At 41.1% G+C, this 1,153,433-nt stretch overlaps 3 protein-coding genes and 1 long non-coding RNA gene across 16 annotated transcripts; 2 read left to right on the top strand and 2 right to left on the bottom strand.

The window, feature by feature from the left end:
- Positions 1 to 143,152: 143,152 nt before the first annotated feature.
- Positions 143,153 to 151,487, bottom strand: LOC126065180 (uncharacterized). 2 transcript variants are annotated; one of them, XM_049865002.1, is made up of 2 exons: positions 150,924 to 151,487; positions 143,153 to 150,419 (listed from the first exon to the last, which is right to left on the bottom strand). In XM_049865002.1, the coding sequence occupies exons 1-2, from the start codon at positions 151,034 to 151,036 to the stop codon at positions 149,507 to 149,509; spliced, it is 1,026 nt and encodes a 341-aa protein (XP_049720959.1). In that variant the 5' UTR covers positions 151,037 to 151,487; the 3' UTR covers positions 143,153 to 149,506. The 2 variants fall into 2 exon arrangements, with proteins under 2 accessions (XP_049720959.1, XP_049720958.1); XM_049865001.1 differs by having other exon boundaries at positions 150,575 to 151,487.
- TENM3 (teneurin transmembrane protein 3) lies at positions 150,821 to 944,151 on the top strand. 3 transcript variants are annotated; one of them, XM_049864999.1, is made up of 28 exons: positions 150,821 to 151,037; positions 334,726 to 335,032; positions 365,136 to 365,414; positions 699,075 to 699,312; positions 741,860 to 742,098; positions 772,263 to 772,385; positions 794,778 to 794,992; positions 801,635 to 801,845; positions 802,298 to 802,399; positions 802,590 to 802,784; positions 803,839 to 804,039; positions 811,120 to 811,305; positions 841,397 to 841,543; positions 863,760 to 863,976; positions 864,969 to 865,088; positions 865,662 to 865,923; positions 872,898 to 873,165; positions 874,513 to 874,656; positions 882,739 to 882,988; positions 891,671 to 891,903; positions 893,271 to 893,425; positions 894,174 to 895,048; positions 916,653 to 916,828; positions 918,974 to 919,209; positions 931,748 to 932,044; positions 935,925 to 937,536; positions 940,921 to 941,051; positions 943,245 to 944,151. In XM_049864999.1, the coding sequence occupies exons 2-28, from the start codon at positions 334,801 to 334,803 to the stop codon at positions 943,998 to 944,000; spliced, it is 8,100 nt and encodes a 2,699-aa protein (XP_049720956.1). In that variant the 5' UTR covers positions 150,821 to 151,037; positions 334,726 to 334,800; the 3' UTR covers positions 944,001 to 944,151. The 3 variants fall into 3 exon arrangements, with proteins under 3 accessions (XP_049720956.1, XP_049720954.1, XP_049720955.1); XM_049864997.1 differs by lacking the exon at positions 150,821 to 151,037 and adding an exon at positions 151,391 to 151,640; XM_049864998.1 differs by lacking the exon at positions 150,821 to 151,037 and adding an exon at positions 232,937 to 233,653.
- Positions 510,486 to 515,991, top strand: LOC126065186 (uncharacterized). Of its 7 annotated transcripts, none has more exons than XR_007514749.1 (4): positions 510,486 to 512,533; positions 512,779 to 513,024; positions 513,107 to 513,352; positions 513,517 to 515,991. It is a non-coding gene; the product is annotated as an uncharacterized LOC126065186 (long non-coding RNA). The 7 variants fall into 7 exon arrangements; XR_007514746.1 differs by lacking the exon at positions 513,517 to 515,991 and having other exon boundaries at positions 512,779 to 512,860; positions 512,943 to 513,024; positions 513,107 to 513,503; XR_007514744.1 differs by lacking the exon at positions 513,517 to 515,991 and adding an exon at positions 512,534 to 512,615 and having other exon boundaries at positions 510,486 to 512,451; positions 512,943 to 513,024; positions 513,107 to 513,503.
- A 116,516-nt stretch (positions 944,152 to 1,060,667) lies between the features above and the next one.
- DCTD (dCMP deaminase) lies at positions 1,060,668 to 1,099,794 on the bottom strand. 4 transcript variants are annotated; one of them, XM_049865015.1, is made up of 7 exons: positions 1,098,023 to 1,098,064; positions 1,097,641 to 1,097,679; positions 1,095,809 to 1,095,923; positions 1,095,363 to 1,095,498; positions 1,064,670 to 1,064,786; positions 1,063,226 to 1,063,322; positions 1,060,668 to 1,061,947 (listed from the first exon to the last, which is right to left on the bottom strand). In XM_049865015.1, exons 3-7 carry the CDS (start codon positions 1,095,914 to 1,095,916, stop codon positions 1,061,869 to 1,061,871), a joined length of 537 nt encoding a protein of 178 aa, XP_049720972.1. In that variant the 5' UTR covers positions 1,095,917 to 1,095,923; positions 1,097,641 to 1,097,679; positions 1,098,023 to 1,098,064; the 3' UTR covers positions 1,060,668 to 1,061,868. The 4 variants fall into 4 exon arrangements, with proteins under 4 accessions (XP_049720972.1, XP_049720971.1, XP_049720973.1 ...); XM_049865014.1 differs by lacking the exons at positions 1,097,641 to 1,097,679; positions 1,098,023 to 1,098,064 and adding an exon at positions 1,099,690 to 1,099,794; XM_049865016.1 differs by lacking the exon at positions 1,097,641 to 1,097,679 and having other exon boundaries at positions 1,098,023 to 1,098,128.
- Between the last annotated feature and the right edge of the window lie 53,639 nt (positions 1,099,795 to 1,153,433).

Raw genomic sequence — 1,153,433 nt, forward strand, 5'->3', positions numbered from 1 at the left:
CATTGACGAGAAAAAGGTTTGCAAAATATTTCCTAAGAGAAATGCAGACGACAAAGCGGTGTGAAGTGGAGGATTCCATGTTCCAAAGGCTACGTGGGTAAAATGGACCAGAAGAACCTCGGTAAATCGTTAATTTGTTGTTTCTGTGATGGCGGTGTTAGGGTCTTAGAGAAACCTTCCTGTGAGTCAGAATCCACTCAACAGCAACAGGTTTGGTTTTTTTTAAGCATGATTTACTTTCATAATTAAGAAACAATTTGAAGGCCCATAAAACAAAAGGAGACCAAATGGGCACAGCAGCCCAGGGGCAACGGTGAGAAGGCAGGAGGGTACAGGAAAGCTGGTAATGGGGAACCCAAGGTTGAGAAGGAAAGAGTGTTGACATGTCGTGGGGTTGGCAACCAATGTCACAAAACAATATGTGTATTGTTTAATGAGAAGCTAGTAAACCTTCATCTAAAGTACAATAAAAAAAAATTTTTTGATGGCAAAATTACATATAAATTAAATGAACTTTTTCACATGAAGAAGAAAAAAGAAATGCTCCCCTAAAAGTGTTCAACTTCAATGATACTGGTGAGGAGTGAGCCTATTGGCTCAAGTAGACACATGAGACTATGTGGGCAGCTCATGTCTGGAGGGGAGATGAGAAGGCAGAGGGGGAGAGAAGCTGGCTGAACGGACACGGGGAATACAGGGTGGAGCGGAGGAGTGTGCTGTCTCATTAGGGGGAGAACAACTAGGAGTACATAGCGAGGTGTCAGTCTCTTTGTATGAGAGACTGACTTGATTTGTAAACTTTCTCTTAAAACACAATAAATAAATAAATAAAAAGTTTAACTTCTTGTTAGTAAAACATTGAGAAGAAGGTCTCTAGCCTGTCGTTCAGCATAGACTGATGCTCCTCTGTGCTAGCAGACAGGAGGCAAAATTGACAAAGCCAGTCTTTGCTCTCAGCTCCAATATTGATTCGCACTAGCTTGCCTTTTCCATCTCAGTGATCATGGTGGGCAGAGCAGTGGAAATAACTTATGTAAAAGGTTTCTGCCTAGTTGTTGTTTTAATTAATCTGGGTCCCTGAAGGACACGCAGGCTTAATCGGGTGGTATGAAACCTGTCGCCATTAAGTAATTGGTTTGAACCCAGACACAGGTTGTGATCAAAAGTTGTCACCATCCAATGACTACTCACTGGCCCATGTGAATGGGTTGGTGGTCTCAGTCTAATTCCTTGTAGACCAGTGTCAATCTCATAAAAAGCATTTTTAAAGTAGCACTAATTGGTTGACATTCTCAGCATGAAACAACGAATAAAGAGATTGAAGTTTAAAATAGCCTTCAAAGTTAGGGTGAGGGTAAAAATGGGGAGGTAGCATTGAAAGAGTTACTTCTCTTGCAGCCATCATGACAGAAGTCCATTTCCAGATTTTATCCCAACCCTTCCTTCATAGGCTGTGGGATCTGAACCTAAGGACATTGATTAAACTTTTGTAGAGTTCTAACATCCTTAGCCTTACCCCTGGCCCCACCGTATGCCTTTTACTCAGAAGTCCCTAGGGAAATTAGAGCAAAGATATTTTACCAAAAGGCAACAGGCTGAAACTGACTTTGCTAAATCTTTAAAAAATTCTCAAACGGAGATCTAACTTCATTATTACCAGTGTGTGTTCATCACTTTAATTATAGGAAAAATCAATAGGGCATATAAAAGCACATGGCGTGTTTTACCTGACATTTTTTGCTTGTTCACTTTATTAAGCATACCTTTCTGAGCAGAAATAACAGGCTGGAATTTACCAAAAGTCTCAGTATCTGAGAGCAAAGATTTCTCATGCACTCAATTATTTCATGTATGGTGCCTTTACCATCTCAGATAGCATGTTTTCAGGAAATGAACATGAAAACAAACTGAAAAGGGAATAATGGATGCATTCTCCCATTAGTGCGACCAGGCAGATTACTAATTCACAAATATTGACACTAGCACTGATCGAGATGAATGAATTTCTCATAATTTAATAATGCCAATCACACTAACAGCAGAGACCTCCGGTAACTAGTGGCACCGGCGGAATTACTACAGATGCCAGCTAAGAGAGGCCACGTTGATAGAGCTATTTATCTTGTGGCTTTATTCAAAATCTCTCCTGCCTTTTATGATATTTATTATTCACCCCATGCCTCTCTACCTTTTATATGTCATAAATGACAACTTTGTTCTGAAGAGATCACACGCCTGAAACAGTGGCAGTTAAATTTTGCTGGTCAACAATTTTTTGTTGTTGTTGTTTGGTCAGGTATATTTCAGTAGGCAACACGCTGGGGAAGAGGCAGCTGTTTTAAAATGAGTAATAAACATAACTCAAAGCGTTTTTCACAAATCACCTAAAAAGCCCAGCAGCATCACTTTATCACAAAAAAGGGGGGAAATACAAACCTATTTTCAAGGGAATCTCTAGTGGAATGCCTTTCTATCCAGAATTTCTTGACAGATAAAATGTACTATTTAGGACATAGTTTAAGTGGCTGTATATTTCCAAACTTGTACCATGAAGCTTCATTAAAGTATATAAATTAGTACTACTGTCAGAGATGGCATTAAGTATTCACTAAGAGTAGACTTAATGCAATTAATAGCAATTAAAATTATACTTTTATGATGTCAGCCACCAGCATTGTAAAGACATAATTGCCTGTAAGGACTTTTGTACCATATTTATCCTCTAAAACTGTCCAATTTATATGAAAAATGCCAAAAACACATCCCATGTGGGTACCATTATCTTCCTGGAGTTTTAGAAGTAATCTGTCTTACCCAGCGTGCACACATTAGACTAATTTGCTTTAATTAGTTTTTTTCTCATTTTGTTAATAGGCGTGTTGATGCTACGTTTTTATTTCAGAGGTACAGATGCTAACTTCACTCATTATGTTCCCATTAAGGGGTCAGTATGCTCTGCGAGAAGCTGGACTTACCCACTTAAATAGCACCTTTCTTTGAAATATTAGATGATGTAACTTATCGAACATAAAAACTCTATTGCTATTATAGTAATCGTGAGCAACTTGAATTCCAGCTAATTAATTAGTAGTTAAATATGAAAGAACAGCTTCGCTGCTTCTGCTGTGGCAAGGCGTTTCTGTATGGACATAATAAATTAGATAAACTAATGAACTGATTTCAGAAACACAGTCGTTTGTGACTCCTCAAAGCCTTCGTAAGAATCACCATGAATCTATGCCAGTGTTTTGCGTTTAAGCCAGTAGGCATACAAAATAAGAAACTTTTAGTTCCTGGACCTAATCATGTCCCACGCCTGAGACTTTAAAGAAAATTATTTAAAGCCGATACAGTAAAATAATTTTATTAATTATTATTAGAAACTTTCCAACACTGAAATAAAGAAAAATAATTACATATATGCAAAGAACAAAGCATATAATTAAAAATGTTGCCTGTTGCACTCTGGCAACAGGGAATTTTTTTTTTTTTTTTCATGCAAGTAATATAGAATGTTCAGCAGAGCCCCCACACGAAACCTAGAGGACCCAGGGGAAATATTAAGAGTGGTTTTGCTTTTTTCTCCATTTGATTTGAAATATGTTTAGATTTGAAATATATTTATGCTTTCGCATCATGAATTATATTCATTACATTCATACAATCATTCTCTGTTCTTAGCTTTTTTAAAAAAAATTGTTTACCTTATTTGTGCTCTCATCATGGAATTAAAAAACCATGTAAAGCAATGTAAATTAACAATTCTAAAATTATAATAAAATCAGGATTGATTTAGGATCTAAAATCGTATCTATATGCTTTGAAGTGCATTGTATTATAATAAGCAATAAAACAATTACCAGGTTGGTTCCAGTTAGTTTCTTTCAGAAAATTTCCCACATAAAGAGTTCAAATCAGGTGGTATCACGAGAGGGGTAATTAAGGGAGCAAACGTTAAATTATTCAGATGTCTTCAAATAGGAAGAAGGTACAATGAGATGAAAATACATAATTATTTTAAATGTCATATGTTGTATATATATCATTTTATTCTCAAACTATAGACACAAATTTCTGTAAATACCTGCCTATAAAAACATAAACTCACTGGATAGTATTAAGGAATAGTATAGTAGCTTCCTGAAAACCAGCTTTTGTTGTATTATTTTATTTTGCTTCATTTTTTGGTAAACCCAATTTGTACTTTGTAAAGCTTGAATTGTTTTCTTGAAGCGGCCAATAGTTGTATTGATAAGATACATAAATTGAACATTTTCTTGTAACAAAAAGAAATAATTTAAAAAATCAACAAAATTGAAAAGCAAAAACTCAATTTTGTGTGTCATCTTTTTAACTACACTTTAGTCTACAAGATTAAAGTGGCTTTCACAAGCAAAAATGTTTCGCTAACGAAAAGCAGAGAAAATAACAGAAAGTAGAATAAATTAGGATGTAATGGTCCTTCACAGACTAGCACATAAGCCTTTCAGATACAATTTGAATGTAACAAGTTTTTCTGGATTCCTTTTGTCTCAGTTGTATTATAAAACATAGTGATTACTGTTCATTGAAATTGAATTACTCTCGTTTATATTTAGTTTCCTGTTTCTAAGAAAAATAGAATGAATTACGCATCTGCTTTGTCCCATTTATACAGTGAATATACACTAAATCAATTGTTCAACAACAGTGGAGTGAGTGGCAGAAAAATAGGACTGTAAGAACAAACAAATCTGTCTTGGAAAAAGTGCCACCAGAATGCTCCTTAGAAGCAAGGGTGGTAGGTGAGACTTTGTTTTGGGTACTTTGGACATGTCGTCAGGAAGGACCGGTCCCTGGAGAAGGACATCATGCTTGGTAAAGTAGAGGGTCCGTGAAAAAGAGGAAGACTCTCAACAAGATGGATTGACACAGTGGCTGCTATGATGCTCTCAGGCATAACAACTATTGTGAGGATGGTGCAGGTCCGGCTGTGTTTCATTCTGTGGTACTTAGGGTCACCATGAGTCGGAACCAACTGGGTGGCACCAAACAACAACCACAATAACAAGAAAATGTGTATGTGAAAGCAGCTTGGTAACAAAATTTAAGCACAAAATGTTTTTCATTACTAGTAATTCTCAAATTGCAACTGAATTATAACCCAACAGGCATTCATATGGGAGTTAGTTGTTTAGTTACATGATTTCCCATAGTAACTATTTTAAATGGTGGTCCTAAGCTTAATTAACCCCAAATATAATTGAATTTTAAAAGCAATCATCTGTGTTTGTGTGCGTATTGTGTATGTGTGTGTGTAGGAGACAGGAATTCTTTTTTTAAATTGAGCACTTGCCACAGACTAGGCTCTATGTTCAATACTTTATAACCATTTTCTCATAATATTCTCACCACAATTCTACAGGACATATAAATTTGATCCTCATTAATGATAGGGTCCATGTTTGTGAATTTGCCTACTTGCTAAAATTTATTTATACCCTCAAAGTCAGGCCTTATAGCACTTTTGCAGTTGTTCATGGTCATGTGCATTGTGGCTGAGGCTGAACAAGGCAGCGCTCTGCCTTCTTGTTTCAGCTCCTGTACCATAAACAAGTGCGCTCTCCCTGGCCTATTTAGTTACATTTTGTTATTTTCGTTGATGATTTTGCTGTTTATAATGGCCCCCGTGCACAGTACTAACGTGCTTTCTAGTGTTCCTAAGCTCAAGATGACTGTAATGATAAGTGTGTTAGATAAGGTTCGTTCACACATGATTTACTGTGCTGTTGGCCGTGAGTTCAATGTTAATGAATCAACAATATATATTAAATAAATTGTCCTAAAACAGAAACTCAAACAAAACAAGGTTATGTATGTATTGACCAGTGGATGAAAGTGCTGTGACCAGAGGCTCACAGGAACCTAACCCTGTATTTAAGAGAAATGGTTCAGTATTTGCTAATTCAGTGTTCACGGCAACTTTATAGAACATAACTACCATGAGTGAAAAGAATCAGTTGTACCATAATTATTACCACTTTATAGATAATGAAATAGTTAATAAGTGGGAGAGGCAGGATTCAAGACCAGGTCCTTCATTCTTTTATTTTATTTTATTTATTTATTTTTCAATTGTGCTTTAAGTGAAAGTTTACAATTCAAGTCAGTTTCTCATGCAAAAACTTATACACACATTGTTATGTGACCCTAGTTGCTCTCTTCACAATATGCCAGCACACTCCTTCTCTCCACCTTGTATTTCCTATCTTCATTCAACCAGCTCCTGTCCCCCTCTGCCTTCTCATCTCACCTCCAGACAGGAGCTGCTCACATAGTCTCCTGTATCTACTTGAGCTAAGAAGCACACTCCTCACCAGTATCATTTTATGTCTTATACTCCAGTCTAACCTTTGTCTGAAGAGTTGGCTTTGAGAATGGTTTTAGTTTTGGACTAACAGAGAGTCCAGAGGCCATGACCTCTGGGGTCCCTCCGGTCTCGGTCAGACCATTAAGTCTGGTCTTTTTACTAGAATTTGAGATCTGCGTCCCCCTTTTCTCCTGTTCCATCAGGGGTTCTCTGTCATGTTCCCTGTCAGGGCAGTCATTGGTGGTAGCCGGGCACCATATAGTTCTTCCAGTTTCAGGCTGATGGAGTCTCTGGTTTATGTGGCCTTTTGTTTCTCTTGGGCTCATATTTTTTTTGTGTCTTTGGTGCTCTTCATTCTCTTTTGCTCCAGGTGGGTTGAGACCAATTGGTGCTTCTTAGATGGCCACTTGCTAGTTTTTAAGCAGGTCCTTCATTCTTAAATCAGAAGTGGCCCAGATGCCAAAATAAGTAGGATTTACAGGGGAAAGCTCCTATCCCATCTAGCAGGTCCCAATGTCTCAATAGACTAAGCGGTGTTTGATCAACAACATGCTACCTCCCTAGGCCTTCTTCTTCCTCTAAAGCGTTCCAGACTCCAAAATAGCTTCCCTCCTTCCTCAGACAAAACTGATGAACGTTGAGTAGCTGATCATAACTGGGTGTTAAAAGGAAAGCATTGAGATGATATTTGACCACTATTTATTGAGCACCTACAATGTGCCAAGTTCCATTAGAGAAAACAGGGACGCTGTGGTAAAAACACAAAATTCCTATTTTCAAGTTGAACTTCTCCAGTGTGAAAAGAAAGACAAAAATAGAAACCAATAAATAGACTGTGGTCAGAATAATACACGAAAATTAAGAGAAACATGATGGGGCAGTGGGGAGAGCATGAGGAAGGGGATTCACTTCAGTTCACAGAATTAGGGAAAACCTCCCTAAAGAGATGGCTTCTGAGCTGAGACTGAGTGCTGGAGAGAGACAGCCATTTTAAGACCCAGGGGGAAGTGTTTACAAACTGACAACATCAGCACAGAGGCTCTCAGAGAGAAAGAGCCTGGCAGTTTTATGGGAAAAAAATTCAGTATAGCTGAAGCAGAATGTGAAAGGAGGGAGCCTACTGGGGAAATGGGTGTTAGCTGCAGTGAGAATGTTTTCAGGAAAGGGATGCTAAGTAGACTTTTTTTTTTTCCCCTCATCGTTCTGTCTGCTGAGTGGAGAATGAATTGTTGCAGCCAGGTTTAGAAGGGGATGGAAAAGTCAAGCCAAGAGTGTCTTGGATCGAGCACCTGTGACTTAGATCAAGATTATTCAAGTGGCTTGTCTTACTTACCTGGTACTGCTATAATAGAAATACCACAAGTGGATGGCTCACAGTCTAGGAGGTTAGAAGTCTGAATTTAGGGTGAGAGCTCCAAGGGAAGGCGTTCTCTTTCCGTCGGCTCTGGAAGAAGGTCCTTGTCATCAATCTTCCCCTGGTCTAGGAGTTTCTCAGCACAGGGACCCCAGGTCCAAAGCATGTCCTCCCCTCCTGGTTCTTCATTCTTGGTGGTATGAGACTCGCCTGTCTCTCTGCTCACTTCTCTCTTTTATATCTCAAAAGAGATTGACTCAATATACAACCTAATCTTATAGATTGAGTCTGCCTCATTAACATAACTGCCTCTAATCCTGCCTCATGAACATTATAGAGGTAGGATTTACAACACATATGAAAATCACATCAGATCACAAAATGGTAGACAATCACAGAATAGTGGAAATCATGGCCTAGCCAAGTTGACACACATTTTTCGAGGACACAATTCAATCTATAATGTGATGTTTAAGAGAAGCTGTCAGATTTGAGTGTATTTTGGAGAAAAAATAATCAGGAATCAACAGGACTTGAATGATGCACTGGTTATGGGATCGAGAGTAGCCACTAGGTTTTTGTCCGAGAAACCAGGTATATGGTGGGTAAGAGAGAAGAATTGGGAAGAGGCTGGACTGGACTGGCTCTTCTGAAGAGTGGATTGTGATGGACATAACGTAGCAAATGGACAACTGATGGTCCTCTAGGTCTAGTTTGTAACCAGTAAGGTTTGGAACAGAGAAATAGATATTTAATGGAATTTGAGGCATTATGATAGTGAAGCAAACAATGTAGGGTGGAGTTGTATATACATGTGGGGGGAGGCAGAGGGTAATGTTAGAGAGAACTGTGCATATCAGTGCTACTCTACTTTTCAAATTATTTTCATTTATTCCACCTCAAACATCACGGATTGTCTAACATCTCTAGTTGATTTCTAAATAGTTTGTCTTTACTGGTGTTTGGAGAGGCCTCTGAGTGGTGTTTAACATGATCAGCTGATAATTGAAAGGTTAGTTTCGAGTCCACCCAGAGGCACCTCAGAAGAAGGGCCTGACAATTTACTTCTGAAAAATCAACCACTGAAAACCCTGTGGAGCACAGTTCTACTCTGACACACGTGGGGTTATCAAGCGTTAGAGTTGACTAGATGGCAGCTGGTGGTTTATTGGGGTCAGGCATAGTAAAGGCGGCTGTGGCCACTTGCAGTTCAGCCCTTTGCTGGGTAAATTCAAGGCTGCCTGTGCCTGTGTGAAGCCTTTCAGTTGAGAAGAAAAACAAGGACCACCTAAATGGGGTGGAGAGGATGTGCCTATGTGTACTCGTTTAATGTGTCTAAAGTGCTGTCAAAAGGAAGGTTTATGTTTAATATCATGAGATCATTCTTGGCCTCACTCACTCCCAAGGGGAGTACAGATGTCTCATTATAGGGCTCTCTGTTGAAGATCTATTCCAGTTCATGAAAGGCCCCATCAAAACACCAGGCAGGCAGGAAATAGGATGGATGTGTATTTGCCAAAAGCTTGAAGGTAAAGTCAGTGATGGAAAACTGGTAAAATAGAGCATCTCACTGAGCTAATCCACAGCCCGAAGGATGCATTGCTCAGAATTTTAATACGAGCTGTGGAGTATGTAAATTATACGATACAACATGAACAATTGGCTCTGTGTTCCTCAACTTGTTTACCTGTAAAACTGAAACAGTAACGGTTACCCACTCCACGGCAATTTATTTTTAAGATGAATAAAAAGAGACTAAGGCACTTCCGAGTGCGTAAAAAAGATGAAAGCCAGGCCCGTTTGATTGCTGCAAGAATAAAGTTTATAATCTTGTTTAAAGAATTTATTTACGTGGAAAATATTTTGTCTATTAACTGAAAAGCTATGTAACATTTCAAAACCTCAGGGCAAGAAAATGATTAGGATGCTTTTAATTAAAGTAATTGGTAGACAAAATAATAAACTGCAGGTTTCTACAACAGTTCCTTGTGCAATATTGCTGTTTACCACCTAAATTCTCTTAATCACTGAAGACCTGAGGAATATATAAGGAGTTTTCTTTCCTCATGAACTTCTGATGAGAGTCATTGTTGCTTCCACGTCTAAGACCCTTTTGTAAATCACGCACAGCATGCAAAAGTCTTTATTAGCTGACGACTGGCTACTGACCTAGTCAGTAACTGCGGGTGATTTGAGCTCTGCTGGTAACAACTTTGCCAACCTGAGAGGGATCACCCTTAAAAGCAGGATTTAGATGAACACCGTCTACAGAGGCCAATGTTGAACAAAGTGAAAGAATTAAGAATAGGAAGCTCAAAAAGCAGACCAGTTGACTTGTTTTCTCCTCTGCCTAAATCCAGCTCTGGCCCCACGAGGCCCTTAGAGACAGACATCGCTCTCCGAAAGCCTAGCCGTGCCTTGTGCTCTACGGAAGCAATATATGCAATCGAGACCAAACGGTACCTAAATAACCTAAGTGGGTGACCTTCATCGTATTTATGATGTGTCATTAACTGCTTTATTCCCTACTCAGTAGCTCCTCAACTGCCCAAGCTCTGGAAGACTACTTAGACCGGACCTGCCAACACAGCCCCACCCCAGATGTTGGGAGCAATTTCCCCACGACCTCAGCAGAATAGGTCAGAACTCACCATTCAGTCAGTCACCAGTAATCCACTCCTGACAGGACTTCATACCCTATTTTTGCCTTCTTTATTGTGAGAAAAAAAGAAAAAAAAAAAAAAAAAACCTCCTTGGGCCCCCTCAAGGTATCTTGAAGCAGAAAAATGTGGCACTTAGAATATAGTCTTCTCATCAGACTGACCTGGTTAGATTCACAGCTTCAACAATTAGTTCTGTGAGTTTGGGCAAGCTACTTACCCTCTCTAAACGTCAGTTTTTTTCTGATGTAAAATAGTCACAATAAAACGTCCTTCATCTTCTTAAAGAATTAGAAACTCCAGACATAGATCAGCGAGCACAGCGTTTGGCTCATGGGTGAGCGCTAGGTACCATCCCGGTTCCTGTGCACTTGATTCTGACTTCCTGAGTCCTTCCTCTTACTCTCCGATTTTGTGATTGCATTCCTATAAGAACGGCCAGATTTCCCTGGCACCAACAATCTTCTTCCCAGTCCTCCTGATACAAAGTTAGGCTTGATTGCATTTACTGTTCCATCTGTTCCTTCTACTAAAGACACTTTATGAATGGTGAAATGAGAATGACAAGAAAAAGTCAGGACTGTTAGGCGAGACAGGTGCTCCAGGGCAGGGCAAGTGGTCCTGGATGCCCAGTACGTGGATGGTACCAAAGGTACCAGGACAGATATGCAAAGACCTGATCAGCCCGAGGTACTGCCTGTTCTGATTGGTTCAAACCATCTATTTCCTGGATGGTCCGGGAAGGCCTGCTTTGCCATCCACTCTTTAGGTGACTTTATGGAGATGAAAAAGAATGTTACATGTATTTAAAAAAAAAAAAAAAAAGCCTGTGGAACAGTGAGAAGAGAGTGCTTCCAGGGAATAGAAATATCCCACTGGATGTTGATAACATTCCTGAAATAACATGAGATCCTATCATTAGCACGAGAAAGTGACAACATGGCATGACTACCAAATGTCATACAATGCATCAAAGCATATACTGAGGGAAAAACCCTCCAGTATTCTCCCATAAAAGTGTTTATACCCCTTTTGAAAATAACAACCCACCCCTAAGTCTAGATCACAACAAGGGCTTATAAAGATGTTTTATTATTATGGAAGTATTAATAGGGCAATGTTTTATTCAAGATAGGACACAGTGAGAAATTCATTTCCAACCTCAAACCAGGTCCTCCAACGCTGATATAAACTCACTATGAGCAAGAGCAGCAGTTCATTAGCTCCTAGAAACTTCATGCTTGTTATGTCTTTAGTGAGTTTAACCTTTATGGTAAACATAGAGTAATAAAAACTGCATACCTTCCAAACCTGCAACACTTCTAATCCATAGTTATTTTAATTCATTTTGATGAAAATTATCTTCCATAGGTTTCAGAGATTTTAATTTGGCAGAAATTTATTCTTTGCTTTAGCCCTGGGTTGTCTACCCACACCAACCAGTTTTATTGTTTCTCTTTCACTGTGGTCAATTAGATGGGATTATTTCATTTCCAAAGACTGTTTTCACAGAGGCTGTGTAGCTGTTTAGTGAAATATAATCCAACTCAGCCCCTTCTGCATCCAATAAAATCGTCAGTCAGTGTTGGGGGAGCAATCACGGAAATGATGAAATAGCAGTAAGAGCTGAAAATAAGCAATGGAAAATTCTGCAAAAGCTGAAATTATACCACTGGGACCTCCTTGATCACCACAGCCTTTCTCTGGCCAAGAATCAGTTCTCCCTAAGCATTGAGAACCCGTCCTTAGAAAAAGAAACCATTCTTCAGCTGTAAAATCACCTTCCAGGGGAGCTTTCTCCTGGACATGGCTACGTCTGGTGTTCACAAGGTGGTCTCCACTTGGCTTTTCCACACTATCAATGTTTTCTCTTGCTTTGAGGTGATATTGCTGTTCGAGTTATTGGATCCAATGGGTTGTTTATTATGAGCCCACAGGTCCAAGCACTAGTCCCTGCTTGGTTGTTGACACCCTTAAAGTGTTTAAACCAGTACAAATGTAGACATTAGAATAAATACATAAGAAACAACATGTTAGGAAAGTAAGATATTTCTTATTTCATCAATGAAAACAGGAGTCCGTAGTCGACTTGGGAGGGGTGGAAAGGTTATCCTTTGCTGGGTTAGGGAAAAGCATAAAGGAAAATCTGTAATAAATTAGACTTTGTTAGAACTATCTATTAAGTCCCAAAGATCACTACTTTGATTTAAGGAAAATAAGTTGAAGGGTGACTGACTGTATAATAAGAAAGCCTAAACTAATCATTTTGAACATGAAAGTTGAAAACAAGAGTAATGTCGGGAATGTTTTGAAGAATTAATCAAAGTCATCTAAGGACTGACCCAAGCAGAGAAAGGCAGTTAGTTTTCTTTCTTCCTTTCTCTTTACTTCTCTTTTTTTAATAATCATATAATAGTATAAACCAGAAAACCTTGCTTGTTCTAACCTTCCAAACTACCAGCACCACCACTGCCCACCAAGGTATTTACATTTAAACCTCTATCTAAAACAGGTCACTTTCATCACGCTCAAATAACCTCTTTGTGGTCAACCAGTTCAGCATTAGGTAGTTCGACTACGAAATATTTTCCCTAGTTTAGTGGGTCTTGATGTTTTTAAAGATTTAAAAAAAAAAAAAAACTACAAAATTGACTACACATAGAAGAAACAAAATAATACAGTGACCAAGTATGGGTAGTCTTTTGAAACTATCACTTGTCTTGGCATAAAAAGAAGTGTCTCTATTTCTATCTGTCTGTATTTTATTTTATTTTTGTATGTATAGACTCTGTGAATGAACTCCTCTGGGCTTCAGTTTCTGTATCTGTTAAATGGTGAGGTAGATCAAGCAAGATAGAAAACCAAAACTTCCCTGTGAAGACTGTTTCTTTTAGGAGCTATAATGACTCTTGAAGGCCAACAGGGTACCACTTAGCAAATTATGGCTTGTGTCAACTACCACTTTTGCTACTCATCTATTCTGAAAAAAAAATATAATCATCATGGCAAGAACCTGAGGAAGAATTTATGTACTTAGAAAATTCAGTTAATGTCTCTGAAGTACTTTGAGTTCCTTAAAACATTGTTGGCATATATGTTTCTACTCAGAAAAAAAAACTCAAGAAGATTAAGCAACACAGAAAAAGAGAAAAATAACCATTTTTTAAGACAACTTTGGTGGATTTTATTCTATAATCAAGACCTAGAGTGTGTCTGAAATGAAAAAAAGAAGCTAGTTAGATCAAGTCAATTGGCTCAATGACTATAACCTTGTAACTTTCATAGGTCATTCAGCACAGGAACCAGGTATTAAGTTTATAATACTACAAACTTCGATAAGAATAAAGGAGCTTTTTGACAATGCTTTAAATGTCATTAATGTTTTCCCAAATTCCAATTGAACTTGTCTCGCCTGTCTTGGTTTGGACTTACTGAGGAGAGAAGTGGATCACAGTCCTTTTTATGCTAGGAAAAATATAAAAATGTTTCAAAAAAAACAACCCAAATGCTATAGACATTAGATCTCTGCCGGAAACTAACTTTTTCAAAATACACACAACTTTCCCTCCAAGAGAGAAAGCATGTTTGCTTCTGCTCATATTCCGGTATTTCACTAACACTTGGAGAAGCTCTGCGTGGAGTAGGTCTGAGAACGAAAATCAAGGGTTCTCGTAAGTAATCACTGGGAATAGAGGGAGAAAGGACTTCTCATTTACATAAAGACTCAGGAGTAAGGGTCTTTGTGGCTCCTCCCGTCTTCCTAACATCCACATTGAGCTGAAGTCTGGCCTCTGAGACTCCGTGTTAAGCGTAGGCTTAGGCTGAAGGAAGGAATACAAGAGGCTGAGTTTGGTAAAGAACACAACCTTCTCAGCTGGCTCTGTGGAACTAGTGCTGCTCTTCAGCGGTAGCAGAGTGCCTGCCTTGGCCCCATATAACCAGGTTCCGATTGTCATTCTAATTCCATGATCACAAACTTAACCTGGTTTTCTGCTCCTGAGCCCCACCATCCCTGATAAACTTCTTCTTCTTTTTTTTTTTCTGTTTATTGTGCGCCAGGTGAAAGGTTACAGAGCAAATTAGTTTGTCATTCTATAGTTTGTATGTCCTGATACACTTCTTAAAAGTGACAAACTATCCCTTGGACCTCCAACAATCATTATTCCTTCCCTTGTTTAATAATAACATACTGACTTGGGGCTTTTTGCTGTTCCTACCTGTAGACCACCAGTCCTCTCTGAGGACTTAGTTTCACACCATACCCCTGCATGTTTTTCCTTCAAGTAACCAACAGTTGGCTTTACTACCCTGTCCTCGTAGCCAGACTTCATAAAAACCTCAGACTGGCCTTGACTTTTGGCTTTGCCTTTTTTTTGTAGTACACCATTATCTTAAGTCTGACACCAATGTCAGATTTCATTTTTGATGAAACTTTGTCACGGGGCCAATTGACATATTATACTTGTCTAAGTATGATGCATTGTTTATTTTTTTTTTTAATTGGATAGCCACTACTGATCTGAATAATGGGTATTTCTGGAAATACAAATAGTTAGTAGATGCATACCATGTCAGTAAGTTAACCACCAACTCTACCTGGGAATCAGTAGGCATTCCTGATGACTAAGTATCCAAGTTTACTTTCTGGTAGTTCGCCATCTCTCTAATGTACATTATATTTTGTGTCCATCTTATTAGGGTCCTTGGAACAGAACATTATATATAAGTTAGTGCAAACATGTGGGCTACTAACATTTTACTGCAGCTTGGAATACCGTGATGTAAGCAAGCAACCAGTGCTTCCTTCCAAAGCACCTGAAGCTAGATACCCCAATAGACAGATTTGGAAATAAAATTAGATCTAATATGTTAAACCTCATGGGTCACCAGCTTAAAACTAACTAAATGTGTATGCATATTAATCATTTTGAAAAAATACCTCGTAACAAATGGTAAGCATATATTTAAAACTGAAATTCAGACAAAGTTGTAGTTTTTCCCATAATGATATGATTTTTTATTTTTCTTGATAAGTAGACACAACACTGTTACAGGCACAGTTGATGTGATATTGACTTTGTTTTGTTGCTAGTTACTGTGTGCTTGAGGTTGGCAAGAGCAATTATATCCCACTGATGCCTATTGGTCACTACGTATGTCCACTCCTTCCATTAAATCACCAAAATTTTAAATCATAAAGCAATGATTTTACAAAATAAAGGCCTACACCCTTTTGTTGCTTTGTGCAATTCTCTTAAAACTACTTTTAAACTTAGAAGACTGAGTTTGAAAGCTATTTCCCCATGTACGGTTTGCTGTTCCAATAAGCGTTTTACACATATCACATAATTTTATTTAGTTAATGTATTAATGGATGATGAAAAATAAATTAGCTCTTTTAAGACTTTTCTTATCCTTAGTAATTTAATGCCAGGGGAAAAGAACTTTCATTTCTGTTAAGTATAAAGCATATGAAGAATATTGGATTTGTAACCATATTGTGGTTGGCTTATGTTAAAAGTATTTTATAGACTTGTTAAAATATAGCCCTTTACAAAAGTATAATAAAGTGTTTTATTCTGCTCTTCAATTTAGGAACACTGAATTGCATTTGCATTCTGAAAAAGAAAACATTCACATTATGACATTACGTTTAATTGTCACACTGCATACATACATACATATGCATATAGATATAAACTATTAAAATTGACAAACTAGAGAGATACGTGCACTTTAAATGATCACAATATGGTTGAAGAATACATTTTATGTGTTCATATATATTACATATAATTATACATATTCCAATATACGCAGGAGTTTCTGATTTTAAAATAGAAAATTAACAACTGATGTAAAAGTGCTGTAAGTTAAAATACAGTAATTAAAATCTGACTTTTTAAAGAAAAAATAGTATTAGTATGGATTATATTCCTGGGTAAAGGTCCGACGTTCAATTCTATATTAAAACATTCTCTCTTAGGTTCTGATACTAATAATGGAATAAATAACATTGTGTTTCAACTGACACACTATTGTATTATGCTTTATGAAATTCAGACCTTTTTCATAATTCTGATTTTATTTTAGTGGAAAATGCTAAAAAGTTAAAAATAGCTACCAGACCTTTAAGTTCATTACACAAAGCCTTGTGTTCTCTGCGAAGAAGTTGAGTCTTCATCCCAGACAGAGGTCATTGAATCCAATGGATGGGTTTAGACCTCCTCTGATGTGAACTCTTAGAGGCATCTACACAATCAACAGCCACCTGACTCCAACTCTCTTTTCCTTTGCTTCTGGGAGACCACTCTCTTCGGTTTCCTTAGAGCTTCTCTGCTGTATCTTCTCTGACTCCTCTGCAGAATTTTCCATCTATATTCAACCTATATTCTATATTAGTGTTTACATCCTCCCAAGAACATCTCATCCATGCCAGGGGCTACAATTTCTACCTCTACCTGGATGGCTCTCAATGTATATCTCTATCCCTGACCTCTCCTCGGAAGCCCAGACCCATGTATCCAAACGCACACTTGAACATGTCCACTCAGATCTCTCTGATGCTCCCAAAACTGCATTCATGATCTTCCTTCCTCAAACCCTGATCCTCTTCCAATTTTCCCTACCTTAATGATGGGTCCCACCATCCTCACCCTCATAGTTGCATAGCCCAGCCACCAGGAGTCATTCTTAACACCTCTCTTTCTGTCTCTCCCTGTACCCAGATCCAGCTGAGTTTATCTTTTACATATTTCTTGAATCCATTCTTCTCTCTATACATTGCCACAACCCTGACCCATACTTTCCCACAACTTCCAGTTTATTAATTACCAGTGTTTCCTAACTGGACTTCTCACATCCAGTCTTGCTTCTGTCTAGTCCATACTCTGTGCCGCAGCAAATCTTAGTTTGATATTCCCATGCTTGAACTTTTCAAAAACTTCTCTTGTATTTTAGAAAGCAAGACCAACATTCTTAACATGATATGCAATGTCCTATATAACCTGATCCCTGCCCACCTCGCCAGCTTCGTTTTGAGATACTTTCCCACTGGCTGCTGCACCTCCATTACTATCGTGTTGTATTTTTCTGTGGTCACAATACACATACTTTTTCCAGTCCCATGCTCTTCCAGAATCTCGCCACTCTCCATCAAAGGGTGGAGCCTACTCATCCTCTCTTTGAGCCTGGGAGGGCTTATGACTGCTTCAACTGCTCCAAGGCAGAAGTGATGCTATGTGCCTTTTAAGGCAAAGTCATATTAAAAGAATACAGTGTCAATTGGTTTAATAAAATCTATTAAGAAAACATTTGGCATCCCACTTTGGAGAGTGATGTCTGGGGTCTTAAACGCTAGCAAGCATCCATCTAAGATGTATCAATTTTTTTCAACCCACCTGGACCAAAAGAGAATGAAGAACACCAAGGACACAAGGTAATCACAGGCCCAAGAGACAGAAAGGGCCACATAAACCAGAGACTGCATCAGCCTGAGACCAGAAGAACTAAATGGTGCCCGGCTACAACTGATGACTGCCCTGACAGGGAACACAAAAGAGATCCTCTGAGGGAGCAGGAGAGCAGTGGGATGCAGACCCCAAATTGTCATAAAAAGACCAGACTTAATGGTCTGAGACTAGAAGGACCCTGGTGGTCATGGCCCACAGACCTTCTGTTGGCCCATGACAGGAACCATTCCCAAAGCCAACTCTTCAGACAGGGATTGGACTGGACAATGGGATGGAGAGGGATGCTGGTGAGGAGTGAACTTCTTGGATCAGGTGGACACTTGACACTATGTTGGCATCTCCTCCCTGGAGGGGAGATGAGAGGCTAGAGGGGGTTAGAAGCTGGTGAAATGGACATGAAAAGAGAGAGTGGAGGGAGGGAGTGGGCTGTCTCATTAGGGGGAAAGCAATTGGACGTGTGTAGCAAGGTATATACAAAAGTTTTTGTGTAAGAGACTGACTTGATTTGTAAACTTTCACTTAAAGCACAATAAAAATTAAAAAAAAAAAAGAATATAGTATCTACCTGGCTTCTTTTTTAGGAATGTCTACTCTGGGAAATGAGCCTCTGTGCTTTGAGGAATCCCAAACCTAGCCCATCCAAAGAGACCTCAAGGAGAAGCCTAAGTGGAGAGGAACCAAGACCCCCAGCCGACAGCCAGCACAAATGTCGAATATATGAAGGACAAGTCAACAGATTAGTTCAGTCCCCTCCTTCAAGTCTCCCAGTTAAGGCCCTGGGCATCGTGAAAAAATACCCTCTGTGCCCTGTCCAAGTTCCTGGACCTTAGAATCTATGAGCTTAATAAATGGTTGTTTTAGGCCATAAGTTATGGCCTAATTGGTTATGCAATATTAGCCAGTTAACCGGTTGCTATCAGGTTGATCTAACTCACAGTGACCCATGTGTTATACAGTGAAACTGTTCTCCGTATGGTTTTCAGGGCTGTAATTTTTTAAAAACAGATCACCGAGCCTTTCCTCGGCGAGGAGCCCTGATGGTGCAGTGGTTAAGCACTCAGCTGCTCACTGAAAGGTTTGCATTCTGAACCCACCAGCCACTCTGCAAGAGAGAGATGTGGCAATCTGCTTCCATAAAGATTTACAGCCTTAGAAACCCTATGGGGCAGTTCTACTCTGTCCTACAGGGTCACTATGAGTAGGAATCGACTCAATGGCAGTGGGTTTTGGTTTGTTTTTTTGATTACTCCTAGGTGCCTCTGCGTGGGTTCAAATCACTAACCTTTTGGTTGGCAGCACCCAGGAACTCCTTATGTTGCATTGTTCTTGTTGTTGGGTGCCATAGAGTTGATTCCAACTCATAGCGACCCCATGTATCAGGGTAAAACTGCTCCATTGGGCTTTCTTGGCTGTAATCATTACACAAAAAGATCATCAGGTCTTCCTCCTGCAGAGCCACTGGGTGGGTCCCGACTGCTAACCTGGTTAGCAGCCAAGCACCTAACCACTGCAGCTACATGGATCCTTCACGCAGCATTAGATAACCAGAATCATCACTAGGGCTTTTTTCTGTCTCCTGCTTTAGGAACTTCCTTCTCCTGGATTTCTTTCCACAAATCTCCACTCACCCCACTCAGTAATTTCTTCTTCTCCTTCAAGAATCAGCTGAAATTCCAGCAAAGAGCAATGTGGATATGCAGGCTCGGTAAGAATGCAACACCTGAAGAGCTTGCACCCTGTACCAAAGGAATGGATGTGAAGAGTGGAAGAATTATCTGCCATCTGTGTCCCCCGTCCACTTGTTCTGATGGAACAACTGCCTCTTGGCTTATATACAGGTTTTGCATGAGCACAATTAAATGTTCCGAAATTCTCATTTTTTGCAATGTTATCCATAATTTGTTGTGATCCACACAGTCAAATGCCTTTGCATAGTCAATAAAACAAAGGTAAACAACTTTAGGTATTCTCTGCTTTTGGCCAAGATCCATCTGACATCAGCAATGATATCTCTCATTTCATGTCCTCTTCTGAATCTGGCTTGAATTTGAATTCCTGGTAGTTCCCTGTCAATGTACTGATACAACCATTTTTGAATGATCTTCAGCAAAATTTCACTTGCTTGTGATATTAATGATATTGATCAATAATTTCCACATTCAGTTGGATCACCTTTCTTTGCAGTGGGCACAACGATGGATCCCTTCCCGTTGGTTGGCCAGGTAACTGTCTTCCAAATTTCTTGGCATAGACAAGTGAGCACTTCCAGCGTTGCACCTGTTTGTTGAAACATCTCACTTGGTATTCTGACAATTCCTGGAGCCTTGTGTTTCACCAATGTCTTCAGTGCAGCTTAGACTTCTTCCTTCATTACATCAGCTCTTAATCATATGCTACCTTAAATGACTGAACATCAACCAATTCTTTTTGGTACAGAGACTCTGTGCATTCCTTCCATCTTCTTTTGATGCTTCCTGTGTCATTCAATATTATGCCCATAGAATTCTTCAATATTGTAATTCAAGGCTTAAATTTTTTTTCTACAGTTCTTTCAGTTTGAGAAATGCCAGGCATATTCTTCCCTTTTAGTTTTCCAACTCCAGGCTGTTGCACGTTATAATGTTTACTTTGTTTTCTCGAGCCACCCTTTGAAATCTTCTGTTCAGCTCTTTTACTTCATCATTTCTTCCATTCACATTAGCTACTCTACGTTCAACAGCAAGTTTTAGAGTCTCTTCTAACGTTCATCTTGGCCTTTTCTCTCTTTGCTTTCTTTTTAATGACGTTTTTCCTTCTTCACGTGTGATGTCCTTGATGTCATCCCACAACACGTCTGGTCTTCCTTCAGTAGTGTTTAATGTGTCAAATCTGTTCTTGAGATGGTCTCTAACTTCAGGTGGGATATACTCAAGGTCATAGTTTGACTCTCATAGACTTGTTTCAATTTTCTTCAGCTTCAGCTTGAACTTGCATATGAGCAATTGACGTCTGTTCCACAGTTGGTGCGTGGCCTTGTTCCGACTGATGATATTGAGCTTCTCCATTGTCTCTTTCCACAGATGTAGTCAATTTGATTCCTGTGTACTCCATTAGGTGAGGTCCACGTGTATAGTTGCTGCTTATGTTTTTGAAAAAAGGCATTTGCAATGAATAAGTCATTGGTCTTGCAAAATTCTGTCCTTTAATCTCTGGTTCCCTTTCCATCACCACAGCCATATTTTGAGCCTTCTTTGTTTTCAACTATCTCATGATTTAAAATCAGGAAAGGTGTGTGTCAGTATCATTTCACTATACTTATTCAGTCTCTATGCTGAGCAAATAATCTGAGAAGCTAGACTATATGAAGAAGAATGCAGCGTCAGGACTGGAGGTAGACTCATTAACAACCTGTGATATGCAGATGACACAACCTTCCTTGCTGAAAGCAAAGAGGACTTGAAGCACTTGCTGATGAAGATCAAAGACTACAGCTTTCAGTATAGATTGTACCTCAACATAAAGAAAACAAAAATCCTCATAAGCTGACCAATAAGCAACATCATGATAAATGGAAAAAGCATTGAAGTTGTCAAGGAAATCATTTTACTTGGATCCACAATCAACACCCACGAAAGCAGCAGTAAGGAAATCAAATGATGTACAACATTGGGCAAATACGTTGCAAAAGACCTCTTTAAAGTGTTAAAAAGCATATGTCACTTTGAGGACTAAGGTGTACCTGACCAAAGCCATGGTATTTTCAATCACCTCATATGCATGGGAACACTGGACAATGAATAAGAAAGGCCAGAGAAGAATTGATGCCTTTGAATTATGGTGTATTTGAAGAATATTGAATATACCGCAGACTGCCAGAAGAATAAACAAATCTATCTTGGAAGAAGTACAACTAGAATGCTCTTTAGAAGGGAGGATGGTGAGACTTCGTTTCATGTACTTTGGACATGTTATGTTATCAGCAGGGACCAATCCCTAGAGAAGGACATTGTGCTTGGTAAAGTAAAAAAAAGGGTCAGCAAAAAAGAGGAAGACCCTCAATAAAATGGATTGACACAGTGGCTACAACAATGTGCTCAAACATAGCAATGATTGTGAGGATGGTGCAGGACTGCACAGTGTTTCATTCTGTTGTACATGGGGTCACCATGAGTTGGAATTGTATGGCACCTGACAACAACAACAATGTTTACAGACTATGGCCATCAGACACAAAGTCTCAAGGCATCCTAGTTGTCTTAGTCATCTAGTGCTGCTATAACAGAAATACCACAAGTGAATTATTTTAACAAAGAGAAATTTATTCTCTTACAACCTAGTAGGTTACAAGTCCAAATTCAGGGCATCAGCTCCAGCGAAAGGCTTTCTCTCTCTGTCAGCTCTGGAGGAAGGTCCTTGTCCTCAATCTTCCCATTGTCGAGGAGTTTCTCAGGCACAGGGACTCCAGGTCCAAAGGACGCACTCTGCTCCTGGTGCTACATTCTTGGGGGTATGAAGTCCCCAAGTCTCTGCTTGCTTCCCTTTCCTTTTATCTCTTGAGAGATAAAAGATGGTGCAGGCCACACCCCAGGGAAACTCCCCTTACCTTGGATCAGAGAGGTGACCTGAGTGAGGGTGGTGTTATAATCCCACCCTAACCCTCTCAACATAAATTTACAATCACAAAATGGAGGACAACTATACAATATGGGGAATAATGGCCTAAGCAAGCTGATACACACATTTTTGGGGGGACAAACTTCAATCTATGACACTAGTAAAATCTTTACTGATATGTAAGAGCAAACAGAAGGAAAGTAAACTTAAATTTAATGGCCTGTGCCCAGGAATATTTTAAATCCTCAATGTTTTTAGCAATTTTTTCTTGCCCCCTGAGATACACTCTTGCTCACTTTAGGTCAACGTTAGAATAACCACTACCAAAGCTGCTGCAGTTGTGGGTTTCTCTACATAGTGTAGGGAATGTTCTTACAAGAATCATGGGATATGGAGGAGCTTCAGTAGAATTACGCATACTGGGAATAACTTAAGGGTGATATAGGACCACTTTAGTAATTTTGGATGACAGATCAAACATACCTGTCTTATCTGTTTGCTTGTTTGTTTGTGGCTATTTTCACAAATTTTCCTGTCGCAAGCATACACAGAGCTTTAGTTTCCTCTTTTGGAGCCATTGTCTCACAGTGCTGTTTCACCCGGCACCTTCGTCTTATTTTAGGCACCCCAGCCTTTCAAATAACCCTCTTTTTCTCCCTCATCACTCTACTGGTTCGTGATACCAAAACCTCCACTTTTCTCCTTAAATGAATGGGTAAGTTTGATTCTGGAACTACATCCAAAATTTTTCTTTCTCAGCCCAGTATTTTCCTTATAGTACAAGACTGCTGCTGTTACTGAAGTTTTGTTTTATTTATTTTATTTTTTAAGTAATGTACAAGGACCAAATCATGACTAAAAAAAATAATACTGTTTTTTTTTTCCTAGAAGGTATGCTCACACTTATACAATTAGCAGTCCACACTGCCTTTGTTCAATGTACATTGTAGTCGCCACCAAAGGGAAGTTTCAGTTACGGAACAATACGGGTTTCTGAGGCTCAAGGAGAATCTATTGGACCAGAATCTGTGGATGTGTGGGTACGATTCACTGAGCACTCTCAATCTAACCAGCATAAGTCAAACTTTATCCGGAATTATGTTTCCATTTTAATGAAGGACCTGACCTTTCTCTGTGAGTATCCTGTAGGCATTGGTGGCTCAGGAGTGGAATTCTTGCCTTCCGTGAAGGGGACCCCAGGTTGGATTCCTGGCCGATGCACCACAAATCCAGCCAGGGGAGGCTTGTCTGTTGCTATGATGCTGAGCGGGTTTCCAAAGGGCTTCCAGACTAAGACAGGCTAGGAAGAAAGGCCTGTCTTGGTCTTCCAAAAATCAGCCTTTGAAAACCCTGTGGATCACAACAGTCTGATCCCTTGTACGTGCGGTCCCCATGAGTCAGGGGCTGCCTCAGCAACAGCGACAAGGCATTCTACATATAATTTTTGAAAAATTTGGTACCCTAAAATTAGTAAAATGGTGAGTTAACATGCGAACACACCAGGCAACTATCTACCATTAGCCCCCTTTCTACTCAATAGAGCAAGTTCAGCAGTCTATGGCCTCTTTTACTGCATCTCTGGTGCCCTCGCTCGCTAATCAGTCTCCAAACATTCACCAAAAGCCCTAGGCTAGACTTCCAGTTTTCACCATAGCCGTCGAAGTAGCCACCACCAGTCAATCACGGCCGGCTCTAAAAGTGAGACTTATCTGCTGTGTTGGAAACAGATAAACCATCTCCGTCTGAAACGTATTATTAAAATTCAAATTTTCTGAGGGAAGAGAATTCTAGGAGGGGAACAAAGAGCCAGTGGCAGCGGTGGGGCCCCTCCTGTAGTTCTCTCTGCAGCACATCAGACTAAATTAGATTTATTAGATTAGCTAATTGTCGTGTTGGAAGGCACAGGCGAGCTGATCCTGAGACGAGAAACAAAACAAATGGGTTGCAGCAGTATGGATGTGACGCTGGGGAAGCGTTTAGCCTCACTAAGCTCTAGGCAGCCGGTCCTAATGAGGTGCACGGGGGCTGGCGGGAGCAGGCCCTGAGACCAAAGACCCATTAGGAGCGGTCAGCCTGTCCAACTGATATGCAGCGAGACTAACAAAACGTTTGATTAATGATAAAGTTCATCAAGCCAAACAAGCCAATCAGGCTGTATTTGCTATAAAAACAAAGTCCAGTATTAGAGGAAATATATTCACGAATAATCAAAATGAGATTGAGGTTTTTAAGTTAAGGAACGCAAGACCCCCTAATAGCGCATTTACTCACACATTTCACCTAGTAGCACTTTTACGCACTGGCCTGGGTTGAATGGAGACCCGGTGGCGTAGTGGTTAAGAGCTCAGGCTGCTAACCAAAAGGTTGGCAGTTCAAATCCACCAGCAGCTACTTGGAAACCCTATGGGGCAGTTCTACTGTGTCTTGTTAGGTCCCTAGGAGTCGGAGTCAACTCAACGGGATTGGTTTTTATTTTGGGGGGTCGGTTTGTGGGTTGAATTGTGTCCCCCAAGAAGATAGGTCAAGTCCTAACCCCTGGGCATCTTATTTGGAAATAGGATTTCTGCAGATGTAATTAGCTAAATTAACATGATGTCATATACCTACCTACCTATGAGTAGAAACTGAGCAAAAAAAGAAAGAAAAACTAAACCCATTGCCATTGAGTTGATTCCGACTCATTGCAACCCTATAGGACAGGATAGAACTGCCCCATATGGTTTCCAAGGAGCAGCTGGTGGATTCCAACTGCAGATCTCTTGGTTAGCAGCCGAACTCTTAACCTACTGTGCCACCAGGGCTCCTACTGGAATAGGGTGAGCCCTAATCCGACGTGAGGGGTGTTCTTATAAGAAGAGAGGAGCAGACAGGGAGAGGCACAGAGGGAAGGCAGAGAGTGGAGCTGTGCAGCCACACACCAAGAAATGCTGGCAGCTACAGATGCTGGAGGAGACAGGAAGGGTCTTCCCCTAGAGCCTTCAGAGAGAACAAGCCCCTGCCGACACAATGGATTTAGATTTCTAGCCTCCAGAATGGCGAAAGATGAATCTTTGTTGTTGTAGGCAACTCGGCCTGTGGCTATTTGTTACAGCAGCCCCAGAAAACAAGCACAGGTTTCCTCTACAAAATACAGCCCACTTACAAAGGGGGTCAAGGGAAGAACTCACATTCTTACCCCACTCTCCATTCTTTCTGCTTTGTCACTAGAACTGGTGTTCCCGGCAACCTTTACAGTGTCTTCTGAAGCCAGGAACTGTGTCAGGTGCTGCGTGTGAGCCAGGCCTACCCTAGGGCCCCCGCCCCCAGCTGCCCCCCACCCTCTAGAAAGGCCACTTAGTCTTCAGCAGTGACTGAGGACTCGACTCCGCATAATGGCAGGCAGGTGGTCTTACAATTCCTCAAGTCCCCTTTCCTCTAGTTGGAATGTTAATATCAGGGAGAGAAATAAAAGTCATACTTAAAAATAGCCTGCTGAACACCTTTTTTTCCTCCATTTGGACTTCCTACTGGTTGTCATAAAATGGGAACTATCACCTAACACAGTCATTTCTTTTGCAGGTGTTCAAAACCCCCAGTAATTTCCTTGTTTTACATTTTTTTTAATTCATAATTTTAATTTTTTAAATGGCCGTTTTACTTATACTTTTTCTCTAATATGTTAGAGGAAAGCTTCATTATCTTAAAAACATATGATTTGTACCTTAAAAACCTAGTGGCATAATCTTGGGTATCAGGCTTGTATCAAGGAACAGTATCATAAATCAGTTGTCTTCATTGATTATTTTAGAAACATGACATTTTCAGCCACTTAACATACCAGAGTAGTTAGAGATCCCTGTCTGATGAGTAACTGAATTTAACGTGGGGTGCGTTGGATTTTGTTTGTTTTTTGTCTGTTTTAGGGATGTTTATCGTTTTTATGGCACTGATGACTGAGATAAATACTGTGTAGAAATGCTACATAAAGCAAAGTGTTATTATATCTATTTCCTCTTTTTCTTTCTTTATCACCTTGATCTCTCACGTTTCTTGGTGCGACAATAACTGAGGCACTTGAGGCTTTCTGAGCCGCGGAAGTTTTACAAACAGTAATTTTTTCGCCTAGTTAAAACATACACTTAATTCTGGACATTCTCCTAGGAGCACACTGTTTGCTTCCACCTCCTGATTAGCATGGTGTGTTTCTGATTCCAGGTTTAACCTAAGACCGTATTTGTCAAGACAGCCTCTGCAGCTGCCTTGCGCTCACCTTCCTGTGTCTGTTGCCCACTAAAGCCCCTAAATCTGGCCTCTGTGCATTTTCTCCTTGGCTTCAGTGGGACTTCCGAGCGCAGGGCAGTTACTGGATTGAGCTGTAACCGGGGAGCGTGATGAGATCCATCAGCCAAGTGGCGCGTCTCCAACATTCTCCACAGACAACGTTTACTTGCTCAACGGAACATTAGAGATACACGATGGGACCTAAAGTATACCCGTAATATTGTTAAACAATAGTATCATAGACTAGTAATAATCTCTTATTACTAAGAAATTAGTAAACCGCGAGCTCATTAAAATTAAATGTTTGCTCTTTTTGAAAAAAATCTTGAGATTTGTTATCAGCATTCATTTTAGATTTTTTTCCAGCTCTGATTGATTTTATGTAAAAAAATAGTAACAAAGTAACAATCATTTTGAAGGTCAGTATTGAATTAAGCTACAATTTCAAACATAGCATTTGTAATTTCGGCCATTTCATATTTTCCTGGATTTTATCAGAAAAACGAATATGTTTTCCAAAAGTCATAGAATCCTCCAAACATTCCCTCACTGTTTGCCTTATAATGAACACACATTCCAAAGACAGATGAGACCGCGTGGGAATGTAGAGCTTTTGCTGCTTTCTGATCCAGGCCACAGAGAGGATCTGTATTTAGCCATCTTTACCCGCTTCCCTCATGGCCAGTCCTTCTCCCCCAGTTGCTCTTTCCCTTACCAGCTGTTATGGATCAAATTGTGCCCCCAAAAACTTGCACTGTAAATCCTAACCTCTATGCCTGGGGTTATAATCCCGTTTAGGAATCAGTTCTCTGTTATGAGACAGGATTCCTGTAGGATGTGTCTTGAGTTTACCTCTTATGAGAGATAAAAAGGACAGATTAGGCAAGCCCAGATGGGGTAAGATAGGTGCCAAGACACATGGAGATCTCCAAAGAACCAGGAAGTAGAAGCTGAAGAGAAAAGACCTTCCTCCAGACCCGATACAGAAAGAAAGCCTTTCCCTAGAGCCGGCATCCTGAATATGGACTTCTAGCCTCCTAAATTGTGAGAAAATAGATTTCTGTTTGTTAAAGCCACCCACTTGTGGTATTTCTGTAATAGCAGCACTGGGTAACTAAGACACCAGCGTTCTCTGCTGCCATCCTCAACCAGCTCCCTGACTCCCCAGCCATGGCTAGCACTCTTGCATCAAGCTCTGCTTCACCCGGTGATGCCAAAATACGGGCACGGGAGAAGCTGGACATTTGGTGGATTACCTACACAGGTTGGTTGAGGGTTCTGTTTGTTTTTGATCTTCAAGCACACCCAGTGAAAATCAGCTTGCTGGTATGCAGAGCAAAATGAACTTTTCCTGGACTGAGTTTTACATAGGAATAGCACTGTTTTATGCCTGTGTATAGTATTTTTTTTTTAATAGTATTTAGCCTGTTCCATTTAGAAAGGAGAACGTGATTTTCAAGAATCTTTTTTTGTGATAACCTCTTTGCTCATTAATTTAACTGCATCAACAATATAAAATACAAATTTGTGTTATAAATTACAGATCTATGTAGTCCCACGGGATAAAATATACAGTCTATTTATGAATTTTTCTCCCAGTTATTACACGTTTTTTAGGAGAATCATGAAAACGGAGAGATAAATTGTCATAGAGTGATCTGCATAACAAACTTACCTCAGCGTTCTAACCTGAACTTCCTACAAACCCAGGAATGTTCTCAGACAGGTGGACTAAGACAGTAGCTCTTGATGGTTTACAAACTAAAGTCGTAATTTATGATTTATTTGTGAAGTCTTTAGAAAGAGAGAAAATAGGACAAAAGTTTTATAGCTACTGAACAAGGTCAGAAGCTTATGATATTTGTATTAAATTATAATGCAAACAACAGGAAATTTGGTGAGGCAGGAAAACGAAGTTGTAAACATTAGGGAACATCTAATGCTGAGCGAACAGTTACTTGGCCTACACGTTCGGATAAATTACTGTCCATTTCTACTCCAGTATGGAGTGGTTCTTCTTGTTTTCAACATGAATTAATGTATGCGCTATGAGACTGAATTACTAACTTTCTCTCAGTCATCTTGTGATTTTCTGGAAAGAGAATCTTTCACCTCCCACCCTCTGCCCTCATCCACCTTGATTACCCAGTGCCATAACCTCACGAACTTGTAATCATTTGTTTTTTCTTTTCTGCTTCCTTAATTCAGAGATGTGAGCTGAACTGAAAAAAAAATAATAGAAAAGAACTAGCTGAGTTGTAATCATTTGCAATGTTTGAAATGATTTGAATGGATGGGGATTATTTGCTTCAGAGAACCTTTGTCTGACAGTATCCCTAGGAGCTAGGAGAGCCAGCATTCTCATCTCAAACTCTGACATTCTTTGACAAGTTACCCTAGCTCCCTGCTTTACTCTGACCCTTATATAACAAGGATAATAATATTTATCTAGCCTACATGAAATCCTCAATTGTCTTGTTAAGAATATTTCACAGGGACAAAGTGGCCTTCCACGCTCTACATGATTTACAAATGAGACCGACTTACCAGCCCGGTGCTGCTTCCTGTTGTCCAGCTGTCTGAACCAAGAAACAGAGAAATCACATTTTACCACGTACTTTAAGATATAATAATAGTTAATAGCTACTTGCAGTTACCTTGTTCCAGACATTGTGCATTATCCCATTTAATTCTGCAGCAGCCCTGTGGAGATTTTTTTTTTTTTTTTTTCTGTTTCATTGTAGAAGGAGTAGGGGCTTTCCAAGGATGAAGGAAGCTGCCCAAGTTTGTCTAATGAGTAAATGAGAGTCCAGATCACAGTATATGTACATCTGCTGTCCCCTGGCCTAGCAAAAGCAGACCAGGTCAACACTGAATCTCGGTGACGTTACAGGAAGCAAGGTCAGAACAACTGCTTCTGTGGACTTATCTATTGTATTGCCTCAGTTGGTTACCTGGTTAAAGACAATAAAGATACTTCCCTTTATACTTTCAGACCACTCTGATGTAATCACTTTTGTGAATATTTGGTGTTTCTTTGGCTAGACAGCATCCTGTTACCCTACTTCTGATAGCAATCCCACCCCTCACCCCAATTTGAAGACCTGCCCTCTCCCTCTCCAGAGGTACCTGGAGCTCAATGTAACCATAGCACCCCTCACCGAGCCATGTTAGTCTATCCTGTCAGTGTTTCATGGCCTAGCTCTCTGGATCCAGGGCCTCTGACAAACGCCCCTTCTCATCACCCTGCTGCTCACTGCCTACATGGGGGAGTTATATGAGATGTGGTCAACAATGTTTAAGTGTTTGTCTGCTAACCAAGAAGTTGGTGGTTTGAAACCACCCAGCAGCTGCACGGGAGAAAAGATCTGGCAATCTGCTCATGTATAAATTACAGCCTAGGAAACCCTATCGAGCAGTTCTACTCAGTCCTATAGGGTTGCTATGAGTCGAATCGAATCCACCAGTCGGCACACAATAACACAGCTAGAGTTCAATTACGTGGGTGTTTTCCTCCTTGACTGTGTGCTCAGTGTCTTTACTAAATTTTATCAATCTCGCTCAAATCAACTAGGTAAACCAATCCTCACAGTGGTTTTCACCAAAACAGCTTGTATATATCAGTTCTGTAATGAGAATATAAAACTAAAAAAAACCAAAATTGACCTGTAGACTTCACCTCATTTCTCTTAGGAAAATTATAGCAGAAAAAAGATTTAGTTTCTTTTTTTTTTTTTCTACTTTGCTGCATAAGACTCAGAGGCCCCAAAGGAACAAAACAGACCGAACTATTTTCATAATTGCACCCACCACCTGTCTGTCTACCTGCTGTGGTAATTTCCATGTGGCTGTGATGCTGGAAGCTATGCCACTGGTATTCCAAATATCAGCAGGGTCACCCATGGCAGACAGACTTTAGTGAGGCTTCTAGAGTAAATCAGACTAAGGAGAAAGGCCTGGCGATCTGTTCTAAGAATCAGCCAATGAAAATCTCATGTATCACAGCAGAACATTGTCCAACTTGCTTGTTTTGGACGTGGCATCAGGAGGAATCAATTGCTTAAGGAGGACAACAGGTTTGGTGAAGTAGAGGGAGACCCTCTCTGAGATGGATTGGCACGATAGCCGCAAAGATGGACTCATACATGCCAGAGATTGTGAGGATGACTCAGGACCTGGCAATGTTTTGTCCTGTTGTGTGTAAGTTTGCCATGAGTTGGAGTCAATGCCATGGCAGCTACCTACATATCTGTCTAATCATTACATGGAGCCAAAAATCTCTGACCACTTCCATTATAGAAGTACCCACAGCTTCAGCTTTCTATGGAACTTGTGTCTAGTCGAGCTTTGGAGATATCTTAAACATATTTAGCTCTGTTATAAAAGTAATCCTTCAAAGTAATTATTTGAATTGAATCATACTTCATAGCTTAAAATCCAGCAGTGGTTTTACTTCAGTCCCAGGGTAACAAACAAAAATTGGTTTTGTGATCTCAAGGCCCTGTGAGATGAGGCTTCTATACAGTTCTCCAGCCTCACCTGGCGCCGTGTCCTCATTGGTGATCAGCCCTGTCATTTTTTTACCACACCAACCAGGCGCCCAAGCCGGGGCCTTTGCACCTGCGTTCCCTGTCCCCTCACCTTCCCCCTTCACCTAAGTCCTTCTCTTTATCTGTCATGTCTCACTACAACCTCCGCAGAAACACTGTAAAATACACCCAAGATTAGAACACACATTCTAGTTTATTTTCCCATAGAATACCATTGTTTTCCGTTACAGAGCTTGACAGACCTTGTCATTCAACACATCTGTCCATTGGTTTAATATTAATCTTCTAGATGTCTTGTTCTCTGACTGCAAGAATGGAGCTTGCCTTGTTGACCACTGTGACCCATCACCTTGGGATGTTCTGGCAAGTGCTAGATGCAAAAATGAATATGTAGTGGACAAATTCATGAATGAACACACTTCAGTGGAAAAACGTAATACCAAAGCGTTAACAGCAGTCGGTCTCTTAATTTTCCCCTTAAATGATTACTCAGTGAAAAGAACATGAATCATCTTTCTAATTGGAAAAGAAAAGAGCCACTTACTGTGTTACTAAACACCTGGATTTACAGAAGAATAACTGAACTCTAAATAGATGTTTGTTTTTTTTTTTTTAAATAGATGGGTAGGCTAAAAAATTCCTATTTTATTACAGATATGCTCTACCATGGTTTCTCCAATTCATTTTTCCTTTGTATTTCCAAAGTCTGGCTTGTTCACAAAGCATTCCAGAGAAGAAAAAATATATCATTTTGTAACCATTTTTTAAATACCAAACAACACCATTAAATGTCAAAATTCGAGCTCAAAGTGTGACTCAGAAAATAATTTTTGAACATACTTTAAACATGTATAGCAGTAATAATAATCCTTCATCCAACCCAGTTCAAATTTTTTAATAGGCTTTCTGGCCCAAAGTGGATAGTGGCTGGGGAAAAAAATAAAATCTTCCAGTTTATTTGTTTCAAACAGAAAAGCTTGCCCTAAGCAGATGCATTTTTCACAGTGCTGTCAGCAGCAGACCTAATTGCTTTCCATGTAAATTAAGAATATGTACCTTTGTTTAAGCAGTAATCTAGGTCAAAATAAGGAGGTGGTTTAATTGTTTTAGTTTATTGGGAGCTTTGAAATGCCCCTGAAAGCTTGGCATGAAGGCTCTTCTTGGCTTCCATTTATTTAAGGAAAAGAATCTTCCTCTTTTAAAGTCTGCCCCCCCTCAATTTCCGCTTACCAGTACTAATGATCCACCCCACACATCAGGAAGGCACATAGAAATATTTCAGGGCTTTGTCATTAAAAACTTGAGATTTTTGTTGCTATTTATTTCTGAATTGTTTATATTCCTTAAAGCTTGATGAATCTGAGAACAGGTTTAGAGGTAGCTTGAGACCTCTTGTTTTTGAGTTTCACTCACTAGAATGGTTATAGGTTTTTCCTCTCTTCCTGCATGCAGACGTACTTATTTTTTGTCAAAAAAAGATCTAGAACTACCCTAATTATCAGACAAATTTTGAACATAGATTATATCACAGGGAGGAACTTCTGACTGACCCCTTCTGGTTTATGATACCAGTGAGTTTAAGTGTGTGTGGTCCATCATTGGCCCCCTGCGCCTGGAAAATTGAATCTCAGCAGGTTCTACCTCGAATCTGGTGAAAGGGTTTGTTCATTTGTTTGTGTGTTTGTTTTAAACATTTCCTGACAGGGGAGTATTTGTGGACGATATGTCTCAAAGGAAGCTTATTTTTAAAGAACAAAGAACTATTTTTCTCACATATAATTTGTAGTAGCATATCCTCTATATTTTCCCCCTAAATCCATTGTAATTGTAATTCATTGGCTGTCATACCCTCATGAAAAAGATGCATTAATAATAAAATAATTTTGAAGCCTTCCAAGCTTCATGGAGGTCATGCAGTTATATGAGTCTAAAAGACAGGCACATTCTACAGAAGGAACTAGTTCTTTGCTGCTATTGTACCGTCAAGCTATTTTATTTCATTGTAAGAGGACATTACAATAATGCATTTGTGATTATACATTTCATTTTTTAAATGTGCAGTTAACAATGAAGGAAAAATATTGGATGTAAACTATAGATTTGGAAAAAAAGCAAGAATCAAAAGATTATTGGTCAGAAAGAAAATGCAGAATTGGGAATTCAATACATTTTTACAAAAATAGAAAAGTCACAATCTGTTTTGTATTTGTTTTGCTCATAAGGAAGATTTTTATTTAAATGTCCATTCAGTATGGATTACACCTCAACATAAAGAAAACAAAAAATCCTCACAACTGGACCAATAAGCAACACCATGATAAACGGAGAAAAGATTGAAGTTGTCAAGGATTTCATTTTACTTGGATCCATAACCAATATCCATTGGGAGCAACAGTCAAGAGACCAAACAACATATTGCATTGGGCAAACCTGCTGCAAAAGACCCCTTTAAAGTGTTTAAAAGCAAAGATGTCACTTTGAAGACTAAGGTACACCTGACCCAAGTCATGATATTTTCAATCGCCTCGTATTCGTGTGAAAGAAAGACTGAAGAATTGATGTATTTGAATTATGGTGTTGGTGAAGAAAATTGAATATACCATGGACTGCCAGAAGAGCGAACAAATCTGTCTTGGAAGCGATACAGTCAGAGTGCACCTTAGAAGGGAGGATGGTGAGACTTTGTCTCACGTACTTTGGACGTGTTATCAGAAAACAGTCCCTGGAGAAGAACATCATGCATGGTGAAGTAGAGGGTCAGCAAAAAAGAAGACCCTCAACAAGAGGGATTGTCACAGTGGCTGCAACAATGGGCTGAAAACATAGCAATGTTTGTGAAGATGGGCAGTATTCTGTTCTGCTGTACCAAGGGTGGCTATGAGTCAGAACCAACTGGAAGGCACCTAACAACAACATACTAACCACATCCATCAAAGACTATGCTAAATACATCCATGAAGCAAAAGTTTAATAATGGAGGTGGGGGAGGGCAATAAAGATAAAATACTGTTGCAGTTGAATTATAAAAGTATAGAATATTTATACCTGTTGTGGAGGTGGATCTTGATGGTTGTTTGTTTATATATTTATGTAGGTATGTATTTATATTTTACCTTTTCCGAAAGTGATGTAAGGTGTATTTATTTATACTCTTCTTTCTTTCAAAGCATTATTTAAAGTAGCTAAACCTTGATGTAGCTGACTTATAAAATGGGCTGTTATTAATAAAACTGTGGGACACTCAGGGGCATTTAAAAAGTCTTTTCATACTGTCCTTATATTTTTATGAAAAAGTAAGTTGCAAAATTACATTAGAAATCAATAGGTTTAAGTTTTTACATATTAGAATAAAATGAACAGAAGCTTCAAAAATGAGTAATAAAAAATACACATTTAACTGAATCATTCATAATACCCAACAGCTGCTCACAGTCTTTAACTTGGCTAAGTGCTCAGGTTGGAGGGAGTTGACTAACAGACCCACGTGCATTTAAATCATTGTTTGGCAGAAAACACCTTTCAAATGCATCTTGTAAGAGATATTTTTCTAAGTTGCAAGTAACTTGATACCTGGAATTTTGCTTCTATCAGATGTAAATCCCAGTTTGATTTGCTGAGTTATTTTCTTTGCATGTTGAGTCCAACGTTTAAATTTCACCTGCTGCTTTACATGCAATAGAAAGCATGATAACATACAACCCTAACTTAGCAAATGGGCTTGTTATAAAAAATATCAGCAAAGTAAATTTGTCCAGTGAAGTCTTGGCTAAGAAGTATTTAATTGATTGTACTTTTAATCAACAAGTTTAATAGAATTTTTTCATTTTCATTGCCATTTTTTAACTTATTGTGGTAAAAACATATATAACAAAACATTTGCCGAGTCAACAGTTCTTACACGCACGTTTCGTGGCACTCATTGTGGTCATCCTGCTGTTCAGCTGCCATTTCAATACCAGTATGGGCAACACACTTGAGGTTTTGAAACTTCAGAATTTATGAAAACATAAATTCTGGAACTCACCACCAATATAATTAACAGAACTCTGAAAACGGTGCCTATCTGACATGTGTATGATGCTATCTGTCGCTTCCTGTGGTTAATTTAACCTCCTAAACTTTACCTCAATCCTTCGGATGCTCTTCATTCACGTAGGCATTTCTCTTTTTCACGATTCCTTTGCTTCTGTTATGGCTATTGCAACAGTTCCCAGGGATTCCCTGTTCTTTTCCAATCACTTCCCCAAAGCGTAGTCAGAGTAATACTCTCGAAACACAAATATGACCATGCTTCTCCTGCTTAAATTCCTTCAGAGCCTTTCCACTGGTCTCAGGAAAAAATTAAAATTCTTCACCAGGCCCTGCTCGCTCTGGTCCGTTCCCTGCTCCCCATCTTCCTGCCTCACCCCCAGTACGGTCTCTGAGCCCACCACATGGGCCTTCTCAAACTTCTTCAAACCCACTGTTCCCTCTCCCGTCACTGGGTCTGCCCACACGCTCCTCCCTCTGTGTGGAATGCTCTTCATTCCCATTTCCCACTCCTGCTCCATGGCTTCCACATAAATCCTTCCAACCTCCAGATGCCCATTGCAAATACCCCTTCCACAGTAAGCCAGGTCTTTCTGCTTTGTGCTCTTTAGCATGCCTCACTGTCGTATGCATGTAGCTATATTTTTGTGATAATGGGATTAATATCTGTCTGAGCTACGTGAGGACAAAGGCTGTGTCCATTTTTGTTCACCTTTATATCCCCCGAACCTAAAGCAATTCCTGCCTGACACCTAATAGGCATACAATCATACTCGATGAAAAATGAGTAAGTAAACACTAACGTTCCTCAAAAGGTTTGGCATTCGGTCTTCTAGTTTTATCTCTGCAGGATGCGATGGCCACTTGTGCAGATTTCGAAAGCGGTTTTTATAGAAGCCACCACTCTTACATTTTTCCTGGCATGGCCTTGACAGTCCACAGATCCCGGTAAATTTTTGCCCGCTTATTTCGTAATTAGTGTTAAATGCTTCTCTGACCTCTTAAATGTGTCCTCCTCTTATGTGTTATGTACTTCTTATAAAGTAAAGACAAATCTTCCTCATATTTGTCTATAATAATAAAAAAATATAAGAATAATAGAGTCCTACATATCAATGTCCTCATTCTTTTGAATTATAAATGATTCATATTATCCCCACCTACAAATTTAATTATCAAATATGTGTTAAGTGCCATTTTAAATTCCTCTCTGGACTACATCACCAAACTTTTATATCACTTGTATTTTCATAGTAGGCAATTGTCTGGTGTGAGCAGAATGGAGTTTAATAATTTTTCCACAGGGGTGAGCTGCCACCTCAAGAGCAAGGTGGCAACTTCCTTTGAGTGATGTTGCTTGTCTGGTTTCCCTGGCATATTTAAATTGTTTGCATACATTTTTGTCCTATGGTGTGAAGCTAATCAATTTACATGAAAGAATCTGCATCTTATTGTTATGCTTACTGTGCTTTGTTTCAAAATAAAATTGAAACTTAGTGGGGAGCATTGGACATATTCACTACATAAAAACACTGAGGATTTAAGAAAATTTTAATCACTGAAAGAAGAAACCAAATAGCAGGAAGTAAGCTATATCATACTTTCTCTACTTCGATTTTGCCTGAGTGTTTTCAACACATTTATTCCCTCACATATTTTTTGTTTCAGGATGGCCAACACTAACTGAAAAATTGGTTGGTTCTAGAAGACTGTCTAATTTCATTCTGAGTCCAATCAATGTCAGACATCGATTGACAATCATCCATTTAAAATTTCCTGTTACCAGTCAAGATCTTGTTTTTAATCTTAACAATGACCTGAGCTGACCAGGACAATTTTATTTTAATTTATAAATATAAACAAAATTATAATTTAGAATTAAAAACTATTCGTAAATATTCACTAGCACTCCTCTAATTGTTTTACAAATGTGGACTCACCTTGTCCTCATAACAAAGCAAAGGTGAGGTAATTAAGCATAGGGAAATTAAGTGTCTTCCTTAAGATTATAGACACAGTTGCTAGGTGGCAGAGCTGGGGTTCATTCTCAGACAGTTTGGTTCCAGAAGCGACACACTGAGCATCTTATAAATGTGAGTTGGACAAGCAGCACCAAAGGTAACAAGGAGCAGGCCCTAAATCTGCTGGTGCTGTGAAAGTATCTGAGCTGCAGGGCCTGAGCCCAGCCCAGCAGGGCCACGTTTCGACATTCCATGTGGAAAGAAAGGTGCCAACTTGAATTCAAGACCAACGCAGAGCTACAAACTCCTTATCAGAAATTAACGTATGCATTTTAAAACATAAAGTTGAAATTCAGCTTTCTCAAAATCCTGGAAATACTTCATCTAAAGCCCTGGGCTTCCAGGGGCCACTTGAAGTCCCCACTTGACGTACTGCAGGGGGCTACAAACACTGACCCCACTGTTCGCTTTCTCTCCAGCACACAGTGGCTCAAACACCAGTGCCATAGATGTTTGAATCCTATTTTCTTGGTTAAAAGATGATTTTTTTTTTTTTTTCTAAAGGAATACTAATCCATGGGCATAGTTTACTACACACTAGAGTTGAGTTACTTTTCCCTGCTCAAGGAAACATTTCCAATTTCAGGGTGCCTCATCCGTTGGCCCCATCCGTTGATATTCTGTGCAAAGCTCCGTTGTTTACGGTTCATCCGTGGCATAGATGAACACATAGTTGCTGTGCAATAGTAGACATAGCGAAACAGCATTTTTGGGTACACTGCAGTCAGCCTGAAGAGTATGGCATGTTTAAAATGGAAATATTGAGCGTGTCTCTATACTGTCCTATTTTAGGTACTTGCTCTGAAAGGCTCACACGAGCTAATGTGAGAGATAAGGCAAATACAAATGATGATATAGACAATGATGAACACCTGTAGCTGGGTAAACAGACGTAGCATATGTGTAATGGAACACACGTGCATACACATGTATGCACACATAAAGACAGAGAGGGCTACACGGGGATAGATGAGTGTTAGCCCCAGGGTGGTCCAACGGTTAACTCATTCAACTGCTAACCAAAACGTTGGAGGTTCAAGTCCACCCAGAAGTGCCTCAGGAGAAAGGCCTGTCAATCTACTTCTGAAAAATCAGCCACTGAGAACTCTCCGAAGCACAGCTCTACTCTGACACACGCGGGGTGTCGTGAGTCAGACTCGACTCGATGGCAGCTGGTTTTACTGCAGATGACGGCAGCTAACGTGGCTGCGAAGAAAAAAACACCAGGAGGTAACCTCGTCCACTGTGCAAATGGGATTCAAGAGCCACTTTTTGTTATGTATTCAGTGCCTGGCTCAATGCCTGGAAGAGAGAAAGTACTAAATATCTGTCGGATAAAAAATAAAGGAAGAAGGAGAAAAAGGAAAAGGAGAGAGGAGAAAGACAAGGAGAGGGGAAAGAGGAAGGAAGGAAGCAAAGAAGGTAGGAAAGGCTTAGCCAATCAGATGAAATATCCACTCTCAAAGACATACACTTCTCTGTTCTTCTCAGTGTGTTGTGTGTTTCACCAACTTTCCGGTTTTTTCGCAAAGCAAATCCCTAACCTTAGGTTAGCTTCTTCCACTTTCTCGGCTTTTTCTGCAGTGTTTCTTGGGAAAAATCACAAAAACCTTCCAATTACATTTGTAACAAATCTATCCTGTTCATTCTCACTGGATTCCTATCTCACTGTCGTGTCTGTTTATTTTTAACAGCAAATCATATTCCCCACAGCAGCCTCTCAAGTCCTTTTCTACACTTCTCAGTTTCTCAAATCATCAAGGCCATCCATATCTGTTTAACAAATGACTTTCTCCTTCTGCCTCAAAGAAAATGGCACCTCTCCTTTACAAGCCAAACTTCCCACCTACTGTTGATCTTAATTATCAGCCTTTGCCCCCTTTCTCTAGCACCTACGGCCTTTCTCCTTACCGGATTTTATCCTTTGATGACATGTGCAGGACGACTTCTCTTTAAGTAACCAACCAAAAGCAAAATTACCACCAAGAAGCATTCCTTCAGCTCTACCACACCTTTTTTCTCTTCTTGTCATGATCTAACTTTCCTCCTCCTGTTAGTTGGTTCTTGTGCCCTCTCTCTGACCCAAATAGCTATCTTAGAAGTCTCAAGTTTCTCCAAAGTCAAATCCAATATCTTCAGAAGTTCTCATTGTTTTTAAGCCCACCTGTGTCAGCTAACGCTGTTGGCCAATTATGTCTTCTCAGGTCACCCTCTCCATTGCCTCTACTGTGGAGTCTCCTGTGTGACTCTTGACCTCGGCTCCCTTCCTCTGTTCCCACTGTGGAGTCTCCTGTGGGACTCCTGCCCTCAGCTCCCCTCCTCTCTTCCCAGTACCGCCATCTCCTTACTGGCTCTTCTTCATTCTCTAACCCCCTGCAGGTAGCTATTTCCTCAAGTTTTAGGCCGATTTCTCCCCATCTCTTCAAGGGTTACTTCTATTTCCATGTCTCCCAACCTTTTAATGTCACACTTTCAGCTAACATTGATCTGGCACCTTGATAACTCTAAAACAAACAAACAAATTTACCAGCTTTCTCGAAAGTTGGTTCTTTCTTTTCATGGTCTCATTTTCTCATGATTATACAAGTTAGTTCATAATTAACAAGGTCCAAAACCTAAAAGTAATCACAGCTTCTTAACTTTGTCTATCTTATTAAATCCCCTATGGGTTTTTGTTTGTTTGCTCTTATTTTCATTTTTGTTTCTTAGTGTAGGTGGAGCAAGAGGGATAGAAAAGGAGCAAGAGAAGCTGGGATGATAATGTTAAAATGAGAAACTGAAGGGATCAATTCATTTTAGCCATGGTTGCTGTTTACCTTGACTGAGTGAAACGCAGAAATAGGAAACTCACACATTTTTACTTCAGCAACACCAGAAACAAATATGTGTAAGTTCCCAGCATAGGGAATGTGGTCCTAGGCCCTGGGAATACAGTGTGATGAGAGATACCATTCTACCTGAATCTAATACTCACAATGCAAAATTGGAATTGGCAACAAGGGCAGGGATGGAAGGGGTCTTCAATAAGATCAAGAGATGGCAGGCCTTAAATAAATCCCAAACATTTCACCCTATGTAAAACTAAATAATCATTATAAAGTACAGCCAGAATGCTTCTTAGAAGTGAGAACGGTGAGACTTCATCTCACATACTTTGGACATGTTATCAAGAGGGACTAGTCCCTGGAGAAGGACATCATGCTTGGTAAAGTAGAGGGCTAACAAAAAAGAGGAAGATTCTCAACAAGATTGTCTTAGTTATCTAGAGCTGCTATAACAGAAATACCGCAAGTGGATGGCTTTAACAAACAGAAATTTGTTTTCTCACAGTTTAGGAGGCTAGAAGTCTGAATTCAGGGTACTGGCTCTAGAGGAAGGCTTTCTTTCTCTGTTGGCTCTGGAGGAAGGTCCTTGTCTCTTCAACTTGCTTCCTGGTTCCTTAAAGATATCCATGTGGCTTGGCAGCAAATCTCCCCCATCTCTGTTTTCTCCCTTGCTTGTTTAATTTCTTTTATATTTCAAAACAGATTGACTCAAGACACACCCTACACTAATCCTGTCTAATTAACATAACAAAGACATTCCATTCCCAAACAGGAATATAACCACAGTCAAAAAAAAAAAAAGAAGAAAAAAAAAACCCAGCTCCCCTCAAATCTATTCCAAGTCATAGCATGACCCTATAGGACAGAGTAGAACTGCCCCGTACAGTTTCCAAGGAGCACCTGGTGGATTCCAGTTGCCGAACTTTCAGTTAGCTGCTGTAGCTCTTAACCACTACACCACCAGGGTTTCCAACTACAGCTGTAAAAGACGTTAGGATTTACAACACATATTTTGAGTGGACACAATTCAATTCGTGATGGAGATGGATTGACGCAGAGGCTGTAGCCATGGGCTCAAACAATGTTTGTGAGGATGGCACAGCACCTGGCAGTGTTTTCTGCTGTTGGACAGGGGATCACTGTGAGTTGGAACTGACTCGACAGCACCTAGCAACAACATAAATTTCTTCCTTTTAAACTACTGGAAAAAAACACAAAAAGACTCTACACGAGTACATGAATAAACTTCAGCTTAACACTCTGCTTGGGTAGCCTACAAACACTCTTTTTATGATTATTAACAACCTGTTCTGCTTAATTGTTATAAATTGGCAGTAATCGCTTGTTATAATGCATTTCTTAATTGTTAAAAAAATTTTCAGAACTAAAATTATTCCCATGACACATCTGGTAAAATTTTCTTCCAGTTGACATATTTTGTTTGCTTTATTCTAGATTTCCTGCTCTTTTAAGACAAGGAGATCCAGAATTTCTGTACAAGCAAGAGGACTAAAAACCTCTGTAAAGAAGAAGAGAAGGTAAGTGCAAGAGATTAAAATGTCTCCAGACTTGCCAAGTGGACAAAAAGCCTTCTTAAAACACACAGCTTGGTTGTCTTGACAAAATCCGTCCCTTTCGCTAAGCTGCTCGTTACTTATACTATTAACCTTCATGAATTAGCTGCAGGTAAATGATCCCTAAAAGCATAATTAATCTCCTTTTCATACTATCTCTGATAATATACAAACTATGGCATTTCTACTGTCTTTTTGCCCCACCAAAAAATGAGTAGAATGAGGAGATTCTAAAATATAGAATCTCTGCATTTTAACTGGAGAGGATTTTCTGCCAGGATAGACTATAACAAGCACAATGGATTGTAGTGTGTGTGTGTTCCCCCACTTTGGAAGTGATTTTTGGGGGGTACTCTCTTGTTCTTGGAAAGTCTTAATCCTTCCTGAGCAGTGCTTACGAGGCAACCTTAGAGAATTAAACTTGTACTTGTTTTTTTTTTTTTTTTCTCTTCTTGATACAGCTCAGTGCGTTTTCTCAATGGTAACTGTGGTTTAGTAATTTAAAGCTTTTGAACCTTGCAAACAGATTCATTTAAAACCATATTCCAAGGGGTTTCCACAAAATGGGAAGTGTCTTCTACCAGGACACTACAGAAGAATTTACACAGAAGATCTGATCAGTGTCCCGCGCGTGATGTTTGTATAGTAGTGTGCCTAGACAATCCGGTTTCCAAGAGCAAATCACTGGAAAATTGCCTGGTTCTTTGGGTTTAGTGAGCTGGGCTCTTTGAGTTTCCTTGCTATTCCTAACTGATTTTTTTTTTTTTCTTAATACCAAATTCAGTAAAAATTTCCCTTGAGAAAAGGGCCTTTTAAATTATGAAATAATTACAAAATAACCATATGTAGGAATGATAGCATTTTTATATCAGAAAAAAATGAGTTCCTTGGGCATATTTCCCTTCAGTGCTGTTCATTCAAAGACAACCTACTGTTCTTTCTTGACCGATGGCACGGTGGTGAAGAGCTACGGCTGCTAACCAAAAGGTCAGCAGTTCGAGTGCACCAGGCATTCCTTAGAAACTCAATGGGGCAATTCTGCCCTGTCCTGTAGGGTCACTATGAGTTGGAATCGACTCGAGAGCAATGGGTTTTTTGGTTTCTACGTCTTAAGAGCCTGACAATAATTGTGATTTTGTCCCTGATATTATTTTACATTCGGATGACTGGTTTGAATAAATTTTATGTCCGAAACAAATGATCCTTTCTTTTCTCACCCACATTGAAGCTGACATAAATTCAGTACTTGCAAGCAGAGTTTTTTGCTTTGTAGTTTAGAGAAGGGTGACGATAAAATAGAAGAATTTTGTTTTTAAGAATAAAATTGTGATTTAATTGTTATATAATACAGCAGGAACTACTGTGGTTTTCCTTTAATATCCCTCTCAGGCACTGAATTTTTACTTTTGCCCTAAGGGCGTCTCAGAGCAAAGTGATACGAGACCTTTAATAATCGTTCTTGTGTGCACACACGCGTTCTCACCTGCTCAGCGAGTAATTAATCAAAACTGGAATTACTGGGATGAATGGTGTGTTCTGTGCCGACGCCTGCACACGGGGTATCTCTCTTCCCTTGGTCCCAGTTTAGGTAACGGGAGATTGTTCCATGAAGATAAAACAGTTACTTCAAAATAGGTTCTAATAATTTTACCATTGTGTATCTCCTCGGTCACTGTTCTTTTCAAAGCCCCCTTAGAATTTTAGCATCACTTTTGCATGCAGTGCATGGAAACAAAGACCCTGGAAATGTGTGTGCAACCTCTGTAGCCTAGATAAGGAGCGGTTTGTCTCAGCTGCCTTGCTGATGTTCTCCTCAGTCCTCCTCCTGACTCTTCATTCACATGCCTACCTTGACAAAGGCACACCCCGTGAAAGACCCATTGGGGTAGTTTTTACAACATGCTTCAGATAAATTCCATTTTTAGGATAAATTATCACTGAGGTATTCAAAGAATTAAGTGCACAGCTTCTTTTATTACGAATTCCAGGTACTCTAAGCCAAAATGTAATCACCTATGTGTTGTCTGCTATTAAAAAATGTAACTTAATATTCAGTGTAAAAGCAATACTTGGTTTTCTGAAGTCCATTGTTGGTGAGATTTCACCTTAGAAAAAGTACTTTCTCTGAATGCCACTGTCATGAAACATGTCAGCCCCCCCTTGTCTTTTACGTATCCTCTGCAAACCCTTCTCTCGTCAGCCCGCGAGAAGGTACTTTTCCCATACCTGCAGGTTCTCCAGGACAAGCGTTTAGTCTTTAATAGCTAACATGTAAACTGGAATGTGGCAGTGCTCCTCTGAGAGACACACTGAATGATAACTTTTCATACAAGATATTTGCTGTTGTGTAGGTAGGCTTCTCCCTAAAAAACATGAGCATATATCTCGAGGAGGAAACAAAATTCATACGCAGGTCCCCAAATTCTTCCTAAACCTATCAGAACAACTAAAAAAAACACATTTTCAAATCTAAGAAAGGCAAAGACAACAAGAAAAAAAATTAGAAGAGTGTCTGAAAACCATATTTTATAGGAAGATTTCTAGAGTTTGCCTGGTCCAATTTAAACCAGATATAGTGAGTATGCTTTTCATTGAAGCCAGTGTTTTTTCAGTGTCGATTATAAAGGCAGTTTATATTTCCTAAGGCTAGCCAGATATTTAACTAAGCCTAACAAATACAAATACTTGGAAACCCTGGTGGTATAGGGGTTAAGTGCTATGGCTGCTAACCAAAGAGTCAGCAGTTTGAATCCGCCAGAAACTCCTTGGAAACTCTGTGGTGCAGTTTTACTCTGTCCTATAGGGTCGCTATGAGTTGGAATCGACTCAACGGCACTGGGTTTGGTTTTTTTTTTTTTTTAACAAACACTCAGAAACTTTTCCTAACAAACAAACAAAATCACCAAATGATGTTTTATAAAAATGGGACCAGAACTAAATTTCAGGCAATTTCCATGGCACAGAACCCATTTGTGGTATAAAGGGGTCAGAGGAAAGAATGAAAAACATGTAAAATGTTGTGTGGTATGTTTTAGAAGTGGAGTAAAGAAACATTATAGATAATTGAAATTCACCTAAGTCCAGGCTATCCTATTTAGTTGGTAAGCTCCACCCTACCAGGCCTTTATAAAACTGAATACAAAATTGCAAAGCCTTTGACTTAAATCAGATTTTTAATATTTTCTTCTTCCTGCATCAACATTTATCAAAAAGGAAGGGGAAAGGAAAGACCCTATATCATACTCAAACCGAACAGTCCTCTTCTGCCTTAGCTTCCCTGACGTAAGCTGATGATATCACCGCTTGGCAGACAATCACAACCTTAGAGGAGATAAGAGAGTCAGAATAAATTAACAAGGCCAAAAAACATAGTAAGCCGCTCTGATGATTGGAAGTAGCTCCATGTTGGTTGTCTTGTGGAACAAAAATCAGAATGGCTGACTACAAATTTTACTTTTCATCTGGATGTTTTGGTATTTTGCAGACACAGCACCTGGTGCAAGGGAAAGGTTGGAATTATTAAGTTTGTGAGATACTGTGGTAATTGTTCACTACGCATCTGAGTCCCCTCCTGAATGAGTCTGTTTGAGCCTGTGGGCCAATGCCTTCCCATGTGGCCTGAGCTGTGGAGATAGAGTGTTGTAGCTTTCCCGAAGCTGCCCGTCTGATTCCAGAGAGTCCTGGGGAGCCTGTGCTCAAGGGGGTGTCCAGGCTGATTGGATGCTTTGATTGCTGATGTTTGCAGTGGGCTTTGTGGGACGGATCTCTGCTTCTGACGTCTGTGTCTGTCTTCTGTCTCTACCCAAGGTGGCACTTTTCCTCAATAAAAATAAATAAAAGTCAAGGGACTTAAACATATTTTCTTGGTATGAGAGAATAGGAACAAAAGACAGTTTAGAGAAAAAAAATTCTCCTTTCTTAGGTGGCTGTGTTTTTATTATTGTTGTTTTTTAATTTTGAATTAAAATGCATAGCCATTTATATTGGGAACCTCCTGTTGTTAGACGCCAGTGAGTCGGCTCCGACTCGTGGAGACCTTACACAGAACAGAGTGAAACACTGGCGGGTCCGCGCCATCTTCACGATCGTCGCTGTGTGTGAGTCCATTGTTGTGGCTACCCACCTCATTGAGGCTTGGCCTCGTTTTTGATGATCCCCTACTTTACTAAACATGATGTCCTTTTCTAGTGACTGGTCTTCCCTGATGACACAACCAAAGTAAGCAAGCCAAAGTCTCACCATTCTCACTTCTAAGGAGCGTTCTGGCTCTATTTCTTCTGAGACTGATTTGTCCTAAGCTACATGAATTTGTCAGTGCTGTCCCAAGGATAGCAAAGAAATAACTATGTAATGCAGAGAAGTCACCAGCAAACTCACTCTAAAACATGTCACAAACACATTCTGAAGTTATCATTTCAGTTTTATCTGTGATCAGATATAAAACATTGCCCTTACAGAGTTAAAGTCTGTATATATTTGAAGGCCCCTAAAAACTACAATGTAATTATTCTTGGACCAGGTCTGGACTATACTATACAACGATACGGACCCAGGTCTGGACCACTTTGTATGATGATATGGACCCAGGTCAGGATCACACTGTACAGTGATATGGACCCAGGTCTGGACTACACTCTAAAATTGTATGGACCCAGGTCTGGACCACCCTGTACAATGATCTGGACCCAGGTCTGGACCACCCTGTACAATGATCTGGACCACACTGTACAATGATATGGACCCAGGTATGGACCACATTGTACAATGATACAACAAATAGCTTTCCACACAGTGCGTGACCTGGCATGTGGCCATGTGTCACCTCAGGGTCACATTTGCACAGATGGAAAGCAGGGTCTAATGGAACACTAGGTGGCTCTGCCTATGCTGAGATGCCCTCTGTTTCTCCAGAGGCTTTATTCTTGCCCCAATATCTCTGCCACCAAAGTCCTGGCCCCATGGGATTCTGAATATCGTCTCCACTGTGATGAGAGGTAGGGCCACTGTGGAAATACACAACCTGGAAAAAAAGGATGTCCCTCTAAAGCTTCTCATTCACTGTTGGAGCCCAGACTACCCATTTCACAGTGTGTGGTGCACCTCACTGGTAACCATTTAAGGAATTATTCTCTAAAATGCCATCAATAGAGAACAGTTAAGAAAGAAGCAAAGCAAGATGGCTCAAAGCAGAAAAACAGTCTTCTGCTTAATAACACAGGGATCAGAGAAAATATTTCTCCTGGGATTATATGGACAGCTCTTTTCCTAATATGTGGGACCTTTTTGGCTTCTGTTTTCCAATCAGTGAAAAAAATAGATTAAATTCAATGCTACCCAGGATGCCGTTTGATGCAACGAACACAGGCCTTGGAACTGATTGACCTAGGTTCCAATTCTTATTCTATCACTTTCCATCTCTGAAAACTTGGAAACATCAATTAATTTCTCTCCTCAGTTCCTTAATCTATAAAATGGGAATAATAATACCCCCTGTCAGTATTTTGTGAAGACAAAATTTGATTGCTGTATTAAGGCACCTACATACATAATGTTCGGTAAGTGATAGGTATTATTTGGGGTAATTATTCCACAACAGCATCACGTTCTCTAACAGATTTCTATTTTTAACTTCCTTTCCTAAAACCTATTAGCTAGTGGGTAGGATGCAGATATGTTCAACACTTGTATAGCATATCATATTTTATTGGCTGCGAATGGATAAAATTCTGAATTTGGTGAGTGGAACAAAGAATGAAAATAGGCGGTGCTGAGAATATTTTGAAAGGCAGCGGCCACCGTTCAAGCAAGCCAAGTGCTCCCTCCAATCACACTGTGATGAGGAGATTTAGGGAGGTGAAATGAACACTGGAAGTTTTACCTCCAGGAAACGTGGTCATTGCCAGTGTTCTCGCCAAGTCATCTTTCTTGTTGTGATCTGAGCAGAAAGCTCTGCTTTATGGCAGGTTACCAGAAGTAAATAAGCCTGACACAGGATGGTTGGAATGGACAGCAAAAAAGCTAAGCCTCTCTGATTTCAGGGAAGTCGACTGCTGAAAAGACTGTGGTGATGTTGTTTGCTGCTCCAGCCTCGGCGCTAGCGCAGTGCTGTGTCAAGTACCTAGTAAACCAGCTGCTGTTGAGTCGATTCCGACTCCTGGATGACCCCGCATGTTTCAGAGGAGAACGTGCTCCATGGGGTTTTCAATGGCTGTGCTCTTTCAGACATAGATCACCAGGGCTTCTTCTGAAGCGTCTCGGGGTAGATTTGAACTGCCAGCCTTAAAACTAGTAGCCAAGTGTCTAACCATTTGTGCCACCCAAGGACTGCTCAATTACATGAGAAAAGGCTCCATAAATATGTGTTGAATGAATGAACTATTTCCTGGGAAGTAATAAAGTAGACGGTTTCTATCCTAGGAGTTCAGAGGTGGTTTCTAATAACCAAGACTGACATTCTTAAGTGTGTGGAGGCAGCAACTCAGGATTATTCAGAGTTGACTACTTAGGATTTCAGCATTACATGAGTGTGTTCTCCCGCCAACCATTGCTACGTATACCTCCAGACAGAACCTGTCTAGAAGAAAGGTGCTTGGAGATGTTTTGATGGGAATTCTTTATAGTTATGAAGTTATTTTCAAGTTATAGTTTTCCCATAGCTGATTTATTTCCTGCTTTGTGAGCCTCACAGTATAAGAAAGGTCACATCATGTAAGTCCAGCAATCTGTGCAGCCCAGGGTCCTGTTCCATTAGTGGCTCAAGGAATATCCTATGGGAGAGGAAGGTTTACCATCCAGATGTCACCTTATAAACATCTTCAGCTTCCTCTGATGCTGTCCAGCAATCCCTCATACAGGAATTCATCTCGTCATCTTGAATGTTACAAGCTAAAAGTACATTTTCATAGTCATCCTACTCCCCCCATTTTAGCAAAGTTCCTTAGTGTACAAATTTAGATGTGCCAGAGTTCAAATGATGACGGATACTAAACCACGATAAAATATGGTTAACCAGAAAGGTATTTTACCTAATAACAAAGGATTTTTAATTAGTAAGTATTACAATTATAGGTGAATATCGAAGATTGATTTCATAGATTTCTACCTACCTTCCTTCTTTTTTTTTTTTTTTCTCATTTTTCATTTCTGCTAGGTATAATACTTAACCTAGTTCACAGCTTTGGTGATGTTTCCTTTATCCAAATATATAGATATCATCAGATAGTCACCCTGTTGATTCGTAAAGTCTGGATGAGAATAATAGTGCTAAATTGTTCCACTACAGCAAAAGTTTAGAACAGGCAGATGTCAAAAAAAATTCCACCTGTGAACATAATAAAACTCAGCTGAATTAAAAAAGGTGACTTCAACTGAATAGCATGCCCAGAGTAAGAGATATTTTTTGCACCTCTATAAAGGGAACTTCTTTCATTTTACACATATGTCATTCGAGTGTCAAAAAGAAAAAGAAAACCCTCTCAGACACTGTTTATTGAAAAAAATTTCATGAGAGACGATCTCACTTTTCCAGCAGAGCAACAACCTAGCTTTCTAAAAAGGAACAGGGGATGCTTTTGAAAACACTGCCTGCGTGTTGCAACACATTTATTTTAAAATACTGTTTCTATTATTCTTGAACACTTAGAGCAAAACTTCATTGTAAATGGCGTTATCACCACGAATGGTAAGTTGTTTTCATGCGAGAAGTTCAAAACCTCCTCTGATGTGGTCAATTAGAGGAGCTTTATATAACTCCTCAGGACCAACGGAGAGTACGTTTTGCTGTGATTTTTTTTTTTTTTTAAGAGTTGGGTTCGCATATCCTTCTGACCTACATAGCATGGGGGAGTCAGCCATCAGCTGGTACTTCTCAGAGTTGCTCAAGGAGAGCTTCCACATCAGGGCCAGGCAATCTGCGTGCTGGCTTCTGTGTGCGTCTATTTATACATCCAGCTATAGAGCCGCCTATCGCCATTTCTCTCTGTTCAATCACTTGCCATCGACACACTTTGTGAACGAAAGTTCTTTGGTGTAAGCATGATCTTAGAGTAGATTTACACAAAGTACAATAGGCCTTTATCTGAGGAATGATGTGTGCAAAGAAAACCCTGGGCCGGTACTCCCTCTTCTGTATCAGCTTTGACCTCAAGACCTACCTTCCTGCAGCCTGAAACCAGCTTGAAGAGTCCCTTTCCTCTTTCCTGGAAAGGGACAATGGGAGGTGGGCGGAGAAAGCACTTCAGCTATTCTTCTTTTCAGAGTAGACAGCAACCTGGTGTGGTCACTGGGAGTCCCTCCTGTGTCCTCTGCTGCCGTTCAACCACCACCCCTGACATTCAGCTGGAAGCTAAGTGTGCAAAGCACTAATGTATAACGTCTTTCACTTACACAGGCCGTACTCCGGCTCTTGATGAAGTTCTAAATCACAATTACATTAAATGCCAAATTTAGAAGTCAAGGTAAAGGGGCCCTCAGAGAGCGATCTGATCCCTGCCTAAGGGAAAAAAGAACATCTGAGAAGGATTTGATTGCCGGTAGTAGATCACCACAGCTCAGACGGTCTGAACGGGGTTTGTTTACCTGTCAGGTGGGTGAGGTCTGCGGTTGGCTTTCAGAAGTAGATTGCCAGGCCTTCCTTCCAAGGCTCCTCTGAGTGTACTCAAACATCCAACCTCTTGGTTAGCATTCACCATTGGCACCCCCCGGGGGCTCTTTTATGGGAAATAGTCATAAGCAAAACACATGAAATCAAGTGACACAGCAGAGGTCAATACAATGTGCAGTGGGCATGAAGAGACAGAAATGGAGGAAATGAAGATTTCTTGAAGAAAAGTCTATCGTTTAAAGCACTGTCACAGGGGTGTTCAGATGGTCTCCAGGATCATCTTCAGCCGGGAGAGATTGCGGTGGCTGATGGAGGGTTGTAAAATGACCATACACTGTTGAATCCTTAGTTTATATCTGTTCTTGGGATGCCAATTAATATGGCAGAAAGAGGCACTTTCCAAGACTCATGGTCAGAATTAAAAGCAAATAAAGCATTTTCCTATTCTTAAAAAAGCGTAATTGATTCACTTAACAAGTATTTCCTAAGCATCTACTTCTGAAGAACAAGTGTGATATTCTCTGGGCAAATAATTTTTGGTTTTAGTAAAGGTCACCCTGTACAATATACTTAGTTTAAGATTTAAAGAATTTAAATATTTCGAGTACTTAAGATCATGGGCATAATTTAGTCTCCTCATCAGAAAGTCAGATCAGTGATAAAGCACTGAGGGTGACCCGAAGGCCGCCTTCCCATTTATTTAGGTCAGTGTTCAACAGGCAAAGTCAGGAGACATTTTGGTTGTCATGCTTTGGGGAAGGAGGGGTCCTACAGGCATCTAGAGGTTAGAGCCCAGTGGTGCTCCCAAATGCCCTACAAAGCACAGGACTGCAATTCCAGGACAAAGAGTTAGCTGACCCAAAATGTCAGTAGTGCCAAGGTTGATAAATCCTGTCTCAGGCTGATATTCCTCCTAAGTCACCAATTGTGAGTCCCAGAAACAATGAAGATTCTGCATGGAGAGACCTGATATTCATCTGTCCCTTATATAGGAACAGACCCTTAGCTAGACAGTCAGAGAACCCAGGGCCAAGAGCAAAGTGCCAAAGAGATGAAGGAATGAAGGAGGAGCCCAATACAGAATGCAGACTCTGCTAGCCTGGAGAAGTGGACAAGCTGAGATCCCAGCCGGTGGGCTGAAAATGGGATTCTAGGCAATAGAGGCCATCATTGAAGGTAAATTCAGAGGCGTCATTCTCAAAGGCCAGCTCTGCTGTTGATGACTCACCACCAACTGCTGCCTTTTCTCTGGTAGCACTTCCGTAGATGCCAACCTTTCTTCCTCATCCTTCCGTGTGCTTGCTCTGATCTTCATCTTGGAGCTCCTATGCCAAACTTCTCCTCACTTTCTCTTACCCCAAGAGCAACAGTACCTGGCTTCCCTACCTTGCTCAGCCTTCCCCTGCTGGGTTTCCTACACTGGCCCATTGAGTCACCACATGGTCACAGCAAGTGGGAAATGGAGACAGAGGGACCTGCTGTTGTAGCCAGGGGTGCATATGTGCTTCTGTAAACCAAAGCTGGGAATATGAATTCATTTTCCCAAAGAAATACCTTTATTGATCAGACTCTGTGGTTCTATGAGTACACTATAGTACAAATAGATTTTTATAAAAATCGTTGTGTTTTAGGTCTCAAACACTCCAGGCTACTTCAGATGGCTTCGTAGGCTCCCACATGAACCTAAAGTCACCCACACTATGTGGGGTTTGCAGTTGAAGAATGTCTTTCTCACCACTTCTCTCATCTCTTCCTCAAATGAGCTCAGAAACGTCTATGCTCTTTCAGCACAGAGCTTGGCTTTTAGTGGGTATGCAGTAAGTAGTTCATAAATTAATACATGCCCAATTTTTTGAAATGATAAACATATTTTGGTTGTTAAAATGTCTTGCCCAATGAAACATGGTCTCTTAAGTGACAGGTCTGGAGCCATGGCAGGCTGGCTCCTTACTCAGTGCTATTTCATGCTATCTCTCTAGGTTTGTCCGGACTAGGACAGACACACAGCCAAAGAAGTCTACAGTGGGACGAAAGTATTTCCTAGACCCCAGAATGCCGGGTCACTTCATAGAGAAGACTTTTTAGGAAGAGGTCCTTTGTACTTGAATTTAGCCTCGTTCCCTTGCACAACTTCAAGTAGGGAGCTCGCTTAGAGCAATCCCATCAGAGACGGCTCTCTCTGCTCTTCAAGGCAGGGGAAGCTGCTTTTGATTTATTTTGTGTTTCACTACAGGGCTGAGCACACCTTAGAGGGGTTTAATCTGTTGACTTGAATTGATATCAGATGCTGGGCTTGGCCTGATGTAAACCTTCACACCTTCACGCGGTAGGACTGAGCAGGTCATTGGAACTCATTTCAGCTTAAATACAAGGCCCCTGACAGTTCCACCCAACTCCCGCTGAGGTCCATGGGTCTTCCGGTCAAAAGATCACAGCATTGACACTAGACACAGTTAAAGCAAAGGCATACTCTTCCTTCTAAGTCCATAGGTTGAAGACATAAGATGATCTAGGGCTGACAATGTCAGCTCCCTCCTCAAAAACTATCGATTACCTAAAGAATAAAATGAAAAGTCTATATTCCAGCATTCTGGTCCTAATTTACTTTTTCACACTTATTGCTCATTACTATTTTCATCTTCCATGTGCTCCAGTCAAGCAGAACCATTTTCTTGACTCCATGTGGGAGATTCATATCATTTTTTCTGCCAGCAACGGCCTCTGCCTTCTCTCCTCCTGCTCTTAACCCATCTCTATAAAACCCAAACTGAGTGGCTAATTCACTCTTTATTTAACAAATAATCTTTACTTGTCTACTAAGTGTCAGGCAATACACTCAGTGTTAAGAATACAAAGGAGAACAAGAGAGTCAACATCACTTGTGGAGGTTAAATTCTTTAGCAAAAGCTTATATAAAACAAATACGTTAATTAGTTACAAAGTGTGACGCATTAGGAGAGAAATTAATAGGATGCTATAAAACAGAATGATAGGAGAAGGTTTCTTAGAAGGAGAGATCACGGGAGACTCTTTGGGGAGATGCCATTCAAGCTAAGAGCTAAAGCCACGTGAGAGTCGGAGAAGAACATTCTAAGACGAAGGGCAGCAAACCCAAGGACTCTGAGGCAGACAAGTTGTGGTTATAGTAAAGGTCACCCTGTAAACATAATCAGATAGTTCAATATCTAATTTTCTATGACCAAATGATACACTTCCATGATGCTCTTACCCACCACCAACCTACCCTTTCTGGCCCAAGGTGGAAATAGCACTTACTTCCTTGAATTCCTGGGGGAATCTATCTGTTCCTCTCTTGTGAGGTGTCTTACTTTCTGCCTTAGAATAAGGTCATTTATCTCCTCTCCCCTGAGGGCAGGATGGATGTCACACTCATTTCTGAAGACCTCCATAGTGGAGCAATGATGGCCCTCTATCAGTTTCTGTACTTTTTTCCACTGGGCTGGCAGGTAGTGTGCTCCTTACTCCATTACTTCTACAGTCAACAATGCTCATTGCCTGATTGCTTATTGAAATGCCTTCACTGACTAGAAAAACGGCACAATACTGGGACATCTTGCAGGGCTGAGAAATGATAGGCTGATAGTTCTAGGGGTAAATGGAGAGGAACTATAAATCCACATGGCTAGTTGAAACGCTGAATTAGGACAGGTGTTACACTTAAAATTATCTATATGTATATGTACACACACACAGGATTAATGACAGCAGAAAGTGTTGAAGGAAGAAAAATAGCGTGGTTGTATAAGAACATTCTCACAGAGGATAAGAACGCAGACTTTGGGAAGCAAATCAAAGTCACTGGTAAATAAAAGAGTTAAAAATCATAGCACAAAAATTGGTTTCATGAAAGAACAGTGTTCTGCAGTTGCCTTGTTATGATATTGAATTCTACTTGAGTAAATTAGGAGTGGTGTTCTCTTGTTTAGCTGTCATTAAAGAACCCAGTGGTAAATGTCAGAATCCCCACCAAGATCCCACTGAGTTTTGTGAAATTCTCCAAAAACCTCTCCAACAGAAGAATTTATAACTCTGCATGTTCGACCGTCTTAATGTGTGAAACAGACTGAGAGATCTAAGACTAACTGTATGAAGCTCAACTCCAATTTGTTTATTTTTTTACAATGTCTTTGACACATTGCGTTATGTCACGTTCCAGTTTGAGGACAAATGACTCCCCGTGTCCAACAAGAAATACATTTTAAGAAGCATGCCAACTACACTGTTATTTTCCTTGCTGTGTTCAATGGCGGGCACTTTGCCACATCTTCTGTCTTCAGATCATTTATCAGCAACTGAGTTCGCTCCTGGTAAAACAGGCTGGCTTAGACTGCTGTCTCTCTCATCCTGCCCATCTCTGAGAGCAAACTCACAACGTTTTGCATTTTGCATTTTATATGGTATAAGCAACCTCTAAAAAGACTCCAGCAATATGAGTTCCAAGGATGATATTGGAAAGTTTACAAGTATTCTTTTTTAAGAAGGGGAAATTATCCTGTTCTGAGCTATATGCATGTAGCTCCTTGCCACATTCCCTAGAAACAACAAAATGCCCTTTACTTTAGTTTATATGTGGTCTGCCTTGGTGTTATTCACAGTTAATTCTTAGCAGCAGAAGAAACCTTAGGGATCCAAAGAAACATTTATTCAACCCAATCAGTCAGCTATTGGGGGGGGGCGGTGTGGTGGGTCAGATACGGCTGGTTTCTGAAGCCGACTCCCAGTAGAGGGATCTTGGCTGCCCCCAGTGATAACCATCGTTGTCAGCAGGAGGCATGCCAGGTACTGATACCAGCACCTGAAAAGGTTCAGGGGCTCCACCCTTTATCTTTCATTTCAAAATTGACTGCTGAGAATTCTCTTTATACAATGCATTGGATGATAAGTGTTTAGAAGAGGGATGGATTCTGAAGGTGAATAAAGCATGAACCACAGAGCCTGTGAATGAGCACTAAAGGAATCAGACATTTTAAGGTTAAAATAGAGAAATTTCTCTGAGAAACAGAAAGAGGAGTTGTAGAAAGAAAAACAATAAAGAAGTTACATGTACCTAGATCCAATCTCTCATTTGGCCTCCAGCTGCTCATGGGGTTCTCTGCCTACCTGTACACTGACCAGCCTCATCAGGTAATCAGACAGTCTGGCATAAAGTTCAACATAATAAGAAGGACTATTTACCTCCACAGAGTCCAAGACAAGCAACAGATCCCATTGGAGGATTTCTGCTAAGATACTTAGCACCTTTGTACCCCAGATAAAGGCCTCAAGCTTTAAGGGTTACTGCAGATTAATCGATTTTTTTTAATCACAGTTTTTAAAGATAGATATGTCACTGACTGTGTTAAATATTTAAAAGAACCATCTCGGCTAAAGTACAAGATTGGGGTGCGTGCACACTAAAGTTAGAGAAGAGGTTATTAGACCTTCAGGCTTTGCTAATTCTTAATTTAGTAGAAAAGTAATACCTCTCAAAAATAACTCCACAAGTCTTTTTGGTCATGTAATGGAGTCAGTTTTTTGTTGTTGTTGTTTTGCGGGGTTTTTTTGCATTTTTTAAAAAGTATTGTGCTTTAGATGAAGGTTAACTGAAGAAACTAGCTTCACATTAAGCAGTTAGTACACACTGTTTTGTGGTTGCCAACTCCATAACATGTCAACAGTCTCCCTTCTCAAACTCGGGTTCCCCATTACCAGCTTTCCTGTCCCCTCCTGCTTTCTCGTCCTTGCCCCTGGGCTGTTGTGTTTTGTTTTACAGGCCTGTCTAATCTTGGCTGAAGGGTGAATCTCAGGAGTGACTTCATTACTGACCTAAAAGGCTGTCCAGTGGCCATACTCTTGGGGTTTCTCTAGTCTCTGTCAGACCAGTAAGTCTGGTCTTTTTGGGGAGTTAGAAATTTTGTTCTACATTTTTCTCCAGTTCTGTCCAGGACCCTCTATTGTGATCCCTGTGAGAGCAGTCAGTGGTGGTAGCTGGTCACAATCGAGTTGTACTGGACTCAGTCTGGTGGAGGCTGTGGTACTTGTGGTCCATTAGTCCTTTGGACTAATCTTTCCCTTGTGTCTTTAGTTTTCTTCATTTTGCCTTGCTCCAGAAGGAGTGAGACCAGCAGGGTACCTTAGATGGGCACACATAAGGTTTTAAGACCCCAGACACTACTCACCAAAGCAGAATGTAGAGCTTTTTCTTGATAAACTATATTACGCCAATTGAGCTAGATGGCCCCCAAGACCACGGTCCCCACAACCCTCAGCCCTTTAATTCAATCCCTCAGGGAGTTTGGATGTGTCTACGTAGCTTCCATGACCTTGCCTTGGACAAGTTATGCTGGCTTCTCCAGTGTTGTGTACTGTCTTACCCTTCAACAAAGTTACCACTTATCTATTGTCTATTTAATATTTTTCTATACCTACACCTCCCCTCCCTCATACCTATTAAAGATTGTCCCTTGTTGTGTGTAAACCTTTTCATGAGTTTTTGTCTTAAGTGGTCTTATAGAATATTTGTCCTTTCGTGATTGACTTATTTCACTCAGCATAATGCCCTCCCGATTCATCCGTGCTAGGAGATGCTTCACAGATTCATCGTTGTTCTTCATCATTGTGTAATCCTCCATTGTGTGTATGCACCATAGTTGGTTTATCCTTTCGTCCATCGATGGACATCTAGGTTGTTTCCACCTTTTTACTATTGTGAACAATGCTGCAGTGAGCATGGGTGTGCATATGTCTATTCATGTCACAGCTCTTATTTCTCAAGGACACATTCCTAGGAGTGGGATTGCCGAATCATATGGTATTTCTAGTTCTTGCTTTCTAAGGAAGCACCATATAATTTTCCAAAATGGATGCACTCTTTTGCATTCCCACCAACAGTGCATAAGGGTTACAATCCCCCTGCAGCCTCTCCAACACTTGTTATTTTGGTTTTTTTTTTTTTTTTTTGATTCATGCCATTAATGCTGGGGTGAGATGGTATCTCATTGTGGTTTTCATTTGCATTTCTCTAATGGCTAGAGATTGTGAGCATTTCCTCATCTGTTGGCCACTTGAATGTCTTCTTTGATGAAGTGTCTGTTCATTGCCTTTATGCTTTTTTAATTCAATTATTTGTCTTTTTATTGTAGAGGTGTTGGACTTTCTGATAGATTTTAGAGATTAGACTTTTGTCAGATTTGTCATAGCCAAACATTTTTTCCCCAGTCTGTAGGTTATCCTTTTACTCTTTTGGTTAAGTCTTTTGATAAGCATAAAAAAAAAATAATAATAAGTGTTTAATTTTTAGAAAACCCCAGTTATCTAGCTTATTTTCTGGAGTTTTGTGTTGTTAGTCATGGTTTGTATCATGTTAATATCGTGTATTAGGGCCTCTAATATCTAATGGATCCTATTTTTTCTTCTATGATCTTTATAGTTTGGGGTTTTATATTTAGATCTTTGATCCATTTTGAATTAGTTTTTGTATATGGTGTGGGGTATGGGTCCTGTTTCATTTTTTTGCAGATAGACATCCAGTTTTGCCAGCACCATTTTTTTTTTTTTAAAGCGAGAACACAATTCCACTGGAATACATTGGATTCAACCTCCAAATAGAGGCAGTTCCAGGGTTATAGAGAGTTTTATGTCTACCAGTTAGTTGCATATGAGAAGCAAGAGGTACAATTGGTGCCCATCCTGGAGTAACCTGCTCTCTGGTGGCACACAAAGTCTATTTTTTAAAACGCAAAACTTAGAAAAGAGTCAAAAAGCCAATCACTGTTTAGTTACTATGTTGGCCCTAGGACCCCTGGTGGTACAATGGTTAAGCACTTGGATGCTGAAAGAAAGGTTGGCAGTTCGAACCTACTGGCTGCTCCAAGGGAGAAAGGACCTGGTGATCTGCTTCCATAAAGATTACAGCCCAGGAAACCCTATGGGGGAAGTTCTACTCTGTCCTATGTGGTCACTGTGAGCTGAAGTCAACTCAAAGGGCACTCAACATGTTGATTCTATTTTATTTTACCCAATTTAGCAACTTATTAAGTATATTTAAGAAAATTCATTTAAAAGCCTAGAAAACAAAAAGGAAATTCAGATTTGGCTTTTAGATTATTGCTAGCAACACAGTAAAACTGGCCACAGATACAGAAGAAAGTTCCTTTACCTTGAACGTTGTCTTCATTATCTAGTGTAGCTATAACAAATACCACAAATGATGGCTTTTACAAACATAAATTTATTCTGAGTTTAGGAGGCTGGAAGTCCAAATTCAAGGTGCCAGCTCTAGGGGAAGGCTTTTTCTCTCTGTCTGCTCTGGGGGAATGTCCTTGCCATCAATTTTCCCCTGGGTCTAGGAGTTTCTCAGCACAGAGACCCCATATCCCAAAGACAACTCTGCTCCTGAGTGTTCTTTCTTGGTGGTAGATGGTTCGTGTCTTTCTGCTGGCTTCTCTCTTCTTTTATCTCTTGTAAGATAAAAGGTGATACAGGCCACACTCCAGGGAAACTCTCCTTCCATGGGACTAGGGGTGTAACCTGAGTAAGGGTGTTGTATCCACCCTAATCCTCTTTAACATAACCTAATCTTGCCGCATTGACCACAGGCAAAGATTAGGATTTACAACACATAGGACAATTACATCAGATCACAAAATGGAGGACAACCACACGATGATGGGAGTCATGGCCTAGCCAAGCTAACACTTCTTTGGGGGACACAGCTCAATCCATGACAAACATTAAGGAAAACAGTTCACTAGCAAATGTGCTCTTGCACTTTGTTTTTTAGGAAGAGAGAACTATAGTAAAAATGATAACTATATCCTGCTTCTAATTCCTTTACAACATCCATCCATGATTGAACTCTTCATTGTATCTAAATCTCTAAGATCAATCAATCATTTTATCAAACTGATTTTTAGTTAGCATTTTGTTCCCTAAGAGACAGTTTACATCTCTTACTCTGTGATTATTAAGGTTTTACTCCCCATTTGTGAGGAATTGTAGTTTAATCTTTAAAGATGGAAAATAATTGCTAAGATGCTCTAGAGTATAATAAAAGCAGATGATATTAGAAATTTGAAATGGGTATTTACTGTTTTTGAAAGAGCCAAAACACAATTTTTGAGGAAGAAACCGTAGCTCTTTCGTATTTTTTTCTGGGAAGCTAGAGTTGGCTAAGTGGAAAGACATGAGAAATAGTACCGGGATCGGACACTGCATGTCTGGGGCAGGAGTAAGGACAGGCTAGTGGGAAGGGATGGCAGTGCATGCTGGGACATGTAGGCAGCTTAGCAGCAGCGGCAAAAAAGGAAAGCTTGAAAATCGGGTGCCTTTTATAAGCAATTAAATGTTTTTTTTTTTTTAATGTAGTCTCTATACTACAGGAATAAATTTAATCTGTATGCGTTCCATTTATGAGTCTCTTGATTTTCAAGAAAAAGAAGCTTAATTTATTATTGTATTGGTTTCTTTAAGCTTTGCCTTGCCTTTATCTAAAACACACACACACACACATTTAAATTGTATTTGAACTCGATCACCTACATTGCTGTCAAAATTCCTAATCACTTTGACCAAAATATATACTCAGAATGCACCCAAATTCTTTTTGCTAATGATGCTTTTGAATTTCAACAATATTCCTAAAACAAATATTAAGATAATGTTATATAAAATAGTGAAAAATACTTGGGTGCGCACCTGAAACTAAAAAATACTGCCTGCAAATGCGTCCGTTCCGTCGGAAGACGGCCCCAGCTCTGTCACTGACATAGTTTCTACGGTGTATCCCACATCGTGCAGGCGCACACATACACACAGGCACAGAAACACCCAAACTGAACAAGAACTTTAAAATACGATAAATTTAGGAGTGGTAATTACTTAATTGTTGATGTGAGTCAAATGAACTTTTTTGAAGTTCACTTGCTATGAAATAAAATTCTCCAATGACCTGAAATATTATAGCTCTCATATACCTAGAAATTAACAAATATATGTTGCCATTACAGATATACATGCATTTCCACAGATATGTGGCACCTGCGATATATGACACTGAAATGTATTTTTATTAGCTCACTATCTGGGGGGTTAAATAAATTTGTTACATATCTTGATTTGTGTCACCTGTTTCTGAAAGTTCAGCATGTTGCTCCAATTTGTATGTCAGGTGAAACTCTCCAGATCAGATTGCCCGGGTATGACTCAAAAAAATTGTCGTTTCCTACCAAATGCCTCCTTTCAGGTTTCTCTAAGTTGGTGAGCCAGACTCTTGCAGTAGTTCTAGGCAGTGTGGAGCTGATTTTTGTCCTCTGACTTGCCTCCTCTCAGCTGCCTCTAGTTCTTTGTAAACAAACACCAGCTGCCTTCAAGTCGATTCCAACTCAAGGCTACACCATGTGTTAGAGTAGAACTGCTCTTGGCTGTAATTTTTATGGAAGTAGATTGCCAGACCTTTCTTCCAAGGCGTTGCTGGGTGGGTTCAAACCACCAACCGTTAGGTTAGCAGTCAAGTGCAAATCCTTTGTGGCCCCCAGGGTCCTCTGGTTCTTTGTACAGCTTTGAAATTGCTGCTGGTGGAGAAATGGGCTCCTAGTGAGCAGCAAAGACCTGTGGTTGGAAGGTGGTTATTTCAGCTGAGTGTGCAAGGCTTCTCCTGGCACAGACACTGTCTCATGCAGGTGGCACTCCCTGCATCTAGCTCTTCACTTCTCTGTGTTTTTGCACTACTGCTTTCAATCATTGAAGAGAAACCTGCAAAGCTCTATAAGTGACTTCTAAGTTTTTGTTTTATTGTCCTCTAGGCTGTCACCTTAGGCCTCGTGTCAGTTCTAAGTGTCAGCTTTGGTTACCCTCAGTACTGTACAAATAAGTCCTGTTGTAACATGTGAAGAGAAGATCATGTGATTATACCCCTCCTCTAAATGCTCTATGAAATGCTCCCCAGTGGACCCACACTTTATATCTACCAAGTAACAGGCATAGCCATATGCCAAATCAGTTAAACTGTCTTACTCCTTCCTTATATTCATGGGTGACTTTTAAAGTAAATTAAATATTTACATGGTTAAATCAAATCAAACCAAGCCAAACCCATTGCGGTCAAGCTGATGACAAGTCATAGAGACTCCATAGGATGGAGAAGAGCTGCCCCATAGGGTTTGCAAGGACTGGCTGGTGGATTCAAACTGCTGGCCTTTTGGTTAACAGCCAAGCTCTTAACCATTGCACCATCAGGGCTCCTTACATTGTTACAGCTTTTAATTTTAGCTAATTTCTAAGAATTATACATATTCCTGGGTATCCATTTCAGGAATTACCTTTTTCAATCCACTTCATTGGGACTATCAGCATATATTTGATCGGATATTTTAATATATGCCAGACTTTAAGGCTTATTGGCATTTTAGGAAATACATACAACATAACCAGGCACTTAAACTTAACCTAAAATAAAAATATCTGAGCACCTACAAAGAAGGCAACCCAGCCTCTGTAAATGAGACACCTTTGCCATTTGGTGTTTGGGTATACAGGTTAAAGTCATGGCCATAGTATTCGTGTCAAAATAGAACAGTCAAATATACATATATTTTCTCTTTTACCTATGAAATCAGTCTATGCAGCTCCATGCTGAGTCTTTGGGAATGGCATTGATTTAAAGACTGTCTTGTTTATTTTTCACATGATGACTGAAATATCTATGCATAGTATTGCTTTTATATGTAAAGTTATACTGTGTTGATGGATTTTGCAGTCTTTTTATGACAGGGCAGTATAAAAAAACCTTTCTTCCCCTGTCTACCAAAGAAAGCTTTGGGGTTAAATGACAGAACTCCCCTAGCTATTTGTCTGTCACAGAGAACGGTAAATTGCAGCCTGTCTGGAGGTTGGTGTTTAGACACATTCTGAGATTAATGGTTTTGCATAGACACTTCGGACTCCAAGTGATTTTGAGATGAGCTCTACAAAAAATATCCTCTTGTCTAAACTGAAGCAGCAGGACTTTGTAAAGTCTGGCATTCTGAGCTCCATCTAAATGAAATTTTATTGGTAAACAGATGACACTGACATTGAAAATTATATGGCTTCCTTTATGTCTTAAAAAAAATGAAGAAAGGTCTTTGGCTAAATCTATGGTAACTGGCCCCATTAACATCTTGCTTTTCTAGTCCAGTCCAGAGAGCTATTTTTTTTTTCTACCGAACATTTTCAACAAGCCTGTGCTTTTGTACTTAAAGAAGCAGATGTCCAAAGAAACTTTTGATATGACAAATGAACAACCACAAAGAAAAAGTTAGCTAAGTGCTGTGAGTCACATGAGAAAACAATTTAGCCAAGAATGTGCTGATTCATCTATTTTTGATAGTATCAGTTTATTTTTAGTGCTGCACCATAATCTGGTAGGTATTCTTACAGCTGGTAAACCGGAACACCTTAAAGGTGATGAACTGGATATTGAAATATGCAGAAGTCACACAAAGGAAAACGTGCATTGTAGTTTATGCTCGCATTTTTTAGCAGTTATGCTGACTACTTCTGTAAGTTAATTTCTCTATACGGACCTATCGTGAAGCTCATGAGAATAAGGGGTTTAAAGTAACAGATTTACACAGAGTAATTTCTTTTCCCTTTGGTCTCAATGTTGGTTCAAGTGAGCACTTGGATAAAAATAGGTTTTAACACTTAATATTTTAAGCACTATAGTAATATGTTAAAATTAGGAAAGTTTTACTACTCTTCACCTTATTTGTTTAAATGTTTCCAAAATATGTTAAAAAAGAAAAAGGCTTATATTAAAGACTGAAGACGTAAAATAACATTTTACAAAGAACTTTTAAAAATAGCTCCATATAACAAAATTATTTTCCTGACAGGTAATCTATAGGAATTATTGAACAAATAATTATTGAATACCTATTGTGAACAGGATACTGCACTAGACAAGGTCAGAGATACAGCCAAGTAGTAGACATGATCCCTCCTTAGTACTACCGTCTAATTAGTAGAGTGATGATTAGACTTACAGAAGGATAAATGTCAGTGCCAGACAGAAAACATTTGCTCTCTGTGAGTTCAGGTGAAGAGAGGAGCGCTCTTGAAGGCCAGAGGCTGGAGACATTAGCTGGAGAAAAGTAAAAAGCTGAAAGTAAAAGGCAAAATCAAGACCAGTACTTAAATACAGGAGTTGGGATATATACAGACCTGGGTACCTATCCTGGCTCTGACCTTCACCTTACTTATTCTCTATAGCTTCGTTTTCCTTCTTTGTAAATACCTGGCTTGTTAGACTTTATAAAAATCAACTGAGAAAATGTATAGAAAGGGTTTGACCCTGGACCTGGCATATAAATAGCTGTTAATAAGTTCTGGCTATTAGCTAATTTTTTTTTTTTTTAAAGTAGAAAATACCCAATTTGGCTTCACATAGGGAAGTCATAGAAAATGAGCCTAAAACGTTATCAACAACCCCGAAAGCTAGGCTATGGGCCCTGACTTCACTGACTTCAGAGAGTAATCACTGAGGGTCTGTTCAAAGTTTTTGAATAGAGAGATGACGTCATGAAAGCAGTGTTTAGAAAACCTGGTGACAACGGCCGGGTGCAGTGCGCCTACCCAGGAGAGAGACTGGAAAAGGGAAGTATTGTGGCCGACCAGACACGAAGTGAAGTCAGTCTGACACGGGGCGTGGACGTAGGGATGGAACAGAAGGACTGCGGGAAGGGAGAATAATGCCTTTTGATTTCATTGTAGCTAAGAACACTTGGCTCACTGTAGACTTTCTCCAGCTATTATTTACGTAACAGTCACTGCCTGAAATCAAAAAGAGAACCTTGAGAGTGTTTTCTGACATACGTGTTTGCAGTGAGGGCAAGGGAGGACAGCTAGCTGTAGCTGTTGGTTCCTCAGTCTCGCTCGTGCTTTCTTTCCCGCTCTCCTTCCTCACACACGTCCGATTTCCCTCTAAAGCTGAAGACTGATCAGAAGGCTGTTTACCCCAGAGGAGGAAACAGCAGGCACATCTTAGCCTTTTCATGGATTCTGTCGCCAAACGATTTTTGTGACTGGGTAAGTCACCGTGAAGGGGGCCTGGTGGCGCAGCGGTTGAAGCGTGCGGCTGCTGAGAGAAAGGCCGGCGGTTGGAGCCCACCAGCCCCTCCGCAGAAGGCAGTCCGCTGCCCTAAAGGATGACAGCCTTGGAAACCCCGCGGGGCAGCCCCCCTCTGTCCTGCAGGGTCTCTGGGACTCGGAACCGAGGCGGCGGCAACGAGTAACTGACCGCAGGCGGCAGAGCTTGGGCTCCGCTGGCCCGGACTGCGATTCCGTCCAACCTGTGAAGGGTCAGTGACATTCTGCGGCCAGAAGTCGGTAAATCTGACCGGCATGTGTAGGTTATTTTATGCCTTCCTGAAGAAGTAAATTCCTGCATTTTCCTTCGTCTGTAAAGTTTCATCCTGAATATAATGCCACATTTCTTGTAAAAATAACACGCATCTCAGCAGAAGGAATGATTGAGTCATCTTAAAAATGGAGGAAATAATAACATCACAGCGTTATCATCAGGCTTAAGTGAACTCAAAAAAAAATTTTTTATTGAGATAAAACTCACATAACATGAAATTAACTGTTTCAGAGAGAGCACTGCAATGGTATTTAGCACATTCACAATGGTATTCAGTGTTATACAATGACCACCTCTATCTAGTTGTTATACAACCACCACTTCTCTTTTATTTTTATTACCCCAAAAGAAAACCCCATACCTATTAAAGTCACTTCCACTCATTCCTCCATGCCCCCAGCCTCTAACCACCAATCTGCTTTCTGTCTCTGTGCATTTACCTATGTACATCCACATCCATGGAATCAAACACTATGCGACCTCTGTGTCTGACTTCTTCCACTTGGCATAACGTTTTCAATACTCGTCCGCATGTAGCGTGTACAACACTTCATTACTTTTGACAGCTGAATAATATTCCACATTTTGCTTTTCCTTTCATCCATTGATGGACATTTGGGTTGTTTTTACCTTTTATCTGTTGTAAATAATCGTTAAATAAGCATTCCTGCTCATGTATTTGTTTGGGCACCTCTTTCAATTCTTTTGGTTACATGACTAGGAGTGGAATCGCCAAGTCATATGTCAATTCCATGTTTAACTTTTTGAGAAACCACCAAAATGTTTTTCACATTGACTGATCCACCTTACATCCCCACCACCAATTTTCAAGTATTCCAATTTCTCCCTATCTTCACCAACACTTGTTATTTTCCAGGTTTTTGTATGTTATTGTTGTTGTTATAACCATCTTAGTGAGTGTGAAGTGGAATCTCATGGTGGTTTTGATTTGCATTTCCCTAATGACTAAAAATATTGAACACCTTTTCATGTGCTTGTTGCCCATTTGTTTATCTTCTTTGGAGAAATGTCTACCCAAGGCAACTAAACAATTTTATGTATGTAAAGTACTTAACATACTTCAAAGAAATAGCAGTCTATAAATAGTAGCTAGTAATAACAATATCAGTAAGAGCAATGATAACAATAATCGTGAGATTTGGCTTCTGGCTTGGCTCCCACCACAGCCTAGCTTTGTGACCTTAGCCAAGCCCATTAGGAAATTAACTTGAGAATGAAGACTGAGAAAGCCCTAACTCCCTGTCTAGGGCTCTTTGAATTTATTTTTTCCTTCTTTTTTTCACATGTTAAAATAAAGATTATTGTAAAAATAAAAGCTAGAGTACAGGGGTCACATTAGCAGAGCCTAGCCACCTTTTTCAATGAAACTTTGACATCCAGTGTCACAGAGCAACTCTCTGTTGGGACCTACTGTGGGTATCTCGACTCTGGGAGCCTCCTGTGTCCAATCAGTCCAAGTGTCCTTTCTGTCTTTCGTACTCTACCCTCCACCCTCCCTTCACATTCACAGCTTTCAGACCTGAGAGAAGGAGTATAGGACTTCAGTGTTGAGAGTCTGGCAGCATTCCATCCAGGAACGTTTAGAGATATCACCTTATCTGTTCATTGCTGAGTGAAGCTGAAACATAACTGCAGAAGCTGGATATGACATCTGTGGCAGAGACACATCTTAGATGAATGGAGTGTTCATTAAAGGACCTGATAGCACTGGGCTGCATCAAACTTCAGCAGCTTATTCATGACCATAAAGGAGTTCCTTCACAACCCTCACTCAGGAGGGTTCAGTGTATCTGGGTGAAAGCTACAGAGACATTACTGCATGCATTTAGTGTGAGTTTGAGACCAAAATAAAAAGCTACTCTACCATTATACTCAACTCACATTGTGCCTGACCAGTATTTTGGGATATATGACCCACACCATTAATTAAAAAATGGTCTTTTTGTTGACGTTAAATCCCAGGAACTAGGAAGGATAGAGGAAACCCCTCGTGGGCTTTTAAGAGCTCTAAATTACTCCGAGAAAGCTCATGTGTGCCTGCTGAGATGCTGGAGGGTTGGTGATTTCCCCAAGGCCCTTCACATGTGAGGGAATCCCTTGCTCTGCTTAGGGACTAACCATTTCTGGTCTCTGCAGTATAGGATGATTTTAATCTACTTACTTTTAGACGTATTTTAATTACGTTTTAAAAGTTTGTGTTACCATTAACTGACAGTGTCTAATTTACCTACGACTGCTTTTTTTTAAGGGTTTTTTTTTTTTTTTTTTTTCTGTTCAGTTACATTGCTATGATTTTAGTTGTAGTTGTTTCTGTTAGTGGTTCAAACCCACCCAGCAACAGTGTGGAAGAAAGCCCTCTGCTTCCATGAGGATGACAGCAAAGGAAGCCAAATGGGGTGGTTCTACTGTGTAACGTACAGGGCCACCGTGATGGCAACAGTTATTTATGTTGCATTAGTGGGCCGCCATTTGCCAAGAAAGGGTGCTGGCAATCTGGAGCAAGACTGGTGGTGATATTATCCCTGATTTACACAGAAGCTGAGACTCAGAGAGCTCTGACGATCCTCTAGTTGGTGACGGGCAGAGTGGCCACTTGGAAGTATCTTTGATTGACCCTGAAACCTAGGGTTTCTAAAGGACTTGGAGCTGGGAGAGTGAGCTGGCGAGAGACATCAATATTTGTTTTTAACAAAAGACCTCATTTGTGCAATGGCAGCAAAATTATGGGTTCGAGAATGGGACTTTGTAAGAAGCTTCCCTTTCTTGACAATAATGAGAATAGGGGATCTTTATCTTTTAAAATTAAAAAACAAATGTTATCTCCATGTGGAGCTTCATTATGGATCACATTTTGGGATTTTTTTTTTAATCTAGATTGTATCTACTAAGCAATAAACATCTTTTGGTTTTTAGGATGAGAATGAAGAAAAGTTTCCATTATAGCAATTAGACTTTGTAAATGCGACTGAAATATGAAAAAGAAAAATTAAGAAATGCAGTGTTTTCCCTGCTTGATGAAAACAGCTTCCAGTGTTATAGTTTCAAAAGAATATTTAATTAACTTTTAAGTAAGAGTACAATCACTTCTTTCCTTTTTATTCTAAGTTTTCCTGAAATATTTTGGTAATTGGTCTTTCTTACATACCATAAGCACAGAAATTTTGTAAGTAAAAACACATTGTTGGTGATGCATTTTAACGAATCGTACAAAATATTTGAGTAATAATCTACAAACATGAAGAATTTTGGTAATGAAAGACGAATACATTAATTAATGATTTAGACTAAAACTTAATAATATGCATCATCTATGAGTGTAAAATATTACAAATGGGCATTTTATAGTATGCTAAAGTAAATGTTGTAAATCGATATAAATTAACAGATGTTGGATTTGTACAAACCTCTACATGCAAGATTGATAAAAAATTGTAAGACTATAATTGGAAAAAAGCATCACAAAAATGATATAAGACACAGAAGTAGAAAATTTTCTCAACTTGTAATTCAGTGCAAGAGGCAAAAAAGAAAAGTGACTAGTTCCATGTCAGGAACAGACCCAGTAATTGGCAAAGTAAAAAATGGATTTAAAGAATTTGCAAAGAGGTAACTTGGAAAAAAGAGAATAATAAATGAGACAGCAAAACTATAGTTTGTTTTACAGGGAGCTGAATGTTCCAATTTCACTTCTGGCATTAAAATATCGGCATTCCCATTGTGCATCGTTTAGATGGTATATTCCATTGTTTTGTAACATCATGAAATGAACTCAGCAATTTTCAAAACCCTCTTTCCCAAGGCTTGTCTTGTTCATTCTAATTGGAGGAGACTAGCAGGAAGGATATGATTAGAACCAAATTTCCAGGAATTCCTCCGGCCCCCTTCTGCTGTATATCACTTAAACCTCCTTTTTGGAGACACCAACTTTATGTGCACCCCATATTTGTTTGCCTTCCCCTTTCACAGATTTGTCTAGTGTACACACCCTTCATAGTCAAGGTTTGCCGGGTATGTCACATGCCAGATAATGTTAGCGGCTGTTTATTCCCATTGCCAAAACCAGGCATATCCTCAAGAAGATACATACATCATACACATTTGCACACACACGCCCACGTGCACACACACACACACAGATACACGTGCGCACACATGCACATGCACGCACACGTAAGAGATCAGAGTATCCGGTGCTGCTGACTGCCCTTGCTGTGCACAGAGATCTTGAAAGGCCTCCTAACTCCCTGCACAGTGGACGCCAGGGCTGCAGATGAAGCGAGGAGATTCTGCTCCCTCTCCTTTGTGGCAGAGACAGCCAGCCACACAGACGGCTGTAACGCAAGGTACTGTATAACGTGGCGTGATGTTCAGTGTCATCGACATCAGACGGGGGTGTCAGGAACAGCTTCCCAGAGGCCATTGCCTACTAAGAGCTTGTTAAGGCAGGAAGGAAGCTGAGAACGTGTCTAGGTGGAGGCCGCAGGCTGTGTGGAGATACAGAGGCTTGGCATGGCTTAATAGGCCACGGGACTTCAAGGAATTCTGTGTGAGTGAACTGCAGAGTGGAGGCGGCAGTGAAAGTCGGGTGACAGCTGTGGGCCGGGACGATATACCCAGACTTACGCTAACCTCCATATCCCCCTTGATTCTGAAAGCTTTGTGCATGTTATTTATTTTTTCATAACCTCTCAGATAATGCCTTATAGATAGGAGATACTGAGTTGAAGATTAAGAATACATGTATAAAAAGAATCAAAATATAGAATAAGAAAAATACTTGAAAATAGTGAAAGATGAGTCAGTCATCCAAAAATCTAAGATCTAAGGATGGAGAAGAAAACAGGCTAATAAAATGTAGTTGATATTCAATTAATTTCTGGGAAATGCTACCTGTTTCTCTTAATTCCAGTAATTGAGGCATGTACTATCCCAAACCGATCGGACCACCTCTAACCACAGACTCAAGCACAGAAATCTCCCATTCTCTTATTTGGGGACATATTTCCAATATTTCTATGCTACTGCCTCCGGAATCTGCTGGGGTTCCTTTGGGCAATTCTCCATCAATTATCTTTGCTGAAACTGTTTGCTTTCTGCTGCTTCCAAGGACTTGAGCCTCAGGCCTCCTTTTGCTTCCATTCCAGCCAGTATGCTAGCTTCTCTCCGATGGCCACCTCAGAAGCCTCAGGACCCTCTTTCAAAGAAAGCCCTATCCCACTAACGAAACTTCTGCTGGGCAAAGCATTGGTTCCTTTTTCCTAAGGGAGAGGAAAGGTACAAAAACAAATTCAGGAAGTACATACTAGTTAAAGAACTGCTACATTAATGTAGATGGCTGTTTTATTTCCTAGTGCGTTCTTATCTAACCCAGTACCTGACACATTGGCTGGCAGTAATACACCCACATTGGCGGCTGGAGTTTCTGTGTTACCTCAGGAACAGCTCATGGTGTCTCCACAGGTAGAGAGTTGTAACTACTCCATACCTGCTCAGCTCAGCCACATCCTGTATCCTGCTTAATCATGCATTTTTACTGCAAAGTCAGAGTGTGTGCAGGTCTTCTCTCTATCCAGGCTCATTATTCACGACTTAATAGTGGATACTTGTATAAGTAATAGCCAACACTAGACTAATTTCCAAAATGTGAAGACAACTCAAATCCCCATTTTCCCACTTCATAATTCTGACACCATCCATCCATGTGGCGCTTTCTCTCTCTGACCCTAACCACCCAGCGTTTGGCACCCCTTGCCAAATAGAAAAATGTAAGTCTCTCTGCTGGTTCTCACTGCCCCCTGTGAGTTCAATAATTTGCTGGAAAGACTCACAGAATTCACGGAAACTATTACCTATACTTACAGTTACCCATTTATTAGAACCGGAAAGGATACACACATAGAGACGGATCAGACAAGGCTTGGGAGAGTTCCCAGCATGGGGCCTCCACTGTCCCCCCGGGACATGCACCCCTCTCCCACGTATGGATGTTCTCACTGATCCAGGAGGCCCCAAAGAAAGTGCTGCAAGGTCCTGGGTCGGTCCTCTAGTCATTGAGACCTCAATGAATATGCATGACTGCATCAGCACCCCTACCTTTCTGAGGTTAGTTGGCAGGTGTAGGACCTGTGTAGCCCATATTTGCCTAGCTATTTTGGAAAACGAACCAAAAACCAAACCAAACCCATTGCCGACAAGTCAATTCCAATTCATAGTGACCCTACAGGACAGAGTAGAACTGTACCATAGGGTTTCCAAGGAGCGGCTGGTGGATTTGAACTGCCGACCTTTTGGTTAGCAGCTATAGCTTGCCATAGCTCTTAACCACTGCACCACCAAGGCCCCTACCCCACTCTATATGACCTCATTAGCATGGCAAAGCCCCAAAGCCAGGATCACACCCACAGGCAAAGGGGTCAAGTCTTCAACATAACCTTTAGGGGGACACAGTACAATCCATAGAGAAAAAACCATGCACTTCATTTCAGAGCATTTATCTCAGTTTATGGTTAGACAACAAATAGTTCACTAGACTTTGACTTTGATAGGAGTAGGAATCCTTTAACCACTGAACCTCCAGAACCTTAATTGCTTGGGCCATTTTCAGAAGCGAGGCTCAAGGAGCCAAATCAAGTTTTTTCACCCACAGCTGGTCCCTGAGTGACCTCACCCTGAGGAGTTTTTGCTCTACTGAAGGACTAACTGTTAATGACAGATTTGGACTGGTAAAATGTTTGGGGAGGGGCTAGTAACCTTCCAAATGTTATGTAAAGAACCCATGACCAAAAAAGACCAAGGGTGGTCTGCAGTGCACTGAGTTTCTCTTTACATATGGCCTTGTGGCCTTGGGTTTACAATTCTGCTAAAAATGATTGGTTGGGCCACAGTCTGCCCTGTGATTCATCAATTTTATGCACCTTGAAGGGACTGGTCAATTTTCTGTGCAGATAGTGGTCTGAAAATCCACCCAATAGGATTGACTGGTCCAGCTAGGGGATTGGTCAGTTTTGCCATCCTACTGGACTTTTATAAGGACCCATCTCACAGAGGTTCAGGGGGACCTCCATACCATTAAGAAGAGTCTGGAGTGGAGCATGTCCTTTGGACTCAGGGTCACTGCACTGAGAACCTCCTAGAGCCAGGAGAGAGCTGTAACACTGAAGATGGCTCGAGAAGCACAGCAGATCCCAGCAGCAGAGAAACAAGAGTAGCAGTAGCCACAGCAGGAACCACGAGACTGGTATACGGCTGCAGTGGGCTCGCTGGCCCACAGAGAGAGAAAGAGCTGAGCGCCTTCAAGCAGAAGGCTTGTTTGTGCAGCGGGGTGCCTCCAGGTACTTGTTGGTGGAGCTGAAAGACCTGTAACACTCACCTGAGCAGGGCAGAGGTCTAGAGGGGCCTAGCGGTACAGCCAGCAGCTGGAGGCCTGGAAGAAGCGCCAGTGGCAGAGCCCACAGTGACGGCAGAACGCTGTTGCTGGGAAAGCAGCAGCTGAGTATGCTGCTACACTGGCCACGAGTTGGACCAGTTAGCAGGGGAGAGGTCAATGGTGCGAAGGCCAGAGGCAGAGAAGGGTAGCCTGCCTGTAAACAGAGCCAAGAAGGGTTGTGGGCTAGCATAGCTGAGAAGGGCCATCAAGCTAGAAGAGTCGAGAAGGGCAGCCTGCTTGAGTGCACAGCCAAGAGCAGCCGAGACAGTCGTCCTGGTTGAAAGTGATCCTGATTAACAAAGTGCGTCCTGTCTCCTGAGTTGTATCCTGTTACTTCAAGTGTCAGAAATGATGAAATTGTTCCTCACAAGAGCCAGCTTTGTGCTGATCCTGATTCTTATCCCTCAGGAATTCAGGTGAGTTCAGTCGCTAGATTATAGCACCCTTGATATTTCTTCCTAATCATTTTTTTTTTTTTGGACAAATTATTATACTTGAGGGCTTTTTATCTGATTTTGTGGCTGTTGTTGTTGTTAGGTGTCGTGGAGTCGATTCTGACTCAAAATAACCTTGTGTGACAGAGTAGAACTGCCCTAGAGGGTTTTCTAGACTGTAATCTTTATGGAAGCAAAGCACCAGCTCTTTCTCCCTTGGAGCCGCTGGGTGGGTTCAAATCACCAACCTTTTCAGTTAGCAGCTGAGTGCTTAACCATTTTATCAGTACAAAACCTAAAAGTCATATTCAAAAGACTTTAAAAAATTATTTAGAAGCTAAAAGGACACTAATGTTTGAACCAGCGTAAACACATTGCTGAGAAATTTTCTTATGCGTTAGGGGCTCAATTCAGTAAAAATGGTAGAAAATACCGTCAATGTCTGATTATTCCCTCATAACTTGAAGCCATTTCTGGCTGCCCAATTGTTTTGAGTCCCTTCTTTCTATGAAGATATTCCTTACCTTGTGTCTTTGTGGTACTTTTCAACTATCAAGTGCATCTAGGATTTCTTCCTCTCTATCTCGTTCTCTTGCTCTCACTCTCGCTCGCTCTCTCTTTCTCTCTTCCTGTCTGTCTAGTTAGCTGGCTAGCTAGTTCATTTTTACTCCAGGGAAACAATGGCATTGACGTTGTTCATACAGTCAGATAGGAGGTCTCAGATGAGCCCTGATCTGTCTACACTCCCCAGTAGTGTGGACAACTATCGGCTAGTACCTGCTTATAAAGTAGTAGCTGTAGAAGCAAGTAACGCCTCCTACTTGGGAGCAGTAAGCAGTGGGCAGCATCCGTTTGCTTGACCTGGGAGAATAAGCTAAAGCAAGAAAACAAATACATTTCTAATCATTGATGATGAAGAAATAAATAATGTGAAACAATATTTAAAGAAATATATACTACTACTGTAGCCACGGCCAGGTATCTTACTCACTAAACTTAGACGTTTTCAATTGCTGCTTAATCTTTTCCGTGTTTAAGTAAATTTTAACATAACCTGGCTGAACTCTTTCTGAAGGTGAAGCATTGCCTGTGTTGTATATGTGGTTCTGGATAGAATGCTGCAATGGATCAGGAACTTTGTCTCATTTTCACAACTGTCCTCTAAGATAGGTATCAGCCTCCTTTACAGGAAAGGAAACCAAGAGGTATGGAAACTGCCCAGAAGTGCCCAATCATGAAGCCAAAGAACTTGAATGGGGACTTCATCTGTCTGAAGTCTTTGCCTTTCATCACACAGCCTCTCTTGCCCCATCTCCATCCTTACCCCAGGGAGAAATTGGGGCTGTCAGCAGCTTCTCGTTCCATGCAATTAGGCTTAGGCTTTGTGAAAACCTAGATTCGCTACGTACAGGACAGCTCCACCATTCATCCGCCTCTTAAGATCATCTATGTTAGCCCCTTCATTGTGCAGACAAGCTAGGGGAAAGTTAAGGTCATGGAATTAGGTTTGTGGCTGGCCTTTTCCAATTAGGATAAGATTTTCCTCTAATTTTGATAAAATACTAAAAATAAGCCATTAAGTCTTTGGGCAGGGTCCCAGCTCCTTTATAAGCTGCTTTTGAAACAGAACTCTGGCCTAATCATTTTTCTCAAAACATAAAACACATGTGACCAGATCGCAACCAGGGCTTTACACATAGCCAGGTGTGTGTAATGCGTCTCAGCAGAGCCCACAGTGGGGCTGCTCCCTACTTTGGGGGGGGTGCATCAACGGTAAGCGCAGCATACCAGGGAGGGGTTATGAGGAGCACCACAGCTTAGCAGAAGTGGAAACAGGTTGCCTGCAATTTTATAGCATTTACCCCCTCTTGGATCACATGTCATCAAGAAACCAAACCAAAACCAAACCCAGTGCCGTTGAGTCAATTCTGACTCATAGCGACCCTATAGGACAGAGTAGGACTGCCCCCATAGAGTTTCCAAGAAGTGCCTGGTGGACTCGAAATGCTGACCCTTTGGATAGCAGCCGTAGCACTTAACCACTACTCCACCGGGGTTTCCATGTCGTCAAGGGTTATATTGAAATGCATTGTAGCCTTTTTAACAGCCAGGCAAATGGAGAGAAATCATGTATGAAGGACTTTAAAGAAACCCCTTGGGAACGTAATGCAAGCTACCCTCAAAAACTTTCTTTGGAGAAATAGTTTTTGTTTCAGGAAGAATTAAAAATAAAACTCAATTATAGAAACATAAACAAAAGCTTTGTGGTTACCTCAGCAAGAAGAATGGATGGAAACTGAAATTATGAAATGGGGAATCACAATATTTGGTTTATAGGTAATTTGTCGTCTGTGAGAAAGTAACGAGGGAAAAAAGAGAAAGATGTGCCACAATGGAATGACATCAGAGGTCTTAACCTCAAGGCAGATGTTCACCTGCAAGATTTATCATACTCCAATAAAGAGTCTAAAAGACAAATAAAATAAAATAAATCCCCAGTGTTTAAAAATTAAGGAGGTGGATCTTCAAAAATCTTCAAAAAGAAATAGATAGTAGATAAGAGTCCAAGGCAGGAAGAGAAAGGTGAATGTGTCGGCTCTATTCCAGTTAAAGACTTTTTCAAACTGTAGGTCCAGGTCATGGCATAATAGCCACAAATTCCAATGCCTGCAGGCGCCAGCATTGCATGACTAACGATAGCCAAAAATGGGCCTGCTCTGGCCAACTCCACGCGTCAGGATTCCATTGCAACCCATGGTTCCCGCTCAAGAATGCGGGCCAGATGTTGCCGGATATTCTGATTTTTTCAAAAGAAGGCAGAAACCTATATTCTTATGTAAAATATCTTTTCTGTAAATTTGGACAGCTAATTTTTAAAAATGTTCAAACACCATGTGGACAGAGAAAGACCTGTCCATAGGCTAAATTTGCTCTCATATCTTGAATGTCTTCTTGCCTCTCCAAAAGGCTGTCTTTGTGCCCCCCTTCCCCCCCCTCCCGAATTCTCTCCCACTCCAGGTCATCAGACTCAGAGTCTAAAAGTCAATGTTCTTTTTTCATATCATTGTCCTGGACGTGACCTTTCAAAGTCTCCCCGTTGCCTATGTGGTGAATTTCAAACATCTCAGCCCTATACTCAAGGTTGTCTGTATATTTCCCCTGCTGTTTTTAGGTGCTGTTGAATCACTTCAGACTCATAGTGACCCTATGTATAGCAGAACAAAACACTGCCGGGTCCTGCACCATCCTCACAATTATTGTTATGTTTGAGCCTACTGTTACAGCCACTGTGGCAATGCATCTCATGAGGCTCTTCCTCTTTTTCGCTGGCCCTCTACTTTACCAAGCGTGATGGTCTTCTCCAAGGACTGATCCCTCCGGACAACATGTCAAAAGTATGTGAGACAAAGTCTCGCCATCCTTGCCTCTAAGGAACATTCTAATTGTACTTCTTCTAAGCCAGATCTGTTTGTTCTTCTGGCAGTTGATGGTACATTCGATATTCTTCGCCAACATCATAATTCAAAGGCTTCAATTCTTCAGTCTTCCTTATGCATATGAGGCAATTGAAAATACCAGGGCTTTAGACAGGCATACCTTAGTCCTCAAGGTGACATCTTTGCTTTTTGACACTTCAAAGAGGTCTTTTGCAGCAGATTTGCCCAATGCAGTGTGTCATTTAATTTCTTGACTGCTACTTCCAAGGTCATTAATTGTGGATCCAAATAAAATGAATCCTTGACAAATTCAATATTTTCTCCATTTATCATGATGTTGCTTACTGGTCCAGTTGTGAGGATTTTTATTTTCTTCATGTTAAGGTGTTATCCATATTGAAGACTGTAGTCTTTGATCTTCATCAGTGCTTCAAGTCGTCTTCACTTTCAGCGAACAACATTGTGTCGTCTGTGTATATTTCCCCTAGCCTCCTTCAATACATCTTTTCACCCTGTGCTTCCCAAAGGAAACCTCAAGTCCAAACTGGAAGTTCTACTTATTTCCCCCAAGTAAGATTCATTCATTCCTGCCTCTTCAGCTTAGTTCTTCTTGTATTCTATATTGTCTTCTTCTTTCTTTATAATCATCTTCCTACTAATCACCTGATCCTTAAAGACATTGCTCCCGTGTCTTTTCCTGCGTAATTAAGAACGTCCTCTTCATCTACATTTCCGTGAAGCTTCTGACATGTCTCTTCTAATTTGATGTCTCATAGAATTTTTGGTGTTCTATGGTTGTCTCCCCTACTTAACTCAAGGGTCAGCAAACTCTTTCCATGAAGAACCAGATAGTAAATATCTTCGGCTTTGCAGGCCATGTGATCTTTGCTACAAGTGTTCAGCATTGCCATTGTAATGGGAAAGCAGCCATAGACAAGATGTAAACAATGGGTGTGGCTATATGTTTATTTACAAAGACAAGTGGTTAGATTTGGTCCTAGGGCCTTAGTTTGGCAACCCTTATTTGAGACGGGCAGTAGAAGGAAGTGGGAAAGGTAGAGAAGGCTTCCCTAAGGAAGGATGCTTAAAGCAAGATTCATTCCTTCAGCCAATATTTGCTGAGTGCTTATTATGTGCTGAGGAACCATGGTGCTGCAGTGGTTAAAGCTCTTGGCTGATAACCTAAAGGTCAGCGGTTCGAATTCACCAGTTGCTCTGCAGGAAAAAATGTGACAGTTTGCTTCCATAAAGATTTACTACCTTGGAAACCCTATAGCAACCCTACAGGGCAGTTCTACTTTGCCCTGTAGGGTTGCTATGAGTTGAAACTGACTCAACAGCAATGGGTTTTTTGTTTTGTTTTGTTTGTGGTTATTATGTGCTAGGCACTATTCTAAGCTCTCAAAATTCTAAGCTCTCAAAATACTGTAGTGATCTAAAAATACAGAAGTACCTGACTTCAAGGTGTCCCTGAGTAGCAGAAACGGTTAAACGCCCAGCTGCTAACTGAAAGGTTGGTGGTTCGTGTCCACCCAGAGGTACCTAGGAAGAAAGGCCTGACAATTTACTTCCAAAAAATCAGTCATTGAAAACCCTATGAAGCAGTTATAGCCTGACACACATTGGGTCACCATGAGCCAGAAATGACTTGAAGGCAGCTGGTTTGTTTTTGTTGTTGTTTTGTTTTCTTTTTTTACCTGCCTTCATGGAGCAGATTTTCTAGTGGGACCCAAAGAATTAGTAAAAATTAGATAGAAGGGTGGAGGTGGTTTAAAGAAGATTTCAGAAAGAGGGGACAGCATGAAAAAAGATCCTTTGTGGGAGAAAGCATGGCACCTGCAGGAACTGCCAGGGCACAGGAAAAGGGAAATGTGGGCTACAGACATAGGCAGAGGCTAGTCAAGTTATGTCCATCTGGTCTCATAAATGACCAGATCATTAATTTTCTAAACCAGAACACTTTTGAGATGGAAAGGGGGTATTGTTAATAATTATTACATATAATATAGATTATTATGTATTATGTAACATTATATATTATTATAATAAGCAAAAAGTGGTATAGTCCCAACAAACTGGAATCTATGGGCTTTCTGTTCATAGGCCACATAATGATTTTTAACGTGACCACATTCACATTTTTTTAAAAGATCACTCTGGTTACAGCCTGGACAGATGAAGTGAGGAGAAACTGAGTCAGTGTGAGAAAACCACTGGCTGTGCTATTGCAGAAATCCAACTCCTGGGTGAGTGTGGCCTGAGCTAGGGCATAGCAGAGGAAATGGAGAAAAGGGAATAGATTGTATAGATATTCAAGAGGCAATTTGATGAGACTTAGGTGGTATTAATTATTTGTTGTAGGAATGAATGGCAGAAGAGGTAGGAGTGAGGACAAATGAGAGGGTTGTGCTTAGGGGCGGCTAGAGTTTATAAAGAGGTTCAGGCGCCGAGATACTCTGGTACCAGCAGTGAAGCCCCCAGAGAGTATTTTGAGCACTGGTCTTGATGAATCTGAAGATGGCAGTGAGCACTACAACTTCCATTAGTGATTATTAGTGAGAGTACAACTGAGGCTTCGATACTGGAGAAAGGTTGATAGAGATAAGTGTTCCCTCGTGAACAATAAGTACCAATTTGTGCTTTCATCAAAATTGCAGACAGAGTTCATGTACTTTGAGGAAAATTGGAAATCTTGGCAGTTTTCATGGCTCAGGACAAAGAATGAAGAGCCAGGAGGTAGACGGTGATTTAATTCCAAAGGTTGGATATTGGGTGCTAGAACATGAGAGAGTCAAGAGTGAAAAGTTATAGGAAGTGACAACCAGACCAGCAAACAAGAGAGCAAGAGCTGTGACTCGTGGACATTGATGTTTCAGAGACATTTAGCTGAAATACACAACCAAAGCTATATTTGGAAGCTGAGTTTAATACATAATTCAAAAACCCCTTAACTCACTGCAGTTTTAAATGAGATGTTGAAGTGGCTGTCCACCATTAGCACAGAGTGACTCTTCATCAGTCACTTCTCTGGCCGGTGTGTGCTGCCAGGTAGGAGAATTATGTTTAGTTATCTGAGAGTTTTCAGTCAACCTGATTGCATTTGACCAGGGAGGCCTCAGTAAAGATGTCATTTCCACCCTTTACCCTCAGGCACAGTCAGGGAGGAAAGCAAAAGAAACTTGAGTGACCAAGGCTCTCAACTAAAGGTCAAGAATCCTTCTCCCCTTGCTCCCAAGGCTTTGCACTACTTCATTGTTAGCCAATTATTTTACTCCTTAACCTAGGAATATCCATTTACAGAATTGCTCTATGTCAGATATTCACTTGTCTTTGCCATGCAGAGGTACTAAAGAAGAAGAAGAAAAATAGCTTGAACAGTGAGCGTCCCTGTGTGTGCATGTGCTGAACATGTTCTTGCAATACCGAGGTCCCCTCTCACTTCTGCATAAACCCACTGCCCTTGAGTGGATTGCGATGCAAAACAACCCTATAAGACTGGGTAGAACTGCCCCAGAGGGTTTCCAAGGCTCTCGATGGCAGTGGGTTTGGTTGGGTAAGTGTTGACAGAAACAGACCCTCACACCTTCCTCCCGCTGCCTCCGCAGAGCCTCCATTTAAATACTCGCTAGAAATAAAGACGTAAGGATTGTTCCCCTGAAGCCAGATGTGAAATTCAGGTTGAACGTTTATGCTGTAAAACGTGCCTTGACTTCTCTCAAAAATCAAAACATTCAAGTACACAATCACTTAAAAAATGTTGTAGACACATGTTTCAAGACATGGGATGTTCATTATAAGCTATTAAGTGAATAATTAGTTTATAAAAGAGCATGCTCAGTATAATTAAATTTTGTTTTTAAAAAGATATAGAAAAAGACTTGAAGTATATATAGTAAAATCCTAAAACTGGTAACCTCTACATAGTGAAATTAGGAATAATTTTTATTCTTTTGAATTATATTGTATTCGTAAAAGACATATATCTTAATTATAACACAGTCGGCCATCCCTAACTGTGGTTTCTGCACCTGTGGATGCGACCAACTGTGGATAGAAAGTATTCCAGAACAAAAGGAAAGTTCCGAAAATCAAAACTTGCATTTGCCGTACGCCGAGAGCTACGCAGAATGTGCGCGAACGACATGATGTGTAGCATCCCCTGCTGTAGCCTCCCTCCCGCCTTTGCACAGATCCGGAGCCTCTCTCCAGCACTCGTCCTTTGACCATTGTTACGTGTGTGCACCCTTTGTTTCTGTGAAAAAATGCTCCTGGAAGGCAGTGAAGTGGTCGAAGAATACTACAAAGGCTAAGAGGGAGAGTAAAGTGCTGCCTTTCCAGGAGAAAGTAAAAATGTAAGATATTTTTGAAAACCGGCATGTCACTTGCCAAAGTGGGCTGTAAGGTCGGTAGGAACGGATCCAGCATTCGCACAATAAACCAGAAAGAAGCTGAAATTCGTGGACATGTTAGGGCTGCCCCTACAACAGCAAAAATGGGCTCTCTTGTTCATGAGAAAGTGCTAGCAAAGACAGAGAAAGCAGTAAGTGTTAAGTGTAAGCATTTACAACTATTTACATAGCACTTACGTTGTACTAGGTATTATAAGTAATCTAGAGATGACGTAAAGTATACAAGAGAATGTGCATAGGTTATATGCAAATACTACCCAATTTTATATAAGGGACTCAAGCATTCTCGGTTTTGGTACCCATGGGGGTTCTGGAACAAATCCCCCTGGAACACTGAGGGACGACTGTATTCAATATTCATAAATATTCATGGAGCCTCATTTTACCACATACAGTAAGTGAAACAATGCTGTAATGAGGCCAATCTAGTGTAATAGCTTAGAACGTTGACTCTAAAGTTGGATGCCTCACTCTGCCATCTTTGGTAATTTAATTAGCCTCTGTGCCTCAGGTATTCCATCTGTAAAACGGGGATCATAATGGTTGCTAACTTTTAGAGTTGTATAAATAGATGCTTATAAATCACTTAGCATATAGTAAGCTCATAATTAACATTAGCTGATCTTCCTGTTATTCAAAGTAATAATTCATCTTGAATAGATGCCAAGAAAGTTTCTAGCATGTAGTGTTACATTTTTATGGGCAAAAAGTGATTTAGAGAAGGCCCGCTTTAGTGAAGGCCCGTGCCAAGCACATTGTAAAAGCAGTGGTTTATGGGAAACCGCTAGCATATAGAAGGACTGACATTTCCTGTCCCTTGCATGCATGCAATTATCTTTCAGCCTTTTTGATATGCTTAAGAAGCTCTGACTGCCCATGGATTGTTGGCTTACAGTGTAGAAATTCCAGCACTGGACCTGGAAGAACTATCTGTTACCATTTCTGAATTTTTAGGTCACCCTGGAAACTGAGCTGAGGCCTCCATTTATTAACTGTCTAGATAACTTCAACTACAGCACTTGGCAATATTAAAGCCTTATTGACTGAGCCATTTTATTGGAACTAAAGAGATTTTGGGGTAAATATATATTTGAGGAGATATGATTTCACTTTTTTAAGGCTATGCTTGAAAATAAGTATGTGCATTGAGAATGTTCAAAGCACAATTATATAATTTGCGCTTTATGGTTATCTGAACTGAGAAAGTATGGGAGATGTATCTAAATTTAGCCCACTTGGCCAGGTCTTATCTTTGACCTCAACTGAAATATAACAACTATTACTTTTTTGTCTTAATACAGGGTGTATCAGTCAGAGTTCTGCAGAAAAACAGAGCCTGTAGGATACACACAACATACACACACACGCCCACACACACGCACACAGTGAGAAAGAAAGAGATTTTAAGAAATGCTCACGTGATTGTGGTAAATCTGAAATCTGTAGGGTAGGGCCAGCTGGATGGAGACTCAGGCAAGAGCTGATGTTTCGGTCTTGAGTCCAAAATCCGTAAGGCCAACTAGCAGGCTGGAAACTCTGTTGGATTTCTACATTACAGTCTTGAGGCAGAATTCCTTCTCAGGGAAATAGCAGTTTTTGCTCTTAAGGTCTTTAACTAATTAGATGAGCATAAAATCCTTAAGGAGCCCTGGTGGCACAGTGGTTAAGAGCTCAACTGCTAACCGAAAGGTCCACAGTCATATCCTTAAAGTCAACTGATGTAGATATTAATTGCATCTACAAAATAGCTTCAAAGCAACATCTAGACTAGTGTTTGACCAAACAATTGGGCATCACGGCCTAGCCAAGTTGACACATAAAATTAATCACAACACAGAGGATTTCTGAATGCTGACAAATTGAATGAGTAGGTATTGATAGCCACCAAATACACAACAGCTAGATGGAAACATGATACCATGTGTGTTTTCAATTCCAAGGGCAGATAGATAGATATACGGACAGATGGACGGACAGATGAATGGACAGATACATAGACAGGCAGACAGATAGATGCCATTAAGTCAACTCCAACTCGTGGCAACTTAATACACAACAGAACAAGACATTGCCCAGTTCTGCATCATCCTCCTGATCATTGTCATGTTCAAGTCCATCACTGCAGCTACTGTGCCAGTATATCTCACTGAAGGTCTCCCTCACCTTCGATGGCCTCTGCTTTACCTACAATGATTGATCCACCTTGATGACCTGTCTAAAGCCAGCAAGTCAGACAACATTCTGTTGTGATCCATATGGTTTTCACTGGCTAATTTTGAGAAGTAAATCACTAGGCCTTTCTTCCTCATCTTACTCAAAGGCTCCACTGAGACCTGTGCACAATGGCTGACCCTGCTGGCATCGGCAATAATGGTGGCATAACTTCCAACATCACAGCAACATACAAGCTATGATACAACAAACTGACAGACGGGTGGTGGCCAATGACACACAGAAGCCTACTTTTCTCAGGAAATGCTAATATGTGGACATGTCTATGAATATGTAATACTCAACACACTTCATTCTAACCACTCTTAATGGTCTTTATTAAGGTGTATTTTGTATGGATTTTGTGTGATAGAGAAAAAATGTTCTACCTCTTGACAATGTAATATACCGGGCCAGATCTCTTTTTTGAGATGTCAAATATCTACTTTATTATAGTGAGAAAGTGACAGTCAATTTAAGCCAAAATTTATGGAGAACATTAGGGGCTGGAAGGACTTTGGCTAATCACTGTAATGTCCCCAACAAATGGTAAATGAAAGCATAAGGAAATTGAGTTAATACAAGTTAAAAGTTCACATACTTACTGAATTATATTAGAAGACCTACAACTTAATTAAATTATCTGAAACTGCTCATTTAGCTTCTATTGTACCAGTGAACATTTATGCAATTTTACTGTTAGATATATGTTAAGTAATAGGTTTGGATTGGGTCAAATTGAGAGAACCCTAATGAGGCAGAACAGTGGAAAGTTTAATCCATCACGAAGCATCATTCTGAATCTTTATATTGAATATTATTAGGCAGAGATTTCCCTGGTTAGTTGGTTTCTCTCTTATATCTATCATCCTGACATTTTGAATAATTGAAAAATCAAACAGGAATTTTGTACATGGAAAAAATAACCCGATGGAGAAGAAATGTGCTATTGATTACCTAATCTTTGATTTTTTTTTTAAGTCTGTATTTGCTTTATTAACTGTAGAAGCTCAAGAAGTGGTCAGATGTACAGAATTTTAAAAATTAAAGGCATTGCTAACAGATTTTACACAAAGAATGTTGTCGTGAGATGTAATAGACAAAATGTTGCATATACAGCCGTGGAGTTAATACTGCTTCCCTAAAGCGAATACTCTTAAGGGAAGTAAGGGAAACCCTGGTGGCGTAGGGATTCAGTGCTACAGCTGCTAACCAAAGCGTCGGCAGTTTGAATCCGCCAGGTGCTTCTTGGGAACTCCATGGGGCAGTTTTACTCTGTCCTGTAGGGTCGCTAGGAGTCGGAATTGACTCCATGGCACTGGGTTTGGTTTTTTGGTAACATAAGTAATTTCTTAAATCCTAGGTACTAAGCTGTGGAATTACGGCTTCCAATGGCCAGTACAGGGTGTTCAGTGATTAATGTACGTGCCGTTTCATTCTCGTACGGGCACTAACTTCAGTTTGTTCAGAACAGTGGAAGGTCTTCGCGACTGAGGTTTACCACCGATTACATGCGTGCAGGCTCCTCCTGGCAGGCTCGGAGTGAGCCCAGGATGGAGCTCTGTCCTTCCACAGAGGACGGCAAGGCATCTGGGAGGGTTTTACTGCATGGGAAGAAATGCGACCTCTAATGCAATCATTCAGAAACAATGTAAATGTAAAACCATAATTTTTTTAAGTCATAAAATCTTTGAGAATCTGCCTTTTTCTTTTCTGGTAAAACTATAAATAGTAGATTTTTTTCCATAATTCTTGGTAAAATACACATGTACACACTAAGAAGTAAATTTAAAATATATGTATGTATGTATGGCCTCCCGCAGACTTGTTTCTAGCTGCCTCCTCTCCACTGCGTTTAGAGAATTAATTCTCCTGTGAAATGAAAGGTCCCATCCAATCCTATTTCACGGTAGCTTTGCGTGCTGGACTGTACCAAAGCAAAAGGCATTACTCGATTGCTCACTGTTGACATCACTTTACACTAGAAGGTGGCAATTGTTTTGATAATCACACTAACAAATCTGTTTTGCTTTCAGATTAGATTTTTAGAGATGGTGTTCCTTTGGTTCTTGTCAAGAAGATACCTTTTAAATCAGTAGCGTTCACACACAGATTTATTTCACAAGATAGTTTTTCACCCTCATTAACTGGCTGAAGTATTGTACCTACTTTAGGAGAAAGTAAACTGCACATTTTCTATCTTTCTGCTTTTTAAGCATTGTTTCTTCACCTAAAACAATTTAAGATGGCAATTCTAAAGTATAAGTATGAATCTAGTACAATTGAGAGCACTAAGAATGCACTTATCATTTGCAAGGAAAACTAGTGAAGAATGTCTTCCGTTAACTGTGCTACCACCTGAGAAGTGTACATTACTAATAAGATTTATGTCCGATACACAAAGCAAAATCATTCATGTATAAATCACAAGGCACTTCTGTCTAACCTCCCTCACAAGGTGGCAAAATCCCATAAATTCCTCAATTAAAACTGAGTGGAAGATAAAAGACTTTTTGAAGCTCAGCAGTTCACAGAAAAGCCTATCAACCTTCTTAACTGATGACAAAATGCACAGACACATCCAAACTACCAACTCACTGTAACTGCCTGAGGATTTATCTCCTAAGACAATTATCCAGACTCTGTCATCTGAACACTGTTTGCCATCCGCAGAGAAAGGAAGAAGAAGGGGAGGTAGAGAGTAATGCCGGCTCTGTGAGACCTCAGCACTCCTTCCAGATGGTATCTTTTCCACAGCTTAGGTTACCTACGTGACAAAGGGATAAGGGGCCAGGGGTGAGCACTCGTTTTTTGTAAAACTGAGAACTCCAGACATTTGTCATCCAGAAAAAATGCCTGCTTCTCAGCAGGATAGATTTTTAAAATTTTTTCTCAGTGCCTTTCTCTAATTGGGCTTCCTCGGCTTTGCAAATGTCCTTTTTCCCCACAAGCACACAAAAACCAGAGTTCCCTGTACCTAGTCACCAACGGCAGGCCCATAAATCACAAGAAGTTGCAATGAAAAAAAAATTTTAACATTACATAATTAGTGCCTATAATATAGAAAAACATTTTATAATATATAACATATTAAAGCAATAGCAAATAGCATGTCAGCATTCTCATTAGTAAATTCTAATAATGGCTAACATAAAAATGTAACTTAATATTTTTCTTCAATTCACGTTTAAAGGAAAAATATTACAGTGTCTTTTAGTATCTGTGCAATACTCGTGTGGAAATTTATTATACCAAAATGATGTGGCATGCCTAACTAGCGTGAGCAATATGAAAATTTAAAGATAGCTGAATCCCCATTCCTTAATTTTACTAAAATAATGAAAAACATATATTATTTCGGCTTACAAAACATGTAAATACTAATTCAAATGAAACATCTATTTTGTACATTTATATTGCATTTTTCTACTCAATATTAAAAGCCATTTCTCTTTTTATGCTTTGCTTGCTTTTGTCCCCTGAAAGTACAAAGAAATATTAATCTTAAAAACCATCTACCACCCTTTCTAAACTGTCATATTTAGCAAACTTTTCTCTTTAACTTTGAGGAATTACCATAAGTTGAACTACGTAATCTAAATAATACCTTGAAAATTTTAAAAACATAAGTAGAATGTAAATGGTTGTTCTACCTTGGAAACACTCAGCCCTAAAAGTTAAGATACTTGGGGATTTCTGTTTGTTTTTCGGGAAAAATCTAGATGTAAATATCAGACTCTTAAAATGGAACTCTGGGCAAGGACTGATAACCAGATGGAATGTCTTTTGCCTCCCAACTACGGATCTGCCCCTGGCTCAGGCCTCCCGGAAAAGCCCACCCTAAAGTAACATATAAGCTGTGATGCCAAACAGGGCGTCCCCTCAGACCAGGTACAAATTAACACACCGTCCTCGGTACCTCTACCCACAGAAGTCGTTTAGTAAAGATACCATTACCCAAAAGCTGGCATAGGCAAATTCTAAAAATCTCAATTTTAAAAAGAAAAGAAACAAAAAAAGGAAAAGAAAAATGTTCTGCCTTCCATGTCCCTTCTTCACGACGTGTGTGTGAATCTGCCATTGTGCATAGGCCCTTTAAAATTATGAGAGAAAAAGAGAAAACAAGCTGTAACTGAGGAAAAGAAGTGGAGAGACATCAGAAATAAACATTCATTAGTTTTCTTTCAAATTAATTTTATGGGCTTTTTGTAGGAAGGTGTTTTCTCTTAGTTTTTGCTTCATTTCTGGCTTCAACGGTGCTTGAGTTTGATTTTGAGGAAGATCGAAGGGTAGATTAAAGGTAAGATGCAGCGGTAAACTGCAGTAGAATTAGGTTATAGTTGTAAAAACCTTAATCTTTTGTTTTGCTTTTCATGTGAGCCCTCTAAAAGATAAAATGAGCCTCTAAATCAAAAATTATGGCTCTGGGGACTTTAAAAGACACCTTTTGCATATAAGGGGTACTGTGCTGAGAGGCAGAAGGCCTCAGAAGACACCAACATTGCTGTTACTAAGTATTTTGAACAAGCCATGTGACCTCTCTGGGCCTGATTCCTTCACTCTAAGATGATTCTAACATTTTAAGTGAATATTTTGAGTCCTACCAAAGTGTGTTTATTCCGAGGAAGAAATACAATAACATGTTTTTTGTCTTTCTTTAACTTGTGTTTCACAAAGAAATTTCGAACAGAAATTGCTAAGCTGAGATGGTCTGGTCACAAAACCTCTGAGCTGATCACTCACACATTCTGAATTTGCCCTCGTCCGTGGCTCGCTGGTGTTCATGAGCTACAACACTGACTCCTGTGATTCCATTCAAAGAATACTAATGAAAATGTACTAATTCAAAAAACAAAATTTTACTCTAATTTATAAAATAAATTAATTCCTACACACGAAGGCTCTTCACATTCAGGGTTAATATGGGTCAGTAGACGGACAGCTTGTTTAAAAATTAAAATAACACGATTTTGGGGGAACACACAAAATCACTACTGTGACCAACTTCTACTGAAGGGAAATTTCTCTTCATTGGATAAAAATGAAGGCACATGATGCAATAGGAGACCGTTTGGTGTCTGATGTCAGTGAATACATAATAAGTAAGCATCAGAACTATTTTTCTTGTGTTCAGCTTTTAAGGCTGAGTTGTGCCAACATGCACTGGTTGAAGACAACATTAATATTGATGAAGGATGGAAGTCTGAGAGTCAGTGACTCTCACTTCCTGACCCCCACCTCAGTTCCTTTCATGCTAAATCCATTAGTATAGATGGATTGACGTTAATAAACGAGAAGGACAAAATAGCCCTCAATCCAGGGAGTTTTCCTTGACCCTCGGTACGCATTGCCCATAAGTGGCCACAAGATGTTTGACCTATCCAATGACATTTATTCTATATACTTCAAACAAATTTTTCCCTAGGTACCTTACACTTCTTACCCTCAAAATGTATTAAAAAGTTAAAATTTCTGGCAGAGAGGGCTTCAAAAATAAATTGAGGACAGAGTCTGTCATTCATCTTCATAACCCTTGGGGGCCTAATATAGAATTTTATACTGTGGGTTCTGCACGTTAAACCACCATCCCACTCCACCCCCCAAAAAGAAAACATTGTTGTCGAGTGGATTCTGACTCTGATTCTGATTTAGGACAGAGTAGAACTGTACCATAGGGTTTCCAAGGAGTGGCTGGTGGATTTGAACTGCTAACCTGCTATGCCACCAGGGTTTCCTCTGCACACTAGGTACTCCGTAAATGCTCACTGAACGGGACTGAATTGAATTGCATGATCAGATTCTGGACTGTTTAATATGATCTTTTTTTTTTTTATTTTATTTATTTTGTTGTTGGGAGTATACACAGCAAAACATACACCAATTCAATGGTTTCTACATGTACAATTTAGCGACATTGATTACATTCTTTGAGTGGTGCAAGCATTCTCACCCTCCTTTTCTGAGTTGTTCCTCCCCCATTAACGTAAACTGACAGCCCCGTAAGTTTCCCATCTAATCTTTCAAGTTGCTTTTGTCAACTATCCATAAAGATGGTTCTTAAAAGAGCTTAATGCTCCAGGCAGACATTTTTTTACTAGTTAACTATTGTTCAGTTTTAAGATGACTTCAGGGATATTTTTGGTGTAAGGTTTAAAGGTTATCTCAGGGCAGTAGTTTAAGGGATTCATCTACAGTCCACAGCTCCAGAGAGTCCAGGGTTCATGAGAATGTCATCAGGATTCTTCATGGGGTCTTTGATCACACTGTTCAGTAATGGTAGCCATGTACCATCCAGCTCTTCTGGTCAGTGTACACTTCCTTTGATGAACGGATACAATGAAACCTGTGAGAGCCTGAAGTGATGGGACTGCCTTGTTTTTCCAGGTCTTGAAAGTTTTCCAACTTTGACAGGGTGCAGTCTTACCACTTTTCTATGTTCATTTGTGTGGAAAATATTTGTTTTCTTTCTCTGACAAGTTTCTGCCTTACATACGTTCCAGCCTTCACAGGCTTCACTGTATCTGCGTTTCTCTTGGGTGCATACCCAGGAGTGGGATTGCTTGGCCATGTTCTTGTGTGCCATTAAGTCAATCTCCACTCACAGTGACCCCATGTGACAGAGCAAAGCCACCCCACAGGGCTCTCCAGGCTATAATCTTTATGGGAAAGAACCCTGGTGGACAAGTGGTAAGCACCTGGCTGCTAACTGAAAGGTGGGTTGTTTGAACCCACCAGCTGCTCTGTGGGAGAAAGATGCGGACAGCCTGCTTCTGTAAAGATTAGAGCCTTGTAAACCCCATGGGGCAGTTCTGCTCTGCCCCATAGGGCCGCAGTGAGCCAGAATCAGCTCGAAGGCAATGGGTTTAGGTTTTTTGTTTTGTTTTTTTTTTTGCTTTACTGGAAGTGAAATGGAAACCTATTTTTTGAATGAGACCTCGCTAAGAACCACTGAATCTCTGACAAATCAGAGAGGTGAAGTAAAGCCAAAAACTCCGTGTAATGGGAGCCTACAGGGGCTTCTTGCTATTGTTTTACATCTTTGTCAAGGTGATTTTGTGTTATTTAATTACGAGCAATAATGTGAAGCATGTATGAACTCTTCTTAAAAAACTACTTGACGATGACATGCAGTCAACGAAGCTGTTGTTGTTGGCTGGCATCCAACTCCTAGCAACCCATGTGACAGAGTAAAACTGATCCATTTTTTTTTTCCAATTATAATTTAGGTGAAAGTTTACAGCTCACGTTAATCTCTCATACAAGATTTTATACACATATTGTCATGTGACACTAGTTGCAATCCCTACAATGTGACAGCACACTCCTCCTTTCCACCCCGGGTTTTCCGTGTCCATCCAACCAGCTCCTGTCCCTTCCTGCCTTCTCATCCTGCCTCTGGACAGGGGCCTCTTATTTGGTCTTGTGTATCTGCTTGAACTAAGAAGTACACTCTTCACAAATATTATTTTATGCTTTATAGTCCAGTCTAATCAATCCTTCTCTGAAGAGTGGTCTCCAGGAATGGTTTTAGTTCTGAGTTAACATAGCATCTGGGGGCCATGGCTTTGGGGATTCCTCCAGCCTCAGTCAGACCATTAAGTCTGGTCTTTTTTATGTGAGTTTGAGTTCTGTTTCACACTTTTCTCCTGCTCCGTCAGGGACTCTCTGTTATGTTCCCTGTCAGAGCGATCACTGGTGGTAGCCAGACACCATCTAGTTCTTCTGGTCTCAGGCTGATGGAGTCTCTGGTTTATGTGGCCCTTTTGTCTTTTGGGTGTTTAATATGATCTTATTATCACCTTCCATATCACCCTGTAGTTATAGATACACACCTTAAGATATATGTATGTAAACATATTTCTAAATATAATTTTACTCTAGTGAATTTGGACAAAATGTATAGTGTATTTCTCTATCATGGCTTGATATTGGATTTTTTAAACCTTATGTTGACAGAAGTCTTTTGTTATTGGTATGAAAATAACCATAGGAATTTATGGATTTAAGAAATTTAAGTTAAAACTCTATCTTATAGTTGGAAAGGAACATACAGTTCATCACATCTTGTGGTCTTCAACTACCCCAAGGGCTCCTGAGAGGCAGAAAGGCAGATAGGAGGACTCAGGTAGTGTCAGGGCCCTCAGGCTTCTCCCTGCCCCTTTCCCGAGAATATTCACTTTGTTCGATTTAGTAATATATTGGCTTCTCTATAAGAACACATTTGAATGACAATATCCACTGCTTAAAATATAATCAAAGCCAACAACCTTTAACATAAAAAAATTAAAGCCATTTTGCAGACAGTTAAGCTTAGGCACAGGGACTTTAGATAGTTTTTAGTCTTTTTTCCAGTCACATCACACAGCTATGGAATACAGTCATGACCAGAAATCAGGCCTCCTGATGTTCAGTCCGGTCCCAGCTTACCTAGGTGGGAAAGCGTAAGAAAAGGATAGACTCCCGCAGGTAAGCTTAGGTGTGCCCCAACCTAAATCTCTACAGCTACAACCTCAGGAATTTAAAATCAGCTAAGACACTAACATTGACGTGGGCTCCCTGCCAGCCGCTATGATTTGTAAGAGGTTAAAGCCCATTGAAGCTTTACTGATTTTTTAAAAAACTGTCAGACTCCCTCTCTCATACTGCAGAAACAACTTTTTTTGTTTCTTACCCCTATTATGCACAATTGCTCAGTTACTTCAGGCTGCTAGGATCCTGCCTTCAATTTATTCCACCATGTCTAAACATAATAGTTGTTTAATTTCTCAGTGTATCCTTCAATTTGGTGTTACTTGTATATGAGGTTTTGTTTTGATTAATCGGTGTTGTATTTTTCTACTTCTCCAGTGTTGTGCTAATTATTAGGGTTTTTTATCCAATGCTACCACGTGTAAAACAGTATTACATAGAATCAGCTGTAAGTATCTTTGAAGAAAAGACATAGTTTATTACTTTGTAGTAAAAGCTAATATTTTAAATATGCTATCATATTGACAAAGGCAATGTTGACTCAGTCCATCTGATTCCTGGGCTACAAATAAACGAAGTATTTTCGTTATCAAGAGCCAACAGTTGCCGTCTTAGACTTCAGTATTTTCAGCATCTGAAGAATTACTCATTTGCTGATCTGGTTCACACTTTTGAACTCTCGACAACTGCTCAATAATTTAAAAAAAAAAAAAAAAAAAAAACACTTTAATTCCTGATACAATATGCTAAGGTTAACTCATCTTTATCTAATGATTGATCACAGTGACGTTATTATAAAGACAATGCAGAGATTATTTTAAATAAAACCCAACTCCATTCTCTGGGAATACGTAAGGAAATGCTTTTGCAATGGACAAGTTAAAGCAGTGATGCTTGGCAACAGACCACCCCATGGTGGGAGCTGCATCTCAGCCTGCTTTTTGTCAGACCAGCAACAGTTCTAGCAGTCAATTAGTGACCAGGGACAAAATGCATTTTTTAAATCAATTAGCAGCCCCTCCAGCTGAATAAAGATCACTGGGTATACTTTTCACAAACAAAACAAGAGCTAGGAGTGAATAAAGCTAAGAAGATCATAAATTCTTCCAACTACAGACCTAAAATTTGACAAAGCCATACAGAGGTTAGCGGGTCACGCCATGCCCTTTGCAGGACTCCGATAATTCATCTCAGGCAGGCAGGAAACTTTCCTCCTTAAAACCCAAAACCCCATTGCCATCCAGTGGATCCTGACTCAGCGACCGTATATAGGGTTTCCAGAGCTGTAAATCTTTATGGAAGCAGGCTGCTACACCTTTCTCCCACAGAGCGGCTGGTGAATTGAAACTGCAAACCTTTTGGTTAGCAGTCAAGCACTTAACCATTGCACCACCAGGGCTCATATAGGTATATATGTATTTCTCAGTGGTTCATTTCACTAACAACTTTCATTACGAGGCATCTATTGTGATCCACATCCTAGTAGTCTTCATGTGCCATACATCCAAAGCTTCATACATAGAAGAACTTTTAGTATCTCCAAAACAGTAATTCATAATTCCACTATTAAATATCCTTCCAGTGTTTGGAGAGATAACAGTTTATTTAATCTTTCTTCTTGGGTATTATCTTCTAATTCCTTTGACCTTCTAAAAACAGTCATACTACCCTAAATCTAATTTTTCTGGCATAAAGATTTGTATATATTTGATGCTTTAAAAACTTTGAGCCGTAAATTATTAGTTCACCTTTTTTTATAACAAACTATATATATGTATGTATATGTATATATACACATATATGTGTATGTGTGTGTGTATATATATATATATATAAATGTCAAGCACATACCGGTTTACCAAATTTCAGAGTGGAGAAAAGTAAAAATATCATTTCCATTCAATAAAAGGAAAGGCATAGGTTGCTCAGTATTAATGGCAACAAATGTCACAAAGTAGTCATTTGTAGAAAAAGTAGTAGAAATTTGCAAAACAAGTTAAACTTGTAAAACAAGTTCGAATAATCAACCAGGAAAACAAAAACTATGCTGGGCATTTTAAACTGAAGAAATTTAATGCCGGAAATTAGCTGGAAGGGTGAAAAGAGAACGGGGAGCTGAGGTAACCAATCACCAGTGGTCACAGGGAGCAGCCACCCCCCAAGGCCCAGGTTACCAGTTGGATTGTATTCCTCCTAAAACGTGTGTTGGAATCCTACCCTTTAGACCTGTGGTTGTAATCCCATTTGCAAATACAGTTTTCTTCATTATATTAATGGGCCATGTCAGTGTACTGTATGTCCTAAACCTAACCACTTCTGAGTTCTTAGATTAGACACAGAGGGAAGCACAAATGGAGGGAAGATAGATGCCTCATGAAGATCACCAAGGAACACAGACGTTCAAAGAGACAAGGATCCGCCCCCAGAGCCAACAGAGAGAAAGAGCCCTCCCCTATAATGGTGCCTTGATTTTGAACTTCTAGCCTTCTGAACTGTGAGAAAATAAATTTGTTTTTCAAAGCCACCCACTTTTGGTATTTCTGTTACCTCAGCACAAGAAAAGAAAGACACCCAAACAGCAGTAACTGTAGAAAGTAGATTCCAACCCAAGCTGAGGAACCAAAGAAAAGAGGTAGGATTTCCAGAACCTAGGGCCTCAGAGGAAGGGCCCTCACGTCCCTGGCACTCAGGCCTCTGAGGTCAGCAAATATAGTGGTAGTTCGACCAGCAAAGGGCAGAGTGGCTGGTGACTGTGTCTCTGTAAAGCCACAGCATAACTGGTGCTGGGAGGGTCAAAGGAAGATAAAGCCTGGAGCCTTAGCTCCCTTCTCCTACCAGGATCTGGGGACAGAAAGAAAGTGCTTTTTTCCTTCCTACTGCCAGAACCTTACAAAAGCCAGCAAGGTGGTATAGGAAATCTAGTTTGCTGTCTCCCAGCGCCCCCAGCTTCACAAAACAGAGTATAAAAAAGTGGGCTTGAGGCCAAGAGAGAATAGGTCAATAACCAGCACACAGCTGTGCCTGAAATAACTTGCCTGGACTATAGCTTTTTCTTTAAAAGATAGATCCTACTACAGGCTTCACAAACCACGGCCTCATGTACCCTGTGACCAGAAAACTAGATGGCACCCAGTCACTGCTATCAACCATCTTGATCAGGGAAACAACATATAGACCATGATAGAATGGGAAAAAAATGTAGAACAATATTGAAATTCTTTAAAAGTCCGATTTACTGAACCTGTTGAGACTAGAGGAACCCCTGAGGCTATTGTCCTGAGATAATCTTCAAACTTCAAACTGAACTATTCCCGGAGGTCACCTTTCAGCTAACTAACAGATTGGCACATAAAATAAATGACATCACCTGTGAGTACTGGGCTCCTTTTAAAAAACATCTATACAAGACCAAATGGCCAACATTTACCTTAAAGCAAAGATGAGGGTGCAGGGGCTGGGGGGGAAGGGGTGCCTGGGCAGGGAAACTAGATTAATGGAAACAGAGCTACCAGAATGGAAATAATGAGAATATGGACACATTGTAAAAATGTAACCAATGTCATTGAGCAAGTTGTATAGAAATTGTTAACTGGGAACCTATTAGGCGGTGTAAACTTTCACCAAAAACAATTAAATATTATTAAAAAAAAAAAAAAAAGAGAGAGAGAGACCCTAGCAGGCTTTCAGTTCTGCATAATCATTTCCAGTTGGTAGAATTAAGTAGATTACTGCATTTCTGAGGAGATGCAAGTACATAAAGAATAAGTTGGCATATGCACATGAGATATTTTCTGCCCACTTAGTGCTTTAGGCAAAACCATTCTGACTCCTAAGAGTGGAAATGCGATCTTCAGTCAGTACAAAACATTTATTAATACAATTCATTACAGTTAAGGTTAAAGTGGAAACCCTCTGGTTTACAAGAGTCTTAGTCATCTAATGCTGCTATAATAGGAACACCACAAGTGGAGTCTTGAACAAAGAGAAGTTTATTTCCTCACAGTAAAGTAAGCGAAAAGTCCAAATTCAAGGACACAGCTCCAGGGGAAGCATTTCTTTCTCTGTCAGCCTTCTCATCAATCTTCCCCCAGACTAGGAGCTTCTCCATGCAGAGATCCCGGGTCCAAAGGACACGCTTTGGTCCTGGCACTGCTTTCTCGGAGGTGTGAGATCCCCCGTCTCTCTGCTCACTTCTCTCTTTTACATCTCAAGAGATTGCCTCAAGACACAATCCAGTCTTGTAGGTTGAGTCCTGCCTCACTAATACAACTACTGCCCACACTTCCTGATTAACATCATAGAGGCAGGACTTACAATATATAGGAAAATCACACAATACCAGGAATCATGGCCCAGCCTAATTAATAAAAAAAAATTAATACACACGTTTTTTCCTTGGGCGGGACATAATTCAATCCATGACAATGAGTATGTCATTCAAGTATGCAGGACACTGAGGTGAGGCCGATGACAGCCCAAATTCAAAGTATGTAAGGTGGATTGGTTCATTCGTGCCTACTCAAGATACCACCTTGACTACCATGCGTCAGAAGGTGCATCTCTGACAAAGTGTTCCAACTGCAAAATTATCTCTCATATCCTCCTTATCCCCATGTCTTAGTGTGACTGGACTACGGATTAGGAAAACCAAACTCCCTGCACAAATTCACTCCAATGTTTGAATAACTGATTCCTGTTCTTTAAACCACTCCAAAGATACCCGTATCTTAAAACAAGAGGCTAGTTACTTCCAGGTCTATCTTTTATTGCTAGAATTTTAGAAAGGACAACATATTTGGGGGCAATAGGATCTTATTTTGAACTTACGGGGAAAGTGAGGAGGGCTAGTCACCTAGATTTTCCTGAATCAGGAACTGTACAACTGGAAAGATGACACATTATGAAAAATGTAACCAATATCACTGAATAATTTGTGTAGAAATTATTAAATGGGAACCTAATTCGCTCCGTAAACTTTCACCTTAAGTGCAATAAAATATTAACACTTTTTTTCCATCCCTATAAACAGAAAATCAATGCTTCCCAAACAATGATGCCCTTTTTCTACTTTCTCCCACCCCTGGTGTCCACTAATAAACTTTGATCTCTATACATTGCCTATTCTAGTTATTTCATGTAAATAAAATCATACAACATTTTTTAACACCACAGGAAGGCAACAGAAAAGAGACCTCTGGAAATTAGGAAAGCTACCTTGAATCCAGCCTTGTACTTAAAGTTCAAGAAATTTTTTTAAAAAATGAACAGAAAAGTATCGAGATCAAATCCCATACAGAACTAGGATAAGAAAAAGAAGAGAAAAAGTGCAGAATAACATCTCTACAAAGAAAGTCCACTAGAGAGATGTGTCCTCTAAAATGTTCAAAATAGTAGCCCATGAGTCCAAAATAAACTAAAAGACATTAAGAAAATGAAATAATACATAAACAAACAACAAGAATCAGAATTTTAAAAGCTCAGAAATATAGCAGGCTGACAAATTCCACGCTCAGCAGGTAAGCTACTAGCTCAAGTGCCAAGAAGGGGAGGTCAGATGATGACAAACTGGATGCAGGATCTAGAGTGAGACCTTGCTTGAACATCCATTTATATTCTGGAGGCAGGCCACACCCCCAAGGAAACTCCATTTCAACTGATTGGCTACTCATAGCAGATCTCATAAAGGAGTTGATTACGTTATATCAGAGCTCATCATGGAGATGATTACATCATTACATAACTGCCAAAGTACCTCATAGTTGCCAGACCATTGAGAATCGTGGCTCAGCCAAGTTGACACACAACCTTAGCCATCACAGTCCACTCCTTGTCAACTTGGCTCCTGTAAAGCATCTCCTTAAACCATAAATAATGTCTGAATAATGGCAATTATAGTTATACTTTCAGGTAAAATGGTACAACTAACATGCATACAGCCCCAAAATGCACTAGCTCTGTTTACATCTCATGTTTATAAGTGAAGAAAATAAAATATTTGATGAACATACAAGGAAGAAATACTTGTAATGATTATACTCCTCTTTTCTGCAGCCGGTCATGTGGTCATAGCTGGTACTTAGAACTATCTTCTACCGCCCGTTCCATAGTCCCTTCTGCAAGCATCTCAGCTGGTCATGGTTCTTTGCCTGGTGGGGTGACCCAAACCTTCATTCCTGAAGGATCTGGGCCATTAGTAGTCGTGTCAGAACTGGGTTGCTATAGTTCTCCATTGGCTTTAATCATGGGACGTGAAAGAACTAAGAAAGGCCCTAAGGAATCTCCTGTATTCCAGACATACTCTTCTTTACCTCCACTATGTAATATAAATCCAGTTTCCTTTTAGTAATCAGGGTCAATCACACCAGCCAATATGGTAACTCTCTTCTTTGTTCATTGACCCACAGGCACAAGAAGCCCAAAGTGGCCAGGTGACATTCTTAACTTCCAGTTCAATGGAATCAGACATCAATGTAATGTGTCTCCAGGTGGGAGCATTCCTCCCTTTGGAACTAACACCTCTAGACCTGTAGAGTATAGGGTCACAGGAAGAGGAAGAAAAAAATTTTGAAGTGAGTCACTAGGAGTAATAATGAATGGTGCCACTCACGTTTCTAATCCTCTGGCTATGGGAGAAATAGCGCCATATATTGGACACTAGTTTAGAGCATATACAGCCTCATGGAGAACATTGCCCCAACCCTGCAAGGTATTGCTACCTAGCTAGCACGGGAATTGTGTCTCTAGAAGGCCATTCCATCATTCTATCAAGCCAGTTGCTTCAGGATGATGGCAAACATGGTAAGACCAGTGAATTTCATGAGCATGAGCCCATTGCCACACTTCACTTACTGTGACTTGAGTCCCTTGATCCAAGGCAATGCAGTGTGGGATACCACCATGGTGGATAAGGCATCCTATAAGCCCACAGTTGGCAGAAACATTGCGTATAAGGAAGACAAATCTGATCTGTATCCAGAGTAAGTGCCTATTCCAATAAGAACAAAACACTGCACTTTCCATGATGGAAGTGGTCCAATGTAATCAACCCATCACCAGGATGCTGGCTGATCACCTCAAGATATGGTGCCATATAGGGGAATCAGTGTTGGTCTCTGCTACTGGCAGATTGAGCACTGAAGTGGCTGTAGCCAAGTTGGTCTTGGTGAGTGGAAGTCCATGTTGCTGAGCCCATGCATAACCTCCATTCCTGTCACTGTGGCCACTTTGTTCACGAACCCATTGAGTAATTACGAAAATGGTTGAGAAAAGAGGATGACTGATTTCCACAGAATGTGTCATCCTATCCACTTGATTGTTAAAATCCTCCACTGCCAAAGTCACCCATTAGTGACCATTCAGGTGAGATAAAAAGATCTTCACTGGGGAGGCGGAGCCAAGATGGCGGACTAGGCAGACGTTACCTCGGATCCCTCTTACAACAAAGACACAGAAAAACAAGTGAATTGATCACATACATAACAATCTATGAACCCTGAACAACAAACACAGATTTAGAGACAGAGAACGAAGTAATACGGGGGAGCAGCGATTGTTTTCAGAGCCTGGAGCCAGCGTACCAGTCAGGTACGGCACAAGCACAGAGAGCTGCTCCACCCCCCTGTACTAACCCCGGGAGGAGGACCAGCCGGTTCCGCGGGTGGTGTGGGACGCAGCCGGTAGTAGAAGTCCCCGGGAGGCAGTGACTGGTCTTGGAACGGGGAGAGCAGCATCCCAGCCGGGGAACCATCCCGCCGGGATTTGGACTGGACACAGGCGGCTTCATTAACATCCGAATAGCCTGAGCCAGAGGGAGAACTCTGATAGGGATCTGACTGCATTTTTTTTTCGCGGATTTTCTGGAAAAACTAGTTTCCCAGTGATGGCTCGGAGACAACAATCCATATCAAACCACTTAAAGAAGCAGACCATGACAGCTTCTCCAACCCCCCAAACAAAAGAATCAAAAACATTCCCAAATGAAGATACAATCCTGGAATTATCAGATACAGAATATAAAAAACTAATTTACAGAATGCTTCAAGACATCACAAATGAAATAAGGCAAACTGCAGAAAAAGCCAAGGAACACACTGATAAAACTGTTGAAGAACTCAAAAAGATTATTCAAGAACATAGTGGAAAAATTAGTAAGTTGCAAGAATCCATAGAGAGACAACATGTAGAAATCCAAAAGATTAACAATAAAATGACAGAATTTGACAATGCAATAGAAAGTCAGAGGAGCAGACTCGAGCAATTAGAATGTAGACTGGGACTTCTGGAGGACCAGGGAAACAACACCAACATAGCTGGAAAAAAATCAGATAAAAGAATTTAAAAAAATGAAGAAACCCTAAGAATCATGTGGGACTCTATCAAGAAGGATAACTTGCGAGTGATTGGAGTCCCAAAACAGGGAGGGGGGACAGAAAACACAGAGAAAATAGTTGAAGAACTCCTGACAGAAAACTTCCCTGACATCATGAAAGACGAAAGGATATCTATCCAAGATGCTCATCGAACCCCATTTAAGATTGATACAAAAAGAAAAACACCAAGACATATTGTCATCAAACTCACCAAAACCAAAGATAAACAGAAAATTATAAAAGCAGCCAGGGAGAAAAGAAAGGTTTTCTTCAAGGCAGAATCAATGAGAATAAGTTCAGACTACTCAGCAGAAACCATGCAGGCAAGAAGGGAATGGGACGACATATACAGAACACTGAAGGAGAAAAACTGCCAGCCAAGGATCATATATCCAGCAAAACTCTGTCTGAAATGTGAAGGTGAAATTAAGATATTTACAGACAAACACAAGTTTAGAGAATTTGCAAAAACCAAACCAAAGCTACAAGAAATACTAAAGGATATTGTTGGATCAGAAAACCAATAATATCAGATATCAGCACAACGCAAGGTCACAAAACAGAACGTCCTGATATCAACTCAAATAGGGAAATCACAAAAACAAACAAATTAAGATTAATTAAAAAAAAAAAATACACATAACAGGGAATCATGGAAGTCAATAGGTAAAAGATCACAATAATCAAAAAGAGGGACTAAATACAGGAGGCATTGAACTGCCATATGGAGAGTGATACAAGGCGATATAGAACAATACAAGTTAGGCTTTTACTTAGAAAAATAGGGGTAAATAATAAGGTAACCACAAAAAGGTATAACAACTCTATAACTCAAGATAAAAGCCAAGAAAAACGTAACGACTCAACTAACATAAAGTCAAACACTATGAAAATGAGGATCTCACAATTTACTAAGAAAAACGCCTCAGCACAAAAAAGTATGTGGAAAAATGAAATTGTCAACAACACACATAAAAAGGCATCAAAATGACAGCACTAAAAACCTATTTATCTATAATTATGCTGAATGTAAATGGACTAAATGCACCAATAAAGAGACAGAGAGTCACAGACTGGATAAAGAAACACGATCCATCTATATGCTGCCTACAAGAGACACACCTTAGACTTACAGACACAAACAAACTAAAACTCAAAGGATGGAAAAAAATATATCAAGCAAACAATAAGCAAAAAAGAAGAGGAATAGCAATATTAATTTCTGACAAAATAGACTTTAGACTTAAATCCACCACAAAGGATAAAGAAGGACACTATATAATGATAAAAGGGACAATTGATCAGGAAGACATAACCATATTAAATATTTATGCACCCAATGACAGGGCTGCAAGATACATAAATCAAATTTTAAAAGAATTGAAAAGTGAGATAGATACCTCCACAATTATAGTAGGAGACTTCAACACACCACTTTCGGAGAAGGACAGGACATCCAGTAAGAAGCTCAATAGAGACACAGAAGATCTAATTACAACAATCAACCAACTTGACCTCATTGACTTATACAGAACTCTCCACCCAACTGCTGCAAAATATACTTTTTTTTCTAATGCACAAGGAACATTCTCTAGAGTAGACCACATATTAGGTCATAAAACAAACCTTTGCAGAGTCCAAAACATCGAAATATTACAAAGCACCTTCTCAGACCACAAGGCAATAAAACTAGAGATCAATAACAGAAAAACTAGGGAAAAGAAATCAAATACTTGGAAAATGAACAATACCCTCCTGAAAAAAGACTGGGTTATAGAAGACATCAAGGAGGGAATAAGGAAATTCATAGAAAGCAACGAGAATGAAAATACTTCCTATCAAAACCTCTGGGACACAGCAAAAGCAGTGCTCAGAGGCCAATTTATATCGATAAATGCACACATACAAAAAGAAGAAAGAGCCAAAATCAGAGAACTGTCCCTACAACTTGAACAAATAGAAAGTGAGCAACAAAAGAATCCATCAGGCACCAGAAGAAAACAAATAATAAAAATTAGAGCTGAACTAAATGAATTAGAGAACAGAAAAACAATTGAAAGAATTAACAAAGCCAAAAGCTGGTTCTTTGAAAAAATTAACAAAATTGATAAACCATTGGCTAGACTGACTAGAGAAATACAGGAAAGGAAACAAATAACCCGAATAAGAAACGAGAAGGACCACATCACAACAGAACCAAATGAAATTAAAAGACTCATTTCAGATTATTATGAAAAATTGTACTCTTAACAAATTTGCAAACCTAGAAGAAATGGATGAATTCCTGGAAAAACACTACCTACCTAAACTAACACATTCAGAAGTAGAACAACTAAATAGACCCATAACAAAAAAAGAGATTGAAACGGTAATCAAAAAACTCCCAACAAAAAAAAGCCCTGGCCCGGACGGCTTCACTGCAGAGTTCTACTAAACTTTCAGAGAAGAGTTAACACCACTACTTCTGAAGGTATTCCAAAGCATAGAAAATGACGGAATACTACCCAACTCATTCTATGAAGCCACCATCTCCCTGATACCAAAACCAGGTAAAGACGTTACAAAAAAAGAAAATTATAGACCTATATCCCTCATGAACATTGATGCAAAAATCCTCAACAAAATTCTAGCCAATAGAATCCAACAACACATCAAAAAAATAATTCACCCTGATCAAGTGGGATTTATACCAGGTATGCAAGGCTGGTTTAATATCAGAAAAACCATTAATGTAATCCGTCACATAAATAAAACAAAAGACAAAAACCACATGATCTTATCAATTGATGCAGAAAAGGCATTAGACAAAGTCCAACACCCATTTATGATAAAAACTCTTACCAAAATAGGAATTGAAGGAAAATTCCTCAACATAATAAAGGGCATCTATGCAAAGCCAACAGCCAATATCACTCTAAATGGAGAGAACCTGAAAGCATTCCCCTTGAGAACAGGAACCAGACAAAGATGCCCTTTATCACCGCTCTTATTCAACATCGTGCTAGAAGTCCTAGCCAGGGCAATTAGGCTAGACAAAGAAATAAAAGGTATCCGGATTGGCAAGGAGGAAGTAAAGTTATCACTATTTGCAGATGACATGAGTATATACACAGAAAACCCTAAGGAATCCTCCAGAAAACTACTGAAACTAATAGAAGAGTTTGGCAGAGTCTCAGGTTATCAAATAAACATACAAAAATCACTTGGATTCTTCTACATCAACAAAAAGAACACCGAAAGGGAAATAACCAAATCAATACCATTCACAGTGGCCCCCAAAAAGATAAGATACTTAGGAATAAATCTTACCAAGGATGTAAAAGACCTATACAAAGAAAACTACAAAGCTCTACTACAAGAAATTCAAAAGGACATACTTAAGTGGAAAAATGTACCTTGCTCATGGATAGGAAGACTTAACATAGTAAAAATGTCTATTCTACCAAAAGCCATCTATACATGTAACGCACTTCCAATCCAAATTCCAATGTCGTATTTTAAGGGGAGAGAGAAACAAATCACCAATTGCATATGGAAGGGAAAGAAGCCCCGGATAAGCAAAGCACTACTGAAAAAGAAGAAGAAAGTGGGAGGCCTCACTCTACCTGATTTCAGAACCTATTATACAGCCACAGTAGTCAAAACAGCCTGGTACTGGTACAACAACAGGCACATAGACCAATGGAACAGAATTGAGAACCCAGACATAGATCCATCCACGTATGAGCAGCTGATATTTGACAAAGGACCAGTGTCAATTAACTGGGGAAAAGATAGCCTTTTTAACAAATGGTGCTGGCATAACTGGATATCCATTTGCAAAAAAATGAAACAGGACCCATACCTTACACCATGCACAAAAACTAACTCCAAGTGGATCAAAGACCTAAAGATAAAGACTAAAACGATAAAGATCATGGAAGAAAAAATTGGGACAACCCTAGGAGCCCTAATACAAGGCATAAACAGAATACAAAACATTACCAAAAATGATGAAGATAAACCCGATAACTGGGAGCTCCTAAAAATCAAACACCTATGCTCATCTAAAGACTTCACCAAAAGAGTAAAAAGATCACCTACAGACTGGGAAAGAATTTTCAGCTATGACATCTCCGACCAGCGCCTGATCTCTAAAATCTACATGATTCTGTCAAAACTCAACCACAAAAAGACAAACAACCCAATCAAAAAGTGGGGAAGGGATATGAACACACATTTCACCAAAGAAGATATTCAGGCAGCCAACAGATATATGAGAAAATGCTCTCGATCATTAGCCATTAGAGAAATGCAAATTAAAACTACGATGAGATTCCATCTCACACCAGCAAGGCTGGCATTAATCCAAAAAACACAAAATAATAAATGTTGGAGAGGCTGCGGAGAGATTGGAACTCTTATACACTGCTGGTGGGAATGTAAAATGGTACAACCACTTTGGAAATCTATCTGGCGTTATCTTAAACAGTTAGAAATAGAACTACCATACAACCCAGAAATCCCACTCCTGGGAATATACCCTAGAGATACAAGAGCCTTCACACAAACAGATAATATGCACACCCATGTTTATTGCAGCTCTGTTTACAATAGCAAAAAGCTGGAAGCAACCAAGGTGTCCATCAATGGATGAATGGGTAAATAAATTGTGGTATATTCACACAATGGAATACTACGCGTCGATAAAGAACAGTGACGAATCTCTGAAACATTTCATAACATGGAGGAACCTGGAAGGCATTATGCTGAGCGAAATTAGAGGCAAAAGGACAAATATTGTATAAGACCACTATTATAAGATCTTGAGAAATAGTAAACCTGAGAAGAACACATACTTTTGTGGTTACGAGGGGGGGAGGGAGGGAGGGTGGGAGAGGGTTTTTTTTTGGTTAATCAGTAGATAAGAACTGCTTTAGGTGAAAGGAAAGACAACACTCAATACATGGAAGGTCAGCTCAATTGGACTGGACCAAAAGCAGTTTCCGGGATAAAATGAATGCTTCAAAGGTCAGCGGAGCAAGGGCGGGGGTCTGGGGAACATGGTTTGTGGGGACTTCTAAGTCTATTGGCAAAATAATTGTGTTATGAAATCATTCTGCATCCCACTTTGAAATGTGGCGTCTGGGGTCTTAAATGCTAACAAGCGGCCATCTAAGATGCATCAATTGGTCTCAACCCACCTAGAGCAAAGGAAAATGAAGAACTCCAAGGCCACATGACAACTAAGAGCCCAAGAGACAGAAAGGGCCACATGAACCAGAGACCTACATCATCCTGAGACCAGAAGAACTAGTTGGTGCCCGGCCACAATTGATGACTGCCCTGATAGGGAACACAGCAGAGGACCCCTGAGGGAGCAGGAGATCAGTGGGATACAGACCCCAAATTCTCATAAAAAGACCAAACTTAATGGTCTGACTGAGACTAGAGGAATCCCGGCAGCCATGGTCCCCAGACCTTCTGTTGGCACAGGACAGGAACCATCCCCAAAGACAAATCAGACATGAAAGGGACTGGTCAGCGGGTGAGAGAGAGACACTGATGAAGAGTGAGCTAATTATATCAGGTGGACACTTGAGATTGTGTTGGCAACTCTTGTCTGGAGGGGGGATGGGAGGATAGAGAGAGAGGGAAGCCGGCGAAATTGTCACGAAAGGAGAGACTGAAAGGGCTGACTCAAGAGGGGGAGAGCAAGTGGGAGTAGGGAGTGAGATGTATGTAAACTTATATGTGACAGACTGATTGGATTTGTAAACGTTCACTTGAAGCTTAATAAAAGTTATTAAAAAAAAAAAAGATCTTCACTTCTTTGGCTATTCAGAGAGGTCTATCCGCATACCTCTTCCCTATACCTCCTTGTCACCAATTTTCCAATCGTGTTCCTTCTAAGTCCCTGACCATCCAGCCAAACCATTGGCCACATTCCATGAATCAGTCTACAATTGTATATCTGGCCATTTCTGTTTCCAAGCAAAGTGAAAAACCAGATGCACTGCTCGAAGTTCTGCCCATTGGGAGGATTTCCCTTTGTCACTGTCCTTCAGAGAGGTCCCAGAAGGGGGTTGCAGTGCTGCTGCTATCCACTTTTGAGTAATGCCTGCATATCACACAGAACCATCTGTAAACGAGGCTCGAGTTTTCTCCTCCTCAGTCAATTAATCATAACAAACTCTTCATGAGGCCATAGGTGCACACTGGGAGAAGGAAAGTGATGTGACAGGAGTGAAGACTATGGGCTTTTGGGCTACGTCCTCATGCAACTTATTTGTGCCTCCAGGTCCTGCTCAGGCCTGATCTTGTATATACCACTTCCATTTAATGACAGAGTGCTGCTGTGCACATCCAATTTTATGACTCTGTAGGTCAGACAACACCCAGTTTATGATGGGCACCTCAGGCCACAGGGTGACTTAGTGGCTCATGGTTAAGCATTCAGTCTCTACTAAGGCCCAGTAACAAGCCAAAAGCTGTTTCTCAAAAGGAGAGTAGTTATCTGCAGAGGATGGCAGGCTTTGCTCCAAAATCCTAAGGGTCTGTGCTGTGATTCACTAATAGGGGCCTGCCAATGACCCCAAACAGCATCTCTGCCACTGACACTTGAAGCACCACTGGGTCAGCTGGATCGTATGTTCCATGTGGCAGAGCTGCTTGCACAGCAGCCTGAACTGTTGCAGAGCCTGCTCTTGTTTGGAGGCCCACTCAAAACTAGCAACTTTTCAAGTCACTTGATAAATAGGCTGGAGTAGCACACCTGAATGAGGACTGTGTTGCATGCAAAATCCAAAGAGGCCCACTAGGCATTGTGCCTCCTTTTTAGTTGTGGGAGGGGCCAGATGCAATAACTTACCCTTCACTTTAGAAGAAATACCTTGACTTGCCCCACACCACTGGACCCCTAAAAATTTCACTAAGGTGGAAGGTGCCTGCCTTTTTATCGAGTTAATTTCCCTACACTGTGGCATGCAAATGTTTAACAAGTAAGTCCACAGTCATTGATACGTCTTCCTTACTAAGTCCAGTCAGCATAATGCCATCAATGTAATATACCAAAGTGATGTCTTGTGGAAGGGAAAGGTGATCAAGATCTCTGCAGACGAAATTATGACATAGGGCTGGAGAGTTGATATACCTTGAGGTAGGACAGTGAAGGTGTATTGCTGGTCTTGCCAACTGAAGACAAACTACTTCTGGTAGTACTTCAAAACAAGTATGGAGAAAAATCAATAGCCGCACACCGGGTACCGGGAGACATATCAATTGCTGCACACCAGGTACCGGGAGATATATCAATAGCTGCACACCAGGTACCAGGAGATGTATCGATTTTCTCAAGCAATGAAACCAAATCTGGAGCATCAGCTGCATTTGGACTCACACCTGGTTAAGTTCTTGATAACCCACTGTCATTCTCCAAGATCCGTCTGTTTTTTGCATGAGACAAATAGGCTAGTCGAATGGGATGTGGTGGGAATCACCACATCCTTCAAGTCCCTGTTCTGAGAGTAATCTGTGTAATTCCTCAAGGAACACCGTATTGCTTTTTGTTTACTATTTTCCTAGGTAGGGGCAGTCCTAATGGCTTCCATTTGGCTTTTTCCACTATGATAGCCCTTATGCCACTTGTCAGGGATCCAATGTGAGGGTTCCACCAGTTGTTGAGCAACTCTATTCCAATTATGCATTTGAGAACTGAGGAAATCACTACATGATGGGCTCAGGGACCCACTGTGAGGTGAACCTGAGCCATGTCTCAATTAATAACCTGACCTCCATACAACCACATTCTGACTGGTGGGCCAGAATGATTTTTGGGTCTCCTGGAATTAGTGTCAGTTCAGAGCCAGTATCCAGTAATCCCTGAAAATTTAATATTTCCTTTTCCCCAGTGAAGAGTCACTCTCATAAAAATCCATAGATTACTTTGGGGAACAGGATAACCGTATAAATTTTTGGCAGTCAGGTCCTTCCTTCAGAGGACCTGGCCTCCCCTTCATTCAAGAGGTTGTGGTCTGTAATCTGGCTCAAGCCTGGGAACAGACTGAGGGACCGTGACTCTCTATTCCGGCAATTCAAGTTAGACTGCTGTTCACTTGACCTAGAATTTTTCCACATGTACAGTTCAAGTAAATATTTAGTAGATTTTCCATCTATTTCACTCCTAGGGACACCATGACGAAGTAGTCAGCACCATAAGTCCATATGAATCAGACTATTCTGATTACTACTTTGATTTTGCTGTCCATTGTGGTAAACATGCCCACCTTGTCTTTGTCGATTGAGTGCCACTACTTGGCCCCTACCACCATGAGGTCCTATCAGCACCTTTGTAGTTAGACATCTTAATTTGGGTAGAGCAGCTCCCAGTGTCAAATCTGGCTTATATAAAATAGTAATCACAGAAATCTTCAAGGAGGCTGAGGCTTCCTTCACAAATTTGTTCCTCATCATTGTGGTAAAAGATGTGTCCTTGTGTGGCTCTATGGGTCTATGCTGATAAATCGACTCTAAAATACCAATCTCCCTAAGTTTTGAATGCCTCCTTCTACAGTGTACCAAGGCACGTCTGGTGCTTCAGCTTGATTTAGTGTAGGCCACCGTGTAATCCATGCTTCAGTGAACCAACCAAATAAACTATTACATCCTTTCCTAACTTCTCAAGCTGAAACACTGAATGAAAAATCTGTGCTTTTTGGGCCCATATCAATGAACTCAGACTGATTCAAGTTTATGTTCCTTGCACCATCATCCCACACCCTTAATAGCCATTCCCACACTTATTTCCCAGGTTTCTGTTTGTACATATTAGAAAAGTTAAGCAGTTCTTTTGGAGTGTAGGGAACCTCCTCCTGGGTCACACTTTGTACTTCACCTTTTACAGCTTGCTGGGACTTAAGTTTAGTTATAGATCTAGATGGTGCGAATGTGTTCTGAGAACATTCAGTAATGTTTTGTAAGACATCTGCCTCAAGTGGTGCCCCAGGCAATGACTCACACACCTCACCAAACAATGACTCAGATGCTATCCCAGGCTTTTCAGGCACAGCTGGGTTAATCCCATCAGATGTGGGTGGAGGGGCTAATGGTTTTATTGTGGATGGTGGCTTAGCAGACAAGATGGAGTAATTGCCTCAGATGGGAGTGAGAATGCTGATTCTGTTGGTAGGAGTGATTCAATGGCATGTAGGGGCTCAGCTTCCTAATTATCTGCCCATATGTCCCCATCCCAAGTTTTAGAATTCCATTCCTTCCCAATCAATGCCCTCACTTTAACTTCAGACACTATCTGAGGTTGGGAATTCAACTGACATTGTAATTCAGCCACTCTTACAATAAGACACAGGGTTTGGTTTTGGCAATATCAACTCTGTTACTACAAGAAATAAGGCTTTTTTTCAGCACACAAGTGTCATCTTTGAGGTCATTTATGTGGTGCTTGAGCTGTGACTCTGAAGCCCTGAGTCTTTCTTTTACCACTTTGTCTAACGATATAAGACCAACCAGCCAGCTTCCTTGTATTTCTCATTCTGACAAAATTTTAGAAAAGAATCAAACATGTGATCACCCAAAGCCTTGTCTCTCACCAATACTTGATCTATTGGTGTATTTCCACTGCCACTTCATACCATGGATTAGCAGTGCCCTCTTTACTACTGGAACCAGAGTCATCAACATTTTTAAAGCTAACCAGTCTTGAGAACCAGTTTAGAAAACTGATCCTTACAATTATGTTTCCCTACAACTACTCTCAGTAACCAATGTCTTCAGCTGTGTTCTCTAGAGAAGCAAAATCAGTGTAGCATATGCATATGTATATAGACAGAGATTTATATCAAGGAAATGGCTTACTTGGTTGTAGAGGCTGGCAAGTCCCAAGTCTGTGGGTCAGGCATCTCCTGAAGGCCTCTCCTAACTCATGTAGCTGCGGAGGCTAACAAACGCAAGATCAGCAGGTCAGATACGAGGCTGATGGCTCATGGGCTATAGAGGCTGAAAAATCCAAGATCAAAGGTAAGAGTGCTAGTTCACAAGCTGTGGAAGCTGACAAATCCCAGGATTAGCAGGTATGTTGCTAGCTCAAGTCCCAAGAACCGGAGGTCAAATGATGATGAGCTGGATGCTGGATCCAGAGGGAGAGCTTTGCCAGAACATCTTTATTTACTGCAGACAGGCCATGCCTCCATGGAAAATCCATTTCAAATGATTGGTTGCTCATAGCAGCTCTCATCATGGAGATGATTGCATCATTACAAAGCTGCTAAAGTACATCATAACTGCCAAACCACTGAGAATCATGGCCCAGCCATGTTTATACACAACCTTAACTATCACAAATGGCGAACACAGTTGAAAAGTATCTTTTTTTTAAAGTTTTCAATAATCATATTTGTGGTGCCATTTGTATTTTTATTTTCAGACCTTTGTGTGTGTAATACAGGATAAAAAAATAAATAATTATGGGATTTGTCTAATTCTGTCATGTGCTGTATCTTAAAGAAGCAGAATTCTAGGTATAAAGAAAGAGGGATACAGTGTAAAAGAGAAGCTGTATAGAAGGAAGGAGGAGACAATGATATAATAGAGAAGTTAAGTAAAAGTTCTGTAGTCTAAAATTTTGGATGAAAATATAAATATGAATTCATAAAGTATTTTATCTTTAAATGTACTGTGTACTTCCTAGTTGTACCCGCTGGAAAGGACTAGAAACAATGATCAACCTAGAAGTACTGAGCATCTGTTAGCACACAGCTTGTAATCTTGAATACATTTTCTCACTAAAAGACACTAAGCCTTCTTGAAGAATTTGCCGATTCCAGCTCTGGGGCAAGAAAGGTGCAAAATTAGCCTGGAACATCTTATAATAGAAGATGGCAAAGAAGGTACCAAAAACCACAAAGGTCATGTGAACAGGATTTAAGAGCCACTGGCTGAAGATTGGACAAAGTGAACTTCAATAATGATAATCATTGCAATGGATTTAAACGCATAAAAATTATTTAAATCCATGAATTCCTAATGATATATTTTTAAAAAGCATTGGTCATCTTCAGAAAATGTTAAGGAACCAAATTAACTATCTTGAAAATTGATTTTAAAAAGGCAGGATGGAGGAGAGAATCTGTCTTTCTATGAAATGTACCACTGAAAATCCAAATATTAGATGAAGGAAAGTATCTATCAATATAAGTACTCCAACTAATAAATGAAAAAGAAAGGATAGACTTAGAATATCACTATTTTTGCAAACCCAATGAATGAATACACATAGGTGTGATGGTTAAGATTGTGTATCAACTTGGCTAGGCATGATTCTCAGTGTTTATATGTGATCACCCCCATGATGGGATCTGCTGTGAGTAGCCAATCAGTTGAAAGGGAGTTTCCTTGGGCGTGTGGCCTGCATCCAAATATAAGTGGATGTTCTGGCTTTTGTCTGCTCTGGATCCTGCAGCTGGCTCATGTTCATCTGACCTCTGGTTCTTGGGACTTGAGCTAGCAGCTTACCTACCAAACTTTGGATTCATCCATCTTCACAGCCTGTGAGCAAGAGCCCTGCTCTCAGACCTGCCAATCTTGGGTTCGCCAGCCCCTGTAGCTATGTGAATCAGGAGAAGCCTCTACCCTGATCCAGGAACTTAGGACATCCCAGCTTCTACTACCACGTGAGCCATTTCCTTGATATAAATCTCTCTATATATTTACACTTTACTTGTTTTGCTTCTCTGGAGAACCCACACTAAGACAATGGCTGCTAAGATCACAAAAAGTAAGACAACCTGACATTATGTGCTTCATATAATCTTGCCAAAATCATGATGGATATGGTGACTAAACTAGAAGGAACTCTAGAGCATAACAAAGACCACTTTTAGTCTTGCCAAAGGGGTTGAACCTGGGTATGATCAAGTCTCTGGATTAGCTGCCAATGGGCAGGAAATTCAAAAGACAGAGGAAGATGTTGAACTGCAGCAAGAGTATTAATCAGGAAAATACAGACTATGGGAAACTGTACTGGTTAAAAACACAGAAAAGAAAGAGAGAAATCAGAGGAAATCCATGAGCAGGGAAATCCATAAGCAAAAAAAAAAAAAAAAAAAGCTCTGAGTTAAAGAGGAGAGCAGAGGAAGTGTTGCCTGTTAGCAGTAGGAGCAGTAGAAGAGAAAGCAAGAGTAGGTGCATTACCGTAATTGCAGACAAGCACACAGCACTTCTAAGGAATTCATAGAATCTCGAGGTCACTAGAGCTACATGATATCCTGATGATGCTGGGATGTCTCATGAGGCTTCTTCCATAATGGTTGAGACCATTAGTGTTGTTATTTCTTTATGTATCTTATAAAAATCAATTGGGGGTAAGAGGCTGCGTTTGCACAAATTGTTAACATGTTGGGCTGCTAACTGAAAGTTTGGCAGTTCACTGCACCCAGAGACACCTTGGAAGAAAGGCTTGGCAACCTACTTATGAAAAATGAGTCATTAAAAATCCTACGGAACACTGTTCTACTCTGACACACATGGGGTCACCATGAGTTAGAATTGACTAGATGGCCGCTGGTATGTGTGTATGAATAAGTTAAGCACATCTCTGTCTCTGGCAACTTGAAAAAGCCTAACACACCAGTTGGTTTTAATTCCCTTCTCTGACACAAATTCCCATGAATCTGCCACTAAGACCACCACCAATGTTGGATTTAAGCCCATTATCCCAGAACTTGGGGAAATGCTATAATCTTTTTTTTAATATATGGCTTATAAGCCACTTCTTCCTTTCCATTCCAATGCCTCCCCGCCGCTCATGAGCTCTTTCCCTTCCATGTAAATTATTTAAAATGTCCATTTCATCACATCACTTTCCCACTCAGGATCTTCAGTGACACAGCTTATAGAGTAAAGCCCAACCGCCAAGCTTTTTCTATAGTATCTCGGCCTCTCACCATCTGACCTTAACCCAGCCCTCAGGACCTTTCTTACAGGAACCAGATGTAAAAATGGTTAAGACTGTCAGGGATGGAGTCGAACCTTCAGGACTCAATTCACAGATCTACTCTTGTAAATTGTGGCTACGAGTGGGACTCAAAAGAAGAATAGGAAGAGTTCTGGCTGTTATTCAGAGCTCACCTCTGGGGCTTAAACATTCCTGGGAGGGAGTTAGCTGTCACAGAGCTTGGAGCTGAGGCTGATGGCCTCTTGGTGCCCAACCATCCTGGTACAGCACCATGGGCTCAGGAACAATATCTGACTGAACAAGTGCCTATGAACTAAGATGACTACAGCTCAGTGGAACATAGCTGAGGCCTGTGCAGGGCTGGAATCTTCAAGAGAATAACTAGGGGGGTGGGCTGTAGAAGAAGACACTGAACTTCTGGCTAGTAAGGGCAAGAGAGGCCACAGCACTGCATTTAGACAATAAAATAGCCACAACCTATTGGTGCCCTGGAGAGGTGAATAGGGCCATGAGCGTAGCAATTGCACTACCTTGTGTTAGGACTTATCCTTTCATGTGTCTCTACTTCATTGGAAATACCTGGAGGATGCTGTGGTTAATTTGCTAGGCTTGTTCAATTCATCTATCCATCAATCAAGTAGTAGCAATGATTAGGAGACAAATCGTGATATTTGAGTATTTGGGATAAAAAACCTATCTAATATCATGGTCAAGAATCAAAATGTTCTGTTTAGGAATTCAATCTTATTTTACCAAGTGATACAGAAGAGATCTTTCCTGTGAACTCCACAAAATATGCTATATTTGTTTCAGAATCAGATGTGTGAAGCGAATCAATTCTAGTATCTTCTTTCACTCTCTACTGTCTGTAACCTGAGGCCTAATCCAGGGCAGTTAATATGAGTTGGAATCCAGTCCAGCGGCAATGGGTTAAGGAAAGCCTTGGGCATCAGATAGCCTGGATTGGGCCTGTGTCTCAGAATCTGTTTGACCTCAGCCAGTTTCTTAGCTTCCTTAAACTTTTGTCTCCTTATCTATAAACAAGGACCCAGATTGTGCTTATCTGCTAGGTTAGTGGGAGAATTAAACGAGATAAGATACATCAAGTGCTTAAGAGAGCATCTGGCACTCAGTAAGTGCTCAATAAATGTTCCCTGTCCTCTCAGCTGCATCATCTTTTATGCTGGAAACCACATTAAGAGTGGAAATTTGAGGCTGTATTAAAATGTCACTATGAGTTGGAATCCACTTGATGGCAATGAGTTTGGTTTTGGGTTTTGGTATTAAACAGAATTAGCTTTAGGAAAAATTGTAGTCAATCATTTTTATTCTTTCAGGTAAAATAAGGAATTTCCAAAATAAATCTCTTTTACTTTTAGTCTAAAATTTATCCACTTTAAAAAAGAAAATGTTTCACAAGAAAGAAGGAGCTAAGATAGAATTATACCGAGCTAGTATTTACAAATTTTCTACAAATATTAATCTACACAATACGCAAGAAGTAAACCCACCATCTAAAAATTCCCTGGGCATACAAATATGCCTAGTAAGTTCATTCTAGAGAATTAAAGTGTAAACCCAACTGAGACATACTTTTAATTTTGCCCAAGGCACCAGATAAATATTTTAAGTACTAAAATCTGGCCTGAATAAAGGCAGAAATCATTTATTCTTTCATTTCACCTATAATATCTTAATAATTAAGTTCAGAAAAAAAAGAATCTTACGTTCATCTGACAGCATTAGCTTTGAGCTCAGTCAGTTGCCCCTCATAATGAAATTTCTTGACTCAAAATTTTAAATTACAATGAAAGATGAAGTAGAATGGAATGACAGTGAACAGAGAACTCCTGGCTCGCTTGCATCTTCACTATTAGGCAGAGTCCAACTCGAAAAGACCTGGAATTCAGAGCTAGCTATCACTCATTGCTTTGCCTACAGCAGTCTCTCTCTCTGCAACAGCGATGCCAAAGAAAAGGAACCCCCTCTATTCAACTTCAGAAAAATTCCTCCTTTTGAAGTCAAAGCCTGACTGTCAAGGCTCTTTTTAAACCATTATGGTTGGGCCATTATAATAATGGTTATATGAATACTGAGTGACAAATAACACTTGGTCCAAATGGCTCCTTTCAAGCTTCCTGTAATGTCACTCACAAAACTAAGATGAACCCTTTCCTTCATAGATCGACACAGACATGCAAAAGACCTTTATTGTAACAGGTGTCCTTTATGTTTGCAGATATTGCACTTTGCATTGTTCTGGAAGCAGATCAGGTTTTTGAATGTAAATCGCGTCTCTCTTACACAATGCAGATAAAAGGAGATCTCATTGCAGCCCTTTGGCACCAGCCTGGGCTTGGACCAGGGAAGTGCTGGTAAATATTTTAAAATCTGTACGGTTTGCAATTTCTGTGGTATAAATCCACCAACCACAACTGATTCCAGCCTACCAGCCCACCAATGTGATGTCACTGAACGAGGAGTTGAGAAGAGAGGTGCACAGTCAGGCTCCCCAAGTCCAGGTAAGCCTGCACAAGCCAGCCAAATCCTTCCTGAAACAGTGTGTAGTCCAGTGGGGAGCATGACTTCAGGCTTCACCAGACTTCACCAGAAAGCCAAGCGAAACCAGGTGCTTATTGCTTCTTTTGATTTTTTGTGATCCCCTTGGACAGGATCCAGTTGCCCCTCCTCTTCCTCAGTCCCATCTACCACCACTCCTTGCTGATTACTCATTTTCTGAGACCTGGAAAGTGACTGTCACACTTTTCTGTGAAAAGCCAGAGTTCTGAGAAAGGAGGAACCCTTTATCAGAGCCTTCCTAACAGATCATGAAGAGTCATTACTTTGGCTCTCCTTTTACACATTGGGCTACTTTCCAAGCCTTGATCTTACCTGGAAAACTGAACAGGTAATAATACTGTAGTTGTTTCTCCTCAGGACTCTCTGGCATATTTCTTATAGTGGGTCAGATTAATTTCTTCTGAGAATAGGATGTGTCCTGAATGGTATCCAGAGCTCAACTCTGGGGCCTAAGCACTCCTGGGAGAGAGCTAGCTGTCACAGAGCTTGGATCTGAGGCTGATGGCCTCTTGGTGCCCAGGATAGCACCATGCACTCAGGAACAGTATCTGACCCTGAACAATTGAATATGAACCAAGATGACTACTACTCAGTGCAGCACAGTTGAGGGCTGTGCAGGGGCCCAGGCCTTCAAGAAAATAGCTAGGAGATGGGCTAGTTATTCTCTAGGAAAATGGTACTCAACTTTAGAGCTCATAAGACCCACATGGGAGCTTACTAATGGTGCAAGTTCCCAATCCTCCCTCAACTTCTGCTTCAGTAAGTTTGGATGGCACTGGGAAGCTGCATTTTAAAGCATCATCCCAGGGAGTTGTGATATTGGAGGTTGAATCTAGGTCCACTCTTTCAGAGACTCTTCCAAAGAGTAGCCACCACCTTCACTCAGGAGTCAGATTTCTGGCTTCAGAGAAAGCACCTTGGGCTTCAAGGACAAATTGCCCATAGCTAAACATTTTGCTCGATGCTGGTGGGAGTTTCGCTCAGATTTCATTGCTTCAGTAGAGTGTCAATCCATGTACAAAGACCTAAAATAGGTCTTTTAAACTCTTTAGCATTATTTAATAAAGATATCAAATTTCAGATCCAAATATGAGTAACTTTGAAGTTTGGCACATATTAAGTTCTATGTAAGGGTATCAGTGTTAGTAATACCATCAGTGTCAGTATTGGCATTGGCTGTAGAAAACTACTAGAATTGGCCTGCTACATGGAGAATTAAAGCCAGAATCACACTCCAGTGTGTGTCGTCTTGGCTGGGCCATGATTCTCATTGGCTTGAAAGTTATGCCATGATGTATTTTGGCAGTTATGTAAAGATGTAGTCACCCTCCATATTGTGATATAATGTAGTCACCTCAATGAATGTGATCTGATGTGATGAGCCAATCATGTATAAGAGGAGTTTCCTCAGGGGTATGGCCTGCATCCAATATATATGGACATTCTGGCAAAGCTTGCTGGCTTTATCTCACTCTGGACCGCATATCTGGCTCATCATCATCTGACCTCTGGTTCTTGGGACTTGAGCCAGTGGCCTGCCGTATTGGCTGCCAATCTTGGGATTCATTGGCCTCCACAGCCTGTGAGCCAGCAGCCTGCCATCTGACCTGCTGATCTTGAGTTTGTCAGTTCCTGCAGCTACGCAGGTCAGGAAAGTCCTCTAGCCTGATGCCTGACCCACGAACTTGGGACTTGCCAGCCTGTACAACCACATAAGACACTTCCTTGAGATAAATCTCTCTCTATGTGTGTGTGTGTGTGCGTGTGTATGCTTCACTGGTCTTGCTTCTCTAGAGAACCCAGCCTAAGACAAACATCAAGGGCGAGATAATATCTTAGGATAAAAACCAGAGTGGGGAAGAAGAGGTGCAAGTGGAGGACCCAGCTACAACACAGCTGCAAGGATTAAGCTGAAATTTGCTCATGTAGAGTGGAGATTCAGACCTCCCTTCTTATCTCATCTCAAACTCTGGTCCCACTCCACGTAATTTGTGGTTGTCTAGAATATATTCTACTGTATGGACCTTTGCTTATATTTAACTATAGTTAGTGACATTGCCCCTTTGGAGTGACAGAGCTTGTTATTCCAGTGAAGGATAAATCCATCCATGAAGCCAGCAAAGTCACAGCCTTTTAAAGAAGGGCAGACACTTAAAAAGAGTCTCCCTTTTCTCTGTTAATGACATTTTCTGAGTGAGTTGAAGAAAATCTGATAGGAAGTTTCTTGATTCATTAAGTAGGCTTAGATTTTTTCCTTATGATGCTTAACTTCAGGAGACAAGTTCAGTCAGAGCCACTGTAACTAAAGGACTTGTTTCCAAATAGCTTCACAGCTCTTAGGATATTTAAATCATTGCTTTACCCATTTTTTAGATAGGTAAGTGCAATACAATGAAGAGCTTAGTATTTTCAAGGAGCATAAATCAGGGTTCTTAAAATCACTTTAACTTTGTTTTGACATTTTCTGTACTTTATCACAGAGAAGCACCTAATACACACTACTGATAAAACAAGTGACATAACATTTTATGCCCTGTGTTAACCCCTGCGATATCCTGAATCTCCGTTTAGACCTGCCAGCTTATTACCCAGTTTGCAGCACCACCACTACCCAAGCCCTCGGCCACCCACACCTTACTCATGGCTCACAGCTATCTATGTTTATACAGGAAATTATAGACAATATTTTATCTGCTGCCAAAATACACACAATTGGGGCAATTCTCATTTAGATTTTTTAAACATCTGTGTTTCGAAATTTTAATGATGTCGTAGTTATCTAGTGCTGCTATAACAGAAATACCACAAGTGGATGGCTTTAAAAAAGAGATATTTATTCTTCCACAGTATAGGAGGCTAGAAGTCCAAATTCAGGGCACCAGCTCCAGGGGAAGGCTTTCTCTCTCTGTCCGCTCTGGGGGAAGGTCCTTGTCATCAATATTCCCCTGGTCTAGGAACATCCCAGCACAGCGACTCCAGGTCCTAAGGACGGGCTTTGTTCTCAGTTCTGCTTTCTTGGTGGTAGGAGGTTCCTCCGTCTCTCTGCTTGCTTGTATTGTATCTCAAAAGAGATTGACTCAAGATACAACCTAATCTTGTAGATTCAGTCCTGCCTCATTACCATAGCTGCATCTAATCCTGCCTCATTAACATCGTAGAGGTAGGGATTTACAAAACATAGGAAAATCACATCAGATGACAAAATGGTCACACAACACTGGGAATCATGGCCTAGCCGAGCTGACACGCAGATGGTAAGCCTCCAATATGAAGACTTTGGAAATATGGGATTCTTTATAGGGTCGCTATGAGTCAGAATTGACTCAATAGCAACAAGTTTTTTTGATTTCCTTTGATTTGTGGAAGCTATGAGGTCAAGGCAACCAAATCAGGATCACCGTTTCCTCTATATAAAGATTACTGTTGTTATTTTGTGCCATCAATTTGATTTGAACTCACAGCTACCCTATAGGACAGAGTAGAAATGTCCCATATGGTTTTCTAGGCCGTACTCTCTTCAGGAGAAGATCACCAGGTCTTTTCTCCCACATTGTTGCTGGTGGGTTCCAACTGCCAACCTTTTGGTTAGCAGCCAAGCTCTTAACTATTGTGCCACCAGGGCTCCATGCTATATAAAGGTGGAGTAGAGAAATATAAGATGGTCTTCTTGTAATAAATGCAAAAAGTTGATTCACAAGATAATACAATTGATTAATCTAACAAAAAACACATTAGCATGTACATTACTTAGGCATTTTGCACTGTCCTGGGAGCATGAAATGAGTATGACATATTCCCTCCCCTCCAAGAGCTTATAGGTTAATATGGAAGGGGTGGTGGAGTCATGGAAGCTAATAATTCTAAGTATATTGGACAACTGCTACATAAAGAAGGTTAAAGAGACAGATACATAGACCAATGAAACGGAATTGAGAATCCAGGCATAAATCTATCCACATATGAGCAGCCCAAAGTCAGTTAAATGGGGAAAAGACAGTCTCTTTAACAAATGGTGCTGGCATAACTGGATATCCAGCTGCAAAAAAATGAAACAAGACCCATACCTCACGCCATGCACAAAAACTAACTCAAAATGGACCAGAGACCTAAATATAAAATGTAAAACAATAAAGATCACGGAAGAAAAAATAGGGACAACACTGGGAGCTGTAATACATGGCATAAACAATATACAAAACATTGCTAACAACGCACAAATGCCAGAAGAGAAACTAGATAACTGGGAGCTCCTAAAAATCAAACACCGATGCTCATTCAAAGCCTTTGCCAAAAAAGTAAAAAGATTACCTACAGTCTGGGAAAAAGTGTTTAGCGATTGATATTGTCTGATCTTTAAAATCTACATGATATTACGAAAACTCAACAACAAAAAGAAAACTAACCCAATTAAAAACTAAAGAAGACGTTCAGGTAGCTAACAGACACATGAGGAAATGTTCACGATCATTAGCCATTAGAGAAATGCAAATCAAAACTACAGTGAGATTTCATCTCACTCCAACAAGGCTGGCATTAATCCAAAAAAGACAAAATAATAAATGTTGGAGAGTTTGTGGAGAGACTGGAACACTTAAACACTGCTGGTGGGAATGTAAAATGGTACAACCACTTTGGAAATAGATCTGGAGCTTCCTTAAAGAGCTAGAAATAGAACTACCATTGTTGTTGTTGTTGTTAGGTGCCCATCAAGTCAGTTCCGACTTATAGCGACCTTATGCACAACAGAACGAAACACTGCCTGGTCCTGCACCATCCTTACAATTGTTGCTATGCTTGAGCTCAATGTTGCAGACACTGTGTCAATCCACTTCATTGAGGGTCTTCCTCCTTTCTGCTGACCCTGTACTTTACCAAGCGTGTTGTCCTTCTCCAGGGACTGATCCCTCCTGACAACATGTTCAAAGTATGTAAGATGCTATCTCGCCATCCTTGCTTCTAAGGAGCATTCTGGTTGTACTTCTTCTAAGACAGATTTGTTCGTTCTTTTGGCAGTTCAATATTCTTCGCCAGCACCACAATTCAAAGGCATCAATTCTTCTTTGGTCTTCCTTATTCATTGTGAGCTTTCACATGCATATGATGCGATTGATAATACCATGGCTTGGATCAGGCGCACCTTAGTCTTCAGGGTGACATCCCTGCTTTTCAACACTTTGAAGAGGTCCTCTGCAGCAGATTTACCCAATGCAATGTGTCTCTTGATTTCTTAACTGCTGCTGCCATGGGTTTTGATGGTGGATCCCAGTAAAATGAAATCCTTGACAACTTCAATTTTTTCTGTTTATCATGGTGTTGCTCATTGGTCCAGTTGTGAGAATTTTGTTTTCTTTATGTTGAGGTGCAAGCCATAGTGAAGGCTGTGGTCGTTGATCTTCATTAGTAAGTGCTTCAAGTCCTTTTCACTTTCAGCAAGCAAGGTAGTATCATCTGCATAACACAGGTTGTTAATCAGTCTTCCTCCAATCCTGATGCCCCATTCTTCTTCATATAGTCCAGCTTCTTGAATGATTTGCTCAGCATACAGACTGAATAGGTACGGTGAAAGGATACAACCCTGACACACACCTTTCCTGACTTTAGAATGAGAGCTCCAGAACATTTAATTGTGCTCATGAGGAACGTTCACATAGATCAAGAGGCAGTTGTTTGGAAAGGACAATGGGATACTGATTGGTTTAAAGTCAGGAAAGGTGTGCATCGGAGTTGTATCCTTTCATCATAGAACTACCATGCGATCCAGCAATCCCACTCCTTGGAATATATCCTGGAGAAATAAAAGCCTTTACAAGAAAAGATATATGCACACACATGTTCACTGCAGCACTGTTTACAATAAGAAAAAGATGGAAGCAACCAAGGTGCCCATCAACAGATGAATGGATAAATAAATTATGGTATATTCACAAGATGGAACATTAGGCATTGATAAAGAACGATGATAAATCCATGAAACACTTCATAACATGGAAGAATCTGGAAGGCATTATGCTGGGTGAAATTAGTCAGTTGCAAAAGGACAAATATTGTATAAGACCACTTTTATAAGAACCCAAGAAATAGTTTAAACACAGAAGAAAATATTCTCTGATGGTTACAAGAGCGGGAGGGAGGGGGGAGAGGGCAATTCACTAATTAGATAGTAGACAAGAACTATTTCAGGTGAAGGGAAAGACAACACACAATACAGGAGAGGTCGGCACAACTGGACTAAACCAAAGCAAAGAAGTTTCCTGAATAAACCAAGTGCTTCGAAGCCCAGAGTAGCAGGGGCAGGGGTTTGGGGACCATGGTTTCAGGGGACATCTAGGTCAATTGGCATAATAAAATCTATTAAGAAAACATTCTGCATCCCACTTTGGTGAGTGGTGTCTGGGGTCCTAAATGCTAGCAAGTGGCCATCTAAGATGCATCAATTGGCCTCAACCTACCTGGAGCAATGGAGAATAAAGAACACCAAAGACACAAGGTAATTATGAGCCCAAGAGACAGAAAGGGCTGCATGAATTAGACACTATATCAGCCTGAGACCAGAAGAACTAGATGGACCAGAAGAACAGGAGAACAGCTGCAACCGGTGACTGCCCTGACAGGGAACAAAACAGAGAATCCCTGATGGATCAGGAGAGCAGTGGGATGCAGACCTCAAATTCTCGCAAAAAGACCAGACTTAATGGTCTGACTGAGACTAGAAAGACCCCAGAGATCATGGTCCCTAGACCTTCTGGTAGCCCAAGACAGGAACCATTCCTAAAGCCAACTCTTCAGACAGGGATTGGACTGGACTATGGGATAGAAAATGACACTGGTGAGGAGTGAGCTTCTTGGCTTAAGTAGACACATGAGAATAGGTGGGCAGTTCCTGTCTGGAGGGGAGATGAGAAGGCAGAGGGGGACAGAAGCTGGCTGAACGGACACGGAAATAGAGGGTGGAGAGAGTGTGCTATTTCATTAGGGGGAGAGCAACCAGGAGTATACGGCAAGGTGTATATAAACTTTGGTATGAGAGACTGACCTGATTTGTAAACTTTTGCTTAAACCACAATAAAAATTAAAAACTTAAAAAAAAAAAATTTAAAAAGGAGGTTAAAGAGAAAACCAGGAGAGCATGGAGGGTGGAGATTGTTCACGAAACTCAAACATGATCTCTGAGGTCTTCCTGCTTATGCATCCTTAAGAGATTTTCACTGTTAATCACTTTGTTAACTAAGGAGTTTTGTACTCTGTTTTTATATTAGCATGATTAAATAAAAAATTCGTAATCCAGAAAAGCGGATTAATAATCATGTTTTACTTTTTCTTATACCAAAAGTGTTTTGTTGTCTACTAATACTTCTGAATCATTTGCCCGCCTATTATCAGAACTTTGGAATTTGAGGTTGATTTACATAGCCAATATATTAGACCTCAATTCTATAAAATACCTATTTAGAAAATGTAATTTGGGTTATTATACCAACATTTTGATAAAGATGGATTTTATATCGTTATTCCAGGTATTTGATTATGCTAAAATTTACAAAAAATTTCTAAGAATTAAACAATGTGGACAAATAGTTTTAGATATTGACTCATTTTTACCTTGACAGAAAAGGAAATATTGTGCTTAACCTCACACACAATGAAAGCAACCAAATTAATTAAAATGTTGGAAAAGAGAACTAATATATTTCAACATAAAGATAAAGAAGGATATACTATTTCCTCCCAGATGTGTCTACAGCTATGCAGGCCAGAGCCAGTCCACATCTGCACCTCACAGCAGCCTTACTATATGACTGGAGTTGGGGCACCATATTGAGCTTTGGTTTTCACGATCTCCTTTTTTATGGATTAAATTGTGTCTTTCAAAAAGATACATTCGAGTCCTAACCCCTGTACCTATAAATATGACCCTGTTTGGAAATCATTTTCTTTTTTTGTGTTAATGAGGTCATGCTGGGTTAGGTTGGGCCCTGAGCCCTCCAAGTCATAAAAAGAGCAGAGCAGGCACAGATGCGTGGGGGGGGGGGGTGATCCATGTGATAATGTAGGCAGATGCAGCTACAGTCACAGGTACTAAATGCCATGGGTGGCCTGAGCCACTAGAAGCTGAAAGAGATGAAGAAGGACCTTCCCCTAGAGCCTACATCCTGAATTTGGATTTCTAGCTTCCTGAACTGTGAGAAAATTAATTTCTGTTCTTCAAAGCCAGCCACTTTCTGGTATTTTGTTATGGAAACTAAGACACCCTGTCTTAGTTATCCAGTGCTGCTGTAACAGAAATACCACAAGTGGATAGGTTTAACAAACAAAAGGTTATTCTCTCACACTCTACTAGGCTAGAAGTCTGAATTCAGGGTGCCAGCTCCAGGGGAAGAATTTCTCTGTCAGCTTTGAAGGACGGTCTGCATCATCAATCTTCCCCTAGTCTAGGAGCTTCTCCATGCTCGAACCTTGGGTCCAAAGGATGTGCTCTGCTCCTGGAGCTGCTTTCTTGGTGGTATGAGGTCCCACTCTCTCTCTGCTCACTTTCTCTTTTATATCTCAAAAGAGATTGGTTTAAGACACAACCTAATCTTGTAGTTTGAGTCCCGCCTCATTAACATAACTGCATCTAATCCTGCCTCATTAACATCATACAGGTAGGATTTACAACACACAGGAAAATCACATCAGATGGCAAAACGATGGACAATCACACAATACTGGGAATCATGGCCTAGCCAAATTGATACACATATTTGGGGGGGAACAGAATTCAATCCATGGTACAACCCTTGTCCTCCAGACCTTGCTACAGAGGGTGCACTATGAAATGTGTTGATGGTTTACAAAAAAAAGAAAAAAAGGAAAGGGAATTAAATTTAACAGCTCCCTCCCTCAAAGTAGCATGGGTAGACAAGGCTTAGAAATCACTGTAGTTGCCTTTTCAAGAACGGGGGTCAGCAAACTAAGGCCTGCATGCCAAATCCAGCCTGCCACCACTTTTTGTATAGCTCATGAGATAAGAATGGTTTCTACGTTTTTCAATGGTTGAAAACAAAAGAAGAATATTTTGTGACATCGGAAAATTACATGAAATGCAAATTTCAGTGTTCATAAATAAAAATATTTTGGAACACAGCCAGATTCATTTATTTGTATCTTGTCCATGACTGCTTTCAAGCTGCTACAGCAGTGCTGAATAGCTGTGACAGAAACCCGATGGCCTATGAACCCATAAAGTATTTACTATCCGGCCCTTTAGAGAAAAATTTTGCCAGTCCCCATTCAAGAATACAGATATTTGAGCAGTTTTTTCAGGATCTTGAAAGCCTAATCCATAATTAAGGACTGGGGCTTTCAATTTTGGCAGGTGGATTTATGGTAATTGTAAGAAAAATCTTCCCATATGTGATGTTAGTATGATGCCTGACATGCTTTCATGGTAAAGTAGTGGAATTCTCTAAAGATGTTGGAAGATTGAATAGACATCCAGCAATTTGGCATAATTAGATTTAGACTTGCCTTAAGAGATGGGGCTGAACCCGAGGACCAAATAGATGGTCAAAACTATAGCAACTTTAAGATAATTATCATTTATTTAAAGTAAGTAACTTTTAGACCATGGTTTTGTAAAAATGTGCAATTTCAATACCATTTAACCAATGAAGAAGTAGAAGTTATATTATTGGAATACTGAATGCTTCTGGGTAATTTTTTGTAGACATTTTCTATTTTCTTAAATCTAAAGTAGTCCGTGTCAACCAGTAACAGAATACGAACGGGCATGTACAGCTTACTCCTGGTGTCATACGAAAATCATGTAGGTTTCTGTTAACATTTTGGGGGGAAAAAAAAGACTTTAAATCTATATTTACAAATTCTCTTTTTCTAATTAGCATTCTTTCAGAGCCAATTCGGTCTTACAGGTAAATCAGCATTTAGGAACTTTTATTGTTCAGGCAGTGATGCCAGCTTGTCTTCACACACTCTGTGGTGCCTGGATCCCAGAAACAATATACCATAATGGTCTTACTCACTGAGGCCTTTTAATTCATGGATCATAAGAACTCCTCTGGTGCCTTTTTGTCTACAATGACCTGGTCTTGAAAGCCAAGTGCAGAACACCTTTTTAAAGGGCATCTACTCGATTGAGTAAGGATGTTCACATTCAAGAAAATGGAGAGTGTTTACAGATGCACATGCAATGAGAAAACAACACACTTTGAGACACAGGTTGAACTCCCTCCACTCTCCCCGAAATAACTGTTTCTATGGATTGGTGAAAAGGGAGCTTTTCCTTATGTCTCTTATTTTTCTATTTTTACTGTCTAACAATTCTTTGGGATTCCCCCACTATCTCCAAAAGCCAGTTTCCCCATTTCAAGAAAGGCAGTTACAAGTATTCTTTTCCTTCTCTTGAAGGAAGATATCTTGGCCTAATTCAGAATAGGCCAGAGAATCAAAGTCCTCTTTTCTATAACAGAGTGCCTCAGAAAGACAGGATAGTAGAGAAAGGAAGGTTCTGTTAACAATCTGTGAAGATAACATTTAATTCAGCTTATCTCCCAAAACCAAACCAAAAACCAAACCCACTGCCTTCAAGTCGATTCCAACTCATAGCGACCCTATACCCTGGTGTCGTAGTGGCTAAGTGCTGTGGCTGCTAACCAAGAGGTCAGCAGTTTGAATCACCAGGCGCTCCTTGGAAACTCTATGGGGGAGTTCTACTCTGTCCTATAGGGTCGCTATGAGATGAGCTTATCTCCCAGGGCATAAAAACCTGGCCTGTAGTACATATGCTCAGTCTAAAAGTTCTGGCTATAAAGATTGAAAAATTTTATTTATGGGGTACAAATGCCATACATTTTTCTCTTTCTTCTATTTTTACATTAAAAAAAAAAAAAACAGTGACTGCATTTTTTGTTTCTTCCAAATGTTTTAACTGTCTGTTGGTCTGACTGCAGAGAGAGTCTCCACCAACACCATCACCCCCGGATTAACTGCCTGGCCCTCTTTGGGGTACATTTCTCAGAGCCACATTGATGGGCTGGTCTCCCTTTCGTTTCCTCATCACCTAGTAGGGAACACAGATTTTTGCATACAACATTCATCTAACTAGGCTCTTCAGATCAAGAAAAAAAGCAGCATTGCTAATAGTGTTTTTAAATACAGTATTCTGACCCCCTAGTTTATAGGATTTCATTGGAGCTTCACAGAGAAAGTAATCAATGACTATTGACATCCACAGCACAAGAGGTGTTAAATTATAGTGTGCCTTCTATGTGTCTGAAAGGATTTTATTTCACTCTTTATTTAATGCAACTTTTCTAAGAAAAAAGAAAACAGTCTTCAAGTTCTGGTATCCATTTTCCTCAGGGTTCAGTCAATGCCAAATATAAAAACTGTGCAAATGCGAGCACCTTTGTTTACATGATCTTTTCATTTTTGCATTTATGCTAATCGCTATCCCAGAATCTCCTCTGTGTGATGCTCTTTGGGATTAGCTGTTAAGACCTAGGAGTTCGAGCTGGGTATTGATTCTTCCTGGCGTAAATGCTGTTCACACTTAGTAAAATGGTCAGTGTTATTGGTAGTTAAAGAATGGCTAGGAAGTCTGCTCCAATACTGACAGTCTGGGTGACGCACTCCTTAGACTTTGTTAATTCTGTATTTAATAATGTTATTATACACTTATTTGTCTTCCTCCTCTGTAGATTATAAAATGCATAATGATACTACTCGTGTTTAAAAATCTAACTGCAATTCTGAAGGTTAAGGCACATTTACACTTACAGAAAGCTGGCTTTTAAAGTGATTAAATAGCTTGCAAAATAGTGCAGTTTAATAAAGGGCAGTCAACTGTTTTATCTGGAAGTGACCTGCACTTTCAGAGACAATATTTGAAAAATCACCTTAGTTTGTTTTCTTGATAAGACATTAAAGATTTCATTTGCTGTCTTAATTTTAGGAGAGAATTTGAGATCGCCCACATGCTTTGCTTCTTTTTCTCTCTTCGGATGTTCTTCTTAAGGCCATTCCACGATTGAAACGAGTCCACAAAGAAGGGGCAAGAAGATATTGCTGTCTTGTATGGAATTCATAGAGAGGAGATCGAAAGTTGTGTTTTGGTACCAGGCATAGATTTCATCTGTTCCTTCCATCCTGACTCTCTAACACCAGAGGTAGTTGAGAGCTGGCTGGACTTAAAGGAATAATGAATACACACCAATGCATGTTTTATATATGAAATGAAAATGTCAGATTATTTCAAGGTAATAAAATCTTATTAGATTTGTATTTTCTGGGATAAAATATAAGCCTGCCATGCTAGCAAAGTTACTCTGAAGCAAATCAAACATCCAAGAAGAATTATAAATAAAACAAAATGTTCAATAGAGAGAGACAGAGACCAAGAGGACCTGAGAGAGAAAGAGAAAGAATGAGAGAGAGAGTGTGTGTGCTACTTTTATTCATTTTGGTGAGGCTCTATCTAAATGAATTCTTTCCTAACTTCTTAACCAAAATATGATGACATACTCACGTAATTTAACCTTTTCCTAGCAATGCAGGGCCGTCATTATGAACATTGCACAATGACGTTCTAGGAAGATACTGAAGAATACTCAGACATTTGCCGTTTATGTTAACTGAAGTCAGACTACCCTGCTTTTCTTGAATACCTCTGTTTACTTTTAGTATTTTTGTCAACTTTTCTCTTTTCAAGGCTTATAGGTAGAATCTCCGATTTTCTGTATCTAAACCACTACGCATTTCAAAACCATATAACCAAATTTGTCAAAATTATGTACAAAGTAAAAGCAGTTGCTAGGAAGGAACTTTCAAAGTCCCTATGAGTGAAGTGTTTAGAGTTTACCCTGAGGACTTTAAACCACTCGTTGTGTGTGTGTGTGCTTCCTTTCTGTTTCCTTTTTTGAATGCAGTCATTGAACACCAGATGTGAAGGTCTAAATTTGAGGAAAGAGAAAAGTCAAACGAATTGACGCAAAGTTTGCTTGTATAACAAATGCACGTATAAAATAAGCTTTTCTTGAAAAGAAATATATTCTTCTGTGTGCGTGTACACATATATCATACATAGTAGAGGCATAAATAATTTACATTTCCTAATAAGAAAAATTTATATGATCATGTATTTTCTTTAATAGATTCAGAGTTAGATGTGCTATTACTGGGCAAAAACCCTCACTGTACATATAACAATGTGGTTTATAAATAATAAATTATATTATGTATACAATAGATATTTACATAAAATAGACAAATGAAATTATCTTTAGTGTGTACATGTGTGTATACATACTATTAGTTTTGAATAGGGAATACATAAATAAAATCAACAAGCCTCCTCAGTTCCCCCTCTGCTCTGAGACACAATTATCATTTCCAGTTTCCTCTATATTTACATTTTGGTCATGCATGAAACAATCATGGGTGTTTGTGTTATTTCAAATGCTGTCCTCGGTGCTGGAAATAGAAAAATTGTGAGTTGATGTCTTTGCCCTTGAAGAACTACAAACTAGTGGTAGAAAGTTAAATAAATAAAATTATGACAGTCTAGTCATTCATTCAGTAATCATTGTTTGGTGCTCCTTGTGTGCTAGGCTCAATATCTAAATATGACAAGCACAATGATTTCGATATTAGCTAAAAACAAAAACAAAAAACTCATTGCCGTCGAGTCAATTCCAACTCACAGCAACCCTATAGGACAGAGTAGAACTGCCCCGTACTGTTTCCAAGGAGTGCCTGGTGGATTCAAACTGCTGACCTTTTGGTTAGCAGCTGTAGTACTTAACCACTGCGCCACCATGGTTTCCCATATTAGCTGAGTGCTTTAGATAAGTGCCTTGATCCTGGACTCAATGAAAAGTTTTACCAAGCAGGGTAGTGGGAGGGAGAGAGAATTCTGGGCTACGAAAACATTTGATAGGCTTTGATAATGCAATAGAATTTCAGAGGCTATCTAGTTCAGTATTTTCCAAGTGAAAATTTTCAGGACAGCTTTTTATTCTCTCTCATTCATCCTTTGCCCTATGCTACTCCTTGGCAACAATGGTTACAGTTTGGTTCCTTTTCTTTTTTCTGGTCCATAACATCATTTGAATTGTGAGAATTTGATCTAGTCCTATATTGTCATTGTATCGATAAAAGGGCAGACACTCAGAAAAGTAAAAGATTTGCCCAAGGTCACAACTTAGTTTATGGATAAACATAATGTAAAACTTGTAAGTCCAGTCCAGTTGCCTTTACATTCTATGACAGTTTTATCTTTGTTATACATATAAATACACACAAATGCGTGCGCATGCACACACACACACACACACAGAGAGCACTTTCTGTTCTTTACCCAGACCTCTCCCTCTGAAGAGAAGTTCAGGCATTCAATGAGAAGACTGGGAGCTGAGTGGGGGAGGCTGTGTAAGGCCTATCCATCTGAGGACACTGGAATTTACTGGGAGAAGCTAAGGCCATCCATCTTTCAAACAAGCTCTCCAATCTTCACTCAGACATGGCAGCCAGTGGCAGGATTCTCAGTCTAGTTAGAATTGAAAATAGAGAAATCTGTTTTGTGTAGTGCCTGCCTTCCAAAGCTCTCCTGCTTTGTTGTCCCCTGTATCATCATTACGCTCTTTAACCCTAACAACAATAATTGATTTATTTAAAAAAATATTATATGCCTGCTTACTGCCAGGCTCCATTCTGGATGTTTGGGTACATCAGCAAACCAAACAAAGATATCTATCCTCAAACACTTTACATTCCCGGGGGGAGTGACATCAATAAGTAGATAGATAGATAGATAGGTCTTATATGTATATATATATATATGTCATCTGGAATGCTATGAAGAATGGGAAAAAATGTATACAATAGAGCAAGGCAAGTGGAATCAGAAGTACCATTACAGTAAAGCTATTTTTCCCTTTGCCGTTTTAAATAAGGTGGTCAAATTAATCCACATAGAGAAAAAATAAATTTGAATAACGACTTCAAGGAAGTGATAAAAAGGAGTGAAACAGTCAAAAGAGTTCCAACAAGTGAATTGCCACTGCCTGTGGCCAAGCACGTCTGGTGTGTTCACGGAGCACCAAGGAAGCTGTGTGCCTGCAGTGAGATGAACAAGGAGGAGGGTTCTAAGAGATGAAGTCAAAGAGGTAATAGGGAGCAGATGGTGCAGGGCCTGGTAGGTCAGTGTAGGGACTACGGCCTCAGCTCTGAGTCACATGTACAGGAATTGCAGGAGTTTGAGCACAGGCATAACATGATCTGACTTGCATTTTAAAAAGGTCGCTCTGGCTGCTGGGTTGAGAGAATAGACAGTAATGTATATAGACATGTATGTATGTATGTATATAGATAGAGGGAGAATAGTTAAGAGACTATTGCAATAATATAGACAGATGGTAGCCTAGGGTAGTAGCAATGGAAGTGATGAGAACAGGTCAGATTCCGGAAATATTTTCAAAGTAGAACTAGAAGGATTAGAGGAAGGGAATGAGAACAAGAGAGGAGTCAAGGCTTTTGGCCAGAGTCATTGAAAGGTTTGCATCTGCCATTCGCTGTGTTTGGAAAAAAGAGGGGGTAGGGGTTGGCGGAAGACCAAATGCTCTGTTTAGCACATTTATTTGAAAGTTCCTATTTAGATAAATTGCATAAATAGTTACATATGTGAATCTGAAGTTAAGGAGAAAGATCTGAACTGACAACATAAATATGGGCAATTTCATCACACCAAAACAAACCCATTGCCATCGAGTCAATTCCAATTCATAGCAACCCTACAGGACAGAGTAGAACTGCCCCATAGGGTTTCCAAGGAGCAACTGTGGATTCGAACTGCCAACCTTTTGGTTAGCAGCCAAGTTCTTAACCCCTGGGCCACTAGGGCTATCAGCATATTATTGTTGTTATTAGGTACCATAGAGTCAGTTCTGACTCATAGCGACCCTACGTACAACAAAGCGAAACACTGCCCGGTCCTGCACCATCCTCACGATCCTCATAATGCTTGAGCCCACTGTTGCAGCCACTGCATCAGTCCATCTTGTTGAGGGTCTTCCTCTTTTTTGCTGACCCTCTACCTTACCAAGCATGATGTCCTTTATCTGGGACTGACTTCTCCTGACAACATGTCCAAAGTATATGAGACATATTCTCCCCATCCTTGCTTCTAAGGAGCATTCTGATCATACTTCTTCTAAGAGAGATTTGCTTGTTTTTTCGGCAGTCCATGGTATACTCAATATTCTTCACCAACACCACAATTCAAAGGCGTCAATTCTTCTGTGGTCTTCCTTATTCATGGTTCAGCTTTCAAATGCATGTGAGGTGATTGAAAACACCATGGATTGGGTCACCTTAGTCTTCAAGGTGACATCTTTGCTCTTCAACACTTTGAAGAGGTCTTTTGCAGCAGATTTGCCCAATGCAATGTGTCTTTTGATTTCTTGACTGCTGCTTTCATGGGTGTTGACTGTGGGTCTAAGTAAAATGAAATCATTGACAACTTCAATCTTTTCTCCTTTTATCATGATGTTGCTTATCAGTCCAGTTGTGAGGATTTTTGTTTTCTTTCTGTTGAGAACAATTAAGTGTTCCGGAATTCCCATTTTTTTGCAATATTATCCGTTACTTGTTATGATTCATAGTCAGCATACACATAAACTCACCAAAGAAGTGAGTTTAGAAAGAGAAGGAAAGAAAGGAAAGAGGAACACTCCAACATTGAGGCTGGGAATAAGAATCAGAAAAGGAGCCTGGAAAGGACTGGCTGGTGAAGTAGGAGGAAATCAGGACAGTATCTCTGGTTGGCGCAAATGCTTTGCATTCAACTACTAAAAAAAAAAAAAAAGAGGAAGACCCTCAACAAGATAGATTGACGCAGTGGCTGCAACAATGGGCTCAAGCACAGCAAAGATTGTGAGGATGGTGCAGGAACAGGCAGTGTTTATTTCTGTTGTACATGGGGCCACAATAGTTGGGACTGACCCAATGGCACCTAACAACAGCAACCCTAACCTAAGGTTTGGCGGTTCGAACCCACCCAGTGGCACTGCAGAAGAAAGGCCTGGTGATCTCCTTCTGTTACTGAGGGCCCCTTTCTCGGGTAAACCCAACTGGATTTGTGCTGCCCAATAAGACTATTGAGGCAGCCTGGAGTCACACAAGCAAATTTATTTTGCCAGCTGCAAGCAAAAGGAAACAGTAAGGGCTAGAACCATCAGAGATACTGTCTCACCGATTTGCCTAAGAGCCAAATATTCACGGGTTTCAACAACGAGGGTGGGAGAGGTTTTGATGTTTATTTATGAGGGTGGGGGGGAAGGGCTGAGATTTCTGAGAAGGGGTTGGGTTATGCAAATACAGGCGTGCACAGAGGATTTCTTCAAGATGGAAGTCCTTCGATTCCCCTTGACATAACTCATTATGGGATGTGACACAGGCGCACTGGTTTCCTTTCTCACATCACCCCTTTAGGTAGGCACGGGCAGGACAAACAGTGGTTACTTTTACTTCTTTTGCACACACTCTGCACCTGTGGAGTTCTGCAAGAACTATATTAAGTTTACTTGCAACATCTTGGAACATTTCACTTCGTACCACCCCTCAGCTGGAACAGTTTGCCCCACAGGGCCTGTGTGTTCTGTTCTACCCTCCAGGAGGTGGGTTATGGTTGTACCAGGTTGTTTATTCCACACTCTGTCCAGCTTGCCTTCCCCCCACCCCCAGAGGCATGGGCAGGGCAACCGGCCCTCCTCCAGCCTAGTCATGTCTCACTTCCATAAAGACTCCCAGAACCTAAAGACTACAGCCAAGAAAATCCTATGGAGAAGCTCTATTCTGTAACACATCGGTCACCGTGAGTCATAAAGGACTTGAAGACAATGGGTTTAGTTTTTGTTTTTTTTGATGATGTCTTGAAAGTCAAGTGAAGAAAAATGTGTCAAGGTGGAGGGAGTGATTAACTGTGTTGAACGCTACTGATGGGTCCAGTACAATGAAGACTAAGAATTGACCTCGGAGCTTTGCAACATGGAGACTTTTGGCCAGCTTGATGGGAGCGATTTCTGTGGAATGGTGGTGAGGAAAGCCGGACTGGATTTAAGGGAGAATGGGAGTAGAAGATTGTAGTTTTCGGGAGTAGAGGATTGTAGTCATCAAGTGCAGACAACGCTATCAAGGAGTTTTCCCACAAAGAGAGCAAAGAAATGAGGCAACAGCTGACAGAGAAGTTGAGAGGTTTTGAGGTTTGTGATGATTGAAATAATTCGGTAGGGGCCAAAAACAAATAATAATATAGCTGAGAGTTAAAATTGGTGATATGAGTATATAATAACATATTCTTGTGAATTTGAAAACCTCATGTAAAATACATATTGAAATTAACAAGTTTCTGTGCAAAGTAGTATCTAGTCTACAAAATTCACCCTTATTCTTTCTGACCCACTTAAAAATGATACTAGTTAAGTGTTGATCTCTTATCTCATTAAAATAATTAATACTAAAATATTTATTAGTCTCAACTTTCTATCTAATATCAATTATATTTTTGGAGATTTGCAATAAAATGAATTTCTAATTGGAAGATATTCTGGAATGGCATTTTTTGACTGCTTGAGATGTTATTCTTTGCATATTTAGTTTTTCAGAGACTAAAATATGTTGAATCAGGGAAAAAAAAAAAAAAGATTGAATCGCTACTGTTATAGAGTCAAAATGCCCCAAATTCAACCCTAGATCAAAGAGATGGACAAAAAACTTTAGTGGAACACACAAGGTTCACAGCACACCACTCCCACAACTAAACCCATCTCCCTCTTTGAGATAGAGCAGATACCAGAGAGTCCAAACCACCAAAGAACAGTCTATTTGTAACACTGAGGAGTCAGACTAGAAATAGAAGTTGGGTGCTTTAAGATGAAGAAGGTTCTAGCATGAGTAGATTTAGACAGGTAAATTCAGGATGCTTAATGGGCTCTCCCAGCCCTGGTGGTGCAGTTGTTAAGAGCTTGGCTGCTAACCAGAAGGTCGGCTGTTCAAATCCATCAGCTGCTCCTTGGAAGTTCAATGGGGCAGTTCTACTCTGTCCTATAGGGTCACTACGTGCAACGGGTTTGGTTTAGTTTAATGGAGCAACACATCTTCAATCCAAAAGTATGTTTGTCCTCAAATGAAGTAATCTCCTTGCTTTGCCCTGAAGATCTGTTGGACTATGAACCAGGTTTGCCTGAGCCCGCATCATATGCACATATGTAAAATGATGGTCTGAATTGCTATCCATTGACTGAATTGACCACACCTTCCCAGTGAGCTAAATCTGAATAAAGAGCCCAAAATAAACTTTTACCTGGCTGACTATGCCTATGACCTGTGGGTCCCATAAGATCTGATCAAAAACCCTACTTATGGAGTAGAGACCACTGAGCCCAGGCAAGTCCCAAACCACCCCATCCTAAACATGTCCACTTTTAAAGAGAGCTTTCCTGGGAAGCATGGAGTTAGCATAATAAAAAAAACCATACCCAGTGCCCTGGAGTCTACTGGGACTCATAGGGACCCTATAGCATAAAAAAAAATAGCAGAGTGTATTTGAGAGCCACAAATCGCCAATCTATCTTTGCTAAGGGTGGCTTTCTTAAAAAAGGTGTAGCCTATATTTAAATGCATATGTAGTATTTGATGCATGTTAATGAGATCAATCCAAAGTGAATTTATCTGTAGGCTACCATGTACTCCAAAGATGCATAAAGTTAAAGAGCAGGGACTTTCCGTGTAAATAATTAAATAAAAATGATTTTTTAAAAAATATTTATTCTTGTGAGCTGCCTTTATGTTTCCTAAGAATGTGTTTGTAAAGGGTTAATATTAGATATAAGGTGGACTTTAATGGGTAAACTTAAAAGCAGCTAACAACACAGCATCCTGTGTATAACTTTCATAATTGTGCGTTCCTCCAGAGAGAACGGATATCATTATCAGCGGCGCCTGCCCTAGGAAACTTGGCAAGGTTATGATTGTTTGTTACATCTTTGGTTATATTAACATACACATTAATATTTATAAATATTTGATGTCATGTTAATTTTTCATATAAGATGATTTATGTAATGTTGCTGTGCCCTGGTAGAGGGCATTTGCGATATGCTTCAAAAGGGAACTGAACTGATGCATGTTCTTTAAGGGAACTTGCCTGTAGATCACTGTTCTTACAATGCATTATTCTGAACAGAAGTGTTTCAAAATAAATTATGTGAATTGTGGATTTACTCCATTAACATTTTAAATAAAACATAAAGGAAAAGACCATGCTGAAACTATTCGCTGCATTTTTAAAAGGAGCTCTGTTCTCTTGAAGCAAGACAGAGTTCACCGAAATAACTCTTTCAAAAATGAAATTATCAAGTAAGCAATTATTTTGAAATTTTGTTTTAAATAATATTTTATAGTCTATATAACATGCAAACTAGAAGAGTCAGAAAAGGATATTAACTTGGGGCAAAAAAGAATTGCAATGCTTTTATTTTACCGGTTTTCTTCTGTTAGTATATTTTACTGTGAACAAATTTGGATATTAAGGAAATGGAATATTAATTAGGCAGAATCTATATAATAAATGAAATGTAAATTATGAAATGAATACCGGTTTTAGGTGAAAAAATTAATTTGTTTTCAGAAAGTTTAGCTTTAAGTAGTATATATAAAAAAAATATAAAATGCGTGTAGGTCAATATGAGACCGATAATACAGAGTGTGAAGAACCATAGGTTTGTTCAGTATATTAATGTTTCATAACATAGGTCATCAGTCTACATCTCCAAATAGCATTATTAATGTTTTACTTATTTTTTTATTATTATTTGGTCAAAAGAGCCATCAAATAGGATCCAGGAGAAAAACTGTCAAAATCTGTATTTTGTATGATAATTCATTTCCCTATTATATTGGATATTGTCTTTTTAACTTTTTTTCCCCCCCTGTGTCTGCACTTTTAAGCACCATCTGCAGTTAGGCTATTAGCCTTGGAGTTATGAACAAAACGCAAGTTTTGGTGTCCTTGTTTCCTTTTCAGTAATTCTAAATATCACTTTAATTATCTTTCCCTATTCAAATCTTCTTTAAGGGGGACCACTCAATATTTTTCTTTTTTTGTGTGTCCCCCAAATGAGGTATCACCCTGTAGTATAACAATGAGAAGTTTTTTAGTAAATGTGAGAATTTTGGAAATCTTTATTTCAAATATATATCTTCATTGAATATTTTCTTCTTTGAAATTTATCAGCTAATAATAATTAGTACTTTTCAATTTCAATTCATCCCTAGCACTATATTAAAACCTTTAAAAACTGAAGAAATTAGCTTTGATTTGATATTATGAAATCTGGCTTGCTCTTACTTGGCAATTAATTTGAGTAAAACCTAACTGACTTTTTTCTCATATTTTCGTACTGAAATTAATTCTGTCATCACAATTATTCACATTACAAAAAAAAAAAAAAATCACATCGAGCCAGGAGGGAGGAAAATGCTTTATTCTGAAGCTCAGCAAGAGCCGTGGCAACAAGCACGTGGCAAAGGTGGCAACAGGTTTGCTTCACCTCGTGACGGAGAGAAAGCATTCCACAGAGTGGATAACTATCAAATTCTATTGAATTCGCATAATAAATATCATGTGAAAACAACATTCCTAACGCTCTGTGGTAACTAACAACAGCAATAATGCAAACAAGACAGACATGCAATCAGCAATGGATAAACTGTATTAAGCATAAATAATCTGAGCTAACACCAACGTATGTTCAGCCTAGAACATTTATGTTACTGATGTGGAAAACCTATTTACATTCTACACTATGTAATACAAAGAAAAAGAAAACAGGGAAGTTAGGATTTGACAGTACTCATACTGTCAAATCTTAATCATAATTCCCTCTTCAGAATTCTTGCTTCCTGAATGAAAAAGAACCAGAAAATAAAAGTGTATATTGCATATGATCAAAAGTTACAAAATGTAGTAATTGAAATTACCAAATACATTGGCAGAGCTGTGTAGTTTGAAACAATACTAGGTCACCAGTCAGGAAAAATCTAGAAATTAAAAGCTCTAGGTATGAAAGGATAGGTAATTGGAAGGAATAAGCGTAAGAATGGGTCTTACCTGTAGGTTGGTATTACATTTTATATTGCCGACAATGTCTTTGGGCAGTTAAGCTAAAGAAATCAGAACGAAAGCCGTCTACGCTGCGCTGATTCTTTTATAGGTGTCAGCATGTATTAGATGAATGATAGATGCATGCGTATCTCTGAATGTACAAATCTATGTTGAAGTATCTACTATTATTCTATTTTAAAGTTCCTAATCTGGAACCCTGGTGGCGTAGTGGCTAAGTGCTACAGCTGCTAAACAAAGGGTCAGTGGTTTGAATCTGCCAGGCGCCCCTTGGAAACTCTATGGAGCAGTTCTACTCTGTCCTGTAGGGTCGCTTTGAGTCAGAATTGACTCGACGGCAGTGGGTTTAATCTAGTCATAAAGTTCCATAAAATACAATACAAAACATAATCACAATAATGTATCACTCCAAATTATATTTCATTTTTTTGAACTAAATTTAGGCAAAACAAACTCTTTTCTCAAATACACTTTGGAGAGAAAATGGTCTGAGAAATCAAACTACAAAAACAATGATCAATTTAATTGAAATCTAGATTTTTATATTTGGGGACAATTTAGTTATCAAAAATTAAAGACATTAAGGCATTTCTAGATTAGAATTTAATTGAATTAAAACACTACAAAATAGTTTGTCTAGCTAAACATGAAAAAATCCTAATAGTGGTCCTCTCACTAAAATTCAATATTAAAAACCTAATCCATAGTTGATCCATGCTAGTAAGTAAGGTTAAATGGATAGAGCTCACAAACATACAAATCACATTACTTTTTATAACTGATTAATACTCAATCATGCAATGTTAACATCACCAAAATGCCGTACCATGCGTTTGAGTAATAGTATAGTAAACCTAAGGCGTCAAGTCAAACCCCACATAGGCTACTTTTTGAGAAGCCTGCTTGCCGAGTCAGAGACATTTACGCACTTAACTTGCACATTTCAATCATCAATTAAAAGAAGTTGTTGAATGAGCAAGGATGGCTTAACATAACATATCACCACAAGAAGAACTAGTTTATCAATCATACAAGCCTTTTCTTTTTTTTTTTTTTTAGTGTCTTTAAATCTGTGCAATTGGTATTAAATAAATGTTTAAGATAAAGCTGAAAGATTGTAACATCAGTTCGCACAAATCATTTCATTAAGCCTATCACTAAAATACTTCACATTTACTTTTATTTTTACTACATGAGTTGAAGAGGAAGTGTAATAATTGAGTAGAAGAATTAAATATATTTATATACATAATAATAAATTCTACGTAACCCTTTAAAGTTTAAGTAGTGATCTCATTTGATTCTTAGAATACCTCATAAGCAGGTATAGAGATGACTTTTAATTACTTGTCATTTGATAGATTTAAGCCCAGAATGAAAAGAAATTGGCATTTGACTAATAGTTCAGTTTGCTGGTGATGATAGTGATCCTTGATGTACCAAGTGGATTTTGACCAGGATCGTGCGTGTAAATAAGCTAATCTAATTATTTAATTATTTCTAAAGGTCTCTATTATATGAACTGTGTTGACATAAATATAAAAACTAAGGGTAATGGGGATGGGGGAGTGAAGAGCAGATAAAGAAATTGTGTTCTACAACGTAACCCGGAACATATGGCGTGTCTATACATATGACATTAATATGCCCGATACAATCAATCACTTAACTGCTCATCCACCATCCCAGATCTTGACAAATTATGTCTGACCACACTAATATGCATCAATTTCCAAGATAATAAAGATGAGTAAAGTGTTATCAGGCCATAGTTCACTTGTCTTCCTGTTTATGAATATAATCTAAGTCTGTGTTTTTACTAATACTAAATGCTAAGCCTTTTTTTAAAATAAAACTCTCATTCAGATTAACATTTATATGTTCTGTTAGATGTGATATTAGTCTTTTCAATCATTACTATATCTTATCCATAAAGAAACATACTGGGTGTATTTGCTTCTCCAGTTTCATTTATTGATATTAAATTCTGCCTTTAGGAAGAGTTACGGGTAACCATTTTAGGGTTAACCCATCACTGTGTGATTAAATGTAAAAGGAAACCATTCAAAAGTCACAAGAATGAAATGTAACAGAAAGCACAAGGGGTCAATACTGATGTGTATTTTTCGTTCCACTGTGATCTATCGCTATTCAGAAAAATTGATTAGACAGGTTCATTATTGTTTGCAACCACACATAAGCCATTATGATCCACACTTACCCCCTGAGGCGTCCTCATGGACAGTTTTTTCAGCGATTTGTAATTCAAGTAGCAGTAAACTCACCCTGTTTAACTTTCCTGGTCCTAGAAAGAGGATTACCAACTTCTACAAGCTAAAGGCCACTGGAGCAGTTACAGCTTTCCTGGAAAATTTTTATCAGAGTCACAAATGTTGATCGGCCCAAAACCGTATCCAGTCCTTAGAACAGTAATTAAACTCTCTTCGCACGGATTAGTCGTTAATGTGAGAACCATCATTCTGGAGCTGAGATCTTCTACAAGTCTTGCCTTAAACCATCACATTAAAAAATATGTATTGAGGGTTCTAGTCATTTTATTTAGAGAAATAGATGAAGGAATCATAAAGTATGTCATATTTGGGGTAATTTTATTGTAATTCTGTACAACACATAAAATGAATAATCTTGCTACGGAACAGGACAGAGAGTGAAAAAGTTCACTTTTTTCACATTATAAAACAACTTCTCAAAATAGACTCAAGCAACAAAAATAAGTGTCTTCTTGTGGAAATCTCATCAAATTTTTTATTTTTGTTTTTTAAGAGGCTTTGCTCTTTCATTAAGCTCAAATTTGTATTTCTGAGTATGCATGGTTTTATGTCTGTTTAATACGTAAACTAACTTACAAGCAGGTCAGGCTCTACTCCTGTTTTTATTAAGAAAGAAATACATGTCATCATTAAGTGTTCAGGCTCTGGAATCAGAGTCATTAATTCTGACTCTTCCACTTAAATCGGGCAAATTACTTACTGTTTGACGTTCCTTATCTTTAAAATAGGTACAATAATAGTAACCATGTTTGAAGTTGTTATGAGGGTTACAGCACATTACCTGCAAGAAAGAATGCACACAGAGAAGGTAGGCCAGGAGGAGAAAGGAGAAGGAGGAGAAAGAGGAAGAGTCCAGGTAGTGTGCTGATAATTGCAGTAGTCAAGACAATATAAAAGGACAGACTTATTCCAATGGTTGTCCACTACTCCCAATAAGGACTTTAAATTGGAACTGTAAGAGAGAACAGGGTCAAACCCTTAAATGTAATAACAGTACTTCAATTGAAAATCACATCCTTTGGAGACAAGGCATTGCAAAAGAAGGAAGTGATGATGGCAGGGCAGTGATAATGTTTTATGTTAAAAATTTAAGGGCATTTATCAGTAATACATCTTAAAACTATCCTAGAAATACCATAGGATGCTGACCTGTAAATGCCTAGCTTCCAGAATAAGCTCTTAACTTTTTAACACATTTTATTTTGGGTTTCTATTAAAAGTTACACATGCTGATTTAGCTTCATCTCTGTTGCACATGAAGAATTCTTTAATTTCAGATAATAAATAAAACTAATACATATTTAAAGGTTCATTCTAAAATCTATATAATTTTAAAATCATACATATAATATTAAACAATATAGTCAGCAAAATTTATATCCAGTGATCCAACTATTAAAATACAATAGAAAACGCTATCTCAATTTACAACTTATGGATTTTACTATTCTTGGAATGAATGATTCAAAATCTAATTTTTGAAGTGTCACTGAATTTTCTTCTGGAATTTTTCAGACACATTCTCACCCTCTTCATTTTGTGAATTTTGGATTCTTCTTTAAATGGGACTGTGTAATTTTTGCATATAATTCAACTAGATTCATTTGCAACAACTTATCTTTAATAGGGAAATGATAAAAACTGAAAAAAATCTATTTGCTTTATGCAGAATATTTAGCCCAGGGCAATAGTTCTTAAATATCTCTGTGCATAAGAATGTTCTTGAAGCCTTGTTAGAAACACCAATTTAGTAATTTCATCCTTGGACATTTTGATTCTGTAGAGCTAACGTAAGGCCCAGGAATGTATATTTTATAAAGAACCTCCAGGTGATTCTGATATAGGTAGTCCAAAGGCCACAATTACAGAAACATTGGTCTAGGGTTTATAATCAAGATAATCTTCAAATTTTAATAATCTATTATCAAAATAATATTCTAAATGTAATGAAAATTGATTCAAATTAGTTTGAAAATAAATATCACATGTACCATGGCCTAAATTAAATCTCCTTTCCAAGTAGTAATACTGCAAACTCTTGAGGCAAAGTTCCAGTACCCAGTGACCAGTGTAAATAGACTGATAAAACTCCATTAAACCTGCAGCATCGGCTCTAACCTGCGAATCTCCGTGCACTCTTCTTTTTCCTTCCATCATCCTCTTAGTTTATCTTCTGTTTGAGCTTGTCCCCCCTTTTCTTTCTCCTAACTCAAATTCTCTCTGCCAATTTCCCCCCTCTTTATAGACTCTTAGCTCATAATCTTCTCATGGCCTACTTTTTTTTCCCCTCCTAGATATCTTATCCAAGGATAAAAGGGGCAGTTCCATCTTGGTCTTTCATAGATTTTATGGCTTAAGAGTGCTGGATTTGGAGGCTAGGGCAGGAATGAAGTGTTAGTAAACACAGAAAGAAAATGTTGGACCCTTACTCTACCAGCCCTAACTCTCCTTCCTCCAAGCCAGCTCTAGAAATGCTTGACTTCTTAATTTTTCCCCCCAAGCCAAACAAAACCCAGAGCTGTATCTTCATGAGAGAGATTAAAAATCATATTATACAGACTGTGGGAAATTGCTTTATTCCAATGAGTCCTTTAACGTTTTCATGGCCTTAATCTACAACTCGCCTCTCTCAGGAATTTATCACACTATAAAGCAATCCAGGCTTTGTTTGCTGTCTTAATGTAAACAAAGTGGATCCAAGTGTCAGGCAAGAGACCATAGTTTTACCTAAACTGTTGTCAGCTTTACCTAAACCTTCCTTGCCTAAGTTGGGAAGATTTTTCTCTTGAGAATAATGATGTTTTTGGTGTCATCTTAAAAAAAAATTTTTTTTTTCGTGAGCCATGAAGATAATTGCTTAGCCTTCCAGATACAAACTCATGTGACTGTGATCTAATTTACTTCCAAAATCTGGATTTATGAATGATACAGTTTTAGTCTCTTACAGAAATCAGTCATGAGTCAAACACAGGCTTTAAGTGGAAGTAAAAAAGAATGAAAGTATCAGAATCCTAAATTGGACTTAAAATGTCTAGTCTTAAGCAAGGCCTTTGTCTCACTATCTCCCATTTCAAATGGGACAATGGGCCATGATGTGCTTCGCCATTTTGAGGAACCAGTACGTGAGCGTGAACTGCAGCATAAATGTGTGTGTGGAGAGCCCTGGCAGTACTGATGATGTAAACATCTTTTCTCTCCTGGCGTTTGCAGCACAAATATGACTTCTAAAAGCAGTCACACACACACAAAATATAAAACTCACCTCTCTGCTTATGTATCTTCAGTTGATATTTCACAGACAAGAAGGTTTGAGACTGAACCCTAAATGATCTGTTAATGATTTGGGATTTTAAACAATTCACTCTGAAAGCTGGTTCTTGTAATGTAGTTTGACATGAAAATAGCACTGTCATTAAATTCAAGGAAATACCACAGTTTAATGCTTAATCACATTAAATTTAAGATAATTTGTATGTCATGAAGCTGTATTTTGGAAACATGAAATTGAACTTTATTACTGAGCAGACCATGTGTAAGTAAAGACTTTTAGCCTCAGAGCACTTCAGTACTGAGTTGTAGTTCCAGAAAGCTGGTATGGAAAAAACACCTACTTATTAATTACTACATTTAAATACTTTAGAAAACACATGCATGTAATTAAGACATCAATAATGACAAACAATAGTGCCACAGTTAATTTCTTGTAGAATAAGTGTCTTTCTTTCAAGCGAAAAATTCTTGCTCCTTCACATGTCTCGTGAATTCTCAGGAGTATTCCTAGCCTCTGACTCAAAGCTTGTTAATATGGTTCTTTTTTCAAGGAGTTCTGATTGTGTGTAGATGTTGTCTGGGTGATGGAAGGGTGGGGATTAAGCTGGATTTCTCACAGGGTCGGTTTACAGAGTAAAGTCTGAAAGGACCGAGCAGAAGATTTACATTTTCAAGCTAAATCATTAAAATTATGGTGAGTAATATGTATTATAAGGATATTAACATATACCTAATAGGTCACCTACGCCCACACAGGAGTTTTAATACTTGTTAGGAATTCCATTTACTTGACAGAAATGGTTTTGCCTGATTGCTCTAACCTATCATGATACCTCAGCAAAACGACTGATGTCATTCAATAAGGAGTTAGGGTCCATTCAGGACAATCCCGTTATAAAATCTTACAGTCTACAATGCAAATGAGAACGCTGTTTAAACATAAAATGGACAAGAAAATCTGGAAGGGGCTAAAAAATTTTCTAAATCAAAAAAACACTAGTCTTCACTCCTAAACTTTCTTCAATGTTTTTCTAAATATCAAGCCACAATTGAGTGTGTCTCTGTCTTTCCACTCTAAGGACTCAAACTTTTCACGATGCACAGAAAGACCTTCCCGTAAGAAGGCCTCCCCAGTTGTTTGCTAACTGATGCTTCTCCACTGTTACTGGATGTGATGTTTCCATTGGGGCTCAGAGAAGCATGGCTAATGACATCAGCAAGCTTTGAGTTTCTCACTGCCAGTTTTCTACACAACTTACACTTTTGTCACTCAAACTGCACCAAATTGCTCCAACAATTAATCTTAAAGCGCAGAAGTAAAGGGACTTTTAAATGGACCATTCCTTCTTGGGATTTTGTGTTTAAAAACAGAAAAGTTCCCATGAGTGAAGGGGATAAGTTAGGTTTTCCAGCCTCTCCCCAAGTCCTTCCCTTTTCCCCTACCCCTAAAAGGAATGAATTACATTTCTCTTCTTGTCCTTTAAATGAATAGCATAGTTTGGGTGAAATTATTGGGCAATTGCATGCCTTTTATGCAGATAATGCTATTTGATGAAAGCGGTGTTTTGATCTGCTGAGGATAATAGGGACCCAGGGCTGGATCCATTGGAGAGAGCAAAGCTGTCTTCTGTGATAACTTCATCTCAGCATGAGGTCAGACGGGGAAAACCGGGATGGGGGATTAAAAAATGACACAGTTGGAGCAGTGTTCAGTTCCCTGCTGTGCTCCTGGCTGCACACTATAGCTTATGTTTCTGATCTGTTATGGTATTGTCTGCCTTTCTCTCTCAGAGCAGAAAGAGATTGCTTAAAACTTTTCTTTTTTCAGCTAGAGGGATTAGTTCTGTGCAGCTTTTTAATTAAAGAAACTGTATCTTTTTCAAGGCAATTTAAAGCTGCAGGGGAAAGACTGTCAACATCCCTAACTTAGTGCTGCTATCTGTAGCAAAATGGAAGCTCGAGGTTTGATATTCAGAAATGGGGGGAAAGGAGCTATAGAATCCTGTAGTATTTTTAACCTTCAGTGATTGCTCAGATCCCTCAATGAAGAACAGTAAATAAATTATCTTGCATAAGTCCTGAATACATTTCTATAACTAGTAACTTCCAGCCACTTGGCTTTTTAGCTAAGCTGAGCTTGCTTAATTAAATCTTCATGACGAAAACGAAGTGCACTTGAAAATAGTGTAAGAGGAAACAGATTTGGCTATATTCCCGTTTCTTTACCCAGAGATCATTTTTAAACATTTGCATTTTACTGAAAGTGATAACAATAGAAAACGTCTGCTTGTACGGGCAATTTGCATTTAAACAGTGCAAAGTACAGCATTATGGTACTTCATCACAAGAAACCTTTGCCTTGGTGATAAGAGGTCATCATCTGAGGGGAGCATGGATTGAATGTATCCAAAGTAATGATGAATTTGTCAGGACGTACACATTGGAGTTGAACTTATGGCTCAGTTTAACCCAGGTTAATGTTGAAAGTCCTCAGATGTTTCAGATAAGGGCCATACGGTTATCACTTTACAAAGCATACAGGCTCTGCGCTTCGGTTGCAACATACACATCTCCAACTAAACTCCATGCCGGATCAATTAGAAACAGTCCTCCTCAGCAGACAGGGACAAACAGAGATCGTTCCCCCATTACCAGCTGAACCCTTGTCTTGAAGAAATGAAAAGCAGTCATCGTAGGCCCTACACGTCCTACTATTAAAAATCCACAGGAACCAGGAAAACAATAAGGGTTTCATAAATACTGTCATATGTAATATAAAATACTAAGAGTAGCAGCATTTAATAGGTGCTTACTACATTTTTTTTCCAAATCCTCTTACTGAAAAAGAGTAAATCAAAATTTAATCTCTTTGCCTTTTCCCATTATCTTTGTCTTCGTGTTTCGGATCTGAGAAAAGTCAACTAAGTTCAAAGGCGGATTGATGAGGCTTGCTAGCACGACTAGAATTTCTAAACTACATGCCATTAAAAAAAACTGACCAGCAGGAAGTAGAGAAGTGTGCTTAATAAATATATTTTTCAAGGTACATTTCATTTATGACACATCCTTTTTTAAACAAAAGGAAGTCAAAATGGTGGAATATAATGAAACTATTTTATCCATGTATTCACTCATTCATTCATTTATTGAGCATCTTATATTCCAGCCCTTGTGCTGGGCCCTGGGGCTTTAAAGAGAAATAAAGCCATGCTCCTAAGCGCCAGCAGCTATCAGCTACTAGAGAAAAAAAAAAAAAATTTTTTTTTTTTTGAGAGGCCAGTACTAAAAACAATGCCCTCACTTACTACTGGCAGAAAACATGGCGGACACACTTCTGAGGGAGGGGAGTACCACTGATAGGTGCTGTGTTAGCTGTGTTCCAGGGGCTGAGGGCACTCTTCTGGGAAACAGGACATTTCAGTGGGTCTGACACAGAATTATAGCCACTTGCCAGCTTTCATCTTAGCCTGTATCTACCCGTTAACTTATAGACCAGATCCTGAAATACTAAAAGACAGTATATTATTAACAAAACTGTCCTTCTTTGTCACTAACTGATGATGACATTGTCAAAAGCTCAGGTCTACCTTCAATATACTATATATACTGCTTACTAGAAACTTGTTCATAGAAAATAGGGCAGAGCTTTAAAGGCACTCAATGGTAACTATTAATTATAAAGATTGCATCTTTCAGTGTGGTATAATGTAACAGGCTTCAAACACATATATGGAACTCAACCAAAATTAGGAAGTGTCACAGGTGAAAAGACGCCTCTCTGTTCAAAACCCTCCATAGAGCCTGGGGTCTTTTATGATGGTCTAGCAAAACCGATTCAGCAGTCTTTACCGAAGGTCCGAGTCCCATGCAGCCTTGGTTTATGCGGTGGAACACAGACTAATGTACTGGAAAAGTGTGGTGCCATTTAAAGTTGGATTTTATATGATCACCAGTCCACTCTATAGCTCCAGAATGCATGTCCACTGAGAGAGGCCTATGGGGCTTTAATTAAGGTAATGAAAACATATTTTCCACTACAGTCATTTAATTTTATGACTGTCAGTGATCAAATCAGAATATTTGTTTTATAGTTTTACCTCAATCTAACAGCCAAGAAAAATGTTATTTACTTTTGAGTAACTTGTTTTTGAGGGTTAAAAAAAAAAAATTAGAGCTATCTGCAAGACTTCCCCATAAACTTTAAGTTCTCAGCTGTAAATCGTTCCACATTGCTTGCTTGCTGCACTCAAGTTGGAAACCCTGGTGGCAAAGTGGTTAAGTGCTACACCTGCTAACCAAAAGGTCGGCAGTTCAAATCCACCAGGCGCTCCTTAGAAACTCTATGGTGCAGTTCTACTCTGTCTTATAGGGTCACTATGAGTTGGAATCCACTCGAGGACAGTAGGTTTTTTTTTTTTTTTTTTTTTTTGGTTGCGCTTAAGGTGAAGTGTTTAGCAACAGAACTCCGGTGCCTAGAACTCAGGCTTTCCTCAGGTCAGAACTACCAATTCTGCCACTGTTTGAAGCTGCCAGTAGGTAGCTCGTTTGTGGTTCTCAGTGGAGATTCAACCTGTTCGGATTACTCACTTTCTGATTTTTTCAGGGGATGTGCTAGGTGTCTGTTTCAAAGCTGGTCATTTCCTCCGTTTCCTCACCAGTGCCTAGGGCACGTGGAGGTGGGAGTGGCTGTAGCCTAGCGTAAATGAAATGCGTTCAAAGAATACCTATGAAGTCCAGCGAAGTTCACAAGCCTCCTTGGAAAGCCTCATGTCTGCCTGACCCGGTGTTCCCCTCTGCACGCCTCAAAGCCCCGCTTGTCAAAGGAAGAAGCGGCTGCGGAGACCGGCCGCATCCCCTGCGAGGGAAACGGGGACCAGGGCCCCCCAGCCGCTGCAGCGGTGGGTCGGATCTTTGGGAAAGGAGGAGAAAACCGACAACCCCAGAAACAACAGCCTCTAGAGGAGGTGCACGTGAAGCCAACCAAACTGGACAAGCATCACCTTTAAGTGGGGAGAGACACTGGGCCAAGGTCTGGGCCTGTGGGAAGTTGGTGCAGCAGCAGAGAGGGGTCCTGCCTCAGTAGCCTGGCGACAGCCCGTCCCTCTCCCAGCCCACCCCGGCCCTGAGGGCACAGGCAGCTTCTTCCTAACCCCAAAGTGAACCCGGAGGTTCGGCCCACTATCTTCCGCGGGAGCACCTTTCAGAGGTTTGCACATGCCGCAGGCATCATTTCCAGGGGCAGGGAAGTGGGGTGGGGGCCGAGGAGTGCTCAGTCATATTTTCTTTTCCGAGAGCTGCGTAACGGCGTGACCAGGGGGCCCCACGGGAGGGCGACGCCGCCACCTCGGTCCCATTATCCCCTGCACGACCGGCTGCGATAAGGCTGCGCCCGCCGGGCAGAGTGGGCTGTGAGCGGCCGGAGGTTTGCAAAGCAGACAGCGACGTCTTGCATTTCTTCTCCGGCTGAAGTTTTTATTGCTGCAGAGGGCAAGGCGCGAGCTAGCCGCCGTCCCGCCCGCCCCTGACAGCTCAGACAGGCAAAAAGCCTGTTGGTCACGTAGCCAGCTGCCTCTCTGCTTTCCAGGGATTCATCTGGAGCGCCAAGTCTGTGGTACGGTTTGGCACTGCACAACATCAGCTTTTCCTAACGGCCTCAAACGATGGAACTTCTTTGTTAGGGAGAGAAAAAACAAAAAGAAAAAACACTGACCCCAACTTAACACCTAGAGGTAAGCTGCCTGGATGGCGGGCGGCGCCCACAGACGCAGGCAGACAGCCAGGAGGGCACCTGCGTGCTTGGTCCCCAGCGACGCCTGCACGGAGGGCTCAGGGCCCGCATTCATGAGTTGTATATTTTCTACATTGTATCCTTAGTGGGAGTGTTGAGCATCACTACTGAAAAACTTTGACTATCATGTAAAGGGGGTCTGGGCTAGAGACTGGCTCCAAGATTTACTACCGTTTCTAAATTTTATGAGTTCTATTGTTTCCTACGTCTATTACCTGCGTTAGCTATAATGAGAGTTCTGGAAAAACGAGCTGGAAAGAAGAAACATGGCTTTCCCTCTCCCGCCTTCTAACTCCCACCTGTTTTATCAGCAATTTAGCTCTCAGCTCCGACCTCTTCAGGGCTGAGGCAGAGGGTCTTTTATTTTGTGTATTTCCAGGTAAGCAAGGGAAGGAAGAGCAAGGGACTAGGGCACGTTAAGAAAGTTTTAAAGCCTTATGTTTTCGTGGCTACTAGGCCACAAAAGTCATTTGTGAAACACTAAGTTTTCTTAAGATCCTGTCACTGATGCGCATTTTAAGTAGTTTTCGTGATTGTTATGTAATATCTTGGGATTTATCTTCCTAACTTACAAATTTTCTTGAGATAATGACAGTGACCAGAATGAGAGGATATAACTCATTGCTCCTACCGCCTTATTTTTAAATGTGACCCTCATATTGTAGGAAGGAGTCTGACCCGACCTGGGGCGACTCCAGGTTCCTCCTGCAAAGATTTGCGTGTGGTGCTTGGCGTCGCGGGCGCCAAGAGAGCGGGGCGGGTTTCACGATTCCTCGGCGCAGTGTACTGCACCGGGTCACTTGGCTACTTCCAGAACTCAGATGGTGAGCCTGGGTACGCAAATTCAAGTTCAAGGGTTCTCTTCGTCAATTAATCCCAAACTTTGGAGAAACTGTCGTTAAGGTTCATGCTTTCCGAAGAGGCGTTGTCCTTGTTTCACAAGCGCTTGATCTGCTTCTAGTTCTACACAGTCACGGGCCGAATCACTTTAGGAGTGCAGGTCGGTGGAATTCCCCTCTGTGACGCTAAGAAGGCAGGTAGATTGAGAAGATTTCCCGGTGCCAACGCTTCCGATGACCCGCCGGGGCTCGGGCGGGCCGGGACTCTGACCCTTAACTGCACGCTGGCGGGCAGCGGGTTCCGGAAGGATGCATGGTGCCCCCGCCGGGAGCCACGCGCGCTCGTCTGTGCCAAGCGCGCACGCCCCACCCGGGCGCCGCTCTGTCCTGGAACCGACATGTGCCCGAAGGTGCCAAGAAGCCGGCGAGCTGCTCCGCGAAGGGCGCTCACTGGGTGTGCAGAAACTCCGGAACAGCAGGAACTTGGCGTGGTTTAGAAAGCTCCCCAGGAGGGCTTTCCTCACGCCAGGGGGTCTGGGAGCCGGGAGCGAGAGATTCGGTAGGAACAAGAGTAGAAAGGCTCTTGTGGAGAGCAGTAAACTTTTTTTCTTCCCACAACAAAGTGGAGGTATGAGTAGTGTTCGGCTGCTAGTCTGAGGGGAAAATAGGGAAGCGATGGGGGCGGGGGGACGCTGAGGTGGGTAGGCTTTTAAGGACTCTTGAATCTGTCCCCTGGCCTGTGCGCGCTCATTGGAGGTTCTGGCACTTGAACCTGGGGCGGACATTTTTTCTGCGACCGTGCCCGGCTGGGTCTGTAAGGGAGTCGGACTGTTTAGGGCCACCATCCCCACCCCAGTCAGAAGGTCATTTGTGATTTTGAGTCTCGGAAGAGAGGATGCTCTGGAAGGGAAGGCGCAGGTCATTTTCGGAGCCTCAGTAAAGGACGGACCGCCTTCCGGGGGGTGGAAATCCTTAATTACACTCTGTCTCGGAATCCATCTTCCCCGCAGTGTCTTGCACGCCCACCTGCTCGGGTGACTCAGCTGACCTGAAATGCCCACCCTATGGAAGATCAAGAAAAGTAGTTTTCTAAGAAGGTTGGAGGTTTGATTACACACAAGTGTTTCCACTTAAGTCCAAAGCAATTGCCCACCCCCTCCCCTAGCTGCTCCTCCTCGCCACCCAGAGAAGAAAAGGACACACCCGCCCGCACGTACCCCCGCACTTTGTTGGTGTGTGTGTGAATTTCAAATGGCGTTGTAAGTTCATTAGTGTTTGCTTTGCAATCAGCGGCGGGCAGGCCCCTCATCGGAGCCGAAAGCCGGCAAGAGCCATTCATCAGCGTGAAGTGTTATTCATGGATGACCCCTAAATCACGGCACGAGTAGTGGAGGCACTGATTGGTCACAGCATGGGAGCCTCGGTGCTTTCCCGTACCCGACGCGGCCGGGAAGAGGGAAGGAGGGAGGGACGGCGAACGTGGTTCAGTCCGGCAAATCCTGTTTGACAGAAAAAGGCAGTAAAGGGGGAATATCTGTCTTGAATAAAGAAGAAGAAACAAAGTACCTGTCATCTTGACAAGTGGCGGAGCGGAGGAGTCCAGGATTATAAATGATCACAGCCGGGTCCAGCTCGCCGGCGATTGGGCTCTCCCGCGATCCGCACTGGGGGAAGCGCATGGTAGGCTCCTCTCCTCGCCTCCCCCACACTCACACTCACACACAGAGGCACACACACACAGACGCACACTCACACACACACACGGACACGTGTCCGCGCCTGGGCTCGGGCACACCCGGGCCAGCGCATCTCCCCGTCACACAGTTAAGGTCCTGGATGCCTGCTCCCTGGCACAGCGCCCTGCTCGCCTCCTCACCTTTCCCTCCTCCTTCCTCGCCTCCATCCTCCCGCTGCCGGGCCCAGAACCGAGAACTCGGGCCAGGCCCGTCGGCCGAGGAGGAGGCAGAAGGGGGCCGGCGGGAAGGGAGAGGGGGAGCGCGCGGGAGAAAAAGAAAGTGAACTCATTGGCGCCGCGCGCTCCCTCCCCCGGCCGCGTCCCGGGCCCGCCGCGGCCGGCCGGTGGGCAGGCGAGGAAGTTGGAACCCTTGCTGTTCTCCCCGTCCCCGCCCCGGCCCCCGGCCCCACACCCGCTCCCTCCGCGGGGCCCCCTCCTCCGCGCCCGGCTCCTTGGAATTTGGCGAAGCGCGGGGTGCGCGCGGCTCGGGTGGACGCGGCGGCGGCGGCGGCCGGGCAGGGAGCCGGCGGCGCGGGCCAGCGAGCGCGGTAAGTGCGGCGCCACCGCCGGCGCGCCCTCCTTCCTCCTGGGGTCCTAGTGCCCGGGCCGCGGGCGGGCGGGCGGGGAGAGCGAGCTCCGACTGCGCCTTTCTCCGAGCGGCTCTAGGAGGCGGCAGCAAGTCGGCCAGCCGTGCTGGCGAAGGAGCGGGTCCTCGGCGTGCAGGCTCCGCGGGTCTGGCCTCCCGGCCCCCCGGCCTCCTCGTCCCCGCCCCTCCCTCGCGTTTGACATCTCAGGTTGCCGGCCCTAGTGGGAGCTCGGCGGGTTCCTCCCGCCTGGGGCGCTGGGCACCGCGCCCCCGGCCTGGGGAGCCCGGGTTCCCCGAGGAAGGCAGCCCAGAGCTTGGGTGCTCAGTGGGGGCAGGGAGTCCAGCCCTCCTTGCTCTGGTCTGAGTGATCCCCAGGTGTGGCGAGGTTCCGCGTGCTCGGGGAGGGTGCCAGACAGGATCCTGGTGGACTTCCAGCCGGCGGGAAGCCCCGAGGTGTCACTGCTTTCCTGGGAAGTGGAGAAGAGGCTTCTCCAACTGCCCAGGAGCCAAGTTGGGCAAGAGTGGAGGAAGGAGAGCTGAGGGCTGGGGCTGCGGTGCAGAGTGGTGGATCGGGAAGGAAACTTGATCTGGGAACTCTGGATGGAGCTGGAAATAAGCAAACAAAAAACACCCCGGACTGGGCATTTAAAAACAATTACAGATTTATGAGTCGGCTGCTCAGTCTAAGTCCGTATCGTATTTTACATCTGATTAGAAAAGGCTTCAAAAATTTTAGGTCGTGGCGGGTTATGTCTGATCTTTGCTGAACACTTCTGTGCAGTTTCGAAGCCCTTCTTACCGCTTCACCTTTAAGGTAGTTGTAGTGGTCACTTGTTCATGCTTATTGAGGAGAAGGGGTAACAAGTGATTTTACAGAGTAATACAGCAAATGGATTTGTTTCCTGACGTCTTTATCATTTAAAGCTAGAGAGAAGTTTCAGGCAGTTTTGAGTCGGTGCAATGGAAATGCAAAGGTGAGAGCCTGCCTGTCCTAGTACTTTTCTCAGGGCCCCAGACAACTGGGATACCTGAGAACAGGACTGCGTCTCCATAGTTCTCTGTTTCTTATCTTCTGACAATGTATTTATCAAATATTTGTAGGCTCTGGCAGAATCCACTGGGTGGTCTATACACTAGAAGTAGAAATATGTTAAAGCACTACCCTTCCCTTCTATGGTCAAAAAACAAACAAACAAAAAAGGCAGGATTGGTGTCTTTGGAAAGCTCCAAAGAGTACCCCCAAAGATGATATCGCAACCGAACAGAGCTTGATGATTTGAGTCCCTTAGACAATTTGTTTGAAAAGTCATAGATTCCCCTCCCCCACTCTATAGTATCTGGAGAAATATTTGTAGTCTTTCTAGTATATTGGGAACAGAGTTTCGAATTAAGAGTAAATTGTGTGCTTATAATTCATTACAGACTTTACTATTTCAGTGACAACACAAGATTTTAGAATGCCTGCATCATCTTGCTTTGTGCCTTTATTAATATATTTTTAATTACCTAAAACTTCTAGCTTGTATTTCTTAATATATGAAATTCTTCTGTGAGCCTTGAAAGTTTCGATTTGTGAATCTAAGTGCAGAGCAAATATTTAATTCTTGCTCTGAGAGTGAGAGGTGAGTTGAGAAATAAGACTTGCTAATCCCACTTTAAAATGTCATGGCATTCACAAATTATTCCTAAATCCTTCAAAGATGGGGGTTTATAACGAGTTTGGTTATTCTAGTGCGTATTTCAGGATTGCACGTATCTCTCTTCCTGTTGCATTTTCCTTAACAATCTCACCTTTTCCTTACATGAATTTTAATATTCCTGTAACTCAAGGTACAATTTTTTCTAACAGTAAATATATTTTTATTTTAGATAATTAAAAAAGAATAGATACACTATTAGGGTAGTAGTTCTTTTGAGTAAGAGAAATATATGTTTTTATAGACACTAGGCAATTTTTATGAAAAATATATTTATGTACTAATAACTATGCCAGTGCTTATATATTTGGAAAACTACCTGAGTGTCTTATACCAGTAGCATTAACGTTAGCAACCCATAGACAGAGGATATCAAGTCTAGTGAGGGATTGCTTGATTATTTGAAATAAAGCAGCTAAATGTGTGGTAGAATTATGACTAGTTCTTTTCTCAAACTGATCATTTTGCATGGCTGTGTTTATTGTCTAGAAAGAAACGTTTTAGGCAAATTGTAGAGGCTTTTCTTAGTATGATCATCTAGGCATATCATCAGTCTTTTGGTTAGAAAGGGAGTCTGCTTTCTGCTTTATTAGGATAAAGACAAAGAAAGATAAGGATGCTTATTTTTGAATAGAAGCAAGCGCCTAAATAGAGTAAAAAGTTTTAAATTTATTTGGAGAGAAGACCTAGCTAAACAATAATAATCCAGTTAGCAAGTTCAAGCTAGTTTTTCTTAGCCTAGCTTCTGAGAGCCAAGAGCAATTATTCTCTTTGTAAAGAGTCAAGCAAAGAAGAAACCAGGCAAAAGTGTATGGCTATCATTGTAAGTACGGTGACCTATCAGAAATACTTGATCAACTTTGAGCTTGATGTGTCAAAAAATGTGGTTATTGCAGTAGCTGTGAAAGTATGTTTGGAAATGCTCAAGTTTATCCTACCTGCAGTGATATTGGAAAACAAGCCAGGAAGTCATGCTCAAAGTCTGCTATAGAGCACTATAAAGCCAACTTTATTAGTTTATTAATATTGATTATTTTAATAAATATATTACATTTTTATTGAACTTTCTTTACCCCTTAAAAATTGGATTTCTGGGTGGCGGAGGAATGTTGTGATCCAGCGTTTTCAGCAGCATGAATGGATCGTCCACCTTTTCTGTATGAACCTGTTAAACACGTCCAATTCCATGTTGCTTATCTACCCAGTGTTTTATTTCATAGTCAAATGTCCATTTTGACTTTCTGGACATACTTTCTTTACTGAGGTTGGGAATGTGAGTAAAGAATATAATAATTTGCTACCAAACTTTTACTCTGATGCATATTCCTTTGAATTTTCAGTTAAAGCCAGTGTTCATGTTTGTTCAGAGTGTTCATAGGTGGAGTGACAGTCCAGAGGAAAAAATGTAACACATGGCTCAGAATGAAGAAGTGTGCTGAAAAGATACTACAGCAATGCGATGTTACTGAAAAGTTTTAACAACTAAGTTTTACACATTATTTCACGTGAGCTCCTTTTAGAACATATTTAAATCTTGAGATTTGGGATATCAGTTGTTTTAAGAATCCTGATGGAAATTTTGTGCTTAAAAAAAAAAAAGAAAAACTTCCTAGTTTCAAAACTGATTAATTGTTGTGTCTTATAAAACCTGATTTATTTCATACTTTTTTTATACCAAGCATTACCATTATAAAGCTCTCCTTCTAATTGAGATTAATGTTTCTGAGCAAAGAAGCGGTTTGGAGGGCTGCATTCATTCCGAGTGCTGTTGTAATCAATTTTAGATACAGCGTTCCACGATGGATCAGTTCGCATCCAAACCTGCCTTATTATGTAGAATTAACGTGTTGGTGATTGATTGTGATACTTCTCTGTCTTGAGAAGTCATTTGTTTCCAAACAAGTGTGGTGGTTTGTATGGGTCAAAATATTACTTCTCATAATTAAAACATCCTTTTGGGGGACCTACTTTGAACTTTCTTGAAGAATTATATAAAGCATGAGGAAACAATTCTGTAATACATTTTCAATTACAACAGCCTTTTTCTACAAATACAATATGCCTTAAGGTGTATTTTCTTGCTCATCTAAGGATTTTATGGTCTTTTGAGTTATAAATGGTAACCATCTATCTAGGTTATTTCCTTTTTTGTTTATATCAACCTTGTAGTTGAGTTTTTCAGGGATGTCTTAGAGTTACAGGTGTATATCTTGTGCGTATGTTAAACTGTTTCTCCAGCTGCTAGGTGTAATCCTGACAATGAAAGGTAACGCCTGTGGAGGTAATTCCTTATCCTCTTTGGAAACCTGCAAAGATGGTGAATGTTATCATCCCTACTGTGCTATTTGCATTTGTTTCTTATTTGTATCTGGTCTGCCTTAGCTTTATCAGCTTTTTATTCTGTTCTGAAAGACCATGTTATTATTTTCTTGGGCTTTGGTCCGTATTGCATTGCTTACTGTGATACGTGCTTTTAGTCTCCATAAAATATAATATTAAAAGCAAAGAATCTAAGATTCTTATAGATGAGTATTCTAATGTATCTAAAGTGTGTAGGATTTTTCAAGAAAGTTGTAACAGCTTTATAATGCCTTTAAGTTTCTCACAGTGACATTGTTCCTTTTAGGGAAAAAAGACTTGGTTGAAACTGTTTCTTGTTAGATTTTCATTTTCTTCTCAGTAGTGAGAGATTATTTACATTGGATTGGTTGTTTTCAGGTTAAAAACAGTCATTTGAAACAGTTTTGGACACTAAAATAACATAATTAAAATACCATTTTCAAAACATTATTTTAGCCAACCATTAGAATAAAAACTATCAAAACAGAGCAATGTGCTCTAGAATATGAAAATATTTTATATACTCAAACTGCAATAGAATTCAGTCTTTCAAAATAATTTTGATAAGTTATTCTGTAGTTTTGATTCAGTAGCTCAGGTCACTGGGTAGTTAGAACAGCTACCTAGATAGTAGTCTCCGCAAACCTGCTTCTTTCTACTTTAAATAAGTCATGGTGCACATTCGTGTGTGCGACATAGAACACGCATGGAGGCCTCATGCACAGATGATAGAAACCACATCATGTAGTAATAATAACAGTTATAATACTAGTACTGAAGGCTTTACTGCCCTGTTGACACTTTCTTGGAATCTTAGCAGAGCTAGGGATGGGTTAGCACAGACTTTCCAAACAAGTTTGTGATAGGTGGCAGTCTTAACTGAAATTTGTGACTTCAGTGAGATAATAGATGGTTCTAACGTGCGTGGAGCCATGTGTAAAACCAAAAGACAGAGTAAAATGTAACACATCACCAGACTATGGTTACTCTCTTTGTACGTTTAGGAGTTGAGAGTGGCTTATCGATATGTGGTTTTTTAAAATCATCTTCCCCCACTTTTATAGCCCTGTGGTTTAAACTGGAACATGTAAATAAAAAAGAGAGAGGGAGAATTCCTTTTGAAAATAAAGTATTTTGAGAAAAACAGTGAATATATCCATTCACACTTGCATATTCATATCTCACATTCAATTACGTAAAAGTCATTGTGGGGTACTGTTTGTTGAAGTATTTTTCAAGTATCGTGGAATGCGTGTTTCTTCTGTTGGAGTAGTTGGAGAGGAGCGGGGAGGCTGTGATTTGGGGAGCGGGATCATATTATTTAATAATAGTCAACCATTTCATAACTGGATCTACTGGGTCCCTGCCTCAAAACCAAAAAGAGGGACAGAGAGAGAAAGAGGGAGAGGAGGAGGACCGGGAAGGACAGTGTGTGTGAGAGGGAATATGAGTATCTTTTATATCTGTTACAAATTGTGGTGGTCCTATGAGCGTTTTCTGTGTGTAACAGTGTATTTGACAGGAAAAAGAGCCTAGAAAGGGTAAATTTTGTTACTTAAGTTAATTGGGTAAGTACAAAAGAAAATTGACTTCTAAATATTTTCACTTCTTAAGTATTTGCATTTGAGATCCCTGCGTGAGAATAAGAACATTGATTTTTTTTTAAATTAATGCTAGGAATTCCAAATATTGTATATATTTATTTTGATGGAGAAAAGAAAATGTATAAAGAGCTGTATTTTGTAAGCTGTGCTTTTTCTGTATATGGGAATGAACACCGAATTGTAATTTTCTATATCAGAGACATTAAAAAAAAAAAACCACATTTATTTAAAAAAAAAAAAAGACTAGGAGGTAACTTACAAAGCGCACTAATCTTTAATCTTTGAAGATAAGACTCAATCAATATAATTTAGTCATTCTATTGCTTCTTCCATTATTAGTTACATTTGCCAAGATTCTCATGATAATCCCTCTTCAGACTGCTATACCTTAGTAAGAGATAGCCGCTTGTTCATGACTGTCTCCCTTCAGCCAGGTTCTAAAACACCCCTGAGTAGGAGGATGACAGGAACTTGTGGTCCTTCTTTCCCCGAAGAGAAAAAAAAGTTACCCTTTTATTACTAGGCTGTACTGTTTTATCTTTAGTTAAGCTCAGATAATATTTTATGACTAGAATTGTTGACCCTCTATCAGCACAAGGAGGTGTTTTTTTGATAACAGGGGCGTTCCCAAAGAAGAGGTCCTTCCTCAAGAGCTTGTCCAGTATCCCTGTCGTGTTCAGCATTTGGTTTCGGTGCTGGAATGGGATCTTAGGAGAGCCAATATGCTTGGACCGCACCCTGGAAGGTATGTTATGCAGAGAGTGCAAAGACGGGATTAAATTGTTTTAATTTACAAGGAGAAATGCATGAAGTGTTTTAATGGTTTGCATGAACTACATGCAAATATATTAATTTGGGGATTTTTCTTTTCTTTTTTCGGTACTAATAAAAGTGAGCCTATTGCAAAACATACCTTTTGTTTATTGTCAGTTTACTGAATGGTCTTTTAAATTGTAACATTTATGAGAATACTTACATGATAGAATTTGGATTTTTCAAAATGTAGGTGGGAAAAATTGGCAAGAGTCCAGTTCCTGTAAATAGCTCCTAAAACAAACAAACAAACAAAAAAAACCTGGCATAGGGCTTGTCATTTTAAATAGTAATCATGAAAACCAGGAGATGACAGCTATAAATTTTTTTTCCCCCAATTTATAACAACTTCCAGTTAAAGAAAGCTGTCAGTCTTATAATTCTTGAAGGGGAACAAATTTGTGACTTTTTCTCTTAAGACCAACAGCAAAAAAAACCCATATCAAACAGTGTTATTCCATTTTTCTATATTTATATGCAAAAGTGGAAGGAATAAATATTAAAAATACAAACTTTTTTCCACTTAAGTTTTGTGTAATAAGAGGCAAATTACAAATGTAGGTAAAGGAAATATGGCAAAGAATAACTAACCCAGTGATGTAAATAGATACCTTAGATACGTGACTTTGACTAGATTCTGAAGAAAGAAAAGGTTTAGTATAAACCATCATATTTTGTCTCTTGACTGTCAGAAAAGTAAGGCATATTGCTGAGCTTTGTGACAGACAGCATCAGTGATAGTTGGAGAATAACTTGACACAGTCAAAATAACTGAAATATTAATCTCCATCAGGATAACTCATACTTTCAGGAAACATTCCAAAAGAATTAGAAGAGCTTTTGACAATAATCAGACCTTCGAGGAGAATGAGTGTGTCTGTTGCCTTTTTAAAACCGTCCATGAATTTGGGTTCAGAAAGGGGCGAAGGCTGAAGAGAGCTTCTGTCTGAATGTTACCCTGCAAGTTAAAAAGAAGTTTTTTACCCCTCATGCATTTATAAGTCGATATTTCTACTTTAAGTTAATTTTAACTTTTCTTCCATGAAGACACTAGCACATTTGTCATTTAAAATAAATTTTAATTTAAACAAAAATTAGTTTTTATTCCTAGGTAAGATGTGCCTATTAAACCAGAAATTAGTCCTCATTTTTAGACAAATTTTTATGCTTTCTTACAACATTTACTTGCCAAAAATGAATAGAATACTTTACCTTGTTTTCTGCGATTAAAAAATTAAATAAAGGAAAAATTTCCTCAGTAGTTATATCTGTTCTAAAATATATAGTCTCTGAATGAGAAGACTCTGGCATTACAAACATTTTATAAACAATGTTGGTATGTTAAGTTGATGCCAGCAAGTTTTTTTTAAATTGTTACTAATTCAATTACATGTGTGTCAGGGACTTTGAGTCAATACTAGAGATAAAATATTTTCTTCTGTTTTTATCCCATGTTTTTGATCACTATATAACTTTCTATATTGTTTTAATGTATATATTAGTACATTATATGAATATGTCATAGTTTTAAAGAAAAAAATCAGTGCAAACGATGTAATTATGAAAATTAAATTTATTTTGAAAATTCTTCATGTAAGCATTTGAAACACAGTGCAGTTTAGTTAAAAATGCAGTCTCAGACAGAAAAGACCTCATTTTGTGTTTTTTTTAAAATGCAAATATTGTTTTACTAAAGGTGTATATAAATAAATCTAAATAATGTAGATATCTAGACTTCTGGGTTTTGTCTTTTATATGCTTCCACTGCTCAGGGAATGTCAGGTTTCTCCTTAAATGGATAAGATGCTCTGTGGCACATGACTAAGATATTTTAAAACGTTAGTAGCCAAAACACATGCTAAGTCTAATCTGTGCTGTTAAAGAATCTTAAAAAGAAGTAAGATGATCAGATTTATCCGGTGTTCTAAAAATCATTAAAAATACCTTAATTTGATGATTATCACATTTTACAGAATTTAGACACTTGAACAATGCGATTAATAAATATTTATACAACACCATACAGATAACCAAAAAGTTATTTAGAACAAATTTGAAAGGTGAATGATGTATCCATATTATTACCTTTAAGTCACACAGTATGAATGGATTGAACACTAAGTTTTCAGGTGCATCAATTCTTGATATTTTGGTTTAAAGTAATTTCAGTAAAGCTCATATCATCTTGCATTTCATTTAAGTCTGTTGGTAGCAAGTTGAGTCAGCCCTCAGTCAGTACAGCCACGACAGAAGTCTTATCTCCTTTTCTTCAAGTTTTATATAAAATCTACACCTTCAAATTAAATAGTTCATTTTCCCGATACAGGTGTTTGATACCTGATGACAAATGAAAGGTCTGAAGGAGAGGCCCCAGTCCTTGTTTTATGAGTTGCTATCAGTTAATTCTCTTCACATCATCTCATGAAAGCAGCTTATAAGAACTGTATTGTACTTCAGATAGGAATTTTAACACATCAAGTTTGGAGAATTTTATATTTCACTATCAGCAAAAGGTAATGGGAATTACTTAAAACAAATCATTAATGTATCACATATTTCATTTAAATTTGATGTAAAGTATGTGGATTGGCTGTGTAATTACCACTGGAGCTTTGAAAAGGCTGTAATTCACTTTGAAAATTTTAAATGTTGAAGAAAGAAAAGTATAAATAGTTCTTACTTCTGGAAAATGCTATTAATGTAAGCCTTCTAGGGATTATTTTATTTTTATTTTTTAAAAAAGCATACCTTCTAGGGTCATTTTTAACAGTTACTTTTAAGTCTGGCACATAACCATTTGAATTAGGAATTGAAGTAAATTATTAATGTACACTGCATATTTTTTCCAAAGGAAAATATCTCAAGGCTTTCTGGGTTAGGTTCTGGCTCTTTTAGGATTAAGAAACATTCGTATAAATGGCTAATTTTGGTGGAGGTGTGTTTTGTAGTTTTGAAGTCCTCATTATTACTTTGAAAGGAATATCCCATCAGGAATAGGAAGCTTTGTGGATAACCTGACACTCTCTGATGAAGGATTATACACTCTCCCCCAAATCTGTGACCCCAGGATCTTTTACCCAATAGTTTTATCAAGTAGCACGACTAGTTTGGCCATTATTTCATTTCTAAAAAGTTAATTGGTTCCTTTCTCAAATCAAATAATTATGTAGAATTTTAGTCTAAATATATATTTTAGGCATTAGTAGATTCAGCCTCTAAAATCCCGAGGTTAATATTTTGATGCAAGATAATGAAGCCAGGCAAGTTTGGAAGAGTGCTTTCCCGTTTATGCCGCATGACCAGTGGATTGATTATTGTGAGGGTACTCAGTCATTTAAGTGGTTTGCCTACTCTGTAGTCTGTAAGGCCCATGGCCTGATTGAATTCTTTGTAAGCTTTTCCCTTGTTAGTAATACTGAAAGCAACTTGAGAAAGAAGATGATGACATACAGAAATGAAGCCCTCACATATATGGAGGTTCGTTGCTTTTCTCTGAACATGTTCGTAAAATAGTGAGCATATTGTAGCATTCTTAGATCGTGGCTAAAAAATGAAATAGCATTCTGTTGTGTGATTTTATCCCTGTTCTAGAATGAACAATTTATTGTAAAGCCTAAGAGTTTATAAAAGTGTGGCATTTTCTAAGGAGACCTTTTTTTGTTGTTAAAGAAATATATTACATATTTAATGGTCAGACTGCACAATTCATTGTACTAATATTTTTTATGTCCATTTTCATCTAGGTGACGCCAGTCAAATAGAAGAAAATTCATCCTATTTAAAACTGAAAAATATCAAATTTTGGACAATTGAGACATTTTAACTATAAAACACATGTGATGCCACATAAAAAGATTAATTTATCATGGGCAATTAATTTGCCTTAATAGATGGGCTTTTATTTCTGAGGCTATTAGCGTCTAAAAATTTAAAAAGAATAGCAAAGCCAATTTTTCATTTTGTAAATAATGAAGTTTTTGCATAAAAATATGAAAATTGCCAAGTGAGAAAGTACAGTCAATTTTTTTACAGTTTAAATAATTCTAGTTTTTCTATATATATTCATTTGAAACATACTTTTAACTTCAAAACACAGCTCTGTACAATTTTCATATTGTGAGTTATCATGAAGGTTTTGTATATAAATTACATAAAAGAAATATGTTATATATATAAATGAATATGTTATATATAAATTAAAATATATATATAAAACTTATATGTATGTGTATATATATACATTGATACACATAAATAATGAAAGTTATATAAATCTTAAAAATTGTTTCTATTCTTAAATATTAAATTCAAAATATTAAAAAAAATTGTTTTTCATGATCACTTTAATATGACAGGTGCTGATTCAAGCCCTCATAAAGGGTACAAGATGCTTATAACTGGCATAAACACGATGTAAAAAATTCACAATACCTAGCAACTAACTAGATATTATCAAATTTTGATAACTTTAAAACAAGAATTTAGAGAAGAACTTCAAGTATTTTATGTAAAAATTACTGTCCAAATTTCCAAAGATTACTAGTAAAACACAAAGTTTAGATACAGCTCTTAAACAGATGCCTGGTTGAGAAACATTATTCAAATTTACTCTTTGTAATTCTTAGAATATATGTTTTAATTTACTGTATAAAAATAATGCAGATTAAGGGTTTTGAAGAGCAGGTTTTCCTTCTGTCTTTCATCAGCTCTGTAGCTGAACCCTTACAATCCTTTTCTTCATTATTCTAAGCCACTATCAGATTCTAATCTTTGCTGTCTCCACAGCTGTTTGAGGGTTTTTTTCAAATGTAATTACAAGTGCATGTGTTTTGTGCAACTCGCTTCCCATAAATACTGATACAAGAAGGTTAAAGGAGAGCAGGACTGTGCTGTGTCCACATCCATGGATGAGTCTATTAGTTTTTAAAATAATTATGCTAGTGGTTATTAGGAAGAATTACAAAGATTAAGACATAACAAGGTTGGCTAGCTGATACTGAGCAGTAATATCACCGAAAATTTAATAATTTCTCCAAAACAAGTACATTTTTTAGGCGTTAAACACCACTGAATCAAGTGGTTACCACACTTCTATGGGTTGTTTTTCTAAACTGATGGACATAGCTTAAATGCTAAACAAAGTACTATAGCTGTTTTCTCCACGTTTTAAAAACTCATTAAAATGTATCACAGGGAGAAATTTATTAATGTCTTGCATTTAATTTGATGTACCAAGTTGGAGAATGACTACTGTCACATTGCACTTAACAAATTGTATAGCAATTTAACTCTGTATATCAGAGAAATTGCTTTTTGGATAACCTTCAGCATATCTTTAATGTTATTTAAAGAACAAATTAGGAAACTCTGCCCATATATAAACCTTAAGAAATTTTAAATTTGTCAACTTTTAAGGATAGCATGTCTTCTTTATTTGCTTCTGTAATATTAGACGCCTTTCCATCTCTGTTTACAGTAGAACTGGATATCTCTTGGAATAGGTAAATACACTTTCTAAGGCTAGGAAATTGTAGAAAAATACTGAATTCAGTGCTACTATTTTTACTTGTTATGCGGGATACCTATAAACACAGCTATTTTTCTTTTCTTCATATCTGAGATTCTGGAAAATATCTCTTGACTGATGCAAATTCTTGGGACTACAGCAGGGCAGGAAGAGGAGGGTGAGACAAATTAAGTTTCTTTCTAGAACTCTTCATGTGAGCATACTGATTGTGGATAAAAGGTATTCAAAATGTAAATCCAAAATATGAAACATGCTTTTGTTTTGAGGAAACTTTTGAGAATATTTCTGGGAAAGAAATGCACTACTTGCCAGTCAAAAATTGAAAAATTTCCCCTTTTATATTTAATATATTAGAAACCAAATTACAGTCCCTGTGAGTCATAATTGATACAACGGGTTTTACCATTGAACCTATAAAAATTATGAGGCTATGTAAGTGTAGGAGCCCTGGTGGCGCAGTGGTTAAGAGCTTCAGCTGCTAACCAAAAGGTTGGCAGTTTGAATCCACCAGTCGCTCCTTGGAAACCCTATGGGGCAGTTCTATTCTGTCCTGTAGAGTTGCTATGAGTAGAAATCAACTCAACAGCAATGGGTTTGGTTTTTGGTATATATAAATATAGTAAAACTCTGCTCTGATTTGAATGTTTGTGTGTGTGTATTATATATGTGTATATACTTTTTTTTTTTTTTTTTAGTGTGTGCCTTATTTACAGAGTACCCTTGTATCCTAGTCACTATGTACTGGAGAAGATTAGAAGAAATAAGGCATATTCTCAGACCCCAAGAAGGTTTTCATTTCTAGTTGAGGCACAATATGAAGAGATAACTGATAATAATTAAGATTATTAAGAAAACCAAGAGAGAGAATGGAAGAGTTGCTACTTTTGTCAAATGATATTGTAATAGCCCATGGATCTTTGAAGCACCAGAGAGCTGAAGGGAGAAAAAAATGAAGTCCTCTAGCAGGCACCCTTCCTATAGAATGCAGACATTAGCAGTTCCTTAAAACGTCCTGGGCACATTGGAAAGGGGGGTCTATGGGAAGCCTAAAGGAAGAAATGTTTATGGGGCATAGGGGAGGGCATAGAGGCAATAAGTACTAACAGACAGCAAAGGTGCCCTAAGGCCCACAAATGTTTAAAAGGATAGTGAGGAGAGTGAAACAACACGTGGCTTATACTCCCCTGCCCCCCACCCCCACCCCACGGCCATAGGACTGAGCAAGATGAGGCATTGGCAGCCAGTGACCTGAAAAGAATGAAGGCTGACCATTTGCTCCTTCCCTGTGGAATAACGTGGCAAAGTGACTTCTTTGTTGTGCTTTGCCCACAAAAGCCCTGTGAGAGCAGAGACCCCTCTCCCTTGTCCTCAGTACACCCCCAGCTTCTAGCACAGTCCTGGCCCTGAGAAGTCAGCCAGTAAATAATTGATGAGGAATGAAATCTTCCCTCACTCTACATCAGTGTCAAGTGGTCTTCACTGGAGAATAGCTCCTCTCCAGAATAGGTTTGTAGTCTCTGGACTTAGGTCATCACCAAGAACCGCTCAAGTTCTAAAAGCCTATGGTTCTGTCATTTTACGATAGCCTGGATTCACATTAAATATATAGTACCAACAAAGAGTTGTCACCATTTAGGGGAAAACAAAAGACATGGCTGTTTGACTGTAGATCTCTGGAAAAAGGCAGGGGATTGATGAGGAGAGGTGAGGGGATTCCAGGAAAATGAGCAACAGAGAGACCAAGGATAGCAAACCCAAACTCAGGAGCAGGCAACAGTTTTTCAACAGAGATGAATGACCTTGGCCACGTTATTTGCGTATTAAATTTTCACTTCTACAAAGATAGATATTCTATCATGTATCTTAAAATATGTAGTTCTCTTGTCTCTTTTTTCCCCCACTTTTGAAAGAGACGTGGGTACAGAGAAATATTCCTTTACCGTTAGAAAGCCAACCAAGCAAGCATGATGATAAATGGTTTTGACACAGACTCAGAGTCAGAAAGCCAGAGTGAGCAGTGGGGACTGTGCGCTGAAGGACACGAGCTTCACCCAAAAGAGGACGCTACACTGCACCTCTAGACTAGTTGTGGCCATCTGGGGGTGAATCCAATGGTGCCAGATTGTCAGAGTTTTCAAGAAATGCCAGACACATGAATTATGTGAAATCTTTAGATTTTCTAAAATGTTGGCTCATGAAAAACACACACACACACAATACACACATATAAAACAAAACACATCGGCAGGCTGGGTTTGGCACTTGGGCCACCAGTTTGCAACCTGTGCTGTAGAAGCCGGGACCTGCATTGTGTGTTTGGAGGCTGTGGGTGCGCTGGGGGACTGGAGTGGAGACCCCCTCCACGAAGAAACCTGTGATGAGTTTGGAGAGAGAGTTGGCGTCCAGATTGTGGATTATCCTAAAGGTCATTGTGTTCTCCCCATTTTGGAGAAGAAAATGTTTTCAGTTTGCAGTACACTTTTTCCTGCTTTGAAACGGAAACCTTGGCTGCCAGCAAGCCTTCAGTAAGCGTTATTCATGGGAGAGCAGCAAAGGGTTAAGAGATGGTGGCAGGTAGTGGATATGCCTTTGCCTGTCCATCCAGCTGCTTCAGATGCTTGTCATCTGATCACCGTCGTCTGAATGTATGAGGTTCTGGACACCCTTGTACACCTGTAATTTTGAGGGAACTCCCATAACAAGCTGTAACTAAAATACTTTTTTGCTGGTATATGAATGTTGCCTGAATTCAAATGCTAAACTCTTTAAGAAAGGAAAATCCAAGTTAAAAGTGATGTATTAGATTAGGTCATACCCATTACATTAATTGAATATAAAGAACAATAAAATTCACTGTTTTTTAAAATTATTTTGTGGAGAGATAGTGTGTCACTTACTTGCTGTGTGGTTCATCTCTGGGCCTAGTTTCCCCACCTGAGCAATGGGATTAGTAACAGTGGCCTGGCTGCATTGTTTTCAGGTGCCATGGTGGTGGTGGTGGTTGATTTTAGTCATTGGGGTCATTGCTGGTGGCACACTATAGTTAAGGTCATGCTCACCAGTATGGTTTTATGTGGGTTTTGGAGTCACATTTGAAGACCAAAATTCAACTCCCAACTCTGTCACTTGGTTACTTTAACTTCCATAAATTTGGATGATAATATTCCCACACGTGGGGTTGTTGTGATGATGAACTGAGCCAAGGCACGCAGTGTCAGCTGTAGTGAGCAGCAGCAGGTTAGAAGGGGTAAGTTCAGGGACAGGAGTCAAGATATGTTGTTAGAGTTTGGTCTCCTGGTAGCCAGAGAAGTGGCAGTGTACGCGGCACTGACCAGAGCACAAAGTGCTTATGTCGATGACCCGGAAACACCAAGAAGAAGAAGAGGGTCCTGCGTGCGGTGCAGTTTACCCGTACTTACAGTGAAACCTGTGAGAGCTGGAACTCCACGGGACTGCCATGATTTTCCTGGTGTTGAAAGCTTTCCGCCTTTGACAGGGCGCAGTCTTACCACTTTTCTATCGCTCTCTATTAGTGGAAAATATTTGAGTTTTCCTTCTCTGATAAATATTTGAGTTTTCCTTCTCTGATAGGTTTTCACGTTACACAGGCTCTGGCTTTCTCAGGTTTTGCTGTATATAACTAAAAAAAAAAAAAAATTATATATAAGAAACATGAAAATAAAGGATTTTTGACCTTGCAAGGGGTGTAAAATTTATCTTTAAAATTTACTTTAAGACACATACTCTAGTGATATCGGATAACTAGGATATTTTATGGGGGAAAAAATTGTGTTGACAGGGTCAGCATTTTAAGTATATTTTAGCTTACTAAAAAAAAGAATATAAACTCTCACTTTTTTCCACATTACAGTTGGAATGACCTAAGTATGTCCTATATAAATCATAATATTCAAAGATTTGCAAAAAATTTTTGTGGAAATTTATAACCAAATTTATAATGTACATTTAAAATACACTGATGTATTAAGTGGGAATAATTACAAAACAAATTTGAGAAGGGTAAAAAAAATCTTTCTGTTTTAGAATTACTTAGCACTTGGATATACCTTGTATGTTTCTTTAAAAATGTCTGATACAAAACATCTGCTAACTCAGTTGTTATTAGCTCAATGGATTCCTTAATATTGTGCTAAAAAGCAAATTTGAAACCTTTGTCTGTGAAATGTCAGCTCTGAAGGAAGGTAGCCTCCCGTGTTCTTCTTCAGCTTTAATGTCTTCATTAAGTTATCATTTATTAAGCATGTGTTTTGAGTCCAAGGCTCTGTGAGAAAGAGATGCAAAAATAAAAACATGATCACTTGTATTTTAGAAGCCCCAAAGAAACATGTAACGATTAGAAAGCAGTACTAACAACAGAGAGCTAGAATTCAGCCTGAAAATGTGTGACACAAGCTGCTTACTCCATAGGAATGTAAGAGAGAGAGAACTCAGGGTGGGATTAGTTTGGCTCTCACCTCAACTTCATCATTCCCAATACCGTATTGTTGGTCAACCTTGTCTCAGACTGAGGAGGAAGAGCTGCCCTTTCTTCTGTAATTGCGTCATCATCCTTTTTGGTCAAATACGCTAGAAAGCTCAGAGCCTTCTTTAAGACAGCCCCATTCCTCACAACTTACCAGTCATCCAGTCCTGCTGACTCCCCCTTCCCTGAGTTCCTGGTACCCACCCTCCTTTTGACTGCACTGCTAGTCTCCTCATTTGGGTTCTCATCAGCCCTCATTTTGATTACTGCAGATGTCTCCCAACTGGGCTTTTTGCCACCAATCTGTCATCTCCCCAATCCATTTTTTCCGATTGCCCACAGAGTATTCTCCCTGATGTCCTGATCTGATCATGTTGCCCTCCTCATGAGCACACAGTGGCACCCCTTTATCCATAGAGGGAAGCCTGAACTCCTAAACACGATGATATTCAAGGTGCGTTCTTCAGAGTCTGGCCAGGACCCTTCTAAGCCCACCTCCTAGGGTGTCCCTTGTGCGGGGTGTGCTCCCTACAGGTGGGCTTACTTACTAGATCCCCGGGCACAGGGCGGTCTTCTCTCTTCTGCAGCAGGCTACACTTTCTCTGCAAAACTCTCCTGGATTCTCTAGATAGAGTTAGTTGTTTGTATCTCTTTTCTTGACTATAGTGTTTGTAGTTCTATTTAGCATTTAACTCATTCTGCACTGTGTTTTAGTCCATTAGGACTCAAGGGTTCTAAGAGTAAAAAGCAGGGGCAGTTATGGTTCAGTGGTACGATTCTCACCTTCCCGGCCAGTGCACTCAAGGGCAGCCACCACCTGTGGAGGCTTGGATGTTGGTATGATGCTGACCAGGTTTCAGTGGCGCTTACAGACTAAGATGGACTAGAAAGAAAGGCTTAGTGACCTAATTTTGAAAATCAGCCATTGAAAACCCTATGGACCACAGCAGACAGATCCACAGCTGATCATGGGGTTGGCACAGGACCCAGCAATATTTCGTTATAGTGTGCCTGGGGTCACTACAACAGCAAGAAGTGAAAACGAACTTAGAGATCACACAGGTGAAGCCCTTCCTTTAAAACAGGACTGAACAGAAGCTCAAGCAAATATGTAGCCAAACCATTAGACACCATTCAGTCCCCTGTATTTGGTCTCAGCAGCGTTCCCACGAAGTGCTTGCTTCCTTTGCTCGGTGACAGAGCCCTCCTTCCCCTCTCGTCCACCAGCTCAGGGACTCCCTCTCTACTTTGTTAGTGGCCTGTGCTCTTCTGGTTGGCCTGCAGATACTGGAGTTCCTCAGAAATGAACCCGAAGCTCTTCTTTCTTCTCATGTATAACACCTTCTGCCTTGCCATCTTACAGACTCCCGTGGCATGTTCACCCACAGACAGTCACAGATTTAATTTCTACTCAAAACCTCCCCTCTTAAGTCCAAACCTGTACATCTAGGGTGACCTTATAACCTATCGTCCAGACAGAGGCACTTTTAAGAGTGAAACCCATTGTCATGAAGTTGATACTCAATTATGTTGACCCTACAGGACAGAGTAGAACTGCCCCACAGGGTTCCCAAGGCTCTAATCTCTACAGAAGCAGACTGCCACATCTTTCTCCTGCAGAGCGGCTAGTAGGTTTGAACCACAGACCTTTTGGTTAGTAGCTGAGTGCTTAATCCGTGTACCACCAGGGCTCCTTGTAAGAGTGAAAGGGAGTGCCAGGACATAAACTTGGAGTGTCCTTGGCCAACAGTTACCTATGGTCATCCTAAACACATTGTACCATTTCACTTCTACTCTTGGGTGTTTCAAAAGCTCCTAAAACTAATGTGACTTCAATTTGCCATCTTCCCCGCGCACGTTATTCTTTCTAGTGGACCTGAACTCAGTGAGTGATGCAAATATCCATCAAGTTATCAAGCCAGAAACCTTGAACCCTCCCTTGGCTCCTGCCTTTGCCTCAGCCGTGGATCCAGTTCCTCCCAACGTCTAGTTTATCTCACTTTCTGAAAGCCTCTTGGAGCCACGTCCTTCTTTTTGTCTCCCCACCAGCACGCTGGCTCGAGCTCCCTGCCGCTCTGACTGTGTAGGTAGCATCCAGTACACGGCGCCACACAGACCAGTGCCAGTTGCTGTTCAGTCCATTTCAACTCCTGGCAACCCTGTGTGCATTGGAGTAGAATTGTGCTCCGTAGGGTTTTCAGTGGCTGATTTTTCAGAAGTACATGGCCAAGCCTTTCTTCCGAGATGCTCTGGGTGAACTCGAACCTCCAGCCTTGTGGCTAGCACCTGAGTATGCTAACCATTTACACCACACAGGGAAATACCGTACACAGGAACTTCCTGACTAACCCGTGGGCATTCATTCTGGACCCTCCTCCAACTCTTCTCCAGCCCACAGCCAGATGAACTTTTAAGAGTGCGAACAATCATACCATTACTTGTTTAAACAATGCAAAATACAAAGCCCCTTATTCTGTCCTTTTTATCACACGTGATTGTAAAGCCCATAAAGCTGGGGACCGTGTTGGTTTTGCTTCCCTTTGTTTTACCAGTTATGTGGTGGAGTTAGTACCTGGCAAGTGACTATTGAGAAATGCTAATTAATCGAATGAGCAAATGAATTAAAAACCCAGGATTCTGAGCCTACTCGGACTATTAATTTAGACATTCTGTATACTTTTTCCCTCCAAAGATTTTAAACTTCTTAAAGGTAGAGGCTGTGTGATTCTTTTATTTACTGTTCAGTCCTTCCGGTTTTGCAAAGTGGAATATCTCTGTCTTCCCTTTGTTAATTTGGTACTTCTTTAACCTTACTTACACTTTAGAATCACCTAGGGAACTCAAAAAACACCTAAAATTTCACCCCAGACTCATTAATTCAGAAGCTCTGAGGATAGGACCTGGCCACAATCAGCAACTTTGAAAATCTTCCAGGGTTCCTCAGGCACTGTCAGGGTTGAGAAACCACTAGCTGACTCTAACCGTCCTTCAAGTCCCGGTCAAACACTGCCTTCTCCATAAAGCTTCTTTAACCTTCTCCAGCAATTCCAGCCCTTAGGGATCCCTTAGGACTCGGTAGTGTGCAGTGAAGCAATTATATGGTCAGCACTTACTTCATAATTTTAAGATTCCTTTCTAGCTATGTTGTAAGATCCGTTAGGGCTGAGATTATGCATTACATTTAGGAAGGTGCTTAGGACCAAGAAGTTACTTTATAATTTCCTTTCATGCAGCCAGTGTCCACTTGTCACTGCAGAAATGTGGGTTTATAGGCAAGATCGATCTTTATAAACCTGTCCTTGATTTGTGGCTGCCTCTACGGTTTGACATCCCTACAGTTTTTTGTTTTGTTTTTTATCTTTTCTATCTTATTCCTGACATGTTAGTGAGCTGTCTGAGTTGTGTCGTGTGATCCATGAGGCCTAGGCACGCATGGTCTGTCTTTAGATAGAGAGGAAAAATAAACAGATGTCTTCTTTTGCTACTTAGAAAACCAACGTTCCGTCAGAGTCCCTGAAATTTTTAGTAAGTATAAATACCCAGATGTGATGGGTTCCTTTAGTTTTTGGTCTCTCGTCTACCACTCAAGAATCCATTGCCATCGCGTCGATTCCGACTCATAGCGACCCTGTAGGACAGAGTAGAACTGCCCCTTATGGTTTCTAAGAAGCGGCTGGTGGATTTGAACTGCTCATCTTTTGGTTAGCAGCCCGACTCTTAACCACTCTGCCACCAGGGTTTCTTCTGTTGCCTAGGTGTGCAGCAAACCGAATAGAAACCTTGAATGTACGCTGACCCACTCTTCTTTCAGTCTGTAGTTGAGGCACAGAGGAGCAAGGACAGAGGCAGCTGCAAAGACAGTTTCTTAAATGTGTGTGTATATTCTATCAGCCTGGTCACTCCTATGTTCCTTTGGTAAAGACCAAATTGTGTGTATGTGTGTGTTTGTAAGGGTGTTTTCCCATATGCAGGTTTAAAACACAGTTTCTGCAGGCTCAGTTGCAGCTTTCCACAGGAAACAAAAAGGGCAGCTGGCTTCACGGCACCTTTTTCTAAAGTTGCTCTGTGGACTCCAGCATTGATGATGTCTGAGGGAGAAGGAATCTAGTACCTCTGTGGGTGTGGAGAGCATGCTTTCCCCCAGGGCTTCTGCCACGAGATCTAAGCATGGCATCTCAGAGTCATAGCTGCTGGGTACAGGTGAATCTAGAAATTTCCATTTTCTGAAGAAGATGTTGCTGTCATTCTCAAGTTGCCAGGATACCTTTGTAAAAAAAAAAAAAAAAGCAGTTGCCTTTAAGTAGATTCTGACTCAGGGCGACCCCATGTATGTCAGAGTAGAACTGTGCTCCATGGGGTTCCCATTGGCTGATTTTCTGGAAGTACTTCACCAGGCTCTTCTTCCTAGGCTCCTGTGGGTGAACCCAAACTGCCAACCTTTGGGTTGGCAGCTGAGTATGTGAACCATTGGCACCACCCAGGGACTCCATCTTTGTGGCAATTTATCCTAAATGCAAAATACTCAGTAAAAATGCCCACAGTATGGAAGTAATATTTTGAGTAGTTTTATGGTAGACTTTCAAATTTATTTCTAACCAAATTCTGTACCTTTTTTAAAAATGCAGAAGTTTATGTGTAATTTTTAAAAAATTATAATTGTTAAACTCTAAAAACTCGTTGCCATTGAGTCGATTACTGTTTGTAGCGACCCTGTAGGAAACAGGGTAGAACTGCCTGGTATGGTTTCCAAGGTTGTAGTCTTTATAGAAGCAGACTGCAACATTTTTCTTCCGTGGAGCAGCTGGTGGGTTCGAACTGCTAACCTTTCAGTTAGCAGCTGAGCACTTAACCACTGCGCCACTAGGGCTCCCTTGTTAAACTCTAGTTTCTTTAAAAGAGCTCTGGAGGTGCAGTGGTTAAGTGCTGGGCTGCTAACTGAACGGTCAGTGGTTGGAACCCACCAGCGGCTCCATGGGAGAAAAGACCTGGTGATTTCTCTCTTCCCGTAAAGATTCCAAAAACAACCAATCCCACTGCTGTTGAGTGGATTCTGACTCAGCGACCCCATAGGGTTTCCAAGGTTGTAAATCTCTACGGAAGCAGATGGCCACATCTTTCTCTCTTGGAGCTGCTGGTGGGTTCAAACCACTGACCTTTTGGCTAGAGGCCGAGCACTTTAACCACTGCACCACCAGGAAACTGTGGCAGTTCTACTCTGTGATATGGGGTGGCTATGAGTTGGAATCAACTCAATGGCTCACAACCATTTCCTTAATACTTAGAACATCATAAAGGTAAAGATAAAAAGCAAGCTATGTTTAGAATTTTAGTTAAGTTTGTTTTATGTATGACTTTCTATGTTGAATTTAAAAATGGGTTTGTTGAAGTGGGCTACTTGTAAGATGTAGCTGATCAGATCTCGATTTTGGTGTGCTGTGTGGTCAGCTATGGACCCTGAGAAGGCAAATGTACTTCACTAGTATGTAAAGCTGCTAGGATAACATCTCACTGTGCCATCTTTGCTGGACCTCTGACCAACTGACCACAATGGTTGGCATTTTCACTGTTCTAACACTTATAAAAACAAAATCAGAAAGTACGAGGGGCTACAGAAAGACATCTGGTAGGAAGAATGGAAGACATTTATCAAAAAGGGTGACTTTTTTCTTTTTTCTTTTTAAAAACTACGAAAGTTTGTTTCACCCTATGATGCTTAACAGTATAAATTAGTGGAAAGTATAATTAGTAGAGGAGCCCTGGTGGTGCAGTGGTTAAGAGCTTTGCTGCTAACCGAATGGTCGGCAGTTCGAATCCATGAGCTGTGTCTTGGAAACCCTACTGAATTACTAACAGAAAAACCAAAAAAAAAAAAAAAAAGTTGAGATAAATATTTTTCTATTGTATTAAATAATAGCTTAACTTCATTTCTCTATGAAATATCTTGTTTAATATACTGATTATGCTAATTCACATTCTAAGTGTAAAATTAGATTCAGGAGGTGTATCACAGAGGTAGGATTTGATAAAGAATGGGAGTGATACACTGAGGAAAAAAGCATGCGTGTGCGTACCTAAGTCTGATAAAGAAGTGACTTAGACCTTCCCTTAACGAGCTGTTTATTTGATGATATGGAGTGTCAGTTACTGCATTAAATTTGGGCTTTCCTAGAATGACCTTGGCTACAAATGAGAGCCTTGAGTTTCTCTTTCTGCTGCTACCTTTACATTTACGTATAAACTAAAAGGACTAAACCCAGAAGCCACCCATGAAGTTAATCACATCCTCGTAGAGATCTCTTCCAGTATCTGTAAATGTCTCTGTTGTTAGCATGCTATTGTGTCCCTCCAAGAAGAAAAAAAATTAGTGACCTTCATAAAGTCATTATGATATATATGAAAATTTACGGTTAAGAGCTATGGCTGCAAAACAAAAGGTTGGCCGTTTGAATGTATCAGCCCCTCCTTGGAACCCGATGGGGCAAATCTGCTCTGCCTGGTGGGTTGTTATGAGTCGGAATTGACTCAATGGCGACGGGCTTGGTTTTTATTTTTTGGTTTTAGGTATACCATGAATTATAGGTATGAAAAGTTGCTTTATTTTTGGTAATTTGTGTTGAAGTTTTTCTCTACGCTGATACCTTTTAGTTCTGCTAATCACTCGGCCCGTTTTATCTTTTCATTTCTGTTGGCCATTTTTCATTTATTATATATTCTGAAAAAAGAAAATATCATGTATACTTATTTATTATATTTTTCAAAACATTTGCTTATATGTATATTTACGGGCTTTAAAAAAATCATTTACAAAGTCCATAGTGATTAAAGTTAGTAAGGATTACATGGAAAAAAAATTGTGTGTAGGTTTAAGCATATAAACCAAAGCCAAACCAAACGCATTGATGTCCAGATGAATGAAGTATACACACACACACACACACACACACACACACACACACGTGTAAAACCAAATCCGTTGCTGTTGAGTCGATTCTGAGTCATAGCAACCCTATAGGACGAGTAGAACTGCTCCGTAGGATTTCCAGGAAGCAGCTGGTAGATTCAAACTGCCAGCCTTTTGGTTAGCAGCCCAGCTCTTACCCACTGTGCCATCAGGGCTCCCTATGTATGTATACATATACATGTATGCATATAATAACATGTAATATAAATACACCTTTAGGTTAGCAGTTGAGCTCTTACCCACCCTGCTACCAGGGCTCCCTGTGTGTGTATACATATACACATATACATATAATATCATGTAACGTAATATAAATACACCTTTCTGTTGATGAATGTCGTCTCCAAAAATCTGTACATTTGACTGTCATCAGTCATTAATCAATGATTCTTAAAATTTAATGACATTAATTTGTAAAACTTCCTCTCTGGTTTGTCGTGCCGTTAATTCTGTTCCTGTAGATAAATTAACTGAGGACAAAGTTTAAGGTAGAGCATTCAGAAGACCCTGCAGATCCCACCAACAGAGATGAACATTTATTGTAAAGACACTTTTAAACTCTAATGGGAGAGACAGCAGGATTCTTCTAAAAATTCAAGCAAAAAAAAAAAAGAGTCTCTTGAGACAGATTGAATTCTTCTGAAGAGAAAAATATATAATTTACTACCATCTAAAATATTAATGAAGATATATATGTAGGGCTTTTTAGAGGAGAATTTGTCTTATGTTTGTTATCAGAAAGTGCTGCGCATTTAAAATCTTACTTTTGCCCCACTCAGACGGGGTCCCCAGGAATAAAGAAAAACTTCTGACTCTTGACCGTTTTGTTTACCGGATATCTAACGTGATCATATCTCTGCCAGAGTTAGAGCTTTCAGTGTAATTTACACTGGTGTTTGCTGACAGCAAAAGGCCTCTCCGTCGGGGGTTAAGAGTATTTTATCCTTTAAAGCTGAAGTGTATAACATGCAGCTGTGTCACCTACAGCTGTTTCTGAACATCAGTAAAGAAATTACAGACAGGTTTTCAAGCTTCTGTGGTGGGAGTGGATACATTTGACGATTCAATTTGCTGACAGTGTGTGTGTAATTTAATTTTACCATCTGGTAGAAAGTAAACTTTTTTTAATAAAATTAAAGTTTATAAAGTGAATCTCTTACACTTTCCAATTGCTGCGAATGACAAATTCAAACGTAGTTTATAGAAAAATAAACGAGGCTCCTGTATTCACTACCTTGAGACGAACACTGACAGTTGATGTAAGAGCGGCATCTGTGTTGCCTCCTCAGACAGTAAACACACGGGACACTTTCATCTCAGCCCCGGGCTCTGCATCTCATGCTTCCGGCATTCATCTGAGATAACGGACATGTGTCACTTCCATTTTGCACAAAAGAAACCAAGACTCAGCAATGTTCCTATGTCAGTAACCTCAGAATAAGTGATGTCACAAGTAAAATGCACAGCTGGACTTAAAATAAATTATTTCTTCATTGCATCCCATATTCTCTTGCATAGCGTAGTAGTAATCTTTAGACAATACACATTTAGCTGTACATGAATAATGGGGCATTCTGCACTGGGCTCGCTTTGCAGGTAGTACCTTTCCTTTTCCTTAGAAGAGACAAATTAGCAGATTTGTGAAACTGACAAAGTGGCCTACAAACCTGCCAAGTTCAAACTTTATAAATCTGACCTAGACATTTTACTTGAAATAAATACACAGGCTGATAGACTCTTGTGTGCATAGCTATGCTGTGTGTTGAATTGAAAGTCTGTGTTCTATGTTGATGTAATAAAATTTAATTAGTTGTAAGTCAGGTTTTGGTTTAGAGGTAATTAGTTTAGAATGTAATTATTACATCTAATAGCAATCTGAAATCTACAAGCATTTTAATCTCATTCCAAGTTAAAAAAAAATGCCTCAAAGATTTATAACAGAAATAGCAGTAATAAAATTGCATTAGCTAATTTCATTAGACAAATCATGGAAAATGTTAAGTGGCAGAGTAAAATTTCATCAGTGATGTGCATCTGTGATCTGCTATGTAAAATATTTCAAAGTGCGTTTTTTCTTATCTAATTAAAAACAATCTAATGGTCTTTGATTTTTTTGCTATTGAAATTGCATTATCTATAATTTTGCATGACAAAATTAAGTGTCATTCATGGAAAAAGCTGAACTAGAATGATCCATCAGGGTCAGCACATGCTTTATGAATCAAGGAAATTTTTATTATTGTTCTTGAGAATTACCTTGAATTCATTGAGTTCTGACAAGTTTTAAAAAATTGTACATGTTATCTTCCAACAAGTTACAAAGTAGTTTTCAGCTAATAAAACAATTGTACAAAAATATGCTATGTAAGTAAATCTACAAAGCATTTTAAAATTAGTAATCTAATAAATTAAAAAGAGCACTGTCCCTCTGACTTGCACATAGATACTTACATGTCAGTAGTCGCCCAGGTTCCCCTGCCAATTGTAGAGCCTGTGATATCTACATTTGGCATCCCCTGCTTCTCTTTCAAACTCTTTCTCTAATAGGAAACCCTCTGTTTTCTTCCATGAGCCAAGCACTGCGCCATTCTATTCATAGAGATATGTTTAGCAGTCTTTTTATTTTCCTCAAATTTATTGTTATTTTTAACTTAAATTTTATGATCCAAATACAATATGTAATCCACTACACCATTTAGTACCACATACATTTCCACATCAAAGGTTACGTTTCTCCTCATTTGTCTGTTTGACTTTAAAACATTTAGATTAAAAATATGAAAAGTTCAATAAATAGCGTATATTTGTAAATAGTACAGTCTTAATAAAAGCAGGTGAGTTGGTATCACAAGGCTATTAAATAGCTTAAAGTAAATTTTCATAGCTTACTAACCAATTTTCATAAGCAAAGTTTACATGTACTACAAATATATAGAAAGTATTTAACTTTTCTATTTCTTTGATAATATTTTTTCTTTTCCTCCTTTATTCTACTTTCTTAGTAAGGGTCTGTCTTGACTTCAAAAGAAGTCCTGTGTTATGATCATTTCCATTTGGCAAGGAGAAAGAAGTGAGTTGAAATAAAATATTCATGAACTGACATAATTAAAAATATTAACTGAGACATCTGAATTGGCTTTTATAGTATACCATTATAAATATTTATTTAGATTTTTTTGAAATGTCTGTTGTAGTATACACATGTTTTACGTAGAATATCAGTTCAGTTTTTATAAATTAGAATTTATATTTATTTATGTTGGATTTCTATTAACACATGTTAATCTGGCATTAAAGCAGAGTATTTATTCAAGAAGTATATATTGTGATCCTAGTAGTGAGACATGAGGAGGGGCAGGGGAAGGTTGGAAAGAAGGTTAAGAGGGAAACCCTCAATCAGTTGACAGTCTTCAAACTGAGATAAAACAGCCCATTAAAAGTTAGCTAATCAAAATAATATATACTTAGTTCCAAATGAGAGCTGTTTAATAAAAGGTGAAGTTGGGTTGTCACTTTAGGCTCTTCCTGAGTAAGGTTATCTTGATCCTTTTAGTGTGGTACTAAACCTTATTGAAATTTTGCTTCGTCAGTCCCCTGACTGTGATAAGATTTTGTTAAGTAGATGAATGAGATACTGCTTAATGTATCGATGGCTAGTTTATTGATTTCCCTTGTGTTCAAAATGTTTTATTAATCACTTTGGGCATTGGAAATCAAGGCACCTGGAAATCTGAGAAACTATAATCATAAAGATACTAAGTAAGTCTTAAACTATTCATAAATTCACTAAGGCTGTTTAAGCCCTAGTATAAAATTTTTTTTTTTTTTTTTATGTGCAAAGACCCACGTTAGGTATAATGAGAAACAGAATCTTGATGGATACTGCCATCCAGAAACTTAAAAGTATGGCAGAATCTCGTATAAGATCTGTAAGCAGAGTCAGATTCAAAGCACTAACTATAGTGTTTTGGTGGGTATTTTACACAAACAATGCTAGAACCTAGATACTCATTACTGCAGTATTACCAAATGGATATGTGTAACAGGGAGTAACGTTAATAGCTGCATCCTGCATATCAACATGAATAAACATGAACAGTTGACTAGACTTTGTGACTATGTGAATACGAAGGCAAAAGGAGAATCCAAAGAAGATTCTTAGATTTTTTTCCCTGGGTCCTGAGAATAAGTTTTTTTTTTTTTTTAAGCAAAAACCTGTTTTCTACCACCAATTTGACTCCCTTAACTAACTCGTGTAACTCATGTTTCCCTGGGAGTGCAGAATGACAAGTAGTTTTTGAAATATTCGTTTACTTAACAATTGTTTATTATGTGCCATGCACACAAGCATTCAGCATTTAGCACAGCAGCGTTTGAACAATTACAGGTACAAAGTGGTCCAAAAAATCTGGCTTTTGTTTTCATGAAAGTGAAGAACAGTGGAACATCAAATTGGAAATCTAGTAGGATTTGAAGATTTATTACAAGAGTTCAGGTAAATACATCAGAGCTTTTGTTAACATGCATTTAGAAGTCATAGTTAAACCCTGAGAATAAATGTGTCTCTGGAGAGAGAGAAAGGAGCAAGAGCGTAAGGACTGAAATTTGAAGACTTCAGTGAAGGAAGCAATAAAAGAATGAAGAGCTAGTGACCACAATCATGTTTATGGAGTTTGGAAGAGTTGAGGTCATGTACATAGACATTGTTTCAAAGTAGGAACTTTCAAAATGGGAATACTGACAGACGAGATTGAAAGGCCCTGAAGAAAGAGGGATGGAGAGAGCTTTTCAAGGCGATTAGGAGGAAATGGGTATGTTCTGTGGACTCAAGGCCATAGTGGGTGAAAGAGACGTAGTGTGTGGGAAGTATAGGAGGAGCACATATACAGCTTGTTCCACAAGCCCAGCAGTGAAAAGGAAGTGACAACTTAGGTGGAATACTGACCAAACAAAAACCAACAGTGAAAAGGAAGTGACAACTTAGGTGGAATACTGACCAAACAAAAACCAAACGCGTTGCCTTCCGCTAATCTGACTCGTGGCAGCCCCACATGTGTCAGAGTAGACTGTGCTCCGTGGGGTTTCAGTCGTTGATTTTTCAGATATAAATCTCCAGGCCTTTCTTCTGAGATGCCTCTGGGTGGACTTTAACTGCCAACCTTTCGGTTAGCAGCCAAGCACTCAACCATTTATGCCACATAGGAACTCTGGAATATCTACAAGAGGTTTAAAAATAATTTATGGGTAAATATTTAGACCAAGTCTTGTATGTAAGTTCTTCTCAGCTGTAGCTGGGGTACTGATGAAGATTTCTAATCTTATATCTTATAAATGTTGAATTTTGCGTTGTTCTTTGTTGGTACTAAATAGAAAAAATGCTATTTTTATTAAGAGTATGTTATAGTTAAATTTTTTTTGTAAATCATAAAGCATCATTCAAAACACAGACCTTATACACAGGGATCGTTGAACATTAGAAAAACAACCAATGTAATACATCACATAAATAAAACAAAAGACAAGAACTACATGATCTTATCAATTGACGCAGAAAAGGCATTTGACAAAGTTCAACACCCATTCATGATAAAAAACCCTCAGCAAAATAGGAGTAGAAAGGAAATTCCTCAATATAATAAAGGGCATTTATACAAAGCCAACAGCCAACATCATCCTAAATGGAGAGAGTCTGAAAGCATTCCTCTTAGAATGGGAACCAGACAAGGATGCCCTTTATCACCACTCTTATTCAATCCTGTTGGCGTAGTGGTTAAGTGCTACGGCTGCTAACCAAAGGGTTGGCAGTTTGAATCCGCCAGGCGCTGCTTGGAAACTCTATGGGGCAGTTCTACTGTGTCCTACAGGGTTGCTATGAGTCAGAATCGACTCGACGGCACTGGGGTTGGGTCTTATTCAACATTGTGCTGGAGGTCCTAGCCAGAACAATTAGGCTAGAAAAAGAAATAAAGGGCATCCAAATTGGTAAGGAAGAAGTAAAAGTATCTCTGTTTGCAGATGATATGATCTTATACACAGAAAACCGTAAAGAATCCACAAGAAAACTGCTGAAACTAATAGAAGAGTTCGGCCATGTATCAGGATGCAAGATAAACACACAAAAATCAGTTGGATTCCTCTACACGAACAAAGAGAACTTCAAAAAGGAAATCACCAAATCAATACTATTTACAATAGCCCCCAAGAAGATAAAATACTTAGGAATAAATCTAACCAGAGACGTAAAAGACCTATACAAAGAAAACTACAAGACACTACTGTAAAAAACCAAAAGAGACTTACATAAGTGAAAAAACATACCTTGCTCAGGGATAGGAAGCCTCAACATTGTGAAAATGTCTATTCTACCTAAAGCAATCTATAGATACAATGCAATCTTGATCCAGATTCCAATGGAATTTTTTAATGAGATAGAGAAGAGGCCCTGGATAAGTAAAGCATTAGTGGAGAATAAGAAAAATGTGGGAGGTCTTGCACTACCTGATTTTAGAACTTACTATACTGCCATGGTAGTCAAAACAGCCTGGTACTAGTACAACAACAGATACAGAGACCCGTGGAGCAGAATAGAGAATCCAGACGTAAATTCACCCACCTATGAGCAGGTGATATTTGACAAAGGCCCAAAGTCCATAAATTGGGGAAAAGACAGTCTCTTTAACAAATGGCACTGAAACAAGATCTGTACCTCACACCATGCACAAAAACTAACTCAAAATGTATCAAAGACCTAAATATAAAATCTAAAATGATAAAGATCATGAAAGAAAAAACAGGGACAATGCTAGGAGCCCTAATACATGGCATGAACAGTATATAAATCATAACTAACAACGCACAAACACCAGAAGAGAAACTAGACAACTGGGAGCTCCTAAAAATCAAACGCTTATGCTCGTCAAAAGACTTCATCAAAAGAGGAAAAAGACAACCTGCAGACTGGGAAAAAAAAATTGGCTTCGACAAATCCAATCAGTGTTTGATCTCTAAAATCTACGTGATACTGTAAAAACTCAACCACCAAAAAAAAAAAAAAAACCAAATAACCCAGTTAAAAAATGGGCAAAGGATATGACCAGGCATTTCACCAAAGAAGACATTCAGGCAGCTAACAGATACATGAGGAAATGCTCATGATCATTAGCCATTAGAGAAATGCAAATCAGAACTACAATGAGATACCATCTCACTCCAACAAGGCCAGCATTAATCCAAAATACACAAAATAATAAATGTTGGAAAGGTTGTGGAGAGACTGGAACACTTATACACTGCTGGTAGGAATGTAAAATGGTACAGCCACTTTAAAAATCAATTTGGTGCTTCCTAGAGAATATATCCTAGAGAAATAAGAGCTGTCGTGTAAATAGATACATGTACACCCATGTTCATTGCAGCACTGTTCACAATAGCAAAAAGGTGGAAAAAAGCCTAGATGCCCATCTACAGACAAATGGATAAACAAATTATGCTGTATTCACATAATGGAATACTAAGAAACAATAAAGAACAACGATGAATCCAAGAAACATGGATGTATCTGGTGAAATTAGTCAGTTGCAAAAGGACAAATATTGTATGAGACCACTATTATAAGAACTCAAGAAAAGGTTTAAACACAGAAGAAAGCATTCTTTGATGGTTACAAGGGTGCGGAGGGAGGGAGAGGGGAATTCGCTAACTAGACGTCGTTGTTGTTAGGAGCCGTCGAGTCAGTTCCAACTCAGAGTGACCCTATGCACAACAGAACGAAACACTGCCCGGTCCTGCGCCATCCTTACAATCGTTGTTATGCTTGAGCTCATTGTTGCAGCCACTGTGTCAATCCACCTCGTTGAGGGTCTTCCTCTTTTCCGCTGACCCTGTACTCTGCCAAGCATGATGTCCTCCTCCAGGGACTGACCCTACTATAAAAAAAAACTATAGTGGACAGGAATTATCTTAGATGAAGGAAAGGACAACATACAATACAGGGGAAGTCAGCACAACTGGACTACGCCAAAAGCCAAGAAGTTACCTGAATACAGCCAAAGACTTCGAGGGACAGAGTAGCAGGGGCGGGGGTCTGGGGATCATAGTTTCAGGGGACTTCTAGGTCAGTTGGCATAGCAAAGCTTCTTAAGCAAATGTTCTTCATTCCACTGGTGAGTGGCATCTGGGGTCTTAAAAGCTAGCTAGCAGCCATCTAAGATGCATCAATTGGTCCCAACCCGCCTGGAGGAAAGGAGAATGAAGAACACCAAACACACAAGGAATATATTAGCCCAAGAGACAGACAGGGCCACATAAATCAGAGACTATATCACCCTGAGACCGGAAGAACTAGATAGTGCCTGGCTACCACCAATGACTGCCCTGACAGGGAACACAACAGAGAGTCCCTGACAGAGCAGAAGAAAAGTGGGGTGCAGAACTCAAATTCTAGTAAAAAGACCAGACTTAATGGTCTGACTGAGACTGGAGGGACCTGGGAGGACATGGCCCTGGACTCTCTGTTAGCACAGAACTGAAACCATTTCCTGAAGCCAGCTCTTCAGACAAAGATTAGACTGGACTATAAGACATAAAATGATACCTGTGAAGTGTGCTTCTTAGCTCAAGTAGATACATGAGACTAAATGGGCAACTCCTGTCTGGAGGTGAGATGAGAAGGCAAAAAGGAACAGGAGCTGGTTAAATGGACACAGGAAATCTGGGGTGGAAAGGAGGAGTGTGCTGTCACACTATAGGGAGAAAAACTAGGGCCACAGAACAATGTGTGTATAAATTTTGAGAAACTAACTCCGACTGTAAACTTTCACTTAAAGTACCATAAAAGTAAATAAATAAATAAAGCATACCTTTCATAGACTCATAAAAAATAAATTTTTCCCAAAAATTAAGATTAATTTACACTTAAATATAACCTATATATTTAGTTTATCTTGATCAGATTACGTTGTCTCGAGAAATTTTTCTTTAGCTATTAAATAATTTTTATACTAAAGATAGCATCTGTAAGTGTGTTGTGTCCTAAATTTATAGTTTCAAGAAAATAAAAGCAAATTTATAGATCATCTATTAGCAACTTAATTTGTAAAAAAAAAAAAAATATATTTATAGTTAGTGTAAAATCAGAGCTGACTCTTTATTTTCCCTCCATATTCTTTTGGGATTCCTGAAACACACATATAAGGGTATATGGCTGCAAAAATAAGCTCTGGCTAGCTGCCTACTTTCTTTTCAGAGTTGTCACCACTTCTGTTTTTTTTTTTTTTTCCTGATTGCATCTAAGGAAAGCATCCTTAGCTAGTAATTCACATTTACTTAGGTATGTGTTTTTTAACACGGAGGCTGTGCCCCTGAAGAACAGATTACCTGAGTGACCCAGAATAGTGGAGATAGTCAGTGAAGTACGTGGGGCAGGAGGAGTCAGACTGAGTCCCACCAGGGACAGAGAAGCAGCTGAACTGATATTAGGAAGTTGAGAAAATAATCGAAACTGGAGAACTCTAGTCCATTAATCTGGAGGTTCCTTGTTTAACCAGTCAGCTTTCACATCCAATTTAATGAAAGATGCTTATTTCACTTTCCAGAGCAGAAAAATTAATTGGTAGCTATAATTTAAGTTTGGTCTCCTTTCTAATTGAAAGAATGTCTAAAGGGAGAAAAAAAAAAGGAAAACATTTTCATTCTACTCATTTTCATTTTTTAATTTCCTTTTTTTTAGAAAAGTTTTATTACAAGTATTGACATTTTCGTTATTTCAATTGGAATGTTTAATTTGTTGCACACTATCTCTAAGAAGAAGAAAAAACTTTAAAGGCAGCAAACAGTTTAATGAACTTGCAACCTCAGGCTTTGCGGGTACAAGGATTGAATTTGTCTAGGAAGAGAAAACCTGACACATGGCAATGTTTCAGAAAGTGCATTTTAAAGCAGATAACACGATCATAATATATTTTATGTTGTCACCATGTTAGAAATTTTATTAGTGATTCCTCACAACCAACTTTTTAAAAAAATAATTCCGTTGGCAGCTGGCCAAGCCCCACGCCTTAGTGAGGGACAGATTCTCACACTTGAGGCACGTTTCCTTTTACCTTTGGAGCCTCAGGTCTCCAGTCTGCCTAATTTAAAATATATATGTGCAAAACCCAAAAAAAGTTTATATTGCTAGTGAATACAAGTATTTTGTAACCTGTTTTTTTTTTTTTTCACTGCAATTCTTTTCATTACTACACTGTATACATTTAAAATCACGACAAAATCCCTCCAAGTGTCGGCACAGAAGTGGCACCAGGAGAGAGAGGAGCGTGGCCTATTTAAAACATCTGGAAATAGCTTAGAGAAGGTCCTCCCACTTACTCCTCTGCCAATGAGACACCGACGACGGTGCAGGGATGCTGATGGCTGTTTCATTGTAAATTTTTCTCAGGATGTAAGGACTTTTGATGCTGGAATGAAATGGACATGGAAAACGATTGTTTCTGTCTGGCTCAGCCTAGTTTGTCTTCACGAGGGCAACGTAGGAGGAGCCATGGACTGGATGTTGGTTGCCTGAGCCCCGAAAGTTGACTTTGGGAAATGTCAGTTCATCACCCTAATGCTGGTTAATCAAACAGAGCCAACGCACCTTTGCATGTCTTATGCACAGGTTGCTTACAGAACGCTGGGGGATGCCTCAGCCCTCTGAGAGTAGAGTCTTTTCTACACAATTGAAATGACCTCACTGTGGAACAGTTAATGAATTGCTGTATGGTATCTCCAACGTTTTGTGTTGTACGGTTAACACCTCATTTGACCAAAACTAACTATGCCATTAGCAATTCAGGTGTTTTAGTTAATGAATTGCATCTTATGAAATGTACAGGATAAATATCATTCTCTATTGTTACAATAACTTCATATTCAAAAGATACCAAGATGTTTGTATTTTTAACTTGATATTATATACAAACCTTATGTGATAGGCAGGAGAGACATTAGAATTTTAGAGATGATTAAAGCTACTTTTCCAGAAAAGGGGACCTATGAGACTCAGTATTCAAAGTCTGGTTGGGGATTCCCAGGGATCCAGTGAGGAGCAGAGCTACTATCCTGTGTTCAGGCCCGTGCTGGCCCTGGCCAGTGCTGGTACTCAGGTGGTGTTTAATAAAGGCTGCTTGTTTCACTTTGCCTTGTGTGAGGCGCTGCCACCTACATTGTCGGGTTAAGAGACTGAAGCCCAATGACAAATTTAATTATTTTCAATGTGCATTTAGCATGACCTAAAATTAAGCCAGATGAAGTAACTCCCGTTTTCATTTCCTCACTCTAAAAAATATCTTACGTGTTCTTCTGGTGGGCCACACCTGGAGTTCGTGCTTCGTATCAGTATACAGCCACTCAAAGCATCATGGCTCCTGGATTTCCCTCCACCCCCTTTTCCTTTGACTTCAACCAAACTAACACTTCTAGTTCACCCTGAAAATTCTCAAATTACATGATTACAAAGTAGGCTTTGAATCATGATTGAGATTAAAAAAAAAAGGAATTTTCTTTTATTTAATATTATAATTACTTAGTATAAATGTTTTCTTTTGCTTTATTCTCGAAACTACTTAAATAGATGTTGCTTGTGAAGAGTTTTGAGATTCAGATGAATCAGCTATTAAGCTCTTCGAGGGGATCAAGAGCTTCATCCATGGGCAGAAGACGCAGACTTCAAAAAAGCCATAGACTTCTGTCCAATGTTTGTATGTTTTGGTATAATTTTTTTTCTCTGATTAAGATAAGTCCTTGTTAAAACACTCGTCAGGTGCTTTATGTACGAACAATGTGTATATACTTCCTAATAGACTGTAAGCACCCCATGGACAAGAATGGTATTTTGTGATTCTGTTCCATCCTACAAAATAGAGTGCCATGTTTGATACATATCAGGTATTCAATAAATAGGTGATCGATTTGCACGTCCGTAACTCAAACTTCTGCACCTTTAATAACCCCAAATGTCTCCAAGATTTGTGGCAGGCTGAGAGCATACAGATCACTAAATTGCCCACTTTTATTCTCTTAGATATAATAGATGGCATCAATTTCTAGTGCCTCTCCAAAAAATTATGTCGGCCAGGGATAGAACTTTCCTTATAAATTTTACAGCCAGCTCCTGAGAGGCCAGTGAAAGATCATTACCTTCACAGCACCGTTGATCTTCTCTGTGGCTTTTGTAGTGATTCAGGCAATGTGACAGGAGCCATCCCCCATGGACAAGTTTAATAGAATTAAAGAAATATGAACCCACAAATATACATACCAACACTGCGTAAAATCCATGTCTACCATGTTCAGGAATTCTCTCTTTTTTTTTTTAGGCCTTACGGTTTCTCATAATATGTGCATTTCCCTTCTCAATTTCGTAAGTAACTTTGTTAGCTCTGGAATATTTTAGTTAAATGGTTTGAAAATATTAACAAGAGTTGAACTCATTACTTATTTCTTTAAAAAAAAAACTTGATAATAATTTTCCTATAATATCTGTGAGGCTTCCAACTTTACCCGGACATTTACAACTATGTGTTTTATCCTGGAAACAATTAGGCATTCTAAAACTTGTTCTAGTTAATGTCCGTTTATCAGCGTTTTAAACAGATGACTGTGGCTATTATGTATCATCTAAACATACCTGTAAATTTTCAGATCCAGATATTCAAAAGCAAAAGTCAATATGGGAATGAAGAAAATGTGCCAGAGTGTATGTTTTCGAGCAGTAAGTTGTTTTCAACCAAATCCTTTGTATGATTTTAATACTTAAGTGTTCATTGACTGAAGAACAATTTAGTGTGTTCAAGGTGAAAATAACTAAAACTTGGTAAATTGCTGAGCAAAAACATACCTAAATCTTGGATTTAAGTTAGATTTAATTTCAGGATTTTTTTAAGGACCCCTTTTACTTATTTATTTATTTTTTTTACTTATTCCTTTGGTGGTCTTTCAAAAGCCAGCTGTCTGGGATTGTCTCCAGCCCGGCTCTCAAAGCACCCCAGGCTTTGGGTTAATACAGGAGAAAAAAAAAAATTTTTTTTGAGAGCTGCCTTTTATTTAGCAATGTCTATTTACATTTTTTTTTTACATAACGCCTGCTCATCTAAACTCACTTGGAATGTGTGGCCAAGGTGAACCTGAACCAGAGTGGGTCACCAGTGAGTGGTACTGTTTTTTCACTGAATTAATTAAAAAATATCCCTCTTTCTCACAGTTGGAATGAGAAAAAGTACTGTAGAGGAATTTCTTAATTCTACTGCTGAATTCTTTCAAGGCAGTTTAGAAATAAATACTACATACTCTATAACACTCTATAACCTATATTATTATTATTATAATCTATAACATAAAATTTAAAAATCAAGATGTCAGTTATTAAATACTCCAGTGATCTAGGCCATATGAACAGAATTTGTATAACAGAACAACAAAATGCATTGCAAACCTCAAAGTCATCTCTGCGCTGAAAATGTCACTTTCCTCTCAGAGAATACGTTTACTTAATCCTTTGATTCAACTCGGACAGTCGTTCCGAAAGCGTCTCTGTGTGTCTGTCTGTATCTGTGAAATAGGAAGGTTTTTTAATGGGATCTTTGACTTCTCAATGTTGTTTAAGATACAAGACGTCAAATTTATTATTACAGAATAAGAAGTTTCTTTCATTTTAGAGTTTTACATGCGTTTTGAATGTTTGTGGCTTAGCCAAGAAACCCTAACCTTTGTCAGTTTTTGAGGCCTCACATTCAAATCCACTTAGCGTTCTTCCCCCAGAAGGTTAGATGCTATCGGGCTTGTCTGGAGGGCAGGAATCCGCTTCGCTAAATTACAGCTTGTTTGAAGTGTTTACTTAAGTATTTGTGGTGCTGAAGTCCCTAATAGGTGCAGTTGCACACACACTAGAAATTTAAATAAAACCTGCTTTTGGGGTAAAAGAAAAAAGAAGATTTTCTTCTTAGAATAATGTGAACTTTGAATTAGAAAAAGGCCGCTTTGGGAAGTTTATTTTCATTTTAATGCTTGTTTTTCCTCGGGTTTTACCAAATAACTTAAACTTGAAATTGCTGATATTTGGTTACATATTTATGGAGGATGATAACCGGACCCATGCGTCTCCATTCCACGTCTGTGTTTTTCCCCAAGAGTAGAGCGAATGTGATGTTTATATTCTGTTACATTTTAGTTATCTTTTTGAAATTCTGCTTTGACATCCTACTTTAGCATAAATTTATGCAGTGATTGAATCTTCCCGTCTTCCCTTATAGCACCTCCTGATGCCATATAGCAAAGAGAGCATTTTTAAAATAATTCTTTAAGTCGGTTAAGCTTTATAATGTAATTTCATTTTACGTAAATAAAGTCAAGACTTAAAAATAATAATATTCATGTGAAATATAAATCACATAATTTTTACATACATACGTTATTGTGCTTCTTGATAGTAGTCATTTTTACAAGTATTTTTATTAGAAACTACATTCATTAAAGTTTTGCTTTCTTTCATTTTAAATAAAGCCTCATTGTTCTTCCGCTTCACAAATCACATCAATTCATTTTTATTTTCTTTCTTTCATTTATTTATTTTTTTTTTACTTTTTTGGCAGTCACCTGGCTTCAGTAGACTTTTGATGCTTTTTTTCTTTTTAATTTAGTAAGGATACTCTAGTTTTTTAAATCTACATGGACATATAAGCCTCCTTTGTAGTGTCAAAACAAACGCAAACCCAGCAACCAAATAAACCAACAAAACACTGAGACTTCGAAAGAATGAAACTGCTTTCTTAGGAATTGCAATCAAGTTTTCTGTATACATAAACCGATGAGGGATGTTTCATTTCTTCCTTTACTATTATTCTCCTTGAACCTTGACCCTAATAATAAGAAATAATAGAAAACCAAAGCCCGGCTACGGCTCACTAAACTAACACTCTTCAAAGGCATTTGACTGAGACTGGGTATGAATGAGAATGTTCCCCAAATCTGCTGCTGAAAGATGGGGCCCTCCTGTAGGAGTCTTTAATTGTTTTCCTCTTTTTTCTCTACGGGAGCCGTGGAGCTCAGCTTCTTAACAAAACCAGTATTAGTGAGGAGATCAAAACCAAACCTCTAATATGGTCCATATTTGACCACCTTTCTATAAAGTTAATCAAACCGTAAAGTAGCAACATGTAATATTCTGGATGGAAATTCCATAAGATAATATAAAATTCCAACAGTTTGACCCTGTAGTAGGCATTCACTTAAAAAAAAATGTTCACTGATTTTTAGCAGAGCGACTTGGCCAGTTCAGTTAAGAGTTGCGCCGTTTATATACAGATCAGCTTTGAAAATTCAACTGTTTATACCAGCAAATTGTGTCAGATTGCTTGTTTGTAGCGATGCTTTATTTTCATGTTGCGTTTGGTAAAAATATAGTATGATGCATAATCAACCACTAATAAAACTTCATGAAAAATGAGTCAGTTGTGAATGTTCGACCCTGATTTTGGCTGGTGTTTTGTTTGTTTTTTTTTTTTTTACTTGGTTGGCTGACTTAAATTTTTTTAAGGATTTAATGGGTAGCACGTTCTTTGGCTTTAAGATCAAAATCAGAGCATTTGCTCTTATGCTCAGGATGTAAACAGTTACCTGAGTAATATAAAGAAATCCTAACATAAGTTTATAAGCTCAGTTTCTCCTTTGGGGGCATTTATTGCTGATGAAGAATATTGACCATCCTAGGTCAGAACTGAGAAGGGTAGGAAAATTTCAGACTCAGTTCTAATAAATGGCAAGATTTTTTTGTATATGTTGTCAATTAAATGGCAACCCCTTCGTTCAAGAATCTCTTCTGTCATTCTTTAATGCCTAAATTATACCAATAGAATTTCATTCCAATTTTGGGTGAATTAACTGCTCCCTATTATTTTTTTTTTATTAAAATGTTAATATCTCCAGGTCACTTATTCTTAAGCTCAAACTTCTAAATATTAAATTCTTGTATGAAGAAGAGAATAAGCCCAGGGAGATAAAGTACAGAAAACGTGAAGGCACTAATTTCTTGGTGTTGGTGGGAGGTCCAGGAGGCAGGAGAAGGATACTGAATAGGAAAATGATAGATGGTCACGAAAAGGAAGATTGTCCTGCTGTCCCTGGGTGGTACAATTGGTTTGCACTCGGCTACCTAAAAGTTGGAAGTTCCAACCCAACCAGGGCAGCACAGAATAAAGACCTGGTGACATGCTTCTGTAAAGATCATGACCAGGAAAACCATATGGAGCAGCACTACCCTGAGACACATGGGATCGTCCTGAGTCAGAATGGACTCAATGACAGAGGATTTGATTTTTTTTTTTTTTGGTTTAATAGGGATTTTTATTGCGGGAAGAGCTTGGGGTGATCTAGGTACAGGCACAATGAATATCTACACTGGCAGGATTATTTATTAGGTCATATTCATCTTTCGATGACCCAGTCCTTTCCAAATAGCAACAGTGTGAGTTTGCCTGCCAGAACGGCGGTGTTGAAGAGCCTGACTCTAACGTCACACACCCTGGGTTTTAAGTACAGCTCCATTATTTATCAGCGTGTGTCGTTGGGCAGCTAGTTTCTATGAGCCTCAGTTTACACATCTGTAAAATGCCTACCTCCTGAGAACACTGAGAGTATGGAGTAAGATTGTTGTGTAAAAAGAACCTACCAGGCAGGCCATTGTTATTTTCAATCACTGATTTTTATGTACTTTCCAACTGTTCCAGACGACCTTGCAATATAACTTAAACATAACATATACTATTATGATTAGCTAAGGAAAACCCAGGAAAAACCCTCTAATTAGGAAAGAAAAGAAAGATTTAACTCAAAAGACTATCACATAGGTGTGACCCAGAATGGAGTAACTTATAACCACATATATTGTGATTCCTTATGCTCAAGTATTAGATTTTATGATATCGTATTGGACAACCTAGTGTTTGGTTTCAGTCATTTCAGGGTTTCTAAGTAGATGTCAGTACATTTATTTAACTTCATTTGACTGTGTAGCACAGTCCTTATTCCCATGCAAACAGAATTCATTGTAAAGACAGCCTTCTGTATTCTGCAGTTTTATTAATTATAATCTATCTAAATATTTTCTTTCCACATTTTTCATCTGTATAAGGGTCATTACTAACATTTTGAGAGGTTAAGTGACTTACTTAAAGTCAAAGAAGAAATGAGTGCTGCAGTCAGGTTTCTAGACTGGCATGTTTAACTTAGACCCAGTGAGGAGCAATTTACCTCATGATATGTGACTTATTATTTCCTCCAAAATGTTTTCAATTCAGTAAACTAAAAAAAAAAAAGAGATAAAAAACAAAAGTAATCACTATAGAAAATGCCTAAAGAATGTAGAATTTGAGTTATATATTTTGTGGATAATTTGTAGAAAATAGAATAAAACGGATAAAAGGAATGTGTTTACAGGACCTTTAACCTGATTAGGAGAAATATCCATCAATTCAATGAGAACATTAGACATAAAGCATCAAGAACTGTTAACTTATATTAACAACTGAAAAAGTATTGAATTGCAAAAAGTAACAGTGAAATTAAAACAAAAAATTAGAATTTCAAAAATTAGAGCTGCGTTTCAAAAGACACCAGAATTTCCTGGGAAATATTGAAAGCTACTTTAGTCCCTGCAAAGCCCACCTAGCGGGCGTCGCACTGTTTCTAAACTAGTTATTAAAAGGGTTCAGTGCTTTCCTGCTCAAAAAGGACAGAGATAGAGGTCCTTGTCCTTATTTCTTCCTTAAGGAAAGGGCCTTGATTATGATTCATTAATATGCAGTCGCAGAGCCAAGGACTACTTTGGTAGAAATCATTTCTACTCGTGTGAACTCAAGGGAAGTCTCCAAGAATGATAAGGAATGGATTGGGGAAGGATAATTTCTTTCCTTCTTTTCTAGTTATTTCAGCTGGAGTTTAACGTACTCAGGGACCAGATAACATATGTCCATGTTTTATCAGCATTTTCATTTTTACCAGGTCCTGGACCAGCACTGTCCTGAGTAGAAGCATGCCAAGACTGTGGGAGTTATTTCTGGAAAAGCACCAGACTTTATCTAGATCATGTTATATTAATGAAGCATGTATTTATTTTACATATATGGTTTCTATTCTTCATTCAAGTATTTGGTTCCTTGGTCTTCTACATTCTAGTATTTAGGGAACAAATAACTAAGTAAACAGTTAAATAAGTAAAGTTGAAAATATATTCTATATTAAAACTACAAATGGCATTTGCTACGTTTACATGAAAAAGTAATAGTTGTGTGTTTTCCTCCTGATAAAGAAAGTGGCGGTTCTGTTTTATTATTCCAGAATAAATATTTTATAAATTTTGTAAAATTCTGACCAATAGTTTGGTTCCTTAACTTCAAAATTTCAAGGAATGGTTTGAAACTACAGGAAGCATGCTTTAGGTTAGACAAGCAGAATGTTTTAAACAGGCCACACTAGAAGGTTATTACAAGTTCACTCTCAGTAGATTTCTAGATTTCTAAGACTGAAATTTCTGGGGTAGAAGTTGATCAAAATCTTTTTACTGACTATGTAAATCACTCCACTGGGCCTGTAGGGAATTACATGGGATGTTTCTTTCTTTAGAGAGTTTACAATTTGATGTAGAAGCAAGATAAAATCATACGAAGGCACTCGAATCTCTCAAAATTGCCATTGCATCATAGAAATAAGCACTTAATAAAATATATCTGAGGATGCTGAAAGCATAATTACAACTGCAAAGGGGTGTGTAATTGAGTGTTTGTTTGTTTGTTTAACTAGTGGATTTCTTATGGCTTTAATGTAAACTTTTCGTCTGAAAAAAAGCAAAATATATTTTAAAATTTAACCGAAACTTCTCAGAATAAACAGAATCAGCCTATTTCTGTTATCAATCATATATAACCTAGTATTTTTGTCTGACTTTGGTGGGGTATAGATTGAATTACCTGCTTAATTCTCTCAGAGAAGAAATGATATGGTCTTGACGAGAAGAAAGATTAATCTCTCTTCTTTCTTGACCTGAAATCAATTTTTTACAACCATGTGAAATCCATCTGTTTTATTCATATTTTTGGAAGGAGGACTGAAGCTGTCAAAGGAAGGATCTCAAATATGACTTAAAATTTCTTCCATCAGTTTTAAAATCATTTAATTTACTCTTTTTTGTCCATCTAGTCATCTAAGCAATATAACCTGTTTTCTCAGTTCCATTAATTTTGGTGTCATCTTTGCTTCTGATCAGCAATTGAACAGAGTTTTCATTTGATGGCTCCGTAGCATAAACAGTGCATTCTTTTCAAACACTTTCCACTGTTTGGACAGGAACCGCTTTACATATTCTTTAGAATGATCTATTATTTAGACTATATTAGGAATCTGATCAAAGGCAGTGTGAGTCACGCTGAATCTTTGACTTTCTGAATTTAAGGTCAGCATTTGAGTGAAGAACTCGAAAAGGAAAACAAAAAACAACTTTCATTCTTACCTAGACAGCTAAGGCCTTTTAGCCATGGCTGTCTTGTTAGTCTTTTCTGAGTGGTCTCAAAACGGAGAGCTCGTCAGTTGTAATTCCATCGTTACTCCTTTTAACAGCCTTCAAGCCTTGAGTTCTTGAAAGTAGCACAGAGCAGCACAGAGCACTGTGTGCATTTGGTCCCACTATTCAGAGCAAGAAGCTGAAACAAAGTGATGCCAACTGACTTTCAGGCAATTTCCTTCCCTCTGTGGAAATTTCTCCTCCTCATATTGAATCGATTCGCTGAGTGAAACTTGACCTCTTGTTATAGTGTGTACACTTTACAATGTGGTCAAGTAATTCAAAATGAAATACCAGTTGTATATAGAAATCACAAAAACCTGACTATAGTTTATGTCCATCTTATTTTGAAAATGAAAATGCCTTTAAAACCTGCTTTTCTATTAAGAGAGCTACATTTACCATACATTAGAGTTGCTACTCATTTTAAGACAAAGTAAGGGATCCTAGCCTGGACTATAATCGTGAGCACATAGTTAGACTTCCTTTATATACGGAAACTGAGATGGAAAATGGCGTAATTAATTAAAAGAAAAACGCTTTGATAAATGGTGTTTTTTGACCTCAAGTATCAAGACGTTAATTTCATGTCTTCAGCTCCTGCCTGTGTGTACGCACATGCTTTTGTGCGAGTTCTGAGTGTGTGTGCGTGTATGTGTCCGTGCGTGTGTGCGTGTATGTGTGTCTGTGTGTGCCAATGTGTCCATGTGTGTGCGTGTGTCCGTGTCCATGTGCGTGTGTGTCCATGTGTGTCTATGTGTCCGTGTGTGTGCGTGTATCCGTGTGCGTGCACGTGTGTCCATGTGTGCGCGTGTGTCCGTGTGTGTCCGTGTGTGTGCGTGTGTGGATAGTCTGTAGGATATGGAACGTGCTCGTATCAGTTTTTTGTCAGTATTGATTGAAAGCTTGGGAAAGTTTGCAGGTTTAACAGCACAAGAGATAAAAAATTTGGAAGAAATTGATATATAATCACTCTTTAAAATGTGCATATTGTTTAAATTATTCTTTTGAAAAACTTGCTTGTTTTAAACAATAACTTCTAAAATGTATTGATCAATACTATTGAATTCATATGGGAGGAAAATGTGCTTGTGCCTTTAATCATAGGAAGGTTGCTTTTTTTAAGAACAGAAGATTATTTACTTCCCTGGAACTTGCTGCATTTATTACAAACTGTTTACCGAGAAGTAAAGCTAAACCAACTCGTAGCGACCCTATAGTGGATTTAGGGTTGCTATAGGGCCACTGTGAGTTGGAATTGACTCGATAGCAATAGCAATGGGTTCAAAGGCTTTAAAGGTTACCCACATTCACATGCGGGGAACGAGTAGATCCCAACACAGGCAGTTTATCGACTACTTGATCAATATTGGTCACTACAGTTGTCTTAATTGAGTGCCAATTCATGTCAGCGAGATGGGTTTTTAAAAATCCTATTTACATGAGCTCAGATAGCCTGGCAAAGAAATACGCTAATGTGTCTTATAAATATTACATGTATTTATATGGAATTCTGCCCTGCGAATCACTGGTGCTGGGCGTCCCATCTCCCCAGATCTCCGAACACCCAGGCAGTTGGCGGCAGGGTGGCGGTGGAGTGTTGGCAGACACCCCACTGCTTCTGCAGGTCTTTAATAAATGCAGTTAGTTGCGTTTTGTGCCTTACTGGCTTTTTTAATTGTGAAGCAATTGTAGTGTAAAAAGAGCAGTTGTTTGACTACATATTTAGTTAAACATACTCTCCTCCCTTTCCCTTTAAAAACAGTTATTCAAAGAATAAAAGGATATTAAAAATAAGATCTGCAAACTTTGCTAAGCACATAAGGAAACCTATTAATTCTGGATATTTCAAGCGTAAACAAAATCTAAAATAAATACGAGGAAATAAAGGACCAGAAATCTTTTGAAGAAAAACAACATTCTAAATTTGTTCTGGTTCTTCTTTTAGCACATTTAAGAGATAACATTTATAAACCAAAAGCAGACAAATATCAGAGCTCACGTAGTGAATTTACTTTTGACAGATGCATCCCTATAGGATCAAGCTTGTGATACGATAAATATCTAAGAAAGGTGGTACTTCTTGGTGTATGAACACTGTCCCTCTTTGACTAGCAGAAGATTTAAATTTGGGGGGGAGTGATTAATATTTGCCCATTCTCCTCAAATGAGCAATGACACCAAAATAGAAAAGTACCCTCCTCAGAAACCTTTTCATTCCCCCTCCCCCACCTTGCTTTTTGAAGGTTTGAGGTCAGAGATGGGCTTACTCCTTTTTGAAGGCACTCTATGATGGCAGAAGCCATAAAAGGAAAAAATTCTCTGGTTGAACAGAAATTAATTATGAAAAAAATGAGGAAGGAAAGGAAAGCTCTTAAGTCAGTGGCTTAAAAAAAAACATTCCAGCAGTTGTAATATGAGAGACCATACTAACACATTTTTTAATATAATTATATGCAAAAGACATTTTTATATTTCCCTCTTCTAGCATAAAAAGAGTTTTTTGTCAAGCAGTAACAATTTATTCCTTATGGAAACTGCTGTATTACTGTCTGATGGCCATTTTAGATCCATAAAACGAAATGGATTAAAGAAAATTAAACAGTATTTTTAAGTGTCTACAGCTTGTGGCATGTTAACAACAATCTATGGGAAACACCACCCAAAATTAAGCTTAGGGTTCCAAGACTTTTTTGCACTGTAATGCAGTACTTAAATGTTTAACTCTGAAAGCTTGTTTCAAAATACATTTGGGATGGTCCCAATAACTTTGAGCAGGTAAAATGAGATATAGCCAAATATAAATGCATATTATACATAATAAAAAACCAAAAAACCCAGTGCCATCGAGTTGATTCCTACCCCTAGTGACCCTATAGGACAGAGTAGAACTGCCCCAAAGAGTTTCTAAGGATCGCCTGGCAGATTCGAACTGCCAACCCTTTGGTTAGCAGCCGTAGCACTTAAACACTATGTCACCAGGGTTTCCATTATACGTAATATATGTTATATATTATACAATATGTATTTCATTCTGCCTCAGATTTTTTTGTTATGAGTATTTTAAAACCTACATAAAGTGGATGTTTTTTGAGACTCAGGAAAATCACATTTTAACCCAGAATTTGTCACTAATTGCATGACCTTATAGAAGTCCTTTAAAACTCACTGGCCCTCATTTTCCGTATTTGTAGATGACAGGATTGTATGCATCCTCTAATCCCTTGGAATTCTTCTAGATTCTTATTAGTATCCAAGTCACCATCTGACCTTAAGTTAAACACCCAGGCATGACTCTGTATCTCTCGGAATAAAAAAAAAACAAAAACAAAACCCAGTACCACTGAATCAATTCTGTATCTCTCGGAATAATAAAAAAAAAAAAAAACCCAGTACCACTGAATCAATTCTGACTCAGGGCAGCCCTGTGTATTTCAGAGTACAAATGTACTCCGTAGGGCTTTCAATGGCTGTGACCCTTGAAATTTACTAGGCGGCATCAAGGTTGTTCATCTCGGCTTGCACTTTACAGATAGGACAGGTGACTTTGATGTGTGATTCTTGGTGGGCTTCCTTTGCTTGTGCTGGGGACTGTGTAGCTCTAGCTTGGTGAGATCACTTAGAACTGAGTGAGTCAGATTGCCCAGACGTCACCAGTACATCAGTGTTTTACACTTTTGTCTCATACAAAGAATATTCTCTAAGTATAGACTCCATAATGAGTGGGAGATTTTAATTTTTACACAGGACACCCAGAACATTACATCACAAACAGAAACATCAAACTGCATGTTTTTTAGATGTCTGTACATGGTAGATCAAAACCAAAAAACCCATTGCCGACGAGTCAATTCTGAGCCACAGTGACCCTATAGTACAGAGTAGAACTGCCTCATAGGATTTCCAAGGAGTAGCTGGAGGATTCGAACTGTCAACCTTTTGGTTATCAGCTGTAGCTCTTAATCACTGTGCCACCAGGGTTCCAGTAAATCAAAAGTTGGGGAAAAAGACCCATTAGGAAATTTGGTGTGGAAACATGTGACCTTGAGATGAGAAGGTGGCTTTTGTGTGACATAAAGTCCCAGGCTCATTTCTTAGACTTTTCTAGGCACATACCAGGGTGAGCATGGTTTCAGTTCACCCTCACAAGTCTCAGTCTCAAAAGTTGGCACATCAGGTGGTCAAGAATAGTTTCAAAATGGTGTGGGCTACAGTTTATGAAGAAGCATGATCAGTCATGCCTATAAATCAGCAAGTGTGTGTGTGTGTGTGTGTGTGTGTGTGTGTGTATGTCCCTACCAGCCTACCTAAGTGTGTTCTTGTAGCCTACCCATAGGCAGACCCACTGACATGGCCTTCTGAGAATAAACCAGAACAAACCCGTTGCTGTCGAGTCGATTCCCACTCATAGCAATCACCATACGGTTCCAAGAAGAGCCTGGCAGATTCGAACTGCCAGCCTTTTTGGTTAGCAACCATAGCTCTTAACCACTACCGTGGCCACCAGGGTTTCCCTTCTGAGAACAGTGGTGTTAAAGTCCTCTCTGGTATTATCTCACCTATCAGAGCGAAATTTATGAGCAGATAAGGCAAGTATCTGCAACTTTGCAAGTACAATTTTGTGGGTTTACCCTTAGAGTGTTTTTTGTTTTAGGATTTTAATTTTTAAGAACTGTTTGGTTTTTTCCTTAAAAATCACTACAAATGGCTGATTAGATGGGAAAATTAATATTTTGAGTTGTGTATCACATTTTATTTTCTGTAAATATATTCATATATGTAAACACATTTCTTAATAACATTTCAGTTTAGTTGGAAGTTTATATTTTAAAGAGAAACTATTATTTCTTCATTTTAGTCCCTAATTTTTTGCACCTGAACATTAAATTGTAGACATTTTTTAGAAAGGCACAAGAAATACTTCTTGAATTAATTCGCTCTGTAGTACGATTTTAAACATTGCTGATGTGGCTCTGAGTGTACAAATAACTGAGGTAACTACAGAAAAAAAAAATTACAGAAAAGGGGGTCAAAAATCAGCACACAAGTCTGGAAACAAATATTCACTGTTGTTTATGTGCACCTCAGCGTACAAACCTTGCTCTAACACCTGGACCTCAATAGAGTTTCCGGCCCTCCATTTATGGGGTTATAACTGGACATCCTCTAAGCACCTCACTGTGCATGGCTCATAATAGCAAGGTACTGTGACAAGGTTCACAGGGGACTGGAGCCAGCAATCCGTTTATAACTGCGCTCCCATGACTGTTAACAGATCGGTGGATATCTGAGTACTGAATTTACCTAGAGGTGTCAGGTTTAAATGTCAGGGCTGTTTTCAAACTTAACTTCTTGTTTTTTTTTAATTTCTTTTTCCATGTCTCATTAAATTTTTTCATTGAAAAGATTAACGGTGATTAATCCTCGATGAAATACCCGTGGTAAAATTGCCACTTTGCCTACACAAAGAAATACGTTGAAAAGGGCGGGGTGGGGGGGTATTGGGGACTCTCAAATTTTCATGTTCCATTGAAGAAAAAAATTCCTTCAGCGTCCCATCAAAATTATACTTTATTTCATTTGCACAGGTCTAAACGGCAATATAAAATTGTTTACCTGTTTATTGTGCACTTACTTTTCTGTTCTAAAATCAGCAGTTATCCCACCCAGCCAGTTGAGTTTTACCCAGAACAGTGACAGATGGACTTTAGAAATTAATGTCCAGTTTTAAATTATTTTATGAAAATTGTCATTTTGTGATTAGAGTATTATTGAATTGGGTTTATCAAGAAGATTTCAGCCTTACTGAAACTTTATTTGTATAAAAACAGCTTGAAAGTATTGGCATCCATTTGCATCAAAATTATGTCCAAATTTCCAAAGTAGCATTGGAAGCAGTTTTCAATATGAATCCATCCTCCTGTTTGCTCCCAACTCTTCCCTGGAACTACTCTGATTCTCTTTGACCCCTCTTCTAGCATAACCCTTTTTATGATAGAAGAGGGAAACTGTGCCATTTTCACAGTTCCTTGCCTTTTCTCCATCTTCCCTCTGCCTAGAATCTCTTTTTTCCATTTCCACTCAGCTGCACAATCACACAATCGCTACATGATCTCAGATGCTGCCTCCCAGAAATGTCGTGACCCGTCGAGAAGTCTCCTCTTCTCTCCACAGCACATGATATAGCTCAGCTACTGGTGCCCTTGGTTTTATCTAGAATTATGGGAAGAGGTATTTGCTTCTCCTTTGAGGATTGTGAGAGCCTAGATATTAGCAGCAGTGCCTGCTAGCATATCTTCAATAAAAAAAAAAAAAATGCTTCATAATTTCTGTTTAATCAATAGAGATTTTCAGCCTCCTATGCTGAATTTTACTCTAAGTTCTCTTGCCATGTGCCAGGGACTGTGCTGTAAGCTAAAGAGTCAAAGCCCTTTTTGTATTGGGATTTTATTTCAGTGTTGCAACAGGAATAATTGTGTTATCCTCAACTAGATTGTAAGTGGGACGTAGATACTCTATCTAATCTACCTTTTCATCATCCCGATTGATTACAGTTTGAACATGGTTGGTTGTATGAGCCAATAAATCATTATATGTTTATTACATAATCATTGTTTTAGAGCAGCCCTCAGCAGACTACGGCCTGCTGGTCAAATCCAGCCTGACACCTATTTTTGTATCCTTGTTTCATTTTTTAATAGATGTGGAAAAATGACAAGAAGAGTAGCAAGGATTTCATGACGGGTGAAAATTATGTAAAATTTTTAATTTCAGTGTCCATAAATAAAGTTTTATTGAAACACAGCTGCATGCGTTTGTTCACATCTTGTCTGTTTCTGCTTTTGTGCCACCGCCACAGAGTTGAGAAGTTGTGACGGAGACTGTGTGGCCACCGAGCTTAATTACTGTCTGGATCTTTGTGTAAAAACTGTTGACCCTGCTTTAGAGTACCTGAAAAATATCTCATTAGATTGTAAACTCTTTGAAGACAAGGGCCATCTTTGCGTCTTCTATTGCCCCTTCAAATTTATGGCCCTCTGGCACTTTAAATATTTGTTTATTGATATGTTTGTTGACGTGTTTGCTGGAAGTCAGGTTTTAGCACTGTGGAATATCAGACAGGGCTATTTACTTCACTAAGATTTGTGCCTTTCGTTACTAACTGGCATACAGTGAAAGTCAGCAGAGACTCAAATAATTTTTGGCCCAGAACGTGTTGATTGTTATTTGGATACTTTGGCTAGCTTTCTGCCATGTCATTCTTTCATGTTTTACAGAAAACACTAATTCTCACTTCGCAGTCTGGTTTCCATTTATTCCCAGGGGTGTTTATATATTAGTTTTTGATTAATGGAATGTTTTCTCCTTTCTCGAGATAAGTGTAGGGGATGCAACCTATCTAAATTGCATCTAGTGTGTGTATAGGGGCTAAACAACTGCCTTGTGAGTTAAGCACAGTTAAGTCCATGGATTTAGGTAAAAACTAACTAAATAAATGAAAAGGCACTGGGTCTTTCTTCTGTATGCCAGCCATGAAGCTTTCCCAAACTCTGTCGCTAGAGAAATAAAGACTAGCTGAGAATTCCTGTGAAATTTTGCTCCATTTAGGCATATGTGCTGAACCAGAAATTACCATCCTAATTCTCCTGTCATTATCATGTTTTGTTTGCTTGGTGAACTTTAGTGATAGAGTTCCCAGTATTTCTTTAACCGTGACATTAATGTAAGCATTGTATGTTCCCGTGAGTGCATTATTTGACATTAACTATGTCATCATGGGCTTGGAATTTAAGGAGCCTAAGAGGAGACTGCTTTTAAGAAGCATGTTTCATTGATAAACAAGGATCTGAAAATTGAATGGGGAGGATATGTCAGACTATAAAAATGTGTGTAACATTCATTAAAGTGTTTGTTAAATAATGTATTCAGACCAACTACATTTCCCAGCCTTTCCTTTGCCCACTGTATGTTCTAGTAAATTAAAGCTCGGAAACCTTTGTCAGAGTTATAATACTCAAACTGACATCCAGTTCCCTCAGACAATAGGTACAAGTCTGCTGGCCTCTCTAATTCTTTCCAGTCTTTACATTTATTGATCCTTTTGTAGACCTTTTTCATTCAATCTGTTACAAACAACACTGGTGTTTACCACGTTTGACCGGAGGTATATTAAAAAACAATAGCATCCCGACATACATTCCACACATCCCCGGGGTGTAGCTCTCAATCTGAGTGACATTTTCATCTGTAATTACTACAGTAGATGTGAAGCACTAGCTTGATTAGAAAGATTGGCGTGTTTATTTTTTGGCTGGCCTATTTGAGTAGATGTGGATTTGATTCATCTAGCATGTATAACCTTGTGTTAGAAATATCTTATTACTTGAGCCAGAATCCATGTTTTATTTTGAAGTCATCATCTTATCATGGGTTTGAAATCCCTTTATCATAGTTACACAGGAAATTGTGTGTATGTGGGTTCTCACTTGCCCAGATACTATAAATAGATATGTACTTCAGAATGCTTTTTATGGTTTAGTATTATTGAGATTATTATTGAAACATGTAAATACTGCATCAGGCGGGCTCCACAACTTGATGTCCTACGTTAAGCTTTCATGGAATTAACATACTTTTTATTGTATGCCATTCCTCAGGATTATACCTTTTCTACACGTCTAATGTTGTAAAACATACTGTGTAAATAATTGATAATAAACAAACAAATTCTACATTTGCCTTGCTGTACTTCACCATTTTCAAGACTTTGAAGTTCTGTAAATAATTTATGGCACTTATTAGTGCAGGCAAATCAAAAAGTATCCTTGATCCAAGCTGCTCTTTGTCCTCATTGTTTCTGAGCAGAATTGTTAAGTAATCTTTCTGACTGATGACTAAACTCAAGGCAGCTGAAGATCACTGTGGCGTTCATGCTGATGCGTACGGATGCACGGTCGTTGCCAAACCATCGGTATTTACACTAATGGAATGTGTAGCGTTACCAGAATGTATTCTCAAACTAGGACTCTGTATATCTTTTGAGAAAGAGAACAGCGTCTTCCCACCACACTTTGAGTTTACCTGTAACTTCTTCCATGGTGCTTGTTAAGATGAGGGTTTTGACTCAATATGCATTCCTTGGCAAAGATACAAACATGCTGAAAAATGGTGAACAAAATATCAAAAGACAGATTATATGATTTTTTTTTTATAACTTGTACAAGTTTAGGCCGTATGCCAGCTAGCCAGACTAAATACTCTGCAATGGTCCAGTCGTCTTTCTGGGGTGTGGAAAATGTAGCCTGTGATGGTGAGAAGTGAAGTTTCAGAAGTTATGGAAGATTTGTGACTTAAACATTTTTTTCTCCTCATGATCTTCTGTGTTATTTATAATTACATGAATCTTAACCAAGGGTTCCATTGATTTCATAATGAATTCAAATAAAGATTTTAGTTCTTGAGTGACCTTTAAAGGTTAGACTGGTTATGCATGCTTTTTCTAAAAGTTTTTTGTTGTGATGAAATTTATTTTTTAGCCTGGAAGTATTCATACATAATAGATAGGGTCACTTCAGACTGTGGTTACAACTGCAAGGTGCATGGCATGAAACAAATGTCCACCATACAGACATTTATATATTTAGAAGGACTTCTTTATGATATTTTCATTCAAATAAGTGACATAGAAAAAAATCGTCCCTTTGTGAGGGATCAGGATAAGAAGAGCAATCTATGATTTTATGATATTTGCCATCTCTTAGATGGCTTTTTATTTGCAAAGAAAGCCCCCATAGAAAGTGTCTTTTTCTCCACACACTGCTGTGACTATGATGGCTGCCTTCTGAACAGCAGGGCCTTGATTACTGATGAGGGCCAGCTGATCAACCTGTCCCTCTGAAGTGGGTAAGGGAGAATGTTTAGAGCACACTGCCACACTAAAGCATGACTTTTTAAAACATATTTCAAAAAAGCTTGAAATAACAGTATAAATACATCTTCATGACACTCTGAATATTAATTACTAATCATAACCCTAAATTACTTTGTCAATATGCTGTGTAAAGACATTTAAAAAGAAATGCAAGTGCCAGAAAAGAAGATTCGCATTTGTTAGATAAATGTTAGCTTACTTAACTTCAAACACCAATTATTACTATTATGAAGGAAATCATGGCTTTCCACTGTATTCTCAGAAAAAGAACTCTAACCTTGAAACCTACCCCAGGCTAGACCTCAGTTCCTTCAAGCAGTTTATAGCTTTGAAATCAATAATGCTTCTGGCAACTTCTTTTTTTAGGGTCAAGATTAACTGCCCTAGAAAGAGAAATATATCTCAGATTGAGTTCCAAAAAAGAGCTAAGAGTCCTCTTTGGGTTTGGCTTCCCCAGTTGCTCTCTGCTTGGACTGTCCTGAGAATTCTCCCTCTGAAGGATACTACTAGAGAACAGTACTTTCATCCCGAGGCCATCCCTACGAGGAATGAATTTCCTTGAGTTATGGTGGGTGTCACACCACCATGTCTCCGTTTCTCACCCTTGAGGTCAGAGTCAAAAGAAAAGCTTTTTGCATAGAATTGCTAAAGGTGATGCATTTACTAGATGTAACATTCAGATGGTACAAGAACTGTGGTGTGTCCGGGTCCAGGACAAATTGGAAGCATAGCATCCAGCAAATGAGTGTGGAATTACTGATTCAGAAGGTCAGTGATTCACCATTGCCAGAACTCATCCAGGAGGCAGGAAATAAGCCAAAGAGGAAGGACTAGACAAGTCTTCTCTTAAGGGTCAAGACGACATTCCAGGGTGCCAGGGTGTAAGGCAGGTCCTTGACACTAGGCTCTTCCTCTTCTCCATCTCCCTTTTCACGGTAATCCTACTGTCTGCTTGGAAAGCCCCATTTGGACCTGAGTCCTCAGGTGTGGTAAAGTGACTAGGGCTGATTATCACTGGTTGTCCTGAAGATTTCTAGGAATTCCTTTTACCTATATTATTTCTTTGTTTAAAAAAAAAAAAAAAATTCTGATCATTAAAGATATTTTTTGTTTTCCTTATCGTTTGCTACATGGACATTTGAAAGGAACATACCATGAAGTTTTTAGGACAGTCACACCTCATTAGTCTCACACCTCTGCACCCAAACCAACAAACCTATAGAGCATTGTGTTTTTCAAACCAGATACCATACTTGCCCCAGGCCTTTGTACTTCCCCTCTTTCTCCATGGAATGCTACACTTCACTGCTCTTCAACTTCCCAGGTTCAAAGGAACTCAAGACAACTCCTCAGAGAAGTCCATCTTCTCCTTCTCTGCCTTACCTGTTTCTCCATCCTCAGCGCTCCCGTTGAATTAGTGACATGTTAAAGTTTAACAATTTAAACTTTCTCTAGCAGTGTTCTAGTTCTGCCTTCTGTTACATTATTTGTGGATCTATTTCTTATACGAATGTTAAGCTCCATTTCCTGATTTTTGTTTTCTGTAAGATTTTTAACAGTGTTATATAGAAGAAGTAAATATTCAATGTTTAAAATTTGTTAGCTTGATTTCCCTGAGTAAATTTTTCACATTTACAGTCAAGGCCCCTTGTACACCAGTGTTCATTGCAGCACTATTCACAATAGCCAACAGGTGGAAACAAATCTCAACACCCATGAACAGATGAATGGATAAACAAAATGTGGTACACACATACAATGGGATACTACTCAGCCAGTAGGAGAAATGAAGCCTTGCTACGTGGTACAGTATGAATGGAGCTTGAAGACATGCTGAGTGAAACAAGTCAATCACAAAAGGACAAATATTGTGTGATCTCACTTATATAAAAAGACAAGAAAAGGTGAATGTATACAGAACAAAGTTTATTAGTGGTTGCCGGGGTGAGAGGGAGGAGGAAATGGAGGGTTTATGGGGATGGAAATACAGCATTGATTAAGGATAGGGCTGTATAGCCAATTTTTATAGTAGCTTTTCAGTAAGTTGTATACCTATAAAATAAATTGGCAAGTTTTGTGATATATATACAATAACAACAGGAAAGAAAAAGAGTAGCTGCTGAGGCTGCTAATGTACTACCAAAAACCTCGTGGGATTGGTTTTTTGGTTTGGAGTTTAGTGTCATGGTTTTCATGGGACATCCCAGTTAATTGGCTTACCTCTGTTCTACCCCCTAGTTTGTTGCATAGTGCCCAGAGTCTTAAAAGCTTGCAAGTGGCCATACAAGGTCCAACAACTGGTCTGTATTCATCTGGAGCAACAGAGGAAGGACAGTCAGGAATAGGAGGAGGATATGGAATGTGTGGCTAACTGCCTCCATGAACAAATACCTCCTTTGTCATAAGACCAGAAGAACTGGATAGTGTCTGACTACTGTTACTGAACATTTTGACCAAACAGTCTTTAGAAAAATCCTGATCAAAAGGGGGAAAATGCAGAACAGAATTTAAAATTCTCATAGACACCAGACTTCCTGGAGCCATGAAGGTTGGATGAAACCCTGAACTATTGCTTTGAGATAATATTTAAACCTTAAACCAAAAATATCCCCTGAAATCTTCTTAAAAACAAACAATAGATTAGCTTAACTGATAAAAAAAAAAAAAAAGAAGTCTACCTTGAGCATCATGCTCTTTTAAGAACTATACGGGATCAAATGAAAAACAGCAATTCAAAAGATTAGATAAGAACTTTAGGGGGCAATGAGTTTATGTTGATGGGGGAGGAACAACTCAGAAAAGGAGGGTGAGAATGGCTGCACAACTCAAAGCATGTAATCAGCGTCACTAAGCTGTACATGTAGAAACTGTTGAATTGGTGTATATTTTGCTGTGTATATTCTCAACAACAACAAAATTAAAAAAAAGGAAGAAAAGGAAAACCCTATGGAGTAAAGTTCTATTCTGAAACACATGGGGTCACTATGATTCAAAATCAACTCAAGATAACTTTTTTTTAAATTAAAATTTAAATAAATAAAGCCAAGGCCCATAGTTTATACTATTACTAGTAGAATCTTCTATAGCAGTGAGTTGAAAAGTATCACTGTTATGGATTGAATTGTGTCCCCCAAAAATGTGTTAAGGTGGCTAGGCCATGATTTCCAGTATTGTGTTGTTGTTCACCATTTTGTCATCTGATGTGATTTTCCTATGTGTTGTAAATCCTACCTCTATGATGTTAATGAGGCAGGATTAGAGGCAGTTATGTTAATGAGGCAGGACTCAATCTACAAGATTAGGCTACATCTTGAGTCAATCTCATTTGAGATATAAAAGTGAGAAGCAAGCACAGAGACAGGGGGACCTCATACCACCAAGAAAAGTAGTGCCAGGAGCAGAACGTGTCCTTTGGACTTGGAGTCCTTGCACTGAGAAGCTCCTAGACCAGGGGAAGTTGATGACAAGGACCCTCCTCCAGAGCTCACAGAGAAAGCCTTCCCCTGGAGCTGGTGCCCCGAATTTGGACTTCTAGCCTAATAGACTGTGAGAGAATAAATTTCTGATTGTTACAGCCATCCACTTGTGGTATTTCTGTTATAGCAGCACTAGATAACTAAGATCCACTGTACCGTTCTCCGGCCATCAAAGGGCAGGGGAGTAAGGAACAACCAGTTGTGTTCTGGGCACTCCATCCCTCTTCAACAAGAACACTCCTGCTCTTTTTCCCCTAAGGATTCATTTCACCAAGGAGGGTAAAGAAAAGTTTCTAAACCATTGATCTAATTATTCAATAAAAACTCAGTAAATAATTATCCCACCATGGCATTGCATTTGTTGCTGTTGTGTGCTGTAGACTCAGTTTTGACTCAGGGACCCTATATGTCAGAGTAGAACTGCCCCACAATGTTTCCGTAGGGAAGAAATAAGTTACAGCTCAATAATACCAAAAAAAAAAAAAAAAAAGTGTAAAGGGCCTTAAATGAATACTGTGGTAAGAGTAAATATCTTTTACATCTCAGTGGATGAAATAGTGACAATAACTTCAGTTTAACTCTTTAATCTGACAGATTCAGAGCAGCTACCCAGTTGTATATAATCTGCAGTGCCCTTTGATTTCTTAGTCCTTGCTCTCCTGTTCAGCAAGGAGGTAAAGAATCAACGAGAAGACCTGGAGTAGGCTCCTCCCCAGAAGTTTACCCAGTTCCATAATACCTACCCTACACAATCTAGAGATTAGAGGTTCATTTGCGTTGGTAAACTCCACTCCTGAGAGGAACTGCTGTAGAGATGGCTTGGTTTATCAGCCGTTTACACCTTAGTGAGTATGACGTCAGTCAAGTCATCTGATTACTTTTACAAAGACGAGCTGCTTTGAATGGAGGCAAGGCAAGGTGAGGCAACACATAAACTCAAGGCAGTGAGACAAAGGGTGTGTCTAGACGTGTCAGAGCAAGAGAACCCAGGATGTGGGCACTGAGTTGGCTTCCCGTATAAATGGTAAGCTCTATTTACTCATTTTTATTTTACAAGTTTTTTCTAACAGTTACACTTAAAAAATAGGCTTTTAGCATTTACCATTTGCTAGATTGATTTCCCTGAGAAAATCACATTTAAAGTCAAGGCCCAGGGTTAATACTCTTACTATTTAGTATAGCAAGATTGTGTATATTATATATATGTATTTAACAATCTTGCTATACTAAAAATAACATATATTTGCATTTGTAGGTATCAATTTGGTACGCTTTATATATAATAGTATATTTTATAACTTTTCAGGGTATTGGTGTGAACTGTGAAGGAATGTTGCTTACGGCCTAGCACTTTGGTGAGAGGACAAGCCAAGGAAAAACCAAACCCATTGCCATTGAGTTGATTCTGACTCATAGCGATCCTACAGGACAGAGTAGAACTGCCCCATAGGGTTTCCAAGGAGCGCCTGGTAGATTCAAACTGCCAACCTTTTGGTTAGCAGCTGTAGCCCTTAGCTACTACGCCACCAGGGTTTCTGCTGAGAGGACAGGAAAGGCAAATCACCCACAGCTTAAACAAATTGTGGCCCTGGGCAGTGGAGAAGTGAGAGTGAAGCTGGTGTTGTAGGCAGACAAAGTCCATGGCAGTGGGAATAGGTGTAAGCACCACAGGCCAGACAGTTGTCAGGCGGTGGAAGTGGGACGTGGGCTCCATCTTTAGCTGCTGGCCTAGGCTGTGTAGAGACTGAAGACCCAGTGAGAAAGGACAGAGAAAAGAGAAGAAAAAAGAGGCGTAAAACCGTGGTCTGAGACGTATTGTAAAGGCACAAATGGAAATGAGGAAGAGGCTAAATGGAAGGGAAAAGTAGTGCTCCAGGAAGAAGCCAAAGCCTGGTCATAACCATAAAAAGTTCTTAACATGTAAAGTAAGGTATGGGCCCTTACCTACTCCGGCTGTTGCTGCGTTTCCCTAGCCATAGTAAGCTTTAAATGAAATGTTGAAGTGTATGTTAGCTAATGTTGGGACACAATAGAAAAACAGTGGAAGCATTGCCACAAGCTTGGGAAGTACCAGTGTGCTAGCAGTGGTTCATCAGGACTGTACATTCAGGAGCGCCGCATAGTTTGCTACTCAGTGTAATAGAAGCAAAACAAAACAAACAAAACAAACAGTGGTGGTTAGTGCGGAATATTAACTTGCAGAGATAGAAATTTTAAATAAGTTGATCATTGATTGTGTGTGTTTACTTTTCTGTTTGTTTTATTGGAAAAATAATAGCTCAGCATCCAAATTTACCACAGGTGAATAAAATCTGGGTACGAGTCTTAAATTACTAGACATGTACTACTATTGTCTACATTTATAAAAGTAAACATAGATGGCTTTTAAGGAACATCATTGCATGTTCTAAGGTATACTTTACCTAGGCTTTACCACAATATCATTAACTTGTCATTTGGTTTATAGAAAACATTTATATTAAACAGAAAAAAGTTCCAAAGGAAGAGCTATGGAAGGTCTAGAAATACCGCACAGGAGGCAGAATAGTGTAGGAAAATATCAATATTTTTTGCATAATCTTTGAAAAGGGATCAGTTCAGATAGACCTTTTTAAATTAGAAATAATAGCCCTGAAATAGAAACTTTAATATTAGAAATAGTGTCATTGCGCCCAATTCATCTTTAAAACTTATTCCACTAACTCAGAATCAAACGCTGAGAATAAAGGGTTTAAATGAAAGAAAATATATCCAATTCACACTTCAGGGAAGTGAAAATACTACAAACCAAGAGAACATTCTTATTGAGCTTTTTTTTTCAGTGCTCTCAATTTAACCAGCTGAAATTATTTTTAAAGTACATCCAATTCAACCTTTTAAAATGACAGATTTGCCTTTTAATGGGAAATATGTATTTCATCATAAAGATGGAGCACAGTGTCCTTGGCTAAGTTATTCTCTGCAGAAGGATGCTCTTTTTTATATGCTGTGCTTAGCCTATAAGGAAGAACACAGATTATAGAAAATTTGCTCCTGGCATGGAAGATTAGAAGCATACAGACTGATAGAGAAAAATTAAAAATGCAAACTGCAGTCCTCAGTATCCTGAATTTCTTACAGTGATGTCTGTTGTTATAACGAGCAGTCCATACAAATGGACCCAGCCAAGGAAAAGAATAACCTTAGAAACTAGAGTCGCCTTTTATAGTTAAAGAGGAGTCAACTGCAGCTTTGAATAACCAAATGGTTCATTACAGAAGGAACCTCACAAGCTCCTTTATTTGGAGACATTATGGTGTCTTGCTCAAGCAACATCTTAAGTCTATATTCATTACAACTTTCTTTTTTTTTTTTTAGTAAAAAAATCTCCAATTTCTAAGGAAAAGCAGTTAACATAACGATGGAGCTGAATTAAGCTATCTCAGTGTTTATGTTAGTAAAACTGACACATTTTCAATTAAGATTGACATTCCTGAGATGGAAGCATGACTGATGCTGTTTGACAGAACAGGATCTGGGGGAGGAGGGTAAATATTCCAGGATGTGTACAAGGGGAGGGCTGAGGTCACTCAGAGGTACTTATCTAAAAGAGGACTTGGGACAGGAGTCCTGTGCAAGTGCTTTAGAGCTGAAACGTGAGGCCAAGCAGGGGCTGAAGGAAGGACCCTAGAAGATCCAGGAGTGAGGGGCAAGAGCCGGTCAGCATGAGCAGTGAAGGTGGCCTAAAGTCATTCCTAAGACAGGGGTTGGGAATCTGGACAAGAGAGCAGTTTGCCTGAAAGTACTCTCCTATGTCGGGAACAAATATACAATAATTCATCCCTTCGTGCCTCTGAACAATAAAACATGGAAGTAGGTTTGTCAACATTAAGCATGCTGTCCTGTTAATTAAAACACTAAAACTCTGTGAAAGTGCTCAAGGGTCCATTAGGATTTAGCAAATAGAACAACAACTATATATTTTAAGGCACTTTGGTGGAAATGCCAGCTTGGATTGCTCTGTCTCCGCACTCTCCAAAGCTCTTTTACAATCATAGAAAATAAATATGTGAACAAAAACACTGGGCTTGGGGAAAACACATTCATTCGTTTGCTCATTCATTCATCCAACACATGAAGTAAGTGTCCACTCTATATGGGTCCCTGTGTCAGACGTGGTAGCTTAGAAGTGGAATCAGATCCAGGGAGTGCTCCAGCCAAAGGATCCAGGGAATATGGGGAATCTGAAGACATGGGGCCATTATAGACCTGTTTGATAGAAATATGAGGTGCATGAGAGGGCAAACAAGGGAAATGAATTTTTCAAAAGAGGTTGTAAATTCCTGGTGGACATTGAAAGTGTGACTAAGGAGTGTGGATGGTACTTTTCAAAATTTAAATGTCCTTTTCTGCTTTCTTGCTTGTGGCCCAGGTCCCTGTCTGTGGGCACAGTGGAGCTTGCTACTGGGCTGCAGCGCCTGACCCAGAAGGTGATCTGACTAGGCCACACCCACAACCAGGCAGGTAGTTGGCAATGCAGGCACAGATCCAGGGAGACTCAAGTGAGATCAAAGACCAAGAGAGTTTGAGGAAGGGGATAGCTGCAAAGGCTGCATGACCTCAATGCCTTGGGAGACAGTGGCATAATCATTTAAATGGGTCCAAATACAGTATGTCTTGTTCTTCTGCCCTGTTCCCTGCCCCACATCACATAACATAAACTCATACCCTTAACCCTTCAGGCCGGCATGTAGGCTTGTCTAAGCAGGGTTTAAGACGGAGGGAAAGAGTGTGGGCCTCCTCCATCTTCCCTCCCCAACCTGCACTGTGGTGGAAGGAAGAAGGCAGAAGGAAATTTTCCAAAGGACAAAGGATGTCTCATGGTTTATGCAGCACTGAGATCTACCTAAGGTTTTCAGCAGGTGGCAAAGCAGCTGGGAGACTTGCGTTCCCATTTGGGAGGCCAGCAGTTTGGCAACAGGCTTGACTCTGAGAGGAGGGCTGCCCTTCAGTATACACTCTCCAGCTTTGCTGTGCCTGTCTCCCTTGGTTGCTAATGACCTCCCTGGGATGAGGGCCTCAGTGCCTGCCCTGGAGGTGTTGGCCGCCTTGCTGGTCTCGTGGAGTGTCTTTAGCAGGTGGCCTCTCGTGGTGGGCACGACGGCTTAACCCCTCAGGAAGGACATCTGCTGTGGAATCTCACCATTGCCCAGGCCTACGGCCTTCGGCCTCCTTCCTGAGTAGGTGGAAGCACAGAAGACCTCCTGAGGTCATGAAAAGTTTTAGAGCAGAGAACAAGAGCAACAACCAACAGCAATGTTTCAAGAAAATTAAGTTTATCCAGGATACAAAACAGATTCAAGAAAGGAGATAGTTCAGAAGCTGTTGCTGTTGAGGATGGGCGCCAGTGAAGCGGGATAGTGCTGGTTGCATGGACAGAGGGAATAGGTACTCACGGAGTGAAATCAACAGGTCCTAGTAATCAGCTGACTGTGGAGGATAGGAAAAAGAAAAGACTGGAAGGTTCCAACGAAGTTTTGAGCCTCAGTAGGTTATAAAAAATAAGGAACATAGAGGTAGCTGGATGTAGCATGAGGCTGATAATGGGTTCCGTTTGATACAGATTGCAAATGGCCTTTCTAATGCTGACTGAAGGGTTATTATCTTTAGGGCTGATATAAGAGTGAAAGTATTTTTGGAAGTTTTAAGACCATTATTTTAAGCGTGTGTGCTACTGCAGCAATTTGAAAAGCTGTGAAAACATTTATTACAAACTAATTCATCATAGTTTTTTTTATTTTTTTAGGAATGAATAATTCACAGTCAGTTTATCTTGAAAATACTCTTGCAATAAATATGTGGTCACATTTTTATTAGCCCCCTTGCAGACTTTTATTAGACCCTCTCCACACAGCTGTGTCATCAGTTCACCACATCTTCCCAGCTCAGGTTGTCTCAGCCACCGTGTCACACAGCCTGTTCTGCTCAGTGACTCAGCATGGAAACACATCAAGTCTTTCCATTCACACATTTTCTTCTTGGCCATCATTTTAATAAGAGACACATTCAATGGCTCTTGCAGAGCCCCAAAAACCTTTTCCTACAGTCCTTATGCAGGATTCAAGGGTTAAGTTCATTTTCATGAAAAAAAAAAAAAAAAATTGAGTGCAAATGTAAAGGATTAAAAAACAAGAAGAAGCAAAGTCTTTCTGCTCAATTAAAATTACAGCTTTGCTCTTTTAGTATACAAGTATATCATGTTTGCATTCAACAGTCTGGTGAACCATTTCTCTAAAAAATGAATTTACGTAGGATACTCACGCAACCAAGCCTGTATTTCCATTTCCCAGCGAGCTATGAGATGTCAGATTTCACAGCTGGGGATCAGCTGATTTGTAGTCTCAGAAGATTCACACTCTTATTCATGCTCTTTAGATTTTCTGAATTTAAAAAAACTCCATTTACATTAAATTAAAGTTTGAGAATAATTTTCTAATGCTCACTGGATAATTTAATTCCTCTTCCAGGCTTCTGACTCTGGAAGTGCAAGTTGGCTGGGGCTTAAAAACAAACACAGACCTCCCGCCCCCTGCTCTGCTTCCACTCTCTTCCAAACCATATAAAGTTCATGACTGCTCCTTCCTCTCTGAATATGGCTTTCCTAACTTAGACGGTTCACAGAAGCTAAGTGGTTCTTTACATTTAATTAATAAATAATCCAATCTGCCAACCTCAGCTATTTGCATTACGGCTTATAGGAATTTGGGCCTTTCAAGATAACTGGCATGTCTCTCTCCCTCTTCGGGCCCGCCTCGCCCATGTGCGTCTAAATGTCCCTCTGGGTGAGGCTGTCCCAGGCCTTGGCGCCCTGGTCTTGATTCCCCATGAATATATTTCCTCAGGAACCCCCAGGAGCACTGGAGCGTTTCTATGACTGATTTATACCTGGCCTTTCTCTTCACGGCTGCTCCCTCGGTCCTCACCAAATCACCATGCTGCATCTGGCAACCTCGCTACTTGTGTAGCTTCCCCTTGGTTCATTGTGCCCTTGGCGCATGGTTTCAAGTAGACAACTCCATGAACAGTTGTATTTATTTGTATATTTATTTATTTCCAAACTCTCGCTCTCACACGTGACTGCTGCCTTCCGCTGTGTGAACTTTCATTTTGGAAGCTCAGGGAGTCACGGTGGAGTGGAGGTGGATGCTCTCAGCTCGCATCAGGTTAGGAAGTTCCCTTTGTACACTTACACAAAGTTGAAGTACCTTAGGCAGAATATTACAAAGTTAAGCAAACAAACAATTAACACTGAGAAGTCATGCTTCACATCCGAAAGGTGGCCTGCCTCTCATCAACCGTTGGGCACTTTGTTTTTCTCTGAGGCTGGCCAAAAGACATAAAAGCAACTCTGTAATTTAGACAGTGCACTGAAAGAAGGAATCCATAAAAGGAAAAGAAAAAAAAAAAAAGACTAAACTATCAGAGGCTCTAATAAAAATGGTTGTTTGAATATCTAATATTTAAAATGTCTGCATTAGTGTTAAAACGTTGCCTCAGGAAACAGGGTACAGTTTTAACTGTAACCTAAAGTGAAGGAGTAATTACCCTCCCTCCCTCAGAATGGGCTTCCTGCGTCTGGTCTGCAATGCCTATGCCTGGAAGGATTGCTGAGGGCCACCCCTGCTCTATTGTAAGTCTTGTTTTCCTGTTTTGATTATGATTGCCTTCCCCACAGAGTCCTGGGATTGCTCTCACTCTTAAATGGTAGCTGCTCCTGCCACCCTGATTCTCAGCACTTAAAAGCATCTCAGAGACTCCATTGTGGCCCAGCCCTGTGAGAAAGTAAGCCAGGGGCTGCTTGCTTGAGACTCAAGAAAATGTCTCCCTCTTCCTGCGTGTAAGCTTCCTGGCACTGGATGGAGAGCGATCCCCCATCCCTAACCCCTGTTATTGATTGAGAATTATGCCAGCGTGCTCTATGAAGGTGTCTGTTCCCCGTACATGTCATAGATGCGAATTCATTCATGTAACAAATATTTACTGAGAACTTTGCTCGTTCTATGAGTCAGAATCGACTCTACAGCGGTAGTTTTTATTTTTGGTTTTCATGTTCTATGCTTGCTGAACGTCAGTGACTAGTACTCAAGTATGTAGTGATTTCTGCTGTTTCCTTCCTTCCCTGTAAGTCAATTCCAGAGTCTTTGTCTCTTCTCCCTTGTCAATAAGTCAATTTTAGGTTCAAGGAGTGAAAAATTAGCAGGAGTTACTGAGCATTCATTTGGGGAACTTCTTTCTAGAAAAAGAATTTGGCATATCTACTGTCTTAGTTATCTAATACAGCTGCAACAGAAATACCACAGGTGGGTGGCTTTAGCAAACAAATTTATTTTCTTGCAGTTTAGGAGGCTAGAAGTCCAAATTCAGGGCACCAGCTCTATCTAGGGGAAGGCTTTCTCTCTCTGTCGGCTCTGGAGGAAGGTACTTGTCTCTTTGAGCTTTTGCTCCTGGGTGATCTTCACGTGACTTGGCACCTCTCTTCCCCCATCCCTTCTTCTCACTTCCTTTTTTAATCTCTTTTATATCTCAGAAGAGATTGACTCAAGATACACCCAGCACTAATCCTGCCTCATTAACATAACAAAGACAACCCGTTCCCAGATGGGTTTATAAACACAGGCATAGAGGTTAGGATTTACAACACATTTTTGGAGGACACAATTCAATCCATAACATCTACCTAAGTTCTCTAGACTTTAAAATTCTCTTTTTTAATTCCTAAAACTCCTCTCTGCTATTATTATCCCCAAGTCCCTGCATGTTTCCTTATGTTGTACACTCCACACAAGTGTGAGACTCTTGGAAATTTGTTTGCTAAATCATCTGGCAAACGGTCTTGTTGATGTCTGCTGAGCTGACCAGAGCCTACAGTTGTTAAGTACTTATTACAGGCCTCCAGCAGGGCGAATTAAGACAGCTACATGTTTGCTCGTTATTTTAGGACTATCGTGCTCTGTTTCTGAGGGGCGCATATCGGACCTTCTGACCTGAAAGGACTTGCTGTTCCTTAGTCCGAGGGTGCCGCGTGGAATCTGAATCTTTGACCTGGCAACCATAAAAGTGATTATCTTCAGGGGGGACGGTATCCGCTTGTTGCTTTTCATAGTTAAGCTGCTGGAAAATGGAAAACACTTATTTAAGCAGCTCTCGACGGCACTGGGTACTGGTTTTAGGTTCGCTTGGTATGTCGTATTTTATAACTAAGCTGAGTGTTTAGTATACCTACAAATTAAGTTATTTACTTCGTTTTTTAACTTAAGCTCTTTATATAAACAGTACTCCTCCAGTTACACTCTTAGCATTCTCCCCAACCCATACCAAAAGGTCCATGGAGTGATAAAGGTGTTATTAAAATTACAGCCAGTGTTCCTTGTACTTTTCTTGAAACTGCATACTACAAATTGGATTTTCCATATAAGTAACCTACACATTACACAGGGTGTATTTAAAAATAACTGGGTGGCACAAATGGTTTGCACTGGGCAGTGGGTTTTTTTTTTTTTTTTTTTTTAACTAGCCTAAAGGAAACCCTGGTGGCGTAGTGGTTAAGTGCTCCGGCTGCTAACCAAAGGGTTGGCAGTTCAAATCTGCCAGACACTCCTTGGAAGCTCTACGGGGCAGTTCTACTCTGTCCTATGGGGTCGCTATGAGTCGGAATCGATTCAACGGCACTGGGTTTACTAACCTAAAGGCTGGCAGTTCAAACCCACCTAGCAGTAAAAAAAAAAAAAAAAAAAGATGGAAAGGCCTGGTGACCTGCTTTCCTTAAGTTTCCAGCCAAGAAAACCCTGTGGAGAAGTTCTACCCTGTAACACATGGCGTCACCACAATTCAAAATAGACTCGACAGCAACGAGTTACGAAATTCCCTTAGACTTTCTGAGAACCATTTGTAAAGCAGATTTGGGGTGTCTGAAAAATCTCTCAGTACGTTAAAGCTTAGGCAAATATAATCAAAAGTATTTTAAATGTACTAATAGTAGGGCTCCAAAATATATTGGTTTCTGAAAAAAAACAGGAATTTATTATTGTCATCGTTTAAAAATTTCATCTTTTGTATTGTACTCTACCTGCGATACAAGCTTTGTCTTTGGGAGCTTCTTTTCATGAAAGAGGCATCACAGCTGTGCTTAAAATACCTCTCCGATGGTTCAAGTGATCGCTCTGAGCTCTTTCTAAACGTTCATCTAGTTTGAAGTGCTGACGCTGCCATGATTTGGAAGAGAGTACCCTTGTAGTAGGATATTTATGTGTTCCCAGAAATGTTTCAGTTGGTTTCATGAGCTTAAAAACATAAATGATGTGAAGGAAAGTCAGTCTTTCCCTTTTTACTCTAGGTATTTTTTTTAAAAAAACAATGCAGGCTGTTTAAGCACAGAGCTAATGTCCGACTTGCCTTTTTCTAACAAAAAACTTTGTACTGTATAAATGTTTTATAATGTTAAATATTTGTGAGAAGTAGAGGAACTTGCCTTTTCAAAATAGTAAAAATCATTAAATAATCTTGAACAATCACAGGATTAAGAAGTCAGATGCCAAACCCGAATTCTGCCTCAACACATCATTTTCTGCTTATTTACCCTGAGTTCTCCAATGTTAGGGGCTACAGTGACTTCTCACCAAGGCTGTAAGGTAGGGGTGGGCTGATTGTTTCCATAAAGGGCCAGATAGTTAATATTTTAGGTTCTTTGGCCAACAGGCCAAATTAAGAATATTGTCTAGGTACTTAAATAACAAGAGAGAAAACAGATTTCTACAAAGAGTTTATTGGCAGAGTTCCAAATATAGTAATGATAATATTCTCTTTTTTTGTAATACAGGTCTACTAATGAGAAGAATGGGTGGGTTCTGTTTTGAGGAGATAACATTTTGCTTAATTGGGGTTCAAAGTTAGTGTTCTCAGTCATCAAAAATGATTCCAATATCAGGCTGTGAAAACCATTCTTAGCTCGAGGACCACACAGAGCAGGCAGAATTTGGCCCATGGGCTGTAGTTTGTCAGTCTCTTTTATAAGGCATTTTTCTCAAAGTGTGGTCTTGGGAACACCATCTCGTACATCACTGAGTTGGTTTATCAAATATGAAGATCCTTGGAACTCACTGCAGGTTCTCCAGCTCATCCGATTTAGCCTTTCCTTGTTGCTGTTGCATCCTTTGTCTCTTGTCAAAGCATGGCCCCGTCCCTAAAAAACATAGCTCTCGCTCCCCGTGGGGTCTTCCCTTCAAACGAGCTGGAAACCCTGGTAGCGTAGTGGTTAAGAGCTACGGCTGCTAACCAAAAGGTCAGCAGTTCAAATCCGCCAGGCACTCCTTGGAAACCATATGGGGTAGTTCTACTCCGTCCTATAGAGTCATTTTATGAGTTGGAATTGACTCGACGGCAATGGGTTTGGCAACGGGTTTTTACTTTAGCTGGAAACCCTGGTGGCGTAGTGGTTAAGAGCTATGACTACCAACCAAAAGGTCTGCAATTCAAAACCACCAGGCACTCTTTGGAAACTCTATGGGGCAGTTCTACTGTCTCATAGGGTTGCTAGGAGTTGGAATCAGCTTGATGGCAACGGGTTTTACTTCAGCTAAGGAGGCCTAGTGGCACAGTTGTTTAGTACTAGGCTGCTAACCAAAAGGTCAGTGGTTCGAACCCACCAGCATCTCTGCAGGAGAAAGATGTAGCAGTCTGTTTCAGCAGCAGAAAAATGTAGCAGTCTGGCTCAGTAAGATTACAGCCTTGGAAATCCTATGGGGCAGTTCTACCCTCCTATGGGGTCATTATGAGTCAGAATCAACTCAATGGCAACAGGTTTGGTGTTTGGTACTTCAGCTGTTATCTCCTTACCCTCATTCAACGCTGGACTCTTTACCTAGGTCCTCTACGGGCACTGGCTCCACCGCCAGTGTGTTCTTTGCATCCTCTACAGGATAGCCCCTGTGCTCACCACTCTAGCAAAACTTGCCAGGACTACGTCTGTCAGCTTCTCATTCTTTGTTATCCTAAACCTCTTCTTGTCATTTGACAATGCCAGCAACACCTCCCACCAGAAATCCCCCTACATTGATACTTTTCCTAGCATAGCTTGGTAATGTCCTTGAAAGAAGTGTTACATGGTGCCGTGAATGATTCCTTTCGGCACTGTGGGTCATTCCGTAAATGCATCTTTTGCCATTCGAATGGGGTATTGGCTGGGCTTGGCTGTACACATGGGGCTCTGAGAGGTAGATGGATCTGAAGGAACATATGGACACATCAGCCCCTGAGTGTACTAGTGTGCATTAAATAGTCACAGAAATGTGGAATCTAAGACCTGATCTTTCTTCCTCAGTTGTTGAGACCTGGGTGAATGAAGTCATCCAGGGAGCTGGTGGGGCAGAATTAACGAATTCATGTCTCAGTCTGCAACTCTACATTAGGCTGCCCTGGAGACATGTAGAATATGAGGTGGTTCAGCAGCTTTTGTCCTACGGGCACCCCTCTCCCACTTCCCTGTGTCTCCTCCAGCCTTTGTTATGAATCTTTCTGTTTCCTTTGGATTTCCTCCCTCCAACAGTAGGTGCCATCAGCAGTGTGTGTGCTGCACCCACCCCTTCTTTCTCCTGGGGAGCTCACCTGCTCTCCTGGCTTCCGTTACCACCCTTTGAACTGACTACTATGTCTACAACTGTGGCTTCTCACCCCTTACCCTCAGGAAAATTTCATTTTCAGTGGTCGGAATGGACTCAAGGGCAAGTAACAACAGTGCACTAAGGAATTAACTTCACTTGGATTCTGAGCAGTTATCTTTAGTTCAGAACATCAAAATTGAAATACAAGTCCCTTCAAAATATGCTTTCCAGTTGGGTCATTTTAGTCAGTTGCTTCCCAGTTATTCTCATCCAACAGCCCAGAAACTTTATAATGATTCTTTACTCTTCCCTCGCTTCATGTCCAGTATCCCAAGCCTGCAAATATTTTAAATTATTTTATCATTATGTTTATTGGGGTTCATCTGATTTCTCAGATGTCATGAGTCGATGCAGAACTTTTTAAGTAGTCTTACTGCCACCATTTTCTTCTGCTTCAATTTTATTTTCTGTATTGTTGTCATGCTCACCTTCTCAGAACTCTTCGTTCGCCAAGCTCGAGTACCTACTGAGGCTCCCTATTATTTGGTTAGTATCAGGGCCTGTGTTTCTAAATTTATTTCCCACCGATCCCGGACTGCAGCCTTCATTTTAGCCAGGCAGGTCTTCTCACCTTACCCCTCCCCTCTCCGTACTACAACCTGTACTCTTCCTACAACTGGTTTGTGCATGCTCTTCCCTCAATGTAGATTCCCTCCCTCCATAAATTGTGGTTTCTAACAAAGAGGATGACGTTGCCAGGTAGAGAAGAGCTATGCCTTTTCCTAGGGTGTCTCATCTGACTGTTTGTATTGCTCATTTGTTTGACTGTACATGACCATTGTCCATTTTTAACCATCCTTTTCTTTTGTATATGACCTCCAGAAAGTGGGGTCGTGTGGGGGTGACTCGAACAGGACAAACCATAGTCAGCACAGACCTTGCCCCTGTCACTGTCCTTCAGTATCTCTCCCAGATTTGTCATTCCACCCCTAGAGATGTCACCAAAACACAGTAGCATCACTCCTTTTGAGGTTAGTTTCTCTCTCTGAAATAAGGACTTTTACTATTGCCATCGAGTCCATGCTGACTTCCAGCTGCCCTATAGGACAGAGTAGAACTGTCCCACAGGGTTTTCAAGGCTGTAACCTTTATGGAAGCAGACTGCCACATCTTTCTCCCAGAAGTAAGGACTAGAACCAGCATTCTTTTGGAAGAGTAAATATGGTACTCATAAAGCTCTTTGAACCCCAGAAAGATAGATGTGGCTTTTGTTACAAAGAGTAAATACATTACGTACATTGTTTTTTATACTTTTTTCTTTATATGTATATATATTCATTTCTGATAGAAATCAAAAAGATGATGTTTTGGGGGAGTGCTAATAAATTAGATTCAGATGAACTTCTATGATTAATTATGCCGTAATTAAATATTAACCACCACAGTATGTCTTCTATTTATGCAGTGGCTCCCTTTTCTATTTGAAAATTGCTTAACCATATACAGACAATGTTTACAAAATAGGGTACAGTCTGAGACTGAATTTGGAAAGAAATTCGATGTGTACACAAAAATAAACTCCTGATATTAACTACTTAAGACTTGGTAGATTGTTCAGAAATCAAATCTCCTGCCACCTGTGAAAAATTATGAAATAATTTAGTGTATTCATTTCTTAAGATCCAGAATCCATGCATCAAGAAAGTATACTGAAATTAATTTTTTTGCAGTGAAAACATTGAATTTTATTATGATGAGGTGGAAAAAAAAGCAATATATAAATGATGAACTGCTTTTTATTTTATTTTAAATACATTTGAGTTTTTTAAAGTTATTTGAAAATTGCTAATCCACTTACTATGTGACTTTGCACTAATTCTTAATTCTAAGACTAGTTCCTAACTATGAGCCCAAGAGACAGAAAGGGCCACGTGAACCAGAGACTTACATCACCCTGAGACCAGAAGAACTAGATGGTGCCCAGCCACAACCGATGACTGCCCTGACAGGGAGCACAACAGAGAACCCCTGAGGGAGCAGGAGATCAGTAGGATGCAGACCCCAAATTCTCATAAAAAGACCAGACTTAATGGTCTGACTGAGACTAGAGGAATCCCGGCGGTCATGGTCCCCAAACCTTCTGTTGGCCCAGGACAGGAACCATTCCCGAAGACAACTCATCAGACATGGAAGGGACTGGACAATGGTTTGGAGAGAGATGCTGATGAAGAGTGAGCTACTTGTACCAGGTGGACACTTGAGACTGTGTTGGCATCTCCTGTCTGGAGGGGAGATAGGTGGGTAGAGAGGGTTAGAAACTGGCAAAATTGTCACGAAAGGAGAGACTGGAAGGGCTGACTCATTAGGGGGAGAGTAAGTGGGAGTATGGAGTAAGGTGTATATAAGCTTGTATGTGACAGACTGACTTGATTTGTAACCGTTCACTTAAAGCTCAATAAAAATTATTAAAAAAAAAATTGTGAAGTTAGGAGGATAAAAATAAGAACCTAAACACTCTTCAAATCATGAGGAGACCAGTATGTAACAACAAACTATACTTTTTACTAGTAAGGAAAATGTCAGAATATCAGTACCTAAATTACATAAATTCTATTGTGCTAGAAGTAATCCAGACACATTAACACGTGTAATATGGCATTGCTTAATAAATATAATCTCAACAGCACCATGTAATCCATCTGAATGTCTTAAAGAGTAATAGAATGTCCAGCATTATCATAGGAAAATATTTTAAAAATTCACATAAAAATCAAAATTATACACTCAGTACTAGCGTCAAATTTATCCATTCACCTTTCTCTAATCAGCGTTTTGGTTTTCTGGTCGTGAATCTTGGCTTCTGCCTCCCACAATTTATATGCCTTTTAAAATCTGGCTTTTTATGATGAGCCCTCCAGTTAAATACTATTGTTTATTTCATGTTCATTCACAATACAGAGCCCTGTTGGCGCAGTGGTGAAACACTGGGCTGCTGACCAAAAGGTCGGCAGTTCGGTTTCACCAGACACTCCTTGGAAACCCTATGGGGCACTTCTACTCTGTCCTCTAGGGTTGGTTTGAGTTGGAATTGACTCGATTCAACTGGTTTGTTTATTTGTTTTTTTTTTCTCACAATACATTGCATTTTTAATGCAAGTATATACCTACCCTGCACTTATTGACTACCTCTTTATCTGATATTTCGCATTTATGCCAATAGTAAAAAATTTACTCTCCAACTCTTGTGCATCAGTGATGTACATCTGGCAGTAAACATTTCATGACTATTGGAACATATACATTTTCCACCTTTCAGGTCATTCGTGTGCCATATAATGTTTTGTGATCTGATGTGGTCATCCTCCATTTTCGCATAATGCTGATTTTCACATAATGATATGGTCTTTGGAACTTAACCATGTCAATAAGTGGGGAGTGAGTGTATAACAATTTTATAAACAATGACATAGTACCCGGAACCTATAGTAAATTCCTTGAAAAAGCAAGTGTGATATTTTGTCGTATTTTCTCATACAGAATGTTGTATGTATTCAGTCAGTGAAATGAATGAATAAATGAGTTTGTGGTCAAGGTGGATGGGGCAGGATGACGATTTGACTTATCACTGAATTTTGGATAGGTGATATCTCTGACAATGGTTATACAGGACATTTTTATTTTTAATATGGTGGTCTGCGCAAAGGCTGATCTGACTTGCGGATGTGTTTTGTGTAATCTGAACAATGTTCATAAAAGTTTTGGTTGAACATTTTAAAAATGAGAAGTTTCAAATAAAAACCAAAATATAGTGTCTAAAAAAAAAAAGACTAATTCCTTGCAGGGCCTCAGTTTACTCCTCTGTAAATCAGATCTAGAATGCTTAGTGAGAGGTTCATTGCTAGGTTTTAATGAGTTATATGTAAGGCATGTAGAACAGAGCTTAGAGCGTATGAGATGTAGCAAGTGGGCATCTCTAATGTATATTTATTACTATATATTTATTCAACTGTGCAACTAGCCAAGCCTCATCCATATCTTTCAACCACTCTGAAGAAATTGAGTTTACTTTTTATTCTCATGATGAGATTACTTTAGGACATGGAAAGGGAGAAGTAAAGATAGGGTTTCTTTATCTCTTTCACATAATTTATAGAAGATTTGTGTATTTTTCAAGTGAGACCAAGACCGATGCTTGATGTACCTGGCACCTTGGGAGCTTGCCATGATGGCCCACTGCAGTCAGAGCCCAGTCCTGGCACCACATGGCTTCTGCGCTGTCCCCAGAGATAGAAGCCACATAGCCATGGCACCAGGCAGTGAGTGGAACAAACAGCTTGAGGAAGACTGCTCTAACTGCAAATACTGTGCCAACTGCTAAGAACACGCCTGGAGTTCCCACGGGCCCCGCTGGCCACCTCTGCGGAAGCCTCTCTGGTATTTGGGACTTGGACTAATAATAAAGGGACAGCCGTTGCAGTCTGCCTTTATCTCAACTGCTTTAAAAAAAAACTTATGTCAAGTGAGCACTTTACATGTTGTTCACCCACTTTGCAATGCTTCCGCTGAAGCTGAAATAGATTGCTTACCTAAAATGCTCACAGCTGCCTCCACAAAGTCTTCTCATGCTGCTCGCTCCCTTTAAAGCTCAGCTTCCTAATCTTTTGATCCCGGTACCACTGGACTCTTTGAGAGTGTAACAGAAAGGACAGAGTTGAGATTTTAGTGCGGCAAGTGGAAGAAAATCAATTTTGACTTCCCAAAGGTAGAACTAACGGTACAAAAGATCACCAGTCACAAACTGATGTTCTCTATCGTCGTTGGGATGACTGAAAATGCTGAAGAGGTGCAATGCAATGCAGATAGTAGGAGGCAGTTGTGTTCTTAACTGAAGGCGTAAAAGAAGTTGAGTTTGATGTCCAGAATGCATCATGAACGCCAACACCCTGTTCATCCTACTATTCCCTGTGTGTTTTGCTGGATGTTACTAATTTTAGGCACACTCGCATTCTACCAGAAGATTTACACATTGATTAACAGTTAAATGCATTTGTAAGTTTGGTTGGATAACTGTTTCTGACTTTAGGAAAACTAGATCTTCCCTGTAATTGGCAGTCCTATTATAAGTGGATATTTTGTTAAGCTTCGTCAGAACTCCTAAGAACTTATTAAGTAATTGAATAAAGCAGAGTGCATTTAAACTGACAGTTGCAGCATATTTGAGCATATCATATAACCTGTGAGTCACTTCAGATGTTACACGTAAGTGATAACATGGGATAAAAAGTGATGCTGGAGAGAATTATGTGAGTTACCATACCACCCACAAATACATTGCACAGGGATTTAGTCATTCTTTTTCATGATTATATTCTTAATGATTTGGTTAAAATTATTTTTATCTTCAAAATAAAGCTATTATACACCAAAAGGTGTAAGGAAATTAAGATACCCTTTCCATAATTCATAACAAACATAGTTGTTTTGAATGTGCTTAATTATTATCTTGCTTCAATTCAATACAGTGGTGATTTACTGCCTTTGAGAGCTGCTTATGAACATCTCCTTGGGAAGAGCTACTAAGCCAGTACAGTACGGTCCCTGCAAAGGCCCATTGAATGTCATCCCAGTAATGGAAACACTGCTTCTTAAACTCTATCTGCATGCCAAAAATTCTGAGCAACAAACAAATCCCACCATGATAATAGAATTAAAAAATTAGCCTATATTTTTTGGCTATTGCCTAGAGATAAGAAATGTAGCTTTTCTTAAATGAGAGGGAAAAAACCTGTGTTGTTGAGGTAACTAGGATTCAAATCTACAGGAAAATTTTGATGTATCATGGAGCCATAATACATGACTTGTTGGAAATATGAGATATAATTCTGTTTGTCTCTATCCTAGTGTTTCTTAAATATGTGCTTACTTTTTTATGATCATCAAGACAGTGAAATAAACTTAACTGTAACATGACCAATTTTATTGGCTTGGCATCTGAACCTGTAGTTTATATTCTTGAAAAATTTGAAAAGAGGAATGGACATTGTAGCTTAAGATATTACAACTGATTGCTTTCCCTTGTTGATCAAAAACACATATGTAGTATTGCATACAAGGGATACTGATTGGTTTAAAGTCAGGAAAGGTATGCCTCAGGATTGTATTCTTTCACCATACCTATTTAATCTGTATGCTGAACAAATAATCCGAGAAGCGGGACTATATGAAGAAGAACGGGGCATCAGGATTGGAGGAAGACTCATTAACAACTTGCGTTATGCAGATGACACAACCTTGCTTGCTGAAAGTGAAGAGGACTTGAAGCACTTACTAATGAAGATCAAAGACCACAGCCTTCAGTATGGATTACACCTCAACATAAAGAAACAAAAATCCTCACAACTGGACCAATGAGCAACATCATGATAAATGGAGAAAAGATTGAAGTTGTCAAGGATTTCATTTTACTTGGATCCACAGTCAACAGCCATGGAAGCAGCAGTCAAGAAATCAAAAGACGCATTGCATTGGGCAAATCTGCTGCAAAGGACCTCTTCAAAGTGTTGAAGAGCAAAGACGTCACCCTGAAGACTAAGGTGCGCCTGATCCAACCCATGGTATTTTCAATCGCATCATGTGCATGTGAAAACTGGACAATGAATAAGGAAGACGGAAGAAGAGTTGACGCCTTTGAATTGTGGTGTTGGCGAAGAATATTGAATACACCATGGACTGCCAAAAGAACGAACAAATCTGTCTTGGAAGAAGCCTGGCCAGAATGCTCCTTAGAGGCAAGGATGGCGAGACTGCGTCTTACATACTTTGGACATGTTGTCAGGAGGGATCAGTCCCTGGAGAAGGACATCATGCTTGGCAAAATACAGGGTCAGCGGTAAAGAGGAAGACCCTCAACGAGGTGGATTGACACAGTGGCTGTAACAATGAGCTCAAGCCTAACAACAATTGTAAGGATGGCTCAGGACCGCGCAGTGTTTCATTCTGTTGTGCATAGGGTCACTATGACTCGGAACCGACTCGACAGCACCTAACAACAACAACAAGTACCGCATTTGTGGGCGTCTCTAATTAGCCTTCATTTTAGGAGCTGCAGTTTTATTTACCAAGTTTTTAAAATTTATTTTGGCCAATATATATAACAAAATTTGCCATTTTAACTATTTTTAAGTGTACTACTCAGTGGCATTAATTACATGTTTATTTTTAAAAAACACCCCTCATGAAATCTGGATAATTCTCTCTAAATTTCTTCCTATCAATAAATTTGTAAGATTTAGCAGAAGCAATATAAATAAAAATCCCTCAGTTTGTACAGTCATTCTTTATATTGTTAACAAAATTATGTCTCTGACTAAAAGGCTGTATTTCTTACAATTTAGTTCAGTCTACATAGAGTTAGAGTTGAACAAGACTGTAAACATTATCAGTTTATAAAGTTGCATTGTGAATTTTCTTAATTTATTTGCATCCTTGAGATAGAAATAAATACATTAATTTTCTATTGTATCACCCTTTAACTAAATCATGGGACACAAATGAAATTCCAGGTAGAGATGAGGAAGGTGTTAGCAAGACCATGATCATTTATCACGATTGCGGGTGTGGGCCTCTGTGGGAAAAGGACACATCAGAAACTTGTGAAGAAATGGCCCTGCTCTAGAGTGCAGATGAAGTGCAGGGAGCCAGCCCCGTCACCGGGACTGCACGGCTGTAAATGGTGTTCTCAAGAGCTTTAATAGTGGACAAGGACAAGCCGTTAGTCTAGTTGACTCCTTAGAACAAATGTCATTAAAGCGAAAGTGTTGTGCAAGTGACTGACTCAATCTTTATTAATGAAAAAAAGAAAATACAATGCCTCCAAAATGAGGCAGTTATAGTTGAACTGTGGCAAGGTCTATCTTCACTGACTAAATTACCACTTCACTTGACTGTTTTTAAAAAGATGCAGCTGAGATCAGATAGAGGTGTTCTGTTGGGTCCAGGTAGGTACTGTTGTTTTGCTTTAAAAAGGATGCTGTTTCTCCACCTCTGTGATTAGGGAGAAAAAAGGAAGATAGACCCAGCTCCTAGGGCCAATAAAAACGTATTGAAAAGATTGTTTCTCTTTATCATGGAAGCAGCCACGGAGTGGCACGTTTGAATCAAGTTGCCTGTAGACTGTAGGGTAGAAACTGGATCACAGAAATCTGTATTTTCTGTAGGCCTAAGACACTCAGCCATGAACTTGTCCTTAGATTCCTGGGGGGATTGTTGTTCACACACAAGTCTCTTTGTTCACACCTTGCACGTGGGAACAGAATAATCTTTGATTCAAAGGGCAGTATTTCACTTTTTTCTCTTCTAACTTGTCATTAATTCTCAAATTCCACTGATCTCTAGATACCTTTCTAAGGTTAAGGGCCCATAGTCTCCAGGAATCCCCTATTAAAACTCACCTTTGAAAGTGGTAAAACATTAACTGGAAATTACCATCTGATTATGAATGAGGGAAGGAAACTTAGGGCTAGGACCAGGGGTGCTGCTCCATCTTCCCCTTATTTAATCCCCCTGTTGGATCGCTAAGGAGCCCTAGTGGCATAGCAGTTAAAGTGATCAGCTCCTACCCAGAACCTCTGTGGGAGGAAGGTGTGGCAGCCTGCTCCCGTGGAGATTACAGCCTTAGAAACCCTTTCGGGTCATTATGAGTTGGAATCGAATGGACTCAACAGCAGTCAGTTTGGTTGTTTTTGGTTGAGGGTAATCTCAATGTTTGATGGAGAATTTCCTTTTTCTCTGCTGAAAAGTCCTTCTTTTATTTATTTCCCTGGTTGATTTCCCCAAAGGCCAGGGAACAATCCATATGTATTCGTTAGGAACCAGTGAAAATTTTGCCATATAACTGTACTTGTATTTACCAAATAGAAGTTATTGCCAGCACACAGGCCTCAAGATGTGTGGTTTCCAGCCAGGTCAGACTACATCCACCAAAAAAAAAAAACTGTTGCTGTCAAGTCCGACTCCTAGCGTCCCTACAGGACGGTAGAGCTGCCCCATAGAGTTTCCAGGGAGTGCCTGGTGGACTCGAACTGCAAACCTTTCAATTAGCAGCCGTAGCTCTTAGCCACCACACCACCAGGGTTTCCACATCTATAAAGGAGGCAGAAATTCTGCTGGTTCTAGAACTCCTGGCATGTTCTGTGAGGTTTAAAGTACTGCACAGGTGTGAAAGATACCTAGCAGTTCCCAGGTGAGTGCCCAGTTGCCTTAGAGGTAGTCTGACCCTAATTCCAGCTTGTTCAGGTCCCGCGTCATCGTGCCCACCTGTTCTCGCAGTTCCACTACATTAGGTCAGTGAATTCATAGAGTGATATGATTTGGTACCTGTGGCCATTCCCGGAAAGCATAAATCATCCCAGCATCAGCTGCGTTCAGGTACATTATCATTTACCTGGCAGTTTGTCTACGCCCCTCCATCGCCAGTCCTGCGTGAAGAGGGAGAATAAAGGGTACGTGCCTTTGCAGATGTGGGCCATCTATGCAGGGAAATGGGGGAATGTTATTATATTTTCGACACCATTTGCTGTGTCTTGAGAGTAGACTGCGTCTTTCCATTCCCCATCGCACCTCTCCCTTCTAGTGCTGTGCCAGGCATGTATTTGGTGTTCAGTAGAAGTTGAACTGTGTGAGTGAGGGTTTCTGTTGATAGCAGCTAGCTACTGTGTGAGGACAATGCTGACATACGTTACACACTGTAAAGGATTCAGGCCTCTTCCAGAACAATGGCAGTTGGCATCCCATTAAAGAATTCCACTGACCATCTTCATAACCAAAGTGTTTAAAAATGAAAATGAGTGTGATTCAAACTGTTTCTCATGAGATTGTCATAGTCAATGTATAAGAAATTATTTTTAAAGTTTTTTTTTTTCACACTCATTTCTCTCCATAAATTTTCTGCAGTGTGATTATCTGGGTAGCAATGCCACAGGAAATATGTTGGCTTCTTTGTTGACTCTATAAGATTAAAGTAACTGAAATTTATACGAAATATGATTATGGCATGTATTTGAGTATTTTTGAAGAAAGATATTAAACAGACATTTGCCTATGATAAGAATACCCATTGCCATCGAGTTGATTCTGACTCATAATGATTCTGTAGGACAGAGTAGACCTGCCCCATAGGGTTTCCAACGAGCAGCTGGTGGATTTGAACCACTGATCTTTTGGTTAGCAGCCGAGCTCTTAACCACTGTGCCACCAGGGCTCCCTGATAAAAATCACTACCATGTATTGAGTGCTGGTTGCTTGCCAGGCAATTGTGGGGAACACTTTACATATGTTAATTCTTATAATCCATATAACATTCCTGTAAGACGGATAACATTATCATAGCCATTTTACAGATAAGAAAATTTGAGGCACAGACAGATTAAGCAATTTCCCCAAGGCTGCAAAGCCAACAGGGGCCAGTGGCGTTGCAGTAGTAGAATTCTCGCCTTCCACGTGAGAAATCCAGGTTTGATTCCCGGCCAGTGCTCCTCATGCGTAGCCACCGCCCCTCTGTCAGTGGAGACTTGAGTGTTGCCATGGTGCTGAACTGGTTCCAGCAGAGCTTCCAGACTAAGATGGACTAGAAAGACAGCCCTGGTGATCTAATTCTGAAAATCAGCCAGTGGAAACCCTGTGAATCACAACAGTCTGATCCACAAGCCGTCTTGGAGATGGTGCAGAGCTGGGCGATGTTTCAGTCTGTTGTGCACGAGGGCACCACGAGTCAGGAGCCTGAGTTGGGGCAGACCAGATGGCTGGTAACAGCAAGAACAAAGCCAGCGCGTGGTAGCACTGAGGCGTAGGTCCAGGCAGTATGGTCCCATTTTTCTGCTTTTAACCTTTCTACGATATGACTGCTACTATTTGCAATGTAATTGCTTGGGATTTCCCTTTTAAGTTATTCCTTATAGCTTTTTTTTTTTTTTGGAGCAGAAAAAAAAATTGAATAATAACATTACAGGTAGTAAAGTCCCATGAAGAGAAAGATTTCCTGCCTAAGAAAAATAAAGATTTTAGCTGAATATGGGAAGCATGTCAGTGGTGATAAAATTGTTTCTTGATGTTTAGCCACAAATAAAGGACTTAGGTAAGACAGCCAACGTGATAACGATAATAAAAACCTATATAATAATTAACATGTATTTAGTGCTTTCGGTATGGCAGACAGTGTTCTAAGGCACTTTACATGTATTTTCTTACATATAATCAGCCCTATTTCATGGACGATAAGCTACTTGGCCAAAGTCACACAGGCGATAAAGGCAGAGCAGGGTAGCCAATCCAGATACTTCTGCCCCTGAAGCCTATGTTTTGAACCACCAGCTGTCTTGCCTCCCTGAGATGGTGAGAGAACTAGGCCCTGAGATGTCGTCGCGGCTCTGAAGAGGCCATCTGGAGCATGTGGGAGAAAAAGTGGGTCTTGTGTTTTTGATGACTACATAACCTCTTAAAAGATTTTTTAAATGTAATTATGGTTGAATGTGTTATGTAGGCTGCTGTCCCTCTTCCGGTCTTTGCAGTAATTTCATGATAGCTCACTGGCCAATAGTCATTGTATAAATTCATACAGCATCTCATTTAATCTGCCCTGTGACCCTGCTAAGTTGATATTAAACGAGGAAATAGAGGCTTAGAGAGGCTAAGAACTAAATTGCTCAAAATCTCGCAGTAAGTGACTTCAAAGCCCGTGATCCTCACTCCTCCATACATAATATCCCACCAAATTAGGTTCAACCACATGAGATAACCCTTTTTGTAGGTCCAAAATGGTCAAATATTGGCAATTTCATATTACTCAATCTAATAGATGAATGATAATTAACCATTCACTGTTTTTAATTTAAGGAGGTACCTAAGATGCGTTCCAACATAATGCATAAGAAGAAAAAAAAAATCCTGAAAATTTGACAGTAACAATGTCTTTGATTAGCGTGTAAGTAGATGAGATATTAGTAAGAAAGTGGCCAAAGATTGTGTTAAAATTCATTTTTGTGTATATTTAATATCTGGCAATTGTCTTTTTAAACTATAATATATTTCAAATGGTAAATAAATAATTGAAAGTGAAGAAAAAGAATTCATTTCTATTAGTTTGAATATTGTCAACAAAATATATTTGCTCAAAAGCTTCGATTCTAATGCTCGCTGTTAAATAAGATCCAATCTAAAAAAACACATACAATTGTGCTTCTTTAAAATCAAATTTTAAAATAGCCAAGTGATGGTTTAAAATAATTGTTTCAGTTTACATTGCAAACTCATGCAAATTGACGTTTATCAAGTATAGCTGTCAGTCAGTCTAATGGTGAAGACTGCTCACTCGCCTTAAAGAAAAAAATTCTATTTTTATTTATCACATTTTATTTTATTTGCAAAAGAAATCACAAAATTTTCATGAGAGAAAAATCTTTTTTGTATTATCAAGTGTTTTATCCTTTATGCTGAATACTTAATACGCCTGTATTATTGGGTTTTCCTATTTCAAGGAAAACATTTTGCCCAGATCAACTTTAAATTTGTCTGTATTAAATGACAACAAGAACTGAGAGTGTATGGCCCTTAGGAGTGTCTTCTGTTCTGGTGGTTTGTAAAAAGCCAGCTTCATAAAAAGCAGTGACTGGTCTCAGCTCTCCAGGGTTGAACTGGTCAGGCTTCTGACAGCTGGATCCTTTCCTGACTCTTCTCTTCTCCCTACAATCTCTCTTGGGATCCCGCAGAGTGCTGCCATTCTGAGCAGTGTCCAAATGTGGAAGGACCACACTGGAGTGGGCGGCACCTTAGACCGATTGACAGTAAACTGTACCGGAGAAGGTTCAGGCTACCAGCTAGCCAGAACTCAATGACAGGTAGAAATCCTTCCTTCCAAATGGAAAAGTCAGGTAAAAATTATAGCTTTTTACGATTACATTACATGATAATTTAGTACCTAATAGCTAGCAGATGCTAAAATATATGTTTTATGTGTTTACCAAGATCATGGTTTTTCTCTTTTTTAGCTTTCCTTTGGTCATTTGTAGTGAATAGTATATGATATAAAACAATAATCTAGGGCTATCTGAGGGTTCTTCATATAAAGAATATTTTCTTCTTTTTATTCTCAAGAGATTGCTGTAATATATTGTGTTATTTAGAGTAAGTTTTAGCCCCAGCCTTCGAGACTGAGAAAAGCCTCTTTCTGCTCATTAGAAAATCTTGTCAGTGGATTTTAGGCCCCAAAAGGATCAGAACCATAGTGCTTCAATGGCAGCCTCTCTATCTGCAGATCTTTTAGCAGAGTTTTGTTTTACCCCTTCACTTAATCAGAAATACTGAAGGTTTATGTATGTCAAGTTTCTTAGACTTCTCGATGAAAGGCGTGATTGTTCGTGTGTGCGTACCTTAGTGCAAATCCAGTTAGACTGCTGCAGAAAAATGTTAACATTTTTAAACAGTTCTTGATTTCATTTGCACTGATTTTATCAAAATAAGGGGAAAAAAAAGAACACTGTGCCTTTGTTCTTTGCAGTAAACAAGCAATTTTCTCTTTAAGGGCCTCCTGCTAAAAGTTAGCACAGAGAATCAGGTGAATACTATTAGAATATTTGATCATTTTAAAGATTTGCCAAGACATTTATTTTTTAAAAGACCTGAATCTGCATTGAAATCGAACCTTACAGAAGTAGCCTTAGCTACTTGTGGTCTCAAAACCAAGAGATAATCTAGGAATTGATACAAGGTGGCCACAACCCAAAATCTGGTGGTGGGCCACATGGGAGAACATTTTAGAATTAAAATACCAGAGCTAAAATCCTGACGATGCTGGCAGCCTAACGCTTGAAAGCTATATTAGTAGCTGTCGTTTAAATGTAAGCTTGTAAGATTAACTAATACACGTTCAGCTGCTTTTAAATAAATACTTCATCCATCTTCAGAGGTCATGAATCCATAGATAAATTTAAAATTCAGATATTTACTATTATTTGAATGTTCGAATTAACTAGAATGAGTTATCAAGAAAATCTTTTAATCTAAGTGTTTAAATCCTTTTTTTTTTTTGAATCCTGGCATTTGATGTCATATAGACTCAGTCTACAAGTAACACATTTTCAGCGTATCATCAGCCTTCAGCACATATTGTATGCAAATGTCATCCTAGCTTTGAAAATACCTTTTGCATTTTAAGCAAGATTCTATTTTGACAGTTCTTTATGCTTTTGGGGAGCGTTCTCGTGGAGAGTTAAAAAAAAAAAAAAAGGCATCTTGAGCTTTTGCCTTGGCATATTCATTTTAATTTGATCTTTTCTGTTCTATCACGGTTAACCCCTCAATCACATCACCTGGAAATCCTTGTTAAAGTTCAAGGCTGCCATCAACCCCCATCAGTGAGTCCAGGCAGGAGGTTTGCACATGTGAAACCACCAAAATATAAGTTGTTCTTCAGGATTGCCCTGGGGAGTTTTCGACTACAGTTTTGCCAATTGAATTATGATGTGAGATGGCATGAATATTGATCAAATTTCTAAACTGAATTTCCCAAATCTTAGGCTGTGGCGTAAACTAACCCACAGGTTGTCATAACCAATTCAGTGTGTTTTTAACAATAGCCAGTGAAGCATGGAGGTCTTTAAAACTCATTGAAACGTAGAAACTTATCTGCACAGGCACTATCAACAAACCTCCTTTAACTTCTTCCTTCCCACATTGCAAACCTACAATAATATTCAAATCCAGGGAACCGCTCAGTGGTTCTGTGTGTGTGTGTGTTTTGCTTATCGGTTTATTTTTCCTTTTCTCAGTCATATGTATTTGTGAGTTTGGAGGCAGGTATAGAGTGAACGCAGAATAAAGGTGAATAGTGTTGCACCTAGGTTATTCTTGTTGCTAAGTGGTTTTGTGTCCTCTAAAGACAAAATAAGAAATCACACATCATGATGGGGTCACATTTCCAGGGGCAGGTAATATATGTTACATTTATTAAAACCCTCACTTCTTTTGAAATTTTATCCATTTTTCTGTCTAACTCCTAGCCATTTTGGGAGAAAGATGTGGCAGTCTGCTCCCATGAAGACTGACAGCCTCAGAAACCCCATGGGGCAGTTCTGCTCTGTCCTATGGGTTGCTATGAGTCAGAATTGACTCAATGGCAATGGGTTTGATTTTTTGGTTTTTTAGCCATTTACTTTTTATTAATATGTTTTAATTTACAGTGGAGTGGAAGGAGGTCTTTCTACGATTCTATGTCTGGTCAGGAGAAATGTTCTCAGATGAAAGCATGAGTTTGGGTTTGCTGCGAGTCAGAATTAAGGGGCCTGCTCCTCTTCTGGAAACCCTGGTGGCATGGTAGTTAAGAGCTATGGATCCTAACCAAAAGGTCGGCAGTTCGAATCCACCAGGCATTCCTTGGAAACCCTATGGGGCAGTCTACCCTGTCCTGTAGGGTCACTATGAGTCAGAATTGACTCAACAGAAACGGGTTTCCAACGGCCTCCTCTTCTAGCCCACAGTGACCTCTAGGCAAAGCGCTTTGGAGAGGATCAGGTGTTGTTTATCTTCTGGACCTCATCCCAGCGGTTGATCCAAAACAGCTTGACCTCCAGAAACGGGAAGGGAGTTTTGACTATCTGAGCAGTCTTTCCATGCATTCAACACCTTGCTCATCATTTAGGAAGAAAGAGAAGGGGAGAGAGGGAGGGAGAAAGGCAAGAAGGAAGAAAAAGAAGAGAAAAGAAAAAAAAATTATGAGAGTATGGTGGGAGAAAATGAGATGGAAAAAGGATGATACTGTCCTTGTTCTGGTAAAAACAAATGAATCGCTGTTGATATCCTTTTCCTGCCAGTATAGTCTTCTGCTCCTCCCGTCTGCTACAGTCAGTCATGTATTTTCTCACCAAAATCGATTTGGGGAAGGGAAGCATATCACAAGAACGGAAATGTATACATAAAATCAGCACTGGGTTTAGAATAAAGCAAAAATATGTTATAGATTTTTAAATTACGTGGTACTGTTAGTTTTGTTAGTGGCATTTTTCATACTATTTGAGTCTATCATTTGCGATGGGTGATAGAAGCCACTGGAGCCTATGCTGGCATTATAAACAACAGCAAAGCAAAGTCAGTTTAATAATAATACTAATAATAAATGTAAGGTAAACAGTACCTTATAGTTTACATTATGCTTTAAAATGCCTAACCTAATTTGTCCCTAAAAAGAAAAAGCAGGGAGACAGTAAGCAATGTATATAAATAAATGAGAAAACTTAGGCTCTGAAGGGTTAAGTACCAGGAATAAATCTTCATAGTTGCACTTTCCACTAGGTGTTTCTAAAACACTGAGCCTGTGTATGCACACGCATGTGCACGTGTGTGTGTGTTTGTGTCACCATAGAACACTGCCGCAAATGTTAATAGATGGTGAAAACAGAAACCGAATTGACCGGCAAATTATTAGTACTTCTATACACCACTTGGTAGTGAAGTGATTGCCCTCAGTGTGTTCGCATAAGCCGTGGAATGGCCAGCAGATCCTTTCAATCCAATTAAAGTGATCTGTTGTGACTGTATTTGACTGGAGGCAATGGAAGAAAGATGGTTAAAACCTCCTTCCAAGATTATCCTCTTTTACAGTCTAAAAAATTGAGAAATTTGAAAAATGATTATAGCCTGACTTATTTTATGTACTTCACAATATATATTATCAACTCATAAGTCAAGCTTCTTTCTAAAAGGCTTTAAGTATCTATGGATAAATTTCTTTAATATTTTAATTGAAATATGGGGCAGCCACTTGTCACAATTTTTATTTCTGGTAGGCATATAGTTCTTTTTCTTAGTAAATAGTCTCTTGAATATGAATAAGTGTGGCAAAATTAGACAAATTTTAGAAAAGAGAGTCCTAGCTTGCTAGTTTTATCAGGCAGAGTAACCAGACCTTATATTTCAGGCTGGAATTCTCAAATGGGAGACAATTCTTTTCCTGGCAAGAGTTGTGTAGCCTAAAAGACTCCATCACAGGTAGTCCTCCCAGGCAATTAGTCCTCTACTTTCAAAGGTGCAAATTATGTATATCAGTTTTTACATTTTATTTTTAAATTTTAAAATTATTAAGTTTTATATTTAAATTGTTTTTCTTTTGTAAAATTGGACATGTAAAGAAACTACTTTCTGGCCTCAGGTGGGGTAGAAGAGGGTTGTTAGGAGCTATGCGTAAAGCTCATAATATTCAAGCCATGATGTACATGTTTATTTCTGCAAAAACGCAGAGAAGGATGAAGGCTGAGAATGTTGTTAGCTTTGGAGTCAGACATCTTTCCTAGTTTTGAGACTTTGAGCAAGTCATTTCACCTCTCCAGCCTGAGTTCCTTCACCTGAAGGTGGGGTTGAAAATACTCATCTTACTGGTGTGTTTAGTAGATTAAATGAAAGAAACTCTGAGAAACGTGTAGTTCAATGGAGAGTGTAAGATGTTTGCATACTCAATACATGGCAGCAATTATATTCTATGCTAGTACCTGGTCTCAGGAAACGTCAGCATTTAAGTTTTGCACTGGGCCCCTGAAAAAGGACCTCCGTGGGACTCACCACAGAGGTGAGGCTTCTAAACATGGAAAAGATCGATGTGGTAGGGAGATGAGATGGAGCCTTATTTCTGGATGCTGGGATGTTAGCTGGAGGCATGGACACTGGGAAATTTGCTTCTGAAATGGAATGGTAAAGATGTTCACAAAGGGCCACCAGCCAAAACTGACAAGCTTCACTAAGAGAGAGAACTTGCCCCATCAACAGGTACCTGAACTTTTCAAAGGGAAATTGTGTAGTACATAGGGAACTGAACCTATGGCATAGGGAATGATGAGGGGCTCCAGAGGCTGGCACCATGGAGAAGTAAATGGAGCAGACAACTGTAAGTTAACACAAAATAATCTGAGTCCCAGGGGAAGAGTCTTTGGGGTCCTTAGAGAAAAAGATCTTCCTTCCACAAAGAAGGTCCAAGAATAATCGTGTAATTTCAAAGGTCCGACCAGGGAAATGTGAGGTGTCTCCAAAGTCAATGAAGAGCTTTAGGAATGAGGATGAGAATGACCTTCAGACATCAGGTTAGAACCTCGGGTCTCACAGGGCTCAGAATTTGATCAATTTTTACCTTTAGCAGCAGTGAAAAACCTAGCAACTTGAAATCACCACCACCGACCTAAGCAGCTCAGTTCAGCTCAGCCATAAGCGCTATTTAAGAGAGGCCTTGAAATATCATCTAAGAAAGGAACAGGAAATATAAACCAAGGACAATTGCCCTGACGTTTCGTAATATAGCTGGAGCCTTTATCACTTCCTCTTGTTTGTGTCTTTTATTCCATCCCTTTTCTCGTAGGAGAGCACAACCCGTAGGTGAAAAAGACCTGTGTGCATATTTTCAGGGACAGCAAAGACAAATTGAAAAAGTAGAGAAGGTGGCAGCTCATCAAAGAAAAGTAAGCCAGCTTCCCAGTAGACTTTGCTGAGAAGGAACAGAAGCAAGCATGGAGAGCTGGCCCTTGAAGGAGACAGGAGTCCAAGTGCAAGGGCTCTATTTTATTCTTGATTGCCTCAATCTAGGCTCCCAAAACTGTACAAGATGACTAATAGAATTTAATGAGTTTCTATTTCAACAATGTCCAAATAAGCTTCTTTAATCTGGTCCATCAAGAACAAAGATATTAACTGAGAAAAACTAAAATAAACTGTAATCAGGCTGACTATGAGCTGGTGTGTGTGTGTGTATATATATATGTATGTGTATATATATATGTATATATATACACACACACACACAGCTATTAGCAGCCTTGGAGTTGGCCTCCAACTCATGGCGATCCCAGGTGTTACAGAGCCCTTGTCCCATTGTGACCCCATCCAGCACGGAGGGGACGTCCCCATTGCCACCGCTGTCCAGCATGGGTTTGGGGGACCAGCACCAGCGTGTGGAGCACCAGCAGCAGCACAGACTTGCAATACTCTCATAGTTCCTGCTGCGGTTCACTGAGCCCACCTAGAGTGCCTGCCCTCTCCCCTGCCTCAGAAATTTCGTCCTGTGGCCTCTCCTCCCAACTTTTCAGGCCTCTGTTCACCTGGAGACACGGAACTGCCAGGGCCCTGCATCTACAAGGGAAACTTGGGAGGCGGAGGGGACAACAGACGTATATGCAGGCAGACATTGCCCCAACAGATGTTACGTGGTGCAGACTGTGTGTGTGTGTGTGTATATATATATATATATATATATAAGCCATAGCCATCTAATTGATACCAACCCATAGTTACCCTATAGGACAGAGTAGAACTGCCACATAGGGTTTTCCAGGATGTAATCTTTAAGGGAGCAGACTGCCACATCTTTCTCCCACAGAGCAGCTGATGGGTTCCAACTGCCCACCTTTCGGTTAGCACCCTAGCAGCCTTAACCACTGCACCAATGGGCTCTCTCTCTCTATGTATATATATAATAAAAAAAAATACAAGCACAAAAAAACCCAGTACCTATATAAATACATATATATCTACGTCTACATTATCTATCTATACTGCATTTTTATGCAAATAACACACGCCTTCTGTGTTTGCTTGCTGGCCGAACCCTCTTCCCCACGAGGCAACCTCACAAGCACCACCATGCCAATCCTCTTCCACATGTTGCTGTAAAAAAATTAGCATGATGCTCTTACTAAAAGACCTTGCAGGGGGAAGGGCGTGACAGGCAAGCAAATGCAGAAGGTGCACATTATTTATGTAAAAATACAGGGTATAGATACGTATGCCCCCACATGTCTGTCAGTTTGTCGTACTGTGGGGGCTTGCTTGTTGCTGTGATGCTGGAAGCTATGCCACCGGTATTCACATATCAGCAGGGTCAACCATGGTGGACAGGTTTCAGCTGAGCTTCCAGACTAAGACAGACTAGGGAGAAGGACCCCGCAGTCTACTTCTGAAAAGAATTAGCCAGTGAAAACCTTATGAATAGCAGCGGAACATTGTCTGATATAGTGCTGGAAGATGAGCCCCCCAGGTTGGAAGGCACTCAGAAGATGACTGGGGAAGAGCTGCCTCCTCAAAGTAGAGTCGACCTTAATGACATGGATGGAGTAAAGCTTTCGGGACCTTCATTTGCTGATGTGGCACAACTCAAAATGAGAAGAAACAGCTGCAAACGTCCACTAATAATCGGAACCCGGAATGTACGAAGTATGAATCTAGGAAAATTGGAAATTGTCAAAAATGAAAAGGAATGCATAAACGTCGATATCCTAGGCATCGTGAGCTGAAATGGATTGGTATAGGCCATTCTGAATTGGACAATCATATAGTCCACTATGCTGGGAATGACAACTTGAAGAGGAACGGTGTCGCATTCATCATCAAAAAGAACATTTCAAGATCTATCCTGAAGTGCAACAGTGTCAGTGATAGGATAATATCCATACGCCTACAAGGAAGACCAGTTAATACGACTATTATTCAAATTTATGTACCAGCCACTAGGGCCAAAGATGAAGAAACAGAAGATTTTTATCAGCTGCTGCAGTCTGAAATTGATTGAACATCCAATCAAGATGCATCGGTAATTACTGGTGATTGGGATGCAAAAGTTGGAAACAAAGAAGGATCAGTAGTTGGAAAATATGGCCTTGGTGATAGAAACAATTCCGGAGATGGAATGATAGAGTTTTGCAAGGCCAACGACTTCTTCACTGCAGATACCTTCTTTCACCAACATAAACGGCGACTATACACACGGACCTCGCCATATGGAACACACAGAAATCGAATTGACTACGTCTGTGGAAAGAGATGATGGAAAAGCTCAATATCATCAGTCAGAACTAGGCCAGAGGCTGACTGTGGAACAGACCATCAACTGCTCATATGCAAGTTCAAGCTGAAACTGAAGAAAATCAGAGCAAGTCCACAAGAGCCAGAATATGACCTTGAGTATATTCCACCTTAATTTAGAGACCATCTCAAGAATAGATTTGATGCATTGAACACTAGTGACAGAAGACCAGACAAGTTATGGAATGACATCAAGGACATCATACATGAAGAAAGCAAGAGGTCATTGAAAAGACAGGAAAGAAAGAAAAGACCAAGATGGATGTCAGAGGAGACTCTGAAACTTGCTCTTGAACGTCGAGCAGCCAAAGCAAAAGGAAGAATTGGTGAACTAAAAGAACTGAACAGAAGATTTCAAAGGGCAGCTCGAGAAGAAAAAATAAACTATTATAACGACATGTGCAAAGAGCTGGAGATGGAAAACCAAAAGGGAAGAACACACTCAGCGTTTCTCAAGCTGAAAGAACTGAAGAAAAAATTCAAGCCTCGAGTTGCAATAGTGAAGGGTTCTATGGGGAAAATATTAAATGATGCAGGAAGCATCAAAAGAAGATGGAAGGAATACACAGAGTCATTATACCAAAAAGAATTAGTCGATGTTCAACCATTTCAAGAGGTAGCATATGATCAGGAAAGAACGGTACTGAAGGAAGAAGTCCAAGCTGCTCTGAAGTCATTGGTGAAAAACAAAGCTCCAGGAATTGATGGAATATCAACTGAGATGTTTCAACAAACAGATGCAGCTCTGGAGGTGCTCACTCATCTATGCCAAGAAATATGGAAAATAGCTTCCTGGCCAGCTGACTGGAAGAGATCCATATTTATGCCTATTTCCAAGAAAGGTGATCCAACTGAATGTGGAAATTTTAGAACAATATCATTAATATCACATGCAAGCAAAAATTTGCTGAAGATCATTCAAAAACAGCTGCAGCAGTATATTGACAGGGAACTGCCAGAAATTCAGGCCGATTTCAGAAGAGGACAGGGAACCAGGGATATATATCATTGCTGATGTCAGATGGATCCTGGCTGAAAGCAGAGAATACCAGAAGGATGTTTACCTGTGTTGTATTGACTATGCAAAGGCATTCAACTCTCTGGGTCATAACAAATTATGGATAACACTGCGAAGAATGGGAATTCCAGAACACTTAATTGTGCTCATGAGGAACCTTTACACAGATCAAGAGGCAGTTGTTCAGACAGAACAAGGAGATACTGAATGGTTTAAAGTCCAGAAAGGTATGTGTTAGGGTTGTATCCTTTCACCATACCTATTCAGTCTACATGTTCAGCAAATAATCTGAGAAGCTGGACTGTATGAAGAAGAATGGGGCATCAGGATTGGAGGAAGACTCATTAACAACCTGTGTTCTGCAGATGACACAACCTTGCTTGCTGAAAGTGAAGAAGACTTGAAGCACTTACTGATGAAGATCAAACCCACAGCCTTCAGTATGGATTGCACCTCAACATAAAGAAAACAAAAATCCTCACAACTGGACCAATGAGCAACATCATGATAAACGGAGAAAAGATTGACATTGTCATGGATTTCATTTTACTTGGATCCACAATCAACAGCCACGGAAGCAGCAGTCAAGAAATCAAAAGACGCATTGCATTGCATTGGGTAAAGCTGCTGCAAAGGACCTCTTTAAAGTGTTGAAGAGCAAAGACATCACCTTGAAGCCTAAGGTACACCTGACCCAAGCCATGGTATTTTCAGTTGCATCATATGCATGTAAAAGCTGGACAATGAATAAGGAAGACCAAAGAATTGACACCTTTGAATTGCAGTATTGGTGAAGAATATTGAATATACCATGGACTACCAAAAGAACGAACAGATCTGTTTTAGAAGAAGTACAACCAGAGTGCTCCTTAGAAGGAAGGATGGTGACACTGCATCTTACATATTTTGGACATGTTGTCTGGAGGGATCAGTCCCTGGAGAAGGACGTCATGCTTGGCAAAATACAGGGTCAGCGGAAAAGAGGAAGACCCTCAATGAGGTGGATTGACACAGTGGCTGCAGCAATAAGCTCAAGCATAACAAGGATTGTAGGGATGGCTCAGGACCAGGCAGTGTTTCGTTCTGTTGTCTGTAGGGTCACTATGAGTTGGAACCAACTCGATGGCACCTAACAATAATAACAAATACATACATGTATGTATTCCCCAGGTGAAAGCTGGACAATGAATAAGCAATACTGAACGAGAATTGAATGCCTTTGAATTATGGTGTTGGTAAAGAATGCTGAGTATTTCATGGACTCCAGAAGAAAGAACAAATCTGTTTTGGAAGAAGTATAGCCAGAATGCTCCTTAGAAGCAAGGGTGGCAAAACTTTGTCTCAAATACTTTGGACATGTTATCAGGAGGGACTAGTCCCTGGAGAAGAGCATCATGCTTGGTAAAGTAGATCATCACGAAAAAGAGGAAGACCCTTAACGAAATGGATTGACACAGTGGCTGCCACAGCAGGCTCAAGCATAACAGTGGTTGTGAGGATGGCGCAGGACCAGGCAGTGTTTCCTTCTGTTGTGGATAGGGTCACTGTGAGTCAGAACCAATTCTATGGCACCTAACAAGGCGGTCGAGTCGGTTCCGACTCATAGTGACCTTACGTAAAACAATAAAACATTACCTGCACCATCCTCACAATCATCTGCTATGGTTGAACCCATTGTGGCAGCCATGGTGTCAGCCCATCTCGCTGAGGGTCTTTTCTGATTACTAATGGATGTTTGCAGCTGTTTCTTCTCATTTTGAGTCGTGCCCCATCAGCAAAAGAAGTCCTGAGAAGCTTTACTCCCTCCACATCATTAAGGTTGACTCTACGTTCAGGAGGCAGTTCCTCCCCAGTCCTGTTTTGAGTGCTGTCCAAACCAGATGGCCTCATCTTCCAGCACTATATCAGACATTGTTTCCCTGCTATCCATAAGGTTTTCACTGGCTGATTATTTTTTTTGGAAGTAGTTCGCCTAATTAGCCTGGCAGCTGCACTGAAACCTGTCCACCGTGGGTGACCCTGCTGGTATTTGAAATGCCAGTGGCATAGCTTCCAGCATCATAGCAACATGCAAGCCACCACAATACAACAAACTGATAAACAGTTGATGATATATATGTATATAGATACATGTTTATTTATTTATATTTATATATGTTTTTGTACTTGTATATATATATGAGGGTAAGTCAGAAAGTTTTGCTACAAAATCATAGAAACCTTTATTAAAGAAAAATATCAAAATGTGAAGCTATCATTTCTCAACATATCTTCCATCTAGGTCTATACACTCCTGAAGGCTGTGTTTCCATCTCTCTAACCTTCCCCAAAGAATCCTGCGCTCTTCAATTTACACTGTGTCAAAATGGCAGTTTGGACATCCTTGAGGGACTCAAATTGTGTTCCTTTTAAATGTTCTCCAAGTTTTGGGAACAAAAAGAAGTCTGAAGGGACAGAATCAGGGCTGTAGGGTGGATGGGATAAGGTTTCCCAGCGAAATTCTCAAAGGGCGGCCCTTGCTTCTCTCAAAGAATGAGTAGGTGCATTGTCATGATGGAAAAAAATTCCACGGCGCAACTTTCCTGGCCTTTTTCTCACTATTGCAATTTTCAGTTTTCTTCAAACTTCTTCGTAATAAGCCCCTGAGATCGTCCTGTGTCCTTTGAGAAAACCTGTCCAGATCACTCCTTCGGAATCCTCAAAAAACAGGAGCCATAACCTCCTGGACGATCTTCCCTCTCTCGGCTCATCTTTGAGGTCCTCCTCACCTTCTTTAAAGTGCTTGATCCATCTCCAAACTGTTGTTTTATGTGGGGCAGCATTCCCATAAACTTGTTGCAAAGCTTCAGTGATTTGGGAAAACGTCCACTTGAGTTTTGTTAAAAATTTGTTATCAGCCCTGACCGCAAAGTTGTTTTTTTCCATGGCAAAAAAAAAAAATCCTTTTTTTTTTTTTTTGAAGACACTCTAAGGAGACTAAAACAAGTGCATCACTGAGAGAACTTGTCTGCAACCCTTCACTGTTTGGGATAAACCCGTGCAGGAACTAGAACCCTAGGAGCAATACTTTTTGACTTACTTTGTGTATATACGAGAGCCTGTCTTACATAAAACGCAGCCATGAATCTTGAAACTCATCAAGCTGTACGTGGGGCTGAGTCCCACGCCTTTCCTGTTGAGCAGAGCCTCCCTCTGCCTTGATTCTATGCTGGATTGCTCTACAATGGCTGGTTTTAGTCTTTGGTCTTAATGCATCTCTCCTAAAGCGTCATGGCTGAAAGAGTTCCTGGGATTTTCCTGCAATTACTTAATAACAATTTAATAAAGCTTTCTGACTTAACTCTTCCTTTCTCCGATAACCTCTGCTGTTGCTACTGTTTTATTTTCCATTTATCTCTATCTCTATTTTAATTTGTAAATTCAGTTTTGCAATAGAGGGCTCAAGTGGTAGACACTTCTTTCTATGGGATTGGAGCATAATGACTCTTTAAATTTTTCACACATTACGTTTGATGAGCTCAGTTTCTTTCATGCAACCTCAAAAGCATCGACAAAGCAGCCTTCTTTGTCTGGCTTCCATATTGGTTTAAGGGTAGCCTTCCATTGTCCTAGTATCCTGGTCAAGGCCATAGCATTCCTAGGACTTCATGGTTCCAATACCTAGGCTTTCAAGGCTTCAGGCACTTCCCTAATCACAATCATTACCTTGATTATTGGCCACTGACCACCCTCGATGGAATGGGCACGTAGCCATCATTGGCCACACAATTAGAGCACCATAGTCTTTCTTGAGTCTTAGCTGTCAGCGATCTCTCCAGTTTCTACTCACAGAATGTGGTCTTTAAGTGAGAAGCAATGGCTTTCCTGAAACTAGCTGCTAAGAAGTCTAGGTTCAGCCTATCCTTTCTCTTTTCATTTGTTCATTTGTCCTTTCAAAATATTCCTTTTTTCATGGCTGTAGGTCAAAGAAGAAAAAAATAGACATGCATCCAAACCACTTCTGTCCCAGTCGAAAAAACTTTTCGGCACTTTTAAATCTACTTTTTCTTGTTACGTAAGACCTGAGGTTCAGGACTTTTAAAATATTCTTAAAGAAAGCATATTAAGAGTAGCGTATCTCAGTATTCCATGAGAATGGGTGGAGTGAAAGAAAGTCACCCACTGACTTTGAGCAAATCACTTTGCTTTTCAGCACTACTTTTAAGTTTTCTTACCAATAAAATGAAGGTAAACTTGATGCTTTTTTTAAGATACATCCCAGCTCTAAATTCTGGACCTCGAAGGTTGCATGTTGAAAATTGGACAACTGAGTCTTTAAGAATAGGTATTTCCCTTTACATCCCACCCTGCTGAGTTCTCTCCTGGTGCCTCTTCAACTACACACTAGGGTTTACCATTTCAAGAATGTGTGTGGGAAATGAATTCAGCCTTGTCACTACTAATTGGTGTCTTACATAGATAAATTATCTAGTTATCAGGTGTCTCGTCACTTTGTGACAACACAGAGTCAAGAAAATACGTTAAGAATGCATAAGAATGCATTTTTATAGTCACAGTTTTTTTTAGGATGAACTGTCAAGCTTTTGATAAGGAGCTCTGATAACACACTGGTTAAAGCTCGGCTGCTAACCAAAAGGTCAGCGGTTCAAACCCACCAACAGCCTGCAGGAGAAAGATGTGGAGTTTGCTTCTGTAAAGATTTGCAGCCTTGGAAACTGTGGGGCAGCTCTGCTCTGTCCTGTGGAGTTGCTGTGAGTCAGAATTGACTCAATGGCAATGTTTTTTTTGTTTGTTTATCAAGCTTTTGAGGAACAGATCTGGTTTCAGAAATTCACCTACCATTTCCAGCATTATGGTAGGAGTTCTACCTTTGTCCCATTCTATAAGATGTCTTAATGAATGAATTTTGGTATGATGATGAATTTTGGTGTGATGACCAAACCCAAAACTCGTTGCCATCGAGTCAATTCCAACTCGTAGTGACCCAGTGCAACAGAGTAGAACTGCCCCATAGGGCTTCCGAGGAGCTGCTGGTGGATTTGAACAGCTGACCTTTTGGTTAGCAGCCAAGCTCTTAACCATTGCGCCACCAGTGCTCGGTATAATGACTCAAAGGTCTATATGAAATACCTTTGTGAACTTTAGCGTGAAGGCACTGATATGTGTTCCTTTGTAGCTTAGAAGCCTCAAGTTCTGTGTAGTCACACTCCTCTGGTACACACAGCCGAGGTCATGTGAAGCTCCCGCCAGCCTGGGTTGGTGGATGGCACTGACTGCCCTGAGCTCCTGCTACCCTGGAGACTTGTGGATCCAAGGTTCAGACTGTGCAAAATAAGCTTTTAGTGATGTTGATGATGACTGAACACCAACGTACACTTCCTTTACATTCTGTTCCCTTGGACCTCAGAAAATATGCTGTGAGAACAGCTCCGTGGAGTTCCGTTTAAACTTTCTGGACCAGCGGCCTTTTCATTCCAGCTTTATCCTACCTACTGTTTTTTTTTTTTTTTTTTCCTTTTCAGCAAACAAATAGAGTGCCTTATGTTGAATGGTATTTGGGAGGAGTTTCAGGGAAATCATTCTTCACATTTTTGGGGTTGTTTGTAATAACTCTGCTTATGCTATAAAAATGTTAATAGCTTTCAAAGAATAAAAACCCCATAGTAATTGCCCATCTATAAGCGGAGTCTTATGGTTTTAGCTGCAATCTATGGTCCCGAGTGGTGAAAGAGTAACATAATACCTTCTATTTATGCATGGTTTATGAACTGATTTGCACAAGGGGCTTTGTATTTATAAAAATGCATTCTTACTTTGTGTGCATTTTAACCATTTAATAGTTGATTTGCCAAGAGGGCAAAATTTTGTCTTTAAAATGCAGCAATATGACCTTAGACAATATATGTGTATGTCATTAAGTACATTTTAAAAAGTTTTGAAATATGACTTTGTGAGAAGATCAGACCCTAACTATAGGTCCTCAGGCACTCTGGTAATTCACATTGCTTAATCTCCATTTCTCTTGCTGATACATAAGTCATAATAAGAGAGTAACAAAGCATTTCCTTAACGAATTGGTCGAGTATAGTGTGTATAACACTGAAGAATGTTTCCAGTTCTAAAATTCGGAAGGATGGTGTTTAAAGGCACCGTAGTTAGTTATCTCAACAGGTGGTAGCTGGTAATTGATAATTATATTTAAAGTATGTGCATTCATTGTGGTTGGTGGCAATATAGCGTTTTTATCCACAGATCTCAAAGCATGTGTGAATAAATATGCATTATTTCCCTATTTTAAGTAGCCAGAGACACACTGAACGTTAATTAGATATAAGCAGACAGAGAAATTTCATGTCCCCTACTCGCTTGGAGCTACTAAAAAAGTCTTCCCAGAAACTGGGATAAAGAACACAATGTACCTGATCTCTAAATAACTACGGTTCAGAGGCATGGTTCTAGTGTCCACTGTGCAGCCTGGGGAATGTGAAATGCCCCTGCACACATGTTTTGCCAAGCTCCTCACACTTGGTCCTATGCCTACCCCACAAAGTATTCCAGCAGATCTTAGCCAAAAGAGACCTCAGTAATCATTCTCCTGAGCCCGAGTCTGTACCTCCAGCTCTGCTGCAGGTGAACCAAGAATACGGAGGTGATGACATTCCTTCACCTCTCATAGGGGTTCCCTGATTAACTTTTAGATTTGGAAACTCTTTGCTGGAATACCCACCATGTGCTAAGCTCTGTCCTAGACGCTTGCAGGGGAACAGTGAACAAAGTAGTCACTGCTGCACTGGAGCTGGATCCCAGGAAAAAAAGGTCATCTCTACTGTGCCTCCCACTTTGCAAAGCTTCAGCCTTCCCTTCTGCACCCATCCTCTGCAAATCTTCTTCAATACTTTCCTAGTCTGTCTTCTGTATCTCCCATCAGACAATGAAATATTTTTGAGCTTTATTTTCTGTAGTTTGTAGTATTTTAGTTTGTGTTATGAAAACAATAGCTACATTAAATAGGGTTTCTCAAACTACATGGATCCCCATTCTACATACCACTCTCTATGTTGTTGTTGTTCGCCGTCGAGTGGATTCCAACTCATAGCAACCGTACAGCACAGAGTAGAGCTGCCCCATAGGATTTCCAAGGCTGTAAATCTTTATGGAAGCAAATTGCCATATCTTCCTCCCACAAAAGTGGCTGATAGATTTGAACTGCCAACCTTTTGGTAAGCAGTCAAGCACTTTAACCACTGTGCCATCATATGAAGATGCAAATTTTCCCAGCAAAGGAGAAGGTGCAGTCCTGCCTTATAAATACCCTGACCACTGAGTGTCTTTCTTGGACCAGACCTAGGGGTCTCTAATACTCAATGGTTCCCAGCCACCAGACCGGAGGCAGTTCTCTGTTGGAGGAAGCAGGAAATTGTTCACCAAAGACTCCTTGTGTTGAAGGATCAGAAGAGCCCCCTGAATTGCTTCCTGTTTTTCTTCCTCCCAGCAGATACCAGAAATGTTCAGATTTCACTTCCCCAACCTCGCCCTCATCCTTTGTTGTCCTGAGTACTGGGTTTCTACTCATCAGAGTCTCTGACTCAGAACAGATGGTTCCCAAGACTATTGCACAAGGAGAGGGCTTAACCGAATCTGATCCAGTCCTTGCTGGACCAAAAGTTGTCAGTCATGAGAGGTGGAGTTGGATGAGAGTAGCTTTGATTATTAGCTGAGATACCCACAGGGAATAAAGTGAAAGTGAGGGATAGTTAGCTTTATTTATTTATTTTATTGTGCCTTGCGTGAAAGGTTACAGCACAAATTAGTTTCTCGCTCAAAAATTTGTACACAAATTGTTTTGTGTCATTGGTTGCAGTCCACTCAATATGATAGCACTCTCCCCCTTTCCACCCCAGGTTCCCTGTGTCCATTTGTTCAGTTTTCCTGTCTCTTCCTGCCTTCTTGTCTTCTTGTTGAACAAAAGTTGCCCATTTGGTCTCATATCTTTGATTGAACTAAGAAGCACATTTGTCACCTGGGAAATTGTTTTATAGGCTGAAAAGTGAGCTTCAGGAGTGACTTCAGTTCTAAGTAAGCAGTATTGTCTGGGGGCTATAGTCTCGAGCGTTCCTCCAGTCTGTCAGACCAGTAAGCCTGGTCTTTTTTTGTGAATTTGAATTTTGTTCTACATTTTTCTCCCACTCTGTCCTAGACTGTCTATTGTGATCCCTGTCAGAGAGACCACTGATGATGGCACCGTCTAGTTCTTCTGGGCCCAGGCTGATGGAGGCTGTGGTTCATGTGGTCCTTTAGTCCTTTAGTCCTTTGGACTAGTATTTTCCTTGCATCTTTGGTTTTCTTCATTCTCCTTTGCACCAGACGGGATGGTACCAGTAGATGTACCTTAGATGGCCACTTGCAAGCTTTTAAGACCCCAGTGCTACTCACCAAAGTAGAATGTGGAATGTTTTCCTTATGAACTGGGTTATGCCAATTGACCTAGAATGCCTCCCGATACCATGGTCCCCAGCCCTCAGCTGCAGTAACTTGGTCCCTTAAGGTGTTTGGATGTGTCTAGGAAGCTTCTACGACTGTGCCTTGGTCAAGTTGTATTGGCTTCCCCTATATTGTGTGTTGTCTTTCCCTTCACCAAAATCGATACTTGTCTACTATCTAGTTAGTGATTTCTCCTCCCCACCCCACCCCTCCCTTCTAACCATCAAAGTTTTTTTTTTTTTTTTTTCTGTGTAAACCTTTCTTGAGTTCTCATAGTGGTGGTCTCATACAGTATTTGTCCTTTGGTGATTGACTGATTTTACTCAGAGTAATAAGGGGTAGTTCTCTTTAGGCCCACAGCCTCCTTTAGCATGAATATGGATCAGCTCGACTTTGTGGGCTCTGCTGAAGCACATTAAACTCAGTACCTGTGTGTGCGGTCACTCAGGTTTATACTTCATAGCCAGCTGCTTGCAAGCTTACGAAGTGGAGAGAACTCTCGAGAGGCGTAAAAGGAGGTTCTGACTGGAGGGTGATGGCCAGGCTAGGAATGTTCCTGGCTTTTGCTCTGTGAGGACTCCTCAGCTGTTTCAGGAGTGGCTCTTCTCCTAGAATAGCAGTAACGTGCAGCTGATGGTTAGCAACAACATTGTGATCTTTGTACCAGGGCTGGACTCCTGAGCAGCCAGTAGGGCTGTATATCACTAATACTCCAAGGCAGCCTCTCTCCTCTAGTGCACCAAGGCTCAGGGCACCTGCAAACTCCCCAAGAACTGAGCGATACACAGCCGCTTCCAACAATTTCCAAAGATCTGGATATGAGATGAGTCTACAGTGGAAAAAATAATAGCTAGAAAGTACCTTCGAGATTAAATTGGCCGGAGTTCTGCCTGGTTAGTGTATTTTTGTGTGTGTCTGTGATATGCATTTAAAATTGTTGGCCTAAACTTCTTACTAACTAGATGTATAATTAAACACATTCAATTCTGGACTCTCATTGCCCACACTACAGGTATCGCTAGCTTTTTTTTTTTTTTTAAATGAGGCTTTTAGAAACATTAATTGTTGGTAACTTATACACAAATTCCACTTCAGGTGGTTGTTTTCATAATTCCCTTGCCTTTCTGGCTGAAAGAGCTTGGAATTTTACTTTTGTTCAGGACCCTAAGTCTCTCTTCACACCCGGCCCTACTGTTGGTCCTGAAAAGAGTCCCCTCCTTCAGCTCAGAGGGAGCAAAATCAAAAAGGACAGGGGAGAGAAAGAAGAAGCCCAGCACCTCCCACCATTATGATGAAAGCACATTTTTAGGAACAAAAAGTCTATTGTGTGTCTGTTCCGTGCACCCAGTGACCTGACGATTGGTCAGTCATTGAAGGTACACACACGTTGGAGTCCTAGAAGAGCGCGGGGATGGGTCTGCAGAGGGAGAGGTGCCTCGTAAGCTCCCATAACATCTCCTCTAAATTGCCTGCAAAAGGCACTAGTGTCCAGCAATTGCCACCAGTGACCTGAAGCCTCCCTATTTTTATTGCTTAGCAAAATGGGAGGAAGAAGGCTCCCAGCAGCAGCCAGGGAAATTTTCTGAGACCTCCCACCAGTTTTCAGCAAGAGAGAATGTGAGCATCCAGGTGGCAGCAGTGTTTTGCATGGAGCCTGGTTCCTGGGTGACCAGTCAAACCACCCTCCATGTGCATTGCGGGTTAAGTTGGCTCAGGAAACTGACCATCAGACTTGTACAGTTTCAGTGGGAAACGCACATTCCAAATTCCCACAGAGCTGCCTTGAAAACAAACTTCTGAAATACAACCTGTTCACAAGGGTGGACCACCTGTATTTAATATTTTTTTGGCAGTACAATACACTTTCAAAATTGTACACTTCTTATGGAAAAGGACATTCTGTAAACTGTTTAAAATTCACACAAATTTGGATTCCTTCTCCAGCATGTATTTCTTTTATTCTTTGGCTGTATGTTTGATGTATGGTCAGGTCACCGTCACAGTTTATCTTCAGGTAGATATTCTAGCACTGCTGCCTTCCCAACTGACCAAGATGAGTTGGGTAGTTTTATTATTATTATTATTTTTTACCAAAGGACAATATCCTAAGTGATAAGATACTCCCAGTTTTTTCCACTGGGCAAACAGAATCACTTCAAGAAGGACCGTCATCTTTCACTTTAGGAGAAGCTGCAGGCATTCAGCTTTTGGGAGAAATCACTCAGTTTCTCTTGGATGTAGGCACAGACTTTTTGCTCCAACTATCTGGAATTGTTTTATCTTGCTTAAGTCACTCTTCACACTCATTTCAGCTTTTCCAGCTTTCCAGGCCTCTGATTTGGTTATCACTGTGTTTCACTTTTGTGAAATAGATGGTTGATTCCTTTTTCAGTCTGAGTAGCCACAGGGACAGATCTGGTTTAGGGTCTGATAAATTTGGGAAGCTCATGTTGACTGTGAAAGCCTGCCTCCTTTCCTGCATGGCCTGCCAGTTCTTTCTGTGTTAACAACCCCTGGCTTTCGCAATCCCAACCTTTGTCATGGAGGTGAGAGTCCAGGAGCACTGTCCACAAAGGTCTGTCCACCAGCTCAGAGCTAGAGCCTGCATTTTATTGTGAATAGCCCTGCAGAGCACAGTGTCCTCCTTAACCACAGGCCTCAGTGTTAGCAATGATTTACATGGGCAATAAATTCAGGAAGAACATTCATTCATTCAACCTTCTGTGTGTCAAAAGCATATTAAATGCTGGAGTTAGAAATATAACCAGGACACATTGGGGTTATCCTCTACAGAGTACAAGGGAGACAGTCCCAGAGAGGTAATGACAACATGGTATCGCATGTCTAACGACAGAGACGCGCCAGGTGTAGCAGGAGTGGAGTAGGAGAAACTGACCAGCAGGAAGATGTGATGGGGAAGACTGCCTGGTGGTTGTCGTTCGTTACCATCAAGTCCATTCCAACTCATGCTGATGCCATGTGTACAGAGTAGAACTGCTCCATAGATGTTCAGGGTTGTGACCTTTTGGAAGCAGATCACCAGGGCCTCTGGGTGGGTTCAAATCATCAGTGTTTCGGCTAGTAATCAAGTGCTTGTCCATTTGTGCCACCAGGGACTCCTGGAGAAGGTGAAATTAGCTTAGGCTGAGTTTTAAAAGATGCATAGCAAACAGGCACGGGAGGGCAATCTGAGCCAGGAGGAGTTTATTGTTAGTGAAGGCAGAGAAGTAATTAGTATTGGTGGAGGGAGGAGAAACACTTCCTAACATGCTAAAACCTCTCCTTGGTCTCCCCTACCCAATGCCCCCTCAGCCCCCGTCACAGGACCTCATGGAAGCAAGCATCCCTGGGAGCAAGTACCACACTTGCTGGCACACCAAACACCTGTGCCTGTTATAGCTCTAAAATGCCTCTGGGGTGAGGTAATGATTCCAGATTGAAAGCATATGGGCATTTACAGGAAAAAATAAGTAAATAAAATGGTTTAAAACTTTCTCCATTCCTGTTATCTTGAATATCTAAAAATATGTGGTTAGGCATGGTCTTTATATGAGCCTTGCTGCAAAAAGCTGCCTTCCTTCCTACGTGGCGGTTCTGCAGGAGGACTGTAACGTGCAAGTCGTCAGTGTTAACAGACACACGTGTGTCAAGTGAACCTTCGGTGCATAAAGTTTGAGTGCTAAGCATTTTGCGGTTTCTGAAGTGTTAAGAGTCCCCAAGTTGGAACCTTTAACGCTCTCTGCTGCTAACCAAAAGGTTGGAGGTTCGAGTCCACCTACAGGCACCTAGGAAGAAAACCCTGTTGATTTGTTGCCCCAAATCAGTTATAAAAAGCCCTATGGAACACAGTTCCACTCTGAGACATGTGGGGTCACCATGAGTCAGAACTGACTCTGCAGCGATTGGTCTGGAATGTAAAAGAACTGACTGGCAACTGTGTGCTTTTAGTTTGGGATAAAAGTAAAGAAGAGCAAACAGCAGCCTGCAGACTGTGGCTGGCCTGGAACTACTGCAGACACACCCACAGGAAATGAGCCCTCTTTCCTGTCTCCTGAGTCTCAGCCCATGTGGTACACAAGCCCTGGCCTCAGAGGGAGAATGAAGGGTTGTCCGTGCTGTCATTTATTCAGCACATGTTTATTGAGCTCCTACCTTGTACTGGGAAACCCTGGCTGCATAGTAGTTAAGTGCTACAGCTGCTAACCAAAAGGTCAGCAGTTTGAATCCACCAGGCACTCCTTAGAAACTCTATGGGGCAGTTCTACTCTGTGCTATAGGGTCGCTATGATATCAGTTGGAATCAGCTTGACAGCAACGGGTTTGGTTTTGGTTACCTTGTATTGAGATACACGGAAAGATGAATAGGCCTGGTCCTTCACCTCATTAAGCTTACACAGTTTTGAGGAAATCAGGTGCTGAATAAATAATTTCAAGTGACATAAATATGTATTTCGCAGGAGGGGTAAAGAGTGCTGCAGGAAATGGTAACATAGGAAGTTAAGCTGGTCTTTGGATTCAAGGAAGGCCTCAGGGACTGGTTGGGGCCAAACATGATTTACAAAGAGGGGAATGGATTGTGAGAAGCATGTTCTAGGCAAAGGGAGATGGCCAGAACCGTAGCATAAGGCCGAGGAGAAAGAATCAAGGGCTAGCTCACGCGTTGTTTTCTGATCCATTTGAGAAATAATTGTTGTACACCAGTGTTCATTGCAGCACTTTCCCCAGGAGCTAAAATGTGGAAACCGTCTAAATGTCCCTCAACAGATAATGGATAAACAAAATGCAGTATAGTCATACAATAGGATATTACTCAACCATAAAAAGAAATGAAGTCTTGAGACATGCTACAATATTGATTATGCTGAGTGAATGAGTCAGTCACAAAAGGACAACTATTATATGATCTGACTTATATCAAATATCTAGGACAGGCAAGTGTGTAGAGACCAAAGTTTGTTAGTGGTGACCAAAGGTGTGAAGAAGAGGGGCAGGAGTGTCTCATCTTAGGGGCACTGAGTTTCTGTTAATGGATGTGGGTAATTGGAAACAGACCATGGTCATGGTTGCACAGCACGACAGGCTTAGTTAATGTCGCTGAATTGTATGTGTGAAAATGTTAAATTGGCCAGTGCTTTGTTATATGTATGTATTTTTATCACAATAAAACAATGGAAAAAAAGTTGTTGAGCACATATGTGCACACACTCTGGCCGCTCACCACAGAGTGGTGAACAAAGCCATCTGAACAAGTCCCTGCCCTCCTGGGGCTTACCTTTTAGTGGGATTTTTCTTAGCAGCAAACAGAAGCATTGAAGGCTTTGATACAGGCAAGTGCCATGATCAAATGCCCACTTTCCTTGACTTATTGTATTAATAAGTCTTAGGGAGGGATTGTTTGTGAGTATGGGGGAAGGAGGAACAATAGCAGAATCCTTTTTAACCCAATAATTTGGCCAACATACAAGCTTCGACATGTTAAATGCTCTTTTCTCCAAGATCAAAAATTTCCTGGGATTTCGTAGCTGTCATTTAAAGATATCAAACAAGTGATGTATAATTAACTAAAGCTTCACACTTTACACTGAAGAAGACGTCATATTTATGGAATTAGTCCTTCTGCGGTAACATGCTCGAGGATCGCCCCCTGATGGAGGGTCTCGTGCAGATCTGCCAACAGCTACTCTTGTTCCCCCCAAGTCTATGTGGCTGATAAGGAACGACAAACTCTAATATGTCTGGTTAAGTAGACCATCTGCCTGTTCATAATATGGCCATTCATTCCCATAAACCGTTATTTCAGCTATGTTTCATTTCATAATACATTCATCCATAAACAACTATTTCCCTTTCACGTGATTTTATAATGGACCATATACAGTTTTTCCCAGCATAGACTTTAAACAGTAATTTAATGTGAAATATATATGTAAAATGTTTATATGTTAAATCATATATATATATGTACAAATTTTTAACAAGGTAATTCTGGCATTTAAGTAAGAAACCTTTTTGATGAAGTAAAAACATAGAGTCAAAAAGAGTTTGAATTTGTAACAAATAACCATAGGTGTCAAGACATGAAGTAGTATAATTTTAATGGTCGTAAATAAGTGGTAGCATTAGCCGCCAACCTTTTTCTGAGTTCTCTACAATATTAAGCTCCAAGGATTCTTATAGCACACTTTAGCCAAAACGCATTCGTAATTCAGGATCTTCTGAAGTTTTAGAAAAGTAATATGGTGGCTGTACCATCTATTCTAACACACAAGGCCTGGGGCTTAGTGAGGCCTGAGGCTGCACTTGGCATTAGACACGTGAACATTCTTCGGCAAAGTGGGTATATATTCAGACTTAGTGAGATAAATAATATATATCTCCTTGTGTCAGTGCAGGTCATCTTTTGTCACCCAATGGTTTTTCTTCCCTCTGTTTTGAGAGCTTTCTCGGTTTTAGAATGCAGATAACAGATTGCAGACTTGTAGTTGAATTCCCAAAGAAATTTTGAAAAATTTTCAAATTCAATTTATGGTGTGCAGACTAAGAAATGACAACGGCATTTGGAAATACTAGATACCACAATTAGAATATATAGGTTTCTTTTTTTCTCTACGATAAGACTGTAGTGTGTGGTTAACAGTGTTACTTTTAGATGTGGCAGGAAGTGGATGAATGAGTGGATGAATGGGGGGGCGGCAGAACAGTCACAGGTCTTTAATTATATAAATAACATCCTTCAGAATGGGAGTCTGGGGCCAGATGAACCTTGGGTCCCCCACCCCACCTAGGCTGGGGTTCTCTATGAAAATGACTTTCCCGGAGTTTTCCAACAGCTAGGTGGCAGAGGAGGAACTTTAAGAAATAGAACCAGCTTGCTCATTCTCTCTCCTTAGGGCCTTTGTAATCACTCTTCTCTATAGTCCCAACATTTTTCCTCCAGTTTCCCATGACTGACTCTTTATCGTCTAGGTGTCAGCTCAAACGCAGGCTCCTCAGAGAAGCCTTCTCTATCCTATCTGCCCAGCTACCAGCTCCCGTTGAGTCGGTTCTGACCCCGGGCACCTCATGTGCCTCCGAGTAAAACTTCTCCATGGAGATGTCAATGGCTGATTTTTGGGAAGTAGATCACCAGGCCTTTCTTTCAAGGCATCTCTGGATGAGCTTGAACTTCCAACCTTGCGGTTAGCAGCTGAGCATGTTAACCATTGACACCACCCAGGGACTCCATCCTACCTGGCACCCTCTCCTTACTTCGCTTTATCTCCTAATCACTCTGAGATCCGTACATGCGTTCGCACCGTCCTGACCTGGATTCCTCACTAGCATGTGGGCTCCACGGGGCAGGAACTTCGTTTTGTTCTCTGCTGAATCCCTTAGAGCCTAGGACAGGGACTGGTGGGCGGTGGCACTCAGTACATGTCTGTTAAACGAGTAAATAAATGAACAAACATTTCCATTATTGTTGGTACACAATGGAGACCTGACCTGTGTGTAAGGACTGAATCATCTTTTGACTATTATGAACTATTGTCATTTTAAGCAATCATGCTGATATTATTATGAGAATTATTGAAAGTTGTATAAAAATATAAGCCCAAGTCATTTTCCTCCCACTGTTTTTTGCACATTTATCTGCTGTAGTGATTCAGACTAAGATCCTAAGCCTTTCTAGGCCAGAAACAAGAGAAAAGAGAGGCAGAAATAAGAAAGGCAGAGATCATAAGTTTTGAACAGCTCTTTCTACTAGATAAGTGCTCTCTATTAAAAAAAAAAAAAAAAAAAAACCTTGTGAATTTTCTAAAGTGAGTGTATCTTGATTATAGTTCCATGTAATATTATAACTGCTGCTGTGTCCAATGCTCAATTTATTGACTTATTTCCATGTATTAATAAATAATATTTTGTTAGCCTCTAGAAATTGGCAAAATTTTTATTACAATGCCACCACATAACATATAGTGTACTGCAAAAATTTTGATATTTGTGTTATGTGAATGAGTAATTTCTTCAAGAGTTAAGTTTATCTTTCTGCAGGAAAAAAATGACTTCCTATGAGGAGTTTTTTCCTTGACAGGAATATACTTGAAGAATTAGATTGAAAAGATCTCAAACCAAATAGAGACTGAGACTCAGAAGGAAAAAATAGCATTGCTCACACTTCAAATGAAAAAAGGAGAAAGCACAGTAATATCTAATGCTTGTTGCACATAGTAATATTATATCCAAAAGAAACATACAAAGACTTTAATGGAAAAAATAATTAAACATATCTGATTATAAAGAAAAACAAAAAATTGATGCATAGTTTGCTATTTTCAAAGTGTAAAAATAGGATAATTAATTTTAGATTGCTTGACACATTTTGGCTTTCTAAAATTAAACTTAGAGAAATAAATTCAAGAAGAAAGTTTACCCCAAAAATGAATTAAAATGGTTGGAAAAACAATACTGCAACAACAGTTACGGAGTATAAAACAGAGGGAAAGTAAAGGAGCATTTTCTGCTCTGTTGATAACTGCACTGAGATGACTTCTGTGGAAGGAATAATGGGTATGGCCCCTTGCCTTAAACTCATCATTTAGCAAGACCCTGGCCAGCCATAGCCACCAAGAAACTCCAAAGTGAGAACCACTTCATGTATAGCCTGTCACTGACTCTAAGCCTGGGCACTATAAATAGGCTTGCCTGCACTGGGCTGCCATGTCACAGACATCAACTGAGATCAACTGACATGCCACAGGAGCTTTGGAGGGAGGAGGAAGATATGTTCATACGAGAAACCCAGAAGCACGCTCACCACATTCTTTAAATGTTTTCTCCCAGCTATCATCATAACCTCTGTCTTATCTAGATTAACCCTGTTCTGGTTCCCTTTGATCCCAGTCCTCTGCTGGGCCCCTGAGATGCTGAATAAATTGTGGAACTGTGGTGTCAGGATTAGAGATAAAAGCGGAGATGTAGACCATATGTCATTAGCATACTGATCTAAGAGTGAAAATGCTTCAGCTTTTCTTCAAGTTATCTTATGTGAACATTGAACAGGTGCCTGACGGCCATCAGATCTGAGCAACTCTCCGTGTAAGGCCTGGTCTGGCCGCCTGAGAGAGCTGGGAAGGCAGCATCCAGCAGGTGTTCTTCTCTTGTGACGTTCCCAGCTGGGACAGCACTATGACTCCCTGTCTCCACTTGTAGAGCCTTGAGTGGAGGTACAATAAGTACTCATACAGAATGTGACTCAAGAAGCCGCTTGTTCTGTGTATTTGTTAGGTGGGTACCATGTTACATGACTTTGAAAACAGATCTGTTTATGTCCCCTCAGATCTGGCCTTTAGCCCTCTCAGCAATGTGGTATTTTCACTGCCTCTATCACACTCTTACTCTACTGGCCTTCGTTCAGTATTTCTTCTTTTTTTGAAGCCCACTCCCATCATCACCTACTAGCCACTAGATCATCCCCTTGCATTCTTTTAGCTTTTGGCATCTGGTTGGAAGATTTTCTTTCCACCCTTTTCCTTTAATCTCCCCCCATTCTCGCTGCCTTAGTACTTACGCTGAAATCTCCACTGGAGGGTTAGACAGTGGTGGCATCCCTCTGGTCTACCACTGGAGCTCATAGAAGCACTTAAGAAATACTTGGTGAATCAGTTAATTTCTCCTAAGGGCTTTCCCCTCCATTTCTAATAATGCTTCCTTTTAAGAAACAAGAGGCCACCAGACATGTACTCCATCTATTTTTCTTTTCTGTATCAAAATAAGACGTCTCTTTACCCCTCCTTCTGTTTAGTGATACCTCATCTCCTTGTTCTACAGCTGGGATTCCCTCTGCTTCCTCTGTATTCTTGCTCCATTAATTCTTTCCCCACTTTTATATCTTTAGTAGCCTCCTTTTCTCTTTATTTTCCTAGTTAGGTTATAAAATACATGTTTCCACCATTCTTTAAAAGCATACCTTTAACTCTGCGTGTCCCTGAAACAACCGTCTCATTGTCTCATTCCCTTCATAGCCAGCATTCTAAAAACAAATAGCTTACACTTAATTACTTTGTTTGCCATTCGCTCCTCATTCCATTTCAGTTATACCACCACCTCTGCCTTGCCACCAAAATGACTTTAAGAAGTCATCAGTGACCTCCTAACTCATAATCTGGTGACTTCCTTCAGTCCTAATCTAATTTTTTTCCACTGTTGGCCACACATCCTTTCTACCATGTTGCCTTCTTAAAACTTCTTCGGCTTCTAGGATAAAAATGTCTCTTGCTCCTTTCTGGCTGCTTTCTCTGGGTCCTACTATGAATCCTTCTACCTCAGTTGTCCAGGTGTGAGATGGTAGTAGCTTGTATTTAGGTGGTGATTACTGGGGATGGAGAAAAGTGTCTGGCTGAACACATAGGTGACAAAATTGACAGGACCTGATGATATATTAGAAGTGGAGGGTAAAGAGAGAGAGAAAGATGGCATAACCTCTAGGTTTCCAACTTGCATAAGTCGGTGCTGGTGTCATTTACCGAGATAAGAAATACTACATGGTCAGGAAGGCTACCATGAGTTCACCTTCAGAAATGCTCAGTTTGAAATGTCTTTGAGATGTTCAAGAGTGTATGTCAAGTAGGCCTTTAGATAGGTACAGAGCTTGGAGAAGTCTACAAGGAAAACCTAAGGATAAATTGTTGAGTCATCTATATATACTTGGGAATTGAGGGCACAGATGACATAGCCCAGAGGAAGAGGAAAGGATCAATTCTTGAGGAATTGAAATGTCAATGATAAGTCTGCAAAGAGACTGAGAAGGAGTAGTCAAAGATGTAGGAGAATAAGCTGGGTAGTATTAGGACATGGTTCAAGGTGTTTGAAATGGTGCATACAACAAAAATGCTGTTAACTAATTCAGCAGGTCCTGGTTCCTTATGTAGAATGTAAGGTTTATATTTACATCAACAAAAATTAACATATATGCCTGTTGACATCAAAATATTGTTTTTCTTTTTATGCCTGAGGTTCCAGACCTTAGGCAAGGAAATGACAGAAAGGCAGGCCACTCAAGCCTGACTATTTTATCCATGTGCAAACTAAAAGACTCCAAATGGGATCATTTATCTTTCCTCTTATAATGTATAATCAAGAATATTAGAGTGACATGGTGGTCAAGCCAACCAAAAAAAAAATTATTTTAAATGATTTATTTTGGGCCAACGTATCTTCCAAGTATTTTATTATCTTGACCAATGGAATTGTTGACCTACTTGAACAAGTTGGAAAAATTCACAGTTACTCTTTATAAGGATTTTATTGGAACTTGGGCCATGTACAAATCTCTGCCTTTTAACATTCAGATGCATTTATGTAAATGGCCTCCAGGTTAGCTAGTGTTTTATTTGCTTCCCATTCTGTGATTATAAAATGTGTGCACTTTGGCCACGGCCTGGCTCCTAAACTGGTGGAGAAAAGGAGAATGTGAAGAGAAAGACATGGTCCCCTGTCATCCTTACAGCTTGTTTTGCAAGCTCCTTCCTGCAGTCACCTGGGACCTCCATTGTGCCTGTCGTGGAAATGCGTAGCTCCAATGGTGTGTAACAAATGGAGAGACCAACTTCTGTGCAGCCTAATATATGTAACTGTTTAGGAAGCCTTTACTACTTTACAGTTTTCTGAGGGGTTGCAAATATTATTTTATTTTTTGCATTAATATATCCTCATGCACATCAAATTATATTGAACTTTACTATGCTCAATGCTATTTATGATCTAACTAATAAGCATCTTGCATTTCTTCACAAAATTTAATTTCTAGAACCCCCCTTTTTTTATTTTATTGTGCTTTAAATGAAAGTTTACAGTTCAAGTCAGTTTTTCATACAAAAACTTATAAACACATTGTTACGTGACCCTCATTGCTCTCCCTACGGTATGACAGCACACTCCTTCTCTTCACCCTGTATTTCCTATGTCCATTCAACCAGCTCCTGTCCCCCTCTGCCTTCTCATCTCACCTCCAGACAGGAGCTGCTCACATTGTCTCATGTGTCTACTTGAGCTAAGAGGCACACTCCTCACCAGTATCATTATATGTCTTATACTCAAGTCTAATCTTTTTCTGAAGAGTTGGCTTCGAGAATGGTTTTAGTTTTGGGCTAACAGAGAGTCATGCGCCATGACCTCTAGGGTCCCTCCAGTCTCATTCAGACCATTAAATCTGGTCTTTTTACTAGAATTTGAGGTCTGCGTTCCACTTTTCTCATGCTCCGTTAGGAATTCTCGGTTGTGTTCACTGTCAGAGCAGTCATTGGTGGTAGCCGGGCACCATCTTGTTCTTCTGGTCTCAGGCTGATGGAGTCTCTGGTTTATATGGCCCTTTGTTTCTCTTGGGCTCATATTTTCCTTGTGTCTTTGGTGTTCTTTATTCTCCTTTGCTCCAGGTGGGTTGAGACTAATTGATGCATCTTAGATGGCCGCTGGCTAGCTTTTAAGACCCCAGACACCACTCCCCAAAGTGGGATGCAGAACGTTTTCTTAATACACTTTGTTATGCCAGTTGACCTAGATGTCCCCTGAAACCGTGGTCCCCGGATCTCCACCCCTGCTACTCTGTTCCTCTTTTTGATTAGTTCAGTGTGTTGACTTCTCCTGTATTGTGTGTTGTCCTTCCCTTCACCTAAAATACTTCTTTTCTTCTGTCTAATTAGTGAATAACCCTCTCCCTCCCTCACTCCCTCCCCACCCTCGTAATCACCAAAGAATGTTTTCTTCTGTGTTTAAACCTTTCCTTGAGCTCTTGTAACAGTGGTCTCATATAATATTTGTGCTTTTGTGACTAATTTCACTCAGCATAATGCCTTCCAGATTCCTCCATAGTATGAGATGTTTCACAGAACGATTGTTGCCTAGTATTCCATCCTGTGAATATACCATAATTTGTTTATCCATTCATCTGTTGATGGGCACCTTGGTTGTTTCTATCTTTTTGCTTATTGTACACAGTGCTACAATGAACATGGGTGTGCATATATCTATTCATGTGAAGGCTCTTATTTCTCTAGGATATATTCCAAGGAGTGAGATTGCTGGACTATATGTAGAATCCCTTTATTTTAATGTCTACATTCTTATTATTTAATGTCTACGTTTGTTAAATGAATGCCCTTAATCCTGTTAATGATATGACGCTTTCAAGGGTTTGGGGAATAAGGCAAAGGCTTCAGAACCATTTAAAAAAAAAAAAGCCATTGACTTTTATGCTTTTGTTTGTTAAATGAGCAGAGGTCAGTTGCTATGGGGTTACTGACAGTCTGTGGCATGCTGAAATCATTCTCTTTTTACCCACGAATGGGTCACTGGATGAGTTTACTTAATCTGTGGCCTTCGTTCCTGAAGGCTCTTTCAGGGAACCAGACACAAGTGTTTCTAGCAGCAGAGTTCCCTTGAGAGAGAGAAGGCAGTGGTGACTTCGCTCAGTCTCACGTGATGTAGCATCCTCTAGCTTCACGCAAAAAGTGAAAGAGCAAGTGGAAAGAAATTTAGCTGATCTCCGTTGCTTTGTTCTTATTGTTTACTTGTGTCACATATTGCTTTTCAGGTGGTCCCGAGAGTAAATCACACATTCCTGTTGAAGTTGTAAATTTTGTTTGGATTTTCCATTGCTTTTCCAGCATCTGTTGGATGTGATACTTCTCTTAAATTCTGTCACATCTCCTAAATGAAAGCAATGCAGTGGCCCAATTTATCCCTCTGTTTAGTAACTGTGGTCTTTTTTAACTGTGGCAATCCAGAATGTTATTTAGACTTCTTAGATTAATGTGACAACGGGGGTCCCTGCTAGAACCTTTTGGAAACAGGTATCCCAGGATGTTGATAAATGGCATGACTGTGCATCTGAGAACTTCCTGCATTCTGGGCCAGCCAACAGGGGAAAAAGGGATCAAGGGGATGGTTTTGTGATGTTAACGCTGTAACTTGTTTTGGGACTCTGAGCTGATTTCTTAGTCTTCCATGACTCATCGATAAAACCAGTAGAATAATAACTGTCCTCAGTGATTTTATAGATTTGCTGTAGTTAATAAATGCAACATTTTTTGGGAAAGGAATTTCTAAAGCATTAAGTACCAACAGAACATTTTATTGGAGGTGGCACAACAGTTAAGCACTGGGCTGCTAACCAAAAGGTTGGCGGGTCAAACCCACCCACAAGCTCCATGGGAGAAAGAACTGGAGATCTGCCCTCATAAAGATTACAGCCTAGGAAACTCTATGGCACAGTTCTACTCTGTCACATGGGGTCATATGAGGTCGCTATGAGTCGAAATCAACTTAATGACTCAACAACACCTAACAATAAGAACAACAACTGCTGGATACTAAGGTAGTTACTAGCAACTCCTTTGCTTGTAAGCGCTCCTTGATTCCCCAAAGATCAGCAAATATTCTAAGAGTGGGCTTGTATATGCCTCTTGTGTTGAACAGACAAAAGCAGTAGCAGATATGGCTGAGGGGAACACCTTATGGGTGTGTGTTTTTCGTAAGTGGCCTGAAATGAGGCTCCTGGAAGTTGTGTCGTGGACATAATACACGATAATCTAAGTGTCGGTGAATTATTTAACCCCAGGATCACCAGCATGGTTTGATACCACCACCAGCCCCAAGACACAGAAGAAGAAAGAATAAAAAACTAGGAGGAAAAAGGAAGGAAAAAAAGGGTGTAGAAACAAAGGAGGGAGAAAAACAAATGAGTGCTTATGGATCAGACTTACGTTATGGTCCTCCTTAAACCCCAGGAATAGCATTTTAGATGTAGTTAACCTGTGTCAACGTAAGTAGACAAAATAAAATCCTAGATTATAAAACACATGAGGTGGGAATGTGTTAGTTTTCTAGGATATATATGCCATATATATAATGTCACAGTAGACAGGAAGTGGGTAAGGTAAAAGCAGTGGGTCAGAGAATCAGAATAGAGCTGGAATAGTGGGCTGAATCAACAGTTGCAGCTCCCCTTCTAAAATCCAACAGCACAGTCATATCATATAAGAATGTGCCTCATCTGTACATAAAAACACATGGGGTTTTGTTGACCTTAGACAGTTGGGATAACAAAATGTGGTGTTATTCCAGAAAAACTTGTGCAATATTGACTGTATAATAAAAAATAGAGTGACGTGCGTTCATATATGGTCCAGAGCAGGGTCAGTTCCTCCCTCCCTTCCTCCCTCCCTCCCTCCCTCCCTCCTTCTCTTCCTCCCTTCTTTCTGTCCATGGGGCAGGCACTGTTCTAGGCTCTGGAAGTAGAGGAATGAACATCCTTTCTAGGGAGGAAACTGCCAATAAATAAGTAAACAAATTAAGAAGATAATTGTATGTTAAATAAAAAATGAAACAGAGAGAGAAGATAGTGGCTGGGGGTAGAGGAGTGGTTAGGACTCCTCTCTGAGGAGTTGAAATGGGCATTAAGCCTGAAGGTGGGAAGGAACCAGAAATGTGAGGATCTGTGGAGAGAACAGAGACAGATGAATGTGACATAAAAAAAAAAATAAACATTTTGGTGTTTTTGAAGAACTGAAAAAATAACAGTGTAGCTGGAATATTGTTGTTATTGTTGTCAGCTGCCACCAAGTCAGGCCACAACTCGTGGCAAGCCCAAGGAGGGTGGAACAGCCAGCATGCAGCCTGGCCCTGCACCATCGCTGTGACCAGTTGTGGGTTGAACCATTGTGATCCACAGTTTTCATTCGCTGATATTTGGAGGTAGATCACCAGGCCTTTCTTTCTAGACCGTCTTAATCTGGAAGGTCCACTGAAGCCTATTTGCATCGTAACAACATACGAGCCTCCACTGACAGGCTGGCAATGGCTGCGTATGAGGTGTGTTGGCTGGGAATTGAACCTGGGTCTCCTGCATGAAAGGCAAGAATCCTACCACTGAACCACCACTGCTCCCATGAATGTAGTTAGCAAGAAGAAAATGGTGCGATGGGGCCTTGGAGAGGGAAGAGCAATGTATTTCACCGTGCTCTGGTCAGGCCTGAAATGCTTCATTCAGCAAGAAATTGAAATAGAGCGTGAACACAAAAATATTAAGAAGTTAAAAATATGCCATGTGAAAATGGCAAACGTGACTGGAGATAGTTATTTTGGAGAAGAGAAGACTTGGAGGAAGAAAGCCATGATAGATGTCTTTGAGTATTTAAAAAGCAAGCGTACCATGGAGAGAGACACATAGGTGGTAGGTAGGTCCCTAGAGTAGCCCCACAGGCCACTGGATGGGGCCCGGCTAAGGAAGAACTCACGCTGCTTAGAAGGAAGAACTTCAGCCGTTAGACTCACCCGAAAAGGAGGCAGGGAGCTCCGCGGGACTGGTAGTTTCTAGTCACAAAATGTCGTCAGGCCAGGCTGGGCAGCTATTAGATTTAAAGAAGTCTAAGGCCGGCGGTTATGTTTTCTGTATGTGTGCTATCAGGCTCGCGTAGGACCTGACCGGTGTGCTTGGTGAGCGGTTGCTGAAATCATGAGGGAATAAAATGAGCAATGATCGGACTGAGCACTAAGTCAGGTGGCCTGTAAGACTGCACTTGAGCCTAGGGTTCTACCACAAGTAAAACCAAAATTCATCGTTTTCCATATTAAAAAAGTTTTTATTTGGGAAAAAAAAGAATTGTTAACTTTGGTGGGAAATCTTAAAATTAACTCCTTAAACTATAGCAAATGCACTGTTATCCTTTTGGTCCTTTAAGCTACCCAACATAAAAATCTCCTGTTTCCTAAACCACTAAATACAAAAATAGTGTCGTTAGTTGGTAATAACATAGCAAAGATTATTTAATTTATACGGCATATTCAGATCAGTTGGCCTTCAAACATGGGGTTTTTATTTATAATTGTCTTTAGGCCTTTAACCAAGCATATACAAAGCAAATTTTATTATTTTATTCATTATATTTCAATTAAAATTTGCTTTTAAAAAAATACTTGTCACCTTTTTAAAATATATATAATTTTAGTAGTCTTAGCTTTAGTGTCAAAGAAAAAAACATTGAAATCCTTAGACCAGTTTTGTAATTTAGAGTAATTTACGGTGTAACAAACTGTACATTGATCAAAGGCTTTATTACAGTCCATTCTTTAATTTAAGGTGGTCCTTCTAATGTGTAGCACCCATTATCCTGACCTCTGCTGAGAAGTGATGACATGTGGTGTTTTTACCTAACATAGATCTGGCAACTTGGATAATTTAAGTAGATAGTTAAAAGGTACCCGACTCGACGGCAACGGGTTTATATAGCACCTTGGGGGCATTGGTGGCTCAGTGGTAGAATTCTCACCTTCTGAATGGGAGACCCGGGTTCAATTTCGGTCAGTGCCCCTCATGTGCAGGCACTACCCATCTTGCGTGTTGCTATGATGCTGAACAGATTTGAGCAGAGCTTTTATTCTAAAATGAACTAGCAAGAAAGGCGTGGTGATTTCCTCTGGAAAATCAGCCAGTGAAAATCTTAGGGATTGCCCACTGCTGTCGAGTCGATTCCGACCTGTAGTGACCCTATAGACTGCTGTCGAGTCGATTCCGACCCGTAGCGACCCTATAGTACAGAGTAGAACTGCCCCATCCTCAGGGATTACAAGGGTCCAATTTGTTTTGCTCGGTTGTACATGGGGTTGCCATGACTGGGGAGCCCAACTCAGCATCAGCTAACAATATAGCACTTCACAGTTCACAAACAATTCCATAAACATCATTACCTTTAAGCCCCTGGAAGCTTCGTGAAAAAGGCATAATAATAATAGAGAAGTAATTTAATTAACATGTAGTAAACATTTACCATGTGCCAGACACTCCTGTAAAACCCTTGTATATATTAACTTCCTTAATTTTTGCAGTGACCCTTCGAAAGAGATATTGTTATCTACACTTTGCATGTGAAGCAGTCGAGGCACTGAGGTTCAGTCACTTTCCCACGGTCACACAGCTAGTAGGGGTGGAGTACATGCTCTGACCCGCTACGCCATCGTTGTAATGGGACTTATGAGGTTATTCACTGTCCAACGTCTCACACCGAGATCAGAGCGAAGTTGAAGTTTTCTGAATTTAAAGCCAGTGTTCCTCTCAATATGTCACAGCTGCCTACCTCCAAGCAATGCTGTCTTTGTACTCTATAGTTAGCTTTTGCTAAGTTATGCTGTGGTAACAAACAGCCCCAGTGTCCTGTGTCTTACAACAACAAAGGTTGTTTTGTTTTACTGCTATTGCATGAGCTCCATGGTTGGCTGTGGTTCTTCCCCGTGATGTTGTCACTATGTCAGACACGCTGCTCTCACTGCAGAGGAGGAGACTAAGGGTGGACCGTGCAATGTCTCTTCAAGCTTCTGTGCAGACACAGACTACAACACTTCTGCTCATATATTCTTGGCCAAAGCCAGTCATAGCCACACGTATACCTCCCACAATGAGGGACACCAGAGAGGATCCCTGTAGGAAATGCAAATATTATTTGAACAATTAAGACTCATTTTTATATAAATGTGTTTAGTCAGCTTTTATAAATTTTATTTACAAACTACTATGTGCCCCTGACCCAAGCCATGGTGTTTTCAATTGTCTCATATACATGTGAAAGCTGGGTAATGAATAAGGAAGACCAAGGAAGAATTGATGCCTTTGAATTACGGTGTTGGCGAAGAATATTGACTTTACCGTGGACTGCCAAAAGAACGAACAAGTCTGTCTTGGAGGAAGTACAACCAGAATGCTCCTTAGAAGCAAGGATGATGAGACTTCGTTGCAAGTACTTTGGACATGTTATCAGGAGGGACCAGTCCCTGGAGAAGGACATCATGCTTGGTAAAGTACAGGGTCAGTGAGAAAGAGGAAGACCCTCAATGAGATGGACTGACACAGTGGCTGCAACAACGGGCTAAAGCATAACGGTGATTGTGAGGATGGCACGGGACCAGGCAGTGTTTCATTCTGTTGTACAGAGGGTTGTTATGAGTCGAAAGCTACTTGATGGCACCCAACAACAACATGGTGATTCAAATCGTAAAGGATAGAATCATAATTTGAACACAGGCTTTCCTTTCCCACCCCAGACTTTCACTTCAATATACTTGCCTATTGGTAGAGAAATTGCTAATGAATTTAGTTCAGAGTTGGACAGAGGCAGTGAATTTTTTGTAAAGCTGAAGAATTCTTGTATTTGAATGACTACCAGCTAATAAAGTGAAGCCCCAGGTCTCCAGGTTACTGAAGACTGAATCTTTTAAAATAAGAGATTTTACGTAGTAAAGCCTGTAAGAGCCAGAACCCGTGTAAGGCGGAAACCTGTCAGAGAAGGAAAACTAAAATAGTGTCCACTAGACAGAGCGCTAGAAAAGTAGTAAGACTGTGCCTGTCGAAGGTGGAAAACTTGAGAGACCTGGATAAACAAGGCAATCTCACTGAGTTCCGGCTATCACAGATTTCTCTGTATTTCTGTTAACTGAAAAACAGATTTGTAGAAATTCTCAGGTAGTCCACAGGATATTAAACCTGGAACAATGTATCGGTGATTTTTCCTATCAGCTCCTGCCTCATTCCGGTAGGAACTTCAGCGGCGCAGCGTTTTCAGATGGCTGTAGTAATCTGTTATACAAGCAAGGGTTTGTTCGTCTTTGGTTTTCCTAAATATCTTAAATCCTTAAAACAGACCAAGAGATTTTGCCCAAACTGGCGAGGACACTTTCCATCAAAATGAGCAGTTTCTTTTCAATGTCCATAGTCACAAAGATATTTTCATATGAAGGGATCTGTGGTTTTAATTAAACGGCTGCATTTTACAGTCTGGGTTTCCAGGTGACTCTTCTTCAGGGTATCAGCTCAGGACTGAAAAAGCCCTTCCACTCAGAAAGTCACCCTGGAAAGCCGGTTTTACTGCTAAGATGGAAGTCACCTTTTTACAGCTCTGAATTCAGATATCAAATGATGTGGCTGATTGGTTAGTAATCACTAGGACCCTATTTTCCCCCAAGGCATACATTTTTTCTTGTTTAATGGGTGAAATCTGTTTAAGTTTCATGATATATGCTGACACAGTTTCTATCTTATGTGTAAAGATGCTCTCTGAAACTTTGAGTTAAAACATGTCCAGGACACACAATTCTTGTTTACTGTGAAAGAGATCTACCAGCTACGGTGGTTCATCTCATTAATTTGAAACCTGAATTTGTATTAAAATATGTGGTTGCCGATAATGTCACACAGCCGGACTGGTCAATCTCTCTTAATTATTTAAGTATAGACACAACTTTCTTTTATCTTGCTCCTTTTAAGTCAAATAAATACGAAGTGCAAAGCTTTTAAGACCTCTAAAATCTCTCCATCAGCTGTATACTGCTGTGAAAGTAGAAATTGCTTTCATGGAGATTTGGAAGGGAAAATAATTTAAATAATGATGTGACTTAGAGTACAGTTGGCAAATCAGTGTACTTAAAATACATGAATATTAAAATAAAGAATGCAATATTCATCATACTGACTTCCTACTTATTGAGCAACTGACTTTTAAATAAGATATTTTTTCAGTAAAGTTTTCTTCTTAGACCTTCAGCGCTCCTTCTGTTGTTATTTTTCAAGATCATTGTTAGAGGCTTATTCCACTCATTGAATTCACCTGCATAATGAAATTGGCATAATTGCTATAAAAAGGCTCTGCAGTACCTTTGGGCTCAGTACTTTAGCTGAGAAATTTTATACATAAAAAGACATCTGCCTAATAAAAGAAGCAAAATGGCTTTTATTCAGTGTCTATTAAGTGCCCGGAGCTTTACTATGTGTCTCATTTAAGCACATCAAAACAGTCCTTTAGATTTGGAACAGTAGTTACCCTTTGCTTGGCAGGAGAGGCGATCCAGGCTCCTCTGTATTGTAAATGTCTGCCCAAAGCCTCAGACTTCGTAAAACAAGGATTTGGACCCATAGCCTGTGTATCAGGAGACTTGGCTATATTGTCTCATCAGTGCTATCTCCAGACACCGTACTATTTTAGGAAAGGATAAAGAAAATTATTATTATTTTTTACGGTTAAGTTTTTGATCTTTCTTTGGTCATGCCTTTTATTTGAAGGCTAAATATAGGCCTGTAGACATACAAAAACATAGCCTTGTTATTCCATCATTCCTACCAGAATTATAGAAAACAATTGATGGGATTATTTGAAGTTTCCCAGACTTCAGTCTAAGTAAATCACTTTTGTATTGAAGACATAACTCCCATGTCTTAGACAAAAAAACATTTCTTTGATTAAAAAAAATTGAGAATCTTCTTGTAATATTTATTTTCTTAAGCTTCCCCACTGCTCCCACAATCTTCAGACTCTCTAAAATTAAATGATATTATCTTTTTTAAATTGAAGCAAATTTTTAGTTTTTTAGAGATTAATCATCATTGTCTACTCTGTTTTGTTAAAACGAAGTGAATACAAGAGGGATTAAAGATGAAGTGATGTTTGCCTCTAAATTGAGATAGTAGATGTCACAAACCCAGTTAATGGCTTTTTAAAAAACACAGTTTATAGCAAAGAATAAACTTTGCTGTACCGTTTACAGAAAAGGATAAAAAAATGTTATTTGCATTGAAATACTAACTCCTTTGGTCTCCTTTAAAATTGATATATAACTTTTGTGTGTTTTATGTTTGTTTTTAGTCACGCTGTGTTTTCTTCTCTCAGCCCCTCTTGCTGGAGCCGTTCTGTGGAGCCCCAGTCTCGTGTGGGTGAAGGAGGTTTGAACGATTGGGTTGAAGCTGGAATCAGTTTCTTGATAGTTACACATACTCTGCCTGGGGAGCGAGTTTCTTCCTGAGAGAAAAGCCCAAAACTTACATACCTCTGTGTATAGTTTACATGTACATTGTAAAACAAAGGGTCGTGCTTTGTGTTTAAATCAGAGGAATATGCAGGTTAGGTAACAGGAGCCCGATGGGTTTGGGGTGGCTTTTTACTGCTCTGAGATTACCTTAAAGCTTATGCCATCATCAGCCCTACTGTGTTCTCCCCTGTTTTGAGGGTTGCTTTTTTTTTTTTTTTTTTGTAGTTAATAAAGCCTTAAAACATGATAGAAAAGAAATTTTCATTTGAAAGTTTAAGAGAAGAAGATAGGAGTATTTCACAAGAATATCAAGTCAACTTAAAAAACAAATTGGAAAATCATTCTTCTGGTATTTCACACTGTTGGAGTACGGATGCCTTGGGGATGGCTGGCATATTTCTTATCATTTCAGGTCTTTCTAAGGCCGTAGAAAGCTTTGGTTAACAGAGCAGAATTTCCCCTATTTAGGTAGATATTACACTGAAAGCAGTAGTCTTTTTGAAGTGCAATTTTTTTTTTCATTTAAACATATTAAGCAGGAGGAATTCAGAGAAGTAAAAGTCTTATTTTGTTTTGGTCACAACATATTATTTTAACTTTTGGATTTCAGTTGTCATATCATGTTTATGTCCTTAATTTCAGATTTGCAGAGCACACATAGCTAAAATCTATCCAACCAGTAGGGAAAATAATATATCAAATACGCCAGTGCCCATTGCTCAGCTGACATAAGAGGGGCTGTTACAACTAGCAAAAACCATCAACTAAACATTCTGGATTTGGGTGTTGTGTTTACACACTTTATATGTGTATTTAAATATATGCAGGGACCTCGTTTGTCTCTAAGGCAATTTTATTAGTACTCATTTAACAAAAGACTAAATACTTTTTGAAAATAAGAAACTATCTCAAATTTGAATGCAGCGCAGAGGAGCCAGTTTTTCTCTAAATTTTAGGAGTTGTATGTAATTTAAATTTTAGAGCTTATTTTTTGTGTCATTTGGCGAGAATGAGGGCCCTGTGGGACCCTGTTGGCTTCCCCTCCCGTGTGCTACACAGATCCGTGTCTCTTTTACTGGGGAGATCTCCTGAGACAGTTTGAGTCTATAGGAACTCTGTACGCCTGTCGTCATAATGTACCTCCAAACCACAAGCCTCATAAATATTCTCGAATGTTTAGTAGAGACTATTAACTGTGTTTAGGAAGGAATCTGATCAACAATGGAAGAAAGGTGCTTGTTATTGGGTCGTTCTGCTCAAGGGCCTGCCCACTTTCTTGTTTACCTAGCCAGCATTGTTTTGGGAAAGAAATTAAAATACAACCTTGAAGACTATATTGATACTTTATACTTTTCAACAGACATTCCAAGACCCCAGAGTTGCCCACATCCCATTTACTAGCGTGGTTTGTCCGTTAGGAGCTTCTTGAGAGTCAGCAGGTCTGAGTTTGATTCAGGGTCATCCTGGAGCTGCAGGGACCCTGAGGAGCACAGTGTCCAGAAAGATGGCCATGTGTCCTTCAGACAAATGCCAAACATTAGACAGAGGTTTGCTGCCTTCTACGTCTGCAACGGAGCTCTGCAAAAGAGCTCGGTTGCTAACCAAAAGGTCAGCAGGTCAAAACCACCAGCCATTCCTTAGAAACCCTATGGGACAGTTCTGCTCTGTTCTGTAGGGTCGCTATGAGTTGAAATCGACTCAACGGTAACAGGTTTGGTTTGTTTGTTTTTTATGTCTGCAGAAGGAGCCCTGGTGGTGCAGGGGTTAACTGCTCCGCTGCTAACTGAATGATCAGAGATTTGAGCCCACCAGCTGCTCCTTGGGAGACAGATGTTGCCGTCTGCTTGTGTAAAGATTATAGCCCTGAAAACCCCACAGGACCGTTCTACTATGTCCTGTAGGGTCCCTAAGAATCAGAATTGACTCAATGGCAGCAGGTATGTCTGCAAAGGCGAGGTTATACGGCTTGCTACAATTGGGCTCATGTGTGTGTGGGAGTGGATAGGTTCCTAGAATTAGACTGATCAAGATTGGTTGCTTTACAACTAGTTCTAAAAGCTGGATTTTTCATTGTTACCATTTTATTTTCCAAATTAAAAGACTAAAGTACTGAGAAGTGACATTCTGAAAGTTTCGAGTCTATTTAACCCTTACCTATGCCATGCCTTGACTCTTTCACATGCCCCTAAAGCCTTCGTGCATTCCTTCCTTTCTGCTTTTTGTACGTGGTGCCATTGTTGGATTCCGTCAAAAGATGCGAGTTTTGGTGCCCCTGCAGCACCCTTTAAAAGCTGTCGTAAGCCCTGTGTGCCATTGTTGGATTCCGTCAAAAGATGCGGGTTTTGGGGTTCCTGCAGCACCCCTTAAAAGGTGTCTTAAGCTCTGTGCATTCCCCACGCAGGGCTCTGCCTGCTCTGTGCTGAGAAAGTGGGGGTACATGTAGGTGCCAGCCATCCTGCAAAAGACGGAGACACCCGTGCTTCTTCCGTGCTAGGACTGACTTCTCGAGGTTATTCTAATAATTCTAAATTTTTTCAACCCAAAAGTTATAAAAATAAAATGCAAGAGATAATTGTCTTTTTCCCCTTTGGCCATAGCTATAAAGAAGAATGGATCAAATTAGAATATGTTATGGGCTCCATCTCAGCCTGTCTTAAGTGTCAGGCTATTTCCACAGAAGGTTTGAATGGCAGACCATGTACTACTCAGGATCAATTTAATAATTTAACGACTCTGTTCTGAACTAACAGAACTGCCAGTCTTGTACTGAAGCTGATGACCACACCACAGACTACATATTACCAATTAAGGTTATTTGAGTGTTGTGTGTTTGCTGCTATATTCTACAGATAAAACTTTAAATCAAAATTCATTCATATTCTCTTTATGACCCTTCGGCTCTCAAAATTTTACTATATTGCCCATCAAGAGTCTCAATACCAGATTTTAGAAAGGTAAAGTAAACCCCTGTAATCGTGCTTTTCTGCTTTTCTCTTATCGAGCAGCCTTTGGTCTTTGATTCACCTGTCTAAAGAAAGACCATAGCATTGCAATTATAGATTTTATTTCAGGTGTTTATTTAAAATTTCCATGAATTTTGATATTCTTGTTTCCATATCAAACAACGTTTTAACTGTGTTTGGAGCAATGCCATTGTAATACAGCCCAATATAATGCCAAATTATATGGAAATAGTTGTAGGCCAAATCCTGTTGGATTATTATTTTTAGCTTACTCTTTTCTTCTTTCAAATACTGCTTTAAAAATAACTATGTTTTTAAAAAGCTACCTCTGAGTGCCATTTTCTTCTCTTAGCTTAACACAGAGCTCCCTTGGAGTTGAACTGGTGTCAAAAAACGTTCTGAATATATTCAAGGGTTCCTTGCAGTTAGTAGCTACCATAGGGTATAAGGGTTGTTACTCTTGGGAGTGGTTCTCGACTTAAGCGTGCAGCAAAATCACTTGAAGAAAGAACCTTTTAAGGGTGCGGGTCCCACCTCTAACTCCTATTTAGTAGATCTGGGGGAGGGGGCTCAGGAATTTGCATTTCCAGCAAGTTACCAGGGGGTGTGATGGTGATGGCCTGGGGCCACTCTTTAAGAACTACTGTTTGTGGTAACGTCTGCGTCAGAATATTATATATATAGATTTACAAGTCACACAGTGAGTAATATAAGGCACACCTATGGCTCTGATTGGGGTCGTCCTCCAGATCTTAGAGGACACCGTGCGTGATGATTCTTTGGAAAGGACCTTGCCGCTGTCTCTAAATCAGTCTGTTGGGAAAAAGCAAAATAATAAGTATGAATTCAGAGAGCATAGTGTTTGAGGTGACAGAGTGTGACCATCTAGAGGCCATAGTTTACTGTGCATCGACACTGCCCAAGACCATTTCTATGGCTGTAACTAACTTGCAGAAGCCGGGGGTGAGTTGTGATAGGTGAGTGAAAGGGATAGCAACCATCAAGCTCAAAAGGAATTGCACTAGATTCCCTATGTGTATTATCTTGTTTAATTGCAGCCCTTTGAGATGGATATTGTTGCCATTTGTGTGCCAGTTGAGTTGATTCCGACTCATAGTGACCCTATAGGGCAGAGTAGAACTGCCCTATAGGGTTTCCTAGGCTGTAATCTTTAAAGAAGCAGATTGCCAGGTCTTTTCTGTCACAGAGCCAATGAGTGGGTTCAAACCAATGACCTTTCAGTTAGCAGCCAAGTGCTTAATCATTGTGCAACCAGGGGTCCTTGAGATGATATTACTACCCCCATTTTATTGATGAGGATTTTAAATTTAGAAAGGATACATAACTTTGCACAAGGCCATAAAAATATTATATGATTGAATTGAGATTCAAACCTTTCACCTGGTCCCCAGATTGCAACCATTTATACAACTCTGCATCCAATGGAAAAGGAATGGTACTTTGCCATTTATATTGTACTTCATTCTTTTGCCCAACAATAAATATCATTATCAGCTTTGTTTTATTGTTTTTACTACATGATCAACGTATTACTATAAAAGAAAAAAAATTTTTTTTTCTTATACCCGGTGGTAAAATATTCACACTGTATATAATATAAACATATAAAGAATAAATGTGTATATACATTTAGTTTATATGCTATACACACATACATGCTACATATATATATAGTATATATATATGTAGCATGTATGTGTGTATAGCATATAAACTAAATGTATAAACTATATAGAATCAGGCGTATAGTGTATAGCATATAGTGCCAAACCTTTCTATGGGTTTATAAGCATATATGTATATGTGTGTATGTATCTTTTAACTTAAATGAAATCCTACTACATTTGTTATTCTGGGTTCTGAGCTTATGACTGAATTTAATGGCAAATAGTTTGTTTGCTAAACCACACCAAGCAATTTATATGAAATATTTTAAGTGACTTATAAAGATTTCATTGCACAATTAATAACATATCCAAAAAGAGTACTCATGGGGAAAAACAGATTCAATTTTTGTATCTTACACTGTGTAATGAGAACATTTCAGTACAAAGCTCATTGCATTTTTCATGTAGACATCCAATGACCGCGTACTTTCAATTGCTTGGTTCTTGCAGGAAAGCCATTTTTTCCCCTCAAAAGTACAGCAAAGGAGAAAGCTGGCCAAGGGCTAATTTGCAATTCAAAGGAAACGGTATTGTTATGTAAGAAGTCAGAATAAGATATTTTCATTGCTTTCTGAGTTTCAGCTTGGTACTTGTAACTGTGTGTGTGTTATAGACTTGAGTCTCATGGCGTAAAAAGCAAATCTTTAAGTTTTACAACCATCTTACAAAATCATTTTTGTAAAAGACCATGCAGTGACTACCTGTTAATGTTGTGATTCTAGAGAAGTAGTTATGACAAGAACCCACCCCTCTTTCCTTCCCTGCAAGCGTTTGTTATATAAACATCAGTCCGAGAAGGACAAAGCTTTGGCTGTTTGGAAATGGCTCCAGAAACTCAATGTTTAAACACTTCTTCACATTTGTATTGAAAATTCTATTTTTCCAGTACTTGGTTTTTTGTATGGTTGGTTTTAGATTTGTTTTGGAGAATAGCAAATAGCTTTTAAATATTTCAGTATTTAGGTAATGCAGATACTTTTGTTTCTAAAACCAGTTACATTTTTTTCACATTTCGATGGTATCCCAAGGTAAACATGACAAAAAAAATATTTGAAATAAACCAAGCCAGGTGATAGAGTGGAGCTGCTTATGACTGGGTGTGTCTGTGATGGTTCTGGGGATCCTGGTTATAGACTAAGGTAAACTGGATCTGACTGTGATGCTTGGCTTTCCATGGATAATTTATGGAACACCTCCAGAGCCACTTTCAAATTAATAGTGATATTTTTAGGAATATTTTAAGAATATTATTTTTTAAGACAATTCTTTTTTTCTATTCTGTTGATTCTGTAATATGTAAAGAGGAAGCAAAAAAAAAAAAATGTTAGAAACAAGGAGCTCCATATAACCAACCTGATACCCTAATATAATGAATTTATTTTCAACTAAATAATGTAAACTGTAACAGGAATTCTATAAGTAGAGGACAGTCTGTAATAACAGCTTCTGTTTATTTTTTTGTTTGCTTTTTTTTCATAACTTATCCCCAATTCCAAAATGGTTCTGCTAAAAAAAAAAAAATCAGAACTCTTCAGATAAAGGTTGTTCCATATCTACTGGGCTTTTCTTTAAGTAAATATAGCTTTCACTGACAAATGAGTGAATTGTCCCTACATGTAATCTCCAACATAGAAAAGCAAATTAAGATGCTGAACTTAAAGTATAATGTAGATAACGCTAAAAAATTATTAGTGATTGCATCATAATACTCATCCTAACTGCCAGGAATTAGTAACTGAAATGTGTTTAGAGCCTAAAATTTGTGTGTTTTCAAAATAGGCACTCATTCATTCAACAAATATTCATTGAACACATACTAAAGTTCTAGATTCTATACTTGGCATCTGATATTCTAAGCTAGCAAGGTGCAATGAGTTTTAAAAACCAAACCTTCGGGAACTTTAGCACTCAAATGAACATTGCCCTTTAGGGAGTTATAACCCCAAGAGGCTATGGCTCCCCTGTCACAGCTAGGTTAGGAGACCAGCGGGAACTTAGTCTAATTAATTTAATCACCCAATGTTTGCACTTTATCGAAGTGACTTCACTCTAAACTTTCAAGTTTTTTAAATAACAAATTAACTTTAAAGAATGGAAGTTTTCATTTGAGAGACTAGGCAAGGTAAGAGAACGTTATCTTGGCCTTGAAGACTACTTTCACGGGGTTGTTACTCAGAAGGCTACAGCCAGCGCAGCACCCTTTAAGTTGGGGCCAGCCCCCACCCAGACTGCTTGGCTGGAGCTCCCAGTCACCCGCCCCTAAAGTGCAGATGTGTTGGCTTAAATGGTGGATCTTACCTTACACATTACATATTATATGCATCGCGGTCACAAACTCTAGCTCTTCATGCTTCCAGATCACCGTGCATTGTTTTAGCTAGCCCTCCACCAATGCCAGAAAAAAGACCCATACGAGAACCTACACAGTTGATTTTGAGAATCCCCAAATTGCTCTAGTCACTTAATCCTTGCTCTGAATAAAAATGGCAAGATCTGAGGTCAACCATATGATATTATTTTGGAGTTAATGCATCTTTTGTAAGAAGGGAAAAGGGGAGAGGAGTGCTGTACCACTCGCAGGCAATTGGTCCGTGTGAAGATAAATGATGGAGAACTGCATCTTTTACAGCGATGAAGTGTCATACCTGGTAATCTCATGGTTACATGGCATTTGTAATAACCATGTGATACAGCTAAATCAAATTTAAAAGGTTTAATGAGGAAATTTTATTAAAATGTCAGAAACTATTTGCTTACTGTACAGAGAGGTGTATATCTCCAAACTTTACTATCCTTTGTTTTTTATTCAAAGGATTCCCAGTAATAAAGCAGAGATCTTGAAATGGACCGAGTTGGATGATGCTAATTTCTTTTTACCAGCTTCGGATTATCATGACCTTTGTATGTGTACAAACACACGGCAGTCTTTCTGCTAATCTAAACCTGTGTTTCTGTGAGTAGGGAATCAGAGCCCTGGCTGCCAGGCCCCCAGAACTGGTATATCACAGCTCCAATTGCTAAATCCTCAAGGGAGCTCCAACATCTGCAAGGGCAAGAAAAGAAAATCACGTGGAGGTAGGAGAAGAAAAATGATTAATTTTCACAGAATATAAATGTTGAAATACTGGAGAAGTTGATGAAGGGAAAATTGAACGCTAGTCCATAGGAATTACTCAGAAATGCTGTTGAGTGATTAAAGGGGTAAGTGGGCAGGTGATGCAGGAAGTAGAGGTGCCCTAAGAGACGTGTCCCCAGAGGCGATAAGAGACAGGTGTCCTCCCAGCACCTCCCTCCCGTTTGTGTAGGGGGAGTCAGGTAGACCAGAGCTCTCTGTGTCTTCCATTTGGCTTTCTCTTCCTCTCAATCTAAGGTTTAAAACTAGGGGATTGTAGTACTCGGGAATTAATACTGGGCAGATTCCAGAAGACTACGTAATCCATACCTTTTTCTCCGAGGAAAATTGCACCAAAGTTCTCTTATGTAAACAAATACATGAGTAACTTGGAAACCAGGATGAAGGACGCTTTAGTAGCAAGTCACATACTAAAACCCCCAACTTTCAGAAAATGGTCACGTAAATTCCTGCAGGTTAAATTCAGTCCTGCCTACAACCTGGACCTCCTACAGAATGGAGATTCCATAGTCAGAATATCCTAAGTCATACTATTCTTAAAGCCGGTCCTGAAGCTGCGGCCTCTGGTAGTGCCGTGAAGGCTCCCTGAAATTCTACCGCCCACATTCTACCTAAGGTGTGGATCCTGCATCAACTGACATCTCCTCAAAGACAGGCTTGGCACAAGCGCCGACAATAGGTCGTACTTCCATTCTATTGCTTTATTTTAGTTTGGGGACAAAATCAAATGCCTCCCGTCCTTTATCCCTACGGGACCAGCTCTCACTTATCGCAGATCGTTTTAAAGCTGTGTTTCGGGATACAGAAGTTCCTCATTCTAGGACACACAGTGTCTTGTGTTCTCTTAGTGTTTATTGTAACTGATCATGTTTCCTCAAAAGAGGGCTCAATCTTTATTGCAGTTAGTTATCACCTTACAGCAGGGCTCCGCGTTCTCTCCTGACAGTTCAGAGTCCAATCACCCCCTTCCTGAGTGCTGCTGAAAGACCTTTCCCCGAGATTTAGTCTTCAGGGCATCCATTGATTCACAAAGACCCTGGTTCAGGGTCAAAAGAATTGCGTAAGAAACAAAAGCTCCTCTTTTTTTTCCCCCTCTCAAGCCTCCTAAATAACCCCCTTCCATCCTTCCATGGTGTATAACCCAGTGCCCTGGAGTCCGTGGTGTATAGGAGGAGGCAAAACATATCCGGGACAGGTGGGTCCAGTGGTGCATTTCAGTTCTTGTCACAGAAGAAGGGGACATGTCCTTGAAAACTGTTTTGCCTCATTTTCACCTGAGTTAAGAAGGACAGTGTTACAGAGGCAAACAGTAGGGATCTTCAGATGTTTTGATTTCTTTGCTGTGTGCGATGCCTTTGTCTTTGGACCTCAATCCTATAAGCAGTAGCAATATTTTTACAGGACTTCCCATCTTCAGTAAATTGTATAACAGTAATTAATTCTCACAGCATCCATTTGACTAAAGCATTATTATCCCTGGATTATAGAGGAGAAAACTGATTTCCCAAACCCCACAAAGAAAGTCAATGTCAGAGTAAGGATTATCGCTCAGGAGGGCCTGGAAGTCTAATCTCAGCTCTGAGATTTTTTTTTATTTCTTTTTTTTTTTTTTTCTGTAGGAACAAATGCAGTGGAGATTCACCAGGTACATTCGCTAAGGGTGTGTGAACATGGCAGGCTGCTCAGCCCTCTCGGAGTCTTTGTGACCATTAGACCAACTTAAGCTGATTAGATGTTGTTTGTTTTCATGGGGTTCTGTCACCAAAGATATGAAAACATAGCCTGGATTGTTGTGTAGTAGGCATAACCCAAAGTTTTTGTCCACCGTTTTCACCTAGGTTTGCCATTTATTGAATAGGCATACTTTTGCAGATTGGGTGTACTAAGATAATCAATTCAAATTCCTTCCCCTGATAACACCTCATTTATCTATAGGTCATTAATTTCAAGACTCAACACTGTAATTCAGCCAAGAATCAGGAAACAAGCAAAAGAGGTGTTGCAGGAGCCTAAAAATAGATCCCCCAATTCTACAAGCCAATAATGTATTGTCAGTATGCATCGCTCACTGAAAAACTGCTCAGAGCTGGTTTACCACAGGCTTAAACGTGACGATCGTAAACTTGCACAAGAATCGACAAAGCATCAAATAAAGTAAAATGAGACTAGAGCAAATCTGTCCTATAGGGTCGCTCTGAGTTGGAATCGACTCCACGGCAGTGGGTTTGATTTTTTTTTTTTTAGAGCAGATCTACTAGAGGCAAGCGCACACAACCCAAAGCTGACCTTCTGAAATCAAGGACAGAAAGAAAAGAATGAAAACAAATGCATAAGAACTCAAAAACCTTGTCAGTCTTGGGCCGGTATTCTCCTGTGGAAGCAAGCTGTTTAGATACTGTGAGTAGTCTGTAACAACAACACTAAGGAGCCCTGGTGGCGCCGTGGTTAAAGTGCTTGGCTGCTAACTGAAAGGTCAGAGGTTCGAGCCCACCAGCTGTTCCGGGGGAGAAAAGACCTCCCATAAAGCCTAGGAAACCCTATGGGGCATTCTCCTCTATTCTATAGGGTCACTATGAGTCAGAATCAACTCAAGGACACACAACAACAGTGAAAACACTGCATTATAATTAGTAATGATGTCTATTCATAATATTAAACTTGAGTATCAATTTATTGGGTGAATATTTATTGAGCTCCTGGGACTCTGACAGTGAACAAGATGGACCTGTTTCCTGCTCTCAGAGAGCTTTAAAAAATCCAGAAAAAAGAAAAGTCAACAAACAAGAACTTGTATCACTAAAGGATTTCAGCTAGTGTAAGTGCTGTGAATGAGAAAAACAGAGCACTGTGAAGGAGAATAACTGAGTGGGGTGGATTCCTTCAGACGCAGGAGCTGAAAATATCAAACTTAAGGTACCTGTGGCATTCCAGTTGAGAAGGAACCGGTCTTGCCAAGAACTAGCCTTGCCAAAAAGACTTAGGGAAAAGCTCAGTGAGGCTGGCTCCCCTTGGTAAGAAAGGAGGTTGGAGGCGGGAGTCAACTCTAATAAATCCTGGAAGGGTTTTAAACTGGGGAGCCACAAAGTCTGATTTAAATTTGTAAAAGACAATTACCTGTGAGTTGAGAAGGTTGATGAGGGCGTAATCCAGGTAAGAAATGATGGTGGCTTTCACCGGGGGGAGATGGTGAAGAGAGTCTGTTCGATAGCCCTTGATGGAAACAGGACAGTCTCCAGACGCGATGGCAATAAAATGACTGACACTTACTGAGCACACACAAAGTGCTGGGCACTGTACTGGCTCACTGGCTCCCCAAAGCAGCCCCCTGAGGGAGAGGCACTATCACTGTCCTCATTGCACAGTTGAGGAAAACATGGCTCCCAGAGGCTGTTTGCCAAAGGTTTTGCTGCTACTATGTAGTATAGCTGGGGCTCGAACCCAGGCCATTTAGCCTCACAGTCTATATTCATGGACTTGAGATCATTTACAGAAAACGAGCACTCCTCATTCCCTAACTATGCCTGACATATTTGGAAAGATAATTCATTCGTGGGAATGAGCCCCAAGATGTCTGATCAGGGTGCACCATTCTTCAGCCTGGTGAGGGAATCGATAACACAACATGGGACAAGTCTCTGTTTTTTTTTTAACTGGATACCCTTATTCCTTTAAACATCTTCCAGGAAGGTGTTGTTGATTGCACTGCATTTCAGGAGTACAAGTTGATTGTAATGGGGAAGAACACGTACATTCTGTTAGAAGACAGGTGCAACACAATTAAAGAAAAACTAGGACAAAGAAAACTCCAAGAGCTTGGCTTACTCTATTCAGACTTGAGGAGGCAGCCACATTCAACACAAAGCAAGTTAAAGCACTGAAGACCACTTTTTCCACTGACAAAGAGACTGTGTAAAATGAGAAATGGGAGGGAATGCCAATTGGGAAATGTGAGCTTTACGAAAATATTTTGGTTTAAATTTAATTAAGAAGCTTTGTATTCTGAAGATTAAAGCATGAAAATCATTATCTTTCTAGGAGGGATGTATTTCCTTAATACTTTAAATAAGAATAGCATCTTCTCAAGTATGCACACACAGGTGCTCTTCCCTCAAAACTGGGCCCATTAGAGCTAGACCAAGAGTCTACAACAAGGGAAACAAACCGATAGGGGCGTCTTGTCAGAGGCCAGAATGAGCGAGAAGCCAGTCTGAAGGTAAGGGAGAATATGGAGACAGGCTCCAAGGAAAGCAGCAGATGCTAAAGGGACAATGTTTGTAAGGAGGGAGGGAAATTCTGAGGAGAACTAGACTTAAAAAATATTCTGTGTGGGTGGATATGTAATTCATACAAGCTAGGCTTAGTTTCTGTTGTTTTGAAAATGTAAAATAAGTTTTGATGTATAGAAATTTTATGAAATTTAGAACAAATGTTTTGACATCGTACTTGGGTTCTGAAACTTGAAAGAAAATGCTTTTTTAGAGTACATATGGTAAGCAGGGTACCTTGAGATTGAAGGACTATTTCAGAGTTTAAATCAGTTGATCCCTTATCTATTTATTTGTTTGTTTATTATTCTTAAATTAATTGGTCATTCATTGGCTTGTTGGGGAGTTGGTTGGTTCCACTGTTACCTAGTCTGATGGCAGATAGTGTCCTCTTTGTGCCAGCTGCTGGGAACCCACACTGAGGACCGTTCTTGGACGTCCTCCCCGTTCAGCATGAAAGACTGAAGAGGAACAGGTGCAGGACCTGATATCAGGCATGGATGTTCGCCATCTTGCTTATAGCCCTGAAGCTCTTCAACGGCAGGGACTGGGCTTTATTCCTCCTTGTGTTCCCAGGACCTGTCATATTGTAATTGTGGCCTCTTCCCCAAAGATTCATGGAAATGTTCACTCAACGGATTTTAACTGAATACCTGTGGTGTGGTAAGCATTGGTTTAGGCCCTGGGAATAAAGTAGAAATAAGGTCCTCGTTCTTGTGAAGCTTATATTTTACTGCAGTAATAACTAAACCAGGTAAAGAACAAGATAATTTAGACAGTAATGAGCACTATTTTAAAAAAGGTGTTCTGTGTTAGAGTAATAAGGAAGCTACTTGATTTGGCTGAACAAGCAAGGTCTCCCTGAGTAGGTGGATTTGCACTGAAAATCAAAGAACAAGAAGTCTCAGGCAAGCAGAGATTTAGGAAGGCGGCTTTCCAAGCAGAGGCGCCAGATAGTCCGCAGACCCTAAGACGTCTTTGGTGTGTTTCTGAAACAGAAAGGCTGGTGTCACTGGGGTGGACCCATCATTTCCCATTTAAGCCCAGGGCACAGGGTTTTTGCCCTTTGCGGTCAGAACCAGATGTTCCTCATTGACCTTTTTTCACGTGGGAAGAGTAGGATTCAAGTCAACTTAAATAGCTCTCAGGTAACCAGCCGTATGTGACATCATGTTTTAGCGTGTAAAAGGGTAGAGCACTCTTCAGGATATTTACCGCTCTCGCCTTCTCCGAGATGAACATTTGTGATAAGCGTGCTGAAAGAGCAGAAGGTTTCCGTCCCGGCTTTGACTAGAATGCTGCCCTCTCTGGAAAAGCGGTGGGGCATACCACTTGTTTAAATGTGGGGGATTAGTAAATATTAACATACACAAATTTTCAAAAAATCTGTCAAAGGTATTTTCCTGCTGGGATTGAATTACTCATTGCCATGTTTTTAAACACTGCTGTCCAATTATTTTTAAAAATGTACATTTAACTCATTATTTGCCCAGAGAAAATAATGTGCTGATGGAAAATGTCAGCTAAATTTTCCTAGGGTATCTGATTTTCCATTTTTTATTTTTTACTTATAATCTTTCAAAGCGACATATTTAGTATATTTAGTCTGTCTCTACATACAAACCTTTCCATCTGGCAGATTTTAATATCTTTCCACTGTCCCATAAAGCATCCTAAATAAAATGAAATGAACTCAGCTCTATATTGTTTTAGAGCAAAACCCTTTTAAGCAGAAGGATTTGTGTTAATTTCATTTTCACTATAATGAAGAACAATATGGAAAAAGCAAGAAATTTTATTAAAGACCTACTTGTCAGCGGCCTTTTATCTTGTGTCTGCACAAACCGTCCTGACTTTAAAATAAAATGGAAATAATAAAACATAGCTTTACTGTGAGGTCAGGTCCTGTTTCCTGGGAATGCTTAAAGAGAAAGCATAAACCAGGCAATAACAGATTTAGAAATCCCGAAGTGTGGTCTGAATAAGATCAAGTTTGGTGGGATTAGTTTATGTTGAATATTCAGAGCAAGATTAGATAGCAATGTTAACCAAATCCACAGGTTTTCCTGGGGGGGAAAATATCTCATTTTCAGGGAAACCTTATGTTATGCAAGTATGTTCTTAGAGGTAGATGGTTTGGTTTTCTTTAAAAAAAAAAAAAAAAATTATTGTTTTCTTTTCCATCTGTACAGGGAATTCAGGTAGTTTTAAGCACTTTTAATATGACAACTGTAAAAAAGCAAAATTATACACTACATTTCAGGCTCTGGGTTGCTGGAAGGAAGGCAGAATAGTAAGCTTCCTTTCAGGAGTGTTGTTATTACAGTTTGTTTTTATAGCTACTCTTCACTCATATTAACCAAAACCAACCCACTGCCATCGAGTCAATTGCGACTCACAGCGACCCTATAGGACAGAGTAGAACGGCCCCATGGGGTTTCCAAGGCTATAATCTTTACGGAAGCAGACTGCCACATCTTTTGTCACACAGAGCGGCTGGTGGGTTCAAACCGCCAACCTCGGGTTAGCAGCCAAGTGATTTAACCACTGTGCCACCAGGGCTCCTTTACTCACAATGGTACCGACCCTTTTGGCAGAGTTGTTTGGCTAGCCGTCTCCTGGGGACAAATGAGTTGTCTAAGCAGTATGGTGTTGCCTTGTGAAAGGATGATAAAATCTCACAGAGTCCCAGTTCTGTAACATGTCCATCTACTGAGGACACAACTGCACCAGTTGCCAGTAAAAAAATTTTTTTTTTTCTTTTACCAAGTGGTCCGACTCTATCAATAAATGCTACTCAGCAGGCAATTTTAAATTCTAGGCACCAGAGGAAAATTTTTAGAAGAAGCCTTCTATTTAAACAGTAGTGCAAAATTACTTCCGTAATTGTTTAGGACTTAGGGAGAGGAAAGCAGTTAGCTGGCGGAGCCCCCTCCACCCGCTACCCTGTCGCTGTAATTCTCCTTCGCTTGCCCTCGGTCTTATCTGTTCTCTTTTGCCATTTATGTTTTCCCATGCAGACCAGAACTTGGGAGCAATTAACTGCCAACAAGAAACTCTTACCAGCTAGGTGATGTGCGCCACTTAAGCTCTTTGAATTTCTGTTTCCTCACTGGTGAGATGAAGATAATATTAAGACCTGTCTCTTGGGGTTGATGTGTGCAAGCTCCATACTGAGCCCCAGTAAGCATTAGCTTTTGGTGAAGGTGGCTATTGCAAAAGAAAGAAGGGTACCTGATAGTCAAGTGTCCTGGGCCTAACTCTGCTGCTGGTTTGTTGTCTGACCCCTTCTAAGACCGGAAGTCCCTCATATGTAAAAGGAAGGCATTGGAATAAGCTCCATCCCTCTGTGACATTTCATGATTTGATAAATTTAATGCACCAAGCACGTACGGTGGAGCTGTCATGTCATCAGTAGAGATGAAAATTGGTTGAGCACCAACCGTGTGCAGCATGGTGCTAGTCTAGGTTTGGGGATAAAAGGAGATTTAAGACAAACCCCATGTCATGCGCCGTGTGCTCTGTGTTTTGTGCTGACGTGAGCAGTGTTTCAGTGAGTGCACCGGGCAGGGGCATGAAGGAGCCCTGAGGGCCTCCAAGGACGCGGGCACTGAGCTACGGGCCTTGAAGAGAGGAGAGCGGAGGGCACCTGGTTCAGGCCGGGGCCAACACACAGATCTGCTACGAGACCTAAGAGCTGGGAAGGATCACTGAGTGCAGTGTACAAACCAACAATTTGGGGGTGCTTAGCTAACCTAAGAAAACCACATCAGTTCTGTGCTAAAGGGACTGCCTCGCCTTTCATGACCCACAGTTTCCTTATTTGCTTTTTCTCTTTCGTCAGAGTCACATATATCATTTTTTTCTCAGTGGAATTTAAAAATATTTCTGTTGAGCCTGACAGATTATATACACATTATACAGTGTCTATATATGTTGTCTATGTAGAGAGAGGGAGTTACTGCTTATAACGTGATTACTTGGGGTTATTATGAGTATTAAATATAGAACAATACTCTTCACACCCAGCGCAGGCAATGAAACCATTAGGTATATACTCTATTTTGGTAACATTACTTGTGTGGCTATGTGCAAGGTGTGGTACTGCCCTTGTCACGTGAAGCCTGGCTTCAAAGGGCTAGCGATCTATAAGACAGATATATAATTAGTACACACACAAAGGAAAGTGAAAGCAGAAAATAGGGGTGTGTGTCATGCTTATGAGCCATATGTTTTGTCTCTGAGGTTTTTTTTTTTTTTTTTTTTTTAATTCTCTTTTGGGTTCCTCTGCTTTTCTGTCGTTCTTGGAGTGTGTTTTTGGCCCACATGTGTCCTCATAGCAGGCATTTTCCTGTATGTTTTACAGTTTTTTAGTGTGAGCGCATCTTCAGCCAGAGCCTCAGGTGTCGCTGTGGCGTGGTTTTGCATATGCCTCCGCTGAGCCCTAGGGTTTTCATCTGTTGCAGATGAGTTTTTATTTCAGTCTCTCAGCCAGGGGTTCACAGGGTTGTGTAAATGTGGACTCGACTCCCATGTATTGCACAGACTTCTTACTTGAGAAGACTCATTGTTTTCCACCTTGTGACCTGGGCACTTCTATGGGCAAAAGTTTTCCTAGTCACCTTCTCAGAGATGGGACAGCCCTTGTACCACATAGGTTGCTGCAGAGAGCAAATCCAGCTTTCTCATTCCCCAGATCCAGTGCAGATATCAAAACCCCAGTCCTCTAAGCGTGTCTCTTAGATGTACATCCAGTCTGAGACGTCTTCAGCCTTAGTGCCTACCCCTGCCTTGGCTTTGCTCTGTGTGTCCAGCCCCTGGAGATTCTCCTTTCTTGTTTTCAAAGTTGGCCATATATATTTTTTAATCCTACTTTTTGTAAAATTTGTATTTTATTCTGCGTTTCTATACATTTAAAGATTTTGAGGGGAGGGACCCTGCTTCTCTTCAGACCATCATGCTCACCACAAGTTACACTTGCTAAGGTTTTATATTCTTTAATAAGAGAAGAGGAACACTGGCAATTTTCCTTTTACTCACATAGAATAGAATTTTTTCAACAAAAATTTTAGAATAGAAAATTTCTATTTATATGGAAAATCTATTCTTACAAAGTATGAACCTGACTCATGTCATAAAAATACACTTTCTTCTCAGTTGGGTGTTCTGCCCTAGAGCTCCTCTTTCAGTCACTACCTCAGGCGGGTGTCACACAAGCCCTCCACGCACTCCTCTGTGCTGGGCCCAGCTGTGCAGAAAATGCCGAGCGTCTAATGGACTTGGAACTTAGCTGATCTAGGCGCCATCTGTAAAAGGGAGGATCTTCAAACTTTTTCGCTGTAGAAGCTTTGGGAACTTTGTATAGAACAGGTAAGGATGGAAGGGCTCCCTTAAAATGGGAGTGGAGGCCCTGCCTGCTTGCCCAGTAGCTTCTCAGGCACCTCAGAGAAGCTCCAGGGAGCCATGTTCGTAAACCACTGGACTAGATGCCTCTGTCAGGTCTAAAATTGTGTGGTTCTGGCAGAGAGTCATGTTAGCACGCACATCACATGGATGTCAGCCACTCACCTGTCTTGGGCAGTTTCTCCCACATACCCCTTCTGTTTCTCTTTAATAAAGAACTCATTGGATAGGAGACTGACTCAAAGTGTCTTTAATACATTTAAATTATAAAACTATCAGTTTTTTAAAAAAATATATATCAAATTTTCTTTAATAGGGACCATCCCAGGCTAACTGGCACATATAGTCACCCTGTCTTTAATGATTGAATGGGACAATTTTGATAGGGATTCCGGTAATTTAGAAATATTGCTGTAACTGTGAATTTTATCATCATTTCTCTCTGGAACTGTGGCTTTAATAGTACATGTGTTTGAATACATTTCCAAAGACGGAGCATGAACAAGAAACGAAGACCTCCTTTTTTCCCCAAAGATCTTCTTGGCCATTAATAAACTCTCTCAATATTAGAATAAATATCGCCCAACACTGAAAAGAAAACAATACTACCAGATCCGCCTTTCACCTTGAATACTTTCCTACACAGGAACAGAAGCCAACATATTTCATTATAATTCTGATGTCCCAGAATTTCCATGATGTTATAATAACATGCTGTCATTTTAAAATTTAATTCTTATTAGAAGAGTATTAATTATTATCCAAAACCCAAGTTTTTATTATTTCCAGTTTAAAAAAAAAATGAGAAAAATATGGCTTTAAAGCAACATTTGTAAAGTACTTTATAATTCAGATGTCTGTAGACTGGGATGAGAGGTTCACAGTCTCACAATGTAGCCCCTTCCCATTGGCCTACCCATCCCCACAGTGTTTAGGAGGGACAGGTATCTTCAAGGTCACTGCTAAGTTATTTCAAGGAAAGTAATCAGAATTTATGTTTTGTATATCGAGTTATCTGTTTTCTCTATTATATTAGCATGTTCTTTGTCTTCTCATCCTGTGTTAAAAAAGCAAGGATAAATTTTTCATTATCCTACTATCCTGAGGTTTGCATTATTTTCTTCAAGAGTAGTTTCAGCGGGTTAATAACATGTAAACATGACAATCGGTAGTGATTCTCTGTCATCAAAAAGTGAAATGGGTGTGGAGTACCAATGTTCCTTCCTTTGTCTGGAACCTGAAGTTTTTGTCATAAAACTGTAAAAGAAAAACTAGATAAAAATTCATAGTCAAATATCTCCTAGTATATGCCTGTATTACTAATAATTTCATGGATTATTATTTTAAACAAAGAATAGCATTGCCGCCACCTTGACGGTTTACCGATACTTTATAAAATGAAAACACTGGCATTTGGGTATATGGGAAAGCTGTGGGTTTTCCATTTTGGTTGGTTTGGATATTTATTGCATTACAAAGAAACGAATCTACCTCAAATAGCAACAGCAAGTCTTTCTGTTTTTATTCTTTTAAAAGTTTATTTTTGATTGTAGAAGAATTACACAAAATTGTTGCATAAAAATTGTAAACAATAAAGAGAAAGCTCACCTTTTGGATATCCAATTTTCCCTATAGGAAACCAAATGATTTTAAGATGATGGTAAAGAAAAAAAAAAAAACCTTCCCCACTCCCCGCATGGTATGCACACTTGCTTTGTTGCCTTTATCTATTATTTGCCATTGTTACCCTTCTGCAGGAGACCCTTTTAGTCATTCTGCATGGTCTCAGGTGAGATGACATTAAAAGAGTGAAGGTGCTCCCCTGTAAACAGACTTCTTTGGATTAATTCAGGTGGAGTAGGCCTTTATCAGAGCCCTGGTGGTGCAGTGGTTAAGAGCTCAGCTGCTAACCAAAAGGTCGGCAGTTGGAATCTACCAGCTGGTCCTTGGAAACCCTATGGAGCAGTTCAGTCTACTCTGTCCTGGAGGGTTGCTGTGAGTCACAATCGACTGGATGGCAACGGGTTTTGGTTTTAGACCTTTTTCTGGTCATCCTTAATTCTCTATACACTGATTTGCTCCCAAAATGGAGCGTTAGAGCTGCTCTGGAGAGTTTCCTCTTAACTCCAGGGTGGTTTGGAATAAAAAATTGTTTTAGCCACTTTGGGTTCCCCACAACCAACAAGGATGAAGAAAAGCAAATGAATGTTGTAACACCAAGGCGTAGGGGTGAAAAAAAAAGTGAGAGGCTATTTGGAAGCTGCTTTGAAAATAAAGGAAGAAGGGAAGGAAGGGGACGTGAAGTGGATGCGGTGGTACTTTTTGAGAGCAGGAGATGGAGATTTGGAGAATCGTACTTTTTTTCAATTTTTGAGTTTGCATGAAAATTTTCACAGTGAGAGAAGAGGGTACCGAGAAATTACTTTTCCACAATAGAAGAAATGTTGACCCAGGACGTTCTCTGAGTGCTGGTCTCTGACAGTGTTTGTGGAACTGCAGCCTTGATGTGAGGAAGCCTCACTTTAACGTAGCTCTTCTATCTAAGGAACATGTTTACTATATGGTTATTACCTTTTAAGAACTTTCCCCGTTACAAAGCCTGGATTATAAGACATGAGAGAGTTTTTTTGAGAGAGTTTAATTAAAGTGAAAAAAAAAATAGTTGAACACTAAGAGGTAGAGTTTTATTTTAGGGTACAAAAACTTGCCTCTATCCTCTGACTGACACCACTTTCAGATGAAAACGAGTGAATGAACTGTGAGTATTCCCAGCTTTCTGGTTTTCTTTCTACACCACGATTATAGGTGGCATGATTCTAAGTTTGCAAGATTTTCCAGATGACCCCAGAGGGCATATTTGCAGGTGTTAATCTCTCATAAACAGCTTTTTGATTTTTTTTAAATGTGTATTATATGTAAAGCCCTGTTAATGTCCAGACAGTCTGATACCAGACAATCTGATAATTTAAATATATTTATGGATTGATATTGGTCAGTGTTATAATAAATACAGGTAATGCTATCAGGTTTTAAGTGTATTGAGGTAGAAGGAAGGGGAAAACGCTGAGCCTTGTGTTTATTACTGTAGAAGAAATCTGACACTCCATTGCACCCTTATTATTTTTCATACCCTAAGCTAAATAGACTAACGGCTGTTAAGAAGCCGTCAGGGGAAGCATGTCAAACACGAGGTGTATCATGCAATCAGACTGGTGTCGGGTTGGAAAAGTCAGTAGTTGGGAAGGAAAAAAAAGTGACCTTGTACTCTCAACGTTGTCTTTACACTGAGTAGAACAGATGAGATTGTGAATTATTCAGAGCGCTGAAAGCTTGTAATTGTTAGCAGCGGCGGAGGCCATGAAGGAGAGAGACAGGACTGTTTTAGTCCAAATGTCTGATTCTATTAAACATCAAAGGAATCTTTTCTAAAACTGTCTTTGGGAATTTGGGTGGCGTGGACCCCATGGAGAATCCTTTCCTCTGTTTGATACCTTTTTTGGGAATCTGGGTCAAAGAGGCACGAGTTAATATTCAGCATAGATTTTTGGAAATGCAGAGTAAAGGAACAAAGGAAGAGGTTTGCTGTTGCAGCAGGTAACCCTCTGGAGAGTCAGTTTCCAGCGTCACAAAGCAGAACCTCTGAACTCACAGGGTGCTGCACGTTGTATGTAAATCATCTTATCTTGTTAATAACAAGTTGGGTAAGATTTTAGGCTTGAAAGAAACTATCCTCCACCTAGTTATTAATTGCATTTTTTAAAGAAGAAGTTTGTAAGGTAGTAGTTGGTGATATTTTATAATTTTAGCAATTTCAGATGAAAACTGGTTTGCTTTTTTAATCCTTTATGCACTTATCTGGATCTTGTAGACATAGCTTTAATTTAAAACTAGTTGTTATGTTAGTTTTTGATTAGAGCTTACCATGGATCTTTAACTTTACAGGTTTAAGTAATATTTTTTAGCATTTCTCTCCAAGCTAAAAAATATTTATATTTCTCTATCTCAAAAAATCGTAATAATGTTGATGGCATTTCCAAATTTCCATGACATATCCAAAGAACTGTGTGGTGCCTGTGTATAGAATTAAAATTTAACATCAGAATTACTTTTAAATGTCAAGTCTTGAAGAAAGACATTTTAATAATATTTACTGCATATTATAAAATGTCATTTTTGCTATTTTAATGCATTTCATAAAGATTGACTTCTAATGTCAAAAATAATTTTACTTGTGGAATAAATGGCTAAAATATTTATGGATTACCTCAGTACTCCTAAAAAATTATTATTTAGCTTGGTTCCAAATTGCATATCTGTACCAATAATAATCAAAATAAGCATTTCAGTAGAACATATCATACCACCCCTGCATTTCAGATTCTGTTCTAACTTTAGAGTTACCATGTTTTTGTTACAACAACTATTTTAAACTACATATGCATCTTCCTATAGACTTCTCTTACGAACATGAATAGTTCAAAATGATAGTGTTTCATGGAGAACAGATCAAATATTCCATTACAAAATAATATTTATCATTGTTTACATTTCTTTTGATAATAGTTATCTCCTTATTTTCTAGATCCACTGTGTGATTTTCATTATTATGTATATTTGATTATAGTTACTAAATTTAGTTTTTTTTTAAAGGCAATCATTTGTTCTTTGTACAGAAAATTTTCTAACAACAGCAACAAAAAAATCCTTAAATCAACTGAATTAAATAGTTAGACCACGTTTAGGTAAGAGAAAAAATATGATCAGATTAATAGTTCTCTGAGGAAAAGAGTGTGTTCTGTGTCCCTGGACTCCGATACCAGGGTATGTTGGAGCTGGGGTGAGCTATCCCCATAGCTGTTTCGGGCGGTCTTTAAACTTAATGGCCTTTGTATCTTTTGTTTGTTTTTATTTAAGTTATGTATTGCACATTTGTATAATTTAATTTCTTTATGTATGATTTTATTCATTTTGTTGTTCTTGAGAGTATACACAGCAAAACATACACCAATTCAACGGTTTCTACATATACCATTTAGTGTCATTGATGACATTCTTCAAATTGTATAACCATTCTCACCCTCCTTTTCTTTTTATTTATTTATTTATTGTGCTTTAGGTGAAAGTTTACAAATCAAGCCAGTCTCTCACACAAAAAGTTATACACACCTTGCTACGTACTACTCCTAGCTGCTGTCCCCGTAATGAGACAGCACACTTCTCCTCTCCACCCTGTATTCCCCGTGTTTTTTTATTCACCCAGCTCCTGTTCCCCTCTTCCTTCTCATCTGACCACCAGACAGGAGTTGCCAACATAGACTCAAGTGTCCACTTGAGGCAAGAAGCTCACTCATCACCAGTATCATTGTCTAGCTTACAGTTCAGTCCAATTCCTGTCTGTAAAGTTGGCTTTGGGAATGGTTCCAATCTTGGGCCAACAAAAGGTCTGGGGACCATGACTGTCAGGGTCCCTCCAGCCTCAGCCAGACCATAAAGCCTGGTCTTTTTACGAGAATTTGAGATCTGCAACCCACTGTTCTCCTGCTCTGTCCGGGGTTCTCTTGTGTTCCCTGTCAGGGCAGTGATTGGTGGTAGTCGGGCACCATCTAGTTCATCCAGTCTCAGGCTGACGTAGTCTCTGGTTTATGTGGCCCTTTCTGTCTCTTGGGCTCATCTTTACCACATGTCTTTGGCGTTCTTCATTCTCCTTTGCTCCCGGTGGGTTGAGAACAATTGTTGCATCTTAGGTGGCCACTTGCTAGTGTTTAAGACCCCAGACGCCTCTCACCAAAGTGGGATGTAGAACGTTTTCTTATTACATTTTGTTATGCCAGTTGACCTAGATGTCCCCTGAAACCATGGTCCCCAGATCCCCATCCCTGCTACTCTGGCCTTTGAAGCATTTGGTGGTATTCAGGAAACTTCTTTGTTTTTGGTTTAGGCCAGTTGTACTGACTTCTCCTGTGTTCTCACCCTCCTTTTCTGAGTTGTTCTTCCCTATTAGCATAAACTAACTGCCCCCTAAGGTTCCTATCTTATATTTCCAGTTGCTATTACCCATTTGATCGCATATAGATAGATCTTAAAAGAGCAAAATGCTCATTTACTAGTTAAGCTAAACCACTGTTTGGTTTTAAGATGACCTAAGGGGATATATTTGGTTTAAGGTTTAAAGATTATCTCAGGGCAGTAGTTTCCGTGGTTCATCTAGTCTCCATGGCTACAGGAAGCCTGGAGTCCATGAGAATTTTAAATTCTGTTCTGCATTTTCCCCCTTGTGATCAGGATTCTTCTATGGAATCTCTGATCAAAATGTTCAGTAATGGTAGCCAGGCACCATCCAGTTCTTCGGGTCTCATGGCCAAGGAGCTGTTGTTCATGGAGGCAATTAGCCACACACTCTGTATCCTCCTCCTATGCCTGACTCTCCTTCCTCTGTTGCTCCAGGCAAATAGAGACCAACTGTCAGGACTCGAATGGCTGCTTGCAAGCTTTTAAGACTCCAGGCACTATGCATCAAATTAGGATGTGGAACAGAGGCACATAAACATGTTATTAGGGCAATTCACCGTGATGTCCTGTGAAACCATGACCAGAAGCCTCCAAACCAAGAAACCAAATCCCATGAGGTGTTTGGTTGTACGTAAGCAACCTCAGCAGCTACTCTTTCTTTTTTTTTTTTTTTTTGGTCATTGTTGTAAATATATCTGTCACACAATTTTTGCCAATTCAAATTTTTGCAGGTGTACAACTTATTGACAGCAATTAAAATAATAGGCTGTGCAACCTTATCCTTAATCAAGGGAGCATTTCCATCACCATTAGCCCCCCTCTCCCCTTCCATCCTGCCCCTGGTAACGGCTAATAAACTTAGATCTCTATCCATTTGCCTTTTCTTGTCCTTTTATATTAAACGAGGTCATACAATATTTGTCTGCTTGTGATTGACTTATTTCACTCAGAATAGTGTCTTCCAGCTCCATCCCTGTTGTGGCATGTATCAATACTCTATTTCTCCTTCTGGCTGAGTAGCATTCCATTGTATCTGTATGTACCACATGTTGTTTATCCAAAATATTGTTGATGGGCATTTAGGCTGTTTCCACCTTTGGCTGTTGTGAATAGTGCTGCAATGACGTTTGCATTTTTATTATAATAACTGGTTTATAATGAAAAAGATACTCAGAAATGATATTTTCCTCATTTTAATTCTCAAGTCTCTTGTTCCTTGGCTATTAATGCAGTACTTTTTTTTGTTTTGTTTTGTTTTGTTTTAGTGCATTTCTAAAGAAATACAGTTCTCTTCCATATCAACAATTAGAGTTAGTCTTAGGTTTCTAGATTCCAGCTCTCTGATATTTTTATACCTCCTCCTTGTATTTGGAGCCCTGGTAGTGCAGTGGTTAAGAGCTTGGCTGCTGACCAAAAGGTCGGCAGTTCAAACCCACCTACCGCTTCTTGGAAACCCAATGGGGCAGTTCTACTCTGTTCTCTAGGGTCGCAATGAGTTGGAACTGACTCAATGGCAGCGAGCTTGGTTTTGGTTTTTTGTAGTTATTCAGGCTCTACTATATGCCTGGCCCTATGGAATAGTAAGTGAGAGTATGAGATAAGGTTCTTGCTTTTAACAAGTTACCAGCTACTTGAGGAGAGACAACCATTTCAAAGCAGCATGTAACTACAGGCTAGAGTATGATTTATAGGCCAAAAGTGTGCTAAGAGGTTAATAAGGGAACTGATGATTGTAAATCGAAGAAGTTGAGAAGGTATGCAACAAGAGTCATTGAAGAGGGTAGCAGCGGAGCTGGTGTTGGAGGGTGGAAGGTTCGGACAGGTAAATGCAGGTGACACGCAGAGCCTGGGCAGCGGGTAGGACTGTGAAGGGGTGCACCCATGGAGCCTCTCGAGGAGCTTGGCCTCTGTTCTCAAAGAACACTGCTGTTTTCAGAGCTGGACCAACACTGGGCCAAAACCAGACACCACTAAAAAAATAAAGAGGTCTTTTTAATACCAATCTGCAGAGATTAAAATTAAAATGTAGCAAATTCTGCTTTTCTCTCCTGACTTTGTGAAATGAGTGAAATTCCAATCTTCTTGGATGGTTTCTGCTGTTTCCCTGGCTAAAAGCAACTGATAGGTGATAGTCTCTCTGTGGCAGGTGTCTCCTGGGGGGCCCTTTCCTGGGCTCTGCTGCAGTCACCCCACAATATGGTCTCTGGGTGTGAGAGATTCATTCTAGCTTGAACTATTCACCCACTATCCCATCTCAGCTATACTGACTGGCAGCTGGCCTCACAGCCTCCTGCTCCTGGGATCCCCAAAACAGGAGGGCAGGTTTTTTGCTGGGTGTTTCCAAGAGTGCTGTCTCTTGGACTCACCGTCCTCTGCAGTTCTCTTTTCGCCTTTTCAGGTGAGCTCAGCCTAGATCAGCAAATCAGCTGGGCCCAAAGTAAATATCCAACCAAGGACTGGACACTGTTCCCCACTTCTCACCAGCACCCCTGTGTCTGCCAGAGCTCCCCGCTTCCTTGGCTTGACCTTTATAGGTCTCACCACAAACTGTACCTCCACAAGTTGGTGAATCCCACTCTTTCTTCCCTCCTCCTCTGACCAGCCCTTTTTATAAACTTCAGAAGTTTGTGGGGTGGTGACTGTTGGCAGTAGGTCTGTACCTTGGTAAGTCTGGAAGCCAGTGTTTGGGCCCAGATGTTTACAGCTCTTACCAGAATGTAGGTACTCAGCCCTTCTTTGTCCCTCATCTTTGTTCCTTTGTGGCTAATTCCAGGCAATGAGAAGAACCTCACTAGTTTTACTAACTAAGCCACCAATTTCTCTCACATGGAATACTACAAAGGTCTCCTGAATGGTAGCCCTGCTTCCAGCTTGCCCCTCCCATTCTCCATCAGTCTGATGGGCCACTCTGTACCTAGCAGTCTGGGAAATCTTTTTGAGACATCCATTAGATCACACCACAATCACCCTAAAACTCTTCACTGGTTTCCCATTGCCATTAACCTAAAATTCAAGCTTCTTACCTGCAGTGCCTGATATAGTTGGGTCCTGCCTGGCCTCTATGCTCCATCCTCTGTCCTCTGTTCTTCTCACCCTCCACCCTGCAGCCTCACAGGCTCTTGATTGGTGTCTGTAATACACCAAACTTCAGCTGTCTCCGAATGTTCATTTTCCCTTCCTGCCACTTGAGCACCCCCTCTTCATATCTACCTCTTCCTTCTCATCTCTAGCAAATGAGTCAGTTCATCAGTTCAAATATCGCTTCTTCAGAAATGCTTTTCCTGACCAGCCTAAAGTAATTGCTTCTCCCCATAACAGTCCCTCATGTCCCATTACTCTTTTAAAGTTTTCTTTGAAGTCCTTGTCACTTCTGAAATGTTTGTTGTCCATTATTTGTTTACTCCTTTTCTGTATAAATTCCATGAGGGGAGGATTTTGTCTGTCTTGCTCATCACTCTGTTCCAAGCACGTAAAGATGTCTGGCATGTAGTGGGTTCTCAATAAATGCCTGCTGAATAGGTGAATGCATCAATTTATTCAGCAATGTGGCACTAACTAGTAAATACCAGGCATTGGGTAGGGCACGTAAACAGACTACTGTCTATATGTTGAAGCAGATGAAGAAGTTGACTTCAGAGTGGTTAAGTGACTTGTCCAAGATCAAACAGCTAAGTACAAAAACCAGAAATTGAAACTAAACACAGTACAGTCTGACTGTAAAGACCTGCTTATTTCTACCCTCAGTCCAGCAACCCACTGCGTACAGGGGAGTACTCCAGCGTACAGAGCACTCCCCTCGTCTGCATCACATGTGCTGAAAATAGGAAAACAAATACAACCTGGTGGAGTGGAATGGGATAGGAAATTAACAGACTACCAGTTTTTAAAGATTTATATTGAAGCACACATAGATTTTTGTGAAATAGAATGAGAAATGTGTCCAATTCTGGCAAAGGACGAGGAACCCCTCACCTGGGCTCAGTGTGCTGGTGGCGGGGTGAGCAGCGGTGCCCTGCTATGCTGCCTGCTAAGGGAGGACATCACCAGCTCTTTGCGAGTAGACCAGCTGCAGCCACCTTGTACGGTGTGGCCAAGTGTAGACACAGCCGGAATTTAATTTATGTCATAAAGATGTATTTCTACCTAAATCTTATTGAGGAAAAACTGTATTCCGAAGTTTAAGTTTTGGTTTAGGAAAAATAAGATCATATAAATTTTTTTCCCTTTTACAAGTCAATGAGACCAGTTCAGACACCAACCCATTTCAGCACTTTAGCTCAATAAACACTATTTGAGAATCTTCTGTTCTAGGGCCAAAGGAGCACAAAGATGATTACAGCAGAATTTTGGCCTCATGGAAGAATATAATTTAATGGCATCATTTACCATAGTTTTCCACTGTTTTCGGAATAAAATGCAAACTCCTCAGCATAGCAACCAGGCTGCTTCCTTGTGCTGTTGCCTGCATCCCCCCCCAGCCTTTCCCTACCCTGCAGATTATACTCCAGGACACGATAGCAGTTTGCAATTCCCCTAACCTGACTGTGGAGCCCTTGGGTGGTACAGACGGTTAATGTGCTTGGCTGTGAAAGGTTGGTGGTTTGAGTCCACCCAGCAGTGCGTCAGAAGAAAGGCCAGGTGACCTACTTCTGAAAACTCAGCATTGAAAATCCTGTGAGCACAGTTCTGCTCTGACACACGTAGGGTCGCTGTGAGTGGCACTTCATGTCGGAGCAGCTGGCTTTAGCCTGGTATATAGTCTGTCTCTGTCCTCGGATCCATCATCCTTCTGCCTGGGACATCCTTCTAACCGGGCTGACTTCTACCCATTCCTTATGATGCCATCCAGGAGGCTTCGCCTTTCAGAAGGCTTCTCTGATGCGTGCTTCCTCACTGTAAAAGTCACTGTATTTTAACCGACTGTTCACTGAAGGAGCAATCAGCTGACACGTTACCCCGTTCTGTCCCTACTGCTACTCCCAGGGCTGCTCTGAAGTCTGGTTCCAGCAGCAGAGGCCTGGTTTCCAAATCCTGAATGTTGCACATTCTTGGGCAACGATGGACGAATTTATCTCTGGAGTTCCAGAATCAATACTAGAAGTAACATGCTCATCAAACCAAACTTAACTGGATTTTTTTTTTTCTTGTTTTAGGTCCAAAATGCCTCTTAAAGAGCAGTTTGGTTTTGCAGAGCCTTAGACTGGCCTGCAGTATGAAGGGGAATACCTGATCACGTTCACCATCTGAGGCAGGCACAGTGTGCTGGCAGGGTCTCTGATGCTCTCCAAGGGTGGCTGTGAGCATGCATGCCCCTGAACCCAATACCCTACAGAGATGCCTGGAAGAGGGCCTCTAAGGGCAACTCGGTGGAAGGAGACAAAGCATGGAGAAGCCTGGTCCTACTGGAATATCAGGTTCTTGTAAGAGAACAGAGATCAGAGAACAGCAACTCTAGGAGATCACAGGAATACGGACAGGAACTGGAAGATGACGTAGATCTGTGCTGTGAAAGGGCCTACTGTGTGTCAGAGCCAGTGCTGGGTGCTGGTGTGCATGCTACCTCAGGTAACCCTGCAGGTACCATGAGGCTTGGTATATTGTCAGCCCACTGTGTGGTTGAGGAAGCAGTCTCACAGGTTGTATTATGTGCTCCAAGCCACTCAACTAATTGTCAGAGCCAAGGCTGAAACCTGGGCCTCTATGACTACATAGCCAACGCCTTCCACTGCCTCATGGTGTCCTCTCTGAGGATGTGGTGGCCGAGTCCCCATCTGGGGAGCAGAGGGGAGAGAGCAAAGACGCTCATACAAAGACAGCCCAGAAAGGCCACGTTCAGACGGTGTCCCACTCTGGGCACTCAGCTGTGCATGCTGGGCTGGAAGGAGATGAAACCAGTATATAGAGAATTAACGATGACCTGAAAAAGGCCTAAATCTAAAAGTCATTGCTGCCAAGTCAAGTTAGACTCATGGCGACCCCATGCGTTACAGAATAGAACTGCTCCATAGGGTTTTCTCGGCTGTAATCTTTACGGAAGCAGATCACTGGGCCTTCCTTCCATGGCGCCACTGGGTGGGTTCGAACCTCCAACCTTTAGGCTAGTGGTCGAACACAAACCATTTTTTGCACCCAGGGACCTCAGGAGGAAGTAAGGAGACTCCAATTATATTCTGAGTTGTATTTATATTATTCTTCCCTAGAATGATTATCTCAGTAATCTTATTAAAACTTGGACATCTCAGACAAGGGCCCATAAAAAAAGTTTTCTAAAACATTTTTAGTGCTTGTCTTTTTCCTTTTTCAGCCCATGAAAAAGCTGTTTTTGCCATATGAGTGCCTTCTGTTGTTTATGGAACAAACGACAATGCTAAAGAGCAATTTGGCACTGTTATATTTCTTTAACGAGAAAAATATGAGGCTATAAAGATTTATCGTAAGAATGTTGGGTATTAGAAGGTGGACATATTGCTACCTGCAACTAAGCGGATAGAAAAACAAAAACATAGAGCCATTTCCAGGAGGCACAGCAGTTCAGTGTGGTATTGCGAAAGCCTTCCATACACGGCATTCTACCCTCACACACATTTGGGAATGTTTTCCAGGTAAAACTCACCTTTGAAAAGATGAGCAGTGAGCATCTTGTAATAGAATTGCTTGTCCCACAGCGTTAGATTTTGGTCCCTTAGGATCCAGCCAAGTATTGGAGATGTTTTCCTAAAATATTTTTTGTTACATTTTTCTAGTGTTACAAAGTGCTGGTATTCTGCGGCTCTTATTATCCATATCGTTAGAAAAAGATGGTGTCTACATCAGCTACTAGTTTAAACAGACAAATGTTTTTGTCACAATTCTTTATGATCACAGATCTGCATGGCCATATGGGTAAATGGTTTGGGTTTTGATCTTTTCTCCCTCTCTCTCGCTCTCTGAAAACAGGCTTTGAGCACTTGCTGTATGCTAGGGTTTGGGGATGCAATACCCAGGGTGTTCACTCCCTGCCCTTTGAGGATACAGATTGATAAACAAGTGTAACACAGGCTGAAGGAGCACATTAAAGACCCAGTGGGCCTTGGTGTTGCTCCAGGCTTTTCCAGAAGTGGCATGACAGCTGAGCACTGAAGGAGCACATGGAGACCCAGTGGGCCTTGGTGTTTCTCCAGGTTTTTCTAGAAGTGGCATCACAGCTGAGAGCTGAAGGAGCACATTGAAGACCCAGTGGGCCTCAGTGTTGCTCCAGGTTTTTCCAGAAGTGGCATCACAGCTGAGAGCTGAAGGAGCACATGGAGACCCAGTGGGCCTTGGTGTTTCTCCAGGTTTTTCTAGAAGTGGCATCACAGCTGAGAGCTGAAGGAGCACACTGAAGACCCAGTGGGCCTCAGTGTTGCTCCAGGTTTTTCCAGAAGTGGCATCACAGCTGAGAGCTGAAGGAGCACATTGAAGACCCAGTGGGCCTCAGCGTTGCTCCAGGTTTTTCCAGAAGTGGCATCACAGCTGAGAGCTGAAGGAGCACATTGAAGACCCAGTGGGCCTCAGCATTGCTCCAGGTTTTTCCAGAAGTGGCATCACAGCTGAGAGCTGAAGGAGCACATGGAGACCCAGTGGGCCTCGGTGCCACTCCAGGTTTTTCCAGAAGTGGCATCACAGCTGAGGGCTGAGAGATAAAGAGGAGTTAGCTAAGGGGAGAGGTGAGTCACAGTGCCCCAAACAGGACGAAACACGTTCGGAGACTGAGAGGTGGGGGAGAGAGAGCACCGTATGGTCTGGGTTTATTGTTATGAACACAATATTAGCTACCTTAGCATACTCATCTGCTAACTGAAAGGTTGGAAGTTCGAGTCCACCCAGAGATGCTTTGGAAGAAAGACCTGGTGATCTGCTGGAGATTGAGCCATTGAAAGCCGTTTGGAGCACAGTTTTACTCTGACACACATGGGGCTGCCGTGAGTCAGGGTCAACGCCACAGCAATGTGTGGTATGCTGTTGAATGCTTACTTGTGTCAGGCACCTTATTAAGTGCTGTCGTTATGTTGTCACCTTGACCTCGTGGTAGCCCTGTGAGTTAGCTGTTTTTATCCCTACGTTTTAGCTGAAGAACTGAAGGAGACAAGTAGTTTTCTTTTAGTCTCACAGCAAATAAATTCCAGGGTCAGGATGTGAACCTGGTCAGTAGGCATTATGCTGCACTGCCCCGTGGGCGTCTTTGGGAGCATTCATCATGGGAGTTCAGCAGCAACCTTCATCCAGATGGGGCGTGGTAAGACAGTGGCAGTAGAAGGAGTGTGGCCACAGTTACCAGACTACAGGTGGCTTTAGGAGCTGGGACAGGGTGGGAGGTGGGCTGAAATGTCTCCTTCATCCAGGGATATCAGAGACCCCAGCACAGGGTCCACTTACAGTAAAGAGGACGGAAGGCATCTCTCTTCCTCTTCCTTTCTCCTAATCCCCCTTCCTTTCTTGAGATATGAAAGTTGACCACACCCAAGTTGCCTGTAGAGATGACTGTTAACGGAGGAAGCTTGCAGCCTTCCAATGATTCCTGATCCTTAACTAAGATGCAAGAAGGTGGTGGTTTTTTGGTGCCTTAAGGCCTTGTGTGAAGCAGAAGAGTGGAGGGTTTGCCTTTGACACCCCTGCGCTTCTCCTTCTGGAGTTACCCTCTGTCCTAAGGTGCCTCCCAGTTCTTCACAGGCCCCTGGCCCCAGCCCCTTCCAAATTTTTCCTCCCTTTGGCCCACCTCAATCAAAACTCCCTTTCCCAGAGCCCTCAATTAATTAGATCTGATTATCTAATTAAAGTAATTCTCACTGAGGTATGAATGAGGCTTAGCCCTCCCAGGGGGTATTTGCATTTTAAAACAGGAGCTCGTTAACCCAGATGCTTCTACAGTTAGTGGAATGTGTGGGAGATAGTTTGGGGACTAGGGCCTTCCTGTGCTGCGGCCCCTCACAGGCCTGGCCAGCCTCAGCGTTTACTCTCTCACTGAAGTTAGCATTGCGGATTCCTGCCACCTACATCCCACCACCTCCACCTTTCACAGGTTGGCATTATTTAAAAAATGCCATCCCTTAAGAAGAGACTTCCCTACAGCACTGTGAAACTTCAGCTGTGGTTGGAAAGTGCTTTCTTATCGTTGGCCTGTGACTTGCAAAGTGGGGAAGGTGGAAGGATACCTAGGGGCAAAATTGCAGGGTTTCTAGGTCCCCCTCGAGCAGCCGTGGTGACTGCCCTGAGGCATTCAGCATTTGCTCTGTTGTTTTTCAGTCTAACGTTAATCCCCGCACCCATTCTGTTGTTTAAATGGGAAAGATGGAAGCATTTGTGTTTCAGCCTTGAGCGGGCATGGGGCCGAAGTTGACTGAAGTGAGAGGTCTGGCTTAGAAGTGGCTTTGAATGTCCTCAGGGTAGTGTCTTCTTGTGGCCCTCTCTGTGAAGAGATACAAAGGCCTTCTGTCCCCCAGTGCCCGGGAGACGGACGTAAAGTAGTACATCCAGCAGGATCCAAATTAAGGAAAGGCTCTGGTAATTCAGTCTAAAATCTGCTGTCCTACTGACCACTCCCCTGCATTCACCAAGGCTGCCAAATGTTATTGTCATTTCCCGTCAGACTTTGGATTCCCATATACAGACACAACCTCAAAATGCATGAGTGGTTCTTTTTTCGAGATGTGACTCAGAATTCCTGAAAATAAGAATATGGACAAGCATAATTTATATGCCCGTTATTGATCGTTTTGTTAAAGTTCCATCTTGACTCAACACTTATGTTTGCTATAATTTTGCTATGCTTTATTCATATTTTTTTGCATCTTTTTAAAAAATGCATTTGAAGTTCTTACATTCCTTACACGCTGGGGGAGAGCAGGGGCTCCAATTTGACGTTTTTGACAAAGAATTGACGTTTTTCACTTTATTTTGAGTGCTGGATCAAGATAACTATTTTATGTGAATTCTAAATGATTTTACATACATTCCTGTAATATTTAGATCCATTAAATTTCCTGGAATGCTAAGAGCAAGTGAGATGCGTTGCTGATGATATAATGCCTCGTGGAAACCAGTGGTGTCTGTCCTTTCCTAGTCCCTGCATCTTAAGAGTGTAACTCTTGTGGCAAAACAGCAAGGCTAATACTCTAAGTCTTCAAAAAGTAGAGCTTGCATGCAAAAGTAAAACAAATAATAAAACGGGAGGCAATAAAAATTGTGATTAAACCTTTCATCCGAGTATTTTTCATTTCATATCCTATGTGAGTTTTTATCTTTATGTTTTGCTTCATGGAAGAAATAAGTATGACATCTGGACAAGGCATTCACAAGGGAGGGTGTTGTGTTTACCGGGGATATTTTAGCTGTGGGGGCCAGAAAATTAAAATAGGAGAACTGACCATGCGGGACAAAGTTATAGTTCTTAAGTGATTTGGGTTCATGCACATATACTAAATTTAAAATTAGTGTGAAATGATTGATATCCTATTTTATTTTACTGCTGAATATTTATTCTATTGTTAAATGTAAGAAAGCTCTTTTAGAGTATCTGATCAAAGTTTATTTTTCTTGAGAAGGATGCAAAATGAATCATTAGGGACTTTTTTTTTTTTTTTTCAGTTGTACATGAAACCTATGGGGTATTTTTGTTTATCTGCAGGCTATAAATCATGCAAGAAATTCCTAAACCAGTTATTTATAATAAGAGCAATCCTCGTTCTCCCAGAAGATTTGCCGGATGCCAATTGGCTGTAATTAATGGCATTTGTCAGAAAACAGGAGACACTAGGGTTTCTTGATGACCTGGGTAGACTTAGAGTTCAAGACTACACCTCCAGCTTTGGGAAAATTAAATTACCTAGCACCACTGTGTACTTAGGAGATCTGCTTTATTTAGATTGCTGCTTTTGATTATGATGTCTCATTCTTTACCAAAAACACTTTTTAAAAACATCATGAAGGTAAAACATCTCGTTTTTTAAAACAAATGTCTTACACTGATTTGGTTTTTATTTTCTGTGCTATGTTTCTTTGCTTATTTCTGATTTTGATATGATAGTCTCCTGGAAAATAAAATACAGATTTCCATTTATTTGAAAAGAAAAGTGAACAGAGGAGTGATGCCTATAAGTGAGAGGATGGGTAAGCTATCGTGTTATAGTTAATCTCTTTGAACTTCAGTTTTCTTAGTGCCAACAATATTGAGGAATATATAATACATATATACATGAGAGAGAGTGGGTGGGAGTACCCTGGTAGTGCAGTGGTTAAGCGCTTAGCTGGTAACTGAAAGGTCAGCAGTTCAAATCCACCTGCCCAGCCGCTCTGTGGGACAAAGATGTGGCAATCTGCTTCTGTGAAAATTTACAGCCTTGAAAACCTCATGGGGCAGTTCTACTCTGTCCTGTAGGGTCGATGTGAGCCAGAATCGACTTGACGGCAATGAGTATGGGTGTGTGTGTGTGTGTGTGTATACGTATGTAGGTAGGTATGTATATAATTTATTCCTCATATACAGATAATATGAGGAATAAATAGCATAGTGCATGAAGAAAAAATAGCACCAAGCGTGGCATGTGGTGTCAGTCAGTACATGTTAGATTCTTTTCTCTTCTCCCCTCTACCAGTGAAGAACTCAGATTCAGAGAATTTAATTGGGGTCAGAATCAAAACCAAGTCATGTTTAATCAGAGATCGGCTATTAGATTATTTGTATTTGTCGAACCATTGACAGTGCCATTTTTGTAGGTCAAAAACAGTAGAATATTGATAACTTCATATGGTTTAACCTAAAACTGAAATAAAGAATTTATATAATTATTTAGGTACTATAGATAAATTATTGTCCTGAACTGTCATAACCATTGAAGTCAAGATGCTGCTTTTAATTGAATGGATTATTTTATTTCTGTACTTCCTTTCCACAAATAAAGGATTAAAATAGTACTTCAACATCCTGTGGTTTCTTCTCCCTCCTTCATTATGTCTTGGATGTAAGACTGAAAGCATCCACTGACCCTCAGTATTCCAGCTCCACCCAGCTGCTTTGCCTTGGGACACATCTACATGTGAATTTCTATGACCATATATTAAGTATACGCTAATCATAGCTCCTTATAGTATTGAAGTTCTCTACTGGTGCTGTTAAGGCTCTTTCTGTGGCAAGTCTGTATAGAAATCAAAAGCAGGCTCATTAATTTGGATTTGTGGTATGGATACAAGGGGAATGTGGAGAATAGGCTATGACTTCTGACACAAACAGCGAGGCCTCAGGGAAAGCGAGAAGGTCATTAGCGGTTATCCAGGATGCCGGCATAGCTGCAGTTACTCTGTCTGAGGTCTGGACTCAGTTCTTCTGTCTGCATCTTTTGCACCTTCCCACTCACACTAAGGGACTCTCGCCAGCCTCCTCTCTGTTCTGTTGCTTGCTGCTCCCATTCTGTGCCTGCGTCCTGGCTTCTTCCAGGCCCTTAAATCAGGGGTCCCCCTTACAGCCTGGATACAGGGGTGCAGCTCATCTTGTTGGCCTCCCATTACACATACCCTCCTACTGAGAGAATCCTCCTTCTCCAACCACATGTGCCCACCTCACTGTTCTCCATTTGAGCAAAAATGTGGAAGTCTCTGGGTGGTGTAAACTGTTCATGCACTGGGCTGCTTACCGAAAGGTTGGATGTTCGAGTCCACCTAGTGACACCTCGGAAAAAGGCCTGGTGATCCACTTCTGAAAAATCAGCGACTGAAAACCGTATGGAGCAGATCTACTCTGACGCACACGGGGTCACTATGAGTCAGTTGACTTGATGGCAACTGGTTTTATCACAATGCGTAGCTATTATTTGCTGCTTTATGTGTTTGTCTCTTTCCTCCCACTGGACTAAAGGTTTCATGAGGGTAGGCTGTCTGTGTTCTCCACCATTCCAGCCGTAGTACCTAACACAGTGCCCACCACACAACAGGTCCTGGAGAAATAGTTGCTGAATGTATGTATGTGTGCACAAGCAAGAAACCCCACAGAAGGGCCTGAGTTGCCCGCAACTCCCTGAGAGCTCTCAGGAAGAGTTGTCCGGTAGACTCTCTTCAGATGCAAGTGTTTAAATTGCTATCCAGCTGTATACCTCACCTAAAGTGGTTTGCCAAATTATGTGTTTTTCTATTAAGGCACTTCTTTCAATTAAACTGTTATGGAATTTGTCCCATACTGGCTTTTACTGTGTTGTTATAGGCAAGTTGACAGTACACAGAAATGAAGCTTTCAATGAAACACTAAATAAAAATGGATTTCAGATACAGAGTTACAGAATGTTAGAAAAAATGCGGTCTTAAAATTAAATAGCAAGGTAGAAGGGCGTATATGGGAATTAAAGAACCAAAAGGAAGAAATACCAAAGTGAAGATTGGAAAAAAAAAAGCGAAGTCCAAAGGCTGAACCACACTAAAGAAAGGCACGGTGGGCTAGCCGGCCACGGAAGAGACTTGTGGGGATTGAGAAGGGACGCTGGGCAGAGGAATGGTTGTCAGCCACTGGCTGGGCCTTCTTCAGGATGGGAAGAATAATGGGGCATTAAAAATATCGGAGTATGTAATAATCTGTGACAAATTTTCAGTTGCACTAGTTTCTCCTGGTTATCAGCATCCACTTTACTGAAACAAAAAAGGTTTGAGCAAGGGCATTCAAACCTTTCTTTGTAAAATTATGTTTATAATTCAAAGAGCCTTCTTTATTGGCCACTTTTTGAAATACAAAAGTAAATCTTTACCTTTTACAATTTCATTGAATCCATAGGGGAAAGGAAAATTGAAGAATATAGATTTGGAATGAATTTCCTGTGATTGTACAAAATAAGGAAGCAATGAAATTAGGAAAAAGAGAAATCAAAAGGTGACGCACAGTGCTGCTTATCTTTGCTCTAGTTACTCAAGAAGGTTGACATTTTACTCTGTATCAAGGTCACAGAAATTAGGAAGGCATGCTCTCTGTCTTTGAGAAATCTCTAAATTATAGGTCTTTGAGTTAGCAGGTACCTCAGAATGATGTAGATCAACCCTTTACTCCAGGAGGGCATGGGATTATTATCCCCCATTTTAGAGACGAGGCAAGTAAATTAAATTATCTGCTATGGTCTCATGGTTGAAAAATGACTGATGGCTGAGGATGCAAGGGAAGTGGGGATAGGGCAGGGAAGGCTGTAAAAATCAGGCTCTGTCTGCCCTTAGGACGTGCCTTCCACCGCACTGAAACCAAGTGAGTATTTACCGTTTCGTAAGGATAGAGTGGAAGACCTGTTACGTCAGCCATTGTTTACTAAAATAGGTTCTTTACTTTCTGCATGAAGGGTAAAGGAATGGAGGGAGGCAGGGAGGGAGAAATTGCTACTAAAAGTGGCACCCGACTTCTAGGACCATGTTTTGAATTGTGAGATCTGATGCCCCACGTCGTAACAAATAAGGGCATTGAGATTCTGGGCCCTAATCACCAGACTCCAGATCTGACAGTGGAAGGAAGCCCCTTGAGAATTCCGATACTGACAGTGAGGTTGGTACTTGGTCATGGCGTATTCTCACCTTTGGCTTTAGGGTGGGAGGTGAGGATCAACCCCAGGGAAGCTGCGTCGATCTTTTTTCCCGGTTTACATTTGCCACCGTGTCCATAGGTAAGTGATATCAGTCTTCTGGTTTTTAAGTAAGGTGCCGTGTGTCTACATTCTAAAAAGAAACCTGTGTTTCACTTTCTCAGCTAGAGAATTTCGTGACTTTGACAGCTTGACTCAGTGATTTCTAGAGCTTCCGTTCTGCAAGCATGACAGTTAGAAGGCTCAGGCGTCTCTGGGTTCCACAAGCTCTCCCTAGATTTCAACAAAATGCTGAGTTTACAAAAAAAAAAAAAAAAATCTTGACAGACTTTCCATTTCATAAACAATTCAATTTAGTGATGGATTCCAAAATAATTGGCTTCAGTTTGTATTGAAATGACCTTTGATCTCTTTTAACCTGACGTTTCCAGCCTGGCTATGTTTTACAGAAAAACAGTATTGCTTTTATTCATTAGTTTTATGTTGCTTTTCCATTAAAAATCTGTCCTCTATGAAGACAAATCAAATATACATTTGAAAGAAAACTGAAGAGGACTGCATCTTGTACATTTTAAACCTCAGTAACAAGCACGTTGAATAAGCCATGAGCATGTTTTCTTTCCTTGTGTCCTGTATTTCCTTGGGCTCTCAGAGAAATTCTCACTTTGCTGGGCCCTTTTTAATTGGAAGAGTTTACTGCATGCCAGCTAAGGCTTACACCCTTCCACCACCCTTCCACATTCCCCAAAGGTTTCTTTCTTCTTTGACTTAAAATTGCAGCCAAACTTTGAGTTTACCTGGGCCTGCCCTATGAAAATGCTTGCATTTAAAAAATAATATTCGTAAAAATAATAGCAGTTCTCCCTATATTACTAGCTTTCGTTTTCTACACTCGGCACAAGGTACGGTTTTGACAGGTAGCACTGAAGAGATTTAGAGGAGAGGCAGAGCCAACTGAGGTTAGCAAGAAAATAGAAAATACTACTGTCGATTTCAGACTTTTTCTTTAATTATTTTTAACTCATGAATAATCATTTAAGAGCATCTTGAAAATCCCCGCTCCTGAAAGCGTCAGAGGACAGGAGCCTCTGGTGACACTACCTGCAGCAGGACACACCCTGGCTTTCTGCAGATGACACAGGTTTTCTAAAAAATGCTGCATCTTTTGAAGCGACAGAATGAATCCACCGGGAAGACCAAGTTGAGTATTCACAGCCATGAGAGGCCATCCGCCTGTTCAGTGACAAGCTGGCTGCGGTGTGGCACCAGGAGTAAGTGCAGCATACAGCTGTGAAGACGGGGAACCGCTGGAGCTATCCTGGGAAGACGAACGGCCGCTGGTACAGCTCTGCGTCCGTCCGGTCAAGCTGGTGATCACTGTGCCTCTTCCCTGCACGTTAATGGCTTCCGTCTGCAAAAAAGAAGGCTGGCCTGGGAGGGCTTGCTTGAGTGACACATTTTATTGAAAGGCCACTAAGTTGTTTTATCAACCCCACTAGCCAATTAATGTTAAACTCTCCAGATTATTTTTTATTGGAAAATATTTTCATTTTGTCACAAACTTAGCAAAGGGGAAAATCCATTTTTAAAAAGAGGAATTATCTCTAGAATGAATTCTTCTGCAGATGATTCCCACTGCTCTTGGGACAGCCACGGTTTTGGTTTGCTTTTGGGTTTTTCCATTTTTACAGCCCTGTGTATAAGTGTGTGTGTGTGTGTCCGTGTGTGTATATATGTGTGTGTGTGTCTGCATATGTGTGTCTGTGTGTGTGCGTGTGTGCCTGTCTGTGATTGAATGCTCTTTCCCTTTATAAAAGAGAGTTAGCATTTTAGTTTTATGTTGATACCTACGGAAGGTGAGAGCCATGTTAAAGACGCCTCTGTGACACGTGACAACTGATTCTCCCAGTGGTCATCCTTTGTGGGCCCATTCTTTCAGTCATGAGCAAACTTTTCTGGAGTATCCACCACTATACAGGAGGCAACTCTACCTTGCTGGGAGTCAAGGTAACTGTTTTAAAAGTAAGATACATAGCATAGGATTCCTCGTTCATCTGCAACACCCAGTTTTCCCCTTTATATCAGCAATATTTCCCCTTTCACAAAACTGGTTGTCTTTTTCTTAAAAACATAAATAGAAATATCATTAATTATGGTTGGCCCATAAGACAAGGAACTGGTTCTGAAAACAATATTTAAAGAACATGTGGTTAATTTGTATTTTATCTAATTCTAAAATGGAAGGATGGCCATGGTTTTCTTAAGGTTCATTCATCTTGAGAACTGCTTATCCAGCAAGTCATTTTTCCTTTAGAGTGCTGGCTTTGGAGGCATCTTTTCTAATTTCCACGTCAGAAGACAGACTTCTGTCATTAAGAACTGAATTTCCAGGTATGAGGACCTGAAACACCCATGCATCGAGAGTCATCATTTTGACTAATGGAGCACCCTGACCACACATCATCCTAAGCACCTCTTCACAGTGTGTCATCTTTCCAGCTCAGTTGATTTTTGATATATCTCACTTTATCAGTCATTGAGGCGGAAATTTCATCACTCTTATATGCTTTTTGAGTTTTTCTTAGTGTTTGTTTGTAATAGGTTTTATGGGTGATTAGTTATGTGAATTGCAGCCTTCTCAGTGATGGGAACCTATCTTGATTTCACTCATGAAGCCTGTTTCTCTCATAAACTGTGCTATAAGCCACGGATAGAATTTGTTTTTCATTTAAACATACCTATTCGGAATTAGTACATGTACTTTTCATCACTACTTAGTGTGAAAGTTAATCACTGAAATTATTTGCATTAGCCCCAATGTTTGAGCGTAGACCTTTTCAACTCTGGATTTCACACATTGGTTACTATTCTGGGACACACGACTGCCTAATGGCTCCAATGGCCACTCTCAGATGTCAGGATTTACCAAAGCCCCGCTGAGCAGTGTTATGACATAGAAGTAAAGTTTCTGTTACTCCCGCAGGTGGTCGTCTTTGCCCTGAAAGCTTCCGCAGTCGACACGAGAACTGATACCACCCACCATTTTAGTTTACATAATGTGACTGCATGTTTCTGCCCTAATAGTAAACATAGTGTCTTGGCTAAATGCACTGATTTTGAGTTCATATGAATCTGGTTTTGGCCCCAGCTGTGCCATTTAGCAAAAGTGTAACCTTGGACAAGTTACTTCATGTCTCTGAATCTAGGTTTTCTTACCTGTAAAAGGTTACTAAAAGAATGTACTTCATAGGGTTGTTGTAGAAATTAAATGAGGTGATGCATATAAAAATGAACGTTAGCGGATGGATGCTCAATGAATTTTAGCTATAGACATTAAACTTTCTTTAGTCTCTAGTCTCTATTCATCAACTCCTTAGGCACTCCAGAGCTGGAGAACCCTCGTGTTAACTGTAAATGGTAATTTTTAATGGTTTGCTCTTTAATTAGAAGGTTTCTATTTTGTTTTTATATTGCATAAGTATAATTAGAATATTCTGTTCAACCTTTTTTTTGCATCTATTTTGCCATAATAAAGGTCATGAAGACATATAAATATTATAGCGTGATTTTGTTATAATAGATTCCTTGCTATATCATCACATCACCATTTATTTTGTTTTCATAAATGAAGTATGAAAACCCTGTAGAGGATTGGCAAGTAAAAAAAAAACAAACACATACACACAAGCAAAAGCAAATGAGCTAAACTTAGTAATGGCAGGTGAGAGATGTCTTGCAGACAATATTATGTTTTCTCTTTCAAGATCATATATAGCCCTGGTGGCACAGTAGTTAAAAGATTGGTTTCTAACCAAAAGGTTAGCAGTTCAAATCCACCAGCCACTCCTTGGAAACCCTATGGGGCAGTTCTACTCTATCCTCTTGGGTCGCTATGAATTAGAATTGACTCTATGGCAATGGGTTTGGTATATATATGTATTCATTCCACAGACTTCTAATGTCTCATGTGGGTTTGGGACATCAGAGTTCATGTAAATCAGGAAATATCATTGATTATTAAAGACCTACTGTACGAGACATGTCGTTGGGTGCCACTGAGTCAGTTGCGGCTCATAGTGGTTCTACTCATAGAGTAGAACTGCCCCATAGGGTTTCCAAGGAGCGGCTGGCTGGTGGATTTGAACTGCTGACCTTTTGGTTAACAGCCAAACACTTAACCACTGCGCCACCAGGGCTCCTGTACAAGACATAGTAGGTCTTTAATAATCAATGATGTTTCTTTTTTTTAAAATTGTACTTTAGATGAGGGTTTACAGAACTAGCTTCTCATTAAACAATTAGTAACCATTGTTTTATGACATTGGTTAGCAACCCCAAGACATGCCAACATTCTCCCCTTCTTGACCGTGGGTTCCCCATTACCAGCTTTCCTGTCTTTTCCTGCCTTCTAGTCTTTGCCCCTGGGCTGGTGTGCCCATTTAATCTCATTTTGTTTTATGGACCTGTCTAATCTTTGGCTGAAGGGTGAACCTCAGGAGCTACTTCATTACTGAGCTAAAAGGGTGTCCAGGGACCATACTCTTGGAGTTTCTCCAGTCTCTATCAGAGCAGTAAGTCCAGTCTTTTTTTGTGATTTGGAATTTTGTTCTACATTTTTTCCTGAGCTCTGTCTGGGACCCGTTATTGTGATCCCTGTCAGAGCTGTCAGTGTCAGTGATATTTCTTGATTTACATGAACTCTATGTACAAGATATAGAGTCCTGGTGGCGCAGTGGTTAAGAGCTGTAGGGAGCTACGGCTGCTAATCAGAAATGTTGGCAGTTCGAATCCACCAGTCTGTCCTTAGAAAACTTAGGGGGCAGTTCTACTGTGTCCTATAGGGTCCCTACAAGTCGAAATCGACTCGACGGCAATGGGTTTGGTTTTGGTTTTATGTACAAGACACAGCAAGAAAATATCAGAGTAGATTTTCTGATAGGGCGTTGTTAATCCTGAGGTGGAGAAGGGTGTGAGTTAGTTGAATAGAAAATGGTGGCACAGTAAAGCTTCTATTATAATCAGTACTCCTCTCAACACCATAACAAAAACAGCATTCAGTCTGGAATGGGAATGACCAGAGAAGGCGTGGGGCCGTCTGGAATTACTATTATCCTGCTGTTGCTGTAGTTTTCATCCCCTGTGTGGCTTACTCACGTGCTGCACAGGGGTACAGCCAGCTTGAGGCCAGTCTGTCAAGGGTGTTTTTGCTGCACCCAGGGGACACAGGTTGATGGTGAAGTCTTGCATCCTGAAAGCTGAGCTGAGCTGCTTGTGCTCATGGTATACCTGGCTGTCGCTGAGTATCGCACTGTTGGGTCAGCTCCAGGAATTATTGCGTATTTACTGAAACATCTGAGCATTCTTCCCAGAGCGTGTAGACGAGGATGTGGTTGGGCCAATAAACAGCTCTACTCCAAGAGCAAGGGATTGTTAACAAGTCACAAGTCCTAAAGGGCCAACAAGAGAAGACTGATTAAACCAGATTGCTTTCGTTGACACTGTAAGGCATTGATTTACTATAGGAATAATTGCATTATTATTGCGGGTGACTTTATAATATTGTTTTGAGTCTTTTATTCCTTTCAATATACCACCAAAATGTTCAAAGCTTTCAAAGTTATGCCACGAGCGCTTTTGTGGAGAATTTGTTGAAATGGAAAGTTAGGTGTGACCAGACAAAAAAAACTTTCTTTCAATGAGCGATCCACAGGGATTAGGGAAGAGTTTTTTTGTTCAGAATCTGTGTTTTTATTCTATCCAGTTTACTGGCATTTCACCTGTAATTCATCGCCTTTACTGCCGTATTTTGACGAGGTACTTCAGATTTGCGTCCCAGCACTTTGTCTGTTCCACTCCTTTCCTGCCGCAGAGCTGCCTTTTTCCGCCTTTCTGCCGTGGCCTTAGATTGGAAGGATAACTCTCGTGGGAGCATTAAGTGTTCACACCAACAGTCCTGTGTATGTGGCCTCGTAGAAATACCCAGCCCCGCTTGATGTGTAGAGCTTACTTCCTGGGAACCTGCTTCATGCCTTTTGTTGCAGGCTTGGAAAGCAGCGGCAGCTCTTCTGGATGTTCTGATGCTGTTTAGTAAAAGTAGGGAGGAAAGATACTCTTAAAATCATGTCGTTAATTTCCCGGGTTAGGCAGATGTGACCAAAGGTTGTGTGACCCAAGCCATCTGGGAGATAGCTGAGGCAAAATCACCTTCAACAACTTTAGGTGCATCTCCTGCCCACTTCAGGAAGGATTCTGCACTGTCTGCCCATATGTGCTATGAAACGCGGGGCTGGCAGTGCCAGGCTGTGGTCAAGCAGCGGGGAATCTGGCTAGTCTTAGTCCTTTTAGCACCCGGGAGTTACATGAAACCCTATTCTGTGCAGCCGAAGAGAAGGAGGGCCTCCAGTGCAACCCCAATGCGACAGTGAGCTGTACTTACATTCCGAACACACTTCCTGTTTTTAATGGCTCATACTTAGGAAGACAGTTTTGTGCAGCCAACTTACTGTATGAGCATATGTGAAAATGTTTATACGCTGCAATGTATTTTATAAGATGTTAATAATGTAAGAATCTTCTAGGTATTTACTGCCTGAACCTTTGTTGAATTATCTGGATGCATGCCTTATCGAGAATTATGACAAATGATTTTAATGGGAAATTAAATTGTAATAATATGGACATTTTCTATTTATTATTATTGGACCAACATTTTGGTATTTATGGTTTTCCGACCTCGTCTGTGTGAAGCCCTGTAGTACCTCAGGACTTCTGCCAATAAAGGAATGGTAATTTGCATGTAGCTCTTCGTCAGCCTGGTGCTCCGTGGTTTTCTAGTCGTAGGTACTAGAAAGGTTGAGCAGATAAAGCAGAGAGGAAAACATCATTCTGTACCTAGGTTGAACTGGCATCTTGTTGCCAAACTATAATAAGCCTTAGGGGAGCTAAGTGTTGAAACTACTCAATTGAATGCTGCAATTTCCCATAACAATTTAAAAGGCCTGCAGGCATGCTAAAGTCCTAGCTGGATCTTTCAGTTAACATTCTGTAACATGACCCCAAGGTCTCATTTACATCACAGCAATTAAAATATATGCCACATTACATGTTTACTACCATAGACTGAAGATATAACCCAATGAAATGTGTTTATTTTCCAAAAATAATCATGGAAATCTTTATATTCCAATTTCTTCTTCTCAAAGTGGTATTGCCATTCCATATATGTACACAGAGAAGGTAATGGTGATTGCCAGGGGGGAGCGTGGGGCAGGGAAAAGGAATCTAATCTAGACTCATTATAACTAGTAGTCATTACTGAGGAGCCCTGGTGGCACAGTGGTTAAAGTACTCGGCTGCTAACCCAAAGGCTGGCAGTTCAAACCCTCCAGCCGCTCTGTGGGAGAAAGAGGTGGCAGTCTGCTTCCGTGAAGATTTACAGCCTTGGAAACGGTAGGGGGTTGCAATGAGTCAGAAACAACTTGATGGCAGTGGGTTTGGTTTTGGGAACCATTATTACTTTGTGACCCACATAAAATTAGGTTGGTGGTCTCAGTCTAGTTCCTAGGTGACGGGCATCCATTATGCAAAATCGTTATTGTAATCAGTGCTAATTGGACCCTGCTGTATTTAGAAGTTGAGGGACAAAAAATTAAATGTGTGTTAAAATAATACACCTCCTGGCTGCAGGCTTGCTGCCCCTGGAGCAGAACAGAAATGCCAGTGACCAGTTGGGAAGGTGATGGAAAAGTATAATAGCACTCTCCTGAGAAAGGTGTTTTCATCAATCAGAGTCTTTTCTTTAGTGCTCCATCCAAATTAAATTAAAAATCCTCCTGGTATATGGATTACAACTATCATTATTTACTGACAATATAACTATTTTGTAACGATCTGAATAACAAATTCAGTTATTTTAAAACAAAGCCACAATGGCCAAAATTAGACCATATTTTCTCAACAGTGACTATTGCGTTTTAGTAATGCCTTTCTTTGAAGAAACATAGACCGAACTGACTTACTTCAAATTGTTGTTGCGGTTTAATATTTATTGAGTAGCCACAATTTACTAGCGTACCGTGAAAGTGTGGTTTTTAACAATTGTCTAGAATACATCATCAAGGTATGAAATACGGTGGCAAAAATCCAGCTTCTCTACTTGGCAGGCAGTCAACGTGAAACCAAGGAGACTGAAGTTCTCTTTGTGCTTGTTGGAACACTCTTGCCTGCACTGCCCTTTTGTGGTCAGGAAGAGCGTTGAAAGAATCCTACTTCAGTAGACATCTGAGAAGGCAACGTTTTTATCGGTTGCCTAGGTCCATTTTAATCTTCTGCCTGGGTGTATAACTACGCTTAGTAACAGCATGATTTTTTTTTTTTTTTTTAATTGAGCCACTTATTCCAGCACCTTTGTGCAAACTATTACAAGAGGTCTTCTTTGGGTGACAGAGCGCCATCATCGGAGTGCTGGGCTGGGCAGCAGAGCAAGGGCTGGATGGTAGCCCCCTACTCAACCCTCTCAGCAGGACCACCCTGACAAAGGAGGCCTGGGTCAGGCCACATCTACCTGATCCGTAAAAACGTTTTAAAAATTATAAATTATGCACCTATGGGATGGTGCAGGACTGGGCAGTGTTTCTTTCTGTGGTACGTAGGGTTGCTATGAGTCGAAACTGACTTGATGGCACCTAACAACACAACAGTGCACCTATTTGTATTTATGATATAAAACATCCGGGAAATTCAAAACAACTTAGTAATTGGATACATTTTTCCGTTTTCGCTTGACTATTTGGCAGCCTTTATACAAAGTCATAATATTTGAGTGTATTATACATGTGCACCTTAAGGTGTGTGACTAAATGCGAGATGTCAAAACATTGTACTTCTGTGTGAGCCTATACCTAGTCAAGCGTGTTTGTATTTCCTGATAATGTTGCATTAAAATTTGTTGAAAAACAAGCAATAAAAACCAAAGAAGGAAAATAATAAAGGGAATTGAATCCTTTAGAGTAAGTGCTCAAACTACTTGACAGACTTGCTGTGAAAATGTTGGTCCCTTTTCCCAACCCATAAAGGCTGAGTCCAGGCCACACCCAGCCCCCACAGTGTCCACGGCAAGCTTGGAGGGTTTCCACAGTTCTTTGGGCAAATAGGCACTTCAGGCTGAATCCAAAGGCCTTTTGAAACCCTGAAGCAACTCCGAAATTGACTTGTAGCCCTTTGGGGAGAAGTGGGGTTTGGGAAACTGTCCCTGTCTCTCTTCTCATATCATACGGGTGCCGTGTGGAAGGAGACCCTCGTCTGCAGCACTGAAATAGAATTTCCCTCTCTCCAGGGGTCTGTGAAGAAGGTTCCATTTGGCTACCTTGGTGCTTTTCAGACTGAGATAAAAACTATCTGATGGGCAGTAGACAGAGTATATGTTTATTATAGTAATTTTGCCTGTGGGTTACAGAGGCGTGAATAACTGCAGTTATCCTTTATTCTCCAAATACTTGTGGGTAGTTATCAGGTCTCCACCTAGTTGTTACTAAATAGCCCTAAAGTAGTTCTTCCAGTCTTCAGACTTTTTATCAGTTTTACTGCTTCTCTTCATAGCCCTGCCCCTGTTTGCTTACTGCTTTCTCCCGAGGAGCCTTAAGTACTTGGATAGCATTATAGATTAAATCATTTTGAAATTATTGATGTGGGAACTGTTGTTTTACTATTTTTTAAAATTTGTTGACAGTATTTCTGAATAAACATACAAAAATTCAAAACTCAAGTTCCATTCAAATATTTTAGAAAAATACCCATTTTACTACAGATGTGCGTCCCTTGCCTTCCACCCTATAGCACTGAGATCTTTTACATTTTCCCCAAACCACTTCCTAAAATTACTTAGGCTTAAGCCTAGTGGTGAAGAATATTGACTATACCATGGACTGCCAGAAGAATGAACAGGTCTGTCTTGGAAGAAGTACAGCAAGAATGCTACCTGGAAGCAAAAATGGCAAGACATCGTCTCGAGTACTTTGGACACGTTACCAGGAGGGGTCAGTCCCTGGAGAACGACATCATGCTTGGTAAAGTAGCGGGTCAGTGAAAAAGAGGAAGATCCTTAACAAAATGGGTTGACACAGCGACTGCAACAATGGGCTCAAATATAGCCACAGTTGTGAGGATGGCACAGGACTGGGCAGAGTTTCGTTCATTCTGTTGTACATAGGGTCGCTATGAGTCAGAAATGACTGGACGGCACCTAACAACAACGACAAGCCTAGTGGCCATTGTTCTTGGACACTGGACAGTGTTCTTGATTTACTCATAAGAGCTAGTCTTTATCAAGTACCTATTATGATACGTGCCAATTAATGTGATAAATGCTTTGAAAAGCTTTTATCTCATTTTTTCTTCATGATGTCGTCATAAGAAAGGTATTTTCATGTGCCTTTAGAGAATTAAATATAGGAACCCAAGCCTCTGAGAGTTGAAGTAATACGTTCAAGGTCGTAAGTCACATAAATTGTAAGTAGTGGAGCTAGACTTTAGACGTAGGTCTGTCTGATCAAAAACCTGTGCTATAGTTTCTCCTCAGTTGTGTTAGTATAGGTTTTTTAGTTGAAAAATCCAGAGTGGGAACTTTATGGCTCAGAATTATATTTCTCTCTCTCTCAGGTTTGCTTTCTTCTTTGTAGACTTCAGCCACAGGCAGGATTTTTCCACAATGTGTCAAAAATGTATATAAGCTCCAAGTTTACATCTTCTCAGTTCAGCAACTCCAGTGGGAAGAGAAGGCTCATTTCCAATACTTTTATCAAATGTCTTGGGGCTGACCTTATTGGGCTGAATTAGGTCACACATCCATCCTTGAACCAGTCAGTGAGTATGATGGTTAAGATCCTGTGGTATTTTGACTGGGCCATGAGTCTCAGTGGTTTGGCAGTTTTGTAAGGATGTAATTTGGCAGTTATGTAAAGATGTAGTTATCCTCCATTTTGTGATATAATGTATCACCTCCATGATGTGATCTGATGTGATCAGCCAATCAGTTGTAAAAGTTGTTGCCTCAGGGGTGTGGCCTGCATCCAATATATATATGAACGTTCTGGCAAATCTTGCTTGCTTGTCTGCATCCTGCACCCGGCTTGTCACCATTTGACCTCCAGTTCTTGGGACTCGAGCCAGCATCCTGCAGTCTGACCTGCCAATCTTGGGTTCCTCAGCCTCTGCAGCTGTGTGAGTCAGGAGACGTCTCTAGCCTGACACCTGACCTACAGACTTGACACTTTCCAGCCTCTACAACAGCGTGAGCCATTTCCTTGAGATACATCTCTCTCTCTCCCTATATGTGTATATACACGCGTACCTGCTTCACTGGCTTTGCTTCTCTACAGAACCCAGCCTAAAGTAGTGCGATTCTTTGTAGGAAGTTCCTAGAACCCGGGATTGGGATCCACTTCACCTGAACCCCAGGACCTAACATGGGGGAGACATTTATCAATGAAACAGAGGACAACAACTACAAAGGTAGTACGACCACGATGCAGGAAGAGTCTCGACCCTTTGTTGACTACACCACATGGAACAGGAGACAAACGAAGAGAACTGTACTCCCCAGCTTCCTCTGAGACACAAGCACATGATATCATAATGAGGTTTTTCTTCCCTAGTGGATTTTCCATGAACAAGAAGCTTGAGAATGTATCCAGTGTATTTTGTCTTAAATTGGTATTGAAGTTTATAGCTTTCTTGCTCCTCAGTTTGATTTCACTTGGTTTTTACTTCTGTCTCTCCAGTACTGTGATTTCTGCCCATTTAGTTATCATGGTATTTTCAATATGACAACCTTCATTGACTTGGTTAATACTGGATCTGGTGATATCCTCACACAGTTTGTTAAACCCTCATTTCTCTCTCTGTCTCTTGCTCTTTTTTTGTCTTTCTCTGCCTCCCCCTAATATTCGCTTTTTGTTATAAGGTTTAGAATATAGTCTAGTGGTTAAGAGCACAGATTTTTGAATAAAACTGTAATGTGTTCAGATTTGGCTCTGCTGCTTCCTGACTGTGTGACCACGGACACGTCAATTAAGCTCTCTGAGCCTTCCTTCTCCTGTGTGAAAAGGGGGCTTATAATTCCTTCTTAGCAAGTTTGCTGTGAGGATTAAGTGGGGTCATATAAGTAAAGCACCTGGCATATTTTAAGCACTCAATAAATAATCACATTTGAAATTAATAATTCATCAAGGAGCTTTTATGTCTACTCTAAAGGGAGGAGTATGCCCAGCACTTAGGGGGCTAATACTGGATCTTCATTTAAGAAGCTCCCCTAGTTGCACACAGCATTGCCAACTGTCACCAGCTCTGCAGTTTCCCATCTTTAAGCCTCTTTTATAATGCAGAAAGCTTTAGTTGTTTTTAAGCTATCTGGAAGGCTGTTTATTTTTCTGTCATTATGCTGAAGGCTTAAATTTGAAGCGGATGCTGCATAGGTCTCTGAGTTTGGCAACTTTTTGAAGAAACGAATGGAAAAGCACCATATGGGAGTGTGAATTCCAGTGTAACTCATTCATTAATCATATGACTTGAAAATTTTTCATAATTTTTCATATTCCTCATCTGCAAAACTGGCAAATAACACAAACTTGCAGTGTTGTTGTTAGGAATAGGAATGAAGTGTGGAATACCTAACATGAAAAAGTCCTGGATAAATGGAGGTTATTATTTTGATTGCATGTTTGATTGTGGCTGGCATGTCCATGGAGGTGGGCACATTCAGTAGAAGCTGACATCACAGTGACTTACCTCAATCAGAACAATGCATGTGGTGTGATATCAAAGCTGTTTTTTACCTAGTGTGTGTTCGAGGCCATTTGGTGGAGGGATAAGATGGTATGTACTTTGTACCACGGTATCACCTATGTGATATGTAATCATTTCTTCACTTTTCCCTCTAAACTAGATATACTATTACTGGCAGAATCGTTAAGTGCCAGGCACGTGCTGAATCTCTGGCGAATAAAGTGGTGGCCTCTGTATTCAGAGTGCTGGTTTAAACCATTATAAAAACGCATAAATAGATGTGATGGATGTTGGTTGATCCAGGCAGGCAGACAAATTGAGAGATATTATTTACACTTTACCCTTAAGGTCTGCAATCTAGGAAAGCTTCATCTGGCTCAGCTGTATCGGATTCTTGAGTGCTTTTTCCCATCTATTCTTAGTATGGAGATTATGACCTTCTCCCTGCGGTTATTTATGCCTTTGCAACCATAGGCTACATAATTGTATTAATATATATGACTATTCTCTATGAAATATTCTTTTCCATAATTTTTATCAGGAAAAACAGAATTACTTTTCATTTTGAGCCATGCTAGTGAATTGTTTTAATGATTTGATGAATTTAAGTCACTTTTCTTATAGCCTAAGGCACTGTTCTATATATTTTCCAATTAAAAATTTTCTAATACTCACATTTATTCAATATCTATTTTAATATGTTGTTTGTATTGTTTCATTATCTAAGTTTACATATTTACCATCTATGATAAAATGTGAAGAATAGCTTTGAGTTTTAAAACAATATGCTTCTTATTTATTATTTTAAAGACAAACAAATATTTACTCACATGGAAGTATTCACAATATATTAAGTAAACAGTCACATTGAATATATATACATATACACACATATTTGTATTCATATACACACATATGCATAGAAGAATTCTGAAATGGAGAACACCAAAATATTAAAAAGGAAATAATTTTTTTGACTTATCTGTATTTTCTAATTTCCACAAAGAATAAGTATCACTTGCTTAATACATATTTTAAATGAAAGAGAAGAAAGAATTGGGAGTGTATATTAAGCAGTGTTTAGGGAATAGTTTCCCGTTTTGCCCGTCTCAGCTGATGTCCCTATAGTCACTCAGTTGCTCAAACCATAAACCTGGATGGCATCCTGGCATCCTTCCTCTCCTCACTCATTTTCAGCCTGTTACAAGCCCTACTGATTCTGCCTCTACAGATCTCTCAAATACTTCCTCTTCTCTAAACCTCCACTGACATTTCTGGCTTCCTAGTCCAAGTTAGCATCCTCTCTCTTCCGAACTGCTACAAAAACATGCCAACAACTTTTCCTGCTTCCACTCTGAACCCCCATTTTTCTGGTCTTAACACTTAATCATCGGGATCTTTCCAAACTGTAAATCTGATAACGTCACCTCCCTGCTTAAAACTCTAATGATCACCCAGTACTGGTGGAATATGGATGAAACTGCTTACCATGTCCTATGAAGCCCCACCTCTAGCCCTCACATTCCCTTTGGCCTACACACACCCCTCTCTCCTCACTCACTGTGTCCCAGCCCCATTGCAATTGTCAAGCTTTTCCCTGCCTTATGGTGTTTACTTGAACGTGTTATTCAGTTAGCCTGGTCTGCTCTATGGGCAACCCCGTTGCCCATACCTATAACTATGCTAAATCCTATTTATCCTATGGGTCTCAGCTTAAGTGTTCTTTTTTTTTTTCCCCCAGAGATTTTCCTTTGGCCCTCAGTCTCAATTAGAACTCATCTTTTATTCTCTCAGCAATTTATAATTTTTGCAGCATTTATTACAGTTTAATTGGAAATTTGTTTGTGTGACAAATTATTTAACAAAGTTAAATCTATTTAACATTGTCTCCTTTCCAGTTTTAAGAGGGCAGGTACCTTGTCGTCTTCATCTGTCCATTCTCAGTGCCTCTGACCATGCCTGAGGAGTGGTAGGCACTCTATACACATATAATAAATGAATAAGTAAAAAAATTAATGATCCCTATGCCTTATGCACATTTCCGTACCAACATATAGATCCACCTTATCTTTTTAATTACTGCAGAGTGTTCTCCCATCTGGTCTGGTCTTGCTTTTTCATCTGGTCTGACAGTTTCTGCCTTTTAACTGGTATTTTTGTAGCTCATTTATATTTAATGTGATTATTGCTATGGTTAGGTTTATCATTTTCCATTCATTTACTTTTAACTTTTTTTATCTTGGTCACTATGAGTCTGAATTGACAAGACAACAAGGGGTTTGGTTTTTTTTTGGTTGTGTATTATTTCACTTGTACAACTTTTGGTATCTTATGTGCACAAATGCATGTTTTCAAAAATCACCTGTATTTATAGGTGACAATAACTGAAGTTAAGGATACAAAGAAATCTGCTTATATAGCTCAGAATTTCAAGTGGCCCCTAATGCAATGTACGGAAATGTGAAAGACAGTTTTGTATATTTGTTTATTACTAATTCAGATCACTAAAATGAAAGCAACTTCTTAAACAACAAAATCAAAATTTTTTTTTTTAAGAATCAAGAAACTGAAGTATTAGCAAAAAGCATGATTCCTCACACAAAGTTACTAGGTATAAATGGTCCACATTTTTCTCAGATGATTTATTTTAAGTCAACATTTGATGAATTATACAGCCTTAACTGATAATATCTGAAAATACTTAAGAGTGTCTGTTTTAAGTTACAACTCTTTTAGTCCTTTTCCCCCTATAAAGAATCATCGGGCCATTATAGCACACCTTTCTAATTTTTGTTTATTTGAAAATAGTGCATAGTAAGAAATAATTGCTTATACCAAAATAACATTTAAAAAAAATTTTTATTGTGCGTTAGGTGAAAGTTTGCAAAGCAAATTAGTTTCCCATTCGATAGTTGGTACATATAGTGTTCCGTGACGTTGGTTTCATTCCCCACAATGTGTCAGCTCTCGCCCCATTTCCATCTTAGGTTTCCTTTCGTTCTGATTTTCTACCCTTTCCTGCCTTCTCATCTTTGCTTTTGGGCCAGTTTTGCCCATTTAATCTCATATAATTGATTGTTCTAAGGATCACATTCCTCTTGGGTGTTATTGTTTATTTTATGGGTCTGTCCAAGGTGTGGCTGAAAGGTGGTCTCTGGCAATGGCTTCAGTTCCAGTCCAGACGTGTGTCTTAGGGCCATAGTCATGGGGGTTCCTCCAGTCTCTGTCAGACCGTTAAGTCTGGTCTTTTTTGTGAATTTGATTTTTTGTTCTACAGTTTTGTTTTTTTTTTTTTTTCTCTCTCTCTGTCCCGGACCCTGTGTTTTGATCCCAGTCAGAGCAGTCAATAGTGGTAGCCAGACACCATCTAGTTCTGGTCTCAAGGTCATGTAGACTGGTTCATGTGGTCCATTTGTCCTTTGGACTAATTTTTCCCTTGAGTCTTTGGTTTTTAAGTGTTTTTTTTTTTTTTTAATTCAATATGAAAATCTCTGCTTTTTGTAGGATATTTGGGCCATTTTGGGACCCTGGTGGCACAGTGGTTAAGCGTTTGGCTGCTAATCAAAAGTCAGCCATTCAAATCTACCAGACGCTCTTTGGAAATCCTATGGGGGCAGTTCTGCTCTGTGCTATAGGGTCACTATGAGTCAGAATTGACTTGATGGCAATGGGTTTGGTTTTTTGGTTTTAGCCTCAGTGGGTTGAGTAAGCCTGGATTCTGTGAGAATTTTAAATTCTGTTCCACATTTCCGCCCCTTGTGATCAGGATTCACCTGTTGCGTCATTGATCAACACACTCAGTAATGGTGGTGGGACACCATCCCATTTTTCTGGTTTCATGGTAAAGGAGGCAGTAGTTCATGAAGGAAGTCAGACCTGCAGTCTAGCTCCTTCTCTGATTCCTGGGTCCCCTTCCTTCTCTGCTGCTCCAGGCAAATAGAGACCAAACCAAACCTATTGCCATCAAGTCGATTCTGACTCATAGCGACCCGGCAGGATGGAGTAGAAGTGCCCGATAGGGTTTCCAAGGAGCAGGCTGGTGGGTTTGAACTGCTGACCTTTAGGTCGGCAGCCAAGCTCTTAACCACTGTGCCACCAGGGCTCCAAACAGAGACCAATCATTTATATTGTATATGATTCCATTTTTTAAATTTTATTACCTCTTTCATTGGCTTATGAGCAATAACTCTTTGTTTTGTTATCTAAGTGGTTGCTTTAGGTATAGTGTCACTGTGAGTCACAACAGTAGCTGCATTTTGAGGTGATATTGGACCACTTCACGTAGAGTATAAAAACCGTACAGTGGTATACTTCTGTTTTACCCCTTCTTTCCCTTATGCTATTGTTGCCATACATTTTAATTACACATACGTTATAAACTCCCAAATACATTACTATGATTTTTGTTAAATGGTCATCTATCTTCTAAAGATATTTATATAATAAGAAAAAAAGTTATATATTTAACTATGTAGTTACATTTCCAGTGCTTTTCATTCCTTTATGTAGCCTTGTATTTCTATCTACCAGTCATTTTCCTTCTGCCTGAAGGGCTTTCTTTACATTTCTTATAATAAGAGTCTGCTGGTGATGAGATTTTCAGTTTTTTTATGACTGTAAAAGTATTTTTAGCCTTTATTCTCTAGACTTTATTTCTGAAAGCTATTTCCATTTAGAATTCTAGGGTGACAGTTTTTCTTTCATTACCTTCGAGATATTTCTCTGTCTTCTCACTTGCATTGTTTCCAGTCAGAAACTCTGTATGCAATCTATCTTTTTCTCTTTGTCACTGATTTTGAATATTTCGTTAATCATAATCAAATCCCTTGATATAATTCTTCGTAGTTCTTGTGTTTTGAGTTTTTGAGCAACTTGGATCTGTGAGTTTAGAGTTGTCATCAAATTTGGGAATTTTTCACTTAGTATTTCTTCAGAACTTTTCTGTTCACTCCTTTCTGTCTTCTCCTTCAGGGACTCCAGATCCATCTGCAGTGGCTTCTTGAAGTAGTTCCACAGACCACTGGTGTATGCCTTTCTCTCCCTCTCTCTCTGTCTTTCTTCTGTTTCTCTGTGCTTTGTTTTGGGTGGTAACTACTGCTATATTTTCAAGTTCAATATTATAAAGTTCTGGTGGGAACAGACCCTATTCCTGGCCTTTTGTGAGCTCTGAATACTGTTGTCTGTAGTTTAGTGGTTCTTAAAAGGGGTGCTTTTGCCCCTGGAGGGACATTGGTAATGTCTGGCCACAGCTTTGGCTGTCATGACTCGGGGTGCTACTGCATGTACTGAGGAGAGGCTAGGAATATGCTTAACACCCTACCACACACAGGAGAGCCCCCTCCCCTCCAATAAAGAACTATTTGGCGCACAATGTCAGTAGTGCTGAGATTGAGAAACCCTTCTATAATCCTTGCAGACAGTCCTTTCTCTGGCCTCCAGTAGTTTCCTCCTACACGTGGCTGAGAAGTACACTGCTGACTACTAAAAAAGGACCCTCTGAGGACCTCCAGGCTCTTTCTGGATGCAGCTCTCTTTTCTCCCATGCTCTGTCCCTCATATTCTTACCACCTGTTCTGGAGGTCTTTCAGTTCTGTCTCTGTAACAGGGAGTCTGCTGGGCTCTGCCTGGGTCCCCCCTTCCTGTGCTACAGCCTGAAGACTCTCTCAGGGCAGTAAGTACGGAGCAGTCAGGGGCTCATCTTGCTTTTCGCCCATCTGTCAGGGATCACCGTTCTTCCTTTCTTGATGTCAGTGTTTCGAAAAGTGTCATTTTATATATTTTGCCTATTATTTTTGTTGTTGTTATTTCAGGAAGGAGGGTAAATTCCATTCGTATCTTTTCTTCTTGGCTGGAAGCAGAAATTTAATTTATTTCTTATTGTATAAAATGTTCTCTTTATTTCCTGTCATATTTAAAGAAGGCACCCTGACTTGTTTTAACCTGCTCAGCCACTAATGATTCACCTTGTTTCTTTTTCTCTGTACCTGTATCTTCTCAACAGGTGTCACTTCTGTTGCTCATAGTAGATTCTCTTTTCCTTATGTTTCCTTTTACACATTTATTTGTGTTTTAAGTTTGTGTCATAAATGTGCTAGCTAGATTTTCTTGGACTCTTCTATTTGCAACTGTTAGTTATGCTTGAATTTAACATTACAAAAATACCAACATAATATAATTTTATTTTTGTACTTAATTATTTTAATTCTTTGATTTATAAATTTGGCTCAGGAAACAAAATTTTCTCTAAAATGAACGATAGCAATGGATTTTCTTTTGTCTTTAATTGATGTTAACCTAGCTGGTCCATAAAGGAAACACTTGGAAATTCTTATGGGGTAGAAAGTTGTATTTTCTGTTTTATTACCGTAACTGTCAATAAATCATGAATACTGACTTATGAAGGTAATAAGAGGGAAAAATTTCTTGCTATTGTATACAAAAACTTAATTTAGATCTTTAATCTAAAATGTGTTGGGGGTACATTAATGTTTCTCTGGATTCTATCTATTGTCTTCGGTGAGCTTTTCCAAACTGTGATAAAGACAGGATGACAGTGTAGGCAGGAGATACTCAAGGTGACAGTCCAGGATTGTAATTCTCACAGAAAGCAGATAGTAATGGAAGCATGAATGAGTCTGACCAGCAGGTTATTTACTCCTTCACGTTGGCTATTTGTTCCTTTTTTAGGCCTGGGTTTAGGTACATAGGTGAGGCCGTGGAATTTTAGAGCTACGATTGATTTAGGGATGCTCTTTATGGATCTGATGAAGTGTAACCATTGGCATAGAGGGTTTTAAAAACATACAAACTCCAGTTGAAATCAGATTACATTCTAAAGGTACAATTAAAAAATTATTTGGAATTAAGAGCATATTAGAAAACAATGTCATAGAGTTCAGTTCTCTGATAGGGAGGATATACAGTCACCCTGTTGTTGTTAGCTGCTCTCGAGTGGGTTAGAACTCATGGTGGCTGCCTGTGTGCAGGGTAGAGCTGCTGTACATTCATTCAGTCAGACACTTTGCAAGGTCTTGGGGAGAAAAACAACCAAGTAATGCAATTTGCTTTAAGACAAACTGTTTTCCAGAGGAGTGCTATGGCTGGTAACTGAGTTGTTTCAAGAAGTTATGAAAACTAACCAAATTAGTTTGATATTGTCACATAGTTGCTGTGACCAGTTCAATCAAAACTTTTTGGTTAACTCTCTTTCTAATAGCTTCCCTTATTTTTAAAAGGCCCTGCCTGCAGATGCAGCTGCTGTCCTGATCATTAAATGCTTTATGTTGGTTATGTACACAGGCCCCTCTTCTTGTGTAGGGCCGTGCAGGCACCATCAAAGTGCTCCAACAATGTAATACTGCTTAAGCAGCCTGAAGTTTTTAACCTTCTCATCCTCATCTAGAGTGCAGGAGGTATTCTCTAAGATCAAATTGTCTTTCTTTGATGGTACATTTGAATACTGTTTCTTGATTTGTCATGGCACTTTAGAATTGCTTCACAAATACAGAAAACTCAGATACGTGGTGCTACAGATGTTTTGTGAAGCTTAAGAAGTCCTAAAATCATCTTTTTACTTCCAATTTATTACTATTTAGTTGGTATTAGTTTATAATACTTAGTAACATTGCCATAAAATTGAATCTTTATTTATGATGACATAAATTCATATTATTATGTTTTAGACCTTAATGTTTATCTAATCTGCAAGATTGTAAAATTGTATCATGAAAACTATATAGTAAAGACAATACTTTTTACATTCAAAAGATCCAGAGTGACAAAGAAAAACTTAGAATGAAATATGTATGGTCTAACTCAGGGGTGGCAGACTTTTTCTGTAAAGGGCCAAATAGCAAATAGTTTAGACTTTGCAGGCCACAAGGTCTTTGTTGTAACTACTTAACTCTGTCTTTATAGCATGATCACAGCCATAGACAAAACATGAACAAATGTATGTGCTGTGTTCCAATAAAACTTTATTTACAAAATAGATGTTGGGTCAGATTTGGCCCGGGGACCAGAGTTTATCAAGACCTACTAATTGAAGCAAAACTTCAGCAGAGGAAAATTAAAAAAAAAAGAAAAAAAAGTTCCCTTGCTTTAACCAGTCTATTTTCAAAGTATAAAAGGGCACATATATCTGTATATACAGCAAGGTTTTATTTTAAAATAGATGGCAACTTGGGGCAAGAAATGAAACTTTTGTAAAGATTTTGAATTCCAAAAGCTCTATTACTAAAAATGCTTGAGTTATGATTTTCTGGTCAATTAAAAACTTTTTGATGATTTTTAGTTACTAGTCTATACAGCCCTTCTCCAAAGAGATCAGTGGTATTTTGGAAACAAAGTTATTCTTTAACTCAGACATTTGTTAGCTCTACCAGAAAGAATATCATGAAAAGAATATTATAAGCACCACAAGGGCAGGGACATTATTTTGTCCACTGTTGTGTCCTCATGATAGGCACTAAGTAAATATTTGTCTAAAGTAACTTCTGTTTATTGGAATAAAGTGAACTGGTGCACTGTTGTTTTAATCCTGGTGTATAAAAGCAGTCTCTGTCATCATAACTTGATGACGTTATTCATTAACTTGAGCTGAAAGGAAAGCAACTTAGGGCAAGAAATGAAACTTTGATAAAGATTTTGAACCTCAAAAGCTCTGTTACTAAAAATGCTTGAATTATGTTTTTTGGTTTATGTATCTATATTTTTTAATATTATAGTCATGTGCCGCCTAACATCCATTTGGACAACAGCCAACTGCGTATTTGTCTGTGGTCCCATAACGTTATGATAGAGTTCAGAAATTCTGATCAGAGAAGGAGACATAGCAGGTGTAACCAGAGATAGCGAACACAACAACTTCCCACACGCAACACGTGTAGCTCAGGTCTCTTGTATACAAACTTAGCTTTGCTCCTGTGCTTATTTGAGGTCACCTCAAACTTTCCTGTCCCCCAGCTGGAATGAAGATTAGGCTAGTCTTCATCCTTTTCTCTTGGGTCCCCTTCCCTCCTCAACCTCCATTCAATCATTTACTAAATTCTACAATTTTACCATCTCACCCTGGAAGTTCAGTTTCCCAACTCCCTAAAGCCATTTTTGCCTCTTCTTTGACCCATCCCTACCTGGCACTGCAGCTCTGCACTGTGTTTTCAAGAGCCCTCTGGCCATTGTTCACACAATGATATGGTGTTTGCATGTCCACATCACAAAACTTTCTTTATCACAGAATGTATCTCAGATATTAAGCAATGCATGACTGTACTTTACATTTTAAGAGTAATACAACTTCTAGTAAGAGCTATTGGAAGAATTGGTAAAGAGAGTAATGTAGTAATGTGTCAGGAGAGGTCCGTGAAAAATATTATTTTCTTTTTTCCTTTAAACAAGTTTAATGGAAAAGAAATAAAAGGAGGGAAGTCAAGATATGTTTAACCAACCGAGGTAAAGTATTAGCAACTACTTTTAACGGCCCAGCTGAATTCAGTACCAGAAGAATGTGGAATCCACCTGAGGCAACCCTTTACTGGCAGTGTGGGTAGGAGAAGGCTTAGTTTGTTCGAGGAGGCAGCAAGACGGTGTGGTCCCAAGATTTCCCAGTATAGGCTTTGGAACTCTGGTGGTTTCAGTCCAGAGAGTCCAGCCACTCTTCTTACAGATGGGTGGAGGTGGACGGTGTAGGAGTTGTAGAGATGCACAGAAAGAATCAAGACCTGTCAACAGCTTAGATGTAAGCTGAGTTGACATGTGAGATTCAGTATTGGCAACAAATATCCTAGTAGGAAGCACACTAAAGAGAGATATGATGTGTATGATGAGAGAGATTGATGAAGGGAGAAAGAGAGAAAGACTGTGTGGAAGAAAATATCTAAATAGGGGTCACAACCCTAAGGTACTTGAGACAAAGAGAAGACCTGGTGCTCAACGGGAACCATTAGTTTCAAGTTGATTGTGGAATTACTCAAATGGAAATTGAATTTAGAATGTAGAGTGAGGGAAAATATTGAGGGCTGAAGACAGGGCCTTCAGGGACCTTCAGATTAAAAGGAAAGACAAAATGAGGAAAGAAGAAAGATAAAAGAGGACCATTTAAGATGCGGATTAGCTCTGGGCAACTATCCCTTTTCTAGGCCCTATTTTTTTGCAGAGAGCCTTTTCTGCACACCCTTGTACTGTCAGCTCAGCAAATTCAGGAAAAAGAGAGCTGCTAAGCAAAGAAAGACCATTTGCCTTTTTCCTTCTAGCTTGTTCTTGCCACTGGCAGTTGCAGGAAGCTACCCCATCAAATTAGCCACTTAAATTGCCTTGAATTCCAGGATAGCATTAATTAAATTCATGTTCTAGAAAGGAAAATGCATTTTAAGAAGGATATGAGAGGAGGCCCAGCTTTTCTACAAGTCATTTATGTTCTTAAAACATGAAAATTGTGCCCTTGAAAGAAAAAAAAAAAATTGTAAAAAAATAATAAAACATTCAATAAAGTTGACGATGTTTAAGTTCCAAGAATCTCCCAATCTGCTCCAGCCATTTAAAAAAAAGAAAGAAAAAAAAACTAGTATAAGTTTTAGTAAGAGCAATTAAGGGAATTTGTTTGTGAATCGAGAAAATGTTGCAAGAGGAGACTTCCATTGTGAAGAATTTAACAGACTGGTGGAGCCAACAGTTAGCTGGCTTCCATAGTGAAATTTGAACTCGAGCTTAAATTTTTTTGTATTAATGTGAAAAATCAGATATAAAACACTACACAAGCACCTGCAGCTCTCGTTAACAGAAAGCGTGATCTCTCAGGAACAGATTCTGTGCTTTTTGTTCTGGCGACGCTGGGTATTTTACACTGATTCTACAAATTGTAGTTTCTTGTTGAAAGTCAGTTCCCTAGCTAGGCAGTCGCATTGTTTTGCCAGCGTGCTCCTGACTGAGAAGGTCACGGTGTGGTTGGTTTTTAAATGAATGTTATGCTGACGTCACGTCAACCTTTCTTCTTTACAGAGAGACCAATGAGAATTGAACACTGAGCATAATTTGGAACAAACGGGACTGATGTGCACACGGAAGGAATGAAGTATGGATGTGAAAGAACGTAGGCCTTATTGCTCCCTGACCAAGAGCAGACGAGAAAAGGAGCGGCGGTATACCAATTCCTCAGCAGACAATGACGAGTGTAGGGTACCTACACAGAAGTCTTACAGTTCCAGTGAGACCTTGAAAGCTTTTGATCATGATTCCTCACGACTGCTTTATGGAAACAGAGTAAAGGATTTGGTTCACAGAGAAGCAGACGAGTACACCAGACAAGGTAGGTAACCATTCTGGTAAAACAAGACATGCGCAAATGTCGCTAACTTGGAGGTCCCACTTCTCCCCCTCCGAGGTGACACGATTACTTTCTGGTTGTGATGCCCTCCTCCACTGATGCAGCTGTTGAGCTGGTGAGTGATCACACAGTGTGGCACATCAGTGGTAGGAAGCCATCTCTGGGAGCGTTGGCCCCAGACATATGTACTGAACTTCAGGGTAGAGAGTAATTCCACAGCTCTACATTTTATATGTGAGCTTCTGAATCTTCATATGGCTAAACTTAAAACCAGGTCTCTCAGGTTCCATTACATTCTCCTGAAGCTGCTTACAAAAAATATGGGTTTTGTAGTTAGAATGGGTGCACGGAGAACAGGAGCCGTTGCTGAGAAAACTCAACTTTTCCTCATAAGAAAGTAAACCTTACTGTCCTGGATCATTTTATGGTCCATCCAGCCCAGCTGTGTGTGCCTGTCCTACACGAGGACCTCCTATGGAAGGGGCACCATTTTCTTCCTCACAGGCAACCTGGAACATTGAAGTTACAATTTATACCTACTTCCTGTAATATAATCCATGGTGGCTTGGTCATTCACATACATTTATCAAACATTTTTGCACTCAGTTTTCTGCCTTCATATTCTACCAGTGGTATAATGACTTTTACAACTTTACTTCACAGTCCTAAACTTACCAATTTCTACACTTGAAGACAGTGGTTTATTTGAAATTAGACATCCATAGTTATATTTTGTTTCTTCTAATACAGTCTTGAGAGATGGGCAAAATTACAACTCATATAAATAAAATCCTCTCACATTTGTATTGCACTGTCCCGTTTACATAGAATTTAGTTTAGCATCCCTTGGGGCCTTGGTGGTACAGTGGTTAAGAGCTCGGCTGCTAACCAAAGGAATGGCAGTTCAGATCCACGAGCCGCTCCTTGGAAACCCTATGGGGCAGTTCTACTCTGTCCTGTAGGGTTGCTATGAATTGGAATCAACACAATGGCAATGGCTTTGGTCTGTTTTGTTTTGTTTTTATCATCCCTTAGCTAATTTGGAGCCCTGGTGGAGCAGGGGTTAAAAGCTTGGCTGCTAACCAAAGGGTCAGTAGTTCAAATCCACCAGTTGCTCCTTGGAAACCCTATGGGGGCAGTTCTACTCTGTCCTATAGGGTTGCTATGAGTCGGAATTGACTCGACGGCAACAGTTTGGCTTTTTTTGTTTGCTTTTAGCTAATTTAACTGGAAATAAAAATTAGGAAAAATAAACTTTAAAAATATATATAGAATATATTTATTCTTTTCCAGTTATCTTACAGACAGTGTGAGTTGCAGTTTGATATTGGGAAGGAACAACTTTACAAAAAAATAGTAAAAAAAATAAATTATTCAGAAGTTCGAAAAATTTTCATCGTTCTTCTATGCATTGTGGGAAGGGCTGTCCTAACTAGACTAAAATACTGTTCAGTCATCCAAACCAATTTATGTCAAAGAAAACTCATTTGATTTTCTAAAGAGAATTTTTTTCCCCCTAAAATGTGACTTACTAATTACTGGCAGTATATTTTATGAAAGGAGACAAAATAGCCGAACATTTTAAATCCAGTTCTTTGGGGTAGGATATAGAACACACATTTGAGACACATACTCTTGGTAAGTCAGGCGGCTTTAGCAACACTATACAATGCATTTTAACTCTAAACACCACTTTTTTTTTTTTTTTTTCATATGGTCTTCACAGCCGACATACATTATCAGGGTACATTTTTTACCAATTTAATAAAAAATAGCAGGTGATGTATAAACGCATGCAATCTGAACTCAGTGAAATTTTGCTTTCTGTAACAGCAATAACTGTTTGATGCTCATGGGGGCATAAGCTGCACTGGGGGTACTACGAGAAGGAGCGAAGGAGCACATGTGGCCTGATTCATTGACAAGGCTCCCCCACCCCAAGCAAACATTTAGGTTTGGCAGAGACAGGTTAAAAATAGCAAACTGAAACATTCACCTCCTAGGCAGTGTTAATCCAGCGCAGGCTTGTTGACAACATGGAGATACCATCTGTGGAAACCCCGGCCTGAAATTCGTAGGGACCGAGAGCACTGTTACTCTGCTCCTGGGGAGCCAAGGCCTGAGGATGGGAGGAGCTGGGAAAGGGAAGCGAGCAATACAGCGGGTAGGACTGTTGTCTGGAGCAGCTGAGTGGAGCAGTGAAGAGGCTTCAGAGCCGAGGTGAAAGGAGAAGTAAAAGTGCAGGGCAAAGTGGTGCCACAATTCACTTGACATGTTCCTAAATCAGAATTTATTGGAAATACAGAGGGGGCCTGCTGGTTCCTCAGTGACCCGGCCAGCGCGTCGTGAGCAGCCACCAGCACTCATCTGGGCCTGACTGTAGCCTTGTGAGCAGGGTCCAGTAGCCTCCTCCTTTTGTAGATGGAGACTTTTGAGGTGGAAAGGATTCAGATCCTTTGAGTAGGAGAGGCTCAACTGGGATTCGAACTCAGACCTGTCTCCCTCTAGCACTCAGCCTTCTAACCTCTGTGCTGTTGCCAAAGGAGAAAACTGTCAGTTCAGTGTAATAATTGCCCTTCGGTTTATTTGGAGTGAAATGAAAGCATTTTAGTCAATTTTGGATTAAGATGGTCATACTGTGGCTGGCCATGAGTCAGGATCGACGTGATGGCAGCTGGTTGTTTTTGTTTGTTTTGTCTTGTTTTAGTGTGGCTGGAGAGAAGTGAGCAAGCTGGAGACATATTTAGGAAAAGAATTGATATGATTTTACGATTGGGTAGGTGGGATGAAGGAAAGGAAGCATTACAGATACTTGCCCTTTCGTGTGGTTTGATACGCGGCAGAGTATTTGAAGCAGGCCCAGTAGGTGTGGGAGAGAAACAAACAAGTCTGCTATCAGGTTGTTTTCCTTGAGTGGGCCTGATGAAAAACCCTCCCAGCCATTCATTATCTTTGAACCTGACAAATGTCAGTTTTTCCCCACTGACTATTATGCGGTGGGATTAATTATTTAATTGACAAAATGTGCTTCCTGCCACAGCTCCTGACATCATACACGTAATAAAAATGAAAAATTAAAAATATTAATAGTAGCTAAAGATCTTTGAAACCGTTCCAAAGAATCATGCTAATTTGGCTTGCCCGTGGAGTAAAACAACTCTTCAGCCCCACATCCACTTAGACCTTGAATGACACAGTGAGAGGGAGCTTCAGCTGGAGGAGGGGATAAGCAGAGACCCCGTTCATGCAGTTATCTGGGGAATTCAAATCTAGAAATACAGTGTTTTTGTTTTGATTGACCCATCTTATGGCTTGTTCCCTAATTTGATTTTATAATCATTCTCTGTGGCTTTACTGACTGGCAGGTGACTGCTGCTACTTACATGTTATATTTAGATATTGCGGGGCTGGGGATGATTCTGTTCTCACAAATAAATGGTATGTAAGTCTGACTGGGTCTCCACAGATCTCGTTCTTTCTCTCTTTTTAAATCTCTTCATGTGGTTTATTGGGTGGTGGGAATAGCTGCTCTTTCCACAGCTGTGGAGCTCTCTGTAGGTGTGATGGGGTTAGGGCAACAATGGCTTGTTTTGCATTCTTGGATGCTATTTTCTTTGATTCATCTTTGATGAGAATTTGTCCCGTCAGGTCTGAGACACATTTCTCATGAAACAGCTGGAAAAGATCACCCCACAGTTTCAGAGAAGTGATTAAGTACGAGGCCCTTTTTCTCTGCTGCAGCTCTCTGTGCTGTGCATTTTATCGTGTTCTTGTCCAAGCGAGAATGCTTATCAACTCCAGCAAGGAGTGCTGGGCGTGAGGGTGAATTTTGAAACTAGGCGAGACCTACAACTAAGAACATTTTATTCCACAGAACTGTAAGCCTGAGGAGAACCATCTCAGACAGTCCTAATCCGAGTGTTGGGGCAATGACCTCAATTTTAAAATGAATAGACTACCTCTTATTCTTCACTCACACGATGTGAAATTTTAAAAACAGACATCATTATGTCTACATTTACGTATAACTTTTTTTTTTTTTTTTATAATAACTTTTATTAAGCTTCAAGTGAACGTTTACAAATCCAATCAGTCTGTCACATATAAGTTTACATACATCTCACTCCCTACTCCCACTTACTCTCCCCGTCTTGAGTCAGCCCTTTCAGTCTCTCCTTTCTTGACAATTTTGCCGGCTTCCCTCTCTCTCTATCCTCCCATCCCCCCTCCAGACAAGAGTTGCCAACACAATCTCAAGTGTACACCTGATATAATTAGCTCACTCTTCATCAGCGTCTCTCTCCCACCCGCTGACCAGTCCCTTTCATGTCTGATGAGTTGTCTTCAGGGATGGTTCCTGTCCTGTGTCAACAGAAGGTCTGGAGAGCATGGCCGCCGGGATTCCTCCAGTCTCAGTCAGACCATTAAGTTTGGTCTTCTTATGAGAATTTGGGGTCTGCATCCCACTGCTCTCCTGCTCCCTCAGGGGTCCTCTGCTGAGCTCCCTGTCAGGGCAGTCATCGATTGTGGCCGGGCACCACCTAGTTCTTCTGGTCTCAGGATGATGTAGGTCTCTTGTTCATGTGGCCCTTTCTGTCTCTTGGGCTCTTAGTTGTCATGTGGGCTTGGTGTTCTTCATTTTCCTTTGCTCCAGGTGGGTTGAGACCAATTGCTGCATCTTAGATGGCTGCTTGTTAGCATTTAAGACCCCAGACGCCACATTTCAAAGTGGGATGCAGAATGATTTCATAATAGAATTATTTTGCCAATTGACTTAGAAGTCCCCGCAAACCATGTTCCCCAGACCCCCGCGCTTGCTCCGCTGAGCTTTGAAGCATTCATTTTATCCCGGAAACTTCTTTGCTTTTGGTCCAGTCCAATTGAGCTGACCTTCCATGTATTGAGTGTTGTCTTTCCCTTCACCTAAAGCAGTTCTTATCTACTGATTAATCAATAAAAAAACCCTCTCCCACCCTCCCTCCCTCCCCCCCTCGTAACCACAAAAGTATGTGTTCTTCTCAGGTTTACTATTTCTCAAGATCTTATAATAGTGGTCTTATACAGTATTTGTCCTTTTGCCTCTGACTCATTTTGCTCAGCATAATGCCTTCCAGGTTCCTCCATGTTATGAAATGTTTCAGAGATTCGTCACTGTTCTTTATCGATGCGTAGTATTCCATTGTGTGAATATACCACAATTTATTTACCCATTCATCCGTTGATGGACACCTTGGTTGCTTCCAACTTTTTGCTATTGTAAACAGAGCTGCAATAAACATGGGTGTGCATATATCTGTTTGTATGAAGGCTCTTGTATCTCTAGGGTATATTCCCAGGAGTGGGATTTCTGGGTTGTATGGTAGTTCTATTTCTAACTGTTTAAGATAACGCCAGATAGATTTCCAAAGTGGTTGTACCATTTTACATTCCCACCAGCAGTGTATGAGAGTTCCAATCTCTCCGCAGCCTCTCCAACATTTATTATTTTGTGTTTTTTGGATTAATGCCAGCCTTGCTGGTGTGAGATGGAATCTCATCGTAGTTTTAATTTGCATTTCTCTAATGGCTAATGATCGAGAGCATTTTCTCATGTATCTGTTGGCTGCCTGAATATCTTCTTTAGAGAAATGTGTGTTCATATCCTTTGCCCACTTCTTGATTGGGTTGTTTGTCTTTTTGTGGTTGAGTTTTGACAGAATCATGTAGATTTTAGAGATCAGGCGCTGGTCGGAGATGTCATAGCTGAAAATTCTTTCCCAATCTGTAGGTGGTCTTTTTACTCTTTTGGTGAAGTCTTTAGATGAGCATAGGTGTTTGATTTTTAGGAGCTCCCAGTTATCGGGTTTCTCTTCATCATTTTTGGTAATGTTTTGTATTCTGTTTATACCTTGTATTAGGGCTCCTAGGGTTGTCCCAATTTTTTCTTCCATGATCTTTATCGTTTTAGTCTTTATGTTTAGGTCTTTGATCCACTTGGAGTTAGTTTTTGTGCATGGTGTGAGGTATGGGTCCTGTTTCATTTTTTTGCAAATGGATATCCAGTTATGCCAGCACCATTTGTTAAAAAGGCTGTCTTTTCCCCAGTTAATTGACACTGGTCCTTTGTCAAATATCAGCTGCTCATACGTGGATGGATCTATGTCTGGGTTCTCAATTCTGTTCCATTGGTCTATGTGTCTGTTGTTGTACCAATACCAGGCTGTTTTGACTACTGTGGCTGTATAATAGGTTCTGAAGTCAGGTAAGGTGAGGCCTCCCACTTTCTTCTTCTTTTTCAGTAGTGCTTTGCTTATCCGGGGCTTCTTTCCCTTCCATATGAAATTGGTGATTTGTTTCTCTATCCCCTTAAAATATGACATTGGAATTTGGATCGGAAGTGCGTTAAATGTATAGATGGCTTTTGGTAGAATAGACATTTTTACTATGTTAAGTCTTCCTATCCATGAGCAAGGTATGTTTTTCCACTTAAGTATGTCCTTTTGAATTTCTTGTAGTAGAGCTTTGTAGTTTTCTTTGTATAGGTCTTTTACATCCTTGGTAAGATTTATTCCTAAGTATCTTATCTTCTTGGGGGCTACCGTGAATGGTATTGATTTGGTTATTTCCTCTTCGGTGTTCTTTTTGTTGATGTAGAGGAATCCAAGTGATTTTTGTATGTTTATTTTATAACCTGAGACTCTGCCAAACTCTTCTATTAGTTTCAGTAGTTTTCTGGAGGATTCCTTAGGGTTTTCTGTGTATATAATCATGTCATCTGCAAATAGTGATAACTTTACTTCTTCCTTGCCAATCCGGATACCTTTTATTTCTTTGTCTAGCCTGATTGCCCTGGCTAAGACTTCCAACACGATGTTGAATAAGAGCGGTGATAAAGGGCATCCTTGTCTGGTTCCCGTTCTCAAGGGAAATGCTTTCAGGTTCTCTCCATTTAGAGTGATATTGGCTGTTGGCTTTGCATAGATGCCCTTTATTATGTTGAGGAATTTTCCTTCAATTCCTATTTTGGTAAGAGTTTTTATCATAAATGGGTGTTGGACTTTGTCAAATGCCTTTTCTGCATCAATTGATAAGATCATGTGGTTTTTGTCTTTTGTTTTATTTATGTGATGGATTACATTAATGGTTTTTCTGATATTAAACCAGCCTTGCATACCTGGTATAAATCCCACTTGATCAGGGTGAATTATTTTTTTGATGTGTTGTTGGATTCTATTGGCTAGAATTTTGTTGAGGATTTTTGCATCAATGTTCATGAGGGATATAGGTCTATAATTTTCTTTTTTTGTAATGTCTTTACCTGGTTTTGGTATCAGGGAGATGGTGGCTTCATAGAATGAGTTGGGTAGTATTCCGTCATTTTCTATGCTTTGGAATACCTTTAGTAGTAGTGGTGTTAACTCTTCTCTGAAAATTTGGTAGAACTCTGCAGTGAAGCCGTCCGGGCCAGGACTTTTTTTTGTTGGGAGTTTTTTGATTACCGTTTCAATCTCTTTTTTTGTTATGGGTCTATTTAGTTGTTCTGCTTCTGAATGTGTTAGTTTAGGTAGGTAGTGTTTTTCAAGGAATTCATCCATTTCTTCTAGGTTTTCAAATTTGTTAGAGTACAATTTTTCATAATAATCTGAAATGATTCTTTTAATTTCATTTGGTTCTGTTGTGATGTGGTCCTTCTCATTTCTTATTCGGGTTATTTGTTTCCTTTCCTGTATTTCTTTAGTCAGTCTAGCCAATGGTTTATCAATTTTGTTAATTTTTTCAAAGAACCAGCTTTTGGCTTTGTTAATTCTTTCAATTGTTTTTCTGTTCTCTAATTCATTTAGTTCAGCTCTAATTTTTATTATTTGTTTTCTTCTGGTGCCTGATGGATTCTTTTGTTGCTCACTTTCTATTTGTTCAAGTTGTAGGGACAGTTCTCTGATTTTGGCTCTTTCTTCTTTTTGTATGTGTGCATTTATTGATATAAATTGGCCTCTGAGCACTGCTTTTGCTGTGTCCCAGAGGTTTTGATAGGAAGTATTTTCATTCTCGTTGCTTTCTATGAATTTCCTTATTCCCTCCTTGATGTCTTCTATAACCCAGTCTTTTTTCAGGAGGGTATTGTTCATTTTCCAAGTATTTGATTTCTTTTCCCTCGTTCTTCTGTTATTGATCTCTAGTTTTATTGCCTTGTGGTCTGAGAAGATGCTTTGTAATATTTCGATGTTTTGGACTCTGCAAAGGTTTGTTTTATGACCTAATATGTGGTCTATTCTAGAGAATGTTCCATGTGCGCTAGAAAAAAAAGTATATTTTGCAGCAGTTGGGTGGAGAGTTCTGTATAAGTCAATGAGGTCAAGTTGGTTGATTGTTGTAATTAGATCTTCCGTGTCTCTGTTGAGCTTCTTACTGGATGTCCTGTCCTTCTCCGAAAGGGGTGTGTTGAAGTCTCCTACTATAATTGTGGAGGTATCTATCTCGCTTTTCAGTTCTGTTAAAATTTGATTTATATATCTTGCAGCCCTGTCATTGGGTGCGTAAATATTTAATATGGTTATGTCTTCCTGATCAATTGTCCCTTTTATCATTATATAGTGTCCTTCTTTATCCTTTGTGGTGGATTTAAGTCTAAAGTCTATTTTGTCAGAAATTAATATTGCTACTCCTCTTCTTTTTTGCTTATTGTTTGCTTGATATACTTTTTTCCATCCTTTGAGTTTTAGTTTGTTTGTGTCTCTAAGTCTAAGGTGTGTCTCTTGTAGGCAGCATATAGATGGATCGTGTTTCTTTATCCAGTCTGTGACTCTCTGTCTCTTTATTGGTGCATTTAGTCCATTTACATTCAGGGTAATTATAGATAAATAAGTTTTTAGTGCTGTCATTTTGATGCCTTTTTATGTGTGTTGTTGACAATTTCATTTTTCCACATACTTTTTTGTGCTGAGGCGTTTTTCTTAGTAAATTGTGAGATCCTCACTTTCATAGTGTTTGACTTTATGTTAGTTGAGTCGTTACGTTTTTCTTGGTTTTTGTCTTGAGTTATAGAGTTGTTATACCTTTTTGTGGTTACCTCATTATATACCCCTATTTTTCTAAGTAAAAACCTAACTTGTATTGTTCTATATCGCCTTGTATCACTCTCCATATGGCAGTTCAATGCCTCCTGTATTTAGTCCCTCTTTTTGATTATTGTGATCTTTTACCTATTGACTTCCATGATTCCCTGTTATGTGTATTTTTTTTTTTTAATTAATCTTAATTTGTTTGTTTTTGTGATTTCCCTATTTGAGTTGATATCAGGACGTTCTGTTTTGTGACCTTGTGTTGTGCTGATATCTGATATTATTGGTTCTCTGACCAAACAATATCCTTTAGTATTTCTTGTAGCTTTGGTTTGGTTTTTGCAAATTCTCTAAACTTGTGTTTGTCTGTAAATATCTTAATTTCGCCTTCATATTTCAGAGAGAGTTTTGCTGGATATATGATCCTTGGTTGGCAGTTCTTCTCCTTCAGTGTTCTGTATATGTCGTCCCATTCCCTTCTTGCCTGCATGGTTTCTGCTGAGTAGTCAGAACATATTCTTATTGATTCTCCCTTGAAGGAAACCTTTCTTTTCTCCCTGGCTGCTTTTAAAATTTTCTGTTTATCTTTGGTTTTGGTGAGTTTGATGATAATATGTCTTGGTGTTTTTCTTTTTGGATCAATCTTAAATGGGGTTCGATGAGCATCTTGGATAGATATCCTTTCGTCTTTCATGATGTCAGGGAAGTTTTCTGTCAGAAGTTCTTCAACTATTTTCTCTGTGTTTTCTGTCCCCCCTCCCTGTTCTGGGACTCCAATCACCCGCAGGTTATCCTTCTTGATAGAGTCCCACATAATTCTTAGGGTTTCTTCATTTTTTTTAATTCTTTTATCTGATTTTTTTTCAGCTATGTTGGTGTTGATTCCCTGGTCCTCCAGATGTCCCAGTCTGCATTCTAATTGCTCGAGTCTGCTCCTCTGACTTCCTAGTGTGTTGTCTAATTCTGTTATTTTATTGTTAATCTTTTGGATTTCTACATGTTGTCTCTCTATGGATTCTTGCAACTTATTAATTTTTCCAGTATGTTCTTGAATAATCTTTTTGAGTTCTTCAACAGTTTTATCAGTGTGTTCCTTGGCTTTTTCTGCAGATATCCTAATTTCATTTGTGATATCATTAAGCATTCTGTAAATTAGTTTTTTATATTCTGTATCTGATAATTCCAAAATTGTATCTTCATTTGGGAAAGATTTTGATTCTTTTGTTTGGGGAGTTGGAGAAGCTGTCACGGTCTGCTTCTTTAAGTGGTTTGATATGGATTGTTGTCTCCGAGCCATCACTGGGAAACTAGTTTTTCCAGAAAATCCGCTAAAAAAAAACTGCAGTCAGATCCCTATCAGAGTTCTCCCTCTGGCTCAGGCTATTCAGATGTTAATGAAGCCGCCTGGGGAGGGTGGGGGAGGGAACAGAGAGATAGGAGAGTAGCACCTCAGAATATAGCCAGAGTTGCTTGTCTTGCTTGGAATGACTCTTATATCTGAGATTCCCGCGGGCGCGTCGCCTATGTGTGCTGTCTGTGTGGAGATTGCCCCCGGGGGGTCTGGCCCGCTGGAGTCACGGTCAGATCCTCCGCTTCCAGCCCCACGCCCAGCGTCAAGGCTCCCCTACTGGGACGGTGCACTCTCGACTCCAAAATCAGTCGCTGCCTCCCGGGGACTTCTCGTCCCTCCAGCCGCGTGGCCGTGCCGCCCCCGTGAACCAGGTGGGCCCCCTCCCGGGGTTAGTTCAGATGGGTGGAGTAGCTCCCCGTGCTTGTGCCGCGACCGAGTGTCCCGGCTGGAACGCTGTTCTCCCCGCTCCAATACCAGTCGCTGCCTCCCGGGGACTTCTCCTACCGGCTGCGTCCCACGCCGCCCGCGCGACCCGGATGGTCACCTTCCCGGGGTTAGTTCAGGGGGTGGAGCAACTCTCCGTGTTTATGGCGTACCTGCGTGCAGTCCAAATCCCTGTGGGACGGTTCCCCGGCTCGGATGCTACTCTTTCTGCTCCAAGATCAGTCACTGCCTCCCGGGGACTTCTCCTAACGGCTGCGTCCCACGCCGCCCGTGGAACCGGCTAGTCCCCCTCCCGGGGTTAGTTCAGGGGGGTGGAGCAGGTCTCTGTGCTTGTGCCGTACCTGACTGGTATGCTGGCTCCAGGCTCTGGAAACAATCGCTGCTTCCCCGTATTAGTTCGTTCTCCGTCTCTAAATCTGTGTTTGTTGTTCAGGGTTCGTAGATTGTTATGTATGTGATCGATTCACTTGTTTTTCCGTGTCTTTGTTGTAAGAGGGATCCGAGGTAGCGTCTGCCTAGTCCGCCATCTTGGCTCCGCCTCCTCTACGTATAACTTTTAATTAAAGTAAAAAATAAATTGGAAAAGAAGGAGAGGAAGGGTGAAGGCAAGTTGGCAGTGGCAGGCAGTCCTCGATTTCTAAGTGTGACTCACCTCTGGTCTTCCCTTCCTGGAAACTCACCTTTTTCCTTGCAGCCACTTTGGGACTTACCTTCTCATCCTTCCCCTTATCCTCATCATTATTTCCCAGGGGCCTCCAGTTCCCACAAGCATGACTTCTGCTTCTTACCTCCTGACATTGCCTGTCCAAGGCAGTGAAGTGTAGTCTGTGGGGTGCCGCTAGGACGGGGGAAGAAAGAGGTCTGATCCCCACTGCTGCACTTCCCTAGTAGGCTGCATTCTGAGGCCTAGCCAGTCTTTTACAGAAATATGACTTTTATACAAATGTTACCTGCCCCTTGCCAAGCCTAACCCTCTTTTTTGAAGAAACAAAATGGCATTAGAAGAGCCATCTGAGCGTTCCTATAAATGTGGATTCAGGGTACTGGCATGAGGGTGGCTTGAAGGACGCCACATCCCCCCAGTTCCAAAGATGACAACTTATCTCCCCTGGGCTGAGCAATGAGCAGGGATGCCAATGAGACCTGAAATTCTACTGGAGTCCTAAAAGACAAGGCCAGTGCAGGAGGCTTCTCTCCTTTAAGTCAGATGGGAGCATGAAATAGGGGTGAAGAGCCCTAGGGTGAAGATGAGAAATAAGGCTGTGGCCTCCTGGGTCCAGAGAGGGGCTGGCCTGCCTCCGCCATGGGCCCTATTTGAGCGAATGTTGCCTTGCAGGAGCAGCTGATTTTCTCGGCCCCCCGTAAGATGGGGGAACCTAAACAGATACACTTACTTTATGCTGTGAGAGTGCCAGCTAAGGTTACCAGCGAGTAGAAACGCTTGTCTCTGACGCCTAATGGGCTTGGTACCCGGCATACAGGAAGTGGGGTAAAATGAAAAACAAACAGAACAGGAAGTTCCTGATGGAAGTGAAAATGAGCAATAGAGAAGGGAAAGGATAACTTGAACCACAACAAAAAATTATAATAAGAGCACTTACAAAAAAATTCAGTACAGAAAAAGAAAAATTTAAAGCAAGTACAGAAAAAAAAAAAAAAAAAAAAAAAGCAACACCAAATAACAACAAAATGCTGGGGGAAAGATTTTTAAAAAAAAAAAAAAAAATCCATAATATACAAACTAAAAAATACAATAGAGCAGTTGAAATACAGTAGATAGTCATTGCTGAGATCCAAATTAATGGTTCTTAAAGACCAAATAGAAGAAATTACTCAAAACAGAAAACAAAGTTACAGGCGTGATTGAGAAGAAACATGACACATGGATGCATGTGATACAAACCTGAGCATATACTAGAAAAGAAAATTAGTTAGGGATGAAGATGTTTTACAAGACTCTAGGGTTTTGGGGAAAAAAAAGTTTGTTTTGTTATTGGAAAGAAGAAAAATTAGACTAGTAATGAATTTCTCATCTGCACCAATGGAAACTAGAAGACAGCAGAATAATATCTATGGAAATAAAGCACTATGACCCAGGGATTCTATATGAAGATGGGATATCATTCATCCCGCAGCATAAATGAAAGATATTTAGGGACGTGCAAAAATCCAGACACTGTGTCACCCATGTGTGTCATCTAAGGAGGTACTCAAGGGGGAACACCAACTGAATGAGAATCAAGGCCTGAGAAACGGAGAGGAAAGAGCGATGGGTAGTCAGCTGTGCTGTGTGTGTCACTAAGTCTCAAACGCTGATGACAGAGCAACAGGACAGGTGTGAGGAGCACCACAGGACAACACATTGCAACTAGAAGTGCTTACCTATCTCAGCAGCATCCAGTAATGGAGGGAAGCAGCAGGGGAAAATAAATTCCTTCTAAAATCTCATCCGAATGGGGAGACTGTGGAATAGAGCTTGGTGGAGGAAAACCATTGGTATCTTGGGGGTCTATGATAACGAAGACGTATTCTTCCCTGGGTGGTGCAAACAGCTAACGTGCTCGGCTGCTAACAAAAAGAAGGGAGGTCAGAGTCCACCCAGAGCCACCTTGGAAGAAAGCCCCGATAATCTGCTTCTGAAAACTCAGCTGTTGAGGATCTCACGGAGCACAGTTCTGCCCTGACACATGGGGCTATCATACGTCGAAACTCCTTCCCTGGCGACTTAAAAAAAAAAAAAAAACTGAATATTGTTGTAAAAAAGGGAAGGCAATCATTAAAAAAAAAGGGGAGTGAAAAAAGCACTGAAAAGCCACCTAATTAGCAGAGAGAGAGGAAGAGAACGAACGGCAATCAGGACAATTTGGCAAAAACAGCTACAATAATAAACACCAAGAAAAATCATGAGTAACCATAAAACCAGATGGAAGGTATAAAATTCCCTATATTATTACATGAAATGTGAATATACCAACTAATTTCATTGGTTTTTAAAAGTTATATGGTATTTATAAGAAATGGACTGAAAATGATCAAGAATGATTGAGGATAAAGAGATGGACAAGGATGTCAGGTGAACACAGACAGACAGAAAGCAGGAGTGACAACATCGCACCAGAAAATGTGGCATTTATTCCTACAACACTAAGCAGGATAAAGAGGGCCATTTTGTAAGTGATAAAAAGTACGATGTATAAAAAGATGGACATGATTATACTGCATGCCTGAGACAATACAGTAGCTAAATTTATTAAGCAAACACTATTAGAAAAAGAGATAGGTTATTAAAATACTTTTATAATGGAATATTTCAGTTCACTTCGTTCAGAATCAGGCGGATCTAGAAGAGACAAAAATAAGACAGAGCAATTATATAATATTAATCTAAAGTTTCTCCTAACTGCCAGGTACAAATGACAGTACTCTTCATATGTCTATGGAATATTTGCAAAAATTGATTGTGTATTCGATCCAGAAAGAAATAAAAAGAAAAAAATTCAGTGAAGTGGAGACTTTATTAGCCAAAAAATTTGATCATATAATCTAACAAAATTAGAAAAAAATTACAAAAAGTAAGCAAACACAAAGAAAAAAAAAACACATATACCTTTTTTTCTTTCGATTATGATGACAAACAATAGAAATCAATGAAAAGGAAAATTCTACTTCCAAAATGTATGGATTTATGGGAGACAGGGAAAGCCATAATCATAGGAAAAATATATTCTTAAACAATATATTGAAAGAATAAAGACCAACAAATAAGGAACTTTCTATACATATTAAGAAATGAGTAAAATCATTTATCAGGAAAACAAACCAAAAGAAAATAGGAAGAAAAGGAGATAATAGGGAAGTGTAATTAAAAATAAAAAAGCTGATTAAAAAAAAAAAACTAATAAAATAGAAAGCACCTCATGATCCAGATTAAGGGATAATAAGAACAAAAATGAGACTATTCCAAGCAACAAATTTGAAAAATATAGAGGAAATTTATTATTTCTTAGTAGTAAAATATGATTAACCCAAAATGACTTCAGGACAAAGAGAAAACTTGTGAAAACTAATTATCTCACAAGAAATTTAGAAAGGTGATTTAAAAAGAGCAGTACAACTAAGTCTAATGGTCAAAAGCTCTTCAACACCCCCTTCAAAAGCGAGAAAGCACCCAAATTTCTCTTTGTGATATTGGCAGAACCTTAATAACAAAGCATGACTAAAACAGTACAAAAAGAAGCATTATGTAAACCAAAATTGCCTCTCAATATGTGTAAAAACTCCGAATAACTATTTGCATATAAGACTCCAGCAATGTATAAAAAGCAAATGTTCTAGACCAAATTAGTAACCAAATACTTACAAATCATTGCTAGAGATTTTTCAGTGTTGGCAAACCTATTAGTATAATTACATCAATAAATCAAAGTAGAAAAACATGATCCTATCAATAGATGATGAAAAGGTTTTGAATAAAATATAGCCAACATTACTAATTTTTAAAAATGCTAAGTAAACCTGGAAGAAAAACACTTAAATAGGACAATCATATTTAAAATGATCAAAAAAATTAAACAGCATTCTGTATGGTGAGGTCCTTGGACCATTTTAGTTAAAGCCAGGAACATAAGAAAACATAAGAAAAATTCACCTACTATCACAGTTCCTATTCAAAATTGTTTTAAATGTCTTAGCAATTTCAATAAAAGAATAAAATTAAATGATATATATTTTGGAAAAAGTTACAGTTATCCCTTTTGTTAAATACATGATTGTATACATACAAAAACTACATGTATCTAGGAATTTAAAAAAAAAAGAAAAGAGTTTGCAGCAAATTTGGAACCTGGATAGATAGAAGATAAATCTGTAGACATCACGGGCAGTGTAGTACAGTATTAAAGAGCGTAGGTTCCGGATCCAAATGACCTGCATTTGAACTACACCCATTCTCCTCACTAGCTGAGTGGCAAGTTACCTAATCTCGGCCAAATAAATTATTTGGGCAAATTATTTAATTTCTCTGTGCTTCAATTTTCTTATCTGTAGATTGTGCCTTAGCATTCAATCTGTAGGGTGTTTAGAATGTAATGAATTCATATATGAAAATTGCTTAGAATAGTGCCTGATACATGTTTTTATTAAGCAATTATAGTAATTATTAAGTAATAACTGGTTAGATTTGGAAGTCAAGAAAAAATATTCCATCACAATGGCAATAAATATTATAAAATAACTTGCAATAAATTTTCAAGAGCTGTATGGACCTAATTTAAGGGATCTATAAAATATTCATGGCAACCCCATGTATGCAAAGTAGAATTAGTCTATATGGTTATCAAGGGTGTGACTTTTCAGAAACAGATCACCAGGTCTTTCTTCCAAGGTGGCCTGGGAGGGTTCAAACCACCAGCCGTTCAGGGAGTACTTGAGCCCTTAACCACTTTCATGACCCAGGCACTCCCTGGGTCACCATGAGTTGGAATCAACTTGGTGGGAACTGGAATAAAATGTTAAAAGTCATAGAGCAAGATCTGAATGAATGGAAAGATGGTCAATATTTATGAATGGGAATCCTCATATTAGACAAATAACATCTATCCCAAAATGAATTCATGGAAGTCAGGATTGTCACAAAGAAACTCCCAGTGGTTAGGGTCATTTTCAAATGGAGAAAGTGGTCTTAAAATGGAAGAATAAATGTTCAAAAATTGCCAAGAATACACTTAATAGCAAATAGTAGGATAAAATAGCCTTAATATATATATTTTTAAATGCTTTGAGGCCACTGTTACCACATCTGTGTGAAACTGGCATAAGTAAAGACAAGGAGATGAGTGGAATAGACTAAAATTCAGAAATAGACCTTAGTATACAGGGAAGTTTAACATAAAACAAAGACGGTTTTTCTATTCAGTATGATTTGATAAATGGTGCTGGCACAACTGGCTATCCATCTGGAAGAATATAAAATTGGACCCATATTTCTCAGCATATTCAAAAATAAATTAAGATGGATTAAAGACAAATGTAAAAAAAAAAAAAGCTATAAGAATTCTAGAAGTTAATTTGGGAGACTGAATCAGATAAGAATGACTTGAGCCATGAGTAGCAGAAACCTCTGGAAAAAACAACTTAAAAACCTAAGAGAACGCTGCTAACTCTGAACCGAAGCCGCTCCCGAAGTCCACCTTTCAGCCAAAGATCAGACAGACCTATAAAACAAATGACAACACAGTGAGGAAGGCGCTTTTTAGTTCAATCATGTGTACAAGACCAAGTGGACAACACCTGCAGAAAGCAAACAGCAGAAGGCAGGAAGGGACAGGAAACCTGCACGAATGGACAAGGAGAACCCTGGGTGGGAAGGGAAAGGGGGAGAGTGCTGGCGCCTTGGGGGGATTGCAACCAATGTCATAAAACTATTCGTGTATTAATTTTTGAATGGAAAACTAATATGCGCTGTAAACTTTCACCTAAAACACAGTAAAAAACAAAACTAGGAGAACCATTTCTTTACAAGGCAAGAAGCGCAGAGGTGGACCTTCCAGGGCTGAAAGATGTCATCAAGGACCTAGGTTCCTTCTACCAGCTTTGCTCTGCCATCCCAGGCTTGTGGCTTCTGTCCTGCCAATCCCCAGATTGTTGCTGTGTTTTCATATCCTGGTTGAAATAAGAATGACAGCCGGGGTGAAAAGGCAGTGTTTCGCTTTACTCCCCCGAGACTCCTGTCTGTGTCTCCTGTTTCGGAACTGTTAGATTCGGCCCCTCTTAGCGGCAGGAGAAGAGGAGACCTGTGCTCTTTGTGCTGTCTAGCCATTCCAACACAGGAAGGCAAGGAGAAAGTAGCTGTGAATCCACACAGCCTGCCCCAGGGACGACATGCACACTCCAAGAGTAAGGAAGATCATTCCAATGGAATTTGAAAACTAGGCTTTAATGATTATGTTTTTTAATAAAAAGCTTTTGTATGTAATGGAGCCTCTGGTTGGCACAAACGGTTACACGCTCAGCTTAACCGCTGAAGGTTCGAATCCACGCAGAGGTGCCTTGAAAGAAAGTCCCGTTGATCTCCTTCCTAAAGGTCGTGGCCATAGACGACCCTTCGGAGCACAGTTGTGCTCTGACCCCTGTGGGGTCGCCGTGAGTCGGAATTGGCTCCACAGCAACAGGTTTGGCTTTTGGTTTATATATAAATAAAAATACCGTAAACAAAGTCATTTTAGTGGGAAATACGTTTATAATACCTGGACGTATAAAAGGTTCATATCTGTGACATACTAAGATTTCACAAATTGAAAATAGAAAGACGAACAACCCAATGAAAAAACGACATGAACAGACAACTCAAAAAAGAGCAAATGCAAATGGTCAGTAAACATATGAAAAGGCAACCAGCTTAGTTATTAGTCTGGAAAAGACAGCAGCTGGTCCCAGCTCCTATACTCCCTCCACACAGCTCCTGGTCTGGGATCCTAAACTGAACATTCATGTACCCAGATGAACACAGCGGTTCGCTTAGGGAATTTCTGATCCTAGCTTGATAAGCCTAGAATTAGTGAAGAGACTACTGTAAGTAGAGGCATTTCTTGTTGGAATTCTGAATGTATTTCTTCAATGACACAGTCTCATACCTGGCAGTCACGTCCCGAATGCTTCTAGTCCAGTCCAGATGCAGATGACTCAGTACACCTTTGTGCACCCTCCCTGCATCCTACATGCTGTTTTCATGGGAAAAGAGATACCGATCCCTATCAGCTCCTACACACAACACATTCTTAAAGTAAGGAAGTTGTGTACAATTATGAAGTTTTAGCTTAGGAAAAAGCACCAAAAAAAGAAATTTATGAATTGTTTTACTCAAAACTTTACTCAAAAAAGCCCTTTAAAGGTATGAAATTAAAGACACCAAAAATCTATCCATAGAATTAATAAAACACACACATACACAAAGAAAAATGGCAGAATATTAACAGAGGCTTTATTTGGACAATGGAGCTATGAAATCACCAAAGATCAAAGGCAAAAAATAATCCCTGCTTTGGAACTGCCACAGGCCATTTCTACGTTTTCAGAGCGGAGGGAGAAATCACCTGTCCAGATAGTCAGGTATAGCGTGTTAAGGTCCGCACAGTTCTGAGGGTTGGTTTTCAATTCAGGATAGACTCCAGACATGGTATTTAGGGGAGGAACCAGGCAGAACGTGCTATAGCTCTTCTGATTTAGTTTGGGAATGAAATATAAACCAAAAGTCCCTGGTGCTGAAGGAAATCTAATCCCTTATGACTCATACTTTTACCCAAGGTCATTTGTCTTCTGTTTCCTCCTCCTTGCACTCTTGATGCTATTGTTCTCAGCTTTCTTTCATACTCCATTTCTCTCTGTGCTGCCTTCTTTCTGCCTTGCATGGACTTATATGGTTGGGAGAAATCTTTGATATCCTCTAAGTCCATTTCATAGATGAGGAAAACTGAGGCCCAGACATTTAAAAATGCTCACCGAGTCATCAGCTCATGATTGTCAGAGCCAAGTCTAATCTTTTTTCTACTGTACTCTTTCATTTTTCTGATTTCCATGAAGAACAGAAACCATGCTAGAAAACCACAACATATATGTCAGGGACCATGAGTAGATAGATGGATGGATACGGAGAGAGAGAGAGAGGTGGACTGATGTGAAGAAATTGGCTGACGTGATTGTAGGGGCTGGCAAGTCCAGAACATATAGGATAAGCCAACAGGCTAGAAACCCAGAAAAGAGTAATTGATGTTGCAGTCTTGAGTCTGAAATGCATAGGACAGACTTCCAGACTGGAAACTCAGACAAGATTTCCATGTTATTGTCTTGATACAGAATTCTTTCTTCTCCAGAAACCTCAGTTTTGCCCTTAAGGTCTTCAACTGATTGGATAAGGCCCACTCATGTTATCAAAGATAATCTTTTTTACTTAAAGTCAACTGAATATAAATGTTTAAGAATATCTACAAAATAACCTTCACAGCAACATTTGAGTAGGGTTTCACCAAACTACTAAGTACCATACCCTAGCTAAGTTGATACATAAATTTAACCATCACACTGTGAAAAACCTCAACATGTTCTTGAATATCTTTGCAACTGTGGGCAAAGATTTCCTAGCCACACACACACAAAAACCCACTAGATATAAAAAGAAAAACTGATAAACTGGACTTTATAAAATTTAGAGACTTCTTTTTATCTGAATTTATCTTTAAGAAAATGAAAAGGCAAGCCACAAACATGTTTATCAAAGCACTCATATCAAGAACATGTAAAGAAGTCTAGTAAATAATAAAAAGATATAAAAATGTCTAATTAGCACATAGAAAAGTGTTCAACATCATTAGTCATCAAGGAAATAAAAATTAAAACTATAATGAGATACCAGAGCTCATTCACTAGAATGGGTAAAATTAAAAAGATCGACAACATCAAATGTTGGTGAGGATGTGGAGCAACTGGAATTCTCATGTGTTGCTAAAGGTAGTATACAATTAAAATGGCACAACTGCTTTGAAAACTAGAATTTCTTATATAAACTTAAACATAGCATTTCCCCCTATGATCTAGTAATTTGTCTCCAAAGTGTTTGTCCAAAAAAAAAATCATAACTTATGTTTGTAGCAGTTTTATTCATAATAGACCCAAACTGGAATTACCAGGTGGGTGGATATAACAACCTGTGGTATATTCATATGATACAAATCTACTGGGGAATACAAAAGAATGAACTAGGTATATATGCAAAAACATGGATGAATCTAAAAAACATTATGTAAGCTAAAGAAACCAGTACAAACTGTGTCATTCCATTTATTTAAAATTCAAGAACAGGCAAAACTAATCTATACTAAAAGAAATGTGAACAGTGATTGCTTGTAGGGGTGAGAATATGCTGTGTCTTGTTTGGGGTCATGGTTAGATGGCTTATACATTCGTTAAAACTCATCAAAGTGTCCACTTAAGATCTGTGTGTTTCACTGCATGTAAAATTTACCTGAACAATTAAAAAGAAAAGAAAAACAAAAAACCTAGGCATGTTCAAACAACTGTAGTTGAGTATGGAAGTTTTTGGTTTGTGTTTTTACTTCCATCCAGCTTCAGCCAGGGTGAGATTTCAATTTAGGGCTCGCATCGTCTTTACTGAACAATAACCACAGTCTTTTCTTAAAAACAATCTCTGCTGCCGTTGCACGGGTACATCGTGCTGAATAAAGAGACTTTCTCCATCAAGATAATGGCATACACAATGTATCCAGGATGGTAGTGAAGGAGAGAGTGACGAGCTAGTGGCAAGATAAACCTTTGTGACTTATACCCTTCCCCAAAATATTTTTTACCTTTCAAATATTTTCTTTAATTTCCTAGTAGAAAAAGGCACATTTTAAGCTCTTAGATTACTTTTGGGGGGCAGTTTTATTACTAGAATATTACTTACCTGATAAATACTTTTAAAAATATTTCTATGTACTTTATATTCCAAATAGGTCAAAAGCGTCGAATTCATGTTTCTCACGTGTAGAACGTGAAGGTTGTGCAGACAACTCTAGAACGTCACCAGTAGCACAGGGCAGATGTGAAAATGGTATTAAAAACTCTTCTGATTAAGACACTGACTGTGTGTTTCATATCATCTCTTTTCTCTGCACCATATTATCCTTCTTCAAAAGTAAAATGAAATAACTTTTCCCGCTCTTCTAATTTTTATTTATTTGTATTTTTGCACTATGAAAACATATCAAACATTCAGATATGCTGGAAATTGAGAAAGAGGAAGAGTCTACAGCCAAAAGGAAAATGCTTTTAATTTTAAAGACTGAGATTTAGTTTAGTCTTGGATGCCATTATAGTGAATAATGGGAACTGATCCTAGACTTCAAAAGAAATATGACCGTATGGTCTTACCATTCAGCATTTACTGCTGCCATGAATTTCCAGTTAGACCCCAGACTTGCATTTCCCCAGTGTTCCCCTCACCTCTGTCATCCTGCAAAAACGAAAGGAATCTCAAACCTTTTTTTTCATGTTTTCTGAAATACTGGTGCTGAGAAAACTTATTTTTTGTGTGAATCGGGTTTTATAAAGAGAGACAAAAACCTGAAACATTAATCAGATCTACTAGGCTAATTACTGCAACTCCAAAGTTTATTACTTTTAAATATTAACTACTTAAAATGATTCAGAGATCAAAATGATTAATTCTTCTCAGTCACTGTAAATGTCAGCGGCAGGATTAAAGGATTTAGATGGTCATGTTTACTCAACCTTAAATTTCTGTACTTAAAGGCACAAGTTAAATAGCCCCAGTTTATCATAGTTTCATGTTAATGTTTTCCTCTTAGTGCTGTCTTTTAGCTCCCCTGCCTAGCTGATTGTTAACTAATTTTGGCTGTTAAGTAGGCAAGTGCTTCTTTCTGGCTTGGCAGCCAACCTGTTTTGTAGATTACCTACCAGAAGGTGTGTGTAGATAGATGTAGCTTACAGCCCTCCTCCCGACTCAGTGGGACTAATCCTTTCCCCCTGCCTCGGCCTTTATGGGTCTAATGTCTTGAGCCCCCGCTTATCGCTAAACTTGTATCCAGTTCCTTGCCACGTTGCCAATTTTGGATCCACATTTGATCACTGTGGTGCTCTTCAGTCACAATTATTACACACCAGCTGCTTCATGCCAGAAACACACGTTTATACCACTGCCTACTGCAGTCTGACTGTCGGATACCAGCAGATACGTCGCAGGCATAGTGTCATCACTGGGTCTTGGGATGTTCTAAAGAAATAAGTACTAAGTAAAAATAAGAAGCAAATTCATTTCAGAATGCTTTTGATAAAAACACATTTTAAAGTTATTTCTCTGCTAAAACTAGTGTTGCATTTTTTGTTAGTTGGGCATTAAATGCTTCATGATACACATTGAAGAAGGTGCTCTTTCTTTATGAGTCAACAGACTCACAACCTAATTTCTGTCCTTCGTGCCACCAAGCCTTCCATTCAATATACCTATGTTCTCCCTTCCCTAGATGCTTATCTTAAAGAAAATACAGGTTCCCCGGGGCCCTGCATTCCAGACCTGCTTTCTCTGCTTACAAACAGCAAGGTTTTCCTCTCTCATCCCCTCACTTCCCATCATCTCACTTCCCCCAGTCGGCCTCGCCTTTCCACTGGCAGGCACCTTCAGAGCTAGACTCAGAATGGCCGATGCGGTGGCACTCTGCGATGGCCTCCACTAGCCTTGTGCTCTAAGTAACAAATGAGATTACAGTGAGACCTGTGAGAGCTGGAACTCAACAGGAATGCCTTATTTTTCCAGGTCTCTCGAGTTTTCCACTTTTGACAGGGTGCAGTCTTACCAATTTCCTGTCTTTTCTTTTAGTGGAAAAACTTTGAGTTTTCCTTCCCTGACAGGCTTCCGCCTTATACAGATGCCGGCTTTTGCAGGGCTTACTGTATAAGAATGGTGTCCTCTAGAAATTTGAGATCATCAGTCTGTATGTGGATAGGAATGTTAATAATGTATTAATACATAAATTAAGCAAGTAGTTGAGGACATTTGCACTATACATACAGAGTAAACGGAGACGAGGTTAAGGTATTTTGTTGTTAGTAAGACTTTTAGTGAATTTTTTAAATTGTAGATTTGTGTAGGGCCTTATAAGTAAAGGCATATACCATTCCTGAAATTTCTACAGCATGCTCAAAGATAAGTGTTCTGTTCAAACAATGACAAATTTAATTTAAAAAGTTTAAAGAGTTGGGAGTGTCCCATAAAAATATGCATCAAGACTGACAGGAAAAAAGTTACATACATTTCTATTATTATGTGATCTTTTTACCATTTTGTAAACAGAGCAGAAAGACAACTCTAGATAACATGGTGGTCACACTCATTCCATGAGCACCAAATAAAAAATGCTTGCACATTGAATTAATGATCTAGGCAGTGTTTGTCAGTGGCTGCTAACCACCAGTATGCTACGTGCTACACTCAACCCATCGAGGGTTGTCACTCTGTGTCTGAGAATAAATAATCCCATCCATATAACAACCAAGAAAATAATTAAAGACAGTTTATGTTATTTTATTTCTGTGTGTTAAATTTATATCAGTTCTTCTATCCATTACCCATACTCCGTTCTGGGGGTTGTTTCACAGAAGAAATTGATGGTTACTCTCCTGTAAAATAATCCATATATGATGATGAAAAAGGAAAGGATTGAAATGGGAGAAAACCTGTGCTTCCATGTCTCTTACACAACCTCATTTCTTTACCAAAAATGGAGGATTTTTTTAAGCCCCAACTTCCCCCAAAGAAAGTAATAAATTAATTTTTAAATTATGGAGTAAACCAACACCAAACTGAAGCATAGCACCCATACAGGCCAGAGCAGAACTGCCCCACTGGGTTTCCAAGGAGCGGCTGCTGGATTCATACTGTGGACCTTTTGGTTAGCAGCCGTAGTGCTTAACCGCTGGGCCACCAGGGCTCCAAATTATTGAATAGGAACTATTAAAAAACAAATCAAGAAAATATATTTGTTTTTTTTTAAAAAAAGAAGATAAGCTTTAATTTTTGTTTTTTAAATTATTGAAATAATTGTTGTGAAAAAAGTAAAAATTCAAAACTTATAATAAATATCTTTCTAAATGGGTTATCATCCCCAGCTGTGTCTTCTTCACCATCTTTATTCTTGCTCAGAACCATGAGCACTTATACGATCTGTTGGTTTTCTCCCCCCCAAAGTGGGGTGATGCTGTACACTGTAATCTACAACTTGTGTTTTTTTCACTTAAAATGCTTTTAATTAACTTCCCTCCAAGTCCGAAAATGTAGGTCTAAAGTCACTCTTTATGCTAATCACGTAATAGTCCATAGCATGGTTATGTAACTTATTTAGCCAATTTGTTTCTGATAAGCATTCGGTTTAATTTTTGCAAAATGCTAAGTAAACATTTTTTGTACATATATGTTTAAAATAAGATAATTTTATTTCAATAGGATATAGTCCCAAAGACAGATTACTGAGCTAGAGTATTTTTAGTTTTAATAGAAAAATATTTTTAAAGACATAAAAAAGCATAGAAAGATATAAAGAGATAAAAATAAAGATATAAAGAAACAAGGCAAAGAAAAAAATGATGGAGTAAAGTAATAGTGAATTCACATAGCAGAATCAACTGCTTTTTTTTTTATTAACTTTTATCGAGCTTCAAGTGAACATTTACAAATCAAGTCAGTCTGTCACATATAAGTTTATATACATCTTACTCCGTACTCCCACTTGCTCTCCCCCTAATGAGTCAGCCCTTCCAGTCTCTCCTTTCATGACAATTTTGCCAGCTTCCAACTCTCTCTATCCTCCCATCCCCCCTCCAGACAGGAGATGCCAACACAGTCTCAAGTTCAACTGCTTTTTAAAAGAACAATATTTCTTGGTTTATCCCCAAATTTTAATACCGGTGGCCTACATTCCAATACTTCATTGGTGAATTTCAGACCCAACTTGCAGTGTATACAAAGACAGCCATAGAGAGTAAGTGTTGGCAAGGATGTGGATAAATTGGGACCCCCATGGTGAGAACATAAATGATGCAGCCACTTTGAAAAACAGTTTGATGGTTCCTAAAAAAGTTAAACATAGACTTACCGTATGACCCAGCAACTCCACTCCTAGGTGTCCACCCAAGAGAAACGAAAACATGTCTACACAAAAGCTTGTATACAGATATTCACAGCAGCATTGTTTATAACAGCCAGAAAGTGGAAACAACCCAAATGTCTACCAACTGAAGGATAAACAATAGGAGGCATATCCATACCATGGGGTATTTACTCATTGATAAAAACAAATGAGGTATTAATACATACTGCAATTATATATGAACCTTGAAAACATTATGCTAAGTGAAGGAAGTCAGTCACAAAAAAACCATTTATTGTATGATCCCCTTTGTATGAAATGTCTGGAGTAGGCAAACCTTCGGAGACAGAAGATGGATGAGTGGTTGCCGAGAACTGAGAGGTTGGAGGGAAACGAGGTGTGAACGCTGATAGGTACAGTAGTTCTTTTCAGGGTTAGAAAACTGTGATGATGGTCACGCAACTCTGTGAAAATACTAAAAAAAACACCAAATTGTACACTTTAAATAAGTGAAATGTATGGTACGTAAATGATATTTTTAAAGGTGTTAGAAGAAAAAAAAAAAAGACAAAGAACTAACAGCAAAAAGAAAGAGAGAGAGAGTGAGCGCACCAAGGTGGAAACCTATCCTTTAGAGGGGAGACACACCACTGGTTCGGGTAGTGGACAGACCACCCCCTCTGGAGGTGCAGTCGTCACCGTGTGCAACTGTGAGGCTCATCCCTCACCTTGTCTTTTTCTTTTCAATTCACACAAGAGAAGGTAGACAGATAACTTGCGAGCATCACTCTGCATTGCAGCTTTGAAAAATCTCTCCCTGTTCTGATTAGATAATGGACACTGTATGAAAAGAAGGCCAAATAGGTACCCATTTTTCCAGTGCCCTTCTTTTATTAAGGGCCAGCAGTGCTGTGTGAAGTATTTGTTCTTATACCATCCTTTCCACTTTGCCACATAACTTCACTCATTATTTAAAATGTGAACTTTAAAAAAAAAAATGATACGGTCTGCCTAGGTTGCTCTTATTTAGTTTTTCTTTGATGGATTTTCGAATTTATGAGTGTTGTAAAACAAAAATGCCTAATCTAATCCAAGCTGACCTTGCCTTTTAATCACAATGAATCCCATCCTCAGGGATACTTTATTCTTGCTACAATGTATTATTTTGGTATTGTTTCAAATTGTAAGTGGGAAACACTGTTGCTGGCCCTGCTAACAAGGTTACCAAACTCAGTGTGCAGAAGATGAGTTCGGCCAGTCTTACCCAAACAGAACCAGCACAGGGAATGTAAAGGGCAAAGAAGTTGAGATAATGGTGTTAGAGCCTTTGCAGGGAAACCATGGACAATTAGAATTCTTGTTGCCCGAAGCAGGATTGTCAAGTGATGAGACTGATTCCAGCGGCCCCTTTGCTGCCTTTTTCTGCAATCTCTTTCCATTTTTCTACATTACCTTGAAGCCCACCTGACAGCCAGCCTTCCTCAATTGTGCCACCTCTTCTCCCAGTCAGGAACCTGTCTTCTCTTCGGCTTCCCTGTGTTTGTCAAAATTGCATCTCTTTTCCATAAGTAAAACCTATATTGCTAGATCATGGGGAATAATCTAATAGACTAATTTATTTTAATTTAGTGGCAAAGCCTTCCCTGCGGGTGTTTGCATAAAAGCAAGGAATCCTAAAAGAACGAATCTTTACCAAACAAGGGGAAATGACACTGAACACAACAGGTCAGAGGTAGAGTTATTTTTCAATGGAGGCGATTTCTTCCATAAAAGTCAGCATTGGTGGTGATGTGGCTATTATAAAATGATTTGAATATGATCCCCTTCCTGCCCCCAAACTGTATATTTCTCTATGATTATTAATTGCATTTGTCATGATGCTTATTTTAAAAAAAAAGAAAAAAAATTTTTTAAACCAATTTTTTACTTAGCGCATCTTTCATTTAGCCCTGAGATGGCTAGCCACGTTTACATAAGCCATCTCTCAGAAAAATCGTGACAGCCTTGAGAGATGAGAAAACTTAGAGGGGTGACGTGCCATGTACGCAGCTCTAACCTGGGCTCCCAGAAGCCAAGGTCAGAGTCCTTTCCTAAACCAATTGCCGTTGAGCCGATTCCAACTCATGGCAAACCCGTGTGTGTCGGAGTAGAACTGTGCTCCACAGGGTTTTCAATGGCTCATTTTTCAGAAGTAGATCGCCAGCCTTTCTTTTGAGGTGTCTCTGGGTGGACTTGAGCCTTCAGCCTCTTACTTAGCTGCCAAGGGCTTTCTTTCCTAGTGGAAACAAAAACAACCTTCTTAATTCAGGAAGAAAATCTAACAGGGATTCCTCTTGTTCTTCTTGCTTTATAGCTTGCGTTTTAGAAACAGTTCTTGAGAGTGTTTGATTGTTGTGAGACACCGACTTCAGAGGGTCAGATGTTTAAGGTTTGGGATACCACGATCAACTCATAGGGATCGTGTGTTGGCCGTTTAATTACAAGCTGAACTGTGTACACACCTGGATAGCAAATAACAAAGGTTGTAACTCGGCTTTCTTTCACATCATGGATTTTTGCATCAAAATGGCAGTTGTGTGAAAATTTTGTCGATGTTGTGGAAGATGTTTCAAGCTACATTTCAGAGGTTAGAAAGGAGGTTTTTACTGCCATTTAACTTCTCTTGTATTTTTATTCTCAAATGCGGAAACCCCCAAAATAGAGCAGAGATGCAAAGGATGTATCGTTTATTGTCCACCCTACAAATTTGTTTTGTATTGTTCTTATTTTGAAAAGTCAGCACGTCTGAAGATAGTATTTAACTGTTGTAGACCCTTTTCTTTGACCTTCCTCAGTTTAAACTTGGCATGTAGGTAACAGTTGGTAAGCTCTTGCACAGCTGTGGCCCTAACCGTCCATGGTGACGCCGACCGTGTTTGTGTACGCTCAGCAGCACTGTGCACACGTACTTCTGACACACTGACAATGCTGTGTCTCACCTTGCCAAGCTTGCTACTTTCTCACTGTTCAGTGGGCTTCTTTATATTTTTTTTTTGCTACTTTATTTTTAATCTGGTGTAATTTTTGGTTCAGATACTTATTCACATCTTTCTGATAAGCTCAGTTTGATTTGTAGCTAATTGTAGCAACTGATTTTCCTTACTTACGAGTGTCATTGTCAGGACCCATTTGGAAGCCTGACCGAGATAAAGCTGATCCCAACTCCTGATATGACCACAGCCACAAGCAATTAACCACACGAGTTAAAATGTGTGGAAGCCTGGAGGAAGCTAATACCTTTACAACCAAATATTTACTATGTGATGCGTGTATGTTTGATTTATTTCTGAGAAGATTCAGCTTATGGTTTTATCACAAGTCATATATAAAATCCTCTGTATGTAAATATAATGTGTGTTATTTCTCATACCAACCAATGAACTTAAAATTTTCATAGTTTAAAGAGATAGAAGTAGAAAAACAGAATCTATGAGTAATATAAATGCTTAATATCCTTTAAAATTTTTGATTATTACGTGGTAGCATTTACATCAGTCTTCCTATACCTGTTTTTACATACATGTTGAGTCTGGTTGGGACCTGATCTCAGATGACAATGTCGACATAAGGCAAGAAATGGAAGAACCCACAGCAAACGTTTTTCTCTCTCTTCTCATCTCTAGTATCAGAAAACATATGTGAAATGTCAAGAATAAATACAGGGTTGGAGAAGTCATCAATAACAGCCGTCATTTCAAAGTGTCACCTAATTTAAACACTTTTGCTCTAAGTTATTGCAGTGTCATGAGTTTTATTACGCTCAATTTATTAGTAAAGGCCTGCAGGTTCACAGCCGCTTATTTTTCAGGAAATTTGATTTTATCATTAATTTTTAAATACATACTACTCCCACTTTATTTTTAGAGTGTGCTTTATTTGCAAAAATTGCTTTACTTTGATTAATACAGGTGTTTCCAGGTGTTTATTAAAGCAAAAAGTCTAGGAAGCCAAAGAGTCCACTACATGTTATAATTTTTCCAGATGTCTTACCCCAAAACCTAAGGTGTGCATACACACACGTAAAGGTATATGTAAGTTAAGGTGGGAACTGACCAAACCCCTGTTCCTAGTTAATAAGAAACTTAAGGTAAACCTTTTCTCTTCCAAAGGAGTGACATCTGGATGAGAAAACCCTATTGTTTGGGACTAGAGTCAGGACACAGGAAGAAATTCTGACTATTTCTATTTTTTCACAAGTCTGCTAAGCAGAATTGTATCATTGGTAACGAATTCGTTCTCTGGGTTAAATGTAGGGTTGCTCTTAGTTTTCCTGGTGTGTGCAATTTTACTTGTCCATCTCTGGAGGTACTTCTGGACTTAGGCTGACAAAGGAACTCTAACCTGGGGTGTGTGTGGGTCCCCTCCCCTAGTAATTGTGCCCACTTGACTGTATGACATGCAAAGCTAATGTGAACATCTGGTGCTGGGAGCTGGAAAGTCTGAATGCTTGAGTTTATCTTTAGGGAGATTTTCTTAAAAAAAAAAAAAAAAAAAAAAAACAAGAAACTGAAACTAAACATATACTCACTAGTTGTTATCTTTTTTTCCCCCCTAATCAGGACAGAATTTTACCCTAAGGCAGTTAGGAGTTTGCGAACCAGCAACTCGAAGAGGACTGGCCTTTTGTGCGGAAATGGGGCTCCCCCACAGAGGTTACTCTATCAGTGCAGGGTCCGACGCTGACGCTGAAAATGAAGCAGTGATGTCCCCAGAGCGTGCCATGAGACTTTGGGGCAGGGGGGTCAAATCGGGCCGCAGCTCCTGCCTGTCAAGTCGGTCCAACTCAGCCCTCACCCTGACAGACACAGAGCATGAAAACAAGTCGGACAGTGAGAACGGTAAGCTTCGTTTTTTCTTTATATCGTTGGCGTTCAGTGCTTCTGGCTGTTTTGGCTGACTGTGAGGTCACGTTCTTTGTCCTTCCTCTCTCCCTCCCACCTTCCCTCCCCATTTCCCTCCCACCTTCCCTCCCTCCCCACCTCCCTTCTCTTTCTGCTTTCTTTCTAATGTAGTAAAACTCAAGAACTGTCCTTGAATAATGCAGTTTTTTTTTCTGGAAAAAAATCAATACTTGACATCAGATTATTAAATTATGCAAGTGTCTATGATGTGTTAGCTATAGTTTTGAAAAACAGTTTAATCGTGTACAGAAAAAAAAAAGGTTAGCGTTGGTTTATCTTGGACAGCATCACCTCTTATTCCCTCTGGAGGGGCAAAGCAGGTGGTGATGAGTTTACCCCAGAGCCAGCTAGCAGCCAAAGATGTCTTTGTAGATTCTCCTTGAAGATATCTCGAAGAAGTCGCAGAATCTTAGAACGGATGAGCGAGCACACAGAATACTTTATTAACGGGGCTCAAGTGACTGAAGAACAGATTCGATCGTGCTTTCTGCTCACTAGCTGATGAGGCCGGTTGAAATCTTGGGAGGGAGGGAAGCGTGGCCTTTGATGTGCCCGCCCGGGGACTGGATCGCTCCGCAGTGGAGTCTGCACGCGCAAAATGGACTTTTGAGACGCTAAGTAGCAGCTTTACATATTTGTAAGGAAGGAAAAAAAACACCTTTATTAATTATTGGTACATTTTTACTGTTAACATTAACGTATTAACATTTTACTGTTAATGCAGGATAATAAAAAGCAATTATTTTATATGCAATAACAGATTTAAAAGAAAAATTCTAGTCATTGCTGTTTCAAGGCAGATTGGGGCATCAGCTTCACTGCGGCAACAACCAATTCCTCCCTCAGCATTAAATTTTAGCAGCGTGCTTGCTAGTCCAATCTAATTATTAATCCTGTGCGTATACATTGCTTCCAAAAGTAGAAAGGAAATTAAGATGGGAGAATTGTATACCATTTGAAAAGAAACATGGGTGTTTTGCTAATGGTATTTCGTTTTCTTATTTATTGAGCAACTTTGTCGGCTTTGCGTTGTAAAAGGAAAGCAGATCCGTGTTAGCTTTCAATTTCAGCTAAAGGACAGCGTGGACTGGTACCTAATGCTTCTTCTCAGTGCTTATTAATTGTTTCCTTTCTAGTCATGAAAAATGTCTAGTTTAAGCCAACTGAAACAGTTTCTTATCTTATGTATCAGGCTTCAGTGCATTAAACCAAAATCAAAATCCACTCGTAGTGTGCACTCAGTGTGTTTATTCTGGAAGTGTCGGTCCTTGGCGGAGTCTGTCCTTATTTCAGCTCCAAACAGGAAACAAGGGAAGCTTTTCCTGAGAAAGCGAGCGTTGGGATTAAGCTGCCAACGTTTCCCTCAGCGAATCAATTCACCTCAGGGAATCTGTTTACATCAATTTTCATAGTGAATTCAGAAGTCACCATTTTTAATATATAAAATAGTATAACCGTTGCTTCTTGTCCATCCGCATCTTCACATTACATTTCATGAGTGATTACAGGTACAGTGGTCATATTCAAATATGGCATTTGGCCTTTGATTTTCCTAAAATATACAATACAATTTATAATGATAATAGCAAGGAAAAGAGTGGGAACCATCAGGGCAATGCACTCAGTTGTGAATGTCTGCACCACAGTTGTCCGTATGTGTGTCTATAAGATATATGTTTCGCACCAGGCAGCTTGCTCTTCCCACCCAAAACCTTTGTAAGCTATCTCTTTCTCTCTCTATAATAACAAGTTTATCTGCATTGGTAAAATATAAACTAATTTTATTATTTTCTTAATTATGTATCTGCTAAAATCATCTCACAGTGAATTTCCAAAGCATGTGTGATTTTTTTTTTCCAGAAAATATAAAACTACAAGCTTTGTAACATTTGGTCAAAAGTATGTAATATCCAAGGAGCCCTGGTAGGCCAATGGTTAAGGTCTTGGCTGCTAACGGAAAAGTGGGTGCTTCAAACCCAGCAGTGGCTCCAAGGGAGAAAAGACCCGATAATCTGCTGCTGTAACGTTTACAGCCTAGGAAACCCTATGGGGCAGCTCTCTTGTGTCCTGTAGGGTCGCTCTGAGTTATCGTTGGCTGCACGACACGCGTCAACAGCATGTGACATCCAGACAGCTTGGAGGGGAGGAAAGCGTCTGCATTTCCCACACCACGGTCCCTCTCACTTACTGTTAACTGGAGGAGGAACTTGTTCTTAGAGAGATCTAAGGACAAAAAAAGCTGTACTCTTCCATTTTTCCAAGTGGTTGTTATGAAATAGAATAAAGAAAGACAAGGAGAGAGTGTCAATGGCCTTGCCTTGAAATTCAGAGCGTTTGGTAGCATTTGGTAAAAGAACACAGGTCAGCCAGGTTAAGGGTATAAAGTGTCAAAAGCAATGTTTGTTGAGCTGGGCAAGTGAGGACTTGAACTTGTGTTTACTCTTTTCCCAAGGTTTGGTTGCAGTGTTTTCTTTAACAATATTTTGATGGTTTAAGAATTCCCAGTAAGGTCAGCTTAAGAAAGGGAACAAAAGAGAGAATAAAATAGATATGATCTTTTAATTACTGGTGATTTCGTGTATTTGATATGTATGTTCACAGGAACATCTCAGATTCATTTGTTCTGAAGTTCCAGCGATTAGTCAGAAGAAGCAAGAGCCCATTTAAAGTAATTAATTGTATTAAGATTTAGGGAAGCATAATTTTCTGAAGGAATTAACAGACTTATAATTTGGAATTGTGGAGTTCAATGAGAGCGTTGAGATTTTTTTCTTGATGTAAAAATTATATTTTTTCCTTAAGCTGGGTTATGATAAAAACTAATATTTGCAATCATACGCAAGACCTTCTAACATCTTTATAAACAATCTTCTCAAAACTACTATATATTTTTGCTATTATTACTACTTCTCAAATATTTATAATATAAACTAAATAATATAGGTCAGTTCTACCATCCCTCAGATATTTCAAATTGTTCTAATTTTGGAAGACTAGATTTTCTAGTTACATTGTCCTTTTATTCAATTATTTCCACAGTCTGACTTGATTCATTTTTATGCTATCTTGAGATAGATCCTTGGAACTTGGGCAATTAAGGGTCAGAACAAGAAAGACGTGGGTAAAATAACCCACCAAAATGAAACAAATGTAGAAACTAGGCCCTGATTTGTTTCATTTAGTTTAACATAGGAGTTTTCATTGACTGTTTTCATCATTTGAAATAACTGTTTTCCCCAAGGAAAAAAAAAAAATGTTATTCACCATTTGTAAAATTATGCAAGCAGAGTGCCTGATATTCCAGTTATACTTCAAAGAAGAGTTTAGTCACTAAAAGGGATTAGATTTCATTTATTTATTGATAAAGAGGCCAACAGTTCAAGTTAAGAAGGCGCTAGAACTGCTGTGAGGCTAATGAAATTTTGATGGCCTGAGCATCCCGCGAGAGTCAGAGAACATTCAGACCATGTCACGTGTCCGCGTGTTAGCACAGGCTCAAAACAAGTGATAGAGTTTATTCTTTTTCAAAACTAACTCTTCACCAACCATGGGGATTTGAGGTTAAAAATCCTTTTCAGAAAAAAGAATTCAAAATGTTAATCTTGTTCCAAATTTAGGATATGGGAGTAAGTCCTTTCTTGACACATATTGATTTTTGTGGTGGTTGTTATTTTAAGTCAACTGCCACGCACTGGGGCAGAGACTGGAGGGTAGTGGCCTGTGACCACCCGTTACCAGCAGTGCTAGTAAGCTGTTGAAAGGTGATAAAATAAATGTGACGGGCCTCTGTAATCTAAGGTAAAATTACCGCCTGCTCTTTTTTTTTTCTGGATATTTTAGGCACCTTTCCTGTCTCTGACTGAATTTCCACTACCCAGCTTTGCACATATCTGATCTCAATTCCAAATATCTATTTAAATGTCAGGAATAAAGGACTTTTCTCAAAACATCAACACTGAAGCTTTAAAAATGTTTGCTTGTGCTTCATTTCCCAGAAGAAGCTGAACATATATCATCCTTTGTCATCCAGCAGTGTGGTGTCAGGAAGGGTGCCCGAATTCAGAATCGCACTGGGTCAGGCTTTCATTCGTCTTTCGCGACTGTTTCCTTCTGAATCACACAGAGTGGAAGTTACCAGACTTTTCTATCTCTGTCTGCTACTTTGCCAGTTGCACTGCTAGTTCCAGAGACATGGAACTGTGTCCATAGGTCCCCCATCTTCTTTCTGTCTTTTGACCTCTGAGAACCTTGTTGAAAAAGATGGCCTTGGACATTAAGCAGCCATAAGCAGGTATGGACTCTAGGCAATTGTTTTCTCTCCCTGATAAGTCCCCATCTCTTTCCTACCCTCCCTCGGTATTCGCACGTTTGGCAGATGAGAGAGAACTAATGGTCTCCTGAAGAGAAGGCACTGATAATTTGCCAAGTCTGGACTTCCTGTCACCACGTATGGACTCTTTTATTTTCCTCCAAAACCCTACTTCATTTTAAATTTATTGTAATTAAATGAATGTGCACTGAATGGTGCTGATAATTAAGCTGATGGCTATAGACTTCAAAGACTTTAGCATGCTCCTTCCCCTCCTGGCCAAAGGAACTTTTAGAAGTAGTGTTTCCCTTAAAGGCACATTGCTTAGACAGCCAGTCAATTAAAAGACGATTTAATTGATGCTCCTCAGTTCACACAATAAAATAAATCATTCCCCGAAGACTTCGTTTCTCACCTGGGGTCTTAGCAATAGGGCCCCACTAATGTCACCCTGATTGTGCATGATTCTAAAGTATTAAGGGCATGATACTAAAGTATTAAGGGCGTGATACTAAAGTATTAAGGGTGTGATACTAAAGTATTAAGGGCTTATTTGCCTAACAAAAATGCAGTGTTTTTTTTAGTGTGATAGGTATTTGCTTTGCACAGATAAAACACCTTTCAGGGAACCAATTTACTTGCCCTTTAAAATAGTATTTTAGAAGGCTATTTTCTCTGTGAAAAGTTGAGCTATTGTACTTTAAAAGGAAAAAGGTATAGCCACTAAACCAATTTGATAAACTATTGTAGTGACACCAGTTACATCGGTCTCTCAGTAGAGAACTTTAGCTGTTTTGCAATCCAAATTACCATGTCAGGCAGAATATGTTCCCTGGAAGAGTGGGCAGTGCAGTTTCTTTCCTTTCTGAACAACTGCACAGAGGTGAGAGAGAGGAAGTGGAAGGACTCCAATTCTAGAATACTGTGGGAGAAACTGCTGGTGGCCCAGGAGTACCCTGATGTGTCACACGCTTGGGGTGCTTCCAGCAACAACACGGATGTCATTTCTCTATGGGCTCTTTCATGAAGGGAATAATATTCGAGTTTTCTAAAGATAGTTTGAAGAGAGGTGTATTTTGTTGTTGTTGTTTTTTAGCCTCATTGTACTTCTTCAAATTTATCCATGAACCTTTCAGCCTACTTTGGAAACCGATTGTAAAAACTGGGATGGAATCGCGCTGCTTTAAGAAGTGGTATTTCAGTTTTGTTCTAATGGCTGTAACTATGGGCTCAAGCATAACAGTGTTTGTGAGGATGGCGCAGGACTGGGCAGTGTTTCCTTCTGTTGTACACAAGGTCGCTGTGAGTTGGAGCTGACTCAATGGCACCTGTCTTAGCTGTCTAATGCTGCTATAACAGAAATACCACAGTAGGTGGCTTTAACACACAGAAGTTTATTCTCTCACAGTCTAGCAGGCCAGAAATCTGAACTCAGTCAGCAGTTAGAATCCACCAGCCAGTCCTTGGAATCCCTTTGGGGGAGTTCTGCTCTGTCCTGTTGGGTTGCTGTGAGTCAGAATCGACTTTCAACGGCAGTGGGGTTTGGTTTTTTGGTTTTAAAGTATAACTTGAATATAAATTCCATCATGGGCCCTCTTCTGGAATGTTCTACTGTTCTAAATTATATTTCATGTTTTAGGTGCTCTGGGATGTCAAAAATAGCAAAGGTCATGTATTGGTGTCTTACTAAATCAAACTCAGAAATAAAGTGCTGCTTGGTAAAATATAGTCAAATGGTTTCTACCATATAAAAGCAATTACATTGGCTTAAGGTGTACACATTTATAGCTTAAATAATGAACTTGTAATTCTTCTTTTTTTTTTTTTAATTTTTATTGTGCTTTAAATGAAAGTTTACAAACCAGGTCCGTCCCATACAAAAACTTATGTACACCTTGCTGTATACTCCTAGTTGCTCTCCCTCTAATGAGGCAACACACTCCTTCCCTCCACTCTCTCTTTTCCTGTCCATTCACCAGCTTCTGCCCCCCTCTGCCCTCTCATCTCCCCTGCAGACAGGAGCTGCCCACATAGTCTCATGTGTCTACTTGATCCAAGAAGCTCACTCCTCACCAGTATCATTTTCTATCCCATAGTCCAGTCCAATCCCTGCCTGAAGAGTTGGCTTTAGGAATGGTTCCTGTCTTGGGCTAACAGAAGGTCTGGGGACCATGACCACTGGGGTCCTTCTGTGACTTGAAATTCTTTAAGCGAAAGCTTCCATGTTTTGTTCCAGGATGGACTGTATTCACTTCCTGGGTATGTACAAGTCACTCTTAAGCATAGTAAGATATTATTTAAATAAAAAATTTAAATATAGCATTATGGAACTAGAATTGAGAAGGCTATAAAGTCTACTACCATTATTGTTATTACCTAAGTATCTATATTTATTTATATTTTTCCACTCTAAGAGGATTTTTGGAAAATTTAGCAGTTCGTTACTCCATGTGAGTGTTGCTGTTTCTACTAAACTCAACTTGTGTTCTAAGAATTTTTGTTCAAAGTATATAGTATATATGCTATTTCTGTTTAAATTATAAATGTTCTTTCAGTTGTAGAGTTGAAATCAAGGTAAAGCAGCCTATGCACCTATCAAAACTGATGATGTGTGCTGTTTTGATTTTTGAATGTGTTTTTGATATCCTTGAAAAATCACAGTGGTAGCAGTAAAATTGTTTTAATTAATGAATTGAACAGCAGCAAATTCTGAGCCAGGTTTATTGATGTAATTATCATTGAAATAGAAAAAATAAGTATTAGAGCCATAGAGCCTTAGTTTATTTGCCATTCCGGGGGTATTCAAGTGTTTGAAGAGCAACTAACTGATATTTTTAGTGCCGTTCAAAGAATGTTCTCCTCAAGTCACAATAATTCTGTTTATTAACAGAACATACATATAGAATATATACTTTTATATGTGAAAATCTTATACTTTTATTATTAGCTAAGTATTTTGAATGATAGTTTTACTATATTGAATTTTTCTTAGATTTATCGGTTGCCTTGAGACAAAGAGTGTACAAAAACAAAAGCTATTTGAATGCATATCAAAATGGACACAAATGCATACAAGCATGAGAAAAAGGGTAATTAAAATATCTGAAGAATGTTACCTCTACTTTACATATTATTACTTTGAGTCACACAAAAACTTAAAACCGAATAAAATTTGGATGTGATTTATTGAATTGGTTTCTTATTTAGTAAATCAACTACTTCTCCATCCAATAAATAATAACATCTAGCAAGGTGCAGCCCCTGACCTCTGACACTCACGGGCTGGTCGGGCAAACAGGCAAGTAAACACATAATTATACTTTAATTTTATGGTAACTTTTTCTCTTTTAAGGTATTTTTCATCTTACAACTTTGTGTGCATTATTAGTTTGGTGTTGGCTATAGAAAAATTGACTAAACAAAGGTATATTCCTAACTGATATTAACCGACATAGCAAATTTAAGTCGTTATTGTAGAAACTGATGATATTTGATGAAATTGAGAACCCTTGTTATGAGAAGATTTGGGGAAAGTATATTCTTATCCAAAATTGAGATTATAATTAAAAGTAGTTCTATAAAACTGCAAAACTATATTTACACATCCAAGGTCTAGTGAAAGCAGGTGGTTACTGATTTTGGAGCCGAGCCAACAGGAGTGGCTCTGAGCACCACTCCAGGTATATGAGCAGCTTCTTCTTTCCTTACCTTGACCCTTGATTTGTGTGTGTGGAGGTGTGACTGTGTGATCTATGTACTCACGTGTGTGTGTGTCCTCCTCGCCCTAAGGGTTAAATGAATAGCTGAACGGTAGGTGTTGCCACTGTAGTAACTGACGTGTGGTGTTGCACTAGCTGTATCTTGCTTAAAAACAAAGTGTATGTTTACAAACATAAAATTATACAATCAGATTCAATTATTAAAGAACACTCTAGAGGTACTATAAAAAGTTAGTTTTTTAAAAAAATGCACAAAAGGGGACCAAAAAACCTTGTACAAGTGTAATGTCCAAGAGAAATAGAAATAGGCTATATAAAGCCAAAGGTGGTGGTTTTTATTTGACGCTTATAAATTTGGAAAATTACGACTTTGTGAAGTGATTATTCAGACTGAAGTGGTTAATATCAAAGTACTCAGTAGGAAGTGGGGTTGTCTGTCCGGCTGGTTTATGCAGAAGTATTAAAGTTCACAAAGAGAGGTTTAACTTTTAACATATAGCAGATGGGGATTCCTAGGGGATTTGACAGTGCTTGAGGGAAATGCCAGTTGCTGGGAAAACAAGCATGACACATTTCCTTACAATGGGCTGTGTCTCAGTGACTGACTCAAGTCCCTTTGTATAGGTGACAGGGTACAAAATGTGCTTATAAAAAACCCAAACCCACAGCCATCGAGTCGATTCTGACTCACAGCGACCCTATAGGACAGAGTAGAACTGCCTCATAGGGCTTCCAAGGAGCGCCTGGAGAATTTGAACAGCTGACCTTTTCGGTTAGCAGCCATAGCTCTTGACCACTACATCACCAGGGTTTCCAAATGTGCTTATAGGTGAACCAAATTGTTTAAAATAACCTATTGTAAAGAGTTTCAGGCTTCACATACTCATTGGAGGTTTTTAAAGCACTTAATCATTATTCTTAAGAGCTTGAGTTCTAACTGAACGGTTGGCAGTTTGAATCCACCAGCTGACCATTGACACCCTATGAGGCAGTTCTGCTGTGTCCTCTAGGGTCACTATGAGTCAGAATTGACTGACGGCAACGAGTTTGGTTTTGGTTTACCCACTGTTTGTGTTGTGCTGTCTCAGTAGTTCAAGTAAAATAATGGGGTATAACAGACATGATAAAATTGGAGCTTTATATCAAGTAAACTCAAGAAGAAAATATTATGAATGTTTAAATCCATGCCCTTGATTTATCTATTTTAATTAAATAGCATTACAACTCATTGGACAACATACGTAAGCAAATACAAAATAGTTCTTGTGACTCCATGGGAGAAAGATGCAGCAGCCTGCTTCCACAGAGATTTACAGCCTCGGAAACCCTACAGGGTCGCGATGAGTTGGAATTGACTTGACAGCAATGGAGTTTATTTTGGTCTTTGCACATTTATTATTTTGTGTGTTTTCTTAAAAAAAAAAAAAAAGTTTGCAATTTCTGTTTTGACCTAAGTTTCTGCATGTTATGAAAATTCTTCTACAATATGCTTTTTATCGCCTTTAACATGCTATGATTTATCAAAATTTGTTTAACCTTTTCACTTCTTTTAGACACATAGGTTTTTAAATTTTCACTGTTATAAGTTGTGTTGTGATAACTATCCGAGTAGATCAATGTCTATTCCTAACTTGGTTATTACCTTAGGATAAATTCTTAGGGTAAACTCTTCAAAAAGGTTATGTACAATTTTAAGCCTTTTGATACACACATATACCCTGTTAAAAATGCCCTTCAAAAAAGCTTGTATCAATTTACACTCCCACCAGTAGTACAAAAAATGCCTTTTTCCACAAACCATTACAACAGTGAGTGTTGCCATGCTTTAAAATGTTGGCAATTTGATAGGTGAAACATAGGGTCTCACTGTCGTAATTTATATTTGTCCAACTGATAGGTCAAGTATGTTTTCATACGTGTGTGCCGTTTGTATTCTTTAATGAATTGTCAGTTCATGCTCTTTATCCATTTTCTATTGGGGTGTGTGGAGAGATGGCTTTCCGGACATAAGGAAGCTGAAGGCAGGCGTGGAGTTCAAAGTCACCAGCGTTGCTCCCCGCTGCTCCCCACTCCCCTTGAATACACGTGGCCTTGATGATGACAGGTGTGCTTACAGGAAGGCCTTGTATGTAAAAGTCTCCTTAAATGCAGGCTTTTTGCTCTTATGTTTGCGCAAGTTCTTCCTGAGGAGTGATGCGAACTCCGCACGTAAAAGGGCTGAGGCACAGCACAAATTTAAGTTCCTCAGGTCTGGCATCGTGAACAGCGGCACCCTCGTTATTGGAGGTTTTAGGTGCCAAGTGAATCTGTATTTACTGAAGTTCAGAGTGGCCAATTTATTTCCAGAAGGTTTCTGTATCCATATTAAATAAGTAGGAAACTTATTAGGCAGGTGATAGGAGCACTGAGAAGTAGATGTCTTTCCATCAATCCATATTCTGTTGAAAAAATGTAGGATGGAGATAAATATATATATGTAGGGTTGTTTTGAGTCAGAATTGAGTCAGAAATGAGTCGACGGCAGTGGGACGGGTAGGGTTGTATTGAGTCCAAGTCTACTCGATGGCAACTGGTTTGGTTTTTGGGTATATTAAGTACGTGTGTGTGTGTGTGTGTGTGTACATATATGTTATTATTAAATTGCATGGCCCTTTTACCTAACAAGGCCTAATCCTAATAACCCTTTGTCTGCAAATATTCAGATCTTAATTTTTGCAAATGTTTTCCTCAATTTGATTTTGTTCAAGGTATTCTTGATATAAAAATTTTAAATATGGTCAAATCAATTACGTTAACTATTTGTGGCTTCTTTTATGACTAGAAATGTTGGTTTTACCTCTAGAGCAAATACTCATTTATATTTTCCCCTTTTTAAAAATTTCTTTTTTTCTTTTTTTTTCCTTCACATTTAATCCATCAGAATTTCACTTACATAGTGTGAGATGTAGGAATTTTAATTTATTTTCTTCACACTATTCACTTTTGTAAATGTCATTTAATTTAATTAAGATATATCTCATAATGTCTAGTAGATATATTCTAACTACTTAAATTTCAGCAATAAGACATCAGTAAAAACTTGTGCTTTTAAATCTTTGCAAATATGTGGGATAAGATTAGTGAAATATCTTGTAGAAACAGTAGTTTGGAGATGACACACTCAAGTTTGGTAGATTCTGATCGATTAAGAATGCTAACTAAGTATAGGTCTTTTCAAGATACGTAATTAGCCACTAGCAGTATAATACGTAACCTTTTAGACATTGCAAAAAAAAAAAATGGAGTGGTAGAAAAACAGACTTAAACATGCTTTTGGAAGTTATACATAATGTCAGGAGCGGTTATCTAGATCTATTTTTGATTAAAAAATAAAGCAGTAATCCTATAAAATGTCAGAATGTATTAAGCACATATTTTGTAAACATCAATATATTAAATATTTTGAGAGATTTTTTAAAATTATAAAATCTTTTTTTTTTCTTTTTGGCTGTCAAGCTTATAGACTTGGAGATACAAGGCTTTATAAACAGGAAACAATTAGAAGACAAAACAACCAGTCGAAATACATTGCTTAACTGTATATTGAGAAGAAAAAGAGGAGTACAGATTTAGAAAAGGAAAGATTTTGCAGAATTTATACCATCTGAGCAGGACTTTGGAGGGTGGTAACATATGCTTCAGTGTAGCGGAAGAGTGGCGTATGCTTAGAAATGGAACAATTTGAGGAAGGGCTTAGAAGCAAAAAGGGAGAACGATGGTAGCCTTCTAAGGAGGCCTCTCAGTCTGGAAGAATCCTCTTGGGAAGCAATGGAAGTTAAAGCTGACGGTTAAATGGAATCCACTTAGGTAAAACCGTAAAAGTCGCGCTGAAAGGTTGGAGGTTATCCTCTGTGGGTAATGCCTGTCCAGTCTATGTCCTAAAGCAGAGTTGAGACATGACGAATGGACTACATCAAGGTGAACTTGGAATCGAGGATCCCAGGGCCAGTGTTAACCAGGAGGTGTTACTGTGAATGGAGAAGAAGTAACAAGTCTTATGGTGTTGACGGGACTTTGCAATGTGAGAGAAGAATGTAGAAAGGATCCAAAGATGACCCCAAAATTTTGAGTGCAGAACCTGGAAAAATGTTGCTCTAGAAAGAAAAAAAAAAAAAACAAGGAGAGGCCATAGAAAATAGATTGTCATCTGCACGGTTATATAAAGTTATAGTACAAAATTGTTCGTATTTCAGTTAATGAAAAATATTATATAGTATGTGAAAGATGTTATCAAAAAACAAAAATAAGTGTAGATTTAAGGGAATATGTACTGGTTTTATTAGAAAACAAGTTGGACAGTGAACAGCCACAGATATAGTCCAGACTCGAAACTGAGAAAGCTATTTCTCCGTATTTTCTGAGTAAACCCTTAGAACAGGGCATTCAGTTATATCGTTCAGCATCCAATAAGTATACTGCATCATGATATCCAGTTAACTCCCATACATACTTCAATTCTTTGTTGTTGTTAGTTGTCAAATTGTCTCTGACTCATCGTGTCCCATGTACAACAGAACAAGATGTTTCCCACTCCTGTGCCATCTTTATGATCGTTGATGTTCTAGTCCTTTGTTCAACCCATCTCGTTGAGAGGTCCCCTCATTTTCGTTGGCTCTCTGCTTTACCAAATATAATGTCCTTTTCTAGTGATTGGTCTTTCCTGATGACGTGTCCGAAGTGTATGAGTTAAAGTCTCACCATCCTCTCTTCTAAGGAAATTTCTGGAACATTCCATCTGTCAGTTTGTAACTGTGGTGGCTTATATGTTGTTATGATGCTAGAAGCTATGCCACTGATATTTCAAATGTCGGCAGGGTCACGCATGGTGGACAGGCTTCAAAAGGGTTTCCAAAGTAAGACAGACTAGAAAAAAAGGCCTCATAAAACTCTTCAAGAAATTAGCCAATGAAAACTCTATGGATCACAGCAGAATAGCGTCTGATGTAGTGCTGGACGGCGAGCCCCAGACTTAGCATTGCACTAATTTACTACAAGACTAAGAGCCTTAGCAATTGAAGAGCTGAGTGTGAGAATACTTTATGCCCACACATTTTAGTTGCTTCCTGCCAAATCTCAAAATAATCACAACATAAAATAGACTTTCTGTACTCTTGGTTTTGAATTTATCTTCACCACAGCCATAATGAGAGTTTTACAACGAATATACTTCCCACTAGAAACTCCTGAGAATACCAGGGTCTGAGTAAGGATGATTGTAAAGTTTTAGGAGTAAAACATATTCACCTTCCCCCTCTAGGTCTCACTGTTGATTAAGATTTTTAATCAAGGTGGTCAAGGTGTATAGATGGGCTCTTGAAGTCACAGCAGATGCCCTGACTGAGGCCTGTTGTGAAGACAAAGGACTTAAATTCCAGTAGCTGTTATTGTCAACATTTACATCTTCAAGGGTTTAGAGATTAACTTCCTGGTTTCACCATTAGCAGATTGGGTGCATTTACTATTTTATCTCAAAATACTAAGAGATTATTAGTACAGGGGGCCAGAAGAAGAGCTGAGGCTGAAGTGTTGGCATATGTTCACCTTTCTATCCTGAAATCCACCTCTAAAGATAAATTGTATGGACAGAAACATTAGTTCTTTGGGGAACAAGACTGTTGCTCGTGTATACCCATGGGTCCTGGTCAGTTCCCCCGTATTTCAAGCAGTTTGTACTGAATGTATGACTCTTTGACAGTTAACAGCTGTCAGCCAGACAAGAATTATTTATTTATTTATTTTCCCTGAACAGATACCAGAAAGGGGTGATTAATCAGAATTCTTATCCTATTCTGATTAAAAATTTTTACCCACAAAAATCATCTCACTTGAACCAATTCTACTTCTGCTGTAAAGACACTGCAGGGCATACCTTTATGGAATAGTTTGTATTCTCTCTGAAATCCTTTGACCTCCCATAGAAAGTGCTCATTAATGTACATAAGAATTTTGAAAACAGTCATTGTCTAATAGTGAACTTTCAAAAGGATTTGGGGTATGAATGTTTTTGTTGTTCTTTTGGAAAATCATTATGTGAGAACTCAAATGGCAGAGTAGAAGTTGATACAGATAGAGGAAGAGACAAAGACATATATGGTTTTTATTGAGTACTTATTTATTATATTTAATCTTTACAACCACCCTCTGATGTTAGTATTATTATCTTCACTTGACAGAGGATAAAACTAAGGCTCAGAGAACCTATGTACCTTGCAAAGGTCACACAGATATTAAGTGACAATGCCAGGATTTAAAGCCACTATGTGATTGCAAAACTCACTCTAATACACACTGCTATCCTTGTGTGGAATATTTGGCATCCAGACAATAGACAAGAGCAGGTCCCTCGAGATCACTTACTTCCTTTCAATGAGAAGGAAAGAGCTGTGGAAATGTGAATGCCCTTCATACCACTGAACTTCTCCTTTGATATTAGAATTCCAATAGTATTTTTATTTATTTTCATTAACTGTAGTCCTTCCTTTATTCTCCATAGATGTAGCTCATTATGAGAAAGATTTAATTATTTATAAAAAAGATGGAAGAAACTCTACAGAAATTGAGATTTTTGAGATTTGTTCAACATTTGTACGTTCACCAAATGGTTCACTTTTAAACCTTTACTTCTAGACAGAATTTTTTCACTTTAACATGGATCTCTTTTAACCTAAGACAGTTGGTTACTATTAGACTCGTTTCTGGATTAATGATGTGTAGTTGAATTTGTTTCATATTGCTTAGTTTAAGATATAATACTACTTTATTAAGAAAAGAGTTTCATAGATGGAGTGATAAAGGCACTTGATTTGATTAGAAGTTAAGCAACCTGGTTTCTCATTCTGGTTCAATCATAAATTCATTGTTTTACCTTGGACAATTCATCCACTTATTTTAAAAAAAAATTTTTTTAAACATGAAATGCTGTAACTTTGCTTAAGAATACAATGCTAATTTTACCAAGTTTTATCTTGAGGATTTTCCTCAAGCGAGAAGAAGTCATGTCAGGTCAGGATAGGTCCAGTGATACGAAACATAAAGATCAAATAGACCGCCTAACATGGTCAGAAAAATTAGATTCATTCTTTGTGTCAATCAAACATATCCCAGGTTTCCTTTGTATCAGTGTGTGTCTCTTGTAAGTATTACATCAACAAAGAATGGGACCAGGACTCTGGAACAATATTGCCGACAAAGCTTGGTATATTTTGTTTTGACTAACATTCCATCTATATTACTCAGTCATTTCAGATTTCTAAAGGATTTGTTTTAGTGCTAGGAGTTTTACTTAAGAAAACATTAACAATTCAGTGTTATCATATAATATTAGAAAACGTGTTCAGTGATGCTAGAAAGGAAGATATTTGTTGAATAGTTTAATATACTTAGCAAGCAGACCCTATGCTTAATAGATGCATACAAGAATAACTGGCATTCTCAAAATATTTCAGTCAATCTTTTTAAAAAGATGATCAAGCCAGTTTTAACAACAACAAAAAAAAAAGTCATTGTTTTTGTTGCACTTTCAAAAAGAAAGATCTGGCTTGAAATATATTGTTTTATTCATGGTCATACTTGATTTCCATGTATTAATCATTCTAACCCCAAATTTTCCCATGTATTATAGTCTGCATCTTTACTGAGATATTACAGGCTCTCAATACACAATCTGGTCCGGGTTATTCGTTCGCTGGAAGAATGTTCAAGTGATTATCAGCTTGTTTCTAGGGGAAATGGTCTTTACAAATCAATCCTGCTTTGTGCTGTGAAAGAATCTGCCAGATTATTGAATGTGGAATCAAGTCTGACAGGGACCTTGTGAGACTTTAGCCCTATTTCTGTAAGGAACCCTAGATAGACACACCTAAACTAGATATTATGATTTTTCTGAATTTACCTTTCCCTGTCTTGAATTGGAGCCCTGGTGGCACACTGTTGAAGAGCCTGGCTGCTAACCAAAAGGTCGGCAGTTTGAATCCACTAGCCTCTCCTTGGAAACCCTATGGGGCAGCTCTACTCTGTCCTGTAGGGTTGCTATGAGTCGGAATTGACCCCGACTCCATGGCAACGGGTGTGGTTTGGTTTTTTTGTGTGTGTATTTAATTAGAATTTTGCTCTTGATTTGTATCCTCAGTTCTTGGTCTGAAATGGAGACATCCAGGTTCTTAGCTTTATGTCACAATCTTTCTTTTACTTGAGAAGCAAGATTGTTATCTTTTTCTCAGAATTAATTAGGTCTGATCTTCATTCCTGGGTAAATTAATCCTACATCCTAGACCTATCTTTTTCATTATTCGTTGAGACTTTTCCTAGTTTATCGTGTCTCCTTCTTTTCTGAGGAGCTCCAATACTCTCTATCCCCCATCTCTGTCTCACTCACACACACACACACACACACACACATCCATACATGCACACACTTTCTTTTATTACCATAATCTCATGTATGTATCCAGGATCTCTCTTATCTTTCCAATGATGGTAACAGCACATTTCTCCTCAAAGTTATTTTTAGTACCTATGACATGTATCAACTGTCTGTGACATGTATAAACTGTCTGTTAGCGTGGTGTCTGCCCTCAAAATATGTTTCCGATGGTTAAATGCCCTTTTGTGCCTCTTTTATTGACTCTGACCACACCTTTCAGTGATGTTACAGTAACTATAAAAAAGATGCATTTCTACTTTTCCCTTCTGCTGTTACTTCATAAATTTGTTTGTGATTTCAACTTTGGATTTCTGTAGAATTTTCCATAAACTTCCTATTTCCCAGATCACTGTAGATTCCTACATCAGGATTTCCTCAAATCTTCCCAATCAAATTCAACTCTGCTGGAATATCTAGTTTCCTACCCTGCTAAGAGCCATCGGTGATGCTCAGCCCTTACCCTGTCTTGTGGCATCTTTCTAAATTTCTTTGTAATTGGCTATTCAGATACACTTTTTCTTTTCAATCTATAGTTCTTAATAGGCCAGAATGAGCAGTAAGTAACCATTTCAAGGGCTGATGTGTATTTTGCCAAACCTTGTTTCCCACACCCTAAAAGTCAACGCAGCCTTAATGATACCGAGGTTTAACAGGGAATACAATACGCGAGTTGATGAAAGCCTGCTCCACAAACATGATATTTCAGTTATGCCTGTTTTTAAAAATAGTATACCATAGAATACCTCATTTTAGTTTGTAGTTTAAGGTGTTATATAGGTAAATTATGCAAACTTTCACTAACAAAAATACCTTGTTACCTTTTGCAAATATACTTCCAGTTACAAAACTGCTATTGGGAAATAGAATGGTAGCTGTCTTTTAGTAGCCTTTTTTTTTTTTTTTTTTTTCCTCCCTAATAGGTATAAATCATTAGGAACAAATTGTGTTCTGTCATTGTAGCCAGTAATTGGTGACATTTTCTTGTCACTATGGGATTATAAATAACAGCAGTATATGTACTGTCAACAGATTCATTATGTTATGAAAAACATAAGCCAGTAGTCAGTTTCTTTTAACTATACTTTGCATATTTTCTATATTAAGTACGACACTGACATCTTTACAAATTAAAAAAACTCAACAGAGCAGTGTTTGTCATTATTAACACCAAATGGTTTTTTATTATACTTTAAATGCATTTTAATTGTTTCTCTTTCTTCTGTAATCCTCCTGGAAAATGTATTATCACAAGAATATTTTGTTTGCAATTGATCATAAAATGGAGAGAGGTTTTTTGTAATAAAACATATAAGCATTTGTGATACATTTTAAGATAGCTGGGTTATAAGAGTGTATAAATACAAGATCTTCAAACTTTGTCCTTACGTAGGAAATTCTGGTGACCTACCCAATGCTGAAGGGAAGAAGATAATCTGTTTGGAGAGAACATTAACATGGACCAAATCCCATTTTTCTTGCTTCATTGATTATTAAGTTCAGCACAGTACTTTCCAGTTTGAGTATCCTGGCAGTGTTACATACCGATTACTTCTTTGACCTTTCACTGACAGTAGCTTCCATTGCTTCTTAGAGATGAGATTTTATTTTTCTTTGCATCTTCAAAATTAAGACAGAAAAACTTCCACGGGGCTATAAAGAGAGCCTGACAAACAAACCTGCTGCAGCTTTTTGACTCCTGTCCTCCTGGACACGTGTATCAGCCTATCCTTGGAAGCCTCTGAACCCAGGCTTGATGGGCACAGCTCTGGCCAGCTCGCTGGAGTCGTACCTTGGAGCTCTTTGGATCCTCACTTTTCATTGAGGGGATGTCTTCTGAACGTCCCTCTTTGCCTTTCTCTTTCCAGCTATAAAGGGTTTTTGTACTCTACATCAGCCTCCTCTACTTTATGAAAACATTTTTATCCAAGTTTTTCCTACTTTGTTTTTCATTTATTCATTCAATAAATGTGGCCAAGGCATTGTCCCTGGCTCATCAGGGACTACAGTGCTGAACAGCACAACCTACGAGGTTTACAATATAGTATTTTACAAATAACTGGAATAAGATCTAGAGCCACTTGTGCATTTCAGACCTCTTCAGACATGCGTTTTCTCTCTTAATATTTCTGCATTAATGTCTCATTTTTGGGGACAGTATGTAGTTCAGATTTTCCTTTTTTCCTCTAAAGCTTAGCTCTTCAGCGAAGTCCCTTACTGCTAATGGAGTCAGCAGCCTTTCTGTCTCACAGTCCGTATAGGAGTCATATTTGGTTCTGAGTCCTGCTCTCTCTTTGTTGTCATCCTGACGCACGTTAATACCCTGTGTTCCTATTTCTGCTCAAAGTCTCAGTACCACCTAAAGCTGAAACTGTGAGTTGTGAACTAAACATTCTCTCTCTTTCACAATGGGAATTTTTAGAAGCTTTTCAACATAAATCACTATCGAAAAATTTAAAAACATGAAATCATGTGACTTGCATTATATATTTTTAAGACAGTCAAAATGATTTGCCAGAATGGGGCTTGATTTTCTGTTTTTTCTTTCTACTTACCATTTCCAAATCACTTCCAAAATTTGAAGCTTATTACTTTGTTTAATTTCTCTACTTAAAATCTTTCCACTGGCAAATTTACATCAAATTCTAACTATTTATTTCAAAGCTGTTTTTAGTCTCTAGTATACAGGAAACATGTATGTTACTTCATTCACATCTCTGCCCTTCTTTTGTCCTTTCCTTCCATCTGGGAATCTTTATTCCTTTCCTCTAGTTCCCGGCTCCGTAAACGCCTGTTCACCAGGGAAGACAGAAGTTGAATCAACCTTCTCAGAATGACTGAAATTCTCTAAACTTATCTTTTCTGTTGTTTAAACACTAAACTTATCTTCCTCTTTTTTCCTTGAAATGGCTTATAAAGATGTTAGAAACTTTTTTTATCATTTGCCATCTTGTGAATAAACCATATGCTTTCTTGTCTCTTTGCCTTTGATCACGCCATGCTGACAGTTTGGAATACCCTCCCAGCTACTCTTTACCTATCAAAATCCTGCTGATCTTTCAAGGCTCAACTCAGGTACCTCTTCCCTTCAGTCATCCTCTTAACCCAAGGGTAATGGAGCTACACCCCTCTAAACTCCCATAGTGTTTTTTCTCCCTAACTCTTCCATGGCATTTAGCACTTACTATATTATTTTGAAGTGATGTGTGTATCTGTCTTATTTCCTACATTAGATTTTAGTGCCTAGAGAAGAGGAGCTGGGCTTCTAAGTCCGTTCCATGGATTGTGTAGCATAGATTCACACCCAAAGTAGGCGCCCAGTGAAAACTTTTCCACAACTGAATGAATGTCTGAAGTGTTCATTAAACTAGGAATAATGTCAGAATAAATAGAAAAAGTTAGCCCTGTGCAGACAAAGATTTTGATCTTCACGGTGGGAAAATAGGTGTTTGTATAGTCTGAACTTTTATAAAGGTGTTTTATAAAGAGTTTCATGTTGTGGATTATTTTTTAAGCCATGCTTGTAAAAGGGAGAAGGACTGCGTTTGCACCCATGACATACTGTTTTAATTAAGATTCGGGCCATTTGTGCGTCCTTATTATGGTTTCTTCTTATTTGCGTTCACTGGATTTTCTTTCGTAAGTGATTTATACACTTGCATAACTTGAAATTTGACACATTAAATTTATTGCACATTGTCATTACATACTAAAATGATTTTCATAGTCTTGAGCACTTTAATATGTCATGTGTTCTTATGCAAATAATTTATGCTAAGAATTTTCTTTAGCAAGGTTTACCCTGTCATTTGGAGCCCTTTAGAAATCAATATTGCAGAATACTATAAGGAGAAAAAATATTTCTGAACGTACTCCCCTGTGTTCCCATTAATTTGTTTATTATCAAGGTCTTTATTAGTAATACAGTTGCTAATGTAAGCCATAATAAACAGAGTATAATTGAATTTTCAATATTTTGTCACCTGGGAGTAATTTTCTTACAAGACCTCTGCTCCGTCTCCTAATTGTCAGCAGTTACTCAGCAGCATCATATTAATGTCACCAAATGTTGCAAAAATGTTTACCTGGTCGCATTATATTTAAAGATATTCATTTCAAACCCACGATATTTTCTTTTTAAATTATCTATGTCTATTCTAAATATCATTTAGAATGAAATAAATGTAATAAGCAGACATGTTTTGAAAATGCAAATTCAGACATAAGCTAAGATTTATTTGGGTAGAAGATAAAGACGATCATGTTGGGAGTCCTAAAGCATTGGAAGAGCAACTTGGTGGAGCAGGACCCGACAGCTAGAAGGAGGCACGTGTGGCCCTCTTTGCTGTGTTTGTGAGGTTTTAGCTAAGTTACTTTTTTGTTCTGCAAATCTCAGCTGGCGTGAATCAGATATTATGTGGATGTGACATTATGCTGTATGAGATTCTGATATTGTCAAAAATAAATGAAGACCGTAACATATGAAAATGCTAGTCAAAGGTGAGTTGGTATACAAATCCAAAATACAGGCTATCCACCCTGAACAATCCAGGCTTATGCCTGCTGTCCTGGTGTAATAAACAGTGCCTCCTCTCACTTTTAAAAATGTCTTGGTTTGGTCATTAAACTAGTTGGACACCCAACCTATAACACACTTTTAGTTTATCTTCTCTATTTCCCAGACTGCCTGCTAGTGATCCACGAAGTGAGATTAAAACAATTGTGTTCCTGCTCAGTAGTCCTACGCATGATCCATTTTGTAAGAATTCTCCAACTTACTTTGTTCGACAATTAAATTTTGAATTTGTATAGGAGCACATTGAGTCAAGTCACAGTTATTGTTTAATCCAAATACTTCAATTGCTTGCTTGTTTGTGATATCTATCTACCTACCTACCTACCCACACACAAAACAAATCATATATAGACTCATTGGTGTCGAGTTGATTCTGACTCATAGTGACCCTATAGGACAGAGTAGAACTGCCCCATAGAGTTTCCAAGGATTGCCTGGTGGATTTGAACTGCCGATCTTTTGGTTAGCAGCCGTAGCTCTTAACCACTACGCCACCAGAGTTTCTGATCGTATGTGCGGTGTGTATGATTTTAGAATGTAATTGAGAAGAAAATGTCCCACGAGGATTCTGCACAGTGTGTGAAAGCAGAGACCTGTGATGCTAGCGTATTGAGCACTCACGCCCATGTACTCACTTAATTCGACCACAACAGCAAAGTTCAAGCGGATGGTTTATTGTGTGACATTGGAGAAGTCGAATCAAGTAAATTTGGCAGATAGGAAAAGTTGTGATTTCAGATGGCGTGCTTAATTCAATTCAAACAAGTATTAAGGGGTGCCCACCATACTCCAACCACTGTGCTAGGCTATGTGGGGATACAGAGAGGAGGCAATTCCCTTGGGCAGAAGTTCAGAAGTGGAAGGGGTGACTTACGTTAATCAGCAGGGGAGATTATCCAATAGGCGAGGTAAGCATGGTGTTTACCTTGCTTACCAGATCATCTGTAGTGAACAATTTCACATTTTTTCGCCACATCAAAGATTCTGCTTCTAGGTATGGCTGGCTTCTGTCTCTCTCCAAACTCTACAGCACTTTCCTACAGAATCAAAACTTCTTTTCAAATTTACAATCCCTAACAGAGACTGATTACCCAGTAAGCCAGGTAAGCACAAGCTTACTTTTGCTTATTTACTAATCTGTAGTGAACAGACTCACACACACACACACACATACATATACACACAAAACTGTGAGATTAGTCACTACAGATTAGTAAGGAAGCACAAGTAAGCCCATGAGTACCTTTGCTTACTGGGTAATCTGCCCTTGTTTATTAGACACCCACTCTGTGAAGACAATGGGCCCAGCTTTTTAAAAGCGTGAGGTAAATTATTGTTATTCCCATTTTATAAATGAGGAAACTGAGGTACAGAGAGATTTATCTTTTTATCTGTCTTTAGTATCGACTATCTGCTAGAGATTGTGCAGAGCACTGAGGATATTGTGATGAACCAAACTAACACAGTCCCTGTCCTTATGGGAACTTAAAAGCAGGGATGGATTACCCAAAAAGCAAGATAAGCACGTGCTTAGGGCATCAACAAAACAAGGTCACCAGTTGTCCAAGGCCAAGAGCCATAGATACCAAGCAGACAGAACACAAAGAAAAGCTAGCACTGCAGTGGAAGGGAACTGGCAGGGCGCTAAATGAAATTGGTACCATTTTTATGAATTTTCTGTACGATAACAGTTATATTTTCCTTTTCATTTTGGACCAATGGGGCATAACCTCACATTCAGTTCTCTCTCGTGGACCACATAAGAACATGCCACTGGCAGTATAAATTGTGAGACTCGTGACGTATCTGGGCTTGCCCAAATCAAACCAAAACACATCTTCAGATTGAGGATACCCTTGGATTTGTATCACGTGCTTTGTGATCGCCCTCGCCCCAGTTGTGTATCTGCAGCAGTCCGATGAGCTGTGAAGACGCAGCATCAAAGGACGGAAAGTGAGTGTGCAAGTTTTCAAGTAGTATTTCAAGACAAAAAACACTAGTGGAGATCTGCAGTGGGCCTGCCAGCAAACATTGTGTGACAAACAAATGAAATTATTTCTGACTGCCTTGTACGTACCCATCCTTCTGACTGTCTCACCTGAAGAAAAGAGTTACATGCTCCAGGTCAATTTTTTTACTTACTAATTTTCAAATACAAAGTTTTGTGTTAATGTCCAAATTTGAATGTAAATTTTATTTCCTAAATTTTACTTGTTTTATAAATTCCATTTATTTTCAGTTACTCAAAGTTATTTGCTACAGTAAAACCAAATGTAAAAAGTGACCTAATTTTATATCCAGGTTAAATGAAATGGCAACAACTAAGAGCAAAATGAAAGCTCACAGAAGAGAAAAAGAGGATTTGTGAATCCCTAAAGACAATTCAAAATTAACTTCCTTTTTAAAATGTAATGAATCAGATGAGACTTTTTCCATTGAACATTCAAGTTTAATGGGTGCAAATCATTATACTAGCACCACTAGAGCTGAAATGACAAATAGCAATATGAATATAACAGAAAAAAAAATATAACAGAAGTTGTTACAAATTTTGCATACATTCCTTGTCATAGTACAAAAAAATTAAGAATGGTGTAAAAAGTGACACTATTTTAGAACCCGAAATTGTCATATCTGCAGACCCCAAAAATAACAGAAATATAGATCCTGCTTTGTGGAATAACTTTTCTTCTAATGATGGAAATTTTGGGATTGAAAGAGGGCCAAGTGATTGTCTACATCACAGTGGACAATTTGAAAATCTGTGTTGAAAATTCCTGAATGGTAAACAAATAAGGTTCTGTAGCCAGAATATATTTCTAGGGTGCAAAGCTAATGGTGAAAGTTATAAGAGGGAGTGGCTGCTCTATTCTCCATCAGTCAGCTCTGTATATTGTTTTGTTTGCATTCAGTCCTAAATCATTTAATTCTTGATCTACTATGGATAGGTTTAGCCACTGGCACAACTTGAATATGATTGATAAACATAAAAACAGTCCAATTCACAGAGATAGCATGGTGTCATATTTAAACTGAAGACATGGTTTTGGCTTAACTCAAGAACTGGAAACACAATTTAATGAAGAATGTCAGTACTGGAAAGCCATTTTGCAACATGTTGCTGTCATTACAACAACTGCTGAATGTGGACTATCTTTTTGAGGAAGAAATGAAGTGTTTGGATCCCCATCTAAGGGAAATATTGGGGGTCTACTTGAACTTGTTGCTCAGTTTGATCCATTTTTAGCAGGTCGCATCTCCAAAAATGGTAACACTGGAAAGGGCAACCCATTGTGTATGTCTAAAACAACGTGAAGAATGAATAAACTCAGTAAGTGATAAAGTTCAATCAACTATTTTCAGTGAAATAAGTATAGCTCAACATTTCGGTTTGTCTGTAGATTCCACTCCTGATCTTTCGCATACAGAACAGCTGAGTATTGTTTTAAGGTCTGTATCTCCAACAGGTGGAAAACCTGTCAAGTGATTTATCATGTTTACTAGTTTCGAGGTTAAGCTGGTGAAGAAATTACAAATCAAGTACTTCACTATTTATGTGAAGTTTGCAAAATTGATTTTCTAAGTGCAGAGGCCACTTCTATGACAATACTGCCGATATGTCAGTGAAGACATACAACAGAAAATCTTAGAGTGTAATGAGTATGTCATTTTCAGAACATTAGCTGTGCGTGCACTTAATCTTGTAGGATGTAGCGCAGTAGATTGGCACCTGGAAGCAGTTGATTGTTTTTTTTTTTACTGCTCAGTTACTCTATACATTTTTCCTGCCTCTACTCACTGATGTGAAGTTCTTAAGACATATTTCGGCAATGATTGAGTATTAAAATGCCTTTCTGATACTCATTGGGAAGCTCATGCTGTAGCAACAAGTGCAATCCTGGAATTATACACTCAATCTAGATACCTTAGAAAATATTGCTGAAGACCAGATGCAAAAAGGAAATACCAAAAGAGAACTCAAAAACATCGCCAACGAAATGTAAACACTAGAACCTATGTATTTATGTTGGTTATATGGAATAATGTATTGCAGCACCTTCAGTGGACAGATCAAGTGCTCCAAGATTCAGAAGTAAATTTAAAGACTTGCACAGATCTCTACCAGTCATTAACAGGGTTCACTGACTCATTTCCCTTTTGTAGAATTTGTGGAATATTCTTTTTGTAGAAAACATGGTACGTAGTAAAAATCTGAGTACCCCACATCAACTAAGAATTTTATAATCCGGTTCATCTCATTCCACTAAACTGGCATATGCCACTTTTGCGTTCAGTTGCTAATATTATAGTCACATTCAAAAAGAAGTTGTATCATGGATAGCTGAGACATACACACATATGTGTATACATGTACATATATAACTCACACGCCCTGTCTGAATGCCTGAGTAAGCAGAGGAGGGGACACCACAGATTATCATTGCTTAGGGCCCTCACATGCTTTAACCTGGCCCTGTTTACAAGTCTGGTGGGGAAACAGACCTTACATGAGTAAACCACAAAGACATGAAATCACACCGCATCTAAGAAAAGGAACTGGCTTCAGAGTGAGGGTGTTTTGGAATGGGTGCAGGGAGAGACCTCTTTGGACTAGGTGGTCCGGGAAGGCTTCTCCGGAAAAGTTACAAGTTTAAAGTTGTGGCTTGAGGGATCAGAAGGAGCAAGTCATGGGACATAGTCAGGAGAGGATTCCAGGGAGAAGGAAAGACCTGTGAAGGACTGAGGAACGTGAGAGCTGGCTGGAGCAGTTAAGAAACTGAAAGGAGGCTACTGAAGGGTAGGTTAGTGGTCAAGGAGAAGACTGGCATGACTTAGGAAATAAGGTTGGAGAGGAGATTGGGGCTTTGTAGAATTTGGATTTTAAAGAAGTTTGAGCTATTAAAAATTATTGCAGATTTAAGAAGTCTTCCCCTCTTCTCCCCCTTCCCACCCCTGAATTGAAATGAGAAACCATGAAAGGGCTTTGAGCAGGAGAGACATGACCAACTACCCTAGGATCCCAGAGCCAAACAGTGAAGAGCAGGAATCAAGCTTCAGTCCATCTGACTTCAGAGCCCAGCTCCTCATCCTAACACACTGTGTCCCCTGAGGCTCAACAGATAACTGAGTACGTGGCAGAAGGTATGTGCCATTAATGAGATGCCCACGTAGCATTTAGCGATTTTAAGTAGGAAGATATGGTATCTGGTTTGGAGTTTCATTAAAAATGAGGAGGTAGCACATGACAGGAGGCATGAGGGCATTTCAGAAAAGGGGAAGAGCATAAAAATGAGGAAAGGGAAAGCAGACCACCTTGAGAAGAAAGTGAGTAGTCCCAGTCCCCTGAGTAGGTACAACCTGGAGGGGTAGCCAGAAGATTGCCAAGGTAGGTTGGAGAAGACTGATCAGGGCTTTCATGCCAGTCTGAGACCTTTGTATGTAATTCAATAGTTAGTCAGGAGTCACTGCAGGTATCTGAGAGGTGAGTGGCATGACCAGAGCTGTACTTTAAAAAAAAATTATAATCTGATATTGTAGACTGGAACAGCTAAGGAAGGACAGCCTCAATGCAAGAAGTTTGTGTAGCTGGAGAGTACAGTGCTTAGAATCTAGCTCAGGAGTCAGACTGCCTGGTCAGTGTCCCAATTCCAGCAGAAACTAGCTCTGCGGCCTTAGACAGTTTTCTTTATCTCTTGGTGTCTCCAGTTCCTCTTCTATAAAAGGTTTAGTAATAGTGCCTATTTCATAGGGTTGTTGAGCAAAGTGAATTATATGATCCATGTAAAGTGCTTAGCAGAGTGCTTGACATATAGTCAGCTCCTAAGATACATTACCAGAACCAAACCCTTGCCATCAAGTCTATTTTAACTCCTAGCAACCCTACAGGACATAGCAGAACTGCCCCATAGGGTTTCCAAGGAGCAGCTGGTGGATTCGAACTGCCAGCCTTTTGGTTAGCAGCCAAGCTCTAAACCACTGTGCCACCAGGGCTCCTCTGCTGTGTATAGATTATGCATATGCGTAACATGCACATAGCCGATGAGTGTTTATTGATCAGTCTCGATAATACCAAGCCAGGCACCTCAAACTACATATAAAATATAAAGAGGGGAAGATACCCAAATTTATTATTTAAAATGTCTCCCGACTGTAAGAATTTATGTAGCTCACAAAACTCACCAATCCCCGAAATTTAACTGAGGCCACATCTTGCTTTCCCATTTCAGCAGGGGGATGATTAGTTTACCAATGACGCAACTGAGGTTAACCCAGAGTTTGGCTGACATCCCAGAATAATTTAGTAAAATCTTCTTGAAAGTCTCTACTGTTACCGTCTACTGTTACCCTGAACAATCTAAAAAGTAAGTAAAATAAATGGGCTGTTTTAGGTCTTTCCATTGGCTTTTAAAAACACCACTGATGCTGAAATATTTGTGTTTGCTTTGCTTTAGTGCCAGCCACATAATAGATGAGAAGAGAGCGCACATTCACTGTTCTCCAGAAAACACAGCTTATACTCTTCCTCTCTGACCTTACACCGAACCTCCTCTTGTTTGGTTCACAGAGCATGGAGGGCGGCTGAGCTTGTGGGATGGGCGCCCACTCTCACTGCCTCTGTGATCAGCAGAGGGCTGAGGTTGACCAGAAGTCTCCCTGTGCCTGAACCTTTCCGCTAATGTGGCCTCCCAGAGGGAGGTGTATGCTCTGACCAGGGACGAGATCAGACAGCTGTAAGAGGGCCTGGAAAGGGCTCCGAGCCAAGAAGCAAGAGCAGGTGCTTTTGACAGCTGGGGAAGAATTGGTCTGGGAATCCCCCTGACAAGGGGAAATCATAGAAATTAGAGACAGAAAAAACCTATTAGTCAATTCCCTTGCCAAAGATAAATTGACCCCTAGTGTGTATTCCTAGCTCCCCATCCACTCTAGTTCTATCTCTGTCAGTGTGTGAGGAGGAGGGACCAGGTAGAAAAAAGGCTCGGGACACTAAGATGCTTTAAGTATTGGAAAGGAAAGAGATCAATACCCAGTAAAGGAAGAAGTACTGATGCTGGGGAAGAGTACAAAAAGTTGACTTTTTTTTTAAGGATTTGAATAGAGGTGGGAAACTCCACACAAGCCTCTGTGGTTGCTGTTCTCTTAATGAAGAGCTGAGTATTATCAAAAGGCAAGAAATGGTCAGGCTCACTTTTTGCCAGGAAGTAAAGGTGTTGAGTGAATATTTTTGACATTGCAAGGTACTTAGAATATGCATTTTGCTTTTGGAGTAATGATGGAAGAGAAACCTCCTAGGATAATGCTATGATAGAATTTATTGAAGGGGGAATTTGTATGACAGCTGGTTAGATATATGGATTTGATTGACTGTTTATAGCCACTTCAGAGATCCAGGGAATTTTGTTGTGAAAGATAAGATCATATTGAGATGCGAGTAGCTAGAGAGTGAAATTCTGAATTCGTTCTTGTTGCCTGGACTGTTTTCCTCATCATTTATGAGAAGAAAAAAGGAGCTGATTCTCTAACGGTGCATTAGTAATCTCTCTTGATTTTAATCACGTTTAACTAGATGACTGATTAATTGAACAGACTTTGATTGTCTGATGTTTTTTCACTACTTCATGTTTTTTAGATATTTCCAAAATGTACCCAGATATTTTGTTTCGTATCTCGTTCAGAATACCTCAACAGCAATGCAATTCCCAGCCAATCTCAGGCTGTGCTGAGGCTGAAGGACTTCTGCAAGGTACATGTGGAGACCATAGGCCTTTGCCTGGAGGACTTTCCTCCTCTTGTACTGTATTCACTTTCCAGACTCTTTGGTGGGGTCCTAAATCCTGCTGCTGATTCCATGCTAGGTCTCTGGTCCCTGCTGCTGAGGCTCCCTCCCAGACTCTGGACCACTGATGTCTGTAATGCTGGCCTGATTCTTAAGCCAGTTCAACTCTAAGCAGGGAGAGACTGAAGCTGTAAGCCCCAAATTCATCTCATCTGTAAAAACCTCACTTTTACAAACCAAGACCCATTGTCCTGGTCACACTTTCTGTTCGCAAGCTCATTCTCTTCATGTTACTTAGTAATTGTCAGGCCAAGCTCTCTCCTTTGCCCTTTGTCCTTGCTGTGGTTTCCACTGTTCCAGCTCCTTACCCAGAATTCATGGTCTGGGGTTACCTACTCCTTGGTGTTATAAGGGCAGGTTTGTCCAAAGAATTTATACATAAAATTCAGCTCACTATGCAAGCCTCTGTCAGTGGCAGGGCTGTATTTCTGTACAGTTTCCCGCTTTTGAGCTCCCTCCCGTTGTCCTTGGGCCTGGGAAGTCCAGCCTTTGAGATTTCACCCATGATGGATACGGAAAGCAGTTTTTTTTCAAATGAGGAAGCACATACAACTCGCATGGGGCATTTTTTCAGAGCCAAAATTATAAGGGAAAGAAGTTAACATGTTTATACTCAGAAAAATTGGCAGTCAACATTTTCTTTAAAAACGTCTTGTGCAGTTCAGTTTCTTTTGTTTTTCAAAGTAAACATTTCCTTTAGTACCATTAGTTTGAGAAAAAATTGCAGAGTAAATGCTAGTAGGTATCATTGAAGAATTTTATGATGTGTGTTTACAAACAAAGAGTGCAAAGAAATGCATTTGTTATATTTATTGCTCCCCCCAAAACTTTGTACCAACAATAGCCCTGAACAAGCTAGAAAATTAGTGGGATACATAAATGGGCTGTTTAGCTCCTTTCCATTGGCTTTCAAAAACATCACTGATATTGAAGTATTTGTGTTTGCTTTGCCTTAGTGCCAGCAACATAATAGATGAGAAGAAAGTGGATATTCACTGTTCTCCAGAAAACACAGCTTATCCTCTTGCCGCAACTTCAGCTTTCACACCGCGGCCTTCTCTGTCTCCGCCATTTCCTGCTGCCCCGCCTCTAATTACTCTTCCTTTGAGGCTCCTTTCATGGCCCTCGTCTTGTTCCCGTTTATTCCCTGTTGCCCACATTCCACATTTCTTTTCACCCCCCTCTTTATTTGGGTAAAAGTGCTTAAAACTAGTATTAACTCTTGAAGCTGAATCAGCCCCATCCCCCACAAAACAGTGTTACCGTTTTTGTACTGAAAAAGCTAAGCCTGGTCTTTGTGCTAAGGAATTTAAAAGATAGGCTGACAAAGGGAAGAATTGCACAGTAAGTCTAGCAAACTGTTGTTGAGCTTTAGACTCCTCTGTACACTTGTTAAATTACTTAGCTTTCCCCATTGCTGTAGGCACAGACACACAACCAGGCATCCCGGAAAGAAGAAGCCTCCTACTTGTCAATGTTAGAGTCAGGACTCCTCAGATATTATTACATCGATGCCTGTCAGTGTTAGATTCAGGATTCCTCCAGATATTATTACATCGATGCTTGTCAATGTTACATTCAGGATTCCTCCAGATATTATTACATCGATGCCTGTCAATGTTGGATTCAGGATTCCTCCAGATATTATTACATCGATGCTTGTCAATGTTACATTCAGGAATCCTCCAGATATTATTACATTGAAGCCTGTCAATGTTAGATTCAGGATTCCTCCAGATATTATTACATCGATGCCTGTCAATGTTAGATTCAGGATTCCTCCAGATATTACATCGAGAGAACGTGGACCCGAGGATGTGTGATTGTAGAGGCAAGGAATCTGAGAAAGGAATTTTGTTGTGCGTCTTCTAAAACCAACACATTCCTATTACTTTACCCAGCAAAAATCCATTACAATATTTGGTAGGGGCTTTTGTTAAATGTTATTTTGAAAATAAATTGAATGGGAAGTGAAGTATAAAAAACTTGAAATTTTTATTAATTTTTCTGTTTATCTTTTCCTCTGCCTTTGGAATAAATTATTCCAACAAGAAGCTCACGTAAATTGAGAGTTTTTAAACTCTGATAGACGAAAGATGTATATTTTTTAATTATTTTATGAGATTTTTTTCCCCTTGAAAGATAAATTATTGTAGTTCATATTTTTACCATTATTTTCAATGGTACTCTTTCAAAGTAACTCAACTGGTATCCAGGCTGCATTTTAAAAATTGTGTCACTTCTGTTCCTAATCCCTGGAGAAGTAATATTTACCAGAAAACTCAATCAAGAATATGTATAAATTAAGATCACTTTCTGATGTCAGAAATGGTGAAATCTCACTGCTTACTGACTTCGAAGGTAATGGAGACGAGGTAAATACCAAACACAACAACGAGTTACTGTTGGAGGAAATCAATCATGCCGTCAATATTCACAGAACTATCTTTGTACCTTTGGTTGAAACATTTTAAGAAACATAGCACAGTAGTGATTTGGAATCCTAATAATTGTTGAATGGGAAAACAACTTATCACAAAAACAGGTTCTCAGAAAAAGAGATTCTTGCAAGAAAGTCTGAGTACTGCTAACACAGAAGGGATGGAGTTTTTACCTTATAATATTGTTGGAAGTGCTGGTGCCTTGAAGAAAAAGAATAAAATGCAAAATAAGACTAAGCTCTAAGTGATAATTAAAATTTTTAAAAAACAAGAGAAATTTAGGTCTTGCTTTGAGATTTTTCTCCTCCTGGTAGGTCAGCAAATATGTAAACATACATGTCTTTGCCTAAGTGGAGAATGGACTTCAGTAAATTAACAGTTGCTGCGGAGTTGATTCCTACTCTGGTGACCCCATGTGTGTCAGAGTAGAACTGTGCTCCATAGGATTTTCAGTGGCTGACTTCCAAGGTGTCTCTGGGTGGACTTGAACCTCCAACCTTTTGGTTAGCAGTTAAAAGTGTTAATCCTTGGCATCACCCAGGAGTCCCTTGCAAATTACAAGGAGTTTATTAACTCTTGGGAATTAGAGTGTTTTGAACCAACTGGGTATCTTAGGTCTTTCTGTTCTATCTCTTCCCTCCATTGCAGTTCCCTCCACCCTAGCTCAAAGCTCCTTACTGCTTCTCTGGGATCCAAGAATCGAGTCCTGCATTGTTTCCCCTCTCTCCTACTTACCTATCTTCCCTCTCAGTCCTCTGCCGTGGTGAAATCAAGGTTCCTTAAGTATATACTTCTGTGTATAGAATATATAGGATTCTATGTATAGAATAACAAAATTTTTCTGAAAAGCAATCTTCTTCTGATAATAGCAATGATAAGGTAATAACCAATAATGAACATTTATTGAGCAGTGTCTGTGCGCTTGCCATTTTCCATCTTTTGTATGTGTTATCTCACATTTAATGCTGGAAACCATCTTATGAGTAAAGTGTGCGTATTATCTGTGTTTAATAAGTCAAGATTTGAAACTTAAAGGGCTTAGTACTTTGCGTGAGGCTACACAGCCCCTCTGAACTATTCCTGTTTTCTCACACTCTAAGTCTGTCTCCCGAATCTACACCCATCCACCTATGTGCGCTTATTTCCTATTGTTTAGCAACACACTTTTTGCATTTTTTTTTTACTGTGGATATATATACATATATGTGTGTGTGTATGATTTATGTATATACACGCATAAACAACAACAACAAAAAAAAAACCCACTGCCATCGAGTCGATTCTGACTCGTAGCAGCCCTATACGACAGAGTAGCACTGCCCCGTAGAGTTTCTAAGGAGCGCCTGGTGGATTTGAACTGCTGACCTTTTGCTTAGCAGCCATAGCACTTAACCACTACACCACCAGGGTTTCCGTATATATGCATATAACAAAACTATATAACATAAAATTTACTATCTTAACCATTTTTAAGTGTACCATTTAGAGACACTAATTACATTCACAGTGTCGTACCACCGTCACCACTATTTCGGAAACTTTCATCACCGCCAGCAGAAACTCAGTAGCAATTAAGCAATAATTCCTCAAGTCCCTAGTAACCACTCATCTGCTTTGGCCTCCATGGAGCTGTCTGTTCTAAATATTTATGTAAGCGGGATCACACAATATTTGAATATTTGCCCTTTTTGTCTGACTTATTTCACTCAGCGTAATGTTTTCAAGGCTCATCCATGTCATAAAAATAACTTCATTTCTCTCTATAGCTGAATACACTTCCTGTTTTAAATGTAATTTGGGGAGATTTGGTAGAAGACTAGCTTCATAGAACATCTGGAAATTTGATATTACTTTGGTGTACTATCATACTTTAGAATCTAAAGTTTAGATCATAAATGAAATTGAATGTGAAACTCTCCAGCCACCCCAATTTCCCAGAAGCATCGATCTAAATTACAAACCTGAGAACCATTTTGAAAAGGTTAGAAATCTCTGACCAAGAGTAGTTGGTCCTCCATCAAGACCAGACTGATAGAGCATCGAGACAGATAAAGGTGATCCAGGTAGAATTACTTGACGACCTTCCTTTGGACTGCAGTCCCTAGCCAGTGTTATTATTAAACCTGCTTGCTTTCGTAACAGAAATTTCAAACTTAAATTATACTCTGCCCAGAAACTATGCATCCAAACATCTTATCAAAGCCAGACCCCTGGAGTAGCCATTTGAGCAAAATGAGCCAATTTGGGTTTGGTAGATGGAATAAAGAGGTTAAGGAACTATGCCCAGGTCATGGAAATTAGACTTCAAAATGGAGCTAAAGTAGTTTTGAAGCCATTTTTTCCTGTCAGAAAAAAATTACATATAATGACTTTACGAATTAGTTGTTTTAGCTCAGTGGATGTGGCACAAGCAAAGAAATCTGAAATCTAACTATCTAACAGGGAATATGACAAAATTGAGATTCATTTAACTGTGCGTCGTATTATAAACAAATCATCAATATCAATTAAGTTGTTTCCGTGCAAGCACAAAGCTGTAGATTCAAAGCTGCATTTCAGTAGACAACTCTTTAAAGGTCATTTTACAAGCGTAAGATAGACCCTTTGAGGGTGCTCATGGCCCACCTCCCTCTGTTTGGTTTTATGTTTCAGGGACTGTGTTAGCATTAAACTCTTTAGGAGGGACAGCCTGCAGTAAGGGGATCCCAGGTGGGCCATGGCGTCTGTAGGGCCAGCTGTTCCTTAGCTCAGATGACCCTTCTTTTTGAGATTTACACATCTATTTACCTTTGACAGACCCTAGCAAGCCTGTACTGCCCAGCCCTGATATTTTAAAGGAGAGCAGCTGACTTTATTAACAGCCACATTTCTTCTGGGCTTTATCTGTGTGACATTGTTGCGTCACGGAACGTTATGAATATGAAGAACTGAGTAGAAGCGCATCCTTTGAGAGAGCAGTGGTCTTGTTGTTGTTGTCAAGGACCCCACTGAGAGCTCTTATAGGTTTACCTGTTTGGAAAGCACCAGAAAATATTTTGCTTTGTAAAGCTGGATCGTAATGTCAGTTTTGAGTTTGTCAACACCATGCCCTGATTGACACAACAGTAAGTAATATAATGTTAGTAAAATGTGGTTGTGGCTTGTTTCAAGACGTCCCTCAATTGTCCGTCTGCTCCTGTCACTGCCTAGGCTCTCCCATCTCTGTGCCTTCAGCCTGAAGCACCCCGCTGCCCCTAGTCCTCCACCCCTTCAAAATCTTCCCTTGTTTACAGACTGTTTTTCCCACAAGGATCTTATTGAACAAAATGGATACACTTAAAAAAAAAATTTTTTTTTTTTTATTGAACAAAATGGGTACACTTACTCCTCACTTATCGACTGTCTCATTATCTGACATTTCACATTTTTGACAATAGTAAGAAATCTATTATCTGACTATTTTGTACATTAGCAATGTACATCTGGCAGTAAACCTTCCATGACCAGTGGGACATACAGTGCCCACCTACATTTCATGACGCTCAAGTCCAGAGGGACCTAGGTGACCCACATAATATTTTGTGATCTGATGGGATCACCCTCTCTTATGGATTGAATTGTGTCCCCCCAAAATGTGTGTCAACTTGGCTAGGCCATGATTCCCAGTATTGTGTAGTTGTCCTCCATTTTGTAATCTGATGTGATTATCCTATGTGTCATAAATTCTAACCTCTATGATACTAATGAGGTAGGATTAGAGGCAGTTATGTTAATGAGGCAGGAGTCAATCTCTTTTGAGATATAAAAGAGAGAATCAAGCAGAGAGGAGAGGGACCTCATAGCACCAAGAATAAGGAACCAGGATGGGAGTGTGTCCTTTGGACTTGGGGTCCCTGTGCTGAGAAGCTCCTAAACCAGGGGATGACTGATGACAAAGACTTTTTCCAGAGCTGATAGAGAGAGAAAGCCTTCCCCTGGAACTGCAGCCCTGAATTCAGACTTCTAGCCTCCTAGACTGTGAGAGAATAAACTTGTTTGTTAAAGCCACCCACTTGAGTTTTTCTGTTATAGCAGTGCTGAATCACTAAGACACTCTTTATTTTGTCTTTTCACATAACAACCTGGTCTTTGTAGCCTAACCATGTCGATAAGTGAGGAGTGCTGTCTTGCATCTGCCTTTTTTGACTCCTTTATGACACACATCCTACCTCGTGTGATGATTTCTTGTGAACTTTTGCCCAGTACTGGACCCGCAATGCCTTCCTGTCTGCTGCTGTATTACCTTGGTAATCCCTGTACAGCCTAGCATGATAACCTGCATGGTAGGTGCTTATTTATTTAATAGGATAGTAACTCCCCTTTTCCATGTTTCTTGTCTCTTTCCTATCTGCATATAATTTTTTGAAACTTACTTTAGCATGGAAAATAAATTACTTTCAGAGACTTGTTAGACTAATAATAAAAATAATATCGCTTTTTGTAAGCTGTCCTTCAGTTTACAGATTATTTTCATATATGTAATTTGAACATCATGTAGAGTTTATGACTATATCCATGTCTAAAGAGGACACAAGAATCTCCTTTTACAGATTAGGAGACTGTAGATTAGGACCCAGTGGAGCTCTCTGGCCAGATCTCTGAGCAGAGAGTTCCTAAACTGTCAGATCAGGAAAGCCCAGTGAATTAGCTTGTACAAAGTTGTATGTCTAGCAAATTTCAGAAGTTAAAATCAACCCAAATGCCCTAAGGGTCCAATAGAACTCATTCCATTTACATATCTTTTTATCAAATAGTTATTGAGTGCCCATTGTTAGGCCCTGAATAGACAGTCAAATAAGATGCTGGTCCCTGCTCTTAGGAGGACTGCATCGTAATAACACAGCTACAGACCTGTTAGAAATGACAGTACAGCCATGTTGGCTCACTACTCAGACTAATGCACAACTAAAAGGCAGCATTCATTTTCAGTAACTGAGCAGATTCAATAAGTTTAATGGCATTTAATTGTTCGGCTTATAGTATCTTTATTCAAAGGTGAATTCCAGTGCACCGCATAGACTGTTTACTCATATACAGATGACAGGGATAATAGAAGACTGCATTGAAGAAATAATTGACACTGCTTTGCATACATTTGGCACTTAATAAATGTACATTGACTAACTCAGTAGAAACTTCCTCTCTGTTTCTGAGCTTATCCTTTTTATAACTGGCTTCTTCCTCTAGAAAATGGACACCAAACTGATTTTTGAAGTACAATTGGGGGAATAGGGCATAATATTTAAAGTAATTTCAAAATAAGCTGAATAAATTGCACAAGTGTTTTGTTCCTCAGTTTTAAAAAGATGCTTCAGAGAATAGAATCTAACCAGAGTTTTCTGTGTTCAGTTAATTTTAACTGTACTTGTGTAATATAACTACAAGAATTCTCAGGTGACCAATATACCAAATCGATGGCTATCTTATCTATTATGTCCTTTTATCTCAAGGAAAAGAATCACATTTTCCGTATAAGGGCTATGAGATTTAAACAGTTAAGGGTAATTCTTCCTCAAGGCTGCTTTACGTTGTTATAGCCACCTGCTCTACTGTGCCGAGTTGAGGTAATTAATAAGAGGCATTAACACGTCTGGTATCACCGGGGAGAGGGAAAAACAAAATCGGTTGAATAGCTTAATTGTGAAACAGTAAATGTTGATTCCTTCACCATCTTTCACTTTACCACCTAACTTGACATTATTTCTGTAAGATGAAATAAAAGATAAGCTCACACCCCATTTTAACTTAAATGGATTTAATTACATGTAACTTGAAATACGTTTTTCACGACATGGTACATTCCTAGCTGCAGATCCGTAGCCAGTAGGTTTGGGAAAGGAGAGTTGGTGGTCAGGAGAGAGGTGGGGATTAGAAGTGCATACTTGGGATGAGAAAAGAAGCTGTGGGCCATGAGTTATCCCCGAAGAGAGGGTCACTAAAAGCCAGAGGGGAAAGCCAGCAAACCTAGAGGAACACCTATTTTTGTGTGTTTGGGTGAGGGTGGGGGCAGGGAGACAGACGGTGAAGCTAGAAAAGGAGACAAGTGAGGAACAGTAAAGAGATTGGGGCAGAATAAACAGAGTACGTCATTGCACAAACCGAAAGAGAAATTAATTCTTAAGATTGCAGGGAGTGAGTGAGCGAGCAGTGAGAAACTAGAAGAAGCTGTTTTGGCTATTCTTTGATGAAGTTTAATGGTGAATGAGAACAGCTATTTGCAAAATTGAAGGGATAAGAACTAAATAAGGATAGAATTTTTTTTTTTTTTTAAGCATTGGTGAGATTTGTGAGTGTCTTTTTAGACTTAAGTTAAAGATCCAATGGGGATATAAAGAATAAAGATTAGTAAATGGCAGCTTGTCTTAGTGGGATAAAAAATATCCCACTATTTCCTCTTAACGAGATACATTTCCATCACCATATCAGTGTAGCACACCATTAAAAATAAGTAACAGAAAACATCTTTTTAAATGGCACATTATTTTACTTAAATCTTTGTAACTGAATCCTGTTCCTCCTCTCCTGCACTTGTTGACAAGTCATTATGAAAGAGAGTGTTGAATTCAATGCTGCCCATCATCTTAGAGACTTGTATTTCTCAGCTAACAATTCCATGGATTAATACCACTTAAAAAGCAAAATGCAAGGTAAATTCATAGCAATAAAGGCACACATCAAAAAAGAAGAAAGGGCCAAAATCAAAACATTAACCCTACAACTTGAACAAATAGAAAGAGAGCAGCAAAAGAAGCCCACAGGCACCAGAAGAAAGGAAATAATAAAGATTAGGGGAGAAATAAATGAAATAGAGAGCAGAAAAACAATAGAAGGAATCAACAATATCAAGAGTTGGTTCTTTGAAAAGATCAACAAAATCAACAAACCACTGGCCAAGCTGACAAAAAAAAAAAAATAGGACGGGAAGCAAATAACCTGAATAAGAAATGAGACAGGTGAGATCACAACGGATCTAATTGAAATAGAAAGGATCATAACAGAATACTGTGAAAAACTGTGCTGTAACAAATTTGAAAACCTAGAAGAAATGGGCAAATTTCTAGAAACACACTACCTACCTAAACTAACACAAACTGAGGTAGAAAAACTAAAGAGATGTATAACAAAAGAAAAGACTGGAGAGGTAATAATAAAAAATAAAAGAACTCCCAACAGACAAAAGCCCTGGCCCAGATAGCTTCACTGGAGAATTCTACCAAAATTTCAGAGAAGAGCTCACACAGTACTGCTCAAGCTATTTCAGAGCACAGAAAAGGAAGAAATACTCACAGATTTATTCTATGAAGCCAGTATAACTTTGATACCAAATCCAGGCAAAGATACCACAATAAAAGAAAACCACAGACCAATATCCCTCATGAACATAGACACAAAATTCTCAACAAAATTCAAGCCAATACAATTATCAAAAAAATAGTACATCTTAGCCAAGTGAGACTCATACTAGGTATGCAGAAATGGTTGAACATTAGAAAACCAATGAACTCAATCCACTACATTAATAAAACAAACGAAAAACATCACATAATCATCTAAATCAATGAAAAAAGGCATTTGACAAAGTCCAGCACCCATTCCTGATAAGAACTTGCAGGGAAGTAGGAATAGAAGGGAAGATCCTCGACTTAATAAAGGCCATTTATACAAAACCAACAGCCAACATCATTCTTAACAGAGACTGAAAGCATTCCTCTTGAGAACAGGAACCAGACAAGGTCTTATTCAGCATCGTGCTGGAAGTCCTAGCTACAGCAATAAGGTAAGAAAAAGAAATAAAGGGCATCCAAATTGGTAAGGAAGAGGTAAAATTACCTCTACTCACAGATGATATGATCTTATACACAGAAAACCCCCCAAAATCTATAAGAAATCTACTGGAACTGATAGAAGATTTCAGCAAAGTCACAGGATACAAGATTAATATACAAAAAAATCAGTTGGATTCCTCTACATCAACAAAGAGAACTTTGAAAAGGAAATCAGCAAATCAATACCATTTTCATTAGCCCCCAAGAAGATAAAGTACTTAGGAATAAATCTAACCAGGAACGTAAAAGACCTATACAAAAAAAAAAAAAGGAAACTACAAAACACTACTGCAAGAAACCAGGAGAGAGTTACATAAGTGGAAAAACACACCATGATCATGAATAGGAAGACTCAACATTGTGCAAATGTCAATACGACCCAAAGTGATCTACAGATAAAATGCAATCCTAGTCTAGATTCCAACAGTATTCTTTAAGGAGATAGAGAAACAAATCACCAGCTTTATATGGAAAGGGAAGAGGCCCGGGGTAAAGCAAAGCATCATTGAAGAACAAAATGGGAACAGAATTTAGATCCTAAATGTAAATCCATCCATCTCTGAGCAGCTGACATTTGACAAAGGGCCAAAGTCCATTAAATGGCAAAAAGATAGTCTCTTTACCAAATGGTGCTGGCATAATTGGATGTCCATCTTTAAAAAAATGAACAAGATCCATATCTCACATCATACACAAAAACTATCTCAAAATGGATCAAAGATCTAAATATAAAACCTAAAATGATAAAGATCATGGAAGTAAAAATAGGGCCAATGCTAGGAGCCCTAATATATGGCATAAATAGTATACAAACCATAACTAACAATGCACAAACCCCAGAAGAAAAACTAGATAACTGGGAGCTCCTAAAAGTTAAACGCTTAGGCTCATCAAAAGCCTTCACCAAAAGAATAAAAAGAGAACCTACAGACTGGGGAAAAAAATTTGGTTATGACATATCCAAAGAGCCTAATCTCTAAAATCTAAAAAATACTGCAATTGCTCAACAACAAAAAGACAACTCAGTTAAAAAATGAGCAAAGGATATGAACAAACACTTCACCAAAGAAGACATTCAGGTGGCTAACAGACATATGAGGAAATGCTCGTGATCTTTAGCCATTAGAAAAATGAAAATCAAAACTGCAGTGAGATAGCATCTCACTCTGACAATACTGGCACTAATCCAAAAAACAGAAGGTGACGAATGTTGGAAAGGTTGCAGGGAACTCTTATGCACGGCTGGTGGGAATGTAAAATGGTACAACCACTAGGGAAAACACCTCACCATGTGAATGAATCTGGAGGGCATTATGCTGAGTGAAATAAGTCAATAACAAAAGGACAAACATTGTGTGAGACCGCTATTAGAAGCACTCAGGAAAAGATTTATGTGCAGAAAAAAACATTCTTTGATGGTTATGAGATGGGGGGAGGAGACGGGGAATCAGCAACTAGATAGTAGACAAGTGTCAACTTTGGTGAAGGGAAAGACAACACAACATAGGGGAATTCAGCACAACTTGACCAAGGCAAAGTCATAGAATTTTCCTAGACACATCCAAAAACCTTGAGGGAACAAGTTACTGGGAGTGAGGGGCAGCAACCATAGTCTTGGGGGCATCTAGGTCAATTGGCATAACATAGTTCATAACGAAAATGTTTTACATCCTACTTTGGTGGGTAGAGTCTGGGGTCTTGAAACCTCATGAGCGACCATCCCGTCGGGACCAAAGGAGAATGAAGAAAACCAAAGATATGAGGAAAATTAGTCTGAAGGACTAAAGTACCACACGAACCGCAGCCAAAGCCCAGAACTAGATGGTGCCTGGCTACCACCACTGATGCTCTGACAGGGATCACAATAGGTGGTCCCGGACAGAGCAGGAGTAAAACCTAGAACAAAATTCAAACTCACGAAAAGAGACCAGACTTACTGGTCTGACAGAGACTGGAGGAACCCACCCCAGACTATAGTCCCCGGCCACTCTGCTAACTCAGAGCTGAAACCACTCCCAAAGCCGACTTTTCAGACAAGGGTTAGACAGGCCTATAAAACAATAACACACGGGAGGAACTAGCTTCTTAAATTCAGTCAAGTATACGAGGCCAAATGGGCAACTCATGCCCTAAGGCAGGATGAGACGGCAAGAAGAGACGGAAAACTGGACAAAAGACATGGGGAACCCGAGGTGGAAAGGGGAGAGTATCGTCACAACGCAGGGATTACAACCAATGTCACAAAACAATGCGTGTATAAGTTTTTGAATGAGAAACTAACTTGAGCTGTAAACTTTCACCTAAAGCACAATAAAAATAAAATAAAAAGCAGTACGCTATGAATGGGCCTGCCTCTATTCACAGCTGTAATATACGTATTTTTAGACGTACATAAAAGTAAAATAAGCAGTAGAGGAGTAACATAGAAAACTACACAGAAAAAAATGTTTATAATAAGGTGGTGAGAAATATATGCCCGTACCAGGAGAAAATCAAAATATAGAAATGATAATTAAACAATCTAATTTATTTAACATATATACGCTTCCATATATTATCTGAGAATTTTATAGTAAACACAAAACTAGAGGACGCAGAGTAGACGCTGACGAGCATTGCTAATGAACTTTGCGGTGATCATTTTTTTGATGTTATTTGTAAGTGCCATCTAATATCCTATTACGGATGTTTTAGTCGGCTGGTTAACAAAATGCCGCCAATCCACGAGAGGTGGCAGGAAGTCAATGATGTTTTATCAGGGAAGGTTGCTGGCATGTTCATGATAATAATGATGCCTAAAATATGCGCGAACAGTTTCCTTCTGTAATTGTCTCAAACCGTTGAGAAACCACTGGATATCATAGTTACCGACTGAAACGTGGCCAGCTTGATATGCTGATACACCAGTCTTTTGGAGCTCGAATAAGAAATTGATCAGAAACCATGCACTAGGGCAGAAAATAATTACAATTTTATTGTTGTAATCACAGGGCAGAATAGTTGGTAAGTAGCACTCGGTGATTCAGAAGAAAACTTAGTAAGAGAGTGAAATAAACGTCACTGTGGGCGCCTTCGTTCCTGTAGTGTGGTTTCCAGGAAGGTTGCCAAATGCATCTAAGGTGCTTTATCTGCAGCTTCTTGTCCCAACAGTCCACCGGTTTCTCTTGCCACCTGATTGTTCTAACTGCTGCCTAAATAATAAAAACCCACCCAGTGCCGTCGAGTCAGCTCTGACTCATAGCGACCCTATAGGACGGAACAGGTTCTTATTTATTTTCCTGGGGAAGAAAGCTGAGAATGTTTTTATTATGGGGAACTTCACTAGTGGGAGTGGAAGGAGGAAGACCCACATTCAAATTTATTCCACCCCTTTGACTGCGAAAGCAAAACTAACCTTGCACATTTGAAAAATATACGTGCATACAGAAGCAATCTTTCATGTGAATTAGTATTGACACATATACATCAGGTTGTACCCACTTAGCTTGTGAAAAAGTAAAAGACCACGCTCTGACACGATGTGGTGATGAGCAATTAAGCAAGGAATTGGGGTGGAATTTATCCTCTTAATAACTGAAGTGAAATTTTACTGCATTTGAGAGCTGTACAATTTCTAACAATTCTATGTGAGCTTTGAAGCATTAAGTTCTAAGTTTTTCATTGTTCATGTATTTTATTTTTCATACAAACTGGATTATTTTATGCCATCTTTTCCAGTTGCCTGAAAATGTAGTCTGGAGAATCAAATTGATTTTTAATTATGAGCTCTTGATTTTAGACTTCAGATAAACTAAATTGAATCAGAATATTCTTAAAGCATAAAAAATGGATTACCTAAATTCCCAACTCTCTTTTCAAGTATTTGCTAAAGTGGCATTGATCAATCTACAATTCCCAGACTGAGAAGAAGTGATAGGAATATTGGATAAAGAATGCAATACAGGCCAGAAAGATAAATTGTTTGGGTTGTCTTTTTGCAAGTCTGAGGTCAGGATTCATTCATCTTGTTACTTTGCTATATCCCTTTAGTGGCTTCATTGCAGGATTAAATATTGAATGGTGGCAGATCATTCAATATATAGGCTCTCCTAGTTTGGCATTAAAGGCTTTTCATGTTTAAAATGGAACTGTGCACACAGAATGCCAAAGATAATTGTGCTGATGATCTAGTCTGCGAGATTAATCCCCCAACAATATTATCAGACAATTCTTAACACATCGATTTGTCCCTGATATGACACTTCTAAAACAAATGGCCGTACTAAGCATTTTAGGTCTAACGTTCAGCCTTCTCTACGGCTTGATTCTTTCAGAAAATTAACCCATTGGGAGATTTGGCTAGAAACAATACATTCCCACGGCCAATGTTTGTTACCAAAAAATAAAAATAAATTTTAAAAGATTCAAATGCTTTTTGGGAGTGTTAACTAATAGAGGATTAAAAAATAAATCACTTCAGGTAAAATTTTGCCCTTGTGGCTAAATGTGCATAATGAAAGTACTAAATTAATATACTGTCTAATAAGTCTAATTAGACCAAGAATATTCAAACTTCCTTTTAGCTTGAGATATTTTGCTTAAAATATTTAGTTTTTGCTCTCCTTATGGATTTTGTGGGTTGCACATACTAAGCCCAATAAAAAGGAAATGTAAACAATAAAGGTTGAAAATGCATTATTTAGTCAGACCCATGAGGCTTGAAGGATAAATGCATGAACTTTTTAAAAATACGTTTTATTTATAAACATAAAAATTAAAATTTGAAAAAGAACCAGAGGTCACTCAGTTTCTATCTCTACTGTGCAGAATTATTTTATTTCACATTTGTCTGAGTAGTATAAAATGCCTCAGATGACAAGTTTTTACTCCTTTCTGAAGCTGCTAAGATCCAGAAGTTCTTCAAGGTAAAATAGTTAGGGGAGGGGAATATTTTGCTTAAATTTTTCTTTTTTTTTTTTTAGAACTAGACCATTTATTCTCCCCAGATTATGTTATTTTAAATCATTATAAATAATTTCATTTTTGCACCATTAACAGCTATGTCACATTTCAGCTTTTTTTCTCAGCCTAAGCACATCTGGATTTCTCTCATTTTCTCATAAGTCATTTATTCTCTTCCTTTCACCACTTGGATTTGCCTCTGGCCTCCCTGCAGTTTATCCACACCTTTGTGGAGTGTCGGGGTCCAAGCCAAATTTCACTAGTATGATCAAGCCTGGTATTCCTAAAGGCAGTATAAGAAAGATCTTTGAAAACAGACAGCCCTGAGTTCAAATTCTGTCTCTGCCACTCACAACTATTGGGCTTTCATCTAGTAATTAAAATCATCTGTGCTTCAGGTGAATGAGGCTAACAAGCTCTACTTTGCAGGGTTGTTAGGATTCTTAAATGAATGATGGCTACCATAAGGTGAACAAGCTATTATTATTAATATGGTGAATTTCTTATTTGACATGTGATAAATTACTTCAGATCGACGTGGGTTTCCTGTAAAATATTTCATTTAGGTTGTTTTTTTTTTTTTTTTTTTTTAATAAAAGAAATTTCCTATTTGTCTACAACTTCTTTTGAATCCAGCCTAGTGCAGATTGAATTTTACAAAATAAACACACCCTTCCAGTCAATATACAAATGAAAAACCATGAGATTAATAGTAAAGGAACCCTAAGGTAATATGATAATCAAATACAATTGCACACATCATTATAGGTTATAAACTAGGAACGGAAGAATTAAGTGTGTAAGGAAAGGGAAAGCCTATTTGGAACTGGCCTGGAAAGGTGGTTCACCAGGGCCCAGATTCAATTCTAGAAAAAAAAGTGTGAGGAGAAATGAAGACAGGTAGTAAGTACTTGTTGACCTAGAAACATCAAACAAGAGGTAATAAGGAGGGAGCAGAAAAAGGCAATGGATAGGGTCTAGGAGTAGACAACATAATTGAGCACTTAATATGTCCCAACAGCCATACAAAGCATTTTTATTAACCTTACGATATAGATTTAAGATAAAATGTACTTTATATATATGTAAATGTATAAAAGTACTTGAATTGAATTATATCCCCCCAAAATACGTGTCAACTTGGTTAGGCCATGATTCCCAGTATTGTGTGGTTGTCCTCCATTTTGTGATTGTAATTTTATGTTAAAGAGGATTGGGGTCGGATTGCAACACCCTTACCAGGTCACATCCCTGATCCAACCCAAAGGGAGTTTCCCTGGGGCGTGGCTGCACCACCTTTTATCTCTGAAGAGATAGAAGGAAAGGGAAGTAAGCAGAGAGTGGGGGACCTCATACCACCAAGAAAGAAGCACCAGAGACAGAGCCTGTCCTTTAGACCCGGGATTCCTGCACAGAGAAGCTCCGAGTCCAGGGGAAGGTTGACAAGAAAGACCTTCTTCCAGAGCCCCCAGAGACAGAAACCCTTCCCCTGGAGCCAATGCCCTGAATTTGGACTTTTAGCTTACTTTACCTTGAGGACATAAATTCCTCTTTGTTAAAGCCATCCACTTGTGGTATTTCTGTTAGAATAGCACTAGATGACTACGACATTACTTTATATAGATAGATAGATAGATAGATATGTATATAAATGTGCTTCATATATGTAAAAAAACTTTATAGATGTGTTACAAAAAAAAAAAAAATTTTTTTTTTATCCAAGGCTGAGATAGGTTAAAATAACACTTGCCGACTTGCCCAGTCTGCTACCGCAGCAAGTAGTGGAGCTGGGGTTCACACGTAGGCGTTCCGCACAAAATTATGTCCTAAATCATGAGAACCACCTGAAGGGGTGGTAAAGCAGGCCGCTGGGCCTCATCCCCCAAGTTTCTGATACATTAGGGCTGGAGTGAGACCTGACAATTTCCTGATGCTGATGCTGCTGGTCTGAGGACCGCCCTTTGGGAACCACTCCTCTAAATTCCTGTGCTCTACTTCTTCTGCACGTGGGTAGTTACTGAGTGGAATTACGTGCCAGGCCCAGCAATAGACATGTTACAGGCATGATTTCACTTAGGTTCTTTATGTTGCAATCATGTGGACAGGCTTTCATTCTCTACTTTAAGGAAGTCTGACATTTAGTACTTTAGTCCTGGAGGAACTGATGCCCTAAACAGCCTGTAAAAATAGAAATTCCAATAAGGTTACTCCAGTTATGTAGGGACTCTCAGGAGCAAGTCAGAAGCCCAGGTACTTACAAAAAAGTGAAACACAAAGTTGGGCCTAGTATGGAGGGGAATTTGATGCTGAATCCTTTAAGTATTAAACTAGGGCACAATAAATTCATTTTTAATAAGAGTAAGATTGGTTTCAGATCCTGGACAGGCATTAGGCTATGGATCACATTTTGACTTAGGCTGGGTTCTCCAGAGAAGCAAAACCAGTGAAGCATATATGTTCACAGAAAGAGAGAGATTTATCTCAAGGAAATGGTTTACATGGTTGTAGAGGCTGGCAAGTCCCAAGTCTTGGGTCAGGCGTCAGTCTGGAGGCTTCTCCTGACTCACATAGCTGCAGCAGCTGACGAACCCCAAGATCGACAGGTCAGACGGTAGGCTGCTGGCTCAAGTCCCAAGGACTGGAGATCAGATGAGAAGCCAACTACAGGATACAGAGCAGAGCAAAAGCCAGTAAGCTTTGCCAGAAAGTCCATATATGCAGGCTACACCCCCAAGTAATCTCCCTTTCAAGAGATTGGCTGCTCATAGCAGATCTCATCAAGGAGATGATTACATTATATCAAATCTCATCATGGAGGTGATTAAATCATTGCCTAACTGCCAAACAACATCATAATTGCCAAACCACTAGAATCATGGCCCCGCCAAGTTGACACACAGCCTTAACCATCACAGAACACCCCTTGTCAACTTGGCACCATTACGCATCTCCTTAAACAATTATAAAGACATTTATAGTCTCCAAATAAAGACAATTATAAAGTCATACTTGCACCTAACATGATATAACTAACACGTGTACAACTGAAAATACAGAAGCCCTGTTCACATCTTATAATTTTGTAAGTGAAGGAAACAAAATTTTTTTTACAAGGAAGAAATACTCATAACAATTACAGTCCTCATTTCTGCAACTGGTCATGTGGGTGGTCATAGGTGGTATTTACCATGGAAACCCTGGTGGTGTAGTGGTTAAGTGCTACGGCTGCTAACCAAAGGGTCGGCAGTTCAAATCCGCCAGGTGCTCCTTGGAAACTCTATAGGACAGTTATACTCTGTCCTGTAGGGTCACTATGAGTCAGAATAGACTTGATGGCACTGGGTTTTGGTTTTCTTCTACCATCCGTTCCATGTTCCCTTTGCCCTCAGCAAACACCTCAGCTGGTGATGGCTCTTTGCCTGGTGGAGTGACCCAAGCCTTCATTTCTGAAGGATCTGGGCCATTAGTAATCATGTCTGAATTGGGCTGCTGTAGTTTTCCATTGACTTTTCTAACGGGGCATGATAGCACTAAGAGACGCACTAAGGGATCTTCTCCATTCCACACATACGCTTCTTTACCTCTATTATGCAATATAAATCTGATTTCCCCTTGGTAATCAGGATCAATCACATGAGCCAATATAGTAACTCTCTTCCTTGCCTGTTGATCCACAGGCGTAAGAAGCCCAAAGTGGCTGAGTGGCATTCTTAACTTCTGGTTTAGTGAAATCAGTTATCAGTCTCCAGGTGGGAGCATTCCTCCCTTTGGATATAAAACTTCTAGAACCACATGGCATAGGGTCACAGGAAAAGGAAGCAAAAATTTTGTCGGTGGGTCACTAGGGAAAATAGTGATTGGTGCCATTCTCATTTCCTGCCCTTGATTCCTGGACCCATAAATCCTGGCTAAGGGAGAAACAGCACCATATATTGAACACTGGTTTAGAGCATATACAGATACAGCCCCCTGGAGAACATTTCCCCAACCTTGCAAGGTATTGCCACCTAGCTGGGGTGTTAACTGTGTCTTTAGAAGGCCATTCCCATTGTCATATCAAGCCAGTGCTTCAGGATAATGGGAAACATGGTAAGACCAGTGAATTCCATGAGCATGGGCCCACTGCTACACTTCATTTGCTGTGAAGTGAGTCCCTTGATCCGGGGCAATGCTGTGTGGGATACCATGATGGTGGATAAGGCATTCTGTAAGTCCACGTATGGTAGTTTTGGGAGAAGCGTTGGGTGCAGGGAAGGCAAATCCATATCTAGAGTAGGTGTCTATTCCAGTGAGAAGAAAATGCTGCCCTTTCCATGAAGGAAGTCGTCCAGTGTTATCAACTTGCCACCTGGTTGCTGGCTGATCGCTTTGAGGTATGGTGCCGTTTTGGGGACTTAGTGTTGGTCTCTGTTGTTGGCAGATTGGGTACTCAGCGTGGCTGTAGCCAAGTCAGCCTTCGTGAGTACAAGTCCGTGTATCTGAGCCCAGTAATGCATAACCTTCATCTCTGCCACCATGGCTACTTTTTTCATGAGTCCATTGGGCAATGACAGAAGCGCCTAAGGAAAGAGAAGGACTGGTTTCCACAAAATGGATCATCCTATTCACTTAATTATTAAAATCCTCCTCTGCCAAGGTCACTCACTGGTGAGCATTCACATGAGACACAAATATCTTCACTCTTTGGCCCATTCAGAGAGGTCCATCCACATAACTCTTCCCCATACCTCCTTGTCTCCAATTTTCCCATTGCATTCCTTCCAAGTGCCTGACCATTCAGTGAAACCATTGACCACGGCAAGAGAGTCAGTATAGTCACACATCGGGCCATTTCTCCTTTCAAGCAACGTGAACATCCAGGTGCGCTGCTCTACGTTCTGCCCATTGGGAAGATTTCCATCACCACTGTCCTTCAGGGAGGTCCCAGAAAGGGGCTGTAGTGCTGCCACTGTCCGCTTTCAAGTGGTGCCTCCGCAAGTTTTCTTTTACTCAGTCAGCTGATCCTAAGGAACTCTCCATAAGACTATAGGTGCAGACTGGGAAATGGAAGGTAATGTGACAGGAGTGGAGACCATGGGCATTTGGGCTACTTCCTAATGCAACTTACTTGTGCCTTCAGGTCCTGCTTGGACCCGATGTTGTATATACCACATCCATTTAATGATGGAATGCTGCTGTGCACGTCTGACTTTATGGCTCTGTGGGTCAGACAAGACCCAGTTCATAATGGGCAGCTCAGGCCACGTGGTGACTTGGTTAAGCATTCAGTCTCTACTAAAACCCAGTAACAAGCCAAAAGTTGTTTCTCAAAAGGAGAGCAGTTATCTGCAGAGGACGGCAGAGCTTTGCTCCTAATTCCTAAGGGTCTAGGCTGTGATTCACCGAAAGGGGACTGCCAAAGATACCAAACAGCATCTCTGTTGGCCACTGACACTTCATGTACCATTGGATCAGTGGATAATGTGCCCCAAGGGGCAGAGCGGCTTTTATGGCAGCATGAACCTGTTTCAGAGCCTTCCCTTGTTTTGGGCCCCACTCAAAGCTAACAGCTTTTCGAGTCACTTGATAAATAGGCCGGAATAGCACACCCAAATGAGGGATATGTTGCCTCCAAAGTCCAAAGAGACCCACCAGTTGTTCTGCCTCCTTTTAAGTTGTGGGAGAGGCCAGATGCAGTAAATTCCCCTTCACTTTAGAAGGAATATCTCAACATGCCCCACATCACTGGACCCCTAGAAATTTCACTGAGAAGGAAGATACCTGAATTTTTGTTGGATTAATTTTCCACCTTCTAGCACACAAATGTTTTACCATGAAGTCCAGAATCATTGACGCTTCTTACTTCCTAGTTCCAATCAGCATAATCTCATCAATATAATGGACCAGTGTGATGTGTTGTTGAAGGGAAAGTAGAGCAAGGTCTCTGCAGACTAAATTATGACATAGGGCTTGAGAGTTGTTATACCCTAGACGCAGGACACTGAAGGTATATTGCTGGCTTTGCAAGCTGAAGGCAAACTGCTTCTGGTGGTCCTTCGAAACAAGTATGGAGAAAAAGGCATTAGCCAGATCAATAGCTATGTACTAGGTACCAGGAGATGTATTAATTTGCTCAAACAATGAAACCACATCAAGAATAACAGCTGCCCATAGACACATCCAAACTCACTGAGGGACCGAATTACTGGGCTCAGGGCTGTGGGCACCATGGTCTTGGGGAAATCTAGCTCAATTGGTATAACAGTTTATAAAGAAAATGTTCAACGTTCTGCTTTGGTGAGTAGAGTCTGGGGTCTTAAAAGCTTGTGAGTGGCCTTCTAAGATACACCACTGGTCTCACCCCATCTGGAGCAAGGGAGAATGAAGAAAACCAAAGACAAAAGGGAAAGGTTAGTCCAAAGGACTAATGGACCACAGCTACCACAGCTTCCACGAGACTGAGTCCAGTACAACTGGATGGTGCCTGGCTACCACCACTGACTGCTCTGAAAGGGATCACAATAGAAGGTCCCGGACAGAGCTGGAGAAAAAGTGTAGAACAAAATTCTAACTCACAAAAAAATACCAGACTTATTGGCCTGACCTGAGAGTATGGCCCCTGGAGATGCTTTTAGGTCAGTAATGAAGGCACTCCTAAGGTTCACCCTTCAGCCAAAGATTAGTCAGGCCCATAAAACAAAATGAGACTGAAGGGGCACACCAGCCCAGGGGCAAGGACAAGAAGGCAGGAGGGGACAGGAAAGGTGGTGTTAGGGAACCCCAGGTCAAGAAGGGAGAGTGTTGACATGTCGTGGGGTTGGTAAGCAGTGTGACAAAATAATATGTACAGTGTTTAATGAGAAACTAGTTTGTTCTGTAAACCATCTGTTGTTCTTAGGTGCCATCGAGTTGGTTCCAACTCATAACAACCCTATGTACCACAGAACAAAATGCTGCCCAGTCCTCCACCATCCTTACAATTGTTATGCTTGAGCCCATTGTCGCAGCCACTGTGTAAATCCATCTTGTTGAAGGTCTTCCTCTTTTCCGCTGACTCTCACTTTAACAAGAATGATGTCCCTCTCCAGGGACTGACCCCTCCTGGCAACATGTCCAAAGTATGTAAGACACAGTCTCGCCATCCTTGCTTCTAAGAGGCATTCTGGTTGTACTTCTTACAGCACAGATTTGTTCGTTCTTTTGGCAGTCCATGGTATATTCAATATTCTTCACCAACACCACAATTCAAAGGCGTCAACTCTTCTTCGGCCTTCCTTATTCTTTGTCCAGCTTTCACATGCATAGGAGGCGATTGAAAACAAAATGGCTTGGGTCAAGCCCGCCTTAATCTTCAAAGTGACATCTTTGCTTTTCAACACTTTAAAGAGGTTCTTTGCAGCAGATTTGCCCAATGCAATGTGTCTTTTGATTTCTCGAGTGCTGCTTCCATAGGTGTTGATTGTGGATCCAAGTAAAATGAAATCCTTGACAATTTCAATCTTTTCTCCATTTATCATTATGTGGCTTATTGGTCCAGTTGTGAGGACTTTTGTTTTCTTTGTGTTGAGGTGTAATCCATACTGAAGGCTGTGGCCTTTGATTTTGAATAGTAAGTGCTTTAAGTCCTCTCCACTTTCAGCAAGCAACGTTGTGTCACCTGCATAATGCAGGTAACAATCTGAGTCACCATTCCTGATGCCCCATTCTTCTTCATGTAGTCTAGCTTCTCTGATTATTTACTTAGCATACAGATTGAATAGGTATGGTGAAAGGATACAACCCTGATGCACACTTTTCCTGACTTTAAACCATGCAGTATCCCCTTGTTCTGTCTGAAAAACTGCCTCTTGATCTATGTACAGGCTCCTCATGAGCACAATTGTTTTGGAATTCTCGTTCTTTGTAATGTTACCCATAGTTTGTTATGATCCATACTGTCGAATGCCTTTGCATAGTCAATAAAACACAGGTAAACATCCTTCTGGTATTCTCTGCTTTCAGCCAGGATCCATCTGACATCAGCAATGATATCCCTGGTTCCATGTCCTCTTCTGAATCTGGCCTGAATTTCCAGAAGTTCCCTGTCAATGTGCTGCTGCAGGCACTTTTGAATGACCTTCAGCAAAATTTTGCTTGCGTGTGAAGTAATTGTTTGATAATTTCTGCATTCGGTTTTATCACCTTTCTTGTAAATAGGCATAAGTATGCATATCTTCCAGTCAGTTGGCCAGGTTGCTGTCTTCCAAATTTCTTGTCATAGATGAGTGAGCACATCCAGGGCTGCATCCATTTGTTGAAACATCTCAATTAATGTTACATCAATTCCTGGAGCCTCATTCATCTAAAGTACAGTTAAAAAAAAAAAGATAGCCGCTGCAATTGGAGTCATCATCTGGTTAAGTTTTCGATAACCCGCTGTCATTCTCCAAGACCCATCTGTTTTTTGCACAGGCAAAATAGGTGAGTTGAATGGGAATATGGTGTAAACCATTACCCCATGCATCCTTCAAGTCCTCGATGGTGGCAGTAATCTCTGCAGTCCCTCCAGGAATGCGGTATTGCTTTTGGTTTACTGCTTTCCTAGGTAGGGGTAGTTCAAAAGGCTTCCACTTGACTTTTCCTAACATAATAGCCCTTATTCCGCTTGTCAGGAATCCAGCGGGGTGGGTTCTGCCAGTTGCTGAGTATATCTATTCCAATTGTGCATTCTGGAACTGGGTAAATCACTACAGGATCAGTTTGGGGACCCACTAGACCCACTGTGAGATGAACCTGAGATAAGACTCTCTTAAGAACCTGACCTCCATACACTCCCGCTTTGACTGGTGGGCCAAAGTGATGTTTTGGGTCTCCTGGAATTAGTTTCAGTTCAGGGCTAGTATCCAGTGATCCCCCAAAAGTCTGATTATTTCCTTTTTCCCGATGAACTGTCACTCTTGTAAAAAGCTGTCGATCTCTTTGGGTAAGGCTGGGAGAAAGATTAACAGTGTAAATTTTTGGCAGTGTAGTGGGGTCCTTCTCCAAGGGAATCCAGCCTCCCCTTGATTCAAGGGGTTACAGGTCTGTAAGTTTGCTCGAGTCTGGGAATTGATTGAGGGGTAGTGACTCTATTCTGGCGATTCGAGTTAGGCTGTTCACTTGACCTAGAATTCTCCGGCTTATACACGTCAAGTAAATATTTGGTAGATTTTCTGTTTATTTCACTCCTAGGGACACCATGACTAAGTAGCAAATGCCATAAGTCCATACGAGTCAGACTATTATGACTTCTGCTTTGACTCCACTGTGCATTACCGTACCCACGCCCACTTTGTCCTCGTTGACTGAATATTGCCAGTTAACCCCTACCACCATGGGGTCCAGTCAGCCCATTGTAGTTAGGTGTCTTGATTCAGTTAGGGCAGCTCCCACTGTCAAATCTGATTTACCTAAAATAGCAATCATGACGTCTTCAGGGATGCTGAGCCTCCCTTCACAAATTCATTCCTCACTGTTGTGGTAAAGGGGGTGTTCTCTGGATACTCCATGGGTGGGTCTGTGGGTCTACCTGATAAATCCACTTTAATGCCAGTTTCCCTAAACCTTTGGATACCTTCTTCTACAGTTTACCAAGGCAGGTCTGGTACTTCAACTTGACTTAGTGTAGGCCATGCTTCAGTGACTCAACCAATTAAACTATTAGATCTTTTCCTACCTTTCAAACTGAAACATAGAATGAAGTGTCTGTGCTTAGTGGACCCATATCAGTAAACTCAGAGTGATCCAACTTTCTGTTCCTTGCACCATTATCCCACACCCTTAATAGCTATTACCACACATACCCCCCCCCCAGGTTTCTGTTTGTACATATTACAAAAATCAAGCAGCTCTTTCGGAGTGTAGCATACCTCCTCCTGGGTCGCACTTTGTACTTCATGTTTTGGGGCTCTTTGGGTCTTAAATCTAGTTATAGGTCTAGAAGCAAAAATGGGTGGTGTGGATGTGTTTGGAGAACATTTAGCAATGTCTTGTAAGGCATCTGTCTCAGGCAGTGGGTCAGCTACATCCCCAGGTGATGACTCAGACGCCACCCTAGGTGATACCTCAGACACAGGCTCTTCAGACATAGCTGAGTTAATCTCATCACATGAGGGCAGAGGGGCTAATGGTTTTGTTGGCAGGAGTGATTAAATGGAATTTAAACTTTCAGCTTCCTGATTATCTGCCCATATGTCCCCATCTCAGTTTCAGGATCCCATTCTTCCCAATCTGTGCCCTCATTTTAACTTTAGACACCATTTAAAGTTGGGAATGCAATTGGTGGTGTAATACAGCCACTCTTACGAGAAAATTCTGAGCTTCTCAGTAATATCAGTTCTGGTACTACAAAAAAAAAAAAAAAGGCTTTCTTTCAGGGCACAAGTGGCAAAGTTTTTTTGTTTTTGGCTTAAAACAACAATCATTTGTCCTTGTTTTGTGCTTTAAGTGAAAGTTTACAGCTCAATTTAATTTCTCATACAAAAATTTATATACATACTGTTGTATGACCCTAGTTAGAATCCCTGTAATGTGACAGCACACTCTGCCTTTCCACCCCAAGTTTCCCGTGTCCATTCAACCATCTCCTATCCCTTTCTGCCTTCTCATCCCGCCCCCGGACAGGAGCTGCCCATCTGGTCTCATTTATCTACTTGAACTAAGAAGCTCACTCTTCACGACTATTATATTATGTTTTATACTCCAGTCTAATATTTGTCTGAAGAGTTGGCTTCAGGAATGGTTTAGTTCTGAGTTAACAGGGAGTCCCGCGCCTTGTCTTTGGGGCTTCCTCTAGTCTCAGGCAGACCATTAAGCCTGGTCTTTTTACATGAGTTTGAGTTCTGCACCACATTTTTTTCCTTCTCAGTTAGGAACTCTTCACTGTGTTCCCTGTCAGGGCGGTCATTGGTGGTAGTGGAGCACCATCTAGTTCTTCTGGACTCAGGCTGATGGAGTTCTGATTTATGTGGCCCTTTTATCTTTGGGGCTAATATTTTCCTTTTGTCTTTGATGTTCTTAATTCTCTTTGTTCCAGGTTGGTTGGAACCAATTGATGCATCTTAGGGGGCCACTCACAAGCTTTAAAGACCCCAGACACCACTCACCAAAGCAGGAGGCAGAATATTTTCTTTATAAACTTCATTATGCCAATTGGCGTAGATGTCCCCAAAACCATGGTCCCCAAACCCCCGCCCCTGCAGCTCTGTCCCCCGAAGCGTTTGGTGTTTGTGTTCAAGAAACATCTTAGTTTTTGGTTTAGTCCAGTTGTGCTGACTTCCCCTGTATTGTGAGTTGTCCTTTCCTTCACCTGAGATAATTCTTGTCTACTATCTAGTAGAAACCCTGGTAGTAGAGTGATTAATTAAGATCTATGGCTGCTAACCAAAAGGTCAAAAGTTCGAATCCACGCGGTGTTCCTTGGAAAATCTATGCGGCAGTTCTACTCTGTCGTATAGGGTCTCTTTGAGATGGAATCAACTCAATGGCAACAGGTTTGGATTTTTTTTGTCTAACTAGTTAGTGAATTCTCCTCTCCCTCCCTCCCACCCTCGTAACCATCAAAGAATGTTTTCTTCTGAGTTTTAACCTTTTCTTGAGTTCTTATAATAGTGGTCTCATGCAATATTTGTACTTTTCCTACTGACTAATTTCACTCAGCATAATGCCTTCCAGATTCACTCATGTTGTGAGATGTTCCACGGATTCATCATTGTTCTTTATCGTTGCGTAGTATTCCATTGTGTGGATATACCATAATTTGTTTATCCGTTCGTCTGTTAACAAGCACCTAGGTTGTTTTTATCTTTTTCCTGTTGTGAGCAGTGCTGCAATGAACATGGGTGTGCATATATCTATTTGTGCGATGCCTCTTATTTCTCTAGGATATATTCCAAGGAGTGGGATTGCTGGATCATGTGGTACTTCTATTGCTAGCTTTTTAAGGAAGTGCCAAATTGGTTTCCAAAGTGGTCATACCATTTTACTTTCCTACCAGCAGTGTGTAAGTATTTCAACCTCTCTACAACCTCTCCAACATTTATTATTTTGTGTTTTTTGAATTAATGCTAGCCTCATTGAGGCGAGAGGGTATCTCATTGTAGTTTTGATTTGAATTTCTCTAATGGCTAATGATCTTGAGCATTTCCTCATGTATCTGTTAGCTGCCTGAATGTCTTCTTTGGTGAAGTGCCTGTTCATATCCTTTGCTCAGTTTTTAATTGGGTTATTCACCTTTTTGTTGTTGAGGTTTTACAGTGTCTTGTAGATTTTAGAGATTAGACCCTGATCAGATATGTTCTAGCCAAAAAATTTTTCCCAGTCTGTAGGTTGTCTTTTTGCTCTTTTGGTGAAGTCTTTTGGTGAGCGTGTTTGATATTAAGGAGATCTGTTATCTAGTTTCTTTTCTGGTGTTTGTGCATTGTTAGTTATGGTTCGTATTCTCTTTATGCCATGTATTAGGGCTCCCAGTGTTGTCCTTATTTTTTCTTCCATGATGTTTATCATTTTAGGTCTTTCATCCATTTTGAGCTAGTTTTTGTACTTGGTGTGAGGTATGGTTCTTGTTTCATTTTTTTGCAGATGAATATCCAGTTATGCCAACACCATTTGTTAAAGAGACTGTCTTTTCCCCATTTAATGGAGTTTGAGCCTTTGTAAAATACCAGCTGCTCATAGGTGGATGAATTTATGTCTGGATTCTCAATTCTGTTCCATTGGTTTATGCATCTGTTGTTGTACCACTACTAGGATGTTTTGACTACCATGAGAGTATAATAGGTTCTAAAATAAGGTAGTGTGAGGCCTCTCACTTTGTTTTTCTTCTTCAGCAATGCTTTACTTCTCCATAGCCTCTTCCCTTTCCATATGAAATTGATGATTTTTTTCTTGATCTTGTGAAAAAATGTCATTGAAATTTAGATCAGGATTGTATTATATCTTTAGATTGCTTTTGGTAGAATTGACATTTTCACAATGTTGAGTTTTCCTATCCATGAGCAAGGTATGTTTTTCCACTTATGTAAGTTTCTTTTGGTTTCTTTCTTTTTTTTTAATTTTTACTGTGCCTTAAGTGAAAGTTTACAAATCAAGTCAGTCTCTCATACAAAAATTTATATACACCTTGCTATATACTCCTAATTGCTCTTCCCCTAATGAGACAGCACACTCGCTCCCTCCACTCTTTATTTTCGTGTCTACTCGGCCAGCCTCTGACCCCCTTTGCCCTCTCATCTGCCCTTCAGACAGGATATGGCAACATAGTCTCATGTGTCTATTTGATCCAAGAAGCTCATTTTTCACCAGTATCGTTTTCTATCCCATTGCCTAGTCCAATCCCTGTCTGAAGATTTGGTTTTGGTAATGGCTTGTGTCTCGGGCTAACAGAAGGTCTGGGGACTATGACCTCTGGGGTCCTTCTAGTCTCAGTCAGACCATTAAGTCTGGTCTCTTTACAAGAATTTGGGGTCTGCATCCCACTGCTCTCCTGCTCCCTCAAGGGCTCTTCGTTGCACTTCCTGTCAGGGCAATCATCAGTTGTAGCTGGGCACCATCTAGCTCTTCTGGTATCAGGCCGCTGCAGTCTTTGGTTTATGTGGTCCTTTCTGTCTCTTGGGCTCATAATTACCTTGTGTGTTTGGTACTCTTCATTCTCCTTTGCTCCAGGTGGGTTGAGACCAATTGATGTATCTTAGATGGCCGCTTGCTAGCGTTTAAGGCTCCAGAAGCCACTCTCCAAAGTGGGACACAGAATGTTTTCTGAATAGATTTTATTATGCCAATTGACTTAGATGTCCCCTGAAACCATGGTCCCCAAACCCCTGCCCCTGCTACTCTGGCCTTCGAAGCATTCAGTTTATTCAGGAAACTTCTTTGCTTTAATTTAGTCCAGTTGTGCTGACCTCTCCTGTATTGCGTGTTGTCTACTATCTAGTGAAAACCCCTCTCCCTCCCTCCCTCCCTCCCTCTGCCCTCTCATAAGCATCAAAGAATATTTTCTTCTCTGTTTAAACTGTTTCTCCAATTATTATAATAGTGGTCTTATATAATATTTGTCCTTTTACAACTGACTAATTTTACTCAGCATAATGCCTTCCTGATTCCTCCATGTTATGAAATGTTCATGGATTCATCATTGTTCTTTATCGATGCGTAGTATTCCATTGTGTGAATATACCATAATTTATTTATCCATTCATCCATTGGTGGGCACCTTGGTTGCTTCCATCTTTTTGCTGTTGTAAACAGTGCTGCAGTGAACATGGGTGTGCATATATCTGTTCACGTAAAGGCTCTTAATTCTCTTCTTTTGGTTTCTTGCAGTAGTGTCTTGAATAGATATTTTACATCTCTGGTTAGATTTATTCCTAAGTATTTTATCTTCCTGGGGGCTGTTGTCAATGGCACTGATTTGGTGATTTCCTCTTCTAAGTTCTCCTTGTTGATGTAGAGGAATCCAACTGATTTTTGTATGTTTATCTTGTATCCTGATGCTTTGCTGAAATCTTCTATTAGTTCCTTTAGATTCCTTCTGGATTCTTTTGAGTTTTCTGTGTATAAGATCATATCATCTGCAAGTAGCGATACTTTTACTTCTTCTTTACCAATTTGGATGCCCTTTATTTCTTTTCCTAGCCTAATTGCTCTGACTAGGACCTCCAGCACAATGTTGAATAAGAGTGGTGGTAAAGGGCATCTTTATCTGGTTCCCGTTCTGAAGGGGAATGCTTTCAGACTCTCCATTTAGAATGATGTTGGCTGTTGGCTATGTATAACTGCCCTTTATTATGTTAAGGAATTTCCCTTCTATTCCTGTTTTGCTGAGAGTTTTTATTATGAATGGGTGTTGGACTTTGTCAAATGCCTTTTCTGTATCAATTGATAAGATCCTTTGGTTCTTATCTTTTATTTATGTGATGGATTTCATTGATTGCTTTCCTAATGTTGAACCATCCCTGCATACCTGGTATGAATCCTGTTTGGTCATGTTGAATTATTTTTTCGATATGTTGTTGAATTCTATTGGCCAAAATTTTGTTGAGGATTTTCATGTCTATGTTCATGAGGGATATTGGGCTGTAATTTTCTTTTTTGTGGTGTCTTTATCTGGTTTTGGTATCAGGGTTATGCTGGCTTCATAAGATGAGTTTGGGAATATTCCGTCCTTTTCTATGCTCTGAAATACCTTTAGTAGTACTGGTGTGAGCTCTTTTCTGAAATCATGGTAGAATTCTTCAGTGAAGCTCTCAGGGCCAGGGCTTTTTTTTGTTGTTGTTGGGAGTTTTTCAATCTCTCTTTTTTATAGGTTTATTTAGTTTTTCTGCCTTGACTTGTGTTCGTTTCGGTAGGTAGTGTGTTTCTAGAAATTTGTGCATTTCCTCTATGTTTTCAGATTTGTTGGAGTACAATTTTTTCATCGTATTCTGTATTGATTCTTTTAATTTCAGTTGGGTCTGTTGTGATATCACCCATATCATTTCTTGTTTGAGTTATTTGTTTCTTCTTCTGTAAGTTTGGCCAATGGTTTATCAATTTTGTTGATCTTTTCAAAGAACCAGCTTTTGGTCTTGTTAACTCTTTCAGTTGTTTTTCTACTCTCTATTTTATTTATTTCTCTTCTAATATTTATTATTCCCTTTCTTCTGGTGCCTGAGGGCTTCTTTTGCTGCTCTCTATTTGTTCCAGTTGTAAGATTAATGTTTTGACTTTGGCCCTTTCTTCTTTTTGGATGTGTGCATTTATTGCTATAACTTGACCTCTGAGCACTGCTTTTGCTGTGTCTGAAGGGTTCTGGTAGGATGTGTCTTCATTCTTATTTGATTCTGTGAATTTCTTTATTCCATTCTTGATTTCTTCTGTAACCCAGTAGTTTTTGTGCAAGGTCTTGTTCAGTTTCCATGTATTTAATTTTTTTTGCCTTGATTTATCTGTTACTGATTTCTACTTTTATGGCTTTATAGTCAGAAAAGAGTCTTTGTAAATATTTTGATGTTTTGGATTCTGTTAAGGCTTGCTTTGTGGCCTAATATGTGGTCTAGTCTGGAGAATGTTCCATGTGCATTGGAAAAGAACGTGTACTTGGCTGCTCTTGGGTGGAGTGTTCTGTATATGTCTATGAGATCCAGTTGGTTGCTTGTGGCATTTAGATCTCCCATGTCTTTATTGAGCTTCTTTCTAGGTGTTCTGTCATTCACCAAAAATGGTGTGTTGAAGTTATCTACAGTTATTGTGGAGCTGTCTATTTCTCTCATCAATGCTGTTAGAGTTGGTTTTACGTATTTTGGAGCCCTGTTGTTGGGTATGTACACATTTATTATGGTTATGTCCTCTTGGTGTATTGACCCTGTAGTCTTTATATAGTATACGTCCTTATCCTTTGTGGTGGATTTTGCTTTAATGTCTGTTTTGTCAGAGATTAGTATTGCCACTCCTGATCTTTTGGATTGTTGTTTGCTTGGTATATTTTTTTCCATCCTTTGAGTTTTAATTTGTTTGTGTCCTTGAGTCTAAGGTGTATCTGTTTTAAGCAGCCTATAGACAGGTCATGTTTTTTTATCCATTCTGCCACTCTCTGTCTCTTTATTGGTGCATTTAGTCCATTTATAGTCAGCGTAATTATTGATAGGTATTTTATGAGTTTAGTACTGTCATTTTGATGTATTTTTTGTGTTGTTGACAGTTTCTTTGTTCCACTTAATTTTCTGTGTTGAGTGTTTTCTTTTCATCGTTTCATTGTTGATTTTGTATTTCCTGAGTCTTTATGATTTTCTTCTTTTTTGTTTTGATGTGTAGGATTGTTAGTTTCCTTTGTGGTTACCTTAATATTTACCTCGATTTTTCTAAGTGTAAACCAATCTTTTGTTTCTTGATGTTTCCTTGACTTCCTCTCCATATGAAAGTTCTATTACTACATTATTTAAGGCTACATTATTTAGTCTATTACTACATTATTTAAGGCTACATTATTTAGTCCCTCTTTGTTTTAATGTTATCTTTTACATATTGTCATCTCTGTTTCCCTATTTTCAGTCTTTTGCTTTGATTTGATTTTTGTGACTTCCCTCTCTAGATTGATATCTGGTTGTTCTGTCCTTTGTTCTAGTATTGGGTTATTATCTGATGTTATTGATTTTCTAACTGGAGGACTCCGTTTAGTATTTCTTGCAATTTTGGTTTGTTTTTTACAGATTCCCTAAACTTAACGTTTATCTGGAAATTCCCTAATTTCACCACCGTATTTGAGAAACTCTTTTTTTTTATTTTTTATGGGGCAGTTCTACTCTGTCCTGTAGGGTCATAGGTCGCTATGAGTCAGAATCAACTCGACAGCACTGGGTTTTTTTGTTGGGTATTTGAGAAACAGTTTTGCTCAATATGTAATTCTTGGCTGGCAATTATTTTCTTTCATGGTTTCATATATTTCATTTCATTGTCATTTCATTGCCTTCTTGCCTGCATGGTTTCTGTTGAGTAGTCTTACTGACTCTCCTTTTTTGATGATTTTTCATTTATCCCTAGCTGCTCAAAAAATTCTCTATCTTTGGTTTTGGCAGGTTTGATTATAATATGTCTTAGTGACTTCTTTTGTGATCTACCCTGTGTGAAATTCTATGAGGTTCTTGGATAGATATCTTCTTGTTTTTCATGATATCAGGGAAGTTTTCTGCCAACAAATCTTAACAACTCTCTCTGTATTTTCTGTTATTCCCCCCCTGTTCTGCTACTCCAATCACTTGTAGGCTATTCCTCTTGATAGAGTCCCACATAATTCTTAAAGTTTCTTCATTTTTTTAAATTCTTTAATCTGATTTTTTCTCAAATATATTGGTGTCAAGTGCTTTATCTTCAGTCTCACTAATTCAGACTTCAATTGCCTCATTTCTACTCCTGTCTTTCTATCAAATTGTCTAATTCTGATAATTATCAAATTATCTTTATCTAATTATCTAATTCTGAATGTATCGTTAATCTTTTGTATTTGTGTATGCTGTCTCTGTGTGGATTCTTGCAGCCTGTTAAATGTGTCATTATGCTCTTGTATAACCATCTTAAGTTTCTATATTGCTTTGTCTTTGTGTTACTTGGCTTGGTCTGCATTTTGCCCTATCTCCGCCCTGATCTTTTTAAGAGCTATGTATATTAATTCATTGAATTCTACCTCTGGTAATTACAAGATTTTATCTTCCTCCAGGAGGTTTCTTGTTTCTTTGTTTTGGTGGCTTGCTGAAGCCATCATGGTCTCCCTCTTTATGTGATTTGAAATTGACTGTTGTCTCTGGAACATCAATAAGTTATTATATTTATTTATTTTATGTTTGCTTACTTCACCCTAGCTTCTTTGTTTTGTTTTGATATGCCCATATAGGCTGGCCATGTGATGTGAACTACTTTGATTATTGGCAGCTTTGCAGCTCTCATGTTCTGTTACCAGGTGGTTAGAGCTGCTACTAGTTATGTGAGCCCAGGAGTCCATTTACTTTTCTTGTGTGGATTCAGTTCAGGTGTACAGGTTGTTGGTCACCAAGTGTGTGGTACAGGCTCTCACCTGTAGTCCTAGATGGGCTGGACTATATAGGGGTGATTGGAGGAGGCACAGGTGTCAGGCTGCAGTAGGGGGTTATGTGCTGGCAAGGCAGGTGGCTGACAGCTGCCCCTGAGTGCCTCAGTGTAAGGCATGTCCATGTTCCCTGGAGCACATAGGTGGGTCGGTTTTGCAACCAAACTTTGGGCACCCAGTGCTGTTGGCTGTGACGACTGGGAGGCACCACTTATTCTCAGATTCCTGTCTCGGGTGGCTAGGTGGAGTGAGTGGAGCCACGAGTCCTCAGACCCCTGATGAGGTTCCAGCTGAATGGGCAGGGTGGTGTCAAAGTCAGGAATCGGCTACTTCCCTTTAGCTGTTCCAGTTGAGAATAGGCTTCAGGTATGTACCCTGCTGTACTATGCTAATGAGGGCCTACGCTGTTGAAATGGGCCCACACAGGCCTAGGCAGGGGTGAGAGGCATTCAGAGTCCATGGACCCCTTATTGCCTGTGCCTAGGCAAAAGGGCTGTGCCTGCTCTGAGGTCCTGCTTTAGAGGAGCTGGCAAATTATTTTTTCCTATTTGTTATCTGTTTGTTAATTTGTTCCCCCTCCAAAGTCAGGAGAATGGCTTGGGGTGTGCGATGGCTCCTGCTTCTGGCCCAGGGGATGTGGCAGTCACTGAAGCCAGAACTGGACCAAAACAGAGTTTGGGGGCAGGTAAATGGGAGAGAGATATTTCCTAGAGGGAATTGTTTGTTTGTTTTATTGTGCTTTAAGTGAAAGTTTATAGATCAAGTCAGTGTCTCATACCAAAATTTATGTACACCTTGCTATGTACTCTTAGTTGCTCCCCCCCTACTGAGACAGCACACTCCTTCTCACCACCCTCTATTTTCATGTCCATTTGGCCAGCCTCTGACCCCCTCTGCCATCTCATCTCCCCTCCAGACAGGAGCTGCCCACATAGTCTCGTGCGTCTACTTGATCAAAGAAGCACACTCTTCACCAGTATCATTTTTTACCCCACAGTTCCGTCCAATCCCTGTCTGAAGAGTTGGCTTTGGGAATGGTTCCTGTCTTGAGCTAACAGAAGGTCTAGGGACCATGACCTCCCGGGTCCTTCTAGTCTCAGTCAGACCATTAAGTCTAGTGTTTTTATGGGCACTTGAAGTCTGCATCCCACTGCTCTCCTGCTCCCTCAGGGGTTCTCTGTTGTGTTCCTTGTCAGGGAAGTCATTGGTTGTAGCTGGGCACCATGTAGTTCTTCTGGTCTCGGGCTGATGTAGTCTCTGGTTTATGTGGCCCTTTCTGTCTCTTGGGCTCATAATCACCTTGTGTCTTTGGTGTTCTTTTTTTTTTTTTTTTTAAATAACATTATTAAGCTTCAAGTGAACGTTTACAAATCCAATCAGTCTGTCACATATAAGTTTACATACATCTCACTCCCTACTCCCACTTGTTCTCCCCCTCTTGAGTCAGCCCTTTCAGTCTCTCCTTTCTTGACAATTTTGCCGGCTTCCCTCTCTCTCTATCCTCCCATCCCCCCCCAGACAAGAGTTGCCAACACAATCTCAAGTGTCCACCTCATATAATTAGCTCACTCTTCATCAGCATCTCTCTCCCACCCGCTGACCAGTCCCTTTCATGTCTGATGAGTTGTCTTCGGGGATGGTTCCTGTCCTGTGCCAACAGAAAGTCTGGGGAGCATGGCCGCCGGGATTCCTCCAGTCTCAGTCAGACCATTAAGTTTGGTCTTTTTATGAGAATTTGGGGTCTGCATCTCACTGATTTCCTGTTCCCTCAGGGGTCCTCTGCTGTGCTCCCTGTCAGGGCAGTCATCGATTGTGGCCGAGCACCAACTAGTTCTTCTGGTCTCAGGATGATGTAGGTCTCTGGTTCATTTGGCCCTTTCTGTCTCTTGGGCTCTTAGTTGTCGTGTGGCCTTGGTGTTCTTCATTTTCCTTTGCTCCAGGTGGGTTGAGACCAATTGCTGCATCTTAGATGGCCGCTTGTTAGCATTTAAGACCCCAGACGCCACATTTCAAAGTGGGATGCAGAATGATTTCATAATAGAATTATTTTGCCAATTGACTTAGAAGTCCCCTTAAACCATGTTCCCCAGACCCCCGCCCTTGCTCCGCTGACCTTTGAAGCATTCATTTTATCCCGGACACTTCTTTGCTTTTGGTCCAGTCCAATTGAGCTGACCTTCCATGTATTGAGTGTTGTCTTTCCCCTCACCTAAAGCAGTTCTTATCTACTGATTAATCAATAAAAAACCCTCTCCCACCCTCCCTCCCTCCCCGCCTCATAACCACAAAAGTATGTGTTCTTCTCAGTTTTTACTATTTCTCAAGATCTTATAATAGTGGTCTTATACAATATTTGTCCTTTTGCCTCTGACTCATTTCGCTCAGCTAATGCCTTCCAGGTTCCTCCATGTTATGAAATGTTTCACAGATTTGTCACTGTTCTTTATCGATGAGTAGTATTCCATTGTGTGAATATACCACAATTTATTTACCCATTCATCCGTTGACGGACACCTTGGTTGCTTCCAGCTTTTTGCTATTGTAAACAGAGCTGCAATAAACATGGGTGTGCATGTATCTGTTTGTATGAAGGCTCTTGTATCTCTAGGGTATATTCCTAGGAGTGGGATTTCTGGGTTGTATGGTAGTTCTATTTCTAACTGTTTAAGATAACGCCAGATAGATTTCCAAAGTGGTTGTACCATTTTACATTCCCACCAGCAGTGTATGAGAGTTCCAATCTCTCTGCAGCCTCTCCAACATTTATTATTTTGTGTTTTTTGGATTAATGGCAGCCTTGCTGGTGTGAGATGGAATCTCCCGTAGTTTTAATTTGCATTTCTCTAATGGCTAATGATCGAGAGCATTTCTCATGTGTCTGTTGGCTGCCTGAATATCTTCTTTAGTGAAATGTGTGTTCATATCCTTTGCCCACTTCTTGATTGGGTTGTTTGTCTTTTTGTGGTTGAGTTTTGACAGAATCATGTAGATTTTAGAGATCAGGCGCTGGTCGGAGATGTCATAGCTGAAAATTCTTTCCCAGTCTGTAGGTGGTCTTTTTACTCTTTTGGAGAAGTCTTTAGATGAGCATAGGTGTTTGATTTTTAGGAGCTCCCAGTTATCGGGTTTCTCTTCATCATTTTTGGTAATGTTTTGTATTCTGTTTATACCTTGTATTAGGGCTCCTAGGGTTGTCCCAATTTTTTCTTCCATGATCTTTATCGTTTTAGTCTTTATGTTTAGGTCTTTGATCCACTTGGAGTTAGTTTTTGTGCATGGTGTGAGGTATGGGTCCTGTTTCATTTTTTTGCAAATGGATATCCAGTTATGCCAGCACCATTTGTTAAAAAGGCTATCTTTTCCCCAGTTAATTGACACTGGTCCTTTGTCAAATATCAGCTGCTCATACGTGGATGGATCTATGTCTGGGTTCTCAATTCTGTTCCATTGGTCTATGCGTCTGTTGTTGTACCAATACCAGGCTGTTTTGATTGCTGTGGCTGTATAATAGGTTCTGAAGTCAGGTAAGGCGAGGCCTCCCACTTTCTTCTTCTTTTTCAGTAGTGCTTTGCTTAGCCGGGGCTTCTTTCCCTTCCATATGAAATTGGTGATTTGTTTCTCTATCCCCTTAAAATATGACATCGGAATTTGGATCGGAAGTGCGTTAAATGTACAGATGCCTTTTGGTAGAATAGACATTTTTACTATGTTAAGTCTTCCTATCCATGAGCAAGGTATGTTTTTCCACTTAAGCATGTCCTTTTGAATTTCTTGTAGTAGAGCTTTGCAGTTTTCTTTGTATAGGTCTTTTACATCCTTGGTAAGATTTATTCCTAAGTATCTTATCTTCTTGGGGGCTACTGTGAATGGTGTTGATTTGGTGATTTCCTCTTCGATGTTCTTTTTGTTGATGTAGAGGAATCCAAGTGATTTTTGTATGTTTATTTTATAACCTGAGACTCTGCCAAACTCTTCTATTAGTTTCAGTAGTTTTCTGGAGGATTCCTTAGGGTTTTCTGTGTATATAATCATGTCATCTGCAAATAGTGATAACTTTACTTCTTCCTTGCCAATCTGGATACCTTTTATTTCTTTGTCTAGCCTAATTGCCCTGGCTAAGACTTCCAACACGATGTTGAATAAGAGCAGTGATAAAGGGCATCCTTGTCTGGTTCCCGTTCTCAAGGGAAATGCTTTCAGGTTCTCTCCATTTAGAGTGATATTGGCTGTTGGCTTTGCATAGATGCCCTTTATTATGTTGAGGAATTTTCCTTCAATTCCTATTTTGGTAAGAGTTTTTATCATGAATGGGTGTTGGACTTTGTCAAATGCCTTTTCTGCATCAATTGATAAGATCATGTGGTTTTTGTCTTTTGTTTTATTTATGTGATGGATTACATTAATGGTTTTTCTGATATTAAACCAGCCTTGCATACCTGGTATAAATCCCACTTGATCAGGGTGAATTATTTTTTTGATGTGTTGTTGGATTCTATTGGCTAGAATTTTGTTGAGGATTTTTGCATCAATGTTCATGAGGGATATAGGTCTATAATTTTCTTTTTTTGTAATGTCTTTACCTGGTTTTGGTATCAGGGAGATGGTGGCTTCATAGAATGAGTTGGGTAGTATTCCGTCATTTTCTATGCTTTGGAATACCTTCAGAAGTAGTGGTGTTAACTCTTCTCTGAAAGTTTAGTAGAACTCTGCAGTGAAGCCGTCCGGGCCAGGGCTTTTTTTTGTTGGGAGTTTTTTGATTACCGTTTCAATCTCTTTTTTTGTTATGGGTCTATTTAGTTGTTCTACTTCTGAATGTGTTAGTTTAGGTAGGTAGTGTTTTTCCAGGAATTCATCCATTTCTTCTAGGTTTGCAAATTTGTTAAGAGTACAATTTTTCATAATAATCTGAAATGAGTCTTTTAATTTCATTTGGTTCTGTTGTGATGTGGTCCTTCTCGTTTCTTATTCAGGTTATTTGTTTCCTTTCCTGTATTTCTCTAGTCAGTCTAGCCAATGGTTTATCAATTTTGTTAATTTTTTCAAAGAACCAGCTTTTGGCTTTGTTAATTCTTTCAATTGTTTTTCTGTTCTCTAATTCATTTAGTTCAGCTCTAATTTTTATTATTTGTTTTCTTCTGGTGCCTGATGGATTCTTTTGTTGCTCAGTTTCTATTTGTTCAAGTTGTAGGGACAGTTCTCTGCTTTTGGCTCTTTCTTCTTTTTGTATGTGTGCATTTATTGATATAAATTGGCCTCTGAGCACTGCTTTTGCTGTGTCCCAGAGGTTTTGATAGGAAGTATTTTCATTCTCGTTGCTTTCTATGAATTTCCTTATTCCCTCCTTGATGTCTTCTATAACCCAGTCTTTTTTCAGGAGGGTATTGTTCATTTTCCAAGTATTTGATTTCTTTTCCCTAGTTTTTCTGTTATTGATCTCTGGTTTTATTGCCTTGTGGTCTGAGAAGATGCTTTGTAATATTTCGATGTTTTGGACTCTGCAAAGGTTTGTTTTATGACCTAATATGTGGTCTATTCTAGAGAATGTTCCATGTGCGCTAGAAAAAAAAGTATATTTTGCAGCAGTTGGGTGGAGAGTTCTGTATAAGTCAATGAGGTCAAGTTGGTTGATTGTTGTAATTAGATCTTCCGTGTCTCTGTTGAGCTTCTTACTGGATGTCTTGTCCTTCTCCGAAAGTGGTGTGTTGAAGTCTCCTACTATAATTGTGGAGGTGTCTATCTCGCTTTTCAATTCTGTTAAAATTTGATTTATGTATCTTGCAGCCCTGTCATTGGGTGCATAAATATTTAATATGGTTATGTCTTCCTGATCAATTGTCCCTTTTATCATTATATAGTGTCCTTCTTTATCCTCTGTGGTGGATTTAAGTCTAAAGTCTATTTTGTCCGAAATTAATATTGCTACTCCTCTTCTTTTTTGCTTATTGTTTGCTTGATATACTTTTTTCCATCCTTTGAGTTTTAGTTTGTTTGTGTCTCTAAGTCTAAGGTGTGTCTCTTGTAGGCAGCATATAGATGGATCGTGTTTCTTTATCCAGTCTGTGACTCTCTGTCTCTTTATTGGTGCATTTAGTCCATTTACATTCAGGGTAATTATAGATAAATAAGTTTTTACTGCTGTCATTTTGATGCCTTTTTATGTGTGTTGTTGACAGTTTCATTTTTCCACATACTTTTTTGTGCTGAGGCGTTTTTCTTAGTAAATTGTGAGATCCTCATTTTCATAGTGCTTGACTTTATGTTAGTTGAGTCGTTACGTTTTTCTTGGTTTTTATCTTGAGTTATAGAGTTGTTATACCTTTTTGTGGTTACCTTATTATTTACCCCTATTTTTCTAAGTAAAAACCTAACTTGTATTGTTCTATATCGCCTTGTATCACTCTCCATATGGCAGTTCCATGCCTCCTGTATTTAGTCCCTCTTTTTGATTATTGTGATCTTTTACCTATTGACTTCCATGATTCCCTGTTATGTGTATTTTTTTTTTAATTAATCTTAATTTGTTTGTTTTTGTGATTTCCCTATTTGAGTTGATATCAGGACATTCTGTTTTGTGACCTTGTGTTGTGCTGATATCTGATATTATTGGTTCTCGGACCAAACAATATCCTTTAGTATTTCTTGTAGCTTTGGTTTGGTTTTTGCAAATTCTCTAAACTTGTGTTTGTCTGTAAATATCTTAATTTCGCCTTCATATTTCAGAGAGAGTTTTGCTGGATATATGATCCTTGGCTGGCAGTTTTTCTCCTTCAGTGTTCTGTATATGTCGTCCCATTCCCTTCTTGCCTGCATGGTTTCTGCTGAGTAGTCAGAACATATTCTTACTGATTCTCCCTTGAAGGAAACCTTTCTTTTCTCCCTGGCTGCTTTTAAAATTTTCTGTTTATCTTTGGTTTTGGTGAGTTTGATGATAATATGTCTTGGTGTTTTTCTTTTTGGATCAATCTTAAATGGGGTTCGATGAGCATCTTGGATAGATATCCTTTCGTCTTTCATGATGTCAGGGAAGTTTTCTGTCAGGAGTTCTTCAACTATTTTCTCTGTGTTTTCTGTCCCCCCTCCCTGTTCTGGGTCTCCAATCACCCGTAGGTTATCCTTCTTGATAGAGTCCCACATAATTCTTAGGGTTTCTTCATTTTTTTTAATTCTTTTATCTGATTTTTTTTCAGCTATGTTGGTGTCGATTCTGTGGTCCTCCAGATGTCCCAGTCTGCATTCTAATTGTTCGAGTCTGCTCCTCTGACTTCCTAGTGCGTTGTCTAATTCTGTTATTTTATTGTTAATCTTTTGGATTTCTACATGTTGTCTCTCTACGGATTCTTGCAACTTATTAATTTTTCCACTATGTTCTTGAATAATCTTTTTGAGTTCTTCAACAGTTTTATCAGTGTGTTCCTTGGCTTTTTCTGCAGTTATCCTAATTTCATTTGTGATATCATTAAGCATTCTGTAAATTAGTTTTTTATATTCTGTATCTGATAATTCCAAGATTGTATCTTCATTTGGGAAAGATTTTGATTCTTTTGTTTGGGGGGTTGGACAAGCTGGCATGGTCTGCTTCTTTAAGTGGTTTGATATGGATTGTTGTCTCCGAGCCATCACTGGGAAACTAGTTTTTCCAGAAAATCTGCTAAAAAAAAAAATGCAGTCAGATCCCTATCAGAGTTCTCCCTCTGGCTCAGGCTATTCAGATGTTAATGAAGCCGCCTGGGGAGGGTGGGGGAGGGAACAGAGAGATAGGGGAGTAGCACCTCAGAATATAGCCAGAGTTGCTTGTCTTGCTTGGAATGACTATTATATCTGAGATTCCCGTGGGGCGCGTCGCCTATGTGTGCTGGCTGTGTGGAGATTGCCCCCGGGGGGTCTGGCCCGCTGGAGTCATGGTCAGATCCTCCACTTCCAGCCCCACGCCCAGCGTCAAGGCTCCCCTACTGGGACGGTGCACTCTCGACTCCAAAATAGTCGCTGCCTCCCAGGGACTTCTCGTCCCTCCAGCCGCGTGGCCGTGCCGCCTCTGAGAACCAGTTGGGCCTCCTCCCGGGGTTAGTTCAGATGGGTGGAGCAGGTCCCCGTGCTTGTGCCGTGACCGAGTGTCCCGGCTGGGACGCTGTTCTCCCTGCTCCGATACCAGTCGCTGCCTCCCAGGGACTTCTCCTACCGGCTGCGTCCCACGCCGCCCGCCCGTGGAACCGGCTGGTCCCCCTCCCGGGGTTAGTTCAGGGGGGTGGAGCCGCTCTCTGTGCTTGTGCCGTACCTGACTGGTATGCTGGCTCCAGGCTCTGGAAACAATCGCTGCTTCCCCGTATTAGTTCGTTCTCCATCTCTAAATCTGTGTTTGTTGTTCAGGGTTCGTAGATTGTTATGTATGTGATCGATTCACTTGTTTTTCCGTGTCTTTGTTGTAAGAGGGATCCAAGGTAGCGTCTGCCTAGTCCGCCATCTTGGCTTCGCTTCGTCTTTGGTATTCTTCATTCTCCTTTGCTCCAGGTGGGCTGAGACCAATTGATGCATCTTAGATGGCCGCTTGCTAGTGGAGAATGGTTTTTTTTTTTTTTACCCAGCACAGTAGTTTAGATACTCATACTTAACTTTCCCAGATCTAGCACTGCCTTCCTCTGGTTCCTCAGACTTATGCAGACTTTCTGCCACTCTGTTTCTCCCAGTGTGGAAAATGCTCCCAAAGTGCTACTGCTTGCCTCACTCTGCATGCCAGCCAATCCAGCCTGCAGGGTGCTGGCCAGGTCAGGTCTAGCAACTCTTAACTGCTTCTGAACTGTCTCTCCCTACCCCTGCCACTCAGTCCAACTCCTCAAGTTTGTCTTTGATGTTCCGGGCTTCTAGATTGTCATATATAATTGACCCACTTGCTTTTTGGGGGGTCTTTGTTGTAAGAGGGACCCCAGGAAACATCTGACTACTCAAATATCTTGACCCCACCTGCTCCTTTGTTCAGAAGTGGCAACACTGAAGTGCCACATGTCTTAGACTGTGTTGTTTAGAGAAGGAAAACCAGTGAAGCATACATATATATATATATATATATATATATACACATATATAAAGAGAGAGATTTATCTCAAGTAAATGGCTCATGTGATTGTAGAGGCTAGAAAGTCCCAAGTCCTTGGGTGAGACATCAAGCTATAGGCTTCTCCTGACTCGTGTAGCTGCAGGGGCTGATGAACTCAAGATCAGCAGTCAGATGGCAGACTGCTGGCTCAAGTCCCAAGAGCTGGAGGTCATATGAGCAGCATCTGCAGGATTGAGAGCAGAGCAAAAGCGAGCAAGCTTTGCCAGAAAGTCCACAGATACTGGATGTAGGCCACACCCTTGAGGAAACTCTCTTTCAACTGATTGGCTGCTCATGGTAAATCTCATCAGAGAGATGATTACATTATATCAGATGTCATCATGGGGGTGATTATATTGTTACATAACTTCCAAGGAACATCATAACTGCCAAACCACTGAGAATCATGGGCCAGCCAAGTTGACACATAACCTTAACCATCATACATGTCTATGTCTCTGAGGAGAAAAGGAATATAGGAAAAGGGACAGGCACAGGGACCGGGAGATCAACACACACACACATACACACACACACACCCTCTCATGGGGTTACCGTGGTTACTAGACAATTTTCATGGCTTTTCCACTATGTGTTTCTCTCTCAGTAGTGTTATTTTATAGATTGCCTCTAGTAGAAGTTTAGTGTTTCCTGGCTGACTGTCCATTTTGACTTGATTGACTTAAACTTAATTAAATATGAGAGAGACATCAAACAAAAGTGAAAAGTGTCTCATAGTCATGTCTTTCTAACTCACTATGAGCCACATGCAAATGGTAGTTGAATAAAATCTGCCTGTGTAGTTGATTGATTACGGCATGAGTGGTCATCAAAGGCATGGAAGTTTGAAGGAAAGAAGAGATGTTTCAGGTTTTTATTTTGGTAATAGCCAATTGGCCAGACAGAGACAGCTTGTAAACTAGAGAGCTGGGTTTTCTTCTGTATCATCAGAAAGTACTTGGTAAGCACCTTTTTGAAAGTGGTGATATGTTGGGTCCTATACAGGGAACTGCCAGAAATTCAGGCCGGTTTCAGAAGAGGATGTGGAAGCAGGGATATCATTGCTGATGTCAGATGGATTCTGGCTGAAAGCAGAGAATACCAGAAGGATGTTTACCTGTGTTTTATTGACTATGCAAAGGCACTTGACTGTGTGCATCATAACAAACTACGGATAACATTGCGAAGAATGGGAATTCCAGAACACTCAATTGTGCTCATGAGGAACTTTTACATAGATCAAGAGACAGTTGTTTGGACAGAACAAGGGGATACTGATTGGTTTAAAGTCAGGAAAGGTGTGCATCAGGGTTGTATTCTTTCACCATACCTATTCAATCTGTATGCTGAACAAATAATATGAGAAGCTGGACTATATGAAGAAGAACGGGGCATCAGGATTGGAGGAAGACTCATTAACAACCTGTGTTGTGCAGATGACACAACCTTGCTTGCTGAAAGTGAAGAGGACTTGAAGCACTTACTAATGAAGATCAAAGACCACAGCCTTCAGTATGGATTGCACCTCAGCATAAAGAAAACAAAAATCCTCACAACTGGACCAATGAGCAACATCATGATAAACGGAGAAAAGATTGAAGTTGTCAAGGATTTCATTTTACTTGGATCCACAATCAACAGCCATGGAAGCAGCAGTCAAGAAATCAAAAGATGCGTTGCTTTGGGCAAATCTGCTGCAAAGGACCTCTCCAAAGTGTTGAAGAGCAAAGATGTCACCCTGAAGACTAAGGTGCGCCTGACCCAAGCCATGGTATTTTCAATCACATCATATGCATGTGAAAGCTGGACAAAGAATAAGGAAGACCGGAGAAGAGTTGACGCCTTTGAATTGTGGTGTTGGTGAAGAATATTGAATATACCATGGACTTCCAGAAGAATGAACAAATCTGTCTTGGAAGAAGTGCAGCCAGAATGCTTCTTAGAGGCAAGGATGGCGACACTACGTCTTGCATACTTTAGACATGTCGTCAGGAGGGATCAGTCTCTGGAGAAGGACATCATGCTTCGCAGAGTACAGGGTCTGCAGAAAAGAGGAAGACCCTCAACAAGGTGGATTGACACAGTGGCTGCAACAATGAGCTCAAGCATAACAACGAATGTAAGGTGGTGCAAGACCCGGCAGTGTTTCATTCTGTTGTGCGTAGGGTCGCTATGAGTTGGAACCGACTCGACGGCACCTAACAACAACAACAACATACAGAATAAGTTAGAATATTTGGCCTGCCATTTGAGAATTTAAGTGGGTAGTAGCCATATTTTCAGTTCAGTTCAATTCAGTTTAGTTCAATCCACTCGGTATAACCCAGCGAGTATTTATTGATTGCCTACTTCTGTTGTCACTATGCACGGCCCTGAACTTGGTCTTGTGATAGGCAAATACAGGCCCTGTCAGGCTAGTGAGTTACCCTCTGTACTTTAGAAGAACATTTCAGCTTTCAGATACATTGACTGATAAGTGTATAAATCATTGCACACCACCTGTAATAGATGAGTGGTACCTAAGGGAATTAGCACACCTCAAATGCCAGACTCATATCTGGGTTAAAATATGAGTTATAAGAGTAAAATGTTTTGGGTAGGAATGCATGCAGACACTTTTAAAATACTTAAGCTGGCAATATTGTTTCCATCATTAAAATGGCCAAGTCTTTATTATTCATCTAGATATACAATTTACTCCTAAAAAAAAAAAAATTCCTAAGTAAGCTGTAAATACATTAAACGTTTCCTTGCAGTGAAAGCAACTGTGCAGAAGTTGGTAAACGTGGTTCCCTTTGGATTAGCTTTCTGCTATGACAGTCAGCAATGTGCTCCATCGAAAACACCAAACCCGTTGCCTTCAAGTAGAATTCCAGCTTGTGGTAACTGGTACACATTGCTTACGAGTACATATTTTGGTGTGTGAAAATTAGCTGTGAGGTTTTTTTGCATCAGCCATTGGTGATATTTCTACTACCTGGTCAGAAGAACTTTTGCAATTCTGTTTGCTCCTGTGGATTCAGACAGAACAAGTTTTCCCTTGAAATCTCTGTTTTATGCCTTGGCCCATTTGAGCTGTACAACACACTGCTTGGTCAGTTTTTGCTGTAATCTGGATAGAAGATGGAATGTACCCCACGTAAGATCACTGCTTGCCTGACAGTTTGCACTTTTAAATACACGCAACGTGTTACAGTTGTGAGTGAATTTTACAGCCAGTGAGTCTCTGGCACCTGCCACGTCACTGGACTGCAGTAAGAGGGTCTCCAGGTTGGCTATGTTGGCATGACTGTAAATATCCCTGTGTTTGTAGCATCTTGGTAATGAAATTTATGAATTAACCAACATTCCTTCTTTATTGCTTTAAAAAATAAAGTTTAGCTTCAAGGACCATTACCTATTTTACTTGTGTGTCTAGGGGGAAAGAGGAGACAGCTGTTAAGATACTGAAAATATTTTCTTTTATTTTCCTGTCTCAATTTTTTTGTTATACGTTAGAGACCTTATGTAATGTTTAATGTTTCAATTTACTGTACACATTTTTGGATTTAGTATTTATCATCTTGTTCCAATTTAATGAAAGCTTATTTGGCTATGGTTTTCATTGGAAAGCAGAGCACACGTATGACTTTCAGCAATAATATATATATTTGCTTTCCTTTGGATTTGAACAGCTTTCTAAAATTTTCTCTACTGAAATTCTGGCAGAGTTATTTCTGCAACATTTGGCTGAGAGTTTTGGAATGTTTCAAGCATTTGAAGTGACTGGGATCAATTACTGTAACCTAAAATGGATAACCTTTAAGACACAAAGCTCATGTTTTTCTTAATCATCTCATTACATAACGTTTTTCTGTTTGTATATCGATAAAGCACTGTATGTTGGCTAAATAAGCCTCACTTCATTTATTTCCAAGTACTGTTGATATTGTAAAGCTAGCATAATACATATAACATTGAAGTTATTTTTAAGATGTAACATCTTTGTGGATGAGAAAAATAAAATTCAGTAGATGGATAAACTTGTAGCAATTTAGAAGTCTAACAAAGTGTAATAAATCTATTTGATGTTTTTGAAATGGATCTTTAAAAAATTCACAATGCAAACATTCTTTAAACTGTTTTTCTAATTAAGGGAGCTCAGAGAGTTTTCTGTTTTATCTTCACTGGTGTTATTTCATTACCGAAGGGTCTTCTTTTTCCTACGCTAAAATCACTGCTTCTTCTAAAAGATGTTTACTTATAAGGGGGTATGCAGTAATAGCCTGTTATTTTTATTTATCACATGAAGTTTAAACTCATATTGCACTTTGGGGATAGAAAGCAAAGCATTATCAGCTTCAACATCTGACTTTTGATAAATTTAAATGTGGAGCAACCTCTGCTGATGGTCTGTAGTGGATGTGACCCATGACAAGCAGCTGGCTGTAGCAATGGAGAGAAATATCACAGACAGAACATTCCTGCTTCTGCTCCGGTAGGCTCAGAATACATTAGCGGGGTCCTCTGTCAGCTTGGAGTTTTTTCCTGATGATGGATTAGTGATAAACTCATATGCAAGTTATTCCAGACTTCTTCTGAGACCTTAGATTTTCATGAATGAAAAGGTCATTTGTAAATGTCCTGTATTGTTTCATTATTTTTCCCATGAAACCAGATGGCTTTGTACAGTTTTACATTGCTATATTTGTTTTGAAATAATAGCTTGCAGTTGTTGAGTTTTAATGTCCAATTATTTGTTTGCTGTTTTGGAGAAACTTAGTGTTCCTTAATGAAAAAATATATGTATTTAGTAAAGGGAGAATTTAGGGTAAAGTTAAAATCATTCTATAAACTAGAACCTAAGACTTTCACGAAGTTACACGTCTCTTTGCTCATTTTGTCTTAATTGACTTTTGATATAAAGCCAAACTTTGTGCCAGATGTGTGGAGTTTTATGATAATTATATGGTACAAGCCTTCAATCATTTTTCACTGAGACCATTCACATCTGTTTTATCAAAAATATTTAAATTTTCTGTTCAGGGCTACCGATGAGTAAGAATATGAAGTGAGACACTGACTAACACATTTTATTATTTTACAATGTAAATTTCCCTGGCATTTATCTGCCATAAATTACCATAGACCTAAATATTTCCTTTAATGACTGTACATGGCAGAGTTGGTGTCTGATATTTTGGGGTTACCATTTTAAAAGCATCCATTTGACATTTACAGTTATTGTTTTCTTCAGTCTGTTACCCACTGTAGTTGTGATTGCAGATGAAACGTCAGGCAGAACAGATAAGGAAGCGAACAGGAAGGGGGCACTGTGGCCCCTTCTCACATTTCCACATTGAGACCACTTCAGCTATTTACCAACCCACTTCACTATACCTCTTCCTATCTGTGCTAAACAGAGTTTACGGATATTGATTAACAAAGACAAATGGTCAGAGGTCAGAAATGGAAGAGGTGTCAGAGCCCTGTGACAGATGTTCACCTGTTAGCATTCCTAAGGCCACCTGAAGGGCCATTTGAGAGCTGCCCTTAGCTCACGGCAGGTGTCTAACTCTGAACTCGGTAACTACTCATCCCTCTAACTTTATTGAAATACTGGAATGCATGGGTCTTTCCCTTGGATATTTTGTTCAAAGCCATAGAGGGAAAGATCTTTATTATAATTGTCTCTAACTTAATAGGGCAAAATACCACATTTGGGGAAATGTATAGTCCTTCCAGGACTTTCGTACAGTTGTACCACACGTGCCTTGAACCTGGTGTACTTGCTGGCTGCTGCTACAATAAAGACAACGTCAGTGCACCTCTTCAAAGCACTGTGCTTTTGCACTGATGATGGCACACCAGTCTGTTTTCTGGGCCAACGTCGACATAACCAGCCATGAAAACAAGCATGTGTATTTCCACAGCCCAAAATAAATCAAAGTGGACATAATGAAAATTTTCCAGTGAGCTTAAAAAAGAATTTAATATACTTCACCTTTTTTTTTTTTTTTTTTGGAAGTTGAAGGAATTGGTTTTGGTTTTCATTGGAATATTTATATGGGTAAAACTTCCTGTTTGCTGCGCTTGCCTAGGGTTTTCTTATCCCACAATTATGAGATGAACTAAAAGGTGGGAGAAAAATTGTATTATTAAATTTTGGTGGATCAAATGAGTGTTTTATGAGAAGACTCAAATTTTTGTAAGCTATATGATGTTTCACTATAATTTCAAAGACTGCTAAGCCCTAAAATATGAAATTTATTTAAATCATAACATTTTTCTTCAGTGAAATGTTTTTTATTTGTTTGTTTCTTTGACAAATTTTGTTTGAAAATCAAAGGAAATGCTTTTACATTTAACCCTAATGAAAATGTATTCAGGTTCCAAAGCCAGTTTGTCTCTCGGATACCTTTGGTCGCAGTTCAATTACATCAAAATTATTTTTAGGTTTTTAGACTCTTGGTTTGGTCACATATATTCTGTTCCAAAGATAAGACACAAGTGTAATCCCTAGCATTCCTGAAGCCAGACTATTGACCATTCCTATCATTCTGATACAGTTTGGCAAAGATGGCAGTTCAGTCAAGTGAAATGTACTTTAAGTCCTAAGGTTGACTGGTCAAGAATAAGATTTCTCCAGGAAGACATTTTTACAAAGGCACAATGACTATACTTTTGTAGTTCAAACAAACAAAGCATAAGGGATTATTTTGGGAAATATATTGATGGTGCAACTGTAACAATAAATAGGTCTGTAATAAATAAAAGACTGTGCATCTCTTTTAGAAGCACTTTGGCTGCTATACTTTATAACTTGCCACAGGCGTGATGCATTGCACCTTGCCTGTAAATACAAACGCAAGGATAGTATACATCCCATATTATATTTTTATTGTCTTGAAGAGTTTTAGGCAGCTAGGGACACACTGGAGCCCTGGTGGTGCAATGGTTAAGAGCTCAGTTGCTAACCAAAGGCCGGCAGTTCAAATCCACCAGCTGCTCCTTGGAAACCCTATGGGGCAGTTCTACTCTGTTCTGTAGGATCACAATGAGTCAGAATTGACTCGACAGCAACGGATTTTTTTTTTTTTGATTTAGGGACACACTATCTGATGATTAGGAGAGTGAAATGGATTTGAACAGTGGACTAAATTATGTTTAAGTACCCTTCACAGAAAAATGAGCTTTCGTCCCTTTTTCTAGAAGTGGTGGTAGGTCTGTGCTAAGACGGGCACAGTCTTATCCTCCCGCCATAGGATGATGGGACACCTTTGCGAAACACGGTACAGTTTAAAGGCAGATTCTTTTTGTACAAAGATTATTTTTCTAATCAGTAATAAGAATTTGGGCTTATCACTATGATTAGAATTTGCTAATCAGCTTTTTTAAGTCAACATCTGTCTTAGTTACCTAGTGCTGCTGTAACAGAAATACACAAGCTGATGGCCATGAACATAAACTTATCTTCTCACGGTTTAGGAGGCTAGAAGTCCAAATTCAGGGTGCCAGCTCTAGGAAAAGGCTTTCTCTCTCTGTTGGCTCTGGGGGAGGGTCCTTGTCTCTTCTGAGCGTCTGCTCTTGGGTGATCTTCATGAGACCTGGCACCTCTCTTCCCCCATGTCTGATTCCTAGCTTGGTTGCTTAATCTCTTTTAAATCTCAAAAGAGATTGACCCAAAACACACCATACAGTAATCCTGCCTCGATAACATAACAAAGACAGCTCATTCCCAAATGGGCTTATAACCGCAAGCATAAAAGTTAACATTTACAACACATATTTTGGGGGACACAATTCAATCCATAATAACGTCAATACCATCTGACTTAAAAATTCCTGAAATTCTACTTCCCCTTCTTTCCCAGTAAAATAAGAATAACCATAACCCTTCCTTTATCCAGTATAGTAAGGTGTCATGAGATCTATTAAATATAAAGTTCTTAACTATTTTTCAGTGTGTAACCTAAATGGGAAACTCTACAAATGGTTAACAGGCAGTATTCAATCTAAATCTTACCCAAGGTCAGAAATATGATGTTGGAATATGAAAAACTGTACCTACAAAGGGATGGAATTCATCACTTTAAAAAACAAATTTGGAGTTTTTAATAGAAGCAACACTAACTCAGACATCTATGCCATCGGTAAAGCTTGCCAGAATTTGAAGGGAATATCACGATGTGACTCTTTTTATGGATCAAGTACAAACGAAGTTGACAGTGTGGGTGCCTAATCGGAGTGCTGAGAACTGGAAGCTGCAAAGGCAGTGTTTCCGCTTTCTCATGTTGACACATCGTGTGTGCTTGCCGTGCAGCCAGGCTGATGAAAAATGTCAGGGCTTTGCTAATGTGAAGAGCATGGCTCTTCAATCTGAATTCTGGTTCAAGAGGCCCCAAGCCGCAGCATGTGAATAAAGTATGTTTACTAATTAATGCATTCTGTTCATATTGTATTCAAATAGGACAACACTTAGGAAATTCCATCAATGTAACCTGACTGTTGCTTAGGACTTAGGAGACTGAGAAATGTAACCACGGTGTAGTGGCTGAGGCCGAGGCCAAGGTAGAGGCGTGTAATCATTGAGCTGTCCTTGAATGCTCCTTGTCATCACCAGTCACAGAGCTGACACTTTCCCATGGGAGGGAGTCGTGTTCATAAATGGAATAGAGAGCATCAGGAAGGCAGCTGAAAATTGCCCCTCGTCAAGTTTATTGTAATGTGGCACAACTTTCGCCAACTTCTGACCTGCCTTTCTGATGTTACGAGGAATCTTAACCCTAGAGTAAGTGTTATGAGGGATCCAACCCAGCACTCAGAGCCTGAGAAAGGTATTAGATGTAGTTACTCACTGTTGTTGGGTGTCAAGTCGCTTCCAAGTCATAGCAACCCCATGTGACAGAGTGAAACTGCCCCATAGGGTTTTCTTTGGTGTGATCTCTACAACAGCAGATTACCAGGTTTTTTTTCCTGCAGAGCCGCTGGGTAGATTCAAACGACCAACCTTCCAGTTAGCAACCCGGCACTTAAGTGTTGCCCCACCAGGGCTCCTTAGTTACTGCTGCCATCTCCCTGTAACTTCCACCTGGTCCCCATAAGATGAAATCAGCTCCCAGCCTCCTTCATGGAACACTCCTAATTCCCCTTCCACACCTCTACCACCCCTCCTGAGTGCCTCTGTTAGAGTCATAGTCTATGTTATATAACTCTGGTGAAAGGAAAAATAGTCAACTTGTGATGTGACTTAGTCCTTGGCTCTCTCTTCACCATCCGCTTTATAAACTAATGTGTCTGGGAGCCATGCATTTAACAGGAATAAATCAAATGCATGCTGAGTGAGTCAAACTGTGCTAGACACTTAAGGAGTTGGCAAAGGGATAGTAAACATCGTTCCCAGCCTTAAGGAACTTGATATACACTAAAGACACAATTAAGAAAGAGAATTTGATGTGGTGCTTATTTATTCCTTCATTCAACAGATGCCCAGTGAGTGCTTGTGATGTGCCGAACACAGTGCTAGGAGCTGGGGACACCACAGTGAATACAGGACATGGTCCCTGCTCTCCGTGTGTAATTTTGGGCCCCCAGGAGAGCAGTGCAGACAGTTTATGCTGTATGATCCTGAAGCGTTTGCACTAGGCCTTGAAGAAAGTGCAATACTGAGGAATATGTCAGGGTTTGGAAAGAATGAAGGGAAGGAATCTTCTTTTCGAGTATGGAGTAAAATCAAGGGTAGAGCCTGGCAAGAAAGCTGGAGGATGTGGGGGGACAGGAGACCAGAGACTGAAGGGAGCTCCTGGTTTACAGAGATACCATCACTGGAGCTGCTGGCCTGAGACAGTGACATAAGAAGCAGAGTGATAGGACGATTGAGCTGGCTACAAAAGTCAGAGGCTTGATCTAGTTAGGAGGCTTTTAAAAAAGTATAGGCTTGAGATGATGGAAGCAAGACCATGATAGTGGATACCAGAAGGAAGGGACTAAAGGTAGAATATTTCAGAGGAAGAACTAATAAGCCTTGGTACTAATTGTAAATGCTGAAGAAGAAAAAGCAGATAGATATCCAACTTAACACACCAGGAACAATGGTGGAGCACCTGACAGAAATGGAGGGGTTAGAAGGGAGGTTGACTGGCTAAGGAAGGGGACACATTTGGCTTTGGACTCATTAAGTTGCCGTTTATAGTGTATGTCTTTTTCTGATCTGTGGTCCTAGAAGAGACATTCCCTCCCCCGCTTTTAACATTCAGTTAGCTCATTCTTCTTTAACTTTTTCTTGTGTATCTGCCTTCTTTTATATCTACTTGTCAATAAAATTTACCATCAGCTACAGTTCTTTGTACATTGCAGAGCATCCTACGGGACCCAAGGCTGTTTCAGTAATAGTGGACTGTGGATCTTTCGTGGATCCGAATGGCAGTGTATTGCCCAACAACTGTATTCTCCACAATTCGTAATAGAAGAATTCACTAAGTCATGCATTTCACCTCATTGTTTTGAATATCTACAGTAATTATAGAATGTGCTTATTCTGAGATGCCTATAGGATCTCCAGTGAATATTCAGTTGCAAATATATTTCTTCCCTTTGAGATGGAAGGTGACATAAGGCAAGGACCCTGGGAACATGAAAGCACTGACATACTAGGAACGACTGACACTGCCCTGAGCCTTGATTATCTCTGCTCAGTGTCTTTACCTGTAAAAATTTTCCAAATGATTAATAAGGACCATTTTTACTCAAAAATATTGTCACTTTTTAAAGGGTAGAGGTTATTTTCTGAATATCAGACTCATTGTAACTTCCCCAAGATTATTTGGAGACAGAAATGCCACAGATAGAATTAAAAAAAAAAAAATTGCAAATGCACGTTTTAATTCCTGCCTCTTTATTTCCACTAGCAATGATAGCCTGAAATGATGTTTGATTCATTGCAGTTCTAGACATTTAGTTCTTGTCCTGTTCATGACAAGCAGATTTGCCATCTTCAAATTTATAGGATAAAGAAGGACAACAAAAAAACCTGGATGTTAGGAGGGAAACTGAGGAATGATAAATTTTACATCCAGAATGCTGTTTGCTTTCATTCCATTTGTGCTGATTGGAATTATAAGTAGGTAGTTTGGGAGACTTTCTATCCACAGGTGACTGTAAGGTAAGAAGACTGACTTTTGATGTTTGACGTCTGGAAATCAGTTTTATTACGTTATGTTCTTTCTATGGTTATCTCAATCTTGTGCTGGTGGACAGGGTTCTAACATGAAAACCAACCTCCTCACATGAAATACATTAGCAATATATGAAAGAATAAATAAATTTTTGGTTATCAATTTAGAAAACTAATTTTTCACTTTTAGGTTGGATCTCACCCTTTTACGTTGAATTTTAATACAACCAAGGTATATTCACGTTGTTCTGTTTCCATTAACCTACCTTCTCATCTTTGGTCTAGGGTAAATGTTGACTGTTTGGTTTCATTCAGATGATTGTTTAGAGGAGCACAGTACTTATGGGTGGTATTATTTAGTTTATGATCTGCTCTGTCTTTTGACTGATAGGTGACCTCCAGGAGTAGTTTGAGTTCCAAGTTTAAAGGATATCCCAGGGCTGTAGTCTTGGGTGTTCCTCTAGTCTCTATTGGTTCAGCAAGTCTGGCCTTTTTAGGAATTTGAGTTTTGTTCTGTGTTTTTTTTCCCCTCCTATCTAGGACCATCTATTGTGTCCCTGATCAGAACGGTCAGTAGCGGTAGCCAGGCATACAGTATTTGTCTTTTGTCGTTGACCTATGTCATGCAGCATAATGTCCTCTAGATTCGACTACGTTATAGTATATTTTGAGAGCTCATCATTATTCTCTACGGCTGTATAGTATTCCGTGTGTGTATGTACCACAGTTGGTTTATCCGTTCATCCGTTAATGGACAGTTGGGTTGTTTCCATCTTTTTGCCATTGTGAATAATGCTGCAGTGAAAATAGATGCACGTATATCTGTTCATGTCAGTAGTTTTATAAGTAGTGTCATTCTAACAAGAAAGAAAATGTCACATCATATGTTACTTTTTATAACATTGTAACCCGGATGACATTTGATGTTGGGACCTTGGACCTTAAACATTTATTGAGTGAATGAATGAACGAATTTTGTTACACACTGACCTTCAAAAACGAGAAAGACTTGGGGACTGAACATATTAAAGCTTTAAAGAATGACTCTGAATTTTAAAAATTTCAATAATGAAATTGACATTTGTTCAAAATATATTGCATCATTTCAAAAAGACATTCCAGCAGAGCGTTAGCTAATGACCTGGTTTTCCACAGTACCTTTGTTCCTTTATGCTGTCTTAGGAAATTCATTCTTCCTTCCCAGCCTTCCTTCTATTTTTGTCAAAAAGTTTATCAAGTACTAAAACAAGTATTACAAATGCGTCAAAAATCCCTTTCAGAATTGATATATGCATTATCGATACATGATAACCTTGGAATTTCCTCAAGTGTTTCTAGCAATCTCCTTCCCCTTTTTATAAACCTTAACTACCAAGCTCAAAGGTTCCTGTCATTTCGTCCTTCACCTCATCTTTAATCCTGACTTGCACTATCTTACTAAGGGCCATCTAGAAGTATAATCACCAGCTCACCATGGGAAAAAGGCAAACAGGGCCATAACCTGACACCCTAGCGTGCAGGAGATCTGATGTTGACCAGGGAGTTTTCCTTATCAGGTCCCCTCATAAGTAAATCATTGCAAGAATAGAGATAAATATTAACTTAGTTGTATTTAAACTTTTTCTTCCAAATTCCACACACACACAAAAAGATACTAATTTATCAACCACTCCTACCAGAGACCCTTTTATTCAAATTCCTTAGTAGACACTTCCTCCTGTGACAATAAAACATAAATAAAATGTAAGCAGAAATGAACACCATACTTCTGGAAGTTTGAGGTAAGACTTTGAAAGCTCATTGACTGAAAAGATTGTATTACCTAGAGGAATACCGTAGGACCAACAGCAAACATTCATCATCTGTGGACTAAAAGGGCCCCATCCTCTAAGAGAAAAACATGGTAAAAGTGGGCTGGCGAAGGATTATAAATAAGACCACTAGCAATGGTCACTTAACACTGTATAACACTGGTTCTTTTTTAAAAAGCAAATTTAAGTTGCCCAACTAAAAAATTTAAAATGGTCATCATTTGTATTATACTTTTCTCATTAAAGTCCAACGGGTTCGCTTGTGAATAAACTAGAATTGATCCATTTATGCAAGGAGCATTCTTTTTCAAGCTCCCAGATCTCAGGGCCAGTGTTACTGACACTACTGCTCTCAAAAATAAACAAATAAATAATCAAATGATGTCATCTGTGTGCCTTGTAGCAGACACTTTCCTTTTTAGGGTCCAGACCGTAAAGGACTGAGCTACTAACCGAAAGACTGGTAGTTCAAACCCACCCCGAGGCGCCTTGGAAGAAAGCTTGGCAATCTGCTGCCCAAAGGTCACAACCAAGAGCCGTGGAGTGCAGCTCTGCTCTGAGAAAAGGGGTCTCTATGAGTCGGAGTCGACGCCATGAGACCCCAGGTCTGGTCGTACTGGGTCAACAAAGCACCAAAGGGGCAGGTTTCTGGTAACCAAGGCCAGCCAGGGTCCCAGTAAACACGGCAAGCAGGGGTTTCAGATAGCTAAAAATTGCTTCATTCACACTGTGGTGCTCTGACAAAGGAGGGAAACACTGAGTGAGCGGAAGGAAGAGTGAGGAGCCGGGGCAAGTAACCTTGGCTCCTAGCAACAGCCATCTTCAGCATTGCAGGAGCTTTTCTGGAGGCCCTTTCAGACCAGGTATGGGCCATGCCACGTCACCCCACCATGACATTTTTGGTCTTGCCTCCAGGCCACAAAGCTGTCTTCTTCTTGTTGGGGCACCTGGCATCCCTCTGGGGTCATCTCTTAGGAGACATACAGGGACCTAGAAAGATGAAAAATGCAATGCTGCTGTTATAACCCAATTCGTATGAGAAAATGCATTTTCTATTCCAGTTTGAGTTACAAGAAGCATGTTTTCTTTCATCCAAGCAGCCAAAACAGAGGCCTCCTGGTCTCATTTTAACTGTAATAGCCGCAGGAGCTCTGGCTGCGGTCTTTTTCCCTGTTGGGCACAGATCCAGCACTGGGGCTAGATACTCCACAGCACAGAGACCTGCACCCCTTTCCATGTCTGCACTGGCGTAGGCTCTAGCTAGTCCCTTCTAGTTCTTCAGAACGGGTGAGGCGGGCTCTGCCCCAGGCATCTACTTACATGGGTGATCTGAAGTCAGAGGTTGATGAGAGGAGGGTTGTTTTGTTTTATGTATTTAAATCTATCCAGAGGACAGTACCATAATGGTAATATTATGAACTATAGCAAATGAAAGTTTACTTACTGAAATGCTCTCAAAAACATCTGTAGGATTGCTATATTGCTTTTTATAATTTTAGGTGCAGAAGAGTCATGCTCTTATACTTTAAATCTCACAGTGTCTAATACAGAACACCAGAAGCCATGGGTGCTGGGAAATGTCGATAATGAAGATGGCAGTAATGATGATGTCCATGGTCAAGTTCATGGCAATTAATCAGGCAACGCCCCAATTTTCTTGTTCTGCAAATGTTGTAGCACACTCAGAAAGACTTTTAATCTAGCAGTGTGTGTGGTCTGGCCTGCACAAATATCTGGACGCCGTGGTAGATGTGAAGGAAGGCAGCCGAGCCTTGAGAGGCAGGAGTCTGCTTTCTCTCTGTCTCCAGAAGAATGCAGTATTTCTCTTCGAGGGGCCTTGCTAATGATTAGCTCTCAGCTGGCATGTTGCCACACAGATGAAAAAAAAGGGCATTTGTCTCATGTAAAATTGTTTCGTGAGTTTCCGTTTACAACACATTGCTGTAATGAACAGGACCCCCTTTCCACTTGGAAGCTCTGTTAGCAGCAGTACCCCAGGGAAATGGAGAAGCAGTGAGGAGCGGCGACAGCAGAGCCAGGACAAAGCTGAGAGACTGTCCTAAAAGTGAGGACAGTAAGTGAAAAGCTCAGGGATGGAAATGGAAAAGATGTTCTCCATTTATGCAAATATTTAGGTATAAATCTTGCCTTTTTTTAATTTACTGTATTGTGTTACTACTGAAAGAGGTGAATTTTTTTCATTTGTTCTACTTGAACTAAAGTGTATTTTGAATATTTCTACCAACTTTTTTATTTCTGAGGCTGCATCCTGCTTGTACATTACCGTGCATGAGACAAGCACTTCTCACAATTAGTGTTTTTTTTTTTTTTTTATTTAACTCACATTTCTTCTCTTATCACTTTAGTATGTCAAAGGCAGGTGTAAAGGAGGGAGTTAAAACACGGCCTTGACCGGCTGTGATCCGCGTCAGCTGGGTGGTTGGACCTGAGACAGCCCTGAGCCCTGCTCCGGTGGTCAAGAGCAGTTACCTAAAGCGCTCCTCAGTGCTCCCTTCCCCCCCCCAGCCTCGTGATGGCTTGTCAGTCACCAGGAGCCCCCTGTGCTCGTACAGAAAGCAGTTTCTTGGTGGTAACTAACAAGATAGCTATTTTAGCAGACTTTCTTGCTTTAAGAGACTTAAACCCCAAAAACCCACTGCTGTCGAGTCGATTCCGACTCATAGCGACCCTATGAGTGGCTGAATTTAAGAGACTTAGTGGAAGTTTTTTGACTTCTAAATGTTTACTTTCCTGTATAAAGGCAAAAGTGCCATTGATGGTTGTATGAAATGTCCTCACTACCCCTCTTGGGGTAAAATGAGAGCGCTGCTGGAGATTCTTAAAGATAGGGTTTTACTCTTAGGAGGTTACTGGGTCTGCAGTGACTCTCAAGAAGAAACAGCTAAAGTGCAGTTAAAAATTCAGCCTCCTGGTGAGTCTGGAGAGGGACCTGAGAATGTGCATTTTAAATGAGAGTTGTGGATTATTCTGATACAAGTGCTCTAAGCTCCTTCCTTAGTTCAATGAGGGGAGGTGGGGCGGGCATGGAGCTGTTTTCCTAAATCCAGACCCTAAGAGGAGGCCTTTTCCATAGGCTGTGTTATAGTAGCAGGTTGACATTGTAGTTAACAGGACAATGAAGACTTCCTGTGAGATTCACCTCCACCCTCTCCACACTCACATATACCTTGCTGCTTTCTTAGTTCTAAATGCTAAACACTCATAGATAAAATTGAAAAAGAGAAATTTAAAAAAGGCATATCTATAGTCAAAAACAAGGTGAACTTTTCCATGGCTGAGAAAAAGAATAGCACAATGACAGAAAGTGAAGCTGACGTGAGGGTCTGCTGGACTCTGGGCAGAGAAGCAGTCAGAATCAGATAGAAGTTTGACTCGGTGACCACAGGGTGACTCGGGCTAAAAGTATTCCATCAGAGGCCTGAACCTGAGCCTGTCTCTGTGTTGGGGCTAGGCTGGGTCTAAAAGGTAGTGAGAGGAAGATAAAAAAAAAAAAAAAATCTGTAAACTGCTCCCTAGAGAGCTATGTGGGGGTAGCTGGACGAGGCAGACAAAGCATTCCAGCCAAGACCTGAGGCAAGATTCTCCCTGGCTTGGAGACTGGATGTGTAATATCTTGACAGACCAAGAGCCCCAAGCTGTCAGTACAAGATCTGGTTCTGGACTGGGACCTCAGCTGAGGTGGGGGGGGTACTGGGTGAAAACAACCAAAACACGCCAAATGGAGAAAGAAGAACACAGAGACAGAGACAGAAAATCTATAAAGTACTATTGAAAATGAGTATGCAAACCAAAATTCCAAAACATACAAGTAAAATTAATGCTCAGAAAACCAGTAAAATCCATGTTTGGGAGATGAAGCCACTGCCTAGGAAATGAAAATAATTAGTTCTAAAGAAGTATGTTTAGTATCCTCAAAGTGATAAGGAATAACATCCTTAAAAAAATAAGAAATTATGAAAACAAAATAGGCAGAAGTGAAACAAGAATAAAGCTTACGAAAAAGAATCATTGAAATTCTGAAAAATATAGCCCTTGAAGTTAAAAATTTTAATAGATGATATAAAGTCTAGATTCAGCATATTTGGACACAGTTGATGACCTGGAAGATAGCAATAAAGAATTCAACCAGAATAGAGCATAAGGAAATAAAGAGATTGGGAGGTGAGGGGAGGGAAGCAAGAGAGAAAATAAGAGACCGGGAGGAGAAGATGATAGGCTACAAAACAGAAGTTGTTAAGAGTGACAGAAAGAAAGAATGAGTGAGATAGAGGAGAAGCAGCATTCCAAGAGAGAATGGCTAAGGATTTTCCGGAACTGAAGGATGGCATGAATTCTCAGGCTGAATGCACACAGAGTGTTCAGAGAAGGGAAAAAAAGGCAACTTCATAAGAAAATATAGAACATTAAATACAGAGAAAAATATTACAGTAATCTGAAAGAAAAGACAGATTATCTACAAAGGAACAACTCTGAAAGAGGGTTTTCTTGTGCACATTAATAGAAGACAGAAGATTTTCCAAAAATGCCTTTGAAGTGCAGAGAAATAATAACTGGCAACCTAGACTTCTATTGTCAGCTAAACTGCCATTCGAGATATTTATTTCAAGCTCCTAATGAAAGAGGGTAAGTAAGCATTCATTTATTTATTTAATAAACACTGCAAGGGGTGCAGACGCAAGGCAGTTCTAATTCTTGAGGCGCTTTCAGCCCATTTGGAGACATAGTCCTGTAAATGCTAAGTATGATAAATTTCTTAAATCAAGTAGGTAATGCCAGTGAGAATGTAATTTACTCCATTAGCACAAAAGTGTGCTAATGTTGGAATGTATTGGCATAGTGGGTAATCTGACAAGTTAAAAAATCACAGTTAGAGATTTCGTCTATTATCTGACATACACAGAGATCATAAAATATATTCCTTCTTGAGGTTAGTTCCTGAAAAAAATTTATCCCTGCAAATAAATTTGATTTCTTCCTTCAGAAAATAGAACTGTATAGCTGAACATTTTTATTTTTTCTATAGTTGCTAAGAAACTACTAATCAAATTTGTGCCTAATTGTGGCGATTGGAATTTTTTTTACACCAAGCCAGAACGGTAATCTTTTTATACCAGACCAGACCAGGATTTATTTTGCCAACAGTCCATGCTCTCTGTTCCCTGTGAGTCTGTCAAAATTCATCCTTAATTATGCATGTTGTTTAATTTTGTAAAATCCTTGACATATATTTGGAAGTAAATATTGTAATTAATTGTTTTAAGGGGGATTTAGGTGAAATCTACCATTTTTATAACCAGTATAGAAAATATATAATGTTTTAAAGAAAAAAATTTGTTTATAATACTCTAGCTTTTTTTCTTTGAAGCATGTTTATTTTGACGTAAAGACCATTCAGAATTTCTTCCCACTACTAACTCTGCTTTATAAATTTTAAACTGCTAGATAAACTCGTATATAATTTTTTTTAATTGTACTTTAGGTGAAGGTTTACAGAGCAAACTCCAAAAAAACAAAACCCGCTGCCATCGAGTCGATTCCAACTCAGAGCACCCCTGTAGGGCAGAGTAGAACTGCCCCATAGAGTTTCCAAGGACAGCCTGGCAGTTTCAAACTGCTGACCTTTTGGTTAGCAGCCGTGACACTTAACCTCTACGCCACCAGGGTTTCCTACAGAGCAAACTAGCTTCTCATTAAACAATTAATACATTGTTTTGTGACATTGGTTGCCAACCCCATGACATGTCAACACTCTCCCCTTCTCAACATTAGGTTCCCCATTACCAGCTTTTCTGCACCTTCCTGCCTTCTCATCCTTGTTCCTGGGCTGGTGTGTCCATTTAGTCTTGTTTTGTTTTATGGGTCTGTTTAATCTTTGACTGAAGGATGGACCTCAGGAGTGACTTCATTACCAAGTTAAAGGGGTTTCCGGGGGACATACTCTCACGGTTTCACCAGTCTGTGTCAGAGCAGTAAGTCTGGTCTTTTTTTTGTATGTGTGTGTGTGAGTTAGAATTTTATTCTACATTTTTCCCCAGCTCTGCCCAGGACTCTCTATTGTGATCCCTGTCAAAGAAGTCGGTGGTGGTAGCAGGACCATCTAGTTGTGCTGGACTCAATCTGACAGAGGCTGTGATACTTGTGGTCCCTTATTCCTTTGGACTAATCTTTCCCTTGTGTCTTTGGTTTTCTTCATTCTCTCTTGCTGCAGAAGGGGTGAGACCAGTGGAGTATCTTAGATGGCTGCTCACAAGCTTTTTAAGACCCCAGATGTAATCTAGCTATTTATGATGTGTGTCCAGAAAAAATATCTTTATTTTTAAAAGCGTGCAATACATTTCCAAAATCTACAGTAGCAGTTTGAATTTGAAGCACTGGTGTGAAATCATTCTTTAAAATAGGAATTCTGATTCTGAACTTGCATAAAATTGTGGTTCACTTAGAACATGTATGATATTGAATAACTTGAAGAAATGTGTGAAATAAATCCATACAAAATTTGTCATAGATCTATTATGGGACTATTTAAGAGTTTGATGTTTACATGGTGTACAAAATAAATGTTTAGAAAAAACACTAACAGAAAAAGATAAACACAGAGACCAAATTCGTGTAGAGGGAAAAAGTACAACATAGATACCAGCTTTATATTTAATGTTTAAATCTGCTATTTCTGTGACTGAAAGAGTAAAACAATTTTCAGCTGGTTTCATTTGTGCCAATTTGCTAGTTTTAAACCTTTGTCATTGTCTAAGCTAGTGGGTAAGTTTCCTGCCTGAACACTAATCAGCGAGACACTGTTTAGCAGCATACTGTTTAAAAATATTTTAATGCCCATTAAGCCTATTTTTTCCATAAGCCTATGGATTTCAGATGAACCTTTAAGAGGAGGGGAAGAACGTCAGCTTTTCCTTTCCTCTTTAACTGTGCGTTCTGACCACAGCGATTTTCAAGCCCGATGGCACATTTGAGTAGTCGGCTGTCTCATCATTCTGGCACTGTTGTCTGATTCCTAGAGAGAACGTAGCATTCCAAACGTCTGAAACGTGCTATAGATTTTTTGGCAGCAGAAGGGAAGTCGTTTACCTTCATGTCTTTAAGAAACATATAATGTTATAACCAAAATTAGTCCTCTGAAATTATTTTGTTCTGAAATTGGAAAGAACTAATATGTATCTATTATGTTATACGTGGAGCCCTGGTGGCACAGTGGTTAAGAGTTTGGTCGCTAATCAAAAAGGTCAGCAGTTCAAATTCATCAGCTGCTTCTTGGAAACCCTATGGGGCAGCTCTGTTCTGTCCAGTAGGGTCTCTATGAGTCAGAAACTCGATGGAAATGGCTATGGTTTGGTTTATACATGAACCTTTTGACTAGCAGCAAGGTTTAAACATTTCTTTTTACTAGAACTCAACTTCCATATATTCATGTATTCATTTGGCATGGTAAGAGAAACAGATGAGGATAAAAGCAAAAAAAACGCTGCATATAAAACTTTCATTTAAGGTAAAGCAAGAGTTATCAGTATAGCGGTGTCACTTACAAATGTTTTCATATATGACAATAGATAAACGTGCAAATGTTTAAAGTACACTGAATTGTCAATATGTTGAAGAACAAGATAACTTAACCTGCACCAAGATAAAATCAATGACTACCCGTAGTCCTTTAAAAGGAGCTCTTTGGCACGCATATCATCCTGGGACACCTTATAATAAATCCAGTCCCCCGACCTCTCCAACATACCATATGTTTAATTAATTAAAAATAAAACTTTTCACCATACTTGTAAAAGTACCGGGAAGTTGTCTCAACTAACAAGCACCTGGAGCCTTTGTTTTAGAATCCCCCTGGTTAACGGCTATAATATTTTTGAAAGTTTGAATAATATAGGAAATGGGTAGTCTTAATTCACACCCCAAGAGAAGTTGCTTTCCTCTTACTGGTGTCTCCGTTCAGATATTCCATAATGTGTTTTTATTTTCAACAGCTGCTGAAAATGTTATTCAGGTTAAAGTATGGTTAAGCTTAGTCATATAAAACCTTTTGAGACATCAAGGAATGTGATATTTCTGACCAGCTGCAAAAATGCTAACCTCTTAGGAAAAAAGGAGCCTAATAAAACAAGAAGGAGGCAGCAAGCATGTTCATCTCTTTTCCTCCTCACTTGCTTCCTCTCCTATCGCTTCCTTTCTTTCTTTTTTTAACCTCTAATAGAGCTCTAACCTTTAAAAGTTCTTCAAGTCAAGCAATTTTTCACGATCTGCTGTCTCATGATTGTTTTTATTTCAGTTTAACATTTCTTTTGATTCACTACATTTTTTCAAGGTATTTTATGAGATTTTACTCCTGAGTTCAGTTGAGGTTAATAACTCGTGATTTAAATCAGGTCATTGAATGTATGCACGTGACCAAGTCAGTACTGCTCCTAAGCTTACAACTGATTTCCCAAAGTAACTGTAGTAAAATTAGTTCTAGACAGAGTTTTTGTAAAATAATAATCTGTCTAAATAGTTGTGCAAAACATGCTGTAATAAGCGCTCCTCTCTGTTACTAATATGGAGACTATTTTACTGATCAAGCCACAACCAAGGCTCACAATACAGTTCTTAAGAGAAAAAAAAAAAAAATTACAGTAATACATTGGCTGCATCAGTATTACATTTTGATCAAAATTTTGTCACTCAGCATATTGTCGTTACGAATGACAAAACAATCCTTAGGTAGTGAATCTCCGTTTCTAATATTGTATGCAGTGTGGAAAATGATACCAGTAAATAAATCTTAGATTTTGTTTCTCGTATAATATGTCACATTTTAATGCTTATTAGTTTCTCAATAATCAAATATAAAAATTGTCATCATCAATATGGCAAGAAGTTATCTCAACCTTTTACCACTGTGAATGGAATACCTTTATTGCATAATATTTTATATTTATTTTGAGTTTGCTTTCATTAATTTTTTGTAGTTTGCTAACATCAGTGTATAGGACATTGACAGAAAAAATTCATAAAATGTGGCCTTCTAGAACTAAAAATAACCAGTAAGAGAAATGATCCAGTAAAGATCTAAGAATAATTTTGAGGGAAAACATGTCACATCGGCATCCTCAACAGTCAAGGAGCAGATACAAAAACAGATACTAGGACCAAGGAAAAAAGAGCTTTTTTTTTTTCTTCTAAATAATAGTCATATTTTCACATAGTATTTAAGCGAAGAGCTAAAAACCCATGCTCTAGGATAAAGCCAAAGAAATGCCAGGAGGAGCCAATCATTTTAATGTGTTGATTTTTTTTTTTTAATGTTTTCAACTTTGGAAATGTAGATGACTGAGGATATTTTTCATGTTTTTCTGTGTGTTCAATATCTGTACACCTCTCCAAAACAAAGATTTACATTTCAAAAGTTGGGTTTATGCCTGAAGATTTTCATGTATATAGTTTTTTTTTAAGTATCCTTAATTTTGGGAAAAAAATCCCATGATTTAGTCCTAAAGTATAATAAAAATGAATTATGAGACTATTATTTCAGAAATATTTATCTGTGCAGATGCTAGCAAAAACTTGAAAGCATACTTTAAGATTTGCCTTGGGGACAGATGTTTTTGAAAATGTCAGTGGACAAAAGCAGGCCAGAAAAATGGGAAAACATTTCAGTCCAAACGTATGTTGTGATCGCTGTACAGTTAAGCTGCTGGAGAAAGCTAGGCAGTTCTTTAGGTGTACAATTTCAGTTTTATTTGCAGATAACAACTCAGAACAGCAAGTCAAAGCAGACAGAAAACAGCCACACATAACTAGTTATGCAGTAAGCATCGTCTATCTAACCACAAAATTCCTAATGCTCTTTGCTGATTTGGAAAAAGGGCTTCTGGGATTTGCTAGGAGATTACAGAAACAGGGCTTATCAAACCTCAATGATTGGGTAGTGGTGGGCTCCCATAACCTAGTTTCATTGTTGGGAGCCCAAAGGGGAGACAGAAACTGAGGCTATAAGAACTAAAAGGGCGGAAACCTGAGACAGGCCCTAAGAGACAATGCCTCCCCTTTCACAGCCCTCAGATCACATTCTGTTATTAGTGTTTTGAGTGGAAACCGCGAGAAGGCTATAGACAGAAGATGATTCAAGAAATGGCTTCAGAAATTAGTCTTCTAATCAATTCTGAAAATTATGAATTACGAATTCCTTCTACATATGAAGTTATTAATTTAAATATTTTTATCATTAATCATCATAGCAACTAAATGCTCCTGAAAAAACACTGTGCCAGGCCTATGCTAAATCTCACTTAATTTTTACATCAACTTTATAAAGTAAATACTATGATTATCTCCATTTTTCAGGTAAGAAAACTGAGAGAGGTTAAGAATTTTGTCCAATGGTATCCATCTAATAAGTGATGAAAACGGGATTTGAGCTAGCCTGATTGCTACAACCCTGCTCCATCTGCCATGCACCCAGTAAGGGTGGTGCAAGTTCAGTTCTCCTCTGAAACACATGGGTCACCGGGAGCTGAAATCGACTCGGTGGCAGCTGGTTTAATCTGTTACACAGCCTCCTGTTTTGAGTGGATTTCTAATTCTCTTAAGTATGAATGTGGTATTTTTAGAAGCAGGTATTCCGTAGTTCTAAGATGGATGAAAGCTTGCTTTAATCTATTTCTGGCCGTGAAATAATTGATACTGCACTGTAGTTGATTTGGTTCAGACACTGTCACTTAGATTGCCCCAGGATTGACCCCAATCACCCGTTCACCCGCATGGAATAATCTAGTCACCCCCCCCACCCCCCGTCTGTCAGTCACACACACACTGGTGTACTATGCTGGCCCCCCATCTGTCAGTCACACACACACTGGTGTACTATGCTGGTCCCCCCGTATGTCAGTCACACACACACTGGTGTACTATGCTGGTCCCCCGTCTGTCAGTCACACACACACTGGTCAGTCACACACACACTGGTGTACTATGCTGGTCCCCTGTCTGTCAGTCACACACACACTGGTGTACTATGCTGGCCCCCCGTCTGTCAGTCACACACACACTGGTGTACTATGCTGGCCCCCCGTCTGTCAGTCACACACACACTGGTCAGTCACACACACACTGGTCAGTCACACACACACTGGTGTACTATGCTGGTGGGAGTTTATTATTGCACCTACGGCCAGTAATTTGATGGCCCCTGAGACTCTTCTGTGAAATAATGGACTTTGTCTGGAAGTTTCTTTAACTTTTTTAAAATTAAAAAAGTGGAGTATGTTGTTGTTGTTGTTGTCAGGTGCTGTAGAGTTGTTTCCAGCTCATAGCAACCCTGTGTACAACGGAAGGAAACACTGCCTGGTCCTACACCATCTTCACAGTCATTGCTATGGTTGAGCCATTGTTGTAGCCACTGCGTCAGTCCGTCTCATTGAGGATTTTCCTTTTTCCCCGACCCTCTATATTACAAAGCATGATGTACTTCTCCAGGGACTGGTCTCTCCTGATAACATGTCCAAAGTACATAAGACGAAGTCTCATCGTCCTCGCTACTAAGGAGGATTCTGGCTGAACTTCTCCCAAGACGGATTTGTTCATTCTTCCGGCAGTCCACAGTATATTCAGTATCCTTTGCCAACACCATAATTCAGAGGCATAGATTCTTCTTTGGTCTTTCTTTTTCACTATAAAGCTTTCGCGTACATGTCAAGCGACTGAGAATACCATGCCTTGGGTCAGGCGCGCCTTACCCCTTGAAGTGACATCTTTGCTTTTTAGTACTTTAAAAAAGTCTTTTGCAGCAGATTTGCTCAATACAATACGTCGTTTGATTTTTTGACTGTGCCTTCCATAGGCATTGATTGTGGATCCAAGTAAAATGGAATAAAAGAAGTAGAGTATAGCTACAATTATTCTACTCTAATACTTACTGAGATAAATTCAGTTGAAAGAGATTTATCTCAGAACAGTTAAAGGAACACTTTAGTTGGACCATGGCTACTGTGGAGGCAGAATCCCGTAGATGTGAAAATATAACATTAGTAGTCATATCAGGATTCAGGATTGATAAATAGACATGTATCAAACTATAGGTGTGTCCAAGACAGTGACTGGGTTAAACATACTGGGTTAGAGTCATAATAGCAAATCAATAAATCAACGATTTGAAATTCTGTTTTATAATTGACCCACTTAGAAGACACATCTCAAAAACCTACATAGCCAAATCGCCATATAGCCCAGCCACCAAGGAGCAGCCGTTGGCAAAATCCAAGGCATCAAAGGTTTCTTGAATGTTTTAATCCCAAGTCTGTGCTCTCTGTCAACCAAAAGATTTTTCTCCTTCAAATGCTCCAATCCTGGATTCAGTCCCAGTACATTAAATCTGGTAGATCGTTCTGTGAGGCAAAAGACTAATGGGAAAAATGTTAGAGGAGTTTCTAGTGCTTTCCTAAGTAATTTATGGATGACTTACCTCTACCCATTTGGCAAAAATGGGAAAAACAAATAAGCCTTTGCCCTTGTTCTCTAATCCAAGGAAGCAAATTTAATGGAAGAATGAGAAAGTGGAATGGTACCAAATTGTAGGGAATTTTTTTTTTTTTTTTTTTGAGTGGGGAGTTTTCTCATGTCTTACATATTACTCCATTTGGGAAGCCACCAGCTTAACCTATGCATTGTTCTGATACCCAGGAATTGATGTAAATTGAGAAAAAAAATGGAGCACTATAGAAGTAAACCCAGTTATTCCAGAGATTAGTGAGGCTTCATTGCTCGCAGAACAGCCTTCAGGTTATTTATTTATTTTTTTAATGCCATGTGACTGGAAGATGTCTAGCTTTTTGAATAAATGTTTCACTGTTAGACTACTTAAATCCAAATTTCTGAGAGCTGTTATCTGTCTTCATCATCCTCACCCAGACCTCATCCTCACCTTTATTATCATCACCCTTTATTATTTCATGTTCCCTTCACTGCCAACCACCCTGAGAAAAAAGAAATTCAGAAGCTGTGATCCCCAAAGTAAGCGATAGCTCATGGAGATTAATGGTTGTCCATAGTGCCTGTCTAGTGGACAAGCTGCAAATAAACCCAAGCCCTGGCACAGTATACTCTTCCCAGTAGATTAAAGTTTCTCCCCTTATTTCATGCCTGACAGATGACTGGAAGATAAATAAGAGTTATATAGTCTTCATTCCCATTTGTTGCTGTATACTCTCTTAGCATCTCCAAGAGAATCCAGTAGAGAGTACTTCTGTTAGTAAATGTTTAGCCTCTGGCCATAACTCTCTTCCTGCTCAGGAATGTTCAGTGGAATGAGGGCAAGCAAGAAAGCAAAATGTGACAGATAATCAAATAAGCCTCAGATTTCTGCTCTCGCATTCATATGGATCAGATCTATAATTATGCTTATTAGGATTCTTTTAAAATAAAATAAGCTATAAAAAATAAAAAGAAATAATCAAAACTCATTCTAATCAGCAGGTTAATATTCAATTCTTGATTTGCAGCTTAACTCTGTCTAAACCAGCTAGCTGGCCCTCGTAACCATAACCTCAGGGGCCATATGGCCCTTCAGAATTCCCAGGTTCCTACTGGAGGTCATCATTCTGGATTTCCACTGGTTGAAGGTCAAATTCAAATGCCAGCCTTGCAACTCTACTGCTCCATTCAGCAATTGTCCTGGGAAACTATTCCTTCTATGGGTAGGAAGAAAACTGTGTAAGATAGCTTCTTAAAGGCTTCCGGTAAAATACCCTTATCGCCTTAGTCAGTTTTCCTTTTTTGTCTGCTTAAACACTGTTTGTAATGCAAATATGTGTCTCTATCATGAAACACTTCTGAAACCATGCAAATTTTTATAATCCAACAGAGGTGCATATTTATCAATGGATAGCTGTACTCCTTCATCTGCTTTTTTTTCTTACTCCTTTTAAAAGAGTATAAATTGTAGTGTTAGAAGCTACCGAAGCCAAGCAAGCAATGGGCTGTGGTTCTTAGAAAACTAAATCATGCAAGAAAGTTGCATCTTTTGAAACCAAACACGTTAATTCAGCAGTAACAGGGAAGGCGTGACGGCGTCATTTTGACCTATCATCACATTGTCAACAGGTTCTGTTGTCAATTGCTGCTTCTGTTGTTGGCGTCACATAACCTCATAACCAAGCCTCTGCTGCCTTAAAAATTAATTTTGATAAGAATTTCTTTAAGTTCAGACTGTTCAAGAATGCCTCAGGTGTAGGCTGCAAATTCTGAAGTGTAAATTAGGGCATCACTGAGCAGGAAGGGTCCCAAGAAACCAATTTAAGAACCCTCTCTGGATTTAGTGGGGACCTAGAGATAGTCCCTTCTGGAGAAAGAACTTGAAATTAGAATCCCCTTGTCACCCAATTTCACTGCATATTGGGATTAACCTTCTGGGGAAAGAATGTGCTGAACATATGTGGACAAAATTGTTTTTTAAATTTATCCTCAAAATAATCGCTAATAACTGCCAGGCACTTTTCTAAGGGTACTACATGTATATTAATTCATCTAATACTAACGACTCTGTGAAGTATTATATTGTCCATCCCATTCACCAGGTGAGGCTACTGAGGCACAGGAAGTTTACCTTGTGGAGGTCGCAGAGCTCACTGCGGCGTCCTTGTTCCTAACGTCCAAATCATCCATGCCCATTGCAGCCGATCCCGACTCATAGCGGCTGTAAGGACCATACTGCCTCAGGGCTGGGACTCGATTTCTGAACTTTCCATTATTATATTTACAAAACAGATGGTAGATAGATAGCTTTAAAATGTGAGAAGTAAAGTTGCTTTAAAAATCAGTCTTCTACACCCTGAACTTGGGGAGCACCAGGTACCTTTGATTCCTAAGCCGTTCTTCCTGAAGTTGGGGGCAGGAATCAGCTTGCCTTGGTTGATTTTCCACCATGCTGGCCCGTGGGCATTTGCCCTCTTCCTTCCGCATGGCCAGGATTCGCTTGGTCATTTGTTTCCATCTTCCAGGATGTGTCGACGCCTCTTGTCTGCTGTCATCTCCCTTCCTGCTCCCTTTGTTCGTGTGTGCGCACATGTGTGAATGTAAATTTTCAAAATTTTCTTTACTCTCATTTTATTTTTAGAGTTCTGCTCAGGCTGTATATTTTCTCTGTAGGACTTTGGGGGAAGAGAGAGAGAAAAGAAAATATTGATCACTCCTCCTTAATGTCTTTAAAACTCTTCCAGATCACTTTATATTTGCACAAGTTAAAGTTTAGTCCCAAATACCTCTGAGTGTATGAAATCCACACCATAAAAGTTTTCACAGCTGTGGCCAATATGGCTGCATTATTCTTTCAGACTGTTTGGTAATGTCCCGTATTAGGGCTGTAGTGTTCTGAAAAACTGTGCTCAGTTCATAGCCTTTAAAAATGACGTCAACAAAACCCAGTGAAATAGCACAATGAAAGCTGGAAATCAGCGGTACAGGAGAGACTAAGGGCACTATCGAATACTCCTGTTTTCTCAAGTACATGCAAAGCTCCACGTGTTAATAACCCAGACTCCAAGATGGTCAGTATATTTTTACAACAGGAAATAAGAAACACCAGTTTATTATCAACAACAATAATATGTTTAATTTTAAGAGAATCTTTTTCTGGCAGTTGCTAATAAACCATACTTCAGAGTTTAAAAATCGTTTTAATATGTTCTAATGGGCTCCTTATAAGGCACAAGGAAATATATTTAGATGTTTCTTAGCTGTCATCCAGGCTCAATGAGTATCAAACACATGCCTTACACTAACTTTACTCATTATTTTACCAGATTGGAGTTCATCAGAAAAGCGAACAGTTATGGCAGTCACTTGAACTTACTATGTCCTATAACTCAAAGAAAAAATTAAGCCAAGATTATCAGTGACCCACAAATCGTACTTTCGAAAAAGTAATTTGTACTTGTAAAAGTATGTGTGTGTTAAAAGAAAGCACATGGAAGAAAATAAACTCCGTAGGTAGATAAGCAAAGAGTAGGCATTCAGTTCTCCTTCACATAGCTCACTGCACCAATTTTTTGTGGGCTTTCTTGGGTTACAATATAATGATCATCTACAATTAAATAGAAAAATGTAGCTAAAATTTAAGAAAACTTTAAAAGTAGCAATTCAACTAGGAGCTGTTTTTGAAAAAGTGAAAAATCAAAAATATAAATGGCATATTTCTTATAAATTTGAGTGTGAAGCTATTTTAAGAATCCATCTTTAATGGCAGTTTACATCTTTATCTTTCTGAATTTTAAGACTTTTAATGCAAAGTCACTTTCTTCACAGCAGTTACACCTTAGAAAGAAAATACAGAAGGAAATCATTTTCCCTGCTGATTTTGATTTTTTTTACACTTTTTTCTTTCTTTTTGACTGTTTAATTGCTGTCATCTCAGACGTGGTCCTAATACTTTTAAAATGCACATGACCAAAAAGATTTAATGTCAGAATATTTAAAGCAAATGTTTCATGTGAGAACTCAACCTCGCCATGTTGCTACCCTTACAAGAACTAATGTGTGAGCCAAATCACGTAATCTCCCTAAAAGAAGCTAAACTGACCTCTTTTCAAGTTCCTTTTCATAGAAAAATGAGTGTGCTTGCCAGAGACAAGGTGCATTATCACCATCCTCCTCCACCCCCCACTTGAAACGCAGGTTTTTGTTGTTTTTTAAACTATGAGATCAAGTGAAATTCAAAGGGGAAAATAGTGATGTAGAAAAAAATGCCATTTCTGTGAGATAATTGAGTTTTTGCTGACATAATGATATGTTAAAATTATATTTAACCTTACAGATATGTTTCAAAAGAGCAAGAAGAGTATTATTTAAAAAGTGACTGTTCTCTTTGCTGGTATAGAATAATATAGACAGGAAAGATTTTTGAGACGTCTGTCCAGAATTTAGGGCTTACACGCTGACCATTTATTTTCAGATTTTATGAGAACGTTCATTCCTTGCATTATGTGAATTTTATTAGTGAAGAAAATAGTCTGAGAAAAGGAACACGTGACTAACTATTTTTCACTCCACACTAGTTGTCGTGCTGTTTAAATACCAACTTCAGAAAATAAATAACATTTTCTGTAGTTTAGGGGATTATGCTGAACTCAGTTATAGTCTCCGGAGCAATCAAGGAAGATATTTGTTGTTTTTATTTCTCAGAAAAAGGTCAAACAACCCAGAAGTATTCTGCTTCTTAAGAAAACTACTGGAAGTATTTGGATTTCTTAGATATCCTAAATGCTGATCTTGTCTGACTCATATTACCCTTCTCTGTAAGGATCACAAATCTTCAGATAATCTCCTATATTTTAGTAATTTATTTTCTGTCAAACATATAAAACAAATCTTGGTAAAACATTCCATTAAAAAGGGAGAGGGGTTGAAGGAAATGTTTCCATTTTGGTATGTACTGCATTTTCTGAAGTTCCTGATGAAACACAGATGTTTCCAAGTGCCCGCAAGGATGGTCAGCCATGATCAGATTGATCCCTGGCTAATCTCTGAAACCTTGTGCTTCCATTCTTTCTATCAGAATATATTGCCTTCTTTTACTGCATGAACTCAACTGAGTTTGCCGCTGAAAGGTGAATTAAAAACACTCAAAGTGGAAATTGAACATATTAGAATTTCTGCAATGGCTTATTATATATTTCTTTCCAGAATGTTCCAGACATAATGTGGTTTTGGGGGTAAACATCTCTAATTTTAAGCAGTGCCAACATTTTCAAGTGAACCGTAAGTTCAGTTCTCATGGATATTTTGCAGTATTCTACAGTGGCAAACAGATGGATTTCTTTGAGAAAACAGTTGGTGGGGTGGGTAGCGCCATACAGACATCCATATTGGAGAGGGATTGAGAACATCGTTATTCTATGTAATTTTGAATCTTTGACTTCAAAAACTAACAAAAAACAGATATTCTCCCTTAAAAAAAAAACCTGTAGGATATCAATCTAAAGAGGCCTGAATGACTGAGGACTGTTGTCATTGATATTTAGGCAAATTTCTGCATAAAAATGAAAAAGAGAGTGAACTATGTATTTTTAAATCTTTTTGATTGTATTGTCAAATAACTCTGAACAGTGAGCACCATACATTTATTAGAAGTTAAAACCACTTTGGGATTAATGTAGTCATTAATGTATTTTGTAGTGAACAGGTTGCGGTTCAGAATACTCAACTCTTATTTAAGTGTCTTAATATTTTTTTTTTTAATATTTTTAGGCCTAAATCATTTTCATTAACTATTATTGCATAAACACCTATCATTCTCCTGTTATCTGATCTGACAAGTATTTTTAATCTTTACGTGATCCTGAGCGTACAGTTAATACTTTGATAAGCATAATTAAAAATAGTGTAATTAATTGTTGTATTTGTAGAATAATCTCAGTGTTTCAGATAGAAAGTATAACAAAGTCATTTTCATTTTCTGTTCAAAAATATTGAATTTCCAAACATGTTTCCAAAATATTTGCCTTTCAGTTTTGCATATTTGTATTTCTAATTTTCTTCCATACTGAGGCAGCTGTTCATGATTTCTAGCTTATTTTCAAAATCTTTTTTTGTTAATGTTTGGATACTTTTTGATATTCAAATTCTTTATGTGCTGAGTGACTTTGGAGACTCACTCTGTAAGATGTTTTGGATTCATAAATTTTAAGTTAAACATTATTGGGTTTTTTTTTTCCTCACTTGGGAAAATATTCAACTTTTTACTAACACCCACTAAACAAAGTCTGTGTGTTACTTTTGTTTTGTTGTGTTTTTACACTTGGACTTTCAAAGATGTTAATGATTGAGATCACATTTGCAGTCTTTCTGAAAATTAATTTTTTCAAATATAGCTTTAATTCTACAACACAGGGGGAATACTTTGTACAACCAAGAGAGCTTTGTTTGTTTTAGGGAGAGATGGTCATATTTTGAGAGGAACTTATACTTTGGGAAAAAGAGGAAGCTGGATTCCCCGGTATAGAACTTCTTCTTGGCTCTCTCATCTGCAACAGAACTAATACTCATTAAGGCAAAAGTTGAGCTGTGGTTGGGTTATATGTATTTTCTGTTAATTCACTTAAAAATGCTTTCCTTCCATATGTATTTCCTGTAAACTGTAAAGCCTACAGAATAAAATATGTGCCCATCTTTATCTATGGCTGTAGGAAATGACATAGATAAATATCACTTCGTGCTAAAAATAAGCCTATGGTAATACAGGGGTCACTCCTGAGTCACATGGTACATAAAACAGACTGGATTTTGAGTCATGACATCTATGCAAAATGCAATACTGCTGAATTTTCATATTAAGAGGTTTTGGCTAAAGGAATTCAGCACGTACACAGCATGGCCCCCCGAAATCTTGCCAAGAAAAGTTGAGTTTAAAATGTAGGGGAACAGATCCAAGAATAGGCCTCAAACATGTTGCATTCATTATATGCAGCTGTGTTCATGAGCAGTGGCTTTTCATCCTACCTACCAAAACGCTACCCGGTGCTGACTCTTCTGCTTCTTTTTTTGGCCAATTTGTTGTCCTTTCTGTTCCCACAAAAGGAAACTGTGACTGACAATTATTTAAAACTTTTTGGCAATTAAAAAAAAATACATGCAAAGGTATTTGCTATAAAGACAACACATTTTTAAAGAGATATTTCTTATAAGCTCACTTTATAAGTAAACATGAATTTGCCAAATATTTGGAGAAAACCGACCTGGATGCAGAGAGCTAATGAATACTTCTACAAGCACTTGTGGAATGTGAGGATTTGGAGGTCCTCAGCTTAATTCAGGTGATAAGGAATTATTATATACGGACACTTGGTGGAGAAAGAAAAACCAGAAACCCATTGCAATCTGCCTCCCAGGACAAACAAATGTCAATCTCAACGCATCAGGAATTGCTCAGGGCAGTGAGATGAACACTGAGAGACACCACAGCTACCTAATCACAGCCACCTCACTAGGTTACCCCATCTCTTCTACTGCCTTTCCCACTTCTGCTGACTCATATTCTGTTTTATCTCCAGACCCAGAGGGGATCTCATTAATTTGACTAGTCTTCGTCCAGTATGGATGACAGTGTTCTCAGCGCTTTCACACCAAACCACTGTATAGAATGCTGGCTCTGCCAACTTTTTACTTTCTTTGACTTCGCTACTGATTCCATCAATCAATTGAGGTCAGAGTGATTGGGTGATGCCAGAAAGCCAAACAGGAAATCCAAAAAAGGGGCCTTCGGAAGGCCTCGTGTGACCTGTGCAGCCCATATGTTGTAGTTGTTAGTTAACGTTGAGTTGGCTCTGACTCATAGCGACCTCGTGTATAACAGAATGAGATGTTGCCTGGCTCTGCACCATCTTCACCATGGCTGGTATGTTTGAGCTCATTGTTGCTTCTATTGTGTCAATCTATGTCATTGAGGGGTTCCCTTGCCTTTACTGGCCCTTCATGTTACCAAACGTGGTGTCCTGCAGTGATTGTTCCCTCCTGATTATGCATCCAAAGAAAGCAAGTCTAAGTCTTAGATAGTCTGTGATCCATAAGGTTTTTGTTGGCTAATTTTTGGAAGTAGGCTGCCAGGCCTTTCTTCTTAGTATAGAAATTCCTCTGAAACCTCTCTATTATAGGCAACCCTACTGGTAATTGAAACACCAGTGGCATAGCTCCTAGCATCATAGCAACATGCCAGCCACCATAGATGGGTGGTGGGCACCCCAGGCCATATACCTTCCATTAATGTCTGCAGTAGAATAGTAAAAGACATTTTAAAAAGAATAAATGATGCATTTAAAAATACTTCACATTGCTAAATTTTCCAAGCACAGTATTTTTATTCCTCCAAGAGGAAGTAAATAATACCAAACAAAATAAAAGGAGGGTGGGAGGAGGGTAATCTGTATCATTGGTATTTTTCCCATCTCTGATGGTACCTAATTCTCGTTAAAGGAATTGTGTTGATATGAGTGCTTCCCTGTCCCAGTACTCATAATGGATACATACGATTGTATCTGTGCGCAAATACCTGTGGCATATCACGAGCAAGGTCCCACATACCCTGGTGCTGGGAAATATATTCTGTTCATCTGTTAACCCAATAGACCTGAGGCAGCTCTTTTCCAAAGACTCACCCATTCCATTATTTTCTTTGGTAAAATGCATTCGGGAATTTTATGACTTGATATTCCAAAAACAAGACAGTGATTGTTCTGTCTTCCAGACTCATAGAATGTTAATTTACAAAATCCACACACAACTCATTTGTGCCAGAAATAATCTGTCTTTGTCCTTTAAATTCTTGCCCAGTGCTGTAATATCAGAGAACTGTTATTTGGCATTGTGGGATATTAAAAAGTAACTTTAATTTCTATTTGTATCCCTCAAAACTGCTTAATTTTTATGATGCTTTTAAATCAATGCCTAATTGTACATCTGACTATGAAATTTATTTACATGTACATTTATAAATTGCATAGGCAATTTCTTCTATGTGTCATACAGAAGAATATGATAAAAATAAAATGCTTACGTAACTTTATTTCTATCACACCTATATTTTAAATTCTTTAGATCGAATGTTAGTTTTTTAATCATCTATTGCCTGAAGTGATTAATAGAATTTAACATTAGTGCCAAGGAGTAAAACTATTTTGATTTAATCCAAGTCAAATTGAAACTATTTGTTTCTGTATTTGCAAAATTTCTAAATCTTTATTACTGTGGAAATAAATGATCATCTAACAGCAGTAATTGTATATAAAAACCGTGGTAATTCAAACTTTGCCAGGAATTCAGTTCAGATAAACCAGTCTTTACTCAGTGCATACACATGTTATATACTCTGGGGAATTGCATGATGAATAAATGTGAACTGTACCTTTGAAGACTTACTGTGTTCCCGCACTAGGATAAATATGTTCCATAAACGAAGTCATTCAATTCTCACAACAATCCATTGACACAGGTGTTATATTATTCCTGTTTTACATACATACCGGGAGCTCAAAAAGTTAGGTAATTTCCCCAAGATCAGCCGTCTTGCATGTGGAAAGGTAAGATTTGAACTCAGTCTGTCTACCTCCAAGCCCATGCAGGCTTCAGTGCAGTTAAGTGCTATGATGGTGGTGTGTGAGGCAGTTGGTTTGTGTTGTTGTTGTTCTGGAGTGTTAGCAGAAGGTAGCAAGCAAGTGGTGGAGACCTTTAATTTATTTGAATTCTCTAGTTAATCAATATGGGGAAGAATGTTACAGGCTACTTCCTCTGCAATGGGGCAAGGCATGTTCAAGGAACAGTAGGTACCTCGTTCTATAAAGGATTCTAGGATGGGTTGAAGAAGGCAGCAGATGAAGATGAAATGGAAGGCTGGAGCCTCCGTGTAAACACTGCTAACATGACCTGCCACAGAGCTCTGCTACAGGCTCGGCTCTGTAGAAACAAAGTAGAGATACAAGCAGGTTTGTGTTTTTAGAAGGTAAGCTTTGGTAGCAGTGTAAAAAGGGTACTGATCAATGAGGTATGTGGGAAGAATATTTAGGATGCTATCACAAAATCTGGGTCCCTGAGTGGTGCAAAAGGTTTATGCTCCACTATTCACCTAAAGGTTGGTTGTTCGAACCCAACCACCATGGAAGAAAGACTTTTCGATCTGCTTCCAGAAAGATGATAGCCAGGAAAACCCTTTGCAGCAGTTCTACTGTGTAACACATGAGGCAACTACGAGTCAGAGCCAACTCTGCAGTGAGTTTGGTTTGGTTTATCACAAAATCCAGGATTAAAATGATGAGCACCTTGACTGGAACCTGCGGTCATGCGAATAGAAAAGGAGGAGTGAGATTCCACCACACCTCATTTAGGGAGTAGAATCAAGAGGCTGAGGTGACGGATTTTATGTAGGACTTAAGGAGGGGCAAACGATGAAATGTCTAACTTAGCCATCTAGGCGGAGAGCTATGTGAACTGAGGTGCTAAGGAAAAGAGGCGGAATGACCTTGGGGGTGAGGATGGCATGTAATATATTTGACTTTGAACACGTTGCATTCAAATTACCTCTGAGACAGCCACAGTAAGCATTATGTATTATGTTGTAATGCAGTCAGAAACAGCCAGCGGAGCACAGAGAGGAAGAGACTCAAGTCAAGTAGTTGCTTAGAGAAGGCTTTGAGGAGAAGGTGACCTTAAATGCCAAAGGCAGGTAAGATTTCTGTGTGAAAAATTCAGTGAAGGGGCGTTTCAGACAGGTTTGAATTCAAAATGTGCTTATGTTTACCATTTTGTTGGTCATCCACCTACTTGTGCACAAAGTTTTATGTATCTTTGTCATAATTTTCTTTAACATGTAGAAGTCTTTACTTTGGATTTTTTTGAAAAAAAAATTCTAAACCCACCACTGTGTAGTGGATTCCAACTCACAGTGACCCTATAGGACAGAGTAGAACTGCCCTGTAGAGTTTCAAAGGCTGTAAATCTTTACGGAAGCAGACTGTCACCTCTTTCCCTCTTAGAGCGGCTGGTGGGTTTGAACTGCCCACCTGTCAGTTAGCAGCCAAGTGCTTAACCACTGCACCACCCCGGTTCATGTTTGGGTTGTAGTCAAGTTAAATGTTTTACATATTCTTTCATTTATTCAACCAGTATGTATTAAACATTAATTATTTTTAAGGCAATACTTGCAATGTAATAAGTGCTGTTATTGTTATGTTTCTTAAAGGTATCAGATATGTGCAATAATCAAGTGGCATCCAGCCATGGGGGTGGGAAAAGCTTTCAGAAGCAGGAAGAGGAGATATCTAAGCTGGGGCATGAAGGGCAAATGGGAGTTAGCTGAGGGAGGATGTCATTCCAGACAAAGAGAAGGGAATCCTGTGCAAGGCGCCAGAACCCACAGCTGAAGCACGACCTGCAAGTAGAAGCTAGGTTCTGGAGGACCTTAGAAGCCCAGTGAAGGAGTTTGGAGGTTATCCTAAAGGCAATGGGGAGTCATTAAAATATGCCAGTCAGGGACATGATATGATCATATTTGTCTTTTTGAAAGATTAAATACAGTGTGAAGAATGTGTTGGAGGAAGGCAAGACTAGAGGCAGATATTATCGTGTCCAAGTGAAATGGATGGTCGCATCAATGAAGACAGTGATTGCAGTGATGGACTGTGGTGATGAACGGGTGAACTTAAGAATTGATTCAATGTGGGGAACGAGGAAAACAGTGTTGATGAAAGAAAGGAGATTCTAGAATGATACAGAGGTTTCTTTCTTTCTTGAGAATTTGAGTAGATGGAGAAGTTTCATTTGTTGATATAGGGAATTCAGGAAGAAAAGCATGTTTATAGACTATGATTATTTAGCTTTGAGCATGTAGCATTTAGAGCACCTTATTGTTAAGCTATTGGATATGAGTCTAATTAGGAACTGAGGCATGAAATAAAATAATTTCTAAGCTAGGCCTTGAGAGATGGCAAGTATTATGGATGTCAGAGATTAGAAAGATTGAGAAACAGAGAAAAAAAGGAGAGAAAGAATGAGTGTCTAGGCAGACGGAATAATGTGACACACAGAGTAGCAGAAAAAGTGTGCAGTCATATTTGAGAAAAATCAAATTGTCAAGCCTGTGTTACCTCAGACTTGCCAGAAATTCAATCTGGATTCAGAAGAGGACGTAGAACAGGGAATATCATTACTGATGGCAGATGGATCTTGGGTGAAAGCAGAGAATACCAGAAAGATGTTTACCTGTATATTTTTCTGATTACACAAAGACATTTGACAGTGTGGATCATAACAAATTATGGATAACAATGGGAGGAATGGGAATTCTGGAACACTTAATTGTGCTCATGCAGAACCTGTACATAGATCAAGAAGCAGTCAAACAGAACAAGGGGATACTGTATGGTTTAAAATTGGAAAAGGTGTGCAACAGATTGTATCCTTTCGCCATATGTATCCAGTCTGTAGCTGAGCAAATAATCTGAGAAGCTGCACTATATAAAGCAGAGCACAGGATCAGAATTGGAGGAAGACTCATAACAACCTGCGATATGCAGATGACCCAACCTTGCTTGCTGACAGTGAAGAGGACTTTAAGCACTTACTGATGAAGATCAGAGACTATAGCCTTCAGGATGGATTACACCTTGTAAAAATGGTGTGGGGTGGTGCCCAAACTCTTGCTTCAGGAAGGGGAAGGAGAATCAAGATCAACGACCCAAGGCTGATTCCCATGAGGCAGAGGTCAGACATGCCTCCTCTCTCCGCCATCTTTACCAATTCTGACACCAGCCGTCCCTCCCGTGGCATTCTCTACTTCTCTGCTGAGTTTGATGATTCATTGCAATGACCGCACGGAACTCACAGATAATACTCATGATTATGGGATTTATTAGGGAAGTAACATGTTAAGTTCAGGCTCAGGAACACTCAGGATACCGTTCTTCCATCAGGACAGCCTCTTTTCAACTGTGCTCGCAAGCACACCTCTCTATGGCCCTAGGCCTCTGCCCTGCTCAGGCAAGTGTTACAAAGCTCTTTTAGTCCCTGCCAGTAAGTCCCCAGAGGCACCCCAGGCACTCAGTTTTCTCACTCCATGGGCCAGGAAGTTCCCTGCTCAGGCTCCTGCCAGTCTCTCCTGCCGCAGCTTCTCACCGTCTTCAGAGTTACAGCTCTCTTTCTCTCTCTCAGTCTCCTGGGTCCAGCAGCTTCTCAGCCCAGGGATCCTGGGTCCAAAGGATGTGCTGTGTGGTCCTGATTTTCTTCCTTGGTGGTGGTGGGATCATCTCTTTCCCACCTCTGGGGTGCCTCATTTCAAGCCCAGCAGTATGGCAAAATGACCAATTCCCTTGGTGGGCCACAATTAGCCTATTTGCATAGTCCCACCAGATCACATGGGTGGGAGTCCAAGACCGTAGCGAGAAAGGCCACACAAAAGTGATCCATCCCACTGCACGCCTTAACATAAAGAAAACAAAAATTTTCACAACTGGACCAATAAGCAATATCACGATAAGTAGAGAAAGCATTGAAGTTGTCAAGGATTTCGTTTTTACTTGGATCCACAATCCATGTCCACGGAAGCAACAGTCAAAAAATCAAACGACATATTGCATTGGGCAAATCTGCTGCAAAAGAACTTTTTTAAAATCTTAAAAAGTGAAGATGTCACTTTGATGATTAAGATGTGCCTGACCCAAACCATGGTATTTTCAATCTTCTCATGGGCATGTCAAAGCTGGACAACGAACAAGGAAGACTGAACAAGAATTGACACCTTTGCGTTATGGTGTTGGTGAATAATATTGAATATACCATGAAGTGCCAGAACAAACAAGCCCGTCTTGGACTTGTTCAGCCAGAATGCTGCTTAGAAGCAAAGATGATGTGGCTTCATCTAATTTACTTTGGACATGTTATCAGGAGGGACTAGTTCCTGGAGAGGGACATCGTGCTTTGTAAAGCAGAGGATCAGCAAAAGAGAGGAAGACCCTCAATGAGATGGATTTGCACAATGGCTACAACAGTAGGGCTCAAACATACCTATTTTTGTGAGGATGGAGCAGGATCAAGCAACATTTCTTTCTGTTATACATAGGGTCACTATGAGTCAGAATTGACTCAAGGGCACCTAACAATAACATGTTACCGCAAATACAAGACAAGGCTATAATGGCCCCTTAAATAATAGGATGAGGGATTGGATTTATTCTGTAGTCAATAGGCAACCAATGAGAATTTGACCATGGGAGGAGTATTTGAAAATCAATCATTAGGAAGATTTAACAGGAATTGGATTGGAGTGGGAATGCAGAGACCATTTAGTAGGCTATTGACATACTAGGATAGATGTAATGAGATTTAGATGTAGGGTAGTTTCAGAGGAAATAAAAAGATAATGTGTTTGCAAGAGGTAAATTGTGAAAATAAAAGTGTTACAGATACTTGTAAATGTACATGATCAAGTGACAGGGAAAGGAGATGACAGTAAGAATGGTGATAACTTTGAGAGAAAATCAGAAAAAGGATCTGATTTCGAGAAATTTGATAGAAATTTGTTCTTTATGTAAAACTTTTTGGTTATACTCTATAGAATTAAAGTAGAAGGATGTTGTATCAGTACATTTTAATGTTGTTTTTTTTTTTTCTTGAGCTTACAAACTATAAACCAGAGAAAGGGCATAAGTTATTTTTTTCTTTTACTCTACACTATAAGAGATAAAAAGACTTAGAAACATATTTGGAGAAAAAAAAGTCAAAGGAGAGGATTCAGAAACCCTTGCTGCGAGTGAGGGAGGCCATCCTCCCTGGGCTGGACCACTGCAAAGGAGCGGAAGAACAGCCATACCAGCTGAGCCTATGGTCTGCGCACCTCGCTTCTGCAGCAGTCAATAGAACAATGGATACAGAAGAGATACAGGACGATTTCAATGGGCATGGCCAGGATGCAAGTTGTTCTTCTGCTGGTGTCTTCGAAGTCTATAAATTATAATTCTGGGTGTACCCCAAGAAGAGTTGGTTGCAAAGTCAAAGGTGTCAAGAAAGCTAGAAGCAATTTCCATTTCAGTAGCTCTCTGTTCTAGGGGCTGAGGGGAAGTCTTCTCATGGTCTTTGTTGGTGGTCTTCACCAGGTCCATGATTTTATGGAAGTTATGGTTTTGGGTCGCTATGAGTTGGAATCGACTCGATGGCACTGGGTTTTTTTTTGGTTTATGGTTTTGTTCAGGAGAGTCAATTCTCCCTGCCAGACCACTACAGAAAGCTATTTTCCTTCAACTCTATTGCTTCAGACTTCAAATACAGTGTTTGTTACATGACTCCTTCCATCCTCAGTGTGTACTCTGCAGGTGAATTGTTTTTTCATCAGTGACTCGTGAGTTGGTTGTTATTGTTCTCCTTTTCCAGTTGGAGTCTTTATCCCAGGAAAGAAAATTTTAATTCCCAATAAAAAGAAAGATAGGGGCACCCCACCTATGAATGCAAGTGATAAAGATGCTTTTTCAGTCAGAGGCAATTGGAAGCTGCTGGTCACATGGAGGTCATACAGACTATATCCAGCATGGGAACAGGGCTGGCATCAGTTGAACAGGCAACTGCCTGCCCGCCCGCCTGCCCACCTGCCTTCCTGCCCGCCCGCCTTCCTGCCCGCCCGCCCGCCCGCCTGCCCACCTGCCCGCCTGCCCGCCAGCCTGCCTGCCTTCCTCGGCCCAGATAAAGGCCCAGAAGGAGCAGCTGACAGCAGGGAGGAGTGTGAGAAAATAGGAAATTGATTTAAAATAGGATAGGGAAAAGGCACAAGAATGAATTTAAGAATGATCAAAGATTCCCTTTCTAGGCATGTGTAGTTGCTGTCTCTGCAGAGGGAGATGATCTGTATTCTCTTGTGAGAGTGGAAAGGCAGGGAGCTTACAGACAGTACAGACATAAGGAAGACTTGAAGTTGGTTTCTTTCTTCATAACTGGAAGACGATCAAGCATGGATTTGTATTTTACTTTTCAGAAAGTCTTCTTGATCTTTTATAAATAAAAAAGAAATAAATGAGTATGATAATTTAAACATTCTAATTCTAGGCACAGGAAAACGTAGGATGTTTTCCTGCTATTTACAATGATTTTAATTAAATTTCACATTAACCAGAGGAGGCTGGGCAGTTTCATATTTGACTGTGAAGGTCGTAAGGATTCTAATTTTCCATCGACAGCAGTTTTTTGCTTTAATAGATGCCTTTAGGCAAATCATAAAATCTCTCTCTCCATCTCTGCTTAAGGGGGGATATGGATATAGGATCACTAATAAATAGGGAAGATGTTTGCCTTATGCAAAGACAGTTCCAGGTGTGTAACTGTATGAATATGGTATTCCGCAGGAACATTAGGGAAGGGGCACAATTCCCGAAGAATGAAGCTTTGTCTATCTTTAGGGGCATACTCACCAGCGGCCCTGCAAGAAGGCGAGGGGTTGATTAGTGAGCTCTAATTTTTTTTTTTTAAGAGGGCCCTGCAGGCTCTTACATCTGATGATGTCATGCCATCTCTTCAGGCAGGAAACTGGTGGCCTGCTCCAGCTTCAAATGGCAAGAACCTTCTACTTGTAGAACAGATCTCTAGATGATGTGAATAGCACACAGAGTCACTAAATGAGAGAGAGACCTCGGAAGATATATAAAACCTAGCTAGGAAGGGTAAACGCACTAAGGCTGCAGTAGATCCCTGCTGCTGGCAAAATAAAAACAAACAAGTTATAATATGGGTCATGTACACCGTCCTACCTCTCTTGGCTTCTAAAAATCACTGATGCTGTATCCCAGAAGGAAAGAACCGCTCACCTCTGATAGCTGTTGGAATGTGGCTGGAATCTAATGTGTGGGATGCTAATGTTTGGAAAAGAATAAAGATGAAAATAGAGTTTTTCTAAATCATCTACATTAAGAGGTCAGCATTTGAAAATGGCCAAGTGAGTCCTTTAGCTCCTTCTTCAAACCTTGACTGCAAATTAATAGTGGATTTGGACAGGCGACAAAATGATCAGAAAGGCGGGAAACAAGGGTAGAAAAAGGAAAAAGCTTAAGAAATAAATTTAAGTACTTTTATCCTAAGACATTGAAGAATCTGGAACAAACTCTTACAAGGCCACTGAATGGATTTAAAAGACCTTAGAGATTCTTTTTACAGATGGGAAAATTGATCCCCAAATCGGTGGGTCACACAGCTGGTCAGAAGCAGAGCCAGATCCAGAACGCAGGTTTCCTAATTTCTAGAGACTTTGTAGAGAAGTAGAGAAATCCCTAAAGGGTGGACCGTGAAACTATTTGTTCCTTTTAGGCTCTTTTGCTTTGTTTTGTCTTTCTTTTGCAGTATGTCCATTTTATCATCCACCAAAACCCGTCATAGGTGATATTATTCTAGTAATCTAAGGCGTGGACAAAAAGATACCTGCTTATCTGAATTACAGCCGTGAATTTTCCTGACATTGATTATGAAGGTACATGTTGTTATTAAAATTTCTAGAAATAATCATCAACCAATAGAATAAGCTTTTTATGGAGTAAATGCCTAGCTATAATTTAGGACCTTTCTCACTAATCATAAATTGGTGTTAATCACAACCTATTCTAACTGCTGCTTTCCAGTTAGAAGATTCTTCATTCCAACCATCCTCTGAAACCCTGCCAAAATTCTTGAAGGTAAATTTATCTAACATCCACTCTAGAAAAAAATCACCAAGGCACTATTATCACTCAATACAGGCTTGTACCTAACCATGGGAGCCTTACACTGTCTGCTTATACCATCTCAACTAAAGCTGCCTTGGACTCTGTAGTTAAAATGACATAGTGATATATTGATTTGATGAGTAATATTATGAAATTAATCCTAAAATACTCTGACTTGTTCTGCCTTACTCTTCAAAATTCATTTGAATGATCAGATTATACAAACCTTTTGTTGAAAATCTTGCAAAGGGCTTTGGCCTAAAATAACATGTTGTTGTTGTTAGGTGCTATCAAGTCCATTCCGACTCACAGCAAGCCTACATACAACACAACGAAACACCGCCTGGTCCTGTGCCATCCTCACAGTCGTTCTGCATATTTCACATGGGTTTCCATTTTGAAGTCCAATTGCCACCATGGCTCCGGATCTTCTGGATAGTATGGTGTCAGAATCTTCTTAGGGGTCAGGATGCTTTGTCTCCATGGCCTCAGGAGTTATGTTCACCTTGCTTAGAAACAATTACGTTGATGCCCTTATTTTGTCTTTCTGTTATTTTAGGTCTTTCGAAAGGCCCAATTCCCTCTACACTGGGTCTCCTATGAGAGAGGCACAGTCCCTGAAGTTTGCTGTCACTTAGAGCCTGGAAGCCCCGGGACTCAATACTCTACAGCTGGAGTTTTCCTCACCAGACAGCTGCCGTCTCCACCTGTTTTTTACATTATTCCTTTTTCCCTCTTTTTCAGAGAACTCATTTCCTCTCATATAGTACTTAACATGCATCTTCGTCTGATTTCCCTTCAGCTGCCAAAGTTATCCCTAGCAAAACCCTGAGCTGACTTGCTCTTTAGAGAGTCAGACCCAGGAAGAAGCTTGTCTAAAAGAACCAGTATTTTTTTTTTTAGCACGGAATATTTTAAATAATAGTTTTGGAGCCCTGGTGGTGCAGTGGTTAAGAGCTCAGCTGCTAACCAAAAGGTCAGCAGTTTGAATCCACCAGCTCCTCCTTGGAAACCCTGTGGGGCAGTTCTCCTCTGTCCTGTAGAGTTGCTATCAGTCAGAATCGACAGCAACGGGTTGGGTCATTGGTTTAAACTAGTTTTATCCCATGAGGACTAAAAAAGGAATTTCATGTGAAAGACTGTAGGGTGATTCAGGCACAGGAGAGGTACTCAATAAGTGAGAGTCGTATTCAAATCTAAAAGTTTTAAGCATAAAGCTGGTTTGTACACTAGCTGCCCCATTTCCTCAGTATCCTCATTAACTCTGACATTCACCCTATTACTGTGCTAAAAAGGATGCTCCTTTAGGTCACAAATTACCTCTTTCTGCCAATTTCAAGAACTTTTTCTCACTCATCGTAAGTGTTAATCTGTTCGATGTAGCTATGTTAGTCGTCACCCGCCCCAGCCCCTCCCTAATCCTAGAAACCTTCTCTTCCCAGGCTCCTTTGGCAGGCTATCCTGCTGATTCTGTCCCGTTTTCTAGACCTCGCCTCTGTCTCCCTGAGTGGCTGAACTTCCTCTTCCTGACCCCTAAGCGTGAGCCTCCCTAAGGTTCAGGCGTGGCGCCGCTTTGATTATGCATTGCCTCTGAGATCTCACCTATTCTCAGGAATGTTGTTTTGGAACTGCGTTAGCCGATCTACATTACGGAACTGAATGACCTCTTTCTGTCTCTAAACTTGTTGCTGGCATGTTTAAACAGCGATATCTAATGTAATGCTCATTTCACTCTGCAGTACTTCCTTTCTCTAAATCATTTGTTTTCTCATAGATCTCCCTGGCTAGATCTCTAAACCTGGAACCTGAAAACCCAGAGCCAGTGATTCTCATCTCCCTTGCTCCACACCTGCCCTGCAATGCAAGAGCCACAGAAGCTGTTCAAAAAGATTTGAAAAAAAAAAAAAAAAAAAAGACCTATAAGGAAAGGGTAAAATTCCGGAGCTTCTTTAGCAAGACAATGTGAATTTTAAGGCAAGCTTTAAGGATAATCATCTTCAAATATATGAAGGGTCCTTATTGAGGAAATGGTGACCAGCTGCTCCTTGTTTCTACTGAAGACTGAGCAAGAGCATTTGGGCATAAATTGCGGGCTTAGAGATTTAAGTTAGAGACTCTCAAAATAGAATTACCTTCAGTAAACAATGTGAAATACATTACTTGGCATGGATGTGACATGGTAGGGCTTTTTTTAGGAAACCAAATAGATTCATCTGTAGATGGTGTGTGAAAGCGGGTTTGGTTTTTGGTGTATCTGATACCTGGGAGGGTGTCACCAAATTAGGTCAGTATTAAGTTCACATCCAGTTTTATAATCCCATAATTTTACAATGAACAAGTATATGTTTACAGACTTTTAAACATAGGGTGACAAGTATACCTCAAAGTGTCAATGGTGCTAAGTGCCAGTAGGTTATAGTCCTGCCCTCAGAAAGTTCATGTTATGCTAGGTGAGAGACAGGTGGCCATGTAATTATAGAATAATATCATACATACAAATGATCGAATTGTTTTAATTAATAGTTTCTTCAATCTGGATTTTTTTTTTCTTTCCAGTGATTTATCTTTTTTTTTTTTTTTCCATTCCTAAACCAGTATTTATTGAATGTCTCTTTAGGCAGTACATGATGTGAAACGCTGAGGAATCACCAAAGATATGGTCCCTACCCGCTTGTGTTTATAGTCTGAGAGGCGGTACAGACAAGTGGACAGACAGCAGAATACAGGCTGATGAAGGTCAGAGAAGGATATTTACAGAGTGCAGTGGGAAGACAGAAGGCGGCCCTTAAACTGTGTTTGGTGGTTCAGGAAAGACTAAAAGGAGGAACTGATTTCTAAGACCAGGCTTGAGGAATACACAGAAATCAGCCAAGTAAAAATGGGAGGCATCAAGCAAACGTCCAAAATGACATATAAAAATACATATGCGTGCACATAATTTTTGTTCACAAAAATTGAAAAAATCATTAAAAACATATTCTTTGGGACTATGTTATGAAAATACCAGTGACTTAACACACGATGGGTTATTTTGATAGAGTTTTGAAAGAGCGAATACGGAAGTTTGTGTGATTTCTGTGTTCTGTCTACTGTATAAAGGATTCTCTCTGTGCATAGCTATTGCCACTATAGACAGCTACCTACCTGACAATACCACTTTATCACTAGCCATCAACGAATAGCTAATTCCTGGTGTCTAAATAAACAAAAAGGAGCCGATGGTGGCTAACCCCTAAAGTCGGTAGTTCAAACCCACAGGCTGCCCTGCGGGAGAAAGATGTGGCAGTCTGCTTTCATAAAGATTACAGCCTTGGAAACCCTACAGGGCAGTTCTACTTTGTCTTACAGGGTCATTGTGAGTCAAAATCGATTCTAAGGCAATGGGTTTGGTTTGGAAACAAAGTCTTTACAGTAAAGTATTTAATTTCAAACCACTACCGCCAAGCTTGTTGACATTTAACTGAAAATGTGTTTTGAGACACCAACACTAAAATGTGTTGGGGATGGGTGGATGGAATGATGGTTGGAAACAAATAGTCCAAATGGAAGAAACTGCTCCATAATAAGACATTTTCAATCATTTTTGTTTATCGTGTTTACATTTCTTAAACATGAAGTGTCAAAGACCATATTCACAGCCCTCCCCCCCAGTGTGTCCCCATTTTCAAAACCTAACAATGAGTTGAACCCCAGTAAGTTGCCAAGCCTGGGCAAGCACTGCCATCCCTGGGCGGGCCTGGGCACTCATCCTGCAGCTGCAGACCCTGCGTCCAGGCTGCCAGGAATGAGCAGCGGTCCCATCTGGCCACCTGTGTGGAGGTTTGCTAACAGGCGTCTACTGCGCTGCTCTGCTCTGCAGACTCCCTTCTTACCTTGCCTGTACCTCCTGGTGGCTCCACTGGAGCCCTTAGCTCTTGCTACATACCTATTTTCCTAGCTTCCTGGCATCCCTACCCCCAGCTAAAGATCGCTGGCCATCTGGATTTCTCTTGAAGCTCTGCCCTCCTGCCCCTGTCCTGCTCTCACCACCAGGTAGAAATGATCTCCCTTCCTCGCCACCTTCCCTCTCACTTGGATACCCGCCAGTATAGCAATGAAGCTCTCTAAGCCTGTTGGAGATAGTGCATTGCTTGATTGCCCCCTGTAGGGAGTCCAGACTTGGTTACACACACTCAGATCCTGCTTCCTCCTCTTCCCTGCCTGCCTAGACTGAAGAGGACCCAGCAGGCCCCTACCCAAGGTCACACGAAATTAAGACGAAAATAAAGACCAGTTCTTTCAGCATACAACAAGCGTGATTGGATATGTAAATATTCTTCATCAGATTTCAGAAAGCATTTTTGGTGAAATAATTTCACATTTTTAAAACTAAAGAGAGCTCAAAGTTTAGATGATTTCAGATGTGAGTCATTCCAGATAGTTATGACGTAAGTATATGGTGGGTGGATTTTTCTGTGGGTTAAATAGAAGAATCACCTAGATATTACACTAGCCTGTTAGGTTTACTGCAGACAACCATGAAGCCTTATGAACTGGAGTATGTTACAAGCCTTTGTTTTCAGACCTTTATTTCTGTTCCAGTGTAAGTGATAACTGAACTTTATTGGAAAAAAAGACCCAGAAATATGATTTTAAATACAGTTTTATGTCAGCTTACAACAGAGTTCACGTATCTGTTAGAGACTTTAGTGCTACTGACAAAATCACTTTGCAAAACAGAAGATAAAGTCTAAAATTTTATTCACAGCATGTAACTAAAGTAATTGTACAATTATTATATACCAATTGATGTCAGTACACTGGAATTTCAGTGATATAAACAGTTTCTTTGATATATTTGTTATTTTTAAAAGAATAGTTTATAAATACATGTATGATTTTTAACGGAGTTCATCCAGACAGATTCTCAAGTGACAAACATATTTGCCTACTCCAGTCCCTAAGCCAGGTATTCAGGGGTGTTTACTGACTATTTTATTCTTCTGTAAGATTCCAGCTTGCCAAGGACAGTAATATGTGCACTACTGGTTACCTTAACACTTGAGGGAGCTTCCAAACACAGGAGAAGAGAAACCAAGTGCCTTTTTTTCCCCTCACAAATCCACATATTATAAATTAAAAAAAAATTAATATTATGTTTCCAAATCTTTGGTGTCACTCATCCTGATAAATTTGATTTAGAAAGTGAACTACAGTCCCAAAGCCGGTTTTAACTACTCAGTGGATACTGTCAGAGATAGTTAAGTAATAAAACTGTTTTTTTTTTTTTTATCACACCAGACTGAATTTAGGCGTTGACGTTCTCTAAATGTTATTGTTAGGTACCGTTGAGTAAGCTTCAACTCATAGCAACCCCATGTGATGGAGGAGAACTGCACAATCAGGTGGTATAGTGGTTAAGAGCTTGGCTGTTAACCAAAAGGTCGGCAGTTTGAATCCACCAGCCGCTTCCTGGAAACTCTACGGGGCAGGTCTACTCTGTCCTGTAGTGTTGCTATGAGTTGGAATCAACTCGAGGCAACGGGTTTTGATTTTCGGTTAGCATTCCTGGCAATCTGGATTCAGTGCTTAATAATTAGCAGGAAAGGTAATCATCCCAGTTTTAATTAAGCTCGGATTTTCCTTCAAGGTTTTTGGCCCAAGCAGAGAGGTCAGAAGAACTCTTAATATGAAAGCTAAGTTGGTGCCAGTTTGAACTAACAGCTCATTCTTGGAATTTTTTTTTTTAAACACAATTTACTTTGATTTGATTTGGTTCATGCATTTTTAAAAATCTTCCTTGTGGTATGCAGTCATTAAGCTTTTATGCCTAAAGAAGAGAATTCAGTTACAAGTAAAATTCAGTTAATAGCACGTGTATGATTCCATGTGGTTATTTATTCACAACATAAAATAGCCACATAATTCAACATATCTGATAGTGCCTGCTTGTGGAACTTTGGGGAATTCTCCAGACCTTAGACAAGGAATGCTTAAGTTATAGAAGACGTTACCCGTAATGCTGATTATTCCTGACTTCATCAATATGGCAAACTACAGGAGAAGAAAATAGAAGTTTCATGTGTACCCAGCTGTATTCTCTGTGGAACCCTTTAGTGAACTCCTGTATTTAAAAGATGGCAGTGATTTAATGCGTGGATGAGTGCAGCTACAAACACTGGTGTCTTTTCTTAAGTGTGAGTTGGAATCGACTCGACGGCAATGGGTTTGGTTTTTGATATCCTTCACTTTTCAGCTACAGAAACTGTTTAAAAGCGTGTCTTTCTCTTTCCCTCTTCCCCATGGGCTGCTGCTGCTGCCCAGCTCTGTTCAAAGTCAGTCCTTGATTATTCTCAAGGGATATTATTGTCTTTCTCCAATTTGAAAAGGACTAGCTTTGTTTTTAGAACCAGATATACATGTAGAATATTCCATCAAAGTCCAATATAAAAACTTGCCTAAGCCATATCTGATATTTATAGGTGGGCATTGCTTAATTACCATTTTAGATTGGGATTTTAATAAATGCTATCAATCAGTGACAATTTGCATAGCATTTATCTGAGGAAATGAACCTGCCAACTATCAGTCTTCTTGAGATTCATCTTGACCCAAATGGTGATTTATTTAAGATCTCAAAACCTTTCATTCTTCCATGAGAGTGTTCATCTTCCTGTGTTCTAATGTCCAACCCAGATCCGTTAACTTGTGGTCATCAAATATCCAGGGGCACAATTGTGAAGCATAAAGTAACAAGCCCCCAGATCCTGGGCAAATTCTAATTGTGCAAGGTTCTGCCTGTTTAATTCGTCTGAGATTTCAACTGGACAACATCTTCTTCCTTCTGGCCTACTTACAGAGTATTTATTTACAGTTGGTCCACACTGTTCCTTGTCCACTCAGAAGAGCCACATATGTACAAAGGTCTGGGTAAGATCCTTTCCAAGATATTAGGACTTCAAAAGGCATTTGCTGAAGAGCTTACGAGTGCCCCACAAAATATCTATTCTATTTTTTGACCCAGCTTTTCTAAAGAGAAGGAATTTCAAAATCCTGAAATAACTCCAAAATTTAGACTGTATCAAAGGAATGCTTAAATTATTAAGGTATCTATGATACCTTAATAATATTCCAGTTAAAGGGTAAATATATTGATAGTTAAGGGGAGAATAGACAGGATGGTTGTGATAATCATGCTGTAATATAATGTGTTTGTGAGCCATGATTTTAGAAGAACCAGTTATTGAAAGAGAAGAATGCTAAGGTGCAGAGACTTTGCTTAAACACTGAGGAACACAGGACATTTCCACGTGCGATGACGCATGTGTTAGACGCTAATGGAAATTCAGAAGAAAAGTATCCTTGTAGAGGCAGATGAGTTGTATTCACATTTTTTGTAGCATTTAGATATAAGTGACAAAATTCAAGGCATATGTAATATACTAAAAAACGTGAATATATTACTATTATTTTTGAATCATGAGAATGAGGAAAGAATTTAGTCTGTATAGTCAGGGAGAGGGCGAGGGAAAAGGGCAGTTTTAATTGTAATCGTGGCTCTAATCTTATCGTTAAATCAAGGGAGAACAGTGAACCTTCATTTCTTAAAGTATTAATTTTTTGGTTTAAGTTTTTATTTAAAAGGTAGTTAAAATGTGGAAGGAGAGCTGATGGTATAAAGACATGTTGATTGGTATTAGTATCAAAGCGCATCTTATTGTAACTGATATTTAAAAAAATTGTTGTGGGGGGTGGAGAAACTCGAAGAAAACACTGGCGAATCAATAATGTACGGACATTCAGTCACTGAGTCCTCAGTTTAACAGACGGAGGGGCTGAGGGGAATGGAGACTTTCAGAAGAAAGAGAAATTAAAGGAAGGAGTCTAGAACTGGGGGCTACGCGAAAAAAGATAAAAGTGGGCCTGCAGGGGAAAAAAAAGACACAGTTTTTAATAAAAATTTAAGGGCTGCGACATTAGCTGTTTCAGTCCGGGCACATTGTGTTGACGTGCTCAGCCCCCTTGAGCCCTCCAGCCCCGGGACCTGAGCTCCTGGGGGTGGGGCCCTGGCTCCTTGGCTCTCGTGGGGGTGCGGCCCTGGCTCATCGGCTCTCGTGGGGGTGCGGCCCTGGCTCATCGGCTCTCCTGGGGGTCTGCGTCTGCAGTGCGGACAGGGGCGCAGCGCGGCCCCGCCCCGGCCCAGCGGGTCCAGGGTCCCAGGAAGGTGGCGGAGCAGCACCATCAAAGCGAGGGCGAGCGCAGCCAGGGCTGCAGCGTTGGAGGCAACACCCCGCGCACCCCGCCCGCCCGTGGGAGCTCTGCCCCTGGCCTCCGGCCACCCGCCCGCTTCGGGTCACGGCTGCCCGCCCTCCCCAAGCACCGAGTCCCGGGAGCTGGGGGCTTAGCATCGCCGAGCCCACGGGAGTCCTGCCGTCCGTGTGGTTTAGAGAAACAGGACAGAGGTGCGAGGCGACGATGGTGTCAGAGCAAGGCCCGGGGTTCAGTCACATGCAGCAAAGAGGCGCTTTTGTGAGAGAAGTAGAGCCGACAGAGAAAATCTATTTTGAAAAATCTACAGCAACCCGAAAACCCACATTAGAGAGGGCTGTTCCGTGGGTCTCCGTGTGTGTGTGTCACACCTTCCATCGGGGTATCTAAAGCTTGCCAACAGCCAGCTTCCACTCCGCGTTCGTGGGGAAAACGCCCGGGGCCTGTGTGACCGTCCGAGGGCGGCGGGGAAGGGCCGTGTAGACACCCGGGACTTGTGTGACCGTCCGAGGGCGGCGGGAAAGGGCCGTGTAGACACCCGGGACTTGTGTGACCGTCCGAGGGCGGCGGGAACGGCCGTGTAGACGCCCGGGCCTGTGTGATCGTCCGAGGGCGGCGGGAACGGCCGTGCAGACGCCCGGGCCTGTGTGACCGTCCGAGGGCGGCGGGGCCGTGCAGACGCCCGGGCCTGTGTGACCCTCCGAGGGCGGCGGGGCCGTGCAGACGCCCGGGCCTGTGTGACCGTCCGAGGGCGGCGGGGCCGTGCAGACGCCCGGGGCTGTGTGACCCTCCGAGGGCGGCGGGGCCGTGCAGACGCCCGGGCCTGTGTGACCGTCCGAGGGCGGCGGGGCCGTGCAGACGCCCGGGCCTGTGTGACCGTCCGAGGGCGGCGGGGCCGTGCAGACGCCCGGGCCTGTGTGACCGTCCGAGGGCGGCGGGGCCGTGCAGACGCCCGGGCCTGTGTGACCGTCCGAGGGCGGCGGGGCCGTGCAGACGCCCGGGGCTGTGTGACCCTCCGAGGGCGGCGGGGCCGTGTAGACGCCCGGGCCTGTGTGACCGTCCGAGGGCGGCGGGGCCGTGTAGACGCCCGGGCCTGTGTGACCGTCCGAGGGCGGCGTGAACGGCCGTGCAGACGCCCGGGCCTGTGTGACCGTCCGAGGGCGGCGGGGAAGGGCCGTGCAGACGCCCGGGGCTGTGTGACCGTCCGAGGGCGGCGGAGCCGTGTAGACGCCCGGGGCCTGTGTGACCCTCTGAGAGCGGCGGGAACGGCCATGCAGACGCCCGGGCCTGTGTGGCCGTCCGAGGGCGGCGGGGCCGTGTAGACGCCCGGGCCTGTGTGATCGTCCGAGGGCGGCGGGAACGGCCATGCAGACGCCCGGGCCTGTGTGACCATCCGAGGGCGGCGGGGCCGTGTAGACGCCCGGGGCTGTGTGTCCGTCCGAGGGCGGCGCGAACGGCCGTGCAGACGCCCGGGCCTGTGTGACCGTCCGAGGGCGGCGGGGCCGTGTAGACGCCCGGGCCTGTGTGACCGTCCGAGGGCGGCGGGGAAGGGCCGTGTAGACGCCCGGGGCTGTGTGACCGTCCGAGGGCGGCGCGAACGGCCGTGCAGACGCCCGGGCCTGTGTGACCGTCCGAGGGCGGCGGGGCCGTGCAGACGCCCGGGGCTGTGTGACCGTCCGAGGGCGGCGGGGCCGTGCAGACGCCCGGGCCTGTGTGACCGTCCGAGGGCGGCGGGGCCGTGCAGACGCCCGGGCCTGTGTGACTGTCCGAGGGCGGCGGGGCCGTGCAGACGCCCGGGGCCTGTGTGACCGTCCGAGGGCGGCGCGAACGGCCGTGCAGACGCCCGGGCCTGTGTGACCGTCCGAGGGCGGCGGGGCCGTGCAGACGCCCGGGCCTGTGTGACCATCCGAGGGCGGCGGGGCCGTGTAGACGCCCGGGGCTGTGTGACCGTCCGAGGGCGGCGGGGAAGGGCCGTGTAGACGCCCGGGGCTGTGTGACCGTCCGAGGGCGGCGCGAACGGCCGTGCAGACGCCCGGGCCTGTGTGACCGTCCGAGGGCGGCGGGGCCGTGCAGACGCCCGGGGCTGTGTGACCCTCCGAGGGCGGCGGGGCCGTGCAGACGCCCGGGCCTGTGTGGCCGTCCGAGGGCGGCGGGGCCGTGTAGACGCCCGGGCCTGTGTGACCCTCCGAGGGCGGCGGGGCCGTGCAGACGCCCGGGCCTGTGTGACCCTCCGAGGGCGGCAGGAACGGCCGTGCAGACGCCCGGGCCTGTGTGATCATCCGAGGGCAGCGGGAACGGCCGTGCAGACGCCCGGGCCTGTGTGACCGTCCGAGGGCGGCGGGGCCGTGCAGACGCCCGGGCCTGTGTGACCCTCCGAGGGCGGCGGGGCCGTGCAGACGCCCGGGCCTGTGTGACCCTCCGAGGGCGGCGGGGCCGTGCAGACGCCCGGGGCTGTGTGACCGTCCGAGGGCGGCGGGGCCCTGCAGACGCCCGGGACTGTGTGACCCTCCGAGGGCGGCGGGGCCGTGCAGACGCCCGGGCCTGTGTGACCCTCCGAGGGCGGCGGGGCCGTGCAGACGCCCGGGCCTGTGTGACCCTCCGAGGGCGGCGGGGCCGTGCAGACGCCCGGGCCTGTGTGGCCGTCCGAGGGCGGCGGGGCCGTGTAGACGCCCGGGCCTGTGTGGCCGTCCGAGGGCGGCGGGGCCGTGCAGACGCCCGGGCCTGTGTGGCCGTCCGAGGGCGGCGGGGCCGTGTAGACGCCCGGGCCTGTGTGGCCGTCCGAGGGCGGTGGGGCCGTGCAGACGCCCGGGCCTGTGTGGCCGTCCGAGGGCGGCGCGAACGGCCGTGCAGACGCCCGGGCCTGTGTGGCCGTCCGAGGGCGGCGCGAACGGCCGTGCAGACGCCCGGGCCTGTGTGGCCGTCCGAGGGCGGCGCGAACGGCCGTGCAGACGCCCGGGCCTGTGTGGCCGTCCGAGGGCGGCGGGGCCGTGCAGACGCCCGGGCCTGTGTGACCCTCCGAGGGCGGCGGGGCCGTGCAGACGCCCGGGCCTGTGTGACCCTCCGAGGGCGGCGGGGCCGTGCAGACGCCCGGGCCTGTGTGACCGTCCGAGGGCGGCGGGGCCGTGCAGACGCCCGGGGCTGTGTGACCCTCCGAGGGCGGCGGGGCCGTGCAGACGCCCGGGCCTGTGTGACCCTCCGAGGGCGGCGGGGCCGTGCAGACGCCCGGGCCTGTGTGACCCTCCGAGGGCGGCGGGGCCGTGCAGACGCCCGGGCCTGTGTGACCCTCCGAGGGCGGCGGGGCCGTGCAGACGCCCGGGCCTGTGTGGCCGTCCGAGGGCGGCGGGGCCGTGCAGACGCCCGGGCCTGTGTGGCCGTCCGAGGGCGGCGGGGCCGTGCAGACGCCCGGGCCTGTGTGGCCGTCCGAGGGCGGCGGGGCCGTGCAGACGCCCGGGCCTGTGTGGCCGTCCGAGGGCGGCGGGGCCGTGCAGACGCCCGGGCCTGTGTGGCCGTCCGAGGGCGGCGGGGCCGTGCAGACGCCCGGGCCTGTGTGGCCGTCCGAGGGCGGCGGGGCCGTGCAGACGCCCGGGCCTGTGTGGCCGTCCGAGGGCGGCGGGGCCGTGCAGACGCCCGGGCCTGTGTGGCCGTCCGAGGGCGGCGGGGCCGTGCAGACGCCCGGGCCTGTGTGGCCGTCCGAGGGCGGCGGGGCCGTGCAGACGCCCGGGCCTGTGTGGCCGTCCGAGGGCGGCGCGAACGGCCGTGCAGACGCCCGGGCCTGTGTGGCCGTCCGAGGGCGGCGCGAACGGCCGTGCAGACGCCCGGGCCTGTGTGGCCGTCCGAGGGCGGCGGGGCCGTGCAGACGCCCGGGCCTGTGTGGCCGTCCGAGGGCGGCGGGGCCGTGTAGACGCCCGGGCCTGTGTGACCGTCCGAGGGCGGCGGGGCCGTGCAGACGCCCGGGCCTGTGTGACCGTCCGAGGGCGGCGGGGCCGTGCAGACGCCCGGGCCTGTGTGACCGTCCGAGGGCGGCGGGCCCGGGCGGCGAGGCGGGGCGGCGGCGGCCCGGCGTGAAGGGGTTAAGCGCGCCGCCGCCCCCTCCGCGGCCGGTGTAAACAGAGCAGCCTCAGCCTATCATGTCGGGCCGCCGCTCGCAGCCCGAGCCCCGGGCCCGGCGCTGTAACACGATCCGCTCGAGACCGCGGCGACTTGGCAGCGCCGGGCTGGGCTCCGCACGGCCACAGAGAGGGCGCGCCGCGGCGAGGTGGGTGAGCGCCGGCGGCCGCGCGGGCGGCTCGGGGCGGGCGGGCTGAGCTCGGGGCGGCTCCTCGGGGCGCCGGCGGCTCGCTCCCTGGCCCTCGGGGCGGCGGCGGCTCGGGGCCGGCTCGGGGCCGGCGGTTCCGCGGCCGCAGCGGGCGCTGTGGGGACGCGAGGAGGCTCCGTGGCGGTCGGAGCGCTGCAGGGGCCACAGAGCGTCGGCAGTGAGGTGGCTTTTTAACCCCTGAGGGACCAAATTAAGAATTGAGAAGAGGTAAACGCTCAACTTTCCGGGGGACTCTGCATCACCCGGGGTGGTGCAGGTAGCCGCGGGGAGAAGGGAGTCTTTTGTTCCCGGTATTTTTAATTAGGTGGGTTTTTTTTTTTTTGGTTTTCGGTAGTATGCAGCCCTAACCCCTGCAGTAAAGCTGTGTTTTTCCTGCATTCTGTGACTTTTGCAGTGTATCTTTCTGAATTCGTTGGGAGCAAATCTTAGCTGTAATGATTTTGGATAATTTACGGCACTGGGTTACTGGGTATGTCTGAAACGTTTAAAAATCCGCGTTGAGCTTGATCCGCCTTTTGGTTCCATTAACCAAAACGCTTCATACTAATTGCATAACGGGGAAAAAGATACAAAATAGTCTTACTAATTAAAAGAGCAGTTTTTCGCCTGCAAAATAGTGTGTGATTTTTGCCAGGAGAGGGTTTTACAGAGCGGAGTCTCTGAAATCAACTTTACGGGGTTGTGTTTCCGTACAGGTTTCTCCTGTGGAAAAGTAGTTGGGAATGATCTGGGAAAACTTGTGCAATTTCTTTGTTAAAAAGAAATCATTTTAGGCTTTATGTGCATGTTTTAATGCAGTAAGACAAAGCTCCACAGCGGCTCTCAGAATGAGAACTTGCACCCCCGCCCGCCGGCCCCGTGTACTAGCCCCTGTCTTTGCAGATCTCTGAAACGGAGTGTACACAATCCGTGTGCCCGTGTCAGAGTCTTCTGAAAGCCTCCTGTAACCAAATGCAGCGCCTTCGATGGTGCGCTTGAAGATTTGATCCCCTTCCACTGAAGTGGAAATACTTCCAGTAATTGAAAGCAGATTCATGTCTGGAGTTGTACAAGCCGAGGTTTTCATTTTTAAAATAAACCTTTTGTTCTCTGGTTTTAAATGTTTCAGAGAGCCATCCAGAGACCTCTGTGTGCTAATTGTTAAAGTTGTCCTTAAGAGAGGATTGAAAATATCCAGAGAAAGCATTTTAGAAATACAGCTGACTTACTGAGCCTCCTTCTGAGGCGGAAAATAGTGCAGTAGATACTGTGTGCCACACATTTGGGTTTTTTCAGTGGATTCTCAGGCAGTAAAATGCAACTGTAATGTTCAGAATACCAAAACCCCGAGCAGTGTCCATCTGTTTTAAGAACTTTAAAACCTTGGGAAAATGGGATCTTATCCCATTTTACACGAATGTATCACAATTTGATGATAAATGTGAAATCAAGTATAAAGTGTTTAATTTAAAGAGATGCTGATATACATCAACTGACAGACTGAAAATTAAAAAATATGACTGCTCCTTGTTAACCTGGTTCCTTTTTCATCTCTGTGACTAAGTTGTTAAAAGCTTTTAAAAATCGGCCCTTAAAGGTTGAAATTAGAGTACATCCTAGACAAAGAGTCCCTTGGTGTCATATTAGCAGTGAAGACGGAGAAGAGCATCGCCTTGCTCCTTCAGGACATGGAATCTAAAGCAGATGGTGTAATTGTGAGGAAAAAGTTAGAAGAGGTGGGCTTTTAACAGTGACAATTGAGATCAGGAAAAAAAAAAAGGGAGCAGTATTCTGAATGTTTTTAATTACTAGTTTCTTAAACCTGTTCTATTGATTATTAAGTTGTGAATGGATATATTTACATAGGTTAACATGGCAGTTTAGTTTCTTAGAAACTACTTGGTAGTTTGTATTTCACCTTGTTTGCTCATCTTCCTGAGGGTTAATGATTTAAACATTAAAATAAATGTGCAGTGAATAGCTTGATTGTGATTTAAATTATATGCTTTTAAAAGTCCTGATTAACAAAGTCAGTATTTAAAATATCCATCAAATCTTTAACTACCAAATAAAATCTTACTAAATCTCGCTTGTGTAACACCGAATGTCTTAGATATCAGTGGCCTAGTGTGTGGCATAATAGAATTCAGTGCTTCGCAGTGATTGAGAAAAAGAACAGCGACTTAGCGTAGACTCTTATACTGATTTTCAGCTTAAGAGCCCTGTCTAAACACTTAAACCCTTTTTGCGGCTTCTATTTACTATTAGTTTTTATGCCCTTATGTTTTTTTTTACTGGCTAAGGGATACACAGGAGCTTCTGTCCTCTCAGATAATACATTCAGTTTATCACGGGACCCCTTTCGTAGTGTAGGAAATGGCAAAGGAGGCACCGTCTAAATACAGTGATCTTGATAATTAACACCATAAGATAGATTAAAATGCTGTATTCCAGGTATTCATTTCCTTAAAAGGGCCACCAGAACAGCGTTGCTAAGCACCCGTCACTGCTGCAAGTAACAGAAAATGACCCAAATTAAAGAACCTGTTCTAAGCTGTATTCTTGCTCTTTCTAAAGTGCATTTCAAAGGTTTAACAAGACTCAATTCAATTAGTGAAGAAAAAAGATCTCTTTTCAGATCTGATCAGCAATTAAGAGATGGGGCTTTGGAACATCAGTTCTTTATTTTTATAATTTATTTTGTTCTTAGGCTTTAAGCAGTTGTGAATATAGATTTTTAACAAACCACCTTTCTAATAATCCAGATATAAATGCTAAATATAGGAAAATATACTTGTCTTTAATTTTTATCTAAATGAGTAATTTTTATATTAGCTTTCTCTCATTTTAAAAAAAGTTTAAATTTTACATTAATGTATTGCTTTACCGTGGATTTCTTACTCTGTCTTTGTGCAAATGTATAGGTTTATGTATACATACATGCATATGTAGTTTAGAGAATGGCTGTAATATTCTTTTTTTTCACCCTAGGTATTAGTGCTTTACCACTTAATACTTGAGAAATAAGATATTCTTTCTTGAGATGTTTGGATGTTGTGAAGCTGGTACCATGAAAGAGATAGGGTATAATGACAGTGATAAAAGTTATCACGTCACTTCTTAGTTGTGTGGTTAAGAAAGTACATAAATCAGTGGCCAAAATTTTTTTGACTATGCAGTTAGCTCTCCCCATCTGGGATAGATCAGAACTTGTGAATAGTTGTGGCTAAAAACCTAAGGCAGACTACTGGAGTGTTTGATGAGTTAGACCTTCCAGCGGTCTGGTTCTTAGTTAATACAACAGCATTCACAAATACAAGTTGTGGAACTTCGCAGCAGAAAGAAAGGAATGGAAAGATAAGGGATGTTAGAAGAAAAGGAGAGAGGAGTAAGAGGACTCTCCAAAGGGATAGGTTAGGATTATTAGCAAGGTTTTTGCTTTATCACATTGCTCTGGACTAGTCTGAAGCACATACATATAGATAATAAGTTACTGGTCATAAATGTTATTTTGGCTATATTCATAATAGGAAATGGTTCCATATCCTCAAACATTGAGTATTTTTGCACCAAATAACAGTTAATTCTTTACCTTAGAAATTCATTGTACTCAGGTTTATCAGGTTGTTTGGCAGTAGAGATTTCTTTAGCAATAGACAGTATCAAACAAACGGAATTTATAGGAATCTTGTAATAGGTTTGTCCAAAATGAAAAGTTATTGTACTACTCATTTCTGTCTAAGGCCTTTTAGCCAGAATCGTGGTTTCTGGGCCTTTGGAATATGCTGTTTGTTTTTGACAGGCCAAGGTTTGTTTTTCCCTGTAGGGAATACCTATTTCATATGTACAAATTATTTGATTTTATATTTTTAGTGGATTTGAAATGGCTTGTATTTTAATATTTAAGAAACCAGTTGGTTTAAAATTGATGTTTTTGTTACAAAGTTGAGTGTTTAGTTACAAATCCTAGGTGTTTAAGCTTTGAGATATCCTCTCAATTTTTATTACATTGAAGTGAAAACAACTACCCCTTTGATATCCCAGAAACAATTTATGTCATAGACTTTCATGGTGGTAAATTAACCACACAAGGAAAGATAATAATTGAAAAGTACATACAAATATTTGAAAGCACATCACATTTAGATAAATTATATTTAAGAAATAACATACATATTTAAAAGAAAAAGAGTTTAAGTGTTACTATTCTCCTCTCAATAATAAAGTAGGCAAAACACATTATACAGCTTACCAAAATATTTAATATGGAAGTAACATAGGAAAACACTTCAATCTTTTTAAGCTTTGTATGTTAACCTAACAGTTTTTAAAAATTAAAATGATGTGTGGAAGTTTAGTGAATTTTTTACGTGTTAGTTTGTGAGTCACACTTTTTTTCCTTAGTCTTAAACTATTTCCGTCTGGGAGAGACAGGACCTGCTCTCTAAAAAAAAAAAAAAAATTTTTTTTTTTTTTTTGCTAGAGACCTGTAAAACATAGTCTGGGGCTTTTTAAATGCTTTTCCTTTTAAATAAAACAAAATTACCTTATAGAACAAACTTAATGTTGTTAACCTTTTATAATTATTTAACCATTATTTCATTTTACCTCCTGCTTAAAAGTTGTGCATTAGTGGAGTAGACACCTGGCTGTGCTCTTAAAAGTTGATTTGTCTTTCAGTTCCAGTGATAGCAGGGGCAGTACATCTCCTTAATTATCTTTGTTCAGGGAAATGCTGAAAGGCCAGGCTAGTTAAACAAGGCCATTTGGATTTGTGAGGTTGAGTCAGATGCAAGCAAGGTGGTTAAATGCATTGTCATTGTACTGAGCCCATCATCAGTAAGGTGACCTTGATGGAGGGGGAAAAGCCATTTGGGTATTTTATGACAGCCACCCCTGCTTGCTGGATCACTGACAGATTTTTACATAAAGCTTTATGGTATTTCCTTCTTTTTTTTTGAAATATTATTTCCTTTGTGGATCACCGTAGTGAGAGTGAAAATTAAGTTTCCGTTTTAATGATAGTGGATTTCCCTTCGTAAGTTTACGTCATACCTTGATATGTATGGACATATCCTTTCATTAAAAATGAAGGTGGTCAAGCTGGCTGACCATTTTGCATTTGCTTTTAACGGTCTTTTAATGATAATGATTGGTCTCTTTGCAAAGGAGATGCTTTTCTGCTACTTTTCAAATTGTTGTATTAAGAGGAGACACTTGCCAACTTCAATTTTAGCAATGGGAATAGTGTTTGTTTTAACAAGTGCATAAGTATGTTTACTTGAAGGTTGTTCAAGTTTTAGTAGTTCTAGAGTCGATTCCCTTAAGAGGTTAAAAACAAAACCATAGGATTTATGATTTATATTTTTTTAATATTATGGCCAGTATTTTCATTGTGATATATTTTATATTACAAAGTCCATTAAAACAGAATTGTTGCTTAAATATTTGAACAAGCATTGTTCAATAATAGGAAGAGGTTTATTAAACACTGCGCGAGATCTAACCTTCTTGGAAACTCCAGTTAAAACAATTAAGTGCTACATCAAGATTTTTGTTTTCCTAGGCAAAGCTGATTGGAGTTTAGCTTATGCTATACTTTTTACTAAATTCTTTTTTTAATCGCAGTTAGTGTTATCACAAATCTTAACCATAAAAAAGGAAAAATTGGCCCATTATCAAACTATTTAACATATTATTTCAAACTTTATTGGAGATATCTCCTTGTCATCATGCTATGAATTATTTAACACTAAAATCTGAGCATTTCAAAAATCACCAAAAATAGTTCCTTCTGGAAAGTCAAATTTTCTTGATAGCTATGGATTTATTTCTTAAGGACCTTTTATTTAAAAAACAAATTGGATTGGAATATGTTTAAAATGAACTATAAACCACTCCCCCCACTTGTCCTACCATCGGGGCATGTTAAGTTCAAGCTCGTTTAATCTTAGACTATTTCACGAGCCTACCAACTTGGTTTCCTTGCCATCTGTCTTACTGTCATCATATCACGGTTGTTATTCTGAATCACAAATCTGAGAGTGGGACACCCCTGCGTAAAGTCCTCACTCGTTCTTTCGGACCAGCTCACATTCCTTGGTGTGTTCCATCAGACCCTCCATAATCCTACCTCGACCGCCATTTCTCTTTCCCACTCGTGCACCCACGCTGCAGCAGTTTCACTGGGTCTGCACTTCTTATGGCCTTTCTTACCCTCTTTCAAGAGCCTACTTATATGGCGTTTCTTCTCTGAAGCCTTTCCTGATAGCCACAGGCAGAGCTGTCAACTTCTGTGCTTCCATAGCACCTGGTACTGATTTCTTTTACAGCACTTACCACATTACACAATAATCATCTCTTTACATTTCTCTCTCCCCCACTAGGGGGACAAGTTCTTCCAGGTCGTAACCACGGCTTACTCATCTTTACATACCAGCAATAAGCACAATGCTGATAAAACAGCATTTATTCGGTAAATGTTGAATGCTTATTGAGTGACTATATTACATATAATTTAACATCTTGGTGGCCAAGGGTCATCATTATGAACATCAGTTGTTTTGTGTTAACAGTCCAGTTGTTTACTCCGAAGCTGTTCAGCACCAAGTAGGTCGCTATGAGTCGAAATCTTGGTTAGAATGACTCGATGGCAACAGGTTTGGTTTTTGGTATCCCCAGCCTCAAGGGCCACATATGACAAGGCTTAATTTTGAGCCCTTACTGTGCTACATGTTTTATTCATATAATTTTACTTTATTCTCACGGCATCCCTTTGAGAAGGGGTTTCCCCATTTTACTGATGAGGAAATTGTTGGAGGGGTTAAGTAAGTTCAAGGTCACACAGGTCCTAAATGGCTAAGCAGTGATTTGTGATGCCAAATCCGTCCTCCTAAATATCACATTCCTTTTTATAAGCATTTAAAATTATATATGCAGTTCAAGTACAGATGTAATTTTAAGATAGGCATTTCATTTTCCTCCCTGTCTGTCATGCTATCAGCTTTCACCTCTTACTACTTTTTGTGTCATCACAGTACTAAAATTTTGTTGTTGTAATTTTTGCATAAAATAGGAATGGAAAAGTTCTGAGTTAAGAACCTGGGGGACTCTTCTCAGCTAATCATAAGTTTTTGCTTCTCAGAAGCCTTTTTGTCCTAATATTTCCATTTCTTTGCATTTATGGTCAGGGAGGTTTTTGGGTTGCTGAGTTCCAAAATAGTTTGAGTGAAGCAAGATGTTAATTTTTACAAGTAAGGAATTTTAAAGAAGCCAGTAGTTCAGTGAATCATAAAAGTAAACGAGTAAGAAAAAAATCGTTAAAATTACATGTACGGGTACATTTGCAACTGAAACACGTTGATAAAGAATTTGTGACCCTATTTATTTTTTCAGGTGGTAAGCATCAAGTCTAATGAGACTGTCTGAGGTAACGAGAGAAGGGAAGATATCTTCTTTAGGATGATAAATGCAAGAATCACTACATTTTCAGTGTTTTTGTTACCAGGTAGATGGATAGGAAAAGAAACGCCATTATTTCTCCTATTTTGCTCCACCCTCACCAACCTTAAGATCCAAATTCCACAAAATTTTAAACACCACTTTTACTAACTTCTCCTGTAAAAGTGGATAGTATTAGTCTCTTAGAACCAAAGAGAACCTTCAAGATCACTTAACCCACATGGCATGGTTTTTAAGTGGAGAAAGCAAGATCTAATAATAGCTAACATTTATTCAGTATTGTCTCTGTGCTGGAAACCTTGGCGCAGTGGTTAAGAGTTCTGCTGTTAACCAAAAGATTGGCAGTTTGAATTCACCAGGCGCTCCTTGGAAACCGTGTGGGGCAGTTCTGCTCTGTCCTATAGGGTTGCTATGAGTCAGAATTGACTTGACAACAGTGGATTTAGTCTCTGTGCTAAACACCTTATCTCATCTCATCTCATCCCCAGAACAACTCCGGAGTCAGATTCTCTTATGATCTCTATTTAAAGGCATAGAAAACTTAAGTTGTTGTTAGAGGTACAGCCAGGATTTGAACCCAGGCATGCACACACCCTGGTGGTGCAACAGTTAAGTGCTCGGCAGCTAACCAAAAGGTTGATGATCCAGCCCACCCAGTGGCTCCGCAGAGAAAGACCTGGCCATCCGCCCCTGCTCCATGAAGATTACAGCCAACACAACCCTGTGGGCAGTTCCTCTCTCAGGTGGGGTCCTTATGAGTGGGAATCCTCTTGACAGTGCCCAACAACAGCAGCTTGCACGTGAGTAAGCCCATGCTCCTGACTCTCCTCTGCTGTCTTCCTTGGGAACCGCTGGAGCGTGAGGGCCACATCAGTCAGGAAGCGGCAGACTCAGGCCTGGGCCCTGAGCTCCTGACTTCTGTGTACTTCTTTTTGCACTAAGAACAGTTATTTTGATGTGTTAAATGCTAGCATGCAGACAACTTGCATTATCTTTAGATATTATTTTTACTCACTATTTTATAAATGAGAAAATTGAGGCTTAAAGAGGTTAAATAGCTTTGCATAGGTTATTCAACTAGTAAGTTACAAAGTCAGGTTGGGAACTCAGGTTTGTTGGAATCTCAAGTTTATATCCTTCTTCTTACTGAATTTTACTTCCAATGTAGTTGTCAAATTAGATTTTGTTTTGTCTTTCGTCCTAATTTGGCTTTGTATGTAAGTTATGTAGAATAAAAATAAGGTGCCAGTATACAACCTTTCCTAAAAATTGTAACTATTGACTGTTCCAAAGATTTCCATATTTGTTCAAGGCAAAAGATAATCATTTAACTTATCAGCAAAAATTTTTTGAGAGAATATGTGTTTAGTAGTAAATTCTGTTTTTGTTTTTAATCTTAGATTTAGATCATAAGAGAATCTATGGTATGGCTGATGTCCACTTCCTGATTAATATCCAGCAATGATTAGCATCATTGATTAGAAAATTAGTAGATTATGTCTTCATTGACACTTCTATTCCCTATTTAATGGTTTGTTTATTTAATTGATGGCTAATGCCTTCACTATTAAAGACTATTAACACATCAAAATGGTATTTATTGAACCTGGCAAAATGATAAATTGTGTTTGTGTTATGCCTTTGTGCCCAAGGCTCGTCTGTTGGGTCTTGTTTTTTATAGTTTTGGTTGGCTAAGAATCTGTGTTTAGGAAGCCAAGTAAATTAGGAAACTGTTATCTGGTGGTATAACCTTGGAAATGTTGACTTTCTCGGCCTTACCTGTAAAAGGAGGGAAGTAAACCAGATCAGTGACTTCAAACAATGCAGGTTTTTATAGAGGTTCTTTAGAGTTTCTTCATTTGTTTGATTCAAAATTGTTGGAAAAAACACAACTGGAAATGGCGATAAAACACAGTATGCACAATACAATATTTAATAAAATTTTATATTTTGTTCTAGCAGGTTAGCTTATTTTTATGAACATGCCCCACTTTTCTGTGCATATATTTGTACTTTTTATGCAGGTATTATTGATTAGGGAAGTTGGGGCTTTTCTGTTGCCTCAGATCATCTGCAGAGTAAGAAGAGGAAGTATCCCTTGCAGAGGAGCTCTAGGAAAGGGGCTCCCTTTCTCACCAGCTTCCAGGGAAACGGCTTGTGTGCGATGGACTACGTATGCTTGTGGCAGTTGGTCTTTCTTTATAACATAGATTCTGAAACTGAAGGTTGCTTTCTTCATTACGGATAGATTACTACTATTGCCATGTTCCAGTAGGGTCTCAAACTGTTTTGAAACTCTTTTGAAATTGAGTTTATTTACAAAACACAGATAAAAATAATTCTTGTTACATAGGCATGCTCATTTTTATCAAATATAAATTTAACTAGTTTGGTTACTCACCTTCCTTCATGGACTAGACTAACCAACATTTGGATATTTCAAAAAATTAGATCTATACCCAAAGAGAGAGAATTTGCCACAGTTAAACTTATTCAGAGGAAGAATAAAGCTAAAAGCCCATGTTCTTATGTGCTGTCGAGTAGATTCTGACTCATAAAACCCGTTGCTTCCGAGTCGATTCTGACTCATAGTGACCCCATAAGACAGAGTAGAACTGCCACATAGAGTTTCCAAGGAGCGCCTGGTGGATTGGAATTGCTGACTTTTGGTTAGCAGCCGTAGCTCTTAACCTATGTCAGAGTAGAACTGCCCTGTAGGGTTTCCGAGTCGATAATCTTTTGCAGGAGTAGATCTCCAGGTGTTTTCTCCCACAGAGCTGCTGGGTGGGTTCTAACCACAGGACCTTTCGGTTCACAGCTGAGTGCTTAACAACTACACCACCAGGGCCATATGACCCTTTTAAAAGAGAAATTTCAAAATTATTTTGAGAAATGACTGCATCATCTGAAAGAGTGGTGACTCCTAAGACAGCCACTTTGAAGGCCATCCTACTCACCTGGGTGAAAGAGTTGAGTCACATTATAACTCTCTTCCACATGCCATGATTAAGGAATGAACCAGGATGGAGTCCTTAAGGAGCAGAACAATTAAGTTTAGAAACTGGAACTTTTTTTTTTAATTGGGCTTTAGGTGAAAGTTTACAGCTCAAGTTAATTTCTCATACAAAAATTTATGCAGATATTGTTATGTGACAGTAGTTGTCATCCTTACTATGTGACAGCACACTCCCAGTTTCGACACCAGGTTTCCCGTGTCCATCCAGGCAGCGCCTGTCCCTTTCTGCCTTCTCATCCTGCATCTGTACGGGAGCTGCTCATTTGGTCTCATGTATCTGCTTGAACTGAGAAGCACAATCTTCATGAGTGTTATTTTATGTTTTATAGTCTAACCTAATCTACATTTTATGCAAAAAACAAAGCTCAGTCTGTACTTTTATGTTTCCGGTTAGAATAGGGGATTCAAGGTGCAAGGTCATTCGTAAACTGAAAAACTACTGGCTTTCATGCTAAGATCAGCTTAAACATGTGATTTATTGAAATGATTATTAATAAACATCAATATTTCAGTAGTGGCTCAGTTTTCCAATAACTAAGTATTAGAACTGTAAACATTCTTTTTACCTCAGTTGAGGCAAAACATAAAGGTAGGATTAAATATCAAGATTTTAAGATTGTATTTATGGAGAAAAGAAACGTGATTTTTTTTTTGGTTAAAACTGTCTCCTTGCGTGTATTTTGTAAAATTCTTCTCCAGTCTCTCTTTCCAGGAATATCTCAATTAGTGATAGTAAGATATCAACTTTTAAATGCCTGGGGTATACTTAAAACTCTAATAAGGTACCCCCTTGAAAGGAGGCCACTTGAAGATTTTGTTAACCTCTGCAGTTTGGAAATGGAAAAACTCTGAAGCAACAATAACTAGTCCTAGACTCTGACAAAAAAATAGATCACCACCATGACCCTAAGACAAAGACAAAGGACCTTAAAATTAAATACACCCGCACCTCGCTTATTGATGTGGTTAGCTTCCAAAGATGAGGCCGTTATGCAAAAATCAGTGTAATGCAAAAATGAAGGATGACCACATCAGATCACAAAATGGAAGATGATAACATCGTTATATAACAGCCAAATTACATCACTACGTAACTGCCAACACAGACAATATTACTCTCACCTCACACCTCGGTGTTCATTACTGCCAGATGTACAGCGTTAATGTGTAAAATGGTTGAATAGCAGATTTTTTTCTATTGTCATAAATGTGAAATGTAAGATAACGAGATAGTCGATAAGTGAGGAGCAAGTGTATAGGTAAATTTGAGATAGTATATTGAATTATTTCTGTTTCTTAACTTTACCAAGAGTAAGTCTATGTATTAGACTGTTCTGTTTGAGAGAATTCTGCTGTTATACTTTTTTTTTTAAATGATTTAGTCAACTGTAATCTGATGAAATGGCAGTATTCTAGAGCCTGATTCACATTGCCAAAATACACACCAGCCATTAAAATAAGACTGTTTCTACTATAGTCTAATGTATTTGAGATGGTGAGCCAAAGTGCACAATAAAATTCTGAAGTTCTATGCATAAGAAGGGTATGCACCAACTACCATTAGTGGTTGTCTGTGAAAGGGAGGAAGACAGAAAAGAGGAGGAAGCAGTGAGAAGAATGGTAGTGGCATTTAGCTGTATCTGTACCATTTTATTTCTTTAAAGAAAGCAAGATCTAGATTAAAAATTAAAAACCATTTGGTATTGTTTTATAGATGCTATTTCTCGCACAACACTTAGACCAGACCAGACCCTTTGTGGCTAAGCTGATTCCAACTCATTGCGACCGTATAGGTCAGAGTAGAACTGCCCCATAGGGTTTCCAAGAAGCAGCTGGTGGATTCAAACTGCCAACCTTTTCGTTAGCAGCTGAGGTCTTAACCACTGTCCCACCAGGGATCCCACACAACACCCACTTTCTTAAAATACAAGAACAGACCTGTTTTGTATATTTCTGTGAAATTGTTCATTAGTGTTTAACCTGATTTCTTTTTTAAAGATATTTTTTTAACTCAGTAATTACTCAGTTTTAGATCAGTTATACTTAGTTACGATAAATATACCAAATTTTCTTTCTTCTTTCTATAAAATCAGAAGTGAAAAAAAAAACCCGTTGCCGTCGAGTCGGTTCCAACTCATAGTGACCCTACAGGACAGAGTAGAACTGCCCCATAGAGTTTCCAAGCAGCGTCTGGTGGAGTCCAACTGCTGACTTCTTGGTTAGCAGCTGTAGCACTTAACCACTACGCCACCAAGGTTTACAAAATTAGAAATGAATATATAATATTTAACTACAGAATATTGTAGGAATCCTCTAGTTCCTTAAGGATGGTCAATTTATAAATTAAAAATAAATGGTTACTCAGCATTTGTTGAAAACCTACTATGTACCACCTGGTATGCTCTTTATCATTCTGTTAATAATGATATGATTTTGAGTCCATTTAGATTCATGTCTTCCATTTATGTATATATTCAACCAGTAATCAAGAGCTGCTGATTCTACAAACCAGATGTATTTTGGGTCTACTTATTACAATGCAATCACAATCATATTTTATAGTATCCTTCTCTCTAGCTTTCATGAATTTCACTTTCCTGTTCAAGCCAAAAAAGGCAAATTATCTTGCCTGGGCATCACCTTGATCTTATCACTCCCCTGTTCAGAAATTCAATGTCACATCAAGAAAATACTTGAGCCTGATTGAAGAAGGGGTAGGATTATGGACAGGTGGCTGGGAGAAGCCATTCCAGGCAAGGGGAGGCACATGACCAAAGGCTGGAATTTGTCAAGCATATCTGAGAAAATATCAAATAACCTCACTGGAGCATAAAGTTCATGATAGAGAATTTTCAAGATAAGGCTAGAAAAATTGCTTGAAGCCAGGACATGAGGGAGTTGACTAGCGGGGAAAGTGTTTAGATGTTCATTTGTAGATATTGGGGATCCACTGGAGATGTGGCATAGAAATTAGTAGCACAGTAGAGTGTATTTGAGGCAAGATTTATCTAGTAGATGCTGGTAGATGAATTATAAGAGGGAGATAGTAGAATGAGAGAAACTAGCAATGAACTTTTCCTATCATTTTCAATTCATGACTTCCTCTTAAACCCTCGTGGCGTAGTGGTTAAGTGCTATGGCTGCTAACCAAAGGGTTGACAGTTCAAATCCACTGGGCGCTCCTTGGAAACTCTGTGGGGCAGTTCTGCTCTGTCCTGTAGGGTCACTATGAGTCGGAATTGACTCGACGGCACTGGGTTTGGTTTGGTTGGCTTTTTCTTAAATTTCTTAGATTTTACAGTTTATGAATGTAAGCTGCATGAATGCATTAATCCAGAGCCTATAACAGTGCCTGGCTCAATGAATACTTGCTGAATCGAATGAATGAGGACACCAAGACCCCCGAAAAAGAGTTTACACAGCTAAATGTGACAGACCCTGACTCCTAGTTTGTTCTACTGTGCTGAGCTTTCATGTAGCGTGTTTACGTTAACACAGCTTCTTCCTTCTTCTTTGTCAGCTCTTATCTTAAATTCTGCACAATTCATTTCTTCCGGCAAAGGATTGCAAGCTATCTTACATCTTACATACTCATTACAACCTCCTCTGAGCTTTTAGTAGGTTGCTTTCACACACAGATACAATGGCTTCTTTGTGTTTCCTTCGTATGAGTATTTTTTAAGTATTCTACCACTTTTTTCTTTGTTTATTGAAACCGATGAATCCAGGGCCAGAGACTGCCCTGTATTTGGGGTTTTGTTTCTTTGTTTTATTTTTCAGCAACCCTCATCTTCCAAAACACCTGTGCTCAGCACACCGTTGTCTGAGCAGAGAAGCTGGTTGATGATGTCAACCTCCCAAGTCTTTCTTTTAGTTCAAGTTAAGAAGTTACAAACATATAGCTAAAATTGCTTTTGTCAGATTAGAATGGAACCACTTAAAATGTAATTGGTAATTTTGTAATAGTTGAAACAAATACTGCAATGAAGTTTTTAAGATTTTTCTAGCTTTCTACTCAAAGCGAAATTTAAATGATTAGCTTATCATTTTTCAATTCAAAAGAAAAAAAATCTTGAAGAGTGTTATTCTGTCTGATTCTGTGAGACCACTCTGAAATAAGATACCACATAAAGGAAGCTATCATGGGAAACCTTCGTAAAAACTGTAAGGTAATGACCCACTACGATCATTGTCTGGATTTTACTCAGTAAGAACATTAGTCATTTCATCTGTTGTCAATATATTGAGTCCTTTAAAAGAAAAGAAAAAAAGCAAACCCATTGCTGTCAAGTCGATTCCAACTCATAGCGATCCTATAGGACAGGGAATGGTCCCATTGGGTTTCATGGGCATTAATCTTTATGGGGAAACCCTGGTGGCGTAGTGGTTAAGTGCTACAGTTGCTAACCAAAAGGTCGGCATTTTGAATCCACCAGGTGCTTCTTGGAAACCCAGTGGGGCAGTTCTACTCTGTCCTATAGGGTCGCTATGAGTCGGAAGCGACTTGATGGCAGTGGGTTTGGTTTTGGTTTTGGTAACCTTTACGGGAGCAGATCACCAGGTCTCTTCTCTCTCAGAGCTGCTGGGTGGGTTTGAACTGCTAGTCTTCTGGTTAGCAGCCAAGCACTTACCTGTGTACCATCAGGGCTGCTTATAAGGAATCAGTGCTGTTAAGTAGTCTAAGGAATTGCCATACTTCTCTAAACATTTATAATTGCCAGTGATTCATTAACCTTCTTTACATTTAGTTTCCCTCACAGTGAAAGAGGGAACTAGAAAGACCGTACTCCCGGAGTAATACTACAGTGAAAGAGGGAACTAGAAAGACCGTACTCCCGGCGTAATACTACAGTGAAAGAGGGAACTAGAAAGACCGTACTCCCGGCGTAATACTACAGTGAAAGAGGGAACTAGGAAGACCGTACTCCCGGCGTAATACTACAGTGAAAGAGGGAACTAGGAAGACCGTACTCCCGGCGTAATACTACAGTGAAAGAGGGAACTAGGAAGACCGTACTCCCGGCGTAATACTACAGTGAAAGAGGGAACTAGGAAGACCGTACTCCCGGCGTAATACTACAGTGAAAGAGGGAACTAGGAAGACCGTACTCCCGGCGTAATACTACAGTGAAAGAGGGAACTAGGAAGACCGTACTCCCGGCGTAATACTACAGTGAAAGAGGGAACTAGGAAGACCGTACTCCCGGCGTAATACTACAGTGAAAGAGGGAACTAGGAAGACCGTACTCCCGGCGTAATACTACAGTGAAAGAGGGAACTAGGAAGACCGTACTCCCGGCGTAATACTACAGTGAAAGAGGGAACTAGGAAGACCGTACTCCCGGCGTAATACTACAGTGAAAGAGGGAACTAGGAAGACCGTACTCCCGGCGTAATACTACAGTGAAAGAGGGAACTAGGAAGACCGTACTCCCGGCGTAATACTACAGTGAAAGAGGGAACTAGGAAGACCGTACTCCCGGCGTAATACTACAGTGAAAGAGGGAACTAGGAAGACCGTACTCCCGGCGTAATACTACAGTGAAAGAGGGAACTAGGAAGACCGTACTCCCGGCGTAATACTACAGTGAAAGAGGGAACTAGGAAGACCGTACTCCCGGCGTAATACTACAGTGAAAGAGGGAACTAGGAAGACCGTACTCCCGGCGTAATACTACAGTGAAAGAGGGAACTAGGAAGACCGTACTCCCGGCGTAATACTACAGTGAAAGAGGGAACTAGGAAGACCGTACTCCCGGCGTAATACTACAGTGAAAGAGGGAACTAGGAAGACCGTACTCCCGGCGTAATACTACAGTGAAAGAGGGAACTAGGAAGACCGTACTCCCGGCGTAATACTACAGTGAAAGAGGGAACTAGGAAGACCGTACTCCCGGCGTAATACTACAGTGAAAGAGGGAACTAGGAAGACCGTACTCCCGGCGTAATACTACAGTGAAAGAGGGAACTAGGAAGACCGTACTCCCGGCGTAATACTACAGTGAAAGAGGGAACTAGGAAGACCGTACTCCCGGCGTAATACTACAGTGAAAGAGGGAACTAGGAAGACCGTACTCCCGGCGTAATACTACAGTGAAAGAGGGAACTAGGAAGACCGTACTCCCGGCGTAATACTACAGTGAAAGAGGGAACTAGGAAGACCGTACTCCCGGCGTAATACTACAGTGAAAGAGGGAACTAGGAAGACCGTACTCCCGGAGTAATAATGTACTTCTCCAGAATATGAGATATATACCTGTGAGCCAAGGAGGTCCTCATAGTACTGTCGCTTTCCTGATCTAAAACACAAAAAATTTTTACATGTCATATTGTCTCAAAATGAATTAAAAGCATTAAAGTATGAACCAAGCTTTTCCTAAGTATGACAGTAATATCTAGTTCTATAAGGCATTGATTTAATATTTTGAAAGTTATAAAATTACTGAATGAAAACATTTAGGCTTTTTATGCTATAGAAAGAGATTATGTCAGAGAAGTTTATGTTTTCAGACGGATTCCATGAGAGAGCTATATTTCTGTTTTGTACTGGTTTTTACCTTATAACTTTCTTACCATTTAATGTTATTTTTTAAGGAGGAAGATCATTTAATATACTTTCATTTTCTATTTGCTGAATTATAACAGTTTTCAATTACCTGACCCCCACCACCAAGTGGTCAGTGTTCTCTGCCCTACGTGCATTTATTTTTTGATGCTTACGCTCTAACTTGATTAGGTTTTAGTCTTTGAAGGTTCTTTGGCATATTTTAGAAACAGAATTTCTGTGGGGATCTCGTTGAGGTTTTCTGAGGTCAGGCAGAGGAAGAAGCTTGAAAGTTAATTGTCAAAGCACAGTAAGATCGTATTTGCAGTGGTTTTTATATAAATTACTAAAATAAAATACTAAAATGTTTTTGTGACAAATATTTTGCCAAATTCTTAGAGACTTAGAAATCAGCTTCTACAGATATTTATTAAAATAGTGCATTGCTAGAGTATTCAGTGCAGTTTAATAAACATTTATTGAGAACTTATGTGTTTTACATCAGCATTTGATTAATACAAGATATAAGAAATTTTTAATATATATACAGTGTGGTAAGAAAGTAAATAAAGCAACGTCCTTTTTATCGCACTTACTAACCATTGCTGACCTTCACATAGAAATAAAACTTGATCATGAGTATCTGTTGTCCTGTTTCTCATGTTAGAGGCCCAGGGAAGATCCAGGTGTCATCTGCATATTAAACTTGAAAATCACTGAAGGCTCCAAACAAAATACAGTAGCATTTTGAACAATAATGTTAGGCTAGTGGTTTGGTTCAAATTTTAGTATAAATCACCAAAGACCAACAAAAAACAAAGCAAAAATACTGTCCAGGGTCACATTAAGGATGCACTGGCCTCCCGGAACTGCTGTGAACAGATGGCCACAACTGGCGGTAGAAACAGAAAACAGAGAAATTTATTCTCTCGTGGTTCAGGAGGCTGTACATGTGAAATCAGGGTGTAGGCAGGGCCGTCCTCCCTTGCCTCTTCTAGCTTCTGGTGGCCCAGAGATCCTTGGCTTGTAGCTGCATCACTCCTGTCTCTGTCCTCATCTTCACGTGGTCTTCTTCCAGAACTCTGTGTTTGCATGTCCTCTTACTGTAGGGGTACTAGTCATTGCCTTTAGGGCCCACACTAATCCAGCATGATTTTACTTTAACTAACAGCATCTGCGGAGACCTCGTATCTAAATAAGGTCACATTCTGAGATTCAGGGTGAACCTGAATTTTGGGGTGGACACTGTCCAACCCACTGCAAAGGAAAATAAAGTAGCAGAGACGTGTAAACAATGGTTTTCTTTGTTTTCCTTAGTTTTTTGCTTTCCCATTTCTTGGAGGGTTTAGATAAATTCTTAATGAGCGTTCATACCTTCATACTCCTTTTTATGATTTTTTTTTCCTGCTAAAACTACCTTATACCTCTTTTCTCCCAAGAGCCCTACATCATGGGAAATTCCAGTAAAAGAGCCATAGAACTCTGAATGTTTGTTATTCAGTCATAGGAGAAATTAAAATCTAGTTGTATGCTTGTGTTTTATTTAAGAATTTGAAAAACTAAAAAGAAACAAACATTCTTGAGGCTGCTATACTAATAAACTGGTTGCCGTCGAGTCAATTCCAACTATAGGTGTTCAGAAAACCCAAACCCACTGCTGCCGAGTTGACTCATACTCATAGCGACCCCATAGGATTTCCAAGGCTGTAAATCTCTGTGCGGTCAGACTGCCACGTCATTCTCCTGTGGAGCTGCTAATGGTCAAGCGCTTTAACCACTGCACCACCAGGGCTCTTTAGGTATAGCATTCAGAAAATGTAGTTACAAACCTACGTGTTGTAAATTAAGGTGCACGTTGTAGTAGTTATGATAAACTGTGTGTGGGTATGGTGTGTTGCCTGTTATTTTTCCTGTAAGTTTTAAACGTTTTTAGTGAAAAAAGTGGTATGATAAATGAACTTTATGATTACCAGCAGAATATATTTGTAATGTATTTTTTAAATTATCATTGGCTTTCAATTTTAAGTTAAAAATAAAAATTTTCATAGTACCAAAAAAAATTTTTTTAAAAAAACTGCATTTTCATAAATGCATGAAGTATTTCTCTGTGAGAATAAATAGGTATCTAGGTCAGGAATTTCAAAAGTTTTGTCAGCATCCTTCAAGACCTTAAATGCTACACTGGAGTCTGAAGTGTTGTATTCCTGCGACTGATGGGTGGTCCTTCCCTGAGAGCAGCTCTTGGTTAGTCAGATCTGGGAAAGGGCCAGAAAGGGCTGTGGGTGAGGGAGGCTACAGGCAAGGACAGCGCCTCAGTGCGCGTACTTGTAATTCAGCTTTGGGTCAACCCTGCAGCAAGTGAATTGTTGCTGGGCTCCTACAGGTCAGTTATGACTCACAGCAACCCCGAGCGACGGAGTGGAACTGTCCCCTAGGGCTTTCTGGGCTACAGTGTACTCCTACAGGTCAGTTATGACTCACAGCAACCCCGAGCAGCGGAGTGGAACTGTCCCCTAGGGTTTTCTGGGCTACAGTGTACTCCTACAGGTCACTTATGACTCACAGCAACCCCGAGCGACGGAGTAGAACTGTCCCGTAGGGTTTTCTGGGCTACAGTGTACTCCTACAGGTCAGTTATGACTCACAGCAACCCCGAGCGAGGAGTGGAACTGTCCCCTAGGGCTTTCTGGGCTACAGTGTACTCCTACAGGTCACTCATGACTCACAGCAACCCCGAGCGACGGAGTAGAACTGTCCCGTAGGGTTTTCTGGGCTACAGTGTACTCCTACAGGTCAGTTATGACTCACAGCAACCCCGAGCGACGGAGTGGAACTGTCCCCTAGGGCTTTCTGGGCTACAGTGTACTCCTACAGGTCACTTATGACTCACAGCAACCCCGAGCGACAGAGTGGAACTGTCCCCTAGGGTTTTCTGGGCTGCAGTGTACTCCTACAGGTCAGTTATGACTCACAGCAACCCCGAGCGACGGAGTGGAACTGTCCCCTAGGGCTTTCTGGGCTACAGTGTACTCCTACAGGTCAGTTATGGCTCACAGCAACCCCGAGCGACGGAGTGGAACTGTCCCCTAGGGTTTTCTGGGCTACAGTGTACTCCTACAGGTCACTTATGACTCACAGCAACCCCGAGCGACGGAGTGGAACTGTCCCCTAGGGTTTTCTGGGCTACAGTGTACTCCTACAGGTCAGTTATGACTCACAGCAACCCCGAGCGACGGAGTGGAACTGTCCCCTAGGGCTTTCTGGGCTACAGTGTACTCCTACAGGTCACTTATGACTCACAGCAACCCCGAGCGACGGAGTGGAACTGTCCCCTAGGGCTTTCTGGGCTACAGTGTACTCCTACAGGTCACTTATGACTCACAGCAACCCTGAGCGACGGAGTGGAACTGTCCCCTAGGGTTTTCTGGGCTACGGTGTACTCCTACAGGTCAGTTATGACTCACAGCAACCCCGAGCGACGGAGTAGAACTGTCCCGTAGGGTTTTTTGGGCTACGGTGTACTCCTACAGGTCAGTTATGACTCACAGCAACCCCGAGCGACGGAGTGGAACTGTCCCCTAGGGTTTTCTGGGCTACAGTGTACTCCTACAGGTCAGTTATGACTCACAGCAACCCCGAGTGACGGAGTAGAACTGTCCCGTAGGGTTTTCTGGGCTACAGTGTACGGAAGCAGAATGCCAGATCTTTCTTCTGCAGAGCACTGGGTGGGTTTGTTTAAGAATCTGCCAGTCTTTCAGTTAGCAGACAAGTGCTTAACTGTTACTACTTAGTAAATGAGTATTTATGTTAATTATAATAAAATGAATATAGCTTAAACCTTTCATGACTGACATACATACTGTAAAAATCCAATCTTGTAATTAGAGTGGTCTGTGTTTTTTTTTTTTTTGGAAGGAGCCCTAGTGGTGCAATGGTTAAGTGCTTGGCTGCTAACTGAAAGTTTGGCGGTTCAGACCCACCAGATGCTTGCTGGAGGAAGGTGTGGCAGCGTGATTCCATAAAGATTCCAGCCTAGGAAATGCTGTGGGGCAGTTCTGCTCCGTCCTGTAGGGTCACTACGAGTTGGAATTGACTCAATGGCAATGAGTTTGATTTTTGGGGGGATTTGGTGATTTTATTAGGGGGAGAGAAAGAGGGAAGATAATGGGAAAGGATTCTGAATCAGACATTTTGCAGTGTTTATAGATGAGAGTCATCTACTGATATTTTTATTAGACATGAGAGAATATCCACTTCTGGTCTTGGGTTGGAAACCCTGGTGATGTAGTGGTTAAGTGCTATGGCTACTAACTAAAGGGCCGGCAGTTCGAATCCACCAGGCGCTCCTTGGAAACTCTATGGGGCAGTTCTACTCTGTCCTGTAGGGTAGCTGTGCTCGGAAACGACTCGACGGCACTGGGTTTGGCTTTTTGGTTTTTGGTGGTCTTGGGTTAGTCCGCTTTCTCTGATACTAATGGACTATCTTCTGCTCCATGAAGAAAGTGGGCGTCAAAAGTGCCATCTCTGAAGCACTGTTTTTTCTTAGGCGTGACGTCTTAATGTCAGTCCAGGAGCTGGACTTTTCCCTCCTTTTTTGTTGTCGATATACCCTTAAAATTATAATTGATTTTAACAAAATAATATGAATATTAAACAAATACTTGACAAATTTTCTAAAACAAAACCAAACCTGTTGCCATTGAGTCGATTCCGACTCATAGTGACCCTATAGGACAGTGTAGAACTGACCCATGAAGTTTCCAGGGAGCACCTGGTGGGTACAAACTGCTGATCTTTTGGTTAACAGCCATAGCTCTTAACCACTGCCCCACCAAAAAGGCAAAACCAAACCTGTTGCTGTTCAGGTGATCCCGACTTCTAGGGACTCTATAGGACAGGAGAACTGCACCATAGGGTTTCCAAGGAGCAGCTACTGGATTTGAACTGCTGACCTTTTGGTTAATAGCTGGGCTGTTAACCACTGCGCCACCAGGGCTCCCGAATTTTCTAAAGCAAGTGTGTGTCATATGACGGTGTATCCGAGCGCTGTCAGGGCTCCCGAATTTTCTAAAGCAAGTGTGTGTCGTATGACGGTGTATCTGAACCCTGTAAGGGCTCCTGAATTTTCTAAAGCCAGTGTGTGTCGTATGATGGTGTATCTGAGCCCTGTCTTGGACTGGTTTTCCACGCAGCATGTTCCAAAAATGACTGGCCTGGGAGAATCTGGATCGGGCGCTCCTTCCGCAGCCCTGTTTCTCGGTTTCCTGTGTTTGGGAATTTATACTGTTACCACATTAAATGAATTTGATGCACACTGCCGTCCCAGGAAGGCAGGGGGACCCAACACTTCTCTCCGGAACTGCTCAGGTTGCAGGAGGAGGAGAATGAAGGGATGAAGATATTACCTGCAGAATTTAAATTCCTGATAGTAATAGTTCATGAAAGTTTTGAAAAACTGTTGCCAGTTTAAAAGTATTTTAAGCTCAAAGGCAACAAATACAAAGCATAAAATTGCTTGTGCCATTGATTTGTTACCCAGTTTTTCACACTTATTTCAAAACAAAGATGCTTTCTTAACTTGGTTTCCTGCAGAATTAGGATGGCCATTACATTTGACAGTGGCCAGGTTTCAGCGGTGCAGGAGGCCGTGTGGCTTAGGGAGAAGGTAAACTGTGCTGAATGTTGTAAACCCGTGTTCTCGTCTGTGCTCTGTTGCCAACTACCTGATTTGGGGTGGATAACAGAGCCCTAACAAAGGACTCAAGAGACCTTTAACAAGAATGGTTTGGAATAGTGGATCTCAGAGATTTTCTTTCAGTTCTGCTATTCTTTATTTGAGCAAATCAGTTGCAAAAGACAGAACCCTGGTGGTGCAGTGGTTAAGAGTTACGGCTGCTAACCAAAAGGTCGGCGGTTCGACTCCATGAGCTGCTCCTTGGAAACCCTATGTGGCAGCTACTATGTCCTGTAGGGTTGCTGTGAGTCTTAGCTGACAAAGACAGCAACAGGTTTTCTTTCTTTTTTGGGGGGGGGGAGGGGTGGAGAGGAGTTGTAGAGGACTTCTTTAAAGTTTTAGAAACCAAAATGTCACTTTGATGACTAAAGTGCGCCCAACCCATGCCATGGTCTTTTTATTTGCCTCATATGCATGAGAAAGCTGGACAATGAAATAGGAAGGTATAAGAAGAATTCACGCATTTGAACTGATGTGGGCTGCCAGAATAAGGAACAAATCAGTTTTAGAAGAAATACAACCAAAATGCTCCTTAGAAGAAAGGATGGTGAGATTTTTACTTACTTGCTTTGGACACATCATCAGGAGAGACCGGTCGCTAGAAAGGGACATCATGGTGGTTAAAGAAGAGGGTTAGCGAAAGCGTGGGAAGCCCTCAGTGAGATGGATTGACATAGTTGCCGCAGTGATGAACTCAGACCTACCACGATCGTGAAGACGGCCCAGGAGCAGGCACTGTTTGGTGCTGTTATGAATACGGTCACACTGAGCTGGAGCTGACTTGATGGCAACTAACAAGAGCGTTTTATTTAAACTGACACATAACATCCTTCTTTTCACGTGTACATTATGGCTGACCAGAATTGTGTTTTTTGTTTACCACTACACAGAAATTTTCCTGATGATGAAAATAGAACACTTCCTTCTCTTATGATCGATCGACTCGGTAGTGATGCTGATTTGTTGCAGATTAAATAACCCAACTTGGCGTCATATTAATTTTAGGAGATTTTCCTTCAACACACTATTAGGCTTTGTACCCATAAGTTCTTTAATTATTTCCCAGGAGCCTTACTTAAGTAAATTGAAAATAAATGAAAAGTCCCGTGTGTGTGTGTGTGTGTGTGTGTGTGTGCGCGCGCACGTTTGTGTTTTAGTCTGTTAACACTATATCTTTTTTTGTTTCCATTAATAATAACTAATTTATCTATGTTTTGAACTGTTGGTCCATTACTAATGTCAAAAATGGCTTTTTAAAATAAACGATTTCAGGCGAAGATCAGTAAATCAATGACGAGATGATTTTAGGATCTCTTTTACATCAGAAGGGTCATCAGTTTATTTGTACAAATCTCTTATGGAAACGTTATTTGTAATAAGTTATTTTCTTCCTTGAATATCCTTGAGAAGCATCTGAATTTCTGCATAAATATGCTATAAAAATCATGATGAAGAAACAAGCTGAGATTTTGTATCTGTTCTTTTTACTATTAAGCTTTGCTACCTTATATCCCAATTTTATAGTTTTACAGTGGTAAAATAAAAGCATTAATCATCACATTTTCAATTACCCTAGTTCATATTTCATGTGTTAAGGTTCAAGAGAATTATATAACCTTAGGTAGTGAAGAAGGAGCCTTGGTGGTGCAGCGGTTAAGCTCTCGACTGCTAACGGAAACATCAATTCTAACCTACACAGTGGCTTCATGGGAGAAGGACCTGGAAATCTGCTCCCATAAAGAGTATAGCCTAGAAAACCCTATAGGGCAGTTGTACTGTGTCTCATGGGTCTCTAGAAGTCAGAATTGACTTCATGGCATTCAACAGCAACAGGTAGTAAATGACTTATCAAGATAACAAGGAAGTCAAGACCCAGAGAATTTAAGAAATTTCATATGGACACAGGTTGGTAGTGGTGAAAAGAACAAGAAGCAAGCACTCCAGATTCTTACCCAGTGTTCTCTCCATTATACCGGTATTTTATTGAAATAATGGCATCTGCCTTAGAGAAAAAACTCTCTCTCTAGTCTGTGAAATATATATATATATGTAAAATCCTGCTTTATAAGTACAAAGGAATGATTTTAATCATGTTTTTTCTTCTGTTGTGTCAGATATCTCAGGACATTTGAACGAGTTCTTATAAATTTGGATTTTTTAATTACAAAATATCCATCAGGGACAAGGCCATTTTTAGAAATGAGTAATAGAATCATGGAGAAAATCTCAAGTGGCCATGAATACAAACCTGTCCCTTGAGTAAGGTCGTCACTAAAAGTATGGAGGTTTTTTATATGCTGTGGGAACGGGTTTCACGCTAGGCCCCTGAAGTTGTTTATCTCTTGTACTGGCCTATCTAACTGAGTTATTTATTAACCAGTGAGAATAACAAAATGTAAACATTTTCCTCTAAATTTGATGACCAAAAATTATTTAAAGCAAACCCAAAACCCACTACTGTTGAGTCGATTCCGACTCGTAGCAAACAAACAGATAACGGTAACCTTCAATTTATGCAAATCTATATTTTAAAAGTATATTTGGAAAAAGATGTACTGGACCAATAGAAACTAGAGAAGCCCCTGAGGCTGTTGCCCTAAGATACCCATTGAACTTGGAGCTGAAGCTATTTCTGGAGGTCATCTTTCAGCCAAATAATAGATTAGCTTATAAAATAAACAGTATTACTCACAAATAGTGTGCTCCCTAAACAGTAAACTACATGAGACCAAATTGTCAACATTTATCCAAAAACAAAGATGAGAAGGGAAGGAGGGGAAGGAAGCTAGATCAGTGGAAACAGAACAAACAGAATGGAAATAATGACAATGCTGACACATTGTGAAAACTGTAACCAGTATCATAGAACATTTTGTATAAAAATTGTTAAACGGGAAAGTAATTTGCTGTGTAAACTGAAAACACCTAAAACACAATAAAATATTATTTAAAGACTTTTCTTTATTTGGAACTTAAGAAGTATTTCATCACAATAGCACTAAGTTTCCCAGGGAAATCCACAAAATCCTGTTTAACCCACAGTGTAATGTATGAGGAGCCCTGGTTGCACCCAATTAAATGATTAAACGCTAACTGAAAGGTCGGCAAGTTCAAATTCATCAATTCATGAACTAGCCTTTACCCAATTCGTAGATGTGACGGTCTGCTTGTGTAAAGATTTCAGCCTTGGAGACCCTATGGGGCAGTTCTGCTCTGTCCTATAGGGTCGCTATGAGTCACAATTCACTCAATGGGATGATTTTTTGTTGTTGTTGTTAGAAGACGAATACCATAATCTTCATTCTCAGTTCCAGCTCTGAATGCCAGAAACACAGCTCCTTTGGTTAAACTTCTGGGTTTCAGCCTGATCAATTCCTGCACTAAACCATAGGATAGGATGTAGGCGATAATTTCAAAATGGGGAGAGGGAGAGGAAAAACAAAACGGCTGCTAAGAAGAAGGAAAAGGGTCCTAGGAAATTGAAAGGATCCTTGGTTAATCTTTGCCTGAAGTAAATATAAAACACTTTGATAAGGACTATCCATACTTTGGAGCTTCTGCAAAACACCAGGCTAGGGCTTGCCATTGGATTTGTTTGGTGTGCGGACATTATCCAGGAAGACCAGAAAACTCTTCCGCATGGGTGGCTCAGTTCTGAAACTTTTTGAAGGTTTTTCAGCCATTAAAAAAACTCCCCTCACTTCTAAGTCAATTGGCAAAATAATTCTATTATGAAAACATTCTGCATCCCACTTTGAAATGTGGCGTCTGGGGTCTTAAATGCTAACAAGCGGTCATCTAAGATGCATCAATTGGTCTCAACCCACCTGGGTGGAAGGAGAATGAAGAACACCAAGGTCACATGATAACTATGAGCCCAAGAGACAGAAAGGGCCAAATGAACCAGAGACTTACATCATCCTGAGACCAGAAGAACTAGTTGGTGCGCGGCCAAAACCGATGACTGCCCTGTCAGGGAGCACAACAGAGAACCCCTGAGGGAGCAGGAGATCAGTGGAATGCAGACCCCAAATTCTCATAAAAAGACTAGACTTAATGGTCTGACTGAGACTATAGGAATCCCGGCAGTCATGGTCCCCAAACCTTCTGTTGGCCCAGGACAGGAACCATTCCCCAAGACAACTCATCAGACATGGAAGGGACTGGACAATGGGTTGGAGAGAGATGCTGATGAGGAGTGAGCTACTTGCACCATGTGGACACTTGAGACTGTGTTGGCATCTCCTGTCTGGAGGGGAGATGGGGGGGTAGAGAGGGTTAGAACCTGGCAAAATTGTCACGAAAGGAGAGACTGGAAGGGCTGACTCATTAGGGGGAGAGTAAGTGGGAGTATGGAGTAAGGTGTATATAAGCTTATATGTGACAGACTGACTTGATTTGTAAACATTCACTTAAAGCTCAATAAAAATTATTAAAAAAAAAAAACCTCCCCTCGGATGGAAACTCCCGGAGAGCCTCAGGTAAATGACAGCACATTTATTTACATGACACTGAGCTTTTCCATTGGACCATTTGGAAATTTAAGTAAATTGAATTTCAGGCACGATTTTAACTGATTTAAAGGAAGATTGGTATTGTTTTTGTAGTACAAAACTTCTCCAATAACAAAACTTACCGTATTGGCTTGAGTTTTATTTGTATTTGTTTCCCTGCCCATTTACTTGAAGAAATTTTAATAAGCAGTGAAATGACCAAAAGCTGGTCAGTCAGGGGGAGGAAAATAATCTAAAAATGCATAATTACCCTCAGTATAATAAAAACTTGACTGTATGTGAGGATAATGAAGAGCATTCAGATTATCTGAAAACATTAAGTGACCTTCCACTGTTAGGAGATTAAATACGCTTCTTTGTAATTATACCTATGCAATGACCTTTCATTCATGTATACGTATGTACGTGTGCATATATATGTGGGTCTGTATATATGTTTATAAAATAATTATCTCAAGATATAAGAATGTAGTTAATTGTAAAATTAAATTATTGTTGTAACCGGAGATAATTAAGATAGTTCATTTTAGTGAAATACATCTCTCTGGACCCCATGTCTTTATTTTATTTTTGCACTATTTGCAATTAAGCTTTCTCTAAAAGCTAGAGGAGTAGTGTATTTTAGTTACTGAAGATAGTCAGGAAGAAAGTCTTTGAGTGAACTCTTTAATTTTAGAGATTTCAGGGGATTTTTGCCTTGTGGGTAAATTGTAAAGTAGAGGCTGTAATGTAGTTCTCCATTCCTTCTAGCACCTTCAATTTTTTATATCATTCTGTCTACACAGAACTGCATTGGCCTTTTTTCTTATCTTAAAGTTTGTATATTTATGTTTTCTATATATTTTCCTTGATTACTCAGACAAGCGGTCTCTGTGTTACTTGTTTTTTCAGACTTTACTGCTATCATTTTTTCTTTTCCATTTTCTAATTCATAATCTCTGCTCTAATCTGTATCAATACCATTTGCTTCTTTTCCTTAGATATAACTATGCCTATTAATGTGCAGATGAAAACAGCTTTGTCCCCATTCCATGTAGGGGTGCTTTTTAAAATCATTATTCTCTTTATATTTTATGACTGCAGCTTTTATTTTCTGGGCCTTTTGATTTTTACTATTTTAATATTTCTAGGTTAAATTTGTTGAAATCACATAATGTGACTTGGAAAATGTTAGCTTTTAACAATTTATTCAGGTTGTCTTTGCATGTTATAGAGTGGTCTTCCAACCTTGTGCTTACATGCTCACTGAAATAATTTTGATGAACTATCTCCTCATACATTTTAAAAGTTTAAATTTCATGTTTTTTTAATCAAAAATAAATAGTTGGAAAGGATTACTTTCCAATGTATGGCAATTTTGACATGTTCTCATGTCCTAGCAATTTGATGATGGTCATCATTTATGAATAAATTAAGAAACTCTCTGACAGTAGAATAGTTTACATTATTTCGTGTTCTCTTTGAAACTTGTGTTTTTATTCTACTTTTTCTGTTTTGTCTTTTTAAAAATACTTTATTGTGTTCTAAGTGAAAGTTTAGAGCATTCTGGCTGTACTTCTTCCAAGACAGATGTGTTCGTTCTTCTGGTAGTCCATAGTATATTCGGTATTCTTTGCCAACACCACAATTCAAAGATATCAGTTCTTCTTCAGTCTTTCTTATTCATTAGTAGATACTCTTTTTATCCAGAATAATGCTTTTTTGTAGTATAAATTCTACCTTATGTGATACTAATATTGTATCCCCTCCTTTCTTTTTAATTGGACATGTCCAGTTTGTCTGTGCCTGTAGCTTTACATTTCATCTTCCCATTGTAGCTGCTTCCCGAAGCTATTGGTCCTCATGTGCAGAGTGGGTTCCAAGCCTTGTCTGTCTGTTCTAGTCCCACCCCCCCTACACACTTCAGCAAATGAGGTGGTGGTAGTGGGTCTTCATCGGGTTTCCCCTGTATGGGAGGCCCTGGGACGCTACACAGGCTTCTCAGGGTGGGCAGTGCGGGTGGTCAGAGGTGCTTCCTTCATCCAGTCACAACCACATGGAGCCTAGCAGGAATTCCGCCACGTGTTTGGAATGTGATGGGCTCCCTTAGTGCTGGGCTATCTCCTGGCTTTATACCTCTGAGTCATTTCTGTTGGTATGTGGGAAGGGGGAGACCGTTAGAAGCCTATGCTTAACTTACCATCTTATTTGAAAGTTGACCATTAAAAAATTTCTGTTCTTTTTAAAGCGTATTAGTGATTTTCAAAGTATGTAAATGCAAAATCCTGGACAATGAATATGTCTACTATTTATGTATATCACTAATTTAAAACTGGCGTTTTTTTTTTTTTTGCTTTAGTACAGTTTTATGAAAGTTTAAATATTCAACAAAACTACTTGATGGATGTTTTAGCAAAGAAATTGTATCATTCTGCTAGTGATAGGGGATACATTTTTATGTTAAACTTTAGACCATTTCGAAATGCCACAGCACCAGAGGGCATCTAGAAAGCACTGTGCAGTTCTCAAAAGATGTATGCTTTAGTGGCTTACATCTTTGGAAATCCTAACGTCTCTTTTATATACGTATGCCCGGCTTCTTACTTTGTTCCTCAGTACAGTTTGTGAAAATGACAAGTGGTAGCAGGCCCACATTCTTGGGGATTTTGTCCTCACTGACTAACTCCTCAGATGATGTTCCTCTCTAAAGTCACAGAGGGTGTAGGTAATATCTGTCTCTACTGAACAGCCACTTGTATGTGTCCATCTCCATCTTTCCTGGATGAGTAATAATTCAGTGTCGCTCAGGTGACTGTGATAACTGGATTCCAAAAGAGAATTGAAGCTTCGTAGGTATTGTCCTATTCAAAATTTGATGATCTGTGTTTCTGCCTCTGGTACATTTGAATATATTGTAGTTTAATTGGACTGCATGGGGTGGTACTGTTTTGTGTAAAGTACTTAGAATAGATTTTGTGAGGAAGCTCTAAGTGTGACCTCTTTGCTTTCTAAAGCTGGCATTTAGCATTCCAAAATAAGCCCTGAGCGGCGTTTCCTGACCCGTTTCCAAAGTGGCCTACACTTGATTGAGTAAAATCTCACCTAACAGTTTAAACGCCCCAGGTATTTTTAATGGGTGTTTACAGTGAATGTCTTTATCTAAAATCGTTTTAAACTACACCAAACTTTCGCATCCACTCTTTCAGATTTAGAAAACAGGGTTTTTGTTTTTTCAGTCTTCTGTCAGTAAGAACAAATTGGTGATGTGGCAGTGGTTCATGTGTGTGATTTTAACTATTTGGGCTTGTTGAGGAGAAGAAACGGGCAAAGAAATAAAATCTTTAAGCCTGGAGTGATGTCTTTGATGCTAGAAGAATGTGTGTTTTTAGCCTTAAATTTTATTTAGAAGAGTTAGACAATGCTGGTTTTAAAGTGAGGAGTGATATTAAAAGTGTAAAATTTCAGCAGTCCATTGTGATTCTTTCAACATTTGTAAAGTGTATCCACTAACACACGTGTGTGTGTTTATGTGTATTTAATTTCTCAAGTTTTGATTGTGGTGACTTAATGCTCTCAAGGTCCTCATGGTTTCCGAGTCCCTCGATATCCACTGCAGAAGTGGACTTCCAGGTCTGACAGTGAGCTGAGCAGCATTCCGGGGGCGGAGAATATGGCCTTGAAGATCGGCTGTCATAAATGTTACAGGAATACGTTACTGGTAGGGGAGGTTGAGGAACACCTGCCGCCCTGTTGTCTCACGGTAGGTCCTTGCCAACATTGCTTCCGACACTTGCTCGAATCTCCAGAAGGATTACTAATGTCCATCTCTGAAAGTTGTCTCTGTTCCAAATAGATAGTATCTCTAAAGCCACATTTCTTTAAATATCCCGTTCATGAGTTCATGTGTTTAATTAGTGTAAGATTTAGAGGAAATATTTTAACAACATTTATTATATTGTTTTTTAATTTTTTATTTTTCTGATTATGAAGCACACCGAATGTCCTTTGGGTCAATAAAACCATTACCATGGTAGTTTAAGAACTTGCTCGTTTTCATTACTCAAATTATTTTTTAATATATATTGCACCTTAGAAAGTAAGCTTGTGGTTGAAATTAAATTATTTTGCAAAAATTTTTATGAAGAGGGAGAAAAACTGTCCTTGATTTGTTTCTGCTCTTTTAGCTCTTCATTCTTAATTTCTTTTTATTAGACTTCCTTTTCTATCTTGGAAACCCTGGTGGCGTAGTGGTTAAGTGCTACGGCTGCTAACCTAAAGGTCAGCAGTTCAAATCCGCCAGGCGCTCCTTGGAAACTCTATGGGGCAGTTCTACTCTGTCCTATAGGGTCGCTTTGAGTTGGAATCGACTCGATGGCAATGGGTTTGGTTTTTGACTTCTCTATCTACATTTGATTGACAGCTGATTTCTAGTCTTTCTTCTGAAAGACTAATTGTAAATAAGTTAGTTGCTGTAGAGTTCTAATTGTCTTAATTTCTTAATTCTGATAAACATCGTAGACAGTTTGCAAACAGAAAATAATCTTTCAGAAAACACACTTGTTCTATTTCTGAACTTGTATCCAAACTCTGTTGAAATGACTGTGTGCAAAACACTGTTCAGAAGGTTCTCCACACCAGAGAACAGCTGCTGTCTAGTAGCAAAATGATGATGAGACAGCTATATTTCTGTGAGATATTTTAGAGTTCAAGTATTAATTCAGGAGATTGTGCCATAGTAAATATTCCTTTGATTTAAGGAGTGACCTTGTCTGCTGCATTTATTGGTATAATTTCTAAAAGCAGTACCTTTAAAGTGTTCTTTTTCATTCAGAATCTTCCATTTGAAGAAAGCCTCTAAGCATTTGCCCTCCAGAACCATGAAATGACTGGATAGCTTTGTAAGGTTTCTGCCATCTTGTGCGTAGAAAGAGCTCTAGTGACTGTCCCAAATGATGGACTGTTTCAGCCCAGAGGTAAACACGAAGACCCTTTGTTACACGTTTTGACATAGTCAGCCTTCAACGTTTATTGACATCCTAGAAAGGACATCCTGATAGCTGTGGCTTCCACTCATTGTTTACATTGAGTAAAAACAAATAAATAAATAAAAATATCAAGCCCACAGTTGACTTCTTATGGCCACATAGCTCCTAAAGGTTAGAACCTGGGAAGAATGGATCTGCATAGGCCTTTCCCACTTGACTTTTCAGTCCCTCCAAAAGTGACTTTTTCTGACATGGTTTATAGTTTCTTTGCCTTTTTTTTTGAGTCATTTCTCTATTTCATTCTGTGATTTTCCTCTAAGACAAGTTATGTAAATACCCAAAAAAACCAAACCCACTGCCGTCGAGTTGATTCCGACTCATAGCGACCCTATAGGACAGAGTAGAACTGCCCCACAGAGTTTCCAGGGAGCACCTGGTGATTTCCAACTGCCGGCCTTTTGGTGAGCAGCCATAGCACTTAACCAATATGCCACCAGGGTTTCCAGTTATGTAAATAAGCTACATAAATTCCAAGAACACACTTTTTTATATGGCAAAAGCTGTTTATTTTTTTCATGTATTTGAAATACAGCAGATCACAGTTCATCTACTTTTTCAGTACTTATGTTTAATAATCATAAATAATAGTGTTCGTATCTTTGTCAAATAATTATTTCTCTTTATGCAAAGTATTAAAAAATAAAGCAAAAAATAATAAAATTATGCAAATACTCTGGTGATTACCTGGAGAGACCCTGTGACTAATTTGGTAAAAAGAAGAACAAGAGTTAATTAATTTAGTTTGAAATTGTATGTCCTTTTATATCATACCAATTTTATATCATACCAATTATAAATTTTATACTTGGTAACAACTGCTTCCTAAATTTTGTTTTGTAAAATGTCTTTCTTGAACAGATCTGAATACTAATTCAGTTTACGTGGTTTAAACACTTTCACATTTTTACTTGTTTAGAATTTTAAAATCTTACCCCGAGAACATTAAAAGTAACTAACTTTTGAAAGCTTGTCTATATGGTCTAAAACGATATCTGTCCAGTAAAATTAAAGAATGAGTCAGATATGGTATAATGTCATGTAGACACAATTTACTGGATTTTCCATTTTTGACTATTTTAGTGCCTTTTGAACACTGTATATTTAATGGTTACGTACACTGTTTTGCCATTATTCATTCTGCCCATGTCACACTTACAGTGTTTTTTTTTTAGCAAATAAAATTTGACCTATATATATAGGATTATCCATTGTTTAATAACTAACTTCCTGAAAAAAGGAAACATGACATATGCCTTAAAGTTCTTCAGTTGTATTTTCTGTGCTAGAACACGTAAGATCTTTTTACAGCCCCCATCACGTGATCCTAATCAGAGGCCTTCATCTTCGTCCAGTGACGTGATTCTTCACCACTAGAGGGTGGTAGAAAAATTGATATGTTAATAAACATAACATTGCAGCATTTTATGTAGGTTTTTTTTTTTTTAAACACCATTGTTCTAGATTACCAACCCTGAAAATTTTATCTAGATGCCGGCTTTTCAACCTGGAAAGAAAGTACATAAACCTGAGTAAAATGAATATCTGTGTCTTTATATATTATAATTTAGTATCATTTTTTCTTAGTAGTATTGAATATTATAATTCTGCACAAAATGTCATGCAGAACTTCTAGTAATTTAAAATACTCTCTGTTTTAGGCCAGCCGGGGCCATTGGTGGTAAAGTGCTGTGCTTAATTAATGATTTAAAATACTCTGTTTGTTTTACTGATGTTCAAATTATTTTAGGCATTGAAGATCTTCACGGTTGATAGTTGTTGGCTAAATTTTGTTGAATAGATTCCTATTTGGCACATTTTATTTGTTTTTATTTAATGGGAGTATTTTACATGAAGGAATATTCATCTTTTACAACGTTTCCCAATTTTACTGAAAATCAGAGTTGGAATATAAAGGGTTCAGTAGGTAAAATACTTACCCGTATTTTTCAAAAGCAATAGAATAAGTGTTCAGTTAAGTTTCCTGTAAGACATAAAAATTTACTGTTTTAGCCTGAAAAGCTTGAAAACCTACAAGTCTCTTTAATTTTGACTAAGTGTAACCACTGTCTAACTCATAAGTGATTGCATTACTGAGGGATAGAAATGTTAAAATTCTTAAATGATGCTGCATGCATTTATGATATATTTAGTTGTGTGATGAAATATCAAGGAGCACCTTTAGGAATTAGTCGGCCTTTACTTTCTTACTATTTTAGTTTACCTTCTAATTTTATTTTTATATACCTAAGTTCATTAATTTGAAAGTTATAAATATATTTATCATAGGCCTATCGTCCCTAAAGCACTAAAGCCTAAACTCAGGCTTATGAATACTTAATTACTAAATTTGAAAGTGTTAGTGTCTTTTAGAAAAGCAAAGCTTATGATATCAGACGTGCAATTTTGAAGAAATGAGGAATGCCATTTGTTTTTATTAAGCTGGGATTTGAGTGTCTGAAGAAAGTATTGAGGGAGGCATTTTTTTAGAAATTGAGGTGCTAATCCTCATTTGTAGTGTTGAAAACATTATTTTTACAGTGCTTTCATTCTCTATAAATAAACACAGGAGTCCACACTTGAAAGAAATACGTTTGCTTTATGTATCTACTGATAAATTGCTTTTTGCCATCTTTGTTCTGTGGAGAATTCTACACAACTTCAAAATGAGAAGTAAACATCTTTGATCTCTAAATAAGGTACCGTTTTCTTGTGCTAGAGACACCAATGTATTGATTTAGGATTTACAATATAGAAGAAACATTTTTATGATGCCATTGCTATTAGTCCTTTAAAAATAAATAAATGGGTGGAATTATAAAATCCTTTTCCCCTGAAGTTTTGCCTGCTCATTTAGAAAATGAAGACAGAAGATAAAAGGGAAAGCGTAGTGATTTTTTTAAAACAATCTACATTGCATTGTTCTTGAGATAAGATTGATAGCAACAGTGAGTATTGCAATATATTTTCGACAATTTTATCTGGTATTCTTCCTTTTAAGAAGTTATGATTTATATCATTGCAGAATTTCAAGACATCACATTTTATTCTCTCCGAGCTGTGCATAAGATCCACTTTGATCATACTTATTTTTGTCGTGCTAAACATCTTTAGTGGAATTGGCAATAAAAATAAAAGAAACAAAAACCGGTGGTAACTTAATTTAACAAATCTTACAGGGAGTCCCAAGATTTGCAGTAATTTGATACCTTGAATTTTACTTACCCAGTTTCTTAAACTAAAGGTTTTCACAGTGGGGGCTGCGGGATGCTGTAGGCACACTTATTTGCTAAAATCTCTTTGGAAATACAGTAGGCCAGTTTCCTAATGAAAATTTTCAAGAATCATAATTTTCTCTCTGCCAAAATATGAAAGAGGTATTTTTGAAATAGCGTTTTTGAGCTTATTTGAAGACTTTAACTATCTATTGTAGTAACAAATTTGCTTTAAAAACATTTTTTTAACTCAAAAGGATTTACTAGCGAAGATGAAACAGTTAAAATTCAGGGTTCTAATTCTGTTTGAAACCTTGATCTTTGAAGAAATCAGCAATCTACTTAATGCACACTTTGTTATGTTGTTTTCCTTTTACATTTTTGAAAAATCCAAGCTCACATATTTTGTGAAATTTTCTTAGCTTTCTTGTTTTAACTCTGGATATGTGTGGTGTATTTTCAGCCACAAAATGAGTTTTTGATCAATGACTAAAGTATGGTTTTAATATGTCAGATCTCAGCTGACATATTTTTTAGGTAATTGTTTCAGGGAGGAGAGAATCGCATATTCAGGGAGTGATTTTGAGATGTATATTGAGTCATAATTTTATTGGTTTTAAGGCATAGGAACTTAGGAGAATTTTCTTTCTATTAAAGACTACTCTGTTTGAAGAGTTGTTTTTGTTTATTAAGAATTATCTATTAACTGGGATTTGAATTTGGGAAATTTCATTTTATCAAAGTGAATAATTGTATATTTATAACAAAGAATTTCAAAGAGAGGCTAAGATTTATTTTCTACATGAAGATTTAGTGTAATTGTAAATAGACTGATAAAGTATTTTCAGAGAGAGGCTAGTATTTTATAAACCAAGGTTTAACTGTAACAGTGGAGACCAAAAATAAAATACCCAAATGTAAACCTAAACTTTAAATAGTTTTCTTTTTCTTACACTTTGTACCTATAAAAAATACAATTTCTCTTTTCCTTTACCTTGATTTTTCTGAAATTCTTATAAAACAAGTATAGCTCATGCTTGTAACCTGCAGTCTTTGGACAGTTTTTTGTGCTAAACCCTTATTATTCTGGATAAATCCTCAATTTTGTAATTATGTTGGAATATTTTAAAATGACAGTTTATTTATTATTTTTTTTAATTAACTTTTATTAAGCTTCAAGTGAACATTTACAAATCCAATTAGTCTATCACATGTAAGTTTACATACATCTTACTCCCTTCTCCCACTTGCTCTCCCCCAATTGAGTCAGTCCTTTCAGTCTCTCGTTTCGTGCCAATTTTGCCATCTTCCCTCTCTCTCTATCTTCCCATCCCCCCTCCAGTCAAGAGTTGCCAACACACTCTCAAGTGTCCACCTGATATAATTAGCTCACTCTTCATCAGCATCTCTCTCCCACCCGCTGACCAGTCCCTTTCATGTCTGATGAGTTGTCTTCAGGGATGGTTCCTGTCCTGTGCCAACAGAAGGTCTGGGGAGCATTGCCGCCGGGATTCCTCTAGTCTCAGTCAGACCATTAAGTATGGTCTTTTTATGAGAATATGGGGTCTGCATCCCACTGATCTCCTGTTCCCTCAGGAGTTCTCTGTTGTGCTCCCTGACAGGGCAGTCATCGATTGTGGCCGGGCACCAACTAGTTCTTCTGGTCTCAGGATGATGTAGGTCTCTGGTTCATTTGGCCCTTTCTGTCTCTTGGGTTCTTAGTTGTCGTGTGGCCTTGGTGTTCTTCATTTTCCTTTGCTCCAGGTGGGATGAGACCAATTGATGCCTCTTAGATGGCCGCTTGTTAGCATTTAAGACCCCAGACGCCACATTTCAAAGTGGGATGCAGAATGTTTTCATAATAGAATTATTTTGCCAATTGACTTAGAAGTCCCCTCAAACCATGTTCCCCAGACCCCCGCCCCTGCTCCGCTGACCTTTGAAGCATTCATTTTATCCCGGAAACCTCTTTGCTTTTAGTCCAGTCCAATTGGGCTGACCTTCCTTGTATTGAGTATTGTCTTTCCCTTCACCCAAAGCAGTTCTTATCTACTGATAGATCAATAAAAAACCCTCTCCCTCCCTCCCTCCCTCCCTCCCCCCTTCGTAACCACAAAAGTATGTGTTCTTCTCAGTTTTTACTATTTCTCAAGATCTTATAATAGTGGTCTTATACAATATTTGTCCTTTTGCCTCTGACTCATTTCACTCAGCATAATGCCTTCCAGATTCCTCCATGTTATGAAATGCTTCAGAGATTCGTCACTGTTCTTTATCGATGCGTAGTATTCCATTGTGTGAATATACCACAATTTATTTACCCATTCATCCGTTGACGGACACCTTGGTTGCTTCCAGCTTTTTGCTATTGTAAAAAGAGCTGCAATAAACATGGGTGTGCATATATCTGTTTGTGTGAAGGCTCTTGTATCTCTAGGGTATATTCCGAGGAGTGGGATTTCTGGGTTGTATGGTAGTTCTATTTCTAACTGTTTAAGATAACGCCAGATAGATTTCCAAAGTGGTTGTACCATTTTACATTCCCACCAGCAGTGTATGAGAGTTCGAATCTCTCCGCAGCCTCTCCGACATTTATTATTTTGTGTTTTTTGGATTAATGGCAGCCTTGTTGGAGTGAGATGGAATCTCATCGTGGTTTTAATTTGCATTTCTCTAATGGCTAATGATCAAGAGCATTTTCTCATGTGTCTGTTAGCTGCCTGAATATCTTCTTTAGTGAAGTGTGTGTTCATATCCTTTGCCCACTTCTTGATTGGGTTGTTTGTCTTTTTGTGGTTGAGTTTTGACAGAATCATATAGATTTTAGAGATCAGGCGCTGGTCAGAGATGTCATAGCTGAAAATTCTTTCCCAGTCTGTAGGTGGTCTTTTTACTCTTTTGGTGAAGTCTTTAGATGAGCATAGGTGTTTGATTTTTAGGAGCTCCCAGTTATCTGGTTTCTCTTCGTCATTTTTGGTAATGTTTTGTCTTCTGTTTATGCCTTGTATTAGGGCTCCTAACGTTGTCCCTATTTTTTCTTCCATGATCTTTATCGTTTTAGTCTTTATGTTTAGGTCTTTGATCCACTTGGAGTTAGTTTTTGTGCTTGGTGTGAGGTATGGGTCCTGTTTCATTTTTTTGCAAATGGATATCCAGTTATGCCAGCACCATTTGTTGAAAAGACTATCTTTTCCCCAATTAACTGACACTGGTCCTTTGTCAAATATCAGCTGCTCAAACATGTATGGATTTATATCTGGATTCTCAATTCTGTTCCATTGGTCTATGTGCCTGTTGTTGTACCAGTACCAGGCTGTTTTGACTACTGTGGCTGTATAATAGGTTCTGAAATCAGGTAGAGTGAGGCCTCCCACTTTCTTCTTCTTTTTCAGTAATGCTTTGCTTATCCGGGGGTTCTTTCCCTTCCATATGAAATTGGTGATTTGTTTCTCTATCCCCTTAAAATATGACATTGGAATTTGGATCGGAAGTGCGTTACATGTATAGATGGCTTTTGGTAGAATAGACATTTTTACTATGTTAAGTCTTCCTATCCATGAGCAGGGTATGTTTTTCCACTTAAGTATGTCCTTTTGAATTTCTTGTTGTAGAGCTTTGCAGTTTTCTTTGTATAGGTCTTTTACATCCTTGGTAAGATTTATTCCTAAGTATTTTATCTTCTTGGGGGCTACTGTGAATGGTATTGATTTGGTTATTTCCTCTTCGGTGTTCTTTTTGTAGATGTAGAGGAATCCAAGTGGTTTTTGTATGTTTATTTGATAACCTGAGACTCTGCCAAACTCTTCTATTAGTTTCAGTAGTTTTCTGGAGGATTCCTTAGGGTTTTCTGTGTATACGATCATGTCATCTGCAAATAGTGATAGCTTTACTTCCTCCTTGCCAATCCGGATACCCTTTATTTCTTTGTCTAGCCTAATTGCCCTGGCTAGGATTTCAACTACGATGTTGAATAAGAGTGGTGATAAAGGGCATCCTTGTCTGGTTCCCGTTCTCAAGGGAAATGCTTTCAGGTTCTTTCCATTTAGAGTGATATTGGCTGTTGGCTTTGCATAGATGCCCTTTATTATGTTGAGGAATTTTCCTTCAATTCCTATTTTGGTAAGAATTTTTATCATAAATGGGTGTTGAACTTTGTCAAATGCCTTTTCTGCATCTATTGATAAGATCATGTGGTTTTTATCTTTTGTTTTATTTATGTGATGGATTACATTAATGGTTTTTCTGATATTAAACCAGCCTTGCATACCTGGTATAAATCCCACTTGATCAGGGTGAATTATTTTTTTGATGTGTTGTTGGATTCTATTGGCTAGAATTTTGTTGAGGATTTTTGCATCTATGTTCATGAGGGATATAGGTCTATAATTTTCTTTTTTTGTAATGTCTTTACCTGGTTTTGGTATCAGGGAGATGGTAGCTTCATAGAATGAGTTGGGTAGTATTCTGTCTTTGTCTATGCTTTGAAATACCTTCAGTAGTAGTGGTGTTAAGTCTCCTCTGAAGGTTTGGTAGAACTCTGCAGTGAAGCCGTCCGGGCCAGGACTTTTTTTTGTTGGAAGTTTTTTGATTACCGTTTCAATCTCTTTTTTTGTTATGGGTCTATTTAGTTGTTCTACTTCTGAATGTGTTAGTTTAGGTAGGTAGTGTTTTTCCAAGAATTTATCCATTTCTTCTAGGTTTTCAAATTTGTTAGAGTACAATTTTTCGTAGTAATCTGAAATGATTCTTTTCATTTCATTTGGTTCTGTTGTGATGTGGTCCTTCTCGTTTCTTATTCAGGTTATTTGTTTCCTTTCCTGTAAAATGACAGTTTATTTTATTTTAAACTATAATTACAATTGATTTCTAATAGTTCAATATTTGTTTTACTTCATCAACATTTAAAAGGTGGTATTTACCTTTGTTGTTAATTCTTTCCCCTTCCTGGCTATTTTGATGGGAGAAAAAAAAAAAAAAAACATTATTAATGAAGCCAGTTTCTCTTGAACATACACATTAGTATGGGAACCCAAACCAAAACCAAACCCACTGCCATTGAGTCGATTCCTACTCATAGCGACCCTATAGGACAGAGTAGAACTGCCCTGTAGGGTTTCCAAGGAGCTCCTGGTGGATTTGAACTGCTGACCTTTTGTTTAGCAGCTGTAGCACTTATCCACTATGCCACCAGGGTTTCCAGTATGTGAATATACACTAGTATATGAATGTATCCTTTAGTGGGTACCCATTAACAACCGCCATTAGTTATAAACTTAGTTTTTTAAATATTTTACTTGAACTAGTAGGAGTATATTGATGGAAGGTATCTATAACTTATCACAACTTTCATAAGTTAGGTAGTTTTCATTTGGATGTACTAAACTGGAAGCATCATTGCAGAATAGGCTGTAGATGATAATTATTGTAGTGTTACAAATACATATGTGTTTAATTAAATAATGCTTTTGAGTCTATGGCTTCTTTTCCAGCAATATAATGATAAAACAAACCCAACTATTAATATGATAAAGTCTGTATTAATAGATTTATTGTATGTTTCCACGAACATGACAATACAGGTATCGGTTCCATTTTTCTTCCAGTACCATGGACAGGCTGTAAAGTGGGAGGTGGCTCCACTGCAATGAGAAAATATTGCTCTTACTTAAGTCTGTTCCTGCAAATATCATCGTTGAATATATCAGTATGAGGACAGCATTGTGGAATAGAATCTTCACAGGACCTTTGGTTAGGATAAGAGAAAATAAAGGGTATTTCTTAACATTTTGCAATTTTAGCATGATTTTCATTGCTAACTTGTAAAAATACCTACACGTTGGTCACTCATATGTGGCAGGATAAAATTGCCTCTGAGAGATTTGAATTATTTGAGGAGTATACATTCATGTCAGCTTCTTTCAGAAACCACAAGTAGGTATTACCCTGGAATATGATCTGTTTTATGGCCTTCCCCTTGGGTGCCTCCTTTGTAAAGAGGTCATTATATTGAAATAAAAAAGGTCTTCAGGAGATGAATTAATGTATAAGTTTAGGTTCATCTCTAATGTCAGTATTTTTGGATTCTGTTTTAGCTTTCTACATGTCATATACTTAAAGTTTTCATTGAACTAAGTACATTATCCAAATTCTTATATTATTTTAGGAACACATAGAAAAAAGGAAAAGGTGTTTTTCAGATTTTTCTTTTTGCTATATGAATGTGTACATCACCACAGTTTTATATTCAAGCTTTAAAGCAGGACCCATCAGCGCCTGGTATGACTTGCCAAAAATACAAAATTGTTTACTTGCTTTATATTAGTGATGACATTTTTAGCTGGAACAAAAGCACCGTGTTTGTCTTTGTGCAGCATTATAAACATGTCCTTGCAGGTGAAATAGTAGATGGTAGGAATAAATAGTAGATGTAGACGAGTGTGTGTGTGTGTGTGACAGTACGATTTTCCAGAATCCTTATTTAACACCAGCAATGTACGCCATCCTGAAAGGGAGTTCCAGACCAGCTACTTGATGCCAGTTTGTATTCACATACATAATGTAACAAGCCTAAGTGATCAACCGTTTTCCAAATATTAAGGCCATTTTGATCCCACTTCTCATGGAGACGATCTGACAATTGTTTCTAGAATTAGGAGTGGAACTACCAATAACAAAAAGGAGCAGCGTGTCAGGTGCCCTACTCAGTAATGTCCCGGATACCTCAATGTGAAGTATGCCTAGGAAGCCAAAACAATATAAAAAGATTGTCAGTACACCTGTTAGTTAAGAACGACATGAGGGTAGGGGCCACTCTTCTTTGTCTTGTTTATCAGTTTATTTCTAGCATCTAGCACAGTGCCTGACACAAAGTAGAAAAAAAAAATGGTGATAACGGGAAACATATATACCAGCCCCTGTTTTAATATTCTGAATAGATTAAACCTTTGGTTTAATGGTTTATTTAGTATTTAATCCTTATATCAATCCTACAAAGTAGGTCCTAATTTCATCACCCATTTTACAGGAAACTGAGGTACAAAGAGATTAAATAGAGATTAAGAGCATACAGCTAGTCACTTGTGGAACGGGGAGTTAAACCCAGGTGGTAGTTTAAGAATTTAAGCTCTTAACTATTACTGTACTAGTTCTGATATTTATGGGATGAGCCATTCCCACAGAAGTTTAAAGGCTTTGTTTAGTTGTATGCCCTTTCCCAACTGATAAAATAGTGATAGTATTGTATTTGTTCCACATAGTTATTTTTAATGTATAGAGAGAACGAAAGAAAGTTTTAAAAGTTAGTTGATATGAATTGCCACTTAAATAGCATTCATTTTACCTGATTGGGTTTATGACTATGAGAATATTCATTAAAATTATATAGGTCAGAAAAGATTTAAGAAATCTCCATTTCTTAAGGGAAATAACAATAAATTAAAGAAAATTTATCATGTATTATTTCTGGATTTGGTAAACATTTTGAAATGTATTAATGATATCAAAAGCTACTTGAGTGTGTATTATGTTTTAATGATTTATTTGAAGAATTACAAAACTATTTTAATACAATATATAGTTGATTATAATATAATTATTGTCATTTAATAGTGATAAAGAGCTAACTGCCACAAATATTCATGTATGAGTTTTATAGTATTTCCTTTTAACTTTAAAAGATAATAAAATAAATACCTTTATATTAAGTACTATTTATTCATAGTTTTCTGTATTAGTAACTCAAACACCTTCAACAGCATATTTTATTTTGCATGTGAAATAAAGCTGTAACTGTTTTTTGCAGACACTGACGAAATTGTGGTACAGTATATAAACCAGTATTGTCCTGTAATGGATGTGCGAATGGTTTTCACAACACGGCACTGGTTTTTTTTTTTACCTGTATTTATATTTTTAGGAGCAACATAGCTGTATGTAATGTTCTTTCCTTAATTGGAAATGGCATCACCAAAACTGCCGATATTGGTCTTGTAAGAGGTCTTTTTAATGGTTCATTTGTATCCTAAACAGTATTACCTGTTTAATTTTAAAACTGCGAATGATATAGGTCCCTTTTCCTAATGACAACTTTATGGGAGTGAGCATTTCAGATGATTTCACAAATTGTTTTTTTTTATCCTAAAATAGAAGGTATGATTTGTAAATCCAGCAACCCTGTCCAATAACATATGCAGTGTCATCCAATTTCAGCCTTGACTGAATACGCAGCCTTCGTTCAATAAGTTTAATCAAGATAATGATAAATAAATTTGTTTCACTAGAATTTCACTAAATTGTTTAATATTTGATAATTGGTTCTAGTGTTAAAAAAAAATGAACTTAGAGGCCAAAGAATGAGATGGAATGTGATGTGACTTATCTTTGGTTTTCTGGTAATAAACGTACCAAACAATATTTTAATTAATTGTTTATTGAGTAATTGCTGGTGTTAGGTAAGCACAGTGTGAGCCGTTGGGATACCTTCCTGAGACAAAACCTTTGTCCAGAAGATGTTTGCAGTCTGTTCCTAAGTCTAGCCAAGTAAACAGGAAAATTTGGAGAGTGACACAGAATTAGGAAAATGTTAAGGGCAGAATTGGGTGGGAACAGAAGACGGGCATCTAACCTGGCTTAGGGGACTCTGCGGAGAGTGACCGGAGGAACTCACATTGAAGCTGAGACACGAGCGGTGAGGAAAGGTTCAGGGGTGGGGCGAGCGTGTGCTGTGCGTTCAGCGGTGGAAGCTGGAGAGTGTGGGGAGTGTACACAGCCTGGAATTGTCAGCGTGCAGGTGTGAAATAACGGCCGGAGAGGAGGCTGGGGAGATCAAGGTAGATCAGGAAGGCCTTTGGAAGCCAGGCTGAGATGTTTGCACTTTATCCTGAGATTGATGGAAAACCACTGAAGGATTTTTAAGAAGCCATTTAAGGCTTTTAAAAACCATTTTTAATTAACTTAAGAAGTTTTTTTAAGAAAGAAAGAAAAATATTTTACCTTGGCGGGACATACCTACGTACAGGCGGCAGACTAAATGGTGTCCTTTCAGAGATTCCAGGAGGACCCTCCCTGACATATAATGGGCATTTATTTCTGTTAAGGTTTTGTTTCTGTTCAAACGAAAATACTCTGAGCAGATAAAATGTTGACTTTCTTCAGTCATTTTTATCTCAATGTGAATGAATTTATAAGTATTTTCCTGAGGACAGGCACTGTTAAGGAGGAAGATAAGAACACAGTTATGCTGGGCACTTGTGCGTGGAGAAGGTAGATGATGATGGCATGGACAGCAGCCACTCTTTAAGTTGCTAGTTTAAGTGGGCAATAATTTATTGGCTTCTGTAACTTGAAATTCCAGGAATGGGTCTAGCATTAGACATTTTGGGATTAAGAAGTACAAATACTATCACTTGGACTTCGTTTGTGTCTCTGCCTTGGTTCCATTTTTAAACAGGCCTTCATGGAGGGTAAATGACCTTTGTAGGTATAGTCTTACATTGCCGTTGATTCAAAACCTGAAAAATATATCTCACTTCTCAGTCTTCTCAGTAGCTACTGTACAGATATTGGAATTTATTTTTATTGCACCAGCTTAAGTTGCGCTGTTCATACCTGAGCCCATCAGGAAGATGAGTGTGCTAGTTGGATTATGGCCCCATTACTTATTCTGTCCCTGGAGGTGGGTGATTGGGGAAGCCCTCAAACAATATGGACTGAGATTGGAATGCTGTATAGTAAAAAACTACAAATGGCATTGTACCTCTACACATTTAAAAGGACAAAGGAAAAAAGTTGAAAAGCAGATAGAAATGTTTGCAACAAAGAAGGAAAAGATGATTAATGTATTTATCATGTAAAGAACTCTTATGAAGCAACAAGAGAAATGTAACATGCTAATTTTTTTAAAAATTGGCAAGAAGACAATTCAAAGTCAAAATAGAAATGATCAATAAACATGAAAACATTTCCAACCAATTAATTAGAGAAATGAAACTGAGACACCTTTTTTTTTTTTTTTTTACCTATTACAGTTGGCTGAATGGTTTCAGTTGTTCTACTGGCAAGGTGGAAGTGACAGGCTGTAATATTTCTGAGAGAGAGTAAATTGTGCTTATTTTTAAAAACAATTTAACAGTTTATATTAAGAGTTTTTCAAAAAATTATGAGGACTTACACTCCCTAAATCAAGACTTATCATAAAGCTACTTGCTATAAATCAAGATACTATTATATTGGTGAAAGAACAGACATAAGCACCAATGAAACAAGACACAGAGTCCAGAAAGAGAGCCACATGTATATATACTCATTTGATTTTTCAGCAAAGGTGCAGAGACAATCTAATGGGAGAAAGGAGAGTCTTTCCAAAAATGGTGCTGTGACAACTGGACATTTGTATGGAATAAAAATGAACATTGAACCTTACTTCATACCATAGACTCAAAATAGAACATAGACCTAAATGTAAAAGCTAAAAACATGCAACTTCTAGGAGGAAATCCTCATGACCTTGAGATAGGCAAAGATTTCTTAGGTAGATATAAAAAACATGGATCATAATAGGGGAAAAATCAAGAAGTTTAAACTCTTTACAAGATTTTTTGCTCTTTGAAAGATACAATTAAAAAACAAAAAAGACAAGCCACAGAGTAGGAGAAAATATTTACAATATATTTGAGAAAGGGCTTGTGTTTAGAATGCAGGCTTCGCTGCTATCCGAAAGTAGGGCATTCCCATGAAACCTTTCCTAAACCGAAATGGACCAAAGTGAAGAAGTAATTACCATTAATTTACATGGGAAAATTTTTTGAGGTTCTCAGAAAATAACCTACCAAATCATACCAAATAACAGATAAAACCAGAAATAACAGCAACATATAGTAAGAGCAGAGAGGTCAAATGTAGTTCCCGGGGAAGGGGCTTGGCAACGCCATTCCTGCCACTCGAGCACATGCTGGCTCTTTAACAGCTGGCTGCAAAGCAAACACTGAGTGCTATTTCCACTTTTCACCTTTTCTAGTAAAAGTGAAAACCCTCTTCAGATTTTTTTCAGTTAGTGAAAACAGATACTAATGTAGGTCTTTCGTAAAAGCAAAGTGTAATAAAATGAACTTTCAAAAAACAGGGATACCTATGTATAAAAACCAAAAAAAATCAAACCTGTGGCCACAGAGGAGTCTGACTCATAGCGACCTTTTAAGACACAGTAGAACTGCCCCACAGGGTTCCCAAGGCTGTAAATCTTAGGAAGCAGATGGCCACATCTTTCTCCCATGCAGCAGCTGGTGGGTTCAAAGGTTAGCATTGCAGTGAGCAGCCCAGACCTTAACCACTGTGCCACCAGGGTTACTTTTTAGAATCTGTTGTTCTTAGGTACCACAGAGTCAGTTCCGACTCATAGTGACCCTGTGAAAAACAGAACAAAACACCGCCTGGTTCTGCACCATCCTCAAAATTGTTGCAAGGCTTGAACCCATTGGTACAGCCACAGTATCAGTCCATCTCGTTGAGGGTCTTCCTCTTTTTCACTGACCCTCTACCGAGGATGATGTCCTTCTCCAGGGACTGGTAACTACTGATAAGATGTCCAAGGTACCTGAGATGAAGTCTCGCCATCCTTGCTTCTAAGGAGCATTCTGGCTGTACTTCCAAAACAGATGTGTTCATTCTTCTGGGACGCCATGGTATATGCAATATTCTTGAGCAATACCATAATTCAAAGGCATCAATTCTTCAGCCTTCCTTTTTCATTGTCCAACTTCCACGTGCATATGAGGTGGTTGAAAATACTCTCGGTTGGGTCAGGCATGAATGACATCTTTGCTTTTTAACACTTTAAAGAGATGTTTTGCCTCAGATTTGCCTAGTGCAGTAAATCATTTGATTTCTTGACTGCTGCTTCCATGGGTCTTGATTGTGGATCCAAGTAAGATGAAACCCTTGACAACTTCAAACTTTTTTCCGTTTATCATGATATTGTTTATTGGTTCAGTTTAAGGATTTTTGTTTTCTTGATGTTGAAGTGTAATCCATACTAAAGGTGGTGGTCTTTGATCTTCATCAGTAAGTGCTTCAAGTCCTCTTCACTTTAAGCAAGCAAGGTTGTGTCATCTGTATATCGAAGGTTTTTAATGAGTCTTCCAGTCCTGATCCCGCATTCTTCATATAATCCAGCTTCTCTGTTCAGCATACAGATTGAATAAGTATGATGAAAGGATATAACCCTGATGCACACCTTTCCTGATTTTGGGCTTAATATCCACTTGTTCTGTTCGAAGAACTGCCTCTTAGTCTATGTACAGGTTCCACATGAGCACAACTAAGTACTAAGTGTTCTGGAATTCCCATTCTTTGTAATAACATGTTATGATCCACACAGCCGAATGCCTTTGCATAGTCAATAAAACACAGGTAAACACCTTTCTGGTATTCTCTGCTTTCATCCGAGATACATCTGACATCAGCAATGATATCCCTGGTTCCACGTCATCTTCTGAATCCAGCTTGAATATCTGGCAGTTTCCTGTCGATATACTGCAGCAACCGTTTTTGAATGATCTTCAGCAAAATTTTACATGCATGTGATGTTAATGATATTGTTCTTTCATTTCTGCATTCTATTGGATCACCTTTCGTTGGAATGAGCACAAATCTGGATCTCTTCCAGTTGGTTGGCCAGGTAGCTGTCTTCCAAGTTTTTTGGCATAGACAAGTGAGCACTTCCAGTGTTGTTGCATCCGTTTGTTGAAACATCGCAATTGGTATTCTGACAATTCCTGGAGTCTTTATTTTTCACCAGTGACTTCAGTGCAATTTGGATTTCTTCTTTCAGTACTATCAGTTCTTGATCATATGCTACCTTCTGAAATGGTTGAACATCAACCAATTCTTTTTGGTACAGCGACTCTGTGTATTCCTTCCATCTTCTTTTGATGCTTCCTGTGTCATCTAATACTTTCCCTGTAGAATCCTTCAATATTGCAATTCGAGGATTGAATTTTTTCTTCAGTTCTTTCAGCTTGAGAAGTGCTGAGTGTGTTCCTCCCTTTTGGTTTTCTAACTCTAGCTATTTGCACATTTTATTATAATACTTTGTTTTCTTAAGCTTCCCTTTGAAATCTTCTGTTCAGCTTTTTTACTTCATTATTCATTTGCTTTAGCTACTCTACGTTCAAGAGCAAGTTGCAGAGTCTCTTTTGACATCCATTTTAGTCTTTTCCTTTCTTGCCTGTTTTTTCAGTGACCTTTTGCTTTCTGCATGTATTATGTCCTTGATGTCATCCCACAACTTGTCTGGTCTTCGACCGTTAGTGTTTAGTATGTCAAACCTGTTCTTGAGATGATCTCTAAATTCAGGTGGGATATACTCCAGGTCATAGTTTGGCTCTGGTGGACTTGTTCTAATTTTCTTCATCTTCAATGTGAACTTGCATGTGAGCAGTTGATGGTGTGTTCTGCAGTTGGCCCCTGGCCTTGCTCTAACTGATGACATTGAGCTTCTCCATCATCTCTTTCCACAGAGGTAGTTGATTTGATTCCGGTATATTCCATCTGGTGAGGGCCATGTGTATAGTTGCCATTTATGCTGTTGAAAAAAGGTATTTCCAATGACTAGGTCATTGGTCTTCCAAAATTTTATCATGAGATCTCTGGTGTTTCTGTCACCAAGGCCGTATTTTCCAACTACTTATCCTCCTTCTTTGTTTCCAGCTTTTACATTCCAATCATCAGCAGTAATCAATGCATCTTGATTGCATGTTGGATCAATTTCCGACTGCAGAAGTTGGTGAAGGTCTTGAATATCTTTATTAATTGTTGGTGCATAAATCTGAATAATAGCGGTAGTAACTTATCTTCCTTGTAAATGTATAGTCATCCTATCACTGACAGCGTTGTACTGTGAGATAGACCTTGAAGTGTCCTTTCTGTTGATGAGTGTGACGCTGTCCCTCTTCAATCTGTCATTCCTGACACAGTAGGCCATATGATTGTCCGATTCAGAATGGCCAATGCCGGTCCATTTCATCTTACTGTTGCCTAGGATACCTATCTTCAAACATTCTATTTCATTTTTGACAGTTTCCAGTTTTCCTAGATTCATACATTGTACATTCCATATTCTCATTTTGAGTTGTGCCACATCAGCTAGTGAAGGTCCTGAAAGCTTGACTCCACCCACGTCAGCAGGCTGTACTTTGAGGAGGAAGCTCTTCCCCAGTTGTCTTTTGAGTGCCTTCCAACCAGAGGGGCTCATCTTCCAGCACTGTATCTGGCATTGTTTGCTGCTATTCGTAAGGTTTTCACTGGCCAGTTTTTAAGACGTAGTTTACTCTATATTCTAGTAAATATACAAGAATATAAACCTTTTATAACTCAATCTTAAGACAAACAACCAAATAAGAACATGGACAAAAAATTTGAACAGGTACTTCACAAATAAAGATATTTGCATGGCCAATAAGCACATGGAAAAGAAGCTCAATTAATTATCATCAGAGAAATGTGAATTAAAACCCAACGAGATACCACTTCACACTCAAAATAACTAAAATTAAAACACTGACAGTATTAAGTGATAGCGAGGATGTAGAGTGACTGAAATTGTCATCTTCTGTTTGTGGGAACGTAGAATGACGCCGTCCACTTTGGAAACTGACAGTTTTTTTTTTTTTTAAGTTAAACATAAATGTACCATACAATTCAAAAATTTCACTCTTTATGTATTTACCCAAGAAAAATTAAAGTGTGACACAAAGACATACAGGAATGTTCCTAGCGTCTTTATTTACAAAATCAAAAACTGGAAACAACCCAAAAGTCCAAGTACAGATGAGTGGATAAACAAAAGATTATATAAATTCGTAATAGCACTATTTAGAGTGTTACAAAGTAAAAAATGAATGCCTCTGTAAAAATTTTATGTAGGATCCAAGATCACAAAAGCCACTGAAAAAATATGAGGATAAAAGAACTCTTGTACCCTGCATTTTATTTCAGAAGAGCTCAGAGAGCTTCAGGCTTGACTGTGTTTTACCTTCTCAGGCAAGTACATCAGGGTGGTCCACTTGAGTTCCAGGCTTGTCTTAAAGGGCTAGCCTTAAAGTAGATCACTCTTAATGTACACCACCTTGTCCTTACGGGAACTGAGATTCCTGGAATGGTTTCATGACAAATCCAGTCCCATGAGATCTTTCAGATGTTATTAGCTGTTTAACCTTCGAAGAGAACCAGTTCCTGGCCAAAATGACTATCCTGTGATCAGGTTCATGCCCTCTGTCTTCTTACTCTCTTCTCTGTAATTCCTCTGATGCCACATCTTACCCTCTATCATAACTTTGTTCTGAATGTCAGCACTGCTAGAGGAAATCCACAGTAGACATTTTCTTTAACTCCTTAATTCCTGCACATGATTTCTACAATTTGGAGAATCACTGGGTCATGGAATATGATGTAGGAGAGAAACAGCCATAGAAAGCCCCTTTTGTGGTTGTCGTAAACCAATCTCATGTTCCTCTCCTCTGAGACCAGAGTATCTGTACTTAAAGCCCCTAATCAAATGTAAAGTGTCTTATAATTGTATGTGGCTGTTACTGTTATTATTTTATATATTTATCTTCTTACCCTGACTTTGAGATACCATAGATAATGGATTAAGTGTATTAGTATTTATTATGAAGTTTGTGCAGTTTAGAAACTGTAATTTTAAGAAAGGATGGTATGGAGTATTTAATTTCATTTTCATAATACAAAATAATGTACATTTGGTGTGGGCAGTAAAATTACTAGAAATCCTGCTTTGATTCTTTGGAATCTTACTGTACTCACTAACTATACGACTGGAAAAAATTGGATTAGTCGTTACAGGTTAATAAGGGCCACCTAAATAAAAAAAAAAAAATTTTTTTTTTTATTTGGCTGAGCATGCTGACTGAATGTACATGTTTTACAATGTGTAAAATAAGATTTTTCTCTACCCTCAAGGATCTAGGTAACATATTTACATGGTAAAGACTCGAGATATTTTAAAAAATGAGACCTAAATGGGATTTAAGGAATTTATTCTAACGCTTTTTCTCAAGTTCTAGTAGATACACATAGTAGGAGATCCGTAAATATTTATTAAATGAAGTGATTTATTTATTGTAGTGCAAATGGCATTTAAGTGACTAGGCAAAGTATAGCAAGAATTCTAGGATGTAGTAGGTTGAAATAGGAAATTATGTACAGCAGTAATGAGTTTTAAGCTAGTTGAAAGGACAGAGATAAAGGTTTGTACAGATGATGAAGTATGTTTTCGAAAAGATGGTGAAAGCATGGACATAAAAATAATGATTAATTTTTCCCAAGTGATAACGTATGTTCACGAGTACAAAGAAATGGAGTATTTGGCTTAAAGTGAGTAATTGTTGAAGCAGTTTGGTTTGGGGCAACCAGAGCTAGGTAGACAAAAAAGGAATCTAGGTTTGAAGTCATCTGAGTAGTGGCCATCCAAAGAGAAAGAGATTCTAAAAAACACTGCCAAGAGAAAGGAAAGTGACATGATTTGGTGATATATTTAATTTCCTTGATGAAATAGGGAGTTCTTTTAGATGGTATCACTGAAGAGAATGGAGTGAGCATTTATAGCAGGGAATAAAGAGCTCTAATTTTATGAATCGGTAACTTATTTAAGTACATTTATTCTGTACACAAAGAGAGATAATACACTTAATGGTAGAAAGCAAGGTCAAGTCTGGGATTGTCAATTTTATATTGTTCTCGTACTTACATTTTATACAGGAAGAGCCTTATGAGGAATTAAACCAAGAAAGTAAATAGGAAGAAAATCATAAATTTAAGGGGAAGTGAGAAATTGCAGTTAACACACCAGGGAAAGAGACACAAAGAAGTCAGAGATGGGAGAGGATAACGGGAAGAGTCCAGTGTTACAGAATACTGTCTTAGCCATCTAGTGCTGCTATAACAGAAATACCACAAGAGGATGGCTTTAACAATTTATTTCTTCACAGTAAAGTAGGCTAAAAGTCCAAATTCAGGGTGTCAGCTCCAGGGAAAGCCGTTCTTTTTCTGTTTGGCTCTAGAGGAAGGTTCTTCTCATCAATCTTTCCCTGGACTAGGAGCTTCTCCACACAGGAACCCCAGGTCCAAAGGACATGCTCTCCTCCCAGCACTGCTTTGTTGGTGGTATGAGGGCCCCCTGTGTCTCTGCTCACTTCTCTCTTCTGTCCCAAAAGAAACCAGCTCAAGACAATCCAATCTTGTAGATTGAGTCTTCCTCATCAACACAACTGCCTCCCATCCAACCTCATTAACACCATAGAGGCAGGATTTACAACGCACTGGAAAATTACATCAAATGACTAAATGGTAGACAGTCACACAATACCAGGAATCATGGCCCAGCCAAATTGATACACACATTTTTGGGGACACAATTCAATCCATGACAAATACTAAGAAACTATTTCAAGAGGAGGGCTTTAATTGAATCTAAAATGGAGGATATAAAGAAAGGCGTGTAATGTAATTATGCATACTGTACACATATATGGGTTTTTTTTGTTTTTTTTTTTGTATACAAAACCAGGAAGCAATAATTTAAAAGTTCTGGAAGAATGCTAGGGACAGAAGCCAGTGTTGATGGGGGAGGGAAAAAAGTAACAAGAGATGAGGGAGTGAAGGACATGGCATAAAGATATGCTACTGAAGAGTTAAAAGATCATTTTGTATGCTACTCATTTTAAACAATTATTTTTTGAAAAGTGATGGTAAATACTCTTAAAAATCAAAACATGTTACTTTGTGGACGTTCACATGGAAATACATGTGAACATTATGGAAGTCATTCATTTGGAATTTCGACAGTTTTTGTTTTGTATAGTGGAAAGAATTTCCTCTGTAAGGTAAAGGGAGACTCTAAGATTGGTAAGTAAACATTTTATTTTGAAAGAATGAAACCTTATGAGAGAGAGAGATTTTATAATGTGTTCTCATAAACAAAGAGAAGATGTATGCTTTCAAGATGATTCTTTCTGTAATTTTTTTTTATATTTATGGGATCACTGAAGCTAAGTTTTTGTAATTATTTTTACCAGATAAATATTTTATGACTTAAAGTGTTTTAGAGTAGAAACTTCCAAACCAGTGTTTTATCTTTTTAAGAACTGTAAAGTAACCTCTTGTTATTTTAGTAGTAAATTAAGTATTCAGGGTATGTGTGTGGATTTGGGGGTTGGGGGAGAATGTACCAAGTGACATAGTGGGCATGTATAAAATATTCAGACTTTAATAGAAAGAAAAACTACCCTTTATTGAGTTAAGTATGAGTAAGAACACCATGCCGTTGGAATGATTGATGGTTTTCTCATCACATGTAACACACTAACATGATTTCACAAAACCTTTGCTTAACCCACAACCAAAAATCCACTGCTGTCGAGTTGATTCCGACTCATAGCAACCTTGGCTTACCAATTACAAATTATCCAAAATTCTTCTCTAGTACAGATGGCAGTATGTGCTCCCTGAACAAAACATTGTTCTGCTCTTTGTTACTTTCCACCTTTCTTCTTTCCTTCCCTCCCTCCCCACTTCCTTCCCTCTTTCCTTTCTGATTTCAGAGTTTTTTTTAATTCCATTTTGTTTTGTTTTTATGAAAATCTTATAGACTATAATTTGATAAGAATAAAAAAATTTTAGTCCTTAAACATTCCATAGGAAAACAATTACATGTAATAGAAAGCATACTACCATGGAAAGTAGGAAACTAGATGGACAGACTTCTCCCTTTCTCTTCCTTTCCTCCTTTCATACACAGATATTTATTTTCAGCAATGTATACATGAAACACAATGCCAAGAACTGTGAGAGAGAGTGGAGGAAGTTATTCATTAATTTATTCAACAGATAGTCTCTGAGTACCTACTCTGTATCAGTTGTTGAAATTTGTCAGTCAACCAGACAGGTAAGTTCCTGCCATCATGGAACTGATAATGTTGGAATCAGGTAACAAAGAATTAATTATATAAAAAGTAATAGCCTTGATAATGGAGAGCCATGAAAGCAGTGAAGTAATTGAACTCATGATGCAGTAGAGAGTACCTGGGAGAGTCATCTTTGGATAAGGTGCTCAGGGAATGCCTCCCTCCCTGAGGCTGTGATACTGGAGGTGAAGAATGAGAGTGGCCATCCATGCAGACATCTGGGAAGAGCATTGAGCAGAGGCAGTAGCCTGTATAAAAGCCTGGAATGAGGAAATGACCTGGTCCTGTTAAAGATCAGAAAGGAGACCCACATGTCCACAGAATAGTGAGCATGCAGACAGTGGTGTGGAGTGTGGTGGACGAAGTGGGAAAGGGATAAATCGTGCAGGCATTAAAGGCTTTGGCGAGCGGTTTTGGTTTAAACGGGGGCATGATATGGTCTGATTTATCCTTTTAAATGAACACTGTGGCTGATGGGTACAGATTGAATAGGAGATGTTGCCTTAACAGAACGTAGAGTCGAATGAATAGGGAAGTTCAAAACATGTATAAAAGAATACAAGGTAGAAAATGATAAATTGCCTAAGAGGGGTAAAGACCAAATTCTCTTTGAGAGGGCATTAATGTTTGGCTAGGAAGATTAGGAAAGACTTTGGTTGAGGAAATATTTCAAAAGTGAATGATTTCTAGAAAAGGGAGAAGAGTATGCCAAAAATAGGATAACACATGCGGTAGAAAGGTCCAAGGGATAAGTGGGTATTTCAGTTTGGTTTGAATTTAGTGGAAAATTTGGGACCAGATCATGGAGGACCTTGAACCCAGGATTAAGAATTTGAACTTAGTTGTCAGCAGTGGGATCCCCTTGAAGAAATTAATTGGAGCAGTATGTCATGAACATTAGTTAATCTGGAATCTGTGTGTGAAATATACTGTGGGGGTTTTAGACTTAGCTTTGCAACTGTGTTAGTCATCTAGTGCTGCTGTTTTTAGGAAACACAATTCAATCCATGACATTCCACCCTTTGGTCCCCCAAAATTCATGTCCTTGCCACATGTGAAACATTTACCCCATATCATAGCAAAAGTCTTAAATCAACTCCAAGTCCAAAATCCAAAAATTCCTCTTCCATCTGTGAAATCTAGAACAGAAGTTATCTGCTTCCAAAGTACAACGATGCAACAGCCAACAGCAGCCACAAGGTAGACATTTCCATTACAAATGGGAGAAATTGGAAGGAAAGAAGGTATAACAGGCACTAAGCAAATCAGCAGAACACATTACATTAGCCCTCGAGGCTTGAAAAAATCCTCTGTTCTCTGAGACTATTCACATAATAGCCCTGCCCACCAGACTCTAGGTATTGGCCACACTCTCCAGATTCTGAGTGGAGGCCCCTGGCCCTGGGTTTCAGCTCTGCCTTCCAGGCCCCCTGGGACAGCAACTCCACTCCCTTGGCTTTAGACACAGCATTCTCCTAGTCCATCTGAGTGGTGACTCCACCCTTAGAAACAGCAGAGGACACGGCTCCATCATTAGAAACCCCTGAGGTCATGCCCATACCTTTTGAGACTGAGGCAGCTCAGCTTCCTGTGTTTCTTGTCTCTTTACCTTCTGCTTCCTGTGGCCTCTCAGTCCTCGGGCCTCATGCCTGTGTCCGCCCTGCTGGGGCAAGTGTTCCAAAGCTCTGTAGCTCCACCGATAAGTGCCCGCTCCTCCAGGAAGCCTCCTGCACACAGGCACCCAGCTCTCTTGCTCCACGGGTTGGCTCCAGTGCTGTCTCATGCTGGTCCCCTAGTACTGCTGCTGGTGGTTCTCTGCTGCTGCTTCTTACCATGTGCACCATGTCTGGGTTAACAGTTCTCCTCCCTTCCTTCTGAGTTCTCTATCCATTCACAGCTTCAAAACTGCTTCCACATTTTAGGTATCTATTAGAGCAGCACCCCACTCCTGGTACCAAATTCTGTCTTAGTCATCAGTGCTACTGTAACAAAAATACCACAAGTGGATGGCTTTAACAAAGAGAAATTTATTTCTTCACAGTAAAGTAGGGTGAAAGTCCAAATTCTGGGCATCAGCTCCAGGGGCAGGGTTTCTCTGTCTGCCCTCTCATCAGTCTTCCCCCAGGGACTAGGAGCTTCTCTGAGAAGGGATCCTGGGTCCAAAGGACGCGCTCTGATCCCAGCACTGCTTTCTTGGTGATAAGAGGTCCCCCCCTGTTTCTCCTCTTGCTTCTCTCTTTTATGTCTCAAAAGAGATTGGTTTAAGACACTATCTAACCTTGTAGATGTCATCAACATAACTGCCACTAATCCACCTTAAAGTGTTGAAAAGCAAAGGTGTCACTTTGAAGGTTAAGGTGCACCTGACCTGAGCCATGGCATTTTCAGTCACATCATATGCATGTGAAAGCTGGGCAATAAACAGGGAAGACCAAAGAAGAATTGATGCCTTTGAATTGTGGTGTTGGCGAAGAATATTGAATATACCACAAACTGCCAAAAGAACCAAAAATCTGTCTTGGAAGAAGTACAACCAGAATACTCCTTAGAAGCAAGGATGGCGAGACTGCGTCTTACATACTTTGGACATGTTGTCAGGAGGGATCAGTTCCTGGAGAAGGACATCATGCTTGGTAAAGTATAGCATCAGCGGAAAAGAGGAAGACCCTCAATGAGATGGGTTGACACAGTGGCTGCAACAGTGGACTCAAGCGTAAGAACAATTGTGAGCGTGGTGAAGGACTGGGCACTGTTTTGTTTTGTGGTACATAGGGTCACTAGGAGTCGGAACTAACTGGACGGCACCTAACAACTACTGTCCATCTTCTTACATCGTAGTGATAGGATTTACAACACACAGGGAAATCACCTCAGATGACAAAATGGTAGACAGTCAAACAATACGGGGAATCATGACCTAGCCAAGTTGACAGATGCTTTTGGGGGACACAATTCAATCCATGACAGCAACCTTGGGGCCAGTTTTGTTTTTATCATCTGTGAAAGGAGGAGATTAAACCAGGTGTTCTCTAAGGCCCCTGTTATTTTTAAAACACTATCATTTTCAATAATAATAATACCAGAAATATTTTAAATGTATGAGATGTTTAACTTCTTTCATCCTTTTAACAAGTTGGTTTATATAGAAAGTCCCCAGACAGCGCTGTTAGGTGAGGTCGTTTTAGAGTGTCTTTGTCACCCTGTCCCGCTTCATGTCCTGTTGTGCTGGTACACTTTTCAGACAGCAAGTCTACAATGCTAGCCGGGCGAAGATTTCAGACGCACTTTTTCCCATAGCATAATACAGTGAACACAGTAATAAGGCCCTTCATTTTAACTAAACGCCATTTTTTTTTCTACACTAGCATTCCATTGTTTTCTAATTATATCACTTCAGACATGGGTATGTAAGGTGTTAGTTTTAGTTAACCCAAGCTCTCTGTCAGAGCATAACATTCTGGTGGTGTTTGGTGTTTCTCTTACTGCCCACACTGTTACTTGGAGGTTGCTCACCATGCCTGTCTTCTGTTTAGAAATTGGTAAGCCATTATCCCACTTGTATTCTTATATAACATACTGTGAACTGATGGGCAGCATCAAGAAACCACTGTCTAGCACAAGAGCAATCCTTAAAAAAAAAAAAAAAAAAATCCTTTAAGTCTTCCTATATTCCACTAGAAATTCCTGACTAACAAACAGTTTTTATTTTTTTAACGTTTTGTTGTGGTTTAGGTGAAAGTTTACAGAGCAAATGAGTTCCCCACTCAGCAATTTATGCACAGCTTGTTTCTTGACATTGGCTGCAGTCCCCTCAATGTGTCAACACTCTCCCACCCTTCCTCCCCGGGTTCGTGTTACCATTCACCCAGCTTTCTGCTGCGTCCTGCCCTCTGAACTTTGCCTTTGGCAAATGCTGCCCTTTTGGTCTCATATGGTTGGCTGTTGTGAAGAGCACATTCCTCACGGCGTCACTGTTCACTTCAGAGGCATGTCTACTGTGTGGCTGAAAGGTGATCTCTGACAATACAGCTTTATTACTTGCTGATATCTGGGGACTGTATCTTTATATTTATTATATGTTAAATAAAATATTTGGCTTTTCGAATAAGTGTAAATATTCAAATATTTCGTTAATACGGAAGAATATTCATCAAAAGATGTTGAACATATTTTTATTTACAGTGGCATGCTTAAGTAGCCGTGATTACTTAGTGATTCATTTCTGCATCTTTAGTCATACGAGGTACTTTGTATCATCTTTAAAATTCTGTGCTTTTCCTTTTTTTTCTGGATTAGTGAGGGACAGTAATGGATAACAGCATTCCCAGTCTCTCCTCTCCTGGGTCCTACGAGTTAAGAGCTCACCAAATAGCAAACCTTGGATACCGTTGGTGGTGCATGAAGACGTCAGGTTACAGACAAAGACCGGTGTACTCTAAGCAGTTATAATTTCTGATTTGGTGGGAAGATAAGTGGGACTGGATATGCACTGAGTGTTGCATATACCAAATAATTGCCTTAAAATCCATTTAAATGATTTTGTGGCTGGTGGAGCTTCTGAGATTGTTCCTGAACGTATTTAACATAAAATGAAGGAACCCTTCAGCGACCGCTGGTGGTGTCCTTGGCATCCTATCACACTTGCCAGCCCTTGGCCTTGGAGCACCAATTGTCAAAATTGACGCTGAGATGCAAACCTGTGATGTCCTGAACCTTGAACCCGCCCACTGCAGTTTCTGCTTAATGGTTACTTGTGTTGACGTCCCACTAGGACACACGTAGAAAATACAAGGACAGTTTTGAGCAAATTGAAGACGTGCAGAAGTGTTTCGTATCTGGTACCTCAGAGTGCTTGCAGTGTATCGACAGGAACTTTGAATTTCACTGACCTCAGTGTTGAGACTACTAAGCCTACTCTTGATTTTTAAATACTGTTTTGCAGAGAAAGATTTATACCGAGGCTTTGTTTTGAATGCAGTGTGGTCAATAATTACTCTTTTTAATAAACAAAGTAAACTTTAAGGCAAAAAAACTACCTTCAAAAATAATTCAGGACAAGTACTTTATGTAACTTCAGGAAGTACTTATCACGGTTTCGTCTCTGGCACGTAGGACATTTGTCAGATGCGTGAATGAATTCTACACGTATGAGTGAATGGCTTTCACCGCACGTATGTCACTGAATAATATAAAAAGCACTCTATATCTGTTTAATTCCATTACTTAAAAAATGTATGGTGAAAAATATATATATACACATACATACATAATATACATGCTAAGTATTTCTACATGTGTACACACACACGTAATTTTGTGGAAGAGCTGTTATAACTTAGAATCACATTTATTAGCCATAAGCATTTCAGTGACCTTCATGTTCTTCTATATCAGTTTGATTATGTTTTATACCCCAGTGCATGACTCTATCTCAAATTTTAATATTTTAATTTACCTTAACTCGTATCATCACGGTACCCTGTTAGTTTTTGGTATGTAGAATACTTACGTTTTTGTTTTTGTCAGCATATTACATTAATGTTAAAATGGTAGTGATAGGTAATATTTGCAAATTATTCAAGGATTGCATTGGAATTTGTGAAACACAACAGCGAAAATTGTGGTGTTATTTTTCCCCAATCTTTTGTTTGAAAGGTACATTACATTCGGTTGATTATAAGAAGTCTCAGGGGAGCACTTTTCATTAGCTTTCAAGTGTTCAGCGTAGATCTTAATGTGGGGCACCCACAGAATCCGCTTCTGATGGGGGGGAAGGTTGCAGTATACTACATTACGCTGTCAGCAGGTGCTGCCGTGGACATGGGTGTGAAGTAAAAAGGAAGGGACTGGGATACAGAACAGTAATTGGGAAGAGAGAAATAAATCCTTCCCTCTCAGTTGCTTCACTGATTCCCAATGTTCCAGGTAAAGTGCACCTGCTGAGTGGCTGAGAAGAGCAGGTACATGCTACCATCCCATTAATTTTAGAGGAATGTCATTGGGCTGCAGCTACCAGCAGGTATGCTGAGCTGAAGGCAGAAGATGCCTGGGGGCAGAGGATAGAGCAGAAAAGAGGTAGCCCAGGTAGTATGGTTCTCAAGGCAAGGGACAGTAAGAGTAGGACATCAGCTTATAAGTTTGTTTTTCTAATAATTCATAATGGTACTACACATTTTTGTAGTATTTGAAGCCACACTAGAATTATGTTAAAATTGTGCAATGTGGTTCAGTAATACAAAGCTAACATTTCCTGAAATTGTATTAAAATCTAGCAGACTGTGAAGTTATCCTGATAAGGAGCTTGGTTTTCATTACAATAATGAGATATATGGTATGGTGTCAAAAACTGTCTTCCAGTTGACACAACAATCCATAATTTATAGATTGCCTTAAAAATTAAAAGGCAAAGTCAATTATAACTAATTATGATGCTACATTTGCTTGAGAAGTTATTATATCCTTTGGGATAAAGGAAGTAATATTCACGTCAGTCAGGAATCTTTAGCTACAGTTCCCTGGTTCTATCTTAAGAATTGTTAGTCTCGTTTTGTGAGAATCCTGAGCCACTGAAAACGTGAAACCCTGCTATTTTTAGAAATAACTGTAGTAGCTTCTGTACATCATTGCGCATCTGTTCCTATCCTGAACTTCTTATCTGCGCTGTATCTTCAGAGAGGTTCCTGGAAGCTTCGTTCAATGTCTGCTGAATCAGCCAGAAATGCATTTTAAATTATGCTTGAGAAAATAATAATAGCCTGAGTTACAACATCAAGATATTATTGTTATTCCTATCAATGTTGGTTTCAAATACTTAGTAGGAACTACAAATCCAAAGTATTCCGTATTTACTAAATTTTTCTTTCATAATGGCGTCATGGTTTTTTTTTACAGGCAAAAGCCGAACTATCCACAAATGATGCTAGACAGATTAGCATCTTTCCAAGAAGTGACAGCAGGGAGTGGTTTCTCTTTTCCTAGAATTTGTGTCATAAGGAGAAGAGCTGAGCAATTCTTCCTTCTTAAAAAGGACAATGAGTTACTGGAATAAAAGAAAATTTATCCTTGTGTAAACTTCCTTGAAAATTTGACGACTTGAGCGAATAGCTGCAACCCAGGCTAGCGCTGAGGCTGTCCTGTGTGCGCTGGTCGTCAGGCAGGTTGGAGGTGGATTGGAAGCACATGTGCTCTCTGTGTCGTGGCTGTATGGAGCAGGGCTTTTTTCCTTATCTGGTGGCGGCGGGGGAAGTCTGCGAGTAACATTTAGGCAACGTGAATTCAAAGAAGACAAGCTACAATAAACTAGTTGTTTGAGTAATATTATAAATTGTTATCCTTTTTATATATATTTAAGATTTCATTTTGTTGGAAAGTTTTCAGAGAATGACCTAGTACATGTGCCAGTAACAAAAGCTCCTTGTGACAATTCAGAGCAGGCTTTGTGCCTTATGAAATGGGATTGTAAAAATCCTCTCAAAAATGACATCTGAAATAGCATTAAAACACAATTTCCTTTGATAAGGCTTTAAGGCACTCATATGAAAAGTGATACCACTCTGAGTGAGACCGTGTCCGCACTGTGCGATGTCGTATGGCTCTACAACTGACATTAATCCATTAAGGGTGCGAGGGTCATTTATTTTCCTCATGAAGTCATTAAATACCATTATTGATTTCTGTCCAGTTGGTTGGATTGTACCATAATTTTATCATCATTATATACATTAATGCTAAATCTTGACTTCATGTACTTTAAACAATAGATATTATCATATTTAAAGTTAGAGTTTAACATAAAGTTAAGATAACAATTATGAAAAAAAATCTCTAATTGCTTCACTAACCCAAGATTCAAGTTTACCTAGAATCATAAAAATGATACTGATGTTTAAAAATTTATAATCACCCATATTCAATGTATTGTTTGCTAAACAGTATAAAAAGATAACTTTTCATTTGTTTTCTAAAGTGAAATTGACAAAACTGGGATGCGGGTCTGTGTAATGTCCCCCTTTTATTTACTACTGCCATTCTCGTAACTCGTTCTGCTTTGCCGACTCTTACTCCTTTGTTTCCTAAGTTCCAATTTTCTGACACGTAAACGAAGACAAAGAATGAACACCTGACCAGATTCCTAGTTCTTCAGCGTGTTAAGGGGGAAACTTCGGGGGGGAAATAAAGATACCACCAGAGGACATTCTCTTCTGGAGACAGATGAATATTGCTAGTGACTAAAAGTTTTTGTCATATAATTCAGGTTATGTTAAATCATTCATTTTATTGAATTGATGAACTGATATTTCTCTGACTCCCTCTGAAATAGTTTCATCAAGAGAAAACAGCACTGTAGACAATTTTATTATTTCAGACTTATATCATTTTTTAAGACTAGTTATCTTTTCCTCAACTGAATACATTATTTGGGTTTTACTTGCTTTTAATAGTGTTAGAAACCTTTTAACTTTCATATTTGGGCAAGGTTTTAAATTATTTCTCTTACCTATCCTTTTGGAATTTCAGACACAGATATGAGGGGTTTACGCAGCCATGAGCTTAGCTTTCTCGTAGGAAGTGCCTCTGGAGGCCTTCCCCTCCTTTCAGTTCCTAAGGCTCCTTGAGAGCGTTCTGGGCTGCAGCCTTCGCCTCCAGTGCAGCAGGACCAAGTGGTACCAGCATCTTTGGAGAAGTTGTGTGCTCAGCATTTTGTCATAGGCTTCTTCCTGGCTCGTTGAAGGAAACCTGAGCAAAGCTGTGATATTAATGAATTATGACAAGCCTTTTGCCTGTCAGGCAGAGGTTCCCGCCTTCCTCCTCTAAGACAAAAACTTAATGGAAGATGCTCAGATGGGCAAGCTCTCTGATGATACCCCTTAAGTGCTCATCCCTTTTCTGATGTGAATATTCAGAGAGCCGTGAAGCTGCAAGTGGCAGTGTTTAATATCGTCTTTCTCAATAATGCCTGAATAATTTTCCAGAGACTGATCGCTGCAGCTGCTGTGAACATGGTTATTTGTTTATTTTTCACCTTGGTCCTGGTGGAATGCTGACCTAGCTAATCTTCAGGACTCATGGGGAAAATGGTTTCATATTCATAGTTCTCGTCTGATCTTTCAAATAAAACCCCACACTGAAGCTTGCGACCAGCCGCTTTAATCAGAGAAATCAGGGGATACTTGTTTAGTTTTCCATAAAAGTGAAAAAAAGAGAGACGGTAGTAACGAAGAGTTTGGTGAAAAATGAAGACTGTATCGCATGTTCTTGATGGATGTTTGCGAGAGGAAAAAGCTGGGCTGTCACGGTGAGTTACAGACTGTTTTCCAGATACCCTCTGGTCTTGCCGTTCATTCTGCAGAACGGCCCAGCTTTTCAGCTACTGTACTTTTCCTTTTATGTGTATTGGCCTTCATTTGCTGAAATGCTTCAAGTTCACAGCACTAAAGTCGTTTTGCAAACGGGATGTAATTACAAAGGTAGCTTATGCTTACCAACAGCTTTTTTGGATCAATTTAATTATCATTACTTGTGGATACTGTAAATTGAATATCCCTTCCCTAATTACATTAAACTCGGGGGTTAGCTGCTTAAACAGCTAAATGAGAAAAGTTCATCCTTTGCTATAAATAGGAGAATTGTTCTCTTATTTAGACTGACCTTAGAAGCTAAACATTTTACGTGATATTGTCAGGTGAGCATTATAAAGTCAGTCTGTAATGAGATCTGTAATGAGGAACTAAGGTATAATGGCCCTTTGAAAAAGTTAATTTATTCAGCATTTTCTTATTGCATGATGGAATTAAAGCTTGTATGTATGTCCAGACCCTTTTAAAGGGGCCAGTCACACTGTTCTTGGTTTACTCATATCCTGCCAGTAGTTTGAAGTGGTTTAGTATTACTGTTCCAGCTTAATGGAAGCCACCATAAAAGGAATGAATTAGTCTTGCCCTTTTAAACAGAGCTAATTTATTTAGGGACTAGCAATGTTACTTTGCTTGCCTTCTTCTCTTCTGCCTGCACTGTCTTTATACAAATGATATACAGAAATTTACTCAAGCCACCTAAAGAGTACTTTTTTTTTTTCAGAAGAAAAAAAAAAAACACCTACAAACAATAACTGCTTTTTCCAGCTGTGGAAAATCAGCCTGTAATTAGTTGATGTGTGCGCCATCTTGGGTTAGTATTTGCTGTCCAGCTCAAGTGATTTTGTGCTTTGTAGGAAAACAGAGATCGTTCTAGAGAGAGATTTGATTGATTTCTGCTTGTTATAGTCATTGTAAATATTATGCCAGGCATAGCTATTTGCTTTTATTTACTTTGTTTTCTTTCTCAATTGTAGCTTCATTAAAAACCTGTCTGTCTATTCAGAGTTGAAACTCTTAAAAATGTAGACTTGACTACTTATTTCACAGAGCAGCACCTGCTGAATGTGCTTTATAATTTATCATAAAAACCTATAAGATAGGACAGACTGACGTGTTAGAACGTGAGGCAATCCCTGGGATAACTGGAAGAGTTTTACTATATAAAATGACTAGCTAAAATCACTAATAGGTATGGGCCAAATATGGAACCGGGATCAAAACACATCCTAAATATTTCCTGGATGTTTTAAGGAGGTATATTGTGTGACTTAGTAATATTAAAAAGTTAACAAGTGTTTTTGACCTCTGGGTTTTCCAAATGCAATTTCATGTATACTGAAGTATACTAGAGAGCTGTGCGTTGACAACTATTTTAAAATATTTTTAACCATACGAAATTCTAGAAATTTACCTTTAATGTGGTATACTAAATAACAAAATAAAAGTTCTAGGAAATTTGGATTTAAGTACGCTTTTTAATACCTCTTTTAAACTAGTTTCTTAAAAAATATGAAATCTCATATAGCATTTTAGTGGTTAAAGGTAGGAAAATTGAATGTTCGTACAAGTGACAATTTCCTGAATTCAGACAGACACTGAACTCTGGAAGTACGTTTCTAACTTTAGAAGACTGACCACAGGCAACCTAACTTGAAAAAACGGAGTCATTTTATGCTTCTGATACAGTTAGACACAGTTTCCAGCTGTATCAGTCCGTGAACAACTCCAGTTTTATTCTTCTTCATAGAAAACAATTAGAGGCAGATATTTAAGCTTCGATGCATATAGATTAGAATTTCAAAAAGCCTTGCATGTTTAACTCTTCCCAGAAAAGAGTCTTGACAAGGATGAAGTATATTAATAGTTGAGTAATGAAAAGTAAAGACAGATTGGATCGAAGCTGATATAGGCATCAAGGCATTTGATAATTTTCATGTGCAAAATTACATAAAGGGCTTTTTTGGTGTTTTCATCTTGATTAGCACATGACACTCATGGTCGTAAGAGTTTAGTATGTGGGACCAGGTCCCAGTGCGTGGGACCAGATACACATAAGACGTGAGGAAGAGACTGATTGCCGTGATTCTCTTTCCGTACCGTCCAGGAAAGCACCAGGGTATAAGTGTTTTTGATGTCGATGATGATAATTGACACATACTATGTTTAGCTCAGAAATTAGCGCTGTTCAGCACGCTGCTGCTTATCAGTTACTCTCACTCCTTGAGAGTTTTTTTATACGTTGTGGAACATTTATGCTGTTATACATGTTCAGCTAGTAGTATCAAGATAGATCCCTTCTGATCACTCTGTTTCGCTGGGATAGCATCAGGATGCCCGGGATCGTACAACTGGTTAAACGCTGGACAACTAACCAGAGAGCTGGCAGTTCAAACCCACTGACATGCCTCAGAGGAAAGGCCTGGCAACCTGCTTCCCAGAGGTCACAGCCGTGAACACCCTATGGGGTGCAGCCATCCTCCGACACACAGGGGGAGACCAAGAGTGAGAACACACTGAACGGCAACTGGTTAAACGCTGGGCAGCTAACCAGAGAGCTGGCAGTTCAAACCCACTAACATGCCTCAGAGGAAAGGCCTGGCAACCTGCTTCCCAGAGGTCACAGCCGTGAACACCCTATGGGGTGCAGCCGTCCTCCGACGCACAGGGGGAGACCAAGAGTAAGAACACACTGAACAGCAACTGGTTAAACGCTGGGCAGCTAACCAGAGAGCTGGCAGTTCAAACCCACTGACATGCCTCAGAGGAAAGGCCTGGCAACCTGCTTCCCAGAGGTCACAGCCGTGAACACCCTATGGAGTGCAGCCGTCCTCCGACACAGGGGGAGACCAAGAGTGAGAACACACTGAACGACAACTGGTTAAACGCTGGGCAACTAACCAGAGAGCTGGCAGTTCAAACCCACTGACATGCCTCAGAGGAAAGGCCTGGCAACCTGCTTCCCAGAGGTCACAGCCGTGAACACCCTATGGGGTGCAGCCGTCCTCCGACGCACGGGGGGAGACCAAGAGTGAGAACACACTGAACGGCAACTGGTTTGGTTTTGATTTGGGATGGTATCAAATTGGGCAAATCTTGCTGAAAGTTTTCTTCCATTAGCTTTTTCACTGGCTTGCTATGAGCCCTCAAATTCTTCTGAATTTGTTATATTATTAAATTTAATTATTTTATGTTCTTTGGACTATTTATTAAAAGCCATTTAAAAAATTCCTGTATCTCAGTACAGTGCACAGGATGGCATGTGAAGCCACACCTGTATAAACCTTACCATAGACAAGTTTTCTCAGAGAGCTAGGTGATTTTTGTCTCAAATCGTATTAAATATTTGCCAAAACTTGTAGGTATTTGGTAGCATAATTCTGGTAGAAGCATGAAAGTAAAGGCGTGGAGTTTTTACTTTGCAGAGTCTGTGGTCATCCAGTGCACATAAACAGTAGGTCTGTGAGACTCGAACGGTAACAAAACACGGGGTTGGGTAATAAAGAAGCGAACGGAGGATCGAGGTTATTTAACCAGTGTTAGTCTGAAGAGCGTCATTAAAACTGGAAGTTAAAAAAGTCACCTTTAATGTGTAGGGTGACGAAGAACATAAACGGGAGTCTCAGGGGAAATGGTATCTTGGTATTTCGTTTCAGAGTTAACATCTGTGGTGTTGGTCCCACTTCTGAGATGGCACCACTGCGTCTCACAGGGGTTCAAGCAAACAACTTCTTCAAAATATCATGACTAATTAGGAGACTATCTAGTATCTGACCCAGGCTGGTGTCACTCCAGCCTCCCAGTTAAAAGCTACCTCTCGTGTGACAGTATGGCCCACGGATTTGGCTGTCAGTGTAAAGACAAAGAGCAAACATTAAGGTAGAGAAAACTTTCCCCTCCTATCAATTCCCCTGTTTCCTCTTTGTAAATCCCTCTTACCACAGCTCATCTCCATATTCTTCTCCATAATCTTCATTACTCATCCCAGAGTCACTACACATAAGCAGTGTAGATGGAAAGTGTGCCTACCGTACAAATGCTACTTCAAGGTTGAGCTCCTTAAACCCCCGCGGTGAGGACGTTCTGGAGCCCTCATTGCTCAAAGCATCTAGGAGCTAAAGGAAACAGCTGACTGATGATAGGCTATGCGGTTTAACGGAGTTTACTGACCTGCTGAAAGTGATATAAACCGATCACAGGCCAGATTCCCAGCTACCAAAATTCCCGTCACCCTCCTCCCAAGATATATTATTTTCTTCTTTAAAACTTTTAGACTATAATAATGCTGAATACATAAACACTGGTTAACAAACGTCATTGTAAAATCTAAGTGTTTTTAGTGGGAAACCAAGAAAACCTTTTCCATCGTGTACCTCTTGAAATAGCAAAAGGGCCAGAATTCAGGAAGAGTGAAAAATAACTTTTTTAACTAAAGCACTTACATGATTTCTGGTTTACATAACCATCAAAATATTGTTCATGAGTGTCAGGTGGAGCTCTGGTCTGTGTCTGAAGCTGCTACAAGAAGCACGGGGCCCAAGAGTAAATACTCGAGCAGCTGAGACACAGTAAAAGGAGCTTGAGTAAATTTTTAGGGTTGGTCAAAGAATTACTGAGTAAATACCGAGAAGATACAGAATAGGACCATGTTCCAAAGACCATCCTAAAAATGTATGTTGCCAATTATATGAAAAGCTAAAATTTAAAGGAGATTCTCACATGATTGTAACTCACCTGTTTATGTGGTGAACTTGGTATGCATTATGTTGACCCTGCTTTCCCACACACCATCTCACCTGCTGCCACAGAGCTCTACACCACATCCCTGTCATCTTTACCAAGGAGTGAGCGGGTTCAACCGTAATTCTTGTTGTGTCATTCATAGAAATTAGGTTTAATTTTTACTGTCGAAGCTAGATTTGGAATCTCTTTCCATTTTCCCTTTCTGATCCGTGAATTATGTTTTATGCTGAATAGGTTGTGCCAAGGAGGTTTAGTCAACTAGGAACAAACGGACATCAAAAATCTCTGATACACAGTTTGTCAGTAGAGGTGGGATAATAACTAACCCAGATCTTCTCCCTGAAACATAGTCTAGGTTGTGACTGGTTGGTGTTACCTTCCTCTGCCTCAGTGCAGACACAGCAGCAAACCTAAGTTAACAGCCCTGCTCGTGTCTTCTCCTTGATAGTCATCAAAGGCACAAGCCAGTACTATCCAAACGTATACTGTTCAAAATAGCTTTGTGCACTAATAAGAACACATTAGTTTTAGTATGTTTTAGAAAGAGGCTAGTAAATGAGTTAATTATTCTCAAGGATTGCAGAGGATTAATATTCTTAATATATAAAGAGTTCTAGCAAGTCAATAAGAAAAGATCAACACAATAAGGAAATAGGGAAATAATAAATTAATCTAGGTACATAGTTACAATGGTACTGAAAGGCCCATCATGAAAAATGGTCATCTCTCATACCACCTTACTTTTTCCTCTTCAGAAGCAATTATTATTAATTCTTTTAGCTGTTTTTTTGGTATTTATATCCATATTACTAGATAATATGCTTATTCCAAGGAGCCCTGGTAGTTCAGTGGTTAAGTGCTTGGTTGCTAACTGAAAGATTGGTGGTTCAGACACACCCAGTGGCTCCACAAGAGAGAAGACGTGGTGATCTGCTTCCATAAAAATTCCAGCCCAGGAGACCCTACGGGGCAGTTCCGCTTTGTCCTGTAGGGTTGCCATGAATTGGAATCAACTCAGCACATAACACCAACACGCTTATACCACTACTTCTTATTAGTTTTAGATCTTATCTGTTGATGTCTTATGACATGGGCATACATCTCTCTTAAATTTATCTACACATTTTCTCCATTTTCCTAATATAGTTATATGACTATTTTTAATTTAACAAGTACATATTACTAGCTTTAGAAACATATTCTGTACTCTGATTATATTTACTTTCCCGTACAGCTCTGTTTATTCTTCTTTTCCTAGAGCATGTTCCAGGTCCTAAGATACAGTGCATGGGAAGTAAATTTGAGTCCTTACGTATCTTAACTTGTCCTTTTTTCTGTCTTACATTGGTTTTTGATAGTTTGTATGGAATTCTCAGTTGAAAACCATTTACACTCAGAATTGTGAAGGCGCTCACCATTATCCTCTACTGTCCTGTATTGCTGTCAGCTGTCCAGTGCCATTTACATCCTCCTTAGATTGCATTCAACTTACACTCCTTCCTGCAACCCACAGAAGCTTTTAGGATGTCTTTTTGACCCTAGAATTGTGGCATTTCATGATGATGTACCTTGGGGGTGTGTGTGTGTGTGTGTGTGTGTGTGTTTTGCTGTTGCTGAGTACTTCATAGGTCCTTTCAGTTTAGAGACCCCTGTCCTCTATTATGGTCAGTTTTCTTATATTAATTCTTTGGTAATTTCCTGCCTTCCACTTCACTTTTCTCTGTCTAGAACTCCCATTCATTGGCTGTTGGAGCCCCTTTGTTGACCCTCCAGTTTTCTTCTCTTTCACCCGTTTGTTCTGCAATCTCAGAGATTTCTCAGCTTTTGCTTCTAATCCTTCTATTGAATTTTCTTTTTATTTTGACATCATATTTGTAATTTCCAAGAACTCTTTGTTTTTGTTGATTTATCATAGCATCCTGATCTTGTGTTTGGATGCACTTTCTTCTTTAAACTCTTTTTTTTTTAACTGACTGTCTTTCCCAACTATTTGTAAGTAACTGTCGTCTTTCCCAAATACTGGTGAGCTCCGTGAAAGCATAGCGTTCCATTTGGTTAGTTGCTGTTTACTCAGTACCCAAAACAGGGCCTGATACGCAGGAAGTGCTCAAAAATGTTAACGTGAATATCTAGAGACTTTTTTCTTTACCTTGAAGCTTTCTCTATCCTTCTAAATCTTTTTATCACACCTCGAGCTGATTTCCATTGCTCAGAAATTTTGTTGGAATCACTCATCCACGGGTGCATCTGCTTTCGTTCTCTTTGTGATTTACACTTTCACTTTTAGGGGGGCTGGGGAGGGAGAGGAGATAAATACTTTTCATCAAATTGACCTTCCTTGACTGAAAATCTGACTGTTCTTAAATATTTATTAAATAAAAGGAAGACTTGATTTAATGTGCTGGCTTTCATATAAACTAGTTACCAGCTATAGATTTGACTGGGTTTTTGAAAAAAGTATCAGTCAGGCAGAGTTGGGTCCTCTGTAAATGCTGGAGTGAGTTAATTGCTTAGCTTTGGAACCACTGCAGGGCCTGTGTTGGCTGGTGACGCTGCCCCTACAATAGATGCATTTTGCTTGTCCTTGATTTTAGAAGGTGACGTGACAGTCAGCCTACTTGGACGTGATTTGGTTTGTCTTCAGGTGTGAATGAAGAGGTCTGAGTGGAATCGAGGTATTTTCTATACTGAACACATATGACATTTGTAATTTTTACCCAATGAAACTGCTTGCTCTATTGGGCATGGCTTCTTACCTATGAATGCAAACACAAGTGCCGTTCCTTGTGGTTGTGCGCCAGCCTGGGCTGTCAGCTACAGTTCTTTCCCATCAGTTATCCACCGTTGCCCTAGACTCTGTCCCAGTGAATTGCTCCTGTGTTGTTTTCTGCCCTTGCAGCTCGTAACTCCCCCTGCCTAGGCCACTGTACGACAGATACGTGGGTATCATGCTATTATACATTCTTTCCCAACACAGCATAATGATATTGTGAGGATAATCTCATTCTGTCATTAATTGTTGGCCAATACTTCAGTTTTTTATAGCATGGTAATACTTACCTGTTGACGAGCACACTGGGACACGCCAGGGAACCAGGAACGTACATCATGTCATCAATACTCATCAAAGCATTTTGAAACTCCTCCTGTAGAATTGCCAGAGCCAGTTTATAAGCCACATTTTTAAAAATCTTGTTAATATGTATCAGCTTCTTATTTTTAACTGGACGGTGCTAACTCGGTATGAATGTCTACTTTCTCTAGCATTTTTAACTCCAAATGATATGTGTTTACTTCCAAAAATAAAATCTGTTTTGCAAGGATGAAAATTTATATCACACCTAAAAGTATGTGATACAGATCTCAAAACGGCTAATAAACAGATACCATTCCAAAGTGCTTACTTTAAGGGAAAATACCTATTTAAATGTCTAAATTATGATGTTCATTTTTTTTAATCTCTTTACCTTATTGCTGTGCCTCTTATTGCCTCTTCTGCGTTTATTTTTGTAGCCCAAGTCTCTCTTTGTCTCCTCCTGACATTGTAACTGCATAGATCACTCCTCTGAGAGTTAACACTGACATCATGTGCTTCCTGATACAGCCTTACCTGACAAGGCGGAAGGAAACAGGCTTCAGGTTTCTTATTAGACCAAAGCATTAAGTTTCTCTCAGGAAAGATAGATGTTGACAATGAAATAAACTTAAAAGGTGATGCCTCACATTATAAGATCCCAGAATTTTATCAACGTAAGGGGCCTAGGATGATTGCTAATGAAGATGAATGCAGCAGCTCTGTTCTAGAAAAGGGCAGAAATTGATAAGACCTCAGGAAGACAGAGCCAAGGAAAAATCCTGCCTGAGCAGTGTCAGCACGTTGCCTAAGTCAGTCAGCGCCGGGGTCACGTTAGCCCTGTGCCTGCGATCCTGAATCTATGATGGTAACCTCTAAGTCCCTTCTGTTTTGTTTCTAAAATACCTGCTACACTTGAAATATTTTCAGTGTTTAGATTTAATACGGTATGGTTGGTGTGATTGAAAGGACATGTTCAGGGGTTAGAAAACCTGAGGTTCAATCCTGTCTTCTTCTTAAGCTAAGTTTCCCCATCTCTAAAATGGGTGTTACAGTAACATGTGAACAATAGGGTTAAATAACAATAAATGGAAATAATGCATGGGAAGCTTCAGACAATTCGAGTACTGGCTTGGCACAAGGTGAGTGCTTCAAAAATGTTAGTCTGTTTTTCTCTGCTTTGTTATTTAATAATAAATGATAAATATATGCTAAGGAGCCCTGGTGGTGCCATGATTAAGCATTTGGCCGTGAGCTGAAAGGTTGGCAGTTTGAACCCACAGCCTCTCCGTGAGAGAAAAGACCTGCGGACCTGCTTCGGTGAAGCCTGCAGCCTAGGAAACCCTGTGGGGCAGTTCTGCTTTCCCCTGTAGGGTCCCTGTGAGTCAGAATCTACTCCGTGACAGACAGCAACAGCAACATACATGTGCCGTTTGAACATGAAAAATAATGAACAGCTGAGTGCCTGCTCTTGAATATTTTAAATTCTGGTCAGGATATCAGTACATGTATTTGAAGTGTATTTTCAAAGTAGGCTTTATTAAATGGGCTAATCGATATTGTACGTAAATGATGAAAGTAAAAGAATGATCATCGTTTAAGGAAGGGGAGGAGGTGAGTTTGGACCTTGATACCAAGACCTTCCATGGAAGAGCTCCAAGATATTTTTTTGAACTGAGTCTGATGGTACTTAATCGGTTGGTAGGATGGTTCTTTGTCCTTAAAGATGGTTGGCCTTGGTTATCCTTGTAGTAGTGGCTATGGGCTGGTTACCCGTGTTGAATCTTCTTAGGCAGATACTGTGGAACGTCTTTATCTGTCATGTTCATGATCCATGAAGCCTCTTTTGAAGTCAGGTTGCATATTGCAAAAAGTGGAGCTCTAAAGTAGGTCACAGTCCTGAGAGAGAGCCTGGAATCAACATCTGAAATTGAAAAGCTATTCTCTATTCGTATTGAGTTTTTAGGTTACCACTAAGAAAAAAGCAGACTAAAATTAGATGAAATAAAGGAAGCCTGAGTTATTGAAAATGTAAAGACTACAAAATGAATGCTAAAACTTGTCTTTTGTCTTCCATCGTTATGTCCGAAAATTCAACGTAGTCTATTTAACGTTAGGTCTCATGATCTTGGAGAATTGGTCAGCTTTGCTTTCTCCTTTTTTTTTTCGTAGTCCAAGTGCCCTTATGCCTTCTTTCTGTTCCTAGAAACTCATTGCTAAGTGTCAGTTACTGTGGACTTAGGTATCCCAGAAGAGAGCCATCTTCTCAGTTTGATTCTTTTAGGGGTCATTTTTCAGGGGTCAGTTTTTCAGGCAGTTGCATTAGGTTTTTCTATAAATCAGTGGGTTAGTATTGGTTTTCTTAACTCAGTCTTGTCCAGGAGGCTGTTAAAACACAGTTAAAAGAGAATATTTTCTATAGAAAGGAGAACACAGTAAATGACCAGCCTGTATTCTTTGTGTGGGAGAAGCTTTGTAAACAGAGGTTTGTCAATTTCCAGTTTAAGAAAGGAGACTCCACAAAACACTTAATTAAGTATCTGGGAAATTTTCACTTTTGAAATATAGTAAGTACTTCCAAATCCATTTTTAAAAATATCTTCTGTATAAACCAAACACCAGACACGTTGCCATTGAGTCAATTCCAACTCATAGTGACCCTATAGGACAGAGTACAACTGCCCCATAGGGTTTCCAAGGTTCCAAGGTTCCTGGTGGATTTGAACTGCTGATCTTTTGGTTAGAAGCCGAGCTCTTAAGCACTACGCCACCAGGCCGCATCTTCTGCATAGTTATTGTCTTTTCCTTTGGCAGATTATGGCAATTTAAGAGAAATATGCCTCGGAAGCATAACGCTCAGTCTGAGTATCTTTATATCACGTTCTGGAGTGTATGCTAATTATGTAATATATTTAAATTGTGAATACAAGTTGCTTCTTAAGTTCCAGGTCAGTCACAGAGAATTGAGCTTTCCTGTCTTGGAGCAGCTGGGTGGTGAACACTGCAGGCTCTGGTGTCAGGCTTGCTGAGTTGGAATCCTGGCTCTGTAACTAACGAGCTAGGTGACCTGAAACAGTTCGTTTAACCCCACTAGGCCTCAGTTTTCTCTGTGAAATGGAAGTTAATGCTACGTCCCCCACTGCGTTGTTGTGAGGAGGAGAGCCCACGTGTACTATTGACAGTGCCTGGCTCCCAATAAACGCTCAGTGTTAGCCATCGTTACTGTTGTTATTGATGACCTTTGAAGGGCTGGCTGGCATTTTCTCAGTTGTAAATATTTTGTGGGGCAGGATCTCTATACCTTAGTTTCAAATATTCACAAGGCGTGGCTTCTTTCACTTGGAATTTGTAGCCTTCGATGGCACAAAAGGTTAAGCGTTGACTAATAGCCAAAAGGTTGGCAGTTCAAACCCACCCAGAGGCACTTGGGAAGGCAGGCCTGGCAATCTCCTTGAAAACCCTCTGGAGCAGTTCTATTCTGCACACGTGGGGTTGCCGTGAGTTGGAAGCGACTCAACATCAACAATAAAAAAAAAAAAGCTTCCTTTAAATTAACTGCTGCTCTAAGAGTTTGCTCGGTTGTGAGTATGGTGATGTAAATCTCATTCAGCAATTAAATCAGCATCAGTAATACGCTGGTCATAGCTATCTCAAATCTGTGCTGTCAACAGCTGCAAAAAGACCATTTTATAATAATTGTCACTTTTATTATTTGAACTTTCATGAAATATCTGCCTTTATAGCTAATCAGTATAGTTTACTTGCAGATTTCATGTAGGTGAACAATAATGTCGTGGGGTCTGATATGTTGTTTGTTAGTGTGTCCTGACACACTATACACTGATACACTATACATTCACTCTACAGTTCAGTGTCAGATTTTGTGTAGTTGAATAAAAATGAAGAATCAGGGTCCTTCTTTTCTTTGAATCAAAGTGACAACCTAACTTAGACTTTCAATTAAGCTTTCCAGCTTCCTACCTGTGTTCTTGTATTGGTTTCTTAGATAGAAACATTTTCTCTGCATGGACAGAAACAGTTGATAAACTCAGTTCCAACAGAGAAATAAATTACATGCTAGGTATAATGAGACGTCGACATCTGGTAAATTTTCTTCTGCTTGTAAAAATGTGGCAGTGTGAAGTAGGAGTCAGTAATTATTTATTGTTAATTTCCTAATGTTGGCTTCTGATGCACACAAAAATTGTGATGTAACCAAATTGAACAGAATTACCACTTATTTAACATACTCACTCCAGTTCACATGGATGAAAATGACTGATCATCTAACAGGGACCCTCTGTGTTGTACTGAAGCATGTAGGTACCCATTCTGCCGCCCACTACATACGTAGCTTTCACAGAGTTTGATGAAAGTTACCTCTGCCGACAGCCAGCCAGAGTTCCAGATGGAGGAATAGTCACAGTCTCCTCACAGGGGTTTAAGTCCATTTCAGTCATGCTACCTTTTTATTTGTAATATCTTAGGAGCCCTCGTGGTGCAGTGGTTAAGCACTTGGCTGCTAACCAAAAGGTCAGCAGTTCAAACCCACCAAAGTGGCTCTGTGGGAGAAAAGACCTGGCAGCCTGCTCCTGTAAAAATTACAGCCTAGGAAACACTATGGAGCGTTCTACTCTGGCCTACAGGGTCGTTACGAGTCAGAGTTGACTCAACAGCATACGACAAAAACAAGGTATAGATTGCCGTGGGAAGCCCAAGGTCTGTTTTAAGCAGCCTTTCCTGTTTCAAAAAGAGTATTATAATAACTGGATAATGGTTGCTTTGTTTCTTCAATGTTGACCATGTTTCTTGTGTGTTTATTTGACTGCTGAGGTGGTAATATGCACACCACACTTGTAAATACTTATATGCCTTTGTTTTCTAAGATATATCTAGGAAAATATTACATAGAATTTTATTTTCACATGTATAATTCTTCCAGTAATTGTTAGAATAATTGAACATTTCACTTGAACAAACAGATTAAACCAAGGAGGGGATGGAAAATAAAATACTTCGGGAGATAACAGGTAGTTTGTACTTTAGATCTAAGATCATTTCTGAACCCGAACCAGAAGACATAAACATGACACAAATATATAAATCTGCCAGTTAAGATATTCTGAGTTGTGTTTTCACCAAATCTTGTGAGATTTTCTCAAAATATTTCTCATAGCCATCTTTTAGTCTCGAGATCATTGCCACGGCCACATTCCAGGTTCTCCAGTTGATTTCTTTTTGTATTTTCTAATAAAATGTTCCAATTACAGGCATTCCCTGGATTATGAATGAGTTCTGTTCCTAAGTCTGCTTTGAGTCCAATTCGTAGGTAAATTGGTACAGTTAGATGTAGTTTGTGTCTAATGTCAGTCAGTCAGTCAAATGTTTGTCTTGGTACATAGTATATAGTGTGCATTTTTGTGCATAGAAAACATTAAAGAAACGCTTCTAGATACACTGAAACACGTTTAACATAATAACAGTGATAAGTATAACGTTTTGATGAGCATCTCGAAGTACTGCCCGTTTGTTTTTACAAACCATTGTATGTACCTAGAATTTTTAATAGGCTTTACGGGAGTTGGTTCCTAACTTTGGGTTGTGTGCAAGTGGGCCATCTGTAACCCTGCCTGTAATTTAGTTTACGCACTGTTTTATTAGTAGCTGTCTTTCTTAGAAAGTTACAAGTGTTCTTTTTCCCTCTCCATCAAGACTGTATCCCTCAGTCCATGCCTTATCTTGATCTAGCTCCACCCTTAACCCTTAACCCAGCTTTGTTTACTCTAAAAGCAAACCTCTTTGCTTCAACTAGTCTCTTTCTGACTCTGATTATATTATCTTCAGCTTGCCTAAAGACCTTTCACTTTGACTCTCAATTACTGAAATCCTCTTTGCCCTTTAATGATGAGCCTTAAGGATGGATTAATTTTCTGATGATTCCTGTGCTTTTAAATCCTCTGATATTGTTTGTAGCATCAGTTTAGCACTTAATTACATTTGACTTGTGGGTAATGTGAATGTTAAAATCAGTGACATTTCTGCATTTCTTTTTACCACCTGGAAGCTCAGGACTGAGTCATGAGGCCATCTTTAGTAATTGTAGAGAATCTTTGACATGCATTTCTGTGTTTGAGCTTTCTCTGAATCATTCTGTTAGTTACAGTTCTTTGAAACAATTTCCTTTGATTTTTAAATCTGGTTATATATCCTGTCCTTGCATAGACTAGCTAGCTCACTCTTGTTAGGAGAAAGACTGTCCCCTGGGCTCTGAGCATCCCTGCTTGTTCTTGGTGGGTGTGCCGACAGTACGAGGCCCTGACTGCTCTTTACCCAGGCCATTTCTCAGGTGTATTTGCAGCAGGAAACCTAGAGGGATAAAGTGTTACCAAACAGCAAACTGACTTAATGCTCACTGTGAAACAGTGGATTCCCCAAGCTCAGTGTTCCTCAGCTGTGGCACAAACCCATTGTGTGTGCAGCGTCTGTTGGGGCCCATGGGACTTGGGGGCCGGGGAGCCACACTAGTGCTGGTACTCATGCTGCTTGCTATGCCAGCAAGTAATAAAGTTCTTTGCCTCATGTCTTCTGTCAGGATTCATGATAGCAACAGGCTAATTTATTAGGTTGTAATTAGGATAAAATCAAATCTCAAACCAAGCAACCATTTGTCAAAAGATAGAAAATATCCTATAAATTAATATAAAATTTGTTTTGACCCTTTTAAACCAACCCACTGTGCATAACACTGTCCTAAACATACTGAACATGTAGTCAGATGTAAGTATACGCTTACGGAAGCCCTAGTGGTTCAGTGGTTAAGAGTTGGGCTGCTAACCAAAAGGTCAGCAGTTCAAATCCACCAGCCGCTCCTTGGAAACCCTATGGAGCAGTTCTGCTCTGTCCTGCAGGGTCGCTACAAGTTGGAATTGACTCAACGGCAACAGGTTTGGTTTTGGTGGTTTGGTGATACACTAATTATGCTTTGCAGAGCTTTTTTTCCATAGAATCACGACAGCAGTGACAGTAATTAAATTGGTTATTTCTGGGATTTGTTTTGAGAAGATTCAAGCTGTTATAATTGATTAGACTTTTCTGCTTCAACTAAAAAGACAAACAGAGAATACATTTAACTTCCCATTTTCTTCTTGGGAGGCTTCTGAAGAGCAATTCGGTATAGAATTCGGTCTTACTTATTTATCTGCCTTGATTTCTGTTCTCTCTCGTTTTAGCCTCTTTGTTCTTTTTTCATGTCTTAGTTTTAATTCTCACTGCAATTTTCAGAATGTAACTTCTCAATGTTACAGCAGTAACATGTTTTTGATTGTTTTGTTTTTTAACTCCAGCCTTAAAAGACAGAGGGAAACCATTAGCACAGAGATACATGGCATGTGACCTGTGAAAGCCCAGGTAGAGAAAGTTAATAATTATCGATCACCTAGCAAGTGCCAGTGCCTTTTAAAGGGCGTCACATGCATTATATCCTTAAATTCTTCCAATAATCTAAAAGTTAAGTATTATTAGATGAGAAAACTAAAGAGAGTTAGGTAATGGGCCTGAGTCCATATTGTAAGTGGCAAGAACAGGATCCCAAGCCAGGTAGATCAGATATCAACACCAAAGATACTTAACCATTAACTCCCACCCCCTCCCTGTGATAGCCAAAGTAAAGGGAGGTGGGTCAGAGATTGCTGCGTGATTACCAAAGCCTGCCCTCCTGTCTCCTGGGCATGCAGCTTGACTGCATTTCCTAGCCACAGCCTCTCCCGCCTCCAGTGGAATGTGGCATGTGAGCAGACATGATGTCCCCCCAGGCCAGAAGTGTGCCTTCCCACGGCCACTTCCTGTCAGCCTGCAAAGGCTAAGGACCTCAAAGATCATAGAAGGTGACAAGGTCACCAGATGGAAGGAACGCAGGTCTGTGAGTCAGTATGTAGAAGGCCACCCTTCTTCTCTGAGTCAGTGCCTAGAAGGCCACCCTTCTTCTCTGAGTCAGTGCCTTGAAGGCCACCCTTCTTCTCTGAGTTAGCATGTAGAAGGCCACCCTTCTTCTCTGAGTCAGTACTTAGAAGGCCACCCTTCTTCTCTGAGTCAGTACTTAGAAGGCCACCCTTCTTCTCTGAGTCAGTACCTAGAAGGCCACCCTTCTTCTCTGAGTCAGTACCTAGAAGGCCGCCCTTCTTCTCTGAGTTAGCATGTAGAAGGCCACCCTTCTTCTGTGAGTCAGTACCTAGAAGGCTACCCTTCTTCTCTGAGTCAGTACCTAGAAGGTTACCCTTCTTCTCTGAGTCAGTACCTGGAAGGCCACCCTTCTTCTCTGAGTCAGTACCTAGAAGGCCGCCCTTCTTCTCTGAGTTGGCACGTAGAAGGCCACCCTTCTTCCCTGAGTTAGCATGTAGAAGGCCACCCTTGTGAGCACCAGTTTGGACTAATGTCAGAATGAGAAGGAAAAACTTCTTTCATTGTCTTATGCCACTAATATTTCAGGGTTTGTCTATCATAGCAGCTAGTATCACCTTACTAATAGAGATGGAGGTGATCAGATTTCCCCACTGGGAGCTTTATAAGATACGTAAATATCTGATAAAATCAAGAGGAGATTAATTATTTTTGAGAATATGTGAATGAGCAACTATTGCTATTAACCTTATTTTTAGAAAACACTCTGAAAGTATGAGCGTATTGGGAGTGGCGCCCAGATGGCCATAATCTGGTCCCTGAGCTGCCTCTTTTAAGCTGGGACAAGTGATTTCACCCCTGTGGGTCTCAGTTTCCTAGTCTGGAAAATGACCTAATCCAGCCTCTTCAAAGCTGCAGTAAATTGCTGTACTAATGACCAGCGTAAGCGCGACGGTTTGTACGCTCTCCGAGGACAGAAACAGTGTCCAGCTCATCTGTGTCCAGGCACCGTTTCAGCACACAGGAAGTGTCAGGAAATAATGACGGAATTTCTGGTGGAATAGAACAAAGATATCTTTTTAGAAAGCATTTTGGCATTTTGGGTCAAAAGTCATAAGTGTTTATTCTAGTTGGCCCAGGGTTAACATTTAGAATTACTTATGAATAATCCAAGTGAGAAAAGAAGCACAATGAACTGAGGTGACCAAAGCCTTATTTCAAGCCCTGTTAGTCCCTGCATCTAACTAAGGGAGTGATTTGGTAAAGTACGGTGGACTCACTTGCCACAGTTTTGTTGCCATGAGAAGTTCAGTAACAGAAAGCACGGAACCGCTTGAAAGTATATGCTAGAAACCTAAGTGCAACACAAAATAAGAAATCAGAGCTGTCCTTAATAAAAAAGACTGTAAAAATTAAATTTACACTTAGTAAAAGAATTAAAAAGGAGCCCTGGTGATGCTGTGGTTAAAGCATTAGGTTGCTAACCAAAAGGTCGGTGGTTCAAACCTACCAGCCGCTCGGCAGGAGAAAGGGTAGTCTGCTTCCTTAAAGAGTACAGCTTTGGAAACCCCATAGGGCAGTTCTCCATCCTATAGGGTCACTGTAAGATTTAAAAGGTTACATACATAGAAAATAGAAAACCGTTTGATACATTGGTGGTAGAATTATAGAACTTCTTTTTTTCCTCCAATTTGTACAGCAAGATGGGAGAAGAGGCTAGAGAAGAAGATGTTGTTTGTTGTACCATTTAGTCGTTTTCTACTGATAGCAGCCCTATAGAACAGAGTAGAACTGCCCCGTAGAGTTACCTAGGCCGAAATCTTTATGGAAGCAGATCTCCAGGGTTTTTGTCCCAAAGAGCTGCTGGTGGGTTTGAACCCCTTGCCTTTTGGTTAGCAGCCAAGTGGTTAACCAGTGCACCACTAGGGCTCCCAAAACAGAACATTGTTGTTGTTAGGTGCCGTCAAGTCAGTTCCGACTCACAGTCACCCTGTGGGCAAAAAAACGAAACGCTACCCGATCCTGTGCCATCCTCACAATTATTGCTGGGTTCAAGCCGATCGTTGCAGCCACTGTGTCCTTCTCTTATAGGGCTAGCAATTTAAGAATCTTGAATGTGGCGGGGAGTGGGGGGGAACCTTTGTATTTCATTCTGTAGGTACTAGGAAGTCACTCAAAATTTTTATATAGATCTAGGATTGAATCCGCCTTTTTGAAAGATCGATGTGGGAGTAAAAGTATGGTGATGGCAATATTTCAGGTGAAAGAGGTGGGCCTAGACCAAAGCTGTGAAAATGGGGTGCAGAGGAAGCTGGTGAGCTGTTTAGGAGTCAGAATTACAGGTTCTGAGAATGTGAGAAGTAACGAAACAAGACGAGCGGGTAATTGTTCACAGGTTTCTAGCTTGGTGTGTGAGACCTGATAAACTAGGAAGAAGAGTTTTTAAGGGGGAAAGATAATAAATGTGGTTTGAAACTTGTTGAGTCTTAAGTGTCTAAAAGACACCTATGTAGAAATGTCTAGTGAGTAGTTATGAAGATATCTCGTGCAATGGTTTTGAAACCTTTTTGACCATGACTGACAGTGGCAAATGCATTTGAAATCTGATCCTATACAAACCTACCATTTCATGGACCAGCACCTCCCTTTCTGCACTTGATGCACTGGTAGTTTCTGTTCTGTGTCATTTCACTTTTTAAAAATGCTTTTTGTGGCACTAAATTCCATCTGTGAACTACTAATAGGTCACAACCCACTCTCTGAAAAACACCAGTCTGGAGCATTAAAAATTAGTCAGACTGGGAGAAATTTGGAAGTCACAAATACACTGATTTAAGTTGAAGTCGTGGAATGTTTTCTAAGGGCCAAGGTGAGGAGCAAGAAAATTTCCCAGATTGTATCTCTATAGGATACCCCAAATTTTTAAATGTTAAAGCTGATAGAAGCAGGAGCAAAGAACATGAGAAGGAAGAGTAAATTGTAATAGTAATAATAACAAGATGAGTTTTGCCATTTAAGAAATCACTGATGTTAAATGAGAACGCAGTCTTAGTAAAGGGTTTTAGGGAGAGCAGGCTACAGGGGGCTGAAAAATGAATAGGAGGTGAGGGAAGGGAGGCAGAGAAGTTAGACCTTTTTTCCCATGGAGTTTGATCTTAAAAGGGAGAAGCTGTGTGTGTGTGTCTGTCTGTCTGTGTGTCCATCAGTATCTGAACCCTGGTGGCAGAACAGTTAAGTGCTCAGCTGCTAAGTGAAAGGTTGACAGTTTGAACCCACCCAGCTACTTTGCGGGAGAAAGACCTGGTGATCTGTTCCCGTGAAAGTTACAGCCTAGAAAACTCTGTGAAGCGGTTCGACTCTGTCTCGTGGGGTTGCTTTGAGCTGGAATCAAGGCAGCAGCACCTAACAAAAAGAACACATGAGCATCTAAGAATGCCAGAGAAAGGGTTCAAGTGAAACCCTTAAACAGGCAGATCTGTTTGCCAGGGATATGTGTTCGAGATGCGACAAATGTCCGCTGAATTTTTTTGAGAAAGGAGTTTAGAGGATTTAAGAGGAAATAGATGAGAGTCACCAATAGGTTAGAAAATAATAGGAAGAATTTAATTTAAGAAAGATGAAAATCAGTATTCTGATTAAATTCATGATATGTATGTATGAAGATATATAAATATGTATATACATATGTACATGCATTTATATATTTTATTAAAATTTAGCAGCTAACAACTCTGTGTATGTATACACACACGTATATATATAATGTATATATTTAACTTCTTTGAAGATGTGAATGGTTTGTGGAGACTTCATGGGTATATGTCTTAAGCATAGGAATGAGGTTTAATGGAGAGACAGTACACTTTCTGAAATAATTACTTTTAAAGAAAGGAATAGACAACTTTCTTGAATGGTTTAGAATTAATCATCTAGTAGAAATGGAATAAATTACTACTAGAAGACACTTACTATTATTCTTTTTCAAAGTTACTATCAACTTTTTAAAGGTGGTTGGACTTCCCCTTTTATGTATTAGTGATAGGAAAGTTTGTAGGGATCTTTGAGGATGTATTTCATACAGTCTGAAGTACAAACAAGAAAAATGTTATGTAGAATTAATGTATAACACAGAAGAAAAAAACCTGAAAAGCAAATGGTTCATGTTTTTTGTCTGATTTTTCTCTGGGTTCATCCTCTTCAGGGTTAGAAGGGCTGCATTTTATATCAGAAAAAGAATTTCAAGACAATTCATAATGGATTTTAAAATATGAGGAAAGTAAATGATTCTCAGATTTTTAAAAGAAAAACTAGAGAAGGGAATAAAAACTCCACATTTTGAAAGAACTTACCACTTTTAACACACAGCCAGAAGCAAAGACGTGTCCAAACCCATCCATGAACAGTGTAGAAAACATCCTAAGTTGGACTAACTCCTGGTCGTTGCCAGAACCATCATTAAAAGTAGGGAAAGCTTCCAAAGTGTCATCTTCATTGGAAATCTCAGAGCTTCCCAGTAGCATTGGAATCCAACAGTGTCTTCTTCTTCTTTTCTGTGGCCTCTTTTTTATTCTGTTTTAAAAAAGTAAAATCATCATAACATAATAGACTGATAGTCAACATAATGCAGGTCTAGGAGGAGAGTGCAGCTCAGCTGGCTTTTACACTTATTCTCATGCCAAGCTTAACATTTGTCTTCATTCATTTGAAAGTATCATTGGAAGATATCCACGGTACACTGAAAATTTGAAATATGAATGCACATAGGACAGATTTAGAAGTTATAACTCATGAGAGAAACTACGTGTTAGTCTTGATGGAAACAAAGTACAAGTACGTAGGCCCTGCATGTTCAGACTGGGGACTTGCCCCTGCTGCATTCACCTGATGAGGAAACCCCAGATCCTCCTTCCTTGACCGTTTTTCCTTCCTATTACTCGTTCTTGTTGACTCTGAAGCCTTGGCGGTCTCCAGCTCAGATGCATTGATGTAGGGCCAGAAAAGGAAAGAGAGAGTTTACTGTTTCCAGTCCGTGATAGTATTAAGTCTTTGGAAATCTAATTTTAATCAGGCACACCCCTGGAAACGCTCAGAGTATCATTAAATACTACCTAGAAGATGACTGTGTTAGGCAAAATTTTAAGATGGCCTTCGAGCCCCCCACTCCCTGTCGTGCATGCCCTGTATCAGCCCCTCCCCTTGAGTGTGAGTAGGACCAGTGAATAAAATGGAATATGGCAAAGGGCCTCTTCAGACGTAGTTTAAGTCCCTAATCAGTTGACTGTGTATTGCTCTAATCGGAGATCGTTTTAGGTGGGCCTGATCTAAGTAGGAGAGTCCTCAAAAGAGGTGAGAAGCAGCAGCAGAAGATCTTTAGTTAGTCTCAAGGGAGAAAGCAAACAGCCTTGTTGTGAACTGCCTATGGAAAAAGGTGACCTCTGGGAGCTGAGGGCCGCAATCCCGTAGCTGAAGGAAACGAAATCCTTCCAAAAACCTGGATGAACTTGAAAGAGGACTCTGGGCTGCAAATAAGAACCACAGCTCTGCTGACACCTTGATTTCAACCTGGTGAGAGCCTAAGGAGGATATCTAGCCAACCCATGAAACTTCTGACCATGGAAACTGCGATAATAAGTTTGTTTGTTGTTTTAAGCAGCTAAATTTAAGTGGTAATTTGTTGGACTGTAACGAAAACTAGTACGCTGAAACAGTAAAAGAGGACGTGAGAATCCCAAACCTATTCAGAAAAAGAACTAATAATAACAGCTTTTATTAAGTCCTCGTTGGGTATTATACTGGATGTTTCCTCTAATTCTCAGTGCAAGTCACGTGAGAAAACTAAGGCTCAGAAAAATTTTGAAACTTACCCAAGTTCCCTCCTGGTTCATCCGTGGTGCTGTCCAGCATGGTAGCCATATGTGACTTCTGAGCAGTTGAAATGTGGCTAGGCCGAACTGAGATCAGCTCTAAGTGTAAACTAAACACTAGATTTCAAAGCTTTAGTACCAAAAAAGATTGTAAAATGCATCATTAATAACCACAACAATCTTGAAAAAGAAAGAGTAGGAGGATTCGCACTTCCCAATTTCAACATGTACCAGAAAGCTGCAGGAATCAGCGGTATATGGACAGACATATAGACCGTTGGAATAGAATTGAGAGTTATTCAGAAATAAATGCCTGCATCTGTGGCCGGTTGATTTTTGACAATGATGCTAAGTCTATTCAGTGGGGAAAGAATAGTCTGTTCAGTAAGTGGTGCTGGGACAACTAGATCTCCATGAAAAAAAAAACAAAACTGGACCAATACCTTATACCATGTACAAAAACTAACTCAAAATGTATCGGTGACCTAAAACCGTAAAACTTATAGAAACTTCATGCTGCGTAAAGTCAGTCAGTCCCCAAAGGAAAAATATATGATCCCCCTTATATTAAATACCTAACGTAGAGAAATGCGTAGAGTCAAAAGTTTCTTAGGATTTGGCGGAGGAATGAGCGTTACTGCTGGATGACAACTAGGCCTCTGTTGGAGATGGTACAGAACTTTGGGAAGTGGTCAGTGTTGATGGTCACACAACATGGGGAATGTAATCCACGTCACTGAGGCGCACACTTAAATGTGGTTAAAGTGACAAACCCTTCGTTATATATATTTCACCACAATAAATTTTTTTATGTAAATGTATGTGTGTGTATATATATATAAAATATAATACGTGGTCTCCTTGCTGAAATAATGTCTTAGATATATTGGATTAAACAAACTATGTTTTAAAAAAATAATTTCACTCATTTCTTCTTACTTTTTTATTGTGGCTACTGAAAACTTTATATACGTGGCTCACATGTATTTTTCTTGGACAGAGGAGAATTTGAAAAACAATGCCCCCTCCCATTCCATTATTCAGAAATAATTATTAGTATTTTTATGCACTTCTGTTGTTTAAAACATTTTTTATTGGGGTAAAACTCACATACCATAAAATTAACCATTTTAAAGCATACAATTAAAAAAATAATTAAGTACACGTCAGTGGGATTTAGTGCATCCCCAGTCGTGTGTGAGCTCCATCTCTTTTCAGTTGTAAAGACTTCATCACCACAAGGGGCAGCCTCACACCCCGTAAACAGTTACTCCCTGCTCGCCTCTGGCCACAGCCCCTGGCTGTCAGCAGTCTGCTTTCCTCCTCTGTGTAATTACCTCATCTGGGTTCTTCACGTAAATGGAATTATATGTGACCTTTTGTGTCGAGCTCCTTTCAATTAGCATAATGTTTTTGAGGTTCATCCATGTTGTAACACGTATCAGTACTTTCCTTTTATGGCTGGATGATATTCGCTGTACGTATATAACATTTTGTTTATTCATTCATCTAATGGGTGGGTGGTTTTTATTGGTAGACATTCGGGTTTCCACATTTGCATGTCTGTGAATAGAGCTGCTGTGAACGTTTGTGAACCAATGTTTCTTTGAGTACCTGTACCTTTCAATTAATGGGTAAGTACCTAGGAGTCGAGGACATTAAAGTCGAGGACATCAGTGGTTTAAATTTTCTCGCCTCCCGTGGGGGAGAGCTGAGTTTAGTCCTGGCCAGCACCTCGTGTGCAGCCGCCATCTGCCTGGCATTGGAGGCTTCTGTGTTGCTGTGATGTTGAACAGGCTTCAGTGGTGCTTCCAGACTAAGACTAGGAAGAAAGGCCTGGCAGTCCTCCTTCTGAAACTCAGCCAGTGAAGACCCTATGGATCACAAGGGTCTGATCCGCAGTGGATCATGGGGGTCATAGATCAGGACTGGGCGGCGTTTTGTTCCATTGTGCCTGGGGCGGCCATGAGTCAAGGGCTCATGTTTTGACAACAGTAGGCCTTGCATTGCTGGTTCATATGAAAATTTTGTGTTTAACTTTTTGAGGAACACCAGTTTTGTACAGCAGCTGCACCATTTTACGTTCTCACTGGCAATGTACAAGGATTCCAGTTTCTCACCCTCAGCAACACTTGTTAATTTTATTTGTTTTGTTTTATTTATTGTGGCCATACTAGTATATGTGAAGTGGTATCTCATTGTGGTTTTAATTCGCATTTTCCTGATGACTAATGATGTTGAGCATCTTTTCATGTGTTTGTTGGACATTTGTGTATCTTCTTTGAAGAAATGTCTATTCAAGTCCTTTGCCCACATTTTAATTGTTCTGTTTGTCCTTTTGTTGAATTATGACAGTTTTTTTTTTATGTATTCTGGATACTAGACAGTTATCAAAAATATGATTTGCAAATATTTTTCTCCCATTGTTTAGGCTATATTTTTAGTTTCTTGATACTGTCCTTTGATGTACAAAACTTTTTGATTTGATCAAGTCAGTTTATTTATTTATTTTTTATTTTTCTTTGGTCGTGCTTTTGGTGCTATATTTAATAATCCAGTGTCCAATCCAATTAAGTGCAGTTCTTTGTAATCCAAATACGTCACAAGTCGGGGACTCCCTGTAATCTTTCTTAACATCCAGAAGGTCAGTGGTAATATCACCACTTCCATTTCTAATTTTATTTATTTGTATCTTCTCTCTTTTCCCCCAAAAAACAACTTTTGGTTTCATTGATTCCTTCTGTTATTTTTCTACTGTCTATTTCATTTATCTCTGCTCTAATCTTTATTATTTTCTTCCTTTTAATAACTTTGGGCTTTGTTTACCCTTCTTTTTCTGGTGCCTCAAGGTATGAAGTTAGGTTTGAGATCTTTTTTCAAGTAAGTATTTACTGCTATAAATTTTTCTGATTACTGCTTTCGCTGCATCCCATAAGTTTTGGTATAATGTGTTTTTGTTTTCATTTGACTCCATGTATTTTCTGATTTCCCTTGTGATTTCTTTTTTGTCCTATTTAAGAGTGTGTTGTTTAATTTCCACATGTTAGTTTTTCCAGTTTTTCTTCTATTCTGATTTCTTGTTTCTTTTTATGTGGTCAGAGAAGATACTTTGTGTGATTTCAATCTTCGTAAATTTATTTTTACTTGTTTTGTTACCTAACACATTGTCTATCCTGAAGAATGTCCCATGTGCACTTGAAAAGAATGATAAGAGGGTCAATGTATAACAATATGTAAGCAAAATATACACACCAAACAACAGCCCTGTAACATATGAAGCAAACATTGACAGAATTGGAAGGGAGAAAAACACAGTTCTACAATAATAGTTGGAGACTTCAGTATCCCACTTTCAATAATAGACTATCTAGGGAAAAGATGAATAAGGAATAGAAGTCTTGAACAACACTATAAACCAACTAACCTAGCCAATTAAACCAAATGAGACCAAACTAGGCATATATAGAACATTCCACCCACCAACAGAATATACATTCTTTTCAAGTGCACATGGAACATTCTCCAGGATAGACAATATGTTAGGTAACAAAACAAATACTAATAGATTTACAAGATTGAAATCACACAAATTATCTTCTCTGACCACAATGAAAAGAAACTGGAAATCAGTAATAGAAGAAAACCTGGAAAAAATGACAAATATGTGGAAATGGAAACCCTGGTGGTGCAGTGGTTAAGTGCTATGGCTGCTAACCAAAAGGTTGGCGGTTCAACTCCACTAGGAGCTCCTTAGAAACTCTATGGGGCAGTTCTGCTGTGTCCTGTAGGGCCACTATGAGTCAGAATCAACTAGATGGCAGCAGGTTGGGGTTTTTGGTTTATCATTAGATAATCTCCTTTTCTCTTGAAACTATTTTTTACTTAAAGATTATTTTGTCAGATATTAAGGTAGCTTCCTATTATGGATTGAATTGTATCCCTCAAAAATATGTGTTCAATTCTTGACTCTTGTACCTGTGGATGTAATCCTATTTATAAATAGGGTTTTAGTTATGTTAGTGAGGTCATACCAGTACAGGGTTGATTACTTCTGAGTTCTAAAAAAGACCAGATTAGACACCGAGGCGCACACTGGGGGAAGACAGACTCCATGTGAGAATCATTTACAAGCCCAGAAACCAAGGAACATCCAGGGCTACTGACAAGGAAGAAATCAACACATTCAAGACCATGATTTGGACTTCCAGCCCCCAGAACTGTGAGAGAATTACTTTCTGTCTTTAAAAGCCATCCGCTTGTGGTAATTGTGTTTCAGCAGCACTAGGTAACTTAAGACACCCCAGCTCACTTTTGGGTACTATTTGCCTGCAGTATCTTTTTCTACCCTTCACTGTCAGGTTATTTGTATCTTTGGATCTAATGCAGAACTCTTGCAGGCAGCATATAGTTGAATCCTTTTTTAAAAATTATTATTCATTATGTCAGCCTCTGCCTTTTTGATTGGAGTGTTTAATCCATTTATATTTAAAGCAATTACAGATAAGGAAGGACTTACTGATGCCATTTTTTAATTTGTGTATTTATTTATTATAGCTTTTATGTTCCTCACTTCCTCCATTACTGCCTTATTTTATGTGTAATGATTTTTTATAGTGTGGCATTTTGATTCTCTTCTCATTTTCTGTTCTATATGTTTTTGAGGTTTTTTTTTGTTTTTTTTTAGTGGTTACCATGGGTATTACAATTAGCATCCTAAATATATAACAGTCTATTTAGAATTCTTTTCAACTTATCCTTTATCACATATAAAACTCTGCTATATACAGCTCCACTTCCCCCGTTTTTATTGTCACCAATTACATCTTTATATATCACAGGCCTGTTAACATAAATCTATGATTATTGTTTCTTGCATTTGTATTTTAAATACTACCAGAAACAAAAAGCAGAGTTATAAACCAAAAATACAATAATCCTGGCTTTTATATTTACCTATGTAGTTTCCTTTACTGGAGTTCTTTGTTTTTTCATATGGCTTTGAGTTATTGTCTCGTGTCTTTTTAGTTCAGCCTGAATGACTTCCATTAGCATTTCTGGAAGATCAGTTCTACTGGTGATGAATTCCTTCAGCTTCTAGGACTGTATTAATTTCTCCTTCATTTTTGAAAGATAGGTTTTCCCAACATGGAATTCTTGGTTGACTTTTTTTTGTCTTGCATTGTTTTCTTGCAGCACTTTATATATGTCATCCCACTGCTTTCTGACCTTCTGCTGATAAATTGAATGTTAATCTTTTGAGTATCCCTTGCTGCTTTCAACATTTTGACAATTTGATTATAATGTATGTAAGTGTGGGTATCTTTGCAGTTATCCTTCGTGGAATTTGTTTAGCTTCTTGAATATGTACATTCATATCTTTTATCTATTTGGAAAGTTTTCAGCCATTATTTCTTTAAATAGTCTTTCTGCTCCTTTCTCATTCTCATCACCTTGTGAGAATCCTATTATGCATATGTTGGTTCTCTTGATGGTTATCCATAGATGTTTTAGATTATTTATTTTAATTCATTCATTTTTTTTTTTCCTCTCTTTCTTCAGACTGGATAATTTCAGTTGACTACTGTTTTTAAGTTGTCTTCTTCTTGATTTACTGTTTGCTTTGTGGCTAAAAACCTTTGGATATTTTCAAGATTTCTGATAAAGTTGATTCTGACAGTTTTTCCTTGATTTTGTTTCCCCCTCTGGAGGGACAGGGTCTTAGAGCTACCTACCCTAGCATTTTTGTAGACATCACTTACCTTCCGACATTTTTTTTTTAAGTATAAAACTTTCTCTCCCTTACTTTCTTTTTTCCTTCCCTTGTCTCCATTCTTTCTCTGCTTCCTTTCTTTTTTGCTTCTTTCCTGTTTTCTTCTTAAAATCTTGAAATCATACTGTATTTTTGGTTTTGGAATCTCTGAAGCGAGAAATATAAGGGGACACAAAATAATTTTTCCCTTCTTACCCTTCATGATTTATTCCAAGATGTCAAGAGACATTTGTAGGGCAAAAGAAAGAAAGAAAACTGAGAAAAGCTTAAAATGCTTGCCTGAGATGTTACATTTGTTAAATGAAGGAGCTGAAATTCAATTTCATGTCTTTCTGACTCCAAATCTGTTTGCCTCCAAAACCTACATTCTTTTTACTACATCAACTACCTCTCTTGAAAAATCTTTACAAGAAAATAAGAGTACTCATGTTATTACATTATGGGAAGTGTTAAACAGAAAAAGGGCACACAACAGGGCCTTAAGTTTTACATTTTTATCGATAGTTTCATTTGGGAAAAAAATTAAAGCTGTATATCAGGAATTTCTAAATAGTTACCAAGCTTATAGGATTGGTTGTAAATTTTTTTAGGAATATATTTAAGAGGTATAGATTGCTTTTAGTTCTAGCAATGATTGCTAGCTCTGAATAAACCAAAACAGAAACCAAACCCACTGCCATAGAGTCAATTCCAACTCATACAGACCACATAGGGTTTCCAAGGCTGTAAATCTCTATGGAAACAGACTGCCACATCTTTCTTCCACTGAGCTCCTGGTGGTTTCGAACTGCCGACCTTTCAGTTAGCAGTTGATCTGTTGTATAGAACTGGACAAATAACTGCTTTAGAGAGAATTCTTTTAAAATGACATTTACAAGGAAAAGAAATTAAAGCTATCAGACAGAAAAGGAAGAACTAAAACTGTCTCTTTGTAGATGGCATGATTTTGTGTGTAGAATGTTTAAGGAATCTTTTTTTTTTTTTTTTTTTTTAATCTAGGAGTAAACCCTGAGGGTATGGCCCCTGGACACACTTTTAGCTCAGTACTGAAGTCACTCCTGAGGTTCAAAGATTAGACAGGCCCGTAAAACAAAACGAGGCTAAAGGAGCACACCAGCCCAGGGACAAGGACTAGAAGGCAGGAGGGGACAGGAAAGCTGGTAATGCGGAATCCAAGGTTGAGAACGGGAGAGTGTTGACATGTTGTGGGGTTGGCAACCAGTGTCACAAAACAATATGTGTATTAATTAATGAGAAACCAATTTGTTCTGTAAACCTTCATCTAAAGCACAATAAAAAAAAGATAGTAATCAAGAAAAACAAAAAAGTGAAAGTTTAGCAAGGTCACAAAATATAAGGGCAATATACAAAAATCAACTATTTCTATATTCTGTCAACAAACAGTCTGAAAATGAAGTTAAGAAAACAATCAAAATATTAAATCTAGTCTGTGAACTCACAGATTCATTTCCACCATAACCCCAAAACCAAACCCATTGCAATCGAGTTGATTGCTACTTGCAGTGACCCTGTAGGACAGAGTAGAACTGTCCCATAGGGTTTCCAAGGAGTGGCTGGTGGATTCAAACTGCCGACCTTTTGGTTAGCAGCTGAGCTGTTAACCACAGGCAGACACAATTCTTTGGTATATAGACAGTGCCATAGTTGTGTATTTGGGGTGTTTTATCCTCAAACGATGCATTGCATTGGGCAGATCTTCTAAAAAAGACTTCTTTAAAGTGTTAAGAAGCAAAGATGTCACTTTAAGGACTAAGGTGCACGTGACCCAAGCCATGGTGTTTTCAGTGGCCTCACACGCATGTGAAAGCTAGACAGTGAAAAAGGAGGACCGAAGAAGAACTGATGCCTTTGAATCATGGTTTTGGTGAGGAATATGGAGTATAATGTGGACTGCCAAAAAACAAACGTATCTGTTTGAAAGAAGTACAGCCAGAATGCTCATTACAAGCGAGGATGGTGAAGCCTCATCTCACATACTTTGGACATATTATCAGGAGGGACCAGTCCCTGAAGACGGACATCACGCTTTGTTAGAATAGATGGTCAGCGAAAAAAAGGAAGACCCTCAATGAGATGGACTGACATAGTGGCTGCAACAATGGGCTCAGACATAGCAACGATCATGGGAATGGCGCAGGACTGGGCAGTGTTTCGTTCTGTTGTACACAGGGTCACTATGGGTTGGAACTGACTCGATGGCACCTAACAACAGTAACCCTCAAAACATACTGCTTTGGTTTCAGAATATATTACTAAGTTTGAGTAATCATTTTTGCATTTAGCTAAGAGTAGCTTGTTTCACATACTAGCTTTTTCAAAAAGCAAACAGAAGAAGTAATGCATTAAATTATGCCTCCTAAGTGTATGAGCCGGGATGACGATTTGCGGCTACTTTTTATTGTACAACAGATGCTGGCATTTCAAAACTAAACACACTTTTTTCCCTAGAAATGAATTTCCTTCTTCTTTATGAACCAGTTTTGGAAAAGTTGGTATAGGCCTGTGTCTCCGAGAGAGTATGTGATTTATTATTTTTATGACAAAATGACTTAAAAAATAATTATAGTACCACAAAATCCATAGATCAGCTCTTTCCTTCTCTCCTGGGTTATAGTTCTAATTATTTTTTCTAATGGTAATTGATAACCGGGTGAATTCCCCTGCTGTTGCAGCTTTATAGACTTTTTTTGCTCTTAGTTTTCTTGGGAATAACAGAAAATCCCCATGTTCAAATATATGTCAAAGTGATGCATCCCTTCTGTACATAATTAATAACTCAAATAATAACTTAGTACAGAACCCGTTAAAGGTGATGTTAAGGTTATGTGTCTGCTTGGCTAGGCCATGATTCTCAGTAGTTTGGCTGTTGTGTAATGATGTGGTTTGGCAGTTATGTAATGATGTGGTTTGGCAGTTGTATAACGATGTGGTTTGGCAGTTATGTAACGATGTGGTTTGGCAATTGTATAACGTAATCTGGCAGTTATGTAACAATGTGGTTTGGCAGTTATGTAACGACGTGGTTTGGCAATTATATAAAGTAATCTGGCAGTTATGTAACGATGTGGTCTGGCAGTTATGTAACGATGTACTTTGGCAGTTATGTAACGACGTCGCTTGGCAGTTATGTAATGACGTCGTTTGGCAGTTATGTAACGACGTCGTTTGGCAGTTATGCAACGACGTGGTTTGGCAGTTATATAATGATGCAATCTGACAGTTACGTAGCGATGTGGTTTGGCAGTTATGTAACAACGTGGTTTGGCAGCTATGTAACGACGTGGTTTGGCAGTTATGTAACGATGTGGTTTGGCAGTTATGTAACGACGTCGTTTGGCAATTATGCAACGACGTGGTTTGGCAATTATATAAAGTAATCTGGCAGTTATGTAACGATGTGGTTTGGCAGTTATGTAACGATGTACTTTGGCAGTTATGTAACAACGTGGTTTGGCAGTTATGTAATGATGTGGTTTGGCAGTTATGTAACGACATGGTTTAGCAGTTATGTAATGACGTGGTTTGGCAGTTATGTAACGATGTGGTTTGGCAGTTATGTAACGATGTGGTTTGGCAGTTATGTAACGATGTGGTTTGGCAGTTATGTAATGATGTAATCTGGCAGTTATGTAATGATGTAATCTGGCAGTTATGTAATGATGTACTTTTTCAGTTATGTAATGATGTACTTTTTCAGTTATGTAATGATGTGGTCTGGCAGTTATGTAATGATGTGGTCTGGCGGTTATGTAATGATGTGCTTTGGCGGTTATGTAACGATGTGGTTTAGCAGTTATGTAACGATGTGGTTTGGCAGTTATGTAATGATGTAATCTGGCAGTTATGTAATGATGTAATCTGGCAGTTATGTAACGATGTACTTTGGCAGTTATGTAATGACGTGGTTTGGCAGTTATGTAACGATGTACTTTGGCAGTTATGTAACAACGTGGTTTGGCAGTTATGTAACGACGTGGTTTGGCAGTTATGTAACGACGTGGTTTGGCAGTTATGTAACGATGTGGTTTGGCAGTTATGTAATGATGTAATCTGGCAGTTATGTAATGATGTAATCTGGCAGTTATGTAACGATGTACTTTGGCAGTTATGTAACGATGTGGTTTGGCAGTTATGTAACGATGTACTTTGGCAGTTATGTAACAACGTGGTTTGGCAGTTATGTAACAATGTGGTTTGGCAGTTATGTAACAACGTGGTTTGGCAGTTATGTAACGACGTGGTTTGGCAGTTATGTAACGACGTGGTTTGGCAGTTATGTAACGATGTGGTTTGGCAGTTATGTAACGATGTGGTTTGGCAGTTATGTAATGATGTAATCTGGCAGTTATGTAATGATGTAATCTGGCAGTTATGTAACGATGTACTTTGGCAGTTATGTAACGATGTGGTTTGGCAGTTATGTAACGATGTGGTTTGGCAGTTATGTAACGACGTGGTTTGGCAGTTATGTAACGACGTGGTTTGGCGGTTATGTAACGACGTGGTTTGGCGGTTATGTAACGACGTGGTTTGGCGGTTATGTAACGACGTGGTTTGGCGGTTATGTAACGACGTGGTTTGGCGGTTATGTAACGACGTGGTTTGGCGGTTATGTAACGACGTGGTTTGGCGGTTATGTAACGACGTGGTTTGGCGGTTATGTAACGATGTGGTTTGGCAGTTATGTAACGATGTGGTTTGGCAGTTATGTAATGATGTAATCTGGCAGTTATGTAATGATGTACTTTTTCAGTTATGTAATGATGTGGTCTGGCGGTTATGTAATGATGTGGTCTGGCGGTTATGTAATGATGTGGTCTGGCGGTTATGTAATGATGTGGTCTGGCGGTTATGTAATGATGTGGTCTGGCGGTTATGTAATGATGTGGTCTGGCGGTTATGTAATGATGTGGTCTGGCGGTTATGTAATGATGTGGTTTGGCGGTTATGTAATGATGTGATTTGGCGGTTATGTCATGACGTGGTTTGGCAGTTATGTAATGATGTCCTTTTTCAGTTATGTAATGATGTAATCTGGCAGTTATGTAATGATGTAGTTTGGCAGTTATGTAATGATGTGGTTTGGCAGTTATGTAATGATCTACTTTGGCAGCTATGTAATGATATGATCATTCTCCATGGCATGATCTGATGTGATCAGCGAATGGTGAGTTATAAGGGAAGTTTCCTTGGGTGTGTGGCCTGCATCTAATATACACATGCACATTCTGGCAAAGTTTGCTTGCTTGCTCTGGATCCTGCATCTGTCTCGTTATCATCTGACTTTTGGTTCTTGGGACTTGAACCAGTGGCCTGCTGTATTGCCTCCCCATTTTGGAATTCATCAGCCTTCACAGGCTGTGAGCCAGTGGACTGCCCTCCGACCTGCCAATCTTGGGTTGTCAGCCCCTGCAGCTGTGTGAGTCAGGAGAAGCCTCTAGCCTGATGTCTGACCCCAGGACTTGGGACTTGCAGACTTTCCAATGCATGAGCCATTTCTTCAGATATAAATCTCCCTCTCTATATGTACATACGCTTCACTGGTTTTGTTTTTCTAGAGGAGCCAGGCTAAGATGGGTTACTTTCATTTTTTATTTCAGATTTGCATCAGAAAAGTAATGACAGTTCATTAGCACTTGAAGTATCTAAAACTTTGGAAATATATTTCATAATTCAAGGTTAAATGGGTCATCATCAGTTATGAAAGGAAGTACCACGCATTCCACAAAATGTTTCACATATTTCAAAGTGTTATCTCTTACAGGGAAATACAACTCACCATTCTTCTTCAGAGAAGTGACATGATAATAAGAAGATCTATACCCCCTTATCCTTTAATACATGTATAAAAAATTGGTGGTGCAGATTTTTCCCCAGGGAAAGTTTCACAGTGACTCTAGTAGTCATCTTTGGTATTAAAACATTAGATGAAAAGAGTTGTACAGTTATAAATTATCATGCTTTTGCAGCAACAGTTCTTAACACTACTGTATTTGCATATGGAGTTTTAATTAAGAGAGAACTTTCACCACAGGTTGGCTGCAGAGGGCTACAATCTCCAGCAGAGAGATGAACGCCAGTATCAGTCCTACAGTTTGAGTAGTAAATGGGGGGTCGGTGATATAAAATGGCTTTGTAATTAAAAGCATAATAATTACTTCTTTCTGATGTAATGAATAATATAAAGAAATATTTTAGATTTTCCCTCTTATTATTTAAATAACTCATTTCTCTGAGTGCCTTTTAAAGGTATTCTGAGTTTTGCTGCCCTAGTAAGACTTTTTTTTTTTTTTAGCAGTGGTTTGTTTTTCTAAACTGAAACCTCAATGGCAACGGGTCTGTTTGTTTTTTAAGTTATAAGACAGGAAGATTTTTTTTCCTTGTTTTTCTTCGATTTGTTAGAGTCCAGAGTGTCCTTCTATGTTCACAGAAGTATTTCTCTTACAGAGTAACTTAAATCAAAGAGAAAATAGTCATAATTTGCTCTCTGGAAAAATCACTCCAAAAAGAGATTCATGTGAAGCTCTAACTCAGGTGTTAGCTATCAAGAACTAGCAGCTAGGAGTATTTTATACAGGAGAAAAAATGACATTTAAATAACTCTGTATTATTTATTCATTGAGCCTATTATTCCATTTCTAGATGCGTGTTGAATAAGACTAGCTCTCCCATTTAAATCCCAACTACACATATATTAAGGGGAGGACACTTGCCACAAGGCTACTATTAGGATCGAGGCCCACTCCATCTCCTTTCTGCTTTCACCCTGTCAGCCAAGTAATTACTTCTGCTTTGTCCTAAGTTACCTTAGCCAATTATAGTACTTTTGAAACAGACAAGGCTCCTTTATGCACAGCGTGTTGGGCAGGAGTAACTGCCCGTTCTATGTTCTCATAGTAAACTGGTGGGTACCCAAAGGACACAACTGACATGACAGCGTGACATGACGTGACGTAATATAGTCTATTTCTTGATCAAAGTGTTGAAAATTGTGGCAAATTTTATTCCCCAAGAGGAAGCCTTGGGCAGTCTGAAACCATTTGTGTTAGTTTAGATTCTTATGTCTTTTATGATTGTCTGATGTCTTCGTTTCTCGGTTGAAAACTTTTTATATAACTTAAAGCATACCTGAATTGGAAGGGGCAGAATTGGAGCCAACAACACTCATTGAAAATAATTCTTACAGTGAGACAAATTGGATAATTGGCAAGAATTAGAAATGAGGCATTTTAGTTCACTGCTTTCTTTAGATTTAGGTATGTACTCTATAACGTTATTTACTTGCCACATGCATTGTAATGTACTGCAAGGGACTAGAACCAGTTTAAGGAAGGAGTTTGCTATGGAAGTAAAAGGAGCTAGAAAATCTAGAAATCTGACTGTTCCAACGGTCCATTTCAAACCCTCCCCACTACCCCTGTTGTCCATTGCTTTCCTATAACTTGGATGAAATTGTCTCCCTTTTATGTTTATAGTTTCAGTCTGATAAGAGACAATAGTGACTTAAGTTTATTTGGACAAAAGGGACAACATGCTCACAAAAAGAAAACAAAAATCAAAGTATTCAGTTCATTGTTTTACCACGTGAGAGTTCCAAGCCACACTGATGTCCCATACTGCCAGGCTACTTCACTGCTTCCTTCTCACCATCCTATAAAAGTTTATAGGTCTAAAATTACTTGACTTTTTGTCAGTTAGCACCCTTAATTGTTTGCTTGAGTGGAGCGTTATACTAAAAAATGCAGCCAGCAAGATATCTGAATAAATGAAAGGGATTTTGATAATGAATGTGGAAACGTTGTAGCCAAGTAAGAGGATGTAATCAGGAAAAACATCGAATGACTAATTATTGATTCGGCTCATTTTCCACTGCTTTTGACGCCTGACATACTTTCTCTCTTTCTGAGGAATCTCTGCAGTTGGCAGAAGCATTCCCTGACCATCCCATTGAAGAGGGCTACCATGTATGGTGTTGTGGTTTACAGTCCTTGGTAACTCTGTGTATCGAGTCCAGTTTTGTGGTATTTCTCCTTCCCTTTTCAGTTTCCTTTTGCCCAAATCAAACACCTGACTCTACTTTCTAAAGTGGGACTACATACCTGAGTGGTGGTTAACACATCACGGTACAGGAGTGAAATAGGTAGAAGAGACAATGGAAAGAAGGATGTTGTTTGTTTCTCGCCTGGCAGCCCTGCTAGAATGTAAACTCCATGAAGACATCACTGTAACTGTCGTGTTCATCTCTTCATCCCCAGAGCTTTCAACAGCGAACACATGTAGATAACATACACCAAACCAGAGCGCACTGCCATTGAGTCGATTCCAACTCACGGCGATCCCATAGGGTTTCCAAGGCTCTAAATCTCTGTGGAAGCAGACTACCACACTTTCTCCCCAGAAGCCCCTCCTAGTTTTGAACTGACAACCGTTTGGTGAGCACTAAGTCGCTTTCACCACTGCGCCACCAGGACAGGTAGTTGCTATTCTTCCTTGGGCTGACTTGTTGAACTAGGTTCGCCTTCAGATTGAGAACCTATCTGATGATAAAAAACAAAAACAAACCAGTTGCTGTCAATTCCGACTCATAGTGACCCTAGAGGGCAGAGTAGAACTGCCCCATGGGGTTTCCAAGGCTGTGATCTTGACGGAAGCAGACTGACACATCTTTCTCCTGCGGAGTGGCTACCTCTTGGCTGGCAGATGAGCGCTTTAACCACTGCACCACCAAGGCTCCAGAGTTAGCTGATGATTGCCCCAGCTTTGTAACTGTTACTGCATGTAATGATGTGGAAGTGGTCTCTGTCTATATTTTATCTTTCTGAGACTAATCCACCTTCTGGACGTGGCTCGGTGTGGTAGACGTTAGAGATCTGATTTGTCCACTTAAACAGGTCACTGAAGCCTACGTTTCTATTGTGTAAAACGGGGATAAGATCTCTGTGTAAGATTGTTGTGAGAATAAACTAACACATAGGAAGTGTCTTGCTGTTTATTAGAATTATATAAAAAAATTATATAAATGCAAAAACAGAAAAACACATTAGCCCTTTACCCTCCTTCCTGAGGTTTTTTTTTTTTTAACTTTTCTGAGCTCATAATTATATGTGGTGATGTATGTATGTGCTCCTATGTATAATAAAAAAAAATGTATAATACATTCTGATAATTGAATGTATAATACATTCTGATAATTGAAATTTTGATAATAATATTGCTTTTCTTTAGAGATACAATGTGTTGTCTGTAGTGTTAGATTTGAAAACAAATATCTCAATTAAAGAGCCAAATTAATTAACAGTCAGAGATGATGAACAGTGGAGCAAGAAGCTAGGAAGTGAGTTCTAGCCGTGCCGTTGCCATTACCTACCACGTGTCGTCCAATTCTGAAACATCTTTTGTTTTAACATGCTGAAATTGAAATGTATTCTTTAATGTCAAAAGGACCTTGCTTGCTGCCGAGCCGAGGAGTGAACGGTGTTGTGGCTGCTACCATGGTGCTGTATCTCATCACAGATGATCAGAAGGATTTCAGAGGAATCATCAGACTTTCAATGAGTGTCAGGCTTGTGCTGTGTCACCAAAGCAAAAAGTTATACACAATTATGTGGATTAAGGGGTGCCGGTACCTGTTAGCTTAAAAAAAACCACTGCATTTAACATAGCTTTGACTCATTCAACGTAGAATTAAATGAATGTTTCCTCTATGATGTCATGCATAGAGGAAATAAATATATGTGTGAATTTGAGGAGGTCATTTAACCTCTGTAAGCATCGGTTTCTTCACTTATATCTGAGGAGGTAGACCACGATTTTTCAAGGTCCTTTCCAACCGTAATATTTTTCTGTTCTTAGGAAAATAAATCTTTAAAACTTAGCCAGATTTAAAAACTCTTAGTCACTTTTTAAAAACCCCACCTTCTGTGGCCCACAAGGGTTTCTCTAGTGGCTGCCGCTAGGATTGTTTCAACAGAGGAAATTTTAAATGTATTTTAAGTCTTTTAATGAAATCACAAAATTCAGAAGAAAAATATGGATTTGTTCTCTGATCTGTTTATGTCTGCGGGAAAAAAATAAAGATTTATTTTTTTATCAGCAAAGATCTTAATCCAGAAGCTGAAGACAAATGGGAGTCCCATTTATATGTACCAAAGTGTTTCTTTTATTACAGAAGTGATTTATTATGGTAAATCCTGCCTTAATTCTAAAATAAACCATTTTTGTAGCAGTATGAATCACTCAGTATTGTGAATTTAGATCATTTAAAGGATTTTACTTTATTCAGTGATTGAACTCTAGTGCTAAAGCTCATATTTTTCTGTATCCTACATGCCTAGTACATGATTTTGCACTGTTCAAAGTCTTAAATATGTATCAACTTATTAATAGTTGTCAATGGATCAATTTAATTTTCTAACATATATAAAAGTGATCATATCTACCTTTCTTAGAAATAACAGTTTCTATTTTTTTTTTATTGCTTTGTAATGTAGGATAGGTCAGCTAAATAGTATAGGAACTCACCATAGCTTGGCTCTCACTTACGAGCTGTGTGACCTTGGAAAAGATACTTATCCTCTCTGTGCCTCAGTTTCTTCACCTTAAAATAGGCTAGTGAGAATAGTACTGACCTCACAAGGCTGTTTCACGGAGCAGATAACTTAATACTTGTAAAGTGCCTAGCACTGAGCCTATAAAGTCTGTTTACTTAAAAAAAATGAAATTTTTTTTTTGAGAACTTCTGTCTTAAAATTAATGGTGACCAGGAAGTATTTATTTGTGTTCATATATGTATTATGTGTAATGTTTTTATGTATAATTTTAGTGAATGGCAAGATACTTTATCTGTGTTTAGTCAGCTCTCACAAAAAAAATCTTGTATGAAAGAACTTATCTCCATTTTATAATAATAGAAATGTAGGCTTAAAGAATTTGTTCAAGGTTACTACTCAATCTAGCCAGTGGATAGGTCAGGATTCTAATGTCTACTACACTAAGCCATCTTGCTTGATTAGTAAAAACTATTTTTAGAAATACTTTTGGTAGGGAAATCAAAGAACGTTTCTGGAAATTTGGGTTACATTTTAAAAATTTGAATGTGTTTTATATTTTTACAACTGCTTTAGGTTCATACGTTTTGTATGTGTTATGCTAAAGGTATATACAGAATATTTTAACTGCGTTAATGTTTAGCTTCAGTAACAAATTTTTATGATTTCTGAACTTGCAGTTAAAATTGCCAATTTCTGTTCCTATAATTTTGAAGAGATTTCGGGGTAGATTCTGGTTTTTGATATTTTCACATGGAAGGAGAAGTAGGTGAAATGAAAGGAGTTGGAGGCAGGATGGAGGTGAACACTAGGAAGATTGGTGCTCTAGAAAGGGGCCCTCAAATAAAACAAATTTTAAATATCACCTAGTCTTAAAAAAGTTGTCTTTATGGCTTATTGTGTGTTATGGATAAATGGTGATGGACTTCCAAGTCTGTAAGAATCTCCTACATAGCTGTTTTTCCCACTAAGTTTCCTATTACTTAGGTGTTTGTAAGGACATAGTAGAGACAGTCATTTGAAAAATAAGGACTTCTTCTCTCTGCTATGTTCCACTAACTGTTTTTATTCCACAGTTAAAAATATTCTATTTTCTTTAAGTTTGTACAAAATAGTCATGTGCAAAAAATGTATGCAACATTTATCATTCAATTTATTCTTTAAATATTCTCTTTTTGGTGAAAGTATATACACAGCAGAACAGATTCCTGTTCAACACGTAGTGTTCAGTGCCGTTGGTTACAGTCTTCGCGTTGCGTCAGCGTTCTCGTTATTTTCCTTCTAATTGTCCCACTCCCATTGGCCTAATCCCACTACCCGCATCCTTGTCATCTGTGCAGTAGAGTAACAGGCATCCATCTGGTCTCATATGGGTCATTTTTTCAGAAGAGGGCAGTGCTCAAGGGTGACGTTCTTTACTTTTTTAGCTAACCTGCTATTAGTTAACAGTTTCGGTTCGAGGTTTAAAGAGTAACTCGGGGCAGCAGTCTTGGGGATTCCTCCAGTCTCAGTGGATCCAGTAAGACTGGATTCACTGAGAATTTAAAGCTCCGATCTACATTTTTCCCCCTTTCTATCAGGATCCATCTGTTGTGACCAGATCAGAATGTTTAGTAGTGGTAGGCAACTACCATCTAGTTCTCCTGGTCTCGAGGTACAGGATGCTGTCATTTATGGAGAGGGTACACAACAACAACAACAGGGCTGCCAGTACAAAATACTACAAACTGGGGGTCTTGCAAGAACAGAAATTGTCGCAGTTCTGCAGGCTCGGAGCCTGAGGTCAGGGTGTAGACTCCTCCTGAGGCTTGGCGGGAGAGTCTCTCCCCTGCCTCTCGCCTCCCGTCCTGGAGCACCAGGCGTTCCTTGGCTAGCAACTGCAGTGTCACAGGAAGTCTTCCTGTGCCTCTCTCTGCCTGTTCTCCTCTTTTATAGGACACCACACAGATTGGTTAGGACCCACCCTACTCCAGTATGATCTCATGTTAAATTAATGGATAACATTTTCAAAGACCCCTTTTCCAAACAAGGTCACATTCACAGGTACCAAGGGTTAGCATTTCAACAGAAATTTTGGGGGGCGGGGTACACAATTCAACCCATAATACTGTGGTATCAAGGAAAACAAGAGAGGGAAATATATCAAGGAATATTTACGTGTGTCACGTGCTTCTGAAACATTCAGTAAGAAATGTTAGCTATTGTTTTATTGTTATAAATAACCAAAATTTATTTAGCTGTCAAAAAATTAGGCCCAAAAGCAAACTTAAAAAGCAGTAGTAGAGACATAAATGGGTTATGCAATGACATTAAAATGCTCAAGTTTGCAAATCATGAAGACTTAATAAACCCTTTCTGTAGGCAGGCTACAAATCTCACTGTTAAAGATTCTAGAGCCCTTTGTAAAGAGCAGTGTTGGCCATTGACAACAGTCACAAAAACCAGGAAGTAAAAACAGACTGTGTCAGGGGTCTCCTAAGTGACCACTGGCTCAGTGTTGCGCTAGGAGGGCTCACATGACTCAGTACCTATGCACACTCATGGCCAAGGCTTGGTACAGTGAAAGGATGGGCAGGGAAGTGCACAGAGGGACCAGGCTCAGGGGGACGTCCAGAGGAAAGCAGAAGCAAGCTTCCAAGAGTCCCGTGCCAGCGGAGTTACACAGGATGTGCTTAATTCCTGTAATAACGAGTTGTGACGACACACAAGGAATGTTCTCTGTCAGGAAGCTCATTAGAGACTCAGTGCCCAAGGTCGCTCAGGCACCCTCTGCCTAATCCAAACCAAACCTGTTGTCTTCAAGGCTATTCTGACTCTTAGCTACCCTGTAAGACAGAGTAAATCTGCCCCATAGGGTTTCCAAGAAGTGGCTGGTAGAGTTGAACTGCCAACCTTTTGGTTAGTAGCTAAGCTGTTAACCACTGCACCACCAGGCCCCCCCCTCTGCCTAGCAGGTACCAAAAACCCAGACTCCCCGAAGAAAAGCTGGTATTGTACGTAAACCATGCTGGTCGTACAGGTAGAACATGATGAGTTGCTCTTTTCAGTTCTTGGATTAGTGGGACCCTCCAGAAATTCAAGTTCCCACATACCAGCCAAGGGCTAACCTAGCAAGAAGGCCTTTCTAAGGATAGCCATCTCAGGTCTGCCGTGTTAACTCTTTTCTGCACACAGACCAAAACCCAGGAAAAATATACCTTCATTGTCAAAAAGACAAAATCAGAATTTCTCTGGAATGGGCATTTGATTAATAAATTGTTTCTAACATATCCTGGGTCATTCGGATAGCTAGTGAGCTGAAATTTTAGTCGTTATGTATTGAGAAGCAGTCTAGCATATAATAAAATAATCATAGACTTTGGTACCTGACAAACCTACCTTCTAGTCATGGCTCAGCTACTTACTGCTTCTCCATACTTACTATCTCCATTTCTGGTAATAAAACCTGTCGCTCTGAAGACTCTATAGGATATTATGTACACACACACGCACAGAGCCTCAAATGGTACCTGGCACATAATAGACATTCAGAAATAGTGGCAGCGTTGGTACTATTGTTAATAACTGCAGTTACCATTGTTCTCCTGTTGTCTTTCTTCAGTTAGACGTGCCACTACTTTTCTTGGCTTAATCGGTTGTAATATCCATCCTATTGTGTTTTCAGCTAAATAGCTTTCAGTTTTTCAATTAAAATTTCCGTTGAACAGTACCAGAGGCATTTTAATAAAATTTTTACTGAGCTTGATTAGTTGATGAGAAGTAAACTGCTCAGTTTTGATTACCACATTAACTCTTTCTGGCCATCAGGGCACCATTTAGTAAATTGCCTCTCCTAGCGCAGCACACACAATGTCACCCAGGTGACCAGGAGGGGTTGACAACGCACCAGCAGACTGAGCAGTTGCTACCTTCTTATTGTCAGATCAGTCTCATTATATTAAATGTTTCCCTTCCTGTAATTGTCATTTTCTTGAAAAATGAAATATTGGAAACATTTATTTTTAATAGACCCTATAAGCTCAGTGAAAAGTATGGTGAGTTCCCTCACAAGCCTGCTGAGGGAATCTAAGGTATTGGGGTTCACTGTGCAATACAGAGAATAAATCTGGTGGGGATAATACATACATCGTACGCAGTGCACAAGGAGGGCCTTATTTTCTGAGGGCCCGGAGATTCCCTGACTGTTTTCTGGGTACTAGGGAGCCGTGTTAGTGTGCCTCCCTAAGTGCTTGAGGGCTGAAGAGAACTCTGTCTCAGGGCATTGCAGCAGCTGAACTTCTGTTGGCCAGGAACCCTGTCTTTTTATAACGTACACATTTTTCAGTCCCCTTGTTTTCAGCACTAATCCTAATAGAGGTTTCAGTTATTTAGGAGTGACCCCGACATTCTTGTGTATAAGGATTACAGCCTTCTCTTAATATTACATCTCTAACTCACATACTTTTTCAGGCATGTTGGGAAAATCATTGCCACTCACTTAGAAAGAATACTTGACTCCTTAAGCATTAATTTTTTCAACAAAATGAGGTTGTCTTTTCATTGATATGTACGTATACCATATTTACATATTTATTTTGAGATCACTGTATAATACAATCATACCTATAAAAGTTCAGTAACAGGGCTATACCCAGCAACTGAAGGAGATCAAAGAGGAAAACCTAATCCACGTAGAGGGAGTCAGGAAAATCTGCCTTCAGGGATGAGACTGAGCAGAATCCTGTAGGATGAGTAGGAATCCTTCTGAGGAAAGAGGGGTCAGTTAAAGCACTGAGCTGAGGAAAAGGGTGAGGGATGGAGGGAGGGCAGTGCTGTAATGGTTTCTTGTTGCTGAAATATCAAGGATAAAGCAGAAGCGAGGCTGGGCAAAATGGGAGCCATCAGATTGGAAACAGGCCATGATTTAAATCTGCTGAGCTTTTAAAGGCGGAATTGGAGAGCTAAAACTACCATAGCACCATGGAGACTGTCTATGTGCGGCTGACACTTGGTCGTAGGTGTCTGTTATTTTACATATTCTTCCCAAACCCCATAGGGCGGTGTAGCTGTTTTCCTCCATTTATAAATGAAGAACCTCTTGTGTAGAAATATTAAGTACATTATCCAAGGATACAGAGAAAATTAAGTGGTGGAGATGGAATTCAATTCTGCAGGATTCCAGAACAAAAACATGCAAAGAGATTAAAAAATTTGCCCAGAATTACTAAATGTCCAAGCAGATACTCAATTCAAATCTTTTTTCCTCGCATGAGGGCAGCATTAAAAATGAGTTCTGTTGGAGTAAGTGGAAGGCCAGGAGGGTACAGCAAGAGCTCAGAGTGAACGTGGATTGTTGAAGGACAGTGACGTGTCGGCTCCTTGGGGATCATCCACCATACACGGGTATCCCCTGGACAGTGCCCACTGGCACCTGTTGCCTCGGCATAATTACTAACAACACCATCTTTCACTCAAAAGTTTTCCAGTTCTGATGGTAAATCATATGTCACCCTATACACAGAGCATTGTTTACAAAGGTCAGTTTAATACCAACCTCAACAGAGGGTACAACTGGGGAGTACTTGAAACTGTTGATCTAGAAGGTGAGGCCAGACTGTGTTTCCTAATTGTATTAATTAAAAATGAAAATGGAGACAATCACAGATTTCACAGTGGGGTATTCTTAGAAACTGCCAGATAGCAAAATGGATCATTTTCCTCATATACTGTGTAGCCCTTTGGATGGTGACGTTATTTGCTTACCCAGGCACGTTGAAATTTGGCAGATGGTTTCTGTTTTGTAACAAACTTCTTTGATATATTAACGGACTCAGGATTGCTCTGGCATGGTAACCTGCTCCTTTCTCCTCCAGTTAGCCCAAGCAGGGATTTAGTATTTTAATAGATTCATCTGGAAAGGATAGTGGTGGCATATTATAGGAAAGCAGCAACCTAGCTGTGAGTTTTCCCAAATTATTAACCCTGTGTCAGGAAATCCTGTAGATGGTTTCAAATAGAATAGCCTTCACCTTTCCTGTGGAAAATAAATTCTCAGTGGAACTAGGTACTTATTTTTTAAACTCTCTTCCTCATGTACTTATTTGGTGAATGTTGATACTTATCCTGAAATTTGTGTTGGTATTCCTACTTAAAAAAAAAAAAAAGAACAACTACTATGTATATTGTATTCTTCTCATAGACTATGGCCAAGGCAGGATACTTCTTAGGTCAGGGCTTGGGGAGAGGAGAGAAACTTATTTCATTTCAACAGTTCCCACCCTGCTTCTTCCAAGTTGTTGTTGTTTGGTGCCATTGAGTCAGTTCCGACTCATAGCAACCCTTTGTACAATAGAACAAAACACTGCCCGGTCCTGCACCATCCTTAAAATTGTCGCTAAGCTTGAGCCCATTGTTGCAGCCACTGTGTCAGTGCATCTCATTGAGGGTCTTCCTCTTTTTTGCTGACCCTCTACTTCACCAAGCATGATGTCCTTCTCCAGGAACTGGTCCTCTTGATAACATGTCCAAAGTACAGGAGACAAAATCTTGCCACCCTTGCTTCTAAAGAACACTTGGACTGTACTTGTTCCAAGACAAACTTGTTGGTTCTTCTGGCTACTAACAACACCATCTTTCACTCAAAAGTTTTCCAGTTCTGATGGTAAACCATGGTATATTCAATATTCTTCACCAGCACCATAATTCAAAGGCATCAATTCTTCTTCAGGCTTCCTTGTTCATTGTCCAGCTTTTGCATGTATATGAGGCGGGTTTTGGGGAGGCAATTGAAAATGTCATGGCTTGGGTCAGGCACACCTTAGTCCTCTTGGCTTTTTAACACTTCTAAGAGATCTTTTACAGCAGATTTACCCAATGCAATCTCCCAAGTAGCTGTAATTTTTTGTTGCTGTTGTATAAAAAAAATATTTCTTCAAATATACAGGCCACAGATTTATGGCATGTGACCCTTAATGAATTATGTTACAGATTATTATATGTTAATAATAATAATAGTACCTACCTCTCAGAGCCAATGTGAGGATTAAATGAGTTCAGTATGCTAATGTATGTAAAACACTTGGAACGGTGACTGGCACAAATAACGACTGTATGAGTATTTGTTAGGTTTTCTGTCTTTCTAAAACAGCACGTTGGCCTCACACCAGTGAAGAATTCTGTCTAAAATGTAGAAGTTAAAATGCTGTCATGCCAAACGGTGGTTAAGGTAAATCCTGCAAACGAAGGAGGTGTGTTTTTATTTACGGTAGATGTGTGCGGATCAGCTGTGGTTTCTGTTGTCGCTGCTACTACTTTGGTTTTCTCTTTACAGCAAGGCTTTCATGTACGGAGATTGTTCATAGCTTGTAATCATGCTGGGGAACCAGTGTTAACACTGTCTGGAAAAATTGGTGGAGGTTGGTAATTTGTTCTTACACAACTAATATCCAGATGGCTTCTCAAGTCTTTTTCTATCCACGTGTCCATGTTCCAGCTGCAGGGCCACAAGACCGTTGTCTAACACTGTCAGAGCTAGTGCCTCTCCTGGGCATCTGAGCACAATTGCTGTCGTATGCACGCCATGCCCTTTAGCATCAGTGACATTTCAGTTGGAAATCTGGGGAGGTTTGTCAGTGGCTGATGACAGCTCACAAGTGGGTCAAAGAATCAAATCCTGGCTCCAGGAAAACTACACACTTTTCTTTTTTTCTTTCTACCAAGGAAGAAGCATTGGCATGCTGAAAAATAAACAGAAGGGACTGCTGCTAACTTGAGGCCAGGCTCCACGTTTTCCTGCCTTGACGACTTAGAAGAGGCCTTTGAACACATATGTATTTCACGTTGTTTTAGATTCCAGTCCTTAGCACAGAGGTTGACTCTCCCAGCTCACAGCAAGGTTTCTGTAAGGTCACGACTTCTCAGCCTTGAAAATCTCAACTGTTGCCTCTCCTGGTCTCAGAATACTTAGGTTTAACTCATGTAACTATTAGATATTTTGTTTCACATTTTCACGGTTTTATTCTTCATTGAATATCAAGGAGACTATTTATTCCTGACTTGTTTACTTTCTGTGCATTCAGTGATTACTCACTAAAAGCCTGATAATTGGCGAGATATTGATATGCTAGGTACTGAGAAGAATGTCCCGAAGAAGGAAAGACAGAAATGCAATCAACTGTGTGTTTTGATTAAAAGGAAAGAAGCCTGTAAGAAAGAACAGTCTGGATAAAGCCGTATTGAAGCCGTGATACCCCTGAGCCGTGTCTTCACTCTAATGAAGCCGTGATACCCCTGAGCCGTGTAGCCGTGATACCCCTGAGCCGTGTCTTCACTCTAATGAAGCCGTGATACCCCTGAGCCGTGTAGCCGTGATACCCCTGAGCCGTGTCTTCACTCTGAGAGTTTCTCTTTTAGTGTCTAAATCTTCTCCTGTCCTTTCCACCTTATGTGCCCTCGGCATCCTGTAGAACTCTTCCATAAACCCAAACATGTCACTGGGGGTTTCCTAAATCAGTTCTCAGGAAGACTAGTGTACACATTTTACCATAAACCAATGTCCGTAATTGCAGGATATAAATTTTCACTATGTAAATATTCTTGGTCTCTTTCTCTTCTATGTAGGTCTCTTTCTTGTCAGGCTCAACCTTCTAATTATATACTTTAAAGTCTTTTACCAGTTGCTTGCACCAGCTACTTTATCTTTTTGCTTTCATGGTTTATTACTCCCAAAACCAAACCTTCAGCTTCAGTCGAGTAAACTCCTCGCCTGCTGTTCTAGACTCAAACAGTTTGCTTTCTCCAAGCCTCAGTTTCTGAACTGGCCAACTTTTTCCACTTACATATATGATGCCCTTCTTTCTCCTCCCTATGAGACTGTTTTTTGTCTTTTTCAAAACTCTTCTCTAGGAGGCTGTCCCTACGTGATCTCATTGCCTCCACTAACTCTGAATTCTCCGCGTGTGTACAGTAACGTAGCTGTGACTAGTTAGTTAATCTTGTGTTGGACGTCTGTAGATGTGTTTGTGTACCTGCCCCATGAGGTGGTACACTACAGTGTCGTCTCTGGTTTTCCAGCGTCCAGTACGGTGCCCTATGAACATGAACGAATAGGAACTGAAGTGTAATTGGTTGTCTGTGGAAGATAGTTGACTCCTCTTGGTGCTCAACATCCAGTATTTTAGGGGTACGTTGTTTTTAACCTTCCCAATAACTATTTTTTCATTAAGTGAGGCTTCTTAAGTACTTACCTTTTACTTTTGGCTGTTCTTTTTGAACAACAGTGAAAATTCTGGTAATGCCTGGCATTTGAATGTTAAAAAATAGAAATTAGTTGTTACTTTTTTTAATTCGAGCTTCAGGCAGGTGGGTATACAAATTAGAACAATAGACTGCAAGGCGCAGAAATACTGCTATTTGGCCAAAGTTCTACCTAGAAAAATTTTGTTGTTGTTAGCTGCCGTAGACCTGGCCACTGACTCAGGCAGCCGCAAGCCCAGTGGAATTGGACTGTTGTGATCCAAAGGCTGATTTTCGGAAGTACATTGTCAGGCCTTTCTCTCTAGTCTGTCTTAGTGTGGCACCTCTGCTGAAACGTGTTCAGCATCCTGGCAGCCCACAAGCCTGCAGTGACAGGTGGTGGCTGCACATGAGATGCACTGGCTGGGAATCGAAGCCGAGGCTCCCACACGGGAGGTGAGGCTACTGCTGAACTTCCACTGCACCCTAGAAAGAGTTTAGTGAAACCATTTGGTTAAACAAGTATTTATGGAGTGCCTACAGGCATCATGCTTTTTGCTAAGAGTTTAGAATACCAAAGTATGCAAATACAGATAAACACCTCATATCCTGGAGAACTTAATCTAAAAAGGCACATTAATGAAATTAATAAGTAAGTAAATGCAATAAGTTACATTAATAAATAAATGTAGGGTCACCACTGAGATAGTGCATAACTCAAGAAGCTTGCCTAAACTGAGATCTGAATGGTGAGTAGGATATAATTCAAGGCTAATGAGGGGAAAAAAGAAGAGAATTACAAACAAGGAGTAGAGTTGTTTTGGGAAAACAGGAGGACTGTGACATGTTTGAAGGGAGAAGAGCTTTGTGACCCAAATATAGAGAGTAAAGGGCAGGCTGTGTGTGAGAATTTAGATCTTTAGCTAAAAAGCAATAAAGAATGCTGGGGATTAGAAGGATGTGACCAGATTGGTATTTTGAACTATCACTTTGACTGCAATACAGGCAGTCCCCAAATTAAAACCAAGTTCCTTTTCTAACTCTGTCTTTAAGTCTAATTTGTATGTACGTCGGGCCAATTAGGTACAGTTCGTATCTAACGTCAGTTACTCAAATGTTTGTCTTAGTATATAGTAAATAGTGTACCTTTCTATGCATAAAAACATTAAAGAAACACTTCCAGATTCACTAAAACATCTTTAAATAGCATAATAATACAGTAATAATAATAACACCACTCATCTATCGGTTTGTCATACTGTGGTGGCTTGCATGTTGCTGTGATGCTGGAAGCTATGTCACCGCTATTTCAAGTACTAGCATCACCTACAGTAGACAGGTTTCAGTGGAGCTTGCAGAGTAAAAAGAAGGACGTGGCAGTCTACTTCTGAAAAAATTGGCCAGTGAAAACCTTATGAACAGCAGCAGAACATTGCCTGATATAGTGCCGGCAGATGAGCCCCTCAGGTTGAAAAGCACTTGAAACTCTACTGAGAAAGAGCTGCCTCCTCAAGGTAGAGTTGCCCTTAATGATGTGGATGGAGTAAAGTTTTCGGGACCTTCATTGGCTGATGTGGAAGGACTGAAATGAGAAGCAGCAACTGCAAACATCCACTAATAATCAGAATGTGGAGTGTACAGAGTATCACTATAGGAAAATTGGAAGTCATCAAAAATGAAATGGAATACTCAGAGATCGATATCCTAGGCATTAGTGAGCTGAAATGGACTTGTTTTGGCCATTTTGGATCGGACAATCATTTGGTTTACTATGCCAGGAAAGACAAATTGAAGAGGAGTGGCATGACATCATTGTCAAAAAGAGCATTTCAAGATCTACTCTGAAATATAATGCTGTCAGTGATAGGATAATATCCATACACCTACAAGGAAGACCAGTTAATATGACTATTATTCAAATTTAGGTACCAACCGCTAATGCCAAGGATGAAGATTTTTACCAAATTTTCCAGTCTGAAATTGATCAAACATGCAATCAAGCTGCATTGGTAATTGCTGGTGATTGGAATGCAAAAGTTGGAAACAAAGAGGAAGGATCAGTAGTTGGAAAACATGACCTTGGTGATAGAAATGATGCCAGAGATTGCGTGATAGAATTTTGCAAGACTAACAATTCCTTCATTGCAAATACCTTTTTTCAACGATATAAATGGTGACTGTACTTGTGGACCTCAACAGATGGAATACACAGGAATCAAACTGGCTACATCTGTGGAAAGAGGCAATAGAGAATCTCAATATCATCAGTCAGAACAAGGCCAGGGGCCGACTGCAGAACAGACCATCAATTGCTCATATGCAAGTTCTGTTTTATTGACTGTGTTTTATTGACTATGCAAAGGCATTTGACCATGTGGATCACAACAGATTGTGGATAACATTGTGAAGAATGGGAATTCCAGAACATTAATCGTGCTCACGTGGAACCTGTACATAGATCAGGAGGCAGTCCTTCCAACAAAACAAGAGGACACTGTGTGGTTTAAAATCAGGGAAGGTATGTCAGGGTTGTATCCTTTCACCATACTTACTTAACCTGTATGCTAAGCATATGATCCGAGAAGCTGGACTACATGAAGAAGAAGGGGGCATCAGGATTGGAAGAAGACTTGTTAACAACCTGCAATATTAAGATGACACAGTCTTGCTAGCTGAAAGTGAAGAGGACTTGAAGCACATACTGATGAAGATCAAAGACCACAGCCTTCAGTATGGATTACACCTCAACAAAAAGAAAACAAAAATACAACAGGATCAGTAAGCAACATCATGATAAATGGAGAAAATATTGAAGTTGTCAAGGATTACATTTTGCTTGGATCCACTGCCAACACCCATGGAAGCAGCAGTCAAGAAATCAAAGAATATATTGCATTGGGCAAATCTGCTGCAAAAGAGAAGTATTGAAAAGCAAAAATGTCACTTAGAAGACTAAGGTGTGCCTGACCCAAGCCATGGTGTTTTCAGCCGCCTCTTATGCATTCAAAAGCTGGACAATCAGTAGGACGACGGAAGAAGAATTGATGCCTTTGAATTATGGTGTTGGCGAAAACTATTGAAATACCATGGACTGCCAGAAAAATGAACAAGTCTGTCTCGGAAGAAGTACAGCCAGAATGCTCTTTAGAAGCAAGGGTGGCGAGACTTTGTCTCACGTACTTTGGACATGTTATATCAGGAAGGACAAGTCCCTGGAGAAGGACATCATGCTTGTTAGAGCAGAGGGTCAGTGAAAAAGAGGAAGACCCTCAACGAGATGGATTGACACAGTGGCTGTGGCAATAGGCTCAAGCATAAAAACAATTGAGAGGATGGCAGAGGACTGGGCAGTGTTTTATTCTGTTGTACGTAGGGTCGCTATGATTCGGAACTGACTCGATGGCACCGAACAACAACGATAATCATAATGTTGTGATGCGTGTCGCAAAGAAGTACCCTTTGTTTATTATGAACCGTTATATGTACCTCATATTTGTATAATAATAGGCTTTATGGGAGTTGCTTCATAAGTACGGGTTGTATATCAATTGGAAGTTTGTAACCCAGGGACTGCCTGTATAGAGAATAAATTGTAGACAGCGAGGAGGTGGTAATGGAGATGAAGAAACAGCAGTGGATTTTGGCAGATGTTTATAAGAGACTGTCAATATAGATTGAATATAAGTGTGAGGGAAAAGTAGGTGTTATAGATTGAATTGAGTCCCCCCAAAATATGGGTTGTAAATACTAGCCTCTGTGCCTGTACTTATAATCCCATTTGGGAAAGGGTTGTGTTTGTTCTGTTAAGGAGGCAGGTTTAATATAAGGTATATCTTGAGTCAGTCTCTTTTGAGATATGAAAGACATTAAACAAGAAAGCAGGAGAGAAGCATAGATGGGGCAAGAGAGAGGCCAAGCCACATGGAGATTACCCAGGAGCAGAAGCTCAGAGAGACAAGGACCTTCCTCAAGAGCTGACAGGGAAAGATTTCACCTAGAGCCGACACCCTGAATTCAGCCATCTAGCCTCCTAAACAGAAAATAAACTTCTGTTAAAGCCGTTTATTTGTGGTATATGAGTTACAGCAGCACTGGATAACTAAGACGGGAGGCTTCAAGGGTGACACCTATATTTATGATTTGCATGAAAGGATGGATGGTGGTGCCATTTTCTGAGATGGGTTATACTGGAAAAGAACAGGGCTTGAGGCCTGGTAAAGATCATGAGTTTTGTTTTGAACGTATTGAGTTTGAGGCATTTTGCAGCATCCAAATGGAAGCAGTTAAATATATAGGTGAGTAGCCCAAGGGAAATGCCAGGGCTACAGATATAAATTTCTAGGTGATCACTATGTGGGCGATAATTGGAGCTGTGGTGTAGATGAGATTTCTTAAGAAAAAATCATAGAGTGAGAAGAGAGCTATGAATAATTCTACATTTTAATGGCTCAGTAGAGGGGCAAGAGCCTGCAAAATAGACCAAGAAGGCACAACCAGAATGATAAGGAAGAAATACTGAGAGATGAAGAAGCTGGTGTCACAGAAGACGAGATGAAAGAGTTTTTCAAGAAGGACATACTCAGTGATGTTGAGATCTTTCAAGATTTCAAGAAAGATAAGAAACAAATATCAACTTGATTTGTTTCATGGAGGCCATTGATGATCAAAGCAGCTATTGCTGTAGAGGGATGGGGTTGGAGTGAATTGAGGAGGGGGTGGCTGGTGACAAAGAGGGACAGTGAAATTAATAGCTCTTTCAAGAAGCTTGACTGAATGGAGAGGAGAGAACTAAGGTGGTGGAATAATGGGTGGCCAAGGGGGTGTTTTAATGTTATGCTTTTTTGCTTTGTTCTGTTTTTTAAGATTATGGAGAATTGAGCATGTTCAAATGTTAATCAGAAGTGGAGAGGGAACTGCTGAATATGTAAACTAAGACTGTGATCATCAACAGCCTTTAAGAACACTGAAATGGTATTAAATTTTCATACAGCATTAAATTTTCTCCTGTAAGCCTCTCTCAAGTATTCCTTCATTCATCCGTTAATTCATTCAAAAAGCATTTATTGTGTGCCTTCTACGTGTCGGGCAATGTTCTGTGTTCTGGAAATATAACTGAATATTTACTGAGATGGGGAAGGTTTGGTGTGAGTGAGATTGGGTTTCGGGGAAATCAAGAATGTTGTTTTATCCATACTGAGTTTGAGCTGTGTAGTCATCCGTGTGCAGACGTCAGTGAGGCTGTAGGAGAAACTTCCTATAGAGAATAACCTCCATGAGCACAGTGACTTTAGACTGCTCAATGCTGCACCTCAGGGTCTGTAACAGAGCCTGGCACACTGTAGGCACTCAGCAATGTTGTCCAATAAGCGTGCAACCTTTAATCATGGGTTTATAAAAGCAAAGGTATATAAAAATAAGGAAAATGTTGGTAAAAAAAATACTTTCAAGATCAACCCAGTGCAATGATAGAGGAATTATCGGGTGCCAGTATTCTTATTAAAGTACGAAAAAAAAAAAAAACCTGAACCTATCGCCATCTAGTCAATTCTGACTCATAGTGACCCTATAGGACAGAGTACAACTTCCCTGTAGGGTTTCCAAGGAGTGGCTAGTGAATTTGAACTGCCAACGTTTTGGTTAGCAGCAGAGCTCTGAAATAAGGCCAAGACTTCTTTTTAGGCATTATTATTTTATGAATAGTGTCATACAGTGTATAGGAATTCTCCCCTTAAAGTTGAGAAGAGGATACGTTGCTGTCTAAGTGCACATGAGCAGAATCCCAAGGTGAGGATAATGGTATACCATTTAAACAACGTTCAAGAAGTATTTTGGTAGAATCATAGATAGAGATCATAGATCCATAAAAATACTATGTTGAAGAAGTGAGGGCTCGTTGATTTAAATAAAATGTTAAAACAAATGGAATTACAAAGCTCTCAGGACAGTAATTGCATGTTATCTGACACGTACCTGATTCAGTGTTTCGTCTAGGTGTAGTATAGGAGATAGCAACGGCTCTGTTTTAACCTCAAAATATTTCTCTTGCTTGTGGAAGCCTTTGCTGGATATTTACTATAAAATGTCACTTGACTTGAGCACTGTTATTAATAGTCACAGAAATATATTTTAATTCATATTCAGTTTACTGTGGGGCAAGAACAGAAACATAAGAAATAAGAGATTAAAGCTAAGTCTGATGAGAAAGTTCGATACAGATCAAACCTCTGTACCCTTAGCCCAACTTGAAGCTTTCATTCCTTTTACTTTCTGGCAGCTGACATTTCCGTGAATTTTATGAAGCTTAGGCCTGAAGCCACAGGGGTGGGGAAATAACCCAAAAACTAAAATTTAAGATGTTGTATAGAACAACAAAATTAACTGTTTGAAAAGACAGCTCAATAAAGCATACAATACATGAAGATGCAAAGACAGTATTTGTTTCCACCAAAGAAAATTTTCTTTTAAGAAAAATACATTTAATGGGTGACCACACTTCTCTCGCCAAGAGTAAGAAAACGCGCTCATAGAGCTGCATCAGCAATACTTACTGAGCACCTGCTTCGTGCTAAGAACTGGGCTGGGAGTTGGGATATTATGGAGATCGGAAAAGAGATACACTCGTGTGTGTGTGTGTGTACATAGTTGTAGAACTTCATGATTTTGCAAAGGGATGTGAAGAAGAAGAATTGCAGATGCTACCAGAGCTCATAACAGTAGGAACTAACCTAGTCTGGAGGACCACAGAGGATTTCCCTGAGGAATCAGTGTTCAGCTGACATGGGAAAAGATGGATAGATCATCTCAGGTGGAGAAAATGGCAAGAAGGTTGATATTTACTGAGCAGTCAGTGTGTGCCTGGCATAGTTTTAAACACTCTCGTTGTATTAATGAGGTAGATTCTACTACTAATCCAGCTTTACAGATAAGGAAACTAAAACCAGGAGAGTTAAAGTAGCTTGTTCAAGTTCAAACAGTTGGCAAATGGTTACCCAGGATTCTCAGCCAGGAAGTCTGACTTCACAGCTGAAATTCTTAACCTCTATTTTGGTCCCCACCAAGCGTGGTGTTTCTGAGGAACTCAGAAGGCCAAGATCCGTATCTAATGGGTTAGAATTTTTTGGCTTTATCCTAAAAGCAATAGAATGTGACTCAAAAATTTAAATGGGGTGTGTGTGTGTGTAGAAAAAAAAAGCTTTTGCATTTTCTTTATTTGCCTAAAATCCCAAAACATAGACAGCAGAATATTAAGAAATGTGTCATTTGTGCAGACAGCCATCTTCAAAAAACAAAATCATACAACAATATACAGATCAACTGTCTTTCAGATTGTAAGACAGTGCAGACATTTTTAATCATGCAGTTGGTCAAAGGAAGAAAAGTAGATGGGAATGAACATTTATTAAACATGTTATTTTCCAGAAATTTTGCTTGTAGCCCAACATACATTGTCTTATGTCATGTGTGTCACGAAGGGTAAGAAATATTTTCACACCAGAGAGTACATTACTAGCAATTTGGTGTCTAATATGATGGAGAGGATTAGAAAACATATTTCAAATTACTAAGAGCCCACAAGCTCAACTGAAAAATCTGATTTTAAGCAACATTTGATAAGGCATCGAATAACAAAAGCAACTCTCATTTACTGAGGACTTAATTTAGTGTGAGGGTCTGATACTGAAATCACTAGGTGTACCTTATAACACTTGTGTAATCGTTCTGACTCTCCTCCACCGTATCCCATCTTCCTTCATTCCACCAGCAAATAAAAGCCTCCTTCTCTCTCTTTTCTTTTTTTCTTTTTTTAATGGCGTCCTAATGTGCCCCCCATCTTGCTGAGGTCTCTTTGTTATTTTCACTCTAAAGTCAGGTTTACTAGGACTTTATCTGTGGAAATTCTTTGAGGTCTGGCTGAAGGTGAATCTTTCAACAGAGAATTTCCCTTTGCTTCTGCCAGACACCTGAGGCACATTTTATCTGGGACATTTTAATTCCTCAGCTTGAGGTTTTCAAACAGACATAATGTAAATGTAATGGGCAAGTCATGTGCGGGCTGTTTCCTGTTTATAAATGATGTAGGGAGATGTTTTTGTTTCTCTGCCTTGAACCCAGGTCAAGACAGGCAAGCTTCTTTGTGCCACTTTGTGTGGGAAGGTTTACGATGGTTTCCTCACACCCAGAGTGTCTTTGGAGCCCACTTTCTGGAAGAGTTCCTTATTAAACTTCCCACCTTCTGCAGGCCTTGGGTTTTGTCTTCAGTCACAGATCTCCATTACCTTTTAATGATGAAGCTCGAGGTCAAGTTCTTGATTTACTTGATTTTTGGTCTCATAGTCTGCCTTACTTTCTTACAAATTCAGTGACACAAGTAAAAATAAGGCGTTTCAAATATGTCTAGCCTACAGTTTTACTTAGTTTTAGTAGGAGAGCTGGTCAGGTTTCTAGCTGCCGTATTGCTGTAAATGAAAATCTTAACTCTTGACTACTAAGCTATTTAACCCTCACAATTACCCTGTTTGGTAGATGTGAAGACTGCAAGGCCTAAAGAGGTTTTTATGACTTCCCCAAGGTTACATAGATAGTAATAGAAATAGAATTTGAACCCAATCAGTCTAGTTCCAGAAACCATACCAAATGTCCATGACATAGCAAAGCAGTCCTGAACAAACCTGGCTCATGACCGGGCCTGTTATACTTCTAATAAAACAAACAAACATAAGTGTGATGGATGGGATGGGACGGGACGGGACGGGACGGAACGGGGTGGGGTGGGGTGGGGGGGGTGGGGGGGTGGATAGGAGGGTGGATGGATGGAAGCCAGAGAGAATGTTTCAGCATATAGCCCAAGAGAAGAAATAGCACTCCAAAGTATAGACTAACAAGGTATTATTTATTGAAAAAAAATTCAAACAGGACGAGGAGGAAAGGTTCTGTGTCAGAGGTCTCATGGCCTTACTCTGCTGTAGCTACTAGTGTCATTGCTCCTATTTGGGGGCTAAATGTACCCCGGAAAGTTTAGTTATCTTGTGGTCAGTGTATGTTAATTTTATGGATGAAGTAGTATAATGAAAGGGAACAAAAGCTCAAGGGGACCTGGATTCAACTTCTAATAACCTCTAACCTGAGGCAGGTCACTGAGTCACTCGTCTAGGCCTCTACCATATGTTTCTCTTCCTTAATTCCACTAACAAATAGAAGTCATGCTATCATGTTTAAAAGCAAAAGATCTTTGTGGTCTCAACTTTTTCTCAAAAATATGAAAAATTGAGATAGAACTTACAGTATATGAGATGTTGGCAGTACTTTGTGTATAGGAAAGGTAGTATTAGAATTAAATATATTTATTTTTCCTTTTTATCAGCTACCCTATTTCAATTACTTCACATACTACCACTAATACCACAAAGCTAGGCACCTTCCTAAAGTTGTTTCTCTTTATTAAGGCTTATTTTATTCTTTGGCATACCAAATCAGGTAATTTAAACCTTCTGGATTAAATTGGGGAAGGAGGTTGCCTTTTACCTTTATATTTCAGATCCAAAATATTGTGCAGTGCCTTTTGTTTATGGTATTGGGGATGTTTCCAAAAATAAAGAGAAAGGTAGTATACTGTCTATTTTACTTGGAATATTTGCTAATACTTAAGAGATACTGTCCAATTTAACGGTCCTCTCTGTTTTTAAGACAGATATCAGAGTTCAATTTATAGTTGAATAAGTAGAGTTTTTTTATAGTTAATTGTGAATCCTGTATTCAGAAAGTTTTAGATATATGCATATGTTTGTCTGTGTTTCTGTATACAATCATGCACTGTATAACATCTGTTCAGGCAACGTCCAACCACATATGCATCTGTGGTCCTATAAAGTTATAAAAGAGTTCAGAAATACTGATTCAGGAAGGGGATGTAGCAGGTGTAACACTTAACAAACACGTCCAAACCACGCCATGTTTTCATAAGCATCGCAGAGTAGTACACGCGTTCGTTATTATGAACCATTGTATGTATTTAACTGAAATTTTTAATGTAACAAGCTTTATAGTAGTCCATTCTTAAGTACAAGTTATCCATAATTTGGACATGTGTAACCCAGGAGCTGCCTGTATATGCCATATTTTTATGCAGATAACACGTGCCTTCTGCATTTATTTGCCAGCTACGTCCTCCCCCTGTGAGATATTTTTGTAAGCGCATGTTATTTGCATAAAAATACTGTAATGTGATGTTTGCATAATGTCCAAATCACATAACGTCCTATTTCACAGAACATATCATGGATGTTAAGTGACGCATTGCTGTACATATGTGATAAGTTATTCACCAGACATGCAAAAAGGAGAGCAACATCCATATCCCCATTCGGAATTCTGCCCCATCCTACTCTTTCTCTTCATCCATCCAGTTTCTATTAGCCTTTCAAGTTCCAGCTCAACTTAATCCTGTAACACATTTCCAGGTCTCTCCAGCAGAGCAGTGTGTATTTTAAATAGTCAGCCTCTCAGTCTCCTGGACTCACCTCCAACACATCTGTATCTTCATTCCACCAACAAGTAAAAATCACACTAACCACCCTTTTCCCACCTCCTCACCTTTACAGAAATGTAGGGGTTGATGTAAAGAAGACACCCTTTTAGGGAGAAAACCTATGGATTGGCCCAGCAAACTAGGAATTTATGAAACTTACCTCCCAAATACTTTCATATACCCTACCATGTTAAGGATGGTGCTTTCACTTAGTATGTGATTAATTCTTATCTGCGTGGGTTTGAGCAAATCTGTAAACATCTCCTGCAATCAGTTCCCTCACCTGTGTAAGAGATGGGGCTAGATTAGCTCTCAACCAGCACGTCAGAATATAACAGTAGGTACCAGATACTTACATGCTAGAGCCTGTTTGACTAAAAAGTTCTCTTCAGGGATTTACTTTTAGTCCCTCTCTCTGAAGAAGTAAAAAGTTACTGCTCCATATAAAAGAGTTGTGGTTTTTAGCCAAGATGTTTTCTAAGATACCATCCAGTTCCACAATTTCAGAGCTGTGATTCTATCATTTGATTGAGATCAAGTTGAGAAAAAAAGTCTAACACAAACAAAAAAATCAGTTTTATTTATTTGATATGCCTGTTATTCACATGAAAATTCCTACGTGGGTTTTGTAAGAATCCATTAACAGATGCACATTTTTTGATAGATGACCTATCAGCAAACTGTTGTTAAACTGGTTGCCGTCGAGTTGATTCCAACTCATATCAACCCAATAGGAGAGAATAGAACCACCCCATAGGGTTTCCAAGGACCAGCTGGTGGATTCGAACTGCCCACGTTTTGGTTAGCAGCCTGAGCTCTTAACCAGTGCACCACCAGGGCTCCAAATTATTGTTAGTACTCCTTAATATATCTCGTATATATCAGCTTGCTTTCAGGCCAACTACAACCACCCAGATCTAAGCCCCTCACTACCATCCCTTGCTTGGACGTGTTTCTGGACATGATTTCTAGCAGCTACAGTATTTTTTAAATCAAAAACCAGTTCTTAGTTTTATTTTACTCAAAAGCTGTTGTGGCCTACAAGACCCTGCATAACCTGGCCTCTTCCCACCTTTCTAGTCTTGTCTTGTTCCACTTCGGTTCCTGCCCTTGGCCTCCTCTTGGTTTGGAAACTTACACTATTAACCTCATCAACACTGTTGGACAATCAGTTCCCCCTTCCTGGAAGGCCCTCCCCTCTTGCTTTGTATGTTCGTCTCCTCGTCTTTAGAGCTCAGCTTAAATGTCAGCTACACGGAGAAACCTTCCCTCACTACTCGAAGTAGGGCCCACCATTTTTACTCCATTTGTTCTGTTTGCTCCTCTCTGTGGCTATTACATTGATCTGTTATTGGTTTATATACTTTCTATCATTTGTTTTCCTTTCTAGAAAGATTGAAAGGTCTTTGACGTCAGGGACTGTGTCTGTTTGAGTTCACTCCTGTACACCTAGCACCTGGTGCCATGCCAGGCGCACAGTGGGAATTCACAAATACTTGTTGAATTTTGCTTTAGTTAAGTAAAGTTTAAGTTTTATGCTCTGAATTACACAACTGAAATAGATAGTCTGGAAATGTAGGAGGAAATAGGAAAGTCTCCCAGCAGTTTAATTTGTCCACAGGTCATGCAGAAAATGGATGAGTTGCAGATGGATAATATCTGTTTGTAAAAAGTTTCCACATACTGCTTCCTCTAGTTAGGAGAGATCACTTTAAAAAGGTATGCATACTGAAATTTGTATTTATATGAATACATATGACTAGAAGTCTTTATAGGTTTGCAACATATTTATAGATTCTGGTCACTGCTGAATTAATTCTATGTGTTTTCTGAATCTTGAATATGCAGATTTTAGTAAAATAAATATCTTCTCTCCCATTTCTTGACCCACCTCATGTGATTAATTCTCATGAGCAAGTGGGGATCTTGACCTGTAGCTCTTCACATCCGCCTGTTTGTTTAGTAGAACTGAGAATTATGGTAAGGCAGAGGACTGGGGCAAGTGTGTGTGTCTGCTTTGCAAACACCTCATTCCTCAGTCTGTAACACACTGTGAGCTCTTAATGTTGGATTTTCATGGACTCAGCATTGATGGAAAGCCGAGCACGATGTTTATAGATTTATTTATTTCTGAACTGTATTATAGTTCCTTTTCCTCATATAAATTGTGTGCTATCATGAATGTGAGCACATTACTATTAAATGTTAATGAAAAACCTTCTTTCCAAATAAATGGTGAGCCTGTGTTCTTTCCCTGGTATAATGTCCTAGCTTACATTTTAATGTTTTAGCATTTTTCCCTAGATCGTTCCATGTCACCTTCATCTGATTCATCAGTTACTGAACATCCAGGCTCTCCTCCTCTGTTACCCAGTCTCCATGACAACCAGAGGTGGTTGCTAAGTGCTGCTTTCACCCAGGCCGTTTTGATGCCAGCGCTGAGTACACTACCAGCCCTACCTAGAGGGCTCTAACAACCCCAACACGGGCTGCTAAAGCTCTGGAGTGAAAAACAAGGAGCACACTGACCGTCATGCATCTGCAAACATCAAGGAAAAGGGGCTTTTCCATGATCCCAAGGGCAGATGGCGTATGGGTTCTGGCATTCTTTAGGTAGTCACTGATTTAAACATTCTACACCAGCAATTTTGCAATGAAGAAGTCGCTGGTCTTAGAAAATTCTGTCATTCGATCTCCGGCATTGTTTCTATCACCAAGGCCATATTCTCCAACTAGCGGTCCTTCTTCTTTGTTTCCAACTTTTGCATTCCAATCACCGGTAATTATCAATGCATCTTGATTGCATGTTCAATCAATTTCAGACTGCAGCAGCTGATAAAAATCTTCTTTTTCTTCATCTTTGGCCCTAGTGGTTGGTCCGTAAATTTGAATAATAGTCGTATTAACTGGTCTTACTTGTAGGTGTATGGATATTATCCTATCACTGACAGTGTCGTACTTCAGGATAGATCTTGAAACATTCTTTTTGACAATGAATGCAACCCCATTCCTCTTCGAGTTGTCTTTCCCAGCATAGTAGATTCAAAATGGTCAATACCAGTCCATTTCAGTTCACTAATTTTTTTTTAATGCCTAGCATATCGATGTTTATGAGTTCCATTTCATTTTTGATGATTTCCAATTTTCCTAGATTCATACTTCGTACTTTACAGGTTCCGATTATTAGGAGATGTTTGGAGCTGTTTCTTCTCATTTTGAGTCATGCCACATCAGCAAATGAAGGTTCCGAAAGCTTTACTCCATCCATGTCATTAAGGTCGACTCTACTTTGAGGAGGCAGCTCTTCCCCAGTCATCTTTTGAATGCCTTCCAACCTGGGGGGCTCATCTTCCAGCACTATATCAGACAATGTTTCACTGCTATTCATAAGGTTTTCACTGGCTAATGCTTTTCAGAAGTAGACTGCCGGGTCCCTCTTCCTAGTCTGTCTTAGTCTGGAAGCTCAGCTGAAACCTGTCTGCCATGGGTGACCCTGCTGATATCTGAATACCGGTGGCATAGCTTCCAGCATCACAGCAACACACAAGCCCCCACAGTACGACAAACTGACAGACATGTGGGGTGCGACTATAAACGGTGACTATACAAGAAAAAAAATTTTTTTTTTTTTTATACACATGGACTTCGCTAGATGGAACACACAGAAATCAAATTGACTACATCTGTGGAAAGAGACGATGGAAAAGCTCAATATCATCAGTCAGAACAAGGCCAGGGGCCAACGTGTGGAACAGACCATCAATTACTCATATGCAAGTTCAAGCTGAAACTGAAGAAAATCAGAGCAAGTCCACGAGAGCCAAAATATGACCTTGAGTATATCCCACCTGAATTTAGAGACCATCTCAAGAATAGATTTGATGCATTGAACACTAGTGACAGAAGACCAGACGAGTTGTGGAATGACATCAAGGACATCATCCATGAAGAAAGCAAGAGGTCACTGAAAAACAGGAAAGAAAGAAAAGACCAAGATGGATGTCAGAGGAGACTCTGAAACTTGCTCTTGAGCATCGAGCAGCTAAAGAAAAAGGAAGAATTGATGAAGTAAAAGAACTGAACAGAAGATTTCAAAGGGCCTCTCGAGAAAACAAAGTATTATAATGACATGTGCAAAGAGCTGGAGATGGAAAACCAAAAGGGAAGAATACGCTCGGCATTTCTCAAGCTGAAAGAACTGGAGAAAAAATTCAAGCCTCGAGTTGCAATAGTGAAGGGTTCCATGGGGAAAATATTAAACGATGCAGGAAGCATCAAAAGAAGATGGAAGGAATACACAGAGTCATTATACCAAAAAGAATTAGTCGATATTCAACCATTTCAAGAGGTGGCATATAATCAGGAACCGATGGTACTGAAGAAAGAAGTCCAAGCTGCTCTGAATGCTTTGGCGGAAAACAAGTCTCCAGGAATTGATGGAATATCAATTGAGATGTTTCAGCAAACAGACGCAGTGCTGGAGGTGTTCACTCGTCTATGCCAAGAAATATGGAAGACAGCTTCCTGGCCAACTGACTGGAAGAGATCCATATTTATGTCCATTCCCAAGAAAGGTGGTCCAATTGAATGTGGAAATTATAGAACAATATCATTAATATCACATGCAAGCAAAATTTTGCTGAAGATCATTCAAAAACGGCTGCAGCAGTATGTCGACAGGGAACTGCCAGAAATTCAGGCCGATTTCAGAAGAGGACATGGAAGCAGGGTTATCATTGCTGATGTCAGATGGATCCTGGCTGAAAGCAGAGAATACCAGAAGGATGTTTACCTGTGTTTTATTGACTACGCAAAGGCATTTGACTGTGTGGATCATAATAAGTTATGGATAACATTGCAAAGAATGGGAATTCCAGAACACTTAATTGTGCTCATGAGGAACCTTTCCACAGATCAAGAGGCAGTTGTTCGGACAGAACAAGGGGATACTGATTGGTTTAAAGTCAGGAAAGGTGTGCATCAGAGTTGTATTCTTTCACCATACCTATTTAATCTGTATGCTGAATAAATAATCCAAGAACCTGGACTATATGAAGAAGAACACAGCATCAGGATTGGAGGAAAACTCATTAACAACTTGCATTATACAGATGACACAACCTTGCTTGCTGAAAGTGAAGAGGACTTGAAGCACTTACTAATGAAGATCAAAGACCACAGCCTTTAGTATGGATTATACCTCAACATAAAGAAAACAAAAATCCTCACAACTGGACCAATGAGCAACATCATGATAAATGGAGAAAAGATTGAAGTTGTGAAGGATTTCATTTTACCTGGATCCACAATCAACAGCCATGGAAGCAGCAGTCAAGAAATCAAAAGACGCATTGCATTGGGTAAATCTGCTGCAAAGGACCTCTTCAAAGTGTTGAAGAGCAAAGATGTCACCCTGAAGACTAAGGTGTGCCTGACCCAAGCCATGATATTTTCAATCACATCATATGCGTGTGAAAGCTGGATAATGAATAAGGAAGACAGAAGAAGAATTGATGCCTTTGAATTGTGGTATTGGCGAAGAATATTGAATATACCATGGACTGCCAAGTCTGTTCCGACTCATAGCGACCCTATAGGACAGAGTAGAATTGCCCCCATAGGGTTTCCAAGGAGCGCCTGGTGGATTCGAACTGTCAACCTTTTTGGTTAGCAGCCAAGGACTTAACCACAGTGCCACCAGGACCTCAATGCTTGTATAGATACCAGTGAGGGATCATGGCAGCTTTGTCTACAGAGCTCAAAGGCAGCCTGGGACTTCTCTTAGCACAGCAGTCACTGTCATTTACCACCTTTGTTTAAAAAGAAGCATCAGTACTCCTTGAAATCTCTCTAAGGTGCTCTGTTCTTAAGTTAGCTGCGCCCTCTTTTCACCCTGCCCTGTCTCTCACCATGGCTACTAGACTCTTATTTTCATGACTGCTTTATGGTATTTTCTAAAGGACCTGTCATTTGGTTTTGCAAAATGGAAAACAGAGCTCCTGTCATTTTTCTTCTTTTGTTTGCAACCCAGCAATAAAATACCTGTAAGAGCAGTACAGTAAGGTACAGTAAGCTGGGTTTTTTACTTAACCTGTCTAGGTATAATTCTAATATATCCAGTGACATCACAGAAATTTTTATTTCCCCCAGAATTTTGTATTATTCTGGTGTGCGTGTGTGTGTTGGGAAGGGTGTGTGTGTGTTGGGAAAGACCCCCCCGCCCCATAGTGGTGGTGGTAATCAAGTAAAATGCCAGGATAATAATTGTACACCAAAACAGTTCACTTCAAAGAGTTAACCCTGTTCAAATGTGAATTCAGGATTTGAAAGCTCCTTTTTAAAAATAAAGCGTTTTTTCTTTTTTTTCGTTCCTTTCCAATAAAAGATGGGTGTAGTAGTTACCATTCTAAAATGAAGTCTGTAAAAGTATAAAAAATTCCTCTGGATGAGAAGGAGTGTGTTGTTTGAGTTTTCTACCGCGTCTTGTGGGATTTCAAAACTCTGTCAGTGCTTAGCTTCCAGTGTTTTCAGGATGAGGACTATGTGTTAGGTAAGTTCTTCTAGAGACTGGGAGGCAGACGTTGGGCTTGTCAGCCTCTGAGAACCACAGAAGCCGTCCACCGGTTTTCAAGTCACGCTTCCAGAGCTCAGCACTTTTCACAAAAGAGCCTGCTTTTGAAGAATTTCTTTGCTTAGTTTTCTTCACCTTTGAGATCCTTACAGAAGTATTGTCTTTTTAAAATGCCATGCATTCTTCTTTAGAAAACGAAGTCTTTCAGATGGTACAAAGAAATGTAGGATACTTGTAATCTATCAAGTACGGCTACAAAACATTAGGGTATTAAGGGGCCAACAGAATGAGCGTGCTGGAAGACGAAGCTTTGCAGTCTAATTATAAATCTACTTTTTTCCTCCTTTTAATTTAGTCTGACTAGAGAAGAATCTATCTAGGCAAAAAAAAGTCAGAAATCTGGTTTCGTTTAAGGATTGCATCGTGTTCTTTTTATATGTAATGAGAAATCGAAATGCACATCCTTCTTTGGGATTGCTGTTACCTGCTGGAATCTTACTTGTATATTAAAACAGTTAAAGCTCTTATAAAAATTGTACTCAAATTCAACACCTGTTATTTTACAAAGAATAACTTTTTAAAAAGTTAACTAAAATGACCATAAGATTATTTAGAATTTTAAGTTTAAAAAAGCTGGCATTAATGTTAATGTGGGATTGAGAGAGAAAATAGCAATTCCTAGAATAGCTCACGTGGTTTGATAGATCAAACTGTATGTATAAAAAAAAAAAGATGTATTTATATCTATATCTATGCATCTCTTAAATTCTATATTTAAACTTACACTCTCGTTTACAAATGGGTTTACAAATTTAAATGCAGAGGTGAAGAATTTGAATAGACTTTGATTCACAAAATAAATGAAAAGTGCTATACGTAGAGGCCTGTTTGTCATGTTAATCAGCAGAATAATTTTGTATATTGGAAAACTGTAGCTCCCGTTTACTAAGACTAAACTCTAGAGCCATAGCCACTGAAATAACTCCTTACTCTCTTCCCTGTTCTCATAAACCTGTCTTTTCCCACAGAGGTTAGCAAATCTGTTAATCTCTATTTTGGTTTAGCATGTTAATGAAGTAGTGGAGTATGTTTTTCGTAATGGGCTGCCCAGTGTTTCTGTTTATCAATAGCTGTTGGGGTTTTATTGTGTCCGTGGGATTTTTTTGGAAATATGCACCCTTCAAAATCTAGACCAGGGATCAGCAGACAATATATGCCCTTGGGCCTAATCTGGTCTCCCCTGTTGGTAAATTCAGGTTCACTTGTCACCTCCATGCCCGTTACTTGTCTGTGGCTGCTTTCGCTGCAGCAGCAGAGCTGAGGAGCAGTGACAGAGACCGTATAGCCTGAAATATTTGCTGTCTAGTCTTTTACGAAAAGGTTTACCAACCCCTGATCTAGACAGTAATGAAAAGCCAGCAGATGGCATTTGAAAAATGTCAAAGAATAACGTGAATTTTTAAGCAAAGTTTTGTACCGACTGCCTATTTACTAGAACATCTCAGTTGGTCGGCCACCCAGCCCATGAGTATTACAGTACACCCACCATGTGTGTCAGGCACTCAGTTAACCCACCAGTGTTGGCTGTACTGTGGTAAGCAAAATGACCAGTCCCTCGGTGGTACACATGGTTCACGAGCTAGGCTGCTAACTGGAGTGTGGAAGCTTCATGGTCACCCAGAGGCTCCTTGGGAGAAAGCCTGATGACCTACTTCCAAAAAATCAGCACAGGTCTACCCTGAAACACATGCGGTTGTCCTGAATCAGGATCAACTCCTCAACTCTTTTTTTTTTTTTTTGAATCCTCGTAGAGCTTAGCCTGATCTTCTGCAGGTGTTAATAATTTCATCATCTGGTGCACTTGTCTTGATTTTGTTCTGTCAAGCTTTATTCTGGCTTTGTTACCCTCTAAACCTTGCTTAAAATGATTCTTTGCTCAGATTTCCTCTGTCTTCATCATTAGAGACAGGCTATTAATACTTGATTCCCAGCCAGTGCACCTCATGCGCGGCCACCACCCATCTGTCGGTGGAGGCTTGCGTGTGGCTGTGATGCCAAACAGGTTTCACTGGAGCCCCCAGACCAAGACAGACTAGGAAGAAAGGCCTAGTGATCTACTTCTGAAAATCAGTAAAAAATCCCATCCGTTGTGCATGGGGTCGTCATAAGTCAGGAGCCGATTCAGTGGCAGCCAATAACAACAACAAAAACACGAGGGATATGGCAAGGATCTTTTATCACTATAAATTTGTTTTCCCTTTTAGAATGTGACCTATTTGAGGTTAAAGTAAAAGGCACCTGTTTTTTGTAACCCCAATACCTAATACAGTGCCTAACAGAGCAGTTACTAGACTAAGTGTTTGTCGAAGGAAAATGTGTCCTAAGGTGCTGGGACTGGGAGGAAAGATTTTCATTTCAGCTTCTGCTGCAGAGACTGAGCAATGCTTTATGGAGCAAGCTACTTGGGAGACGATTTAAGTAATTTTTGTTAAAAAAAAAAATCTTTATATATATAATTGTACTTCCCTCCACCTCATTAAGCCAAAGACAGTAACACTGTCCTTCTTTCACACATAGCTCTCAAGCTAAACTTTTCTGACTGTTACTTTTTAGGTTCAGACTTGTCTTAGGCTGGGTTGTCTAGAGAAGCAAAACCAGTAAAGCTTATAAATTTATACATAGAGAGAGAGATTTATATCCAGGAAACACCTCACGTGATTGTAGAGGCTGGAACGTCCCAAATCTATGGATCGGGATAGAGGCTGCTCCTGATTCACTTAGCCACAGGGGCTGGCGAACGCAAGATCGGCAGGTTGGAGAGCAGGACTCTTGCGCACAGGCCGTGAGGATCGATGAATCCCAAGATCAGCAGGTAAGCTGCTAGCTGGAGTCCCAGTAACCAGAGGTCAGACAAACAAGAGGCAGCTGCTGGATCCAGAACAAGCCAAAAGCCTTGGCAAGGCGAGCAGGAAGGAAGTAGGCAGCGGAAGGTGGAGAGATGAAGGCTGAGGGAGCGATGAGCCACCACAGGCCCCACCCCCACTGGTACCACTCAGCAGATTCCATCATGGGGGTGATCACATATCAAATGTCAACAAGGAAGTGCTCACAACTTTATACAGCTGCCAAAACACTGAGAATCACGGCCCAACCAAGTTGACACACAATCTTAACTATCACAGGACTTGATGTTTAGTTCATGGTAATATTTTTATAAACGTGAGAACAGGAGTGACAGGTTTATAACTGGTATAAACATAAAGTAACTTTTCAGACTTTGATGACAAGACGTGGCCCTAATAAAGTGCAGTGAATCTATTATACATACAAAAGGAGAGGAATAAAAATATTCATAATAGAAGGAGAAAATAAATGTAAATATAATTTAATAACAACCTGACTTAATATGACCTATTTTTTTTTTATTATTTAAGTTATGCAGGCTGGTAGAATTTGATAATGCAGAAGTATTCTAAGTTTGCTTCTTTTACTATATTTTAAGTTAAGCGATGTGTGACATCTGGGAGTGACAAGACTGTCAGCTTGGCCCTCGGCAGCAGTTTTTAGTGTTAGCATTTTTCCTTTCCCCCATCATCACTTAAAAACAACAACAAAAAATAACTCTTGATTTGCTTTCTAGTAGTGGGTGACAGTTTGAGTTCCAATTACTGTTGACCCATTAATTCATCATACTGTAAGATGTGTAAGATACTGCAAAGATGTATAGAACTCGGTCCCTGCTCTCAAGGACCTCTCAGTCTAGCTATGTGATTTTTACACTCTTTGGTTTTGCATTGGTCGGACCTTTCTCAGAATACGGTTTTGCAGCACACCTCAGAAACTTGAAGAGTGTTCTGAGAGCCACCAGCTAATTAAAGGACTAGAAAATGAGACCCATGTGAAAAAAACTGAAGAATTGAATTATTTTGTATGGAGGAGGAAAAGCTAAAGGGAGATGTATTAATTGTTTTTGAAGATGTAGTGGCTGGTGACCATCTGGTCTCAGTGTTGGCCAGGAGTGGGAAAGGAAAAGGCGGATGAAGCTATAGAATGAGATATTTAGGTTAGATTTGAGGGTTTGAAACCAAGTAAATCCTACTAATAAATACATCCCTGACATTTTAAAGGATGTTTTAAAATTATACATCTTTTATTCCCCAAGTTAAATCTTGATTAAATTTAGAGATCAACTGCAGAAGAACTTTCAGAATTATCTATAAAACAAAAAAAAATCCAAACCTGTTGCCGTTGAGTCGATTCCAACCCATAGTGACCCTGTAGAACAGACTAGAACTGCCCCATAGGATTTCCAAGGAGTGGCTGGTGGATTCACACTGCCAATCTTGTGGATAGCAGCCATGGCTCTTAACCACTACACCAGCAGGGCTCCAGAGTTACCTGTAGTCCTTCAGAAAATCATGGAGCTTGGCTAGGGATAGCGCTAACGCGTGGTTCCAGGACATACATGATACTCAATCATTAGAACATAGATAGTCATGGCAAGGGCAGCCCTGTTATAAAAGTATATCTAATTCACTTTTATAATCTTATTAGATCATTTAGAAAATTTAAATTCATTTATTAGTGATAAATTTAAGAGCAAAATTTTGATCCTTTTAATAATTAGTGTTTTTTAAAAGTTTCTTCTTTACTCTTTGTATATTATTAGACAAAATGTCTACTGAGAGTTAATGCCTGTAGTGGATTGAATTATGTCCCCCAAAAGTATGTGTTGTAAAACCTGACCTCTATGCCTGTGGTTATAATCCTCTTTGGGAGTAGGTTGTCTTTGTTATGTTAATGAGGCAGGATTAGTGTGGTTTGAGTCAATCTCTTACAGAATATAAAAAGAGCAGATTAGGACAAGCAAACAGAGATGGGGGAAGAGAGGTGCCAAGCCACATGAGGATAGCCCAGGAGCAGAAGCCCAAAAGAGACAAGGACCTTCCTCCGAAGCCAGTAGAGAAAGCCTTCCCCTAGGGCTTTGTTGTTGTTGTTAGGCGCCGTCGAGTTGGTTCCAACTCATATCAACTCTATAGGACAGAGTAGAACTGCCCCATAGGGTTTCCAAGGAGTGGCTGGTGGATTTGAACTGCTGACATTTTGGTTAGCAGCCGGCACCCTGAATGCAGACTTCTAGCCTCCTTAAAAACTTCTGTTTGGAGTTTTAGGAGCCAAGATGGCGGACTAGGCAGACGCTACCTCGGATCCCTCTTACAACAAAGACACGGAAAAACAAGTGAATCGATCACATACATAACAATCTACGAACCCTGAACAACAAACACAGATTTAGAGACGGAGAACGAACTAATACGGGGAAGCAGCGATTGTTTCCAGAGCCTGGAGCCAGCATACCAGTCAGGTACGGCACAAGCACAGAGACCTGCTCCACCCCCCTGAACTAACCCCGGGAGGGGGACTAGCCGGTTCCACAGGCGGCGTGGGACGCAGCCGTTAGGAGAAGTCCCCGGGAGGCAGTGACTGATCTTGGAGCAGAAAGAGTAGCATCCGAGCCGGGGAACCGTCCCACAGGGATTTGGACTGCACGCAGGTACGCCATAAACACGGAGAGTTGCTCCACCCCCTGAACTAACCCCGGGAAGGTGACCATCCGGGTCGCGCGGGCGGCGTGGGACGCAGCCGGTAGGAGAAGTCCCCGGGAGGCAGCGACTGGTATTGGAGCGGGGAGAACAGCGTTCCAGCCGGGACACTCGGTCGCGGCACAAGCACGGGGAGCTACTCCACCCATCTGAACTAACCCCGGGAGGGGGCCCACCTGGTTCACGGGGGCGGCACGGCCACGCGGCTGGAGGGACGAGAAGTCCCCGGGAGGCAGCGACTGATTTTGGAGTCGAGAGTGCACCGTCCCAGTAGGGGAGCCTTGACGCTGGGCGTGGGGCTGGAAGCGGAGGATCTGACCGTGACTCCAGCGGGCCAGACCCCCCGGGGGCAATCTCCACACAGACAGCACACATAGGCGACGCACCCGCGGGAATCTCAGATATAAGAGTCATTCCAAGCAAGACAAGCAACTCTGGCTATATTCTGAGGTGCTACTCTCCTATCTCTCTGTTCCCTCCCCCACCCTCCCCAGGCGGCTTCATTAACATCTGAATAGCCTGAGCCAGAGGGAGAACTCTGATAGGGATCTGACTGCAGTTTTTTTTTAGCGGATTTTCTGGAAATACTAGTTTCCCAGTGATGGCTCGGAGACAACAATCCATATCAAACCACTTAAAGAAGCAGACCGTGACACCTTCTCCAACTCCCCAAACAAAAGAATCAAAATCTTTCCCAAATGAAGATACAATTTTGGAATTATCAGATACAGAATATAAAAAACTAATTTACAGAATGCTTAATGATATCACAAATGAAATTAGGATATCTGCAGAAAAAGCCAAGGAACACACTGATAAAACTGTTGAAGAACTCAAAAAGATTATTCAAGAACATACTGGAAAAATTAATAAGTTGCAAGAATCCATAGAGAGACAACATGTAGAAATCCAAAAGATTAACAATAAAATAACAGAATTAGACAACACACTAGGAAGTCAGAGGAGCAGACTCGAGCAATTAGAATGCAGACTGGGACATCTGGAGGACCAGGGAATCAACACCAACATAGCTGAAAAAAAATCAGATAAAAGAATTAAAAAAAATGAAGAAACCCTAAGAATTATGTGGGACTCTATCAAGAAGGATAACCTGCGGGTGATTGGAGTCCCAGAACAGGGAGGGGGGACAGAAAACACAGAGAAAATAGTTGAAGAACTTCTGACAGAAAACTTCCCTGACATCATGAAAGACGAAAGGATATCTATCCAAGATGCTCATCGAACCCCATTTAAGATTGATCCAAAAAGAAAAACACCAAGACATATTATCATCAAACTCACCAAAACCAAAGATAAACAGAAAATTTTAAAAGCAGCCAGGGAGAAAAGAAAGGTTTCCTTCAAGGGAGAATCAATAAGAATATGTTCTGACTACTCAGCAGAAACCATGCAGGCAAGAAGGGAATGGGACGACATATACAGAACACTGAAGGAGAAGAACTGCCAACCAAGGATCATATATCCAGCAAAACTCTCTCTGAAATATGAAGGCGAAATTAAGATATTTACAGACAAACACAAGTTTAGAGAATTTGCAAAAACCAAACCAAAGCTACAAGAAATACTAAAGGATATTGTTTGGTCAGAGAACCAATAATATCAGATATCAGCACAACACAAGGTCACAAAACAGAACGTCCTGATATCAACTCAAATAGGGAAATCACAAAAACAAACAAATTAAGATTAATTAAAAAAAAAATATACACATAACAGGGAATCATGGAAGTCAATAGGTAAAAGATCACAATAATCAAAAAGAGGGACTAAATACAGGAGGCATTGAACTGCCATATGGAGAGTGATACAAGGCGATATAGAACAATACAAGTTAGGTTTTTACTTAGAAAAATAGGGGTATATAATGAGGTAACCACAAAAAGGTATAACAACTCTATAACTCAAGACAAAAACCAAGAAAAACGTAACGACTCAACTAACATAAAGTCAAACACTATGAAAGTGAGGATCTCACAATTTACTAAGAAAAACGCCTCAGCACAAAAAAGTATGTGGAAAAATGAAATTGTCAACAACACACATAAAAAGGCATCAAAATGACAGCACTAAAAACTTATTTATCTATAATTACCCTGAATGTAAATGGACTAAATGCACCAATAAAGAGACAGAGAGTCACAGACTGGATAAAGAAACACGATCCATCTATATGCTGCCTACAAGAGACACACCTTAGACTTAGAGACACAAACAAACTAAAACTCAAAGGATGGAAAAAAGTATATCAAGCAAACAATAAGCAAAAAAGAAGAGGAGTAGCAATATTAATTTCTGACAAAATAGACTTTAGACTTAAATCCACCACAAAGGATAAAGAAGGACACTATATAATGATAAAAGGGACAATTGATCAGGAAGACATAACCATATTAAATATTTACGCACCCAATGACAGGGCTGCAAGATATATAAATCAAATTTTAACAGAACTGAAAAGCGAGATAGATACCTCCACAATTATAGTAGGAGACTTCAACACACCCCTTTCGGAGAAGGACAGGACATCCAGTAAGAAGCTCAACAGAGACACGGAAGATCTAATTAAAACAATCAACCAACTTGACCTCATTGACTTATACAGAACTCTCCACCCAACTGCTGCAAAATATACTTTTTTTTCTAGCGCACATGGAACATTCTCTAGAATAGACCACATATTAGGTCATAAAACAAACCTTTGCAGAGTCCAAAAAATCGAAATATTACAAAGCATCTTCTCAGACCACAAGGCAATAAAACTAGAGATCAATAACAGAAGAACGAGGGAAAAGAAATCAAATACTTGGAAAATGAACAATACCCTCCTGAAAAAAGACTGGGTTATAGAAGACATCAAGGAGGGAATAAGGAAATTCATAGAAAGCAACGAGAATGAAAATACTTCCTATCAAAACCTCTGGGACACAGCAAAAGCAGTGCTCAGAGGCCAATTTATATCAATAAATGCACACATACAAAAAGAAGAAAGAGCCAAAATCAGAGAACTGTCCCTACAACTTGAACAAATAGAAAGTGAGCAACAAAAGAATCCATCAGGCACCAGAAGAAAACAAATAATAAAAATTAGAGCTGAACTAAATGAATTAGAGAACAGAAAAACAATTGAAAGAATTAACAAAGCCAAAAGCTGGTTCTTTGAAAAAATTAACAAAATTGATAAACCATTGGCTAGACTGACTAAAGAAATACAGGAAAGGAAACAAATAACCCGAATAAGAAATGAGAAGGACCACATCACAACAGAACCAAATGAAATTAAAAGAATCATTTCAGATTATTATGAAAAATTGTACTCTAACAAATTTGAAAACCTAGAAGAAATGGATGAATTCCTTGAAAAACACTACCTACCTAAACTAACACATTCAGAAGCAGAACAACTAAATAGACCCATAACAAAAAAAGAGATTGAAACGGTAATCAAAAAACTCCCAACAAAAAAAAGTCCTGGCCCGGACGGCTTCACTGCAGAGTTCTACCAAATTTTCAGAGAAGAGTTAACACCACTACTACTAAAGGTATTCCAAAGCATAGAAAATGACGGAATACTACCCAACTCATTCTATGAAGCCACCATCTCCCTGATACCAAAACCAGGTAAAGACATTACAAAAAAAGAAAATTATAGACCTATATCCCTCATGAACATTGATGCAAAAATCCTCAACAAAATTCTAGCCAATAGAATCCAACAACACATCAAAAAAATAATTCACCCTGATCAAGTGGGATTTATACCAGGTATGCAAGGCTGGTTTAATATCAGAAAAACCATTAATGTAATCCATCACATAAATAAAACAAAAGACAAAAACCACATGATCTTATCAATTGATGCAGAAAAGGCATTTGACAAAGTCCAACACCCATTTATGATAAAAACTCTTACCAAAATAGGAATTGAAGGAAAATTCCTCAACATAATAAAGGGCATCTATGCAAAGCCAACAGCCAATATCACTCTAAATGGAGAGAACCTGAAAGCATTTCCCTTGAGAACGGGAACCAGACAAGGATGCCCTTTATCACCGCTCTTATTCAACATCGTGTTGGAAGTCTTAGCCAGGGCAATCAGGCTAGACAAAGAAATAAAAGGTATCCGGATTGGCAAGGAAGAAGTAAAGTTATCACTATTTGCAGATGACATGATTATATACACAGAAAACCCTAAGGAATCCTCCAGAAAACTACTGAAACTAATAGAAGAGTTTGGCAGAGTCTCAGGTTATAAAATAAACATACAAAAATCACTTGGATTCCTCTACATCAACAAAAAGAACACCGAAGAGGAAATAACCAAATCAATACCATTCACGGTAGCCCCCAAGAAGATAAGATACTTAGGAATAAATCTTACCAAGGATGTAAAAGACCTATACAAAGAAAACTACAAAGCTCTACTACAAGAAATTCAAAAGGACATACTTAAGTGGAAAAACATACCTTGCTCATGGATAGGAAGACTTAACATAGTAAAAATGTCTATTCTACCAAAAGCCATCTATACATTTAACGCACTTCCGATCCAAATTCCAATGTCATATTTTAAGGGGATAGAGAAACAAATCACCAATTTCATATGGAAGGGAAAGAAGCCCCGGATAAGCAAAGCACTACTGAAAAAGAAGAAGAAAGTGGGAGGCCTCACCTTACCTGACTTCAGAACCTATTATACAGCCACAGTAGTCAAAACAGCCTGGTATTGGTACAACAACAGACACATAGACCAATGGAACAGAATTGAGAACCCAGACATAGATCCATCCACGTATGAGCAGCTGATATTTGACAAAGGACCAGTGTCAATTAACTGGGGAAAAGACAGCCTTTTTAACAAATGGTGCTGGCATAACTGGATATCCATTTGCAAAAAAATGAAACAGGACCCATACCTCACACCATGCACAAAAACTAACTCCAAGTGGATCAAAGACCTAAACATAAAGACTAAAACGATAAAGATCATGGAAGAAAAAATTGGGACAACCCTAGGAGCCCTAATACAAGGTATAAACAGAATACAAAACATTACCAAAAATGATGAAGAGAAACCCGATAACTGGGAGCTCCTAAAAATCAAACACCTATGCTCATCTAAAGACTTCACCAAAAGAGTAAAAAGACCACCTACAGATTGGGAAAGAATTTTCAGCTATGACATCTCCGACCAGCGCCTGATCTCTAAAATCTACATGATTCTGTCAAAACTCAACCACAAAAAGACAAACAACCCAATCAAGAAGTGGGCAAAGGATATGAACACACATTTCTCTAAAGAAGATATTCAGGCAGCCAACAGATACATGAGAAAATGCTCTCGATCATTAGCCATTAGAGAAATGCAAATTAAAACTACGATGAGATTCCATCTCACACCAGCAAGGCTGGCATTAATCCAAAAAACACAAAATAATAAATGTTGGAGAGGCTGCGGAGAGATTGGAACTCTCATACACTGCTGGTGGGAATGTAAAATGGTACAACCACTTTGGAAATCTATCTGGCGTTATCTTAAACAGTTAGAAATAGAACTACCATACAACCCAGAAATCCCACTCCTCGGAATATACCCTAGAGATACAAGAGCCTTCATACAAACAGATATATGCACACCCATGTTTATTGCAGCTCTGTTTACAATAGCAAAAAGTTGGAAGCAACCAAGGTGTCCATCAACGGATGAATGGGTAAATAAATTGTGGTATATTCACACAATGGAATACTACGCATCGATAAAGAACAGTGACGAATCTCTGAAACATTTCATAACATGGAGGAACCTGGAAGGCATTATGCTGAGCAAAATGAGTCAGAGGCAAAAGGACAAATACTGTATAAGACCACTATTATAAGATCTTGAGAAATAGTAAACCTGAGAAGAACACATACTTTTGTGGTTACGAGGGGGGGAGGGAGGGAGGGTGGGAGAGGGTTTTTTTATTGATTAATCAGTAGATAAGAACTGCTTTAGGTGAAGGGAAAGACAACACTCAATACATGGAAGGTCAGCTCAATTGGACTGGACCAAAAGCAAAGAAGTTTCCGGGATAAAATGAATGCTTCAAAGCTCAGCGGAGCAAGCGCGGGGGTCTGGGGAACATGGTTTGCGGGGACTTCTAAGTCAATTGGCAAAATAATTCTATTATGAAATCATTCTGCATCCCACTTTGAAATGTGGCGTCTGGGGTCTTAAATGCTAACAAGCAGCCATCTAAGATGCAGCAATTGGTCTCAACCCACCTGGAGCAAAGGAAAATGAAGAACACCAAGCCCACATGACAACTAAGAGCCCAAGAGACAGAAAGGGCCACATGAACCAGAGACCTACATCATCCTGAGACCAGAAGAACTAGTTGGTGCCCGGCCACAATCGATGACTGCCCTGACAGGGAGCTCAGCAGAGGACCCCTGAGGGAGCAGGAGAGCAGTGGGATGCAGACCCCAAATTCTCATAAGAAGACCAAACTTAATGGTCTGACTGAGACTGGAGGAATCCCGGCGGCCATGCTCTCCAGACCTTCTGTTGACACAGGACAGGAACCATCCCTGAAGACAACTCATCAGACATGAAAGGGACTGGTCAGCGGGTGGGAGAGAGACGCTGATGAAGAGTGAGCTAATTATATCAGGTGTACACTTGAGATTGTGTTGGCAACTCTTGTCTGGAGGGGGGATGGGAGGATAGAGAGAGAGGGAAGCCGGCAAAATTGTCAAGAAAGGAGAGACTGAAAGGGCTGACTCAAGACGGGGAGAGTAAGTGGGAGTAGGGAGTGAGATGTATGTAAACTTATATGTGACAGACTGATTGGATTTGTAAACGTTCACTTGAAGCTTAATAAAAGTTATTATAAAAAAAAAAAAAAAAAAAAAAAAAAACTTCTGTTTGTTAACGCCACCCACTTGTAGTATTTCTGTTTTAGCAGCACTGGATAACTTTGGAAACCCACCAGGTGCTCCTTGGAAACCCTACTTTGTCCGTTAGGGTCACTATGAGTCAGAATAGACTGGATGGCAATATACAGGTTTTTTTGGTTTGGATAACTAAAACAAAGTCTTTCATTTGAATTTGAAAGGTATGCTTGCTGTTCGCCTTTATAGCACTGCTTCAGACCACAGCTTCATGACCTGGGTCAGGATATAAACCAGCAAAGAAAATGCAGAGTTAGAGACCATCTGCTTTGTGATGTAACTTATTTCAAAGCCTCTGATTTTTAAGCCCTCAAAGCACAAGATTCTTTAACGCAATCCTTAACTTTGCCAAACAATTTTATGTCTATTCCCTTACCTTACAGCCACTGAAATCTAATATTCAGTAATATGCTTAGGAAGGTATTTCAGTTCTTTCCTCTTAAAAATCTTATATATCCTATTACTGATGACCAATCGTAGCCACGAATGTATGTACACGTGGCTCCTGACCAAAACACATACTTGGAATGTAACTGTCTCTTAGGTAAAAAGCCATTCATTTTTCCCTCATGCTTTGAGAGAGTAGAGAAACCTTTTAAATACAACAAAAGTTTTCTGACGACCAGCCCATTTACTTTTTCTCCCTTTTTGATCTCTGCTTTGATTAATCTTTTCTTTTGTGTTTTTCTTCCTTAGGTGTCTGTACTGTTCTTATAATATATGAAGAATATACATTTGCTCAGTTTAATTAAGCATTCCAACTTTTGCCAAGAGATAATTACTGTCCTCATTCCATCTGACCATTGACTTGCTAAAATCAGGTTTTATATTATGGTTGTATAATTAGTTGAACTATATTATCCTTGTAGTTCAAGTTTTTCAAAGAATTATAGTTTTCTACCTTTTTTTCTTAATGATAGAGACAAGACCAATTATATCCTCTCTGAAATGAGATTCTCAGCTTTCACTGAAAAGTGACCTCCATACCTATCATTACTGCTTACCTTGTTTCTAAGAAAATTTCAACCTGTGGACAAATCAAAAAGTTTGGAACGACACATGATTCTTTCTGCAAGAATATTTCCCAGATGGGCTGCCAAAAGTGTAACATACTATAGACATGATGCTATCTGAAGATAATAGTCCATTAACAGATAATAAGGAAATATGAGAGTCAGAAGAATCTATTATTGGTGTTAGGTGCCACCGAGCCAGTTCTGAATGACAGAGATCCTACGTATAGGAACAAGGCACTGCCCGGTCCTGCGCCATCCTCACAGTCATTGCTGTGTTTGAGCCCATCGTTGCAGCCACTGTGTCAGTGCATCTCATTGACGGTCTTCCTCTCTTTAGCTGACCCTCTGCTCGAACAAACTCGATGTCCTTCTCCAGGACTGGTCCCTCCTGATAACATGTCCAAAGCACATGAGACAAAGTCTCACCATCCTTGCTTCTAATGAGCGTTCTGGCTCTACTTCCAGACAGATTTGTTCATTCTTCTGGAAGTCCATGATATAGTCAGTATTCTTTGCCAACACCATAATTCAAAGATGTCAGTTCTTCTTTGGTCTTTATTCATTGTCCAGCTTTCACATACCTGTGAGGCAGTTGAAGATGTCATGACTTGGATCAGGAGCACCTTAGTCCTCTAAGTGACATCTTTGCTTTTCAACACTTCTCTTTTGCAGCAGATTTGCCCAATGCAATATGACCTTTGATTTCTTGACTGCTGCTTCTGTGGGTGTTGATTGTGGATCCAAGTAAAATGAAATCCTTGACAACTTCAATATTTTCTCCATTTATCATAATGCTGCTTATTGGTACAGTTGTGAGTATTTTTGTTTTCTTTTTGTTGAGGTGTAATCCATACTGAAGGCTGTAGTCTTTGATCTTCATCAGTAAGCGCTTCAAGTCCTTTTTGGTTTCAACAAGCAAGGTTGTGTCATCTGTATAACGCAGGTCGTTAATAAGTCTTCCTCCAATCCTGATGCTGTGTTCTTTTTCATATAGTCCAGCTTCTCTGTTTATTTTTACAGCATACAGATTGAATGAGTATGAGGAAAGACTACAACCCTGGTGCACACCTTTCCTGATTTTAAACTACACGATATCCCCTTGTTCTGTTCGAAGAACTGCGTCTTGGTCTATGTACGTGTTCCTCATGAGCACAATTAAGTGTTCTGGAATTCCAGTTCTCTGCAGTGTTTTCCATAATTTGTTATGATCCACACAGACTAATGCCTAGTCAATAAAACACAGGTAAACATCCTTCTGGTATTCTCTGCTTTCAGCCAGGATCCATCTGACATCAGCAGTGATATCCCTCATTCCACGCCCTCCTCTGAACCTGGCTTCAGTTTCCGGCAGTTCCCTGTTAATGTACTTCTGCAACTGCTTTTGAAAAATATTCAACAAAATTTTACTTGCGTGTGTTATTAATGATATTGTTTTATAATTTCTGCATTCTATTGGATCACGTTTCTTTGAAATGGGCACAAGTATGGATCTCGTCCAGTTAGTTGGTTGGCCAGGTAGCTGTCTCCCAGATATCTTGGCATAAGTAAGTGAGCGCTTCCAGCATTGTATCCATTAGCTGAAACATCTCAGTTGATATTCTGTCAACTCCTGGAGCCTTGGTTTTCTCTAATGCTTCCAGTGCAGCTTGGACTTCTTCCTTAATACCATTTGTTCTTGATCATATGATACCTCCTGAAATGGCTGAATGTCGACGAAGTCTTTTTAGTACTATGACTCTTTGTATTCCTTCCATCTTCTTTTAATGCTTCCTGTGACATTTAGTATTTTGCTCATAAAATCCTTCAATATTACAGCTTGAAGCTTGAATTTTTTCTTCAATCTTTGAGCTTGAGAAATGTCTAGCATGTTTTTACCTTGTGGTGTTCTAACTCCAGATCTTTGCACATTTCAATATAATGCTTTGTCTTCTTGAGGCACCCTTTGAAATCTTTTGTTCGGCTCATTTATTTCATCATTTCTTTTTTTGCTTTAGGTATGCTATGTTCAAGAGCAAGTTTCTGAATCTCTTCTGACATTCATTTTGGTCTTTCCTTTCTTTCCTGTCTTTTTAATGACCTTTTGCATTCTTCATGTATGATGTCCTTGATGTCATCCTAGAACACGTCCAGTCTTCGATTATTAATATTGAATTCATCAGATCTATTCTTGAGATAGTCTATAAGTTGAGGTGGGGTATATTCAAGGTCATACTTTGGCTCTCATGGACTTAATTTTCTTCAGAATCTAGAAGAGGCATAATTAATTCTATAGTGGAAGTGGTATCTACTCCTATTTTAAAAAAAACAACATTTAAACTAAAGGACAAAATTGTTTGCAAGTATCATCTAGGTTGGGATCCAGAAACTTGGTCTCCGATAGCTGTACAGAGTGGATAGTTAAAGCTAGATGTATATCTGTACAACTCTTACTACCTTTCCGTGTTATGTGCTACTCCCAAGACCCAGTGCCATCGAGTCAATTCCAACTCATAGTGACCATACAGGACAGAGAACTGCCCCATAGAGTTCCCAAGGAGCGCCTGACAGATTCGAACTGCCGACCCTTTGGTTAGCAGGCGTGGCACTTAACCACTATACCACCAGGGTTTCCATGGGCTACTCACTCATGGTTTATATGAACTGCTCTGATATGTGCAGTAAAAAATAATATTCAGAAACCTCAGGAAATATGGGGATTAAACAAGGAAGGCCAGCTTAGTTCTTGATCTAATGTTTAAACACTCAAAATGGTAATTAATTTTAATGTTTCTTTATCCTTTCAAACAAGAGCTACTTTAAAAACATTACTGATTTGAGAAATCTAAGGTTTGCTGTTATATATGTATATACATATATATACGTATGTATGTATATATAATATTAATATTTTACTTTTGTTATTTCTCTTGTTGATAATATGAGTGCATCAGGGTGAAAGGGAAATTAAACTAATGTGTATTGAGTGCCTACTATGAGCAGGCCAGTATTCCAGGCCATCTGTATAACTTAATTTACTGTTCTTAGCCCTGAGGACTTGCTATCATTGACCCTGTTTTACAAATGAAGTGTCTGTGGCATGGAGAGGTTAAATAACTTGCCTAAGGTCATAGGATTGTCAAGTGGCAGTTCAGTGATTCAAATGCCAACTATCAAAAAGCCATAGAGAAAAGATAATCAGAATTCTGAAACAAAACCCACTTCATCATACCACGAGTGCTTGGAAGAGAAGGACAGTGTCTGATTTGTCTTTTTGCAGTGTTACTTCTCTAGTTCCTGTTTTTCCTCCTTCTTTCTAAAATCAAAGCAGTGAGCTGCTTGGAAGGTTAAGGAAAAGAGGGAACAGGGAGGCAGAACTCTTGTGGTCTATTTTTTTACGCCTCAGGCATACAATGCAGTAATATTCCCAGTCTTCCGAAAGAAGCAGTGGACACGTCTTAGCTCACATTAATGGCCATGTGAATGCGTGCTGAAAATCTGTGGTACGTGGAAGGTGAGGGCATAATTAACATAACAAACCATTCTAATAGGATTAGTCTATGACTAAATGAGGCAGGCAATTTTAAATCATTCTCCATTGTTCAGTACAGCTCTTTTTTGATATCTGGTATAAATTTATGTGTTTTAAACACTGACAACCTATCATAAAGTAGTTGTATTATTTTGAATCAGGAGATATTGTTTGACTCTTGTTCTGCCATTAAGTGTAATACAATTTAATTCTTTTTTAAAACATTATGCTTATATAAAAATGCTTATATAAAAAAATTTTTTTTTTTTTCTTATATAGAAGATGTTATATTAGTTAGTTCTGAAAAAATTTAGTTGCCTGGTAGTATGTTTTTTAAAAAAAGTCTTTTGTATGCGTACTTCAAAAAATTATCTGTATGGCATGGGGTTTAGACATACATTTGGGGCTTAAAATACATTTAAAACTGCAACTTTAGAAATTCAATTTTCTGATACGTAGAAGGTACTCAGCAAACAATCATTAAATGAATATGCTAATAAAGAAAATATTAATATAACAGTCATGTAAGTAAATAGCATGTCAAAAAAAATTCAGTATCTCAAGAAAAACAAATACAGATGCTAACCTAAATGCCTTATATGAAGCTTACATTGGGACACTTCAAAACATAATGATGTATTCATTGGTCTTGATTTCATGGTTGGTAAAGTGTAATATTTTTATAATTTCCGAAAATTAAAAAGTTAAGTCATGAATCCAGTCCTCTCGAATTAATTTTTTTTTTTTTTACGAGCTCTTTAAAGTTAATATGAAAGAATAACTCTCCAGGACCTGTTGCTTATGTAGAAAGTAATAGCAGTAAGTTTTCTCCGGTTAGTCTTCTCCTCAGAGGCACGTGAATCTCACGGTCTCAGCCCATTAGGAGCAGCCAGCGGTTCGCCCCGCTGTCCCACCCTTTCTGAGGAATGTAGACACCTGGCTGGGAGGCGCCACACCGCCCTCCTTCCTAGCAGACCAGTGATCCTGTTGTCAGGTGCAGCGGGCCTGAGAGCAGCGATTTTAGGGCACGGAAGCTCCAATGACGCTTACTCCGGTTGGCTGGGGTTGAAATGCGCAGAGGCGCTGCTCAGTCTCGGTTGCTTAAGCACCAGCTTCCCTTCGCTTTTTGCCACTTTGTGCAAAGAGACAAGTCCTTGAAGGAGAAAGAGTTTCCTTGTAACTTGCAGTGGAGTAAACAGGCCATTCAGGCATAGTTTATTGCATTACACACTCAACTATGCAAACTATTTAAAATTGAATGCACCAGGGTCATTAGTGAAACCATGTGATCATTAGAATTCTTAAACATGAATTATTGTATTTTAAGTGAATTTTTCTTTCCTAAAGAATCACTAAAACCTGTGTTTAGACAATGATAACTTACCTCTTGAATTTTTCTACGTTTTCAAGTATTTCAGTTTAAGTTTCCCGCATTAACACGTCTCCTTCCCCTTCTCAACCCCCTTTAGCCAACACTTTGTTGAATTACTCTGGAGGATTGTGAGGGAGCAAACATGGCAATGAGATGGCCCCTCCTGCAGGATGAGGTGTTGGCCACACCAAGCCCGGGCAGAGAAAGGCAGAGCTAGTAGATTTCAAAAACATTTCAATACCCTGGCTCATGCAGAGCTCGGTAAAATGTGTACACACACTGTGTTCCTTCCCTGTGTCAGAGAGGCCCTGGAGACAGGCAAGGAGCGGCCGGAGAGCTGTGAGTGCCGTTAGCCTACAATCAGGATTCAGTGAATCAACCATTCATTCATTCATTCATTCCTGCGGCCAAACATTTTGGAAAATGAATTGCTAATTATGGTTTCTAGACATTATTCCCTCTTTACAGGATTGTCCTAGCTTCTGAATCTTTTTTTTTTTTTTTTAGAGAACCTAAAAAAAATTATAAAGTCTCATGTAAAATACAAAATGAAATTACTTTCCTCATTTCCGTGCAACATTGCATCTAACGATTATCTGTTTATAAACCAGTCCTGTGTAGACTGATCCAAACAGACCACAAACTTCAAGAGGACACTGTCAGAGCGGCAGGGAGTGATCAGTGCACGTACTGACCGGGGCCTGTTTACTCTTCACATGCCAACTCTGGGCCTTGTTTGTATGAACTAAGCACTGAGTTTCATTAACGTCATCGTTGTCTGTAAGTAAATTACCAATGTGCTTGAATTTCTAAAATTGTGTCCATTTTACATTTTGTTAAACAAGCTAGGGCTCAGCTTTGAATCAATATCTTCAAATACTTATTTCTTTTAATAAAAGACTAAGGTCTTACTCAGGCTAACAACTGAACTGTCATTCACAAAGAACCCTAAGCAAGACCCTGTTGAATCCATGTGTAAGGACCCTGATAGTCCATTGGTAAGGACTGGACCCTGATAGTCATGATGAATGTGGCCCCTGTGCCCCTTAATCTGCATGGATCCTCTGTCCAGGGGTGCACAAAGAGCAGCCACAGGGCACAGAATGATGGGAGTCGGAGTTCAAAGTGTGTAATTTTCCCTTTCTCCACCCTATAGACTCTGATGTCAGTCAGGGCAGACAGGTGCATGGCTGCTGCTCTTCCCTCGGCGACCCTCTTCTGCTCACCTTCCCAGCCCCCAGTGCTGCACTCATGGCTGCTGCTCTTCCCTTCCCGACCCTCTTCTGCTCACCTTTCCAGCCCCCAGTGCTGCACTCATGGCTGCTGCTCTTCCCGCCCTGGCCCTCTTCTGCTCACCTTTCCAGCCCCCAGTGCTGCACTCATGGCTGCTGCTCCCCCCTCCCCGACCCTCCTCTGCTCACCTTTCCAGCCCCCAGTGCTGCACTCATGGCTGCTGCTCTCCCCTCCCCGACCCTCCTCTGCTCACCTTCCAGCCCCCAGTGCTGCACTCATGGCTGCTGCTCTCCCCTCCCCGACCCTCCTCTGCTCACCTTCCAGCCCCCAGTGCTGCACTCATGGCTGCTGCTCCCCCCTCCCCGACCCTCCTCTGCTCACCTTTCCAGCCCCCAGTGCTGCACTCATGGCTGCTGCTCTTCCCTTCCCGACCCTCTTCTGCTCACCTTTCCAGCCCCCAGTGCTGCACTCATGGCTGCTGCTCTTCCCGCCCCGGCCCTCTTCTGCTCACCTTTCCAGCCCCCAGTGCTGCACTCATGGCTGCTGCTCCCCCCTCCCCGACCCTCCTCTGCTCACCTTTCCAGCCCCCAGTGCTGCACTCATGGCTGCTGCTCTCCCCTCCCCGACCCTCCTCTGCTCACCTTTCCAGCCCCCAGTGCTGCACTCATGGCTGCTGCTCTCCCCTCCCCGACCCTCCTCTGCTCACCTTTCCAGCCCCCAGTGCTGCACTCATGGCTGCTGCTCCCCCCTCCCCGACCCTCCTCTGCTCACCTTTCCAGCCCCCAGTGCTGCACTCATGGCTGCTGCTCTCCCCTCCCCGACCCTCCTCTGCTCACCTTCCAGCCCCCAGTGCTGCACTCATGGCTGCTGCTCTCCCCTCCCTGACCCTCCTCTGCTCACCTTCCAGCCCCCAGTGCTGCACTCATGGCTGCTGCTCTCCCCTCCCCGACCCTCTTCTGCTCACCTTCCAGCCCCCAGTGCTGCACTCATGGCTGCTTCTCTTCCCTCCCTGACCCTCTTCTGCTCACCTTTCCAGCCCCCAGTGCTGCAGTGTCACCATCCCGAGGAACTGCAGGTGGCCCTCATGTATGCGCGGGGCACAAAATAGCTTTCTGTGCAACAGAAACACTTTTATCAATGTTGTCTGCATCATTGGCACATATTTATGCTTATTTCTGAGTAAATATGTCTATCAAAATCAAAGATGTATATCAAAATTTCCAAGAAGTTACCTGCCCGTGCAGTCCTAGCTTACTGCTGGCTTGATCTAATTGATTCGGTTTCTTCAGCGTATTAGAAAGAGGGAGAACGTGTAGGTAGGCCAGGGAGGCTTTGCCTTGCACTGCCTTTATCTATGGCTACCGTCCAATTGCCGTGAATGTATTAAGGAAAGGTTTAAATGGCATCTGCAGTTGTCTCGAGTTTCTGGGTTACTTGTCAGTAGTTCGCTCTCAGGGGAGTGTAGGAGAGGCAGGAATGGGAATGGCTGTGCCCTGTCAGTACATGCTTGTAGCAAAAACGCCTCAGGAAGCAAATGAAGTGCTCCTAATGAATTGTGCTTTGGGTTCTTGGAATCCGAGCGGCATCTCCGTCAGGTTTACAGCTGGACCCTGGCTATAATTGCTCCTGGGATGAGGTGTGCAGCGTGGGGTCTGGAGGCTGAGCACTTAGAGTCTTCAGTGGCCAGAAAGACCAGGTACAGTCGGAGCGCCCGGCTGCGCGGCGCTCACACTTGTGTGTCTTCATGTTCCCACCCATTCTGCCAGGCTGCTGAGTTGCCAGCAGGCACTCTAGAGGGAGGTGAGAAAAATGGCAAAGCTGAAAGATGTTGTTTCTTGAAAGACACCATACCTCAGCTGAGAAAGAGGAAGTAGATTGGGGGTGTAAATGCTTAAAAAGCCCGTGTAGCCTTTCTTCAGCGAAGACATCAGTGCAGCAAAACGAAACAGATAACAGTTTTAATCTGATGATATTATAGTGCAGAATGGCACACATTAAAGTATTTCTCCTAATGTAACTATAATTCCGTATTTCTGTAGCATCAGCTTTCAGCACCCTTGTCCAATTTATCGTTAGATATAAATCAGTTTTCGTGCTTCTTCCAGAGAAGCTTTGAAGCCTCATGTTTCCTTATTTGAGACATTATAATTCTAAAGAGGATAGAATTGTTTCACTAGAGAAAAGTATCATATTCAAAATTATAACATAAAAGAGTATCCAACTATCCATGCTGATCCACCCTTACCGTTATGTAAGGAATAATCAATGAGGCTTGGAATTTAATGGGTTCAGTTGGCATCATAATTCCCCAGGGTGTCAGCTGTGACCACTGAATCTCCCACCAAGGTAGATTATACTTTGACATTGCTCACTGCGTCTTCTATTTTGTACCTCCCTCCCTTCCTCCTTCCCTCCCACCCTCCCTTCCTTCTTCCCTCTCTCCACCCCGCCCTCCTTTCCTTCCTTCCTTCCTGTCAATCCTGTGGAAAGGTTTTGTAGTATTTCCATTAACTTGCCTCTTAAAACCAGTGTATATTTACATATGCTAATTAATCCCAGGACCTTACAGTAGACAGGAGTAAATTATTTAAGTTTGTCAAAAGTGTTATATGCAAAGATTTCCCTAAAACCCCCCAAAAGAGTAATTTTTCCTGGTTGCCATAGAAATGAGGAATTCCTTGGTCTTTGGTCCTTACTCAGATGATGCTACTTTTGTTCAATTACAATAAAATAGTAACCACTAATCAAAAAAACCTTTGTTCCACTTAGAATTCAAAGTTTTGTTCTCCTGAATATATTTACCTGCCTTTCTAAGATTACTTTCTAATCTAAATGCCAGAATATAGCAACGTGATAGCTTGAACTGAGAAGAAAAATGTGCAATTTCTACAAGTACCCTATAATAAACTTTAAGATTTTCTATTTATTTTTTTAATGCCCAGGCTTTGCTGTGTTCTTTTTATAGAGTTTTTTCTCCATTTCACGGGTCACTTTAAGCTTTACTTCATTCAGAATTACTACAAAGCACATGCTTTTCTTGAAATTTAATTTGAGAAATGATTACAAATCCTCATACATTCTACCAAAAGTTACAGTTCCTCCCCAATACATTATGTGCACTCACACTTGTACACACAGCTTAACCCTTGCAACACTGCAGTGCACAGGAGAGAGTTACTTGAATTAAAATTTCAGAAGTACTTCAATGCAAATACACAGACACACTTCAATCAATTAAAAACAAAAACCAAAAGATGTAAGTGACAATTAGAAAAATAATACATATTCCACAATTTTTTCTCAAATTTATTCATTAACATTAAATTGAAAATGGATTCCATCTCAGAGATGATTTCAACCATTTAATATTTCAAAACTTTGGTTATTCCGTGGAGAACAATTCCACCATTGTTTCTTCTCCAGCAAACAGTGATTTCCCAGGAATGCCTGCAGAAGCTGACACAGGCTCTCTGCTAGGGAAGGGGAATGTTCAAGGGAAGTCAAGGCGGAGTTTCACTTGTTCCGTCCTACTGGTTAATGTCATCAGTGGGTGGCCATGCCTGCTCTGTTCTTGAACAAAGGACTTCCTTCTCAGGGGCAGCAGGAGTGAAACTGACAAGTATCACATCTGTTCCATGCTGCTTCTCCAATTCCCAAGGGCAAGCCCCACACACAGAGCAGCCGGTCTGATGTTGCCACAGGGGAAACCAGGAAACAAGGCAGTAGGACATCATAAATGAACAAAGTCTGCTCAAGCGAAAGAGAAGGAAAAAAAGAAAAATCTTAAACGGCAATATAATAGCATTACAAAGGAAAAACAAATGGGCAAAGACACAGCTTGTTGGAGAAGACAGTGTTTTAGGGATAGTCTCTCCCTGTGGTGTGAAATCCGAGTGTGTGTGTATACGTAATGGAGCACAGGGCAGATCTCCTCCAGCATCTGTCTCTTTCTCCAGTCATGTGCAAAGAACTTGTCCTACAGAAGGAAAACGTTTAATTTGAGGGACGCTCACAACTGGTTATAATTTCTGGCCTTTTGCTGTCACTATCTAAAAATGGGAAAAAGGTGGTAGACAAATTCAGAAACCAAAGAGGATTTAACAGTTTAACTAATAATGGAACAAATGGCACATCAGGAACATAGACTCAGAACAACAGTGATGGAAATGTTTTATACCTGGTTTGAGTGATGGTTGTACAACTCGGTAAATTTATTACCAATTATTGAAATCATGCGTTGTGTAACTATATAGTATGATTTCCATCATGGCTGTTTGTATAGGAAACAACAACAACAACAAAAAAGGCAGGAAGGAAATAAACCAAACTACCTCTGGGTATATGGATTGTAGATGATGATTTTTGTTTTCTTCTAATCCCAATTTTCTATATTGTTCTAAAGATCTGCATTTCCCAGTTTAATGTTGAAATGTGATTCTTTTATGATGAAAAAATAAAACCTTTTTGTGTATCAGATCAAAAAATAAAACTTTGATAATATCCACTGTTGATAACAATAGGGGCAATTGAACACACATACATACACATACACTTATGTGCATACACACACACCATGTGTATTATATATATATTTTATTGTTCAAATGAATAGTATTATTATGTTAAATTCTGCTTAGATGGACATTTAGGTTGTTTCCAGTGCCCACCTAATGTTTTCACCTTTATCACTGAGGTAACTGTAGGATAAAAATGAGACGGTGAGTCATAGCTTATTTATATACAGGTAGTCCCCTACTTACAACGCATTCGAGTTACAGGGAACTACACTTAGAACCATGTGGGTTTGTTTTATTGTTTGTTTTTTGATATATCTTATGGTTAGTAATATGTGCTACATACAATGTCAAAATATATCTGTAAATTTATATGTAATGTTTCCATCCCCGAAAGACAAAGATCAGATTTATAAAGATACTGATAATAAAAGGCAATAATAATGAAAACTAAAAAAATATGAAGTATTCGACTTACGTCAGAACCAACTTAGAACAGAGTCGTCAGAATAGAACCCCGTCACAAGTCAGGGACTACCTATATACAATATTGATAGATACTGCCAAAACACAACCCCGAACATTTGAACCATCTTATGTCCTACCAGTGGGATATGAAAGTGTTCAGTTGCTCCTGTTATCAACAGTGAAGGTTATCAAACTTATTTAATTTTTTCATCGTAAAATATTACATGTTCGATATAAAAACTAGGAAATACACACACACGCATAACTTGAAAAGATACCTTTGCTGTGTTGTGGAGTGGGAAAAAAAAAACTGCCTACCTAAATATGAAGATTAATTGCATTTTCAGAAAATGTGCCTGTGTGTGTATGTGTCTTGATAAAATCAGGTTATATAATATAGTCTTTTAAATAAACTAGGTTTTAAATTTTATATTTAAGCCGCCATTTCATCATGTGTAGAAACTCTTATGGTAGGGTTAGGATTTCTTATCAACTTCCTAAACCCATCCTAGGAATGAGATTATGTAATTATCCCAATATAAACCATCAGTTGAGATTGGTCGGTACCTGTGTTCATGGGTTTATGCCAATCACTATTGGCTCATGAGTCAACACTATTCACTAGACTTTCTGAGTTCTTGTCCTCTCTCATTCAGCTGCATGCCCCTTTTGGCTCACAGAAAATGTGTGGCTGTCGCCCATGACACATGGACATGGTGGTGGAGGGCCGGAAGGGGGACGGAGAGTGCATTGTCTCTGTTTGGCTGTCTCAAGTTTATCTGCTTAGACACTACACAGACATTTTACTCTTCTGCTACTTTGCTAGGCTTGGAAGAGGGTAAAGTCTTGCCACTCTTGGGTCCGCCTTGTGTTTCTGTTATTCTGCCCAGCTAGGTTGGGGGACAGAATACAGCAGGGCTCCTTCTCAACATATCAACACTTTGCTTAATTTTCCTATCCTTCTCTGATCATGCAATCTTAGTCACGTTCTGTACGGGGGGGTGGAGGATTGGGGGAACGCAAGAAAAATTAGCTCTAAATCCTCAAGAATTCTTCTAGAGCCTTTTTGTGTCTTGTATAAGTCTAAGCTTTTGAAACTCAGAGATCAAGAATGTGTTTATACGATGCTTCTGCTTTAATAACTTTTTCCTAAGGTGCTGTGTACTCGGAATATGGGGGAAGGTACAAGGGAAAAGACAACAGCCAGTCAAATATACCTCCAGCCTCCAACCTTTTTACCAATTCTGAAACCAGCCGTCCTTCCCATGGCACTCTACTTCTCTGCTAGGTTTGATAATTTGTTGGCAGTGGCCGCACAAAACTCACAGATCATACTCACAGCTATGGGGCTTATTAGGGAAGTAACAGGTTACAACTTGGGGTCAGGATCAGGAAGCATGTAGGCAAAGGATCCCTTCTTCAGTACAGGACAGCTCTTTCAGCTCCTCTTGGTCCCTTGAGAACAGGCTCCTCTCTCAGCACTCGGCCAGGCCTCTGTCATCTGAGCAAGTGCCTGAAGACACCCCACTCCACCAGCAAGCCTCATGCCTGAAGGAGCTCAGTTCTCTGGATCTGTGGGTCAGGGAGCCTAGCTACGCCCACAAATGCCCAGAGACACCCCACTCCACCAGCACTCCTAGTTCTGCTGCTGCTGTTTCTTTGCGCTCGTGCTGTCTCTTCTCGCCGTCTTGTGCCTTCTCCGTTGTTACAGCTCTGTCTCCTGGGTCTAGGAGGTTCTCGGCACAGGGACCCAGGGTTCAACAGACCTACACTGCTCCCAGCTCTTCTTTCCTGATGGTAGTGAGGTCCCCCCTGTGCTGCTGGATTGACTGTCTTTCTAAGCAAGCCTAGCACGTTGGCAAAACTGACGAATCCCCTCGTTAGGGTTCCATATACCTTATTTGCATGGTCACATCCTCCCTGCAGGGGTTCCATGCATCTTGTTTGCATTATTTGCAGACCCTTGGTGGCCATAAGCACCTTATTTGCATACTCCCACCCAATCATTGTGTTTGAGAGTTACAAGGCACATATCTAGAAGGGCCGTATTAAGTAATTCATTGCATCACATTTGGTTAATATTTTAAAATATTACTCAGGTATAGCTGGTTATCTTGAGAATTTAGTACTTTAGGGGAAGGGAAGCCTTTCACTTTTTACATTATATAGTTCTATAATATTTAAAAATAATAGTCATATCTTTAAATAAAAAATTAACCGCTTTCTTAGCTTTATGTCAATTTATCCTTATAACAGTATAGTGATTTAGGTAGGTCAGTTACTGTTTGGGATTGAATTGTGTCTGCCGGAAATGTGTGTCCTCCATCTTGTTGCCTGATATAATTGTCCTATGTGTTGTAAATCTTAACCTCTGTGATGTTAATGGGGAGGATTAGAGGCAGTTATGTTAATGAGGCAGGACTCAGTGTACAGAATTAGGTTGTATCTTGAGTCAGTCTCTTCTGAGATATAAAAGAGAGAAGTGAGCAGAGAGGAGAGGAACCTTATGCCACCAAGAAAGAAGGGCTAGGAGCAGAGCATGTCCTTTGAACCCAGGGACCCTGAGCTGAGAAACTCCTAGACCCTGGGGGAAGATTGATGACAAAGACCTTCCCCCAGAGCGAACAGAGAGAAGGCCTTCACCTGGAGCTGGTGCCCTGAATTCGCACTTCTAGCCTCCTAAACTGTGAGAGAATAAACTTCTCTTTGTTAAAGCCATCTACTTGTGGTATCTCTGTTATAGCAGCACTAGATGACTTAAGACAGTTGCTGTTATCCCTATTTTAACAGATTAAGAAAGCCATCATTCACACAGATAATAAGTGTCTTTTGATCTTGGATAAGTACAGAAAAGTGAGAGGCAAACATTAACGAATGTCTTCAGTGTGTAAGGCATGTGCCAAGAAAAAAATCTATTAAAAATGTCTTAATAATACCTAGCATTTCTCTAAGCCCTTATTGATTAAAAAAGCATTTCCAAAGTTACAGTTTTAATTGAGTTTTTCCTTTGAAATAGCTGTGTCCATCCTTCCATTCCCAGAGGCATCTCCTGTGTTTAGGTCTTCCTGGCTTCATGTTTCAGCCACGACCATGTCTTCCCTACTGCTGTTCATTTCTGCCCCCGTGTGTTCTTCACACCAGTTGATTTTATGAAAACATGCCTTGGATCAATTAATTATAAAACTCTTAGAATGGAAAGATTTTAGAAGGTCTCAAGTGCAGCCCCTTGAATAGCTCAGGAATCTTTTCTAGACGACCCTTGGCTTATGATTTTCCAACCTTTCCTTGAACGATTGGATGGGGGTTAGCTACTTTATGAGGCAACTCGTTCTATGTTTAATCAGCTTAAATAGTTGGAAGGTTCATGCTTGTTGCTCTACTGAATTGCCTCTAACTTCCACACAAAGAGAGTACAACCTTTCTTTCAAAATCAGCTGGGAAATGTTTCAATATAGGTGATAAATAAGATTGCATGTGGTCATTTAAGATACTTACACTGGATTGCTGGAATTTGCATTCAAAAACAACAGGTATAAAAGCAAGAAGAGGGAATTAACTTGTATATCTAAAAATTACACATACTCCTTTAAGACAAGATGACCTTTCAACCCGTGTAAGAATACGTATCTCCCACCTCAATTCTTTTCTTCGCCAGGCTGAGCAGCCCCACTTCCTCCCGTTTTATTTGTTCCTGTGTCCCTGATGCATGGTGGACATTTGATACACATTTATTTCATGAATTAGTGCATGGTTAAAGAGCCCCGTCATTATAGTAATATGTTCATTCCAGTTTTGTACTCTGTAAAGGAAGACGTCAGTGCGTGTTCTCTGTCTGGCAGGTGATCTGTGGTAACTCCTGCGAGGATCTAGTATGTGTTTCAGTTTCATAGAAATGTCGAATATATCTATGCTGGGTAATTTTTAAATATACAAGTTTATTCCCTGTCCTTGCTTTTACATCTGTTATTATTTTTTTTAACAACAGATTCCAGGAATGCAGTATAAATATCTGAAATGAGTATGTGCAATGTTAGTTATGTGCTATGTTTGAAACATTTCCCAGTCGGTTTGTGTTTTACCCACCATGTGTGAAAAGTTCCAGTTTTCATTAGTGTTCTTGTATAACGAGGCCATTACCAGAAGGAAAGCAATAAGGCTTTTTTATTAACATGTTCATTTGCATCATTAGTAAAGACGCTATGTCACACAGTTTATAAAGTGCACGTCCTAAAGGGATAGGACTGAATTGGAAGAGATGTCCTGCTGAAATGTTTGTCTTGATTACTATCTACTTTTGCTTATTTATCTTACTGTCTGGACTTTTTTTTTTTTTATTACCTTGAAGGTGATAAAACTATAAAAGCTGATAAAATAGTGAATTATTCAGTTCTTCTCTGATAATAGGTATATTGGCTATGAAGATTGAAACTGCCAACTTTATATTATTACATGTGAATTGTAATCGTATCGACACCGAGTTACCACAAATGATTAAGAATTTCCTATAGTTGAATTTCTTACATTTATGATTCAGAAACAGCAAACTCAAGTCCTTCCTAAGGGTGTAACTGTAGTATCTCAACTAGGTTGGTTATTCAACAATAGAGCTTTAAAAAGGAAAATACAAAGCCAAGTGTCTCAAGAAATAATTTTAAATTATTCTGTTCCTTTGAAATCACAGTTCCTCATACCAGTTATCATTTTTCAGGTTTTCAAACTTTCTGTCTTAAATCACAGTGTCCATTTTGATGTGCTGTTTTAAGAGTCCAGATCTTTTTCTCTTTTGGAAAACACATTTCCTGCCTGCGTACATAAATGGATTAGACATCTAGAGTATTCTGCTTTAAAGAAAATTCTTGGCATTGTTTGAGAAGGAAGGAGGTGAGAAGAACGGTGGAATTTTCACATCTGTTAAATAATCATTTGAACGTAGGATTGAATTCCACCTTCTTTTTCAACTCAAGACCAGCTGTTTAAGTAAACTTGAAGGGCCCCTTAATTATTGCCTATTTCAGTAGCTTGTCGAGGGTTCGGTTACCTCGTTCCGCCACTCTGATCAAAGAGGACTCTCTTGCTTTGTCCACCATTGTTATTGGAAGCATTCCTCATTTGATTGTTTTGCTTCTGAAATGTTCCATGAAAGGTCAGACAGGGTGTCTTTCTCTGATTTCATCGTGCCTCCTGAATAACCTCTGCTACCAGTTGTGTGTGACTTGGACCGGTACTGAGCTACCCCAGGGCCTCTTTCCCTTGGCCTTAGTACGTGGTTGCGTTGGTCACTAGTATTGCCGACTCGGAGGTGCCTCCACGTCCGTATGATACTTGGAGTCAGTGAAAGACAAATTCAGAAAAGTGCGCAGACTTTTTTCTCTTTGCCACTCGATTTGGTAGTGTTGCTGGAGGTGCCGTTGCCTTGAGCTGTACGTCCTAATCAAGGGCTGTAATTACATCGAGGTTCTCTCCACTGTTGTTGACTTCATGACTGTCTTTGTGACCATGGAATAAAGTCTTAACCTGGCCTAAGTAAGCTGAACCACTGCACAGAACTTTGGCCCCTCCATAGGACACACTGTATGAATGACTGAACGTGAAAATCACACCTTCACCACTTCCAGGTAGATCACAGTCCTGAACAACCATGCTCGCGTTGGTTCATCCAGTTGTTCTTCCACACTACGATGTACTCCGTTAGATGGCAAACTCTGCAGCCATCCCATAAGCTCTAGGACTTGGCAAATTAGTGTTCTGCCTCTGTACTTAACTACCATTGACCGACTGTCAGTCTGGATTTACAAAGATGTGTTCTGTTTGGAATATTCTCCCATGTCTGCAGAGTGGACAAGTTTTCCCAAACAGTGAACGTCATAATGTCTTTTAAGATCTCTTCATAACAGACTGTACAGTATGCTGTTTCCCTGGACACTATTCTATAGTATTTCACTCCTTTCAAGATCAGATTTATTGATATACATAGTGATGTATTTAAGGACTTATAGAGTTGGTCTTACATCGTTACTGTGATGAAGTTTTTTTTTTTTTACCGTAAAGATGTATAAAGGAAATGAAGCGTATATTTCATACCACAGAGAGTATGTGAAAAGAGAAATGCAAAAAAAAAAAAAGAACCAAAAAAACCCTCTGAATTCAGAGGCAACATGAGACAGAATCTAGTCTATATCCTTGAAATCTAAATTTCGGTAAAAAACCAAACCCAATTCTGACTGATAGCGACCCTATAGGACAGAGCAGAACTGCCCCATAGGGTTTCCAAGAAGTGGCCGGTGGATTCGAACTGCTGACCTTTTGGTCAGCAGTCAAACACTTAACCACTGCGCCACCATTGAACTCAAAATGGAGTATTTTCTTAAAGATTTGTTTACTTTTTCATGACGGAATGAAATATGTGTTAAAATTCTGACTAAGTTGGCTGTATTGTCAAAATATATTCAGAATCCACCAATTTCCTGTTATCTCCACTATTATTTAACACGCTGGCCTCAGCCATTATCTCTCACCCGGATATCTGCAGAAGCCTCCTAGCTGGTCTCTCTGATTTGCTTCTTACCCTCCTCTCTAACCTTCTTCCGTCTCCCAGAGTGTGTTCTCAACATAGTGGCCAGAACGGTTCTCTTAGAGTATAAATCAGAGTATGACACATACATCCTCAACACTCTCTACCAGCTCCCCATTTCACTCAGGATAAAAACTTAAGCCTTCGTACTGACTTACGCAGTGGTCAGGGCCCTGTTTCCTCTGAAGCTCGTCTTCTTTCTTCTTCCCCCAGTTGAGCCCCTCCAGGCATGTCGAATATCTGCCCAGTTCTGATCCATCAGGCAGGCCCCTGCCTAGGCCTTTGTCCTGGTTAGTCTCTGAAACATCCACAACCTGCGTCTTTCCCTTTTTAACTCTCTCATCTCCTTCATTCTCATCTCCATTCAGTCTTTTTTCCGCGAGGCTTACCTTCACTTCCCTGTTTAAAATTGCGCTCCATCCACCAGTCCACAATCTGGAGTCTCCCTCCCCTATTCTGTTTTTCCCTGAGCACTTATTATTACTAAGTTACCACATAATTTGTTCTGTAATTACATTTATTATTTACTGTCTTCCCCCACTAGAATATCATCCTCACGTAGACAGATTTATTCTGTTTTGTTCACAGTGTAACCCAGATGCCTAGAGCAGTGTCTGGCACATACATAATAACCAAAACCCACTGCCGTTGAGTCGATTCCGACTCATAGTGACCCTGTAGGACAGAGTAGAACTGCCCCATAGAGTTTCCAAGGAGCGCCTGGCGGATTCGAACTGCCGACCTTTTGGTTAGCAGCCATAGCACTTAACCATTACACCACCAGGGTTTCCTCATACATAATAGGAGTTCAAAAATGTTTTGTGAGAGAATGAATTGAATGCAACACACTGGTAAAGTTGGAGAGTTGGTTTTAAGGAAAAGATAATAAATTCATCATTTCCCTATTGAGTTTTAGAAGGACGTAGTAGAGCTTTGGGAAGAGGATATGGGAGTCATACACGTCCAGTTCATCAGCAAATCCTGTCAGCTCTACCTTCAGGTTATGTTCAGCTGGTGCTTCTCACCACTTTCAGACGTAGACCACCAGCATCTCTCACCTGGATTATTGCAGTAGCATCCTGTGACTAGTCTCCCCGATTCTGTCCTTACTCTGACCACATTTTAATCCCAACACACTGAAGGGAAAGGCAGGGAGCCAAGGAAGAGGAACACAAAAAGCTGCAGAAGAGAGGCAATAATTAATGAAGGAGGTTGGAGAAGTGTACATCAAGCATAAATGTAGAGAGAGAAAGAGCAGGGCCATCTTATCTTTGGAAATAGGAGGCATTTTACCCTCACTAAAATGGCTGAAAACCAAAGAGACTAACAACACCGGATATGGGGAAGGCTGGAGAGCATCTGGAACTCTCTCCCACACGCTGGCCAGGATGTAACATGGTTGTCAGGTGTTATTGAACTAAAACCTGTATCCGCCTGTGATACAGTAATTGCACTGAGATAGTTACCAAAAAGATACGGAAATACATGTTAAAAATAGACCTGTACAAAAATGTTTGTAGCAGCCCTATTGACAATAACCCCAAACTAGAAACAGCTCTAATGTCCCGCAGTAGTAAAATAGATAAACAAATTGTGGTATATTCATATGATGGAATACTACTGAGCAGTGCAAAGAACAAGCCATTGCTATACCCAACAATATGAATGTGTCTCAAAAGTATGATGTTAAGCAAAAGAAGCTAGACACAAAAGAATGCTTACTATTTGATCCACTTACGTGAATATTTGAACTCCAGGAACGCACAAATACATGGTGACAAATAGCAGAGAGGTTGCCAGAGTGAGGGGAAGAGGATTGCCTGGAGAGGGTGAAGGAAATGTTTGATACCTTGTTTTGGGTGATGGTTAGACTGTGCAGGGTTGTCAAACTGAACACTTAAGATCTATACATTTTATAGTATGTTCATTATACCTTTAAAATTATGTAACAAAAACATATGAGTATATACTTTGAGGTCCTGAGATAAATAGGGGGAAAATGTTAGAACTCAAATGGGATGGCTCACATCTTAGAAAAGTAAGATACCAAAGTCATTTTCAAGGCTTGATGCATGAGAGATTAGACTGGGAGTTTAGAAAAACTTAGAGCAGCAAATTTAAGGAATGTGACAGTAAGTCAACAAGAGAAAAACAGAAGTATTAGTGAGCAGAAAGGAGGGCCCAACTGAAGAAGACAGCATGACTATGCTACCGTGGAACTAACCCACTGCCGGCAAGTCGCTTCCGACTCATGGTGACCCTATAGGACGGAGTAGAACTGCCCCGTAGGGTTTCCAAGGAGCACCTGGTAGATTCGAATTGCTGACCTTTTGGTTAGGCATAGCTCTTAACCACTACATGACCAAGGTTTCCACCGTGGAACTAGGCAGCATTATTTTGAAAAAGAAACCCAGAAAACTAAACCTATTGCATTATTTTGAAAAATAAACCCAGAAAACTAAACCTATTGTCGTTGCGTCAATTTTGACTCAGAACGACCCTACAGGACAGAGTAGAACTGTGCTATAGGGCTTCCAAGGAGTGTCTGGTGGATTTGAACTGCCAGCCTTTTGGTTAGCAGCTGAGTTCTTAACTGCTACACCACCAGGGCTAAGGGTGAATAAATTGAACAACTGGTAGGAGTCAGGAGACAGTTGTAGTCTAGGGTGCTCATGTCTTTCTGGAAGTCTTCTCAGAAGAAGTGATGTTTGAAATGTGCCTTGAAGAATGATTCAAATTTTACTAGGTAGAAAAAGTACAGGTAGGATATATTGGGTTAAGTGTAACATATTATTAAAGTTAATTCCGCTTATTTCTTTTTACTTTCTTTAATGTAGCTACTAGAAACTTTTTAATTACTTAGTATATGGCTCATTTTATATTTCTTTTGGATAGTGCTGGCCTTGGAGCATGAAGATAAGAAGCTATTGCCATAAAAAAAAAACAAAAACAGTTGCCTTCAAGTCAACTCTGACACATAGCGACCCTATAGGACAGAGCAGAACTGTCCCATGGGGTTTCCAAGGCTGTGATCTTTACGGAGGCAGACTGCCACATCCTTCTCCCACGGAGCAACTGGTAGGTTCAAACCACCAACCTTTCGGCTAGCAGCTGAGTGCTTAACCACTGCAGCGGCAGGGCCCCTTGCTGCTGCCACAATAGAGGCGAACGATGATAAATGTTAACTAGGATAATGGCAGTAGGGAGGAAAGAAGCAGGAAAATTCAAGAAGAGATTTCTTAGGGCAGAACTGACTGGCCCAGTTTAGTGGTTCCGTTTGACAGGGCTGGGGTTCTGGAGAGGAACAAATCAGATTGCTCCAAGATTTGTAACTTGGCAAATATCACTTGGGTTGGGATGCCATATGCCACATTAGAGAAGACACAGGGGCAGAAAAGCAGATTTGCAAGGGGTATAGGAAGAAAGAGAATGACCACTGATTGAATCCCAGGCATCTGTGATGTGTTAAGTCATTTCAATGTCTGCAGACGTGTAAGAAATTGAGAGCCAGAGTGTGTTTAACTTGTCAAAGATCACTAGAAAGAGGTAGAACTAGGGTGCAAATGCACACTAAAGGTGGTTCTAAATAATTAAAAAATTTGAGAAGGGCCAACAAATGATTGTTTGGGTTGTGTAGGTAGTTAGCTATAAGAACTCAGAGACCAACCTGGAGCATAATAATCAGACATGGCAAGGTTCTTTTTTTAGCAGATAACTTTTAACTAAATGGAGATTACAAAATTTGTAGCATTTCATACAGACAGCACCCCAAAACATGAGTGAAGGACAATGCCTATAGGAAAGGCTCAGTAAGTAGTAACTATTGTTATACTTCCTGTCTGAGAGGTGTAAACGCAGAAGCTGCTGGGCTAAATCTGTATTGTCATGACGACAAGCTCTTTTTTTTTAATTGTGCTTCAGTGAAAGTTTACAGCTCAAGTTAGTTTCTCATTCAAAAATTCATACACACATTTTTTTGGGACCCTAGCTGCAGTCACTATAATGTGACAGCACGCTACCTCTTTTCACCCTGGATTCCCATGTCTGTTTTCTGCCTTCTCATCTTCCCTCCAGACAGGGGCTTCCCATTTAGTCTCCTGTAGCTACTTAAACGAAAAGCACACTCTTCGAGAGTATCATTTTATGTCCTATAGTACAGTCTAATTTTTGCTTGAAGAGTTGGCTTCAGAAATGTTTTAGTTGTGGGTTAACATAGAGTCCGGGGCCATGTCTTCTGGGGTTCCTCTAGTCTCAGACCATTAAGTCTGGTCTTCTCACGTGAATTTGAGTTCTTCGCCCCACTTACCTACTGATCCGTCGGGGACTCTCTGTTCTGTTCCCTGTCAGAGCAGTGACTGGTGGTTGCTGGGTACCATCTCGGAAATCCTAGTGGCGTAATGGTTAAGTGCTGCTAATCAAAAGGCTGGCAGTTCGAATCCAGCAGGCACGCCTTGGAAACTCTGTGGGACAGTTCTACTCTGTCCTATAGGGTCGCTATGACTCGGAATTGACTCAACTGCAGTGGGTTTGTTTTGGTTTGGGTTTGGGCACCGTCTAGTTCTTCTGAACACAGGCTGATGGAGTTTCTAGTTTACGTGTGCTTTTTGTCTCTTGGGCCAATCCGAAAACCCCAGTGCCATCGAGTCGATTCCGACTCATAGCGACCCTAGTTTCCTTTTTTCTTTAGTGTTCTTCATTTTCCTTTCCTACGGGGGGTTGGGACCAGTTCGTGCATCTTAGGTTTTAAGATCCCAAACACACTCACCAACGTGGGATGCACAACATTTTCTTTATAAACTTTGTTACGTCTGTTGACCTACATGTCCCCTGAAACCATGGTCCCCAGTCCCCTGCCCCTGCTACTCTGTCCCTCGAAGTGTTTGGTTCTGTTCAGGAAACTTCTTAGCTTTTGGTTTAGTCCAGTTGTGCTGACTTCCCCTGTATTGTGTGTTATCTCCACCTTCACCTAAGATAATTCTTGTCTACTCTCTAGTTAGTGGATACCCCTCTCCCTTCCTCCCCACCCTCATAACCATCAAAGAATGTTTTCTTCTGTGTTTAAACCTTCTCCTGAGTTCTTATAATAGTGGTGTCGTACAATATTTGTCCTTTTGCAACTGATTAATTTCATTCTACATAATGCCTTCCAGATTCATCCATGTTATGGATGTTTCGTGGATTCATCGTTGCTCTTTATCATTGGGTAGTGTTCCATTGTGTGAATATACGGTAATTTATTTATCCATTTGTCTGTTAATGGGCACCTAGGTTGTTTCCATCTTTTGGCTATTGCGAAAAGTGCTGCAGTGAACATGGCTGTGCATATATCTATTTGTGTGATGGCTCTTATTTCTCTAGGACATATTCCAAGGAGTGGGATTGCTGGATTGAATGATACTTCTATTCCTAGCTTTTTAAGGAAGCACCAAATTGATTTCCAAAGTGACTGTACCATTTTACTTTCCCACCAGCAGTGTATCAGTGTTTCAGTCCCTCCACAACCTCTCCAACACAGTGTTTTATAAGAGTGGTGATAAAGGGCATCGTTGTCTGGTCCCCATTCTCAAAGGAAATGCTTTCAGACTCTCTCTGTATAGGGTGATGTTGGCTGTTGGCTTTGTATAAATGCCCTTTATTATATTGAGACATTTCCCTTCTACTCCTGTTTTGCTGAGAGCCTTTATCATGAATGGGTGTTGGACTTTGTCAAATTCCTTTTCTGCATCAATTGATAAGATTGTGTGGTTCTTGTCCTTTGTTTTACTTATGTGATGGATTACATTGATTGTTTTTCTAATGTTGAGCCATCCCTGCGTACCTGGTATGAATCCCACTTGGTCATGGTGAAAATTTTTTTTTTTTTTTTTGCTATGTTATTGAATTGTATTGGCTAGAATTTTGACAATTTTTGATCTGTATTCATGAGGGATATTGGACTGTAATTTTCTTTTTTTGTAGTGTCTTTACCTGGTTTTGGTATCAGGGTTTTGCTGGCTTCATAGAAGGAGTTCGGGAGTATTTTATCCTTTTCTGAGGTCTTTAGCAGTAGTGGTATTAACTCTTCTCTGGAAGTTTGATAGAATTTTCCAGTGAAGCTGTCAGGACCAGGGCTTCTTTTTTTGTTGGGAGTTTTTTAATTACCTCTTCTATCTCTTCTTTTGTTACAGGTTTATTTAGTTGTTCTACCTCTATTTGTGGAGACCCTGGTGCCGTAGTGGTTAAGTGCTACAGCTGCTAACCAAAGGGTCAGCAGTTCAAATCTGCCAGGGGCTCCTTGGAAGCTCTATGGGGCAGTTCTACTCTGTCCTATAGGGTCGCTATGAGTCGGAATCAACTTGACGGCAGTGAGTTTGTTTGTTTTTGTTTTTGTTTTTTTTTGGATTTTACCTCTATTTGTGTTACTTTACGTAGGTAGTGTGTTTTTAGAAATTTGTCCATTTCCTCTACGTTTTCAAATTTGTTGGAGTACAGTTTTTCATAGTATTCTGTTATGATCCTTTTAATTTCAGTTGGGTCTGTTGTGATATCTCGCATCTCATTTCTTATTCAGGTTATTTGCTTCCTTTCCTGTTTGCCTTTTGCCAGTTTAGCCAATGGTTTATGGATTTTGTTGATCTTTTCAAAGAACCAGTTTTTGGTCTTGTTAACTGTTTCAATTGTTTTTCTGTTCTCTATTTCATTTAATTCTACTCTAATTTTTATTATTTTCTTCTGGTACCCACGAGTTTCTTTTGATGCTCTCTTTCTACTTGTTTGAGTTGTAGGGTTAATGTTTTGATTTTGGCCCTTGCTTCTTTTTTAATGTGTTCATTTTTTGTTATAAATTGACCTCTGAGAACTGCTTTTGCTGTTTTCCAAAGGCTCTGGTAGGATGTGTTTTCATTCTCATTTGATTCTATGAATTTCTTTATTCCATTCTTAATTTCTTCTATAACCCAGTAGTTTTTGAGCAAAGTGTTGTTTACTTTCCTTTTTTGCTTGTTTGTTTTCTTGCTTTTTCTGTTATTGATGTCTTTCTGGTCAGAAAAGATGCTTTGTAATATTTTGATGTTTTGGATTCTGTTAAAGCTTGCTTTGTGGCCTAATATGTAGTCTATTCTGGAGAATGTTCCAAATATACTTGGCTGCTGTTGGATTGAGTGTTCTGTACATGTCTGTGAGGTCAAGTTGGTTGATTGTGGCATTTAGATATTTCGTGCCTGTATTCTTTCTGGATGTTCTGTACTTCACTAAAAGTGGTGTGTTGAAATCTCTTACTACTATCATGGAGCAGTCTCTGTCTCTTTTCATTGCCGTTAGAGTTTGTTTTATGTATTTGGGAGCCCTGTCATTGGGTACATAAATAGTTATTATGGTTATGTCCCTCTGGTGTATTGACCCTTTAATCATTATATAGTGTCGTTTCTTATCCTTTGTGGTGAAATTTTCTTTGAAGTCTGTTTTGTCAGAGATTAATATTGTCGCTCCTCCTGTTTTTTATTGTTGTTTGTTTTGATATTTTTTTAATATCCTTGGAGTTGTAGTTCATTTGGGTCTTTGAGTCTGTGTTGTACCTGTTGTAGGCAGCATATAGACAGATCATGTTTTTTATCCATTCTATCTCTTTATTCGTGCATTTAGTCCATTTACATTCAGTGTAATTATTAGGTATGAGTTTAGTGCTGTTATTTTCATGTATTTTTTTGTGTGTTGTTGACAGTTTCTTTGTTTCATTTAATTTTCCCTGCTGAGTCGTTTTTCATTAATGTGTTTTCTTTTCATCTTTTTCACTGTTGTTGATTTTGTGTTTGCTGAGTCTTTATGTTTTTCTTGTTTTTTATTTTGGTGTATAGGATTGGTACTTTCCTTTGTGGCTACCTTAATATTTACCTCTGTTTTTCTAAGTTTAAATCAGTCTTTTATTTCTTGATATCACCTTGACTTGCTCTCCATATGAAAGTTCTATAACTACATTATTTATTTCCTCTTTTTTTTGTTTTAGTGTTGTCATCCTTTACATATTGACATCTCTGTTTCCCTGTTTTCATTGTTTTAGCTTTGAATTATTTTTGTAACTTCCCTGTCTGGATTGATATCTGGTTGTTCTGTCCCGTGTTCTAGTCTTGGGTTGTTATCCGATGTTATTGGTTTTCTAACTGGAGGACTCCTTTTTGTATTTCTTGTAATTTTGGTTTGGTTTTTACAAATTATCTAAACTTCTGTTTATCTGAAAATGCCCTAATTTTGCCATCATACTTGAGATATAGTTTTGCTGGATATATAATTCTTGGCTGACAGTTTTTTCCTTCAAGGCTTTATGTATGCCATCCCATTGCCTTCTTGACTGCGCGGTTTCTGCTGAGTAGTCTGAGCTTAGTCTTATTGACTGTCCTTTGTAGATGACTTTTTTTTTTTTTTTTTTTTTTTATCCCTGGCTGTTCTTAAAATTCTGTCTTTATCTTTGGTTTTGGCAAGTTTGATTATAATATGTCTTGGTGGCTTTCTTTTGGGATCTACCCTGTGTGCGGTTCAATGAGATTCTTGAATAGGTATCTTCTCATCTTTCGTGATATAGGGGAAGTTTTTGGCCAACAAATCTTCAACAATTCTCTCTGTTATTTTGTTTTATCCTCCCCTGTTCTGGTACTCCAATCACTTCTGGATTATTCCTCTTGATAGAGTCCCACATAATTCTTAGGGTTTCTTCTTTTTTTATATATTATTTTATCTGATTTTTCCTCAAATAAGTTGGTGTCAGTGCTTCATCAATCTAATTCTGACTTTAATTGCCCCAGTTCTGCTCCTGTGACATCCTATTGAGTTGTCTCACTCTGAAATTTTATTATTAATCTTTTGGATTTCTGTTTGCTGTCTCTCAATGATTCTTACAGCCTGTTAAATTTGTCATTGTGCTCTTGTATAACCTTCTTAAGTTCCTCTGTTGCTTTGTCTGTGTTCCTTGGCTTCTTCTGCATTTTGCCTGTTCTCCTTCCTGATCTCTTAAAGAGTTCTGTATATTCATCTTTCGAATTCTACCTCTGATAATTCCAAGAAGTTATCTTCCTCTGGTAGGTTTCTTGGTTCTTTGTTTTGGTCACTTGCTGAAGCCATCATGGTCTGTCTGTTTGTGTGATTTGATATAGACTGTTGTCTCTGAGCCATCGATAAGTTATTATATTTATTTATTTTATATTTGCTTACTGTGTCCCATCTTCTTGTTTTGTTTTGATATGCCCAAATAAGTTAATCTTGTGAGCCACTTTGATTATTGGTGTCTTTGAAGTTCTCACATCCTGTCAGCAGGTGGTTAGAGCTGTTACTAGGTGAGCTCAGCAGTCCATTTACTTTTCTTGTGTGTATTCCATTCAGGTGTCCAGGTTGTTGGTCACTGAGTGTGTGGTGCTGGTTCTCCCCTACAGTCCTAGAAGGCAGGGCTATATAGGGGTGATTGGAGTAGGCCCAGGTAGCTGGCTGCAGTAGGTGGTTATGTGCTGAGCAAGGTAGGGGGCTGATGGCTGCCTCTGAGTACCTGGGTGGAAGGCATGTCCCTGTGCCCTAGAGCAAGTAAGTGGCTGAGTTTTGCATTGGACTTTGGGCACTGAAGACTGTTGGTTCTAAGGACTGAGACTGGGAGGCACCACTCATTCTCGGATCCCTCTCGCTGCTGGGTAGGTGGGGTAGGTGGAGCCACCAGTCCTCAGGCCCCTGATGTGGATAGGTGAGGACCCTGCTAAATGGGCAGGGAGTGTCAGATGTCATGAATCTGCCACTCCCCCTTGGATATTGCACTTGAAAATAGGCTTCAGATATATACCCTGTTGTACTATGCTAATGAGGGTCTACACTGTTGAAATGGGCCCACAGAGGTCTAGGCAGGGGTGTAAGGCATTTGAAGTCTGTGGACCCCTTATGCCTGTGCGTAGGCAAAGGGGAAGTGCCTGTCCTGAGTTCCCGGCTTAGGGGAGCTGGCAGATTGTTTTTTCCTTTTTGTTAATTTTTTTCCCTCTCCAAAGCTGGGAGAATGGCTTGGGGTGCGTGATAGGTCCCACTTCCGTCCCAGGGGTGTGGCAATTGCTGAAGCTGAGCTGGGAACCGAGCAAAGTGGGGAGGGGGTGGATAAATGGGAGATAGGTGCTTCCCACAGGTGGGAAGTATTATTTGGTTCTGTGCGATAGGTTGGACGTCTGCACTTAACTTTCGCAGATTTAGCGCTGCTTTACCCTGGTTCCGGAGGCTTGAGCAGACTCTCCACTGCTCAGTTTCTCCTGGTGTGAAAAACATGCTACTGCTTGCCTCAGCCCAAGCCCACTGGCCAACCCGGCCTGCAGAGTGCCGACCTGGTCAGGTCTGGGAAATCCTCAATGCTTCTCCTTTTTCGTGTCTGTCCTTCCCCATCCAACTCCTCAACTTTGTCTTTGATGTTCAGGGCTCCTAGATAGTCATATATAATTAATTCAGTGGCTTTTTCAAGTGTTGTAAGAGGGACCACAGGAAGCGTCTGACTACTCTAGCATCTTGGCCCTGGCTCCCTAATTTTTTTTATGTTTTTGCATTTTCTTCTCTTTTAAAAATTTGAAGGATGGGAAGAATTCCAGTTAACTGAGAGTTCTAGGTATTTGGGTTAATTTTTTTGGTAATATAGTTTGATAATATGAAACTTGTATGTTTCAGAGAATATAAATGTCCTTTCGAAAGTAATTACATAAGTAACCATGGGTATGAGCATTTTAAGTATATTTTCCCCTGATGTATGTCAATTATGCAAGACAAGGCAAAATTTCAGACAGTGTGACATAAATTTTTAAGAAACAAAAGCCCAAGAGCATTCTGACACACAGCAATTAGGAATGTTGTCACCTTTTTTTAAAAAAAAAGACTTTAGAATGATTTTCGAGTAAGTAGCAGATTTGTACACAATAGCAAATTTTATAAAAAGCCAGAAACCAAAGATTAGTCTTACAGTGGAACATTTTTGTAAAGACAGTTACGTATTTATCATATCAGCCTTTTTGCCAAAGGTAGTAATACCCGTTGCCATTGAGTTGCCATTGAGTCGATTGCGACTCACGGTGACCCTACAGGACAGAGTAGAACTGCCGCATAGCGTTTGCAAGCAGTGGCTGGTGGATTTTAACTGCCGACCTTTTTCTTAGCAGCCGAGCCCCACCCAGATCCCAAGATTGCTGTGGAATATTTTAGTGTACTGAGTCACTTACCAAAGCACCGTCCTGGTAATCTCTGGCACGGGTCTGTATTTAATTAGTGATAACTTCAGAAAATGCAATCCCTTAGAATAATTCCACAATAAAATTGACCTTGATGATACAGTCAGTGTTGAGAAACCTCATTTGCAGATGGCTATAGCTATTTCGGAAACCCTGGTGGCGCAGTGGTGAAGTGCTACGGCAGCTAACCAAAAGGTGGGCAGTTCAGATCTGCCAGGTGCGCCTTGGAAACTCTACGAGGCAGTTCTGCTCTGTCCTGTAGGGTCGCTATGAGTTGGAATCGACTCAACGGCAGTGGGTTTTTTGGGCATACCTGTTTGAAAACCAGTGACTCTTCCTAAATTCTAACAAAGTGAGGTATCAATACACTTAAATTTAGAACTCAGTAGAACAATGAGCAGCCATGGGCTCAAACACAGCAATGATTGTGAGGATGGTGCAGGCCCAGACAATGTTTCGTTCTGTTATATACAGGGCTCCTATGAGCCAGAACCGACTGAGCGGCCCTAACAACAACAAAATAAGCAAAATTAGTGGCTTCCAGGTTAAAGAAGCTTCTTTAGATGGCTTTCTTTAAAAGGCCACCTAAGTTCGGTAAGGAGCATTGGTGGTGCAGTGGTTAAGAGCTTGGCTGCTAGCCAAAAGGTCAGTAGTTCAAATCCACCACCCACTCCTTGGAAACCCTATGGGGCCGTTCTTCTCTGTCCTGTAGGGTCATTATGAGTTGGAATGGACTCAAAGGCAATGGATTAAGTTTGGTAAAGAGGTTTAAATTTACATATCAACTTCAATTCATTGTTGGTAGCAGCTAGATATAGGGTTTTGAGACACTTATGGTGCAGTGGTTAAGTGTTTGGCTGCTAACCAAAAGGTCGACAGTTTGAATCCACCAGCTGCTCCTTGGAAACTTGGTGGGACAGTTCTTCTCTGTCTTACGAGGTCGCTATGAGTCAGAATCCACTCGATGGCAGTGGGTTTTTTTTGTTCGTTTGTTTGTTGTTGGGGCTTAACAGTGCCACAAGTGATTAATGATGCCTGGTAAGGGCACAGAGCGGGGGGGTGAGGGGTAGTGGAACGGGAAAGGATGAGTTTCTTAATATAGTCCATCTCTGTTCTATGGCATGGTTTTGCTAGTTCTGCCTAATTCAAAGAGTAAGGGAAAAAAACTATCATTTTTTAAATTATCCATTATTAATTACAAATTGTACCCAATACTATTTTATTGAATTTCATCATTCTTAAACTTCTCGAGGTGGCGGCTTTTAACCCACATTTTCCACGTTAGAAAAATGGGATTTAGAGATACAGACTCCGGTTAGCCAAACTCCAAGGACATTGCTTAGTTGTGTTTATTGTCCAGATTTGAGTCAGTGGGCTTATCTGAATAATAAAACTTTTTGGAATATAACCAATGATGTACGCATGTATACTTATATGAACTAAACATATTTTTTATATTGACAGCATAATATTAGAAATCATCCACTTAGCAAATCAATTTAAAATATTAATTCTGTAGAAATTTCTGTAAATTATTTTGACACATTTTCAAGTATATTGCTCTGAAAAAACATTCAAATGAGCTTTTGACATGGGAATCAAATTCTTCAATCGTATTTTTAGGAGATCGTCATGTGAAATTCTGTTTATGTGACACCATCAGAAACAATTGTGTACAAAAAGAAATGGAGAAAGAATGAAAGAGGAAAGAAATACTGAAAATCTAGTACAGTTTTTGTTTTAGCCTAGTTTCTGACATGAATGAAAGCCACAAATTTTTATAACTTTTGAGTAGTAAATTAGTTAAAATTCCTGAATATTCTCACAAGGATTTGAAGATGGGTACTAGGGAAGCAGATACAGCAAGGGGAGTATTGAAGCTTTATATCCAAATTGAATTTTTTGTGTGATTTAATATTTAAAAGAAAAGCGTATTTATAGTTCATTTCTAGTTATTCTCAAGTCTTATATTTTATTTATTAATAAGGAAAAATGTTGGGATTCATATTTCACACACTGAAAGGATTGTACTTAAGCAAAAATTCTCTTCACATTTGTCATTATTTATTGCTACTTCTTAGAGCAGAAAATATGTGTTTTGTTGTCTAGGATTAAAAAGAAATAGATTAAATGCAATAAAATACCAACGGCTTAAGTGAATTCTTCTTAAAGGCATTTAGTTCAAAGTATTCTCTGTTTCATCTGAAGCACAGGAAAGTATTTTAATTCACAAAAAGATTTCGTTTTGAACATGCTGCTGTCTTCATTAGTGGTTCAAAATGCTTTCTCATAATTTTTCCAGAGTCCCCTAATTTTTTTATTACAAGAAACTTGACAATTTAGTTTGATGATATGCCTTTTTTAATCTTTTAAAATGAACTAGTCATGTCAAATTGATTCCGAAGCATGTAGACTCCTAGTCTTACCAGAATTGCAGTTTACCATGGCTTTATTATTTATTATTTATTTATTCATTAATTTATTCTCGACTTTATTCCAGAAAGTATACTCATAGGATGGGTTTACTTATAGATTGTTTTCATTTGATATGCATTACTTCATGCATTTATTTATTGCCATCTCTACTAAATTGCATTTATGAAGCGTCAGCTTTTATTAGTTTCTTACTTTAGAAACGAAAAGAAGCATCTATGGGCAAGTGAATTCTCAGCACTTGTACAAAGAATTATTTAAAATGCTAAAGTATTTCATTGAGCCAGTTATAATTGAGCCGGTTCTAGGTGCTATTATATATTTTAACTCGGATTATGTATTATAATATATTATTTTTGGCTTTGTGACAATAATTTCAGAGAATACATGTAGATAAAGCTTTAATTTACGTGGCAGTTAGCCTGTCAGGACGCCTGCACTTGGTTACATCTTTGTCTGTTTCCTCTTCCCCTACCACTGTCCTGCACACCCTCCTTTGCCCCAGCATTTGGTGGTAAGAAATTAACCTTCTCAAAACCTATCTCAGAAAGGAAAATCTTTACAATTTAACACAGATGGTAGAACACTTTATTCTGTTTACAGACATAGAGCCGTATGCTTCCTTTTACATAAATGACTTTACAAATAAGCCTTAAATCTCACTCTTTTCCTAGGTTATCTTCACAGCTTCAGCTGAACCTGAAGCTGATATGAACTTTATAAATTTTAGTTTCATGACCAATTTTTTCCTTCTAAACAAAGGATAAGAAAAAGCCCTTATTGAGGAAGCAGTTAACAAGTTTTTGTCTGTTTAAAACTAGTCAGCATGTATATAAAATTGCAGGGAACTAAATACACAAACACACAGGAAGTACGAGTAAAACTGGGAATACCTGTCTAAGATCGGTGGATTGTATCAAACAATTTCAGTTTCCAATTGGGGGAAGCTGGGTAAAGAGCTCACAAATCTCTCTATATTATTATTTTTTTATTATTATTGCATGTGAATCTACAGTGGTCTCAATAAAATTTTCAAGGAAAAAAATGGTTAGTAAATTTTTTATTTTTTTCTTTAAGGGTGAGATAGTAAATACTTTAGGCTTTGTGGGCCCTGAGGTGGCAACTGCCTAACGTTGTTGTAGCTGCAAAGCCACCAATACACAAACGATAGACGAGGTTGTGGTCCTAAGAAACTTTGTTTATAAAAAATAGGTGATAACAGCAGACTGTAGTTTGCATACCCCTGGTTTAAAAAGAGACACAACTTTTAATATTCCATCTGCAGCTCCCTTCATGGAAAAAAATTTCATAAGGGCTAATTATATATTTATAATGCTATAATTTGTGGCTCATTTTCTGTCCTCGAAATATTTTTAACTTGTGTGAGTATTGAAACATAAAGAATAACACTTCTGTTTATTTTAAATATTCTGTGCAACACTGCATTGGTACCATGCTTCTTTATTTTAGGGAATCAAAATAAGTTAAAGTTACTTGTCTTAGAAAAGGAAGAAACCCTTTTTATACAGAGAACTGTATTAACGGAAGAAATAACATGGAATTTTGGGATACATCATTGGAGCTGAGGTAGCTCAGTGGTCAAAGAACTTGGCTGCTAGCCAAAAGGTTGGCAGTTTGAACCCACCAGCCGCTCTGCAGGAGAAAGATGTAGGAGCTTGCTTCTGGAAAGATCTGTTGCTGTTAGGTGCTGCTGTACCCCGTGTACAACAGAACAAAACACTGCCGGGTCCTGCGCCATTCTCACAATTGTTGCTGTGTTGCAGCCACTGTGTCCGTCCAACTCGTTGGGGGTCTTCCTCTTTTTCACTGACCATCTAATTTACCAAGCATGACATCCTTCCCCAGGGATTGTTCCCTCCTGATAACATGTCACTTCTGAGGAGCATCCTGGCTGTCCTTCTTACAAGACAGATTTGTTTGTTCTTCTGGCCGTCCATGGTATATTCAGTATTCTTTGCAGCACCACAATTCAAAGGCATCAGTTCTTCTTTGGTCTTCTTTATTCATTGTCCAGCTTTTGCATGCATATGAGACAATTGAAAAGTCCATGGCTTGGGCCAGGAGCACCTTAGTCTTCAAGGTGATGTCTTTGCTCTTCAACACTTTAAAAAGGTCTTTTGCAGCAGATTCACACAATACAATACATCATTTGATTTAACTGCTGCTTCCAGGGGTGTTGATTGTGGATTCAAGTAAAATGAAATCCTTGATAACTTCAGTCTTTTCTTTGTTTACCATGATGTGGCTTATTGGTCCAGTTGTGGGAATTTTTGTTTTCTTTATGTTGAGGTGTAATCCATATTGAAGGCTGAACTGGTTCAAAGCCCTGGATAAAGCACCACCTTATAGTTTAAGAAATCAGGTTCAGTTCCACTTCCCCATCAATACCAAATTTGTTTGTCTCAGTATGTTCTGTTTTTCCTTCTGCTTATGCATCTGTTTTTAATGTGAGGGGCTTTGTGGAGAAAGCTCTTGAATGCAGGACAAAAAAGAAAAGAATTTGTTTTAAAGAAACACATGTATTAAATTTCCACTTAGTGCTGTGGAGTGTTATAAAGGTGGATTTTGCCATTTAAAAGAGAAGGCAATACACACTACAATGTACTGGTGAGAGAGAAAAATAAAGAAATTTTCCACTAACCACAGTGTAAGGAAAATATAAACCAGTCCTATACAGATTTCCAGAATGATTAGAGTGATTAGAACCAGAATTCATATGATGGGATTTCATGATTTTAAGTAATTTTAAATGAAGAAAGATTATTTCTGAAAATATTTTTTAAATCCTAGACTGTTCTCTATTGCCCTACCCTATTTTAATCTGTTGCTAAAGCTAATCAATTTATTCGACCTTTTAATTATCTCTTGAATCTGACCCTTTATCTTCATCTCCATTGCCAGGACTGTAGTTTAATATACTCAGTTAAAAACAAAACAAAAACAGAAGCTGTAGAGTCGGTTCTGACTCTTGGTGACCACTAGACTACTGCAGACATTTACTAAATCTCATCACCCACCACTCGCCCCAACACACACTCACACACACCACACATCTGTCATCCATATTGCTGCTGGAGTAGTCTTGTAAAACGCGTATGTGACCTTGTTCTTCCCTCACTTAAAGCCATTCTGTGGCTCCTCATCTGCTAATAGGATAGTATGCAAATTCCTTAGCAGATGAACAAGGCTTCTCCTTGTCTTTTCCCTGCCTGTCTTTCCAAATGTACTTCCTGCCTCATCTGCCTTTCTGCTCCATCCCAACATCTGCCCCATCCTTTAGGTTCCGTTGTCTGCCGTCTAACGTTTTGCCTTTTTCCCAGTTGCCCTGAAGGCTTTCCTGCCTGAAGTATTCATTCTTCAAGACTCAGCTCCATTATTTCCTTCTCTGAAAAGCCTCTGTAGAACTTTCAGAATTCAGCATTTTCATCTCTTGCATTACTTACCTCTAATATTATTGTCTGTTTGCGTGTTTGTGTACTCAAGTGGGAGACCAGTATAGTAGGAAGAAGGCTTTGGAGTTGGATATGGTGGAAGGAAGGTGCCTGTTTTACACACTGTTGAATTGCAAATACCTGGAATACTGCAGGTGTTCAGTGCCTATCGTCTGAGTGAATGAATGAGCCAATGAATGACTAAATGGAAGAGGCAAGTGTGCGTTACCCCTTGGAATTGGAATGAATACCAGCCTCGATGATTTCCTGAAGGTATGAAGGGTTTAAAGGAAGAGCCGTGTTGCTGTAATGAAGGAATGAATTTCTAAAGGGAACTTCTAACTCCCAGCAGGGCCACACAGGAAGCCGTGATGGTTAATTTCAGGGGCAGCAGTGGCGGCGTCGACAATCAAGAGGCTCTAATACACTGACAACAGGAAGTTCAAGGAATGTAAGAAAAATATATGAATATATATGAATATGCTTTGGGCTGACATTCATTAGTATCCGTGGTTATCGTGCACATGAGTAATAGCTCTTCTTTCGTCCGCCTCAGTCATTTTGATAACTTCTCAAATTTAAGCAGCCTATGATTTTTTTTTTAACGATATCTCGCGTAAATAGGCTGCCATGTAAACATTGCTCAACCGTTATCAACACGTGTCAGCATGTCTAAAGCCTTGTTTATTTTCTTCTCTCTTTAGCAGGGGCCCCATTCTTATTTTCAAGGCTTGGCTTAAATGTCATCTTCTCAGTAAGGCCGGTTCCGACGACCCGATTTTGAATTTTAAACCTTTCCCCAGCATTTCTAAGCCCCCAACCCCGCTTTGTCAGCATCACCTTCTGTGTCATTAACTTTTTTTATCATTTACTATATACGGTCGCGATGAGTCGGAATTGACTGGATGGCCCTGGGTTATGAGTCGGAATCAACTCGATGGCACTGAGCTTGGTTTTTCGGTTTTTTTCTGTATGACTCCCTCACCCAGTCCCTCCCCAACGTTACACTGTAAGCTCTACAAGGGCAGGGTTTTTGTTTGTTGTTGTTGTTTTTAAACTAATGTATCCTTAGCTGCCCTTAAGTCAACCCCTGACTCGTGGTGACCCCATGCAGAGTGGAACAGAATGCTGCCTGATCCTGCTCCATCCTCACGATCAGTTTCAGATCATTTCATTGGCTGATTTTCAGAAGTAGATTGCCAGGCCTTTCTTCCTAGTCTCTCTTAGTCTAAGAGCACCACTGAAATCTGTCCAGCATAAAAGCACCAGGTAAACCTCCACTGACAGATTGGCGGTGGCCGTACACATGAGGCAGATTGGCCTGGAATCAAACCCCGGTCTCCTGTGTGGAAGGTGATAGTTCTAGCACTGAACCACTGGTGCCCCAGTTGTTGTTAGGTGCTGTCGACTCAGTTCTGACTCATGGCAGCCCTGTGTACAACAGAATGAAACGCTGCCTGGACCTGCACCATCCTGACAATCATTGTTATGCTTGAGCCCATTGTTGCAGCCGCTGTGTCAGTCCATCTCGTCAAGAGTCTTCCTCTTTTATCACTGGCCCTCTATTTTACTAAGCAAAAATCACATTAAGTTTATTTTAAAGCAAGGTTAGTACTCTGGCCTAAGGAAAGCTAATTGAAACATTCATACTAGTATAATTTTGTTGTAATTCTCATTCCGAATTTAATGGATCAGTGCTTGCTACAATGGAGGAGACATACTGGGAACTGGCGTACCTGCGAGAAGGCAGAGGATGAAATCTTTGGTTCTTTTAGGAGATTACATGATACTGAGGTTTGTTGTTGCTCTTGGCTATTGCTTCCATTGCCTTAAATGGGAGGTAACGATGCCTGAGGACCATTAGAGGAAAAAAGTCAAGTTGTAATCAGTCTTGAGCTTTTTTATGTGCTTAAAAAAGAGGTTCAAATTCACTTTAAAGTCTAGAGAGTTTAATTAAAGCAAGAGGAGACAAAAGGACTGTTTCGAGGGCTGTCATTTCTCTTCGTGTGACGTGATGATAACGTAGTATAATGCTGTTTTGGAAGTTTGGTACTTCCCTTGTCTTTTGTCTTTTTCTGTCTCTTTTCTGTCTTCTAAATGAAAGGAGATTAAAGCACTTAGGGAAGATACCACACTAAATGCAGTCCCCGTGTGCACCGCGCGTCTCTGACCTCAGCAGTAATTCTTTAAAGAGATAACCCTTCAAAGCTCTGTGTTGTCTTTCCCTTCCCTTTTCACTGTGAGTCTCCTCTGCCAACATTTGCAGGATTCCTCAAAAAGAAGCTTTTCTTTTTTTCATATAGGGTGAAAACTAGATCATGATATGAACATTTCATTGTGAGAGTAACTTCCCTTTTTGACAGCTCCATTAGGTCCGCTCAGTTATAAATCTTCCTATTTCTGACTTGCCTTGAAATCAGAAAGTGTTTTCATTACACTAGGCTTTGTGAGCAACAAGCGTGAATGAAGGCATGGCAGACACCATCCCCTCTTTGACAAACTTGTTGTCTTTAACTCAGTGACAGGGCAAAACTTTTACCCCTAAACCTGATGATTCAGCTTTAGCCGCTGATCATGTGTGATATTTTTTAATTTAAGAGAGTTTCTGAGGTCAGTTTTCATTTTTATGTGTGCACTATGTGTTGTGTATAACAATTTTACGATGTTCGTTATTGGAAATTTGATTAGTATGATTTGGTAGAATACCTTCTATCTTTCTCAAATAATCGTTTAATTGCATCTGTCTTTGTCACTTGATTTTGGTGAATATTTTTTAAGTCAAATTATATATTTAAGGTATGTTACCTCTTGTTACCTTTTGACATGCAAAAAGTAGGTTAATAAATACGTTAATAAAAATATTCTGTTTTCAAAACATATGTAAGGTTAAAAAATTAAAATTATCCAGTATCTTAACAGCAGATAAAAAGTAGGAAATTATAAGAGAAGCCAATATTATTTTGTCTTGAATATAATATGTATAATAAAATATATATTTGATGACCTCACAAAAATATCAGCATGGTACCCATTGCCAAACCCATTGCCACTGAGTCGATTCTGACTCATAGCGACCCTGTAGAACAGACAAATAATGCCCAGTAGCGTTTCCAAGCAGTGGTGGGTAGATTCAGACTGCGGACCTTTTGGTTAGTAGCTGAGCTCTTAACCACTGCGCCACCAGAGATCCGTCAACATGGTAGAAAGTAAGAAATTAAAGAGTTCACAATTCTTATAAACCAGAAGGCCATTAACTTTTAATAATGCTGTCTCAAATATTTGTCAGTAAATTATGGTGATAATCAAAAATGAGCTGATGGGATTGTCCTTTGTGGTCCTGTTTGATTTGATGGCTCTAGTAATCCCTTACGGACTCTAGGGAAAACGTCTGAAGCTTACACTAGCAACTACTGTGAGTTAGTAAATTACCTGCCAACCCCACGGTGTACAGTAAGGTCAAGAAGAAAAGGAATAATACCTAAGATCTTGTTTTTTTTTTTTAAATCATCACATTTAGAGGTGTTTTAACCTACGTTAACCTACTATATTTTTGTTTCTTAGCTTGTGGTTTTTAGCATCAGAAATGTAATAGAAAAAAAAAACCTTCAGAAAATTTAAAAAATGAGACAGAACATTGCACACATACTCGAAAGTGTTAAACTCCTTATAAAACTGGAAATAACTTCCAAACTTGTCTCTCCTCTTGGCTCCCCCACTTAAATGCCACACAGTGTCCCTATAATAAATGATTGTTTCTTGTTATCGCTGCCGAGTCAGGGTCTCTACGTTGGCCCTGTGCTAGGTGTCGTGTCACCCAGGCTTGAGGAAAAGCAAGCATTACTTCAATTTAAAATGAATTTCTGTTGTCCTCTTAAAGATGAGGCTTCCTCTTCATTGTGCTTTTGACGACATGCCTGGAACAAAACTGGCAAAAATGATTATTCCTGTATAAATTTGTACAGAAAGCCTTGCAGTCAGATTCCGTGACCATTGTCAGTCGAGTTTCTTGATTTCTCCGAATTCTCTTTTCCCACTTTTGAAATAGGAATGAGTACCTACAGATTAATGGAAGACCTGCTGGTGTAGCTGTTAAGAGTTATGCCTGCTAACAAAAGGTCGGCAGTTCGAATCCACCGGGCGCTCCTTGGAAACCCTATGGGGCGGTTCTTCCCTGTCCTATAGAGTCGCTATGAGTTGGAATCGACTCAACGGCAGTGGGTTACCTACAGATTAAGGTGGCAGTGAGATTAAATAGGAAAATATATGTTAAGCACATAGTTTATAATGAGCTTAAAAAAATAAGCCAAACCTGTTGCCATTGAATTGATTCCGACTCATAGCAACGCTGTCGGACAGAGTAGAACTGCACCATAGGGTTTCCCAGGGAGCGCCTGTCGGAATTGAACTGGGGACATTTTGGTTAGCAGCCACTATACCACCAGGGTTTCCATGAGAATAATAATGAGCTTAGTAAACTTTAATGAGTGTGAATTTTCTTTGTGGATTCCTGGTCCTCCACCCCCACCTTTTTTGCACTTAGGACCTATATAGTTACATGGAACTTTTTAAACCCTTTCTGGAGTTACTGGATAACTAATTTACTTATAGCCAGCAAATAAATAAGTAAATAAAATAGAGGAAAAAATGTGTGATTTTTTAAAGGAAGCAGATTATCCTAAGCACTCAGCATTTTTAGTAGAAGGGGTTAAAGGAGTTGTTACAGACTGTATATGGATGTGTTGGAGCGCTTTAAAAATCGATTCTAACTAATGGAGAGAATGTCTGTAAAGTGAACTATTTCCACCCTTCAGTGAACCACACAGCAGCAGAAAAAATTCGAGTAAACATTGAGAGAAAGGTAAGCTCCTCCTTATAGAATTGGTGAGAATTGCAGTGATCTGCCGCGGGGAGCAGAATTGGAAAGGCCTTTTCCGTGTGCATTATTCCCTAATGTCCAGAACCGGATGAGCAACCTCTAATTTTACATGTGCCATTATCCAAACAGGACGAATGTACAGGGCAGAGCTGGGGAAGAATGTCGACCTTAACGTTAGTGTTTTTTTCTCTGTTATAATAGACATATAGTTGGCACAAGCTGCAGGTCTGTCTGTGAGATCCCTGAAGACCACAGCTAACTGGAGAGGTGTAGCCAGCCTTGTCTTGCATCAGCCATGGGGATGTGGCCCAAGGGAGGCCCATCTCAGAATAAGCCTTTGTCTTTGTGCTTTAGAATGGTTTTCATCAGTTGTTTCATCTCGAGTAGATTTATATTTTGTAAAATGCAAACTGATAAAACATGACAGCATTTGAGACTTAAAATTAGCAACCAAAGCTTTAAAGTGTGTGTGTGTGTGTGTGTGTGTGTGTGAAGGCACTGTAGAATCATGGAATTTTTTTTTAACTGGAAAAAATACCTTAGAGATCACCTCATCTAATCTGCCCTCCTAATTTTATAAAGGGAACCAAGTAGAATGCATTAGTGATAGAGCCAGGAACTGAATGTTTTGATTTATGTTCAAAGCAAAGAAAAATATAAAACACCAGAATAGTCTTTTTTTTTTTTTTTTTCTCACTTTGTATCCACCTCAGTAAGCCTGTATTGTGATTCTGGGCCATAAATGAACGAAAATCACTTGTATTTGATGTGTTTGAGTTTCAGAAGTTTTGAAGTTAATGTCAGGATGCTAGATTCCTCTTTATAATTTAAAATATAAATTAGTAATTATGTTTAAAAATAAAATGCATACTTTTGCAGACATCAAACCCAGTCAGCATTCAATTGTTAGTGTATAGAATATCCAGACATAACACATCTTCCCTCCTGGGCAGGTCGTGTACTTGCTTTCTGATGAAGCATTTGTGAGCTTGGTGTATTTGGCAAGTATTTTGCATATATTAAAATGAAGTGATTTACTAAAATATTTGGGTTGAAGATCGTTTATTCAAGAATATGTGCAAATTAGAATACAACAGATTCAAGTAGAAGATGTTTATTTTATTGATAAACAAATTCTAATAATACAAGCTTTACTTCAATTTTAAGAATTATCATGATTTTCAACAGAAGGGCATATTTATTGTAAACCCAAAGCAGTCTTTCTGAAATCTGAGAAAGATTTGTGAAAACAGCTTGCAATAAAAATCACACAGGCTTCATAAAACACTACTTGATGGATATCACTGGCACCATTAAGAACTAAACGACAAAGGATGTAATTTCAGGCCTGGCATGCAATATTAATTGAAAGCCTTTAAAACATCTTGCTGATGGGAACCATGACAACGTGACATTGAAGAAATAGGAGCTGAAGACATCTATCTTAATCAGGTTTTCAAAGTAAATGCCATAAAACATAAAATTGTTTCATCTTTACATTTGCACATGTTTTGGTGGGAGCATCATTTTCTTGTGTGTTGCTTCAGATGGAAAGGATACAAATTCTGTGCTTAAAAGTGTAAGTTCAGTATTTAGGACTGAATCAGAATTTAGCCTATGTTCACAGAGAGTTATTTCTGTAATAATGGACTTTCTGTCCGCATTTTATGCTAGTGAGAAATTCTTTTAACACTTTCGAAGGTATTAAGAGATATTTTTGAAACTAATTAGGTGTATATTTGTCTTTACAATTTTGAAATGAAAATAGAATATTTTTAAAGACTTCTTTGTAGAAAGAAATGATCTCATTGGCACACTCACATATAAACTTCCTTTTATGCTAATAAAATATAGTTTAAAAAGAAAAATTTTTATTGCTTTATGTGATTAAATGGAAGAAACCTGGAAATTACGACCTTACATTAAAATAGCACTGTGCCATAGTTTATAAAAATATTTGAATATACATTATCTCTTAATCCTCACAATACTTCTATATAGGTGCAATTATTACGGTCATTTTAAGATGAGGACCTGGAGAATTTATAATATGAAATAATTTGCTCAAAGTTACACAGTTACTAAGTTTTAGAGAGAGCGCTTCAGCCCAGGTCATCCATACTTCTCCACTGTAAACATGATACCCATTTATTACTGCTTCTATGGAAAGATGTAATAAAATGGCATGAAGTGATTATAGATTCATGACGTAAAAAATCAAAAGATCTGTAAAGAATATCTTAGCCACCTGCTTCTTTTTGAACCTCTACTTTGAGAGGAAGTTTTCTAGGGACACTGAACATCCCAAATAAAGGTGTAGGCTTCCAGCCTTAAATCTCAAGTGCTCTGTAATGCTACAAAGGCTCAACAAAGCCTCAGAAAATATAGATAATAATCGTCCAAATAGTAAGAGTGCCTCACATTTCCACAGTACTTGGCATTTTAGGGAGCACTTTCATATACATGATCTCGTTTTGATATTGGTGTTCTTAGTGTCTCCCACATTCATTTTCAGGGGACTATCCTGCCTTCCATAGGTGCTCAGTTAGTACGGTGGCGTAGTAAATATATATTTATGGTGTTACCATGTACCAAAAAAATTGTCCCCAAATTATTAATGCTAGATAATGGAATTCAGCAAGTGTGCGTGTCTCAGCTTACACCAGGAGCCTGTTCCCAGAGGTCCAAGGGCAGCATCGTGGTCTTCACCTGGCAGGTCACCGTCGTCGCACGTTCCAAAGGTGGACAGGACAGAGGGGTCCGCGGAGCTCTGTTTCATCTACACGATATTTAATGTCTCTGTTAGCACATGTGTCCTCCTAGAGTCCATGGGATGATCGGAAGGAAACATGAAAGGTTTGGTTCTCTTTCAGGGTATGACATTAGCAACTTGCAGACTCAGTGAACTGCGGATAACAGGTGTAATATCAGATCATTGCCAGGAAAAAAGGTGGCAAAATTCATGTTTTTTTTGCAACAAGATCAGCAGGGCTGTTGGGAACATTCTGGGTGGTCTCTGGTCTTTTATTTTCCTATAGTTGCTGGAATAATTAAGAAATAAAAATCAGAAAAGGATTCAAATAAAGTATGCTGAATCTCTTTTTCCTAAACTTATAATTTTTTAAATGTGTTATAACTGTCACCATAACCTTTAAAAACCAGATCAATTTTCTTATATATTTGAAAGTTGCGTCCTGGCTCCTTAGTTTCCCCCCTGCACAAGCAATTTTAATATTGATAGATGAAGTAAATTTAATTTTGATATGAAGTGATTTTCACTATTGTACCTTAAGATGTTAATATTTGTAACAAAATAATATAGATGAGTTTAGTTTTTAAATAAAAGTGTAATTTTTAATATAACATAATATGGAATATTTATGACATAAGTTAATATGGTGTGGTTTTCGTAATATTTACACTTAAAGTGATTTTTTACTATATCTTTTAATGTTTTATGTGTGTAGCATAAGATAATATGATGTTTTTAAAATTATCTTAACTTTTAATATTTATAATATAAGCTAATATATTTCAAGACTTTATTATGTAATTACCTAAAATGAAGAGAATTTCAAAGCTGAAAAAAACTTTAAAATTTATTCCATGTCCCAAACCTACCCCTGCCCCCTTCTTTTTACAGAGTAGAAAAACTGAAGCCCAGGAGATAATTGATTTCTGTTACCACATTTAGTTAGAGCAAGTGTTTAACCCTGTGTCTCCTGTTTGTTTTCTAGGACTCTTTTCTCTAAACCAGACATTTTCTTTGTGATGAAGAAAATGTTATCTGAAAATGCAGCAAAGTCTACATTGTTTGGGATATTCCATTTGTTTTTCTTATTCTTTACAAGCCGCTTGTGACATCAGTGAGGGCTTTTAGTTGCCTTCCAGCCTACGCTTAATCATATTGCAAATCTATGTTTCATTTACATCGTATCATATTGCATTTAAGGTCAATAAAATTTAACTGCAGTAAAATAAAATGCTCTTCAGGTAATAAGGACAGAGGAGAGGAAAGTGTTTGTTAATTAATTGTATATCAACCATTCTTTTTGTTAAGATTGGGACAGCTTCTTCCTTTTTTGCTTATTCTCTCAGGTAAAATATCTTAAAATGGGTAGAAAAGTATCCTGAAAACATACACTGAGACATTTTAAAGGTATTTTTATCCAGTTTTCTATGCATGTATAGTATTTAAGTTTTACATATGTTTCTGTAAGAAAGGATTATACAAAAGTAAGAATTCAGTAGAGGATAATATGTTTACGGCATTATTACTGTTAATTACTTGACAAGATTAAAGGCAAGATTAACTACTTTAACAAGTAAAAGATAGTCATTTAGACTTGTTTCCACCCACTGAAATAGCTCAGGGTGCTAGACATTTAGATTAACTGCACACTTTTTAGCAGCAACGATGGAAACCAGAATCATACTTTCAAACAGAAATTATTGCCATTCAAAGAGAAGTTACCTTATATTTACTTCTTAGTATTTATTGTGTTTTAGATGAAAGTTTACACACCAAATTAGGTTCCCATTAAAAAAAAATTTTATAATTTTTATTGTGCTTTAAGTGAAAGTTTACAAATCAAGTCAGTCTCTCACACAAAAAATTATATACACCTTGCTACACACTCCCAATTACTCTCCCCCTAATGAGACAGCCCGCTCTCTCCCTCCACTCTCTCTTTTCGTGTCCATTTCGCCAGCTTCTGACCCCCTCCACCTTCTCACCTCCCCTCCAGGCAGGAGATGCCAACATAGTCTCAAGTGTCCACTTGATCCAAGAAGCTCACTCCTCACCAGCATCCCTCTCCAACCCATTGTCCAGTCCAATGCATGGCTGAAGAGTTGGCTTCGGGAATGGTTCCTGTCCTGGGCCAACAGAAAGTCTGGGGGCCATGACCACCGGGGTCCTTCTAATCTCAGTCAGACCGTTAAGTCTGGTCATTTTATGACAATTTGGGGCCTGCATCCCACTGCTCTCCTGCTCCCTGAGGGATTCTTTGTTGTGTTCCCTGTAGGGACAGTCATTGGTTGTGGCCGGGCACCATTTAGTTCTTCTGGTCTCAGGAGGATGTAGTCCCTGGTTCCGGTGGCCCTTTCTGTCTCCTGGGCTCATAATTGCCTTGTGTCCTTGGTGTTCTTCATTCTCCTTTGATCCAGGTGGGTTGAGACCAATTGATGCAACTTAGATGGCTGCTTGCTAGCATTTAAGACCCCAGACGCCACTCTTCAAAGTGGGATGATGAATGTTTTCTTAGTAGATTTTATTATGCCAATTGACTTAGATGTCCCCTGAAACCATGGTCCCCAAACCCCTACACCTGCTACGCTGGCCTTCGAAGCATTCAGTTTATTCAGGAAACTTCTTTGCTTTTGGTTTAGTCCAGTTGTGCTGACCTCCCTTGTATTGTGTGTTGTCTTTCCCTTCACCTAAAGTAGTTCTTCTCTGCTTCCCTCCCCCCTCTCATAACCACAAAAGAATGTTTTCTTCTCAGTTTAAACTATTTCTCAAGTTCTTATAATAGTGGTCTTATACAATATTTGTCCTTTTGCAACTGACTAATTTCACTCAGCATAATGCCTTCCAGGTTCCTCCGTGTTATGAAATGTTTCACACATTCATCACTGTTCTTCACTGATGTGTATTATTCCATTGTGTGTTAATAGACCATAATTTATTTATCCATTCATCTGTTGATGGGCATCTTGGTTGCTTCCATTTTTTTGCTATTGTAAACAGTGCTGCAATAAACATGGGTGTGCATATATCTGTTTGTGTAAAGGCCCTTATTTCTCTAGGATATATTCCGAGGAGTGGGATTGCTGGATCATATGGTAGTTCTATTTAAGGAAGCGCCAAATCGATTGCCAAAGTGGTTGTACCATTTGACATTCCCACCAGCAGTGTATAAGTGTTCTAATCTCTCCACAGCCTCTCCACATTTATTATTTTGTGTTTTTTGGGTTAATGCCAGCCTTGTTGGAGTGAGATGAAATCTCCTTGTAGTTTTGATCTGCATTTCTCTAATGGCTAATGATCATGAGCATTTCCTCATATATCTGTTAGCTACATGAAAGTCTTCTTTAGTGAAGTGCCTATTCATGCCCATTTTTTAATTGGGTCTATTCATGCCCATTTTTTAATTGGGTTATTTGGCTTTTTGTAGTTGAGTTTTTACAGTATCATGTAGATTTTAGAGATCAGGCACTATTGGAAATGTCATAGCTAAAAAACTTTTCCCCAGTCTGTAGGCGATCTTTTTACTCTTTTGGTGAAGTCTTTGGATGAGCATAGGTATTTGATTTTTAGGAGCTCCCAGTTATCTAGTTCTTCTTCTGCTTTCTTAATAATGTTTTGTGTACTGTTTATGCCATGTATTAGGGCTTCTGACGTTGTCCCTATTTTTTCTTCCATGATCTTTATCGTTTTAGATTTTATATTTAGGTCTTTGATCCATTTTGAGTTGGTTTTTGTGCATGGAGTGAGGTATGGGTCTTGTTTCACTTTTTTGCAGATAGATATCCAGTTATGCCAGCACTATTTCTTAAAAAGACTGTCTTTTCCCCATTTAAATATTCAGGGGCCCTTGTCAAATATCAGCTGCTCATATGTGGATGGATTTATGTCTGGATTCTCAATTCTATTCCATTGGTCTATGTATCTGTTGTTGTACCAGTACCAGGCTGTTTTGACTTCTGTGGTGGCATAATAGGTTCTAAAATCAGGTAGAGTGAGGCCTCCCACTTTGTTCTTCTTTTTCAGTAATGCCTTATTTTTCCGGGGCCTCTTTCCCTTCCATGTGAAGTTGATGATTTGTTTCTCCATCTCATTAAAGAATGTCGTTGGGATTTGGATCAGAATTGCATTAAATGTGTAGATCGCTTTTGGTAGAATAGACATTTTTATAATGTTAAGTCTTCCTATCCATGAGCAAGGTATGCTGTTCCACTTACGTAAGTCTCTTTTGGTTTCTTGCAGAAGTATACTGTATTTTTCTTTATATAAGTCTTTTACATCTCTGGTAAGATTTATTCCTAAGTATTTTATCTTCTTGGGGGCTACTGTAAATGGCATTGATTTCGTGATTTCCTCTTCAATGTTCTTTTTGTTGGTGTAGAGGAATCCAACTGATTTTTGTATGTTTATCTTGTATTCCGATACTCTGCTGAACTCTTCTATTAGTTTCAGTAGTTTTCTGGAGGATTCCTTAGGGTTTCCTGTGTATAAGATCATGTCATCTGCAAATAGAGGTACTTTTACTTCTTCCTTGCCAATCTGGATGCCCTTTATTTCTTTATCTAGCCTAATTGCTCTGGCTAGGACCTCCAACACAATGTTGAATAAGAGCTGTGGTAAAGGGCATCCTTGTCTGGTTCCCAGTCTCAATGGGAAAGCTTTCAGGCTCTCTCCATTTAGGGTGATGTTGGCTGTTGGCTTTGTATAAATGCTTTATTACATGGAGGAATCTTCCTTCTATTCCTATTTTGCTGAGAGTTTTTTATCATGAATGGGTGTTGAACTTTGTCAAATGCCTTTTCTGCATCAATTGATAAAATCATGTGATTCTTGTCTTTTGTTTTATTTCTGTGGTGGATTCCATTAATTGTTTTTCTAATGTTGAACCATCCCTGCATACCTGGTATGAATCCCACTTGGTCATGGTGAATCCTTTTTTTGATATGTTGTTGAATTCTATTGGCTAGAATTTTGTTGACGATTTTTGCATCTATGTTCATGATGGATATATGTCTATAATTTTCTTTTCTTGTGGTGTCTTTACCTGCTTTTGGTATCAGAGATATGGTGGCTTCATAGAATGAGTTTGGTAGTATTCCATCCTTTTCTATGCTCTGAAATACCTTTAGTAGTAGTGGTGTTAACTCTTCTCTGAAAGTTTGGTAGAAGTCTGCAGTGAAGCCGTCCAGACCAGGGCTTTTTTTGTTGGTAGTTTTTTGATTACCTTCTCAATCTCTTCTTTTGTTACAGGTCTATTTAGTTGTTCTACCTCTGTTTGTGTTAGTTTAGGTAGGTAGTATGTTTCTAGGAATTCATCCATTTCTTTTAGGTTTTCAAATTTGTTAGAGTACAGTTTTTCATAGTAATCTGATATGATTCTTTTAATTCCAGTTGGGTCTGTTGTAATATCGCCCATCTCATTTCTTATTTGGGTTGTTTGCTTCCTTTCCTGTTTTTCTTTTGTCAGTTTGGCCAGTGGTTCATAAATTTTGTTGATTTTCTCAAAAAATGAGCTTTTGGTCTTATTAATTCTTTCAGTTGTTTTTCTGTTTTCTATTTCATTTAGTTCAGCTCTAATTTTTATTTTTTGTTTTCTTCTGGTGCCTGTGGGTTTCTTTTGTTGCTCTCTTTCTATTTGTTCAAGTAATAGGGATAATTCTTTGATTTGGGCCCTTTCTTCTTTTTAGATGTGTGCATTTATTGATATTAATTGGCCTCTGAGCACCGCTTTTGCTGTGGACCAAAGGTTCTCATCGGAAGCGTTTTCATTCTCATTGGATTCTCTGAATTTCTTTATTCCATCCATAATGTCTTCTATATTTTATGTCTTCTATAAGCCAGTCGTTTTTGAGCAGGGTATTGTTCAGTTTCCAAGTGTTTGATTTCTTTTCCCTGCTTTTCCTGTTATTGATTTCCACTTTTATGGCCTTATGGTCAGAGAGGATGCTTTATAATATTTCAATGTTTTGGATTCTGCTAAGGCTTGCTTTATGTCCTAATAGGTGGTCTATCCTAGACAATGTTCCATGTGCACTAGAAAAGAAAGTATACCTGGTTGCTGTTGGGTGGAGTGTTCTGTATATGTCCATGAGGCCAAGTTGGTTGATTGCAGCGTTTAGATCTTCCGTGTCTTTATTAAGCTTCCTTCTGGATGTTCTGTCCTTCACCAGAAGTGGTGTGTTGAAGTCTCCTACTATTATTGTGAAGCTGTCTATTTCGCTTTTCAATGCTGATAGAGTTTGTTTTATATATCCTACAGCCCTGTCATTGGGTGCATAAATATTTAATATGGTTATATCTTCTCGGTGTATTATCCCTTTAATCATTACATAGTGTCCTTCGTTATCCTTTGTGATGGATTGAACTTTAAAGTCTACTTTGTCCGAAATTTATATCACCACTCCTGCTCTTTTTTGATTGTTGTTTGCTGGATATATTTTTTTCCATCCTTTGAGTTTTAGTTTGTTTGTGTCTCTAAGTCTAAGGCGTGTCTCTTGTAGGCACCATATAGACAGATCGTGTTTTTTAATCCATTCTACCACTCTCTGTCTCTTTATTTGTGCGTTTACACTCAGAGTAATTATGAATAGGTATGAATTTATTCCTATCATTTTGATGTCTTTTTTGTGTGTTGTTGATAGTTTCTTTTTCCCACCTGATTTTATCTGCTGAGTAGATTTTCTTTATATATTGCCCATTCCTCGTATTTGTTGTTGTTGATTTTGTTTCCGCTGAGCCTGTATTTTTCCCTTGTATTTTATTTTGATGAGTAGAATAGTTTGTCTTCTTTGTGGTTACCTTATTATTTACCCCTATTTTTCTAAATTTACAACTAACTTTTATTTCTTTGTATCGCTGTATCTTCCTCTCCATATGGAAGGTGTTATGATTACTTTTCTTAGTCCCTTTTTATTATTTTAATGTTGTCTTCTTTTATATAATAACATCGCTGTTACCCTGTTTTGAGCTTTTTTTTTTTTTAGTCATCTTGCTTTTTTTTTTTTTTTATTTCCGTGTCTGGGTTGACTTCTGGTTGCTCTCTCCAGTGTTCTAGTCTTGGGTCGATACCTAATATTATTGATTTTCTAACCAAAGAACTCCCTTTAGTATTTCTTGTAGTTTTGGTTTGGTTTTTACAATTCCCTCAACTTGTGTTTATTTGGAAATGTCTTAATTTCACCTTCATATTTAAGAGACAGTTTTGCTTGATATATGATTCTTGGCAGGATATTTTTTTCCTTCAATTTTTTAAATATGTCATCCCATTGCCTTCTTGCCTGCGTGGTCTCTGCTGAGTAGTTCGAGCTTATTTTTATTGATTCTCCTTTGTAGGTGACTTTTCATTTATCCCTCGCTGCTCTTATAATTTTCTCTTTAACTTTGGTTTTGGCAAGTTTGATTATAATATGTCTTGGTGACTTTAACATCTACCTTATGTGGAGTTCGAAGAGCATCTTGGATAAATATCCTCTCATCTTTCACAGTATCAGGGAAGTTTTCTGCCAACAAATCTTCAACAATTCTCTCTGTATTTTCTGTTATCCCTCCCTGTTCTGGTACTCCAATCACTTGTAGGTTATTTCTCTTGATAGAGTCCCACGTGATTCTTAAGCTTTCTTTATTTTTTTTAATTCTTTTATCTGATTTTTTCAAATATATCAATGCCATCTGATTTATCTTCGAGTTCAGAAATTGTAGCTTCTCCTTGCTCAATTCTGCTCCTTTGACTTTTCTGTTGAGTTGTCTAATTCTATTGTTAATCTTCTGAATTTCTGATTACTGTCTGTCTATGGATTTTTCCAGCTTATTAAACTTTTCATTATGTTCCTGAATAATCTTTCTAATTTCTTCAGTTGTTTTATCTGTGTATTCTTTGGCTTGTTCTGCGTATTGCCTCATTTCCTTCCTGATGTCTTGAAGGGTTCTGTATATAAAACTTTTGTGTTCTGCATCTGGTAATTCCAGGAATGCACTTTCATCTAGAAGATCCCTGGATTCTTTGTTTTGAGAGCCTGTTGAGGTGATTATGGTCTGTTTCTTTATGTGACTTGATATTGACTGTTGTCTCCGAGCCATCTATAAGTTATTGCATTAGTTTATGCTTGCTTACTGTGTCATAGCTTCTGGCTTTGTTTTGTTTTGGTATACCCCTATGGGTTGCTTGAGTGAGCTAGCTCGATTATTTTCACCTTTGGAGCTCTGGTGTCCTGTCCCCAGCTGGCTAGAGCTGTTATAGGTATATCAGTCTAGGAGTCCATTCAGTTTTCTTGTATGAATTCAGCTCAGGTTTCCAGGTAGCTGATCATCAAGTGTGTGGTACAGGCTCTGTCCTACAGCCTTAGAGGGGCAGGGGTGATTGGCTTATATACCGGCATCTGATTGCAGCAGGGGGTCACGCTCTGGACAAGGCAGGGGGCTGAGAACTGACCCCCGAGTGCTCTGAGGAAAATGCATCCCTGTTCCCTAGAGCGTACAGGTGGGTGGGTTCTGCAGGTGGACCATGGGCACTCAGAATTTTTGGTTTTAAGGACTGGGAGGTACCAGTTATCTTTGGACCCCTGTCGCGGGTGACTGGGTGACCTGAGTGGAGCTACCAGTCCTTGGGTCCCTGATGTGGGTAGGTGGGGACCTTGTTTAATAGGCAAAGCAATGTCAAACATCAAACACCCACATCTCCACCACACAGCTGAAATGGTTGGAGTGTGCCAACAAGGGCCTGTTCTCCCGAAATAGGCTCACACATGTCCATGCAGAAGGGAAAGTCCTCAAAGTCCACAGATGGTTTATGCCTGGACAGGAGCCGCTTCTTTCCTGAGCTCCCCCAGTTAGTGGAGCTAACAAATTATCTTTTCCCCCAGTTGCAATTTTTTTCCTTCCCCAAGGCTGGGAGGATGGCTCTAGGTGCTCAACAGGTCCTACCTCAGGCCCAGGGAATTCAGCTGCTGAAGCTGGCTTGGGGGGGGGGGTGCGGTCAAATATACGCAAGTACTTAGCTTTTGCTGAGAGCACCATTCTTCTCAGGTTCGGGAGGTGTGAGTAGGCCTTGTGGCTGGTGGCTTCTCCCTGAGGAAACTGCGGCCTAACTCTAGTACCAGCCCGTCGCCATGGGCTCTGGGAATGGTGCCTGAGGGCTCCCCACGATTCAGGTCCGGTAACTCCTCTCTACTTCTGAAGCGTCTCTTCCTCCCCTTGCCCCTCAGTTCGTTTTCTGAGCTTGCCTTTGAAGCTCAGGGCTCCCAGCTTGTCACAGATATACTCGTTTCACTTGTTTTTGGGGGGCCTGTGTTGTAAAGAGGGCTCGCCAGAAGCATCTGTCTATTCTGCCACCTTGGCTCCACCTCCCCATTTAACAATTTTTATATAGAGTGTTCTGTGACATTGGTTACAGTATTTGCAGTGTGTCAGCATTCTCATTATTTCCATTCTGTTTGTTCTGTTTCCATTGATCTAGCCTCCCTTCCCCTCCTTGCCTTCTCATCTTTGCTTTTGGGTAATGTTGACTGGTCTCACATAGTTGAGTGTTTAAGGGACACAGTATTCATGGGCGATATTGTTTATTTTATAATCCATCTGTTATTTGGCTGAAAGGTGACCTCTAGGAGCGAAGTTACCTTTTAAATAAAACATGACCAAAAAAGCTGTTACCCAATTACGAAAAGAGAACAGCTGAGACAATTCATACAAACTTAGTAAGAGATAAATAAGCTGTGATGTATCATTTGACAGCTAGAAGCATGGTATTAGGAACTTTGGAGAAAGATGTTTAAACAGTTCTAAAGAAAGCTCTACTTTTACTTCTGGAACTCCTCAGGATATATGTTGAACCTTCTTGTTCTTTTTTGAGTCTAAACTACTCTTTCACACTTAAAAAAAAAGTTGCTGTCGAGTAGATCCCGACTTATAGCCACCCTGTAGGACAGAGTAGAACTGCCCCGTAGGCTTCCCAATGGTGTGGTCTTTACAGAAGCAGACTGCCGCATCTTTCTCCCACAGAACAGCAGGTGGTTTGAACCACCTACCTTGCAGTTAGCACCACCGTGGCTCCTCCTTTTATACTTATGTGATTTTTATCTTACTGATACCTGCCGAGTGATTTTCCCAGATCTTTTTTTTCCATTTCACTGGTACTCTCTACTATTGTTTTTAAAGTACTGGTTAAGCCACCCAATAAGTTTTTAATATCAATGGCTGCTTTTTTTTACATTCTTTTTTTCTTTTCAAAACTACCTTTTATTTCTTTCTTATTACTTATTTTTTTTCTTATAAGTCCTTAATGATTCCAACCATACTTATATCTGATAGTTCTGCTATCTGAAGTTTTTTGGGGGGATAAATCCTGCTGTTTGCTTTGTCTGGAGACTTTTGCTCAAGAACAAGGTAAACTGTTTCCTCTTAAATTTGTGATTTTTTCAACTGTAACTGATTTTAAGCAGGGTTTTATCTGTGAAATTCTGTTTGACTTGAGTTTCAACCTCGAACTCCAACCCATGTGAAGCCCAGGCCAGTGGTTAAAATTTCAAGAGATGTGTTGTTCTCCATTCAGAGCTTATGACAGTCGAGCAAGATTCCTTATTGTTCTCTATACAACAAGAAGATTTTTAAAGTTTACTCTTGGCCTGTGGATACAGCTCTTCAAGGGTCCAGGCCTTAATTGGGTGTCTCGGTAACTATTGAGGTATTGTCTCTGTCTCTTTGCGTGCGTTAAGGAAGCCACAGGAACTGGCACACCTCCTCAGAAGCGAGTCTCAGCTCGCATGCTCTCCATACCCTTCTCTCCCCTCTGCCTATAGCGCATCAATTCTTTCCAGTCTAGTTCTGTTATCCTAAAATAGAAGTTCTGTTGGTGGGCTGAGATTGTTGGCTGTTTTGTTCACTGCTATCTCCTCAGTGCCTGGAGCAGAACCTGGCAAATAGTAGACACTACATAGGTATGCTAACTGAATTAATCAAGAATGTATTATTTACGTTTTACCCAGAAATTCTGGTGTTTTTTAGCAGAGGAGTTGGCAGCTAATCTGAATTGCCACGTTGTTTGAAATAGAAAGTACGGCAGATCCTCAAAGGAAAAAGAGAGTGCAGAGATTTAAAGACTCATACTTTCATTATTTCTTACAATCCTCATGTCAGAGTGACCCTCAAGAAACTAACCCAAATTCTCACTAACTCAGTAAGTACTGTAAATCAGTTCATCTCAGCTCACTTAATATCCTCTTGTCAGTACAAGTCTTTCTTTTATATCTTCCCATTTATCTCTAAGGTTTTTCATACTCTGAATGTCTTTCTATAAATAGGCTTACAACCAGTTGGCTAATGATGAGGGTGATAATAACAACACTTTTTATTCGTATAGCCTTTTATGGTTTGTAAAGCACACTTATCTTTTTTTTATTTAATTTGCATGCAACTCTCTGAAATGTTTTAGTGACGTTCTGGTGAAACTTTTACACAGTGCTGTATTTTGACCAAGGGCTTACAGGGGTGTTTAGTGAACAGTTCACTTTCATACGCTTGGCTCGTGTGTAAATCTCTAAATAAAATAATAAACCAGGGGAACAGGTTTATGTGAATGTGCTGTCTTGATTTTCATGATACTGTTTTAGGTGTTATCTTATTAGTGTAGCTTTTGAAGGCAGGCTGGAAAAGATGGAGAAGGAAGCACCCTGAATATCTAAATACGTCTGCTCTAATATGAGCTTTACAGGGTTTGTGGTATGACTCTAAACACGTATTTCCTCAACTCAGATTTTCTTGCCACTTAACATTTCCATACTTCATAAGGTACTAATGACTACTAAGCGCAGTGTATATGAGATTTTCTGACAAAGGAGACATCTTTATACATAATTTACTATTTTCAGCATCATAAAAATAACTTTGAATTTATAATACAATTTTTCAAATAGCTTCTGCAACGTAGCCAGATGAGGCAGGTGTTGTTACCCAAATTTACTGTGACAGAATCCGGGGAGATCAGTTACACCAAGGCCATAGAGTTAGTCAATAACACATCAAAACATTAAGCTCAATCCATGAGTTAGATTGTAGATATTCAGAATTGAAATCTAACTATGATTTGATCCTTGTGTATTTGAAACATCCACTCTGAAGCTCTGGATGCTATAATTAAAACTAATGTAGTAATAAAATATACAACAGCAAAAAGTTTTATATAATACTGTGCTTTAAGTGAAAGTTTGCAAATCAAGTCAGTCTCTCGTACAAAAAGTTATACACACCTTGCTATGTACTCCTAGCTGCTCTCCCCCAATGAGACAGCACACTTCTTCTGTCCACCCTGTGTTCCCCGTGTCCATTCAGCCGGCTTCTGTCCACCTCTGCCTTCTCATCTCCCCTCCAGACAGGAGCTGCCCTATATGTTTTGTTTTGATGAACTGTTTTAAGAAAGAGGTCAGTTTGGAAGAAAACCTAAGTTTTTTTTGAGATGGTAGGAGAAGGCAGAGATATAGCCTAAAAGTGAATGTTAGGATTACAGAAGCAGAGGCTTTAAGCCCACTTTTGCTGGTCACCAGTAAATGGGCATGGCTCCTTCCACACGTTTGTCTGTGGACCATCCTGTAAGCTCCTAGAGGCCAAGGCTTGATGTCATCAGTACCTAAGAGTAAAGCCACATGCCCATGAAGGCCTCCTCATAGGTATTTTGCATGTTAACAATGCTTCCCAGAGTTCTAGCAGTTTTTTTAATTTAAACATCTTTCTGTTTGTTCTCTCTCTCTCCTTCCTCCCCCCATCCCCTGCTTGTCTTTTGGGAGCCGAATTTACCCAAACTGCAGACAGTTATTTCGAATCCGCACAGCTCTCAGCCCTTAGCTTCTATCTCTCTTCCAAATTGGGGTACTTCTTCTCTGGGGATATTTCTAAACAATGAAATATGCTATCCTCCTTACCGTAGTATGTGCCCAGCCAGCCCACAGCTGAGATCCAGGGAAGGCAGCGGACGGACAGTAAAGGAAGTGGGGGGGACGCAGCAGTGGGTTAGCTGTGGGGACACCTTCCCAGCTGTGCACACCCCGCAGAGCAGATGCTAGCCCGGTTCTCCTCCTCAGCTTCACCTCATGTGCACCTTTCGGTCCCCCTACAAGAGCAGAGGCACACACATACAAATGCAGACATACACTCACACAGAGATGTTTTATCTCCCAGCGGGCTTTATTTCCTCTCCCAGGTTTCTATTTGACAGTCCATTTCCACTCTGCTTCCTGAAGAGCACGGCCCTGGGCTGCAAACATAAAGCAGCTAGAGCTGAAGTGCACATGGCAGCCTAGAAGCTGCTGGTAGTGGCTTTTAATTAAACAAGAAAAAAGAAGTCAAACCAGCAAATAAGCCCAGATATGTTAAAAAATCATGTGTTCCTTTATTTTTTTCTTTGACAGCATTTTGGGGTCTTACTGTCATTAGTTGCTGTTGAGTCAGTTCCGACTCAGAGCAACCCCGTGTGTGTAGAGTAGAACTGCTCAGTAGGGTTTCAAGGCTGTGACCTTCCGGAAGCAGATCACCAGGCCTGCCTTCTGAGGCACCTGTCGGAACTAGTAGTTAAGCACTTAAACATTCGTGCTGCCCAGGGACTGTGTGGCCATACTAGATGGGGAGGAGAGACTCAGCCCAACTTCCTGACTCTGAGATCGAGCTCCTCCTCCTGTGGCAGCTGGGAGTGATTGATTGTGATCTCTATGACATTTCTGATTCCAGTTTTCTTAAGCAACAACTTCTCCTCTTCAGGTGTATCGGTGGCGTGTTGTTACTTCTGTGATGACGGTATCAGCTGCTGGCACGGCTCTTCAGGTGCTGTGCTCTTCCTTGTGATGTCCTGCCTAACAGTGACCCATTGCTAACAGTGACCGTTCTACCCAGCACTCACTGTATGTTGGGCACTGTATCTTTTCCACCTTTAAATAATCCCTATAAAGTAAATGCACTTGAGAGAGATTAAGTAACTTATTCAAGACAAAGGTGAAAGGCATCCTATGTTTGTTGTCGTTTGTCTCTGTGGCACCTTTCCCCACACTGATCATGGCAGCAGAGAGGCTGTCTAGGAAGACTTGCCAAAACCGTCTCTTCTTCCCCTTGCAGAGAGTTAAGCTTACTTCAGCATTCCACAGAGCTCAGTTCATATGCCTCACATTTGGCTGAAATTGGAGACCTGTAAGTTGTGTAAACTGGAATCTACCCCATTATCGGGTAGCTTCTGTGGCTCCTGGCATATTCATGGGCAAGTAGTCAACACACCTTATCCACTGTATACTATGACCCAAGTTATGAATTTATGCCGATAGGTTTAATAGGCCACATTGGTGGTTCAGTGGTAGAATTCTCTCCTTCCATTCGAGAGGCCCAGGTTTGATTCCCAGCCAGTGCACGTCATGGGCAGCACCACCTGTCTGTCCACCGCTGCCTGTCTGTCCGCCGCCGCCTGTCTGTCCGCCGCCGCCTGTCTGCCAGCCGCCGACTGTCCGCCGCCGCCTGTCTGTCAGCCACTGTCTGTCTGTCAGTAGCGGTTTACATGCTGTTATGATGCTCAGCAGGAGTCAGTGCAGCTTCCAGACTAAGGCAGACTAGGAAGAATGGCCTGGCAGCCAGCCTCTGGAAATCAGCCAGTGAAAACCCTGTGGATCACAACGACCCCATCGGCAACTGATTGTGGGGATGGTACAGGACCGGGTAGCATTTCGTTTCATTGTACATGGGGCCACCACGAGTTGGGCTGATCTGACAACAGTTAATAACATCAACAATAGGCTTAACACGGGGACGGACGGCCTTGAGTGGCACTGTTGGACTCTGGTGTCAAAGGGCTGAACAAAATAACCAAAGTCTTTTCTGTCTAATCTCTGTTACTCATACACTGTGAGTTTTTAGAAGTCTATGCTATGATTTTTATTCACTTTATCAAATAAAAACACACAACTGTTAGACTTTCATACAAGTTGTATAAGCAGTAAAAAAAAAAAAAAAAAAAACCTGTTGCCGTCGAGTCAATTCTAACTCATAAAAAAAAAAAAAAACTCATAGCAACCCTATAAGACAGAGTTGAACTGCCCCACAGAGTTTCCAAGGAGTGCCTAGTGGATTTGAACGGCTGACCTTTTGGTTAGCATCTGTAGAACTTAACCACTATGCCACCAGGGTTTCCATATGAGAAGTAGGAACTTGAAAAAGAAAGGCAGAAATGAAAGACTAAATTTAGTAAAGGCACTGGTTGGATAAAATACATAATTTTTAGTGAGAATTATATTAAAAAAAAAAACTAAGGATGCTTCCTTAAAAAGCTAGAAATAGAATTATCATAAAATCCAGCAATCCCACTCCTTGGAATATATCCTAGAGAAATAAGAGCCCTCACATGAATAGATATATGCACACCCATGTTTATTGCACCACTGTTCACAATAGCAAAAAGATGGAAACAACCTAGGTGCCCATCAACGGATGAATGGATAAATAAATTATGGTATATTTGCACAATGGAATACTATGCAACAATAACAACGATGGATCTGTGAAACATCTCATAACATGGATGAATCTGGAAGGCATTATGCTAAGTGAGATTAGTCAGTCACAAAAGGACAAATATTTTATGAGACCCCTATTGTAAGAACTCAAGAAAAGGTTTAAACACAGAAGAAACAGTCTTTGATGGTTACAAGGGTGGGGAGGAAGGGAGGGGGTATTCCCTAACTAGATAGTAGACAAGAATTATTTTAGGTGAAGGGAAGGACAGCACACAAAATGAGGGAAGTCAGCACAACTGGACTAAACCAAAAGCTAAGAAGTTTCCTGAATACAGCTGGATACTTGGAGGGACAGAGTAGTAGGGCCAGGGGTCTGGTGACCATGGTTTCAGAGGACATCTGGGTCAGTTGGCATAACAAAGTTTATTAAGAAAATGTTCTTTGTCCCACTTCTGTGAGTGGCCTCTGGGGTCTTAAAAGTTAGCAAGTAGCCATCTAAGATGTATCATTTGGTCTCAACCCACCTGGAGCAAAGAAGAATGAAGAACATCAAAAACACAAGGAAAATATGAGCCCAAGAACTAGAAAGGTCCACATAAACCAGAGATTCCATAGGCCTGAGACCAGAGGAGCCAGATGGTGCCTGGCAGGGAACACAACAGAGAATCTCTGATGGAGCAGGAGAAAAGTGGAATGCAGACCTCAAATTCTAGTAAAAACGCCAGACTTAATGGTCTGAGTGAGACTGGAGGGACCCCAGAGGACAGGGCCCCCGGACTCTCTGTTAGCCCAAAACTAAAACCATTCTTGAAGCCAACTTTTCAGACAAAGATTAGACTGGACTATAAGACATAAAATGATACTGGTGAGGAGTAGACACATGAGACTAAGTGGGCAGCTCCTGTCCAGAGGCAAGATCAGAAGGCAGAGGGGGCAGGAGCTGGTTGAATGGACATGAGGAAAACAGAGTGGAGAGGAGGAGCGTGCTGTCACATCATAGGGAGAGCAGCTAGGGTCATGTAACAATGTGTGTATAAGTTTTTGTATGAGAAACTGACTTGACTTGTAAACTTTCACTTAAAGCACAATCCAAAAAAAAAAAAAAACAGTTAAAAAAGAAAAAAAATTAAGGAAGAGAATTTGGGAAAAATAACATACACATTTTCCAAAGCATCTAATTTGGAGCATTTTCTATCATACCCAAAAACCCAGTGCCGTTGAGTCGGTTCCGACTCATAGCGTGATTTTCTATCATAAGTTTTAAAATACAAAGAAAACATACTGGGTTTGGTAAGCTGTAATATATGTTTTATATATTCTATCATATATGTTTATATCTTATATAACCTTCCTATTCTTTGCGCATCTTAAAAGGTAGACTTTAAAAATCAGAATGTTTGCCAGGGTTTCAGAGAAATAGTGCTAAAAACCAGTCTCTAGGGTGAGTTACATGGTACCCTGACTGGGCGAGATCGGCCCTTGAGGTGCTGTTTTTGTATAAAATATCATGCATCGGTCAGCACATTTTTTAGGAGTCTTTAAAGTACAAGGCTTAGTGAGGGTACTGAGAAATCCAAAGAAATTTAAGTGTTTGCTCTTTAGGAGCTAAGAACTAAGTTGGAGTAATGAGACATGCTGCAAACTACCGTACAAATAAAGGCAATATGGACAGGCTCCAGTTTTTACCACTTCAGTACTCTCTTCATAGTTATTCCTTCAACAAGTAATTATTGAGTGAGTAAGGGGCCCTGGTGATGCAGTGGTTAAGTGCTCATCTGCTAACTGAAAGGTTGGCGGTTCAAACCCACCCAGTGCCTCTATGGGAGAAAGACCTGGCAATCTGCTTCCAAAAAGATTTTAAAATATCCAAACTCATTGTTGTCGAGTCGATTCCTACTCCTAGTGACCCTGTAGGGCAGAGTAGAATTGACCCTTAGGGTTTCCAAGGCTGTAGTCTTTACAAGCTGAGTACGTAACCACTACGCCCCGAGGGCTCCTTCCATAAAGATGGCAGCCCAGGAAACCCTATGGGGCAGTCCTGTTTTTGTCACATGGGGTCGCTGTGAGTTGGAAGTGACTCGACAGCGCCCAACAGCAACAATATATAGTATGCTTCTGAGGTGTTCAAAAGTGGATTAGATGTGAATCCTGCCCATAGAGAGCCTAACAGAGGACATGAAACCTACAAAATTAACAGTAATACAGAGGGGGGAATGAAAAGAGCCAGAAAGAAGGAACAGATAAAATTCTGTAAGAAGACATAGGAGATACATTACGTCAACCTGAAGAAAACAGAAAAAATGCCAGCTTTCCTAAAGTTGGAAGTAAGTCCGATTTGGGTATAGAAAGGTGAAGGAAAAGATCTTTCCATGTAGAAGCAACCGGGTGTAAAGTGGAAAGGTGTGGGGCGGAGAGTGGGCATGGCACGTTTGACTAGAACACAGTATGTGAAGAGGATTCACGGGGGAAAAGGCTGGAAAAAATTTTGGAAGTTTGTCTTTGAAGAAATACAGTGCTCACCTTTAAAATTCATTTATGTTTTATAGGCTCTAGGAAGCCATTTGGAGTTTCCCAGGAGTAAAAGGACATGTTGAGATCTAAGATTCAGGAACATTAAGGCTCTGAGGTCTGATTGTCCCACCTAGAACCCAAAGTCATTGTATCTAAAACATTCTCAGACCTCTGTGAAGCCTTGTAGCAATGTAGCGAAAAGCTGCAGTTGCTATCCTGGTTTTCCTGCGTGGATCTGCCCACCTGTATTCTCCAGGTCAAGACCCTGCTTTCTGTTTTCTTGTGTCCACCTTGATTTTTGGTCACAACCATTTCCCTGGATATCCAGTTGTTCTTCATGTGAGAATTTGCCCCGGAGTATTTTGTCTCTATTCTCAGTGCCAGTAGTTGTTACGCTTTTCTTAAGCAAAACTTTTTAGCCTTAAAAACACTCCAAATCGTGTAACTGACCATGTATTCTTTGTGTTGGCAGCCAGAAAGTTTATAGCGAGACTTGTATCCCGCCTTTAAAAATGTATAGGACTCTACAGCAGGAATTTTATCCAACTAGCTTTAAATCTGGCTTTCTCTTGTCTTTTCCACTTTCACTTTTCTTTTGTTTGGCCTTCTCTTCTGTCTGTGTTTAATTTTATTTTGCGACATTATGCTTTATAGTCTGTCTTGAATAAGTTGTTACAGATAAATACACGCTCCAACTAGTTCTTAATGTCTTGCAAGCCCAAATCTCTAGCACTGGCATTGACCCCTAACTGAAGCCTTGGATTTTGTTTCTGTTTGTGGCCTGCTGCAGAATTTACATTTCTGGCCACCCTCCCCACCGCACATACTCAGCCTGCATTTGTCCTGTCCCATCAAAGTTTGGATTAAACCTCACTTTGGTCATCTGGATTGATTTCATCCGTAGGCCTCTTCTGCCCACACCAAACGTCCCCTGGTTTGTAGTCGAATCAGAAACGGTCTCAGCAGACAGAACACACGGTGCTGAGCTAGCCGGGGAAGACCACGGGAAAGAGCACGGATTCGTGCGGGGGGTCTTATACACTCTTTCTTCTCAGTAAATACTTACTAAATGAATGAGTGAACCTAGGGAAGGCCACAGCAGCATTATTTAAACCAAAAATAGAAGTTTTTTTCTATTAATTATGTTTTGATTTGTTTTAAGAATAAGAATCCTAAATATGAAACATTGAAATGTGTGATGATAATGTATCCTAAAATATTTCATTTTAAGTAACAATTCTAACGTCCATAATACTTTACCGTTTACTGTTTACACGGTGCTTCCAGCTGTTATTAGCACATCCCTGAAACATGTTGTTGTTGTTTGTTGCTGTCAGGTTGGCTCCAGTTTATGGTGACCCCATGTACAACAGAACAAAATGTTGCCCGGTTGTCGGGTCCTGTACCAGCTTCATGATTGTTGGTATGCTGAAGCCCGTTGTTGAAGCCCCTGTGTATTCCGAGTGCCTTGCCATCTAGGGGGCTCCCCTTCCCGCATTATATCAGACAGTTTTCTGTTGTGATCCGTAGGGTTTTCACTGGCTTTTTTATTTCAGATGTAGATCTCCAGGCTGTTCTTCTTAGTCTTAGTCTGAAGCTCCACTGAAACCTGTCTACCATGGGTGACCCTGCTGGTATTCGAAATCCCGGTGGCGTAGCTTCCAGCATCATAACAACAGGCAAACTACCGTAGTATGACAAACTAGCAGATGGGTTGTGGCCCTGGAACGTAGAGACTTGATAAATGTTCCATGAATGACAAAGTGTATGAATAAGTGAGTGAATAAGTAGATTTCATTGAATCCTTAGAACGGCACTGAGTCTCAGATGGAGCACTATTATTTCCCACGTCACAGATGGGAAAACTGAGGCTCGCTGTCATGATGCCCGAGAGCTAGGACTTAAATTCGGCACTCTGACTTCTCGTACACAATTTTTCTCCCTATGGCATAATATCAAATAGCTAATAACATACGTGCAATAAAATAGCGTTCCGCCATGAAGCCAGGCTTGGGAACATGGAATCACCTGATCCGTCTCTACTTCTTTGTCGACATGATCTTGTCACCTTTCCCTTTAAAATGTTCTCCCTTTTCTTTCTTTGTTTCCACTCCCTTGACACCAGCCAAGCCTCGACCTCATGGTAAGGGCTGGTTATGTCGTCCTGTAGGCAGCTTGCTGCAGTGCGCCTTAAAGCCTGCCGTGGAGATTCCAAACGCGCGCTCGTGCTGGAGAAGACAGACCTGAGTAATAGGTCATTATGAACTTTAAAATGTTGGTTTCTTTCCTCTAATACAATTAGAACTCTGTATGCTGTTTTAACCCCGTCATCCCCTCAAAGGCTAATTTCAGTTTAACTGAGATTAAACCAAAAAAAAAAAAAAACCCACTGCCATCGAGTCGATTCCAACTCATAGCGACCCTATAGGACAGAGAAGAACTGCCCCACACAGTTTCCAAGGAGCGCCTGGCGGATTTGAACTGCTGAACTCTTGGTTAGCAGCCGTAGCACTTAACCGTTATGCCACCAGGGCTTCCTTAACTGAGATGAGGCGCTCATAATTTTTCATGAACACCAAAGCAATGAACCAAGCAGGATTTCTGCAGCTTCTTGTAAGAGGTCTTCAAGAACAGAAGATGTTCAGGGAAACAGCTCTGTTTTCATGTATTTAGGTATTATCTCTGCCCCTCATTTTATGAGTGAGGAATTATTAGCTGTTAAATTATACGATGTAGGTTATTAGAAACATGCAGTAATCACTGATGTTGTATGCTGTGGGCTGAGTTATTTTCATTGCTGTACCCTATAAGGAGGTTTGATAATATATGTTCAAACTATTACACGCCATATATTAAGTTCATACAGCCAGAATTACCATGTTAGACCAAGTTATTTGGCTTAACAATCACTGCTGGAGTTCACATGGTAGGTGAAAGACAGTCCCTGAATTTCCTGTTCACTTTTAATATGTGCATTTATGTTACTGGGATGATTTAATGCATCACTTCAAAATTACACTGCACTTTGAGCTACATTTGGTAAAAAATTGGCATCTTATGCGTGCGGAACCACGATAAGTTTAGCATTAAGTTAAGGAGTCATCTGTCTGTTTGCTAAAATAGAATATTTTTTAATTCTAGCATGTCCAGAGCAAGGTAATGAGATTGACAAGTGGATCTCAGGTGTTATATTCATTTGTGAATTTTAACTCATGGCTTATTAGCTTTAGGGAACTGTTGGGTGGTTGCAGCCTAGCATTGTGTTTTTATTTTGAAGTTGCTGGATCCTTTCTGGTTTTGGTGTAGAACAAAATATTTGCACCACTGACGTAGCGTCATTGGCCTCTCTGATCACCTATGACTTACTCCAAAATGTAGTTATACTGCAGACTGTGAAATTGGGAGATCTGTTCTGTGTGCGTTCTAATGGATGTAACGGTCATTAAGTATATGAGTCTTCTGACGTTGTAATCAGACGTGATTCAGTCTGTTAAATATCCATGAAACAACATCTGCTTCGCAGAGTGACCTTCTGCTAAAGAATACTTAGTGTCTGTTTGTAGATCACAATGTAGATCCGCCTGATTTGAAAAGCACTAAACTAGGGTCCTCTACTGCTGTTTAGCAGCTAGCTGGTAATAATTTATTGCAGTTAAATAAAGCTTAAAAAAAAAACTCCATTAAATAATTATAGGGATTATATGCATTTCAAAAACCTTTGTGTTCTACTGGAATTACCCATTTAATTTCAGGGTTGGTTTGTTTAAAAAAGCTGAAATCTAAAGGCACGTTAGGGGAGCTGTCAGATGCTGTTTTCTGTAGGTGTTAATAAAACCAGATGAAAAGAAATCTAAAACAAATTAAAACCAAAAGCAATTTTGCCATCTGTTGTATATTAATTAGAAATTTGCGTATCAAGGGTAAACTTGCTCTTAGAGAATGTCACTGAACACTGGCTAATAGAATAATATGCAAATTTATTAGGCTGTGGATTTATGTGCAGTTTCTAATTCTGATTTATCTATAGTGGATCCCCAAGAAATGGGTAGTGTGTATTGATGTATATGTACACATTCACAGATGTATAATGAGTTTTCCTTCTTTTTTTTTTTTTTTACTCCAGAGCAACCTGCAAACAACCAAGGCCAGTCCACCCTGCAGCCTCTGCCACCTTCCCAGAAGCAGCACTCTGCACAGCACCATCCGTCCATTACTTCTCTCAACAGAAACTCCCTGACCAATAGAAGGAACCAGAGTCCGGCCCCGCCGGCTGCTTTGCCCGCCGAGCTGCAAACCACACCCGAGTCCGTCCAGCTGCAGGACAGCTGGGTCCTTGGCAGTAATGTACCACTGGAAAGCAGGTAAGTCCCCTGCGGGAGACATTCAGATCGTTTGACTGTTAGGACCACGTGATTTACCTGCAGAGAGTGCATGTTCTAAAATAGTCAGCAAACCACGTTTTTTAAAGTCTAAAATTTACAGATAAAGTGGTCCAACCCTTTTCTCGCTAAAAGAAATTTGCCATCCTTATACAGTCTTTGGTTTCTCCAAGAACACTGCCAGGTTTTTGGTAGTTTTCTAGTTTCCGGGCCAAAGAACTTTGCCATTCTGTGGCCTACAAGAGATGATAATCCGTGACTTCAGTGGAACTTTCCCTTATGACCATTTTTTTCTTATCTGCAAATTATCAGGTGTGCATGGAAAAGAGCAGAGATGTAAAATGTGATTCTCACCCACATAGCTTGACTGAGAAACGTGTTTAGCATCCACTCGGTTCTAGACATGCCTACTTTCACAGACTATATTTTGTCAATGAAGTCATAAAGTCGGAGTGTACTTCCAAGTGTAATAGTTCAGCACAAGGCAGATGACCATCTGCTAAGGATATTTTAGAGTCTCTTGCAATAGAAGGGATGTGGGACCTGCCAGCTAAAGTTCCTTCCTCCATTATTTCCTAAGACACTCCATTCATTCTTAGACATTTCTATGAGGAAATTCTTCCTTGTAGTGAGCTGCAGTCTCCATCCCTGAAGCTTCCATATTCTGGTTATGGTCATACAGCTAGTGATCTGTAATCTGGAAGTATACAGAGCAGTTTTCCCCGTTTCTCTGTGATAGTCCATACGCCTGCCTTGGTCTTCTCTTCTAGAGGCTTCACCAGCTTAATACACTCTCTCTGTACACACGTTGGCATTTTAGTGAAGTTGCTGAATTATGACTTCCAGCACAGGCAGCCCACAAGTGGCAGTCTGCTTATACAAAGATATAGATATGTAGAAGCTGCTTTGTAGCCAAGCCATTTTATTATTAAATATCTCCACATACAAACATTTTCACCTTCTCCCTTTGGCCAGAAGCTCAACACCCGGTGTCTCCTCTGTATTATGTATTTCCGAAGCAGAGTGTGGTACCGTACTTTAGCGGCCTCCTATTGGCAGGTTTGCAGCAAGGTTCTCCTAATGTTGCTGTTATTATTCATTTCTTCTTTGCCCTGAGCTTCTATTAGGCTCAGAGAAAAAGAACCTTCACCACTTAAAAACCAGAAAATAGAGCACACTGGACCCCTTGGGAGAATGTCCCCCTGAAACGTCCCCCTGTAGAGCCCCTGGCTGCCTTCTGGAGGAAGAAGCTGCCCCGCAATGAATAGATTGCTGTTTCTTGCCATTAGGTGGATGATCTAAACCAGCTCTGCCCCGAGGATGAGCAGCCGGAGGCCCTCACAGTTAGTGGTCAACAGTGAAAATCTTGCTGTCTTTTCTTCTACTCTTGACCTAAGAACAAGGCTCCAAAGATCTCATCTTTTTATCTATAGCATCAGCCAAGAGTAGTTGAGTTTTATTGTTTATTTTGTATTATTGAACACTTTCCTGGAATAAATTACAAACAAAAAGTACAGGAAAAATAGGCAAGTGGTAGATTTCTCTTCATTTAAGACAAGGAGTCATGTATGCAGATTTTTTTTCTGCAGTTATTAGCAAAGAACTAAATTTACCCAGGGTAATTTTTTTTTTTTTTTAATTAATTAGCACACACTGAACACCTAATCAACACTGATTCACTGTTGTTATTTGGAAGAATTTTATTAGGAAAAAAGTAATTTTCCAGTTGAGTCATCAAATTGAATGTGGATAACTGCATTGTAGTTGACAATAATTGTTCTGACAAATATTTATGAAATATGTCCAGTTAAGTCATGAGAAACGTGTTTAACTTTATGGATGCTGTATAGCACAAAAGCCTCAAAAGCTGAGTCTTAATGGGAGAGTGTTATTCCTTGAAGCTATGTCTTATAGTGAAGACACTTGGAGTAATTTGGGAGAAAAATAAGATGTGTTCTTGTTACTCCTCATATTGTATTAAAGAATTTGGGCTAAGGGGTGAGGGGGGGAGGTTAAGGAAAGAGGTAGTCAGAGAACAATCTAGACTAGCCACGTGTGAGGTTAGAGCAGATTTCTCTCTACTGAGACTACATGGGAAATCACTCCCAGGGTTAGTAGTTACTGAGGCTTTCTTCTATTTCAAAGCAATACTATTAATAAACTATCCATGGAATCACATTTTATAGTTTTATCAATTGACATAGGAAGAAAATGTACCAGTTGATATTATCTTACTAATAAATAAAAAGAATGAATCTAAAATTGGATATCACGCTAAAAATTTTTAATCTGTAATATAGTTCAGCTATGTCCTCATTGTCCAATGTTCACATCTTAGAGTATTGCTAATCAAAAGACATGGTATTTCAGCTTGCAGGTAGTCAGCCTAAGCAGCGCTGTGAAAATCTCACGCTGCACCGACGCAGTACCACTGTGGTTTCTTTAATAGTCTCACTTGGTTGGAGCTCTTGAGGTGAAGAACCAGCCTTACTTATCATTGATTTTTCCTTTTTTAATTAAGGTTCCCTATTGAGTGATTTGCAGGCTCAGTTTCAGCTGTATTACCCCCTGTATCCAGACTTGTGTCTGCCTTTAACTTTTTTTTTCAGCTAGTGTCGAGTTCCATCTTTGGCAGTTATTGTAATTTTTACGTGTATTCAGTATTCTGAAACTGTCATTTAAAAGATGGAGGCTACACAGTATGAAACTCCGTTGTTTACACATAAAAATCTCTGTTTTTTCCTTTGTGCTCACCTTTTTCTCCCTTCCAGTACATATTGATAATTGACTACAAAATGGCATGTAGTAATCTGTGAAAACCTCAATAATTTGTAGATGTACAGTTTATGTGACTTGGAGGAGAAGGCATAAAAGGTTTTCTCCCGTGCCCCTATGTTTCAGTGTAGCTTTCATTTTGATTTATTAGAAAGCATTTTTTTTTTCTCCAGGCGGTTTCTTGCTTCCATAAAAATGTTTATTTCCTTTCTCTAATGAATTTAACATTTGCTGGTGCTGGAGACGATCAGTATTGCTGTGTCCTGTGTATTTCTGCTCAGTTAACAGGAGCTCTGGTCTCTAGTCTCCACTGAGTTGCACATGTCTAAGAATCGCATCCAGATCTAGAAAAGCATTTGTAGTTCACGAGCATATCCTTATTATCCCATCTTCTCGTACAGATAACAGCCAGTGCCTCTGTGAATAAAATGCCAGTTACTGAGAATTTGGCTCAGATTCTCTTTCTTTGAACTCATTTTACTTTGTGTTTGATAGCCTGTAGCTTGTCCTTTGTTTATTTTCCACTTCAGCTGCTGTTGCACGTAATAATAGCTGCTGCGAGAATACAGAGCTGCTGAGGAGAAGCTTAGCAGTGACCCAGCACAGCAGCAGTACTTAAAGGTGTAGGACAGTAACTCTCGGTGAAAAGCCCCGACCTTTAACAATTGTGAAGTTAATTGCCTGCACGTTCCTCATTTATATATGTGAATTAAGTAGCTTAATAGTTACCTATTAGATGTTAACAAAACGGTTCATTTGTAGCCTTTTAATACAAGACTTATTAAAGTCTTGTTTTATTATGAATCTTGCTTTGGCATTGATAGTTCCTGGTTAGGTTCCCATAGCTTTTTACCTTGTAGTTCAGTAATGCTTTGCTAATAATTAATGTATGAATTGCATATTAAATTACTTCTTTATTAGTGCATTTTTAATTTAAATGTTGACATGTCCTAGAATGCTTTCAGATGAGATCAGTTGCTCCATCCTTAGAAAACAGAATACCTAAACAGAAGTGTCATATACTACCCGAAGACAGTCTCCATCTTCAGCTCTCTAGCCTTCACTCTGCAGTGGCACTAGGGAAAGGTATACCATCCTGCAAGCATCTGGCCTAGGCAGCCTTGTGTGTAAGAAGTCTGGGCAGCCGCCTACACATTGTGGCCTGATGGCGCTGGGGGAAGCTTTCTCAGTTGAAAAATTTTACCTCCACTTACTGATACCCATAGGTTTTCCATGGTTATGACCTTTCAGAAGCAGATCTCCAGGCCTGTCTTCCAAGGTGCCCCTGGGTGGGTTCGAACCACCAACCTTCTGGCTAGTAGTTGAGTATTTAACTGTTTGCACCAGCCAGGGACTCAAAATTGCGATAACTCATGTTGAATCCCTTTATAAAAGATAGCTTTGGTGGGAGAGACGCAAAGGCACCTGTGGGTAAAGAGAATATTAAGACTATGGAAAAGAGATGCAAAAATGAGGAAACTAAGGTTACTGAATACAAACTTCAAAATTTCTCCTGGGCCTAGGCCAAGAAATTTTCGTTGATCTTCAAGGGTCACAGTATCTCCACTTATATTTTAAAAAAATTAAGCTCATCTAAAATGACATACTGTCATGGATTGAATCATGTCCCCAAAAATATCAACTTGAGTCCCAGTACTGTGTGATTGTATACCATTTTGTCATCTGATGTGATTTCCCTATGTGTTGTAAATTCTATCTCCATGGTGTTAATGAGATGGGATTAGTTGTAGTTATGTTGATGAGGCAGAACTCAATCTACAAGATTAGATTGTGTTTTAAGACAGTCTTTTTTGAGATGTAAAAGAGAGAAGCAAGCAGAGAGACATGGGGAGCTCATACCACCAAGAAAGTAGAGCCAGGAGTACAGGTCCTTTGGACCCAGGGTCCCTGTGCTGAGAAGCTCTTAGAACGGGGGAGGATTAACGACAAGGACCATCAAACTGACAGACACATACTGTGGGGACATGTGTGTTGCTGTGATGCTGGAAGCTATGCCACCGGTATTCAGACACCAGCAGGGTCACCCATGGAGGATAGGTTTCAGCTGAGCTTCAAGACTAAGACAGAGTAGGAAGAAGGACCCGGCAGTCTACTTCTGAAAACCATTAGCCAGTGAAAACCTTATGAATAGCAGCAGAACATTGTCTGATATAGTGCTGGAAGATGAGCCCCCAGGTTGGAAGGCACTCAAAAGATGACTGGGGAAGAGCTGCCTCCTCAAAGTAGAGTCAACCTTAATGACATGGATGGAGTAAAGCTTTCAGGACCTTCATTTGCTGATGTGGCACGACTCAAAATAAGAAGAAACAGCTGCAAACATCCATTAATAATCGGAACCTGTAAAGTACGAAGTATGAATCTAGGAAAATTGGAAATCATAAAAAATGAAATGGAATGCATAAACATTGATATCCTAGGCATTAGTGAGCTGAAATGGACTGGTAATGGCCATTTTGGATCAGACAATCATATAGTCTACTATGCTGAGAATGACAACTCAAAGAGGAAGGGTATTGCATTTATCGTCAAAAAGAATGTTTCAAGATCTATCCTGAAGTACAACACTGTCAGTGATAGGATAATATCCATACACCTACAAGGAAGACCAGTAAATACGACTATTATTCAAATTTACGCACCAACCACTAGGGCCAAAGATGAAGAAATAGAAGATTTTTATCAGCTGCCGCGGTCTGAAATTGATTGAACATGCAATCAAGATGCATTGATAATTACTGGCGATTGGAATGTGAAAGTTGGAAACAAAGAAGAAGGATCAGTAGTTGGAAAATATGGCCTTGGTGATAGAAACAATGCTGGAGATCGAATGATAGAATTTTGCAAGACCAACGACTTCTTCATTGCAAATACCTTCTTTCACCAACATAAATGGCGACTATACACATGGACCTCACTATATGGAACACACAGAAATCAAATTGACTACATCTGTGGAAAGAGATGATGGAAAAGCTCAATATCATCAGTCAGAACAAGGCCAGGGACCGACTGTGGAACAGACCATCAATTGCTCATATGCAAGCTCAAGCTGAAACTGAAGAAAATCAGAGCAAGTCCACGAGAGCCAAAATATGACCTTGAGTATACCCCTCCTGAATTTAGAGACCATCTCAAGAATAGATTTGACACATTGAACACAAGTGACCAAAGACCAGACGAGTTGTGGAATGACATCAAGGACATCATCCATGAAGAAAGCAAGAGGTCACTGAAAAGATAGGAAAGAAAGAAAAGACCAAGATGCATGTCAGAAGAAACTCTGAAACTTGCTTTTGAGCGTCAAGCAGCTAAAGCAAAAAGAATTGATGAAGTAAAAGAACTGAACAGAAGATTTCAAAGGGCATCTCGAGAAGACAAAGTAGAGTATTAGAATGACATGTGCAAAGAGCTGGAGATGGAAAACCAAGAGGGAAGAATACTCTCAGCGTTTCTCAAGCTGAAAGAACTGAAGAAAAAATTCAAGCCTCAAGTTGCAATAGTGAAGGATTCCATGGGGAAAATATTAAATGACGCAGGAAGCATCAAAAGAAGATGGAAGGAATACACAGAGTCATTATACCAAAAAGAATTAGTCGATATTCAACCATCTCAAGAAGTGGCATATGATCAGGAACCGATGGTACTGAAAGAAGAAGTCCAAGCTGCTCTGAAGGCATTGGTGAAAAACAAGGCTCCAGGAATTGATGGACTATCAAATGAGATGTTTCAGCAAACAGACGCAGTGCTGGAGGTGCTCACTCGTCTATGCCAAAAAATATGGAAGACAGCTTCCTGGCCAACTGACTGGAAGAGATCCATGTTCATGCCTATTCCCAAGAAAGGTGACCCAACCGAATGTGGAAATTATAGAACAATATCATTAATATCACACGCAAGCAAAATTTTGCTGAAGATCATTCAAAAGTGGCTGCAGCAGTGTATCGACAGGAAACTGCCAGAAATTCAGGCCGATTTCAGAAGAGGATGTGGAACCAGGGATATCATTGCTGATGTCAGATGGATCCTGGCTGAAAGCAGAGAATACCAGAAGGATGTTTACCTGTGTTTTATTGACTATGCAAAGGCATTCAACTATGTGGATCATAACAAACTATGGATAACGCTGCAAAGAATGGGAATTCCTGAACACTTAATTGTGCTCATGAGGAAACTTTACATAGATCAAGAGGCAGTTGTTCGGACAGAACAGGGGATACTGACGAAAGGTGTGCGTCAGGGTTGTATTCTTTCACCATACCTATTTAATCTGTATGCTGAACAAATAATCCGAGAAGCTGGACTATATGAAGAAGAACGGGCCATCAGGATTGGAGGAAGACTCATTAACAACCTGTGTTATGCAGATGACACAATCTTGCTTGCTGAAAGTGAACAGGACTTGAACCACTTACTATGGAAGATCAAAGACCACAGCCTTCAGTATGGATTGCACCTCAACATAAAGAAAACAAAAATCCTCACAACTGGACCATGAACAACATTATGATAAATGGAGAAAAGATTGAAGTTGTCAAGGATTTCATTTTACTTGGATCCACAATCAACAGCCATGGAAGCAGCAGTCAAGAAATCAAAAGACGCATTGCATTGGGTAAATCTGCTGCAAAGGACCTCTTCAAAGTGTTGAAGAGCAAAGATGTCACCCTGAAGACTAAGGTGCGCCTGACTCAAGCCATGGTATTTTCAGTCACATCATATGCATGTGAAAGCTGGACAAAGAATAAGGAAGATGGAAGAAGAGTTAACGCCTTTGAATTGTGGTGTTGGCGAAGAATATTGAATATACCATGGACTGCCAAAAGGACAAACAAATCTGTCTTGGAAGAAGTGCGGCCAGAATGTTCCTTAGAGGCAAGGATGGCGAGACTGCGTCTTACATACTTTGGACATGTTGTCAGGAGGGATCAGTCCCTGGAGCAGGACATCATGCTTGGCAGAGTACAGGGTCAGTGGAAAAGAGGAAGACCCTCAGTGAGGTGGATTGACACAGTGGCTGCAGCAATGAGCTCAAGCATAACAGCGATTGTAAGGACGGCGCAGGACCGGGCAGTGTTTCGTTCTGTCGTGCATAGGGTCACTATGAGTCGGAACCGACTCGACGGCACCTAACAACAACAGACTGTGAGAGAATCAGTTCCTCTTTGTTGAAGTCATCCCCTTGTGGTATTTCTGTTACAGCAGCAGTGGGTAACTAAGATCCACACTTTTTCCAGTTGCTGTGTAATAATAGCACGTGTGTCAGAGTAGAACAGTGCTCCATAGGGTTTTCAGTGGCTGGTTTTTCAGAAGTGGATCACCCGGGCTTTCTCCTGAGGTGCCTCTGGGTGGACTCAAATCCCCAACCTCTCGGTTACAAACAGAGCGCTTTAATCATTTGCAGCACCCAGGGGCTCCAAAACTCATAAATAAATAATAAAGCTACATACTAATGAAGGGTCTAATCCATTGGTGACCCTATGATTTATCGTCAAAATTAGGACACTTTTGAGAATTTAAGGGGGCGATATGAACAATCACCCTGGGACTATAGGCATAAACAGAGACTGTCCCGGGCAAAGAGGGACATATTTATTCCCAAGGGTAGAGGTGCTTTTAATCCCATATTGTCTTATACAGAAGGTAAGTCAGAAGAAGGTAGAGACCAAATGAGAGAGGCGTGGAAAAGCAGCCCTTGGTTGAGTACTGGTGACTCCTGTCTTGTGCTTTTTTAGCTTCTATTACCAGCTGGTAACACATATTTAACCCTTTCCCAACTCCATCACAGAAGAAGCTTCTGTTGGCCTCCTAAAATACGTAGCTTCTAAAATAGTAAAATATTTGTCTTTGTCTTCTTCACACAATATCAAGAGAACAAGAGGGAGCATATATTGAAGACAGCATATTAATAAAATTTTTTGCAAAATGTTCAAAGTAAATTTTTTTAATATGAAACATTAAATTTAAAGGTAAATTTATATTCCATGTAAAATATAAAGCAAAGATAAAATTTGGTCCTAAATTTACTCAAGGAACGAAAGTCCGTGTATGTCCAACATCGTTATACTTTGGGTTTCCAGACCTTTCTCTTACACAGAGACAGAGGCCTGATGGGTACTAATAGTGAAAGCGAAAGCGTGGCTTTTTAAGGGTGACATTAATAATAACCAGTTATAATGTTATTGCCAGAATTTGGCTGTTTAGCAGGCGTCAAGCTAATAATTAAAACAAGAAAGTAAGTAGTGGGCAGGTAGTTTCTCTAAAATGAAGTACTCAGTTTTGATGAATATTCCTAAATAAAACCTAATGGACCCAGTAGGGATACAAAACACAGTTTAGCTTTGTGAGAACAGCACACTGGAGCCAGATAGATCTGGCCTTTAATCCTAGATCCAGTATTTCAACTGTGTATGTAATCACCTACAAATTATTTAAACCTGAGGTTCAATTTCCAACGCGGTAATAGTACCTTCTCAAAATGGTGTTGTGGGTATTAAATGAAATAATGTAAATAAGCACTTGGCACATGGAGGGGCTTCATAAATGTTTTTTTTTTAAACATGACCCAATAATAATAACAAAAATTGCGTAGTGTGATAGCTTAACATTTGAACAAAAACCATTTTCACCAAGTAGCTCTCTTCCCTCTAAAGCAAAAGAAAGGTATTTATCTTTACCAGAATATTTATGTCTACTTTCTCTTTATGTGCTAGGCAGGCCAAATATAAAATTAAGCCATAAGTAGTTTTGCCAGATAAAATCTCTTGATTTTCTCACTATTCCTGTCATTCAACAAATAGTAGGTGAATTTTTGTAAGTAGGAACCCTAAGTCTGTTCATTTAATTCTTGAGAAGAAAAAAATCTTCAAATAAGTAATGAAAGGCAGCTATTCATATCCCTGAGACATTTAATTCACCGTAGTAGTAAATGTCTGGAATGAATCAAGGAAAGCCTTAGTAGGTGCGTTGTCCCCACATCAGTCACCGGTTAGACCCCAGTTGTATTTAAGGTAGTGAAAGCTCTGGGAAATATCTTCTGAGCTGACGAAGGTATTGCATTGCACAATAGACTTGGAGTGTTATTTTGTTTAATTGAGGTGAGCTGGTTTCTTTTTTATAGCAATTAAGACACAAAGAAAGCATATATTAATCACTTGTTAAAGGCTTTAAATGATTTTTTTAAAGCATAATTTCAACAAATTGCAAATATTACATACTCTGAAAACGTTGGCTTTTGGATAACCAGCCATCTGTGTAAAACATTCACATATAAAAACTCTTATTTCTGTATTACCTAGGGAAATGAGTTCTTAATTACTTCTAACACATTTCTAGTCACTTCTCTGTGAACATAATCAAATTCAAAAATCATTTATGCCTTTACTGTGGTCATAACTCATGACTGGAATTTAACTATTATCTTCTTCCAAATATGATCTATTCATTTTGAGGTACCTCTCTTCTTCCTTCTCTTCCTCAGGAATTGTTTGCTGGGTTATTTTTCTACCTTTTACCCTTCACTAATTTTGTCTATGAAAATATGTCTCAGTTCTCTTTACTTAACATATATATATGCACATATGTATGTATGTATGTTTTATCTTTACTTAACATCATTATTGTATGGTGATTTTATCTTTTCCTAGAATTTATAATTTTCCAATTTTAAAGCTGTGTTGTCTCTGAAATTTCACCTTCTGGTTTCAACACCAATTAATATGCTCCCTGTTAAAGATAATTGCTCATCTTTTCTCTCATTTCTTCGTAAAGTACTTTTGCCTATTGTATTTCTTTCTCCTTTAATTTCAACCTTGAAGAAAAACCTGTTTTCTTCTTCCCCATAGGTTAAATTCTTTGACATTCAGTTAACCAACTAAGCTTAGTAAATTCTATTTGATAACCCCTATGATTCTGCCATGAACCCTTCATGATTTCTTCGCATCTCACCTTCTCATATTCTGAACCACTTAAAATGCTACTGCGAGAAATCATCTTCTCCTAATTACATTCTGCACTAAAATAGATTGCAATTTTCTTGTCCTGGTATAATGGAAAAGACATTGGTTTTAAAACACACAGATAGGGGTTAAAATCTCAACATCCTATTAGCTGTATAGCCTTGACAAGTTATTCATATGTTTTTATCTTTTTTTAATAAAATTTGTTGTTGTTCAGTGTCATCCAGTTGGTTCTGACTCGTAGCAACCCTGGGCACAACAGAATGAAACGCTGTCTAGTCCTGCACCATCCTCACAATCATGCCTATGTTTGAGCCCGTTGTTGCAGCCACTGTGTCAACCCATCTCACGGAAGGTCTTCTTTTTCACTGAGCCTTTACCTTAACCAAGCATGATGTCCTTCTCTAGGGACTGCTTATTCCTGATGTCCAAAATGCATGAGGTGAAGTCTCACCATGCTTACTCCAAGGAGCACTGAACTTCTTCCAAGACAGACTTGTTAGTTCTTCTGGCAGTCCATGGTATATTCAATATTCTTCACCAGCACCATAATTCAAGGACAGCAATTCTTCCATTTTCCTTATTCATTGTCCAGCTTTCACATGCATATGGAAATTGAAAATATCTTGGCTTGGGTCAGGTGCACCTTAGTCTTCAAGGTGACATCTTTGCTTTTCACAACACATTAAAGAGGTCTTTTGCAGCAGATTTGCCCAATGCAATGTGTCATTTGATTTTGTGACTGCTGCTTCCATGCAGGTTGATTATAGATCCAAGTAAAATGAAATCCTTGACAACGTCAATATTTTCTCCATTTATCATGATATATGATCTAGTTGTGAGGATTTTTGTTTTCTTTATGTTGAGGTATAATCCATATTGAAGACTGTAGTCGATAAGTGTTTCGAGTCCTCTTCACTTTCAACAAGTAGGGTTGTGTCGTCTTCATATCGCAGGTTATTAATTAGTCTTCCTCCAGCCCTGCATTCTTCTTCATATAGTCAGCTTCTCTGATTATTTGCTCAGCATACAGATTGAGTAAATATGGTGAAAGAATACAACCCTGATGCACGCCTTTCCTGATTTTAAACCACACAGTATCCCCTTATTATGTTTGAATGACTGCTTCTTGGCCTATGTTTAGGTTCCACATGAGCAAAATTAAGCGTTCTGGAATTCCCATTCTTCGATTGTTATCCATAATTCATTGTAATCCACACAGTCAAATTCCTTTGCGTAGTCAGTAAAACACAGGTAAACATCTTTCTGGTGTTCTCTGCTTTCTTCCAAGAACTGTCTGATATCAGCGGTGATATCCCTTATTCTACACCCTCCTCTGAATCCAGCTTGAATTTCTGACACTTACCTGTTGATACTGTGCTGTATGTAACTACTTTTGAATTATCTTCAGCAAAAGTTCACATGCATGTGATATTAATGATAGGGTTCAATAATTTCCTCATTTGGTTGGATCACCTTTGTTTAGAATGGGTGAAAATATAGATCTCTTCTGTTCAGCTGGCCAGGTAACCGTCTACCAAATTTCTTGCTGTAGGCAAGTGAGCGCTTCCAGTGCCAAATCCTTTTGTTGAAACATCTCAGTTGGTATTCTGTCAATTCCTGGAGCCTTGTTTTTTGCCAGTGCCTTCAGTGCAGCTTGGACTTCTTCCTTCAATACCATCAGTTTTTGATCATACGCTCCCTCCTGAAATGGTTGGGCATCAACCAGTTCTTTTTGGTACAGTGACTTTGTGTATTCCTCCCATCTTCTTTTAATGCTTTCTGAGTCGTTTAATATTTTCCCCATAGAATCCTTCAAAATTGCAACTCGAGGTTTGAATATTTTCTTCAGTTCTTTCACCTTGAGAAATGCTGAGTGTGTTCTTCCCTTTTGGTTTTCTGGCTCCAGCTCATTGCCCATTTCATTATACTTTACTTTGTCTTCTCAAGCCACCCTTTGAAATCTTATGTTCATCTCTTTTACTTCACAATTTCTTTTATTTGCATTAGCTGCTCTATGTTCAAGAGCAAGTTTCAGAGTCTCTTCTGACATCCATTTTGATCTTTTTTTTTTTTTTTTGTCCCATTATCTTAGCCTTCTAGTGCTGCTGTAACAGAAATACCACAAATGGATGGCTTTAACAAAGAGAAATTTATTTTCTCACAGTGTAGTAGGCTAGAAGACCAAATTCAGGGCATCAGCTCCAAGGGAAGGCTTTCTCTCTCTGTCAGCTCTGGAGGAAGGTCCTTCTCGTCAATCTTCCCCTGAACTAGGAGCTTCTCTATGCAGAAACCCTGGGTCCAAAGAACATGCTCTGCTCCCAGCAGTGCTTTCTTGGTAGTACGAGGCCTCCCCCACCTCCCCCACCCCCCTACCTCCCCCACCCCCCCGCACTTCTTTCTTTTATATCTCAAGAGATTGCCTCAAGACACAATCCAATCTTGTAGATTGAGTCCTGCCTCACTAACACAACTGCCGCTCATCCTCCCTCATTAACATCATAGAGGCAGGATTTACAACATATAGGAAAATCACACAATACCAGGAATCATGACCCAGCCAAATTGGTACACACATTTTCGGGGCACATAATTCAGCCCATGACACCCATCTTTTTAATGACCTTCTGCTTTCTTCATGTTACAATGTTCTTGATATCTGGTCTTTGATCCCACAACTCCTCTGGTCTTTGATCATTAGTGTTCAATGCATCAAATCTATTTTTGAGATGGTCTCTAAATTCAGGTGGAATATACTCACGGTAGTACTTTGGCTCTTGTGAACTTGTGTTAATTTTCTTCAGCTTCAACTTGGACTTACATATGAGCAATTGATATTCTTTTCAACAGTTGGTCCGAGCTTTGTTCTGACTGATGATATTGAACTTTTCCATCATCTTTTTCCACAGATGTAATTGATTTGCTTCCTGTGTTTTTTATTTGGTGAGGTCTATTTATGTGTGTAGTGGAAACCCTGGTGGCGTAGTGGTTAAGTGCTACGGCTGCTAACCAAAGGGTTGGCAGTTCGAATCCACCAGGTGCTCCTTGGAAACTCTATGGGGCAGTTCTACTGTGTCCTATAGGGTTGCTATGAGTCAGAATTGACTCAACGGCACTGGGTTTTGTTTGGTTTTATGTGTATAGTAGCCATTTATGTTGTTGAGAAAAGGTATTTGCAATGAAGAAGTCATTGGCCTTGCAAAATTCTGTCATGTGATCTCAAGCATCATTTCTGTCACCAAGGCCGTATTTTCCAACTACTGATCCTTCTTCGTTTCCAACTTTTGAATTCCAATCACCAGTAATTATCAATGCATCTTGATTGCATGTTTGATCAATTTCAGACTGCACAAGTTGATAGAAATCTTCAATTCCTCTTCTTTGAAGTGACAAACCCACCGCTAATGCCAAATAAGAGGAATTGAAGATTTCTACCAACTTGTGCAGTCTGAAGTTGATCAAACATGCAATCAGGATGCATTGGTAATATTGATAATTACTGGTGATTGGAATTCAAAAGTTGGAAACAAAGAAGGATCAGTAGTTGAAAAATATGGCCTTGGCAATAGAAATGATGCTTGGGATCACGTGACAAAAACCCTGGTGGTGTAGTGGTTAAGTATTATGGCTGCTAACCAAGAGGTCAGCCATTTGAATCCACCAGGCACTTCTTAGAAACTCTATGGGGCAGTTCTACTCTGTCCTATAGGGTAGCTATGAGTCGGAATTGACTCGATGGCAGTAGGTTTTTTTTTTTTTTTTTTTTTTTTGGGTGTCCATTTGAATAATATTTGTATTAACAGGTCTTCCTTGTAGGCATATGAATATTATCACTGGCAGCGTTGTACTTCAGGACAGATCTTGAAATGTTCTTTTTGATGATAAATGTAATGCTATTCCTCTTCAATTTGTCATTCCCTACATAATAGACCACATGATTGACCAATTCAAAATGGCCAATACCAGTCCAGTTCAGCTCCCTAATGCCTAGGATATCGATGTGTATGTGGTCCATTTCATTTTTGACGACTTCCAGTTTTCCTAGATGCATACTTTGTACATTCCACATTCTGATTATTAAAGGATGTCTGCAGCTGTTTCTTCTCATTTTGAAGTTCCCGAAAGCATGAATCCATCCACATCATTAAGGTCGACTCTACTTTGAGGAGTCAACCCTCCCCCCAGTCATATTTCAAGTGTCTTCCATCCTGAGGGGCTCATCTTCCAGTCTTCCAGCACTATATCAAGACAGTGTTCCACTGCTATTCATGAGGTTTTCACTGGCTTTTTTTTTTTTTTTTTTTCAGAAGTAGACCACCAGGTCCTTCCTAGTCTGTCTTAGTCTGGAAGCTTCACTGATACCTATCCACCATGGGTGACCCTGCTAGTATTTGAAGTACTGGTGGCATAGTTCCGGCATCACAGCAATGCACAAGCCACCATAGTACAACAAATTGAGACACACGGTTTTATATAAAATAGGTTCGATAATACTCACTTCACAAAGATTTTATAAGGATTCACTAAAATATCATATGCAAAATACCTGGAACATTAATTTCTTTGCTTTTCCTTATTCCGTTCCTAAGATGTATCTTTAAAGGAAAAGTAATTGATTTAGAATTTACGAAGGCAGCCTAAAGGCGGTGATAACTGCCAAGAACTCACAGGTTGGTGAACTTTTATGAACGTTTAGCTTTTTCAGCTTTGGATATAGGTAGGTTTTGATAGTGAGGGTAGTCATATATCCTCTTAAATTGATTAGGGTAGCTTCCTAGTAGAGATCGACTGTGACATAAATTTCAAAGACCGGATTTTTTTTTAAGAAGGTAAAATTAACTGATAAAATGGGGAAGAAATTGTCTGAGACTGCGGTGAGTAGTGGTAATTCCTAAGGAAAAGCCTGAGTGCATTCGTTCATCTGCTGGATATTTATTAAGTCTTATGATGCACCAGATTGAAAAACCGAAGTTTGTTATAGATGACCTGGCAAAGTTGTAACTGCTTTTCAAAAAGACGGAATATATTCCTGAACAAATTTCAGAATTAGAATTAACTTTAGAGATTATCTAATCTTACCTTCTTTTTAAGGCCCACAGAGATTTAATAATCTGCCTCAGCTCACCTGGCTAGGTCATTTGACGCTCAGCTAGACTTCAGGTCCCAAATTCTGAACTTGCCAGAAACTTCACCAAAAAGGACATTAAAGTAACCAGCAAACACATGAAAAGATATTCATGATTATTAGCCATTAGACAGGGCAAATCAAAACTACAATGAGATACCATCACAGCCCTGCAAAGGTGGCACTGATTTAAAAAAACAGAAAACAAGAAATGCTGGCAAGCATGTGGAGAGATTGGAACCCTACCCACTGCTCTAGGGATTATAAAATGGCATAAACCCAGTCTTAGGCTGGGTTCCATAGAGGAGCAAAACTAATGAAGCCTATATATGTACATGTGTATGGAAATCCTGATGGCATAGTGGTTAAGTGCTACGGCTGCTAACCAAAGGGTTGGCAGTTCAAATCCACCAGGTGCTCCTTGGAAACTCTATGGGGCAGTTCTACTCTGTCTTACAGGGTCGCTATGAGTCGGAATCGACTCTACGGCACCGGGTTATATATATGTGTATACATATAGAGATTTATTTCAAGGAAATGGCTCACTCAGTTTTAGAGACTGGGAAGTCGATTTTTATAGAGATTTATTTCAAGGAAATGGCTCACTCAGTTTTAGAGACTGGGAAGTCCCAAATCTGAAGGTCAGACATCAGGCTGGAGGCTTCTCCTGAATCGCATGGTTGCAGGAGCAACAAATTCAAAATCAGCGGGTCAGATGGCAGAGTGCTGGCTCATATCTCAAGAACCAGAGGTTGGAGGAAGTGAATCAGATGCAGGATGGAGGGAAGGCAAGTTTTCCCAGAACATCCATATATATTGGATGCAGGCCACACCCCCAAGGAAACTCCTCTTTCAACTGATTGGCTACTCACGTCAGATCACAAAATGGGAGATATTTATATACCGTCTGCCCAACCACAGAGAATCATGGTCTACCCAAGTTGACACATAACCGTAACCATCACAGTTCAACACTTGTCAACTTGATGCCCTGTACGCATCTCCTTAAACCATACATAATCTCTAAATGAGGACAGTTATAAAACCATACTTGTGCCTAACATAAAACTAATGTGCCTACAATAAAAAAATGCAGTAGCACCATTTATATCTTATATTCTGTAATATGTAATGGAACAAGAGGAAAGAAAACAAAAAGATTTGGTAAAATGTGTATGCATGTGTATTCATATACACATACACACACTTATAACAAAACAAATACTCGTAACAATTACAGTTCTTGTTTCTACAACTGGTCAGGTGGTAATAGCTGGTGTTTAGAACCACCTTCTTCCACCACCCATTTTGCATTCCCTTTGCTCTCAGCAGGCACCTCAGCTGGTGGTGGTTCTTCGCCTGGTGGGGGTGACCCAAACCTTCATTCCTAAAGGGCCTGGGCCATTAGTAGTCGTATCAGAATTGGGTTGCTGTACTTTTCCATCAACTTTCATCACAGGGCATAGTAGTACTAAGAGATATCATCTTAGTTACCTTGCTTCTATAATAGAAATACCACAAATGGGTGGCTTTAACAGAAATTTGTCATCTCACAGTTTAGAAGTCTGAACGCAGGGTGCCAGCTCTCGGTGAAGGCTCTTTCTGTCCGTTGACCCTGGAGGAAGGTCCTTGTCTCTGGGCAATCTTCATGTGGCTTGGCAATTCTTTTCCCCTGTCTCTGCTTCTCTGGATTGCTTTCGTCTCAAAAGAGATTGACTCAAGACACACCCAACCCTAATCCTGTCTCATTAACATAACAAAGAAAACCTATTCCCAAATGGTATTGTAACTGCAGGCATAGAGGTTAAGATTTACAAAACATATTTTGGGAGGACCTAATTCAATCCATAACAGACGTCCTAAGGGATCTTCTGTATTCCAGACATGCTCCTTTACCTCCAATCTGTAATACCTGTCCAATTTCCCCTTGGTAATCAGAATCAATCAAACCAGCCAATATGGTAACTCCGTTGTCTACCTGTTGATCCACAGGTACGAGGAGCCCAAAGTGACTGGGTAGCATTCTTCTAGTTCAGTGGGATCCATGATGTATCTCCTGGTCCTCCTTTTGGAACTAAGAACTCCAGACCTTTAGAGCATAGGGTTGCGGGGACAGAAAGCAAAAATTTTGTGAGCAGGTCACTAGGGGTAATAGCAGTGCCACTCTCATTTCCATCCCTTGTTGCCTGGACTCACGAATCCTGGCTATAAGAGGAATAGTGCCGTATATTGGATGCTGGTTTAGGGCATATACAGCCTCCTGGAGAACATTGGTGGTGTGTGTAGTGGTTAAGAGCAATGGCTGCTAACCAAAAGGTTGGCAGTTTGAATCCACCAGGTACTCCTTGGAAACACTATGGGGCAGTTCTACACTGTCCTACAGGGTTGCTATGAGTCAGAAACGACTCGATGGCAACGGGTTTGGAGAACATTGCCCCAACCCTGCAAGGTATTGCCACCTAGCTGGCACTGTAATTATATCATGAGAAGGCCCTTCCACCATTCTCTTAAAGCCAGCTGTTTCAGTATAATGAGGAATGCAGTAAGACCAGTGAGTTCCACGAGTGAGGTACAGTTGTCGCACTTCATTTGCTGTGAAGCGAGTTCCTTGGTCAGAGGCAATTCTGTGTGGGGTAACATGATGGTGGATAAAGCATGGCAAGCAGGCAAGGCAAATCTGTATCCAGAATAAGTGTCTATTCTCAGCAAGAAAAAAATGCTGCCCTTTCCATGATGTGGACAGTAAATGTAATTGACCTGCCACCAGGTGACGGGCTGATCACTTCCAGGAATGGTGCCATACTGGGGACTTAGTGTGGGTCTCTGCTGCTGTCAGGTTGGGCATTCAGCAGTAGCTATAGCCAAGTTGGCCTTGGCGAGTGAAAATCTGTGTTCTTGGGCCCATGCATAACCTCCATCCCTACCACCATGGCCACTTTGTTCATGAGACCATGGAGCAATGATGGGAGTGTCTAAGGAAAGAGGATAACTGGTTTCCACAGAACGCATCATCCCATTCACTTCATTATTAAAATCCTCCTCTACCAAGGTCACCCGTTGGTGAGCATTCACATCAGATGTAAATATTTTCACTTCTTTGGCCCATTCAGAGAGGTCTACCCACATACCTCTCCCCCATATCGCCTTGTCTCCAATTTTCCAGTCATGTTCCTTCTACATCCCTGACCATCCAGCCAAACCATTGGCCACAGCCCATGATTCAGTCTACGGTTACACATCTATCCATCTCTCCTTCCAAGCAAAATGAACAACCAGATGCACTGCTCAAAGTTCTGCCCACTGGGTGGATTTTCCTTCACCACTGTCCTTCGGAGAGGTTCCAGAAAGGGGCTGCAGTGCTACCGCTATCCACTTCTGAGTGGTGCCTGCATATCACGCAGAACCATCTGTAAACCAGGCATGAGTTTTCTCCTCAGTCAGCTCATCCTAAGGAACTCCCCGTGAGGCCATAGGTGCAGACTGGGAGAGGGAAGGTGATGTGACAGGAATGGAGGCCACTGACACTTCAGGAAACATTGCATCAGCCAGATCATATGGCCAAAGTGGCAGAGTGGTTTGAAAGGCAGACTGAACCTGTTTTAGAGCCTGCCTTTGTTCTGGGCCCACTCAAAACTAGCAGATTTTCAAGTCACTTGATAAATAGGCCAGAGTAACACACCCAGATAAGGGACGTGTTGCCTCCAAAATCCAAGGAGGCCCACCAGGTGTTGTGCCTCCTTTGTACTTGTGGGAGGGGCCAAATGCAATAACTTACCCTCCACTTTAGAAGGAATATCTCAACGTGCCTCACACCTCTGGACCCTTAGAAACTTGACTGGGCTAGAAAAGCACCTGAATTTTCATTGGATTAATTTCCCACCCTCTAGTACACAGATCCAAGTAAAATTAAATCATTTCGTTTCATTTTACTTGGATCCACAATCAACACCTGTGGAAGCAGCTGTCAAGAAATCAAAAGATGCATTGCATTGGGAATATCTGCTGCAAAAGACCACTTTAAAGTGTTGAAAAGCAAAGATGTCACCTCGACCCCAGCTGTGGTGTTTTCAGGCGCCTCATATGCATGTGAAAGCTGGACGATGAATAAAGAAGACTGTAGAAGAATTGACACCTTTGAATTATGGTGTTGGAGAAGAATATTGAACACACCGTGGACTGCCAAAATAACCAACGAATCTGTCTTGGAAGAAGTACAACCAGAAAACTCCTTAGAAACAGGGATGACGAGACTACATCTCACATACTGTGGACATGTCAGGAGGGATCAGTCCCTGGAGAAGGACATCATGCTTGGTAATGTAGACAGTCAGCAAAAAAGAGAAAGACCCTCATTGAGATGGATTGACAAATGGCTGCAACAATGGGCTTAAGCATAACAATAATTGTGAAGATGGTGCAGGACTGGGCAGTGTTTTATTCTGTTGTACATAGGGTCACTATGAATCAGAACCAACTTGATGACACTTATCATGGATTGAATTATGTCCCGCAAAAATATGTGTCAACTTGGTTAGGCCATGATTCCTAGTATTGTGTAGTTGTCCTCCATTCTGTGATTGTAATTTTATGTTAAAGAGGATTACAATGGGGTTGTAACATGCTTAGTAAGATCACATCCCTGATCCAATGTAAAGGGAGTTTCCCTGGGGTGTGGCCTGCCCCACCTTTTATCTTACAAGAGATAAAGGGAAAAGGAAGCAACCAGAGAGTTGGGGACCTCATACCACCAAGAAACGAGAGCCAGGAGAATAGTGTGTCCTTCGGGGTCCCTGTGCTCCTTGACCAGGAGAAGATTGATGACAAGGACCTTCTTCCAGAGCCATCAGAGAGAACGCCTTCCCTGAAATTGGACTTTTAGCTTACTAGACTGTGAGAAAATAAATTTCTCTTTGTTAAAGCCATCCACTTGTGGTATTTCTGTTATAGCAGCACTAGATAACCAAGATAGCATCTAACAACAACAGCAGCACACAGATGTCTTACCAATAAGTCTAGAGTCATTGATACTTCTTCCTTACTAGGTCCAATCAGCATAATGTAATCAATGTAATGGACCAGAGTGACATCTCGTGAAAGGGAAGGCAATATAGGTCCCTGTAGACTAAATTGTGACATATGGTTAGAAAATCGATGTAGCTCTGAGGTAGGTAACTAAAGGTGTATTGCTGGCCTTGTCAGCTGAATGCAAACTGCTTTCGGTGGTCCTTTAAAACAGGTATGGAGAAAAGCCATTAGCCAGATCAGTAGCTGCATACCAGGTACCAGGAGACATGTTAATTTGCTCCAGCAAGGAAACCACGTCTGGAACAGCAGCTGCAATTGCAGTCACCACGTGCTTGAGTTATGATCATCTACCATCATTCTCCAAGATCTGTCTGTTTTTTGCACAGGCCACATAGGCAAGTTGAATGGGGATGTTGTGGGAATCACCACCACTCATCCTTCAAGTCCTTGATGGTGGCAGTAATCTCTGCAGTCCCTCCAGAAATGCAGTATTGCTTCTGGTTTACTGTTTTCTTAAGTAGGGGCAGTTCTAATGGCTTCCACTTGACCTTTCCTACCATAAAAGCCCTTATTCTATTTTTCAGGGATCCAATGTGGGGTGCTGCCAGTTGCTAAATATGTCTGTTCCAATTATGCATTCTGGAACTAGGGAAATTGCTACAGTATGGGTTTGGGGACCCAGTGGACCCACTATGGAACAGACCTGAGCTAACACTCTATTAATAACCTGACCTCCATACACAACTACTCTGACTGATGGGCCACATTGACGTTTTGGGTTTCCTGAAATTAGTGTCAGTTCAGAGGCAATGTCCAGTAATCCCCAGAAAGTCTGATTATCTCCTTTTCTGCAGTGAACAGTCACTCTCAGAAAAGGTTGTAGATCCCTTTGGGGAAGGCTGAGAGAAAAATTAACAGTATAAATTTTGGGGAGTAGAGTGGGATCTTTCCTCAAGGGGACCCAGCCTCCCCTTCTATTCAAGGGATTTTGAGTCTATAAACTGGCTCAAGTCCGGGAATTGAATGTGGGGCTGTGACCCTCTATTCTGTGATTCAAGTTAGACTGGCATTCACTTGACCTAGAATTCTTTGGCTTGTACACATCAAGTAAATGTTTAGTAGATTTCCTATATGTTTCATTCCTAGGGACACCATGACTAGGTAGACAACTCCATAAGTCCGTACGAGTCAGGCTAGTCTGATTACTGCTTTGACTCTGCTGCCTGTTATGGTAGCCACTCCCACCTTGTCTTTGTCAGTTAAGTGCCACCACTTGGCTTCTTCCACTATGGGGTCCCAGTTATCCCCATTGTAGTTAGGTGTCTTCATTTAGTTAGGGTGATTCCCATTGTCAAATCTGACTTAGATAAAATAGTAACCACAGCAGTCTTCAAGGATAATGGGGCTCTCTTCACAAAATCATTCATCACCGTTGTAGTAAAAGATGTGTCTTCCGGTCATCCACGTGTGGTTCTGTGGGCCCAGCCTGATAAATCCACCTTCTCTAAGCCTTTGGATACCTTCTCGTACAGTATACCAAGGCAGATCTGGCATTTCAACTGGATTCAGTGTAGGCCACCTTGTAACCCATGCTTCAGTTTACCAACCAAATAAACTGTTAGATCCTTTCCTAAGCCCTCGAGCTGAAACATTAAGAATCTGCACTTAGTGGGCCCATATCAATAAACTTAGACTGATCCAACTTTATGTTCCATGTACCATTATCCCACACCCTTAATAGCCATCCCCACACATATTCCCCAGGTGTTTGTATATATTAGAAAAATAAAGCAGATATTTTAGAATGTAGCATACCTTCTCCTGGGTCACATTTTGTACTTCACCTCCTGGGGCTCCCTGGGACTTAAGTCTAGTTATAGGTCTAAAGAAAACCCTGGTGGCGTAGTGGTTAAGTGCTATGGCTGCTAACCAAGAGATCGGCAGTTCACATCCACCAGGCACTCCTTGGAAACTCTATGGGGGCAGTTCTACTCTGTCCTATAGGGTCGCTATGAGTCGGAATCGACTCGACGGCAGTGGGTTTGGTTTTTTTGGTTCATAGGTCTAGAAGCAAAAGTGGGTGGTGGAGATGTGTCCTTGGGACATTCAGCAACATCTTGTAAGGCATCTGCCTCAGTTGATGCTCCAGGCAATATCCAGGCACTGCCCCAGATGATATCTCAGACAAAGACCCTTCAGGCACAGCTGAGTTAATCTCATCAAATGAGGGGAGAAGGGATACTGAGGAGGATGGTTTAGCAGACTAAGGTGGAGTAATCTCTTCAGATGGGAGTAAGAGGGCTGGTTCTGTTGACAGGAGTGATTCAACAGAATTTAGGGGCTCAGTGTCCTCAGCATTTTCATTATCTACCAATATGTCCCCATCCCAAGTTTCAGGATCCTATTTCTTCCCAATCAATGCTCTCACTTTAACTTCAGATACCATCTCAGGTTGGGAATTCAATTGGCATTGTATCTCAGCCACTCTTACGATAAGACTCTGCGTTTGGTTTTTGGCAGTATCACCTCTGTTACTACAAAAAGTAAGGCTTTCTTTCAAGGCATAAATGGCAACTTTCAAGTCTTAAATGCAGCACTTGAGTTGTGACTCTGAAGCTTGGAGTTCACCCCTTTCTTTCACCACTTTGTCTAGTTAAAGTAAGCCAACCAGCCAGCTTCCTTATACTTCTTGTCCTGACAGAATTGTAGAGAAGTATCAAATATGCGGTCACTCAGAGCCTGGTCTCTCACAAATATTTGATCCAGTAGTTGTGATATTTTGCATTTTTCTATTGTCACCTCATGCCGTGGATTAGCGGCACTCTCTTTACTACTGGAGGCAGAATCATCAGCACCTTTAAGGCTGGTTAGACTTGAGAACCAGTTCAAAAAAGTTATCCTTATGATTTTGTTCCTCTAGAACCACTCTTGATGCCCAATGTCTTAGGCTGGGTTCTCTAGAGGAGCGAAACCAGTGACGTGTATATATATAAATACAGAGAGAGATTCATTTCAAGGAAATGGCTCACGCGGTTGTAGAGGCTGGCAAGTCCCAAATCCATAAGTCAGATGTCAGGTTGGAAGCTTCTCCTGACTTACATTGTTGTAGGGGCTAATGGACACAAAATCAGTAGGTCAGATGGCAGACTTGGCTCACAGGGCTGTGGGAGCTGGCAAGTTCCAAACTCTACAGGTCAGACAATAGGCTGCTGGTTCACATCCCAAGAACCGGAGGTCAGAGGGTGACAAGTCAGACACAGTATCAAGAGAAGTCGAGTTTTGCCAGAACATCCATATATACTGGATGCAGGCCATACTCCCAAGCAAACTTTTCTCTCAACTGATGGCTGCTCACATCCGATTAAAAAGTGGAGAATGATTACATAGTATCTGCCAGACCACGGAGAATCATGGTCTAACCCAACTGGCACATATATGTCTTAACCATCACAGCCGCTGTGGAAAATTATATAGGGCTTTCTCAAAAAGCTAGAAAAAGAAATTGTTTAATGGTCTAGCAGTCCCACTCCTGGATATATACTCCACAGATCTAATAAAAGAGATGCAGGCAGACATATGCACACCTGTGTTCACTGCAGCATTATTCACGATACCAAATTCTAAGCTTGTTACCTTTTGTTGTAATAGTGGTCTCCATACTTTTTTTATTACATCTGACAGGAAAAAAACAGCGGTCAGTATCAAAATGTGTATATTAAGTTGTGAATTACACACAAAAAAGCACTGTTATCATACAGACATGAAACCAAAAATTGAAAGGATAAAATGAAATAAATGATATTTCAAGAAAATTGTATTTGCTTTCTACTTGTTAATAATTGAGTGATTAATTATTGAATATGCATTTATAATTCTTAAATATAAATTTATACATTATTAATATTATTTATTAGTCATAGTGCAGTGAATAGTTTTCAATCCTCTCCAGTAATGTATAAACATATTTTAATCCTATCTAACAATTATATAAATATTTTTGTTAAAGTGTTGCACATTTTTCTGATGTCTACAGGATGTTCTAGGAAACTAATTTGAAGTTATTTTATTTTTGCATTTTTAAATAGATAAGGACAAAACCCACTAAACCATTATGTTTGGAAGATTTTTAGGCAGTTTAGAAACTTGAAAATTGTTGTAGATGACATGTATTGTTTTAGGCAACAAAATCATATATTGATGGATGTAATTCCAAGTGTTTTCAAAGTATTCTCTTCAAACAAGGAGTTTCTTTAGAGAAACAATACTTACTTATTGTTGAACAGTACTTTTACCTAGAAGGGACAGATTATTAGTGTTAATTTTTTCAAAAATATATTCTTGGTAGCATACTACTGATAGCCACTTATCACAGAATAGGTCAGCAAATTTGGACCATTGGCTTTTTGTATTCTTAACTCATTTTTAGGATTTGTAACTCTGTTGAGTGCTTTGCCATGTGATGATGACTGGCTAACCTTTATGCGGTTAAAAATGATTTTCCAGGTCACTCCACAGTTCATCCCACAATATTTGAGGAGTTCCTTATTAAATTAAGCACACACAAACTACAGAAAACAAAAGGGGAAGCCATGACTGTCAGCTCCTCTGCGTGGTAGAGCTCTCACCCTGTCCTTGGGATAAAGCAGTCGCCGTCAGGTCAGCTCAGACCCCGGTGACCCGTGTGTGTCAGAGTGGAAGTGCCTGCGGGGTTGTCAGTGCTGACTTACTGGAAGTGGGGCTCCAGGCCTTCCTTCTGAGGCACCTCCCCGTGGACTCAAACCTCCAGCCTTTCAGTTTGCACTACTCAGGGACTCCTCCATCAGCATACCTCATGCAAATGAGTGATCTGCCAACAAAAGGTCTGAGTGTAAGCTCCACCACTATAGTGTTGGAAAAAGCTTAATATATTTTTAGATATGAAATAACAAATAGGAGTTTAAATGTTGTCTTCTTATCCCACTAGCTCGTTTTGAGCCAGCTCAGATAGATTCCTCATGTAGAGACTACTCCTATATCATGTAACTGATTAAAAACATAAGTTTGGGGGCCAGAGAGACTAAGCTTTGCCCCTTTATTACATTTAACAGTCTTATTAAGCTTCACTTTCTTCATCTTAAAGTAGATTTTATAATCCACACACACACCATGGGTATTTTGTCAGGTTTAAATTAATAGTATTTGTTTGGTACATAACGGATAAGTACTCAGTAGCCTCTGTTTGGGAACCCTGGTGAGACAGTGGTGAAGAGCTCAGCTGCTAACTAAAGGCTTGACAGTTTGAATCCCCCAGCCGCTCCTTGGAAACCCTGTGGGGCAGTTCTACTCTGTCCTATATTGACCCAACATCAGTGGGTTTTTTGGGCTTTGTTTTATTTTGGGGGGGATTGTGCTATTTTGGAAACCCTGGTAGTGTACTGGTTAAGTGCTATGGCTGCTAACCAAAAGGTCAGCAGTTCGAATCTGCCAGGCGCTCCTTGGAAACCCTGTGGGGCAGTTCTACTCTGTCCTATAGGGTCGCTATGAGTAGAAATTAACTTGACAGCAAAGGTTTTTTTTTTTTTTTTTAACCTCTGTTTAAACCTCTTTCCACTCTGAACTGGCTGTTTTCTGTTTGTTTTGTCATCTACTTGTCATACCTACAGGATTGGTGGTTGACTAGGTGCCTTCAGGATCCCTTACAACACTGAAATTCTTTATTTTCTTCCTGAACATACATCTATACCTGAAATTCTTCTCTTTGCCAGCCCACACTTCCTTCCCAGACTTGTAGAAAGAATTTTGCTGAACAATTTTAAGCATTATGGCTATCAGTAATTAAATGAATAATAATCAAATAGATTATAAAAAAAAAAAAAAAAAACTCATTTCTGGCTCATGATGACCCTCTAGAACAGAGTAGAACTGCCCCAAAGGGCTTGCAAAGGGAGCAACCAGTGGATTTGAACTGCCAACTTTCTGGATAGCAGCTGAGCTCTTAACCACTGTACCTTTTTATTAAGACTTGTCTAAATAGCACATAGAAATTTTAAGATGTTCTTTTTCACTTCCATCTTAATTTTAACACATTTAGTTTGTAGTAACTGCCAACAGTAGATATAATCAATACATTAAAACATAGAAGAAAATATCTAATATAGGGTCATACATTTGATGCCACGGCAACATCATTAAAATAACTCAAGTGTAAAGCAGTACTGATAAGCTGCCTTAGCTTCCTTGATTGTTGTTAGTAGCCTTGAAGCCCGTTCCAACTCATGATGACCCTACATGTTGCAGAGTAGGACGGCTCCGTGGGGTCTTCAAGACTGTGACCTTTCAGAAGTGGATCAGCAGGCCCGTCTTTCGAGGCGCCTCTGGGTGGGTGTGAACCACCAACCTTTCAGCTGGGAGTTGAGCTCTTAGCCATTTGGGCCACCCAGGGACTCCTAGCAAGAACCAAATCATGTTGCAGTTTATTTAGGAGTGTTAAGAACTACATAATAGGGTCGCTATGAGTCAAAATCGACTCAAGGGCAGTGGGTTTTGGGTAACAGGATTAAATGTGCAGGAATTTTTCACCATCACCATTAGCCTTCTTGATAATGGTAGAAAATTTCTGCATATTTCATCTTGTTCAGTTCTTAACACTCCTGAGCAAACTGTAACACGATTTGGTGCTTGTCTATAAAAAAAAAAAAAATTTTTATAGATGAGTTAAAATAAGTTATAATAGAAAGTTTTGTTTCTACTGTAGCTGTATATATTTTATACAGCTGTGGTTATATTAAAATTTTATTAAGTCTTAAACTCTGAGAAGTGTGAGATAGTAAATAATTAACTAAATCACCTTCACACGCTAGAAGTTTGTTTCCCAGTTTTTAGAGAGCAGTTAACATACAGTGTTATACTGACCACAAACATGTTTGCATGTCCAGTGTAATTATAAACTGATACAGAGGCAGTTGCTAAAATGTGTAATTATTAAAATATTCATATTGCAAATTTTTATGTAAAATATTAAGAATACTTTTTGCCTCAATCTGCTTTTTGTCAAATTACTAATAAACCAAAACCAAACCCAGTGCCGTCAAGTCAATCCCAACTCAGAGCAACCCTACAGGACAGAGCAGAGCTGCCCCCTAGAGTTTCCAAGGAGCCCCTGGCGGATTCGAACTGCTGACCCTCTGGTTAGCAGCCGTAGCACTTAACCACTACGCCACCAGGGTTTCCCAAATTACTAATAGCTCATATTAATTTAGGTAACAGCGGCGAAGTGTATCTTGTTTATAAGCTTTCCATTTAAGACATTTTTCTTGCTGGGATCGTCCTAAGATAATAGCACATCAATTAAAAGTGCAACAGCTTTGAGACCACAACGTGCCATCAGCATGAAGAGGTAGTTTGTCAGCCTCACCAACTCACTGTGTCACAGCTAGAATCATTAACACATTTGTTCTCTTGTTTTCATGTCAAAATGTATAATTTACATCCTAATGTTGACTACTTTGGGAATGTTTAACTTTCCTTTTTATAATATTTTTCTTTCAAATGCATATCATAATTGAGAGGTGACAAAAAAGAGGTATTTTAATTGTTTTGATTCTAAAATATTTTTACAATTCAGGAATGCATAGTATATTATTTACTATAAACATTTTTAAATTAAATTTATAATAATAATGCCTTTATATTAGAAACAAAACAGTTGATCCATTTTGAGCAATTCCTGGACAGTTCTTAGATAGTTTATACACACACGCACACACACTTTTCTAGAATCATCCCATTGGAAAATTATCAGAGATTAAATTATCAAAACGCAAAGAGAATAATATTGAATTTTAGTTTATTATTGACTTGGCCTAGGTAACTTTTGTTATTTCTTTACTGTTTTATGTTTTCATCAAGCCTTAAGGTTGGCCTTTTCAGTTTTTTGATCCAATTTGCTAATTTTTACTCTCAGTTACGGCTTTTGTCGAGTGCTAGCACTGCTTGGCAAAGTACCACTAATGGTCATTGAAGCATGACTCACCCTCCTAATACTTTTTACTCTCCTCATGCCAGTCAAGTGCCCTTCTGGGTTCTCCAGTTCCCTCCCTTGAAAACATGTTTTAAAGTAGTTTCCAAATGAGGAAAGAAAACACTTTCCCATTGATTGTAATAATAGGGAATTGGCGTGGGAGGTTGTTTTCAACTATGCTGGTATTCTGCTCCCTCTCAACCCCAGTAAGAGAATTTTTTTTTTTTTTTTACTTTCACTGTGTTGTTTTGTAGATCAGAAGCTACCATGGCTACCACCTTTGTCAGGTGTACTTCACTGAGGCCAGTACTCACCTTTGTCAGGTGTACTTCACTGAGGCCAGTACTCAGACCATCACCGTGATTGTTACCACTCTGTCCTCAGTAATTCCAAAGAAGGACAAGGGTTATACCAGGCATGTTGTGAAGGAGAAATACTTTTATTCCTTTATCTTTTCCTCCAAATAACACGAGTGTAAAGGAATGAGGAAATAATGTGTGTGTGTGTGTGTGTGTGTGTGTGTACTGAGTATGAGGACTACACACACACACAGTTCTTTCACAATATTTAGAACTGCATTTTCCAGAAGTTACTCCTAGTAGATCAGTAATTAATAGATCATTTATGAAGAATGATTAGAGATAGCTCTTTCTTATATAAATTTTCAAAATGCAATAAAACGAAGAAAAAAATTAGGAAAAGAAAAAAAAGATATAAAAACTACCCCAGCCAGAAAGGTTAAGAGTAGAGAAATAGCATTATCAGTATAAAGAAAACAGTCGAAAGCTTTCAGGCAGGTGTAAATACCCAACGTGAATGTCACCTAGACTTAGACCTGGCTCACGAGTCTGAGTATTAAGTTCAAGGACAAAAGCCAGGAGAACCCCCAGAAGAAGGCACTTGGGAAGTGAGGTTCTGTGCTGAATGCTCTGTATCCACACCGAGGTGTGGATACTCTGGGGAACAAGGAATCAGGAGGCCAGGCACTGCTGTCTCTTTTGGGATAAAGTGCAGGTCAGTAAACATGCCTAGATACTTCAAAGTAGCAGTGAGACGAGAAAGGATGAGGAACCAGTGAGGGAAAGATCAACTAAGAGGTGACATTAAAAGAGACTATTGAAGGGAATTGTTAAAAATGTTTAAGCCATCTGAGCCTGAGATCAGATGCAATGAGCCTTGTATTACACAAATTCCATTTGTTCTAAATTGAGCTACCAGTAGTAACTGGTCTTTTTTTTTTTTTTTAAATAATTTTTATTGTGTCTTAAGTGCAAGTTTACAAACCAAGTCAGTCTCTCACATATAAACTTATATACACCTTACTACATACTCCCACTTACTCTCCCCCTAATGAGCCAGCCTGCTCCCTCCTTCCGGTCTCTCCTTTCATGACCATTTTGCCAGTTTCTAACCTCCTCTACCTGCCCATCTCCCCTCTAGACAGGAGATGCCAACACAGTCTCAAGTGTCCACCTGATACAAGTAGCTCACTCCTCATCAGCATCTCTATCCAACCCATTGTCCAGTCCCTTCCATGTCTGATGAGTTGTCTTTGGGAATGGTTCCTGTCCTGGGCCAACAGAAGGTTTGGGGACCATGACCGCTGGGATTCTTCTAGTCTTAGTCAGACCATTAAGTCTGGTCTTTTTATGAGAATTTGGGATCTGCATCCCACTGTTCTCAGGCTCCCTCAGGAGTTTTCTGTTGTGCTCCCTGTCAGGACAGTCATCGGTTGTGGCCAGGCACCATCTAGTTCTTCTGGTCTCAGGATGATGTAAGTCTCCAGTTCATGTGGCCCTTTCTGTCTCTTGGGCTTATAATTACCTTGGGACCTTGGTGTTCTTCATTCTCCTTTGATCCAGGTAGGTTGAGACTCATTGATGCATCTTAGATGGCCACTTGTTAGCATTTAAAGCCCCAGACGCCAGACTTCAAAGTGGAAGGCAGAATGTTTTCTTAATAGAATTTACTTTGCCAATTAACTTAGATGTCCCCTGAAGCCATAGTCCCCAAACCCCTGCCCTTGCTCTGCTGACCTTTGAAGCATTCAGTTTATTCAGGAAACTTCTTTGCTTTTGGTCCAGTCCAGTTGAGCTGACCTTCCATGTATTGAGTGTTGTCCTTCCCTTCACCTAAAGTAGTTCTTATCTACTAACTAATCAGTAAATAACCCTCTCCCACCCTCCCTCCCTCCCTCCCTCCCCTCTCTGGTAACCACAAAAGAATGTGTTCTTCTCAGTTTAAACTATTTCTCAAGTTCTTTTTTTTTATAATAGTGGTCTTATACAATATTTGTCCTTTTGCACCTGACTAATTGCCTTCCAGGTTCCTCCATGTTATGAAATATTTCACAGATTCTTCACTGTTCTTTATCGATGCGTAGTATTCCATTGTGTGAATATACCATAATTTATTTATCCATTCATCCATTGGTGGACACCTGGGTTGCTTCCAGCTTTTTGCTATTGTAAACAGTGCTGCAATAAACATGGGTGTGCATATATCTGTTCGTGTAAAGGCTCTTATTTCTCTAGGATATATTCCGAGGAGTGGGATTTCTGGGTTGTATGGTAGTTCTATTTCTAACTTTTTAAGGAAACGCCAGATCGATTTCCAAAGTGGTTGTACCATTTGACATTCCCATCAGCAGTGTATAAGAGTTCCAGTCTCTCCGCAGCCTCTCCAACATTTATTATTTTGTGTTTTTTGGATTAATGCCAGCCTTGTTGGAGTGAGATGGAATCTCATCTTAGTTTTAATTTGCATTTCTCAATCGACTTGACGGCATTGGGTTTTAATGGCTAATGATCAAGAGCATTTTCTCATGTATCTATTAGCCCCCGGAATGTCTTCTTTAGTGAAGTGCGTGTTCATATCCTTTGCCCAATTTTTAATTGGGTTGTTTGTCTTTTTGTGGTTGAGTTTTAACAGAATCATATAGATTTTAGAGATCAGGCGCTGGTCAGAGATGTCATAGCTGAAAATTTTTTCCCAATCTGTAGGTGGTCTTTTTACTCTTTTGGTGAAGTCTTGAGATGAGCATAGGTGTTTGATTTTTAGGAGCTCCCAGTTATCTGGTTTCTCTTCGTCATTTTTAATAATCTTTTATATTCTGTTATGCCTTGTATTAGGGGTCCTAACGTCCCTATTTTTTCTTCTATGATCTTTATCGTTTTAGTCTTTATGTTTAGGTCTTTGATCCACTTGGAGTTAGTTTTTGTGCATGGTGTGAGGTATGGGTCCTGTTTCATTTTTTTGCAAATGGATATCCAGTTATGCCAGCACCATTTGTTAAAAAGACTATCTTTTCCCCAATTAACTGACACTGGGACTTTGTCAAATATCAGCTGCTCATATGTGGATGGATTTATATCTGGGTTCTCAATTCTATTCCATTGGTCTATGTGCCTGTTGTTGTACCAGTACCAGGCTGTTTTGACTACTGTGGCTGTATAATATGTTCTAAAATCAGGTAGAGTGAGGCCTCCCACTTTGTTCTTCTTTTTCAGTAATGCTTTACTTATCCGGGGCTTCTTTCCCTTCCATATGAAGGTGGTGATTTGTTTCTCCATCACATTAAAAAATGTCATTGGAATTTGGATCGGAAGTGCGTTGTATGTATAGATGGCTTTTGGTAGAATAGACATTTTTACTATGTTAAGTTTTCCTATCCATGAGCAAGGTATGTTTTTCCACTTATTGGCACTGTTACTATATCTTTTAGGTCTCTTTTAGTTTCTTGCACTAGTATTTGTAGTTTTCTTTGTATAGGTCTTTTACATCTTTGGTAAGATTTATTCCTAAGTATTTTATCTTCTTGGGGGCTACTGTGAATGGTATTGATTTGGTGATTTCCTCTTCGATGTTCTTTTTGTTGATGTAGAGGAATCCAAGTGCTTTTTGTATGTTTATCTTGTAACCTGAGACTCTGCCGAACTCTTCTATTAGTTTCAGTAGTTTTCTGGAGGATTCCTTAGGGTTTTCTGTGTATAAAATCATGTCATCTGCAAATAGAGATGATTTTACTTCTTCCTTGCCAATCTGAGTGCCCTTCATTTCTTTGTCTAGCCTAATTGCTCTGGCTAGGACCACCAGCACAATGTTGAATAAGAGCAGTGATAAAGGACATCCTTGTCTGGTTCCCTTCTCAAGGGAAATGCTTTCAGGCTCTCTCCATTTAGAATAATGTTGGCCGTTGGCTTTGCATAGATGTCCTTTATTATGTGACTGGTCTTTTGAATCGGCTTTCTGATTTGTTATACATTCTTGGTGGCACTCTTGAGGTTTAAGCATAAAGCTAGGCAACTAGTATGTCATTGTGATGGTTCTCAAAGTGTGCTCCCTGGACCAGCAACATCAGCTGCTGGGGTTCTATCCCAGACCTTCTGTTTTAACAGGCCCTCCAGGTGACTTTGTTGCAAGCTAAAACTTGAGAATTACTGCTTCAGTATACGGAATGGCCTCTGACTACTTTTCTCCTTGTATAGGCGTCCTTACGTACTTCACAAGACCTTACGAAAATCTGTGATTTCATGATCAGGCTGGCTGAGCTGTTGGCATGTAAAAGATAGGTGACTGTGGAATACCTTTTGCAGACTTAGGCACATGCTAGTGTGGGTGGGCTTCTCCCTGAAAATTCACAGCAGCTTCTGCAGTCTCTTAGTTTAGGAATCTCACAGATCTTCTGAGGGCCAGCATCCTTGTCTGATGGAGATTTCTTTCCAAATAGCTAGGCATTTAAGCAGTGACTAATTGTATTAAACGTCTCTGGATATCTACTGATTATCAGTTGCCAAAATGTAAGGAAAACAAACAGGAACACAGCCTTGAATAAGAATAGGTAGTTTTCTATATGGGCTTGCTTTCTTTAGTGTTCTGTGTAATTGCTTCCAGAAATTTTGCATTTCTTTAATCATTATATAAAGCACACCATCTAAAATAGACTGCTTTTTAATCCATTATAAACACATTGCTGAATATACATTTAACAGATAATTCAGTTGGCTTTGGAATTTAAGATCCAAAATTTGGTAGTGAAAAGCCTAAGTACTGTGATAATGAAGACATGGATTCTAAGTGTCCAGGATGTTTGGAGACTAGTTAATATCATCCTTCAGGTGCAACATTTCTTTCAGATATTTTGGGCTGTTTCTCCTCCTGCAATGTTTAACAAATATACTCTCCCTTCAGTTACAGTCTACAAGTAATTAAATGCGTGGTATAGGCAGCATGGAAGAAGACACACAATATCAATTTTATATTACTTGACAATTACATTTAAAATGACTTTATCGTAAAATGAAGTCTCGGCAAACCATCAGTTGTTCTGGCATGATCAGGTGACTGAAAGCATTTTGAACTCAGTAGTTAATGTTAACCTTCACGTATTTCCAGGTGGCTTTAATCCACAGGCGTGGGCTTCATTTTCTTTAGATCTGAAAATGTCATTTTGGATGAGTCGTTTGATGTTGAGGAAATCTTGTGAGACCTTAATAAGCCTCTTACATCCAGGAAGTCATATTTTGCCAGAAGGAAAAGGAACCTATACCTTACAATTTCCTTAACTCTTAAAAGTCAGAACTTTGGGCTCTGAAAAGATTATAGATTTGGCCAAATATAGCCGTTCTTTCTTCTCATTGGCACATTGTCTTTGAAATCAGAGTATCTGTCTGAAAGCAATCCGTATTCTAGGTAAATTTTTATTGATTTGCCTGGAAACATCAGTAGAAGGCAGGGCATCAAGATGTTTTATTTAAACATTTCACGTTTAGTTTAACGTAAATTGCTGTGTTTGTCAAACAAGGAACACAGAAGAGAAGGAAGCGTCAGCATTCCCCGTGCGGTGGTGCCCTTCTCGCCAGAGGATACAACAGACATTATGTACCACGTCACTAATGAAGGTTTCAGCTGTGTGTTAGGGACAGAAGCTGAACACTAACTACTCTGCTCTTTTTATGCTAGTCGTTTGCTTTGTTTGTTAACCTCTAAAAAGGTTTTATATAAAAACTCTGATGAAAAGAAACTTTTCCATGAAGATAACCAATTATGAAGTTAATTTAATTCAGATTTCATTCAGTAGCGGCCCGATTTCTTTTTGACTTTTTTTTTCTGCCCTAATCCCCCGTTGAGGAAATGATTCAGACCACTTTGAATGAAGCTGTAGCCCATTTCCCAGGGGTGCTTTTCATTTCGGTCCCTATAATTGCCAACTTATTAAACCACGCTCTTGATATTAGAGAAATAACATTATATTAATCTCCTGAACAGAAGACTAGTATTAACCCATGTTTTTTCCTCATGATTATTTTTTTTCTTTATTTTATTATGGTGAAACTATACATAATAAAACATACGTCTTCTTAACAATTTCTACCTGTGTATTTTAATGACATTGATTACATTTTCCAACTTGTTCAGCCGTTCTCGCTATCCTTCTCCAAATCATTCTACCACCATTAACAGAAGCTCCTTGCCCCCTGAGCAAAAACTGCTCCTTTCTCCTTACTTCCCATCCCTGGTAACCACTAATAATCTTTGGTTTTTGTATATTTGCTTATTTTATATGAGATCATACAATATTGTTCTTTTGCAACTGACTTATTTTGCTAAACCTGATGTTTACAAGGTTCGTCCATTTAGTGGCAGGATGTCATTTCTCTTTATGGATGAGTAATATTTCATTGTGTATATATACCACATTTTGCTTATCCATTCATCTGTTGATGGACGCTCGGTTGTTTCTGCTTTTTGGCTATTGTGAAAAGTGCTTCAGTGAACACTGGAGTACAGGTCCTAGTGATTCTTGTAAGCAGATGAATTATATATTGCAATTTATTTAATTTTGTACTTGGTGTTAGCATTGTTTTAAATGAGCATTGATATATTGGTATTAATATTGATGATCATTTTAAATGAGCACCAATATATGTGATATAATGTGCATTTAAATTTACTGGGCAAACATCTGATTATCTTGCCACTAAAATTCTTATGAGAGTAAGTTTTGTGGTGATTACTTGGAAAGACAAAATCAATCAAAAGTGGTAAGTTACCGGGGAACAAAGCATACCTGCTAAGACATGGGGTGAAAAAGCAGAACAAATTTTAAGGAGCAGTTTTAAGTGGCCTCAGATGAGTAGATAGAAATCACGACTGGACATACAGACGTAGTTATGTATACTCTGCAGCTTCAGGATTTAAACCACGGCCGTTCCTTTGACAGTAGGAGAGAACGTGAAATGAAAACGTTACCTCTGCCTTTCGTCTGCCTCCACCAGACGTTTTCAGAGGAGGAGGTTGAGGTATAAGAACTCAGAACTGCTCCACCCTGCCTCCCTCCTCCCCCCACAAAGAAAGAAAAATGCTGTGAAGGACAGAATGCAGGATTCACAGACAGATTGAGTACTGGTGGGGAGGGGGGAGAGAGGAGCAATTGAAAATTACACCAGTTAGAGAGCCCTAAAGGATGAAGTTACTAACCTCCACCAGGAAGGTGAGAATGGGGCCAGCAGGAAGGGTGAGGGCATTCGGGTTTTTTCCCCATTAATTTTAAATTTGTGACGTGGCCTCCAGAAGGATTTATTGTAGAATTGGTTAGAAATACAAATTACAACAGAGGGTGGGCACTGAAATGAAGAGGTTGGTTTGAAGGCAGATCAACAAAGAAACAGATAACTTCAGGAAGAAAAAAGAGAGCATTAATTTGCTTAACATAGAGTAATCCTCCCCAGTCATGTTTTGGCTGCTACATAGTATTACAAGTTAATGACGCCACAGAAATCCATAGTTCTTATCTTCTTGTTGTTGTTGTTAAATAGAATCCCCCTCAAGATTCCAAAGCCACAAGGCAACTGTTAGTGTTCAATGACCTTCTGCACCAGCTGTCTTTGGGGCTTTGAAATTGATTTTCCTCATCTCGGGCTTTGATAGCGTCTCTTCAAGTGTGCCTCCCTCGTCCATCAGCAGAGTGAAAACGGAGGCACAGATAGCTGTGGAACGGGAGGCAGGCCTCACGCAGGGCCCCGTTAGAAACATCAGGACCAACTCAGCCTGCCCTGTGTGCTCCGCGTTAAAAGGAGGCTGCCGCCGCGGCCGCTGCTTTATCGCCCAATACAATGGGGAATATCCTCCCAGGATTCATCCCCAAATATGGTCTGAGAAGTAAAGAAAATTTGTCTTTTTTCCAACAAGCCACAAACCTTGCGTGGATGCCTCATCAAAACCATATGTTTTTTATAGTAATTTCTGCAGAATTTTTTATACTTGACAAGCATATTCCCGAGGTGGTACGACCTGGCAGAGTCACAGGATAGGAAGGGACTGTAATGACACAGAAATGTGTGCCTTCTAGGGAATTAGGTGACAAAAGTCTTGTCTTACGTGGAAAGTCATGTTTATTTTTCATCTAGCTGAGTTTTTAATATTCATTTAACGTTTCATTCATTGTATTTGTGGAGCTCTAAATATATGTTAAGCATTGTGTTGGACCTTGAGACTTTATTTTTCAATCCTGTGCTTGAAGATATGCGTTAATCACAATATGCACTTGTCAGTGTTCTATATTCTACATGTTGTAGTAGAAAGGACATCATTGCCTTTGGGAAAAAAAACCACACCTGAACCCAAAACTAACACGGTCCTACCAAATCTGAAACCAGATGTTCTCTGCTATAGGAAATATGCTGGTACACAGCTTTCCTACTATTTTACTTAATCTCTCAGGAAATTTTTACATGTGTATTTTAACGTAACTATTTTGAGGCCAGACTTTACCCAAAGGCATCAGGCCCCACACAAATGACTCCACGTGTTTGTAAACCATCTCAAAAAAGTCTCAATTTAAACAATCTTTACTAATTCTTCTCATACTTAAATACTAGAAAGCTGCCTGAACATACTGAAGACCAGTGGCTTTAAGTAGAAGGCACTGCCGATTGGTTCCTCTTTCAGTGTTTTATGATGCTTTTGTGTTTACTGTGGACATCACTTCCAAGGCCCTGATCTGATGTCCTCCCCACGGGTGGTCACCTGAACGCAGTTTCCCTTCGCCTCTCTCCCTAGTCTGTAATGAAATGGGATGTTTTTCTAGCCTAAGAGAAACCCTTATCTCCTATACTCCTATTTATTCAAGCACTTTGGGTATATCCCAAACCTCTCTGTTTCTACTTCCCCCACAGGTGTAGCATGGTACCCAAGACTTGAGACAGGGGAATCTTGCCTTGGCCACGGGCCTGCATAGTGAGTGGTTGCTGCTCAAAGGTAGCTTGTTTCTCTGTGCAGAGCTTCGTCGGGTGGCGCTCTCTGTGGCTTCTGCACCCCAGGGATGGCGTGGAAGTAGCGGAGACCCGCCACCTCCCAGGCTGCTTCCTACAAAGCAGAGGGCAGCTTCCCTAGACGGGCCCCGTTGAAGCCTCCACTCTCAGCTCCCTCTGTTTCTCTTACTGTGCTCGGCCTGAAAATATTCTTCTAGCCTGGGGGAAACCCCTTTTTTTTCTTCACACCATATTTCTCCCAGACATTTTGGATCTAGCCTAGTCCACTCCATTTCACCCAGTAGCCTTGGCATTAAAAAAAACAGCAACTCAGGCTATTTCTGCTTTCATCTTGTCTCATCTCTCCCAGAGGCAATGAAACAAAATGGCTGCTGGAATTGAGAGGGGTGAGGCAGAGCAAAGACAGACCGGGGGAAATTCCAGGAGGAGAAAGGAAAAAACTTGTAAATAGTATTTCAAAAATTTAACCCACCCTGCGAATAAAGAGATACAATAATAACTGATTGTAATAAGTGCTTTGAAGAAAATAAGCAAGGCGATATGGTGGAGAATAAAGGAAACAGTAAGGAGATCCCTGATGGTGCAGTGGGTAAGCACTGCTAAGCAAAAGGTCGGCAGCTCAAATCCACCCAGCAGCCCCATGGAGAAAGATGTCGTGGTCAGCTTCTGTAAAGATTATAGCCAAGAAGCCCTAGGAGGCTGTTCTACTGTCACGTGGGGTCTCTCTGCATTGGAGTTGGCTGGACAGCACCCAGCAACAAAGAAAACAGCTTTGGATTGGTTGGATGGGGAACACCTTTTTAGCATAGTAATATTTGAACTGAGGTTTGGAGGATGAAGGATGAGAATACAAATAGCACTTACCTTGTGCTGGATATTTTGATGTAAACACTTTACATGTAGAAAACCCAGCGCCATCGAGTCAAAGTAGGTACTATTATTATTATTTTCATTTTATGAACGGTAAAACCAAAACATAGATCATTTGAGAAACTTACTGAACTTTATTTGGCTCATTATAGGTGTAACCTGGATTTGAACTCAGACGGCCTGTTCCTAGAACCCACACTCTTAATAACCATGCTGAATATGGTAAAAATAAATAAATAAATAAAACCTGTGGCCATCAACTTGATCCTGACTTGTAGCAACCCCAGAGCCCTGGTGGTGCAGTGGTTGAGAGTTATGGCCACTAACCAAAAGGTCAGCGGTTCACATCTACCAGCTGCCTCTTGGAAACCCTGCGGGGTAGTTCTACTCTGTCCTATAGGGTTGCTATGAGTCGGAATTGAGTTGACGGCAACGGGTTTTTTCTGGCTTTTTTTTTTTTTCTTCATAGCGACCCCATGTGTGTCATAGTACAATTGTGTTCCACAGAGTTTCCAGTGGCTGATTTCTCAGAAGTAGATCCCCAGGCCTTTCTTTCAAGGCACCTGTGGAAGAACTCGGACTTCTAGCCTTTTGGCTAGCAGCCAAGCAGGTTGACCATTCATACCACTGAATATTGTAGCAGCCTCTAAAAATACTGCCTCCAAACTCCCATTTAATTCAGGCTATAAACTTTTAAATACAGTTTTATAAGGTAGTTCAGTGGAGGAAAATGGGTTCACAATACGGTCACCAGTATGATTTATAGGAGTAGTAACTTATAATTTGCATTTGCTTTAATTTTGTGGTTGACAAAGCATTTTTACATACATTAACTGTTTGCAACTCTATGAGACATGTAAATCATTAGCTCCATTTTACAGATGAAAAAACTGAGGCTTCCTAGGACCACCTGACTAGGAAATGACTGACCAGGACCAAGCCCAGATCTTCTGATTTCCAACCCAGAACTCTCTCCGCTACTCCTGCGTCAGGCAAAGTCTCATGACTTTTGCCATGTCGGTATACCAGCTGCACTATTATTCACTTAATACTTTTCTGTAAATTGACTCTTTATAATTTCTATACCTATTTTAGCTCTCTTACACAATAAAAAAAACACAAAACTGTTCATAAAATCATGAGAAATTTGATTTCTGTTTTATTTATCAAGCGCTTAAGTAGTAGTTACTATATTCCAAGTACTTTACATTAAGTATTAAATCATTTAAGTCTCAGAATAACCCTGTGAGGTAGGTACCAGTTCATCTGACAGATGAAGAAACCTTAGCACAGAAAGGCCAGATAATTTCCCCAAGGACACACACACTGTGGGCAGGGAAGCCTGATCCGGACCAAGACAGCCTAGCTTCCAAGTCCTATGCTTTTAACCCCTAACAAGTTCAATATATTGAGTTTTTTTCTAATAACACATTAAAATAAGTACATTCAGTATTAGAATTCAATATATTTAGTTGCATGGCATCTGAAATTGTCTTGCATAAAGACCACACTATACCATGGTAGAATATTCAAGGGCACCTCAGTTGTTGTGTGCTGTTGAGTTGATTCTGACTCCTAGTGACCCTGCAGGACACAGTAAAACTGCCCCATAGGGTTGCCTAGGCTGTACTCTTTATGGGAGCAGATCAGCAGGTCTTTTTTCCCAGGGAGCCACTAGGTTCGAATGACTCACCTTTTGGTTAGCAACCAAGCACTTAACCATTGTGCCACCAGGGCTCCTTAGGACACCTATAGCCTTCTGAATATGAAAGAGAAACCATAGTCTGTTGACTGTTGGATGTCGTTATGGATTGAATTGTGTCCCCCAAGTGTGCCAACTTGACTAGTCCATGATTCCCAGTATTGCGTGATTGTCCACCATTTTGTCATCTGAAGTTGTTTTCCTGTGTGTTGTAAATCCTACCTCTATGGTGCTAATGAGGTGGGCTTAGCAGCAGTTATGTTAATGAGGCAGGACTCAATCTACAAGATTAGGTCGTGTCTTAAGTCAACCTCTTTTGAGATATAAAAGAGAGAAGCGAGCAGAGAGACGGGGACCTCATACCACCAAGACAGAAGAGCCAAAAGCACAGCATGTCCTTTGGACCTGGGGTCCCTGTGCTGAGAAGCTCCTAGACCAGGAGAAGGTTGATCACAAGGACCTTCCCTCAGAGCCAACAGAAAGAGAAAGCCTCCCCCTGGGCTGGCAGCCTGAACTCAGACTTCTAGCCCCCTGGACTGTGAGAGAATTAACTTCGGTTTGATAAAGGCATCCACTTGTGGTATTTCTCTTACAGCAGCACTTGGTGACTGAGACAGATGTGCTAGAAGAGAACATAAAAATAAATGTTAGAACACAAACTCAGTGCACCTTAAATTATCTGCATAATATTAAACTAGGAAAAATATGATGAAACTTTTTTTTTAACTTGAGGACTTTTATTATTAATAAAATCAAAACCAGTTGCCACTGAGCTGATTCAGACTCACGGCGACCCATAGGGTTTTCAGCGGCTGGTTTTTCAAAAGTAGATCCCCAGGCCTTTCTTCTAAGGCGCCCCGAATGGACTCAAACCACCGTCCTTTTGGTTAGCAGCCAAGCTCTTAACCTTCGTAGGAATCATGAAATTAGTCATCTTACAGTTTATTTGTGCCCAATAAGGGGTTCCTTCTGCAGCATTCTCATCACGTGGCCACTCAGTTTCTGCGGAAGTGTTTTCAAGGTAGGAGAGCGTACAACTTTGAGAAGCAGTTCATGCCATTGACGAACCACTCAGTTGTTAGGAAACGTTTATATTTGATAAAAAGTCTGCTTCACTGACCCCGTCATTTATTGAGGTTTAGTTTGAGAGAATATTTTGTATACCTCGCCCCCCCAGCAGCAGATACACCTTCCTGAGTGTGTTTGACATAAGCTAAAAATAAAAGTAGTTTGTCTACCCGAGGACTGAGGCTGCTGGTGGCCACGGCTGACCGTCCTCGTTAGTGGGAGAGCAGGCTAGAACCTGAGTGTTGCCACGGACATCCAGAAAGGAACCCAGCCTCCAGAACCTCAGGGTGGTCGCGAAACTTGTGTTTAGATCAGCACGTACTCTGCGCAATAGTAAGTACACGTGTGGCCGTAGAGCAACAAGACTGACTTCCTTATGTGAATTGTGAGGATGCTCTTAAGGCAGTTCATAAAGGAAAGTTCCAGAGTGGTTTTGCAGGAAATGGTATGACTGGAATAACTTTATAGCCTCTCACGGTGTCCACTTGAAGGGACAGTAATTATTTGTGTGCATAAAGCCTGCTAAATACGTGAGAAATAAGTCTCTTTTGTTAGGCTGATTTTTTTGTTTAAATAGTCCTAATTTTTTCATTTTTAAAATCATGTGAGATAAAGGGGAAGACGCGAGAGAGAGAAAGGAGAGCTACCCCACAGCTGTCTCTGTCTCCCGCACTTTAACGTATTTGTATCTTACAATGCAATTCTCCTTTCCCACAGGCATTTCCTATTCAAAACAGGAACAGGGACGACGCCGCTGTTCAGCACCGCAACCCCGGGGTACACAATGGCTTCTGGCTCTGTCTATTCACCGCCTACTCGGCCGCTACCTAGGAACACCCTGTCAAGAAGTGCTTTTAAATTCAAGAAGTCTTCAAAGTACTGTAGCTGGAAATGTACCGCACTCTGTGCCGTAGGGGTCTCGGTGCTCCTGGCGATACTCCTGTCCTACTTTATAGGTAAGAGCAGGTTTTCAGAACTACGTATCTGTAGATCACGACGCTAGAGTGTTGTGTTGCTGATTTTATTATTTGGTTAGGAAGTGTATTTTGTGAGGGCGGGGTTGGTAATATAAGTAATGTATTATAAATCTGAGTATTTTAATTAACTTGTAGAAGATTTAGAGAAATAGAAAAGCTGCTTTTGTAGGTAGCTTATCTCCATAAAGAATGCAGTATATCCTGCACACAGACAATAGGGTAGATCTGTGTTTGACTTACCCCGCGTGAAGCATGGTCAGCCCTGTGACGTTCCCTGTGCACAGAATAGTTCCTGCACTGACAGGAACGAGCACCATGCAGGAGTTTCCTTCAATGCGTGCTCAGTAGGGTACTCCCTGCTGCTTGTGATGTCACACATCTTTCAGCTGACTCAGCTATCTAAATGTAAAACTCATAACTCGGCCATCTCCTCGTACACAGAGACATTCTCCTCCAGAGAGCTGCGCTTCCGTAAAACAGTGAAGCGCTCATGTACTCGTACATGTATGTGGATTTTTTTGTCTTTTCAGGTGTAGTATTGATCATGTTTTTCACTTAATAAGTAAGCCAAATGATGGAAGCTACTAACGGAAGTTGTAAATGTCCCTTGTATTTAACTGTTTCATAACGAATATGAGTATACAAACTACTGGCTGTTGCTTTTTAAGTTGTCAGAAATGACCTCATCAGATTTTGATCTGCCTCTGAGTGTAGGGAGAAGCCTACCACATTGAAATGCTAATGGATCCACTGAGATAAATCACAGGCGATGTGGTTTATCCACCAAGAACGAGTTTACAAAGCGATTTGTGATGCCCCATGAAATCCCATAACTGAAAGAGACCATTACAGAGCTGTATAAAGACTAGTGGGACGCTTTTGCAGTGAGCCGGTTTCTACCATTAGCTACAGCACTCCTTGGTTGTAAATTATGGACTTTGGAAAGTGAAATAACCATTTTCAGTCACAATATTTGAACTGAATAATAGAATTTTAGAACATGAAGAAACTTCAGAGATAATGGAGTCAGGGATGGCAGCTGTGTAGCATGTTAGGTACCATTACTTCAGACTCCTTAGCCGTGGCGGACATCACTATGAATCAGAGCTCTTCCCCCGAACCTGGGTGCTGCCTCATCACCCTCACCAGAGAGCTGCGCACAGACAGACACCACCCATCAGTCAGCGCTGAGAGCAAGAGAAAGCCTGTTTGTCATTTTTTAATCTAACTCCTTCCTTGTAAAAATCATCAAACTGGGTACCAAAAGGTTTGTCACTTGGCCCAGATGGCACACTAGTGAACAATACTATGGTATTTCATGACATTTGAGGCAAATGTGGAATATCACAACAACAAAAATCTGTATTTAAAGGCAAATTTCTAGTATTTAAGTAGAAAATACCTCAGCCATTAAGAGAACCTCTTCGAGTTAGCTGTATAAATTATTTGTATCTGTCAGCAGAGTGCTGCTAAAGAGTTTTAAACAGTTCCAAACTGAACTGGTCATAAATGGGATGTAATAAACTAAGCATATATGTTTGTAGGGGGTTCTTTTTTACCATAGTGCGTGGCGGGCAGATAGATCCATACCTTGGAGAGCTGGAATTCAGTGTCTGTTCATCGGTCAGGCATGGTTTCTGATTGGTAAGTGCCTGGGTCCTAGCACTCGTTAAATATTTTGCGTATCAGCCCTGATGCCATTTAATTTTATTTACATGGTGTGACTAGCAGGAAAAATAGAATTTAAATGTGAGATTAGAGCACTATTACTTGTGAAACTTGTACAATTTTTTCCTATTTTTATGGTGGGTTCGAACCGCTGACCTTTCACAGTTAGCAGCTGAACGCTTAACTCCTGCGCCACCAGGGCTCCCTTATTAGTTAGCATTCTACTTTGTTTCTGCTGGTACCACTCTCACAAACTTCCCTCTTTGCTTTTTACACCACATAGAAACATACAAATCATTGAGTCACTGTATTCATATATTCTTTAAGTTCAACAGGTATTTATTGAACATTTACTATGATCTAGTTATTGTACCTGAAATCGAGGAGATACAACCCCAGTGTTATCTGGGAAAAAGTGACTTTGATCACAGAAGGATTGTCTTACGCTTCAGGTGCTTTAATTAAGCACAAGTATGCTTAGAATTTCATTGACCTTCCTGCCCTTCAATGACTGACACGAACACGTTTTTTTTTTTTTTAAATCAGGTAAAGCATGTCATTTCTTTCTCAGTTAGCATGATAAACCTTTTTTGAATGAAGATGCTGCCTTTACCCTTGGGGAAAGAACTAGGACACTTGTGTGAGAGAAGGTTGTCCTTTCCTAGAAAGTGAGCATGTATCGCTGGCAGCGAGACAGGGGCACCTGCCCGACCCACCAGATCAACCTGATAAACCCCGGGATCAATGGGGGACCAGATTGCGCTCGCATCCTTTAACAAAAGCACAGCCGTCCTGAGCCTGCCTTTCCCTCACTCCCTCACAGGTCCCCTTCTCTCGTATTGACTCTCAGGTGTAAATTCAAAGCCTTAAGAAATAAGTTAAAAAAAAAAAAAAAAAGCTTGAGGAATTATCTCTGTCCTAGAATATTTGTTCTCACCCTCTGTAAGGTAATGAGAAGTTATGAGAACTGTAACTTTAACATGTCTCTTCTCTAAGGTAAAACTATCCCAGGGTAGTCAAGGTGAATAACCTCAGAAAGGAAGGAGAAAGAGAGAGAGGGAGGAGGGAGAGAGGAAAGGAAGGAGGAAGGAGGCAGGCAAACGGGTTTCATTGTTTGTTTTTCCTATTCTATCAGAATTTTAGAAAGTAAAGAAAAGCCTAAAAAGAAACAGAAAATTAATTGTAATGCCACACTGCATAGGTAACCACTGTTTTAGTGTATGTCCTTCCAGATATTTTTTCCATGTGTGTGACACCTGGAGGTTCATATTTTCAGCATTTTGTAACAGGCTTTTATCATCAATCGCTCATTATATATCATCAACAAATTGTATTTACTGACTGTTTTTAATTAAACTGGTTTCCAAATATCCAGTGACTCTGTGTGTGTGTGTGTGTGTGTGTGTGTGTGTGTGTGTTTGATCATGTTTTAATCAGAATAAATTCTTTGAAAGAAATTTGCTGTGCCAAAGAGTGGCCATGTTTTAATTTTTGAAAACTATGACCAAATAACCCTCAGGTATCAGTATTTTTGACCTTTTCCAGTCTCTTAGGTTGAAGACATTTTTTTGGTGTTTTAATTTATTATGAGTAGTATAAATACCTTTTCATATATTTATGGATCCATTGTATTTTTGTATGTATGTGGCCATTTTTCTATTGGGAGTTTTTTTTTCCTTTTGATTTGCGAAAGCGTTTATTTATGAAGGATATGAGTCCTTTGCCATGTATGTTATATATATATTTCCAATCTGCTATTAAATTTGTTCATAATCGCTTTTATCGTATACCATGTAGCATTTTTTAAATAGTCAAATTTATCATTTTTTTCTTTATAAATTTTGTCTTCCATGATAGATATGTTACACCTATACAGTTCTCACTTGCTCTTAAGTATTATTTTAAAAACTCATTTAAATTTTACCCTGCTGCTTCTATGGTTTTTCAGTAACCCTTTTTAAGTCAGCATTTTTCTGGAAGATGTTAGAAATCCAAATTATCCCTTTATTCTAGAAGCTCATAGTCAAGCAATAAAGACATGTATACGAATGTACTTTTAATATACATGTTTTCATAGCAGCTTGATCTATATGAGCAAAAAATAGAAAAGAAAAGAAAGAAATGACCCACCTCCGGCAGAAGATGTTGGAGACAGACTTGACCTCGCAGGCGCTGCTTCCGCGAGAGCTCGAAAGATGACCCTCGATGAGAGGGGTTGACACAGTGGCTGCAGCGATGGGCTCAAACACAGCGACAACTGTGAGGACGGCACAGGACCAGGCAGTGTTCCCTTCTGCTGTGCGTGGGGCTGCTGTGAGTCAGAGCTGACTCGATGGCACCTAACGACAGCAGCTGGTTGTTCCGTGGAAAATTCTCACCTTCCACGCAGGAGGTCCGGGCTCCACTCCTGGCCAGCAGCACCTCACGTGTCGCCAGCATCATCTGTCACCGGAGGCTTGTCTGCTATGATGCTGAACAGGTTTCAGTGGAGCTTTTAGACTGAGACAGACTAGGAAGAAAGCCCTGGCAACTACTTCCAACAGTCACTTGATGAACACACTGTGGGTCACAAAGGTGTGATACCCAGCTGATCACGGGGACGCTGTAGGCTGGGGACCAACTCAAGGCCAGCGAACAGCATTGTTATCGTCGCCGTTATTATTCTGTCTGAATCTAGGTCCCCAGCCTCTCTTTTGACCAGGTGTTGGAGAGCTAGGTATGTCTTACAATATAAAGGCTTCACAGTTTGGGCTCAGTATTTTTCAAACCTTTTCACGTGTTAAATTGGTGTGAAAGTAAAAAAGAAGAGAAAGAGTTTACTGGGTTTGTACACCTGATGCCAGAATGGTTAGTGAGGAGATCACCCTGAGACAAGGTCATGGAAGGCATGGAAAGAAAGAATCGTGACGTATCTGGTCCGTGCGGTGTGCTCACACTGTGCCAGGCATTGTGTTAGCACCTGTGTATGGTTTGCTCATTTAATTCTACAACAACCCTATGAGCTATTCTCTGCACTTAACAAATAGGGTGTCCGTCCCATAGACAGGTAGAGCACCTATCAAGGGTCCCACTACACTACATTACCTTCCGTGAGGTTTTTGAAGAACTGAAAATAGGAAGAAATTGAATAATTAAAGCACAGGTATGAAAGAGTCACATTTGTGTTTCAAAACATTGCTTCAGTGGCATTCCAGAGCCTGTAATTGGATAAAAGAAGTCCAGACTTGTGCTTTTCAAACTTTAACGTACCTGGGAATCACCTGGGGGTCTTGTTAAAACTGCGTGTTCGGACTCAGCAGATCTGGTATGGGAATTGAGGTTCTGCTCTTCAGACGGGCTCCCAGGCGGTGCGCTGCTGCTATGATCACCCATAGACCACCCCGAGTAGCAGGGGTCTGGGCTGGTGCTGTCCCGTGGTGCAGTGCTGCTGTGATCAGCCCATAGACCACCCTGAGTAGCAGGGGTCTGGGCCAGTGCTGTCCCGTGGTGCGCTGCTGCTGTGATCAGCCCATAGACCACCCCGAGTAGCAGGGGTCTGGGCCAGTGCTGTCCCGTGGTGCGCTGCTGCTGTGATCAGCCCATAGACCACCCCGAGTAGCAGGGGTCTGGGCCAGTGCTGTCCCGTGGTGCAGTGCTGCTGTGATCAGCCCATAGACCACCCCGAGTAGCAGGGGTCTGGGCCAGTGCTGTCCCGTGGTGCGCTGCTGCTGTGATCAGCCCATAGACCACCCCGAGTAGCAGGGGTCTGGGCCAGTGCTGTCCCGTGGTGCGCTGCTGCTGTGATCAGCCCATAGACCACCCCGAGTAGCAGGGGTCTGGGCCAGTGCTGTCCCGTGGTGCGCTGCTGCTGTGATCAGCCCATAGACCACCCCGAGTAGCAGGGGTCTGGGCCAGTGCTGTCCCGTGGTGCAGTGCTGCTGTGATCAGCCCATAGACCACCCCGAGTAGCAGGGGTCTGGGCCAGTGCTGTCCCGTGGTGCGCTGCTGCTGTGATCAGCCCATAGACCACCCTGAGTAGCAGGGGTCTGGGCCAGTGCTGTCCTGTGGTACAGTGCTGCTGTGATCGGCCCACAGAGCACCCCGAGTAGCAGGGGTCTAGGACAGTGTTGTCCCGTGCTGCGGTGCTGCTATGATCGGCCCATAGACCACCCCGAGTAGCAGGGGTCTGGGCCAGCACTGTTCTGTGCTCTGTCTGCTGGTGGAAACGCTCTTTTTCTGCACCATCCAATCCAGCAGCCAGTAGACACATGAGGCTACCAAGCACTTGGAATGTGGCTAGTGTGACTGAGAAGCTGACATTTTAATTTTAGGTTTTTTTTTTTTTTTTTTTTTTTAATTTAAACTTTAACAGCCACATGTGGCTAGTGGCTACCATTTGGACAGTGCAAATCTAGACCTCCTGTTAGAAAACTTGTCCAAGTGGGAGATCGTGAGGCCCTGTGGAGGCAGAGAAGCAGGCAGAGATGAGAAACCTTAGCCGATACCTAAGGGAATAGACGTGCCAGGATCTTGCAGATGCCAATTTAAGACAGTGGAACGTCCAAGCACGTGCACGTGGCAAAATTCTTTTCAGCAGAGTCACATTATGATTCTCTTTTAACTAAGCTTGTGGTTAAAATCCTTCTCTGGCGCATTAACATTTAAGTTGGTGTGTCTTTACACAATGGAAATTCTACTGTTTCCTAACTATAACTGTTAATTTTGACGACGATAGTTAATGATACAAACCTATCAAAAAATACTTGTCTGGCTTTTCTGGGCCATTCTTCTTCTTTGTTCTGTTCTAAAATAAAAAAAATAAAAAAAAAGATGTGCAACAGCCTGCCACCGTCCACCAAAGAATGGGGTGCTTACTGTTACCATCTTTTACTGTCTACTCGATGGCAACAGGAGTGGTTTCAGTGGGTTTCTATTCACAGTTGTGGAATGGATAGGAGTCTTGATTACATATTGCCGTTTACTCACAGAAGAATTTTTTTCCTGGACAGAAGATAACCTATTTCGACGTACACAGAGAAAAATGCCCATACATTCCGTCATAAAGCATAAACATTATTGAAGCATTATTAAATACAAATCAAAGTAAATATTAGGATTTCTGTGTGGACACAGTTAAAGCTAGGACAGAAGTCCCTCAGTAACACCATATGGACATACCCCATGAATGTTGCGGTGCAGCGCTGTGCAGGGTCTGAAAATTCACAGAATTCCACATGGAGGGTGTCACCAAAGCTTCTTTAAGTTTATAGAAAACAAAAATCACGTCAGAAAATATTATGCTAGCATATTTTCTCATTTTTTTGCCCTTTTGGCCAGATTTATTCCAACCAGTGATTCATTTGACAATAAATTTTTTTAATAACAGCTTTTTTGAGATATAATTCATGTATCATACATTTCGCCCATTTAAAGTGTACAATTCAATGATGCTCAGTATATCCACCGACTTATGTCACAATCACAGATCATTTTAGGACACTTTAATCACATCAGAAAGAAACTCTTCAGCAGTTACTTCCCATTTCTTCCCGTACCCACAATAGATTTTTTTTTTTTCTTTTCCATAAAATCCTTCTGAGTTTTTAAGGGGCTAGTTTGTTAACTCATTTCTCAATGGTAAGAAACAACTCAGCATTTTTTTTCTTCTGCACTCCTGACAATGCTAACCAAAGAACTACTCAAATTTCCAATGTTCCTTTTCATTTAAATATATATATATACATTTGTAGTTATTTATTTCTTTTGAACAGCTGCTACCAACTGCTTCCAAAAATAAATGTTGTCATATGTCTGCTAAAAAGGCTGTTTAACAACATAAACTTGCCGTAGATCTAGCAAAACATAACCTGTCGAATCCATGTTCTTTGCAGTTACGATTCCTTAGCCATTATTTGTCCTACTTCTGTGTCCATTTGCATTTTATGAACATTTTGCCTCTCTGTGTACTTTGGAATTGATTGTGGTATTAACCATATATATGCAACTCAGGGTCAGAAGAAAAATATGCCAGCCCTTTATACTTCGTGAAAAATCAACCATTTAAATATATATGGCAAAATAAAATGTAACATTTTTTCTTCTTTTCAGACCTGTCTTTGTCATAAAAGTTCAGTTTTCCTAGATTATAGAACACAGCCAAGCAATGAATTACATGCTGTTTTTCACTGCAGCTTCTTCCCTTAACTCTTAGTTGCTTTACATTCAAAAAATACGTTTTATCTGAGATGGAACTGTAGCATTCTAATACTAACGTGGTTTCATCACACTGTAGAAAAAATGAATCACATACTTTTTTAGAGGATTGAAAATGGTAAAAGTAAACATTTGGAAATCAATATATCACTATTTTATTTTTGGATACATGCCATTAAGGACATGTTTAAACCTGATTCAGTGGTGAATAAAGGCTCAAAATAAAAAGCTTACCTCTAGAAGCAGGAAGAAAATAACAATCTGATAAAGCATACCACTGCAGCACCCTGAGTCTGTGAACTCAAAAAGGAAAAAGTCTAGTAAAAACCCATTCTGTTTTTTTCCTTAGTAACAACACTGTATGGGTGAAAGTCTTCTTTCACGTAGCCGGACTCCTCCAGGACCCGTGGAAATTTTGGCTGTCTTGACATGTTTGCACTGTCCTGACTTTCAGTATGAACTCTGTCTACTAATTTGTAGAAAATATTAGTTTTGTCTGATGTATTATATACAAACCTAGAAAACATTGAAAGGTTACTTAAAATACAATTTCATCTAGAGTCATTTCTGGATAATCACATCAGTGAATTCTGAATTGAACCCAGAGTGGGACAAAGCTACATATTTACACTAAAATTTTTTAACATTATGAGTTTTTTTTGTTGTTGTTGCTTTTTATTGACAAAGAATTAAAATGTTTAGTTTTTTGTGTATTATACATAAAAAAAATAAAAATCACTACAAATTCAGGTAATTATACAAGTATAGAAAGGATACTCTCCTCCCCTCAAAAAATAATTTTACTCTTAGCTTGATATGAGATTAGCTAAAGTAGATAACACAGGAAAAGCAGAACGTTTACACAGACTGTTTTTACCATGCCAGGATAGGGATCTCCTTGGCTTGAACAGCATTCAAAGACAGCAACAATACAAAATACCTTTTAAGACAGCTAAAATCTAGGTTGTGCCAGACGTGACTATCTTGTCTCTGAAGTGTTTTCTCTGTTTTAGGCTATTGTTTTTGAGGAATGTAGCGACATTTCCAGACTAATGACAAGTAGAAAGCATAACATAATATTTACCATTTCAGAGTCTCGTTGCATAACTATTGAATTGCCATTGCGTATGTCATTTACCTTGACACTAGTGGTACTGAGAGCAGTGTGTTCAGAGAGAAGTACCTGCATACAGAGCAGTGGAAGGAAAAGTAGCTGACATGCATAAGGTTAAAAAAAAAAAAAAAAAGCTTTATGATAGATTACTAGGTGTTTTAGGAGTAAATCAGGATAAAACCTTTAAATTCCATTGAATTTAATTTAACTTAATTTTGTATAGACTCTTCTAGTTTACCTCTCCTACGTCTTCAGTTGTCTACAGACTGCTCACCCCGTTCTTCCTTAAAAACAATATTCCACGGTTTCTTCTTTAGTAACATTAGTTGTATAACATTTGCCTGAAGAGGAAATGATTACTCATCCATCCACCTGTCATTCACATTTATTTATGGAGTGACTTCTTCGGGTCAGACACTAGATACAGCAGTGAACAAGATAACACACGCCTTGTCCTCTTAGAGATTATCATCTGTAGAGAATGTAAACATTGGGCAATTAATTACAACCATGATGAATATTTTAAACAGAGAAGTGTAGCAAACTAAGAGAGTGCACAATAGGCAGATTTGATTGAGTTTGGCTGTTAAAGAAAGGATTTCCTGCTCATACCTAAATAATAACTAGGATTATGTGTTTTGACAAATGCCAACATGAGGACAAATTTTAAGTGTTACCACATAAACCCAAGCGTGACCTGATAAATCAATTCCCAGAAATATTAAAACCAATATGTTATTATACAATGAAGGTAAAATCTGGATATTGCTGAGAAGAAAAAACAAAGGGTTATAGTATTCATAAGCCTTCTTTGTTTACTTACCTGAGCTAGAACTCTGCTGCAGTTAATATCTAGAAGTGGACAGAAATGATGCTTTGGAAATTTATTAAAAAAATTTATAATCTCTTCCATGTTTGTTCCTTTTCCTTAATTTCAGATAACAGACATACACGTTTAAGAGCTTTATTTATAAAGAATATCCATAAAATGGTTTTAACAACTGTTCAGGGTAACTCTGAGTTCTTTCCGAACATTCCTGAGTATCCTTAATGGGGTTTGAAGAAGTAAAGGAAACCGCAATACGCGTTCCAGCAGTGGGCGGGAGATAAACGTTATGTTGCTCTGCATTTGATAATCAAGGAGGTCAGCTTTCCAATTTCCATTATTGAAATCAGGGTCCAAAACATGGAAAAGAACATTGCTGGGAGACACCCTCCCCATCATGCATTGTAAGCACGTATCAGACATCAAAGAACAATTACAGTTTTTCAGCTAGATCCACTTCTGTATAAGATTGTTTTCTGAGAAAATGTTTTTAATGGCAGGAACTTCCATTCTTTCCTTTACCTGTTAACAGGTGTCATCATTGGTGACTGCCCCAGTTTCCAAGGAAAGAAGCAGTATTCCTCTCCTGGTGGCCTTCTGCATTAGCCAGCCTGGCCTGGCAGTGACTGGCTTTATCCTGGGGCTGTCTTTGAACCCTGAAACTTCAGCCACTGACTGATGGCCCAGCTTCCTCCTCCAGTAGGGAGCTCTTTCTCCCCTTCACCACTGTCACTAAACTTCCTTCTGTCCCTCAACAAGAAGCCTTTCACATCTTCTTCTAGATTTCCCAGGGTGATGGTAGATACCCAAGGCTACCTGTAAGATGCAAGTTCTAGAATATAGAAATATATATGTATTCTAGAACAGAGAAAGTAATACAAGGAGTTTTGCAGCTTGCAGATCTTTGTTTTTCACACGCATCTCCTTTTAATTATTTCCAATATCACAGTCCATGTAATTCCATTTAATTAGCATTATTGAATATCCCTGCTAAACACTGCATGCACATGATGGGTGATGTAATCTTTACCCCAATGACCTCACAGTCTTATAGGGACAGATATAGTATCAATTTGCATAGTACATTACAGTATATTTTTAAAACTATTTAAAAGCACAGACTCTCAAAGCAGCAAGATTTGGGTTTGTATCCCACCCCTGTCACCTACTAGCTGCGTAATCTTGAGCAAGGTGCTTAACTTCCAAACCTGAGCTTCCTCATCAATGTAAACAGGTCTAGTAACAGAACTGCTCTTGGAATATTTAAGAAAAACATAAATGTACCTGGCAAAAATATAAGTTTCAGCTATACCGGTTAAGAGCTGGGCTGCTAACCAAAAGGTTGGAGTTAGGATGCACCAGCCACTCACTGGAAACTTTGTGAGGCAGTTCTGCTCTGACCTGTAGGGTCGCTATGAGTCCAAACCGACTCGACAGCAACGGGTTGGGTTTGGGTTTTGGATTGTTACTATTATTATTATTACTTATAACACCTAGTAAATCAAACATTATTATTCACATTGTTTTAAGAAAGAAAAATCTTAGGTCCAGAAAATCAGTGATTTGGACAGTCTTAGAGCCAGTAAATAGTAAAACACAGACATTGACCATAACCCTGGTCTTCAGAACTGCTTTCCACCATAACATAAGACATTGTTTCTCATAAGATAATAGGAATTTAGAGGTGGTATGTGGACAGGAGAATAAATAAATTGAATGAATGTATTCCCTTTTGAATTCTTACTCTTTTGCATCTGATTGTGTTGTGAGAAAGTTCTCTGTAGATGTCAGCATGCCTCTAACACCTGTCCTGAACACTTCTTTCAGAAGGAAAGAAAGAACAATTTTCCAGCAACAGTTTCCACCTAGATTTTAATGACATTGTTTATAGTTCATTCCATTTATTTTTATCGTTACTTTCTATTTTAAGAGATACTGATTTTTTTAAGTCAGTCATTTCAAAGAAAAAAATATAGTAAAATGTAAAACTATTTATAAAATAAGTAATACCATAGAAGGTTCACAATTATAATGCTAAGCACATTTTTAAGAAAGTATAGGACTCATGCTGAGGGGAATGAAAATGCTGTAGGTCTTTTCTATTGGGTCTGCTAATTTCATTCTAGATAATCTTTTCACTAACTGCATTTGTGGTTTTATCAAGCTAACTGATATAGTTAGTGGGTCTATATGAATTACAGAGACTTTATGTATAAGACCTAATCATATTATTTCAGTCATGTTCTATTTTTAGAGTAAAGATATTTTTAGATGCTTTTTACTTTTCGAAGAGATTCTTTGTGATCTTGGAAAGAATCACACACAGAAAAGCAAAGCATATTTAAAAGTAGAAAGTGGGCCATTTATTTTTAGGAGAGGAAACTGAGACCACCAAGTGCAGAGTGAGCTGGCAGTGTGAGCAAGTCTCCAGGGCTTCAGAGACTGCAGATTCCTCTGTATTTTGCTTTGAGACACATTTCCACAAATATTCCACAGTTTACTCCTTAGTAATGGCTAATGAGAAAGCTCTCAGTAGATGCTAACATGTCTCTAACATGTCTCCAACACGTCTTGAACACTGCTTTCACAAATAAAGAACAATTTTGACCTATTAAAGATGAGTTAATAGCTAAGGAGAGCTGCTGAAGTGATCCCAGATTAATGGGGAGCAGCTGGACCCCTGGCCTCCAAAGGACTTTCCCACTCTGCGTGAGGAGTGAGAGGAGCTGATGAAGGGAAACTGACGTGGTCTGTCAGGGTAACCCTTATGCATTACTCACTGGAGGGATCCAGAGGTGTTGAGGCGGATTCCGTATCACTCTGCCGCTCACATGCAGCATCTCACATGCAGAACACTAGATATGGTATGCACTCAGAAAGTGTGTCAACACAGCGAATGATCAGTAAGCAACCACGTGAGCTGGCTGTGCCTAGATTCCTAAAGGGTCACTAATTGTGTTTGAAGTTTCCACTTGACAACCACACACACAGACTTTCAGTGACTTACAGTCTCACAGTATCCCCCACTTGTCTGTCAGTTTGTTGTACTGTGGGGTCTTACATGTCACCCATGGAGGACAAGTTTCACCTGAGCTTCCAGACTAAGACAGACTAGGAAGAAGGACCCGGAAGCCTCCTTCTGAAAAGCATTAGCCAATGAAAACCTTATGAATAGCAGTGGAACATTGTCTGATATAGTGCTGGAAGATGAGCCCCCCAGGTTGGAAGGCATTCAAAAGATGACTGAGGAAGAGCTGGCTCCTCAAAGTAGAGTCGACCTTAATGACATGGATGGAGTAAAGCTTTCGGAACCTTCATTTGCTGATGTGGCACAACTCAAAATGAGAAGAAACAGCTGCAAACGTCCACTAATAATCGGAACCTGGAATGTACGAAGTATGAATCTAGGAAAATTGGAAATCATCAAAAATGAAATGGAATGCATAAACATTGATATCCTAAGCATTAGTGAGCTGAAATGGACTTGTATTGGCCATTTTGAATCGGACAATCATATAGTCTGCTATGTCAGGAATGACAACTTGAAGAGGCATGGTGTCACATTCATCATCAAAAAGAACATTTCAAGATTTATCCTGAAGTACAACGCTGTCAGTGGTAGGATAGTATCCATACGCCTACAAGGAAGACCAGTTAATATGACTATTATTCAAATTTACGCACCAACCACTAAGGCCAAAATGAAGAAATAGAAGATTTTTATCAGCTGCTGCAGTCTGAAATTGATGAAACATGCAATCAGGATGCATTGATAATTACTGGTGATTAGAATGCAAAAGCTGGAAACAAAGAAAGATCGGTAGTTGGAAAATATGGCCTTGGTGATAGAAACAATGGTGGAGATCAAATGATAGAATTTTGCAAGTCAATGACTTCATTGCAGATACCTTCTTTCACCAACATGAACAGTGACTATACACATGGACCTCGCCAGGTGGAACCCACAGGAGTCAAATTGACTATATATGTGGAAAGAGACGATGGAAAAGCTCAACATCATTAGTCAGAACAAGGCCAGGGGCCGACTGTAGAACAGACCATCAGTTGCTCATATGCAAGTTCAAGCTGAAACTGAAGAAAATCAGAGCAAGTCCGCAAGAGCCAAAATATGACCTTAAGTATATCCCACCTGAATTTAGAGACTATCTCAAGAATAGATTTGATACGTTGAATACTAGTGACCAAAGACCAGACGAGTTGTGGAATGACATCAAGGACATCATACATGAAGAAAGTGAGAGGTCATTGAAAAGATAGGAAAGAAAGAAAAGACCAAGATGGATGTCAGAGGAGGCTCTGAAACTTGCTCACGAATGTCAAGCAGCTAAAGCAAAAGGAAGAAATGATGAAGTAAAACAACCGAACAGAAGATTTCAAAGGGCGGCTCAAGAAAACAAAGTATTATAATGACATGTGCAAACAGCTGGAGATAGAAAACCAAAAGGAAAGAACACACTCGGCATTGAAAGAACTAAAGAAAAAATTCAAGCCTTGATTTGCAGTAGTGAAGGATTCTATGGGGAAAACATTAAACGGTACAGGAAGCATCAAAAGAAGATGGAAGGAATACAGAATCATTATACCAAAAAGAATTAGTCCACGTTCAACCTTTTCAAGAGGTAGCATATGATATGGAACCAATGGTACTGGGGGAAGAAGTCCAAGCTGCTTTGAAGGCATTGGCGAAAAACAAGGCTTCAGGAATTGATGGAGTATCAATTGAGATGTTTCAACAAACAGATGCAGCACTGGAGTTGCTCACTCATCTATGCCAAGAAATATCGAAGACAGCTTCCTGGCCAACTGACTGAAAGAGATCCATATTTATGCCTATTCCCAAGAAAGGTGATCCAGCCAAATGTAGAAATTATAGAGCAATATCATTCATATCACACGCAAGCAAAATTTTGCTGAAGGTCATTCAGAAAGGGCTGCAGCAGTATATTGACAGGGAACTGCCAGAAATTCAGGCCGGTTTCAGAAGAGGACGTGGAACCAGGGGTATCATTGCTGATGTCAGATAGATCCTGGCTGAAAGCAGAAAATACCAGAAGGATGTTTACCTGTGTTTTATTGACTATGCGAAGGCATTTAACTCTGTGGATCATAACAAATTATGGATAACACTGCGAAGAATGGGAATTCCAGAACATTCAATTGTGCTCATGAGGAGCCTTTACATAGATCAAGAGGCAGTTGTTTGGACAGAACAAGGGGATACTGATTGGTTTAAAGTCAGGAAAGTTGTGCGTCAGGGTTGTATTCTTTCACCATACCTATTGAATCTGTATGCTGAGCAAATAATCTGAGAAGCTGGACTATATGAAGAAGAATGGGGCATCAGGATTGGAGGAAGACTCATTAACAACCTGCATTATGCAGATGGCACAGCCTTGCTTGCTGAAAGTGAAGAGGACTTGAAGTACTTACTATTGAAGATCAAAGACCACAGCCTTCAGTATGGATTACACCTCAACATAAAGAAAACAAAAATCCTCACAACTGGACCAATGAGCAACATATGATAAATGGAGAAAAGATTGAAGTTGTTAAGGATTTCATTTTACTTGGATCCACAATCAACAGCCATGGAAGCAGCAGTCAAGAAATCAAAAGACTCGTTGCATTGGCGAATCTGCTACAAAGGACCTTTTAAAAGTGTTGAAAAGTAAAGATGTCACCTTGAAGACTAAGGTGCGCCTGACCCAAGTCATGGTATTTTCAATCACATCATATGCATGTGAAAGCTGGACAATGAATAAGGAAGATGGAAGAAGAATTGACGCCTTTGAATTGTGGTGTTGGCGAAGAATATTAAATATTCCATGAACTGCCAAAGAACGAACAAATCTGTCTTAGAAGAAGTACAACCAGAATGCTCCTTGGAAGCAAGGATGGTGACACTTCATCTCACATACCTTGGACATTTTGTCAGGAGGAATCAGTCCTGGAGAAGGACATCATGCTTGGCAGAGTACAGGGTCAGCGAAAAAGAGGAAGGCCCTCAACGAGGTGGATCGACACAGTGACTGCAACAATGAGCTCAAGCATGACGAGGATTGTAAGGATGGCTCAGGACCGGGCAGTGTTTCGTTCTGTTGTACACAGAGTCGCTGTGAGTCAGAACGGACTCGACGGCACCTAACAACAGCAACAGTATCACTCTGAAATGTAACCCCTTGGAGGATAAGTGGACTTTTATGAAGGGAATGTTTTGAATGGGGTTTTCCTGGATTCTGCCATGTCATTTTAACATACCAGCCCTCCTCTAAGAATTTCCATAGCCATAATAATTAGATCATAAGGAGCCCTGGTGGTGCAATGGTTAAGCGCTCAGCTGCTAACTGAAAGGTTGGTTTAAACCCGCCCAGCGGCTCCACAGGAGAGAGACTTGCCAATCTGCTTCTGTGAAGATTACAGTCAAGAAGATTCTATGGGGTAGTTCTGCTGTCACATGTGGTCGCTAAGAGTCAAAAACAACTCAGTGGCACCTAACAACAATTAAAGTGTCCTAAAATTTCAAAGAATTGTAATGTTCAGGTTCTATATTCAACCACTTTACAAAGACCCAAACAAGTCAAGTAAAAAATTTTATGCTTAAATAAGTCATTAACATGCATACATATTTGTTACATAAAAGTTGGGTGTACATAGTTCTTGAAACGATTGTGGAAGAAAAAAATCCAGATGAAGACTGAGTCAGCGCAAGAAGATTTTGGATAATGAGGAAGAGCCGTGGGGTCTCAATGGCAAGGCTGCTCGTAAGTGTCACAAATGAATTCTCTGTTACATACGTTTTGCCGTAACAGCAAACTTGGCATTTTGGCAAGCAGGAAATAATTTACAGGTCATGTAAATTGTTATGTTCTGCATTGGGGAGTATTCTTGAAATAGGTCTTCTTACCATATTCTATAATCTTGATAACCGTTACCTCAAGGATTCTCTAGCTTATTATTGACTGGCCCCTTTGGGCGGCTGATCAAGGTGGTTAACACTTTGTTCTTTCCCTTAGATTGGAGAGTGAGCAATTCTTTCATTCAAAGAACAGAACCTGGAAATGAGAAAAATAATGAAAAATTTGGAAAACAGCCTGTTTAGAAATCCTAACTTAATCCCCTTAGTGACAGAAACAACAGCTTGGTTTTCGTAAGCCTCTCTGTCAGCTTCAGCATTGACTGTCAGCGGGCGACTGGCATTACCAGTTCCTAAGCAGCATCTCTGATGGTGCAGTGGGTAAGAGCCACGGCTGCCAAGCAGAGTCAGTAGTTCGAATCCCCAGCCTCTCCTCGGAAACCCTACGGGGCAGTTCCACTCCGTCTTGTAGGGTCGCTATGAGTCAGAATCGACTCGACAGCAATGGGTTTGGTTTTCGGGTTTCTGGAAGCAGCATCCCTAGATGTGTTAAACTACGTCTGAATAGTTAAAAAGGAAAAAATACAATTAAATTTAAAAATACCTTTTTTTTTTTTTAGTATTATCAATTATAAAAGAACATGAGTCAAGTATTCTGGCAGCTATTTAGTCTTATCAGGATATTTTGATAATAGGTATGATTCTCCTTCCCCATAATAACATCATGCCAAAAAGGGAAGGAAGGAAAAACACACAGCATAGCAATATAAAATATCAGCAGCTACTCTTCACCCTCCACCCCCAAACAAACAAGCCTCTTAGACAATAGAGCCTGTGATTCCAGAATGTTAGCTCGTAACACTCAGACGAATACGCTACATCAAGTGTTAGGTCTTCTGAATATCAAAATCTTCTGTTGTTGACAGAGAGTATAATACTCCCTTTTTATTAATAACAACTCGAGTGCACATTGATATCAAAGATTTCAAAGGAAATATCAATGTTAAAAAAAAATTTGAGTCAACAAGGTGTAGACTGTTGAAATAATATTAACCTTAAGTGTTAATAACAAATAATAATGGATTAGAATGCCAAAATATTGCCTAACACATTCCTTCCGCATGTATATGAACACAGCAGGAAATCCAAAACAAAAGCTAATTTATGGATAACTATGTATTCCTAATGACAGCATAGACCAGTAGGGGTCCAAGTTGCAAACTGCTGTCTTTACATGAGATCCTTTCATTTTACATTGAAAACTTGGTTGCATTCTAGACGCATGTATCAAATCAAATCATTATCCTATATTTGAGTATTTTTCTTATTTTTCTGCAATATCTAATCATTCCACATATGAATCATATATATTTATGTATTCATAAAATTGAAATATAAAATGAAGAAACTTCACATTCAAAACCGTAAAAACCCAAGGAATGTAATGTAAAAATGATCATTTGACCCATGCAGTGCAGTTTTTAACACAAAAACGAAGGAACAGCATTGATATTCTAATGTGTTGATGCCAGATATTTTTTCCTATGCTTAATGGTTTAGCCAAATATTTCTATTTTTAGATATGTTGATTTATCACAAGATGTAAATCTAGAAGAGACGTTGGACATCACATAGTCCAAGCCCTTTATTTTTTTCTAAATGAGAGACCTGCGCCTCAGAAAGGCCCTAGCGATTTGCCAAGGTTCCACAGCCAGATAGCACCATAATTGAGACTGGGACCTGTTTTTCTTTTAATATAAACAAAAGACTCCACAGGAGTCTACATCGAAAACAGTGCACTTAGCTGTACAAGGTCAGATTCTGATTCCCTTTTCCTGCAATTCCGATGTCTCTCCAGCATTTTAGATAATGTATTCTTAATGAATCTTTCTCAGGAAGATTATTTTTGGGGAAATGGACTATGGTGAGGTGTGAAATGAATTATAAGAAAGGGAAACTTTAGACTTGAGTCTACTTAGATGAACGTTCAAGGCTTGAGGAGCTAGAGAAAACTGAATTGCTGACATTTTCAGAATAATAGACATTTAAAGTCAGTTTTTCCTACCAAATCCTGGTTCTCATATTATCTCATACTTCTTGTCTTTGTGAGAATGTTTGCTGAGTCTTGTAATATAAAACAACATTTAGCCAATAATGGAAGGCCTGCTAAGAACTTACTCTGTGTTGCCAAAACCTCAGCGTGAGCTCTTCAGGGCTCTGGTGGCATAAGCTACATTCAGGTTTCTGATGGCAAGGGTGCTTGCTTCTGCGTTCACTTCCCAACATCCCCTGTAATTTGCTCTAAGGTTCTGGCAGATTGCTGGACAGTGGCACCAGCTGTCACCACCCCTCCTTCCCATTCTTATTTGGCAGGATCGGAGAACTCAGGCAAGCCAGTAGAAATAACAGTCACTGTATTAACAATTCAGTGGCATGTTCCCCAGAGACAAGAGCAAAATCTGGCACCTTTTCTCTCAACATGGAACTAAAAATGACACTGAATTTGCTACTTGGTGGTGTGTAATTATCTTTAATTGCACATTTTGGTTTCAAGTGTTCCACATGCTGGCTCTTCAGTACCAAATCAACATGTATTGGTTAAAAACAATGGCATGCCCTTTTTTTTTTTTTTTTAATGAGATGTGATAACTGTAACAGTAACTAAAATACCATGGGTTCCTTTCTTCTCCATTAGCTCCGAAAAACAAAAAGAATGTATGCTGTAATTTCTCTCACTTGAATGATCTTTGAGCCTAGAAGAAAATTCCTTCATAAAATTTTACTGACAGATCTTTATAAGCATGTTGTCTCAAAATTATTTCAACTGATGAGGGTTTTTTTCCTCAACATTTACTGAAATGGGTCTTAGAATGAATGTTTTTGAGTTATGTAGTAAGCATTTTAATTTTCAGCACCTGAAGATGGATTAAGGTGCAAAAATATCATGAGACAGACTCCAGGGCTCCTTCTGACTGTCAGCAGTCTCAGATTTCCTGTTAGTCACCCCTAGCTCTCCAGAACCCATCTGCAGAGATCCAGGCCTCCACGATCAACTCTAAGCAAAATAATGAAAAGGCTGACGTATATACAGTATTAATCTTTTCCTTTAACCATCCTCTCCCCTTACGCACAACTGAAATTATATACTTTATTCCTTTTCCTCCCAGCCCATCCTTCTATCTCCCAGTGAGGTACCAGTTTTTAACCCCCTAACTGCAAAGATCCATTTCTACCTCTTTTACCATCCACTCCTCACACTCCAGGAAGTAAAAAAATTCAGATATAAGGTAGGGTGTTTTAGGTAAAATAATACTAAATGCTGTGGTAGTACAGAATAGTTATTAATTCCAACTGTGAGGTTGAGGAAGACTTTATAAGGAAATGCCCTTTGAACTAGGGCTCAAGGTGTTGGTGAGATATCGTCATGCAGCGGTTGCAGGGAAGCATTCCAGAAACCAGGAATTGTAGGAACAAAGTTTTAGAAGCAGAAAAATTGAGGCCATGATTAGGAAGTGGTAGTTAGGCAAACCTGACCAGCTCGTGGGTCTGTCAGAGGAGGCAGTGGGAGAAAAGTTAATAGATTCCTGGGAGCAAGAGACCATTAGCAGACATACACTTTGGAACGATAACAGTGGCAACAGCGGGTGGAGTGGCTTTAAAGGGGGACAGGGAAGCTAATTAAAATTACGAGAGCCTCTTCCAAATTCAAATCTAGCAGGTAATGCTTAAAGCTGAAAGACCAGGAGTTAGTGTTACGCGGATGGTATTCAGAAGTGAGGAGGGAAATACCAAAGAACCAGCCCAAAGAATCAGTGGTTTTATCTAAGGAGTGGGAAAATTAGATAAGCAGGTTGAGGACTGCTGTTTTCCAAAGCAAACTGTGAAACTAATGGTGCGCATTTATAACTTTAAAAAAAAAAAAAACTAAAGGTTTTTTTTAAAGGAAAGCCTAGAATAAGGCAATGATGCTGAAAACAAAATGAATACAATTAGGGACTCTATTGCTGGACTTAGCAGCCGATTAGATGGGAAGATTGGGGAGTAAGAAAAGTGAAGATTCGGAGTTGACAGCGTGCGTGACCAGTAATGGTAGCTAACATTTATTGAGTATTGGTACAAATCTGGGGCTTTATATACATTATCTTACTTAATTTTCACAGGAAACCTATGAAATAGGCACTCATATAATTCTCATTTAATAGGTGAGAAAACTGGGAATTTCAGAGGCTACTGTGATTCATCCCAATGCTGTGTGATGTCATTGTCCCAGCTAAAGTGATATCATGAACAGGGAAAGGAAATCCAGAAAGCAAAGCAATTCTGGGAATGAAGACAATTTATCCTGTTGAGTGAAGTTTGAGGTACCCACAGGATTTCTGGGTGCGCCTAGTGGGAAAACGTCCAGTTCAGTGTGTGTGTCAGCCAGGAACATTGCCAGTATTAGAGGGGCATGTTTGGAAGTCATCCAGCCACACTGAATTGAAAGATGGAGTCATAAAGTGCGTGAGATGAAAGACAAGGTCAAAGAAGGACTTTGATGAATGTATCCACGTATCCCCTAAAAATCTCAGTGGGTATAGTAGTTACCTACTGCAGCTTAAAAAATTATCCTGAATCTTAGTGGCTTAAAACAACAAACATTTGTTATCTCATAGTTTCTGTGGGTCAGAAATCTGAGCCTGACTTAGGGCGCCTCTGGCTCAAAGTCTTCAAAGTTGCAGTCAAACGGTCGGCCAGGACTGCATTCTCATCTGAAGGCTCAGCTGGAGGTGGGGGAGTCTACTTCCAAGATCACTCACTTGATTTTGGAAACCCCTTGGTCTCTCACCACATGGGCCGCTCCACAGAGCTGCCTGATGACACAGCAGCCGGCTTACTCATGACAGGCGATTTCAGAGAGAGGTAGAATAGCCAAGACAGAAGCTACAGTCCTTTATCACATAATCTCAAGGGATGTTCTGTCATTTCTTCCATGTACTTTTCATTGGAAGCAAGTCACTAAATCCAGCCTTCACTCCGAGGTGTGAATACCCGGAGGCGGGAATTACTGGTGGCCGTCTTACAGGCTGCCTACTATAGTGGTTTAACCACACTGGCTTATTTCTTGCTTAAGCTACATGTTCAGTGTGGAATGGTAAGAGGGTTCTTCCTACTCAGGACCAAGACTAACAGAAATGCCACTAAGCGCACTTTTCCACGGTCACTGCAGCAGGCAGAAGGGAATGCAACAAACTGCATATTCTTCAACTTTCCTCGCAGTGGTGCTTCTGCCCGGAAACCATTGTCCACAGCAAAGTCACAGGACTTCAGCAGATCAGGGACCAGTAGCCCTGTATCTCCAGGAGAACTAGAATACTTTTGAACTCACTCTATGACCTCCACTCAAGAATTCGGTGAGGACAGCTAAGAAGCAGGAGTCAGATTGCTAGGAGGAGAACCGAGAGGATCAAGTATTGACGATGTGTGGTTAATGATGCCAAATACTTTTGAAATATGAACAGGATGAATATTGATAAAAGCCTACTTATTGGATGTGGCAATTCAAGAGATCGTCTTTAACCACTGAGAGAGGCTTCAGTACAGTAATTTGGAACAGAAGTCAAACTGAGAGGAAAGTAAGGAATACATGCTGAAGAAGCAGAAACAACGTTGAGGACTCTTGAGATACACAGCAGCAAAAGGAAGGCGAGAAATCAAACAGTAGTTTCAAGGAAATCAGAATTAGAGGTTTTTTAAAGCCCTGATTTTGTAACCCAGCATGTTATTTATGCCGTTCCTTAAAACTCTGTGTAATCTGCATACTTTGATAACATTGCTTTTTGTGTCTTCATGCAAATAAATCATTGATGAACATGCTGAAGTGGAAGGTCCAAACACAGAAGCCTTCAGTGCGTAATCACTCACGATCGGATCTGTGTCAGCCAGTACTCTGTGGCTTTAGTTGTTCGGTCTGTGACAGACCCACATGTGTTCACCTTAACAACAAGGACTTTATGTGGGATGCCAAAGCATAATGTTTTTCAGCTACAAATCAGTCTGCGGCGGAGTGAGGGGGCCTGGCTGACAACCTTTAACACAGTACCTAAATTTGTTTAATCATATTGTGTTCTTTCTACCACCTGAGATTTGCATTGAAGCAAGCCATTCCTTAGCAGTCAGGATGGACTGCACCTCAAAATAAATAAAACAGAAATCCTCATAACTGGACCAATAAGTAACATCATGATAGATAGAAAAAAGACTGAAGTCGTCAAGGATTTCGTTTTACTTGGATCCACAATCAACACCCATGGAAACAGCAGTCAAGAAATCAAATGATGTATTGTATTGGGCAAATCTGCTGCAAAAGACCTATTTAAAGTGTTGAAAAGCAAAGGTGTCATTTTGAGGACTAAAGTATGCCTGACCCAAGCCATGGTATTTTCAGTCACCTCATATGCATGTGAAAGCTGGACAATGAGTAAGGAAGATCGAAGAAGAATTGACGCCTTTCAAGTGTGGTGTCAGTGAAGAATATTGGATATACCGTAGACTGCCAGAAGAATGAACAAATCTGTCTTGGAAGAAGTACGCCTCCTTTAGAAGCTAGAATGGATGTAGGTCAGCGATGTGGGAGCATTCACAGCCCCTCCTCAGATAGGCGGGGGTGTTGGATGGGGAGTGGTAGGACACCATACCACTTCCCTCCATTCAGCAGCTGGTCAAGTGGCAGGATGGGAGGGGCGGTGCAGGCTCAGTGCAAATGGGGACCCTCCTCTAGCTGCAGCAGCACAGCGAGGGCCAGAGGGAATGGGGTACAGTATATGGGCATATGTAAGGGGAACAGAGAAAAGAAAAGTGAGAGAAAGAAAAAAAAAAAAGTAGCCAGCGGTTGGGGGCAGGGCTGGCCTGGAGGCTGGTGGGCAGGTGGGGAAGGTGGCATACAGGGCTAGGTGGGAGGTAGAAAGTGGCAGGCCGGTGGCTCTCCAGCGCCAGCAGCACGGCATGGCCCAGCAGGAAGGGGTGGAGGTGAGGTATGGGACTAGATGGGAGAGAGAAAGAAAATGAAGAAGGGGGAAAATGGTGCAGCTGGCGCAAAGTGGGACGGCTGGGACATGGGCTGGAAGTGGGCTGGTAGCTCTATACCCATGATGGTGCAGTGTGGTGCCGCGGGTAGAGGTAGTGTAGGAGGCTAGATGGGAGGGAGAAAGAAAGGGAATAAAGGGAAAAAAATGGCACAGCAGGAGCCAGTGAGTGGGGTGGGGCAGACCCAGGCTGGCAGCAGGCCAGTGTCTCTCTAGCCAAGGCATGGCACTGTGCCCCAGTGAGAAGGGGTGGTGGTGGGATGCAGGGCTAGGTGAGAGGGAGAAAGAAAAGGAGGAAGGGGACGAAATGGTATGGTGGGTGGGGGCAGGGGAACCTCGGCTGGCAGAGTATCTGTAGCTCTATACCTGCCATGGTGCAGTGTGGCCTGGCAGGAAGGGGTAGAGGTGGCAAATGGGGCTAGGTGGGAGGGAAAAAGAAAAGGAAGAAAGAGGAAAAAATGGCATACCAGGAGCTGGTGGGTGGGGGCAGAGCAGACCCAGAGTGGCAATGAGCCAGTGGCTTTCTAGCCAAGGCAGCATGGCATGGCCTATCAGGAAGGGGTAGAGGTGGCATGTGGCGCATGGAAACTTAACGTCTTGAAAAGCCTCCGTTTTCTCTGATTCAAAATGAAAAATAACAGTAACTATTTAATTGGGTTCTTACAAAGTTAAATGAAATAATACAGGTAAAGCACTAGCATAGTATCTGACACCTAGTAAGTGTTCAATGAATGTTTTATTAAAAAAAAAAAAAAAAAAACTGGATCACAGTGTCCTAACACCAGTACTAGGAGCACTGTCCGTGGCTGCCAGAATGCCTGGTGTTCACAGCCCGTACCTCCTCACCTCTTCACACAGCCGGCACCTCCTCACCTCCTCTCACACAGCCCGCGCCTCCTCACCTCCTCTCACACAGCTCGCGCCTCCTCACCTCCTCTCACACAGCCCGCGCCTCCTCACCTCTTCACACAGCCCGCGCCTCCTCACCTCTTCACACAGCCCGCGCCTCCTCACCTCCTCTCACACAGCCCGCGCCTCCTCACCTCTTCACACAGCCCGCGCCTCCTCACCTCTTCACACAGCCCGCGCCCCCTCACCTCCTCTCACACAGCCCACGCCTCCTCACCTCTTCACACAGCCCGCGCCTCCTCACCTCTTCACACAGCCCGCGCCTCCTCACCTCTTCACACAGCCCGCGCCCCCTCACCTCCTCTCACACAGCCCGCGCCTCCTAACCTCTTCACACAGCCCGCGCCTCCTCACCACCTCTCACACAGCCCGCGCCTCCTCACCTCCTCTCACACAGCCCGCGCCGCCTCACCTCCTCACACAGCCCGCGCCTCCTCACCTCTTCACACAGCCCGCGCCCCCTCACCTCCTCTCACACAGCCCGCGCCTCCTAACCTCTTCACACAGCCCGCGCCTCCTCACCACCTCTCACACAGCCCGCGCCTCCTCACCTCCTCTCACACACCCCGCGCCACCTCACCTCCTCTCACACAGCCCGCGCCTCCTCACCTCATCACACAGCCTGTGCCTCTTCATCTCCTCACACAACCTGTACCTCCTCACACAGCCTGTACCTCCTCACACAACCTCTATCCTCACACAGCCTGTGCCTCCTCACCTCCTCACACAGTCTGTGTCTCCTCACCTCCTCTCACACAGACTGTACCTCCTCACACAGCCTGTACCTCCTCACACAGCCTGTACCTCCTCACCTCCTCACACAGCCTGTGCCTCCTCACCTCCTCACACAGCCTGTACCTCCTCACACGGCCTGTACCTCCTCACACAACCTGTGCCTCCTCACACAACCTGTGCCTCCTCACCTCCTCACGCAGCCTGTACCTCCTCACACAGCCTGTACCTCCTCAGCTCCTCATGCAGCCTGTACCTCCTCACACAGACTGTACCTCCTCACACAGCCTGTGCCTCCTCACCTCCTCACGCAGCCTGTGCCTCCTCACTTCCTCACGCAGCCTGTGCCTCCTCACCTCCTCCCGCAGCCTGTGCCTCCTCACCTCCTCACACAGCCTGTACCTCCTCACACAGCCTGTACCTACTCACACAACCTGTGCCTCCTCACCTCCTCACGCAGCCTGTACCTCCTCACACAGGCTGTACCTCCTCACACAGCCTGTACCTCCTCACACAACCTGTGCCTCCTCACCTCCTCACACAGCCTGTACCTCCTCACACAGCCTGTACCTCCTCAGCTCCTCATGCAGCCTGTACCTCCTCACACAGCCTGTACCTCCTCACCTCCTCACACAGCCTGTGCCTCCTCACCTCCTCACACAGCCTGTACCTCCTCACACAGCCTGTACCTCCTCACACAATCTGTGCCTCCTCACCTCCTCACACAGCCTGTACCTCCTCACACGGCCTGTGCCTCCTCACCTCCTCACACAGCCTGTACCTCCTCACCTCCTCACACAGCCTGTGCCTCCTCACCTCCTCACACAGCCTGTACCTCCTCACACAGCCTGTACCTCCTTACACAATCTGTGCCTCCTCACCTCCTCACACAGCCTGTACCTCCTCACACGGCCTGTGCCTCCTCACCTCCTCACACAGCCTGTACCTCCTCACACAGCCTGTGCCTCCTCACCTCCTCATATGGTTTGTGTCTCCTCACCTAACTTACTCCCAGAAGGTGTGAGGGACTCCCAGGAGCACAGAGTTCCCAGTCGCTTCTTGCCACTCTGCACAACCTCCACTAGCTTGTGCACAGGCCAGGGATCCGTGTGCCATTCTGAATCATGGCAGAGAAAGCCTTTCCATGTGTTCAAGTCTGCTTTCTAGCGCAGGCATGGAAGAATTGAGCCCGTCCTTATTTATTGACAGAAATATTTTATTTCGCTAATTTTCCCTTTATTTACCTGCCAGGTCCCATGTAGTGTGCCACTCAAGGACTCCTTCATTACACCACTGCTCAGTAATTTCTGTAGCATTCTCTACTTTTGTGAATGTGTTGCTTTTCTCTTGCTCTCTCTTTTCCTTCTGTTAACTTTGGAGTGAATCCCACTAACACCTTGAATTTGTATAGAAATCTTAAGTTATACACAACATATGTTAACAGCTTCACTAACTACCAAATGCAGCAATTTCAAACTAGATAATATCCGAAGACCAAACAGCTTGTTAGTCCTTGTTTTCAACTGAGTAGTTAAGAAGATATAATATTATTGGGTACGATTCTTCTTATACAATGTCTTAAGTAGAACAAGAATTCCATTTTATTGAGATTTTCTGTAACAAAAAATATAAAATAAAGCTGTTGCCCCTTAGCAAAAAATAAAATAGTCCCCAAACACAGACATCACATTATTTTTTTAACATTTAACATCTGTGCGCTATCACGTGGATTATCTCTACTCTTCTGGTAAAACCAGTAATATGAGCAAATCTATCATTTAAGAAGACTTTTCTGTTAAATAAAAACCCACAACGATGATGAATTATTTTTTATGGAAACTTTGACCCTATTGGAATATTTATTGTTGCCATGCCAAAGTGTGTCCATCAGGTATCCAAACCTTTCTCTGTATGCAGAACTACTTCCCATCATTTTGTTCAAAAACCGCTGAAGCATCTGAAACCTTGCAAAATGTACAAGTGATAAATGTTTAGAAAGCTCCTGACAGTTTGCCATTCAAACACTACGTAATTTAATGCAGAATGACATAAGAAGTTATACCCCTTTACAAGACAACGACTTGTAAATTCAAGAACTATATAATCTTAATCCTTGAAAATCAGAATGTAAACGGCATTTCTGGAAGACTATAATGCAAGCAGGGCGTGTGAGTATATACATTTTTCACAAACATATATACAGGGTAGATGTGGCTGTCTGTATTTCTTTTGTTCTTACTGTAGCATGTGTTTATATCAGGTAATACTAACCAAAAACTCTACAATATTAACAAAAGAATGTGATAATAGAATGTCCCAAAACTGTCAAATGTTGAATCCAAAAAAACATTCAATTCAAAACTGTTGAACATTAAAGAAAAATTCAGTCAATTATGTGTAGTACTAAAAAAAAAAAAAAAGATTTTTTTAGTACTAGTTGACTTTAATTCAAATACTTCTCATGCAACATTATGGTAAGGCAGTCATTAATTATTAAGAATCTAATTTTCCATTCTCAGTCATTTGTGTATGTTTTATATTTATTAACTTTTTTTAAAGTTACTATAATTTTTATGCGCATCCATGTTTTCTTATTTTTTTTAACAGTCAGAAAATAAGAGATGTTCTTAGCATTCATTCATTTATTTGACAGATATTTATTGAGACTAGGTACCAGGCGCTGTGTAAGGTAAATAAGATACAAAAGTAAACTAAAATAGCCTTGGGAGAGAAACTTAACCTGGTCTGGGAAGGCTTTCCCAAGAAGCTGACACCTACCGTCTCTAGTAGGTAGGGAGCATTGCAGGCAGAAGGGACGGTTTATCAAGAGACCTCGTGGTCTGGTCAGGTACCTCCAAATAGTTCAGTAATCTGGAGTCTAGAATAAGTGAACAAAATACCTGTATAGTAAGAGCTGCCCTGCTCTGTGCCACCTGTCCTTCAAATACATTGTCTAAAATCTTCCCATCAATTAAATAAGATTAGCTTAACACGCCCTATGGTTTCCATAACCTAATGTTTTAGCAATGTTACATCATTTGCCCAAGCTTAAATCCTAGAGTGAGGATTGAACCAGAATTGAACTTCATCCCAAGCCCTGTTTTTTATACTGAACCAGAGTATTTAATGTTGTTACCACATGTATTGAACATTCCCTAGGGCGTTTGGACAGTGGAGTTACTACATGCCTCCAAAGACACTGTATCTCTTTCCCCACTTCTCTGGTAAATTTCAACAAGTGCAGTGAGTAAAAAAAAAGCTAAAACATACAAAAAGTCCTGTCTCGTGATGTGGTAATGTGACCATCACTATGTTTCCCTGTGGGTATTTAGACTTCCTGGGGTCACTATGAGTTGGAATTGACTCTACAGCAAAAGATTTTGTTTGGTTTTAGGGGGAATTAATACCTGAACTATCTTCTGTGGAAAAGAAATGAATGTTTACTAAGTGGTGGCACAGTGGTTAAGCCCTCAGCTGCTAAGCGGTTTGAACCCACCAGCCACTCTGTAGGAGAAAGATGTGACAGCCTGCTTCCATAAAGATTTACAGCCTTGGAAACCCTATGGGCCAGTTCTACTGTGTGCAACATGGTCACTAAACCAAAAAAACCAAACCCAGTGCCATCGAGTCGATTCCAACTCATAGCAACCCTATAGGACAGAGTAGAACTGCCCCATAGAGTTTCCAAGGAGCGCCTGGTGGATTCAAACTGCCGACCCTTTGGTTAGCAGCCAGAGCACTTAACCACTACGCCACCAGGGTTCCCCTCCCCAGGTCACTATGAGTTGAAATTGACTCCACGGCAAAAGATTTGGTTTTTGATATAAAATTTAAAAATTATATTACATTTATAATTATATTGTATAATTTTCTCATGTATTTCTTAAATATTTTAAATAGAATTAGTAAACACATTTATGAAATTATAGCTAAATTATAAAATTATAATAAATTTATAAATTATTTATAGATTTATAAAATTATTATACCCACATCAGAAACTCACATTAAATTATATGACACATGTTTATGTTTTTTGAGCTGTGTCATTACTGGATTTTATGCCATAAATTCAGGGATTGTTTATTTACTTTGAGAATATTCAGATTTTATTATATAGACATCTGAATCAAATTCTCATGATTTCATATACCAGCAAATTTATCTGTGAAGCCAGTTTTTGTTTTTTTACCTTAATCCAAATGTGAATACATCATGTCTTTTGAGAACCCATAGGTGTTACAACAAAGTTTTAAAAATTTACAAGTGTCCCTCAGGCAGAGCCCTGGTGGCACAGTAGTTAGGAGCTGGCTGCTAATCAAAGGTTCAAATCCACCAGCCACTCCTTGGAAACCCTATGGGTCAGTTCTACTCTGTCCTATAGGGTCAGTGTGAGTCAGAATCAACTCAACAGCAATGGGCTTTTTTTTTTTTAAATAGTCAAGTACATTTGGCAAATGCTGCTTATTTGAATGATGATGAAGAGGGCAATTTGGACAAAGTAGAGCAAAGACTGATTCATTCCTAAAGGTTTCCTGGTACCAATTAACTGAGTAACATCAAGTCATTATTAAAGGGCTGCCATATTGCACTGCAGTGCTACGTAAGTTGCGTTTGTTGGAGGAACTGTTGTGCAGTTATCCAAGGTATTTCAGAACATGGAAGTTGAACTTTACCTGTGACCCTTGTTATAAACATAATTATCATTTGCTATCATAGCTAAAGGCAGCAGACCTTTAAACAACTTGTATTCTTTACCCCCAGCAATGCATCTCTTTGGCCTCAACTGGCAGTTACAGCAGACTGAGAACGACACATTTGAGAATGGAAAAGTGAATGCTGATACCATGCCCACGAACACTGTATCATTACCTTCTGGCGACAACGGTAAGAGAAAGAATTACATGCCCCGTGTCTTTCTTTAACATCCCTTTTCTATAAATTTATTTTACCCTGCTTACATCCAGTTTTTTACGGGAGGGGGAAAAGGCTTTGGAATTACAGATACCTTTTCATGGATGCTTTTTATTCATTTACTCAAAAGGTTGAAAATACACATTTTATTATAGGAATAACATGATTTTCTGCCCTCTGATTTGATGGCTAGGCTGCTCTGCCTTTCCCTTCTGCAAGTGTGTATTGAGTTTTATTTTTAGTCCACCAATAGGTTATAATCCGGCATATCATCACTTATATTACATTGGGTATATTATGTTTTTTCATTCAACTAGTATGTGGAGTTGGAATACTATATTAATTTTGTTATAAAAGCTTTTAAATACGAAACACTTTAAAGGATTACAATTTATTGACCTTTTCTCTTGAAGCCCTTTCTCTAAACCCTTAAGAGTTTGTAGTTTGAGCTAACAGAGACTTTCAAATCAATTGGCTCTGAATTATGAATTAAAAATGGAATTTAAGTTGTTAGAGAATGCTGTTTTTTATTTTTCTAATGTAAACACTCAGGAGATGTATATATATTTATATTACATATATCTGTATTACTTTTATGGGTATATATGCACATTTTTTTAATTACCTTTTTTGCCAATATCCAATCAATACCAGTTGTCACCAAGGCAACTCCAAGGCCACTTCATGTGCATCAGAGTAGGACTGTGCTCCCTACGATTTTCAATGGCTGATTTTTTGGAGTCTACCTCAGGCACCTTTGGTGGACTCCAACTCCAAACCTTAGGTTACCGGCGAAGTGCCTTAACTGTTTGTACCAATACCGTCTGTTTAAGGAGAACACATCTTGGCATTTGGCATTCTCTGGTTTTTTGCAGACTGTCATGATAGTTTATATCCCAAAGCAACCAGACCCGGACACCTTCTGTCACCTGATGGTATATCATTTGCCTATCCCTAGCTCTCCGTTCTCTGCATTTCTTCTTACCTCATGTGTTTGCAGGCTGCTTTGGCATCTATTATGTCCATCCTCATGTAGCTGGTTTCTTTGCAAGATTAGAAAGACGCCATTACATGTTTGGTGAGCATACGTGCTGCTATTTCATGTGTACCCATTTACTATCACTAATGCTTTTACCATTTTTTTAAATTCTTGCCTTTTCATCTTTGGTTTTATTATAACAATAATAATTTATGACACTTCTCTTCCTTCTTAGGGAGGTTGAGGAATTTTACATTAGCTTCTTACAATACTAATGAATGTCCTCCCATGTAGCCGCCTGTGCAGTAGACATTGGCAGTCACTGCACAGTGGATTAAAGAGTAGGTGAAAAAAGGCTTGCCTGATTGAAACCAAAGGTGGGAAATTTAAATGAAGTAAAATGTAATTACCTTAAACAATTATTTAATTTTTTATACACTGAACACATACATATGAGCAGATCGAGTAACTGCATAGAAACTAAGAGTGTTTGGGTTTATGCTGGTTGAAATTTAGACTGTATCTATGAAATTGGTCGAATGGTACTTATTAACTGTACATGGAGGGAACTTTTCTTTTTTACACATGAAGAAATTATGCTAAAGATTACGATGCTTACTGTGAATGTTTTATATATTTTATAACATCCTAACCTTTTATTAGGATTGAAATGAAAATACAGTGTGGCTAATTAGCTCTTACAGCACTTGAAAAGTAAAATACTGAGAAAGCTGTGGATTCAGAGATACCCGCAGCCTTAAGGCTGGTTCCTGGTACTTTGCCAGGGAAATCTCTGCTCACATCAGCATTCCTCAGCTCATGTAAGCCTGTATTCAGATCCCAGCTCCTTCCCCTACTCGTGTGTAATCTTGGGCAAGGTATCTTAGGGAAATTTCAGGGAACCCTGCAATAGGCTGTTTAGGCTCCTGTCCGCCCCCGTAAGTTTGGAAGAGCCTCACATGCATACGGCTTTAGAAATTTCTGTGAAGCTGGAGTCCTCTATAACACGACCACTGTAAGACATACGTGTTTCGTCAAAACCCACATATGCAAACACACACATACAAACATACACACACGCACATATCTGAGATGTATTGCTCAACACCGTACTTATCCTCATTTTGTGAAATGTGCCATGGTATTTTTTATTCTATTTTATTGTATTTCCTGTTTTTAAAAAATGCTAGTTGTAAAACCCACTAAAATAATTCCACGATTTACAAAAGGATTGTGGTCTACAGTTTCAGAACGTTGCTCTGATAGTTCTCTTCTGTAAGAAGGACTGAAATTCCCCAAATGACCCTAGAACGCATCTCCTACACTGCTGTGTGCCTGCAGAGCAGCTGTGCCTGTGCCTGAGGGAAGCGCCCTTTTCCTAGCCTTGTAAGGAAGCCTCCAGCATGAGGGATGGATATCAGAGCCCGGGAATGAGTTAAGTAAACTGGAGAACTAATCCACCAGCCTGCCAGCTGGACTTGGGGATCCCTACAAATTTCCCTGTACGAAAAGAAAGCTATCTCTCGGCCTAGGCCTTGTCCAAAGTGGGACCTAAATAATAGTTACTTCTTATCTTCTTTATTATTTCTTAGCCCCCCAAAAAAGACAAATTACGAGAAATTCTTGTTTCTGTTTTTCCAGGTAAAGATTCTTAATGTATCTCTCAATACTTACAGACCTTGGCAGAACCTAAAACCACTGTTTTAAGGCATCCATGATGAACCTGCAATATTCATAGACCATCACCCACTACTTCGGTTTTATACACTGTCCAGCAAATCATATAACCTCTTTAGAAATTCTAGAGGATTATAACCCTTGAGAAAGCCTTAGAATTCTGGGAAAAAAAAAAAAAAAAAGCCATGCTAATCACTTCACAGCTTCTAAATGCAATACTCTGATTTCTGCAGCCCTGTTTTATTTTATTTTATAAATCTAATTCTAAGGAACAGTTATGGTGCCAAGGGTTCTGTGAACTCCTTTCCTGCCTTAAAGTTAACATTGAGCCAAAGCTTCTGGCTGGTATTTACTCTCTAGTATGTGCCGTGGTCCTTCACTGTGATTCCTGAGGCCTCCTTTGACTGCATGTTTTAGAGATTAGATGGGTCAGAAGTATGGAAGTCTCAGGAAGAAGTGGTGGAAGCAGCCATAGTGAATAAAAAAATGTAAGAATGAAGTTTTTAGCTCAAACGCTAGTCTCTTTCCAGAAACTAAAGTTGTTCCCCTGGACCAAGGAATTCATTTAGCCTAATAATGTCCTGGAAAAAATCACATAGGCCTGTATTCAAATCCTAGCTCTGTCACTAAACCAAAAAAAAACCAAACCTGTTGCCATTGAGTCGGTTCTGACTCATAGCAACCCTATAAAAAAGAGTAGAACTGCCCCACAGCGTTTCCAAGGAGCCGCTGGTGGATTCAGACTGCTGACCTTTTGGTTAGCAGTCGAGCTTACTCACTTTATAACCTTGAGCATGTTACTTAACCTCTTTGAGCCTCAATTTCCTCACATGCAAAGTGGGAATAATTTATTTTTTTTTTATCTCTTAGATTTATCTCTTAGATCACTGTCTTAGTTTCTCAGTGCTGCCGTAACAGAAATACCACAAATGGGTGGCTTTAAGGAACAGAAATTTATTTTCTTACAGTTAGGAGACTAGCAGTCCAAATTTGTGGCACCAGGGCACCGGCTTTAGGGAAAGACTCTCTGGAGGAAATCCTTATCTCTTCTCAGCTTCTGTTCCTTGGTTCCTTAGCAATGGTGTCTATCTGCACCCATCTCTGCTGCTTCCTTCTGAGTCTAATCTGATCTTTTATGGCTCAGAAGTAATTGGTTTAAGACACACCCTACACTGATATGGCCTCATTAACATAACCAAAAAGCCCTATTCCCAAATGGGATTACATCCGCAGGTATAAAAAAAAAACCACTGCCGTCGAGTCGATTCCGACTCATGGTGACCCCATAGGACAGAGTAGAACTGCCCGATAGAGTTTCCACAGAGCACCTGGCAGATTTGAACTGCCGACCTCTTGGTTAGCAGCCGTAGCACTTAACCACTATGCCACCAGGGTTTCCACCACAGGTATAAAGGTTAGGATTTACAACACATATTTTGGGGGGACAAAATTCAATCCATCACAGTCACCAATTCCAACAGTCTGTCAGCCCTTTCTATACTTCCCTTGCAAAGTCTCTCCCCAATACTTCTCAACGATTATTTAAAATCTTCCTACTACACTCAAATCCCTAATCCTTCAGCTCTCTCAACAGATGGCTTTGTATCCTACTTATCCAAAAAAAAAAAAAAAAAAGGATACCTTCAGAAGGACCTCTCTTAATTTCTTATAAATGGATCTTCACTCCTGCACGTATCTGGGATCTGTTCTTTCTCATATTCAACGTTAATCCTTCCGTGGGTGCTCTGGACCTCGTTCTGTATCGTCAAAATTCCCCCACTCTACTGACACCTTCCAGTCAACATTTGAACATTCCGATGACTTTCACATCTTTAAAAAAAACAGCAAAAATCCCTTGACTCCAGCTCCTACTCTAGCCCCACCCCACCTGTCTTCTCCTTTTACACCTAGCATTCGTGAGCACATTGGGTGTATTAACTATTTTCGTTGCTTTGCCTTCTGCTTACTTCTGTCACAGTCTGCGTCTTCAGTACTCCTTCCTCATAACTGCTCTCCACTACAACTCCTTGAAACGGATGACTTCCAAAGCTATCGATTGTTGTGCCTGTGGAGCCAATGAATATTCTTCAGCCTTTATCATGTTTGACTTCTTGGTAACATTTATATTTAATATTCTTTACCCTTGGCCTCTTTGATACCACATTCTTCTTAGTTTTTTCTGCATTTCTGGCAACTTCTCTGTTTGTTTAGTTGACTCATATTCCACCTAATCCCTAAACATTGCTGTTTCTCAGGACTCTGCTCCTTTACCAATGTAATCCCTCAGGGTTCTGTCATTCCCTGTCCTGGCTTCAGTTACATTCCATGTGCTGTCAACTCCCAAATCAACAAGTCCAGCCTAGGTGTCTCTCCTGAGCTCCAGACATCAACTACATAAAATCTATCTAAGTATCTTTGAAACATCTCTGACTGGGTATCTTCCAAGCATCTCAAATTCTACATGTCTAAAACTGAACCCATGAACTATTTTGATTTATCTATTACTGCATAAGAAATCACACCAGAATTCAGTGGCTTAAAAGAACAATTCGTTAGCATTTCTCATGGCTATGTGGATTGACTGGGCAGTCCTGCCTTCTTGCTTGGGGTCTCATAAAATTGCCATCATATGTTAGCTGGGGCTGTCTGAAGGCTCCACTGAGCTGGAATTCCAAGATATCTCACTCACTTGGCTGGCAGTTGATGCTAACTCTTGGCTGGGATCTCAGCTGTTTCTGTCAACTGGAGGACCTAAACATTGTCTTCCATGTGGTTTGGGCTTCTCAGAGCACAGCGGCTGGTTCTGAAGGGGAGTATCCCAAGAGTTCGCATTCCAAGAGACCCGGACAGAAGCTACAGGCTTCTTATGATCCAACAGTGGACGTTCCAGGATGTCACCGCCATCATATTTTGTTGGTCAAGAAAGTCACTAAGGTCAGCCCAGACTCACAGCTCCCCCTTATGACTGAGAAATGTCAAGGACACGTTGCACAGATATGTGGGCTGGAAGATACTGTTGTAACCATCTATGGAAAACACAGTCTGCCACATCATCTTTCCACATTTGCCCCTCTTTCAGAGTTTCCTGTATCGGGAAACAGCATCGTCATCTGCCTAGTTACCAGGGCCAGAAGTTTAGGAGCCTGATTCTGCCTACTATCTTGCCTCTCATACCCAGTCAGTCATCTTATCCTGTCAGTTCTAGCTCCAGAATATCTCTTGAATCCCATCATCTGCCACCTGGATTATAGCACCCACCTTGTTTCTGGGCTTTCTGTCTCCAGTCTTGCTCATCTATTCTTCACACAAAATTTGAGATATGAGATATTGGTACACTGCCTGAACCCCTTTAGTGGTGTCTCGTTATCCTAGATGCAGGTCAGATGCTTTTAAATGACTTAGAAAGCTTTCCACAACCTGGCTGTTCGTCACATATAGGAACAGTGTAGCAGGGAGTAAACATAGACTTTTGAGTCAGACCACCTGGTTGTAAATCCCAGTTCTGATAATTAATGCCAGTGTTACCTGGGACAAGTTATATAGCTTCTTTGTGACTAAGTTTTCTCATCAATTGAAAGAGACTAATAGTATGTACCTTATAGGATGGTCTGAGTATTCAGTGTAAATACTTAAAGCTGTGACTAATACATAATAAAAAAAAAAAAATACATAATAGATGCTTTGAAATATTAGCTAGGAATATAGTAGTGAAAAAGACAGTCTCTTGTCCCCAGGGCATGCGAATTGCTGGAAAAGGCGAGAATCAAACAAGCAATTCCATGAACTAGAAAATGCACAATAAGGAAGACTAGAGGGTTCCGGGATAGGACTGGCAGGGCTGCAAGATTGGGTTTTATTCAGTACTGTTTATAGTATTTGTGTTATTACAGTGTATAAGAGTTGCTTAATTAGATGGTATATTGATTTTGTCCATTAAATTATGTTTGCAAGGTTGTTATGTTTTATTTCACTTAGCTTGTGATGTATCCACAATGTTAAGTTATGGTGTGTGGTTGTTTATAAAAAGATATATTCTCTCAGAGATTTCAAAGTCAAGGTATGAATCCAAGGTTAGGTCATAGAATTGGAGGATGGTCTATTGATTGTCTATAAATTTCTAACCTTGCTTCCTATCATTTTAATTATTAGTGCCTCTGTGGGACTTAAAATGATATTATCATTTACCCTCCTCAACAATTGCAGTTAGAATTTTACAGCTGGATTTCTTGTCTTTCAGTTTTAATCATTATAGGCTAGTTTACTCACATTGTAATCAGGTGGCAAATTCATGATGTATATGACAAAATATTTAGTATTTGAAACTTTAGGTGGTTTCCTGATGTCACAAAATAATTTTCTAAGAGTTACCAAGCTTCTTCATTACCAGTATGATTTTAAATACTCTCTCTTGTCCTTGTAACATCTCGGGTTGGTAAACTATTATTTGAGAAATGTTTCCCAGAGTACAAAGCACGATTTTTAAGGAATTATCTGAAAAATGCCACTTTACTGGTATATTTTCGTATAAACTGTGTATCACACAGGAAAGAAAGGAATAATTTTTTTCTACGTCTGAGCTTCCTGGCTGGCTGCAGTGGCTTGGCTGGCCAGGAAGTGCAGCGTCTATGCCACTTAGATTTGCCCCACCCACATCGGAGATCGGCGAACAGGGAGTATGGGAAAGCAGCTTCACGAAGTTCCCAGAAGGAGACAGAGCACCCTGAAACAAGTGATATACGCTTTCCTAAGCTCCTTTCTTCCGCCTGCTTCTTCAGCCTCCTCTGCTTGCCGCCAGCTGCAGCCTGTCTCTTGGCTGGGAGGTAACTGCTTTGGCCTCAGGCTGCTTGGGTTTGCCCTGCCCACACTGGCCAGGCCCCTGAGCTGGTGTTGGTTCTTGCTGTCTCTTTTGGTATCTTCTGTGCCTCCTACCACCTCCCCCTCCTTTTTCTGGAACACCTGGCTCCATGTGCCATCTCTGTTCCTTCTTAAAAAGCTGTGAAGCCACGCTCAACTAGGGAACCACTCCCCTGGCCAGTGACACCACACTGGTGAGATCCCTGTGGCTTTTTTTTTTTTTTCTTGTTTTGCTTTGTTTTGTTCTGTTTTGTTTCTTTGTTTTCTTTTTCATTTCACAGCTTGGGAACACCTTCTAGCCAGGGTGCACTGCACAGCTTAGGAGCCACTCTCCCAATCTGTGCAGCCACGTAGGTGGGATCCATGAGGGCATTTCTTTCTTTTTTTTTCTCTCTCTTTCTTCTTTTCTCTGTCTTTTTCACTTTATGTCTTTCATCATTTCTTAGTTCTCGTCTCTTTACACTTATCTTCTTTTCCTGTCACCTGAATCCCTGGTGCTGTGTGACATCTATACCCTCTCTATCCAGGCTATACTGTGCAGCCTGGGAGCCACTTCCCTGGTCTTAGCAGCACAACCAGTAGGACTCTGGGACTCCTGGGGCTTTTCTATTCTTTTTTTCTTTTTCAAATTTTTATCTAGTAATTTTTTTCTTTATTTTTTCCTTTTTCTTTTTTCTTTTCTACATTTCTTGGTTTCTCATCTTCCCACTCCAATGGCAAGCTGTCTTAGCATTCTTTTTTTTTTTTTCTTTCTTAGTTTGCTTGTTTGTTTTTGGCTCCTGTTTCTCTCTCCTCTTTCCCATACCCCTATTAGTTCCACACATCACAACCTCCCCCCACTTTCCTGCCTACCTGCACCATGCACTGAACATCACACCCCTGAGCAGCACAGGCACTGCCTACTGGAATCTGCCCAGCACTGATTCCTGGCCTGCCCTGCCAGCCCTAGGATATGCCACAAAAAAAACCCACCCCAACCCCTCCCCTTCAGCTGGACCTGCCCTGCTGCACCATAGCTGAATGACTGCCCCTGCCCATTGGACAAAGAGATGAAAACTATCATGACTACAGATGAGAAAACAACAAAGAACACACAGCCCACCTGCTTAGACATAACCAAATAAAACAAAAAAAGCAGGATGAAATAAATCTACAATCAAGAAATGGAGAAAATAACTACTGAATGTCCTGAAAACAACAGACAATATCAAAACATATTTTAAAAAAAAAGGATAGTTCCAGTAGGCATCCAAAATAAAATGTCAGCTAACTTTCCAATAGAAGAAGAGGCACTAGAACTACCTGACAGGGAATTTAAATCTCTAGTATTCAGAGAAATCCAAGAGTTGAAGCAAAAAGTAGACAAAAATGAGGAAAAAATAGACAAATTCATGGAAAACACAGACGAAAAAATGGAACAATTCAGGAAAGTAATACAGGAACAAAATGCCAAAATAAATTCACAACTAGAAATCATACAAAAACAGTTAGAAATCCAAAAGATAAACAAGATTTCAAAAATGGACAGTGTCACGGAAGGGCTGAGGAGCAGGTTTGAAACAATGGAAAACAGAATCAGCGAAATTGAAGACAAACACTTGGCTACAACTCTGTTTGAGGAAAAAGAACAGAGAAAAATGAAGTAACCCTAAGAATTATGTGGGATACAATCAAAAGCAAAAATTTGTGAGTGATCAGAGTTAAAGAACAGGGAGAAAAAATGGAAAACACAGAGAAGATCATTGAAGAATTGCTGACAGAAAACTTCCCTAATATCATGAATGATGAAAAGCTGACCATCCAAGAAGCTCAGCGAACCCCACGTAGGATAGACCCCAAAAGAAAAACACCAAGGCATATCATAATCACACTCGCTAAAACCAAAGACAAAGAAAAAATCCTGCGAGCAGCTTGAGAAAAACAAAAAGTCATATACAGAGGAGAAACAATAAGACTACGCTCTGGCTATTGAGCAGAAAACATGCAGGCAGGAAGCAAAGGGATGACATATATAAAACCTTGAAAGAAAAAAACTGCCAACCAAGAATAACATACCTGCAAAACTTTCATTCAAATATGATGGTGAAATTAGGACATTTCCAGACAAACAGAAATTAAGGGAATATGTAAGAACCAAGCCTTACTTACAAGAATTATTAAAGGGAGTCCTTCAGTCTGAGAACAAACAGCACCAGACCACAGCCTGAATCTAGGAGTCAGGATTGTACCAGCCAGATACCAACCTAGGAAATGAACTCTCAGGAACCATCCAAAACTAAAACAATTGTAACAGGGAACCAGAGCGGTTAATCTGTAAATGACAGCAACATCACAACAATAAAAGAGGGAATAAACAGTATAGGTATAGAACTTTCTAATGGAGAGGTAGCCAAGGCGATACCAAATAATAATAGACTGGTTCAAACATAGGAAGATAAGGGTAAATTTCAAGGTAACCACAAAGAAAGTTAGCAAACCTACTCATCAAAATAAAGAACAAAAACATAAAAGTCTCAATAAAAACAAAATCTGCAAAAACAAAAGAAATGAAAAAGATATCCACAAACAAAAGGAACTCAGCACAGGACAGTAGGAGGAACAAAGAAAATGTTAGCGCCACAAAAAAAAAGTCTACAAAACGACAGCAATAAACCGATACCTATCAATAATTACGCTGAATGTAAATGGCCTAAATGGACCCATAAAGAGACACAGACTGACAGAATGGATAAAAAAAAAAACAGGATCCACCAATATGCTATCTACAAGAGACACACCTTAGAAACAAAGACATAGATTTATTAAAAATCAAAGGATGGAAACAAATATATATCAAATAACTACCAAAAAAGAGCAGAAGTGGCAATACTAATCTCAGATAAAATAGACTTTAAAACAAAATCCACCATAAAAGACAAAGAAGGGCCCTATATAATGATTTTTAAAGGGATGATCCGTCATGAAGACTTAACCAAAATAAACATCTATGCACCCAATGACAGGGCTCCAAAATACATAAAACATACTCTAACAGAGCTGAAAACAGAAACTGACAGTTCCACAATAATAGCAGGAGATTTCAACACGCCACTCTTAGTAAAGGACAGAACATCTAGAAAGAAATTCAACAGAGATACAGAAGAGCTAAAGAGCACAGTCAGCCAACTTGATCTCCACCGAACAGCTGCAAAGTCCACATTCTTTTCCAATGCACTTGGAGTGTTCTCCAGAATATACCATATCTTAGGCCACAGAGCAACCCTCAACAAAATCCAAAACATTGAGATAATACAAAGTATCTTCTCTGACCACAATGCCATCAAAGTAGAAATTAACAAGAGGAAGAGTAAGGGAAAAAAAAAATCAGTCACGTGGAAACTGACTACCACCCTGCTTAAAAACCACTGGGTAATAGAAAAAATCAAAGATGGAATCAAAAAGTTCCTAGAATCAAATGAGAATGAAAACATATCATACCAAAACCTTTGGGACACAGCAAAGGCACTCCTCAGAGGTCAATTTATAGCACTAGGTGCACACATCAAAAAAGAAGAAAGGGACAAAATCAAATAGAAAGAGAACAGCAAAAGAAGCCCACAGCCACCAGAAGAAAGGAAATAATAAAGATCAGAGCAGAAATAAATGAAATAGAGAATAGAAAAACTATACAAAGGATCAACAAAACCAAAAGTTGGTTCTTTCAAAGAATCAACAAAATCTACAAACCACTGGCCAAATTGACAAAAGAAAAACAGGAGAGAATGCAGATAACCCAAATAAGGAATGAAATGGGGGACGTTACAACAGACCCTACGGAAATAAGGACTGTAACAGAGTATTATGAAAAACTATACTCTGACAAATTTGAAAACCTCGAGGAAATGGACAAATTTCTAGAGACACACTACATACCCAAACTAACACAAAATGACATTGAAAATCTCAACAGACCCATAACAAGAGATTGAAAAGGTAATTTAAAAAAAAAAAAAAAAGCTCCCAATCAAAAAAAAGCCCTGCTCCAGATGGCTTTACTGGAGAATTCTACCAAACAATTAAAGAGCTTACACCAGTACTACTCAAACTATTTCAGAACATAGAAAAGGAAGTGATACTTCTGAATTCATTCTATGAAGCCAGCATAACCCTGATACCAAAGCCAGGCAAAGACACCACAAAAGAAAAAAATTACAGACCAATATCTCTCAGGAATATAGATGTAAAAATTCCCAACAAAATTCTAACCAACAGAATTCAGCATCTTATCAAAAAATAATATACCATGACCAAGTAGGATTCATGCCAGGCATGCAAGGATGGTTCGACACTAGAAAATCAATCAACGTAATCCACCACATAAATAAAAGGATCACATGATCATCTCGGTCAACACAGAAAAGGCATTTGACAAAGTCCAACACCCATTCCTGATAAAAACTCTAAATAAAATAGGTATAGAAGGGAAATTTCTCGACATAATAAAGGGCATCTATGCAAAACAAACAGCCAACATTGTTCTCAATGGAGAAATGCTGAAAACATTCCCTTGAGAACAGGAACAAGACAAGGATGCCCTTTATCATGACTCCTGTTTAACATTGTGTTGGAAGTCTTAGCTAGAGCAATAAGGCGAGAAACAGAAATAAAGCACATCCAAACTGGTAATGAAGAAGTTAAACTGTCCCCATTTGCGGATAATATGATACTAAGATAATCCAAAAGACTCCTCAAGAAAACTACTGGAACTAATAGAAAGATTCAGCAGATTAGCAGGATACAAGATAAACATATAAAAATCAGTTGGATTCCTACACACCAATAAAGAGAAAGAAGAAAAGGAAATTAGGAAAACATTGCCATTTATAATAGCCCCTAAAAAAATAAAATACTTGGGAATAACTCTAACCAGGGATGTAAAAGACCTATACAAAGAAAACTACAAAACACTATTGCAAGAAACCAAAAGAGATCTGCATAAATGGAAAAACATACCATGCTCATGGATAGGTAGACTCAACATTGTGAAAATGACAATTCTACCCAAAACGATTTGCAAATACAATGCAATACCGATCCAAATACCAACATTATTTAAAGAGATGGAAAAACTTATCATTAACCTTATATGGAAAGGGAAGAAGCCCCAGATAAGTAAAGCACTATTGAAGAATAAGAATAAAGTAGGAGAACTCACACTGCCTGACCTCAGAACCTACTAAACAGCTATGGTAGTCAAAACAGCCTCATACTGGTACAGCGACAGATACATTGACCAATGGAACAGAATTGAGAACCCAGATTTAAATCCATCCACCTACGGTCACCTGATCTTCACCAAGGGCCCAAAGTCCATCAAATGGGCAGGCAAAGACACCACAGAAACAGAACCCATACCTCACACCTTATACAAAAACTAACTCAAAATGGACCAAAGCTTTGTGGCCTGCGAAACTAGCTTATAATAAACTCTTAGGAGAATATTACCATATGATCCAGCAATCCCACTTCTAAGAACACATCCTGGAGAAATAAGGGTTGTCACACGAACAGGTATATGTACACCCGTGTATATTGCAGCATTATTCACAATAGCAAAAAGATGGAAACAACCTACATGCCTGTCAGCAGATGAACGGATAAACTGTGGTACATACACACGATGGAGTATTACACAATGATAAAGAACAACAATGAATCTGTGAAGCATCTCATAACATGGTTCACTTATGCTGAGTGAAATAAATCAATCACAAAAGCACAAATATTGTATGAGACCACTACTGTAAAAACTCATGAAAAGGTTTACATACAAAAAGAAACAATATTTGATGTTTATGAGGGAGGGAGGGGAGGGGTGGGGTGGAAAAACTCTTCATAGACAGTAGATAACTGGCGACTTTGGTGAAGGGTAAGACAGTACACAATACTGGGGAAGCCAGCACAACCTGGACAAGGCAAGGCCATGGTAGCTCCATAGACACATCCAGACTCCCTGAGGGACTGAATTGCTGGGCTGAGGGCTGTGGGGACCATGGTCTCAGGGAACATCTACCTTAATTGGCATAATTGGCAGTGTTTATAAAGAAAATGTTCTACATTCTACTTTGGTGAGTAGTGTCTGGAGTCTTAAATGCCTGCGAGAGGCCATCTAGGATACACCACTGGTCTCACCCCTTAGGGAGCAAGGAAGAATGAAAAAAACTAAAGACACAGGGAAAGATTAGTCCAAAGGGCTAATGGACCGCATCTACCATGGCCTCCACGAGACTGAGTCCAGTACAACGAGACAGTGCCTGGCTACCACCACTGACTGCTTTGACAGGAATCACAATAGAGAGTCCCAGACAGAGCTGGAGAAAAATGTAGAACAAAATTCTAATTCGAAAAGAAAGACCAGACTTGCTGTCCTGACAGACTGGAGAAACCCTGAGAGTATGGCCTCCAGACACCCTTTCAGCTCAGTAATAAGGCCACTCCTGAGGTTCACCCTTCAGCGAAAGATTGAACAGGCCCATGGAATATAACAAGATTAAAGGGGCACACCAGCCCTGGGGCAGGGACTGGAAGGTAGGAGGGAACAGGAAAGCCGGTAATAGGGAACTCAGGGTTGAGAAGGGAGAGTGTTGACATGTATGGGGGTTGTTAACCAATGTCATACAACATTGTGTGTACTAACTGTTTGATGTGAAACTAGTTTGTTCTGTAAACCTTCATCTAAAAAAAAAAAAGTTCAATAAAAAAAAAAGGAATAGCAATAGCTTTGTGTACATGGCTTCCTCATATTTTCACACTGTGACAACTGTATTTAAGGCATTAAGGCTGTTGTGCCATAGACTTACTGATGAAAGGAGAATCACAGTAGGTGAAAAGACTGCTGGTGGCTCCCACGCTCAGGCACAACAGGACATGTAGGGAAAAGTCTTCAGGATGGTACCCTATTGTGTGTGAGGCATGGTACATCTCACTCTTGCTGTGAAGGCTTTATTTTAATTGGTTTGATTCCTAACCTACACACTGAGTTTAGAATAACTACAGGCACTCTGTTGCCCTGTCTCTATTTTTTTCCCTCCACTTTTGTTCCTTTCTCTCTTAGTAAAACCTACAGACAACCTTATTGCTTTCTAGGATCATTCCCAAGTTCAGCTCTGGGGGCTTAAAAATGAAGTGATCTCAGGACGGGAGGAGAGAGAGCTCTAGGACTGGGCCTCCTTTTCTTTCTTCTGAAGCCAAAGTTTTCTTGAATTCAAGGCAAGATGAAAGATCTCTGTCCAGGCTTTTTATCTGAAAGAAGTGATGAGCTCCAGGGGAAAAGGTTGTGTAATTATTTACAAGTTTATCAAACTGAGTCAGTGGCTCACCAACTTCCAAGTGTGCTTACAATCAATAAAGAACATTTGAAAATGCTAGCTGGAATGACCACACTTGACTCGGTCAAACTAGAGAAGGACCATGACTTGAAAAGCAACAATGCAGAATTTAAACAGGCGAGGCCCCTTCACAGGAAGACTCTAGTCCCCCTGGCAGTCAAACTGCAGGCTTAAGCAAGAACGCCGCACTAACCTAAGCTGCTGGTTGAGTGGATGTAAACAGATAGAAATACTGATGGCCTTATACCTCTACATCACTGATTATAATGAGAGTTCAGGTCTGCATCTGCCCTTTAGAAGGTACACACTTTAAGATTTTAATTCAAAATAAATTCATTCTAAATAGTGTAATAATTTGAAGCAAATAGAGGTGATAGCCACTTAGAGATGAGAGTCATATTTCGTGGAAAAGCTAGAATATAGAATAGATCAGTGGTCTTCAAACTATTCCATTCTTGTGCCCCCTAAAACAAAATACACATACAATTAAATTCACCTGTCTTTAATTTCCTAAGACCGTAATACTCTTTTTTTTCTTTTTAATATTGTACTTTAGATGAAGGTTTACAGAACAATCTAGCTTCTCATTAAACAGTTAGTACACATATTGTTTTGTGACATTGGTTGCCAACCACACGATGTCAACACTCTCCCCTTTTGGACCTTGGGTTCCCTATTACCAGCTTTCCTGTACCCCCTACCCCTGCCTTCTCGTCCTTACCCTGGGCTGGTGTGCCCCTTTAGCCTCATTTTGTTTTCTGAGCCTGTCTAATCTTTGGCTGAAGGGTGAACCTCAGGAGTAACTTCATTACTGAGCTAAAAGGGTGTCCGGGAGCCATACTCTCATGGTTTTTCCAGTCTCTGTCAGAGCAGCAAGTCTGGGTCTTTTTTTTTTTTCTTTTTTGTGAGTTAGAGTTTTCTACATTTTTCTTCAGCTCCGTCCGGGACCCTCTATTGTGATCCCTGTCAGAGCAGTTGATAGTGGTAGCCAGGCACCATCTAGTTGTGCTGGACTCGGTCTGATGGACGCCATGGACTAATCTTTCCCTTGTGTCTTTGTTTTTCTTCATTCTCCCGTGCTCCAGACAGGGTGAGACCAGTGGAGTACCTTAGGTGGCCACTCACAAGCTATTAAGACCCCAGACGCTACTCACCAAAGTAGAATGTAGAACATTTTCTTTATAAACAGTGTTATGCCAATTGAGCTAGATGTTCCCCAAGTCTATTCCTATTTTATAAATAAGAATACTGAGAATCCTGGCTACATAAAAAGTAGATGGGAATGGAAGGGGTTTTTTTTTTTTTTAGAATGATGCCATTCAATTTTTGAAATCCATGTTGTTCATATGCTAAAAAAGCATTGTACTCTACTATCAGAAAGTTTGGTTAGGGGTCTATGAGCTGTCAGTTACATCACATTTCTCCTTTGGGTTTTATTGAAGGAAAAAAGTTGGCAACTATGAACCTCCAGAAAGATTTGTTACATAGTTCCTAGAATTGTGTTCCTTAGTTTCTGTGACGTGTAGCAAAATACCTCTATTTACCTTTTTTATTCTTTTATTTAGAGGGACTTCGTTTAATCTGGTATACTCAGAGTGGGGTGGAAAATAGGCATATTGTTATTTTAGTTCATTTTTGCTACATAATGTTTTTTTAGATGCTTTCATTATACTTTATACATTAAATATATCTTTTAGCTCATTTAATCTACAGGAAACACTTACTGTATAATTCAACTGGCAGAGCCAGTACTTATTAAAATCAAACTTTCAAAGTCAGACTTATTTTTTCAGTTCAAATAAATTAATATACATTTTGTCACAACCATCTTGGTTCTGCGTTCTTGCTCTAGGTAGGTAGATACAGAGAGAGAAAAATAGATAAGACACAAATGGTTTCCGTGAGTTTGTCAATTGGATTAAATGAGGCATCACCGTCTTTAATATTTCTTATCTTATTGGCACTATCTCTGCAATCCTGAAACTTTCCACAGGTGAAAAGCACTCTTTGACAGTGATTGGGGGTGGGGTGAGGAGCTCATTAAACAAAAATGCTACACCTTCCTCCTGATCTGATTTCGAAACATGCCAACTGTCCTAAATACCCCCATTTCTAAGGCCACACTTTGTCCTTGACCGAAATATGTATAAGGCAGGAAAAGACACTGAAGACTTACTGTGGGCTTAGCATGTCTTGAATAAAAGGAGGTTTCATCAGCAAAACTACTCGAATATTTGCCTTTGTTTGCCACACTGGAAGCTTTATGCTTCAGGACAATGTCTTAGTAAAATTCAGAATGTGTGAGAGGTAAGCTTTTCTGTTGTAAAGAAAGTCTACCTATGGAAATTGAGGTTCTAGAAACTAATTCACTTAACAAGTCTGGCCCTTTCCTCATTGAAAAGTCTTTATGTACCCCAGAGATATGACAGCTCTTCTTCGAAGACCCCTGGACTAGATAACCTCCATGGGCACTTCAACTCAGATTCTATGAGGTCATGATTAGTTAGGCTTTTCCTTTACAAAACCAAAAATACCAATACCAAATCCACTGCCATCGAGTCAATTCCAACTCAGTGACCCTATAAGACAGAGTAGAACTGCCCCGTAGGGTTTCCAAGGAATGGCTGGTGGATTCAAACTGCAGACCTTTTGGTTAGCAGCCAAGTTCTTATTTCCATTACAGGGAAGAGAAAAAAAAACAGTTATCCCAAAAACCTCCTTCAAGCACATCCAATCAATGATGGCTTGTTTTGTTTTACAAATAAAAGCGCCTTCTCTCTGAAAAAGCCACCAGTTAAATTTGGTGTGGGACTAATGGGATAAAGAGATACAGTTATTCGCACCCCAGTGGGTCCACGTATCATTTCAGTAAGAAATATCATAGCCCCTCAAAATCAGTACGTGAAAAAAGAAGAAAAATCAGTATATGGAAGTAGCATCAAAGCAAAATTACCTAGCTATTAAACTACTTTGCACTAGTGAAACTGGAAACCCTAGAAGTCAGAATTTGATCACTATTGCCAAAGCTAATGCTGTTGGGTAAAGATGATGATTTGGAAGAAAATAATAATAAATGCTGAGATTAACATCAGTTTATGCTTACCCGCTCTCAGAGCACAGGCATGCTACCACAGTTTGTGAAAACCATTTATAGCGGCAAGGGAATCAACACCAGAGAGTAGATTAAATTACATAACCCTCACATGGTAACTGTTGAGCCTAATAACAATAAAGTATAATAATAGCCTTATAAATCTATGAAGTTGATGGATGAGTCCAGATATGGACTAGTTCCATCTTTAAATATGTGCGCCAATAGACCTTAGTGGGAAAAATAAATACTGCTCTATTCAGAATTTTAAAACATAATTTCATGTGGGAGTCAACCTAAAGACAAAAACATGTTAGAAATTTATCATAAGTTATAAACAAAGAATACTATGTTATAGTAGCCATGACAGTTTTTGTCTTACTGAAGTTTGTCATTTATTCCTGAGAAAAATAAATAATAGCTTTGTGTCCTAAAATTGTAAGCTAAGTAGATTCTCTCATGGGTTTAGTGAATTAATATATCTGATTTTGTATGAAATAAAAAATTAAAATCTTAGTAATTTAAAATAACAATTTGTTTTAATAACAAGCAAAGATTATAATGATGCTTTTATAAAACACATGGGTTTGTAATTAAATAGACCCTAGATTTGAATGTTGACTCCACCACTCACTTGGGTACATAGTTTACTTCACTGAGGCTTGGTTTTCTCTTAAAATAACATCAACCTCACCTGTATTATTTTGAAGTTTAAACCAGATAATGTAGGTGAAACTGCCTGGTAGATCATAAGTAATCTTTTCTCTTCCGCCTCCTTAATTTCTCAAAAAAAAGTTGTTTGTTGCCATTGAGTCAGCTCTGACTCCTAGCGACCTTGTGTATGACAGAAGTAAAAGTTGCCTGGTCCCACCCCACGGTAAAATCTAACTGATGGCAAATGTTGGTGCCTGTGCAGAACCATCCTAAATGAAAAGTAGAAATTGGTCTCAGATATTTAAAAACGTTCGTGAATAAAGAAAGTGTCTAGTTATGAAGCAAAGTAGTCTCTGTGAAGTAGGATTTTTTTTTTTTTTCCTCTTTTTACTTAACTATATGTTCAAATGGAAACCCTGGTGGCGTAGTGGTTAAGTGCTAAGGCTGCTAACCAAAGGGTCGGCAGTTCAAATCTGCCAGGCGCTCCTTGGAAACCCTATGGGGCAGTTCTACTTTGCCCTATAGGGTCACCATGAGTCGGAATCACCTTGATGGCAGTGGGTTTTGAATAAGTTCTAATTTTTGTAAAATGAGCATGTATTAGTATGTAAAACAAATATTTAAAATTTCTATGAATGATGCAAGTTTAGAATCTGAGTTGATACATGAAAATATTACAATGATTAATACAATTTGAAATTTTATTTCCAAGAACCTTTTATAAGGAACCCTGGTGGCTCAATGGTTACGTGCTTGGCTGCTGACCAAAAGGTCAGCAGTTAGAATCTACCAGCCGCTCTGGAAGAAAAGACCTGGCGATCTGTTTCATAAGGATTTCAGCCTAGGAAACCCTATGGGGCAGTTCTCTCTGTCTTATAGAATCGCTTTGAGTTGGAATCTGTTCGACAGCACACAACAACAGAACCTTTTATACCTTTTATATTGCTAAATTGATTCAAGAAGAATAGAGCTGATAGCTGAAAGGTTGCTAACTGCCATGGTTAAGTGAGATTGTAAATAATATCTGTTTATTAAGCACCCTGTGCAGGCCCCTCCTGCCTTGTACCCGGGTTATTGCAGCTCTGTCCTCGCTCGTCTCTCTGCTTCCAGGCTTCTGCCACTACTGCGCTTTAATGGTCTTAAACAATGGTTTCGTTTCACCTTTCGCCTGCTCAGAACCTTTCATGGGTCTCCATTTAGCTGTAGCTGTACTTTGCAACTGAGGTGCATGTATCAGTGGGGTGCAGTAGTCAGCTGGAGAGCAACTCTGACGTTTACTAGTAACCTCTCTCCTTTAAACCCCACGTCTGTCTCTAAGTGTGAGTTTGTTGTGAATTGCTCTACCTGATATACACTGGGTATCTGCCATGTCCATCGGTGATCTCAGTAATAATATTCCTTGGAAACCCTGGTGGCATAATGGTTAAGTGCTACGTCTTATAACCAAAGGGTCAGCAGTTCAAATCTGCCAGGCACTCGTTGGAAATTCTGTGAGGCAGTTCTACTCTGTCCTATAGGGTCGCTGTGAGCCACAATCGACTCGACGGCAAGGGTTTTTTTTAGTAATGTTCCTTAGTAATCTTGAATTCCATTTCTCCTCATTGCCACCCTCCCGCCCCCACCATCCCCACACACGCCCACATAACTCAGCAACAAGTGCCTTTGCACCATTTAAATATAATTTCCCTACTATAAATCTATTTTAAGTATCTGTTTTTAAAACACGCCATAAATTATATACATAGCAACAAAATGCTAGTTAATATATACATCTTCAGGACAAAAAAGGTGGAATAATGTTCTTTGATAGTGTGAAAATGTAAAAAATCACTAACGTGAAGTATAAATAGATTAAAGACCACATTCTTTAACCTGGCATTCAAGGCCCCCCACAAGCTGATGACGTTTTGCCTTTCCAGCCTTATCTCCTGTACTCCCATGACAAACCACCCGATGTCTTCCATTCGTTCAGGGCCTATGGACGGCCAGGTACAGCAGGAAGCCCTGTGTATATAATACCTCATGTAATCCCTGTAACAGTCCTGTGATGGCAGTGCTACCGTCTCCATTTTACAGATGAGGTATAGTGTTTTCCTCAAGGTCACACAGCTAGTCAGTGACACACCTAGGTTTGTCTGACTCTAAAGCCAGTTTTCTTAACTTATTTTCCAGCCAGATGGATTTCTTTGTTCACCATCACCCTAACTCATGTTCACTTCCATTGCTGTATGTTTGATAATGCTGTTTACTCTCCCCACTGAGAAACGTACCCTGTTATCCTACCGTCCTTCAAAAGTTAGCCAAGAACTTAATTCTGTGAAATCTTTCAACCTCCAGCCTACAGCAATAGTCTTTCTCTGATCCTTAATCATATATTGCTTTCAGGTTATCACTTAATTGGTCAGTTTGTAGGTGTCTCTCCAACCAGATAATTAACTCCTTGATGACAGAAGCCATGGAACCCAGAGTACATAATCACTAAGAGTCCATTTCTTGGTTTGCATTTTCTCTGATGACCCACGATGTTATGTCCCTAGTAAGTACTCAATAGAAATGAATTCAATGTTAAATTATTAAGTGTTTGCATATAGACAACTCTCTCCTCTGTCATTAAGGTAAGATAGCTGACAGCTTTCTGGTTTGAAATTTACTATATTAAGTCTGCTAAAACTTGAGTTAACAACTTCTTTGGAGGCTAATGTTAAACTTTTGGAATTTGACAAACTTGGCAGCAAGTCAGCTTTGTTGTTACTTTAAAAGAGTTGGATTGATAGAGGATAATTTGCCTAGCTTCATTCCGTCTCTCATAGACCTTTTCTACATAAGAGACAATGTGGTTTTATTTCCCTTTAAGCAAATTGTAAAACCTCTTCTAGCACTCAAAGTAACTGAGAAAGAAAGAATCTTGGAAATGAAGAAAGAAGGAGAATGCCATACTGAGAAGAGGAAGCGTAGATCTTCTCTAGAACTAGGCTGTGCAGAAAGACAGGAGATAGCCTCTAAGAGGCGGCAGAGACTGAAGGAACGGGGGTGTTTGTTCCACCAGCTGAAGGTCATTGCGAGGTGTAGCACAAGCATGCTCACTATGTCTGAAAGCTGGTTTGAGAAGAGGACTAAAAGAAAGAGGAAAAACTGCAGCGGCCTATGTCAGAAACTTTGTTTATAAGAAGTTACGTTTACAGACCTCCTTCCCTTCTCCTCACCAGGCTCCCACTACCCTTCTTTACCTCCCTTCCAACACTGGATTTTTCATTCCTTCAAACATAGTTTAGGAAGAACTACATGAATCATTGATTGGTTAGGTTGTTGTTTGCTTAAGGATTGGTACGGAAATCTGCATAATCCGTTCTGCCGTAATTGACACCTCGCAGTGTTGTGGTATGGTTAGAATGACTGACTATGTCTCAAGAAGTAACAAGACTTATAATTTGTAAGATAATGATGTTTCCAGTGATCCAGACTGTGTGTGTGAAAACAGCTTCAGTTGCAGGCATACCTTGGGAGAAGTCAAAGGATTTTGACTTAAATATCTTAAAGAATGTGCTAAATCTGAATTTGTAAAACAACGGTATCTTACAAAAGAAAAAAAAAACCTTTTAAGGTGAAAATTATGAGAGCATTTCATTTATCAGAAGAAAATGGAATATTCTATTTAGTGAAAAGAAACAGGTTTCTTTTGCCTGTTTCGTTGCTGTTGTTGTTGTTTAACTTTTTCAATTCTTCTGTGAATCTTTTATATTCAGGAAAATTAAGTGGATTTACACAAGAAAACAACACCATAGATTCTGGAGAACTTGATATTGGCCGAAGAGCGATTCAAGAGGTTCCCCCTGGGATCTTCTGGAGATCACAGCTCTTTATTGATCAGCCACAGTTTCTTAAATTCAATATCTCTCTTCAGAAGGATGCATTGATTGGAGTGTACGGCCGAAAAGGCTTACCACCTTCCCATACTCAGGTAAGAGCAGGTTTGGTTGCCAACAAAATGAAAACTGCTAGTTTGCATTTTTTCGGTTATTCTGTTTCTTACGTTCAGCTGTTTAACTGTTTGACCACTTTTGTATTGATCCTTTACAGTGCAGAGAATTTTGGATGTAGGTTGTACTTATTTTGAGGTTTTTGAATCAGTAGTGGGAAGAGCTGCATTTTCTTCCTGACTCGCCTTGATCTTTATTGATCGATTAAAATGTACTAAAACTTGTGAGTAACTTAATGAATATTGAGCCTTATCTGAACACCTAGTAAAACAGAATGGATTCACCAAGTGTTTTACAAAGATGCTGTGGTAATTTCAGATATTTTCCCTTTCACATCATTAATGCATCACATAGACATCTCTTTCTTTTGAAAATGTATTTACCAATTCTAGCTACTATTCATTATCTAAAAATGATGAGAACTGAGGTAAAGAGGCAGAAGAGCTCCATGAACAGCCAACTGTGAGCACATTAGTGTGGCAGTCAAAACAATTCAAACATCTTTATATCAGAGATTCCAAGATCTATAATTTTTGAGAGAAACTAATTTAAATTACCTACTCTAAAATTGGAACCCAGACTCTCCCAAGGTCTGTTATGTTAGTAAGTGGAGGCATCTCAAAAATATAATAGTTCATTAATTAAAATTAACAATTTAATGAGTTTAAAGTTATATTTGATAATCAGTTTGTTTGCCCCTGAAATTTCATGCTGATTTAGCTTGACTTACAAAGACTGGAGGATTTTCATGTATGCTTACATTATATTATTTTGTGAGAAATGCTTAATACATATCCTAGGAGTACAAGTTATGAAGAAAATATTATCATACAATAATAAAGAAATCACATCTTTAAAGAAAGATGAGTAAGAAAGAAACTTTAAGTGTTCTTCCTCTAACGTTATTGTGGCTCGGGGAAAGTTTCAGATGCATACGTACATTATATAGCTGTGAAATTTTGAAAATCCTGCTGTGGTGTGTTCATTTATATCTCTATTGTTAAAGCGTATGCCTACAGTCCTTGCACATCAGAAGTTTCTTTTTGTATCCTAGGTCCAACTTTAAATTTCAGATTACATTTAAATTTGACGGCAGTTCACGTTATAGGTAACACTGCCTAGCAGATGTTTTTTTAATAGAATTAGGCCTATATAATTTCTTATTTATTTATTTATGTTATTATACTTTAGATGAAGGTTTACAAAACAAACTAGTTTCTCATTAAACAATTAATACACATACTGTTTTGTGACACTGGTTGTCAACCCTATCCCCTTCTTGACCTCGGGGTCCCCATTACCAGCTTTCCTGTTCCCTCCTGCCTTCTAGCCTTTGCACCTGGGCTGGTGTGCCTGTTTAGTCTCTTTTTTGTTTTATGGGCCTGTGTAATCTTTGACTGAAGGATGAACCTCTGGAGTGATTTCATTGCTGAGTTAAAAGGGTGTCTGGAGGCCATACTCTTGGGGTTTTTCCAGTCTCTGGCAGAGCAGTAAGTCTGATCTTCGTGTGTGTGTGTGTGTGTGTGTGTGTGTGTTGTGTGTGTTGTGTGTGTGTGTGTGTTAGTTGTGCTGGACTCAGTCTGGTGGAGGCTGTGGCAGTTGCAGCCCATTAGCCCTTTGGACTAATCTTTCCCTTGTGTCTCTGGTGTTTTTCATTCTCCCTCGCTCCAGAAGGGTTGAGACCAGTGGAATATCTTAGATGGCTGCTCACAACCTTTTAAGACTCCAGATGCTACTCACCAGAGTAGAATGTAAAACATTTTCTTTATAAGCTATGCAATGCCAGTTGAGCTAGATGAGGCCACGGCCCCCACAGCCCTCAGCACAGTGGTTTGGTCCCTCAGGGCTTTTCAATGTATCTATGGAGCTTCCGTGACCTTGTCTTGGACAAGTTGTGCTGGTCTCCCCAGTATTGTGTATTGTCTTACCCTTCACCAAAGTTACAAAAAAAAAAGAAACCCGTTGTCCTCGAGTCAATTCTGACTCAGAGCAACCCTACAGGACAGAGTGGAACTGCCTTATAGGGTTCTCAAGGAGCGACTAGTGGATTTGAACTGCCAGCCTTTTGGTTATCAGCCGAATGCTTAACCACTGGACCACCAGGGCTCTGTCACCAAAATGAGGCCTATGTAATTTCAATTATAGCAGATAGAAGGTTACGGTTATAACAATAGTCTAGTAAAATGTAAAAAAAAAGATTTTTTTCCATTGGAATCACATACATGATTAAATTATTTTTGTATAGCTCAAGAAACATACCTCTAAGCTAAGTACAGCAGTGAGCATGTAACCAGTAAATTTCCAGAAAGGAATTTCAGATAAAAACTGTCTATTGTGTTATGCACTTTAAAGGTTTATTTAAAGATTTTGGGTTGACTTTTTTCAAGTTAAGTGTACCGTATAAGATTAGGAGACTAAAAGGTGCAGTTTCAGATTTTCTCATAATTCATCTGGTATTTTAACACAATACGTGTGATAGCCACTTTCCTTTTCTACCACAACGTACGATTATGCGTTTTCTTAAGCTTCACAGGTACTGGAGTTCCTTTCTCTAGTTTATTCAAGATCAGCAGAGCAAACAACTCTTTCTGAGTTCAGTGTTTAAACATGAAATATGCTATAAAGCAGCCCAAATTGAACATTTCCTAGTTTCTGGGGAACCTCAAATAAATCAGCCTGTAATAGTTAAAATTTGCTAGCCATTCAGAAGAGTCACGTGAATTTGGGAAGTCTTAAAATCTTAGTGACCCTTTAAAAACTGTGCGTTTGGTTGTTGCCAAGGCACCAGCTGACTTTCCTCTCCTTAATGCCAGTTTGTTTTCCTGGACAGCTAGAAGCCCAAGGAAGCAGTTTCACTCTTTAGAGTTCATAGTGTACTGTGATGTTTTGGAAACCCTGGTGGCATATTGGTTAAGTGGTATGGCTGCTAACCAAAGGGTCGGCAGTTTGAATCCGCCAGGTGCTTCTTGGAAACTCTGGGGGGCAGTTCTACCCTGTTCTATACGGTCGCTATGAGTCGGAATGGACTCGACAGCACTGGGTTTTTTGGTAATGTTTTGATGTGTTTGTGTGAAGCCTTTTCTAGAATGAGAGTTGGAAGAGCTGGGGTCTAAGCACACCCCTACCACTGTTTGACCTTATGAAGTCACTTAACTTCTCTGCGCTTTGCTGCCTGTTTGTAAAATGAAAGAATTCGATCAGGTAATCTTTGAAGTCTCTTCCTTCTCTATATCCCAGTGATATTAACAGATGATACTGCTAATATAAGAACATAACATAAATGCAGCAAACATGGGCAGACTTTTCTTCTATTGGCTTTACAGAGGATTTTGTTAATACACAGTAGATTAAAGCAACTTTAAATGAGAAGAGTTTTTAAATCATGTATATTGGGAAACGTTAAATCACATCATAAGAAAATTACCTTTAAAGGAGCTTCCATTTTATATGAAACTTTATCAAGTATATAAAAAAAAAAAAACCAAACCCAGTGCCGTCGAGTCAATTCTGACTCATAGCGACCCTATAGGACAGAGTAGAGCTGCCCCATAGAGTTTCCAAGGAGCACCTGGTGGATTTGAACTGCCGACCTCTTGGTTAGCAGCCATAGCACTTAACCACTACGCCACCGGGGTTTCCTTATCAAGTATAAGCGCCCCCAAAATAGTGAGACTGAAGAGTTAGCACAAAGAATTTAGTCCTAAAATAGCATAAGATCCTAAGACTGGAGGCAAAATGCTCCCTTCTCCAAAAAAAAAAACCACATCTCCAACTTATGAGTAGGTATTACAAAGCAAAACTCAAGTTTGCCCTTACGTGATTGCCGTACACTGTGAGAACAAAGGTCATTAGATATTCTCATTCCATATAAGCCAACTACTTTTGATAGAGATGGTTTTAGTGTTGTGTAAGGAACTTTCAGCAGCCTTCCCGAGGTCATAGAAACCCTGGTGTCCTAGTGGTTAAGAGCTGCGGCTGCTAATCAGAATGTCGCCGTTCGAATCCACCAGGCACTCCTTGGAAAGTCTATGGGGCAGTTCTACTCTGTCCTGTAGGCTTGCTATAAGTTGGAATCAACTGGACAGTGGCAGTGGCTTTGGCTTTTTATAGTTACTGAGGTCATATGTAAACACTCCTATAGCAGAGCCTGCCGTTGTTAGTTGCTATCAAGTAGATTCTGACACATGGTAGCTCCATGTGTGCAGAGTAGAACTGCTCCATGGGGTTTTCAAGGGTTTTCTGACCTTTTGGAAGCAGATTGCCAGGCCTCTCTTCCAAGGTGCCTCTGGGTGAGTTCGAACCAACAACATGCAGGCCAGGGACTCCTACAGCAGACCCTAGAACTGGGCATATACTCAACAACTGTCAGCTTCTCACCACCACCACCATCATGTCCACTGCCCCAGACTTATTTCATCTTTCAAAGTGTGGTGCGAACAGTGATTTCTATGATAAAGGTGATGATTATAATTATGGGCTTGAAAGACCAATTAAAATTCAAAATCTCCTCGCTTTTACTTTTCCAGTTATTGTGTTTATTGTTAGAGGATAAAAATATATATGCGGTGGGGCCATGAAAAGAAACTCTGTCTCTTTGTCATTGCTAATGAGAAAATAAATGGCTCATTTCAGACAGGCGTCTTTCAACACTGTGGGCTAATTTTCCTTTGATAATTCTGGAATAGAATTCCAGTGGAATTTTTGCTGGTTAGGTATCCATATCAGTCATTATTTTCATCTTTGTAAGATATAAATGAAAAAATTTTGAATGCTAATCAGATTATAGCTTTTTGTATATTTCTCATAGCTAAGTGATGTTACAACACAGTTTTTACTACACAAAGTATCACAAATATGCTTTTATATTTAAATTTAAAAAATTAGGTCAAGAACAGGATTAAATATTCTAAATTCTGTCCAATAGTAAGAGTACATGTCTGTGATCAGTATAGTGGCAACTGTTTAACTGTGATTCTCAGAAATCCCAATTGTATTTATAAAATCCTGATTTTATTCCGGTTTGATTGGACTAAAGGATTCACGTAATAACCTTTTCCTTAAATAGATGAAATTCCAGTAAGGAGTCTTTCAGAAAGTAGAATGACGGAGATTTCACACACAGTTCTGTAATATTGATGACTTAGATGTGTAGACCATGGTATACTTTTCACCATGAACGTACATCTTGGGAATAAAATGAAACTGGGTAAGAGTATAGAAACCGAATCACACTATTTTTTTAAAAAACTGTTATCTGAAATGTTTGTTGAAACTATGTTGAGAAGTTTTCCAGTATCTTTCAATTCACTGCATTATCTCGAGTTATAAAGTTTTACCCCACTATTACCAGTCATGGGAACCCTGGGGCACAGTGGTTAAGAGTTTGGCTCCCAACCAAAAGATTGGCAGTTGGAATCCACCAGCTGCTCCTTGGAAGCCCTATGGGGCAGTTCTACTCTGTCCTGTAGGGTTGCTATAAGTCGGAATCGACTCAATGGCAATGCGTTTGGGTATTCCCAGTCACAGAAGGTCCCTAGGTGGTACAACCATTTGTGCTTGAATAGTAACCTAAAGGTTGGCGTTGTGAGCCCATCCAGCAGCTCTGCAGAACAAAGCCTTGGTGATCTGCTTCTATAAAGATTTTACAGCCAAGAAAACCCTATGGAGCAGTTCTACTCTGTAACACGTCAGGTAACAGGTAACCACGCATTGGAATTGACTCAACAGCAACGGGTTTGTTTTTGGGCTTTGTTATTAATTACATTCTCTTTAAGTTCCCTACTTAAATTCTTCTAGCCACCCAGTGTTCATGACTAATCTTATTAAATTTAAGTTTAATGATGATTGTCTTCCCAGTAATAATTAGGCACATTTACTGTTATGGCCACCCCTTTAGACTTTTGATCAGAGTTGAAAGGAATCTTGTTTCATGTCTTTAATGTAACTGTAATAATAAAAGTACATGTGTTTCTTCATGGTGCTTGGGATGGTTGTATTAGGATCAGAGAAGAGAGGTAGACAGGTGTTGTGGAAGCAGACCAAGCCTTGGAGCAAAGCGCACTAGCGTTCACGTACCAGCTCCACCACTTACCAGCTATCTGACCCTGCTCACGCTCCTCGGGTTTCAGTTTCCTTCATCTTTAAGGTGTAAATATTAATGCCTTCCTAGAAAGGTTGTTGTGAGGGCCAAAAATCATCCTGGCATCAAGTGAGTAATCACCTGTTACTACGTGAGTATTAAATAGGAAGAGAAGACCTTATCCAGCGGTCTAACTAAAATAAGCATGCTGGGTTTGGAATATGAACTCATCTAAATTTGGGTTTGTATCCCCCAAACTGCCTAAACTCACCGTATTACCCGGGGGGTGGAGGGGTGGGAGGAATGATCTCTGAAGTCTAAATAAAAAAATGGGTACACATAAGATCACTTTCATCACCCTGTAAATGCTGTGCACACAACATTTCCACCATTTGGACCTGTCACGACTCGAGGGCACTGGGTTAGTCAAGAACTCTTCTAACAGTGTGTTAAGGAAAGGGAGAAAAGCTTGAAGGAAAAAGAACAGAAGCAACCTTCCCATACATTTCTGACTGCTAAACAGTTTTACTGTCCTCGTCCTCAGTATGACTTTGTGGAGCTCCTGGATGGCAGCAGGCTGATTGCAAGAGAGCAGCGGAACCTGCTGGAGTCAGAAAGAGCTGGGCGACAGGCGAGATCCGTCAGCCTCCACGAGGCTGGCTTTATCCAGTACCTGGATTCTGGAATCTGGCATCTGGCTTTTTATAATGACGGGAAAAATGCAGAGCAAGTGTCTTTTAATACCATTGTTATAGGTAAGAACTGTCTTCAAAGCGTCTTTTTCAAGGCTACAGCCTAAACACTGTGGTGAATAGAAACTAAACTGTCTTTGCCAATTTTGAGAGATTTCTGAGGTGTCAAAGCCTGAGGTAAATATGTGAGAAATATTTTTAAATTATTTATGAATATGTGGCAAACTATGAAGCGCTGGAAGAAAATATTATGTGGGTGTACCTTGGGGGAGGGAAGTATATTATGAAAATGCTTAGAAGCTTCTGCATTTAAAATAGCAATGCTTTGCTTTTTTTTTTTTGCTCTAGTATTGTGGTCATCTAGTACAAACGAGTCCTGTTTTTGGTTATAGAGCTGGTCATCTGTTCTTTAAACACAGAGCTAAATGATCGGATTGACACAGTACTGGGTCTGGGTAACTTGAACTCTGGTAAGCATCAGGCTGTACAACAAGCGTTCTTTCTCTTTTCTTCAGAGTCTGTGGTGGAATGCCCCCGAAATTGCCATGGAAACGGAGAGTGTGTTTCTGGAACTTGCCATTGTTTTCCAGGATTTCTGGGCCCAGATTGTTCAAGAGGTATGCAAGTTAGATTCTTTTCAGAAGCCAATATAAATAAGCTGTAGAAACACAAGTAATTCAGAAAACTACCAAGACGGGGAAGAAAGGGGGAAAAACTGGCATCCTACTTATTCCCAAGATGTGTCTTCTTTCGGAAGCTTGGTTGAAAACGTGGCAGTTAATCCTTCTGTGGTGTTTTACTTCGCAGCAGCCTGTCCGGTGTTGTGCAGTGGCAATGGCCAGTACTCCAAAGGCCGCTGCCAGTGCTTCAGTGGCTGGAAGGGCACTGAGTGTGATGTACCAACCACCCAGTGTATTGACCCGCAGTGCGGGGGCCGGGGGATTTGTATCATGGGCTCTTGTGCTTGCAACTCAGGATACAAAGGAGAAAATTGTGAAGAAGGTAAGCCTGTCAATATTTACAGAAGTCTATTGTCATCTTCTTAAAGAAACATTGTATCTGTAATCTTTAGTTTGGCTCTTTTTGTATGCTTCCTTGTAGAAGTAACTTCGATTTCCATATTTATGAACACACTATTTTATTAACATTTTAACTAATTAAAAGAACAAATACCAAAGAGCCCTTTCACACTTTTTTCAGAAGTGTGAACAATTCATTTTTTTATGTCTAAAAAATGTAAGCAAGCATTTGTGCTTGAAGTCACCTGTATTCGTGTTGATTTTTTGAAGCAGTTTTTTACATCCATGTTAGCCTTCTAAATCTCGCATTTTGGCATCTCTAGAGAGAATATGGTATATAAAGTACGGAATCATGGGTTTGTTCCAGAACTGTATATAATGATGATACTCAAGATAGTATATAAAGTGCAGTTGAATTGTTTTTTCAAAAGGCAGAAAAAACACTATTTCCTTTCTTCAACCAAATTGATTTTATTGATCTGCACACACAAAGTAATGCAATTAAGCCTCTGGAATTAAATTTTCAGGCCAATGACCCTACAACTGTAAAGTTTTATTGAGTCAAATTGCTAAATTAATTCTCGTCATCTAAAGCACATTAAACTGAATTAAGAAGGATAGAGGGTGTGCAACTCATTTATTTCTCAAACCGTTTGAGGGTCCCGTTCAGCTGTCAGTGCTCAGTGGTCCTGGATTAGGTCATCTGATACAGACCGTTATAGAAAAGCCCATACTTACTACTCTGATTAGGCAGAACAGAGAACCACAGTCTGAAACCTCAACTGCATATGTGTGTAATTCATGGAAATTACAAATCCTTGCAAGAGTCTAGATTACCTAAATGGCATTGAGCTGGTTCCTAGTGCTATATTGTAAAAATCTTTGCCTTTTCAGAAACAGGTTCTCGAAAATGGTAGGTAAATATTTAGTATCCAAAACATTCATATAAATTAGATTGTGATGTTTTTCTTTATTCTGCTTGTGCTATGATATCTTCTAGATTTAACCATGGAATTGTTCTCTTTTCTTCCCACTAGCTGACTGTCTAGACCCTGGGTGTTCTAATCATGGTGTGTGTATCCATGGGGAGTGTCACTGCAATCCAGGCTGGGGCGGGAACAACTGTGAGCTACTCAAGACCATGTGTCCAGACCAATGCTCCGGTCATGGGACATACCTTCAGGAAAGTGGCTCCTGTACTTGTGACCCCAACTGGACCGGCCCAGACTGTTCAAATGGTGAGGTTAATAAGTGCAGTAGAGCCTGAGTGCTTAATATTCTGTGTTGATAAAGATTAAATATTTTTATTTTTAAAATACAACATCTAATATAAATTTTAGTAAATGATGATAGCAATAAATATCAAAAGTAATATAATTCAGTTGCCTTATAGAAAGGAGAGGAAAAGCCTTAGCCAGTATGTTGTTACCATTTCCCGTTCAGCACTACTGGAAAGAATAATCTCTCGTTGTGTAGGACCCTGATTTCTCAGCTCTCACTGTGTGGAACTACGAATCCAGACTGGCTTCTCGACAGACCTAGGCACAGCTTGGGGATTTAAGCATATTACTCATCAACAGAGAAGCCTCAATGTAAAAAGGAATGTTTGACTTTATAAAGGCTAAAACATGACCCAGTGAAGAGCTTGCGTATATCCATGTTATGATGCGTATACTGGTTCAACACCGAGTTTTTAGTTATAGTAATGTGATTATGTTAGAAACAGCAGGTAGTCATTTTATTCGGTGGCCAAGTTGTTACTAGCACCTGCCATGTGCGCAGCATTGTGCTAGGCCCTTTAGGGGTAAAAAAAAAAAATAAGGACTCAGTCCTGCCCCCCACAGCAGTGGTTTCAGATTTTTTGACCATAACCTACAGTCTTAAATACCTTTTTACATCCTGGTCTGGTATACACACACATGCAGTTACTCACGAGACTGAAGCAAAAGTTCCACACAGTGACACACACTGATTTTTTTTTCCAGTCTTTGCTATATTTTAATGCTGGTTAGTTACTTAACTTCCGTGACCCACTAATGGGTCACATGGTTTGAAAAGATTCTGTTCTAGTCTAGAAGATGGCAGTTTGATTGGAGGGGTAGGATGAACCCATATGAAATAATTAGAACCCAGTAAGTCACAGTTTAATATTGTATTTATTGTCACATGGAACGATATGCTAACTTCAATGGACTTCAGAGGAGCAACCTACCGTGATGGGTAATGAAGGCTTTCAGGGAAGCCTGTATTGACATTTCTTGCCTTCATTTAAAGATGGCATTTTCAGGAAAAAAATATTTTCTGACTAGAGGAGCACTGTTAGAGAGTGCGTAAACTCACGGACACTGAGATCGAACTGCACGGGTTCATGTTCAAGCGCTAACACTGACAGCTCCCGTATTGTTACCGAAACAACAAGCATTATAATCTTTTTTTGCCAACTGTGCCCCACCCCCAGGACTTTGATAAGCACACTATGTGTCTTAGTCATCTGGTGCTGCTATTACAGAAATACCACAAGTGGATGGCTTTAACAAGCAAGTTTATTCTCTCACAGTTTAGGAGACTAGAAGTCCAAATTCAGGGCACCAGCTCCAGGGGAAGGCTTTCTGTCTGACGGCTTTGGGAAAAGGTCCTTGTCATTCATTAGTCTTTCCCTGGTCTAAGAGCTTCTCGGTGCAGGAACCCCAAGTCCAAAGGATACACTCTGCTCCTGGCTTGCTTTCTTGGTGGTATAAGACCCTTCTTCTCTCTGCTCACTTCTCTCTTTTATATCTCAAAAGCGATTGACTCAAGATACAAACTAATCCTATAGTTTGAGTTCTGCCTTATTAACATAACCGCCTCTAATCCCGCCTCATTAACATCACAGAGGTAGGGTTTACAATACATAGGAAAATCACATCAGATGACAAAATGGTGGACAGTCACACAATACTGGGAATAATGACCTAGCCAAAGTGATGCACACTTTGGGGGAGATACAATTCAATCCATAACACTATGTTAATTTTTTTTATGTTGCTGTAAAATAAATCAGCATAGCATGCTTGCAAAAACACCTCATGGGGGAGGGCACAGTTGGCAAGAAAACATATAACACATGTTATTTGTGTAAAAATACAGTCTGTAACGTTAGGCAGATTACTATATGCCTCATTTTACTCATCTAGAAAATGAATTTAATCATGGGAAATTCTTCACATAGATGCTATGAAAAATTACTTGAATTAATGCACATAATTTGCACATTGCTTGGCCCATAATAAATTCCAAATATAGCTGTTATTATTACTATTAGGAGAGACACAGATGTGAGAAGTACCACAGGTTGCATGAGACAGTGAACAAAGTTAAGAGTATTTGGAGGTAAAAATCGGGTGGGCCCACCGGTAATGGATGGAGCGATTTAGAAGTGATGTTTTTAGACGTGGAAACCTGGTGGCTTAGTAGTTAAGTGCTACGGCTGCTAACCAAGAAGTCGGCAGTTCAAATCCTCCAGGAGCTCCTTGGAAACTCTGTGGGGCAGTTCTACTCTGTCCTGTAGGGCCGCTATGAGTCAGAATCGACTCGACAGCAGTGGGTTTGGTTTTAGACGTTGCAGAATTCACTAATAATAACGATATAGTCGATGATAGGAGAGTAGTGTTCTAGGAGAATTGAGCTGTAGACTGTATGTCGGGGAGCATAAACAGAGAGACACTGAGGGATGGAAGACAAGTCAGAGGCCTTTCCAGAACTGAAGTTGTGAGGTGGTGAGAGCTTGAATTAGTTTGGAGTCAATGGAAATGAAAAGGATAAATCTGAGGGACATTTTAAAGAAGAAGTAGCCAGGATTTACTGAAAAAAAAAATCATAAAAGTTGGTGAGAGGAGCTACAAGTCTGAGATAAGGGAGATTGCCGGGAATGTCAGTGCCTCTGAATGAAGAAGGGCACTGGGGAGTGGAGAGGCTGACTGAGTAGGCAGGCTGTGGGTGGAGGCCAAGGGGGAAGATCAGTGAGAAAGAGAAGAGAATGAATTTTAGATACCAGAACTATCTAAACAAAGATCAATAATACCAAGGGAAAAAAGAAGAGGAAGAAGGAGGAGAAAAATAGTAGCGGAGGGGGAAGGGGAGATGAGAAAAAGGAAAAAGGACAGACAGACTTTTATTTGTGGTGTTGGGTAAATAAAAACATTCCGTATAAACCTTAGATTCAGTGAAGGGGTCCACCGTTAATCTCGCCCTCACTGATTGTCCTCATCTCTGAACCCCTGTTGTTTAACAGGAAGTGTTTAAAAACATGGGCCCTGGAGCTAAACTCCCTGGGTTCAAGTCTTGGGCTGGCTACTCCCTAGCTGTGTGGTGTTGGGCAAGTTCTTTAACATCGCTGTGCCTCAGCTTCCTTATCTGTAAAATGGAAATAATAATACTGCATTATGCAACTGTTGTAAGGATTAAGTGAGTAATGTGTGAAAAGCACTTGCGACAGCGCCTTATGGCCTCAGTAACATAACTAAAGAAAATCCCTGTTCCCAAAAAGGATCACATTCACAGGTAAACTGATTAGTACTTCAGCATATCTTTTGGGGGAAAACATTCTAGCCATAACATTCTTCAGATATGAAACCTAAGAAATGCAAATCATTTCACCTTTTAGTGTGACCTGATAGCATAAAACAAAATGAAATCTTGCTAGGTAGCGTCTTCACATGCTAATTTTCAGTGGAAAAACACTAGTAATTTTTACAAATCACTCTTTGGCATTTTGAGAAACTTCAAGTAAATAAACTTTTTTATAGGCTAATTTGTAGTATTGATGAAAGCTTCTGTTGAACCTGAAAGTAAATATTTTGAGGAGGCAACTTACGAGTTTTCTCTGCCTCCTCCCCCACCATTTCTCTTCTTCCTCCCTCCTTTCCTCCCTCCCTTCTTTCTTTCCATCTTTCTTCCATTGTTCCTTCCTTCTTTCCTTTCTTCCTTCCTGTTTTCCTCTTCCTTCCTCATCCTTTGGCCATGAATTTATGGAGGCAGGCAAGGTTTACAACACTTTTGTTACTTCTTTCATAGAAGTCTTGGTTGATTCAGATAGCTTGGGGAGCCAGAAATTTGGTTAGAAAATTAACTTGTATAGGATAAATAAGAATGAAAACAAATTTGGGCTGGGTTATGAAAAAACCTCCAATTTCTAAGGAGTTTTAGGGATGCATCACCAACCAACATTTATTAAGCATGGGTTCATTGCGTTATTTTAAATGATACGTTAGCTTGGTTTGCCTTCCGTTCTTAAAGATATATCTCATGCTGTCATCTCCTGCCTGGAGGGGAGATGAGAGGGTGGAGGGGGTTAGAAGCTGGCGAAATGGACACGAAAAAAGAGAGTGGAGGGAGAGAGCCGGCTGTCTCATTAGGGGGAAGTAATCGGGAGTGTGTAGCAAGGTGTATATGGGTTTTTGTGTGAGAGACTGACTTGATTTATAAAATTTCACTTAAAGCACAATAAAAATTATTTTTAAAAAATCATAATTTTAAGGGTTGAAATAGGCATTTACTCCTTTATGTTGTTTTTATTTACATTTCTGACTTTGATACTAAAGAACTGAGTCCTGCAAAAACTCCACGTGGTTACATTTTGTAGATATAAAAAGGCATTTTATCCAGGTCTCTTCTGTCTCCATCAGTAAACTAGGCATAATACTACAATGATTAAATAATACTTGCTTGGAATATTGTGATTCTGATTCACTTCCCACAGTTACCCAGGTAGGAGCAGTGCAAGCAAAATAGCCCCTTTGTGTTTCCCATGAAGTTATCATAATCATACCTGAAGTATTTCACACATGGTAGCTTGTAACTGATACTGAGTAACTCAAAAGCTAGTTTAGTCTGCCTCATAAAATGATATTGCTATGATTACCTAAAATATATATGAATGTTAACTAAAAAGTTAAATTGGCTGCCCAAATTACGTATCATTATTTTAGGTATTTACTCTGATTTTTTTTATGCCAGTTGAAAATCTAATTTTACCTCTATACAAAATGACTGTGTAGCGTAGTGAGCAGAGACCATGTCCTATTCATCTTTATATCCCCAGTGCAAAACAGAAACTTAACACATATTAAACTCTCAGTATACATTTTGAATAATGTACACAGTACTGTTCTGTTGAAGAAGGTTGGTAAGTACAGAAAAATATTTAATAAACTTTGTTATTAGTTACAAAAAGAAAGACAATTTAGTTAGAATTAATAGTGAAGATCTCTAGCACATTTAGGTTCATCCTTTGAAAATTTCTGGGCTCATGTGCCTCAAATACATCTCTCTGCTGTTGCACAGCTCTTCGTTTTAAGCTTATAAAAACATTGTTTTAATTTACATTTGCGGCTTAAAGTTCACTAGCACTGTAATTCTAAATTTTTAACTAACTGAATCCTAAAGGAAAACAGTTTACCACCTGCCGGTATTGTTATTGTGGAAATGACCTTCAGATAGATATCTGAATTCAATAAGATTTTATACCTGAAAAAACATTTGGTTCAGCTGCTAGGAGAGAAGAAATGAATTATTTCCCTCAGAAAGTTTCTAGGTTTGAAAACAACAGAGCTTTCCTCTATTTTCATCAGCAGTTTGTCCATTAATTATCCCTTCAATTCCATTTCAATTAAATTAACTCTAATTAATAAGTTCGTTACAAAGATTGACGCACCTTGCTTAAAGCTAGTGTGCTAAACGCTGATAAATACCTTCACCCTAATGAAAAATTGATTAGATTGAATAAAAAGGGGACCTCGGAAAGAAGCCTCTCCCTTCTTGCGCTGAGGTAATGATATGTTGCTCTGAAGTTAATCAAACCATCTTGGATCTCTTAATCAAAAATTTAATTCAAAAGAGAGAGAAATTGTGGCGTGAGAAAACACATACTCTGTCTTCAGTTAATAGTTGTGACTGCTGTTTATACGCAGTGTCACAGCTCTCACAGTGCCTCGCTGTGGCCTTTGAAGTTCCGCAGCAGGCACCCTGAGACAGACCGAGTACTGCCGTCTGAGGAGTGTTAGCCGGGCACTGGGTGGGTAAAAGAGGACCATTAGTGTCTATAGAAATGGTGAGTTTTTTTATTTACAAAAAGTCTGTAGTCCATTTTCTGGTTGCTAGAAATGATTCCAAGTTTCTGTTATGGAGCTATTTTCTTTTTACAAGAAAACCAAAACTAAACAACATATTTTACAGTCTTAGAGAAACTATAACTTTATATGTAAAGAGTAAAAAATAAAATATCCTTCAAGACTCCTTCCCCCCATCCTTCCCTCTCCCTCCTTCCAGCTCCCACTTCTCTCTCTCTCTCTCTCTCTGTGTCTCACTGTCTCTCTGTCTCTCTAGCTCTCACTCTCTCTCTTCTCTCTGTCTCTGTCTCTCTCTCTCACTCTTTCTCTCTTAAATTGGATCTCGCTCTGTTGTATATAAGTTCCCTATCAGTTGGAACCAACTCGACAGCACCTAACAACCACAACAAATAAAACTTCTGAGAAAGGTTTAAGGAAAAAAAAAATGTGTTATCTCAGACATCAGAATTCTTTTTGAAAATCTAACCTGATGTTATCATAGTTTTTGAAGTAATTTGGTCACCTCTGCTTCTTTCAGTAATGCTAGTTGTTGAAAAATCGTATTTTGATTTTTGACAAAGTCAGTAATTATATTTTTAAGCTGATTTTCTGCTATGTGAGTTAAGCAAGGTGTACCTGTCAACAGTATGAATTTACTGAATAGGAAAAACAATAATTTATTTTATTTAGCCAGCATTTCTGTGTGCCAGATGCATGCTAATGTACTCACCATAGTAGGTTCTTTTTAATGAAAATTTCTGAATATTTAAAAAATTTACGCCATAGGGTTAGAAATAACCCCTTTTCAATTCCTGCTGTATGTCTGAATCCCAAGTCCTGTTCCAGCTTAGACACTGAGACAGTTGGGTAACTCGATGTGAGCTCTCGGCTGCCAAAGATACTCTCCAGAAACAGATAGACAGACATATACTCGTACATAATATATGTATATATGTGCATATTTATTAAAATAAGATATTATAACAGAATTGTCATGTGTATTATATGCGTGATTAGGGCACTGAGATAGTCACCAATAAAGAAGTAAAGCTGTGCCGTTTATAATGCTTTGTAGTCGATGCTGAAATTTACATAATATACATAGATACTTTGATCTTCAATGACTTTGTTCTCCACCTTAAGAGATCTGAGTTTAAGATGCTGCATTGCTTAGTAACCCCCTCCTCACTCCCCCTACTCCTTTGCTCTGCCTTTTCTTTTTCTCCAATACAGAAATCTGTTCGGTGGACTGTGGCTCCCACGGTGTTTGCATGGGGGGCACTTGTCGCTGTGAAGAAGGCTGGACGGGCCCAGCGTGCAATCAGAGAGCCTGCCACCCCCGCTGTGCTGAACACGGAACCTGCAAAGACGGCACGTGCGAATGCAGCCAGGGATGGAACGGAGAGCACTGTACTATTGGTAGGCCAACTGCACTTCTATGCCCGTCCTCCACACAGGTCTGAAGAGCTCAGACCCTGGTTGATTTCACCACGGAAAAATGCGCATGTCTTCAAATTAGTTTTTAAAGAAATTGCTTTTTAAATGAGGCTATCATTTCATAATGGCAATTCAGTTTCTTTTAGAACAAGCGTCACAGGTATGAAGCATGAGAATTCTTTATTCATTATTGTGATGGCCACAAAAATTGACTCACAGAAACAAAGAAGATTTCATTTCTTATTTATAAATAAACTTCCAGTTTATATTACTTCCATTCATATATTATCTCTTAGTGTCCTGTGTTACCATTGCATTTCTTAATAATCACAACCAAGTTTTTACCTTAAGAAAAGAAAGATTTCAAATATGTGAACTTCTTGGCCTCTGTAGATTCCAAAATCGTACATCTTGGCATTTATAGATATATTTTAGTCTCTAAAGAAAGAAATTTGACTTGTAATGACTTTATTTTACAGTACCATGAGAAACAAAGTAGTTATAAAATACACAAGTCTAGCTGTTCTTAGGAAACCCTGGTGGCATAGTAGTTAAGAGCTCGGCTGCTAACCAAAAGGTCAGCAGTTCAAATCCACCAGGCGCTCCTTGGAAACTCTGTGGGGCAGTTCTACTCTGTCCTATAGGGTTGCTATGAGTCGGAATATACTCCACGGCAACCGGTTTGGGGTTTTTTTGGTTTTTGGTAGCTGTTCTTAAAAAAAATTTATATATGCTTAGCACTTTTTAAAATATGATGACATTTATGGACTTCTATAGGTTAAGTAAAACAATCAAATAGGTATGGAAGATAAAATATTAGTGCATAAATTATATTTTGCAAGGATACAAAAGTATCCAGAGTATATATGGTACCATATTTTCCAGGCATTCAGTGTCTTTGCTTTTTACCATTTGTGTCACTGAAGTTAAAACTGAATTAAAATTGAGATATCAATTAAATTTAAAAAATACAGCAAAAGTAATAAATTTCTACCTCACTTCAGTGAAAGTGTACACTGTTCATTTTAAAAGGCATAATCCTACAAAAATTTCAGAGTTCAAGGTACAGTCAGCCCTCCGTATCCATGGGTTTCGCATCAGTGGATTCAACCATCCATGGATCGAAAATATTCAGGAAAAAAAAAGAAATTTCCAAAAAATAAAACCTGAATTTGCAGCACGTGAAGCACTACGCTGAATCCCTGGGAATGAAGTGCTGTGTAGAGGTCCGCTGCTGTAGCTGCCCGCCGTGTCACAGCTCCTCAGTCTCCAGCGCTTATTGTTTGAGTATCACTCGCCGTGTGTCTTATCATTATTCCCTGATCATTGGAGTACAGTTTAACGACTATTTCTGTAGCAGTTACATTGTACTAGGTATTACAAGTGATCTAGAGATGATTTGAAGTATGCAGGAGGATGTGTGTAGGTTATATGCAAGTACTACGCCATTTTATGTATGGGACTTGAGCATCCTGGGATTTTGGTATCCTGGGGGAGTCCTGGGACCAATCCCCTTTGGATACTGAGGGACGACTACATAGTGTTTCTCCACAGTGTTTTAGGTCCTTAGAGTAAAATATGGTAAAGCTGTTGGGAAGTGAAGGAAGTGTCGGTATCTTATAAGGTTTCTTCTTGCATCTGTAAGTATCATTACTTCACTTTATTGCCTATGGGGATTGGTTAGCCAGAAATTTTGCCATGGAAAGTTGAAATCACATACATTTATAATCATCACAATTATGTTTACAGACTTCAAGCAAGGTTCTTTCTAAGCTTATTGGCATCCTTGACATCTGTTTCAGGGGTCCCACTACCACTCCCATATCTGTTGATTCACTAGAAGGACTCACAGGACTCTGAGGCATTGTACTCACGGCTGTACTTTATTACAGTCACAGAAGTCATTTGTGAACATACAAAAATGCAGCTCGGAAACCCTATGTTCTTTCTCTCCCACTGGGAGAGTCCCATGGAGTGTGCTCTTTTCTGCAGCAGTAAAATGCATCAGGAAATGTGCAGCGCTTCTGCCCGGGGAAGCCCGTTTGAGACTCAGAGTCTAGGGTTTTTACTGGGGCCTGCTCAAGCACGTTATCTCCACCTGAGATACTACAGCCACAACTACAAAAATTCAAGACCCAGAGAAGAAAACCAGGTGCTCAGTGCTCCTGGTGGGCAAAATAGCCTTGCCAGTGTAGGGAATAGCCAAGTTTCCAGATGCCAGCCAAGGGCCAGCCCTGCAAGCAGGCCTGCTGTATCAACTCTCACTGCACAGCACTCTGGAGTCACACTTGTTGAATGTGTGCTTGCTGTCCACAGCTGGGGAACGCATAGTTACTACTGAAGTCAAGCTGTAGCTTGCAGGTACTGTGAATCACTGTAGGAGAGGGGGCAGCCTCATTTTGCAGGACAGCTCAACACTCTCAAGCAATGATCTGAAATGGCCAGGAATTGTGAGAAAAGTAAGGTCAAACGCTCTGGATAGGCTTTTTAAAACTCCACGTGTGCCCATAACTCACCCTCATCCCCAAGATTCCAGGGTGGCTTTCCCCTCCTCTCCTCCAGGGCAGGCTTCACAGGATGCTGGCAAAGTGTTGCTCATAACTGTGTTGACTGCCACAGTTTGTCTTTCTGTGAATATACAGGACAGTGCGGTACCCTGTGACTGAACAGCTTTATGCCTTAGATCCCAGAATGCCCGTGTACCAAGGCAGGGCAAGAAAAATGTGCCTCCAATCATACTCCTTCTTATACCACCCCCATCCTTGGTCAGAAGAGGTGAATTGCTGTTAGTTCAGGGTTATATATTTCATTACTCATATACCAGGAAGTACAGCAAACGTAGGTGTATATACTTTGGAAAACTGGGAAATGTACTATAAAGCTATCCACAGACAATTTAAGTCGCCAACCAACAGTTATTCAAGGAATCATTCTGGTGTGGTCCTCCTGACGTTGGTGGTTTCCCGCGGCTGGGCTGTCCTTGAACAACTTACCAGTCATCTGGGCACAAACAGGATTTTTTTTAGCAACCCTTCTATTATTTCTTTTTGTGTTGTTGCTTTTATATTCCTTATGAGTAGCAGTGTGGAAATAAAGGACCAGCTTCATTTAAAACAAATCTTGGAAAGAACCCTTTGAAGATGTAGAGAACCTTTAAGTCATTATTTTCTTCTTTGTTGCTGTTAGAAGTGGTTCCTCCAGATTTCGGCATACGGAGATGGAGATCGGTTGCTATTCCCCTGTCTCCTACTACCTGTGTAACGTGCCTGCAACAAAGCCTGAGGGGCCATTTTAAAAGGGGCCTTTGTGAGTCACGGATTAAACCCAGGCAACGACTGTATTTTCTCATTCAGGGTAGTTACTGTACTGTGTGTTCCTCTTACTTGCAGCACTTGGGCATCTGGCTAAAGGAAGCTGTCACTTTATGAAACAATACTCATAAATCAGCAAGATTTTTTTTTCTTTCTCTCTATTATGTGCCATCTCATTGAATACAAACAGGGAGGTTAATTGAAAGAGAGATGGAGGAGAAATTAAACAGTTAGACGAAAACAGAAGTTCCCACTAGAAAGCAAAGAATATTCTTCATTAGTCATCTTACTGTCTTCATAAACTCAGTTCATACTTTCATAAAACCACGGGCACTTAGATAAGTAAATAGATTATGAATTTAGAGTATTCATTTAACATCCTAGCTCCTGAAGAATCCCATCCTGATATTTTTATTAGTATGTTCGTGTTGTCCTCTTCTTATGAACCATGTGTTCAGCAAACCAGGCTTATTCATCTGCAGGTTCACTGTACTGTGTCCTTTTTTCTCGGGTTAGACTTTGGCTAGTGATGCATAACGATGGAAAATGAAACAAAAGGAAATTCTACTTTTGGCAATATTGCAATTAAAATAAATGTTTTCGTTTTTTTTTTTTTTTTTTGTCTTATTCCCCAGAAAGCATTTATGACTGTCCAACCCTTTTATAAAGAAAAAGGTACATGACTGAATCACATCAACTAAGCACCAACACTTACTAGTAACGTGATTTAATGGCATTATCTGTAGTATAGATTCTCAACTACAGTAATAACCATTCCATAAAAGGATTTCTCCTTGTTTTTCATGTGATAGAAAAGACTATTTAGAGGATCAAAAGGCAAGATTAAAAAATACTAAATGTAACTAAATGTTATGTAAATAATAAACCCCCCCTCCCCCCAAAAAACCTGGTTAGCTTCGGTTTCCATTTCTTGGAGAGTCAATTGGTTGACTTGGGTTTCAGCTCCTGGGAAGATTAGGCACATTCAAGAAATAGAAACTTAGGTTTCGGCTTCTTAACTTGGGGCTTAGCATAAGTGACTCCATTTTGGGCCCAGTGTAGTCAAGTTAACTTATGTCTATCTCTCTATAAAAAAGCCTTAAACGGTTTTGTGTTGTGAGAATTGAGGTGGAACAAGGTCGTATCTGTGAACTGGAGTTACTAGTCTTGGCCTAATTCAATAAGTTCACTATTAATGTATTTGACTGGAACAAAATATGTAATGATGTAAAGGCAACTCACTTAGTTTAGCTCTCTCTTTTCTTCCTACCTAGTGAAAAGGGTCAGTTCTACTCCATCCTACAAGGTTGCTGTGAGTCGGAATTGACTCGAGGGCACTGGGTTTTAGTGAAAAGGGGGAAAACTGCTATCTGGCCTGTCCATTAAAAAAAAAAAAAAAATTGCCGTGAGTCGATTACAACTCATAGCGACCCTAAAGGACAGAGTAGAACTGCCCCATAGGGTTTCTGAGGAGCGCCTGGTGGGTTTGAACTGCCAACCTTTTGGTTAGCAGCTGTAGCTCTTAACCTCTTCACCACCAGGGTTTCTTGTCTGGACTGTAGCTGTAGTTAATTGGCCATAGAAGGAATCCAAATACTGTGCCGGCCTCTGCTAAACAGATGTTTGTAACCAGAATCAGCAACTTTTAGGTACAATACTAACTAAACATTCCTAGAAATGATCAATCCTAAGTGTCCAATTTTGAATATTGCTCACCTACAGCTTCCCCAGGAACTACGGTTGTTACCATTTGTTGAAAGCCGTTACCCCAAAGCAGTGCTTTCGTCTCTGAGAGCATCGGAGACTACAAACGAGATTATGGCCTAAAAAGGGGTGCAGGATGTGGGATCGAGTAACACACCGGATCTGGATTGTTACCTACCTTGGGCGTCTTTAGGAAGGAGAAGAAGGCTCCAATCTCTGTCCACAGGCAAATTGTCTTCTGGAGACTGATAGGCATTTTCCATTTTTCCAGGAGACAGAAACAGACACAATGGTCTGAAATAAATTTCGGTTAGATATATTAAGGAACTTCAGGTTGGAAAGCATACTTAAATCCTAGAACAGGCTCCCAAAGAATATTCTGAAATATCTGTTCCAGAAAGCTTTAGCAATACCACAGTTACTTAGGTGTGAAACATTGCGGGTTTTGTTTGTTCTTTTTGTTTTGTTAAGAGTTTGAGGAGTATTTTTAAGAGGAATGTGTTTTTTAAATTCTTGCCATCCATCTGTCCCAGAAGTTAAAGTATCTTAGATAGTAGCCCTATCTGAAGGACTGCTTGAGGTCTCTTGCAGACCCCATTGCTGTCGAGTCGATTACTGACTCACCAAAACCCTATGGGACAGAGTAGACTGCCCAATAGGGTTTCTGAGGCTGAAATCTTTATGGAAGCAGACTGCCACCGTCTGCCACGGCGTGGCTGGTGGGGTCGAACCGCCCAACGCTTAACCACTGCGCCACCAGGACTCCCTAAACTATTGATAGTTTTGGCTTTATTTTGAAAATTACTAGATTTACTAAGTTCCTGTTTTTATTCTCAATTCCATTAACTTATTTTTATTTTTCTATGGCATTAAATAACAGAGAAAAGTAATCTTCACTTTTTCAGATCACCTGGGATCCATTTTGAAGGGTACTGCACTTTGCACCTCAGTTCCCTTTCACTTGTTAACTCATTCATTTCTTTGCCCATTAAGCAATTAGTGAACATCTCATATGATGGAAGTCAGTGTGACGTAATGAAAAAAGCATGGGCTTCGAACTTTGAAAAGATTTGTGTTCAGTGCAATTCTGTGACTTAATTCCTATGATAACTTGTAACTGTTCTTAGCCTCAGTTTTTCTTTTTTCAAATGTAAAATGGCTCTACGAACACTTAGTATGAGATTTCAAGGCAAAGTAATGTTTAAGAACTTTTGGAATTTGAATCCTTGCTGCACGATTAACGAATTGAGCACCCTTGCAAGCCATTTAATCTCCCTGAGTCTTAATTTCCTCTTATATGAAATGGGAATATTACATACCACATAAAAAAAAAAAAAAAAAACTTTTTTTTTTAGGGTTGTTAAAATTAAATGAAATACTTCATAAGTTTCCTAGCAAATCGTGTTCAATAAATTATAATTTTTTTTAATTAAGTATACATTAGACAAACAGCAACCTAGCCAATATGTTTGGTTTGAAAGTTTTGTTTTGTTTTGTTTTGTTTTAAAGCAAACAGAACCCCTACACAAGGAACTCACTTGGAAGAGTTAGTGAAATTCCCACTTCATTGTTATAAAAAGTACCCTTTAGTCTCAGAACAGAGATGGCTTGACAAGAAATTGATGTGTCTGGGTTGGAGGTTAGAGGTGTTGCTTTTTTAAATCATGGTGCAGAAAGTCTATTGTGGTATTTTTCTTCTAGTACTGTCTCAGAGTTGCTTATTGAGCGACATTGATTTTCATGTACTTTCAGGCAATTCAAATGGAAATTTGGCCTAGGGGAAATCCTAATTCCTTTAAGCTACAAAAGACCAGCTATTTGTTTTTATTCTAATTCTTTAGTACATAGGGAAACACGATCATTAACGATCACAAAGACGTACTTTGTTTGTTCAGACACAACTTAGACGTACAGTATTCAGCATACCTCCATTAAATACCATGGTTGCTCTGGGCTTTAGGATACTAACCAAAAAAAAAACCAAACCCAGTGCCGCCGAGTCCATTCCGACTCATAGCAACCCTATAGGACAGAGTAGAGCTGCCCCATGGAGTTTCTAAGGAGCGCCTGGCAGATTCGAACTAACGACCTTTGGTTAGCAGCCGTAGCACTTAATCACTGCACCACCTAGAGATTAGAAATTGAAAATGAAATACACACAGCCGGGGCGTTATTTACTAAACAATATGGGGGCGGGGGGAGAGGAGATCAAAACTATTACAGTGTGGACAGGCTTAGGCTTGATGTTCTAATTCTTATCTCAGGATAATGGTGAAAGAATAGTATTTAAATTGCTCAATAAAAAGAAAAAATTGTTGACAATTTTTTGAGGGGGGGGGAAGACCACTCTGACAAATGCTTCATTTAGATTAGTAAATCAGAATTCTTTGTAACTTCTGCAGTGTCCTCCCAATTGAGAATCCAATAGTATTGAATATGGAAATCCTAAAAAACAGGTTTACGTCTTTATTACTATTTTATTTATAATATCCTCTTAACAAGTGTGTAGAAGACCAAATGGTACCTGCAGATGACTCTTGTAGAGGACACTTGGCTTCAGATCAGTCAGTGTGATAACAGTGGTCAAGAAAGGGGTTTCAGGAGCCACCCTACCTAGATCCCAATCCCGAGACATATCTACAGACACTTCACAATCTATGATGTATCAAGTTACGACAAACCGCACTTACGACTGACTTTTTGGGGGTTTTTTTTGGACATCTTATTGTTTATAATATATATTACATATAGCATTTCATCATGTAATTTGATGATGTTATTCTCAAATGTTCAAAGCTCAAATTTATAAAGATACTGATAATAAAAGGCAATAATAATGAAAACTAAAAAAAAAAAAAAAAGTATTCAACTTACGTCAGAACCGACTTAAAACGGAGCTGTGGGAACAGAACCTTGTCATAAGTGGATAACTCCCTGTACCGAGAAGCTCATGAAGCTTCAACTTCTGGGCCTCTCACTTCCAGAGGTCTCTCCTGAGATCCTGGAAGGGGCCTGTGAGCCCGCCTGATCTGTCACTAATATAAAGCTTGCAAGGCAGTTAAGACCTCTGTCTCTTTTTGCTCCTATGTGTTTCCTTACATGTTTCCTTATGTAGGATGGCTTTGGAGTGGCTGTGCACATTTTGGGGGTTCAGCTGAGGGGAATTTGAGCTGGGGGAACATTTAATTTAGGTATAGTGGGATGTATTTATGAAGCATACAGTCATTTTTGTGTGTGGTTAAGTTATTGCTAGCGGTCCAGGAGTACTGTTACTACTGCTGACTCATCTAAGGACACGAGAGTGCAGGCCAGAAGTTCCATGAGGGTGTGAATTTGTGCTGTGGAGCCCTGTACCAGAAGTCAGTAAGTAACAGAGGAGAAATAAGTTTGAAATATACAGAACCACAGGCTAGTCTGTGGAAAATTCTTCCGCAGAAATACTTCCATTCAGCAGATACATGAACTGCCTAGTCTGAATGGCTCCTGACAGGAGTATACTTGGTAAAGAAACTTGTACAGTTATCAGCATTGTGTCTTGGTTACCTAGTACCGCTATAACAGAAATACCACAAGGGGATAGCTTTAACAAACAAAAGCTTATTTTCTCACAGTTAGGAGGCTAAAAGAAGTCTGAATTCAGGGTGCCTCCTCTAGGGGAAGGAAACCATGGTGGCGTAGTGGTTAAGTGCTACGGCTGCTAACCAAAGGGTCGGCAGTTTGAGTCTGCCAGCCACTCCTTGGAAACTCTATGAGGCAGTTCTACTCTGTCCTGTAGGGTCGCTATGAGTCGGAATCGGCTCGACAGCGGTTGGTTTGGTTTTGGTTTTCCTCTAGGGGAAGGCTTTCTGTCTCTGTCAGCTCTGGAGGAAGGTCCTAGTCTCTTTGAGCTGCTGCTCCTGGGTAATCTTCATGTGTCTTGGCACCTCTCTTCCCCCAGCTCTGCTGCTTAGCTCGCTTGTTCAGCCTCTTCTGTATCTCAAAAAAATCGATTCAAGATACCCCTACACTAATCCTGCCTCATTAACATAACAAAGACAGCCCATTCCCAAATGGGATTATAAACACAGGCACAGAGGTTAGGATTTATAACACAGATTTTTAGGGGCACAATTCAATCCATTACATATGCCATAATTTTTTTCTTTTTGATGAATTTTTCTTTAATGAGGAATTTATCAGAGTTTCTGTGTTTGTAAGACACAAGCCTGTGGTAGCGCTGCACACACGGAATCCCCCATCAGTGTATGAGGTCACATGCCCCATGCATCTAGGGTGTCACTGAGCCACATGGACACACTGGAGAAAGGTTTCCTGCTTCTATGACGTGAAATGCTTTGCTGATCACGCCAGCACAAAACCCAGGCTGTCCTACTGGGAGAACAGCACCACAAAGTAGATAATGTGTCCTCAGTTCAGAGAATATTTAAGATTAGTTTTTTGTCACGTAAGAATCTTCCCAAATTTGACAGTAATGCCAAAAATCTACATAACATTACTAATAACAAGTTTGAAGCCAAAAGAAACTTCTAAGTTATCGGTAATACAAAATATATTAAACAACTGCATTGAATAAAGACCGAATTACCTTTCTCTTGTATCTATAAGAAGACATTACAAAAGCATTGTCATGTAAAAGGCAATCAAAGAGTAAATGTACTTCCCAAAAATGGACATTGTCCACATGTGAGGCAGTTTCCGGTACTCGTGGTATCCACTTAAAAACTGTAATTTGTTATGATTTCTTTTCTCATTCTAATAAATACTCATGGCTTGACATTCTTTTTTCTCAAAGAGGCCTTTGCATATTATGTTTCAGACCCCATAAAACTTAGATCTGCCTCTGGTCCCAGCACTACCACTTGATAGCTGTGTGATCTTGAGAAAATCGCCTCACCACTCTGTGCTTCAGTTTCCTCGTCTAATGAAATAGGGATAAAAATAGTGGCTACTTCAGAGCTGCAGAGAGTTCATTAGTGAGTTAAAACATATGGAAGAGTTCTCAGAACCAACAGCACCTGGCATCTTTCTTTCAGTAACACAGACGAGGCTGCTGCTGCTGCTGTCTTTGTGCAGAGGAGGTAGGCAGCAGAAGAGGGGAAATTGCTGGGTTCCAGGAGAACTGCTGTCACACTCCAGAGCTGGGGACTTCAAGGGGGCAGTGGGCTTGCAGTTACGTGGCAGGACATTCTGCTCCTAACTGACTTGGTTGGTAGTGGTAATCTACGCAAGATGAAAATTTTGGAAAAAACCAGCAGAAAGACAGAACTTCTTCACCTTCCTTTCCGCATTAGTTCCAATAATAGTAAATCTGCTGTGACAGAGAGAACAGTCACACCTTTACCTGCTCCTGTGACAGAGAGGCTGGTGATCCCTTTACCTGCTCCTGTGACGGAGAGGGTAGTAACCCCTTTACCTGTTTCTGCGACAGAGAGGGTAGTGACCCCTTTATCTGCTCCTGTGACAGAGAGGGTAGTGACCCCTTTTCCTGCTCCTGTGACAGGATAGTGACCGCTTTACCAGCTCCTGTGACAGGATAGTGACCCCTTTACCTGCTCCTGTGACAGGATAGTGACCCCTTTACCTGCTCCTGTGACAGGATAGTGACCCCTTTACCTGCTCCTGCGACAGGGAGGATTGTGACCCCTTTACCTGCTATTGTGACAGAGGGCAGTGACCCCCTTTACCTGCTCCTGTGACAGAGAGGACAGTGACCCCTTTACCTGCTGCTGTGACAGAGAGGGTAGTGACCCCTTTATCTGCTCCTGTGACAGAGAGGGTAGTGACCCCTTTTCCTGCTCCTGTGACAGAGAGGGTAGTGACCCCTTTACCGGCTCCTGTGACAGGATAGTGACCCCTTTACCTGCTCCTGTGACAGGATAGTGACCCCTTTACCTGCTCCTGTGACAGGATAGTGACCCCTTTACCTGCTCCTGTGACAGAGAGGACAGTGACTCCTTTACCTGCTCCTGCGACAGAGAGGACAGTGACCCCTTTACCTGCTCCTGTGACAGGACAGTGACTCCTTTACCTGCTCTGTGACAGAGAGGACAGTGACTCCTTTACCTGCTCTGTGACAGAGAGGGCAGTGACCCCTTTACCTACTCCTGTGACAGAGAGGGTAGTGACTCCTTTACCTACTCCTGTGACAGAGAGGGTAGTGACCCCTTTACCTACTCCTGTGACAGATAGGGTAGTGACTCCTTTACCTGCTCCTGTGACAGAGAGGACAGTGACCCCTTTACCTGCTCCTGTGACAGAGAGGACAGTGACCCCTTTATCTGCTCCTGTGACAGAGAGGACAGTGACCCCTTTACCTGCTCCTGTGACAGAGAGGACAGTGACCCCTTTACCTGCTCCTGTGACAGAGAGGACAGTGACCCCTTTACCTGCTCCTGTGACAGAGAGGACAGTGACTCCTTTACCTGCTCTGTGACAGAGAGGACAGTGACTCCTTTACCTGTTCTGTGACAGAGAGGGCAGTGACCCCTTTACCTGTTCTGTGACAGAGAGGGTAGTGACCCCTTTACCTACTCCTGTGACAGAGAGGGTAGTGACTCCTTTACCTGCTCCTGTGACAGAGGGTAGTGACTCCTTTACCTGCTCCTGTGACAGAGTAGTGACTCCTTTACCTGCTCCTGTGACAGAGAGGACAGTGACCCCTTTACCTGCTCCTGTGACAGAGAGGACAGTGACCCCTTTACCTGCTCCTGTGACAGAGAGGACAGTGACTCCTTTACCTGCTCCTGTGACAGAGAGGGTAGTGACCCCTTTAGCTGCTCTGTGACAGAGAGGCTGGTGATCCCTTTACCTGCTCCTGTGACGGAGAGGGTAGTAACCCCTTTACGTGTTTCTGCGACAGAGAGGGTAGTGACTCCTTTACCTGCTCCTGTGACAGAGAGGGTACTGACTCCTTTACCTGCTCCTGTGACAGAGAGGACAGTGACCCCTTTACCTGCTCCTGTGACAGAGAGGACAGTGACCCCTTTACCTGCTCCTGTGACAGAGAGGGTAGTGACTCCTTTACCTGCTCCTGTGACAGAGAGGGTAGTGACTCCTTTACCTGCTCCTGTGACAGAGAGGAAAGTGGCTCCTTTACCTGCTCCTGTGACAGAGAGGCTAGTGACCCCTTTACCTGCTCCTGTGACAGAGAGGGTAGTGACTCCTTTACCTGCTCCTGTGACAGAGAGGCTAGTGACCTCTTTACCTGCTCCTGTGACAGAGAGGACAGTGACTCCTTTACCTGCTCCTGTGACAGAGAGGGTAGTGACTCCTTTACCTGCTCCTGTGACAGAGAGGCTAGTGACCTCTTTACCTGCTCCTGTGACAGGATAATGACCCCTTTACCTGCTGCTCAGGAGAGCTGTTGGGAGCCCCTAAGATCTCACTGACTGTGTCCCATCCTGGGAACCTGGTGGATTTTTAGTTCTGTTTCTTCCTCTGAGATAACATTAGTATCCATTCAGGGCTTTTTAGTATTTTTCTCACTTTAGTCTAATTTATTTAGTTAACAGGTTTGTATACAATACTAGTAATCCCCTCAGAATTGGTTTTGTTTTTTTAATGAAGTCACTTAATATTTTCTAAAAGTGCAAACCTAGTTTCTCTGGTCATTCTGAATAAGGGAGGCCATACTTTGTTTAAGTTGTCAGTGTTCTCATTACTCCATTACAATATTTTCAAGTGTTACAAAGATAATGTTTATTTTACTAGGCAACCTAACAATGCTTCCTTTTGTTTTTCTCATGAAGTTCTTGGGTAATCACTGGTGTGCTATTTATAGCAGTGGTAAACCTATTAGGGTCCAGTCAGTTCTGACTCCCGACAACCCCACGTGACACAGAGTAGGAACGCTCCATGCGGTGTTCTTTGCTGTAATCTTCAAGATGCAGACGGCCAGGCCTTGCTTCTCTGTGGCTGCTGATGAGTAGGTCAGATCATGAACCTTTAGGCTAGTGGTCGAATGCAAACAGTTTGCACCACCCAGGGACCTTTATAGGAATGATAGCTCTCATATTTTGATATTTTAGTATGTCGCTATCAGTCGGAATCAACTGGACAGCAATACGTTTCTTTTTTCTTTTTTTATCCTTCAAGTGGTTTCTCTTTTCACCTTTGTGGATTGTTCTTTGCATTAGTTTATTTCCCTTTACATATGGTAGTCTGGCATACAGTCAGTATGGCAAACAGTTCCACTGAGTTGCAGCCAGTATTGCAAATAATAGCAGGTCTGCACTTGAAGCTAAATTAGCCTTTCACTCACTGTTCAGTAATCTGTTGTGTGAAACAGTCATCAACCAACAAAAACAAATTTACTGGTCTTAATTCGATACTTTAGTAAGTTTGACTTTGTGTCAGAACTTGGACTGCGTCTGAAGGTTTTTGAGTCATTCTTCATTTCTACTAACTCTTTAAATCCTTATCCTGAAGGATTCAGAGGTGTTATTAATTCTAACCCTTCTACTGACTTTCTGTGAAGTGTGCCTTGCACTAACTTGGTGGCATCCAGCCTTCCCTACCTTGGTAAGCAGCCTACACAGGTCCTATAATGTTTTCAGAAGCCCCGTTAGAATTGTATCTTCGGGCCAGACAACTCCTCAAGATAGTTGGGTTTAGAATCTTCTCTTACTTTTGCACCCAGTTTGCTCTGTGACCGTGAGTAAAATCATAGTCCAAAGGGCTGTCTCGATAAATGTTCTCTAATCGTGTTGATTTACCTAAGAATGGGGGTAATTGCAAACACAGCAATGGTTGCTGTTGACAGGAGGCATTTGACATCGGGGGCCCTTCTGCTGGGTCCCCTCCTTGAGGCAGTAAGCCAGCCTCACAGCGGCAGAGTCAGCAGCCAAAGCGGTGGGAGGGTTTCAAATCAGTTGGCCACAGTGTTACTGAGAAGTAAATTTCTATGACAGTTATATCATTTTGGGTGATGTTAAATGGGTTGTTCTGTACTTTCAAAAAGGGCATTTTTTTAAGACTTCTAAAACTCAGTTCTGAATGTAGATAAATGTTTTGTGGTTGAATACATCTGGATTTAACATAGGCCTTTCCACCTAGATGACCTGCACATAGCCTATGAGGCTGAGAGAATTTTGAGTTGTTTAGAAGAAAGATGGTTCACTTAGTTGGAGTCGTAGAATAATTGAGTTCTATTTTTTTTATATACTATGGTGGCTATTTGTGCACAGGTTTTCCCTCCTGTCTACCTCCTGTGGTGCAGCTCGGGTCCCCATATCCTTGCTGAGTTAAATTTATTCCTTCCTAGTTTACCGTAAGGCCCACTGGCTATATTCAGAAAGAATGGAGGATCAAGTCCACTGTCATTTTCCTGAAATGAGTGGTATATTAGTAAATGCCGGTTATTTGCATGCCTGGTTTCTTTAGGCTTGATAGGCTTGACCCCCTTCTTTTCTGTCTTGTGTTTATTGCCCACCATTGAGCTTAGTGATTTTCTAAAGTCTCTCAAAATAATTTAATGCACCTTTTTTTTTTTTTTTACTGTGTGTCTTAGGAAACAATTTATGAATTATAATTCTTATCCCAAGGAAATTTTTGAATCAACTGATTTAAGTTGTTATATGCCACAACAGATTTTTAAAACGAGTCCATAACTAGGATTTCTCTTTCTTTTCCTTAAGCCTCATTTCTCATCTTAAGTCTATTTAAAGTTTTATTTTTTTAAGTTTGTTGAGAGGCATGATATCTGAATTAAAACCAGTTCAGTTATATGTCAAATTTGTTTTATTAATAGCCAGCCATTGTGTTTCTTCATTAATGTACTCGAGTGTCTTTTTCGATTGGGAATACCTCGATTTGTGTCTTTTAAATACCATGTGTAAGACCTTAATTTCTACCAGAACACAGTGTGTCAGAAGTTTTAAAGCTCAGTAGGTTGGATATACGATTTAACCGGAAATAAAAATGAAAAATGCTCCCTTTTATTCTTGCCAGGTTCATCAGAAGCCTTTTATTGAGAAGTTTCAATCCAAGGCATTTGGGGAGTGAAACCAGGTGCAGAATACTATGTTGTCAACTATTCCACAGTATTAACAATGAAGAAGAAGATTATAACCAGTGCCAGATTATAAATATGCCACAGTCCCCTTGAACTTTAGGCCAGGTAACTGTGGAGTGCCAGGCAGCTAGCAGAATGTTGGTGTGAAGTTTAAGTAACTTTCATCATATGCTGAAAGCCTTATTACCCAAATGGAGTTAAAAAAAAAAAAAAAAAGTCAGAACTTTGCATTCAGTTCAATGTAAGAGTGGAAGAATTAAGCCCACAATTTTAAGGAATACTATTACTCAGTTCGGAGCCCTGGTGGCACAGTGGTTAAGAGCTCGGTTGCTAACCAAAAGGTCAGCAGTTCAACTCTACCAGCTGCTCCTTGGAAACCCTATGGGGCATTCTTCTTTGTCCTGTAGGGTCGCTATGAGTCGGAATCAACTCGACAACAATGGGTTGGGTTTTGGGTTTGGTGTTACTCAGACAAGTGGTCCTTCCCACAGTGATACCTTTCAATGGCAGAATTCATCTCTATCATTTTTTTAAAAGATGAGCTGAATATAACCTTTTTCATCTTAAAACAGTTCCTTTTCTACTTACCTATTTTTAAAATAAAAGTTGGGTCATGGTTTTAGTCCATACAAAAGCCATAACTTTTTCCCCTTGTCGTATCTAACATAGTCACAGGTTATGGTGTGAACTAGAGCCAGTTTTTTTCTATTGTTCTTCTTCATAACAGGTTCAATGACCCTCTCCTTTTTTCCCCTTGTCATATCTAACATAGTCACAGATTTTGTGAACTAGAGCCAGTTTTTTTCTATTGTTCTTCATGATAAGTTCAATGACCCTCTCCTTTTTTGAGTACCTCTTTCTAGAAGCTAGAAAACAGGTGTCTGAAATATGACTATTATTTCTGGGATTTACCAGGCACGTGTCTCGGATAAATTAAGGAGCGATCAAAGGGGGTCCATAAATATGAATACTTTGCCAGCTGCTTTTCCATTAAACTCTTTTGGTTGAATGAAATTAGTAAATAGTTATGTTGGTGGGGAAGCTACTACATCCAAACGTAATACAATGCCTTCCTTTAACAATAGAGCTTCATTTTTTCCTATGTACCAAATGAGTTTTTAGGGTAATCTACATTGCAAATTGGCCAATTTGCATTAAAACTATGCCTACTTGTTCTGATTTGTCAACACCTCTTTTTCTAAAAAGTCTTTAACTTTCAGTATGGGTGGGGAGAGACCATCTGCTTATGGAGCTTGCCTGCAGCTCCATCACTTAACCTAGGAGACAGGTTACAACTGTTTAATTGTTACGCGTTGAATGATTCTCACTCTGTCCAAAATTAATATTTATACATGTGTGCCTAGAAAGCATGTGGTTAAACATAAGTGATCTAATTGTGAATTAATGGCGTTAGACAGCCATTAATTAGTCAACACATGAACAGTGAGGTGTAAAATAATGCTTTTCACACATAGTCCGACTCTTGGCTTTTAAGATGAGTCTCCAGTAGTAATTATTATGCATGTGAGTAATCCACCCAAACATGCTGGTATTTACAGTGCAGGAAATCACCATCTAGTTACCATAAAAAGTAAAAAAGATAACTGTTGATGTAGTTATTGCACATACCGTAACTCTTCCCTGCCCCCCAAAGCGTTATCCCTTGGAATAGACCAGTATAGGTACAAACTATGTGGCGAAACCTAGATGCGCGATCATGACTGCTTGTACCAGCAGTACCAGCTACTGAGAAAGCTGGCCTCAGCCCAGGGTGGCGTCTCCTTCTGTATTTAGGGATGGTATCACGCAAACTTACATCACCGTGCTGTGAACGTTAACCATATGTGTTCCATCTGCTTAGCACATTTCATAATGAACAATACAATGAGATTTTTGAGGAAAATTATAAGGATAGGGGTATTCGTGTGAAATATATTCGAATGTCTTAGTTTCCAAATAGTTACTGTACAAGTGACTTGTAGTTCTAAATTTGTGGGCTGATTATACATTATATACTACAACTATATGTAATATATGTTACAATTATAATTTTATGTATTACAGTATATATATTAAAATTAATGTTTTCTAAAGGAGTATAAATACCTGTGTACACACACAGGTATTTACACCCCTTTAGAGAATGTGAATTTACCTTGATCAAATGATATTACTAATGAGAGAATATAGGTTATGATGTGTTCTTTATTCCAAGAAGCTGAATCACATTTTGATTGGGAATTGTGTGTCCAAACTAACAGAGGTTTTATGTGACACAAGGAAGAAAAAAACTCTGTGACATAAAAGTGGAGTTGTTTTTACCCTAGTAACTAGCCAGCTCTTTTTTTTTTTTTTCTTTCAACTAGCCAGCTCATAGAAAGAATATGCCCATCACATGGAATATATCTTGGAAAGTGAGACATTAGGGGCTTATCCTGGCACTTAAGGCCCTGATAGTGTGATGGTAAAGAAGAGCTCCGCCGCTCAGTAAAAGGTTGGCGGCTAAAGCCCGCCCAGTGGTCCACAGGGGAAAGGCCTGGAGGTCTGCCCCCGTAAAGATTACAGCCCAGAAAACTCTATGGGGCAGCTATACTCTGTCCCATGGGGTTGCTGTGAGTCGAAAATCAACTCGACCAAACCAAAAAACCAAACCCACTGCCGTCAAGTCGATTCCGACTCAGACCGACCCTGTACAGCAGAGTAGAACTGCCCCATAGAGTTTCCAAGGAGCACCTGGCGGATTCAAACTGCTGACCTTTTGGTTAGCAGCCGTAGCACTTAACCACTATGCCACCAGCGTTTCCATCAACTCGACATCAGCTAACAACATCTCGGCATTATTGGGGCAGAGTGGGCCTCATTGTTTATGAAAACAAACCACCGGCATCCTAAGTTCTTTTGCTCAAAGTTGGATCCTTCCTTTTTTATGCCAGTTACTTTATAAGTCTGTCCTTTTTAAACTTTATTTTTATTCATAAAATGAATTAATAATGCCTATTTTTTTTTATTTACTGGGAGCCCTGGTGGTGCAGTGGTTAAGAGCTCGGCCAGTAGCCAAAAGGTCAGTAGTTCAAATCCACCAGCTGCTCCTTAGAAACTCTACTCTGTCCTATAGGGTCATTAAGAGTTGGAATTGACTCATCAACAGCGGGTTTGGGGGTGAATATTTACAGAGTATTTACTGTGGCGCTGAGGCCAATGAAAAGTGTTCTACACACATTATCTTACTTAATCATCACAACAACCTATCAGGTAGACGCTGTTAAAACCTCCACTGAGGAAACTGAGGCTCGGAGAGGTTACGTAACTTTACTGTGGCTGCACAGCTAACAAGCGGCAGAATCATAATGCAAACCCAAGTGAGCTGTCCCTGAGTTCATGCTCTTCACATTAGACTATCTGCCTCCTAAGTTACTTTGCCATTGTTTTTGCAATTGTGTGTATAATGAAAATTAATCTTTTCTGTGATAAACTAATCGCTATGTACCTGTCACAAAAGACTGAATTGTCATATAAAATGGTGTCAGGGATTTCTCCATAATAAAGTGTCACTTTTTTAATTCAGGAAAACCTGAATCATAGGTGATAACAGGACCCGTAGTTTGCCAAAATAACTACAACAAAAAACAGTTCAAGGAAAATCAATTTATACTGTGAATAATTCAAGAAAGCTTATAAACTGTTTCTTGAAATTTCTGTACCCTTCCCTCCATAATTTAAATTTATACCCGGTTTTGGAAGGGCTGACTCATTAGGGGGAGAGTAAGTGCGAGTATGGAGTAAGGTGTATGTAAGCTTATATGTGACAGACTGACTTGATTTGTAAATGTTCACTTAAAGCTCAATAAAAATTATTAAAAAAAAAAAATACACCGTGGAGAGGCTGGATCAACAGAGGGGGTCAGAAAGCTTTCTAAACTAGGGCAACTCCATTTGACTGAAAAATTTAAAGTCACATATAGCTAGCTATCTGGGCATGACTCAAGATGGAGATGGTTCAGATTTCATGTTAAAAAAAAAAAGCCACTTGTTATGAATTGAATGGTATCTCCCAAAGAGATATCCTGAAGTCTTAACCCCCATACTAGGGAATGTGACCTTGATTGGAAACAGGGTTTTTGAAGATGTTATCAGTTAACATGAGGTCATACTGGAGTAGGGTGGGTCTTAATCCTATCTGAGTGGGGTCCTTATAAAAGAGGAGACACTGAGACAGAGGGAGGATGACTATGTCAAGATGCACCCACAAGCCAAGAGATGCCTGTAGTGACCAGAAGCTGAGAGACAAGGAATGCGTGCCAATGTCTCCATCAGGGAGCAGATAGAGGACAGTCCTGCCAAGACCCAGAATTTGGACTCAGCCTCCAGAACTGTGAGACAATAAACTTCTGCTTTTGTAAAAAAAAAAAAAAATTATACCCAGTTTTTTTGTCAGTTTAAGTTGGTAGGACTGATACTATGAATAGATATTGGCCACTGAAAAATACTGATCGAAAGCGGATAGGTGGTATTTGTCACCAGCATCGACTCATGAAAAAGGCCTAGCAGAGTCTAGTACCCAAAATACAAATGTAAGCATCTGTGTGCACTCTGTCACCCACGAGAAGAATTACTTTTTTTCTGTAAATCACCTTTGAAAATAGCCATTTATCTACTATTTTCCAAAAATAAATTATAGTTTATCCTAGACGAGTTAAAAGGATTACTCAATTTCATTTATTTCTTCAGATTTCTTAGTATACGATTAGATTTGTTAGTAAAACGCAAATGCCACTCTAATAATTGTTATAACCTAGTTTATTGTTTCAAAATTTTAAATATCTAAATATTCATTTAGTGTGAAAAGCACTAGTATTATACTCTTGATTTATGTATTTTAAGAGCTGTTTCTGGCTAGTTTAGTTCCCAAATCAGAGTACTAACGTATATGTGATTTTTTAAAATATAGGAAATACCAACAACAGGTGGTTCTGCTTATGCCATTTAATAAACTCGAACAAAGAGTAAAAGTCTAAAGGAGACACGTGTTACTAACATGTTTATGTGTGTGGTCCAGTGGTTGAAATCATGCCACAACTCTCATATAACCCACTGCTGTCAAGTCGATTCCAACTCATAGCGACCCTGTAGCACGGGGTAAAATTGCCCGGTGGGGTTTCCAAAGCTGGAATCTTTATGGATGCAGACTCCCAGATCTTTCTTCCACGGAGTGACTGGTGGGTTCAAACCGCTGACCTTTCGGTGCCCCCAAGTGTGTAACCACTGCACCACCAGGACTCCTCAAGCTCGTCTACCATACTCCAAACAACAGGCTCTTCTTACACTGGCTGAGCACCTGTCACTGTCGTGAGTCGGCCGCAGGCCTTGTGAGTACTGCACTCATTTCCAGTATGTGTACAGACTCCACAGTGAGGGGAACCACCAAAAAAACAACAGTGAGGGGAAAATACCAGGAACTCTTCTCCCAGGTGTCTGTACAAAGCCCCACCTTGGGTTTATAATGGTAATTTTCCAGCAGTGCTGCCTTTATAAAATGTAGCTCATCTCAGAGCACCTTTCCATAGAATCTGGCTTCTTCTGGACCAAATTAAATTGGAGAAGTATTATGTCACTCTTTTGGAATGTCTTAGTATAAATAATGTTCCAAACTGAAGTGTGATATTTTGCTTAGGTTGAATGCATGTAAGAAGCGGTGTATTGGTACAGATAATTTTTATGCCACATTTCCAAACTAAAAAACATAAAATATGAAAACTTTCAAAAGCAACTTATTTGGAGCAGATTTCCACAAAAAAGTATTCTCAATTTGGGAGAGCGAAGTTCTTTAAACCGTGTAAACACACACATGTGCACACACACACAGACACGCAAACTGCTCTTTATTGGTGGTACTGCCTTACTAATTGTTAAAATTCATATTGACTGACTCTCCTAAATAGAATACTTATAGTGTTTTATCCTGATCTTAGAATGAGAATTCCGCGGTGAGAGAGAACATATTTTAAGGTGCCTGAGTAAACTCATAAGAATATGAAATTGGTTTATGTTGTTTAAATTATGTTACTGTTATAATCCTTTACGACAGGGTAATCAGTAATAAAACAGGGCAGTGGGTACCAATTAAGCAACATCAAATCAATGGGCGTGCTGCTTGCAGACTGACTTAAACAGTCACTGATGGGAATAAATGGATTTAATATGTACTTATTTGCAGACTGTAGCTTTTCTGTCATCCTACAGGAGCTAGTACATGAATAATCTAAGAGGGATACCTACTTACAAATTTAATGAGATGCTAATGGGAGTCATTGCTTTAAGTTCATGTTATAAAGTGTGATGGAACACACAGTGCTAAATAAAAATCTGTCCTCTACGCCGAGGACTTTGTAGTAACAGCCAGAGTGAAGAATATGTCTGTTTGATTATGTACTCATCTGATTGAATTATCCTCTTGTGAAGATGAGCCCCTAAGATTTTATTATTGTGATTAAACTGAGAAGTATTTCCTGCATTCTATGTTATTTGCCTATGTTTATGCTATATCCAGGAGTCAGTTCAGCCAACCAGTGAAAATACTGTACTATTTAATACGGTCCACCCAGGCTCATTGTTGACAGCACAGAGAGTGTGAGTAGCTGTAACCATACACATCAGCAACCAGGTGTACACAGCCCAACCATTTGTATTTTTCCCCTGTGAGCTGCCTAAAGGATGTGTAACCAGCTTGGTTTGTCTTTGTTTCATTGCTGTGTTTATGAGAATCAGTTTGAAGGTGAAAGGAAAGCAAATTTGAAATTAATCTTATTCCATACAGACCTCCGGATATCCCACTTCCCCCCCAAAGGAGGCCCATGCACTCCTTTGACTTCATCTTAAAATCAGCAGCCTTCTTTGGAACTGCCAGTCGGCGGGTGTTTCTTGTGCAGCATTCATACATCAAGTGAACTTTTCTGTGCTTTCATTTCTAAGTCACTATTTTTAAACTGGATTTATTCTTCACTTTTGCTGTCTTGCTAGTGGTTTTCCAAACTTTGGATTTTAGAACAAGTTATAGCTGTTGTTGCCATAAAATTTTCTTCAGTCTACCTAAGGTCACCTTCTTTCATGAGGCTGTGATAACAGAGTAATATTTCAAATTAGTTTGAATTTTAATCTTACCTCCTGGTTTCTCCCTTTCATTGTCAGTGTTAAATTCAGAATTTCCACATTTTTCGGTCTAGTTTTTTCATTCAAATAAAGTCATTAACCAACCCAAAACCAGATGATGCTTCTAGTCTGTGTTACACAGGTAAGACAGAGTTCTGGCCATCCTGAGTTGTAAGTGTAACTTATTTATTAAGAACATGGACTTTGCCGGTGACTGTGAAGATGAGGCAGCCCAGCCAGTGTTCTGTTCCATTGTACACAGTGTCGCTAGAGTCAGAATTGACTCAATGGCACCTAATAACAGCTTAAAAAAAAACTAAAACCGAACCCATTGCCGTAGAGTAGATTCAACTCATAGCCATCCTATAGGACAGAGTGGAACTGCCCCACAGAGTTTCCAAGGAGCGCCTGGTGGATTCAAACTGCTGACTTCTTAGTTAGTAGCTATAGCACTTAACCACTGCGCCACCAGGGTTTCCGAAAATAGCTTAAGCACCGAAAAAAAAAATGGACTCTGCTATCAGATTACCTGGTTGGAATTTTCAGTTTGCCACTTGCTGGCATTATGATCTTGGGAAAGTTATTTAATTTCCTGTGCCTCCCTTTGTGAAACGGGAAGATAACATTATCTATTACCCCCATGGGTGGTGAAAATTAAGTCAGCTAATTTATGTCGAATGCTTAGCATAGTTTTCAGCACAGAGTAACAATCAGTAAATGGTTTTCATTGTCAGCACTATTGTAAATGCTTAGGAGAGATGGATTGTGGGAGGGACAGATGGAGAAAGGAGAGGGCCTGAAGGTTGAGAATGAAGTAATACTCACATTTTCTTTTTCTCATAAGGTAGCCTCTATATTACTCGTCGAATAGCTTCAAAAGCTGCAAACACATGTAGTACATACTAGTACCACCATAATAAGTACATTTAATCATTCCAATACATATTATCCAATAGACATTAAAAAAAATAAATAACCAAACCCATTGCCATCGAGTCAATTCCGATTCATAGTGATCCTATAGGTCAGGGTAGAACTGCCCCATAGAGTTTCCAAGGAGCACCTGGTGGATTTGAACTGCTGACCTTTTGGTTAGCAGCCATAGCACTTAACCACTATGCCACCAGGGATTCTCAGTAGACATTAAGACTCCCTCATGAGCCACATGTAGGAATACAGTGATTAGCATGGCCACTTCTGATGGGGAAGGACTACACATTAGCTAGGTCTATCTACAAAGATCGCTGAAGCCTTGTATTTTCATGGTGTCTTTTAACTGAAATGTACTGATAACAGCTAGGTCTTGAGTTTCGCTTCTCCTTTTTCATGAATCTTGACGTACATACTCCTAAACTTAATCCATGAGAACTATTGGGGGCAGCGGTGGGGAGGAAGAATTAGATGTAACTAGAGGAAATGGAAGGGGGAGGGATGTCCATAATGTTGGTAGATAATCAGATGAGGCAGCAGCAGGCAGATATAATTTCCAAAAAGCTGTTATCCCTCCCACAATAATGCTAGGAATTAAAAAATTGTACCATGAGACTATAATGAACAAGGTTGCTCCTTTGGAGCCGGGGACAAACCTCGTCTTCCTTTGCAGACAAGAACAAATCATTCCTTGTGCACACCCCCACCCATGCCCCTTAAACTAAAGGAAATATGGTAAATAGGGGCTTTAGAAAGGTAAGAAATTCTTTAAAAAGAATAATATTAAGGCACCTAGAGGGGAGTGTATGAAAGGATATGGCACTAGTCATTTGCCTTGGAGAGATTGAAGGTTTATGGGTTAATTATATAACTGAAATACTGTGATGCGCCAAACTTTTCTCCCACATCCAAAATTTCCCTGAATCTGTGCCCATCTGTACCAGCAGATACACCAAGGACCTCCAGTGGGCCTGCTTGAAACCAGGGCCATTGTTTCATTTGTTATACTTCAGGGATGGCTATGTATCTGAATGTATTTTGAAGGAGAGACTGTTAAGATCAAGAATAAGCCACCTGCATTCTGGTGTTTAAAGTAGGCCTACCTAGCACTTTTCCAAGAAAGCCATCCAGAAGACGTCTAAAAGAAAGTGGTACTACCCTGTGGCTTTGGGGGAAAAAGTGACTGCCGGAGTTCTCATTAGATCATGTTTGATTGCAGAGCACTTCCGAGCTCCTGTCGTCAGTTAGTTTCTTCCCCTGGGAGTGGGCGGTAGTTTCTATATCTCCAAGAGTAGGCATAAAAAAAAGATCCTTGCTAGTTGGTGACCTTTTACAAATTACTTCATCTCTCCTTTTCTTGGAGTCCCTGGGAGGCTCAAATGGTTAAGGCCTGGACTACCTGCAGAAAAGTTGGTGGTTCAAAACCACCCAGGCGCCTTGGAAGACGGGCCTGGTGGCCTGCTTCCAGAAGGTCACAGCCATCTACTTCCAGAAGGTCACAGCCATCTACTTCCAGAAGGTCACAGACATTGAAAACCCTATGGAGCAGTTCTACTCTGTGCACAGGGGGTCCCCATGACTGGGAGTCAACTCGGCAGCAACTAACAAGAACTCCTTTTCTCAGTTTCCTCGTCTGTAAACTGGATAGAACTGTATTTACATCATAGAGTTATGGTGAAGCTTAAGTGAGAGAATAATACAACACTTAGAAAACATCTGGCACAAAGTTAGGCTTTATTCTTACCTTCAGATAGCAAGGCTGGGATTAAAGAGTACTCCGTGTGTGTCCCTGGGGTCACTCTGAACCTGGCCTAAACCAGGAGAAAGAAATTTGGGGGTCATCGGTGTACCAGCCAGGTGTCCATAACCTGTAAGGTGTTTGGACCCAGGGCTCGTGAATGAGCTGAAATCACAGACAGCATTTACGTGTGTGAACAAGTGCGCGTTCTTCGGGGGAGAAAAGGCATACCTTTCACTGGTTTTCTAGAGATCTTCAACCCAAAAGAGATTAAGAATCACTGTCTTACAGGAAATATGGTAAGACCCCACACAGAATCTTCTTAAAAGATAAATAATTGAAACTCCAGAGAAAGTATTTTATGAATACAGGACTTTACTGAGCAGTAGTTTCTTAAAGGGCCCCATTTTACATTGTCTAGCATGGGTTTTTAGCACCTACTTTTATAAGCTTTATTCTATAAAACAAATAAAAACTTCTGAGTAGATCTACTAGGAATGACTTTCCTTCAGTGTCAGAACATATTCCTTAGTTTTCAAAGCAATTTTTCTGCCACTAAATGTGCATTTCAGCAACTGTTAGGTGTAATAATTTTTAAATTTACTGTATTATTTTTATGATTATTGTTCTTAATGGCTCCTCCTAAGTTCCTGCGTTTTTCTGGTTATTTCCTATAGTAGTTTTCACAGTAATGTTTTTATTGTTGCAATTATTAGTTTTGATAATTACTTGGACCTCATATATTGACATCTTCTTTTAACTTCCTCATTGTTCAGCACTAGGCTTTTGTGGTATTGTCAGAAATTTCACCTGTTGAAGCCAAGATAGATAGAGGTTGTTGTTTTCTACCCTTTCTCTCTGAGTTTTAAGCTACCAGCCTCACAAACATCCCGTGTGGCATAAGATGCAAATGATAAACCTTGGCATCTTCTTCTCAGTACAGACATTTTTCTTATGCTTCGTTTTTTAGCTTTTTGCGAGACTTGTGTTAAATATTTTTAATATTTAAAGGGTTATGTTAATTTTGACCTGCTGTATATTTTAAATGTATTTTCTAACTTCAGCTCCACTTTTGTTTTCTTCTGACCCAGTGATAAACTTACCTTTACCTGTAAATCAATCCAGTGTTTTGAATAATTTGCTAAAAAATGGAATTGGCTGGATTAGAAATAACTTATTCCTTCCTTGAAACTACTAATCTAAATCAGAATTCAGTTATATTTCTTATTTTGGTTGTGTTAACTGAAGTGGACCTGATATAAAAGCAAAAGATTTACTAACTATGACCAGTGTTATTAATTTTTATGAACTAAGAATTCACTTAGAAATACTACCCATAACTGGGTCAGAAACTCCAGAATCTTTAGTGGTGCTTTGTTTATGTTCAGATCATTAGTTGAGCTGTTATGGGTCTCTACTAGATTATATAATACTTACAAGGGTATATTAGGGAATGCTGTGAACAGTATTATGCAACAAATACATTTCTATTTTAATGTTTGAACATTGAATTGTTTTATTAAACTATAATTCAGAGTGGTGCCTCACACTGTTTCCCCTTCACCTCAGCTCCCCTACAGTGTATCGTTAAGTAGCTATAAGCAAAGCTTATGTTTAAGTGCAATTCAAGAGCCTCTAATGGAATCCTGTGACGAGACAAGGAATCTTTTTATATACACAGCAAAGATGTATCAAAGCCGTTTATGGTTTTGTTTACACACATGACAAAACTATCAGACCTGAGTGGTGCGACTGGAAGTTGTAGTTTAAATCATTGTTAAAGAGTTCTGCTACCACTTGCATATGTCAGTGATGAAAAATAATCAACATAAGCATCTTTGAGAAGCCATTTTAGATCATTAAAGATGTATGAATTTTGACAAAGCAAGATTTGGGGCTTATTAAGAATATATTAGGTCTCTACATCGAGTGAAGAGAGAGAGGTATTGTGTCTCTTCAGGAGGAAAGGTGTCTCCTCATTGAGCCTCGTGAAAGATTTAGTGGACAGTGGCCGGCACAGGTACAGGTACAGGAAAAAACTCAGTCTTCATCTCCACTCTTCCCACAAGGCTTTTGTGAGAAACGGCCTACTCTCGTATGAGTCCAGAAAAGAAGCAGGACCTCAGAACACTGCGTGTTTCCTAATGGACTTCATATGTGACATATCGCTGTCCATCTGACGTGTTTTCAGGAGTTCCTGGGCAATCATTTTACAGGACTTTAACATGACTTTTTCATAATACATTACATTTGCTCAAGGAGTGTGGATTTCTTTTTTCTTTTTTTTGTTATTATTTATTAACTATTAAAGTTAATTTGTAGGTCTCCTCATAGTTGTAAATTTCTAAAATCCTTTAGTAATAAAGAATGGATCCCATTTGTTCTACTTAGATGTTAAAGTATGATCTTAAAAAGGATAGGGTAGGAAACATTCCAGATAATCGATGAAGGGTAGTGTTAGTTTACTCACAAAGTTTTCTTGAAAATGCTGAGTGCTTCCTGGAATCATGACTGCATTTGCTAAAACGAGAATATATTCCGTTTTTAGAAGCTATGAAGTGCATCTCTGTCCTGTGATGTGAGTCTTATGTCAGCTGCAGCTACTCAATTTGCATGTAAATTCTGAAATTTCCATGTCCCATGTGACACTTCTGAAATGTCTGTCTGTTCTTCTTTCCTTTTTAATTTCTCAAGCTCACTATTTGGATAAGATAGTTAAAGGTACTGTATACTTGCTCTTTGTTGACATATCTGCATATGTATCTCTATATAACTGTGTACTAGACTGAATTAGGTATGAAAATAGACTGTTTTCATGCATATTTCTTTAAATTATAAATCAGGCTTACATTATGTGAAATGCCTTGGATTTAAATAATTGAGACTTAAATGTCTGTGTCTCATTTTTATAATTTTGAGTTATCATGGATTTTATTCCTTTGTAAAAGCATTAGTTCTCACGGGAACCAAAAGCTGAAGATAACAGTGCATTTGCTGTTTTTGGTGGGGTTTTTTGTTTTGTTTTGGTTTGTTTTTTTTTTTGTTTTTGCTTTAATATCTTCAGTGTTGGCAATTTAGCTCATGAGCTAAATTAATTCTGAATTAATGAATCACAAACGTTCACTCTCTTATCACAGAATAAGAAATTGTCAGTCTAAAGACTTCTGGTTAGCGTATGTTGAGGGAAATCTCATCTATCCTCAAATGTAAACTTATCTGGCTTTTTCTAAATGTTTCAGAATACATGTGATACCATAATTTATGTTTTGTTATTTTTTTTTAAACTACAAAATACTGTACATTCTAAAAACAGAAAAGATGACTGTGTTCATCAGAAAACAGCAGATTCTTACGTCTTCAGTTATGGTAGAAATAGGTGGATTTTTTTTTTTTCACAAGAAAATCCCCTTTCCCATTCTCCTCAGAGTACTTATTTTCTATCCCCTGTTTGTGCTTTTCGTTAGAATATGGAAATATTCATGGCAATATCCGGGCTTTCCTATGATAACTCAGCTGCTGCACCTCTGTCAGTGGGGCTATTAAATCTTTTTTTTTTTTCCTTTAAAATCAGTATAAAACAAGAAATCCACATCCAAAAGGAAAATTTACCTTTTATGTGTCAAATAATCCATAAAAACAGATGGTAATTGTCTGAAAGGAAAGCAGCAAAATTAATCTCATCCTGACCTGATGGTATCCATAAATAAAATTTCATTATACCCTTGCCATGAGAGACTGTCAAAATAGTCTTACTCCTGTTAACTGTAATCTCAAGAGACAGAGCTTCTCTTCGAGACATTTACATTCCAAATTCCATAGTGGAGGAGGGGAAGCCAATACATGAATAATTCTTTAATACAGACTTAAAATAAGCATCTTTAGACAGATTGTTCCCTTAAATTTTGTCTCTGAAACAAGAGTAGCATTCTAATTATAAGAAGCTATATAACAAACCCCAATTACTACAGCAAGTATTTTTATTAACATATATTTTATACCAAGTTATAAACAACTCTGTGTCCAGACGTATCCGATTAGTAGCCAGTTACTCTTAGGAGTTCAGCATTTACGTCCTTGCTTCTGTTGGTGTCTTACCACACTCAGAGACGAGAACACCAGAACCACCTAAGTGTCATCCCATCACAGCTCGCGTTGGCTGCATGCCAGGTGTCATCAGTAGGAAGTGGCAAAACTGTTTTTTCTTTTTTTTTTATTGTCATGTTAGACTGAAACAATTATAGATTTTGGATATATTAAATTATTTTAATTGTTTCCCAAATTTTCCCTCCTTGCCCATAAAAGCAGACAAGATAGGATATAAAGGTAACAGCATAAAAGCCTCAGGGAGATTGTCACAAAATATCACTCTCCGCTCTCTGTCTTGAAGCACGTCACTACCGTGTTTTTGTTCAGTCTATCAATGTTTTATTGTGGTCCTTATGGTATTTCATTTTGTCCGTCCTAAGTAATCAAATATGCACAGCTATTACATTTAGTTGGAAATCCTGTTGGTCCTGTCCCATCCGTATGCAGCCTGAATCCTAATGTTTGTTAGAATAGACGCTAAGCTGCTTCACTATTTCCTGGGCTTTGCTTATTCTGTGAAAAGGAATGTACTCTTGGCATAAAGTATAGTCATTAAGACTGGCCTATACTTTGTGCAATTATTTAATGCACTGTAATTTCACATGAATGTACGGCAACTCTGAGGCCAGATAAAATTAATGTTTTCTTTTTAACATCATTCATATCCTTATCCCCACTTTCATGCTCCTGAATTTAGAGGGAATTTTTAAAAGCAACAAGGTGCTTTAAGAAGGCGTGTCCTAGCAAGTGACCAGTAATGTTCACGGCAGATTAAAAATCCATATTAGGGATTCTGAAATTATTTGGTAGAGATGCTTTTTCACACCGTGCAGTCAACCTTGTTGCTTTGCTAAAGGAAAAAATGGAAGTTAATTTTTTCTGGCCTGCAGCTGTTTAGTGGGTTGTTGCATATATTTCTGTCCTGCACAGGTAAGTGGTGTCTCAAGGGTCAGGCCAATCAAAGATGCCACTTGGAGAAGAATTAGATCCCTTAGACAATGTTGCTGTTTCTATCCATGTGCAATTACAGTATTTGTGCTGTTTAAAAAGGCCTGTCCCCAGTGAGTGTCCCTTTTCTGTTTATCTTGGGTGCAAAAATTTGCACTACTCAAATCACTTGTGCTTTGCTTCTTTGTCTCTTGACAGAGGGCTGCCCTGGTCTGTGCAATAGCAACGGAAGGTGTACACTGGACCAAAACGGCTGGCACTGCGTTTGCCAGCCAGGGTGGAGAGGAGCAGGGTGCGATGTAGCCATGGAGACCCTCTGCACGGACAGCAAGGACAACGAAGGAGGTGAGACATGCTGAGCAGGGAAGCAGGTGTGCGCCAGAGCCCAGGTATATGAGTTCCAGTGAGCACATAGCTGTCTGCTGCCAAAAAACCTGGTCCCGATAGATTGGACTGATTAAAAAAAGGATGAGTGTTGATAGAATGAATTTGCCACCTGTTTTTTTCTGAAACAAAGGCAAGATTATTACTGTTCAGGGGAATAGCAAGGTCACCAAATTATAGTATCAGTGCCCGCTGTTCTCCATTTCTTTTCCTGATCCCCAGTTGACTGTCCCCTCAACTGTAGTATTTAGGGCTCTGTGAACTGGGAGCTCTAAAGCAATATTTTAATAACTAAGCTTCCATAAGATGCAAGGTATTCTCCAAGCTCCTCTGTTGAAAGGCGTGAACGAAAACAAAGAAGAAAACAGTCCCCCTGAAGCTATGCCCAGTGTCTTTTTAGCCTTAGCTTCTCACCTTGCTAAAAAGATTGCAATGTTCCACCCAATGTAAGCTCTTTGTTAATAAATGTCTTCTTTATTGGGTGTGTATTCTAACTTCAGAGGATACAGAGTGAGAGCTGATGGTTAGTGACAACTCTTCAGTTCTGGCATAGTTTTAGCGCTGAGATTTTAGAAGGAGTTTAGTTCCTACCTGGGCATCTATGGTCAGATACTCCGTAGGTGAGGATGTGTCTCCCTAACCCCTACGTCATTCCATCTGCTCTTCTGGGAGCGCTCCCATGGGCAACACAGTGTTAGCTGAGAATGCAGGTTTTGGGGTCCTGACAGATCTGTACTCCACCATGTAGTAATTATGTGACTTTAAACGAGATTCTTAATCTCTTTAAACCTCAATTGCTTCACCTCTAAAATAGGGATAAAAGAGCTTCTGAAGGATTAAGTGAGAAAATGTATACAAAAACCCATTGCCTCGAGTCAATTCCGACTCATAGGACCCTAGAGGACAGAGTAGGACTGCTCCGTAGGGTTTCCAGGGAGCAGCTGGTGGATTAAGACTGCCAACCATTTGGTTAGCAGCCTGAGCTCTTAACCACTGCGCCACCAGGGCTCCGGGACTCAGCATGTCGCTGGTTATGTAGTGTGCTGTCAGTGGTGGCTGGAGTCTCTGGGTGCTGCAAACAGTTAACGCACTCGGCTGGTCACTGAGAGGTCAGAGGCAGCTTGGAAGAAAGGCCTGGAGATCTACTTCAGAAAAACGCACAATCGAGAGCCCTGTGGAGCACAGTTCTGCTCTGACACACACAGTCACCGTAAGTCGGAATTGACTCCACCACAACTGGTCTTACTGGTCTAAGCGGTCGCTGTTATTGTCCAGTTTTCCTTCTTTTGCACTCAAAAGTACCCATCTTGACGAACTGAAATTCCCAGAAGGTCGCAGAGAAGATTAAACAGCCTTTTCCCGTCTGTACCTGGAGTGCACCTAGCTGCAGCTCTCTTAGACGCAGAGGGCCAAAACCCAGCCCGCACTCCAGCCTTGCCTGTCGTCACTCTCACACCGATGTCCTGTCTGCCCCGCCGCCCTGATGAGAAGCTGCGATTCTTCTCTTTAGTTTCTGGTACACGGTTCCCTGCTCTTCCTATTTTCTTTCAACCCGAACTATCAAGAAACTTGAGCCACAGATTCTGGGCTAAAACCCTTTCCTTTCTGCTGCTGATGCGTTTAGGCGGTCCTCAACCCTCCAAGCTTTTCCTGTGTAGCAGGACCTGGCCGCCCCGTCTCCTTTTACCCTGTGCTATTTTTTTTTTTTTTTATGTAGAATGTAGAAAGGGGGAACCCTGGCAGCGTACTGGTTAAGTGCCGTGGCTGCTAACCAAAGGGTTGGCAGTTCGAATCCGCCAGGCGCTCCTTGGAAGCTTTATGGGGCAGTTCTACTCCGTCCGATATGGTTGCTATGAGTCAGAATCAACTCAGTGGCACTGGGCTTGGTTGTCCGGTTTATGTAGAAAGGGCAGCATTAATTCTCTCTGAACTACAGCCCAGATGATACCTTTCCTCGTTACTTTTCCCCAAGAATCACTAGCCTGTTGTTTTCTGTTGCCCAGGGGAAAAAGAGAGCTTCTCTTCTTCCTTGATCATGTATTTTAGATTTTGTCTTCTACAAGATTGCAGCGTGGAGGTCACAGGCCCTCTCAGAGGGGACCAACTGCAGGGCTGGGCCTGCAGGGACACTGTGGCGTAAAGGAGGGGCCGGTCAACTCTCGAGTGTTGTTATCAGCTAAGGAGGCTTTCCGCTCTCCTCAGAATTTATCAGCTACGAAATGGCCTCGTTCCCCTTTTGTTTGCTCTTATTAACCTGAAACTCGGCTATCTCTAGGCTTCCCTCTCCAAGGGGAATCTGAGCTGATGGAAGGCCTCCTGGGGATTCTCTACTTGTCTCACATAATTTATATTCTTGTCCCTAACCTAATTGTGTTGATCTTCTTAGAAGAAATCTCAGCGCCAGCCTTGTTACACTCTGAAATTCTAACGTGGGTGCCTTATAACCTAAACTAGAGGGTTCTTTGAATTTAAGTGTGTCCTGTGTATTTACCACTGTATACGGAAACCCTGGTGGCACAGTGGTTAAGGGCTAGGCTGCTAACCAAAAGGCCAGCAGTTCAAATCCACCAGCCACTCCTTGGAAACCCTATGAGGCAGTTCTACTCTGTCCTATAGGGTCACTGTGAGTCAGAACCAACTTGACAGCAATGGGTTTGGTATTTTTTTGGCTTTAGGTGTGAATCAGGTAGGTAATTATCTTAGTTACCTACTGCTGCTATAACAGAAATACCACAAGTGGGTGACTTAAACAAATCAGAAATTTATTTTCTCACCATTTAGGAGGCTAGAAGTCTAAATTCAGGGTGCTGGCTCTAGGGGAAGGCTTTCTCTCTCTGTCGGCTCTGAAGGAAGGTCATTGTCTCTTTTGAGCTTCTGCTTCTGGGTGATCTTCATGTGGCTTGGTATTTCTCTTCCCCAAACTCTGCTTTTCTCACTTATTTGTTCAGTATCTTTTATATCACAAAAGAGATTGATTTAAAACATACCCTACACTAATCCTATCACACTAACATAACAAAGACAGCCCATTCCCAAATGGAATTATAAGACATAGAGGTTAGGATTTACCATGCATATTTTTGGGGGGACACAATTCAATCCATAATATTCTACACTTTGGCCCCTTGTCCTTCACACATGCAAAACACATTCACCCCATCAAATCACCCTCAAAGTCTTAGATCACCTCCAAGTCCAAATCTCACGTTCTGAATCATATCAATCAGACATGGTGAGCCATTAGGCAGATCCCATCCTTTGGCAAAATTCCTCCTTACCTGTGAACCTGTGAAATCTAGAATACAAGTTATCTTTCCAAAGTACAATGGTGGAACACACACAAGGTAGACATTTCTATTATAAATGGGAGAAATTGGAGGGAAAGAACGGATAATGGGCAGCAAGCAAGTACAGAACCCAGCAGAACAAATTACATCAGCTCTCAAGGCTTGAAAATAATCTTCTGTTCTCTGAGACCATCCCTGCCCTCCAGACTCTGGTTTTTGGCCACACCCTCTGGATTCTTGGTGTAGGTCCCTAGGCCCTAGGCTTCAGCTTCGTCTTCCAGGCCCTATAAGATGATAACTCTGCTCCCTCAGCTTAGTCTTTCTGAGTAGCAACCCTATCCCCTTGGACCCAGTAGGCCCCATTCTTCTACCCTTTGGGTATGGCAGCCCTGCCCCCTCAGCTTTAGACAGTGGCCCCATCCCCTGGCTTACCTTAATGGCAGCCCCACACTCAGGAACTCAGTTGGCAAAGATCCAACTCTGAAACCTAGGAGGCTGTGGCCCCACCTTTTGAGATCCCAGAAATCACAGCCCCACCCTGTGAAATCAAGAAGGCTCTGATTCCCATCTCCGTCCAACAGTTCTGCTAATCTCCAAGCTGCCCCGGGGATGGTTCTTTTCTTCTTTCTTTTCTTGGAGGACAAGAGGTGTAGTTCCTTTGGCCGTTTGCTGCCTGTAGAATTCCAAGAGGAAGACAGAGTTCTCTCCTTTTGTTTTTTCTCTGTCCCCTTTAGTCTAAGTTGATGGGTTTTCTACTTTGGTAGTTGGTTAGATCCATTAGTCACGTATTTAATCTCTTTAACAAAAGATTCTGTAGCCACGTCCTTGGTGAACATTCTAGGACATGTGTCCTTATTTTTTACAACAGAATTTTCCAAATCTTTAAGTTTTGTTTTCATTTTGCACAGTTCATTTTTTAAGTCCATCTCTCCACTTAGATTTTACTGTAAGCAACAAGGAGAAACCACACAGCCTCTTCAAGATCTTGCTTAGAAATCTCATCAGCCAGATATCTGAGTTCATCACTTACAATTTCTACTTCCACGAAACATTTGAACGTAATTCAGACAAGTTCTTTGCCACTGTGTAGAAGCATCACCCTTCCTCCGTTGTCTAATCCCATGCCCATCATTTTATTTCAAAGCCTCACCAGAAGCACGTTTATCATCCACGTTTCTAGCAGCATCAGGCTGGCGGCATACGCGTTCTCTAAGACAATAAAGACTTTTTCTGTAGTTCCTTTCTCTCAATTCCTTCTGAGCCCTCACCAGGATTGCCTTTGATGTCCATGATTCTACCAACGGGCTTTTCAAGGCAATCTAGGCTTTTACTATTTTTTTTTTCTTTTTTCTTTTACTATTAGACACCTTAAAACTCTTCCAGCCTCTACCCATTACCCAATTCCAAAACCACTTCCACATTTTAGGTACCTGTTAGAGCAGCAGCCCCATTTCTCGGCACCAAATTCTCTTAGTTATCTAGTGCTGCTATGACAGAGATAGCACAAGCGGGTGGCCTTAACAAACAAGTTTATTTTATCACCAGTTAGGAAAGCTGGAAGTCCAAACTCAGGGTGCCAGCTCAAGGGGAAGTCTTTCTGTTTCTGTCAACTCTGGAGGAAGGTCCTTGTCTCTTTGAGCTTCTGCTCCTGGATAGTCTTCTTGTGGCTTGGCCTCTCTCTCCCCGTCTCTGCTTGTTTAACCTGCTCATTTTATATCTTGTAAGAGATTGAAAAAAAAAAAAAAAAGTTTTTTTTTTTAAGAGCTAGACTCAAGACGCACCCTATGCTAATATACCTTATTAACATAACAAAGACAGACCATTCCCCAATGGGATTATAAACCCGGGGCATAGAGGTTAGGATTTACAACACATATTTGGGGTGGGGGGGTCACAATTCAACCCATAACACCCTCCAAAGGATACTTTCTTTTACCAAATTCAGTTCACCCTGTCACAACTACCTAACCCTGAAGATCCTCAAAAGGAACTCACTAAACCAGTATCACTCCTTGCCTGGGGATCACCTCCTCCTTTATCTGTCTGAAATGCTTAAGGAAAAGCAGCCTTAGAAGGGAATTCTTTCCGAGGAGTAGGAGGAATTGCCTACAAATGAATTAGATGAAAGGAGATTATCTTTAGCCACTCTTTTACCACCTACACATTCCTAGGAAGTAAACCTCTTGTCCTAGTGAACCTTGTTTCTTTAAGGTTCAGACAAATAGCTGTGCACACAGTTCAGCTTTCAGCACTAAGAGCAACCTTTTACTCATTACTAAGGCCCTGACACGTGTCTGTCAGTTTGTCTTACTGTGCAGGCTTGTGTGTTGCTGTGATGCTGGAATCTATGCCACCAGTATGCAGATACCAGCAGGGTCACCCATGGAGGACAGATTTCAGCTGAGCTTCCAGACTAAGACAGACTAGGAAGAAGGACCCGGCAGTCTACTTCTGAAAACCATTAGCCAGTGAAAACCTTATGAATAGCAGCGGAACATTGTCTGATATAGTGCCGGAAGATGAGTCCCCCAGGTTGGAAGGCATTCAAAAGATGACTGGGGAAAAGCTGGCTCCTCAAAGTAGAGTCGACCTTAATGAGGTGGATAGAGCAAAGTTTTCAGGACCTTCATTTGCTGATGTGGCACGACTCAAAATGAGAAGAAACAGCTGCAAACATCCATTAATAATCGGAACCTGGAATGTATGAAGTATGAATCTAGGAAAATTAGAAATCATCAGAAATGAAATGGAACACATAAACATCGATATCCTAGGCATTAGTGAGCTCAAAGCACTAGTATTGGTGATTTTGAATTGGACAGTCATATTATAGTCTACTAGGCTGGGAATGACAACTCAAAGAGGAATGGTGTTGCATTCATCATCAAAAAGAACATTACAAGATCTATCCTGAAGTACAGCGCTGTCAGTGATAGGATAATATCCATATGCCTACAAGGAAGACCAGTTAATACAACTATTAATTCAAATTTACATACTAACCACTAAGGCCAAAGATGAAGAAATTAAAGATTTTTATAAGCTTCTGTAGTCTAAAATTGATTGAACATGCAATCAGGGTGCAGTGATAATTACTAGTGATTGGAATGCAAAAGTTGGAAACAAAGAAGAACGATCGGTATTTGGAAAATATGGCCTTGGTGATAGAAAAAATGCCTGAGATCAAATGATAGAATTTCACAAGACCAATGACTTCATGACTTCTTTCGCCAACATAAACGTTGACTATATACATGGACCTTGCCAGATGGAACACACAGGAATCAAATCTACTATATCTGTGGAAAGAGACAATGGAAAAGCTCAATATCATTAGTCAGAACAAGCCCAGGGGCCAAGTGTGAACAGACCATCAACTGCTTATATGCAAATTTAAGCTAAAACTGAAGAAAATCAGAGCAAGTCCACAAGAGCCAAAATACAGCCTTGAGTACATCCCACCTGAATTTAGAGGCCATCTCAAGAATAGATTTGACACATTGAACACTAATGACCTAAGACCAGACGAGTTGTGGGATGACATCAAGGATATCATACATGAAGAAAGCAAGAGATCACTGAACAGACCAAGATGAATGTCAGAGGAGACTCTGAAACTTGCTGTCGAGTGTCGAGCAGCTAAAGCAAAAGGAAGAAATGATGAAGTAAAAGAACTGAACAGAAGATTTCAAAGGGCGGCTCGAGAAGACAAAGTGAAGGATTAAAATGACATGTGCGAAGAGCTAGAGATAGAAAACCAAAAGGGAAGAACATGCTTGGTGTTTCTCAAGCTGAAAGAACTGAAGAAAAAATTCAAGCCTCAAGTTGCAATAGGATTCTATGGGGAAAATATTAAATGATGCAGGAAACATGAAAGGAAGATGGAAGAAATACACAGAGTCATTATACCAAAAAGAATTAGTTGACATTCAGCCACTTCAAGAGGTAGCATATGATCAGGAACTGATGCTACTGAAGGAAGAAGTCCAAGCTGCACCGAAGGCATTGGCGAAAAACAAGGATCCAGGAATTGACGGAATATCAAGATGCTTCAACAAACGGATGCAGTGCTGGAAGTGCTCACTTGTCTATACCAAGAAATATGGAAGACAGCTTCCTGGCCAATTAACTGAAAGAGATCCATATTTATGCCTATTCCCAAGAAAGATGATCCAACCGAATGTGGAAATTATCGAACAATATCATTAATATAACACGCAAGCAAAATTTTGCTGAAGATCATTCAGAAGTGGCTGCAGCAGTTTATCAACAGGGAACTGCCAGAAACTCAGGCTGGATTCAGAAGAGGACATAGAACCAGGGATATCATTGCTGATGTTAGATGGATCCTGGCTGAAAGCAGAGAATATCAGAAGGATATTTACCTGTGTTTTATTGACTATGCAAAAGCATTTGACTGTGTGGATCATAAGAAATTATGGATAACATTACAAAGAATGGGAATTCCAGAATATTTAATTGTGCCCATGAGGAGCCTGTTCAAAGATCAAGAGGCAGTTACTCAGACAGAACAAGGGGATACTGAGTGGTTTAAAGTCAGGAAAGGTATGCATCAGGGTTGTGTCCTTTCACTGTACCTATTCAATCTGTATGCTGAGCAAATAATCCAAGAAGTTGGACTATATGAAGAAGAATGGGGCATCAGGATTGGAGGAAGACTCACTGACAATCTTCCTTATGAGGATGACGCATCCCTGCCTGCTTAAAGTGAAGAGGACTTGAAGCACTTACTAATGAAGTTCAAAGACCACAGCCTTCAGTATAGATTGCACCTCAACATAAAGAAAACAAAAATCCTCCCACCTGGACCAATAAGCAACATCGTAATAAATGGAGAAAAGATTGAAGTTGTCAAAGATTTCATTTTACTTGTGACCACAAACAACACCCATGAAAGCAGCCCTCAGGAAATCAAAGGACACATTGCGTTGGGCAAATCTGCTGCAAAGGACCTCTTTGAAGTGTTGAAACCTTGAAGACTTAAGGTGCGCCTGACCCAAACCATGGTATTTTCAATCACCTCATATGCATGTGAAAGCTGGACAATGAATAAGGAATATCGAAGAGGAATTGACGCCTCTGAATTGTAGTGTTGGCAACGAATATTGAATATACCATGGACTGCCAAAAGAATGAACAAATCTGTCTTGGAAGAAGTACAACCAGAATGCTCCTTAGAAGCAAGGATGGCGAGACTGCATCTTACATACTTTGGACATGTTGTCAGGAGGGTTCAGTCCCTGGAGAAGAACACCCTGCTTGGTAAAGTACAGGGTCAGCGGAAAAGAGGAAGACCCTCAACGAGGTGGGTTGACACAATGGCTGCAATGATGGGCTAAAGCATAACAACGATTGTAAGGATGGCACAGGACCAGGCAGTGTTTTGTTCTGTTGTGCACAGGGTTGCTATGAGTCAGAACCGACTTGACAGCATCTAGCACCAACGACAAAGCCCTGACAAAGATGTGCACCCTGTATGGAATGAACAAGTTGCCTCCAGGTATCAAACAGTAACTGTTGGAACAGCTCATTTAACTTGGCAGAGGCCATGAAATAGCAGATTTTATATCATAAAGTGGAAGTCTGAAAGATGGTCCTTGCACCACATAATGGTGGATAACATCTCCAAACTGAGCACGTAGACCTTCCCACTTTGGGAGTAGCCACAAGATAACCTGTCCTAGTTGAGAAAGTTTTCAGAGCAAATGATCAACAGTATATGTCTAGACAAGGCTTTTTAGCTCCTAAAAAGTCAGCCCATCTCTAGATTGAGTCATTTCTTGTTGGTATCCCAGAACTCACTCTGATCATGAAGTTGCTAAGATCATAGAAAAGAAAGGTAAAGAGATAGGGACTGGTCACTCTTAAATGATGTGTGGTCTGGAGTGGGGATTAGGATAGTGACCCTTCACAGTCACATGCTTTAGTCCTTGCATACCTCTTTTAGGAAACCCTCTGTGTCATAGAGCACTGTACCTCAGACTTTTCCTTCCCTCAACAAGGAAATCCTTTCTATTCCTGAAGGTACTATTTATTCACTTATCCTCACCAGGAAGACTCTTTTGGTTGCACATGATAGGAACTCAATCCAAAAGATTTTAAGCCTAAAATAAATTATTAGCTTATGTAACTGAAAAATTCAGGCGTAGTTTGACCCAGGTGTTCAAACAATGATACAGAAATTTGGGTTTATCCATCTGTCAGCTCTTGTCTTCTTCTGTGCTAAGGCCAGTATCTCCGTCCAAATGGCCACCACCAGCTCTAGGCTTACATTCCACTAACACGGCAACCCAGCACAAAGAGGCACATTTTTCAATGGTTCCAAGAGGCCTGGGCCTGCACCTGAGCCTGACTGACTCCCATCAGACTGAATTAAATCACCTGCCCAAATGGAAAGGCACACAGGTGCAGGAAAATAGCTCTCCATAGCATTAGTGTTTATACACTGGGAAAATATACTCCAGTAACTATTCTGCATGACTAATAGCCTTGTATTCATTTCAAAAAGAATCTTCTTCTATTTTCTGTCTCTTCCAAATTATAGCCTTTTTACTTGAGAACAAGAAAACCAGTGCTGAACCTGTGACTGCTTTCCCTGTCAAAGATTTGCAAGGCAGCTATTTAATTCTCCCTCTATAATTTTATGAGGCCTTGGTAGTTCAGAGGTAGAATTCTCACCTTCTAAGGAGTCCTGGGTTTGGCTCCCAGCCAGTGCAGTCACCACCCATTTGTCAGTGGAGACTCACATGTTGCTGTACCTGTGAACAGGCTTCAGCAGAGCTTCCAGACTAAGATGGACTAGGAGGAAAGGCCTGGTGATCTGCTTCCAAAACTAAGCCAGTGAAAACCCCAAGGCTCACAATGGTCCAGTCCCCAGTCGATCTTGGGGTTGGCACCGGATCAGGCGGCATTTCCTTCCATTTGTGTGTAGGGTTACTGTGAGTCAGAGGCTGACTGAACAGCAGCTAACAAAAAACAGCAACACATACCTTTATAAGCATCATTGCTTTTACCTAGCCTACCCGTAAGAATCTGTCAGCCAGGCAATTCCATAGAAGGTTTCTTGACTTTAATTCCCTATAGGGTGGTCCCACTGTGGAAGCATCAAAATGCAACAGCTTGCCAGAGACGATTATGTTTTCAGGAACTTGAGAGACTGATTAACAAGACGGTTCTCAAAAGTACATTATCTCTGGCAGTTGCTACCGTGTTCCCATCCTTCTTCTTGCTAGGTAGACCTAATCACAACTCCTTATCTTAACAGGTTGTTAAGAATTGAACTGTGTCCCCCAAAAATGTATGTCCACTTGGCTAGGCTATGATTGCCAGTATTGTGTGCTTGTCTACCACTTAGCTATCTGGCGTGATTTTCTGAAGGGTTGTAAATCCTACCTGTATGATGTTAATGAGGCAGGATTAGAGGCAATTATGTTAATGAAGCAGGATTCAGTCTATAAGATTAGGTTGTATCTTGAGTCAGTCTATTTTGAGATATAAAAGAGAGAATTGAGAGAAGAGAGGGACTTCCTGCCACCAAGAAAGAAGAGCCAGGAGCAAGCGTGTCCTTTGGGACCAGGATTCCTATACTGAGAAGCTCCTAGACCAGGGGAAGATTGATGACAAGGACCTTCCCCCAGAACTGACAGAGAGAAAAAGCCTTCCCCTGGAGCTGGCAATGGCACCCTTAATTTGTACTTGTAGCTTCCTAGACTGTGAGAAAATAAATGTCTGTTTCTTAAAGCCATTCACTTGTTGTATTTCTGTTACAGCAGCTCTAGATGACTAAAACAGTGGTCCTCCGGTAGTGAGGACCCCTGTGGTTACCTGAGGCATGGGCCTCAAGCACTACCTTGATTGGACGGTTGAGGGCACAAGAATGACTTTAAAAGTCTCATACTAAAGCTTGTGCCAGGATGGTAGAATGCCCGAATATAACTCCTGCCAGGAATAATATATCTTACTTATAAGTTAATAGTTGTTCCTTGTCCTTCAGAGTTATTACTTTGTGGAGGAAAATGTACCTAAAACAGGGCTTTTGTTTAAGTCTTTGGACGCTGATGACAGTAAAGAAGAGAGCACAACTCACTTGATATCATTCATAAATTAGAAAGTAATAGAAAAAGGAGTAAAAACAGAAATTAAAGGCTTAAACTGTAAGAAAAATAATGATAAATAAGATAAAAAGAGAACCAGAGAAATGGATGAGTTTTGAGGTAAGCATCAAAATGGGGTGATGAATGGGACACAGTCTAAGTTTGGAGATTTTCTCAAATGAAAATAAGGAAATATTTTGAAAGTAGATTAAAAAACATCTAGCAGTAGGATGAGACCGTTGTGCTCTCCAACAACAAATTTAGAAATAAAAATTACATAGAGAGTAAAAGCACTGGGAAGAGAAGGAAAAATAAAAAAGAAGAAGAGATCATAAATACTTACCTGAAGGAATCCAGATATTATCAGATCGCGGAGCGGTGCTCAATCTCACAGCGTTGAAACACATTACCCTGGTAGATGGTGGTTTGGGGGAAATTTACTCTTAGCTTGAAGGACTCGACTGGATCTTGCTTTGGAGGAGAGTTTCAGATTTCTCTGCATCCTTTTGCTGTCCACAGAATTCTTATGCTATTTCCATTCTAGGAAAGAGAAATCCAGTTTTAGAAGCAAAGGCCCTCAGTAATCCCCTAATAGTACGCCAGGAACTTGGGGTTTTACTACTATTTTTTAATCAGTTCTAAGAAGGAGAGGAAAAATCAAAGCTTCACAGGCTGGGACGGAGCCTTAGTCTCTGCTGTATTCTACACCAGTTACCAATTAGTTGCCACCTCAAGCTTCAAAATGTAGAAGTGAGTGTTGGAGTTCTACTGTGTGCCTTTACACATGACCTCCTCAGGACACGAGTATCTCCAGGTTAAGCGCCCCGGCGCCCTTGGCGAGGGTGAGTAGAAGTACACAAATATTTCACTCTCCTTGTCAAAAGAGTTAACCACTGTCAACAGTTTGGTGCGGATCTTTTTAGTCCTCTCTCAGTACATTATATGCACATTTATATAAATATTAGCATATGTGTTTTTAAACTTAAATGGAATTATACTAAAAGTACCATCCTAGATTTTATTCTTCTAAAGAGCATATCTTAGAGATCTTTTTATGCCTGTATACCGCATTCTTTATAACAGAATCGCGGCTGTATCAATTGATTTTACCACTCCTACATCAACAGTAATTTAGTTGCTTCTGATTTTTTGCTACTAGTATATAGATAAATCTGTAGTGAATTTGTGTATATATATATAAGTATACACATCTAAATCTTTGTGTAAATGTATCAATACTTCCTTGGGGGCAGATTTTTCGAAGTGGAATTGCTGAGTCAAAGGATATTTTAATTTTGATAGTTACTGCCAAATTGTCTCACAGGTAGGCTTCACCAGTGTACACGTCATCAGATGGAAGAGTGTTTCCACCACGGTCATGATCCGCGTGTAATCATTGTACATAAAGTTGTTCAACGAAGTGAAAACAATGAATTTTGTCTGATGGGGGAAAATGACCCCATTTTTTTTGTTTGTTTGATTTAATTTACCTTTTGCAAATACTAGTTAGATTAAGGATCTTTATATATGCTTCTTGACCATTTATATTTTTTTTGCTAATCACTTAGCTCCTTTGTCCTTTTTTTTTTTTTTTTTTGCTATGGGTTGTTTGACCTTTCCTGTTTAATTTTTGGGAGCGCTTTATGTATTCTACTAATTAATTCTTTGTTAGATGTGTGACAGATACTTTATCACATGTTTTCACTTATCTTTTAACCTTGTTTGTGGTGTGTTTTGTCGTGCATAAGTTTTCGATGGATGTGAGGTCAATGTTTATAGGTTCATCTTTTTCGTTTCATGAATTCTGGTTTTTTTTGTCGTCTTAGGTAAAGTCTCTCCCTATGTAAGATTATACAAATTATTTTGTATCATTTCTTGTAATACTTTTTATAATTTTATGGATCTCCTAATTAAGCAAGAGCATTTGTTCAGTACCTGTTGGAGTCAAAAAACAAAAAAGTAATTTAGGAATTAGTATGGTATCTCTAAGGTCTAAAAGAAAACCAGAGAGTATCATTAATGTGCTTTTAAAACATAATATGCACCCATTTAGATCTCACAATCTCCAGGCCCATAGTCATCCATTCCTTTAGTCAGCAAACAAATGCCCACTGTGCTCCAGAAGGGTGCTAAGTGCTGGGGATACAAAGTGAACTAGATTTGCCCTCAGTGACCTCAAACAGACAACTGTCACATTAAGAGCCTTAACAGAGAAGTACATACTGCTAATGGGAGTAATTAACTCTAGGTTCTCTGGATTCCCAGAGACTGTACATCTGAGCCGATTCCTGAAGGACGAAGAGGAATTGGGAGGTTGAGAGTGGGGAGATGGTTAGAGAAAACAATCATCATGAAAGATGTTATAAGCCATGTTAAGGAGTCCTGACTTTACTCAGAAGGCAATGAGATCAGCAAAGGAAGTATTTTAGCTGGAGAAGTAAAATAATAAAATATGATTTCTATAAGGATTACTCTGGCTAAAGTAAACCAGGAGACCCAAGTGCTTGTTGAAACCTTATCAGGAGATGACTATGGCGGCTTGAAGTTTAATTACAGCGAAATGGAAAGAAATAGGCAATTCAGGGTATATTTCTGGATGAAGAAAAGAAGGAACTTGTAATTACTGAGTACAGAGAAAAAGGAAGAAAGGAGAAGGAGTCAAGGAAGACATCCGGGTTTCTACTTTGAGAAACTAGGTGGGTGAGTGATGGTACCATTCACTGAAATAGGAAAGATAGGAGAAAATAGCAAGTTTGGGGGAGAAGGTCATATGATATGTTTTAGACATATTGGCTTTGATAGGCCTGTGGGATATCCAAGTGGAAATACTTGGAAGACAGCTTTGGAGTTTGGAGTTCAGTAGAATGATCAGTCTGGAGTCATTAGCGTTAAAATGACATGAACATGAAGACCAAAGCCACGGAGAGTGCTCTGAAGCAGACAAACCGAGAATATACAGAAAACCAAACGTGATGCTAATTCAGTAATGAGCAAATGAGTTTCATGCATATTACAGAATGATGACTGGACAGAATATCGAAAGGTGTACCTGTCAACTTTTGGAATTCTGACTTCCCCAAATAAAATACTGCAAGAGAAATTCCCTCTAACGTGGAAGTTACTATGCAACTTGAGGACCTTCCAAATACTGTGGAGGTTGGACATTCATTATTTTAGAGTAAAAAGGAAATTCATGACATATTATCCAGTCAGTTAATCAAGGTTTTGAATAACAAATAAAAATAGCCATCGCTGCTGGAAAGAAGGAAGTGAGAGTCTTGACAAGCAGAGCAAAGTCAGTGCACAGGATACACGGTAAGGGTCAGCATGAACCCAACCCCAAAATGTGGAGATTGATCCAGGCTTCACATCCCCTCTTCTCCATCTTCATCACGCTGCCCCCACAGCACTCTCTCTCTCTCTCTGACCCTAGCCATCCATAGCTAGGTCAGAGCTCCCCAGCCTTCTGACCTGCTAACCACCAATTTGGGCTGTTTTCCCACTACCCCTTCAGGATGCCAGCCACAAATTCATGAGTCCACACGATACCTTTACTTTCTGACTTGCTGGCTCCCACCATTCCTTTGGGTTCAATAATTAGCTGGAACAACTCAGAGAATACACAGAAAGTATACCATACATACAACTACTGATTTGTTATAGCCAAAAAAGTATACAAATTAAGAGGTGTCTTTTGCGGGGGAGTTCTGGAGGCTTCCCAGTGTGGAGTTCTGTGTCCCAAGGGACACATAACCATCCCAAGAGCAGATGTTCTCTCCAACCAGGAAGCTCTCTGAGCCTTAGTGTTCTGAATTTTTATCAGCCAGTCCTGCATGATAGGCTAAATCATGCCTCCTAAGGCATGCCTTCCAGGTGAGTCTTTTCTGATGTGGCCAACCCCATTGCCCAGCAGTTTCTCAAGTATGCCCAAGAAGTCCCAGACCAAGGTACCTCAACTACTCCAAGAGTTTTTTTTTTTTTTTTTTTCCCAGAGCCTGGGACAAAGGCCATCTTACTTAATGATAAAACCCGGTTCTTTAACCCTCAGAGGGTAACCTAGGAAAAGGCTTAAAGTCAGAAGTTTTAATAATCTGGCAAAATCTACATTGTTTAAATTTGCCAGAAAAATATCAAGAATGATCTGAAGAATAAAAGAAAAAAAGGAAGAGTAGAAACCTTGAAGCAAGATCATGAAATCATCTGTAGAGGAGGGGTCAGCAAACTATGGCCTTCAGGCCAAAGCCTGTTTTTGTAAGCAGAGTTGTATTTGAACACAGTCACACCCCTTCATTTCCATCTTGTCTGTGGCTGCCTTAGAACTGCCATGGCAGAGCTGAGTAGTTGCAGCCGAGACTGTAAGGCTCATGAAGCCTAAAATAGTTAACGTGTGGCCCTTTACAGAAAAAGTTTGCCAGCCACTGTTGTAGACCGACTGGAAGGCCTAAGAATGATAGAAACGTGTTCAAAAATATGAACAGAAAAGATGACTAGAGCAATAATATTAAGGACTAAGTGGAGGGAGGCACGAACTATATTCTCCACATCAAAGTACCACTTACATTGGAAAGCCAAAACCGAAGAAAGAAAGGCTCTTAACTGATAATTGAAGTTGTTATTCAGTGGGTTTTGAGCATTTCTGATTTTCTCTAGATTTTTTTTTTTATTAACGCTATTAGATATGGTTTCTAAAGCGATATAAATTTAAGCCAAGCTAATATTACTGAGAAGAAAATGGATTCTCGATGATTCTGAGAAGCTGTTCACAATTTTGCTACACTATACATTTGGGCAAGAGGGTAATCAACTTAGATGTACTAGATAGCCCTAGCTATAGAAGTGCAGACAAAGAATGAAAAACGTTTTCTCAAGTTATAGGGAACCAGATTCGTAACCATCCGTCACTTCTTTGAGCAAGCTACCGATAAACTCTGCAGAAAAACAACAAACAGTGTGTCCCTGCATCTTGGCTGTTGAAAATGAGATTCTTTCCCTGATTGATGTTAGCAGAGAGGCTTGTAAAAATGCATTTCCAACTGATTAGTTTAGAAGGTGTCAATCTCATGCAGTTTTATGACCTTCAGATACATGCCAGATGTACGTTTTCTTTTTGTAAACTAACAAAGATGAATGACTAAATTTGAGCATTCCTTCCTGGCAACTGTACCACATATTACCTAAGGGGAGACACCGAGGGAGTGTTGTGGGGGTGGTAAAGAGGGTGAGGAGCGTTTAACCCTTAATTTACCAGATTAATGGAGGTGAAATTTAAGATTTGGAAGTACCCTATTGAGTAGTTTCTATTATATGCTAAAGGATTAATATAAAGGGAAAACCTGCCAGGACATAAAATCTTTATATTTAATTACTCTCCCAAGCATATGTACCCATTCTAAATCCACAAAGTAAACACGCTTAAATGAAATATATCTTCAAGCAGATATTAAAGATTTTCATAAAACTTCAGCATATGACTGTGAATTGCTACTGAAGTTTTTTTTAATTGTTTTTTGAAGCCAGAAGTGATATTGGGCAATAGATTAACAGTGTACCACTTTAGAGCTCTGAGTCTTAATAACAGTGCTTCCGTCCTTCGAGGGAGATGCAGGAATACAGTGTGATCACTGCAGTGTGCCCTCGTGAAGAACAGGCATACCGCCTAATTCCATCTCTTTCCTCCGCTACAAGTTTTGAGTAATGTTTAGACATGTTTCATCTTTATGGCCTTTTGGCTAAGAAAGTACTATTTTGATAAATTTACATAAAATTTCAAAGCTCAGTTTCATTTGATTTTCTTGAAACATGATTTTAAATCTTTTTGAAAGGAATGAACGTGCAGTTTCAAATAATTAGCACTTAATTTTTTAGAAATGTAACACATAAAAAAAACATGAAAATTAAACTATCTTAAGGAAACTGTCTTATGCAAGAAGATCTGCTTATCAGAAATTCTGACCCATACATTTTCATTTGTCTAGAAATTATGGTAAGAAAAAGATTAAAATATTAATATAAAGAGAGAACAATATCATAAATTTAATTCAAGTATTCACTGATTAAACTATTTCTTTTTCAACTACCAGAGAAATAGGAGATTTTTAGTTACTGTCTCTGGATAAGGTAGGTCTCTCTCAGTTGTAAGTGACAGAAAATCCAATGTAAACAGGCTAAAGGAAGAAGAGAATTCTTTGGCTTCTGTAACTGAAAAGCCCAGGAGAGCAGGTGTAGCGTATTGCAGAAACCCAGGTCTTGGCTCTGCTTTTTTTGGGATAGCTCCATTCTCAGAGAGATTCTCCTATAGTGGCAGCAAAATGGCTATAGCAATCCCTACCTCACAGCCTTACAGCTCCAAGCTTTTGATTGGGGTAGGGAGGTGGTTAGAATGTCCATTCAGGTAGTTCCTAGTAAGACATGTTGGGTCACATGTACATTCCTGAACCAAGCATGAAGGGGAACATGTATGGACTGTGAGTTAGGAGGGCTGGATACCCAAATGAAAATGTAGAGCCATTGCCCAAAGAGGAGGAAATGGGTGTTAGGGAAGAAATCACAAAAGTTACTGCATTCTTCTTAAGATGGACAAAATGACTTAATGGCACTGAGGTAGGCCCCCTCATCTCTTGTTTTTTACCTTACCTGTATTGTTCTAACCTACTTTCTAAAATGGGCAATATAATTCAATTTAGACTTTTTTTTTTTGGTCTTGGTTTGCTATCAGGTAATGAAGAGACAACTTACAGTCTATTACTGAGTGGCCTAAATCAAATAAATGGCTAGTGTATTTTTAAAAAAATGAAAGTGATTCAAACACCTTTATGTAAATAGACATACAGGTCAACTGGATATTTTAAGCTAAACTTAACATAACAGGGCCACACCAAGACCTGATACTTTGGTTTGAAGATTTTGAAACTGTTTTGTCAGTCCTCCCAAGAGCGATGAAAGTCTTCAGAAACTAATGTTTCTATTAATCTATACTGAGAAGTGTAATTGCCAAGCAGATCAAAATCCATGTGTCAGTTAATAATGACCTTAAAGGATATTGCCCTCCAACCATCATAACGTGACACACTCATTCACTAATAGGTTGGATTATATGTTTTAAACAAAATACTTACATGGGCCGTTGACTGTAGTTCCCTTTTTATGTTTCTGGAGAAGGCACTGGTGAGTTGTTTCTGCTCCTTACTCCTTTTATGTCACCAACACTATAGGTCATTTTTCCATAAGGGATTTCTTATAATTTCCAATATGAAGCCTTTTTTACATTTGTCACATTTTTAATTACCTCCATTTTAGGGGAGGCATACTAGGGGCTCAGACTCCAGTGTAAAATTTGGGAAATGCCTTAATTTTATCTGGAACACACTTTACAGCTCCTTCTCAAGGAGACTGCAGGCATACCTTGGAGATACCACAGGTTCAGTTCCAGACCACCACAATAAAGTGAATGTCACAGTGAAGCAAGTCACATGAATTTTTTGGCTTCCCAGTGCATATAAAAGTTTTGTTTACACTGTACTGGAGCCTTGGTGGCAGAGTGGTTAAGTGCTATGGCTGGTCACCAAAAGGTCAGCAGTTCGAATTCACCAGCAGCTCCTTGGAAACCCTATGGGGCAGTTCTACTCTGTCCTGTAGGGTCATATGAGTTGGAATTGACTTCATGGCAAATAAGTGTGCAATATCATCATGTCTAAAAATCAGAATAAATACCTTTAGTTAAAAAAATTATTTATTGCTAAAAAACGCTAACCATCATCTGAGCCTTCAGCAAGTTGTAATCTTTTTGCCCGAGGATGTCGATGGCTGCTGACTGATCGGGGTTGTGGTCACTGAAGGTTTAGGTGACTGCGGAAATTTCTTAAAATAAGACAACAGTGAAGTTTGCCACATCGATTGATTCTTCCTTTCACAAAAGATTTCTCTGTACCATTCGATGCTGTTTGACAGTATTTTACCCACAGTAGAACTTCTTTCTAAATTGGAGTCAGTCCTCTCAAACCTACTGCTACTTAATCAACTAAGTTCATGTGATCTTCTAAAACCTCTGTTGTCATTTCAACAATGTTCGTCTTCACCAGGAGTAGATTCCATCTCAAAAACCACTTGGCTCATGCATAAGAGGCAACTCCTATCTGTTGAAGTTTTATCATGAGGTCGTAACAGTTCAGTCCCATCTTCAGGCCCCACTTCTAGTTGTCCTGCAGTTTCCAGCACATCTGCAGTTACTTCCCCACTGAAGTCTGGAACCGCTCAGAGTCATCCATCAGCGTTGGAATCAGCTCCTTCGAAACTGCTGTTAATGTTGATATTTTGACCTCCTCCCATGCATCACGGATGTTCTCAATGGCATCTAGAGTGATGAATCCTTTCCACAAAGTTTTCAGTTTACTTTGCCCAGATCCGTCAGAGGAATCACTGTCTATGGCAGCTGTAAACTTATGAAATGTATTTCTTAAATAATAAGACTTGAAAGTCAAAATGACTCCTTGATCCATGCTCTGCAGATTGGACGTTATAACAGGCATGAAAACGTTAATCTCCTTGTACATCTTCGTCAGAGCTCTGGGGTGACCAAGTGCATTGTCAATAAGCAGTAATATTTTGAAAGAAATCTCTTTTTTCTGAGCAGTAGTTCTCAACAGTGGGCTTAAAATATTCCGTGAACCGTGTTGTAAGCGCGTGTGCTATCTGTCATCCAGCCTTTGTTGTCCCATTTAGAGAGCACAGGCAGAGCAGATTTAGCATAATTCTTAAGGGCCTTGGGATTTGGGGGGCATTAAGTGAGCACCAGCTGCTTTAACCCCTAACACAAAGCTTCCTTTGAAGCTTTGAAGCCAGGCCTTGACTCCTCTTCTCTGGCTGTGAAACTCCTAGGGGACATCATCTTCCAACATAAGGCTGTTTTGTCTACACTGAAAATTTGCTAGTGTAGCCACCTTCATCGACTATCTAAAGGAGATCTTCTGGATAACTCACATCCGCGCCTGCTGTTCCACCTTGCACTTCTATGTTATAGAGACGGCTTCTTCCCTTAAACCTTGTGAACCAACCTCTGCCAGCTTCAGACTTTTCGTCTGCAGCTTCCTCACCTCTCTCAGCCTTCACAGAATTGAAGAGAGTTTGGGCCTCGCTCTGAATTAGGCTTTGGCTGAAGGGAATGTTGCGGCTGGTTGAATTTTCTATCCGGACTGCTAAAGCTTTCTCCATATCAGCTATTTCACTTTCTAATCATTCGTGTGTTCACTGTAATAGCACTTTTCATTTCCTTCAAGCACTTCTTCTCATTCACAACTTAACTGTTTGGCACAAGAGGCCGAGCTGTCAGCCTGTCTCAGCTTTCGACATGCCTTCCTCACTAAGCGTAATCATTTCTAGCTTTTGATTTAAAGTGAGAGATGTGCGGTTCTTCCTTTCACTTGGATACTTACAGGCCATTGTAGGGTTATTAATTGGCCTAACTTCAACATTGTTGTGCCTCAGGGAATAGGGAGGCCCAAGGAGAGGGAGAGATAAGGGGGACGGCAGGTTGACGGAGCAGTCAGAACACACACATTTATCGATGAAGTTTGCCATCTATATGGGCACAGTTCGTGGAGCCCCAAAACTATTACAATAGTAACATCAAAGGTCACCGATCACAGGTCACCATAACAGATATAATAATAATGAAAACATTTGAAATGTTGTAAGAATTACCAAAATGTGACACAGAGACACAAAGTGGGCACATGCTGTTGGAAAAGTGGTGCCGATTGACTTGCTGAAAGCAAGGTTGCTGCAAACCTTCGATTTGTAAAAAACACAGTATCTGCAAAGCACAATAAAACAAGGTATGCCTGTATTTCCTTGAAAAGTGACTGTCTAATCTCATCCATGTAAAGCTGATTTATATTTTTACAGATTTTTTTGTTTCATTTCACAGATTTGTTTTTCTGATCCTTTCCCAAATTTCGGAGCTTCACACTCTGTATAGGCCCCTATCCATTTACCATACACACCTACTATGTTACCTCCTAGTACATTTTCTCCAAAATATAGGATGAATAATTAGACTTATAAAAAAGCCCCTGGTGGCACAAATCGTTTGCACTGAACTACTAACCTAAAAGGTTGGTGGTTCTAACCCACCTGCTAGCACCTCGGAAGAAAGGCCTGGCGATCTGCCACCCTAAAGATTGTTGTTGTTATGTGCCATCGAGTCAGTTCTGACTCAGCGACCCCACGTACAATACAATGAAACACTCCCCAGTCTTGTTCCATTCTCAACAATCATTGCTATATTTAAGCACATTGTTGTAGGCACTGTGTCAATCCATCTAGTTGAGGGTCTTCCTCTTTTTTTTGCTGACCCTCTACCTGTAGTGATTACAACCGAGAAAACTCCATGGAATGGTTCTACTCTGCAATACGTGAGGTCACCATGAGTCAGAATCAACTTGATGGCAACAAGTTTGGTTTTTTGATTTTTAATCGTGCTTACAATTAATCCATATTCCTTTGTAACACGAATAGATTATTCCAGTCAGTAATTTTTTATTTCTTATTTGGAATCAACATTATACGATTCCTTTGAACCATTTCCAGTTCAAATATTTACTTCCCATGAAAGCTGCTGCACGTGTTATATTTTATCTGGTTTCTAGAAGTATCCCTCATGAATACGACTATAACACGGGAGTGGGGAGGATCACTGGGTGTAAGCAAACAGAAAAACTTATTCCCCACATCATGGCAGGAAAAGGAGAACCCTCTCAATGGTGGACTTTCTTTCTGCAGACGGGCTCATTGACTGCATGGATCCTGACTGCTGCCTGCAGAGTTCCTGCCAAAACCAGCCGTACTGCCGTGGCTTGCCTGACCCTCAGGACGTCATTAGCCAGAGTTTACAGTCACCCTCTCAGCAAGCTGCCAAACCCTTCTACGACCGAATCAGTTTTCTCATAGGATCCGACAGCACCCACGTTATACCTGGAGAAAGTCCTTTCAATAAGAGGTTAGCGCATCTTTTGCTTGCGTTGATCTGTACTGCTACTACCAACATTACGTGCACTTCATGTGAAGTGCTGATGACTGTGAATTTGAGAAATGTCCTATTTTTTTTTTAAGTACTTTTTTCTCTTTTGGCAAATTCTTCACCAAACTTCACATTTCAAGCATTTTGACATACTTTGTCAATTTCAGTACCTGAGACATAACAGGACCTTCCATTAAGGAGTCAGTAAATCTTCATTTAACTAGTTGATTTCGTTAGCACAGTTGGAAATGTTTCAAAAGAAGCAATGAAAAGACCCCAAAAGGCAAAACAGAAGTGCACTTTTTCTTGTAGCTGAGCTCACTAAATAATATAAATTATGAATTAATGTAATGGAACTGCTAACAGCGTGGCAGCGAGATCACATAAGCTGTTTCACTGGTGCTTCACGGAGCCGTAATGACCTGAAAATAAACCAGCAAGTGCAAGCAGGTGTCTCGTGTCTCACTGAGCAAAGATGATTTACACTAGAACTCCTGGGTCTGCAGTAATTTAACAGCATTAATGCAGTTAGGCCCAGCAGTTGATTAAAAGTTGTTGCAGAAATGTTCCTTATTGCCTCCTTAAATTTCATACTTCTTGGTCCCTGCAGATTTATGGATCGCCTCAGAATTAATTGGGAAGTATACTTTTCTTCATGTAAGCATCAGATATACAGCTTATGCAAAGAAGCACAGAGCTTATTTTTTTTAATTTTATCTCTAAATTATTGGCCTTGATAAGTCCAAAAAACAGACTACAGTGAATTAAAACCCAGGGTAAACACAAGGCATTTAGAGAATATAAATTACACTGAATTAAAAGGGGCATTGTCTTGGGAGTATTTCAGGTGCGATTTTGTGAATAACAATTGATTGCCTGTGGTAGTATTATTTTTAGGCTATATTAGCTGAAAATTCTGGCAAAGCTGCCCTGAGAAGACAAATCTTGACTCTGTTCCACATTTCCCACAGCCTTGCATCCGTCATCAGAGGCCAAGTACTAACTGCTGATGGAACTCCACTTATTGGAGTAAATGTCTCCTTTTTGCATTACCCAGAATATGGATACACCATTACCCGCCAGGATGGAATGTAAGTTAGTCCTGTCACACTCGTCTGTTGGAAGTATGTTAAGTGTAAAAACTGGACACTCTTGTATCACCAAGAATGCTTTATTGTCCTTTTAATGTAGAAATACAACGAGTTTTAGACTCCAGAAATCTGTTCACAGTACATGTGGTAGGAATTTAAAGTAACATACCCATGTACTTCTTCAAAAGTGGATTTTACTTTCAAAGGTATAATAATAATATGGTTTTGTAGGAGAATGTTCTTTTTCTTAGAAGATGCATGTTGGAATATTTCAGGGTGACATTTCATAATGTCTACAACTTAAGATGATTCTGGAGAAAAAAAAAAGGTAGGTAGTTACATAGATAAATAAAGCAAATTGGGCAAAATGATGCCAAATTGGTGAATCTAGGTAAAGGGCTTATCAATGTTCATTGTATAATTCTTTTAATATTACTGTAGGGTTTAAAATTTTAATATAAAAGTTGGGAAAGAAAGTTAACTTTTTTTTATAAAATGTTAGTTTAGGGAGGTGGATGTTGGCAGTTACACGGGATCCAAATAATTCACTAAGTGTACCTTGTTTTTTCTTAGGTTTGACTTGGTGGCAAATGGCGGGGCTTCTCTGACTTTGGTGTTTGAACGGTCCCCGTTCCTCACTCAGTATCACACTGTGTGGATTCCATGGAGTGTCTTTTATGTGATGGATACACTGGTCATGAAGAAAGAGGAGAACGACATTCCCAGCTGTGATCTCAGTGGATTTGTGAGGCCAAACCCTGTCATTGTGTCGTCGCCTTTATCCACCTTTTTCAGATCTTCTCCTGAAGACAGTCCCATCATTCCCGAGACACAGGTGGAGTACTCGAGCAGCCAGGACTTTTAAATACATCACGTGGTTTCCAAAAAATTTTAAGAAAGGATTACAGAGTTCTAGTTCTATCTTAAATAAATCTATAGAATGTGTTGTTTATGTGTTAGAATATGCATTGTTATATCAAGATATCTAGTTATTTTTTAAAGATGGATTCAGAAGACTTCTTTTATTTATTACTAAATTTATTTATTGTAACCAAACAGAAAAACGCAGATTAAACCCAATAGCTAATAATGTTTCCTCCTTCCTTCATTCTTTGAAGAAAGCTTTGAGTGCCAGTGTGTATGTGGCAACCTGACTGACCTTGAACCAAATGCTACTTAGTACACAGTCATTACCCTCAATAACTTACTGTTTAATTATTATTATAAAAATTGTTTTGGCAAAGATTATTTTCGACATGAAATATTCAATAATTTCAAGATTTGTTATCTAAAAAACTTACTGTCGTATCTTAAGCTGTAAGGATTTATAGTTCAGAAACTGTATGCTATCTGAAGGTTGTGCTCCGCGGGGGAAAGCAGCTGTATAACTTCATTAAAAATAGCCATACTGTTGTTACTCAGGTTTATCTACTGAGATATCTGCAGATTGTTTTCCTTTCCACGTGTTTCCAATTAGTATTAACTTCTAGCTCTTAAAGATAGGACATTAGGTACAATAACAATGGATTTTATTCATATATAATTAAATAAAATAGTGGAGTTAAAATGCTAGAGCACATAACAGCTTTGTTGCATTCATTCCAGAAATATTTGTTGAACCCCTGTCAGGTATCAGGCTCTGTTACATAGGAACAGAGTAGCAAACCAGACCAGTGAAGTACCTGTTCTCAAGAAGCTTGCCAACTAGTGAGTGCAGAGAGACAGTAAACAAATATGTCAGATTGTTTCTTAAAAAACAATAAACGAAGGTAAAGTGGATATAGGTATGATTTTACATAATATAATCAGAGAAGGTCTCTTTGACAAGGTGTCATTGTAGCAGAAACTTCCAGAAAGTGAAGGAAAATAGAGGAAGAGCATTGCAGGCAGAGGAAAGAGCAAATTCAAAACTTCTGAGGGAAGAGCAGGCCAGGCTTGTTCAAGAAATGGCAAAGAGGCTAGCATGTGTGACTGGAATGAAGGTGCTGGCACACATACCATTGAAGGCCGTGGCCAGAATAGGGACTTTCCACTCTGAGGAGTGGGAAGCCATTCAAGGTATTGAAGCAGAGTGGTAACAGGAACTGATGTCCTTCTTAAAAGGATCACTGTAGTTGCTGTACTAAGAATACTTAATAATTGGGCAAGGATTGAAGCGAAGAGACTAGTTAGGAGGCAATGTCAGTAGTCCACCGGAGAAATGAGGGTGGTTTTGACAAAAATGTTTGGGGTAGAAGTGGTAAAAAGTGGTTATGTAAGGGTGGAGTCGAGGGAAAAGATTGGGACTAGAAATATCAATTTGAGAGTCATCAATGTGTGGATTTACTTAAAGCATGGGATCAGATCACCTAGAGAGGGAATATGGAGATTAGAAGAAGTAAGCCAAGAAGTTCCAAGATAACAGAATGTGCAGAAGGCCCATGTACAGCGATGATGCAGAAGAGACACCTCACTGATTCACCGTGTAACCGTCAAGCTGACTTGGAGCTGAAACTTTAAGAAGTTCATTGTAACATTATTCCATTTAATATTGCTTCCCTAGGGTCTGTCTTTCCATAACTCTGAACTTTTTAGCCAGTTCTAAAACAGACAACCTAGAGACGGCATGTGACTAGAGGTGACAAATTTCCAGTAAGCCAGAGTATTGAAACTGACTTTGAATAGCCAGCAGGTCCATGAATGCATAGAGTCTTTTTTCCATTCATTCAGTCAACAAAAATTTAGTGAAAATGCACTGAGAGCCTGTTATGTACCAGGTACTCTATTAGGATAAAAAGAAGAGTAAGACATGGATCTTGCCATTCAAAACAGCCAGGTCAATTCCCAAGGAAGCCAAAGAAAGCATCATTGAGCGGGGCTGGCCTTAAAGAGTGATTAGGCAGAAACAAAGGGGAAAGGGTACTCTAGATTGAAGGAAATGTGTAAGCAACAGTGTGGTGGTAAAAACAAGCCATCTGGTATAAAAACCAGTGAACAACTTAAATATAGGCCACATAAGGGGAAAGAGACTGAGATGAGGCAAGGACCAAATTATGAATGGCCCTGAAATGCTATACAATGGAGACCTTGAATTTTTTTGGTCAGCATGGAGTCAAGGGATCAATGAAGTTTTTTCAGTACTTCTCTAAAGCTAACTCAAGTGGCAGAATGCATAAATGATAAGAGATCAGTGAACAGATTATACAGGGAAGGCCTAACAATCACAGTCATACTGAGAGTGGAGAGGAGGGACTTAGTTTCTAGCTGAAAAAGAATGAGAGTCAGGCATAGGAGGAGGATATGGAGTGTGGGACTAATTGCCTCCATGAGCATCTGCCTCCTTGCCCACGAGACCAGAAGAGCTGGATGGTGCCCGGCTACCATTACTGAACATATTGATCAAAGATACGGTAGAAGAATCCTGATCAACAGGGAAGATGTAGAACAGAATTTCAAAGTCTCATGGACTCCAGACTTTCTGGAGTCATGCAGGCTGGATGAACCCTCAAAACTATTGTCCTTACACCAAAAATAACCCCTGCAGTCTTCTTAAAACCAAATAATAGTCTAGCTTAACTAGTAAGAAATGTCTGCCTTGAGCATTATTCTCTTTTAAGAACTATTTATATCGGATCAAAATGACAACAGTAACTGAAAAGATTAGATAGGAACCTTAGGGGCCAGTGAGTTCATGTTAATGAAGGAGGAACAACTCAGAAAAAGGATGGTGAGAAGGGATGCACAACTCAAAGAATGTAATCAATATGATTGACATGTACATGTAGAAACAGTTGAATGTGTGTACGTTTTGCTGTGTGTATTCTAAACAACAGCAAAAAAGAATGGGGCTTAGAGATTAGGCAGCTGGCAACATAGGCTAAATGGTTTATTTTCCAACTCTGGCTGGATTTACTTTTCTCGCTCATGGAAAATAACATGATCAAGTTAAATTACGTAGGAGAAAAACACGCTTTAATGAACTAAATTACAGATATTTGTTCCATGGAAGTAGGTTAATGATGAGAGAGGCAATAATCAGTTATTAACATTAGGGACAACACATGATATTATGAGGTAGAGCAGAACCCCCGGAAGGCCACAGGAAATATTATTGAAAGATACATGTCTAATGAATACATAATGAAAGACTGCCTTGCTTATAGAGTACTTATAAGTTTACAAGGAATTATTTTGAAAATAAAATTGAGGAAATAAATTATACACTTTAAGGTTTATTACTTAGACAAAGACACAGAATCTAACTTTCAAACTAACCCATTGATATTTCACCCTGATGATGGGACGACAACAACTTCTGCTTAAATTGACCCTACACCTGTTGTCAAATGTCCTACAAAAAAGTGCTGTCAGTCTTAAATTGAATAGTTTCCCTGGGTTTAATAAACCTGTTGCCGTCAAGTCAATTCCAGCTCGTAGTGACCCTATAGGACAGAGTAGAACTGCTCCGTAGGGTTTCCAGGGAGCACCTGGTAGATTCAAACTGCCAACCTTTTTTCTAAGGTGAGCTCTTAACCACTGCGCCACCAGGGCTCCCTGGGTTTAATAGAGCTCTAAAAAGTATCTGTATATTCATATTCTCTCTTGCTGATGACAGATCTAAGGTTGAGTTCATTCAACATGTTTGCCCTAATTGTAATGAATTGGTATCTTTTTATAGCAATGCCTTCTTAACCTGTGACTGCGTCCATCCTTCTTCATCCCAACACTCTCACAGGTCAGAAGGAAAGTTTGCTTAGTCCGTTCATTTGTGCTGCTTCCAACTGTGTGATTGTTTATATTGAGACTGGTGGTCCCATCCTCGCATCAAGGATTCTAGTTAAGGTATTTTAATTTGGAGATGGCACAAATACATTATTCCTAACCACTCCATAAAAAGTAGCCCTGGTGACACAGTGGTTATATCACTCAGCTGCTAACCAAGAGGTCAGTGGTTTGAACCCACCAGCTGCTCCGTGGGAGAAAGATGTGGCGGTCTGTTTCCGTAAAGATTACAGCCTTAGAAACCGTATGAGAGGGCTCTACTCTGTCCTATATGGTTGCTCTGAGTTGACATCGACTTCATAAAGCCACTCCATGAAACCTTTTCTCTGTGAGAGGCAGCGGGGTGAAGGGAAACACGACTGGACATTGAATTACTATACTAAGATGTTTTAAACATGAAAAGGCAGCCCTTTATGTCTGAATAATGAATCTTGATAGGGTGATATGAGGATGCCTTTGAGATGCTATCTGATTCTTAGTGGAGAAACAGGTTCCTGAGCACATGTACAGCCTTCCACTTTACAATGAATCCAGTAAACCTATGAAAAGCTGCTGTTATTAGCCAAACTAATGGAATTTTAACCACAGATATAGGAGTTAGGATTTACCATGCATATTTTGGGGGGACACAATTCAGTCCATATCATTCTACTCTTTGGCTGCCCCAAATTCATGTCCTTCCCTCATACAAAACACATTCACCCCCATCAAATTATTCCCAAAGTCTTAAATCAACTCTAAGTCCAAAATCTCATCTTCTGAATTCTTTAGGTCAAATATGGGTGAGACTTCAGGTGTGTTCCATCCTGGGGGAAAATTCCTCTTCATCTGTCAATCTGTGAAACCTTGATTGCAAATTATCTGTTTCCAAAGTACAATGGTGGAACAGGCACAAGATAGACATTTCCATTACAAATGGGAGAAATTGGAGAGGAAGAAAGGATAACAGGCACGAAGCAAGTCCAAAACCCAGCTGACCATCTGGTCAATGGCTCCACCCTCCAGACTCTGATGTTGGCCATGCCCTCTGGACTCTGGGTGGAGGCCCCTTGGCCCTGGGCTTCAGCTCCTTCTTCCAGGCTCACTGGGATGGCAACCCTGCTCCCTCAGCTTCAGGCAACCCCATTCTACTCCATCTGAGTGGCGACCTCAGCCCCAGCAGGCCCCATTCTTTTGCTGCTTGGGCATGGTAGCCCTGCCCCCTCAGCTTTGAGCGGCGGCCCTATTCTCTGGAACTGAGTTGGCAAAGCCTAGGAGGCTGTGTCCCCACCCTTTGAAATCCAGGGGACTGTGTCCCCACCCTTTGAAACCAAGAAGGCCCTGCTTGCCATGCTCCTTCCAACAGTTCTGAGGATCTCTGAGCTGCTCCAGGGATGTTTTTTCTTTTCTTGGAGGACAACAGATGTAGCTCCTTTGACCTGTTTCCTGCCTGTATTCCAAGAGGTTCTTTGTCCCCTTCAGTCTAAACTGATGGGTTTTCTGCTGTGGTAGTTGGTTAGATCCATCAGTCACAGGCTTAATCTCTCTAACAGAAGATCGTGTAGCCATGCCCTTGGTGAAAATTTTAGGACATGTGTCCTTAGTTTGTACAACAGAATTTTCCAAATCTTATAAGTTTTATTTTTGTTTTGTACAGTTCATTTTTAAGTCCATCTCTTTCCTCTCACATTTTACTGTAAGCAACAAGGAGAAACCACGTGGCCCTGTTAAGACCTTGCTTAGAAATCTCATCAGCCAGATACCTGAGTTGGTCACTTAAAATTTCTGCTTCACCCGATAGAGCAGAATAGAACTACCCATAGAATTTCCAAAGAGCAGCTGGTGGATTTGAACTGCCAACCTTTTGGTTAGCAGCTGTACCTTGCCATCTCTCTCTCCCGCCCCCCCCCAGCCCCCCAGAGGAAGGTCCTTCTCTCTTTGAGTTTCTGCTCCTGGACCATCTTCATGTGTCTTGGCATCTCTCTTCCCCTATTTCTGCTTCTCTCCTGCTTGCTTCTTTAATCTCTGTTATTTCTCAAAAGAGATTGGCTGAAGACACACCCTACATTAATCTTGCCTCGTTAACATAAGAAAGACAACCCATTCTAAAGTGAAATTATAACTACAGGCATAGAGGTCAGGAATTACAACACATATTTTTGAGGGACACAATTCAATCCATTACAGTAAAATATATTTTTCAAAATAAATATTTTCACATAATTTTTTTTGCAATATTTCAATATAAATTTTGTTGACATTTATTGTCATTAGTCATATTAGTGGTTTAACTGTGAGCTAAAAAATATGACTTAAAGAAATTTGTAAAGGAGATAATCCTTATGCAGATAATTGTGTTAGCTTTCTTCTGTCTAGATTCAATTCAGAGTACGTATTGAGTGTCTTCTGCGTTCAGTAACACGTTCGTTGCTCCCTGGGGAAAATCGTATGCCGCTTTGAAATAGTAGCTCGTTTACCATCCCATCAAAGTCATTTCTGGGTCCTAGCTCCCAGTACAGGGACTGTGCTGTTGTTAAATTACCTCTCAACATGGATTTTGATTTGCTAAAATTTAATTGAAATGAACTGGTCTTTTTTTTCCTAATCATTCTTGTCTTTGTAGGCCGATGAGGTCATAGGCATAGGCTTAATCCCTAAATGAGCCAGCTGGCGCAGGCCAGATCTTTGGCCTAAGCCTGAGCTAACCATCTTACACCTGTCTGCTCTAATTCTCTGGGGTGACTGCGGTGAAAGCTGGCTTAGTGAGAATCCACTGACTGCTACACTAACACGCCAGTGCGTGTCAGCCTGACGAGCCATCACAGGTCTTCCTGTAAGATGGAAGCTGAGGTGCCCTCAATTTAGAAGACAGGACGAGAGCTCACAGGAGGAGAAAAACCGGCCGACAACAGAGTTATTTTTAATTACTGACTACAGCGACAGCGCATTGCATGTTTGTGAATAGTGATGTTTTACTCTTTTATTTCAGTTGCTCTACTAGCCTCTTTTAAATATATTTTATCTAATGAATCATACAAGATTTTGAAGCTCTTGCCTTTTCAAACCTAGGTACTCCATGAAGAAACCACAATTCCAGGAACAGATTTGAAACTTTCCTACTTGAGTTCCAGAGCTGCAGGATATAAGTCGGTTCTAAAGATCACCATGACTCAGTCTGTTATACCGTTTAATTTAATGAAGGTTCATCTCATGGTAGCCGTAGTAGGAAGACTCTTTCAGAAATGGTTTCCTGCCTCCCCAAACTTGGCCTATACTTTCATATGGGATAAAACAGATGCATATAATCAGAAGGTCTATGGTCTCTCTGAAGCCGTTGGTAAGTTCCATATAAACTTTTTTTGCATCTTGAAAATTGTCTTGAAATCAGAGCTACCATAAAATTAATTGTAACCCAAGGAAAAGCAATGGATAAGCAGATAGGAAGACAGGCCGTCCTAGAGAAGCTATAAGCTGAGAGATTTAATCTACCATGAGGAAAAGGAACAATGTATTCCATATGACAAAAAAGAAAATATCAGTTTTTCTGGCTGAAATTCTATCTTTGAGAAATGTTCAGAATGAGCTTTTAGGTTTTCATATCCTTTTTCTTTTTTTCTTATTGTGTTCTTTCCTTTTTTTCTTTGATCTCCCTTGCCTTATCCTTTTTAAGTTTTCTGTATCAGTTTTAATGCTAATGTAGTTTGAATTCATAATGATATTTAACAGGTTATCAGACAGCATTTTTATAAAAGTTAGTTCAGCTCTTTTGACTAGAAGGGCCAGTCACTTCAGTGAAAAGACATCCTTTATACATTGGTCACATCTGATGTTTCCCTGAAGGACTGGACAGTGAGATTTAAGTGTTTGACTTGTTGAGATGTTGACACAGAGGGAGAGAAAGAGTGAGATCATGGTTTTAGGCTCAAACTTGAAAAACAGAAAAACTAAAGCTGCATCAGAACATCAAAAACTAGAGGGTAGCATGTTTTGTCATTCTGTTAGATTGTACTTGAAAATATAATAGGCATTTTACTCTGAAATTAATATATTGTTTAGACTTGAATAAGTTCAAGTTAATCAGATAATTGCCACTCCTCCCCTTGTTCTAAATTTTAAAATTCTTGTTTCATTTTGAACTCTGAAGAGTTTTTCATTTGTGATTAATTCATCTTCATTTACTGCTAGTTTTATTGTTCAGTCCTGTTAATAACATATTAATATATTGTCATAATCTGGTTATATTTTTTGCTCTGTTGACCCTACTTATTATAAATATTTGGCATAACTTAATGCTCTTGGAAATGAAATGGCTCTAATTATTCAGATAGCAAACATTAGTTTTAGTTGTTATCATTTAATTTGGGTCTGATTCATCTGACGTAATTACTTGTTTGCCCAATCTGGACTCATTTTGCGCTGTGAATTCCTTTGTGAAAGAGTAGCGTGAGGGGAAAAAAAGATACTAGTTTTCTATTAAATCAATGGAAAATAATATTTGGGGATCATTTCTTTTAAATGCCTTCTATGTGATCAAATCTCACCTAAAAAATAAACCTTAGTCATAAATAAGTAAATGGAAATACAGTTTTAGAACACAATTATGAAAAAAGCAGTTTTATCAAAATAATAAGTTGCATTTCTGCCCATAGTTTAGAAGATAAACTGTGATCTGTTTTGATTACAGTGTCAGTTGGATATGAATATGAGTCTTGTTTAGACCTGACTTTGTGGGAGAAGAGGACTGCCATTTTGCAAGGCTGTGAATTAGACGCTTCCAACATGGGTGGTTGGACGTTAGACAAACATCACGTACTGGATGTCCAGAATGGTAAGAGCGTATTGCCCACCTTCTAATGGGCTAGATTACAACGCATCACGTACTGGCTGTCCAGAATGGTAGCAGCATATTGCCCATCACGTACTGGATGTCCAGAATGGTAAGAGCATATTGCCCATCACGTACTGGATGTCCAGAATGGTAAGAGCATATTGCCCATCACGTACTGGATGTCCAGAATGGTAAGAGCGTATTGCCCCTCACATACTGGATGTCCAGAATGGTAAGAGCGTATTGCTTGTCACGTACTGGATGTCCAGAATGGTAAGAGCATATTGCCCCTCACGTACTGGATGTCCAGAATGGTAAGAGCATATTGCCCCTCACGTACTGGATGTCCAGAATGGTAAGAGCATATTGCCCATCATGTACTGGATGTCCAGAATGGTAAGAGCATATTGCCCACCTTCTAATGGGCTAGATTACAACGTTTTTGCCCTGTGTGTGCTGTAGAGTTAGAATTAGTAGGAAAAACAAAGGCATGTTCCTTTGTGTGTGTGTACGTGTGCTTTAAGTGAAAGTTTACAGTTCAAGTCAGTTTCTCATACAAAAACTTATACACACATTGTTATGTGATCCTAGTTGCTCTCCCCACAATGTGTCAGCACACTCCTTCCCTCCACCCTGTATTTCCTATGTCCATTCAACCAGCTCCTGTCCCCCTCTGCCTTCTTCTCTCGCCTCCAGACAGGAGCTGCCCATTTAGTCTCATGTGTCTACTTGAGCTAAGAAGCACACTCCTCACCGGTATCATTTTATGTCTTATAGTCCAGCCTAATCTTTGTCTGAAGAGTTGGCTTTGGAATGGTTTTGGTTCTGGGCTAGCAGAGAGTCTGGGGGCCATGCCTTCTGGGGTCCCTCCAGTCTCAGTCAGACCATCAAGCCTGGTCTTTTTACATGAATTTAAGTTCTGCACCCTACCTTTTTCCCGCTACATCATAGAATCACTGTTGTGTTCCATGTCAGGACAGTCATTGATCATAGCCAGGCACTGTCTAGTTCTTCCAGTCTCAGGTTGATGGAGTCTCTGGTTTATGTGGCCCTTTCTGTCTCTTGGGCTCACATTTTCCTTATGTCTTTGGTGTTCTTCATTCTCCTTTGCTCCAGGTGGGCTGGTACCAATTAATGCATTTTAGATGGCTGCTTGCTAGAGTTTAAGACACCTGATGCCGCTCACCAAAGTGGGATGCAGAACATTTTCTTAATAAGCTTTGTTATGCCAACTGACCTAGAAGTCCCCTGAAACCGTGGTGCCCAGACCCCCGCCCCTACTACTCTGTCCTTCAAAGTGTTTGGTTGTATTCAGGAAACTTCTTAGCTTTTGGTTTAGTCCAGTCGTGCTAACTTCCCTCATATTGTGTGCTGTCCTTCCCTTCACCTAAAATAATTCTTGTCTACTATCTATTTAGTGAATACCCCTCTCCCACCCTCCCCACCCTGATAAGCATCAAAGAGTGTTTTCTTCTGTATTTGAACTTTTTCTTGAGTTCTTATAATAGTGGTCTTATGCAATATTTGTCCTTTGGTGACTAATTTCACTCAGCAGAATGCCTTCCAGATTCATCCATGTTGTGTTTCATGGATTCATCGTTGTTCTTTACATTGTATAGTATTCCATTGTGTGAATATACTATAATTTGTTTATCCATTCATCCGTTGATGGACACCTAAGTTGTTTCCATCTTTTTGTTATTGTGGACAGAGCTGCAGTAAACATGGGTATGCATGTAACTATTCGTGTGATGGCTCTTATTTCTCTAGGATATATTCCGAGGAGTGGGATTGCTGAATCTTATAGTAGATCTATTTCTAGCTTTTTAAGGAAGCGCCAGATCAAGTTCCAAAGTGGTTGTACCATTTTACTTTCCCATCAGCAGTGTCTAAGTGTTCCAGTCTCTCCACAGCCTCTCCAACATTTATTATTTTGTGTTTTTTGGATTAACGCTAGCCCTGTTGGGGTGAGATGGTATCTCATTGTAGTTTTGATTTGCATTTCTCTAATGGCTAATGATCATGAGCATTTCCTCATGTATTTGTTAGCCACCCGAACATCTTCTTTGGGAAGTGCCTGTTCATATCTTTTGTGCATTTTTTAACTGGGTTATTTGACTTTTTGTTGTTGAGGTTTTACAGTATTTTGTAGATTTTAGAGATTAGATGCTGATCGGATTTGTCGTAGCCAAAAATTTTTTCCCGGTCTGTAGGTTGTCTTTTTACTCTTTGACGAAGTCATTATATGAGCATCAGTGTTTGATTTTTAGGAGCTCCCAGTTACCTAGTTTCTCTTCAGGTGTTTGTGCATTGTTGGTAATGTTTCGTATTCTGTTTATACCATGTATTAGGGCCCCTAGCATTGTCGCTATTTTTTTTCCATGATCTTTGTCATTTTAGATTTTATATTTAGGTCTTTGATCCATTTTGAGTCAGTTTTTGTGCATGGTTTGAGGTATGGGTCTTGTTTCATTTTTTTTGCAAATGGATACCCAGTTTTGCCAGTACCATTTGTTAAAGAGACTGTCTTTTCCCCAAGTAACAGACTTTGGGCCTTTGTCAAGTATCAGCTGCTCCTAGGTGGATGATTTTACGTCAGGATTCTTAATTCTGTTCCATTGGTCTATGTATCTATTGTTGTACCAGTACCAGGCTGTTTTGACTACCGTGGTGGTATAAGAGGTTCTAAAATCAGGTAGTGTCAGGCCTCCCACTTTGTTCTTCTTCAGTAATGCTTTATTTATCTGGGGCCTCTTCCAGATAAGTTTGTTTCTCCATCTCATTAAAAAATGCCATTGGAATTTGGATCAGGATTGCATTCTATCTAGAGATTGCTTTGTGTAGAATAAACATTTTCACAATGTTGAGTCTTCCTACCTGTGAGCAAGGTATGTTTTTCCAATTATGTAGGTCTCTCTTAGTTTCTTGCAGTAGTGTCTTATAGTTTTCTTTGTATAGGTCTTCTACGTCTCTGGTTAGATTTATTCCCAAGTATTTTATCTTCTTGGGGGCTATGGTAAATGGTATTGATTTGGTGATTTCCTCTTAGACATTCTCTTTGTTGGTGTAGAGGAATCCAGCTGATTTTTGTATGTTTATCTTGTATCCTGATGCTTCGCTGAACTCTTCTATTAGTCCCAGTAGTTTTCTTGTGGATTCTTTAGGGTTTTCTGTGTATAAGATCATGTCATCTGCAAATAGAGATACTTTTACTTCTTTCTTACCAATCTGGATGCCCTTTATTTCTTTTTCTAGCCTAATTGCTCTGGTTAGGACCTCCAGCACAATGTTGAATAACAGTGGTGATAAAGGGTATCCTTGTCTGGTTCCCATTCTCAAGCAGAATGCTTTCAGAATCTCTCCATTTAGGATGATGTTAGCTGTTGGCTTTGTATTTCCCTTTTGTTTCTGTTTTGCTGAGAGTTTTTTATCGTGAAGGGATGTTGGACTTTGTCAAATCAAAGGCATATTTTTAACGACTATAAAAGCCTAATGAACTTTAAAATGTTCACATGCTTATCACCAAAATAGTTTTCCCCTGAGAATGTAAGTGGCTGGCATTGGTACTACAGGGAAAGGTCTCTGGGAGCCTGTGTCTTCAACAAAGATTCATCTAAGAAAACCAAAACCATTCCACAATGAGTCAATGAGTGTGATCAAGAAGTACTTTAGGAAGCTTTAATAAAGAATTGGAGGGGGGATTAGAAAAAAGTAAAGAAAAAACAAAATTCATGTAATTTTTACCAAAATAGTCCCAATAGATCTTAATCCTTAGGTAGATAGTGTATTCTGACTATCTAGACTTTTTTTGTCATGTTCTGATTAGACTGTGACTTGAGAAATAAAATCTTCTCCCATTCAAACTGGGTAATACATACTGGTAATTGACTTTGTGAATATTTGGAAAAAATAAATGAATAATCTGAGAAAAAAGCAAGAATCAAAATTACTACTTGTAACAGACCCAATAATATGATACGTGACTACTTCACACAGTTTGAACGTATTGCTATGAAGAAACATGTTTCCCTCCTTTCAGATATACAAACCAAAAGAGATAAATTACTCGAAAAATGTGACTTGTCCTCATAAAGAATACTATTTCTGTTAAGCAAACTCTGTTGTCTTAACTGTGTTTCTAACATTTTGTCTACATCCTGACTGCCTCTCTAAAGGTGCTTTGCTAAAAAAGAAGGATCTTAAGGTAACCTACTCTAGCCTCCTTTCCTAAACTTTACCCTAGTAACTCTCCACTCTCCCTTTACAAGTAGAGTCTTGGTGAAATCATCTAGGTGTTGATTTTACGGAAGTTCTTTGGAAGATTCAGAATGTTGAACTGAGTATATAATACAGTTAAATGTTTAACTGAGATTAATGGTCACTTTTTCTTAATATTAATGTTTTTTATTTTCTTTGTTTTGTTTTATTTCATTTGGTGGGAGTTAGACAGCGTTGGTTTAAACTACCAAATGCGTGAAAACAAATGTAGTCTCCAATCCAGTGCTTTTGTACATTAAAAGCTGGTGCATTTTTCTCCAGGGGGAAGTAGCATTGAGTAAGTCAGGACTAAGAAAAACAAGCCCAGAGCAGACCTTCACACCTTCACTATTTGATAGCAGTACTCAGCTCTACCCCTTTTCCAGTCATGTCCCAGACATCAGGTTGTAGTTCATTTTGCACACCAAAAGACTGGGAGCAGAACCCAGTAACTAGTGCCACATGCAGCACTGGAAAAGTGGAAACGTTGGAAAAATGGGTCTCCCCACCAAGGAGGACGCTTCACCTGTTATCTCAGGCTTCTCTTGGATCATTAGTTGGTGTCCTAGTTATCTAGTGCTGCTATAACAGAAATACCACACATGAATGATTTCACCAAACAAGTTTATTCTCTCACGGTCTAGGAAGCTAGAAGTCCAAATTCAGTGTGCCAGCTCCAGGGGAAGGCTTTCTCTTTCTGTGGGCTCTGCAAGAAGACCCTTGTCATCAATCTTCCCCTGGTCTAGGAGCTTCTCCGCACAGGAACCCAGGGTCCAAAGGACGTGCTCTGCTCCTGGCACTACTTTCTTGGTAGTATGAGGTCCCCATGTCTCTGCTGGCCTCTCTCTTTTATATCTCAAAAGGGATTGGCTTAAAACACAACCTAATCATGTAGATTGAGTCCTGCCTCATTATCATAACTGCCACTAATCCTATCTCATTAACATCATAGAGACAGGATTTATAACACATAGGAAGGTCACATCAGATGACAAAATGATGGATAATCACGCAATACTGGGAATCATGACCTAGCCACGTTGACGGATATCTTGGGGAGACACAATCCAGTCCATGAGAGTGGACATCCAAAGCAGCCGCAGCTTCTGACTGTTGTGTGTAGGACATGAGGCTTCAGTGTGATCTTTCAGAATGCAAAGCCACATGCCAACCATGCTAGTAACTGCTCTTGATTAAATTATTTAAAACTCTATTTCACAGTTTGCACTTATTGCTATATTCCTTCACAGTTATTTAAAAACCAAACTGAGGGGAAACCTCTCTAGAAGAACCCTAGTTATTATGAGAATATGGGGTAAAGTTCTCATAAACCAGCGGGAAGACTATACACAAAGAGCTCCAGGGAAACTCATACCTCTATGATTCAAGACTGTTATGGGACCCAGCATTCAGGTGGTTTAAGACACAGATATCCAGTGTGTATATATGTATATTACATGTGTGGATGGATGGATGGGTGGGTAGACAGATAGATTAGATAGATATGTAGACAGATACATAGATATTAATCAGAATAATATATAATTAGGTTTTATTAAGATCAGATCAGATATAAAAACTAGACTACTCAAAATTCTGCTCTCCAACCATCCCTGGTGGCCTAATGGTTAGGATTCAGTGCTCTCTCAAAATTCTGCTCTCCAAATAATGTTATAAACTATTAAAATACATGTTATTTTAAAAGGTTAAGTAACGTAAATTATGCGGTGAACCAGCTGTAATTTCGTATTTATCCAAGAGCAGAGTTTGATGAGTAGTGGCTTTTCAAAGTGACATGTGTCTAATTGAATAAACCAAGTGATCTGTAATCACGATAGGGTGGGTGAGCTATGGAAACCGATTACAAAGAATAGAAGGCACAAATGGAGAGAGTGACAGGTGTTTGTGCAGGCACCCGGAAACATGGAAATAAATATCCTAATCTTCTTCTTTGTATTCGTCATAATAAGGAGAATCACGAAGGGCCAGTCGTTCAAAGTAATGACTGAATAATCAGGTGCATAGAGCAGCAGGTGGACTTGTAGGGTTCTTCTGATGAAAATTACAGAACTGGTTCTTGCAGAAAATTATGATGAAAATGATGTAATCACAGAGAGAAGGACCTTAGGTATCATTAATGTCTTCTCTGAATATTCAAGGCAAAAATGTATTTCACCTGTTGTTATGATTGATACAGCCTTATTTAGATTATTTTTTCCTTAGATTTGAATAAACCCGTTTAATCTTAGCTGACTTCTTTATGTAAATGTGCTGTGATTTTTACATCACCCAGATAGCGAAGCATTATGAAGGTAATCATAGAATCCACCGCCAATGTAATTGTTCTGTTCTCTTCTTCACTTTCAAATTATCTCAGAGTTGGGGGAGAAACTTTCTCAAGTTTCCTGTTTGTATTTTCATGAGAATAATGGTCTTCACAGTACATCTGCTAAAAAGTATAATCGTTGGCTCTGAAGAAAGCTTTGAAACATAGAACATACAGTAAACATAGGATCTGCAGCTCTCAAGTCAGAGCCTGGTGGCACAGTGGTCAAGCACTCAGCTGCTGACAGAAAGGTCAGCAGTTCAAGCCCACCAGCCACTCTACGGGAGAAGGATGGGGCAGCCTGCTTCGTAAGCATTATAACCTCGGAAGCCCTATCACTGTGTCCTACAGAGTTGCCGTGAGTCAGAATCGACTTGCCAGCAATGGATTTGGTTTTTGGGGGGTTTAAAGTCAGCAGCAGGTGGTTTATACAGGTAATAACACATTGAAAACTGTCATAAAATACACATGGAACAATAACAGCTGACCATCCAATCTACGTCAGACCAAGACAGCTGTCGATCTATACGTAGTGACGGCAGAATGAATAAAACTCAAACCTCAACTCAAAGCAACATTTAGTATTCATTAGGTATTTTTCTCAGATTTTCATTAAATTAAAGGCTATAAAAGGCGATTAGCATAGCATTTTGTTTTCTTAAAATGATGGGCACTTTTTTTTGCCTTAAAACAGAATTCGCTTTAAATAGTAAATTTGGCTTCCACAAGAGTTTTGTTATGTTTGAAATTTTGAATAGCTGTGTATATGCATTCTTATCAGAGGATAATATAAATAAGAAGAATATTCCTTGACAGTATAGTTAAAATAGGTCTTCATTATAATGAACAACTTTGAAGGTTTAATATGTATTTTCTGTTTCCTATAAAGTATTTTTAACTTTTTAAAATCAATGATAAACTCATAAGGAAGAAATTAATATTTCTGGCACACATTTTTATTCGTTGGATTAATATATGATATTTTCAACATTGTTTAACAAATAGGCAAAGTTGTTATTCCCTAGAACGTTATGTAGAGCCTGGTTCTCAAATGTGGCTGCACGTTGGGGTCACCTGGAGAACTTTTAAAACTCTCCATGCCGAGGCTGCAGCCCAGACCTGTTACATCATCGTCTCTGGGGGAGAGAAGCAGGCACGGTAGTTTTTACAACTTCCTCAGGCAGTTCCGGTGGGTAGCCAAGTTTGAGAACCACTGATGTTGTGAGTTTGGGTTTTTACTTTTTCTTGTTCTTTCTTTATCCCTTTTATCATACACTTCTTTAAGTTCATAACAGCACTTTCCGTACTTGATCATATCTCGTTTACTCTATCTTATAATATTTTACACTAGGTAATTGAATAGAGTTCTTTCCAACAGAACTTTAAGTGAAAGTTTTCCCAGTCTAAACCTAAAAGGCATTGAATTATGGCTGGATGTGTAGTGAACTTATTTACCTTTACACCTTTTATCATCAGAAAATTCATTTTGTTTCTTCCAGGCATACTGTACAAAGGCAATGGGGAAAACCAGTTTATCTCCCAGCAGCCCCCGGTGGTCAGCAGTGTCATGGGCAATGGACGGAGACGCAGCATCTCCTGCCCAAGCTGCAACGGTCAAGCGGATGGTAATAAACTCCTGGCCCCAGTTGCCTTGGCTTGTGGGATCGACGGCAGTCTGTACGTAGGTGATTTCAACTATGTTCGGCGGATATTCCCTTCCGGAAACGTAACAAGCGTTTTAGAACTAAGGTATGTCTTTCCTTATTTTGGGATTCTTAAACCTGTAACAGAGTTCATACATTTGAACTTTAATGCCTCAAAACAGAACTCACTTTAAACAGTAAATTGGCCTTTCACAATAGTTTTGTTATGTTTGAAATTTTGAATAACTGTGTGTTTAAAAAAGCTAAACATGCCAAAGTGTTAAGTCTAATGTACTAATTTATTTATGCAAACCTACTTTCCTGGTGTTTAAAGTCCTCCTAGAGAGAAGCTAGGTTCTTGACTGAAGTGAGAGAAGCACAACACGTCCATACTGCACTGTCAGTATGTAAATAGTATCAAGTGAGCCAGTGTATGAAATGCCTCCTGATTCCAGTGAACTCTCTGTGCTCTAGAAGGATAGAACTAGGATTGTTAAACCCTTTCGTTTTTTAAGCACTTTAGTTTTCTTGAAGTCCTGGTGGCGAATGGTTAAGAGCTTGGCTGAAAACAAAAAGGTCAGCAGTTCAAATCCACCAGCTGCTCCTTGGAAACCCTATGGGACAGCTCTACTCTGTCCTATAGGGTCACTATGTGTGGCAATGGGTTTAGTTAGCTTTCTTTAGAGTAACCCTGTAAAACATTTCATTGTGATTCAGAACATAGTAGTAAAAAAACAAAGGCTGCGTACTCCCTTTAATTAAAATATTAGATCTCTAAGTTGAGTTAATCTGTTAGGCATAATACCAGTCATAAAGATAACAAACTGTTGTGTTTGCTTTGTTTACTTAAGTGTGATTATCAAAATCATCCTATTCCATAAGTCATTTGATCAGCCGTGGCCTACAAAATTCATTTCTAGAGTTATTTCAGTTTAAGTTGGCAATTTTCCTTACAAAACATAAAAATTTCAGTATTCAACTCATTCTATTTTAGAAGGCTTTTCTAACTGTGTGTTCTTTTTTTACCTTTTTTTATCTGCTTCCACCAAGAAATAAAGATTTTAGACATAGGTAAGCGTCTTGCTTAGTTATTGTATGTGTTTAAATGTTCTTTTTCCATCTCAACATGACTCTGAAATTGTTCTCTAATAAGATGTCATCATGAGAGAGGAGTTAAATCTGCTTAACTAAATGATTATTATGTCATATATTGCAAATTATATTATACGGTATGATTTGGGCAATATTTTCAGGTTGGTTCATAAAATAGATTGTGTTACCAAAAAAAGTATAACAAAAAAATATTGCTATGCTTCAGTCACTGCTTCACATAATCTAAGCCACGTTGTCCAGGACGCATGAAAAGCACAGTAGGAGAGTTTAAAGAGGCAGTATAGTTTGACTGATAGACAGGCAGATTCTTGTTTTCTTGGGCACAAAAACATTAAATTTAGAGGACCCTGTTTAAGGAAAAGAATCCCAAAATATTTTACTTTGAAAAATTAAAAAAAAAAAAAAGTCTTATGAACATATTGTCAGGGCCCCTTACTGGGCTTGGAAAGGACCTCTGCAAGTGAGGGACCCAGAACTTTGTTAGCTTCCTGGTAATTCATCTCTGCCTTTAGTTTATATGTCCTAAGTTGGGAGAGCTGCTAAATTTGAGTTTTAAGAAGTACTATTTTTGTCGACAGTATTATGGGGAAAAGATTTTCTTCGAAACTAAGCATGAATACAGTTGGTGCAAATACTACATATAGGCCCAGACGTTTTTCTTACTCTATTTGCAATCTACCTTAGCTGGAAAAGGTACAGTGAAAGCTTGTGTGAGCACTTTTCACTGGAAAACTACTCAGAACAGCAACAAAAAGGTGGGGAAAGGGGGACAAATAACATTTAAAAGTAAAGTTAGAAATCGCTAAGAAAACTGGACATGCTCGATCTAATTTGGCCATTAAAATATCTAATAAATTATATCAGATTGAAAAAAAAGCAAGATTTTATTTGAAGTTCTTTATGAATAAATCAACAAAATCCATTTAAACTGTTGTGTAGAGATTGACAACTAGGAAAATAAAAACCAAAGTTCTCCTGAATGATGTGTAAGCTTGTTTTATATCAGTGTGACCAGGCATGGTGCGGTGACCTTTTCTGAAATCCCCTATTGATCTTGTACTATCTGCTAAAAACTCAGCCACACGCTAAGATTAACACTAAATTTCTCCAGCCTCCTGAGCATGCAAAGCCCTGTTATTAGAAACACAGCAGAATATCTGAATTTTTCTGGCCTTGCTTTCTTGGTAACTGTGGAAAAAAGAGGGAAGACAAACCGATATACCCCAACTAAATGTGAAAATGCTGGACGCAGTACAGAGAAGAGCTGTCAGAGTGGCTGTCACTTAACAAGCTGGCCTGTTACCCACGAGGTGTGGTGCCAGGTACTTTATATGTTAGCGCAGACCCACACAACAGTCCTTCAGGTTACAGATGAGGCTCAAGGCAGTTAACCTGTCTTTCCCAAGACACATTACCAAGAAATGGGAGCAGAGATTTGAACCACCTAAAAACTGTGTTCTTTCTTCTACACCACACAGCCAGCTTTTATACGTCCAAATGGCTAGGTTTCTGCGAAGTGATTCCCTAGGTGTGTAAAAAGCTAGACTCGTTTCCAATCATTTGACAAATTACTTGGAGCTTTAATCCTGTTGTCTGGGAACAAAATCTGTGAGCTTAGAGCTTCGCCGTTGGCAGTTCTTAAGGACGTAAACTTGTGTGCGTACTCACCTATGCACTAACCCATGGTGTTTGGCAGCAGCACTCATTGTAATCTCCCTCTCATGACCTTCCCTCGCCCATCACCTCTGCACGTTTTCATGGCTAAGCTCTGACTCCTGCATTTCCTTCACGTCCATGCATGTAAAATGCACTGTTTGGGTTTTATATTGATATCCATCTTTATTAAGTCAGTCAGTTAACTCATTACCTACCGTGTGCTAGACACTTTGACAGACAGTAGTATAAGACAAAGTACCTGCTCTTAGAGCTCACTCCCTAGGAAGGGAAACAAGGTATACACGTGACAAATAGCATTATCACCATCATCCTTTGCAACTTTATCATGTCCGTGGCTGACACTGTGAGAGTAACTCTGTAGAGGAAGAGATTACCGGGAGACAGGAGGATGGTAAGGAAAAGCCTCCTGGAAGGGTTGATATTTGAGCTAGGCCTAAAAATGAGATCTGCTTAAACATAACAGCAAAAAGAAAGGAGGTCAGTAAGAAAAAGAAATGTAAACTCACAGGGGTCTGGGAAAGCGATGAGCAAGACACGTTCTGAGAGTAATCAGAGTCACCTGAGGGGAGCAGAGGCTGCATGTTGGTATAATGAGAGATCCAGATAGAAAAGTAGGTTATGGTCAGGTTGCTTAGGGCTGTGAGCACTCCCAGGGGCCGCTATTCTGGTCTATAGGATAACAGAGACAGAGGGGAACCATTTCATGATTTTGAACAAGATAGTGGCATACTCAAAGTGGCCTTTTAGGAAGATTAATCTCAGATCAGTGTTCAGAATGACTTGAATACCAATTAGACAGCTGTCGTGCTACAACCATGATACCTACAAGAGGATGGCTTGCAATGAAGGAATTCAACCAATAAAGTAAAGGAAGGCAAAGAATGGGCAGACAGTATATGAGTGATGAGGAAGAGGAAGACAGAAAATGACCAAGGTTTTGAGCCCAAATAATCAAACAGATGATGTCATTGATAAAAATATTGATTCAGTTTGCTTAATAACCTAATTAATCAAAATTGACTTACCAAAGTCAACATATTTCAGCTCAGTGGAGATTCTTCATTTAGCTTAAAAAAATTACAATTCGTTTCAGATGCACGTCTTCTTACTTGCCTACCTAGCTCGTCTTCCTTTTACTGGTTAATGGGGTCCTGCTCGGCTTTCCCCTTATCCTCCTTTCCTGGCTAACATAAAAGTTGTGAGGAGCTTTTATGTTGATAGGAAGTGATAGGAAGAAAAAAAATTGAAAAATATGTCTAAATCTGTACAAATGAACGGTGCTGTCCGTTGTTAATGACTGAGTAAAACATAAACTGCAGGCTTCTGTCCTCTTACTGTCATCTGGACTAGTGGCAAAATAATAACAACATTGGATAACAAAGTAAATATAAAAACACGTAATCTTATTATTTAAAAATGCAGACAGTATTCTTTTATACAAAATTAATAAATATAGGCAGGATACTATATAAAAGTCTAACTATACTTTAATGAAGAGATATAAATACTACTCAATCAACATACTGAAGAGTCTACATAAGTGGAAGCTTCTAAAATGCTTTAAAAAGTGTTTTTTCTAGATATGCTAAACATATCCCCCTGTGATGTTTATATTATTCCTTCGCTAACAAACCCCATTTACAGGTGGTAAATTGTAGCTCATCCCTGTTCCAATTCTTAAAACTTCCAAAAGAAAGGAACGTAAATTAATTAACTAATACCAGCCAAGGGGCATTTAAACATGTAGGATTAAAAATCAACTTTGTGAATTTTACATTACCAATTAAAGGATCAAAGATAGTGTCAATCACAGGTCTATGAATTTGAATCCAATTAAATTTAGATATAAAATTTTTTCAACTTGATTCAGCAGTCCTTATTGACTTCATATTTAAAAATTAAGTAGGCACAGAAATACTACATACCAAACCTTTGCTTGCAATAATCTAAACAGTCTTGGTTACCAGAAAATAGACAATTTTGGTTTTATACATAAATGTAATTTGTAATGCTTCTTCAGACACTTCGTGTTCCAAGAGCTGTGGTATAATTTCCAGCTAAAAAGGTAAAAGTGCTAACAGTGTCTATTCTATGGCATGTTCTTTGCAAAGATTTCTCTTGTCTAAGAACTTGGATTTTGACAAAATGAGCAAATCAAGCCTGCATTTACCACTGGGTCCGTGTCTAATTGACTAAGACTGTAGAGAAGACGGCCCGATAATTGTGACGCTCTGGGCACTTCAGGATGACTTACGAATCAAGATGCAATGTACTCAAGTAGCTTAACTTGATCTGTTTTGTGTTGCTGCTATTAGTCACAATCTAAATGTCATTTTAAACTTCTCTGAAACAGAAAAACTTCAGACTGCTGAACAGAGGTTTCCCAAAACATGCACGCCAGCCGCCAGCTGCAGACTGTTTTCAGTCACGGTAGCCTCATGTTTTCACACTGGATAGACCACTGCTGCAAAAACTCACCAGCCATTTATTTGTACTAACACACCAGCCTCTTTAGTGTGTTGGCTTTTCAGGAAGTTGGAGGGCAAGTACTAGCTTACCTTATCAGAAAACTCTCCATGCTTAAATTAGGTGTCCAAGAATCCCAACTCTCTCACATGGTTCAGAGCTTCTCTGCCACCAGTCTGTCAACTAAAAATTTCCACACTTTTTTTTTTTCTTTCTTTCTTTTAATACGTTGCCCTCTTTTCATTTAAAAAAGGGTAGGATCTAAGACTAGCTTTAACTTACCATGCTGAGCTACACTGCAGAGAATTTATCCAGTTCTCATTTCCTACCACTCTGTGGGAGTGTTTCCAGAGGCCGATTCTCTTCTCTAGGGCCACAGATTCTCTCTGTTTGCTCTCCAGACGATGGGGTGGTGTGCAAAATTAGGGCTTTGTTTGGCGGACGCTTTCAAAACCATTGACATATGTTGCTTAAGTTAGAAATTTCTGTGTCTTCAAGGAAGTTGACAGGAAACACACAGATATAAGTAAGCACCACTTTGGATATTCTTGTATCACTAGCCCACTAGCATAAAGCTGATGCCAATAAATGGAAAGCTTATGACTTGAATGTCAGGTGGTTTTGCACAGCAGCCACCTCAGAGTGGTTTGTTTTTTCTCAAAACAAGGGACACGATGGAAAAATATGCATGATTCAGTTCATTTTATTGTCGCTACTTCTTAAACAATTCAAAATGTATATTTTAAGATGGGTCAGCATCATTTTTATGGTTTATAAAGTTATAGTGGAGCCCTAGTGGTGCAGTGGTTAAAGAGCTTGGCTGCTAACCAAAAGGTCAGCAGTTCAAATCCACCAGCCGCTCCTTGGAAACCCTATGGAGCAGTTCTACTCTGTCCTATAGGGTCGGTATGTGTCGTAATCAACTCTACGGCAATGGGATTTGGGGGCAGATGGGTTAATGTTACAGTATAACGACAGCAGGATTCAAGAAACAAATGTGAACCTAACCAAATTTAGATAAATGCTTTCTCCTTATTAATTTTCAAAAAGTAAGTCATACTTGAGTTAGTGAACAGTAGTTATTGCACTTACAGACTGTATGGAGTTCCAAGGCAGGAGACATCGCAGTGTAGGAGGAGATAGGACCAAAGACCACACTGAGAACAGCTAATGCTCTTTGGGCGTGGGTTACGTGCTTGGCAGTGTTCCAGGGATTTTATGTGTATTACTTCATGTAATCCTCACGAAATCCTCTGAGGTGTGTATTACTATTGTCCCTTTACAGATAAGGAATCTGAGGCACAGATAGATAACTTATCCAAGATCACACCATTAATGAGTGTTAAAACCGGGGTTCAAACCCAGGCAACCTGGTCCCAAGCTCATATTCATAGATGTATAACTGAAAGACACACTTACCAATTATATACACATGAGAGACCGACTCTGTCGATGTCAGACTTCATAGAACGAAAAAAAAACTCTGTAAAATTCTTGTGAATGTCATATTGATACGTAACTTTATACTTCATTACAAAGAAATAAACAGGCACATTAAGGAACAGAATATATCTTGCTGCATTTTAAATTCCAGCCATCATCTTGAGGAAATGATACAACAACACTTAGCATGGCAAGTTAATCATTCGGCATAACCCAACAGTTGTGAAATGTTTTTATTTCATAATGACTTGCATCTTTTTATGACTTGTTTATGTCACTTTTCACCCTTTCACACATATTTACACACTCAAGGCTGTCTCTTGTCACTAAAAGAAAGTAAAGACTGGAAAGGAGAACCCGGAAATGAGTCCTTTTGTGAGGTGGTACTCCAACATCACAGCTCTGAAAGTCTCCACAGACTCCAGTGTGGCCTGCTACCCCCTCCACCGGTGTGAGAAACACTAGTGGGAATTGTAACCTGTTGTTTTAAAAATAGAATCTCTTACAGGAGGGGTGCAGTGCATACACTCGTCAGTTAAAAGGCAGAGCAGTAAGTCCTGGGAATTGTTTCCTTAATACCTGACTAGTAACGAGAAAACTACTGCACTATTATCGGAGTAATTATTTTCACATAGAGTTAGGTTTATACTACATATTTTTGATGCTCACGTATAAGATAAATGGAAAACACGCATATAATTGTGTGTGTGTGGAGAGAAAGAATCAATGAGAACGCCTCAGTGAGACCAAGCTCATCATCAAAAGGTTCATGGAACCTGCTCTATTCCTGTCACTGGACATCTTTTTGGGACACAACCATTTAAACTCTTTTTGGATTTATTTATTTTTCACGAGACACTATTTGCACATGGCGCAAAATTATATTCTTAAGAATGTGGTGTTGAGTACTTGTAAGAAGATTGACTTTTTAATTCCTACTATGTTGTAATTTGCCCACTCTTTGGTAACGTTGGCCTTACCAGCTGAGATGTTTTAATTTTCCCTATCTTATATTTACAGAAGAGGGCAGTGGCCTTTTAGTGGTAGACTTCTCGCCTTCCACATGGGAGGCCCAGGTTCCATTACCGGTCAGTGCACCCCGTAAGCAGCCACCACCCCTCGCAGGGCGGTCTTGTGTGTTGCTATGATGCTGAGCAGGTTTCAGTGGAGCTTACAGACTAGGACAGTGTAGGAAGAAAGGCCTGGCCTGGTAATACTCTGAAAAAATCAGCCAGTGAAAACATTACGGATCACAGCAGTCCAGTCTTCTTGTGGATGGGGTCGCCATGAATTGGGGCCAACTCGACGGCAGCTAGCAACAACAACGTATTTATAAAATGGAGGCACTACATTTTGTGAACAGATACCTGTATCTCTCCAAATTCACAGACTGATTTTGCTGCTCAGTTTAAAAATGTTAGAAATAGAACTGATAGATCTAGCACTCTGACTCATCGCATTAGGCCACCAACTGAGACTGCCTCCCACACCTGAATGACCTCATTTTAATAAACACTATAGCTCAGGACAAACATTGCAAGTACTTCAGATTGCTATCCTGGATTATGATAAACAATCAAGATGGCCAGGGGTGGGTATTCTGTTTGATTTGGTTTTGTAGCAAGAAGAGAAAGGACAGTTCCCACTGATGAGGTCTGAGTAAAATGAGCAGCATATTGTACTTCACTGGGAAGCTGGATTGGGACACTTTACCCTGAATGAACGTTGGGTCTACCACTCAAGGATACCTTATCAATGGCTTTGGGCTGAGCCAAAGAGATGTAGGTAACTCGCTTCTTTGTTTCAGGCCATAGGCATATTACCTGATAAAGGTTAGTTATCTTTCAGATGGCTGATAAAGAATTGTTGAACCCTCAGCGTCAGGCACAGAGGAAAACAGTAACATCAGAGATTGCTACCAGTGATCACATTCTTTTCAGTAATTATTAAGTATGATGTTCATTTTCAAGTCTTTCATAACAGATTCAAGTTCTTAATCAGTTTCTCATCATCCATTTTATTTTGCTTTTAATTATCCTCTGCTAGGAATAACTCTCTTGTGACAACTGCGTCTGATCCCTTTTTACAGCAGCAACCCAGCTCACAGATACTACCTCGCAACTGATCCAGTCACAGGAGACCTGTATGTTTCTGACACTAACACCCGCAGAATTTACCGCCCAAAGTCACTCACAGGCGCAAAAGACTTGACTAAAAATGCCGAAGTGGTTGCAGGGACTGGGGAGCAGTGCCTCCCGTTTGACGAAGCCAGATGTGGGGATGGAGGGAAGGCTGTGGAAGCCACGCTCATGAGTCCCAAAGGTACTGGCAGTTATCAATTTAAGGGTTTCTTTTTATTTAAAAAAAAAAAAAAAAAGGGAAGTAGACAATACAGTTGGTGCCTGATTGTGCTTAATGCTGAGTCTAACATTTTACCCTCAACTGAGTCCTGAAAAACTGTTTCACATCTAGTGTTTTTAAAGGCCATTTAACGCGAGACTGCTAGAATCTTAAGTTGATTTTATAATAAGTATTAGGTTCTTGGCATTTTTTATTGTCATAATATTTTTTCAACTTTTCAAAGAATAAAGGAACTACTGTATATTATTCAGGTCACATCCTGTTAAACTTAAAGAAGTGTCCAAATTCTTTCATTGTCCTGGAATTTCTTTATCGTGAATGGATCCCAGGCCTCTTTAAAAGCCATCCCTAAGCAACCCTATTAGCCCTCACCCAGTTTGGAGCTGTCAACCTTTGTTTCTATGCCATGGGAAAAAAATGCTTGCTGTGAGGCATTTCTGGAGGTAACAAGAGCTGAAATTCTATGTGAGAAAGCTTCCTGGCTTTTAAACCAATCAGGACTGACTCCTTGCTCATGTATTATCCCATTCATTAGAATGTTTAGTTTTGGGTTTGGGGGCTTTATTTATATATTTATTTTCAATATAGCCAATGGCTATTATGTGAACAAGGACTGGGAAAAAGTATTTGTTGTACTGAATTATTCATAATAGCAAATATCATTGTAACAAGGTCAATAAAATACTAACCTGGCTTAGATCTTGTTTTTAATTGTACTTTTTTAGGTGAAGGTTTACAGAGCAAATTAGTTTCTCATTAAACAGTTAATACACATATTGTTTTGTGCCATTGGTTGCCAACCCCACAACATGTCAACACTCTCCCCCTCTTGACCTTGGGTTCCCCATTACCAGCTTTCCTGTCCCATCCTGCCTTCTCGTCCCTGCCCTGGGCTGGTGTGGCCATTTAGTCTCATTTTGTTTTATGGATCTGCCTCATCTTTGGCTGAAGGGTGAACCTCAGGAGTGACTTTAGTACTGAGCTCAAAGGGTGTCCAAGGGCCGTACTCTTGGGGTTCAGATCTATTTTTGTTAGAAGAATATCACTACTCTAAGTTCACTGGAGCCGAATTTGAACTGGTTCTATAATTTATAGACAAAGACGTTATTTAGACATTATAACCTTATATTTAAAATGTACAGGGTGATTCATACACTCACTGGAGACTCTTACACGTCTGTATTGTTTATTACATTTCATATTTATTTGTAATATAAACGCTGTATTGGCACTGTGGGGTTAAATGTTGACTTTAACAATGCACCTGTCATTTAATCAAAATTAATCATTTTTGAAAAATTTGTAACATTTATTTCTCTTGGGTAAAGGAATGGCTGTTGATAAGAATGGATTAATCTACTTTGTTGATGGAACCATGATCAGAAAAGTGGACCAAAATGGAATCATATCGACTCTCTTAGGTTCCAATGACCTGACTTCAGCCAGGCCTTTAACCTGTGACACCAGCATGCACATCAGCCAGGTGGGGTCTTAAGCTCGGATGTCTGTTTTCCTTTTAGGTGACTTGGTTTACCATGTCAGTAGACTGTGATGGCAACATATCAAACTGCATATGTCATATGTGGCTGTGTCTGTGAGAAAGCTATTCTATTTAAATGTGTATCGGGAGCTAACAAAAAAGTTATTTTCTTCTTCAGTTCTGCATATGCTGAATTCAGTGTGATACAGAACAGTTATCACTAAGAAGTGCCAAGCATTTGTGATGAAATACCTAGAGTAGCAGCATGCAGATATTCCAAAAAGAACAAAATGGCTTAACTCTCTGACCTTGTGATTGCCTGAGCTCCTAAAGTAGCAGCCAGAGCCCACCGTGATTAGTCCAAAGGACTTATATTTAGAATTAGCGACTTTAGGCCTGATTGAAAATACATCAGCATGAAAGCCCTGATGTTTGGTGGCCCTGACGCTGGAGGGGGCAGACAGGGCATCTGCTTGCATCTCGCCGATGCCTGTTGACTCACTACTTAGCGGTCCGTTGCTGTCTGGGTATAGCTAGTGTAACTTTCAGTGTCTGCATTTTTAAATAAAATGTTGTTTTCCACATTTGTTTCTACTCAAAACTTTTAAGTTTATTTTACTGTGTCTATTTAAAAAAAAATTTAGGACAGTATCAAATTAATGCTAATTTCACTGCATGGTCTAATTTACTCTTCTGGCAAATTAACTGCAGTGCAGTAACTGACTAACCAGGCCATTTCTTTTTTATTAAGGTACGTCTGGAGTGGCCCACTGACCTAGCCATTAACCCTATGGATAACTCCATTTATGTCCTGGATAATAATGTAGTTTTACAGATCACTGAAAACCGTCAAGTTCGCATTGCTGCCGGCCGGCCCATGCACTGTCAGGTGCCTGGAGTGGAATATTCCGCGGGGAAGCACGCTGTTCAGACAACACTGGAATCAGCTACAGCCATTGCCGTGTCCTACAGCGGCGTCCTGTACATCACGGAAACTGATGAGAAGAAAATTAACCGAATAAGGCAGGTCACGACAGATGGGGAAATCTCCTTGGTTGCTGGAATACCTTCAGAGTGTGACTGCAAAAATGATGCCAACTGTGACTGTTATCAGAGTGGAGATGGCTATGCCAAAGACGCCAAGCTTAGCGCTCCGTCCTCCCTGGCCGCCTCTCCAGATGGCACGCTGTACGTTGCAGACCTGGGGAACATTCGGATTCGGGCTGTGTCGGAGAATAAGCCTTTACTGAACTCCATGAACTGTTACGAAGTTGCCTCTCCAACTGATCAAGAACTCTATATCTTTGACATCAACGGTACTCACCAGTACACTGTGAGTTTAGTCACTGGTGAGTACCTGTACAATTTTAGCTACAGCAACGACAATGATATTACTGCTGTGACCGACAGCAGTGGCAACACCCTTAGAATTAGACGGGACCCAAATCGGATGCCAGTTCGAGTGGTGTCTCCAGATAACCAAGTGATATGGTTGACAATAGGAACAAATGGATGTTTGAAAAGCATGACAGCTCAAGGCCTGGAATTAGTTTTGTTTACGTACCACGGCAATAGTGGCCTGTTAGCCACTAAGAGCGATGAAACTGGATGGACAACATTTTTTGAGTAAGTATATCATCATTCTACTCTGATTATGAAATACTGTGAATCTAATAATATAATCTTAAAGGCAAGAAGGATCCAGGTTTTGTGGGGCTTGAGGCTTATATAATTTTTTGAATCCCCGTTTATGAAAAAGAAGACAAAATTACAAGATTGAAAATTAGATTCAGGGCCTCGGAAGAAACACATGTAAGTGAGAAGACCTGAAGCTTAAGCTTTGTTAGCTTCAAGGTAAATCTACTTTTGCTCAAAGATTAACCTTCGGCTGCACACAGCCCTGGTGTGTTAGCAGCAGACCTTTCCAGAAACATAGTGCAGCTCTGCTTTTAGGCATAAACCCTTTGGGTGTGCATCGGCCCATTTGAAAAAGCTGAGTATGTCAGTAGCTTTCACTGCAGAAAAGCTTTGAAAACGTTTCAATGACCTTTGCTGATTGCGCCTGTACTCCAGTGTTATTTTTATCAAAGAAGAGCTTACTTTTTATCATCAGTAATTGGAGATGCTAAACTGTCTTTAAAATCATCTTTACAAGTAAATGTAAATTAGAAATTGTGATCGCTGTCTGAAAGCGTGCGAAAAGGTATGACGCTCATCCAGCCAGGGTGAGAAGACAGCGGCCCGTTTGAGCAGGCACATTTTGTGAGGTCAACAAGAATGACGTGAGGATTAGCTGTTGTATATCTTATGGTATGTGTACTTTGCAGTGTGTGCATGTGTAAAACCATGTTCCATTGCTTGTTCACTTGACTGACATTGCACGAGCCACGGGGGAAAATTAGATGTCCAGCAATGACGGGCTGACAAATGCAGAATCATCCTTGAAATGAATGTTGAGCTCCTCAGTGGGATTTTTAGAGTGATACACTAAAGCAGAAGTATTTGCTGCAGGAGCACGCCTCTGACATCATAATAAAAGTCAGTAGAAAAATGATTCAATGTACAAATATTTTCTTGTACAACTTTTCTGGGATGGATCTTATACCCAAAGGTTAGTTTTCCTGTAGCGCGCATTGCTTTTCTCTTTGGACAGATTCTCTTTTAATAAATGAATGTTCACCAGCAGCATGATTTTGTCAGAGGAACAAACCTTTTCAATTGGGTTACATTAAAATTCTGTTCTTAACATTCCTTTTGCTCATTTTAGGATCACAATAGGAAAGGAATAAATTGGAAGTTAATGGAAGGCACTTCCTTTGCACTGTTTTCAAAGTGGTAGCTGTGTTGCCTAAGAGGCAAAAACGAGCACAGAGAAAGGGCCCCCAGCAGATGAGACGGGGCAGGAGAGCTCTCTGATTATAAGATCTTCAGGAAATGGTGGTGGCATTGGTGGGGTTTCAATTTAGTTGAAAGTGGGGCAAAAATAAAGAATTAAGTTTTTAGTCTAGTCTATTTCTGAAACCCTGCTTTATGGGTCATTTTTGAGTGTGTCCTTATTTGCTCCCAGAACTGACACTGCACAGTTCATCTGTGTGGGTTACTACTGACATATGAACACCTTGTGATGGATGCAATGGTGTATTTATGACCAACAAGTGAATTTTAATTAATCATCTGGAAAATTAGCAACTCTGCTGGTGGAGGTGATATGAGACAATTTCAATTTCTTACTTTTTTAAAGTGATGACACACAAAGAAGACATATTTTTCTAGTAACATACTCTCCAAAAGTTTCAGACTTAGTCAAATAGTGCAGTAGCTAAGGTAGTGGTTGGTTGGCAAGCAAATCTTATGACTAAAACAGGCAAGCATTGTTTTAATGAAATACGTCACAATCATATTTTCCTAATACAGACTCACTGCGTGTATTAAAACGTATCTGGTGGCACAATGATTAAGTGTTGGGCTGCTAACCAAAAGGTGACGGGTTCAAGCCCACCAGCAGCTCCACAGGAGAAAAAACCTGGCAGTCTGCTCCTGTAAAGATTTATAGATAGAAAACCCTATGAGGCAGTTCTACTCTGTCATATAGGGTCACTGTGAGTCAGAAAGGACTCAACAACACACAACGTTATTAAATCTTAAAGCTACAGCAGAGGTACCATATGTTTATGCAGGTAACGTGCGTCTTCTGCGTTTGTTTGCCAACCACAACCCCCCCAGGAGTTTTCATAAGGGTGATGTGTTAATTTTTTTACAACAACATGTAAAAGAAATTTGGCATAGTGGTTCTTATGAAAACACCTCATGGGGGGGTAGTGCGATTGGCAAGCAGACGTAAAAGGTGCGTGTTATTTGCATTAAAATATGGTAACTATTCCAAAAAGCATTATTCAAATATGTTTACAAAATATAACCCTCACAATTATATGTGTGTGTGTGTTACACACACACACATATTTAAGCATATAGAATATAGTGGTATAGCAAACTAGTGTTTGAAAGATAACTTTTCTAACAGAAGAAATACCGGTTTTAAAAAGCAATGTTTTTGTTAATTTTCCTCAAGATGTCTGAAGCAAAGACAGGACTAAAAAATGGCTCAGAAACATTTATGCATTTTGCAATACAGCAATATTACAACTTGAAACAAAAAAATTCTGAGGAGTTCAGAATCATTATTTCAGAATGACCAAGGGTCATTCTTTTCTTTCATACGTTCTCATAGTTCGTCTGTTGAAGGGAAAGGGTCCACACCTTCTAAGGGTCAGAAACTTAAACATATTTAAAAGTAAAGGCACAAGAAGCAGGGCATGGGGAGCAAATCCTCACCAGGCCAGTCCTCCGGAAGCGTTCTCTGTGTTCTGGTATTTCGTCTGCAAATGTAATCGAGATTGCGGTTGGACACACTTAATGCCTGCTTCTACCCCTCGGAGCCGTGACCAGCCCTCTGTGTGTGCTCTATCCTGACCTGGGTCCTGTACATCCTTGTACATCACTTTCTGACGTGTAGCTGGATGTGAAGCTCCCGACAGAGGCAGCAGGGGAATCTGAGTGCCTGTCAGACATCCCTGGTCTTTGCAGCTACTGGTAAACTGACAGACTCCCAGAACATGACTGTGTATTTGTAGTATTCCCCTGCATTTTTCTGTAGTACTGCATGTCTAATTTAGACCTTGTTAGGTTACTTGGTAGTATCCCCAAAGAAACGATTTGACAATGGCCACAGTTTTACCAAAACCAGAAGGAGATCGTGGAAAGAATCACCATTCTCAATTGAAAAACGCCAGCCTGCTCAGCCTTTCATGACCTTAGTCCCTTGAGCTGATGTTTGCTCTGTAATCATCTTTGTGGACATAAATACCTTGCAAAGAGAAATTGAACTTTTATTAAACACGGATGTCTCCAGATTTCTAGCGGGCTTAAAAAGCTTTGAGATTCGGGAAAATGTATTTTCTCGTTTAGGACAAAAATAGATGGAAGAAAACCTGGGATCAATAAATTTTCCTACTGCTTACAGTTGCCATAGTTCCTACCAAAGAAACGTTAAGGGAGATTTCCCTGAAATTACTATCTTGCATGTTTTAATTCTATAACTTTTTTCCTTAGTACACACTCTGGTTTTCCATTAGCCTGCCACCGTATTGCTATGTGTAGGGCTGCAAACAGTGTACATGAAAGTATTTTAAAAAATGGAAAGTATTTTGTTACTTTTATGATAGTCACAATTCCTGGAATGTCACAGTGTGTATAGAACTCTCCAGTAGCTCTTTGGTGAACGAAGGAGTAGAGGAATAAACCAAAGAGGTAGACAGGCCAGAGAAGAGCTGATAAACCCTGCCAGCTGGCTTTCTTGCCAAGGCTTTGTTGAAAAAGTACCAAATAAATGCTGACTTGTTTTCTGAGAAAATTTGGACCTCTCTGTGCCAGTAGTTAATATTGGAAATATTAACATTTCCCATTCTTGGTGTTGATTTTTTAATACATTTACCCAATATTACATGTTCTCTCTCTTTTGCTTTTTAAAATAAGGACTTCTTCAAATTTTTCAGATTCTTAAACCAAAAAAAACATGACTTCATATTGACATCAATTCCTCCTGAAATATTGGTGCTTTTCATTTATTTAGAATCTCATTCCCCAAAAAAAGTAGTTAAGACAGAAAACATTGCCCGTACAAATGAAGTTTTCAGCATATTGCTGTTGTACATGGTCTCAGAAAGGATTCTGGGAAAAGAAAACGTGATGCCCATATTGAAGTTCTAATGAGTCACCATGAGAGTAGGCGGGGTGACTCTTTAGACAGTTTCTAAAGCATGAGAGCCTTTGTTTCAAAAACTAGAGGTACCATTGTTTTCTTAGCACCCGTTTCTCTCCAGTACTTACAATTATTATGTCCTTATTGTGGTCATTGAGGTCCCTGGGTGGCGCAAACATTTTGTGCTCATCTCCTAACCTAAAAGCTGGCTGTTCACACCCACCTAGTGGCACTACAGAAGGAAGTCATGGCAATCTGCACCCACAAAGCTCACAGCCCAGGAGACCCACGGGGCAGCTCTACCTTGTAACACGTGGGGTCACCATGAATCAGAATCCACTCAATGTCAACGGCTCGGTTTTATTTTTTTTTAATTGTGATTCATCAGGAAAGTAACCAATATTCACAGATGCGCTACTGTACGTTTGAGAGGAAGACCACAGTAGGCTTATACCTCAGCTTTGAAATCGCTCTTTTAGACTAATATGTGTCATGAGGGGAATATTACTTATTGTCTCTGTCCTTCTCTCCAGTTGACTTGCTGGGCAGTAGAAGGGGTGTCCAGCCAGGTAACGGGGTCCCCTTGTGTGTGATGACACTGTGATGAGTGTTAGGGACCCTTCCAGCCTGCTCTGTATGCTCTGTGCTTGCAGACAACTGCCATAAATTAGAATTCCTTAGCAAAAGTTATTCCAGGGAGACCTGAAAGAGCTCACCTACTAAAAATATATTATTTAAAAAGGCCCTCCCCAAAATGAAGTCACAGCTCTTATAATTGAATACACACAAAAGCTAGTTCAGTGTATTGAATTGGGCAATAGGATAAATTATTTAAATAGTAAATGGCATTTCACAGTTCTCTGGCTGCTTACGCACATACAGCAGCGACCTTTGGGGCCTATCTGGAGACTCTTCTGCCTGGCCGAAGGAGACAGCATGAAAGGAAGCTGTAAATTCTGGTCGATACAGACGTGTACTGGGTTAGTGGCCGTCCTTCTGTCCTGGGATTCTGAATATTTGGAGCTCTGTGTTTGTGGAGCTGACTGATCTTTAGCGAGCTATGTTCAGATTCACAGAGCAGATAAATGCATCCCAGCTTTTACCCATTTATTAGGTATAGATGGGTCTCTGGTTTCTCGTTTGGGTGCTTTATTGTCCCTCATTCTACCTTAGCAATTTCAGAATGAGCTTCTGAGCCATTTCTTTAAAATGAACTTAACTCTGCACCCACGGCAAACCCACGGCTCCCGCTGACGTGGTCGTCATACTCTAGGGGGTGTCACAGGACAGCCTCAGAGGAGGAAGGATGGTATCCGTGCTACTCAGAAGAAAATTTCAAATTCGAAGTGGTGCACAGAAAGCCCAGATGATGCAGGAAGTCTGCAATAATTATCCCGAAGTAGAAAAGACGCATCGGTCCTTACTGATCCCCAACCATGCTTTAAGCGGCCTGGCGTCTGCGCCCCAGCGTGTTCTCCGTGTGCTTCTGATGTCGGGAGAAGGATGGGGCGTCCTCCCCGGACACGGCTGAGGGGCTGCTCTTCCTAGAAACTCGGACGCTGAAGCCCCAGGTCGTCGTTGTTTCTGCCAAAAACGGCACTAAAGACCTGAGCCCTTCTTGTGAATCTTCTCTAAACGTGGTGCTTGTCCCCCTCGCCCTTCAATGTTCTCTTTTCTTTTTCTCGTTTTCTTTGTGGAGAAAGCCGTTCAGGGAATTCAAAATGATTTGTGAGAGATTTTATCAGCAGATCACTTAAAATCTTGGGAAAATACTAAGGTCGGTTTCCATTTCGCTGTTTTGTTTAATGGCTTAATAATTTCGCTTTAAATTTTTAACTCTAATGTCTATTCCCAGAAACATCAGTAAAAAATGTGCAGGCAATTGAATAAAGCCCTGCTGTACGTTTCAAATGTTAGCCTGAACACTGTTACGGCAATGGTTTTTTTTAATGCTTGATTCAATCTAGTTTTAAAAAATAATTAGTTCTGTCCAGTTTTTAAAGGAAATGGGGCAAACATATGCTATTTAGAATTTTTTTTTTAATCCCAGAAAAAGTAAAACCAGATTAGTTGGATTTTTCTCAGTATATGAGCTGTGTCCTTACAGTGTATCAGTAGTTCCACATTAACTCTTCCATTGTTCTCCATTTAGCAAATTAATGATCTGCGTGTGTGAAACTGCTCCATAATGGTTCAAGAGTAAGTAATGCAGCTTCCAAAAGCGCCAGGTTCCTTCTTCAAACTAATTACATAGCTGTCTAAGTCAGATGAAGGAGCTGACAGTGGCCTGTCTGTGTCCATCACCAACTTCCTTTATAACAGTGATTATCAGAGGATTTACGTGGGACTAAGTGATACACAGCAGCCATTGTAAGTGATAGGGCAGGGAACTTACACACTGCCAACCAGTACGATAGAACTTGGTGTTTTTTACAGTCACAGAACAAAAGATTAACAATTGGATGTTTTCCAGAGGCCACCTGACATCTCTGGCTCTTTTCCTGTGATATCAAAATAAAGGCAAGTTCAGCCCTCACTCCTGGCTGCCCTGCTACCTCAGCTCCTAGGGAGGTATTCGGCACAGAGAAAGCCCTTGCATGTATTCCAAGATCCTGGGCCAGTTCAGGATGTCTTGAGGCCCCAAATGCAGAACTTGCATGGGTACTCCTCTTCCAAATGAACTCCTTCCTGGGGGTGAGGAAGGCAAGCCTGGAAGGAGCTAAGATAGCCAGGACATATCCCATGTACTTCCAATCACTCTGAGACACTGTCTCAGTCATCTAGTGCTGCTATAACAGAAATACCACAAGTGGGTGGCCATGACAAATGGAAATTTATTTTCTCACAATTCAGAAGACTAGAAGTCCAAATTCAGGATGCCAGATCTAGGCCTTCTTTCTCTGTGGGCTCTAGGGGAAGGCATTATTCCTTCGCACCTTGGTGATATTCCTGTGTCATGGTGTCCATCTTCTCCCATCACTCCTTGCTTAATCTGTTCCTTTTGTATCTTGTCAGAAAGTGATTGAAGATGCACCCCCACAGTAATCCTGCCTCATTAATACAACTCATTCCCAAATGGGATTATAACCACAGGCATAGAGGTTAGGATTTATAACATATTTTGGGGACACAATTCAATCTGTAACAGCACCCCTCCATCCCTCACCATGGCACATCTCACAGACACACAATTCACAGTAGATTTCCTAGCCCCCAAGTTCACCCCAAAGCTTGGTGCATCTGAGATTCTCAAAGTGAGACCCTCGAAACTCCTGAAAAATAGTGAGACCCTCAAAACTCCTGAAAAACGTTGAGGTAAAGAAATACCACTTGGTATCTCTGGCTGAAAACTCTATTTTGTTCACTTTAAATCTATTTTTAGAATTTAAATCTGATATAAATTGAGATTTTCTTATCTGTGGGCCTTTTAGTTAAAAACAGTATATAAAAGGCAAAGGCTAAAAACACTTGCAGTTTTGTTAAAACCCAAACCCATTGCCATAGAGTTGATTTCGACTCATGGTGATCCTATAGGACAGAGTAGAACTACACCATACAGTTTCCAAGGAGCACCTGGTGGATATGAACTGCTGACCTTTTGGTTAGCAGCTGTAGCATTTAACCACTACACCACCAGGGTTTCCAGTTTTCTTAAAGGAAGAAGTTAATCAGTTAATTTTAGTATTTAATGAATGTAGGTCAGACAGCAGCTAGAAGGAAGACCTCATTCTATTTCAAATTCTAGAAGAGGAAAGAAGAATGAACAATTCTCTAATAAAAGCAACCATAAGACTTCCCTGAAAATAGAAGAAAGTACTTACAGTTGATGTTTTTAACTAGGTCGGTTAGAGTTGTAGTAACAGAAGAAAGATTGCAAGAATGTTATAGTCCAGAGGAGCAAAATCTAAAGGCATTGGACAATTCCTAGGTAAAACAAGAAAGATTCAGGATAACTCAATCTTAAACAGAGCACTTAAGACCTACAAGAAGGTCAGAATGAGTTTATGCAGTGGGTGTTTATAATGTAGTGCTAGCAAGACAGGTTATACCAGCAGTTTACTTTCGTGTGTATATCTGTGTGTGCGTATTCAATTAAAGAATAGTTCATTTAGGCCTTGTTAATTTAATAAAGAGCTCTTTATTTTTTACTTAATTTTTAAAGTGTGCCTCATTCTCCTTAACACAGAGGTGTCCCCACAGGCATGGTTACCCTGGTCCAAACCATATGGGACTGGCCCAGACAACCAGTCTCCTGAGAAGCACTTTTTTCAAAAGCAGTTGTGCCACCTCAAAGAAAATGAAAGTCTCTAACTGCTACATCGCAAAGGCAAACTAACGACAAATTATTAAATTACCCGAGCATCATGGGCAGCTGTGAACTAGGGATTCTCTCCCTGCCTTTTGGTCATTAAGCGTTTTCTCTTTATCTGATGATCTGTCTCCTGGCATTCATTTATTCGCTAATGCACTCATTCGCTCAACAATTTATTATGTGCCAGGTACTGGAGTTGGCTGCTGGAGAATGCAGAGCTAAAAGATACACTCCCTTCTTTCAGGGAGCTCAGAGTCCACTGCAGGGGGTCTCATTGAGTCAATTCCAGCTCACAGTGACCCTGGAGGACAAAGTAGAACTTCCCCATAGGGTTTCCAATGCTGTAAACCTTTACAGAAGCCAAATGCCACGTCTTTCTCCCGTGGAGCGGCTGGTGGGTTCAATCCACCAACCTTTTGGTTAGCCACCAAGTATTGTAACTACTGCGCCACCAGGGCTCCTCAATAGCTGGATACCATATCCCAAATTCCATGAAACCCTCTAATCTGTGCCTCCCATTGTACATTATGTCACTTCCTATACTGGTTCTCTCCTGTACTCCCTTTTTCTCCCTAACTGCCCAGAGTGTAACCATTGCCCTGCCTTTCTTGTCAGTTTGCACTATATTCATTTTCCTTAAAGCTTTTGAGTAGATAACATTTTAGTCTAAACATTCTCTCCTTTTAGTTTCTGGATCTATCCACTACTGCTGTTTTTCCTCTCGGTCCTGTCTTACTTACCTCAGCCATCTGCATCACTGACGTTTCCGTAGCTCTTCCATGTTGCTTCCTTTCTGTCCTCCATCTGCTCTTTTGTGAGGAGCAGCATAGGCCTATTGGAAGGGCCCTGGACTTGGAGACCTAAAACCCAGGTTCCAGTCCTGCTTTTGCCACTTGCTCCTAACTGTGTGACTTTGGGCAAGTTCCAGCACCCCTCTGAACTTCTGGGCCTTCACTTGTGAAATGGCAGGGTTCTTGGTAATTAAAAATTTCTCCCTCCTGTAAAGTCTGCGGTTCTGCCACTCTCCAACTTCTCACAGGACCGCCTTTTAAAGCTCATTCCCCAAAACACTTAATCCACCAAACTCCTTTTCTATAATAGCTATACATATTACATTTCAATCCAGCCTAATATTTTATGTATTATGCTGGTAGTACTACTAGCAATTTGTAATAATAATTAAAAATTCCTCTTTCCAAGCGGGCTTCCAACTCTTATCTTTCCAACTTGCCATGTATCTCCTAAATCCCTCCTTGTCCTCATTCACAACACAGCCATTCTCGCGTGTGGGTCAGTGTCAGACTAAACCAGGTGCTGCTCTGAGACAGCCAAATGCCAGAATACAAGGACAAGGATAAAAGAGAAGGATGAGCTTGTCCTCTATGTACTTCAAGGCCCCGAGAAATGATTGTGGGAGGATGACGGTGTCTGGTTGACAGACTTTCTGGAGCAAAATGTTCCCTTTCCGTCGACAGTCTGACAAGAGCTGCACCAGACCTGTCATCATCTAAACAAGTGAGACTTGCCCCACTCAGGCCGCCTCCTCAGGCAGTGAGAAATTAAAACAAAGAGTGACTTAAGTGTGACCCTTCTCTTAATGAAGGCTAACCCAAAATCTTTTGAACCCTATGGGAACTAATTCTGGAATGTCCTGACATGGATGCCTGTGACTCTCAGAGCTGGACGTTAGCTCTGGCGATTCTCCGGTCTGTGGTAATGACCACGTAAGGAAAGACGCATTCGGTCACTTTTCGTGAATTTGATACTTGAAAAAGATGCCATTTCTGCAACCACCTGTCACTGTGTTCAACGTTCAGAGAAAGAGCTGGACCAGAGGTGAGGGAGGAGAGACCCACCCTCACCTCTGCCCCTGAACTCCCTGTTGTCTAGGGTGTTTGAGCATAGACAGCCCTTGCTGCCTTTAAGGTGCAGAGAACAGGTCAGAAGGACCATCAGCAAGCCCTCCTCCTAATGAAGTACAGTAGCCGCATAGAACCTTGAAGTGGTGTCAGCAACCCCCGCCCCTCGCAGTTCCCACCTCGTTCTCATCAAGGTCTTCTTGGCTCTTGAGACAGAAATCCCATAAAATAATGCTTTCTTTTTGTCTTTTTTATTTTGCATTTTCTCCATCATTTTGGTGGTATGTAGGTAGCAGTCAACTGAGTGCCAGGTGATCCCATGATTTGGGAGCTGGCTGATTGCCCTGCTTCCTAAAAAGCTTTTGTGAGGGAAGCATTTTGCGTTTTCTTTCCGGAACCTGATTTTTGAGGATTTCTTAATGACAGCATTGCTACTGAATTCAAAGAAATTATGTATTTGTCTATTCTAATTGTTAGAATACATGTAACTCAGGTTCGTTCCCAGAATACCTAAATGTAAATTAGTTTGCTATTAGGGTTGCAGGTCACATCGTTGCTATTACAACTCCAAATCCATCCACCATTAGAAGTTTAAATCAGGTTCTGTTCTGTGTTTGCTGTTTGCACACACATCCTTCATCAGGAGTGAGGACCAGGGCATGACTCGTGAAGTGAAAGTGGCCTACATTTTAGTTATGACAGTGTTAATAATTGCATCCTGCTTTACCACAATGATAGGTAAGAAGGTGTCACAAATTAGCATTGTGGAAAAGCGTTGGCATGACAGATGACAAGACTGAGAGGTTTTGTTTGTTTTTGTTGTGTTGTTACTAAGTGAAATCAAACCAAAGCGAAAAGTGTTTTGGACAGCAAGGAAAAAAATCCTAAATTATACTTCCTCTAGAATTCTAATTTTATGAAATATGGGTGCATGGATTGAGTCTGTATGTTTTGAAATTGGACCAAATGAAAGTATTCCCTCACTTAGATCACAGCAGGTGCCCCTTAGCAGTAGACCGTCTGTTCAGTGCACAACTTTAACAAAGTGTCAAAATAACTGAAAGTCTTAGCTACTTACATTTTATTTTGAATAAAATCCTTTTTACTTATCTGGAAAAAATCTAGAAAGAATTTTAAAAGAAGGAAAAATGACAGAGAATAAAAGGAAACATTTTATTTAGCACAAATAATAACAAAATGAAATGCTTTTTTCCATAAAAGGCCAATTTTCAACTGGAAAGAGGGTAAGTAACACAGGTCATAAGAAAGCAAAAAAATTAAGAAAACATGGTGAAAATTACAATTAAAAGCCATAACAGTAAGACCTCACCTCCTCTATGAAGTTTTCATTAAGTGCACCAACTCAGTTATTCTCTTCTAGACTAGTTATTTGTGGATTAAATTAAAAAAAAAAAAAATTATTTTTTATTTGTGGATTAGAGAGTTCTAAATACATTCTGGGAACGCTGGTGGCGTAGTGGTTAAGAGCTACGGCTGCTAACCAAAAGGTCGACAGTTCGAATCCATCGGGTGCTCCTTGGAAACTCTATGGGGGTTCTACTCTGTCCTCTAGGGTCGCTATGAGTCAGAATCAACCTGACAGCAGTGGGTTTGGTTTTTTGTTTTTGTTTTTTTAATACCTTCTAAGAGACTAGAACATGGAAAACTAATTGAAATTTGCTGGTGGCTCAGGGGCTAAAATATAACTGAACTTTCAGAACGTGGATTATGAAGGACAGAGGCAGGAATTGCATAATGGTCATGTTGTTGTTGGGTGTCATCAAGTCAATTTCGAGTCATAGCGACCCCATGTAACAAAGTAGAACTGCTCCATAGGGTTTTCTAGGCTGTAATCTTTATGGCAGCAGATTGCCAGGTCTTTGTTACATGGCACTGCTGGATTATATTAAAATCACGATAACTGATTAATACAAAGGTACTCTTTCATGAACACTGTTGAAAAGTGAAAGTTGTGCCTTGCCCAGGGAAGGACTCCATTGGATATGTTCTGTTGTATACTTGTATGAATAGTCTTTGCCAAAGCTTATATGTGCATGGTTTTCATTAAAAAAAAAAGAAAATTTAAATAGCTATATGAACTCAGGAAAGTCAGTTATCCTTTTTGTACTGCATTTTCTTTAAAATGAGGACAAAATTAGATAATATTGGAGGAAGGTGGAGAGGTACAATGCAGAAATCGGGGTCTAGCAGCATCATGCCAGTAAGCGCACTTAAGTAGATGGAAATTTTAAAGAATGTTCTGAGAAAGTCAAATCCTGATACCTGCACTGTCTTAAACAGTTCAAAAAACTAACATGAAAGTAGAGAATAATTATTGGAAAACTGCTAAGTGTCAGAGCGTGCTGTAAGTATTAGACTATCTTCCTCTGGGGGTATAAAAAGATAATGGCAACACTCTGCTTGGACATTCCACCATCACCTTATATTCAGCAAGCATGAAAAAGAAGACATGGTGATTAGGTCAACATTTAAGTGCTCAACTACTAGCCAAAGGGCTGGCGGTTTGAACCCACCCGAAGGTGCCTCAGAAGACAGGCTTGGTGACCTGCTCCCAAAAGGTCACAGTCTCGAAAATCCTTTGGAGCGGTCAATAATTACTCTAAAGCAAAAATGAAAAGGTAAGGGCGCAGGGAAACTACAGTAATGAAAATAGAACACAATTAAAGAGAATGTTGACACATTTTGAAAAATGTAACTAATGTCACTGAACAATTTGTGTAGAAATTGTCAAATGGGAACTGAATTTGCTGTGTAAATGTTCACCAGAATTACAATAAAATATTATTAAAAAACGAAACCAATGGAGCAATTCTGCTCTGCACAGATGGGGTCGCCATGATTCGGAATCAACAGCAGCTAACAACAAGCTCCTTTCACGTGTCCCCATTTAAGCCAACAATACCACCACCTAGCATCTTCTAGACTCGAAACCTCTATAAGTCATTCCTCTTAGATTTGCCCTGTCTTTTCCATCCCTGTTGCTGCTGCCCTAATTCAGGCCTTTGTGGGTCAGTTCTGGTTTATGTCTCTCCCCTTCTCCCAGTCCATCCTACAGCTAGCTGACTGATCTTGCTGTAGTCCTCTGCGGTTAGGTATAGACCTGTCTGAAAATAAAAGGGCATTTTAAAATCTAATTAATGGGAGAAACTCTGTGTTACCCACTGCTTTCTAAATGTAGGAAGAAGAGAAAGCAAAAAGAAAAATTAGTTTCTTATTAAAATAAAATTCAGTTCCTTCAACTCCCAACTGCCTTTTCATGCCTGGGAACTTTCCTGTTTCCAAATACATGGATCTCTGCCAAAAGATGAAATTAGAACAAATAAATTGCTGTCTTGAAATTAGATACTACTGAAGTATCTCAAATTCAGCACATCTAAAATAGGAGATATGGTGATTAAGTCAGACTAGCTCCACTAATATCTACGGCAACCTCCCTGCTAACAAGTATCTTCTAAGTCCGCGCCGATCCCAAAATTCCTTTTAAATTTAAGGAGTGCAGTTACTCTTGTGATTGTTCTGTACCTTAAATTTATCATTATTAATGACATTCATGGGGTGAAAATTATTGATGTTAGTAACCATAGTTTTTTTTTTTTTTTTTTTTTGGTTACCCTTATTTTACTTGTAGATTTTTTTTTCTGCCCTAAGTTTTTACATACCTGATGTTCTAAGGTGGGAAGATGGTAGATGAGGTTAGAAACATACGTAACATCTCCAAAAGGAAAATGCACGTTGACAGTTGTCTTCTAGACCTTTTTGGGTGAAGTATTCTAACTACTGTGTATGCAAATGAATTCTTAATGCCTCTAACAAACTCCGTGCGACAATTGCTACATCTGATGTGTTTTTCTACATGTGACAGCATGAATGAAGTGCCTCAAAATAGACTGCCGTGCCTACCTTTTCACTCCGCATAGGTAGGTATGGGCTGTCATGAGGCTGGGAATAAATGTCCTTGGCATCACATATAATTTTTTGTGGCAGGGAAACAAACTCCTGCACAAAGCCAGTGCCTGCCCTAAAGTAGGGTGTGACCAGAGCGGGTAGGGGAGGCACAGGGCAGAAATGCCCCGGTTACAGTGCGCTCCCAGTGGGATGGACACACCTGCATGTGTGTGGCTGGCTCTTCAGGCCTCATCCCAGCAGTAGGGTTGGCTGCGGACAGCCAGCGAATTACCTGAAGGATGATCAAGGATAATCACAGAAGACTAGGATCCAAATGCTGGCAGGGATCTTAGCAACCAGCAAAGAAATGTCTTCTCTAGATGTCAGACCTGTTAAATCTGCCATTTCCTCCTTGTCTTCTCATGCTAGGCATTAAACCACCAAACCAGTTGCTGTAAAGTTAGTTGCAACTTGTGGAGCCCCCGTGTGTCAAAGTAGAACTACACTCCATATGGTTTTCCATGGATGATCTCTCAAAAATCTCCAAGCCTTTTTTTCCAAGGCACCTCTGGGTAGACTTGAACTGCCAACGTTTTGGTTCCTGGCCGAGTGCGTAACATTTTGCAGCACCTAGGGACTCCTGATGCTAGGTATTAGATGTAGAAAAGGTTTTCTTTGTCTCTATTCTTCTCAGTCCTGGATCTTCCAGTGCAACATTTCCCTGCCTGGTGTGCCCAGAAGTGTAACGGAAACGACCTTGGACTGCAAAGTCCACAACCCGGGGCCAAGACCTGGCTCTGCCTCCAATGGCAGCGCAACCAAGGTGTTTATTACCTGGCCTTGCCCTGGAGGTGAAGGAGTCCAGTTTATACTTGATTAATCAGCAGTATAGCATTCGCAGGCAGAATTCCAGTGAACCCCCGTTCCCAAACATTCACTTGTTGATTGAACTTTGTCTTTATCTTTTTATGTGACCACTGCTCCTGGGTGGAGCAAACAGTGAAGTGCTCAACTACTAGCCAAAAGCTGGTGGTTTGAACCCACCCAGAGGCACCTCAAAAGACAGGCCTGGTGGTCTTCCAAAAGTTCATGATCTTAAAAACCCTGTGGAGCAGTTCTGCTCTGCACACGTGGGGTCGTCATGAGTCAGAATCCACCCAACAGCAGCTAACAACAACAATGGAAGGAGGTTTGAACCTAAGGACACCGAAAGAGGGATTGTTCCCTTTGTCTGAGGGGTGATGGGGAGGAAGACGGATTCAAGAAGCCTCTCCTGGAAGTCCTTACGGTGACTCAAGGCTGCAGCAAAAGGGTTCACCCCCATTAAGCACCTCTCAGAGTGGGCTTATTCTGGGATGGCCCTGGGGAAGATGGAGAAGGACAAATTGTGAACTTGAGCTTTTATCCGGCCCAGGGGTCTCTAGAATGTACCCAAACCAAAGTCTGCTGCTGCCTTGCCTCCTCAGGACAGGTTTAGTTTTGATTACCTAAACCAGTCAGAGTGATAAAACACACAGTTAGCTGGCTCTCATTCACCCTCGTCTAGGTGCAGAGAACAGAGGTTTGGGGTATGGGGCACTGCAGACATTTAGGAGTAAATACGTAAAACTGTCTCCCTCGGAGACAGCCGATTTCAGCGTCGGGCTGACTTACAGACCACCAGTCTGCTCACGGGGCCAGGAATACACCCCCAGCTCCGCAGAGTTAGAATCGCTTCTCTACCCGTAGCTTCCTCACTTCTCTAAGGCCTGCTCTGATTTACACACATTTTTCACAAAAGCAGGAGTTAATTTTTAAAACATAACATTTGATTAAAGCAGCCATTTTATGAGGAAGCTTTGATGACAATAAATAATCCTGTTGTCGAGTTTTAAAGAAGTTTTCTGAGAGCTGCAAATGGCTTCCACTTGAATAGATTTGCGAGGCCAATAGCCCATTGACAGGGGCTGGAACCGTCTAAGTCAATTTTTCTCTCAGTTGAGGATCCACTGAAGATTTTTAAGCAGATTGGTGTTATAACAGTGTGTTTCAGAAGATGAATTTGCTCGCAGAATGGGGAGAGGCAGAAAGACCAGGTTTTAAAGTCTAAGGCAGCTGTGGGAATGGAAAGATAAATATCTGAGAGACATCAGGAAGGAAAAATGAAGAGTCAGGACCTTCATCTCCGTGGAGGGAGGAGGGTGAATTTCACGTCAGGATGAACACAGTATTTTCAACCAGGAATGACTGAGGCTGTGACTCTCGGGGGCATTTGTCCATAATCCCACTGCTTAGGAAACTTAAAAAGAGATTTAAAAATATACCACAAAGGCTAAAACAGCAAGTCTAGGCAAAAATACAATCAAAACAAAAGACAAACAAATAGATAAACATCAAATAAGGGCATCCCATCAGTGAAAGAGCAGAAGGTCACTGAGAGCCTAAGGGAGTTTGTCTTTTCCAGTGAGAGCCCTTTGTGCAGAGGGGTCGGTCGGGAGCAGCCGAGAAAGTGCTGTGCTGTGAATTTGAGGCTGTGAGGCAAAGACCAGATGGGTGAAATGGAGAGCGTGAAGCTGACGTTCTATTCTAATTCCCTAAAGCCTGTTGCACTGTAAATTCAAAAAGCTCATAGAAGAAAACTACATCTCAGATATACAAGCTGGGCAGGGTTAGTTCAGAGCAACAGTGAGTTACCGCACAACGTTGCACAGAAGCAGAGAATTTGTCCAGAGGCCCATGTTCGATGGAAAGGCCTCTTTAGTGCCTAGGGTCAGAGCATGTCAGAGGACAGTTGGACACTGACTGGCTGGTGCACTGGCTTTGCGCTTCTGTGGAGTTAAAGAAGGGTTAGCCTACCATTGCTGAAAGCCCCTGGACGTTGTCTTTGACTATTTCTTTTCTCTCGCTCCCTTATCCAGAGCCCCCACTCCCGGTAATTTTAACGTCTCTCATCTGTCTTGTTTTCTTTTCCACTAATATAGGTGTTTGCTAATTTGTGAAACAATTGTCACTGATCCATACTGAAAGGAAACAAATAATGATATGTGGAATTTTTCATAAAGCTTTATTCATTTTTAAGAACTGCCTCTCGCCCTGAAATTAGGTCCTTTATACCTTTGGCATGTTGAAATGGCTTTTCTTTATGAAATGAGGTGGGTAAGAGATGGTAATTATTTTCTTTTTATTAATTTTTTTTTTTTTTTTTTTTCATTTTAAGATATCGTAGATTCACATCCAGTTGTAAGAAGTAATACAAGCGATTCCACGTACCCTTTACCCGGTTTCCCCTGGGGGTGATATCCTGCAAAACAATAACACAGCATCACACCAGAGTGCTCACAGCAATGCAGTCAAGATGCAGAACGGTTCAGTCGCTACAGGGATCCCTCTTGCTACTATTTATAGCCACAACCACGTCTCTCCTGTCCACACCCTGTCCTTAATCTCTGGCAAACCCTGGTGTGTTCTCCTTTTCCATAATTTTGTCATTTCAGAAACAGTACATAAATGAAACACTACAGTGTGTACCTATTAGGATTGGCTTTTTTCACCCAACAAATTCTCTGGAGATTGCTCCAGGTCGGTGTGTGTATCAGTAGTTCATTCCTTTCTATTGCTGAATATTACCCAGTGATATGAATATACCAGATGGCAGTTTTTTACTCTAAAAATTCTATGTTCGTCGTCATTTCTTTTTTTCCCCTGGCTTGTGAAATCGGCAAGTCGGGGACCCACCTGGCCTGACCTGTCACCCTGCCATTCGATACTGCCATCAAATTAGCCTTATTAAAACTCTGCTTTTCTTCAAAGCCCCTGCAGCTGCCCGATGTTGAAACGTGTCCGAGGCCTCTGTCTGCGTGTAATGCCCCCAGGTGGACCTTCTGCCTCAGCCAGGCCCTTCCACTCACTGAACAGCCCTTCTGTCTCCACCCTCCACACCCTCGTTCTTGCTGTTTTCCTGGCTGGAGCGCCCTCCCACGCCTTACCCACCTGCCTAGATCCCAAGTCTCTTTCAAGCCAACCTTCTGCCTGGCCACCTCCACTTGAAAACGTCTCTTTCTGCACTCCAGCAGCTCCGCTTGTCTGCACCACTCACCTGGCACTCACGTTTTGTGTAGTTTTCACATGTCTGACTTCTCTCTTTGAACTCACAGTGCCCTCTTGCTGTCACTTGTGCTAGATGGCTGGGTAGGTAGACACTCTGCTGAGGGCCCTTCACCGTGACGCCATTCCCAGCTTCCTCGTGCAAGCACTGGGGCCCTATCAGGGCCTTAGCTTACGTACAGCTACTCCTCTCAAGGCACAAATTCAGAGCTTCCAGGACTAAATCGTTAAACTGGGCCACTGAGACCCCAGCTTAACCCTGTGTCTTTCTAACTGCAAGGGTTACTTGTATTTTTATTTCCCAAAGAACCAAAGGCTAATAGGTTCTAGTCTGGAAGCCCGGCATCCTGTGGGGGTATCTCTGTGTGCTCAGCACCCTGTGATACAGAACGGCTGCCCAACACGAAAGGAACATGTGGGAAGCCAATGAATGAGCAAGGTCAGAGGTTGGAGAAAGGTTCAGCTTGAATGGAGCTAGAAAATATAAAACAGCAGAAGGGTGGAAGAGGGCCAGGCCGGTGGCAGCAGCAAGAATGAATCAGCAAGGGGCTGGCAGGTGGTGGCATACAAAAAGCCATGGTTCTCAACTGTAAATTAGGCACTGGGATTTGCGGAAGGCCGAGTAGACCTGGGGTCAGGTGCATAGAAGTCCCAGTTAGGGCTCAGCCATGAGATACCATGAGAGCCTGATCAAGTCACCTAACAACACCACGTTTTCATATTCTCACCTATAAAACAGGGGAGGGGCAAATAAAGCAGTACTGGGCTATCTTTCATACAGGAACATCCAAAAGAATGTTAATTTTTGGAAGCCTAACAACGTATTCCTCACATTCTACTACGAGAACTGTGATGGGAAATAAGGATCATGCCAGAATGGGGTTCCCTGGTGTCTCCACAGCTCTGCCTCCATCCTGGTTCAAAAGTAGGTCCCACACAAATGACATCTTGAACCTGTGTCAAACAGGCAAAATCCCTGATCTTTGAACTAGGGTAATGATTCAGGCCCCGAGTCACATGTTTCCAAGTCAGGGTGCAGGCAGTATGTTGCCCAGCTTTCTCAGTCATGAGGTTCTGAGTGAACCCAAAGTGTAACTTTCTATAGGCAGGCTTTTCAATGATGTGTGCAAGAGCAGAGGGACTGTAATACACAAGCTATAGGAAAGGAATTCGAGCAAATTCTTACCCCAGAACCACCCTATCAATCAAATCAAAAACACGTTATCTAAAAAACATTTTAGGAGAAGGAAAAATTATGGAGAAGGAAGGCTGGTGCTGGGGGCATGGAAGAGAAATGGGCAATAAGATCAGAAAAGCCAGACTGAACTTCAGGCTGGTTTTATCAGTAACTCTGTAATTCTGCTTTGCTGTATAATAAACCTATGTCTGTTTCTTCAAAAGCACTAATTTCTTCAAAAAAGCAATGACAACAACGAACTATGCCGAACTTCTTCATTTATGCCTTAACCTACTAGGGGCGTGTGGGTTGGTGCAAAGGGGAAGGATGCCTGCTGTATCTCTTTGGCTCTGCCTTTTATGAGTCTAAACACTGAGTTTACTTCATGGCTCACTTGCTTTCTCTCCATTTCTCCACCTCTCTCTCGAACAGCCTGTGTGCCCATTCCTGCCCCTGGCTAGGCGGCACTACAAAACTGTCAGATGGAGGCAGTCAAATCCATGATCTGACCAGTGCTGTCCCCGCTGGGTAATGGGATCAGCTCATCACTAGGCACCAACAGACATGGATCCCTCCCCTTCCTCCTCTCTTCCTTCTCTGTCTCTACCATGACACTGTCCCTGCTGAATCTCCTTTACCTTTATTATCTAGAATCTTCTCCTAATTACCAGCCACATCTCAAAGCTAACTTTTACACTCTAAAAACCCTGTAGCCTTTTATTACAACGTACCATTCAAACACTTTTCTGCTCCTTTTTTCCCTTGCTACCACCCCTACACCATTATGACCCTCTTCCCCCTGTGTTCTGAGTGTCTTCTCCCCTGGGAACTGCTCTTTCTGTGAGTCACACCCTTTCTCTGCTAGTCCTGTCTTTGCACTTATTCCAACTAGGAAATGGTTCAAGTCTCCTTCTTGCTTAGAACCTTCTATTATCAGAAGCAGCCTTGGTCTCAGTCTGAAATCCAACCTTAAGTATATTGTTGTCCCAATGGGATTCTTAGTTTTTCAACCAAATTTTTGCATTTTGTTTCTTCAGAAAATTTGAAATTTTCTGTGGTGCTGCCACAAATAGCAAAATCACAAAATTTAATTTTTTCATAAAATGTAGCTGTAAATGCATATTTATGATTATATATGCTAACATTTAAATTATAAGTTCCTCTTACATTTTTATGCTAAAAAGAGTAAGTGTATAATAAAAAAAGCAAGTAATCATTTTTATTGTTGCTGGGTGCTGTCAAGTCTGTTCCAACACACAGTGACCCCATGTAACAAAGTGGAACTGCCCCATAGGGTTTTCTTGGCTGTAATCTTTATGGAAGCAGATCTCCAGGTCTTTCTCCCAAAGAGACACTGGGTAGGTTCAAACTGCCAACCTTTCAGTTAACAGCCGAGCACTTAAGTGTTACGCCACCAGAGTTCCTAAATAATCATTAAATGTCAGGAAATATTATACCTTATTTCAGTAAACATCATAAATCATCATTCAAGACCCCATCCATTCCTACATCAGTACAGACAGATTATCGCCGCCACCACCACCATTTAAGTGCCAATTTGCATTATTTCACTGAGAAATAAGGTCTTTAATAGGCTTTGATTTTATGAATTTGTCAAAGTTGTATATCAAGATATAAAAGAATATTTTACATATGCAAATATACACACGTATGTGTGCACACTGTTTTACGAAGCTCTCTGTAAGTTATGTATATGTATCCCACTGCCACAGAGGACATGCCTTAATAAGACTTTCAAAATTGATAACGACAGGGGATTAAATCTACTTTGTAGGCAATATGGAGGAATACTAAGGAAGTTACAATCAGCAAACATGTTCCCTTTGAAACAGCAAATTAGATGTGTGGGAGAATTTTGGTCACACTTCAAAGAACAATATGCCGAGATGGAGAGCTAGTCTGTTTACCTTGCTGTCGCGGGTGAGGTTTTTCTGTGTTAAACAGGCTTGTGATTACTTCAAAGCATGTTTGAAGTTCTCACTCTGCACAGCTCATGCACAAAGACAAATATTCGTCCAAATTTGGACAGCTCATATTGCCAAGCATTATATTCACCAGAAAGGCGAGCCTGCAGTTTTCCATTGAACACCAAGTTAATGCCTCTTTTTTGACAGCTACGACAGTGAAGGCCGCCTGACAAACGTTACGTTTCCAACTGGAGTGGTCACAAGCCTTCACGGGGACATGGACAAGGCTATCACGGTGGACGTTGAATCATCCAGCCGAGAAGAAGATGTCAGCATCACTTCAAACCTCTCCTCGATCGATTCCTTCTATACCATGGTTCAAGGTAAACAGGATAGCGTAGTTTTAAACTGATCGTTTTATTGTACCACTAACACCAGGCGGAAAGTGGCAATCCACCATTCTCTAATGAGACGGGCCGGAACAGGAGAAGTGACACCGATGAAACAGTCGTGTGTGCACGTAATACTTAGTGCGTTTGGTTATGTACACTTACTTAAAATCACGTAATCTGTAAAATAATGTGTTAATCTAAACAGTGCCTGTTTGTGCAGCACCACTTAATCAGACGACTTAATCGCAGCCCTCCACAGGCAGCGCCCCTTTCTGAGTCCCTGAGCACAGCCCTCCAGAGCAGGCCGTCTCCACTGCTGGCTAAGGACACAGCTCTTTTTTAACCCATGTGTGATGTGGTCACTTGAAATTTCATCCCAAACCCCCACTACCCATTTATGTAATAATTTAGACTTTCTGTCTTTTCTTTCAGTTTATAGGTGTGTATATCCAATATTCCCGTAACAAACCCTCCTGCCATATTTGTTTTGTTTTAATACTTTGAGTTGAAATTCACACAACATAAAATTAGCGACTTTAAAGTGAACAACTCCGTGGCATTTAGTACATTCACAGTGTTGTGCATTCTTCACCTCTGTCTAGTTCCAGAACATTCCATCACTTCAAAGTAAAACCCCCAACCAATATAAGCAGCCATATTTCTTTTTAAACTAAGCTTTAATAAAAGGTCTGTTTACAATGACATTTGCAATTGTGAGGTCATAGCGCTAAGAATAATTACTAAATCTGTGTTACATTTCTTTGACTTTTTTTTTATGAGTTTCCTCAAGAAATAACCTATTCAAATCCAAATCTAGTATTGCTTGAATTCATTACTTCCCCTGAAATGGTCCTATATTATTCAAAATCAAAAAATTGAGACGTAGTATCTTAGCCATCTGGTGCTGCTGTAACAGAAATAACGCCAGCGGATGGCTTTAACAAAGAGAAGTTTTATTTCCTCACAGTAAAGCCGGCTTAAAGTCCAAATTCAGGGAGTCAGATCCAGGGGAAGGCTTTCTCTCTCTGTCAACCTTCTCATCAACATTCCCCTGGACCAGGAGCGTCTCCACGCAGGGCCTCCGGGTCCAAAAGATGCACTCTGCTTCCAGCATTGCTTTCTTGGGGGTATGAGGTCCCCTGTCTCTCTGCTGGCTTCTCTCTTTTTATCTCAAAAGAGATATTACCTCAGGATACAATCCAATTTTGTAGATTGAGTTCTGCCTCACTAACACAACTGCTGCCCGTCTCTCCTCACTAACATAGAGGCAGGATTTATAACATGTAGGAAAATCACACAATACTGGGAATCATGGCCCAGCCCAACTGATACACACACTTTTGGGGGAACATAATTCAGTCCATGACAGGTAGTTTGCAATGTTGTTACAGACCAAAATATAAGATGACCCCCTTTTTTAAATTTGAGGGGAAAATATCACCTTATATTTTTAGCATACAAGGTATAAATATCAAAAGGATCAAAAACCCATGGAACAAAACAAGACTAAAAGGGCACACCAGCCCTGGAAGGCAGGAGGGAACAGGAAAGCTGGAAATAGGGAACCCAGATTTGAGAAAGGAGAGTGTTGACACATCTGGGGTTGGTAACCAACGTCATACAGCAATGTGTGTACTAACTCTTTGGTGAGAAACTATTGTGTTCTGTAAACCTTCATTTAAAGTATGATAAAGTAAATAAAAGGATCAAAGGGTCTTTGACAAAGCACATAAAAGGGTAGGTGTAGTGGAAGGGAGTCTTCTAAGACTCGGAGGTGAACACCCCAGCCCCTAAAAGAGCACATAGGTGGCTCTTTACAAAACATTTACTGCACATTCCACGAGGACGAGCCCTCGTTTCATCAGGCAAAAGTAAGGGAGATACAGGAGAACGGAAACCTATTAAGACGGAGAAGGACTTTGAGTCCCCCTGAAGTGTGCCTTTAATATTCAGTCAAACAGTGCAAAATGCTAGAAATCAAAGTTGCTTTCTTACTTGGACATTATTGAGGAGTTTTCATTTCCTTGTAAATGGACATCAGTTAATGTTTTAGAAATTTAGGTGACTTCTAACTACAAAACCATCCAAGTGTTTACTCCACAGCTCCAGTTCTTGGTCTCTGCTTCTTGTTTTTAGATCAGTTAAGAAACAGCTACCAGATTGGTTACGACGGCTCCCTTAGAATTATCTATGCCAGTGGTCTGGATTCGCACTACCAAACGGAGCCGCATGTCCTGGCTGGCACGGCTAACCCAACAGTGGCCAAAAGAAACATGACTCTCCCTGGTGAGAACGGTCAAAATTTGGTAGAATGGAGATTCCGAAAAGAACAAGCCCAAGGAAAAGTCAACGTCTTTGGTCGAAAGCTTAGGGTGAGTATTAGAGAGTGGGTGGTAGCTGCCTGGTCGGCAGTGATGTGCAGTGGCCCATCCATGTGGGCGACTGGTCTCCAGTTCACCTCACCTGTCTACTGCCCACTCAATGTAGCATCTTCACCTCAGGGCACCAGTGACAGCCCGCCAGGGGAGATTGCTCATAATAAAAGCCACTGATTGGAGAAAATAGTCTTCTTGCTGTAGCTATGATTAAAAATACGTTCTTCCCTGAGAAAGTAGGAACTCTCACGCAGCACAACCCCAAAGAGCCTGGATATCAATTGATTCTTGTTTTACTAATGACTTAGGAGTCGTGTACTTTTCTCCACCCACTCAGGAGTAACGGCTTCTTCATGTGAGGATGGGGATAAGTCAGAATTGGTTTAACTATTGAAAGTTTTCCAGGTCATAAATATGTGTGTATTGAAAGCGATAGACTGGGAATTGAAAGGTGAATTCTTTTTTTCCTGTTCTCAATATTTTTAAACTACAGTTTGGGCACAGAGAAGGTGACCAAGTCCAGCACCTCCTTACTATGAACGGAAAGCCCCACCCAATGCGTTGTTTAAGAGCAATGTGATGATGATTGTGATTATGTTAGTATAAGCGACCTTCCCAAAGTGTCCTCTGGCTTTGCAGTGTTAGGTGTTTTTTCCTCCCTCTCATATTGTAGGCCATGTATGTGTAGAAGACAAATTGTGATTTATGACAGCTATTTGGTAATGACAACACAGATTAGGTTATAAGAAACCACCTTCAGACCACAATAGACTGAACTTTTTAGTAAACAGGTTTTAATTTATAGATAAACTCTTCCTAACTAGCATTGCTTTACTTGCCATCTTAAAAAAATTATTTAAAACAAAGGAGAGCAAATAAAACATGGAACATTATCATTAATGTCCTTTTACCTGCACCAAAAATCATTAAATTGTTACAGCGGGCCAAGAAGTAGAAATCACGTAAAAAGGACCTGTGGCTCACATACAGACTGTATCCAACTTACTGGTTATATTTTGATTCCACTTCGGTTGTGAGACAGGGTTTGGGACTCGCAATACGTGGTCTCCTAGGACCAATGTTTCATGTCCCCATACCCCAGGCCGTGGGAGGCAGGACACCCTAGCCCAGTCCTCCCCGGATCGGAACTTCTGGTAGACAGTAGCAAGGTCAGGCCGGTAAGAGGAGCGAGAAGGAAAAGCAGTGGCAACGCTAGAGAGAGGCACAAGATGGAGGCCGCAGCTGAAGCAATGGACAAGAAGCTCCAGAGGGGTCAGGGCTTATTGCCAAAGTAAACTCCTGCTCTGTCTTTTCTTCCTTTGGCCCTGGGAACCAGCAGCTACCTGCTTTTCCATCCGCTGCCACTGCGTACTGCTTCCACACAGACCCCGCTACCTTGGACCATTGCAAACTAGAAGCTGGTTCCCAGGCTTTATCTTACTCAGCTACTCCTGAAGCAGTGAGAAGGTGCAAGTACACACAGTCACACCTGTTCTCAGACAGAGGACTGCCTCAGAAAGCACAAAGATAATCCTCACGTTTGTGCTCTTCACTGTACCAAAGAAGATACAGCACTTGACTAGAACTCAGAAGACACGGGTTCTGGATCAGGCTCCACTTTTTACTCACTTATATCTTGTAGGAAAATCATAGCATCTTTGAACCTCAAAGTCCTTATCCACATCCTGATTTCTATATACTTATGTAGAATATATTATCTACATAATATTATGATATAGATATTATATCTATAGCTATGTCACAAATAAAATTTACTCTGCCCTGACTCTGTTTCACACAATTGTTAACAAGATTCAAGTAAGACCATGTACATTGAAAGTATAAAGCATGATGATATACTCCCTACCTGTAACCCAGAGAATGTCAGCCACATACACAAACAGTGGGCATTATAGCCAACGCTCAGATGAATAGGAAAGAACCTGTTACCTCGCTGGACAGGAAAATGTGGGCAGAAAAGAGGTAGGTAACATCTTTTATCCAGAAACCGACCGCATAAACAATGCCTGCTCTTCTTGGAGACAAGCTCTGTCTAACATGAATTTCTTTCTTTCTTTCTTTTTTTGTAACGCTGCTTTTCTAGAAATAAAAAGAAATTAGGGATAGTAGAGGAAAAGAGAGTGGGGAGTGGAGGAGACTCAGCTTTAAGTCCCTGGATCTGTGGCTGATTCTAAATGAAGAAAAACCCTCACTTGAGGCAGAAGAGACCAGTGCACACAGGCACGGCTGGTAGTTTTTTTCTAAATAGCAGAACCACAATGCCTCAGCAAGACATTTCAGAAAATATACTATTTAAAATGGCCTGTTCAGTCCCACTGAAAGGAGATTTCCAGCTGATATGTTTGATTGCTCTCACAGAGACAATACCAGCATCACGAGGGAGAGTTTCTTACTTTGAAGATAAGATTGGATGGGTCAGCTCAGACTGCTAATTTCATTCCTCTGTGGATTCCAAGAGAGAAATTCTGGGGAGAAAGTGAAGATGTGAACATTCAGTTTGAGGACTGACCTGGAGTCTGCCAAAATAGGGAACAGAAGAAAAGGGAGAAAGACTCCAGGAAAACATGGCTGCCTGAATTAGCCCCAAAAGCCACCCATTTCCATTACATCGTCTCCTCGTTTACCTTTCATCATTCCTAGCAGAAAGTTATTTTGATTTTCTAAGTTATTGACCTAGGTTTAGCTGTGTGCCTGACACATGGTGGATGCTCAAATCAGAGGTGTGTCTACGGAAAGCAGCGCCTGTGACAAGCACTGCACCTGCACCCCTGCAGAGGCGTAGCGGGGTAACGAGCACCAAGGGGCCATCTCTAAGGCCCACCCTCCCCCCAAATTCAAAGTGAGTAGACGTGGATAAGCGGCCACATAGTAGCAGAAACACCTTCCCACTTGTCCTGCTGCCTCAGTCAGGTGCCTTTCATACTTGTGGCACCTCCATAAGTTATCCTGTGCCTCCTCTGACGCCCCTTGGGCTTGCGCCGGGGACAAGTGCCCCCCTGCCCGCCCCTCACTGCGCCTCTGTGTCTAGCAGGCTTGAGCAAAGACGTTGGTCCCTACCAGGTTAGTAGAAACTGCTCGGTGGCGGCCAGGGCAGGTGCCAGACCTGCCAGACCTTAGACACACCTCTGAAAATATTGATTAAATGGACGAAAGGATGAGAAAAGCCAACCTTACCGTGTGGATTATCCCTGATTCATCTAGATATTTCTGACAGAAGGGAGAGAGAGACTGTGTACGCATAACACATAGTTTTCTGCAAAAATGGGATTACATAGAGGAGGAGAATAGAGCTCAGCATAGGGGAGAAAATAATCGCTGTTCATATACAATTCGTACTTGAAAGTACTGACAAGGAACCAGCCACTAGAAAAAGCCCTTTCACTGCATTATTTCATTTCTTTCTGAAAACAACCACGTAAGGTGTAAGTATTACCACTAGTGACATTTTCTAGATAAAAGGTGAGGTCCAGGGCATTAAATTATTTGACTGAAGTCAGGCATAAACGAGTGAGTCAGGACTACACCCACCATCCCTGTCAGTGTTAGTACGGCGTTCACACAGGGCTTGACTGTTAGCCTGCTTTACTCATGTCATTAACTTAGTGTCTGAGGTTGGGAAAAGAAAGATCGGAACTAAGAAACATGAAGAAAGTAGCAATTATCACGACATACAAAGAAACCGCTGAATTACTAACACTAGATAAAATAGGCTAAAAAGGTAAGGCAGGGAATGAAAAAGGACAAAATTATGTAAGAAACTAAAAACGTAAATTTCTGTGAAACAACACGTTAAAGGAAAAAGGGCCACCACTCTGGCAGGAAACAACAAGAAAATGAGATCTCGACACAGATGTGGCAGCGCATCACAGAATAAGACGCTTGGGAAATACGCCTTATTTCTGTCAGTGCCGGAATGCAGAGCCAGCCTTTGATCAGTCACAGAAAAGTGTTCTGGCTCTCTAGTAATAAATATTCACTCTGATAATAACATTCGTCTTCTCAACCTGCCCAGAATTCAGATGATTAAAGGAAGACTTTAGTGAATCATTAAAAAAAAAGGAATCTACGAAATATGAAAGCCAGAGTGTTCAGAGGGATACACAAATATGGTAACACGTTTAGATCTTAGGACGCTAGTCACATCTACGTGACATCCTGTTTCTCACTTTAGCCTGAGTGGCACAGCCTAGAGGGGGGTTGCCCGATGCAGTTAGCGCTTGCTGACGTGTGGAGAGGTACAGAACCACAGAACCACCCACAGCAGGGTGATGCTCTGCATGGTCACAGGGCGATGCTCTGGTGGACGCGGGGCGATGCTCTGGCGGACGCGGGGCGATGCTCTGCGTGGACGCGGGGCGATGCTCTGGCGGACGCGGGGCGATGCTCTGGCGGACGCGGGGCGATGCTCTGCGTGGACGCGGGGCGATGCTCTGGCGGACGCGGGGCGATGCTCTGGCGGACGCGGGGCGATGCTCTGCGTGGACGCGGGGCGATGCTCTGCGTGGACGCGGGGCGATGCTCTGGCGGACGCGGGGCGATGCTCTGCGTGGACGCGGGGCGATGCTCTGGCGGACGCGGGGCGATGCTCTGCGTGGACGCGGGGCGATGCTCTGGTGGACGCGGGGCGATGCTCTGCGTGGACGCGGGGCGATGCTCTGCGTGGACGCGGGGCGATGCTCTGGCGGACGCGGGGCGATGCTCTGCGTGGACGCGGGGCGATGCTCTGGCGGACGCGGGGCGATGCTCTGGCGGACGCGGGGCGATGCTCTGGCGGACGCGGGGCGATGCTCTGCGTGGACGCGGGGCGATGCTCTGGCGGACGCGGGGCGATGCTCTGGCGGACGCGGGGCGATGCTCTGGCGGACGCGGGGCGATGCTCTGGCGGACGCGGGGCGATGCTCTGGCGGACGCGGGGCGATGCTCTGGCGGACGCGGGGCGATGCTCTGCGTGGACGCGGGGCGATGCTCTGGCGGACGCGGGGCGATGCTCTGGTGGACGCGGGGCGATGCTCTGCGTGGACACAGCGAGCCCTGACGTTGTCACCAAGTATGCCCAGGGAATGAGCCAGCCCCTCCTCACGTCCCCCCATCAGATTTCAGATAAGTGAGTATAATCTGACTAGGCTGGCACCTCCTTGGGACGGCGGTGTAACGTCTTTATGCCTCAGGTTTTTACAGGGGAGATCACAAGTGACTAGTCATCATCACGCTGGACGTAACCTTTGAAAACAGGCATGTGTCCATGCTCACTGCACGTCACCAGGGACTTTGTGCTGACCGCTCATCCATACACAACATTTGGTTGGAGTCATTTTACGCGGCTGGAGGTTGTAGTAATGATCTGATAGAAAGTTTTCATCTTTAGATGAACATTTAACATCTTTATAGTAATTAAATTTTTTTTTTTTAGGGCAGTGGACAATGCTGGGGCTTTATGCTTTATGTCCTCCCCCCCCAAAAAAAAAATTTTAAAGGGTTAAAATGGTGAACTTTTTTTTTTTTTTTTTTTTTTTGGTAAAAGGTTACAGAGCAAAACAGACTTCCATTCACAGTTTCTACACATGTTCACTGAGGCTGATTCCATTTTTCACATTGCCTCAGCATTCTTATTTTTCAGTTCTAGTTGTTCCCCTCCCACTAATTTAGTCTCACTGCCCCCCCCCTTCTCGTCTGTGCCTTAGAGTAACAGCTGTCCATTTGGTGTCATGTGGATCATTTTTAAAAGAGCGCAGTTCTCAAGGGTAAAATTCTTTACTTTTTGAGTTAATGTGCTGTTTAGTTAAAATGGCTAGCTTTTTGTTATGTGTATTTTACCACAATAAAATTTTTTTTTTAAGTTTGAAGAGTTACCATGATTTCACAAAGGTGTGTTAAGCAAGACCAAGTCCTGGAAAGGAAGTGTCCCTGGGCTTCTGCGCTTTCTGTTCACACTATCCTCAGGAATAGGTTTGGGTGTGTTTGGGAGTGAAAGAAAAAGTAAAGTTCTGCTAGTGTCTTTTGAAATTTGGAGAAACAGTGACTGATGTCTGGAGACAGGAATGTTATAGCCTTGGCCTGTGCTGGGAATGTGGGAAAAAACACAGCCCCATTCTGTTTTCTCATTACTTCAGTTTGAGAAGAGAATACCAGAAAGGCATTGCATATAAAATATGTCTGGATAAAAAGAAAAACCTGAACCTTTATCCAGATGTTTGGTCTCACGGTGCTTCCTGGTGCTCCCCTGTGGTGGCATCTTGGCATGGCAGCTCACACAGCAGTAACAGTAATCACGCCTTTTGGCTTTCATCTGGATGTTTTGGTGTCTTGCCACCATGCTCGCAAATGAAACAAGCAAATCAGAAGCCAGTAGCAGTTTATGGGCAGTGAGAAGCGCTTCCAGACCTGTCTGTTTGCCCAGAGCCCTCACCCTGCAGTGAGAAGTGCTTCCAGACCTGTCTGTTTGCCCAGAGCCCTCGCCCTGCAGCAACCTACGGTCAGACCAGATCCCCAGTCCAGACTTCTTCTACTGTAACCAGAGCAATTATTGCAAAGATAAAGCAGGGTTAACAAAGGAAGTACAGAACTGAAAGACAACTAAAATGAACACACATAAGATACAAGCAGAAGGAGCAATACTGTGGGCAGCACTGCCCATGGGAACAGCACAGTCTTCTGTGTCACAGCCTGGAATAACCTCAGGAGTGGGGGAGGGCAAACCTAAACATTCAGGTTTGTTTGTTTGTTTTAAATCACAGTCTGAGAAACACAAGAGCTCTAAGGAAACCAGGTAAATTGTGCAAAACCTGTTCTCAAGGCATCCAAAAATTTGTGCAAATATAAACTGGAGAACTGAATTCTGCTGCTTCATTATCGAGTTAATTTGACTTTAAATCAAAATTTTCTACAGATTTTTAAAAATATAGTTGTAATGTTAGCTAGTAGCTTCCTTCCAAGGTACTCAAAGCATTCCACAAACTTAAACTCATAAGGTTTCACAAAATGCACATAAGACAGTGAGCAGCTCTGACAGGGGTCACAAGAGAGGGTCCCAGACAGAGCTGGAGAAAAATATAGAACAAAATTCTAACCCAGAAAGAAGGACCAGACTAGCTGGCATGACAGAGACTGGAGAAACCACGAGAATATGGTCCCAGGACACCCTTTTAGCTCAGTAATGAAGTCACTCCTGAGATTCACCCTTCAGCCAAAGATTGGGGAGGCCCATAAAACAAAAGGAGACTAAAGGGACACACCAGCCCAGGGGCAAGGACAAGAAGGCAGGAGGGGACAGGAAAGCTGGTAACAGGGAATCCAAGTTCGAAAAGGGAGAGAGTTGACATGTCATGGGGTTGGCAACCAATGTCATAAAACAATATGTGTACTAACTGTTTAATGAGAAACTAGTTTGTTCTGTAAACCATCTAAAGTTCAAAAAAAAAAAAAAAAGTGAGCAACTAATATGCAGACATCTCCACATGGGGAAATGAAAGTTCAGAAAGCCTCCAGCTGGCAGGTCAGAATAAAATAAAAATCAATAAAAGTCAGAACCTAGTCCAACCCCTTTATTTACAGATGCACAAAACAGATTCAGAGGAGTTAAAAGTCTAGTGTTCAAGGACCTACCAGGTATGGAGACCAGGCTTTTTGACCCCTGGGTCCTCCCTCCAACACACACATGGCCACCACTGATACCCATCAATTTCTGCTGTGGTACAGTCCATGTCAGCAAGATCTGAAGAGATTGAAAAATTAAATCTCCTGATTTTCATCCAGGGCTCTGCCCTTTCTCATTTTTGTGAATCATCTCTCTGGGTGCTTTTTCTTTCCCAATACCTCTTTACCTATCAAGACACAGAATTCTTGCTAGTTATACCTTTTACCTTTCAAGATAGACCACTTCACAACACTGTCTTTGAAGAGCCAATTTAAACTTAAGTATTTATGCACCACTCCTCTGTCAGTTTATCCTACTGTGATGGCTTGCATGCTGTGATGCTGGAAGCTATGCCATCAGTATTTAAAACATCAGTTTGGTCACCCATGGTGGACGGGTTTCGCAGAGCCTCCAGACTAAGACAGACTAGGAAGGACTTGGCATCTACTTCTTAAAAAACTGACCAGTGAAAACCTTATGAATAGCCACAGAACATTATCTAGTCTAGTGCCAGCAGATGAGCCCCTCAAGTTGGAAAGCATTCAAAATACAACTGGAAGAGCAGCCTCCTCAAAGTAGAGTCAACCTTAATGATGTGGAGGGAGTCAAGCTTTTGGGGACCTTCGTTCGCTGATGTGGCACGACACAAAAAGAAACAGTTCAAACATCTAGTAATAATTGGAACATGGAATGTATGACGTATGAATCCAGGAAAATTAGAAGTTGTCAAAAATGAAATGCAATGCAAAGGATCAATATCCTAGACACTAGTGAACTGAAATGGACTGGTATTGGCTATTCTGAATTGGACAGTCATATGGTCTACTCTGCCAGGAAGGACAAATTGAAAAGGAATAACATCACATTCATCATCAAAAAGAACATTTTTTAAGATCTGCCCTGAAGTACAGTGCTGTCAGTGATAGGATAATATCCATATGCCTACAAGGAAGACCAGTTAATACAACTATTATTCAAATTTACACATCAACCACTAATGACGAACGTGAAGAAGTTGAAGATTTTTACCAACTTCTGCAGTCTGAAATGGATCAAGCATCCAATCAAGATGCATTGATAACTACTAGTGATTGGAATGTGAAACTTGGAAACAAAGACAGATCCATAGTTGGAAAATACAGCCTGGGTGATAGAACTGATGCTGGATGATAGAATTTTGCAAGACCAACGATCTATTCATTGCAAATACCTTTTTTCAACAACACAAATGATGATTATACACACGGACCTTGCCGGACGGAATACACAAGAATAAAATCAACTGCTTCTATGGAAAAGACAATGTCATCAGTCAGAACGAGACAGGGGCCGACTGCGGAACAGACCATCAAGTGGTCCTATGCAAGTTCAAGTTGAAGCTGAAGAAGATTAAAACAAGTCCACAAGAGCCGAGGTATGACTTCAAGTATATCCCACCTGAATTTAGAGACCATCTCAAGAAAGATTTGACACATCGAACACTAATGATCAAAGACCTGAAGAGTTGTGGGATGACTCCAGGGACCTCATACCTGAAGAAAGCAAAAGGCCATTAAAAAGACAAGAACGAAAAAAAAAAAAAAACACCAAAATGGTTGTCCAAAGAGATCCTGAAACTTGCTTTTGAACATCAAGTAGCTAAAGTGAAAGGAAGAAATTATGAAGTAAAAGAGCTGAACAGAAGGTGTTGAAGGGCAGCTCGAGAAGACAAAGTAATGTATTGTAATGACATGTGCAAAGACCTGGAGTTAGAAAACCAAAAAGAACACACTCGGCATTTCTCAAGCTGAAAGAACTGAAGAAAAAAATTCAAGCCTCAAGTTGCAATTTTGAAGGATTCTATGGGCAAATATTGAATGATGCAGGAAGCATCAAAAGAAGATGGAAGGAATACACAGAATCACTGTACAAAAAAAGAATTGGTCAACATTTAGCCGTTTCCAGAGGTAGCATATGATCAGGAGCCAATGGTACTGAAGGAAGAAATCCAAGCTGCACTGAAGGCATTGGCGAAAAACAAGGCTCCGGGAATTGACAGAATGCCAACTGAGATGTTTCAACAGGCAGATGCAGCACTGGAGGTGCTCACTCATCCCTGCCAAGAAATCTGGAAGGAAGCCGCCTGGCCAACTGAATGGAGAGATCCGTATTTGTGCCCATTCCAAAGTAAGGTGATCCAACAGAATACAGAAATTATCAAATAATATCACTAATATCACACACAAGTAAAGTTTTGCTGAAGATCATTCAGGACCAGTTACAGCAGTGCATTGACAGGGAACTGCCAGAAATTAAAGCCAGAGTCAGAAGAGAATGTGGAACTGGGGATATCATTACTGATGTCAGATGGATCTTGGCTGAAAGCAGAGACTACCAGAAAGATGTTTACCTGTGTTTTATTGACTATATAAAGGCATTCACTGTGTGGATCATAGCAAGTTATGGATGACATTGCAAAGAATGGGAATTCCAGAACACTTAATTGTGCTCGTGTGGTACCTGTACATAGACCAAGAGACAGTCATTCGAGCAGAATGAGGATACTGAGTAGTTTAATACCATAAAAGGTGTGCATCAGGGTTGTATCTTTTCACCGTACAAATTCAATTCGTATGCTGAGCAAATAATCTGAAAAGCTGGACTATATGAAGAAGAACGGGGCATCAGGATTGGAGGAAGACTCATCAACAACCTGTGATATGCAAATGACACAACCTGCTTGCTGAAAACAAAAAGGATCTGAAACACTTACTGATGATCAAAGACTACAGTCTTCAGTATGGATTACACCTCAACATAAAGAAAACAAAAATCCTCACAAATAGACCATATATCATGATAAACAGACAAAATATTGAAGCTGTCAAGGATTTCATTTTACCCGGATCCATAATCAACACCCACAGAAGCAGCAGTCAAGAAATCAAAGAATGTATTGCATGGGACAAATCTGCTACAAAAGACCTGTTTAAAGTGTTCAAAGACAAAGATGTCACTTTGAGAACTAAGTGCACCTGACCCCAGCCATGGGCTTTTCATTCGCCTTATATGCATGTGAAAGCTAGACAATGAATAAGGAAGACCGAAGAAGCCTTTGAATTGTGGTGTTGGAGAAGAATACTGAATATACCATGAACTGACAGACGAACGAACAAATCTGTCTTGGAAGAAGTACAGCCAGAGTGCTCCTTAGAAGGGAACATGGTGAGACTTCATCTCACATACTTTGGACATGTGATCAGGAAGGACCAGTCCCTGGAGAAGGACATCATGCTTGGTAAAGTAGAGCTCACTGAAGAAGAGGAAAACCCTCAGCAAGATGGACTGACACAGTGGCTTCAACAATGGACTCAAACATAACAACAGTTGTGAGGATGGTGCAGGACCAGGCAGTGTTTCACTCTATTGTACTTATGAGTTGTACTGTGAGTTGGAACTGACTTGGCGGCACTTAACAAAATTTATGCATAATAAAAAAAAAAATTTTTTTTTTTTATTATGGGCGTTGCTTAAATGTCAATGATAGAATGCAAAAATTAGTTTTATCCCGGATTCTAAATATACATGTATTTTGTATATGTACATCACATATATTTACATATATATAAATACACAGATGTGTGTATTGTTGTTGTGTGCTGTCGATTCTGACTCAGTGCAACTCTATATGACAGAGAACTGCCCCGTTGGGTTTCATAGGCTGTAATCTTTATGTGAGCAGATTGACAGGTCTTTCCTCCTATGGAGCCACTGAGGGGTTCAAACCACTGACCTTTGATTAGCAGCTGAGTACTTAACCACTGCACCACCAGGGCTCCATGTATATGTGTGTATGTATACGTATATGTGTGTGTATATGTATGTATATATGTGTATGTATGTGTGTTTGTGTGTAACTAGAGCTATTTATTTTGAAAGTTGTAGTCAGGACATGGTCATGGACAATTAAAATTTTCCCGTTTAATGTCTAACAATCCAAACAGCTAATGAGCATTTGAGTATGTATTCCCCTACCGCATAGGTGCTGAGGAAGACCAAACAAGAACAGGCTATGGTCTCTGCCCTTGTGGGGTCACAGTCAGCAAACACTGCAAACTGTAAGGCAGAATTTGATCAAGGCCACATGTCCACTGCAATAATGAATGCTGACTTGTGTATGCCTTGGATCACACCGAGTAACAGCCAAATTTAGTCAAATATTCTGGACATAGAACACAGGCACCCAGAGACCCTACTAGGACAGCAGGGTACTAGAGGACTCTGAAGTTCCTGTCAGTTAACCAAATGTTATTAAAAGAAAAGAAAGGCACTCTAAAAAATTGTGACATTTCAGCACTTGGCCAAAAGCAATGATCATGTTTGTAACCTCCTGCTATTTAAGCTCATTAATAATTTACAGTAATGTGGGTTCCAACTTCTACTTAACTGCTCTTCAAAGGGTTAGAGTCACATTTACCACTGTGTCTTATTTAATGTAGCCATGATTAATTTACTAAGCAATTATTTTCCAATGTTTCATGGGGGAAGGGCCTCTGAGTAATTTACATAGATGCCGGGTCTAGTGCCTTCATATCTTTTAAACAAACTGTAAAGCACATCCTTTTTTTTTTTTCTTATCAGTTGGCTAAAGTTTATGAAATTTAATTGAAAAGGTTTTGAACAAATGCCAGGCTGTCTCTCTGCTTAATGAAACCTTTTTAAAAAAAGAGCAGTTAATCTACTGCCTTGCACTTGTACCCAAGAAGTTGCTAAATTAATTTACTGACAAAGAGAATCAATCATTACAAATGGTGCTTAAACAATAGTGGGGACTCTGAAGAGTAATAAGTGGCTAGTATTGGAATAAGATGATTTATTTTATAATCTTTTATTTTTTAACAGGTTAACGGCAGAAATCTCCTTTCAGTTGACTTTGATCGAACAACAAAGACGGAAAAGATCTACGATGACCACCGTAAATTTCTCCTGAGGATCGCCTATGACACGTCAGGACACCCCACCCTCTGGCTGCCCAGCAGCAAGCTGATGGCTGTCAACGTCACCTATTCATCCACCGGCCAGATTGCCAGCATCCAGCGAGGAACTACTAGCGAAAAAGTGGACTACGATGGACAGGGGAGGATCGTATCTCGGGTCTTTGCTGATGGCAAAACATGGAGTTACACATACTTAGAGAAGGTATGTCTGCTCACTACGTTAAAAATAGGGAAGGAGTCATTCCATTTTTCAGCAACCACTCAGAGCAGTAAAAAAAAAAAACACAGGGAGACATGAGTGAGTTCCATTTATTACTGTAAGTATCAATACGGAAGTCACATTGGTACAGCAGTGATGAATTTCTGCATTAGCAAAGTAGTTTCTTCTTAGTTAAGTTCTACTATCTGAGACCCTTTTACGTGATTTATGCCGTAAAAAAACAAGTAGTAACACTGTCCATCTGCCAAGCTTACACATTGACAACATCCACAAATTAGACCTTGAGCGTCTAAGTCATTTGTAAATAATCTCCGTGCTAGCTGTTTCATTTAAGAAAGAGCCCTACATCAGCACAGTTAAAGCTGTCAGTTACGTGTCGTTCTTGGCAGAGCTTCAACATACCCATAAAAAGAATATAGATCCAATTTATGCATTATTAACCAAAACAGATTATTTTCTTAGAAAGCCACACTATTAGGTATTCCGTGCCATCTCTTTTCTGGCTCTGTTCAAAAGGTAAGCATCCCAGCTCTGGCTTTTCCCCACCGAGGAGATTTAGAGCCATACACGCGCAGGGCCGAGTCACAGGATGCGATGCTCGGGGTGGCAGCCAGGATCAAGAAGGAATGAAAGTGAAAGAAAAGGGAAGGACGACCTCCCCAGAATTCCTCTCTTAAAAGAAAAGTAATCCACCAAAGAGTATGTTAATGGCCTCTGAGACAAACCTTAGCACTGAAAAGTGGTTCTTTTTGAGTCCTGGTACTTCTAAAAGCAAGCCACCACCAATTACACCACAGCCTAAATTACAACTCTTAACACTCTCTGCTTCCACCCTTCTTCACGTCACCCAGAGTACCTGCTGCTCTCCAAAAATATCACAATGTTGCGCTCACCTCACACGGTCTTGTTCACCAAAGATGAGCCACGGAACTCTTCAGCCTAAGGCTAACCCCTAGTCTGGCACTATCCCATCTAATTCTAGCCAGCCTGCTAGGTTTCCCTTCCTCAAAACCAGCTGTAGGGTCAAACTTCACTGTAGGATGGTCCCTGTCTTAAAACAGCCTCTCAACTCTGGAATGCTTCCAGCTAGGGCCCTATTTGCCAATCTCTCTTCTTGAAAACCCACCTATCTGCTCTCTTTAGGACAGATTCATCCTTGAAACAAGAGACTGTCCCTACTGGATGACAGATTCCCTCCAAACTACACATCCCACTCCAGAGCTCGTCATTCAGCTGCTTATTAGTTGACAGACCAGAGTCAGCTCCCTACATGCACACGTTTCAGAGAACAAATCCTGACATACCTGGAAAGTGTTTGAGCCCCAACCTTCAGAAGCTGGGAGAAGATCGCTGCTTAATTGTGAATCCCTTTCCCAAATTTAAATTAAGTACATTACAGGGACTACTAACAAATGTAAACCCCTGGACTCCTAGAATGGATAGTGGTGATCATAATGGGACTGAAAAACGTTAAGTGGAGCCACGGAGCATAGATGGATAAGGAGTTGCTGTCACGAAATGACACCAGTGGTGACTGGCATCTGTGGGAATCAGAAACGCCAAGGAGAACTTCCTCATGACACTCCCAAATCCATAAAATACACCCGAACTCTTCCCATTTTCTTGCTAGCATAGGCACACTAAGTCAAAAGTTATTTGCAGCAAAGCAAGCAACATTTTACTACTATTGAATATGATTTTCAATGACTGCAAAACTAGCTGCCAATTCCTGTCAATTCAGCAACAATCCAGGCCTTCCTTGAAAGAATGCAAAAGATTAGGAACAATTCACTACACAGCTTACATAGGAAACCACCCCTAGCTATCACTACACAGCTTACATAGGAAACCACCCCTAGCTATCACTACACAACTTACATAGGAAACCAGCCCCTAGCTATCACTACACACCTGACATAGGAGACCAGCCCCTAGCTATCACTACACAGCTTACATAGGAAACCTGCCCCTAGCTATGGGTACACTCCTTACATAGGAAACCTGCCACTAGCTATCACTACACAGCTTACATAGGAAACCAGCCCCTAGCTATCACTACACAGCTTACATAGGAAACCTGCCCCTACTTATCACTACACACCTTACATAGGAAACCTGCCCTTAGCTATCATTACACACCTTACATAGGAAGCCAGCCCCTAGCTATCACTACACAGCTTATATAGGAGACCGGGCCCTAGCTATCACTACACACCTGACATAGGAGACCGGCCCCTAGCCATCACTACACACCTTACATAGGAGACCTGCCCCTACCTATTACTACACACCTTACATAGGGAGCCAGCCCCTACCTATCACTACACACCTTACATAGAAGACCTGCCCCTAGCTATCACTACATACCTTATGTAGGAAGCCAGCCCCTAGCTATCACTAAACACCTTACATAGGAGACCTGCCCCTAGCTATCACTACATACCTTACATAGGATACCAGCCCCTAGCTATCACTACACACCTTACATGGGAAGCCAGCCCTTAGCTATCACTACACACCTTACATAGGAGACCAGCCCCTAGCTATCACTGCATACCTTACATAGGAAGCCAGCCCCTAGCTATCACTAAACACCTTACATAGGAGACCTGTCCCTAGCTATCACTACATACCTTACATAGGATACCAGCCCCTAGCTATCACTACACACCTTACATAGGAAACCTGCCCCTAGCTATCACTACATGCCTTACATAGGAAACCTGCCCCTAGCTATGCCCACAGAGCACAGTCTGCAGGAGCCCAAGTCAAGCAGAAGGGTATTGAAGATGGTGGACAGTGAAGAAAAAATGAACCTTAGACAAGGTATTATACATTTCCATCTCAGATGCAAAGGAACACATCCCAGGAGGGCTTCCAACCTAACCATGCTCCCATTTGGTCTAACAGGTCTTAGAGGAAGCTTCCTCAGTGGAAAAAACCCCCAATCCTGTGTTACTACTGGGCTTTACTCAGCCAGCGTCGAGGTGGACCTTCCCTCATGTCGGCCTAATAAATTAATGTCATCTTTCTGCAATGACTTGCAAAACAGGCAGAGCTTATTTTTATTTGCGTATTTATCCGCATTGTAATTTAGCACCAAAGTAGCAGGTAGCCCAGAAACCGTGCTTGCGGCACCTGAAGTACAAGTCAGATTTGGTCCTCACAAAAGGGAAGACTCCAAATGCGGGTTTTACTGTTATTACAGGTGTGTAAGAATTGCCCGCAAAGACACGAGCGTCTGGGTCCGTATTTTTATCACAGGCATTCATAGTGCTCATTCACCATGTGACTGATTGGCAGCGTTTGTCGACGTTGGTGTTTCGTGCACATGGTATCCGTTTGGGGCTGATCGTTTGCCTCCTCTTCATAAAATATTTTGAATGCTTTGCTCCTGCTTCAGAGGCACTGGAATTAAAGTATGATTTCAGTGGATCTTCCATCCAGTGAGGGGGAGAAGCCGCCTTATTAAATAATCGCTAATTATGAATAGGATTGCATTTCCCATATACTGCTTCCTCCTTGAATCATTGCCTTTAAAGCAGCCTTGCTCAGGCCTGTAATATGACTTACCCAAATCCACTGACAATCTGCTGCTTGGCTGTGAATGCCTGCAAGAATGGTGCAATTATGACAAAGTAGCACAGTATGAATCTTGAGCCACTAATTGCAAAACCCCTCACAATTAAGCATCCGAGCAAATTAGGCAGGGACTCGTTAACAACGTGTAAGGTCAAGGATAACTCAATTAAAATGAAAATCATTTTCTCAAGTGGAATGTTTCTGTGTGTTTGTGGCCACTAAATCTGCCTTTGCTTCCCCATTCACAAACACTGGATAACAACATGTTCTCTCGTTACAGTCCATGGTTCTTCTGCTTCATAGCCAGCGGCAGTACATCTTCGAATATGACATGTGGGACCGGCTCTCTGCCATCACCATGCCCAGTGTGGCTCGCCACACCATGCAGACCATCCGATCCATTGGCTACTACCGAAACATATACAACCCCCCAGAGAGCAACGCCTCCATCATCACGGACTACAACGAGGAAGGGCTGCTTCTGCAGACGGCATTCTTGGGTACAAGCCGGAGGGTCTTATTCAAATATAGAAGGCAGACCAGACTCTCAGAAATTTTGTATGATAGCACAAGAGTCAGCTTTACCTATGACGAAACAGCAGGAGTCCTAAAAACTGTAAACCTCCAGAGCGATGGTTTTATTTGCACCATTAGATACAGGCAAATTGGCCCCCTGATCGACAGACAGATTTTCCGCTTTAGTGAAGATGGGATGGTAAATGCAAGATTTGACTACAGCTATGACAACAGCTTCCGAGTGACCAGCATGCAGGGTGTCATCAACGAAACCCCACTGCCCATTGATCTGTACCAGTTTGATGACATTTCTGGTAAAGTTGAGCAGTTTGGAAAATTTGGAGTGATATATTATGATATTAACCAGATCATTTCCACAGCTGTAATGACTTACACCAAGCACTTTGATGCTCATGGTCGCATCAAGGAAATTCAGTATGAGATATTCAGGTCACTCATGTACTGGATTACAATCCAATATGATAACATGGGCCGGGTAACCAAGAGAGAGATTAAAATAGGGCCCTTTGCCAACACTACCAAATATGCTTATGAATACGATGTTGATGGACAGCTCCAAACAGTTTACCTGAATGAAAAGATCATGTGGCGTTACAATTATGACCTGAATGGAAACCTCCATTTGCTGAACCCAAGTAACAGCGCACGCTTGACGCCTCTCCGCTATGACCTGCGAGACAGAATCACTCGCCTGGGTGATGTTCAGTATCGACTGGATGAAGACGGTTTCCTGCGCCAGAGAGGCACCGAGATCTTTGAATACAGCTCCAAGGGGCTTCTCACTCGAGTTTACAGTAAAGGCAGTGGCTGGACAGTGATCTATCGTTACGATGGCCTGGGGAGGCGTGTTTCTACCAAAACCAGCCTGGGACAGCACCTGCAGTTTTTTTATGCTGACCTCACTTATCCCACTAGGATCACACATGTCTACAACCATTCGAGTTCAGAAATTACCTCCCTCTATTATGATCTCCAAGGACATCTCTTTGCCATGGAAATCAGCAGTGGGGATGAATTCTACATTGCATCAGACAACACAGGGACGCCATTGGCCGTCTTCAGCAGCAATGGGCTTATGCTAAAACAGATTCAATACACTGCATATGGCGAAATCTACTTTGACTCCAACATTGACTTTCAACTGGTAATCGGATTTCATGGTGGCTTATATGACCCACTGACCAAATTAATCCACTTTGGAGAAAGAGATTATGACATTTTGGCAGGACGATGGACAACACCTGACATCGAAATCTGGAAAAGAATTGGGAAGGACCCCGCTCCTTTTAATCTGTATATGTTTAGGAATAACAACCCTGCAAGCAAAATCCATGATGTGAAAGATTACATCACAGGTAAACGTTAACACTTTTCCTTCCCAAGTGCTAAATCACTGTAATTGTTAAATTGACACATGAATAACAGGAATTTCTTTTTTTAACTTTACACTTGTGAAATCTCAAATGCCTGATCTTTTAAGTGTGTTTCTCCATGGAGAAATAAAAGGAAAGGGAAACTAAGGCATACTTTGTTCTTTCCTAGTCTGTCTGACATGCCCAAGGCCACAATTTTCTGAAATGACATTGTCTTAGTTATCTATAGTTAGTTAGTTACAGATAACTTGGTTATTTATAGTTAGTTTCTGCTATAATAGAAATACCACAAATGGATGGCTTTAACAAACATTGATTTTCTCACAGTTAGGAATCTAGAAGTCTGAATGTGGGGCCCCAGCTCTAGGGGAAGGCTTTCTCTCTCTGTTGGCTGTGGAGTAAGGTCCATGTCTCTTTTTAGCTTCTGTTCCTCAGCAATCTCCATGTGGCTTGGCATCTGTCTTCCTCCATCTCTGCTTGCTTGCTTGGTTAATTTGCTCTTTTCTATCTGAGCAAAGATGGATTTAAAACACACAAACCCAAATCCACTGCTGTTCAGTTGATTGCAACTCATAGAGACCCTATAGGACAATGTAGAACTGCCCCATAGGGTTTCCAAGGCTGTAAATCTTTACACAGACTGCCACATCTTGCTCCCACAGAGGGGCTGGTGGGTTCAAACCGCCAACCTTTCGGTTAGCAGCCGAACACTTAACCAACACACCTTATACTAATACTGCCTCATTAACATAATAAGGAAAACCCATTCCCAAGTGGGATTATAACCACAGGTATAGGGGTCAGGATTTACAACACATATCTTTGGGGGTTACAATTCAATCCATAACAAACATGGAATTCAGTCATTTAAGGAAAGGAAGTGACATGGGAAAGCAGAAAGAATGAGGGATTTAGAATCCCAAAACTGAAGTTCCATCCCAACTCTCGTCCTACAAACTGTATATGGCTTTATAGGCAAGTCATGTAATTTTTTTTGTGTCTCAGTTTCCATACCTACAAAATGGGTTTAAAAATGGCTACTTATAAAATACAATAATACATGTAATCCTGCTTTGTAAATAGTAACTACCTTACAAATGTGTAATACTGGTTTTTATAGTATATGTAAAGTTCTAATGGAGAGAATCAATATGAAACAAAACATTGTGGCACACCATCTCATCCTTGGGAGAGTTCTAAGTCCCTCCTCATCACCATCACCTCAGAACAATAATGAAGCCACCTCTTTCATCAGACACTTAGCCAGTGGACCCTGCTTCTATTTTCACCCCTTCTGTCCTCTTACACCACTGTGTTCATTGCCATTTAGTGCAGCTCTTGAACAGTGACATTACTAACAGGCATACTAATTTTTCTGCCAGTTAGGGTAATTTTTGGAGTATAGATTTAAGATCTTTCCAAGTTTAGTGCATGTTACTGCCTTAGTTTTGTACAGATATTAAAAAAAAAAAATCAATCCCACTTCTGCCACCACAGAACGGCCAAGATGTAAAATGGAGACGAGATCCTTTCAAGGACAACTCTAGTTCCCATAAGTTAGCTGACTTCATTCATCCTCTACTCCAAAAAGCTGGTCCTTCTGCCTCCACCTTTTAGTCCTGAATTACACTACCATAATTAACCTCTCCACCACATTTATGTTTCCAGAAAGCGAGTTCTTTCCTGTTTTCTTTTCTTTTTTTTTTTGTTTGTTTCGATTTGGTTTGGTTTTCCTTTGTTTTGACTTGTATTAGACGCTCCTCCAGGCTGCCTCTTTTCTAGCTCAATATTTGAGGTGTATTGAGATGCGTGTTCTCTCGGTTCTCAGTACAGCTCTCAGAATGCTGTGCCCTTTTCATTTCACATCTGCCTCCTACTTTTCCAGACTGCTAAGCTTTTCTATTTCTTTTCAGTGAGATCCAGCTGAAAGTCCCATCCTTTACCATCCTTATGGTATTCTCATTCAGGGTTTTTCAGTAACCATCTGCATTCAAGTCCCATTACTTTGGCAATACTTTTCAATACTTAAGACCTTCTGATTTTTACTGTTACCCAGCCTTTGTTCAGAATAGGAAAACCTTTGTCCCAAATACTTCAATATTTGGGAGAAAAAATTTTCCACAAAACATAAGTTTCCCTTGTAATTTTATATACACTCTCACAAAAAATGTATCACTTTGCATCCTACACAATGAACCTGGGATTTCTCTCCCTCACCACTAGCCCTTTTAAAGTAGGGAGAATACCACTGGTTTCATAGCCATATGATGCCTGGACAAAGGACCTGCCAGCCTGGGGATGAGGTGAAAGCTTGTGCCCTAGAGGAGGAAATGGGAAACAAGTAGCTCTCCATCATCCTGACAGCTGTTTACCACTGGTTATTTAAGAGGTGTTGACGGGCTGACTGCAAGGCTAGAAAGCCCACAGCTCCTAAATTCATCCTCTCCTAGCAACGTGGACTGCAAAGAATGTCGTGGCAGCATTTTCTGAAAAACATCAAAAGAGAGATGGAACAGCATCAAATATATTAGGTGAAATGCAATTTCAAATTTTCCAGCAATGTGCTTAATACATAAAATAATCTACACCCAACTGTACTCATAAACCTGCAGGCCTGCTGCGTAGTTCTGTAACATTATAACCTCCAGAATAGAATAAAAGGTTTATTCTAAGCTTAATGGCTTTTGGAGTCACATGGCAATATTTTAAAATACCATTTGAAAGGTTTGCAGGTTCCTTCCCCAAGAAGTTTGTCTCCACCTGTGCACAGCAAGCCTTTGAAGTCATAGCTGATGGTAATCAGAACCTCTGTGCCCTCGGCCGGTTTTGCCAGCTTTCAGCATTCATCTTTGATTAAGAATCAACGGTTAATTTTAATACTCTCAATTCAGGATCTTTATTAATAGAAAATGGGCTGTGAAAATCCACATATCCCTGGGCAATCGCTTTGAAGGCTAATAACACACAACTTCCATCTAAGACCAGCTTTTACTAGCTGCAAATTTCGTTTGTTTTCTACAACTATGTCTTTTTCATGCTGTTGTGCATCGTTATTGCTCTTTTAATCACTATTCCCAACACAGGATGCAACTTAGTGCATACGGCTGTTTGTCCAGTCTAGGTGAGTGTCTGTTACTCTGCGTTTTCTGTAGTGCTTGCCACGGTTCTGCTGTGGAGGTTATTGTCTTCACGTCTAAAAACAGACACTAGGTTTCCAAGCGTAGGCTAAAGGTAAACATGTGCTCTTTTTCAGGTTATTACATAACCTTGGCTTTTTGGGTTTGTTTTTTTGTAAGGTAAGAATTTAAATTTATAAAAGCACAAAATAAACTCCAACACCTTTCATTCTGAACATTTTTCTCCTAGATGTTAACAGCTGGCTGGTGACGTTTGGCTTCCACCTGCACAACGCTATTCCTGGATTCCCCGTTCCCAAGTTTGACTTAACAGAGCCCTCTTACGAACTTGTGAAGAGTCAGCAATGGGATGATGTCCCGGTAAGAAACGAAAAGCAAAACGATGAAAAGGTGCTAAGTGGCTTACTGGTGTCTTATTTACCCGTATTTAATCAAACTACCCTTGTGAAGGAAACCCTGGTGGTGTAGTGGTTAAGTGCTATGGCTGCTAACCAAGAGGTCAGCAGTTCGAATCCGCCAGGCGCTCCTTGGAAGCTCTATGGGGCAGTTCTACTCTGTCCTATAGGGTTGCTATGAGTGTACCAAAGACAGTTTTTAATTTTCTGACTCTTTTAGAGAAGAAAAACATTTCCTCCGCATTTCTGTCCTGCAGACCAGAAGCCTGTTAAACTGGCTTAAATCTGGTTTTAGTGATGCCAATAAAAACACAGAAAATCATTATCAAAGGGTAATAAAAGGCAGAAGCTTGTTTTTGAGTGTAGGGCTTCTTCAGAGAAGCCCATGAACGTACACTTCTGGCACCTGGGACCTGAAGGCAAAAGCACAATAAACAGGAGGGGCAGAGGATGCATATCGCAGATTAGCAACCCACAACAATGCCACAAAGTTCAACTTTTTTACAGTATTAGCAGTGTTTCATGGGCGAAGATTAAAAATAAAACGTCCTGTGGTCAAGTTTCCCCCTGCAGCCACGTGTTTATGGAATTTTCCTGAAAATAACAGATCAGGAGGCCTATAGCTGTTTTGAGAAATAACAGAAATAGAACGAAAATTACAAAGTCAAAGCTGCCATTTCAGAAAATGGCACTTTTAATTCCCACCACTCTGAGCTCAGAAAGGACTGCACCACAAAACACCAGAATTCTAGCTTAAAGCGAGAATAATTAGAGATTGAGAAATTGGGTTACCCCATAACGATAAGGAGAGAGAGTACGGGGTCTCTAAGAGAGATTAATTTCCCCCCTTGAGCAATTTCCTCTCATTTCAATGCATACGAAGAGGGGAGGCCATCGTGGTTAAAACACACACACACACACACAGTAGATACGGTGCCATTTCCGCTGTTTTCTGGTACATGTTTGACACTTAACCTAAAAGCAATTCCTTTTTCAGATGTCACCTTTACATTTAAAAAGCAAAATTGATCGAGTCTCAAAGGTCTGGGAGCCATTCTGACACTTCTCACTGCAAATATATCTACCCTGATCAAGGGCCATGAAGACATACTGATGTTTCCTAATGTGTTTGAAGAAGCATGTCCTAATTACATACGACTTCCCAACATGTCTGAAGACACTTAAGTCTAATTGTACAAATGAACTTGCCAGCTTTTTTTCCTAGGCAGCCTTTTAAATATGGTTCAAGTTCTCTGTCGAGAGAAGCACAGCATAAGGACAGCTTAGGGAATCGCTGGCAAAGACATTGAGGCTGCCCCAAGTGCAGAAAAACAAATGTTTCTTTCAGTACTGCAGATGAAACGATGTTTCCATTTGGGAAAAACTGGCCAGACAAACATCTGGTAGCAGAAGAAATGGCTGAGTTATGATGCCCCCAATTTAAAACATTTCCCAATGTAGATGGCACACTGTCCCTGTCCGTGAAAATAATTGTTTTCCTAAAGTCATAAACACTCATTTCCAGCTGTTCCACGGTCCACTCAAGCTAGTACCTTTTAGTTCTGCAGCTGTTCTGGTGGAATTCAGCTGAAAACTGCCTTCGCCCAGTGAGGGAACAGAGTTTACCCAAATTAAAGCGCAGGCATTTCAAAGGGTGTAAAGCGGAACCCAGTGGTGTGGCCCTGGGCACGCCCAGCCTTTCAAATCCTTATCTCTGTATGCTGCTTTCTCCTCAGCCTGCTGTGGACAAAGCTGCTGGGAGGGAACACCTGACAAGCTGGGTTCCCCAAGGGGGGCAGGTGTGGAAAAAGAGCATCTAGATATTGTAAGAGACAACCTAAAAACAAAAATATTTTGGTTTTATGTTTATTACAAAATAAAAAGCTTTTATGCTTTTTATACAGGGTAGAGTTACCTTTTTTATATTTCAAAAAACATTTGGATCAACTTGAGGGGAGGGAAGCTTGAATGCATTCCCCCACCCAGGGTTTTTTAAGCTATTCCATCTCTAAAGATGCAGGTGAGGCTTTAATAAAGGCCCTGGTGCTCTCCCTGAGGTCGCGCCTCTTGACAGGGGCGGAAGCCTCGCCAGAAAGCCTGGCTCCTCGGCCAGCACGGGGTCCAGATGTGCCTTATGCCGTCTCTCTCTTCCTTCCAGCCCATCTTTGGAGTCCAGCAGCAAGTGGCGAGGCAGGCCAAGGCCTTCCTGTCCCTGGGGAAGATGGCCGAGGTGCAGGTGAGCAGGCGCAAGGCCGGCGGCGAGCAGTCGTGGCTGTGGTTCGCCACGGTCAAGTCGCTGATCGGTAAAGGCGTCATGCTGGCCGTCAGCCAGGGCCGCGTGCAGACCAACGTGCTCAACATCGCCAACGAGGACTGCATCAAGGTGGCGGCCGTGCTCAACAACGCCTTCTACCTGGAGAACCTGCACTTCACCATCGAGGGCAAGGACACGCACTACTTCATCAAGACCACCACGCCCGAGAGCGACCTGGGCACGCTGCGGCTGACGAGCGGGCGCAAGGCCCTGGAGAACGGCATCAACGTGACCGTGTCGCAGTCCACCACCGTGGTCAACGGCAGGACTCGCAGGTTCGCCGACGTGGAGATGCAGTTCGGCGCGCTGGCGCTGCACGTGCGCTACGGCATGACGCTGGACGAGGAGAAGGCGCGCATCCTGGAGCAGGCGAGGCAGCGCGCGCTGGCCCGGGCCTGGGCGCGCGAGCAGCAGCGGGTGCGCGACGGCGAGGAGGGCGCGCGCCTCTGGACGGAGGGCGAGAAGCGGCAGCTGCTGAGCGCCGGCAAGGTGCAGGGCTACGACGGGTACTACGTACTCTCGGTGGAGCAGTACCCCGAGCTGGCCGACAGCGCCAACAACATCCAGTTCCTCCGGCAAAGCGAGATCGGCAAGAGGTAACACCCTGGCCGCCGGGCGCGGGCTGCGTGGCTCCGAGCCTAAACCGCACCTCTGCTCAGACGCTCCCGTCGCGCAGCCTGAATCGGACTCTCCGGGCAGAAGAGCCTTCCAGGAGAATGAGACTGCTATTAAAAAAAAAAAAAAAAAAAAATCCGGAAAAAAAAAAACAAAAACAAGTTTTTTTCTGAATGACCTTAAAGGTGATCGGCTTTAAAGAATATGTTTACATATGCGTATCGCTGCACTCTGTTGGACTGAAAGTTTTAAGAGAAAAAAAAATTAAAGAAAAAAAAGGCCTCAACCTCCGGCGGTAGGCTGGCTGTTCCTTTGCGGCCCTGTATTTAACTGAGGTAAAAATTCGTAGTGTTTCCCAACATGACCGAATCGTTGACCTTTGCTTACAAGAAGTAGTCTCTGCATAGGGTGTGCTGTATATCTCTGTGGATTTTCAAATGTGGGGCCAAGTCACTGTTCATAGACAGACCAACTGCTTCCCTGTGCCGCTTCCCAAGGGGACGTTGGCACAAGTGACCCCTGCGACGGCGGGGATTTGTAACGGATCTTACAATGTTGACATGGTTTGCCTTGGGGAAAAACTGGCAACTAGAATCCTTGTCCCTGATAAGCAGAGGAAACCCTGATTTTTTTTGTAAATTATGTGAGACAAGTTGTTTATGGATTTTTATATGAATTACAATTTACTGTACATCAAATATTAGTCTCAGAGGAGTTAATTTATGTAAAGTGTTTAAAAAGTTTATACTTAAAAATAAAATGATAAAAACATGTGACTGTGTGATTTTTTTAAAGGATTGCACCTTTTGTTATCTGTTAGAGCTGTACAGTATAAATTATTATATTGTAGAGATATAACAACGTATGCCTATAATGTCCAGAAGTGTTAATATTTTTGTATTAGGTTGAGAAAACGTGCAACTTTCTATCGTTAGACAGATAGAACAGTGCAATCCTATGTGGGTGGCTAATCAGAGAACTGCACGGTTCTCTTCCTTCTGGGTTTCGTCAAGCCGGTGCCCTCAACCATTGCGCACTGAGGCACAGGAGAAAACTACGGCTGGTGGACCGTCAGGGCAGGTATGAAAACGGGGAGCGGCTGGTGGACTGTCTGTCAGGGCAGGTATGAGACCGGGAGGGGTGTGCTCGGCCCTCCTTCAGCCCTAGCAGTAGGGTGGAGCCCAGATACTTGACCACAGGGTTTGTACTGGGACGGTTCCTTGACGCTCAGTTTCATGTCGGAGGGGACCACATCCGACGCTGGGGCAACGTCTGTGAGGAGGGAAGGACCTGATGTCCTCTTGACGATAAGCACGTGTCTTCTTCAGACCTAGGAACGATAGCAGGCGCCGAGGAGTGATGAGAGAGCCAGATGGAGAAGGTCAGGGTCACTCAGCTAGTCTAGGGTTTGGACCCTCAGGTCACCAAGAGCAACAAAAACGGGCAACAAAAGCTCCTGTGAGCCCACATGACCAAACCCCCTGGGAGCCGGTGTGAACGGCCGCCTCTGCTCTGTGTGGGGGGAGCCTGGTGGGTGGCGGATCCCCTGGAAGTGTCCTGACTGCGCGCCCCTCCTGCTCCACGAGTGCGGGAGTGAGCGCGCCACCCTCTGCGCTTCTGTGCCAGCTCAGCCGCTCTCGCAGATCTCGTTCGTGAGCACTAAATTCAGCCACAAAAATATTTTTAAGAAAATACTTCTCAGTTCATTGAGCTATAGTCCACACTGTTTTCCTCTCTGTATAATGGTGATAAAATATAGCAAGTGAACATGTCGTAAATACAAAGGTTCAAGTGATGTATTGAAAATAATTTTCTAACTGCTTTGTATGTAGCACATACTCTAAATTGCACAGTAGGTGTGTTTATTAAACAGATTGGCTGGGAAAGTTTCAAAATAGCCGCTGAATTACAGTGTCAGTGCTATTACTGTCTTTGTGTATTTGGTAGAGCATACGGAAGTAATTAATCTTCTAATGAATGCTGATATTTTATTAGAACGAAAGCACACATTAGCATTAATATTTTTTATCCTGAAAATCCTTTGGCAAGTATTATGAAGCCCAGATTTAGAAAACTGAGATTTCAAACCACATAAACATGGCTCTGTTTTACGTTTTATTTTTTGACTGTTAACTTAGGTATTTGCAGTTCTGTTGGATGAGAGCTGTGCAGGACTGTACTTAGCATGCTGTAAGTACTTTTGGGTGAAATAGGCTCTGAGTCTAAATTCTCAGAAATATTTCTGATGCATTGACCATGAGAAGCTTGTGCCACATGACAGAAGTGAAATAATTATCCTCTTCTTGACGTGGACTGGTCCCTGACACCGGCACCGATAAATAACAGATTTGGAGTATCTCCTGGTGCTTATTTTAGAAGAAGTCAAATCAACCCAATTAGTGTCTTGTTAGTAGGTATAATGAGCCTATTTCTTTCTAAAAAGACTTGTGATCTGGACATGCTTTTTACAAGAAGTAGTGACCTTGGGGAATATGTAAACAAAAGATGTTTTTCTAAGAGTTTGGGGAGGGGGACTGTATAATGAAAAGAATTAGCTTACAAAAAAAAAAAGAAAGAAATTGATATTCAAAGTATTTTAGGCAAAGCCAGTCAAAAATGCTTTCATGATATTTTGAGATGTAAATTTTGTCTGATTTGTATTGTTCTTTTCATTTGCCTTCTTAACTTTATATGTGACCTGAATTTTCCATAACTCGATGACTATAGATTGCATCTAGGCATTCCAATAAAAGCCAACCCAATGTGTGTGTGTTTATATATTTCTTAAATCTTGTCCTAGCCAGTACTGTTTTTGTGTTTCCAGTGGAAGATGCAAATAGATGGAGTTGTTGGTGTGTTGCTTCCTCTGCAACCCATTGGTAATTATCTTTTATTTATTTATTATTTTTCTGTCCACTGGCCAGACTGCCAGCTCAGCAGGGTGCACTTCACAGGGGACTCTCCCGTGGTCTACTTTAGAAAAATAGTAACTACACCCCCACAAAGCTGAACACTATCACTGGGAAGAACTAAAAAAATACCACCCATTACGACCAGAATGCAGGCCTGGAGCCTGTGATCCTGGCAATAAGTGTGTTTAATTGAAACACTTGATTAGAATAATGAGTTTGGGCCTGATAGGCTCCCAGCCTCCTGGAGCTGTCTAAATCTACATAGAGACCGCTGATCAGGGGATGCTTAGTTCAGCAATTCTGGGCTGGCAGGCCAGGGCTTTGATTTTAGTCTGAAAAGGCAGACTTCATCACGCTTGCTTTGTAGTGACAACCTCAACTTGATAACATGTTGATCCAACAAGAATCAGGTTACTCCACTTGGCAAGTCAGTCTTTTTTTTTTCTCCTCAAATTACAGTTTAAAATGTTCAAACTGGGAAATCCAGAAATCTACATTAATCAGAAGAACACATGTGAAGTCCTACTTTTGTTCTCCACACTGCTTTCCTTGAAAGTGATGTATGGACAAATGCAAAAAAAAAAAAAAAAAAGGTAAAAATTGTATCTCTGTATCTTAGAAAATCATCTTCCGGCTATAAGATAAGCTGCTGCCACAACCCGTGAAATTTATATTCAGCCATTTACCTAATAGTTGCATGTGGTTTCAAGGGCTAGACCTGAATATAAATACTTACAGTCAAGACCAGTTCCAGGCTCTCTCAGAGAACTCTGCCTTTGAGGAACTCCCTAACCACGCTCACTGATCTCCAGTCACCATCTTTTCTTTTTCCTTTTGTCCTGGGCCGCTCTCTGAGGAAGCTGTTTCTCTCACCTCCTGAACAGCAAATCAGCTATGTGAGGTGCTTTTCAGATGGAGAAATCCCAAAGAGGAAACCAGGAAGGCACTGATTCACACACGCCATGTCCTGTCTGTGGTGGAGCCACCTGGCAGGGCTCACTTGGACCAAGTGGCAGGGCTCGCTCCACCCAGACCAACTGCCAGCAGCCGCCTGGGGTGGAGGAGGACCCCATCTGAGCTCTGGCAGAGCGGAGCGAGCCCACCGACGGGAAGCCTAGAAGAGCAACCTAATAAGGTCTTACCCCTTCAACAGACTCCCAAATTCTAAAGGAGTACCTTCTAGCACCCTAGTCCAAGAGATGTATCAAATTCTAGAAGCTGGAGCCAGGAGGGGTTTAGAGATACTGAAGTAGAACTGGAAGTTTGACTGAGTTGCCCACGTTCACAGAAGTGGCCGGTGCCAAGGTGAGCAGAGACGTCCTGTCAGCTGCACCTTCACGGCTCATAGTCTCCTGATAACGCTTCTGCCCCCATTCTGCCCCTGACCCACTGACAAGGCACAGACCTTGAGTTCCCTTTGCCTGCCAATATTTCCAGCTCCTCAGCCAAGGATAGGCAAGCCAGCCTCAAAAATTTAGTGACTGTCCATAATATCTAAAATGTCTTCTAAAAAAGACCATTGATTTGCATATATGCATATGTCAGACTATTTACCTAGATTTTCTGTAAACTATTCATCTGGTTTGGAAACACTGATGGCATAGTGGTTAAGAGCTATGGCTGCTAACCAAAAGGTTGGCAGTTCAAATCCACCAGCTACTCCTTGGAAACCCCATAGAGCAGTTCTACTCTGTCCCATAGGGTCTCTATGAGTCGGAATCAACTCGACGGCAGCAAGTTTGTTTTTAGTTTTGGTTTTTTTGATTTATTTGGCTTTAGTCATCCTACTTAAAAATAAAAACCAAACCCACTGCCTTGAGTCGATTCTGATTCATAGTGACCCTACAGGACACAGCAGAACTGCCCCACAGGGTTTCCAAGGCTATAATATTTACGGAAGCAGCTTCTCCCATAGAGCAGCTATGGGGTTTGAACCACCAACCTTTCAGTTAGCAGCTGAGCACTTAACCACTGCACCGTCAGAGTTTCATCCTACATAGGCCCAAAAGAAAATAAAAATTAGTTATAAGTAGTTATTAAGGAGCCCTGGTGGCACAATGGTTAAGCAGGTGGTATTTCAAGCCCACCAGCCACCCTATGGGAGGAAAGACCTGGCACTCTGCTCCTGTAAAGGCTACAGCCTAGGAGACCCTATGGGGCAGTTCTACTTGGTCACATGGGTTGCTATGAGTCAACTCAATGGTACGCAACAGCAATAAGTAATTATTGCCCATTTTAACCACAGAGGTAAGCCGGAGTACCAAAGAGACGCTGATAAACCACATAATGAATATCCTGTCTTGCTGGCGTTCTCACTTGCTATACACCACCTCTGCAAGCAATGGTCTCTTGATGTCAGTTAATTACTAATAACTTTGAGGTAAATTGAATAAACCTTTTCATTTATGAACTGTCTTAAAATTCTGTCATGGAAGAATGCAGGATTCCTAGAGTCCTACGAATAAAGAATTTACCATCAACTGATTCAAAGCCTAGAGTAACATCACTATTCGGTTTAGAGTTAATGGGTTCCACAAAAGCAAATTTAATAAATCCTTCTGGGACCTAAGCTGAGGAAAATTAAAATTAGAAGCATGAATTATGACTTCTAGGGCACGCAGGTAGCTTCAGTCTTCCTGCTTATAGGGTGAATTGTGAGTGGGCTTCGGGTCCTGGGCACGAGCTTTCTACTCCCACCAGGAGGGAAATCGCCTTCTTTACAGGTGTGCAGAGATTTCCTGAATTCCAACCACAATGGCTACCTCCATACGGCGTAACTCACTCCGTAGAGCTGACAGGCCTTATACTGGGTCCACAGGGCCAGAACGGATTCTTTAAAATGTTCACAAGTTAACTTTATCAGTGGGCTGTAAGAGGAACATAAATGCCCAAGGAGTTAAAATGACAAGAACTTTGACGGGACTAAAAGGCTGAAAAGGAACTGCCCAGTGGATGTCTGTGAGGAAGCACATCAAAGGCTGCCTGCAACCTCTGGGTTATTATCCCATTGGTGATTAAGGACCCTGTGAGTGAGGGAATTGCCCTGGCCGCAGTTACCCTCCACGATTGTCACTAGGGAAATTCCAGTCCACCTGTTCTACAGAACATTCAACAGAGATCATCCCCGAGACTCTTGTCTCTATGCTCCTGATGCCCTTCTGTCTACCCCTTCTCTGTCCCACTTTCTCCTCCCTCTCCCTCTCTCTGGGTTTACCACGGCAGAAGCTGTCTGGGCTGCAGCTGCTGGGGTTGGATCTAACCACTCACCCTTCTAAGGTTGAGAAGTGGGATTCCTCTCCTGTGGTAGACCAGATGGATTTTAAATAATTACCCAAGCTATCGTAGAGAACCATCTCTCATCTCTGACTCACTGACAAAAGATTATGAAGAAGCAGAGTAAAAAATCTCCTCACTTCCACTATAACATTACTTCTAAATTCAACCCTGTAGCCCAAACCAGTGTTCAGGTTTGGGGTTCATGCTTCATCCTCCAGCACTGACAAGTGGCAATACAGAAGACGGAGAATATGCAGGGTGACTAGGAGTGAGCGAAATGGTCAGGGCTGGTCTCACGCTGAGGGAAGGGTACTTGGGAGGCAGCAAAGGAAAGAGGTCTTCGCCTAAGTTCCACCTCCGTCCTGGGACTCTACCCTGGCCTTCCTCTTCATTTCCAGGGCTTTGGCTTCCGTGGGAACGAAAGGCGGTCCCAACACCCGTTGGCAGCGAGCAGGGTCTTTAGGACACTTCCATCCCAGGAAAGCCCAGGGAGGGTCTGGGCCTGGGAGGGCTTGGGGCCACAGGTGCCCTCAGGTCCCCCTAGGTTGGTGCAGCCGAGGCACTCTGAGGAAGGGCTCTAGCGCCCCACAGTGGCGCGCATCGCTGGCGAGGAAAGCTGTCCGTGTCAAGCGGGCAGATCTCAGCCCAGAAACTCCCGCCGTAGTTAGGCCAAGTCTAATCATCCTGTTTGCCCATCTTTGCTCTGCCCACCGAGTTTTCACACGGAAAACGATTACTTCTGCTTCACGCACCACCTCGCTGAGGCCTGGTCCTTGCAAAAATCGCTCCCCTAAGATTCCCCTTCACGTCAAGCAGAAACTTTGTCAAACGATGTTCCTCTCGCTTCGCAGATCAAAATAAGGCCTCCTCCCGGAACTGTCCTTGGCTGTTTAGTTTCGCAGCCCTTTTACTTCTCCTGTCAACAGCCCTGCCGCTGTGGAGAATTTCCCAGAAGGACCGATCGTTTAAATCCAGAGTGGCATTTTTATTTCTGAGGGAGTCAGGCTCTCCAGGAAAGTGCTAGAGTGACAGCCTGGAAGAGCCACCTCCCTCCTGAGTCACAGGGCAGCTGAGCGTGAGCCAGGGGACACCCAGCTCCCTGCTCCGCCTAGCCCTGCGGCACCACCCGCAGGAGACAGTCGTGGATTCGACCCTTTGCTCCATGTTGTCACCCAGAGAAGCCAATGGATGCTAATTTTAAATGGCAGCCTGAGCTGGTGACCTGCCTTCAGAAACGGTCAGTGGCTAGAGTCCATTGTCATTTTAGGAGGACTCAAAAAAAAAAAAAAAAATTGAAGGAGTCCCTGGGTGGTGTAAATGTTGACATGCCCGGCTGCTAACCAAAAGCTAGAGGTTTGAGTTTACCCAGAGGCACCTCAGAAGAAAGGCCTGGCAATTTGCTTCTGAAAAATCAGACATTGAAAATCTATGGAGCGCAGTTCTACTCTGATGCACATGGGGTCGGTCACCGTGAGTCAGAATTGGCTCAATGGCAACCAATGTGTTTTTTTTGGGGGGGGGAGCAGTAAATAACCCTCTTTTCCCTAACCAAATTTCTGCTGAAATAAGAAAGAAAACCAAAGATGGCAGATGAAAGCCAAAACATCACCTGAGCTAAAGACCAGGTTGGGGGATGTAGCTTCATGGGAAAACCAAAAAGACCTACTAGCTATAGACTCCTCACACTTCCCTGGCAGGGCAGGTGTCTCCTAGTGGGGGGCCCGGTTCATTCTCCCCACTCACCAGTAAGGGTAAGCTACTCGACCTCCCCCTCAGAAGCAGAGTGATGGGGAGAGAGCTGGGGAGCAAGACACCCACCCACACCAAGCGCCACCAGGGAGGCAGTGGGGCCTGAGAGGAGGAGTACGACCCCAGGTCTCAGGACGCCTGTGTGCCTCATGCTGCCACCAGGGACTTGTGGCCTGGGCAGGTTGCCTTGCCCCTGGGCCTCTGTCAAGGCAGGAGGTGGTCTTCCATCATCCATGTCAAGAGCCTCCTGCCAGCTCCGACACTGAGCTTTGCGGCTGGGGCTGCCTAGAAAGCGAGTCCTAAAACGAGTTCTTGTCTTGCAAGCACGACTGGCATCCCTCCAGACTAGGAGGGCTGGTTCTATAACTCTGAGCCCAGCCTGAGTCCTTTGCCCTCACTCCTAGACCCCGGAAGCCGGGGAATATCTGCCAGCTGAGACAGGAGGGAGAGGGGAGCCAGGGCTCTGGACTTCTGAAGGCAATTACTCCCCAGTTACTCTCCCGCTTGTTATGGCGCTCAGATGCATGCAGCAGGCTTGCCTCACTCCTTAAATCAAAGGGAAAGGGACCAGCCTTGCCACACAGCTCAGGGCTCTTTCTGCAGCCTTTGCCTATTAGCTCTCCCATTAATCAAACTTAGCATCTCCCTGGAGAGGCACAAGCACTCTGCCTGGCCGGAGTGAGTTGGCCACTTGCTGGCTCTGCACCTACGTGTTCTCAACCTGCCCCTGAGCCTGCCTTCCCACCATCCAGTGCACAACAGCTGCTGGAGAGAGAGGGAAACTAGAAAAAAGTTCTCACGGAGAACTGAAGGCTATTGTCCAGACTAATCTCAGCGTCTCCTAGGAAACAGCTGAACCCCTGGAGGCTAAAATCACACCACCGATGCTGTGGGCACTAAACTAAGCTGCGTTAGGAGGGTCCCCTAGAAAGGATGGGCAGAGGGGTGGGAAGCTGGCCAGGTCTCCCTGGAGCCTCTCTGCCAAGGCCCCACACCCTTCCCTGCAGGAGGCAGCCTAGAGCACCCCTCCCCCGCCCCAGCTCTGACGTTTTAAGATGATGAGAACAGTTGGTGAGTACCGGGGATGGAATTTTTACTCACATACAGAATAATAAACACCTTCAAAACATGGCTACAGCCAGCATCCCTGGGCTTTGTCAGTCCCCAAAGAGGAGCCCCGAATACATCAGGAGGTGGGTGAAGGAGAATGCAGGGTCCCGGGCCCACCTCTGATGGTGCACAGTGCTGTCCCTTCCTTCCTCCTGGGCCCCCAAGTCTCACTGGCTAATCATTGTGCTCCAGCTCCCTGGCAATTAACATGCCCGAGATAGCGGCTGCAAGGCCCCCAGATCCAGAGCTGTGGAGAGCGAGCAGCGTATAACATTTCATCTCATCAGTAATAACCACTCCTTGTTTGTGTGCTTGCCTGATCTTCTCGTGGTGCCAAGCAAACACAAACAAACCAAAAAAAGACAAGGTGCCTGGCAGCTTCTGCCCAGCTGTTGTTTACCAGGGAAGAAAGCACTAATTAGTGACCTACTACAGAATTACACACCTCCCCAGGGGCCGCCTGCGACAAGCTGGCCACAGGGCAAGTGCAGGAGAGTCCCCAAAGAGAGCCCTTTCCAGGGCGACTGCTGCAACGCTTCGGGAGTGTGGGAAAGCTACGGTGACCATGTTGGACAAAGTTAGGGGCTGTGAGCTGTGCAGCCCTGAGTCCCTGCCCCTCATGGGCCCCCACAGAGGAGAGAGGGCGCTCCGTGGAGGCAGCACCAGCACCACAGCCAGCCCTGACCACCGGCATCTGGATTCCGAGTTAAAGAGGGGGGCTTCAAACCCAGCTGGCACCACCCAGCCCGGGGTGGCCAGCCCAGGCAAGCACTGCTCCCACTGCCGCCCTCAGCCTGACCTGTACCTCCAGGGCCTGTGAGGGGACGCTCATTCCACCCCGCACACACATGCACACTCACAGGCTGCCCATACACACACACCCTGACAAACTCCCCGTACACATACACACACACACCCTGACAAACTCCCCATGTACACACAGACACACACACCCTCACAAACTCCCCATTCACACACGCACACACAAACTCCCCATATACGCACAGACACACACACCCTCACAAACTCCCCATTCACACACACACTCTCACAAACTCCCCATACACTCACAGACACACACACCCTCACAAACTCCCCATTCACACACACACCCTCACAAACTCCCCATACAAACACACACCCACACAAACTGCCCATACACACACACACCCTCACAACCTCCCCATACACACACACACCCTCACAAACTCCCCATATACACAGACACCCACACAAACTCCCCATACACACACACACACCCTCACAAACTCCCTATACACACACACCCTAACAAACTGCCCATATACACACACACCCTCACAAACTCCCCATACACACACCCTCACAAACTCCCCATACACACAGACACCCACACAAACTCCCCATACACACACCCTCACAAACTCCCCATATACACAGACACCCATACAACTCCCCATACACACACACACCCTCCCTAGGCCTCATGTACACACACACTATCTCACCATCACCCCATACATCAACATACATACGCATACTCTCGCCACCACACGTACACATGCAAACACACAAATTCACAGTCCTATCACTAGCCCCCAAACACACATGCACACATACACACACATATACTCACCACCCCTTCTGGCATGTCCCAGCCCTCCTTTCCACAGTTAATTAGAGCAGTCTCTCTCCAGGGTAGATTTTCCCTTTTCTCACTCTGAGGGAGTACTTGAGAGGGACACTAAGCATGCAGGCAGGAAACCAGGCCCTTGGGCACCCTGCTCTGGGTGCTCCACTGTGCAGTTACTGTGCGCGCACCAATGCAAGCTGGGCAGTGCCCTCAGGGGCCCGGCGCTGGGGGGGCAAGCACAGCAGGAAGGGGCTTCCCTCCACCAGGAGGCTGCCTCTCCCCAAAATAAAGTGCTAAGGAGGCTCCCCAGGCCCACTTATGCCACTACCCCCCTCTCCAAGCCCTCTGGGCACCTCAACCTCAGGGAGCCAGAGGGGACACTCCGAGGACTGGAGCCTGAGGGGCCTTTCAGACCTCCTCAGTCCACAGTTTGCAACGGCTTTTTAGTGTGGGATCTTTTTGCCAACTTTACATGAAGCCCAAGCAGACCAAAGCCTGAAGGGGGAGCTGGGGTCCAGCCACCCTGCATGCGAGACCAAAGCCCAGATATTCACGCTGAATGGGGAGCCGGGGTCCAGCCGCCTGCATGTGAGAAGCACTGCAGAAGGTGCTCAGGAGACAAAGCCAGAGACGACCCCACATCCAGTTGGGGAGGCAGATGTGATGCTCTCTAAACAGAGCAGTGACTGCTGTGACACTTGGTGGAATCAGGGAGGCTTTCTGGAGGAGGTGAGCAGCAGCAGCCAGGGACAGGGAGAAGAAGGAGCTGTGTAGAGTGGAAAGGAGATGTCAGGACAAGTCTCCTGGGCCGGACTGCCCAGGTTCTCATCCCAACCTGCAACTTACTAAATGGCCACTTTGTGACCTTGGACAAATTTACTTAAGCTATCTGTGGCTCAGTTTCCTGTTTTGTAAATTGGGGATTATGGCCTAATGGGGCTGTTGTGCGACTGAGTGAATTAGCACACATAGGGTCGCCCTGATTCAGAATCGATTCAAGGCAATGGACGACAACGACAGCACTTCGTGAAGCACACATCGAGTACCTGCAGTGACCTAGGTCGAGCACTTCCTAGGGTTTGGCTGCATTCACGGCAGAAGTCTGTTCCTTGCTGCTTGAAGCCGAGCTTCTGAGTGACAGGGACAGTCCTGCCCTCGCTGCCCTGTGGCCAGCATGACCCCAAGAGCCAGAACCCCAAATCTGTTCTCGATGAATGTGCATGCAATGAGCACCCTCATGGGGGGGACCGGGCCTCTGTGTGCACGTCTCCAGGGGTTGTTTCCAGTAGTGCTGTTGAGGCTGGTCCCCATGGACAGTATCTGGGAATACAGGGCCCCTGTGTTTCCTGTGTGGCTTTCCCCACCTCCCAAAACCAAACTGGTTGCCATGGATGCTGACTCACGGGGACCCCATGTGTGTCAGGTTAGAACTGTGCTCCAGGGTTTTCAGTGGCCGACTTTCCTGAAGTAGATCGCCAGGCCCTTCTTCAGAGGTGCCTCTGGGTGGACTCAAACCTCCAGCCTGTTAACCATTTGCACCACCTTCCCACCTTCCACTGACTAAATCCATGACAATGAGCGGGTAGCTAGGGCTGAAATCCCAGGCCCTCCAATCCCAAAATCCACATACTTTTCACTCGCCTGGCTGCGCTCAGAATCCAAGCTCCACGCTTGGTGTACAAAGCCCCAGGCTACTCCAGGGCCCCACTTGACTTCTCTCGCTGCTCCGGGCCGTATGCTGGGTCCATCCTGACATCTCCCATTCCCAAGAAATTCCACCCCTCACACATCTGCGTCTCCATTGTGCTGCCTGGAATGCCATTACCTGTCCCTGGCTTGGCTGCTGGGCCTGGCCCCACCTCACCCAGGCCTTCCTCCAGGCTGCAACTTGCTTTGTGGATCCATCGAAAGCCTGGGTCTAGCGGACATGTTGCCTGCTCACCATCTGAGTCATGAGCACTTCCAGTCTGCACGACCCACGACTACGCCAGTGGCTTAGACAGTTGCTCCTCTTCCAGTGGCTTAGACAGTCGCTCCTCTTCCAGTGGCTTAGACAGACAGTTGCTCCTCTTCCAGTGGCTTAGACAGTCGCTCCTCTTCCAGTGGCTTAGACAATCACTTCTCTCCCATGCTCCAAACACATCATGAATTCCTAAGTAACTTCTCTTCTACACAACATCCAGAATGCCTCAGGAAAATTGGCCCTTATTTCAAAAATAAACTTTAAATTTTAAAATGTCAGCCATTTATGGTGTAGAAAGAAACAGTCTAAATTATTGAAGAGCTAATTAACAGCTCAAAGCCAAGTGAGAGCAGGTGATCAGTGACTGTGATACTTGAGGGTCATGGGAACTTGGGTGTGAGGAGCAAACTCAGTACAAACCTCCATCCTTGTCGGGGATCTCTCAGTGCCTCGGGGGGCCTGAGGCCCCTCTCGTTGTGAGGCGGTTTCTGTCCTCACCAGGCTTCTTCCAGCTCGCTCCCCCTTTCTTCGTCTCTGTCCCTTGGCCGCCACATTAGGGAGCCAAAGCAAACTTTATCATTTCTACAGAAGTTGAATGGTTTAGTATCTTTTTTAGTTGTTCTAAAGCCTGCAGATAAAAATAGAAGTCCCTGGGTGGTGCAAACCGTTAACGTGCTGGGTTGCTAACTGAGAGGTTAGGGGGTTGGGTCCACCCAGGGGGGCCTCAGAATGCAGACCTGACGGTTTGCTTAAGAAAAAGGAGCCAGTGAAAACTGCGGAGCACAGCTCTGCTCTGAGGTACATGGGGTCTCCACGAATTGGAATCGACTCAACGGTGACTGTTTTTATGTCTGTTTGTTTGTTAATGTTATATTTCTGAAAAACTGGGCAACAAGCTGTCTGCTGGGACTTCTGGGAGTAGGACCAGTCTAAGGCTGACCGCCCTCCTAGGCCCCACAGGCTGCCTCCAGGCCCAAACCAAAGACAAACCAGTCGCTGTTGAGTCAATTTTGAATCATGGCAACCTTGCTCCACAGAGTTTTCTTAGCTGCAATCTTTACAGAAGCAGACCACCAGGCTTTTCTCCCACAGCACTGCAGAATGAGTTCAAACCACCAACCTTTGGGTTACTAAAAAACCTGTTGCCATCGAGTTGACTCGATAGGGTTTCCAAGGAGCGGCTGGTGGATTTGAACTGCTGACATTTTGGTTTGCAGCCATAGCTCTTAACCACTGCGCCACCAAGACTCCAGCGCAAACCGTTTATGCAGCCCAGGGACGTCCTCCAGGCCCCAGGGGCTCACAGCCCATCTCCCGTTCCATCCCGGTCTTCACTGCCCGGACCTGGGGAAGGTGCAGAGATCTCAGTCAGGGAGCCAGTGCTCAGGGTCCAACAGCAGAAAAAACTACATAGGACAACAAAGTAAACTGCCTCCTGGGTGTGCGGCCTTTGATTTATTCTGCCACCTGGAGATGGAACACTTGAAAGAAAAAAATTTTCCACTCCAGAGTTAATGAAAATATAAGTATCGGCCACCAAGCATGCGATCCCTCTCGGCCTAGGTATCCCCCAGCCTGGCTCCCACACCAAGCTGCAGTCTCCACCCTTCCACCCCCTTCAGGGCTAGATTTCTTTTAAAAAGCGTTTGCGCTCATGGCCTCTACGGGATCACCTCAGTGTCTAAACCATTTACCTCTTCCTTCTGCTGCGGCTGCAGTGGCTTAGAGCCCTGGTCCCAAACCCAGTGCCTGCAGGGCTCCTCCTTCTTCTGGCCTTTCGGGGAGAAGGCAGTGCTCCTTCAGCATCTCCTCCTGGAGACCGCCCCTCCTCTGGCACCCGGACCCTCCTCTCTGCCATTCCTGGCCTCTCAGAGGTCCCACTCCCTGGCTGCTGCCCCCAGTGTTTGCCCCCAGCCTCCGTTCCCCGTGTGGGCGATTCTGTTGAGAAGGGTGGTATGTGATGGAGAGATGGCTCCTTCTCACTTATTTACACACACTGTGAGCTTCTAGTGGGTGAATTTTGAGTTCTCAGCTGAGATCAGGGTGAACGGCAGCCCCGGTGGGAGCCGGAGGGGTGACCATGGGCCTCTGAGCCACACAGCCAGGCGGGAGTCCGAGGTCTGTCCCCACCTGCTGAGGCCTGTGAGCACGAGCCTAAGCCGTCTAAGCCTGTTTCCTCATCGCTGGCTGCTGCCGTTGGTAGGCCCTCTCGGGTCGATTTTGACTCATAGTGACTGCGCATGATAGCGATCCCACATGACAAAGTACAAATGCTGAAATCCTTATGGAAGCAGATTGCCAGGTCTTTCTCCTGAACCGGAAAAACCAGATTTGTTGCCGTTAAGTCAATTCTGATTCATAGCAACCCTACAGGACAGAGTAAAACTGCCCCACAGGGTTTCCAGGGCTGCAAATCTTTACAGAAGCAGACTGCCACATCTTTCTTCTGCTGGGTAGGCTGGTGGGTTCAGTCTTTCAGTCAGCAGCTGAACGCTTTAGCCACTGTGCCACTGGGGCTCCTTGTCACAGAAACACCAATAGTGCTTATGGCATGCTGGACAGTATTCTTATATTAGTTATATCAGTTCACCTCCTCTTCACATGGTAGGATGTTGTTACCCTCCGTCTTCAAGCTGCAGTATCTAAGGCACAGAAAGGTGAAGTAACTTGCCCAGGGTCACACAGCTCACAGACACAAAGCTAAAATGTGATCCCAAGCAGCTCTGACTCTAAACAGCCAAAATCTAAACAGCCTCCTAGCTTTGAATAGAAGCTTAAATGAGGCTCAGTACTAAATACTTAATAAATGTGGTTATTCCAGGACAGGCCTAACACCAAGCTCTAACCCTCTCTACTTGGCCTGTTTTGTAACAAGAAAGTTCTCATAAAACCCAACCAATATTCACGATCAGCTCGATAGTATCAGCTCCCGTCACTCCTCGTTAGGCCTGCGCTGTACTCCGCAGGGGTTTCTGTAATAGCCACAGGTCACCGGGGGCCTGCTGTGTGCACGGTCCGAGGGCCTGCTGTGTGCACGGTGTGTATACATCATCCACAATTCTGCAAGGTAGGCTTTCTTACTTTCACATTTCAGAGGTGAGCAAGCTGAAGCAGCCCAGACACTCACTCAGGCCTTTGTGACTTCAAATCCTTTCCTTCCCACCTGGTGACCACCAAGCTCTGTAGCAATGGTTACGCTGATTGGTTTCCATGTCTAGCCTCCCCCCCACCCACCCACTCTAAATGCTTCGGGATCGGCCTTCTCTCCCTCCTGTGTGTTGGGCAGGTAACCGGGCTCAGTGTTTGTTAAGTAAATCAGTGAGCGAGCAATGAATGCGTGAACATCTAGCTAACCGATGTGCTCTTCTGTCCACGAACGCCCCAAAGGCCTCCTCACCAGAGAGTCGGAGCGCTAACCTCCAAGAGCAGGGAAACTGCCCCACCCCCAAGGTCCTCTCCTGTGATGCTCTGGACCCCAGTTCTGCTCCCTGCAGACCCACCATTCCACACTCACCAATTACAAAACGGCCCCATGAGCCCTGCTCCTGAAAGTGTCCACCCTGACTCACAGAAGGAGGTGTGGGCTTTGCTGTCCCTCAGCCCTGAGGCAGAGACTGAGGCCCAGCTGCGCTTGCAGGGGAGTCTGTGAGCATCTGCAGGGACAGTCCTAGCACTTGCTGCCATCCCGTGGGCTCTCTGGAACACACCACACAAGGATTCACCGTCCTCTCTGGGAACAAGACCATGCCCTAAGCGCTCTGCTCTACCTGTGAACATTTCCTCTGTGCTGTTGGGCTGGAGCCTCAGCTTCAAGCTCTTCCTCCTTCTCCTGGGATCCATTTTTGGGAATGACACCACAGCCCTCCTAGTCACCCAGGCTTATGTCCTCAGAGTCAGTTGTCCCCCATATCCAAGTCAGTTACTGCACCCTGCAGAGTCCTTCCAAGTGGGCTGGTCAGCACTGACGCTCCGGCCTCTCTGTCTCTCCTCAGCCTGCGATTCCGGCTTCTCTCTCACTGAGCCCTTTCGGACTCCCTGTCCTCCAGCCAGAGTAATGGCCAGCTCTCTCCTCATTGCAAGGCTTCACTCTTCTTTGTCTTTGCCTGAGAATCCCTGAACCTTGGAATTCAGCACAGCTCTGCCGACTGGCTTCTGGTTTTCCAGCTGCTGCTAAGCCCTCCTGATCACTCCATGCCTCCACCTCAGCTCCCCACCTTTCTTCTCCCTTTCCCCAGGAGGGAATTGAAGACAGTTAAAAATAGAACAAATCAAAGTGCTGAGGCAGATGCCAAGTACTGCTCAGTAGGAACCGCCAGGAGGCTGTCTCCCAGGCAGGCTTTGACCTCCCCTCTTTGCCTCCTCCCGTCTGTTCAAATCCCCCCAGACTTGCATCAAGCTGGCGGTGCTCAGGGAGCCAGGAGCATTCACGGATTTAGAAGCAGCCATGCCCAGGCTGTCTCGCCGCCACCTCATCCGCCCATGGGTCAGCACATCTGTGGGCACAGCTGTGAGCCACGGCCCAAAGGAACCGGTGGGAGGGGGAGGCTAGAGGTGGAGCTGGGCCTTCCAGGTAAAATGCAGGACACCTGGTTAAAAGTGAATTTGGATAAGTAACAAGTGGTTTTCTTTTACTATAAATATATTCCATGCAATATTTGGGATATACTTACACTAAGAAAATTATTCATTTGTTTGGCTTTCTGAAATTCAAATTTAACTGGGCATCCTATTTGGTTTCTTTATATCTGTGTTAAATCTTGCAACCCCAGGTGGGCCTTCTAGACACCCCAACCATCCTATTCCTTATATCCATGCCTCTTCCCCCAGCGCAGCAGAGGGAAAGAGAAATGGGTGGGAGGACAAAGTCTTGATTCACTCTGCATTCACTCACACCCACCTTACTGAAAACTTCACATCCTGATGTTTGGAAAACTGACCAAGAGGGCATGTCAAACATCTGCTCACCGTGTCCACAAGGCCGACCCCCCAATGTTCCAGGACACCCAGGCCTGAGCGAGGTGGCTGGAGCTGCCTCTATTCTCTTCCTAAAAAGAGCCCAAAACCAAGGCCAAAGCCACCAACATGCTACAAGGCAGCCGCGGAGCCAGGGTCTGAGCGAGGGCCAGCGAGCCAGCCAAATGGCCTGAAGTGCTGGGCGAGGCTGAGCTCCCCACCGCCCCCACCCGAGGAAAGGGAGGGCATGTTCCAAGGAGAAACCTGCATGGGGCCTGACTGAAGGCTGTGTAGGCAGCACAAGGAAATCCTCGTGCTGCAGTGGTTAAGCACTCAGCTGCTAACCTACACGTTGGCAGTTCGAAACCACCAGCCGCTCCTCGGAAACCCTGTGGGGGCAGTACTCTGTCCTGGAGGGTCACTATGAGTCGAAATCAACTTGATGGCAATGGATTTGGTTTTTGGTTTTAAGCAGCAAGAGAAGGAGCCCTGGTAGTAGAATGGTTAAGGGCTTGGATGCTAACCTCAACGTCGGTGGTTCAAACCCACCAGCCACTCCACGGGAGGAAGATGTGGCAGTCTGCTACTGTAAAGATCGTTGTTGTTGGGTGTCATCTAGTCTGCTCTGACTCATAGCAATCCTATGTAAGACAGAACGAAACACTGCCCAGTCCTGCACCACCCTCACAATTGTTATTATGTCTGAGCCCATTGCTGAAGCCACGGGTCTTCCTCTTTTCCACTGACCCTCTACTCTACCAAGCATGATAACATGGTCCCTCTACTTTACCAAGCATGGTCCCTCCTGATAACATGTCCAAAGTATGTGAGACGAAGTCTCTCCATCCTTGCTTCTAAAGAGCATTCTGGCTGTACTTCTTCCAAGACAGATTTGTTCATTTTTCTGGCAGTCCGTGATACATTCAATATTCTTTGACAACGTCATAATTCTAATGCATCAGTTCTCTTTCAGTCTTTCTTATTCATTGTCCAGCTTTGGCATGCGTATGAGGTGATTGAAAATACCATGGCTTGGGTCAGGTGCATCTTAGTCCTTAAGATGACATCTTTGCTTTTTTAACACTTTAAAGAGGTCTTTCGCAGCAGTTTAGCCCAATGCAATACGTCCTTTGATTGCTTGACTGCTGCTTCCATGGGCGTTGATTGTGGATCCAAGTAAAATGAAATTCTTAGCAACTTCTATCTTTTCTCCATTTATCATGATGTTGCTTATTGGTCCAGTTGTGAGGATTTTTTTGTTTTCTTTATGTTAAGGTGTAATCCATACTGAAAATTGTGGTCTTTGATCTTCATCGGTAAGTGCTCCTCACTTTCAGCAAGCAAGGTTGTGTCATGTGGGTAACACAGGTTGTTAATGAGTCTTCCTCCAGTCCTGATGCCACATTCTTCTTCGTATAGTCCAGCAAGATTACGGCCTTGGATATTCTCTGAGGCAGTTCTACTCTATCCTGTGGGGTCGCCACTAATCCAAATAGACTCAACAGCAACAGGTTTGGTTTTCAGTAGCATGAGTGCCCCGTGCCCCCGTCTCCCAGCAGCTTCTATCTTGGTGAAGGCCCTGGGAGTGTGGGGCTGATGAAAGTCAGGAAATTCAGATGAAGGATTGAGCCGAAGGTAAATAACAGCAGCTGCTTCCGTGGAGTCTCCTGGACTGTCGTCTCAGAGGGACAGGCTGGAAGCTCTCGGAATCCCACTGATCCCACAGAGTCCCTGTGGTCCACCCACACCCCAAAAGAAGGCTCCTGCCAGGTTCTGTGTTGTAGACATCTACAGTGTTGCCAAGCTGACAAACAGGCCCTTCACATAGCACTTGGGACCTCTCTGGGCGGGGAAGCCCTCACTTCAGATACGTGCCAGTTTTGTCGAGTTGATTCTGACTTACAGCAACCCCGTGTATGTCAGAGTAGACTTGGGCTCCACAGGGTTTTCAATGGCTGCTTTTTCAGACACAGATAACCAGGCCTTTCTTCTGAGTCCACCTCGGGTGGACTTGAATCTTTAACCTTTCTGCTAGCATGTTACATAATAATCAGTAACTAATTAGTGGAGCCCATTGCCTGGGTAGGAGTCCCCAGATGGTGCATATGGTTAAGTGCTCAACTACTAACCTGAAGGTTGGCGGTTTGTACCTACCCAGAGGCCCCTTGAAAGAAAGTCCTGGCAGTTTGTTTCTGAAAGGTCATATATGGAGCATAAAACCATATGGAGCAGATGGGGTTGCCATGAGTCACAATCAACTCAATGGCAACTGGTTTATGTCCTTTCTTTGGAATGGGCATAAATATGGATCTTTTTCAAGTTGGTTGGCCAGGTAGCTGTCTTCCAAATTTCTTGGCGTAGACAAGTGAACACTTTCAGCGCTGCATCCCTTTGTTGAAACATCTCAATTTGTGTTCCATCAATTCCTGGAGCCTTGTTTTTCGCCCATGTCTTCAGTGCAGCTTGAACTTCTTCCTTCAATACCATCGGTTCTTGTTCATACGCTACCTCCTGAAATGTTTGAACATCGGCCAGTTCTTTCTGGTACAGTGACTCTGTGTATTCCTTCCGTCTTCTTTTAATGCCTCCTGCATCATTCAATATTTTACCCATAGAATACTTCAATGTTGCACTCGAGGCTTGAATTTTTTCTTCAGCTCTTTCAGCTTGAGAAATGCCAAACATGTTTTTCTCTTTTGGTTTCCTAACTCCAGGTCTTTGAACATTTCATTATAATACCTTACTTTGCCTTCTCGAGCTACCCTTTGAAATCTTCTGTTTCGGCCTTTTACTTCATCATTTCTTCCTTTTGTTTTAGCTACTTGACATTCAAGAGCAAGTTTCGTAGTCTATTCTGACATCAATTTAGGTCTTTTCTTTCTTTCCTGTCTTTTTAATGACCTCTTGCTTCTTTATGTATGAAGTCCTTGACGTCATTCCACAACTCGTCTGGTTCATTAGTGTTCGATGCATCAAATCTATTCTTGAGATGGTCTCTACATTCAGGTGGGATATACCTAACGTCGCACTTTGGTTCTGGTAGACTTGTTTTAATTTTCCTCAGTTTCAACTTGAACTTGCATACGAGCAATTGATGGTCTGTTCCACAGTTGGCCCCTGACCTCGTTCTGACTGATGATATTGAGATTTTCTATCATCTCTTTCCACAGATGTAGTCGATTTGATTCCTCAGTTGAAACCTGCCCACCACGAGTGACCCTGCTGGTATTTGAATATTGGCGGCATAGCTTTCAATATCACAGCAACACACAAGCCCCCACAGTACAACAAACTGACAGACGCGTCGAGGGCGGCACCACTGGGTGGGTTCAAATCACCAGCCTTTTGGTTAGTGGTCTGGTGCGATCCATTCATGCTGCCCAGAGACCTTTCTTATGTTAAGGAGACCCCGAATTCCAGGAGCCCAGAGAGAAGCTCTGTGAGAATCCAAATATAGAGAGGCGGAGTGTCTTCATTTCCCAGTGCTGCTGTAACTGCAATACCACAAGTGACTTTAAAGAACAGAAATTTATTCTCTCATAGTTTAGGAGGTAGAAGTTCAAGTTCAGGGCACTGGCTATAGGGAAAGGCTCTCTGTTGGCTCTGGGGAAAGATTCGTATCTCTTTGAGCTTCTGTAACTGGCATTCCTCATTTTCTTGAAGAGCTTCAGGTGGTATCACCCCTTCCCCACTTTCTGCTTCCTTCTGTGTCTAACCTGGTCCTTATTAAAACTCTGAGGGGATAAGGTTCAGGACAGCACTCAGCACCCTACACTCATTCCACCTCATTAACATAACAAAGAAACTGCTATTCCCAAAAGGGATTACACTCTCAGGTATAGGGTAGGGCTGATATTTGGGGGATAACAATTTAATCTGTGGCAGGAAGAGAAGAGTGAGAAGAAAGGAAGCACAGGACAGGCTCCATGGCCAGCACTCCATGAGCAGAGCCCGGGCCACTCTCCTCACACAGGGCCCTCCTGGGAGTGGGTGACAACCACCTGAACAAAGGAGCCCAAGCCTAAGTTTGCAAAGCCTAAGACAGAGCAGAATTTATTGTTGTAATCAAATAAAACTTACAGTCAACTTCATCTGACACATACATAATGACAAAAAAAAAAAAAATAGGCAGACTCATTACTGTGCTGTTGGCACTTAGGCCTAAGTGGTAATCAATTCACCTAAATGGCTGCAATTAGTACGCCTTTTCTACGGACACATTGAGCATTTCTGGGTCTGTCGAAGGGATCCCGATCCAGCAGCACGTGCCCTCCATTAGCCCCTCAAGTCCCAGATCCTCCCTCTCTCTGGGCAGAGGACCACCAGCACTGAAACTCAGCGATGTTGACTCTCCTTACTATGCTTCTCCTTCAGGATGTGCTTTAACAGGAAGCAAGAAAATGGGCTTTAAGAGAAGGCCATCTGCGCCAATCAAAACTACCATTGCCTTGGGTGAACCTGGTTCATCAGATTGCTTTGCTAGCACCTAGCACAGAGTCAAGAAAGGCCGAGGCCACCAGCCCCCCAGCCTTCTCCAGGACCATTTATTACTTAGGGAAAATGGAGAATAATTTCAGATTGTGTATCACAGAAAATATGTGATAGTCATTATTTTATATCTGGCCTTGTCTCCTCGGGGAGGAGCCCAATGTCAGAGCAACATTTCAAAGTCCAATTGTTCAGACACCCTTCCTCTCAAGCATTCAGGCCAGATCTCCTCCAGCTCCTGCACCTGCCTGCTTCTGAGTGTCTGTCCATCTCTATCCAGCCCACATTCACCCGGCCTGCTCCCTCACCCCAGGGAGCCCTTCGACCCTGGTCACTTGTTTTCTCCCTTTCTCAAAGTTTGTTTTCTCCTACAGGCCATCCTGAGCCAGGAAGTCTTGCAGGACTTTACTTTTCTAGAGTGGTTATAAAAAAGAAAGTAAGGAAAGGCTTTCGAGAGACCATTTCTGTTTCTTCCTCATCTTTCTTATTCTTAGTCTCATCTTTACCATTGTGTGAGAAACATGAATAAATTTAGGGAAGTATTTTTTTTTTTCAGTCTTTAAAACTGGTCCTGGCACCCCATGATGGTCAATGTTATGTGTCAACTTGGCTAGGCCATGATTCTCAATGGTTTTGCAGACACTATGTCATCACTTTTCATTTTGTGGAGGTGTGACGAACCAATCAGTTGAAAGGGGAGTGTCCTTGGGGGCGTGGCCTGCCTCCAGCATATAAATGATGTTCTGGCAAAGCTCTCTTTCTTTCTTGACTGCACTCTTCTTGTCTCCTGAGCTCTGGTTCTTGGAACGTAAGCCTGCAGAAGCCTCTGGCCTGTTGCCTGACTGGCAGATGCTGGGTTCGTCAGCCTCTGCAACAATGTTAGCCAGCAGAAGTCTTCAGCCCATTGCCTGACCCACGGATTTGGGACTTGCCCACCCCCACAGTTACGTTAGCTGTTTACTCACAATTGTGTGAGCTATTTTCCTGAAGTAAATTTCTCTATACTTATATCTTCCCTGGCTTTGTTCCTCTAGAGAACCCAGACGAAGACACACCCTCGCTAGGGCATTTGCATCACTTGCTCACCCTTAGGGAAGTGTGTCTACATGCATGTCGTCCCTCTCTGAACCTCCTACCACTGCTTTTGTGATCCTCCACACAGCCAGTGCCTCCTGCTGACCTCCTGCTGACCTTCAGGCACGTAACCTCTTGCCAACCACTTCTATTTACAGGGATTAAAAACCCTGGCCAGGGTCCAGTCAGGGAACAGTTATTTCAAGAGAGAGAATTTAACATAGGGAAGTGATTGCATAGGCAATGCAAGGCTGAAAGAAAAAGTCCTTCTGTCTCCTGCTATTTGCTTCCTCTCTTCTGCCTCCAAGTGTGCCCCATAGTCCCAGCCCCAGCATCCCAGAGCTGATCAAAGAAAGATGAGTTTTGGGGGGAGAGAGTTAAATGACTGGAGTACTCACTCTGCTTATGTTTTTGTTGTTAGGTGCCTTCCAGTTGGTTCTGACTCATAGTGACCCCATGTACAACAAGATGAAACACCACACAGTCCTGCACCATTCTCACAATTATTGCTATGTTTGAGCCCATTGTTACAGCCAAAGTGTCAATCCATCTCCTTGAGGGTCTTCCTCTTTTTTGCTGACCCTCTACTTTACCAAGCATGATGTCCTTCTCCAGGGACTGGTCCCTCCTGATAACATGTCCAAAATATGTGAGATGTAGTCTTGCCATCCTGGCTTCTAAGGAGCATTCTGGCTATAGTCCTTCCAAGACAATTTATTCGTACTTCTAGCCAACCACGGTATATTCAATATTCTTTTGCTAACACCATAATTCAAATGCATCAATTCTTCGCTCTTCCTTGTTCATTGTCCAGCTTTTGCATGCATGTGAGGCAATTGAAAATACCATGGCTTGGGTCAGGTGCACCTTAGTCTTCAAGGTGTCATATTTGCTTTTTAACACTTTAAAGAGGTCCTTTGCAGCAGATTTGCCCGATGCAATACATCATTTGATTTCTTGACTGCTGCTCCCATGGCTGTTGATTGTGGATCCAAGTAAAATGAAATCCTTGACAACTTCAATGTTTTCTCCATTTATCATGATGTTGCTTATTGGTCCAGTTGTTAAGATTTTTATATTCTTTATGATGAGGTGTAATCCATATTGAAGGCTGTATTTATAAAAGGTGTGTGTCACTCTGCTTATTGCCATTGTTATTTTGTGCCATCTAGTCCATTCAGGGAAACCCTGGTGGCATAGTGGTTAAATGCTACAGCTGCTAACCAAAGGGTCGGCAGTTAGAATCCGCCAGGCGTCCTTGGAAACTCTCTGGGGCAGTTCTACTCTGTCCTATAGGGGCAGTTCTACTCTGTCCTATAGGGTCACTATGAGTCGGAATCGACTCGATGGCCCTGGGTTTTGGTTAATCCATTCAGACTCATATCAACCCTATGGGACAGAGTAGGACTGCCCTTAGTGTTTTCAAAGCTGTAACTTATGGAAGCAGATAACCATGTCTTTCTCCTGTGGAGCAGGTGGTGGCTCAAACTGCTGACCTTTCAGGTGGCAACCGAGTGCTTAACCCCTGCACCACCAGGGCTCCTCACTCTGCTTATACTGGCTCCCAATTTCAATATTTAGGACAACCTGCCTGACAGCCAAGTGCTCCTTCTGCTATAAACTTGCAACACTCAATCGAACAAAAAGATATTTAATAGGGAACATGTATTTCAGATCAAATTTATAGATTTAGACCATCAAAAAATTATTTTTCTTTAGGTATCTTCAGTAACAATCCCTACACACAGGGTGTGAGGAATGGGGTGGTAAAAGCCAATTGGCCTTGAGTTGATTTTGACTTTTGGTGAGCCCATGTGTGTCAGAGCATAACTGTGCTCCATTGGGTTTTTAACGGTTGATTTTTAAAGTTCTTTGGTTGGACTTGAACCTCCAACCTTTCAGTTAGCAGCCAAGCATATTAACCATTTGCACCACACAGAAGACTGAATGGGCAGGAGAATCACCTGTCTCCAGAGATGAGGCTTCCTCTGTGGGGCTGCTGGCTGTTTCAGGAGATGCCTTCATCATTAATCCCTCAGCCACTGCCAGCTGGCTCTGCACATGTCCTGGGGTCCCCGGAGGGATCGTATCTACGTTTATTCCCAGCACCACCACTACCTAAGCTTTCTTCTACTCTTCACTAATTTTTTTCTGGAGCACAAGGCAGTTATCCCCAGAACATGGAGGCACAAAGTGGGCCAGAGCTCCTCCTAGTGGTGATCAGTGAAACTCTTAAAATTACTTTTGTTACAAGAGAAAGGGAGCCCCGGTGGTGCAGTGGTTAAGAGCTCAGCTGCTAACCAAAAGGTCAGCAGTTCGAATCCACCAGCCGCTCCTTGGAAACCCCATCGAGCAGATCTTATCTATCCTATAAAAGGGTCACTATAAGTCGGAATTGATTGGATCTCAACAGGTTTGATTTTTCTGTTTTTTGTTTTTACTAGAGAAATAATAGTCAACATTCATCCAACACTTAACTCTGGGCCAGGCACTGTGCTAGGTCTGTCTACCCCTTATCTCAGTTAAGCCTCACAATAGCCTTCTAAAGGAGGTGCTCTTACAGTTCTCAGTTTAGAGATGAAATAGAACAAGGACATACAGATCTTCTGATTTGGGGGAAAAAAATGAGTAAATATCTCAGGAATATGCCACAGCACTCTGAGACATTAGTGCTACACTGCCCCAAAGCCTTTCGGCTTTGTCATCAAAGAAGGGACAGTTGTGAGCTCCACCTGGCCCTGGGCTGTCAAGCCTGTAGTGCCTAGAACTGGCATTTTGGATTGAATTGTGCCCTCCCAAAATATGTGTTGTAAATCCTAAACTCCTATACCTGTGGATATAATCCCGTTTGGGAATACGACATTCCCTGTTTTGTTAATTAGACCATATCAGTGTGGCCAATCACCTTAGAGATATAAAAAGAACAGATTAAGCACAGAGATGCAAGCACAAAGGGTGGGGAAGATACACACTATGTGAAGAAGCTAAAAAGAGACAAGGACTTTTCCCCCAGGGAAGACAGAGAGAAAGAGCCCTCCCTTAGAGCCAGTGTCCTGAATTTGGACTGCTAGCTTCCTAAACTGAGAGACAATAAATTTCCATTCATTAAAGCCACCCACTGGTGGTATTTCTGTTACAGCAGCACTAAGAAACTAAGTTCCTAGGCATTTAACACCTTAACTGTTGACTGAGAAAAACAATCTTACTGTCCACTTACAAACTGATTTACTCCACGAAGACACAGACACTTTCTCCTCCTCTCCAAAAGCCAGTTCTCAGAATAATTAATTAATCTAGAAAATTTCCTGACTGGAGTGATTAAAATTAATGTGTGAAAGACCCTCACTTTTCTGGATTGGAAATTGTTCTTTTTAGAACAGTTTGTTTATTAAAATGAAAGCAAGCAAACAAAACAAAGAAGGGAGGGACGAGAATGGGGGTGGGAAAGGAGAAGGAGAGGAGAAAAGAGAGGTGTGATTTCTGTGTGTATTCTGTCCCCTCATCTTACTCACCTAGTGGGCCAGGAGTAGAAAATAAATCATGCAGACGGGCCACAAATGTCCTCCCTGCCCCATGCCATGTCTCTAACCAGAAACAGGCTGCTGAATAGTCCAGTAAAGTGGGAGCCACATCTCCTGAGGCACCTGGAGCACCAGGCGTGCTATGGTACAAGTTCAAGGTGATGTCCTTGGGGACAGCTCCAGCTGGTGGGCTTGAGCTAAACTTATACTGCAGGAAACCTCCATGGGTTCTGGAGGAACCCTCTTTGGTGAAAGGATTCCCTCTATCCATCTTTGGCCAGGATTGCCCCATGTTTGGATGTCCCCAGTTACAGGGAACTCTCACCCCCATGAGATCTCCTAGTCCAATGCTGATCGATGTCAATGGTTAGGAACATCTCATTTGCCGTTAGCCAAAACCAGACCTGTAGCTTCCAGTTTCTGATCCTCATTTGAGTCCCTGAGGCCACACAAAATAAGCCTAATCCCTCTTTCACAAATGCCTCAGTTTTCCTGTCTGCCCACTACCATCCGTGTCAGCCACCACACACATCGTCAGCTTTTGTCCCATTTTCTACCCAGTCACTCTCATCTGAATACCCACTTATTGAAAAGGGTCAACAAGCTCTGCTAAACTGGGCCCAGTAACCTAAAATGTGGTGGAACCAGCTCAAAATAAAGCGGGGCCATCACTCTCTTGCCCTGGCCACCACACTTGGTGTGCATCCAAAGACGCCCAAATGCAAGTCATTGTCAGTAAATGGGTGAGTGCAAGGAGCCTTGTGGTATTCCACCAGAGACCCCTCGGGTCCATTAGGCAGTACTCGTTATCCATTCACCCAGTTAACTTTCCACATAAATATGCCCTCTTCCAGGCCACTTTCCCCATCTTGTCCATAAGAATTGGTTAAAAGCCTGCTGAAATCCAAATCTTCATTCACTCACTCACTGATTCACTCAACAAACATTCATTGGGCTCTTACTACCTTCTGGGTACTATCCTAAGTGCTGGAGAGACCATATTGAAAAAGATAGCTGTTGTTCCTCCTCCTATGGAGTTTAAATGGGCAGGGGATGAAGAGGAAGGGGGAGGTCGATAAACAAGTAAATAAACACATGGGATGATTTCAGGTGCTTTGAAGAAAATAATGCAATGACCAGGATTGTAGCGGGGCAAGGGTAGAAGGGGGAGATGAGTTAGAAAGATCTAGTCAAAGTTCAGATATCCCCAGCTATAACATAATAACATACCCTCATCTACCAGGCCAGTAACTCTAAAAATGCAGGGTTTTCTGGTCTGATTTGTCCTCGGTAGCCCCAAGCTGACCTTCACCAATGCCCACTTCCTTTCCTGATGGCCACAGAGCATGGGTTGATGTGTTCTAGCATTTTGCTGGGACCGAAATGATACTCACTGGTTATCTCACATTCCTCTTGTTCTTACAAATTGAGACAGCCTGTCTGTGCACCCCACAGACTCATCATTCCTCACAGACTGGCAGCAGCTGAATGTCCTTTGGGGCACTGGGATGTTACCCCACTTCCCACCCAGTGGCAACAGTGCACTTAGAGGAGGCAGTCCAAGATGGCAGTGTAGTTAAATGCCTCATAGCATCCCTCTTACAACAAAGACCCAAGAAAACAAGTGAATTGGATATAGATGACAACTTTAGAACCCCTAGCATCAAAAGCAAGGCTGAAGAATTGGACTGAGTGCCAAGTGGAGGGGAGAACCTGTACAGTGGGCGTGGAGGATTACAGATCACTGGCATCCCACCAGTTGAACCTGAACAGCACAGCCTTACTGAGACAAAGCAAGCAGCTATTCCCAGCTGAAGCCCCCATCACCTGGTGCAGTCAAGCCAGAGTAACTGCAACCCGTCTAGAGTCAGTTAGGAGTGCTTCCCACCTTGCAAAAGTTAAGTGCACTCACCTCACTCACCATGCCCCCACAGCCCCTCATACTGAAGGCCTGCAGACCTGTGGTACCCCTCCACCTCCCTCATCCATCCCCCCCCCACCATGTGTGATCATGGTCTGGTGGCACCTACCACTACCCCACCCCCTGAGTCAGGGGCTCACAGGCTGGTGGCACCTGCCCCTTCACTCAGCTACTTGCACCAGGGATTTGTGGATTGGCAGCACCTGCCTGCCTGTCCAGCCACTCTCACTGGGAGCCTGGTGAACAGGCAGCATCCCCTCTTCTGCCCACCTACCCACACTGGGGCCCCATGGACTACAGTGCCCCCTCTTCTGCCCACCCACCCACACTGGGGTCCCACGGACCAGCAGTGCCCACTCCTAAGCCCAGCCACCCACACTGGGTCCCACGGACCAGCAGTGCCCCCTCTTCTGCCCACCCACCCACACTGGGGTCCCACGGACCAGCAGTGCCCACTCCTAAGCCCAGCCACCCACACTGGGGTCCCACGGACCAGCAGTGCCCCCTCTTCTGCCCACCCACCCACACTGGGGTCCCACGGACCAGCAGTGCCCCCTCTTCTGCCCACCCACCCACACTGGGGTCCCACGGACCAGCAGTGCCCCCCTCTTCTGCCCACCCACCCACACTGGGGTCCCACGGACCAGCAGTGCCCCCCTCTTCTGCCCACCCACCCACACTGGGGGTCCCACGGACCAGCAGTGCCCACTCCTAAGCCCAGCCACCCACACTGGGGTCCCACGGACCAGCAGGTGCCCCCTCTTCTGCCCACCCACCCACACTGGGGTCCCACGGACCAGCAGTGCCCCCTCTTCTGCCCACCCACCCACACTGGGGTCCCACGGACCAGCAGTGCCCACTCCTAAGCCCAGCCACCCACACTGGGGTCCCACGGACCAGCAGTGCCCCCCTCTTCTGCCCACCCACCCACACTGGGGTCCCACGGACCAGCCGTGCCCACTTCCTAAGCCCAGCCACCCACACTGGGGCCCCACGGACCAGCAGTGCCCCCTCTTCTGCCCACCCACCCACACTGGGGTCCCACGGACCAGCAGTGCCCACTCCTAAGCCCAGCCACCCACACTGGGGTCCCACGGACCAGCAGTGCCCACTCCTAAGCCCAGCCACCCACACTGGGGTCCCACGGACCAGCAGTGCCCACTCCTAAGCCCACCCACCCACACTGGGGTCCCACGGACCAGCAGTGCCCACTCCTAAGCCCAGCCACCCACACTGGGGTCCCACGGACCAGCAGTGCCCCCTCTTCTGCCCCACCCACCCACACTGGGGTCCCACGGACCAGCAGTGCCCACTCCTAAGCCCACCCACCCACACTGGGGGTCCCACGGACCAGCAGTGCCCACTCCTAAGCCCACCCACCCACACTGGGGTCCCACGGACCAGCAGTGCCCACTCTTAAGCCCACCCACCCACACTGTGGGTCCCACGGACCAGCAGTGCCCACTCCTAAGCCCAGCCACCCACACTGGGGTCCCACGGACCAGCAGTGCCCCCCTCTCTGCCCACCCACCCACACTGGGGTCCCACGGACCAGCAGTGCCCACTCCTAAGCCCACCCACCCACACTGGGGTCCCACGGACCAGCAGTGCCCCCCGTCTTCTGCCCACCCACCCACACTGGGGTCCCACGGACCAGCAGTGCCCCCTCTTCTGCCCACCCACCCACACTGGGGTCCCACGGACCAGCAGTGCCCACTCCTAAGCCCCACCCACCACACTGGGGTCCCACGGACCAGCAGTGCCCACTCCTAAGCCCAGCCACCCACACTGGGGTCCCACGGACCAGCAGTGCCCCCTCTTCTGCCCACCCACCCACACTGGGGTCCCACGGACCAGCAGTGCCCCCTCTTCTGCCCACCTACCCACACGGGGGTCCCACGGACCAGCAGTGCCCCCTCTTCTGCCCACCCACCCACACTGGGGTCCCACGGACCAGCAGTGCCCACTCCTAAGCCCAGCCACCCACACTGGGGTCCCACGGACCAGCAGTGCCCACTCCTAAGCCCAGCCACCCACACTGGGGCCCCACGGACCAGCCGTGCCCACTCCTAAGCCCACCCACCCACACTGGGGTCCCACGGACCAGCAGTGCCCACTCCTAAGCCCAGCCACCCACACTGGGGTCCCACGGACCAGCAGTGCCCCCTCTTCTGCCCACCCACCCACACTGGGGTCCCACGGACCAGCAGTGCCCCTTCTTCTGCCCACCCACCCACACTGGGGTCCCACGGACCAGCAGTGCCCCCTCTTCTGCCCACCCACCCACACTGGGGTCCCACGGACCAGCAGTGCCCACTCCTAAGCCCAGCCACCCACACTGGGGTCCCACGGACCAGCAGTGCCCACTCCTAAGCCCAGCCACCCACACTGGGGTCCCACGGACCAGCAGTGCCCACTCCTAAGCCCACCCACCCACACTGGGGTCCCACGGACCAGCAGTGCCCACTCCTAAGCCCAGCCACCCACACTGGGGTCCCACGGACCAGCAGTGCCCCCTCTTCTGCCCACCCACCCACACTGGGGTCCCACGGACCAGCAGTGCCCACTCCTAAGCCCAGCCACCCACACTGGGGCCCCATGGACCAGCAGTGCCCCCTCTTCTGCCCACCCACCCACACTGGGGTCCCACGGACCAGCAGTGCCCACTCCTAGGCCCACCCACCCACACTGGGGCCCCACGGACCAGCAGTGCCCCCTCTTCTGCCCACCCACCCACACTGGGGTCCCACGGACCAGCAGTGCCCACTCCTAAGCCCAGCCACCCACACTGGGGTCCCACGGACCAGCAGTGTCCCCTCTTCTGCCCACCCACCCACACTGGGGTCCCACGGACCAGCAGTGCCCACTCCTAAGCCCAGCCACCCACACTGGGGTCCCACGGACCAGCAGTGCCCCCTCTTCTGCCCACCCACCCACACTGGGGTCCCACGGACCAGCAGTGCCCACTCCTAAGCCCAGCCACCCACACTGGGGCCCCACGGACCAGCAGTGCCCCCTCTTCTGCCCACCCACCCACACTGGGGTCCCACGGACCAGCAGTGCCCCCTCTTCTGCCCACCCACCCACACTGGGGCCCCACGGACCAGCAGTGCCCACTCCTAAGCCCAGCCACCCACACTGGGGCCCCACGGACCAGCAGTGCCCCCTCTTCTGCCCACCCACCCACACTGGGCGCCCCACGGACCAGCAGTGCCCCCTCTTCTGCCCACCCACCCACACTGGGGTCCCACGGACCAGCAGTGCCCACTCCTAAGCCCAGCACCCCACACTGGGGTCCCACGGACCAGCAGTGCCCACTCCTAAGCCCAGCCACCCACACTGGGGTCCCCACGGACCAGCAGTGCCCACTCCTAAGCCCAGCCACCCACACTGGGGTCCCACGGACCAGCAGTGCCCACTCCTAAGCCCAGCCACCCACACTGGGGTCCCACGGACCAGCAGTGCCCCCTCTTCTGCCCACCCACCCACACTGGGGTCCCACGGACCAGCAGTGCCCACTCCTAAGCCCAGCCACCCACACTGGGGTCCCACGGACCAGCAGTGCCCCCTCTTCTGCCCACCCACCCACACTGGGGTCCCACGGACCAGCAGTGCCCACTCCTAAGCCCAGCCACCCACACTGGGGTCCCACGGACCAGCAGTGCCCACTCCTAAGCCCACCCACCCACACTGGGGTCCCACGGACCAGCAGTGCCCCCTCTTCTGCCCACCCACCCACACTTGGGGTCCCACGGACCAGCAGTGCCCACTCCTAAGCCCAGCCACCCACACTGGGGTCCCACGGACCCCCACTCCTAAGCCCAGCCACCCACACTGGGGTCCCACGGACCAGCAGTGCCCCCTCTTCTGCCCACCCACCCACACTGGGGTCCCACGGACCAGCAGTGCCCACTCCTAAGCCCAGCCACCCACACTGGGGTCCCACGGACCAGCAGTGCCCCCTCTTCTGCCCACCCACCCACACTGGGGTCCCACGGACCAGCAGTGCCCACTCCTAAGCCCAGCCACCCACACTGGGGTCCCACGGACCAGCAGTGCCCACTCCTAAGCCCACCCACCCACACTGGGGTCCCACGGACCAGCAGTGCCCCCTCTTCTGCCCACCCACCCACACTGGGGTCCCACGGACCAGCAGTGCCCACTCCTAAGCCCAGCCACCCACACTGGGGTCCCACGGACCAGCAGTGCCCACTCCTAAGCCCAGCCACCCACACTGGGGTCCCACGGACCAGCAGTGCCCACTCCTAAGCCCAGCCACCCACACTGGGGTCCCACGGACCAGCAGTGCCCACTCCTAAGCCCAGCCACCCACACTGGGGTCCCACGGACCAGCAGTGCCCACTCCTAAGCCCAGCCACCCACACTGGGGTCCCACGGACCAGCAGTGCCCACTCCTAAGCCCAGCCACCCACACTGGGGCCCCACGGACCAGCAGTGCCCCCTCTTCTGCCCACCCCACCCACACTGGGGTCCCACGGACCAGCAGTGCCCACTCCTAAGCCCAGCCACCCACACTGGGGTCCCACGGACCAGCAGTGCCCACTCCTAAGCCCAGCCACCCACACTGGGGTCCCACGGACCAGCAGTGCCCACTCCTAAGCCCACCCACCCACACTGGGGTCCCACGGACCAGCAGTGCCCACTCCTAAGCCCAGCCACCCACACTGGGGTCCCACGGACCAGCAGTGCCCCCTCTTCTGCCCACCCACCCACACTGGGGTCCCACGGACCAGCAGTGCCCCCTCTTCTGCCCACCCACCCACACTGGGGTCCCACGGACCAGCAGTGCCCCCTCTTCTGCCCACCCACCCACACTGGGGTCCCACGGACCAGCAGTGCCCACTCCTAAGCCCACCCACCCACACTGGGGTCCCACGGACCAGCAGTGCCCACTCCTAAGCCCAGCCACCCACACTGGGGCCCCACGGACCAGCAGTGCCCACTCCTAAGCCCACCCACCCACACTGGGGTCCCACGGACCAGCAGTGCCCACTCCTAAGCCCAGCCACCCACACTGGGGTCCCACGGACCAGCAGTGCCCCCCTCTTCTGCCCACCCACCCACACTGGGGTCCCACGGACCAGCAGTGCCCCCTCTTCTGCCCACCCACCCCACACTGGGGTCCCACGGACCAGCAGTGCCCCCTCTTCTGCCCACCCACCCACACTGGGGTCCCACGGACCAGCAGTGCCCACTCATAAGCCCACCCACCCACACTGGGGTCCCACGGACCAGCAGTGCCCACTCCTAAGCCCAGCCACCCACACTGGGGTCCCACGGACCAGCAGTGCCCACTCCTAAGCCCAGCCACCCACACTGGGGTCCCACGGACCAGCAGTGCCCCCTCTTCTGCCCACCCACCCACACTGGGGTCCCACGGACCAGCAGTGCCCACTCCTAAGCCCAGCCACCCACACTGGGGTCCCACGGACCAGCAGTGCCCCCTCTTCTGCCCACCCCACCCACACTGGGGTCCCACGGACCAGCAGTGCCCACTCCTAAGCCCAGCCACCCACACTGGGGCCCCATGGACCAGCAGTGCCCCCTCTTCTGCCCACCCACCCACACTGGGGTCCCACGGACCAGCAGTGCCCACTCCTAAGCCCACCCACCCACACTGGGGCCCCACGGACCAGCAGTGCCCCCTCTTCTGCCCACCCACCCACACTGGGGTCCCACGGACCAGCAGTGCCCACTCCTAAGCCCAGCCACCCACACTGGGGTCCCACGGACCAGCAGTGCCCCCTCTTCTGCCCACCCACCCACACTGGGGTCCCACGGACCAGCAGTGCCCACTCCTAAGCCCAGCCACCCACACTGGGTTCCCACGGACCAGCAGTGCCCCCTCTTCTGCCCACCCACCCACACTGGGGTCCCACGGACCAGCAGTGCCCACTCCTAAGCCCAGCCACCCACACTGGGGCCCCACGGACCAGCAGTGCCCCCCTCTTCTGCCCACCCACCCACACTGGGGTCCCACGGACCAGCAGTGCCCCCTCTTCTGCCCACCCACCCACACTGGGGCCCCACGGACCAGCAGTGCCCACTCCTAAGCCCAGCCACCCACACTGGGGCCCCACGGACCAGCAGTGCCCCCTCTTCTGCCCACCCACCTACACTGGGGCCCCACGGACCAGCAGTGCCCCCTCTTCTGCCCACCCACCCACACTGGGGTCCCACGGACCAGCAGTGCCCACTCCTAAGCCCAGCCACCCACACTGGGGTCCCACGGACCAGCAGTGCCCACTCCTAAGCCCAGCCACCCACACTGGGGTCCCACGGACCAGCAGTGCCCACTCCTAAGCCCAGCCACCCACACTGGGGTCCCACGGACCAGCAGTGCCCACTCCTAAGCCCAGCCACCCACACTGGGGTCCCACGGACCAGCAGTGCCCACTCCTAAGCCACCCACCCAAGCTGGGGTCCCACGGACCAGCAGTGCCCACTCCTAAGCCACCCTCCCACACTGGGGTCCCACGGACCAGCAGTGCCCACTCCTAAGCCCACCCACCCACACTGGGGTCCCACGGACCAGCAGTGCCCACTCCTAAGCCCAGCCACCCACACTGGGGTCCCACGGACCAGCAGTGCCCACTCCTAAGCCCAGCCACCCACACTGGGGTCCCACGGACCAGCAGTGCCCACTCCTAAGCCCAGCCACCCACACTGGGGTCCCACGGACCAGCAGTGCCCACTCCTAAGCCCAGCCACCCACACTGGGGTCCCACGGACCAGCAGTGCCCACTCCTAAGCCCACCCACCCACACTGGGGTCCCACGGACCAGCAGTGCCCACTCCTAAGCCCACCCACCCACACTGGGGTCCCACGGACCAGCAGTGCCCACTCCTAAGCCCAGCCACCCACACTGGGGTCCCACGGACCAGCAGTGCCCACTCCTAAGCCCACCCACCCACACTGGGGTCCCACGGACCAGCAGTGCCCACTCCTAAGCCCACCCACCCACACTGGGGCCCCACGGACCAGCAGTGCCCACTCCTAAGCCCAGCCACCCACACTGGGGTCCCACGGACCAGCAGTGCCCACTCCTAAGCCCAGCCACCCACACTGGGGCCCCACGGACCAGCAGTGCCCACTCCTAAGCCCAGCCACCCACACTGGGGTCCCACGGACCAGCAGTGCCCACTCCTAAGCCCAGCCACCCACACTGGGGCCCCACGGACCAGCAGTGCCCACTCCTAAGCCCAGCCACCCACACTGGGGTCCCACGGACCAGCAGTGCCCACTCCTAAGCCCAGCCACCCACACTGGGGTCCCACGGACCAGCAGTGCCCACTCCTAAGCCCACCCACCCACACTGGGGTCCCACGGACCAGCAGTGCCCACTCCTAAGCCCAGCCACCCACACTGGGGTCCCACGGACCAGCAGTGCCCCCTCTTCTGCCCACCCACCCACACTGGGGTCCCACGGACCAGTAGTGCCCACTCCTAAGCCACCCACCCACACTGGGGTCCCACGGACCAGCAGTGCCCCCTCTTCTGCCCACCCACCCACACTGGGGTCCCACGGACCAGCAGTGCCCACTCCTAAGCCACCCACCCACACTGGGGTCCCACGGACCAGCAGTGCCCCCTCTTCTGCCCACCCACCCACACTGGGGTCCCACGGACCAGCAGTGCCCACTCCTAAGCCCAGCCACCCACACTGGGGTCCCACGGACCAGCAGTGCCCACTCCTAAGCCCAGCCACCCACACTGGGGTCCCACGGACCAGCAGTGCCCACTCCTAAGCCCAGCCACCCACACTGGGGTCCCACGGACCAGCAGTGCCCACTCCTAAGCCCAGCCACCCACACTGGGGCCCCACGGACCAGCAGTGCCCACTCCTAAGCCACCCACCCACACTGGGGCCCCACGGACCAGCAGTGCCCACTCCTAAGCCCAGCCACCCACACTGGGGTCCCACGGACCAGCAGTGCCCACTCCTAAGCCCAGCCACCCACACTGGGGCCCCACGGACCAGCAGTGCCCCCTCTTCTGCCCACCCACCCACACTGGGGTCCCACGGACCAGCAGTGCCCCCTCTTCTGCCCAGCCACCCACACTGGGGTCCCACGGACCAGCAGTGCCCCCTCTTCTGCCCAGCCACCCACACTGGGGTCCCACGGACCAGCAGTGCCCCCTCTTCTGCCCACCCACCCACACTGGGGTCCCACGGACCAGCAGTGCCCCCTCTTCTGCCCACCCACCCACACTGGGGTCCCACGGACCAGCAGTGCCCCCTCTTCTGCCCAGCCACCCACACTGGGGCCCCACGGACCAGCAGTGCCCCCTCTTCTGCCCACCCACCCACACTGGGGTCCCACGGACCAGCAGTGCCCACTCCTAAGCCCAGCCACCCACACTGGGGCCCCACGGACCAGCAGTGCCCACTCCTAAGCCCAGCCACCCACACTGGGGTCCCACGGACCAGCAGTGCCCACTCCTAAGCCCACCCACCCACACTGGGGCCCCACGGACCAGCAGTGCCCACTCCTAAGCCCAGCCACCCACACTGGGGTCCCACGGACCAGCAGTGCCCACTCCTAAGCCCAGCCACCCACACTGGGGTCCCACGGACCAGCAGTGCCCACTCCTAAGCCCAGCCACCCACACTGGGGTCCCACGGACCAGCAGTGCCCACTCCTAAGCCCACCCACCCACACTGGGGTCCCACGGACCAGCAGTGCCCCCTCTTCTGCCCACCCACCCACACTGGGGTCCCACGGACCAGCAGTGCCCACTCCTAAGCCACCCACCCAAGCTGGGGCCTGAGGATCAGTGGTGTCTGTTTCTCTGCCTGGCTGCTAGCACTGGGGGCCTGGGGACTAGCAGCGTCCTCTCTTCCACCCAGCCAACTGTGCTGGGGGCCCAAGGACCAGTGCCACCCAATCCTATACCCAGCCACCCACATGGAGGCCAATGGACCAGTGATGCCTCTTACTCCCTCCAACCACCTACACTGGGGACCTGAAGACCAGCGGCACACTCTCCCGCATTTCATGGGTAACCCTGCCTCGCCCATACACCACCCTACTGCAACTGGAGGCTTGTTCCTGTTCCGACCAACCCCACGCAGCCCTGCCTCCAGGACCATCAGTGAGAGTTTCTGGACCACCTACTCAGTGACCAATGACCCAGGCTCCAACCACCTGGCAACCAGCAATGCATACACATAACACCTAACCAAGTGACCAGTGAAAACACTCCCTGCACCCACACCCAGGTGACCAGCTGGACAGATACATCACCTCACCAACAACACCAGCAACATCCTCAGCCTCCCTGCAAAACCAGTGAACAGACACCCATGCTCACACACCCAGCTGCTGTTCCACCCACCTGGGGACAGGAGGTGAGAGCTCCAGTGCATCCAGACTAGTAATCAGAGTAGCACACACACCCCACCTACTCAGATATATCAAAACAAAACAACAAAAAAATGGGGCAGCAGCAAACATATAATAAATAAATAAACACATAATGCCTCTGATACAACAGACAAGATCAAATCACATAAAGAAGGACGATAGGGCTCCAACAAGTGACTAAAATAAAACAATCAGAAAACCTCCTGGAAGAAATGGTAATGGAACTGCCTAATAGGGTTCTCCAAGAGATCAAGAAAGAAATTAAGGAAAACACAAACAAAACCAAGGAAAACACAGACAAAATCAAAGAAAACATAAACAAAGCAATAGAAGAATTCAGAAAAACAATACAAAAAGAAAATAGACAATTAGAAACATAAGAAAAACAGTGAGTAGAAATCCAAAAGATTAACAATAAAATTTCAGAAACAGAGAACTCAATAGAAGGACATAGGAGCAGAATTGAATCAGTGGAAGACAGAATCAGTGAACTAGAGGGCACACCCCTTGACACTAATTTGAGGAAAAATCAGAAAAAGGGATGAAGAAAAATGAAAAAAGCCCAATAATTATGTGAGACACTATCAAGAGGAAAAATTTACGTGTGATCAGAACTCCAGAACAGGAGGCAAAAAAACACACACAGAGTGAATTGTCTAAGATTTGCTGGCAGAGTATTTCTCTAATATCACGAAAGATGAAAAGATATCCATCCAAGGACATCAACAAACTCCATACAGGATAGACTCCAAAAGAAAATAACAAAGACATATGATGCTCAAACTTGTCAAAATCAAAGACAAAGAAAGAATCCTGAGAACAGCTCGGGAAAAATGAAAAGTCACTTACAAAGGGGAACAAATAAGACTACTTTCTGGTTACTCAGCAGAAAGCATGCAGGCAAGAAGGCAATGGAATGACATATATAAAGCCTTGGAAAAAAAAAATTGCCAAACAAAAATTATGTATCCAGCAAAACTGTCACTCAAATACCACGGAGAAATAAGGACATTTCCATATAAACAGAAATTAATGGAATTTGTAAAAATGAGACCAACCTTACAAGAAGTATTAAAGGGAGTCCTTCAGAAAGGGAACCAAAAACATCAGACAACAACCTGAGATTAGGACACAGGACTGCAACAGCCAGACACCAACTCAAATAAAGAAACCTAAAAAATAAAACAAACCTAAAAGACTGAAGATAGGAAACAAGAGATGTCAATCTGTAAATGATGACTGTGATGGTTAAGATTGTGTGCCAACTTGGCTGGACCATGATTCTCAGTGTTTATATGTGATCACCTCCATGATGGGATATGCTGTGAGTAGCCAATCACTTAAAAGGGAGCTTCCTTGGGCGTGTGGGGCTGCATCCGAATATAAGTGGATGTTCTGGCTTTTGCTTCTCTGGATCCTGCAGCTGGCTCCTGTTCATCTGACCAATGGTTCTTGGGACGTGAGCTAACAGTTTACCTGCCAAACTTGGGATTTGTCAGTCTTCACCTCCTGTGAGCAAAAGTCCTGTTCTCTGACCTGCCGATCTTGGGTTTGCCAGACCCTGCAGCTACAACAATCAGGAGAAGCCTCTATCCTGACCCAGTGACTTAAGATGTTCCAGCTCCACAACCCCCTGAGCTGTTTCTTTGATATAAATCCCTCTCTGTATATATTTACAAGCTTTACTGGTTTTGCTTCTCTACAGAACACAGTCTAAAAAAAATGACAATGCCAAAACAAAAAAGGGCAATAAATGGTGTAGTTATAGAGCTTTCATATGGAGAGGAAGTCAAGGTGACAACAAGAAATAAAAGACCACTTTAAACTTAGGAAGATAAAGGTAAATTTCAATGTAACCACAAAGAAAGTTAACAAATTTACTCATCAAAATAAAAGAGAAGAAAAACACAAAGACTCAGCAAACACAAAATCAACAACAGTGAAAGAAATGAAAAGAAAATCCACAAACAAAAAGAATTCAGCACAGAAAATTAAGCAAAACAAAGAAGCCATCAACACCACACACATTAAAAAAAAGCACATCAAAATGACAGCAATAAACTCATACCTATAGATAATCACAGTGAATGTAAATGGCTTAAATGCACCAGTAAAGAGACAGAAAGTGGCAGAAAGGATTAAAAAAAAAAGCTTGACTTATTATGCTGTCTACAAGAGACACAACTTAGACACAAAGACATAAACAAATTAAACTCAAAGGATGGAAAAAAATATACCAAGCAAATAATAACAACAACAACAAAAAAAGCAGAAGTGGCAATATTAATCTCTGATAAAATAGACTTTAAGGCAAAATCCACCATAAAAGATAAGGAAGGACATTATATAATGATTAAAGGGTCAACCCACCAAAAGAACATACTGTAATTAATATATATGCACTCAATGACAGAGCTCCAAAATACATAAAACAAGCTCTAGCAGCACTGAAGAGAGAAATAGACAGTTCCACAATAATAGTAGGAGACTTTAACACGCTGCTTTCAGTGAAGGGCAGAACAATTAGAAACTCAACAAAGATAACAGAAGATTTAAATGCCACTATTTTTTTTTTATCAACCAACTCGACCTCATAGACATATACACAACACTGCACCCAAGAGCAGTGAAGTACATATTCTTCCCCAGTGCACATGGATCATTCTCCAGAATAGACCACATTTTAGGCCCCAAGGCAAGCCTCAATCAAATCCAAAACACTGAAATAATGCAATGCATTTTCTCTGATCACAATGCTATAAAAGCAGAAATCAATAACAGGAAGAGCAAAGAAAAAAAAAAAATCAAATACATAGAGACTTGCTAAAAACTGCTGGATAATAGAAAAATCAAAGATGAAATTGAAAAAATTCCTAGAATCAAATGAGAATGAAAATACAACATACTAAAATCTTTGGGACACACCAAAAGCAGTGCTCAGAGGTCAATTTATAGCAATAACATACACCAAAAAAGAAGGGCCAAAGGAAAAACATTAACCCTACAACTTGAACAAACAGAAAGATAGCGGCAAAGGTAGCACACAGTCACCATAAGAAAGGAAATAATAAATATCAGAGCAGAAATAAAACAGAGAACAGAAAAACAATAGACTCAACAAAACCAGAAGCTTGTTCTTTGAAAGGATCAATAAAATCAACAAACCATCGACCAAATTGACAAAAGAAAAGCAGGAGAAGAGGCAAATAACCAAAACAAGACATGAGATGGGTGACATTACAACAGAACCAACTGAAATAAAAAATGACCATAACAGAATACTACAGAACATTGCACTCCAACAAATTTGAAAACCTAGAAGAAATGGACAAATTTCTAGAAACACACTACCTACCTAAGCTAACACAAAATGAAGTAGAAAAACTGAACAGACCCATAATGAAAGAAAAGATTGAAGAGAGAATTTTTAAAAACTCCCAACAGCAACAACAAAAGACCCTGGCCCAGAGAGCTTCACTGTAGAATTCTACGAAACGTTCAGAGAAGAGCTCACACCAATACTACTCAAATATTTCAGAGCATAAGGAAGGAAATAATACTCACAAATTGATTCTGTGAAGCCAGCATAATCCTGACACCAAAGCCAGGCAAAGACACCACAAAAAAAGAAAATTACAGGTCAATATCCCTCATAAATATAGACCCAAAAGTTCTCAACAAAATTCTAACCAATAGAATTCAGCAGCATATCAAAAAAATAATACATCGTGACCAAATGCGATTCATACCACGTAGTATGCAAGGATTTTCAATATTAGAAAATCAGCCAAAGTAGCCTGCTACACGAATAAAACAATTGATACAGATATCATTTGATAAACCCCAACACCCATTCCTGATAAAAACTCTCAGCAAAATAGGAATAAAAGGGAAATTCCTTAGCATAATAAAAGGCATTTAAACAAAACCAACAGCCAACATTATTCTCAACAGAAAGAGACTGAAAGCATTCCCCTTGTGAATGGGAGCCAGGCAAGGATGCCCTTTATCACTACTCTTATTTAACATTGTACTGGAAGTCCTAGCTAAAGCAATAAGGCAAGAAAAGGAAATAAAGGGGATCTGACACGTGTGCAAGCCAAAACCACATGATATAAATAATAGAATGATAGATAAAATAATGTAGTTATATACAAAAATATTTAGAAATAAGGTGGAGCCCCCATGGTGTAATGGTTAAGAGCTCGGCTGCTTTTTTAATCTACCTATGCAGCCATTTGTAAATTATTGTTTGTTAACACCATTGTTGCAGGATTTCTATGTTATAGTAATTACTGAAAAGCCAAAAAACTAAACCCTTCGTCACTGAGTCAATTCCGACTCATAGTGACTTTACAGGACAGAGTAGGGCCGCCCCACAGGATTTCTAAGGAGAAGCTGGTGGATTCAAACTCCTGACCTTTTGGTTAACAGCTGTAGCACTCAAGCACTGCACCACCAGGTATGCTACAGAGGTTTGGGAGCCGGTAAGGGGGTACACACCAGCAGATATAGGTTTGGTTATGAGTATTTCTACATACATAATTGTAGGTGCTGCACGTATATTAATAAAGACAATAGCGCACACAAAGGCAACTTGTGTGGAAACTTCTTAGACATAACCAAGCACCTCGTGGGGCAAAGTTTCTAGGCTCAAAGGTGAAGGCCCATAGACTCAGGGGACATCTACGTCAACTGACACAACATAGTTCATAAAGACAATGTTCTTCACCCTACTTTGGTGAATAGTGTCTGGGCCTTAAAAGCTTGCGAGCAGCCATCTATGATGCAAACTATTGGTCTCTTCCTGTCCGGAGCAAAAGAGAGTGACGAAAAGCAAACACTCAAGGAAGAAATTAATCCAAAAGACTAATGGATCACATGAACCATAGCTTACATGGCTCCGAGACCAGAGAGACCAGATAGTGCCCGGCTATCACTACTGACTGCTGTGACTAGGATCACAACAGAGGGTCCTGGATGGAGCAGGAAAAAAATTGTAGAATACAAAATCAAACTAACAAAAAAGACCAGACTTACTGGTTTGACAGAGACTATGGCCCCAAGCCACCCTTCTGACTCGGAACTAAAGTCATTCCCGGAAACAACCTTTCAGCCAAATCATAGACTGGCCCATAAAGTAAACACTAACACATGAGAGGTACGTGTTCCTTAGAATAATCAATTATACGAGATCAAAATGACAACATTGCCCAAAAGCAAAGATGAGAAGGCAGGAAGGTGTAGAAAATCAGGACGAAGGGAAGCAGGAAAACCAGGGTGGAAATGGGGAGAGTGCTGAGTCATCGTGGGGAACGCAACCAAAGTCAGGGAACACTTTATGCACAAACTATCAAATGGGGAACTAATTTGGTCTATGAACTTTCACCTAAAGCACAATAAAATAATAAAATAAAAAGAGCACATTGGGAGCAGCCAGGAGTTCTTTCCCCACTTCCCAAGGCACCCTTCACCTTTTTCTGCCTACAGATTCTTGTCCTAGATAGAAAGGAGATGCGGACTAGCCCCTGCACTCCAGAAAAGCCCTGCAAAGTGGTGTGTCTGCTCTTGGGGCATCCAGTGTCAGGTGACACTGGCCCCTGAGTAGATGTCCTCCTTCCTGTGTTGGTGAATATCCTTTGTAAGCCTGAGCTTCAGTCTCATCACAGCCAATTGTGGGGATGGCACAGCACCGGGCAGTGTTTCGTTCTGCTGTGCATGGGGGTCGGACCAACTTGATGGCAGCCGACAACAAATCTCAGCTTACCAGAGGGTCCCCTGTGAGCGACCTGGCTCTGCAGGTACCTGCTTTCCCCAGCCTCCTCCAAATCATGCGGTGAAGGGCCCCCAGAAGCCTATTTTCAGACCTGCCCACTCCTCTGCCACAGGGTAGGACTAGGCCACAAAATCTAAAGGGGTGCCAAAAAACCCAGGAATCAAGACAAACTAAAAAAATTAATGCAATCATTTTTTAAATTCTAAACTAATGCAAAAGAAAAAAGTCCTTGATGAACAAAATATCAACATTTTAAATAAGGACAGGGTCCGTGTTAATGACTTCCTTTTGCCTCAGGCTTCACTGTGGCCTGCACTGCGTTTGCAACGTCTTCCCTCAAAGCTCAGGCCTGAGATCTGTCCTCCTGTTGCAATCTGCTGTCTTCAAATCGAGAATTCCTTCCTGAACCAGGAACTCTCAGATCAGATGCTGGCTTTGCATCGCATCCATTTCCCTCTTTACTGGTCAGAAGTGGGCCTTGAGCAGCAGTCCCGTGTCAGTTCTGTGTCTTCTGAGAAGCGGTAGCGTGGGCCAGAGCCTCTGCGGAATGAAACACAAGCTGAGATCTGTGAGGATGTGAGCAGGGTGCTGCATCTCTGTGGGGCCTGGCCTGGGCCCACGTCTGAACTGGGCTCGAGCACTGCTCCACCCACGTGCATCCGTAAGGGAAGAACTCCAGTCTCAGCAGAGGTACCACGGGCTTCTGTGTTTCCTCGGCTAGCACTTGAGAAGGCCTTTTTGGGCAAGTGCTTTTTTTTAAAAAAGGGGGAAAGTGTTCTGTGTAGTTGGCTTGTTCCTCTGATTAAAAATAAGAGCGAGGTTTTTTTTGTCTTCTCGGAGGTGGCTGCTTTGAGAATCCTCCATAAAGTGATTAGTGAGACGATTGCAATTACGACCCAACACAACAAATAGGTGCTTCAGCTTAGGCGTGACCAGGGCTTTCCCTTTCTTTGCTATTTATTGATCCAACACACCCTCCTTCCGCCTTAATGGTTCATAGCTGAGCTTGTCCTCATGATCTGTGTGGAGGTTTGGAGACACCTATTAGTCAGCTCCGGCTCTCGAGCGAACACCCATGAGGCCCAACCCTCTCCCTTCTCCCACCACTCCCATCATCCCTGGAGTCAGTCAACAGAGAAGACTGTCAGGCAGCCTCCCAACACGGGAGGAAACTGGCCAGGGCAGAGTGGGAGAAATTGCCTTCTGGGACTAGAAAATCCAGTGCTGTTGAGTTGATTTCAACTCATAATGACCCTAAAGGACACAGTAGAATTGCCCCATAGGGTTTCTAAGGAGTATCTGGTGAATTCCAACTGCTGACTTTTGGTTAGCAGCCAAGCTCTTAACCACTGTGCCACCAGGGTTCCCCTGGGACCAAAAGCAGGAGGCAGTTAGGCAGGTGAGCATGAAGCTCAAGCAACAAACAAGGGTGCCCCCTCCAGCCGGTCTGAGGGCCTGCAGTCTTAGCAGTCACTTGGGCTCCCGGCTTCCAGTCTCACTCCCAGAGATAGCTGCAGAGCGACCCCAGACTGTCTGGGGAGAAGATACTATAACAATGATGTGAACCTCTTTTCTATGTACTTATTACCAGCACTAGTGAGAGCTTATTATTAATAATAATAATTTAGCACAGACCTTACTGCTTCTGTGTAACAGTGAGTACCTGGATTCTAATTATCTGTCTTATTTTAATATTTATGGAATTAATCAAACTTTTTAATGGAAAACCCCACAATGAAATTACCCAGAGCACGCTTCAATGAAGACAGATGCAGCATGCTGTGGGAAAAGACAGCTCAACTTTATTAATATTACTCAGAGCCGGCTCAGTGATGCAGGCTGGCCTCTCCAGCCTGGAGCCCTGGGCAGGCCCACGGCACCCCAGAGAGCAACCCATCTGTGGGCCTCTGAAAAGAGGGTCTTGGAGCCCAGCTACCACCTGTGCTCACAGGGCGGAGCTGACCTGTTCACTCAGGCTAAACCGTCCACCCAGGTGGCTGGCGGATGAGGCCCTGGCAGGTGCTCCTGACTGGCGTGACTGGCAGCAAAGCCATATTTGAGTTCTGTCTGAAGATGAAAGGGAGATACGCCTTCTACAACTGGCTCTAGGGCTCATCAAGCCCACAGCCAGTCATTGCCTTTCTCAGCAAAAAGCACTAGGGGCCTTCGACCATACAGCACGGTCAGGGAAGCCCTGGTGGCCATCATCCACAGGGCAAGGTCAGAGGAGCCCTGGGGCCATCATCCGCACAGGAAGCTCAGAGGAGCCCTGGGGCCATCATCCGCACAGGAAAGTCAGAGGAGCCCTGGGGCCATCATCCGCACAGGAAAGTCAGAGGAGCCCTGGGGCCATCATCCACACAGGAAAGTCAGAGGAGCCCCGGGGCCATCATCCGCACAGGAAGGTCAGAAGGACCCTGGGGCCTTCATCCACACAGCAAGGTCAGAGGAGCCCTGGGGCCTTCATCCACACAGGGCAAGGTCAGAGGAGCCCTGGGGGCCATCATCCACACAGCAAGGTCAGAGGAGCCCTGGGGCCTTCATCCACTCGGCAAGGTCAGAGGAGCCCTGGGGGCTTCATTCACACAGCAAGGCCAGAGACACCCTAGGGACCATCATCCACAGGGCAAGGTCAGAGACACCCTGGGGACCATCATCCACAGGGCAAGGTCAGAGACACCCTGGGGCCATCATCCACAGGGCAAGGTCAGAGACACCCTGGGGACCATCATCCACACAGCAAGGTCAGAGGAGCCCTGGGGCCATCATCCACAGGGCAAGGTCAGAGACACCCTGGGGACCATCATCCACACAGCAAGGTCAGAGACACCCTGGGGCCATCATCCACAGGGCAAGGTCAGAGACACCCTGGGGACCATCATCCACAGGGCAAGGTCAGAGACACCCTGGGGCCATCATCCACAGGGCAAGGTCAGAGACACCCTGGGGACCATCATCCACACAGCAAGGTCAGAGGAGCCCTGGGGCCATCATCCACAGGGCAAGGTCAGAGACACCCTGGGGACCATCATCCACACAGCAAGGTCAGAGACACCCTGGGGCCATCATCCACAGGGCAAGGTCAGAGACACCCTGGGGACCATCATCCACACAGCAAGGTCAGAGACACCCTGGGGCCATCATCCACAGGGCAAGGTCAGAGACACCCTGGGGGCCATCATCCACACAGGAAGGTCAGAGGAGCCCTGGGGGCCATCATCCACACAGGAAGGTCAGAGGAGCCCTGGGGGCCATCATCCACACAGGAAGGTCAGAGGAGCCCTGGGGGCCATCATCCACACAGGAAGGTCAGAGGAGCCCTGGGGCCATCATCCACACGGCAAGGTCAGAGGAGCTCTGGATGTCCGTCATCCACGTGGCAAGTTCAGAGGTGCCATCCTCAGGACTGTGGAGGACTGGCACGTGGGCGGAGCTGACCAGCTGATGGTCACCTAGGACACCGGTGACATCCTTTGGCTGCCAGGGCCCTGAAGGAGATCGCCACTAGGCAGGTACCTCTGGCTGGACGTACCGCTTATGCTTCATACCCACCACCCCTCTGTCGGTGTGTCCTACTGTGGTGGCTTGAGCGCTGCCGTCGTGCTGGAAGCTATGCCACTGGTGTTTCAAATACCAGCAGGGTCACCCCTAGTGGACAGTTTTGGCAGAACTTCCAGACTAAGACAGACTAGGAAGAAAGGCCTGGTGATCTGGGCCTTTCAGTGGAAACCCTGTGGATCACAAGAGAACATTGCCTGCTTCAGTGCTGGGAGATGAGCCCCCTGAGTTGGAAGGCACTGCACGACAGCCGTGAAGACGGCACGGGACTGGGCGGTGTCTCGCTCTCTTGTACGCAGGGCACCGTGTATAACAGAGGTTTCGTTCTGTCATGCAATAAGGGCAGCATGAGTCAGAAGTGACTTGATGGCAACTAACAAAAACGACAACAACTCTATAAACGTTCAGGCCCTGTGTCGAATGCTTTCTGTACATTCTCAAATTTTAGTTTTAGAACAACCCTATGAATCAGGCACTATGATTATTTTCATTTCACAGGTGGGAAAACTGGGGCTGAAGAAGTTAAGCATCTTCCCCCGAGGTTACAGAAAGTGCCTTGTTTGAATGCAGGCCGCCCATCTCCAGGGTCCTGCTCTAACCACTGCACTACTGCCTCCCCTGAAGCTGTTCACCCCCCTCCTTCTCTGAGCCGCTTTCTCTACAACTAGTCTGTCAGGCCTGGGACCCTTGGGCTACTCTCTGGCTTCCCAAATGCCCCACTCCTGGAATCTTGGAGGCCCTTTTCCAGCCAGGTTTTTGCTGTACTCTCCCCAGCTCGCCCCACATCTCTGCAGGAAGCAGGCAGAGCTAACGCTGCACCTACGATCACTTGGGGGCTTTAGAAATTCTGATGGCCAGGCCCCATTCATACATCAGGACTTTGGCGGTGGGACCAGCACCCCTCATTTTTTTAATAACATTCATGTAATCATTTAGAACAGGTGATTTCTCTGGGCAGCTGTGGTTCCCCTGGGGTTCTCAACCCTGGCTCCTCACTGCAATCTCCTGCGGAGCTTTTAAAATGCCTGTGTTCGGTCCCAGCCCCAAGAGACCCTGCTTAGTTGGTTTGGATGGGGCTCTGGGAATTGGCGTGGGTGTATCCAAAGCTTCCCAGTTGATTGTAGTGTGTCATCTGGGTGAGAAGTGCTGGCTTGGCATGAAAACCCATTGATTGATTCAAGCAGTTCACTCTAAAAAGTGAGTCTTCTCACAGCCATCGCCCTCTGAACACTCCTATGTAAGCTCAGAGGTCCCCTTCTCAGAGGGGCCACCCTGCACCGCCAGCCCCTCGCCCAGTGACAGTAACCCACCCCCTCACTGGCACGTCATCCTATAGCGTGTGTGACAATGTGTAACTATAGGGTTTATTCGCGTGTTTGCTGGTCCACGGCCTGGCACTCCCAACCAGGAATATCAGCGTCAGGATGGAGGGGCCTGTCCAGTCTCAGCTCCTAAAGTAGTGCCTAGCACACAGGAGGCCCTCAAAATTTTTGCTTAAATAAAAGGAGTAATCCTGCCTTCTAAGGCAAGGATGAAGCTCTGTTCACACTGTCTGGAGCGGAAGGAGAAATACCTTTAATCCAGCACTTGTGAGGAGCCCGTTATTCTAAAAGCTTTAGGTGGATGTTATCATTTAATCTCTTTATAAGCCTAGGATGTAGATGAGCTGATTATCCCCATTTTATTGATGAAGTAACTAAGGTCAATGAAGTCGGCTGTCAGAGGGCCAACATCAAGGAAGGAGGAATGGAACCCAGGGCCCTCTGACCTGAGAACCTCCATGTCTTCCACAGGAGAGTGCAGCCCTGCCCCTTGCCCACTCCATACACCACCCAGGATGTTCCCCCAAAGGCGGGGCTGGGCTAACTGACACCTCACTCCAAAGGTTGTAAACCTTGGTCGTCACAAACGTTTCATCCAATTCCCCTTCTCTTTACAGTTTTTCTGTGTTTCATCCAATTCCCCTTCTCTTTACAGTTTTTCTGTATCTCCCTTACAAACACTGCTGGAATTAGAGCTGGAGAACTAGTTTATCAAGGGCCCTGGAGCCTTCTGAAAGATCACCAGAAGAGGGCAAGTCCAAATTAGAAAACGTTTCAGCTTTTCCTAGAAAGTACTTTCTTAAGGGACAGAGAAGTTGAGCAAAACTAACAGCATTAACACCCCAGGGAGGGGAGGAGCCTTAAGGTCCCCCAGGGGGAAATGGGGAGAAAGGGGGAGAGTGGCACCCCCTGGTCAAGCAGATAAATCCCATTCTGGCAGTTAGCGCATCAGCTGTCTGGTCATTTTACAAGGATCCTAGAACTGGCCTTGGAATCAGGAACTCTGGTCTCACCAAGGCCTAGAAGCCCAAGTCAGCTCTGCCTGAAAATTGCTAACAAGGACACATTTATGCTCCTGTACTGTCTGGACAGGCGGCTCCACTGAGTGTTCTGTGATTTACCTTTGCCAGGCCTCTACCTTATTCTGACATTTTTCTCCTCTTCTTCTCTGTCGGAATCTAGTTTTAATTAATTTTCAGTAACAAGTCAATTGTCCCCTGTTTGTTTCCCCTTCAAAGTATGTTTATCACCAGAGCCGCCTTAGTCATGAGTGACAGTCACAAACTAAAATCAGTATCCACACACCACAGACGCTGGAGAGACCAAAGGCCAGCTAGGTCACCTAGTCCATACTGGTGGCCACAGGCTTACGGCCACACGGCCACGCAAAGCCTCGTTGCCCTCCGACTTCATCTCGCATCTGTCCTCTCTTGCAAGGCTGCAGCTGGCCAGGGGTCAGTGATCCAGCTGTTCAGTTCTTTAAGCAAATAAGGAGTGAGAAAGGAGTAAATGAAGAATGAAAATAGGGAGAAGAAAAAAACACCAGGTGAAATGAAAGGGACAATCAAAAGAGTGAGTAAGAGAATACAGAAGGGGAGGGAGAAGGGGGATGCAGAGGAGGAGGGAGGAAGGGGGAATGGGGGGGGAGAAGAGGAAATGCAGAGAGGGAAGGGAGAATGCAGAGGGAGAGGGGAAAGGGGGAATGCAGAGGGGGAGGGAGAAGGGGGAATGCAGAGGGGAGGGAGAAGGGGGAATGCAGTGTGGGTGGGAGCAGGGGAGAGGCCGTGTTTTAGCAGTTAGCAGCCTTGAGATCTCCTGTTCTTAGTGAAGTCAAGGAATGCACATTCCCATGGAGTGGAAATTAGGACCCAAAAGGCAAGGAGGGAAAGGGAAGTATGGGGCAGCACCAACTGCCTTTTCTAGGCTAGTGACTCTTGTCTTCCTCCAACTAACGTCTCTCCCCTGAGTTCTAGGCAGACATCCAATCCCAGTTCCGTGTTAATTTTACCTCCCAGATATCCAGTCAGGCATTTCTCTCCACCCCGCAGCCTCCGTGGAGTTCAAACCACTATAACCTCTCACTTGGAATGTAGCCCCAACTGTCTACTTGATGCCAGCCTGGTCCCCACAATCCATGCTCCCATATTTCAACATCAGAGAGCCAGCCACCCCCATTCTGAGAAGATTTTCCTGCTTCCCGCTGTCCATAAGGAGCCTCCGCCTCTTCCCCAAGGCCCCCACAGCCGGAGCGCAGACCTCTCTGCTTCATTCCAGGGTCTCCTTAGCTCTGATGAGGGTGTGGGGACGTCACGCCCACTGTTTTAGTCATGGTGCTGCTATGACAGAAATACCACAAGTACATGGCTTTAACAAACAGAAATTTATTTTCTCACAGTTAAGGAGGCTAGAAGTCCAAATTCAGAGCCAGGGCTCAGGGGGAAGGCTTTCTCTCCTCATTGGCTCTAGGGGAAAGTCCTCACCTCTTCAGCTTCTGCTTCCTGGGTCCTTGGAAATCTCTCTGTGTCTTGGCATCAGCCTTCCCCCATCTCTGCTCTCTGGCTTGTTTCATCTCTTTATATCCTAAAAGAGATTGACTCAAAACACATCCTTGGCTAATCCTGCCTCATCGACATAACAAAGACAACCCATTCCCAAATGGGATTACAGCCACAGGCTAGGATTTACAACGCGTATTTTGGGGGACATAATTCAATCCATGACACCAGACCTTTCCTCTGTGGCCCCACTGGGTAGAGTCGAACTGCCAACGTTTTGATTAGCAGTCGAGCGTAAAATATTAGTGCCACCCACGAAACTAAATAACAACAATGGCAATGACAATGAAGAAGATGGAGAAAAAAGCTGTTATGAGGAAGAGGAAGGAAGATGTTCACGTGTCTCAGGAGGGAGGGGTCCCCGCTGCAGCAGTATCTCTGTTGGGTCTTCAGCCGAGTTTTACTCAGCAAGGTGGAGAGCAAGCCAGCAGGAATTCAGGGCCCCCATGTCATCCCCAAATCAGAGCCTTTATGAAAGCAGTATCAGGTTATCTGAATCTGAATAACACGTGTGCTGAAACCAAAGGGATAAGAAAGTTTAAAATTCCCAGGGAGTTGTCCTGTCCACATGGGAGATCTAATCACTACTATTTTATTTATATCCCCGCATCAAGTAAACATTTGTCTCCAGCAAGTTGGTTGGAAGCAGCTTCTCCCTAACACCCAGATACTAAGACACTTGCTGCCCCACCAGCATGTTCACAGCGAGGCTCGCTCTTTGACAGGCAGGAAATTTGCATTTCCATTAGTGAGGCCTTTGTCAATTGTGAGTCACAAAAGCCCCAGCAGAATAGGGTTGCGGGAAACATATTGTGCTTTAAAAAGGAGGCTTTATTGCCTGGTTCAAGGAAAGGTATCAAAGGAGATAAAGGCTGCAGAACGGGACTCGGGCTGCTGCGAAACCTCACAATAGGGAGAAACGTATTCATGCACAGGCCTGTCACCTGACAACGGGGGGGGGGGGGGGGAGTCTGAATGTGACTTTACTAGTCTGCAATTTACTGTGTTTAACATTAAAACGATACACACTTGGAGGGCGACAAGGGGCATTTGGTGCTGCCAGCCCAGTGCGAGTGTTTCTCGCTCCTGCTCCATTAGCTGTGGCTGTAATCTCCTCGTTCCTAATGGCTCCTGTTGGGCTGCAGCAGCTCTGGCAGGGCTGGGGTTTGGTTTGTGTGGTGATTTGTTTTACTCTTCATGTTGGTACAGTCAAGATGCCCAAGAAAAATAAAAGCTCGAGAGTCCCTAGCAGGGAAAAGAATGATGCAAATGTGCTGTTTCATTTGTTGTCTTATTTGCCCTTCAAACTTTGTCCCCAAACACTTACCCAGTTAAATAATTCAGCTGCCGCATTAAATGCCGAGAGGAGCAGGCAGAGGGGAAGATGTCACCAGCCTGGGCCAGGAGGAGGAGGAGGAGTAGCGAAAGGACTCCTTGGAAAGGACATTCCGGGCCTTCCAAGGCTGTCGCAAAGGAGAGGTCACCAAGGAGGGCTAGTTTAGCCTCTGTGCTTTAGAAATGAAGGAAGCAAAGGAACACGTTATGTGACAAGGACCAACCAAACCAGTTGCCATCGAGCTGATCCTGGCCTTGTGTGTCAGAGTAGAGCTGTGCTATGTAGGGTTTTCAATGGCTGTGATCTTTTGGAAGTAGATTGCCAGGGCATTCTTCTGAAGCACCTCCAGGTGGATTTGGTTAACAGTTGAGTGCTCAACTGTTTGCGCCACTGAGTGACTCAGTGACAAGCACACACACACAAAAGCAAAACAAAACAAAACAAAAAAAACCCTCTGCCATTGAGCCGATTCCAACTTGTAGGGACCCTATAGGACAAAGTAGAACTGCCCCATAGGGTTCTCAAGGCTATAATCTTTATGAAAGCAAACTGCCACATCTTTCTCCTGTGGAGAACTCTGGTGGGTTCAAATTGCCAAACTTTTCATTAGCAGATGAGCGCTTAACCACTGTGCTACCAGGGCTCCTTTTATAACAAGCACAAGGATGCACAATTCATGGATGGTCAGCAGGATGGAAACCCCACATCTCTTGGTTCATAGCATAGGGTTTGTTCCATATATCATGTATTATATATCTCCTTGACCCTTCCCTCCTTCATCCATCCCACAGGTATTTGTTGAGTGAACACTCTATGCCAGGCACTGAGGATGCAAAGGGACTCGAGATGTACCAGCTTCCTGCTGTCATGGGAATGTTCTTCCTTTTCGTGGGCCAGACAGACAGTAAATGAAACCAGTGACTACACATGATAATGTCAGACAGCAACGTGTGCTATCAGGAAGAAGGAGAGGGTGGCCTGAAAGAGTGGAGGCAGGGACTAGCTTGAGCAAGGGATGAGAGCAGGCTCTGAGGAAGTGAGCAGAGGAAGACAGGACAATGAAGAACACTCCAAATGGTGGGAGAGCTGCTAGACAGCATCAGCGCAGCAGGAGCCCTGAGAGGCCTGAGACCAGCAGGGGAGCAGGACGCTGGACCGTGGGGTCATGAAGGGGAGTTTGCTTTATTCCAGTTGCAATAAGAAACCAGTGGAGTGTTACAAGCAAGAAGTGGCATGATCTGAGTTGTGTTTTGTAAAGCTCCCACAGGCAGTGAGAAAGGATTCAATTCTAGCAGAGTAAAAGCAGAGCATTTACTGTGGTATTCTTGCATTCAAGCTGTTGGGCTGTTCAGGGGACCCTCAAAATAACACTCTTCTTTCCTGAGGAAAAAAAAAAGAGAATAAAATTTGAGGATAAACAAAGGAGTTGCAGGCGGAGGCTAGGCTATTGTCCTGACTGGGGGTAAGGCTAACTTGGGGTCACCACTTAGGTGGAAGAGCCAAAGGGGCTTCCTGATACTGACCCAGAATCAGTCTTCTCCCGTCATCCTGGAAGTACTGATGGACAGGCCTCCTCCTGGGAAAAGAAGACTCAGCCGTGGGAGGCACAGCAGAGATCACCAGCTCCCTGCAGGCAGCGCTCCCAAGAGCAACAAGGGCGGAGCTGAGCTGAGCACAGCAAGTTCATTCTTTCCCTGTTTACCAACCAGCAGACCTGAGGAGAGGGGAGCAGAGGGGTGCGGAGCAGCCAGGAGTAATACTAATTGGCTCCTTGATGTGGCAGGAGTAGAGAAGAGGTGTTCTGCCTAGCACAGATAGCAGGTGAGTGGGTTAGTGCAAGGTGCTGGCAATGAAGATGGAGTGCACTTCAAGAGAACATCTGATAACTTATGGATCCGACACATTTACTGTGCTCGCCAGTCCAGGTAGCTTCACCTCCCCCCAAGAGAAGGCTATTAATAAAAATGTTAACAATCTTCAGAGACATGGTGTTGAATCATCCTTTCAATTATTCCTGATACATACCTCCTCTAGCAGGAATTTAAGCTTGTTTCAACCTCTTCCACCCTCTGTGCAGTTGAAGGGGCTCTTACTCCCCTTGTCATAGCTTCTTATCCACCTGAGAATAAGACTGTGTTATTCAGCTCTTACATTTCTCTTTTACAAGTTAAACAACTTCCAACTCCTTGATAACCTTTGCTCATTTCTGCTTTTGATTTGCTGCAGTTTTACGTTATTGCTCTTAAAATTCAGAGAGCAAAGCACTGCACGAAGTCCTGTCATCGAGCCTGACCTCCACTGTGTCTGTACAGCCTGCGTATTGCTCCCTGGTGATCTCATGTCATCCCCTGTTCATCCCGGCCACACACACGCTCTCTCTGTCAATACCCCTGCAGGAACGGCCATCACATTCCATTTCTGAAACCCAATAATCCCTGAGGTTTTGTCTGCCACTCTGTATCCTACCTGGATCTGCATAACACGGCCTGTATTCAGTCCTTAAAAGCATGTTATCCATGTTATTACTGAAAGATACCTTATTATTCATCAAACATTTGTCTAACTCAACCAGGTTACATTGCCTTCTGAACCTGGCCAATATGGAGGCATTCGCAGGCAGGTGTGAGGAAGGGGCCCCATAGTCAACTCCAGCCTGGCTAGAGCCCTAGATTGTAATCTTCTTGGCTTTCAGGAAGCCAGCCATCCAGTGCCCATCACCCGGTTCTGTTCTGCTTTGGGCCAGTGTTTCCCAAACTGGAGGCTACAGGAGACATTCTCAGAGCACCCCCAATAATGAAGATAGAGTACAAGCTTCTCAGAAGCTAACTGTAAGATAAAGACCAACCCCAAGGTATCAGGCCTATGAACCCAAACTTTTAACCCATTACTCCCCAATACAAGTATTCTCAGGCTACATTGGTTTCCTCATTAATCTCTAAACCCAGCAAGCTCATTCCTGCCTCTGGGCTTCTATTCTATCTGTGACCCAGCCTAGAATGCCCTTTCTCCTCCTTTCAACTCATTGACATCTTTCTTCCAATGCCCCCTCGAATTCTTACCTCCCTAAACATGCCCTAAACATTGGAACTGTGAAGGTGAACTATGCCTCTTCTTGACCTGGCCCCTAAACATTTCCCATGTGCAATCCTCTCAACCAGCACTGCCTAGTAGAACTTTCAGTAATGACAGAACTGTTCTATATCTGCAGTACAGTGACTACAAGCCACATGTAGCTACTGTGCACTTGAAATGTGCCTAGTGCACTGTCATGGATTGAATCGTGTCCCCCAATAATAGTCAGCTTGGCTAGGTCATGATTCCCTTGTATGATTGTACGATTGTCTATCATTTTATCGTCTGATATGATTTCCCTATAAGTTGTAAATCCTATCCCTCTGATGTAATAAGATGGATTAGCGGCAGTCATATTGATGCGGTCTACAAGATTAGATAGTCTTAAGCCAATCTCTTTTGAGATATAAAAGGGAGAAGCAAGCGGAGAGACCTGGGGACTTCATACCACCAAGAAAGCAGTGCCAGGAGCAGAGCGTGTCCTTTGGACCTGAGGTTCCTGTGCTGAGATGCTCCCAGACCAAGGGAGGATTGATGACAAGGGCCTTCCTCCAGAGCTGACAGAGAGAGAAAGCCTTCCCCTGGAGCTGACACCCTGAATTTGGACTTGTAGCCACTAAACAGTGAGAGAATAAATTTCTCTTTGTTAAAACCATTCACTTGTGATATTTCTGTTATAGCAGCACTAGATGACTAAGACATGCACTGAGTTTAATTTTTAACTTTATTTTTTAATTAATTTAAATTTAAATAGCCACATAAACTAGTGGCTACCGCATTGGTCAGTACAGATGTAGATTCTTCTGCCTGCCAGCTGGCTATTCATACTTAGGGTAACTTGGAAGCCACATGCTGGAGATGGTAGAGTCTTTCATAGGCTGGGTCCTTGAATGCATGGAGCAGAGCTGCTACTGAACAGGAGCATCAGTTTTGAGCTTTACGTGAGGGAGAAATAAACATCTACTGTGTTAAGCCACTGATATTCTGCGGTTTATCTATTCGAGCAGCTACTATTACTTTAACAAATCGCTGGTCAATATGCTGGCAATGTGGATACAAAGTTGGAAAAGGCATGGTCTCAACCTGGGAGTTCCCACTCAGGTCAATTCCTGGTCTGTAGGAGACACTCAGTATTAACTATGGAGTGAATGGATGTGTTATTTAAATGTTTTATACTTCTTGTCTGGCAGCTAAATTGGAAGGTCATTGATGGAATGGACTCCACACTCCTCATCTATTATAACCCATTGCCGCCCAGTCAATTCCAACTCCTAGCGATCAATAGGACAGAGTAGAATTGCCCTGTAGGGTTTCCAAGGCTGTAATCTTTACAGAAGCTGACTGCCACATCTTTCTCTAGCGGAACTGCTAACAGGTTCGAACCACCCACCTCACGGTTAATAGCCAAGCACTTAACCAAAGTGCCCCCGGGCTCCCCCTCTAGTCTATGGCCCAGCAAACAGGTGTTTTCCTCTGAGTTCTTTTCTGATACTGCCACCTCCACTCTCCTCCTTCCTGCTCACCATGGCTAGCCCCACCTTGCTTTTTTCCTTCATCCCCCCTTGCCTTCTTTCTCCCATCTCCCTCCCATATAATACCCCATTAGATATTTCTATCTCTCCCCTTCTCAAAAGCACAGAAATGCTCCCACTCACTTTTTAAATTGGGCAGAAAAAGAGTAACTTGTGTTCTCCAGAGTCCTTCTGGGCAGGGAGAGCTAATATAACAGGCTAGTTTGCTGGAAGAACGTCAAAGTCTCCACTCAAGGCATGGCCTCTGTGTTTTCCTGGATGTTCTGATTTCAAAATTTCTGTCCCAATTTTCCTTATGAATACACAGAATTATTTCAAGTTCCTCTATTCTCATTATTCTTCAGGTCAGAAGACAAAAGCATAGCATTCATCAACAGAAAAAATGTTAGAAAATTCCTATTCCAGTGTGCCAGAGGCTCACAAAGCATAAGAAAAAGATGTGACCCTTACTTCCTGTGGCATCGAGTCCAAGGCCAGCATGCCGTTTATTAATTTGCTAACTCCTTCCACAAATATTTATTGGCATCTACTTTTTTACTCTGCATTAGGAGCCCTGGGGGCACAGTGTTTAAGAGCTCGGCTTCTAACCAAAAGGTTGGCAAGTTCGAATCCACCAACCGCTCTTGGAAACCCTATGGGGCAGTTTTACTCTGTCTTATAGGGTCGCTGTGAGTCAGCATCAACTCGACTGCAGCGAGAAGATGTCTTGAAATCCAAAAACGCTGGAATAAATTGCAGCTCTCATGAAGGGAGGTCACCACTCTGGCCTCCTGGCTCAGATGTCTCGACCATCATTCCACATGAGTCACTAACTTCAGTGCTCAGCCTCTGTGTTTCTGCTCCACGGTGCCTTTGCAAAGCAGACAGTTGGCTACAACCGCCTTCTGATTTCCCGTTCTCTCTCTGGGCTGCCTGATCGCCACATTACTTTGTCTGGTGTTCACTCCAAGCCTTTACCCATGGAGTTTCTCTGCCTGTAGAGCCCTTCCGTCCCCACTTTCACCCCCCTGCTCATGCCCATCCCCGAAGCACTCCCCCAGCCCCGAGTACATGCTGCACGGCCTGAGCTGAGTTCCTCCCCTCCCTGCTCCCTGTCTCTTTCACAGTCCTTGTCTCATGGTGCCTCATCTGTCTGTCTCCATTACTGGACTCTACTGAGAAGGCAGAATCTGTGGCTTTGTTTCCCAACAGTCAGCAAGGGTTTGGCCCACACAAAAGGTTCCCAATAATTATCTGGTGGCTGAAGAAGTGCAAAGTGCTTGAATCATGACTGACCGAGGTTAATCAAAAAGGGAATAACCCCCTTCCTTTAAGGCCTTCAGTGAGAACCAAAACTCCCCACATTTTCAACCTATTGGATACTTTAAAGGTTTTTCATTGGATTCCTTGTTAAGAGAGGTGAAAAGTTAAAAATAAAAAAAAGAGAAAGTGTTCACAAGGCTTTCCAGTGGGCATGGACCACTTTAAGGGAATCATTCCCCAGATTTTCAACTTCCTAACTCTGCTCAGCTGAAGAATGTGGAGCAATCACGCAGGTTTCCTTCCCACTCCGCCCCTCTTCTCCCGCGTGTCTGTTAGTCCTACTGTGGGGACTTGCGTGTTGCTGTGATGCTGGAAGCTACGTCACCACTATTCAAATACCAGCAGGATCACCCATGGAGGACAGGCTTCAGCTGAGCTTCCAGACTAAGACAGACTAGGAAGAAGGACCTGACAGTCTGCTTCTGAAAGCATTAGCCAGTGAGAACCTTATGAATAGCAGTGGAACACTGTCTGATCTAGTGCTGGAAGATGAGCCCCCCAGGTTGGAAGGCACTCAAAGGATGACTGGGGAAGAGCTGCCTCCTCAAAGTAAACTCCATCTTAGCAACGTGGCTGGAGTCAAGCTTTCAGCACCTTCATTTGCTGGCATGGCATGACTCAAAATGAGAAGAAACAGCTGCAAACATTCATTAATAATTGGAACATTGAATTTACGAAGTATGAATCTAGAAAAATTGAAAATCGTCAAAAATGAAATGGAATGCATAAACATTGATATCCTAGGCATTAGTGAGCTGAAATGGACTAATATTGGCCATTTTGAATCAGACAATCATTTGGCTTAGTATTCCAGGAATGACAGCTTGAAGAGGAATGGTGTTGCATTCATCGTCAAAAGGAACATTTCAAGGTCTATCCTGAAGTATAACTCTGTCAGTGATAAGACAATATCCATACGCCTACAAGGAAGACCAGTTAATAAGACTATTCAAATTTACACACCAATCACTAAGGACAAAGATGAAGAAATTGAAAACTTTTACCAACGTCTGCAGCCTGAAATTGATCGAACGTGTAATCAGGAGGCTTTGATAATTACTGATGATTAGAATGTGAAAGCTAAAAACAAAGGAAAATGATTGGTAGTTAGAAAGTATGGCCTCAGTGATAGAAATGATGCCAGAGATTACATGATAGAATTTTTCAAGACCAATGAATTCTTCATTGCAGATACCTTTTTTCACCAACATAAATGGCAACTATACAAGTGGGCTTCACCAGATGGAATACACAGAAATCAAATTGACTACAACTGTGGAAAGAGACGATAGAAAAGCTCAATATTATCAGTCAGAACAAGGCCAGGGGCCAACTGTGGAACAGACCATCAATTGCTCATATGCAAGTTCAAGTTGAAACTAAAGTCCATGACAGCCAAAGTACAACCTTGAGTACGTCCCACTTGAATTTAGAGACCATCTTAAGAATAGCTTTGACACATGGAACACTAATGACCCAAAACCAGAGACAAGTTGTGGAATGACATCATACATGAACAAAGTAAGAGATCTTTAAAAAGATGGGAAGAAAAAAAGGATGGGTGTCAGAAGATACTCAAACTTGCTCTTGAAGGTCGAGTAGATAAAGCAAAAGGGAGAAATAATGATGTAAAAGAGCTGAACAGAAGATTTCAAAGGACAGCTCAAGAAGACAAAGTAAAGTATTATAAGGACATGTGTAAAGACCTGAAGATGGAAAACTAAAAGGGAAGAACATGTTTGGCTTTTCTCAAGCTGAAAGAACTGAGGAAAAAGCTCAAGATTCTACAGGGAAAATATTAAACTATGCAGAAAACATCAAAACAAGATGGAAGGAATATACAGAGTCACCATACCAAAAAGAATTGGTGGACATTCAACCATTTCAGGGGGTAACATATGATCAGGAACTGATGGTACTGAAGGAAGAAGTCCAAGCTGAACTGAAGAGAATGGCGAAAAACAAGGCTCCAGGAATTGACGGAATACCAACTGAGATGTTTCGACAGGTAACCAACCAAACCAAACCCAGTGCCGACGAGTCGATTGCGACTCATAGGAGCCTTATAGGACAGAGTAGAACTGCCCCATAGAGTTTGCAAGGAGCGCGTGGTGGATTCGAACTGCCTATCCTTTGGTTAGCAGCTGTAGCTAACCAGTATACCACCAGGTTTCCCAACAAACAGATGTAGCCCTGGAAATGCTCACTTGTCTACACCAAGAAATTTGTAAGACACTTGCCTGGCCAGCTGACTGGAAGAGATCCATATTTATGCCTATTCCCAAGAAAGGTGACCCAACTGAATGCAAAAATTATTGAACAGTATCCTTAATATCACACGCAAGTAAAATTTTGCTGAAGATCATTCAAAAGTGGCTGCAGCAGTACATGGAGAGAGGACAGCCAGAAATTCAGGCAGGATTCAGAAGAGGATGAGGAACGAGGGATGATATCATTGCTGATGTCAAATGGGTCCTGGCTGAAAGCAGAGAATACCAGAAAGATGTTTACCTCTGTTTTGTTGACTACACAAAGGCATTTGACTGTGTGGATTATAACAAGTTATGGATGACATTGAGAAGAGTGGGTATTCCAAGACCACTTAATCGTGCTCATGAGGAATCTGTACATAGATCAAGAGGCAGTCATTTGAACAGAACAAGGGGATACTGCGTGGCTTAAAGTCTGGAAAGGTGTGCGTCAGTGTTGTATCCTTCCACCATACCTATTCAATCTGTATGCTGAGCAAATAATCTGAGAAGCTGAACTATGTGACGAAAAATGAGGCATCAGGATTGGAGGAAGACTCATTAAAAACCTGCGTTATGCAGATGACACAACCTTGCTTGCTGAAAGTGAAGCGGACTTGAACTTACTAATGAAGATCAAAGACCGCAGCCTTCAGTATGGATTACACCTCAACATAAAGAAAAACAAAAATCCTTACAACTGGACCAATAAGCAACATCATGATAAACGGAGAAAAGATTGAAGCTGTCAAGGATTTTATTTTTCTTGGATCCCAAATCAACAACCATGGGAGTAGCAGTCAAGAAATCAAAAAATGCATTGCATTGGGCAAATCTGCTGCAAAAGGCCTTTTAAAATGTTGAAAAGCAAAGATATCATCTTGAAGACTAAGGTGTGCCTGACCCAAGCCATGGTGTTTTCAATTCCTTCATATGGATGTGAAAGCTGGAAGATGAATAAGGAAGACCCAAGAAGAATTGACGCCTTTGAATTGTGGTGCTGTTGAAGAATACTGAATACACCATGAACTGCCAAAAGAAAGAACACATCTGTCTTGGAAGAAGTACAACCAGAATGCTCCTTAGAAGCAAGAATGGCGAGACTATGTCTCACAAACTTTAGACATGTTATCAGGAGGGATCAGTCCCTGGAGAAGGACATCGTGCTTTCTAAAGTAGAGGATCATAGAAAGAGAAGAAGATCCTCAACCAAATAGATTGGCACAGAGCTACAAGAATGGGCTCAAGCATAACAAGAATTGTGAGGATGTCACAGGACTGGGCAGTGTTTCCTTCTGTTGTGCATAGGGTCACTATGAGTTGGAATTGACTTGAAGGCACCTAACAACCACATCAACCACTCCTCTTTCACAACTATCTTCTCACTTGACAAAAGAATTGCCTGGGCCTGTAAACACCTCTGTTCTTGTTGTTAGCTGCCATCTAGTTGGTCTCTGACTCATGGTGACCCTATGCACAATGAAGCAAACTGCTTCCCAGTCCTGTGCCATCCCTATGATCAGTTACGGATCAGACCATTGTGATCCACAGGATTTTCATTGGCTGATTTTTCAGAAGTAGGTCACCAGGCCTTTGTTCTTAGTCCATCTTAGTCTGGAAGCTCCACTGAAACCTATTCAGCCACACTCAACTAACCGTCTGTGAGGTACATTGGCAGCGATTGAACCTAGGTCTTCTTCATGCAGAGTACTGCCACTGAACCATCAATGGGTGATGCAAGGGGTTAACACACTCAACTGTTAACCAAAAGGTTGGAGGTTTGAATCCACCCAGAGGCACCTTGGAAGAAAGGTTGGGTGCTTTACTTCCAAAAAATCAGCCACTGAAAACCCTATGGAGCACAGTTCCACTCTGACACACATGGAATCACCCAAGTCAGAATCAACTCCATGGCAACCCGTTAAAGATCTCTGTTGTTAGTTTCCATCAAGTCAATTCCAACTCATGAAGACCTCTAAAAAAAAAACACCAAAAAACAGACAATTTCAGAATTTGTGTTCCCTGAGGGCAAGTCAGAGCTTTGGAAATAATCACCGAAGGGACGCTTTCACTCCAGCAAGGATCCAAGAAACAGCCCGTGTCTCATCCTTCTATCCTCTATCCATACTGTCTACCTATCTCTACACCCATCCACAGCTACCTCTCTCTCTGTCCATCTTAGAATTCAGATTCAGAAGTGAGTTGGTTGTCATGGGGACTCAGATTTTTTCTGACAAATAGTAAGTCTGATTTAACAGATTGATTTGATGTCAGGTACTGGCTTCACCATTATGGTTAAATGGAAAATATTTTCCATAAATGGAATAAGCTAAATCTGAAGCCCCAAAGTTTTAATAAAAAATGTATTTAAAGCAGGTGATATGCAGTATGTCCAAAAATAAATCTTTTAAAACTATTTAAACTTATAATAACAAAGCTGAGTTTTTCATCTAAAAATATGTGAAGAGATACATGTCAAAAACCTGTTGAGTCATAGTGACCCTATAGGACACAGTAGAACTGCCCCATAGGGTTTCCAAGAGTTTCGAACTGCCAACCTTTTGGTTAGCAGCTGAGCTCTCAACCACTGTGCCAGCAGGGCTCTGAAGAGACATATGCTTTTTCAGAATTATTTTAGGGGATGTACAGGTGGTGCAAAGGGATGAGCTCTTGACTACTAATCGAAAGGTAGGTGGTTTGAACCCACCCAGAGGCACCTTGGAAGAAAGGCCTGGCAATCTACTTTCGAAAGGTCATAGCCTTGAAAATCCTATGGAGTGAAGTTCTACTCTGCCATTCATGGGGTTGCCATGAGTTGGAACTGTTTTCTTTTTAATAAAAGCACAAAGCTTAGGGCCACTGCCTGATTTGACAGGCATCAAGGGGCGGGAGGGCTATGCAGCTCCAGAGGTGGGGGGACTCTGAAATCTGGACTGGGGAGGACCCCAGAATTTAGAGAGGGGAAGACCCTAGACTCTACCCTTCTGCAGTAATGGGGTACAGTGCCGAGCTGAGGAGCCCAGAAGGACAAGTAAGTGAGAGGCATACAGGTTTGCCAGGAGACCTTGTTATAGGGAGATTATCTAGCATGCATATCAGCCCTCCACTCCCAGCCCATTTCCTTCTTTCTGGATATTTTAAAGGTGCTTCTTTGGATTTCTTGTTGTGTACAGAACTAAAAGAAACAGGTGAAAGGTTAAAAAAAGAAAAGTTGTTCAAAAGATGGGAGAAGAAATTCTAAGACTCTAGAGACAGTGAACAAGAAAAATCAAAATAGCTGGGAAATTAAAAGAACTAAAAAATGCCAAAACAACAATAGCAAATTAGTTATTTCTCAAAAAAATCTTTAGATTTTTTCCTTTTCAGGGAGCTCCATAAACTTGGACAGGAAAATAATCACATATTTATTTTCACTAACTGTATCTTAACATTCCCTTTAATTATAAATGGGGGCAATGAACCTCAGTAGTATTAGCAGTTCCTGTGGTTCGTTTCCTACGGAAACACGAATACTTTCATATTCCATTACAATTGCTGCAAACATCTTGAAATATTGTTTACCCTTAAAACCCAGTGCTGTCGAGTCGATTCCGACTCATGGCGACCCTATAGAACAGAGTAGAACTGCCCCGTAGAGTTCCCAAGGAGCGTCTGGTGGATTCGTACTGCTGACCCTTTGGTTAGCAACCATAGCACTTAACCGCTACACCACCAGTGTTTACCCTTATCACTACTTAAAAACTATGATGGTGCATCTTATTTAATGCGTTAAAAAATATATATATATATTTTCTATCACAAATGAGTTTTAAAAATATTTTGATAATTGTATTTCAGTATAATTGGTTTCCATTGGAATCCTATGCATTTTATTTTATGCACCTAAAAACATTATTTTGAGGCAGGGACAAGACAGCGGACTAGTCAGATGCTTCCTGTGGTCCCTCTTAAACAAAGGCCCCAAAGAACAAGTAAATCAATTATATATCTAGGAGTCCTGAACATCAAAGACAATGTTGAGAAGTCAGACTGGTGGCAGGGGGAAGGAGAGACACTTCAGAAGCAACGAGGACTTGACAGGCCTGACATGGCCAGCACCCTGCAGGCTGGATTGGCTGGCATGCATGGGCTGAGGCAAGCAGTAGTGCTCAAGACCCATTTTCCACACCAGGAGAAACCAAGTGGTGGAGAGTCTGCCCAAGCCTGTGGAACCAGGGAAAAGCAGCACTAGATCTGTGAAAGTTAAGTACAACCATCTAACATACTGTGCGGGATCAGAAAAACCCTTTCCCCTCTGGGAAGTACCTCTCTCCCATTCACCCAGCCCCTCCCCACTCTGCTCTGATCCTGAGTTGGCTTCAGCGATTGCTGTGTCCCCTGGGTCAGAAATGGGTCCTGTCACATGCCCAGAGCCTTTCTCCCAGCTTTGGAGAGGGAACAAATTAACAAATAACAAACAGGAAAAAATAGCCTGCAAGCTCTCCTAAGCCAGGACTTCAGGGCAGGCACAGCCTAGACACAGGCATAAGGGGTCCACAGATTTTGAATGCCTTTCATCCCTGCCTAGACCTGTGTGGCCCCATTCAACGGTGTAACAGTGTAGGCCCTCATTACCACAATACAATAGGGTATATACTTGAAGCCTATTTTCAACTGCAACAGCTAAAGGGGAGTGGCAAATTCATGACATTTGACACCTTTCTGCCCAATAAGCAGAGTCCTCACCTACCCACATCAGAGGCCTGAGGACTGGTGGCTCCACTCACTCCACCTAGGCACCCATGATGGGGTGCAAGAATAAGTGGTGCCTCCCAGTCCTTAGAGCCAACAGCGCTGGGTGCCCAAAGTCTGGCTGCAAAATCCACCCACCTACAAGCTCTAGGGAACAGGGACATGCTTTCCACCCAGGCACCCAGGGGAGCTGTCAGCCCCCTACCTTGCTTAGCACATAACTCCCTACTAGAGCCAGATACTTGTGCCTACTCCAATCACCCCTATGTAGCCCTGCCTGTCTAGGACTGTAGGTGATAGCCTGCACCACACACTTGGGGACTGACAACCTGGATGCCTGAGCTGAATCTACACAAGAAAAGTAAATGGACTCCTGGGCTTACATAACTAGTAGTAGCTCTAACCGCCTGGTGACAGGACACGAGAGATTCAAAGATGCCAACAGTCAAAGTAGCTCACAAGAGGAACCTATATGGGCATATCAAAACAAAACAAGAAGCTAGGACACAGTTTAAAAAAAATTGCAGCGAAGTTGATTCTGACTCACAGTGACCCTACAGGACAGAATAGAACTGCCCCATAGAGTTTCCAAGGAGCATCTGGTGAATTTAAACTGCCGAGATTTTGGCAAACATAAAATAAATAAATACAATAGTTTATTGGTGGCTTGGAGACAAGAGTCAATACTAAATTAAATGAAGAGGCAGACCATAATGGCTTCAGCAAGTGATCAAAACAAAGTACCAAAAAACCTCCTGGAGGAAGATAAGATCTTGGAATTACCAGAGGTAGCATCTGAAAGATTAATATACAGAGCTCTTCAAGAGATCAGGAAGGAGATCAGGCAAAATGCAGACCAAGCCAAGGAATATACAGACAAAGCAATAGAGGAACTTAAGAAGGTTATAGAAGAGCATAATGACAAATTTAACAGGCTGCAAGAATCCGTAGAGAGACAACAAACAGAAACCCAAAAGATTAACAATAAAATTTCAGAATTAGACAACTCAATAGAAAGTCATAGGAGCAGAATTGAGGCAATGGAAGTCAGAATTAGCGAGATTGAAGACAAAGCATTTGACACCAATTTATATGAGAAAAAAATCAGATAAAGAATTTTAAAAAGTGAAGACACCCTATGAATTACGTAGGACCCTATCAAGAGAAATAACCTACGAGTGACTGGAGTACCACAACAGAAAATACAGACAGAGTTGTTGAAGATTTGCTGGCAGAAAACGTCCCTGATATGAAAGATGTGAAGATATCTATCCAAGAAGTTCATCGAACTCCACACAGGGTAGATCCCAAAAGAAAGTCACCAAGACATATTATAATCAAAGTTGCCAAAACCAAAGATTAAGAGAGAATATTAAGAGCAACCAGAGATAAATGAAAAATCAGAGTCAATAAGACAGGTCTGACTACCCCACAGAAACCATGCAGGCAAAAAGGCAATGGGATGACATATATAAAGCATTGAAGAAGAAAAAATGCCAGCCAAGAATTATATACCCAGGAAAACTGTCTCTCAAATATGATGGCAAAATTAGGACATTTCCAGATAAACAGAAGTTTAGGGAATTTGTAAAAACAAAACCAAAATTACAAGAAATATTAAAGGAAGTCTTCCAGTTAGAAAATCGATAACATCAGGTAACAATCCAAGGCTAGAACACAGGACAGAACAACCAGATTTTATCAACCCAGATAGGGAAGTCACAAAAATAAATCAAAGCTAAAACACTGAAAATGAGAAACAGAGACATCAATATGTAAAAGATGACAACATTAAAACAAAAAAGAAGGACTAAATAACATAGTCATAGAACTTTCATATCAAGAGGAAGTCAAGGCAGTATCAAGAAATAAAAGATGGGCTAAAACTTAGAAAAATACAAGTAAATACTAAGGTCATCATAAAGGAAACTAACAATCCTACACATCAAAATAAAAAAGAAGAGAAACATAAATGAAAGTCAGCTACAAAGGAGAGTCACCAACACTAAGCTCTGACTGCTCAGCAGGAACCAGGCAGGCAAGAAGGCAATGGGAAGACACACATGAAGCCTTGAAGGAAAAAAACTGCCAGGCAAGAATTATGTGTCCAGCAAAGCTGTCTCTCAAATATGATGGTGAAATTAGGGCACAAGACGCAGCAAATACAAAATCAACAACAATGAAAAAGGAAAAAAGAAAATACGTAAAGAAAAAAGCCTCAGCACAGAAAATTAAAAGGAACAAGAAACTGTCAATGACACACACAAAAATATGTCAAAATGATAGCACTAAAGTGATAAAAAAAAAAAAACTGATATCTATCAATAATTATGCTGAATGTAAATGGACTAAATGCACCAGTAAAGAGACAGAGAGTAGCAGAATGGATTAAAAAACACAATCCATCTATACGCTGCCTACAAGAGACACACCTTAGACTCAAAGACACAAACAAAGTAAGAATCAAAAGATGGAAAAATATATATATTAAGCAAACAACAATCCAAAAAGAGCAGAAGTGGCAATATTAATCTCTAACAAAATAGACTTTAAAGCAAAATCCACCACAAAAGATAAGGAAGGACACCATATAATGATTAAGAAGTCAGTACACCAGGAGGACATAACCGCAATAAATACTTATGCACCCAACAACAGAGCCCCAGAACACCTAAAGCAAACTCTGACAGCATCAAAAAGGGAAATAGACAGCTTCACAATAATAGTAGGAGACTTCAACACACCACTTTCAGTGAGCGACAGAACAACCTGAAAGAAGCTCAGTAAAGACATGGAAGATCTAAATGGCACAATCAACCAACTTGATCTCATAGACATATATAGAACATTCCACCCAACAGCAGCCAAGTATATTTTCTTTTCCAACACACATGGAACTTTCTCCAGAATAGACCACATATTAGGCCACAAAGCAAGCCTTAACAGAATCCAACACATTGAAATATTACAAAGCATCTTTTCCAACCATAAAGCCATAAAAGTAGAAATCAATAGCAGAAAATGCAAAGAAAAAAAAAAATCAAACACACAGAAACCAAACAACAGCTTGCTCAAAATCTACTGGGTTACAGAAGAAATCAAGGATGGAATAAAGAAATTCACAGAATCAAATGAGAATGAAAACACATCCTATCAGAACATTTGGGACACAGCAAAAGCAGTGCTCAGAGGTCAATTTATAGCAATAAATGCACACATTCAAAAAGAAGAAAGGGCCAAAATCAAAACATTAACCCTACAACTCGAACAAATAGAAAGAGGGCAGCAAAAGAAGCCCACAGGCACCAGAAGAAAGTAAATAATAAAAATTAGAGCAGAAATAAATGAAATAGAGACTAGAAAAACAATTGAAAGAGTTAACAATACCAAAAGCTCATTCTCTGAAAAGATCATCAAAATTGATAAAGCATTGGCCAAACTGACAAAAGAAAAACAGGAGAGGAAGCAAAAAACCAGAATAAGAAATGTGATGGGCAATATCACAACAGACCCAAATGAAAGTAAAAAAATCATAACGGAATACTATGAACAATTATACTCCAACAAATTTGAAAACCTAGAGGAAATGGGCAAATTTCTAGAGAAACACTACCTACGTAAACTAACACAAACAGAGGTAGAACAACTAAATAAACCTATTAAAAAAGATGATATGATCTTATACACACAAAACTCAAAAGAATCCACAAGAAAACTACTGGAACTAATAGAAGATTTCAGCAAAGTATCAAGATACAAGATAAGCATACAAAAATCCGTTGGATTCCTCTACACCAACAAAGAGAACTTCAAAGTGGAAATCACCAAATCAGTACCATTTACAATAGCCCCCAAGAAGATGAAATACTTAGGAACAAATCTAACCAGAGGTGTAAAAGGTCTATACAAGGAACTACAAGACACTATTGCAAGAAACCAAAAGAGACATACATAAGTGGAAAAACATACCTTGCTCGTGGACAGGAAGACTCAACATTGTGAAACTGTCAATTCTACCCAAAGTGATCTACTGATACAATGAAATCTCGATCCAAATTCCAATGACACTTTTTAATGTGATGGAGAAACAAATTACCAACTTCATATGGAAAGGGAAGAGGCCTTGGATAAGTAAAGCATTACTGAAGAAGAACAGTGGGAAGCCTCACACTACCTGATTTTAGAACCTATTATGCTGCCATGGTAGTCAAAACAGCCTGGTACTGGTACAACAAGAGATACATAGACCAATGGAACAGAACTGAGAATCCAGACATAAATTCACCCACCTATGAGCAGCATAAATTCATCCACCTATATCTGATAAAGACCTGAAGTCCATTAAATGGGGAAAAGACAGTCCCTTTAACAAACGGTTCTGAAATAACTGGATATCCATCAGCAAAAAAGTGAAACAAGACCTCTACCTCACACCATGTACAAAAACTAGCTCAAAATGGATCAAAGACCTAAATATAAAATCTACAACGATAAAAATCATGGAAGAAAAGATAGGGATGACACTAGGAGCCCTAATACATGCCATAAACAGAATACAAACCATAACTAACAATGCTCAAACACCAGAAGAGAAACTAGATAACTGCAAGCTCCTAAAAATCAAACACTTACGCTCAACAAAAGACTTTACCAAGAGGGTAAAATGACAACCTACGGACTTGGAAAAAATCTTCAGCTAAGACATATCCAATCAGGATCTAATCTCTAAAATCTATAAGACAGTGCTAAACTTCAACAACAAAAAGACAAATAACCCAATTTAAAAACGGGCAAAGGATATAAACAGGCACTTCACCAAAGAAGACATTCAGGCAGCTAACAGATACACGATCATTAGCCATTAAAAAAAAAATGCAAATCAAAACTACAATGAGATATCATCTCACCCCAACAAGGCTAGAAAAAACATAAAATAATAAATATTGGAGAGGTTGTAGAGAGACTGGAAAATTTATACACTGCTGGTGGGAATATTAAATGGTACAACCACTTTGGAAATCTATTTGGCACTTCCTTAAAAAGCTAGAAATAGAAGTACCATATGATCCAGCAATCTCACTTTCTGGAATATATCTTAGAGAAATAAGAGCCATCACACGCATAGATATATACACACCTATGTTCATTGCAGCACTGTTCACAATAAAAAAGATGGAAACAACCTAGGTCCACATCAACAGATGAATGGATAAATCAATTATTGTATATACACACAACAGGAAACTATGAAATGATAAAGAACAATGATGAATCCGTGAATCATCTCACAACAAGGATGAATCTGGAAGGCATTAATGCTGAGTGCAATTAGTCAGTCGCAAAAAGACAAACTTGTATGAGACCACTATTAAGGGAACTCAAGAAAATGTTTAAACACAGAAGAAAACATCCTTTAATGTTTACAAGGGTGGGGCGGGAGGGAGTGCAGAATTCACTAACTAGGTAGTAGACAAGAATTAGGTGAAGGGAAGGACAACACACAATACACAGGAAGTCAGTACAACTGGACTAAACCAAAAGCTAAGAAGTTCCCTGAACACAACCAAACACTTCGAGGGACAGAGCAGGAGGGGCAGGGGTCTAGGGACCATGGTTTCAGGGGACTTCTAGGTTAATCTCTGTAACAAAGTTTATTAAGAAAATGTTCTGCATCCCACTTTGGTGAGTGGCGTCTGGGGTCTTAAAAGCTATTGAGCAGCCATCTAAGATATATCAATTGGTCCCAATCTTTCCTGAGCAAAGGAGAATGAAAAACACAAAAGATATAAGGAAAACATTAGCCCAAGAGACAAAAGGGCCACATAAACGAGAGACTCCATCAGCCTGAGACCAGAAGATCTGAATGGTACCTGGCTACCACCAGTGACTGCCCTGACAGGGAACGCAACGGAGAGTCCCTGACTGAGCAGGAAAAAAGTGGGGTGCAGAACTCAAATTCACATAAAATGACCAGACTTAGACTGAGATTAGAGGAACCCCAAAACACATGGCCTCCGGGCTCTGTGTTAACCCAGAACTAATACCGTTTCCAAAGCCAACTCTTCAGACAAAGATGAGACTGGACTATAAAACATAAAATAATACTCTCGAAGAGCGTGCTTCTTAGTTTAAGTAGATGCACAAAACTAAATGGGAAGCTCCTGTCCTAAGGCAAGATGAGAATGCAGAAAGGTATAGGAGCTGTTTGAATGGACATGGGAAATCCCAGGTGGAAAGGAAGAGTGTGCTGTCACATTATAGGGATAGCAACTAGGGTCACATAACAATATGTGTATAAATTTTTGTATGAAAAATTAACTTGAGCTGTAAACTTTCACTTAAAGCACAATAAATAAGTAAAAACACTTTTCTGAGAAGGGGTCCATAGGTCTTCACCAGGATGTCAAAGGGGCCCTGGTGCAGAAAATGTTAAGAATCCCTGGTTTAATACCACACTTTCAAAAAACCGTATATCTGTCTGTGGTGACAGCAGTCCGTAGTGGCTAAGAGAAGATGAAAACAACCACCCGCACTAAATAGATGGCCTAAGATTAGGCTGTGTGCAGCCAACACCCCCATGGAGACATGCTGGTTACACTATCTGGGTTTTAGTGATTGGAAACAAACAAACCAATTGCCATTAAGTCCAATTCCAACTCATGGTGACCCGTGGGTGTCAGAGAAGAGTTGTAACCCATAGGATTTGTACAGGCTGATTTTTTGGAAATGAATCCCCAGGCCTGTCTTCAGAAGCACCTCTGGGTGGACTCAAACCTCCAATCTTTTGGTTAGCAGTTGAACAGCTGACAATTTCACCACCCAGGGACTTTTAGTGAACCAGCCAGCCCCAGACTCTGACTACAGGGCTGCCTGTCACACCCTACATTCTTCTAACACAGAGATTCACGCCCTAGAAAAGTCACAGGATAAAAATAATCTCAATGCCCTGGGTGTCTCACAAAACCTTGAGTCCGACATAGTGTTACATCGCAGCAAGCAGGGCTACAAGTGGCAAAAGTGAGTTGGAATCCCACTCCACAGCCCCTCTTCAGGTTTTGTAGATTCAGCATCTGAGAATAACCATATAGAACTGACACCAACTTTACCTTCTATTTGCACCAGAAAGTAAACCATAAACAGAAGTCTCTGGAAACCAGAAAGCTGGACCTATCAAAATAATTCAGCGTGACCAGGAGCATGAATTATCTACTAAAATATAATAATCGTATTCAAAACATTTTCTGGGTTAGGAGAAATCATTTTTCTGAGAGAAGAGAGACCGGGGAAGTCATTTTTCTTGAGAGGACTGGCGAAAAATGTAACAACAATGAACTTGGAAGTCAGGCAGAGCTGGGTTTGAGTTCTGGCCAGGGGAACCTGGTTGCTGCGGGGGCCGAGGGAGAGTTAGTAAAAGATTCCGGTCCCATTCTCCTCATCTATAAAACAACGCCTGACCTACCAGAACCCATGAGGATGAAAAGGCCAACCAGTATTGTGTTCTTTCCTTCCTTCATAATAAAACAGAGGAACTCTTCTCCAAGAAATGCAGTAAGAACTGACTACTCAAGAGATAAAACTAAAAACTAATAAAATCGTGTGCTTGTAGAGAACAAGGACAGTCCTTCTCCTTCTCTGACTGAATTTCATCACACTTGAAACTCCCTGTCAATACTGCAGGCATCACTCCTCTGCCAGAAATCTCCCAGGCTTCCTTGTCTACAATCAGTCAGACCTTGGTGAACATCTAAAGACATGTTAACACCACACAGCAGAACATCTATCCAGCAAGCCTGTCTTAAGCACTGGGCTTGGCCCTGGGGTTCAGAAGGTTCAGAAACCAGTGTCCACAGGCCCTGCATAGGCGAGAGGGCTCAGAGCACCAGGAGCCCACTATAGGGCATGGTGGGGGGTTAAATGGTCTCAGACTTGTGGACTGAGACAAATAAAGTTCCCAAAAATTTAAGGTACCAAAATGTTCTAGCTTTTTATCTCCATTGGCACACAATAATATTTTTAAATCCCAAAACCCTTAAATCAGTCATTATGAATTTATTTTTCTTACTTTCTTTTCAAAGTATTTGTTGTTGTTAACCCCATGTGTACAGAATGAAACGTTGCCTGGTTCTGTGCCATCTTCACAATCATTGGTATGCTTTGAGTCCAACATTGTGGCCACTGTGCATTTTGAGTGCCTTCCAACCTAGGAACCTCATCTTCCAGCACTGTTTCAGACAATATTCTTGATCCGTTGGGTTTTCATTGACTGATTTTCACAAGTAGATTGGCAGGCCTTTCTTTCTAGTCTGTCGTAGTCTGGAAGCTCTGCTACAACGTGTCTGCCATCAGCGACCCTGCTTGTATTTGAAATACCAGTGACATTGCTTCCAGTATCATAGTAAGCCACCACAGTATGACTAACTGACAGAGCGGTAGTGATTTTAAAGTATAAATCCATGAGAAAATATTTGAAAGCACCTTTTGCCTCTTTTTGTTTGTTTTTCTCTCTCCCATTCGAAAGAAAATTTTTCACAAATCTTAATAATTCTTCACATCTGGAGAGCATTTCATGCTTTTCAAAATGGTTTTCCACACAGAGCTTCTGCTGGGCATCTGAGTTAATCTCAGCTCGATGCTCCCAAACTGGTCACACACTTCCATGAGCCAACAGGGGTGTTCTTTCAGTTCTCTCAATGCTGATGCACTCAAGCCAGTTTTCTTCACATTTCCGTTTCTTGTGACTTGTCTTTGATTTTGTTTTTGTTTTACTTTTGCCAGCAAAGATCAATAGTCTTTTGCAGTGCACTGAATTACTTAATATGGCCCTTCTAGCCATAGTCTTTGTAACTCATCAAATGACTAGGCGGGACTATGCAAATGAGGTGCTTGAGGCCCACCAAGGGGATTGGAAAGCTTGGTTATAATGTAAATAAGGTGTATGGCACCCTTGTTGGGGGGGGCGCATGCAAATAAGGTGTATGGAACCCTCATGAAGGGACCGGTCTGTTTTCCCATCCCACAAGGCTTAAAAGAGAGCCAACCCCAGAGCAGAGGGAGACCTGATTACCACCAAGAAGAGACAGGAGCAGAGCGTGTAATTTGGGCTCAGGACCCTTGCGCTGAGACCCTCCTAAATCCATGAGACAGAGAAAGACAGCTGTAACAGTGGAGGTGGCAAGACAGTGAGAGGCAGGGGCAGAGAAACGGCAGGCTGGCAGGAGACATTGCAGTGGGCTTCCCAGGCCATGGAGTGACAGAGCTGAGCACCTTCGGGCAGGAGGCTTGCCTGCAGAGTGGGGTGCCTCTGGGCACTTATTGGCAGAGCTAAAGAGCTTTGTTACAGTTACAGAGCAAGACAGAGGCTGGGCCAAGGGGCCAAAGACCAGAGAGGGCATGCCTGTAGGCAGGGCTGAGAAGAGGTGTCCTGATTGAAGAACTGCATCCCGAGTCATCGCTGATGCTGAATCATAACCTGTTACTTTCCTAATAAACCTCATAATCATGGATACTATCTGTGAGTCCTGTGTGGCCACTGTAATGAATTATCACAGGCAGCAGAGAAGTAGAGAGCGCCGTGGGAGGGACGATGGTATAGAGATTGGTAAAAAGGTCAGAGAGAGGAGGCATGTGTGAGCTCCCTTGCAGGAACCGGCCTCAGGCCCTGAGTGATGATTCTCCTTCCCCTTGTGAAGTCAGACAAGGGGGCTGATGCCCCTACCACGCCATGCTTCCATCTCTTTGAACCCTTTTGGTCAGCTCTCCTTTGATCTTCATATTCATACTTTACTTGGAAAGAAAACTTTGTTATCCTGTGGAACCCAGAAAACCTTCACCCTCTGTCTGAAGCAAGTACGGGGTTTATTTATTTAGAGCTGGGAGGTGTCTCAGTTTTCATCTGGAAGCTGTCAGCTTGCTTTTCTTTGCCCTGCAAGAGGCTGGGCTGTTGGGATGAGTGAGAAGATCTGTCAGGCTTAGCTGTTTCTTCTCATCTTTATCCCATTTTGTTGTTATTCCTTGTGGCTTGCTTTAAAAAATAAAATAAATAACAGCTTTATTGAAATATAATTCACATACCATACAAGTCACCTATTTTTTAAAGCATACAATTCAATGCTTTTTAGTATATTCACTGTTGTGCAACCATTATCACCAAAAATTTCAAGTGTTTATTGCCCCAAAAAGAAACCCTGTACCTATTAGCAGCCACTTGCAATTTCCCCCCAAGTGTCTCTCTACTCAAGGTAAACATTAATTGACTTTCTGTCTCTATGTTGTTACAGTTGTTGTTATTTGCTATTGAGTCAATTCTGACTCATGGCAACCGAACGTGTTACAGCTGCTTCACAGGGTCTTCCTGGCAGTAATTTAAAAGGAAGCACATTGCCAGGTCTTTTCTTGTGCAGTACTGCTGGGTGGGTTTGAACCGCCAACCTTTAGGTTATCAGTTGAGTGCAAACTGTTTGTACAACCTAGGGACTTCTCTGTTTCTATTGATTTCCCTATCCTGGACATTTCATATAAATGGAGTCATACAATATGTGGCCCTTTATTACTTGTTTCTTTCACTTAGCACAATGTTTTCAAGGTTCGTCCACGCTGTAACACGTATCAGTACTTTGCTTCTTTTTATTGACAGATAATATCGTATGGATGTACCGTATTTTATTTATCCATTCAGTAGTTGATAGATACTTGGGTAGTTTCCACTTTTTAGTTACTGTGAATAATATGTGGACATATGTTTTCATCTCCCTTGGAGTGGAATTGCTGGGTTATTGCCTACGATTTTAGAAATCATATTACTCTGCAGTCCTATGGAGTACTTTTGACCCATTCTTATTTAATTCTCCTCAGCCCATTATTAAGTGAGTACCTAGAGGCACTTAGGAGGTTATTAACTAGCTGCCGTAATAAATAAATTCCAATATTTCAATGACATAACACACTCAAAACTTATTTTCCCATCATATAATGGTGCAATGTAAATGTTCCTGCTTGGAAGACAGCTTTCTCCAGGTGGTCATTCAGAGTCCCAAGCTCTTTGCATCTTGTGGCTTGACCTGCCCCTTTGTTTCAAGCCAGTAGAAAAGGAAAAAACCAAGTGAGGGAGGCACACTGGCTTCTTCAAACTGGACCAGAAGTGACATGCTACTTCTATGCATGATCCATCGGTAACAACTAGTCATACGGCCTCATCTAGTGCAAAGGGGGCTGGGACATGTTGTCTCTGGATGGGCTGCTGCTTCTCAGATGCAACTTCATACCATGGAAGGGGGAGCACAAAATTTTGGTGGTCAGCTGGCCGACTGCCACAAGGAGCTTGAAGATTTGAGCCAGGATCCCAACAGAGTTGAGAAGGGAAATTTCTGTCTCTCCCCTTCCCATCTCCTCTCCTTGCTCTTGTTTGCTCGTGGCGGTGGTGGTTGCTGTTGGGGCAGCTCTAACTCGTGGCAACCTTAGGTATAGCAGAACGAAGCACTGCGGGACCTAGACTACCTTCACAATCACTGGTGTGTCTGAGTCCATTTCTGTGGCCGTTGTGTCATCAGTTTCATTAAGGGCTTCCTTCACTGTCGATGGCCCTCCACCTTCTCAAACATGATGTCCTTCTCCAGCAATGAGTCCATCCTCACAAAACGTCCAAAGTAAGCAAGTTGAAGTCTCAGATAATATTTTGTGATCCACAGGGTTTTCATTGATCAATTTTCAGAAGTAGATCCCTAGGCCTTTCTTCCTAGTCTGTTTCAGTCTGAAAGCTCCACTGAAACCTGTCCACCACCAGTGACCCTACTGGTATTTGAAATGCCGATGGCATAGATTCCAGCATCATTGCAACATATAAGCCACCACAGTATGACAAACTGACAGGAGTTATTATTGTGTTCAACGAAAGATTAAACTAAGAGCGGGAGCTGTTAAATATGGGAAGCAGTGATCTCATAAGATTTGGACTGTTCCACTTGTTCCAGAGTAAAAACTCACGTTATGCAGATGACACAACCTTGCTCGCTGAAAGTGACGAGGACCTGAAGTACTTACTGATGAAGATCAAAGACCACGGCCTTCAGTATGGATTGCACCTCAACATAAAGAAAACAAAAATCCTCACAACGGGACCAATGAGCAACATCATGATAAACGGAGAAAAGATTGAAGTTGTCAAGGATTTCATTTTACTTGGATCCACAATCAATGCCCATGGAAACAGCACTCAAGAAATCAAAATACGCATTGCATTGGGTAAATCTGCTGCGAAGGATCTCTTTGAAGTTTTGAAGAGCAAAGATGTCACCCTGAAGACTAGGGTGAGCCTGACCCAAGCCATGGTATTTTCAACCACATCATATGCATGTCAAAGCTGGACAATGAATAAGGAAAACCGAAGAAGAATAGATGCCTTTGAATTGTGGTGTTGGTGAAGAATATTGAATGTACCATGGACTGCCAAAAGAATGAACAAATCTGTCTTGGAAAAAGTACAACCAGAATGCTCCTTAGAAGCAAGGACAGTGAGACCGCATCTTAAATACTTTGGACATTTTGTCAGGAGGGATCGGTCCCTGGAGAAGGACATCATGCTTGGCAAAGTACAGGGTCAGCGGAAAAGAGGAAGATCCTCAACCAGTTGGACTGACACAGTGGCTGCAACAATGACCTCAAGCATAACAACGATTGTAAGGATGGCACAGGACTGGGCAGTGTTTCATTCCATTGTGCATAGAGTTGCTATGAGTCGGAACTGACTTGACGGCACCTAACAACAACTAACAACACTTGTTCCAGATACTCCACATACATTTCCTTGCCACCATGAGGGCAAAGCCATGTGGAGGGGTCAGCCATGGAATTTTGTGTGCCTAGCATGTATTTCAGTGGTCTTCTGCTTATTTCAGTGGTCTTCCGCTTATAACAGTAAAGACCTCTCCCTCTTCTTGGTAGGACCTTAAATTAAGGTGTCCCCTGGCCCTGGCCACACAATGAACACTGGATTCAAACTAACCCAGACTGGCCTTCTCCCTGGAATTTGAGCCTCAACAATGTGACGCAAAACCCAGTCCACACTGAGAATGGGGTCTTGAGGAGATATTGTCCATTCCTTTCTGCCACTTGGATCCCTCAGTGGCACTGACCCTAATATTTTTTGTGACTTTGTGAGTTGACCCATATCCTTATAGTAATAACCCAAAAAACCAAACCCGTTGCCATTGAGTCAATTCCACCTCAAAGCGACCCTATAGGACAGAGTATATCTGCCCCATAGGGTTTCCAAGGAGTGGGTGGTGGATTTGAACTGCTGATTTTTTGGTTAGCAGCCAAGCTCTTAACCACTTTTCCACCAGGGGCCCCATTATAATAAAACCAAACCCACTGCCGTTGAGTCGATTCTGACTCCTAGTGACCCTATAAGACAGGGTAGAACTGCCCCATAGAGTTTCCAAGGAGCACCTGGCAGATTTGAACTGCCGACCTCTTGGTTAACAGCCATAGCACTTAACCACTACTCCACCGGGGTTTCCCCCTTACAGAGTTGGTTTCTGCCACTTGCAACAAAGAATCCTTAGCAGCTCTCTGCCCAAAGCAGAAAACTGGTGGATATTCTGACATATCTGTCAACCTTTGCATTCGAGTCCTGTTGATTTTCTATCCTCTTAGCTCTCACATCTGTCTTCTTTGTAGTATAACTTCCATGGCTGTTGTTCAAGTTCTTACCATTGTTTGCCTGAACAAGAACCCTACTACTTCCCTGTCCCCATGGAAACTTTTCTAAAATGGAAATATGGATTTAAAAAATTACATTACCACTACCCATACATTGAAATTGTGCACTCAAACATTGCTTGTGGAGTTATAATTTTTACAGCCATTTTGAAAGGCAATTTAGCCACATACCTTTTTTTTTTTTTTTTTTATCAAGAGCCATTAAACAATATAGTCTTTGACCCAACACTTCCACTTGCAAGGGTTTTTTTTTTTTTTTTCCCTGAAGAAACAAAGATAGACAAAAAGATTTAAGTATAAAGATATTCTCTGAAATGTTTATTCATTCGTTTTTTTCAACAAATACTGAATATTTACTATATACCAGATACTATTGTTATTGTTTATAATAACATAATACTGGGGAGGAGGGAGAACTTTCCAATTAAAAGCAATTGGTTAAATAAATTTGGTTGTGGTTATATGATAGAATACTATGTTATTGTTAGGTGCTGTCAGGTTGGTTCTGATGCATAGCGACCGTATGTACAACAGAACGAAACACTGCCCGGTCCTGTGCCATCCTCACAATCCTTGTTATGCTTCAGCCCATTGTTGCAGCCACTGTGTCAGTCCATCTCATTGAGGGTCTTCCTCTTTTTTGCTGACCCCCTACTTCACCAAGTGGGATGTCCTTTTCTAGGGACTGGTTCCTCCTAATAACACGCCCACAGTAAGTGAAACGAAATCTCGCCATCCTTGCCCCTAAGGTGAATCCTGGCTGTGCTTCTTCCGAGACGGATTTATTAATTCTTCTGGCAGTCCATAGTATATTCAATATTCTTCACCAACACCACAATTCAAATGCATCAATTCTTCTTTGGCTATCCTTATGTGTTGTCCAGCGTTTACATGCATATAAAGAGATTGAAAATACATGGCTTGGGTCAGGTGCACCTTAGTACTCCAGGTGACACCTTTGCTTTTTAACACTTTAAAGAGGTCTTTTGCAGATCTGCCTAATGCAATACGTCATTTGATTTCTTGACTCCTGCTTCTCTGGGTGTTGACTGTGGATCCAAGTATAATGAAATCCTTGACAACTTCAATCTTTCTGCATTTATTATAATGTTGCTTATCAGTCCATTTGGGAGGATTTTTGGTTTCTTTATGTTGAGGTATAATCCACACTGAAGGCTGTAGTCTTTGATCTTCATCAGTAAGTGCTTCGATTCCTCTTCACTTTCAGCAAGGAAGTCATTAAATTCCATGTTTTTATAAGAATATTTAATGACATGGGAAAATTCAGATTAAGAGGAAAAGACATGTTTCAAAATAGTATGTAAATATAACCCCGATTAGGAGGGATTAACACACACGCACACACACAGCAAAATGGTAATAAGTGGCTACCTCTAAGAGGCGAGATTATGGGTGATTTTCTATTTTTTGTTCATGTTTCTCTAGTTTCCCAATTTTTGACAATGATCATATATTGCTTTTAATTTCAGGAAAAAATTCTTTAAAAAACAATAAGCAAATATGATCCCGCCTATATTCTGCATAACACTCAGCAACAGCTCTTCCTCACTTGCAGAATAAAACGTACAGTGCGCCAGCATTACCTCCCTCCAACACCTCTGAACTCTACCTCTTCCCCATTTCACCTTATGAAGAAGCCTCGTCCTTCTGCCATTTCAGAGCACACCATGATCTTCCACCCCCAGGCCCTCACCCAGGCATTGCCCCTCTCTGTCTTCATTTATTCAACGAATACTTGTTGCGTGCCATTTCTGTGCCATACTCTGTTCTAGACACTAAGGACATGACAGTCAACACAACAAAGTTCTTGTCCTTACGGAGTTCATATTCCAGTGGAGGAAGGCAAGTAAAGAACCAATGCACAAAGAGATATGTGGTGTATCAGTTTCCTATTGCTGTTGTAACAAATTAACACAAACACAGTAGGTTAAAACACAAAATTATTCTCTTTACAATTCCTGAAGTCAGAAGTCCAAAATGAGTCTCATGGGGCTAAAATTAAGGTGTTGGCAGGGATGGTTCCTTCTGGAGTCTAGAAAGGAGAATCAGATATTTTGGCTTCTTTGCTTCTAGTGGCTGCTTGTGGCCCCTTCTTCAATCTTCAAAGGCAATTGCATAGTATCTTCTCTCCTCTTTGACCTCCTGCCTTCCTCTTATACGAACACTCGTGGTTCCATTTGGTCCACCAAACAATACAAGATGATCTCCCCATCTCAAGATCCTTAACATAATCACATCTGTAGAGAACATTTTGCCACTGAAGGTAACAGATTCACTGGTTCTGCGGACTAGGATGTGGACATCTTTGAGGGGCCACTATTCAGCTTGTCCCATGTGGTATGTAGTATGTGTTGAGTGCTGTGGAGAAAAATAAAACAGAGGTAAAGAGTATTAGGGACGAGGTGAGCAGGTTTGCTCTTTTCATGGGGGAGTCAGGGAAGGTCTCATTGATGAGGTGACACTTGTATGCAGAATTTCTGCCCTTGGTATTCCCATGGCCCTGTCAAACCTGCTCATTTTCCTCTTCTGGAAAACACTCTCCATCTACCACTTCCCAGAGCATGCCCATCTAGCCCATTGTCATATTGTGTACATATGATTTTCCCTAATAGCTTATGAATCTCCTGAGGTCAGAGACAATGTATGGTGACCCCCAACACCCAGCAAGTGCCTGGCACAAGTAGGTGTCCAACAAATAGCTACTGAGCCTATGAACAAATGAGTGAGAACTGAACTTGGACTCAAAGGTGAATTCAAATCCTAGCTCTCCCACTGAGCAGTCATATGACAGTAAGGAAGTTACTAACCCTCTCCTCAGCAGCTCTTTTTTTCAACTGTAAAATAGGATGGTAGTAAAAATAAAGTTATCTACTTTCTAGGATTAACTGGAAATACAATGAAGAAAATATATGTAAAATTCCTAATGCTTGCCTTATAGTAAAAGTTCTACTAAATTATATAAAGTTGTTTTATAATATTGGGAATTACGAGCAGTTAACAGAAAAGTGGAGTCCTCAGGTGGTGCAAACAATGAATGCCCTCGGCTGTCAACCAAAGCATTTGAGGTTCAAGTCCATATGGAGGTGCCTTAGAAGAAAGGTCTGGCTATCTACTTCCAAAAAAATCAGCCATTGAAAACCCTATGGAGTACACTTCTACTCTGATACACGTGAGGGTGTCATGAGTTGGAATCTACTCAACAGCAACTGGTTTAATAGAAAACCAGGTTTACACTGGGTAACAGGACAAATCAAAGATGGAATCAAAAAATTTCTAGAATCAAAAGAGAATGAAGAGGGCGGGGCCAAGATGGCGGACTAGGTAGACGCTACCTCGGATCCCTCTTGCAACAAAGACTCGGAAAAACAAGTGAATCGATCACATACATAACAATCTACGAACCCTGAACAACAAACACAGATTTAGAGATGGAGAACGAACAAATAGGGGGAAGCAGCGACTATTTTTGGAGCCTGGAGCCAGCGTCCCAGTCAGGTAATCTTGGCGCTGGGCTTAGGTCTGGGCCCAGGGGAGCTGACCACAAAACCTTGTGACAGCGCAAACAAGGGGCACAGCCCTACCCCCCTGAACTGACCCCGGGAAGGGGCCCAGCCGGTCCGCGCAGGCGGCGTGGTGACGCGGCTGGTGGGAGAAGTCCCCGGGAGGTAGTGACTGGTTTTGGAGCCGGGAGTGCAGCGTCCCAGCAGGAGAACCTTGATGCTGGGCTTTGGATTGGCAGCTGAGGATCTGACCGCGGCTTCAGTGGGCCAGACCCTTGGGGGCAATCTCCACACAGCCAGCACACATAGGCGACACGCCCCTCGGGAATCTCAGATAAAATAGTCATTCCAAGAAAGATAAGCAACTTTGGCTATATTCCAGGGTGCTACTCTCCTGTTTCTCTGAACCCTCCTCCACGCTTCCCAGGCGGCTTCATTAACATTGGAATTTCCTGAGCCAGAGGGAGAATGGCTCCGGATCCTCGGTGGCTTTGCTTTTCCCTTTCTTTTTTTTTTTTTCTTGGTCTTTTCCTAACCCATTCTTCTGGCCTGAGAGAAGGAACCACAAAAAACCCAGGGACCAAAAATCCATACCTAATTGGACTAAAGACACAGAACTAGCTACAGCCAAACATATATGATCCAAATCTCGGACTTTCATCCTTACAGGGAACAAGGTGGTGGTTATAATCCAAAGGCAGTTCTGATAGGGATCTGACTGCATTTTTTTTTAGCGGATTTCCTGGAAAAACAAGTTTCCCAGGTCTGATATCTCTGCTTATTCAACAGAGCCCTAACTGACCCACAACAGGGAACTGAGGGCTGAAGCTCCCTCCAGACCACCTAGCCTCTTGCCTTAGGGGTCTAAGGAGGGTGACACCTACCAATCAGTAGAGGTACTTGCATTGGGGGCCTAAGGTACAGCTGCAGTGCCCTCCCACCGAGGTGCTATAGGAATAGAGACACACCTACCTCACTGTCACTTGGGGGAAGCCTGTCAGCGTCCTGCCCCCCCCGGAGGGTGAACCCCAGCTGCTAATAGAATCTGGTGCACACAACTATCACCACTACTTCTTGAGGTGGATAGGTGTTAGGGTGCAACACACACTTGATGACCCAAAATCAGATTCTACTCAAGAATAGTGAATAGACTCAGGCACATATATCTGGCAACAGCCCAAACCAGCTGGTAATAGGTCATAAGTAAGTCAAGGGCTACAACAAACAAGACAGCACAATCTAGTAGCCCATCCACGTATATTGAAAGAAAACAAAACAAGATAAGACTCAGTGAGCAATTATACAATAAACCACTACTATATCTTTTTTTTTTATCTTAGTGATGGCTCAGAGACAGCAGTCGATATCAAACCACATAAAGAAGCAGACCATGACAGCTTCTACGACCCCCCAAACAAAAGAATCAAAATCTTTCCCAAATGAAGATACAATCCTGGAATTATCAGATACAGAATACACAAAACTAATTTACAGAATGCTTCAAGACATCAGGGATGACCTCAGAAACGAAATAAGGCAAACTGCAGAAAAAACCAAGGAACACACTGATAAAACAGTTGAAGAACTCAAAAAGATTATTCAAGAACATAGTGGAAAAATTAATAAGTTGCAAGAATCCATAGAGAGACAGCATGTAGAAATCCAAAAGATTAACAATAAAATTACAGAATTAGACAACACAATAGGAAGTCAGAGGAGCAGACTCAAGCAATTAGAATGCAGACTGGGAAATCTGGAGGACCAGGGAATTAACACCAACATAGCTGAAAAAAAATCAGATAAAAGAATTTGAAAAAATGAAGAAACCCTAAGAATCATGTGGGACTCTATCAAGAAGGATAACTCGCGTGTGATTGGAGTCCCAGAACAGGGAGAGAGGAGAGAAAACACAGAGAAAATAGTTGAAGATCTCCTGACAGAAAACTTCCCTGACATCATGAAAGACAAAAGGATATCTATCCAAGATGCTCATCGAACCCCATTTAAGATTGATCCAAAAAGAAAAACACCAAGACATATTATCATCAAACTCGCCAAAACCAAAGATAAACAGAAAATTTTAAAAGCAGCCAGGGAGAAAAGAAAGGTCTCCTTCAAGGGAGAATCAATAAGAATAAGTTCAGACTACTCAGCAGAAACCATGCAGGCAAGAAGGCAATGGGATGACATATACAGAACACTGAAGGAGAAAAACTGCCAGCCAAGGATCATATATCCAGCAAAACTCTCTCTGAAATATGAAGGCGAAATTAAGATATTTACAGATAAACACAAGTTTAGAGATTTGCAAAAACCAAACCAAAGCTACAAGAAATACTAAAGGAAATTGGTCAGAAAACCAATAGTATCAGATACCAGCACAACACAAGGTCACAAAACAGAACATCCTGATGTCAACACAAATAGGGAAATCACAAAAACAAATTAAGATTAATTAAAAAAAAATGCTCATAACAGGGAATCATTGAAGTCAATATGTAAAAGATCACAATAATCAAAAAGAGGGACTAAATACAGGTGGCATAGAACTGCCATATGGAGAGGGATAGAAGGCGATATAGGACAATACAAGTTAGGTTTTTACTTAGAAAAATAGGGGTAAATATTAAGGTAACCACAAAGAGGTATAACAACTCCATAACTCAAGATAAAAGCCAAGAAAAACGTAATGATTCAACAAACATAAAGTCAAACACTATGAAAATGAGGATCTCACAATTTACTAAGAAAAATGTCTCAGCACAAAAAAGTATGTGGAAAAATGAAATTGTCAACAACACACATAAAAAGGCATCAAAATGACAACACTAAACACTTATTTATCTATAATTACGCTGAATGTAAATGGACTAAATGCACCAATAAAGAGACAGAGAGTCTTGGACTGGATAAAGAAACACGATCCGTCTATATGCTGCCTACAAGAGACACACCTTAGACTTAGAGACACAAACAAACTAAAACTCAAAGGATGGAAAAAAATATATCAAGCAAACAATAAGCAAAAAAGAAGAGGAGTAGCAATATTAATTTCTGACAAAATAGACTTTAGACTTAAATCCACCTCAAAGGATAAAGAAGGACACTAAAAGAAAAAAAGAAGGACACTACATAATGATAAAAGGGACAATTGATCAGGAAGATATAACCATATTAAATATTTATGCACCCAATGACAGGGCTGCAAGATACATAAATCAAATTTTAACAGAACTGAAAAGTGAGATAGACACCTCCACAATTATAGTAGGAGACTTCAACACACCACTTTCGGAGAAGGACAAGACTTCCAGTAAGAAGCTCAACAGAGACACGGAAGACCTAATTACAACAATCAACCAACTTGACCTCATTGACTTATACAGAACTCTCCACCCAACTGCTGCAAAGTATACTTTTTTTTCTAGCGCACGTGGAACATTCTCTAGAATAGACCACATATTAGGTCATAAAACAAACCTTTGCAGAATCCAAAACATCGAAATATTACAAAGCATCTTCTCAGACCACAAGGCAATAAAACTAGAAATCAATAACAGAAAAACTAGGGAAAAGAAATCAAATACTTGGAAACTGAACAATACCCTCCTGGAAAAAGACTGGGTTATAGAAGACAGCAAGGAGGGAATAAGGAAATTCATAGAATGCAATGAGAATGAAAATACTTCCTATCAAAACCTCTGGGACACAGCAAAAGCAGTGCTCAGAGGCCAATTTATATCGATAAATGCACACATACAAAAAGAAGAAAGAACCAAAATCAGAGAACTGTCCCTACAACTTGAACAAATAGAAAGTGAGCAACAAAAGAATCCATCAGGCACCAGAAGAAAACAAATAATAAAAATTAGAGCTGAACTAAATGAATTAGAGAACAGAAAAACAATTGAAAGAATTAACAAAGCCAAAAGCTGGTTCTTTGAAAAAATTAACAAAATTGATAAACCATTGGCTAGACTGACTAAAGAAATACAGGAAAGGAAACAAATAACCCAAATAAGAAACGAGAAGGGCCACATCACAACAGACCCAACTGAAATTAAAAGAATCATATCAGATTATTACGAAAAATTGTACTCTAACAAATTTGCAAACCTAGAAGAAATGGATGAATTCCTGGAAAAACACTACCTACCTAAACTAACACATTCAGAAGTAGAACAACTGAATAGACCCATAACAAAAAAAGAAATTGAAACGGTAATCAAAAAACTCCCAACAAAAAAAAGCCCTGGCCCGGATGGCTTCACTGCAGAGTTCTACCAAACTTTCAGAGAAGAGTTAACACCACTACTACTAAAGGTATTTCAAAGCATAGAAAATGACGGACTACTACCTAACTAATTCTATGAAGCCACCATCTCCCTGATACCAAAACCAGGTAAAGACATTACAAAAAAAGAAAATTACAGACCTATATCCCTCATGAACATAGATGCAAAAATCCTCAACAAAATTCTAGCCAATAGAATTCAACAACATATCAAAAAAATAATCCACCACAACCAAGTGGGATTTATACCAGGTATGCAAGGTTGGTTTACTATCTGAAAAACCATTAATGTAATCCACCACATAAATAAAACAAAAGACAAAAACCACATGATCTTATCAATTGATGCAGAAAAGGCATTTGACAAAGTCCAACACCCATTTATGATAAAAACTCTCACCAAAATAGGAATTGAAGAAAAATTACTCAACATAATAAAGGGCATCTATGCAAAGCCAACAGCCAACATCACTCTAAATGGAGAGAACCTGAAAGCATTTCCCTTGAGAACGGGAACCAGACAAGGATGCCCTTTATCACTGCTCTTATTCAACATTGTGCTAGAAGTCCTAGCCAGGGCAATTAGGCTAGACAAAGAAATAAAGGGCATCCGGATTGGCAAGGAGGAAGTAAAATTATCTCTATTTGCAGATGACATGATCTTATACACAGAAAACCCTAAGAAATCCTCCAGAAAACTACTGAAACTAATAGAAGAATTTGGCAGAGTCTCAGGTTATAAGATAAACATACAAAAATCACTTGGATTCCTCTACATCAACAAAAAGAACATCGAAGAGGAAATCACCAAATCAATACCATTCACAGTAGCCCCCAAGAAGATAAAATACTTAGGAATAAATCCTACCAAGGATGTAAAAGACCTATACAAAGAAAACTACAAAGCTCTACTACAAGAAATTAAAAAGGACATACTTAAGTGGAAAAACATACCTTGCTCATGGATAGGAAGACTTAACTTAGTAAAAATGTCTATTCTACCAAAAGTCATCTATACATACAATGCACTTCCGATCCAAATTCCGGTGTCATTTTTTACGGTGATAGGGAAACAAATCACCAACTTCATAGGGAAGGGAAAGAAGCCTCGGATAAGTAAAGCATTACTGAAAAAGAAGAAGAAAGTGGGAGGCCTCACTCTACCTGATTTCAGAAGCTATTATACAGCCACAGTAGTCAAAACAGCCTGGTATTGGTACAACAACAGGCACATAGACCAGTGGAACAGAATTGAGAACCCAGATATAAATCCATCCACATATGAGCAGCTGATATTTGACAAAGGACCAGTGTCAGTAAATTGGGGAAAAGATAGTCTTTTTAACAAATGGTGCTGGCATAACTGGATATCCATTTGCAAAAAAATGAAACAGGACCCATACCTCACACCAAGCACAAAAACTAACTCCAAGTGTATCAAAGAACTAAACATAAAGACTAAAACGATAAAGATGGTGGAAGAAAAAATAGGGACAACATTAGGAGCCCTAATACAAGGCATAAACAGAATACAAAACATTACCAAAAAATGACAAAGAGAAACCAGATAACTGGGAGCTCCTAAAAATCAAACACCTATGCTCATCTAAAGACTTCACCAAAAGAGTAAAAAGACCACCTACAGACTGGGAAAGAATTTTCAGCTATGACATCTCTGACCAGCGCCTGATCTCTAAAATCTACATGATTCTGTCAAAACTCAACCACAAAAAGACAAACAACCCAATCAAGAAGTGGGCAAAGGATATGAACACACACTTCACTAAAGAAGATATTCAGGCAGCTAACAGATACATGAGAAAATGCTCTCGATCATTAGCCATTAGAGAAATGCAAATTAAAACTACCATGAGATTCCATCTCACTCCAACAAGGCTGGCATTAATCCAAAAAACACAAAATAATAAATGTTGGAGAGGCTGCGGAGAGATTCGAACTCTTATACACTGCTGGTGGGAATGTAAAATGGTACAAACACTTTAGAAATCTATCTGGCGTTATCTTAAACAGTTAGAAATAGAACTACCATACAACCCAGAAATCCCACTCCTCAGAATATACCCTAGAGAAATAAGAGCCTTCACACAAACAGATATATGCACACCCATGTTTATTGCAGCTCTGTTTACAATAGCAAAAAGCTGGAAGCAACCAAGGTGTCCATCAACGGATGAACGGCTAAATAAATTGTGGTATATTCACACAACGGAATACTACGCATCGATAAAGAACAGTGAGGAATCTGTGAAACATTTCATAACATGGAGGAACCTGGCATTATGCTGAGCGAAATTAGTCAGAGGCAAAAGGACAAATATTGTATAAGACCACTATTATAAGATCTTGAGAAATAGTATAAACTGAGAAGAACACATACTTTTGTGGTTATGAGAGGGGGAGGGAGGGAGGGAGGGTAGGAGAGGTTTTTTTTTACTGATTAACTAGTAGATAAGAACTGCTTTAGGTGAAGGGAAGGACAATACTCCATACATGGAAGGTCAGCTCAACTGGACTGGACCAAAAGCAAAGAAGTTTCCGGGACAAAATGAATGCTTCAAAGGTCAGCAGAGCAAGGGCGGGGGTTTGGGGACCATGGTTTAAGGGGACTTCTAAGTCAATTGGCAAAATAATTCTATTATGAAAACATTCTGCATCCCACTTTGAAATGTGGCGTCTGGGGTCTTAAATGCTAACAAGCGGCCATTTAAGATGCATCAATTGGTCTCAACCCACCTGGAGCAAAGGAGAATGAAGAACACCAAGGTCACACGACAACTAAGAGCCCAAGAGATAGAAAGGGCCACATGAACCAGAGACCTACATCATCCTGAGACCAGAAGCATTAGTTGGTGCCCGGCCACAATCGATGACTGCCCTGACAGGGAGCACAACAGAGAACCCCTGAGGAAGCAGAAGATCAGTGGGATGCAGACCCCAAATTCTTATAAAAAGACCATACTTAGGTCTGACTGAGACTAGAGGAATCCCGGCGGTCATAGTCCCCAAACCTTCTGTTGGCACAGGACAGAAACCATCCCCGAAGACAACTCATCAGACATGAAAGGTACTGGACAGTGGGTAGGTGAGAGACACTGATGAAGAGTGAGCTAATTATATCAAGTGGTCACTTGAGACTGTGTTGGCATCTCCTGTCTGGAGGGGGGATGGAAGGATAGAGAGAGTTGGAAGCTGGCAAAATTGTCACAAAAGGAGAGACTGGAAGGGCTGACTCATTAGGGGGAGAGCAAGTGGGAGTACGGAGTAAGGTGTATATAAACTTATATGTGACAGTCTGACTTGATTTGTAAACGCTCAAAAAAAGTTAATAAAAAAAAAAAGAGAGAGAATGAAAACACATCATACCAAAATCTTTGGGATATAGCTAAGGCAGTCCTCTGAGGTCAATTTAGAGCAATAGGTGCACACATCAAAAAAGAAGAAAGAGATAAAATCAAAGCATTAGCTACACAACTTAAACAAATAAAAACAGAACAGCAAAAGAAGCCCACAGACACCAGAAGAAAGGTAGTAATAAAGATCAGAGCAGGAATAAATGAAACAGAGAATAGAAAAACAATAGAAAGAATCAACAAAACCAAGAGTTGGTTCTCTGAAAGGATCAACAAAATTGACAAAACCCTGGCCAAACTGACAAAAGAAAAACAGGAGGGAATTCAAATAACCCAAATAAGAAATGAAATGGGGAACATTACAAGAGACCCAACTGAAATAAAAAGGATCATAACAGAGTATTATGAAAAACTATACTCTAACAAATTTGAAAACCTAGAGGAAATGGACAAATTTCTAGAGGCACACTACCTACCCAAACTAACACAAAATGATGTTGAAAATCTGAACAGACCCATAACAAGAGAGGAGATTGAAAAGATTAAAAAAAAAAAAAACTCCCAACCAAAAACGCTCTGGCCCAGGTGGCTTTACTGTAGAATTCTACCAAACATTCATAGAAGAGCTTATACCAGTACTACTCAAACTATTTCAGAACATAGAAAAGGAAGTGATACTTCCAAATTCATTCTATGAAGCTAGCATAGCCTTGATACCAAAAACAGTCAAAGACAGCACACACACAAAAAAAGAAAATTACAGACCAATATCTCTCATGAATATAGATGCAAAAATTCTCAACAAAATTCTAGCCAATAGAATTTGGCATCATATCAAAAAAAATAATACATCATGGCCAGGTAGGATCCATACCAGGTATGCAAAGATGGTTCAACATTAGAAAATCAATCAACATAATCCACCACATAAATAAAAGGAAAGAAAAGAATCACATGATCATCTCGATCGACACAGAAAAGGCATTCAACAAAGTCCAACACCATTCCAGATAAAAACTCTCGATAAAATAAATATAGAAGGGAAATTTCTTAACGTAATAAAGGGCTTCTATGCAAAACCAACAGCCAACATCATTCTTAATGGAGAGAGACTGAAAACATACCCCTTGAGAACAGGAACAAGACAAGGATGCCCTTTTTCACTGCTTCTAGTTAACATTGTGTTGGAAGTCCTGGCTAGAGCAATAAGGGAAGAAACAGAAATAAAGGGCATCCAAATTTGTAATGAAGAAGTTAATCTTTCCCTGATCATATGCCATTTCAAGAGGTGGCATATGATCAGGAACCAATGGTACTGAACGAAGAAGTCCAAGCTGCTCTGAAGGCATTGGCAAAAAACAAGGCTCCAGGAATTGACGGAATATCAATTGAGATGTCTCAACATATAGATGCAGCGCTGGAGGTGTTCACTCATCTATGCCAAAAAATATGGAAGACAGCTTCCTGGCCAACTGACTGGAAGAGATCCATATTTATGCCTATTCCCAAGAAAGGTGATCGAACCGAATGTGGAAATTATAGAACAATATCATTAATATCACATGCAAGCAAAATTTTGCTGAAGATCATTCAAAAATGGCCGCAGCAGTATATCAACAGGAAACTGCCAGAAATTCAGGCAGGATTCAGAAGAGGATGAGGAACAAGGGATGATATCATTGCTGATGTCAGATGGATCCTGGCTGAAAGCAGAGAATACTAGAAGGATGTTTACTTGTGTTTTATTAACTATGCAAAGGCATTTGACTGTGTGGATCATAACAAACTATGGATAATACGGTGAAGAATAGAAATTCCAGAACACTTAATTGTGCTCATGAGGAACATTTACATAGATCAGGAGGGGGTTATTTAGACAGAACAAGGGGACACTGATTGGTTTAAAGTCAGGAAAGGTGTGCGTCAGGATTGTATCCTTTCACCTAGCTGGACTATATGAAGAAGAACGGGGCATTAGGATTGGAGGAAGACTCATTAACAACCTGCATTATGCAGATGACACAACCTTGCTTGCTGAAAGTGAAGAGGACCTGAAGCACTTACTAATGAAAATCAAAGACCACAGCCTTCAGTATGGATTGCACCTCAACATAAAAAAAACAAAAATCCTCACAACTGGGCCAATGAGCAGCATCATGATAAACAGAGAAAAAATTGAAATTGTCAAGGATTTCATTTTACTTGGATCCACAATCAATGCCCATGGAAGCAGCAGTCAAGAAATCAAAAGACACATTGCATTGGGCAAATCTGCTGCAAAGGACCTCTTCAAAGTGTTGAAGAGCAAAGATGTCACCCTGAAGACTAAGGTGCGCCTGACCCAAGCCATGGTATTTTCAATCACATCATATGCATGTGAAAGCTGGACAATGAATAAGGAAGACCGAAGAAGAGTTGATGCCTTTAAATTGTGGTGTTGGCGAAGATATTGAATATACCACGGACTGCCAAAAGAACAAACAAATCTGTCTTGGAAGAAGTGAGGCCAGAATATTCCTTAGAGGCAAGGATGGCGAGACTGCGTCTTACATACTTTGGACATGTTGTCAGGAGGGATCAGTCCCTGGAGAAGGACATCATGCTTGGCAGAGTAGAGGGTCAGCGGAAAAGAGGAAGACCCTCAATGAGGTGGATTGACACAGAGGTTGCAACAATGACCTCAAGCATAACAACGATTGTGAGCATGGCACAGGACCGGGCAGTGTTTCGTTCTGTTGTGCATAGGGTCGCTATGAGTCAGAACCGACTCGACAGCATCTAACGACAACAACAACAATTTGCATATAACATGATACTATACATAGAAAACCCAAAAGACTCCACAAGAAAACTACTGGAACTAATAGAAAGATTCGGCAGGATAAAAGATAAACATACGAAAATCAGTTGGATTCCTATACGCCAATAAAGAGAATGATGAAAAGGAAATCAGGAAAACAACACCATTCATAATAGCCTCTACAAAAATAAAATACTTGGGAATAAATCTAACCAGGGATGTAAAAGACCTATACAAAGAAAACTACACAACACTACTGCAAGAAACTAAAGAGATCTACAGAAACATAAAAAATACCAAGTTCATGGATAGGTAGTCTCAACGTTGTGAAAATGACAATTCTACCCAAAGCGATTTACAAATACAATGCAATACCAATCCAAATTCCAACAACATTATTTACCAGATGGAAAAACTTATCATTAACTTTATGTGGAAAGGCAAGAGGCTCCGGATAAGTAAAGCACTATTGAAGAAGAAGAATAAAGTAGGAGAACTTGCACTACCTGACCTCAGAACCTACAGTACAGCTATGGTAGTGAAAACAGCCTGGTACTGGTACAATGACAGATACATTGACCAATGAAACAGAATTGAGATCCCAGATGTAAATCCACCCACCTACTGTCACCTGATCTTTGACAAGGGCCCAAAGCCCATCAAATGGGGGAAAAGACAGTCTTTTTAACAAATGGTGCTGGCAAAACTGGATGTCCATCTGCAAAAAAATGAAACAGGACCCATCCCTTACACCATATACAAAAACTAACTCAAAATGGATGAAAGACCTAACTACAAAGGCAAAAGCTATGAAGTTCATAGAAGAAAAAATAGGATCAATGCTAGAGGCCCTAATACAGGGCATTAACAGGATACGAACTACAACCAAAAACACACAACCTTCAGAAGATAAGCTAGATAACTGGGATCTTCTAAAAGTGTTTAGAAGTGTTTATCTTATGCTTATCAAAAGACTTCACAAAAAGAGTAAAAAGAGAACCTACAGGCTAAGAAAAAAAATTTGACTATTACAAATCAGACAAAGGTCTAATTTCTAAAACCTACAAGAAAATCCAACACCTCTACAACAAAAAGACAAATAATCTAATTAAAAAGTGGGCAAAGGAGACGAACAGACACTTCACCAAAGAAGACACTCAAGCAGCCAAGAGACACATGAGGAAACGCTCATGATCTCTAGCCATCGGAGAAGTGCAGATCAAGACCACAGTGAGAAACCGTCTCACCCCGGCATTACTGGCACGAATCAATAAAAGAGAAAATAAGAAATGTTGGAGAGGCTAGAAGGACCCTGGTGGTCATGGCCCCCAGACCTTCTGTTGGCCCAGGACAGGAACCGTTCCCAAAGCCAACTCTTCAGACAGGGATTGGACTGGACAGTGGGCTGGGGAGGGATGCTGGTGAGGAGTGAGCTTCTTGGGTCCAGTGGACACTTGAGACTATGTTGGCATCTCCTCCCTGAAGGGGAGATGAGAGGGTGGAGGGGGTTAGAAGCTGGCGAAATGGACACAAAAAGAGAGCGTGGAGGAAGGGAGCGGGTTGTCTTATTGGGCGGAGAGCAATTGGGAGTGTGTAGCAAGGTGTATGTAAGTTTTTGTGTGAAAGACTGACTTGATATGTAAACTTTCACTTAAAGCACAGTAAAAATTTAAAAAAAAAGTTGACACAATGTGAAAATGTAACCAATGTCATTATCAGTTTATGTGGAAGTTGTCAAATGGAAACCTAACTTGCTGTGTAAACTTTCACCAAAAACACAATAAAATATTTAAAAAAAAATGTTGGAGAGGCTGCGGGGAGATTGGAACTCTTATGCGCTGTTGGTGGGAATGCAAAATGGTACAACCATTTTGGAAAATGATACGGCCCTTCCTTAGAAAGCTAGAAATAGAAATACCATATGATCCAGCAATCCCACTCCTAGGACTATATCCTAGAGAAATGAGTTGTTACATGAATAGACATATGCATACTCACGTTCATTGCAGCATTGTTCATAATAGCAAAAAGATGGAAACAACCTAGATGCCTGTCAACAGATGAATGGACTAAATGTGGTTACATGCACACAATGGAGTATTATGCAACGACAAAGATCAACGATGAATCTGTGAAGTATCTCATAACATGGATGAATCTGAAGCGCATTATGCTGAGTGAAATAAGTCAATTACAAAAGGACAAATATTGTATGAGAACACTACTGTAAAAACTAATGAAAAGGTTTACATACAAAAGAAACAATCTTTGATGGTTATGAGGGATGGGGATGGAAAAATACTTAATAGACAATAGATAAGTGGTAACTTTAGTGAAGGGTAAGACAGTACACAACACTGGGGAAGCCAGCACAACCTGTACAAGGCAAGGCCATGGTAGCTCCATAGACACATCCAAACTCCCTGAGGGACCGAATTGCTGGGCTAGGGCTGTGGGGACCATGGTCTTGGGAAACATCTAGCTCACCTGGCATAACATAGTTTATAAAGAAAATGTTCTACATTCTACTTTGGTGAGTAGCATCTGGGGTCTTCAAAGCCTGTCAGCAGCCATCTAGGATACTCCACTGGTCTCACCTCTTAGGGAGCAAGAAAGAATGAAGAAAACAAAAGACACAAGGGAAAGGTTAGTCCGAAGGACTAATGGACCACATCTACCACAGTCTTCACCAGACAGAGTCCCATGCAACTAGATGGTGCCCGGCTACCACCACTGGCTGCTCTGACAGGGATCAAAATAGAGGGTCCCGGGCAGAGCTGGAAAAAAATGTAGAACAAAATTATAACTGGAAAAGAAAGACTTGCTGGCCTGACGGATGCTGGAGAAGCCCTGAGAGTATGCCCCCGGACACCCTTTCAGCTCAGTACTGAGGTCACTCCTGAGGTCCACCCTTCAACGAAAGATTGAACAGTCCCATGGAACATAACAAGACTAAACGGGCACACCAGCCCTGGGGCAGGGACTGGAAGGCAGGAGGGAACAGGAAAGCTAGTAATAGGGAACCCAGGGTTGAGAAAGGAGAGCGTTGACATGCCGTGGGGTTGTTAACCAACGTATAGAACAATGTGGATAGTAACTGTTTGATGAGAAACTAGTTCGTTCTTTAAACCTTCATCTAAAGTTCAATAAAGAAAAGAAAAATAGCCCTCCTTCAAATAACAATGAAAAATACTTCAAATAAAGTAAATATTGAGACAAAAAGACAGGTTTAGAAAACTTGTCACTGGTCACTTAAAATTAAGCTGAGGGCTCACCAGAGCTAAGCGCTGCCCAATGCAGGCACGACATACCCGGCCGAGCACTCAGGCCCTTACATGCAGGGACTGTGTCTTCCTCGTGTTTGTATCTCCCATGGGCCTGAAAACATATCTGTTTGACTCAACAAATCTGTATTGCTCCCCTACTGTGTGCCAGGAGCTGTGCTAGACGTCAGTGGCACGCAGTTGACAAGACAGACCCATTTACTAGCCTCACAGACACTGCCTGAGCTAAGCGGAGCATACCTGAGCAGGCTCTGAAGGCCGATGAACCTCACAAATGGGCGGGTTCCTCTGTGCTTTGGGCAGTATAAGGAAGTTATTTACCTCAGAAAGCACCTATGCCAGAATTCCTTTATCTCAGGCCTTGGTGTAATTTTGAGAGAAGACAGTACCTTCTTAAGGTGGCCCATATTTTCCATGCAGGCTTCTGTTGACAGCAGTACAGCTCTACATCTGTAAAATTCAAGTGACAATTCTGCTCTAATGCGTCCTAGGGATTTTACAACATCAGTGCTGCTCCCTTAAGGAACATGCTGACAACTGGGGAAAGGGGAAAACCCACAAAGACAGAGCAGTGGGCTCTCAGGAAATTTCCATTTCCCCTCACTTACAACGTGCTTGGTGCTACCTGACTTCAGGATACTATCTCAGCTGCCATTTCTGAGAGAACCAGAATTTCTGGGTTCTTTTCAGCTCCACAATGGGTGTTGACGGAATACCGAATTGCTCTGCGTTTCCCAGCAGTCAAGGAGCTGGGCGATGCCTCCTGCTCTCTCCCTGAGGAAGGAGGCAGCAGGAGGGCCTTCTCTGATTGCCTGCGTGCAGACGCCACCGTCGTGGATGGCCGCACTAGGTCTTCGTGGCCTGGAGAAAGGCCAGGGGCAGGGCCGTGCAGCATGCAGCTTGTCCTTCCCTCTGGAGGTGGCAGTGGGAGCAGCCGTCCTCCGCACCGACCGACCGATGCTGGAATAATCAAGCGGCCATAGTAGTGAAGGCGGGCCCCAGAGGCACACCCAGCAGATGTGAGTGCTGTGACTTCCCTGATCTTGCCTGGAAACTGCAAGCGGTTCACTGGTAGAATTCTTGCCTTCCGTGCAGGAGACCCAGGTGCCATTCCTGGCCAGTGTACTTCACGTGCAGTCACCACCCGTCTGTCTGGAGGCTTGCATGTTGCTGTGATGGCAGACAGATTTCTGTGGAGCTTCCAGACTCAGATGGACTAGGAGGAAAGGCTTGGGGATCTACTTCTAAAAATCAGCCAATGAAAATAAACCCTTTGGATCACAAAGGTCTGATGTGCGACCAATCATGGGGGTGACGCAGGACAGGGCGGCCTTCACTCCATGCAGGAGGTTGCTGTGGTCTAGGGCCCGACTGGACAGCAGCTCACAACAGCCCCCTTCACAGGCGCTGCAGTCCTGAGTGCAGGACCGTGCTTTGCCCACTAACCTCCGGCCCCAGCTTCATGTGTCTTTTCCTGGTGTCAGCATATTTCCTCAGAGATGCTGCCTGGAGTTTTTTCCTGCCTGTTTGTCCTGGACACTGGTAGGAAGGAGTTCAAGGGTGATGGGAAAGAACAAGGCAGCCAGGGGCCTGTGAGGACCCACCCAGCCCACTTAGAAATTTAAATTTGGTTTTAAGACATAAAAGGGCTATAAAACCCTTACACTAAATAAGGAAAGCTATCCTGTTCGGGGGCCTAATCCCTGCCCGGTTCTGCTTGGCTTCTTTCCCTCATTATACTTGTATAATACAGTATGGTTTCTATTGAGTGTTTCCTTCCTGCTTTTACACTTATTCTTGCTCCACTGACTTTATTATCGGCAGAATTTTGCAGCATTTTTTTTTACACAGCCATAAATACTATTCAGTTCAACAAATGCATACAAATGGTTTCCATTAGAATTTTAATCTACTCTCAAAATGAAAGAAAAGCTTAATATAAATCTTTTTAAATTACCAGAACATAAATTCAGACGAGGACAGCTCCACCTAGACCATGCACAAGGGGTCACGTCCTGCTGTCCTCGCTCATAAATTAATTGAGGTCTCTCACCACTGTAAACCGCACAGTGCATCCTGGAAAGATCATATCTGTCAAGATTGCAGATTGCTTTCCCTCAGACTTTGTAAAAGTCACAGCTTACAATACCTTCATTATGCCGATGAGAATAGCTGTCTCCCCAACTGGAAAGAAGTAGGTGTTTTGTTCTGGTGGACCAAGATTTACAGAAAGCAATTTTCCTCCGTGCAGGAGATATGACAAACCTCATAGAAAAAAATGCCATTTCTCAACTTCTTTCATTTCATCACCTTTTTACTGCCAGATGTAGATGCCGTCCCCGCGTGAATGAGGCTGCAGTGACATTTAAAGGTAAGTGAGGTGGTCACCGGTGAGTGCAAGCACCTTCCCAAGGGACTGAGTTACAGAGTCAGTGTTCCTCCCCTGCTTCTCCCACCGCTGGGGGGCTGTCTGGAAATCCCCCAGCATCTACCAGAGCGAGGGGGTGAGACCGAGCCTCTCAGCCCCTTGGACCAACTTGAACATGAGAACTCATGTGAGCCTTGACAGTCTTTTGCAAACAGTTGCCTCAGTTTTCCAAAAATCGCACCACTCTGTCCTTGGCCAATGGTAGCACACGCTCTCAGGAGGACAGCTGAAGGGCAGAGTTTGGGCTCAGATTCTTTTTTCCACTTCCTCCTGTCATAACCTGATGCTGTTCTAGAAGAGCTTCTGCATATTAAATTGCCTTTTAGCAAGGGGGAAAGGGGTGGCGTGATCCGTGGAGAAAAGGCCCCTCATGTAAATGCATGCTTGCTGACACCACCCACCGAGGACAAAGGCTGAGATTAAGCTAGAGACCAAGGGTCAGCAAACCCTGGGAAGCGTCACTCTTTACAGCAACTTTTCTCTCCCTGAGTCAAGAGCCGCTGTCACAGCCTGTCCTCTGGGCTGTGGTTGGTGAGAAGGCCAACAACACACAGCAGCGGAGCAAACCTAAGAAGCAAGCATATGGGAGAGTGTAGGCTCTGTGAGCCTGTCTGTCTGAGGTTTGGGTACCAGACAGAAGGCAGGCAGCGGTGAAGGCAAACTCAAAAACCTCTCCCCTGACCAGGAAGAGAGCCTGGGCCCTGGGCAGCAAGCAGTCTGTGCTCCAGCTGAGGCTTCCCATCTGGACGGCCACATAGGCCAGGGCCACTGGAGACCCTGAGGGAGCATCACTTCTGTGGGCTGGTAAGATTTTTGTAAATCTTTCCACAAATGAAAATCTCCATCTACATAAAGTAGCATAATAGCCTCTTCGCTTTACTGAGTGGTGCTGGCTGTTCAAGTGCTTATTTCTCGATTCTTAGCCCACTTGCTTTCCACTAGCAGTAATCCCAAACCTGCCAAACTCCAATTATGACGTGATAATGGAAACGCTGCTCTGTCTCAGTTTCTCTGGAGCACATGGTCCACAGCGGCCTCGGTTTCACACATAGCCACCTTACAAGCATATTTACGCCATGAGCCACTTCCGGCCGGCCTCTGGTTAACAGACCCAGGGGAGCGGAGTGGGTGCTGTCAGGAGGTGTCTGTATCGAAGGGTCCTGAGGAGTCGGCTAAAGCAGTGAGGGTGCCCTGAGACAGTCCAAGATGCCCTGGGAGGGAAGTAGAGTGGGAAGAGCCCAGGCTAGAAAGCAGGAAGCTGAGGAAGTGCTTCTTGGAATTCTCCAGTTGGCTGGAAGAATGACAGGGGACTGAGGTTGTAGAGAGAGCAAGGTGAGGAGTTAAAGCCAGGTGGGGCCGTTTAGAACTTAAAAAATTCACCCTCTTCGTGACCCTGGATGCTGCTATAGGGGCAGGGGTGGCAGTTTTACAAGATACGTCAGGCATTAAAACAGACTCAGAAGCGTCCATCTGACCCATTATCCCACCTGGCTCCTCCCAAAAAGATTTACCACAGCTTCTTTCTCATAAAATTCCCAACCCTCAGCATGAGCGCCCACCATCCCAACCACTGCTGCCGACAGCATCTTTCCCCCTTGGAATAATCTCCATTTTTTTTTTGCCTGTTTCAGACCTTCAGGAATATCTGTCTCTTCTCCATTTCTCCCTCAACCTTAAAATTACTGACTACCCTGAGCTTGTTTCTCTTACTACCAACCCTTTTTGCTGAATTTCACCACACACTGTCCTTTCCTCTCAAATTTTTATCCAAATGCGCTCAACACTAAGACCCTCTTTTTAATACTGTATGCTGGAAAGTTTGGTGTATTAGTCTGCTAGAGCTGCTGCAACAAAGTACCGCAAGCTGGGCGTGTAAAGCAACAGAATTTTATTCTCTGGAAGTCCAGAGACACTGAGGGAGAAGCTGTTCCAGGCCTCTCTCCTAGCTCCTGGTCTAGCTGTAATCCTTGCCGTTCCTTGTCTCATAGGCGAACCACTCCAGTCACCTCTCTGCGTATCTGAATCTTCATGTGACCTTCTTAGAAGGGCACATCTCTACACTTGGGGCCCACATTAATCCAGAATGGCCGTTCCTTAACTAATTATATCTGCCTTTCCCCTACTTTCAAATAAGGTCAATGTCATGGATTGAATTGTGTCCCCCCAAAATATCTGTCACTTTGTCTAGGCCATGTTTCCCTGTACTGTGTGATTGTCCATATTTTGTTATCTGATATGATTTTCCTACGTATTATAAATCCTACCTCTATGATGTTAATGAGGCAGGATTACAGGCAGTTATGTTAATGAGGCCGGACTCAATCTACAAGATTAGGCTGTGTCTTAAGTCAGTCCTTTTTGAGATATAAAAGAGAGAAGTAAGCAGAGAGACAGGGGAACCTCATACCACCAAGAAACAAGAGCCAGGAGAGTAGTATGTACTTTGGACCTGGGGTGCCTGTGCTGAGAAACTCCTCGACAGGGGAAGATTGATGACAAAGACCTTCCCCTGGAGCTGGTGCCCTGAATTTGGACTTGTAGCCTACAGGACTGTGAGAGAATAAGCTTCTGCTTGTTAAAGCCATCCACTTGTGGAATTTCTGATACAGCAGCACTAGATGACTCAGGCAGTCCCGTCTGAGGTTCTGGGTGGAAATGAATTTAGGGGGACACTAAGCCAGCACAGTTGACTTGCCTGACTTTTCTGTTTCACCCGGAGATAAAGAGATCCGTGGCAAACAAAAGTTCTGGTGACTTCAGTTTCCTTGTTCAGATATCTGTATACTTCTCCTCCTCTGAAAAGTCATAATTCATGACTCTCGCCATCATGCAAAAACAGGAAGGCTTTATCACCCACGCAAAGTCCATCCTAAAAGTATATTCTGTCTAACAATAAACAACAGCAAAGGAAACAGTGTTTGGACTCTTCTCCCACCCCTCCGTGTTTTCTGAGCAGCTTCTCACCCAGATGTTAATAACGGCACCAGCTCCATTTTAAAATGTTCTTTGACCCTCTCTTCATGAGCCAGTCTAGTGATGTTTTCTGATATCAACCACCTTCTCTGTCCTCACTGCAGGGAGAGATTACCCAATAAGCAAGGTACTCACAGGCTTAAAAGATGTGACAAAACTCAGGTGGAATCGTTCACTACAGATTAGTAGGTAAACACAGTTAATCCCCTGCATACCTTGCTTAGTGTAAGCGGGGACATACCGTGCTTACCGGTTAATCTGCCCCTGCCTCACTGAAGCTCAAGGCAGAGAGGAGGTGTTCACAGGTGGTCCTGCACTCTGGGATGGCTGCTGGGGTTCTGCATGAGGCCACACCCCGGTGACCAGTGGACAACCAGCAGCTCTTCACCCCCCCCCATCGATTGTGCCCAAGCACCCAAAACCAAAAACCAAACCCACTGCCGTCGAGTCAGTTCCAACTCAACCCTATAGGACAGAGTAGAACTGCCCCATAGCATTTCCAAGGAGCACCTGGTGGAATTGAACTGCCGACCTTTTGGTTACACGTGCAGCTGTAAGTCCATTCTCCTGCTTGATTCTGACTGGGGCTGGCTGGTCCTCGCCACCCCCCACCCAGTGCCCGCCCCATCCCAGCAGAGGACCTAATCCCAGTGTTCCCTGCAAGTGGCCTAGCCATGATCAATCGCCCTGTCCCAAGGTGAGAGGCTCTAAGGGCTGCTTTGTAGTGCACTGAGAACACCAGGCAACAGCGGCCTGGGAACTGTGCGGGCTGCTTTGTGGCGCACGGAGAAGCCAAGCCGGGAACTATGTGACAGCCTGCCCTGCCATGCAGACGCTGAGCTGCCCCCAGGACAGAATTGCAAACTCCCTCTCTGGGAAGTGCACTGTTTGACAGCTAAATCCATTAACACCACCCCTTGGCCAGCTACATTTCCCCTTGGCCCCCAGATGTGGGAAAGGGAGCCTAAATTACTGTTACAGATTGTGCGGTCTCCACAAAATACGTGTTGTAAATCCTAACCCCTATACCTGTAGAGGAAACCCTGGTGGCGTAGTGGTTAAGTGCTACAGCTGCTAACCAAAGGGTTGGCCGTTCAAATCTGCCGGGCGCTCCTTGGAAACTCTATGCAGCAGTTCTTCTCTGTCTCATACGGCGCTATGAGTTGGAATCGACTCGACGACACTGGGTACTGGGTATACCCGTAGGAAAAAGGAACTCAGGTGCCATAGTGGTTAAGCGCTCAGCTGCAAACCAAAAGGCCGGTGGTTCAAACCCACCAGCTGCCAAACAGGAGAAAGACGAGGCAGTCTGCTTCCATAAAGACTTACATCTTTGGAAACCCTATGGGGCAGTTCTGCTCTGCCCTATGGGGTCACTATGGGTGGGTCACTATGGGTCGGAATTCAAATCTACAGCACTGGGCTATACCTGTAGCTATAATTCCATTTGTGAATAGAGTTTTCTTTGTTGTGTTAAAGAGGTCAGATAAGTGTAGGCTGTGTGCTAAACTTAATCACTTCTGAGTTATAAAAACAGCAAATTAGACCCAGAAACAAGCACAAACCGGATCACCAGGAACAGAGGAACGCCAGGGCTACCTTCCCCCAGAGCTAACAGACAGAGAGCCTTCCCCTAAAGCTGGGGCCCTGAATTTAGACTTCTAGGCCTCCTGAACTGTGAGAAAATAAATTTCTGTTCTTTAAAGCCACGCACTTGTGGTCTTTCTGTAACAGCAGCACCAGCTTACTAAGACAGTTACCGAGAGCTTTTCTGAGCAAGCCTTTCGTACACTAAGTTTATCTATTCACTCAGTTAGTTCACTAAATGCATATTTATTAAAAGCCAAACTTGGGCACTGTTCTAGGCACTAAGGAGTCAAAATAAAGAGACTTGGCCCCCGCTGTCTTGTGGGGGGTGGGATGGGGGGAGATAAGCAGAAACAAATAGACAAAATAATTGCAGTTGGAGAGAAGCCAGGTGACATAGTAGTAACTGGGGGGTAGTTGGGCTGAGAGGGCAGGTAGTCAGGGTAGGCCAGGGTTGCCCTCTCTGAGGAGTAAGACTTGAGCTGAGTGCTGGAGATGTGAAAGAGCTAACTGCGGGGAGAGCTAGGGAAGAAAGCTTCCATCCAGGAAGGGGAAATAGCAAGTGTAGAAGCCCTGGTCAGGGAAGGGATATGGAGTTCAATAAGCAAAATGAAGGCCAGCAAGGCCAGAGCACCCAGAGTAGGAGGAAGGAAGGGAGGCTGGAAACATAGCCATGGGTGAAAGCCTGCAGAGAATGATACCCACATACCTGTGTGAACTCCAAGGCCCAGCTTCATGACCAACATTACCTGCCTAGTATCTTGGAAAGGACACTGGCCTCAGCATTGGGAAACCTGAGTTTTCATCCCGGTTCAACCTCTTAAAGCAGCACGAGCCTGGCTACGTCCCTCCACCTGCATGCTCCTTATCTACAAAGCAAGGGTGGAAGACCAGAGGGCTCTAAACCTTCATACTCTCCCGCGACAGCTGCGGGGTGCTCCTCACCTTTGTGCATACCACAAAGCTCCAGGGCTCCAAATGCCGGGGTGCCAGCTTGTGTTAGAGAGCCTGGATCTGCGCCTGCCAACCTTGCTGCCACTCCTTCAGAGTGGAGACATGCCAACCCACAGCCGAGGGACACTAACAACTCACTTGGCCAGTGAGCAATGTCACCACCGTGTCCAAGAGAGGAGAGGCAGGAGGGAGTGGTGGCGGCAGGAAGCCCACTCCCAGACAATGGGCCTCTTAGGAGTCTTGACTGAGCAGGAGCCTAAATTGAAACGTCACCCCCCTTCAGTGGAGTGATTGCACTAAAGCAAGCTGGCAAAACACCAGACAGCAGGTGCCATGTTGCCTGCCCAGGAGGCTCCAGCTGATTTCCTAACTGGGCCAGAGCACCTCAAGTGTGCTGAAGCACCAAGTTCACTTCACCTACACGGTGGCTGAAACAATGCATCCTTTAATCAATTAAACTGTGTTTCCACGGCAGCAGTTTGCCCCTCCTGGAGGAGCTGTGGGCCTGACTCTTGTGATCTGAGCTGGCTTTTAGAGCGTCATCTCGGGCTGCACGTGGACGGAGCTGGCAGCTCTCTGGTAGCCACCTGTGCAGCTTGGACATAGAAGCCGTGTAGATTTTGCTGACTGTTCCTTCTGCTCTCCCCACTTAGAACCCAATGCTGCTGAAACCAACAGATGACCTGTAACCCAGGGTGTTTGGGAATAGGAGATGTGTAACTGCTACACATTCAAACTTCTGTGCCCAAGCACCGATTACTCAGAATTTGCCATGCTGCTTTTAAATCAAGGTGCTGTTGTTGTTTGGTGAAGAACCCCCTGATATTTATGGGGTGGGGGGTCCTGTCACAATACCCCAACCATCATTAATATGCCAACAACATGTGTGTCACAATAGAACTGTGGGTTTTCAATGGTTGATTTTTCAGAAGGGTTTTCTTCCAAAGCATCTTTGGGTGGGTTCAAACCATCAACCTTTCAGTTGTGGGCAACATTTTGTTCTGTTATCCATAAGGTTGCCAGGAGTGGGAGAGGACTTGATGGCAACTAGCAACTATGTGTCACAAGCAACGCTGGTCTGCAGCTCTTTTCTTCTCTGAATTCCATAAACTGGCGCTACATTTAGGAACCCTCCCTCCCAGCCGGCTTTTAGGAAGATACTAATAGTTGCTTAATTAAAACGGGTGGAGGAAAACTGAGGCCCATATCAGGTGGTGAAAGGCTGGACTTATTTACATGACTACAAAAGCCAGACACTTTTCTTAAGCCAGTTTACACCTCTCTCCGGCTTTTCCCGTGTGTGACGTGGGGCAGCCTGCTTCAAGGGGCAACAGTGGGGAGCAGGGACGAGGAGACACTGTGAGACTAGAAGGAAACGTTGCGCTCCCCCACCCCACCTCCCCGACCTGCGGGCAGAAGGCTCTCAGCCCAGCTCCACTCTCCCCTCCACTTCTGGCTCCTGTAACGGTGAGAAAGAATCTCGGTCACAAAACACGCAGAGAACGTGCTCTTCTAAGCAATACTTTTCTGATTCATTTTATTAGGAAATTAAATAGCTGATCCATGTGAACTCTCATTAATAGATATGAAATTTTGCTTATTATAAAACTGCTAATAAATCATTAAAAGGTTTCTTTAAATTAACCGCCAAATGGCTAACAAATTATATTTAAATAATTACATCTGGTATTCCTAGAGCGCGATCACAGGGGGTGGCACGTTAGAGAACCTGTTTTTATTTTGTTTGGTTTAAACACAAAGGGCCCGTGCTGACTGCAGGCTCCGCCGGCCTGGCCCCCTCCGGGCTGCCGCGAACATCTGGGCAACAGCTGACCGACCGCGCGCGGGCTCGGGAGCGGGCCGGAGGGGGCGCGGACGCGGGCGGGAGGTGCTGCTGGCTGGGCGCGGGCGCGGGCCGGAGGGGCGCGGGTTGGAAGTGCGCTGGCTGGACGCGGGCGCGGGCGCGGGCCGGAGGGGGCGCGGGCGCGGGCCGGAGGGGGCGCGGGCCGGAGGGGGCGCGGGCTCGGGCCGGAGGGGGCGCGAGCCGGAGGGGGCGCGGGCGCGGGCCGGAGGGGGAGCGGGAGCGGGCCGGAGGGGGCGCGGGCGCGGGCCGGAGGGGGCGCGGGCCGGAGGGGGCGCGGGCGCGGGCGGGAGGTGCGCTGGCTGGGCGCGGGCGCGGGCCGGAGGGGGAGCGGGAGCGGGCCGGAGGGGGCGCGGGCGCGGGCCGGAGGGGGCGCGGGCCGGAGGGGGCGCGGGCGCGGGCGGGAGGTGCGCTGGCTGGGCGCGGGCGCGGGCCGGAGGGGGCGCGGGCGCGGGCCGGAGGGGGCGCGGGCGCGGGCAGGAGGGGGCGCGGGCAGGAGGGGGCGCGGGCCGGAGGGGGCGCGGGCGCGGGCCGGAGGGGGCGCGGGCCGGAGGGGGCGCGGGCGCCGGCCGGAGGGGGCGCGGGCCGGAGGGGGCGCGGGCGCGGGCCGGAGGGGGCGCGGGCTCGGGCCGGAGGGGGCGCGGGCCGGAGGGGGCGCGGGCGCGGGCCGGAGGGGGCGCGGGCCGGACGGGGCGCGGGCGCGGGCCGGAGGGGGCGCGGGCGCGGGCTGGAGGGGGCGCGGGAGCGGGCGGCGGGAGGTGCGCTGGCTGGGCGCGAGCGCGTCCGCGACCTTGGCCTCCTTAGTCCTAACCCCAACCAGCAGAGCTAATCCGCCCGGACATGGGCTGCTCAGTGTGGGCTGCTCGGTTGCTGATCGCCTCTTCTAGGGCCCTAAAAGTTAAAAAGCTCCAACCCTACAGCAAAAATGGCCAGTTGGCCTCATCAGGGGTTAGGAAGAAAAACCTATCCTGGTTTAGTGAAAACGAAGCTGGAAAGAAGCAGCCCCGGTTTGTAGAAACCGTTTTAATCAGAGCTCAGAGCCCACCTTCGCCGCAGTTTGCCTGGGCTGCCGATGGGCTACGGCTGAATATTTCATCCTCTTGAAATACACGGCTGTGAGTCGACTCAATGCACCGTCTCTTATTAACGTTTAACACAGGGGCATTAAATAAGAAGAAAGTCTGTGATATTCTAATTTGTGAAACCGTCACAGGACCGTTTCCATTTGTTCGGCTGCAGCAAACCAAGACAGCCTGGCATATATCAAAGTTCACCTATTTTTTTCCTCTTCTCTTAAAGAGATATTAATCATACCTTGCATACTCAGTACAATATTCTAGGAGATAAGATTGTAGGTGGGAGGGAAATGAACCACTCTTAAATTTTTTTTAATCTCCCTCCCCTGCCCCCAACATCACCCAGGCCAAGAAATGTAGATAGAAACGGGCAAAGCCAGCAGTGAGCAGACTTCTCCCAACTGCCCCTCAGGCTGGAGCCACCCTATCATCTAAGGCAGTACTTCTCAAAGTGGGGTCCTGTGGATTTCTTCCAGGGATCCACACCGTCAAAGTGATTTCATCATTAACACCAGAAAAACAATAATAATACCTCCACCCACTCCCCCAAATAAAAACAGTTGCCTTTAAGTCGGAATCATGGTGACCCCAGGTGTGCAGAGTGGAACTGCCCCGCAGGGTTTTCAGTGGCTGTTTTTTTTTTCAGAAATAGATCACGAGGCCTTTCTTTCAAGGCACCTCTGAGTGGGTTGGAAACACCAGCCTTGCAGTTAGTAGTTGAGCACTTAGCCCTTTGCACCACCCAGAGGCTCATTTCATCGTACTACTAAGGTGGTGTTCACCTTTTTCACTGTTAAAATTGGCACTGAGGGAACGAGAGCAATGTGGGCAAAACTGCCCGCACCTTAGCAGCAGCCCCAACATGTACTAGTGTTCTTCACCACCACATGCTCCGGAAAAATAAAAACAGCCATTTTTACGGAATGGTGTCCTTGAGGAAGCAGGAAAATACTAATGGTACGCATCTCTCGAACGTTCTGCGGGATGCAGGCGGACACAGGCGTGGCGCACTCCTGGTGTACAGCAGGGTGTAGTGGTTGCGCAAAGCACTTGCCCAGTTGCCTGAGCTGCGAGCAGAGGGAGCCTCTTTGTGCGTGGTACGCCGCCGTTTCTGCTTGAAAGAAAGACTCACAAGTATGGTTATTCAGATTTGGGTATGTGACAGACCCTTTACTGAAAATGAACAAAGTAAGCCTATTACTCAAGGGAAACGAAGTGATAAAATGATAAAAGCCAACGAAAACTTGTATCTGCCACTGTGAGCTCAATAGTTTCCCGATACTTAAAAGATTTTTCTGATGAATTCAGAGTTGACATTTACGAAAGTGGTTTCTGGATGCTGTATAATGTGTCAGCATGTGGAAGATCTGTATAACTCAGCAAACCAGCACTTTCCAAGTGGCCAACACACGATGCTGTAATACTATGCATAAGTAAAAGACCAATTAAAAATGCAGTGGATTTTAAGATAGTATGACAGGTTCATCGATATGATTTCAGATTCCACATTGCAACTAACCTTTAAGGGATAACCATTTACGAACCTCAGCCTAAATGACCCCGAGACCAGAAGAACTGGATGGTGCCTGGCTACCACTACTCTGACTGGGATCACAACAGAGGGTCAGAGACAGAGTGGGAGAAAAACCATACAACAAAAAATCAAACTCACAAAAAAGACCAGACTTACTGCTCTGATAGAGACTGGAGGAACCCCCAAGACTATGGCCCTAAGACACTCCTCTGAACTGGAATAGAAGCCATTCCCAGAGACCACCTTTCAGCCAAACCACAGACAGGCCCATAAAATAAAGAATAACACCAGAGAAGAACATGCTGCTTAGAATGATCAATTATACTAGATCAAAAGGGCAACATTTGCCTGAAAGCAAAGACGAGAAGACAGGAAGGAGTAGACAATCAGGACAAAAGGAAACAGGAAGCCTAGGACGGAAAGGGCGGGAGTGCTGACATGTGGGGAATGAAACCAATGTCATGGAATACTTCATGTACAAACTATCGAATGGGAAACTAATTTGCTCTGTAAACTTTCACCTAAAACAATAAAAAATTAAAAAAAATAATAAACCCGAATGCTCTTTAGAAGTGAGGATGGCAAGCTTCATCTTGCTTACTTTGACACATCATCATGCAAGACCAATCCCTAGAAAAGGACATCACGGTTGGTAAAGAGTCAGCAAAAAGGAGGGAAACCCTCAATGAGATGCACGGACACAGTAGCCACAATACTGGGGTCAAACCTATCAAAGATCATGAAGATGGTGCAGGACTGGGCAGGAGTCCGAGCGGACTAGGGGGCAACCAACAACGTCCCCAATGAAGACGGTGCAGGACTGGGCGGGAGTCGGAGCGGACTGGGGGGCAACCAACAACGCCCCCACACATTAAGTCTCCTGATCTCAGAAGTCTGAAGAAATGAAACCTAGCTTCTTTTGCAAAAACCATTGGCTGAACGGTTCTCGGGCTTTTTTAAAAATCTTTTGTTCTCCATCAGTCCACATCTCGGTCACTATGTACATTGGATGAACCCAAAAACAATCTTAAGGGGAAGGATTTTTAACAATGTCGCTTATTATTCCTGTAAACGATTTAATTTTATCAAGTAATTAGAGAAAACAAGAAATGCTTTCCTCTTCTGTTAGGGATATTAAATCATTTTTTAAAAATAACCAGTCATCAACTTGTGGTGTGGTATCAAAAAATATCTATAATTTTCTGAAAAGACTATAAAAATACATCTCCCTTTTCTAACTATGTATCTGTATAAAGCTTGATTTTCTTCATGTATTTCAACCAAAACAACATATTGCAACAGATAGAACGCACAAGCAGAAATGAAAGCCTGGCTGTTTTCTACTAAGCCAGATATCAGAGTTGCAAAAATACACAGCAATGATATTCTTTTCCCTAAATATTTTTTTGTTATTTTAGAGCTTTTTAAAATTGAAATATATTATTTATGTTAATATGTAAAGGTTTTTTTTTTTTTCCCTAGATAATTAAAATATTTTAAAAATTTCTCAGTTTCTGAATGCTTCAAAGGCCAGCATAGCAGGGGTGGGGGTTTGGGGACCATGGTTTCAGGGGACATTTAAGTCAATTGGTGTAATAAAATCTATTAAGAAAACATTCTGCATCCCACTTTGGAGGGTGGCGTCTTGGTCTTAAATGCTGGCAGGCGGCCATCTAAGATGCATCAGTTGGTTTCAACCCACCTGTAGCAAAGGAGAATGGAGAACACCAAGGACACAAAGTAATTATGAGCCCAAGAAACAGAAAGGGCCACATAAACCAGAGACTACATTAGCCTGAGACCAGAAGAACTAGATGGTGCCTGGCTACAACTGATGACTGCCCTGACAGGGAACACAACAGAGAACCCCTGAGGGAGCAGGAGAGCAGTGGGATGCAGGCCCTAAATTCTCGTGAAAAGACCAGACTTAATGGTCTGACTGAGGCTAGAATGACCTCAGAGGTCATGGTCCCCAGACCTTCGTTTAGCCTAAGACAGGAACCATCCCCAAAGCCAACTCTTCAGAAAGGGATTGGCCTGGACTATGGGACAGAAAATGATACTGGTGGGGAGTGAGCTTCTTGGATCAAGTAGACACATGAGACTATGTGGGCAGCTCCTGTCTGGAGGGGGGATGAGAAGGCAGAGGGGGTCAGAAGCTGGCCGAATGGACACGAAAATAGAGAGTGGAGGGAATGAGTGTGCTGTTATTAGGGGGAGAGCAACTAGGAGTATACAGCAAGGTGTATATAAGTTTTTGTATGAGAGACTGACCTGGTTTGTAAACTTCCACTTAAAGCACACAATTTTTTTTTTTTAATTTCTAATATGGTAAATATTGATAGATATAACCCATATAAACAAAAGTTCATTGGGGCCCTCAATAATTTTTAAGAGTTTAAAGGGGTCCTGAGACCAAAAAGTTTGTAAATTGCTAATTCTAATTGTCTGAGGCTGGGTTCTCTAGAGAAGCAAAACCAGTAATGTGTATAAATATATATAGAGATTTGTATTAAGGAAACAGCTCATGCGATTGTAGGGGTTGGAACGACCCAAGTCCTTGGATCAGGCTAGATGCCCTTCCCAATTCACGGAGCCACAGAAGCTGGTGAACCCAAGATGAGCAGGTTGGAGAGCAGGGATCCTGCTTACAGGTTGTGATGGTTGAGGAATCCCCAAGGTTGGCAGGCAAGATGGCAAGGTTTCTCCTGAGTTACTTAGCTGCAGGGTCTGGCGAACCCAAGATAGGCAGGTCGGGGAGCAGGACTCTTGCTTGCAGGCCGTGAAGATCAGTGAATCCCAAGATGGACAGGTAAGCTGCTAGTCAAGTCCCAAGAACCAGAGGTCAGACAAGAGACAGCAGCTGGATCCAGAACAAGCCAACAACCTTTGCAAGGGGAGCAGGAAGCAAGTTGGGGGGGGGAAGGCGGAGACATGAAGGCTGAAGGGGTGATGAGCAGCACACGTCCCACCCCCACCAGTACCACTCTGCAGAGTCCATCATGGAGGTGATCACATATAAACTGTCAATAGGGAAGTGATCACACCATTGTACAACTGCCAAAACACTGAGAATCATGGCCCAGCCAATCTGATATACAATCTTAACCACCACACCAGCGAATCTTAGCAGAAGGCAGGAGGAGAAAAGGGCTCTCTGAAGAAGCGGCACCACTGTGGGAATGTTCCAGATCAAAGAGACTAAAGAGACAACTGTATGCAATACCAGACTCCAGACTGGATCCTTTACTGACAATGCCATAAGGAAAATCACTGGGTAAACTGACAAAATTGGAATATGAATCATGTATTAAAGTATTATAATGCTAAGCTTACTGAAGTCCATAAACATACTTGGATCATACATGTAAATATCCCTATTCTTAGGAAACAAGCATTTAGGAGTAAAAGGCCCATGATACGTGTAACTAAAAATCGTTCTGAAAAAAAAGTGTGTGTGTGTGTGTGTGTGTGTGTGTGTGTGTGTGTGTAATTCTCCTTTATAGTTCTGACCAACTAAGATTTCTACATGGAACACTTGAAAGTGAACACAAAGGGCACAAAATTGCTATGAAACAGATATCATCACTTTTGAACTCGACAAATACTTTTTACACCTACTATGTGAAAAACAGATGAGTAGAAATTACATAATTAGACTATTATGCCATTTTTCACTCAAGGAGTATGCTGTGGCTAGTATCACTGGCTGGCTAACACACAGCCCCTTAGTCCTTCTCCTTACAGCCTCTGCTGTAGAACCTGGAACACCAAGTAGTCTTCCAGCCTCCCTTGCAGCTAGGGGTGGCCATGTCATCCAGTTGTGACCACTAAGATACAAGAACATATTTGCTGGGGGCTTCTGGAAGTTTTGCTTTCCTGATAAAGGGGATAGGCAAGAGAGAGGAACTCTCACTGCTCTGCACCCCTCTCCCCCAATCCCCTTCTTCTTTCGTCTAATCTAAGTGTGACACCTGGAGTTATGGCAGTCAGCATGAGGAAGCAAGCTTGAAGACATAATGCTAGAAAGCCAAGGGAAAATTAAGGGAAAAGGTCTAATTTTTTTGGATATCATGGAGCAGCTGAGTCAACTTCAACAAGCGCTGACCTCTGTATTTCTTAGTATGTGAGAAAAATATGTGACTGTTTAAGCTACTGAGAGTCAGGTGCCTGTTACGTACAGCGGCACACGTGACTGATACCTGCTTATTCAGGCAGAAATGGAGAAAAGGCAAGAGAACACATGTAAGGCTGCTCGCCACATGCCACTATGCAAGAGCAGCCAATCCCTACCCAAAATGCCCATTTAATGGCGTCTGCAACAATATTAAAGACCTAACAGTTTTCATCAATAAAGATTCAAATAAAGAATTCCACAACAGTAAGCACTGCACGATGATTTAAAACCTGAAAAGGTCAGGACCTCCTGTCATCAGCTGGGTCTGAATGGAAGCATCATTGCTGGGCATTTTGCCAGCAGCGTGTATTATCGCCGAATTCCTAACTCACAACCAGATGTAAGAATGCTCTGACTGAAACACAGACGTTAAAAATGAAGACATGTAAATAGTAATCCCCCTTCTCTCTCCAAGATAAATGTGCCCACTAACCCAGGACGCTAACAGAAAGGTTTCTTCCTCTTCCATTCTATTTGACAATTTTTCCAAACCATTCATGAGGAAATCGGCATGGAAAAAATAATTTAGGAAGTGGGCTCCTGATCAGCTACTTCAGGAGTTCATAACTTTTAAATGGAAATATTAAAAACGCATTTTTTAAGCACCCACGTGCTTTGCAGAGGACCTCACACAAAACACGTGTGAGAAGGTAAATGAGATGTTTCAATCACAATTCTAGATGGCAGACGAGATGTCACGGAACAGAGCTTGATTCATCGCCAAAGAGATTGTTGCTGACAGTAACTGCTGCAAGACTTCAGTAGAGAAGAGATCACATCAAGCTGAAGAAGGCCTGGGGAGGCTTCAGAGAAGGCAGGATCTACACTCATCTCGAAAGATGTCCAGAAACCTCTGGATGACTGTTAGGAATTGAATTGTATGCCCTGAAAAGGCACGCTGAAATCCGAATTCCTAGTGCCTCTGGATGTGGCCTTGTGTGGAAGCAGGGTCTTTGGAGATGTTATCAATTAAGAGGAGGCTGGCCATACGGGAGCAAACCCAGAGCCAAACTCACTGCCATCAAGTTCATTCAGACTCATGGCGACCCATGCATTCCCGAGTAGAACTGCTCCATGTAGTTTTCTTGGCTGTGATCTTAATGAAAACATATTGCCAGGCCTTTCTTCATCAGCACCACTGGGTGGGTTCAAACTGCCGACCTTTAGGTCAGTCGTTGAGTGCAAACTGTTTGCACCACCCAGGAACCTTTTAATAGACATAGAGCCACAGAGGGAAGGTGGCCATGTGAAGACAGAGGGACTGTAGCAGAGGTAGGCCAAAGAATGCCTGGGGCTTCCAGAAACTGGGAGAGACAAGAAAGGATCCTTTCCTAGACCCTTCAGAGAGAGCATGGCCCTGCTGACCCCTGAACTTGGGCAACTACTCTCCAAAAGTGTGAGGCAATAAATTTGTTTTTATAAGCAGCCGGATTTGTGGTATTTTGTCAGGGCAGCCCTGGGAAGCTAACATAATGGTCAAAGGAAGCACGATGAGTCTTTTAGAAAGTTAGAAAGCCCTCGGGAAGTTTGTGTGAGTGGTGGAGGGAGGCAGTCAGGGACCAAGCTGCCAGGTTGTAGGGGAACGTGAGACATGCAAAAAAGAATAACGGCAGCAGCAAGGGTGTGGGCTGGGGCTCAAGAAAAAGCAGGAGCCTCGAGAGATCTGATGATAAAAAATGATAGGCCACCAAAAATGAGAGGAATCTTTTTTTTTTTTTTTTTTCAGATTTGTGAGACCCATGGACTTGTGAAGCCTTTACCTCTAAATGTGATCCTGGCTCCAGAAGTGGGGGGCCCAGCATTTTTGCCTGTACCTCCTCAGACAGCAACCATCTAGTCCTCATCGTGTGTTTCTCAGACAAAAGCAAGTTTGCAAAGCACAGTCTCCTTGGAGTTCTGGTCCCCCCACGGGGCCCTAGGCAGGCTTCCTATTGAGGACTCGCTGAGATTACTATTTTACAAAACAAAAACAAAAGGATAGGTATTCAAGCTTCTTATTTTATCAGTGTCACTATTGAGAAAGCCACCTCCTCTGCGTTCCTAGACCCTTCGGCAACCACCTGCTCTTCACCCTAAACGGCTTCGATCCTCGGTAGGTCTGGACATGGGATGATTAAAAAAAAAAATGACCAGCACGAAAGAACTCTGTGTCAACAGTCACGCAAGCCTACACTTCCATTCATGAGCTCTCCCCACCTGCTCTTTTTATGCTTGTTCCCTTATTTCGTTTTTAATCCAGGAAAAGAAGATTTCCATTGCTGGGTCTCACTGATTTCAGAAGCCTGTCAGGATAGACTCCTTAAAAAAAAAAGGGGGGGCCTAAAATACGTCAGGAGCATGGATTCCAATCACTTCGCTCACAAATTCTGCCTTTTAAACGTAGTTCTTCTACCAACGGATGGTTCAGTGCGAGACGGCTTCCTTACGGCCACGGATTAGCCGTGACAGGCGGCACGCGCCTTTCACACACAGCCTCGCTTCCCACGATTATCTCGTAATGCCTGCAAGGCAAAAGACTCCCAAAACTCCTTCCTTCTGGCATGCTCTTCCCAAAGGCAACAGCTCAAAGCAAACCTCTGTTAACTGGACGCTGACACCTGCAGCATTCTCCGGTCCACCGTTCCTGCAGTGAGACCAGAAACTCCGACAGTCGCCAGACAATCCCATCCTGCGGCACGGTCTCTGGGTGGAAGCCTCGGGTGCCCATGGAGGAAGAGCTTCGCCACCATGTAACCAGCCCACCACAGACTGCAACGGAAACGCCTGTCCCAGCAGGTCCTTCCCTGTTCGCCTGCCCCAACCAAAACGCAACGAGAAAAACTGGGACAAAATGTAAGCTAGTATCAAAGTTTAATAAATAAATTAGATGCTCACTGGCCCCTAGACATATTTAAGAATGCAATATAACAATCACACACTCCTTGCTAACAACCTACGTTTTCTGTCTTTATCTTTACCGATTTCCTTCTTGGTGGCACAAACGGTTAAGAGCTTGACCACTAGCCAAAAGGTTGGCGGACCCCCCATAGGTGCCCGGCAATCTGCTTGCTGGAGTTCACAGCCTTAAAAACCCCATGGAGCAATTCTACTTTGCAGACGTGGGGTCGCCAGGAGTCAGAGCTGACTCGACGGCAACTAACAACATTGCTTTCTTCTACGTACACGGCGAAACCCGTCGGAGCCAGAACTCAGCCGGCCTGCCTTGTTTTTCCAGGTCTCAGAAGCCTGACACAGTGAAGTCCTACCACCTTTCTAGAGCTGGTTTTACTGAGAAATGTTTGCGTTTTCCTTCTCTAACAGGTTTCCACCTCACACACGTTCCAGCTTTCAAAGGTTTTATTTTGTCTTAGGCATTTTGGTGCAAGGGGTTTGGAGGAGATTAGAGAGAAATGAAAGAGAAAAGAATAGAGATTTAGGAAGAGAACAAGGTGACAGGGTGGCAAGAAGAGACAGAATTGGGGACTGAAGATTCCGTAAAGCCTTTTCTTAGCTTTTTAAATCTAGTCCAGACACAAGCATCACCCATGACCCCTGGGGAAACCCCATGGCATTAGTATCTCCAATTGTTCTCTGAGCATTCAAACGTGTAGTGTGTGTCACAAACAACTGACATGAAGAGTTAAGCATATACTTATAAAAATGGACACACTTCAGCATGGTAGATTTTAATAAGGTTTTAATAATATTGGTAATGAGCCAAATTACAAAATGCCCTAGAATATGGAGTATAAAACCTCAGAGACAAAATAAACATTCACAAAAATATAAGAACACTTTAAAACAGTAATAATCTTTAGGATAAAGAAACCATTTTCTCAACAAAGGTGCTGAGCATGTTTAATAAAAATTAAATGAGATTAAAAATGAGGCGCACAGCAGCACCCCGGCTCTGGGTGTTTAGGAAGTGCCGTCTGTGCTGATGAAGGCGCTGAGCCAGGAGCACAAATGAGGTCCCAAAGCCAATACGCCTGGACTAAGCCGCCTCCAGGTGGGCTGAATTCCTCAAATCTCACTTACAGGATAGAAATTTATTTATTTTGTGGTTGCAGGGCAGCCTTGGAAAGGAACTTTGTGTTGGCTCGTGAAGGAACGACAAGTTTCCACGCAGAGAAACAGGTGGACGCCCCACCCCTCCCGTCCACTCAACCCCAACAGCCACCGCTGCAGGGCGTGGTCTGGGGGTGCATAGGGCTCTCCTCCAGAACACCTCATTATTCACATCAACTAAATGTGAGAGCTCCGTGTGACAAACAAGTCAAAAATAAGAGGCAAAACCAGGAGACCCCACCCCGCAAAGGGACAACACAGCGCTGCACTGCATGTGGACGGGTGACGGGCACACAGTGAGCACCCCTGGCTTGGTGCCACTTATCATCCTCAGGACAGGCTTTCTGGTTGGGTGGGGGGTCTTCTTAACCCCCTACACAACAGATAGTTTAACGCTACTGTCCTTTGGGCCCTATCCCCCCCGTAGAGCACTACGTTATGCTTCATTTGGGCCAGAAGTTCTAATCAGTGTGTCTGCTCACCCCCGGTAAGAACACAACAGCAGTCATTTATTTGTCCTTCCACACACCCAGTGGTTGTGAACAGTGGCTGCCCCTTGGCAGAGCCGCTGGCATCCCAGCAGGCAGGGGGCAGCGGGGAAGCACCCTCACCCAGCCCTGTGTGACGGCCCAGAAATAGGTTCCATAAATCAACAGTTTAAACAGATGCAGATTCCATGTGACAAGAGAGACAGGGAGGAAGGTCTGAGGCTTTATAGTCCTTGGCTGTGTACTCTTGCTGTACCGGCTATTGAGAAGTTGCGTGTAACTTCCAGGTGAGAAGCATTAGCAGCTTCTTAGAAGAGGACAATCCCAGTCTTCTTGTAACTCACTGAAGCTTCTGGCTCGGTCTGCTGTTAATTGAATCAAAGTCAATGACAATTTTGCTGCACTTTGGCGTGAATTTCCTAAACATGAAAAAAACAAAACGTAGAAAGATAGTATCTGGTGAGTAGTTAAAACAATTTGTTTACTTTGGCTTAACCTACATTTTCTGTAGGAAGAAAACACCTCCTGGGATTCACCGATATCTTCTCTCTACAGGAGCCAATTATAGTGCTCCATACTGAGAGAAACATGGGCCAGAAAAGACTGGGACAAAAAAGATACATGGCATTGCTTGGGTTGTGTGTTCTTCGGCTCTCTAAGTTCATGAAGTATTGGAGAGTTAAAGGATTCCTAACAAGTTAGCTGCACAACATGACATCCGATTATTAGTTTTCCTACCAGATTTAACTTATTTTCTACAAAATTCTGCAGCCAACCTGAAGTGGCTGGCTTTAAATCAAAAAATAGTAAATTTGCTTTTGCCTCTAGTACATAGCAAAAGAAAACTAGCTTTACTGAGGCGTGATTTTTAAAATCACATCCTAAAAATGAGAAAGTAAAGCCCCTATGCTTTTTACTTATTGATGAACCTTCTACAACAGTTGAAAATATTTGGTGACTAAACATATTCTTTTAAAAATCAGTGAACAGAAGATTATGTAAATAATTTGGACTTAAAGTCTCATAAGGCCCAGCAGTTTAGTTCAAGAGATTCGTTACATATAAACTCTATCCCTAACGAGGAATACAACAGGGGAAGCCCGTTCGCTATTACGATAATCCCCCGTAGACCCCAAAGCCTGAAGAGGAACTGCTTTGTTAAGCTTTACAGTCTGAACAGAACCTTCCACCAGCATCAAAGGTGGTTAAACTTACTTGCGAGTGAAACGTATCCCGAAATCCTTGCCTGGCAAGGATCATCATGCAAACCTAAAGGACTTCAAACCTGAACCTAAAATGAGGCTGTAAAAGAATTCCTGGTGCGTCAACTGCAGCTTGCTTTCATCCTAAATTTTCTACGCTGGAGTTGTTACCTGTGCAAGGTTTACAAAGGTCTAATGCTAATATTACACAACCTGTGAGTTTTTAAATTCCCACCACTAGAATAATTAGTCTAAGCCCTGGAGAGTTACTGATATTAAAGTATGACCGTTAAGCAGATTGTCTTCAGTTACTTCTCTCGCTGGCCCTCAAAATCTATCCCTAAAATAGTATTTCACTTTGCATTCCATCAAATTTAAAAAGACACTCCTGAATGTGGAAGCCAGACGTCACAGTTGAAATCAAACACCATACAAGGTCAAACATGGTTCTTCGCACTCTTTCTTCCACCATTCCCCTGACTTCTTCCTGCTTACCTGAATGTAACCCCGGCCATATCAAACAAGAGCCTGGCAGCGGTTGCCTCTTCACTATCGTGGTATTTATCAGACATGAAAATTACCTCTTTGATACCTTAAAAGGTAACAACAGAACTCCATTAGTACGTGAAGGAAGTGCAAAGCCACGCAGAAGCAGATGGTGCCCTTGTAGGGTCCGTGATTAATTACCTCTTCAGAGTGTGCTTGCAGATGACGTCCAGTTACCGAAATACATATCTGCTGCTCTCTAATACCACAGAGGGCAGGTTATATTTAATCTGCCCTCCAGTCTTTATGGATTTTTTTTTTTTTTAACAAACGCAAAGTGAAAAGATGTCAAGTAGTCAAGCCTTGATCTGATTACCAAACTTTCGTTACTACAGGCAATCAAATATTCTCCATTCACAAGGCAACAACTCTTAACTCGAGAGGCTACTGGGGGGAGTGCTGGCAAGTTCCAAGAGATGTCCCACCGAGCTCCCAAGAATGGCTCTGGTGACGAACACAAACCAGCTCCATGGACAGCAGATGTTTCCTTTTCCTGATCCCACCAGGCAGCCAGCTCGAGGGCCAGGACTCAGAAGGCCACATAAGCCACCAGTCCCAGGTGCAGGCTGCCCCTCCTCCAGCTTCCGAGGGAAGCACAAGGCAGTGGGCACTCAGAGACCCATCATACTGCCCAAGCGCCGGTCACCGCCTCCACCTTGGAGCCGGCCTCGGAAAACCCTTCAAGGATCACGCAGCAGCAAAAGGGATCCCACGATACGGGGAAATGCAGGCCTTTCATTCTGCTACCACCAGGTCTCTTCTGCAGAGATCTATGCAGCTCGTGATAAACAGCCGCCTTAAACCACACATTTGGCTACACACAGTAAGTGTTTAAATCTCTAGCTGAGAGTTTTATGGAGATAAAGTGTAGCTGAAACTAAGATATGACAGTGTGAAAAAAGGTGACATACTCAGAGTACAGTAGTGTAGATTTATGGGAACTGTAATAAAAGAAAAGCCCAAAGCAGTACCATTTAAGTCTTAAGGCGTTTATATGCAAAGACATTCAGATCTCCAAATACCTACCATGTATTAGATACAAATTAAAATTTCATAGACAGACTCCCAGCTGACCTTGTTTCTGACAGAAGTTCCTTTCTCTCCCTCCCCCTAATCTGTGCACAATATGTCAGAGAACAGTAAATTGACAGTAATTATATGCAAGGCTGTGTTGTTTTTTGGCAGCTTGCAGTTTAAGAAGTTGCAAACTAAATTAAAAACATGCTAAGAATCACAGAGGATGCAATTAGTCTTAGAATACCTGGCACCATTCAAAAACAAAACACAGGAAATATCTTGCAAAGCTGATAGTGCAATTAATTTAGATCTAAACAATAGCAATTTAAGAGCAGGCGCATGCAAACGTGACAAATGGCAACAGCCTGGCTCCTACCTGCCTGGATGATGAGCTTCGCACATTCATTACAGGGGAACAAGGCCACGTACATGGTGCAGCCTTTCACATCGGCCGAGTTTTTGTTCATGATAGCATTCAGCTCGGCATGGCACACTGTGGGTTTAAAAGAGAAAGGAAGAAAAACCTGGACTGTGGCTCAGGAAGAATTTACCAAGAGTTTCAAAGCTTTCCATTCCCCTGTCTGAAATAACATATAATAGACTCAATTAAAAAAAAATTTACAAATGGCAAGTACTGACAATACTAAATGAGGGCCAAGTGGTCTGACTGGGCTGGCAATTAGCAGCACAACCCTTAACGGCAGTAGCTCTTGGTCTGTAAGCACCTAGGGCAGCCAGGAGGGGCCAAAGTCAACTATCTTCACCCAACCTAAGCGTAGCCATAGCTCACCTGCTCCACAAGGCCCTGGGGTATTGAATATCCATATAAAATGGCTCATTTGTGTGTGGATACAAACACACAGGGATATCAGCTGTGGCTCTTAAGAGGACATGGTGCAATTTGAAGAGCAAGGGAATCAAAGTCAAGCTGAGCACTTCTATCTGCAGTGGTATGCTTCAGCTCCTAGTTCTCAGGCCACATATACACAAGAAAAAACTGCAGAGCAGGGCCAGCCGTTTGTCCTCACAGGAAAATCACTCATCCATTAATGACAAAGGAAATTGATACACCAGCCCATTCTAACAACGAGGCCAAAACGGAGACCGGGTCATCCAGCCTGAACTCAGGGTTAAGGGGATACCTTGCTCTCTCTCCCCCACCTGTCAAAGCCAGCCCATCCTCCTGGGCCCGGTTTGCTCGGTGCTGCCACCACCTAATCCACCGTGGGCTGGCTCTGCTCCTTGCAAGGAAGCGTTACTCACAGCACTGACTTGGTTTTGAATCACATACCTGCTGTGTGAGATTTCCGCAGTGCCATCTTTTCTGTTTGTGAGGTTTCTGTATTCCTATCTAATTTTCTGGGTGTGTTGTCTCAAAAGCTCCATCATAAGCTACTCATGGCAGTGATGCTAAAGCTTGTCTGCACGCTGGAATCCCCTGGGAAGCTTCCAAAACACTGATGCCTGGGTCCCACGCTCAGAGACTGCGACGGCCTGGCTGTGACCTGGACTTTGGACGGCTTAGGGGCTTCCCCAGGTGACTGTAAGGTGCTGGCAAGTTTAGGAACCACTGCCTTATGGGTGCCTTTGGCATCCCCGAGAGGGTTCAATGCATGCTATGCACCTGGGTTTGACTCCTGGCCAAGGCACCTCATGCAGAGCTACCACCATCTGTCAGCGGAGGCCCAAGTGCTGAACAGGTTTCAGCAGGGCTTCCAGGCTAAGATGCACCGGGAGCAAAGGCCCAGCTACTTCTGAGAATCAGCCAGTGAAAAGCTATGGATCCCAACGGTCCGATCCACTTTGTTCCACTGTAAAGGGGATCACCACGAGTTGGGGGGCCGACGGATCCCAACGGTCCGATCCACTTTGTTCCACTGTAAAGGGGATCACCACGAGTTGGGGGGCCGACGGATCCCAACGGTCCGATCCACTTTGTTCCACTGTAAAGGGGATCACCACGAGTTGGGGGGCCGACGGATCCCAACGGTCTGATCCACTTTGTTCCACTGTAAAGGGGATCACCACGAGTTGGGGGGCCAACTCCACGGCAGCCGACAACATGCACACAAGTGTGTTTATTAATATTTGTCAGATAAAATAACAAACGGCCATCTGGCCATAGTCCTAATCATCCCAAACACACAGAATTGTACATACAGGACTTTCAGGGTCTCCCACAGGCAGTCCAACCTCCGACTTAACACCTTCTTCCCAGTTGTGAGACCTTCAGCCGCTAGCAGCCTGAACTGCTGGCTCCCAGACATTATAGCTGAGTCACTCAGTCAGTGGGCATTTACTGCCTACTCCAGGTCACACAGGATAAAGGCCTGGCACACCCGCCTCACCCACTCCCTCCCCATGTTAGCTGAGTCACTCAGTCAGTGGGCATTTACTGCCTACTCCAGGTCACACAGGATAAAGGCCTGGCACACCCGCCTCACCCACTCTCTCCCCATGTTAGCTGAATCACTCAGTCAGTGGGCATTTACTGCCTACTCCAGGTCACACAGGATAAAGGCCTGGCACACCCGCCTCACCCACTCCCTCCCCATCTTCTGCTGGAACCGCAGCTGTCTGTGTGTGCTGGGTCCTGCGGCAGCTCGGTGGTGCTGCAGGCAGGAAGCAGACCTGGAGCCCTTCTCAGGATGCCAGTGGTGCTAATTTTAATCCAGGAATACCAAGTGTTAGGAGACCTTCACCAGTTAACCAGTTGCTGTGAAGTCGATTCCAATTCACGGCGACCCTGCGTACACGGCGCAGAATTGCTCCAAAGGGTGTTCAAGGCTGTGACCTGTCCGAAGCAGATCACCAGGCCTATCTTCCCAGGAGTCTCTGGGTGAATTCGAACCGCCAACCTTTCAGCTAGTGGTCGAGAGCTTAACTGTGTGTACCACCCAGGAGCTCCTAGTCACGTGTAAAAACAGTGTCTGGCACTGCTGGAAGATCTAAAGAAAAAAAAAAATAAAAATAAAGAAAAAAAAGCTGCATTTAATCAACTCATAGTCATCAGAGAATCCTCCTCACAGGCCGCAGGGGGACTTGAACCAGGCTGGCCTAACCCACAGACCCCGAGGGCACGAGGACCAGGAAAGAGAAAGGCTCTGGGGCTCAGGAAGGCACCCGAGGCCAGGAGGGCGCTGGCCTCAAAGTGGCCCCTCTGTCCCACCACCTTCCCTGCTGATCAAGATGTTCTGAAGCTGGCTTAACACTGCTGTGTTCAAAACAATTAGATGCAATTGTTTCTTTCATCTCCCGCTTGAGGGCAGAGACCAGGCTTCTTTTCTAAGTCCCCTAGAGCCCAATGCGGTACGGGTGTTAAATATTTACTGAATGAATAAAGGAGGAAATACAGATTCCAATTATTGATGGGAAATACAGCAAGTCCTCTTAAATTCAAATATCAAAACCATGCTTTCCCACATAATAAATATTTTTTGATGCCGTTTGTATTAATATCCATAACTACAGTTTCCGAATCTGTTACTACTATACTGTCCTCTTTTGAATCTCTAAAAATCTTCACAATGACTCCAGCAATCTTCCTCTAATTCAGCCGAGGCACTCTGGGGCAGGATTTAACGTTGCATGTCTTGATTCATTAATGAAAATTACCCTATGAGATGGATTCTCTCGGGCAGCATCTGGCAACTCCGGGTATAAAGGCTGCTTTACAGAACTAACACACAGGGTTATAAGCAGACTTCTTCTCTCTTGACTACAAAATCACAAGATGAAAAACATACAGATTCTTATTAGAGAAAGATGAGGTCTGCCGGGCCCTGTGAACACCTGAGGGTCGGTGTGGGACCCAGGCACACATAGACTCTTTAGAAGAACAGTTCACGATTCCACGTTTTCCACACAAGATGGTGACAAGAACCAGACTCAGTGCTGATCACCCAATCCTGATTTCTGCACCCTTCAAGTGTGGACAGAGCAAACACACTCTCCCCCCAGCCTTCTCCAGAGCTCCTCAGCCCGCCAAGCCATCTGACTGACACCAGCATCCCCAGTCCCACACAGGCCCTGGGTGATGCAAACTGCTAATGTACGCAGCTGCTAACCCAAAGGTTGAAAGTTCGAGTCTACCCAGAGGCATCTCGGAAGAAAGGCCCAGCAACCTACTTCCAAAGAATCAACCACTGAAAATCCTAAGGAACACAGTTCTATTCTGACACACACGTGGTCACCAGGAGTCAGAATCCCTGGTCCCACATCTAAGGGGTTGAGGGGAGAAACCCCAACCTGGACCCTACCCCCTTATTCCCACCTTGTAACTCCCATGGTGTTGTCTGTCCAGGTCTTGAAATCTGGACTGGCCTTTGCCCCTCAGTTTCAAGATCTCCACAGGCTCCCAGGCTCTGACTGGCAGCTTCCCCTCCAACACTACCTTGCATCTCCCTTTAGTCCTGATCCATCTGAACAGACCCTACTCCCTCACACTTCAGGCCCCAGACTGTCATCAAGAGAAAACTGGACAGACTAACTTGCAACTATCCATTTCATTCATTTAATACAGATCAGAGTGAAGTCTGGGGACTTACTCACCTGGACTGGCCATCTACATGGACTAAATAACCAGGTAACTGCCACATCTGCTCCAGGCCACAAAGCACGGTCAGGACAGAGACGCCTGGCCTGTGACAAGCTTGTCCCCAGCCCAGCTAGCCTGACCACCACCAAGCCATCCATCCCCCCATCCCCTTATCCTCACTGCCTCTCTGCAAACAAGTAAAGTCAGCAGGGGTTCGAGTCCCAGTTGCACCACTTAGAAGCCATGACCTCTGACCCATGTTCCTTCAGCTCCCTCAGTGTGCAGGAATAACACTGGCTCTCAGAAACTGCGTTTTCAAATAAGTAAAGGCAATTTAAAAAACACCAAGTGCATCTGATTTGTAGTTTCTTCCTGATGTTTCTGATTTCCTCCCTCTACCCTTCTTCAAGAACGAGCTTTCCCTAACAAAACAGAAGTCTCCTCTTCTATCACCAAGGGCAAGGCCCTGGCCCTCAGCCCCAGCTCTCACTCGCACTATCTCCGACAGGTGGCCTCTCACTGCTCGGTCAGCTCTGTTTAAGCATGTCTACTCACTCCGTTCTAAAGAGGCTTTTCCAGCGTTTTTGGTCCCATCTCTCTTCTTTGTTTCAAGATGCAATTAACCTGTCTACAACTACTGTTCTATTTTTTTCAGTAATCACCTCCTGACTTTTTATAATGCATACATAACCTGTTTATTGCTAGCTGCCCTCAAGTCACTCCCGACTCATGGTGACCCCATGCACAATGGAACGGAACACTGCCTGGTCCTGCAACATCCCATGATCAGTTGTAGATAGAACTGCTATGATCCATATGGTTTTCACTGGCAGATTTCAATTTTTATTGTGCTTTAAGAGAGAGCTGACAAATCAAGTCAGTCTCTCATACAAAAATTTATAAACACCTTGGAAACCCTGGTGGCGTAGTGGTTAAGTGCTATGGCTGCTAACCAAAAGGCTGGCAGTTTGAATCTGCCAGGCGCTCCTCGGAAACTCTATGGGGCAGTTCTACGCTGTCCTATAGGGTCGCTAAGAGTCAGAATCGACTCGACGGCAGTGGGTTTGGTTTTTGGTTTATATACTCCTAGCTGCTCTCCCCCTAATGAGACAGCATACTCCTTCTCGCCACCCTCTATTTCCGCGTCCATTCAGCCAGCTTCTGCCCACCTCTGCCTTCTCATCCCCCCTCCAGACAGGAGCTGCCCACATAGTCTCACGTGTCTACTTGATCCGAAAAGCTCACTCTTCACCAGTATCATTTTCTATTCCATAGTCCAGTCCAATCCCTGTCTGGAGAGTTGGCTTTGGGAATGGTTCCTGTCTTTGGCTAACAAAATGTTTGGGGACCATTACCTCCGGAGTCCTTCCAGTCTCAGTGAGACCATTCCCAAAATCCCAGCGCCCTCGAGTCGATTCCGACTCATAGCGACCCTATAGGACAGAGTAGAACTGCCCCAAGACCATTAAGTCTCTTTTTTTATGAGAATTTGAAGTCTACTTCCCACTGCTCTTCTGCTCCTTCAGGGATTCTGTTGTGTTCCCTGTCAGGGCAGTCATTGCTTGTAGCCGGGCACCATCTAGTTCTTTGGTCTCAGGCTGATGTAGTCTCTGCTTTATGTGGCCCTTTCTGTCTCTTGGGCTCGTAATTACCTTGTGTCCTTGGTGTTCTTCATTCTCCTTTGTTCCAGGTGGGTTCAGACCAATTGATGCATCTTAGATGGCCACTTGCTAGCGTTTAAGACCCCAGACGCCACTCTCCAAAGTGGGATGCAGAATGTTTTCTTAAAAGATTTTATTATACCAATTGACCTAGATGTCCCCTGAAACCATGGTCTCCAAATCCCCGTCCTTGCTACGCTGGCCTTCAAAAAGTTCAGTTTATTCAGGAAGCTTCTTTGCTTTTGGTTTAGTCCAGCTGTGCTGACCTCTCCTGTATTGTGTGTCATCTTTCCCTTCACCTAAAATAGTTCTTATCTACTATCTAATTAGTGAATACCCCTCTCCCCTCCTCCCTTCCCTCTCTCGTGATCATCAAAGAATATTTTTTTCTCTGTTTAAACTATTTCTCGAGTTCTTATAGTAGTGGTCTCATACAATATTTATCCTCCTATAACTGACTAACTTCACTCAGCATAATGTCTTTCAGGTTCCTCCATGTGATGAAATGTTTCATGGGTTCATCATTGTTCTTTACTGATATGTAGTATATTCCATTGTGTGAATATACCATAATTTATCCATTCATCCACTGATAGGCACCTTGGTTGCTTCCGTATTTTTGCAATTGTGGACAATGCTGCAACGAACATGGGTGTGCATATATCTGTTTGTGTAAAGGCTCTTATCTCTCTAGGATATATTCCAAGGAGTGGGATTGCTGGATTGTATGGTATTTCTATCTCTAGCTTTTTGAGGAAACATCCTTGGCAGATTTTTGGAAAGACTGCCAAGCCTTTCTTCCCAGTCTGTCTCACTCTGGAAGCTCTGTTGAAACCTGTTCAGCATCACAGCAGCATGCAAGCCTCCAATGACAGATGGGTGGCTGCACCTGAGATACACTGGCAGAAATTGAACCTGGGTCTCCCACGAGAAGGGTTGGAATTCTGACACTGAATCACCACTGCCTTCAAATAACCTCCAGTTTCCTCAAAAACACTGTTTTTCTAACTTAAGGTAGGTCACAACATCAGTTTCCTGTTTTCCTGTACAATGAAATGGACGAGAAGGGGAGAGATCAGAGTACATCACACATGACAATGCTAATTACTGTCTCTAAAAACTGTTTCAGGTGTAAACTGTTGTCTTAGTCATCTAGCGCTGCTGTAACAGAAATACCACAAGTGGATGGCTTTAACAAACAGAAGTTTATTCTCTCACAGTCTAGTAGGCTACAAGACCGAATTCAGGATGCCAGCTCCAGGAAAAGGCTTTCTTTGTCAGCTCTGGAGGAAGGTCCTTGTCATCAATCTTCCCCTGGTCTAGGAGCTTCTTAGGGGAGAGACCTTGGCTCCAAAGGACAGGCTCTGCTCCCGGTGCTGCTTTCTTGGTGCTATGTGGTCCCCATGTCTCTCTGCTTCCTTCTCTCTTTTATATCTCAAAGGAGATTGGCTTAAGACACAATCTAATCTTGTAGATTGAGTCCTGCCTCATTAACATAACTGCCGCTAATCCTGCCTCATCAACATCATAGAGGATTTACACCACAGAGGAAGATCACATCAGATGATAAAACGGTGGACAATCGCACCATAATGGGAATCATGGCCTAGCCAAGCTGACGCACATTTTGGGAGGGGCACAATTCAATCCGTAACATTCCACCCTTTGCCCTCCCCCCGCTCCGAATTCATGTCCTTGTCACATATAAAACACATTCACCCCATCATATCATAGCAAAAGTCTTAAATCAACTTCAAGTCAAAAATCCAAAAATTCCCTTTCTTCTGTGAAATCTAGAATACAAGTTATCTGCTTCCAAAGATACAATGGCAGAACAGGCAGAAGCTAGGTATTTCTATTACAAATGGGAGAAACCAGAGGAAAAGAAGGGATAACAGGCACCAAGCAAGTCAGCAGAACACATTACATTAGCCCTCAAGGCTTGAAAATAATCCTTTGTTCTCTGAGACCATATACACAATGGCCTAGACTCTAGGTATTAGCCACACTCTCGATTCTGAGTGGAGGCCCCTCAGCCCTGGGCTTCAGCTCCACCTTCTAGGCCCACTGGGACAGCAGCTCTGCTTCCTCCCTCAGCTTTGGGCGTGCCATTCTCCCAGTCCATCTGAGTGGAGACTCCACCCTTTGAGACCGAGGCAGGCAGCCCTGCTTCCTGTATTCCTTGTCTCTTCAGCTTCTGCTTCCGGGTTCTGCAGCCTCTGGGCCCTGGGGCTTCAAGCCCTGGGGGCAAGTGTTCCAAAACTCTTCGCCTGCTCCAATAGGTGCCTCTGATAAGTGCCTAGAGGCACCCTACTCTGCCAGTAAACTTCCTCAGGAAGGCACTCAGCTCTCTCGCTCCGTGGTTGGCAAGCCTAGCCTTACCGATAAGTGCCCGAAAGCACCCCACTCCAGCAGGAAGCCTCCTGTGCACAGGCATTCAGCTCTCTCACTCTGTGGGTCAGCTCCGGCACTGTCTTGCCCTGGTCTCCTGGTTCTGCCGCCACTGCTGTTTTTCACCACGGGTGCTGTCTCCAATATAACAGCTCTTCTTGTTTCCTTCTCAGTCCTCAACAGAATTTTCTTTGACGTCCATAATTCCATCAACAGTCTCTTCAAGGCACTTGAAAACTCTTTGGCCTCTATCCATTCAGTTTCAAAACTGCTTCCACATTTTAGCTATTTGTTAGAGCAGCACCCCACTCTCCCGGTACCAAATTGTCTTAGTCACCTAGTGCTGCTGTAACAGAAATACCACAACTGGATGGCTTTAACAAACAGAAGCTATCCTTTCACAGTCTAGTAGAATTCAGGGCACCACCTTCAAGGAAAGGCCTTCTCTCTCTGTCAGGCCTGGTAGAAGGTCCTTGTCATCAATCTTCCCCTGATCGAGGAGATTCCCAGGTGCAGGGACCCCAGGTCTAAAGGAAACACTCTGCTCCCGGCGCTGGTTTCTTGGTGGTATGAAGTCCCCATGTCTCTCTGCTCGCTTCTCTCTTTTGTATCTAAGAAGAGACTGGCTTAAGATACAACCTAATCTTGTAGATTGAGTCCTGCCTCATTAACAAAGCTACCGCTAATCCTGCCTCAACAACATCACAGAGGTAGGACTTACAACATGTAGGAAAATCACATCAGGTGACAAAATGGTGGATAATCACACAACACCAGGAAACATGGCCTAGCAAAGTTGACACACATTTTGGGGGGGCACAATTCAATCCATAACAACTGTGTCTGTTGTGTCGCCATGTAAAAAATATAAAAAGTCTGAGAGTCACTACTCTATGGAAACCTGTTAGACTCTGCAATATGCTGGTGAACGTTTATAACCAACTACTGGGGGAAAAAAGCCCAGATTTGTAGAGACTGCTGATTTTTTGCAGTGTAAATACTCCACCGTGGCCATTTTCAAGCTCCCAGCATGACATCAGGCACGGGTGGAAAGAGGTGCCCACAGTGGCTCTCATGAGCCAACAAGAGCCAGCTCCCACACACTGCTAGATGGCCTCATCGCTACCAAAACCTGAAGTCTCTTTGCGGTTGCATCTCTGGATCCACCTGTGCCCTGGCCCTTGATTAGTGAACCGCTCTCCACTCCAAGTGCGACAGTGGTTCAGTGGCAGAATTCTCGCCTTCCTTGTGGGAGCCTGGGTTAGATGCCCAACCGATGCACCCCACGTGCAGCCGTCACTCACCCATCAGTGGAGGCTTGCGTGTCACTGTGGTGCTGACCTGTCTTCAGCAGAGCTTCAGGGCTAAGATGAACTAGGAGGATCTACTTCTGAAAACCAGGCGGTGATTTTCACAATGGTCCAATCCCGTTGTGCATGGGGTTGCCATGAGTCTGGGGCTGACCCAACAGCAGCTAACAACAACTCCACTTCACAACCTCTCTGGATCACCAGACCCTCGGGGTTCTCCTACTTCTCTGCTGGATCCTTTCCTTCTCCTGCGTTTGTGGCCATTTTCCACAGCTCGATCCTGGTCTTCAATTTTTCTCCTATAGTCACAAACTTCAAGAATTCATCAATTCATGTATTCTCAGATACCAGATCTATTTGTAAAACCCTGAAATCTACATTTCTAACCCCGTTTCCCAGATTCCCCTCAGACCTTTTCTTCCGTGGCCTGGGCTTCTCTCTACCTTGCATCATTACATTAAACACCCTATTGATATTTGACAGCATTAAGTTAAATAATATTTATTCTTCTCTGTTGTTGTTAGGTGCCACTGAGTCAATTTTGATTCATGGGAACCAGAGGCGACAAGGTAGAACTGCCCCATTGAGTCTCCTCGGCTGTAATCTTTATGGCAGCAGATTGTCACATCTTTCTCCTGGGTGGGTTTGAACAGCCAACCTTACAGTTAGCAGTTGCAACCTCAGCAAGAGCTACAAATACACCTGAGTACAAAAACTAGCCAAGTAGGAATGTTAGTGATCTTGTCAGTCATCTTGAGATGAGCATAGTTTTTATACTCAGAGTAGGAATAAGGACCAAGCATTCCAAAGACACCACAGTGTCTAGGAAGTAGTCATAAGATAGTCTAAATTGTCAAGAAAGACTAATTTTTCTGAAGATTTACCTAGAATTGTTCTTCAATAACTAAGCAATAAGCAAAACAAATCTTCATATACTACATGTATATTCGATAAGCACAAAAAGTGACATAAATCCCTTCAATTATCCCCAGCATCGTTTAAAAGGAAAAGAACCAAATGCTGAAAATGCCAGATTCATGCTTATAAAGTTCCTGATTGCCAGAAGGAAAACCTGTTTCAGGTAATTATAAGACTATTCATATGCTTTGGTCTTTTTCTTCTTTTCTATGACTAACTGTCAGAATTCAGCATGGCATTAACCTTGGACCACGGAGAAGAGACTGTATAACTAGAAAACTGTATTTTTCAAATTCTCTCTTATTCAGGCTTGATTAATCCCCACTGTCTCACGTAGGCGGTTCTCCAGAAGTTTGACAAATTAACAGGATATGTTCCATCCTCAGTTAGATTTAAGAGATTTAACATTTTATAAATTTGACTTTCATCTCATTTGATAAAAAACTAGTATCTGTTTCAGACAGTAGTATTATTAAAGTTACTCAAATAGGTTTAAAAAAAAAGCTGGAATAATGCTAAACAAATTCTAATTGCTGCACAAATAATTTAGCAGTCATGTGCTACTCTACCCTCAGCTGATCTTCCTATGTCACTGAGACCTGACAGGAAATACTGGGGTCTGATAAAACCTGGAGTCGGGGAAACTAAGTTTCTAATCCAGCTAAAGAAACTCTCCAGATTGTTTAAAATTCCTCAATTTCAATGGTACAGGATTCTTCATTAAGAACACGACTTCCTCAGGCCTGAGGGGTATTCTGCCAGGGCTGGCCTGAACAGTTAGGCGGTCTGGTGTGGCAGCCCTGCTGGGTTGGGGTGAGAAGGTCAGACACGGGGCACCTGTTGCCACTTGGCACGGACCTCCACTGCCCTCTGCCAACTCTCCAGGCTGGGTTTTATACACCTCACCACATCTCTGGGGAACCGCTCCTCTGGCCTGCTCTGACTGATGCCGGGGAAGGTTCCCGGGCCATGAGGCCACCCACATTCAAAGCAGGGACAGTTCAGTTCACGACAAGACAGAGGATCAGGGATCAAGACCCAAGAAGCATCTGCTCACAGACTTCTGGAATGAAAAGGTGGGAAGCTTCACCGTCTATTCTTTGGACTGGGTTTTCGCCCTCCAATCAGTAATGTGCATGAAATGGGGTGCCAAAGTTCAAGGCTGACCTGTGCATCTCTTAAAACAACTCAGTGTGAATTTTTACAAGACAATCCACTTCTGTTCTGATGGCAATGCCTTCTGCCTACCACTGCTTCTTACAATGAGGGTCTACGTGTTTTTACGTCTGGAGTCCTATAGGTATCTATCGAGGTGCAAATTTAGGTGCATCTCTCAGGAGCACAGGCAGCCCCTCCCTGCCCTCGCCACCCTGACAGCCGACCTGATGGAATACTTCCACTGAGGGAGGGGCACGCGCTGCACCTCTAACAGAGCCCTTTAAGGAAATGCCTCACTGCTTCTGGGGCTAAGATGGAATTTCAACTACTTGTTTCTTAATTATTGAAAGATATCCTGTCAGGGCCCCATATGTCACTGCCAGACTCCAAAGTACCTATCCTTCAAGTCAGTAATTTAATTTAGCAAGAGAGCAGCCCCTAACTTAAGGTCCCCCACAACCCACCACCACCCTAAACCCCACCCCCCAAGATTATAAAGCGGTCACTATTACGGCTCCCCCAAATCCAAAGCCAACATTTCTAGAGGCCTCACACAATGTCACTCCTCTACCCTATCAGTGCCCCACATGGAGTTCATATACCTGCAATATCACAACTGGATCAACTATCATGGTTTTCAAAGGATTTGAAATAAAAGCGGGGTGGAGGTGAGGAGAGGCAATCCAGAAATCAATAGTCATCCCTCTAAGGCAATCCCTACCAGACAGGACCTCCACCACGGCTCACCCTCCTTAGACTCTGCCCCCACTCCCCCAGAGCTCCCGCCCCCCTCCTCCCTGCCAGCTGCCTGGAGTACACCCATCCCTACTTCACTCCCGGGGGTTCCCAGAGGTGCCTCCCCTGTGTGCTGGGTTGCGGGGGGTGGGGGGAAGACACGGGGGGACAGTTTAAACCTAAAGTTGTTTCACACGTTGTGGTAAGTTCTGGTCGCTCACAGGTCTGGGCACTGCGGCTATAAAGAGGAATGACTTGCACCCTGACACGCGAGAAACACCCAGGAGACACCCAAGCACAGAAAGAACCAGTTGTTGTTGTTGTTAGGTGCCGTCGAGTCGGTTCTGACTCACATCGACCCTATGCACAACAGAACGAAACACTGCCCGGTCCTGCGCCATCCTTACAATCATTGTTATGCTTGAGCTCACTGTTGCAGTCACTGTGTCAACCCACCTCGTTGAGGGTCTTCCTCTTTGCCGCTGACCCTGTACTCTGCCAAGCATGATGTCCTTCTCCAGGGACTGATCCCTCCTGACAACATGTCCAAAGTATTTAAAATGCGGTCTCGCCGTCCTTGCTTCTAAGTAGCGTTCTGGTTGTACTTCTTCCAAGACAGATCTGTTTGTTCTTTTGGCAGTCCATGGTATATCCAATATTCTTCGCCAACACCACAATTCAAAGGCATCAATTCTTCTTCAGCCTTCCTTATTCATTGTCCAGCTTTCACATTCATATGAGATTGAGAATACCATGGCTTGGGTCAGGCTTACCTTAGTCTTCAAGGTGACATCTTAGTTCTTCAACACTTTAAAGAGGTCCTTGGCAGCAGATTTGCCCGATGCAATGCATCTTTTGATTTCTTGACTGCTGCTTCCATGGCTGTTGATTGTGGATCCAAGTCATATGAAATCCTTGACAACTTCAATCTTTTCTCCGTTTATCATGATGTTGCTCATTGGTCCAGTTGTGAGGATTTTTGTTTTCTTTATGTTGAGGTGTAATCCATACTGAAGGCTGTGGTCTCTGATCTTCATTAGTAAGTGCTTCAAGTCCTCCTCATTTTCAGCAAGCAAGGTTGTGTCATCTGCATAACGCAGGTTGTTAATGAGTCTTCCTCCAATCCTGATACCCTGTTCTTCTTCACATAGTCCAGCTTCTCTTATTATTTGCTCAGCATACAGATTGGATAGGTATGGTGAAAGAATACAACCCTGACGTACACCTTTCCTGGCTTTAAACCAATCAGTATCCCCTTGTTCTGCCTAAACAACTGACTCTTGATCTGTGTAAAGGTTCCTCATGAGCACAATTAAGTGTTCTGGAATTCCCATTCTTCTCAATGTGTCTGTCAGTTTGTCGTACTGTGGGGGCTTGTGTGTTGCTGTGATGCTAGAAGCTATGCCACCGGTATTCAGATACCAGCAGGGTCACCGATAGAGAACACGTTTCAGCTGAGCTTCCAGACTAAGACAGACTAGGGAGAAGGACCCGGCAGTCTACTTCTGGAAAGCATTAGCCAGTGAAAACCTTAGGAATAGCAGTGGAACATTGTCTGATATAGTGCTGGAAGATGAGCCCCCCAGGTTGGAAGGCACTCAAAAGATGACTGGGGAAGAGCTGCCTCCTCAAAGTAGAGTCGACCTTAATGACGTGGGTGGAGTAAAGCTTCCGGGACCTTCATTTGCTGATGTGGCACGATTCGAAACGAGAAGAAACTGCTGCAAACATCCATCAATAATTGGAACCTGGAATGTACAAAGTATGAATCTAGGAAAACCGGAAATGGTCAAAAATGAAATGGAACGCATAAACATCGATATCCTAGACATTAGTGAGCTCAAAGCACCGGTATTGGCGATTTTGAATTGGACAGTCATCTAGTCTACTAGGCTGGGAATGACAACTCAAAGAGGAATGGTGTTGCATTCATCATCAAAAAGAACATTACAAGATCTATCCTGAAGTACAATGCTGTCAGTGATAGGATGATATCCATACGCCTACGAGGAAGACCAGTTAATAAGACTATTCAAATTTACTCACCAACCACTAGGGCCAAAGATGAAGAAATAGAAGATTTTTATCAGCTGCTGCAGTCTGAAATTGATCGAACATGCAATCAAGCTGCATTGATAATTACTGGTGATTGGAATGCAAACTTTGGAAATAAAGAAGAAGGGTCAGTAGTTGGAAAATACGGCCTTGGTGACAGAAACAATGCAGGAGATCGAATGATAGAATTTTGCAAGACCAATGACTTCTTCATTGCAAATACCTTCTTTCACCAACATAAACGGCGACTATACACATGGACCTCACCAGACTGAACACACAGAAATCAAATTGACTACATCTGTGGAAAGAGACGATGGAAAAGCTCAATATCATCAGTCAGAACAAGGCCGGGGCTGACTGTGGAACAGACCGTAAATTGCTCATACGCAAGTTCAAGCTGAAACTGAAGAAAATCAGAGCAAGTCCACGAGAGCCAAAATATGACCTTGAGTATATCCCACCTGAATTTAGAGACCGTCTCAAGAACAGATTTGATGTATTAAACACTAGCGACCACAGACAAGTTGTGGAATGACATCAAGGACATCATCCATGCAGAAGGCAAGAGATCACTGAAAAGACAGGAAAGAAAGAAAGATCAAGATGGATGTCAGAGGAGACTCTGAAACTTGCTCTCGAACATCGAGCAGCTAAAGCAAAAGGAAGAGTTGATGAAGTAAAAGAACTGAAAAGATTTCAAAGGGTGTCTCGAGAAGACAAAGTATCTTAATAACATGTGCAAAGAGCTGGAGATGGAAAACCAAACGGGAAGAATGTGCTCGGTGTTTTTCAAGCTGAAAGAACTGAAGAAAAAATTCAAGCCTTGAGTTCCAACAGTGAAGGACTCTATGGGGAAAATATTAAATGACACAGGAAGCATCAAAAGAAGATGGAAGGAATACACAGGGTCATTATACCAAAAAGAACTAGTCAACGTGCAACCATTTCAAGAGGTGGCATATGATCAGGAACCGATAGTACTGAAGGAAGAAGTCCAAGCTGCTCTGAAGGCACTGGCGAAAAACAAGGCTCCAGGAATTGACGGAATATCAATTGAGATGTTTCAACAAATAGATGCAGCGCTGGAGGTGCTCACTCGTCTATGTCAAGAAATATGGAAGACACCTTCCTGGCTAACTGACTGGAAGAGATCCATATTTATGCCTATTCCCAAGAAACAACCAGAGTACCCCGCAAAAGCTACAAACACTACGGGAGAGGCACAAAGGCAAGTGTTAAGAAAATCCAGGAGATGAGGGATTAGTTTGTAGGCAGATGCAGCACAGAATCTGCAGGTAAGACTGTCCTGTGGATTACAGACGGCTTTTCAGAACAAGAGGGGTGTAAGCCCCGGACCTGACCACACGGACATAATGCCGTGTTCAAGCCCCAGCGGCGAAACGTGACTAGTTTACTCAGCTACAAACAGGAACACTAGTAACCCTCCTTCCCATCTCACAGGGTGACAACAATGACGACGTGGGAAAAGGGTAGCAAGAAGCTGTGTAAGCCCAGTTACATAATGAAGACACGGTTACCCACAGTCAGAAGTGGGCTTGTTTTCTAGCTGTTGGAAAGGCGGCTCTGCTCCAGCTGGTCCTCCCTGTGGCGAGGATTCGGGGAGTCAGCTGCCAAGGACAAGATCTTCCAGAGAAAAGGCGACGGTACTCTGCTTCGCTGGACCACTGTCGTGCAATCCCAACCAAACAGGCTCCGTTGACCAGTCCGCTATTGTGCCCCAACCCCTTCACGGTCAGCGGCCTTAAACCCCATAAACCAGCAGCTGTGAGTCAGCTCCGACTCATGGCGACCCCACGTGTGTCACAGAAGAACTGTGCTCCACAGGGTTTTTAAAGGCTGGTTTTTTGGAAGGAGATCACCAGGCCTTTCTTCTGAGGTGTCTCTGGGTGGGCTCAAACCTCCAATCTTTCGGTTAGCAGCCGAGCATGTTAACAGTTTGCACCAGCCCAGACCAGACTCATTACTGTAAGTTGAATCCAACTCACGGTGACCCCATGTGTTAGAACAGAATTATGTTGCAAAGGGTTTTCTTGGCTGTAATCTTCATGGAAACAGACCGTCAGTCTTTTTTTTTTTGTTTTTTAATTTTCTTGTGCTTCAGGTGAAAGTTCATAGCCCAAGTTAATTTCTCATTTAGCAATTTATACTCATACTGTTTTATGACATTGGTTGCAATCCCCGTAACGCGACACCACGCTCCCCCTTTCCACCCCAGGTTCCCAGTGTCCACTCGTCCAGTCCTGTCCCTTCCGGCATTCTCATCTTACTTTCGGACAGCAGGCCTTTCTTCTGTGCCACCGCTGGGTGGGTCTGAACCAACAACCTTTACATGAGTAGTCAAGCACAGACCATTTGGGCTACACAGGGACTCCTAAACCCCATCGGCTTCAGCCACTGACGGGCACACAATCCCAGCAGGGAGATGTTTTTATTACGGTGTAAATTTTGGTGTGAAGATAAAAGTGATGGTTTAAGGCTCCCCTCCCTCATGGGGGAAGGAGCTTCACGACAGAAAAATGTGTGACCACCTTGTTACAAGCTCTGCCCCGAGACACAGTGAGAACAAAGGGAATCCGGCTCGGGCTGGGTAGAGCGCTCACTTCACCTCCAGACTCGGGGTGAAAGAGCCACCCCTTGGGAGCTTATCTGCGGTGGCCGCCACCGCCACTGCAGCGTGAACTTGTCTCCACTCCTGGGGCTCTGCCTCTGGACTTGTGGGAAGGACGCCTGACTCTGGGACTCTGCCCTCCCTCCTACTTCCTCCTTACCATGTCTACTCAGTAGCCATGGGCCTAACCAGCCGGGTCTGCCTGGCTGGGTCTGCTCAGGGGCCGTGGGCCTGCCTGGCACAGATGCTGCTTCTACCACCTACTGGTTCTCCACCTGAAGCCTCAGTTAAGCCTCAGCCTCCTGACCTGCGCAATGGAGAGAAAAGCACCTGCCTCCCAGAACGAAACAAAGATCGAATTGTATTAAGAGCAAGCATGGGAGAGCCACCTGACAAATGTCCCCGCTCATCTGACCTCTCCGGCCTGGGCTATCGGCCCAAGACCAGGCGTTCCTGGACCTCGCGGTTCAGCCTGTCAGAGTACACATTTATTTTTCTCTCCTCCTTGGTTCCCTGGCCCTGCATCCATCCTCGCTGCCTCTTGCGAAGCCTGCCGGCAGCAACGCATGGCACCCAGGGGAGCCACTTAGCCCCAATGGTAGTGCTTAGGGCTAACGAGATTTCTGGCTGTGGTGCTTCCATTATCGATAACAAAGCCTCCAGAACTCTAATCACATGGCTTCCCTGTGTGCGAGCAAAGAGCACACAATCAGGTCAGGCGGCAGCTGTGGAAACACTGAATCTCATGAATGGTCAAGCCATGCTGACTCCCTTCTTCCTGTTGATGTAAAACGTGGTAAAACACCAATAGGAGCAGATTGCTAGTCATCATTTGACAATTTTGTAATGCAAATGCACACCTATAAAGTTTAAAAGCTTCCATCTCTGGCTAATGGCTCTTAAAATGGAGCCTGGGCTGTGCAGGGAGCACTGGAATGGGAGTCAGGTAAGCAGCCTCCCTAATTCCAGCTCCACAAGGCACACCTCGGCCAACTCCCTGATCAGCCAACTCCCTGATCCTGCGAAGGTATGGAGGAAGCAGGGTTATCAGCATCCCCACATAAAACACCAACTCTTGACACGGCCCTGTATTCCTAGGACCTTCCTAGTCTCTAGCAGGCCTTCTCCCACTCATGCAACAATCATTTCTTCCTTTCTCCACAAGGTTCAAGCTGCTCACGGGCCTCCTCCTCCTCTGGTAGCTGACAACCCTGCTTCGTCCTTCACTGAAAATGTTGTCCCGTATCGGATTCCCACCTCCGTGACCCCTCCACATCAGTGTCCCTCCTCTCATTCCTAACCAGTGTGCCATCCCCCCATAGCCTCAAGGACGCCCTCCTTTTCCCTTATTTGATTCATGGATCTCTGTCTTACCAGGTTATTCCCATCAGCAAACAAAGGTGCACCCGATTCTCCCCACTTACAAGCACTACAAACCAACCTTTCTCTTGACCCCATCTGCCACTCTAGCCACCACCCTATCATTCTGCTCTCTTCACAGCCAAACACTTCAAACCCATTATCTCTATATGCTGTCCCCACTTCCTCACCTTCTGTTCATCATTCAACCAGCTCCAATCTGTTATCCAACCCTAATACTCCACTGACACTGTTCTCTGCAACGCTAACAATGACCTCCATGTTACTCAACTCTGTCGACGTTCCTTAGTCCTCTCATGCCTCCCAGCAGCACTGACACAGCTGGCCACGCCCTCCTTCTCAACCCACTCTCCCAGATGTCTCAAGATGTCATGCTCCTTTCGTGCATTCTCTCCGCCTTTACTCATCCTCTACATGCTGGAGTTCTCAGGGATCACGCCAGGGTCTTCTCCTGCTTATGCACACTCTCCCTGGATCACTGTCCATTTCCAGAGCACTGATGTCATCCAGGAAACCCTGGTGCCATAGTGGTTAAGTGCTACAGCTGCTAACCAAAAGGCAGGCAGTTCAAATCTACCAGGTGCTCCTTGGAAACTCTATGGGGCAATTCTACTCTGTTCTATAGGGTCACTATGAGTCAGAACTGACTCAACGACCAACAAGTTTGGTTTGGTTTTTGGCATGATGTCATCCAAATGCCAATGACACCTGTACTGACCCCTCCTGCCTAGACTTCTCTCCTCACTCATCTGACGCCTGTACTGAGGGCCCAAACTTCAGATCTTCCCCCAAACCTTGCTACTCCTGCAGCCTTCTCCATGTGGTATTCCACGTAGATGCTCGGGCCAGAACTGACTGAGAAGCAACAATTTCCATCCCCCAACCCATATCACTCAGCCCTCTTCCTGCTGCCTCCAAAATATATCCTACATTGGCCACGCCCCTCTACCTCCAGCACTCCCCCCTCACCCAACACTGCAAGTGCCTCATGGCTTAGGGATCCCTGTTCCCACCCTTGCCCCTGAACAATCCACTTTCCATGCAACCAAAGCAATCTTTAAAATCCAACTCCAAACCCCACAGAGCCTCCAGCCTCACCTTATTACTCCATTCCTCACTCTCTAAACTTAAGCCAAATTCTTTCCATCGCACATAGCGTTCCCACTGCTCTCCTAAGGGGGCCTTCACCCAAGCACTCTCTCTGCCTGGAATGCCCTTCCCAATCCCAGTCAACAACACTCCCATCTTCACCTGATGGGGCCCAGCTAATCCCTGAGATCTCAGCTTAAGAGTCAATTCCTCAGAAAGGAATGTTAACAACGTCTGTGTTTTCTTCATCAATGTCTACTTCTTACAGTATTTGACTGCTAACTCCAGAGACCATGTACATTTTATTTACCAGTGCAGAGTACAGGGCATATGACACATAAATAAACCAAAACCAAACCACGTTCTGTCAAGTCGATTCCAACTCGTGGTGACCCCATGTTTCAGAGCAGAACCGTGCTCCACAGGGTTTTCAATGGCTATGATTCTTCTGGAAGTAGATCGTCAAGCCTTTCTTCCGAGGCACCTCTGGGTGGATTTTAATATGTACAATTGATGCCCTATGAGTATCTGCTGAATGAATCAATGAATGAGTATGTGTGAAAAGTACTTTAAAAATTGTGATGTGTTATAAAATATAGTCAAAATTTTTTAAAAGGAAGCAAGACAACTCAAGAGAACTTCCCCATATCCAACAGGCAGCTCAAGCTGGTAAAAGAATTCCTAAAAAGTGTAACTCACTTGCAGAAGGAAAAATGACCAAGAGGAATTCTGCTCCCCTACCTAAATTCAAAATTAATGGCATTTTGAACAAAGTCTTTTAATTGCAGAATTGAAAAATTCATGCTCAGTTATCATATTCAATATTTTAAATTTACTATGGCATCTATCATTTGAAGGAAGCACAGAGATAAAACGTACACCTCCGCTAACTGGCTGGCACCTACCTTCAGCCAGCATGTGTGGAGAGGAAGGTGCACTTCCTCGCGCTCCAGTGCCTTGCTCACACCACACTCTGCACATCATGGGGAATTCCCAATGCCAGGTAAGAATCGTCTCAACAAATACTGTCACGATGACTGAGTCACAAAGGGATTTGTAAAGTCCTTTCTACTGGATCTAAGAGTAACCTCTTGTCCCCAAAGAGTTCTAGGTGCGGCTCCTGTATTCTCTTTTGCTCAAGCATAGTTTTTTTCTTTATTGCTGTCCTCCAACCTGTTTTCGTCCAGTGTCTTGTAATCTCCACGCCTGTGTGAGAACCTACACTCTTCACCTGCCCGTCCCAAGTAGGTGTCCTGTGGATATGGGGTTTCCATTCATTTCAGAAGTCTAGCGGACTTGAATAGGTGGGGGTGGGAGGGCCTGAAGCCTCCTTCTTATCTATTAACTGATCCACGGGTACGGGTACGTATGCAAATTCTGTGTCCCTGCCACCAACGGCCTTTTACAACTCTGCAGCTCTGACTAAGGTGCTTTCAGAACATGCCCTAAACCCCAGGGAGCAGAGAATCAGCACCCTCGTCTCATATAACCCAGACTCTACTGTTTCATTTTTCTTCAGAGTTATGGAACCGAAGGAGTCCTCAGTGATAATTTATTGCATAAAGATACTGAGAAGTAACAGTCAAACGACATTATTTCCTACAACCCTATAATAACTGAGTGTAAGCACGCCTGACCTGGAAGCCAGGGCTCTTGAAGGCCAGTCTAGAATTCTTTCACTTGAACTTGGTAAACACCGGTTGAAGCATTTGGGGGTTTTCTCAGCTAATATGTATATTACAGGCATATACATTGCCATCTAAATTTTTTTAAAATAAAAATTTATATCTCTTTTAACTAAGAAAGTAAAAAGCAATACATGTATTTCTAAGAATAGAAAAATTTTAAAGTATTCCAGGTATGATGTATGAAACTCTGATTTCTATTGCCTTTACTTCTTGAAACTTGATTACAAAACCCTCACCCTCTTTTCGACACTCTCCTCCTGCCCTAGTTTTCAGAAGGCAAACTGAAGGCACTCGTTAGCCAGGAAGCAACAGCGCAGGACATCAGTCTGTGTAACAAATCCAGCACCAGCAACCAGGAAAGGTTTTGGCTACAGTGCGCCCACGTCAGATCACATGCTGTCAGGATGGCAAACTAACTTGAAACAGAAGCCCCCCTGCCAAAAAAACAAAAATTTTTTTTTTTTTGCAAAAATCTCTAGGAGCCAGATTTTATTGTATATTTCTGAAAGCAAACAATCCATACATAAAGAAACAAAAAAACCCACTGCCGTCGAGTCAATTCCAGCTCGTATTCTACTTAAATACCAGTATCGACAAAGGAAAGTCTTGGGGAGGAAAAAAGCTCAAAAGAAAACCTCAGTAATTCAGACGAGTTCCAAGGATTATCAGTCAAAATCAGCACACGTGCCACAGAACAAAGACGCTGAGGCTCATCATTTTCAAGCGTTACGGTAACAACTGACTAGCAACCCAGTGCTTCCAAAGACTCATCGACTTCAGTTAGAGAGGCTGCGTTTGTCATCAGGACAGCCATTTGCAATCGGATATCCGTGTGCTCAAACACGTAACACAACTGTGTCCTAAAACAGGTTGCCCCGGAAATTCTGTTGAGGGTATGAATTTCTCAACAAACCTTTTCTTTTGAAATGGTGAAGATGAACTAAAGCCTACTTCTGGTCATCAATTTGGAGAAACCCTGGTGGCATAGTGGTTAAGAGCTACGGCTGCTAACCGAGAGGTCGGCAGTTCAAACCCACCAGGTGCTCCTTGGTAACCCTATGGGGCGGTTCTACTCTGTCCTATAGGGTCACTATGAGTCGAAGGCAACGGGTTTGGTTTTGATTTTTTGTTATCTTGAATTAAAGGAGCCATGGTGACACAGTGGTTAAACGCTCAGCTGCTAAGTGAAAAGTCAGCAGTTCGAATCCATCTGTTCTTGGCAGAAAGATACGGCATTCTGCTTCCATGAAGATTACAGCCTTGGAAACCCTACGGGCAGTTCTACTAGGTCCTACGGGGTTGCTGAATCGGAATCAACTCAATGGCAATGAGGCTGGTTTTGGATCTTGAATTTATTTAAGTTTTTTTTACAGCCTTCCATCAGGTAAGCTGCCTTGAAAAGCATTTTTTTATAAGAGAAGACAAATGTATATTTTTGTGGGTAGATTTGATCCCCACAGATGAGTATTTTAGCTTTTCCTGCCTCTGCTCTTCTGAACACAGGGTTATTTTGTTACTGTATATCCTCTGTAGCGACTCATAAGGAAACAGTTAATCTCTAGCTATTTAACCCTGTATCTGTAGAAAAAATACATAAACACCAAATAAATTAACAAAAACATTATTTTTTCTGAAGGTTGTTCATAAACAATTAGACCTAAAAGTGAAATATGCCATACTAAGCTGGGTTTTAGGGGGCTCGGGGAACCTCACGTATAAGCCATCGTGTTCCGCTGTTTATCAAAAGCGTCACACAAACTGAGTTTGCCCTTGATTTATAAAAATAATCTACTTAATTTCTTTTCTGTAAAATTGCTCAAAGGCTTTCAGTTGATCATATTAGTTATTTTGTACCAAAGTCCCTAATTAGCCCAGCAGCCAGGCCACAACCGCTAGTGGCCAGGCAGAGCAAGACTGGCGGGAAGCTCTGAGTGAAATTAAAATTCTGCAGGAAAAAGAAACGGCAAGTCATCAAATCCACAGATCTGCTCACATAACCAGAGGGCGTTCCACTTCACCCGGCTGAGAACAAATCTGATCTTAATTACTAAGAAGCTCTCACAAGTTGTGAAGAAGTCACCGCTTAAGAAGAATCAGCCTCCTAACTTCTTGATAAATTAGTTTCTCAGGACTAACCTTTTGGATGCCAAAGAAATAGATCACATGCACGGCAGTCAGAGAGATGTCAGTGCTCACGGGGTAAGGTAAATGGCTAAGTAATCAAGAAAATGACATCTACGCATGCTTAAGAATATGCTAAATCTGAAAAATAAAGATTAAATTTCAATATAAAATTTAAAGGAGCACTACCACACACTGGAAACCCTCGTGGCGCAGTGGTTAAGTGCTACCGCTGCTAGCCAAAAGGTCCGCAGTTTGAATCCGCCAGGCACTCCTGGGAAACTGTGTGGGGCAGTTCTACTCTGCCCTATAGGGTCGCTATGAGTCGGAATCGACTTGACGGCAGCAGGTTTTTTTTTTTTTTTTTACCACACACTGGCAAAACTGTTTCAAGGTGCTGTGCTGAACTCATGCCTTAGTTAATAGCGTGTTTTCCAGTGTTTTCCTTCTTAGCATTATACCCTTGTTAGGGCGGCCTGTAGAAATGGGACTAGATTCTAGAAGGAGCCCATGGCTCCCAGTGCATTTCTGCCCAATGCATCCAGTGAGGCTACCACCCACCCTTGGGGACATCAAGACCACGTCCCTTCCGTGATGAAGAAGTGTGAGGCTGTGGGCAAAGCAATCCCAGCTTCTTGATCGAGCTGGACAGAAAGGTGCCAAGCAGAAGAGGCAGACTCATACACAAAGCCTTCCCCAGCATGGTCCCCTGCTGAGGGTATCCAGCATTATTGAAATCTCCCTGAAGTTTAACAATGGCCTTGAGGACAGAAGAGGTGGACTCCACTCCATCTCTGTGATACATAAACGACATCATTAAAATTAGTTACAAAAACCCAAGGAAAGAGGGATTTCTGAATCACCAAGAGAATTTTAACATTTTATAGAATTGGTATTTTGATTAAATGTGCTTCAATCTAATGAATTTCACAAAGAGGAACTAGAAATGTCAGCTGAATACTTCATCGTGGGTTTAACTACCCTCCCCTCAAAAATAAAAGCCTTCAGAAATTTTTTATATGGTAGATTAGATCAATCTGCTACTTCCTGGTTCTTTAATTTCATTCGTTTAAAAGGTTCTCACTGTAACAACATTGACTTCTTCCTGCCTCCCAATGCTGCTGACATTAGGAGTTCTCAGGAAAAGGATGAAATAAAGAGCAGTCTCTTTGGCAGGCGGAATTTTCATTTTCTGTATTAACACTTCATTAACATCAAATAGTTTCATGAAGTTTTGATCCTAAGGCTGGGAGAACAAAAACACCCTTTAAAAATTCCTCTCCAGAGAGACAGCCCAGAAAAAGCTCCGTGTTCTTTTATTGTTCAAGTGTTCCCTGCTTCCCAAGTCCCTACAAAGTGTCAGTCAAGCCTAATGACTTTCAAACTTGCAGAATTAATAACATAGAATGGAATTAGTACATGTTATTAGCAAACTAAGGAGCTGCTAACCAACAAGTCAGTGGTTCGAATCCACCAGCCACTCCATGGGAGGGATGTGACAGTCTGCTTCCAGAAAGACTACAGCCTTGGAAACCCTATGGGGTAGTTCTACTCTGCCCTACAGAATCGCTATGAGTCAGAATCAACTTGACGGGTTTGGTTTTTCGGGTACTGGTAAACTCAAACTTCTACAACGTTCGTGTTCCCTTTGGAGAAGTGTGTTAAAGTAAGTGACGTACAATCCGGCTAATCCTAGGCACAGCCCACCACTTCCCAAGCTCCTCACCTCCGGGAAGTTACTGCATCTAAGGCTCAGACTACTCAACTGTAAAACGAGAAGACGAGAGTAGCTAGTCAACATGCAGTAATGTAGTCAACACACCAGAAGAGCTGAATTCCTGAGCCCTACAGGAGAGCCAGCCCTGGGGACACAAAGTGGCGGACCAGACAGACCACTGACCTGTAATTTAGGAGATGTCACTCTAAATGTGTGACACTCAAGAAGTTACTTAATGTCTTGCGATCGTCATTTCCCCGTCCATAAAAAGAAGGGTAGGCTCTGAGATCCTGTGGGCACAAACCCTGGGGCACTATTAAGGTACTGCAAGGGCCCAAGCATGGGCCACAGGCTGGGTAAACAACATGTCCGGCACATATATGGAGTCCCTGGGTAGGACGAACAGTTAACATGCCTGGTTGCTAAGACAAAGGTTGGAAGCTCGAGTCCTCCCGGAAGTATCTCAGAACAAAAGTCTGGCAATCTACTTCTAAAACCCCAGCCATGGAAAACCCTATGGAGCACAGCTCTACTCTGACACACACGGGTCACCATGAGTCAACCTGACAGTAACTGGTGGTTGCGGTACATACATACACTCTTTCCAAACACACACAAATGCCGTCTGACCAATAAAGTCCAGACTAACGTAAAACGTCACTGACACCAGGAGCTTTTTGTCACTGTGGATCTTTGTATTCAAGAGACCTGCAAGTTTAAGCAGCATTATGTAGGGGTCCTGGAAATTGTTTTTGACATTTAAATGGGGGTCCCCATACTCAAAAGAGTTAGCCAGCACTGGTGCAGAACTCTAGATAATTTTAAAGCTCATTTACAAAGATTAACAAATAATCTAAGTATCCATCCTTCCTGAGAGAGCAGCTCAGTCACCATTCACGTCAATGAGGAAAGGGTTGAGCCTACCCAATTCCAGATATTATCACATTTTTTTAATCAATTTTTGAAATTTTAAAAGTAAAAAAAGAATTTGCTTTTTAGTGAATTATCACCAAAAATTTCTATTTCTTCTTCCAACGCTGTGCCAACATTTACTTCTCTGTTGCCCGAAATCCCTTCAAAAGGCAAGATTAAAAGTCATCGTTACTCAGACTTAAAGCCCATCTTTACAGGTATCATGATGGCAATAATACTAAATGCCTTCTAAAAACCACTGAATACCTCCTGTGACTTTTATGGTATCTCAAATTATAAGCTTATTCTCGTGAAACAAAATTGTCTACAGTCTAACATGGCTATATGCAAAATGAGTAACTGATAAGTAGGGACAAAGAGCTTTGAAAATCTAGAGGTACCATATGGATACTAAAAAATAATGCAGACAACCAGTGCCCAGAAACTCAGCAACAATTCAATAAAAGGCAATCAGTGAAACTGGACAAATGCCTGTTGTTTTCATTCCTTCCGGAAAGGAGCTCTAAGAGGTACTCCCCTCAACTTGGACAAAAGGCAATGTCTCAGAACAACAAAATCAGCTGTCAGAGGTGCTGTCCGGAGCACTGGCGGGGGGCAGGGGAGGCTGCAAAGGTGCTGCTGCGAGCCTTCGGCTCCAGGCCGCTGCTACAGACCTGCCCGGGGCTCCCGGGGACTGAAGGCCGCCCAGGGCCTGCTGGGAGCGCCGCTCGGGTGCCAATGAGCCACTGGCATCCTTCATGACCAGTGTCAACTGGACAGCCTGACGCCTCCCCGACCCCTACAAATTCCTCCTGAAGGAGTTCCACACAAGGTTCAACGTTTCGCTGTCTTGACTCAGTGACAGGGACTGTGGTCGTCATACATTTCAACGTAGATCTTTTAGGATTTTTATATACAACATTAACCTGTGCCCTGAAAACAACTACAGCAAGTCCCCAGGTTCAGCAGGTTGAATCCACCAGCCGCCCCCTGGAAACCCTACGGGGCAGTTCTACTCTGTCCTAGAGGGTCACTAGGAGGCAGAATCGATTTAACAGCTTAGGGTTTGGTTTTTGGTTTACTGCAAGAAAAAGTTCAAAGCCTTTTCAGTGACTTAAAAACTGCACGTGCAGCAGGTGAAGGCACTTGTGATGAGGCATCTGTTGCAGGTAAGGGTTGGTTCAGTCGTTTCAAAGGGAGAACAAATTCACACTCACACTGAAGAGCACGCACGTGCTGTCCGTGAGTCAGACATTCACAACCCAGGACTTGCTGTGCTACATCCCCTTAATCGCTGAACTATTGTTCACACCCTGAAAACCCTGAGTGCTTTGCAGTTCTCCCTACCCTAATTCCTCAATTCCTTCTCTATCTCCAGGCACCTTCTTCCTTTTTCTTTCAAAAACAGAGGCGTTGTCCTTAAGCAATTTGAAAAGTAATGTATGGCGCTTATTTAACATTCTTAAGGTCCACAAACATTAGTAAAAATATATACATCAGACTAAATGAAGACCTGGAGTTCTTCATAAGAAAAACCCAGATGAAATCTACTACGAAGAGTCAACAAAGCAGCAAGGTCTTACATACTGCCTTGAACTTGGTTTCCTGGAGGCAGATTCTCTTCCATTTGAATGGCCTTAATAAGCTTTACTTTCCACAGAGCCAGGCTGTTCATTCTCAGACATAAACACAGGACCTAATGTTATGAAAAAACCAGCGATCAGGACACATAGCCCATTCGCCTCTTATGGTATTAGTAGGAGTCCCTGGTGCAGTGTGATTGATTGGATGATTACTTTTGTGTGACCTTTCTAGCAAGTCCTGTAACTCCCACCCAGGTGATTGGGTGGGACTGTGTGATAGGTTAATTGTGGCCTACCAAGCAGATTGGTCAGTTTTGCCTTAAAAGAGAGCTAATTCCAGAGCAAAGCAGAGGATCCTACCATGACCAAGGAAGAAGAGCCAGGAGTGGAGAGCAGAGCATGTCCTTTGGATCCAGGACCCCTGAGCTGATAAGCTCCTGGAAGCAGGAGACTGATAGAGAACGAGCAAGCTGTAACCTTGAAGATGGTGAGAAGTGGTGGCAGGAGAGACCTGGAAGCAGGGCTTCCTGGCCCAAAGAGAGAGAAAGCTGAGTGCCTTTGGGTACAGACCTAGATCCAGAGACACGTGCCTGTGAGCACAGTGGGAAGAGGCTGTCCTGATGGAAGGACTGTATCCTGAGTGTTCCCAAACTTGAATTGTAATTAACTGTTACTTCCCCAAGAAACCCCATAATCGTGAGTATTGTCTGGGAGTTCTATATGGCCAGTGCAATGAACTGTCAAACCCAGCAAAGAGTGCTATGGGAGGGACGGCTGGTGTCAGAACTGGTAAAGATGGCAGAGAGAGGAGGCTCATCTGACCTTAGTCTCATAGGAATCAGGCTTGGGCTGTTGATCTTGATTCTCCTTCTCCTTGTGAAGTTAGAGGAGGTCAGACACTGCCCCCAAGCAGTTTTTATACCTGGGTAGCACAAAAGGTTAGGTTCAGGACTACTAACCAAAAGGCTGGGAGTTCAAACCCATATAGAGTTGCCTCAGAAGATAGTCCTGGTGATCTGCTTCCGAGAGGTCACAGCCTTGAAAACCCTATGGAGTAGTTCTACGCTGCACACAAGGGGTTGTTATGAGTCAGAATCAACTCAATGACAACAGGGTTATGCCACTAGTTGCGTATTTTCCAGGGAATAAAAAGAAAAGTGAAACTGTGGCTGTCCCTCTCAGACAACCTCTGAAGTGATGCTCCCTGGGGCTCAGATAGGCAACAAATTCTAAGAAGCACCCCTCCCTCACTTAAAGGTGAAAATCCAGGGACACCTAGCTCAAAGGCTTTTGGCTGCACACAAAACCTCTGGTCTAACCACAGCCCACCCTGGGTCTACAGAGCCCCTGAACAGGAGAAAGCAGCGGTCTCATTCAAGTCCTGATGTCCAGCTCACAGTCTGCGTCCTGCTTCCCAGAGATGAGCTAGAACCAGAGTTTCTTAGGGGCGGATGGGCTGGACAACCTTACCACTTACCAGAGCCTGGTTAGCTGACTCTGCTTCCACACGGTAAAGAAATAACCTGCAGAGTGACTGTGCACATTCCTCAGCTATCTCCACAGGGCTGTGGCCTTCTGTCTTAGCTACCTAGGCTGCTATGACACATTACTACAAGTGGGTGACAATGAACAGAAATTCATTGTCTCACAGTTTAGACTCTGAGTCTGAATTCAGGGCACTGGCCTTAGAGGCAGGCTGTCTTTGTCTCTTCCTTCGTTCCTTGGTGATCCCCTCCTGGTATCAATCTTTCTCTGTCTATGCTTGCATGCTTCCGTGCCTAATCTGCTCCTTTTATACCTCCAAGGTGATTGGCTTAAACATAGCCTATACTGATATGGCTTTGTTAACATAACAAGAAAACCCTATTCCCAAAGAGGATCATATCCACAAGTATTTAAAAAAAAAAAAGTTTTGCCATTGAGTTGATTCTGGCTCACAGCGACCCTACAGGACAAAGCAGACCTGCCTCGTAGGGTTTCCAAGTTTGTAATCGTTACAGAAGCGGACGGCCACATCTTTCACCCTCAGAGAGGCTGGTGGGTTTGAACCACCAAGCTTTCAGTCAGCAGTCAAGTGCTTTAACCACTGCGCCACCAGGGCTCCTTTCTACAAATATAAAGATTAGGATTTGTAACATATATTTTAGGGAGACACAGTTTAGTTCATAACACCCTCTGCATAGAAGCTCTCCAGCAATGCTGGGGTGTTGCACAGCCTGACAGGCCACCAGTGAAACGTGCCAGACTCCAGACACCAGCGGCACGCGCCAGACTCCAGGCACCAGCGACACACGCCAGACTCCAGGCACCAGCGACACACGCCAGACTCCAGGCACCAGCGACACGCGCCAGACTCCAGGCACCAGCGACACGGGCCAGACTCCAGGCACCAGCGACACGGGCCAGACTCCAGGCACCAGCGACACACGCCAGACTCCAGGCACCAGCGACACGCGCCAGACTCCAGGCACCAGCGACACGGGCCAGACTCCAGGCACCAGCGACATGGGCCAGACTCCAGGCACCAGCGGCACGCGCCAGACTCCAGACTGGCAACAGGCCTGGACCTCAGAGCCCGGCTGTGTGGCCATAATCACGCTTCCCTCCGCTGGCTCCCTTTGGAGCTTAAGGCACGGGGACAGGACATTGGGGTAGTTCAGTGGGACTGTTTTTCTTTCAGATGCTGCTGATTGAAAAAAGAAATAAGGATTTCTGGCCAACTGTCTTATTTAAAGAGTCCCCGAGTGGTGTGAACGGTGAACGTACTTCAAACCTACCCAGACTCCTGGGAAGAGAGCCTTGGCGACCTACTTCCGAAAACGCGCCCTTGAGAACCCCGTGGAGCGCCCCTCTACCCCGACACGTACAGGATCGCCACGGGTCAGAGCTCACTCGACGGCAACTGGTTATTTTTTTTCCACTGGTTTGGGTGATCCGATGGTTAACGTGCGCTACTGCTAACCAAGAGGTTGGAGGTTAACGTCTACCCAGAGCTGCCTCAGAAAAAGTCCCGAGGTCTCCTGAAAAATCAGTCAGTGAAAACCCCGTGGAGCTCAGTCCCACCCCGACACACGCGGGGCTGCCTGAGTCAGCATCCACTCGGCGGCAACTAGTTTTGGTTTCACATTTAGTGTGCACTCAGACTGGGCCGCTCCCAGGATGCAACACAGAACCCGCCCTACCATAAGGGTACTTGGTATCCAGCCTGTTCTCCGCCGTCCTCCTCCACGGCAGCAGGTCATCGCTGCACCCGTTGGGCATCCCGTTGTACCCGATGCCGACGATCTTGTTCTCACCATTCACGATGCATGCCCCGACCTACGAAACACAGGTCCCCGGCTTGCTGACTGCCCCGGGGAGGCAGGCAACGAACCAGGCGGGCGGCACAGCCACGACCGGCCAGGTGTCCTCTGGAGGTGCACACGGCCTTCTGTCTCCTTGCCCGTTTTCCACGGCATCCTCCCTGGAGGGGGTACGGGCGGCATTACTCCCTCACAGAGAAACGTGAGCACGTCAGAATGCACCACCAAAGACAGATTTACTCGGCATCTTTAAACTGTAAGCTGCTCATTTACCGGCATTTCTGTGTTTGCGAATGCCCAAATATTCTCTTCTAAAACTCACTTACTTGGGAATTTGGATCTTTGCTTCTCTGCGCTGACAAGAAGGCCACAGCCATGAAATACTCAGGCCATTCCAAATAGTCATCCCGTTTTTTGCAGGAAACATCACTCATGCTGGGTCTAGCAAAAAACACAATAAAACTGCAGTTGAGAAACACATTTTGGTAAATCTATGTTCCATCTCAATTTAATCACATCTAAATTTTGTATCTTTAAACTCAGAAACTTCAGTTATAATTATCAATTATAAATCTCAGAATGCGGACCCCAGAGTTACCTTAGTCTCTGATTTAAATTACAAAAAGCCTAAGAAATTAAGTTGCCACTTCAGACATTCGAGTTTGGCAGTATTGCTTCCTGTCCCCATGTCTATTTATTGCTTTCTCAAAGGATGCTCTGTGAACCAGCACAGATGCCTGACCTTCACCTCGCTCCCTCGTGTAATGGAGCAGGCGCGGCAGGGAGGGGAAAGAGGAGAAACGTTTATGGATCACCTAATACCTGCCAAACACTCTTAAAAGGTACACGCATCATCTCACTCAAGCCTTACTACTAGCTAAGGTGGAGAACAGAGGCTCGGAGAACTTAGATAACTTGCCCTAAATCACATCGGATTATTACGCATGTCAACTGGATTCCAAAGAAAACATGTCCAGATGTCCCAATTGTGACATTAACCAGATAATTTGTACCTTTCCCTTCCCCTTCGCAGTAAGCAGCCCTGAGTCCCGAATCAAATACAAAAGCACTAAGAAGCGTCAACTGTTATCACTAAGACAAGGTTTCAGTAAAAAGGGCTTTTCTCACTGCAGGCACAAGCTGTCCCTCCAACCAGAAGAGCCCATGAAAGGGGCCCAGAATTTCAGGTAAGGGGACCCTTTCAAAAGAGACAAAACAAGGGCAAAGGCAGAGAGCAACACAGGAACCAGGCAGATATCGCTGAGAAGAAATCTTCAGAAGGCCTATAGGAGGGTGAGAGTTTTCCAAAACTTCTGCTTCAAGCTCTAGACTTAAGTGTCGGCTACGGTGAAGTGCAGCCCTGCCTCAGACAAGGGTGCAGGGAACTTGTGGGTATAGGGAACCACGGTTACCTAGGATTCAAAAACAAACAACAATAAAAACACAGTGCCCCTTCAGTAGATCTGGGCTCACAGGGACCCTACAGGATAGAGCAGAACCGCCCCATAGGGTTTCCAAGGCCACAATCTTTAGAAAGCAGGCTGTCATATCTTTCTCCCAAGGAGTGCTGATGAGTTCCAACCACCGACCCACTGTGCCATCAGGTCTCCTTTGCCCACTGATTATGTTGCCTAAGTTCTGGGACACCTGACAGCCTTCTTTCCATAATGCACACAGGACTGGGCTCATCTCCCATCTGCCTTAAAGGTCAGTACCCACTAATCTCTGTAGGGTGCCAAGTTAGTATCTACTGAACAGAATTATGGAGCACTGGTGGCGCAGTAGTTAAGAGCTCAGGCTCCTAACCAAAATGTTGGCAGCTGGAAATCTACCAGTCACTCCTTGGAAACCCTATGGGGTAGTTCTCCTGTGTCCTATAGGGTCACTAGGAGTTGGAATCCACTCTACTGCAATGGGTCCGATTTTTTTCTCTGGGGAAAACCCTTATCTCAGCTTCTCTAGCGCTCTTCCCAGCGTGCCTTGTGGATCTCCACGGAGCATCCATCTTTCCTCCATTCATGCTTGCTTTTTTCTGTGTCTAATCTGCTCTTTTCTACCTCAAAAACTGAATTATTGGGTAAAACAGAAGTGCGCGACGAGGCAAGAGAGAAAAAAAAAAGCATATTTCTAAAGCGCAGTCATTCGCTGGGCGCTTTACCTGTTTAATGCTCACTGGAGCCCCATAAGGACTGAAATCCTGCAGCACAAACAGACGCGGGAAACCGAGGCTCAGGGAACTGGAGCCAGTCGCGGGCCTGGGCAGAGGCCGTGCTCCTCCCAACACCCCGAATTCTGACGCAGTCCCATCCCACTGCTCAGCCTCTCCCCGAAACCACCCACGTCTCCTTCCTAAGCGGGAAAGCTCGTCCAGGCCGCGATGCACGCCGTGAAGATAACCGGGGCGCGGCCGGACACCCCGAGCTCCCGCCCGCGCTCGTCTGACTGTTTAACGGGCAGGGGTGCAAAGTCTCCGTTCGCCCGCCACCCGGGAGCCCAGTTTGCAGCGCTCCCGGCGGCATCGTGGCGCGCGGGCACCGTACCGGCTCGGCGGGCCCGCCCGTGCTCCGGTTCCACTCCGCGAGTCTGCAGAGGGCCTCTCCGCCTCCCCGGCCAACAAGGACCCGCGCTCGGAGCAGGAAGTGCGGCGAAGAGGCGGGGCCGCGGGGCGCCGGAAGCTGGGGCGCTCTAGGAAGGGTGGCGCGTGGCCGGGGTGGTGCGGTCTGCGCCCCGCGAGCGCTCCTCCCCGGGGCCCGTGGCCCGCGCCCTGCGATTACTTCCTCCCGTGGCCCGTGCCCTGCGAGCGCTCCTCCCCGGGGCCCGTGGCCCGCGCCCTGCGAGCGCTCCTCCCCGTGGTCCGTGGCCCGCGCCCTGCGAGCACTTCCTCCCGTGGCCCGTGCCCTGCGAGCGCTCCTCCCCGTGGTCCGTGGCCCGCGCCCTGCGAGCACTTCCTCCCGTGGCCCGCGCCCTGCGAGCGCTCCTCCCCGGGGCCCGTGGCCCGCGCCCTGCGAGCGTTTCTCCCCGGGGCCCGTGGCCCGTGCCCTGCGAGCGCTCCTCCCCGTGGTCCGTGGCCCGCGCCCTGCGAGCACTTCCTCCGGTGGCCCGTGCCCTGCGAGCGCTCCTCCCTGGGGCCCGTGGCCCGCGCCCTGCGAGCGCTGCTTCCCGGACGCCCGTGGCCCGCGCCCTGCGAGCGTTTCTCCCCGAGGCCCGTGGCCCGCGCCCTGCGAGCGTTTCTCCCCGAGGCCCGTGGCCCGCGCCCTGCGAGCACTTCCTCCCGTGGCCCGCGCCCTGCGAGCACTTCCTCCCGTGGCCCGTGCCCTGCGAGCGCTGCTTCCCGGACGCCCGTGGCCCGCGCCCTGCGAGCGCTCCTCCCCGGGGCCCGTGGCCCGCGCCCTGCGAGCGCTGCTTCCCGGACGCCCGTGGCCCGCGCCCTGCGAGCAATTCCTCCGGTGGCCCGTGCCCTGCTAGCGCTCCTCCCCGTGGTCCGTGGCCCGCGCCCTGCGAGCACTTCCTCCGGTGGCCCGTGCCCTGCGAGCGCTCCTCCCCGGGGCCCGTGGCCCGCGCCCTGCGAGCGGTGCTTCCCGGACGCCCGTGGCCCGCGCCCTGCGAGCGGTGCTTCCCGGACGCCCGTGGCCCGCGCCCTGCGAGCGCTGCTTCCCGGACGCCCGTGGCCCCGCGCCCTGCAAGCGTTTCTCCCCGGGGCCCGTGGCCCGTACCCTGCGAGCGTTCCTCCCCGGGGCCTGTGGCCCGTGCCCTACGAGCGTTCTTCCCCAGGGCCCGCGCTCTCCTGAGCGTTCCTCCCCGGGGCCCGCGCTCTCCGAGCTTTCCTCTCTGGGGCCCGCGCCATCCCAGCGTTCCTCCCTGTTGCCCGCGCTCTCCAAGCTTTCTTCCCTGGAAGCCCGGGGCCCGCGCCCTCTGAGCGCTCCTTCCCGGGGCCCGTGGCCCGCGCCCTCCGCGCCCTTCTCCCCGGTGCCCGGGGCTCGCCCCCCCAGCGTGAGGGCCTGAGCCCCGCGGAGCAGGAAGCACTCCTCGGCTCGGGCACCTGTCCGGGAACGGCTTGGCTGTGGGCGGCGCTGAGCCCGGCCTCCCGGGGTCCCTCGGCGTCCGCCTTCGCCGTGCTTTGTGCCGCAAGCGTTGGGCGCTGGGCGCGGGATGGACTGCCCGCACTCGGCTCTGCCTTCATTTTTTTTTTAATGCATTTTTAAGATACCTGAGTGTAAGGCAGGGGTCCTTCTGATCAGTAGTGGTGAGGTTTTCTTCCTACTGTCGATTCCTTAAAGCTGGTGCTATAAATACTCGTTATGTGTGCGTCAGAGATGACCCGCAGAGCCCAGTACAGTGAAAGCGGAAGGGGATGGAGATGAGGAGGCCTGGTTTTGGTCTCTGGAATGAACCTGCTGTGTGGCTGTGTCCTCGTGGGGAATCATGATAGGTGGTGGCGTGACAAGTTTTTAGGGGAAGGGCTTGTTTGGGGGACGCGGACTGGGTCCGGCGGGGAGCGCCTGGAAGGCCGCCTCAGCTTCTATTCAGATTGAGTTTGGAAGGGTCTGAGGGGTTTCCCCAAGTCGCCCACCGCCTCACCGCGCACACCCTTCTTGGAACTACCGCTGATAACCGTTGCCGGCTATAAAATTGTGCATGTTTTTATATAATTATTAAAGAGATCAGAAAAACATGGCACAGGGCAATAGAAAAGACCATCAGTGCCATTTCTGAGGTCACAGACTCCAAGAACGCGTATCTGATTTTCTGGCGCTTCGGCAGTCTATTCAGCAGCCTAGGCCCTCAGTCTGGTGGAACGCTGTTTCCTGCACACAGAATGGCAGAAGATGCCGTTTTACACCCAAGGCTGGAGGATACCGTGCGCGTTCCGTAAACAATGGCTCCTGTAATAATCGTGAGTTCTGATCTGCACATCCCGGCTCTGAGCTGCTAATCCAAACAAAAGTTTGTTAACTATTAATTTAGCCTAACCGAGGAAGAATGATGGGAATAAACACTTGGTTCCATCTAATTTCTCACTCCAGCGGACACGTCATTCTTCATCCCCCTGGTCCAGCCCGTACCTTCGATAATTGAATTCTGTGCTGTTCTTCGTGGGTGCCGGGAAAGCAAAAGGAGAAATACTTCATCGTTAGCTGTAGTTTGTTTTTTTTCTGTGATGAGACTCAGGCTTGAAAGAGCTACATAGATTAAGATGATGATTTTTAATGTCAGGTTAACTTTATTTGGCTGTCCTGTTGCACAAAAATTTATTATATTCCCCCTCCCAATTCCGCCGCTCGGGCCTTGTCACTCCATCTGTAGTCTTCGGGTCTTCGTAGATCCATTTCCCTTCTTACCAACCTACAGCCAGTACATCACCAATTGCCGCTGGTCCTTCAACCACAGCATCACTAAGCTTTCTCCCTTTGTTCTGTAAAGACTGTCGTACGTAATTTAGTTACTTCTCATCCTTCTCCATTTTGGTCAACACACACGCTCCCCTCTGCAATACATTCAACATCATGCTTGCTGCAAACATTACTCTGAATGCGCCCGCGTTTCACTAGAAGTCCCTCATCTCAAAGATGACATCATTCATAATGCAGGAAACTCTCCTGATTCGTGGTTTCAGAACTTGAGGTTTCAAATATTCTGCGCCAACAGCCAACCCAGGCAGCTGAAGGAGAAGATGCATTCCTTGGTATATCTTGCTCATTAACACCTTGTAACTCCAAACGTAACTGTAGGTGTTATATCTCTCTCGTTAATACCTCGTATTTTGGTTTATAATTGAGAACCTTTCTGCACTTACCACAGATACAGAGGTTTCTTACAGTTTCAGTCGGATTTACAGCACGTTTTCTCCAGCAAAGAGGGGGGGCTTCGCATAGGGGTGAACACACCAACGCTCATAAGGATTATTGTCACAGGCTTTGCCTTGGCTCCTCTACTTGCAGGCCGGCAGGTTAACTACATCTGATCTCTAGCCTGGCCTGGAATAATTCAGGAATTTGGAGGTGGGGATCCAGATTAAAAAGAAGTCAAGGTAAGCTGCCTCTGGGTCTGCCTCAGAAGGGGCTTTGATGGTGTTCATAGGTGTCTGCCCTGCCAAGATACTGCTGACCGCTTCTCCTACTTCCCCTCCTTACCAAGGAAAGGATGTGACTGTAACCCAGGAAACCAGGTCAAGCTGGGGGTCTGGAAAGTAGCAGTCTTTACATCAAGTTTGTAATGGGAGAAATGGCACAGGTGTTGGATCAGACCAGACTTTAAATTCTAATTCCCTCCAAGTGACCATCAGAAGGTACTTAGATTCTTTGTTTCTTCATCTATAAAATAAACAACAGTTATTCACTCAATTCATTTTTATTAATTCTCTACTATGTTCTAGGTGCTGGGGATACTACAATGGGCAAGACAAACTGGTTCTTGCTCGCACAGAGCTTACCTAGGGCCCTTCTCTCTCCGCTGCCACAAATAAAGTCCCAGTAAATGAACCTCGTTGTCGCTGGCTCAGTTAACGTCATAGGATAAGTTGCCTGTTAGAACATCTTTGTTCTTAATTCCATGGTTATCAGGATGAAAAAGTTCTTTTCATAGCTCAGCAACTGCACTTACAGGGAAAGTACCACTTCTACTGTTTTTCAAAAGAACAACTCTTTGTTTCCAGTCAGCAATCCCAGTTAAAGGGAACTGTTTAAACCTTAAATAAGGGGATGACTTATCTGCTAAACCACAAAAAAAGCAAATGAAAGTTTTAGAATAAAAGATAATTTAAATATGTGGCCTTGTCAATTAGAGCATGAGGTCAGTTCATGTTTAATGAAAAGACTTCAAAAGGACTAAATATTCTGTCAAAAAATTCAGAATTTGTATCTATTTTTACCGTCATGAATCTTCAAAATTGTAATGATGGTCAATGAGGAGATGTTAACTTGGCATATCCCCAAACTGGATGCTTTGCATATTGTATATCAATAACTGTTTGTTGACCAAACAAATAAATTACAGTGAAACCTCCAAAAGCTGAAACCTGTGTAAGGCAGAAACGTCTGAGAGGAGGAAAAGTCAAATATTTTCCACTAATAGAGAACGATAGAAAAGTGGTAAGACTGCACCCTACTGAAGGCAGAAAACTGTGAGACCCAGAAAAACAAGGCAGTCACATTGAGTCCCGGCTCTCACCCGTTTCACTGTAACAGAAATAATCACTCTTTGCCCAATTTTTCAGAGCACCTAATACATAAAGATAAGTCTTCATCTGAAAACTCTACTTATACCTCTGTACCATGTTTTTATGCGAATAACGCACACACTATTTTTTTTGCCAACCTGCGCGACCCTCTCATGCGTGTTGTGCTATGCGCGTTATGTGTGTGAGTGCGTTATTTCTCTGGGCAAGTTATTTGCCGAAAATGCGGTATCTCTTTTATCTCATTGCACTAAATAGGCCTGGAGAGACATTTGATAAGTGACACTTGGGGCTGGTGAGCCCAGGAACAAAGGGTGAGAAGAGTTGTTTACAAGACATGTGCAAGATGTTGGTCTTGGCGCACAGATGACCATCTCACCTACCAGAACTGAAGCCAGAAACGTGCAGCAGGGAAGGCTGTTGGCTTCTTGGCGGTGTGTCAGCACTTCGCATGACTTGCTTTTCCTCTGCAGAGCTGAACTTGTCGCCTCTCTCATACATAACTGGTTGAATTTGATGGAAATTACATATCTTATCACTTCTTAAAAGAAAAAAATAAAATGTAAGTCTAAAAGAAATGGGCAATTTTCTTGTACCATTTTCTATTTCTGTGTAAGTTACCAAGTGCCAATCATTCTTACTTTTTAAAATTCAGATTTGTCAAGCAGCATGTAAGCTTTCAGTGTCATACAAGAAAAGATAATGCTTCCTGGGGAACAGTCACTTATGCTGGTTCTGTAAAAAGGGCCTAGCAAAAGCGAATTTATCAGATTGCTGGTTTTACAGAAATATTAATGATCTCATTAAATTAGACCCTCTACTCTGGGGTCATCGTGGAATATACTAAAGGGTAATCAACGAGGTGTTACGGTTCTGGATATAGACTCGCCACTCGTTTTGCAGTGTGTTTTATCTGCTGGAACAAGGTGACTGCCGAAGAATCACCGTAAATGAAAGCCCCTGTTAGACTGCACTTGAAAGTGAATGGCTATCATAACCTGCTTCGCATGTTGTGCCTCCCATCACTCAATGGGGGTGAACTTCTCAAATGAGAAGGCAAGAATCAAATCAAATATTTTAGTATTGTAGCTCCCCCATATGTGGCTATTGAGGGTGGCATCCGTGACCCTGCTGTGACAACAGAGATCTGTTATTAATGACATGAGGTGAAAAGTAATCTACGGACATGTACACAGAAAATAAGGAAGGAAGGAAGGAAGCCAACCTTATTTGAGTAACGACTGACACTCTTCACAGTAGGAAATTCTCAGCTTTGAGAACAGCACGGTAAGTAGCAAGGTCAGGGTCTTCCAAAGGTCTCATTTTTGAACAACCTCTGTCTGCTGCAGCATTTATAGACAATTGAAAGACGGTAAAAGGTAGAGAGCTGTCAGCTACGAAGCATTTGGAAATACTTTGATCCTAGTAATGCTATCTTCAAATTAGCCCTGGATTGAGTTAAATATTAGTCAAAGGGAGTGGAAGGGCTCTTTTGAAATCCTCCCTAAAGGATCAGGAGAGGTTTAATAGTTTGGTGGTTACAGTAACCACTATCCTGCAAGACAAATCGATATCTACACAATGTTAGAGTCACACCAAGGACTCCTGGAGCGCAGCCATTTTCCTGAAGAATAAACCCAGATTCGTTACAGAAGAAAGTCAGAATGTGGTAGGAGGTCAAGCCTAAACAGACCCTGGGCTCTTTTGTCCAGAAACCCAAGAATATGCTGTTTTTTCAGGATCCAAACATATTTTAAAAGCCTAGAATTTACAAAGCTGCAAGTGACCTTAGCAATCACCGAGTCCAAGTCCTGCTTTTTACAAATGAAGAAATAGTGACCCAGAAAGATTACTTGGCTTGCCAACGGTTCACACAGCTGATCTGGTGAGATTTCTTCCAGGCCCTACTGCTCAGGCCCTGCGTTAGAGTCTAAGAATCAAACCACAGCTATTCACTGAGGGCCTCCATCAAGGCACTACACTAAGCCTTTGAGCATAAAGAGAGCTGAGTCAGTCCCCGCTTGACCCCGCTTTGCCCCCCCCAAAAAAAATTTTTTTTTTTTGCCCAAGAGGAGATAAAATGACATAACATTGACCAACGTTCCAGAGTTAAGTAGCAATTTAAGTCAACAATAAAATAACTCTACCAAAATAGAACATGACTTTTTGTGTTTTCTACTTAAAAATTCTTAGACCCACCTAGGAAGTAAGTTACAGACACAGGGTACCCTTGCTGTCTTCATTCTTACTTCCATGTAGCACAATATTCGTTTTATCTCACAGCTTCTTTTTTGGAACAATACAAAATATGAAGAATGAGAGGCCGCATGGACAAACAGGACCATCCATGTCTCAGCCTAGAGCATAAAAAGTTGCCTGTCTTAGCTAGCGCTGCTATAACAAAAATACCGCAAGTCGGTGGCTTTAACAAACAGAGATTTATTTAAGAGGCTAGAAGTCCAAATTCAGGGTGCCGGCCGTAGGGGAAGGCTCTCCGTCTGCTCTGGGGGAAAATCTTTATCTCAGCTTATCTAGCACTCTTCTCAGCACTCCTTGTGGGTCTCCGCATGGCATCTGTCTTTCCTCCATTCATGCTTGCTTGTTCTGTGCCTCATCTGCTCTTTTCTACCTCAAAAAATGACTGGCATAAACACGCCCTACGCTGACATGACCTCATTAACACAACAAAACCCTATTCCCGAATGGGATTATGTCCACAGGTATGGGGTTTAGGATTGACAAGGATTGTTTTAGGGGGCACGACTCAATCCATAATATCGCCCTAACTGTAATCCTGCACCCTCCACGGTCCTGGATGGCTCCAGGGGCCATCCAAGGAAATCCGGGTTTTTAGGCTGCGGCTAAGCCCAGACTGGGAAGAGCGAGCGTGCTCTTCCACTCAGTATGTGGTAAATGCTAACATGCATGTATCATAATCAAGCTCCCAAGAATCATGAAGTTTTGGCCAAATACACACACACACATGCAAATACACGTGTATTTGATCTTTTTGCTTTGTACTATTTAATTCAATCGTTGTTGAAATCCCAGGGATAACATTACCTTCTAGCTAAAATTCTCCTATCTTTTCACCCACACTAGAAGCATCACAGGAAGTCAATAAATGAGATCAGTACCCGCCCAGGACTGCAGAGGAAAGTGGTGGGCTCTGGTTTAGAGACTGATAGTGAAGCACTAAGCCTGGCTGCCGTACACCTAGCTACACAACAATGCACACACCCTTGCGTAAACTCCTTTTCTTGCCTGCAGCTCTTTTATGTTTTCATACTCTTGGCTCCCTGTGAAGCCCAGAGGAGGGTATTTCTTCAAAGTCCTTGTTAATAGCCTGTTTGCTCCCTTGCTATTTTCCTGTCACATCACAAATGGCATGTGTTGGCAAAAGGTGAAATAGCAAGTTTACATTTTAGAATGTAATTTCATTAGGAAGCAATCCATCTTGATTGCGACAGTCTGGCCAGGCTCTGTGAGCCGGGCCCTCATCTAAAGGAACAGTCTTCATTTTGTAAAAATATGGCAAATTCTGTTAGTGATTTTAGTGGCACGTTAAGCAGGTTATTATTAGATAAAGCTGACATTGCACGTGCAGAAATATTCTTTACTTGAAAGTCAAGTGTCATTCAAGAAGGGGTGAAATTATTTAGGATTCTTTCAAACATCACAGAAACTGCCCTGTAAACCTTTCTTTATAAATGTCTCAATCAGTGTAGGAATCAGGGCTAGAGCTGATGGCTTTGATTTTTCTTTGATGCAAACAATAACACCGGAACGGACAGCCCTGGGACATGCTCCCTAAGCAGTGGTCAGGAAAGCAGATTCTCCTTCTCTACCCACAGCTGGACCTTAGCCCTGACAATGGGCCAAAGCCCCGCTGAAGGCAGGTGTTAGTCATTCACAAGGCACACCACAGAGAACTCCCCTTGTCCATCCCCCCGCACACATAGGCATTGCAGCAGTAATTGAGATGCTTGGGGAGTTTCTCACTGCACACGCCTGTAGATGTACACACTGGGCTCAGCAGAAGAGAACACTTGTAAGAACACAGTGGGAACAGGCCAGGAAACAGAAAAGCTGTACAGCTTTTTAGAAAACGTGGTGGTCTTGCTGGTATAACTCCCTGTGATAGGGCTTAGTTGTAATAACAATGGAAAGTGTATCAGGGCAAACCGCTGATGAAACATCAAAAAATGTAGCCAAGGGTCTTTTAAACACATTGAAAAACTGTTCTTTTGAACTGTGGTTTTTAGCCTTGGAAAACCTCTTCACGGTTTTGAAAAGGGCTTTGGGTGAACTGCAGAGTAAGAACCTGAAATTATCCTGTGCACTGGAATCAATGTCCAGCAATATTTTCTCTTTGAGAAAAATTCAATCTGACAGAAAAGAGTACAAGCAATAAGGAAATGGGGGCCCTGGCTCAAATGCTTGCCTTAGAAATACCCTGGGAAGTAGTACAAATTCGGTGATGTCACCAGAGGCAGAAGACCATCACGACAGAATAAAACGTTATTTGGGCTTCAGAATACTTCATTATCACTACCACAGGTCACTAAGCTTCACAAAACACATCCATCAGCCTTGGTGGCCATTTGTGAGCGGTTGCTGGTAGCTAGATGGCGCAGTGACAGAACACACAGACCCTCAGTCATGAAAGGCCAGGGTTCAAACCAGGCCTGGGTACACAGACCAAGGTTTGTTAGTCTCCAAGTGCTCTCTAGTGGCCAGATGATCATAAAATTATCCTAAGAACGGCAGCCCCTCTGGCAGAGCAGCTTTCTACAGCAGTAGGTATACTCTGGATGGGTGGGAACATTTTATGAGGAAATGCCTCTTCCAACCGTTATGTTGTTACCCATAAAACACTTATAAATTATTTAACTCAGATATGTAATTTCTGGAAACCCTGGGGGTGTAGTGGTTAAGTGCTACAGCTGCTAACCAAGAGGCGAGCAGTTCGAATCCACCAAGCGCTGCTTGGAAACTCTGTGAGGCAGTTCTACTCTGACCTGTAGGGTCGCTATGAGTCAGAATCAACTCAACCTGTAGGGTTTGGGTTTGGTTTTTGGAACGTAATTTCTATACTGTGTGTGAGAGGCTTATCCAGTTAATGAGATGCGTTTATGTTTAAATTAATCCTTGTACATTTCTGGGAGGTTCATTAATGAAAGGCACTTCTACGTAGAAGACAAAGTACTTTTGGAACATCCATCTATTGGACTATGCAGTTGCCCTGTGCTGTGCTTCAAAACCATCTGGGGAGCAAAAGTAACTGTTTTAGGGGGTGTGATGAGGTTAAAGTGTCAGGCTCGACTGACAGGAGTCATTTCTCAAGCACCTGCATATTCTACACACACCGTATTTTGCTCCTGTATTCTTTTAATCAACTCTGTCCTATAGGGTTGCTATGAGTCAGAATCGACTCGACAGCATTGGGATTCTTTTAATCCTCACAAAAACCCTCCAATGGAGGAATATTATCTTTTTTTTCAGATAAGACGGGGTCAGAAAACTGTTTCTGTACAGAGCCAGATAGTAAATGTTCTTAGGCCTCCCAGGCCGTGTAGCCCCTGCCCTTACAGGTAAAAGCAGCCGCAGACGGTATGTAGGCAAGTAAGGGCGGCTGTGTTCCCGTAAAGCTTTACTGATGAATGCTGAAATCTGAATTTCATATAATGTTCATGTGCCTCAAACTATTATTCTTCTTTTGATTTATTTTCGATTGTGGCTAAAAATGTAAAATCCATTCTGTGCTCACAGACCAAACCAAAACAGGTACCAGGCTGTATTGGGCCCACAGGCCATAGTTCGCCTAGTGCTACAATAAGGACCTGAATCTCAGTCCACAGGCTGATAGGAGGTGGCCCCCAAGTCAAAGCAGCCTGACTCCAGTTGGCGCTGAACTGGATACCATTGATTGCGCCTCCATTTCCAGACCTCCCCCTGCCATCCACACTAGACTGATTAATTTTTTTTTTTTTTTTTTAAGAAAAAGAAAATTCAGGAAAGAACTTCTTTAGAAAGAACCAAGGCCAAGGCAGAAAAAGCACTGTAGGAAGCTAGTCAGCACTAAGAAATGTGTTCAGAGCCTTTTACCGAAGATTTCCAAATCAGATGGAAGACACAGTCCCTCAGTTTAAAAGTTTTGATATTAAATTAGGAAACGTTAGAAATTCATGGAAACACAAATATTAAAACTTGCAAATCTATATTCAGTCACCATTAGCAGTCGGGAAGTACACAGGAAAGCGTTGCTTCTAGAGGAGGGACCGCCAAGGAAGCCCAGGACTCCTGCTTTCAAAGGTGTCAGGCGTTAACTCATTTGTGGTCTGAACAATAATTCCAAGCCACAAAACCTAGCTGAACAAGACATAAGAGTAAGTTTTCTCATTTTTCTAGAATTTAGATGAATCTCCACTGCGAGCTCTTATTCTTACTAGTGAAAGAAATGTGAACTTGGTCATTTCACGTTTAAAATCAGTCAGTTCGCAATTCCTCTTCCTCCTTTCTCTGCATCTTTTAGGGTCTGTCAACAAGTAAGAATGCCTACTCTGTTAACAATAAAAACAAAGAGATTTATTGAAGCTTCAAAAACCGTTCAACCGGGGAACACATCTGATCTCTCAAAGAGAAGCCAAACCTCTAAAATGGTGGAGTCGCAAGACTCATATTTTTGAGGTAAAATACAACATTCTGATTACAAGTTTCAAGGTTAGGTAAGCAGGAGGCGGGACGACAAGAAGGGGGGCGCTTTACAGTGATTGGTTGGAATCATGAATGTGGGCTATTCAGACTGGTTAGTTTAAATACATGACTAAGGGGAGTTTTATAGGGTGGTCACAAGGTAATTATGTTAAAATATTTCCCGAGGGCTGCTGAGGGGATTCCTGATACGGGTGTTGTGTCAGAGCCTTCCCTTAGGAACATTCTTTCTGTATCTTTAGTCTTACTACGGAGAAAAATGTTTCTTTTGTCACGTACTTAAGTCCATCTAAGGGTTTGACTCAGAGTGACCCTCTAGGACAGAATAGAACTGCTTAGGGTTTCCAAGGAGCAGCTGGTGGATTTGAACTGCTGACCTCTTGGTTAGCAGCTGTAGCTTGCCGTGGCTCTTAACCACTGCACCACCGGGGAGTTAGAGTTGACTCCATGGCAACAAGCTTGGTTTGGTTTTGGTTTAAGGGTTTGATGGTTGCAGGGGAAATCCTTTGTTACCTACTTAAGTATGACTAAAAGCTAAGATGGAGTCAGGGCTCGGGCCTGGGCAGATCATCTGATATGACTCAGGGGCCTCGATTCGGGAACTCTCACAGAGGTCTTAGGTAATGTTGTAGCCTGAGAGGAAAGTATTTGAGCCTTGGTTGGCATTTGTCCTCACAGGCACAGGGTCCCTTCTTGTCTCCACTTGTGGGCATCAAGCCTGGCTGGTCTTCACTGAGAAGGAATAGTCCCCTTAAACCAAAAAACCAAACCGGCTGCCAGGAGTGGATTCCAACTCATAACAACCCTGAAGGACAGAGTAGAACTGCCCCACAGAGTTTCCAAGGCTGCAGTCTTTATGAAAGCAAACTGCCACGTCTTTCACCTGTGGAGCGGCTGGTGGGTTCAAACTGCTGACCTTTAGATTAGCAGCCGGGCACTTTGACCACTGTGCCACCAGGACTCCTGAACAGTCCCCTTAGACTCCATGAGTTCTGTCTTCCTTTGTTTAAACTAGCCCCTTTGTGTCTTACCTCCACTTCTGCACCCTGCTGGCAACCAGCTAAGGTTTTCTCTGCCCAGTCCCCTCAAAATATATGTCGGTATACTGACCCCTGTACCTGTTGATATAATCCCATTTGGGAACACAGTTTTTCTTTGTTATGTTACTGAGACCATGGCAGTGTAGAGTATGTCTCAAATTAACCGATTTCGAGATATAAAGGAGCAGATTAGGCGCAGAAGCAAAGAAGCACAACGGGGAAAGGTTGCTGGCACACGGACTAAGGAAGAGAAGCTGAAAGAGACAAGGATTCCGCCCCGCCCCCCAGCAGACAGGAAGAGTCTCCCTCTAGAGCCTGAATTAGGACTTCTGACAGCCTAACTGTGAGAAAATAAATTTCTGTTCATTCAAGTCACCCACTTGTGGTGTTTCTGTTATAGCAGCACTAGGAGAGGAAGACAGGCTCTTTGTCTTTATGGAGATCAGTCTGGGTGGGAGTGGGGCAGGGGGTATAATTGACAAGAAAACAAATTCACATATTACTATGGCTTGTGAGAAGGGCTGTGGACTAAAGGGAAGAGAAGACCCAAAGGCTGGAGAGAGCTCGATTTGTACCAAGAGCAAGAGGGTCCCCTGGATGGCATGGACATAGGATGAGAAAAGGAGAGATTCCATGCAGTTGGAGTGGAAGGCAATACTTAAACCATTGCAATGAGACTATATATTTTTGAAAGTGGTAGGAACCCACAAAAGGGATTTAAACATGAGAGTGGCATATCTGGTGTACATTTCTGAAAGAGAACCCAACTCATAGCGACCCTATAGGACAGAGTAGAACTGCCCTACAGAGTTAACAAGGAGCGCCTGGTAGATTTGAACTGCTGACCTTTTAGTTAGCAGTCATAGCTCTTAACCACTGCGCCACCAGGGTTTTTATACAAAAAATTAATCCCTGGTGGATTGTAGGTCCAATAAATCTTCTAAGTTAATGCTGTTTAATAAAACTTTTTGTGATAGGGAGATGTTCTATAATTCTGCACTATGCAGTCCATTAGCCATCAGTCACATAAGGCTGTTGACCACTTGAAATATTGCTCCTGCAAATAAGGAACTATATTTTTAATTAATTTAAATTTAAATAGCTGTATACAGTCAGTGGCCACTGTACTGGACAGTGCAGTTCTAGAAGATAATTTAAGAAAATATCCTCATAGCCTTGCATTAGGAAAATATTTCTTAAACAAGATACAAAGAAATTAACCATAAATAGAAAAACTGGTACACTGTGCTTAATTAAAATTAAGAACTCCTGTTCTTCATTAAGAAAATTGGAAAGGTAAATTATAGTGAAGAAAAAGATATTTGCATTTAATATAATTAATAAAGAATTTAAACTCTGTATATGCAAAGAGTTTCTATAAATCAATAAGAAAAATACAGTTCCTTGAGACTAGAAGAACTAGATGGTGCCTGGCTACAACCGATGACTGCCTTGACAGGGAACACAATAGGGAGCCCCTGAGGGAGCAGGGGAGCAGTAGGATGCAGACCTCAAATTCCCATAAAAAGACCAGACTTAATGGTCTGACTGAGACTAGAATGACCTCAGAGGTCATGGTCCCCAGACCTTCTGTTAGCCTAAGACAGGAACCATCCCCAAAGCCAACTCTTCAGACAGGGATTGGCCTGGACTATGGGACAGAAAATGATACTAGTGAGGAGTGAGCTTCTTGGATCAAGTAGACACATGAGACTATGTGGGCAGCTCCTGTCTGGAGGGAGATAAGAGCGCAGAGGGGGGCAGAAGCTGGCTGAATGCACACGAAAATAGAAAGTAGAGGGAATGAGTATGCTGTCATTAGGGGGAGAGCAACTAGGAGTATATGTTGTGGTTGTTGTTAGGTGCCATCAAGTCAGTCCCGACTCATAGCGACCCTATGCACAACAGAACAAAACACTGCCCGGTCCTGCGCCATCCTCACAATTGTTGTTACGCTTGAGCTCATTCTTGCAGCCACTGTGTCAATCCACCTCGTTGAGGGTCTTCCTCTTTTCTGCTGAGCCTGTACTCTGCCAAGCGTGATATCCTTCTCCAGGGACTGATCCCTCCTGACAGCATGTCCAAAGTATGTAAGACACAGTCTCGCCATCCTACCTAGCAAGGTGTATATAAATTTTTGTATGAGAGACTGACTTGAGTTGTAAACTTTCACTTAAAGCACAATAAAAATTAAAAAAAAAAAAAAGAAAAATATAGTTCCATAGAAAAATGTGCAAGAGAGGATATCTGAATGGCTGATAAATATATACAAAGTATACTCAATGTCATTATTCATCTGGAAGAGAAAATTAAAACTACAATGACACACTACTATCCTCACACCAGATTGTCTATAATTAAAAAGACTGACAATATCAAGAGTTGACTCGAATGTATGTTGTTGCTGTTAGGTGCCGTGGAGTTAGTTCTGACTCATAGTTGGTTCAGATTCATAATGACCCTAGCACAGAGCAGAACTGCCCCATAGGGTTTCCAAGGAGCAACTGGTGGATTCGAACTGTCAACCTTTTGGTTAGCAGCTGTAGCTCTTAGCCATTGTGCCATCAGGGCTCTTCACACACTGCTGTGGAGTGTACAGTGGTACAAACATATTAGAAAACTGTTTGGCCTTAGCCACCAAAGTTGAATATATATGTATCCCTATGACCCAATAGGGGGTCAGCTAAGGAGAGAAAGTCCTTTAAAGAGATGGATTGACACAGTGGGTGCAACGATGGGCTCAAACAGCAATGATTGTGAGCATGGCACAGGATCGGCCAGTGTTTCATTCTGTTGTACGTAGGGTCACTATGAGTTGGAACTGACTCGATGACACCTAACAATATGACCCAATAATTCCATTTTCTATATTTTATAACCACAGAAACATGTACACATGTGCACCAAGAAACACATCTGAGAATGTTCATTCTCATTATTATTCATAATAGTAAAAAATGGAAACAACTCAAATGCCCATCAACAATAAAATGGTCAATTATGGTCGATTTGTACAACTGAAAATATATAGCAATAAAACACATAAACTACTAATACATGTAGCATGCATGAATCTCACAAACATCATATTGAACTAAAGAAACTAACAGTTATCTGGCTATTGTTTTGCAGCTTCAGACCCACCCTCCCATTCCTGCTTTGCAATGCAGAGGGCTGGGACTCTGAAGCACATGTTTCTTGCTAGTTGGCTCCCTAGTTAACCCACTGCCATCACGTTACTTCTGATTCGTAGTGACTCTGTGTGTTAGAGGGTAAAACTGTCTTACAGGGTTTTCTTGACTGTAATCTTTACAAAAGCAGATAGCCAGGCCTCTCCTCCTTGGCATCACTGAGTGGATTCAAACCACCAACCCTTAGGTTAGTGGCCGAGTGCTAACCATTTGTGACACTCCTTAGGCTCTGTCTAGGGGACGTTACAGGGAGACTGGGAGGCTGGAGGAAGAAGGGACCTGCTCCCTCCTGTGGAATCAGTTGCTTCCAGTTTTTAGAGAAGCAACCATGAGAGAAGAAGCGCCACTGTAACCTGGCAGATGTGGGAGCACTGGCCAGCCCCCCATCAGAGGCACAAGGTTCAGCTCCACGGTGCCCTCCCGGTACACTTGTAAATGTTGATCACTCCAGCTTCTTCCCTTTGTTACCCCAGTCCTAGGGGTGGTAACTGTCCCGAAGCTGCTACCTCCACAGGACCTCTTTTTGCCTTTTTTTCTTTCGGTTCTCCAGTACCCAATACTCGGGTCTCCAATGCCCAGCTAACAATGCATTATATTAAATTAAATGATCTCTGTTAAAATAACTGGTGTGGTTTCTATAATGTGATGGTACCAAACACGAAATCACAGTGCATGATTCAATTCGCATAAAGTTCAAAAACAGGCAAAACTACTAGTTGCTTTAGAGAGAAGCCAGGAAAGCATGACTGGGGCAGAAGGCGGGTGGGATTGGGAAGAGGGCAGACCCTGGACAGTGATTACGCAGTGTGTTTATATGACAATTTTTGAACTATTCATTTATGCTGTGCACTTTTCTGTACGTGGTTTTCACTCAATAACATTTTTTTTTTAATTGCACCACTGTACATGTAAGAAGGGAGATTCCTGAAACGGAAATCACCCTTTACAGCGCTTTTTCTCCTTGCGCAGGCTACTGACGAGCCCTGGTGGCGCAGTGGTTAAGAGCTAGGCTGCTAACCAAAACGTTGGCATTTTGAATCCACCAACCGATCCTTGGAAACCCTACGGGCACTTCTACTCTGTCCCATAGGGTCGTTGTGAGAGGGAATGACTGGACCTACAATGACTTGTGGAATGACTTGGTGTGTTTTTTTTTTTTTTTTTGTACTCACAGGCATCGGGATTACCCGAGGCCACTATTTAAAATGCAGATTACAGGATCCCACCCTCAGAGGTTCTGAGTCCATAGGTCTGGAATGCAGCCCAGGAATCTGAAGTTTTAACAGACTCTGTAGGGGCTTCCTATCCGTGCTGAAGTTTGTTTGAGGATCACTGATGTTGGCTGAATTGACCCTCTTCCTGTTAGATTTATTCACAAATTACCCACAGTAACTGTCACTGCACTCCATTTGTTATGGGTTGTTAAATTGTGTCACCCCGAAAGATAGGTCCAAACCACCCCCACCTGTGAATGTGACCTTATTTGGAAATAGGGTCTTTGCAGATGTAATTAGTTAACACGAGGTAAGATGGGGGCGGACAGGCCTTTGTAACTAGGGGGAGACAGGGAGGCAGTCAGATACAGAGAGAAGCCAGTCTTGTGCAGAGGCAGAAATTGGCTTTAAGCTACCACAAACCAAGGAACGCCTGGGGCTACCAGCAACTGGAAGAGACCAAAGAAGGATCTTCTCCTAGAGCCTTCAGGGAGAACTCGGACATGCCTGGACACCCCGAATATGGGTTCTAGCCTCCAGAAATCTGGGGAAATGAATTTCTCTTGCTTTAATATGTCCAGTTTGTGCTGCTTTGCTCCAGCAGCTCTGGGAGAGGAAGAAACCAAGCCTTTTCATGTCCGTCTCCAAATTCCTGCCAGCAGGAATTTCTGATGTGTTTATTTTCATAAAGTGCCAGTGAGAGGAAATATTTCAGGGTGAGGAAATGATGGGGTTTCACCAATAACCGGTGTTCCTGCTGGAGCAAAGACCAGAAGTCTGGAAGCCCTCAGGAGATTAGACGTAAGGCTGACCTCAGTGAGAGCTCTTGGTGTTTGGTGGTCTCTCTGCACGTTGTCTGGTAGCTGTGAAGCGCCTCAGGAAATGTGCACAAACACACGTCATCTGGTAGCTGTGAAGCCTCTCAGGAAATGTGCACAAACACACAGATTTGAATATAATTTGGGGAGTTCTAGGGCCCCTATCCACAAGCCTCCAGCAATCCCTGAACTCTTGGTCAAGGATATCTGTGGGGATTGTTCTAGGATAAAATCACCACAAAGTCGAAGCAAAGCAAAATGAAAGACTTTATTCAGCATCTGTTCCAAGAGGCAAAAGTGGGAAACAGACAAGACTTATGCTCCTGACTCTGAAGCATCCAAACACATCACCAAGTAGTTGCAGCACATCGCTTCCTCCCAGTAGTTTCCAGGGTCTTACCTGCTTCTGTGGAGTCTCTGGGTGGTGCAGACGATTAATGCGCTCCACGGCTAAGCAAAACCTTGGAGGTTTGCGTCTACCAAGAGGTGCCTCAGAAGGCCTGGCAACCTACTTCTGAAAAATCAGTCATTGAAAACTCTGTGGGGTGTCCAAGGAATGTTACAGAATCATCAGTATATACTGACATTGCAAATGGGTAAAATCATGAAAAGTTTCACCTTTTCACAGATTGGCTAAAAACTGCTAAATCACCATGATTCTATATTTTGAATTGTCTTTTTTAATGATCATTGGTACAAGTTTCAGTAATGACAGTCAGGAGGGTATTCACTGGTCCAACAAATCTTACTATTCACTAAATGCTGTAGAAAAAAGATAAGAGTGGAAAATGTGTGAGTCTTTGGTGCACTAAGTATTCGTTTATGTGAAAGGTTCCCTTAAAGATGTTTTGTAAGATTGTCGTAGTTATTGTCTTTATACCTCAGGGCCCAGTTGATGTGTCCTCGTGAGTCCTTAGGAGCTCAGCTCCAGCTAGGTCACATCCTTTATACTCGAGAACGGAATAATGGCTCCAATTTTAACCGCTGCGTCGAGATTCAACAAAGTCCATGCTCAGACTCTTGAAGACCCTGGGTATGACAGCGTAGAACCACACTCCACAGAGTTTTACTCCCAGAAATTTAATTTCTGTGCCATTTTCTTGACTTGAAAAATGGCATTAATACTTGCTGTGCTTTCTTCACAGGGCTGCTGTGAGGCTCAGATATGATGTGAAAGTACTGTGCTTTGAAAAGCATAAGGCACTATGTACGTTTCCAGGCAGAGGCCTAACAAAAAGCATAAGGCACTATGTACATCACCAGGCAGAGGCCTAACAAGGATTCTATGCGCAAACATCTGTCAGATATTTATACACCTACAAGGTGTCATCCATTGTCCATGTACCAGTTCAGTAAAGCCTGCCTGGAGCTGTGGCAATAGAAGGAATAGGTAAAAACAAGAAATATGGAATAATTGAGACTTTTTAAAAAGGGAAAGAAAGAAACTCACAGAAGAAAAAAAAAAATAGACCCGAGAGTCAACAAAATGCACTTAGACAGTAACTACTGTCTTGAGAGCATTTAAACTCTCCAAAAGACTCTACAGAGAAAGTTTTGCAGCACTCGTATGAATACTGGTCCTGGCGCCTGGAGACCATTAGGCTCCATCCTTGTGGCCAACAACTGTTTTCCACTCCTCCCTCCTTGGAACACACTTGTGTTTGAGGTAACGTAATTAATCTCATGGGGTTGATGGGTGGTGCAAACGGTTAAGGAGCTGGGTTGCTAACCAAGAGGTTGGAGGTTCGAGTCTACCTGGTGACCCACTTCTGAAAATCAGCCAACGAAAACCCTACGGAGCACAGCAGTCAGACCCTCAGCCGATCATGGGGATGGCGTATGATCAGGTAGCCTTTCCTTTTATTGTGCATGGTGTCACCATGCATTGGGGGCTGGCAGCTGACAACTGCAATTGATCTCAGGTTCCCTATTGTAGGGTCACCTTGGACTCTACCATTGCAAGTGATGTCTAACCACATCAGATTATTATAAACTACGGTCTACAGAGTGTGAAAAATCCAGTCCAATTCCTTGCTTCATATAGACACAGCCTTCATCGTTAAGCACAAATTCTTTCCACTAATATTTCTGTCAAAAGACCTATCAAAGGGACAGTGAAAATGGAGCATAATCTACTCTCTCCCTGCACACCCCCCTCTACTTTGGCACCAACAGTTGGCTGGCCGGTAGTGATCTTAAATATCTTTGTTTTATTGCTCTTGGCTAGGTTCTACCTTTCACTATTTTTGATACTCTCAGGTCTGTAATTTTAATATAAAAATATGTTTGTTTCAAGAGAGAATAATTTTTCCCTTTGTATGGGAAAGTGTTCTACTGATATAACCAGAGCTAACTGTTTCATGCATGGAGCGGGAGATGAAGCAAACAGATCTCGCACAGCTTCAAAAAGAATTTGAATTACATTTTTTAACTCAGACCTGTATCATCAACTGAGATGATAACTAAGAATCTACCAGGATTTTTTCTTCTGACGATAACAGGTATTGTGTTGAATTTATTAGTACTTGAGTCATCAAATGGAAGATTATATCTGGGGAAAATAATGAGTTTAGTGATTACATGAAAACCAGTATGACATACACTAGGTCATGTTTTTAGCATCAAGGCTGGAAGCCAAAGAGAATATTAATAGATGTGTGCATACTTTTATTCATCATAAACTGACATCCACCGACATAATCATTAGGCTTACCGAAGCTTCCTATTTCCAGCAGAGAGTAAATATTCTCCGTGTGACTCTAAAATAATGGGGTTGATTGTTGTCGAGTCTATCTCTTTACTTTATACTCAAATTACATGGCCTCTTGAAGCGGCTGGCCTTTCTCTCCCGTTCACATCTCTGACTGTCAGTACATATTTCCTCACCATCACCTCTCCTTCCTGCTGGGGTTTCACTTAACTTGCTTGCTCCCCTGACATGTTATTGATAACCCAGAATCTGGAGGGTGTGAGGAGTGAACCCTTTAATAACTCCAGGTTCTAGAATCTTAGATACGTGAAGCCAAAATTAACTGAAACTGACAAGGCAGGATATTGTACTTAGAAAACCCCTAGAAGTATAGCTAAAGACCAAGTACCTGAGACTTGTAATTTACAAATAATGCAAGTTTAAAAGATCTTTAGCTGAGGGCACCTATCAACAACAACAGCAATATCAAAAGTAGCAGGTGCTTCAATCCTTTGTCCTCACCCAGGTGACCTTGACCTTGTGACACATGCCTGCTCAAAGGCCTGAGGGCTTTCTCTGGAAGCAGAGCCTGCCTGCCTGTGGCAGGAGAGGGTGGGAGTTCCAGAGAATTAACCTCTGACCCCTACCCCGGCACTGGTGACACAGTGGTTAAGAGCTTGGCTGCTAACCAAAAGGTCAGCAGTTCAAGTCCACCAGCTGCTTCTTGGGAACTCTATGGGGCAGCTCTGCTCTGTCCTACAGGGTTATGACTATGGGTCAAATCAACGGGATGGCAATGGTTTTGGGTTTGTTTGGTTCCAATGCCAGCAGTCCACAATAGTGACTGTGGGATCTGCTATTCTGTTCCACACCCAACTCCCGGAGGTCCTGACTGGGATTAAGCTTCAGTACTCACATTGATTTGCTCGAGGCAATGCGTCGTTTGATTTCTTGACTGCTGCTTCCATGGGTGGGGATTATGGATCCAAGTAAAATGAAATCCTTGACAACTTCAATCTTTTCTCCCTTTATCAGGATGTTGCTCATTGGTTCAGTTGTGAGGATTTTTGTTTTCTTTATGTTGAGGTGTAATCCATACTGAAGGCTGTGGCCTTTGATCTTCATCAGTAAGTGCTTCAAGTCCTCTTCACTTTCAGCATGCAAGGTTGTGTCATCTGCGTAATACAGTTGTTAATGAGTCTTCCTCCAACCTGATGGCAAATCTGCTGCAAAAATCTCTTTAAAGTGTTAAAGAGCGAAAATGTCACTTTGAGGACTAAGGTGAACCTCACCCAACCCGTCGTGTTTTAAATCACCTCATATGCATGCAAAACCTGGACAATGAATAAGGAAGACCAGAGAAGAAATGATCCCTTTGAATTATGGTGTTGGTGAAGAATATTGAATATACCGTGGGCTGCCAGAAGAACGAACAAATCCGTCTCCGAAGAAGCATAGCCAGAATGCTCCTTAGAAGTGAGGATGGCGAGACTTCACCTGACTTACTTTGGCCATGTTATCAGGAGGGAGCAGTTCCTGGAGAAGGACATCATGCTTGGTAAAGTAGAGGGTCCGTGAAAAACAGGAAGAACCTCAAGGAGATGGACTGACACAGTGGCTGCAACAACGGACTCAAACCTACCGAAGTGTGAGAATGGCGTGGGACTGGGCAGTGTCTTGTTCTGCTGTACGTAGAGTCACCATGAGTCGGAACTGATTCCATGGCACCTGGCAACAACAACAACAATCCCCAGCTGGCCTCTGACTGCAACCTCATGAGAGACCCTGAGCCACAGACACCTTGCCCAGCCACTCCTGCTTTCCTGCCCCACAGAAATCATAATAATAAACGATAATTATTATTATTTAAATCAATGGCATAAAGATCAACAAAAAAACTGAAGAGGGGAGATTGTTCTAGCCTGAAGGCAATTAACAAGATATGGAAAATAAAAGCAATGTTTGGTGGTTGATTAAAAATCCTAGATATTAAAGGGACAGTTGGTTAAATTTGAATATAGATAGATATTATTATGCTAAGGTTAAAAGTTTTAGGTTTGCTAATGGTGCTGTGATTATACAGATGTCCTCATTCTTAGGACACATAGACTATTAAGTAGTGATGTGTCATGATGTCTGCAGTTTACTTTCAAATGGTTCAGAGAGAACAATATATCCACACAGGTACCCACATACAGATTGATCAAGCAATACAGCCCAACTGGTGCTTTCTGGATGAAAGTTGTGTTCATTGCACTACTCTTTCAACTTATCTGTAGTTTGAAAATTTTCAAAATAATAACAGAGGGAGGTATTTCATTTCTATATTTTGCACAGATATTAAGCCTGCACTTATTTTCTAATAAATTAACTCGTAAACAAATTGGTTGACTTTTTTTTCATCGTACTTTAGATGAAGGTTTACAGAACAAACTAGCATCTCATTGAACAGTTAGTACACATACTGTTTTATGACATTGGTTAACAACCCCATGGCATGTCAACACTCTCCCTTCTCGACCTTAGGTTGCCTATTACCAGCTTTCCTGTCCCCGCCTACCTTCTCGTCCTTGCCACTGGGCTGGTGTGCCCCTTTAGTCTTGTTTTGTTTTATGGGCCTGTCTAATCTTTTGCTGAAGGGTGAACCTCTGGAGTGACTTCATTACCGAGCTAAAAGCGTGTCCAGGGGCCATACTCTCGAGGATTCTCCAGTCTCTGTTGACTAGTAAGTCTGGTCTTTTTTTGTGAGTTAGAATTTGATTCTACATTTTTCTCCAGCTATGTCTGGGACCCTTTATTGTGATCCCTGTCAGCACAGTCAATAGATGTAGCTGGGCACCATCTAGCTGTACTAGACTCAGTCTGGTGGAGGCCATGGTAGAAAATTGGTTGACTTTTTTTTAATCTACATCTTGTTTAAATGGGTAGAGAGAGAAAGGTGAAGAGACATAAGAATAGATCCCCTTTGAGAAACCAGAAGGGAACTGGATCTAAAATTTAGATCCCTTCAGGAGAGAGCACACGAGTTAATGCTCACATACTCTACCCTGTCTCTTGGGCTAACTAGACTCTAGGTATCTCATTGGGCTGATGTCCCATAAAACCAACACACACACCCATGCGTATACACGCACATGCACAGGCATGCATGCACGCACACACACACACACACCCACACCAATCAAGTAAGTTTCTGAATTTCAACAAACTTGTCCCTTAGCTCTAAAAATCAGTAAGCCAGATTTAGATTCAACACTCTTTTGAGGTTCTTATAAAATGCTGCAACCTTAATTCATGGAGTACACCTTTTAAAAAGTATTTTTATCATTGAATTATTTAGGTTCAACATTTATGTGACAGTGTTGAGAATTCTGAATATGTTTCCATCATATTCAAAGTATTGTTACTCTCCGGACAACTCAGGGTCATTTCGAATATTATGACAAATATAAAAACCTGAATGGCTGAACTTGTGAGTACAAAGTAGTTATATTATGGCATTATAATGCCTCTCTCAAAAGGATCCATTTAGTCATATATTAGAATTCATTTCTATAACATAAAATTTCATTTTTCGTACTAGGGAATCTTGGGAATAGTTCCTTCATACAATTCCAGGCTTTGCTTCAAGCACAAGTGGAAAGAATGCCTCTGGCATTATCACCAGAGTACAAGAAGCAAGGTATACCTTGTTTGCTGGAATATATATAAAATGTGACTATATAGATTTTATGTAATTTTATTTAAATTTATATGTATTTATATTCTATAAGCCAAGAAAAAAAACCTACTTCTGTCGAGTTGATTCCTACTCACAGCAACCCAACAGGACAAAGTAGAACTGCCCCAAGGCTGCAATCTTTAAGGTCAAGTGCTACAGCTGCTAACCAAAGGGTCAGCAGTTCGAATCCGCCAGGAATTCCTTGGAAACTCTATGGGGCAGTTCTACTCTGCTCTATAGGGTCGCTATGAGTCAGAATCGACTCAACGACACTGGGTTAATCTTTAAGGAGGCAGACTCACACAGAGCAGCTGGAGGGTTCTAACCACTGACATTTCAATTAGCGCCCAGCGCTTTAACTACTGTGCCACCAGGGCTCATTTTTTAGATTAGCTAGAGAATACGTGGGAAGCCCTGGTGTTGCAGTGGTTAAGTACTTGGCTGTTAATGGAAAGGTCAGCAGTTCAAATCCATCAGCCACTCCTTGGAAACCCTATGGGCAGCTCTATTCTGTCCTATAGGGTTGCTATGAGTCTGAATTGACTTGTCAGCAATGGGTTTTTTTTTTTTTCTCTTTTTTTCGTAGAATATATATACAATTTATGTTCTATATAAAAAAAAATCTAAATAGAATATAAATAAAATTTAAATTGCTCAAAAAAATGACAATAGGGTTCAGTCTTTCTGTTCATTGTTGATTATATCCCCTTTTTGAAACTCCTCCTCTTTTGGCTGCCATGATACCAAAACTTTCCTAGTTTTCTTCCCACCTCTCTGGTTGCTCACCTTTTTCTCCTTTATTATCTTTCTCTGGAGTCTTTTTCTGGCTCTCTACTCATCCTACACACATTCTGTAGGGATCCCACCTGTTATGGATTAAATTGTGCCCCCAAAAAATGTGTGTCAACTTGGCTAGGCCCTGATTCCCAGTGTTGTGTGATTGTCCACCATTTTGTCAGCTGATGTGACTTTCCTATGTGTTGTAAATCCTACTTCTATGATGTTAATGAGGCAGGATTAGAGGCAGTTATGTTAATGAGGCAGGACTCAATCTTCAAGATTAGGTTGTGTCTTAAGTCAATCTCTTTTGAGATATAAAAGAGAGAAGCGAGCGGAGAGACATAGAAACCTCATACCATCAAGAAAATAGTGCCAGGAGCAAACTGCACCCTTTGGACCTGCAGTCCCTGCACTGAGAAGCTCCTAGACCAGGGGAAGATTGATGACAAGGACCTTCCTCCATAGCCAACAGAAAGAGAAAGCCTTTCCCTGGAGCTGGCACCCTGAATTCAGACTTCTAGCCTAATAGGCTGTGAAAGAATAAATTTCTGTTTGTTAAAGCCATCCACTTGTGGTATTCCTGTTATGGCAGCACTAGATAACTAAGACACCACCCATGGCTTCAGCTACCAGTGAAGACTTCCAAATATCTACTTTGAGTCATGACACTCTTCAGAACTTTAAAATCAAGGATGTATCTTCCTACTAGGAAGGCCCATCAGTATCTCATGGAACAACATGTCCAAAACTCATATAATCTTTCCCCCAAATATGCTTCTCCTTCTGCATTTCCTTGTTCGGCAAGTGACATTTTTTTCTTCCAACAAGAAACTTTGGGGTTATCTAAGGCTTCTCACTGTCACGTCCTAAAGTTAATTGCTCAATAAATCCTATTCATTCTACAGCCTAATTACCTTTTAAGCATTTTTCCTATTCTCCATCTTCCCTTTTGGTGGCTTGGTTTATGACTGAAATTTCTGTAATACTCCAAAATTGTCTTCCTCTTTTGGAGACTATTTGTGACCCCATTCCTTAATACTCTTACCTGAATGATTTTCCTAATATGCAAATAGTGTCATGTCAACTCAGTGCTCAAAACCCTCCCACACGTCCTCTTTTCCTTCAGGAAAGAACCCAAGTTTCTTAGAGTGTTCTACATAGCCTTTGGTGATCCTGCCTTTTGCCCACTCACACCCACTGTGCCACCACAGTGAATTGCATTTAACTCCCAAATCTTGCTCTACAGCCTCATACCTCTTTGCCTTTGCACACACTGCTTTAATTCTCTGGAATGCCTCTCTTCCACGTCCTTGCCTAGCTGGCTTCTACTGTCCTTGACAAAGTCAGCTTGAGCATCACCTCATCTAGGAGGTGTGATTAGGTATCTCTCCACGTGCTGACATGCTATTCTGTTTTTACAGCTATCATGGCACTTAATACAATATAAAGCTATTTGCTTATCTTCTTGTCTATGTCCTTCACAGGACTGTGAAATCCCTAAGTGCAGGGGTTCTGTCTTTTTATCTCTATTTTCACACGGCCTGGTATATAAATGTGCCAAACAAACATTAGATGGAAATCTGTATTAAAGACTTATATAGAATAGAATAAGATTTTCAGTGCATTGGGTCATTCAAGTATAATAGTCAATATCAAAGTTTAACACTGGTGCAAATCCCACAATCAAACATCCATTTTCCTCAGCACCAAGTGACCAGAGATCAGTTGCCATAAAAAGGAAAAGGTAGTTTTAAAATGGTCTGTAGGAAATTGCTACAAATGGTTGTAAATTCACTAATGGCATTATAGGAGAATAACCAATAACAGGGGTTTTTTTTTGTTTATTTTTCTAAGTTCTCAATAGTGCTTTACTTATGTAAGGAACGGAACCACTCTCAGTCTCACTTCAGCTTTCTAATTTGCATTCAGCTGAACTGCAGCTAGCTGAGATTTGGAGAGGAAATACTCTTTCATCATTTATACAACAAGGGCTGCAGCTTCTATAATCTTTATAAGATTCATAGGAACCACTGATTTGTGACAGACAACATCAGTTGACATTTTATAGATCATCAGAATATTCCTCAAAGAAAAAATTTATAGTCTTGTTTTTAGTAGCCAACAGTCACAGAAGTATCCACGCACCTGCTAACATTTATATTCTTGAACCTCACTGTTCAGCTTCATTGTACTGTACAATCTGTGGCAGGAATTCTTTCTCCTGTTTCCATCATTCTTGGTTATGAAGATATAAAACTATGAAAACATGAGGGTTAGAATCTTCTTTTAATATCTTCCTTGACTGTGTTTTTTCAACAACAAAGTAAAATTAGTTGGCTAATATGAAGACTTAAACTCTCCATTTCTTTTCATTATCAATCTGCTTCTTTACAAGAGAAAGAGATATTCTGTTCCTTGAGCATGGACGGCAGAGAATCTTTACTCCCTCTGGAATTCCATTCTAAGATCTAGAATCCTATTGACATTACTGCTTATAACATTTCCTCTTGCTTTATAAATATGGGGAAACATTAGAAAGGCATCTACAGTAGTCCAAGCCCAGGAGACACAACTATGACACAGTGTGATTGGGGCCCAGCACTGTTTCCAGCAGGACAGAATTCCACTGCCCCATCTCTCCATTTATTTTACATTCTGCCTGTATTCCGTTACCCAAAATCAAGGGCACTAAATAATCCTTTGGGGCACTAGAAGAAAAAATTAGAACTTCCATTTACAATTATTTTCATCTAAAATATAAAAATTTAATTTTTACTAGTATTAGATATACTATGAGTCAGAACAAATAAGAAAGACGGAAGAAGAATTGATGCCTTTGAACCATGGCGTTGGCAAAGAATATTGAATATACTGTGGACTATAAGAAGAACAAACCAATCTGTCTTGGAGGAAGTACAGCCAGAATCCTCCTCGGAAGCAAGGATGGCGAGGCTTCATCTCATGTACTTTGGACATGTTATCCGGAGGAACCAGTCCCAGGAAAAGGGCATCATGCTTGGTAAAGTAGAGGGTCAGGCAAAAAGAGGAAGACCGTCAATGAGATGGACTGACACAGTGGCTGCAACAACGGGCTAAAGCATAGCAACAATTGTCAGGATAGCTCAGGACTAGAAGTGTTTTTTCTATTGTACATGGTGTCACTATGAGTCAGAACTGACTTGACAGCATCTAACAACAATAATGAATCAGAATCAACTCAGTGGCAATGAGTTTGTTTGTTTGGTTTTGGTTAGGTATATTAAATATAAAGTCCCTCGGTGGTACAGTCTGTACGTGACTACTAACCTAAAGGTTGGTTGTTCAAACACACCCAGCAACACTGCAGAAGAAGGGCCTAGTGATCTGTCGTCATAAAGATTACAGCAAAGGAAACCTATGGAGCAGTTCTACTCTGTCACACACGGGGTCACCATGAGTCAGAATCAGCTTGATGGCAATGGGAATATTAGATCATGGATGAACAGGAGTACAGATGCATAATCGATAATTGAATACATGTATGATAGGGGTACACGTTAAAAATGCTTTTACTGATAGAGTACACAATCAAATAAGTTTTGAAGCTGCTACTAGAGATGACGGGCCATCAATAAAATTTTTGACCAGGGTATGACGTGATGAAAGGGGAATTTTAGGAAAAATATACATAGAATGGACTAGAAAGAGTAGATATTGAAGGCAGGAAGACTACTTAGAAGGTTATTAAAATAATTCAAATGTCAATTAGGTTGGTGGCAGTGGGAAATAGAAAGCCATAGTTGCAAGAGATGTTGTAAAAGAAGAATTTTAGATGTTAAGAGTGAAAAAATGTCAAAAAACATATGGAGATTTCGAGATACGCTGTCTAGAAAAACCAGGGAAATCAGTTATGGGATTCTGGAGCTACACTGTAATTGCCACTGACACAAAGGCTCACACAAATCACATAGAATATACATTATTATTTCCTTGAACATGACGGTTAGGATCCTGAAAATCCCTGGAGTAAGGAGATACGTAGTTGAACAACTTAAAACCTTACAGAAAAAAATAGGAGTGTGTGACAACGATTGCAGTCAAGCTTGTGAAAGTCCTCATGTTAAAAAAAAAATTAAACAATAAATGCCAAAGCCACGCTAAATAGCTTTATATCTGTGGAATCCACAAGAAACATCAGCTAAGGAAGAGTAATCAATTATGAAAAAAATTACTATAAATTAATTTCCATTTGTCAGCTACAATTCTCTTGGCACTTTTCAGGTTCTTCCTCCTCCTGTTTCAAGATATTCTTTAAAAGCTTGTTGTCATTGCTGTAGATAAAACGTATTTTAAAATAAATTATTTGTTGTTAAGTCTTGTCCTTCACTCAAATTTCTCTCTGATTTTTAACCTGGGTATGTTGTTTTCTAACTCCTGATGCCCCATGGCTCCAAGATGCAAGTAGTTTTAAGACAGGAAAAGAGCACCCCCACACACCCCCCCCTTCCCCGCGCCAAATCTACAAAAAAAGTAACAAGAAATGGGCCAGGGTGCAGAAACAAAGACATTCCCCAGAACAATGGGGCAGGGTATCAAAAAATAGCCCGCAAACTTCTTAAAAGTTGTCTTTCAGAAGCAGCTGGAGAAAACCAGCCCCAGGGACATGAGTAGAACATCCACCTATGACTGGTGTGTGATCTTCCACTAGGGGCAGTGAGGGGCTGCAGCAGCAGCCAGGACACCCCATAATAAGTCCTGCTATGAACCCCAGAGGCCTCCAGGACAGGAGCTATCTTAGAAAGTTGCTGTGCACACACCTTAGTTAACATATCCCCACCTGTCCCTATGAATAAACATGAATCTTTTCCCGCCCAAGAACTTTTAAAAACCCAGGCCTGTCTTTTGTTCTGTGAGACGGTGGTATGCGTTGCTTAGGCCCTCCTCGTCCCCGCTTGCAAGCCTCTTCAATAAAGCTTTGCTCGTGTGGAAAACTCTACATGCCTTACCTGCTCATTCTTGACCAGTGAGAGGCAGAACCTTATTGCGGTAACAGTTTGGATGTTTGAGATGTAAAATCTTTGGATAATCTTCAAACCCCCTTAATCTTGGCTCCACTCATTGTAGGACAGGGCTAGAATTCAAGACAGTAGTATGCCTTAAATTTCTCCCATGGAACTTCTGCTAGCCTTTGTGCAAAATAAAAATGTTCTCCCTTTGTGTAGATGCAGCCACAAAAAGCGCTATCTGGATTTCAGTCCCCGTCTCATCACTGGCCAGACATCCTTGTACAGTGCGCCGTCCACACACTAGGACACAGTGACTCTATGTTTCCCAGCTCCGTGTTGACTTTCACCCCCAGAATATCAAGGGCACTGACAGAAAAAGAGAAGGAGCTTGATATCAGAGATGGAGACATCTGGGCAGATGCATTTGATAATATTAACCCTCCACATTCCCCTGAACCCTCTGGACCTTCAGAAGTGGCCCACTTCCCCTTTCTAGAAGACAACAGCCACCCCTTCCCTTTAGCAGAAGACTATGTACAGGCCTCAACTGAGGCGGATATCTTATATGACAATACTTGTTGTTTTCCTCAGATCTGTCTCTGTCTCCCCTCTACACAGTGTAATTAACTGTGCAAAAGCTAGTTTCAGGCCTTAATATGGCCTGACTGGAAAAGTGCTAGCCCTGCTAAGGGAGTAAAGTAATTTTCATGAAGGAACCAAAGGACCTGGCTAGTAAAGGAATTTTCATGAAGTGGATGAAATACGTGGATAACGTGCTCCTGGGAGAACCAGGAGATCATGCATTGGGAGTATATCTTGAGGATACTAAACTGGAGGACTGAGTAGAACATAAGGTCGAACAAAGTGTTGGGGTTTTTTGTTTGTTTTTTAATATGGTGCCTTAAGTTTCTCTACAGAAACATAACCCGTAAGACACATAGAGAGGAAAGAGTTAACATAACCCTGAGGTAAGGCTGTGAATGTATATTCTTGACCATCCCAGGTGTGTGTGATCTGATTATATATATATATATCATATAAAAAAACATATATATAAAAAAACAGACACACACACACACACACGATTGATTTATTTTACCCTAAGGTATTGGCTCATGCAATTGTGGGAAGCTGGCAAGTCCAAAATCCATAGGTCAAGCAGCAAGCTGGAGTCTTCTGCAGGCTTTGGTCCCATGAACTGTAAGTCAGGTGATGGGGGAGTACAGAATAGAGAGAGAACAAGTTCTGCCAAAATATCTTTTTATAGTTTGGAGGAAGGACACACTCTAAGGAAACTCCTCTTCAACTGATTGATTGATTGCATTATATTATCTTACAACATGGAAAGTGATTATATTACATTATGGAGCAACTAGTCTACTATTGGGAAAACCACTGGGAACCATGGCCTAGCCAATTTGACAAAAAAAATTAACCATCAACAAAAAAAAATTTTTGTGTGTGTGTGTGTATGTGTCTGTTTTTTTATATAGTAACACTGTGAAAGTCCTAGCAAGGACACCTGGAGGTAGTCTTGATATGCTGCTGAGATGTCTCATAGAAGCTAGGAAAAATAATAGCTCACACTAAATGAGGAGAGATGCCAGAAATGCCCAGGCAGAGTGTTGAGAAAGAGATCTAAAAACTCAGAAAAAAGGCCATGTTAGAATAGAGAAACCATTCTTATTCTGTGACTTAGGAGGGCCCAGAAGGCATTTCACTAAAGTGATAAAAAGTGCACAGGTGAGATGGATACTGGTATAGTCGAGAAACTTAGAAGTGGTTGTCCTCTGTGGGCCATAATAGTAGGAGACTATTATAAAACTGGACTGACAGGATTTTAGACTAGCAGATATCAAATGAAGGTAGTTACCATAATGGGCAGCAAGGTCAGAATGGCACCAGAAGACACTGACCTACAGTGATCTAAAGATATGGCTAATAGACAATAGTGTTCCTAGAAGTCTGACAGATGGGCAATCAATAGGGTTTTGCTTGACCTATGCAGTCAAAAGACACTGAGGACACCAAGGATGCAAAAGGTCATTGTGCACCTTCATTAAAGAAAGGGGCATGTGGAGATTAGATAAACAATGGAGTTCTGGTCTAGGTCCATCTCACAGTGGGACCATCCAGACCTATTTGGTAGTCAGTGTCCTGGTTCCAGAATTCATAGTCAGGGTAGACATAATTAGAAGCTGGCAGAACCCTCACATCGATTCCACGATTTTTTCCTACTATAGTAGGAAAGGCCAAGTTTAAGACCCTGAAACTATGCCCTCTCCACCCAGAGCCAAGATGGCAAATCAAAAGCAATACCAAAATATCAGGTGGAAGGACAGAGATTAAGATTCAACTTTCAGAGGCATGAAGGACATAGGAGTGGTTATATTATATCCCTATTTTATTACTAGTAAAATCCAGATGGTTCATGACAAAGGTAGACTTCCACAAGCATAACCAAGTGACAGCCCCAATAGCAGCTGCTGACCCAGATGTGATACTTTACCAGAAACGCCTCTTCAAATGTGCTTCTTTTAATACCCATCAGTGAAGAAGATCAGAAGCAGACCACACATACCTGGGATGGACAAGACTACACATGCAGAGCCTTATCTTAGGGCTATGTTAACTCTCCTGTCTTCTATCGTAATATCATCATCAGAAGAGATCTTGATTGTCCGGACATTACACAGAACATCACATTGGTCCACTATAAGAATGGTGTCATGTTAGTCAGCCCTGATCAGCTGGAAGAGATACATGTCCTGTGTTTATCCTGCATGGCCTGGTAGGGCATATATACTCCAGACAGTGAGAGAGAAACTCTGTAAAGATCTGGGTGCCTAAGGGAGTGATGATGTTTTTAGGGGTCCAGTGGTCTGGGGCATGTTGGAACATCCCTTCCAAGGTAAAGGACAAGTTATCTCTTTGACCACTAAGAAAAAAGAACAATACTTAGTCTCTTTAGTTTTGGCGGCAGCATATGCCATGCTTGGGGTTATCACTCTGACCAATTTATTGGGTGGCTCAGAACATTGCAGTTTCGGCTGGGGTTCAGAACAAGTGAGAGCCCTGTAGCAGATTCATTCTGTGGTGCTAGAAGGCCTGCTGCTTGGGCTACATGTTCTGGAAGAGCTCTTGGTTCTAGAGCTGATAGTAGACAAAGAAGACATATGATATCTCTAGAAATCCTCAGTATGAGTCATAGTACAGAACCCTGGAGCCGTGGAGAAAGGCTATGTCATCTGCCACAGAGAAGTACAGACCATTTGAAAACCAGCTCCTGGCATGCTAGAGGGCTCTGGCAAAACTGAGTGTCTGGCACGTACCTCAGCGAACTCTGAGGCCAGAACTGCCTCTCAGGAGCTGACAAAAACCACTAAGTCCTAGGATTGGGCAGTCCTAGCAGCAACGCATCGCATGAGGGAAGTAGTGTATCTGGGATGGTGCCTGAGCCACAAGTAAACTGTAAAAGCAGGTAACTCAGCCCAATGTTACCTGACTCCTCGTGGTGAGATGAGTTCCTTTATGTGGCCTTTTGCCTTGGATCTTTGGAAGATTACCTTGAGAGATTCCCCCCCAAGCCCTGAGGAGTTAACTTTGCCCTAGTTTTCTGCCTGGAGGGTTTGTTACTTTTGTCCAGGTTGACTGACATTTCCTGGGTAGGCTGTAAACAACTTGTGGTGATACTTTTTGTCTGGTGATGGGCTGCAGCCTGCCCTGTGGCTGGTACGTACCTTACAGGGACTGGTCAATAACTATGGAGATGAGGTGAGTTGTACCCCAGCCATGCCTGCTATGCAAATGTGTCTGTGGCCTACTGAGAGGGGACTGGTCAGTTTGTGGCCCTGCTGGGAGGGGCCATGCTTTGAAATTGATAAGGAGTTGTGTATGTGTGTATACATACACATATATGTGTCCAGCTCCACAGAGGTTGGGCAGACAGAAAGAAGCTAGAAGAGAAGCAGCAGGAAGAAGCAAAAGAAAGTAGAAAGAAGCAGAAGAGAGACGAGGCAAAGAATTACTAAAAGAGCTGTAACACTGATCAAGGGCTGTGACAGTGAAGACAGTGAGAGACCCAGAAGACGCCCAGTGGCAGAACCAGTGGTGACAGACAGCAGAGCCAAGAGGAGCCTATCCTGAGGGGGTCTAGAGGAAGCCTGTCCTCAGGGGCCTGAGAGGAGGCGTGTTCTGAGAGAGAGAGAGAGAGACCAGTACGGCAGAGAGCTGTCCTGCACTGAAGAAGGGAGACTTTGCCTGCATGCTTCCTGACTCCGAGCTGTATCCTGTCCCTTTATAAACCACTTAACCGTAAGTATGGTCAGCGAGTTCTGTGCAGCATTGCAATGGATTATCGAGCCCAGAAGAGAGGTAGAGGGTCAGCTCGTGTTACAATTGGTAAAAGGTTGGAGAGTGCAGGTATGTCTGACCTCCACCTCACAGGGATCACCCTTGGGCTGATCTTGATTCGGGTTATCCCCCTGAAGTTAGACAGGTTTGGATACTACTATGACTAGTACCATTTTACACCCTTCTTGCACCATAACTCCTCTCCCTTATCTCACACCTATGGTCAGTTGACAGCCAGAAACCCCAACCTGGTTCCCGGATGAGCCAGCTTGGTCTGCTGATGTGAGGAAAAACTGGACCCCTGATGCACTACAGACTCACTCAGAGGTGGTCCTGAAAGACGGTGATGAAAGAAAAACTCTCCCATGAGGCCGAGTGTTGGGCACTGTGCCTGGCCACCCAGTTTGTAGTAAGGGAGAAGCCATCTGAGGCAACTGTATAACTGAACTTGTGGGCAGTGGTGAACGGTTTGGGCTGCCTTGTTAAAGGTATGGAAGAAACATGTTCAGAAAATGGGGACAAGGAAATCTAGGCAAGAGGCATATGGATGAACATGTGGAAGTGGACACAAAGTGTGAAGATCTTTGCATTGCATATTAATGCCTATCTGAGAGCTTCTGCTGCAGAGGAGGACTAACCTTGGCAGAGAGTATGGCTTACCCAGAGGATGTTAGCCAGCCTCTATTCTTGTGACCCAGGGATGGCAAAAATTAAGCGCCCATAAATGGAGTAGCTGTGGTGGCAGAGACAGAAGGTGTGTATGGCCTTTGCTCTACCTGTCCCTTTTTCCTGGAACACTCTTCTTCCAGATATCTACGTCCTTGATTAACTCTCTCACCAACTTCAACTCCTGAACAGTCTTCCTTTCTTAGTAGGACACACCTTCAAAGACAGATTTATCTGTGAAGCTAGTAACAGTGTTTTAGTTTCTGGACACATCACGCAGAGAAGCCCCTGTGTGTGTTGAGAGCTCCAGGGAGATGTAGAGTGTGGAGAGAGGAAGCCAGTTCACAATCAGGAAGTGTTTCTGGTAAATTGCTTAAAGAGATTTCAGAAGATAGGAAGGGACTTAAAACTATTCCAGTGTTACAGTAATTTGTTATAATCTTTTCTCATCCTAAATAAATACTTGCTTTGGAAACTAACTTTTTATTCACAATTTTGTGTTTTTTTTTTTCTTAAAGAGAAGGACCTTCCAAACTGTATAAGCTTTAGGCCCCACAAAACCTGGTTGCCCCTACTTACCTCAACCATTCTATTTAATACTATGATTTGTCTGTCCCCCAATCTTGGCACTCCTGATCTCCTTTGGGACCTGCTTTACTTTTCTTTTTTTCACAGCACTCACCACCTTCTAAAATGCTCTATAATTTACTTCCACTTACTGCTTTTTGACTAACTCCTCTCATTAGAATGTAAGCTCCAATGAGGCAGGGGTGTTTGTGTTATTCACAGATTCCAAGTGCCTAATACAGTGCCTTGCACATAGTAGGTGCTCAATAGATACTAGTAGAAGGAAAGATGGAAGGGAGGGAGAGATAGAGGTGGGAACGATAAGGGAGAAAGGAAAGGAGTGAGGAAGCAGGGGCAGATGGAGGAAACAATTGAGAGTTATGGCAGTCAGTAAAGCTGGGAAGGGCTGAGGTAGGACTGAGGTTTAGGGGAGGTCCAGAGGGCACTGACAAAGCTTAGAGACTGGACTGTGAGTCCATCAGCCACAGGTGTCAGCGGTGAATGGCAGCAGCACACAGACAGCAGGTAACTAGGCCTGACCTTGAGGATCTCGGGCCTCCTTCTGGACATCATTAGGTCAAGTAAGCTTGACTTTATACAAAACACCATCTTGGGGAGGAGAAGGGAAAGAACTCCAAACAGCTGAGCATTTACCTGGAGGAGCTTGTTTAAACCAGAAGAGACCATATTAGCTTTAATTGGTGTCATGGATTGAATTGTGTCCCCTCAAAATACCTGTCAAACTGGCTAGGTCATAATTCCCAGTATTGTTTGATTGTCTACCATTTAATCATCTGGTGTGATTTCTCTATGTGTTGTAAATCCTATTAGTATGATAGTAGCAGTTATATTGATGAAATCTACAAGATTAGATAGTGTCTTAAACCAATCTTTTTTGAGATATAAAAGAGAGAAGTGAGCAGAGAGACATGGGGACCTCATACCTCCAAGAAAGCAGTGCTGGGAGCAGAGCAGGTCCTTTGGACCTGAGGTTCCTGCACTGAGATGTTCCCAGACCAAGGGAGGACTGACGACAAGGACCTTCCTCCAGAGCCAACAGAGAGAGAAAGCCTTCCCCTGGAGCCAGCACCCTGAATTCAGACTTCAAGCCTACTGGACTATGAGAGAATAAACTTCTCTTTGTTAAAGCCATCCACTTGTGGTATTTCTGTTATAGCAGCACTAGGTGACTAAGACAATTGGCAAGCCCCTCCTCCCACTTCCCCAAGCATACTGTGCACATAGATTGGAAGTTTGAGAACAAGATTATGTCAATTACAGAAGGTAGAGCCGAAATGGCAGAGTAGTCAGAGCTTCCTGTGGTCCCTCTTACAACAAAGACCTGGAAAAACAAATGAATCGATTATATATGAAAATCTAGCAGCCCTGATCATCAAAGGCAAAATTGAGGAATTGGCCTGAGCGGCAGGAGGAGAGAGAGCTGGTTTAGAAGCAGTGAGGAGTTGCCAGAGCTGATCTGGCTGGCACCTGCACCCTGCAGGCTGGGTTGGCTAGTGTGGCCGGCACCTGCACCCTGCAGGCTGGGTTGGCTAGTGTGGCCGGCACCTGCACCCTGCAGGCTGGGTTGGCTAGTGTGGCCGGCACCTGCACCCTGCAGGCTGGGTTGGCTAGTGTGGCCGGCACCTGCACCCTGCAGGCTGGGTTGGCTAGTGTGGCCGGCACCTGCACCCTGCAGGCTGGGTTGGCTAGTGCATGAGGGGCAAGGCAAGCAGTGGCTCTTGGGACGTGTTCTGCATGTCAGGAGAGACTGGGCAGTGGAGAGTCTGCTTGAGCCTCCAGAACCAGCGAGAAACAACACTCAATCGGTATAAGATAACTACAAGCATCTAACCTACCACATGGATTAAAAAAAACAAACTCTTTTTGGGCAGCACCTCTCTCCCATCTACCTGCCCCGCCCCCACTCTGATCCAGGTCCTGGTCCAGCTTCAGAGATTGCCGCACCCATAGGCCGGAAGTAGGCCTGTTGGTTCACTAAGCAGTTCTCCAGGCTTTGGAGAGGGAACAAATTAACTAAGAGGAACAAATAATCTACCAGCTCCCCTAAGTTGGGAACTCAGGGCAGGAGATTCAAACACATAAACAAACTAAAACTCAAAGGATGGAAAAAAATATATCAAGCAAACAACAATCAAAAAAGAGCTGGGGTGGCAATATTAATCTCTGACAAAATAGGCTTTAAAGCAAAACCTGCCACAAAGGATAAGGACACTATATAATGATAAAAGGGTCAATATACCAGGAAGACATAACCATAAGAAATATTTACACATCCAATGAGAGGGCTCCAAAATTTGTAAAACGAACACTAACAGCACTGAAAAAAGAAATAGGCTGCTCCACAACAGTAGTAGGAGACTTAAACACACCACTTTTGGTGAAGGACAGAACATCCAGAAAGAAGCTCAGTGAAGACACCAAAAAAAAAAAACAAACCAAACCCAGTGCCATCCAGTCGATTCCGACTCATAGCGACCCTATAGGAAAGAGTAGAACTGCCCCATAGAGTTTCCAAGGAGCACCTGGCGGATTCAAACTGCTGACCCTTTGGTTAGCAGCCATAGCACTTAACCACTACACCACCAGGGTTTCCAGTAAAGACACAGAAGATCTAAATGCTGCAATCAACCAACTCGATCTCATAGACATATACAAAACACTCCACCCAACAGCAGCCAAGTATACTTTCTTTTCCAACACATATGGAACATTCTTTAGTATAGACTGCATATCAGGCCACAAAGCAAGCCTTAACAGAATCCAAAACATCGAAATATTACAAAGCATCTTTTCCAACCAGAAAACCATGAAAGTAGAAATCAATAACAGAAAAGCAAAGGAAAAAAAATCAGATACATGGAAACTGAACAACACTTTGTTCAAAAACTACTGGGTTATAGGAGAAATTAAGGATGGAATAAAGAAATTCACAGACTCAAAAGAGAATGAAAACACATCCTACCAGAACCCTTGGGACGCAGCAAAAGCAATGTTCAGAGGTCAATTCACAGCAATAAATGCACATCCAAAAAGAAGAAAGGGCCAAAATCAAAACATTAATGCTACAACTCGAACAAATAGAAAGAAGGCAGCAAAGGGAGCTCACAGACACCAAAAGAAAGCAAATAAATTAGAGCAGAAATAAATGAAATAGAGAATAGAAAAACAATTCGAAAGAGTTAACAAGACCAAAAGCTGGTTCTTTGAAAAGATCAATAAAATCGATAAACCATTGGCCAAACTGACAAAAGAAAAACAGGAGAGAAAGCAAGTAACCTGAATAAGAAATGAGGTAGGCGGTATCATAACAGACCCAACTGAATTAAAAGAATCATAACAGATTACTTCAACAAAATTGTACTCCAACAAATTTGAAAGCCCAGTGGAAATGGACAAATATCTAGAAACATACTACCCACCTAAACTAACACAAACAGAGGTAGAACAACTAAATAAACCCATAACAAAAGAAGTGATTGAAAAGGTAATTTAAAACTCCCCAAGAAAGAAGCCCAGGCCCTGACAGCTTCGCTGGAGAATTCTACCAAACTTTCAGAGGAGAGTTAACACCACTACTATTAAAGGCATTTCAGAGAGAGCATAGAAAAGTATGGAATACTTCCAAACTCATTCCATGAAGCCAACATAACCCTAATACCAAAACCAGGTAAAGACACCACACAAAAAAAAGAATATTACAGACCAATATCCCTCATGAACATAGTTGCAAAAATCCTCAACAAAATTCTAATGAATAGAATTCAGCAACATATCAAAAAAATAATTGACCACGACCAAGTGGGATGCATAGCGGGTATGCAGGGAAGGTTCAACATTAGAAAAACAATCAATGTAATCCATCACAGAAACAAAACCAAAGATAAGAACAACATGATTTTTTCAATTGATGCAAAAAAAGCATCTGACAAAGTCCAACACCCATTGATAATAAAAACTCTCAGCAAAACAGGAACCAGTCAAGGATGTCCTTTATCACCACTTTTGTTCAACATTGTACTGGAGGCCCTAGCCAGAGCAATTCGGCTAGAAAAAGAAATAAATGGCATCGAAGTTGGTAAAGAAGAAGTAAAAGTATCCCTATTTGCACATGATATGATCTTATACACAGAAAACACCGAAGAATCCATAGGGAAAACTACTGGAACTAATACAGGATTTCAGCAAAGTATCAGGATACAAGGTAAACATAAAAAAATCGGTTGGATTCCTCTACACCAACAAAGAGAACTTCAAAGATGAAATCACCAAATCAATACCATTTACAATATCCCCCAAGAAGATAAAATACTTAGGAATATTTTAACCAAAAATATAAAAGATGTATACAGAAAAAAACTATAAGACACCACTGCATGAAACCAAAAGAGACCTACATAAGTGAAAAAACATACCTTCTCATGGATAGGAAGACTCAACATTGTGAAAATGTCATTTCTGCCCAAAGCGATCTACAAATACAAAGCAATCCTGATTCAAATTCCAGCAAAATTTTTTAATGAGATGGAGAAACAAATCACCAACTTCATATGGAAAGGGAAGAGGCCTTGGATAAATAAAGTGTTACGGAAGAAGAACAAAGTGGGAGGCCTCAAACTACCTGATTTTGGAAACTATTATACCACCATGGTAGTCAAAACATACTGGTACTGACACGACAAGAGATATATAAACCAATAGAATAGAATTGAGAATCCAGACATAAATTCATCCGCTTTTGAGCAGCTGATATTTGACAAAGGCCCAGTCTGTTAAATGGAGAAAAGACAGTCTGTTTAACAAATGGTGCTGGCATAACTGGATATGCATATGCAAAAAAAATGAAACAAGACCCATACTTCACACAATGAACAAAAACTAACTCAAAATGTATCAAAGACCTAAATATAAAATCTAAAAAGATAAAGATCAGGGAAGAAAAAATAGGGACAATGCTAGGAGTCCTAATACATGGCATAAACAGAATACGAACCATAACTAACAAGGTGCAAACACTAGGAAGAGAAAATAGATAACTGGGAGCTCCTAAAAATCAAACATTTATGCCTAATAAAAGACTACACCAAAAGAGTAAAAAAACAACTTATGGACTGGGACAAAAAAATTTGGCTATGACATATCTGATCAGGGTCTAATCTCTAAAATCTACAAGATACTGTAAAATTTCAACATCAAAAAGACAAATAATGCAATTAAAAAATGGGCAAAGGATATGAACAGGCACTTCACCAAAGAAGACATTCAGGCGGGTAACAGATATATGAGGAAATGCTCACCATCATTAACCATTGGAGAAATGCAAATCAAGACTACAATGAGACACCATCTCACCCCAATAAGGCTAGCATTAATCCAAAAAACACAGAATAATAAATGTTGGAAAGGTTGTGGAGAGACTGGAACACTTACACACTGCTAGTAGAAATGTAAAATGGTATGACCACTTTTGAAATCGATTTGGTGCTTCCTTAAAAAGCTAGAAATAGAAGTACCATATGATCTAGGAATTCCACTCCTGGGAGTATATCCTAGAGAAATAAGAGCCATCACACAAATAGATATATGCACACCCTTGTTCGTTGCACATGTTCACAACAGCAAAAAGATGGAAATGACCTAGGTTCCCATCAACAGATGAATGGATAAACAAATTATGCTATATTCACACAATGGGATAATACGCAATGATACAGAACAACTATGAATCCGTGAAAGATCTCATATCATGGATGAATCTGGAAGGCATTAGGCTGAGTGAAATTAGGCAGTCACAAAAGGACAAATATTGTATGAGACCACTATTATAAGAACTCAAGAAAAGGTTTAAACACGGAAGAAAATATTCTTGGATGGTTACAAGGGTGGGGAGGGAGGCAGAGGGGAATTCGCTAACTGGATTAAAAAAAAAAAAACTGGATAGTAGACAAGAATTATCTTTGTTGGAGGAAAGGACAACACACAATACAGGAGAAGTCAGCGCCACTGGACTAAACCTAAAGTTAAGAAATTTCCTCAATACAACCAAACACTTCGAGGGACAGTGTAGCAGGGGCGGAGATCTGGGGACCAAGATTTCAGGGGACATCTAAGTCAAGGGGCAGAACAGCATTTATTAAGGAAATGTTCTGCATCCCACTTTGGTGAGAGGCATCTGGGGTCTTAAAAGCGGCCATCTAAGATGCATCAATTGGTCCCAACCCACCTGAGCAAAGGAGAATGAACAGCAAAAAAAACCTTAACCAAACCCACTGCTGTCGAGTTGAATCCAACTCATAGTGACCCTATAAGACAGAGTAGAACTGCCCCATAGAGTTTCCAGGGAGCGCCTGGCAAATTTGAACTGCCAACTCCTTGGTTAGCATATGTAGCACTTAACCACCATGCCACCAGGGTTTCCAAAGAACAGCAAAGACAAGGAAAATATGAGCCCAAGAGACAAAATTGGGCTACATAAACCAGAGACTCCATCAGCATGAGACCAGAACTGGATGGTGCCTGGCTACCACCAATGACAGCCCTGATAGGGAACACAATAGAGAGTCCCTAACGGAGCAGGAGAAAAGTGGAGTGCAGAACTCAAATTCATGCAAAAAGGCCAGACTTAATGGTCTGACTGAGACCAGAGGAACCCCAGAAGACTTGGCCTCTGGACTCTGTTAACCCAGAACTAAAACCATTCTCAAAGTCAACTCTTCAGACAAAGAAGAGACTGAAGTATAAGACATAAAATGATCCTCAGGAAGAGCGTGCTTCTTAGTTCAAGTAGATACAGGAGACTAAACGGGCAGCTCCTGTCTGGAAATGATATGAGAAGGCAGAAAGGGACAGGAGCAGGTTGAATGGACATGGGAAATCTGGGGTGGAAAGGAGGAATGTGCGGTCACATTATAGGGATAACAACTAGGGTCACATAACAATGTGTGTATAAATTTTTGTGTGAGAAACTAATTTGAGCTGTAAACTTTCACCTAAAGCACAGTAAAAAAAAAAAAAAAAAAGATTCTATCATTTACAGAAAATAAACCATGTGTTCTTTGCATGTCTGAGTAGCAGTGTCTAGTCTTTTAAAGAATAAGTTAAACTAGTTTTTTTTTTTTTAGTGATAGAAGTACACAGAATAACACGTGGTATTTCAATACGCTTTATTATAAAGGAAACCCTGGTGGTGTTGTGGTTAAGTGCTACGGCTGCTGACGGAAGTGTCGGCAGTTCGAATCCACCAGGTGCTCCTTGGAAACCCTATGGGGCAGTACTGCTCTGTCGTATAGGGTTGCTATGAGTCGGAATCCACTTGACGGCAATGGGGTTTCTTTTATTATAAAAGTTCTGAGAGTATCCACAAAAAGGATGTGTGCCATTAATATTTTGGTTAGTTTTATGAAACAGGATTCTTTGTTAGAATTTTTACTGGCATATGTGCTTACCATTTATCAGTGATAGCATCGACCAAAATAAGAGACACCTGGTTGATGTGTGTGTGCTTGAGAGAGGGACAGAAAGATGACAGAGATTTACAAAATCTGGCTTTAAATGAGTTATTACATCACTTACATCATTTTGGCACAAAATCTTATGGCATGCAGCTTCTCCTCTATTAAAAAATTAGATCAAATAAAAATTAAAATTAGGTTCAATTAGCTGGATTTTAAAATATTTTGTAAAGCAAATTAATAAAATAAATAAACCAAACCAAACCCAGTGCCGTCGAGTGGATTCCGACTCATAGCGACCCTATAGGACAGCGTAGAACTGCCCCATAGAGTTTCCAAGGAGCGCCTGGCAGATTCGAACTGCTGACCCTTTGGTTAGCAGCCATAACACTTAACCACTACGCCACCAGGGTTTCCAATAAAATAAATAAGCAGCCTTAATACATCTTTTATTTATATTCATATTTATACTCTAATCACAGGATTAGGGATAAATTCTATGTATATACACACACACACACATACACATACTCAACCTTAGCCTTAGATGTGGAAAATCACCCTCTTTCACAAAGGAACACACCTATCTGAAACTTAAAAAGGCTAGAAATAAAAATATTTGCTTTTCTGGAATAAATAAAGACCCACGTTTCCTTGTTCATGTCAGGACATGGTGGAAAGCTTCTCCACTCAGGTAAGGGGTAAGTGGTCAATAGAAAATGCCAATAAAGCTCGAGAAAATAGAATTCTATCCATCTGGAATTTCCAGTCCCAACCAAATAACTTTTACCTGTTCCCTTGTCAGCCCAAAGATTACTACTCTTGGTGGTAAAAGGAAACATCTACTGTTTGTCATCTCAATTTTCAGTCCCATACCAAAGTAAAGAGGCATACTAAAAGGGTAAAATCCAGGGACAGATTGAATTCATAAAAAAGGCACAGCCAAACTGTTCATCTCTTGTACATCAGAAATTATCACTGTTGTTGTTAAAACCATATGTTCTAGGTAAGAAGACAGGTTTTGTATTTATTCTGACATTTGTTCTCAGAAATGTTAATGAACTTAATGCTGATATGTGCTTAGCAGTAATTTGCAAATTTGCAAAGTAACCCAGAGTTCAAAAATTTACTAAGGATTATAAGAAATTTCATATGAGACACTTCTCAATTGTCCTTGTGCCTGAATGTTAAAGCATCAAATGAAGACCTATGACATTTGTTATTACTTCGTGGCTCCCACTATACAAATTCAACCTGAAAAGTGTTTGTTCACTTCTTAAGCTGCTGTAAGGTGAAATGAGTAGTGGCTTTGATTATTTGATCCAAAGCGATAGTGATTTACATATTTCAGCTGAAACTCTGCTTGGTTCCGCAGTATTAGTTTTAAAAAAATGAAAACCCACAACTTTTTAACTGATGTATAGCATATGAACCATCATACATAAAGTATAGCAATGCACACTACATAGAAAAGTATACAAGTCTTAAGCCTTTAGCTTGATGAATTATTGCCAAGTGAACACCCCCATGGAACTTCCATCAGGTCAATAAAAGATTACCAGTTCCCTAGAACCTCAGTGCTCATAACTCCTTCCCTATGCCCCAGTGGTAACAACCATACAGACTTCTAACACCATAGATTAATTTTGCCTATGTTTGAACTTTATATAAATGGATACACACACACACCCACACCCACACACACACAAAACCCCAGTTGCCATGGAATCAATTCCAACATGGCAATCTCGTGTATTTCAGAGTAGAACTACTCCACAGAGTTTTCAATGGCTGTGATCATTCATAAGTTGGTTGCCAGGCCTTTCTTCCAAAGAATTTCTGGGTGGACTCTAACAGCCAACCTTCTGGATCATAACTGAATGCTTAACCATTTGTGCCACCCACCCAGGGTCAATGTTGTTGTTAGTTGTCATCAAGTCCGTTCTGGCTCATGGTGACTCTATGTGTGCAAACAAGATCTGCTCCACAGGGTTTTCAATACTGAGACCTTCCAGAAGAAATCACCAAGCATTTCTTCCAAGGCAAATCTGAATGGATTTGAACTGCCAACCTTTCAGCTTAAGAGTGGAGCCCTACATATTGTCACATAATAGGCTCGTAAGTGGACTTTGAACATATATTCTTTTGTGTTTGGCTTCTTTCACTCAGCATTGTATCTGTGAGATTGCTCCATGCTGTTATATAGAACAGTAAAACAGTGGTTCATTCATTTTCATCACTGATAGCATTCCATCAAATGAGCAATGTAACAATTTATTCTTCCATTCTATTGTTGATGGACATTTTGGTAGTTCTAGAGGTTTTTTGTTGTGGTGGTGGTGGTGGTGATGGTTTTCGTAGTGTTTTTTTTTTTTTTTCCTTGTTCAAGTGTTCTGTTTTCAAAGAACAGTAGCAAGCCATGGGGTTGGGAGATCAGTATCCAGAGTGCTATAATGCCAAAAAAAAAAAAAAAAAAACCCAAACCCACCGCCATCAATTCCAATTCATAGCAGCCATGTAGGACAGAGCAAAACTGCCCCATAGGGTTTCTAAAGCTAAAAATCTTTATGGAAACAGACTGCCACATCCTTCTCCCACTGGACGGCTAGTGGGCTCAAACCACTGACCTTTCGGTTAGTAGCCAAGCACTTAACCACTGCACTACCAGGGCTCTTTGAGGTGCTATATTACCTAAGTTGTTTAGTTTAAAGCAAAAAATTAGGCATGCAAAGAAACAGGAAAGTGTGACCAATATATAGGGAAAAAAAAAGCAGGTGATAGAAACTACCGGTGAGAGAGACCAGATGTCAGATATAACGAACACTTCAAAGTACTCATTATAAATATGTAAAAGAACAAAAGAAATTATGTGTAAAGAAGTAAAATCTGGAGAAAATGTCAAGTCAAATAGGGAATACCCATAAAGAGATAGAAATTATATATACAAAAAGAATCAAATAGAAATTCTGGAGTTGAAAAATATAATAATTGAAGAGAAAATTTCACTAGAGGGGTTTAATAATACATTTGAACTTACAGAAGAAAGAATTAGTGAACTTTTTGATAAAAGCCAGTACCAGCTGCTGTTGAATGAATTCCAAAGCATGGAGAGCCTCTGTGTGTCAGGGTAGAACTGTGCTCATAGGGTTTTCAGTGGCTGATTTTTCAGAAGTAGTACACCAGGCCTTTTTTCCAAGGTGCTTCTGGGTGAACTTGAACCTCCAAACTTTTGGTTAGAGGCTGAGCATATTAATCATTTGCACCACTCTGGAACTAAACTTGTTGACACATTGCTAGAAATTATGTAATCCAAAGCACAGAGAAAAAAATCAATGAAGAAAAAGGAACAAATCCTCAAAGAAATGTGAGACACTGTAAGTGCACCAATATATGTGTAATGGGAGCACCAGAAGGAGAGGAGAGGGAGAGAGAAGAGTGTAGAAAGGATGCTTGAAGAAATAATAGCTGAAAATTCCCCAAATTTGATGAAAACCTTTAATTCAAGAAGTTCGATGAACTGTAAGTAGGCTAAATGCAAAGAGATCCACACACAAACACATTATAGTAATAATGTTGAAAGAGAAAGAGAAGATTTTGGAAGCAGCGATCAAAAATAACTTGTGTTTACAAGGGAACCCCAATAATATAAATAGCTGACTTCTTATAAGAAACAGTGAAGGCTAAGATGTGTGGAGCAACATATTCAAAGCCCTAAAAACACATCATCTACCAGAAGACCTATATTCAACAAAATTCTTTAAAAAATGAAGATGAAATAAAGATAGCCCCAGAAAAGCAAAACCTGAAAGAATTCATTGCTAGTAGACCATCTTACGAGAAATACTAAAGGCAGTTCTTCGTGCTGAAAGCAAGTGATCCAAAACAGTATTTCGTATCCATATGTAAAAATAGAGAGCACCACTAAAGGTAATTATGCCATTATAAAAAAAGCATAAAAGAATATTTTCTTTTTTCAACTGATTTAAAGAACAATTATATAAAACAATATGCATATAATTGTATTGCTGGCCCTATAACATAAGGGGATGTAATATATTTGCCAATGCAGCACAAAGGAAGTGAGTAGGAGTGATGCTGGATTGGAGTAAGGAAGTAGCACCAGACGGTAATTTGAATTCACAGGAACAAATGAAGAGAACCAAAAATGTTCAGTCAGAAGGTTAATATAACAAACACTAGAAATATATATTGCTCTCCTTTTTCCCTCAGCTTCTTTAAAAAACATAAGAGTATATAAAGTAATAATTATAACAGTGTATTGTTGGATATAAAACTTTTATAAATGTAGTAAGTATAAAAATAATAGCACAAAAAGAGAATATGGCTATATCGAAGTAATGTTTATATATCTCATTGAAATTAAGTTAGTATGGATCTGAAGTAGATTCTAACAAGTTAAGATTCATATGGTAAGCCCTAGAGCAACTGCTACTAACTTAAAAATATATAATGAAAAAAATCATTAAAAGAATTAAAATGTTACACTAAAAAATATTCCTTTAATGCAAAAGAAAGTAGTAAAGGAGGAATAGAGGGACTAAAGACGCATGAGACATATAAAAAACCAAAAACAATATACCCAAAAACCCTGTGCCATCGAGTCGATTCTGACTCATAGCGACCCTTTAGGACAGAGTAGAACGGTAGACATAAATCCAACTGTATAAAAACATTAAATGTGAATAGATTAAATAATCCAGGCAAAAGGCAGAGGTTATCAGAGTGAATAAAGATAAGATCCAACTATATGCTGCCTAGGAGACATATTTTATATTCAAAGATACAACTAGATTTTTTAAAAGAATACATATGCAAAGAGCATCCATAAGAAACCTGGAGTGACTATACTAATATCGGTCAATATAGACTTTAAAACAAAAATATGCTACTAGAGATAAAGACGAACATTTTATAATGATAAAAGGCAATCCATCAAGAAGATACACAGTTATAAACATATGAGCACTTAACATCAGAGTCCCAAAATACACGAAGGAAAAACTCACAGAAATGAAGGGGAAAATAGACAGTTGAATAATAGCTAGAGACTTCAATACCCCACCTTCTGTAATGTATAGAAGAACTAGGCAGAAGGTCAACAAAGAAATAGAACAGTTGAACAGCACTATACACCAACTAAACAAACATCTATAGGACACTCTACCCAACAACAGTAAAATATATGTTCTTCTCCAATGCACATGGAACATTCTCCAGAAAGAACATATGCCAGACAATAAAATAAGCTTTAATAAATTTAAAAACATTGAAATCGTAAAAAGTAGGTTCTCTGACAGTGAAATGAAATTAAAAATCAATAACCGAAATTTGAGAAATTTACAAATATGTGGAATAAACAACACATTCCTAAATAATCAGTGGGCCCAAGAAGATATCACAAAGAAAATTAGAAAATACTTTGAGATGAATTAAAATGAAGACACGACATACCAAAACTTATGGGAAAAAATTAAGGCAGTACTTAAAGAAAAATATATTGTTGTAAGTGCTTATATCAAAACGAAGAAAGATGGTCTCTGTATTGGTCGTAAGTTGTTCATTTCTTCACAACGCTCTGGAGTGTTAGCCCAAAAAGCTCACCAGCGCCAAATTCAAATCTTTACACATACAGTTACTTTAAAGCTAGCTCAAATAAGCAGATTTTTAGCCATTTGGAGCCTACCTGTTTCACACACCCTGTGAATGAAACTGCATCAAACATCTGTTAGCCATTGTTGTTGTTGTAAGTTGTCATCATCTGGTTCTTCCCGGTTCAGTCAGGAAGTGAAACTGGAACAGACCGGAATGTTCACAATTTGGGCACTCCAGAACAGTAACCAGAATGGGAAAAATCATGGGTCAAAGCCCTGCTAGCACCTAATCTCCCTCTTCGAAAACAAGAGCACATACCCATTGTATAGCAACCAAATCTCTTGTCCATCTGATTTTGAGCAGAGCTGGAAACAGTGGTGCCCTGCTCAAAGATGGCAATCAACCACACCCTCGCAGTCCTGCCCATAATCCAATCTCGCACATCAGGCTCCCAGAAGGGCTCACTGTCGCCTCTTAGTCTCATTCCAGGGACTAATTTTTCCTGTTCTAGTGATCATTCCAGAGCACCCAAATTGTAAACACTTGGGTCTGTTCTGGTATTGTTTTGTAGGCCATGACTGAACTGGTTGGAACTGGTTCGAAGCCCTGGTTGTCCTCGAGTTGGCACCAACTAATGGCAACCTTATGTATAGCGGAACGAAACATTTTCCAGCCCTGTGCCAGCATAATAATCATTCCTATGTTTGAGTCCACTGTTGAGGCTATTGTGTCAATCCTTCTCATTGAGTTTCCCTCAATTTCGTTGCTCCTCTACCAAACATCGTATCCTTTTCTAGGTATTGGTGTTTCCTGATGACATGTCCAAAGTGAGCAAGCTTCTAAAGAGCATTTTAGTTATTTTCCTTCAAAGACTGATTTGTTCTTTCTTCTGGCAGCCCTTCTGGCAGCCCTTAGATAAGACACATCCTGTAGTTATAAAGACCATAAGGTATTAAGGCCCTTTAGATTTCTCTGATCCAGAGACCTCTCACCATGTTGCTAAGTGACATTGCCTAGACATGTAAGCCCCCTCTCTACTTCTCCTCTTCCCTAGAAGTTCCTTTTCCCTCTTCCCTTTTCTGGTGGCCCCCTGTGGCTCTTGCCTTAAAGGAGTTCCCACCTGCATGCATAGCTTCTTTTAAAAGACTGTCATCTCATGGTTGTGTTTTTTTTCTTAATCAACTTTGAAATTTTTTGAACTGACTACAGACTCAAATTGATAACTTTCTTCTTAAGACACCAGAAAGAGAAGAGCAAAACAGACGTAAAACAAGCACAAGGAAGGATATAATAAAGATTAAGTCAGAAATAAATGAAAAAACAGAATAGAAAAGAAATACAAAAAATCAACAAACCCAAAAGTTGGTTCTTTGAAAAAATCAACAAAACTGACAAACCTCTAGCTAGACTGACCAAGAAAAAAATAGAGAAGACTCAAGCCATTAAATTTACAAATGAAGAAAGAGATATTACTACCAACTACACAAAAATAAAAAGAGTCATAAAGAATACAATAAACACCTGTATGTCAGTAAATGGAACCCTGGTGGTGCAGTGGTTAAGAGCTCAGACTGCTAACCGAAAGGTCAGCAGTTCGAATCCATCAGCTGCTCCTTGGAAACCATGTGGGGCAGTTCTACTCTGTACTGTAGGGTTGCTATGAGTCAGAATCAACTCAACGGCAATGGGTATGTCAATAAATTAGACAAGCTAGATGAAAGTGAGAAATTTCTAGAAAGACATAAATTACTGAAACAGAATAAAAAAGAAATATAAAATCTGAAAATACCTATAACATGTAAGGAAATACTTTTAGTAATAATAATAATTTGTTGTTGTTGTTGCTAGGTGCCATCAAGTTGGTTCCAATTCATAGTGACCCTATGTACCACAGAACGTAACCCTGCCCCATCCTGTGCCATTCTTACAATCCTTGTTATGCGTGAGCCCATTGTTGCAGCCACTGTATCAATCCATCTCATTGGAGGTCTTCCTCTTTTCTACTGACCCTTCTCCGGGGACTGATCCCTTCTGACAACATGTCCAAAGTATGTAAGATGCAGTCTCGCCATCCTTACTTCTAAGGAGCATTCTGGTTGTACTTATTCCAAGACAGATTTGTTCATTCTTTTGGCAGTCCATGGTATATTCAATATTCTTCACCAATACCACAATTCAAAGGCATCAATTCTTCTTCAGTCTTCCTTATTCGTTGTCCAGCTTTCACATGCATATGATGCGATTGAAAATATCATGGCTTGGGTCAGGCGCACCTTAGTCTTCAAGGTGGCATCTTTGCTTTTCAACACTTTAAAGAGGTCCTTTGCAGCAGATTTGCCCACTGCAATGTGTCTTTTGATTTCTTGACTGCTGCTTCCATGGCTGTTGATTGTGGATCCAAGTAAAATGAAATCCTTGACAACTTCAATCTTTTCTCTGTTTATCATGATGTTGCTTACTGGTCCACTTGTGAGAATTTTTGTTTTCTTTCTGTTGAGGTGTAATCCATACTGAAGGCTGTGGTCTTTGATCATCATTAGTAGGTGCTTCAAGTCCTCTTCACTTGCAGCAAGAAAGTTTGTGTCATCTGCATAATGCAGGTTGTTAATGAGTCTTCCTCCAGTTCTGATGCCCCGTTCTTCTTCATATAGTCCAGCTTCTTGGATTATTTGCTCAGTATACAGATCAAATAGGTATGGTGAAAGGATACAACCCTGACACACACATTTCCTGACTTTAAACCACTCAGTATCCCCCTATTCTGTCCAAACAACTGCCTCTTGATCTATGTACAGGTTCATCATAAACACAATTATGTGTTCTGGAATTCCAAGTCTTCAATATGTTATCCATAATTTGTTATGATCCACACAGTTGAATGTCTTTGCAATAAAACACAGGTAAACATCTTTCTGGTATTCTCTGCTTTCAGCCAGTATCCATCTGACATCAGCAATGATATTCCTGGTTCCATGTCCTCTTCTGAATCTGGCCTGAATTTCTGGCAGTTCCCTGTTGATATACTGCTGCAGCCGCTTTTGAATGATCTTCAGCAAAATTTTGCTTGTGTGTGATATTAATGATATTGTGGGATAATTTCTGCATTCAGTTGGATCACCTTTCTTGGGAATAGGCATAAATACGGATCTCTTCCAGTCAGTTGGCCAGGTAAAAAAAAAAAAATTTTTTTTTTTTTTAGCCAGGTAGCTATCTTCCAAATTTCTTGGCATAGAAGAGTAAGCACCTCCAGTGCTGCATCTGTTTGTTGAAACATCTCAATTGATATTCTGTCAATTCCTGGAGCCTTGTTGTTTGCCAATGCCTTCAGTGTAGCTTGGACTTCTTCCTTCAGTACCATTGGTTTCTGATCAGATGTTACCTCTTGAAATGGTTAAATGTCAACTAATTCTTTTTGGTATAATGACTCTGTGTATTCCTTCCATCTTCTTTTGATGCTTCCTGCGTCGTTTAATATTTTTCCCACTGAATCCTTCACTATTGCAGCTTGAGGCTGGAATTTTTTTCTTCAGTTCCTTTACCTTGAGAAACGCCAAGTGTGTTCTTCCCTTTTGATTTTCTATCTCCAGCTCTTTGCACATATCATTATTACATTTTACTTTGTCTTCTCGAGCTGCCCTTTGAAATCTTTTGTTTGGTTCTGTTACTTCATTATTTCTTCCTTTTGCTTTAGCTGCTCTACCTACAAGAGCAAGTTTCACAGTCTCCTATGACATCCATCTTGGTCTTTTCTTTCTTTCCTATCTTTTTAATGACCTCTTGCTTTCTTCGTGTATGATGTCATTCTACAACTCAGCTTGTCTTTGGTCATTAGTGTTCAGTGTATCAAATCTGTTCTTCAGATGGTCTCTAAATTCCCATGGGGTATACTCAAGGTTGTATTTTGGCTCTCATGGACTTGCTCTGATTTTGCTTCAGTTTCAACTTGAACTTGCATATGAACAGTTGATGGCCTGTTCCACAGTTGGCCCCTGGCCTTGTTCTGACTGATGATATTGAGCTTTTCCATCGTCTCTTTCCACAGATGTAGTTGATTTGATTCCTGTGTATTCCATCTGGTGAGGTCCACATGTACAGTCGCCATTTATGTTGGTGAAAAAAGGTATTTGCAATGAAGAAGTCATTGGTCTTGCAAAATTCTATCATTCAATCTCTGGCATTGTTACTATCACCAAGGCCATATTTCCCAACTACCGATCCTTCTTCTTTGTTTCCAACTTTCACATTCCAATCACCAGTAATTATCACTGCATCCTGATCGCATGTTCAATCAATTTGACTGCAGAAGCTGATGAACATCTTCAGTTTCTTCATCTTTGGCCTTAGTGGTTGGTACTTAACTTTGAATAATAGTTGTATTAGCTGGTCATCCTTGTAGGTGTATGGATATTATGCTATCGCTGACAGTGCTGTACTTCAGGATGGATCTTGAAACGTTCTTTTTGACAATGAATGCAACACTGTTCCTCTTCAAGTTGTCATTCCTGGTGCAGCGTGCGATTTGATTATCCGATTCAACATGGCCAATACCAGTCCATTTCAGCTCACTAGTGCCTAGGATATCAACATTTATGCTTAAATGATAATTTAGTAATTAATAATAATAATTTTAAAAAGCTTTCCACAAAGAAAAATCCAAGTCCAGATGACTTTATTGTTGAATTCTACCAAGCATTTAAAAGAAACTAAATATTAATTCTTGGCAAACTATTCCAAAGCATAGATGAGGACAGAACACTTCCCAGCTCATTCTGTGAGGCCAGTGTCACTCTGCTATGAAACCAAGCAAAACATCGTAAGAAAAAAACCCAAAAAAGTACAGACCAATATCCCTTATGAATATAAATACAAAAATCCTCAAAAAAATACTAGCAAACTGAGTCTAGCAGCATATTAAGATTATCATATACCATGACCAAGTGGGTTTTATCCTAGGAATGCAAGACTGGTTTAATATCTAAATATCAATTAATGTAATACACCCTATAAATGCAATAAAGGACAAAAAACACATGATCATCTAAACAGATGCAGAAAAAGCATTTGACAAAGTACAACAGACTTTCATGATTAAAAAAACACTCAACAAACTAGGAATACAAAAGAATTTTTTCAATTTGATAATGGGCATCTACAAAAACTCTCAGTTAACATCATATTTAATGGTGAAAGACTGAATGCTCCTCCCTCCCCCACCCCAAATCAGGAACAAGACAAAGATGTCTGCTTTCACCACTTCTATTCAAGACTGTACTGGAGATTTTAGCCAGAGCAATTAGGCAATAAAATGAAACAAAAGACATCCAGATAGGCAAGGAATAAGTACTACTATCTCTATTTGCAAATGACATGAACTTGTGTATAGAAAATCCTCAGGACACTAAAAAAATTATTAGAACAAATAAATGAGCTCAGCAAGGTTGCAGGGTACAAGACCAATATACAAAAATCAACTGTGTTTCTATACACTACCATTGAACAATCCAAAGATGAAATCAAGAAAACAATTTCATTTACAATAACATCAAAAAAATAAAATACTTAGGAATAAATTCAGCAAAGGAGGTGCAAATATTGTGTATTGCCAGTTTAACAAAATTACAAAACATTGCTGAAAGAAATTAAATAAGACCTAAATAAATGGAAAAACATATTTATGGATTGGAAGACTTAATATTGTTAAAATGGCAATACTCAGAAAATTGATCTGCAGATTCAACATGTTCCCTGTCAGAATCACAACTGGGTTCTTTGCATAAATTGACACACTAATTCTAAAATCCATATGAAATTCAAAGGACTCAGGATAGACAAAACAATCTTGAAAAAGAACTAGGAGTACTCACACTTCCCGATTTCAAAACTTACTACAAAACTACAGTAATCAAGACAGTATGGTACCAGCATAAGGATGAACATATAGATCAATGAAATAGAAATGAGATTTCAGAAATAAGCCATTACATCACTGGTCAATTGCTTTTCAATGAGGGTGCCACGACAATTAAAAGGGAAAATAGTCTTTTTCAACAAATCGTCCTAGGACAACTGGGTAGCCATATACAAAGCTATAAAGTTGGATCCTTACCTCACACTATATACAAAAAGTAATTCAAAATGGACCAAACACCTAAGTGTAAGAGCTAAAGCTATAAAACTCTTATAGGACAATAGAGGGTAAATCTTTGTGACGTTTGATTTGGCAATATTTTCCTATATATGACACCAAAATCACAAGAAATTAAAGAAAAACTAGATACATTTGACTTCATCAAAATTTAAAACTTTATACCTGCCCAGAAACAAAGACAAGAAGGCAGGAAGGGAGAGGAAAACCGGACGAATGGCCACAGAGAAGCTGGGGTGGAAAGGGAAAGGGAGAGAGTGCAGACACAATGTGGGAATTGCAACCAATATTACAAAACAATTTGTGTATAAATTTTTGAATGAAAAACTAATTTGTGCTGTAAATTTTCACCTAAAACAATAATTTTTTTAATTTAAAACTTAAAAAAAAAAAATTTTGTGATTCGAATAACACTATCAAAAAATGAAAAGATAAGCCCCTGTATGGGGTTGAAAATATTTGCGAGAACACATTTTTAATAAGGGACTTGTGTCTCAAATCTATAAAGAACTCTTACAACTTAATAATAAGACAAACAACCCAACTAAAAAACGGGCAAAGGATCTAAATAGACTCTCCTCCAAAGAAGATATGCAAATGGCCAACAAGCACAGGAAAAGCTGCTCAACATCATTCATCATCAGAGAAATGCAAATGAAAACCACTTCACACCCACTGGGATGGCTATAATAAAAAAGATAGATAATAACAAGTGTTGACAAGGACATAAAGGAATTAGAACACTCGTACACTGTTGGTAGAAATGTAAATGATGCAACCACTTGGGAAAACAGCCTGAAACTTCCTCAAAA

Source organism: Elephas maximus, chromosome 21 (genome assembly GCF_024166365.1).
Source record: "Elephas maximus indicus isolate mEleMax1 chromosome 21, mEleMax1 primary haplotype, whole genome shotgun sequence".
NCBI classification, from domain to species: Eukaryota; Metazoa; Chordata; class Mammalia; order Proboscidea; family Elephantidae; genus Elephas; species Elephas maximus.

What these genes read in the sequence shown, in the direction of transcription:
- LOC126065180 (XM_049865001.1), bottom strand. Translation starts at nt 150,696, where the DNA reads ATGAATGGCTCTTGCCGGCTTTCGGCTCCGATGAGGGGCCTGCCCGCC. An exon ending in CACACCAACAAAGTGCGGGG is followed by an intron (nt 150,420 to 150,574) that starts GTACGTGCGGGC and finishes GATCTTCCATAG; the next exon opens with GGTGGGCATTTCAGGTCAGC.
- TENM3 (XM_049864999.1), top strand. Translation starts at nt 334,801, where the DNA reads ATGGATGTGAAAGAACGTAGGCCTTATTGCTCCCTGACCAAGAGCAGA. An exon ending in TGGTCTCTCTGAAGCCGTTG is followed by an intron (nt 873,166 to 874,512) that starts GTAAGTTCCATA and finishes TTTTGATTACAG; the next exon opens with TGTCAGTTGGATATGAATAT. An exon ending in GGATGGACAACATTTTTTGA is followed by an intron (nt 895,049 to 916,652) that starts GTAAGTATATCA and finishes CTTTTTTGACAG; the next exon opens with CTACGACAGTGAAGGCCGCC.
- DCTD (XM_049865014.1), bottom strand. Translation starts at nt 1,095,916, where the DNA reads ATGAGTGATGTTTCCTGCAAAAAACGGGATGACTATTTGGAATGGCCT. An exon ending in GCAAAGATCCAAATTCCCAA is followed by an intron (nt 1,095,499 to 1,095,808) that starts GTAAGTGAGTTT and finishes TGTGTTTCGTAG; the next exon opens with GTCGGGGCATGCATCGTGAA. An exon ending in GGATACCAAGTACCCTTATG is followed by an intron (nt 1,064,787 to 1,095,362) that starts GTAGGGCGGGTT and finishes TTAAACCCACAG; the next exon opens with TGTGCCATGCCGAGCTGAAT.